General features: G+C 48.1%; 1 protein-coding gene and 1 pseudogene across 1 annotated transcript; both read right to left on the reverse strand.

Moving 5' to 3' along the window:
• Positions 1 to 15698: 15698 nt before the first annotated feature.
• On the reverse strand, positions 15699 to 648193 carry LOC140411416 (uncharacterized). Its single transcript, XM_072500524.1, has 12 exons — positions 648175 to 648193; positions 647954 to 648067; positions 488610 to 488803; positions 469544 to 469671; positions 434286 to 434400; positions 376533 to 376692; positions 283116 to 283220; positions 256228 to 256361; positions 168578 to 168741; positions 28453 to 28706; positions 16699 to 16760; positions 15699 to 15767 (listed from the first exon to the last, which is right to left on the reverse strand). Exons 1-12 carry the CDS (start codon positions 648191 to 648193, stop codon positions 15699 to 15701), a joined length of 1518 nt encoding a protein of 505 aa, XP_072356625.1.
• Positions 648194 to 830168: 181975 nt separating this feature from the next.
• Positions 830169 to 830316, reverse strand: LOC140415687 (U1 spliceosomal RNA; annotated as a pseudogene).
• Between the last annotated feature and the right edge of the window lie 323117 nt (positions 830317 to 1153433).

The raw sequence follows: 1153433 nt of genomic DNA on the forward strand, positions 1-1153433 counted from the left end.
GCAATCATAAAAGGCACCACATACATTCAAACACCTTTATTAAATCTTTCTAGTCATGCAAGACCAGGGAGAACAATATTGCTTACCTCAGATGAACAAGTGTAGACTCAAAACACATAATCGTCCTCATCGAACTGCCAGCAGGATGGGTCAGTGTCTTTTGCATACTGGAGGTAACGTGGCAGCTGGATTGTAGTTTAGTGTGGCAGGGGAATGGGATCTTACGATCCTGCTGGCTTCGTAACAGATTTACCTGCGTACCCATGATTGGCATTCATTAATGAGGCTGACATGAGAGTCTGGTGGGACAGCCATCCATTGTGAACACCAGTGACTTTTAAAAAGGGAGAACTGGCAGAAATGGAACAGGAAGTGGAACCTTCCCATTCTAACTAGTCCCTCACTCCTATGTCACTGATGGGGAGTGTGCGAATTCACAAACGCTTTGTGTCATTGCTCTCTTATGATAAGTAATAGAGTAGCATACCTTGCAGAGATTTTTAAATAAATCTTAGCAAAAATAATTAAATCAAAAATGAAGCTGTTGCAATATGCCTTGAAGTTTTTGCAGCATGACATCACCAGAAAGGAAGTGGGTTATGTGGTCCAGTTTTAGATTTGCTTTTGCTTCCAGCGCAGCGCACACTGGTGCCTTTATATCATTGTAATAACCTGACCTGGTTCCTTCTAAATGGCGTGGTGTTCCGGCTAGCAGCACGATTCAGTACAGGTATGACATGGTGAGGGCTGCACGGTGGCGCAGTAGTTAGCACTGCTGCCTCACGACACCGAGGTCCCAGGTTCGATCCTGGCTCTGGGTCACTGTCCGTGTGGAGTTTGCACATTCTCCCCGCGTTTGCGTGGGTTTCGCCCCCACAACCCAAAGATGTGCAGGGTAGGTGGATTGGCCATGCTAAATTGCCCCTTAATTGGGAAAAAAAATGAATTGAGCTCTCTGAATTTCTGGAAAAAAAAAGGTATGACATGGTGAATAGTCTTAATACATGGTATGAGATGCCCCTCAACATTTTGGTCAGACAGTAAAGAGTTTGCAGCCTTGGTGAGTTTTGCAATCATAGCGAGGTGCACTAAAAATTCTTTGAGGACACAGTGCTGGGATAGTGCTCAAATAAAGGGCTGATAGGCAAATTAATCCCTCCTGGCGAGGTTGCAGCCCATAACCTCTCAATTCAGTGAGTAGGTCAACACCCTGAGAGGACCAACACTTGGTTAGCTCAGTCAGGAAAGGCAAGTGACCAGGGTGTAGGTGGATTGACAGTGAACGAGGGAGAATTAAGGAAAACAAAAACATTTCTAAAAATCGGGCCAGAGACTGGTACGATTATAACGTGCGGAGCCGGTACTGGGATTGAACCTGTGCTGTTGGCCTCACTCTGCATCACAAACCAGGGGCGTCATTCTCCGACCCCCCAGCGGGTCGGAGAATGGCCGTTGGCCGCCGTGAATCCCGCCCCCGGCGGTTGCCGAAGTCTCCGAAGGGAGAAAAGTCGGCGGGGCGTTATTGGCGCCGCAGACGTCGGAGAATGGCACGGGTGTGCGCAAGGCAGACGATTTTGGGCCTGCCGATATTCTCCCTTCCGGATGGGCCGAAGTCCCGTCGACGTGATGACCGTTCACGTCGACGGAAATCAAACCTCCTTTTCATCGGCGTGAACCTGTGCTCCAGGTTCACGCCGACCAGCGTGGAGGTGAGTGACGGCCTGGGGGGTTGGCCGCTGGGCAGGCGATGGCGTGGCCGCAGTCTGAATGTGTGGGGGAGAGGTGTGTGTAGGGTTGTGTGTGTGTGTGTGCGGCGGGGGTCGGGGGTGGTTAGAGTGGGCTGGGCTCCGGGGGAGTGCCGGGAGGGGGGTCCGTGCCGGGGAGGGGGATGGGGGGGGTGGGTCCGTGCCGGGGAGGAGGATGGGGGGTCTGTGCCGGGGAGGGGGATGGGGTGGTCTGTGCCGGGGAGGGGGATGGGGGGGTCCGTGCCGGGGAGGGGGATGGGGGGGTCCGTGCCGGGGAGGGGGATGGGGGGGGGTCCGTGCCGGGGAGGAGGATGGGGGGGGGTCCGTGCCGGGGAGGGGGATGGGAGGGGGGGTCCGTGCCGGGGAGGAGGTTGGGGAGGGGGGTCCGTGCCGGGGAGGGGGATGGGGGGGGTCCGTGCCGGGGAGGAGGATGGGGAGGGGGGTCCGTGCCGGGGAGGAGGATGGGGGGTCCGTGCCGTGGAGAAGGATGGGAGGTCCGTGCCGGGGAGGAGGATGGGAGGTCCGTGCCGGGGAGGAGGATGGGGGGTCCGTGCCGGGGAGGAGGATGGGGGGTCCGTTCCGTGGAGGAGGATGGGAGGTCCGTGCTGGGGAGGAGGATGGGGAGGGGGGTCCGTGCCGGGGAGGAGGATGGGGGGTCCGTGCCGGGGAGGAGGATGGGGGGTCCGTGCCGGGGAGGGGGATGGGGGGGTCCGTGCCGGGGAGGAGGATGGGGGGGTCCGTGCCGGGGAGGAGGATGGGGGGTCCGTGCCGGGGAGGGGGATGGGGGGGTCCGTGCCGGGGAGGGGGATGCGAGGGCAAGTGAGTTGGTCCACCTGGCCAGGTGCCAGCCTCCAACAGTTGGACCCATGCAGTCCATGCCACCTGGCTGGGGGGAAGGAGGGGATATGGGCAATGAGGACATGTCGTCGTTCCCACCCCCCCCACCAGGCCGACATATTTTCCGATCACCAAGCGATGTTGGCCGCCGTGGCGGCAGCCACTAATGTCTATGTTGCCCTGGATGAGGAGGAGGAGGAGGAGCGTGCCAGAGAGTCGGCGCAGGCTGCCGCAGAGGGGTAGGCGGCAGCCGCCCAGGCTGGAGGGACACCTGATCGACAGGATGGGGAGGGGAGGAGGACGTCGCGGCCCCACGGCAACGGAGGCACCCAAGGGCGCCCATGTGTACCGGCCCCGGCAATCATACCAGGACCTCACGGACCGGGAATGCAGGAGGAGACTCCGGATGAGGCGGGAAACCGTGGCACACATCTACCACCTGCTGGCACACCTGTCACCGCGTGGCACTGGCGGGGGACACCCTCTCCCCGTGTCCGGCAAGGTTACGGTGGCCCTGAACTTTTATGCAACGGGGTCATTCCAGGCACCGAGTGGGGTCCTGTCCGGCATATCGCAGACATCGGTGCATCCGGGCAGTGACAGATGCCCTATATGCCATGGCGCACCGCGACATCCGCTTCCCTGTGGACCGGGCCAGCCAAGATGCCCGGGCCGTGGGCTTCTCTGCCGTGGCCGGGTTCCCCACGGTCCAGGGCGCGATCGATGGGATGCACGTCGCCGTGCGGCCACCTGCAGATAACAGGGCCGTGTTCACCAATAGGAAGGGGACCTATTCGTGAACATACAGGTGGTCTGCGACCACCGCATGATGATCCTGCACGTCTGCGCCCGTTACCCAGGCAATGTACACGACTCATACGTGTTGTCGCGGTCATCCATCCCCGGCATGTACGAGGGACGCCATCCCCGGCTGAGGGGCTGGTTGCTGGGCGACAGGGGCTACCCATTGCGATCGTGGCTGATGACGCCTATACGGAGGCCACACAATGAGGCGGAGAACCGCTACAATGATGCCCATGTAGCGACAAGGGGAGTGATAAATAGGTGCTTTGGCGTGCTGAAGATGCGTTCCAGTTGCCTGGACCTCTCTGGGGGCGCCCTCCAGTATCGGTCAGATAGGGTCGGCCGCATCATTGTGGTGTGCTGCGTCCTGCACAACATAGCCCAACAGAGGGGCGATGTGCCGCAGGCAGAGGAGGGCGGAGTGGAGGAGCAGCAGGAAGAGGCCCAGTCCTCCCCAGATGAGGGGGATGGGGGAAATGGTCAGGGCAGACGAGCTAGACACAGGCGGGTGGCTGTCCACCGTTACCGGCTGACCCAGCGGGCACGGGACAGGCTGATAGCCGCCCGCTTCACTGACTAGATGGGCGTGGGAATCGGGTAGTGTGGCCACAGACCGCACACCATGGCAACAGCCGACCACCCACACCCCCAACCCATCCACCCACCCAGCACCCTCACCCCCCTCCCCAACCCCACCCACCCCACCCGCATGCACACCACCCCCCCCATTGCCGATCCACCTGCGGCACAATGGCCGGGCTCACACAGTTGCGGGTGGACGCGTGTCTATTGCAGGCCATGGAGGATGATGACAACCCGCCCTGCGATGAGCTCCTGGCTCCACATCGTTGGACTATGTCTGACCCATGGCCACAGTACCACCATCCACCCGAACCATCCCTGCATGCGGCTGTGACACTGCAGCGCACGGTCACGTCCTCTGCCCTTGGGGATGTTGATGGCGGCCCAGGGGGAAGTGGGCAGACTCACCTGGGGCTGAGGTAAGACCACCCCTCACACACACACTTGCGCTCAACGTACATGACACCCCCGCATGCTTTTGGACAGAGCACAAAGGCAGCTTCTGTAGGTGTAACATTGACTTTAATAACCAAAGGAGTTCATGCACGTGCCCTAGCCCCTAAAACTCATCTGTGCCCTGCACCCGTGCCAACTTACTCAGTGTCTAATTGTTTGGCCTTACGGGCCCTTTGACTACGTCTACGTGGTTCCCCAGACGCAGAACTGGAGGTGGACTCCTGTGATTCCTGCCCTCTGACACAGGATCCCTTTGGCGGCCGTTTCCTGGGGCGTCCTGGCCTAGATGGGCCAGGCTGCGGCGAGGGCGACTGGGATGGCAAGCTGCCAGCCTGTCCTGCCCGTTGCCCACCCGATGCACCTGGGACGGAAGGGGGGGAGTCCGAGGTGTCGCGGTGTTCCGGGACCTCCCCTACAGGGGGAGACGGGACGGACCACACCACCTCCTGATCCCTCGGGGTGCCCGATGGCCCCCAGGCCTCTACATGGGTGGGGGATGCGAACGGACTGGCCATCCGACATCCCCCCGACATCTGGCGCTGCCAGTCCTGGAGGCCCGTGCTGGTATCGACAGGGGTCTGCAGGTTTGCAGCCATGGAGCCCAGGGGGTTGGCAAACCCAGTCTGTGACTGTGCGACGCCGGCTCGCACATGGCCACTGGCGCCGATGCCCTCAGCGATGGCCTGCTGAGGCTGGGCCATGGACTGCTGAGACTGGGCTATGGCCTGCAGAGACTGGGCCATGGACTGCTGAGACTGGGCTATGGCCTGCAGAGACTGGGCTATGGCCTGCTGAGACTGGGTTATGGCCTGCTGAGAACTGGGCTATGGCGTTGAGCGCCTCTGCCATCTGGCGCTGGCACTGGCTCATGGCCTCCTGTGAGAGGGCAGCCATGTCCTGGGCCACAGACGCCGCCTGCACGGAAAGCCCCAGGCCTCGCAAACCGTTCCCCATGTCTGACACCGTCGCACCCATTGCCTCCACCGCGGACGCCACCTGTGTGGTGTCGGCCTGGGTGGCACGCATGACCGGCACCACTCCCAGCTCCTGGACGCGGGTGGACTCCTCCATCTGCGACTGCAGCCGCCGCAAGCCGGCCGTCACCCTCTTCGCTCGTCTCCGGGTCGGTGGTTGCATCGGATCTATGTGTGGGTGTGGTAACTCCAGGAACTCGGGATCCATCTGGGCGGCAGATGTTCGCTTGGGCTGGGCTGCCCTCCGACCGCCCGGCCCCTCTGCTGCTCCTACCTCCACCTGCTGTACCGGGACGGCTGTGTCGTGCGCACCAGTGAGTGTACCAGACGCCTCATCACTAAAGTGCCCAACCGAGGTGAGTGTTTCTGCGATGGTGGAGGGTGTTGGTGACAGCAGTGGCGTTGTGTTGTGCTCTTCGTCCCACTCTGAGTCCATGGCACTTTGGGGTGGGGGTTCGTCTCCACCCATCCACTCTGAGTCACTGTCCGGTATTTCGTCTTCCTGGGTAGTGCTGTCCCGGGTAGTGCTGTCCCGGGTAGGGGTGTCCCGGGTAGGGGTGTCCCGGGTAGGGGTGTCCCGGGTAGGGGTGTCCTGGGTAGTGGTGTCCTGGGTAGTGGTGTCCTGGCTCGGCTGTGACGAGGGCCTGTGGCTGCCCCTCTCGTCGCTGGGTGGCACACACCTGCGTCGTCACACCCGCACGTGACGGGGGCGTCGTCTCCCTGTTGCTCCAGGTCTCTCCGTCTCCCGTGGTCTCCAAGGGGCATCCTGCGGGCGTCGCATGCCGGAGGGTCCGGGTCTCTCCGTCTCCCGTGGTGTGCGAGGGGCATCCTGCGGGCGTCGCATGCCGGAGGGTCCGGGTCTCTCCGTCTCCCGTGGTGTGCGAGGGGCATCCTGCGGGCGTCGCATGCCGGAGGGTCCGGGTCTCTCCGTCTCCCGTGGTGTGCGAGGGGCATCCTGCGGGCGTCGCATGCCGGAGGGTCCGGGTCTCTCCGTCTCCCATGGCCTCCGAGGGCCATCATGCGGGCAGTCTGCATCTGCGGGGATGGGTGCCTCGGCGTTTTCTCCTGCGATACACAATGAAGCATGCATGGTTAGACACGCAGGCAGTGATCAGGTGATATGGGGGAGGGGGATATAGGGGAGGGGGAATATGGGGACGGGCTGTCGGTGGCTCACTTGCTAGTACGCCCCCGACCTCTGCATCAGCAACCTCCCGGTCCTCAGGTCCGCCAGCCAGTTCCAGGGCCCTTTCCTCGTGTTCGGTCAGTGGCCTCTCATCAGCGGGGCCTCCTCCAGTCCTCACATGCTCCCTGGTGTTGTGTGCGCGTTTCTCCTGTGGCGGGGGCGGGGTGGGGGTGGTGGTAGGGGTAAAAGGCAACAGTGTTAGGCAGGTATATGAATGCACGCCATCGGTTGCGCGTGTAGTGCAGAGGTTAAGGTTAGGGCTGGATTCACTTGGGGATATGGGGGAGGGGGGAATATGTGGGGGGATATGGGGAGGGGGGATATGGGGGAGGGGGGATATGGGGGATATGGGGGAGGGGGGATATGGGGGGGGGATATGGGGGAGGGGGGATATGGGGCAGGGGGGATATGGGGGAGGGGGGATATGGGGGAATATGGGGGAGAGGGGATATGGGGGAGGGGGATATGGGGAGAGGGATATTGGGGAGAGGGATATGGGGAGGGCTGATATGGGGAGGGGGGATATGGGGGAGGGGGGATATGGGGAGGGGGGATATTGGGGAGGGGGATATGAGGAGGGGGATATGGGGAGGGGGGATATGGGGAGGGGGGATATGGGGGAGGGGGGATATGGGGAGGGGGGATATGGGGGATGGGGGATATGGGGAGGGGGGATATGGGGGAGGGGAGATATGGGGGAGGGGAGATATGGGGGAGGGGGGATATGGGGGAGGGGGGATATGGGGGAGGGGGGATATGGGGGAGTGGGATATTGGGGAGAGGGATATGGGGAGGGCTGATATGGGGAGGGGGGATATGGGGAGGGGGATATGGGGGAGGGGGGATATGGGGAGGGGGGATATTGGGGAGGGGGATATGAGGAGGGGATATGGGGAGGGGGGATATGGGGGAGGGGGGATATGGGGGAGGGGGGATATGGGGAGGGGGGATATGGGGAGGGGGGATATGGGTTAGGGGGGATATGGGGAGGGGGGATATGGTGGAGGGGGGATATGGGTGAGGGGGGATATGGGGAACGGGGGATATTGGGGAGGGGGGATATGGGGAGGGGGGATATGGGGGAGGGGGATATGGGGAGGGGGGATATGGGGGATATGGGGGAGGAGGGATATGGGGGAGGGGGATATGGGGGAGGGGGATATGGGGGAGGGGGATATGGGGGGGATATGGGGGAGGGGGGATATGGGGAGGGGGGATATGGAGAGGGGGGATATGGGGGAGGGGGGATATGGGGAAGGGGGGATATGGGGGAGGGGGGATATGGGGGAGGGGGATATGGATATCGGGCGGGGGGAGGCTCACCCTGCCTGCTCTGACGAGGTCGTTCAGCTTCTTGTGGCACTGGATGCCTGTCCGTGGTGTCAGGGCCGCAGCGGTGACGGCCTCTGCCACCTCCCTCCACAGACGCCGGCTGTGGTGTGGGGCAACTCTGCGGCCGTGCCCGGGATACAGGGCCTCCCTCCTCTGCTCCACCGCGTCCAGGAGCGCCTCCACATCCCGTGACTGGAACCTCGGGGCTGAGCGGCGGCCAGCCATCCAGTCGGGTGTTCCGGTCGGGTGTTCCGGTCGGGTGGGGGAGAGCAGCGCGTCCTTATGAGCCGTCACGCCGTGCGGCGTGTATGACGCTGCACGGCGTGAAACACGTGCGCAAGCGTGGATCCCGTCACGTCGCTGCTAGCCCATTTTGGGCCGGAGACTTTGCAACGATTTTTCCGACGTGACGCAAGTCAGATTTGCGCCGTTTTTTGCGCCGATCGGCGGACTATGCGCCGATAATGGAGAATTTCGCCCCAGGTGTCAAGCCAACTGAGCATACCATAGGACAATCAGATCCATTCCAGCTCCACAATCACCGTGCGGTTTTATTGCATCAAGGCCAAGATCCCTAATGCAACCAGGAACAACATCCAAGGACGACTATCCTCACATGTCACTGCGAGCAATTGAAGAAACCTCCAGGCAGGATCTGGGTACATCAGCAGATTAACTCTGCATTTTAGAGGGCAGCAGGGTAACACAGTGGTTAGTACTGTTGCTTCACAGTGCTAGGGTCCCAGGTTCCATTCCCAGCTTGGGTCACTGTCTGTGCGGAGTCTGCGTGTTCTCTCCGTGTCTGCGTGGGTTTCTTCCAGGTGCTCCAGCTTCCTCCCACAAGTCCTGAAAGATGAGCTGTTAGGTAAATTGGACATTCTGAATTCTCCCTCAGTGTACCCGAACAGGCACCGGGGTGTGGCAACTAGGGGATTTTCACAGTAACTTCATTGCAGTGTTAATGTAAGCCTACTTGTGACACTAATAAAGACTATTATATAGAGACTCATAGGGTGGGATATCTCACTGGTCATGATCCAGGTTTGTATATTCAAGAGAGCAATTATGTCTGCACTGGCGTCACCTAACAGCCTTGCCTTAGAGACCCCGAGCGAGTGCTGTTTAGTACTGGTCTCCACAAACGTGGACCAGGTGTACTAGCATTTGGAAGGGTCCTTCAGGTGATCAGGAGCCTTTGAGTAGTTGGGCGCTGAGCAGGGTGATACCCTGGCACCCCCATAGTCACCCAGGTACTGCGGCACTGCCAGTCTTGTACCCTGGTAGTGCCTGTCACCTGGGCTCCCTGGAAGTGCCATCTGGGTACCACTCTAGTACTGCCAGGGTGCAAGTATGGCAGTGCCAAGGTACCTGGATGGCACCTTGCCCATTCCATGGATCAGACCTGGGGTTCCCCTGCCCTTATGAGGTGGTGGTGGGGGGGGGGGTGCTGGCTCTAGGATGCCCTAATTGGTAAGGTGGGACATGGCGAGCTGAGCTTGTTAGTGCAGGAAAAGAACTAAGTGCAGCCTCGGCAGAACGTTCCTTGCCGAAGCATGGAAAAGGAGCAAAGTCTCAACAAACAAAGAACAAAGAACAAAGAAATGTACAGCACAGGAACAGGCCCTTCGGCCCTCCAAGCCCGTGCCGACCATGCTGCCCGACTAAACTACAATCTTCTACACTTCCGGGGTCCGTATCCCTCTATTCCCATCCTATTCATGTATTTGTCAAGATGCCCCTTAAATGTCACTATCGTCCCTGCTTCCACCACCTCCTCCGGTAGCGAGTTCCAGGCACCCACTACCCTCTGCGTAAAAAACTTGCCTCGTACATCTACTCTAAACCTTGCCCCTCGCACCTTAAACCTATGCCCCCTAGTAATTGACCCATCTACCCTGGGGAAAAGCCTCTGACTATCCACTCTGTCTATGCCCCTCATAATTTTGTATACCTCTATCAGGTCTCGTTTAGTAGCGGATTCGTTCTCGATGCCCCAAGCTCTGGGAAACACCCAACTAAACGCACCCGAAACAGGACTCTGTTTCTTTTCCGCCTATAGATTAATCAGTTCAGTACACCTATGTAATGGTGTAATGGTAACTAAACATGAACATGTGTTGCAAATAATTATATTTCTTTGGAATGGGAGAGAGTATCTTTAAAGTGAAAGGGGGGCGGTGTGATATGCCTTTAAGGGATTGCAACATGACATCACCAGAAAAGTTTCACTTTTGCTTTCCACAGAGCACATGCAGACACAGCTCTGCAGCTCGGATGTCTTCAAGCTCCATCCTTATGTATATCTGTTCTCATGTGTCTAGTCTCACTAAATGAACCCACAGCTTGTTTACTCAATCCCTTATGAGTGATCGGTGCCTTTGTATCATTAAAATAGCACAACAGAAGGGAGTCCGAAACAACAGGATTTCCCTCTCACATTCCCCCATCACAACATATTGCATTACTCAGTCGCGTTTTCAAACTCATCTGTTAAATGTGTACATGAGAAGATATTGGCTGGCATGGTCACTGACTAGGGAATAATGTGAAGAGTGCTGGGATATTTCCCTAACCACTATTGTTTGATATATATATATGGTTATTGCTTTAATGAACAGCATTTAAAGCAATGTTAATATATTCTTTCTGGTTTCTGATATTCAACTTGATCAGAGCGCACAGAATTATGAAGCTATGTCGAAAAAATGTGTCGTGAAAGATTAGCCAGATGTCTCTAGAAACACTGATTTTCTCGGCAATATTTGATAAACCTCAAGAATACCTTTTTAAAATCAAATTGTAAAATCAAGCAGGCCACACATTTTGAGACACAAAAATCTTTCCTTTGCATCGCATTGAGCTTGAAATTGAACATGTTAAGCTGTATCTATTTTTTAAATAGGGATTTAAACATTTCTTAGTGAATGCTTTCTCACATCAGACAGGACAGAATTTTATCTGACATTTAAATGGCGATAATCCACATGGCTTCACAATATTTTCAAATACACACATAGAAGTATACATGTGCACACACATACACACTTACATATACATGCACATACAACACACTCATATAAACACACAGATGCAGATAGACACACTCGCGTACGCATATAAATAGATACATATATATATACACACACACATACACAATACATCTAACCAGTTAGTATTGAGCTATAAATATTAGCAATGGATTTTGTTACACCGGTAAATAATCTAACCAGTTGCTCCTGGATCATTACATAATGATGTCTCTGTGATATATATCCATAGCCTGAAAGGCAAACATTCAATGCAATAAATACAAGCAAATGTAATCAATTACTTACAAATCTATGGCACTGTATGTGGAGAGTGAAAAGTTACTTTAACTGTTTTCCAGAGAGGTATTTGTGTGGCCTACAACAAACAGTAAATTAAGTTGTCAGGTCCTGATGATGTTAAGGTGTTGAATAAAGATCTTCAAAATTATGAAGCAGTTTGATTGATTAGATGTACAGTTTCCACTTGTGGAATGTCCACATCCATGGAAAGGATTTTCACTGCAGGCTTCTGGGGCTGGATTCTCCGCACCCTCTCGATGAAATCACGGCCGGCATGGGGACGGAGAATCATTGTTCCCTCAAGAAATCTGGACCGGCACCGATTCTGCGGACCCCGAAAAGTGGCATACTCAGGGAGTACGCTGCCGCCTGGGACCATTGCCAGAGGCCCGCTCAACAATTCTCCGCCCCCCGACCAGCCGAAGTCCCGGCAGCGTGGAACTAATGTGCTCCACCCGATCGGGATACTCGCAAGCCAGCTGCGGACTCAGGCCACCCTGGTCGGGGATGGGCAGATCGGAGGCAAGGGGGGGCCTTATAGGCAGCCGGGGAATGTTTGTGCGGGGGTTGGGGGTCAGGCGCGTGCCCGCTCGGGGGTCTCTTTCTTGGGTCTGCTTCTGCGGTCCAAGTTCATCATGGAGCACGACGCGGCCGCTGGAGGCCACCGCCGTGCGCATGCGCGGCCTCTGACTCGGATGTGCGGGAGCGCATATCTGCAGCAAAAGCTGCGAGATTTACTCTGGATCCCTGCTAGTCCCCTGCAGGGCTTGGAATGAGTGGTTCTTTCACCCCATTTTTTCTGGCGTGAAAGTCCATCGTTTTGACGCCGGCGTGGGGACATACTCCCAATAATGGAGAATCCAGCCCTCTGGACCATAATATCAGAGTCAAATGGAAGGTCAGAAGCCTGTAACTGTATGGGAAACAGCACAGACACATTGCATTTCATAGGATTCTGACCTCTGTTTTCAGCCATTCTCTTTGCTCCCATCACACTGTGCCACCAATCCATGATCAATTAACCCCTCCCATTGAATCATTATTCTGTGGTTTTCAACCTCTGGGATTAATAACTTTACAGAACAGAGAAAGGCTTAGTTGTTTCTTTTACAACTGAATAATTAAATGTGTAGATAGGACAGGGTTATAAACAAATGTCCCCAGCTGATCATGCGATATTCTGCTTTCAAGGTCTCTGTAATTGTGCTGTTAGATTTGTGGATTACAGATGTGGCTGGCTACTTTGTTTGATTTCATTTAGCCGTCAATGTACTAGGACCACAATTAATGTGACATTCACACCAGCATTTTAAAAACATTGGTGTGCCTTAATAAGCACCCACAACATTGTAAAACATCCCAAGGTGACTCTCACGGCAACGTGGTCAAACAGGTGATGTCAAGACAGGTGAGGTTGGTTTTAAGGAATTTGCGAAAGGAGGAAGTACAGATGGTAAGGTTTAGGGAAGGAATTACAGCATTTAGGGAGCATGCAGGTGAAGGCATGACTGTCATTGGTCGAGCAATTAAAATTGAGGATCAACAAGAGGCCTGAATTGGAGGAATGCAGAGATCACAGAGGATTGGAGAGCTGTTGGAGGTTACAGGGATAGAGAGGGAGAAGGTCACAGAGGAGTTTGAAATCCAAGTGCAATAATGTTATAATTGAGGTGTCACAACCCGGTAGCCAAGGTAAGTCAATGAGCACGGGGTGATGCGTAAACCTGGGGCAAAAAAAAGACTTGCATTTTGTGACTTTGGTGACCTTAGGATGTCCCAAAGCACGTAACAGCCACTCAAGTACCTTCTAATATGTTGTCACTATGGTTAATACAAGAAACACAGCAACCAATTTTTTAACAGCAAGATCCCATTAATTGCCTTGTGACAATCACCAGGTAATCTGTTTCTTAAGTAACACAAGATAAACATTGTTCACGTCACCAGGAAGAACTCCGTCATCCTCAAAATAGTGTGCTGGACTATTTTACATTCACCTGAGGGGGCAGACAGGCCCCCGGTTTAATGTGTCACATGAAAGTAAGATCCATGCTCTTCCAATTCTGGACTGTCATTCTTAAAATTTGAGAAGATTCAGAATTAAGATTTGAAGAGAAAATGATTAAACTCTGCTTCAAAACATACCTGCTAAACCAGAAAGTCCACATGGAATACAGGCACCCATTAAAAAAAAAATCTTTTATGAAAGCGCAGATTGGTCCTAAAGTTCTTGTTTGTCTTTCACTCTACTTTAAATACAGATATACTGACCCAAACAATAAAAACTTGAACGCAGTGTCAACAACTAAATTACTTTTGACTCCCGTGTATAGTGTTTAATTCTGGTCGCCACACTACCAGAAGGATGTGGAGGCTTTAGAGAGGGTGCAGAAGAGATTTACCAGAATGTTGCCTGGTATGGAGGGCATTAGCTATGAGGAGCGGTTGAATAAACTCGGTTTGTTCTCACTGGAACAAAGGAGGTTGAGGGGCGACCTGATAGAGGTCTACAAAATTATGAGGGGCATAGACAGAGTGAATAGTCAGAGGCTTTTCCCTGGGGTAGAGGGGTCAATTACTAGGGGGCATAGGTTTAAGGTGAGAGGGGCAAGGTTTAGAGTAGATGTAAGAGGCAAGTTTTTTACACAGAGGGTAGTGGGTGTCTGGAACTCGCTACCGGAGGAAGTGGTGGAAGCAGGGACGATAGTGACATTTAAGGGGCATCTTGACAAATATATGAATAGGATGGGAATAGAGGGATACGGACCCAGGAAGTGTAGAAGATTGTAGTTTAGTCGGACAGCATGGTCGGCACGGGCTTGGAGGGCCGAAGGGCCTGTTCCTGTGCTGTACATTTCTTTGTTCTTTGTTCTTTGTATACTTTTTCTTTGAAGTCACAGCTTTGTGAATTCATTTGAGAAATCTGCAAGACATTAGAAAACGTACACCAAGAACAGAGGACATTGGAAAAACTCAGCAGGTCTGCCCACACCTACCAGGAGAGAAACACAGCTAGCCTTTTGAGTCATGGACCCTTCTTTGGAACTGAGAGAAGTGGGAGTATTAGAGTAAAGGAAACGGCAACAAAAATTAGCAACTTTAAGAACAAACAACAAATGGACAAGTGTATGTATGTGTGTTGGGGGGGGGGGTGGTTACATTGAGGCAATATATGTGTGGAATATATTAGAACACAAATCACGTTTAAATTGTTTCCAGTACCCACAAAACAAATATATATTACTATATTTCCAGACAATATTTACATGATTTTTTCTCCTCCACCACCGTGTGTACTTCTTCATTCATCTTGCCTGAGCTGACCCGGTCCATTCTTCCTCAGAACCACATTTTACAACTTTCTCATGACAGGGTGTTGATTCTCAAGGTGCATATTTCAGATGCATACAACAAGACATTCCAAATCCTTGATAATTCTTTGAAGATTTCCACTCATTCCTTTGCCCCTCTCATGGCAAATCAGCCCTGATCTCCCCCATTGCAAATCAGCCCCTACCGCCATCTGCACCACACAGCAGCCCCCCACCCCCAGATTGCCTTATCCCACCCCATGGCCATTTCCACCAGACTTACCTTTACCGTATGTAACAGTCCTGTAGCACTTAACATGGTCATCGCTGACCCAGCCCAAAGCCTAAAATTGTGTCCGGAGAGTCAAACACAACTGGAGTATTATTTATAACCAGTATGCTACTGAAGCTGCTTAATTTAATGCTTACCCAACAATTGCATATCTCATATTAGGCTATAAATTGGAAAGATATCTGAATATCCACTATTTTAATTGGACTGTCTTTTTAGACCTTTAAAGGGATTGAATTATTTCTGTCACCAGTTATGAAAGGCTTGCCACAATATTATTGTGTAAATGTCTTCATCGATGCACGAGGAAATGAATTGAACTCTGACCAACGCAAATAGATGCCATTATATCCCACAACAGGCTCTTTCTTCTGACCTCCTGCTCATTATGGGCTTGGCAGATAATTGTCATTTTGTAGTTGGGTCCAGCTTCAGTATCATCAAGTAACTTTGTCATATGATGTATATGTGATTGAAACTGTGATTAATGCTGCCATTTATTCGGGCTTTCCCTGACTCTGTCCAAAGTTTTCAATTGGATTTTGCTTAATCAGGAAAAATAAATCAGGGCATTTTATCTAACATAGTTCTACTTAAACATTCCCCTTATCAAGCCAGTTTGTTATTTTACATAGTAGGATCATGCTAGAAGAATGTAATTGCTTGAGTGAGTCTTTCTCACCCATTCATGCGCATTTGAGTCTCACTCGCTCATCCAGCTCTCTCTCACTCATTCCTGTTCCTCCTCTTTCATGCACACAGGAACAGGAGGACGCCATTCAGCCCTTTGAGCCTTCCCCCCGTTCAAAGCCTTATCTGTATTTTAACTCCATTCAGTTACTTCTGCTCCTTATCCTTTGAATGTGTCACCAAATTTGACCTCAGTCTTACATGTTTCAATTGACTGATGTTGTGATCCCTGTAGAGACCAATAACATTTCAAAAAAGAGATTTGAGTTCACAGTGACCAACTTAAAGGAATCGCACAATGAGATTTCAAGTTTTAAGATTTTTACTGTAACAGTCAAACTGTACTCAGCATAACTAGGGGTCATAGTTTGAGGATAAGGGGTAAACCTTTTGGACCTGATGTGAGGAGAAATTTCTTCACCCAGAGAGCGGCGAATCTGTGGAATTCACTACCACAGAAAGTAGTTGAGGCCAAAATGTTGTATAATTTCAAGAAGGAGTTAGATTTAGCTCTTGGGGCTAAAGGAATCAAGGGATATGGGGGAAGGCTGGATCAGGGCATTGAACTTGATGATCAGCCACGATCATAATGAATGTCAGAGCAGACTAGAAGGGCCAAATCTTTCTGCTAGTTTCTCTGTATGGTTCTATGTTGACTCTTCAGTGCAGTGCTGCACTATTAGAGGCGCCATCTTTCTTAGTTATATTATAAATGCAGCAATCGTGCTTGAATCAGTGTGTTTCTCACCATGGATGTCACTGAGTCAACTGCTATTTTCACTGTCTACTAAACCTCTCCCGTTTCCACTGCCTGAAAGGTAAATGGTCACTGAGAAGCAGATGCTTTTTGTGCATGTACAATAGCATAGGCTGACACTGCAGTAAGCATCACATAATCAAAAGGACCAGATTCTTCAAGTATGATGCCGTGACATTTGAAATTTCTGTGGTAGCATAATGAAGCTTACATTTTGCAGGACAAAAGAAAACCATTCAGCCCATTGTATCAGTACTATCCAATTGGCCCCACTCCCTGCTCTCTCCCTTGAGCCCTTCAATTACTTTCTATTTCAGGAGCATTCCATTTCTTTTTGAAAGTGATGATTAAACCTGCTTCCACAACCCTCTCGTGCAGTGCATTTGAGATCATTAAAACTCACCGTGTCGTCTCTGGTTCTTTTGTCAATCACCTTAAATCTGTGCCCTCTGGTTACTAACCCATCTGCCACAGATAAAACAGTTTCTCCTTATTTATTCAGTCAAAACCCTACGAAGTGTTGGGACTCCTCCATTGTACATCGCTAAGGATCTGTGGTGTCTGGTTTCTGCCAGCAACTCCTGAATATTCAAGCTAGTGATACCGCGGACCAAACGGTCACATAACATATCACTCAGAGACGGATTTGTCAAAGCCTGGCACCAAAAGCAGAGACTGTTTCTCCAGGATCCCTAATGGCTGAATGGAATTCATAGCACTGCTATAATGGAAGGCCGGGGATTGTAGTAGCCTCACTGTAATTGCTCTGATTGATCAGAGGATTTGGTATCTGGACCCTCCGGTCATGTTAGGCTTCTCACGGTATTTATATGTTTGAGGGCCGTAAACTGTGCGTAATATAACTTTTTTGCTCGTCTTCTGCCCTGATTTCGCTGGCAACGATAAAGTATCGAAGTCTTTCTACACATTGGCCTTAACTTTCAACCTCCCGATCGAATGGAACAATTTTCCTGAAGAGTGGGCAGCTATTCGGCTGTGGTTGATTCTCTACCTTTCTGCATGACACCGAGAGGCCATTCTTCCCCCCTTCCAAACGTCGACTTCCCTTTCGATTGGATTGATTTATTATCGTTGCCAAAAGAATCCACTCCCACTCCCATCCCAGCACACAATGGGTAACACAGATAGCCTCATGGAAAAATACACTTCCTTTCTCGATGGAAGTTTTATATATTGGTGCTTTTGTTGCAGTTTTTAAGAAATAAAATGAATTTAATGAAAGAAAAAGTGACTGTACATAGACTGAGCTTGCCTCTAATTTTGTGGGGTATTACACGACAATGTAAAGAGGTTTCTGTAATTAATGTTATGCTTGGTGCAGCACGGTAGCACAAGTGATTAGCACTGTGGCTTCACAGCGCCAGGGTCCCAGGTTCGATTCCCCGCTGGGTCACTGTCTGTGCGGAGTTTGCACGTTCTCCCCGTGTCCGCGTGGGTTTCCTCCGGGTGCTCCGGTTTCCTCCCACAGTCCAAAGACGTGCAGGTTAGGTGGATTGGCCATGCTAAATTACCCATAGTGTCCATAAGGGTTGGGAGGGGTTATTGGGTTGCGGGGATAAGGTGGAAGTGAGGGATTAATGTGGGTCGGTGCAGACTCGATGGGCCGAATGGCCTCCTTCTGCACTGTATGTTCTATGTAATCTATGTAATCTATGGTGCTCATTAGTGAATGAGGCAAGGATAGAAGGAACACAAGAAACAGAGGAACCGGAATAGGCCATTTGTTGTTTCAAGAATTAGACCTGTATGTGTGGATCTCTCTCTCTCTTTATAATAATAATAATCTTTATTGTCACAATCCAACAGAGGGCAGTAGAGCGGAGCTGCTGATTGGCTGTTGAGGGGGAAATTTGCATACGCCGTTGTGCTCACCCAAACTTGAAGGTGGTTTGTGGAGGATCTGTTGTCAAGTGACACTTAAACCCGAAACACTTCTTCAGTGTTTCCCTCCCTACCCCCTCCCCTAACCAAAAAAAACCCAACCGCTGTAAAGATGAAGAGGAAGGCTCGAGGGCAGGTAGAAGTAGAAAGAAGTTGAACCGTGACGTCACGGCCTGCAGGTAAGGGATTGGCTGGTGACCGGTAAGTAGTTTTTCTTTTCTTTTCCCTCAGGTGTTATTGTGTGGGGCACAGAGGTTGCTGAGTGAGTGCTTGCTGAGAAGGGGAGTGAATAACAGGTAAGCTCTTTCTTTTTTTTTCTTTTTTTATCTAGAGGGGATGGCAAGGAAGGTACTGCAATGTTCCTCCTGCAGAATGTTTGAGGTGAAGGATGCCGTCAGTGTCCCTGCTGATTTCATCTGTGGGAAATGCACCCCAGCTCCTCAGAAACCTCGTTAGGGAACTGGAGCTGGAGCTGGATGAACTTCGGATCATTCGAGAGGCAGAGGTGGTCATAGATAGAAGCTTCAGGGATGTAGTTACTCCGAAGAATAAAGATAGATGGGTGACGGTGAGAGGGGCTGGGAGGTAGCAGTCAGTACAGGGATCCCCTGTGGTCGTTCCCCTTGGCAACAAGTATACCGCTTTGGATACTGTTGGGGGGATGACTTACCAGGGGGAACCCATGGGGTACAGGTCTCTGGCACAGAGTCTGTCCCTGTTGCTCAGAAGGGAAGGGGGGAGAGGAGTAGAACATTAGTCATTGGAGACTCCATAGTTAGGGGGATAGATAGGAGATTCTGTGGGAACGAGAGAGACTCGCGGTTGGTGTGTTGCCTCCCAGGTGCCAGGTTGCGTGATGTCTCGGATCGTGTTTTCGGGATCCTTAAGGGGGAGGGGGAGCAGCCCCAAGTCGTGGTCCACATAGGTACCAACCACATATGTAGGAAAAGGGATAGGGATGTAAGGCAGGAATTCAGGGAGCTAGGGTGGAAACTTAGATCTAGGACAAACAGAGTTATTATCTCTGGGTTGTTACCCGTGCCACGTGATAGCGAGATGAGGAATAGGGGGAGAGAGGAGTTGAAAACATGGCTACAGGGATGGTGCAGGATTTCAGATTTCTGGATAATTGGGGCTCATTCTGGGGTCGGTGGGACCTCTATAAACGGGATGGTCTACACCTGGAACAGAGGGGTACCAATATCCTGGGGGGGGGGAAATTTGCTAATGCTCTTCGGGAGGGTTTAAACTAGTTCAGCAGGGGCTTGGGAACCTGAATTGTAGCTCCAGTATACAGGAGGTTAAGAGTAGTGAGGTCATGAGTAAGGTTTCAAAGTTGCTGGAGTGTACCGGCAGGCAGGAAGGTGGTTTAAAGTGTGTCTTCTTCAATGCCAGGAACCTGCGGCATGGGTTGGTACCTGGGACTTCGATGTTGTGGCCATTTCGGAGACATGGATAGAGCAGGGACAGGAATGGTTGTTGCAGGTGCCGGGGTTTAGATATTTCAGTAAGCGCAGGGAAGGTGGTAAAAGAGGGGGAGGGGTGGCATTGTTAGTCAAGGACAGAAAGGACGTTTGATGAAGACACGTCTACTGAGGTCGTATGGGCTGAGGTTAGAAACAGGAAAGGAGAGGTCACCCTGTTAGAGGTTTTCTATAGACCTCCAAAAAGTTCCAGAGATGTAGAGGAAAGGATTGCAATGATGATTCTGGATAGGAGCGAAAGCAACAGGGTAGTTGTTATGGGGGACTTTAACTTTCCAAATATTGACTGGAATCGCTATAGTTCGAGTACTTTAGATAGGTCAGTTTTTGTCCAATGTGTGCAGGATGGTTTCCTGACACAGTATGTAGACAGGCCCACAAGAGGTGAGGCCACATTGGATTTGGTACTGGGTAATGAACCAGGACAGGTGTTAGATTTGGAAGTAGGTCAGCACTTTCGTGATAGTGACCACAATTCGATTACGTTTACTGTAGTGATGGAAAAGGATAGGTATATACCGCAGGGCAAGAGTAATATCTGGGGGAAAGGCAATTATGATGCGATGAGGCAAGACTTAGGATACATCGAATGGAGAGGAATACTGCAGGGGATGGGCACAATGGAAATGTGGAGCATGTTCAAGGAACAGCTACTGCATGTCCTTGATAAGTATGTACCTGTCAGGCAGCTAGGAAGTGGTTGAGCAAGTGAATCGTGGTTTACTAAAGCAGTCGAAACACTTGTCAAGAGGAAGATGGAGGCTTATGTAAAAATGAGACATGAAGGTTCAGTTAGGGCGCTCAAGAGTTACAAGTTAGCTAGGAAGGACCTAAAGAGAGAGCGAAGAAGAACCAGGATGGGACATGACAAGTCTTTGGCAGGTAGGATCAAGGATAACCCTCAAGCTTTCTATAGATATGTCAGGAATAAAAGAATGACTAGGGTAAGAGTAGGGCCAGTCAAGGACAGTAGTGGGAAGTTGTGCTTGGAGTCCGAGGAGATAGGAGAGGTGCTAAATGAATATTTTTCGTCACTATTCACACAGGAAAAAGATAAATGTTGTTGAGGAGAATACTGAGATTCAGGCTACTAGACTAGAAGGGCTTGAGGTTCATAAGGAGGAGGTGTTAGCAATTCTGGAAAGTGTGAAAATAGATAAGTCCTCTGGGCCGGATGGGATTTATTCTAGGATTCTCTGGGAAGCTAGGGAGGAGATTGCTGAGCCTTTGGCTTTGATCTTTAAGTCATCTTTGTCTGCAGGAATAGTGCCAGAAGACTGGAGGATAGCAAATGTTGTCCCCTTGTTCAAGAAGGGGAGTAGAGACAACCCAGGTAACTATAGACCAATGAGCCTTACTTCTGTTGTGGGCAAAATTTTGGAAAGGTTTATAAGAGATAGGATGTGTAATCATCTGGAAAGGAATAATTTGATTAGAGATAGTCAACACAGTTTTGTGAAGGGTAGGTCGTGCCTCACAAACCTTATTGAGTTCTTTGGGAAGGTGATCAAACAGGTGGATGAGGGTAAAGCAGTTGATGTGGTGTATATGGATTTCAGTAAAGCATTTGATAAGGTTCCCCATGGTAGGCTACTGCAGAAAATACGGAGGCATGGGAGTCAGGGTGATTTAACAGTTTGGATCAGAAATTGGCTAGCTGGAAGAAGACAAAGCGTGTGGACAGTGTGACTCTGAGGCAGAGCAGACGGGGAGAAGTTGCTGAACACAGCGGGTCTGGTGGCCTGAAGTGCATATGTTTTAATGCAAGGAGCATTACGGGTAAGGCAGATGAACTTAGAGCTTGGATTACTACTTGGAACTATGATGTTGTTGCCATTACAGAGACCTGGTTGAGGGAAGGGCAGGATTGGCAGCTAAACGTTCCAGAATTTAGATGTTTCAGGCGGGATAGAGGGGGATGTAAAAGGGGAGGCGGAGTTGCGCTACTTGTTCAGGAGAGTATCACAGCTATACAGCGAGAGGACACCTCAGAGGGCAGTGAGGCTATATGGGTAGAGATCAGGAATAAGAAGGGTGCAGTCACAATGTTGGGGGTATACTACAGGCCTCCCAACAGCCAGCGGGAGATAGAGGAGCAGATAGGTAGACAGATTTTGGAAAAGAGTAAAAACAACAGGGTTGTGGTGATGGGAGACTTCAACTTCCCCAATATTGACTGGGACTCACTTAGTGCCAGGGGCTTAGACGGGGCAGAGTTTGTAAGGAGCATCCAGGAGGGCTTCTTAAAACAATATGTAAACAGTCCAACTAGGGAAGAGGCGGTACTGGACCTGGTATTGGAGAATGAGCCCGGCCAGGTGGTAGATGTTTCAGTAGGGGAGCATTTCGGTAACAGTGACCACAATTCAGTAAGTTTTAAAGTACTGGTGGACAAGGATAAGAGTGGTCCGAGGATGAATGTGCTAAATTGGGGGAAGGTTAATTATAACAATATTAGGCGGGAACTGAAGAACATAGATTGGGGGCGGATGTTTGAGGGCAAATCAACATCTGACATGTGGGAGGCTTTCAAGTGTCAGTTGAAAGGAATACAGGACAGGCATGTTCCTGTGAGGAAGAAAGATAAATACGGCAATTTTCGGGAACCTTGGATGACGAGTGATATTGTAGGCCTCGTCAAAAAGAAAAAGGAGGCATTTGTCAGGGCTAAAAGGCTGGGAACAGACGAAGCCTGTGTGGCATATAAGGAAAGTAGGAAGGAACTTAAGCAAGGAGTCAGGAGGGCTAGAAGGGGTCATGAAAAGTCATTGGCAAATAGGATTAAGGAAAATCCCAAGGCTTTTTACACTTACATAAAAAGCAAGAGGGTAGCCAGGGAAAGGGTTGGCCCACTGAAGGATAGGCAAGGGAATCTATGTGTGGAGCCAGAGGAAATGGGCGAGGTACTAAATGAATACTTTGCATCAGTATTCACCAAAGAGAAGGAATTGGTAGATGTTGAGTCTGGAGAAGGGTGTGTAGATAGCCTGGGTCACATTGAGATCCAAAAAGACGAGGTGTTGGGCGTCTTAAAAAATATTAAGGTAGTTAAGTCCTCAGGGCCTGATGGGATCTACCCCAGAATACTGAAGGAGGCTGGAGAGGAAATTGCTGAGGCCTTGACAGAAATCTTTGGATCCTCGCTGTCTTCAGGGGATGTCCCGGAGGACTGGAGAATAGCCAATGTTGTTCCTCTGTTTAAGAAGGGTGGCAGGGATAATCCCAGGAACTACAGGCCGGTGAGCCTTACTTCAGTGGTAGGGAAATTACTGGAGAGAATTCTTCGAGACAGGATCTACTCCCATTTGGAAGCAAATGGACGTATTAGTGAGAGGCAGCACGGTTTTGTGAAGGGGAGGTCGTGTCTCACTAACTTGATAGAGTTTTTCGAGGAGGTCACTAAGATGATTGATGCAGGTAGGGCAGTAGATGTTGTCTATATGGACTTCAGTAAGGCCTTTGACAAGGTCCCTCATGGTAGACTAGTACAAAAGGTGAAGTCACACGGGATCAGGGGTGAACTGGCAAGGTGGATACAGAACTGGCTAGGCCATAGAAGGCAGAGGGTAGCAATGGAGGGATGCTTTTCTAATTGGAGGGCTGTGACCAGTGGTGTTCCACAGGGATCAATGCTGGGACCTTTGCTCTTTGTAGTATATATAAATGATTTGGAGGAAAATGTAACTGGTCTGATTAGTAAGTTTGCAGACGACACAAAGGTTGGTGGAATTGCGGATAGCGATGAGGACTGTCTGAGGATACAGCAGGATTTAGATTGTCTGGAGACTTGGGCGGAGAGATGGCAGATGGAGTTTAACCTGGACAAATGTGAGGTAATGCATTTTGGAAGGGCTAATGCAGGTAGGGAATATACAGTGAATGGTAGAACCCTCAAGAGTATTGAAAGTCAAAGAGATCTAGGAGTACAGGTCCACAGATCACTGAAAGGGGCAACACAGGTGGAGAAGGTAGTCAAGAAGGCATACGGCATGCTTGCCTTCATTGGCCGGGGCATTGAGTATAAGAATTGGCAAGTCATGTTGCAGCTGTATAGAACCTTAGTTAGGCCACACTTGGAGTATAGTGTTCAATTCTGGTCGCCACACTACCAGAAGGATGTGGAGGCTTTAGAGAGGGTGCAGAAGAGATTTACCAGAATGTTGCCTGGTATGGAGGGCATAAGCTATGAGGAGCGATTGAATAAACTCGGTTTGTTCTCACTGGAACGAAGGAGGTTGAGGGGTGACCTGATAGAGGTATACAAAATTATGAGGGGCATAGACAGAGTGGATAGTCAGAGGCTTTTCCCCAGGGTAGAGGGGTCAATTACTAGGGGGCATAGGTTTAAGGTGAGAGGGGCAAAGTTTAGAGTAGATGTACGAGGTAAGTTTTTTACGCAGAGGGTAGTGGGTGCCTGGAACTCACTACCGGAGGAGGTAGTGGAAGCAGGGACGATAGGGACATTTAAGGGGCATCTTGACAAATATATGAATAGGATGGGAATAGAAGGATACGGACCCAGGAAGTGTAGAAGATTGTAGTTTAGTCGGGCAGTATGGTCGGCACGGGCTTGGAGGGCCGAAGGGCCTGTTCCTGTGCTGTACATTTCTTTGTTCTTTTGTTCTTTGTGGTGGTTGATGGCAAATGTTCAGACTGGAGTCTAGTTACTAGTGGTGTACCACAAGGATCTGTTTTGGGGCCACTGCTGTTTGTCATTTTTATAAATGAATTTGCAGATGACACTAAAGTCGGTGAAGTTGCGGACAGTGCGGACGGATGTTGCAAGTTACAGAGGACGCAGTGTTAACCCAGTTCCCTGGCACTGTCAGACAGCAGTGTTAAGCCGGGTCCCTGGCACTGTGAGGCAGCAGTGTTAACCCGGATCCCTGACGCTGTGAGACAGCAGTGTTAACCCGGGTCCCTGGCACTGTGAGACAGCAGTGTTAACCCGGGTCCCTGGCACTGTGAGACAGCAGTGTTAACCCAGGTCCCTGGCACTGAGACAGCAGTGTTAAATCGGGTCCCTGGCACTGTGAGACAGCAGTGTAACACGGGTCTCTGGCACTGTGAGGCAGCAGTGCTAACCCGGGTGTCTGGCACTGTGAGACAGCAGTGTTAACCCGGGTCCCTGGCACTGAGACAGCAGTGTTAACCCAGGTCCCTGGCACTGAGACAGCAGTGTTAATCCGTGTCCCTGGCGCTGTGAGACAGCAGTGTTAACCCGGGGGTCCCCGGCACTTCGAGGCAGCAGTGTTAACCCGCGTCCATTGACATAGATAAGCTGCAGCGTTGGGCTCAGAGGTGGCAAATGGAGTTTAATGCAGAAAAGAGTGAGGTGATTCATTTTGGAAGGAATAACGGGAAGGCAGAGTACTGGGCTAATGGTAAGATTCTTGGCAGTGTGGATGAGCAGAGAGATCTCGGTGTCCATGTACATAGATCCCTGAAAGTTGCCATCCAGGTTGAGAGGGTTGTTAAGAAGGCGTACGGTGTGTTAGCTTTTATTGTTAGAGGGATTGAGTTTCGGAGCCATGAGGTCATGTTGCAGCTGTACGAAACTCTGGTGCGGCTGCATTTGGAGTATTGCGTGCAATTCTGGTCGCGGCATTATAGGAAGGATGTGGAAGCATTGGAAAGGGTGCAGAGGAGATTTACCAGAATGTTGCCTGGTATGGAGGGAAGATCTTATGAGGAAAGGCTGAGGGACTTGAGGTTGTTTTTCTTAGAGAGAAGAAGGTTCGGAGGCGACTTAATTGAGGCATACAAGATGATCAGAGGATTGGATAGGGTGGACAATGAGAGCCTTCTTCCTCGGATGGTGATGTCTAGCACGAGGGGACATAGCTTTAAATTGAGGGGAGATAGATATAAGACAGATGTCAGAGGTAGGTTCTTTACTCAAAGAGGAGTAAGGGCGTGGAATGCCCTGCCTGCAACAGTAGTGGACTCGCCAACACTAAGGGCATTCAAATGGTCATTGGATAGACATATGGACGATAAGGGAATAGTGTAGATGGGCTTTAGAGTGGTTTTACAGGTCGGCGCAACATCGAGGGCCAAAGGGCCTGTACTGCGCTGTAATGTTCTATGTTCTATGTTCTAAGTAGGCTTACATTAACGCCGCAATGAAGTTACTGTGAAAAGCCCCTAGTCGCCACACCCCAGCGCCTGTTTGGATGCACTGAGTGAGAATTTAGATGGTCCAACTTACCTAACAGCACGTCTTTCAGGACTTGTGGGAGGAAACCGGAGCACCCCGAGGAAACCCACGCAGACACGGGGAGAATGTGCAGACTCCGCACAGACAGTGACCCAAGCCGGGAATCAAACCTGGGATCCTGGCGCTGTGAAGCAACTGTGCTACCCACTGTGCTACCATGTCACCCTTGCACTCACGTCCATGAGAGTGTTGCTTACTCATTCATCTATTGTGTTTGTTTCTCTCTCTCCCTACTTTTCTTTGGTTCATTTATACAATAACAGGAGTAAACTATTCAGCCACTTAGCTGCTCCACCATTCCATTGGATCGTGGTTGATTTGCATCTTAACTCAGCTGCCCGTCTTTGATCATGAGCCTCGATAGCTCTGGTCTTGAGTTGATTTGATTTATTGTCGCATGTACCAAAGTACAGTGAAAAGCTGAGGGAATGTACACAGTATGTACATAGTAGACAAAAGAATAATCAACAGAGAACACTGACAAATGGTACATCGATAAACAGTGATTGGTTACAGTGCGAACAAGGGGCGAAACAAAGCAAATAGTGTTTCTTACAGAGCACAGAACAGTCCGAGGGGGAGTCGTTGAGGAGTCTTGTAGCTGTGGGGAAGAAGCTGTTCCTATGTCTGGATGCGCGGGTCTTCAGAATCTGCCTGATGGAAGGGTCTGGAAGGCAATGCCTGGGTGGGAGGGGTCTCTGGTAATGCTGACTGCCTTCCTGAGGCAGCGGAAGGTGTAAAGAAAATCAATGTGGGAGTGGCAAGCTTGTGTGATGCGTTGGGCTGAGTTCACCACACTGCAGTTTCTTGCGATCCTGGACTGAGCAGTTGCCATACCAAGCTGTGATACAGCCAGATAGGATGCTCTCTATCGCACATCTGTAGAAGGTTGTGAGAATCAATGCAGGCATGTCAAATTTCTTTAGCTTCTTTAGTAGAGACATTGTTGGGCTTTTTTGACAGTTGCATGAATGTGAGTGGACTAGGACAGACTGTTGGTGATGGTGACCCCCAGGAACTTAAAGCTATCGACCATCTCCACTTCGGAGCCATTGATACAGACGGGAGTGTGAGTCGTGCTACGCTTCCTGAAGTCGATGATTAGTTCCTTGGTCTTTCCGACATTTAGAGAGAGGTTGTTTTCGGTACACCATGCAACCGAGTGAGTTATCTCCCTCCTGTAGTCTGATTCGCTGTTGTTTGAGATACGGCCCACCACAGTCCCGTATCATCCGCAAACCTATAGGTTGAGTTGGAGTTAAATCATGTCACACAGTCATGTGTGTATAGGGAGTACAGTAGAGGACTCTATATCGATGCTCCCTCTCTGTAGATGCTACCAGACCTGCTGTGTTTTTCCAAAACTTTCTGCCTTTATTTCAGGTCTTCAACATTTTGCAGTATTTTGCTTTTACTCCTGAGCCTCAACAGATTTATTTTGAACTTTGTTTTGCGGGAGGGGGGGATGAGATGAGTTCTAGATTTTCATTATCCTTTCGTGTAAAGAAGTACTCCCTGAATAGTCCAGCTTGAATTTTAAAATGATGCTGCCTTGTTCTAGACTACCTCGCCAGAGGAAAGAGTTTCTGCCAAATTTTTCAATCATTTGAAACAGCTCAAACAGCTATTGATCTTCCGTACACAGGGGGATACAACACAGTCTATCCTCATAATTTTAGCCATGGTATTATTCTGCACTACACTCCTTCCGGAGGTGCAGTAGTCAAAACTATGCACAAGACTCCAGGTATAATCGAACCAGCGTTTTAGGCAAGCAGGGTAACTTCCACCCCTTTTTCTGCCAACCCCTTTGCGATAAAGACTAACAACCTATTGGTCTCTTTAATTATTATTTTTGTACCTGTCCACCTGTGATTTCTGGTACTGGGCTTTGGATGTGGCCTTTTTCAGTTTGGAATTGATCGAGAAAATGATTTAGTTAACGTAAATCTTTATAACGTGGGGCTGCATGAAGAAGGTATTTGTGATTCATATTGTGCATCGAGACCAAATGTGATGGGCAAGCCACACAGCCTCACAGTGGAATTTGAAACTGAGCCAACACCTCGATTGCTGAGGAGTTGCCAGCAGATTGCTGAAGACTGCCAATTCAGAGGTGATTCTCTGTGTTTCACAGGATTAAAAACAGCCAACTGCATTAGCACAGTTAGCTTGCTTGCCAGGTAATGAGTTTGCAAATGCAATTCCATCAATTGAACTGATGTGGTTACCGTATGATACATCACACGTTAATTGTGATTTTGAACTACTCATTTCCTTCTGATTAAAATTGGGAAAGGTGAATTAGTGTTACACTCCATGAGTAAAGGTTGATTTATATGTTGTCAAATGCATGACCAAAGTACCTCATGAGGTCTGGTTAACTCCTTAATAACACAGTTCATCCATTACCAATATGTTTGCTGACTTACAGTGGCTTCTGCTCCTACAACATCATATCCATGTTTGAAAATCTCTCCTTGGCCATGCCCCTTCTTAACTTTGTAACCTTCCGCAACTCTACAACCCTCTGGTCCCCTCCAATTCCTACCTGTAAATCCAGCAACGCATTGACAAGAGAAGCGGCCAAGTAAATCTGTGCAGGCAGCACCATTTTCACAAGGTGAGCTTTCACATTCGTTGGTTTCCAGCTGACAATAGGACCCTTCGTATCCAGTCACGCACTGGCAGGTATAATTATATTCCTGATCCCGGCAGGTGCCATGTTCAGTGCACACGTTTCCAATGCAATGGTCCACTTTGATGTCGCAAAATTCTCCGGTATGTCCAGGAGGGCATATGCACCTAGGATCAAAACAAACATGTACTTCAACACAACAAAAAATGGATACACGTGAAACCATTAACCAATGTGTTCTTTCCCTTCAATTTGGTCCCTGTCCTAAAGATGCAGAGTCACGTAGGATGTAGCTCTGTAGGAATTACCGATCCCTGATGCTTCTTTTTTCAAATTAATTTACAGGATGTGGGCGCCAGTGGTTAGGCCAGCATTTATTGTCCATCTCTAGTTGCCTTTCAGAAGGTGGTAATGAGTTGCCTTCTTGAACCGCTACAGTCCTTGCGGTGTAGGTACATCCACTGTGCTGTTAGGGAGGGAGTTCCAGGATTTTGACCCAGCGCCGGTGAAGGAACGTCGAAATATTTCCAAGTCAGGCTGGTGAGTGACTTGGAGGGGAACCTCCAGGTGGTGGGGTTCCCAGGTACCTGCTGCTCTTGTCCTTCTAGATGGTAGTGGTCAAGGGTTTGGAGGGTGCTGTCTAAGGAACCGTGGTGAGTTACTACATTGCAGTTCTGCAGCTGTGTAAACCCATTCAGTGAATGTAGAAGAGCCATTGGAGCCTGGGAAAGCACAGAATGATCCAAGTACAGACTCTCAATTTGGGAATTAGATACAGAGGAGAATAAAATCCTGCTCTTTATTCTCCTTGTCTTTTAATACATCAGCAAAAGTAAGGGAAAGAAACATAAGAAAAGAAAGAGGAGAAAGAGTAGGCAAGAAATTAAGGTGGCATTAATACTCCATGGGCAGCAAGGATCATAAGGGCTACGAAATAATTAAAGCAAGTGTAATGAAAAAATACGTGTTCTAAAAGTGTTTGCACAGCAGTGCACCGATCATCAGTCACACAATAGAGCAATAGGAAGTGACAGATTTGTCAGGAAATACATGCAATGGGAAGAACAACCATGGTTATAGACTGCACATGATCGACAGTTAAATATTGCAGGTTATAATGTATCTGGAAATGATAGGGGAGGAAGAAAGGAGGATGGGGTAGCCCTGTCAATCAGAAGTCGTCACATAATGGCTGTAAGCAAGAAAGAACCATTAATGAGATAGTAACTGAATCTATATAGATTGAAATTTAAAAAATGAAGGGATCAGTAACACTTTGAGATACTTCTCTGACTACTAAATGGTGGAAAAGAAGTGGAGGCAGAAATATAATGGGAAATAAGTGAAACTGTAAAAATAAAAGAAACATAAGCTACAGGGATTTTAACAATCTCAAATAAACTGTACGGAGCGAAGTGCATGTCGGTTAAACAGTGCGTCCAAGACTCCTGTAAGAATTTAGAAGGATAAGAGGTGATTTGAGTTGAAGCTTTCACAAGATTGAGAAAACAAATAGGAGAGAGAAACATGGGCAAAACTTTACTCTCCCTCGAGGTGGGTTCTGAGGCGGGTGGAGGGGAACCCGCATATCCAGACCAGACACAATTTCACGCTAGGGGAAGCAGGATTGCGGGTGTGAAATCCACCCAATCATGATCGAGACCCTTAAATGGCCACTTAAGGCCGTTATCCCTCCTAACTTCAATTATGAGGCTAGCGGGTGGGGGTTGGATGGGAAAGGGACAATTAAACTTTTTCACCATCTTAGATGGGGTGGGTTGGGAGGGGGTGCTTCACTCAGAAGTTGGAACTCCAGGACCCCCTCCCCTACCTGACCTAAACCCTGACGCCACGATCACAACCCTGCCGACTGACTCCCCTTCCCTCACTCCCGGGCGTCAGGGTTTAGGTCCCAGGACTTTGTCCCAGGCAGGGCATTGCAGGGTATTGCAGGGCTGTCTAGCCGGGTTGAAGAACTGTCAGCCGATCTGATTGGGTGCGCCAAAGTCACTGCCAATCAATGCTCAAGTGAGCGTTAAATGGCAATGGGAGTTTGAGAATCGATGGTTACGCATTAGGCGCCGACTTTTGGGATGGCGAGTGCCGATTACTCATCATCCCCAAAATTCTACACTATCTGATTGGGACGTCAAGGGCCAAAGTCTAAACTTGGAGATTTCAGGAGTATTATTGGGAAATACAAAGGATAGCAGAAGTTCTTCTGTAAATGGGAATTAATACTAGATTAATTAGTAACTTGGTAGCAGAGATTGATAGAATATTTTATCCGCCGGAGGAGTGTTAAGTTATATGAAGCAAAACTGTGGAGTTGGAGTTGGGTCACAGGTCAACCATGATCTCATTGAATGGCAGATCAGGTCTGACAGAACCAATGAATAATCTCATCCTGTTCCTATGTTGCTTCTGAGACACTGGGTTGCATTTTCAAAAGGGTCAAAATTGAGATCGGAGGTGGGCACATGCAGAATATTTTGCCATTTGCTTTCATGCCAGTTCTCTGCATGACTTTCTGTAAATTCATTTCTTTAACTCATTCAAGAGATGTGGTTAAGCCAGCATTTATGGCCCATCACTAATTGCCCCCCGCCCCCCCAAGAAGGTGACTGTGAGCTGCCTTCTTGAACAGCTGCAGTCCATGTGGTGTCGGTGCACCCACAGTGCTGTTAGAGTTCTAAGGTTTTGACCTAGCCACAGTGAAGAAATGGCGATATATTTCCAAGTCAGAATGGTGAGTGGTTTGAAGGGGAACTTCCAGGTGGTGGTGTTCCTTTCTAGATGGTTGAGTTTCTAGGTCTAAAAGGTGCTGTCCAAAGAGCATCGGTGAGTTGCTGCGATACAATATCCGGATGGTACACTGTTGGGAGTAAAGCTACAAAAAGAGTTTTATGTATACAGATCATAGAATCGCTATAGTACAGAAGGAGGCCATTTGGCCCATTGAATCTGCACTCTACCCTGGTCTACTTTCCCATCCTCTGTGCCTTAATCCCGTAATCTAATCTACACACCATTCGACACTCACGTGCAATTTTGCATGGCCAATCCACTTAACCTGCACATCTTTGGATTGTGGGAGGAAACCAGAGCACCTGGAGAAAACCCACGCAGACACGGAGAGAATGTGGAAATTCCAAAAAGACGGTCGCCTGAGGCCCGAATCGAACGCGGGTCCCTGGCGCTGTGAGGCAGCGGTGCTAGCCACTGTGCCTCCATATATTCCAGATGAATTATCAAAGTTAAGATTTTTATTAGGTTCAAGAACGCAGAAGTCCGAGGATCCAACGAAAGGCAGACTGACAATCAGGGAAGACATTAATTCAAAAATCCTATCCGAAAGAGTCAGGACCACCGATCCCCACACATCTGTCCTCAATTTATTCTGCTTGAATGTGGGAACATCGAGATAATTGAATTATAATATAATAAGGCTTTTCAAACTTCGCCTAAACTTTGCTGCAATGATGAGGTTGGTTATAGAGACCCTAAATGATTCTACCTTGCGTGATGGTCCCAATGTTGTGAACACACTCCAACATGTACAACATGTCTAATTGGAATATAGCTAGCAGAAGAATCGGGGGGAACACCACACTTCAATTTTGTCTAGATTCAGATTTAGATTCGCAATTTAATAAGGGTTAGTACTATTTCCTTAAAACCCTCAAGCCAACAATACTTGGTCTTTGTCTATTCACCTCCAGTACATTTATATAAAGTATTAATTAACAAAACAGGGAAGACATTAATTCAAAAATCCTGTCCGAAAGAGTCAGGACCACCGATCTCCACACATCTGTCCTCAATTTATTCTGCTTGAATGTGGGGAGTGGTGGAATGTCACGTGTGGGGCTCGACTTGAGCATTTTAATATAGTTACGCTGATGTGATTAGATTCCTCTTAAGGCCTTCTGATTGATTATTGGTGTGAAACTGACAAGAGGAATTCAAAGTTAGCGATTTAAATCGCTTTGCTTTATGTTTTCCAGCATAGCGCAATTGCTCAGGGCAAGTTAACAGTTTTGGACCATTGCCTTACTGGGAACTTCACAAAGGGATTCCCCACTGCATCTTTGGGGTACCCTCCAAATCTGACACTGGAGAGCCAGGAAGTTATGGGCATAGCATTTCAGGGTAGCTTCATCAATTGGAAACCAGACATGCAATAAACATTAGCCATGGTTTAGTGGGTTGCACTCTGGTCTCCGAGTTCAGGTCCCACTCCTCGAGCTAAAGCAATAAGTCTAAACAGTTGCATGCACTGGTGGAGCTGCTGTCTGTTGGATCAGTCATTTTACCGAAGCCCCAACTTAGATAGATGCAAAAGATCCTTTGGCACTGTTTGAAGAAGAGCAGGGGAGTACTATCCAACACTTAGCTCTCACCCTACATTTGGAAAAGTTATCAACCCATCTCTTCCAGGGCGGCTCGGTGGCGCAGTGGTCAGCAGTGCTGCCTATGGCGCTGAGGACCCGGGTTCGATCCCAGCCCCGGGTCACTGTCTGTGTGGAGTTTGCACATTCTCCCCATGCCTGCATGGGCCTCACCCCAAAGATGCACAGGGTAGGTGGATTGGCCACGCTAAATTGCCCCTTAATTGGAAAAAATTAATTGGGTACTCTAAATTTATTTAAAAATTTTTTAAAAACATCTCTTTCAACACAGTTTGTGGGATCTTCCAGGGCACAAATTGGTGGCATCTTTTCGACATCACAACAGTGGCGACACTTCAGAAATATTGAATTTGCTCTGAAATGTTTTGGAACAAAAGGTTCTGCATTAGTGCACAAATCTCATTCTTCACATATAGCTTACAGAATCATTTCAATGGTGCTTAGCCACCTGTGTACAGATTAGATGGTTTGAAATTTCACATTTGAGAGTTTGAAACATTTAATGCATTTAAAGCAAGGTTCGACGTACACCTTGGGGAGAAGTGAATAAAAGGATATGGGGGTGGGCCAGGGTGACAAGAAGCAAAGGGAATGTGAGGAGATTTATGGAGAACACGAACAATGACATGGATCAGCTGAGAGTGTGTCTGTAGATGCCATCCGATTCTATTCTTTGAAAATAAAAAATGCATTTAATGTGTCAAAGATCAGACCTTAAAGAAATGTATTTCAAGCGCTCCAGGCTTAAGTTTCTATTACAACTTTGCCTGGATCAGAAAAGGTTAATCATTTTGTTAAGGAGAAAACAGTCAAAGTGGGCAAATGGGAAGAACCAGACAATAATCCTTCTTTTGTATTTTGCTTCCTTTGGTTGGCACGGCAACTCATTAGGGAGCTGCCTGCAGAGCAACTGTTGTTCTGGGTAGTGTGAAGATCTGGTTATGAGCTTATCAGGAAGCTGCGCAAGATTAAAAGAAAGCACTGTTCGGAATGAGAAAAAGAAAAATCAGGAACGGAGGGGCAGGCTCCTTACTCTAACAGATAGAACTTATCCTTGGGTTGGAATTTTACCAGTGCTCTGGAAAAGGGCCAGGAGGCTGAAGAATCATGGCGGAAGGGTTGGGAAGGAAACCTGACATCATCCCACCACCAGGGGATATCCCCAGAATGGGAAGCAGTGACAGGAGGCAAGCAGCCAATTAATTCAATCAATGGACCAATTAACAGCCACTTCCTGCCCCCACCACTAGTACATTACTGGCACTGGGATGGGCCACCACTGTATGAGGAGACAAGCCCGCCAGTGGCCTGCCAGTGGGGTTGTGGCGCAATGTGTCCTTCCTTTCTGGCCACTCTCTGGTCCATATGGACCACCACCCTGTTGGAAATGGTGGCCCCCATGGCTCCAAGGCATCCCTAACCACCCACTGCTCCAATCTGCCTTCCACATTAAATTAAAATCCTAATGGTCTTTCAACGAAGGTAAAGATGAGGTATCTTCTTCTTTCTGCAGCCTCAGCCGTGGCCACCTCTATCAGTAGCACTGTCTAAATGCCAGTCCTGTGATGGAGCAGTGGCCCGGTGGAAGCCTCGTCATTGGCCAGCAGTAACATTAACCACCTATCCACCCCAAGGTCCTGCTGTCCACTTGCATGGGCTTTCGATCTTGAGAGTGGAACGTCCAGAATCCACGTATAATTTCAGCTAAAGAGAAAGAGGAATCTCATTCATACAGATGCCTATTTCTAATTCAAATGAAATAATAACCAACACCAATATCCAAGGAGTGAATAGAACATTACATTGCGAGAGATGTATTTCAAGTTTTTTTTTAAAGAATAGTCTTAAAAATGCCAGCACCAATGCCCCCATCTACAGAAAGGTCTAATCCTCCCATCCCACCTGTCTTTCTGAAGCGCCAATGTTTCCAGTGAATTGACTTTCTTGCTTTTAAATCCCTTCCAAGTTGTCAGCCCACCATACTCAGTGGTCTCTGTGTTTCGCCACTCAAACCACTCCTGTCATCCATCATCGGTAGCTGAACTTCCAGCTCATTTCACGCTCCACATTTCCCTGCCATTACTTTTCCTGACATCAAGTACTACACAATTCCTACCCTCAATTTCAACTGGACTGAATAACTCCTGATCAACATTACTGATGCGACCATCAATTCACACGAGACGATTAGTAGAAGTGAACAGTGGTTTTAATCTGCTAGATCTGTGCCTGCCTGCGACTGCTCTGTACTGAGTGCCGTCTACAGGCTGCAGGTTTATATACCACCCCTGAGGGGGCGGAGCCACAGGCGGAGCCCACAGGGGCATCAATATAATACAACACAGTACAGTAGTGATTTGCAGTAGCAATACGTTCACCACATTCACCTCCTGTTAAAAATTGAAGTCCAGTGGGGGTGAAGTGGGCTCACATATCGAGTCTGTCTGGAGCCTTAATCGTTCTCTGTGATTGCCTCAGCTCCAGCTTCGCTGCGGGCACGGGTGTTGGACTCGTTGACTCCGGGAGCGTGTCGTCTGGAGCGTCATCGCAGTGTGTCGGCGATGGGGGAAGGGGGGGTGTAGGCCATGTCATGATATTCAAACACACATCACAACACACACATCATGATAGACAGACCAACAGACCAATTCGCACACATAACACGACAGCCAATCACAGACAAGAGCAGAGACAGAATAAGACAAGAAACACAACACCTGCTGGCCAGTCCATCTGGAGACAGGACAAGGCCAGGACCTGATTAACAAGACACTCACGTTGTCACCACGTGCTGAGTACCAAGTCAGATGTGTAAATAACTAGTTGGAATAAAACGGCGTTGTACCAATCGCAACTGTGTTGGTTCGTCTGTACCTCAGAGCACCCAACACCACAGGCCGTGTAGGGGCAGGGACGGTGTTCAGGATCCCCAGGGGGGCAGCTGGTAGCCCGCCATGAGGGATTTGGTTGGTGGTGATAGGCGGTGTGGGGGGGGGGGGGGGCACATTGGTGATGGTCGCTGGGGAACCAGCGGGTGTCAGATCCCGGAGGGAGACTGTATCCTGTCGTCCGTCACGGTGCGCCACGTAGGCATACTGAGGGTTGGCATGTAGGAGCTGGACCCTCTCGACCAGGGGGTCGGACTTATGGCTCCTCACGTGCTTCGGAGGAGGACAGGCCCCGGTGTTGTCAGCCAGGACGGAAGTGAGACCCTGGAGATGGACATCCTGGGGAAGACAAATAGAGGGTCGTGAGGGGTCTCGTTCGTGGCTGTGCAGAGGAGCACCCGAATGGACCTCTTGCCAGCGGGAAACCGGGAGACTTCTAGACCGTTGGGCCAGAATGACGGCCTTCCAGACCGTCGCGTTCACCTCTCCACCTGTCCGTTTCCCCGGGGGTTGTAGCTGGTAGTCCTGCTCGAGGCAATGCCCTTACCGAGCAGGTACTGACACAGCTCATCGCTCATAAAAGAGGAGTCCCGGTCACTGTGGATGTAAGTGGGGAAACTGAACAGAGTGAAGATGCTGTGCAGGGCCTTAATGACAGTGGCTGCGGTCATGTCGGGCCATGGGACGGCGAAGGGGAAACGGGAGTACTCGTCAACGACGTTGAGAAAGTACACGTTGCGGTCAGTGGAGGGAAGGTGCCCTTTGAAATCGACCTTGAGGCGCTCAAAGGGGCGGGAGGTCTTCACCACGTTGGCCTTGTCTGGCCGATAGAAGTGCGGCTTGCACTCCGCGCAGACATGGCAGTCCCTGGTCATGGCCCTGACTTCCTCGGTGGAGTAGGGCAGGTTGCGGGCCTTGATGAAGTGGAGAAGCCGGGTGACCCCCGGGTGACAGAGGCCATTGTGGATGGCCCGAAGTCGGTCATCTTGTGCGCTGGCGCATGTGCCGCGGGACAGGGCATCTGGGGGCTCATTGAGCTTCCAAGGACGATACACGATATCGGAATTATAGGTGGAGAGTTTGATTCTCCACCTCAAGATCTTATCATTCTTGATCTTGCCTCGCTGTGTGTTGTTGAACATAAAGGCTACCGACCGTTGGTCGGTGACGAGGGTGAACTTCCTACCAGCCAGGTAGTGCCTCCAATGTCGCACAGCTTCCACAATGGCTTGAGCTTCCTTTTCGACAGAGGAGTATCGAATCTCGGAGGCGTTGAGGGTACTGGAAAAGAAGGCCAAGAGCCTGCCTGCCTGGTTAAGGGTAGCGGCCAGGGCGACGTCTGACACATCGCTCTTCACCTGGAAGGGGATGGACATGTCCACCGCGTGCATCGCGGCCTTGGTAATGTCTGCCTTGATGCGGCTGAAGGCCAGGCGGGCCTCAGTCATCAGGGGGAAGATGGTGGCTTTGATAAGTGGGTGGGCTTTGTCCGCATAATTGGGGACCCACAGGGCATAATATGAGAAGAACCCCAGGCATCTCTTCAGGGCCTTGGGGCAGTGGGGAAGGAGGAGTTGCAGGAGGGGGCGCATGCGGTCAGGGTCGGGCCCTAGGACTCCGTTTTCCACGACATAGCCGAGGATGGCTAGTCGGGTTTTGCGGAAAACTCATTTCTTCTTGTTGTAGGTGAGATTAAGGGATTGGGCGGTTTGGAGGAACTTCTGAAGGTAAGCGTCGTGGTCCTGGTGATCATGGCCGCAGATGGTGATATTATCCAAGTACAGGAACGTGGCCCACAGCCCGTGCTGGTCAACGATCCGGTCCATCATTCTTTGGAAGACCGAGACCCCATTGGTGACGCCGAACGTAACCCTGAGGAAGTGGAAGAGGCAGCCGTCTGCCTCAAAGGCCGTGTAGTGACGGTCTTCCGGGCGGATTGGAAGCTGGTGGTATGCGGACTTCAGATCTACCGTGGAGAAAACCCGGTAGTGTGCAATCTGATTAACCATGTGTGCTATACGGGGAAGGGGGTACTCATCGAGTTGCATGTACAGATTTATGGTCTGGCTGTAGTCTACAACCATCCGGTTCTTTTCCCTGGTCCTGACGACAACCACTTGGGCTCTCCAGGGGATATTACTGGTCTCGATGATCCCCTCCCTCAAGAGCCGCTGGACCTCCGACTTGATAAAAGTCCTGTCCTGGACACTGTACCGCCTGCTCCTGGTAGCGACAGGTTTACAATCGGAGGTGAGGTTCGCGAAGAGCGAGGGAGGGGCGACTTTAAGGGTCGCGAGGCTACATATGGTGAGAGGGGGTAGGGGTCGCCGAACTTCAGGGTCAGGCTTCTGAGGTTGCACTGGAAATCCAGTCCTAACAAGAGAGGAGCGCAGAGATGGGGAAGGACATAGAGTTTAAAATTGGCGTTCTCGGCGCCCTGTATCGTGAGGTTCGCGGTACAGTTTCCTCGGATCTGCACTGAATGTGATCCGGAAGCAAGGGAGATTGTTAAAACACGGGTGAAATCTGGAGGGAGCAGCGCCTTACCGTGTCCGGATGGATGAAGCTCTCCGTGCTCCCGGAGTCAAACAGACAGGGCGTTTCGTGTCGATCGACCCGGGCGGTCATCATGGAGTTCTTGGGCAGTGACTGGTCGAGAGTGAATGTGCCGAGCTGCGGGTAGTCGGCGTGGCTGGTGGTCCCAAGATGGCGGCCAAGATGGCGGCCCCCGTGGGTCGCATGTGTCGGGCGGCATTGAAGATGGCGGCCAAGATGGCAGCCCCCATGAGTCGCACATGGTGGGCTGGGTTGAAGATGGCGGCCAAGATGGCAGCCCCCATGAGTCGCACGTGTCGGGCGAAGTTAAAGATGGCGGCCCCCACGAGGCGGATGACGTGTCAGAAGGGGGCATTACCGGCAGGCACGCAGCCACGCTGCGGGGTCTGCGGGCCTGTGAGTCGGGCCTGCGATTTTGGAACTTTGGGTCGGGCCAAGCAGACTTTCGCAAAATGTCCTTTCTTGCCGCAGTCGCTGCAGGTCGTGTTCCGAGCGATTACCCTCAGGTCGCGTAGATATTCTTTCAGCGATTCCCCGGGGCGTTGACAACGTGTGGTGAGGAGATGTCGCGCGAACACTTCGTTCACCGGCCTCACGTAATGCCTTTTCAGGATCGCGACCGCGTCTGCGTACGTGGCCGCGTCCTCGATTAGTAAAAAGATTCTGTGGCTCACCCGGGCGTTGAGGAGACTCAGCTTGTGTGCCTCGGTGACGGAGGCAAGGTAGGCCTCAAAGCTGCGGAGCCAATGTGAGAAGATTCCTTTGGCTTCAGCTGCCTGTGGGTCGAGTTCCAGTTGATCAGGTTTGTGGGCAGGTTCCATTGCGATATCTTAGCTTATTAAATTGATGTGACCATCAATTCACATGAGACGATTAGTAGAAGTGAACAGTGGTTTTAATAAGCTAGATCTGTGCCTGCCTGCGGCTGCTCTATACTGAGTGCCGTCTACAGGCTGCAGGTTTATATACCACCCCCGAGGGTGCGGAGCCACAGGTGGAGCCCACAGGGGCATCAACATAGTACAGTACAATACAGTGGTGAATTGCAGTAGCAATACGTTCACCACAATTACAACAGCGAGTATACTTCAACAACAATTTACATTTGTACAGCATCTTTAACGTAATGGAACAGCGTAAAGAGATGCAATTTAGATGGATTGGCCATGCTAAATTGCCCCTTAGTGTCCAAGGACGTGCAGTTTGGGGGGGATGGTTAAGGGATTACAGAGGGTGATTGCAGACTCAATGGGCCGAACAGCCTCTTTCTGCATTGTAGGGATATTGGGCTGAGGTTTATACCAATCTCCCTGCCCCACTGACAGGCATGTATTCAGTGGCAGGTAAAATTTGTCAAATGGCCAGCCCGCCAACACCTGAGCCGACCATGATACGCTAGGTGGGTTCCAAACTTGGGAGTTAACCTGCTACATTTAAATAAATAATTAAAGGTCAGGATGTCTAATTGACCAGGTTGATACACTTCTCACGCCTTAATGCATGGGGCAAGCGGCCAAGAGTCGGGCAGTCCTCTTTATGGCTTGGATGAAGAAAGATGGTAAGAAGGGGGGGCGGGGCACCTTACTCGAAGCATCCCCTTTGTCCATCAGGGACACTAGCCCGAGATGTCAAACCCCCAATCCATTCTGCCCTTCAAAACCCAGACCCCATTCCTTTCAGATCCCTCCTTGCCCTAAAACCCTAGGACTTACCGGTCGCCAGCAGCCATAGCTCTTCCGCTTGCCTGCGACAGAGCTCTGGCCCTGCCGGAACTGCTAGAGCTACCAGCCAATCCGATTTGCCAGCAGCTATTGAGAGTAGGACTTCTTCCCACTGTGGGGCGTAACCTCACTCCCCTCATTTAGTCCACCCCACAATGTGTTATGGCTGCAGGGTGGGCCTCTTTCCATTGTTGGCTGACTTTCGCTCCGGGTGTGGGGCTAAGCAGTCCACACCCCCGTAAAATGCAGCCCATTTAGTCAGATGATCAAAAGCTTGCTCCAAAAGCTATGCATTAAGGAGCGTCTTTCAAGGGAAAAGTGAGTTAGACAGATTCAGGGAGGGAATTCAAAACCTATGAGGCGGGGTTGTCCATTTAAGTGTTGAAGTCGGGGCAGCATTCGTGGACTTTCACGACAGCAAAACTGGCTCCGAACCTGGAACAATTCAGCGATTATGGACGGATTAGCACTGGCGCCACATGGAACACAATCGATTCCAAGAAAAACAGTGCGAGATTCACCGGGTCCATGACTGACACTCAGGAGGCTGACAAGCTGCAGCCGCATATACACATTACAATCCCCAGACACACTCATCCCAGTCAACAAGGTGTCACTGGTTGTGCTGGAGCACGCCCATAGAGCTGATGGGTCGGCTGGGGCCAGAGCGGGGTGGTCTGGGGGAACACATATACGACCTGTGGCCCTAAGTTCAAAGTGGGCTGTTAGCGGTGTGCGCAGCTGCATCGCTGCCTTACTGGCTGCGGCCCATTACGTGTTACTGTTACGTGCCCGTCCACCCTGACCCCACAGCCCACCTCCTGGCCACACCCCCGCTATTCCCACCAGCACTGGTATAAGCCCCCCGGCCAGCAGCACAACTGTCAGCAAAATATGGCGATGTTGGACAATTTCTGTACCCCTCTCACTCCCTCAGCAGCCACGATGCTGGTTTCATGATTTTTAAAAGCACAAGTGAACCGTGCCGTCTGGAACTCGGCACATCAGAGGCGGAGAATCGCGAAGGCCCCGGAGAATACCGGGTCGGGCCCACTAATGATATGCAAACGGTGTGTGCTGTACATGACGATGTTGTCGAGGTGATGGAGAATTGTGATTTGGCGTCAAATCGGCACCCACCGCGATTTTGGTCGAAACCTATTCTCCACCCTGTCCCATTTCATGATTTTGGTGTCTGCCAACGGTGAATCCTGCCCATGATCCATTGAATCTCCACAGTGCAGATTCGGCCCATCGAGTCTATACCGACCATCTAAAAAATAACCACTCCCCCGTCCTATCCCCATAACCCTGAGCTTTAGGAAGCCCTGAGGTGTTCAAAGCAGTTTCGTGAATGAATGTCATTCTTTCTTTGTTTTCCTCTGCCTGCCTGAGTGACATGCACTAATGTGCAAAGTGAATCAGATCACTTCTCCCTATTGGTCGATATTTGTACAAACCTCCTCCCAACTTACTTCATATACTCCGATCAACATATTTTTCCTTTCTCCCTCACGTGTTTATTAAACTCCCTGTAAAATCTATCCATGCTGTTCGCCTCAACTGCATGGAGCAGCAGGTTTCACATTGTAACCACCCTAGGTATGTAAATTCTTCCTGTACTCCTGGCCATCTTCCCATACAGCAGTGATTTCATCCCCCAAAGGACATTAGTGAACCAGATGGGGCTTTACAATAATCTACAGTGGTTTCGCAGTCATCATTGGACTTTCAATTCCAGGTTTATATTGAACTCAATTTTCACCATCTGCCGTGGTCCATTATCTCTGGGTCTCTGGGTTACTAGTCTAGTGACAATACTATGGCACCACCTCCCAAATGGTATGTTATCTTTTTAATTGGAAGTAAAAGTAAAGAAGTAAAGAAGCCTTATTGCAGTTATGCAATGCTTTAGTGAGACCGCACGTGGAGTACTCTGTGTAGTTAAGATCTCCTTACCTAAGAGATACTTGTCCGAGAGGAGTCCAACAAAAGAAAATCACTCGACTGGTTTCTGTGGATGGGGGCGGGGGGGGGGAAATTGCCCTATGATGAGGGGTTGAATAGACTAGGCCTAAAGTTTAGAAGAATGAGATGTGACCCAATTATGGGGTGGCATGGTGGCACAGTGGTTAGCACCACAGCCTCACAGCACCAGGGACCCGGGTTCAATTCCGGCCTTGGGTGACTATCAATGTGGAGTTTGCATGTTCTCCCCGTGTTTGTGTAGGTTTCCTTTGGATGCTCTGGTTCCCTCCCACACCATGCTAAGTTGCCCCTGAGTGTCCAGGGATGTGCAGGTTAGATGGAGTTACGGGGTTGCATAGATAGGGTGCTCTTTCAGAGGGTCAGTGCATACTTCTTGGGCTGAAGTGCCTCCTTTTGCACTGTAGGGATTCTATGGAAAAAATATAAAATTCTTAAAAGGTGCTTAACGGGTAGATGCTGAGTAAATGTTTCTCCCTGGCTGGGGCGTCTAGAACATGGGTCACACTCTCAGACAAAATGGTTGCCCATTTAGCACTGTCAGGAGGAGACTTTCCTTTACTAAAATGATTGAGAATCTTTGGAATTTTCTATCCCAGGGAGCTGTGAATGTGCAGTGATTGAGTAAATTCAAGACTGAGCTCGATGAATTTGTGGGTACCAACAGTATTAAGGGTTATGAGGTGTAGGTGGGAAAGTAGAGTCAAAGCACTCTAGAAGATCAGCTGCGATCGCGGTGCAGGCGTGAAGGGCCCAGTGGCCTTCTCCAGCTCCAGTTTATGTTATGGAACAGCTTTTCTTATTTATATAGCACCTATAACACAGCAAAATATTCCAAGGCACTTCACCGGAGCAGTTATCAAACATAACAAAACACCGGGCAATGTAGGGACACATCACAATGGTTGACCAACAATTTTCCCCAAAAGGCCTTAACCTTAAAGACCATTGTAAAGATGGAGATAATGATGGAGAGGTGGAAAGGCAAAGGGAGGGAATTTCAAAGTTCAGGGCCTGGGCAGCTGAAAACATGTCTGTCAATGAAGCAGCAATAAAATAAAAGCAGAAAATGTGGGAAGTACTCAGTAAGTCACAGTATCAGAACTGATGAAAGGTCTTATTGGCCTGCAACATTAGCACTATTTCTCTCCACAGATGCTGCCTAATCTGCTGAGTATTTTCTGTGTTCTTTTCAGATTTCCTGCACCTCCAGTTTTTTTGGTTTCGTGCAGCACTCCAAATCGGGCATTCTCAAGATCAAGAAAATCTAGGAATGCAGAAATGCCGGGGGCTCTAGAATCAAGGAAGGTTACAGGGATAAGATGGGGTAATGCCAAGGAGGGATTTGTAAACAAGAAGGTGAGAATTTTAAAAGCGCAGGCATTCACTGGACTGTGACCCAACGTATAGAAAGCACAGGGCGGATGCATGAATGGGACTTGGTGTCAATTAAGATAAAGAAAGAACTGTTTTGGGTGAATTCAAATTTCTGGAAATTCTAGGAAATGGAAGATCAGCCAGGAGAACATTGGAAAAGGCAAGTGTAGAGGTTACAAGACATGGAGGAAGGTTTTAGCAGAAAGTAAGCGGTGATTGGGCAGGTGATGTAAAAGATGAAAGTAGTCAGTGTTCAGAGTGAATAAGTGGTCGGAAACTCATCGCGCCATCAAGTATGACACCAAAGTTGCAAACATTCTAGTTCAAGACAGTAACCAGGGAGAGGGATGGAGTCACTGATTAGGGAACCGAGTTTGTGCTGGGAACTAAGACAATGGCTGCACTCTTCTCAATGTCTATTTGGAAGAAATTTTTGCTCATCCAGTTTTGGATGTCACCTACTCAAGCAACAGTGGATGAGTTCAGAGAGAGGTGGTTGTGATGTAGAGCTGGGTGTTGTCAGTGTACTTGTGAAAATTAAGACCATACTTTCAATTGGTGTTTCCAAGGGACAGCCACTGATGATAAATGGGAGGGAGCCAAGGATATATTTTGGGGTTACCAAAAGTAATTGCGGGGGCGGAGAAGGATAAGAGGTTATCAGAGTGATATCCTGGCTATGATTAGATAGAGAAGAAAGGAACTCACCCAGCTCGATGGCAGTGGCGTGGCATCAGAGGAGAATGGTGCGGCCAACATGTTAAAAGCTGAGACAGGCCAAAGAGGGAAAAATTGGTGCGGTCACAGTCGCATAGGATGCCATTTGTGATTTTTTTTAATAGCATTTCATTACTGTGGCAGGGCCGGAAACCCGATCAAATGGATTCAAACATGGAATTCCGGGAGCAGGCAACAACATAGTTAAGGAATTTGGAGAGAAGAGGCAATTGGATGGTGGTTTACAAGAATAGTGGGTTCAGGGATGGATTTTGGTAATTATGGTCGATTTGAAGGACAGGGAAACTGTATCCAAGGTAAAGAAATTGTTAACAGTATCAGCTAACAGTTACTAAGGGGAGGAATATGATCATGTAATTGCGTCCTTCATATTGTGTAATGCTGTATTGGATAACAATCAGATCATTATAAAACAGTGCAACATCAAACCTAAATATGAACAACCTCACTGAAGTACACTAGCTTCCTTTGGGACTCATTGATATACCTCAGAATTGACATCCTCTTTATCAAAATCTACAAGCAAAAGCAAAAGCAAAGCAATCCTCGAATTCCGCCAGAGCAAACATTATCTGACCATCGAGATAATGTTTCTCTTTATTTTCTAATTAGAATTCACAACTATTTATAATATCAATAATCTGTGCTTCGCTTGTCTGCACATTAAAAATAGAATTCAAAATGTTTAAATAGCATTAGTGATAATTCCCAATTAAAATTCTCAATATTTGTGTTTCAAATTTACTCTTTAAAAGAGTTGCAGGTGAGCTAAGTGTTAGTAAATATTAATTAACCAACTCAGTTTACATTTGACAATAAGGATGTATCATGGAATGTTACAAGCACAGAAGGAGGGCAATTGGTCCATCACATCAGTCCCTGCTATTTAAAATAGTTATCCAATTACTCCCTTTCCCCCACAGCCCGACAAAATGTTGCCCTTCAGATATTTACTTCATTCCCTTTTGAAGGATCCTCTTGAATTTGCTTCCTTCGCTCTTTCAGGTAGTGCATTTGTTAGGATCCCAGAGGAGAAACCCAACAATTTACAAGTCGTAAAACTGAAACAATACTTTGCCCCAGGAGTGATAACTAGCCAATAGGTATCTTTTATGTTAAAACCTAATGTTAATTTAAACTCAAAATCAATCATATTTGGGCAGCACAGTAGCACAAGTGACTAACACTGTGGCTTCACAGCGCCAGGGTCCCAGGTTCGATTCCCAGCTGGGTCACTGTCTGTGTGGAGTCTGCACGTTCTCCCCGTGTCTGCGTGGGTTTCCTCCGACGCTCCAGTTTCCTCCCACAGTCCAAAGACGTGCAGGTTAGGTGGATTGGCCATGATAAATTGCCCTTAAAGTCCAAAAAGGATAGGAGGGGTTCTTGGGTTACGGGCATAGGGTGGAAGCGAGGGCTTAAGTGGTTTGGTGCAGACTCGATGGGCCGAATACCTTCCTTCTGCACTGGAAACGCCATAGTTCGAGTACTTTAGATGGGTTCGTTTTTGTCCAATGTGTGCAGGAGGGTTTCCTGACACAGTATGTAGATAGGCCAACGAGAGGCGAGGCCATATTGGATTTGGTACTGGGTAATGAACCAGGACAGGTGTTAGATTTGGAGGTAGGTGAGCACTTAGGTGATAGTGACCACAATTCGATTACGTTTACTTTAGTGATGGAAAGGGATAGGTATATACCGCAGGGCAAGAGTTATATCTGGGGGAAAGGCAATTATAATGCGATGAGGCAAGACTTAGGATGCATCGGATGGAGAGGAAAACTGCAGGGGATGGGCACAATGGAAATGTGGAGCTTGTTCAAGGAACAGCTACTGCGTGTCCTTGAAAAGTATGTACCTGTCAGGCAGGGAGGAAGTGGTCGAGCAAGGGAACCGTGGTTTACTAAAGCAGTCGAAACACTTGTCAAGAGGAAGAAGGAGGCTTATGTAAAGATAAGACATGAAGGTTCAGTTAGGGCGCTCGAGAGTTACAAGTTAGCTAGGAAGGACCTAAAGAGAGAGCTAAGAAGAGCCAGGAGGGGACATGAGAAGTCTTTGGCAGGTAGGATCCAGGATAACCCTAAAGCTTTCTATAGATATATCAGGAATAAACGAATGACTAGGGTAAGAGTAGGGCCAGTGAGGGACAGTAGTGGGAAGTTGTGCTTGGAGTCCGAGGAGATAGGAGAGGTGCTAAATGAATATTTTTCATCAGTATTCACACAGGAAAAAGACAATGTTGTCGAGGAGAATACTGAGATTTAGGCTACGAGAGTAGAAGGGCTTGAGGTTCATAAGGAGGAGGTGTTAGCAATTCTGGAAAGTGTGAAAATAGATAAGTCCCCAAGGCCGGATGGGATTTATCCTAGGATTCTCTGGGAAGCTAGGGAGGAGATTGCTGAGCCTTTGGCTTTGATCTTTAAGTCATCTTTGTCTACAGGAATAGTGCCAGAAGACTGGAGGATAGCAAATGTTGTCCCCTTGTTCAAGAAGGGGCGTAGAGACAACCCCGGTAACTATAGACCAGTGAGCCTTACTTCTGTTGTGGGCAAAATCTTGGAAAAGTTTATAAGAGATAGGATGTATAATCATCTGGAAAGGAACAATTTGATTAGAGATAGTCAACATGGTTTTGTGAAGGGTAGGTCGTGCCTTACAAACCTTATTGAGTTCTTTGAGAAGGTGACCAAACAGGTGGATGAGGGTAAAGCAGTTGATGTGGTGTGTATGGATTTCAGTAAAGCGTTTGATAAGGTTCCCCACGGTAGGCTACTGCAAAAAATACGGAGGCATGGGATTCAGGGTGATTTAGCAGTTTGGATCAGAAATTGGCTAGCTGGAAGAAGACAAAGGGTGGTGGTTGATGGGAAATGTTCAGACTGGAGTCCAGTTACTAGTGGTGTACCACAAGGATCTGTTTTGGGGCCACTGCTGTTTGTCATTTTTATAAATGACCTGGAGGAGGGCGTAGAAGGATGGGTGAATAAATTTGCAGATGACACTAATGTCGGTGGAGTTGTGGACAGTGCGGAAGGATGTTACAAGTTACAGAGGGACATAGATAAGCTGCAGCGCTGGGCTGAGAGGTGGCAAATGGAGTTTATGTCGAAAAGTGTGAGGTGATTCATTTTGGAAGGAATAACAGGAAGACTGAGTACTGGGCTAATGGTAAGATTCTTGGCAGTGTGGATGAGCAGAGAGATCTCGGTGTCCATGTACATAGATCCCTGAATGTTGCCACCCGGGTTGAGAGGGTTGTTAAGAAGGCGTACATTGTGTTAGCTTTTATTAGTAAAGGGATTGAGTTTCGGAGCCATGAGGTCATGTTGCAGCTGTACAAAACTCAGGTGCGGCCGCATTTGGAGTATTGTGTGCAATTCTGGTCGCCGCATTATAGGAAGGATGTGGAAGCATTGGAAAGGGTGCAGAGGAGATTTACCAGAATGTTGCCTGGTATGGAGGGAAGATCTTATGAGGAAAGGCTGAGGGACTTGAGGCTGTTTTTGTTAGAGAGAAGAAGGTTAAGTGGTGACTTAATTGAGGCATACAAAGATGATCAGAGGATTGGATAGGGTGGACAATGAGAGCCTTTTTCCTCAGATGGTGATGTCTAGCACGAGGGGACATAGCTTTAAATTGAGGGGAGATAGATATAAGACAGATGTCAGAGGTAGGTTCTTTACTCAGAGAGTAATAAGGGCGTGGAATGCCCTGCCTGCAATAGTAGCGGACTCGCCAACACAATGGACATTCAAATGGTCATTGGATAGACATATGGACGATAAGGGAATAGTGTAGATGGACTTTAGAGTGGTTTCACAGGTCGGTGCAACATCGAGGGCCGAAGGGCCTGTACTGCGCTGTAATGTTCTATTCTCTGTACTGGCACTGGAGGGGTGCAGAGCAGGTTCACCAAGTTGATTCCGGAGTTGATAGGGTTGGCATATGAGGAGAGGTTGAGTAGACTGGGTCTATACTCATTGGAATTTAGAAGAATGAGGGGAGATCTTATAGAAATATATAAAATTTTAGGAGATTTAGGAGGGGTTGTTAGGGGGATGGGGTGGAAGTGAGGGCTTAAGTGGGTCGGTGCAGACTCGATGGGATAAATGGCCTCCTTCTGCACTGTATGTTCTATGTTCTATCCATCTGTTATAATTTTACCAACTTTCCTGAAATAAAGATACCCACCTCATCCTCCACCTGCTCATGTTCTTTATCAACAATCTGGTCAAATTTTGTTTCTGAGAACTGAACCTCAACCTTCCTATCTTTTCTCCTTGAGTTCTCTTCCTGCATTTTAACCTGGGGTTTTGTGATCTTGTTACTACACCATCTGGAAACACCCCAGCATGTGCTTCATGCAACACCTGAATTGATTGACTTTCTATCATCTTTTCAATCACAGTAGGCATTACCCCAACCTGTGATCCAGCTATATTATTACCCAGAATAAACTGTACTCCTGAAATAGGTAATTTCACCGTTACTTCTACCACCGCTTCATCACTTTTCACCGGACATTCTTACCTTACACAATGGAATACTCGCTCCACCAATAATTCCACATATTACCACCTTATCTGGCAATTCTCCTTCCGAACAACATATCTCTTTACCTCTCACCATTATAAAAGTGACTTGCTCCTGTATCCCTTAAGATTTGAAGATCCTTACCCTAATCCACCTCCTGCACATGTGTAAACCTTGCCGTCACAAATAAGATGTTCAAACAGATCGGACACCAGCTTATCAACCAGCCTCTGAAAAGGCTGTACTTTCTTCAGCACCTCTTCATCTGCAGTCATGGTTTCTTTTGTCACTTTAATCACTGTGCCACTGTGCACATCTGTCATCTTTTCTGCCTGTCTCACAGTTTAAAAAAAAATTTAGAGTACCCAATTCATTTTTCAATTAAGGGACAATTTAATGTGGTCAATCCATCTACCCTGCACATCTTTGGGTTGCGGGGGCGAAACCCATGCAAACACGGGGAGAATGTACAAACTCCACATTGACAGTGACCCAGCGTCGGGATCGAACCTGGGATCTCGGTGCCGTGAGGCAGCAATGCTAACCACTGCGCCACCGTGCTGCTCTGTTTCGCAGTTTTAAACATTTCCTCTTCCATGTGAGTTCTCACTACTGCGGGAAGTGAATCTTTAAATTCCTCTAAAATAATCATTTCCCCAAGACCTGTATACGTTAGGTCTATTTTTAATGCTCTTATCGACCTATGAAAATTATTTTGTTTGATACTTTCAAATTCTATATATGTCTGACCTGGTTCTTTCCTTAGATTTCTAAACTTTTGTCCATAAGCTTCTGGCACTTATTCATATGCACTTAAAATGGCTTTTCTCAGCTCATCTTAATCCCTTGATATCGCCTCTGACAGTGACGCAAACACTTGGTTAGATCTACCTACCGATTTTGATTCAACCAACAATATCCACAAAGTTTTGCGCCAGTTCAATTGTTCAGCCATTTGCTCAAATGAGATTTTTTGAAAAAGGCTTCTGTATCTTTATTGTCAAACCTTGGAAGTTCTTGAACATATTTAAATGTATTCCCACTCAGATTTTGACTAGGAGGGGTTACTCCTTACTCTAGACTTTCCTCAACGTCTGCCTTTAACTGCAACCTTTTAAGAACATAGAACATACAATGCAGAAGGAGGCCATTCGGCCCATCGATTCTGCACTGACCCACTTAAGCCCTCACTTCCACCCTATCTTCGTAACCCAATAACCCCTCCTTAAGTTTTTTGTCACTAAGGGCAATTTATCATGCCCAATCCACCTAACCTGCACGTCTTTGGACTGTGGGAGGAAACTGGAGCACGCGGAGGAAACCCACGCAGACACGGGGAGAACGTGCAGACTCCGCATAGACAATGACCCAGCGGGGAATCGAACCTGATACCCTGGCGCTGTGAAGCCACAGTGCTAGTCACGGGTGTTACCGTGCTGCCTCTATGCCTTTCCAACTCCCTCTCCTTTCTCTAAGTCCAAAATCTTACTCCTTTTCTTTATCTCTCTGCCCTCTCTTTTGCAGTTCTCTCTTGTTCCTATGCTTCTAATTCAAGATGTATCATTTATTTATCATTTTGTAATTGTTTAATTTGGATCCTAGCTAATTCCAATCTTTCAAACTGCGGTTCTTCCAAATTTAAAAGCCGGGGCTATTGCTTTAATTATCTCTACCTTCCTCAGCCCTACATGTAATGTCAAATGCAGATTGACCGCCAAATCCAAAAGCTTTGGTTTAACCACCTTTATAAACCATCCAGGATGAGTTCTTCAACAACCAGGAAACTCTCACTGTCAACAGGGGTGGTACCAGGGGATTGGAGAGTGGCGAATGTCGTGCCCCTGTTCAAAAAAGGAACTAGGGATAACCCTGGAAATTACAGGCCAGTTAGTCTTACTTCGGTGGTAGGCAAAGTCATGGAAAGGGTACTGAAGGATAGGATTTCTGAGCATCTGGAAAGACACTGCTTGATTAGGGATAGTCAGCACGGATTTGTGAGGGGTAGGTCTTGCCTTACAAGTCTTATTGAATTCTTTGAGGAGGTGACCAAGCATGCGGACGAAGGTAAAGCAGTGGATGCAGTGTACGTGGATTTTAGTAAGGCATTTGATAAAGTTCCCCATGGTAGGCTTATGCAGAAAGTAAGGAGGCATGGGATAGTGGGAAATTTGGCCAGTTGGATAACGAACTGGCTAACCGATAGAAGTCAGAGAGTGGTGGTGGATGGCAAATATTCAGCCTGGATCCCAGTTACCAGTGGCGTACCGCAGGGATCAGTTCTGGGTCCTCTGCTGTTTGTGATTTTCATTAATGACTTGGATGAGGGAGTTGAAGGGTGGGTCAGTAAATTTGCAGACGATACGAAGATTGGTGGAGTTGTGGATAGTAAGGAGGGCTGTTGTCGGCTGCAAAGAGACATAGATAGGATGCAGAGCTGGGCTGAGAAGTGGCAGATGGAGTTTAACCCTGAAAAGTGTGAGGTTGTCCGTTTTGGAAGGACAAATATGAATGCGGAATACAGGGTTAACGGTAGAGTTCTTGGCAATGTGGAGGAGCAGAGAGATCTTGGGGTCTATGTTCATACATCTTTGAAAGTTGCCACTCAAGTGGATAGAGCTGTGAAGAAGGCCTATGGTGTGCTCGCGTTCATTAACAGAGGGATTGAATTTAAGAGCCGTGAGGTGATGATGCAGCTGTACAAAACTTTGGTAAGGCCACATTTGGAGTACTGTGTACAGTTCTGGTTGCCTCATTTTAGGAAGGTTGTGGAAGCTTTGGAAAAGGTGCAAAGAAGATTTACCAGGATGTTGCCTGGAATGGAGAGTAGGTCTTACGAGGAAAGGTTGAGGGTGCTAGGCCTTTTCTCATTAGAACGGAGAAGGATGAGGGCCGACTTGATAGAGGTTTATAAGATGATCAGGGGAATAGATAGAGTAGACAGTCAGAGACTTTTTCCCCGGGTGGAACACACCATTACAAGGGGACATAAATTTAAGGTGAAAGGTGGAAGATATAGGAGGGATATCAGAGGTAGGTTCTTTACCCAGAGAGTAGTGGGGGCATGGAATGCACTGCCTGTGGAAGTAGTTGAGTCGGAAACATTAGGGACCTTCAAGCAGCTATTGGATAGGTACATGGATGACGGTAAAATGATATAGTGTAGATTTATTTGTTCTTAAGGGCAGCACGGTAGCATTGTGGATAGCGCAATTGCTTCACAGCTCCATGGTCCCAGGTTCGATTCCGGCTTGGGTCATTGTCTGTGCGGAGTCTGCACATCCTCCCTGTGTCTGCGTGGGTTTCCTCCGGGTGCTCCGGTTTCCTCCCACAGTCCAAAGATGTGCGGGTTAGGTGAATTGGCCAATGATGAATTGCCCTTAATGTCCAAATTGCCCTTGGTGTTGGGTGGAGGTGTTGAGTTTGGGTATGGTGCTCTTTCCAAGAGCCGGTGCAGACTCAAAGGGCCGAATGGCCTCCTTCTGCACTGTAAATTCAATGATAATCTATGATTAATCTAGGACAAAGGTTTGGCACAACATCGTGGGCCGAAGGGCCTGTTCTGTGCTGTATTTTCTATGTTCTATATTCTATGTTCTTAGCCACTGAAAGAGCAATTTTACAAGTCACTCTCTATTGAGCTGACAGAGTACGGGCAGCACAGTGGTTACCATTGTTGCCTCACAACTCCAGGGACCCAGGTTCAATTTTGACCTTGGTTGAGTGTCTGTGTGGAGTTTGCATGTTCTCTTCGTGTCTGCATGGGTTTCCTCCAGGTGCTCCGGTTTCCTCCCACAATCCAAAGATGTGCAGGTTAGATGGATTGGCCATGCTAAATTGACCCTTCATGACAAAAGATCAGGCAAGGCTACGGGGATGGGGTGGGCCTGGGTACAGTGCTCATTCAGAGGATTGGTGCAGTCTCGATGGGCCGAATGGTCACCTTCTGCACTGTAGGGATTCTATGGGCGGGATTCTCTGTCAGCAGGATGCTCCGCTTTGCCGGCGCCCGGGGGTTTGCCAACAGTGTGGGGCTGCCCCACAATGGGAAACCCCATTGACCAGCCAGCGTAACAGAGAATCCCGCTGGCGGGTCGGGGCAGAAATGCAGCGGGGCGGAGAATCCAGCCCTATGTGTCTATAAGAGAGCCAGTATCTCTAATTCAAGCAGAAGAAAGCAGTAGCCTGTGTCTCTAAATTAAGCAGAGTATTTCAACAGCAGGAGAGACCACTGTATTAGTCTGTGCTGGTTCAAACCAGAGCTGTGGACTGTTTGGCACCAATAATAGAGGTTGGCTGGGGCTCACAGAATTACAGAAGAATACAGTGCAAAAGGGCCCTTCGACCCATCGTGTCTGCGCCGACACATGAAAAACACCTGAACTACCTACCTACTAATCCCATTGGCCAGCACTTGGCCCATTGACAAGACTGTTTTGGCGTGCCAAGTGCTCATCCAGTTACTTTTTAAAGAATGCGAGGCAGTGCATTCCAGACCGTCACCACCCTCTGGGTAAAAAAGCATTTCCTTCAATCCCCCCTGAAAATCCTTCCCCTCATCTTGAACTTGTGTCCCCTTGTGACTGACCCTTCAACTAAGGGGAAAAGCTGCTCCCTATCCACCCTGTCCATGCCCCTCACAATCTTATACACCTCGATCAAGTCGTCCCTCAGTCTTCTCTGCTCCAGCGAAAACAACCCAAGCCTATCCAACCTCTTTTCATAACTTAAATGTTCCATCCCAAGCAAAATCCTGGTGAATCTCCTCTGCAGTCCCTCCAGACAATCACATCCTTTCTATAATGTGGTGCCCAGAATTGCACACAGTACTCCAGCTGTGGCCTCACCAAAGTTCTATACAACTCCAACATGACCTTCCTGTTTTTGTAATCTATTCCTCGATTGATAAAGGCAAGTGTCCCATATGTCTTTTTCACCACCCTTTAACCTGCTCTTCTGCCTTAGAGATCTATGGACAAACATGCCAAGGTCCCTTTATTCTTCGGAACTACCCAGTATCATGCTATTCATTGGATACTTCCTTGTCAAATTACTCCTTCCAAAGTGTACCACCTAACACTTTTCAGTGTTAAATTCCATCTGCCATTTCTCTGCCCATTTGGCCATCACATCTATATTTTCCTGTAACCCAGGAGACTCAACCTCGCTGTTAACCACTTTGTGTCATCCACCAATTTACTGATCCTACTCCCCCATATAGATATCAATGTCGTTTATATAAATGATAAATAGTAGGGGGCCCAGCACGGATCCCTGTGGTACGCCACTGGACACTGGCTTCCAGTCACTAAAGCAGCCGTCTGTCATCACCCTCTGTCTCCTACAACTAAGCCTATTTTGAATCCACCTCATCAAATTACCCTGTATCCCATGTGCATTTGTCTTCTTTATAAGTCTCCCATGTGGAACCTTGTCAAAAGCTTTGCTGAAATCCATATAAACTATATATCAACTGTACTACCCTCATCTACACATCTGGTCATCTTCTCAAACAATTCAATCAAATTTGTTTGGCATGATCTCCCTCTGACAAAGCCATGCTGACTATCTATGATCAAACCTTGCCTCTCAAAGTGGAGACAGATTCTCTCCTTCCTAACTTTCTCCAATAGGTTCCCTATTACTGTTGTGAGATTCAGTGGCATGTAGTTCTCTATATTATTTCTACAATCCTTATTAAATAGTGGAACCACATTAGCTGTCCTCCAGTACTCTGGCACCTCCCCTGTAGCCAGAGAGGAATTAAAAATTTGGGTCAGACCTCTACAATCTCCTCCCTCACCTCCCACAGCAGCCTGGGACTCAAATCAAGGAGAATTTGTCCACTTTTAAGCCTACCAACACCTCCAGTACCTTGTCACTCCCTACGCCAATTTGCTCAAGAACATCACAGTCTATTTCCTGGAGTTCCATATCTACTTCCTTATTCTCCTGGGTGAAGACAGATGTGAAGTATTCGTTCAACACCCCATAAATGTCCTATGGCTCCACCCACAGATTGCCCCCTTATCCCAAATGGGCCTTACTCTTTCCCTGATTATCCTCTTCCCATTGATATTCTTACAGAATATCTTGGGATTTTCCCTACTTTTACCAGCCAGAGCTTTCTCACTTCCCCTCTCTGCTCTTCTAATTGCTTTCTTAAGCTCCATCCTACACTTTCTGCACTCCACTAATGACTCCATTGATTTGCTCCCGTTGTGCTTGCTGAAAGCCTCTATTTTCCTTCTCATCGTATCCTGAATATCTCTGGACACCCATGGTTTGGCTCAGGTTGACTGATTTGACTGGTGGGTAATGAATTATCTCAAAAGGCTGTGCTCCGCCTGGTAACAGGTGGTAATTGGATCCAATCCCACTGGAATGTTTCAGAGTTATAGAGGTTCCAGTTTGGTTTCAGTTTTGATTCTGGCAACCTGATGGAGAGATCTAACTAACCTAACTCTCTCCATAATTAATCCTCTTCAGAAGGCCTTAGTGAGGGCTGACTCTCTCCAGCAAGTTTGGTGTCATTCTCTTGAGACTGCAGAGGCCTGAAGTCAAACCATGACCTGGAGGTTTGATGTCAAATGAAGTGTCTCTCCAAAAAGATATAGGTCTGAATGCGAACCTCGAGCTGAAGGCCCAGTTTTATGAACACTAAAGTGTCCTCCAGAAAGCCTGCTGCTTGTGAGTGCTGTGTTTTCTAACTGGCAGAGACCCTAAATGAATGACTCTGCAAAGATCATTACCAGCTGTAAACCAGATATTTTAAGCAGCAAGCATGCTGCGAGGAAAATGTGCTAAAGAGCCACCTTTTGAAGCAAAGACTTCTATCTTTTGACCTTCATCCTTATTATTTTTACTCTTTTACTTCCTCTGTGTTTCTGTCTTGTGTGTGGGTAGAGGGTGGGACAGTTAAAGTGGGCATTAGGTATTAGCTTGTTGTTATCTAGTTGTATTTACAGCACATTTCATCGTTATTCTTGTTACAAATAAACAGCAATTGTGGTTCGACGAACAAACCTGGTGACTGTAATTATTGGGCTGCAAAGGGCCAGAGACGTCAGGTATTTTTTACAAGAATTATTGGTTAATTCACTTGTGTTGTGAATCCAGGGCGAATGGGGCTCGAATTGACCACGTACTTGCCCAAGGTGTCATGACACAGATTATAGCAACCAGCTGCGTAAAATACCCATCCATTTTCATGAGATAATTGATTTCGTAATAAATGAGGTGCCTGAATGAACTGAACAACTGACTTGCCTCTCCTTTTGGTACTCCACCAGAAGGCAGTTCCACAATCTCTTCCTACCTTGTTTCAAAAAGAAAATATGGCTCTTTCTTGAAGCAGGTTTATCAGTGGGATAGATGAAAGACAAAGAGAGGCTGGCCACGTAAAAAGATTCACCTGGTTTGAAGAAAAGGACAAACACACAAGAGACTCTCCAGCTTAAAATTTAATAAGGTTTGAAGAATAGGTTGAGCTATTGTAGCCTTAACATTCTGCAACATTTCTACTGATCTTTCTTTGCATTCAAATACCTTGCACCTAGCACATTCATCACACTTCAAAGTGTTGTAGCAGAAATGCCACTCATACATCTAATTGGCTGAAGTAATCTCAGGAAACAGCAGCAATTTACAATTGGGAAATCTCCCAACAATAAGATGTCAAAGGGAGAGAGCCGCTTAAATTTAACATGGTCAACATTTAAAACTGGCTCGCATAGCATGCACATCTCAACAATTGTGTGGCAGGATTATTCTCATGCCATACCAACACACAAACTTTGGGTAGATATGTCTGCACCAAGACACTGATCAGGTGTAAAATATTGATTTGAGTGGGCTAATGACTTGATGAGGAGTGGACAAACGCATCACCGAGTGTTTTAACCAGCAAGATTAGATAGAATCTTTAAAATTGAATTTTTAAATTTAACCAGAAAGCAGACCCATTTCCTCTCAGTGTTTGATTAAACAAATCCATTATAACATTTATAAACAGAGAAATACATTTGCTAAAGGCAAATTAGGGAAATTGGAGCGAACACTATTCTGAAAAATTGTGCAATTAACCAATGTGATCCTAAGCATATTTCAGCACATTTAAAAACAAATTTGATTGCAAAAATGTCCCAGTTACAAGATTACACCTGCCAATGTCAAATATTTCCATATTTTTACATATTCAGTTATCGAGTGTTGTTTTCTTCAGTTTATCGCAACCCCACCAATAATGTGGCAAGGTTCAGTAAAACAATAATACGAGCCCTTTATTTGAATTTAAGACTGTATACAGATAATGGTAACTGGGAGATTACGTAGACATGCTTGACCTGCAGGACTGTTGTTATGTTCTGTTTATACATCGCGTCCTGTCTAGTAGTAGATAGTGAGTGACAGTAGATTAGGACATTTATCCTAAAAGGTACTTGTACATCACATCACATCACAACATTGAGTGCAATGCAAAAGTATTTCACTGGTTGTAAAGTGCTTTGAAATGTCATAATTTTCTGAAAGGTACCACACAAAGAAAGATGTGTATTTATAATCAGCTCATTGCTGCTTCTGGGGTCATCCTGTTGCAAATAGGCTGCCATGCTTCCTATGTTAACGCATAAGTAATTTGGTTTGCTATAAAACACTTTAGGATGTCTCAAGATTAAGAAATGGCTTGAAAATGCAAGTTGGTCTCATTGCATCTTGTCCAACAAGATCAAATTTTAATGCAGGCCCAGGTTTGCTTGGTTTCCGTTCCTCAAATACAGTGCTTCTCCCAATTTCAAAACAGCAGCAGCAGATCGCCAATGCTCCAAGATTGCATAATGGAACATGTTTGAAGATTATGAAGGAAACTGACAAAAGTTGGCGAAGGCAATGTCTCATTGAAGTGAAAGGTTCAAGTGTCAGGTAGACAACAGGTAACTATTAGGGAGAAGTCAGATGGAACTTATGCAAAAGGTGATAGATCTAGGGAATAAGTTGCCAGAAAACACAGCTAAAGTGACAGACAAAACAGAGAAACTGGAAACCCTGGATATCTGAAGCAGAAAGAATATTATTGTTTATTGAGAACAGGAATTGAATACAAAAGTAGGGAGATTATGCTTCAGGGCACTGGTGAGACCACATCTGGAGTATAGTACTGCTCTCCTTATTTAAGGGAGGATGTTAGAATGTGTTAGAAACAGTTCAGAAAGGTTTACTAATCTAATACCAGGAGGTTTTGTAATCATTCCAGGAGGCATGGAGCGAAAGGCAAACCTGGTTTATTTTAAAACTGAAATTAAAACAGTACCGTGGCACACAAAACAAACGTCCCAGGCTGGGTCTGTCGGGAGCTGCCGGTCCGGGTCTGGGAGCTACATCTAAAGATCCTGCTAACAAGCCTCAGCTGGAAGGGCCTCCGTCCACTCATCACGAGAACTCGTATTCTACGAAGCTCACGAGGGAGATCAATCAGCGATCCCTCATGGTCCTCACATCTCTGGTCAAGAGACGGGTCATGGTCCTTATATAACTATGAGGCGGACTAGGGTAATCTTCTGCCCACAGGTAACCTGGGTATTCATGGACCCCATAATCTTCACCGTTCCTCTGGAGATGTGGCCAACCTGGCCCTAGTGTCTCACAGGCCTAAGGACAAGATGCCCATCCAGAGATGCCGGAAAGTCTGTTCCCCGACGATGGAGACAGCAGCTCCTTTATTCACCTCCATTTCTAGTGAATGGCCGTTGACTAAGAATGTTAGCATTATTGGGACAAACATAGTTTAGCTGCATAGTTTCATCCTCTATGGGCTGATAGACTTGCAAGGCCCAGGCCAGAGGCAGTTTTGACTTCTGGTTTGGGCGACACGCAGCTAATTCTGGCAGCCTTGCCTAAGTCCTTTGGTAACACAGAGCAGCCTTGCGGCTGATACTTTTAGGCCGCTGGGGAGACTTCTCTAGTACGTCTAAGGTTATCCAGCAATTTTTTGAGACACCAGAATGTCCTGGTTGAATGTTGATGGTAGGTGAGGCACGTGGGAGCCTTTGCTGGGAATGCTGGATCTTCTGTATGAGAGTCCTCCTCACCCCCACCCTAAGAATGCTCCTGTCCATTATCCCTTGGAATTCTTGAGCCCCTTTCTTGGCAGTCTCAGAGGATAGTGCTAATTCTATTGCCCTTTTGAGGTCTAGGTGGGTTCTGCCAACAATGTTTTTTATATCACGACATTATTGATCCCACACACTAACCAGTTGCGTAGCATCTCGGTCAGGGATGGGCCAAACTCACAGTATTCAGTCAACTTCCTTAATCCAGCCAGGAATTCTGTCACAGGTTCCCTAAGGGTCCTCCCAGCTGTGTTGAATCGATAATGCTGGAGGATTACCGATGGCTAGGGTCGTAATGTTTCTTTACTAGATCCACAAAGTAATTGAAAGTTTTAGCATCAGGGGCTGCAGGACAAGTTAAACTGTTAATACTGCTGAACATCAGGGCCTTGCATACTGTCAAATGGATTACTTTATGTCCTTTCATGCCTTTTGGCGTACTGGGACCCGTCCTCCATGTCTGCATCATAAGGCTCGAGCTTCCCAAAATATGGCATTTCCGGGATTTCTTTTAGCTTTGTTTCTTACTGGCGATGTGATCAGGGAGTTTCAATAAGGCTGCTCAGCCTCTTGTGCTTGATCCTCAATGCAAATGTAATAATTCCAGGAGGCGCGGAGTGAAAGAACAAACTGGTTTGTTTTTGACTGAAAATAAAGCCACTACCACGGCACACAAGACAAACGTCCCAGCCCAGGACTATCGGGAATTTCAGTACAAGTCTGGGAGCTACATTTAAAAGGTCCTGCTAATGAGTCCCCCACTCACCATGGGAACTTGTATTCTACAAAGCCCATGGGGAGATCAATCAGTGATCCCCTGTCATTCTCACGAGGGTTATCACAGTTACTATAATGAGGAAATATTGGACAGGCTAGACTAGTACACATCAGAGTTTCGAAGATTAAGAGGTGTCTTGATCGAAACCTTTAACAAGAGTTTAATAGGAACAGGAGTAGGCCATTTCGCCCCTCAAGCCTGTCCCGACATTTAATGAGATTGTGGCTCATCAGTGACCTAACTCCATATACCTGTCTTGGGCACATATCCCTTAATATCTTTGCTGAACAAAAATCTATCTATCTTAGATTAAAAATTAATAACTGTTCCAGCTTCAACTGCTGTTTGTAGGAGACAGTTCCAAACCTCTACGACCCTTTGGGTGAAGAAGTTCTTCCTACAATCTCTCCTGAATAGTTTAGCCCAAATTTGTAGACTAGGCCCTCAAGTTTTAGAATCTGTAACCAGTGGAAACAGTTTATCTTTATCTACTCTGTCTTTCCCTGTTAATATCTTGAATACTTCGATCAGATTACCCCTTAACCTTCTAAATTCAAGCGAAAACAGACCTAATTTGTGTAATCTCTGATTGTAAGTCAACCCCTGTGATCCAGTTATCATTTTTGTAAACATATGTTGCATTCCCTCCAAGGCCAAAGTATCGTTCCTTAGGTGTGGTGCCCAGAACTGCTCGCAGTGCTCCAAGTGGGGCCTAACCAGGATATTGTATAGCTGCAGCATAACCCCCATGTCTTTATATTCCAATCCTCTATATAAGCTAGCATTCCATTAGCCTTTTTGATTATTTTCTGCACTTGTTCTTGGCATTTTAAGGATCTCTGCAGCTGAAACCCCCTCTTTGGACATCCACTGTACCTAACCACTTTCCATTTAGAAAGCATTCTGTTCTATCCATTTTTGGTATATTGAATTCAATCTGCCACCATTTTCCCATTCACCTAGTTTGTCAATATCTTGCACTTTTATGCTATCATCTACGCTGCCTACAATAAGATTCTGTTCTGGAATTTGGAGGGGTCAGGGGTCACAATCCATTGGTTGGGCATTGCTTGGACAAGCCTAATCTAGAAAGACACCACAATGCAGTACTGAGGGAGTGAGCATTGTCAGACAGGCCATCTTGAAATGGGATATTAAACCAACGCTCCATGTGCCATCGCAGACTTTCTTAAAAGACCCCAAAGCATTATTTTGGAGAACAGTAGGAGAATTTGAGCTGGTGACCTGGCCAATTTCAATCCTTTGACTAACATCATTTAAGCAGATTATCTGGTGATGATCATATTTCTATTTGTGGGACCTTGTTGGCCTCAAATTGGTCGCCATATCTTCCTGCAATACAAAAATATTGGCACTATTGAAATGCAAGGAATTGAAGGACTGAAACATGTTGTAGGAAGGACAGCTTGTAGGGGAGGAGAAGATTATTAAATAGCATCAGCTTTGGGACTGAATTTGCTTTCAGCTTTTCCTAACCATTTCTATGTTCTCGTTCTCACATACCATTCTCATCTAGATAAACTCTTCTGGTGTCTAAGGTTAACCAAAGGATTCAGAATTGCATCCACAGTGATGCCAATGATCATCAAACATGTGTACTCCAAATCTGGCTCAGGGTGATGGACAAGAATGCACATTCTTAACATTCTCATCTCATTTTGATGAACATTTTTTCTCACTCTGTGTAAAAACACCTTTCCCCTGCAAGGCACTAGAACGCTATTGTGAATAGCGTTTGGGCATCTGAATCATAATGAATGATGCTTGAATATTTGCTCAGGGAAAAGTAATTTAGAACCATGGCAAAACATGATTTAGGTTAATATAGCCAATTTGTTATTTTGGCAGGGCCTGTTCCATTGGCTTTGAACACACTTATAAATAAATATGCACAAAGGCAGGAAGGCTTGGCTGGCAATTCATCAACATTCAAAATGGACATCTGGACAAATTTATTGCATGCCAGGTAAAAATATTGTAATATTGTGATACTATAGTCTGGATGGAGAAAAGAATATTAACCTCTAATGTGCTCACAAACTTTGCATGATAACGTAATTTATTGCACCAATGTGGTTGATTTGTTTTCTGCGATGTTATTCGCATTTTTCATAAGCAAACAGTGAAAATCTGTCGATAAACATTTATCTTGTTGCATCCTATCTTACCACATAATATTTTGGTGATGTATCAAATGTAAAAGCGCTCTCTGGAATTACACATTACCTTGAGGTTTTTTTAAATTCACTCTGAGGAGGTGAGTGTCACTGGCAAATCCATCTCTTAATTGCCCTTCAGAAGGTGGTGGTGAGCTGAATCCTTGAACCGCTGCAGTCTGTGAGGTTAGTTGTACACACAGTGCTGTCAGGCAGGGATGCCAGGATATTAACCCAGCGACAATGAAGGGACGACCAATATATTTCCAAGTCAAGACAGTGCGTGACTTGGGAGGGGAATATGCAGGTAGCAGTGGTCCGAGGCATCTGCTGCCATTCTCCTTCTAGGGTTAGAGATTGCTCATTTGAAGGTGCTACGAAGGAGCCTTTGCGAGTTGCTGCAATGTGTCATCCAGTTAGTACTCACTGTTGCCACTGTGCATCCATAGTGGAAGGAATGAAGGTAGTGGATGGGGTGCTAATCAAGGGGGCTGCTTTGTTCGGGATGGAGTTGAGCTTCTTAAGTGCTGTTGGAGCAATACTCATCCAGGTAATTGGAAAGTATTCCATCACACTCCTGACTGGTGTCCTTTTGATGGTGGACAGGATTTGGCGAGTCAGGAGGTGAGTTTCTCACTGAAGAATTCTGACCTGTCACTACAGTATTTACATGACTAATCCAGTTGAGTTTCTGGTCAATCATAACCCCCCAGCATGTTGCTAGTGTGGGAATTCAGCAATGATAATGTCATTGAATGTCAAGAGAGGGTGGTTAGATTCTCTCTTGTTCGAGATGGTCATTGCCTGATACTTGCTTGGTGTCCATGTTACTTGCCACTTATCAGCCCAAGTCTGAATGTTGTCCAGGTTTGCTGCACATGGACACTGACTGCTTCAGTATCTGAGGAGTCATGAATGGTACAATCATCAGCAAATATCCCCATACAGGCTTGGAGGGCCGAAGGGCTGTACTGTACTTCTCTTTGTTCTAATGACCTGATAATGGAGACACGTTCTCCAGGCTGTTATACAGATGTACGGGCGGTCAAACAAACAGTTTACTTCATAATCATGGGAAGATTTTGCAAATGTAATGTTACATAAAGTGTAAATTGTTACTTAATGAGAGACTTAAAGACATACCATCGGCATGAACAATACAGGAATGTCCCTCAGAACAACAGTTAAATTAAATGAAGTTTAGTTTTTTAAACATGACTATATAGCAGTTATTACCTTTGGTTGGCATTCTGTGGCAATCCCACCAGACGTGGACTAAATAGATTGCATGTTAAACAAACTCTACTATGCAGCTCTAGTGTACAGCTGCAGATGCTGTGCGTCAGTGTTTTAAATTATAGTGAATATCTTGGGTAGGAAGCAAAGGTATAGTCAGTTAAAAATTTTTTAAAATTCTTTAACTTGCCACAATTATCAGTAGTCCTAGTTACATATAATTCAGAATTACCTAGAATCCAGAGCACAGAAATAGCATTCAACCCAACCGATATATGCCAGTGCTTATACTTTACATGACCCTCTAATTAGTTCCCTATTATCTTCCTCTGTTCTCTGCTTCCTCCAATATGTACTAAGATTCTCATTAAATACACCAATGCTGCTCATTTCCATTATTCCAATGCACCAATAATTTCCACATTCTAACAATTCTGTAAAGAGATTCCACCCAGACTTTACATTATTCTGTCAGTGGCTACCTTATGTTCATGCCTCCTTAACCTGGACTCATACAGATGTTTGTGACAACTACTGTAGTACAAGGATCTGGTATATATAGGGTTAATGTGGGACTGAGTGCAATATCGCCAACACAGTGTTGCAAGAAGGCACATGACTCACCTGATGAAGGAGTTACGCTCCGAAAGCTAGTGATTCCAAATGAACCTGTTGGACTTTAACCTGGTGTTATAAGACTTCTTACTGTGCACATGACCTAGACCTAGGATCAGTTTGATGTTGGCCAGAGAGGTATTAACTTTTAGGATAGAGATAGCTCCGTGCTGGTACATTTTACTGTAAATTCGTATATAGTTATAAGTAGTTAACAAAGACTTGCTGTTAATATACAGAAAACTGCAAAAACCTTTTATAAACAGGCATATCTGCAACCAACATGATGTTAGCTCTGGATCAAAAACCCTCGACTTCACAGAGATGCTGTAAGATTCAGAAAAGAACATCTTCAATAGATTCTGAACTGATCTCCCAACCAAAGCCAGACTTGGAGAAGATTTGCCACAAAAAGCTCCAGGCAGAAGAGTTAAAGGGCAGAATGTTTTACTGCAACAGAAGACTCCGCACAATCTTTCTTCGAAGCCCAGCTTCGGCACACAGTTCATTGCCTGCAAGTGTAAGCTAAATCCCTTTAATTTCCAGACTAACCATTCTGGAGATGCTCCTTTTACTAATTGAGTCAGAAGCACCATTTGAACGAAACCCATCACTAATCCCAAGCACCGACTCCAAGCTTCAACACATGGGGCGCGATTCTCCACCCCCACGCCGGTTGGGAGAATCGCCTGGGCCGCCAAAATTTCCGTGGACGCCGGTCCGAAGTCCTCCCGCGATTCTCCCAAGCGGCGGGAAGGGCCCGGTCGGGTTTCGCGGGCCGCAGGCCGGAGAATCGCCGGAGATACCCAAAATGGCGATTCTCCGGCACCCCCGCTATTCTGAGGCCCGGATGGGCCGAGCGGCCAGGCCAAAACGGCGGGTTCCCCCCGGCGCCGTCCACACCTGGTCGCTACAGTCGTGGGCAGTGCGTGAACGCTAGGGGGGGCGGCCTGTGGGTGGGGGGACAAGGGGGGATCCTGCACTGGGCTTCACCTGGAATGTGGGGTGGCCCGTGTCGGCCTGGGTGGCAGCCACAACCGGCACCACTCCCTGCTCCTGGACGTGGATGGAAGGTGGCCGTCATCCCGTTGTCCACTACCTGGGTTTCCAAATGCATCGGGTCTGTGGGTGGGTCTGGTAAGTCCAGGAACCCGGGAACCGTCTGGGTGGCAGCTGGGTGCTGGGGCTGGGCTGTGCTTTGACCGTCCAGCCCCTCGCCTGCTCCCACCCCCACCTGCTGAACCGGTACGGCTGTGTGGTGCTCACCAGTCTGTGTCCCAGAAGCCTCATCACTAATGTGCCCAACCGAGGTGAGGGTATCTGCGGTGGTGGAGGGTGTGGGTGACAGCAGGACGCAAGGTCCATGTCCTCATCGGACCCCAGGTCTGGGGTCTCCTGGGTCGAGCATTGGACCAATGGACGTCGTCTCTGGTCCAAGTGAGGGACCCCGTCCAGTCTGTCCAACATCTGTTCGGCTGTCCTCTGTGCGTCCCTGTCCCGAGTCACCGTCCTCTGTCCATCACTGTCCTGGCTCTCCGTCCTCTCTTCATCCGTTTCATGGCTGTCAGTGTCCTGACTGGCAGTGTGAGGGGGTGGAGTGTGAGGGGGAATTAGGGGGTGGAGGGGGAAGTGTGCAGTGTGTGTGTGGGGAGGGGGGTGGGGGGGGGGGGGGGAGTGTAGCCAGGCAGGGGAGTCTCACTTGCTGCTGTGGCTCCGATCTGGCATGGCGCTACCTCCCGGGTGGCGGCTCCCCCAGTGAGGTCTAGAGCCCTCTGCTCATGGACAGTGACGGGGTGCAGAACAGGTGATCCCCCTCCGGTTCTTGCAATCTCAAGATGGTTGTGGGCTGTCATTCTGCGGGGGAGGGGGGGTGGGTAGCATCAGAGTTAGGCGGTCAGCAGCAAGACGCGCAGATGTTGGCAACATTATGGCTGGGGGGGGGGCACTGGGCACCACGCCACAGCGGCTCGCAAGTGGGGTGTGGTGCCCATGTGGGTCGGGTGGAACGTGGTGCCCCCCTCCTGTGTGGGCGGGGGGGGGGGGGGGGGCGCGACATGTGGTGGTCGGGGGGGGGGGCTGGTATGGCCCGGAGGATATCTTGAGGTACTTACTCTGGCTCCCCTCGTCAGGCCATGGAGCTTCTTGCGGCAGTGCTCTCCAGTACGTGGGGTGTGCCCCACAGCGTTAACGGGGATGCCCACATCACGCCAGTTGCACCTGACTGTGTTGGCCGGGTGCCGGTGGCCACGCCTTGGGGACAGGATCGCCCTCTGCTTTCCACTGCGTCCAGCAGTGTCTCAAGGTCACGGTCCCGGAAACTGGGGCGGCACGGCAGGGCGCGGCCATCTCTCCTGTATCGGGGCCTGTGCGCAGATCCCGCACATAAAGTGGCGCGACGCCGTGTCATCCGGGCATCGCGCGCTGACGGCGCCACTCTGGCGCCACGCCCACCTCATTTCTTGCGGTGCCGCTGCTGGACCCTTTTCGGGGCCTGAATCGATGCTGCCGACAGCGTTCACGATGGTGCGTACACTCTGACGTGGCATCGGAGAATCCCGCACTGGATGTTTGTCTAAAGTGGAGTTGGAAGATCTCAACCTCAAGAATGGCCAGGTATGACAGCTGGCAAGAAAGACATTCGGAGCTCATTACCTTGAAAGATTCTATGATGAACCAATATTTATCACTGGAAAAATACAAGTTGGGAAAGACATTCACTGCTACTTCAGAAAAAGTTTGTGTCGGATCTATCAGCAATGACAAACCTATACACTGATACTCAGAGTGCGACGGCAAGAGCAAAGTTAAAAGAATGAGGTTCATTATTCCACAGAGACATGAAAGGATAAAGAATGCCTTGAGCAGAAGCATGACAGAGCAAATGCAATGAGACTTTGCTATATGACAAGTAAGCATAAGATGTAGGGCAGGATTCCCTGGTCTCCCGCGCCAAAATCGCACTCGATGATCTGCCGGGGAATCAAATTTGGCACCAAAATTGGGGTGGGTGCTGGTTTTGCGAGGCTCCGCCCCCTCCAAAGTGGCATACTCTAGGAGTACGCCGCACGCCGTATCGACTGTCTCAGGACGTTGTCCGAGACCCTCCCCCCGATGCTCCGTCCCCGTCCGGCCGAGTTCCCAATGGCGTGGGTCTCCCGTGCTAATATTTGACGAGAACGCGGCGTGGCACTGCAGACTCAGTCCACGCCGCCAAAGTCAGGAGAAAGCCGATCCGCGGACAGGGGGGACTTTGGCAGGGGCTGGGGGCACTGTTGGGGGGGTGGTCCAGGGATCGCGAGCCGGCCAAAGGGGGCACTATTTGGCAGACCGCAGACCACGTGGCCGGCGCCATGTTCTGCGGCACGGCCGCTGCAGGCCGCCAATGTGCGCATACGTGGCCACGGACCCTGGAATTCTCCAGCCGTATCAGCAGCTAGAGCTGGGTGCTCTACGCTGCCTGCCTGTTAGCCCTCCACCATGGGGAGGATTGGTGGCCATTTTGCACCGAATGTTCGGTCTTAAAAGACCACCGTTCCCACGCTGGCGTCAGGACATAGCCTGAAAATCAGAGAATCCAGCCCATAGTGCTTGAGCTTTACAATGAAAAGGAGAACATGTTGAGGGACCTTCACAGGCTAGAACAATCCCTCAGGTCAAAGCTTGTCCAGCGGGAACATTGCAAAGTGAAACAAAATGTATTTAGTGCGTCTCTGAAAGAACTGATGACCCAGTTTTCAGGGAAGACTCAGGAATATTCCGAGAGGAAGCCAAGAGGTACAAGGATGGGTCTGCAGAACTGAAGGAAATAGTTGCAAATTTGGAAAGGAACGGTGGAAAAACATTACATTCTCAAATATGAAGAGATGAAATGCGGTTATACAATGTACGCTAGAAAGGTAGCACAGAAGAATTATATTCTGCCAAGCAAAACCAATCAGTGGAGAGAATAAAGCATGGAGCAGCAAAAAACCCTTTGAGCTAATGTACATTATCCATAATTAGCCTCTCTCCTGAGCTAGAATGCCGACATAGCCCTGGATTTCCTCCACATGGTGCAGCCAGCCGGAACAACACAGCCCTTATTGCCCAAACATTAAAGAGTTTTATACTTCGATTCCCCTTTGATCTCTCTTCGTGGATCCATTGTCATTCCTGGTCCGGGAAAGTCCTCAATGGTCAGACTAACCTTTTGCCCACTAGGTTACCATGGCACCTCCAGTGAGAGTAGTACCAAAGCATTATCAGCAATCTGAGAAGTCTTTTACTCCAACTACGATGATAGTACAGCTGGTCAACCACTGCTGACATGCTGGGGATGGGGGTACCGAGAATGGTGTTAATGATAACACTGTAATGATGTTGGAATAGCATTAAGGCTGCAACAATAAATAAGATTTAGAACAATACAAGACTTGAAGTGAACTAAAATAACTCTATATTCATGGGATAAAGACTTGGGGGGGGGGGTGAAGTATAATGGTCTGGTACATACAAGCTAAATATGGAACAGAGTACAGTACCACCCACACTGAGACATGAAATTACATGCTAAGACCAGTGATAAGGATAGCTATACCTGCACCTTTTATTGTATAGTTGGAGATAGTTTTCTGTCTGCTCACAGCAGGTCCTTATTAACTACTTGTAACTGTGAAAATGTCTTTAACCAGCACTTTCTGTAATCAAAACCATCAACACCGACCAAATCAAATGCTTCACAATTTTAAAGAACCCCATAATTGTCTCTTCTTCCTATTCTCTTTTCCAGAGAAAGTCTGTTTAATGTTTGCAGATAATTGCATCCTAAAAATTCTGGTGAAAACTTGAATTATACTTTCCGTTCTTTTTGGAGGGCAGAATTAAGGACAGTGCTGTAAATACGATGTAACTAGTAAATGAACATTGCCTCCTTTTTATACTATCACTGTTAAAAGTGAGCCTCAGTCCTTTGTATACACTCTTGTGGCCATATTAACTCATGCAACCACTTTTTTGCCTCTCATTTTTTGCCCAGATCATTTTGCTTCTCTGTGCCATTTAGTTCCTTACCAAAATAAATCACCTCACTTTTTCCTTTATTGAATTTCATTTGCCGCCCAGACTGGAGGTGTGCTTATGTTTTGCTGGTCCTCCATAGAAACTGAATGAAACCAGCCATATAAATAAAGTGGTTAGAACTGGTTGGAGATTGGGAATTCTGCAGTGAATAAATCACCCAATTGACTCTCCAAACCATGTCCATCATCTCCAAGGCACAAGTTGGGAATGTGATGGAATACTGTCCACGAGCTTGGACTGCAATCTTTTCCACCTAGAAGAACAAGGGCAGCAGGTACTCAGGAACACCACCATCAGCAAGTTCCCCTCCAAGCCACACACCATCTTGACTTAGAGCTATATCACCACTCTGTCACTGTCGCTGGGTCAAAATCCTGGAACTCCCTCCCTAAATGCATTTTGGGTGGACCTACACCACATGGGCAGCAGTGGTTCAAGAAGACAACTCACCACCACCTTCTCAAGGGATAATTAGGAATGGGCAATAAATTCTGCTTTTCCAGTTTGATGCCCACATCCCAAGGATTAATATAAAATAATTTTTTTAAATATTAAAAATATTTAATTTATTAAGAAACTGAGTTACACCATGAAAGTATCATTGGCAATGATTCTAAAAAAAAAAAAAAATTGGGTTACTGATAGTGGTCACTGATTAAAAGTGCTTCTGTGATGAACCCGGTTACTGCTCTTAAATGAATATCTTTTAAGGCAGGAAAAAAGCAATTTATTTTATTATACTGCCCAATTGTGCTGGTTACGAAGAATTTACAATGTTACTTGTGCAAATGAATTGAGCGCAAACATGAACCATAATGTCATTTCTGAAACCCAGTGCAAGTGCAAATAGAGCCGAGAGTGCCGAGCACACTCAAGAACAAAGAACAGTACAGCACAGGAACAGGCCCTTCGGCCCTCCAAGCCTGTACCGGTCACGATACCAATCTTGGCCAAAACCATCGGTACTTGTCGTGTATTTGTCAAGATGCCTTTTGAACGCCGTTAATGTGTCTGCTTCCACAACCTCCTCTGGCAACGCCTTCCAGGCACTCACCACCCTCTGTGTAAAATACCTGCCTCACACATCTCCTCTAAACTTTGCCCCACGTACCTTAAACCCAAGCCCCCTGGTGACTGGCCTTTCCACCCTGGGAAAGAGTGCCTGCCCATCCATTATATCCATGCCCCATATAATCTTGTAGACCTCTAACAGGTCACCCCTCAACCATCTTTCTAATGAAAACAGTCCGAGTCTATTCAGCCTCTCCACATAGCTAGCACCCGCCAGACCAGGCAACATCTTGGTAAACCTTGACCATCATTGACAATGTGCACCTTTTTTACTTGACAGGACATTTTCTTCCAAGAGTCTGCAACCATCTGACCGATACCCTGAGCCTCCTGAGGTTCTGGTGCTCAGTCATGTCCAGGATGCAGTTTCACTGCCTGTACACATTGCGCTGGAGGTATTGCTGCTTGTAGCTCCATGCTCATCCCCTCCCTCCTGTGGAGCAGCAGGTGGTCGAGGAGAAGGATGTTAGTGTTGCTACTACAGCGGCTTCTTTTGATCCTCACCTCAAGGTCAGATGTCAAGTTACAAAAGGAGCTTGCAGGCTGACCTGAAGGTTGACAGCTGGGAATTGTAGATCAAAGGTAATATATTCTAAAGTACTAGGATTGACCTAGAAAAGATAGAAATCACCTCCACAGCAGTGAAAGTACACATTCAGGACAAATCCTCTGAGCAAAATAAAGCAACTTAATGGTGCATTTTTGGTTTATTCTCAACACATTTGAATTCATCTCTGGACAGATGGATTTAGCACCGAGAAGGCATGCATGAAAGGCAAGGTAGCTGGCTCAAATCACATGAGGGAGGTGTAATATTGCACCCCAAGGGTTACACTTGTGTTTAATTAGGTAATGCCAGTATGGGCACCCTTCTAAGCACAAGTAATTTAGGCCACGTACAGATGTGATGTTCACAAATGTACCCGAGAAACTATTTAAGACAAATCTAAAACTTCTGACATCCCATCCATTCTGTCCCCCTGATGATGCACCATTATATTTGTCCTCATAAATGCATTGCAGCCCGAGGAATAAGCTTCTTAAAATCAGAGAAATAGGAGTATGGCATTCAGGCCCTCAAGCTTGACCCACCATTTGATTTGATTTATTGTCACATGTACCATGTACCGAAGTACAGTGAAAAGTATTTTTCTGCGGCCAATGGAACATACACAGTACGTACATAGTAGACAAATAAGAATAATCGACAGAGTACACTGACAAATGGTGATTGGTTACAGTGCGAACAAGGGGCCAAACAAAGCAAATACATGAGCAAGAGCAGCATAGGGCGTCGTGAATAGCGTTCTTACAGGGAACAGGTCAGTCCGAGGGGGAGTCGTTGAGGAGCCTTGTAGCTGTGGGGAAGAAGCTGTTCCTATGTCTGGGTGTGCGAGTCTTCAGACTTCTGTACCTTCTGCTGATGGAAGGATCTGGAAGAAGGCAAAGCCTGGGTGGGAGGGGTCTCGGATAATGCTGTCTGCCTTCCTGAGGAAGCGCAAGGTGTAGACAGAATCAATGTGAGGGTGGCAAGCTTGTGTGATGCGTTGCACGGAGTTCACCACATTCTGAAATTTCTTGCGATCTTGGGCCAAGCAGATGCAGCCAGATTGGATGCTCTCGATCGCACATCTGTAGAGGTTTGTTAGAGTTGATGCAGACAGGCCAAATTCTTTTAGCTTCCGTAGGAAGTAGTTGGGCTTTCTTTACTGTTGCATATACACGAGTGGACCAGGACAGACTGCTGGTGATGGTGACCACCAGGAACCTAAAGCTATCGACCATCTCCACTTCAGAGCCATTGATGCAGATGGGGAGGGGGGGGGGGTGTTGTTCAATGAGATAATGGCTGATCTGTTGACTAACTCTAAACACGTGCCATTGGCCCATATTCTTTACTATTTTTGCTTAACAAAAATATATCTACCTCACATTTAAATTTAACAACTGTTCCAGCTTCAACTGCTGTTTGTGGAAGAGAGTTCCAAACCTCTACCATCCTTTGAGTTAAGAAGGTCTTCTTAACATCTCTCCTGAAATGTCTAGCCCTAATTTTTAAGATTATGTCCTCCAGTTTTAGAATCACCAACCAATGGAAATAGTTTGTCTTTATCTACCCTCTCATTCCCTGTTAATGTCTTGAATACTTCGATCAGATCATCCCTTAACCTTCTATGTTCCAGCGAACAACGGTCTAATTTGTGTAATCTCTCCTCATAACTCAACCCCTGTAATCCAGGTATCATTTTTTAAAAACCTACTTTGCATTCCCTCCAAGGCCTAAATATCCTTCCTAAGGTGTGGTGCCCAGAACTGCTCACAGCAGTCCAAATGGGGTCTAACCAGGGTTGTGTATTGCTGTAGCATAGATTCTGTGCCTTTATACTCCAATCCAGTAGATATAAAGGCTAGCATTCTATTAGCCTTTTTGATTATTGTCTGCACTTGTTCCTGGCATTTTAAGGATCTATGCACCTGAACCCCCAAGTCTCTTTGTATATCCACTGTACCTAACGTCTTTCCATTTAGAAAGTACTCTGCTCTATCCTTTGTTGGCCCAAAATGGATAACCTCACACTTACTTAAATTAAATTTCATCTGCCACAATTTTGCCCATTAATCTCCTTGTAATTTTATGCTATCATCTATGCGGTCTACAATGGTACCTAACTTTGTATCAGCGAATTTGGATATATGAGTTTTTATGCCATCATCCAAATCATTCATGAATAATCAGAATAATTGAAGCCTTGCAGCACACCACTAGTCACCCCCTGACAATTAGAGTAATTACCCAACATCCCCACTCTTTGTTGCCTGCCACTCAACTATGTCAATAATTTGCTCTCAACTCCATAGGCTTGCACTTTAGTTAACAGTCTCTTATGTGGGACTTTATCAAATGCCTTCTGGAATTTCACATAAATAACATTCATAGACATTCCCCTGTCCATTATCTTACTGGCCTCTTCAAAAAATTCAATAAGCTTCGTCAGGCATGACTTACTTCACAAATCCATGAAATCCCTAATCAACGGAGATTTTTCAAAGTGTTCAGTCACCCCCATCCCTGATTATAGACTCCAGCAATTTTCCCACCACAGATGTTAGGTTAACTGGTCTCTATTTCCCTGGTTTACCCCTTCTTAAAAAGTGGAATGACATGTGCAATATTCCAATCCAGAGGGACTACACCAAAACCTAGCGAACTCTGAAAGATTATAGTTGGGGCATCCACAATGTGCTCCCCTACTTCCTTCTAATACCCTTGGATGGAAACTGTCAGGTCCTGGGGATTTGTCACCCTTTAGTTCATTAATTTTCTAGCTCCTGATGCTGTACTTCTGTTAATTGTATTAAGTCCCTATTGACTGTTAATTTTTTTCGAGACTTTCGGCAATTTATCCTCCTTTTCAACTGTAAGCACGGAGGCAAAGCAATTGTTCAACACGTCTGCCATTTCTCCATTATCACCAACAATATCTCCTATCTCCATTTTCAGCTTTTAGTGGGCCTACACTGCTTTTGACCACCCGCTTTCCTTTACATAACTGTTTCTTCTTATTGATTTTTATGTCCCTTGCAAGTTTCCTTCCATAATCCCTTTTTTAAAAATAAATTTAGTGTACCCAATTAATTTTTTCCAATTAAAGGGCAATTTAGTGTGGCTAATTCACCTACTCTGCATATCTTTTGGGTTGTGGGGGCGAAACCCACGCAAAAACGGGGAGAATGTGCAAACTCCACACGGACAGCCGGAATCGAACCTGGGACCTCGGCGCCGTGAGGCAGCAGCACTAACCACTGCGCCACCGTGCTGTCCACATAATCCCTTTTAATCTCTTATAAGCTGTGTTGTGACCCTTTGCTGGTCTTTGTATCTATCCCATTCGTCCCAATCTGTGCTATGTCTTACATTTCTGTAAGACCTTTTAGGTTTAGGCTGTCACCAACTTCTTTAGTTGCCCAAGGCTGTTTTTATGTGAAGTAGAGCCTTTTTCTCTCAGGGGTATATACTCGCTCTGTATCTCGTTAAATATTCTCCAATGTTCTTCAGTCATTTGATCCATTAATAGGTCTTCCCAGTTTACCGTGGCAGTCTTTGTCTCATCCCCTTAAAGTGTTCCCGTCAGGCAAAACGTGTTCCCGACAGGCAAAACGTGGTTAGAACCGCGCCGTCGGGAACTCGACCAGTTTACATCGGAGAATCGCCACGGGGGGGGGGGGGTGTCTCTGTCAATGGCCCCCTACCCGCGCTGCCTAGACCCCATGCACGTGATTTGCTGTGATTCTCCGGGGACCAGAGAATCGCGGGAGTGGCATCGCACCGGATTTGAGCGTCAACGACCATTCTCCACCCCTGCGCCGCTCACGATTTCGGCTTGGAGAATCCCGCCCCATGTCTCTGAAATATCTACCTCACTATAATTGTCAATTTGCATTTGTACCTGCAGCTCATCTAGTTTATTTCTACACTGCGTACATTAGTATATAGAACCCTTAATTGGGATATAATCTTACCTGTCCATCAGCATTGATGCTTTATTTGTTTATTATTTTTCTCTTTTGATTTAGCCAGAATACTTGTAGTTTGGCCATTAGTTGCAGTTCCAGAAGTTAGATTCCTGCCTATTTCTTTACTCTCTTCCCTGTTGCTTGCATTTGGACCTGTATCGACTTCCTCTGAGGCCTCCCCCCTCCCATTTGCTAGTTTAATGACTAAATCATAGGACGGTGTTGATTTCAGAGAAAATAGCTTTTTAAAATTAAATTTAGAGTACGCAATTCATTTTTTCCAATTAAGCGGCAATTTAATGTGGCCAATCCACCTAACCTGCACATAGAATTTACAGTGCAGAAGGAGGCCATTCGGCCCATCGAGTCTGCGCCAGCTCTTTAAAGAGCACCCTACTTAAGCCCACACCTCCACCCTATCCCCATAACCCAGCAACCCCATCTAACCGAAGGGCAATTTAGCATGGCCAATCCACCTAAACTGCACATCTTTGGACTGTGGGAGGAAACCGGAGCCCCCGGAGGAAATCCACGCAGACACGGGGAGAACGTGCAGACGCCGCACAGACAGTGACCCAAGCAGGAATTGAACCTGGGACCCTGGCGCTGCATATTTGGTTTGTGCTGGCGAAACCTCAACACGGAGAGAATGTGCAAACTCCACAAGGACAGTGACCCGGGGTCGGGATCGAACGCTGTGAGGTGGCAGTGCGAACCACTGCGCCACTGTGCTGCCCTTCATTTCACAGAGGATAGCTGCTATGGCTGACCGACCAGATCCCAACAATAGCTAAGGTACTGAACAGAGCTGCAATTTTTTATTTATATTTAAGACTGTGCGGAAAGATTGATTTGTTCCAGGAGTGATTGTATGAGAAATGGGGCTTGGTTATTTTTACAAAGAAAACCTTATTATAACAAAAGAAAAACAATACTGAAACTTCAAATCTAACAAAAACAGCTGACATGTATCTCTTAACCCTAATACACAGGGCGGGATTCTCCGTCTCGCCAGCTGGTCAATGGGGTTTCCCATTGTGGGAAGCCCCACACCTTGGGGAAACGGAGCAACGGAAAATCCTGACAGCGGAGAATCCGGCCCACAATCTCCCATTAAACAGCACATAAAATGAACATACAGCTCACAACTCCACTTACAGAGTCAGGCAAAGGTTATACTTGCATTTACAGAACATATTCCTGCTGCTAGAGAAACTCCTTCAGCTCCCTTCTGAAAGTCTGTCTCAGAGGCAGTTTGTTCATGGCCTCTCTTGATCGCTCTCCTTATCCTTCTGCCCCCACGTGCTTGAACAGTATTCTTTTATCTCTCTAAGCTCCGCCCAGCCTCTCAAAGATGGTTCTGTTCAGGCGTGTCCAGACTTGAATTCGTCATTGATATCTGGGCTTTTGAGTGCCCACTCACGTTTACACAAACGAACAGGACCATGCTCTGAATATGTAACCAGCCTCCAATCTACAGACACGAGGCAATCAGACTTTGCAATGGGCTTAAGGCTGGTTAGATTAGAGTGTTCCAGAGGACAATGGATCTATAGTGAATCACTTTGGCTGATCAGGGGTATCCTGTTTATTCTCATGAACGAGTTTAAGTCTGAATGGGACAGTGCATCTTAGGCCAGGTGTGATCCTGTATCTCTGACTCAGTGCGAGCAGTTTTACCCTCTGTTGTTAACTCCTACATTGCCCACTACATCTTTAATCCAATTTCCTAACATCTCACTTACATAATATAATTTTCAATTACTTTAAAAAAAATATCACCTAACTGAGCTTCAGGGTTGAAGGTGCACGATTCTCAGTTTGGTGCTCGCAACAGGCATCCTTCATATATATTGTTTCAGGAATCATACAGATTAGAAGGAGACCGTTGGGCCTTTGCCTTAGTGCTGGCTCATTGGTCAAATCATCCAAGGGGTCCAACTCCCTTGCTCTCACCCCCCCCCCCCCCCCCCCCGCCCGCCCGCCCCATCATAGCCCTACAGTTTTGTTTCTATTTAAATATTTATCCAATTCCCTTTTGGAAGTTACTATGGAATCTGCTTCATCCATGTCCAAGGGGGATTCTCCCCGATAAATATCTAGAATCTGCTTCAAGCAGATTGCAACAATTTACTTCATGAAAGAAAAATTCTCCTGAGCTCCCCTCAAAGCTTTACTGCCAATTAGTTCAAGTTTGTATCATCTGGTCTATTGCCTCTCCTTCCATTTACTCTATCAAAACACTTGGTGTGAGGATTGATTCCAGCTTGTTCTGTTTGAAACACAACCACCTATTTACTTTGATTATAAATTGCAAATCCATCCATTTAAAACATCTCAGAGGAATAAAAGTTAAAATTATGTGTAACTATGTGCAGAATACTGCTTCTTTCAATGTAATGAGATTGTTTTTCTAATAGTTGGTGAGACTATTCATTACTTCTCTTTGAGACGAGTTGCCCAGTGTATGAACTATCACATGGAAGATACTGAATTGCCACAACAACTTCTCTATTCACTCATGGGATACAAGTGTCACTAGGAAGGCCAATAAGTACATTTATTGCACACCCCTAATTGCCCTTAAACTGAGTGCATTTCAAGAGTTAACAATTGCTGTACACGTGGAGTCACATGTGGACTACACCAGGTAGGGACATCAGATTTCCTTCCCTAGCTGACAACCAGGTGGGTTTTTGCAACAGATCATAATAGTTCCATTGGACTTCCGATTCCAGACTTTATGGAATCCAAATTTCACCATCTGCCATGGTGGGATTCGAACCTGGGTCCCCAGAACATTACCCCACTCCAGATTTGTCTCTGGATTACTAGCCCAGCGACTATACCACTGTGTCACCCCACCCCCATCCTGGCTCTCAAACAGATGGCAAGACCTCAACATCACAATTCTCATTTTCAAATCCCTCCCCTGCCTCACTCCTCCTGAGCTCTGTACCTTCCTCCAGCCCAAGCAATCTTCAAGATCTCTGTATTTCTCCAATTTTGGCCTCCTGCACATCCACAATTTCTTTTGCTCTAGTAGTGGTGGTTGTGTTTTCAGCTGCTTGGGCACCATACCTCTCCTTGCTACCTCTCTCCTTCCTCTATTAAGAGCTTGCACTAAATCCAGCTCTTTGGCAGAGCATTTGGGCTCATATTTCCCCCCATCCCACGCCGTTTTTCTCCAGCCGTGATGAGATGTCCTTAACAATGATACCGAATGTGGAAAGACCACAACAAGCTTTTGTATTAAACAAAGCTAAAGATTTATTTACATTACTTAATTGAATTCAACCTCTTACTTGTATATAATAAACAATTGACAATCTATACTCATCGACCGCTAATCTCTACATTAATACAATAACTATGATCTGTTCTCACTCACACTATCTTTCCTTCAGTCTGTTCTCTCGTCTTCTCCTCAAACCCTCCCAGAGGGTTTAGCATTGATACTTTAGATAGTTCTGCAGCTAGCTCCCTCTAGTGGTTGATTCGGACATAATATTAACCCTTACAGTTCTGTACATTTCTCATAACATCACACTGAACATGCAACTCCACCTTTTAAATTCCCAGTCGTGGCTGCAGAGAACAGCATCTATCATCCCACTGAACTTTTCCCTATCGCTAATTTGTTCTCTGCATTTGGATTGGCATCCTGCACTGTGCTGCCATGGCCAGTTTGCTCATCCATCCTGAAGTCCATGTCCTCATTCACCAAGGTAAGAAGTCCTTCATACCTGTTGGTCAAAGTCAAAGGTCGAGGCTCCTCCATCATTTTTCAGGATGGCAGTCGGTGACTAGTGGTGTACCTCAGGAGTCGGTGCTGGGACCGCAACTTTTCACAATATACATTAATGATCTGGAGGAAGGAACTGAAGGCACTGTTGCTAAGTTTGCAGATGATACAAAGATCTGTAGAGGGACAGGTGATATTGAGGAAGCAAGGGGTCTGCAGAAGGATTTGGACAGACTAGGAGAGTGGGCAAAGTGGCAGATGGAATACAATGTGGAAAAGTGTGAAGTTATGAAATGAAAATGAAATGAAAATCGCTTATTGTCACAAGTAGGCTTCAATCAAGTTACTGTGAAAAGCCCCTAGTCGCCACATTCAGGCACCTGTTCAGGGAGGCTGGTACGGGAATTGAACCGTGCTGCTGGCCTGCCTTGGTCTGCTTTAAACGCCAGCTATTTAGCCCAGTGTGCTAAACCAGCCCTTGTGTGCACTTTGGAAGGAGAAATGGAGGCATAAACTATTTTCTAAATTGAAAGATGCTTAGGAAATCAGAAGCACAAAGGGACTTGAGAGTCCCTGTTCACGATTCTCTTAAGGTTAATGTGCAGGTTCAGTCGGCAGTTAGGAAGGCAAATGCAATGTTAGCATTCACGTCGAGAGGGCTAGAATACAAGACCAGGGATGTACTTCCGAGGCCATATAAGGCTCTGGTCAGACCCCATTTGGAGTATTGTGAGCAGTTTTGGGCCCCGTAACTAAGGAAGAATGTGCCGGCCTTGCAAAGCGTCCAGGGGAGGTTCACAAGAATGATCCCTGGAATGAAGAGCTTGTCGTATGAGGAACGGTTGAGGACTCTGCGTCTGTACTGCGTCTGGAGAGGATGTTTCCACTTGTAGGAAAAACTAGGAGGAGAGAACACAATCTCAGACTAAAGGGACGATCCATTAAAACAGAGATGAGGAGGAATTTCTTCAGCCAGAGGGTGGTGAATCTGTGGAACTTTTTGCCGCAGAAGGCTGTGGAGATCAAATCACAATGTCTTTAAGACAGAGATAGGATAGATAGGTTTTTGATCAATACGGGGATCAGGGGTTATGGGGAGAAGGCAGGAGAATGGGGATGAGAAAAATATCAGCCATGATTGAATGGCGGAGCAGACTCAATGGGCTGAGTGACCTAATTCTGCTTCTATGTCTTATGGTCTTATCATGACATGCTGGAACTGTACACCTGGTTGACTCACAGTAACACACCCACCTGTCTGTGGTCATTGACCAACTCTAAAAATCTGCTTAATTTATGAGGGCGTGACTTCCCCCTGGAAGAAAGACCAGGTAACTTCTTCCCCCCCCCCCCCCAGCCCTCGCCCAGTAAACTACTTTGTTAACTAAGGTAAATTGATCGTAATTTGCAATTCCCTACCTTTGATGGGGGGGGGGGTAGAAGGGGGGTGGGGATGGGGGGGGGTAGAAGGGGGGGGTGGGGATGGGGGGGTAGGGGTGGGGGGGGTAGGGGTGGGGGGTGTAGGGGTGGGGGGGTAAAGAGGTACGTGGGGGGGTAAAGAGGTACGTGGGGGGGTAAAGAGGTACGTGGGGGGGTAAAGAGGTACGTGGGGGGGTAAAGAGGTACGTGGGGGGGTAAAGAGGTACGTGGGGGGGTAAAGAGGTACGTGGGGGGGTAAAGAGGTACTTGGGGGGGTAAAGAGGTACGTGGGGGGGTAAAGAGGTACGTGGGGGGGTAAAGAGGTACGTGGGGGGGTAAAGAGGTACGTGGGGGGGTAAAGAGGTACGTGGGGGGGTAAAGAGGTACGTGGGGGGGTAAAGAGGTACGTGGGGGGGTAAAGAGGTACGTGGGGGGGTAAAGAGGTACGTGGGGGGGTAAAGAGGTACGTGGGGGGGTAAAGAGGTACGTGGGGGGGTAAAGAGGTACGTGGGGGGGTAAAGAGGTACGTGGGGGGGTAAAGAGGTACGTGGGGGGGTAAAGAGGTACGTGGGGGGGTAAAGAGGTACGTGGGGGGGTAAAGAGGTACGTGGGGGGGTAAAGAGGTACGTGGGGGGGTAAAGAGGTACGTGGGGGGGTAAAGAGGTACGTGGGGGGGTAAAGAGGTACGTGGGGGGGTAAAGAGGTACGTGGGGGGGTAAAGAGGTACGTGGGGGGGTAAAGAGGTACGTGGGGGGGTAAAGAGGTACGTGGGGGGGTAAAGAGGTACGTGGGGGGGTAAAGAGGTACGTGGGGGGGTAAAGAGGTACGTGGGGGGGTAAAGAGGTACGGGGGGGGTAAAGAGGTACGGGGGGGATAAAGAGGTACGTGGGGGGGTAAAGAGGTACGTGGGGGGGTAAAGAGGTACGTGGGGGGGTAAAGAGGTACGTGGGGGGGTAAAGAGGTACGTGGGGGGGTAAAGAGGTACGTGGGGGGGTAAAGAGGTACGTGGGGGGTAAAGAGGTACGTGGGGGGGTAAAGAGGTACGTGGGGGGGGTAAAGAGGTACGTGGGGGGGTAAAGAGGTACGTGGGGGGGTAAAGAGGTACGTGGGGGGGTAAAGAGGTACGTGGGGGGGTAAAGAGGTACGTGGGGGGGTAAAGAGGTACGTGGGGGGGTAAAGAGGTACGTGGGGGGGTAAAGAGGTACGTGGGGGGGTAAAGAGGTACGTGGGGGGGTAAAGAGGTACGTGGGGGGGTAAAGAGGTACGTGGGGGGGTAAAGAGGTACGTGGGGGGGTAAAGAGGTACGTGGGGGGTAAAGAGGTACGTGGGGGGTAAAGAGGTACGTGGGGGGTAAAGAGGTACGTGGGGGGTAAAGAGGTACGTGGGGGGGTAAAGAGGTACGTGGGGGGGTAAAGAGGTACGTGGGGGGGGTAAAGAGGTACGTGGGGGGGTAAAGAGGTACGTGGGGGGGTAAAGAGGTACGTGGGGGGGAAAAGAGGTACGTGGGGGGGAAAAGAGGTACGTGGGGGGGTAAAGAGGTACGTGGGGGGGTAAAGAGGTACGTGGGGGGGTAAAGAGGTACGTGGGGGGGTAAAGAGGTACGTGGGGGGTATAGAGGTACGTGGGGGGGTAAAGAGGTACGTGGGGGGGGTAAAGAGGTACGTGGGGGGGTAAAGAGGTACGTGGGGGGGTAAAGAGGTACGTGGGGGGGTAAAGAGGTACGTGGGGGGTAAAGAGGTACGTGGGGGGGTAAAGAGGTACGTGGGGGGGTAAAGAGGTACGTGGGGGGGTAAAGAGGTACGTGGGGGGGTAAAGAGGTACGTGGGGGGTAAAGAGGTACGTGGGGGGGTAAAGAGGTACGTGGGGGGGTAAAGAGGTACGTGGGGGGGTAAAGAGGTACGTGGGGGGGTAAAGAGGTACGTGGGGGGGTAAAGAGGTACGTGGGGGGGTAAAGAGGTACGTGGGGGGGTAAAGAGGTACGTGGGGGGGTAAAGAGGTACGTGGGGGGGTAAAGAGGTACGTGGGGGGGTAAAGAGGTACGTGGGGGGGTAAAGAGGTACGTGGGGGGGTAAAGAGGTACGTGGGGGGGTAAAGAGGTACGTGGGGGGGTAAAGAGGTACGTGGGGGGGTAAAGAGGTACGTGGGGGGGTAAAGAGGTACGTGGGGGGGTAAAGAGGTACGTGGGGGGGTAAAGAGGTACGTGGGGGGGTAAAGAGGTACGTGGGGGGGTAAAGAGGTACGTGGGGGGGTAAAGAGGTACGTGGGGGGGTAAAGAGGTACGTGGGGGGGTAAAGAGGTACGTGGGGGGGTAAAGAGGTCCGTGGGGGGGTAAAGAGGTACGTGGGGGGGTAAAGAGGTACGTGGGGGGGGGGTAAAGAGGTACGTGGGGGGGTAAAGAGGTACGTGGGGGGGTAAAGAGGTACGTGGGGGGGTAAAGAGGTACGTGGGGGGGGTAAAGAGGTACGTGGGGGGGGTAAAGAGGTACGTGGGGGAGTAAAGAGGTACGTGGGGGGGTAAAGAGGTACGTGGGGGGGTAAAGAGGTACGTGGGGGGGGTAAAGAGGTACGTGGGGGGGTAAAGAGGTACGTGGAGGGGTAAAGAGGTACGTGGGGGGGTAAAGAGGTACGTGGGGGGGGTAAAGAGGTACGTGGGGGGGTAAAGAGGTACGTGGGGGGGTAAAAAGGTACGTGGGGGGGTAAAGAGGTACGTGGGGGGGTAAAGAGGTACGTGGGGGGGTAAAGAGGTACGTGGGGGGGTAAAGAGGTACGTGGGGGGGTAAAGAGGTACGTGGGGGGGTAAAGAGGTACGTGGGGGGGGTAAAGAGGTACGTGGGGGTAAAGAGGTACGTGGGGGGGTAAAGAGGTACGTGGGGGGGTAAAGAGGTACGTGGGGGGGTAAAGAGGGGGTAGCGGTACGTGGGGGTAGCGGTACGTGGGGGTAGCGGTACGTGAGGGGAGGTATATGAATAGGTAGGGAAGAGGGGTGATCGGGGGGGGAAAGGAATGTTGGAGTAGGTGGGGGAAGTACCTGTGGTGGGAAATATGTTGGGGAAGAGGGGGGTTGAAGTAGGTGGGTGGGTGGGGTGGGGGGAGGGCAGTACGTTGGGAGGAGGGGTAAGTATGTTGGGAGTAGGGGTAAGTACGTGGGGGGGAGGAAAGAGTATATTGGGTGTGAAGTACGTGGGGGGTACATGGTGGGCAATGTATATAGCGCGGTTCGTGGGAGTTGTTGCGGGACTGAGTATTTAGTGGGGGTGAGAATGTAGTGGGGGAATAGGTAGCGGGGGCAGTGTCTAGTAGGAGAGTGTGTTCGTAGTGGGGAGTGTAGTACGTGGGGGAGGGGAAAGTACAGTGAGGGGATCACATGGATGGGGGTATACATGGATGGAGGGGAAGAATATAAGTGGGGGGGGTATGTCAAGATCGCTGTGGGGGCAGATCACTGAGGAAGGGGGAACATCGCAGGGGGGTGGGAAAGTTAATATTTAGGGGTGCAGTGGGGAGGCACTGGGGAAGATCGCACTGGGGCAGACAGTGAGGAGGGGGAAGGTACCAATGGGGGGCAATGGGGGGAGAAGATTGCAGTGGGGGGAGATGATGGCAGTGGGGGCGGAGATTGGAGTGGGGGGGGGAGATTGGAGTGGGGGGGGGAGATTGGAGTGGGGGGGGGAGATTGGAGTGGGGGGGGGGGATTGGAGTGGGGGGGAGATTGGAGTGGGGGGAGGGAGATTGGAGTGGGGGGGGGAGATTGGAGTGGGGGGGGGAGATTGGAGTGGGGGGGGGAGATTGGAGTGGGGGGGGAGATTGGAGTGGGGGGGGAGTTTGGAGTGGGGGGGGAGATTGGAGTGGGGGGGGAGATTGGAGTGGGGGGGAGATTGGAGTGGGGGGGGAGATTGGAGTGGGGGGGGAGATTGGAGTGGAGGGGGGAGATTAGAGTGGGGGGGGGAGATTAGAGTGGGGGGGGAGATTAGAGTGGGGGGGAGATTAGAGTGGGGGGGAGATTAGAGTGGGGGGGAGATTAGAGTGGGGGGGGAGATTAGAGTGGGGGGGGGAGATTGGAGTGGGGGGGGAGATTGGAGTGGGGGGGAGATTGGAGTGGGGGGGAGTTTGGAGTGGGGGGGGAGATTGGAGTGGGGGGGAGATTGGAGTGGAGGGGGGAGATTAGAGTGGGGGGGGAGATTAGAGTGGGGGGGAGATTAGAGTGGGGGGGGAGATTAGAGTGGGGGGGGAGATTGGAGTGGGGGGGGAGATTGGAGTGGGGGGGAGATTGGAGTGGAGGGGGGAGATTAGAGTGGGGGGGGAGATTAGAGTGGGGGGGGAGATTAGAGTGGGGGGGAGATTAGAGTGGGGGGGGAGATTAGAGTGGGGGGGGAGATTGGAGTAGGGGGGAGATTGGAGTAGGGGGGGGAGATTGGAGTAGGGGGGGAGATTGGAGTAGGGGGGGCAGATTGGAGTAGGGGGGCAGATTGGAGTAGGGGGGCAGATTGGAGTAGGGGGGCAGATTGGAGTGGGGGGGGGGAGATTGGAGAGGGGGGAGATTTGAGTGGGGGGGAAATTGGAGTGGGGGGGGAGATTGGAGTGGGAGGGGGGGAGATTGGAGTGGGGGGGGAGATTGGAGTGGGGGGGGAGATTGGAGTGGGGGGGGAGATTGGAGTGGGGGGGGAGATTGGAGTGGGGGGGGGGAGATTGGAGTGGGGGGGGAGATTGGAGTGGGGGGGGGAGATTGGAGTGGGGGGGGAGATTGGAGTGGGGGGGGGGAGATTGGAGTGGTGGGTGGAGATTGGAGTGGGGGGTGGATATTGGAGTTGGGGGGTGGATATTGGAGTGGGGGGGAGAGATTGGAGTGGGGGGGGGAGAGATTGGAGTGGGGGAGAGGATCGCAGTGGGGGTTGGGAGGGTCAGATCGCAGTGGGGTGGGGGTGAAAGTTCACAATGAGGTGGGGGAGAAGATTCCAGTGGGATTGGGGGGTGTTACAATGTGTTGGGGTTAAGATCGCAGTGAGGGGGGAGATCGCAGTGAGGGGGGGAGATCGCAGTGAGGGGGGGAGATCGCAGTGAGGGGGGGAGATCGCAGTGAGGGGGGGAGATCGCAGTGAGGGGGGGAGATTGCAGTGAGGGGGGAGATTGCAGTGAGGGGGGAGATTGCAGTGAGGGGGGAGATCGCAGTGAGGGGGGGAGATCGCAGTGAGGGGGGGAGATCGCAGTGAGGGGGGGAGATCGCAGTGAGGGGGGGAGATCACAGTGAGGGGGGGAGATTCCAGAGGGGTGGGATGGAAGATTGCAGTAGAGAGGGGAGGGGGGAAGATTGCAATAGGGAGGGGGGGGGGGAGATTGCAGTAGGGAGGGGGGGGAAGATTGCAGTAGGGTGGGGGGGAAGATTGCAGTAGGGTGGGGGGGTGAAGATTGCAGTAGGGTGGGGGGGGGGAAGATTGCAGTAGGGTGGGGGGGAAGATTGCAGTAGGGTGGGGGGGTGAAGATCGCAGTAGGGTGGGGGGTGAAGATCGCAGTAGGGTGGGGCTGAAGATCGCAGTAGGGTGGGGTTGAAGATCGCAGTAGTTTGGGGGGAAGATCGCATTAGGGTGGAGGCGAAAGATTGCAGTAGGGTGGGCGGGGGAAGATTGCAGTAGGGTAGGGGGGGAAGATTGCAGTAGGGTGGGGGGGAAGATTGCAGTAGGGTGGGGGGTGAAGTGTGCAGTGGGGTGGGGGGGGGGAGATTGCAGTGGGGGGGGAGATTGCAGTGGGGGGGGGAGATTGCAGTGGGGGGGGAGATTGCAGTGGGGGGGAGATTGCAGTGGGGGGGGGAGATTGCAGTGGGGGGGAGATTGCAGTGGGGGGGGAGATTGCAGTGGGGGGGGGGAGATTGCAGTGGGGGGGGGAGATTGCAGTGGGGGGGAGATTGAAGTGGGGGGGAGATTGCAGTGGGGGGGGGAGATTGCAGTGGGGGGGAGATTGCAGTGGGGGGGAGATTGCAGTGGGGGGGAGATTGCAGTGGGGGGAGATTGCAGTGGGGGGGAGATTGCAGTGGGGGGGGAGATTGCAGTGGGGGGGGAGATTGCAGTGGGGGGGGAGATTGCAGTGGGGGGGGAGATTGCAGTGGGAGGGGGAGATTGCAGTGGGGGGAGAAGATTGCAGTGGGGGGTGGGAGATTGCAGTGGGGGGGGAGATTGCAGTGGGGGGGGAGATTGCAGTGGGGGGGGGAGATTGCAGTGGGGGGGAGATTGCAGTGGGGGGGGATTGCAGTGGGGGAGAGGATTGCAGTGGGGGAGAGGATTGCAGTGGGGGAGAGGATTGCAGTGGGGGAGAGGATTGCAGTGGGGGAGAGGATTGCAGTGGGGGAGAGGATTGCCGTGGGGGAGAGGATTGCCGTGGGGGAGAGGATTGCCGTGGGGGAGAGGATTGCCGTGGGGGAGAGGATTGCCGTGGGGGAGAGGATTGCCGTGGGGGAGAGGATTGCAGTGGGGGAGAGGATTGCAGTGGGGGAGAGGATTGCAGTGGGGGAGAGGATTGCAGTGGGGGAGAGGATTGCAGTGGGGGAGAGGATTGCAGTGGGGGAGAGGATTGCAGTGGAGGAGAGGATTGCAGTGGGGGAGAGGATTGCAGTGGGGGAGAGGATTGCAGTGGGGGAGAGGATTGCAGTGGGGGAGAGGATTGCAGTGGGGGTTGGGAGGGTCGGATCGCAGTGGGGTGGGGTTGAAGGTTCACAATGAGGTGGGGGATAAGGTTCCAGTGGGATTGGGGGGGGGGGTGTTGCAATGTGTTGGGGTTAAGATCTCAGTGGGTGGGAATATCGCAGTGAGGGGGGAGATCGCAGTGAGGGGGGAGATCGCAGTGAGGGGGGAGATCGCAGTGAGGGGGGAGATCGCAGTGAGGGGGGAGATCGCAGTGAGGGGGGAGATTCTAGAGGGGGGAGATTCTAGAGGGGGGAGATTCTAGAGGGGGAAGATTCTAGAGGGGGGGAAGATTGCAGTAGGGAGGGGAGGGGAGAAGATTGCAATAGGGAGGGGGGGTGAAGATCGCAGTAGGGTGGGGGCTGAAGATCGCAGTAGGGTGGGGGCTGAAGATCGCAGTAGGGTGGGGGCTGAAGATCGCAGTAGGGTGGGGGGAAGATCGCATTAGGGTGGGGGCGAAAGATTGCAGTAGGGTGGGCGGGGGAAGATTGCAGTAGGGTAGGGGGGGAAGATTGCAGTAGGGTGGGGAGGAAGATTGCAGTAGGGTGGGGGGGTGAAGTGTGCAGTGGGGTGGGAGGGGCGGAGATTGCAGTGGGGGCGGAGATTGCAGTGGGGGGAGATTGCAGTGGGGGGGAGATTGCAGTGGGGGGGGGGAGATTGCAGTGGGGGGGGGAGATTGCAGTGGGGGGGGGAGATTGCAGTGGGGGGGGGGAGATTGCAGTGGGGGGGGGAGATTGCAGTGGGGGGGGGGAGATTGCAGTGGGGGGGGAGATTGCAGTGGGGGGGGAGATTGCAGTGGGGGGGGGAGATTGCAGTGGGGGGGGAGATTGCAGTGGGGGGGGAGATTGCAGTGGGGGGGGAGATTGCAGTGGGGGGGGGAGATTGCAGTGGGGGGGGAGATTGCAGTGGGGGGGGAGATTGCAGTGGGGGGGGAGATTGCAGTGGGGGGGGAGATTGCAGTGGGGGGGGAGATTGGAGTGGGGGGGGAGATTGGAGTGGGGGGGGAGATTGGAGTGGGGGGGGAGATTGGAGTGGGGGGGGGGAGATTGGAGTGGGGGGGGAGATTGGAGTGGGGGGGGGAGATTGGAGTGGGGGGGGGAGATTGAAGTGGGGGGGGGAGATTGAAGTTGGGGGGAGATTGCAGTGGGGGGGAGATTGCAGTGGGGGGGAGATTGCAGTGGGGGGGAGATTGCAGTGGGGGGGGGGGGGAGATTGCAGTGGGGGGGGGGAGATTGCAGTGGGGGGGGGAGATTGCAGTGGGGGGGGAATTGCAGTGGGGGGGGAATTGCAGTGGGGGGGGAGATTGCAGTGGGGGGGGGAGATTGGAGTGGGGGGGAGATTGAAGTGGGGGGGGAGATTGAAGTGGGGGGGGAGATTGAAGTGGGGGGGGAGATTGAAGTGGGGGGGAGATTGAAGTGGAGGGGGAGATTGAAGTGGGGGAGAGGATTGAAGTGGGGGAGAGGATTGCAGTGGGGGAGAGGATTGCAGTGGGGGAGAGGATTGCAGTGGGGGAGAGGATTGCAGTGGGGGAGAGGATTGCAGTGGGGGAGAGGATTGCAGTGGGGGAGAGGATTGCAGTGGGGGAGAGGATTGCAGTGGGGGAGAGGATTGCAGTGGGGGAGAGGATTGCAGTGGGGGAGAGGATTGCTGTGGGGGTTGGGAGGGTCGGATCGCAGTGGGGTGGGGGTGAAGGTTCACAATGAGGTGGGGGATAAGGTTCCAGTGGGATTGGGGGGGGGGGGGTGTTGCAATGTGTTGGGGTTAAGATCTCAGTGGGTGGGAAGATCGCAGTGAGGGGGGAGATCGCAGTGAGGGGGGAGATTCTAGAGGGGGGAGATTCTAGAGGGGGGAGATTCTAGAGGGGGGAGATTCTAGAGGGGGGGAAGATTGCAGTAGGGAGGGGAGGGGGGAAGATTGCAATAGGGAGGGGGGGATATAGCAGTAGGGAGGGGGGGAGATTGCAGTAGGGTGGGGGGGGTGAAGATCGCAGTAGGGTGGGGGGTGAAGATCGCAGTAGGGTGGGGGCTGAAGATCGCAGTAGGGTGGGGGCTGAAGATCGCAGTAGGGTGGGGGGAAGATCGCATTAGGGTGGGGGCGAAAGATTGCAGTAGGGTGGGCGGCGGAAGATTGCAGTAGGGTAGGGGGGGAAGATTGCAGTAGGGTGGGGAGGAAGATTGCAGTAGGGTGGGGGGGTGAAGTGTGCAGTGGGGTGGGAGGGGCGGAGATTGCAGTGGGGGGGGCGGAGATTGCAGTGGGGGGGAGATTGGAGTGGGGAGATTGGAGTGGGGGGGGGGGAGATTGGAGTGGGGGGGGGGGAGATTGGAGTGGGGGGGGAGATTGGAGTGGGGGGGGGGGAGATTGGAGTGGGGGGGGGAGATTGGAGTGGGGCGATTGCTGTGGGGTGGGAGGGGGGAGATTGCAGTGGGGAGATTGCTGTGGGGTGGGAGTGGGGAGATTGCTGTGGGGTGGGAGGGGGGAGATTGTTGTGGGGTGGGAGGGGGAGATTGCAATGGGATGGGGGGCCGTAATCGAGCGTATAGTTTGGGTCAGGATGACACTGGTTGACAGTACTGGGCGGCAGTGCAGTGGGCCGATCGAGGGGTTTCAGGAAGTTTACACACAGTGCTGCTCAACCCAGCAGTTCCGAACTCCCTTCAGTCTCGAGATTGTTTAGAGCCACAGGAACCCCGCACGCTGCCATCCAATCTAAAAGTCTGGTTATTCCTGAGCCCCAACTCTCTGGTGGTTAAACTGTGCGGAGGCGCCATTGGCAACTGGCCTCAGATTCGCCAAGAGAAAAAATATAAAATCTCAAAGTTGCGGTTTTAAAGTGTTGTCTCTGAGAAGAAAACTGCATTCACCTAATCACACCGGCTTGAAACAAGGCAAAGAGCGATTAAAATGCAGGCGTGTTGCTTTGTCAGCTGTGAGCATTAGAGCCAGTGGAGACACACCGAGTCTCGGCTGACAGCAGGTGCAGCCTCCTCCAGCTCATCAATCACACACCTGCCTCTTGTCAACTGCTACCAGCTGCTGTTAAACAAAGTCTGCTTCAAGACGCACCAAACTTCCTCGCTAAACACATGAATGCCATGCAATTCGAGTGATAGTCTCGCTGACACGGATACAGAAGGTAATTCTCCGGCGTGTCTCTGCCTCCAGCGATGTGCCTCACCCGCTGGCAGTATGTATTGGAAACTGGGGTGCGTGGGGTTACCCGCGCTTTTTCTTTGTTTCGGCCACTTCACTCCGAAGATTAAGGTTTGTGCTTCTGCAGGGCCAGGGTAACCATAGGAAGTGCGCACTAACTGATGCCCGACGGGGAAAGGTCGCACTGTCATTTATAGACAGCAGAAATACTTTGTGGGTGGAGAGCAAAATCCCAACATCAGGATATTTGGTCTGATGCCAAATGAAGTGCTCTGCTCACCACACTTCTGGCAGCTGGCGGGATTGGAATATTCAGCTTGTAGACTTTTAACCGCCCCCGTCCCCCCATCATTCATACATCTGGGGTTAGGGGGGGGGGGGGGAGGGGTGGATGATGTACCATCAATGACCGCTACGCCATAGTGAAATATTGTGGCTTTATTGTGCTATATGTAAAGCCTCCGGTAGCTGGACCCAAGAATGGGGGCAGTGCAGGAGAGCGTACACTTTTATACAGAGCCTGCTGGGTGGAGCCAGCAGGCCGGGATTTACCGTAATAACTGGAGTACACTGGCAGTGTACCATAATACATGTAATGTATGTTCAGTGGTTTACCACATTCACCCCCTGTTTAAAAAAGAGTCCAGTGGGGGTGAAGCGAAGTTACAGGTCGAGTCTGTCGGGGGCTTTGACCTTCCGTCGCGATCGCCTCAGCCCCGGTTGCGGTGTGGGCGCTGATGTGAGTACCTGCGACTCCGGGAGCATGTTGTCCTCCACTTCACCCAGTAGTCGAGCCGGTGGGAGGACGGGCGCCGCCGGGGCGGGGGTAGCGGTGATGGGCGCTGGTGAGGGGGGGGGAAACAGTGCCGGGGTGGGGGTGGCGGTGGTCGCCACCGGAGGGGGGGGGACGGTAGATTGGGGGTGGTGGTGATGGTGGATGGGGAACAGTGGGTGCCAGGTCCCGGAGGGAGACTGTGTTCTGCCGCCCGTCTTGGTTTGCCACGTAGGTGTACTGCGGGTTTGCATGGAGGAGGAAGACTTTTTGCCACGTAGGTGTACTGCGGGTTCGCGTGGAGGAGGAGGACTTTTTCGACGAGGCGGTCAGATTAATGGCTCCTCGCATGCTTCCGGAGGAGGACGGGCCCAGGAACTGTCAGCCAGGTCGGGAGCGAGACCCCGGAGGTGGACTTCCTGGGGAAGGCAAACACTTGTTCATGAGGGGTCAGATTGGTAGCTGTGCACAGGAGCGACAGGATGGAGTGGAGCGCATCGGGGAGGACTTCCTGCCAGCGGGAGACTGGGAGGTTCTTCGACCGAAGGGCCAGCAGGACAGCCTTCCAGACCGTCGCGTTCTCCCTCTCCACCTGTCCGTTCCCCCGGGGGTTGTAGCTTGTCGTCCTGCTCGAGGTGATGCCTTTGCTGAGCAGGAACTGACGCAGCTCATCACTCATAAATGAGGAGCCCCGATCACTGTGGATATAGGTGGGGAAACCGAACAAAGTGAAGATACTGTGTAGGGCCTTGATGACAGTGGCAGAAGTCCTGTCAGGGCATGGGATGGCGAAAGGGAAACTGGAGTATTCATCAATGATGTTGAGGAAGTACACGTTGCGGTCAGTGGAGGGGAGGTGCCCTTTGAAATCGATGCTGAGGCGTTCAAAGGGGCAGGAGGCCTTCACCAGATGCGCTCTGTCCGGCCGGTAGAAGTGCGGTTTGCACTCCGCGCAGACCTGGCAGTCCCTGGTCACGGTCCTGACCTCCTCAATGGAGTAAGGCAGGTTGCAGGCCTTAATAAAGTGGAAGAACCGGGTGACCCCTGGGTAACAGAGGTCATTGGGGAGAGCCCGAAGTTGGTCTACTTGTGCGCTGGCATATGTACCGCGGGATAGGGCATCTGGGGGCTCATTGAGCTTCCCAGGGCGATACAAGATCTCGTAATTATAGGTGGAGAGTTCGATCTTCCACCTCAAGATCTTGTCATTCTTAATCTTGCCCTGCTGTGTGTTACTAAACATGAAGGCAACCGACCGTTGGTCAGTGAGGAGAGTGAATCGGCTGCCGGCCAGGTAATACTGCCAATGTCCCACAGCTTCCACAATGGTTTGGCCTTCCTTGTCGACAGAGGAGTGCCGAACTTCGGAGGCCTCGAGGGTACGGGAGAAGAAAGCCACGGATCTGCCTGCCTGGTTGAGGGTGGCGGCCAGAGCCACGTCCGATGCGTCGCTCTCCACCTAAAATGGGAGGGACTCGTCTACTGTGTGCACCGTGGCTTTGGCAATGTTCGCCTTGATGTGGTTGAAGGCCCGGCGGGCCTCAGGGGGAAGGGGGTGGACTTGATGAGTGGGCGGGCCTTGTCCGCATAATTAGGGACCCACTGGGCATCCCAGGCATAGCTTCAGAGCCTTGGGACAGTGAGGAAGGGGGAGTTCCAGGAAGGGGCGAATGGGGTCGGGGTCGGGCCCTAGTTCTCCATTTTCCACAACGTAGCCAAGAATGGCTAGGCGGGTTGTGCGGAAAATGCATTTCTCCTTATTATAGATAAGGTTAAGGAGTTTAGCGGTGTGGAGGAATTTCTGGAGATTCGCGTCGTAGTCCTGCTGGTCATGGCCGCAGATGGTGACATTATCTAGATACGGGAACGTGGCCCGCAACCCGTACTGGTCAACCATTCGTTCCATCTCTCGCTGGAAGACCGAGACCCCATTGGTGACGCCGAAGGGAACCCTAAGGAAATGGTAGAGGTGGCCATCTGCTTTGAATGCAGTGTATTGGCGGTCCTCCGGGCGTATGGGGAGCTGGTGGTACGCGAATTTCAAGTTAACGGTGGAGAAGACTCTATACTGTGCAATCTGATTGACCATGTCAGATATGTGAGGAAGGGGGTATGCATCGAGCTGCGTGTACCGAGCGATCGTCTGACTGTAGTCGATGACCATCCGGTGCTTCTCACCAGTTTTAACGACCACCACTTGAGCTCTCCAGGGGCTGTTACAGACCTCCATGACCCCCTCCCGCAGGAGTCGTTGGACCTCTGACCTGATAAAGGTCCTGTCCTGGGCACTGTACCGTCTGCTCCTCATGGCGACGGGCTTACAGTCCGGGGTGAGATTCGCGAAGAGCGAGGGTGGATCGACCTTAAGGGTCATGAGGCCACAGACGTTGAGGGAGGGGCAGGGGTCCGCCGAACTTTAGGGTGAGGCTCTGGAGGTGGCACTGGAAATCGAGACCCAGTAACAAGGCAGCGCAGAGATGGGGGAGGACGTAGAGTCTGAACTTACTGTACTCTGCGCCCTGTACCGAGAAGGTCGCGACGCAGTACCCCTGGATCTGTACGGAATGGGATCCGGAGGCCAGGGAGATTTTCTGGGTCACGGGGAGAACCGGGAGGGAGCAGCGCCTTCCCGTAGCTGGGTATATGAAACTCTCCATGCTCCCGGAATCTAAGAGGCGGGTCGTCTCGTGCCCGTTGATCCGTATGGTTGTTGTAGCGGTCGCAAGGTTGTGAGGCCGAGACTGGTCGAGGGTGATGGAGGCGAGCAGCGGAATGTGGTGGGAGGGTCGGTCAGCGGTGGCGGAGGTATCGGCGGCCAGTGTACCGCCAGGCGAGCGGGGGTCCTGGGGTGCGTTCCAAAATGGTGCCGAAGATGGCAGCGCCCACGGGGCGCACATGGTGAGCGGCATCCAAGATGGCGGTGCCCACGGACCCCACGTGGCGTGCGGCGGCGAAGACGGCAGCGCCCCTGGATCGCACATGGGGATGTAGCGGTAGCGATGCTTGGCCTAGAAGCGGCAGCGACCGATTGAGGCTGGCAAACGGTGACGAAATGGCCCTTGCCACACCCGTTGCAGGTCGCACTCCGTGCTGGCAGCGTTGTCTGGGGTGCTTGTTCTGGCCATAAAAGTAGCATTTGGGGCCTCCGGAGTTAGCTGGCTGCCGCGCGGCACAGGCTTGCGGTGCACCCGGGTCGGATGATGGCTGGGCCCATGACGGCCACGAGGGTGCTGCGCGGTCGGAGGTGTAGGATTCCAGGTTGCGGGAGGCCACTTCTAAGGAGTTCGTAGCTGCACTGTCTCTGTGAGGCCGAGTGTACCCCCTTCTAATAAGCGCTGGCGGATATAGTTGGACTTAGTGCCCGTGACATAGGCGTCCCTGATCAGCAGCTCCGTGTGTTAGACTGCCGACACCGCCTGGCAACTACAGTTTCCGCCAAGTAGCCGCAAGGCACGCAGAAAATCGTCCTGAGACTCCCCGGGGAGTTGCCGTCTCGTGGCCAGGAGCTGCCTGGCGAACACCTGATCTACTGTCCTTTCAGTAGTTCTATCGCGTCCGTGTAGGTGGGAGTGTCCCGAATGAGGAATAAGACTTGTGGGCTCACCCGTACGTAGAGTATTTGGAGCTCTGAGATGACTTCAGTGGATGCTCTGAGATATCCTTCAAAGCAGGCTAGCCAGTGCTCGAAAGTCGCTGTGGCTTCGGCTGCGTGTGGGTTCAGCTCCAGGCGATCCGGCTTGAGTAAGACGTTCATCTTCAAAATTCTAGCACAATAAATTGATGTACCATCAATGGCCACATGACGAATGGTGAACTATTGTGGCTTTATTGTGCTAGGTGTAAAGCCTCCGGCAGCTGGACCCAAGAATGGGGACAGTGCAGGAGAGCGTACACTTTTATATAGAGCCTGCTAGGTGGAGCCAGCAGGCCGGGATTTACCGTAATAACTGGAGTACACTGGCAGTGTACCATAATACAAGTAATGTTCAGTGGTTTATCACAGTGGAGGTCAGGGATTCTTTTGGGGACCTCGCAGAGCGGGATGCCATTTAAAAATGCGATCCCGATCTCTCGCCACAGTGGCAAGTTCCGGTGAGCGGAGCTCCCCATTGTAAAAAAACAGGGCTTTGTGCAACTGCGAGTGCCGGGAAACATGCTGCTATACGCGCTCGCTCCGGGACTTTGCTCCCTTTTGGGAAGGTCACACCACTAGTTGCAAGCCCATGGTCCAGCAGCAAAAGCAGCCAGAGAAAATTACAAATCGAGAAATAATGGCTTATCGTCTTGAAAATCCTTTGGCCAATTCTGCACAGTGGTTAGCACAGTTGCTTCACAGCTCCAAGGTCCCAGGTTCGATTCCCGGCTTGGGTCACTGTGCGGCGTCTGCAGGTTCACCCCATGTCTGCATGGATTTCCTCCCACAGTCCAAAGATGTGCAGGTTAGGTGGATTAGCGATGTATGCTAAATTGCCCTTCGTGTCCAAAAAGGTTGCTGTGTTACGGGGATAGTGTGGAGGTGTGGGCTTGGATAGGGTGCTCTTCCCAAAGGCCAGTGCAGACTCGATGGGCCGAATGGCCGCCTTCTGCACTATAAATTCTATGATTCTTGTTGGAAACATAAGTTCATAAGATATAGGAGCAGAATTAGGCCACTTGGCTCATCGAGTCTGCTCTGCCATTCGATCATGACTGATCTCATCCTGCCCGTTCTCCATAACCAATCAACCCATTACCAATTAAAAATCTGCCTAACTCCTCCTTGAATTTACTCACCATCCCTGCATCCACCACACTCTGGGGTAGCAAATTCCACATATTCACAACCCTTTGGGAGAAGTAGTTTCTCCTCAACTCGGTTTTAAATTTGCTACCTCTTATCCTAAGACTATGACCTCTCATTCTAGACTGCTCAGGGTCCTGAACACAGGTAGATTCTAATGTATCCCATGGGTTCTGCATTAACATGCTCTTCATAGCAATGAAAAAAGGACACTGAAATTGATTGATTTGATTTATTGTCACGTGTACCGAGATACAGTGAAAAGTATTGTTCTGTGTACAGTCCATACCGATCATTCCATACCTGAAAAAGCCCATAGGATATGCATAAATACATAGGCACAGGCAGCTGGTGAAGCATATGGATTGTAGTATTACTTAGTAGAGAAGATGTGTGAAGAGATCAGTTCAGACCTTAAGAGGGTCATTGTGACAGCAGGGAAGAAGCTGTTTTTGAACCTGTTAGTGCGTGTTCTCAGACTTTTGTATGTCCTGTCTGATGGAAGAGGTTGGTAGAGTGAATAACCCGGATGGGCGGGATCTTTCATTATGCTGCCCGCTTTCCCAAGACAGCGGGAGATGTAGACAGAGTCTATGGGCCGGGCTGTGTTCATGACTTTCTGTAGTTTCTTACGGTCTTGGGCCGAGCAATTACCATACCAGGCTGTGATGCAGCCAGATAGGATGCTTTCTATGGTGCACCTGGAAAAGCTGGTCAGAGTCAATGTGGACATGCCAAATTCCCTCAGTTTCCTGAGAAAGTATAAGCGCTGTCGTGCTTTCTTGGTCGACGTGGTGGACCAGGAGCGATTGTTGATGATGTGTGCACCTTGGAATCTGAAGCAGCCAACCATCTCCACTTCCGCATTATGGATGCAGACAGGAGTGTGTACAATACCTTGCTTCATGAAGTCAATGACCAGCTCTTTACTTTTGCAGACATTGAGGGAGATTGTTGTCGTTGAACCACTCCACTGGGTTCTCTATTTCTCTCCTGTATTCTGAGTCGTCACTGTTTGAGATCCGATCCACTATGGTCGTGTCATCAGCAAACTTGTAGATGGAGTTGGAGCCAAATTTTGCCACACAGTCGTGTGTGTGTATAAGGAGGAGAGTTAGGGAGGGTCATGGGATTTTATCATTTAAAAAAAAAAACGTATTTCATTACAAACATGTATAAAAGCAGGTTACAACAAATAATCAACTATACAGTCTGTAAAGATTTTTCACCCTTTTCACCCCCCCCCCCCCCCCCACCCCTCTGTCACGAACAGCTCCTCAAACACGGTCACGAACATCCCCCATCTTTTCTCAAACTCCCCTGCTGAGTCCCTTAACTCATACTTTATCTTCTCTAACCACAGGAAGTCGTACAGGTCACCCAACCATGTCGCTACCTCGGTGGCGATGCCGACTGCCACTCCAGCAAAATGTGCCGTTGTGCAATCAGAGAGGCGAAGGCCATGACATCGGTCTTCCATGAGGTCCGGCTTCTCTGAAACCCCAAATATCGCCACAAAAGGGTCCGGGTCCACCTCCTTCTTCAGTACCCTGGCTAAGACCACGAGAACTCCCGCCCAGAATCTTCCCAATTTTTCACAACCCCAAAACATATGCACGTGATTCGCTGGCCCCCGCCCACACCTCTCACACTCATCTGCTACCCCCGGAAAGAACCCACTCATTCTCGCCCGAGTTATATGCACTCTGTGCACCACCTTGAACTGTATCAAGCTCATCCGTACACAAGTGGAAGTCCCGTTTACCCTTCGAGTGCCTCACACCATACTGCCCAATTGATCTCCGCTTCCCATTTATCCTTGATCTTCACCTCCCACTCACCTCCCTGCTCCCCCAGCCATTATTTGGATCCCAAATTTTCCCTCCCCTTCCACGTCCGGAAGCAACAGGCACTGCATCAGGGTGTATCCCGGCAACCTAGGGAACCCCCTCCAGACCTTTCGGGCAAAGTCCCTAACCTGCAGATACCTGAACTCACTACCCCTCGGCAGCTCTACCCTCTTCCTTAGCTCCTCCAAACTGCCGAACCCTTCCTCCAAATACAAATCCCTCACCTTGACCAGCCCATTTCCCTCCACCTCCTATATACACTATCCATCCACCCCAGCCTGGCTCAAAACCATGATTCTCGCCCATTGGTATGAGCACCAACATCCCTTCCATACTAAAATGCCTCCTCGGCTGATTCCATATCTGCACCGTGGACTGCACCACTGGGCTCCCTGAATACCTACTTGGAGCCGTTGGCAATGCTGCCATCACCATAGCCCTCAAACTAGACCCCTTACAAGATTCCTCCTCCATCCTAACCCACTTTACATGGGATTCTATCTTTAAATGTGCAGATTGCAATGTGTGGATGACATCTGGGCTCAAATGCAATTTTTACTGGGGCCAGCGAATTGAAGCTGTTGTGGTTTCCCCACTAGACAAGAAGACCGAGCCAGAAGAGGGTCAAAAAGCAATGAATGCTGACTTTGCCAATGATGCCCACATTCCATGAAGGAATTAAAAAAAATAAGGCCATTTTGTCCCTTGTGACTCCTTCGCTATTTAATGCGATTATGGCTAATTTTGGGCTTCAACTGCAGTTTCTCATCTCCTCCCCACATCCCTTAATTCCCTGAGAAACCAAAAATCTGTCTATCCCGGCTTTAAATGTATTCATTGATGGAGCATCAGTAACCCCCTAGGATAGAGAATTCCAAAGATTCACAATCCTTTGAATGAAGAAATTTCTTCTCATCTCAGTCCTAAATGATTGGTCCCGTGTCCTTTGTGCCTTGTGTTAGGGAAAACAGTCAAGGAAAACAAATATCTACCCTGTCAAACCCCTTTGTGATCTTGTGTGTTTCAATCAAATCACCTCTCATTCTTTTGAACCATTGACCCAATTTATTCAGCCTCTCATCTTACGACAACCCTCTCATCCCCAGGGGCCGATCTCGTGAACATTCAATGTATCGTTTTTCAATGCAATTATAACCTTCCTCAAATAAGGAGACCACAACTTTACACAGTACTCAAGCTGTGTTCTTAGCAAAACCTTGTATACTTGAGTCAAGGCTTCTTGCCATTTGCCTTTCTCATTGCTTGCTGTACCTACATGCTAACTTTCTGTGTTTACTATAAGATTGCTCTGAAGTATCTGAAAATCAGCATTTGCAAATATTATGCCTTTTAAATAAACAATGCTGCTCTATTCTTAATACCAAAATGAATAACCTCATAGAATTCCCACAGTGCAGAAAGAGGCTATTTGGTCCATTGGGTCTGCACCAACCCGCCGAAAGAACACCCTATCCCCATAACACCACCTAACCTATACATTTCTGGACACTAAGGGGCAATTTTATCATCGTCAATCCACCTAACCTGCACATCTTTGGACTGTGGGAGAAAACCAGAGCACCTGGAGGAAACCCTCGTAGACACTGGGGGACGCAGACACTGGGAGATGCAAACTCCACACAGTCAGTGACCCAAGGCTGGAATTCTAACACGGGTTTGGAGCTGTGAAGCAGCAGTCCAACCACTGTGCCACCTCGTACAATTACCCACGTTATATTCTGTCACATTGTTTCCCGCTCAACCTATTTAAATCTCTTTGTAGTCTCTTTGTGTTCTCCTCACAGCTTACATTCCCATCTAGCTTTGCATCTGCGGTAGTCTGTGTTAGAAGGATTACGGTACCTGGTAATGCCGGAATACCATTGGTGGAGAATGTACTTGTTCCCATTGGTTAAGCCTGTACATTAGCTCCGCCCTGCAAGGCGGGATATAAGAGCCCGTGCCGCCCCAGCAGCTTTCTTCTGTCCCTGCGCTGCTGGGGGAAACATCTAGCGTATTAAAGCCTTCAATTGTCTCCAATCTCGCTTCAGGAGTTATTGATCGTGCATCAATTTAATACGCTAGTTTTTAAAGGATGGAGCTCCGAATCAAGCCGGAGTGTCTGCATCTCAGCCCCCACGCGGCAAATTCAGTGGCAACCGTCAAGCACTGGATGGCATGCTTCAACGGATATCTCGGGACGGGCGAAAACACACCCACGGGAGAACCAAAACTACAAGTTCTGCACTCGAGTGTGAGCCCAGAAATCTACACCCTCATTGAGGACGCGGACGATTTCGATGCCGTAATGGAGCTGCTGAAAGGACATTATATTCGCCCTGTAAACCAGGTCTACGCCCAACATCTACTAGTGACGAGGCGACAAATCCCTGGGGAATCACTGGAAGAATTCTACCGTGCGCTCCTGGTGTTGGGGAGAAATTGCAGCTGCCCGCAAGTTTCGGCAAGCGACCACACAGAACTTTGGACCCGGGACGCTTTTGTTGCAGGCATGCTGTCCTCCCGAATCCGCCAGCGATTGCTGGAGAAAGAGACACTAGGCCTCAAGGAGGCTCGGGCCCTGGCCGGCTCCCTGGATGTGGCCTCCCGAAACACCCACACTGACGTCCCCAACCGCGTGGCAACCCCCTGGGCAGGGTGGAGCCCCCTCCCGCAGCCGACCCTGAGGCATCTCCCATCCCCCCACAAGCTTGTGCTGTGAGACAGCCTGGCAACCCCGGGGGGCCCCGCTGCTATTTTTGCGGGCAAGCCAGGCACCCCCGACAGCGCTGTCCGGCCCGTTCATCCACCTGCAAGGGATGTGGCAAAAAGGGCCACTTTGTGGCGGTGTGTCAGGCCCGGGCGGTTGCTGCGGTCTCCAGAGGCGAATACGGACCGCCACCACAACCCTCTCCACGGACCCTGTGCGGCCAGCTGACGCCGCCATCGTCCTCCTCCAGGGCCACGTGTGGCCTCCGGGCGCCGCCATTTTGTCCCGCAGACGCCATGTGCGATGAATGGGCGCCGCCATTTTGTGCACCCCCAGCCATGTGCAACCAGTGGGCGCCGCCATCTTGGATGGACTCCCAGGACCCCAGTTCGGCTGATCACACATCGCCCGAAGAGACCATCCAACTGCTGCCACGATTAGCCTTGGTGACCCTGGACCAGTCTCGGCCCCGAACACTCTCGACTGCTACGACGACGGTGCTTATCAACGGGCGTGAAATGTCCTGCCTAATCGACTCTGGGAGCACGGAGAGCTTCATACACCCCGACACAGTAAGACGCTGGTCTCTCCCCGTCCACCCCGTTAATCAAAATATCTCCCTGGCCTCCGGATCTCACTCAGTAGAGATCAAGGGGTTTTGTGTAGCTAACCTCACGGTCCAGGGAAGGGAGTTCAAAAACTACCGACTCGACGTCCTTCCCCACCTCTGCGGGGCCACACACCTAAGGTTGGACTTTCAGTGCAACCTCCAAAGTCTAACTTTCAAATTCGGCGGCCCTCACGGCCTGCAGCCTCGTGACCCTCAAGGTCGATCTGCCTTTCCTATTTGCGAACCTCACCCCGGATTGCAAACCAGTCGCCACCAGGAGCAGACCGTACAGTGCCCAGGACAGGATCTTTATTAGGTCAGAGGTCCAATGTCATTGAGGCTAGCCCCTGGAGAGCTCAAGTAGTGGTTGTAAAGACCGGGGAGAAGCATAGGATGGTTATCGACTACAGTCAGATCATCAACAGGTTTATGCAGCTTGATGCGTACCCTCTTCCCCCGCATATCCGACCTGGTCAACAGGATCACGCAAAGAATGTCTTTTCCATGGTGGATCTTGAGTCCGCCTACCGGCAGCTCCCCATCCGCACTAGTGACTGCAAATACACGGCTTTTGAAGCAGATGGGCGGCTCTACCGCTTCTTAAGGGTTCCCTTCGGTGTCACTAATGGGGTCTCGGTCTTCCAACGAGAGATGGACCGAATGGTTGACTGGTACGGTTTATAGGCCATATTCCCATCTGCGGCCACGACCAGCAGGATCACGACACCAACCTCCGAACATTCCTCCAGACCGCAAAAATCCTTAACCTCACGTATAACAAGGATAAATTCGTGTTCAGCACCGACCGTCTAGCCTCGGCTACGTAGGCCCCGACCCTGAACGCATGCGCCCCCTCATGGAGTTCCCCCTCCTGCACTGCTCTAAGGCCCTGAAGCGCTGCCTCGGATTTTTTTCCTACATTGCCCAGTGGGTCCCCAACTATGCGGAGAAGGCCCGTCCACTGATCCAATCCATAGTTTTTCCCCTGTCGATTAGAGGCCTGCCAGGCCTTCAGCCGCATCAAAGCAGACATTGCAAATGCCACGATGCACGCCATCGACGAGTCCCTCCCCTCCCAGGTCGAGAGCGACGCGTCTGGTGGCCACCCTCAACCAAACTGGCAGACCCGTGGCCTTCTTCTCACGCACCCTCCACGCCTCCGAAATCCGCCATTCCTCAGTCGAAAAGCAGGCCCAGGCCACAGTAAAAGCTGTGCGACATTGGAGGCATTACCTGGCCGGCAGGAGATTCACTCTCCTCACTGACCAACGGTCGGTTGCTTTCATGTTCGATAATGCACAGCGGGGCAAGATAAAAAACGACAAGATCTTGCGGTGGAGGATCAAACTCTCCACCTACAACTACGAGGTCTTGTATCATCCTGGGAAGCTAAATGTGCCTCCTGACGCCCTATCCCCCGGCACATGTGCTAACGCACAAGTGGACCGCCTCCGAGCCCTCCACAAGGACCTCTGCCACCCGGGGGTCACTCAACTTTTCCACTTCATCAAGACCCGCAACCTGACCTACTCCATCGAGGAGGTCAGGACAGCCACCAGGAATTGCCAAATCTGCGCGGAGTGCAAGCCGCACTTCTACAGGCCAGAGAAAGCGCACCTGATAAAGGCTTCCCGTCCCTTTGAACGCCTCAGTATGGATTTCAAAGGCCCCCTCCCCTCCACCGACCGCAACACTTACTTCCTGAACGTGATTGACGAGTACTCCCGGTTCCTATTCGCCATCCCCTGCCCTGACATGACCGCAACCACCGTCATAAAAGCCCTCCATAGTATCTTTACGCTGTTCGGTTTCCCCGCCTATAGACACAGTGATAGGGAGTCCTCCTTTATGAGCAACGAACTGCGTAAATTCCTGCTCAGCAAGGGCATTGCCTCAAGCAGATGACCCCCAGGGAAATGGACAGGTAGAGAGGGAGACCGGAACGGTCTGGAAGACCATCCTACTGGCCCTGCGGTCCAGGAATCTCCCCGTCTCCCGCTGGCAGGAAGTCCTCCCGGATGCCCTCCACTCCATCCGATCACTGCTCTGTACCACGACCAACCAAACACCTCACAAACGTCTCCTCGTCTTCTCCAGGAAGTCCTCCTCTGGGACCTCGCTCCCGACCTGGCTGGCAGTTCCCGGAACCATCCTGCTCCGAAAACACGTGCGGGCGCACAAATTGGACCCATTGGTCGAGAGGGTCCATCTCCTACACGCTAACCCTTAGTACGCCTACGTGGCGTACCCCGACGGCCGACAGGATACGGTCTCCCTACGCGCCCGCTGGATCCCCACACACACCAGTCCCACCCTCCCTCCCACCGGCGCACCCCACAGCTGCCCCCTTCCCAGGTCAGTCGGTCCTTCCACCGGCCCCGTCTAGGGGTGATGAAGCTGCCACAGAAGCCAAAACCACGCTCCCGGAGTCACAGACGCCCGAACCTTCACCGGCATCATCACCAAAGCTACGATGATCGCAGAGGACGACCAGGGCCCCCGATGAACTAATTGCTTCATTTTGAAATGTACATTACTGTTGTAAATAGTTAAGATGTAATAAGGCAAAACGCTGTATGGAGGTATTACGGTACCTTCATAACTATAACTTCTACCACTTTACCACGTTGTAATACGAAGCCACCACCCCTGCCAGACTTTTTTTTTAACAGGGGTGAATGTGGTAGTCTGTGTTAGAAGGATTACGGTACCTGGTAATGCCGGAATTGGAATGCCACATTGGTGGAGAATGTACTTGTTCCCATTGGTTAAGCCTGTATGTTAGCTCCGCCCTGCAAGGTGGGGTATAAGAGCTTTCTTCTGTACCTGTGCTGCTGGGGGAAACATCAAGCCTATTAAAGCCTTCAATTTCAATTGTCTCCAATCTCGCTTCAGGAGTTATTGATCATGCATCAGTATCATCAGCAAACTGAGATACATTACTCTCTTGTTTGTTTAACAAAGTCATTTTCATAGATTATAAATGGTTGAGACCCAGGTCCTTGTGGCACTCCAGTGGTTACAACCTAATGCAGTATTAGGGGTGGCATAGTGGTTCGCATTGCTGCTTCACAATGCCAAGGACCTGGGTTCAATTCCAGCCTTGGGTCACTGTCTGTGTGGAGTTTGCACATTCTCTCTGTGTCTGAGTGGGTTTTCTCCGGGTGCTCCGGTTTCCTCCTACAGTCCAAAGATGCACAGGTTAGGTGGATTGAATCCCTACAGTGCCGAAGTAGCCCATTTGACCCATCAAGTCTGCAAGACCGCCCTACCAGGCCCAATTCCCCCACCTTATCCCTGTAACCCGACCTAGGGGAAATTTATCTTGGCCAACCCGTGTATCCTGCACATCTTTGGACTGTGGGAGGAAACCAGAGCACCCAGAGGAAACCCATGCAGACACGGGGAGACCACTGTGCCACTATGCTAAATTGGTTATGCTAAATTTTCCCTTGGTGCCCAAGGAATTGTAGGTTAGATTAAGAGGTTAATGGGATAAGGTGGGGGAGTGAGCTTGGGTGAAGTGCTCTTTCAGAGGGTCGGTGCGGACTTGATGGGCTGAATAGCCTCTTTCTGTACTGTAGTGACTTCTATGAATGTGGGGAGCTGTACTCCTGGAGGTGGTGTCTTATGAATGAGAGCTTAAAACAAAGCTCTGTTTGATCTTTCAGGTGGATATGAAAAATCTTGTGGCATGCTTTCAAAGAAACGCAGGCGAGTTTCCCCTTAGCCCTAAACCACATCTATTCTTTATTTATTTTATTGGTGTCAATGGGATCTTGCTCTATTCAAGTTGGATGCTGTGTTTCCGGCATTACAATGGTAACTGTACATCCAACGCACTTCATTGGATGTCAAGAGCCATGGGACAACCTGCGGTCAGAGAGAACTATATAAATCTAAGCCTTTGCTTTTCTTGTAAGACTACAAAAAAATGAAAACTCACGACTAGCAACATGAAAAAAATGAAATGAAAATTGCTTATTGTCACAAGTAGGCTTCAAATGAGGTTACTGTGAAAAGCCCCTAGTCGCCACATTCTGGCGCCTGTTCGGGGAGGCTGGCACAGGAATTGAATCGTGCTGCTGGCCTGCCTTGGTCTGCTTTAAAAGCCAGCTCTTTAGCCCTGTGCTAAACCAGCCCCTAACATGAGAAGTTTGAATTGAAATTGTTGTTATTTCTGCTTCATCACGTATATGTGTTGCTCATCAGCTAATCTGATTACAATGTCACTATTCTCTGCCCATCGCCACTGACAACGCTGCCAAGGATCGCTGTGCACTCAATGCCACCGTGGTGTTGACACAGAAGGATTGATGACGCTTCTGCAAGTTTTACGAGCAACAGCCATTCATGGTTGATGACTGAGATGTCCTATGGTGATGATATATCATCCTTTAATGTGTTATCACATCATTTTACTCAGTGGCTTTGATGAGTAACGCAGACCACAGAATATCTCATTACAGCCATTTTTGGCAGTGTTGCAAATAACGCACAGTCTTTAAATGCAGAAAACTTTTGAATTGGTGAACTCTGCTTGCAAAGTGACTCGCAAAGGGGTCCTTTTTTGATGAGGAAGTGCGTATATCTGTTAAGCAATACCAAATTGCTAAATATAATTAACCATTATACAAGCAGTAGGGAAAGATAAGTGTAATTGGTTGAAGAGCAGCAATAAATCTCAAACATTTCATATCTGACACAGAACCATTGAGTCAAAGCGAAAAACACCAGATTTGTAATGGGAAAATGGGGATTGTTGTCCCTGACATGCATGTTGTCCTGAATTGTGATAAATATTATCTCTTCTCTACATAACATGGCCACGGTTATGAAGTGCCTACCCTTTGACAGCAAAAAGATTTAGTGAAGTGTGTTTTGTTCAGTCTTTCTTAACTGAGATTCTACTGCGCACAATTTCAGAACTGAATTCTGACCATAATTGAGCTTTGGAGTCTTGCCCAGAAAAGGTTAAAGGAAGGACCATGTGGGGAAATGGAAATACCAGAAGAAGAATTCTTTCAAAACTGAGATTAAAGTTTATTATTAAGTGTACTTTATAGGAACATTTACTCATGTTAAGACTTGAGTGTACAATACTGAAGCTAATTTGCTAAAAGTGACATCTTTCAACCTAACTTTTGATGATCAACACTGGTTCTCCAATCCTCCTGCCGAACCTCTGTTTATAAAGTCAGGAGCTGGGGATGTTCGCTGATGATTGTGCAGTGTTGACTATCATTCATGACTCCTCAGATACTGAAGTAGTCCATGTGCAAATGCAGCAAGACTGGGACAACATTCAGGCTTGGATTGAAAATTGCCAAAGAATATTCACACCACACAAAGGCCAGGCAATGACCATCTCCAATAAGAGAGTCTCTAACCATCTCACCTTGATATTGCTGAATTCTTCCCCCTTCCCCATCACAATCCTAGGGGTTACCATTGAAATGAAATGAAATGAAAATCGCTTATTGTCACAAGTAGGCTTCAATGAAGTTACTGTGAAAAGCCCCTAGACGCCACATTCCGGCGCCTGTTCGGGAAGGCTGGTACGGGAATTGAACCGTGTTGCTGGCTTGCCTTGGTCTGCTTCAAAAGCCAGCGATTTAGCCCAGTGTGCTAAACCAGCCCCAGTAAAAGCTCCTAGTTGCCACATTCTGGCGCCTGTTCGGGGAGGCCGGTACAGGAATTGAACCCGCGCTGCTGGCATTATTCTGCATGCAGAAATGTACCTAGAATTATCACATAGGAACACAGGAGTCGGTCATTTGGCCCCTTGAGCCTATCATTCAATTAGTTCATGGCTGATCTTCCCCATCTCAATGTCATTTTGCCACATTATCCCCATTTCCCTTGGTATCTTTAAGGTGTAGAAATCTACCGATCTCTGTTTTGAATATACTTAATGACTGAACTTCCACAGCCCTCTAGCGTATAGAAATCCAAAGGTTTACTCATCTCAGCCTTAAATGGCCAACTTGTTATTCTGAGACTGATGCTTCCAGACTATCCACAGCCAAGAGAAACATCCTTCTTGTATCTACCCTGTCACGTCCAGTAAGCATTTTGTACGTTTCAATAAGATCACCACTCATTCTTCGAAACCCTGGAGAATACGGGCCCTGTCTCCTCAATCTCTCCTCACTGCACAATCCCGCCGCCCCAGGGATCAATCTGGTGAACTTTTGTTGCATTCCTTCGACAGAACGTACACTTCCTCAGGTAAAGAGACCAAAACTATACAGAGTACTGTCTCATCAAGGTGTTACACAATTACAGCAAGACACCTTTACTCATGTATTCAACTTGTCTTTCAATTAAGGCCAACATGCCATTTGCTTCCCTAATTGCTTGCTGCACCTGCATGGTAGCTTTCAGTGACTTCAGAACAAGTACACCTAGGTTCCTTTGAACATCAACACTTCCCAATCTCTCACTATTTCTGTTGTTCTACCAAAGTGCATAAATTCACACTTTCCCACGGTGGCATAATGGTTAGCACTTCTGCCTCACAGCGCCAGGGACCTGGGTTCTATTCTGGTCTTGGTTGACTGATGTGTAGATTTTGCACTTTCACCCCATGTCTGCGTGGGCTTCCTCTTGGTGTTCCGGTTTCCTCCCACAGTCCAAAGGAAGTGCAGGTTAGGTGAATTAGCCATATTAAATTAGCCCATAGCTTTCAATGAAGTATAGTTAGTGGGGCTATGGGAATAAGACGGGACAATGTGCCTCGGTACGCTGTTTTTTCAGATGGTTGGTGCAGACTCGATGGGTTGAATGGCTGCCTCCTGCACTGTAGGAATTCTATGGTTCTATATTCCATCTACCACTATCTTGCCCTTGCCCATTCAATTAGCCTTTTTAAATTATGTTGAACCCTCTTTGCATCCTCCTCACAACTTAGATTCTATGTGAGAAATATGAGAATGACTAGAGCGAGGGTAGGTCCGATCAAGGACAGTAGCGGGAGATTGTGTATTGAGTCTGAAGAGATAGGAGAGGTCTTGAATGAGTATTTTTCTTCTGTATTTACAAATGAGAGGGGCCATATTGTTGGAGAGGACAGTGTGAAACAGATTGGTAAGCTCGAGGAAATACTTGTCAGGAAGGAAGATGTGTTGGGCATTTTGAAAAACTTGAGGATAGACAAGTCCCCCGGGCCTGACGGGATATATCCAAGGATTCTATGGGAAGCAAGAGATGAAATTGCAGAGCCGTTGGCAATGATCTTTTCGCCCTCACTGTCAACAGGGGTGGTACCAGGGGATTGGAGAGTGGCGAATGTCGTGCCCCTGTTCAAAAAAGGAACTAGGGATAACTCTGGGAATTACAGGCCAGTTAGTCTTACTTCGGTGGTAGGCAAAGTCATGGAAAGGGTACTGAAGGATAGGATTTCTGAGCATCTGGAAAGACACTGCTTGATTAGGGATAGTCAGCACGGATTTGTGAGGGGTAGGTCTTGCCTTACAAATCTTATTGAATTCTTTGAGGAGGTGACCAAGCATGTGGATGAAGGTAAAGCAGTGGATGTAGTGTACATGGATTTTAGTAAGGCATTTGATAAAGTTCCCCATGGGAGGCTTATGCAGAAAGTAAGAAGGCATGGGATAGTGGGAAATTTGGCCAGTTGGATAACGAACTGGCTAACCGATAGAAGTCAGAGAGTGGTGGTGGATGGCAAATATTCAGCCTGGATCCCAGTTACCAGTGGCGTACCGCAGGGATCAGTTCTGGGTCCTCTGCTGTTTGTGATTTTCATTAATGACTTGGATGAGGGAGTTGAAGGGTGGGTCAGTAAATTTGCAGACGATACGAAGATTGGTGGAGTTGTGGATAGTGAGGAGGGCTGTTGTCGGCTGCAAAGAGACATAGATAGGATGCAGAGCTGGGCTGAGAAGTGGCAGATGGAGTTTAACCCTGAAAAGTGTGAGGTTGTCCATTTTGGAAGGACAAATATGAATGCGGAATACAGGGTTAACGGTAGAGTTCTTGGCAATGTGGAGGAGCAGAGAGATCTTGGGGTCTATGTTCATACATCTTTGAAAGTTGCCACTCAAGTGGATAGAGCTGTGAAGAAGGCCTATGGTGTGCTCGCGTTCATTAACAGAGGGATTGAATTTAAGAGCTGTGAGGTGATGATGCAGCTGTACAAAACTTTGGTAAGGCCACATTTGGAGTACTGTGTACAGTTCTGGTCGCCTCATTTTAGGAAGGATGTGGAAGCTCTGGAAAAGGTGCAAAGAAGATTTACCAGGATGTTGCCTGGAATGGAGAGTAGGTCTTACGAGAAAAGGTTGAGGGTGCTCGGCCTTTTCTCATTAGAGCGGAGAAGGATGAGGGGCGACTTGATAGAGGTTTATAAGATGATCAGGGGAATAGATAGAGTAGACAGTCAGAGACTTATTCCCCGGGTGGAACACACCATTACAAGGGGACATAAATTTAAGGTGAAAGGTGGAAGATATAGGAGGGATATCAGAGGTAGGTTCTTTACCCAGAGAGTAGTGGGGGCATGGAATGCACTGCCTGTGGAAGTAGTTGAGTCGGAAACATTAGGGACCTTCAAGCAGCTATTGGATAGGTACATGGATGACGGTAAAATGATACAGTGTAGATTTATTTGTTCTTAAGGGCAGCACGGTAGCATTGTGGATAGCGCAATTGCTTCACAGCTCCATGGTCCCAGGTTCGATTCCGGCTTGGGTCATTGTCTGTGCGGAGTCTGCACGTCCTCCCCGTGTCTGCGTGGGTTTCCTCCGGGTGCTCCGGTTTCCTCCCACAGTCCAAAGATGTGCGGGTTAGGTGAATTGGCCAATGATAAATTGCCCTTAATGTCCAAATTGCCCTTGGTGTTGGGTGGAGGTGTTGAGTTTGGGTATGGTGCTCTTTCCAAGAGCCGGTGCAGACTCAAAGGGCCGAATGGCCTCCTTCTGCACTGTAAATTCAATGATAATCTATGATTAATCTAGGACAAAGGTTCGGCACAACATCGTGGGCTGAAGGGCCTGTTCTATGCTGTATTTTCTATGTTCTATGTTCCCATCAAGCTTTGTGTCATTAGCAAACTTGGAAAAATTGCATTTGATCCCCACATCCAAACCATGATATAGGATGTGAATATCTGGGGTCAAGCACTTATCCTTGTGGTACCTCACTGGTCCGAGCCTGTCAACCTAAGAATGAACAGTTTATTCCTGCTCTCTCGTGTCTGACTTCTAACCAATCCTTAATCCATTCCAATATATTACCCCAATCCCATGAGCTCTAATTTTACTGACTAACCTCTTTTGAAAAGGTTCAGACAATCAAAATACACAACATCCACTGGTTTCCTCTTATATAATCTGTTGGTCGCATCTCAAAAAACCCCAACAGGTTAGTTGAACTTGATGCTATAGAATTTTGGAAGATGACCACCAACCCTTTCACTATCTGCACAGTCACCTCTTTCAACACTCTGGGATGTAGTTCATCTTGAGGTCCAGGGGATTTATCAACTCCTATTAATTTCTCGAATAATGTTTTACTGATACTAATTTCTTTCAGTTCCTCATTCTCAACAGTCCCTTAATTCCTCATTATTTCTGAAAAGTTTTTTTGTACCTTCCTCCATGAAGAGAGGCACAACAGTTTTTGTTTAGTTTCTCCAAATTTATTTATTTACTGTTATAAATTCCCCTGTCTCTGCCTGTAGTGGGCCCACATTTGTCTTTGCTAATCATTTCCTTTTTTACATACCTATAGAATCTTTTACAGTGCATTTTTATGTTTCTTGCTAGCTTGCTTTCATATTACAGGAATTAATCTTCCACAACATTACTGCTAATTATCCAGTCTATATGTAGATTGAAGTATCCGTGTTTATGTGTTACATGCAAATCTAATTTCATGATTTATACCAAGCCTTGCATTTCAGCTGTTTGGTGGCCTATAAACAACTCCCACCAATTGTAGAATCATAGATTCCCTACAGTGCAGATGGAGGCCATTCGGCCCATCAAGTCTGCACCGACCCTCCGGAAAAGAACCCTACCCTGGCCGAATCCCCACACTATCCCTGTAACCCTATAACCCCACCTAATCTAATCTTGGACATTAAAGGGCAATTTAGCAAGGCCAATCCACTAACCTGCACAGAACCTGCACAGGTTGGCACAGGTTTCCTCCCACAAATCCTGAAAGATATGTTTGTTTGGTGAATTGGACATTCTGCATTCTCCCTCAGCAGGGGCCATAATGTGGTGACTGGGGAATTTTCACAGTAACTTCATTGCCGTGTTAATGTAAGCCTACTTGTGATACTAATAAACATTATTATCTTTGGACTGTGTTAGGAAACAGGAGTACCTAAAGGAAACACACGCAGACACGGGGAGAACATGCAAACTCCACATAGATAGTCACCCAAGGCCGGAATTGAACCCGGGTCCCTACCGCTGTGAGGCAGCAGTGCTAACCATTGTGCCACCCTGCCACCCATGTTTGCCGCTCCTTGCTGTTGCTTAGCTCTAGCGAAACTGATTCTACATCTTGACTTCTGATCTAAGCTCGTCACTCACTAATTCCAGATCTCAATCTTTGTTAAAAGTGCTACCCACCTTCTTTTCCTTTTAGCTTATTCTTGCTAAATGTCAGATACACTTGATAATTCAAGTAGTCACCCTGCAGCCATGTCTTAATGCTTAGACCCTTTCTGTTTACTTCCATTCATCTACCTTGTAGCAAATGCTGCATGCATTCAGATAGAGTGCCCTTAATTTTGCCTATTTAACATTTTTCCATATTTTGACTGTATTTGATGCCAACGTTTGTTTCCGCTCTTTCAATTTTGCTGACTACTTTTTGTTTCTCTCCTATCTGAATTTCCTCTCGGCTTGCCAGCCTCCTTTCAAGCTAGTTTAAACCATCCCCAGCAGCACTAGCAAAATGCCCTGTAAGGATATTGATCTAGATTCTGGTAAGGTGTAACCTATCCCTTTGGACAGGTGCCACCTGCCTCGGAACTGGCCCCAAAGTCTCGGAAATCTAAAATCCTTTCTGCACCATCTCTCCAACCATGCATCAGTTTGCTCTATCTTCTTAATTCCATACTCCCTTCACATCTGTCCCTGTGAGTTTTAAAAAAAATCCTTGCAAGAGTTGTGGGTATCGTTGGCGAGTCCAGCATTCATAACCATCCCTAGTTGTTCTTGAGAAAGTTATGGCGAGCTGCCTTCTTGAACCACTGCAGTCCATGTGGTGGGCAATCAAAAAATTCCTGGTACACGTTATAATGAGCATAGAAACAATCCTGAGATTATTGCCTCTGAGGTCCTGCTTTTTAATCTCCTTCCTGGCTCCCTGAGATCTGCTTTCAGGACTTCATCCCACTTTCTACCACAGCTGCTGGTACCAATGTGGACCTCTGCTTGTTCACTGTCTCGCATAGGCATATCCTGCAGCCATTCTGTGACAAGTTTGACCCAGGCATCAGGGAGGCAACATAACTTGGTGGCATTGCATATTTGGCTGCAGAAATGCATGTCTGTTCGCCTAAATATTGAATCTTCCATCGCAATTGAAGTTGATGGGAATCTGGCTGGTGGCGTGGTAATAAGGCTGGAAGGCATTAGAGCTATAGGGAGCAATTCAGTGGATTCAAACAACTGTTGGGCGGGGTTTCAGCATGTTTCTTGGTGGCTGCAGTGCCGAGAAATATCCCACTATTCAATGGTACTTTGCCTTTTTTTTTTGGACTTGGGCATTTCCGGCGAGGCTACACTTTGAGTGATCTGCTGGTGAGCTTGATCGGCAGCCCTGATCTTTCCCTTGCCCCACACTTTTCAGACCCCGCCTGCTTTATTGACCCTTACCTCTGGAACCTGTCCCCGACCAGCTGCGGGGCTCCAATGGCCTGGATACCACCCAGGTGCCATTATCCTGGTCCATGTTTGTGTGGACCAGTAATAATTGGCGCTCTGGCGAGGTCTCCCAGGAGTCACCATTGAGTACCGGGCGCTCGGTGGATCCAGCATCCAGGTATTTAAAGGAGCCATCAGGCTCATTTAAATATGCAGATCAGGATCTCGTCGGGCGGTGGAAGTCGGGTTGCTCGTGATCGGCCCTGCGGCCGGTAGGAGCCCGATTTGGGACTCTCGCGTGATTCACCGGTTGCGGCCGTCTCTGCGTCGGGTGCAATGGGGTCACTGAATTGTGCCCACACTGTGGGGCAAGTGCTTGAAATAGTTTATCGTGACAATGAATATCTTATATCTAAGACCAAGGCCCAAACTTTTGTCTGGGCTCAGCAAACCCCAACTGTGCACTTTTGCAGCTCACAAAATGCACACTCGATTCATGTGTGACTTTACATTTTTCACACAGGGGTCGGGTTCACAGTGCATTTTGCTGACCATGATGTAGTGAAGAACAAAAAGAAACTGATTTGTGGTGATTTAACCTGAGGGTCACCACACCTCAGGCAAGGAGCATGGTTTAGAAGGCGGAGGCCTTCATGGATAACCTCAGCTGGTACAGGAATTGAACCTGCGCTGTTGGCATCACTCTGCATCATGAACCAGCCATCCAGCCAACTGACCCCTGATGTTGTACTGTGAGGAGTATGGATGATGAGGTATGCTGGCTAGGAGGCCCGTCTGGGTTTTCCAACACAGCAGTCTGGCTCTCAATATCATTTCAAGGTTCCCTCAGCCTCATGCGCCCCAATAATAATAATCGCTTATTGTCACAAGTAGGCTTCAATTAAGTTACTGTGAAAAGTCCCTAGTCGCCACATTCTGCATTACAAGCCAGCTGTTTAGCCCCCTGTGCTAAACCAGCCCCATTCAGCCCCATGACACTCTCTATGGCACCTCGCATTCTTTGATGCCACCCATTCCCCCTCACATTCTTATATGCCATTCCATAACCCCTCAGATTGCCTCAATGACACCCGACATCCCCTCAGATACCCACATTCTCCCGTAGCCACTTACTCATAGCCACTCACCCAGTATTCACCGCATACAATTATTTTAAAATCATTGGAAACTATTGAACCTATAACAGTCTAAGAAAACCTTGAATTCAAACTGGCTTATCATTGATACAGGACTAAAAAAATTGGGAAAATAATGTTGTAACCCGTTAAATGCCGATGAAATTTGCAAACAAACAAGAAACCACGTCAAAGACGGAATGCGGATTATTTTGGACCCGCCCACCAACAGGATCAACTCGTCTGCACTGTAAATTCTATGATAATCTATGATTAATCTGGGACAAAGGTTCGGCACAACATCGTGGGCCGAAGGGCCTGTTCTGTGCTGTATTTTTCTATGTTCTATATCCTCCGGAAAGCCAGTGGACTTTTGATTGGCCCACTTTTGTGAGGACCACGAAGAATCCAGCACGAGTTTGCAGAGTCGAGCAGAAAATAACTTTATTTACACAAATAAGTACACAGGGCCAGTAGTTCACTCCTGGTTCCCTCTCTAACCGGTACATCACTGACCAGCTCTATTTATACAGCTGTACTGTTAATGATTGCTCCACCTCCTCTCATTGGGGAGCTCATATCCCTCAAGTAACATGGGGTAACTAATTGTCCCCAGCCAATAGGATTTGGGCATGTTATAACACCTACCTAATATCTCCTGGGGGATCTGCCATGACAGGGCTGGAAATAATAATAATAATAATCTTTATTGTCACAAGTAGGCTTACACCTTCACTGCAATTAAGTTACTATGAAAATTCCCAGTCGCCACATTCCGGTGCCTGTTCGGGTACGCTGAGGGAGAAATCAGAATGTCCAATTCAGCTAACAGCACGTCTTTCGGGACTGGTGGGAAGAAACCGGAGGAAACCCACACAGACAGTGGGAGAACGTGCAGACTCCGCACAGACAGTGACCCAAGCCGGGAATCGAACCTGGGACCCTGGCACTGTGAAGAAACAGTGCTAACCACTGTGCTACTGTGCCGCCCAATTGACCACTATGAGTTATTGTAGGCGTGTAGAAGTTTCAAAGATTCTGTAAGAACATGTGTTGGAGCTTAAGTTTTTGAAACCCAGCCAAAAATTCATAATGGAATAGCCATCATAACAAAAGCTTCTTGATCCAATGACCGAACAGATACCCATTTCAATTTCAAACCAGAATGTCTGTCAATCCATGGAGGGGCAGCAGGCATTTTTTTTTTTACCTTTGGAGGCAGTTTTTAAAAAAAAAAAAAATCAGGGCACAAAAATGAGAGCAGAGGACGTTTTAAAACATTTTGCAATTCATTATGGTAAGTACCGTCCTGCATGTGAATTATTACAAAATACTGGTCGATGTATGGGTCAATGTACCTTTGCAGGTCAAACCCTATGAGGAATCACTGGATTAAGAACATATCTACAGTACAAAACAGCACCTAATAATGAAGGTGTCAAAAGTTTTACACTTACCTTTCAGAATGTTCCAGACTCTTCAGTAGGCTTTCCATTTTCTTCAAGATCTCAAACTTGCCATGCTACTAAGGGGTTTCCAAAGTCCACCAGACGAAAATGGGTATGAGAGGAAATCTGATTTCTGCACCCTGCCCATTTAAAATGTGAAACCCAACCTCCGTTGGGATGGTTGCATGTTTCTGCACACGAGGCATTGCCAACCTGCTATAAAGCCAGAGAAAAGTGATGCGGGCTCGGGCATCTGGAGGGACATGGGATTTCCTTCATAAAAAAAGTGTGACCATTCAGAAGAGTAATAGTAATAGGGGACTCTATAGTCAGGGGCACAGATAGGCGCTTCTGTGGACGTGAAAGAGACTCCAGGATGGTATGTTGCCTCCCTGGTGCCAGGGTCCAGGATGTCTCCGAACGGGTAGAGGGAATCCTGAAGGGGGAGGGCAAACAGGCAGAGGTCGTTGTACATATTGGTACTAACGACATAGGCAGGAAGGGGCATGAGGTCCTGCAGCAGGAGTTCAGGGAGCTAGGCAGAAAGTTAAAAGACAGGACCTCGAGGGTTGTGATCTCGGGATTACTCCCTGTGCCACGTGCCAGTGAGGCTAGAAATAGGAAGATAGAGCAGACAAACACGTGGCTAAACAGCTGGTGTAGGAGGGAGGGTTTCCGTTATCTGGACCACTGGGAGCTCTTCCGGGGCAGGTGTGACCTGTATAAGATGGACGGGTTGCATCTAAACCGGAGAGGCATAAATATCCTGGCCGCGAGGTTTGCTAGTGTCACACGGGAGGGTTTAAACTAGTATGGCAGGGGGCTGGGCGCGGGAGCAATAGGTCAGAAGGTGAGAGCATTGAGGGAGAACTAGGGAATAGGGACAGTGTGGCTCTGAGGCAGAGCAGACGGGGAGAAGTTGCTGAACACAGCGGGTCTGGTGGCCTGAAGTGCATATGTTTTAATGCAAGGAGAATTGCGGGTAAGGCAGATGAACTAAGAGCTTGGATTACTACTTGGAACTATGATGTTGTTGCCATTACAGAGACCTGGTTGAGGGAAGGGCAGGATTGGCAGCTAAACGTTCCAGGATTTAGATGTTTCAGGCGGGATAGAGGGGGATGTAAAAGGGGAGGCGGAGTTGCGCTACTTGTTCGGGAGAATATCACAGCTATACTGCGAGAGGACACCTCCGAGGGCAGTGAGGCTATATGGGTAGAGATCAGGAATAAGAAGGGTGCAGTCACAATGTTGGGGGTATACTACAGGCCTCCCAACAGCCAGCGGGAGATAGAGGAGCAGATAGGTAGACAGTTTTTGGAAGAGAGTAAAAACAACAAGGTTGTGGTGATGGGAGACTTCAACTTCCCCAATATTGACTGGGACTCACTTAGTGCCAGGGGCTTAGACGGGGCGGAGTTTGTAAGGAGCATCCAGGAGGGCTTCTTAAAACAATATGTAAACAGTCCAACTAGGGAAGGGGCGGTACTGGACCTGGTATTGGGGAATGAGCCCGGCCAGGTGGTAGATGTTTCAGTAGGGGAGCATTTCGGTAACAGTGACCACAATTCAGTAAGTTTTAAAGTACTGGTGGACAAGGATAAGAGTGGTCCGAGGATGAATGTGCTAAATTGGGGGAAGGCTAATTATAACAATATTAGGCGGGAACTGAAGAACATAGATTGGGGGCGGATGTTTGAGGGCAAATCAACATCTGACATGTGGGAGGCTTTCAAGTGTCAGTTGAAAGGAATACAGGACAGGCATGTTCCTGTGAGGAAGAAAGATAAATACGGCAATTTTCGGGAACCTTGGATGACGAGTGATATTGTAGGCCTCGTCAAAAAGAAAAAGGAGGCATTTGTCAGGGCTAAAAGGCTGGGAACAGACGAAGCCTGTGTGGCATATAAGGAAAGTAGGAAGGAACTTAAGCAAGGAGTCAGGAGGGCTAGAAGGGGTCATGAAAAGTCATTGGCAAATAGGGTTAAGGAAAATCCCAAGGCTTTTTACACGTACATAAAAAGCAAGAGGGTAGCCAGGGAAAGGGTTGGCCCACTGAAGGATAGGCAAGGGAATCTATGTGTGGAGCCAGAGGAAATGGGCGAGGTACTAAATGAATACTTTGCATCAGTATTCACCAAAGAGAAGGAATTGGTAGATGTTGAGTCTGGAGAAGGGGGTGTAGATAGCCTGGGTCACATTGTGATCCAAAAAGACGAGGTGTTGGGTGTCTTAAAAAATATTAAGGTAGATAAGTCCCCAGGGCCTGATGGGATCTACCCCAGAATACTGAAGGAGGCTGGAGAGGAAATTGCTGAGGCCTTGACAGAAATCTTTGGATCCTCGCTGTCTTCAGGGGATGTCCCGGAGGACTGGAGAATAGCCAATGTTGTTCCTCTGTTTAAGAAGGGTAGCAAGGATAATCCCGGGAACTACAGGCCGGTGAGCCTTACTTCAGTGGTAGGGAAATTACTGGAGAGAATTCTTCGAGACAGGATCTACTCCCATTTGGAAGCAAATGGACGTATTAGTGAGAGGCAGCACGGTTTTGTGAAGGGGAGGTCGTGTCTCACTAACTTGATAGAGTTTTTCGAGGAGGTCACTAAGATGATTGATGCAGGTAGGGCAGTAGATGTTGTCTATATGGACTTCAGTAAGGCCTTTGACAAGGTCCCTCATGGTAGACTAGTACAAAAGGTGAAGTCACACGGGATCAGGGGTGAACTGGCAAGGTGGATACAGAACTGGCTAGGCCATAGAAGGCAGAGGGTAGCAATGGAGGGATGCTTTTCTAATTGGAGGGCTGTGACCAGTGGTGTTCCACAGGGATCAGTGTTGGGACCTTTGCTGTTTGTAGTATATATAAATGATTTGGAGGAAAATGTAACTGGCCTGATTAGTAAGTTTGCAGACGACACAAAGGTTGGTGGAATTGCGGATAGCGATGAGGACTGTCAGAGGATACAGCAGGATTTAGATTGTCTGGAGACTTGGGCGGAGAGATGGCAGATGGAGTTTAATCCGGACAAATGTGAGGTAATGCATTTTGGAAGGGCTAATGCAGGTAGGGAATATACAGTGAATGGTAGAACCCTCAAGAGTATTGAAAGTCAAAGAGATCTAGGAGTACAGGTCCACAGGTCATTGAAAGGGGCAACACAGGTGGAGAAGGTAGTCAAGAAGGCATACGGCATGCTTGCCTTCATTGGCCGGGGCATTGAGTATAAGAATTGGCAAGTCATGTTGCAGCTGTATAGAACCTTAGTTAGGCCACACTTGGAGTATAGTGTTCAATTCTGGTCACCACACTACCAGAAGGATGTGGAGGCTTTAGAGAGGGTGCAGAAGAGATTTACCAGAATGTTGCCTGGTATGGAGGGCATAAGCTATGAGGAGCGATTGAATAAACTCGGTTTGTTCTCACTGGAACGAAGGAGGTTGAGGGGCGACCTGATAGAGGTATACAAAATTATGAGGGGCATAGACAGAGTGGATAGTCAGAGGTTTTTCCCCAGGGTAGAGGGGTCAATTACTAGGGGGCATAGGTTTAAGGTGAGAGGGGCAAGGTTTTGAGTAGATGTACGAGGCAAGTTTTTTACGCAGAGGGTAGTGGGTGCCTGGAACTCACTACCGGAGGAGGTAGTGGAAGCAGGGACGATAGGGACATTTAAGGGGCATCTTGACAAATATATGAATAGGATGGGAATAGAAGGATACGGACCCAGGAAGTGTAAAAGATTGTAGTTTAGTCGGGCAGTATGGTCGGCACGGGCTTGGAGGGCCGAAGGGCCTGTTCCTGTGCTGTACATTTCTTTGTTCTTGTTGTTGTTCATACCTCTAGCCAAATGAAGGTTCAGCCATTGGTGTCAAATTTTGGTTGACAATGCTTTGTGAAGCACCTCGGGGTGTTTTTACTAAGTTTTTAAAAATAAATTTAGAGTACCCAATTCATTTTTTCCAATTAAGGGGCAATTTAGCATGGCCAATCCACCTAGCCTGCACAATTTTGGGTTGTGGGGGCAAAACCCACGCAACACAGGAAGAATGTGCAAACCCCATACGGACAGTGACCCAGAGCTAGGATCGAACCTGCGACCTCAGCTGTGAGGCTGCAGGGCTAACCCACTGCGTCACCGTGCTGCCCTTTGTTTTTACAAAGTTAAAGGTGCTGTTAAAAATTCAAATTGCTGCTGCTCACCTTTCTTTTTCTCTGTAACAGTTTTTAAAGCAATTTTTCCCTCATTGCAGAGAAACTCCTCATATACTGTTTATACAAGTAATCCATATTCACCCCATGGACCGCACCTGCTTATGACATGGTAATTTGCAGAACCAAGAATGCTGCAAATAATTCCTCATTGCTCGTGAGTTAAAAGATTACCACATTATTCAGTCCGATGAATAAAAATCTCGTGTCCATTTTCTGCTAAGCTTACCAATAATAATAATGCCAAGCATCAGAATGAGAAAATAGAACTAGATGAAATTGTTTCACCGCTGGGAGGAACTGACAAAACTGGCAACTAGAACACTAATGAATGCCAATCTATAACTATTCCAAAAGCGACAAAGAGCTCACACCTTCTTCCAGCCCATTTGTCTCCCTCTGAAGAACATGATATCGCACCTGACTTGCAAAACAGTCATAGTATTTGCTTTCCAAATCATGGCTAGCCCTCTGGTTCCAGCCAAGATTGAACAACTGACTACAGGGATCCTTTTTGACTTCCAATCGCAATCTGTTAAACAACATAGAGTCCCTGGGTTTTAATTACACTCATGCCAAATACTCTATAATTTTTTAAAAGCCCATTCTTTTTGATTTTCTTTTGAAATGTTCATGTGGGCACCACTGACCATGCAAAGATTATTTCCCCATTGTCAGGTGCCTCGAGGGGCATTAACTGTTTAAGAATGTACTGGAGTCATATGTAGGAGGGGCCAGTGGTGTAACGTTAAGACGCTAGTAATCCAAAAGCCCAGGCTAATAGTCTGTGGACATCGGTTCAAATCCCATCAAGAATACAGGTAGAATTGAAATTCCGAAATTAAAAAAAACTAATGGAAATCTATCATCAGTTTTGGTAAAAACGCATCTATTGTCCTTTAGGGAAGGAAATCTGCCATCCTTACCTGGTCTGGCCTACATGTGACTGCAGATCCACAGCAATGTGGTTGACTGATATCTGACACTCAGTTCAAGGTGCAATTAGGGAAGGGAAACAAATGCGGGCCTTGCCATGACATCCCATTAAAGAAAAAGGCCAGAATTGGCAGGGGTGAATGAATCAATGATCAGCTTTGCTGAAATCAATTTGAGAATTGCGATGGTTGAGTTTTCAACTTCAACTGTCTCTCTGTTGCTATTGTTAAATTCATCTTCTGCTGGTTAACACCAAGGCCGGATTTTCCAACCCACCTGCGGCGTGTTTTCTGGCGGCAGTGGTGGCTTACTATTGGCTCCAGCGGGATCTTCCTGTCTTGTAAAGGTCTCTGGCGTTTTGTATGGCTCACCCACCCCGCCGCCGGGAAGCTGTCATGGCAGCGGGGGGCACCTTCAGCGGGACTCAAAAATCTTGTCGATGGGTAGAGAAAATTCCCATCCCAAGTTTTTATGGGCTACATGTAACTAATGTGCACATATATTAAAGGGTACAGACAAGATGCGAGCTTCACATCTATATCTTAACACAGTTCAACATCAAACCCTTACTGAGTCTGGTTCATGTGCCTTAGATCACTATATGGGCAGTAAGAACAAAGAAAAGTACAGCACAGGAACAGGCCCTTCGGCCCTCCAAGCCTACGCCGAACATGCTGCACATCGAACCTAAAATCTTCTACACTTGAGGGGTCCGCATCACTCTATTCCGATTCTATTCATGTATTTGTCAAGACTCCCTTTAAAAGTCATTATCATACCTGCTTCCACCACCTCCTCCAGCAGCGAGTTCCAGGCACCCACTACCCTCTGTACAAAAACTTCCCTAACACATCTTGTGAGCAGCACGGTGGTGCAGTGGTTAGCACTGCTGCCTCACCGCTCCAGAGTCCCGGGTTCAATTCCGGCCTCGGTTGACTGTCTGTGTGGAGTTTGCATTTTCTTCCCGTGCCTGTGTGGGTTTCCTCCGAGTGCTCCAGTTTCTTCCCACAGTCCAAAAATGTGCAGGTTAGGTGGATTGGCCATGCTAAATGCCCCTTAGTGCCCAAATGGTTAGGTCGGGTTACTGGGTTATGGGGATAGAGTGGTGGTGAGGGAGGTTAGGTCAGGTTACTGGGTTATGGGGATAGGGTGGTGGCGAGGGGTTAAGTAGCGTGCTCTTTCCAAAGGCCAGTGCAGACTCGATGTGCCGAATGGCCTTCTTTTGTACTGTAAATTCAATGATCTCCTCTAAACTTTGTCCCTCGCATCTTAAACCGATGCCCTCCAATAATTGAAAAAGCCTCTGACTATCCACTCTGTCCATGTCCCTCATAATTGTAGAGTTCTATCAGGTTCTGTCGTTCCAGTGAGAACAAACTGGGTTCATCCAACCTCTCCCTATAGCAAAGCACTGTACTGAGTCCCACATTAACTCTGTACGTACCAGAACCTTACACCACGCAACCCACTCCAGAGACGCACCATTATATAGGGTAAGCTTAAAATCCAGTTATAAACTCACCAATAGTAGATTTTCATTTTCCCTTTTGACTGAAAAATCAGATGGGCTAGATAAGGGATATGTGACCCACTTTGCCAAATTAGCCATGGTGCAGTGGTGACAGAAATTAACTCCAAAACTTGTTTGGGATCCTCAGTGAAACGAGTCGCTTGAAATGCTGGGTTAGCTGTTAAGGGAAATACCCCGATAATCCAGAGTTTGCGGGTTTTTGACAGTGAGCTGTAAATATTCACTGTCATTACCCTTCTAGAAGGAATTTATCACAAACTCAAATGAATTAAAAGTCCAATGATAATCCAGCAGAGGGCAGTAGAGCAAAGCTGCTGATTGGCTGTTGCGGGGGAAATTTGCATACGTCCGTTGTGCTCACCCTAACTTGAAGGTGGTTTGTGGAGGAGCTGTTATCAAGTGACAGGTAGAAGTTGAACCGTGACGTCACAGCCTGCAGGTAAGGGATTGGCTGGTGACTGGTAAGTAGTTTTTCTTTTATTTTCCCTCGGGTGCTATCTTGCGGGGTGCAGAGGTTGCTACGTGAATGCTTGCTGAGAAGGGGAGTGAATAGCAGGTAAACGCTTTTTTTCTTTTTTTTTATCTAGAGGGGATGGCGGGGAAGGTAGTGCAATGTTGCTCCTGCAGAATGTTTGAGGTGAGGGACGGCGTCAGTGTCCCTGCTGATTTCATCTGTGGGAAGTGTACCCATCTTCAGCTCCTCAGAAACCGTGTTAGGAAACTGGAGCTGGAGCTGGATGAACTTCGGATCTTTCGAGAGACAGAGGTGGTCATAGATAGAAGCTTCAGGGATGTAGTTACTCCGAAGAATAAAGATAGATGGGTTAAGGTGAGAGGGGCTGGGAGGAAGCAGTCAGTACAGGGATCCCCTGTGATCGTTCCCCTTAGTAACATGTATACCGCTTTGGATACTGTTGGGGGGGATGACGTACCAGGGGTAAACCATGGGGTACAGGTCTTTGCCACAGAGTCTGTCCCTGTTGCTCAGAAGGGAAGGGTGGAGAGGAGTAGAGCATTAGTCATTGGAGACTCCATAGTTAGGGGGATAGGTAGGAGATTCTGTGGGAACAAGAGAGACTCGCGGTTGGTGTGTTGCCTCCCAGGTGCCAGGGTGCGTGATGTCTAGGATCGTGTTTTCTGGTTCCATAAGAGGGAGGGGGCGCAGCCCCAAGTCGTGGACCACATAGGTACCAACGACAGAGGTAGGAAAAGGGATAGGGATGTAAGGCAGAAAGTCAGGGAGCTAGGGTGGAAACTTAGATCTAGGACAAACAGAGTTATTGGGCGGGATTCTCCACTCCCGCGCTGAAGTGGCCGCACCGTCGTGAACGCCGTCGATGTTCACGACGGCGCGAAACGGCCCCAATCCCGACCGATTCAGGCCCTGACAATGGGCTAGGATCGGTGCCGCGTCATCTACACGCGCCAGGCCTTGTCGCCCGCGTAAAGGCGGCGCCGCATAGATGGTGTCATCCGCGCATGCGCAGGTTGGCCAGCGCCAACCCGCGCATGCGTGGTTGCCGTCCTCTCTAAGTCCGCCCCGCAAGAAGATGGCGGACAGATCTTGCGGGGCCGCGGAAGGAAGGAGGTCCTCCTTCAGAGAGGACGGCCCGACAATCTGTGGGCCCCGATCACGGGCCACCCCACATTTGAGGTACCCCCCGGTGCAGGATCCCCCCGCAGACCTCCCCCCCCCCCCCCCCCCCCCCGCCAGCGTTCGCGCGCTGTTCCCGACGGCAGCGACCAGGTGTGGACAGCGCCGGGGGGAACCCGCCGTTTTGGCCTGGCCGCTTGGCCCATCCGGGCCTGAGATTAGCGGGGGTGCCGGAGAATCTCCATTTTGGGTGTCTCCGGCGATTCTCCGGCTTGTGGCCCGCGGAACTTGACCGGGCTGTTCCCGTCGCTTGGGAGAATCGCGGGAGGGCGTTGGATCGGCGTCCCGGGAAATTTTGGCGACCCAGGCGATTCTCCCAACCGGCGCGAGAGTGGAGAATCTCGCCCCATTATCTCTGGGTTGTTACCCATGCCACGTGATAGCGAGACGAGGAATAGGGAGAGAGAGGAGTTGAACGCGTGGCTACAGGGATGGTGCAGGAGGGAGGGTTTCAGATTTCTGGATAATTGGAGCTAATTCTGGGGTTGGTGGGACCTCTACAAACGGGATGGTCTACACCTGGACAAGAGGGGTACCAATACCTGGGGGGGAAATTTGCTAATGCTCTTCGGGAGGGTTTAAACTAGTTCAGCAGGGACTTGGGAACCTGAATTGTAGCTCCAGTATACAGGAGGTTGAGAGTAGTGAGGTCATGAGTAAGGTTTCAAAGTTGCAGGAGTGTACCAGCAGGCAGGAAGGTGGTTTAAAGTGTGTCTTCTTCAATGCCAGGAGCATCCAGAATAAGGTGGGTGAACTTGCAGCATTGGTTGGTACCTGGGACTTCGACGTTGTGGCCATTTTGGAGACATGGATAGAGCAGGGACAGGAATGGTTGTTGCAGTTGCCGGGGTTTAGATATTTCAGTAAGCTCAGGGAAGGTGGTAAAAGAGGGGGAGGGGTGGCATTGTTAGTCAAGGACAGTATTACTGTGGCAGAAAGGACGTTTGATGAGGACTTGTCTACTGAGGTAGTATGGGCTGAGGTTAGAAACAGGAAAGGAGAGGTCACCCTGTTAGGAGTTTTCTATAGGCCTCTGAAAAGTTCCAGAGATGTAGAGGAAAGGATTGCAAAGATGATCCTCGATAGGAGCGAAAGCAACAGGGTAGTTGTTTTGGGGGACATTAACTTTCCAAATATTGACTGGAAACGCTATAGTTCGAGTACTTTAGATGGGTCAGTTTTTGCCAATGTGTGCAGGAGGGTTTCCTGACACAGTATGTAGATAGGCCAATGAGAGGCGAGGCCATATTGGATTTGGTACTGGGTAATGAACCAGGACCAGTGTTAGATTTGGAGGTAGGTGAGCACTTTGGTGATAGTGACCACAATTCGATTACGTTTACTTTAGTGATGGAAAGGGATAGGTATATATCGCAGGGCAAGAGTTATATCTGGGCGAAAGGCAATTATAATGCGATGAGGCAAGATTTAGGATGCATCGGATGGAGAGGAAAACTGCAGGGGATGGGCACAATGGAAATGTGGAGCTTGTTCAAGGAACAGCTACTGCGTGTCCTTGATAAGTATGTACCTGTCAGGCAGGGAGGAAGTGGTCGAGCAAGGGAACCGTGGTTTACTAAAGCAGTCGAAACACTTGTCAAGAGGAAGAAGGAGGCTTATGTAAAGATGAGACATGAAGGTTCAGTTAGGGCGCTCGAGAGTTACAAGTTAGCTAGGAAGGACCTAAAGAGAGAGCTAAGAAGAGCCAGGAGGGGACATGAGAAGACTTTGGCAGGTAGGATCAAGGATAACCCTAAAGCTTTCCATAGATATGTCAGGTTAAAATGAATGACTAGGGTAAGAGTAGGGCCAGTCAAGGACAGTAGCGGGAAGTTGTGCTTGGAGTCCGAGGAGATAGGAGAGGTGCGAAATTAATATTTTTCGTCAGTATTCACACAGGAAAAAGACAATGTTGTCGAGGAGAATACTGAGATTCAGGCTACTAGACTAGAAGGGCTTGAGGTTCATAAGGAGGAGGTGTTAGCAATTCTAGAAAGTGTGAAAATAGATAAATCCGGGCCGGATGGAATTTATCCTAGGATTCTCAGGAAGCTAGGGAGGAGATTGCTGAGCATTTGGATTTGATCTTTAAGTCATCTTTGTCTACAGGAATAGTGCCAGAAGACTGGAGGATAGCAAATGTTGTCCCCTTGTTCAAGAAGGGGAGTAGAGACAACCCCGGTAACTATAGACCAGTGAGCCTTACTTCTGTTGTGGGCAAAATCTTGGAAAGGTTTATAAGAGATAGGATGTATAATCATCTGGAAAGGAATAATTTGATTCGAGATAGTCAACACAGTTTTGTGAAGGGTAGGTCGTGCCTCACAAACCTTATTGAGTTCTTTGAGAAGGTGACCAAACAGGTGGATGAGGGTAAAGCAGTTGATGTGGTGTATATGGATTTCAGTAACGTGTTTGATAAGGTTCCCCACGGTCGGCTACTGTAGAAAATACGGAGGCATGGGATTCAGGGTGATTTAGCAGTTTGGATCAGAAATTGACAAGCTGGAAGAAGACAAAGGGTGGTGGTTGATGGGAAATGTTCAGACTGGAGTCCAGTTACTAGTGGTGTACCACAAGAATCTGTTTTGGGGCCACTGCTGTTTGTCATTTTTATAAATGACCTGGAGGAGGGTGTAGAAGGATGGGTGAGTAAATTTGCAGATGACACTAAAGTCGGTGGAGTTGTGGACAGTGCGGAAGGATGTTACAAGTTACAGAGGGACATAGATAAGCTGCAGCGCTGGGCTGAGAGGTGGCAAATGGAATTTAATGCAGAAAAGTGTGAAGTGATTCATTTTGGAAGGAATAACAGGAAGACAGAGTACTGGGCTAATGATAAGATTCTTGGCAGTGTGGATGAGCAGAGAGATCTCGGTGTCCATGGACATAGATCCCTGAAAGTTGCCACCCTGGTTGAGAGGATTGTTCAGAAGGCGTACAGTGTGTTACCTTTTATTGGTAGAGGGATTGAGTATCAGAGCCATGAGGTCATGTTGCAGCTGTACAAAACTCTGGTGCGGCTGCATTTCGAGTATTGCGTGCAATTCTGGTCGCCGCATTATAGGAAGGATGTGGAAGCATTGGAAATAGTGCAGAGGAGATTTACCAGAATGTTGCCTGGTATGGAGGGAAGATCTTATGAGGAAAGACTGAGGGACTTGAGGCTGTTTTCGTTAGAGAGAAGAAGGTTAAGAAGTGACTTAATTGAGGCATACAAGATGATCAGAGGATTGGATAGGGTGGACAGTGAGAGCCTTTTTACTCGGATGGTGATGTCTAGCACGAGGGGACATAGCTTTAAGTTGAGGGGAGATAGATATAAGCAGATGTCAGAGATAGGTTCTTTACTCAGAGAGTAGCAAGGGCGTGGAATGCCCTGCCTGCAACAGTCGTGGACTCGCCAACACTAAGGGCATTCAAATGGTCATTGGATAGACATATGGACGATAAAGGAATAGTGTAAATGGGCTTTAGAGTGGTTTCACAGGGTTGCACATCGAGGGCCGAAGGGTCTGTACTGCGCTGTAATGTTCTATGTTCTATGATATTGAAACCATTGTCGATTGTCATAAAAACCCATCTGGTTCACTATTGTCCTTTAGGGAAAGAAATCTGCCATCCTTACCTGGTCTGGCCTATATGTGACTCCAGAAATGTGATTGACTCTCAAGGGCAATTAGGGATGGGCAATAAATGCTAGCCAACCAGCGACGCCCACATCCCTTGATCGAATAAAAAAAAATGATCAGCGCAGGAGTGGTAAAGTTGCAGTCTGTGACTCACTGCTCAATGTCAGCAATCAAAGAATCAAATAACCTTGCCCTTTCCTGTTCATTTATCACTGTTAGAAGCCTCAAAAAGAGTTGAGCCTCGTTCAGTGAGTTATTACCGGGTTTTTAATTGTGATCTGAGTAATAGCTACTGCGAAATGACTCACCATATGAAAAACGTGGGCCGGGATTCTCCGGTAACTGGCGGGCGGGCCGTACCGGCGCCAAAGAGTGACGTGAACCTATCCGGTGTCGGGCCGCTCGGAAGGTGCGGAATCCGAACCTTCCAGTCTAGGCTGGTGCTGGAGTGATTGGCGCCGCGCCAACCGGCACCGAAGGGCCTCCGGCGCGGGTTGGCGCATGCGCAGGAGCACCAGCGTGTTCCCAGAACTGCTGGCGTGATTCCGGCGCATGCGCAGGGAGTTTCTTCTCTGCACCGGCAATGGTGGAGCTTTACACAGGCCGGCGCGGAGGGAAAGAGTGCCCCCACGGCACAGCCCCGCCCGCAGATCGGTGGGCCCCGATCGCGGGCCAGGCGACTGTGCCCCCCCCCGCCCCCCGGGGCCAGCTCTCCCCGCACCTCCCCCGAGGACTCCGCAGGCCGCCCTCAGAGCCAGCTCCCGCCGGTACAGACATTGTGTAATTCACGCCGGCGGGACCGGCCGAAAACGGGCGGCCGCTCGGCCCATCGGGGACCGGAGAATCGCTGGGGGGGGGGGGGGGTCCACTGCCAATGGCCCCTGCCAAAAAAACGGCGCCGGAGAATTCTGCAGCCGGCAGCGGAGTGGGGGGGGGGGGGCGGATTTACGCCGCCCCCCCCCCGGCGATTCTCTGACCCGGCGGGGGATCGGAGAATCCCGCCTATGGAGTTTCGCAAATGTCTCCAAATTAGCTCGATACTAGATCTTCTTAACTAGAATTTTGTTATAACTGTTTTTTTTTTCAATTTGTTCATGATATTTCAGTTTTAACTCCAGCCCCTTTTAATGCGACAATCTTAATCTTGCTTTGAGTACTAAATTTTCAAAACTTAATTTAATTATTAGTGGTTTTGGTTTCCTGGGTGGCTGTCAATGAGAATACTTTCATGCTGTTGGCTGCTTGGCGGGTTTGATGATATCACTGCCGCTCCCAGCTGCAATTATTATTAAGGCAAACAAATTGAAGTACTCTCCACAGAGATTGCTATGTCTGTCAGCACAGCACCCTGTACCATTTTGTGAGGGAACTACAGGCAATAAATATAAGATCACCAACAATAAATCCAAAAGGGAATTCATCAGAAATTGAGAGGGGTCTGGGTCCAAAACTGAACACAGTATTCTAAACGAGGACTGTCCAAGGCTCTATTTAGCTGAAGCACTACTGCCTCCCCTAATATTAAATGTCTCCCGTTACCATAAGTGAGGCAAGATATTGTTCTGTGTTACCCAAGTACATTATTGAAAACTTCAGTATGATGAACTTCCTTGTCACTGATGTAAAATGTTTCAATATTGCACAACAAGAAAGCGTCAAAGTAATTTATTTTTATGTAATATGTGCAACGGGTGGCAAAATAAATTGAACAAAACGTTCATCCTGCTGTTAAAATGCAAAATCAGCTTGCCTCAATGGAATACATTTTTCTCATCAGGATTTTTTTTAAGCACAGATAGTGTTTGCAAAATACTTTGTGTGTGCTACTCTACCTTCTCCCCTTCACCCATTCTTTTAAATAACTTTCCACAAAGTTCTCTGCTCAACGCCAGTTTGAACTCCCATGAACACACTTTGGTTCACAGGTTTTTTTTAAATTTCAAGTACCCAATTCAGTTTTTTTTCCAATTAAGGGGCAATTTAGCGTGGCCAATCCATCTACCCTGCACATCTTTGGGTTGTGGGGGTGAGATCCACGCAAACACGGGGAGAATGGAGAAACCCCACACGGACAGTGACCCGGGGCCGGTATCGAACCCAGATCCTCGGCGCCGTGAGACAGCAGTGCTAACCACTGTGCCGCATGCCGCCCCAGTTCACACTTAAACACCTTTTGAAATATCTGCCAGCATGGACAAGAGCTGCTCTCACCTCCATGTACATTAACACTGAATTTCAGGGAAATTTCCGAAAGGTAAAATAGTTGGTTTTTCATTAGATTTGGCTGGACTTGGAAATGCAGAGTTGCATAAAGATGCTGTTCAGTGGCTACGCTTATATAGTCACCTGCCCACCAGATCTTTACACATTGCTTCTACTGCTTGTATCCCTCAATAGTCCTTCCTCCAATTTTATCAATATAAAATTGACAAATGCACTTTTCAGGGATAAGTATTTGATACACAATCTGGAACATTGCCATGGTCTAAAACAGTGGCAGAAAGCCCCAGAGATGTTCCGACAACAAAGCAGATCACACATACCTTTCTACTTCTTAACTCATTGGTCCTCTCTCAAACCCTATTGATGAGAATTATAAAGTAAAGTTTGGGGGATTCACCAAGACAAAAACAACAGCAGAAACTTGCATTTATGTAGCGCCTTAAATGTCCCAAGGCATTTCACTAACCAAACTTGAACCTAGACTCGAAGCTCTGGAATATTCTCCCTACGCTGCCCCAGCCCTCTACCTCCATTCTGTCCTTTATGACCCTTCTTAAAATCTACCCTGTTGACCAAGCTTTGGTCATCTGACCTGATATCTCCTTATGCGGCGATCTAACACATTTTGTTATATGGTGCTACTGTGAAGTACCTTGCAATGTCTCCTTACATTAAAGGTGCTTTAGGCACTGTCATCAGTGGTGGAGTGATTAAAGTTGGGGATTGCTCTGAAGATCAGAATTATAGAGTGTAGGTAGCATGGCCAGTTGTAGGATATGAAGGGATTTCAGAGATGGAGAGGGGCAGGGCCAAGGCGGGGTTTGAGTGCAAAAATCAGACCTTTAAAATTAAGGTATTGCTCAACTGGGAGCCAGTGTAACACAGCAAGCATGAGGGCGATTCACCTTGAGATGGTATGGGTTAGGGCATGGGCTGCAGGAACCTGGACAACCTCAAGTTTACAGGAGGTAGAATGTGGAAGGCCAGGCAGGACTAGAGGTAAGAAAGGCATAGATGAAAGTTTCGGCAGCAGTTCAGCTGAGGTGGGGAGAGTCGGACAACATTCAGCATGTGGATAGAGGTGTTCTTGGTCATGATATGTGGTCAGAACTTCAGCTCAGGACAAATATGACATCAAGATTGAGACGAGTCTGGCTCAGGTTCAGACAATTGCCAGGTACAATGATGGAATCAGTAGCTCAGGATACAACATTTATGGCAGGGCTTTGGTCCGCCCAATATTAGCTGGAGAAAATTTCTCCTCATCTAATATTGGATGATGGACAAAGGAATGTGACAATTTAGAGACGGTGGAAATGTGGATAGAGGTAGTGGTGTGATCGAGCGAGGAGTGAATTAAACGCATCATTGATATTTAAAACAAAGGATGCAGTGTCTTTCATGGAAATTGGACATTCAATGAAATACATTTGAACTGTTGGAATGTGGAAAACACGGCAATCAATTTGCACACCGCAAAATCTCAATTTATATTTTGTATTTATCTCTTAAGAAAAGTGAACCGTGTTTAGGGCAGCACGGTGGCGCAAGTGGTTAGCACAGTTGTCTCACGGTGCTGAGGTCCCAGGTTCGATCCTGGCTCTGGGTCACCTTCCGTGTGGAGTTTGCACATTCTCCCCGTGTTTGCGTGGATTTTGCCCCCACAAACCAAAGATGTGCAGGGTAGGTGGATTCGCCAAGGTAAATTGCCCCTTAATTGGAAAAAATAAATTGGATACTCTAATTTTTTTTTTTAATGAACCGTTTTCAATTTCATTGAGATGTTTTTTGAGCTGGGTGCCAGGAAGTCTTGGGGGCCCTATTTTCATACAAGCATTGTTAATGACGTTTATAACTATTGAAGAGAAGAGATGGGTTACCAAGGGGTTAGTAGTTCAGTGAAGTTTAACAAAAAACCTAAAGTAGAAAAAGTTGTGCTGTTGTCTGGTGACGGGCAAAAGACAGACAGAGGGAGGGACAGGGAAATAGAGAAGAGTGGTCGGTTAGTGTGTGTATACCAGAAATTGAAAGCGTAAGGCCTAATCTCTCTATTAAGAAAACCTGTAAGTCTGCTGGGGGACTAATTTTAGGGAACTCATGTGTTTTCTCTGAAACAAAAATGAGTTTAGACTATGGATTTTGGGGTCTCTCAGGAAGACATACAAGCGACACGGTAGCACAGTGGTTGGCACAGTTGCTTCACCGCTCAAGGGTCCCAGGTTCGATTCCCGGCTTGGGCCACTGTCTTTGCAGTCTGCACGTTCTCCCCATGTCTGCGTGGGTTTCCCCCGGGTGCTCTGGTTTCCTCCTACAGTCCAAAGATGTGCAGGTTAGGTGGATTGGCCATGCTAAATTGCTCCTTGGTGTCCAGAAAAGGTTAGATGGAGTTGCGAGTATAGGGTGGAGATGTGGGATGCTCTTTCCAAGAGTCAGTGCAGACTCGATGGGCCAAATGGCCTCCTTCTGCACTGTAAATTCTATGTCTATGTCTCAGCTGAAGAAACTCATCCAGTGAATGCTCAGAAGCTGCACAGAAGGGCGGGAAAAAGAGTGGCAGAGCTATCGTGATAGGGGATTCAATTGTAAGGGGAATAGACAGGCGTTTCTGCGGACGCAAACGAGAATCCAGGTTGGTATGTTGCCTCCCTGGTGCAAGGGTCAAGGATGTCTCGGAGCGGCTGCAGGGCATTCTGGAGGGGGAGGGTGAACAGCCAGCTGTCGTGGTGCATATAGGCACCAACGATATAGGTAAAAAACGGGATGAGGTCCTACAAGCTGAATTTAGGGAGTTAGGAGTTAAACTAAAAAGTAGGACCTCAAAGGTAGTAATCTCCGGATTGCTACCAGTGCCACGTGATAGTCAGAGTAGGAATGACAGGATAGCTAGGATGAATACATGGCTTGAGAGGTGGTGCAAGAGGGAGGGTTTCAAATTCCTGGGACATTGGGACCGGTTCTGGGGGAGGTGGGACCTGTACAAATTGGACGGACTGCATCTGGGTGGTACCGGAACCAATGTTCTCGGGGGTGTGTTTGCTAGTGCAGTTGGGGAGGGTTTAAACTAATGTGGCAGGGGGATGGGAACCGATGTAGGAAGTCAGTGGGGATGGGAACAAAAGGCAGGAAAGAATAGAATAGAATAGAATTTACAGTGCAGAAGGAGGCCATTCGGCCCATCGAGTCTGCACCACCCAAGGTCAACGCCTACACCCTATCCTCATAACCCAGTAACCCCACCCAACACTAAGGGCAATTTTGGACACTAAGGGCAATTTATCACGGCCAATCCACCTAACCCGCACATCTTTGGACTGTGGGAGGAAACCGGAGCACCCGGAGGAAACCCACGCACACACGGGGAGGATGTGCAGACTCTGCACAGACAGTGACCCAAGCCGGAATCGAACCTGGGACCCTGGAGCTGTGAAGCAATTGTGCTACCCACAATGCTACCGTGCTGCCCCAAAGGAGAGTGTGTAAAGTATGACCAGAGAAAGCAGGGCAGAGAGCAAGGAAAGTCTACATTAAACTGCATTTATTTCAATGCAAGGGGCCTGACGGGCAAAGCGGATGAACTCAGGGCATGGATGGGCACATGGGACTGGGATATTATAGCTATGACTGAAACATGGCTAAGGGAGGGGCAGGACTGGCAGCTCAATGTTCCGGGGTACAGATGCTATAGAAAGGATAGAACAGGAGGTAAGAGAGGAGGGGGAGTGGCGTTTTTGATGAGGGAGAACATCACGGCAGTACTTAGAGGGGATACATCCGAGGGTTCGCCCACTGAGTCTATATGGGTGGAACTGAAAAATAAGAAGGAAGAGATCACCTTGATAGGACTGTACTACAGGCCCCCAAATAGTCAGCGGGAAATTGAGGAGCAAATATGTAAGGAGATTACAGATAGCTGCAAGAATAATAGGGTGGTAATAGTAGGGGACTTTAACTTTCCCAACATTGACTGGGACAGCCATAGCATTAGGGGCTTGGATGGAGGGAAATTTGTTGAGTGTATTCAGGAGGAATTTCTCATTCAGTATGTGGATGGACCGACTAGAGAGGGGGCAAAACTTGACCTCGTCTTGGGAAATAAGGAAGGGCAAGTGACAGAAGTGTTAGTGAGGGATCACTTTGGGACAAGTGACCATAACTCCATTAGTTTTAAGATAGCTATGGAGAATGATAGGTCTGGCCCAAGAGTTAAAATTCTTAATTGGGGCAAGGCCAATTTTGATGGTATCAGACAGGAACTTTCAGAGGTAGATTGGGGGAGACTGTTGGCAGGCAAAGGGACGGCTGGTAAATGGGAGGCTTTTAAAAATGTGTTAACCAGGGTTCAGGGTAAGCACATTCCCTTTAGAGTGAAGGGCAAGGCTGGTAGAAGTAGGGAACCCTGGATGACTCGAGATATTGAGACTCTGGTCAAAAAGAAGAAGGAGGCATATGACGTACATAAACAACTGGGATCAAGTGGATCCCTTGAAGAGTATAGAGATTGTCGAAATAGAGTTAAGAGGGAAATCAGGAGGGCAAAAAGGGGACATGAAATTGCTTTGGCAAATAATGCAAAGGAGAATCCAAAGAGCTTCTACAGATACATAAAGGGAAAAAGAGTAACTAGGGACAGAGTAGGGCCTCTTAAGGATCAACAAGGACATCTATGTGCAGAGCCACAAGAGTTGGGTGAGATCCTGAATGAATATTTCTCATCGGTATTCACGGTGGAGAAAGGCATGGATGTTAGGAAACTAAGGGAAATAAATAGTGATGTCTTGAGAAGTGTGCATATTACAGCGGAGGAGGTGCTGGAAGTCTTAAAGCGCATCAAGGTAGATAAATCCCCGGGACCTGATGAAATGTATCCCAGGATGTTGTGGGAGGCTAGGGAGGAAATTGCGGGTCCCCTAACAGAGATATTTGAATCATCGGCAGCCACAGGTGAGGTGCCTGAAGATTGGAGAGTGGCGAATGTTGTGCCCTTGTTTAAGAAGGGCAGCAGGGAAAAGCCTGGGAACTACAGACCGGTGAGCCTAATGTCTGTAGTAGGTAAGTTGCTAGAAGGTATTCTGAGAGACAGGATCTACAAGCATTTAGAGAGGCAAGGACTGATTTGGGGCAGTCAGCATGGCTTTGTGCGTGGAAAATCATGTCTCACAAATTTGATTGAGTTTTTTGAGGGGGTGACCAAGAAGGTAGATGAGGGCAGTGCAGTAGACGTTGTCTATATGGACTTTAGCAAAGCCTTTGACAAGGTACCGCATGGTAGGTTGTTGCAGAAGGTTAAAGCTCACGGGATCCAGGGTGAGGTTGCCAATTGGATTCAAAATTGGCTGGACGACAGAAGGCAGAGGGTGGTTGTAGAGGGTTGTTTTTCAAACTGGAGGCCTGTGACCAGTGGTGTGCCTCAGGGATCGGTGCTGGGTCCACTGTTATTTGTGATTTATATTAATGATTTGGATGAGAATTTAGGAGGCATGGTTAGTAAGTTTGCAGATGACACCAAGATTGGTGGCACAGTGGATAGTGAAGAAGGTTATCTAGGATTGCAACGGGATCTTGATCAATTAGGCCAGTGGGCCGACGAATGGCAGATGGAGTTTAATTTAGATAAATGTGAGGTGATGCATTTTGGCAGATCGAATCAGGCCAGGACCTACTCAGTTAATGGTAGGGCGTTGGGGAGAGTTATAGAACAAAGAGATCTAGGAGTACAGGTTCATAGCTCCTTGAAGGTGGAGTCGCAGGTGGACAGGGTGGTGAAGAAGGCATTCGGCATGCTTGGTTTCATTGGTCAGAACATTGAATACAGGAGTTGGGACGTCTTGTTGAAGTTGTACAAGACATTGGTACGGCCACACTTGGAATACTGTGTGCAGTTCTGGTCACCCTATTATAGAAAGGATATCATTAAACTAGAAAGAGTGCAGAAAAGGTTTACTGGATGTTACCGGGACTTGATGGTTCGGGTTATAAGGAGAGGCTGGATAGACTGGGACTTTGTTCCCTGGAGCGTAGGAGGCTTAGGGGTGAACTTATAGAGGTCTATAAAATAATGAAGGGCATAGATAAGGTAGATAGTCAACATCTTTTCCCAAAGGTAGGGGAGTCTAAAACTAGAGGGCATAGGTTTAATGCGAGAGGGGAGAGATTCAGAAGGGTCCAGAGGGGCAATTTCTTCACTCAGAGGGTAGTGAGTGTCTGGAATGTGCTGCCAGAGGTAGTAGTAGAGGCGGGTACAATTGTGACTTGTAAAAAGCATTTAGTTACATGGGTAGGATGGGTATAGAGGGTTATGGGCCAAGTGCGGGCAACTGGGACTAGCTTAATGGTAAAAACTGGGCGGCATGGACTGGTTGGGCCGAAGGGCCTGTTTCCATGCTGTAAACTTCTATGATTCTATGTCTTCCAGAATAACAGTGCGGGATTCTCTCAGCCCAAGGCCGGGCCGGAGAATCCCCGCGACTGGCGCAAATCGTCCCACGCCGCCCCGATGCTGGCACGCGATTCTCCGCAGAGCGAAGAATCGGCGCCATTGGTGCCGGCGTGGTTGGTGCGGCGCCGGTCAGGGGCCGCTCTACGCGACCGGCCCGTTGATTCTCGGCCTGGGATGGGCCGAGCGCCCGTCGTAATAACGGCGAGTCCTCGGCGCCGTCCACACCTGCTCTCAGCCGGCGGGTACTCGGTGTGGAAGGGTCGGAGGGCGGCCTGTAGGGGGGATAGGGGGGGTTCTGACCCCAGGAGGGACGCGTCCGATGTGGCCTCGCCCGCGATCGGGTCCCACTAATCGCCGGCCTCTCTGGCTGGCGGCCTCCTTTCTCTCGTGCCGGTCCCTGTAGTCCTGCGCCATGTTGCGTCGCGGCCGGCGCGTTGAAGTAAGCCACTGCGCATGCACGCGTTGGTGCCAGTGCCACTGCGCATGCGCAGATTCTGCGGCGCCCAGTTCACGCCGGGATCAGCAGCTGGAGTGGCGTGAACCACTCCAGTGCCGTGCTGGCCCCCTGAAGGGGCCAAAATTTCTGATCCTGAGGCCGTGTTGATGCCGTCGAGAAACGCGACGGCGTCAATACTTAGCCTCAGGATCACAGAATCCCGCCCAAATTGTTTCAAATCGAGTAAACCCAAGCAAGATTTCTTGGTGTTGTGACTGTGGTAAGTCTTCACTGTGGTTTTGTGTCCTTAAGGGCGGTACGATAAAAGGAATAGTGTGAGTTTGAATCATTTTCTGGTATCTGTATTGAAAGCTTTCCAAACTTTTTGTCCATAGTTCACTTTTTTTGTTTGATAAATGTTTTATTCTTTATGTTAACAGTATACTGGTTGATTCTTGTGAATGTGTTCAGGTATTCAGTGCGTCAGGCTAGATTACATACTTAAGTTTCCTTTGTGGGGCTCAAACCTGTGACTTTCTAGTGCTGAGGCAATATGCCACAGCTAACAAGATTATGAGGGTCATGGACAGAGTGGATAGTCAGAAGCTTTTTCCCAGGGTGGAAGAGTCAATTACTGGGGGGCATAGGTTTAAGGTGTGAGGGGCAAGGTTTAAAAGAGATGTACGAGGCAGGCTTTTTACACAGAGGGTGGTGGGAGCCTGGCACTCGCTGCCAGGGGAGGTAGTGGAAGCAGATACGATAGTGACTTTTAAGGGGCGTCTTGACAAATACATGAATAGGATGGGAATGGAGGGTTATGGTCCCCGGAAGGGTAGGGGTTTTAGTTCAGATGGACAGCATTGTCGATGCAGGCTTGGAGGGCCGAAGGGCTTGTTCCTGTGCTGTAATTTTCATTGTTCTTTGTTCTAACACCTTAAATGTTAAGTTACTACGTTGATTCTGTGGTAGTTAAGTTTAAAAAGAGGGGTAACAGTGTGGTTCAGGAAGAATTTGCTACAATGTGATGATAAATACAAGTCAGAAGTAATTTTAAATATCCTTAGACACCAGCATCTGTCTGGTGGCTCTGAATCTGACAGTTGCACTGTGCTCCTGGACCATCCCTGAATGCAATTTCACAGTCATCAGGCCACACATGTGGCTACACAACTTGGGTAATAGCTGCTTCAGTCATTTGAACAGGTCATCATACACCTCCTAGAAACGGAGCTACAGCAACAACAAAACATATAAAGAAATTCCAGGACTGAGCCTATATTCCTGGATGCAATAGAGTGCACCAAGTGTTGAGCACTTTGTACAAAATCACTCCACACAATAGCAAGGTGGACTGGATAAGATGTGGTGAGATGCCTTCTTGCAATATCAATACTGTGGCTGCAAAAGCTAACAGGGTTAACATGTTAACCTGGATAAGAAACTGTGTCACATTTATTTCAGGCCAATCCCCTCCCTTGTAAGAGGTCTAAGATATAAAAATGAATGTAGGGGTGGATGGGTCATGGGCGACAGTGGATGTGAATCCAAACTTGGCCGACAAATTCTCTTTGAAACCCTAAAAATACTTTGAAGATTAAGAAAAAGGAGGTGTTCTTCTCCACACTCGGTTGGTCTCCTGAGGGCAATAAAGGATAAGTAGAGGTTTGATGGGGGTGTTTAAATTCATGAAGGGGCTGGATAGAGTGCAGAAAGAGATTTTGTTTCCAATTAATCAAAGGTCATAAACAAAGAGCACAGATTTTGACAAAATAATTCAAAATAATAGGACTGCAAATATAGATTCAAAAACAGCTTTCAAAAGGGAATTGGATAAATAGTTCAAAGAGAAAAATTGCAGAGATTTGGGGAAAGAGCTGGAAGTGGGATTTAATGGATTGCTTTGAAATAGCGAGCACAGTCTTGATTTGCCAAGTGGCCTCTTTAAGCACTTTCCCAATTCGAATGTCCTAGCATTCTGTGACATTAAACAATACTTTTCATGGACTTGACACATGTAATGTTCAATAGGTGGAATTTTGAGAATCCATTATTGTTGTCACATACTGCTATTAAACAACATCTGTACATTAGCTCTTCGATGTCCCTTTTTTGTGCATACCCAATAAATCATAGAATTTGCAGTGCAGAAAGGAGGCCATTCGGCCCATCGAGTCTACACCGGCCCCTGAAAGAGCACGCTACCTAAACCCACACCTCCACCCTATCCCTGTAACCCAGCAACCCCACCTAACATTTTAGCGTGACCAATCCACCTAACCCGTACATCTTTGGATTTGTGGGAGGAAACCGGAGCACCCGGAGGAAATCCTCGCAGACACTGGGAGAACGTGCAGACTCTGCACAGACAGTGACTCCAGCCGAGAATTGAACCTGGGCCCCTGGCACTGTGAAGCAACAGTGCTAACCACTATGCTACCGTGCCGCCCTTGATGATAGCGAATTTCACTCATTTATATATTTGGAATGCGCGCCTCCGCCAGCAGCGTGATTTTTCGTCCTGCCAGCCGGCCAATAAGGTTTCCCATTGTGGGCAGCCCACACTGTCGGGAAATCCCCGGGCGTGCGTGCGCTGCTGATGCAACGGAGAACCCCACCATCAGGGAATCCAGCCCCGAGTATTTCAAAAAGTGTGGAAATTGAATTAAAATTGAATCAGCAAAACCTGAACTAGAGACCCAGGAAAGGGAAAGTGACAAAGAGCTTTTCAGAGGGAATAGGAAATGGTGAAATTAGCAATGGCAGAAAGAGAACTGGGGCGAGAGAGAACTTACATTTTAAAAACCTGGAGGTTAAAGGAGAGATACTAGAGCAGGGTGAGGAAGGAAGTAATACTAGACATGAATCGAGGGGGGAGATGATTAGATTTGTACAGGCACATCCAAAATTTGACAAAAACCATTTGAGAAAATAGTGAGACAAATGAATGGTGGTAAGATATTTGGATGCTCCTCTTACAGAGTAAACGCGTAGGTACAGCGAGTCACGTCTATGTGTCTTTGTCATAACAAAGGTCTGGGGAGTATTATTCAGTGAAGAAAGCTATATTAAGTGATTATGAATGATACCGAGCCTTAGCGACAAAGGTTTTGAAATGCAAGAGAACAGCCTGGACGGACTTGTATTGAAGAATTATTTTGCAAGAATTCAAAGATAATTGCCTGCGGTGATAAGAACTCATGTGGAGGAATTAAAACTGTGAGGCAGGCCACAGGGCTTGCTGATGGCTATGAATTAGTTCATAGGTTAGCCTTTTTTCAACACATATGTAAATCTGAGAAAGATAGAAAAAGAGAAGGTGCAAGAAAAGGCAGTCAAGCAGGGGAGGCAGTGGTGTAATGGTATTTTCACTGGTAATCCAGAGACCCAGGGTAATGCTCTGGAGAACTGGGTTCGAATCCCACCAGGGTCAGTTGGTGGAATTTGAATTCAATAAAAATCGGGAATTAAAAGTCTAATGATAACCATGACACCATTGTCAATTGTGGTAATTATCTGGTTCACTAATGTCCTTTGGGAAGGAAATCTGTCGTCCTTACCTGGTCTGGCCTACGTGTGATTCCAGACCCACAGCAATGTGGTTGACTCTTAAATGCCCTCCGGAATGGGTAACAAATGTTGGCCTGGCCAGCGACGCCCACATCCCGAGGACGAATTTTAATAAAGAGAGATGGAGTGGTTGAGAATTCCAAGGAGACCACCTCAAAGTAAAAAAGACGTTGCTGAGGGAATGAGGGATTTGATGAAAGTTAGATGTAATTGTAATAAACTGAGCCATACAAAATCATTATGCTGGAGATACGTTGTAAGTCTTAAGAAAGAAAATATTAAATCAGTGATTGGATAAGTGAAAATGTGTGCGCAACTTGTCAGGTAAAGTCACTTGTAAGGTATAGTCCCAGATGACAATTGGCTGCTTTTCCCTGAGGATCACCACACCTAGGGGCGAAGTTGAGAAGGGAGGGCCTTCACGAATAACGAATACAAGAATTGAACCTGTGTTTCTGGCCTTGCTTTGCATCATGAACCAGCTGTCTAGCAAAGTGAGCTAACTTGTACACGGGCAGAGCGGACAGTAGGCGCCTGATGTGCTTAAGGAATTTGCACATGAAGGAAAAGTTTTTTCATAGGTACAAAATTGAAAGGGGAAAGATATTAAAAGAAATACAGGAGCAAGTCAATCCCTAATGTTGTGGGATAAAGATATTTGTTGTTCAGAAGTGATAATGAAAATTCTTCTTGTGAAAGTCAACTAAGTAGCATGAAGACGGGAGAAGTGGTTGTAGGCATGGTGGAAACATTTCCCATTGAAGGGATTCAATTAATTCTAGGGAATGATATATCTAGATCTCAGATAATAGTGAAGCCTACTATGATTGAACAGCCAATAGAAAATCAAGCTACAGAAAAATTGCAAATGGCCCATCCTGCAGTGTTCCCTGATTGTTTGGTAATGAGGTCACAGCCACATAGGATGAGACAAGAGAAGGAGGAGTTAAGAACACAAAATATGAAAATGAGGTAAGGCGATCTGATGCTATTTTTAGTCAGCTGAATGAAGGAAAAAAATGAAGGAAAAGAAACAGATGTGTTTAACTCAGAGAGATTGATAGAATTACAGCAGGGCAATTCCAAATTAAAACAAATTTATCGAACGGCATACTCTGAATTAGAGACTCAGTGTATGCCTGAATGTTATTATGTAAATGATAACCTATTAATGATAAAATGGCATATTAGTACAGATGAAAAATGGACAGAAATATATCAATTCTATTACCTCCTGAGTATAGGAAAGAAATTCTTAGGATAGTTCATGATATTCCATTAGGAGGACATTTAGTAATAAAGAAAACACAAGCAAAGATTCAGGAACATTTTACTGGCTGGGACTATATAGGATGTAGTTAAAGTTTGTTGAACATATCACATGTGTCAAGTAATAGGGAAACCACAAGCTGCAACAAAGCAAGCACCTTTGATACCTATTCCAATTTTCAAAGAACATTTTACAAGAGTTCCAGTCGCTTGTGCTTGATCACTTTCGAAAACATGAAGTGGAAATCCATACTTGTTAACTATTATTTATATATCCGCTAGATTTCCTGAAGCCATGATGTTAAGAAATGTTACAACCAAGATAGAGGAATTAATCCAGTTCTTTACTAGAAATGGCTTACCGATGAGATACAATCGGATCAAGGGTCAAATTTTAAGTCAGGATTATTTGAAGAAGTCATGAATAGCTTGGAAATAGAACTGTATAAATAATTGGTGTATCACTCAGAGCCACAGAAAGCATTAAAGAGGTGGCATCAAACTTTGAAGACAATGATGAGAGTGTACAGTCATGATTGGGACAAAGGCATTCCATTTTTATTATTTGCCATCAGGGATTGATTCCTTCAGATTTAGTTCCTTTGAATTGGTTTATGGACATGAAGTTAAAGAGCTACTGAAATTAATCCAAGAAAAGTTATTCAGTAAAAGATCAGAGGACTGGATTCTCCATTATTGGGACTATGTCCCCACGCCGGTGTCAAACGGTAGAATTTTACGCCAAAAAAACTTGGATCAAAGGACAACAAATTCTTCGCACTGCAGGGGGCTAGCAGAGACCCGGAGTACATCTCGCAGCTTTTGCTGCAGATACGGACCCCCGTACTTCCGGGTCAGAGGCCGCGCATGCTCACGGCGGCGGCCTCCAGAGGTTGTGCCGTGCTCCATAGTGGACTCGGAGCGCGGAGCTAGACCCAGCAAAGCGATCCCCCGATCGGCCGCACGCCCGACCCTCAACCCCCGCACCAGCATTCCCCGGCCTCCAATAAGACCCCTCCTGGCCTTCGATCGGGGATCCCCCGACCAGGGCGGCCGTGGACTGAGTCCGCAGCCGCCACTCGAGTATCCCGACCGGCTGGATCACATTAGTTCCACACCGTTGGGACTTCGACCGGTCGTGGGCGGAGAATGGCTGAGCGGACCACTGCCAATGGCCCCAGGCGGCGCGGTGTACTCAACGAGAACGCCGCTTTTCGGGGCCCGCACAATCGGTGATCCAGTGTGGTTCCTGATTTCTTGCGGGAACATGGATTTTCCTGCCCTGGCAGCGATTTCGGCGCGAGGGTGCGGAGAATCCAGCCCAGAGACGACGGGCGGGATTCTCCGGCCTGCCGCAGCTGTTTTCTGGCACGACGAGTCCCCATCGGCAGAAGGATTCTCCGTCCCAGCAGCCAGCCAATGGGGTTTCCCATTATGGGCATCCCCACGCTGTCGGGAAATCTGCGGGCGTGAGTGCGCTGTCGGCAAAACAGAGGATCCCACCAATAGAGAATCCAACCCTACATTCTTGGTCGACATATTGAATTTCAGAAAAAGACTATGGTGTTTTTGAGGTGGCAAGGAAGCATTTAAAGATTGCACAGCAGCGAATGAAAGCTGTGGCTGAAAGGAATGCACAGTCTCATAGTTTTGTAGCAGGGGAGAACATGCTAGTTATTGCCTGTCGAGCTATATTTAGTGGGCCATATCAGATTGAAAGAAAACTGAGTGAAGTAAATGATCTGGTACACACAGCAAATAGATGTAAATCTCACTGAGTATGTCATATTAACATGCCTAACAGGTGTTGGGATAGAGGATATCAGGGTAAGCAGGAGGCCTTGATAGAAATGAAGCAGGGAGAAGATAAAGGGTTAAATTCTGAGAATGACTTTCCTCTAATTCATTTGAGTAATGAGGAAATTCCGGGAAATTTAAACAACTGGTTGCATTATCTTCCAGATAAGAGCTGAGGCGAATTGGAAGAATTCCTGCAATCTTAAAATGTATTTGTGGGAATAAATTAGGTAGAACAGCGATAACAGTGCATGATGTAGATATGGGTGAAACAGTTCCAAAAAAGCAACATTCAGATAGGTTAAAAGCAAATTGCTGCGGATGCTAGAATCTGAAACGAAAGAGAAAATGCTGGAAAATCTCAGCAGGTCTGGCAGCATCTGTAGAGAGAGAAAAGAGCTAACGTTTCGAGTCCAGTGACACTTTGTCAAAAGCTAACAGACAGAGAAAGTGGGAAATATTTATACTGTGCAGTGAGAATGAAAGATGAGTCATAGCCACAGAGACCCAGGGAAACCGGGTGCTAATGGCCACAGAAACCAAGGGGAAAGAGTGCTAATGGCAGTCCCCAGAGAGAACAAAAGATGTGAAAGGTCAAACAGCAGGGAAACTAATATTGTAGATGTGGGGGGAGGGGAAGGGGGAAGCAAAGAGGAGAAAGGTGAAGGAAAGGTGGATAAGATTGGGGGGGGGGGGGGGGAATTAAATATACATTAAGAAAGAAAGAAATGGTAAAAGACAGTTAAAATGAAATGGGTTGAAAACAAATGGGTCGAGATGGGGTAGAGCTGATCATCTGAAGTTGTTGTATTCGATGTTCAGGCTAATTCAACAATAGGTTAAATTCAGCAAAGAACAGAACAAAGAACAGTACAGCACAGGAACAGGCCCTTCGGCCCTCCAAGCCTGCGCCGACCATGCTACCAGTCTAACCTAAAACTTTCTACACCTCCGGACCAGGATCCCTTGATTACCATCATATTCATATATTTGTCAATACGCCCCTTAAAAGTCACTATCGTACCTGTTTCCACCACCTTCTCCAGCAGTGAGTTTCAGGCACCCACTACCCTCTGTGTAAAAATATTTCCCTCGCACATCTCTAAACATTGCCACTTGCACCTTAAACCTATGACCCCAAGTAATTGACTTTTCCACTGGGAAAAAGCTTCTAACTAGCCACTCTGTCTATGCCCCTCATAATTTTGTAGACTTCTATTAGGTCACCCCCTCAATCTCCATCATTCCAGTGAGAACAAACTGAGTTTTCCAGCTAGTACCCTCCATACCAGGCAACATCCTGGTAAACCTTTTCTGTACCCTCTCCAAAGTCTCCGCATCCTTCTGGTAGTGTGGCGACCAGAATTAAATACTATATTCCTAGTGTGGCCGAACTAAGGTTCTATATAGCGACAGCATGACTTACCAATTTTTATACTCAATGCCCTGGCCTTCTTGACTACCTTCTCCATCTGTGTTGCCACTTTCAGTGACCTGTGGACTTGTACACCCAGATCCGTCTGCCTGTCAATACTCTTACGGGTTCTGCCATTTATTGTATATTTCCCAACTTCCAAAATGCATTACCTCACATTTGTCCAAATTAAACTCCATCTACCATCTCCCCGCCCAAGTCTCCAACCAATCTATATCTTGCTCTACCCTCTGACAGTACTTATCGCTATCCGCAATTCCATTAATGTTTGTTTGTCCACAAATTTACTAATCAGACCAGTTAAATTTTCTTTCAAAACATTAATATATACTACAAACAGCAAAGGTCCCAGCACTGATCCCTGCGGAACACCCTCCATTCAGAAAGCACCAAAGCTATCACAAGTAAAGAAGGAATTGAATATATGCTCCAAGACAACATTATTGAATTGAATTCTACTTATTTGAGTTCACCTATTGTAATGGTACCGAAGCTAGATGGAACACAAATACTTTGTTTGGATACAGGAAATTGAATGTCGTTACCAAGAGGGATTTGTTTCCTATACCTTGGTTGGAAGATTGCATTTAAAGAGTTGAACAGTCTTCATGCATAACGAAAATAGACTTGCTGAAGGATATTGGCAAGTCCCTTTGTCTGAGACGGCAAGGAAAATCTCAGCATTCGTGATGCCAACTGGAATTTATCAGTTTAAAATTTATGTCTTTTGGAATAAAGAATACGCCCGCAACATTTCGGAGACTAATAAATTAAGTTATTCAAGATTTCATAGAATTTACAGTGCAGAAGGAGGCCATTCAGCCATCGAGCACCGGCTCTTGGAAAGAGCACCCTAGCCAAGCCCGCACCTCCACCCTATCCCCATAACCCAGTTACCCCACCCAACACAAAGGGCAATTTTGGACACTAAGGGCAATTTAGCATGGCCACTCCACCTAACCTGCACATCTTTGGACTGTGGGAGGAAACCAGAGCACCCGGAGGAAACCCACGCAGACACGGGGAGAAAGTGCAAAATCTATACAGTCAGTGACCCAAGCCGGGAATCGAACCTGGAACCCTGGAGCTGTGAAGCAATTGTGCTAACCACTAAGCTACCGTGAGTTACTGTGCAGTGTACATTAACAATTTTGAGATGATTTGTCGAAGAACATCTAGAACACCGATAAGGAATGTTTGAATGCTTAAAATAAACTAATCTAGTCATGAATTTGGCAAAAAGCGAATTTGCTAAAGCTCAAATTTCAATTTTTGGACATATCATGGGACATGGCCAGATGGCTCCACGAGATGCAAAAATATAAACTGGTTGGGATTTTCCAGAAACTATAACAAGAAAAAAGATTTTAAGATTTCTGGGAATGAGTGGATTTTATCGTAAATTTGTGACGACTTTAGTATTGTGGCAATATGACTAACAAAACTCTTGAAGAACAAATTGAACTGTACGGAAGACTACCAAACTGCATTCCAGTGTTCACCACACAAAATTCTGACAAACAGTTTAATCTGGCTTTGGATACAAGTGACATAGGGTGCTGTGTTGTTACAGGAAGATGAACTTGGAATTAAGAAGCCTGTGGGACATTTCTCAAGGAAATATAATCCTCATTAACAGAAGCATTCTACAATTGAAAATGGATTTTAATTTGGTATTGGCATTGAAACATTTTTAGATTTCCATTGCCAATAATTCATTAGAAACAATCATAAGTACAGACCGTAATATTCTGACATTTCTGGAGAGATTTTGAAACCAGGACACCAGGTTATTTAGATGGATTTTGTTACAACAGTTTAATTTGAAAATTATTCATGTGGCTGCAAGACAACGCTTCACGAGTGTAAAAGAGACTAATGGGAAACTTGTGTGTAAATTTAATGTTGATATATGCTTTTAAATCTTTGGAATGTTAGTAAAGTAGAACTGATAAGAAGTGTTTGAGAAATGAAATTGTCTTTCAAATTTTGAGAATTCATTTGAAAAAAGAAGGGAAGTGTTAAGAACTGAGGTAAATAAAGATTTAAAAAATGAAACTGGGACACAATAAAATAAAGCAGATGAAAGGGGATTGATAAGTGCAGCTGTATGAAGGGTTGTGCTGATAATGCAATTTTAATTTTGTTTTAAAAACCCGTTCTTGGGATGTGGGCATCGCAGGCTGGGTCAGCATTTGCCACCCATTCCTAACTGCTCTTGAACTGAGTGGCTTGCTAAGCCATTTCAATGGAGAGCAGTTAAAAGTCAACCCCATTGCTGTGTGGGTCTGGAGTCACATGTATGCCAGGTCAGGGGGCCAGATTTCATTCCTTGAAGGATATTAGTGAACTAGACAGATTTTTATGACGATCAGTAATGATTTCATTGTCATCATTAGACTTTCAGTAGCAAATGTTAATTGAATTCAAATTTCACCCTACCTCTGCCATGGCAGGATTGAAACCTCGGACCCCAAAGCATTACTCTGGGCCTCTGGATTACTAGTCCAGTGACAATACCACTATGCCACCACCTCCCTGGTATTAACAGAGCAATGGGAAAAACAAGTGTTTACTGATATGATGAGGGGGAAAAAAAAGGATAACAAAAGAAGTGACTTCAGAGTGGAGAGATAAGGAATTCGCACTTGTAAAAGTGGGGTTCACATGGCGGGTAATAACCATAGAACAATTATAGAATATACAATGCAGAATAATTTAATAATCTTTATCGTCACAAGTAGGCTTACATTAACACTGCAATGAAGTTACTGTGAAAAGCCCCGAGTTGCCACATTCCGGCGTCTGTTCGGGTACACAGAGGGAGAATTCAGAACGTCCAAATTACCTAACAGCACATCTTTCGGGTTTTGTGGGAGGAAACCAGAACACCCGGAAGAAACCCGCGCAGACACAGGGAGAACGTGCAGACTCCGTACAGACAGTGACCCAAGTCGGGAATCGAACCTGGGACCCTGGCGCTGTGAAACAACAGTGCTAACTACTGGAAGGCCATTCAGCCCATGGAGTATTCACCGGCCCTTGGAAAGAGCACCCTACTTAAGCCCATGCCTCCACCCTAACCCAGTAACCCACCAAACCTTTTGGAGACTAAAGGACAATTTAGCATGGTCAATCCACCTAACATGCAGATCTTTGCACTGTGGGAGGAAACCGGAGCACCCGGAGGGAACCCACGCAGACACTGGGAGAAAGTGCAAAATCCACACAGTCACCCGAGGCTGGAATTGAACCTGGGACCCTGTAGCTGTGAGGCAGCAGTGCTAACCACTGTGCCACCGTGCCGCCCTTCATATCAAAGGGATAAATTATGTATGGGATTCTCCGTTCGTTCATGTCAGCAAGATTCACTGCCACCCTCTGCAGTAAAAGGGAGATTCGGCTGGGTGTTAAATTCTCCTTCCTTGCTAGCAGTGGTAGCAGCGCGGACTCTCAACAGAAAATCCCAGATCATATAACCAAAGAGATAACTGGAGAAAGGGACACTGTAGAAGCAGCTACCATCACAGCCACACCCAGCTGCAGAAAACAGTCTCCCCACCACTCGCCCGAAAACAAGTTATTGCTCAAAGACAGCTGGTTAACATCCAAAACTCGAATAGAGAAGATTAGGCCTTTGCTGAAACTAAAGCCAGTTTCCCAAAATGTGGACAAATTATCTGTGTTTGTAACCATCTGCTGGATTTAGCTCATAGAGTCATATAATACTGGATGTTGTTTGGAGTTCAGGAAAGTTGGGAATAAAGGTGCAACAGCATGTGATACTGTGTGTTATAGCCACCCGTGTACTTAAGTGTACAGTTTAATTTTTTATCGTCCTTATCATGTGTTAAGTTAGCAAATATTTTTTTCTAATTGATCACAACATGACTGGACATGTCACTCCCTGGTTTGCATATCTTTTCTCGCAGTATACCAAATTGAAAATGCACACCACCAAGAACTGGTATTCCAGGTTACCCTTCTGGGTTTTGCGATGCCGTTAGCTATAGTTAGGTGGGTAAGGTTGGTAAGGGGATAGAGTAGCAGGTAGGTGACCTGGAGGAGGTGGGGAAGGTAGCAGGGTGGTAGGTTGGAGAGGTGGGTCTGGTCTGGAGGAGTTGTCAGGTTTAGAGCTAGTCAATCCACGTCATGGGGGAGCTAGAGGTTTGGGGGGTAGACCGATTGGGGGGGGGGGGGGGGGCGGGGGGACAGGTCAGGGAAAGCCAGGTTGGGGATTAGTCAGTTTGGGCATTAGGGGGAAGATGGGGTTTCTGGGGGTAGTCGGGGAGTTGAAGGTGAAGTCAGGCACCAGTTGCATAGTTGTCCCGGCATTAGGTATTTTGTCTAACATTTCCTGGATAATTATTCAGGTAAATGAGCAAGATGTGTTTGAAGCCTCCAACTCTATCTCCGAGTTGGGGTATTTTGGGGGAGCAGTGGAACTGCTGATTTGAAGTTGAAACTGATCAGGCAATTCCCATGGACTCTTTGTGCTGGGACCCCTGATACCAGAATATCTGGATCAGTATATGATTTCCTCAACTTTCAAGTGATGGGTTTGCAGAACACTCCTGTCCAGCCCTCAAGCATGACCCCCATGCTTATTCTCCATCTCCTCTCACTCTAACCTCTCCGTTCTCGGCCGGTATTACGATGAAGTTCAATATAAACTTGAGAAATTGCGCTTCATCTTTTGATGAGGCACTTTACAGCCTTCCAGAGTTCAATTATACCAGACAGTAATCTCTGACTTCTCTTATTTTGGGTCAGCTTTTGTTGGTAATGATTCTGCGATTTCCCAATGGCACAATCTTTCTTTGACCCATTATCACCCCCTTTAGTCTTGCACTATCATCTCTTTTGGCCACTTAATCTTCCACCCTATTGCAGACCTTTATTATCCCATCCCCCCCATACCACACATTTGCTGCATCTGTACTTGTTTAAAGTACAGACACAGCAAAATTGTGGTGTGGGGATGGGAGAATAAAGGGGGGGGGGGGGCACGGTAGCACAGTGGTTAGCACCGTTGCTTCACAGCTCCAGGGTCCCAGGTTCGATTCCCGGCTTGGGTCACTGTGCGGAGATTGCAATTTCTCCCCGTGTCTGCTGGATCTCCTCCGGGTGCTGCGGTTTCCTCCCACAGTCCAAAGATGTGCAGGTTAAGTGGATTGGCCACGTTAAATTGCCCTTAGTGTCCAATAAAAAAGTTAGGTGGGTTACTGGGATAGGGTGGAGGGGTGGGCTTACGTAGAGTGCTCTTTCCAAGGGCCAGTGCAGGCTCGATGGGCCAAATGGCCTCCTTCTGCACTGTAAATTCTATGAAAACATCCGGCCATTGGGATTCTCATTTCCCATTGAAATCGCACCCTTTTCTTAAATAAATTTTGAGTACCCAATTATTTCTCTTTCTTTCCAATTAAGGGGCAATTTACCGTGGCCAATCCACCTAACCTGCACATCTTTGGGTTGTAGGGGTGAAACCCATGCAGACACGGGGAGAATGTGCAAACTCCACACGGACAATGACCCAGGGCCGGGGTTCACACCCGGGACCTCAGCGCCATTGGTAGCAATGCTAACCACTGTGACACATGTCGTTCCAAATCGCACCCTTGCCCGTGGGTTTTCTGTCGGTGTAGGGTGGCTTCAATGGGAAATCCCATTGACAAGCGACGGTAAGAGAGAATCCCACCACCAGCGAACGGCGCTATGGAGAAACACGCGGCTGGGGGGCCCGTCGAATCTCGCCCTTGAACCCATGTTTTCTCACCGATGTTACCACACCTGCGGAGTATTTCCAGCGCTTTTATTACAGACACTGGCAACTGTGCCGAATGACTATAAACTGCTAAACTGTGACCTTCTGGAGGAATTCATACACCAACACATAGGCAGCACCAGTGGCTTCATCAACAGATTATAACATCTGGAGTCTCATGCCTGGAGTCTTAAGGGACTTGACTCACATCAGCCAGCTGCTACTTTGCAGAGTCAAAGTAAGGACAATGCAAGGAGAACAGTGCATCGGAAATATATGTGTGTGGAGCAAGTACACACAAATTTCCTGTACACCATCAGTCATCTGAATGATCTCTTTAGGGTGAATTATGTCCTTGCTTGGTAAATGAAGTATTAATAAATTATGAACAAAAAACAAAATAAATTGTGAATGCTGCAACTCTGAAATATACAATGAAAGGCTTGCTTTTCTATTGCTCCTATTTTAATTTCAGGTTGTCCTGAAACGCTTAGCAGCTAATGAAGTACTCGCTCATCACACACCTCAAATCTCATTCAACTAAACTACTAAAGCACTGTAGAGCATGTTAAAATTAGGAAACACAGAATCCAATTTGTGCACAGCAAGTTCCCACAAACAGCAATGTGATCACGACCAAATCACGACCAAAGTACTTTTAGGTACTGGTTGAGGGTTATTATTGGCCAGGACACCAGACAAATCCTCCTACCCTTCTTTGAATAGTGACCCTGGGTCTTTAATGTCCCCCTTAGATCGCCGAGTCTCTCACAGCGTAACTTCTCCCCAAATATAACTTAACAGGTGCTGGTATGTGTGAAGGTGCCAGTTGTTGAGTGGATCTGGGCAATGACATGAAACAGAGCCATTCAGCAGGTCACAATGTTTTAAGTTGATGACCTTTCACAACCTCGATGAACAGTTCTTGAGCAAGCAAAGGACGAGGGAAAAGGGTGTGGGGCCAGCATGGAAAAAGAAAGGAAGAGGCCTGGAATTGTGCAAAGGGCAGGAACCAATAAGTGAAACATGATGATTGTGCTAGGAGAGAAAACATGGATTCAGAGGTACTGCAAATGATTACAGCTGAATAACATCTGAAGGAAGATCTTTCGAAGAGGAAATGACTATGGCTCAGAAATGTGAGGGAGGCAGATGGGTAATCCCCCGAGGTGCGAAAACACTAATGGCTGTCTGCCAAGAGGGGATCCCCACCCTTAACACCTGTGCAAAACTCCTCCACTGTCTTTCATTATGGCATCAGCACAACAGGACACGAAAGTATAAGGACACAAAGAATTGGAGCAGGAGTAGACCAGCAGTCCTTACAGAGGACGGGTGTGAGAAAGTGCAACATGTTGTGCTGGTAAAGATATTTGGCGGGATTCTCCGTTGCACCGCACCCATTTTCTGTGCGGCACACACCCGCCGGCAGCAGGATCCTCCGTCCCGGCAGCCGGCCAATGGTGTTTCTCATTGTGGGCACCCGCACGTCGGGAAATCCGCGGGTGTGAGTCCGGTGCCGTCAAGCGGAGGGTCCCCCTGATGCAGAATCCAGCCCAAGGTCTGCAGTGTTTTGGGTGAATGAGACTTGGAGGTTTGAGCTGATGGGCCTCATGTGGAAGAGGCATTAAAAAGGTCAAGCTTCAAGCTGTATCAAAGATCATGATGAACAGTCTACAGATTACAGGGGGATAATTTTAAACCTCTCCTCCAAAAAAACAGGTGGGTTTGGGTCGAATGGGAGGAACATCTGAAACATTAACTCAATCCTCTTTGAACCAACCCCGGGTCCAATTTCAACAAAGGCAAGATGGGGGATAGGCACAAATCCCCACTCTCATATTGGGCATATTCCAAGGTCTTGGGGATCATGGTGGGTGTAAACAGAGGAGGAGGGAAAGATTCATCAGCTAAGTGTCTTTACAACACTGATTGTGGGTCAAGGGGAACAGCAGTGTTGCTTCCACCCCAACCAACAAAGTAAGCATTCTGATGCACTTTCAGGATCTCCCCACAACTGATTCCCCAGTCCCACCGGATCTCCGACAACTCCCATCACGAAGTATAACTCGACCTTGCCCTCATTTCCTGAAACCCCGCCCCAGAATATTGGGGCCTGTGTGTCTTCAACTCGTATCAAATTTATATTGGGAGTGGGGGTTTCATTTGAAGCAAGTTCTCAATGAACATGGAATTTATAACAACAATGCATAGTACAAGGTGTCTTTGACAGCAGTGGGCAGTGCCCAGTAAGTGTTGGAATTGGAGTGAATTTTCTCTGCACTCAATGAATAATGAAAATTGCATTCCATACTTTCTCTGCCCCACTCTGTCACTGGACTTGACTGAGGAAGATGAGCAAGAGGAGGAACAGGAACAGGCGACCAGAGACAGTACTGAGGCCAGACACACTGCCACTTGCTGAGTATAATATAACATACCTTCTGTTCATCTGATCTGTGATCACTAGAATGGAGCCATTCAGTTCCCTATGTTCATTTCATAGCAACAATCCATGACAGCCTCACTTCAGGGGAAGATCTTCCACAAGACTGGCTGTTGGTATATACCCTAGTATCAACCATGGGCACTAACCGAGCATAACCCATGCATGCCACCAATGAGCCTATCACTGGGACCTTAAAGCAATTTTTCAACTCTGTGACCTTGCAACAGTGCCGCCTTTGAACCTCTCTCAGATAATTCTGGTGACCTGCATTCCTCCAGGACATTGGAAAAAGTGGCACAGAATCTAGGGGTGGAATTGTATGGCCCTGTGGTAGTGGGGATGTTCCAAAAGACTTTGGCGGGACTGGAAAAATCCTGCTGGCGGGAGGGCCATAAAACTCTGCCTTAGAAATCAGAAGGAAGACACCTGAAAGAGAGGAATTAACGCTTGCAATGTTGATGAAGACTGAGGTGCCCAGAACGACTGCAGGATGCTAAGTATCCGAGTTACGCCTTTAATGAACTTACTGTGCACACATATGTAAGGAAGTGACACAGAAAACCAACACCAACACTTCCCCATCATAATGAATACCCCACTTTTGGTGCTTTATTCTGCATTATTAGAAATAGATTCTCAGCAGAGAAGATGCATCCAATAATAACGTTTATTGAATGAATTAAATGATGCATCAATTATGTTGATGCTAGGACTTGCATCAATTTGCCTTTGTTTAAATCCCATTCAAACAAATGTTTAATGCAAACAACTTTGAGCTCAAAGCTATTCCTGATTTTATGTATGGGCAACATTTAATTTTGACACGGGTTGCATGCAATTGTTAAGGAAAGAAGTCTTGTATTTGATGAACATCCATGCGAGCTGGCTTTCCCTTTTATCGTGAACACAGTTATTAAATATTTACAAGTGATACTAATTAACTCAATTGTGGCTGTCAATTGCATTAGCAATTGACTGCTCCATAAAAGATCTATCATGTAGAGTGACTTTTGAATCTAAATTGGAAAATAAGCAGACTTGTAGGACTAGCCTCTTGGGTATCACAGTATCAGAATCACAGAATAATACCGCGCAAAAGAGGATCTTCGGCCCATCAAGTCTGCACTGACACATGAAAAACACTCGACCTGCCTACTTAATCTCATTTGCCAGCACTTAGGCCATAGCCTTGAATGTTAAGACATGCCAAGTGGTCATCCAGGTACCTTTTAAAGGGTGTGAGGCAATGCGCCTCGACCACCTTCCCACGCAGTGCATTCCAGACTTTCACCAGCGTCTGGGTAATAAGGTTTTTCTTCAAATCCCCCCTAAACCTCATGCCCCTCACCTTGAACTTGTCCCTTTGTAACTGACCCTTCAACTAAGGGGAACAGCTGTTCCCTATCAACCCTGTCCATGCCCCTCATAATCTTGTACACCTTGATCAGGTTGCCCCTCAATCTCCTTCAGCGAAAACAACGCAAGCCTATCCTATTGCAGGGAATAACAGAGAATTTATAGTCCAACTGATCTATATTGGTGTTTATATTCCACACAGTCATTCTCCTGTTTTAATTAACTCTTCCTGCCCTGTTCCCAGCATTCGCCTGTGCCATTCTCCTTTACGGATGGATCAAGCCTCCATTTAAATGCATCAATGTTCTCTGCCCCAACTAGGCAGCGAGATCCATTTTCACAACACTCCCTGAGTAAATAAATTATTCCTCAGTTTTTTATTTCACTAGTGGCTTGTTTGTATTGTAAAATGTAAATAATAATAATCTTTATTAGTGTCACGAGTAGGCTTACATTAACACTGCAGTGAGGTTACTGTGAAAATCCCGAGTCGATGTCCAATTCACTTAACAAGCACGTCTTTTGGGACTTGTGGGAAGAAACTAGAGCACCCAGAGGAAACCCATGCAGAGACAGGGAGAACATGCAGACTCCACACAGACAGTGACCCAAGCCAGGAATTGAACCTGTTCCCTGGCGCTGTGAAGCAACAGTGCTAACCACCATACTGAAAATGGTCCCTGAATGTTGCTGCAAGATATCTGAATAAAGTTTACCTTCGATTTATATTAACTTATAGATGAATTTACCATATATACTTGTGTAAAAGTTTAGTTTCTAAGTCTAACCATTTGGCCAAAAAGTAGATGGTGGATCTTTACATGAGTAATATTTTCCAGAAGTTGACACCCCTCCTCCCTCTCCCACCACCTCGCTATCACAGAGTTGTCAGGTCACAGACTGTTCCAGCCAAGCCTGTCTTCAGTAGCAGTGCAAAAGGAGCCAAAAGCAATTGTATTCATTGACTTTTTATTGACGAACCAATAAATAATAACCTCCACGGAGAAAGGCATTAATTTGTGTACACTAATTTCATCAAATGTATCAAATTCACCAAAAATAAAAACCACATATAGAAACTTATATAACTTCATTCAGTTTTATCATGGTGTCATGTGAGAGTACCTTTAAGAACTGGGTGTTTGTGTTTATCAAATATCTGTAATGGATGCACCTTTAAAATGGGTGTTTATCAAATTGCTGCAGTGATGTCAGTGTGTGGGTGGAGCTGGGCAGTCTATCTTTCACTTTCGTTTTTGAGCAGGCATCTACAGTGTGTTTTAGTTTCATTTTCAGAGCTGGATAGCTGCAGGCAAAGCAAGCAGCTGTATATTGATCTCTCTCTGTAATCTAAAGACTGTCTCCAGATCATTTGAGGATATCAAAGTAATACCTGTTTCTGTAGAGAATTTACACCTGCTGTCTTTCTGTAAAAAGGGTCTTTTGGTCTTATGGATGTTGTTAGGAACGTTATGAAGGGTTACTTACAGAATATTGTATCTGTAGGGATTATTGGTATTGATAGTTGTTAAGATGTTTACTGTGGGTCAACTGGATTCATAAATAAACATAGTTTTGTTTTAAAAGTACTTTAGATCTCTGTTGCATCACACCTATAAAGTAGGCCCCTGTGCTCTCCATAACCGCAATCTATTAAAAGTTGTGGGTCAGATGAACTCCATGATACACTTTGGTGTTGTCTAAACTCTGGCCCATAACAATGGCCAGTTTTCTTCACCATCACTGTTTTCTCTTCAATTTGCTCACTGTTTAACTGGCTGGAATGTCAGAATTTGCGGCAGTCTCATCCATGTTCCCAATCTGTATCCATTCTTTTGCTGATATTTGTTTTTCGGTGAAAAGCCTGTTATCAGGTTCTGCTGGGAGATTCTGTGAAACCTTGATTGTCTGTCAGAATACAAAATAATTTATTTTCATAAACCTGATGCACCATCAAGGTTGGCTTTGAAATATGCAATGCCTAATTTTCTTGCTTGTTTCTGAGCGGTTTGGATAGATCCTCCAGAAACTGAGTCCGTTCTAGTGATTTTCACTGACATGTTTTGCAGATTAATTTTCCAACTGTGTCCACATGTGAGGCTTTCTTCTGTTTGCACATTTATTTTTAAGCATCAGCTCTGTTGAAAGCCTCGCCTCCAATTTCGAACGTTCTTCTCCGATATCTTGAATTATATGATCTGTAGTTTCAACAACTTGGACTGGAATTTTCCGGTTGTTGGGATTCTCTTTTCCCGCTCACAGGACATGCCACCCGCCCCATGTGTTTCCCTGCGGTATGGGGTGGCTTCAATGTGAAATCCTATTGACAAGCGGTGTGAAGAGAGAATCCCGCTGCCAACGAACATCGCGCCGCCGAGAAACACACGGCTGGGGGACCTAAAGAATCCCGATCTTTAGGTTTGAATTGGACGGTGTCTCTGTCATTCCTTCTTGATACCATTGCGACCATATTAGAGGACAGGAATGCAGTGTGCACCAATGAAGTGGTAGCCTTGCTAGCATGCACAGGTACAAGGTGCAGGTGTGCTATTTGTTGATCCTATCAATCAGCAGATTTGCACCAGGGTAAGTTTAACTTGAGTGGAGAGTGGGTGGTAAGCACAAAGAGTTTGGATATCCGGCAGAAAAACTGGGGTTGACTTTTACACAACATTGGTCATTACAGAGGAGATGGTGGCGGGTTGTTAATGTCACTGGACTATTAATCTAGAGGCCCAGATTAATGCCCAGGGAACATGGATTCAAAACCCACCACAGCAGCTGGTGGAATTTAAATTCAATTCATAAATCCGGAATTGAAAGCTAGTCTCGGTAATAGTGACTGTGAAACCATCATTGAAAGTCATTAAAAACAGATTAGTAGCCCTTGAACGAAGGAAATCTGCCATCCTTACCCGGTCTGGCCTATATTTTACTCCAGTCCGACAGCAATGTGGTTGACTTTTAACTGTCCTCTGGACAACAAATACTGGCCTTGCCATGGATGTTAACCACATAAGAATAAGGAACTCTAGTATATAGGATAATTATCTGGATTTTTCCACATAATCAAGGGTGTCCTCAGTTATAATTTATTAGGATAGGCAAAAATTAAAAATGAGGATATACAAAATTAAATGAAAACAATAACTATAATGATGGCAGTTGTTTTCTTTTAATATTACAATAACTGAGCTATTCTGGAAGTAACCTCAATACATCAATATTCTTTTTTAAAATAAATTTAGAAAACCCAATTCTTTTTTCCAATTAAGTGATAATTTAGGTGGCCAATCCACCTATCCTGCACATCTTTTGGATTGTGGGATGAGACCCACGCAGACACGGGGAGAATGTGCAAACTCCAACGGACTGTGGTGACCTGGGGCCGGGATCGAACCCAGGTCCTCGGCGCCGTGAGGCAGCAGTGCTAACCACTGCACTGTGTCAATACATATATTCGTGATATTTTCACTGTTGCAGGACTTAAGCTGCAAACCGATCAACACAAACTGAGAGCATGATAGCCAGCTGTGAGGAGAAAACAACACTCTGCAACTCTTTGTCAGATCAGAAAAATAAAACACAGGCACTACCTGGGCAGCACGGTAGCACAAGTGGATAGCACTATGGCTTTACAGGGTCCCAGGTTCGATTCACTGCTGGGTCACTGTCTGTGAGGAGTCTGCACATTCTCCCCATGTCTGCGTGGGTTTCCTCCGGGTACTCCGGTTTCCTCCCACAGTCCAAAGACATGCAGGTTAGGTGGATTGGCCATGATAAATTGCCCTTAGTGTCCAAAACAGTTAGGAGGGGTTATTGGGTTATGGGGATAGGGTGGAAGTGAGGGCTTAAGTGGGTCGGTGTAGACTCAATGGCCTCCTTCTGTACTGTATGTTCTATGTACCTCAGTGAGGTTGAGGCAATGGAGAGGACTAAAAAGAGAGATGACGGGAAAGCAGGTGTTCAGCTGAAGGAGAAGTGGAACTCCTCAATCTCTGCAGCCTTCAGCCTTTCTTCAACCTGTAAACTTGAACAACTCAAGCTCACTATCACCTGAGCACACTCTCTGATTTACTTTTTCCCCCTCTCCTGTCTTTTCAATCATATTGAGGATAGTCTAAGTTTAAAACTCCTCTCCATCTTCAAATGTTGCACAGACACTGCACTGTAGTTATTTAATGTGCACACAATTGTATATCTATTACCTATTCCATGGAGATTTTAGTGCCTTTTCCACACCTCAACTCCTGGTGTTAGTATTTCAAATTATTAAAAATAGACAATGGGCTGAATTTTCTTGAGGGATATAAAGGCCTAACCAAAGTGGGAGGTGATCCCATGTTAACGGGTGGCAAGACCAAGAGCGAACATATTTCCTTAGAAGTAAGAGGCTACAATGGCTGCCATCCTGTTTGGATGGTAAGAGCTCCTGGAACAAGCATAGGGTCAGCAACTCAGCAGCGCCACCAGGAATGCTGGTGACCATTGTTGAGAGTGTAGCTGCATGGAGAGGGCCAGGCAACCTCTTGGCATCCAGGTGTTGATGATCAGTGTCTTAGGCCACAGTTGTTAAGTTCCGTTAGTGCAGTTTCCAGGAGGATAACCACTGCTGCAGGGGTCTGGCCCAAACACTGCTATGGTGGAAAACATTCTGCCCATCCATTTCATAAATATTACCATGCACCATACCTGCCCCTTGATCTAGTCTTTAGTTCTTTGGCTTCTGATACAAGGGAGTTAGTCAAAGATTTGTGATTACAAAATGCCCCTCCATCATCAGGAGTCTGACTTTTGACTAGGCCTTCTCATTGATAGCCACTTCTGCTCATGAACTCAGTTGGGTCAATTGCCTCCTTTCAATAGTCCTGAGCCCAGACCCCAACTGAGCCATCGCAAATGGGAAATCTGGATGAAGGTCCCCATTTTCAGCTCAACACACTGATGACATTAACTTGCTTAGCAGCTTGATTGAGGAATTCTGCCTCATGGAACAGCATATAGGAAGCTTCTGGAACATTCAAAGAACCCAAATAACCTGGGCCAGGATTTTCCATCCCTGCTACGGTGGGTGGTGGCTCATTGACTTCTAGCATGACCGAAAGATCCCAGTAGTGAGCACGCCATAAAAATCCAACCACAGGACTTTTTCTGAAGGGACAGGAAAGGACGGAATGGATGGGGTGCAGAGCAGGGGGTGGAAGTAGTGACCAATAAATGTCTGTCATTCCGTAGAGGAAGTAAGAAGAAGGCCAGGCAGAAACATAGAAAATAGAAGCAGGAGGAGGCCATTCGGCCCTTCGAGCCTGCTCCGCCATTCATTATGATCATGGCTGATCATCAAGTTCAATACCCTGATCCTGCCTTCCCCCATATCCCTTGACCCCTTTAGCCCCAAGAGGTTTATCTAATTCCTTCTTGAAATTACACAATCTGGAATCCACTATGATTTCTCCTCCAATTTCCACCCACCTTTCCAAGGATTCCTTGACATATTTACTTTATTAAAATAAATTTGAAGTACCCAATTTGTTTTCCCAATTAAGGGGCAATTTAGTGTGGTCAATCCATATACCCTGCACATCCTTGGGCTGTGGGGGTGAGACCAACGCAGACAAGGGGAGAATGTACAAACTCCACATGGACAGAATGTGCAAACTCCACACGGACAGAATCCCTGCAAGTTTATGGGCCTTTAGTTTCTGGCATACCCTGTAGGCAGATTAAATACATTAACATAAGGCCTGGTTGACACAAACAGGGTCATAGCAATTGCAAAGAACGTGGAGTTCGATGCCATGTGAACCAGCTGAAGGTAATCATATTGAAACATTTAATGGGAGATTTCATAGCCGTAATGTGGAGGGGTGGTGCAGGGGGTGAAAGTAGAGAGATATAGGATGTTCTGACGCCAGTTAATATTATCGTAACATTTTTAAAAATCGTGGACGGCAGAGTCTGTTGATGAACTTTTAACAAAAGAATAAAACATTTATTTCACAACAAAAATGAATTAGATTACACACAACTTCATGGTTGGAAAGGTTTCAATGCAGTTACCAGAAAATTATTCAACTCGTACTATTCCTTTTATTCCAGCAGCTTTTATAGACCCAACAACCCAGTGAACGTTTTTCATTGTCACAATACCCACGTTTCTGGCTTTGGTTGACTCAGTTTCAAGCCGTTTTCTTCTGGCAAGCTACTGAGCATTCACTAGATGCTTTCTTCAGTTGGGATCTCTCCCTGTTTCTCTGCTCCTTTTTTTTTTCTTAAATTGACTGGGACTTGTTGCTGTCCCCATACACATCCTCTCTCTGGGACACTCCTTTGTCTTCAGATTAAAACTGATGGACGTGAAAATGACTGGCTAAAATTGACTGCTCGTCTCTGACCCTTGAAGTGCTGAGGAACCTATTAATGCGCTTTCAACAGGTCTCATCCTTGTCACCAGGAAGGAATCACATTGGAACATGCTGTCAGATAAAATGTTACAATGTCCACAGGAACACAGAATGATGGGCTTCATAATAAGGATATAAGGGAGAGAGGTCATTAAAACTGGAGAAGCCTCATGTGGAGCATAACCACGTGCATGCACTTACTAGTCTATTTGGCCTGTTTCAGCACTGTGAATTCTACTTAATTATGTGGATTATTCATGGCAGGTACATACATAGATGCACACAAAAGCAGTAAAAGATGTGCGGTCAGCGAGTGGAGACTTTGGCCTGAGTGAGACAGAGGCAGTGAGTGAGTACATTTGGAATTTTGGTTTAAAGTAAGAATTCAGGAGGAAATAAGATTTTTCAGTAAGGTTTACTGCACAAAGTATGACTTAAAATAGAGTGCTGGGAGTTGGGTAATTGAAGGAGTTCAGGAAGGGAGAAAAAGACGTGCGCTTTTGTTTTTTGCTTTCTACCTTTCTCTGCCTTGAGGAAATGGTTTTACCTTGCGACTGCAGAAGGAGCTAGTTATCTGGTGGGTATCTGCGTAGTGACGAATGTATATTCTATTCCTAAGGTTCAATATAGTCTAGCAACTGTGAGAGTACCTCTAAGAAATGGGTGTTTAAGAAAAGTGCCTTTAAAAAATGGAACTGCTCATGTTACTGAAGTGATGTCAGAGTATGGGGGGAGCTGAGCTCACTTCTGCTTTTTGAGTTTCAGTTTGAGAGAGCAGCTTGGGTGCGTCTGTGTGTTTCCAGGGAGCTGCAGGAAGAAAACAAAGGGACTGTCGCTGAAGTAACCAAAAGCAGCAGCACGGTTGAACCCTTTCTCACTATATATATTGAATGTAACCTAATGTGCTCCTGTTTGAAGGTTGGTTAAGTCTTTTGGATGTTAAAAGGACAGCTGAAACGATTACTTAGTCTTTGAGGGTTATCTTTGAATTAATGGGTGTTAAGATATTCAATGGTTGTTTTAAAAAGGTTAACTTGAGTTGATAGAATAAACATTGTTTTGCTTTAAAAAACACTTGTCCATTTCTGCTGTTTCACACCTGGAGAGTATGCCGTGTGCTTCCCACACCACAATCTATTAAAAGTTGTGGGTCGGTTGAACTCCATGAAACACTTTGGGGTTCTGTAAACCCGGACCCATAACAATTGGGGGCTCATCCGGGATAAAAGCCTATCTAGTGGATTAGCTTAGTGAACTTAAAGACAGTGAGGGGTGAGCATATAGTGTGGTTGCTTTTCAGGTGTGGTATTTTAGTTTACGTGGGGAGTGTGTTGTGGACAATGGCTCTTTCAAAGGCTCAGATGTTTTTGGGGGTGGACACGCAGTACCTTCTGGACAGTGACTAAAAGCAGGCTGTTAGATTTGGCAAAAACATTGCAGTTAACATTGCCTGGCAAAATGCGAAAAGATGAGGTACTTCCGGCGGTTGCTGATCATTTACAGTTGCCTGAGATACATTCTGACTCCTTAGAAATGGCAAAGCTCCAGTTGCAGATGAAGCAACTTGAACATGAAAAAGAATTAAAGCAACTTGAACATGAAAAAAAATTAAAGCAGCTTGAATATGCAATGAGAGAAAAAGAAAGAATAGCCCTGGCAGAACAAAAAGAAAAAGAAAGAATGGCCCTAGCAGAACAAAAAGAAATAGAAAGGGAGATACAGATCAGGGAAAAAGATAAAGAGAGAGAGTTTGAACTTCGGAAAATGGCCATGAAACATGACAGTCAGTTAAAATTGGCAGACGTCAAGGGAAACGTACAGTTGGATGAGATTAATGAGGATAGTGAGACAGAGCGTCATAGTCGAAGATGTGGTGGGGATCTATTTAAATATGTCCAAGCATTGCCAAGGTTTGATGAGAACGAGAAGCCTTTTTCATTTCATTTGAGAAGGTAGCTAAACAAATGAAATTGCCACAGGACATGTGGGTATTACTGATTCAAACAAAGCTGGTAGGTAGAGCTAGTGAAGTGTTTGCATCACTACCGGAGGAGGTAACTGAAACGTATGAAAAGATGAAAAAATCCACCTTAGGTGCTTATGAACTAGTGCTTGAAGCTTCCAGACAAAGGTTTAGAATTTAAGGAAAGAATTTGGTCAAACATACATGGAGTTTGAAAGGCTCAAACAGAGTAATTTTGATAGGTGGATAAGGGCTTTGAAAATAGCCCAAACGTATGAAGCTCTCTGAGAAATTATACTTTTGGAGGAGTTTAAAAATTCAATTCCTGATGTAGTGAGAACTCATGTGGAAGAGCAGAGGGTTAAAACTGCGAGGTTAGCAGCAGAAATGGCAGATGATTATGAATTAGTTCATAAATCAAAGCTTGGTTTCCGACATCAGTTTCAGCCTGTGAGGGATAGAAACTGGGGACATGAGAAATACTCAAGTGGTAAAGGTAAAGATGATCTGATGGGAGATAATAAAGAGAGTGTACATCATATTAAAAAAGAAATCCAGGAGGGTGGAAGAGAAATGAAAAGTTTCAAAAGTTTTCACTGTAATAAACTAGGACATGTAAAGTCACAGTGTTGGTGGTTGAAGAAAAGCACTGGGAAGGCTGATGTGGTAAAACAGGATAAGACAGTGGGGTTTGTTAGAATGGTAAATGAAAGCCCAAGGGAAGCGAAGAAGGTGCAAAATATTGTACAGCCTGATCAAGAGGTGATTGATCAGAAGGTGCCCCATAATTTTCAACCAGACATGGAAAGAACATTTAAAACATCTGATGGAGTTATTCGATCGACTTCAGGAGGCGGGTTTGGTGATAAACCTAGCCAAAAGTGAATTTGGAAAATCCCAAGTCACTTTCCTTGGTCATACAATCGGACAAGGTCGAATGGTCCCACAGGATGTGAAAACGAAAATTATTGGGCAGTTTCCGATCCCCTCGACACAACGGGAAATAATGCGATTTCTTGGTATGAGTGGATTTTACCGGAAATTTGTACCCGATTTTAGCAGTGTGGTTGCTCCACTGACGGACTTGCTCAAGAAGCATAACAAATTCCAAACAGCGGAGTGTCAACAGACATTTGACGGCCTGAAGGCTGTGTTAATCACTGCTCCTGTGTTAGTCATCCCAAATTATACCAGACCATTCAAAGTGGTTGTTGATGCGAGTGATGTGGGTGTAGGTGCGGTGCTTCTACAAGACGACGACGAAGGGTTAGAGCAGCCTGTTGGTTATTTTTTAAAGAAATTGAATTCTCACCAGAAAAAGTATTTGACGATTGAGAAGGAGACTTTGAGTTTGGTGCTGGCTTTGCAACATTTTCACATTTATGTGACCAGCAATCCGCCTGACACCATTATATACTGATCATAATACGTTGACATTTTTGGAGTGATTCCATAATAACAATGTAAGGCTGTTTCGCTGGAGTTTATCCAGCCATTTCATTTAAAAATAGTACATGTGGCAGGACGGGAAAACGTGTTAGCCGATGCTTTGTCACGAATGTGATGAACAGAAGGATTTTGGTTGGGGGAAGAAGGACCGAAAAAAAATGAACTACATTATTATACCTGTTTCCGTGTATTTTTTTTTGAACCGATAAAGTACTTTTACTGTGTGCATTTCTTAATTGATGGTGCAAAGGTGAAAAATGAAACCATCTTGAAGTTGATGGTTTGTTTATTTTTTCTCTTGGGGAGGTGTCATGTGAGAATACCTTTAAGAAATGGGTGTTTAAGAAATGTGCCTTTAAGAAATGGAACTGCTCATGTTACTGAAGTGATGTCAGAGTATGGGGGGAGCTGAGCTATACTTCTGCTTTTTGAGTTTCAGTTTGAGAAAGCAGCTTGGGTGTGTCTGTGTGTTTCCAGGGAGCTGCATGAAGAAAACAAAGGGGCTGTAGCTGAAGTAACCAAAAGCAGCAGCACGGTTTAACCCTTTCTCACTATATATATATATATATATATATATTGAATGTAACCTAATGTGTTCCTGTTTGAAGGTTGGTTAAGTCTTTTGGATGTTAAAAGGATAGCTGAAACAATTACCTAGTCTTTGGGGATTATCTTTGAATTAATGGGTGTTAAAATATTCAATAGTTGTTTTAAAAAGGTTAACTTGAGTTGATAGAATAAACATTGTTTTGTTTTAAAAACCTGGGGCGGGATTCTCCGTAATCGGCGCGATGTCCGCCGACCGGCGCCAAAAACGCCGCGAATCAGTCCGGCATCGCGCCGCCCCAAAGGTGGGGAATTCTCCGCATCTTGAGGGTCCGAGCCCTCACCTCGAGGGGCTAGGCCTGCGCCAGACTGATTTCCACCCTGCCAGCTGGCAGGACAGGCCTTTGATGCCCCGCTAGCTGGCGGGAAAGGCCTTTGGTGCCCCGCCAGCTGGCGTGGAAATGACATTGCCGTTCGGCGCATGCGCGGGAGCGTCAGCGGCCGCTCACGGCATCCCCGTGCATGCGCAGTGGAGGGGTCTCTTCCGCCTCCGCCATAGTGGAGACCATGGCGAAGGTGGAAGGAAAAGAGTGCCCCCACGGCACATGCCCGCCCGTGGATCGGCGGACCCCGATCGCGGGCCAGGCCACCGTGGGGTCACCCCCCGGGACCAGATCTCCCCGCGCCCCCCCCCCCCCCAGGACCCCGGAGCCCGCCCGCGCCGCCTTGTCCCGCCGGTAAGAGAGGTGGTTTAATTCTCGCCGGCAGGACAGGCATTCCAGCAGCGGGACTTCGGCCCATCGCGGGCAGGAAAACCGCCGGGGGAGGGGGCCCGCCAACCGGCGCGGCGCGATTCCCACCCCCGCCAAATATCCGGTGCCGGAGAATTCGGCAACCAGCAGGGGCGGGATTCACGCCAGCCCCCGGTGATTCTCCAACCCGGCGGGGGGGTCGGAGAATCCCGCCCCACTTGTCCATTTCTGCTGTATCACACCTGGAGCGTACGCCGGGTGCTTCCCACACCACAATCTATTAAAGGTTGTGGGTCAGTTGAACTCCATGAAACACTTTGGGGTTCTGTAAACCCGGACCCATAACACAGCACTTGGCCTATAGCCTTGTATGCCTTGGGAACACAAGTGCACAGCTAAATATTTCTTAAATGTTATGAGGGTCTCTGCCTCCACCACCCTTTCAGGCAGTGAGTTCCAAACTCCCACCACCCCTCTGGGTGAGAAAGTTTCCCCTCACATCCCCTCAGTCATGGGCGGCATGGTAGCACAGTGGTTAGAACTGTTGCTTCACAGCGCCAAGGGCCCAGGTTCGATTCCCGGCTTGGGTCACTGTCTGTGTGGAGTCAGCACATTCTCCCCGTGTCTGCGTGGGTTTCCTCCGGGTGCTCTGGTTTTCTCCAACAAGTCCTGAAAGACGTGCTGTTAGGTAATTTGGACATTCTGAATTCTCCCTCTGTGACCCGAACAGGTGCCAGGATGTGGCGATTAGGGGCTTTTCACAGTAACTTCATTGCAGTGTTAATGTAAGCCTACTTGTGACAATTAAGATTATTATTATTATCAACCTCCTGCCCCTTGTCTTAAATCTATGCCCCATGGTCATTGATTCTTCCACCAAGGGGAACATTTCCTTCCTGTCAACTCTATTTATGCCCCTCAAAATGTTCTACATCTCAATCATGTCTCCCCTCAGTCTCCTCTGCTCCAAGAAAAACAATTCAAGTCTATCCAATTTCTCTTCATAACAAAAACTCATAAAGGCAAGTATAACATATGCCTTCTTAACCACTGTATCCACCTACTCTGCTACCTTAAGGAACCGGTGAACATACAGGGTCCTGCAATTTATCATGTATTCCCTTCATAGAGTAATAGAATTTACAGTGCAGAAGGATGCCATTTGGCCCATCAAGTCTGCACCGGCCCTTGGAAAGAACACCCACCCAAACCCACGCCTCCACCCTATCCCCATAACCCAGTAGCCCCACCTAACCTTTTTTCATGGACAGTAAGGGCAATTTATCATGGCCAATCCACCTAACCTGCACATCTTTGGACTGTGGGAAGAAACCGGAGCACCTGGAGGAAACCCACGCAGACACTGGGAGAACGTGCAGACTCCACACAGACAGTGACCCAAGCTGGGAATCATACCTGAGACCCTGGAGCTGTGAAGCAACTGTACTACTGTGCTGCCCTTGCCTTGCCTTGTTTGCCCTGCGCAAGCGCATCACCTCACATTTATATGGATTGTATTCCATTTGCCACTGATCAGCCCATCTGATCAGCCTGTCTATGCCCTCCAAATCGACAGCTATCCTCCTCACTATTTAGCACCCCACCAATTTTCGTAATATCCGCAAACTTACTGATTAGCACTCCTTGAGTTGTGAGTCTTTGGAAATCTTTTCCGGATAAAGTGGTGGGAGCAGAATCTTTGAATATTTTCAGGAAGATGTGGATAGATTCTTGGTAAGCAAGGGGATGAAAGGTTAGGCGGGATAGTGATTTGAAGTTACTATCATCCCAGCCATGATCTTATTAAATGGCGGAACAGGCTTGAGGGGCTGATTAGCCTACTCCTGCTCCTTGTTCATATTGGCATAAAATCATTCTTCATGGAAACATAGCCAGGATTATAATTTTGGAAATTATCAGATGACTGCATGAAATCTGGCTATTTATTTAATGTATATATTCCATTTAATTTTGAAGGGTGAAACTTTCATTAAAATCACAGATAAAAGAATTCCATTCTTATCTACTTCCATGTCAAACAGTAACTTTCATGCTGTATCTATCATGTTGTTGGATTAGTACATGGAGGGAATGGAACAACATTATTAAGAAAGGTCCTGGGCTGATCTATCCGTGCACAAACTATCCGGATTCATCAACAACAGGAGAAACGAATGCAATAAGGTGGTGCACCCTGAACTAAGGATGGATAAATCGGTCAGGATTCAGACTCGTCATTGGTATCTTGTGATATGAACTGGACACCACATTGATTTAACCCTTGAGTAAGGAGGAAATGGGCTTCAAGTCTGCTCTTTTAGAAATGAGTCACATCTTTGTCCACTTGAGTGTTTTCGGCCATTTAGTGAGGTCATGTTTGACCTGTAATTCCGTTTCTTGGTTCTTCAATCCCTCATACCCTTGCCCATCAAGAATCAATAAATTGACCATTACCCTGAACAGCTTTTTGTGGAGAGTAAGTTCCATATTTCCACTTCCCTTTGTGTGACCATGTGCTTCCTGGCATCGCCTCTGGAACCGCATAGCTCCAATTTTAGGCTTCTGCTCTCCCAGTTTCATTGTCATCATATGAGGCCACTGGCGTTGAGTTCTTCCCTGGTTTTCTTCCAGCCTTCCTCAGCCCACGTCGCAATGTTATCCATTCTAATTTTCATTCTGCCTCTTCTGTTTTCACCCTCAATTTCTCCTTCAGTAGTTGCCAGGGCAACACTGTTGGTCTTCGTTTTCAGTGTCTGCACTTAGCTATTTTCTTTCTCTGAACTTTCTCTCCCGAACTTCCATTTGTCATCTAACCCACTCATTTATCTTTCTGTCCATCCAGTTGATTCTGAGCGTTTCTGCTAAATTCACGTTTCAGATACTGTTCACCTCTTTTCATCCTCTTTAGAGTCATAACGTCATAGATGTTTACAGCATGGAAACAGGCCCTTCGGCCGAGCTTGTCCATGTCGCCCAGTTTCTATAACTAAGCTAGTCCCACTTTTTGACATTTGGCCCATAGCCGTCTGTACCCACCCTGCCCATGTAACTGTCTTAACTGCTTTTTAAAAGATAAAATCATACCGCCTCTGGCAGCCTGTTCCAGATGCTCACCACCCTCTGTGTGAAGAAATTTCCCCTCTGGTCTCTTTTGTACATCTCCCCTCTCCCCTTAAACCTATGCCCTCTAGCTCTAGACTCCTCTACCTTTGGGAAAATATGTCAACTATCTACCTCATCTATGCTCCTCATTATTGTATAGTCCTCGATAAGATCACCCCTAAGCCTTTCATCATAATTCAACTCTTGCATCCAGATAGGTAAATTTTCCGCTTCTGACCGCTGCGGGAATCGTCGCAGGCGGGATGGAAATTTTGACGGATTATTCAAAGGACCTTCAGGCAGGAATATCCAATCTCAGGGCAGGCATGGCCAGAAGTTCCCATCCATAGTGTGTTACTCTACATTCTGCATTAGTGACTGTAATTGACATTTTTCAATTTCATGTTGATACTTTTGGAATTCAGTCACTGGTCACTCCTCTAGTCATGGTTAATGGAACCTGGATTTTATTATTGAATATAACTTTGGGGTTTATCATCCTCCACCCAATGAAATCATTTCCACCAACCATAACGGCTCCTTTAATCACCTTGAATGCCTCACTTAGATCATCAGTAATCTGCTGTACACAAAAGATTACAGGTCTAATCTATGCAACTAAAAAACAAAGTGCTAGAAAAATCTGGCAGCGTCTGTGGAGAGAGAGAAGCAGAGATAATGGACAGGATTCTCCAGCCGCGCCTGCCTGGTGACCGGGAATTCCCGCCCGAGGTCAATGGACCTTTATGTTTCTGTCCATGGTGATCTTACAGCAGGCGGGATGGAAGAATCCAGCCCAATGTTTTAGAAATAAGAGCATCCTATTCGACTCAAAACATTTACTCTGTTTCTCTCTCGACGGACCCTGTCAGACCTGCTGAATTTATCCAGCATTTTCTGCTTTTATTTCAATCTACAGCATCCACAATATTTTGTTTTTCATTTAGTGCCTAACCTTTGTGACCTGTCCTCATACTTTGACTGTTTGTAACCTTCGTATCAGTCTGCGATGCAAGCACTCTAATCACCCATCAGTGAATAAGCTGATGAAAATTAGTATCTGCAATCGCGCATTGAAGCTTTGGCTCACTGAGCTGGGTACCTCGAGACATCTGAAAATATGCTAAAGAGAGAGGAATAATGCATATTCAGCAGAACAAAAGATGGGGAGGGGTGGAATATGAACTAATCTAAGTGTACAGCTGGTTTGAAGAGAAAATATGTTGGTACCTGTAGGCATTTATTCCATCTTCACAGCTGCCACCGTTTTGACACCAGTGGCCCCTACATTCATCTCTGTTAAGCGTGCACCTGCGTCCAGTCCAGCCAGCCGTACAGATGCACATCCTACTCATGCCCTCACTCAGGAAACAGCGACCACCATTCGCACACGGCTATAGGATGTTAGCAGGCAGGGGTGGGTGGGTTTGAGGGCAAGAGTGAAAAATAAACACAAATAAGGCTGGTTAATAAGATTCGACATTGCACCGTAATTACTCTATAACCTGACAGTTCTTTAACACAGATTTGAGGAACAGCAAAACAGATGGCAGAATCTAGGATATGAGTCATGTACAGTCAGCCACTTACTTACGGCACATGTAGCATGAGATCAGGAGCTGAAAAGATGAAAGTGATGGTGAGCAATGCGAACTATTGGGCAAGCAAGTGGCTTTCCAGTTAGCTATAGGAGACAATGCACAGAGTGAATTTGAAGCAGCAAATCAATATAAGTTGCCCTTCAGAAATATATTCATTCAAAGGCAACATAACAAGATACCAGTCAAACATGGTCTCATTTCAGGGCAGCACGGTGGCACAGTGATTAGCATTGCTGCCTCACCGCGCCGAGGTCCCAGGTTCGATCCCGGCTCTGGGTCACTGTCCGTGTGGAGTTTGCACATTCTCCCCATGTTTGCATAGGTTTCGCCCCCGCAACCCAAGGATGTGTAGGGTAGGTGGATTGGCCACACTAAATTGCCCCTTAATTGGAAAAAATGAATTGGGTTCTCTAAATTTAAAAAAAATGTTTAAAAAAAACATGGGCCGGAATTCTTCCCTACCCAGCGGGGCGGGGGGGGGGGGGGTCCCGGCGGGATAGAGGGGCGGGAACTACTCGGGCGTCGGGCCGCCCAAGGGGCCAAGCCCTCACCTTGAGGGGCTAGGTCTGCACCGGAGTGGTTGGCGCGCCGCCGGCCGGCAGGAAAGACCTTTGGCGCCATGCCAGCCGGGGCCAAAAGGACTTTGTCAGCCGGCGGTAGACCGCGCATGCGCGGAAGCATCAGCGGCTGCTGATGTCACCCCTGCGCATGCGCAGGGGGGGGGAAGTCTCTTACGCGTCGGCCATGGTGAAGGCTGTGGCCGAGGCGGAGGGAAAAGAGTGCCCCCACGGCACAGGCCTGCCCGCGGATCGATGGGCCCCGATCGCGGGCCCGGCCACTGAGGGGCACCCCCCGGGGCCAGATCGCCCCGGGACCCCGGGGCCTGCCCGCGCCGCCTAGTCCCGCCGGTAAGAGAGGTGGTTTGATTCTCGCCGGCGGGACAGGCATTCCAGCAGCGGACTTCGGCCCATCGTGGGCCGGAGAATCGCCGGGGGAGGGGGCCCGCCAACCGGCGCGGCGCGATTCCCACCCCCGCCGAACATCCGGTGCCGGAGAATTCGCCAACCGGCGGGAGCGGGATTCACGCCAGCCTCCGGCGATTCTCCGACCCGGCGGGGAGTCGGAGAATCCCGCCCATGGCCTTATTTCAGATCTCAATTGCTGCCAGGAAATGATGAAAACATTTTCCTCATTGTCCCTTTCTTTCCTTCTCAAATTGAAAGTCCTTGATGATTTGTTTTGAAAGACAAAGTGCAGATAACAACAGTGCAGTCACTTGCAAATACTTTTCACTTTACTTAGTAGAAACCAATGTTTTTTTTGGGGGGGGCATGAAATTAGCATGGTTACATGACAGGGAGTTGTTTATGATGAAAAACTATTTTTTGAATAGTCAGTTAATCGAAGAAAACATGAAGACCTCCAGGGAAGAGATCCCAGTCCAAAATAAAGATGGTCCCTGCCCAGAAATCCTCCCAGTGAAGAGGGTCTAATTTGTTATAACTGCAAGATAAGATTTCTCCATTGGAGAGCTTCAACTACAAATTAGACTAAACATCCGGAAACTTCGTACTTCCATTTGTCTTCAAGGAACCAGAAGAGAATCCCTCAGGCCTGCAACACTTTCCACAATCATATTAAGAACTGTAAAGAAGTGAGCTCTTTTGCTTTTACCCTTCTGGTAGCCTAAGTGCATGTCACATCTCTAGAACTCATCTTTTCTTGTGTGTGTGTGTTTTGGGAGTTTGTGTTTGGTTTACATTTGGGTGTTGCAATAAAATAAACATTCATTCTTTTATTTGATTTTAAACTTACAAGAGAGCTTGCCTGTTCTTAAAAGTCACTGTAATATAATATAATCAAATATAATTTAGCTCCGCTCATGATCTCATTACAGCCTTGATCCAAATATAAATAAAAGAGCCAAACTCAAGAGGTGAGGTGAGAATGACTGCTCTTGACATTAAGGCAGCCTTTCACCAAGTGTGATTTCAAGGAGCTATAGACATCAATGAGAATCAGGGGGAGAACTCTCGACTTGTAGAGTCATAACTTGCACAATAGAAAATGGTTGTGCTTGTTGGAGTTCAATCATCTTCCTCTCAGAACACTGCTGCAGGAGTTTCTAAGGGAAGTGACGTAGGTCGGACCATCTTCAGCTGCTTCATAAAGGACCTTCTATCCATCAAACGGGCATCACTCCTCAGATACTGATGCAGTCCATGTCCATTTACAGATAGTCCTGGACAATATTTATGTTTGGACTGATGAGTGGCAAGCAACAATTGTGACTCTCAACCTCCAGCAAAAGAGAATATAACCATCACCCCTTGACATTCAGTGACATTACCAGTGCTGAATCCCACCCCCATCAGCATCCTGAGCATCAACATTGACCAGAAACTCAACTGGACCAGCCAGGTGGCTATAAGAGCATGTCAGAGACTGGAAATTCTGGAGAGAGTAATTCACCTCCTGACCCTCCAAAGCCTGTCCATCATCCGAGTCAGGAGTGTGATGAAGCAGTCTGCACTTGCCTGGATGGGTGCAGTTCCAACAACATACTCAACGAGCTCAATGCCATCCAGGACAAGGTAGCCCATTTGAATCTACCAGATGCATTGTAACAACTTCCCAAGGCTTCTTTGACAGCATCTTCCAAACCCATGACCTTTACCATCTTTCTGGATAGATAAGAGCAGAAGATCCATGGGAACACCACCACCTGTAAGTTCCCCTCCAAGCCAATATATCGCTGTTCCTTCACTGTCGCTTTGTCAAAATTCTGGAACTCCCTCAAACTGTCCAGAAATCTCTATGGCAACTCTTGCACAGCACAGTGTGCAATGGTAACCTAGCCAAGTATTCTTTAGGAAAACATTATTCAGGAGGCTGTTGGAGAGATCTTCAGTTTAAAGTTTTAAATGTGTCTTTTTTCGCTTCTTCACAGATGTGTAAAAGCCAGAAAATAGTGAAATAATAATACCATGCTTAGTGCCTTTAATTTTACCTTCTGGGATTTTACCTTTTTAATAATATGTATATTGACTGGGGTGTAGAGTTAACAAGTTAATGATAATGCTTCTTTACTCGGAGAGTCGAGTAGTAAGGGGGTGGGATGCCCTGCCTGCAACAGTAGTGGACTCGCCAACACTAAGGGCATTCAAATGGTCATTGGATAGACATATGGACAATAAGGGAATAGTGTAAATGGGCTTTAGAGTGGTTTCACAGGGTCACAACATCGAGGGCCGAAGGGCCTGTACTGCGCTGTAATGTTCTATGTTCTACCACTAGAGAGAACCACAGAAGTCATATATATATCATGTGACTTTGGGGATTCTGGGAGTAGAGGGGGGGAGGCTATCTCTAAAGAGGGATTAGCCTTGTTAGTTGTGATAGCACTTGACAGCACCCAAACTCTCAACTGCCTCCTCAAAAGATCAGATGGCCTGTCTGAGAGGATGATTTGTGGACTGGATGCCCAGCAATCGATGCCTAAACACTGTGCCTGTAGTCTAAGTGCATCAGCACCATAGAGGCAGCTACCAACAATCAAACAGTAACACGCAGGGTTCAACACTGACGACCCTCTCACGGCCAAAGGGCAGCTATCTGGGAGAGCAGAAGCACAACCTCCCTAATGTTGCTGGCACAGGTCTGGGGTCTAGGAGCTGCTGATCTGGGCAGGAGTGAGTGTGCAGAGCGAAGGTTGCCAGCACAACTGGCTCACTGGATGGCACTCTGAGAGAAGGTGAGACAGTGATGGCAAGTGTGGGTGAGGGTTTCAACACCAACTCACCATTGGGCTGAAAGACAGTGCAAACTCTGGCAGCCCTGGTGCTTTGGGTGTGATGGTATAATAGCAGTAAGATCTAGGGTTGCCAAGGCTGACCACGCACGATTGCTTGTCCCGTTGTTTACTCTGTTAGATCCTGTGCCCCTTCACAGTCCAGCGAGTCAGGCCACTACAAACACTTGGCCATCATCAGTATGCCTCAGCACTCTCAGCTGCATTGCTGGGATGGCCCAAACCCAGGGGGCCATCGATGGCACGCACATCACCCTGTGAGCACCAGGGGATCAGGGAGTGCCCTACATTAACAGGAAGGGGCTCCACTCCCTGAATGTCCCAATCCTGTACAACATCCGCCTCAGGATCATGCACACGTGTGCCCATTATCCTGGGAGCATGCATGACAGCTATATCTTGCAGCACTCGGAGATCCCCAGTGTCTTTGAGGACCACCCAGGATGATAGGTTAGCTCGTGTGGGGAAAAGGGATACCTACTGAGGTTATGGCTGGTGATGCCAGTGTGGAAGCCTGAGACCAAGGTGGAGACCAGTTAAAATGAGGCCCAAGGTGTCACCCATTCTGTCATTAAGTGGTGCATCAGACTGTTCACAATGTGGTTCCAGTGCTTGGACTGCTCTGGTGGTGCCCTAAAGTACACCCCAAGAGGGTCTCCTGCTTTGTGATTGTCTACTGTGCCCTCCACAATCTGGAGAAGTGGGGTGAAATGCTGGCTGAGGAGGATGTCACATATGAGAAGGAGGATCAGGAAGGGCTGGAGGAGAAGCCCGAGGAGCTGCCAGAGGATGGAGGGTGGGAGGTGGGCGGCAAGGGTCCTAAAGGGCAGGTCATGCCTTACTAATTTAGTGGAATTTTATAAGGACATTACCAGTGCGGTAGACAATGGGGAGCCAATGGATGTGGTATATCTGGATTTCCAGAAAGCTTTTGACAAGGTGCCACACAAAAGGTTGCTATATAAGATAAAGATGCATGGTGTTAAGAGTAAAGTAGTAGCATGGATAGAGGAATGGTTAATTAATAGAAAGCAAAGAGTGGGGATTAATTGGTGTATTTCTGGTTGGCAATCAGTAGTTAGTGGTGTCCCTCAGGGATCAGTGTTGGGCCCACAATTGTTCACAATTTACAGAATGATTTGGAGTTGGGGACCAAGTGGAATGTGTCCAAATTTACATATGACACTAAGATGAGTGGTAAAGCAAAAAGTGCAGAGGATACTGGAAGTCTGAAGAGGTATTTGGATAGTTTAAGTGAATGGGCTAGGGTCTGGCAGATGGAATACAATGTTGACAAATGTGAGGTTATTCATTTTGGTAGGAATAACAGCAAAAGGGATTATTATTTAAATGATAAAATATTAAAACATGCGGCTGTTCAGAGGGACCTGGGTGTCCTAGTGCATGAGTCGCAAAAAGCTGGTTTACAGGTGATTAAGAAGGCTCATGGAGTTTTGTCCTTCATTGCTGGAGGGATGGAGTTCAAGTCTAGGGAGGTTATGCTGCAACTGTATAAGGTGTCAGTGAGGCCACACTGGAGTATTGTGCACAGTTTTGGTCTCCTTGCCTGAGAAAGGACGTAATGGCGCTGGAGGGTGTGCAGAGGAGATTCACTAGGTTAATCCCAGAGCTGAAGGGGTTGGATTATGAGGAGAGGTTGAGTAGACTGGGACTGTACTCGTTGGAATTTAGAAGGAGGGGGGTGGGGGGGGGCGATCTTATAGAAACATATAAAATTTTGAAGGGAATAGATAGGCTAGATGCGGGCAGGTTGTTTCCACTGGCGGGTGAAAGCAAAACTAGAGGACATAGCTTCAAAATAAGGGGCAGTAGATTTAGGACTGAGTTTAGGAGGCACTTCTTCACCCAAAGGGTTGTGAATCTATGGAATTTCCTGCCCAGTGAAGCAGTTGAGGCTCCTTCATTAAATGTTTTCAAGATAAAGATAGATAGTTTTTTGAAGACTAAAGGAATAAAGGGTTATGGTGTTCGGGCTGGAAAGTGGAGCTGAGTCCACAAAAGATCAGCCAAGATCTCATTGAATGGTGGAGCAAGCTCGAGGGGCCAGATGGCCTACTCCTGCTCCTAGTTCTTATGTACTTACCAAGAGGACCATGGAGACCCTAATAGCCTCCAGATTTGCATTTGAATGAGAGAAGATGTTGAGACCCTCAGCCATGGTAGTCAGAAACTGAGCCATGCCTTGGACACCACCACTCATAGCTCGGATGTCGTGCTCCAGTTTTTCCACTGCAATCGACATCCTTGCATTGTTGCCCTTGATGTCACGGATTGTCGGCACCATCTTCTGTGCCTGAAGCTTTGAGACTCCTTCCATCAGCCTTGTACCCGCAGGAATGTCGCTGACACCCCCTCCCGTATCTCAAGGCTCTGGCTTATCATCTTTAGCAGCTCAGGAAGACCCTTTTCCAGAGGCTCGGCATCTGGCTGGGGCCCAGATGAGTCCTGTGATCCAGCAGACCTCTAACTGCTTTGTCTATTAGATGTTCCTGACTCCACCTGATGCTGTGCATCAGCAGCTGTTTGGTGCTAACTAGATAGTGACCCTTGTCCTGTGGCTATATTCCCCTGCAAAACAGATATATCCCTTTGGATACTTTTAAGGGGAATAGCCTCAGGGGAAAGCAGAAACTGACAAATGTGTTGCACCAGGGTTGGCTCTGTTGCACAGGGGAGGAGTAAAATGTGTGCAAATGCAATAGTTACAGGGGATTGAATTGTAAGGGGAATAGATATGCATTTCTATGGCCGCAAATGAGAGTCCACATTGCCTCCCTGGGGCTTGGGTCGAGGATGTCTCAGAGCGGCTACAGGACATGCTGGAGGGGGGAGGGTGAACAGCCAGTGGTCGTGGTATGCATTGGTACAAGCGACATAGCTTTAAAAAAAGGGATGAGGTCCTAAAAGCAGAATATAGGGACTCAGGAAGAACGTTGAGAAGTCGTACCTCAAAGATGGTAATCGGAGGATTACTACCATACCCACATGCTAGTCAGAGTAGAAATAGAAGCTTATGTCGGATGAATATGCATGACGGGGAAGGTTTCAGATTCCTGGGACCGGTCCTGGGCGAAGTGGGATCAGCACAATCTATATGGCTTGCACCTAGCATGACCGGGACTGATGTCCTCGGGGAGTATTTGCCAGAATGGTTGGGGAGGATTTAAATTAACATTGCAGGGGGATGGGACCCTATGCAAGGAGTGAGAGGAGGGGAAACAAGGATAAGAACAAAAGACAGTAAGGGAAATAAGAAAAGTGATAGGCAGAGAAATCAAGGCCAAGAAAAAGCAGGGCCTCAGTAAAAAATTGCAGGAACTGGCCAAGTAATGTTAAAAGACAAGCCTAAAGGATTAGTGCCTTAACGCATGGAGCATTCGCAATTAAGTGGATGAGTTAATTGCGCAAATAAATGTAAACTGATATGATATAGTCAGGTTTATGGAGACATGGCTGCAAGGTGACCAGGGATGGGAACTGAACGTTCAGTGTTTAGGAGGGACAGACAAAAAGGAAAAGACGGTGGAGTTGCAATTCTGGTTAATGAGGAAACTAACGCAATAGTGAAGAAAGATATGGGGCGAGATTCTCCGACCCCATGCCGGGCCGGAGAATCGCCGGGGGGGGGCGGTGTGAATCCCGCCCTGCCGCCGGCTGCCGGATTGTCCGGCGCCGGTTTTTCGGCGGGGGCAGGAATCGCGTCATGCCATTGGCAGCGCCCCCACCGGTGAATCTCCGCCCCGCGATGGGAGGAGTGGCCGTCCGTTTTTGGCCGGTCCCACGGGCGTAAATCAAACCAGGTCCGTAATGGCAGGACCTGGCTCTGTGGGCGGCTTGCGGAGTCCTCGGGGGGGGGGGGGGGTGATCTGGCCCGGGGGGGGGGCCAGCCACGGTGGCATGGCCCATGATCGGGGGCCCACCAATCCGCCGGCGGGCCTGTGCCGTGGGGGCACTCTTTCCCTCCGCGCCGGCAACGTTAACGGTCCGCCATGGCTGCCACAGAGAAGAACCCCCTTGCGCATAAAATGGGATGACGCCAGTACATGCTGGCGCTCCTGCGCATGCGCCAACTCGCACTGGCTGGCGGAGGCCCTTCGGCGCCGGTTGGCCGCCAACCTCACCGCCGCTGGCCTAGCCCCTGAAGGTGCGGAGGATTCCGCACCTTCCGGGCTGCCCGACGCCGGAGTGGTTCACGCCACCCTTCGGCGCCGGTACGGCCCGCCCCGCTGGTTAGGGGAGAATCCCACCCATGACCTCTGACGATGTGGAATCTGTATGGGTAGAGCTGAGAAACACTAAGAGGGTTGTTAGAATTTCAAATTCAAATTGCAATTGAGTGAGAGAAGTCAGAATTTGAGGGTGGGATTCTCTGGCAGCACCAATAACTGGAAATTCCCGCCCTAGGTCAGTGGACCTTTACATGGTCTGCATCCCAACATGTCAATCTTGCGGCAGGCACAGCCGAAGAATCCAGCTCTCAGTGTTCGGTACAGGTAATTATACAGACCGGAGGAAAGAGTTGGCCCAAGTAGACTGGGCACAAATAATTGAAGGTAGGGCAGTTGAGAAACAATGGCGGATGTTCAGGGAGATATTAAATACTGCTCAATTAAAGTATATTCCTGAGAGGAAGAGGAATTGTAAAAGAGAGAAAAATGTTCCATGGCAAAACAAGGAAGTAAAAGAGGACATGAAGACAAAAACGGGCATTCCATGCTGCAAAGGTTAGTGGCAAGCTGGAGGATTGGGCGAACTTTAAAGTTGGGAGAACAAAAGGCTACTAAAAATAAAATCAAAAGAGCTAAGGTGAACTACGAAAGGAAAACAGCAGAAAACATAAGCACTGATACCAAGAGCTTCTATAAGTATATAAAGAGGAAGAGAATAACTAAAGTAAATGTTGGCCCTTTAGAGAATGATACTGGTGAGGTAATAATGGGGAACAGAGAGATGGCAGAAGCACTGAACCAATATTTTGCCTCGTTCTTCATGGTAGGAGATAATAAAAAATTTCCAAAAACTGCAGTTATAGAGGAACTTAGTGCAATAACCATCACTAGAGCGAAGGCATTGAATAAACTAATGGGATTAAAGGCAGATAAGTCTCCAAGACCTGATTAAAGGAGGTGGTAAGAGACAGTGGATGCATTGGTTGCGATATTTCAAAATTCCCTGGGCTCTGGAAAGGTCCAGGTGGATTGGGAACTCAAAAAGGGAGAGAGGCAAAAAGTAGGAAACTATAGTGGGGTTAGCTTGACCTCTGTGGTGGGGAGATTGCTGGAATCAGAATCAATCATTAAGGAGATGACTGAACGATTGGAAAGACAAAGCTCAATCCACCATTGTCAGCATGGTTTTATGAGGGGTAAGTCATGCTTGACAAATTTGCTTGAGTCCTTTGAGGACACAACCAGCAAGGTGGATAATGGGGAACCTGTGGATATGGTATATCTAGACTTCCAAAAGGCATTTGACAAGGTGCCGCATAAAAGACTGATCCAGAAGGTGAGATCGCCGGGGATTGGGGGTAGTGTACTGGATTGGATTGAGGAGTGACTGACTGACAGAAAGCAGAGGGCCGGGATAATTGAGTCCTTCTCTAGCTGGTGAACTGTAATTAGCGGGGTGCCGCAGGGTCAAACAGTTGAACCTCAACTCTTTACAATCTATATAAATGAGCTGGAAGCAGGGACAGAGTGTAACATAGCAAAATTTGCAGATGATACTAAAATGGGTGGGAAATCAGGCAGTGAAGAGAAGATGAAGAGTTTACAGATGGATATAAATATGCTTGGAGTATGGGCAAACATTTGGGAGATGGAGTTTAGTGTGGATAAGTGTGAGGTTATCCATTTTGGCCACAAAAAGAGAAAGGCAAATCATTATCTAAATGGAAAGCAGATTCAAAATGCATCTGGGCAGAGGGATCTGGGTGTCTTTGTTCATGAATTGCAGAAAGTCGGTATGCAGGTACAGAATAAAGCAAATGTTGGTGTTTATTCCGAAAAGACTGGAGTTTAAAGCATAGAGTGGTGGTGAGACCACATCTGGAGTATTGTGTCCAGTTTTGGTCTCCCTATTTGAGGACGGATGTGGTGGCATTGGAGGCAGTTCAGAGGAGGTTCAGCAGATTGATTCCAGGGATGAAAGGGTTGACATATGAGGAGAGATTAAAAAGTTTGGGCTGATACTCACTGGAGTTGCGAAGAATGACAGGGGATCTGATAGAGGTCTATAAAATACTAAAAGGGATTGATAAACATAGACCAAATAATAATAATCTTTATTATTGTCACAAGTAGGCTTACATTAATACTGCAATGAAGTTACTGTGAAAATCCCCAAGTCGCCACATTCCGGCGCCTGTTTGGGTACACCGAGGAAGAATTCAGAATGTCCAAATTACGTATCAAGCATGTCTTTTGGGATTTGTGGGAGGAAGGTGGAGCACCCGGAGGCACGCAGACACTGGGAGAACGTGCAGACTTTGCATAGACAGTGACCCAAGCCTAGAATCAAACCTGGGACACTGGTGATGTGAAGCCCCCTTGTAGGGCAATCTAGAATGAGAGGTCACAGATATAGGTTGAGGGGTGGTAGAATTACAACTGAGGTAAGGAGGAACTACTTCTCATAGAGAGGGGTGAATTTGTGGAAGTCGCTGCCCCATAGTGCGGTGGAGTCTGAATCATTAAACGGTTTCAAAAAGGAGATTGACATATTTCTGACAAAATAAATTAGTTAAAGGGATATGAGGAACTGGTAGGGAGGTGGATTTGAGACCAGGAAGAGATCAGCAATAATCTGATTGATTGGCTAAGAAGGCTCAAAGGGCTGAATTGCCGACTTCTGCTCCTAATTCCCATGTTCCTAAGTTGTATATAGGCACCCAAACTGTAGTGGTGAAGTTGGGAATGGAATTAAACAGGGAATTAGAGATACATGCAATAAAGGAACTTCTGGGCGGCACGGTGGCACAGTGGTTAGCACTGCTGCCTCATGGCACTGAGGTCCCAGGTTCGATCCCGGCCCCAGGTCACTGTCCGTGTGAAGTTTGCATATTCTCCCCGTGTTTGCATGGGTCTCACCTCCACAACCCAAAAGATGTGCAGGCTAGCTGGATTAGCCACGCTAAATTGCCCCTTAATTGGAAATAAAATAGCTGGGTACTCTAAATTTATAAGAACAAAAATAAAAATAAATAAAGGAATTTCTGCAATAATGGATGACTTCAATCTGCATATAGATTGGTCAAATTAAATCAGTAACAATATTGTAGAGGAGGAATTCCTGGTGTACATAAATGATAGTTTTCTCGAGCAGTACATTGAGGAACCAACTGGAGAATAGACCATCCTGGACTAATTATTGTGTAATGAGAAAGGAATAATTGGCAATCTAGTTGTGCGAGACCCCTTGAGGTTGAACAACCTTAATATAATAGATTTCTTCACCAAGGTGGAGAGCGACTGAGTTGATTCTGAATCTTAAATAAGGAAACTAATGTTGTATGAGGCGCCAGTTGGCCATGGTGGATTAGAAAGCTTGATTGAAAGAGATGACGGCGGATAGGCAATGGTAAACATTCAAAGAGCGCATGGGTGAACTGCAACTGTTTATTCCTATCTTGCGCAAAAGTAAAATGTGAAAGGTGGCCAAACTGTGGGCCTACAAGGGAAATTAAAAACAGTATTCAATTCAAAGGAGAGGCATAGAAATTGACCAAGAAAAACAACAGGTCTGAGAATTTGGAGCAGTTTAGAATTCAGGAAAGGAGGACCAAGAGATAGGTTAAGAAGGTGAAAATAAAGCTTGCAGGGAACATAAAAACGGACATAAAAGTTTCTATAGGTATGTGAAGAGAAAAGGATTGGTGAAGATAAATGTAGGTCCATTACTGTCAGAAGCAGGGAATTTAAAATGGGGAACAAAGAAATGACCAACCAACTAAATATATACTTTGACGCTGTCTTATATTTATAAGGCAATGCTAGGTCCAGTTTGATAAAGCTGGGAAAAAATATGTATTTTTTCCTTCATTTGACAGACACTAGAGGGAAGGCACGCTCACGTGCAGGAATGTACTCTTTTAACAACACAACACTTGTAAATAGTTTTTTATGTTGAAGAATTGAAATTGAATTGCTGACTGACTTTGTTATTATTCAAGTGAACAAGTTGAAGGTTGTTTTAAGAACAGGATACAAAAGGAATTTGCACACAGGGCAGATAGTAAATAACAGTGGGCTTACAGAGTGGTCACACCATCAATAGGAAAGGCGATCTGGTGGGCGTCAACTCCTTTCTGCTTGCCTGTGCACTTCAGGGATTTGAGTGTTCTTGACCTTGGATGTATTCTCAGCTTTGCCTGTAGATGTCTCTACCCTGGAAGGTAGGTTTTACTGTCTCTTTTGAAGAAGGAAGGCGAAGGGTAGAAGCTGGGGACTCTTCAGCAATCTCTGCTTCAGTGCATTGAGCAGAAATCAGTCCCATGATCTGGCTGTGCTTATGGTGCTTCCTCGTGAGGTAGTTCTGTCATACATGGCACTGGCACATTGATATGTGTAGATAGCAGCTGATATGTGTGTCATCTCCATCCTGACGACCTACACTGAGGAACTGAATGTCTGAGGATTCATTGTAGTCAAAGTAGAGTTAAGTGGGCTGGTCAGATAACAACCAGTAATGCAAGTGTCTCCTATTGTGCACAGATAGAACACATTCTGCAGCTCAAGTCCAACGACATACCACAAATGATCCCATGGTAGGGGAGGTAGTGAGTTTGTCCGATTTCTCTGTGCCAGTGTGGGTTTCCTCCGGGTACTCCGGTTTCCTCCCACAGTGCAAGGATGAGCAGTTTAGATGGATTGGCCATGCTAAATTTCCCCTCAGTGTCCAGGGCTGTGCAGGTTAGGTTACGGGGTTAGGGCAGGGATTGGACGTGGGTAGAGTGCCATTTCAGAGGGTCGGTGCTTCTCAATGGGCCGAGTGGCCTCCTTCTGCATTGCAAGGGTTCTATGATTCCACTGGAAATTGTATTGAAAGGGAAAATAGTGGTAACGCATCCTGAATTAAGGCTGTATATTTTGAGGAAACCCGAGTTGACAGTACGTAAGACCATAAGACATAGAAGCAGAATTAGGCCACTCGTCCCAGCGAGTCTGCTCCGTCATTCAATCATGGCTGATATTTTTCTCATCCCCATTCTCCTGCCATCTCCTCATAAACCCCTGATCCCCCTATTAATCAAGGACCTATCTATCTCTGTCTTAAAGACATTCAGTGATTTGGCCACCACAGCCTTCTGCAGCAAAGAGTTCCACAGATTCACCACCCTCTGGCTGAAGACATTCCTCCTCATCTCTGTTTTAAAGGATTGTCCCTTCAGTCTGAGATTGTGTCCTCTGGTTCTAGTTTTTCCTACAAGTGGAAACATCCTCTCCACGTCCACTCTATCCAGGCCTTGTAGTATTCTGTAAGTTTCAATAAAATCCTCCCTCATCCTTCAAAGCTCCAACGAGTACAGACCCAGAGTCCTCAACCGTTCCTCATGCGACAAAATGTTCATTCCAGGGGTCATTCTTGTGAACCTTCTCTGGACCCTTTCCAAGGCCAGCACATCTTTCCTTAGGTACGGGGCCCAAAACTGCTCACAGTACTCCAAATGGGGTCTGACCAGAGCCTTATACAGCCTCAGAAGTACATCCCCGGTCTTGTATTCTAGCCTTCTTGACATGAATGCTAACATTGCATTTGCCTTCCTAACTGCCGACTGAACCTGCACGTTAACCTTAAGAGAGTCGTGAACAAAGTCCCTTTGTGCTTCTGATTTCCTAAGCATTTCCCCATTTCGAAAATAGGCTATGCCTAAATTCCAAAGTGCATAACCTCACACTTTTCCACATTGTATTTGATCTGCCACTTCATTGCACACTCTCCAAGCCTGCCAAATCCTTCTGCAGCCCCCTTGCTTCCTCAATACTACCTGTCCCTCTACAGATCTTTGCATCATCTGCAAACTTAGCAACAGTGCTTTCAGTTCCTTCTTCCAGATCATTAATGTATGTTGTGAAATGTTGTCGTCCCAGCACAGACCCGTGAGGCACACTACTAGTCACCAGTTGCCATCCTGAAAAAGACCCTGTTATCCCCACTCTCTGCCTTCTGCCAGTCAGCTAATCCTCTATCCAGGCCAGGATCTTACCCTGAACACCATTGGCTCTTAACTTATTTAACAATCTCCAATGCGGCATCTTGTCAAACGCTTTCTGGAAATTTAAATAAATCACGTCCACTGGTTCTCCTTTGTCTATCTTCCTTGTTAACTCCTCAAAGAACTCTAACAGATTTGTCAGACATGATGTCCCTTTGACAAAGTCGTACTGACTCAGTCCTATTTTACCATGCGCTTCCAAGTACTCCGCAATCTCATCTTTAATAACAGACTCTAATATCTTACCAGTGATTCCTGAAAGATCAGCCCCAATGCCTCCACAATCTCTTCAGCTGCCTCTTTTAGAACCCTGGGGTGTAGTCCATCCGGTCCATGTGACTTAGCCACCTTCAGACGTTTCAGTTTCCCCAGAACCTTCTCCTTAGTGATGGCCACTGCCCTCACCTCCGCCCCATGATTCTCCTGGAGCTCTGGCATCCCATTGGTGTCTTCCACCGTGAATACTGTTGCAAAGTAACTATTCAGTTCATCTGCCATTTCTTTGCTTCCTATTATTACTTCTCCAGCCATGTTTTCCAGTGGTCCAATGTCTATTTTTGCCTCTCTCGTATCTTTTATATATTGAAAAAAACTCTTCCTATCTTCTTTTATATTACTAGTTAGCTTGCACTCATATTTCATCTTCTCCCCCCTTATTGCTTTTTTAGTTGGCCTCTGCTCGCTTTTAAAAACTTCCCAATCTTCTGGCTTCTCACTAATACTCGCCACTTCGTATGGTTTTTATTTTGCTTTTTGCTGTTCTTAACTTGCATCGTCAACCATGGATGCCTTGTCCTTCCCTTAGCATGTTTTCTCCCCCTTGGGATCAATTTCTGCTGTGCCTCCCGAATAACCCCCAAAAACCCTTGTCATTGCTGTTCCACTGTCTTCCCTGCAAGGCTCCTTTTCCAATCAACACTGGCCAGCTCCTCCCTCATGTCTTTGTAGTTACCCTTATGTAATTGTAATATTGTTACATCCGATTCCAGCTTCTCCCTCTCAAATAGCAGGGTAAATTCTATCATAGAACATAGAACATAGAAAATACAGCACAGAACAGGCCCTTCAGCCCACGATGTTGTGCCGAACCTTTGTCCTAGATTAATCATAGATTATCATTGAATTTACAGTGCAGAAGGAGGCCATTCGGCCCTTTGAGTCTGCACCGGCTCTTGGAAAGAGCACCCTACCCAAACTCAACACCTCCACCCAACACCAAGGGCAATTTTGGACACTAAGGGCAATTTATCATGGCCAATCCACCTAACCTGCACATCTTTGGACTGTGGGAGGAAACCGGAGCACCCGGAGGAAACCCACGCAGACACTGGGAGGATGTGCAGACTCCGCACAGACAGTGATCCAAGCCGGAATCGAACCTGGGACCCTGGAGCTGTGAGGCAATTGTGCTATCCACAATGCTGCATATTGTGGTCACATATTGTGATCACTGCTCCCTCAGGGTTCCTTCACCTAAAGATCCCTAATCAAGTCTGCCTCATTACACATCACCAAATCCAGAATTGAATTGCCTGTTCGCTAGTGCGCTCAAAAAAACCATCTCTTAAACATTCCACAAATTCCTTTTCTTGGGATCCACTACCAACATGATTTTCTCAGTCCACCTGTATATTGAAGTCCCCCATGATTATTGTGATATTGCCTTTTTTACATGCTTTCTCTATCTCCTGATTTATTTTCTGCCCCACATCCTGACGACTGCTAGGGGGTCTGTACAATACTCCCATCAGGGTCTTTTTACCTTTGCGATTCCTCAACTCTACCCACAGAGATTCTGTGCCTTCTGATCCTATATGGCTCCTTGCTATCGATTTGGATTGGATTGGATTGGATTTGTTTATTGTCACGTGTACCGAGGTACAGTGAAAAGTATTTTTCTGCGAGCAGCTCAACAGATCATTAAGTACATGAGAAGAAAAGGGAATAAAAGAAAATACATAATAGGGCAACACAACATATACAATGTAACTACAAAAGCACTGGCATCGGATGATGCATACAGGGTGTAGTGTTAATGAGGTCAGTCCATAAGAGGGTCATTTAGGAGTCTGGTGGTAGTGGGGAAGAAGCTGTTTTTGAGTCTGTTTGTGCGTGTTCTCAGACTTCTGTATCTCCTGCCCGATGGAAGAAGTTGGAAGAGTGAGTAAGCCGGGTGGAAGGGATCTTTGATTATACTGCCCGCTTTCCCCAGGCAGCGGGAGGTGTAGATGGAGTCAATGGATGGGAGGCAGGGTCGTGTGATGGACTGGGTGGTGTTCACGACTCTCTGAAGTTTCTTGCGGTCCTGAGCCGAGCAGTTGCCATACCAGGCTGTGATGCAGCCTGATAGGGTGCTTTCTATGGTGCACCTGTAAAAGTTGGTAAGAGTCAATGTGGACAAGCTGAATTTCCTTAGTTTCCTGAGGCAGTATAGGCGCTGTCGTGCTTTCTTGGTGGTAGCGTCGACGTGGGTGGACCAGGACAGATTTTTGGAGATGTGCACCCCTAGGATTTGGAATTTAACTTCATTCCTTACTAACAATGCAACCCCGCCCCCTTTGCCCATCTGCCTCTCCTTTCAATAGGACCTCTGGGAGGTGAGTAGTGACTTTAAAAACCCTTACCTTTGCAGGAGCAGCCCTTTGAATTTCGGCGGGAGCGGTGCACAGGGGCCTTCTGGGAGGTGAGTAGTGACTTTAAAAACCCTTACCTTTGCAGGAGCAGCCCTTTGAATTTCGGCGGGAGCGATGTGCAGGGGCCTTCTGGAAGGTGAGTAGTGACTTTAAAAAACCCTTACCTGGTCCCGTGTCTGTTCTTTTCTGTTTTTTTTAATATAAGGCGGGAACCGGAAGTTCGACCCGCGGACTTCTGGGAAGGCCCCCCCCCCCCAACCAATAAATTCTGGTGGAGAGGAAACCCGAGACACTACACGTGTAGTGTCTCCCACCCGCCCTCCTCCTCTAACCTAATAATAAGACCCATTGGTGTGAGGTAAGTACCATATTTTATTATTAACATTAAGAAGGTAAGTAAGTGATTTTTACTCATTTTTACTTTTATACCTTTTTCAAATTGTGTGTGTCGGGGGGAAACTGAAGTGACATCACAGAAAAGCTGTGGTCTGAGTGGCTGGTTGGGATTCTACACTAAATTAAAAAAATTGAGCATTGGTAACTAATTAAACATAATTACTTAAGTATAATTTAGAGGGATATCTAAGCCAGAGATCGGAGAGTACTATATTTAGCTTTCGCATTTTTATTAGAAATCTAGTGCTAGGAAACAGATAGTTAACAATAACTTTGAAATTTAAAAAAAAATATTCAAAAAAAAATTTTTTAATTTTAATTTTAATTAATTGACGCAATGTCAGTTAGAGGGGTGCTGTGCTCTGTCTGTGAGATGTGGCAGGTCCGGGAGGCTTCCAGCGTCCCAGATGGCTTCATCTGCAGAAAGTGCACCCAACTGGAGCTCCTCACAGACCGCATAGTTCGGTTGGAGCAGCAATTGGACGCACTTAGGAGCATGCAGGTGGCGGAAAGCGTCATAGATCGCAGTTATGTAAATGTGGTCACACCCAAGGTGCAGGCAGAGAAATGGGTGACCACCAGAAAAGGCAGGCAGTCAATGCAGGATTCCCCTGTGGTTGTCCCCCTCTCGAACATATACCCCCTTGGATACTGTCGGGTGGGATAGCCTATCAGGGGAAAACAGCAGCAGCCAGAGCAGTGGCACCGCGGCTGGCTCTGATGTTCAGAAGGGAGGGTCAAAGCGCAGAAGAGTAATAGTAATAGGGGACTCTATAGTCAGGGGCACAGATAGGCGCTTCTGTGGACGTGAAAGAGACTCCAGGATGGTACGTTGCCTCCCTGGTGCCAGGGTCCAGGATGTCTCCGAACGGGTAGAGGGCATCCTGAAGGGGGAGGGCAAACAGGCAGAGGTCGTTGTACATATTGGTACTAACGACATAGGCAGGAAGAGGCATGAGGTCCTGCAGCAGGAGTTCAGGGAGCTAGGCAGAAAGTTAAAAGACAGGACCTCGAGGGTTGTAATCACGGGATTACTCCCTGTGCCACGTGCCAGTGAGGCTAGAAATAGGAAGATAGAGCAGCTCAACATGTGGCTAAACAGCTGGTGTAGGAGGGAGGGTTTCCATTATCTGGACCACTGGGAGCTCTTCCAGGGCAGGTGTGACCTGTATAAGAAGGACGGGTTGCATCTAAACCGGAGAGGCATAAATATCCTGGCCGCGAGGTTTGCTAGTGTCATGCGGGAGGGTTTAAACTAGTATGGCAGGGGGGTGGGCACAGGAGCAATAGGTCAGAAGGTGAGAGCATTGAGGGAGAACTAGGGAATAGGGACAGTGTGGCTCTGAGGCAGAGCAGGCAGGGAGAAGTTGCTGAACACAGCAGGTCTGGTGGCCTGAAGTGCATATGTTTTAATGCAAGAAGTATTACGGGTAAGGCAGATGAACTTAGAGCTTGGATTAGTACTTGGAACTATGATGTTGTTGTCATTACAGAGACCTGGTTGAGGGAAGGGCAGGATTGGCAGCTAAACGTTCCAGGATTTAGATGTTTCAGGCGGGATAGAGGGGGATGTAAAAGGGGAGGCGGAGTTGCACTACTGGTTCGGGAGAATATCACAGCTGTACTGCGAGAGGACACCTCAGAGGGCAGTGAGGCTATATGGGTAGAGATCAGGAATAAGAAGGGTGCAGTCACAATATTGGGGGTATACTACAGGCCTCCCAACAGCCAGCGGGAGATAGAGGAGCAGATAGGTAGGCAGATTTTGGAAAAGAGTAAAAACAACAGGGTTGTGGTGATGGGAGACTTCAACTTCCCCAATATTGACTGGGACTCACTTAGTGCCAGGGGCTTAGATGGGGCGGAGTTTGTAAGGAGCATCCAGGAGGGCTTCTTAAAACAATATGTAGACAGTCCAACTAGGGAAGGGGCGGTACTGGACCTGGTATTGGGGAATGAGCCAGGCCAGGTGGTAGATGTTTCAGTAGGGGAGCATTTTGGTAACAGTGACCACAATTCAGTAAGTTTTAAAGTACTGGTGGACAAGGATAAGAGTGGTCCCAGGATGAATGTGCTAAATTGGGGGAAGGCTAATCATAACAATATTAGGCGGGAACTGAAGAACATAGATTGGGGGCGGATGTTTGAGGGCAAATCAACATCTGACATGGGAGGCTTTCAAGTGTCAGTTGAAAGGAATACAGGACCGGCATGTTCCTGTGAGGAAGAAGGATAAATACGGCAATTTTCGGGAACCTTGAATGACGAGTGATATTGTAGGCCTCGTCAAAAAGAAAAAGGAGGCATTTGTCAGGGCTAAAAAGCTGGGAACAGATGAAGCCTGCGTGGAATATAAGGAAAGTAGGAAGGAACTTAAGCAAGGAGTCAGGAGGGCTAGAAGGGGTCACGAAAAATCATTGGCAAATAGGGTTAAGGAAAATCCCAAGGCTTTTTACACGTACATAAAAAGCAAGAGGGTAGCCAGGGAAAGGGTTGGCCCACTGAAGGATAGGCAAGGGAATCTATGTGTGGAGCCAGAGGAAATGGGCGAGGTACTAAATGAATACTTTGCATCAGTATTCACCAAAGAGAAGGAATTGGTAGATGTTGAGTCTGGAGAAAGGGGTGTAGATAGCCTAGGCCACATTGTGATCCAAAAGACGAGGTGTTGGGTGTCTTAAAAAATATCAAGGTAGATAAGTCCCCAGGGCCTGATGGGATCTACCCCAGAATACTGAAGGAGGCTGGAGAGGAAATTGCTGAGGCCTTGACAGAAATCTTTGGATCCTCGCTGTCTTCAGGGGATGCCCCGGAGGACTGGAGAATAGCCAATGTTGTTCCTCTGTTTAAGAAGGGTAGCAAGGATAATCCCGGGAACTACAGGCCGGTGAGCCTTACTTCAGTGGTAGGGAAATTACTGGAGAGAATTCTTCGAGACAGGATCTACTCCCATTTGGAAGCAAATGGACGTATTAGTGAGAGGAAGCACGGTTTTGTGAAGGGGAGGTCGTGTCTCACTAACTTGATAGAGTTTTTCGAGGAGGTCACTAAGATGATTGATGCAGGTAGGGCAGCGGATGTTGTCTATGTGGACTTCAGTAAGGCCTTTGACAAGGTCCCTCATGGTAGACTAGTACAAAAGGTGAAGTCACACGGGATCAGGGGTGAGCTGGCAAGGTGGATACAGAACTGGCTAGGCCATAGAAGGCAGAGAGTAGCAATGGAAGGATGCTTTTCTCATTGGAAGGCTGTGACCACTGGTGTTCCACAGGGATCAGTGCTGGGACCTTTGCTGTTTGTAGTATATATAAATGATTTGGAGGAAAATGTAACTGGTCTGCTTAGTAAGTTTGCAGACGACACAAAGGTTGGTGGAATTGCGGATAGCGATGAGGAATGTCGGAGGATACAGCAGGATTTAGATTGTTTGGAGACTTGGGCGGAGAGATGGCAGATGGAGTTTAATCCGGACAAATGTGAGGTAATGCATTTTGGAAGGTCTAATGCAGGTAGGGAATATACAGTGAATGGTAGAACCCTCGAGCGTATTGAAAGTCAAAGAGATCTAGGAGTACAGGTCCACAGGTCATTGAAAGGGGCAACACAGATGGAGAAGGTAGTCAAGAAGGCATACGGCATGCTTGCCTTCATTGGCCGGGGCATTGAGTATAAGAATTGGCAAGTCATGTTGCAGCTGTATAGAACCTTAGTTAGGCCACACTTGGAGTATAGTGTTCAATTCTGGTCGCCACACTACCAGAAGGATGTGGAGGCTTTAGAGAGGGTGCAGAAGAGATTTACCAGAATGTTGCCTGGTATGGAGGGCATTAGCTATGAGGAGCGGTTGAATAAACTCGGTTTGTTCTCACTGGAACGAAGGAGGTTGAGGGGAGACCTGATAGAGGTATACAAAATTAGGAGGGGCATAGACAGAGTGGATAGTCAGAGGCTTTTCCCCAGGGTAGAGGGGTCAATTACTAGGGGGCATAGGTTTAAGGTGAGAGGGGCAAGGTTTAGAGTAGATGTACGAGGCAAGTTTTTTTACGCAGAGGGTAGTGGGTGCCTGGAACTCGCTACCGGAGGAGATGGTGGAAGCAGGGACGATAGTGACATTTAAAGGGCATCTTGACAAATACATGAATTGGTTGGGAATAGAAGGATACGGACCCAGGAAGTGTAGAAGATTGTAGTTTAGTCGGGCAGCATGTTCGGCACGGGCTTGGAGTGCCGAAGGGCCTGTTCCTGTGCTGTACATTTCTTTGTTCTTTGTTTGTTCTTGTTTGACACATATCCTTGGATATTTAGATCCCAGCCCTGATCTCCCTGCAGCCACGTCTCTGGTGATGCCCATAAAATCGTACCGGCCAATTTCAATGAGCGCGACAAGCTCATTTATCTTGTTCCATATACTGCGCACATTTAGGTACAATACCCTCAGTCCTGCATTGACCACCTCCCTTCTCACACTTGCCATCTTTTTTGCTCTGCCTGAGGGTGATGTTGTTCTCTTACTTTTGTTATGTTTTTCCCCTTCAGTTATGACACCTTGTAAACTAACGCTCTGGTTCCCACCCACCTGCCATATTAGCCATAAAACATGCGGGGGCAGAGTCCGCAGCACAAACCGGGGCCATCATGTAGTCCGTTGGACCTGGTGCGGTGTTGGACCTGGTTCGGTATAGGACTGCGCACCATGCTAACATGTCGGCCTTTCACCCCCTGCAATGGATTTGGAATTCAAACAAGCAATGGTGGCCTACCTCCTTGTCCGCTTCCTCCTAGTCGCCCTGGGGAATTCACTACAGCTGTATGAGTTGGAGCTGCTCGAGGAAGCTGCAGCAGTGGAACCTGCCCCAGTGGAACAGTAAGCAGCCGCTGAGGATGGAGAGCCAGCCGCTCAACAGACCGAGGAGGAGGAGGAGCAAAGGAGGTGCCACATGAAGCCTTGCATGCACAGGAAGTGCCTATCATTCGAGGGCCTGCTGGACCGGGCATGCCATCGAAGAACCCGGCTGAGCAGAGGGACAGTGCGACATATCTACCAGATCATGGAACACCTGGCATTGTGGGGGAATGGGGGGGAGAACACCTGCTCCCGGTGTCCGTCAATGATGATCATCCCGAACCTTTATACCACGGGTTACTTCCAGGTGGCGAGTGGGGACCTGTTCGGAATCTCAGAGCTCGGTGCACAGGTACATCCGCCGACACCGAGGCCCTATGTGCCCAGTCGACACAATACATCCATTTCAATGTGGACTGAACTCACCAGGATGCCAGGGCAGTGGGATTTGCCACCATCGCCAACATGCCCCAGGTCCAGGGGTTGATCAACGGGATGCATGTCGCTCTATGAGCACCTGCAGATGACAGGCCGCTCTACCTAAACCGAAAGGGGTTCCACTCGGTGACCATCAGATGGGGGTGGGACACCAGAGCAGTGAGCTCTGTCTGAACTGAGGTCCCTGAGCCAACCCCACCCCCAATGCCACCCCCACCTCCCCGTCTCCCCGCCCCCCCCCCGCCCCATCTGCGGCCAGCCCAGACCAGCGCACCCCTCACACCCATCTGATAAAGCAGCGAGGCAGGTTGTAAAATTATGAACATGTGTTTAATGTGAAAACACATATACAGATTTGTGCCCTAACCCTTATCATTAAACCATGCCCTGCACCAATGCCAACTTAACTGGTATCCACTATTCTGGCCTTACGGGCCCTAACGCCGAGGTGAATCCACAGAGGGTATATTAGGTGTGAAGGCGGCCTGCTGTGATTCCCACCCTGTGACCTTGGTGGGTGTCTTCTGAACTGAGCGGTCCTGGATGGGCCCGGTTGCTGTTCGGGTGTCTGAGATTGTGTGGTGCCATCTAGGTCTGCCCGCTAGCAGCACAGTAGCACAGTGGGAAGCACTGTTGCTTCACAGCTCCAAGGTTCCAGGTTCGATTCCCGGTTTGGGTCACTGACTGCAGAGTCTGCACGTTCTCCCTGTGTCTGCGTGGGTTTCCTCCGGGTGCTCCGGTTTCCTCCCACAAGTCCCGAAAGACGTGCTGATAGGTAATTTGGACATTCTGAATGCTCTCTCTATGTACCCGAACAGGCGCCGGAGTGTGGCGACTGGGGACTTTTCACAGTAACTTCATTTCAGTGTTAGTGTAAGCCTACTTGTGACAATAAAGATTATTATTGTTAGATGCACCAGGGACAGGAGGTGGGTGGAGGGGGTGTCCGAGGTGCTGCGGTGTTCCGGCACCACCCCTGCTTGAGTCACCGGAATGGGCCCCATCATCTCCTCCTCCCTCGGGGTGCCTGGTGGCCCTCGGGCTACTCCATGGGTTGGGGGTGCGAGTGGAGCTATCCCCTGAGGCTCCGTGCCACCTGGCACTGCCAGTCTTGGAGGTCCGCTGCCATCTCGACCATGGTCTGCATGCTCACGGCCATGGGGTACAGGGAGTGGACGATCTCCTTCTGGGACTGCGCAACATCACACTGCGACTGTGCCACTACCTTCTGGGCCTGTGTCACATCAGCCAGTGACTGGGCCACCTCCTTTTGGGACTGGGCCACCTCCCTCTGTGTCTGCACCACGTCGGCCAGCGTCTTGGCAATGCTGCCGATGCTCTAAGCCATGGCTGTCAGCCGCTGTGACTGGGCCAAGCTCAGGAGCGCTGCTACAATGTCTAGGTGGCTCTGGCACATGGCTGCCTGTGAGAGGGCAGCCCTGTCCTTGGCCACCACCTGCACAGATTGCCCCAGGCTTTGGACAGTAATCCATAGGCAAAAGCCTTGCCCCCAAAGACTCACCATGGACGCGACCCATGCGGTGTTGGCCTGGGTGATGTGCATGGCAGGCATCACCTCCTGCTCCTGCACGTGGTTAGACTCCACTTTCTGCATCTGCAGGAACTGGATCTCGCTGACAACCCCTCATGGAGTCCCTTGCTCTGCAAAAACAACTACGATCGCTGGGACCGTCCATTCCAGCAGCCCGAAATTGGTCTAGGCGGCAGCTAGTCCCTGGGGTCGGCCCGCCATCCGACCATGCTTTTTTTGATTTTTAATTTGATTTTGATTTGATTTATTGTCACGTGTATTAGTATACAGTGAAAAGTATTGTTTCTTGCATGCTGTACAAACGATGCATACCGTACATAGGGAAGGAAGGAGAGACTGCAGAATATAATGTCACAGTTATAGCAAGGTGTAGAGAAAAGATCAACTTTAAACGAGGTAGGTCCATTCAAAAGTCTGATGGCAATAGGGAAGAAGCTGTTCTTGAGTCGGTTGGTACGTGACCACAAACTTTGGTATCTTTTTCCTGATGGAAGAAGGTGGAAGAGAGTATGTCAGGGGTGAGTGGGGTCCTTAATTATGCTGGTTGCCTTTCCGAGACAGCAGGAATTATAGATAGAGTCAATAGATGGGAGGCTGTTTTGCGTGATGGACTGGGCTACATTCACGACCTTTTGTAGTTTCTTGTGGTCTTGGGCAGAGCAGGATCCATACCTGTGGTAGTATGCATTAGGGGTCATGTGGGACTGTGAAGCCGTGATGTCATTGGCTGACAGATCCCGGGTCCTGGTTGGCTGTTGACCTCTAGCTCCGCCCTGAAGGCGGAGTATAAGAACCAGGAGTTCTCCCCCGCAGGCCAGTCTGTTGCTGAACTGCGGGGAACAAGTCACGCTTAATAAAGCCTCATCGACTTTATCTCTATTCGTCTCTCGTAAGTCTTTGTGCGCTACAATTTATTAAGCGTGCTTAAAGGACAATGGAGCTCAGGATCATCCCGGAATGCCTGAGGATCAGCCCCCACGCAGTGAACTCAGCAGCAGTTTTTAAACACTGGCAGACTTGTTTCGAAGCATACCTCCGAACGGCCCCCGGCCGGGTCACAGAAGACCAGAAACTACAGGTCCTGCACTCGAGGATAAGCCCGGAAATTTTCCCTCTCATAGAAGACGCAGAGGATTTCCAGACGGCGTTCGCAGCACTAAAAAGCATCTATGTTCGCCCAGTGAACCAGATCTACGCACGCTACCAACTCGCAACGAGACGGCAAAGTCCCGGAGAATCGCTAGACAAATTCTACGCCGCGCTGCTAATTTTGGGACGGGCCTGCAGCTGCCTGTCGGTAAACGCGATTGAACACACGGACATGTTAATTCGCGATGCGTTTGTGGCTGGTATGACCTCTCCCCAAATCCGGCAAAGACTTTTAGAAAAAGAGTCGCTAGGACTCTCAGAGGCACGGGCCCTTGCAGCCTCACTAGATGTGGCCGCGCGAAACGCCCGCGCGTACGGCCCCGACCGCGCGGCAGCCCCTTGGGCTCCGTGGACCACCGTCGCGACAAACAACCCCCCACCCCACAGGCTTGCGCGGTTCAGACGCCAAGTCGTCCCGGGGGAGCCCGCTGCTATTTCTGCGGCCAGGCGAAACACCCCCGGCAGCGCTGCCCGGCCCGCGCAGCGATTTGCAAGAGCTGTGGGAAAAAGGGCCATTTCGCGGCTGTGTGCCGGTCCCGGGAGGTCGCCGCTGTCCCCGGAGAAGAAGGAGTCCTGCGCGTTTCTAACGCTCCCCAACCCCCCCCCCCCACCAGGGCCCATGTACGACCCGCAGGCGCAGCCCTTTTGGGTCCCGGCCACCGCTGTCCCCGGAGAACAAGGAGTCCTGCGCATTTCTAACGCTCCCCAACCCCCCCACCGCCCCATGTGCGACCCGCAGGCACCGCCATTTTAGGTCCCGGCCAGCACGAGGGGAGGAGGGGCGCCACCATCTTGGGACCCCCCAGCCCTGTGCGACGCATGGTGCGGCCATTTTGTCCACCCCCGCCGCCATCTTGTGACCCTCCAGCCATGTGCGATGCATGGGGGCGGCCATTTTGTTCATCCCCGCCGCCATCTTGGACGGCAACAATGGACCCCAGCATAGACGGCTCCACGGGGTTCGAAGAAGACGCTGAAGCACTACGACCACGTCTGGCCTCAATGACGCTGGCCCCGGACGCTCCAGACGACGACAACAACGGTGCTGATCAACGGGCACGAGACACCATGCCTGGTCGACTCCGGGAGCACAGAAAGCTTCATCCACCCCGACACGGTAAGATGCTGTTTTTTGACCATCCGTCCCAGTGCGCAAAAGATTTCCCTAGCTGCAGGATCCCACTCCGTACAGATCAAAGGCTTCTGCATAGTGACCCTAACGGTGCAAGGGAGGGAGTTTAAAAACTACAGGCTCTACGTCCTTCCCCAACTCCGCGCGCCCACATTATTGGGATTAGACTTCCAGTGCAATCTGCAGAGCCTAACTTTCAAATTCGGCGGCCCAATACCCCCACTCACTATCTGCGGCCTCGCAACCCTCAAGGTTGAGCCCCCATCCTTGTTTGCAAACCTCACCCCGGATTGTAAACCCGTCGCCACTAGGAGCAGATGGTACAGCGCCCAGGACCGGACATTCATTCGGTCCGAAGTCCAGCGGCTACTGAAGGAAGGCATAATCCAGGCCAGCAATAGTCCCTGGAGAGCACAGGTGGTAGTAGTAAAGACAGGGGAGAAGCAAAGGATGGTCATAGACTATAGCCAGACCATCAACAGGTACACACAGCTAGATGCGTACCCTCTCCCCCGCATATCCGACATGGTCAATCGGATTGCCCAATATAAGGTCTTCTCCACCGTGGACCTCAAGTCCGCCTACCATCAGCTCCCCATCCGCCCAAGTGACCGCAAGTACACAGCCTTCGAGGCAGATGGGCGATTATACCACTTCCTAAGGGTCACATTTGGCGTCACAAACGGGGTCTCGGTCTTCCAACGAGAGATGGACCGAATGGTTGATCAACACGGGTTGCAGGCCACGTTCCCGTATCTCGACGATGTAACCATCTGCGGCCACGATCAGCAGGACCACGACGCCAACCTCCAAAAATTCCTCCAGGCCGCTAAAGCCTTGAACCTCACAAAGAACGAGGACAAGTGCGTTTTTAGCACAAACCGGCTAGCCATCTTGGGATATGTAGTGCGCAATGGGATAATAGGCCCCGACCCCGAACGTATGCGCCCCCTCATGGGATTTCCCCTCCCTCACTGCTCAAAAGCCCTAAAACGCTGCCTGGGGTTCTTTTCATATTACGCCCAGTGGGTTCCCCAGTACGCAGACAAGGCCCGCCCCCTAATACAGACCACGACCTTCCCTCTGTCGACAGAGGCTTGCCAGGCCTTCAGCCGCATCAAAGCGGATATCGCAAAGGCCACGATGCGCGCCATCAACGAGTCCCTTCCCTTCCAGGTCGAGAGCGACGCCTCCGATGTAGCTCTAGCGGCCACCCTTAACCAAGCGGGCAGACCCGTGGCCTTTTTCTCCCGAACCCTCCACGCCTCAGAAATCCGCCACTCCTCAGTGAAAAAGGAAGCCCAAGCCATAGTGGAAGCTGTGCGACATTGGAGGCATTACCTGGCCGGCAGGAGATTCACTCTCCTCACTGACCAACGGTCAGTAGCTTTCATGTTCGATAATGCACAGCGGGGCAAAATTAAAAATGACAAGATCTTAAGGTGGAGGATCGAACTCTCCACCTTCAACTATGAGATCTTGTACCGTCCCGGAAAGCTGAACGAGCCGTCCGACGCCCTATCCCGCGGCACATGTGCCAACGCACAAATTAACCGTCTCCAAACCCTCCACGAGGACCTCTGCCACCCGGGGGTCACTCGGGTCTACCATTTTATAAAGTCCCGCAACCTCCCCTACTCGGTGGAGGAGGTCCGTACAGTCACAAGGAACTGCCACATCTGCGCAGAGTGCAAACCGCATTTTTTCAGGCCGGATAGTGCGCACCTGATCAAGGCCTCCTGTCCCTTTGAACGCCTCAGTCTGGATTTCAAAGGGCCCCTCCCCTCCACCGACCGCAACACGTACTTCCTGAACGTGGTGGACGAGTACTCCCGTTTCCCCTTCGCCATCCCCTGCCCCGACATGACAGCGGCCACAGTCATTAAAGCCCTTAACACCATATTCACACTGTTCGGTTGCCCCGCATACGTCCATAGCGACAGGGGGTCCTCCTTCATGAGTGACGAGCTGCGCCAGTTCCTGCTCAGCAAGGGTATAGCATCGAGCAGGACGACCAGCTACAACCCCGGGGGGAACGGGCAAGTAGAGAGGGAGAACGGCACGGTCTGGAAGACCGTCCTACTGGCTCTACGGTCCAGGGATCTCCCAGTTTCACGGTGGCAGGAGGTCCTCCCGGACGCTCTCCACTCCATCCGGTCGCTACTGTGTACCACTACTAACCAAACGCCTCATGAGCGCCTCCTTGTCTTCCCCAGGAAGTCCTCCTCTGGAACGTCGCTGCCGACCTGGCTGGCGGCCCCAGGACCCATCTTGCTCCAGAAACATGTGCGGGCGCACAAGTCGGACCCGTTGGTCGAGAGGGTTCACCACGCGAACCCGCAGTACGCCTACGTGGAGTACCCCGACGGCCGACAGGACACGGTCTCCCTGCGAGATCTGGCGCCCGCCGGCAACACGCACACCCCCTCGACACCGATCACCCCCTCTCTGCCACCGGCGCACCCTGCGACAGCCCCCTTCCCAGGAGGATCGTTCCTCCTCCCAGGTCCGACCAGAAGTGAAGCTGAAGCAGAAACCGTAAAGCTCCCGGAGGCGACAACACTGGAACAAGCACCACCACCACCGGGCCTGAGGCGATCGACAAGGACGACCAGACCGCCCAACCGACTTGTGGCATCGGTGTAACACTAGAATGTTGTGGACTTTAACTAGAATTTTTTCCCTTTTTTTCCCTCTTACGAATACTGTAAATAGTTCAAAACAAAAAAAACCCTGTACATACTGTGATGACATGCAAACGTTTTTCCTCCCAGGACCAGCCTTGTAAACCTCTACCACCATGCGAAGCACCACCCCGCCGGGTTCATTTTTAACAAGGGGTGAATGTGGTAGTATGCATTAGGGGTCATGTGGGACTGTGAAGCCGTGATGTCATTGGCTGACAGATCCCGGGTCCTGGTTGGCTGTTGACCTCTAGCTCCGCCCTGAAGGCGGAGTATAAGATCCAGGAGTTCTCCCCCGCAGGCCAGTCTGCTGCTGAACTGCGGGGAACACGTCACGCTTAATAAAGCCTCATCGACTTCATCTCTATTCGTCTCTCGTGAGTCTTTGTGCGCTACAATACCAATCTGTGATACAACCAGAAAGAAGACTTTCTATGGTGCATCTGTAGAGGTTGGTGAGAGTCGTAGCTGACGTGCCAAAGTTCCTTAGTCTTCTGAGAAAGTAGAGTTGTTGGTGGGCTTTCTTAACTATAGTGTCAGCATGGGGGGACCAGGACAGGTTGTTGGTCATCTGTACACCTAAAAACTTGAAGCTCTCAACCCTTTCTACTTCATTCCCATTGATGTAGACAGGAGCATGTTCTCCACTACGCTTCCTGAAGTCGATGACAATCTCCTTTGTTTTGTTGACATTGAGGGAGAGATTATTGTCATCGCACCAGTTCACCAGATTCTCTATCTCATTCCTGTACTCTGTCTCGTCATTGTTTGAAATCTGACCCACTACGGTGGTGTCATCAGCAAATTTGAAAATCGAGTTGGAGCTGAATTTGGCCACACAGTCATAGGTGTATAAGGAGTTATAATAGGGGGCTGAGGAAACAGCCTTGTCAGGCACTGGTGTTGAGGATGATCGTGGAGGTGGTGTTGTTGCCTATCCTCTGATGGTGGCCTGTGGGTTAGAAAGTTCAGGATCCAGTCGCAGAGGGAGGAGCCGAGGCCCAGGCCACAGGGAGTTTGGAGATGAGTTACGTAGGAATGATAGTGTTGAAGGCTGAGCTGTAGTGATAAATAGGAGTCTGACATAGATGTCTTTGTTATCTAGGTGTTCCAGGATACAGTGCAGGGCCAGGGAGATGGCGTCTGGTGTGAACCTGTTGTAGCGGTAGGCGAACTGTAGTGGATCAGGGCAATCCGAGAGGCTGGAGTTGATTTGTGCCATGACTAACCTTTCAGAGTACTTCATGATGATGGATGTCAGAGTCACTGGACGGTAGTCATTCAGGCACACTGCTTGGCTTTTGTTTGGTACAGGGATGATGGTCGTCTTCTTGAAGCAGATAGGGACCTCAGATTGTTGTAAAGAGAGGTTGAAGATGTCTGCGAATACCCCCGCCAGCTGATCCGCGCAAGACCTGAGTGCTCGTCCGGGTACCCCATCCGAGCCAGTGGCTTTCCGTGGGTTGACCTTCGAGAAGGCTGCTCTGACGTCTGCAATGTTGATCTCAGATACAAGTTCATCCGAGGCTTCTGGGGTGGAGGGCTCGCTCTCGCTAACCTCTTGCTCAAAGCATGCAATGAATGCGTTGAGCTCATCAGGGAGGGGTGCATTGGAGCTGGCGATTTTACATGCCTTCATCTTGTAGCCCGTTATGTCTTTCAGACCTTGGCATAGATGGCGGGGGTCTGTGTAGCTAGCCTGGGACATCCACCCCCTTTGGAAGTCCCACCCCCACCTGTTGCATCGGAGCATGTGTGTAGTGCGCACCAGCGAGTGTCTCAGGAGTCTCAACTCTAATGTGCCCAGTGTGTCTGGGACGGTGAAGAGTGTTGGGGACAGCTGAGACAAAATCCGTGTCAACCTCGGACTCGAGCTCCGGGAAATCCAGGGTCTCGAGCCTATGGCTTGCATCCGTATTGATGCCCTCAGCGCTGGTCGGCAGCTGGGGCACTGGCTGCGACTGTGATCACCAGAAGGGCCAGCCCCATCACCAGCAGCTCCTGCAAGACACAAGGCAAGACGCATAATTAGAATTTGGGCTGAGGGGGGAGTGGGAGTGGTGCAGGTGGTGGAGGGGGTGTGAGGGTGATGTGGAGGCGAGGGTGGTGTGGGGGTGGTGTGTGTAATGATATACAGTAACAGTGTATACAGTGTAGATAACAAGTGTATATGACAATTGTATGTAGCCTCCAATCACTAGGTGTCATGCAAGAGGAACAGGATACTGGAGCCGAACAGAGTTAGGCTTGATTCGAGTCACAAGAACTGTTAGTAGCATGGTTAGAAGCTCCACAGTTTGATTAGCTGAAGTGACTTAGAGCAGGCCTTTGAGATTGGCCAATTGGAATACGAGTTCCGTGATTAGTGGCCCAATCAGGGAACCCCTTTCTCTGTATATAACAAGGAGTGAGTGTCAGATCCTTTGCACCCAGTGTAGACAGCAAGCTGAATGCACCTGGTTGTTCGGCTGTTGGTTTTGTAAATATAAGGAATTCTGGTGAAGGGACTTCTGCTTCCGTAGACCTATTACATGAGCAATAGTTTAGTCTACCCACTTATCCAACATTAAGTAACTAGTCTTGAACTGGATGTTCTGTCGTACACTGATTCATTTATTATCATAGTATACGAACATAACGGTGTGGGGATTGACACACATGTCATGGGAACCGCAACTCAGCAGTGTCTCACTCCCTCGTCGGACTGCACTGCTGCGGTGAGGGGCCGCAGGTCCCGGGCTCCCGCTCCAGTCTTTTCCCAATCCCAACGGTTATGGGCGACCTTCTCCTGGAAGGAGGAAGCAGAAAACGCACAGTGTTAGACAGTCTGATGCATGGAGCCCAGGGGTGGGTAGCTGATGGCTTCAGTGGCCAGGGCACATGGCCATGGTATGGGTGCGGTCATGTGGTGCAGGGTTGGGGTTTGGCCACCCCCCTGGTGGTGGGAGATGTGTGTGAGTGTGTGGAATGGGAGTTGGTGCCAGGGTGTGTGGAATGGGAGTTGGTGCCAGGGGCACAATGCTGTCTACTCACCCTCGCCGCACTGAGGAGGTTGTGCAGTTTCTTATGGCACTGCTGGCCATTCCGGATGGTGTTGCTCATGACGCTTACAGCCTCTGCCACCTGCGCCCAGGCATGGCTAATGGTGGTGGCTGGCAGCCTCCTTCCCACCCCAGGGTATAGGGTCGCCTGCCTCTCCTTCATAGCGTCTAGCATGGTCTCGAACTTGGTATCCGTAAAAAAGGGTGCCGCTCTCCTCACTGCCATCTTGTTGGCAGGGATGGTGTGTGTGGGGAGTGAAGTGTGTATATGGGGCTGCATTCTCCCGAGTGTCAATCGCGAATTCAGCGAATCCCACACGTTTCTCATTGGAATCGATTGTGTTCCATTTGGTGCCGGTGCTAGCCTTTTAATGGTGGTTGAATTGATCCAGTTTTGCTGTCGAGGAACTCCGTGAATCCTGCCCCGGCGTTAACATGTTTGCCAGGAACGGAGAATTCTGCTGACCTCCTCTGACAGTGCAGCACTGTGCTGCACTGGGGGCATGAACATTTTGTTTTAATTGTTTAATTATACTCAAGTGCGACAAGCCTCTAAATCAAAGATTCAGCCATAACTGACATTTCCTTGATTAAAATGCTGAAGTGGAGGATAGATAAGAAGATTTCAAAATTTTTAAGACCTTTTAACAACTTCTCGGTCTCAAGGCACTTGCATATCTTTAGATTTGACCGGTCTCGACAGAGCAGATAAGGGAAAAATGTTCCCACTCGTGAAAGGATCGAGAACGCGAGGACACAGATTTAGAGCAGCTGGCCAAAGAAGCAAAAGCGACACAAGAAAAAGCTTTTACATACAGTGAGTGTTCAGGTCCGGGTCATACTGCCTGACAGTATGCTGAAGGCAGGTTCAATTGAAGCATTCAAAAGGGAATTACACTGTTCGCTGAAAAGGAAGAATGTGCAGGTTGAGGGAGAGAAGGTGAGGGAATGGCACACAGTAAATTGTTCATTCGGAGAGCCCATGCAAACATGATGGGCGAAATGGCCTCCTTCAGTGGTGAAACAATGTTGAGATTTGCACAGTGGGCAGCAAAGCAATTTTGGGAAGAGGTGGAATTTCAAGATGGAGGTCATCTTTCCACAATAAAACTATGGCACAAAATGTTTATTTCTGTACTAGGCTGTCTCATTCTGCTGCTTAGCCTTTGGGTCAAAATATAATGAAACTTGCTTCATCAAATAACCAATGTCAATTTAGCAAATCAAAGAGTCATTATACTGACATTATAAGATTACATTACCACAAAAATGAGTAATGACCATCGTTCTGCACATCTGAGCCATATTTCACTCATGCAATTGTTTCTCTGTGTAATTGTACATGACACACCTTCATTTAGTAAAAGCATTAAAACCACAAGTTAACTCAAAAAGTGAAACAAATTAGACAAAATTTAATAAAACTAAATGGAAGTGGAGATTGTTTTGTCATTAATATGATAGCTGTTTCAAAGACCTTGGAACCCTTATGGCATTCAAGAATAATGTACTCTATTCTGTCATTCAAGGCTGCATTCTTCCCAACATTTATTGTTTTGCTAATCTAACGTGTTTCTCAAACACCTTTGTTATTCACCCACGTACACTGCAGTATGTTGACTGCGAGACAGAAATTAAAGAATGTTTTTGTCTTCCCTGGTTTGCAGCAAATAATAATAATAGTAATCGCTTATTGGCACAAGTAGGCTTCAATGAAGTTTACTGTGAAAAGCCCCGAGTCGCCATATTCCGGCCCCTGTTCGGGGAGGCCGGTACGGGAATTGAACTGCAATTGTTCTGCATTACAAGACAGCTGTTTAGCCCACTGTGCTAAACCAGACCCAAGGGGACAGCTCTGAAGTTTGATGAACGTTTTGTTTCCCTTGACAGTGATAGATGCTCTTGTATCTATGACATAATTTACTCCTGAGGGGCCGATGGTGGTCAACATCATCCGCGGTTGGTTGCTGTACACGAACAAAATCACAAGAGTGTATTCAGTAACATGGGCCTATACCGTGGCAACACTCTGGCCCTTTTGTTGTAGTACATGTCCATGGTATCCTTCTGTTTTTATTTATCACAATGGTTTGCTTTGCTGATGAGCTACAAACACAAGCAAAATGTTTGAGTTTTCCATAACCTTTCCACTTTGTGCCAGTAGCAGTACTCTCTGTGCAGAGTGGGAAAAGCACTGTTACAATGACAGCATTGTTTGGACAAGTCACAACTCCGTTTGTGGGACAACTGCTGTTGTCACATTTGTGGGTGGTGCCGGGCAGGTGAACGATGAACAGTATTCACAGCAGTTGAACATGGAGTGTGGGAGTTATGATCGACAGCCTTTGTTCAGCTTTGGAGTTGATGTGGATGTTGCAAATTCCAGGGCTCTGACAACCTTGTCTTCCTGGCATGCTTTGCGGTGCAGTTGACAAAAGAGGCAACTTTGATTATTTGTGCTTTGATTTCCCGTTCGACATGTTCAACATCACTAAAGTCAGATATGGTTGCCATTTGCCTCGGTTGTGCGCAATATTGATCAATTGTCTCTATTGCTTCTTGCTTAGTATGTCAGAATTGTTTTGTGTATTGTATTTTCCTGGGTGCAAAATAGGTATTTTCTAAGTCGTGGTCAATTTTGTCTCCTGCAGGCTTAAGCCATGAAGATATCTTCTAATTCTTCACTCCCACAGTGAATAAATAAGGCATTTTATCGTTTGGGGTCTGTGATTGCAGAACCATCATTGCAATCTTGAAACATTTTTGCCAATGTGGGAATACAGTTGATGGCTCCAAGTGTACACATAAATCGGCTTATGTAGGGTGTTTCTTTTCAAGGGCTGGTGCAGACTCAATGGGCCAAATGGCCTCTTTCTGCACTGTCGAGATTATGTAATTCTATGATTCTAAATCTGATAGATACGGCACTGACAACACCATCTGATTCTGCAGTGCAGCGATAGTGCATGATCCGCAAATAAATTGATCAATAAGTTTGCAAATGGCCAAAATTGGCGGTGTGGTTGATAGTGAGGATTGCTGTCGACTTCATGAAGAAATCAGTGGATTGGTCAGGTGGGCAGGAAAGTGGCACATGGAATTCAACCTGGAGAAATGTGTGGTGATGCTTTTGGGGTGGTGATGCTTTTGGGGAAGTCAAACAAGTCAAAGGATTACACAATAAATGAGAGGATGCCGGGAGGTGTAGAGGAAGTGAGTTGGCCTTGGAGTGAATATCCACAGATCCCTTTAGGTAGCAAGGCAGCTGGATAAGGTGATTAAGAAGGCAGATGGAATCCTTTCCTTTATTAACCAAAGCATAGAATATAAGAGCAGGGAGGTTATGCTGGAACAATACAAAACATTAGATAGGCCAGAACCTGAGTCCTGTGTGCAGTTCTAGTCATCTCATTACGGAAAGGATGTAATTGCACTAGATTTAAAGTGATTGGTCGAATGATTAGAGGGGAGATGAAGATTTGTTTTTACCCAGAATGTAGCAGGGGTCTGGAATTTACTGCCTGAAAGGGTAGTAGAGGCAGAAACACTCAACTGATTTAATGCATGGAAATGCACCTCGAGTGCTGCAACCTGCAGGGCCACAGACCAAATGCTGGAGGGGTAGATTCAGCTGTGGGGCCTGTTTTTTGGCTGGTACAGTGACGTTTGGCTGTGTAGCCTCTTTCTGTGCCATAAACTTTGGTCCAAGGTCAAGGACAGGAGGAAGTATGGCTGGCTGTGTGTGAGGCAGGTATAGTGATCAAGAAAGTAGAAGTGGAGAAGAAAATGAGAGTCAAGCCTTTCAGAAATGAAATGAGGATCTATTTAGATACATTAAGAGGAGTACAAGTACTTGGCAGTCTTTTGCAAATGGCAATGAATAATGGGGAATCCTACACTGCAGGAACTCATCAAGGTTCCTTAGAAAGCACCTTCCAAACCAACAACCACCACCATCTAGAAGGACAAGAGCAACAGATACCTGGGAACACCGCCACTTGGAGGTTCTCCTCCAAATCACTCACCATCCTGACTTGAAAATATATCATCGTTCCTTCACTGTCGCTGTGTTAAAATCCTCGAACTCCCTCCCTAGCAGCACTGTGAGTGTGTTTACATCACATGGACTGCAGCGGTTCTAGAAGACAGCTCAACATCACCTTCTCAGGGGCAATTAGGAATGGGCAATGAACACGGGCAATGTTCGTATCCCATGAATGAATAAAAACAACAAGGTGCTGGGAAAACTCAACAAGTCAGGTAGCATCTGTGAAAGAGAAACAGAGTTAATGGGGTGAATTCGGCACTCCCCCAGCCACGTGTTTCCCGGCGGCGTGCCATCACTGGCAGCGGGATTCTCCGTTCCTGCAGCTGGCCAATTTCCCATTGTAGCCACCCATGGGTCGGGTGCATTGCCAGCGGAACAGAGAATCCCGTCGGCAGAGAATTCACCCCAATGTTTCCAGTTCAGTATCTTCTGAATTCATGGGCAGCAGCAGCTACAACGAGTTGGGTCACAAAGCAGTCATTATCTCATTGACTGGCGGAGCAGACACAAGAAGCTAAATGGCCTGCTCCTGGAACATAGTTCAGTCTCCTGCAATTAAACTTGCTTCAAGTTCTTTCAAGTAACATCATCCTGGCCCCAGAAAATTGCAATTGTGCAACTGGCAACTGGAAAGAGTTCAAGAATAGCCCAGAGTAACGCTCACTCTCACTTACTTTCCTACCGCAGGGAAGTCCCGTCTTCAACTCTGCGGGTACCATCTACATAGCTGAGGTTGACACTGCACTCTCTGGGAAAAACAACATTATTATTTTTTATTCATTCAAGGGATATGGGCGTCACTGGCAAGGCGAAAATTCACTGGCCATTGCTAGCTTCCTGAGAGAAGGTGCTGAGCCATCTTTTGGAATCACTGCAGTCTGTGTGGCAAAATTATTCCCACAATACTGGGAGCTCCATGATTTTGTCCCTGTGTTGATGAAGAAATGGGAAGATATTTCCAAGTCAGGATCTTGGGTAAATTGGGTGGGAACTTCAGCTGGCTGTTTTCTCATGCACTTGTGATGGTTGTTCTTCTAGGTGGTAGAAGCCAAGGGTAGGAGAGTCATCACTGTGAAGTGAGAACATGTGACCTTTAATTATCCTCTAATATTATTTTATAAATGTCAGCCGGTTTTTTCATTAATTATCCATGATACCACGATGTGAGGGGGCAGGGAAACAGAAGCTGGTTCTTTGAGTATCAAGAACAGATTTAGGTTGCAAAATATCATCTCTATGCTGTCGTGTGTAAAGACATGTGAAGCAGATTTTTCCTGCTAATTTCCCCTGTGTGTTACATTGCTTAATTTTTACTGTGTTAATACCTGACAGGAACTAACACTTCTATATGCCAGATCGCATGTTATGTTTCATAATGGAAGTAAAACATTGGGCTAAATTTTGCTTAAAAAGAAACAGTCTGCACAATGCACGTACTTAACCAATGCAGAAAGCAGCCAGCAAATCACCACAAGCTGCTTTGAAGGGGTCTTGCACAAAGAAGTATAGAATCCCTCCAGTGCAGAAGGAGGCCATTCTGCCATTTGAGTCTGCACCGACCCTTTGAAGGAGCACTCTATCCATGTCCACCCTGCCCTAGCCCCATAACATAACCTGCACATCCCTGCTTACTAAGGGCCAATTTAGCATGGCTAGTACACCTAACCTGCATATCTTTGGAGTGAGGGAGGAAACCGGAGCACCCGGAGGAAACCCACGCAGACATGGGGAGAACGTGCAAACTCCACGTAGACAGTCACCCGAGGCTGGAATTGAACCCAGGTCCCTGGTGCTGTGAGGTAGCAGTGCTAACCACTGTGCCACCATGCCGTTTCCTCCCCGTGATTTTCATGAAGTTGCAGTATTTGCACATTAAGTTGCTAATTAAAGATGCAACAGACATTTATGGTAGAAACAATACCCTTCTAATGACATGATAATTGTGAACAAATGCCAATTACCCTCTCTTGCCCAGAAAAATACTAACAATTGTATGTGGAGTGTCACCCTATCAATTTGTGAATGGGCTTCAGTAGTTTTAATAGGATAACATTTTTAACTTTTAAGAAGAAATTAGAGTCATAGAGTCACACAGTGCAGAAGAGGCCCTTCAGCCCACCGAGTCTGCATCGACAAAAACTACACTGAATCTAAATCCACACTAATCCCACTTTCCAGCATTTGGCTCATAGTCTTGAATATTCTGACATTTGAAATGCTCATCCATGTACTTTTTAATGTTTGTGAGGTTTCCTGCCTCGACTAACCTCCCAGGCAATGTATTCCAAACTCCCACCACACCATGGGAGAAATGTTGTTTCCTCAAATCCCATCTAAGTCTCCTACCCCACACCTAAAATTATGTCCCCTCGATATTGACCCTTCAACTATTCAACTAAAGGAAACAGCGACCTCCTATCCACCCTGTCCATAACCCTCATAATCTTATACACCTCAATCAGAGCCGCCTTCAACCTTCTCTGTTGTAAAGAAAACAACTAGAGCCTATCCAGCCTCTTGTCATAGCACAAATGCTCCATCCCAGGCACCATCCTGGCGAATCTCCTCTGTGTCCTCTCCAGTGCAATCGCTTCCTTCCTACAGTGAGGCGACCTGAAATAAACACACAACTCCAGCTGTGGCCTAACCAAAGTTTTGTACAGCTCCAACATAGCCTCCCTGCTCTTGTAATCTATGCCAGGACTGATTAAGGCAAGTGTCCCATATGCCCTCTTAACTACCCCATCAACCTGTTCAGCTGCCTTCAGGAATCTCTGGACCAGCACCCCAAGATCCCTCTGTTCCTTAGAGCTTCTAAGTGTCCTGCCATTCATTGAGTATTCCCTTGTGTACACCAATGGACACCAGCCTCTCTTTGCAAAAATAACCTCCTGCCACTAACCTCTGGCGGCGATCTAACAGCCGCATTGCGCCCGGCGCAGATCCGTTAAAGCCGGTTAGATCGCAGGAGAAACTAAAATTGGGATCTGTGCCAGGCGCCTATCGGTTTCAGATGCAATTGGCCCTCTCTTGTTGGCTGGATCCGGATCCCGCCTAGTTGTGGCGAGAAACCAATAATCACCAATTAAGGCCAATCTCCATATCATTAACAGGACGGACCCCCTATCTAACACCCGTGCTCTTACCGACTCCGCAGTGAGCAGTCACGTGGGCACCGTTTCGCACACCTATTTAAAAACGTGAAGCTAGCGCAATGACTCTGCTGTGGGGATCGCAGGAGGTGAGTAGCCAACCTCAAAATCAAGCGATCAGCCTGGGGGCACTGAAGATGCTGCCCAGTGTGTGGGGGCCGGAGGGGGTGGGGGGGTGGGGGGGGGGGGGTTGGGGAGCCCCTTTGGGGGGTGGGGGGGATGGTCCTGGTCAGGGGGGTCGGCCACCAGCAATTGTGGGGGGATCGCCCCTAGGCTGGGGAGTGGGGCTCAACGCCCGTGAGTCCAACATGCCATTCCCCCCGATAGTGCATACCCATAACAGGGGTACCTCAGCTGCTGCCTGTCCGTCCCAAAGAACATTCCCAGGACAGAGTCCATAAGACCATAAGACATAGGAGCGGAAGTAAGGCCATTCGGCCCATCGAGTCCACTCCACCATTCAATCATGGCTGATTTCAACTCCATTTACCCGCTCTCTCTCCATAGCCCTTAATTCCTCGAGAAATCAAGAATTTATCAACTTCTGTCTTAAAGACACTCAACGTCCCGGCCTCCACCGCCCTCTGTGGCAATGAATTCCACAGACCCACCACTCTCTGGCTGAAGAAATTTCTCCTCATCTCTGTTCTAAAGTGACTCCCTTTTATTTTAAGGCTGTGCCCCCGGGTCCTAGTCTCCCCTGCTAATGGAAACAACTTCCCTACATCCACCCTATCTAAGCCATTCATTATCTTGTAAGTTTCTATTAGATCTCCCCTCAACCTCCTAAACTCCAATGAATATAATCCCAGAATCCTCAGACGTTCATCGTATGTTAGGCCTACCATTCCTGGGATCATCCGTGTGAATCATCCGCTGGACCCGCTCCAGTGCCAGTATGTCCTTCCTGAGGTGTGGGGCCCAAAATTGCTCACAGTATTCTAAATGGGGCTTAACAAATGCTTTATAAAGCTTCAGAAGTACATCCCTGCTTTTATATTCCAAGCCTCTTGAGATGAATGACAACATTGCATTTGCTTTCTTAATTACGGACTCAACCTGCAAGTTTACCTTTAGAGAATCCTGGACGAGGACTCCCAAGTCCCTTTGCACTTCAGCATTATGAATTTTGTCACCATTTAGAAAATAGTCGATGCCTCTATTCATTTTTCCAAAGTGAAAGACCTCGCACTTGCCCACGTTGAATTTCATCAGCCATTTCTTGGACCATTCTCCTAAACTGTCTAAATCTTTCTGCAGCCTCCCCACCTCCTCCATATTACCTGCCCCTCCACCTATCTTTGTATCATCGGCAAACTTAGCCAGAATGCCCCCAGTCCCGTCATCTAGATCGTTAATATATAAAGAGAACAGGTGTGGCCCCAACACTGAACCCTGCGGGACACCACTCGTCACCGGTTGCCATTCTGAAAAAGAACCTTTTATCCCAACTCTCTGCCTTCTGCCTGACAGCCAATCGTTAATCCATGTTAGTACCTTGCCTCGAATACCATGGGCCCTTATTTTACTCAGCAGTCTCCCGTGAGGCACCGTATCAAAGGCCTTTTGGAAGTCAAGGTAGATATCATCCATTGGCGCTCCTTGGTCTAACCTATTTGTTGTCTCTTCAAAGAACACCAACAGGTTTGTCAGGCACGACCTTCCATTACTAAATCCATGCTGACTTGTCCTAATCCGACCCTGCACTTCCAAGAATTTAGAAATCTCATACTTAACAATGGATTCTAGAATCTTGCCAACAACCAAGGTTAGGCTAATTGGCCTATAATTTTCCATCTTTTTCCTTGTTCCCTTCTTGAACAGGGGGGTTACAACAGCGATTTTCCAATCCTCTGGGACTTTCCCTGACTCCAGTGACTTTTGAAAGATCATAACTAACGCCTCCACTATTTCTTCAGCTAGCTCCTTTAGAACTCTAGGATGTAGCCCATCTGGGCCCCGAGATTTATCAATTTTTAGACCTCTTAGTTTCTCTAGCACTTTCTCCTTTGTGATGGCTACCATATTCAACTCTGCCCCCTGACTCTCCGGAATTGTTCGGATATTACTCATGTCTTCTACTGTGAAGACTGACGCAAAGTACTTATTTAGTTCCTCAGCTATTTCCTTGTCTCCCATCACTAGATTACCAGCGTCATTTTGGAGCGGCCCAATGTCAACTTTTGCCTCCCGTTTGTTTTTAATGTATTTAAAGAAACTTTTACTATCATTCCTAATGTTACTGGCTAGCCTACCTTCATATTTGATCCTCTCTTTCCTTATTTCTCTCTTTGTTATCCTCTGTTTGTTTCTGTAGCCTTCCCAATCTTCTGACTTCCCACTACTCTTTGCCACGTTATAGGCTTTCTCTTTTGCTTTGATGCATTCCCTAACTTCCTTTGTCAGCCATGCCTGCCTAATCCCCCCTCTGATAACCTTTCTTTTCTTTGGGATGAACCTCTGTACTGTGTCCTCAATTACTCCCAGAAACTCCTGCCATTGCTGTTCTACTGTCTTTCCCACTAGGCTCTGCTCCCAGTCGATTTTCGTCAGTTCCTCCCTCATGCCCCTGTAGTTACCTTTATTTAACTGTAACACCTTTACATCTGATTCTACCTTCTTTCTTTCAAATTGGAGATTGAATTCTACCATATTATGATCACTGCCTCCTAAGTGCTCCCTTACTTTAAGATCTTTAATCAAGTCTGGCTCATTACATAACACTAAGTCCAGAATGGCCTGTTCCCTCATGGGCTCCGTCACAAGCTGTTCCAAAAAGCCCTCCTGTAAACATTCAATGAATTCCCTTTCCTTGGGTCCACTGGCAGCATTATTTACCCAGTCCACCTGCATATTGAAGTCCCCCATGATCACTGTGACCTTGCCTTTCTGACATGCACTTTCTATTTCGTGGTGCATTTTGTGCCCCCGGTCCTGACCACTGTTAGGAAGCCTGTACATAACTCCCATTATGTTTTATTTGCCTTTGTGGTTCCTCAACTCTACCCACACAGACTCCACATCATCTGACCCTATGTCGTTTAGTGCTGTTGATTTAATTTCATTCCTAATTAACAAGGCAACCCGGCCCCCTCTGCCCACCTCTCTGTCTGTTCGATAGGTTGTGAATCTCTAGATGTTTAAATGCCAGTCCTGAACCCCCTGCAACCATGTCTCTGTGATGCCTACCACATCATACCTGCCAGTCACAATCTGGGCCACAAGCTCATCTACCTTGTTCCGTACACTGCGCGCATTTAAATATAGCACTTTTAATTCTCTATTGACCGTCCCTTTTTGTTTTCTTAGTGTGGTGGACCTTGCTTTACTGAGCCTTTCCATACACTGTGTCATATTTTGTGGGATGGGGACTATCGTAACCTCTCCTGAGTTTTGTCTTTTCGTGCTTTTTTGTATTCCTAAGCAGCTACGCTTCCCACTGATTACATCACCTCTTGGTTCCTTGACTTTCCCTTCCCCCCACAATCTTTAGTTTAAAGTCCTATTGACCACCCTATTTAATCTTTTCGCCAGAACACTGGTCCCAGCTTGGTTCAGGTGGAGACCATCCCAACAGTATAGGTCCCCCCTGTCCCGAAACTGATGCCAGTGTCCCATGAAAAGGAACCCCTCTTTCCCACACCACTCTTTCAGCCACGTGTTAACTTCCCTTATTCCTGCCTCCCAATGCCAATTTGCACGTGGCTCGGGCAGTAATCCGGAGATTATGACCCTTGAGGACCTGTTTTTTTAATTTGAATCCTTGCTCTTTATAATCTCTAAACAGGTCCTCTTTCCTAGACTTGCCTATGTTGTTGGTACCGACATGGACCACAACAACTGGATCCTCCCCCTCCCTCTCCAGTATCCTTTCAAGCCGGTCAGAGATGTCCCGCACCCTAGCACCGGGCAGGCAACATACCATGCGGGACTCTTTATCCTGCTCACAAAGGATACTATCTATCCCCCTGATAATAGAATACCCTACAACTACAACTTGCCTATTTACTCCCTCCCCTTGAATGGCCTGCTGAACCATGGTGCCTTGGTCAGCTGACTCATCCTTCCTGCAGCCCTGTTCGCCATCCACACAGGGAGCAAGTGCCTCATACCTGTTTGACAGGATCAAGGGCTGAGGCTCCTGAGTTCCTGACTGCTGGTTCCCTTTACCTGCCTGACTTGCAGTCACACCCTGCTGTCCCTGGCCCCTGGCAGGATTTAAACTACTTACTCTGACAGGTGTGACTGCCTCCTGAAACACAGTGTCCAGGTAAGTCTCCCCCTCCCGGATGTGCCTCAGTGTTTGAAGCTCAGACTCCAGCTCATCAACTCTGAGCCGGAGCTCTTCGAGCAGCCAACACTTACTGCAGATGTGGTCGCTGCAGCTCGCAATGGGATCTGCCAGCTCCCACATCAAGCACCTCAAGCATATCACCTGACCAGCCATCACTAATTAATTAATTAGTTTAATTTAAGTTTACGAGTTTAGCTGCGCTTTTTTTAAATTTGGGGCAGATTTGCTATCAACCAATCAGATCACAGCTTCCCTCTGACGTCACTTTTGGGGAAAAAAACTGGAAAACAGGAAGTTACCGTTAGGTTTTTATACTCACAGAGACTGCTCCTCCTCCTCCGAACGGCTCCCGAAATTAGGCCCGAAGAAAGAGAGAGAACAAAACAGTCGGGAAAAAGCACCTTCTCCCACTCTTCACTGAATTACCTCACTGCACCAAATTACCAAATTCTCACTCTGTCTGTGTCTCACTCACTCAGGCTGTGTCTCCTTGACCTGCGCAATGCTTACTAATGTGCGCTTTCTGTCTGTCTTTTATACAGACTTTAGAAAGACTCACACTAAAACTTCAAAGAGAAGAATACAATGTGTACCTTTGTGCCTCTTAACAGGCCTCAGGTGACTGCCAGATAACTGCCTCTCAGCAATTAGAGTGGGGGCAGCTTCAGCCAATCAGACACTAATCTACACTGCACTTTTAACTGAAAAACAGAAAAATTAGATTAACCACTTACCTTTCCTGGTTCCTCACTGTACCAAATTACCAAATTTTCACTCTGTCTGTGTCTCACTCACTCAGGCTTTGTCTCCTTGGTCTGCGCAATGCTTACTAATGTGCGCTTTCTGTGTCTTTTATACAGACTTTAGGATGACTCACACTAAAACTTCAAAGAGAAGAATACAATGTGTACCTTTGTGCCCCTTAACAGGCCTCAGGTGACTGCCTCTCAGCAATTAGGGTGGGGGCAGCATCAGCCAATCAGACACTAATCTACACTGCACTTTTAACTGAAAAACAGAAAAATTAGGTTAACCACTTACCTTTCCTGGTTACCTCACTGCACCAAATTACCAAATTCTCACTCTGTCTGTGTCTCACTCACTCAGGCTGTGTCTCCTTGACCTGCGCAATGCTCCTGTCCGTAGTAATATGGTGAAGGTCACTTTAACCCCCACTGACCATGATAGCCTCTGGGTGCACACCTGAAGGCTACTGCTAATAGGGAATTGGCATTGTTAGTTATTTCATAGTGCTTCACAGCTCCCAAGTGGATTCCCAGGGGTAAATGTGCCATGTCACAGGCAAGTGCTGCGACCTGACATCCCAATCAGATTGTGAGGCCTGGACACTTTACCTGAACACTGGAGCCACCAACACCACAGAGGCAGCAGGCAACAATCAAACATCCAAGAGCTGGGCCGCAGCACTGGCGATATCCCCGCGACCAGCGGGTGGGTTTGTGGATCAGGGAGGGAACCTGAGCTTTGGCTCTTGGGGGATAAGGGGTATCCGCTGACACCAGTACGGAGGCCAGTGACCGATGCAGAGACACGATACAATGATGTTCATTTGACCATCCGGTCTGTCATTGAGCTGTGCATTAGACTGCTTAAAATGCGGTTCTGATGCCTCAACCGCTCTGGGTGACGCACTGCAGTACAACCCCAGGAGGGTCGCCTGTTTGTGGTGGTCTGCTGTGCCCTCCAAAATCCGGCAGAGCAGGATAGGCGATGGTGGAGGAGGAGGAACATGCGGCATGTCTGAGGAGGAGGACGAGGAGGGACCAGACCTGCAGGGGCTTGTAGCCACCTGAGTTGGCCAACTCCCGATGTAAAATGGAGTGCAGCAAAGGCTGCAGGGAAATTCAGCCAACACAGACAGAAACCAGCAGGTGCAAGTTACTGTGTGTTAAACTCTGCAAAAGCCCAGACAGCATCGATACAAGCAGCCATCTGCATAATAATGTAGCAGCCAACTACATACTAATGAAAATGAAAATGAAATGAAAAATGAAATGAAAATCGCTTATTGTCACGAGTAGGCTTCAATGAAGTTACTGTGAAAAGCCCCTAGTCATCACATTCCGGCGCCTGTTCGGGGAGGCTGGTACGGGAATGAGCGATCCGCGGGAACAATCGCAACATTTGGGACAAACAAAGCTAAGCCAGACTCCCAGGTGCCAGCAGGAGCCAACACAAAAGAGGTTAACGAACACCTCAAGACCGCCCATCGATCAGGGAACCGCTCCACTATTGGAGAAATCAAACCAAGCGATTGGAATGAAGTCCAATCACTTGGTACCAGGTACAGGGTCCGCCCCGAAAGACGGGAAGCCCCTGGGGACTATAAAGTTAAGTCCCCAAGTTCAAATCATTCTTCTTGACCGGGTCACTCAGCAACGCGAACTAACCTTGACCGTGACCGGTTCAACTGCCGCCGAGATCCAGTAAGTCTTAAGTCAACGCTCGCTACAAGATAGGCGCTCCTAGCTACCAATCCATACCAACTTCGAATCCCGCAGACTCAGAACCCGAACGAAAGGCCATTTGTTCCCCTGACCTAGTGGGCCAGTCCGAAGCTAAGTATAGGCCTGTTAGTTGTAAAAGTAGCTTAGACGTAGAATTTGTGCATGAGTAGCGATTACTGTGTATAATAAATGTGCTTTGATTTGAATCTTACTAATCGGTGTATCGAATTATTGATCATTACTTGGACTTGAACCTCGTGGTGGTATCATAAAGATACCTGGCGACTCGAGAGCAAAGGTTATAAAACAGAGCCAATTGAACCAACCAAAAGTTAGCAACAGGCTGGAGTACGAGCCCAGGGGAGGACCCATGAGAGCAGCCAGATGATGGATGACAGTTAGTGGCGGCGAGGGTCCAGCATGCCCAGAGGACCAGAGAGGTCCTCATCCTTGTACGTTTCTCAAAGGCCGTGGCTTCATCCATCATCTCACTCCTTCTCCCCTTCCCACCCACTACCCCCTCTCACCTGTTTCCCCCCCTTTGACCTACCTCTCCCTCCTCCCCTCATCCATTCCCATTCCACACCCCGTCCTGTCCTAGGGTCTGTGTTACATCATTCCAGGGTGATGGGTTTGCGTCATTACTGTCGGCAGGTCAATATACAAGGCAGGAAGGGCAGCAAGGTGGTTAGCACGGTTGCCTCACGGCGCCAAGGTCCCAGGTTCGATCCGTGTGGTAGTTTGCACATTCTCCCCATGTTTGCGTGGGTTTCATCCCCTCAACCCAAAAGATGGGTTGGCAACCCAAACCAGGGGCTGGTTTAGCACACAGGGCTAAATCGCTGGCTTTTAAAGCAGACCAAGGCAGGCCAGCAGCATAGTTCAGTTCCCGTACCAGCCTCCCTGAACAGGCACCGGAATATGGCGACTAGGGGCTTTTCACAGTAACTTCATTGAATTCTACTTGTGACAATAAGCAATTTTCATTTTTTTCATTTCATGTGCAGGGTAGGTGGATTGCCCATGCTAAATTGCCCCTTAATTGGAAAAAAGAATTGGATACTCTGAATTTATAAACAAAAATATCCAATGCAGGAAGGTAATGACAACTCGCTGTGAGGTGAGCTCTGGTGCTCTGTAATTTATGCCATAACCTGACTCCTGTCTGTCTGCTGACAGGGTGCTCACACCCATTACCTGTACGTGATATGCCTAAGAGGGGTGGCCCAAATCTAGGATCACCCTGCTCAGGGGGCTGGGGCCAGGGGAGGGCGGAGGGCAATGGGGGAGTGGGTGGTGCTATGACGGGGGACAGGTGGTTGTCAGGGTGTGCTGGGGAACAGGTATGGTATAATGCTGGGGGTGGGGGTGGTACCAGGGGGCCAATGTAAACTCACCCTTGTGGGTCGGTGGAGGTCATTGAGCTTCTTACGGCACTGGATCACAGTCCTCCTGGTTACACTCCCCACGTGAGAGCCGCTGCCACTGCCTTGCAGGCGGCACTGGCTGACCTGTGGCTGACTCTCTGACCCCCCCCCCCCCTCGGGGAGTCATGACTTCACCGCGTCCAGGTTGGCATCTATGAAATCTGGGGCTGGTCTGCGAGGTGGCATGGCTATCTGCTGTCTGGGGTTTGCTTCTCGTTAGTGGGGAGCTGCCGGGTCCAGTCCAGACGAATAAGCTGGTGGGACAGCTGTTTCCGATGTGAAGCCCGTGGAGCATTGTTATCGGCCCTAATTGGCATTAGATACTGTTTGCGATCTCGCCAGATCGGCTGTCGGGAAGCATCTGACAATACACGCTGGCTACCGCACTTAGTGCCTCTCCCATTATATTGCGCCCTGTCTCCTCCTGCTAAGCCAGTTTTGGATCCAAGTTGTCAAGCCACCCTGGATTCGAAGCACTTTTACCATCTTTATAAGGCTCCCATGTGGGATCTTGTGAAAGGATTTGTTGAAACGGTAAAACTACATTAACCCGTTCACCTCCTCAAAAAATGCAATCAAATTTGTTAGGCATGAGCCCCCTCTGACAAAGCCATGCTGACTATCACTACTCAAATCTTGCCTCTCCAAGTGCAGATTAATTCTCTCCTTCAAAATTTTCTCCAATCGTTTCTCTACCTTCTTCTTGGGCAGTCCCTCAGCGGCGACGATGATTTGCTTCCACTCCGGGGGGCTGGGTTCTGCGGTGGCTGAATTGTCCGATCCTGGGTCCGCAGACTGTGCCACAAGTCTGGCAAGTGGGTGGGTGGGACGGTCTGGATTCTGCGCTCTCCTTCCGCTGTTTATGCTTGACCAGTTGCATGATATTGCAGAGGTAGCTTTGGAAATGGAAATTGGAAATGGAAATTGCTTATTGTCACAAGTAGGCTTCAAATGAAGTTACTGTGAAAATCCCCTAGTCGCCACGTTCCGGCGCCTGTTCGGGAAGGCTAGTACGGGAATACTTTGGTGATATCGCTCCAAGGATTTGAAGTGTCTGCTGTAAATTGTCCATGTTTCTGATTCATATAGGAGGGCAGGGACCACAGCTGCTTTGTAGACCACGAGCTTGGTGCTGAGTTTGATGTATCGGTCTTCGAATACTCTGCTCTTCAGCCATCTGAAGACTGAACTGGCGCATTGGATTTCATCTTTAATGTCTGCTCGCTTGAGAGGAGGCTCCCGAAGTATGGGAAATGATCCACATTGTCCAAGGGCTCGTGGTGAATCTTGATGGTTGGGGGGCAGTTTTGTGTGACAGGAGTGGGCTGGTAGAGAACCTTTGTTTTTCGGATGTATAGTCTGAGGCCCATACTCTCATATGCCTCAGTAAATGTGTCGACAATGGTTTGTAGCTCGGCCCCTGAATGTGTGCACAAACAGGCGTCACTGTGATTTCCTCCCATGGCAGCCTGGAATACAACTCACCTGGACCTCAGGATTTGTCAATTTTTAAGCCTGCCAAAACCTTCAATATCTCCTCACTCCCTATGTCAGATATTCAAGAACCTCTCGGCCTGTCTCCCCAAATTCTGTACCTACATCGTCCATTTCTTTTTTTTCTCTCTCTCCCTTAATCACATCTTTGGCACTGCCTACCCCAGGTAAGAAACAACAGCTCCTGAACTCTATTGAACAGAGTGGCACAGCCGAAATGGAACATGCTTCAAGAACTACCTGCAACACTCCAGTCTCACCATATAGAAAGAACGAGTGGAAAAGGGCTGACTGGTTCGTGGCTACCATCGTTGTGATGGAACCTGTCATTGAAGCAAAGCAATCCGCTCTCATTAATTACAAGAGGGATCCAAGTGGGAAGAAACTCAGAAGACTCTGAATGCACTAAGTACTTCTTCAAAGAAAAGTCTAGCAGATTGCTGAGCAGTATGCCAGGGACTGGTAGCCATAACTTTTCCAGAATATTCAAATATCTTTTGACGCAGGGATCAAAATTGCAACAGCAAAGAGAACAGCTCCATTTAAAACAAAGGCAGTGGAGGTCATCACTGACCATAGTAAACAATTGCGAGAGGTGGGTACAACACTAACTTGTGTTGTACTTCAGGGAGAGCACTGTCACCGGGGACGTTGTAGACACCACAGAAAAGCCTGCCTGCCATGGGACAGCGGAATATTGAACCCACAGTGGAGCAGCTTAGCAAAGCTATTGGGCTGGATTATCCATTCCTGAGACGAAGTGTTGATGCCGGAGCAGGATTCATGGACTTTCACGACAGCAAAACTGGCGCCGAACCTGGACTGATTCAGCAACTGTGGAGGGGCTAGCACTGGCACCATGTGGAACACAATCGATTCTAATGAAAAACAGTGCGGGATTGGCCGGGTCCATGATTGACACTCGGGACCCTGGCAAGCTGCAGCCGCACATACACATTATAATCCCCAAACGCACTCATCCCAGCCAACAAGGGTTTAAGAGGTTTTAACAACACCATTTTTCTTAACCTTTCGGAAGAAATTATTTATCTCTTTCTTTTTCTCTATCTCACTTTACCAATTCATTTATTCTTTATTTTGTGTTCTCAGGTGCCCCTTTTCCCAAACGCTTCCATTTTCAACTCCAAAATGCTGTAGAGCTGAGATGTGAAATTGTAAGCCTAACTGGGCTAACTAGGAGACATTGGTTCGAATCCCACCACGGCAGATGGTGGAATTTGAATTCAATAAAAAAATCTGGAATTAAAAGTCTAAATGAAGGCCATGTTGTAAAAACCAATCTGGTTCACTCATGTCCTTTAGGGAAGGAAATCGGTCTTCCTTACCTGGTCTGGCCTACATGTGGCTCCAGACCTACAGCAATGTGGTTGACACCTATTTGGCCTCAGGGATGTGGAACAAATGCCGGCGTGGCCAGCAACGACAACATCCCATCAGTGAATTTTTAAAAAACGAACTAGTGAAATGTCCCACTCCAGTAAAATGTGTCCGTTTATGTAGATCGTAAAGTGTTGACTTTAGCTTATGTGTTCCATGGTTTTAAGGGAGTTCAGAATGTTGGAATTCCAACGTACTCTTTAAGATTCTAAAGCAGTTTCCCAGGCACGATTTCCTGCACCGTCGAGTTCCCCGACCCCTAGTCTACAATTTTGCTGAACTATGCACTGCACTAATGTCCTTGTGGAGACTCTGCTTTCCTCTTTGAATCACAAGAACGATGCAGGGCTTCAATTATGCTTGTTATGAGAGATGAATGACAGAGGACCCAAACTGTCAGCTCCACAGTGTGTTTGCTCAGTAAGCTGACCCATGCTGACAGCCAGACGTCCCTGTCTCGTCAGTTAACTTGTTCGTGTTGACAGCCACATCATGCCTTTTCAGTCAACCTACCCACCGAGCTATAATTATCAGCTCCCTCTGTGCACCCGGTCTATCATCTTCAGTTTTCAAGTAGCCTTGTCAGAATCTGCTTCCCATTGACTACATAGCGTGCAGCCAGTAACCGTGATGTAAAACAAGAGGTAAATGGGCTTTTTATGCATTTTGGCAGATATAATCATAGAATCCGTACATTGCGGTTGGAGGCCATTCAACCATTCGAGTTTGCACCGAAACTCTGAAAGAGCACCACAAGGCCGGGAAGGCCAGAAAGTACCTTTTGACCCAGCTGTGCACCTGGAGATACCTGAAACCTTCAGCATCCGTAGGCCCATATTTTTCCCTCAGATCCCCCAGACTCGTGATCTGACTTTCTAAAACTGGTTTGCACAGTTGGGAGCTAGCCTCGAGACAGCCCTCAAATTAAAATTTCTAATGCGGCCACTACCACCGGGGTAGTCGAGTGTTTCTTTCGGCACCATGGGGGGGCGGAGCCGTGACCAATGCCCCCGGGGCTTGCCCCGTTCACAGACTCTGCTTCCACTTTGACCCCACGGCTCCTCCGAATTCCTGCACCACTCTAGCATTTTTCAGCATTGGCCGCCCAATAGTAATATTGAACGTTTGACAAGGACAAGCCCCCTGCTTGACTCTCCCTCTGGAGCACCATCCTCCTAATCCTCGGGCCCTTTCCCACCCAAATAAACCCAGTCACAAGCCAGTCGATCTCCCTGTAAAACGGCTTGGGCAGGAACACCATGAGGTGCCGAAATAAAATTAAAAATCTCGGCAAGATATTCATCATTACTGATTGCACTTGGTCCCCCAGGGACAGTGGTAGAACATCGCACCTCTGCAGATCTGTCTTAACTTTCCCTACCAGATAGGTGTAATTCAACCTCCGGGGTTTCCCCCAGTCCCTTGCTATCTAGACCCCTAAATACCAAAAATGATTTCCTGCTAGCTGGAACGGCAATCCCCCAGGCCCCGCACCCCCCTCTCCGCCCCAGTGCCCCAACTACCAGGTATTTGCATTTTCCTATATTTAGCTTATAGCCGGAAAAGGCTGCGACCTGCTGCAAGATCCCAATAATTTTTCCCACTGACGCCTCCAGATCCCTAACATATAACAGCAAAATGTTGATGTATAGTGAGACCCTGTGCTCCACCCCACCTCTCACTATTCCTTCCCATGCTTTTGAGATCCTCAGCACCATGACTAGTGTCTCTATTGCTAACGCAAACATCAAAGGGGATATCAAACATCCCTGCCTAGCACCCCGATATATCCGAGAGGGCCCAGAAGTAACTTTGTTCATGCAAACACTGGCAAACGGGGTCACATATAACAGCTGCACCCATGCTACGAAGGTCAGTCCAACCCAAATTTCTCCAGTATTGCAAACAGGTCGTCCCACTCTACCCGGTCAAACGTCTTCTCCACATCAAGTGAAATTATGATCTCCGGAACCCGACCCTTCCCTGGGCTGAGCACCATGTTCAACAGCCGTCTCACTTTTGCCGTCAGCCTCCGGCCCAAACCAATCCCATTTGGTCTTTCCCCACCACCTCCGAGTGACAAGGTTCCAGTTTTAACGCCAACATCTGAGTCAGAAGCTTTGCATCCACATTTAACAACGAGATCGGACGAAGCGACCCGCAACCTGCGAGGTCTTTCTCCTTCTTCAGGAGCAGAGAAATAGACACCAGACCCAGCTGTAATGATATGTAGAATATCATTTGTGTATAATTTAACAACTGAACTGTTACGTATGCCTAGACTGAGATTCTAGCATCCGACCACTGGGTGGCGTGATGACAGGAGAATGTTACTGGACACACTGGGTGTGCAGCAGAATGTGGATAGCAGGCGTGGAGTCCAGTCCCATACCGAGTAGCTCCTTAGTCAATAGCAAATAATACTAGTAAATCATAATTATTTGGATTTAGCCATAGTATCTAACTGTACCTATCGTTCTCATCATAGAAACATTTATAGTTTTTACTTAATGAAGAGTTCTAGAACAAAGAACAAAGAAATGTACAGCACAGGAACAGGCCCTTCGGCCCTCCAAGCCCGTGCCGACCATGCTGCCCGACTAAACTACAATCTTCTACACTTCCTGGGTCCGTATCCCTCTATTCCCATCCTATTCATGTATTTGTCAAGATGCCTCTTAAATGTCACTATTGTCCCTGCTTCCACCACCTCTTCCGGTAGCGAGTTCCAGGCACACACTACCTTCTGCGTAAAAAACTTGCCATGTACATCTACTCTAAACCTTGCCCCTCTCACCTTAAACCTATGCCCCCTAGAAATTGACCCCTCTACCCCGGGGAAAAGCCTCTGACTATCCACTCTGTCTATGCCCCTCATAATTTTGAAGACCTCTATCAGGTCGCCCCTGAACCTCCTTCGTCCCAGTGAGAGCAAACCGAGTTTATTCAACCGCTCCTCATATCTAATGCCCTCCATACCAGGCAACATTCTGGTAAATCTCTTCTGCACCCTCTCGAAAGCCTCGACATCCTTCTGGTAGTGTGGCGACCAGAATTGAACACTATACTCCAAGTGTGGCCTAACTAAGGTTCTATACAGCTGCAACATGACTTGCCAATTCTTATACTCAGTGCCCCGGCCAATGAAGGCAAGCATGCCGTATGCCTTCTTGACTACCTTCTCCACCTGTGTTGCCCCTTTCAGTGACCTGTGGACCTGTAATCCTAGATCTCTTTGACTTTCAATACTCTTGAGGGTTCTACCATTCACTGTATATTCCCTACCTGCATTAGACCTTCCAAAATGCATTACCTCACATTTGTCCGGATTAAATTCCATCTGCCATCTCTCCGCCCAAGTCTCCAAACAATCTAAATCCTGCTGTATCCTCAGACAGTCCTCATCGCTATCCGCAATTCCACCAACCTTTGTGTCGTCTGCAAACTTACTAAGCAGACCAGTTACATTGTCCTCCAAATCATTTATATATACTACAAAGAGCAATGGTCCCAGCACTGATCCCTGTGGAACACCACTGGTCACAGCCCTCCAATTAGAAAAGCACCCTTCCATTGCTACTCTCTGCCTTCTATGACCTAGCCAGTTCTGTATCCACCTTGCCAGCTCACCCCTGATCCCGTGTGTCTTCACCTTTTGTACTAGTCTACCATGAGGGACCTTGTCAAAGTTCTGTTCTTTAACAAAGCCGCATGTTCTCTAATTGATTCAACTGCAAAGACATTGCCATCCGTGAACATAGAGAGCATTACATGGTACTACGGAGTGAATGTCAAACAAAAGCAGTTAGCAAAAAACTAGATATAGCAAGAAACATCAAAAAGGACAATCGGAGGCACGACAAGAAAGAGATCGGCTGCGAAACTCTAGGCGCCCAGGTGAAGCGAGATGGAAGCACTCAAGGCTCCTGGCCCACTCTTCATGACTGGTAAAGTAGACGCCGACTGACTTGCTTTTAAACGACAATTTACTCTTTATGTGGAGGCTCAAAGTCTCCAGGAGGCCTCAGATCAGAGAAAAATAGCTCTACTGATGACTGTAGCTGGGCTCCAGGCAATTAATTTATATAACACATTCCAGTTTGTCTTGGAGGACGAGAGGAAAAGCTACGATAAAATAATTGAACGGTTTGATGACTACTGTCATCTGAAAAAAATGTAACGATTGAGCGATATGTCTTTTGTATGCGGTTAAAAATTTGACTCTTTTGTAACAGACTTTTGTCTGAAGGGACAATCCTGCAACTTTGCAGAGCTGCAGGATTCATTAATCAAGGACCAATTTGTTTATGGACTTAAAAGCGCCTCGTTACGCGAATGATTGCTGCGCAAAAATGATTTGACTTTATCCGATGCAATACAATATGCAAGGCCAGTGAAGTTGCTTTGTAACAAATCACTGAATTTCAAACACAGTGAAGTGGCGCATAACGAGAAAGCGAGACCGACGCTACCTTTGCTGTGTCACAGCAAAACTATCAATGTGGTCAGCATGGGGGCGGCCATTTTAGAAGACCATTGGAACACCCTGCTTTGCGTCCGAGTTGCGGCAAAACGCACAGCCTGCGTAAGTGCCCTGCATATGGCAAAACATGTCCAGAAGCTCAAAGCGCAACCATTTTACCCAGCAATGCCAGTCCATGGAGTGAACACAGGTGCCGAGGTGCATCAACTACGTAAATTAAATGAGAAACGACTCTTCTAAATTGCAATATGCCATCCGGAGTAGGCAAGATGAGTACACAAGTGCAACAGATGGCGACGAAGATTCATTCTTCATCGATATCATTGAAGAAGACACGGAACAATTATACGAGATAGAAGAAACGAGACAATTGGACAATTCAGCTAATAATAAATCAAACCAACACATTCATCAAACTGGACACCGGCGCCAGAGCAAATTTAATAAATGAGGCAGACCTCAAGATGTGCATTCAGGCACACATTCAGCCAGACAATGAGTGCAGTTTCACAGACTACCATGGCGTACGAATAAAACGCTTGGAAAATGCACTCTGCAAGTAGAACAAATATGAACAATCATATTTGGTGGAATTTGTGGTTGTAGAGGCGGATAAGAGATCACTGCTAATCCCGACAGCATGTGGGACCCTTCAACTAGTCCAGCGACTATCCGACCAAAACGACGATTTCTTTGAACTCGACAAATTGCACAGCAACTATGCAATCGCCGACACAGAAATTCAAGGCACCGACTGCACACAGATGGTGCACACGGCTGGACCACTGGGAGCTCTTCCGGGGCATGTGTGACCTATATAAGAAGGACGGGGCATGAGGTCCTGCAGCAGGAGTTCAGGGAGCTAGGCAGAAAGTTAAAAGACAGGACCTCTAGGGTTGTAAGCTCGGGATTACTCCCTGTGCCACGTGCCAGTGAGGCTAGAAATAGGAAGATAGAGCATCTAAACATGTGGCTAAACAGCTGGTGTAGGAGGGAGGGTTTCGTTATCTGGACCACTGGGAGCTCTTCCGGGGCAGGTGTGACCTATATAAGGACGGGTTGCATCTAAACCGGAGAGGCATAAATATCCTGGCCGCAAGGTTTGCGAGTGTCACACGGGAGGGTTTAAACTAGTATGGCAGGGGGGTGGGCACGGGAGAAATAGGTCAGAAGGTGAGAGCATTGAGGGAGAACTAGGGAATAGGGACAGTGGGGCTCTGAGGCAGAGCAGACAGGGAGAAGTTGCTGAATACAGCGGGTCTAGTGGCCTGAAGTGCATATGTTTTAATGCAAGAAGTATTACGGGTAAGGCAGATGAACTTAGAGCTTGGATTAGTACTTGGAACTATGATGTTGTTGCCATTTCAGAGACCTGGTTGAGGGAAGGGCAAGATTGGCAGCTAAACGTTCCAGGATTTAGATGTTTCAGGCGGGATAGAGGGGGATGTAAAAGGGGAGGCGGAGTTGCACTACTGGTTAGGGAGAATATCACAGCTGTACTGCGGGAGGGCACCTCAGAGGGCAGTGAGGCTATATGGGTAGAGATCAGGAATAAGAAGGGTGCAGTCACAATGTTGGGGGTTTACTACAGGCCTCCCAACAGCCAGCGGGAGATAGAGGAGCAGATAGGTAGACAGATTTTGGAAAAGAGTAAAAACAACAGGGTTGTGGTGATGGGAGACTTCAACTTCCCCAATATTGACTGGGACTCACTTAGTGCCAGGGGCTTAGACGGGGCGGAGTTTGTAAGGAGCATCCAGGAGGGTTTCTGAAAACAATATGTAGACAGTCCAACTAGGGAAGGGGCGGTACTGGACCTGGTATTGGGGAATGAGCCGGGCCAGGTGGTAGAAGTTTCAGTAGGGGAGCATTTCGGTAACAGTGACCACAATTCAGTAAGTTTTAAAGTACTGGTGGACAAGGATAAGAGTGGTCCGAGGATGAATGTGCTAAATTGGGGGAAGGCTAATTATAACAATATTAGGCGGGAACTGAAGAACATAGCTTGGGGGCGGATGTTTGAGGGCAAATCAACATCTGACATGTGGGAGGCTTTCAAGTGTCAGTTGAAAGGAATTCAGGACCGGCATGTTCCTGTGAGGAAGAAGGATAAATACGGCAATTTTCGGGAACCTTGGATAACGAGAGATATTGTAGGCCTCGTCAAAAAGAAAAAGGAGGCATTTGTCAGGGCTAAAAGGCTGGGAACAGACAAAGCCTGTGTGGAATATAAGGAAAGTAGGAAGGAACTTAAGCAAGGAGTCAGGAGGGCTAGAAGGGGTCACGAAAAGTCATTGGCAAATAGGGTTAAGGAAAATCCCAAGGCTTTTTACACGTACATAAAAAGCAAGAGGGTAGCCAGGGAAAGGGTTGGCCCACTGAAGGATAGGCAAGGGAATCTATGTGTGGAGCCAGAGGAAATGGGCGAGGTACTAAATGAATACTTTGCATCAGTATTCACCAAAGAGAAGAGATTGGTAGATGTTGAGTCTGGAGAAGGGTGTGTAGATAGCCTGGGTCACATTGAGATCCAAAAAGACGAGTTGTTGGGTGTCTTAAAAAATATTAAGGTAGATAGGTCCCCAGGGCTTGATGGGATCTACCCCAGAATACTGAAGGAGGCTGGAGAGGAAATTGCTGAGGCCTTGACAGAAATCTTTGGATCCTCACTGTCTTCAGGTGATGTCCTCCCTGGAGAATAGCCAATGTTGTTCCTCTGTTTAAGAAGGGTAGCAAGGATAATCCAGGGAACTACAGGCCGGTGAGCCTTACTTCAGTGGTAGGGAAATTACTGGAGAGAATTCTTCGAGACAGGATCTACTCCCATTTGGAAGCAAATGGACGTATTAGTGAGAGGCAGCATGGTTTTGTGAAGGGGAGGTCGTGTCTCACTAACTTGATAGAGTTTTTCGAAGAGGTCACTAAGATGATTGATGCAGGTAGGGCAGTGGATGTTGTCTATATGGACTTCAGTAAGGCCTTTAACAAGGTCCCTCATGGTAGACTAGTACAAAAGGTGAAGTCACACGGGATCAGGGGTGAGCTGGCAAGGTGGATACAGAATTGGCTATGTCATAGAAGGCAGAGAGTAGCAATGGAAGGATGCTTTTCTAATTGGAGGGCTGTGACCAGTGATGTTCCACAGGGATCAGTGCTGGGACCTTTTCTGTTTGTAGTATATATAAATGATTTGGAGCAAAATGTAACTGGTCTGCTTAGTAAGTTTGCAGACGACACAAAGGTTGGTGGAATTGCGGATAGCGATGAGGACTGTCAGAGGATACAGCAGGATTTAGATTGTTTGGAGACTTGGGCGGAGAGATGGCAGACAGAGTTTAATCCGGACAAATGTGGGGTAATGCATTTTGGAAGGTCTAATGCAGGTAGGGAATATACAGTGAATGGTAGAACCCTCAAGAGTATTGAAAGTCAAAGAGATCTAGGAGTACAGGTCCACAGGTCACTGAAAGGGGCAACATAGATGGATAAGGTAGTCAAGAAGGCATACGGCATGCTTGCCTTCATTGGCCGGGGCATTGAGTATAAGAATTGGCAAGTCATGTTGCAGCTGTATAGAACCTTAGTTAGGCCACACTTGGAGTATAGTGTTCAATTCTGGTCGCCACACTACCAGAAGGATGTGGAGGCTTTCGAGAGGGTGCAGAAGAGATTTACCAGAATGTTGCCTGGTATGGAGGGCATTAGCTATGAGGAGCGGTTGAATAAACTCGGTTTGTTCTCACTGGAACGAAGGAGGTTGAGGGGCGACCTGATAGAGGTCTACAAAATTATGAGGGGCATAGACAGAGTGGATAGTCAGAGGCTTTTCCCCGGGGTAGAGGGGTCAATTACTAGGGGGCATAGGTTTAAGGTGAGAGGGGCAAGGTTTAGAGTAGATGTACAAGGCAAGTTTTTTACGCAGAGGGTAGTGGGTGCCTGGAACTCGCTACCGGAGGAGGTGGTGGAAGCAGGGACGATAGTGACATTTAAGGGGCATCTTGACAAATACATGAATAGGATGGGAATAGAGGGATACGGACCCAGGAAGTGTAGAAGATTGTAGTTTAGTCGGGCAGCATGGTCGGCACGGGCTTGGAGGGCCGAAGGGCCAGTTCCTGTGCTGTACATTTCTTTGTTCTTTGTTCTTGTTATAGATGAAAAGGCACAGCAGACGCCGGAGAACAAATCTAAAACTTAGGCCACAGCTCTGCTCAGAATGAAGCACTGCCAATAAATGCCATCGCCATACCTTCGGGACCAACGACCATGATCCACCCTCGGGTCAAGCACGCAGTTCACGTCATCCCCATAATAAATTGATGGGTTTCTTGATCTAGTATCGCTGCCAGCAACCGTTTGATGAACATTGTATCGTCCCAATTCAGAGTATATATTTTCACCAACACCACCTTTTTCCTTTCTATTACCCCCGTTACTATACCGTACCATCTGCCGGCTTCTGCTATTACCTTCTCTGAACAAAACTGGACCCTTTTATTGACAAGAATCACCACCCCTCAGGCCCTGAATGAAAAACTTGGCTCACCCAAGCCTTTTGAAGTCGCGCCTGATCTTGCTCGCACATGTGGAACTCCTGGAGACAATTTTTTTAACATAAATTTAAAGAACACATTCTTTTTTCCAATTAAGGGGAAACTTATTGTGGCCAGCCCACCTACTCTGCATTTCTTTGGGTTGTGGGGGTCAGACCCAACCGGACATAGGGAGAATATGCAAACTCCACATGGACAGTGACCCAGGTGCCGGTCATAGAAACCGGCACCTCGGCACTGTGAAGCAGCAATGCTAATCACTGCACCACCAGGCCACCCCGCCCCTTTAAATGAGCAAAAACCCGTGTTCTTTTGACTGGGCCCCTCAGGCCCCACTCATTCCAGGTGACCACCCCTGTTGGGGGTCTCTCACCCCCCCCCCCACCCCCTCCCCCCCTCAATCTTGGGTCAGTCATTACCACTGCATTGATAATTCCCAGACCACAGGCCCACCTAAGTTGGCGGCCTGTCCCACCCAAGTGGTGGAACAAAGATAAATTCCTGGTCACTGTCAGTCTCCCCTCCCATACATCCCACAGTCAGCAGACAGTCTGCCACCTCCTTTGACCCCCCCCCCCCCCCATCCCCCCAAGGACCTAGCATTCCTAACCTGGTCCAACAAGTCACAGCCCCATCCCCTACTTCTTGACATCGATTAACTAGCCTACTTCCTAGCACAGGAAGGTGACAAACTACCTTAGGTCCCACTTATTCCTTAACCACCTCCTTCGCTCCTGCCCCAAGCTCAACCCTCCCATTTGTTCTCACCCTACACATGTTAAACACAACCCTAAGCTCAGGGAAGAAACACCCCACACTGTCCCAACAACTCCTAAACCCATACAGAAGAGCAAACATGAAAACAAGAACAGAGGAAACGCCCCTTATCTAATCATCTCTACTATTACCCCAACTCAACTTGTATCAACATGAACCTAAACAATAAAACCCCAACAGCCCACCCGCATTCCTCACACCATGCATAGTCCATGATTTCTCGTGAAGTTCTCAGCCTGCTCCGGAGTTTCGAAGTAAAAGTCCTTGAGTCTAACGTGACTCTCAGCTTTGCAGGGTACACCACCTCAAATCGTACTCCTCGATTGTACAGGATCATCTTCACCTTATTGAAGGCTGCCCATCATCTCGCCAATGTCCTGGTAAATTCTCACCATGCCATCATCCCAGTCAATACGTGCTGGCTGCTCTTCAAAGCATATAGTATAATATCCGCACGGGATATATGGAATGGGAATGCCTGTTTATCCCGTGCTCCTCCACACATCTCCCCCGCTTGGGGTGGGGTAGCCCAATTACCCAGTGTATATAAGATCGGCCAGTCAGGCACCAACCAGAGAGGAACCCTGTAGAGGTCTTTTGTGGAGTGTTGTCATGTGAGAGTACCTTTAAGAAATGGGTGTTTATCGAATAGCTGCAGTGATGTCAGAGTGTGAATGGAGCTGGGCTGCCTGTCTTTCACTTTCGTTTTTAAGCAGGCAACTACAGTATTTAGTTTTGTTTTGAGAGCTGGATAACTATAGGAAAAGCAAGCAGCTGTATAAGGATCTCTCTGCAATCTAAAGACTGTCTCCAGATCATTTGGGTGATTTCAAAGTGATAACTGCTCTCAGTAGAGAATTTAAACCTGATCTCTGTGTTAAAAAGGGTCTTTTGTCTTATGGATGTCGCAAGGAAAGATTAAGGGCTACTTATAGAATATTGTATCTGTGGGGATGATTGGTGTTGATAGTTTTTAAGATGTTTACTGTGGGTTTATAAAGTGTGAACTGGTTTCATAAATAAACATTGTTTTAATTTAAAATTACTTTAGCTCTCTGTGGCACCACACCTGTAAAGTAGGCCCATAGGTTCCCCATAACCACAATCTATTAAACGTTGTGGGACAGGTGAACTCCATAATACATTTTGGGGTTCTCTAAACCCTGGCCCATAACAATGTACATATCGTATTTGTTAATAAAACTTCATTCTTATTTTTACTCGGTGTGGACACTCCGTGTCCTTATTAAACGTTTCCTGTTTCCTGGGAATTTATCACCCTCCTTATATCCTAGCTCTTGGAGAAAACCTTTCGACACCAATCAGAATCACAGAATAACACAGTGCAGAAGAGGCCCTCCAGCCCCCCAAGTCGGCACCAATGCATGAAAAACACCTGACCTGCCTACCTGATCCCATTTCCCAGCTCTTGGCCCATAGCCTTGAATGTTATGATGCGCCAAGTACTTTTTAAAGGATGTGAGGTAACCCACCGATACTACCCTCCCAGGCAGTGGTATCATCTTCTGAGTAAAAAGGTTTTTCCACTAATCCCCCCTAAAACTTCTGCCCCATTACCTTGAACTTGTGTCCCCTCATAACTGAACCTTCAAATAAGGGGAAGAGTTGCTACCTATCCACCCTGTCCATGCCCCTCATAATCTTGTACATCTTGATCAGGTTGCCCCTCAGTCTTCTCTGCTCCAACAAAAACAACCTGATGCGACCATCAATTCACGCGAGACAGAGAGTTGAAGTGAACAGTGGCTTTAATCGACTAGAACAGTGCCTGCCTGCGACTGCTCTGCAAGTGAGAGCCGCCTACAGGGCAGCTGCTCTTTATACCTCCCCTCAAGGGGGCGGAGCCAGCCACATGTACCGGAGCAGGCGGTACATGTTGGTGAATGTATCACCAACATGATACATTCCATGTAGTACAGTACAATGGTCCATAGGTGGAGCCCACATGGGCAACAGCGTGATACAATGTAATACAGTGGTGAATGGTTAGTACAATATGTTCATCACACAACCCAAGCCCATCCAACCTCTCTGCATAATTTAAATGTTTCATCCCAGGCAACATCCTGGTGAATCGCCTCTGCAACCCCTCCAGTCTAATCACATCCTTCCTATAATGTGGCGACCAGAATTGCACACAGTACTCCAGCTGTGGTCTCACCAAAGTTCTAAACAACCCCAGCATGACCTCCTTGCTTTTGTAATCTATGCTCCGATTGATAAAAGCGAGTATCCCATATGCCTTTTTCACCACCCTATTAACTTGCCCTTCTGCCTTCAGACATCTATGGACAAACACACCATGGTCCCTTTATTCGTCGGAACTTCCCAATGTCATGCTATTCATTGAATACTTCCTTGTCAAATTACTCCTTTCAAAGTGTATTACCTCACACTTTTCAGGGTTAAGTTCCACTTGCCACCTTGCTGCTCCTTTGACCATCCCATCTATATCGTCCTGTAATCCAAGATACTCAACCTCACTGTTAACATTATAACTTATCCTTATAACTCCTCTTTGGTTCTGCTTCCAGTTATTCCCCAATCTGTGACGAATCAGAAAATGGTTTTCTACACTAAAAGCACCACAAGAATGCTCGTTGTTGTTGGATTTTTGTTTACAGTAGACATTACTTTTCCCTGCTCCACTTTCTGCTTCCCTCTGAGTTTGAGTTCATAAAAAAACAATGATGAAATAATGCAGTCAACCAAATCTTTACTTTTATTATGGGAATAAAGTGGATAAAAATAGGGCTGTGGGAACACAATGAGTTCTATCATCTCTAGTACCTGGGTACCAATTCAGTCCACATGAATGAGGTGAATATCTCATCTGTGTATTGGTTGTAAGTGTCTCAGCCTTGTGGAAATGTGTTGATAGAACACAGTGACTCTGGTTTGGAACTGATGGGTACATATTTTATTTATACACTTCTTGGGATAGATCTCAAGAATTCAGGTACATCGCTCACAATTTTCCAATATAAAATCACTCGACTCCAAACTGAAAAAGGCTTAATAATATAAAAAACACTTTTTGGAACACAGGCGTCAACACCCTTTTGGGTCCCAAATCTGCCCCGGAAGTGGGGAAGCAGTTGGGGCTTTCATCCTGGCACCCCCTTAATTCAGCAGGGAACAGGCTCTCTATCCAATTACAGGTGACGCGTGGACTCTGGAAGCTGGAGAGCCAAGCAGATGGCTTTAGTTTGCCAGGAGCAGCAGCCTGCAGCAAAGTAACCGAGTGAGTGCTTCAACACGAAGGTGGCTCCTCGCTAACCTACAAAGAGCACTTTAGAAATTGGAAATGCAGCCATGCCACCTCTATTGGTGGCCGGGGTTGGGAGGGATGGTGGCGGGAGGTATCTGCACCTCTACCCATCAGGCCAGCAGCGAGGGTCTGTTAGCCTGCCTGGAGTGCTAGCATCCCAGCTTTCCCCTGGGAGACCACCTCCATGCTGTTAACCTGCCCCCCATCATGTAGGGAAACTGAAAGCCGATTGGAAACTCCCAGTCGGCTTTATGTTGGTGCTCGTAGCAAGATTCCGAATAAGTCTAATTAGTTTTCTGCCTCGTGGGGACATGGGTAGCCCTGCCCAAACCCCAAGATTTTCTCGGGCCATTAGGGGCGACGTCGGGAATGGGAGTGGGGAACCCAACACTGTTATTCCTGGGCTTCATTCACCTTTGTTCCTGAACTTGGTGGGCCCAAAAAATCCAGCCTTAACTGGTAATCAGAGAAACAGTCTGAAATTTGGGAGACAACAGTTTTTGAACAAAATGGGTCGGCAATTATGGGGTTACGGGCATAAGGCGTGGGGCGTTGTCCTCGGTAGGGTGCTCTTTCAGAGCGTTGGTGCAGACCTGGTGGGCTGGATGGCAGGCCTCCTCCAGCACTGCAGGGATTCTATGGATTGTAAAACTATTGTTTAACATTGGTAACATCTGCATGAGTCGTACACTCCGAACATTCCAATGCCGAATGGAACTTGTTTGAAGTTTAAAACTGCTGGCATACATCACACCTGGAGATGTCCTTGCCCATCATAAGCCAGTGAATCACCTCTCTAAGTTGTCTGGAAACAACCTGTGAATTCTGTGTTGTTTGTGTCAACTTTATTTTCATCTCTTCTTTCATATGGAGAGACATAAGTCAATCTCCCTTAAATGTTCGCCTACCCAGTGCTGAAACAATTTTGAGTGTTGAAAGACAAGGCAATCTGTGGTGACACTTCACTCCTTCAGGCCATCCTTTGTTATTGTCAATCCAAACTATTTTAGATGTTTTTCCTGTAACTGTAGTTTCTTCAGTTTTCAACAAAATGTGTCAAGTATTTCAGCATTGCAAAGGCCTTCCTGTCATTGTTTAATTTCCGAATATGTCAAATGATGCAACTTCTTTGTTACTAATCATTGTGATTAAACATGTTGAGAATTGTGGTGCTTAAATGTGTGTCAAGAAGATATGTGGTCACATATGATTCATGCGTTCTACTCATCATGTCACCAAATACGCCTCCTAGCCCCTCTCTTCGACAACAAAACATTCATTATCTGGAGCCTGAACATCATTCTCTGCAGTTTTTTGGGTGATCCTAATTGGATAATTATTCAAAAGGACTTCGAATGGTTTATCATTTTCCCACAGCAATTTTCTTTGCAAACGCACACTCTTCAAACTTCTCGCAGTCCAAAACAATGCCCAAGGTTTCATTTTCCCTCTAAGCATAACTTATATGTGTCCTGAGTTGGAACTTTAAAGGTGTGATCCATGGGTTAAATTTCTTACGAGAAACAGATGTTCAACCTCCTTTCCAATTGTAGCCATCTCAGATGGCCACCTGCAAAGGACCACGGGAAGTATGACCAATCCAGGACTCAGACACACTCAGAGCATGTGTGTGTATTTGCAACCCAGATAGCTAGACGCGATCGAAAACCCCGCTCGTTTGCATTCTAATGGCCCATTTCCCCAGAACAAAAGGACTGTACTCAGGTAACCGATACAGATGCCAACTAACCGGCACCACTCCCTTTGCTAAGAAAGCCCAAACAGCCAAGGTCAATGACCGCTCAGGACACGCCCAGCCATCAAGGCATCCGCCCCTTTATTGGCCAAAATCGAAGGCAGTGATCGAAGCCTGTCGAATTATTGGGTCCAAAGCTAAGGACTGCCCCAAAGAGCGCGAAATCCCAGAGGGATAAAAAGAGACACAGCCATATGTTCGGTCTCTCTTGGCCCCGGCCTACGCCTAAAACCAAGTGTGGCATGACGACCAGAAGACAAGTTCAAGACCAATGATCGCTACCAGACAGATGAGCCCAGCAGAAACGAAGCCACTTCTTCTACCCAGCCACGCGAGATCCGAACAAAGGCCTTGTTCATCTGCAAAGAGCTGGTTGCCCTGAAGTTAAGCATAGATTGTAGTAGTTGTTAGGTGTAGTTTAACATGTAGTGTTTTATGTTGCATGTCGAAGTAATCCTTGTGTGTAAATAAACTACCTTTGAACTTGAACTGACTAACTGGTTGTTTGGTCCTTTGCTCAATATCTGGTAAAGCCTTGTGGTATTATTTGATACCTGGCGACTCTGAAAAACAATATTATCACTAATAACTGCCATATCTAGTTAAATTGGCAACATTATTGATGCCGATTGGTGGGATAGTATTCCACTCATTAAAAAAGACCAACATTATTGGCATCCCCGATGCAAATTGGCAACACAATGTGTCATACTCTTGAGGTAGATCCTAATTAATTTCAATACCGTCTTTGAGAGATTATCATCTTGAACTCATCCTTCTTGACTTGTCCACCGGGACTAAGGTTGACTTGTTTGCACTCCAGTTTGAGGGGTTCTCAGATGACCGATTTGTCAACGTGCAGACTCTGCCACACGCAGGGAGGATGGTGCTTGCGAGGGTGCATAGATGAGTTGATTGAAGGCTTAAGTGCTCCCTCTGACAACTTAACTTCTTCCCTGCATGTTCCCAGTGAAATCTCTCAAATGAGCCTTCTCCATTTTGGTATGTCACAAGCCAGGGGTCATCCATGAGTCAGTGGGTATGTTTGACCTCTTCATGGATGCATTGAGGACATCCCTAAAGCATTTATGCTGTCCTCTTGGGAGTCTCCTTTCATCAACAAGTTCCAAATAGAATGGTTGCTTCAGGAGTCTGGTATCAGGCATACTGTGATAAGGGGCTGGATTCTCCGGTTGCTGACGGCAAAATCGCGGTCGGCGAGAGAATCAAAGTTCCCGACCAAATCGGGGTCGCCGCCGCTTTCACGATGCTCCGCCCCTCCACGTAAAAACGGCTGTAGGATATTGCCTGTGGCCCGGCCCCCCGATGCTCCACCCCTGACCGACCAAGTTCCCGACGGCTTCTGTCGCGTGTCGTCTCATCCGTCGGGAATTCGGCGAGGCGGCTGCAGACTCAGTCGGGGGAGGGCTGATCTGTGGGTAGGAGGGATTTTATTAGGGGCTGAGGGCACTGTGGGGGGGAGGGGTCTGGGGCGCACCAGCCGACCAAAGAAAAGGCACTATTTTGCAGGCTGGGTCCGTGAGCGGCATCTACCATGTACTACGGCGAAGTTGCTGCAGGCCGCCGCCATGCGCATGCGCGGCCATGGACCCGGCAATTCTCTGGGCCGTATTGACAGCTAGAGCCGGGTGCAATACGCTGCTAGCCCCCAGCAAAATGGAATATCGGTGGCCGTTTTATGCCATTTTCTTTGATGTAAAACACTACCGTTCTCACCCCGGCGTGGGGCATAGCTCCTGAATTGGAGAATCCAGCCCAAGGTTTTTCCTCCTTCATTTTTGATAATATCATTTTTCAGCTTTTGGCGTACTGGAAATTTTATAATTTGAACTGAGACAGGGCAAAGTGCTTAAAAGTGCAGTATACATTCCAAGGTGTAAGTAAGAAACAAACAAATCACCCTCATTGAGATTGTGAAGAGGGACATTTCCCATAGTCCAGCTACCGATTAAAACTTGGAACTGCCTAAGGAAGAGACATTAAACAAGCAATGTACTGGACATTGCAGTTGCTACAGACAGACACACCCAAAACTTCTCGGGAATACACAATGGGTGATGTATTTCAAAGCAATGCTGTCCAGCCACTTGACAGAGATTGCAAGTGACACAGGTGGTCTGTCAAAAAAGTTTTCAACAGAGGAAGCAGACTGATGGCTGCTCTCTACCTTTCTCCTTTTCTTGGAATGAACATGTTGCCCTATTCGAGAAACCAACTCTACCCGCAACATCTTCTACATCTGACCACATCCAAAGAACAATCTAACCCAAATTGGCCACAGTTTAAAATCTATGCCTGAGGGACAATCAAAGAACACTTAACCATATATTATTTTACCTTTTCTATTGGACTCTACCTCTCCTTATTTCTGATGTGTGTGTACGTGTGTGCACATGTTTGTGCATTTGTGTGTCAGTGTGTCTGTGGGTGCATGCGTATGCATGTGCGTGTGTGTGCCTGTGTATGCACATCTGTGTGTGTGCATGCGAGTGTGCTGAGCTGTACTTTTCTTTGTCTTTGTTGTTTGTCTGCCACCCTATCAGAGACTCCGGTCCGTCGGCAGCGTTTTCCTGGGCGGCGCACCCTCGCCTGCAGCGAGATTCTCCGTTCCCGCCACCTGGCAACGGGATTTCCTATTGTGACCATCCCACGCCACCGAGAAAGCCACAGGTGTGGGTGCACTGCCGACACAATGGAGAATCCCACCAGCAGAGAATCCTGCAACTTATTTTTGTCGTTGATCCCACCCAACTCTTGTTCAAAACTTATTACATCTCTAACTTTTCCCAGTTGCGATGATCTGAAATGTGAACTGTTTCTCTACAAAGAGTGCTTCACACTGAATATTTGCACCATTTCCTGTTTATGTTTCAGATTTCCATGAGCCCATCAAATGCAAAATTGTTCCATCTAAGAGCAGTTGCAATGAAGGTCTCATTTATATCTGTCTTAAACTGAGCAGCATTGAGAACTATCAGTGTACCTCTGCCCAAATGCGTAATTAGTTCAGTGGTTCTAACATCTTTTGGTTGGCTCACGTGATTCAATCTAAATACTTTCCAAAATGCTTTTCAAAGCTTTTCAAATGCTGGTTTTGTTTTTGCAGCAAATGGAACATTTTAAAACTGTAGGTTCCCAGAATTGTATACCAGGAACTTAAATATTTTTAAGTTTCCATTTTAAATAATTTTCAGCTAAAACAGTCAAATATATAGCGCCAAATAGGAGCAGTATAAAAGAATGAAAGATTTGCATTTATATCAAACCTTCCATGACTTGAGGACATCTTAAAGCATTTTACAACCCAGGAAGTACCATTGAAGTGTGGTGCAATGGTGTAATTTAGAAAACAACGCTCCCAATTTGGTTGCAGCAATCTCCCACAAACAGCTAATCTATTTTAGTGAAACTGTTCACAGGATAAATATTGTCCAGGGCACTGGGGAGAATAATAATAATGTTTATTATTGTCACAAGTAGGCTTACATTAACACTGCAATGAAGTTACTGTGAAAATTTCCTAGTCGCCACACTCCGGCGCCTGTTTGGGTACACGGAGGGAGAGTTCAGAATGTCCAATTCACCTTATAAACGTCTTTCGGGCTTGTGGGAAGAAGTTGGAGCACCCCGAGTAAACCCACGCAGACACAGGGGTCATTGAGTCAAATCCAAGCATGGTAGCTGGTAGAATTTAAATCCAATTCATAAATGTAGAATAGAAAGTTAGTCTCAGCAATGGTGACCAAGAAAACTGTTATCAATTGTCGTAAAAATTTATCTTGTTCACTAATGTCCTTGGGAAGGAACCCTGTCGTCCTTATGTGGTCTGGCCTACGTGTGACTCCAGACCCACAGCAATGTGGTTGTCTCTTAACTTCCCTCTGAAGTGGCCTAACAAGCCATTCAGTTCAAGGGCAATTAGGGATGGGCAACAAATGCTGGCCTTGCCAGTGACACTCACATCTCATGGAAGAAGAAAAGTGGATGTGTGGGAAAGGCTGGCAAACTTGGTGATGAACAAGGATTTGCCAAATTCCTTGCAGCTGGAGATGGATCTAATTCTGGCTGGGGCAGAGATCACCTTGTACAAGAGGTAGTCAGTAACCTGACAACATCAATCAGGGCAGGGGTGGTTTCCTCGACTAGTTGTGATTACCTGAGAAGATTGAAGAGCAATTTCCAAGAATTCTTTTTCTTTAATTGGCCTGAGGTTTTATCTGGTTTCTCGTGTCTGTTAATAATATGTCAGTTATATTGCTAGGATACATAGGTGAAGGGCATTGTTTAATTAAGTATTTTGAGCACATTTAAACAGGAGACCCTTCTGTGACCAGTGGACACCGTGGGACTGGTGCACATCATCAACCTGGGAATTACATTTTATTTTAGTTCCAAGGAAGGAGGATCTTCTCACAAGTCTGGTCTTTGGATTGGCAAACGTGGCCATTAACAGGTCCAGACAGTGGGTCATCGAGCAATTGTCCAGCCTGACTATCTCATACTTTTTCTCAGCTTTGTACACGGCCAGTGCCCTGGAGAGGGGGCACATGGTGTCCACTGGTACGCTTCAGGTCTTCTGTAACCAGTGGGCACTGCCGGGGGGCTGAGATGCATCATCACCCATGGAAATGAAATTTTGGTTTAGTTAGTTAAGTTTCCTTTATCTTTTTATTTTAGTGACAGTGCATCACCGATGAAGAGGCGGAGGCTGCGGAGGGAGGATAACCTCCTCATAAACCTGCTCCTGGACCTGGCCAAGGTGGCCATTAACAGGTCCAGGTTCACCATTTCTCTCCAGAACTTCATTTTGATTTAGAGTTTGGTAAGTTGTGATTTTGTTTTATTTTTGGTCCCTATTTTAGGGTCTACTCCCTTTCCCTTAATTTATTAATTTGTGCAGTTCATTTGTTAAGTTGAACCCTCAGTGTACTCAAAATAGTATAAATAGGAGATAACTCTTGTGTGCATGGAGGGATTGGAAGACATCCTCCTCAAAGTGGCTATCAATGGGTCCAGGCAGCGGGTGGTCAAGGGGATCATCCAACCCACTGTCTGTGCCTCTAACACCGCTATGTTCTTGGCTTGGTAGGCTTGGCTAGGCTGGCCTTGCAGAGGATGCATGCGGTGTCCGCAGGTACACTTCTGGCCTTCTGTGTGGCCGGGATGCATCATGACCGACATTTTCATTTGATTTTGTAAGTTTCCTTTGAATTTTTGATTTAGTTACACTGCCCCTCGACGGGTTGTCACTCGCTCGTACTTTGATTTTTTTTAATGTACTGGTTTTTAATAGGGGACCCTGACGAGCTCTCCATTTGCAAGTTCAGGCATGGGCATGCTAGGGGCTCATCCGACCGACTGTTTGCCCTTTTAATATGGGTATGTTCATGGCTGGGTGACTCAGGAGAGGCAGCATATAATGTCTGCATGTACACTTGAAATTCTTCATGACCGGTGGACCATAAGTCTCAGAAATTATATTTTAGGTTTAGTTTTCTATCAAAATTAGATTTTTGTTACGTCTCCTCTCCAGGGACTGTCACCCCCATTTTCTGATCATGCGTTTAATTAAAAGATAATATAAAGAGGGGACCCAGTTACAGATGACCATTAGATTGGATTTAGATTTATTATCACGTACCGAGGGACAGTGAAAAGTATTGTTCTGCGTACAGTCCAGGCATGAAAAAACAAGGACATACGATAAATACACAATGTAAATACATAGAATAGACATCGGATGAAGCATACAGAGTATAGTGCTAACAACATTAGAGAAGATGCATGGAGAGATGAATTCAGTCCATAAGAGGATCATTCAGCAATCTGGTAACAGCGGGGCAGAAGCTGTTTTTGAATCTGTTAGTGCGTGTTCTCAGACTTTAGTACATTAACATGTCCAGGCAGTGGGTGGTCAAGGAGACCATCCGGCTCGACTGCAGAAGCATTCACAGCTGGATGTCCTTGGGGAGGGAGCACACAGTATCCATTGGCACAATTGAGCCAGTCTGTCATCTGTGATCTAGAATGCCTCCTCGCCCCACAAAATGCTATTTTGATTTAGTTAACTCAGTTCCTTTTAAGAGTATTGTCTTTTGTTCTACTACCGCTTTAAGGGGCTGTCACTTTAATTTGCTTTGTTAACTTGACTACCTGTTTTTAGTTTTTGCTGCCCTCAAAAGATAATAAGCAGGGGAACCTGGCTGAGCAGGTTAGGTCCAGGCAGTGGACGGTCGAGGGGTCGTCTGACTCGCCTGTATACTCCTCTTCCATGACTCTGCTCAGAACCAAGTTTTCTTGGAGGGTGGCTGCAGTGTACACTGGCATACTTGAGGCAATCTGTGACTAAGGGGCAATGTGCAAGGTGGAGTGCACCATTAGCCCCAAAAATGTCATTTGCATTTAATTTGACAAAGTTCCTTTAAATTATTTTCTTTAGTTATAGTGCTCCTCAGGGCTATCAGTTCATTGAATTGGCTTTTAGTCAATTGTTAAATTTGTTTAATCTTTAATCTTTATTATTCTCACGAGTGGGCTTACATTAACACTGCAATGAAGTTACTGTGAAAAGCCCCTTGTCGCCACATTCCGGCGCCTGTTCGGGTCACGGAGTCACGGGTCACGGAGAATTCAGAATGTCCAATTCAGCCAACAAGCACGTCTTTCGGGACTTGTGGGAGGATACTGGACACCCGGAGGAAACCTATGCAGGACATCCACAAAAGAGTATAAATATGGGACAGGCGGAACACTGGGTGTGTGAGAGCTGAGCTATGAGAACTGAAAAAAGTCAATAAACTTAAATAAAAACAGAAAATTCTGGATAAACTCAGCAAGTCTGGTCGCATCAGTGATGAGAGAAGCAGAGTTAACGTTTTGGATCTAAATGACCCTTTTACAGCACATTCTACATTCAGACCCAAAACGTTAATGTGGTTTCGCTCTCCACGGATGCTGCGTTGATCCAGCATTTTCTGTGTTTATTTCAGAATTCCACCATCAGCAGTATTTTGTTTTTATTTGAAAGTCAATAAACACTCTTAATGAAGAAAAGCTATGTGTCTCGCGTTTGACTTCACGTACTGACTTGGATTCTGTGAACAGTGCCCTGCAAGAAATTGTAAAATGTGGGAAATTAATACATTGGGATACACAAGGTTCTGCAGCTGCTTGTGTCAGGTGCGGATGGGCCAGAGAGTCTTTTTGTGTTTGTAATTTCTCAATAGTTAGTGCAGGACCATCAAGTCTACACTTTCACACAAGATGGACCCTTTAGGCCATCATAAATTCAAACTAACCAATTAGATCTGTTATGTAAGTTCTGTATAAATGCCTTTGAATATCTGACACGTATCCTTCTCCTCCACCTTCACTATATTCAATCATGTTTAAGGCATGATATACCATCAATTCACAGCGAGACCATATGAACAAGTGAACAAAGGCTTTATTACACAAGGAACTAGCCTGCCAGTGACTTCTGTCCAAATGAGCACAACCCACTGGGGCGCAGGACTTTATACCGTCCCGGGAGGTGGAGCCAGAGGCGGAGTCCACCGGGGTTCCAGCTCAATCCTTAAAGGTTACACAGGCACCACATCTCCTGGTGAATACATTTCACCACAAGGCATTTATGATTTCATTCAAAAAGAGAGATTGGGGAAATCTTATTCTCAGGGGAGGAGAAGAGAGAGAACCTATTGATTTCCACTGGCATGCAAGAGTGCCTTTAAGAAATGGATGTGTAAGCAATGGACCTTTAAGAAAACAGTGATGTCAGAGAGTGGGTGGAGCTCAGCTCAGTTCAGCCATTTTGAAGTTTCAGTTTTGAAAAGTGCCTGGCTGGTTTTGCTGAGAGCAGTTTAAAAGTGCCTGGCTGTTTTGCTGTGAGCTGATTAAAAGGAGAAAGCCAGTTTGAGACAGCAGCTTGAGAAGTTCTGGTTTGGAAAAGAGCTAGGTGTGTGTCTGTGTTTTGTAGTGAGCTGGACTTCTGCCGTGAAAGGCTATCTCTGGATCATTTGGGTGATTTAAAGGAAAGCCGTTAACCTGATGTGATTTTATTTAAAGGTGTTAAGTCTCTTGGAAGTTTGAAGGAACATTTTAAGGAATTATTTACTGTTGCCATATTTTCTGAGTTATCTTTGACGTAAGGGGTGTTAAGAGATCCAATGTTTATTTAAGATGTTAAGTTGAGTTCATGGAATAAACAGTGTTTTGTGTTTAAAAACCCACGTCCATAATTGTAATCCCACACCTCGGGTAAAAGCCGTGTGCTAGGAAAAGCAACAAATCCATTAAAGGGAGAGGTTGGTTGAACTCCATGATACATTTTGGGGTTCTGAAAACACCTCTCCCATAACAATTGGGGGCTCGAGGGGGATAAAAGTCTATCTATTGGATTGGCTTTTGTGAACTTAAAGACAGTGAAGGATTGTTATTTTCCGGTGTGGTATTTTAGTTTAAGTGGGGAGAGTGTTGTGAACAATGGCTCTTTCAGAGGCTCAGGCGTTTTTGGGGGTGGAGAATGTCACACGTAGTACTTTACGGACAGAAACAAAAAGCAGACTGTTAGGTTTGGCAAGAAAATGAAATGACAATGAAAATCGCTTATTGTCACAAGTAGGCTTCAAATGAAGTTACTGTGAAAAGCCCCTAGTCGCCACCTTCCGGCGCCTGTTCGGGGAGGCTGGTACGGGAACATTGCATGAAACATGGAACATTGCAAAAAACAAAGAACAAAGAAATGTACAGCACAGGAACAGGCCCTTCGGCCCTCCAAGCCCGTGCCGACCATACTGCCCGACTAAACTACAATCTTCTACACTTCCTGGGTCCGTATCCTTCTATTCCCATCCTATTCATATATTTGTCACGATGCCCCTTAAATGTCCCTATCGTCCCTGCCTCCACTACCTCCTCCGGTAGTGAGTTCCAGGCACCCACTACCCTCTGCGTAAAAAACTTGCCTCGTACATCTACTCTAAACTTTGCCCCTCTCACCTTAAACCTATGCCCCCTAGTAATTGACCCCTCTACCCTGGGGAAAAGCCTCTGACTATCCACTCTGTCTATGCCCCTCATAATTTTGTATACCTCTATCAGGTCGCCCCTCAACCTCCTTCGTTCCAGTGAGAACAAACCGAGTTTATTCAATCGCTCCTCATAGCTTATGCCCTCCATACCAGGCAACATTCTGGTAAATCTCTTCTGCACCCTCTCTAAAGCCTCCACATCCTTCTGGTAGTGTGGCGACCAGAATTGAACACTATACTCCAAGTGTGGCCTAACTAAGGTTCTATACAGCTGCAACATGACTTGCCAATTCTTATACTCAATGCCCCGGCCAATGAAGGCAAGCATGCCGTATGCCTTCTTGACTACCTTCTCCACCTGTGTAGCCCCTTTCAGTGATCTGTGGACCTGTACTCCTAGATGTCTTTGACTTTCAATACTCTTGAGGGTTCTACCATTCACTGTATATTCCCTACCTGCATTAGCCCTTCCAAAATGCATTACCTCACATTTGTCCAGGTTAAACTCCATCTGCCATCTCTCCGCCCAAGTCTCCAGACAATCTAAATCCTGCTGTATCCTCAGACAGTCCTCATCGCTATCCGCAATTCCACCAACCTTTGTGTCGTCTGCAAACTTACTAATCAGACCAGTTACATTTTCCTCCAAATCATTTATATATACTACAAAGAGCAAAGGTCCCAGCACTGATCCCTGTGGAACACCACTGGTCACAGCCCTCCAATTAGAAAAGCATCCCTCCGTTGCTACCCTCTGCCTTCTATGGCCTAGCCAGTTCTGTATCCACCTTGCCAGTTCACCCCTGATCCCGTGTGACTTCACCTTTTGTACTAGTCTACCATGAGGGACCTTGTCAAAGGCCTTACTGAAGTCCATATAGACAACATCTACTGCCCTACCTGCATCAATCATCTTAGTGACCTCCTCGAAAAACTCTATCAAGTTAGTGAGACACGACCTCCCCTTCACAAAACCGTGCTGCCTCTCACTAATCCGTCCATTTGCTTCCAAATGGGAGTAGATCCTGTCTCGAAGAATTCTCTCCAGTAATTTCCCTACCACTGAAGTAAGGCTCACCGGCCTGTAGTTCCCGGGATTATCCCTGCCACCCTTCTTAAACAGAGGAACAACATTGGCTATTCTCCAGTCCTCCGGGACATCCCCTGAAGACAGCGAGGATCCAAAGATTTCTGTCAAGGCCTCAGCAATTTCCTCTCCAGCCTCCTTCAGTATTCTGGGGTAGATCCCATCCCGCCCTGGGGACTTATCTACCTTAATATTTTTTAAGACACCCAACACCTCGTCTTTTTGGATCACAATGTGACCCAGGCTATCTACACCCCCTTCTCCAGACTCAACATCTACCAATTCCTTCTCTTTGGTGAATACTGATGCAAAGTATTCATTTAGTACCTCGCCCATTTCCTCTGGCTCCACACATAGATTCCCTTGCCTATCCTTCAGTGGGCCAACCCTTTCCCTGGCTACCCTCTTGCTTTTTATGTAAGTGTAAAAAGCCTTGGGATTTTCCTTAACCCTATTTGCCAATGACTTTTCATGACCCCTTCTAGCCCTCCTGACTCCTTGCTTAAGTTCCTTCCTACTTTCCTTATATGCCACACAGGCTTCGTCTGTTCCCAGCCTTTTAGCCCTGACAAATGCCTCCTTTTTCTTTTTGACGAGGCCTACAATATCACTCGTCATCCAAGGTTCCCGAAAATTGCCGTATTTATCTTTCTTCCTCACAGGAACATGCCTGTCCTGTATTCCTTTCAACTGACACTTGAAAGCCTCCCACATGTCAGATGTTGATTTGCCCTCAAACATCCGCCCCCAATCTATGTTCTTCAGTTCCCGCCTAATATTGTTATAATTAGCCTTCCCCCAATTTAGCACATTCATCCTCGGACCACTCTTATCCTTGTCCACCAGTACTTTAAAACTTACTGAATTGTGGTCACTGTTACCGAAATGCTCCCCTACTGAAACATCTACCACCTGGCCGGGCTCATTCCCCAATACCAGGTCCAGTACCGCCCCTTCCCTAGTTGGACTGTTTACATATTGTTTTAAGAAGCCCTCCTGGATGCTCCTTACAAACTCTGCCCCGTCTAAGCCCCTGGCACTAAGTGAGTCCCAGTCAATATTGGGGAAGTTGAAGTCTCCCATCACCACAACCCTGTTGTTTTTACTCTTTTCCAAAATCTGTCTACCTATCTGCTCCTCTATCTCCCGCTGGCTGTTGGGAGGCCTGTAGTATACCCCCAACATTGTGACTGCACCCTTCTTATTCCTGATCTCTACCCATATAGCCTCACTGCCCTCTGAGGTGTCCTCTCGCTGTATAGCTGTGATACTCTCCTGAACAAGTAGCGCAACTCCGCCTCCCCTTTTACATCCCCCTCTATCCCGCCTGAAACATCTAAAGTTTGCAGTTAACATTACCTGATAAAATGCAAAAAGATGAGGTAATTATGGCGGTGGTTAAGCATTTAAAGTTGCCTGAGATAGAGTTTGACTCATTGGAAATGGCAAAAATTCAGTTACAAATTAAACAAATGGAACATGAGAAAGAATTAAAGTGGCTGGCATATGAGAGTGAGAGAGAGGAAAAAGAAAGAGAAAGAGAGAGAGGAAAAAGAAAAGGAGAGAGAAGAAAGGAGAAAAGAAAGAATAGCCCTAGCAGAACAAAAGGAAAAAGAAAGGGAGATACAGATCAGGGAAACAGATAAAGAGAGGGAGTTTGAACGTCAGAAAATGACCATGAAACATAACAATCAGTTAAAATTGGCAGACGTAAAGGGAAACGCACAGTTGGATGATAGTGATGAGGATAGTGAGAAAGAGCGTCATCATCATAGAATCATAGAATTTACAGAGCAGAAGGAGGCCATTCAGCCCATCGAGTCTGCACCGGCTCTTGGAAAGAGCACCCTACCCAAGGTCAACACCGCCACCCTATCCCCATAACCCAGTAACCCCACCCAACACTAAGGGCAACTTTGGACACTAAGGGCAATTTATCATGGCCAATCCACCTAACCCGCACATCTTTGGACTGTGGGAGGAAACCGGAGCACCCGGAGGAAACCCACGCACACATGGGGAGGATGTGCAGACTCCGCACAGACAGTGACCCAAGCCAGAATCAAACCTGGGACCCTGGAGCTGTGAAGCAATTGTGCTATCCACAAGGCTACCGTGCTGCCCCAGTCGTAGTCATAGTCGAAGGCTTGGTGGGAATCTATTTAAATATGTCCAAGCATTGCCGAGGTTTGATGAGAAGGAAGTTGAAGCCTTTTTCATTTCATTTGAGAAGGTAGCTAAACAAATGAAATAGCCACAGGACATGTGGGTGTTACTGATTCAAACAAAGCTGGTAGGTAGGTAGAGCTAGTGAAGTGTTTGCATCACAACGGAGGAGGTATCTGGAACGTATGAGGAGGTGAAGAAATCCATCTTAAGTGCATATGATCAAGTGCCTGAAGCTTACAGACAAAGGTTTAAAAATTTAAGGAAAGAATTTGGTCAAACATACATGGAGTTTGAAAGGCTCAGAGCAATTTTGATAGGTGGATAAGGGCTTTGAAAATAGACCAAATGTATGAAGCTCTCAGAGAAATTATACTTTTGGAGGAGTTTAAAAATTCAATTCCTGATGTAATGAGAACTCATGTGGAAGAACAGAGGGTTAAAACTGTGAGATTAGCAGCAGAAATAGCAGATGATTATGAATTAGTTCATAAATCAAAGATTGGTTTCCGACAACAGTTTCAGCCGGTGAGGGATATTATAAAAGTAAAGGTGATCTGATGGGAGACAATAAAGCGAGTGTACCTCAGATTATAAAAGAAATCCAGGAGGGTAAAAAAGAAAAGAAAAGTTTCAGATGTTTTCACTGTAATAAACTAGGCCATGTAAAGTCACAGTGTTGGTGGTTGAAGAAAAGCACTGGGAAGGCTGATGTGGTAAAACAGGATAAGACGGTGGGGTTTGTTAAGAGTGGTAAAGGAAATCCCAAGGGAAGCGAAGGAGGAGCAAACAATTGTATAGCCTGTTCAAGAAGTAATTGTTAAGAAGGTGCCAGATGTCTTTAAATAATTTACTTCTGTGGGTAAAGTTTACTCATGTGTATCAGGAGGAGCAGGTAAAAAAAGTCACAATTTTAAGAGGTACAGGAGCGAGTCAATCTTTAATGGTAAGAGATGAGGAAGTATGTAGTTTGGGAAGAATGTTGCCAGAAAAGGTGGTGATATGTGGAATTCAGGGTGAGAGGAGTAGTGTTCCATTATATAAGGTAAGGTTGGAAAGTCCAGTGAAGAGTGGTGAAGTGGTAGTAGGAGTAATAGATAAACTATCTTGTCCAGGAATACAGTTTATCTTGGGTAATGATATAGCAGGATCGCAGGTGGGAGTGATGCCTACTGTGGTTGATAAGCCAGTGGAAAATCAGACAACTGAAGTGTTGAAGGACGAATATCCTGGGATTTTTCCGGATTGTGTAGTAACAAGGTCGCAAAGTCACAGGTTAAGACAAGAGGAGAAATCAAGGAGTGAAGATGACGTTGAAGTGCAATTATCAGAAACGATTTTTGATCAGATGGTTGGAAAAGAACAAGAACAGGTGGAGGATGAGGTGGATATTTTTAGTTCAGGAAAATTGGCGGAGTTACAACAGAAAGATGTAGAAATAAAATGGATATATCACAAAGCATATAGGGAAGAGGAATCTGAGAGTATACCAGAGTGTTATTACTGTAAAAATGATGTCTTGATGAGAAAATGGAGACCTGTACATATGCAGGTGGATGAAAAGTGGGCAGAAGTTCATCAAGTAGTATTGCCGGTAGGGTATAGAAAGGAGGTGTTGTGAGTTGCACATGAGTTACCAGTGGGAGGTCATTTGGGAATATGGAAAACTCAAGTGAAAATCCAGAAACATTTTTATTGGCCTGGACTACATAAAGATGTAGTTAAATTTTGTCAATCATGTCACACATGTCAAGTGATATGGAAACCTCAAGCAGTGATAAAACCAGCGCCCTTAATACCCATTCCAGCATTTGAGGAACCTTTTACAAGGGTTCTAATCGATTGTGTAGTACTGCTTCCTAAAACAAAAAGTGGGAATCAATATCCTTTGACTGTAATGGATGTGTCTACTAGATTTTCGGAGGCCATTCCAGTACGTAATATTACAGCTAAAAGGATTGTGGAGGAGTTACTTAAATTCTTTACTAGATATGGACTACCCACAGAAATTCAATCGGATCAAGGAACAAATTTTACTTCAAAGTTATTCAAAGAAGTTATGGATAGCTTAGGAATAAAACAATTTAAATCAACTGCGTACCATCCAAAATTGCAGGGAGCGTTAGAAAGATGGCATCGGACATCAAAGACAATGTTGAGAGCGTATTGTCAAGATTATCCAGTGGATTGGGATAAAGGAATCTCATTCGTATTGTTTGCAATTAGGGGTGCACCTAATGAGTCTACCAAATTTAGTCCTTTTGAACTAATTTTTGGTCATGAGGCAAGAGGACGACTTAAATTGATTAAGGAAAAATTGGTGGGTGAGAAATTGGAAATTACACTATTGGATTACGTGTCAAATTTTAGGGAACGATTAAATAGAGCAGGTGAATTGGCTAGACAACATTTGAAAGTTGCACAAAATGTGATGAGACGGGTAGCGGACAAGAAATCCAAAGTTTGTAGTTTTGCCAGTGGGGATAAAGTTTTAGTGTTGTTACCAGTGGTTGGGGAGCCTTTAAAAGCAAGGTTTTGTGGACCTTATCAACTTGAAAGGAAATTAAGTGAGGTGAATTATGTGGTAAAAACACCAGATAGAAGGAAGACTCACCGGGTGTGTCATGTGAATATGCTTAAAAGGTACTTTGAAAGGGAAGGAGAGAAAAAGGAGGTTTTAATGATTCTAACTCAAAGTGACAAACCAAATCCAGATGACTGTGAATTTGACATACCTCAAATTAAATTGGAAAATGAGGATGTCCTTAAAAATTGGGATGAATTGTTAAGTTACCTTCCAGAGGAAAACAAACTGACCTGAAAGAGTTATTGATATCACATGGGCAAGTTTGTGGAGATAAATTGGAAAGTACAAAAATGGCTATACATGATATAGACGTGGGAAATGCTGTTCCTTTCAAACAACATCCATATAGACTTAATCCTTTAAAATTGGCACAGGTTAACAGAGAGATTGAGAGTCTGCTGAAGGATGGCATTATTGAAGTGGGTTGCAGCCAATAGAGCTCACTCATAGTGATGGTACCAAACCAGACGGTACCCAACGGTTGTGTGTGGACTATAGAAAGGTGAATGCAGTTACAAGAACAGACTCTTATCCTATCCCACCATTGAAGGATTGAATTGAGAAAGTGGAACAATCTGCTTTTATTTCCAACTTCCAGAAGTGGAAAGAACATTTAAACCATCGTATGGAGTTCTTCGATCAACTTCAGGTGGTGGGTTTGGTGATGAACCTAGCCGAAAGTGAATTTGGAGAAGCCCAAATCACTTTCCTCGAGGAGTTTCCGATACCCTCAAGTCGAAGGGAGGCAATGCGATCTCTTAACATGAATGAATTTGATCGAACAGCTGTGCAGAGGTTTTGTGGCGTGATTACTCCACTGATGGAATTGCTGAAGAAACGTAAAAAAATTCAATGGACAGCAGACTTTCAACAGGCATTTGACTGCCTGAAAGCTGTGATTACCAAGGCTCCTGTATTGGAGAATTGCAAGGGACTCTGTGGTCAGATTGAACTAAATTATCTGATTCTGAAGAGCAATGCCGAGGAGTAGAGGAATGGATGGATCGTGCAGAGACTTTGTCAATCGAGAAGGATTTTGGTTGGAGGAAGAACAACAAAGAAAAATGGACTATATTATTATACCTGTTTGAGTGTGTTGTTTTCTTTAAATGAACATGTGTACATTTCTTAGTGGATGGTGCAAAAGTGAAAAATGAAACCAACTCGTAGTTGATGGTTTATTTATTTTTCTTGGAGGGAAGTGTCATGCAAGTGTGCCTTTAAGAAATGGATGTGTAAGCAATGTACCATTGAGAAAACAGTGATGTCAGAGAGTGGGTGGAGCTCAGCTCAGTTCAGCCATTTTGAAGTTTCAGTTTTGAAAAGTGGCTGGCTGGTTTTGCTGAGAGCAGTTTAAAAGTGCCTGGCTGTTTTACTGTGAACTGATTAAAAGGAGAAAGCCAGTTTGAGACAGCAGCTTGAGAAGTTCTGGTTTGGAAAAGAGCTAGGTGTGTGTCTGTGTTTTGCAGTGAGCTGGATTTCTGCCATGAAAGTCTATCTCTGGATCAAAAAGGGGCTGTTTAACACAGGGGCTAAATCACTGGCTTTGAAAGCAGACCAAGGCAGGCCAGCAGCACGGTTCAATTCCCGTACCAGCCTCCCCGAACAGGCGCCGGAATGTGGCGACGAGGGGCTTTTCACAGTAACTTCATTTGAAGCCTACTTGTGACAATAAGCGATTTTCATTTCATTTTCATTTAATTTCTTTTTCATTTGGGTGATTTAAAGTAAAGCCTTTAACCTGATGTGATTTTGTTTAAAGGTGTTAAGTCTCTTGGAAGTTTGAAGAAACATTTTAAGGAATTATTTACTGTTGCAATATTTTCTGAGTTATCTTTGAAGTAAGGGGTGTTAAGAGAGCCAATGTTTATTTAAGACGTGTTTTGTGTTTAAAAACCCACGTGTCCATAATTGTAATCCCACATTTAGAGAAAAAGCTGTGTGCTAGGAAAAGCAACAAATCCATTAAAGGGAGAGGTTGGTTGAACTCCATGATACATTTTGGGGTTCTGAAAACACCTCGCCCATAATACCACTCATAGCTGATCTGAGGAAGGATGCTCTTGCTATGGAAGGAGTGCAACGAACGTTTACCAGGCTGATTCCTGGGATGGCGAGACTGTCATCTGAGGAGTGACTAAGTCGGTTAGGATTACATCCTTTAGAGTTTAGAAGATTAAGAGGGTGTGGTAGTCTGTGCAGAGGTATTGCGGTACCTGGTAATGCTGGATCACCATTGGTAGATATTGTATGTTTCCTATTGGTCAAGCTGTATGGTAGCTCCGCCCTACAAGGCAGGGTATAGGAGCCCGTGCCGCCCCAGCAGCCTTCATTCTGTACCTGAGCTGCTGGGGGAAATATCTAGCTTATTAAAGCCTTCAGTTGGACTCCAACCTTGCTTTAGTGGTCATTGATCGGGCATCAATTTAATAAGCTAGATTTAAAAGGATGGAGCTCCGAATCAAGCCGGAGTGTCTGCAACTCAGCTCCCACGCGACAAACCCAGCGGCAATCTTCAAGCACTGGCTGGCATGTTTTAAAGGATATCTCAGAATGGCCGAAAACACACCCACGGGAGGACAGAAATTGCAAGTCCTGCACTCGAGGGTGAGCCCGGGAATTTACACCATCATTGAGGACGCAGAGGCCTTCGATGCAGCAATGGAGCTGCTAAAAGGACATTATATTCGCCCGGTAAACCAGGTCTACGCCCGACATTTGCTAGCAACGAGGCGACAAATCCCTGGGGAATCGCTGGACGAATTCTACTGTGCGCTCCTGGTGTTGGGGAGAAACTGCAGCTGCCCGCAAGTTTCGGCGAGCGACCACACAGAACTCTTGATCCGGGACACTTTCGTGGCAGGTATGCTGTCATCCCAAACCTGCCAGCGATTGCTGGAAAAAGACACCCTAGGCCTCAAGGAGGCATGGGCCCTTGCAGGCTCCCTGGATGTGGCCTCCAGAAACGCATGCGCTTACGTTCCCGACCGCGCTGCAGCCCCCTGGGCAGCGTGGAACCCCTTCGCAGCCGACCCCGAGACATCCCCCATCCCCCCACAAGCTTATGCTGCAAGGCGGCCTGGCAACCCCGAGGGGGCCCGCTGCTACTTTAGCGGGCAGGCCAAGCACCCCCGGCAGCGCTGCCCTGGCTGCAAGGGATGCGCATCCAGCTGCAAGGGATGCGGTAAAAGGGCCACTTCGTGGTGGTACGCCAGGCCCGTGCGGTCGCCGCGGTCTCCGGCGACGAATGCGGACCGCCACCACAAACCTCTCCACACTCCCCGTGTGGCCAGCAGTCGCCGCCATCTTCCTCCTCCAGGGCCATGTGCGGCCCCCGGGCACCGCCACCTTGTCCCGCGGACGCCATGTTTGATGGATGGGTGCCGCCATTTTGCGCACCCCCAGCCATGTGCGACCAATGGGAGCCGCCATCTTGGAAGGACTCCCAGGACCCCAGCTCGGCTGACCGCACTCTGCCCGAAGGGAACACTCGACTACTGCGATTAGCCTCGGTGACCCTGTACCAGTCCCGGCCTCGAACACTCTCAACTGCTGCAACAACAGTACTAATCAACGGGCACGAGACGCCTGCTTAATCAACTCTGTGAGCATGGAGAGCTTCATACACCCCGACACGATAACACGCTGTTCTCTCCTCGTCCACCCCGTTAATCAAAAAATCTCCCTGGCCTCCGGTTCTCACTCAGTAGAGATAAAGGTTTTTTTGTGTAGCAAACCTCACAGTCCAGGGAAGGGTGTTTAAAAATTACCGGCTCTACGTCCTTCCCCACCTCTGCGCGGCCACACTCCTAGGTTTAGACTTCTAGTGTAATCTCCAAAGTCCAACTTTCAAATTCGGTGGCCGTATACCGCCCCCACTGTCTGCGGCCTCGCGACCCTCAAGGTCGATCTGCCTTCCCTGTTTGGGAACCTTACCCCAGATTGCAAACCCGCTGCTACCAGGAGCAGATGGTACAGTGCCCAGGATCGGATCTTTATTAGGTCAGAGGTCCAAAGGCTACTGAGGGAAGGAGTCATTGAAGCTAGCAACAGTCCATGGAGAGCTCAAGTAGTGTTGGTAAAGACCGGGGAGAAACAGGTTTACGCAGCTGGACGCGTACCCTCTCCCCCGCATATCCGACCTGGTAAACAGGATCGCGCATTACAAGGTCTTCTCCACGGTGGATCTTAAGTCTGCCTACCACCAGCTCCCCATCCGTACTAGTGACCGCAAATACACTGCCTTCGAGGCAGATGGGCGGCTCTACCACTTCTTAAGGGTTCCCTTCGGTGTCACCAACGGGGTCTTGGTCTTCAAGCGCGAGTTGGACCGAATGGTTGGCCGGTACAGTTTACGGGCAACATTCCCGTATCTCGATAATGTCACCATCTGCGGCCACGACCAGCAGGACCACGACACCAACCTCCGAAAATTCCTCCAGACCGCAAAGATCCTTAACCTTACATATAACAAGGATAAATGCGTGTTTAGCACTGACTGCCTAGCCACCCTCGGCTACGCAGTGCAAAATGGAGTTATGGGCCCCGACCCTGAACGCCTGCGCCCCCTTATGGAGTTCCCCCTCCCTCACTGCTCCAAGGCCCTGAAGCGCTGCCTGGGGTTTTTCTCTTACTACGCCCAGTGGATCCCCAAGTCTGCGGACAAGGCCCGTCCCCTGATCCAATCCACAGCTTTTCCCCTGTCGATAGAGGCCCGCCAGGCCTTCAGCCGCATCAAAGCAGACATTGCAAAGGCCACGATGCACGCCATCGACGAGTCCCTCCCCTTCCAGGTCAAGAGTGACGCATCTGACGTAGCTCTGGCGGCCACCCTCAACTAAGCGGACAGACCCGTGGCCTTCTTCTCACGTACCTTCCATGCTTCCGAAATCCGCCACTCCTCAGTCGAAATGGAGGCCCAGGCCATAGTAGAAGCTGTGCGACATTGGAGGCATTACCTGGCCGGCAGGAGATTCACTCTCCTCACTGACCAACGGTCGGTTGCTTTCATGTTCGATAATGCAAGATAAAAAACGATAAGATCTGGCGGTGGAGGATCGAACTCTCCACCTACAACTACGAGATTTTGGATCGTCCCGGGAAGCTAAACGAGCCTAAGCTAAACGAGCCTCCTGATGCCCTGTCCCGCGGCACATGTGCCATCGCACAACTGGATCGCCTCCGAGCCCTCCACGCTTTTTCCACTTTATCAAGACCCGCAACCTACCCTACTCCATCGAGGAGGTCAGGACAGCCACCAGGGACTGCCAAATCTGCGCGGAGTGCAAACCGCACTTCTACCGGCCAGAGAAAGTGCACCTGATAAAGGCTGCCCGTCCCTTTGAACGCCTCAGCATGGACTTCAAAGGCCCCCTCCCCTCCAGCGATCGCAACACGTACTTCCTGAACGTGATTGATCCGTACTCCCGGTTCCCATTCACCATCCCCTGCCCCGACATGACCGCAACCACCGTCATCAAGGCCCTCCATAGCATCTTTGCACTGTTCGGGTTCCCCGCTTACATACACAGTGATAGGAGATCCTCCTTTATTAGCGACGAACTGCGTAAATTCCTGCTCAGCAAGGACATCGCCTCGAGCAGGACGACCAGTTACAAGCCCCGGGGTAACGGACAGGTAGAGAGGGAGAACGGAACGGTCTGGAAGACCGTCCTACTGGCTCTACGGTCCAGGAATCTCCCAGTCTCCCGCTGGCAGGAAGTCCTCCCAATACCCTCCACTCCATCTGGTCACTGCTTTGCACCACAACCAACCAAACAACTCACAAACGTCTCCTTGTCTTTCCCAGGAAGTCCTCCTCTGGGACCTCGCTCTCGACCTGGCTGGCAGCTCCCGGACCCATCCTGCTCCGAAAACATGTGCGGGCGCACAAGTCGGACCCTTTGGTTGAGAGGGTCCACCTTCTCCACGCTAACCCCCAGTACGCCTACGTGGCGTACCCCGACGGCCGGCAAGATACGGTCTCCCTGTCTCCCTACGAAACCTGGCGCCCGTTGGACCCCCACACCCACCCCAGCCACCAGTCCTACCCTCCCTCCCACCAGTGCACCTTACAGGAGGATCGGTCCTTCCGCCAGCCCCGTCTAGGCCCCCCACCCACCGACGCACCCCGCTGACGCTCCCTTCCCAGGTCAACCGTTTTCCCCACCAGCGCCATCTAGGGGTGTCAAAGCTGCCACGGAGATCGAGGCCACGCTCCCGGAGTCACAGACGCCCGAGCCTCCACCGGAGTCACCACCGAAGCTTCGACGATCACAGAGGACGACCAGGGCTCCCAATCGACTGATTGCTTCATTTTAAAGTATATAGTTAATTATGAATCATAAATTGTAAATAGAATTGTAAATAGTTACAAAACGCTGTACGGATGTATTACGGTACCTCCATAACTATAATTTCTACCACATTACCATGTTGTAATATCAGGCCACCACTCCCGCCGGACTCTTTTTTTAACAGGGTGAATGTGGTAGTCTGTGTAGAGGTATTATGGTACCTGATAATGCTGGAACACCATTGGTACATACTGTATGTTTCCTATTTTTCCTATCAAGCTGTATGGTAGCTCCGCCCTGCAAGGCGGGGTACAAGAGCCCATGCCGCCCCAGCAGCCTTCATTCTGTACCTGAGCTGCTGGGGGAAATATCCAGCTTATTAAAGCCTTCAGTTGGACTACAACCTCGCTTTAGTGGTCATTGATCGTGCATCAGAGGTGATCTTGAAAAAACGTACAAAACTCTAACAGGATTAGATAGGGTAGATTCAGAAAGAATGTTTCTGATGGTGGGGGAGTCCAGATCTGGAGGTCATAGTTTGAGGATAAGGGGTAAATCTTTTAGAACTGAGGTGAGGAAAAAAAAAATTCTCCCAGAGAGTGGTGAATCTGTGGAATTCGTTACCACAGAAATTAGTTGAGGCCAAAAATGTGTGTCATTTCAAGAAGGAATTAGGTATAGCTCTTGGGGCCAAAGGGACAAGGGATATGGGGGAAGGCGGGATCAGGGTATTGAACTTGATGATCAGCCATGATCATAACGAATGGCGGAGCAGGTTCGAAGGGCCGGATGGCATCCTTCTGCTTCTATTTTCTATGTTTTCTTGTTGCAGAGAGCTTGATAGAGAAGGGGTGGACATCAGGAACTCCAGCATGCGCAGACGAATGGGCGTGGGAAAAATCCCATGGGATCAGCCAAGCTCTGCTCCTGAATTCTAAGTTTGCCCCATGCAAGGATCTCAATTACTTATACTGTACAATTGATAGCATCGGCCCGCCGCCTTGATCTCTTTTCGATTCACTGGATTAAACTTACATTTCTGGAGCATGATGTAAGACAGGCATACTCCAAGTCAGCTGGCCGATCCACGCAGTGCAATCCCCTTGGGCAGGTGACGTTTAGTATTGTGCACGCATCCGAATCTATTTCACAATTCATGCCTTCAGATCCTGCAAGAAATGAAATGTCAAGGAATGTGAAGGAACAGTGGAAAGGCAACTCACTGAGGAGGGTTCAAGAGCAGTAACAGGGATTTAATATGCCCGATAGAGATTAATTACATCATTTTACAAATCAATGTTAGTACTCATGCAAAATGTAACCTTTGCTGACATTTGAATAGATTTTGAGGGCACTTACATGCAGCTGCTGTGGGGTTTTTGTACTTTTGTGAAAACTAAGTTACAGGACAAGTGAAGGAGGTGGAGAGTGGCATGGGGGAAAGCCAAGGACAATTCCAAATGATGGAAATTACTGATTGATTGGTGCTCACTGTTTCCAATGCAACCTCCAAATAGTATTTGCCCTGTGCAAAAAAATCAAAAAGCTGGAAGGAAAGGGCATTAGGTCTTCCTGCCTAAGGAAAGATATACTTTCCAAGAGGAAGTGCAATGAAGGTTCACCAGACTGATTCTTGGGATGCAGGGATTGCCCTTTGAGGAAAGATTAAGTAGACAGGACCTTTATCCTCGGGAGTTTAGAAAAATGAGAGGTGATCGCATTGAAACATGCAAAATTCTTACGGGGCTCCACAGGGTAGATGCAGGAAGGTTGTCGATACAGGAAGGTTGTCTCCTGTACTGGGGTGTCTGAAATCAGGGGGTGCAGTCTCAGAATAAGACGCAAACCATTTAGGACTGAGATGAGGAGGGATTTCTTCGCTCAGAGGATGGTGAATCTTTGGAATTCTCTATCCCAGAGTGTTGTGAAGGCTCAGTCATGGGGTTGGATTCTCCGATCCCCAACACCAAAATAGTGTTCAGCGAGAGGGCGGAGAATCCCCGATGAAGCCAAAATCGGACACGGTGCCCCCTGAAAAGTGGGGTACTCTACACTGTATCCACAGCCTCAGGCCATTGCCTGAGGCCCGCCCCGCGATGTTACATCCCCGACCGGCCGAGTTCCCAACGGCGTGGGTTATGTGTGGTCTCACCCATTGTGAACTCAGTGTGGTGGCTGCTGACTCAGTCCAGCGCCACCACAGTCAGGGGATTGTCGGGGGCTCCACGTGCAGGATGGACTTCATTCAGGGCTGGGGACACTATGGAGGGGGGGGGGGGGCTTCCGGGGCGTGCGAGCAGCCGAAGGGGGGGGGGGGCAATCTTTGCGGTCCGGGTCCACGGGCTGCATCCGTCATAAAGCACTGTCTATTCCCCTTACAATTGAGTCCCCTATCACTATAGCCCTGCCATTCTTCTTCCTGCCCAGCTGCGCTGCAGAGCCAGCCACGGTGCCATGAACCTGGCTGCTGCTGCCTTCCCCTGGTGAGCCATCTCCCTCAACAGTATCCAAAGCGGTATATCATGTCCATGATTTTAACTAAGGTCATAACCAATTTAAAATGAAGAGAATATTACAGCGAGGTGTAGAGTGTTCTTCCATTAATATCACCAACAATGATTGTTAGGCTTTCAAATCCAAAGCAACATGCAGGAATTTCTTTCAGATAAGAAAGAAACACAGGAACATGAAATGTATATTAAGCCCCTCGAGCCTGTTGCACTATTCAGTTCGATCATGAATGGTTTGTATCTTAACTCAATCATAACCCATAAAATCTTCACCCAATAAAATGCGCTGCCGTGCGCATGTGCGGCCACAGAACCGGCAATGCTCCGGGCCATATCGGCAGCTAGAGCTGGAAGCTCCCTGCTGCCTGACTGCTAGCACTCCCCGGAGCAGGGAATCGGTGGCCGTTCTGGGCCAGTTTTCCTGGGGTAAAACATCAACGTCTTCACGGCGGCGTGGGGACTTTGTCTCGTAAACAAAGAATGCAGCCCATTGAGTATGTTCAAGACTGAGATTGATAGATTTCTATATATTAAAAACATAAAGGAATACTGGAATAGTGCAGGAAAATGGTGTTGATCTCATTAAATGGTGGAGCAGGTTCAAAGGGATGAATGGTCCACTCCTGCTCTTGTTTCTTATATCCTTCAGTTCATATCTTAAAATAAGGACTAGATCATTCATGGGGAATGTCAGCAAGCACCTTTTCACATAAAAGGCATTTAATATCTGGAACATGCACTCCCCGAAAAAGCTGTTGAGGCTGGATATCAATTGAACAGTTCCGAAATGAGATTGAAAGATTTTTATTGGGTGAAGATTTTATGGGTTATGATTGAGTTAAGATACAAACCATTCATGATCGAACTGAATAGTGCAACAGGCTCGAGGGGCTTAATATACATTTCATGTTCCTGTGTTTCTTTCTTATCTGAAAGAAATTCCTGCATGTTGCTTTGGATTTGAAAGCCTAACAATCATTGTTGGTGATATTAATGGAAGAACACTCTACACCTCGCTGTAATATTCTCTTCATTTTAAATTGGTTATGACCTTAGTTAAAATCATGGACATGATATACCGCTTTGGATACTGTTGAGGGAGATGGCTCACCAGGGGAAGGCAGCAGCAGCCAGGTTCATGGCACCGTGGCTGGCTCTGCAGCGCAGCTGGGCAGGAAGAAGAATGGCAGGGCTATAGTGATAGGGGACTCAATTGTAAGGGGAATAGACAGGCGGTTCTGCGGACGCAATTTAGACTCCAGGATGGTATGTTGCCTCCCTGGTGCAAGGGTCAAGGATGTCTCAGAGCGGCTGCAGGACATTCTGGGGAGGGGGGGGGGGGTGAACAGCCAGCTGTCATGGTGCACATAGGCACCAACGATATAGGTATAAAACGGGATGAGGTCCTACAAGCTGAATTCAGGGAGTTAGGAGTTAAACTAAAAAGTAGGACCTCATAGGTAGTAATCTCAGGATTGCTACCAGTGCCACGAGCTAGTCAGAGTAGGAATGTCATGATAGATAGGACGAATGTATGGCTCGAGAGATGGTGCAAGAGAGAGGGATTCAAATTCCTGGGGCATTGGAACCGGTTCTGGGGGAGGTGGGACCAGTACAAACCGGACGGTCTGCACCTGGGCAGGACTGGAACCAATGTCCGAGGGAGGGTGTTTGCTAGAGATGTTGGGGAGAGTTTAAACTAATGTGGCAGGGGGATGGGAACTGATGCAGGAAGTTGGAAGGTAGTAAAACAGGGACAGAAACAAAAGGCAGTAAGGGGGAAAGTGTAAGGCAGAGAAGCCATAGTCAAAAATCAAAAAGGACGACAGTACAAGGTACAGTGACTGAGGGGATCTCAGTGAATAGGACCAGGAATACTAAAAGGAATAAAATGGGAAGTGAAAACATTAATGGTAAGCGACGCGGCAGGTTGTTACATGAAGATATGGGTTCAATGACAAGGAAAATTAGGAGAAAGTTTAAGAGGAAATACAACTTAGGAGAGGTTACTGATCGAGGTGTTAAGATTCAGAACAGAGGTAAAAAAGCGAACATAAGTGTACTTTACCTGAATGCTCGTAGTATTCGGAATAAGGTAAATGAGTTGATGGCGCAAATCATCGTGAATGACTCTGATTTAGTGGCCATTACTGAAACATGGTTAAAGGATGGTCACGACTGGGAGTTAAATATCCGAGGGTATCAAACTATTCGGAAGGACAGAGTGGATGGTAAGGGAGGTGGGGTAGCTCTGTTATTTAAGGATGACATCCGGGCAACAGTAAGGGATGACATCGGTGCTATGGAGGATAAGGTTGAATCCATTTGGGTGGAAATCAGGAATAGTAAGGCGCAAAAGTCACTGATAGGAGTAGTCTATAGACCACCAAATAGTAACATTATGGTGGGGCAGGCAATAAACAAAGAAATAACTGATGCATTTAGAAATGGTACAGCAGTTATCATGGGGGAATTTAATCTACATGTCGATTGGTTTAACCAGGTCAGTCAAGGCAGCCTTGAGGAGGAGTTTATAGAATGTATCCGCGATAGTTTCCTAGAACAGTAGGTAATGGAACCTACGAGGGAACAAGCAGTCCTAGATCTGGTCCTGTGTAATGAGACAGGATTGATTCAGGATCTCATAGTTAGGGATCCTCTCGGAAGGAGCGATCACAATATGGTGAAATTTAAAATACAGATGGAGGGTGAGAAGGTAAAATCAAGCACTAGTGTTTTGTGCTTAAACAAAGGAGATTACAATGGGATGAGAGAAGAACTAGCTAAGGTAGACTGGGCGCAAAGACTTTGTGGTGAAACAGTTGAGGAACAATGGAGAACCTTCCAAGCGATTTTTCACAGTGCTCAGCAAAGGTTTATACCAACAAAAAGGAAGGACGGTAGAAAGAGAGAAAATCGACCGTGGATGTCTAAGCAAATAAGGGAGAGTATCAAATTGAAGGAAAAAGCATACAAAGTAGCAAAGATTAGTGGGAGACTAGAGGACTGGGAAATCTTTAGGGGGTAACAGAAAGCTACTAAAAAAGCTATAAAGAAGAGTAAGATAGATTATGAGAGTAAACTTGCTCAGAATATAAAAGCAGATAGTAAAAGTTTCTACAAATATATAAAACAAAAAAGAGCGGCTAAGGTAAATATTGGTCCTTTAGAGGATGAGACGAGAGATTTAATAATGGGAGATGAAGAAATGGCTGAGGAACTGAACAGGTTTTTTGGGTCGGTCTTCACAGTGGAAGACATAAATAACATGCCAGTGACTGATGGAAATGAGGCTATGACAGGTGAGGACCTTGAGAGGATTGTTATCACCAAGGAGGTAGTGATGGGCAAGCTAATGGGGCTAAAGGTAGACAGGTCTCCTGGCCCTGATGGAATGCATCGCAGAGTGCTGAACGAGATGGCTAGGGAAATTGCAAATGCACTAGTGATAATTTACCAAAATTCACTAGACTCTGGGGTGGTCCCGGCGGATTGGAAATTAGCAAACGTGACACCACTGTTTAAAAAAGGAGGTAGGCAAAAAGCGGGTAATTATAGGCCAGTGAGCTTAACTTCGGTAGTAGGGAAGATGCTGGAATCTATCATCAAGGAAGAAATAGCGAGGCATCTGGATGGAAATTGTCCCATTGGGCAGACACAGCATGGGTTCATAAAGGGCAGGTCGTGCCTAACTAATTTAGTGGAATTTTTTGAGGACATTACCATTGCGGTAGATAACGGGGAGCCAATGGATGTGGTATATCTGGATTTCCAGAAAGCCTTTGACAAGGTGCCACACAAAAGGTTACTGCATAAGATAAAGATGCATGGCATTAAGGGGAAAGCATGGATAGAGGATTGCTTAATTAATAGAAAGCAAAAAGTGGGGATTAATGGGTGTTTCTCTGGTTGGCAATCAGTAGCTAGTGGTGTCCCTCAGGGATCAGTGTTGGGCCCACAACTGTTCACAATTTACAGAGATGATTTGGAGTTGGGGACCAAGGGCAATGTGTTCAAGTTTGCAGATGACACTAAGGTAAGTGGTAAAGCAAAATGTGCAGAGGATACTGGAAGTCTGCAGAGGGATTTGGATAGGCTAAGTGAATGGGCTAGGGTCTGGCAGATGGAATGCAATATTAACAAATGTGAGGTTATCCATTTTGGTAGGAATAACAGCAAAAGGGATTATTATTTAAATGATAAAATATTAAAACATGCTGCTGTGCAGAGAGACCTGGGTGTGCTAGTGCATGAGTCGCAAAAAGTTGGTTTACAGGTGCAACAGGTGATTAAGAAGGCAAATGGAATGTTGTCCTTCATTGCTAGAGGGATGGAGTTTAAGACTAGGGAGGTTCTGCTGCAATTGTATAAGGTGTTAGTGAGGCCACACCTGGAGTAGTGTGTTCAGTTTTGGTCTCCTTACTTGAGAAAGGACGTACTGGCACTGGAGGGTGTGCAGAGGAGATTCACTAGGTTAATCCCAGAGCTGAAGGGGTTGGATTACGAGGAGAGGTTGATTAGACTGGGGCTGTACTCGTTGGAATTTAGAAGGATGAGGGGGGATCTTATAGAAACATATAAAATTATGAAGGGAATAGATAGGATAGATGCGGGCAGGTTGTTTCCACTGGCGGGTGAAAGCAGAATTAGAGGGCATAACTTCAAAGTAAGGGGAAGTAGATTTAGGACTGAGTTTAGGAGGAACCTCTTCACCCAAAGGGTTGTGAATCTATGGAATTCCTTGCCCAGTGAAGCAGTAGAGGCTCCTTCATTAAATGTTTTTAAGAGAAAGATAGATAGTTTTTTGAAGAATAAAGGGATTAAGGGTTATGGTGTTCGGGCCGGAAAGTGGAGCTGAGTCCACAGAAGATCAGCCATGATCTCATTGAATGGTGGAGCAGGCTCGAGGGGCCAGATCGCCTACACCTGCTTCTAGTTCTTATGCTGAGATTTATGCTTCACTTGAGCCTCTGATCATCTTTCCTCATCAAACTCTGTCAACATAACCTTGTATTCTCTTCATCCTCAAGTACCTATCCAGCTTTCCTGGCATGCATCTATACTATTGACTCAACTACTCCCCTGTGGCGGAGAGTTCCACATCCTCACCATAGGTTCCTTCAGAATTCCCTGTTGGATTTCTCAGTGAACATCTTATATTAATGTCCTCTATTTCTGCTTATCCCCACAAGTGTAAACAGAAAGTGGAAAGGCGCTCTCTATGTCAATTCTATCAAAAATCATTCATGATTTAAAGGTCATCTTCCAATTCTTAAGAGAAGAGGCACAGGCGGTTTATCATTTCCTGTTAGGTGTGACCTTGCAGTTCTGGTATCATGGGTTTGATTCAACTGGAAGAAAACAAAGTCCGGTTTAGGGAACATTGAGCAGGGTGTTTCTTGGCACCTGCAGAGTAGAGAATCCCGCTGCCAGCAAATGGTGCGCAGTCGAGGGAGGGGTACCAGAGAATCCCGCCCCAAATGTTATTGCAGAAAATAAAAGTTCATCGCATAGAGGGCAACATATGGGCATTGATTGAAGATTGTCTGGCTAAAAGGAAAGAGACAGTAGGCACAAATGAGTCTTTTTCAGATTTGACACTAATGACTTAGCTGATGACACTAAGATATGTAGGAAAGTACATTATGAAGATAAGGAGGCCACAAAGAGATACAGGTAGGTGGAAGTGAGGGGTGAATGGAGTATAATGTGGGAAAATGTGAATTGTCCATTTTGGCAGGATGAATAAAAGAGAAACACATTATCTAAATGGTGAGAGATTGCAAAGCCTTGAGATGCAGAGGGATCTGGGTGCCTTAGTGAATTAATCCCCAAGGCTAGTACAAATGTACAGCAAGTAATTAGGAAGCTTAATAGAATGTTATTCTTTAGTGTGAGGGGAATTGAATACAAAAGTCGGGAGGTTATGCTTCAGAGGGCGGCATGTTGACACAGTGGTTAGTGTCATAATATACACCAGTATATCATGGTGCAGACACACACTGATGGGCACACAGTGGGACCAATCACCATACACAACACCGCAGCCAATCACTAGTGAGAGCACACGCACTATAAAGACAGGGGGCATCAGAGTTCCCGTTCATTCAAGTAGCAGCTAGCTAGGAGCACAGAGTTCAGCCTGCAACACAGACATTCACCATGTGACATTCACTGGTTAGGACAAGGCAAAGGTCTTTAGTTGAAGCTAGTATCGCATTTACCCACAGTTCAAGTATGTTTAAATAGTTAACCTTTTAATAAAATAGTGTTGAACTACTTCAAGTGTTGGTGACCTGTATGTGATCTAGAACACCCAACACATCATGTTACCAGGAGTGGTTGCATACTAGCACTTCTTAAACCTACCTGCAAGTGACCTGCCTTCCGCCAGCATTCCGTCATCCTGCAACATGGACAACATCAGCCCGCCGCTCCGCATCGCCGGCAACCTCGGGGCCAACTGGAAGATTTTCAAACAGCGCTTTCAGCTCTTCCTCGAAGCCACGGACAGGGAGGGCACCTCGGACACCAGAAAGATTGCTCTTCTCCTCTCCATGGCCGGGGACCATGCCATCCACATTTTCAACTCTCTCACCTTTGCAGATGACGAAGACAAGACAAAGTTCAAGACGGTTCTCCTCAAATTTGACACTCATTGCAGCGGAGAGGTGAATGAAAGTTTCAAACGCTATGTGTTCCAGCAGCGTTTGCAGGGTAAGGACGAACCTTTTCAATCCTTTCTAACGCACCTCTGCACCCTTGCGCAATCTTGCAGCTACGGGCCCACCTCCGACACCATGATACGCGACCAGATCGTTTTCGGTGTTCAGTCGGATCCCCTATGTCAGCAGCTCCTCAAAGTAAAGCAACTCACCCTAGCGACCGCCATCGAGACCTGTGTCCTACATGAAAATTGCCACCAGTCGGTACTCCCATATACAAGCGGCTGAAAATGCGCGGCAAAGTCCCCGCGAGGCAGAACGAGTCCAAGAGATTGAGCACCTCCAGGGCCTCAGCCTGGATGAGGGCGGCCATTTTGCGCACTTTTCGCGGACTCCAGCGCTTGTACGCACCAAACGAGGGGACGGCGACGTGGAGGAGCGTAATGTGCAGGCGCGCACCACGCATGACCGCACCGCTCATGCGCGGTGGTGCAGCGAACGTGCTGATGTCACGATGTGCGGCAACTGTGGCTCCGCCCATTTAAAGCGGCAATGCCCCGCAAAATCTCGACAATGCCTATGATGTGGAAGACTTGGCCACTATGCTGCCTGCTGTTGAGCAGCTCAGCCTTCCAATTCATATCGCTTCAGCCAGCCTTTCAGGAATGTTCGGGCAATTCAACCCACGGTCACCTAGTCCGATTCCAACCTCCCACACAGCAGTGGCACCAAGGACCCAAAGGCGCCTTTTCGAGTCGGTGTCGTAACGCAAAACAGGCTGTCCCCGAAGCAAAGACACCAGCCGCTGTCGGTATACAGCATCGATCCAGACGATGAGTGGTGTGCCACCCTGACGGTCAACCAGAATTCGCCGCCCACCTCGGAGACTTAATTTGTGAACTTTGTGCACTAATGGACTCTCTGGTCTGTTCTGTTCTTCCGTTTAATCGTTCAAGTGGTTTGTATATAGTGTTCATCTCGTTATTTGTGTGACACACTGTTTTTTCTGCACCAGGCACCTTCCCATGTAAATAGCTTAGTTTTATGTATATAGTCCTGTAAATATTTCGCACACATGTAGTCAGGAACATTCACCACACACTATTTATTGTCACACAGGTACATTTTTTTTATATAAAAGGGGAGAATGTCATAATATACACCAGAAAATCATGGCGCAGACACACACTGATGGACACACCGTGGGACCAATCAACATACATAACCCCGCAGCCAATCACCAGTGAGAGCACACGCACTATAAAGGCATCAGAGTTCCCGCTCGTTCAAGTAGAAGCTAGCTAGGAGCACAGAGCTCACAGCCTGCAACACAGACATTCACCATGTGCTGAGTGCATCAACTGGTTAGAACAAGGCAAAGGTCTTTAGTTAAAGCTAGTATCATATTTACCCACAGTTCAAGTATGTTTAAATAGTTAACCTTTTAATAAAATACTGTTGCACTACTTCAAGTGTTGGTGACCTGTATGTGATCCAGAACACCCAACACCTCACAAGGCCTGGGACCCCGGTTCAATTCCGTGCTTAGGTGGCTGTGTGGAGTTTGCACGTTCTCCCCCGTATTTGCGTAGGTTTCTTCCGGGTGCTCCAGTTTCCTCACACTGTCCAAAGATGTGCAGATTAGGTGGATTGGCCATGCTAAATTGTCTCTTAGTGATGCTATGGGGTTACAGGGATAGGGAAGACGAGTTGGCCAAGGTTGAGTGTTCTTTCACAGGGTTGGTGCAGTCCCAATAGGCCGAATAGCCTCCTTCAGCACTGTAGGGATTCTATGATTCTTCAAAATTATATGGAGCACCAAGGAGACCACATTTGGAATGGTGTGTACAGTATTTGGCCACCTTATTTACAAAGGAATTCAATGCGTTGGAAGCAATTCAGAGAAGGTTTACCAGACCTATGCCTGGAATGGGATAATCTTTTGATGAAAGGTTAGACTGGCTTGGTATTTATCCGCTGGAATTTAGAAGAGTAAGAGGCGACTTGATTGAAACATATACGATCTTGACAGAGTAGATGTGGAGAGGATGTTTCCTCTAGTGGGAAAATTTGGAACTTGGGGTCACCGTTTAAAAATAAGAGGTTCATCCATTTAAAATGAAGATGAGGTGATTTTGTTTCTCTCAGAGGGTGGTAAGCCTTTGAAACTCTTTACCTGAAAAGGATGTGGATATCACAAATATGTGGCTAGGGGCAGCACAAGTGAATGGCACTGTGGCTTCACAGCGGTAGGGTCCCAGGTTCAATTCCCCGCTGGGTCACTGTCTGTGCGGAGTCTGCACGTTCTCCCAGTGTCTGCGCGGGTTTCCTTCGGGTGCTCCGGTTTCCTCCCACAGTCCAAAGACGTGCAGGTTAGATGGATTGGCCATGATAAATTGCCCTCAGTGACCAAAAAAATAAAAGATTAGGAGAGGTTATTGGGTTACGGGGAAAAGGTGGAAGTGAGGGCTTAAGTGGGTCAGTGCAGATTCGATGGGCTGAATGGCCTCCTTCTGCACTGTATGTTCTATGTTCTATCACTGGTAAGGCTGGAATTTGTTGCATATTCCCAACTGCCCTTGAACCGAATGGTTTCCGAGGAGAGTTAATTTAAGGGCATTTAAGAATAAACCACATTGGTGTGGTGAAGTCCCATGTAGGCTAGGCCAGAAAAGGATGGCAGATTTCCTTCTCTGAAGGGATGGATTTTTACGGCAATGGATGTTATTTTCATGGTCAGCAATACTGAGACTGGCTTTAAAATTCAGATGTATTGATTGAATTCCAAACTCCATCAGCTGCTATGGAAATTGAACCTTTGACCCCAGAGCATTTGCCTGGGCTTTTAGATTACTAGCATAGTGGCATCACCGCTTCTCTCCTTCAGATGCATTACATAACTCTTGGACTTGAAGTAGATGGCACTTAGAGGAAAATTAGGTGATGAATAGAAGTCCTAATGTGCTTTCATTTGATGTTCTGTCCATTCATGTACAGAGCAAAAATGGTAGGAATGTTGTTACAGCTGGGTGACTCTCCCTGCCCAATTTCCCTTGTACTCCACTGAGCCACTCATTTGCACCTCTGAGTATGAAGAAGGACATATCCCGGGCGGAATTCTGTGACCCCGGGATAGGTCGGAGAATTCCCGCGCGGGGCACGATTCACATGACTCCGCTCCGCCGATTCTCCGGTGACAGGAGAATCGACGCCATAGGCGCCGGTCGGGGGCCGCTCTATGCTGCCCCCCCCGATGATTCTCCATGCAGGATGGACCAAGTGGCCGCTGAGATAGGCCGAGTGCTGCCGGCGCCATTCACATATGGTCCTACCCGGCGGTAATTCGGCGTTCATCCTACAGGGGCGACCTAGCGGGGGGGAGGGGGGGGTCTGACCCCGGGGGGGGGGGGGGGGTGGGTCCTCCACCGTGGCCTGGCCCACGATTGGGGTCTAATAATCAGCAGGCCGGCTTCTCCTGGTGGGGGCCTCTTTTAGTCCGTGCCGGGCCCCTGTAGCTCTACGCCATGTTGCGTCAGGGCCGGTGCGGAGAAGGCAACTAGCGCGCATGCGCAAATACGCACATGCGCAGACCCCCGGCACCCGATTGACTCTGGTATCGGCAGCTGGAGCAGCGTGAGGCTCTCCAGTGCCGTGCTGGCCCCCTGTCGGGCGCAGGATCACTGCTCCTAGAGGCCTGTTGACGCCGTCGTAAAACGCGACGCCGTTTATGACGGCGTCAACACTTAGCCTCAGGATCAGAGTATCCCGCCCATCATTTCCATCCCACAGTGCTAATAAAGGAAAGTAAAACTGAATCCTCTTGATACGCACAGACTGACTTGTTTTTATACCGCAAGCTTGGATTGTGAAAGGAGCATTTTGCAAAAGGACTTCTTTTGTTTTCAATTCTCCCTGGGTGATCTCAGTGGTGAACAGGCAAAATATTAGAGAAAAATGGGGATCACAACATTGTTGTGACATTTCTTTCTAAACGGTAAACAAGTAGAATGCTACCCTAAATAGAGGTCTTACACCTCATTAATCTACAACTGTCACTTCCACTGTGCCTTAGAAAATTGTTGATTTGGTGAATACTGGTTACAACTCCCTAGAGCATGCCGACATATCCTGCCCCTTCTCTTCAATGCAGCTTTTATTGTCCCAGTTTGAAAATCGCGACAATCCCTTAATCCCTGCGGATTACTAGCTTTACATATTTTACTTCCCACCTATGCACGCAGGTCATTCCTTCTGCTATTCACAAGAATTCTTGCAGCCAAGCATGCATTTAGTGCAGCTCTCTTAAAGAGGTGATTTGGCATGATTCGGTGTACTTAAATATGGTTTGTGCCGAATTGTCACTGTTTGGAGTGGTGACTTTCCCTCACATAGGATCAGGAGGAGGCTACTCAGGCTCTCGGACCTCATAGAATCATAGAATTTACAGTGCAGAAGGAAGCCATTCAGCCCATCAAGTCTGCATCAGCCCTTGGAAAGAACACCCCACCCAAGCCCACACCTCAACTCTATCCCAGTAACCCCACCTAATTTCTTTTATGAGCTAAGGGCAATTGACCATGGCCAATCCACCTAACCTGTACATCTTTGGACTGTGGGAGGAAACCGGAGCACCCGTAGGAATCCCCGCAGACATGGGGAGAATGTGCAGACTCTGCACAGACAGTGACCCAAGCCGGGTATCGAACCTGGGACCCTGGAGCCTGTGAAGCAACTGTGCTAACCACTGTGCGACCGTGCTGCCCTCCACCATAACAACAGATCATGGCTAATCTGTACCTTAACTCCATCCAACTTTTATCTCCATATCCCAGGTTCCTTCTCATAGCAACTACCTATCAATCTCAATCTTGAAAGATTCAATCATCCAAAAATCCACAATGGACGGGATTCTCCGACCCCGTGCCGGGTTGGAGAATCGCCGGGGGGGGGGGGCAACGCTTCACGCGACATTGCCCCGATGCCGGTTCCTCAATTCTCCGGGCTCTACGCCCAAGGCGATTCTCCATGCGGGATGGGCCGAGTTATCGCCGCGTTCGGCCGCGTTCACATGTGGTCCTATCCGATGGGACCTCGGTGTTCATGTTGTGGGGGGGCGGCCTGGTTGTGGGGGTGGGGGGGGGGGGGGGCTCCACGGTGGCCTGGCCCGCGATCGGGGCCTACCAATTGGTGGGCGGGCTTATCCTGGTGGGGGCCTATGTTCCTCCACGCCGGACCCCTGTAGCTCTCCGCCATGTTGCGTCAGGGCTGGCACGAAGAAGGCAACTAACTCGCATGCGCGAATTCAGGCCACCCGCAGCGAGCATGCGGGAACCCGCGGTGCCCATTCTGATGCCCGGATTGGCAGCTGGAGCTGCGTGAAGCACTTCAGTGTCATGCTGACCCCCTGTGCGGTGCAGGATCGCTGCTCCTAGGGGCGTTTACGACGGCGTCAACACTTAGCCTCAGGATCAGAGAATCCCGCCCAACATTTTGAGGGGGGTGATTTCCAGATTCCTACTTTAGGTGAAGAATTTGTTCCCTCCTTAATAAACAAGATCCAATTTTAGTATGAGATCGCCACATTCTTGATCCACCTTCACATAGAGGAAATTATTTCTCTGTATTGATCCTATTGAATAATTTTGAAATGTTAAACACCACAATGTGATTACTCTTAACATTTTCAGCGGAAAAAAAACAATAATGTGCATGCTGCTTCTGAAGGTGTAAGATGTTTCGCATACGCAGGTGCAAAAAATGATTTAATTGACAAATGGAATGTTGCTGGTTGTAACAAGGCGACGAATAAAAACTGGTGGAAATCATGCTGCAGTTATTAAAAGCTCGAGTTCAACCCCACCTGTGGTGCTGAATTTAGTTGTGGACACCGAAAGCCAGGAAGGATGTACTGTGTTACAATCTTAACTGTGAACCCCGGAACTGTGGTTCACAGTACCACAGCAGAACATCATAAATCTTGACACCCCCTTTTGTTTTTTGGTTTCCTTGGCTTGCCCCAGTACCCCTCCCCCCACACAGCCATATGTTCCTTATTTTTCAGTTTTATTCCCACAGAGTAATGATCTTTGTTCCCCCAGTAACATATTCTGCTATCTTGTCTTTATGTCACTACCAGCAGTTCTTTGGTCCCAAATGGCAGTATTCACACACACTTTGTCTTCTGCCCGTGACATCTTTGTCAATCTCTCCTTACCTCAGACCTATCACTGACAGCCATTCCATTCTGCCCCAGCCCACTTTCCAATTATATAATTCATTGCTCTTCTATCCATCTTTGGTTCTGTTGAAGGGTCAAATGGACTTGAAACGTTAACTCTGTTTCTCTCTCCACAGAAGGTGCCAGACCAGCTGAGTTTATGCAGCATTTTCTGTTTATATGCTTGCATCCCAACATGCTCAACACTCTTCTGGGACTTTGGAGAGTCACAGTCTCCACTTTAAACATACAACCTGCAGCAGACCACAGAACAGGTCACATAGCAACCCACCCCCCCCCCCCCCCCCCCCCCCCGCCCCAAGCCCTTCATGTTACTACAGTCCAAAAACATACAATCTTATCAACATCTGACCGCCAGAAATGAAGCTACAAATCTTGACTGCTAAACAGCAATGGATGCACAAGATTGCAATAGCAACTTAAATTTCTGTTGCTACTGATGATATCAAATCTACTCTGGTGTTTAAAATGTTAAAATGATTTGAAAGGATGAATATGAAATAAAACTAGTTGTGCTTCTGGGGAATCAAAAACAAAGGGGCATTATTCAAAAATTGGAGTTAGGTTATTTCGGAGCCAAATCACAATTTTCATACAAAGGATAGCAGCACTCTGGAACTCTCACCCAAAACACTGTGGATCTGGGACTTGAATCTTGACCCTGCCATACAAACAGACCAATTGGACAACTTCATGAATCACAGGGGCGGCATGGTGGCGCAGTGATTGGCATTGCTGCCTCACGCCGCCGAGGACCCAGGTTCGATTCCAGGTCACGGTCCGTGTTGATTTTGCACATTCTCCCCATGTCTGCAGGCGTATCACCTCCACAACACAAAAAGATGCGGGGGGGGAAGGTGGATTGGCCACGCTAAATTGCCCCTTAATTGGAATTAAATAATTAGGTACTCTCAATTTATTTTTTAAAAACTTCACATATCACAGGAGATAGAGGATTGATTCCAGGGAAAGGCGTTGTGAATTCAACACAATAGCATCACTAAATTCAAACTATGTAGATATGTTTATCAGTGAACCATTGACACATCTCATTAGTTATAGCTTCCTGTGAATCTTACAATTTTCATTCTGATGTACAAGCATGAAACTCTTGTCTGTCCCTTACAATGCATATTACCAAGACTGTTTCAACTGCATGGCCTACCAGTTCGGCGGAAAAGAATTAAAATCATATCCATGTGAGTAATGGATAAAAAAATTGCTGCTTGGGGAAATATATTTTGTAATTCAATCTCTCCAATATTCTGATCTTCATGAATGGCCTAAACAGGTTTCCTGTGGCCTCTAATGTCTTTCAAATGCAATGGGAGAATGAGAGATGTGTGGGCTATCACGATGATTGTGTGTCCTGCTGTACTAATACACTGTAAATATCGGTCTATATCCTTAAACCTTCACACAACTTGCACTTATATCAGGCTCTTTAACGTGGTAAACTGCCCAATGGTTCTGCACAGAAGTGTAAGGAAAATGGATGCCAAGGTAAAGAAGGAGTGAGCAATGAGAGGGGGAAACCATCATCTCAGTCAAAGAGATTTGTTTTTCAGGAAGGTCGTAAAGCAAGAGATATTAATTTGAAGAGGAGTGGGTTAGGAAAGGGCTTTTAAAACAGACCAAGGCAGGCCAGCAGCACGGTTCAATTCCCGCACCAGCCTCCCCGAACAGGCGCCGGAATGTGGCGACTAGGGGGTTTTCACAGTAACTTCATTGAAGCCTACTCGTGACAATAAGCGATTTTCATTTCATTCATTTCATAGTTGTAGAGTGTGTGACCTAAACAGTTGAAGGTCAGGTCACCAAAAATGAGGCCTAGAAATCAGGTGCAAGAGACTGAAGAAAGAGGGGAGTTTCAAGAATTTAGGGCTGGAAGAGTTTCGGGAGGCAGGGAAGGGCAAGCTCATAACTAAGCATTTTAGGTCAGTGAGGACAGAAGTAATGGGCAATTGAAACCTGCTGCTTGTCAGAGTTTGAACAGAGATGTTTTGCAGGTCAACTTATGTTTAAGGAGGTTATAGGATGGGAGACCCACAGGGAAAGCATTCGAGTAATCAACAAAAAAAAAACCACATATGAGATAGGAGTAGCACAGAGAACCTCTGACCAAGCCCATTGAGGGTAGATTGAAGGACGGCTTAGAGCTGAATAGGCCAGAAACAGATTTCTCTTGCTATCTTATTCATTTTGTTGCTTACCTGTCAGATATGTACCAAGCTGTGGCTCAGTATATAACTACCTGTTCTTCGAGTTTGCAAGTTGTTGATTCAGCTCTCACAGCAGAGAGTCACACACAACATCCAGACTGACACACCCAGTACTAACAGAGTGCTCCAGTGTCAGGAACACCACCTTTCAGCTGAGATGTTGAACTAAAGCCCTGTCTTCTGACACAGGTGAATGTTAAAGATCCTGTGGTACAATTGAAGGAAGATCAGCAAGGTAGTCCTCAGTGACAAGAATAATATTTACCTCTCAGCCAACACAACTAGAAACAGATTTTCCGGTCCTTAATGCCATTACTGTTTGTGAAAGATCGCTGTGTGTAAATTGGTTGCTGTATACTATGACGACACGAGTGACTCATTCGAAAAGTACTTCATTGGTTGAGAAGTGCTTTGGGACGTTGTGAGATTATGAAAGATGTGATAGAAATACAAGTGTTTATTTTTATTTGCTGAAGACAGATGCTCATGCGAAAATATGATTTATGAAGAATTAGTCATCCTTTATTCCTACTCCTTCAGGTACTGTGCCCTAAAATGTGTGTTGGCGGCCATGGTATTTCTTTGAATTGGTCCATGGTTATGCTTGGTAAAGTACGACATTGGTTTGCCATTGCCTTCTGCAGTATGGCTGAGCAGGAAACTCTCTCACTCTTACCCCCTGCCATCAGGTGTATTGGAAGGATTTGCAGGTTGATAATCAACCTGTTTGGTCATGGTAGCACAGTGGGTAGCACTGTTGCTTCACAGTGCCAGGGACCTGGGTTTGATTCTCGCTTGGGTCAATGTCTGTGGGGAGTCTGCACGTTCTCCCCGTGCCTGCGTGGGTTTCCTCCAGGTGCTCCGGTTTTCTCTCACACATCCCGAAAGACGTGCTTTGTGAATTGGACATTCTGAATTTTTCCTCTGTGTACCCGAACAGGCGCTGGAAGGTAGTGACTAGGCCTTTTCACAGTAACCTCACTGCAATGTTAATGTAAACCTACTTGTGACAATAATAAAGATTATTTATTTATTTATGTATGTTTATGATGGCACCTTCCTCGGCCATCAAGACTTGGAGTGGCCCTTGAACCTGGAACCTCTGACCCTGCCACTCCACTGCGCCACAAGATCCCCTCACCCTCTATTACCACACACCCAAATGCCTAATTCACACTTCAGCTGGGATAGTGAGTGCGACCAGGCTACTTAATTGTGGGCTGGGTGTTGGGCAACACCATAGCTGAACCTTGACTCTGTTCCCACCAGGCAAAAACCACTGAATGTTGACCTGACCAGGGACAAGAATCCACCAGACTTATTTATATTACTTTTGAGTCCAGTCAATAACGGCAATTGTACTGTCCCCAATGCTTCCTATCGTAAGCAGCAGAAAAATAGTCACGTATTTTAAAATTATTTCATCATTATTTGAAAGTTTTTTTTAGATAAAGAACATTTTTTTAAAACAATGAATGCATCTGAAGCTTTCAACTCTACACAAGGGCTAGTTAACAGAGTACTGAGCATAGTACTCATACCATATTATAAATAGGATGTAGAGACCATGGAGAAAGTGCAAAGGAGATTTAGAAGAATGATCCAGAATTGAAATGAAATGAAAATCGTTTGTCACACGTAGCTTCAAATGAAGAAAAGCTCCTAGTCGTCACATTCCGCCGCCTGTTCGGGGAGGCTGGTACGAGAATTGAACCATGCTGCTGGCCTGCCTTGGTCTGCTTTAAAAGCCATCTCTTTAGCCCTGTGCTAAACCAGCCCCTGAAAGATTATGGGGGGGATTTTCTCTCAGCCCGGGGCCAGGCCGGAGAATCCCTGCGACCAGTGCGGATCGTGCCACGCCGCCTGGCGCCGGCACGCGATTCTCCACAGAGCGAAGAATCGGCGGCATTGGCGCCGGAATGGTTGGCATGATGCCGGTCGGGGGCCGCTCAATGCGGCCGGCCCGCCGATTCTCGTCGTAAAAAAGCCGTGTTCCGCCGGCGCCATCCACACCTGCTCTCAGCTGGCTGGAACACGCCGTGGACGGGTCGGGGGGTGGCCTCCGATGTGGCCTGGTCCGCTATCGGGGCTAACCGGTCGGTGGGCCGCCTTTCTTCCGCGCCGGCCACTGTAGCCCTCCGCCTTGTTGCACCGGGGCCGGCGCATTGAAGGAAGCCACTGCGCATGCACGGATCCCGTGGCGCCCAGTTAATGTCGGGCTCAGCAGCTAGAGCGGCATGAACCGCTCCAGTGCCACGCTGGCCCCCTGTAGGGGCCAGAATTGCTGATAATGTGGCCATGTTGATGTCGTCGGGAAACGCGACGGCGTTTCCAACGGCGTCAACATGTAGCCTCAGGATCACAGAATCCCGCCCCATAATCCATAAAGACTGAACCGGCTGGGGTTCTTTTCTCTTCAAAAGAGTATGAGGGATGACATACGAGAGGTCTTAAAAATTATTGAGAGGGTTTGCTTGGGTAGAGGTATAAGGAAGTTGCTGCTATCAATATAAAATAGCATGAAGAAGTCCAATACTGATTTCTGAAGGAATTTTGTTACCTTGAGAATGGTGAGAATGTGGGGCGTCATTCTCCGACCCCCCAGAGGGTCGGAGAATTGCCATTGGCCGCCGTGAATCCCGCCCCCGCCGGCTGCCGAAGTCTCCGAAGGGAGAAAAGTCGGCGGGGCGTTAATGTCGCCGCTGCCGTGGAGAATGTCACGGGTCTGCGCAAGGCAGCCGATTTTCGGCCTGCCGATATTCTCCCTTCCGGATGGGCCGAAGTCCCGTCGACGTGATGACCGTTCACGTCGACGTAAATTAAACCTCCTTTTCATCGGCGTGACCCGGTGCTCCAGGCTCACGCCGACCAGCGAGGAGGTGAGTGACGGCCTGGGGGGTTGGCTCTGGACAGGCAATGGCGTGGCCGCAGTCTGAATGCGTGAGGAGAGGTGTGTCTCGGGTTGTGTGTGTGTGTGTGCGGCGGGGGGGGGGTGGTTAGAGTAGGCTGGGCTCCGGGGGAGTGCCGGGAGGGGGTCCGTGCCGGGGAGGTGGATGGGGGGTCCGTGCCGGGGTGGAGGTTGGGGGGGGGTCCATGCCGGGGTGGAGGTTGGGGGGGGTCCGTGCCGGGTTGGAGGTTGGGGGGGGGTCCGTGCCGGGGTGGAGGTTGGGGGGGGGGGTCCGTGCTGGGGTACAGGTTGGGGGGGGTCCGTGCCGGGGTGGAGGTTGGGGGTGGGGGCCGTGCCGGGGTGGAGGTTGGGGGGGGGTCTGTGCCGGGGTGGAGGTTGGGGGGGGGGTCTGTGCCGGGGTGGAGGTTGGGGGGGGTCCGTGCCGGGGTGGAGGTTGGGGGGGGGGGTCCGTGCCGGGGTGGAGGTTGGGGGGGGGGTCCGTGCTGGGGTGGAGGTTGGGGGGGGGGGGTCCGTGCCGGGGTGGAGGTTGGGGGGGGTCTGTGCCGGGGTGGAGGTTGGGTGGGGGTCCGTGCCAGGGTGGAGGTTGGGAGGGGGGGTCCGTGCCGGGGTGGAGGTTGGGGGGAGGTCCGTGCCGGGGTGGAGGTTGGGGGGGGTCCGTGCCGGGGTGGAGGTTGGGGGGTGTCCGTGCCGTGGTGGAGGTTGGGGGGGGGGTGGTCCGTGCCGGGGTGGAGGTTGGGGGGGGGTCCGTGCCGGGGTGGAGGTTGGGGGGTGTCCGTGCCGTGGTGGAGGTTGGGGGGGGGGTCCGTGCCGGGGTGGAGGTTGGGGGGAGGGATCCGTGCCGGGGTGGAGGTTGGGGGGGGGGTCCGTGCCGAGGAGGGGGATGGGAGGGCAAGTGAGTTGGTCCACCTGGCCAGGTGCCAGCCTCCAACAGTTGGACCCATGCGGTCCATGCCACCTGGCTGGGGGGAGGAGGGGATATGGGCAATGATGACACGTCGTCGTTCCCCTCCCCCCCTACCAGGCCGTCATGTTTTCAGATCATCCAGCGATGTTGGCCGCCGTGGTGGCAGCCGCTCATGTCTATGTTGCCCTGGATGAGGAGGAGAAGGAGCGTGCCAGAGAGGCGGCGCAGGCTGCCGCAGAGGGGCAGGCGGCAGCCGCCCAGGCTGGAGGGACACCTGACTGACAGGACGAGGAGGGGGAGGAGGACGTCGCGGCCCCACGGCAACGGAGGCACCCGAGGGCGCCCCGTGTGTACCGGCCCCGGCAGTCATACCAGGACCTCACGGACTGGGAATGCAGGAGGAGACTCCGGATGAGCCGGGAAACCGTGGCACACATCTGCCACCTGCTGGCACACCTGTCACCGCGTGGCACTGGCGGGGGACACCCTCTCCCCGTGTCCGTCAAGGTTACGGTGACCCTGAACTTTTATGCAACGGGGTTATTCCAGGCACCGAGTGGGACCTGTCCGGCATATCGCAGACATCGGTGCACCGGTGCATCCGAGCAGTGACAGATGCCCTATATGCCATGGCGCACCGCTACATCTGCTTCCCCGTGGACCGGGCCAGCCAAGATGCCCGGGCCGTGGGCTTCTCTGCCGTGGCCGGGTTCCCCATGGTCCAGGGCGCAATCGATGGGATGCACGTCGCCGTGCGGCCACCTGCAGATAACAGGGCCGTGTTCACTAATAGGAAGGGGACCTATTCGATGAACGTACAGGTAGTCTGCGACCACCGCATGATGATCCTGCACGTCTGCGCCCGTCACCCAGGCAGTGTACACGACTCATTCGTGTTGTCGCGGTCATCCATCCCCGGCATGTATGAGGGACGCCATCCCCGGTTGAGGGGCTGGTTGCTGGGCGACAGGGGCTACCCATTGCGATCGTGGCTGATGACGCCCATACGGAGGCCACGCAATGAGGCGGAGAACCGCTACAATGATGCCCATGTAGCGACAAGGGGAGTGATCGAGAGGTGCTTTGGCGTGCTGAAGATGCGTTTCTGGTGCCTGGACCTCACTGGGGGCGCCCTCCAGTATCGGTCAGATAGGGTCGGCCTAATCATTGTGGTGTGCTGCGTCCTGCACAACATAGCCCAGCAGAGGGGCGATGTGCCGCAGGCAGAGGAGGGCGGACTGGAGGAGCAGCAGGAAGAGGACCAGTCCTCCCCAGATGAGGGGGATGGGGGCAATGGTCAGGGCAGACGGGGTAGACACAGGCGGGTGGCTGTCCACCGTTACCGGCTGGCCCAGCGGGCACGGGACAGACTGATAGACGCCCGCTTCACTGACTAGATGGGCGTGGGAATCGGGTAGTATGGCCACAGACCGCACACCATGGCAACAGCCGACCACCCACACCCCCCACCCATCCACCCACCCAGCACCCTCACCCCCCTCCCCAACCCCACCCGCATGCACACCACACCCCCCCCCATTGCCGATCCACCTGCGGCACAACGGGCCGGGCTCACACAGTTGCGGGTGGACGCGTGTCTATCGCAGGCCATTGAGGATGATGACAACCCGCCCTGCGATGAGCTCCTGGCTCTACATCGTTGGACTATGTCTGACCCATGGCCACAGTACCACCATCCACCCGGACCATCCCTGCATGCGGCTGTGACACTGCAGCGCACGGTCCCGTCCTCTGCCCGGGGAATGTTGATGGCGGCCCAGGGGGAAGGGGGCAGACTCACCTGGGGCTGAGGTAAGACCACCCCTCACACACACACTTGCGCTCAACGTACATGACACCCCCGCACACTTTGGACAGAGCACAAAGGCAGCTTCGGTAGGTGTAACATTGACTTTAATAACCAAAGGAGTTCATGCACGTGCCCTAGCCCCTAAAACTCAACTGTGCCCTGCACCCGTGCCAACTTACTCAGTGTCTAATTGTTTGGCCTTACGGGCCCTTTGACTACATCTACGTGGTTCCCCAGACGGTACAGCAGAACTGGAGGTGGACTCCTGTGATTCCTGCCCTCTGACACTGGATCCCTTTGGCGGCCGTTTCCTGGGGCGTCCTGGCCTAGATGGGCCAGGCTGCGGCCCGGGCGACTGGGATGGCGAGCTGCCAGCCTGTCCTGCCCGTTGCCCACCCGATGCACCTGGGACGGAAGGGGGGGTGAGTCCGAGGTGTCGCGGTGTACCGGGACCTCCCCTACAGAGGGAGCCGGGACGGATCACACCACCTCCTCCTCCCTCGGGGTGCCCGATGGCCCCCAGGCCTCTACATTGTTGGGGGATGCGAACGGACTGGCCATCCGATGCCCCCCCGACATCTGGCGCTGCCAGTCCTGGAGGCCCGTGCTGGTATCGACAGGGGTCTGCAGGTTTGCAGTCATGGAGCCCAGGGGGTTGGCAAACCCTGTCTGTGACAGTGCGACGCCGGTTCGCACATGGCCACTGGCGCCGATGCCCTCAGCGATGGCCTGCAGAGACTGGGCCATGGCCTGCAGAGACTGGGCCATGGCCTGCTGAGACTGAGCTATGGCGTTGAGCGCCTCTGCCATCTGGCGCTGGCACTGGCTCATGGCCTCCTGTGAGAGGGCAGCCATTTCCTGGGCCACAGACGCCGCCTGCACGGAAGGCCCCAGGCCTCGCAAACCGTTCCCCATGTCTGACACCGTTGCACCCATTGCCTCCACCGCGGACGCCACCCGTGCGGTGTCGGCCTGGGTGGCACGCATGACCGGCACCACTCCCAGCTCCTGGACGCGGGTGGACTCCTCCACCTGCGACCGCAGCCGCCGCAAGCCGCCCGTCACCCTCCTCGCTCGTCTCCGGGTCGGTGGTTGCATCGGATCTATGTGTGGGTGTGGTAACTGCAGGAACCCGGGATGCATCTGGGCGGCAGGTGTTCGCTTGGGCTGGGCTACCCTCCGACCGCCCGGTCCCTCTGCTGCTCCTACCTCCACCTGCTGTACCGGGACGGCTGTGTTGTGCGCACCAGTGAGTGTAGCAGACGCCTCATCACTAAAGTGCCCAACCGTGGTGAGTGTTTCTGCGATGGTGGAGGGTGTTGGTGACAGCAGTGGCGTTGTGTCGTGCTCTTCGTCCCACTCTGAGTCCATGGCACTTTGGGGTGGGGGTTCGTCTCCACCCATCCACTCTGAGTCACTGTCCGGTATTTCGTCTTCCTGGGTAGTGCTGTCCCGGGTAGGGGTGTCCTGGGTAGTGGTGTCGTGGGTAGTGGTGTCCAGGGTAATGGTGTCCTGGGTAGTGGTGTCCTGGGTAGTGGTGTCCTGGGTAGTGGTGTCCTGGCTCGGATGTGACGGGGGCCTGTGGCTGCCCCCCTCGTCGCTGGGTGGTCGCTCCCGCACGTGACGGGGGTGTCGTCTCCCTGTTGCTCCAGGTCTCTCCGTCTCCCGTGGTGTGCGAGGGGCATCCTGCGGGCGTCGCATGCTGGAGGGTGCGGGTCTCTCCGACTCCTGTGGTCTCCGAGGGGCATCCTGCGGGCGTCGCATGCTGGAGGGTGCGGGTCTCTCCGTCTCCTGTGGTCTCCGAGGGGCATCCTGCGGGCGTCGCATGCTGGAGGGTCCGGGTCTCTCCGTCTCCTGTGGTCTCCGAGGGGCATCCTGCGGGCGGTCTGCATCTGCGGGTATGGGTGCCTGGACGTTTGGTCCTGCGATACACAATGAAGCATGCATGGTTAGACATCAGGCAGTGATCAGGTGATACGGGGGAGGGGGATATAGGGGAGGGGGGATATGGGGACGGGCTGTCGGTGGCTCACTTGCTAGTACGCCCCCGACCTCTGCATCAGCAACCTCCCGGTCCTCAGGTCCGCCAGCCAGTTCCAGGGCCCTTTCCTGGTGCCTCTCATCAGCGGGCCCTCCTCCAGTCCTCACATGCTCCCTATTGTTGTGTGCGCGCTTCTCCTGTGGGGGGGGGGGGGGCAGGGGTAAAAGGCAACAGTGTTAGGCAGGTATATGAATGCACGCCATCGGTTGCGCGTGCATTGCAGAGGTTAAGGTTAGGGCTGCATTCATTTGGGGATATGGGGGATATGGGGGAGGGGGGATATGGGGGAGGGGGGATATGGGGGAGGGGGGATATGGGGGCAGGGGGATATGGGGGAGGGGGATATGGGGGAGGGGGGATATGGGGGAGGGAGGATATGGGGGAGGGGGGATATGGGGGAGGGGGGATATGGGGGAGCGGGATATGGGGGAGGGGGATATGGGGGAGGGGGGATATGGGGGAGGGGGGATATGGGGGAGGGGGGATATGGGGGAGGGGGGATATGGGGGAGGGGGAATATGGGGGAGGGGGGATATGGGGGAGGGGGGGTATGGGGAGGGGGGATATGGGGGAGGGGGGATATGGGGAGGCTCACCCTGCCTGCTCTGACGAGGTCGTTCACCTTCTTGTGGCACTGGGTGCCTGTCTGTGGTGTCAGGGCCACAGCGGTGACGGCCTCTGCCACTTCCCTCCACAGACGCCGGCTGTGGCGTGGGGCAACTTTGCGGCCGTGCCCGGGGTACAGGGCATCCCTCCTCTGCTCCACCGCGTCCAGGAGCGCCTCCACATCGCGTGACTCGAACCTCGGGGCTGAGCGACGGCCAGCCATCCAGTCGGGTGTTGCGGTCGGGTGTTGCGGTCGGGTGGGGGGGGAGCAGCGCGGCCTTATGAGCCGTCACGCCGTGCGGCGCGTATGACGCTGCACGGCGTGAACCACTGCGCAAGCGCGGATCCCGTTACGTCGCTGCTAGCCCATTTCGGGCCGGAGACTATTGACCCATTTTTCCGACGTGACGCAAGTCGGATTTGCGCCGTTTTTTGCGCCGATCGGCGGACTTTCCGCCGATAACGGAGAATTTCGCCCGTGGAACTTGCTGCAAAATGGAATGGTTGAAACAAATATTTAAAGGGAAGCTAGATAAGAATATGTTGGAGAAAGGATGGAGGGATGCGTTGATAGGGTGAGATGAATTAAATGGAAGGCTCATGTTGATTGTGGAACAACATGGGCCATATTTACAGAGGAATATTCCTGCTTTGCAGAAAGTTCAGAAAAGTTTCATTCGGTTGATTCTTGGGATGAAGAAGTTGTCTTACGCAGAAAGGTTAGGCCTGTATGTATTGGAGTTTTGAAGAATGAGGGATGATATTATTAAAACACATGGGGCAGGATTCCGCAGTCCACCAGCCGCGTTTTCCGGCGCACCCAGACAGCAGCAGGATTCTCTGTTCCTGCAGCTGGCGAACAGGGTTTCCCATTGTGGCCACCCCACATCTTTGGGGACTCGCGGGCATGGGTGCACTGCCGGTGAACTGGAGCATTCCACCGATGGAGAATTCCGCTGATAAGATCCTGAGTTGGTTTGACAGGATAGACATTGATATTTCCCATTGTGCAACATCTAGAGCCAAAGACACCGTTTCAGAAGAATCAACCACCCATTTAAGACAGAGATGAGGAGAAATTAATTTTATCAGAGGATCGTGAACATTTGGAATTCTCTAGCCAAGAGAGGTGTGAAGGCTGAGTCACTGAATATATTCAAGACTCAGAATCACAGAATCCTCGAATGGTTACGCCAACAAAGAGGCCATTTGGCTCATCATGTCTCTGCTGGCCCTCTGAAGGGGAAGTGCACGGAATGTCATTCCCCCACCATTTCCCTGTAATGCTTAAGAGCTCTCTGAACCATTTTCCCTCTCTCAGAATGACAGCATGCATCCTCCCACCACTGCTCCTCTGCCAGCACCCTTTCTGATGGCTCTCAGCCAGCCCAGACCAAGATGGTGCAGTAAGAAGTTGGTCCTTCAAGGTCCAGAGCTGCTCGAGAGTGAGGCCAGTGGGCAAGGCCATTGGCCATCTCCCCCAGTGAAAGCTTTCCGCCAGCCATGGGCAAACTCCTTTATGCAGCTGAATGCATTTTCAGCAGTGTGCTTTATGAGAGAGCATAAACTCGAAAGCGGAGGTTCAAAATGGCAGTGGTGCCAACCCAGTTTTAGACACAACTGGCATCATGATCTACATAATTTTGACACTTGGTTCACAACATCTCTGGCAACGTCATCAGCAAGGGGAGGTGGAGTATAAAAATTAAAGTTGACACTCCAGTGCAGCCCTGAGGGTGTGCTGCACTGTTGGAAGTGCTGTCTCACTGATTTAATGTGAAAGTGAGGCCCTATCTGCCTGCCTCAGTGGATGCAATAGATCCCGTGGCAGAGGAGTTACCGTTTTAACGATGTTGATTCAAGGATGAATATTGACCAGGAACAGGGAAAACTCGTTTTCTCATATTCAAAATATTGCCATGATGTCCACCTGAGAGGGTGGGTTTAACATCCCATCTGAAAGACCATTTTAGTTACAGCATCGCTACTTCAGATAAAACAAAAATTGGTTCAGCTTACCAATGGGGCAGCTACAATCATAATGTCCAACGTAATCATTGCAGAGTCCTCTGTGCTTGCATGGGTTTGAAGAGCAGTCATCAACTTCCGTCTCACACAGAACCCCTGGTCATTTGAGAAGAGCATTTGCCATTATGATTTCATTATTCTTACATTTATTCATTCCACAGTAAACCAAACAACTGACTACAACATGCAGAGTTGGTGCAATTTTTATTTTATTTTTTTAATTATAAATTTAGAGTACCCAATTCATATTTTCCAATTAAGGGGCAATTTAGCATGTCCAATCCACCTACCTGTGCAATGCACTAATAAACTGTAAGCACACATTGGGGAGCAAACGGTATGTTGTGCTGTCCCCCAACTCTAGGAAAATTGGTACTTCAAAAATCAGGACAGCAAGAATCAAGTACATTGACTCTCAGAGTCCATTTTTCCAACCTGTACTCCACTGAGGCCTGTCACCGTGAGCTCAAATTAACAACAACAGCGTGCATTCATATAGCATCTTTCATGTACAAAAATGTAGGTTTTAGCAAGTATCTTAATATACAAGATGAGAGGTTTAAGGAGAGAATTTCTAAGTTCCGAGCTGAGGCAGTTGAAAGCATGTCCACCAATGGTGAAATGATAAAATCAGGGATATGCAAGAGGCCAGAACTGAAGAAGGTTTTCCCAATGTCTTCTCAATTTTCACTTCATTCACCCTATAAAATATGCTCCGACACAAAAAGCATCTTCTTGCTCTGGAGAAAAAGAGAGGAATTGAACATAAAAGAACATATGTTCAATTATACATGGGCATTGGTGGGACCAGTTTTGGTCTCCTTATTTCAGGAAGGATATCATAGAATTTTATCATAGAATATTTACAGTGCAGAAGGAGGCCATTCGGCCCATCGAGTCTGCACTGGCTCTTGGAAAGAGCACCCTACCCAAGGGCAACACCTTCCCCCTATCCCCATAACCCAGTAACCCCACCCAACACTAAGGGCAATTTTGGACACTAAGGGCAATTTATCATGGCCAATCCACCTAACCTGCACATCTTTGGACTGTGCGAGGAAACCGGAGCACCCGGAGGAAACCCACGCACACACGGGGAGGATGTGCAGACTCCGCACAGACAGTGACCCAAGCCGGAATCGAACCTGGGACCCTGGAGCTGCAAAGCAATTGTGCTATCTACAATGCTACCGTGCTGCCCTAAATGTGTTGGAGATGGTTCACAGATGGTTTATGAGATTGACACCTGGAATGAACGGGTTGTCCTATGAGGTAAGGTTGGATAGACAGGGCTCGTTTCCACTGGAGCTTAACAGAGTCAGGGGTGACTTGATTGATTGGACTGTATAAGATCCTGAACGTGTTTGACAAGGTGGACATGAAAAGGATGTTTCCTCTTGTGGGTGAGTCCAAAACTAGGGAGCACTGTTTAAAAATTAGGGGTCATCCTAAATGACAGCGATGAGGAGAGTTTTTTCTCTCAGAGGGTTGTGCAACTTTGGAACGCTCTGCCTCAGACCATGAAGGCAAGATCACTGAATATCTTTAAGGCCATGGTCGATAGATTCTTGTCAGGCAAGGTAATCAAAGATTATCAAGGGTAGATGGGAATGTGGAATTCAAAACACAAACAGATCAGCCATGAATGGCGCAGCAGGCTTGAGGGACCAATTGGACTATGTTTGCCCCTAATTTGTACGTTTATATGTTGTATATTTGTCTGGAGGCCCCACCTTCTCAACCTTGTTCCTCGTCTGAGGCATGCTGATTCTCAAATTGATTCACCACCAGTCAGCTCTCCCCCTCCAAGGGGGAAGCAGCCAATTGTCAGCTGGGACTATAGCAACTTTACACTTTTTTACATTCGTCATAAGGTTCACAACTATTGATGGCTTAAAATAAGCTTTTGAGATTCCATTTGTACTAGCTTAACTACAATCAGACTGCAGATCTAGACAGCTGATTGATAATCTTAATGTAAAATCTTTTCTAAAAAAAATAACAAGATGGATATTAATTAAAATCAATGGGGCGGTGGGTGGAAGAATTTAGCTCTTTTTTATATGCACTTAACATGGATATATATAAGATTGGATTTTGACATCAATCTCCTGCGCTCCATTTGTCGATGCTGCCACACAACTACCTTTGAAGCTTATATCACTGTGACAGCCTTCATTGAACATTAACAGAGTTTATTACTACATCACTCACAACACTTTGTGTGCTTTTACTTTGCTGATCGGTCAGTATATAGCCGGCAGTCATCCTTGGTTAATGCTTAGATTTCTAACGGATGCAGGGAAACCCATGGAGCTGCCCTCTCATATCTATCAAAGAAACAGCTCGCACACTGAGAAACTAAACAAAGTTTTCAAATTCAAGTGATAGATTTGCTCATCCCCCATCTTTAGCCTTACTACAGTAATATTAACCCTTTATTTCCAAAAAGCATACTCTGAGAAACGTCAACTGGTAGTTGCTTCTTATTTCCTCAGATTTCCCATTCTGACCTGCCGATAATTTCCTATTTCTAGGGTGAGATGTTCCGGCTGCTCATGCAGGTAGATTAAATGGGAAATCCCATTGACAGCAGCGGGCCTGTGTATATTTATTTACATTGTGTATTTATGTCTGCCATATGTATTTTCTTTTCATGTATGGAATGATCTCTCTGAACTGTACACTGAACAATACTTTTCACTGTACTTCGGTACACGTGACAATAAACAAATCCAATCCAATTCAATCCGAGCAGAAGATCCCGCCACCGATGGGGCACCTCTCACCTGATTGATTGATTGATTGATTTATTGTTACAGGTACCGAAGTACAGTGAAAAGTATTTTTCTGCGGCCAAGGGAACGTACACAGTACGTACACAGTAGACAAAAAAGAATAATTGACAGAGCACATTGACAAATGGTACATTGATTAATAGTGATTGGTTACAGTGCGGAACAAGTGCCAAACAAACCAAATACTGCTGAGAAACATGCCATGGGGAGGCCAGAGAATCCACGCAATTAATGTCTCAGCCTAACCTTCACTGAACATCGCATTCCATCAATTCTATTTTCAACTTAACTGACTGGCCTGTCTGCTGAATGTTTATTTCAACTTGGGCACAGTTGCTATTAAAATGCTGGATATAAAACTCATCACATTTTTACCCTGGGCTTTTTTTGACAGGTTATCTTTTTTGGGATGCTTCTGTTGAAACGCTTCTTTTATCTGGAATTCTGAGCTCAGCATAATAATAATAACTTATTGTCACAAGTAGGCTTCAAATAAAGTTACTGTGAAAAGCCCCTAGTCGTCACATTCCGGCGCCTGTTCGGGGAGGCCGGTACGGGAATTGAACCCGCACTGCTGGCCTTGGTCTGCATTACAAGCCAGCTGTTTAGCCTACTGTGCTAAACCAGTCATTAAATAATAATCGCTTATTGTCAGAAGTAGGCTTCAATTAAGTTACTATGAAAAGCCCCTAGTCCCACTGTTGAAAAAAAGAGGGTCATGTTCCAAGAGAGCCACATGCAAGACAGGTTGGGATTAATTTTCAACATGGATTCAATGGGAATGGAAATTCAGTGATTTCCTTCATTGGCTTATGATCCATGACAGGAGCTTATGCCCTGGGTTACAAACTAAATCCTGTTATCTCAACTGTGATGCTGTCATGCAACCAGATTGAAGGCTATGTGAGATCATGGATAAAATTGCATCATGGATGACAGCAGGGTAGTGTGCTGGTTTCGCTCAGTGGGTTAGACAGCTGGTTTGTGATGCAGAATAAGGCCAGCAGCGCGGATTCAATTCCCGTACCAGCTGAGAATTCTGAATTCTCCCTCAGTGTACCCGAACAGGTGTTGGAATGCGTTGACTATGGGGCTTTTCACAGTAACTTCATTGTAGTGTTAATGTAAGCCTACTTATGACAATAAAGATTATTTATTTAGTGTGCAATAAGTTTGATTCCATCACACTATTCCTATTGCAAGATTTTGGTCCAGGAGTCATAGATTACCCAATAGGTGTCGAAGTCATAAGTGATTTTGAGGCAGTCTATGAAAAAGCAACAGTTTAGATATGATACATAAGCTCAACAAGCAGAAAACAGATGACATGTAATGGGTGAGAACAGTTTACTGGTTCCGGATAAGACAAACGGATGGATGGAGCAGGGTGGCACTGATCTCCAAAGCTGCTTGGCAGTCTCCTCAGAACAGTTTGCCGGTTCCCGGATCAGGCAAAAGGACTGATGAAGGTGAGCCTGGAAGAGGTTGTTTATTCTGCCTTCTTCAGCCTTCTTAAGGTGGAAGTGTTAGGCCAAAGCCAGCATGGGTCTTGTCTGTTCAAAGTCTTCCTGAGATAATCAAGGTGTAAGGTCAGGGCTAGCATTGGTCCACCTCGAGAAGCTCACTTCTGTTCAAAGTGTTTTTCCATTCTGAGGATCCATTTGTATACTTTATTCCTGGGAACCTGAGGTTAATCATTTATTCAATAGTCCATTGGCACAGGACAAATATTCAGGATGATCCATTCTGTTTTCACCAGATGCTCAGTGAGTCATTTTGTGGCTTATCACTTGCTAAGTCATCCAATTAACCTTCAGATAGTTGGTTTACATATGAGTTATGAACTCACCCACATCTTATCAGGATTATCAATGTTGTGTTTCAGTGCCTGTGCTATATGCATGTCCTTGGCAAAGATAATGCCCTTCTCTGTTCTGACTTTGACCATCCAAGAAGCTGCTTTGGGTGATTTCTTTATAGGAGAGAGAGCAGTATTCCTATAATATTCATTATATTTCTTATGATTTTGTAAAGTTATTATGCACCGATTTCTTACACAAAGATTCAACAACAATTTGCATTTAAGGATCAACTTTACTGTGGTCAAGCATTCTGAAGCTCTTCGTAAGAGCGACATTCAAATAATCATTTGTAAGTACCGAACTTGAATATTGCCGAAGCTTTTCATCTTGCACTTATCAGAACACTTCAGAAGAATTCCAATATATGAAGAAAACAACAATTTATATTGTATGACAAGAGAGTGCTGATTGCTTGACAAGCGGAATCTGATTGGTAGAGGCATTGCCATAGAGAAGCAACAGTTGAGTTAAAGACCATAAATTGCCAAGCGTTGTTTGAAATTTAAATCAGACAGCTTGACCTTAATTGGTCACTGCATTAGCCTGCAGAATAAGCCAACGAATGGGTTTGCATAATTTGTTCAGCTGAAACAGGTACAATGTGTGTACATGTTCTTCCTGTTGTTGCTAACTTTTGGTTGGTTCAATTGGCTCTGTTTTATAACCTTTGCTCTAGAGTCGCCAGGTATCTTTATGATACCGCCACGAGGTTCAAGTTCAAGTAATGATCAATAACTCAACACACCAATGAGTAAGATTCAAATCAAAACACATTTGTTATACACAGTAAATCGCTACTCATGCATAAACTCTACTTTCTAGGCTATTTCTATAACTAACAGGCCTATAGTTAGCTTCGGACTCGCCCACCAGGTCAGGGGAACAAATGGCCTTTTGTTCAGGTCCTGAGTCTGCAGGATTCAAAAGCTGGTATGGACTGGTAGCTAGGAGCGCCTATCTCATAGCGAACGTTGACTTGAGACTTACTTGGTTGGAGGCAGCGAGGCAGGTCACTGTCAAGGGTTGGTTCAAGTTGCTGAGTGACCCTGCCAAAGAAGGACGATTTGAACTTGGGGGCTTTACTTTATAGTCCCCAGGGGCTTCCCGCCCTTTGGGGCGGACCCCGTACCTGGTTCCAAGTGATTGGACTTTGTTCCAATCACTTGGTTCGATTTCTCCAATGGTTCCCTGATCGTTGGAGTCCGTTAACCTCTTTTGTGTTGGCTCCTGCTGGCACCGAGGAGTCTGGCTTGTCTTTGTTTACCTTAAAATGTTTCGATTGTTCCCGGGGATCACTCATTACTATGTAGATGGCTGCTACATTACTATGCAGATGGCTGCTTGTATCGAAGCTGTCTGGGTTTCTGTAGAGTCTAATACACAGTAAACTTGCACCTGCTAGTTTTTGCCTGTGTTGGCTGAATTTCCCTTCAGCCTTTGCTGTTCTCCATTTTAAGTCGGAAAGTGGCCAACTCAGGTGGCTACACTGTTTGGAAGGAACAGGGCCCTGTGTAATAATTCTTTAGGTATGTAGGCTGTACATCCTAAAGACTGGCGGATCATATCAAACAATGTGGCGCAAATGCTGTTCACAACAGGCAAGGTACAGACTATACCCAACTTGCTCATTTTTGCAAAACTCAAAATAAAGTGTCCAACATTAGATGTGTTTCTATGATTGGACAACATTTGCTAAATAATCCTCAGTGTATTAAGAATTACATGGACAATCACGTTATGATTGTCAGTTGTCCCTGCAGTGCATTGCATTTGCATGTGCTGGAAACTATACATATGAATGCAAAGGTCCCTGCCCTTTGCAGATGGAAAGAACATTTACACACATTGCCCCTGATTCAGCTAAATAATATAGCTGCCAGCCATTTGCTGATTCATTCCCCATGGCAATACCTTAGCAAATCAAGGTCAAGTTGCCTGGTTTAAATTTAAAATAATGTCTGGCAGCTAGCTATCAGTCAACATTAACTGGTGCATTCTCTATGGAGCATCTCTGTCAATCAGAGTTCACTTACTAATCAAAATGCACTCTCTTATACAGTATAAATTGTTGTTTTCCACTGACATCAGTATTCTTGAGATTGTCGGTTGAAGAGGAATTTCTTCAGCCAGAGGGTGATGAATCTGGGGAACTCTTTGCCGCAGAAGGCTGTGGAGCCCAAATCACTGAGTGTCGTTAAGACAGAGATAGATAGGTTCTTGATTAATAAGGGAACCAGGAGTTATGGGGATAAGGCAGGAGAATTGGGATGAGAAAAATATCAGCCATGATTGAGTGGCGGAGCAGATTTGATGGGCCGAGTGGCCTAATTCTGTTCTTGGTCTTATGAGTGCAAGATGAAAAGTTGTAACATGTCTCTATTTTCAGTGACATTCCTTCACTGCTCAGATGGCTGATTGCGCCCAAAGCAGAAACTCAATTCCAAATAGACGATAATTCAGGAAACCTGGTTCAAACTAATAAAATGTTCATCCTAGTAGGAATTTTCTCTCCACGAATCACGTGCAAGTAGATTCTAAATTGTATAATGAAACCCGAGAATCTTTCAAAAAGAAAAACAAGAAAGATTTCCATGACCCCAGTTCGTCCCAAAGCATTTTACAGTCAATGAAATACTTCTAATGCTGCTGTAATGGAACAATTGGGGGATATTAAGACCTCAGTAGAATTAAAATAGTCTGAACTGCCTTTCTCAACAACAATTATCTTATGAATTTTGTGTTATCTCTCAATTAAGGCATCCACAATATTGGACTACTCACCTTGGGATAGCCCTGGTATGTGTAAAGATAAGCTTCTTATATTAGCTCTAATTGATTCAAGTCCTCATTATTTAGATTGATGACTGTGATACAGACCAGCCTTGTTGCAGTTTTAATGAACCTTGGTTCATTTTACCTTCTTCACAAAAATTGAAAACATGCACGTTTTGGAATGAAGATTTCCGAATAAAAAATGAGAATGCACAGAGTGAAATACAGAAGACAACTAGGGGCATCTGAAAGAAATGATAACTTACCGTGTTAATGGCAATGCATGTTTGACAATGACTAGATGGTGGAAATGAAACACAATTGTTGTATGAAGGCCATCCCTCTGGTTGGATCGACTTTGTTTCTGCCGCATAACCAGAAATTAAAGGGGGAGAAGGATTCCCAAATAAGAGATAGTCACTAACTACTCCAGTTGGGAATTGAGGAGAAACCTCCTTATCCTGAGAGCGGTGAGAATGTTGGACACGCTGCCACAAGGCGAAAATGCAAACATCTTCAGGCAGAAGTGCCAAGCGGGAGGATGCACCAACTCGGCCTCCTCCTGAGGTTCCAACATTCACAGGTCACGATCTTCATCCAGTTCGATTCACTCCTTGTGATATCAAGAAATAGCTGAAGGCACTGGATACTGCAGTCTATGGGTCATGACAATATCCTGCAGTAGGACTGATGATTTGAGCTCCAGTACTAGTCTCACCCCCTAATCAAGCTGTTGCAATATAGCTACAGCACCCACGTTTAACTAACAATGTCGAAAAATGCTCAAATGAGTCCGGTCCACTAAATGCAGCACATATGCAATCCAACCATAAGACATAGGAGCAAAATTAAGCCACTCGGCCTATCGAGTCTGCTCCGCCATTCAATCATGGCTGATATTTTTCTCATCCCCACTCTCCTGCCTTCTCCCCATAACCCCTGATTTCCTTAATATCAAGAACATATCTATCTCTGGCTTAAAGGCACTCAGTGATTTGGCCTCCACAGCCTACTGCAGCAAAGAGTTCCACAGATTCACCACCCTCTGGCTGAAGAAATTCCTCCTCATCTCTGTTTTAAAGGATCGTCCCTTTAGTCTGAGATTGTGTCCTCTGGTTCTAGTTTTTCCTACAACTGGAAACATCCTCTCCACATCCACGTCCACAGAGGTCGTCCTTCTAAACTCCAACGGGTACAGACCCAGAGTCCTCAACTGTTCCTCATAGGACAAGCTCTTCATTCCAGGGATCATTCTTGTGAACCTCCTCTGGACCCTTTCCAAGGCCAGCACATCATTCCTTAGATACAGGACCCAAAACTGCTCACAATACTCCAAATGGGGTCTGACCAGAGCCTTATAAAGCCTCAGAAGTACATCCTTGGTCTTATATTCTAGCCCTCTCAACATGAATGCTAACATTGCATTTGCCTTCCTAACGGCCGACTGAACCTGCACGTTAACCTTAAGAGAATCGTGAACAAGGACTCCCAAGTCCCGTTGTGCTTCTCATTTCCGAAGCATTTCGCCATTTAGAAAATAATCTATGCCTCCATTTCTCTTTCCAAAGTTCATAACATCACATTTTTCCTCAATGTATTCCATCTGCCACTTCTTTGACCACTCTCCTAGCCTGTCCAAGTCCTTCTGCAGCCCACCTGCTTCCTCAATACTACCTGTCCCTCTATAGATCTTTGTATGATCTGCAAACTTAGCAACAGTGCCTTCAGTTCCTTCTTCCAGACAAGAGGGCAGCATTTGACTGAGTGTGGCATCACTGAGCCCCAGCAAACCGAGAGTCAATGGGAATCAGGGGAAACTCTCCATTGGTTGGAGTCAAACCTGGCACAAAGGAATATGGTTGTGGTTTTTGGAAATCAAATCTCTCAGCTTCAGGACACCGCTGCATGATTTCCTCAGGGCAGTGATCTGGACCCAACTGTCTTTAGCTGCTTTGTCAATGACCTTCCCTCCATCATAAGGTCAGAAATTGAGACGTTCGCTGATGATTTCCATGTTCAGCACCATTCATGACTCACCAGACAGCGAGGCAGCCCATGTCTAAATGCAGCAAGAATGGGACAATATCCAGTCAACACTTCAAAGAATCATCATGGAACAGGAGAACCATCCATTCCTTACAGGCCTCACCAGGACCATGTCCCAAATTGCAGTACTACTGGAATCCCAAAGCAGCTCCCGGTTCTTTGATGGTCACTGCTGGGCCTTTACTGTGCCAGAGACTGAGGCAAGGTATTTATTTTGTGGTTCGCATGCAACAATTTAACCAGACTTCTGCGGGACCACAGCAGAACCCACCTCTGCTGGTGAGAGCTTTGGGATCAAACAGACATAAGATGGGCACCACTGGGTGGCAGTATCGGCAATTTTGGGAACACATGCTCACAAGCCCCAGAATTCCATTGGCGCACACACAGCATTACACTGAACAAAGAAACAGGCCATTCAACTTCATTGCTCCAGGCCGGTGTTTTTACTCCAAATTAGTATCCTCCCATCATAATTCCTCAAATTCTATCAACGTAGCCTTCTATACCTTCCTTCCTTGTGTGTTTATGTGTTATCTGTGTTTTACGCACTCATTTCTTGCCCTCGAAAGGTGGTAGTGACGCATATTCTTCAAATGTCCTCGGTACATCCGCAGGGCTGTGAGGGAGGAAGCTCCTGGATTTTGACCCCCCCACCCGCCCGCCCCCCGCCCGGCAGTGAAGGAATGACGATATATTTCTGAGTCAGGATGGTGTGTGGATTTGAGGGGAATTTGCAGGTAGTGGTGTTCCCAGGTGTCCGCTGCCCTTGAATTCCCGATGGGAGAGGCCCTGGGTTTGGAAGTTACAGTCAAAGGAGCCTTGGTGAGTTTCTGCAGTGCACCTTATAAATAGTACACACTGTTACCACTTGCTGCTGTGGTAGTGGGAGTGAATGTTTAAAGTAGTGGATGGTGTGCCAGTCAAGTGGGTTGTTTTGTCCTGGATGGTGCCGAGATTTTTTGAATGCTGTTGGTGCTGCACTTATCTAGCCAAGTGGAGCGTGTTCCATCACACTCCTGACTTGTACCTTGTAGATGATGGACAGGCCCTATGGAGTCAGGACGTGAGTTACTCACTGTGGGATTCCCAGCTTCTGACGTGTTCTTATAGCCACAGTATTTATATGGCTAGTCCAGTTTCTGGTCAATGTAAACACTGCCCAAGGGGGTTCAGTGATGGTAATGCCATTGAATATCAAGGGACGAAGGTTAGATTCTCTCTTCTTGGATATATGGGGAGGGATTCTCCAACCCCCCGCCGGGTCGGAGAATCGCCGGGGGCTGGCGTGAATCCCGCCCCCGCTGGTTGCCGAATTCTCCGGCACCGAATATTCGGCGGGGGTGGGAATCGCGCCGGTTGGCGGCCCCCCACCCCCCCCCCCCCCACCGCGCCCCACCCCCCACCCCCCACCACCGGCGATTCTCTGGCCCGCAATGGGCCGAAGTCCTGCTGCTGGAATGCCTGTCCCACCGGCGAGAATCAAGCCACCTCTCTTAACGGCGGGACAAGGCGGCAGGGGCGGGCTCCGGGCTCCTGGGGGGGACCCCCATGGTGGCCTGGCCCGCGATCGGGGCCCACCGTTCCGCGGGCGGGCCTGTGCCGTGGGGGCACTCTTTTCCTTCCGCCTTCGCCATGGTCTCCATTATGGTGGAGGCGGAAGAGACCCCCTCCACTGCGCATGCGCGGGGATGCCGTGAGCGGCCGCTGACACTCCCGTGCATGTGCCGCACGGCAAAGCCAGTTTCGCGCCAGCTGGCGGGGCACCAAAGGCCAGCTGGCGGGGCGGAAATCAGTCCGGCGCGGGCCTAGCTCCTCAAGGTTAGGGCTCGGCACCTCAAGATGTGGATGATTCCGCACCTTTGGGGCGGCGCGATGCCGGACTGATTTGCGCCGTTTTTGGCGCCGGTCGGTGGATATTCATCCCCCACCATCTGGCCTGCAAAATCCTACCAACTGTCTTGGCTTGACACAATTCACACCTCTTTAACCTGGGGTTACCCCAGCTCTGGATCTGTAAAGATTTAATCACCTGCTAATGCCTAATGCTCGCATTCCAAGCATTGTCTGGCATCTTTGAATTTGTCTATTTTTGAATTTCTGGAACATACCTCTTCATTCACCTGAGGAAGGAGCAGCGCTCCGAAAGCTAGTGATTCAAAACAAACCTGTTGGACTTTAACCTGGTGTTGTAAGACTTCTTACTGTTCTTGGAGATAGTCATTGCCTGGCACTTATGTGGCACAAATGTTACTTGCCACCTGTTGGCTTCCAATTGCCAATAAGTGGCTGTATTGGCTACCCACTACCTGTGAGCACTAGCCATTTTACATTGGAACAAGGCTCCTTGAAAATGACTGTGAGTCAGGGCCATGTTGGGGGACGAACACGCCAACCAGTGTGGAAAAATCTGGGTCTGCCTGCCGCCCTTCCCACTCCCATCCATCCTCTTATATTAGGGTCTCCACCCACACTATTGACCTCTTTTATTCATTCCCAACCTGTCACGTTTTGCTTAGTCTCATGCATCTTTCTCATTTCCTTCTGTATTAAGCTTTCACAGATATCATTTATTTTGAAACTGCAAGCTCAGCTGGGAGGCAGTTCAGTTTGACTAATCCCTTTCCAAGCTGAAGTATTGCCTTCAGTAAAGACGGCTCTTTGTATGCATGGAATTAGCTTTTTCGGAGAAATTGCAGAAAAATGACCTAACAATGTGATTATGGTTTATCTACGTAGCTCCTCAATATAAACACATTTTGTGCTATTTTCTTCTGGATTGTGCAGCTTTGAGTTAATTAATGCAGCACCTCCAGCTTTCAATAGTTCTCAGTGCTTTCCAGCAGGGAGACTGCAGCAAGTTTCATTGTCACCATATCTACTTCTCCACACTCTTCACTTAAGCCAATGATCATTTTTCATGTTTCATTAATACCTCAGGCAAATCAACATTTTGTCACAAGAACTGTTAAAAGTCTCTTCAATTCAAATATTAAATCTTAAAGTATCAACAGCTCTAGTGGACTCCAGAGAATGAGTGGACGTGAGGAAAAACTTTTTCACACAGTGGGTGGTGGAATGCACTGCCTGAGAGTGTGGTTGAGACAGGGTCAGTCAAGGCTTTCAAAATGGAATTAGATTATTATTTGAAAAGGAAAAATGTGCAGGGTTACCAAGAGGTGGTAGGGCAGAGGTGGGAGGGGGGGGCACTTTAATTGTGCTGACGGTGGGACAATTGTCTGGATGTCAAGATTATTTTTGGAATTATTTCCATCAATGTAAAGGTTTCCCTGTTCATTCTGGAGGGTGAGGGACAACAGTAGTAGCGGTGCCACAGATCTCACGATCTGAAAATAAGTATTCTTGGAGACCCCTACTGCTCTCCATCTGAAAGGGTGCCAGTGTTGGTGTGTCACGCATATTGTGCAAGTATGCAGGGCAGCACGGTGGCTTTAGGCAACCGTAAGGAGTTTGCATGTTCTCCCAGTGTGGGCTTCCTCTGGGTGCTCCGGTTTCCTCCCACAGTCCAAAGATGTGCAGGTTAGGCGGGTTGGCCATGATAAAATTGCCCCTTAGTGTCCAAAAGTTTGCAGGTTAGGTGGGGTTATGGGGATAGGGGATGGGGGAGTGGGCCCAGATAGGGTGCTCTTTCAGAGGGTCAATGCAGACTTGATGGCCGAATGGCCTCCTTTTGCACGGTAGGGATTCTATGGGTACAAATGGACTGATTATGATATTAAACTGCCTCTAACGTTGATGTGACACACATTCTACCATATTGAAACTCACGTGTCCCCTTAACATCCAATCATTATCAAAATGACGAAGGACTCAGCCACACCTCACCCAGCTTACCAGCCAGGAGTGTTTCAAAGAGTTGATAGGGAGCATGAATAAAAGGAGAGGGGATTTCATCAGCCTCTCACTGACCAGAGAGAAGGAAGAGAGAAACCCAGGGATTTGCCAGGCTACGGCATTCCCAATGGTGTTCCAAATTGAAGGCATGTCGCTCTACAAGCCCACATTGTTAATAAGGGGGATGTTTCATAATTGTAAAGTTATCTATTTATCAGCGTCTAGTCTGCGTGTGACCATGACCAGAGATTGCTTCTGAGTGAGTGCCAGCTATCCTGTAAGCAGGAACAACACCTTCAGCTTGTGGCAGTCAGCTGCACTGCCATCTTTGGGCCAGCATGATGAACCAGAAGCTGACTGCTGGGTAATGAAGGATATTCCCACCACCCTAGCTTGTGATTCTCCTCCGCTACCTGACCAAGCAAGTATAGTGGGAGCAATGTAGCAATAAGGAATGTCATGGAGAAATGGTTCCACTGCATTGATTGCTCTTGGCTAGCCCGACAACACTCACCACAGCAAGTGTTCATTTGCTGTTTTCCACAATCTCACTATCAGAAGGTTGTATCCCTTTCCACCAAGTCTTCAGCAGCTTGGTAAAATGAGGTGGACTGGCAGGAGGAAGAGGATGGGGAGAAATAGCTGCACAAGGGAGAGGAATGGAATCTCATGGTGCATCGCAATATGGAGCTCGCTCTCGCTGGGTGAGATCTAGACGCGAATACTTAAATGAGTTTGGGCTTATTTAAATATGCGCTCGCCCAATTCACCCGGGACCGCGGTTTCACCGGCCTCCCCTGTGAGGCCTTAACCTGGCACCGTTTGGTACTGGTTCACAAAGTTGGGAACCAGTCGTGATGGCACCTGGGGGGTATCTTGTCCATAAGGGGTGGGGTAAGGCGGGGCTTGAGGACCCTGAAAGAGGTGTTGGGAGAAATGGGGGAGGGGGCTGAGGCCGCAGAGGGAGATCGAAAGATCGGGGCTGCCTTTAAAAATGACTTAAAGAGTGGCCTTGACGGGGAGCTCCTCGCCAAGGCCAGAAAATGGCTGAACGTGCCCATATTTCTGGTTACCAATGGCACCATTGCACCATCACTCCACAGCTCTCAATCTATTTACCAAAGACCACCAAAGCATTCCCCCTGGGCAAAATCATCAAAATTAAAGTCACCCACAAGAAAAACTACACTCCATGAAAACTTGATTTAGTCAACACTTCCAATAATATGTAGAAACTTGAGCTATTCACACTTGTTCATTCTTTTAGTGCCTTAGCTTGACCTAGTGGTACCACAGTGGTTATAGCATGGCTGGTGGAAGGCTGCTGGTGTACCACTGTACCTAGCATCACTGTGTGAATCCTCTTCAGTGTTCTCCCATACACAGAAACAGCAAAGTCCTCATCTGCAGCAGAATATTTTTTTTTAATACAGAATAATAATTTAGAGTACCCAATTCTTTTTTTCCAATTTAGCATGGCCAATTCACCTACCCTGCACATCTTTTGGGTTGTGGGGGTGAGGCCTGCAGCAGAACTGACCTTATCTCTAGTGACTGGCACTCACCTCTGGTGAACTGGCACACACCTCCAATGAGCTGGCGCACAAATTGCTCATCCCCCCTCGTCTTGGCCACGGCCCACTTGTGCTCGGTTACTCACCAGGTGCTGCTCTCAACTGTGTGCAACCTTTACATTTGACGCAGTTGTGAGGGTCAGATCAAACAATGGTGTTTCTCCTTCAGAGCTCTGGAGTTCCTCTCGCCTTTCAAGACAAGGCTGCAATGATTTTAGCACACTGGGCTAAATCGCTGGCTTTGAAAGCAGACCAAGGCAGGCCAGCAGCATGGTTCAATTCCTGTACAAGACTCCCCAAACAGGCGCCAGAACGTGGCGACTAGGGGCTTTTCACAGTTACTTCATTTGAAGCCTACTTGTGACAATAAGCGATTTTCATTTCATTTTTCATTTCATGATTTCATTTTTCATTTCATGATTGTCAGATGTTAGGTCTTGAGTGTCTGAAAGCTGACAAAGAGTGGGGTGTGGAGGAGGGAGTGGAAGATGGAGAGGGGTTGGGGGGGGGGGGGGTGTTCCATGAGGGAATCTCCATGGAGTGAAAAGCAGGTGCTCTATTGTCATACCATCTGCAAACTCATCACTCCATACAGCAGGAAGTGGGATTTGGAAAGTTGTGTGGGGTAGGAACAAGCCCTGAATGATCTCTGCGATGTCCAATGCAACAGACACCAACAGAGCATCCATGTGAGGCAGAGAGCCATCTCCACGGGGCTCGGAAAGTACAGGTGTGCCTATCCTGCACCTGATCTGCTGTGGACACCTCGGGCTGGATTCTCCGGTCCCCTAGCCACTTGTTTCTCGGTGGCGCACCGTTCGCCTGCGGTGGGATTTTATCCTCCTGGCGACTGCCAATGGGATTTACCACTGAAACCACCCCACGCTGCCAGCGGGAAAATCGCAATGGCAAGAGAATTCCAGTCCTAGTCTTGCAAGAGAGAGCGAAGAATATCAATGTGTTGCAAGGTGCCTGCGATAGCTAAATAACTGGAGGTATGCAGAAGCAGTGAGGAGGTGAGAAGCTGACCATTTTGGTAGGTGTGAGAGAGTGAGGTGGAATATCTGGATGTTTGGTGTGAGGACTAAGTGCTATGAATTGTGACTGAGTGACTGATGAAGGTGTGTTGCATTAATCAACGCGAGAGGTTGGTAATTCAATGGGTCGGACACATAGATTTCATAGAATTTACAGTGCAGAAGGAGGCCATTTGGCCCATCGAGTCTGCACCGGCTCTTGGAAAGAGCATCCTACCCAACGTCCACACCTCCACCCTATCCTCATAACCCAGCAATCCCACCAAACACTAAGGGCAATTTTGGACACCAAGGGCAATTTATCATGGCCAATGCACCTAACCTGCACATCTTTGGACTGTGGGAGGAAACCGGAGCACCCGGAGGAAACCCACGCACACACGGGGAGGATGTGCAGACTCCGCACAGACAGTGACCCAAGCCGGGAATCAAACCTGGGACCCTGGAGCTGTGAAGCAATTGTGCTATCCACAATGCTACATGTATGTTTGCTGTCCTTAACTAACTATGAGAGGTCATTGAACTTCTTCTGGACTGCAGCCAGATTCAGGACCAGACTCAAAGAAATGCCCACCCCTCCCCCTCCCCAGATACCAACTCCTATTTTCTTCTCAGACTTTGAGGGCATCCTGAACTCCTGAACAGGGTAGTTGAACCATACATTAATTATATAGGTTGTTGGGCACCATGTTGAGCATACAATCATGTCCCATGCTGGGCTGCATACTAAACTCATTTAGATGAGGAGGCAGCATGAGGTTGGTGTGCTGCCTGTCTCAACAGAACTGAGTGTACATCGTAAATCCACATCCAAAAAAACAGTCCTTGACATTTATTTTCCTCCTCAAACTGTGTTACTGCTTGAGAAATGTATGTGCCATCAGAAAGATGGAGACTGCTGGTACCCATCCTGTGAGAATCATGATGAGGGCATATCCACTCAATAGTTCACCTGCTGTAGTTAGAAGACAAGGATGTAGGCCTGGGGTTGTTGCTAATTTGGGCACCAAGGTTGTAATCTGCCTTTCAAAAAGCAGCCTTTTCTGCAACGGTATAAAGTAAGCAGTGTGGCTTACTGTCACAATCCTGATCGTCAAGCACACCATAACACACACATACAAACACACAGATTCACACACACACAGGTATACTCACACACATACACACACACAAATTCTTAACCATTACCGCTAATGTGTACAGTGAATAGGCTTGGCTGCACTGTCTCAGCTTGGTTAAGTGAGCAGCACCTGTGCTTCTAGGTCAGAAGGTTACGTTTTCAAATCCCACTTCAAAGAACTGACCACAAACTCCAGACTGATCCACCAGTGCAGTAATGAGGGTGCTAATGTACGGTTAGAGCTGAAATCTTTTGGATTAAACTAAGGCCCCATCAATCGTCATGATAGGATGTAAAAGATCTTGTTAATCGCACTGCTACCATTTAGGATTTATAAGGAGCCCGTTAATGGTATAATTTATGGTCTTGATGCGGAATTCAGCCTTGGAGGTCCAGAAAAAGAACAGTTAAAGCTGTGGGGCGGGATTCTCCGACTCCCCGCCGGGTCGGAGAATTGCCGGGGGGTGGCGTGAATCCCGCCCCCGCCTGCCGCTGAAGTTTCCAGCAGCGAAAATTCGGTGGGGGCGGGAATCGCGGCACGCCGGTCGGCGCCCCCCCCCCCCCCCCCCCCCCCCCGGCGATTCTCCGGCCCGCGATGGGCCGAAGTCACGCTGCTGTCATGCCATTCCCGCCAGCGTGAATCAAACCACTTACTTTACCGGCGGGACTGGCGGCGCAGGCGGGCTCCGGGGTCCTGGCAGGGGGGCGCTCAGGGCGATCTGGCCCCGAAGGGTGCCCCCCAAGGTGGCCTGGCCCACGATCGGAGCCCACCGTTCCGCGGGCGGGCCTGTGCCGTGGGGGCACTCTTTTCCTTCCGCCTCGGCCATAGCCTCCGCGATGGCTGATGCGGAAGTGACCCCCCCCCCTGCGCATGCGCGGGGATGACGCCTGCAGCCGCTGACGCTCCCGTGCATGCGCGGACTTCCGCCGGCTGGCGAAGTCCCATCGACCCCGGCTGGTGTGGCGCCAAAGGCCTTTCCCGCCGGCTAGCGTGGCGCTAAAGGCCTTTCTCGCTAGATGGCGTGGCGCCAAAGGCCTTTCCCGCTGGCCGGCGGCACGCCAACCACTCCGGCGCAGGCCTAGCCCCTCAAGGTGAGGGCTTGGCACCTAAAGGTGCGGAGAAATCCGTACCTTTGGGGCGGCCCGACGTCAGCGTGGTTCCCGCCACTCCATCCCGCCAGGACCCCCCACCCCGCTGGGTAGGGGAGAATCCCGGCCATGGAGTCTTACTCTAGCACTATTTCGAGAGGTTACTTATCTCACCTATGACAATACTTTTATGCCCATCTTGCCATTCACACCGCTCTTAAAAATGAGAATTTTCAGTCTACAAAAATATTTTGACACTCAGAAAAGAAAATTTAAAAGAATTTTTGCAGAAAAAATGTGAAATGAGTTAAATATTTGTACATTCACATGACAACCAAAGATGTGCTGGTTGGGTGGCTTGGCCATGCTAAATCGTTCCTTCGTGTCCAAACGATTAGCTGGAGTTACTGGGTTATGGGGATAGGGTGTAGGATTGGGCCTAGATCGGGGCCGGGATTCTCTGATATCGCGGCCAAGTGTTGACGCCGACTTCAACGGGCCTCCAGGCCCATTCATTCTCATGTTCTTCGGGGGCTAGAATGGCGCCGGAGTGATTCTATGAATCTAACCCTGCTATTCCCTCTTTATTAATGTCTCAAGGAGCAATTTAATTTCCGAAAAGCACTTAATTACCAAGTTCTCTTCCTCCGCTTGTTCCTTTCAATTATTTCTCTATTCATTAATACACTTTGTCTTCCCCCTCTTTATTTCTCTTGTTATAGATTACTTGACTTGTCTTCCCTCTCTTTATTTCTCTTGTTATAGGTTACTTGTCTCTAATTCTTCATAATTTTCTCGGTTTCTTTCTCTATCCATCTTTTCCACTCATTAAGGAGATGGCCCATTGGTCACAAGGTTCATAAGGTCTCAGATGCATTGTTGACATTGCTGCAGCATTATTAATCCACATTTCTAATGTAATCCAAGTTCTTGATGAGGAAAGTTATGTTTACATAACATAACAGAAAGCTGCATCAGTCCAGAAATTTCTGAGCCATTATTTATTGAAGAGCAAAGATTCCCTGGTTTCTAATTGGTGGAGTTGCCAGAATAGGAGGACCTATTCCCAAAAGGAATATGTGGTAGCTTGGCCCTTTAAAGGCGATCATTCGCGGACCACATGATCTGCTTGGGGCCTATGGAATTCATTGCCACAGGAAGTAGTTGATGCTAAAACATTGAATATATTCACAAGGCGGCTAGATATAGCACTTGGGGAGAATGGGACCAAAGGCTATGGGGAGAAAGCAGGATTAGGCTATTGAGTTGGATGATCAGCCATGATCGTGATAAATGGCAGATCAGTCTAAGGGCCAAAAGGCCTCCTCCTGCTCCTAACTTCTATGTTTCTATCTATGTAATGCGTGGAAATATGTGAGCCCTGGCCATCTGGAAGGAAGCGCAGTCCTGGGGAGCAGGGCCTGGTGAGTGTGGACCTGGGAGTCAAGTAGTAAAGACCGGTCGGAATATCAGGCTGTTGGGATTCTCTTTTTCCACTGGTAATGCACCTGCGGGTTTCCCGGCGGCGTGGGGTGGCTTTGATGAGAACTCACATTGACAAGTGGCAGGAGTAGAGGGTCCCGCTGCCAGAAAATGGTGCGCAACCGAGAAAAATGCAGCTGGCGGACTGGAGAATCCAGCGCCCGTATTTCAAATGCTGTTCCTGTACATAGTTTCAACTCATTGTTTGTTCCAATAAATCACTTTGTGATTCAAGCAGCCTCTTTGTTCATATCTCACGCCATTGCAGACCAGAAAGAAAACATTGTAAATCCACTCTGGAAACCTCCAGGAATTTTCAAAGAAATGTTAAGCACTGCGTTAATTTCACAAATCTTAAAACAATTACATGCTGATGAAACAAACTGGCTTGTTTGCAGCTAAATATTGCCAAGGGAGGCTACAAACAAGAGAGAATAAGCAGCAAAAAAAAAAAAATCACACATTCTGATTTCATCAACTAAACCCACTAAAAATGTACAAGACTAATAATGTATGGTGTTCGGGCCGGAAAGTGGAGCTGAGTCCACAAAAGATCAGCCATGATCTCATTGAATGGCGGAGCAGGCTCGAGGGGCCAGTTGGCCTACTCCTGCTCCTAGTTCTTATGTTCTTATGTACACTCATTGCCAGAAATGCTTTCAATTGTCAAAGCCAAAGCTATGAAATTCTCTCCTCAAACATCTCCACCTCACTAACTCTCTCATCAACTCTCTCCACCTCTCTAACTCTTTCATTAATCCTTTCCAACTCTGTCATTAATCCTCTACACCACCCTAGCTCTATTAACCTTTTCCACCTCTCTCTCTCATTAACCCTTTCCATCTCTGAAACTCTGATAACCCCTCTCCACTTGCTAGCTCTCTCATTAACCCTCTCCACCTCTAGTTTTCTCATTAACCTCTCTCCATCTCATTAACCCGCTCATCTTGCTTGCTCTCATTAACCCTTTCCACCTCTGTAACTGTCTCATCTCGGACATCACGGTAGGATAGTGGTTAGCACAATTGCTTCACAGCTACTGGGTCCCAGGTTCAATTCCCGGCTTGGGTGACTGCAGAGTCTGCATGTTCTCCCCGTGTGTGCGTCGGTTTCCTCCGGGTGCTCCGGTTTCCTCCCACAGTCCAAAGATGTGCAGATAGGTGGATTGGCCATGCTAAATTGCCCTTAGTGTCCAATATTGCCCTTAGTGTTGGGTGGGGTTACTGGGTTATGGGGATAGGGTGGAGGTGTGGGCTTGGGTAGGGAGCTCTTTCCAAGAGCTGGTGCAGACTTGATGGGCCGAATGTCCTCCTTCTGCATTGTAAATACTATGATCGATGATCATTAACCCTCTCCACCTCTAGCTTTCTCATTAACCCTTCTCCATCTCTCCAACTCTCTCATTAATCCTCTCTACCTTGCTAGGTCTCATTAACCCTTTCCACCTCTTTAACTCTCTCGTTAACCGTCTCCACCTCTCTCTCATTAACCCCCTCCAGCTTTTTTAGCCCTCTGATTAACTCTCTCCACCTCGCTCATTAACCCTCCCCACCTCTAGTTCTATCATTAATCCCTCTCCATCTCTCTAACTCTCTCATTAACCCTCTCCACCTCTCTAACTCTCTCATTAAATGTTTCTGCCCCTATACCTCTTTTACTTCCTTTGAAACCTCCCGCTTAGGCCAGGTTTTTGGTCATCTAGACTGAATATCTTTTTCTTTGGCTCAGTGTCAACTTTTGTCTGCTAGCCCAGCTGTGAGGCATCTTGGGAGGGTTTGCTACCTTAAAGGAGTTTGATAAATGCAAATTGATTCTGGTGGTACTGAGCCTGTTGCCATGGCAAATTTTCTTGCTTCACTGTCTCCCTTTAAGCTCACCTCCCAAACTGCGGTGTGTTGAACATAGAACATAGAACGATACAGCGCAGTACAGGCCCTTCGGCCCACGATGTTGCACCGAAACAAAAGCCATCTAACCTACACTATGCCATTATCATCCATATGCTTATCCACTAAACTTTTAAATGCCCTCAATGTTGGCGAGTTCACTACTGTAGCAGGTAGGGCATTCCACAGCCTCACCACTCTGCGTAAAGAACCTACCTCTGTCCTATATCTATTACCCCTCAGTTTAAAGCTATGTCCCCTCGTGCCAGCCATTTCCATCCGCGGGACAAGGCTCTCACTGTCCACCCTATCTAACCCCCTGATCATTTTGTATGTGTATTAGTTTGGTCACTGTATTCAGATGAGAGTGCCAATTCACTAATCAATTGATTCTTCTGAATTGGGGGTCTTGTATGTGGCTACTGCTTTGTTAAATCTTAGGGTATCCCATTTGGAACAGGGCAGATGAGAGATCCTGAAAGCCTGTATTTCGATCCAGGACAAAATGAAGAATGACAACCCTCTCAAAGCCATTGGTGACTCAATGCACACGGTTGCCTGTCGTAGTCAGGGTATCATTGTGCATTAAGATGGTGGTTCTTAATTCAATAATATTTTCAAGGGATTCTGTCAAGGTCAGGAGGAAATTCAGATGTTTTAAACTTACACACTTTGCAGTTGACAGCACGGTAGCACAAGTGGATAGCACTGTGGGTTCACAGCGCCAGGGTCCCAGGTTCGATTCCCCGCTGGGTCACTGTCTGTGTCCCGGAGTCTGCATGTTCTCCCCGTGTCTGCGTGGATTTCCTCCGGGTGCTCCGATTTCCTCCCACAGTCCAAAAACGTACAGGTTAGGAGGATTGGCCATGATAAATTGCCCTTGGTGACCAAAAAGGTTAGGAGGGGTTATTGGGTTACAGGGATAGGGTGAAAGTGAGGGCTTAAATGGGCCAGTGCAGACTCGATGGGCCGAATGGCCTCCTTCTGCACTGTATGTTCTATGTTCTATGACAGGTTGAAATCCTTTCCCCAGAGAAACACAGAAGGACGCACATTCTGAGAACAGATGCTTTTCAGCTTCTTCGCTGGACAAACCTCCTAGACAGGACTTTTGAGGGTAAATAGTCAGGAAGTCCAGAATGGATGAATCATTTTCCAAGATGATTTTGAAATGTATCCCCATGGGTAACATGGAAAGAGTTTTCTTCTGAACACCCAGCTTTAAAGGTAAAGTTCAGTCAGAATCAGAGTGATTGAACAAGTATATACAGATTTCATCAGTGCTGATACAAGAGCACAGAGCCAGGGGCTGGATTCTCCATTATTGGGAGTATTTCCCCACGCCGGCGTCAAAATGGTGGAGTTTTACACCAGAAAAACTGGCGTGAAACGACTACTAATTCCCAGCCCTGCAGGGAGCTAGCAGGGACCCGGAGTAAATCTCGCAGCTTTTGCTACAGATACGGGTGCTCGCACTTCCGGTCAGAGACCACGCATGCGCATGGCGGCGGCCTCCAGCGGCCGCGCTGTGCTCCATAGCAGACTTGGACCGTGGAGCCAGACCCAAGAAAGAGACCTCTGACCGGCCGCTCGCCCGACCCTCAAACCCCGCATGAACATTCCCCGGCCGCCTATAAGGCCCCCCCTGGCCTCCGATCCGCCCGCCCCTGACCAGGGCGGCCGCGAGTATCCCGACCGGCTGGAACACATTAGTTCCACGCCGTCGCAACTTCGGCCGGTCGGGAACGGAGAATTGCTTAGCGAGCCTCTGGCAATGGTCCCAGGCGGTGCGGGATACTCCCTGAGTACACCGCTTTTCGGGGCCCGCAGAATCAGTGAACTGGCGCCGGTCCCAATTTTATGCGGGAACATCGATTCTCCGCCCCCGCACCAGCCGCGATTTCGACACGAGTGTGCGGAGAACCCAGCCCACTGTTATCGTAACGTTTGTGTCGTGATATCATGGTTGTGTTGTAATTCATCGACTGACCACTGGGAGTCTCATTAGTATATCAGTGAATGTTAGAGTCAGGTGACCTCAGACTGACTGGCGAGCTGGGAGAGAAAGGTTGCTTGTGCATGTTCATACTGTTATTCATCTGTTGTTTGTATATAGTTTGTCATGATATGCACCAGTGCACATAATGAGATACAGATAGGCTGTGACAGACAACCAGTACAGCCAATCGACACACAGGACAGAACACAACCAATCACCAGGCAAAACACTAGCGGGGGGTTTCCCACTATAAAACACACGCGGTATTAGCACTCTGCCTCTTTCGACTGGTGACAACTGTCGTGACAGTCAGGGTGTATATGTCAGTTAGCATCTTCTACATGTGGCTCAGAGCTAGTCTGGTCCAGTTAGTTATAGTTAGCACACATAGCACACTCTAGATTAGTAGAGTGTCAACCCACAGCAAACCCACTGCTCCAGAAGTTCAATAAAATGTATTGAACTAATGTCTAAATTTGGTGTCTACTTTACAGTACAACTGCATCCAGTTGCAGTCCGTGTTACCCCAGGGTGAATAACACGACATGGTACCAGTAGTCTACTTTATCTAAATGGTTTACTTCGAGTGATACAGTGACGACCAGCGAGTGCCTTCCAGCGGCATGGAGAAGATTCAGGCCCCTCTATAGCTCCGGGTCTCCGGCAATCTCGGTGCCAACTGGCGGGTCTTCAAGCAGAGGTTCCTTCTCTACATTGAGGCTTCGGGCCTCAAGGATGAGTCCGATGCCAGAAAAATTGCGCTGCTCCTATCAACTGCGGGGGACCAAGTCATCCAAATTTTCAACTTGCTCACTTTTGCCGACGGCGAGGACAAGACCAAATTCAAGACCGTCTTAGCTAAATTCGACAGTCACTGTGAAGTCAAAACGAACGAGAGCTTTGAGCTCTTTGTCTTTCAGCAACGCCTTCAGGGTAAGGATGAACCTTTCCAATCCTTTATAACTCATCTCCGTATATTAGCGCAGTCCTGCAACTACGGTGACACCGCTGATTCCATCATCAGGGATCAGATCGTGTTTGGGGTCCACTCCGGCTCTTTGTGGGAGCAGCGCCTCAAAATTAAACACATGACCCTGCCAGTCACAATCGAGACGTGGAATGTGCATGAACAGGTGAGAAATCGGTACTCCCGTTTCAAATCAGCAGAACAGGAACAACTTGCCTCCCATGAGGCAGAGAGTGTACAGGCCATCGCCCGGATGCGACGCTTCGGTATCGATGAAGGCGGCCATTTCACGTGCTTTTCCCAGGGTCCCACGCATGCGCACCATGAACGGGAGAACGAAGTGGCCGAAGACCAAACTGCGCAAGTGCGAATGTTGGCTGACCGCACTGCGCATGTGCGACGACGCACGGAGCGTAACAACGTCCACATCATGACATGCCTGAACTGCGGCACCGCCCACTTAAAGCGGCAATGCCCTGGAAAAGGCAGGCGATGTTAAATTGTGGGAAGCCTGGACATTCTGCAGCCTTGTGCAGGTCTGCACCACCAGTCAAGGGCCAGCGATCCCATTTCCAACGCAAACGCATTTGATGTGTACAGCAAGGTCTACTGGATTCTGATCTTGGTAGCACTACGGATCCAGAGGATGACTGCCTGGAGTCCCCATATCATGTGGGCATCATCACTACATGTGAATATGCCTCCTCAAATTCATCAAGGCGCCTATCTATCCTGAATGTGGATTCTGTGGACGAATGGCGTGCTTTCATACACGTTAACCAATGCAGCACCCAGTTCAATCTGGACACTGGTGCTTCAGCCAATCTCATCTCTCAACCTGATTTTGACCGCGTTAAAAAGCAACTTCCGTCAGCCTGCCAGCTCCTTGATTACAATGGCAATGACATAACTGCATTAGGATCTTACATAGAATTTATGTCACCTGTTTGTCTCCAACAAGACCATCAATACCACACTGCGATTCAAAATCGTGAAGCCTGACAAGACATCCCTGCTTGGTGCCCAGGCATGCAAGCTACTCAACCTCGTACAGCGAGTCCATACCATGTCCTCTTCCAATGTGGATCTTCAGGCTGACATTGATGACATCCTGGCGCAATACCCGGATGTATTTAGTGGAATGGGTACGCTGCTGTACTGCTACAAGATCTTACTCAGGCCTGATGCCACTGTTGCTAACTTTTGGTTGGTTCAATTGGCTCTGTTTTATAACCTTTGCTCTCGTGTCGCCAGGTATCTTTATGATACCGCCACGAGGTTCAAGTTCAAGTAATGATCAATAACTCAATACACCAATTAGTAAGATTCAAATCAAAGCACATTTATTATACACAGTAATCGCTACTCATGCATAAATTCTACTTCTAAGCTACTTCTACAACTAACAGGCCTGTACTTAGCTTCGGACTGGCCCACCAGGTCAGGGGAACAAATGGCCTTTCGTTCGAGTTCTGAGTCTGCGGGATTCAAAGTTGGTACAGACTGGTAGCTAGGAGCGCCTATCTCGAAGCGAACGTTGACTTAAGACTTACTGGATCTCGGCGGTAGCTGAACCGGTCACTGTCAAGGGTTGGTTCGCGTTGCTGAGTGACCCGGTCAAGAAGAACGATTTGAACTTGGGGGCTTAACTTTATAGTCCCCAGGGGCTTCCCGCCTTTCGGGGCGGACCCTGTACCTAGTTCCAAGTGATTGGACTTCGTTCCAATCGCTTGGTTCGATTTCTCCAATACTGGAGCGGTTCCCTGATCAATGGGCGGTCTTGAGATGTCCGTTAACCTCTTTTGTGTTGGCTCCTGCTGGCGCTGAGGAGTCTGGCTTGGCTTTGTTTATCCCAAACGTTTCGATTGTACCCGGGGAACGCTCATTAGTATGTAGATGGCTGCTACATTATTATGCAGATGGCTGCTTGTATCGATGCTGTCTGGGTTTTTGCAGAGTTCAGTACACAGTAAACTTGCACCTGCTAGTTTCTGCCTCTGTTGGCTGAATTTCCCTGCAGCCTTTGCTGTTCTCCATTTTATGTCGGGAGTTGGCCAACCCAGGTGGCTACACCATGCCTGTAATCCATGCACCATGCCGGGTGCCAGCTCCTCTGAAGGAACGTTTAAAGGTGATATGCCATCAATGAACACACACCGAGCGGTGAACGTAACTGAGGCTTTAATACACTAAACAGAAAGCCTCCTGGCCTCTGATCCCGAACTGGATCAGAGGCGGAGACCAGCCACCTTTATACCGGCCTGAGGAGGGGCGGAGCCATCGGCTGTGGGTTACCATACTACACATAATACAGTAGCCATTTACCACATTACACGTATTATAAATCACAGTGGTTTACCACATTCACCCCCTGTTAAAAATGAGAGTTCTGTGGGGGTGACGTGGACTTAAAGATCAAGTCTGTCCTGGGCCTTGACCTTCCGCCGTGATCGCCTCAGTTCCGGCTGTGGTGTGGGCACCGGTGTCGAGACCTGCACGTCCGGGTGCTTGTTGTCCTCTTCTTCACCCAGTTGTTGAGATGTTGGGGGGGGGGGGACACTGTGTGGACGGGGGTGGTGGTGATGGTCACCGGTGGGCCTGCAGGTGCCAGTTTGTGAGGTAGGTGGGTAGAGGTGGAGGAGAACGGTGTAGGGTCAGGGGTTGTGGTGTTGGTCGCTGGGGAAACTGCAGGTGCCAAATCCCGAAGGGAGACTGTGTCCTGTCACCCGTCCTGATGTGCCACGTAGGCATATTGTGGATTGGCATGGAGGAGCAGGACCTTCTCGATGAGGGGATCAATTTATGACTCCTCGCATGCTTCTGGAGGAGGATGGGCCCTGGGACTGTCATCCAGGACGGGAGCGAGACTCCGGAGGTGGACTTCCTGGGGAAGGCAAACATACGTTCATGAGAGGTCTCGTTGGTGGCAGTGCACAGGAGCGACCGGATAGAGTGGAGCGCATCGGAGAGGACCTCCTGCCAGCGGGAGACTGGGAGAATTCTAGACCATAGTGCCAGGAGGACGGCCTTCCAGACCATCGTGTTCTCCCTCTCCACCTGTCCATTGCCCCGGGGGTTGTAACTAGTCATCCTGCTGGAGGCGATACCCTTGGTAAGCAGCAACTCGTCGCTCATGAAGGATGAACCCCGATTGCTATGGATGTAGGTGGGGAACCCGAACAGGGTGAAAAGACTGTGCAGGGCCTTGATGACGGTGGCGGAGGTCATGTCAGAGCATGGGATGGCAAAAGGGAATCTTGAGTATTCGTCAACAATGTTGAGGAAGTACACATTATTCATTTAATACACTAAACAGAAAGCCTCCTGGATATGCCATCAATGAACACATGACGAGGTGGTGAACTTAACTGAGGCTTTAATACACTAAACAGAAAGCCTCCTGGCCTCTGATCCTGAACTGGATCAGAGGCGGAGACCAGCCACCTTTATACCGGCCCGAAAGGAGGCGGAGCCATCGGCAGTGGTTTACCATACTACACATAATACAGTGGCCATTTACCACATTACATGTATTATACATTACAGTGGTTTACCACAAAAGGCACAGCTGCAGGAGCTCCAAGACCAGGGCATAATCTCTAAAGTGACGGAACTGACTGACTGGCTCAGCTTGATGGTCTGTGTGAAGAAGCCCTCAGGAGAGTTGCGGATATGCATAGATCCCAAAGGTCTTAACCGGAATATAATGCGGGAACACTACCCGATCTCGAAGTTGGAGGAACTGACCAGTGAGATGGCACACGCCAAAGTCTTCACGAGGCTAGATGCATCACGTGGTTTCTGGCAGATACAACTAGACGAGTCCAACAGGAAGCTCTGCACATTCAATACACCTTTCGGAAGGTACTGTTATAACCGTATGCCATTCACCATTGTCTCAGCCTCTGAAATCTTACACAGGATCATGAAGCAGATGATGGAGGGCATTGAGGGTGTGCGTGTCTACGTAGATGATGTAATCATATGGTCTACGACCCCCGAGGAACACATATCTCATCTCAAACAAGTTTCGACGGGTCCATGCAAACGGCCTCAAGTTGAACAAGGCCAAGTGCTCCTTTGGCATGTCATCCATCAAGTTCTTGGGCGACCAGATATCCCAGCAAGGTGTGCAACCAGATTCGGACAAAGTCAAGGCTATTAATGCCATGAAGACACCGGAAGACAAAAAGGCGGTACTACGCTTCCTCGGTATGGTAAACTTATTGGGAAAGTTCATTCCCAACCTGGCCTCACACACTACGGCTCTCAGGCATCTGGTGAAGAAGTCCACTGCATTCCAGTGGCTACCCACACATCAAGCAGAGTGGCTCGAGCTATAGGCAAAGCTCACCACTGCTCCGGTACTAGCGTTTTTTGACCCGGACAGGGATACAAAAATCTCCACGGATGCAAGCCAGGACGGCATTGGTGCGGTGTTCCTCCAGAAGGATGACTCCTCGTCCTGGGCTCCAGTGGCTTATGCATCAAGGGCCATGACTCCTACTGAACAGAGGTATAACCAGATAGAAAAATAGTGCCTGGGCCTCCTAACCGGCATCGTAAAGTTCCATGACTACGTCTACGGTCTACCAACCTTCACAGTGGAGACTGACCACAGACCCTTGGTCCATATGATTCATAAGGACTTGAATGACATGACACCCAGGCATCAGCGCATTCTCCTTCGACTCCGCAGGTACGATTTTGAGTTAGTATACACACCAGGCAAGGAGCTTAATAATTGCGGATGCCCAGTCACGCTCCATCACCTCGCCCTGTGAACAGGTTGACTTCATCCGCCAAATTGAGGCGCAGGTGCAACTGTGTGCCGGCAACCTCCTGGCCTCAGATGAAAGAGTGGTCAACATTCGAGTAGAGACTGCCAAGGACCCTCTTCTGCAGCGTGTCATGCACCACCTCGCAAATGGTTGGCAAAAAGGGCAATGCCCTCAGTTCTTTAATGTCAAGGACGACCTGACAGTTGTCGACGGGATCCTCCTCAAGCTAGATCGTATCATTATTCCTCGCAGCCTGCAGAGCTTAGTGCTCAAACAAATCCACGAGGGACACCTCGGTGTCAAAAAGTGTAGGTGCAGGGCCTGGCAGGCTGTCTATTGGCCTGGAATCAACCAGGACATGTCCAACATGGTCCTCAATTGTGCGACCTGCCAGCGCTTCCAGCCTGCTCAGGCGAAAGAAACACTCAAGCAACACAAGATCATGACCTCTCCGTGGTCCAAGGTGGGAATCAACCTTTTTCACACTAATGGGCGTGACTATGTGCTCATCATAGATTACTTCTCAAGTTACCCGGAAGTTGTGTAGCTGTCAGACCTCACATCAAGGACAGTCATCAAGGCCTGCAAGGAGACATATGCCAGGAATGGTATTCCACTCACTGTCATGAGTGACAATGGTTCCTGCTTCCACAGCCAAGAGTGGTCCAATTTTGTACCAATTCAAACACATTACCTCATGCCCACACTACCCGCAGTCCAACGGGAAGGCTGAGAAAAGGGTCCATATAGTGAAGCAACTGCTCTGCAAGGCTGCAGACTCTGCTTCTGACTTCAACCTTGCGCTGTTGGCGTACAGGGCAACCCCTCTGTCCACCGGTGTGTCTCCGGCACAACTCCTCATGAATAGAGACCTGCGGACGACTGTTCCGGCCATACACTTACCAGAACTGGATCACCTCCTAGTGCTCCAAAAGGTGCAGCAAAAGCTGACGTACGATGCTCATGCTACCGATTTGCCTGTGCTATCTCCGGAAGATGCTGTTCGCATCAAGGTGCCTGATGGAGGCTGGTCTGCCCCAGCTGTTGTTGTTCGACAGGTTGCTCCCAGATCGTTTGTGGTTCATATGGCTGATGGCTCCATTGTCAGGCATAACAGAAGGACACTACGCAAACTTGCCTGCCCACCACCAAATCTCACCTTTCCAGATGTTGTTATGCCTCCTCCGGACACCTCGCACCATGAGGCCATCAATCTGGCAGCAATCCCGCCTGTCAAGACGCCGTCGTCCCCACCTCCACCTCTCAGGCGGTCGACAAGGATACAATGCCAGCCCCAAAGATTGGACTTATAGACATTTATCTTGTAAATATTGTTCTGTATCTGCACGCTAGACACCTTTCATGTACATATTCATTCACTCGCCATTTAATGTAAATAGTTATACATGTACATACAGTCGCATATGCTCGAAGCAACCGATTAATTTTTTTTTTAAAAAGGGGGATGTCATGATATGCACTCATGCACATAATGAGATACAGACAGGCAGTGACAGACACCCAGTACAGCCAATCAACACACAGGACAGAACACAACCAATCATCAGGCAAAACACTAGAGGGGGGTTTCCCGCTATAAAACACACGAGGCATCAGCACTCTGCCTCTTTCCTCTGGTGACAACTGTAGTGACAGTCAGGGTGTATATATCAGTTAGCACCTTCTACAAGTGGCTCAGACCTAGTCTGGTCTAGTTAGTTAGATTAGTAGAGTGTCAACCCACAGCAAGCTGTGTGCACTGCTCCAGAAGTTCAATAAAACTTATTGAACTAACGTCTAAGTTTGGCGTCTACTTTACAGTACAACTGCATCCAATTGCAGTCCGTATTACCTCAGGATGAATAACCCAACATAGTGGACCCACAGTTCATGTTAATAAATCGTTTATAGTTTGAGTTAAAAGTGTTCTTGTAATATAAATCAGGCCATCCAACAAGAACATTACAGTTTGTTTCAGATATGAATACGGAGTCTGAATACTGAGAGAAATCCCAATTCTTCCTTAAAACATGGTCACCTGAGAGGCCAGACAGGCCTCGGATTAACATTCCATCTCAAAGCCAGCACCTCTGTCAGTGCAGAACTCCCTCAGCTGAACCTGTTACAATGGCAGACAGAGGTAACGTATCCTGGCGGCTCCAAGTACTGGAGCAGCGACATAAAAATGTGTCAAGGTAAAACTGGGCCTGGTTGCCAGCAGGTGAAAATCAGCCAGAAAGAATTCCAACTTAGGGGCTAGATTCCTCCCACCCAAGTATCAGGGAAGGTATGGTCTCAGAGCCACTATCCTGGGTGGCTACCCAAAACCAGTGTTTGGCCCCTTCAGGACCATGGTGCCTGACAGAACGTCGTCCATTAAACAGTGACTGCACTGCAAAAGTAATTTAGGGATTAGAAATTGCTTTGGAGTTTCAGAGGAACATATAGCAACAGGAGGAGGTCATTTGGTCGCTCAAGTCTGTTCCATCATTTAATTAGGTCAATTCCATTTTAACAGCCTTTGCTCCATATCCCTTGATATAGAAACTCTATCAATCACAGTCTTGAAACTATTTTTCCCCAAGCATCTTTCTGAGGAGAGAGTTACAGGTTTCCTTTGCCTTTTATGTGAAAAAGTGTTTTCTTGATTTCCTTTGTCAATGGCCTGGCTCTCAATTTTAAGATGATACACCCTCTTCCTTCATTCCACCCACCAGATGGTTAGTTACATTGTACCTATGCTATCAATTCCTTTTAAATCATTTTCAACACCTCAATCAGATCACCCTTCAATCTTCTCTGCCCAAGTGAAAGCAGGCCAAGTGTATGTGCCATGTCCTCATTGTATCTTTCAGCCCCAGTCTCAGAGGCAAAACTACAATCTAACCCATCCATGCTCAATATTTCTTGTCTGAAGAACAGTTCGAAAGGCTGAACGCTATTCTCTAAATGGAGTCGGACCAAGGCCGTAGAACAACTGAAGCATCCTCCCTTCATTCTAGCCCATATTAAATAGAGGTCAGCAACCTTTTATCCTTTTTGTACCTGCACACTAGATTTGAATGTCAAATGTGCTATATAAATGCAAGTTGTCTCATATATGGGCATTTATTGCTTTAGTATGAAGCTCCCATCGGCACAAAGAGAGAACCGACTCCAGCCTGGCTTTGCTCATGATGGTGGGCCCCATGAGAGGAGAGCTAGGAGGGGGCATGAGAAGTCCTTGGCGGGTCGGATCAAGGAAAACCACAAGGCTTTTTACTCTTATGTGAGAAATAAAAGAATGACCAGGGTGAGGTTAGGGCCGGTCAAGGACAGCAGTGGGAACTTGTGCATGGAGTCAGAAGAAATAGGAGAGGCGTTGAATGAATACTTTTCTTCAGTGTTCACCAAGGAGAGGGGCCATGTTTTTGAGGATGAGAGTGTGATACAGGCGGGTAGGCTGGAGGAGGTAGATGTTCTGAGGAAGGATGTATTAGCAATTGTGAAAAGCCTCAGGGTCGACAGGTCTCCTGGGCCAGATGGGATATATCCTAGGATTCTTTGGGAGGCAAGGGATGAGATTGCAGAGCCTTTGGCTTTGATCTTTGGGTCCTCATTGTCCACGGGGATAGTGCCAGAGGACTGGAGAGTGGCGAATGTTGTTCCTCTGTTCAAGAAAGGAAATAGGAATGACCCTGATAATTATAGGCCAGTTAGTCTTACTTCGGTGGTCGGTAAGCTAATGGAAAAGGTCCTGAAGGATAGGATTCATGACCATTTGGAAAGATGTAGCTTAATCCGGGATAGTCAACATGGATTTGTGGAGGGTAAGTCTTGCCTCACAAATTTGATTGAATTCTTTGAGGAGGTTATTAGGTGTGTAGATGAAGGTAGAGCAGTTGATGTCGTATACATGGATTTTAGTAAGGAGTTTGATAAGGTTCCCCATGGTCGGCTCATGAAGAAAGTAAGGAGGTGTGGGATAGAGGGAAATTTGGTCAATTGGATAAGTAACTGGCTATCACATAGAAGACAGAGGGTGGTGGTGGATGGAAAATGTTCAGTCTGGAGACCAGTTACCAGCAGTGTACCAAAGGGATCAGTGCGGGGTCCTCTGCTATTTGTGATTTTTATCAATGACTTGGAGGAGGCGCTGAAGGGTGGGTCAGTAAATTTGCTGATGACACCAAGATTGGTAGAGTAGTGGATGAGGTGGAGGGCTGTTGTAGGCTGCAAAGAGACATTGATAGGATGCAGAGTAGGGCCGAAAAATGGCAGATGGAGTTTAACCCTGATAAGTGCGAGGTGATTCGTTTTGGTAGAAAAATTTGCATGCGGATTACAGGGTCAATGGCAGGGCTCTGAGGAATGTGGAGGAACAGAGAGATCTTGGGGTTCATGTCCATAGATCTCTGAAGGTTGCCACTCAAGTGGACAGAGCCATGAAGTTACCGTTTATTAACAGGGGGCTTGAGTTTAAGAGCCATGGGGTTATGCTGCAACTGTACATGACCCTGCTGAGATCACATTTGTAGTATTGTATACAGTTCTGGTCACCTCACTATAGGAAGGATGTGGAAGCATTGGAAAGGGTGCAAAGGAGATTTACCAGGATGCTGCCTGGTTTGCAGGAAAGGTTGAGGGAGCTAGGGTTTTTTCTTTGGAGCGGAGGAGGATGAGAGGCGACTTAATAAAGGTTTATAAGATGATGAGGGGGATAGATAGAGTGGACGTTCAGAGACTATTTCCCCGGGTGGATGTAGCTGTTACAAGGGGCATAACTATAAGGTTCAGGGTGGGAGATATAGGAGGGATGTCCGAGGTAGGTTCTTTACTCAGAGAGTGGTTAGGGTGTGGAATGGACTGCCTGCTGTGATAGTGGAGTTGGACACTTTAGGAACTTTCAAGCGGTTATTGGATAGGCACATGGAGCACACCAGAATGACAGGGAGTGGGATAGCTTGATTTTGGTTTCGAACAAGGCTCGGCACAACATCGAGGGCCGAAGGGCCTGTTCTGTGCTGTACTGTTCTATGTTCTATGAGTAAACAAAACATTCAAGAGACTCAAACCATGTGTCAAGTACAATGTGTGAAGAGATGAGAGTTGGAAGATCATTGATTGTTCTGGTGAACATCAAGCTATTCAGCACAATCTGCAAATATATTGTTAATTAATTCTCTGGGCCTGCTTAAATGTGAGAAAATTAATTTTTGAGCTCATCACCAATTGGTTAAAAACAAACCTTGTCGAATTAGGATTCTTTCGCTCTTATTCATTAACTGGGCAAGTTTCTCTTTTTTTTAAGAAGTCGAGTGTAGACTGACGTTATCAAAAGTCACAAACATTTCATGCATTTGTGGAGGATAAACATGTGAGGGTAAAAGGAATAGAAGGATTTGTTGAAACAGCTTATATGTTGAAGTTGGAGGAGGTTCATGTGAAAACATAAACACCAGCAACGACCATTTGGGCTGAATGGTCTGTTTCTGTGCTGTATTCTCTATGCAAATCCATGTAAATGTGAAACAGTAAACATTTATATGATCTACTTTATTAATTGCATAAGTTTAAAAAAACACTTACGGGCAAACAAATATTTGATACACTTGTGCATCATTCCCCTGTCCTCCATTTTAACACAGCAACGCTTGAAACGAAAAGGATTAATAGCTACATTAAAATAGAGGACAGAGCAATGTCAAACAAATATATGAAGTTCCATCAGCTGATTGTAATTTTTCATTTAATATCATGCCTTTCAGCATTGGTTGCTAATTCCTCCATATGTCTGAATTCATTTTTGTAATTTATTTAAGGAAAAGATAAAAATTCCTCAAGATGTTGCATTTATCGAGTATCATTAAAATTATTAGTTAAAAAAAAACAATTTAACTCCTGACAGTGTTTATTACCCAATAACTTGTATGCATAATTCATTTCATTTTATAACATTGGTGAGGGAACAGTAGCGGGAATATAAAATACTTCTGGAATGCAGCCAGAAAAGCATAACATCACTTCTTTTTTCTATTACCTCAGCAGCAATGACAACAATGTATATACTACAAGGTTCAAAGTTACAGATGCCTGTAAATGTCATGAGCCAGATAACAGCACAGTTATGATTTTATCCAACAAATATTCTTTGAGCATCTTCATGATGTTAAACATGCCACAGCTTCATCGCATTCTCTCAAACACGAGTATGTGCAGAAGAAAAGACTTATATTTCCAGAGCACCTTTCACAAACCCAAGATGTCCAACGAGCTTTACGTTCAGCTAATCATTTTTTTCTTTTACATGAAATTGCCATTGTAATGGGGGAAACAGGTCAGCCAACTGGCACCCAGCAACATTTTCATAAACAGCGATATCGAGGAGGAGGTTCAGCCATGGAATTGAATGGCAGAACAGACTCAAGGGCTGAATGGCCGACTCTCAGCTCCTATTTTCTATGTTCCTATAATGGCGAGATAATGGGTTGAAAATTGGATGAGGCCTATTAAACGCCCGCAGGAATTGTGCAATTACCTTGCACCCAATGGAAATTATGCAGGTAGACTGCTCATCTCAATGATTGTGGCAAAAAGCCACACACGTCATCATGTTGCTGACTGGCTGCATGCGCAAGGCTGGAACTAATAGGAGCGAGTCTGCATTACCCCAACCTGCACTCTGGATGAGGAGGTGCATTCTGGTTTGAGCAGGTGCTGAAACTGTTTGTGGAACTGTTCCTCAGAGGATAGAATGAGGGACAATGGAGAAATGGGCCTGAAAGAGCGGGCTCCCACCTTCTCCAAAGCAGCGTTGGCGTATTTTGTGATGGGGGTGGAAGGAAGGGAAAATTCACCTTTTTTTTGCCAAGTGGCAGGAAGAACAAAGAAAAGTACAGCACAGGAACAGGCCCTTCGGCCCTCCAAACCTGTGCCGACTATGCTGCCCGTCTAACCTAAACCTTTCTACACTTCCAGGGTCCATATCCCTCTCTTCCCATCCTATTCATGTATTTGTCCAGACGCCCCTTAAACATCACTGTCGTACCTGTTTCCACCACCTCCTCCGACAGCGAGTTCCAGGCACCTATTACCATCTGTGTAAAAAAACTTCCCTTGCAAATCTCCTCTAAACTTGTCCCTCACACCTTAAACCTATGATTTCCTAGTAATTGACTCTTCCACAATAGGAAAAAGCTTCTGACTATCCACTCTGTCCATGACACTCATAATTTTGTCGTCTTCTATCAGATCGCCCCTCAACCTTCGTCATTCCAGTGAGAACAAACCAAATTTATCCAACCTCTCCTCATAGCTAATTCCTGCCACTCCAGACAAAATCCTGCTAAACCTCTTCTGTACCCTCGCCAAAGCCTCCACGTCCTTCTGGTGGTGTGGTGACCTGAATTGAACACTATATTCCAAGTGTGGCCTAACTAAGGTTCTATACAGCTGTAGCATGACATGCCAATTTTTATACTCAATGCCCCAGCTGATGAAGGCAATCATGCCATATGCCTTCATGACTATCTTCTCCACCTGTTGCCACCTTCAGTGACCTGTACACCTAGATCCCTCTGGCTGCCAATACTCTTTAAGGGTTTAGCCAATTACAGTATATTTCCCATCTGTATTAGCATGGCAGGATAAGAGAGGCTCAATTGAAATGGAAGTGCTCCCTCTCCAACTGTGCAAACAGGCCAATACTTTTGGGTGTTATGAGGCTGGTGGGGTGTGTGGTGGTGGTGGGGGTGGAGGTGAGGTGGGGGGGGGGGGGTGCGGGGGAGGACTGTTCCTATAAACGGTGGTTGCTGGAACTGAAAGCGCCTCTTGATCTGCCTGGAGCACTGCCCATTCCCATCCCCACATATGCTGCTATGAGTCCATCTTCAGACAGCTAAACTGTTTCCGCCCTCCAACCCCTCGCCCTCTGCAGAAACCCAAAGCTAACTGGAAACCTCTCAATCAGCCTTGAGTGGCCATTAACTAGTTTAATCCACAACTGCCATTTCTGGGTGGGTAGCCCTGCTGTGCTCCATCAAACCCCCGCGAAAATGGCCCTGTGGTGGGATGTAATGGGAGAACTGGCACACAGGCCGGTGGTGCCATGGGTTTCCGTAGCTCCACTGAGGCAAGGGAGACACAGCAAAAAAGGCCTTGGCACTCGAAAGCAGTAAGGCAGAGTAGAATCATAGAGTCACAGGGCATAGAAAAGGCTCTTCACACATCACATCTGAGCCAGTCAAAAACAACCAACTAACTATTCTCATGCCATTTTCCAGCACTTGGCCCATCGCCTTGTATGCCCTGGGATCGCAGGTGCACATCTAAATATTTCTTAAATGTTATGAAGGTCTCTGCCTCAACCATCTTCTCAGGAAATTCCAAATTCCCACCACCCTCTGGGTAAAAATGTTTTTCCTGACATCCCCTATAAATCTCCTGCCCCTTACTTTAATTCTATGCCACCTGGTCATTGATCCCTCCATAAAGGGGAAAAGTTTCTTCCTATCTACTCTATCTATGCCCCTCTTAATTTTACAAATCTCAATCATGTTCCCCTCTGTCTCCACTGCTCTGAGGAAAACAATCCAAGTCTACCAATATCTTCTCACAACTAAAACGTTGCAGCCAGGTAACATCCTGTCAAATATCCTCTGCACCCTTTCCAGCGCTATCACATCTATCTTATAATGTAGATTACAGAACTGCACACAATGGGTGGGATTCTCCGTTCCTGAGACTAAGTGTTGACGCTGGGGATGAATTTATGGACTTTCATGACCGGCGTCGAACCTGGACCGATTCAGCGACTGTGGAGGGGCTAGCAACGGTGTCAAGTGGAACACAAACAATTCCAATGAAAAACGGTGCGGGATTCGCCGGGTCTGTGATTGACACTCAGGTGGCTGACAAGGTGCAACCGCACATACACATTACAATTCCCACACACACCCATCCCAGCCAACAATATGGCACTGTTTATGCTGGAGCGTGCCCATACAGCTGATGGGTCAGTTGGAGCCAAAGAGCACCTAGGGGGAGGTAGGCACCTACACAGCCAGTGGGCTGTCAGCAGCATGCGCAGCTGCATGGCTGCCTTTCAGGCTGCGGCAATGGTGCTCCTTGTCCGTCCAGCCCGACCCCACTGCCCATCTCCTGATCACCTCACACTACTCCCCCCAGCCCTGGCAGATGCCCCCCAGCCAATGGCACAACTGTAGGCAAGCTATGGCGATGTTAGACACTTTCCGTACTCCCTCTCTCTCCCGCGCAGTGACGATGCCGGTTTTTAAAAGCAGAGGTGAATCGTGCCGTCGGGAACTCAGCCCATCGGAGGCGGAGCATCACCGAGGACCCAGAAAATACTGGGTCAGGCTCGGTAATGATATGCAAATGGTGTTTACTGTACGTGCGTTCCAGTACGCATGGATGCCACTGTTGAGGTGGCGGATAATTACGATTTGCCATCAAATCGGCACCCGCGTGCTTTTTGCGTCAGAACCTATTCTTCGCCCAATCATGTTTCACGATTTTGGTGTCAGCCAATAGAGAAACCCGCCCAATAGCTGTAGCCTAACCAACATTTTATACAGTTCCAGCACAACCTCCCAGCTCTTGAATTATATGCCTCGGCTAATCAATGCAAGAATACATATTTGATTTGATTTATTATTATCACATGTATTAGTATACAGTGTAAAGTATTGTTTCTTGCATGCTATACAAACAACGCATACCATACATAGGGTAAGGGGTTCCATCTGACATATGTTCCCTCCTGATTTAAGAGTGGAGCTTGAGCGTTTAAACTTGGGTTCCAGAGAGACTGTTACACAATGGGTTAAGGGTGACTCCGTTGGTTACTGCTTGCTGAGGTGACATTACAGAGCAGATGCATCTTGGAAAAGTCAAAAGAAAATCTGATAGCCATTGGATTCACATGAAAAAAGATTTATGATATGTGTGTAGCATTTGTGGCTTTTCTTTCTAAAAGGTGCAATTTACAAAGTATTTGATCAAAACTATATAGTGGCATGCCAGCTAGAAAACCACTGGGGGAACGCAATCCTAACTGAGTCATGAACAATAGCTACTAGCTCAAGATAATGTCCCTTCATTACTGAGCTGATATCTTACTGTCAGTCGGACAAATAGAACATTCAGTCAATGCTGAGGTTTTTTAAAAAAATGTTGCTGAACCTGAGAACTTGCAGTTTGTTGAATGCTGCAACATCGCTGATTGTTAATAAACCTGCTTGCAGTGGCCTTTCTGTCTAGTTATCGCTAGATGTTTTTCACTTACAGCACTTTTTCTGCTTTCTCCTCCTAAGTTACAGTAAAGATGAGCATCATGTCGAATTAAATGAGGAATCACAGTAAATGCTCTGGTACTTGTTTTGGACATTAGCTAACAGCAATATTATCCATGCTTTATCTACTTGGAAGAAAAAAAGAAGAAAAGCTCTCTGCTCTTGTCTGAGGCAAACAGGAAATGCAAAATCGTAGCATTCCTACAGTGCAGAAGGAGGCCATTCGGCCCATTGAGTCTGCACCGACTCTCTGAAAGAGCACACTGCCCTAGACCACCACCCCTCATCTCTTGCAACCCCACCTAACCTGTACATTTTTGGAATGTGGGGGGAAACTCATGCAGACACGGTGAGAACATGCAAACTCCACAGTCGCCCAAGGCCGGAATTGAACTCGGGTCCCTAGTGCTGTGAGGCAGCAGTGCGAACCACTGTGCCACAGTGCTACCCAATAGCGCCACAGTGCTGCCCCACAGCTTAAACTCAATAGGCAGTTACTGGATGGGAGACATTCATTACCAAAGTATATGACTAAAAACAGGTGAGACATTATTGCCAATGAAACTGAATGTCACCAAGATGATTCAGCAGAAGATGTCAAAAAACTCTTTAGCTGTACTCAATTAATAGCGAAATATACCAAAATAAATAAAAGGGACTGTGTCGGAAGTGGGTTTACTGCTGATTGATATTTCCCAATAGCTCATGAACAATTAAATCCTGAGTGTGCTCTGGGGCCAGCCACATTAATAAAGGATAAATTAGAAATGCAACTGCTGAATTCACTTTAAGCCAATGTGTAAAGAATGAACATGACTGTGGTTTAATATCTCTTACCAAGGACATTTGTCAGTTGTCAGAGTGTAAACAGTTGTTCAGTAAAGCTGCAGTGATGTCTGAAATAACGGTCTCTTTGCAACGGATTTTGGCTGAGCATCTCCACTCAGTCCGCAAGCACTGACCCTGAACTCCTGGTTGCTTGCCACTTTAATTCTCAATCAAGTTCCCACACTGCCCTCTGAGCCCTCAGCCACCTACACTCTCCAATGAAGCTCAACACAAGCTCGAGGAACTTTCAATTGGGCACTTAACAGCCTTTCAAAATTGACATCAAGTTCAACTGTTTCAGATCATAACCAACTGCTACGATTTTCTTGAGCAGCAGGTGTTGTTCACAGAATCATTGAATCCTGGAATTAAACAGCACAGAAGGAGTCCATTCAGCTCACCGGTGTCGGTGCCAGCTCATTGAAGTAACTATCCTATGAGCTCCACTTAACTGATGTTTCTCTCCTAGCCCTGCATTTTCTTCTTCCATTTCAAGTATTTATCCAATTAACTTTTCAAAATTATTACCAAATCAGATTCCACAACTCTTTCAGGTAGACGTTCCAGATTATAACAACTCTGTGTAAAAAAATGTCTCTTCATCTCTTCCTCAGTTCTTTTCACAGAAATCTTGTTCAATCATTTATAGATCCTTCAAAAATATATTTACGGTGGCACAATGATTAGCACTGCGGCTCACAGCACCCGAAATCTGGGTTCTATTCCAACCTCGGGCGACATTCTTCCCGTGTCTGCGGGGTTTTCTCCAGGTGCTCCGGTTTCCTCCCACAGGCTACAGATGTGCAGTTTAGGTGGATTGGCCATGCTAAATTGCTCCTAGGAGGGGTTACAAGGATAGGATGGGCGTTTGGGGCTGGATTCTTGGATTGTATAATTCTATTTACTAGTGCCATTATCACCCGATTTCCCCTTCCACTATCATTCCTTTAGTTGTTATGGGCAGAGATGAAAGTCACTGTCCTTGACATCAAGGTAGCATTTGATTGAGTGTGATATCAAGGAGCTCTAACAACACTGGAGTCAATGGAAATCAGGGGGAAAACTCTCCTCTGGTTAGATTCATACCTGGCACAAAGGAAGTTGGTTGCGGTTGTTGAAATTCAATTACCTTAGCCCGAGGATATTGCTGCAGGAGTTCTTCAGGCTAATGTCCTAGGCGCAAGCATCTTCAGCTGCTTGTTCAATATCTTTCCCTCCATCATATGGTCAGAAGTGGGGCTGTTTGCAGAAGACTGCACAATGTTTAGCACCATTCACGACTCCTCTGATACTGAAGCAGTCTGTGTCCAAATACAACAAGACCTGGGCAGGCATGGTAGCACAGCAGTTAACACTGTTGCTTCACAGCACCAGGGCCCAGGTTCGATTCCCGGTTTGGGTCACTGTCTGTGCGGAGTCTGCACTTTGTCTCCATGGGTTTCCTCTGTGTTCTCCGGTTTCCTCCCACAAGACCCGAAAGACGTGCCTGTTAGGTGAATAGTACATTCTGAAATCTGCCTCAGTGAGGGCTTAAGTGGGTCGGTGCAGACTTGATGGGCCGAATGGTCTCCTTCTGCACTGTATGTTCTATGTTCTATGTATCGGAACAGGCGCCGTAGTGTGGCGACGGGGGATTTTCACAGTAACTTCATTGCAGTGTTGCCTGACATGTGACACAAGCCTACTTGTGACACTATCTATGTATCTATGTATCTAATAACAATTAATATCATTACAATATCCAGGCTTGGGCTGACAAGTGACAAGTAACATTCACGCCACGCAAGTACAAAGCAATGACCATCTCCAACAGTGGAGGATCTAACAATCGCCCTTGATATTTAATGGCATTCCCATTGCTGAAACCCACTATCAACATCCTGAGGGTTAACATTGATCAGAAACTGAACTAGACTAGCCATTTAAATGCTGCAGCTACCAGAGCAGGTCACAGGCTGGGAATCCTGCAGCGCGTAACTCACCTTCTGACTTCCCAAAGCCTGTCCAGAATTTACATGAACAAGCCAGAAATGTGATGGAATCCTCTCCACTTATCTGGATGAGTGCAACTCCAACGACACTTAAACACTCAACATCATCCAGGACACAGCAGTCAATTTGATTGAACTGAATTCGTCAGGTTAACCATGCACTCCCTCCATGCACAGTGGCAGCAGTGTGCACCATCTACAAGGTGTACTGCAGCAATTCACTGAGGCTCCTTTGACAGCACCTTACAAACCCGCCACCTCTACCTGCGATTTAAGAAGTCAACTCACCACCACCTTCTCACGGACAATTGGGAATGGGCAAAAAAATGTTGGCACAGCTAGCGATGCACACATAACAATAATAATCTTTATTAGTGTCACAAGTAGGCTTACATTAACACTGCCATGACGTTACTGTGAAAATCCCCTAGTCGCCACATTCGTGCACCTGTTCGGGGTGTTAGCCGTTTTAGTTGCTGTGATATGAAGAGTCTAAAGTTCTTGTTCCTTTTCACCAAACACCCTTTATTTCACTTCCACAGCCTCTGCAAAAAACTCTTAACAACACACCACCTGACAGAGGCCACCTGAAGCCCCTTTACATATCAGTGTCAATTAATGGATACTTAACATAAATGAGACAACTAATTGCAATGTCTCTTAACCCATTACTTAACAGTCTCCCCTTCCTTGGAGAAAAAAAATAATTAGGTGAAAACAAAATTTCAAGAAACTCAAAAACACACACATGATTTCCCCCCCTTTTTTTTTGTTTGGACGAGAAAGAAAAAAAAAACAGTCACAGAAACAAGCGCCCTTCATTAACAATATCCAAAAGTTTCTGTGAACTCGCCCCTCTTTTCGTAAAACAGTCTGACAGTTGATAGCTCCTGTCGACCCATTTAATTTTTGTTATTTCCCCTCTGTCCAACATCTGCTTCAAACTTGCGATGTCTATCCGTAACCTCTTTTCATTGACGCTTTTTGTAGAGTGCACATTTTCCCACAGGGATTTATTGTCAATGTGACAGTCAATAGGTATATTACCCAAATCCCCTAATCCCCAAATTTCTGTCAATATCATACTTATAGAAAAGGCCATATCCACCGCCTCTACAAGGCTTAATGTCTCAGCAGCCAAAGTGCTTTTTACCACTCTCCTTATTTTCTTTGTTTCCCACACAAGCGGGCAACATTTACCATTGTTCCCCAAAAGGAAAATTATAAAACCTCCTGCGCTTGAAACCCCATCACATAAATTTGCGTAGGACGCATCACTATAAACTATGAGTTTCAAGTGCCTAAGGTCATCTAAAACTGGGAACTTCAAAACACACTCCTGCATTTTTAGTTTGGCCAACACTTTATTTGCTTTTATTATGTCTTCCACTTTGGGATCATTCATTTTTGTACTCAACTCTAAGACATCAAAACTCACATCCGGTCTAGTCTGTCTACCTAGCCAGTTCAGTTGCCCAATTAAACTTCACAGTTGCTCTTTTTCTATCTTTGAAACCATTGCATCTTTTTGTGAAACTCGGCCATGACTAATTGCTATTGGGGTGATGCTTTCCAAATAAGATTGCTGACGTAAAGTTACCCCTAACTTAGTCGTCCAATTTCCAGTCCAATATATTTAAATGCACCGGAAGTCTGACTTCCAACCCTGAATTCTTTCCTCAAACCAGAGATTACAATAGCTTCAAAATCACTAGTCCCACCCCACAAAAAATCATTGACATGCATCATAAAAATGCCAGAAAGATTTCCTTTATAGTGCCAGTAAAACATTGCAGGATCTGCTTTCAATTGGCAACAGCCTAACATTAACAAAACTGACCTTACAGAAAAATACTAGATGCATCATTTAATCCATATACACATTTGTTCAACTTCCAGAGTACCCCTTCTGTGTTAGCTGCTTCTTTAGGAGGACGGAGAAAAATGTCTCTCTGGAGCTGATGCCCCTGCAAAAAGGCAGCTTTTATATCTATAGATTTGCATTCCCATGCCTTTGTGGCTAATAGAGCCAAGAAGATCTTTAAAGTAACCTTTCCTGCTGTAGGTGAATCTATCCTTAAATCCTGATCTACTAAGTTTTCTTCAAATCCCCTTGCCACAAGCCTAGCCTTTGCCTTATAAGTTCCATCCGGAAGAACCTTTTCCGTGCAAATCCATCTGTGGAATAGAGCCCTTTGTCCCCTATCTGGTACTTCCGTGCATACCCCAAATTCACTCCAACTATGTAATTCTTGCTGTTTAGCTTCTTTGATAACTTTTTCATCTAATTTATTTGAAGCCACCAAATTTCACGTGCATATGGGCTTCTACTCCTATTAGTATTCGTAGTCTTACTCATGTTCCGAGATCTTGATAAACTACGTCCCCTTTCCCGCCTGGTATCTTGTTCTGTACTGCTACTGCTTGATCTTTCCCTTCTGCTGTGGGGTGTCCTTTCGATAGTTATCAACCTTTTCCTGCGGACCTGTTCACTATCTGATGTACTATCTGAACTGGCACTGCGTTTTTGTGCCCTCCATTTTTGAACTTCGTTTTCCCAATCCATTGTCTTGACTCCTTCCCCTGAATGCTGTACATTCAACCAGTGTTTATACTTTCCAGTGGCCTTCCCTGCTCTACTAATAACAGTTGCATCCTTCCATTGACTAGACCCTTCAGGCAAGTATGTCACTTTTGTACCAACTTTTGGCAGTTGCCCTTTCGGACAAATGGCCTGTTCTAATTCACCAGAAGTGTTGTGTTCCTCCACAGAAACCCTGTCTATATCAGTTAATTGGTCCTCATAGTTCTGTAACACATGCGTACCAGATGACTCTGGTTCCTCGTCATGTCTGTCTGCTCTGTCTAAATTTGAAAATGTGTAATCTGTACCCATTATCCTTGATGAATGTACCCTAACAGTTTGATTACCATGTTGCAAAATAATTGTTTTGCCATCTGTGCCTGTGATCTTCCCTGGGCCTTTCCATTCATTAGAATTGTCTCTCTTATCGTATACCATGCCCCCTTGCTGAAAAACGGCATCTGATGGCCGTACGTTATGTCTTAAAGCTCTGTGAATTCTTTCAGAGACTTCTGCTTCCAAAAAAGCTTTTCTACTGCTATGTAATGCATTTAAATGTTCAGCAAAACCAGAGCTAATTGTAGTCCCCTCCCAAGCTGGAGGCTGGTAATCCAAAATGGACGGAATTTTAGGATTTCTACTAAACACTAATTGATAAGGACAATAGCCCCCAACCATCTGCAATGAATTTTTTGCATGTACTGCCCATGCTAAAGCTGAATTTAGCCTGCAATTTGGACGATCTGCCAAAATTTTCCGAAGCATGTCATCGATGACAGAATGATTTCTTTCACGGACACCATTACTAAATGGGTTTTCTGCAGCCGTATTCATAACTCTGTTATTCATGTTTTCACACATATCCCTAAACTCATCATTAGCAAATTCTCCCCCATTGTCCGTAAGGAATTTTGCCAGTGGACCCATTCCTGTCCCTATCCATTTTTCCACGATTTGATCCAGAATTACTCTCTTTTCTTTACTTCGTACAATCGTTGATTGACTAAATCTGGTTGCTAAATCTACAAAATGCAAAATAAATATATTATTTGCTTTATCCTAGATCTTAAGATCCATGGCCACAATGTCGTTAAAATCCCTGGCCAAAGGTAGGGTTACTATCTGTCGTGCTGGTGTCCTTCTGTACTTCCTACAAACTTCACAGCGGTCACTAACCTGTTCTATCAGTTTAGTATAGTCGTCATCCCTTACCCCTGCATCCTCTAATACATTTTTCAGCCTCCGAGGAGACGGATGTGCAAATTGCCTATGCAGTTTTAATACCACAAGCTTTTTATCAGCTAAAGTCCCATTTTCAACTGCCATTAACACATCCTTAACCACTCTACTTGAAAAACTATTTGTCAGTAATGGAATACAATAGTGTCCCCACTGTGTAAATTGTAAGTCCACCGTCTTTCCAAAAACTGTTGCCTTATCCTGTTCCATATCCAGTTTCATGTGTGCTTTCTTCATCGACGGTCTGCTCAGAAGCAAAGGTATCTCACTCGATACAACATCCGTGCTAATGAAATGATTCACTCCGGCAATATTGCCAGGGATCACCACTCTTTTCAACAACTTCAGAGTATTGTCATCCCCAAACCTGAAAGTTGTGGAACTTTCAAATTCCTTAACCTTGTTATGATTTTCAGCATTCAAAGAGTCCAGGTAACATTTTAACCAGTCAATTCCACAGACAGTAGATGTGCAGCCACTGTCCAATACAGCACAGTTGAAGGATTCTGCAACCAACACGCTCATTACCAGCGTAAAACTGCTTGTCAATAGGACAATGCCTTCTTTCTGGTCACTATCTTTTTCCTCTTCTGACTCTTCCGTGTCATGTGTCGCTTCAAATACTCTATCATAATGAGTTGGACAGTTGAAAACATAATGGCATTGAGAGTCACATCGAAAACATCGATTTATCATGCCCCGTGCATTTCTGGGGTTCATCTTCCTATTGTAGGTTCTAACTGGGTTTCTGTCTTCATAATTTCCTTGTCTCAGTCTCTGTCTATAGTCTTGAGCCCTGTTCGTAGCCATACGATTTCGCCATCCTGTTACTAGTGTATCTTCCATATTCTGCCTTATTGCAGGCTGACCTATTTGGGTCATCAGAGCCATCGGAATCGGATGTTTCCCCAGAAACTTTTGTAAAGCTTTTGTCATCTGTTCGAATAAGGTATCCTTATCAGTAAACTGAACTCCTGTCAAAACCAGGAGCCTATCCATGTTGCTCACTCTAGCAGTCAAGTAATTTGAAGGCCAACACAGACTGTGGACATTCCAGGTTGTGTTTCTGCAGCCTTTCATATAGTCGGCCAAATTCCATTATATAGTCTTCCATGGAGATATCCTCCATTTTCCGGAACTTATCAATATCCGACCATGCTTCATATGCACTTAACAAGTCATCTTTCTTATAAGTCTTATCCATATAATGTAATAAAGTCTACAGACCTTCTTCTGAGTATAACTCTTCCAATTCCAGCTCAGAAAGCACTTTGTTTCGGATTTTATTGCCATATGGTAGAGAAAGAGCCAATGCCATACCTTGTTTTCTCTTTCCCAAAGCAGTTACCTTAGTCCACATAACTACTGCACTTCTCCATTGGTCGTACAATTCCCTTTCAGAAAATAAGGGAGGATAATCATATCCAGCCATCTTTATCCTCGATTCAGCCATATATCCCTTTTTTTTTTTCTCACTCACTCTTTGGTTTGATCTGGAAAAGTTGTATCTTTCAACCTTTCACATTTACACAGCAACCATCCTCTGCTACCAATTGTTAGCCGTTTTAGTTGCTGTGATATGAAGAGTCTAAAGTTATTGTTCCTTTTCACCAAACACCCTTGATTTCACTTCCACAGCCTCTGCACAAAACTCTTAACAACACACCGCCTGACAGAGGCCACCTGAAGCCTCTTTACATATCAGTGTCAATTAATGGATACTTAACATAAATGTGACAACTAATTGCAATGTCTCTTAATCCATTACTTAACACGGGTACACGGAGGGAAAATTCAGAATGTCCAAATTACCTACAAGCACGTTGTTCGGGACTTGTGGGAGGAAACCGGAGCACCCGGAGGAAACCCATGCAGACACGGGGAGAACGTGAAGACTCCGCACTTACAGTGAACCAAGCCGGGAATCCCATGAAATAATATTTTTTTAAAACAGCTCTTTGGCTGGGAGTTGGCAGGGCTGGCCAAATGTCATGAGAAGGTGTCGGGTGGTGTGTCTGACACCTATCCAATTCCGGTTATTTTCCCAGCAGTGATTGGTTGCCCAGTTATTTGGAATCTAATTGAGGCACTCAAATATCTCATTAGATGGCATTTTACCAGTAGCAAGGGCAACCCTTGTCGGGAGTCTGCCAGGTAAACTCTGGCACAGCCTTAAAATGGGTTAGTCTGTTCAGGGGTAATGTCAGGAACACTTTCACCCATAATGTAATGGAAGTCTGTAACTTTCTCATCCCACAAGAGGATGGTGAGATTGAAGATTAACTAAAAATTTCCATAATGAGATTGATTTATTCTTGTTAGGTAAGAGATTGACGGCTAGAAATTGAGATCTTTGCTGTCCAGTTTTTCATTGCCACGGCTATTGTTTTGCATCCAAGGTGAACTTGCCTTTTAAAAATATACTTTTTAGAATCTGTTCATTTGCTGCCGCTGGCTCAGCCAGCATTTGTTCCCCATCCCGAACAGCCCCTTGAGAAAGCAGTGGTGAGTCACCTTCTTGAACCGCTGCAGTCCCTGTGGTGTATGTACACCCACAGTGCTGTTGGGGAGAGAGTTCCAGGATTCTGACTCAGCGACAGTGAAGGAGCAGTGATATATTTCCAAGTCAGGATGGCTTGGAGGGGAATTTGCAGGTGGTGGGGTTCCCAGGTACCTGCTGCTTTTGTTCTTCTAGAGAGTAGAGGGTTGTAAGATGCTGTTGAAGGAGCCTTGGGGAATTGCTGCAGCACATCCTGTAGATAATTGTATCCTGGATAAGTGGGAGAAGCAAAGCTGAGTGTTGGGCCTTTTATCTTATTAAAGGCACCACACAAGTGCATGTTGTTATCATTGAGTACTAGCCCCTGTTGCAGAATTAGAACAATAAAATCATAGAATCCCTACAATGCAGAAGGAGACCATTAGGCCCATTAAGTCTGCACCGACCCTTCAAATGCCCACTCTATCCATGTCCGCCTCGCCGTATCCCCATAACCTAACCTGTACATCTCTGGACACTAAAGGGCAATTTAGCATGACTAATCCACCTAACCTGCACGTCTTTGGACTGTGGGAGGAAACCAGAACACCCGGAGGAGACCCACGCAGAGATAGGGGGAAAGTTCAAACTCCAGTGACCCAAAGTCGAAATTGAACCCTGGGCCCTGGCTCTGAGAGGCAGCAGTGCTAATCTATTAGCCTATTGCTGCACATGTGAAGAACAATCTGCTTGTCGAGATGTAGGTCGGAAATGGATTCTTACAAATGCTGTAAAGGTCAATAGCTTGATGTGATGGGACAGTTTCATATCGTTATGAGATGCAAAGCACGATTTTAATCTGATTTTGAGCAGAAATGCTATGAACCCAGTAACCACTGCTAGAATAAAAACTGAGTTTTAAGAAGAGATCTGTAAAGGAAGTTACACATAATAAACTAACAAGGAGCTGCAAGCTGTAATATCATGGTTTAGAAGCTCGTTATACACAGTTCAGGTATTACTCTTATGATTAGCCGTGCCTGTCGAACATTTTAATTAGATTTGTTCCTTACAGGCATTTCCAGCTACCCATTGTTTTCTACTGAAATTTGGATTTTATCTTCCAGGTTAGACTATACTCAACTTCGTTGCTAAACAATGTGACCAGGAAGTTAGTCTCTTCCACACTGTAGGTGACGACAATATGGATCCCCAAAGCTTTCAAAGGCTGCGTTTGCTGATACTGGCGTGCATGCGCAGTTGTACTATTTTGGTCTGTTGCGTCACTGCGAGCGACAGAGTAGGCAGCGGGCAGGAGCAAAACTGGTGCTGCCCAAATCATCATGGCCGTGTTTTCGGAGGCCAATGCAGGGAAGTATCATGTAGGGAAAGTTTGAGGCTATTCAGTTTGGTTATAAAAATAGAAAAGCAGAACATATTTCAATTGGGGCGAAACGGTAAGTGCTCAGAGAGAAATGGGTGTACTCCTACAAGGAAAAGAGAAAGCTAGCATGCAGGTGAGGCAATTAGAAATGTAAAAGACATATCGATAGTTATTGGAAGGGGACTGGAGTAGAGAAAAAATTAAATCTTGCTGCAATTGTGAGAGCTTTGTCGAGACCACACTTGGAACAATTTAGTGCAATTTTGGTTTCCATATTTAAAGAAGGATATATTTGCATTGGAGGCAGTTAATCAAAGGTTCACTAGATTGGTCCTTAGGATGATGGTCCACTGAGGTGAAGCTGGGTAAGTTGCGTCTATGGGCAGGATTGGCCGATCACACTCTGTGTGTTTTTCGGTGGGGGAAGCGGCCCGCCAGCAGGATCTACCGGTCCCGCCGTTGTCAATGGTTTTTCCCATTGACAACACCCCTGTCCGCCGGGAATCCTGTACGATGGTGCGGGACCGGAATTCTCTCTTATTGGAGACAGCCATTGCCTGGCACTTGTGTGGTGCACATTCGACTTGCCACTTGTCAGCCCAAGCCTGGATATTGTCCAGGTCTTTCTGCATTTGCACATGGACTGTTTCAATGTCTGAGGAGTCACGAATGATGCTGAACATTGTGCAATCAGCAGCGAACATCCCCACTTCTGATCTTATATTGCAAGGAAGGTCATTGCTGAAGCAGCTGAAGATGGTTGGGCTGAGGACACTACCCTGAAGAACTCCTGCAGTGATATCCTGGGACTGAGATGACTGGCCTCCAACCACCACAACCATCTTCCTTTGTGCTAGGTATGACTTGAACAAAAGTGGGGCATTATCCCCGATTCCCATTGACTCCAGTTATGCTCAGGGTCCTTGGTGCCATACTCAATCAAATGCTGCCATCATGTCAAGGGCAGTCACTCTCACCTCACCTCCGGAACACAGCTCTTTTGTCCACATTTGGACCAAGACTGTAATGAGGTGAAGAGCTGAGTGATGCTGGCGGAATCAAAATTGATCATCAGCAAGCTATTGCTGAGCAAATTCCGCTTGAAAGCACTGTTGATGAGCCCTTCTATCAGTAGAGGGGGGATGATTCTGGAGAGAGGCTAATAGGCTTACAAAGCAAAAAGTATGCTGGAACTGCATAAAACTTTGGTTAGCCACAGCTGAAATGTTGTGTGCAGTTTTGCAATCCACATTACAGGAAGGATATGACAGCACTAGAAAGGGTGCAGAACAGATTTACCACGATGTTGTCTGGGCTGGAGAGTTTTCGTTATGAAGAGAGATTGGATAGACTGGGCTTGTTTTCCTTAGAGTAGAGGAGACTGAGAGGGGTACATGATTGAGATGTTTAAAATTCTAGAGGCATAGAATAGACAGGAAGAAGCTTTTCCCCTTTGTGGAGGAATCAACGACCTGGCAGCATAGTTTTAAGGTATGGGGCAGGAGGTTTAGAGGTGATGTGAGGGTGGTGGAAGTCTGGGGCTCACTGCCTGAAAGGATGGTGGCGGCAGAGACCCTCATAACATATAAGAAATATTTAGATGTGCACTTGCGATGCCAAGGCATATAAGGTTAAGGGTCAAGTGCTGAAAAATGGGATTAGCACAGTTAGGTGGTTGTTTTTGACCAGCGCAGACGCGATGGGCTGAAGGGTCTTTTCTACACTGTAGGCCTCTCTGATGACATTCTGCAGCAGCTTTGCAAGGCAGCTATTTTGGTAATGATAGCCAGAATGTGACAGGAAGGGACAATGTGTACAAGCATTTAAAAAAAGCAGAAAACAGGGTCAAGGGGGAGAAAATGGTAAGAAGAGAAAATTCATGATTCTTTGCTGAAATACACATAATTTTTCTGCTCAAAATTAATGACATGGGGAATGATTCAGGCCAAAAATGTATTGACTGTCATTTTGGGCGATTTGAGGGGGGGGCGGGGGGATCCCATCCCGTTGGCTTTTGGGGTGAGATCCAGACCTGGATGAGGTGTACTAAGTACAATATCTAGAAATTATCTTGGATCAGAAGATGTAGAATCCACAAGGGTTAAGGTAAGAAATAACAAGGGGAAGAAGACACTGGTGGGAGTAATTTCTAGGCCCCCTAACAGTAGATCTACTGCAGATGGAGAATAAAGCAGAGGTGGTGGCACAGTGGTACAGTCGGGAAAGAGTTGCCCTGGGAATCCTCAACATCAACTGTGGATCCCATGAAGTCCCATGGGACCAGGTTAAACATGGGTAAGGATACTTCCTGCTCATTACCACATACGGTCCTCGCCCAACTGATGAATCAGTACTCCTCCATGTCGAACACCATTTGGAGCAATCACTGGGGGTGGCAAGGGTGCAGAATGTACTCAGGATGGGGAACTTCAATATCAATTACGCAGGGTGGCTCGCAGTACCACCACAGACTGAGCCAGCTGGGTCCTAAAGGACATAGCTGCTAGACTGGGACCGTGGCAGGTGGTGAGAGAACCAACAAGAAGGAAAAACATACTTGACCTGATCCTCACCAATCTGTCTACCGCAGATGCATCTGTCCATGACAGTATCGGTAGGAGTGACCACCACACATTCCTTACGTTGAGGATATCCTCAATTGAACTACCACCGAGCTAAATGGCATAAACTTCGAACAGATCCAGGAACTCAAGACAGGACATCCATGAAGCGCTATGGGCCATCAACAGCAGCAGAATTGTATTCAACCACAATCAGCAACATCCATAGAATCCCTACAGTGCAGAAGGAGGTAATTTGACCCATCGAGTCTGCACGAGTCTGAAAGAGCACCCTACCGTGGCTCACTACCCCGCCCTATCACTTTAACCCCGTAACTCCACCTAACCTGCACATCTTGGATACTAAGGGGCAATTTTAGTATGGCCAATCAACTTGACCTGCACATCTTTGGACTGTGGGAGAAAACCAGAGCACCCAGAGGAAACCCATGCAGACACGGGGAGAATGTGCAGACTCAAAGCAGCCAGTCACCCAAGGCCGGAATTGAACCCGGGTCTCTGTGAGGCAGCAATGCTAACGACTGTGCTGCCTCCTCATGGCTTGGCATATCCCCCACTCTACCATTACCACCAATGCAGGGGATCAACCTTGGTTCAATCAACAGTGCAGGAGGGCATGCCAAGAGCAATATGACGTATACTCAAAATGCGGTGTCAACTTGGTGGAGCTACAACACAGGACAACTAAGGGCAGCACGGTAGCATTGTGGATAGCACAATTGCTTCACAGCTCCAGGGTCCCAGTTTCGATTCCGGCTTGCGTCTCTGTCTGTGCGGAGTCTGCACATCCTCCCCGTGTGTGCGTGGGTTTCCTCTGGGTGCTCCGGTTTCCTCCCACAGTCCAAAAGATGTGCAGGTTAGGTGGATTGGCCATGGTAAATTGCCCTTAGTGTCCAAAATGGCCCTTAGTGTTGGGTGGGGTTACTGGGTTATAGAGATAGGGTGGAGATGTTGACCTTGGGTAGGGTGCTCTTTCCAACAGCCGGTGCAGACTCGATGGGCCGAATGGTCTCCTTCTGCACTGTAAATCTATGTAAACTACTGACATGCCTCACAGCACAGGCAGCAAGTAATAGACAGAGCAAACAGTTCCACAACCAACTGATCAAATCCAAGCTCTGCAGTCCTGCAACTTTCAGTCATGAATGGTGTGGACAATTAGACAACTCACTGGAGAAGGAGGCTCCACACATATCCTCAACAATGCAGGAGCCAGCACATCAGTGTAAAAGACAAGGCTGAAGCATTTGCAATGCCGTTCAGCCAGAAGTGCCAAGTGGATTATCCATTTGGCCTCTTCTGCAGAACCCCAGCATCATAGATGTCAGTCTTCAGTCAATTCAATTCACTCCACATGAAATCAAGAAATGGCTGAAGGCACTGGATACAGCAAACGGCATTGACAATATTCCACCAATAGTACTGAAGATGTGTTCCAGAACTTGCCAAAAGCTTAGCCAAGCTGTTGCAGTATAGCTACAGCACTGGCATCTACCGATGTGAAAAATTGCCCAAGTGTGCCCTGTATACAAAGAGTAGGACAAATTCAACAAATCCACCCAACCTCCTGATCAGTCTACTCTCAATAATTAATAAAGTGATGGACGGAGTCATCAACAGTGCTAACAAGCGGTACTTACTTCGCAATAATCTGCTCACCGACGCCCAATTTGGGTTCCATCAGGTTCACTCAGCTCCTGACCTCACTGCAGCCTTGGTTCAAACAAGGGCATAAGAGCTGAACTCCAGAGGTGAGATATGGGTGACTGCCCTTGACATCAAAATTGCATTTGACCAAGTATGGCATCAAGGAGCCCTAGCAAAACTGGAGTCAATGGGAATCAGGGGAAAATTCTCCATTGGTTGGAGTCATACCTTGCGCAAAGGAAGGTGGTTGTGCTTGTTAGATGTCAATAATCTCAGTCCTGGGACATGACTCCAGGTGTTCCTCAGGGTTGTGTCCTAGGCAGTACCATCTTCAGCTGCTTCATCAATGACCTCCCTTCCATCATAAGGTCAGAACTAAGGATGCTCGCTGATGATTGCACAATGTTCATTACCATACGCATCTCTTCAGATAATGAAGCAGTCAACGTGAAAATGCAGCAAGGCCCCTATGGCTCTGTTCCAATTATGGCAATCGGTGTGTTTGCCCTTCTTTCTTTTGATATCTATGTTCTAATGCTCAGAGTCGCCAGGTATCGAATGATACCACCACAAAGTTCAACCGGCTATCGATCAAAGAGCCAAACACCAGTTAGTTAGTTCAAGGTCAAGGGTACTTTATTTACACACAATTAGTCATGCAACATAAACACTACTAGTTAACTACACCTATCGACTAAGACAACCTGTACTTAACTTCGGGCACCCGGCTTAGGTCAGAGAAACAGTGGCCGCTGTTCGATTCTGAATCTATCGAGTTTGAAGGAGTAACTGCTGCTCAGCTGGGCTCATCCGTCTGGTAGCGAGCGTTGAACTTGGACTTGCTTCTGGTGTTGCTGCAATTGGAGATGGTCGTGAACGGGCACTAGGTCCAAGAGAGGACGAACATATGGCGAACTCTTCTTCTTATACTTGGGGGTTTCACGCTCTTTTCGGCGGTCTTTCAGTTTGGACCCCACTAATTGGGTGATCCCTGATCACGCCGTTCGATTCCTAACCACTAAGTGGGCAGGGATCTGGATGGCTGGGCGTGTCCCAAGCGGTCACTGACCCCGTTGTTTACGCGTCCCCTGAACAGGGAGTGGCGTCGAATTGTCTGGAACTGTACCGGTCTCTCGAGCACCAGTCCTTTGTTCTGGTGGAGATGGACCATCCAATGCTAATCGGCCCATCAAAATGCTAATTGTTTGGAGTTCCAATACCATCTGGACTCCTTGGTTGTAAATATACATTTTCAGGCTCTGAGCCTGCCTGAGTCATGGCTTGTCCATTTTACCCACTAGGCTTTGCGAGTTTCTCTGCCCCTAGTTGTAAGTGGCCATCCCAGATGGCTACACTGGACAATATCCAGGCTTGGGCTGACAAGTGGCATGCAACGTTCGCACCACACAAGTACCAGGCAATGACCGTTTCCAACAAGCGAGGATCAACCATCGTCCCGTGACACTCAATTGCAGTGCCACCACTGAATCCCCCATTATCAACATCCTAAAGGTTACCATTGACCAGAAACTGCACTGGCCTAGACATATAAATACTTACATTGAGGATATCCTCAATTGAACTACCACCGAGTTAAATGGCATAAACTTCGAACACATCTAGGAACTCTACAAGAGCAGGTCAAAGGCGAGGAATCCTGCGGTGAGTATCTCACTTCCTGACACCCCAAAGCCTATCCACCATCTACAAGGCACAAGTCATGAGTGTAATGGAAGCTTCAGGGATGTAGTTACTCCGAAGAATGAAGATAGATGGGTGACGGTGAGAGGGGCTGGAAGGAAGGTATCCCCTGTGGTCGTTCCCCTCAGTAACAAGTATACCGCTTTGAATACTGGTGGGGGGTGGGGGGGGGTGGGGGGGGGGGGGGGTACGACTTACCAGGGGTAAGCCATGGGGCGCAGGTCTCTGGCAATAGCCTGTCCCTATTGCTCAGAAGGGAAGGGGGAGGAGGAGTAGAGCATTAGTCATTGGGGACTCCATAGTTAGGGGGGTCAGATAGGAGATTCTGTGGGAACGAGAGAGACATGCGGTTGGTGTTTTGCCTCCCAGGTGCCAGGGCTCGTGATGTCTCAGATCATGTTTTCGGGATCCTTAAGGGGGAGGGGGAGCAGCCCCAAGTCGTAGTCCACATAGGCACCAACGACATAGGTAGGAAGAGGGATGGGGATGTAAGGCAGGTATTCAGGAAGCTAGGGTGGAATCTTTAAGCTAGAACAAACAGAGTTATTATCTCTGGGTTGTTACCCGTGCCACGTGCTAGCGAGATGAGGAATAGGGAGAGAGAACAGTTGAACACGTGGCTACACGGATGGTGCAGGAGGGAGGGATTCAGATACCTGGATAATTGGGGCTCATTCTGGGGTAGGTGGGACCTCTACAAACGGGATGGTCTACAGCTGAACCAGAGGTGTACCAATATCCTGGGGGGGAAATTTGCTAATGCTCTTCGGGAGGGTTTAAACTGAATTGTAGATCCAGTGTACAGGAGGTTGAGCATAGTGAGGTCATGAGTAAGGTTTCAAGGTCGCAGGAGTGTACCGGAAGGCAGGAAGGTGGTTTGAAGTGTGTCTACTTCAACGCCAGGAGCATCCGGAATAAGGTGGGTGAACTTGCAGCATGGGTTGGTACCTGGGACTTCGATGTTGTGGCCATTTTGGAGACATGGATAGAGCAGGGACAGGAATGGTTGTTGCAGGTTTCGGGGTTTAGATGTTTCAGTAAGCTCAGGGAAGGTGGTAAAAGAGGGGGAGGTGTGGCATTGTTAGTCAAGGACAGTATTACGGTGGCAGAAAGGATGTAGGTAGTATGAGCTGAGGTTAGAAACAGGAAAGGAGCGGTCACCTGTTGGGAGTTTTCTATAGGCCTCCGAAAAGTTCGAGAGATGTAGAGGAAAGGATTGCAAAGATGATTCTGGATAGGAGCAAAAGTAACAGGGTAGTTGTTATGGGGGACTTTAACTTTCCAAATATTGACTGGAAACGCTATAGTTCGAGTACTTTAGATGGGTCAGTTTTTGTCCAATGTGTGCAGGAGGGTTTCCTGTCACAGTATATAGATAGGCCAACAAGAGGCGAGGCCACATTGGATTTGGTAATGGGTAATGAACCAGGCCAGGTATCAGATTTGGAGGGAGGTGAGCACTTTGGTGATCGTGACCACAATTCGGTTATGTTTACTTTAACGATGGAAAGGGATAGGTATATACCGCAGGGCAAGAGTTATAGCTGGGGGAAAGGCAATTATGAAGCGATTAGGCAAAACATAGGATGCATAGGATAGGGAAGGAAACTGCAGGGGATGGGCACAATGGAAATGTGGAGCTTGTTCAAGGACCAGCTACTGCGTATTCTTGATAAGTATGTACCTGTCAGGCAGGGAGGAAGTAGTCGAGCGAGGGAACCGTGGTTTACTAAAGTAGTTGAATCACTTATCAAGAGGAAAAAGGAGGCTTATGTAAAGGTGAGACGTGAATGTTCAGTTAGGGTGCTTGAGAGTTACAAGATAGCTAGGAAGAACCTAAAGAGAGAGCTAAGAAGAGCCAGGAGGGGACATGAGAAGTCCTTGGCAGGTAGGATTAAGGAAAACCCTACAGCTTTCTATAGGCATGTCAGGAATAAAAGAATGACTAGGGTAAGAGTAGGACCAGTCAAGGACAGTAGTGGGAAGTTGTGCGTGGAGTCCGAGGAGATAGGAGAGGCGCTAAATGAATATTTTTGTCAGTATTCACAGAGGAAAAAGACAATGTTTTTGAGGAGAATACGGAGATACAGGCTACTAGACTAGATGGGATTGAGGTTCATAAGGAGGTGGTGTTAGCAATTCTGGAAAGTGTGAAAATAGATAGGTCCCCTGGGATTTATCCGAGGATTCTCTGGGAAGCTAGGGAGGAGATTGCAGAGCCTTTGGCTTTGACCTTTATGTCATCATTGTCTACAGGAATAGTGCCAGAAGACTGGAGGATAGCAAATGTTGTCCCCTTGTTCAAGAAGGGGAGTAGAGACAACCCCGGTAACTATAAACCAGTGAGCCTTACTTCTGTTGTGGGCAAAGTCATGGAAAGGATTATAACAGAGTGGATTTATAACCATCTAGAAAGGAATAGTTTGATTAGGGATAGTCAACACGGTTTTGTGAAGGGTAGGTCGTGCCTCACAAATCTTATTGAGTTCTTTGAGAAGGTGACCAAACAGGTGGATGAGGGTAAAGCAGTTGATGTGGTGTATATGGATTTCAATAAAACGTTTGATAAGGTTCCCCACGGAAGACTATTGCAGAAAATACAGAGGCAAGGGATTGAGGGTGATTTAGCGGTTTGGATCAGAAATTGGCTCGCTGAAAAAAGACAGAGGGTGGTGATTGATGGGAAATGTTCAGTCTGGAGTTCAGTTACTAGTGGCGTACCACAAGGATCTGTTTTGGGGCCACTGCTGTTTGTTATAAATGACCTGGATGAGGGTGTAGAAGGATGGGTGAGTAAATTTGCGGATGACACTAAAGTCGGTAGAGTTGTGGACAGTAGGGAAGGATGTTGCAGGTTACAGAGGGACATAGATAATCTGCAGAGCTGGGCTGAGAAGTGGCAAATGAAGTTTAATGCAGAAAGGTGTGAGGTGATTCATTTTGGAAGGAGTAACAGGAATGCAGAGTACTGGGCTAATGGTAAGATTCTTGGTAATGTGGATGAGCAGAGAGATCTCGGTGTCCATGTACATAGATCCCTGAAAGTTGCCACCCAGGTTGATAGGGTTGTTAAGAAGGTGTACGGTGTGTTAGATTTTATTGGTAGAGGGATTGAGTTTCGGAGCCATGTGGTCATGTACAAAACCCTGGTGCTGCCGCATTTGGAGTATTGCTTGCAGTTCTGGTCGCCGCATGAGAGGAAGAATGTGGAAGCATTGGAAAGGGTGCAGAGGAGATTTACCAGGATGTTGCCTGGTATGGAGGGAAGATCGTATGAGGAAAGGCTGAGGGACTTGAGGCTGTTTTCGTTAGAGAGTAGAAGGTTAAGAGGTGACGTAATAGAGGCATACAAGATGATCAGAGGATTAGGTAGGGTGGACAATGAGAGCCTTATTCCTTGGATGGTGATGGCTAGCACGAGGGGACATAGCTTTAAATTGAAGGGAGATAGATATAGGACAGATGTCAGAGGTAGGTTCTTTACTCAGAGAGTAGTAGGGGCGTGGAATGCCCTGCCTGCAACAGTAGTGAACTCACCAACATTAAGGGCATTTAAATGGTCATTGGATAAACCTATGGATGATAATGGAATAGTGTAGAATGGCTTTAGATTGGTTTCACCGGTCGGCGCAACATTGAGGGCCGAAGGGCCTGTACTGTGCTGTAATGTTCTATTGTTCTATCTCTATTTGCCTGGGATGAGTGCAGCTCCAACAACATTCAAGAAGCTTGACACCATTCAGGACAGGGCAGCTAACTCGATTGCTGTCCCATCCACAAGGGGGTCAAAGATCATCTTTCATGGGGAGTTGAGGGATTTCTGCAAAAATGACCTCACCTATGGTTGTATCACGGTTTGGGAGTTCTTTGAAGTGTTCTCTCCATCAAAGGCCAATGTTTTCTATGTCTCTCAAGAGACTTCCATCCTTACTCCACACCGATTAGAGGCCTAGGGTATTGGGTCCATAGTTTGCCTTAATGGCACTGAAGAAGCACTGGGTGTTATGCTTGTCGTCGAGGAGTTGCAGCGCCTTCGCTTTCTTGGCTCACCATTGGTTCTTGATTTCCATCGTTCTTCTTTGTACCATTTCCATCAGCTGCTGCTGAGAATCTGAGGAAATTCCTACCGAGGATTCTCCATATTCTACATCAGGCATTATCAAAGTCGGGGGCGCGATCCGGGGGTGAGTTGCGGGTGGGTGTCGGGAGGGTCCCGGAACTGTCCGTCGCAGCGCTCGCTGTCATAATATACACATCAGTATATGATGGTGCAGAGACACACACTGACTGACACACTGCAAGACCAATCAACACACACAACACAGCAGCCAATCACGAGTTCGGGCATGGTCACTATAAAGACAGAGGGCACTAGTTTTCCCACTCATTCGGGATGCAGCCTCTGAGAGAGATAGAGCCCGCAGTCAGTAGCACAAACATCCACCATGTGCTAGCAGTATAGGCTGGTCAGTCAATCTAATATAGTGTCGACCCACAGTGCAAGTATGTTTAACAGCTCTTGAGTTAAATAAAATAAAATAGAGTTGTACTATTACAAGTGTTGGTAGCCTGTCTATGTTACTGCTAAGGTAAACACAGTCTCCACAGATCCAGAGTACCCAACACGTCATGGTACCAGTATGTGATGTTACAGTTTAATAGACCTACCTTCAAGTGATCTGCCTTCGACCAACAATCAGCCGTCCGGTAGTAGGGACAGCATCCCCTGCCACTCCGCATCACCGGCAACCTCGGTGCGAACTGGAAAATCTTTAAACAACAATTCCAGCTATACCTCAAAGCTACAGACCTGGAAGCTGCCTCAGAGGCCAGGAAGATTGCTCTCTTCCTTTCCACGGCCGGGGACCATGCCATCCATATCAACAGGGGCTGTTTAGCACACTGGGCTAAATCGCTGGCTTTGAAAGCAGACCACGGCAGACCAGCAACAGAGTTCAATTCCCGTAACAGCCTCCCCGAACAGGCGCCGGAATGTGGCGACTAGGGGCTTTTCACAGGAACTTCACTTGAAGCCTACTTGTGACAATAAGCAATTTTTATTTCATTTCAACTCTCTCACTTTCGCTGAAAGTGAAGACAAGTCCCAAGTTCAAGACAGTCCTGCTCAAATTTGACAGTCACTGCGACATCGAGGTAAATGAAAGTTTTGAGAGCTATGCTTTTCAACAGCATCTGCAGGGTAAGGATGAACCTTTTCAATCTTTCCTCACCCACCTTCGCATCCTCGCGCAATCCTGGAATTACGGCTCCACCTCCGACACGATGATCCGTGACCAGATCGTTTTCAGTGTGCAGTCGGACCCCCTACGCCAGCAGCTCCTCAAGGTTAAACAGCTCACTCTTGCGATAGCCTTCGAGACCTGCGTTCTGCATGAACATGCCACTAACCGATCGTCGCACATTCAAGCAGCTGAAACGGCGTGGCAAGGTCCCCACGAGGCAGAGCGGGTGCAGGCTATTAAACAATTCCAGGGCCTAAGCCTGGATGAGGGCGGCCATTTCGCGCGCTTTCCGCGGGCTCCCGCGCATGCGCGTACTGATCGAGGGGACAGCGAGGCCGAAGACCGCACTGCGCAGGCACGCACTACATAGTTTGCACTGAGTGCTGAATTTGGTGCTTTTTGAGTGCTATAGTAAGAGTTTGGTGACCGAGGCAGTATAAGGCTTCATTTTTATCTAAAGTTTATTTAGTTAATTAACTTAAAAGTTGCTGTTTGGTTTAGCAGAAGGTGAATTTTCAATAAGCTTTAAACAGGCTTCTACTTGTAGGCACTTGCAGCTGGAGCTTGTTAATTAGTGAATTGGATTAGGCCAGTTTTTCAGAGGCTAGATTCACAGTATAAAAGTGTTCCCCTACAGTGCAGACTTTGTTTGCACTGAGTGCTGAATTTGGTGCTTTTTGAATGCTATAGTAAGAGTTTGGTGACCGAGGGAGTGCTGAATTTGGTGCTTTTTGAGTGCTATAGTAAGAGTTTGGTGACCGAGGGAGTTAGGTGAGGAGGGAGTAAGGTGCTCCTTTCATTTTGTTTCCGACATTTCCGCAAAGAGTGCGAAGAGAGCCAGGAGTTTACAGAAAGTGTAGCTGACTGGGAGCAGAGTCGGAGGGCGGAGATCTAGTTAGTCCACAGGGCAGCTATATTCTGTCAGGTAAGAAGGGATGGAGGCTAGGCCAGTTGCATGCTCCTCCTGTAGGATGTGGGTGGTGAGGGATACCACCGGTGTCCCCGCTGACTATACCTGCGGGAAGTGCACCCAACTCCAGCTCCTCAAAGACCGTGTTAGGGAACTGGAGCTGAAGCTGGATGAACTTCGGATCATCCGGGAGGCAGAGGGGGTGATTGAGAAGAGTTACAAGGAGGTAACCACACCCAAGGTACAGGACAAGAATAGCTGGGTTACAGTCAGGGGGAAAAAAAACAAACAGGCAGACAGTGCAGGGATCCCTCGTGGCTGTTCCCCTTCAAAACAAGTATACCGTTTTGGATGCTTTGGGGGGGGGATGACCTACCGGGGGAAGGCCCTAGCGGCCAGGTCTCTGGCACGGAGTCTGGCTCTGGGGCTCAGAAGGGAAGGGGGGAGAATAGAAAAGCAATAGTTGTAGGAGATTCAATGGTTAGGGGAATAGATAGGAGATTCTGTGGTCGCGAGCGAGACTCCCGGAAGGTATGTTGCCTCCCGGGTGCCAGGGCCAGGGATGTCTCGGATCGTGTCTTCAGGATCCTTAAGGGGGAGGGTGAGCAGCCAGAAGTCGTGGTGCACATTGGTACCAACGACATAGGTAGGAAAAGGGGTGTGGAGGTAATAAACAAGTTTAGGGAGTTAGGCTGGAAGTTAAAAGCCAGGACAGACAGAGTTGTCATCTCTGGTTTGTTGCCGGTGCCACGTGATAGCGAGGCTAGGAATAGGGAGAGAGTGCAGTTGAACACTTGGCTGCAGGAATGGTGTAGGAGGGAGGGCTTCAGGTATTTGGATAATTGGAGCGCATTCTGGGGAAGGTGGGACCTGTACAAGCAGGACGGGTTGCATCTGAGCCAGAGGGGCACCAATATCCTGGGAGGGAGGTTTTCTAGTACTCTTCGGGAGGGTTTAAACTAATTTGGCAGGGGAATGGGAACCGGATTTGTAGTCCAGCAACTAAGTTAGCCGATATTCAGGACGCCAAAGCATGTAGTGAGGCAGTGGGGAAGGGAACACTGACAAAGGAGAGTACTTGCAGGCACGGAGATGGGTTGAAGTGTGTATACTTCAACGCAAGAAGCATCAGGAATAAGGTGGGTGAACTTAAGGCATGGATCGGTACTTGGGACTACGATGTGGTGGCCATCACGGAAACTTGGATAGAAGAGGGGCAGAAATGGTTGTTGGAGGTCCCTGGTTATAGATGTTTCAATAAGATTAGGGAGGGTGGTAAAAGAGGTGGGGGGGGTGGCATTATTAATTAGAGATAGTATAACAGCTGCAGAAAGGCAGTTCGAGGAGTATCACCCTATTGAGGTAGTATGGGTTGAAGTCAGAAATAGGAAAGGAGCAGTCACCTTGTTAGGAGTTTTCTATAGGCCCCCCAATAGTAGCAGAGATGGGGAGGAACAGATTGGGAAACAGATTTTAGAAAGGTGCAGAAGTCATAGGGTAGTAGTCATGGGCGACTTTAACTTCCCAAATATTGAGTGGAAACTCTTTAGATCAAATAGTTTGGATGGGGTGGTGTTTGTGCAGTGTGTCCAGGAAGCTTTTCTAACACAGTGTGTAGATTGTCCGACCAGAGGAGGGGCAATATTGGATTTAGTACTGGGTAATCAGCCAGGGCAAGTGATAGATTTGTTAGTGGGGGAGCATTTTGGAGATAGTGACCACAATTCTGTGACTTTCACTTTAATAATGGAGAGGGATAGGTACGTGCAACAGGGCAAGGTTTACAATTGGGGGAAGGGTAAATACGATGTTGTCAGACAAGAATTGGAGTGCATAAGTTGGGAACATAGGCTGTCAGGGAAGGACACAAGTGAAATGTGGAACTTGTTCAAGGAACAGGTGCTACGTGTCCTTGATATGTATGTCCCTGTCAGGCAGGGAAGAGATGGTCGAGTGAGGGAACCATGGTTGACAAGAGAGGTTGAATGTCTTGTTAAGAGGAAGAAGGAGACTTATGTAAGGCTGAGAAAACAAGGTTCAGCAGGGTGCTGGAGGGATACAAGATATCCAGGAGGGAACTGAAGAAAGGGATTAGGAGAGCTAAGAGAGGGCATGAACAATCTTTGGCGGGTAGGATCAAGGAAAGCCCCAAGGCCTTTTACACATATGTGAGAAATATGAGAATGACTAGAGCGAGGGTAGGTCCGATCAAGGACAGTAGCGGGAGATTGTGTATTGAGTCTGAAGAGATAGGAGAGGTCTTGAACGAGTACTTTTCTTCTGTATTTACAAATGAGAGGGGCCATATTGTTGGAGAGGACAGTGTGAAACAGACTGGTAAGCTCGAGGAAATACTTGTTAGGAAGGAAGATGTGTTGGGCATTTTGAAAAACTTGAGGATAGACAAGTCCCCCGGGCCTGACGGGATATATCCAAGGATTCTATGGGAAGCAAGAGATGAAATTGCAGAGCCGTTGGCAATGATCTTTTCGTCCTCACTGTCAACAGGGGTGGTACCAGAGGATTGGAGAGTGGCGAATGTCGTGCCCCTGTTCAAAAAAGGGACTAGGGATAACCCTGGGAATTACAGGCCAGTTAGTCTTACTTCGGTGGTAGGCAAAGTAATGGAAAGGGTACTGAAGGATAGGATTTCTGAGCATCTGGAAAGACACTGCTTGATTAGGGATAGTCAGCACGGATTTGTGAGGGGTAGGTCTTGCCTTACAAATCTTATTTAATTCTTTGAGGAGGTGACCAAGCATGTGGATGAAGGTAAAGCAGTGGATGTAGTGTACATGGATTTTAGTAAGGCATTTGATAAAGTTCCCATGGTAGGCTTATGCAGAAAGTAAGGAGGCATGGGATAGTGGGAAATTTGGCCAGATGGATAACGAACTGGCTAACCGATAGAAGTCCGAGAGTGGTGGTGGATGGCAAATATTCAGCCTGGATCCCAGTTACCAGTGGGGTACCACAGGGATCAGTTCTGGGTCCTCTGCTGTTTGTGATTTTCATTAATGACTTGGATGAGGGAGTTGAAGGGTGGGTCAGTAAATTTGCATACGATGCGAAGATTGGTGGAGTTGTGGATAGTGAGGAGGGCTGTTGTCGGCTGCAAAGAGACATAGATAGGATGCAGAGCTGGGCTGAGAAGTGGCAGATGGAGTTTAACCATGAAAAGTGTGAGGTTGTCCATTTTGGAAGGACAAATATGAATGCGGAATACAGGGTTAACGGTAGAGTTCTTGGCAATGTGGAGGAGCAGAGAGATCTTGGGGTCTATGTTCATACATCTTTGAAAGTTGCCACTCAAGTGGATAGAGCTGTGAAGAAGGCCTATGGTGTGCTCGCGTTCATTAACAGAGGGATTGAATTTAAGAGCCGTGAGGTGATGATGCAGCTGTACAAAACTTTGGTAAGGCCACATTTGGAGTACTGTGTACAGTTCTGGTCGCCTCATAGTCGCCTCATTTTAGGAAGGATGTGGAAGCTTTGGAAAAGATGCAAAGAAGATTTACCAGGATGTTGCCTGGAATGGAGAGTAGGTCTTACGAGGAAAGGTTGAGGGTGCTAGGCCTTTTCTCATTAGAACGGAGAAGGATGAGGGGCGACTTGATAGAGGTTTATAAGATGATCAGGGGAATAGATAGAGTCGACAGTCAGAGGCTTTTTCCCCGGGTGGAACAAACCATTACAAGGGGACATAAATTTAAGGAGAAAGGTGGAAGATATAGGAGGGATATCAGAGGTAGGTTCTTTACCCAGAGAGTAGTGTGGGCATGGAATGCACTGCCTGTGGAAGTAGTTGAGTCGGAAACATTAGGGACCTTCAAGCAGCTATTGGATAGGTACATGGATTACGGTAAAATGATATAGTGTAGATTTATTTGTTCTTAAGGGCAGCACGGTAGCATTGCGGATAGCACAATGCTTCACAGCTCCAGGGTCCCAGGTTCGATTCCGGCTTGGGTCACTGTCTGTGCGGAGTCTGCACGTCCTCCCCGTGTCTGCGTGGGTTTCCTCCGGGTGCTCCGGTTTCCTCCCACAGTCCAAAGATGTGCAGGTTAAGTGAATTGGCCAATGATAAATTTCCCTTAATGTCCAAAATTGCCCTTGGTGTTGGGTGGAGATGTTGAGTTTGGGTAGGGTGCTCTTTCCAGGAGCCGGTGCAGACTCAAAGGGCCGAATGGCCTCCTTCTGCACTGTAAATTCAATGATAATCTATGATTAATCTTGGACAAAGGTTCGGCACAACATCGTGGGCCGAAGGGCCTGTTCTGTGCTGTATTTTCTATGTTCTATGTACGACCGCACCGTGCATGCGCGGTGGCGTACCGAACGTTCTGATGTCACGACGTGCGGCAACTGTGGCTCCGCCCACTTAAAGCGCCAATATTCTGCAAAATCCCGACACTGTCTCCAATGTGGCAAGCTTGGCCACTATGTAGCCCTCTGCAGGTCTGCTCAACCTACTATCTCTCGTCGCTCCAACCAGCCACGCAGGGATGTCTGAACTATCCAGCCACCGGTGTCCGATTTCGACTCCGACTTGATTGTGGACCTTTACACCGAGGACCCTAAAGCACCATTTCGGGTGGGCATCATCACCAAACACAAGATGCTCCAGAAGAGAAAAGCCAAGTCTCTCCCAATATTCAGCATTGATCCGGACGACGAGTGGTGTGCCACCCTCACGGTCAACCGATCCCTCATCCGATTCCGCCTGGACACCGGCGCTTCAGCCAACCTCATTACGCGGTCTGACCTCAAAAGCCTCCATGTCAAGCCTACCATCCTGCCATCTGCCTGCCAGCTTCTGGACTATAATGGTAATGCCATTGCTGCCAGTGGCTCTTGCCAGCTTGAAGTGTCGCACCGGTCATTAAAGGCTAACCTGCCATTCAAAATAGTGGGATCCACTAAAGCCTCCCTGCTTGGTGCTCAGGCGTGCAAACCTCTAAACCTTGTCCAAAGGGTTGACTCCCTATCACCCGCTGATGCTTACGCATCTCAGGACGCTGTCTTTCAGTCACAGCTGAATGCCATCATCACCCAAAACCACGGTGTATTCGAGGGCATGGGCACACTCCTATACACTTATAAAATCTTGTTAAAACCAAATGTCACGCCTGTGGTGCACACACCTCGCAGGGTACCAGCACCCCTCAAGGACCGCCTCAAGCAGCAGCTGCAGGACCTCCAGGACCAGGGCGTAATTTTGAAAGTTACAGAACCGACTGACTGGGTCAGCTCTATGGTGTGCGTGAAAAAAACATCCAGCGAATTACGCATTTGTATTGATCCCAAGGACCTCAACTGCAATATTATGAGAGAACACTATCCCATTCAAAGCGCGAAGAACTCATCTGCGAGATGGCTCGCGCCAAATTTTTCACCAAGCTAGACCCATCCAAGGGGTTCTGCCAGATCCAACTTGACGCATCCAGTCGGAAGCTCTGCACCTTTACCACCCCATTTGGCCGGTATTGCTACAACCGGATGCCGTTTGGCATCATCTCTGCATCGGAAGTGTTCCACAGAATAATGGAGCAGATGATGGAAGGTATCAAAGGGGTTCGCGAATATGTGGACAACATCATCGTCTGGTCTACCACCCCGAGGAACACATTGATCGCCTCCAATGTGTCTTCCGACGAATCCATGAGCATGGCCTCCGCCTCAACAGGGCCAAATGCTCCTTTGGTCAAACAGAACTTAAATTCCTCGGAGATCACATTTCACAGTTTGGCGTGCAGCCGGATGCTGACAACGTATCAGCCATTAAGGCCATGAAGACACCGGAGGACAAGAAGGCGGTCCTCTGCTTCCTGGGCATGGTCAATTTCCTGGGGAAGTTCATCCCTAACCTCGCCTCCCACACCACGGCTCTCAGGAACCTGGTTAAGAAGACGACCGAGTTACAATTGCTCCCCGCCCACGAACAAGAATGGCGGGAACTCAGGGCGAAGCTGACCAAGGCCCCGGTGTTGGCATATTTCGATCCGCCAAAGAAACAAAGATCTCCACGGATGCGTGTCAGTCCGGCATTGGAGCAGTGCTCCTTCAACGTGACAACGCCTCCTCATGGGCTCCCGTCGCATACGCGTCACATGCAATGACGCCCATCGAACAGCGCGATGTGCAAATTGAATCAGAGTGCCTGGGCCTTCTTACCGGAGTCGTCAAATTCCATGACTATGTCTATGGACCCAAAGTTCACAGTCGAGACAGACCACAGGCCACTGGTCAATATCATTCAAAAAGACCTTAACGACATGACGCCGCGCCTGCAGCGCATTCTCCTTAAACTTAGGCGGTACGACTGCAAACTCGTCTACACCCCGGGTAAGGAGCTCATCGTCGCCGATACACTCTCCCGATCTGTCACCACACCCTGCGACCCAATGGGCATCGTGTGCCAAATTGATGCTCAGGTGGCATTCGCCGCATCCAATCTGCCCGCCACGGACGAAAGACTCATCCATATTCGTCGTGAGACGGCCAACGATCCCCTGCTCCAACGTGTCATGCGCCACCTGACAGACAGGTGGCATAAGGGCCAATGCCTCAATTCTATAACATTAAAGATGACCTGGCGGTAGTAGATGGAATTCTACTAAAGCTGGACAGGATCGTCATTCCGCACAGAATGCGGAACCTCGTCCTTGAGCAGCTCCATGAGGGCCACCTGGGAGTGGAGAAATGCCACTGACGGGCCTGTGAGGCAGTGTACTGACCTGCAATCAACGAGGACATTGCCAATGCCGTTCTTAACTGCCCAACATGCCAGTGTTTCCAGCCTGCTCAGCCAAGGGAGACCTTGCAACCCCATGAGTTGGTCACGTCTCCCTGGACCAAAGTGGACATCGACCTGTTCCATGCACTTGGCCGGGACTACGTCCTCATAGTGGACTATTTCTCAAACTACCTGGAGGTAGTTAGGCTACATGACCTCACCTCAACAGCGGTCATTCGGGCGTGCAAGGAAGCCTTCGCTCGCCATGGCATCCCGCTCACGGTCATGTCCGACAATGGCCCGTGTTTTGCCAGTCAGGAGTGGTCCAATTTTGCCAAACGATACAACTTCACACATGTCACATCCAGTCCCCATTACCCTCAATCCAATGGCAAAGCTGAAAAGGGGGTGCACATTGTCAAACGACTCCTGTGCAAGGCGGCCGATGCAGGGTCCGATTTTTACCTCGCCCTGCTTGCTTACAGATCAGCTCCATTGTCCACTGGCCTGTCACCGACTCAATTGTTGATGAATCGCACGCTGCGGACGACAGTGCCGGCCATTCATGTCCCGGACTTGGACAACCTTCCGGTCCTTCGTCGAATGCAGTTGTCTCGGGCCCAACACAAAATGGCGTACGACGCCCGCGCCATGGATCTCCCTGCTCTGGCTCCTGATGACTAGGTCCGTGTCCAACTTCCCGATGGTGGTTGGTCCGCCACTGCTGTGGTGCTCAGACAAGTGTCCCCCAGGTCATTTCTGGTTTGTCTACAAGACGGCTCTCTTCTTTGCCGAAATAGCCGGGCACTATGACTCCTTCCTCGCTCGCCACCAGATCATCATGTCCTGCCCCGCCGTCACGACGAACCCGTCACGGACTTTGCAGATCTCCCTTTCGCTCTGCCACCCTCCGAGTCTGACGCAGTCCTGCCCATTCAAGAACACGGCCCCTGATCCACCCTTGAGGCGGTCAACCAGAATTCGTCGCCCACCTCAGAGACTGAATTTACGAACTGCCTGAATTCATGGACTCTTTGAACTCATGAACTGATTGTTTTGTTACCCTGTTTGATTAACTCACTAGTTTGTACATGCTGTTGTTCTAGTTATATTTTGTGTTACATACTGTCCATCTGCACTGGACACCTTCCAATGTAAATATCTTACAGTTTCTGTACATAGTCCTGTAAATATGCTCGCATGTGCCACACATAGTTAGGAACATTCGCATACTACATTATTTATTGCCACAAACACATTTTTTTTTAGGAAGGGTGGATGTCATAATATACACATCAGTATATGATGGTGCAGAGATGCACACTGACTGACACACTGCAAGACCAATCAACACACACAACACAGCAGCCAATCACCAATTAGGGCACGGTCACTATAAAGACAGAGGGCACTAGTTTTCCCGTTCATTCGGGATGCAGCCTCTGAGAGAGACAGTGCCCGCAGTTAGTAGCACAAACTTCCACCATGTGCTAGCAGTATAGGTTGGTCAGGTTAGGCATAGGTCTTCAGTCAATCTAACATAGTGTCGACCCACAGTGCAAGTATGTTTAACAGCTCTTAGTTAAAGAAAATAGAGTTGTACTATTACAAGTGTTGGTAGCCTGTCGATGTTACTGCTAAGGTAAACGCAGTCTCCACAGATCCAGAGTACCCAACACATCACTCGTGATCGCGCAAATCCTCGTGCAACAGCAGCAACAGCCAGCTTTAAACTATGCCGGCTGCGAGCGGCCTTCAGAATGGCCACGAACATATAAAAAAAATGCGGCCGCACTGCGCATGCATGCCCGATCATCGGTGTGCATGTGCAAAATGTGCATGAGCACTAATGATCGGGCACGCATGCGCTTTTTTTTTATATGGTAAAAAGGCCGCTCACAGCCGGCATAGTTAAAAGCCGACTGCTGCTCGCTCTGCCCGGTTTGGAAGTGCTCAGTTCTTCTGAACGAAGTTAAGGCTGAGTTTCCCTCGGGCAACTAGCACCATTGGACCCACCAGCAGAGATCCAGTGCCATGGCCTCCAACTCGGAACTCGCCTGTATCTACAACGTCCTCATCCTGCACGACGATGAGGTCACTGTCACCGAAGCCAAACTCAATGCCCTGATTAAAACAGCTGGCGTGACCATTGAGCCTTTCTGTCCTAGTCTGTTTGCCAAGGCATTGGCTAATATTGACGTCAATAGTCTGATCTGCAACGTTGGTGCTGGTCATCGTGCCCCAGCTGCTGCAGCAGTTGTTTCCACTGCTGCCCCTGTTGCTGCTGAGGAGAAAAGGAAGAGAAGAAACAGGAAGAATCTGAAGAGTCTGACGATGACATGGGCTTTGGTCTCTTTGATTAAATGTGCTGTGCAACAACATTGTTACAATTTACAAAAAATAAATAAAAATTGAATATAAACGCCGGCTGCTGCAGCTGAAGACCGCGAATTTGCACAATCGCCGACGCAGAAGATTTAAAAAACCATTCTATGTAATCTTCCTGCCTGAGGGAGGCAGAGAGCAGGTTATGGCCCCCGGACGTCGCCATCATGTGCTTTGGGTGCGATTGCGATTCCTCCATTTTGTCAGCAACAAACAAGGTAAGAGAAAATGGTGGGTCACGAAGGTCGGCCTGGGTGGGCCGCGAAGATCGGCCTGCGTGGGTCGCAAAGGTCAGCCGGTGTGGCACGTGAAGGTCGGCTGGCATGGGTCGCAAATGTCAGCCGTCGTGGGCCGTGAAGGTTGGCTGGTGTGGGTTGCGAAGGTCGACCGGCATGGGTCCCGAAGGTCGGCTGGCGTGGGTCCCGAAGGTCGGCTGGCATGGGTCCCGAAGGTCGGCGCCATGGGTCCTGAAGGTCGGCCGGTGTGGGCCGCAAAGGTCGGCCAGCATGGGTCCCGAAGTTTGGCCGGTTGGTAAAAATGGGTCCCCGGATAAAAAGTTTGAAAAACACTGTTCTACATTGCTGAGAAGAGCTTCACCTGAATCCTCACCAACGGCCTTCTCCCAGTTTCTGAATAAATTCTTCTGGAAAGTCGGTGTGGCTTTTGAACAAACTGTGGAAGAGCGACATGAATTTCACTGATCCCGTAACAGCCTCCCCGAACAGGCGCCGGAATGTGGCGACGAGGGGCTTTTCACAGTAACTTCACTTGAAGCCTACTTGTGACAATAAGCGATTTTCATTTCATTGCATTTTCGTTTTTTCAACAACTTCAAGAGATGTGCCAAGAGCAACATCAACCACTCTACTTGGCCTTCATTGATCTGACCATGGCTTTTGACTCAGTCAATCGGAAAGTGCTATGGAAGACCCTGTCAAAGGCCAGCTGTCCAGAGAAATTCATCATCTTCCTCCGACTCGTCCATGACAAGATGTCAGCGACATTCCTGACCAATGGAAATAAGGCAGAAACCTTTGAGGTCAAGACTGGAGTGAAGGGGGCAGCACGGTGGCGCAGTGGATAGCATTGCTGCTTACGGCGCTGAGGACCCAGGGGCGATCCTAGCTCTGAGTCACTGTCTGTGTGGAGTTTGCACATTCTCCCCGTGTCTCTGTGGGTTTCACCCCCACAACCCAAAGAATGGCCATGCTAAATTGCCTCTTAATTAGAAAAAAATAATTGGTATCTAAATTTATAAAAAAAGACGGGAGTCAAGTAGGGGTCTGTCATTGCCTTCTTCTATCTTCATCACCACCATCCTTCACCTGTCAAAGGGACTGCCAGGCTGGCATTGCCAGGGTGCCTGGTTGCCACGTTGGCACTTCCAGGGGTTGGGCCTTGCCAATTGGATGGGGGTGAGGGGGGGTTCTCAGGAATCTCAACAAGGTTGGTGGGTGCTGAGGTAGGGTCGACAAAGTGAGGGTGGGCCTGAAAGGTGCGGGGGAGAGATTGGTCTGCCGATCAAAATGTTGCCCCGATCTGCTGTAGCCATCTGGGATGGCCACTTACAAAGGAAACATGGATACTCACAAAGGCTCAAGCGAAATATGGCCAATACAGGATTCAGGCAAACTCAGAGCCTAAATGTATATTTGCTAACAGAGAACCAGACAGTATCAAAACCCCTAGCCGATTTGCATTCTAATGGCCCAATTACCCAGGACAAAGGACTGGTACTCAGGTATCAGATACAATTCCAGACACATTGGCACCACTACCTTCACCCAGGAAGCCCAAACAGCCAAGGTCAATGACCGCTCAGGTCACGCCCAGCCATCAAGGCACCCGCCCCTTTTATTGGCTCAAATCGAAGGCAGTAATCGAAGCCTGCCGAATTATTGGGTCTAAAGCTAAGGACCGCCGATAAGAGTGCAAAACCCCAAAGGATAAAGAGAGACACTGCCATGTGTTTGATCTCTTTTTGCCCTGGCACACCTTCCCTCTTCAGCCCGGCCTATATCTGAAGCCAACTGCAGCATCAACGATCGCTACCAGACAGATGAGCCCAGCAGAACCAAAGTTACTTCTCCAGACCCAGCCACTCCAGATCCGAACAAAGACCTTGTTCCTCTGCCAAAGCCGGGTGCCTGAAGTTAAGTACAGGTTGCTGTAGTGTTAGGTATAATTTAGCTTGTAGTGTTTTTATGTTGCATGTATGAGTTAATCCTGTGTGTAAATAAACTATTATTGAACTTGAACTAACTGATTGGTTGTTGGGTCTTTGATCAATATCCGGTTGAACCTTATGGTGGTATCATTTGATACCTGTCGACTCTGAAAAGCAACATCATCATTATTAAAGGAGCAACATTATTGGTGTCTCCGATGCGAATTGGCAACACTGTGAACAGCCCTTCCTGCTGGCGAGATCAGCTCACCAGCAGGGAATCCCATTAAGTGTGGCCTCGGCAGTGAGAAACTCCCCAAGGCCAAAATAAACAGCAAAGTGCAAGGTGTTTCTCAGCACTTTAGCTGCGGAAAAACACCCTGCTAAATGCACCTCAAAGCGGACTTTAACATTTGTCTGTTGAATTGCATCCAAAATAACTAATACTAGAGAAAAGTATTGGGGATATTAATGGGGCGAAAGGCTGATAAATCCCCTGTACCAGATGGGTTGCATTCTCAGAAATAGCCAAGAATCCTTAAATTCTGGACAAGTCTCAGAGGATTGGAAAACTGCCAATGTAACATTCTTGTTCAAAGGGAGGAAGACAAAAACATTGGTCAGTTAGCTTATCATCTATCACTGGGAAAATGTTGGAGTCCATTATAAAGGATCTAAGAGCAGAGCATTTTGAAAAACATAATCATAGAATCATGCAGAAGGAGGCCACTCGGCCCATCAAGTCCACACTGGCCCCGGAAAGAGCACCCCACCCAAGCCCACGCCTCCATCCTAACCCACCTAACCTTTTTGGACACTAAGGGCAATTTAGCGTGGCCAATCCACCTAACCTTTACATCTTTAGACTGTGGGAGGAAACCGGAGCACCCGGAGGAAATCCACACAGACACGGGGCGAAAGTGCAGGCTCCGCACAGACACTGGTCCAAGCCGGGAATTAAACCTGGGACCCTGGAGCTGTGAAGAAACAATGCTAACCACTGTGCTACCATGCCGCCGATAGTAATATAATTAAGCAGAGTCAGCATGGCTTCATGAAGGGGAAATCATGCCTGGCAAATTAATTAAAATCCTTTGAGGTGGTAATGAGCAGGATAGATAAAGAATATCCAGTAGATGCAATATACTTTGATTTCCCAAAAGTATTCGATAAGGTACCACACAAACGGTTACTTAACAAGAAAATAGCTCATGGTGTTGGTGCTGGTATATTAGTATGGATGGAGGATTGGCTAATGAATAGAAGACAGAGAGCTGGGATAAGAGGGGAATTTTCAGGATGGAAAGCTCTTAGGATCAATGCTGGGGCCACACTTATTTACAATATATATTAATGACTTGGACGAGGAAAGTGAATGTATTTTTGCCAAGTCTGCAGATGGCACAAAAATAGATGGGAAGGCAAGTGGTGACGTTGACACAAAATGTCTACAGACAGGTTAGGTGAGTGCACAAAAGCTTAGCAGATGGAATATAGTGTAGGAAAATGTGAAGTTCGGCATCTTGGTGGGAAGAATGAAAGAGCTGAATATTAGTTAAATGGAAGCTGCAGCACAGGGGGATTTGGGGATTCTCGTGCATAAATCACAAAAAGCTATTTGCAAGTTAGCAGGTAATAGGGAAAGCAAATGGAAGGCAAACGGGAATCGAGTATAAAAATTGGACAGGCTTGCTAAAATGATATAATGCCCTAGTTAGACCACACCTGGAATATCATGAACAGTTTTGCTCCCATTATCTCAGGAAATAAATAGTGGCTTTGGAGGCAATCCAGAGAAGGTTCACTAGGTTGATCCCTGGTTTGGAGGGACATTCTTATCAGGAGAGGTTGAGTAGGTTGGGACTGTGCTCATTGGAGTTTAGAAAAATATGGAGTTTAGAAAAAACCTGATTGAGACATATAGGATTCTCAGGAAGCTTGACAGGTTAGATGCTGAGAGGATGTTCCCCCTTGTGGGAGAGTCTGGGATCAGAGGGCATAATAACAAAGAACAAAGAAAAGTACGGCACAGGAACAGACCCTTCGGCCCTCCAGGCCTGCGCCGACCATGTTGCCCGTCTAAACTAACATCTTCTATGCTTTCGGGGTCCGTGTCCCTCTATTCCTATCCTATTCATGTATTTGTCAAGACGCCCCTTAAACGTCACTATTGTCCCTGCTTCCACCACCTCCTCCGGTCTCAGAGTAAGCATTGAAAACAGAGGGGAGGAGGAGTTACTTCTCTCAGAGGGTAGTAAATTTGTGGAATTCTTTACCGTAGAGGCTGGGTCGTTAGGTATGTTCAAGGCTGAGACAGACTGATTGTTAATCAGTAAGGGAATCAAGGGCAATGAGGCTAAGGCGGGAAAGTGGAGTTGAGGATTATCACATAATAATAATAGTTTATTGTCACAAGTACTTTTCAATGAAGATACTGCGAAAAGCCCCTAGTCGTCACATTCCGGCGCCTGTTCGGGGAGGCCGGTATGGGAATTGAACCCGCGCTGCTGGCCTTGTTCTGCATTACACGCCAGCTGTTTAGCCCACTGTGCTAAACCAGCCCTAGTCATGATCTCTGAATGGCAGAACAGGCTCGATGAGACAAATAGCCTACTTTTGCAATGAAGTTACTATGGAAATCCCCGAGTCGCCACACTCTGACGCCTGTTTGGGTACACAGAGGGAGAATTCAGAATGTCCAAATTGCCTAATAGCACGTCTTTCGGGACATGTGGGAGGAAACCGGAGGAAACCCACGCAGACACGGGGAGAACTTGCGGACTCCGTACAGACAGTGACCCAAGCCGGGAATCGAACCTGGGTCCCTGGTGCTGTGAAGCCATAGTGCTAGCCCCGTGCTACCACGCTGCTCCTACATTTTATGGTTTAAGGCTGGAATCAGTAGTAAAATGTTTACTTTTCACATCATGTAATTATTTTCTTGCGAAGAGCAACTGAGTGAAGACCCCTTTGGGCAATGGTCTTTAATGAGGAGCAGCAACCTTAGCCTGACTCCTTCCTTTCATGTTCCCCGCCCACAAACAAAGGAAATAGCAGCTCAGGAAAGAGGATGACTGTTGCTGCCTGTGGCAGACAGTCACAGAAGATAAAGGGACTGAAAATTCATGCTGCAAGCAACATGGACCGGCTTTAATATGCTAATTACCATTTTCTGTACGCCCATTATAAAATGCAGAGTGCTTTGGATTTTAATTAGAAAAAAAAACCTTGTGCTCTACACTGTGTAGAGTGCTCGGGAGCATAGTTTAAGTAATATAAAAGCTTGTTGTGCCTTTAGGAAAATCCTTCTTCATTTTAAAAACAGTCTGTCGACCGAAGACTTTAAATACTATGTTTAATTAATGTAGGAGGAACACTAATCATTTCCCTGTTCCTAACAAGGCATTACTAAAGGATTTTTACATTATCCAAAGTGTTATATCTTATGGAAAACATTAACGTGAAATTTGACATTTACTAAAAGAGAAATTTGGCAATTTACTCAAATAAAAGCAAAATACGGCAGAAGAAGTCATCTTCAACTTCATAGAATCCCTACAGTGCAGAAGATGCCATTCGACCCATCAAGTCTGTGAAAGAGCACCCTACCTAGGCCCAATCCTCACCCTGTTCCTGTAACCCCACCCAACCTTTTGGACACTTAGGGGCAATTTAGCATGGTTAAACCACCTAACCTGCACATATTTGAAGTGTGGGAGGAAACTGGAGCACCCGGAGGAAACCCACGCAGACACAGGGAGAAAGTGCAAATTCTCCACAGACAGTCACCCAAGGCCGGAATTGAACCTGGGACCCTGGAGCTGTGAGGCAACATTGCTAATCACTGTTCCACCCCTTAGTAGGAACTTTGTGATGGAATTGTATCTTTAAATTTGCAGCTGTAAATTAAAATCTCACCTTCCTTTTTGGTTCTTTTTGCTGATTGGCGCACATTGGAGAATTTTGTTGCCAACTCTGGTTTGGCATATTCCTGGAGGTTTCATCGCATGATCTCCCCAGCTCCTGCATCGGTAGCCCAACATGATCAACACACAGAGCTCTACCTTCCAAAACCAATTGGAAAGTGATTCACGTTTTCATTGGACGATTCTTGACTTCAAACAGTCATTTTCCCACATCGCCAATGATTTTGGAACTGATAAATAACAGTGATCAAAAAAACTTTTCTTATTAATGCCCATTTTCGATTGTTCATAGCACTGGACTGCAGATTAATTTTTAATTCATGGAGACTCCAGGTGAAGCTGGAGTGCTGGCAACCCTGTTAGGAACTTAGGTATAAGAGATAGGCCATTTGTAGGCCATTCAACCCTTTGAACCTGTTCTGCTATTCAATAAGATCATGGCTGAGCTGATCTTGACCTTAACTGCACTTTCCTGCCTGTTCTCATGAACCTTCCTCCCTGCTAGAGTGCAAGAATCTGCCGAACTCAACCTTGAATATATTTACTGACCCAGCCGCCACTGCTCTTTGTGGAAGAAGATTCCAAACACTAACGACTCTGAGGGACAAAATCCTTCTTCATCTGCATTGTAATGGGTGACGGCTTGGTATGAAACTATGTTCCCTTGTTTGTAATTCCCTCGTGCAGCAAAACAAACTCTCATCATTTACCCTTTCCATGTCCCTCAGGATATTAAATGTTTCCATAGGATCACCTCTCATTCTTTTCAACTCCAGTAAGTCCAGGCCCAACCTGTACATTGTTTCAGAACAAATCCCCATCATCCCAGGAATCAATCGTCTCTGAACTCGTTCCAATACGAGTACGTCCGGCCTCAAAGAAGAAGACCAGAACTGGACTTAATATTCCAGGTGCATTGGAAGATCTGAGAGCATATAAACAGCAAGCTCCTCTTACCATCAACAGGGACCAAGAGGAGGACCATTGCACTTGGATCAATTCTAACTACTGCTTCTGGAGTGCAGGTAGAATTGCCCAAAGCCTGCGGCCTCAAGCTCAGCCGCAGCATTGTAGTGCCAGTTGAACCATGAACCTTCCTCCGTTACATTTGGGTCCAACATGTCGACCAAAGGATTAATCCTCAGAGCCACAAAAATGACCTCAAACTAATCACAGGTTGGAGCGGGCATCAGCATCTTACAGGACTTCCTCACCATCAGAACCACTAGATGCCCTGGCTCTAAGTGAAACTCCAATTCGCTTTCCATACCTAGTGGTGTATTACGACAGACGTTTGTCTGCTTCCATAACTGATAATTCCCAGAACTGGTCACTAGTCTGACACCAGGGGCTTATAGTTTTTGACCGCTCCACATCAAGTGCTGCTGACCAGGAGTGTCTATCACACTTACCACCAGCCATTGATGTATGAAAGGGCTCCAGACAACAGCATCTGACTCAAAGGCAGAGACGCTACTCGCTGCGTCACAAGACACCCTACATCTCAATGAAACCTGGGGTTAAACAAGGTTATATCATTGCACCAACTCTCTTCTCCATTTTCCTAACTGCAAAACTGCATCTCACCTCTAGCCAATTATCCACAGGGTGTGGAAATACCCTATAGAACAGACGGGAAGCTGTCCAGTTTACACCACCTTCAACCCAAAACCAAAGCCACTCAAACTTCAGTCGTAGAGTTTAAGTATGCAGATGACACTTGTGCATCCGCTGACTCAGAAACGGAGTTTTAGGTAATCGTCTACTCCTTCTCCAAAGCAAAGGAGAAAATGAGCCTTTCACTAAATACACAGAGGGAGAATTGTCCTTCTCCCCCACCACCTCACTTCTGTTCACCAGCATAACCTGCTAGCGCAGCTGCCCCTGCCCAAAGGCACATCCTAATGACCTCCCACTCCCTCTCCCCCCCCACCCCTCACTCAAAGAAGAAGGCCTCCTGCTGGCCTTACCCTCCCCCACCCAAACAAGGACGTCTCCTGAACTCCAGGTAGCCTTCTCCAAAAGCAAACAAACAGATGTTAAACACAAACAGTCCCATAAAACAGGAGGGGGGATGGGAATATCCATCCCCACATAAACTTTTCACCCCTACAACTCATTACAATCTCACCATTGAACAGAAACCACACCCCCAACAAAAAAAGGCGAAAATCCCCCAATCCCTACACCCACTTCAAACACGCTCCCGCCCATTACATAGTGCCAGCACCCCGGTTCACAAGCATTGTCCACTCAGTTCTCCCCCAGTTTATGCACCTTAATGAAGTCTTCGGCCGCTTCTGGGGTCTCAAAATAATACTCCCGGCCTCCAAACGTCACCCATAATTTTGCCGGGTAGAGCACCCCAAACCTGTTCTGCTGTCGGTACAGCACCGCCTTGGCCTTGTTGAAACCTGCCCACCGTTTTGCCAACTCGGCTCCGATGTCCTGATAAACCAGACGTTATTTCCCTCCCAGTCGCAGCTACGCTTCTCCCTGGCCCATCATAGAATTTTCTCTTTCTCCTCAAATTTATAGAGCCTCACGATCACCGCCCGCGGCGGCTCCCCAGCTCTAGGCTTTTGCCTCACATGCGCTCGGTCCACTTCAGGTGCCTTATCTAGCACCCCTTCTGCCACCAGTCCCGCCAGCCCCCTCGAGATGTACCTCGTGGCACTCACACCTTCCACTCCTTCAGGCAGGCCCACTATTCGCAGGTTCTGCCCTCTCGAGGGATTCTCCTGCTCCTCCACCTTTGCCCTCAGTGTTTTACAAAGGTCTCCTAGGAGCCCCACCCCCGCCTTCAGAGCCACCACACGATCGCTGTGGTCCGAGATCACTCCTTCAATCTCCCGAATCTGTGACCCATACACCTCCAAACACTTCTCCATCCACTCCAAAGTACTCTTCAGGGGTGCCACAGCTTCTGCAATGGCCTTTCCATGATCCTCATGCATTTCTTTCCTCTGTTTATGGAATTCCTCCTTGATAAAAGTCATCAGTTCCTGTATCTGGGGCCTTACAGCTTGCCCCTCCACCGCCTGCATGCTGGAAGAGACTGTCTGTGAAGCACAAGACTGTTTCAACTTTCCAGCCAAACCTCTCACTGTTTTGTGCCGGGTCCAGTGATCAGAAGACATACCATTCCAGGGGTAAACTACTCCTCTAACAGTCAATACGCCTTTTCATCAAAATTCCACCCGGATCTGGGTAAAAAGAGCTGTTTTCTGTGACTTTGAACAGGAACAGCACTTTATGTGACCAATCACACCATGGTCACAAGCGGAAGTCTCGTTAACTTTATTTACAAGTGCATTTGAACTGCAGTGGGGTTGTTTTGTTGGAATATTTATACTGAAGGTGTAGGGCATAAGGTAAAGCCTTTCCCTTTTATTTAATAACTATTTAACTGTTAATTGTAAAGCTATTTCTTTGATATGAATGTGGTTAACACAGTGTTAAAAATAAAGTTTGTTTTAACGTAAAGGGTGAGGTAAAATTGGTCAGTGTCATCATTACTGGGGTTAAATATCATTTCCTCAAATTGCAAATTGTTGGGGTTACTTGATCAGTATCCTAACATAAATTGGTGTCTTGTCTGATATCCTGACAAAAATTGGGACTCTTTGTCAGGATTAAAAAGTATAATTCCTATTTTGGCTTGGAATTATTGAATTTAAAGACAGTGGGCTAGATTCTCAGTGGACGGGATCCTCCGCTTCACCGGAAGCACACTCACGCCCGCGGATTTCCCGACGGCATGGGGATGCCCACAATGGGAAACCCAATTGGCCGACCGGCGGGACAGAGGATCCCGCTGCTGGCAGCGAAGCGCGGTACCAGAAAATGGGTGCGGCAAGGAGGAGAATCCCGCCTAGTGACTGTGAGAAACTGGTGCTTTCTTTCCTTCAAACACTGTATATAACAAAATGCTCACAGAACAGAACAGCAACACAGAGTTTCCACAACTTTGTGCACCCGCACTCAACTCACTCCCAGCCCATTTATTCGTATAAAGTCGTTTGCCTCTTCCTGCGTACTAAAGAAATGCTCTTTGTTTTCGAGCGTAACCCAACCTTTTAGCCGGGTATAACATTCCTAATCGCCGTCTTCGCCTTGTTGAATTCTTCTCGACATTTTGCCCAATGTCCTGATATAATTGGATCGAGTGTCCCTCCCAGTTACAGGACTGCTTGGTCCTTATCCATTTTAGAATATGCTCCTTCTGGAATTTGTGAAGATGGACCACCACTGCCCGTAACCATTCCCCAGCTCTTGGCTTTCGGCGCAGGGACCAATGAGCCCGGTCCACCTCGGGCATTTAGTGAAGACCCCCTCACCGATCAGCTCGATGGGGAGCTTACCTTCAACGCCCTCCGGCAACCCAACAATCCCTAAGTTTGCTGCCTGGACCAATTCTCCTGGTCGTCTGCTCTGGCCTTGAGGACATTTTGAGCCGCCGCCAGTATCGCAATTTCTGCCTTCAATGAGGCAATTCAGCTGTCGTGTTCCAAGGCCGCCTTTTCCATCTCCCGGATTATCGTGCCTTACGATTCCAGCTGCTGCTTCAGCCACTGCTCCACCCTTACCGGCGATAGGCAAAGAGGTGCCGCCACCGCCTCGATCGCCATGGCCAGATCTTCCTTCACCGTCTGTCTGGACCCCTGGAACTCACCCGTAATAAAAGCTTCTCCGCGGAGGATAGGGTGGGCGTTAACGTCGATGGCTCAGCAAAGTCCACCATTTTGTTCCATGCTGCCACGTGGCTCCTCCGAGACCGGAGCGGGGATTTTTCTCATTACCTTTCCCTTTTGGCTTTTGCTGCCACCAGGTGACATTTCACATCCGCGGAGCTGTTGAAAAGAATCAATTTAATCTGTCCCTTTCCTCCAGCGCTGCCCGTTCTCTGGCAAAAAAGATCTAAAATCAGGGGCGGGATTCTCCCCTAACCGGCGGGGCGGGGGTTCCCGGCGGGATGGAGTGACGTGAACCACTCCGGCGTCGGGCCGCCCCAAAGGTGCGGAGACCAGCCGGCAGGAAAGGCCTTTGGCGCCACGCCAGCCGGGGCCAAAAGGACTTCGCCGGGCGGCGGAAGTCCGCGCATGCGTGGGAGAGTCAGCGGCTGCTGACGTCATCCCTGCGCATGCGCGGGGGGGGGGTGCCGCTTCCGCGACGGCCATGGTGAAGATTGTGGCCTAGGCGGAGGGAAAAGTGTGCCCCCACGGCACAGGCCCGCCCGAAGAGCGGTGGGCCCCGATCGCGGGCCAGGCCACTGTGGGGGCACTCGTTCTCCGGCAAATTCACGCCAGTCCCCGGCGATTCGCCGACCCGGCAGGGGGGGTCAGAGAATCCCATCCAGGTCTTTAAGTCAGAGCCAACCTGCGTGCGAGTGCATAGTCCATGGATGCCACCAGAAGTCCCTGCTGCCACATAATTGAAAGTAACAGAAAAACAACAGAGCCAGGGTTCTTCACAAGAACATTTTCAAACAAAATTTAACAGAGTCACAGAACCGTAAACTTAGTGAAAGAGGTTTTGAGGTGTGTTTTAAAAGAGGAAAGAGAGGTAGAGAGCTGGAGATACGTGGGGAGAGTATTCCAGGGTTTAGCGCGTAGGTAGCTGAAGGCATATCCTCCAATTGTGCAGCAATTCGAATCAGAGATATACGTGAAGCTTAAATAGGAGGAGGGCAGAGGACTCAGAGGTGTGTAGGGCTGGAGGACATTATAAAGACAGGAAGAAATGGTCATGGACGGATTTGAAAACCAAAGACGTAAATTGTTAAATCAAGGTATTGACGGATTGGAGCCAGTGTAGGTCAGCGAGTAGCTGAGCTCTGATTACCGGGTCTCTGCGAGCTAGGACACTCCAAATGTAGAGGAACACTCTCTGATTTGTGCAGCTCAAGCAGGAAGCATTGCTCTAAATTTCATTACAAGAAAACTGTGTATGAGCATTGATGGAGCATTACGGAGTCCAACAGGGAGGATTCCAAACAAAAGCCCTTCCCCTGAGTTATAGGATGAGGGAATAAGAGATATAAATAAGGCCATGCCCCATGTAATGGGCTCCCAGATGCTTACCTGTGGGAAAATAAATCCTCATGTGCTAATGCATCAACCTATTACTGTGGGCTCCCGAGAGATAAACATAGGCAACAAGAGAAAGCACCAGGGACAAGTTGCTGAAGGCGATAATACAGCTCATAAAGAAATGTAAGACTGGAGATATACCTGCATGTTAACCCAAGTCACTGTAAATTCACTAACTAGTGTGTCAAATAGAAATTGCCAAAGAGGAAAATAAAACACCTTTTGTTTACTGTCACAGCAGATAAGGCACACCAAGGGCTGGATTTGTTTTGAGGTGGGACTCCATTGACAGGTTGACAGATGAATTTACGGATCCTGACTTTGGGAAGGTCTGTCATACAACGTGATTTTTTTCCAGAATGGTCAATAACAGACTAAGGTGCAGGCTCATCGTCCAATGAGTTAAAAACGGCAGATGGGGGGGCGAAATTCTCCGTTATCAGCGGAAAGTCCGCCGATCGGCGCAAAAAACGGCGCAAATCCGACTTGCGTCACGTCGGAAAAATGGGTCGAAAGTCTCCGGCCCAAAATGGGCTAGCAGCGACGTAACGGGATCCGCGCTTGCGCAGTGGTTCACGCCGTGCAGCGTCAAACGCGCCGCACGGCGTGACGGCTCAAAAGGCCGCGCTGCTCCCCCCCACCCGACCGGAACACCCAACTGGATGGCTGGCCGCCGCTCAGCCCCGAGGTTCGAGTCACGGGATGTGTAGGCGCTCCTGGACTCGGTGGAGCAGGGGAGGGACGCCCTGTATCCCGGGCACGGCCGCAGAGTTGCCCCACGCCACAGCCGGCGTCTGTGGAGGGAAGTGGCAGAGGCCGTCACCGCTGCGGCCCTGACACCACGGACAGGCACCCAGTGCCACAATAAGGTGAACAACCTCGTCAGAGCAGGCAGGGTGAGCCTCCCCATATCCCCCCTCCCCCATATCCCCCCTTCCCCCATATCCCCCCTTCCCCCATATCCCCCCTCTCCCCCCTTCCCCCATATCCCCCCTCCCCCATATCCCCCCTCCCCCATATCCCCCCTCCCCCATATCCCCCCTACCCCGATATCCCCCCTACCCCGATATCCCCCCTTCCCCCATATCCCCCCTCCCCCATATCCCCCCTCCCCCATATCCCCCATATCCCTAAGTGAATCCAGCCCTAACCTTAACCTCTGCAATGCATGCGCAACCGATGGCGTGCATTCATATACCTGCCTAACAGTGTTGCCTTTTACCCCTGCCCGCCACCCCCCCCCCCCCCCCACAGGATAAGCGCGCACACAACAATAGGGAGCATGTAAGGACTGGAGGAGGCCCCGCTGATGAGAGGCCACTGACCGAACACGAGGAAAGGGCCCTGGAACTGGCTGGCGGACCTGACGACCGGGAGGTTGCTGATGCAGAGGTCGGGGGCGTAGTAGCAAGTGAGCCACCGACAGCCCGTCCCCATATCCCCCCTCCCCTATATCCCCCTCCCCCATATCACCTGATCACTGCCTGATGTCTAACCATGCATGCTTCATTGTGTATCGCAGGACCAAACGTCCAGGCACCCATCCCCGCAGATGCAGACCGCCCGCAGGATGCCCCTCGGAGGCCACGGGAGACGGAGAGACACAAACCCTCCAGCATGCGACGCCCGCAGGATGCCCCTCGCACACTACGGGAGACGGAGAGACCCACACCCTCTAGCATGCGATGCCCGCAGGATGCCCCTCGCACACCACGGGAGACGGAGAGACACAGACCCTCCAGCATGCGACGCCCGCAGGATTCCCCTTCGGAGGCCACGGGAGACGGAGAGACCTGGACCCTCCAGCATGCGACGCCCGCAGGATGCCCCTCGCACACCACGGGAGACGGAGAGACCTGGAGCAACAGGGAGACGACACCCCCGTCACGTGCGGGAGCGACCACCCAGCGACGAGGGGGGCAGCCACAGGCCCCCGTCACATCCGAGCCAGGACACCACTACCCGGGACACCACTACCCGGGACACCACTACCCGGGACACCACTACCCGGGACACCCCTACCCGGGACACCCCTACCCGGGACACCCCTACCCGGGACACCCCTACCCGGGACACCCCTACCCGGGACACCCCTACCCGGGACAGCACTACCCAGGAAGACGAAATACCGGACAGTGACTCAGAGTGGATGGGTGGAGACGAACCCCCACCCCAAAGTGCCATGGACTCAGAGTGGGACGAAGAGCACGACACAACGCCACTGCTGTCACCAACACCCTCCACCATCGCAGAAACACTCACCTCGGTTGGGCACTTTAGTGATGAGCCGTCTGGTACACTCACTGGTGCGCACAACACAGCCGTCCCGGTACAGCAGGTGGAGGTAGGAGCAGCAGAGGGGCCGGGCGGTCGGAGGGCAGCCCAGCCCAAGCGAACATCTGCCGCCCAGATGGATCCCGGGTTCCTGGAGTTACCACACCCACACATAGATCCGATGCAACCACCGACCCGGAGACGAGCGAAGAGGGTGACGGGCGGCTTGCGGCGGCTGCAGTCGCAGGTGGAGGAGTCCACCCGCGTCCAGGAGCTGGGAGTGGTGCCGGTCATGCGTGCCACCCAGGCTGACACCGCAGGGGTGGCGTCCGCGGTGGAGGCAATGGGTGCGACTGTGTCAGACATGGGGAACGGTTTGCGAGGCCTGGGGCATTCCGTGCAGGCGGCGTCTGTGGCCCAGGACATGGCTGCCCTCTCACAGGAGGCCATGAGCCAGTGCCAGCGCCAGATGGCAGAGGCGCTCAACGCCACAGCCCAGTCTCAGCAGGCCATGGCCCAGTCTCAGCAGGCCATGGCCCAGTCTCAGCAGGCCATCGCTGAGGGCATCGGCGCCAGTGGCCATGTGCGAGCCGACGTCACACTGTCACAGACAGGGTTTGCCAATCCCCTGGGCTCCATGGCTGGCAAACCTGCAGACCCCTGTCGATACCAGCATGGGCCTCCAGGACTGGCAGCGCCAGATGTCGGGGGGGCGTCGGATGGCCAGTCCGTTCGCATCCCCCACCCATGTAGAGGCCTGGGGGCCATCGGGCACCCCGAGGGAGGAGGAGGTGGTGTGGTCCTTCCCGGCTCCCTCTGTAGGGGAGGTCCCGGTACACCGCGACACCTCGGACTCCCCCCCCCTTCCGTCCCATGTGCATCGGGTGAGCAACGGGCAGGACAGGCTGGCAGCTCGCCATCCCAGTCGCCCGGGCCGCAGCCTGGTCCATCTAGGCCAGGACGCCCCAGGAAACGGCCGCCAAAGGGATCCAGTGTCAGAGGGCAGGAATCACAGGAGTCCACCTCCAGTTCTGCTGTACCATTTGGGGAACCACGTAGACGTAGTCAAAGGGCCCGTAAGGCCAAACAATTAGACACTGAGTAAGTTGGCACGGGTGCAGGGCACAGATGAGTTTTAGGGGCTAGGGCACGTGCATGAACTCCTTTGGTTATTAAAGTCAATGTTACACCTACAGAAGCTGCCTTTGTGCTCTGTCCAAAGCGTGCGGGGGTGTCATGTACGTTGAGCGCAAGTGTGTGTGTGAGGGGTGGTCTTACCTCAGCCCCAGGTGAGTCTGCCCCCTTCCCCCTGGGCCGCCATCAACATCTCCCGGGCAGAGGACGGGACCGTGCGCTGCAGTGTCACAGCCGCATGCAGGGATGGTCCGGGTGGATGGTGGTACTGTGGCCATGGGTCAGACATAGTCCAACGATGTAGAGCCAGGAGCTCACCGCAGGGCGGGTTGTCATCATCCTCCATGGCCTGCAATAGACACGCGTCCACACGCAACTGAGAGAGCCCGGCCCGTTGTGCAGCAGGTGGATCGGCAATGGGGGGGGGGGGGGGGGGGGGTGCTGTGCATGCGGGTGGGGTGGGTGGGGTTGGGGAGGGGGGGTGAGGATGCTGGGTGGGTGGATGGGTGGGGGGTGTGGGTGGTCGGCTGTTGCCATGGTGTGCGGTCTGTGGCCATACTACCCGATTCCCACGCCCATCTAGTCAGTGAAGCGGGCGGCTATCAGTCTGACCCGTGCCCGCTGGGCCAGCCGGTAACGGTGGACAGCCACCCGCCTGTGTCTACCCCGTCTGTCCTGACCATTACCCCCATCCCCCTCATCTGGGGAGGACTGCGTCTCTTCCTGCTGCTCCTCCACTCCGCCCTCCTCTGCCTGCGGCACATCGCCCCTCTGCTGGGCTATGTTGTGCAGGACGCAGCACACCACAATGATGCGGCCGACCCTATCTGACCGATACTGGAGGGCCCCCAGAGAGGTCCAGGCACCTGAAACGCATCTTCAGCACGCCAAAGCACCTCTCTGTCACTCCCCTTGTCGCTACATGGGCATCATTGTAGCGGTTCTCCGCCTCATTGCGTGGCCTCCATACAGGCGTCATCAGCCACGATCGCAATGGGTAGCCCCTGTCGCCCAGCAACCAGCCCCTCAGCCGGGGATGGCGTCCCTCGTACATGCCGGGGATGGATGACCGCGACAACACGTATGAGTCGTGTACACTGCCTGGGTAACGGGCGCAGACGTGCAGGATCATCATGCGGTGGTCGCAGACCACCTGTATGTTCATCGAATAGGTCCCCTTCCTATTGGTGAACACGGCCCTGTTATCTGCAGGCGGCCGCATGGCGATGTGCATCCCATCGATCGCGCCCTGGACCATGGGGAACCCGGCCATGGCAGAGAAGCCCACGGCCCGGGCATCTTGACTGGCCCGGTCCACGGGGAAGCAGATGTAGCGGTGCGCCATGGCATATAGGGCATCTGTCACTGCCCGGATGCACCGATGTCTGCGATATGCCGGACAGGTCCCCACTTGGTGCCTGGAATGACCCCGTTGCATAAAAGTTCAGGGCCACCGTAACCTTGACGGACACGGGGAGAGGGTGTCCCCCGCCAGTGTCACGCGGTGACAGGTGTGCCAGCAGGTGGCAGATGTGTGCCACAGTTTCCCGCCTCATCCGGAGTCTCCTCCTGCATTCCCGATCCGTGAGGTCCTGGTATGACTGCCGGGGCCGGTACACACGGGGCGCCCTCGGGTGCCTCCGTTGCCGTGGGGACGCGACGTCCTCCTCCCCCTCCTCGTCCTGTCGGTCAGGTGTCCCTCCAGCCTTGGCGGCTGCCGCCTGTCCCTCTGCGGCAGCCTGCGCCGCCTCTCTGGCACGGTCCTCCTCCTCCTCCTCCTCCTCATCCAGGGCAACATAGACATGAGCGGCTGCCGCCATGGCGGCCAACATCGCTGGATGATCGGAAGACACATGACGGCCTGGTTGGGGGGGGGGGGGGTAGGGGAACGACGACATGTCATCATTGCCCATATCCCCTCCTCCCCCCAGCCAGGTGGCATGGACCGCATGGGTCCAACTGATGGAGGCTGGCACCTGGCCAGGTGGACCAACTCACTTGCCCTCGCATCCCCCTCCCCGGCATGGACCCCCCCATCCCGCTCCCCGGCACGGTCCCCCCATCCCCCTCCCCGGCACGGACCCCCCCCCAACCTCCACCCCGGCACGGTCCCCCCCCCCCAACCTCCACCCCGGCATGGACCCCCCCCCCCCATCCCCCTCCACGGCACGGACCCCCCATCCCCCTCCCCGGCACGGACCCTCCCCAACCTCCACCCCGGCACGGACCCCCCCCCAAACTCCACCCCGGCACGGACCCCCCCCCATCCCCCTCCATGGCACGGACCCCCCATCCCCCTCCACGGCACGGACCCCCCCAAACCTCCACCCCGGCACGGACCTCCCATCCCCCTCCCCGGCACGGACCCCCCCTCATCCCCCTCCCTGGCACGGACCCCCCCCCATCCCCCTCCCCGGCACGGACCCCCTCCCGGCACTCCCCCGGAGCCCAGCTCTAACTACCCCCCCCCCCCGCTGCACACGCACACACAACCCGAGACACACCTCTCCTCACGCATTCAGACTGCGGCCACGCCATCGCCTGCCCAGAGCCAACCCCCCAGGCCGTCACTCACCTCCTCGCTGGTCGGCGTGAACCTGGAGCACAGGGTCACGCCGATGAAAAGGAGGTTTAATTTACGTCGACGTGAACGGTCATCACGTCGACGGGACTTCGGCCCATCCGGAAGGGAGAATATCGGCAGGCCGAAAATCGGCTGCCTTGCACAGACCCGTGACATTCTCCGCGGCAGCGGCGCCATTAATGCCCCGCCGACTTTTCTCCCTTCGGAGACTTCGGCAACCGGCGGGGGCGGGATTCACGGCGGCCAACGGCCATTCTCCGACCCTCTGGGGGGTCGGAGAATGACGCCCGGGATCTCCAATCTGGAGGGCCAATAGGAGGTCTACCAGTAATGACGCCTCAGCGGCCTCTCTCTCCACGTTAAGAGGTGCCGATGCACCTGATTGGAAAATTCAATTGGTTTCTACTAAGTGACCTCAGTCGGCCATTTAATTGGCCGCACAGGTTATGTATGGCTTGAAGGTGGGATATCCATCACGCCACCCCCCCACCCACATCTTTCCTGGAACAAAAATAGCTTGGGGGCAGGAGAGACCACACTGCTTTCTGACACCATTTTTTGAGCCTTCCTACCTCTGGGTCCAACTCCTGCCTCTTTTTTGAATGTATTCGATGTTGCGGTGCAGTTTGTCAACTTTCATGAAGAGAGGGGAGCAAATTATCACAAGACTCAGAGCTAATGTTATATTTGATTTTCCACCATTATCCCATGCTCATTATATGAAAGTTCAGCACAGGAGGTTGACACTTCTTAACACTGCACTCACAAACCAGAAGAGAAGACTAAATTTACTGAGGCCATATTATAGAGTGGGGCTGTGTCTTAGAAACGGTGATTGCAGGGAGGGAAGTACGCAACAAGAAATATCAAAGATAAGGGACGTGATGTCCGCCAACTGGCGCCAAATACGGCGCAAATCAGTCCGGCATCGCGCCGCCCCAAAGGTGCGGAATCCTCCGCATCTTGAGGGGCCGAGCCCTAACCTTGAGGGGCTAGGCCCGCGCCAGACTGATTTCCGCCCCGCCAGCTGGCGGGATAGGCCTTTGGTGCCCCCCACCAGCTGGCGTGAAACTGACTTTGCCGTGCGGCGCATGCGCGGGAACGTCAGCGGCCGCTCACGGCATCCCCGCGCATGCGCAGTGGAGGGGGTCTCTTCCGCCTCCGCCATAGTGGAGACCATGGCGAAGGCGGAAGGAAAAGAGTGCCCCCACGGCACAGGCCCGCCCGCGGATCGGTGGGCCCCGATCGCGGGCCAGGCCACCATGGGGGCACCCTCCGGGGCCAGATCGCCCCGCGCCCCCCCCCAGGACCCCGGAGCCCCGCCCGCGCCACCGTCCCAAAGGTGGTTCAATCCACGCTGGCTGGCGTGGGTTGACAGCGGCGGGACTTCGGCCCATTGCGGGCCGGAGAATCACCGGGGGGGGGGGGGGGGGGGGGGGCCGCCAACCGGCGCGGCGTGATTCCAGCCCCCGCCGAATATCCGATGAAGAGCCAGGAAGTGGCTCAAGTGGAGCATAAACAGCAACATAGAGCAGATGGACTGAAGGGCCTCTTTCTGTGTTGCACATTCAGTGTAATGTTAGGTAATTGATGGTGTTAAAATCTGGTTGCCAACTGGGGATGGGCAATAAATGTGCACTTGTTAGTTTCAATCACATCCTGAGAAAACATGTTTTGAAAAACTGCAAGGAACAGTGCATATTTAATTCTTCACAAGTTATTCAGTGAAGGGATAGGTCCAATGAATAATTCATATTTTCCATAAAAATAATTACACAGGATGAAGGATAATCAGTTTCTGGTATTGAGTTAAGTACAAGAAATGATGAGCTCTATAACGTAGTCCAAGCAGCTGGAACCTCCCACTTTTTGTATTTTACAGCAAATTAAAATTACACTCATTTCCCATTTTTATCTTACTACTTTCCAATTATTTTTCCATCACTCCTCGCTATTTTATTCCTCATTATTTCTTCTCCTAAGTATCAGGTTCAAACACCTTCTCTACTCTCCCGTCGAATGGGTTTCCCCCTCTGCTGTTGACCACACTGAAGCTCTATCCACTCACAATCCTCAATCCCTCCTCCTCCCTGCCCACTCACCGTACCCTGCTGCTGAACAGAGGCATCAAAGCATTTTTAAAATCCCGATCTACCTTGTCACATCATCACTTCACAGAACGGCATAGAATTTACATCTCAGAGACAGTCCATTTCGCACAACTGGCCTGTACCATTGTTTATGCTCCACATGATCCTCGTCCCACGTCTCTTCATCACACCCTTTAAGCACATCCTTCCATTCTTTCCTCCTTAATGTATTTACTTTGCTCATCTTTAAATGCTCCTCTGTTATTTGTCTCAACTACTCCATATGCGGTCCTGGGTTCCCATTATAATCACTCTTGCTATGATTGACAGCTCCTCACCACTCCTGCCAGCGGAGTTTTTGATCGGACCGCTCGAAACTGGGCTTCTAAAAGAATCCGTTGAGCTATCCTCAATACATTATTTGCATGATGAAAGAGTGAGGGTCTGATTCTCTTGCTGCATTGCGCTTGAGCAAGAGCACGATGCGGCCGGAGAATCCCGGGAGAGGCCTCCCGACAGCCTCCGCACTTCGTGGGATTCTCCCAAGTCCCGTGAGATGTTGGGAGTCAGACCTCCCCCCAAAAGGGGTGAGACCAAATGACGCTACCATATGTAGGTAGTAAATCCACTTACGACCAACCTGCCCGGGATCCACCGGCCTCCGTTGATTCTCCAGCCTCTCCAGAGGCTGCAGCTGGGTGTTGTTCAGCATTGGTCCACACAAATGTGGACCAGGTGGAATGGCACCTGGGGGGGGGGGGGGTCCCAAGCCATTGTAGACCCCAGGGTGGTCAGGTTAAGTGCAGGGTGGTCCCCAGGTCCTCCCCCTGAAACATGGGCACCCTGGCACTGCCAAAGTGCCCATGTAGCACTGCCAAGCTGGCAGGAGGACTGCCTGGGTGCCAGTGTAAGGCTCCCTGAAAAACCCATCGCACACGAGTGAGACTCACACCTGGGTGCTGCTTCCAGCAGCAGCATCAACATTCCGTGATTCTACAATAGTGGGAGCACTTAGACTCCCAAACGGAGAATCCTAGCCATAGGCTTGTGTAGCTCAACACAGGTTAGTGCCACATCACAGCCTTCCATTGAAAATTCTCAACACGTGCATATTTCTACGAGACGTCTCGGACATCCTTAGGCTCCTGATCTGGCAACACTTCGATTTTAAAATATTTAATCCTCATTTTCAAACTCCTCTGTGGCCTTGCCCACCCCCCCACCCCTCCCACATCTCTGTAACATTCTCCAGCCCGACAACATTTAAAGAATTCTGTGTTCCTCCAAGTTGGCTACCACACATCCCCAACTAATAGTGCTGTACCAATGGCCATTGTACCATCAGTTGCCTTTGTCCTAGAATGTAGAATTGCTTCCCTGGAACCCCCTGTCTCTTTACCACATATACAAAATAAAAAATGCTCCTGATAACCTACCTTTTTGACTAAGTCTTTGGTTACCTGTCTTAACTTATGCCCGTGTGTCAATCTTTTTTCTCATTACACTTCTATGAAGCTCCAATGTCTGTACAATAAAATTGCTACACTGGTGCAAGTTCTTGTTACCATAAAGTCATTGCCAGCTATTCCCAATACACGTATAGGATAGCTCATTTCCTATTGAAGCTTGATTTTTAAAAAGACACTGCTTCACAGAACAGTGCTCATCAATGCTTGCATGAAGATGGATTATTGCTACCTCTCGTTTTTATCAAATAAACTCACCAGGAAATAGTGTTTGAACATGCACACTTGAATAAGACTGTCGGACCCATGTTAACTGACGACATCCAGTATCTCTCTAATTCCGCCTGTTGTGTATTCCCAATGATGCCTTAAGCGTGGACTTCCAAAATCAGTAATTTGAGCTTACCTGTGTAACCCGGGGGACACCTGCACTTGTACTGTGGAACCTGATCGGACTTGCTGATGTCGACACACGTGGCTCCATTCTGGCAGTGACTGGGATAGATAAGGCAGGCATTTTCCACATGCTGGCACAGTCTACCTGTCCACCCAGGGACACAGAGGCACTGCAGAGAGGGGCAATAAATAGACACATTACATATATCTGTTATTGTTGTCTTTACTCTGGTATGTGATAGTCACCATTGTCAAGTTAGGGGTTCGGCAGTAAAGGTGCACAAAACAAGCTCCCACAAACAGTAATGTGTTAATTCTAGATTAGCTGTTTTTAGTGCAGGATGAGAAAAAGTAGCGTCCAGGATGTCATGATATTCAAACACACACATCATGATAGACAGACCAACAGACCAATTAGCACACATAACACGACAGCCAATCACAGACAAGGACAGAGACAGTATAAGACAAGAAACACGACACCTGGTGGTCAGTCGATCTGGAGACAGGACAAGGACAGGACCTGATTAAAAAGGCACTCACACAGTCACCACGTGCTGAGTACCAAGACAGATCTGTAAATAACAAGTTGGAATAAAACTGCGTTGTACCAATCGCAACCGTGTTGGTTCATCTGTACCTCAGAGCACCCAACACCACATGATACCAATGAGTGGATTGATACCTGCCGCCATACCTCAGCGAACAGTGACAACCAGCAATACCCAGGCAAGATGTACGAGCTCCCGGTTCCACAGCAGCTCCAGTGCCACGGCGATCTCCGCGAAAACTGGCAGCGATTCCGGCAAACGTTTGAATTCTTCCTGGTGGCAGCCGAACTTCAAGACCTGGCCGATGATGAAAAAATAGAGTTTCTCCTCACCATCGCCGGTGCAAGAGCAGAAGAAATCTTAAAAAAATTCAAGTTCTCCAAGGGGCAAAACAGGTACGACTTCCAGGCAGTCCTGGACAAATTCGGCAAATACGGTGAGGAAAACACACTCCAATCGCCAAGAAAGATGAGAGAAGCGCCAGTACTCACCTCGAGGCCGAAATCCCGGACCAGAGAGCGATTTGGGTCGAGGTCGGTGGCCATCTTGCTAAAGGGACCACACTAGCGCAGTTGCGCGAGAAGTGCGCAGAACCGGAAGGTTCGTTTGCGCATGCGCAATCAAGAAAACGGCCATCGGTAAAGGAACAGCGATCTGCGCATGCGCAATCGCTCCCTACGTGCTACGTCATGCGCGTCATGACGTCAGAGGCCCCAGACCGCACCAATTTAAAGGGGAAATGTCCCAAATCCAATTTAAAGGGGAAACGTCCCAAATCAAAGAAAAAATCTTTTAAAGCTGTAAAACAACCTTTCTTCACCTGGAATGACAGCACAATGCCTCAAATTGAACCAGGAAATGAATTTAACTTCCGAAGAACCCTGCAACAAGCAGTTACCTATGCACAAACCGATGATTCCGACCTTGAATACTTCGATACCGACCTTTACATTTTTTCTGGACCTCGCGAGCCCAATGACAGCTCCATGGTCCTATACGACTACGACTCGGATGAACCTTTCGTGTTGCACATTGGTGACCCCCGCATTGAATCCGACGCAGATGCGGATTCATTTTTCAGATTTGAGGATCTTCAACCCAGCAGATATGACGTCCCAACTCATCAGTGCAGGATGATGCTGCAGTCTGAAATTAAGAGACAGAAAGGGGTACAAGCCCATAGAGAGCGGCCTGCTGCCTCACAGAGCGTGGTCCACTCCCTGCTCAAGGTTCCCGATTCTACGAAAGAAGACATGCAAGACTCCACACCACAGTCCTTGCAGGAACAAGACGTGACTCCAGTGTCACAAGACTCCACAGCAAGCTCGTGGACAGACTCCACAATTGCAGAAACGCATGACTCCGATGCATAGTCCTTGCAGGAACAAGACCATGAGGGTCTAGCAACCTCCTCTGACCAACTAGCGGCAGACAATGCAAGTCTGCCATGTTCACGTAAACAGCAAGAAGGCTATAACAGTCTACCACACCCCACTGCACAGCAGGACGACCATGACGGTCTATCATGCTACAATGAAGGGCACAGCGCTGATGACTGTTCAAGCCCAAATGAAGACAAGCCAAAGGAATCGCCTCTTCCAAGCCCGAAGAAAAAAGGATTATGCGCTGATCTTCAGGATCATTCTAGCCGAAGAGATATTAATAATGCTGCACAGTCACAGAAGGATGCTGAGGATTTGCTAAAGAAATTACTTGTATGTCTAACTTGCAAGGAGCAGACTAAAAATTGCCATTGCTTTAGTACGGATCGAAAAAATGGACAAGACATTGACCCTCATTTAATGGAAATAACACAACCTGAATCATATCTACAGCAGGGACAACTCCCTTCAACACAAAACTGCAAAGTCCCAACTACAGAGACCAGCAGTTAGTCAGTAATGACTCTTCAACCCCTGATGGGAATATTAATCATATTGAACCTCTGCACACTCCACTAATAAATGAGCAGAACATTGGAGCAAGAATCCTGAGGACACCGACATCGAATAGCCAGAAAAAGCACTTAAAACCCGCAGCAGTTTCAAGTGAACCAATTGTGCTTTCCAGTGATGGTGAAGATGCAGATAAGGTCAACCCGATTATCCATAGTACCAAATTAACTCCAGAGATTAAGCATTTATGTCTGGGGAGTAGAATGTGGGCAATTGAGAACAGTAAAAGAGAGACTGTGACTGTGCCAGTCCCAGCAAAATCAGAGTCAGAGACTATGAAGGCATGTACATTCGAAAAGGAGGCATACGAAGTAACTGAGAAGAAAATTAAAACGGACTGTTCTTTGGAAACTAGTACAATGACGAAAGAAACATTGGATCCAACATTTGATGCCCTACATACGGGGGAAATTGAGGGAAATGAACAAGGTTCTGTAATGTCTGGGGGAAGATTTAAAATTCCAAAGAAGAAAAGCCCAAATGAAGGACAACAGCAAGACAATGACAGTCCACCCACATGGTTTGCACCACCAGATGAAAACTCTGACAATTTACCCAACCCTAGTGAACAGCAAGCAGCTACTGAGGATCTACCCACGGTATGTGAAACGAGTGACGACAGCATCCCACTTCCCATGCAAAAGGTGCAAAGTGACAGACCTCAGCTAGTGCGTACAGAGGCACTCGACGATCACGGTGAGACCACTGGTGACTACGGTGACACCACACTACTTCCACCTTCAATTGCTCGAACCTCTCCACTAGTCAATGCATTCCTGCATGTTACAACTCCAGAAGTGCAGCTTCAAGAAATCTCAGCTGACTCCAGTGAACCTGCTAAGACTCCGGACGGGGAGCATCAACAAAAAACAGACCAGGCTCCAGATGGGGAGCAACTAAACGCCGACTCTGATTCAGGTAAGCCAGACTTTACTCCAGACAGGCAGTGTCACAACCTCAGTGATGGCACGCTCAGGGTGACAGCAGATGCCACAACGACAGGAGATGGATCATGTGACAATCACACTGGGTCAGCAATAACAAGCAGCAGCCGATAGAGTAGACAGTCAGAGACTTTTTCCCCGGGTGGAACAAACCATTACAAGGGGACATAAATTTAAGGTGAAAGGTGGAAGATATAGGAGGGATATCAGAGGTAGGTTGTTTACCCAGAGAGTAGTGGGGGCATGGAATGCACTGCCTGTGGAAGTAGTTGAGTCGGAAACATTAGGGACCTTCAAGCAGCTATTGGATAGGTACATGGATTACGGTAAAATGATATAGTGTAGATTTATTTGTTCTTAAGGGCAGCACAGTAGCATTGTGGATAGCACAATTGCTTCACAGCTCCATGGTCCCAGGTTCGATTCCGGCTTGGGTCATTGTCTGTGCGGAGTCTGCACATCCTCCCCGTGTCTGCGTGGGTTTCCTCCGGGTGCTCTGGTTTCCTCCCACAGTCCAAAGATGTGCGGGTTAGGTGAATTGGCCAATGATAAATTGCCCTTAGTGTCCAAATTGCCCTTGGTGTTGGGTGGAGGTGTTGACCTTGGGTAGGGTGCTCTTTCCAAGAGCCGGTGCAGACTCAATGGTCCGAATGGCCTCCTTCTGCACTGTAAATTCAATGATAATCTATGATTAATCTAGGACAAGGGTTCGGCGCAACATCGTGGGCCGAAGGGCCTGTTCTGTGCTGTATTTTCTATGTTCTATGTTCTACAGTCCAAGAGGAATACACCAATTTTCACCACAGCTATATCCACACATTTGTACCACACCGACAGTGCGGCCAATGACAGCTCATGCTGGACAAACCCAGTATTCAAGCCTGCAGCAGCCAGCAGTCTATGCAGCATATTCTCAAACAGGCCAGCACTACGGATTGCCCACTAATGGAATCAAGACCGAAGGAGGACTACCGCAAGCGCAATCTGCACTACAGACTGGATGCCTTAGTTACTGCCCAGGATTTGCTGCACCACAGCCTGGCCAGATAGCATTTTCCTATCAGATGCAAGGTTCTAGTTTCACACCATCACCAGACATTGATGCGAGCAGCAATTCTGTCTCCAAAGCAACATGCTTCAACGCTTCTCAGCAGAATCACCCTTCCAGCACAGCATGTGGCCAGAACCAGTATGCACAGTCTCATCCGACTTCAACATCTGGCACATCCATGACCTTGAATGATATTGTTGATGGTACCTCTTCAATGTCAATGACCCATCAGCTACAAGATGCCATCCGACAGCACCACCACACACATAAAAAGAAAAAGACTCCACCTCGTTCCTGGTACGCATGACGGATGGATCGGTGCGTAGGCCTACTTCCACGCTCGCAACGGAACCACACACAGACGCCGTGTCCTCCAATGGTTCCTGATAGTGACTTTGTGGAGCTGCCATATACCATGCCACTTCTGTCACCACCCGTGGCCAGGCTCGCACCTCAGTCGATGGTTCTCGACCCACCCTTGAGACGGTCAACCTAAATTCGTCGCCCACCTACTAGACTGGACTTATGAGACTGTTCACACGTCAAAGTTTAGATACTATTGTATTGTAACATGTTACTGTTTTATCGTTCCAGATCTCATTTGACCGGACCACACTTCAAAGTTTTTCTTCTTTTGTTATGGTACAACCTCGTTAGCATGCCACACCTGACATCGCCCCATGTATATAGTTACGCCACATGTACATGCTGTAAATATCACACACACACACACCTTTAGCTGCACTCAGGACACATTCATATTTATAACCACGTAGGCACATAATCTTGTAAAAAAGGGGGGATGTCATGATATTCAAACACACACATCATGATAGACAGACCAACAGACCAATTAGCACACATAACACGACAGCCAATCACAGACAAGGACAGAGACAGTATAAGACAAGAAGCACGACACCTACTGGTCAGTCGATCTGGAGACAGGACAAGGACAGGACCTGATTAAAAAGACACTCACACAGTCACCACGTGCTGAGTACCAAGACAGATCTGTAAATAACACGTTGGAATAAAACTGCGTTGTACCAATCGCAACTGTGTTGGTTCATCTGTACCTCAGAGCACCCAACACCACACAGGAAATCAGCAGAATTCCCCTGCTTTTCTTCAAAACAGCATCTTAAGAAGTTTTACATTCATTTGCACCTTCAATAGTGCTGCACCTCCTGAAAATGTCAGCCTCGATTTTGCACTCAAGACTCTAAAGTGGGCCTCGAACCCATAACTTTCTGACACTGAGGCAACACACTACAAAGTGGCTTTAAAAACCTGTAATCCTTTGAAAGACTTCATGCAGTGATTGCTTTCATACAAACTACAGAGTTTTCTTGATGAACTATTGAGGAAAAAAATTCAAAGTAAAGCTACTCTTTCTGGGTGATGAGTCCTTTGCAATGTGTTTGATTCTTACTCAGCAGAGAAAGTGAGAAGTTACAGAGTCCCCCTGGATTACATTAAAAAGAACAGGTGTGGAAACAGGCTGTTCAGTCCAATGCTTCACTGCTGTTACATGGACTAAATGATCACGACATCAGTACCAATGCTGTGTGATCACTTTGGTCCCCCTTTCCTTCAACTTCTGCTCAAATGTTGACATGATCCTGCTTCAGTTCGACCTATATGTGACTTGTGCGACCAATGTTTTTCTTGCTCTCTTTACCAATCTCTTGTATTTAATCTTATAGCCATGCCGTACTTATTCTAGATCCCTCCATCACTCGAAACAGCCTCCTTCTTCCTGCTCTGTTTGACACCTTCAATTGTGTCATCTGATAAGCACGGCTTCTGTTTCTCCAGATCCTTCCTTCTTCATCCCATGTAACACAGCTAATGAGGGCCATGTAGACAGCAGTATTTTTAAAATTCATTTTTGGGACCTGTACTTCACTGACTATGTAGGCCAGCATCAGTTTTCATAGAATTTACAGTGCAGAAGGAGGCCATTTGGCCCATCGAGTCTGCACCGGCTCTTAGAAAGAGCACACCATTTAAGCCCACACTTCTAACTCAGCAACCCTAACTAACCTTTTGGGACTCTAAGGGCAATTTAGCACGGCCAATCCATCTAACCTGCACATCTTTGGACTGTGGGAGGAAACCGGAGCACCCGGATGAAACCCACGCAGACACGGGGAGAACCTGCAGACTCCGCACAGACAGTGGCCCAAGCCAGGAATCAATTCTGGGACCCTGGAGCTGTGAAGCAACTGTACTAACCACTGTGCCACCGTGTTGGCCATCCCTAATTGCCCTTGTGAAAGTGGTGGCGAGCTTCCTTCTTGAACCACTGTGGTCCATTCAATGTTGCCCTCAAGCTGTTTGGTACAGCTGAATGTCTTATTGGACCCTTGAGATCATTCAGTAGTTAAGAGCCAATCATATTTCTGTATGCCTGAAGATCAGGTAAAAGATACCAGAAAAGGACATTAGTGAACAAGATGGTTTTGGTTTTCCAATAGTTCATTCATAAATTTCACAGAAGTTACAGTGCAGAAGGAGGCCATTCAGCCCATCGAGTCTGTGTCGGCCCTTGGAAAGAGCACCCTACTTAAGCCCGCACCTCCACCCCTTCCCCTTAACCCAGTAACCGCACCTAACCTTTTGGACATTAGGGGGCAATTGATCATGGTCAATCCACCTAACCTGCACATCTTTGGACCGTGGAGGAAACTGGAGCACCCGGAGGAAGTGCAAACTCCACACAGACAGTCGCCCGAGACCGGAATTGAACCCGGGACCCTGTAGCTATGAGGCAGCAGTGCGAACCACATTGTCACCGTGCCGCCCAATATGATAATTGATGATAACTGTTGTGGTCATCATTATTGAGACTAGCTTTTAATTCCAGATTTATTTATTTAAATTCCACCCACTGCCACAGTGGTATTCAAACCCATGTCCCCAGAGCGTCAGGAATACCAGTTGAGTGACAACACCACCTGTCATGCCATGTCTGTGGTATTATCATAAATGTAAGAACTGCAAGAGTTAATAACTCAACCACAAGAAGGAGCTAGATACGTTTAGAAGACACTGATGTTAAGCCTTATGGGTGAGAGGTTGAGGAGAAGGCTAGATAGCAGACTGAAGGGAAGATAGTGTCAATGAGAGCAGATCATAGTTAATGTTATAGTGTGGAGATTAGTAGTAGATGAGTGTAAATGATATGTTTATTATCAATTGCGTATTACCTCAGAGTAAGTGACAAATCCAAATTAGTAGTGTTAATAAATTTACAGCTTTGTTCAAGTTGAAGCTATTTTGTGGTCTTTGTGAACACTATGCCAACCATTCTGAATTTAGCAACACAAAGAACACAACAATATCTAAGAATGTGCACAAGTTCAACTTTTATGCACTTTTTTTATGTTTGGTTTCAGCACTATTATTTTGACTAAGTTTGGAAACAGTGAGATAAAACCAAACTGTCTACAACTTTGGTGTCATCACATTTTACCCCGAGATGAGTTTCCAACCACATATTTGGGGCTTTACTAAGACCACCTCATTTCACCTTTATAACATCATCAGACTCTGTCTGTTTTTCAGCTCATCTGCTGCTGAACCTTCATTTGTGTCTTTGTTATCTGTAGACTTGACTGTGGTCATCCAAAACTGTGGTGTGGATGCCTCAAATCCCATTCCTCTGTCATCCCCTAGTGCTCGCTGACCTATGTGGGCTTCTGGACCGGCATGGTCTTACTTTTAAAATGGTCCAAATCCATCCATGGCTGTGCAACTCCCTGTCTCTGTGATCTCCTCCAGCCCCACAATCCTCTGAGATATCTGCGCTCCTCTAATTCTGGTCTCTTGAACAGCCCTGATTTTAGTTGCTTCACTGATGGCTTCAGGCCTTCAGTTGCCCAGTCCCCAAGTTCTGGAATTCCCTCCTTACATCTCTCCATCGCACTTTCCTCCTTTACGATGCTCCCTGAAGCTGATTTTTTTTGTCCTGCTTGCTCACCAAAATCAAAGACCCCTCCCACCTGGCTTACTCACTCTTCCAACTTCTTCCATTGGGCAGGAGATACAAAAGTCTGAGAACATGCACTAACAAATTCAAAACAGCTTTTTTCCACTGTTACCAGACTCCTAAACGACCCTCTTATAGGCTGATCTGATCTCTTCACACATTTTCTCTACTGAGTAGTACTACACTCCTGTATGCTTCATCCAATGCCGTCTCTATGTATTTACACTGTGCATTTTATGTTTGCCCTATTCTGTATTTTCTTTTCATGTAAGGAATGAGCTGTGAGCAGGACAATATTTTTTAATGTACCTCCGTACGCGTAACAATAAACAAATCCAATCCAAATCAATTTTATTACATTTAAGGTTCTATATAAATATAAGTTGTGGTTGGGTATTAAAATCTGTTCTAAAACCAAAGATGTGTGAGAGCCCCTCCCTTCACTTTGTATTGACACACAAATTTTCCTATTTTTTTCTCTCTCGTCATCTAAAAATCTGTTCCTTCAGTTTGCTTGTTGCCTATTCCCACTGGCTGCTGAGTTATCCCATTTGATTTCTCTCCGTTCTGTTGATGTTTAGTGTTTTCTCTGAGCCACATTATCCCTTACAGTTCCTTGCTTTGTCATTGTTTCCTCAGTGACTTCAAGCACACCTTTCTTCTCACACGATTCACCTTCCTTTCCTGGTATTTGGAAACTCAGAAAGGTGCTGTTGTGGCTGCATGCAAACTGGAAACACACGGGAAAAATCGTCTCCTTGTTTACGCTGCTGCAGGTCATGAAAGTTTCAGCAACAAGAGTCTTGGAAATTATGCTTACTTTTGCAGGAGTGTCACTAGACTGACGATGTATGTGTGTTTGTGTGTGTGTGTCAACACCACTGCTTCATAGTGATGGTACTGACATAGTTAACAACCCACCAAACTTGTGGCCCAAACTCCTGCCAGTGAAACCCACAGTGAGGTAGATGCTCCCCATCCTGGGCATAATATAGTTTATTTCCAGCACAAAGTTGCAGATATGAGAGTTTTGAAGTTAGGATTATAGATTTCAGTGTTCTCCCACCACTTTATGTTTCATTGTAGCACAGCACGATCTCTTCTCCTTTGTAGGTTGCCCTCATTGCTTCCAAAATTGCACTGATCTCAACATCAATGGAGTTAGAGCCTTCCTTTCCTGCTTCAGGTTTCAGCTCCTCCGCTGTGCTGAAAATTATTACCTTGTTGACGCTGCTGCAGCTCTTTAAATAATGCCGCTACCTAGCTTGGCAGGTGAATTCAGACAATCCCCGTCACGAAGCCGTTGAAACATATGCTAATTGTTAGAGCTCTGCGGTACGCAGTTTGATCACCAGACAGGTTGAACTATACCTCTGCCGAGGGAATGGAACGATGGGAAATCCAGGGCCAGGAAGCTACTCGTGGGCCAACCTCACATTCCATTCCTCAGTGCCTCCAAAACTCAGGTTCTCTCACCAAAGGGGTGTCAAAGCAAAGGGCCACTTCCTGTACCATCAAGGGCATGCAGCTCAATGGTGGGTTTCACAACCACATATATAGACAAAGTCAATGATGTAAAACGATACCACCTCTTCACTCATCTGATGAAGGAGCTGTGCTTTGAAAGCCAGTGATTCGAAACAAACCTGTTGGACTTTAACCTGGCATTGTAAGATGTCTTACTGTGTATAGAGCACAAATAGTCATGAGATAAATGGCCAGCTTACTTGATTTAGCAATGTTGGTTGAGAGAGGAAGGAAAACACTAGCAAGGTGACTGTGCTTTGACAAATTAAAAGGTAATGCTGAATTCCGGTTGCGGCGATGACCAGCTAAGCCGCACGTTTCGGCGGCTCCAGCTCGAACGGACCTTCGGGCTCTTTTAAGAGCCCCAACGGGGAATTTTTTCGGGACGAAACCCGGTGTGGGATGAGGCAACAGGGAGTCCCCCCCCCCCCCCAGCGAAAAAGAAAAATATCGGCGGCGGCGGCCAGATCTCGAAGAATCCTCGAGGGCAGCGGCAGAGGAAAGAAAGGAGCAAGATGGCGGCGGAGGGAGCCCAGGCGACATGGGTACCGGACCAGGATGAATTCTTAAGACGGTGTGTGGAGCTGCTAAAAAAGGAGGTGCTGGCCCCGATGCTACAAGCAATTGAGGGGCTTAAGGAGACACAAAAGGCCCAGGAGATAGAGCTCCGTGTGGTGGAGCAGAAGGTGACTGACAACGAGGACGAGATCCTGGGCCTGGCGGTCAAAATGCAGACGCACGAGGCGCTCCATAAGAAGTGCACCGAAAGGATTGAAGTCCTAGAAAACAGATCACGGAGAAAGAACCTCCGGATCATGGGTCTCCCCGAGGGAGTGGAAGGAGCTGACGGCGGGGCTTACGTGAGCACGATGCTATGCTCGCTAATGGGAGCTGGGGCCCCTTGGAATTGGAAGGGGCCCATCGGGTCCCTGCGAGGAGACCAAAGGCGGGAGAACCACTTAGGGCGATGATCGTGCGATTTCACCGCTTCAATGACAGAGAGGTGGTTCTGAGATGGGCCAAGAAGGTACGAAGTAGTAGATGGGAGAATGCGGTGATACGAGTGTATCAGGATTGGAGTGCGGAGGTGGCGAGAAGGAGGGCGAGCTTCAATCGAGCCAAGAAGGTGCTGCACAAGAAGAAAGTGAAGTTCGGGATGTTGCAGCCGGCGCGACTGTGGGTCATGCACCAGGAGAGGCATTACTATTTCAAAACGGCGGAAGAAGCATGGACCTTCATTAAAAACGAGAAACTGGATCAGAACTGAGTGACTGATGTTGGAGTAGAAACGACAATGCTGATATATATAGAGATGTAAATTGGGGAGGGGGGGACATTGAGAAATGTGGGCGCCGGTGGGGGGGGAAGAAGAGACACAGGCAGGGGATGGGGAATGGGAGTGGGGCGGCAGAGGGAGCTGCGCCATGAGGGGCGGGACGGCTCTAGAGAATGCGGGGTTTCTTTTTCTCGTTCCCGCGTCAGAAAGATGATGGCGGGAAGATAGGCGCAAGGTGGATGGGAGTTCCTCACACGGGGGGGGTCAAGGAGAGAGCGGGAGGAGCCGGGGTCAGTTGAAGTCAGCTGACTTTCGGAAGCAATATGGGGGGAGTAACCATGCTAGATGGGGGTCTAGCGGGGTGTGGGGGGAGGGAGGGGGGATAACTGGGTTGCTGCTGCGGAGATCAAAAGGGGACTGGTAAAAGAAAAGGTGGTCGGGGTGGGAATGCGCCGCCTGGGGGACGGGTGGGTGCGCGGAACCGGGACGTGGGACTGGCCCAGAGAGGGTGATGGCTAGTCGACAGGGGAGGGGGGCGGGCAGCCCCCCACTCTGGCTGATCACGTGGAACGTGAGAGGCCTAAATGGGCCGATTAAGAGAGCCCGAGTGTTCGCGCACTTAAAAGGACTGAAGGCAGACGTGGCCATGCTCCAAGAGACGCACCTGAAGGTGGCGGACCAGGTTAGGTTAAGGAAAGGATGGGTGGGACAGGTGTTCCACTCAGGGCTGGATGCAAAGAATAGAGGAGTGGCCATATTGGTGGGGAAACAGTGTCGTTCGAGGCTAGGAACATTGTAGCGGACAGCGGTGGCAGATATGTGATGGTGAGTGGCAGACTGCAGGGAATGGAGGTTGTGCTGGTTAATGTATATGCCCCGAATTGGGATGATGCGGGATTTATGAAGCGGATGCTGGGACGTAACCCGGACCTGGAGGGAGGAAACCTGGTAATGGGGGGGGGGGACTTCAACACCGTGCTGGACCCAGGGTTAGATAGATCTAGATCTAGGACCGGAAGAAGGCCGGCAGCGGCCAAGGTGCTTAGGGGGTTTATGGACCAAATGGGGGGTGTGGATCCGTGGCGATTTGTTAGGCCGCTGACCAAAGAGTTCTCCTTTTTCTCCCATGTCCATAAGGTATAATCCCGGATAGATTTCTTCATTTTGGGAAGGTCACTGATTTTGAGGGTGGAAGGAACTGAGTACTCAGCCATAGCTGTTTAAGACCATGCCCCACACTGGGTGGATCTGGAACTAGGAGAGGAGAGGGAGCAGCGTCCACTCTGGCGACTGGATGTGGGATTATTGGCGGACAAGGGAGTCTGCGGAAGGGTGCGGGGATGTATCGAAAGGTACCTGGAGGCCAACGACGATGGGGAGGTCCGAGTGGGAGTAGTATGGGAAGCACTGAAGGCGGTGGTCAGGGGAGAGTTGATCTCCATCAGGGCTCACAAGGGGAAAACAGAGGCCAAAGAAAGGGAAAGATTACTGCGGGAGATTCTGAGGGTAGATAAAAAATATGCGGAGGCCCCGGATGAAGGACTATACAGGGAGAGGCGACAACTCCAGACGGAGTTCGACCTGCTGACCACAGGGAGGGCAGAGGCACAGTGGAGGAAGGCACAGGGGATGAGATATGAATATGGGGAAAAGGCGAGTCGCCTGTTGGCCCACCAGCTTCGAGAGAGGACAGCGGCGAGGGAGATAGGGGGAGTTAGGGATGAAACGGGGGCCACGGTGCGGAGAGCAGGGAAGATAAACGAGGTGTTTAAGACCTTTTACGAGAGGTTATATATGTCCCAACCCCCGGAGGGAAAAGAGGGGATGCAGTAGTTTCTGGACCAACTAAGCTTCCCGAAGGTGGAGGAGCAGGAGGTGGAAGGCCTGGGGGCGCCAATTGGGGTGGACGAGGTGACCAAAGGGCTGGGGAACATGCAGGCAGGGAAGGCCCCGGGACCAGATGGGTTCCCGGTGGAATTATATAGAAAATATGTGGACTTGTTGGCCCTGCTGCTGGTAAGAACCTTTAACGAGGCCAGAGAAGGGGGGACCCTACCCCCGACAATGTCGGAGGCGACGATATCACTAATCTTGAAGCGAGATAAAGACCCGCTGCAATGCGGGTCCTATAGACCTATTTCACTCCTAAATGTGGACGCCATGAAGACCAGACAGGGCAAAGGTGCTGGCAACGAGGATAGAGGATTGTGTCCCGGGGGTGGTGCACGAAGACCAGACAGGGTTCGTAAAGGGGTGACAATTGAATGTCAACGTGCGACGGCTATTGGGGGTGATAATAATGCCCCCAGCAGAGGGGGAAGCAGAGATAGTGGCGGCAATGGATGCAGAGAAGGCATTTGATAGGGTGGAGTGGGAGTATCTATGGGAGGTGCTGAGGAGGTTTGGGTTCGGGGAGGGGTTTGTCAGCTGGGTTAAACTCCTCTATGGGGCCCAAACGGCAAGTGTAGTCACAAATCGGCAAAGGTCGGAGTATTTTCGGCTACACAGGGGAACAAGACAGGGATGCCCGCTGTCCCCATTCCTGTTCGTGCTGGCAATTGAACCACTGGCCATAGCGCTGAGAGACTCCAGGAAATGGAGAGGGGTGGTTAGAGGGGGAGAGGAACACCGAGTGTCACTCTACGCGGATGACCTATTGCTGTATGTGACAGATCCAGTGGCGGGATGACAGAGGTCATGCAGATATTGAGGGAGTTTGGAGATTTCTAGGGATATAGGCTTAACATGGGAAAGAGTGAGCTTTTCGTGATACACCCTGGGGACCAGAGTAGAGGAATAGATGGCCTGCCGCTAAAGAGAGTGGAAAGAAACTTCCGATACCTGGGGATTCAGATAGCCAGGAGCTGGGGAACCCTACACCCAGACTCAATCTGACTCGGCTGGTGGAACAAATGGAAGAGGATTTCAAAAGGTGGGACATGCAGCCGCTGTCACTGGCGGGCAGAGCGCAGGCGATTAAGATGATGGTCCTCCCGAGGTTCCTATTTGTGTTCCAATGTCTCCCTATACTGATCACTAAGGCCTTTTTTAAAAAAATAGATAGGCGCATCATGAGCTTCGTGTGGGCAGGGAAGGCCCCGAGGGTAAGGAGGGGGTTCCTACAACGTAGCAGAGACAGAGGGGGACTGGCGTTGCCGAATTTGGGCGACTACTATTGGGCCGCCAACATGGCGATGATCCGTAAATGGATGATAGAGGGAGAGGGAGCGGCGTGGAAAAGGTTGAAGATGATGTCCTGCAAAGGAACGAGCTTAAAGGCACTGGTGACGGCGCCATTACCGCTCTCCCCGAAAAAGTTTACCACGAACCCAGTGGTGGCGGCAACATTAAGTATCTGGGGGCAATGGAGGCGACAGAGGGGTGTGCTGGGAGCCTCGGTGTGGTCCCCGATTAGGAACAACCGTAGGTTTGCCCCAGGGAGGCTGGACAGAGGATTCCAGAGCTGGCACCGGAGAGTGGGAGACTTATTTATAGATGGGACGTTTGCGAGCCTGGGAGCGCTAGAGGAAAAGTATGAGCTGCCCCTGGGAAATATCTTTAGGTATATGCAGGTGAGAGCGTTCACGAGACAACTGGTGAGGGAATTTCCGCTGCTCCCGACACAAGGGATCCAGGACAGGGTGCTTTCGGGGGGGTGGGTCGGGGAGGGCAAAGTGTCCGAGATATACCGGGAGATGAGAGAAGAGGGGGAGGAGCTGGTGCACGAACTGAAGGGAAAATGGGAAGAAGATCTTGGGGAGGAGATTGAGGAGGGTTTGTGGGCTGATGCCCTAAGTAGGGTAAATTCCTCTTCCTTGTGTGCCAGGCTTAGCCTGATCCAATTTAAGGTGCTGCATAGAGCACACATAACAGGAGCGAGGTTGAGCAGGTTCTTCTGAGCGGAGGAAAAGTGCGGGAGGTGCGGGAGAAGCCTGGCGAACCACACACATATGTTTTGGTCATGCCCGGCACTGGAGGGGTATTGGAGGGGAGTGACGGGAGTGATCTCGAAGGTGGTGAAGGTCCGGGTCAAGCCAAGCTGGGGGTTAGCTATATTTGGGGTAGCGGATGAGCCGGGAGTGCAGGAGGCGAAAGAGGCCGATATTGTGGCCTTTGCGTCCCTAGTAGCCCAGCGAAGGATTTTACTCATGTGGAAGGAAGCGAAACCCCCCGGCGTGGAGGCCTGGATAAACGATATGGCGGGGTTCATAAAACTGGAGCGGATGAAGTTTGCGCTGAGAGGATCGGCTCAAGGGTTCATCAGGCGGTGGCAACCATTCCTCAACTATCTAGCGGAACGTTAGGGGGAAGATAGATAGCCAGCAGCAGCAGCCCGGGGGGGTGGGGGGAAGGGGGGGGGTAAATTGTTTGTGTTCTAGATGGGGAGAGGAGGTGTGGGGAGCATTACTTTGTGTTATTTGGTTAGTTTATTATATTATTTAAACAATGTTATATATCAGTTATCACGTTACCATTTTTGTTGGTTTGTAGGGGGAAAAAATTGTGTTTGAAAACTTTAATAAAATATATATTTTTTAAAAATAAAAGGTAATGCTACATTTATGAGGTTTCTAAGATTATGGCTGGGATTTTTTGGTTCAGCTCATGGTGGGAATCTTGGCAAGTGAGAAGGAAAATTGGACATGTCCGCTGAATTTGGGAGGAATATCCGATCTATGTTTTGAGACTGTGACTTTAAATTGAATGTAAATTCAAGGAGGTCACGTGACATATCCTGAAGTCTGCCTGTCTTGCAGTACGCCTGGGCAGTTTGATGATTAGAGATTAAAGGAGCCTGAATTGTTTTATTAGGAAGAATTCTACTTGCAGGGAATGGTAGCAGCTGTGTGTTAAAAGAAGATAAACTGAGTGTCTTCAAACTCACAGAAAGGTGTTGAGGATGACAGGTGCAAAAAAAAAGTTTTGATTTACTTCCAAGATAATAGAGAGTTGTCGTCTCAAGGCTAGATAATCAGCATTTCTACTTGGATACAAAAGACCGTGTGACCAATACTGCCATGGAGAGGTGGTGGCATAGAGATATTGTCACTGTACTAGAAATCCAGAAACCCAAGGTAATACTTTGAGGACCAGGGGTTGAATCTCACCATGGCTGATGGTGAAATTTAAAGTCAATAAAAATCTTGAATTCAAAATCAAAAAAGAACCATGAAACCGTTTAAATTAACAAATTTGTGAAACCCATTTGGTTTCCCCAAAGTCTTAATCTGGCCTGGCCTACATGTTGACTTTGAAAATTCCTCTATCAAGTCACTCAAGTTCACATTATATTTTAATGATTTTGAACAAAGCAACTAAATGTATTATATCCAAATCTGCAGATGATACAAAGTTAGGTGGGAGGGTGAGCTGTGAGGAGGATCCAGAAATACTTCAGTGGGATTTGGACAGGCTGAGTGAGTGGGCATATGCATGGCAGATACAATATAATGTGGATAAACGTGAGGTTATTTGCTTCGGTAGCAAAAATAGGAAAGCAGATTATTTTATGTATTTTTCAATTCATTTGAACATAGAACATACAGTGCAGAAGGAGGCCATTTGGCCCATCGAGTCTGCACCGCCCCACTTAAGCCTCACTTCTACCCTAACCCCGTAACCCAATAACCCCTCCTAACCTTTTTGGTCACTAAAGGCAATTTATCATGGCCAATCCACCTAACCTGCATGTCTTTGGACTGTGGGAGGAAACTGGAGCACCCAGAGGAAACCCACGCATTTACGCGGTGTCAGCGTCATTGGTTAGGCCAGCATTTATTGCCCATCCCTAGTTGCTCTTCAGAAGGTAGTGGTGAGTTGCCTTCTTGAACCGCTGCAGTCCTTAAGGTGTAGGTTCACCCACTGTGCTGTTGCGGAGGCAGTTTCAGGATGTTGCCCCAACGACAGAGAAGGAACGGCGATATATTTCCAAGTCAGGGTGGTGAATGACTTGGGGAGAACCTCCAGGTGGTGGGGTTCCCAGGTATCTGCTGCTCTTGTCCTTCTGGATGGTAGAGGTCGTGGGTTTGGAAAGTGCTGTCTAAGGAACCCTGGTGAGTTACTGCAGTGCATCTTGTAGTTGGTACACACGGCTGCCACTGTTCGTCGGTGGTGGAGGGTTTGAATGTTTGTGGAAGGGGGAGCAATCAAGAGGGCTGTTTTGTCCTGGATGGTGTCGAGCTTCTTGAGTGTTCTTGGAGATGCACTCATCCAGGCAAGAGGAGAGTATTCCATTACATTCCTGACATGTGCCTTGTAGATGGTGGACGGCTTTGGAGGGGTCAGAAGGTGAGTTACTCGCCGTAGGATTCCTAGCCTTTGACCTGCACTGGTAGCCACAGTATTTTTATGGCAGTCCAGTTCAGTTTCTGATCAATGGTAATCTCCAGGATGTTGATCGTGGGGGGGGGGTTCAGCGAAGGCAATTTCATTGAATGTCTAGGGACGATAGTTTGATCGTCTTTTGTAGGAGATGGTCATTGCCTATTATTTGAATGGGTAAAAATTGAGAGAGTTGCATACTCAGCAAGATATTGGTGTCCTTGTGCATCAGATGCTGAAAATAGGCGCGCAGGTACAGCAGGCAGTAAAGAAGGCAAATTGTATGTTGGCCTTCATAGCGAGAGGGTTTGCGTGCAGACATAGGGATATTTTACGGCATTTGTATAAGGAATTGGTGAGGCTGCACCTGGAGTAAATTGTGCAGTTTTGATGTCCTTATCTGAGGAAGGGTGTTCTTGCTATGGAGGGAGTACAGCGAAGATTTACCAGGCTGATTCCTGAATGAGGGGACTGTCATATGAGGAGAGACTAAGTCAGTTAGGATAATATTCATTGGAGTTTAGGAGAGTGAGAGACGATCTCTTCGAAACTTATAAAATTCTAACAGAATTAGACAGGTTAGATTCAGAAAGAATGTTCCCGATGGAGTGGGAGTCCAGACCTAGGGATCATAGTTTGAGGATAAGGAGTAAACTTATAGGACTGAGCACAGTACGAAGTCTTACAACACCAGGTTAAAGTCCAACAGGTTTGTTTCAATCACTAGCTTTCGGAGCGTTGGTCCTTCCTCAGGTGAATGAAGAGGTATGTCCCAGAAACATATATATAGACAAATTCAAAGATGCCAAACAATGCTTGGAATGCGACCATTAGCAGGTGATTAAATCTTTACAGATCCAGAGATGGTATCAAGCCAGGACAGTTGGTAGGATTTCGCAGGCCAGATGATGGGGGATGAATGTAATGCGACATGAATCCCAGGTCCCAGTTGAGGCCGCACTCATGTGTGCGGAATTGGCTATAAGTTTCTGTTCGGCGATTCTGCGTTGTCGCGCGTCCTGAAGGCCGCCTTGGAGAACGCTTACCCGGAGATCAGAGGCTGAATGCCCTTGACTGCTGAAGTGTTCCCCAACTGGAAGGGAACATTCCTGCCTGGTGATTGTTGCGCGATGTCCGTTCATTCGTTGTCACAGTGTCTGCATGGTCTCGCCAATGTACCACGCTTCGGGACATCCTTTCCTGCAGCGTATGAGGTAGACAACATTGGCCGAGTCGCACGAGTATGTACCGCGTACCTGGTGGGTGGTGTTCTCACGTGTAATAGTGGTATCCATGTCGATGATCTGGCACGTCTTGCAGAGATTGCCATGATAGGGTTGTGTGGTGTCGTGGTCACTGTTCTGAAGTCTGGGTAGTTTGCTGCAAACAATTGTTTGTTTGAGGTTGCGCGGTTGTTTGAAGGCAAGTAGTGGGGGTGTGGGGATGACCTTGGCAAGATGTTCATCGTCATCAATGACAAAGCTAGGGAAGAATATTCCAGTCTTTTTGTGATCAATTAATAAAGAATATTTAACAACCTAAAAGTAAAACACATGATAAGAAAGATGATAATATACTGCAGCAGTTCACTTAACTACACTAATGGCAAGGACAACACAGTGGCGCAGTGGTTAGTGCTGCTGCCTAACGGCCCTGGGTCACTGTCCGCGTGGAGTTTGCACATTCTCCCTGTGTTTGCGTGGGTTTCGCCCCCTCAACCCAAAAGATGTGCAGGGTAGGTGGACTGGCCACGCTAGATTGCCCCTTAATTGGAAAAAATGAATTGGGTACTCTAAATTTATTTTTAAAAAGAAAAAAAAATCTACACTAATGGCTATACATACACTGTATCACATGAAGTCATTCCTCTGGTCCCAACTACCTACATTTCCTGAATTCTGAGATGTCCCTTGTTCCAAAACAACATCCAATATTATATACCTCCATGAGATAAATCCAGCAGATAATTGCCATGCACGGGTTATTTGTCCACTTTTGGAAACACCATCTTCAGTTTCAAAGACGGTCTAATCTTCTCAGTTTGAGTTTTGCATTTTAACTGGCCACCTTCTAGCAATAACCTGTTTTCAGATGTGATTGTTTTATGAAGCTGGGTGTGGCTGTGCTGGTAGCCGCAGATATTGTGTCCTTTTCTTCAGTTATTGTGCTATGCATATATCATCTATTCCCTTTGATGTAACCCACCAGACAGACCCTAGCTTTGAGCATACAAGTGCCAATTCCTTTATCCTTCCGCTTTGAAGTTACTTCTACATCCAATTGTTATCCACTAGTCACATAGGTAAACACTTGCTTGTCTCACTAGTATGCTCATTTGCATATCAAACTCACTTTCAGGCAGCTGCTCTTATCAATCCCCCTTTTTATTTTAATTCGTCCCAATTTTATTTTTTAATTTTAATGTTCTCCAATTCTTAACAATTATGTGAAACAGCAGGTAAACCATAAGGAATAAAAACAGTTTGATTCACTTTATGACCTCTACTTACTGGAACAAATTTTGCAAATTTGACAAATATACCGGAGCAAATTCATATTTAAGTGAACCTTGTAACGACATGGGGTGGAATTCTCCCGTCCCTCAGTCACTTCTTTCTCAGCGGTGCGCCGTTCGTTGGCGGGGAGATTCAATCTTCCCGCCACTTGCCAATGGGATTTCCCATTGAGGCCACCCCATGCCGCCGGGAAACCGATGGGCGGGGGCTCATACCAGTGGGAAAAGAAAAGCGTAACGGCCGGTGAATTCCGGCCAGAATTTCTATCAACATAGATACTGATAAACTTTGGGCGAAATTCTCCCCCAACGGCGGGATGCCCGCCGACTGGCGCCAAAGCCGGCGCAAATCAGACGGGCATCGCGCCGGCAAAAAGGTGCGGAAGTCTCCGCATCTTTGGCGGCCTAGCCCCAACATTGAGGGGCTAGGCCGACGCCGGAGGGATTTCCGCCCCGCCAGCTGGCGGAAATGGCGTTTGTTGCCCCGCCAGCTGGCGCGGAAATGCGGCGCATGCGCGGGAGCGTCAGCGGCTGCTGTCAGTTTCCCAGCGCATGCGCGGGAGCGTCAGCGGCCGCTGTCAGTTTCCCGCGCATGCGCAGTGGGGAGAGTCACTTCCGCCTCCGCCATGGTGGAGACCGTGGCGGAGGCGGAAGGGAAAGAGTGCCCCCACGGCACAGGCCCGCCCGCGGATCGGTGGGCCCCGATCGCGGGCCAGGCCACCGTGGGGGCACCCCCCGGGGTCAGATCGCCCCGCGCCCCCCCCCAGGACCCCGGAGCCCGCCCACGCCGCCTGGTCCCGCCGGTAAATACCAGGTTTGATTTACGCCGGCGGGACAGGCAATTCCTGGGCGGGACTTCGGCCCATCCGGGCCGGAGAATCCAGCGGGGGGTCCCGCCAACCGGCGCGGCCGGATTCCCGCCCCCGCCCAATCTCCGGGAGCGGAGACTTCGGCGGGGGCGGGGGCGGGATTCACGGCGGCCAACGGCCATTCTCCGACCCGGCGGGGGGTCGGAGAATGACGCCCTTTATGTGTAGGTCAGAAATGCGACCAAGGGTATATTTTCAACCTTGTTAAATTGATGGGGAATAGGGAAAGTTCATGCTGATCTATCTCTAAGAATTAGGGATTTAACACAAACACCACCAGCCTTGTTACACTAAATCTGCTCCTTAAATTTAAATAGTTTCTCCACAAGATACCTCAAATGTGATTCATCTTTAGAAGGGCAATTAAAGGGAGAGGAAAGAAGTGAGGGATAAAGTGAAAGAAGACTGGGAAGCCCCAGAACACTCAGCAATAAAATGGAGGAGCCGAACACCCAGCCATACAATGGAGGATACTGAGGCTGCTGGAATCTGACACAAAACCAGAAAATGCTGGACAATCTCAATGGGCCTGACAGCATATGTGGAGAGAGAAGGGAGCTAATGTTTCAAGTCTGGATGTCTCTTTATCAAAGCAAAATAGAGCAACTGAACACCCAGCAATGCAATACAGAAGCTGAACATCCAGCAATACATTAGAGGAAGTAAATGGCCAGCACTACCATGGAGCAACAGAACACCCAGGACTAAATTTGAATGCTGTTCTGCGTATATTCAAGATGTGTGTTGGAATTCATTCTTGATTATCAACACTTGATGAGTCACATGAGGACTGAGGCTGGACTTCAATGGAATTCTCAAAATGTAATATATTTTAAATGCGTGAGGCAAAAATGGGATGAGATTGTTAGGCATTTCCTTTATTCAGAGTATTTCTCACAATTTCACTTTTTTTACCCTGAGTGAGATTCTCTTTCGAATATTACTGATGTTTTAGTCGCTTCTTTCCCTTTCATCCAATGTAGCAACCTTAAACTTGTTGATAGAAGCATGTAGTTTGTCAGTATTTACAGCCAAACAGGAATCTCCTGTACTGTACTCCATCGCTTCGCCTCTCTTCTAACAAAACGTAACCCCACCCTTAAGATTTTACAAGTAATGTCTCCATAAAACTTGATAGCACACTAGGTAAAGAACAGCTGACCTTTCAGTATATAACATCTCAGATTTCAGCAGTAATTGGCAGTCTCAGGCAGCAAGAATAGATGATATAGCAGTTGAACGTGTTCCACACATTCTTTGTGGAAACTGATCTTATAAAGTATAGATTAAGTTATTTGGTTGAGTTAGACACAAGAAATTGGCTTGATCAGATCGATTTGCCCGATTTTATTTTCTACTGAAGGCACGGGTGGCGATTTGAACAAGTGGCCTATCTCATGGCGTCAAGCTTCCAGAGGTGGGGTTGAGTTAAAATCACTCCCGAGATGCAAAGACAGTGGGCGCGATTCTCCGCTCCCGCGGCGGTTTGGAGAATTGCCTGGCACGCCATTTTTCCCCGCGGCGCCGGTCCGACGCCCTCCCGCGATGCACCCAAATGGCGGGAACGGCCCCGTCAGGTTCAGCGCGGCACAGGCCGGAGAATCGCCCGGGGCACCCAGAATGGAGATTCTCCGCTACACCCGCTATTCTCCGGCCTGGATGGGCCGAGCGGCCTGCCCAAAACAGCGGCTTCCTGCCGGCGCCATCCACACCTGGCCACTGCCAGTGGGAACAGCGTGGGAACGCTGGGGAGGGGGGCGGCCTGTGGGGGGCCGAGGGGGGTTCTTTCACCGGGGTTGCACTCAAAAGGGGTCTGGCCCGCGATCGGTGCCCACCGATCGGCGGGACGGCCTCTCTGAAGGAGGACCTCCTTTCCTCTGCCGCCCCGCAAGATCCATCTGACATCTTCTTGCGGGGCGGCCTCGGGGAGGACGGCAACCACGCATGCGCGGGTGACACTAGTAATGCGGCGGATGACGCGGCGCCGCTTTTATGCGGCGCCAATGCCTGGCGCGCGCTGACGATGCTGCTTTAGCGACACGCCCCCCGAGTTTCTCGCGGCCCCGATCCTAGCCCATTTTTGGGCCCTGAATCGGTCGAGATCGGGGCCGCTTCGCGCCATCGTGAACCTCGACAGCGTTCACGACGGCGTGGGCACTTAGTCGCGGGAGCGGAGAATCGCGCCCACAGTTCCTATTTCATAGCACTTAATCTCCTCATCTTGTCAAGTAATGTATTTGACCTAAATGCCATATTCAACATCCAGTTCCATTTTATGCCATTTTGTATCTGCAAAGACCCAGAATGCATACATTTGAGATCACCGCTAGTAATTTCTAAATAAATATTAATATTGAAATTACTCACTTGCAAATACACAGGCTATTAACATTGTTAAATGACGTCATCATCATGTGCCAGGCTCAGCCTGATACAATTCAAGGTGGTTCACCGGGCACACTTGACGGTGGCCCGGATGAGCAAGTTTTTTGGGGTAGTGGACAAGTGTGTGAGGTCTGCGGGAGGGCCACCAAACCACATCTATATGTTTTGGGCATGCCTGAAGCTTAGGAGCTACTGGCAAGGGTTTGTGGATGTCACGCCCACGGTACTAAAACAAGGGTGGTGCCAAGACCAGAGGTGGCGATTTTTGGAGTGTCGGAAGATCCGGGAGTCCAGGGGGCAAGAGAGGCTGATGTTTCGGCCTTTGCTTCCTTGGTAGCCCGGAACGGATCTTATTAGTGTGGATTCAAAGCCCCCAAAATCAGGAGTTTGGGTTAATGACGTGGCTGGGTTTCTCAGGGTTCATCCGGAGGTGGCAGCTGTTTAGCGATTTTTTTGGAGCAGCACACAGACTCGGGGAGAACGTGCAGACTCCGCACAGACAGTGACCCAAGCCGGGAATCAAACCCGGGACCCTGGCACTGTGAAGCCACAGTGCTACATACTGTGCTACCCTGCTGCCCATGGTGGCGCACCAGAGAAGAGAATCAAGCAGGAGCCAAAAAGTTGGAAACCGGCCGCCACAAAATCAAGTTGGAATTCTCCCAATGGCCTGTTACTGGCAGGTCACTCTTCCCACTGTCGGCTGGCGTGAATACAATTTGCATTGATTTGCATCTCATAAATGCCCATTCAAACAGAAGCCCGCTGGCGTCCCATCTGGCCTTTCAATCTTTCAGCATGAATTTACCCTGGTCTGAAACCTGATTGAGAAAGGGAGGCATGAACAAGAATCATAGAATCCCTATAGTACTTAAGGAGACCATTCAGCCCATTGAGTATGCACCAACCCTCAGCAAGAACACCATACCTAAACCCAACCCGATTCCCATAATCCCACCTAATCTTTGGACATGAGGAGGCCAACCCAGCTAACCTGCACATTTTCAGAATGTAGAAGGAAACTGGAGCACCCAGAGGAAACCCACACAGACATGGGGAGAACGTGATGCAGCAGTGCTAGCCACTGTGCATCCATGATGCCCAAGGCAGTCCGCAGTTCGTAACAGAGCATTTCCGCCATAGTTCTGTGCTGCTCTTGATGCGTTGTTCACCACTCTGCTGAAGCAGCCCTCCATCTCCATGCCGAGCTGGTCTTCATGGATAGCACTGCACTGCTGGACCTATGGACCCACCTGTGTCACTGTCTCAGATTAGTACAGTGCCTGAGGTTGTGGGGGGGGAACAGGTATCTCCTTCCCCCTGGTGCCACACACCAGTGTCTATCTGGACAGCACGGTGGTGCTGCGGGACCCATGCAGCCACTGTAATAAAGATCCTAAGTTCAACCAGGGGTGGGATCTGAGGTGAGGCCGGGGGGTCTTGGTGGGCTGAAAAAGACCAGGGTGGCAATGAGGAAGGAGGGCTGTGCAAGGAGGGGGGGTGGTGGAAGAGCGAATGCTAAATGGCAATTTGGAAGGAAGAGGGTTGGGGGAAGGACAAACACTTGGAGGCAATGTGGAAAGAGGGTTTGCAAGGAGGGGTGGGAAGGGTGAGGCTCATGGGGCAGGTCAAGGGGCAAGGAGGTGGAAGAAGTGGATGAACAATGGAAGGCAGAGGGAAGACTGAGAGGAAGCTCGACCCCTATAAGGCTGTATGAAATGCAGACAAACAAGGGATGTAGAGGATAGTATTGCTGGAAGGGGGACGCAGATACAATGCAGGTTATGAGGCGGGGCCTGTTCGTGTGGCACATTATGGATGATTCGCTCTAATACCAAACAGATCAGGGTTGCAGTGCTATGTGAAGGTTACTGTTGTCCAAAGTCCTCTTTGGAAACAGGTAATTTGTCAATGTTTCCGTTCAAGTTCAGGGGTTGGCAGACAGGGGTCACAGTGCAGACAATCATGCTGTGATATGGAAAGGCATCAGAAGTAACAGGTAGACCAGGGGCCATGTGGACCTCACAGCCCTGAAGTCAGAGAAAGGGGCCAGTGCAGAAGAGCAGCCGGCGTGCAGCACGGGCATTTAGGGGAGGTAGTGGTGTTGTGGTATTGTCATTGGACTAGTAATCCAGAGCCTCAGGGTATTGGTTTCTGCTTTGTCCCTTGTAATTACTGATTGTTTTTATTTGCAACAAAGAGCAGAGATAAATTGTTAGAATTCTCTTTCATTTGTGGAGGAGGAGGACGGAATGGACTGGGTGGAGCCCAGCTCGCAGCGGTGTAGTTGCTGCTGTGTGAGCTTTCACCTTGACGGTGCTGTGTGCATCCTGATGATGGACACTGATGTGTTGGATGTTCTGGATCACAAACAGGTCACCAACACTGGAAGTGGTGCAACTCTATTTTATTATTAGGTTAACTATATTAACTTACATGAACACTGGGTAAATGCAATACCAGCTTTAACTGTTGACCCTTGCCCAGTCCTAACCAGGTGATGCACTCAGCCCATGGTGAATGTCTGTGTTGCAGGCTGTGAGCTCTGTGCTCTGAGCTGGCTGCTACTAGAATGAGCGGGAACTCTCCTGTCCCCTGTCTTTATAGTGCGTGTGCTCTCACTGGTGATTGGCTGCAGTGTTGTGTATGCTGATTGGTCCCACTGCATGTCCATCAGTGTGTGTGTGTGTGTGTCTGCACCATAATATACTGGTGTATATTATGACATCCCCCCTTTTATATAAAGAACATGTGCCTGCGTGACAATAAATATTGTGTAGTGAATGTACCTGACTATGTGTGTGCGTGTTATTTACATGACTATGTACATGAGGCTAATCTATTTACACGGGAAGGTGCCTGGTGCAGAGAAATAGAGTGTCACACCAACAACGAAATGAACATTATATACAAACTACTAGAACGATGAAACAGGATAACAGAACAGATCAAAGAGTCCAACATTGTAAAACTCACAAGTCAAGTCTCTGAGGTGGGCAACAAATTCTGGTTGACCGCCTCAAGGGTGCGTCAGGAGCCACCGGCTGAGGAACGGGCTGGGCCATGGCAGAGTGAGGAGGATGCAGAGTATCCGGAATCTCCACTTAGTCCAGGTTGGGGACAACAGGAGGGCATGGTACCGATGGAGGATCACGTAGCGAGCATGGAACGAGATGAAGGGCACACCAATTGCGGCGGCAAATGGAACTATCTGGCAGACGAACCAGGAACGAGCGGGGAGCCACCTGCCGAAGAACCACAGCAGTTGCAGACCAGCCACCCTCCGGAAGATGGATTCGGACGTTGTCATCCGGTGCAAGAGTAGGGAGATCAGTCGCCCGAGCGTCATGCGCCGCCTTGTGTAGTGCACAAGACTGTTGCATCTGCTGAAGGACCGGAACGTGGTCGAGGTCTGAGACGTGAATGGACGGCACCGTGGTCCTGAGGGTGCGACCCATGAGCAGCTGGGCTGGCGAAAGACCCGTGGACAGTGGGGCTGAACGCTAGGCCAGCAAGGCGAGGTAGAAGTCGGATCCTGCATCGGCAGCCTTGCAGAGGAGCCGTTTGACGATGTGGACGCCCTTTTCCGCTTTGCCATTGGATTGGTGGTGCAGGGGACTGGATGTCACATGCACAAAGTTGTACCTGCTGGCAAAGTTGGACCATTCCTGGCTCGTGAAGCAGGGGCCATTGTCCGACACCACAGTGAGTGGGATGCCGTGACGAGCAAAGGTCTCCTTGTAGGCACGGATGACCGCCGATGATGTGATGTCGTGCAGGCGTACGACCTCCGGGTAGTTCGAAAAATAGTACAATCAGAACATAGTGCCTGCCGAGCGCATGGAACAGGTCAATGCCTACCTTAGACCAAGGGGACGTGACCAACTCATGGGGCTGTAGGGTCTCACGTGGTTGGGCCGGCTGGAACCGCTGACTGGTGGGGCAGTTGAGCACTGTGTTGGCGATGTCCTCATTCATGCCGGGCCAGTACACAGCCTCTCGGGCCCTCCGTCGGCACTTCTCCACACCAAGATGGCCCTCGTGTAGCTGTTCCAAAACGAGCTGGCGCATGCTGTGCGGGATCACGATGCGGTCCAGCTTCAGGAGGACACCATCGTCTACTGCCAGATCGTCTCTGATATTGTAGAACTGCGGACATTGGCCCTTGAGCCACCCGTCCGTCATGTGGCACATGACACGCTATAGTAGGGGGTCAGCTGCAATCTCGCAGCGAATGTGGATAAGGCGTTCATCCGTGGCCGGCAGATTGGAGGCCATGAAGGTCACATGGGCGTCAACCTGGCAGACGAACCCCTCTGGGTCACATGGGGTGTTGACTGCCCTGGACAGAGCGTCGGCTATGATCAGGTCTTTGCCCGGGGTGTATGACCGCTGGCGTTTAAGCAGAAAGCGCTGGAGGCGAGGGGTCATATCATTCAGGTCTTTTTGTATAATGTTGACCACCGGGTGATGGTCGGTCTCGACAGTGAATTGGGGGAGGCCGTACACGTAATCATGAAATTTGTCAACAGGCCCAGGCACTCCTTTTCGATCTGCGCGTAGCGCTGTTCCGTGGGGTCATGGCACGTGACGCATATGCAACGGGGGCCCATGATGAGGCCTCATCGCGTTGCAGGAGCACCGCCCCAATGCCGGATTGGCTGACATCCGTTGAAATTTTAGTCTCCTTTGTGGGATCAAAAAATGCCAATACCGGGGCCGTGGTAAGCTTGGTCTTAAGCTCCTCCCATTCGCGCCATTGGAAGTCTGTCGTCTTCCTGACCAGGTTCCGGAGAGCTGTAGTATGGGAGGTGAGGTTGGGGATGAACTTTCCCAGGAGGTTGACCATGCCCAGAAATTGGAGGACCGCCTTCTTATCCGCTGGCTTCTGCATGGCGTGATGGCTGCCACCTTGTCCGCATCCGGCCGCACACCCAACCGGGAGATGTGGTTCCCTAGGAACTTGAGTTCCGCCTGGCCGAAGGAACATTTGGCTCTGTTGAGGCGAAGGCCTTGGTCCCGTATTCGTTTGAAAACGCGCTGGAGGCGACTGATATGCTCCTGCGGGGTGGTGGACCAAATGATGATGTCGTCAACATAGACGCGCGTACCCTCAATGCCCTCCATCATTCGCTCCATGGTCCGGTGGAATACTTCTGATGCCGATATAATCCCAAACGGGATCCTGTTGTAGCAGTATCTGCCAAATGCGGTATTAAAGGTACACAGCTTTCTGCTGGACCTGTCTCATTGAATTTGCCAGAATCCTTTCGAGGCGTCAAGTTTGGTGAAGATGTTGGCCCGAGCCATCTCGCACATGATCGCCTCGCGCTTGGGGATGGGGTAATGCTCCCTCATTATGTTGCGATTCAGATCCTTTGGGTCAATGCAGATCCAGAGCTCGGCGGAAGGCTTCTTTACGCATACCATGGAACTGACCCAGTCGGTTGGTTCCGTCACTCTGGAGAGCACTCCTTGGTCCTGGAGGTCCTGCAGCTGCTGCTTGAGGCGGTCCTTGAGGGGTGCTAGAACTCTGTCGAAGTTGACTCCGGGAGCGTGCCAAAATCCTCTTCATCAACAGGGGTGGGCAGGGGGAGGATGGACAGTCCTAGGGGGTGATGGGGGCAGCGGGAAAGGGGAGGTGTGGGGGCGGAACTTGCTGGTGCCAGGTCCCTGAGGGAGACGGTATCCAGGCGGCCGTCGGGGAACGCCACGTAGGCATACTGTGGGTTTGCATGGAGCAGGTGCCTCCTTTCCACCAACGGGTCCGCCTTGTGGAGCTGCACATGTTTACGGAGAAGCACGGTTCCCGGAGCTGTGAGCCAAGTTGGGAGTGATACTCCGGATGTGGACTTCCTGGTGAAGACAAAAAGACGTTCATGCGGTGTACTGTTAGTGGCAGTGAAGAGTAATGAGCGAATGGAATGTAGTGCATCAGGGAGGACCTCTTGCCCGGAGATCACTGGCTGGCGTGAAGCGCAGGCCTATTGGGTGGGTAGCGCCCCCGCTGGGGCAGCTGCCTGTGGGGCCCATGAATCGTATGGGGGCGTAGGACTGTACATTGCGCAGGGTGACCGTCATGGAAAGCGCTAGTCTTTTAGTCACTGCAAGGTCGCGCCTGGGCCCTTGTAGGAGCCGCTGCCTGATAACATTGGACCCAATCCGAGTTACAAAAGCGTCCCTCATAAGGAGATTTGAGTGCTCCTTAGCTGTAACGCCCTGGCAGTCGCAGTCCCGAACTAGTGGGATCAGGGCCCTCCAGAAGTCCTCGGTTGACTCACCAGGTAGTTGAGTACACGTTGCGAGCGCGTGTCTGGCGAAGAGCGTGTTCGTCTTCTGCTCATAACTCTCTTTGAGTCGAGTCATAGCGTCAGCGTAATTGGGCGCATCCTGGATCAGCAGGAAGATTTTCGAGCTGAGTCTGGAGTACAAGATTTGAATCTTCTGAGCCTCTGGAACAGGGGCTTCAAAATATATGCTCCAAAACAAGCTAACCAGTGTTGAAAGTCCTTTCTGACGTCGCTTGTGTGTGGATCCAGCTGCAGTCGATCTGGTTTAATCCGGAGGTCCAGCTTCTGAATCAGATACTAATAAATTGAGGCACGATCAATTTGGCTGGAGACGAAGTTGAATTCAAAATGAGGCTTTATTAGTATTAGATGTGGCCTCCCACAGCAGCTGACGAAATGGCTGCGAGCTGAAGGCCACGCATATTTATAACCCGGCTCCTGGGCGGAGCTAGCATGCAGGGGCCCAGGTGAACCTGTAGTGCAGGTTCTACCGTACAACCCTTAAATGTAGGAACACAGTGGTTTACCACACTGATGTTGTAAAGAGAGGATATTTCGTGTCTGCGCCTGTCTTTTCTTGGCATTCGATGGTCTTTCCCAAGGATATCTGCACTGACCATCAATGTTCCAGCCAGGATAAGAAGCTCTAGCTGAAGAATCGCAATATGGCAGCATTGCAGAAACCTTCATGGGCAGCGGCAATGCGTGTTGCATCGATGCTGACCAGACGCCATTGTCCCTCCTGGATTCAGGTAGAAACCATTTATTTTGAAATAACACAGCATTTACCAGCCAGTATACAGAAATCTTTCTCCATTGCCAGGTGACCTTATCCACTGTAGCTGTTTGCTTCTCTGCCACAAGTTGACAGCCACCATCAATTCCATTATGTCAGAAAAGTCATGAATCTTATTGGAATTGGTTGTTAAAATCCATACAGGCAGTCATATAATTTTACAAAATGGATTTCAGTGTCTTGTAAAAAGTGGTCTGTATTCCCCTGTACGCTTGATTTCCCAATGCTGTGTGGACTGACAGACAACTGGTTGAACCTAATCGTGTTAAAGCCAACAAATTCGGTGTACTGCCGTTGTGAATATGGGTTAAGATTAATAATGCACACAAACAGATGGGAAACCAATATGACATTTAGCTGTAAATGTCAACATTTTGCTGAAGCAGATGAAGTAAAGGCAGAAATGGCAACATGTTGACCGCTGAGATAGAGGGTGTAGAAGTTGCTGGAGCGAGGCATTTTTCGGAGTGACCCATTACTTTTCTCCCTCAGGTGATATCCTCGAGTAGTCAAGGGTGGCTTGCCCATGTCTTATGTTGCGATTTTCCAATGGGTGGCGAGGAGGCAGGCCCAATGTCTATCCCAATCGGAAAAGGGAATTGAACCCTGCGCTGTTGGCAATATTCCGAACTGCAAGCTAGCCAGGCAACAAACTCAGCTGCCCGAACCCCTGTGGGCTGTCAGCTTCAGAACAGATGAGTTTTCACAATAATCGACAAGGGTTTCATGGCCATCATTTTTATGTTAATTCCAGATTTTATTTTTCACTGAATTCAAATTTCTGCATTTGCTGCGATGGGATTTAAAGCCCAGTCTCCCTTAACCTTAACTTAAAAAAAATAATCTTTATTGTAGGCTTCCATTAACACTGCAATGAAGTTACTGTGAAAAGCCCCTAGTCGCCACATTCCGGCACCGATTCAGGTAGACGGAGGGAGAATTCAGACTGTTCAAATTACCTAACAGCACGTCTTTCAGGGCTTTCCAGAGCACCCGGAGGTAACCCTCGCAGACACAGGGAGAACGTGCAAACGGTGACCCAAGTCACTGCAGGAAGCGTGGAAAACGTGCAGGCCTGCAGTGAGAGTGAAACAACACGGCCCCAAAGCCCCTCTGCCAAGCTTACTCCGAGCTAATGTCCAATCTCTAGAAAACAAACTAGACGAACTTAAAGCCAGACTCACTTTTCAAAGAGAACTGAGGGACTGCTGTGTGCTCTGTTTCACGGAGACATGGCTCTGTTACACGGAGACATGGCTCACTCCTGCTTCACCGGACTACAACCAGAGGGCTTCTGATTTGAATCTTCTGGGCCTCTGGAACAGGGGCTTCAAAATATATGCTCCAAAACAAGCTAACCAGTGTTGAAAGTCCTTTCTGACGTCGCTTGTGTGTGGATCCAGCTGCAGTCGATCTGGTTTAATCCGGAGGTCCAGCTTCTGAATCAGATACTAATAAATTGAGGCACGATCAATTTGGCTGGAGACGAAGTTGAATTCAAAATGAGGCTTTATTAGTATTAGATGTGGCCTCCCACAGCAGCTGACGAAATGGCTGCGAGCTGAAGGCCACGCATATTTATAACCCGGCTCCTGGGCGGAGCTAGCATGCAGGGGCCCAGGTGAACCTGTAGTGCAGGTTCTACCGTACAACCCTTAAATGTAGGAACACAGTGGTTTACCACACTGATGTTGTAAAGAGAGGATATTTCGTGTCTGCGCCTGTCTTTTCTTGGCATTCGATGGTCTTTCCCAAGGATATCTGCACTGACCATCAATGTTCCAGCCAGGATAAGAAGCTCTAGCTGAAGAATCGCAATATGGCAGCATTGCAGAAACCTTCATGGGCAGCGGCAATGCGTGTTGCATCGATGCTGACCAGACGCCATTGTCCCTCCTGGCTTCAGGTAGAAACCATTTATTTTGAAATAACACAGCATTTACCAGCCAGTATACAGAAATCTTTCTCCATTGCCAGGTGACCTTATCCACTGTAGCTGTTTGCTTCTCTGCCACAAGTTGACAGCCACCATCAATTCCATTATGTCAGAAAAGTCATGAATCTCAGCTGCCCGAACCCCTGTGGGCTGTCAGCTTCAGAACAGATGAGTTTTCACAATAATCGACAAGGGTTTCATGGCCATCATTTTTATGTTAATTCCAGATTTTATTTTTCACTGAATTCAAATTTCTGTATTTGCTGCGATGGGATTTAAAGCCCAGTCTCCCTTAACCTTAACTTAAAAAAAATAATCTTTATTGTAGGCTTCCATTAACACTGCAATGAAGTTACTGTGAAAAGCCCCTAGTCGCCACATTCCGGCACCGATTCAGGTAGACGGAGGGAGAATTCAGACTGTTCAAATTACCTAACAGCACGTCTTTCAGGGCTTTCCAGAGCACCCGGAGGTAACCCACGCAGACACAGGGAGAACGTGCAAACGGTGACCCAAGTCACTGCAGGAAGCGTGGAAAACGTGCAGGCCTGCAGTGAGAGTGAAACAACACGGCCCCAAAGCCCCTCTGCCAAGCTTACTCCGAGCTAATGTCCAATCTCTAGAAAACAAACTAGACGAACTTAAAGCCAGACTCACTTTTCAAAGAGAACTGAGGGACTGCTGTGTGCTCTGTTTCACGTAGACATGGCTCTGTTTCACGGAGACATGGCTCACTCCTGCTTCACCGGACTACAACCAGAGGGCTTCTCAATCCACCGAATGGACCGTACGGCGGTCTCAGGCAATGCTAGGGGAGGTGGGGTCTGCCTCCTAATCAGCACCTCCTGGTGCCTAGATGTAGCAACACTAGCGAGTTTCTAATCCCCTGACCTGTAATACCTGACACTAAAATGCCACCCCTACAACCTTCCGCGGGAGTTCAGCTCTATTATCCTGACGGCAGTTTACATCCCACCCCATGCGAACATGAAAATCGCACTGGACGAAATATTCACCACCACAAATAGCCTTCAAACGAAACATCCCGAGGCCTTGTTCATTGTAGCTGGGGACTTCAATCAGGCCAATCTCAAGAGCGTACTACCAAATTACCACCAACACGTCACCTGTTCCACCAGAGGCCCAAACATCCTGGACCACTGCTACACAAATATCAAACATGCCTACCGCTCTATCGCCCGCCCACACTTTGGCAAATCTGACCACAAGGCTGTGCTCCTGCTCCCGGCCTATAAGCAAAAACTGAAGCGGGAGAATCCATCAAAGAAAGTTGTGCATTATTGGTCTGAGAAATCGGATGATCTCCTATGGGACTACTTAGAGTCAGTCGACTGGTCAGTAATTAAAGACTCTGCGACCAGCCTGAACGAGTACGCCACTCCAGTAACTGACTTCATTAGTAAGTGTGTAGAAGACTGTGTACCAAAGAAACAAATCCGCGTGTTTCCCAACCGGAAACCCTGGATGAACAGGGATATCCACTGCTTGCTGAAGTCTAGGTCTGAGGCATTCAAGTCAGGCGACCCTGACCTATACAAGAAAGCCAGATATGATCTAAGGAGATCCATCAAAGATGTCAAAAGATAGTACCGGACCAAGCTCGAGTCCCAGGCTAGCCACATGGACCCCCGCCAACTATGGCAAGGTCTGCAAGACATAACGGGCTACAAGATGAAGGCATGCAAATTGACCGGCTCTAATGCACCCCTCCCTGCTGAGCTCAACGCATTCTGTGCACGCTTTTAACAAGAGGTCAGCGAGAGCAAGCCCTCAAGCCCAGAAGCCTCGGATGAACGTGTATGTGAGATCACCATTGCAGACGTCAGAGCAGCCTTCTCGAAGGTCAACCCTTGGAAAGCCACTGGCTCGGTTGGGGTACCCGGACGAGCACTCGGGTCTTGCACGGAGCAGCTGGCGGGGGATATTTGCAGACATCTTCAACCTCTCTTTACAACAATCTGAGGTCCCTATCTGCTTCAAAAAGACGACCATCATCTCTGTACCAAAAAAAAGCCAAGCAGCATGTCTTAATGACTATCGTCCAGTGGCTCAGACATCCATCATCATGAAGTGCTTCCAAAGGGTAGTCAGGGCATGAATCAACTCCAGCCTCCCGGATTGCCTTGATCCACTACAGTTCACCTACTGCTGCAAGAGGTCCACAGCAGATGCCATCGCCATGGCCCTGCACTCAACCCTGGAACACCTAGATAACAAAGACACCTTGTCAGACTCCTATTTATCGACTACAGCTCAGCCTTCAACACTATTATTCCGACGAAACCCATCTCCAAACTTCGTGGCCTTGGCTCCACCTTCTGCAACTGGATCCTGAACTTTCTACCATACAGGCCACAATCAGTAAGGATGGGCAACAACACCTCCTCCACGATCATCCTCAACACCAGTGCCTCACAAGGCTGTGTCCTCAGCCCCCTACTATACTACTTGTACACCTATGACTGTGTGGCCAAATTCCCCACCAACTTGATTTTCTAATTTGCTGATGACACCACCGTAGTGGGTCAGATTTCAAACAATGATGAGACAGAGTACAGGAATGAGATAGATAATTTGGTGAACTGGTGCGACAACAATAATTTCTCCCTCAATGTCAACAAAACGAAGGAGATTGTCATCAACTTCAGGAAGCGTAGTGGAGAACATGCCCCTGTCTACAGGGGCAGCATGGTAGCATTGTGGATAGCACAATTGCTTCACAGCTCCAGGGTCCCAGGTTCGATTCTGGCTTGGGTCACTGTCTGTGCGGAGTCTGCATATCCTCCCCATGTGTGCGTGGGTTTCCTCCGGGTGCTCCGGTTTCCTCCCACAGTCCAAAGATGTGTAGGTTGGATGGATTGGCCATGATAAATTGCCCTTGGTGTCCAGGATTGCCCTTGGTGTTGGGTGGGGTTGCTGGGTTGTGGGGATAGGGTGGAGGTGTGGACCTTGGTTAGGGTGCTCTTTCCAAGAGCCGGTGCAGACTCGATGGGCCGAATGGCCTCCTTCTGCACTGTAAATTCTATTATAAATATCTATTAAAAAAATATATCAATGGGAACCAAGTAGAAAGGGTCGAGAGCTACAAGTTTTTAGGTGTCCAGATCATCAACACCCTGTCCTAGTTCCCCCATGCCGACACTATAGTTAAGAAAGCCCACCAACGACTCTACTTTCTCAGAAGACGAAGAAAATTTAGCATGTCAGCTACGACTCTCACCAACTTCTACAGATGCACCATAGTAAGCATTCTTTCTGGTTGTATCACAGATTGGTATGGATCCTGCTCTGCCCAAGACCGCAGAAAATTACAAAAGGTTGTGAATGTAGCCCAGTCCATCACGCAAACCAGCCTCCCATCCATCGACTCTGTCTACAATTCCCGCTGCCTCAGAAAGGCAACCAGCATAATTAAGGACCCCACGCACCCCGGACAGACTCTCTTCCACCTTCTTCCCTCAGGAAAAAGATACTAAAGTTTGAGGTCACGTACCAACCGACTCAAGAACAGCTTCTTCCCTATTGCCATCAGACTTTTGAATGGACCTACCTCGTATTAAGTTGATCTTTTCTCTACACCTTGCTATAACTGTAACATTATATTCTGCAGTCTCTCCTTCCTTCCCTATGTACGGTATGCATTGTTTGTACAGCATGCAAGAAACAATACTTTTCACTGTATACAATAATGTGACAATAATAAGTCAAATCAAATCAAAAAAAAAAGCCGGGTATCGAACCTGGAACCCTGGCGCTGTGAAGCAACAGTGCCGCCCACTGTGAAGCGAATGTTTCCAGACGTAACTGAAGTTCCCGGACGTAACTGAAGTTCCACATTTTTAAAAAATCATGGCATGTGGGCGTTGCAGGCAGTGCCAACATTTATTACCCATCCCTAATTGCCCTTGAGGGGGTAGTTAAGAGTCAAACACATTGCTGGAGTCACATGTAGGCCAGGATGGCAGATTTGCTTTCCTAAAGGACATTAGTGAATTAGGTGGGTTCAATGGTTTCCTGATCATCGTTAGACATTTTTAATTCCAGATTTTTAAAAACTTCAAATCTCACCATCTGCAGTGGTGGGATTTGAAGTTGGGTCCCCAGAACATTACTCTGAGTCTCTGGTTTACCAGTCCAGTGACAATACCACTACGACACCGCGTCCCCATCTCTTGTACCTCCCCATCTCTTGTAGCATTCTCTTTTGCACCCTCTGTAAGGCTACTCAAGGTTACAGGATCATTAAAGCACAAGGGAATTATGGAGGAATGAGGAACAGTAACATCAGAAAGAAAGTCCAACCACGCCTCCGGAAAGAAGGTAGTTCAGTGAGGATAATCAGGGTAAAGTTAAGGAATTGCAAAAGATTGTGGGGATTATCTACAGATGTGCTGACACTTATGGATATAAGAGACTGGATTTTCACTCCAGAGGCAGATGTGCAGAGTCAGGAAACACACCTTGGGAGGAACAGATTGCCAGATTTCTGTCCTGTGTGGAACAGGCGGTGGTGTAGTTCGCTAGAGTTGGACCTGCTGCATCCAGAAACAGTTTGGAGGCAGCCACGGGGACTTCTTAGTGCCAAGGTCGGCTGCTAATAGAGTTATCTCAGTTGTAACAAAAGTAGTTCGGCCCTTTAGTCTTCATACCCCCTCATTCCCTCATCCACTCCCCATACCCCATCCAGGCCTCGTCATATCCCTCAATGGTCTCTAATACCTACCATCCCAACCCACACCCTATGTTTTACCAACCTGGTGTCAACTCATGTCAAACCATGACCCCTCACTTATCCCCATGGTCCCATATACCAACTTACTGCCAACCCATTACCCCACAAACCAGCTCCGTCCCTTACAACCTAATTACCAACTCACCCAGTGTCCACCATTGGCAGCCCTCTGGAGCCGTGCTAAAATGAAATAACACAAAATTCTAAGTATTTACAGTAGTGCAAGGCAATAGGACTAGGCAGTGTTAAATCACAATGGTGATTTATTAACAAAGCAAGAACTTGAATTACTTTACGTTAATAATAAGGTGTCAAGGTGGTTAGTACTACTGGCTCACAGCACCAGGGACCTATGTTCGATTCCGACCTCGGGAGACTGTGCGGAGTTTTCACTTTCTCCCGTGTCTGCGTGGGTTTCCTCCCGGTGCTCCGGTTTCCTCCCACAGTCCAAAGGTGTGCCGGTTAGGTGAATTGCCCAAAATATTGGGTGGTGTTATGGGGATAGGAGCAGTGGATTGGGTATAGGTAGAGTGCTCTATCAGAAAAGGAAGGGTGTAGACACAATGGGCTAAATGGCCTCCTTCTGCATTGTAGGAACTCTATGATTCTGTGATAATTACAGATCTACACAACTCCAACACAGGGCTAGTTCCCTCGACTCTCAGGCTTACACTGAAGATCCCCCACTACCTGGGTTTGTGATAGGCCTAGGTTCATGTGTTCCGTCCCCATAGGCTTCGGGTGAGTCACGTGGCCCACGAAGGACCACCCCTTAACATGCTACCAACGTAACTTTTACAGAGTTCAGAATATTAAAAAAACACTCAATATTAAAAGCCCAATGAAAACATTGACTTTGGCTTTCCAAATGTGTGAATTCTGCTCAATTTCCCCATCATCTGCCCCAACATACAGAAATAGGATTTGTCTGAAATGCAGATTGGACTTCCAGTGCCTGGCATTGCACTGAAATTCACAGACAATGTTGCTCAATTGTTTGGTAGGCAGAATGGCAGCATCCTTTTAGTGCAAAATACCACTCAAACAGCCTCTGCATAGTATAGTTGCATGAAATAGCTTCCTTAACCTAATTCAAATTTTTGATGTATTTACCCTTTCCAGTTCTGAGCAGCATGAATTGGCCAAATGGTTGAGTGAAACATCCCATTTTTAATGAGTTTGCCATGTATGCAAATACTTTGTGAAGACTATCGCATCCTAAATATTGACTGCAATATTTAGTTTATTAGTTAATTTAGCTGGTTTCCACAAGAAACATGCTTTGAATGCAATCAGCTGCAACCTCCTAACCTGTGCATATTTCTGATACATGAATGGTACGTTTGCGATCTTTGACTCCGCAGTTTCTCAAGTTCCTTTTGAGATGGAGCAGTCTAATGCGTTATCTTTTCTCAGTGCGCGGGTTGAGAAATCCGCTAATGGATTCTCCACTCCTATCTACTGCAAGCCCACATTCACCAGTCAATCACATTGTGATTCATACCGCTCTATGCACTGTCGTGGGGGACAAAAATAAGATATACTCTATTGGTAGTATGTAGTTGGAAGAACGCCAAGTTTCAGAGTTTGTGAAGAAAAGGCAAAGCCCGCTGAGTCAGAAACATTCCAGAAGATAAGTGTAGAGTGTTTTCACTGCTTCAGATGCCACTATTAGGTGTGGCCATTGTATCATAGATGTGTTTTTGAGCAGTGATCTATCATAAGGGTCTGTTCTATTAGGTAAGGTGACCCTTCCATTGACCAGAATTGTGCAATCATACACATGCATCACTGTAATTTTTCTTTGAGAAAGTACCATGATGCAATGGAAAATGTTACAATTATGTCATCCTATCCCGTCATCTTTTGAGCTATTACTGAAATGGAATGATAGCTCTGGCTTCTTAAAAATAACTTGCTTTTGACCCTCGAAGAGAAAAATCTAACAACCTGCTCCCACTTACTGATCGACAGACATTCTGCTTTGAAACTGAAATCAGCATCTTCTGTTCCTTCTATCTCAGAAGGCAACTGTGACCATTATGAGTGCTTGGGCTATGTTTCAAGTATTCCTAGTTTTCAGCACAGCAGGTTCTCCATCCATTTGGGAATGAATGACAGTTTTAAGACACAAACAAATAAGATTACAAATTTATTTTTGGAACACTTGAGCAGTCAAGGGCATTCAGCCTCTGGTCTTCAGGTAAGCGTTCTCCGAGGCGGCCTTCAGGACGCGCGACAATGCAGAATGGCAGGCAGAAACTTATAGCCAAGTTCTGCACACATCAATACGGCCTCAACCGGGACCTTGGATTCGTGTCACATTATATTCACCCCCCCACCATCTGGCCTGGGCTTGCAAAATCCTACCAACTATCCTGGCTTGAGACAATTCACACCTCTTTAACCTGTGATTATCCCTCTCTCCAGTTGCTCCGTCTGGACCTGTAGACTTAATTACCTGCAAATACTTGCAATCAAATTATCGTATTGCATCTTTGACTTTGTCTATATATATGTTTCTGGAACCCACCTCTTCATTCACCTGAGGAAGGAGCAGTGTTCTGAAAGCTAGTGATTCAAAACAAACTGTTGGACTGTAACCTGGTGTTGTAAGACTTCTTACTGTGGCTCACCCCAGTCCAATGCTGGCATCTCCACATCAAATTTATTTTCACACTCTCGAATGCATTTTTTCTCAGTATTAAAGGTAGTGTGGGGCGGTGGGGGTGGATTCTCCAGTCTTGTCCATGTTGGGTCCTGGTGTGAGCAAAAATTATACGTTTGGTGTTCCAGACAAAACCCCATTAATTTTCAGCGGCACCGAAAACTCCCAGTGGTGGATAACGATGGAGGATTTAGGCCAGCGTGTTTGATGAAGATAGTGAGGGATTTTTTTTTCCTCCAAAGAGTCAATATTTTCTATTGATATTGCGTCGAATCTGAAGAATGCATAATGTATCTTTGGTTAGTGACATTAAAGGGCACATGGAGCTGCATGGAGGGAGTGGATGGAAGTGTGGGGAGTGAGTGGTGAGGTTATGGTGAATGTAACCAATGTCAGGAACCATGCTGCTGCCTCAGCACTCACAGGAGATTGCGGCTTGCAAACCAAATCCTGCGAAAAAAGACAGCAATCCCAGGCTAAGTTAAAAATTAGTCAGGAGTGTAGTTTGGAAGAGAGTTTGAAAGAGCGAGTGAGAGAGAGACAGACAGCTGTGAAAGATGGGTCACAGCTCTGACCCATCTTTCCACAGGTCAACATTCAGGTACTGATTCTCTGCTTTCACTCACTCGAAAACTGGTGCCTACCTATTTATTTGACCCCAGAATGAAGGGTGTGACCAGCACTGCAGCACTGATAAAGAAGCACCCTCACTTAATGTGACTGTCAGGTGGATGTACCTTTAAGAAAGGTGTGTTTATCAAATAGCTGCAGTAATGCAGAGTGTGTAGGTGGAGCTGGGCTGTCTGTCTGTCTTTTAACTTTCGTTTTGAGCTGTAAAGCTGCTTTGTGGCTCAGTTTTTGGTTTGGTTTTCAGAGTTGGAGAGCTGCATTCAAACAAACTGTATCTCTCTCTCTCTCTAAAGAATGTTTCCAGATCACTTGATGATTTCAAAGTAATACATGTTTCTGTAGAGAATTTAAACCTGCTGTCTTTGTAAAAAGGGTTTAACTTATGGATGTTGCTGGGAAAGGTATTAAGGGTTGCCGAGAGGATTGTATCTGTGGGGTTACGCGTATTGGTAGTTGATAAGATGTTAACTGTGTGTTTATAAAATGTTAACTGGGTTCATAGAATAAACATTGTTTTGTTTCAAAAATACTTAAGGTCTCTGTTGCATAACACCTGGAGAGTGGACCCTTGTGCTCCCCATAACCAAAATCTATTAAACGTTGTGGGTCAGGTGAACTCCATGATATACTTTGGAGTTTTCTAAACCCTGACCCATAACAGTGACCTTGACATTCAATGGCATTACCATCACTGAATCCCTCACTGTCAACATCCTGAGGCTTACCATTGACCAGAAACTGAACTGGATTAGCCATATTAATACTGTGGCCACAAGAGCAGGTCAGATGCTATGAGTCCTGCGGTGAGTAGCTACTTCCTGACTCCCCAAAACCTGTCCATCACCTATAAGGCACAAGTCAGGAGTGTGCTGGAATACTCCTCACTTGCCTGGATGAGTGCAGCTCCAACAACACATAAGAAGCTCAACACCATCCAGGACAAAATAGCTCGCTGGATTGACACCCCTTCCACAAACATTCAATCCCTCCCCTACCGGCGCACAGTAGCTGCAGGGAGTATCATCTAAAGGATGCAGTGTCTAGAAGGATAAGGACAGCACCACTCGGAAGTCCACTTCCAAATCACTCATCCTGATGTGAAAATACATTGTCGTTCCTTCACCGTCACTGGGTTGAAATCCTGGAACTCCATCCCTAATAGCACAGTGGGTGTACCTACTGTCCACAGTGGATTGCAATGAATCAAGAATGCAGCTCACCACCACCTTTTCAAGGGCAATTAGGGATGGGCAACAAATGCTGGCTTGGTCAACGAAGCCCATGATGTATTAAGTGAGTTGGTTCAACGTTGACTGCAACTGGATGCAGTGAAACTAGAAACAGGCTTCCGACACAGGAGATAGTCCAACACTGTTTTATTGAACTTACTGATTGCTGCACATAATCTGCTGTGGGTTGACACTCTATTAATCTAACTGATAACCTCCTACTGGCTTGACCAGACTAGCTCTCTACCACATGGAGATGGTGCTCACTGGCTTGTGCACTCTAACTATCTCAGTAACTGTGTCATGTGAGAGAGAGTCTTAATGCCCTGTGTGCTTTATAGTGGTGGTGTCCTGTCTGGTGATTGGTTGTTCTGTGTCATGTGTGTTCATTGGTTTGTTTTTAAAAAATATTTTTATTCTCCTCCTTTTTCACATTTTCTCCCGCATTTACACCCATCAACAATAAACAATAATCAGCAAGATATGTCAATCCCCATAACAATAACAACGATCCCATCCTCCCACCAACCCCCAAACATCAGCCCGCATGTTTACATAAACAAATGACAAAAAGGAATCAGGGATTACCCATAGTCACCCTAAATATATACAGCCCCCCTCCCCCCACAACCCTCCCACCCATCCCCCCCACAACTAATGTTCGCTGTTATCCAGTTCTTGAAAGTACATAATAAATAGTGCCCATGACTTGCAGAACCCCTCCGAGCTTCCCCTCAGTTCAAACGTAACCTTCTCAAGGGTCAAGTATTCTAACAGGTCCCCCCACCACGCCAGGGCACAGGGTGGAGAGGCTGCTCTCCATTCCAGCAGGATCCGCCTTCGGGCGATCAACGAGGCGAAGGCTATGATATCTGCCTCCGCTCCAGTTTCCAACTCTGGCTGGTCCGACACCCCGAATATGGCCTCCTGGGGATCCGGGTCCAGTTTCACATGCACCACCTTGGAAACTACCCTAAACACCTCCATCCAGTACTCCCCTTGCTTTGGACAGGACCAAAACATATGAACGTGATTAGCGGGCCCCCCCCCCCCGCGATGCTCACACACATCCTCTACTCCTTCAAAAAATCGGCTCATCCTCACCCTCGTGAGGTGCGCTCTATATACCACCTTCAGCTGTATCAGCCCCAACCTTGCACATGAGGTGGAGGCATTCACTCTCCAGAGCACCTCATGCCAGACCCCCTCCTCTATAACCTCTCCCAGCTCTTCCTCCCACTTTGCTTTGATCCCTTCCAGTGGTGCCTTATCCTCTTCTAAAATAGCTCCGTACACCGCTACACTGCCCCCTTCTCCAGTCCCCTTGTCGTCAGCACCTCCTCCAGCAATGTGGAGGCCGGTTCCTCTGGGATGCTCTGTATCTCCTTCCTGGCAAAATCCCGAACCTACATGTACCTAAACACTTCTCCCTGCTCCAGCCCATACTTTGCTTCCAGCTCCCTCAATCCTGCAAACCGACCCCAAAGAAACAAATCTTTTAGCGTCTTAATCCCCCTCTCTTCCCATTTCCGAAAACTTCCATCCCACCTCCCTGGCTCAAATCTGTGGTTCCCCGAATCGGCATTTCCCTTGACCCTACCCACAACCCAAAGTGTTGGCGAAACTGCCTCCATATTTTCAATGAAGCTATTATTACCGGACTCCCTGAATATTTCCCCGGAGCTATCGGGAGCAGCGCTGTTGCTAGTGCTTTCAGCCCCGACCCCCTGCACAAACTCTCCTCCATTCTGACCCACTGGGAATCAACCCCTCTGACCCAGCTCCGCACCTTCTCCACATTCGCCGCCCAGTAGTAGTACAACAGGTTCAGGAGACCCAAACCCCCTGCCTGCTTTCTCACTTTGGCCACCTTCCCTCCCCATTTGAACGAGGTAATCCTTCCCTCAATCTCCCTGAAAAAAGACTTGAGGAAAATCGGTAGGCATTGAAAGATAAACAGAAATCACTGCAACACATTCATTTTAACCGCCTGAACCTGACCCGCCAGTGAAAGAGGAAGGCCATCTCACCTTGCCAGATCGGCTTTCACTCTCCCCACCAAACTAGTGATGTTGTACCTGCAAAGCCTCCTCCACTCCCGGGCAACTTGCACCCACAGATACCTAAATTGAGTCCCTGCCCTACGGAATGGCAGCCCCCCACCCCTGCCCCCACCCTCGACCAAGACACCACAAAATACTCACTCTTGTCCAGGTTCAGCTTGTACCCTGAGAAAGACCCAAATACCCACAGTAGCTCCAATATTCCTCCTATCTACGCACTCGGTTCCAACACATATAGCAGCAAGTCATCAGCATATAAGGACACCCTATGCTCTATCCCCCCCCGCACTATTCCTTTCCATGCTCCCGAACTTCTCAATGCGATGGCCAACGGCTCAATCGCAAGTGCAAACAGCAGGGGGGGGACATAGGACATCCCTGTCTCGTCCCACGGTGGAGAGAGAAATATCTCGAACTGATATTGTTTGTGCGGACACTCGCCTTCAGTTCCTTACATAATAGCTTTACCCTGTTCACAAATCTTGGTCCAATCCCAAACTGCTCCAGCACTGCCATCAGGTACCCCCATTCTACGCGATCAAACGCCTTCTCGGCGTCCAATGCCACAACCACCTCTGTTTCCTTCCCTTCCACCGGTGCCATAATGACATTCAATACCCTTCTAATGTTCGAAAACAGCTGCCTCCCTTTCACGAACCCCGTCTGATCCTCCCCTATCACCTTCGGGAGGCACTCCTCCAGCCTACTCGCCAGTACCTTCGCCAACATTTTTGCGTCCACATTCAGATGTGATATGGGCCGATGCGACCCACACTCTGTCGGATCCTTATCTTTTTTTAGCAACAGTGAAATCGATGCCTGCCCCAAGGTTTGCGGCAACACCCCCTTCCCTATCGCCTCTTCAAACATCCCCATCATCAGGGGTGCCAACCTATCCTTGACTTTTTTATAATATTCCACCGGAAACCGATCCGGCCCTGCCACCTTCCCCGACTGCATCCTCCCTATTGCATCCTTTATCTCCTACTCCACTATTGCTCCTTCTAATGTAGCCCTGTCCCCCTCCCCTAGCCTCAGGTACTCCAACCCATCTAGAAATTCCTGCATCTCACGGTCTCCCCCGGGTGGCTCTGACTTGTACAACCTCTCATAAAACGCCTCAAAAACCTTGTTAATCAGCACTGGAGCCACCAGCAACTTCCCTGCCCTATCCCTCACCTGAAGAATTTCCCTTGCCGCTGCCTCCCTCCGGAGCTGACCTGCTAACATACGCCTTATCTCCATGTTCATAAACTGCACCCCTTGCTCGTCTCAGTTGGCGCACTGCCTTCCTGGTGGACAGTCGGTCTAAGCTCGCCTGTAGTTCCTTCCTGTTTTCCAGATTCGCCGGGTCCCCATCCTCTGCATACCTCCTATCTACCTCCAACATCTCATCTATTACCCTCTGCCGCTCCAACCTCTCCTCTTTGTCCACCATGGCCTTAAACAAAATTACCTCTCCCCTCACCACCGCCTTTAGAGCCTCCCAGACGACTGCTTTCGACACCTCACCCGTACAATTGAAACGTACATATTCCTTAATTACCTTTTCAATTTTCTCACAGAACACTTGGTTCCCCAAAAGCCCCACATCCAGTTTCCACCCTGGTCTCTGCGCTATCCCCTTCTCCAGCACCATATCCACCCAATGTGGAGCATGATCTGACACTGCAATTGCAGAGTATTCCGACCCCTTGACTCCAGCCAGCAAAGCCTTCCCCACCACAAAAAAGTCGATCCGCGAGTACACCTTATGGACCACTGAGAAAAACGAATACTCCCGTTCCCTTGGGTGCAGGAACCTCCAAGGGTCCACCCCTCCCATTTCCACCATTAGCCCAGCCAGCGCCTTCACCCCCCCCTGATGGGACCAGCGAGCGTGGCCGTGATCTGTCCAACCTTGGCTCCTGCACCAAGTTCCAGTCCCTCCCATAATCAGCTCATGCGTGTCCAAGTCGGGAATGGCCCCAAACACCTTCCTGGCAAATCCCACATCGTCCCAATTGGGACTGTATACACTTAACAGCGCCACTAATCTCCCCTCCAATGCCCCTGTCACAATCACATATCTACCCCCCTGATCTGTCACCACCTTCTCCATCTGGAACTGCACCCTTTTGCTGACCAACACCGCTACTCCTCGAGCCCTTCCATCAAATCCGGAGTGAAACACTTGGCTAACCCAGCCCTTTTTAAGTCTCACCTGGTCCTTCACCCTCAAGTGAGTCTCCTGCAGCATTGCTACATCGGCTTTCAAACTTTTCAGATGCACAAGCACCCTTGACCGGACCTCCTAGCCCTCTCACGTTCCACGTGACTATCCTTACTGGGGGTCTCTCACCCCCCCCCCCACTTTTTTATCCACAATCACCATACCACTGGGCCCTGCCCCATAAGCCTGACCCGCCCCTGTCCATTGTTAACATCGAACCCCTCCCTCCCCCCCCGCCCCCCCAAGAACCCCCCCTACAAAAACATCCCCCAACATGCATCCCTTCCCCCCTCTCGCTCGCCTCGTAGTCCCATTGAAGCCTGCTACCCAGGCTCCAACGTCCGCAGCCCTCCTCTCATCTCACCCTCGTTCACTAGCTGACTTTAGTTAGCTAGCGCGGGTGGCTCCCCCCGCCAAGGCATCTCGCTCCCTTCCACCCAGTCCCAGAGAAACACCAAAACAAACACAACAATCCAACCTCTACAATTCACTAACATAACATTTAACCGTCGCAACACAGAACGCCATTAACTTGAACTCTGTAACAATGCAAAGAGAAGTAAATTGCAATACAAATCAGTAAAAAGAAAGTTGTAACATTTATACATTTTCCAGCTGCTCAAACACAGTCCACAGTCCCTCTTCCAGTTCCGCTCTTCACGTCTGTCCCAAGCCTTCTGCCCTCACGAATGCCTCAGCCGCCTCCGCTGTCTCAAAATAAAAGTCTTTGGCGTTATATGTTACTCTCAACTTCGCCGGGTACACCATACCAAATCGCACCCCCTTCTTGTACAAAGCCGCCTTCACTCGCCCAAACGCCGCTCGTCTTTTTGCCAACTCCACCGTCCAGTCCTGGTAGACCCGAACCGCAGTACCATCCCACAGCACCTCGCGCTTCTGCTTCGCCCAGCTTAATACCTTCTCCTTCATGCAAAACTTATGGAAGCAGATAATTACTGCCCTTGGCGGCTCGTTCACTTTGGGCTTCGGCCTTAATGACCGATGAGTTCGGTCTAGCTTGTACAGGGTGGGGCTCTCACCCTCCCCCACCAGCTCCGCCAACTTCTTAGCGAAGTATTGCGTTGGCCGTGGGCCCTCTGTCCCTTCGGGCAAGCCCACAATTCTCAAATTGTGCCGCCTGGAGCGGTTTTCCGAGTCTTCCAGCTTTGCTCGGAGCCCTCTGTTAACCTCCACCACCCTCCGCAGCTCATCCCCCATCGAGGTGACCTGGTCGCTGTGTCGTGACACGGGCTCATCCACTTCCTTCATCTTCTCGCCCTGCTCTCTCACCTCGGCCGATGCTTTTGCCATCTCCACCCTCATCGGGCCGATTGCCTCCTCCAATAATGACCTCAACGCGACCTTCCTCAAGGCCTCCATGTGCCTCGCAAACTGTTTTTCCAGCTCCACCGCCATCACCTCGGTCATCTTCTCCACCGTAAGTAGTGCGGCCCCGCCTTGCAGTTCGGCTTCCACCATCCTGTCAACACTTTTGCTCGTCATTCTTTCTCCTCTGCATTCACCCAGAGCTCACCTGAGACCAGGCTTCAGCCTTCTTTCTTCCTCCTAGGTGGGAGCCATCCAACGTGGAGCACCCTCCCTATATAGTGCCCTGGCCTCGGGCCTGCTGCCTCGGCCTCCTCGTAGCTCCGCCCCCGCTGCTCTGACCTCGACGCCGCGCTGGGCCCAGCGCCTCAGCCCCCGCCGCCCGACACTCGCGCGGGGTTCTTCGCCGGTTTTTAAACTGGCCCCGCTGGCTGCTCGTGACGGCCCCAAAGGCCGACGATAGTCGGGGGGTACGTGAAGACTCGGGGATTTCCCCGGAATCGCCGCGAATCGCGGACACCGGCGGGAGCTCTTGTTGCTGCAGCCGCCCTGCTCGTGTGTTCATTGGTTATCCTGTGTGTCAATCACTGCCTGTCTGCATCTCATTATATACATGAGTGGACATTATGACAGCCCACACCCTGCCAGGATGCCCGGGTGGCATTGCCAGGATGCCATGCAGTCAGTGCCAAGGTGCACAGGTGCCAGAGGGAGAGCCAGGGTGCCTTATCCACAGCTACCCGGGGGTCTACAATGGCCTAGGAGACCACCCCAGGTGCCGTTATGCCTGGTCTCCCAGGTGCGGCCGTTGAGTCCCCAGCGCTGGGTGAATCCGAACGAACCTATATTTTAGTGAACCATAGGGCTCATTTTAAATATGCTGATCTGGACCACGCCCATTTAGGGTGAGATCCACATTGCGAAGTCTCGCGAGGTTTTCCACGGAGTTCCACGAGACCAAGTCGGGGGCGACAAGGCCGCTGAATTGCGCCCCGAGTGAGTGCTCACAGAGTAGCTATACAAAGTAAAGGCCTCTCGAATGCTGGTTCCTTCCTCTTCCTCCCTCCCCATGGAGCTTTCCCCCTCTGCTATGGTTACTGCTCCATCTCCATGCCGTACTGGAGATTCAGAGTTGCCGCCACAGAGTGCCCCCGTACCGCACTGCAGCCTGTGTGGCGACACATCAACAAACCCTGTGGGGATGCAGAAAGAATGCCTGCCGAATGCAGGAACTCAACACAACACCGCCAACATTTAAAAGAAAATTGCCAAGTGCTTTCTGTGACTTTTCAATAACAGATGACGGTTTAAAACACCTTACCCACAAGGTGGATGGCTTGCTCTTTAAGGGAGTACTGTATGCAGCTGAACGCATGCTCTTTTATGAGTGGGCTGCGTTCAGTGGGCCTGCGTGGTTTGCGTTTCAAAAATGCGCGTCAAATCAGCCGGTAGGGCTGCTTGATCTCAAGGACTGATGGGTTGGGGTGTCTCTGCCACACACACACACACACACACTGCATTACCAACCTTCCCGACACGAGGCGTGCACGATCAATCGGAATCATTGAGTCCGCCATTCCGAGAGGCCCGGCGGTTTCCATTGCACTGTCTCTGGCGGCACTGCATAGCTGAGTTTTCAGCCTCAACGTGCTGCAGTGAAACAGCACAGTCTGCGCCACCTGAGTTATGGTTATTGACCACTGAAACTCAAATCCCTACTGTAAAGCAATCACTGACATCATAAAATGTTATAAACGAGAGAGATTTCCTTTAACAAGATCTCTATAGAATTCAATTGCTTCGAAGATGAATATTAAGCTTGGAGTTAGTCCGCAGCGGCCAATATATGTTGATAGGCATCACATGACCAATCCAAGGAAGAGATTGTGCACATTCGCATATTCTGGCCTGGCATGCAGTCAGAAGCTGTGCCAGGTCTAATTTACTGGTTTGGAAGCATGTCAAGAGAAATAGCTACCTGCTCATTGGCTAAAGGCCTACCTTCCCCTTGTGGCTTAAACATGTCAAATAACGAATATATCTATAAAATAATTTGTCTCGTCAGCAAAGAACCAGAAGAGAGAGACGACAGGGTTGATGTTATGAATAGATGCTTCAGGCTTAGCATTTTGCCTGGTTGGACAGCGTAGTGAGGAATTGTAGATGTGGACATTAGTGAGGCGAAAACTGTAAGAATGAATTCATCATATTCTGATACATACTCCCTGCTGGGTCAGGCTCTAACATGCTTAAAGAGGGAAAAAGCTACACAATTTCCCAGGAAGATGAATAGGTGAAGTTAAAACATTCAAAAAGAGGCAGTACGTTTTCGCCTTTTTCTATTAGAACATAGAACGATACAGCGCAGTACAGGCTCTTCGGCCCACGATGTTGCACCGAAACAAAAGCCATCTAACCTACACTATGCCATTATCATCCATATGCTTATCCAATAAACTTTTAAATGCCCTCAATGTTGGCGAGTTTACTACTGTTGCAGGTAGGGAATTCCATGGCCTCACCACTCTTTGCGTAAAGAACCTACCTCTGACCTCTGTCCTATATCTATTACCCCTCAGTTTAAAGCTATGTCCCCTCGTGCCAGCCATTTCCATCCGCGGGAGAAGGCTCTCACTGTCCACCCTATCTAACCCCCTGATCATTTTGTATGCCTCTATTAAGTCTCCTCTTAACCTTCTTCTCTCTAACGAAAACAACCTCAAGTCCATCAACCTTTCCTCATAAGATTTTCCCTCCATACCAGGCAACATCCTGGTAAATCTCCTCTGCACCCGCTCCAAAGCCTCCACGTCCTTCCTATAATGCGGTGACCAGAACTGTACGCAATACTCCAAATGCGGCCGTACCAGAGTTTTTGTACAGCTGCAACATGACCTCCTGACTCCCGAACTCAATCCCTCTACCAATAAAGGCCAACACTCCATAGGCCTTCTTCACAACCCTATCAACCTGGGTGGCAACTTTCAGGGATCTATGTACATGGACACCTAGATCCCTCTGCTCATCCACACTTCCAAGAACTTTACCATTAGCCAAATATTCCGCATTCCTGTTATTCCTTCCAATGTGAATCACCTCACACTTCTCTACATTAAACTCCATTTGCCACCTCTCAGCCCAGCTCTGCAGCTTATCTATGTCCCTCTGTAACCTGCTACATCCTTCCACACTGTCGACAACACCACTGACTTTAGTGTCGTCTGCAAATTTACTCACCCACCCTTCTGCGCCTTCCTCTAGGTCATTGATAAAAATGACAAACAGCAACGGCCCCAGAACAGATCCTTGTGGTACGCCACTTGTAACTGAACTCCATTCTGAACATTTCCCATCAACCACCACCCTCTGTCTTCTTTCAGCTAGCCAATTTCTGATCCACATCTCTAAATCACCCTCAATCCCCAGCCTCCGTATTTTCTGCAATAGCCTACCGTGGGGAACCTTATCAAACGCTTTACTGAAATCCATATACACCACATCAACTGCTCTACCCTCGTCCACCTGTTCAGTCACCTTCTCAAAGAACTCAATAAGGTTTGTGAGGCATGACCTACCCTTTACAAAGCCATGCTGACTATCCCTGATCATATTATTCCTATCTAGATGATTATAAATATTGTCTCTTATAATCCCCTCCAAGACTTTACCCACTACAGACGTGAGGCTCACCGGTCTATAGTTGCCGGGGTTGTCTCTGCTCACCTTTTTGAACAAAGGGACCACATTTGCTATCCTCCAGTCCCCTGGCACTATTCCTGTAGCCAATGATGACATAAAAATCAAAGCCAAAGGTCCAGCAATCTCTTCCCTGGCCTCCCAGAGAATCCTAGGATAAATCCCATCAGGTCCCAGGGACTTATCTATTTTCAGCCTGTCCAGAATTGCCAACACCTCTTCCCTCCGTACCTCAATGCCATCTATTCTAATTGCCTGGGTCTCAGCATTCTCCTCCACAACATTATCTTTTTCCTGAGTGAATACTGACGAAAAATATTCATTTAGTATCTCGCCTATCTCTTCAGACTCCACACACAACTTCCCATCCCTGTCCTTGACTGGTCCTACTCTTACCCTAGTCATTCGCTTATTCTTAATATAACTTGAAATTCAAGCCCACAGACGTCTTGAAGGTTATAAAACAGGGATGCTTTGTTCCACTGGCATCAGATCCTTGATAAATGCTGCTGGAAAAACTGAATCATAGAATCCCTACAGTGTAGAAGGAGGCCATTTGGCCCATTGAGTCTACACCAACCCTCTGAAAGGACACCCTAACTAGGTCCACTAACCCATCCTTTCCCTGTAACTCCATAACCCCATCTAACCTTTGGACACTGCGGGCAATTTAGCATGACCAATCCACCTAACCTGCACATCTTTGGATTGTGGGAGGAAACCCGGGAAAAAGTGCAAGCTCCACACTTACAGAATTGAACCCGGGTCCCTGGCACTGTGAGGCAGCAGTGCTAACCACTGTGCCACCCACACGGACTTGGAGGAATGGGCTATTCACATCCGACACTCCTTATCTACCAGGAAACTGTTGAGAGTTTAACTCCTGTATTCTAATCAAGCCGAGTATCAGAGTTCAGTGGGTGGAGCTCCGATTGTTAACTTCCTGAGACCACGTGAACTACAGTACCATGTCTCCCAGACACCAGGAGAACCTCATTCAGTCCGATTCGGTCTCCAGCCGCTGTAGCACACTCCACTTCCACTTCCTGGTTCTCCAGTCACCGTCAGAAGCTTTGAGCTGCTCCATTCATGGTTTTACCTCTTACCATGTTGCAATTTAGCAATCTTGAACTTCTGCTCCTTGCTACTGTCCTACCCTCCTCTTTCTCTCTCCCGCTCTCTCTCTCTCGGACTTCACCTCTCGTCCCAAGGGGCATCTTAAGGATCGACCAATTTCCCTGCTGGGAATCCTCTCTGACCGACGTTCTCTGCTAAATGGGGACCTAGTGCCCCGTAGGAAATACCCTGTGGTGGACAGGTCTGGAATCCAGTCTTGTGCCCGATATGAGAGGTCCGGATGCCGAAGTCCAGCTCATGTGCCCCACTAATTTAAAATACATTAAAAGGCTACCGAAAAGAGCAGCACAGTGGCACAGTGGTTAGCACTGCAGCCTCAGGGCGCTGAGGTCCCAGGTTCGATCCCGGCTCTGGGTCACTGTCCGTGTGCAGTTTGCACATTCTCACAGTGCTTGCGTGGGTTTCACCCCCACAACCCAAATGTGTGCAGGGTAGGTGGATTGGCCACGCTAAATTGCTCCTTAATTGGAAAAAATGAATTGGGTACTGTAAATTTATTTTTTAAAAAGCTACCGAAAGCAATGTCTATGATTCATTCACCAGCCAGGTTTTCTTCTGTAACTAAATGCACGCTCACACAAATTGGGCCATACCCAGATCAAAGAATAAACTGATCAGCCCGTGCAAAAAAGTGTCCCTCCACTTCACATATGTTAGCATTAAAGCTGTGCAACATAATTTGTCAATCGGTACAGTTGCTTCACGTTAACACCCATTTCTTCTCTCTCTAGGATGTTGGATTTCTCAGTCTTTTGCTGGGACAAAAAAGATCATTTATTGATTGATTGACTGATTGATATTTATTGTCACACGTACCGAAGTACAATGAAAAGTATTTTTCTGCGGCCAAGGGAACGTCCACAGTATGTACATAGTAGACAAAAGAATAATTGACAGTGGTGCATCAACAAATAGTGATTGGTTACAATGAAGAACGAGGCCAAACAAGAGCAGCATAGGGCATTGTGAATAGTGTTCTTACAGGGAACAGACCAATCGAAGGGAGAGTCATTGAGGAGTCTAGTAACTGTGGGGAAGAAGCTATTCCTATGTCTGGATGTGTGGGTCGTCAGACTTCTGTATCTTCTGCCTGATGGAAGGGTCTGGAAGAAGGCAATGTCTGGGTGGGAGGGGTTTCTGATAATGCTGTCTGCCTTTCTGAGACAGCAGGGGGTGTATACCGAATCAATGGGAGGATGGCAAGCTTGTGTGATGAGTTGGGCTGAGTTCACCACACTCTGCAGTGTCTTGCGATCTTGGGCCGAGCAGTTGCCATTCCAAGCTGTAATGCAGCCGGAGAGGATGCATCTGTCAAGCTCTCAGGGCACTCTGATATGTATTGAAGTCAAAAGCTATTTTAAAGTGTTGTTGTAAAGCACGGCAGCTAATTTGTGCAAAACAGCCATATTCCCTAATCAGTAATGAGATTAATTAATCGTTGAACATTTGGATGTTGTTAAGGATTATGGGATATGTGTTAGCCGGATCAGATTAAGTTTTCACCTGCTTTTCTTTGCACAGTGTCAGTGGAGCTTTTGTGCCCATTTGAATAGGCAGATGGGGTCTTGGTTTAATGATTTATCTGAGATTGCTGACAATGAAGCACTCCCTCAGTACTGAACAGTAACATCAGACTCCATTAGATGGTCAGGTTGATGGGTTTGAGCCGTAACCCTTTTTGGTCACGGCTGAAGATTGGCAGTGAGACCTAAAAATAGCAGCTTGATTGTCTCGGACACTGGTAATTAATGTACTCCGTCACTGACAGCATTCTTCATGACCTTCTGCTGTCATTTAATATCAAGTATCCTTCAGAGCCCTCATTAATCATATACTTAATTTTTTTCCCCCTCTACTTATGTGCGGAGCCAAGTCCCAGCTGCTCTGAACTTTAAATATATCCTAGGAATCAAAATTGGTTGGGTGAAATATCCCCATGCGTGAAGAAAATGCATTCAAAATATGTTATTTTTCCCAATAGGACTGACGTTAATTTCAGAGGGCAGTAAAGAGTCAAGTGTATGGTCAAACCTTTAAAAATAGCTCCTATTTTAATCACCAGATGGTGTTGCAAATATGAACTACTCAAAACAACAAAGGAAATGAACACAATTTTACTATGGACTACATATTTTTAACATATACAAATGGTGCAAACAAAACAAAAAGAAAACCAGATATTTGAATTTAAATGTTTTTCTGAGCAAGTACAAGGTATTCTGGCAACCTTTTCATAGATCCCCATTAAGAGCAGGCAGGGAATGTACTATGAAATGTTCCTCAGGAAACTAAGGAAATTCGGCATGTCCACGTTGACTCTTACCAATTTTTACAGGTGCACCATAGAAAGCATCCTATCTGGCTGCATCACAGCCTGGTATGGCAACTGCTCGGCTAAAGACTGCAAGAACCTTCAGAGAGTTGTGAACACCGCCCAGTCCATCACACAAACCTGTCTCCCATCCACAGACTCGGTCTACACCCCCCGCTGCCTGGGGAAAGCAGGCAGCATAATCAAACACTCCTCCCATCCGGCTTACTCGCTCTTCCAACTTTTCCCATCGGGCAGGAGATACAAAAGTCTGAGAACACGCACGTACAGATTCAAAAACAGCTTCTTCCCCGCTGTTACCAGACTCCTAAAAGACCCCCGTTTGGACTGATCTGATTAATACTACACTCCTGTATGCTTCACCGATGCCGGTGGCTATGTATTTACATTGAGTACCTCGTGTTTCTCTATTACGTATTTTCTTTTCATGTACTAAATGATCTGTTTGAGCTGCACACAGAATACTTTTCACTGTACCTCGGTACACGTGACAATAAACAAATCCAAATCCACCCAAATCCAAATGTTCATGACTATTTTTCGTTCCTTTATCTATTCCATTGACTAACTTATCCTGAATCCATCTCAGAAGATCATTCTTTAAATTGAACATAATTCAAGTCAAGAGGTAAGAGAGAATTGTACCGTTCCCATTCTCAGGACATGTCAAGGTGATTTACAGCCAATGAAGTACTTTTGGAGTCTGATCGCTGGTGTGATTTGAGAAAGCCAGCAGATGATTTGCATGCAGTAAAATCCCACAAACAGCAATGTGATAATGACTGGATAATCTGTTTGTTTTGTACCTGATTGAGGGATAAATATTGACTACTACTTCAGAGATAACAACCTGCGTTTCTTCGTAATACTGCCATTTAAAAAAAATATAAATTTAGAGTACCCACTTCTTTTTTTCCACTTAAGGGGTCTTTAGTGTGGCCAGTCCACCTACCCTTCACATCTTGTGGATTGTGGGGGTGAGACCAACGCAGACACGGGGAGAATGTGCAAACTCGACAAGGACACCGTGCAGCCCCCATGTTTTTTTTAACACCCACCAAAATTGCTGAAGCAGGCCGTAACTTAACACCGCATCTGAAAGACAGCTCCTCTTGCAAAGCAGCACTCCAACTAGAGCATCAAGCTGAGGTTTTTCATGATCAAGTTGTTGGGGTTTTCTGACTCAGATACGAGAGTTCTGCCAACTGAGACACAGTCAGTTGGTGTAATCCCAGTCATGTGTCATGCTGCACTGTATTCTTACATTTCAAATGCCGTCCCCATCTCAATAGCCTGCTCCTGCACTACAACTCACCGAGGGCTTGACCCTTCTCCAATTCTGGTCTCTTGCCTACAGCTGACTAAGCCTCAGTTTAGAATTCTCCCCTCTGAACCTCTCTAACTCTCCTCTTCCTTAAAACCGACCTCTTAGCCCAAGCTTTCGGGCGTCTGTCTTAATACCTCCTTGTGCTTTACATTTTGTCTGATAACCGCTCTTGTCAAATATCTTGGGACATATTACTCCAATACAGGTTCAAGATAAATGCAAGTTGTTGCTGTGAAAGGAACACGCACAAGTGACACATATTGATTTGCCTTGCTCTTGTGCTTACTCTTTGAGGCACATTGTCAAAGTTCAAAAGTCCCTACAAGAAACTATGGGTGTGAATCCAAATTCCACCACTCTTGATGCAATTTGTTTGCTGTCCTGACCATCCTATTCTATCTATCACCCTACATTGCATCTCTATTTCCCCATGCACTGTTATCTTCTAAAGGTGATGGCTGTCGCTGTGCCCCACAGTCCCCACCAATCTCTTCAGTACCATATCCAAGGGACTACTCGACTGGTTGAGCCATTGTGTGTCAGCTAACCAAGAGGGACCAAGTCCCAGCACCATCTCCGGCCACGGGGTAGATCCGGGAGTGGGAATTTTTTCCATTTTTCTCCAAACCCTGGGGAAATGAGATGTGTTGTCCAGCTCCAAACAGCACCAGAAGATTCAACAAACGACCGGTTTCAAATCTGGAATCCCCATAATTATCGGGGGTGATTCTCCGATATGGAGCCCAAGTGTTCGCGACCATCATGAACGGCGTCACGTTTCCATTCATACCCCCATGGTATGACCGACTCTGGCCCCCACAGGGGAGCGGTTCACGCCGCTCCAGCCTCCTTTCGCAGCGCCAAATGGGCGCCGCGCCAACCTGCGCATGTGCGAGGGACTTCTTTAGCATGCCGGCCCCGACTCAACATGGCTCCCGTGTTCAGGGGCCGGCGAGCCAGAAAGTAGGCCCGGGGGGGGGGGGGGGGGGGGGGGGGGGGGGGGGAAGAGGCCAGACCCCATCGGAGGCACCCCCCAGTGAAGGAGCTCCCCCACCCCACCCCCAAAGGCCACCCCCAACCATTCCCGCAGAGTTCGTGCCAGCAGCGACTAGGGGTGAACGGCGCCAGCGGGACTCTGTCATATCGGCGTGGCTGCTCGGCCCATCCGGGCCGGAGAATCGGTGGCCCCGATTCTCAGCACCTCAGAGAATTGCACGCCGGCGTCGGGGCGTGGTTGCGGCGATTCTCCTGCCCGGCGTGGGGCTCGAAGAATCGCCCCCATCTTGTCAATAAAGTCTAGTATAGTCACAGTCCAGAAGGAGGCCATTCAGTCCATCAAGCCCATATCAGCACCCCAGTCTGTCCCATTCCCCCGTTCTAGCCCGCAGCTCTACACATTTCATTCCCGTAACCGTCCAGTTTATTTTTGAAATCATTCATCATTTCTTCTTCCACTGTCCTGGTAGGCAGTGATATTCTGGGCATTACCACACACTGCACTCTTCCTCATATCTGCCTACTTTCCCTTGCCCAAATCTATGTCCCTATTTAAAAACGTATTTGATGGGATGTGGGTGTCGCTGGCAAGGCCAGCATTTGTTGTCCATCCCTAATTGCCCCTTGAATGGAATAGCTCGCTTGAGGCCATTTAAAAGGGCAGCTAAGAGTCAACCACATTATTGTGTGTCTGGAGTTGCAAGTCGGCCAGACTGGGTAAGGCCGGCAGATTTCCTCCCCTAATGGACATCATTGAACTAGACGTTTTTGTACAACAATCGATAATAGTTTCATGGTCATCATTGCTGAGGTTAGCTTTATATCCAGATTTATTCATTGAATTTAAATTTCTTAATCCTGGTACCAACAAGTGGACAGTTTTTTTTGTCTACCTCTATCAAATATAAATGGACACATATGTGCGATCTTCGATGTAAGTTGTGTTCCCTCTGCTTTAGCAAATGGCTTAAAGTTACTTACAGTGTATCCATTCTTTAAGTTAAGACACAGTCCCGAATTAAAGCAGTTGATGCTGAGGAGACGACAGTAGTCAATTGCTGCCTCACAGTTTCTTCCAGTGAAACCTGGCGAGCATCTGTGAAGAAATCCGGACATTGGACAATCAGAGATGGAGGAAGAATGCATACCACTTACTCAGCTAACAGAAATGTAGTCCACAGTTGCAGAGTTTCTCTAAACCATTCATCATCCCCACAGCACAAACACAAAACACCATTCATTTAGTACAAAAGAAATAACTTACATTTATATCACAATCTCAAGATGCCCCAAAGCATTTGACATGCAATGAAGTATTTCTTTTTGAAATGCAGTCCGCTTGTAAGGTAGGAAACAAGGCAATCCAAATTGAACACAGCAAGATCCCACAACGACAATGAACCAGATCACCGGATACTTTGCTGTTAGAAGCATTTGAGGGATGCTACCGAGAAACCCCTGTTCTTCTTCAAATACATCATTCAGCCGCAGTTACCATTTCATCTGAAAGACAGTGGCTGGGATTTTGCGCCCACATTTGACACAGAAGGCAAAGAATCATAGAATAATAGAATTTACAGTGCAGGAGGAGGCCATTCGGCCCATCGAGTCTGCACCAACCTCCGGAAATAGCCCCCCACATAAGCTCATACCTCCACCCTATCCCTGTAACCCAGTAACCCCACCTAACCTTTTGGACACTAAGGGCAATTTAGCTTGGCTAATCCATCTAACCTGCACGTCTTTGGATTGTGGGAGGAAACCAGAGCACCTGGAGGAAATCCACGCAGACACGGGAGGAAAGTGCAGACTCCGCACAGACAGTCACCCGAGGCTGGAATTGAACCCAGAACCCTGGAGCTGTGAGGTAGCAATGCTAACCACTGTGGCACCGTGGGCGCAAAATCACGTAAGATACCAAAAGTGAGAATCGCACTGGCGAGATCGCGTGGTGAATCGTCCCTGCGCCTCTCATGATTGACATAACGGGACGCCCACCCAGGAAGTTTGGGAACCTCATTTAAATACATTACCACCTTATCAGCGGGCTTCCCCACTGTATCATCCTCGCACATTTCCCCATCACTGATGTGATGTCACATCGGCAAAGTTTACAACAGGTCTGGAGCAACGTGAACTAGGTCACACTGGGGGCAGACAGGTAAGTGCAGTCCCTAGGGGGAGGGGTGACACGGCACTGCCTTCTGGTACTGCCGAGGGGCAGTGCCGAGGAGCAGTGTCAATGGATGGGGGTTTCTTCTCGGGAGCTCCATGCGGCGTCTCCTGTATGCATGGGGGGTGGGGGGGGAAGTCCCCATGTGAGGTGTTGGTGGGGGGGGGGGTTAGAACGTGAGATTGGGGTGCCCTTTAAAAAGGACACGCCTCCAGGATTTCCTCTTCGAAGTGTTGGACAATAGGGTGAGAAAAGCTGGCTGTGCATTCAGCGTACTGCCTACTGCTTCTTTTATCTCGTCCAGCACTTAGAAGAAAAAACAGAATCTTGCACCCTGAATCTTTGGCAGTGTAGCACTCCTTAAGCACTGAGCTGGAGTGTCAGGCTAGACTTTGTCCAGATGAAGTGTGGGAGGCTTGAAGCCGCAACCTACTAACTCAAAGGTGAGTATGTTTCCATGAGACACAGCTGTGAAGCACTCTGACACTTCTGACCACATACTGCTTCCAGGACACGAGTGCTCCTTATTTTCAATAGAGAGAGCAGTGTAACTACAGTAAAACACAGATGAACTGGGGCAGCATGATGGCACAGTGGGTTAGCCCTGATGCCTCATGGTGCCGAGGTCCCAGGTTCGATCCCGGCTCTGGGTCACTGTCCGTGTGGAGTTTGCACATTCTCCCCATTTTGCGTGGGTTTCGCCCCCACAACCCAAAGATGTGCAGGCTAGGTGAAATGAAATTAAAATGAAAATCGCTTATTGTCACAAGTAGGCTTCAAATGAAGTTACTGTGAAAAGCCCCTAGTCACCACATTCCGGCGCCTGTTCGGGGAGGCTGGTACGGGAATTGAACCGTGCTTCTGGCCTGCCTCGGTCTGCTTTCAAAGCCAGCGATTTAGCCCAGTGTGCTAAACCAGCCCCTGCATCACCTCGCATTTGCCTGGAACACAGATGAACTCACACTCAAAGATGTACTCAGAACTAGAACAAACAGAGTTGTTATCTCTGGGTTGTTGCCCGTGCCACGTGATAGTGAGATGAGGAATAGGGAGAGAGAGCATTTAAACACGTGGCTACAGGGATGGTGCAGGCGGGAGGGATTCAGATTTCTGGATAACTGGGGCTCTTTCTGGGGAAGGTGGGACCTCTACAGACAGGATGGTCTACATCTGAACCTGAGGGGCACAAATATCCTGGGGGGGAGATTTGTTAGTGCTCTTTGGGGGGGTTTAAACTAATGCAGCAGGGGCATGGGAACCTGGATTGTAGTTTTAGGGTAAGGGAGAATGAGAGTATAGAGGTCAGGAGCACAGATTTGACGACGCAGGAGGGGGCCAGTGTTCAGGTAGGTGGTTTGAAGTGTGTCTACTTCAATGCCAGGAGTATACGAAACAAGGTAGGGGAACTGGCAGCATGGGTTGGTACCTGGGACTTCGATGTTGTGGCCATTTCGGAGACATGGATAGAGCAGGGACAGGAATGGATGTTGCAGGTTCCGGGGTTTAGGTGTTTTAGTAAGCTCAGAGAAGGAGGCAAAAGAGGGGGAGGTGTGGCGCTGCTAGTCAAGAGCAGTATTACGGTGGCGGAGAGGATGCTAGATGGGGACTCTTCTTCCGAGGTAGTATGGGCTGAAGTTAGAAACAGGAAAGGAGAGGTCACCCTGTTGGGAGTTTTTTATAGGCCTCCTAATAGTTCTAGGGATGTAGAGGAAAGGATGGCGAAGATGATTCTGGATAAGAGCGAAAGTAACAGGGTAGTTATTATGGGAGACTTTAACTTTCCAAATATTGACTGGAAAAGATATAGTTCGAGTACAATAGATGGGTCATTTTTTGTACAGCGTGTGCAGGAGGGTTTCCTGAAACAATATGTTGACAGGCCAACAAGAGGCGAGGCCACATTGGATTTGGTTTTGGGTAATGAACTAGGCCAGGTGTTGGATTTGGAGGTAGGAGGGCACTTTGGGGACAGTGACCACAATTCGGTGACGTTTACGTTAATGATGGAAAGGGGTAAGTATACACCACAGGGCAAGAGTTATAGCTGGGGGAAGGGCAATTATGATGCCATTAGACGTGACTTGGGGGGGATAAGGCGGAGAAGTAGGCTGCAAGTGTTGGGCACACTGCATAAGTGGGGCTTGTTCAAGGATCAGCTACTGCGTGTTCTTGATAAGTATGTACCGGTCAGGCAGGGAGGAAGGCGTCGAGCGAGGGAACCGTGGTTTACCAAGGAAGTGGAATCTCTTGTTAAGAGGAAGAAGGAGGCCTATGTGAAGATGAGGTGTGAAGTTTCGGTTGGGGCGATGGATAGTTACAAGGTAGCGAGGAATGATCTAAAGAGAGAGCTAAGGCGAGCAAGGAGGGGACATGAGAAGTATTTGGCAGGAAGGATCAAGGAAAACCCAAAAGCTTTCTATAGGTATGTCAGGAATAAGCGAATGACTAGGGAAAGAGTAGGACCAGTCAAGGACAGGGATGGGAAATTGTGTGTGGAGTCTGAAGAGATAGGCGAGGTACTAAATGAATATTTTTCGTCAGTATTCACTCAGGAAAAAGAGAATGTTGTGGAGGAGAATGCTGAGCCCCAGGCTAATAGAATAGATGGCATTGAGGTACGTAGGGAAGAGGTGTTGGCAATTCTGGACAGGCTGAAAATAGATAAGTCCCCGGGACCTGATGGGATTTATCCTAGGATTCTCTGGGAGGCCAGGGAAGAGATTGCTGGACCTTTGGCTTTGATTTTTATGTCATCATTGGCTACAGGAATAGTGCCAGAGGACTGGAGGACAGCAAATGTGGTCCCTTTGTTCAAAAAGGGGAGCAGAGACAACCCCGGCAACTATAGACCGGTGAGCCTCACGTCTGTAGTGGGTAAAGTCTTGGAGGGGATTATAAGAGACAAGATTTATAATCATCTAGATAGGAATAATATGATCAGGGATAGTCAGCATGACTTTGTGAAGGGTAGGTCATGCCTCACAAACCTTATTGAGTTCTTTGAGAAGGTGACTGAACAGGTAGACGAGGGTAGAGCAGTTGATGTGGTGTATATGGATTTCAGCAAAGCATTTGATAAGGTTCCCCACGGTAGGCTATTGCAGAAAATACGGAGGCTGGGGATTGAGGGTGATTTAGAGATGTGGATCAGAAATTGGCTAGCTGAAAGACAGAGGGTGGTGGTTGATGGGAAATGTTCAGAATGGAGTACAGTCACAAGTGGAGTACCACAAGGATCTGTTCTGGGGCCGTTGCTGTTTGTCATTTTTATCAATGACCTAGAGGAAGGCGCAGAAGGGTGGGTGAGTAAATTTGCAGACGATACTAAAGTCGGTGGTGTTGTCGATAGTGTGGAAGGATGTAGCAGGTTACAGAGGGATATAGATAAGCGGCAGAGCTGAGCTGAGAGGTGGCAAATGGAGTTTAATGTAGAGAAGAGTGAGGTGATTCACTTTGGAAGGAATAACAGGAATGCGGAATATTTGGCTAATGGTAAAGTTCTTGAAAGTGTGGATGAGCAGAGGGATCTAGGTGTCCATGTACATAGATCCCTGAAAGTTGCCACCCAGGTTGATAGGGTTGTGAAGAAGGCCTATGGAGTGTTGGCCTTTATTGGTAGAGGGATTGAGTTCCGGAGTCGGGAGGTCATGTTGCAGCTGTACAGAACTCTGGTACGGCCGCATTTGGAGTATTGCGTACAGTTCTGGTCACCGCATTATAGGAAGGACGTGGAGGCTTTGGAGCGGGTGCAGAGGAGATTTACCAGGATGTTGCCTGGTATGGAGGGAAAATCTTATGAGGAAAGACTGATGGACTTGAGGTTGTTTTCGTTGGAGAGAAGAAGGTTAAGAGGAGACTTAATAGAGGCATACAAAATGATCAGGGGGTTGGATAGGGTGGACAGTGAGAGCCTTCTCCCGCGGATGGATATGGCTGACACGAGGGGACATAACTTTAAACTGAGGGGTAATAGATATAGGACAGAGGTCAGAGGTAGGTTCTTTACGCAAAGAGTAGTGAGGCCGTGGAATGCCCTACCTGCTACAGTAGTGAACTCGCCAACATTGAGGGCATTTAAAAGTTTATTGGATAAAGATATGGATGATAAGGGCATAGTGTAGGTTAGATGGCTTTTGTTTCGGTGCAACACCGTGGGCCGAAGGGCCTGTACTGCGCTGTATTGTTCTATGTTCTATGTTCTATAATTGTGTTGATTCCACAAATCTCCCAATCTTCATTTATATTGCTGAGTTCTTGACATTTACATACACAACATTTATACTGGGCTAAACCGTCCCCAATATTTCGAATCAATGGATGCACATCTATTGATAGAACACACATGTCGTGATTTCTGCCACTTTCAGTGTTGATCAGCACGAATCCAGCCAAAAAAATAAAACAGACTGGTTTCTGGCTCAGTAATATGGAACAGGGATCGTGTCAATTATTTTCATAGTGACAGTGCTTTTGTTGGCAAATATATCCAGAGAGATCTAATTTTGAACATCTGTACTTCTGAAGCCAGCTTAACCTCGAGTCTGATGTCGTTCACAAATAAACTTGGTGCATAGTTTTACAGGCTAAATTATTGTGTTGTTGGGTTGAAGTAGTTTCAATAAAATCTCCAAGTCTGTTAGCTGCAAAACATGCTAACTTTATTATAACACATTTATAGTTATGAGAACAGGCCTGACACTCGTTTCTGATCAGGCTGAAGCTTCGAGTGTATGTTATTTTTGTTCCATGACATCAACAGGTTGTTACAGTTAACCCTTGATGGGACTTTGCCTAACATACTCCATTCGACTACATGTGCCCCCTCCTCCCCATCTCCAGCACCAACCCAGCCAAGTCTCTGTTCGGAATTCAATGTTCTCCAACATTCTCGGAAACCCAATGCTTCAGTCTTCACATCATTCTGAACATTGCAGTGTGTTGTAGACCCACAGGAGCTGTAGCTTCTTTCTCACTCCACGCTCTCTTCCAATCTCTCTCTCTCTGCCCGTGCGGGCAACACGGTAGCATTGTGGATAGCACAATTGCTTCACAGCTCCAGGGTCCCAGGTTCGATTCCGGCTTGGGTCACTGTCTGTGCGGAGTCTGCACATCCTCCCCGTGTGTGCGTGGGTTTCCTCCGGCTGCTCTGGTTTCCTCCCACAGTCCAAAGATGTGCAGGTTAGGTCGATTGGCCATGATAAATATTCCTTAGTGTCCAAAATTTCCTTTGGTGTTGGGTGGGGTTACTGGGTTGTGGGGATAGGGTGGAGGTGTTGACCTTGGTAGGGTGTTCTTTCCAAGAGCCGGTGCAGACTCGATGGGCCAAATGGCCTCCTTCTGCACTGTAAATTCTATGATAATCTATGAATTTCATGTTCTCTTTCAACGATAAATGTCGGGGTGCCTTCATCTATCTTTCATACCGAAGTTTCCTCAGGATTGAACTGAATTCACAATAGTAGACGGATCAAAATCATCTGCTTCAGTGTCTTCCTTCATTTGCAATGATTGGGACCTCCCAGGTCTATGTTTTTAGCACTGGGAGGGCGATTCTCTCAGCGGGAATCGCTGTGACCCTTTGATTCAGCCGTGAGGGCCAAATCACATCTCTCGCCGGGCATCAAACTTGTTATGAGTCTCCCAGCCCACTCCCCTGGTTCCAATCAGGTTCTCGCCCAGAACTGGCAAGAACATGCTAACTACTCATTTAAATACATTCTGCCTCCCAGTAAGCTCCCCACGTCCCAGTGCGAAGGCCAGCGAGTGGCAATTGGTGCCGGTCCTCACAAACGGGGACCTGACACTTGGATTCCCAGGGGTGGGGGTGGCAAGGAGGTAGTTACTGTGACCATAGGCTCTCAGCCACTGCCAGGCTGCAGACGGAGAGTCACTCAAGGAGCCTGGGGGTTCGGGTACGCGGGCAAGGGTGAAGGGTTAGATGTCAGGACTCGCACCTGGAATGGGGGTTATGTGGCAAGTCTTACCTCTGGTAGCTTAGAAAATCATTAAACTGACTTTCAACATGTCCCAATTATAATTAAACAACTTCCCTTTGATGTGTTGGAAAGCTTTGACGTGCTTATTCCAGTCAATTTCATTCACATTTAAATTTTTCAAGCCTCAGGGCAGACAGAGAAGCCTAAAAGATTTTAACTGAATTGTTTACATTCAATTTCACGGTCCTTTGCCTTTTACAAGCCTCTTGATTGACAGGTTCAGGCTATTTCAAGGGATTGTTTGTTTTTATAGCTCTTCACAGTCCATTATTTCTGAACGGTGTCTTCCTTTGAGCAGGTTTTCTTTCTAACCACAGTTTTCTCAAAAGAGGCCAATTCTTATCTCTGGAGAGCTTCCGAGAAAGTCCCTGAAGGCCTGGAGGGATGTACTGTGGGAGGGGGGTGGGGGAGCTTGAAGGCAGGACCCTGAAGGTCAGGACATTTGGCGAATTTTAGGAATGGGCCTTGTTGGGGCGGTGTAGCCAGTGAGCTGGGGAGAGGGGATTTGCCAGTGATTGGGGGGGGGGGGGGCTTGCCAATGATTGGGGTGGCCTGCCAGAGATTGATTGGGTGGGCCCACCATCGATTGGAGGAGGATTGCCAGGAATTATGTCCTAGCATGGGAGGAAGGGGGGGCTGCCTTGAAATTCTGAGATCGGGACGCCCTTTAAATACAGCACCCTGGTTTCGGAGGAGTGGGACTGTCAGCTCGTATAAGCTTCTCTCAAGGCCAGCTCAAATCCCGGCCCTCTTCAGTGAGTGCAATCGAATACTCTCCACTTGTCTGGATGAGTGCAGCTCCAACAACACTCAAGAATCTCGACATCATCCAGGACAAAGCAGCTCGCTTGATTGCTCCCCCTTCCACAAACATTGAAACCTCCACCACCGATGAACAGTGGCAGCCGTGTGTACCATCTACAAAATGCACGGCAGTAACTCACCAAGATTCCTTCCAAACCCACAACCTCTACCATCCAGAAGGACAAGAGCAGCAGGTACCTGGGAACCCCACCACCTGGAGGTTCCTCTCCAAATCACTCAACACCTTGACTTGGAAATATGTCACCGTTCCTTTACTGTCGCTGAGGCAAAATCCTGGAACTCCCTCCCTAACTGCACAGTGGATGTACCTACGCTTCAAGGATTGCAGCAGTTCAAGAAGGCAACTCACCACAATCTTCTGAAGAGCAACTAGGGATGGGCAAGAAATGCTGGCCTAACCAGCGATGCCCACACCCCATTAAATAATTTAAAAATCACTTGGGAGAATCGAGGCCACTGTTGTTCAATTACAATCAAAGTTCTTCAGTTTCTCCTCACTGACCTCGTCGTAAAAGGAAGATGACATTTTTTGATTCCGGTTTGTGAATTGAACATGTGATACATTTGGAAATCATTCATTCCAATGACTTCCAGAGACATGGCCACTAAACCGAATAGTATGCTCTGGCTCTTCATTTGGTAATAACTAAATGACCTGAATGTAGGTGTTGTTAGATCTATAGTCACCAGTGCTATTGGGTGACTATCCTATCAGCATGTACCACCAAATCATTGATCACTGTCAGGTGTACTTGCTGCGCGAATATGGTCTCAAGGTGTTATATATGTTGGCCATCCTCTTTAAAAAATCTCCTTGCAGCACGTATCAGATATTTGAGCCTCTCTGATTTCACTGGACCTGTGTGTAATTTCTGTTAATGTGTGCACTGGCCAACTCCTCAACTTGTTCCACAAATTCAATGTTGAGTTTTTTTGCATTCTCTGCTTCAATGCATGACAGTGTATTTTCACGTTTTGTTGTTTCCCTTAAACATATACCGTATGAGTATCAAACCTCATTAATTGTAATTTATACGTTTGAAGTCTTGATGACATTGCTGCAATCTCTTTTGGATTAACTGTGTCAGTTTTCATCGTGATGTGATAACCTAAAACACAAATGCAATTTTTTTGCATGCCCACGTAGCTGCTAATGCTTCCTGTAAAATTACTCCATGATAGGCTGGATTCTCCGTTTCAGTGGTTAAGTGCTGACGCCAGTTGAGCATGTGTGGTCTTTTACAACCAAAGAATCTGCTTGAAACCCGCACCGATTCCGGGACCGGTGAAGGGCGAGCAGCGGCGCAGGTGAAACCCCTGGTTCCTGCGCCGAAAACAGATGGAGAATGGCCGGGTCCCTGCACATGCATCCGCACGGCTGACGACCTACAGCGGTTGCGCTGTACAAAATGACGCCGGCCGTGCGTGAACTCGACCCGCCATCCACGAACCCACAGCCCACCCCCTGGCCTCGCAAAAGCTCCCACCGGCCAGCAACACAGTTCCCGTCCAAGTGTGGTGCCGCTGGACACAATCCGCAGCTGCTACACCGGGTTCCCACATGGCTGAGACCACACGTGTTGCGCACCATCAAGAACTCGCCCCATTGCAGGGGCGGAGCATCGTGGGAGGGCTGGCTGATGACGCCATTGTAACGGCGCGCGGGTGCGACACAATGACGCCATTTCCAAAGGGGCAGAGCATGGCTGACCAGCGCCAAACCGGCGCCGGCCCTGATTTGGGCATCGGAGTCGATTCTCCGCCCAATCGGCGATTACGATATCAGCGTCGGGCAACAGAGAATCCCGTCCTTTGTCTCTGTACCTGTTCCTGATTGTAGAATAGAATTGTTACAGTGCCGAAGGAGACCATTCAGTCCATCGAGTTTGCACTGACACTCTGAAAGAACACCCTACCCAGGACCATTCCCCCGCCCTATCCCCGTAACCTCGCACATTGATAATGGCTAATCCACCTTACCTGCCCATCTTTGGACTGTGGGAGGAAAGCAGAGCACCTGAAGGAAGCCCACGCAGACACGGGGAGAACGTGCAAACTCCGCACAGACAGTCCCCCAAGGCCAGCATTGAAACCGGGTCCCTGGCTATTTCAGGTAACGGTGCTACCATACGTCACCATGCCGCCCTGAATGTGAAGCATATTAGACAGGCCTGTATTTTCCATCTCCTTGTACCCACCAGGTACTTTCCCCTATCCATCAGGGCCAGGAGACCTGTCTACCTTTAGCCCCATTAGCTTGCCCATCACTATCTCCTTTGTGATAAAAATCGTCTCAAGGTCCTCACCTGTCATAGCCTCAGTTCCATCAGTCACTGGCAAGTTATTTGTAACTTCCATTGTGAAGACCGACCCAAAATAACTGTTCAGTTCCTCAGCCATTTCCCCATCTCCCATTATCAAATCTCCCTTCTCATCAAGAACCAATATTTACCTTAGCCAATTTTTCTTGATTTATATATTTGTAGAAACGTTTACTATCTATTTTTATATTCTGAGCAAGTTTACTCTCAATCTATTTTACTCTTCTTTATAGCTTTTTTAGTAGCTTTCTGTTGCCCCCTAAAGATGTTCCAATCCTCTAGTCTCCCACTAATCTTTGCCATTTTGTATGCTTTTTCCTTCAATTTGATACTCTCCCTTATTTCCTTAGATATCCACGGTCGATTTTCGCTCTTTCTACCGTCCTTCCTTTTTGTTGGTATAAACCTTTGCTGAGCACTGTGAAAAATTGCTTGGAAGCAATTGGAAGAAATTCCTTAAGCAAGGAGTCAGGAGGGCTAGAAGGGGTCATGAAAAGTCATTGGCAAATAGGGTTAAGGAAAATCCCAAGGCTTTTTACACGTACATAAAAAGCAAGAGGGTAGCCAGGGAAAGGGTTGGCCCACTGAAGGATAGGCAAGGGAATCTATGTGTGGAGCCAGAGGAAATGGGCGAGGTACTAAATGAATACTTTGCATCAGTATTCACCAAAGAGAAGGAATTGGTAGATGTTGAGTCTGGAGAAGGGGGTGTAGATAGCCTGGGTCACATTGTGATCCAAAAAGACGAGGTGTTGGGTGTCTTAAAAAATATTAAGGTAGATAAGTCCCCAGGGCCTGATGGGATCTACCCCAGAATACTGAAGGAGGCTGGAGAGGAAATTGCTGAGGCCTTGACAGAAATCTTTGGATCCTCGCTGTCTTCAGGGGATGTCCCGGAGGACTGGAGAATAGCCAATGTTGTTCCTCTGTTTAAGAAGGGTAGCAAGGATAATCCCGGGAACTACAGGCCGGTGAGCCTTACTTCAGTGGTAGGGAAATTACTGGAGAGAATTCTTCGAGACAGGATCTACTCCCATTTGGAAGCAAATGGACGTATTAGTGAGAGGCAGCACGGTTTTGTGAAGGGGAGGTCGTGTCTCACTAACTTGATAGAGTTTTTTGAGGAGGTCACTAAGATGATTGATGCAGGTAGGGCAGTGGATGTTGTCTACATGGACTTCAGTAAGGCCTTTGACAAGGTCCCTCATGGTAGACTAGTACAAAAGGTGAAGTCACACGGGATCAGGGGTGAGCTGGCAAGGTGGATTCAGAACTGGCTAGGCCATAGAAGGCAGAGGGTAGCAATGGAGGGATGCTTTTCTAATTGGAGGGCTGTGACCAGTGGTGTTCCACAGGGATCAGTGCTGGGACCTTTGCTGTTTGTAGTATATATAAATGATTTGGAGGAAAATGTAACTGGTCTGATTAGTAAGTTTGCAGACGACACAAAGGTTGGTGGAATTGCGGATAGCGATGAGGACTGTCTGAGGATACAGCAGGATTTAGATTGTCTGGAGACTTGGGCGGAGAGATGGCAGATGGAGTTTAATCCGGACAAATGTGAGGTAATGCATTTTGGAAGGGCTAATGCAGGTAGGGAATATACAGTAAATGGTAGAACCCTCAAGAGTATTGAAAGTCAAAGAGATCTAGGAGTACAGGTCCACAGGTCATTGAAAGGGGCAACACAGGTGGAGAAGGTAGTCAAGAAGGCATACGGCATGCTTGCCTTCATTGGACGGGGCATTGAGTATAAGAATTGGCAAGTCATGTTGCAGCTGTATAGAACCTTAGTTAGGCCACACTTGGAGTATAGTGTTCAATTCTGGTCGCCACACTACCAGAAGGATGTGGAGGCTTTAGAGAGGGTGCAGAAGAGATTTACCAGAATGTTGCCTGGTATGGAGGGCATAAGCTATGAGGAGCGATTGAATAAACTCGGTTTGTTCTCTCTGGAACGAAGGAGGTTGAGGGGCGACCTGATAGAGGTCTACAAAATTATGAGGGGCATAGACAGAGTGGATAGTCAGAGGCTTTTCCCCAGGGTAGAGGGGTCAATTACTAGGGGGCATAGGTTTAAGGTGAGAGGGGCAAGGTTTAGAGTAGATGTACGAGGCAAGTTTTTTACGCAGAGGGTAGTGGGTGCCTGGAACTCGCTACCGGAGGAGGTAGTGGAAGCAGGGACGATAGGGACATTTAAGGGGCATCTTGACAAATATATGAATAGGATGGGAATAGAAGGATACGGACCCAGGAAGTGTAGAAGATTGTAGTTTAGTCGGGCAGTATGGTCGGCGCGGGCTTGGAGGGCCGAAGGGCCTGTTCCTGTGCTGTACATTTCTTTGTTCTTTGTTCTTTGTAAGGTTCCCCACTGTTCCTCAACTGTTTCACCATAAAATCTTTGCTCCCAGTCTACTTTAGCCAGCCCTTCTCTCATCCCATTGTAATCTCCTTTGTTTAAGCACAAAACACTAGTGTTTGATTTTATCTTCTCACCCTCCATCTGTATTTTAAATTCCACCATGTTGTGATCGCTCCTTCTGGGAGGGTCCCTCACTATGAGATCATTAATCAATCCTGCCTCATTACACAGGACCATATCTAGGATCACTTATTCCTTCGTAGGTTCCATTATGTACTGTTCTGGGCAACGATCGTGGATACATGCTATAAACTCATCCTCAAGGCTGCCTTGACCGACCTGGTTAAACCAATTGACATGGAGATTAAAATCCCCCATGATAACTGCTGTACCATTTCTACATGCATCAGTTATTTCTTTGTTTCTTGCCCACCTCACTGTAATGTTACTATTTAGTGGCCTATAGACTACTCCTATCAGTGTCTTTTTCGTTTTACTATTCCTGACCAATGTCATCCCTCACTACTGCCCGATGTCATCCTTAAATAACAGAGCACCATCCACTCTGTCCTTCCAAATGGTTTGATACCCTTGGATATTTGATACCCTTGGATATTTAACTCCCTTCATGACCATCCTTTAACAATTTCACAGTGCCTATCTAAACATGAGACTCACTAGATCTCATCTCTCCCTCTAGTCCTATAGGTGTGCTCCTCGAAGAGGAGGCACCCAGGTCAGATTGCCTCATGATTCTCGTCAACCTACTTAAAGGAGATTCCATTGAGACAAGTGTACATGCTTCTGGTTCTTTTATTGTGATTACTGGGCAAAAAATTGAATTTCTTGCTTCGGTTGTCCCTATTTTACTATTTATTCAGCACTTCATTTAATGTTGTTGCAACTTTTTCTCAACATCAGTTCTGAGTTTCACTGTAGAATTTTAGCATGTTGCACTTTCAGGCAAAGCACTAATTGCCTCCCAGTGGGGTTGAGTTGTACCGAAATGACTAAAATCTGACTAGCCTGTTTAAAACTGATACCGCATTTGTACCGGATTGACCTTGGAAAACCAATATGCCCCATAGATCCCTGCCATCACAAAGAGCCCACACATGAAACTCTTAATTCATCCCATTTATCCATCTGATTTCATTTCTGTGTCAGCCAAGACTCGGTAGTACTCTGCTCCACGTTACAATAATCTTTATTGCCACAAGTGGGCTTATATTCTTATAACCTTAATAATAATAATAATATAATCTTTATTAGTGTCACAAGTAGGCTTACATTAACAATGCAATGAAGTTACTGTGAAAAGCCTCTAGTCGCCATATTCCGGCACCTGTTTGGGTACACGGGGAGAATTCAGAATATCCAATTCAATTAACAGCACGACTTTTGGGACTTGTGGGAGGAAACCAGAGCACCAGGAGGAAACTCACGCAGACACGGGGAGAACACGCAGACTCCACACAGACAGTGACCCCAGCCGGGAGTCAAACCTGGGACCCTGGAACTGTGAAGCAACAGTGCTAACCACTGTGCCACCGTGCTGTGCTAGTGTAAATGTTTCCCTGTTAACATTTGCAGAATGAGCTAGTTTGGTTTTAAGACTTGCGCTTTTAACTATCAATCAATCTGCGTGTGGAGAATCGCATGAAAACAATGAACTCATTCTGCAAATGTCAGCTCACATTCCTTCTGACCTGGATCGGACAATGCTGAAACATTTGGCACGAGAGCATATTCCTACTCCAATGGAGTTTGCAGTGGCCGATTACAGTAGGGGTAAGCTCGCATCACTGTACTGAATGGTTTGACCCAAAATAATCTGATTCTGTAATTTGTCACAATAGTCACAGGGCAGCACGGTGGCACAGCGGTTAGCACTGCTGCCTCACAATGCCAGAGGCCCCGGTTCAATTCCGCCCTCGGGTGACAATCTGTGTGGAGTTTGCACGTTTGCCCCTTGTCTGCATGGGCTTCCTCTGAGTGCTCTGGTTTCCTCCCACAGTCCAAAGATGTGCCGGTTAGGTGGGGTTACAGGGATAGGACAGGGGAGTGGGGCCTAGGTAGGGTGCTGTTTTGATGAGACGGTGCCGACTTGATGGGCTGAATGGCCTCTTTCAGCATGTAATGATTCTACGGAATATAATTTCTGCGTTGCGTTACTATAGTAATTGCACTTTAAAAAGATCATTGGCTGCGAATTACTTTGGGCCATTTTGAGGTTTGGATTTTTTATCTTTACATAAATATGGGTTTGGGGAAAAAGGCGGATAAATGTCTATTTTACGAATCTGTACATTGATTTAATCACAAAGGGAGGTTTCTCCAGCTACGACGTGTAGCTTTCTACACTGAGCACCGAAGGCAATTTATCGCTCTACTCACTAAACTCCTCGGGTCAATTCCGGATTACAGCAGACAGATTAAAAAAAAACTATTTCTAAATCATTAATCGGACTTCTGAAACTACTGTGGTCAAATTCAAGGACCCTGAATTCAAGGATACAAGTCCACAAATGAATGAGGGTTTGAGCCCACAAATGAATGAGGTGTTTATGAATAAACTAGGCTACGTAAATAAAAAATTTTAAAACTGAGATGGATAGATGTTTTGGTAGGCAGGGATATTAAGGACTACGACTGAGGCAAGAGGAAGCACAGCAGAGTGTGACCAATTGGATAACAATCACGGAATGATCTCCTTCTGTGTTGTACGATTTTGTTCTGGTAAATGCAGTTAAAACATAGAACAGCAATGAACAACCTCAAGGGGTTGAATGGCCTGCTCCTGTTCCTATGTCTACTGAACACTTTTCAGTTGCAACATGGACCAAAGACGACATTCTGACTTGTCAGCATTTCGGCAATGAGGGTAATAAAAGGAAAACATTTCTGTGAAGGATGCCATTTGTCTCTTTAAACCCTCTTGTGGGATGGCGTGGGATGAAGACACACCTCCTTGAGGGGGTGGGGCGGTGGTACAGTCTACTTTTCGGTGCAACATGCATGGTAACGAGTGAAGGTCGCCTAGTTCCCCTTCTAACACCCTAGTGGTCCCATGATACATTGATAATAGAGCTGTTCACTAATTATAGCAATCAATCTCTATCATTGAATCTGTAACAGTGCCGGACGTGAGCCATGGAAAACCCCCAGTGGCAGAGCGCTTTGGGAACCATAAGCCTAAAGTCACCTGTTCCACCAAGCATGTCATGTCTTACTTGTTTGCAGACTAAATCACAAAATCTCACTTCCTGAACAAAATCTGTCTAATTTGCATCTGGAGGATTTGGAGGAAACTGCTTCCATCTTCTCCCTAGCCAGCTTATTCTTTTTTTTTTCCAATCAGGGGCAATTTAGCGTGGCCAACCCAATTACCCTGCACATCTTTGTGTTATGTTGTGGGGGTGAAACCCACGCAGACATGGGGAGAATGTGCAAACTCCACACAGTGACCCGAGGCCAGGATTGGGTCCTTGGCGCTGTGAGGTAGTAGGGCTAACTACCGCACCACCGTGCCGGCCCCTAGCCAGCTTGTTCAAGAATGATGTTGCGAGAATCCAGTCTATTTTGGCAGGAGGATCCAGCAGTTAAGGGGCCATATGCCCATACAGAAAAATTACACCCTGGGATTTTTCAGCAACTGACATGAGCTTTATGCCCCTGTAGTTGTCATTAAGAAGAGATCTGCTTTATTTTTGCAGTGGCACACTGCTCTTTGCCCTCCAGAGTTTGGGTGTCTGTATTGCTTTCAAAGCTGTACCTATCAGGGGTAGTTTGCACATTGAGATCCTGGCTGTTTTTCAGGACTTAAACTGCTGCTGCACAGCCATATCCTGCTGAGTTGCCACATTTTAGCTACACAGGCTTTTTTTCGTTTGATTGGTGATATGGTCTGACATTGATGGACATGTAATCAGTGGTGGGTATAAAGTGGAAGGCTGTTGTATGGGATTCAGCTGCACACAGCAGTACACACCATTATTAATTTAATGCGAGCACTGATCTATCACTCAATCGCGGGGTTTCTGTTTTGCCAGTGGGTATTTGGAAAACACGCAACAGTCTTGCAACACGAGTTGCAGTGAAAATAAGGGCAGCACGGTAGCATTGTGGTGAGCACAATTGCTTCACAGCTCCAGGGTCCCAGGTTCGATTCCCGGCTTGGGTCACTGTCTGTGCGGAGTCTGCACGTTCTCCCCGTGTGCACGTGGGTTTCCTCCGGGTGCTCCGGTTTCCTCCCACAGTCCAAAGATGTGCAGGTTAGGTGGATTGGCCATGCTAAATTGCCCTTAGTGTCCAAAATTGCACTTAGTGTTGGGTGGGGTTACTGGGTTATGGGGATAGGGTGGAGGTGTGAGTTTGGGTAGGGTGCTCTTTCCAAGAGCCGGTGCAGACTTGATGGGCTGAATGGCCTCCTTCTGCATTGTAAATTCTATGTAAACCAAAAAAGCTCCCAAAAGCATTCAAGAATTGAGCTGAAATCATCACGATAAAGTCACTTGAAAATGAGCTTGATGGGCAGCACGGTGGCGCAGTGGGTTCGCCCTGATGCCTCACAGTGCCGAGATCCCAGGTTTGATCCCGGTCACTGGCTCTGGGTCACTGTCCGTGTGGAGTTTGCACATTCTCCCCGTGTCTGCGTGGGTTTCGCCCCCACAACCCAAAGCTGTGCAGGCTAGGTGGATTGGCCACACTAAATTGCCCTTTCAGTGGAAAAAAAAGTGAATAGGGTACTCTAATTAAAAAAAAAAGAAAATGAGCTTGATTTCAAGGATACATTCCAGAAACTCGTTTCAATAAAATGCTGCCCTACTTCACTCCTCCTCCTTGTCCTGTCTGGATAACTGTACCCTCCTCTGCCTCCTTGCATTCTTACCCATCTAGGCATACTCAGAGAATCGTCCTACTCCCATGCCTTTGCCTCAGGAGTCTCCCAAGGATCTATCATTGATCTCCTCTTATATCCCCTCCACATCTTGCCCTTTGGTAATTTCATCGTAAAGCACAGAATATTTCATGTCTATAGAGCGGAACTTCTCTTCATCTCGTGACCAGTTCTATTCCACTCACCCCTCCAGCTCTGTGATTTCAGTTTGCTTGTCCAGCACACATTCTCAGATAAGTCAAAATGCTTTCCAGTTAATCTTTGGGAAGTGAAGATATTGGGCAGGATTTTCATCCTTGATGCGGATAGCAGCAGTCAGAAAGTTACTTGGCCCACTGTACCCGCCAGTGAAGAAAGTGCCTTCAAAGGAAGGATTTTCATTCTGGGGTTGGGAAGTGGGTGTCAGTTGTTAACTGGAGTTGGACCTGGTCGTCCCCAGAAAGAGTTTGAAGGCAGCCACAGCGGCTCCCGGGTGCTGAGGCGAGCTGTTAAAAATGCCGAACTCAGTGGTTTCAGAACCTGGTTACTCCCGAGCCAGAACCTCGTCACCACCGCCGTTCCCCCCCCGCCCCACCACGAGTCAGAGTCTGTCACTCCCGTGTCCAGGCACGGTCACTCCCGAGTCAGGGCCTGGTCACTCCCGAGTCAGGGCTTCGACACTCCCGAATCGTGGCCTGGTCACTCCCGAGTCAGAGTTTGGCCGCTCCCTGAGTGAGGGCCTGGTCACTCACCGAGTCAGAGTCTGGTCACTCCCGAATCAGAGTCTGGTCACTCCCGAATCAGAGTCTGGTCACTCCCGAATCAGAGTCTGGTCACTCCCGAGTCAGAGTCTGGTCACTCCCGAGTCAGAGTCTGGTCACTCCCGAGTCAGAGTCTGGTCACTCCCGAGTCAGAGTCTGGTCACTCCCGAGTCAGAGTCTGGTCACTCCCGAGTCAGAGTCTGGTCACTCCCGAGTCAGAGTCTGGTCACTCCGGTGTCAGAGTCTGGTCACTCCCGAGTCAGTGTCTGGTCACTCCCGAGTCAGGGCGTGGTCACTCCCGAGTCAGAGTCTGGTCACTCCCGAGTCAGAGTCTGGTCACTCCCGGGTCAGAGTCTGGTCACTCCCGGGTCAGGGCCTGGTCACTCCCGGGTCAGGGCCTGGTCACTCCCGGGTCAGGGCCTGGTCACTCCCGGGTCAGGGCCTGGTCACTCCCGGGTCAGGGCCTGGTCACTCCCGGGTCAGGGCCTGGTCACTCCCGGGTCAGGGCCTGGTCACTCCCGGGTCAGGGCCTGGTCACTCCCGGGTCAGGGCCTGGTCACTCCCGGGTCAGGGCCTGGTCACTCCCGGGTCAGGGCCTGGTCACTCCCGGGTCAGGGCCTGGTCACTCCCGGGTCAGGGCCTGGTCACTCCCGGGTCAGGGCCTGGTCACTCCCGGGTCAGGGCCTGGTCACTCCCGGGTCAGGGCCTGGTCACTCCCGGGTCAGGGCCTGGTCACTCCCGGGTCAGGGCCTGGTCACTCCCGGGTCAGGGCCTGGTCACTCCCGGGTCAGGGCCTGGTCACTCCCGGGTCAGGGCCTGGTCACTCCCGGGTCAGGGCCTGGTCACTCCCGGGTCAGGGCCTGGTCACTCCCGGGTCAGGGCCTGGTCACTCCCGGGTCAGGGCCTGGTCAGTCGCAGGTCAGGGCCTGGTCACTCGCGAGTCAGGGCCTGGTCACTCGCGAGTCAGGGCCTGGTCACTCGCGAGTCAGGGCCTGGTCACTCGCGAATCAGGGCCTGGTCACTCGCGAATCAGGGCCTGGTCACTCGCGAGTCAGGGCCTGGTCACTCGCGAGTCAGGGCCTGGTCACTCGCGAGTCAGGGCCTGGTCACTCGCGAGTCAGGGCCTGGTCACTCCCATGTCAGGGCCTGGTCACTCCCGAGTCAGAGCCTGGTCACTCCCGAGTCAGGGCCTGGTCATTCTCGAGTCGGAGTCTGGTCACTCTCGAGTCGGAGTCTGGTCACTCCCGAGTCAGAGTCTGGTCACTCCCGAGTCAGAGTCTGGTCACTCCCGAGTCAGAGTCTGGTCACTCCCGAGTCAGAGTCTGGTCACTCCCGAGTCAGAGTCTGGTCACGCCCGAGTCAGAGTCTGGTCACTCCAGAGTCAGAGTCTGGTCACTCCCATGTCAGAGTCTGGTCATCTCTGACCCAGAGTCTGGTCACTCCCGAGTCAGAGTCTGGTCACTCCCAGGTCAGGGCCGGGTCACTCCCAGGTCAGGGCCTGGTCACTCCCAGGTCAGGGCCTGGTCACTCCCAGGTCAAGGCCTGGTCACTCCCAGGTCAGGGCCTGGTCACTCCCAGGTCAGGGCCTGGTCACTCCCAGGTCAGGGCCTGGTCACTCCCAGGTCAGGGCCTGGTCACTCCCAGGTCAGGGCCTGGTCACTCCCGGGTCAGGGCCTGGTCACTCCCGGGTCAGGGCCTGGTCACTCCCGGGTCAGGGCCTGGTCACTCCCGGGTCAGGGCCTGGTCACTCCCGGGTCAGGGCCTGGTCACTCCCGGGTCAGGGCCTGGTCACTCCCGGGTCAGGGCCTGGTCAGTCGCGGGTCAAGGCCTGGTCACTCCCATGTCAGAGCCTGGTCATCCCTGACCCAGAGTCTGGTCATCCCTGACCCAGAGTCTGGTCACTCCAGAGTCAGGGCCTGGTCAACCCCGAGTCAGGGGCTGGTCACTCCCGGGTCAGGGCCTGGTCACTCCCGGGTCAGGGCCTGGTCACTGCCGAGTCAGGGCCTGGTCACTGCCGAGTCAGGGCCTGGTCACTGCCGAGTCAGGGCCTGGTCACTCCCGAGTCAGGGCCTGGTCACTCCCGAGTCAGGACCTGGTCACTCCCGAGTCAGGGCCTGGTCACTCCCGAGTCAGGGCCTGGTCACTCCCGAGTCAGGGCCTGGTCACTCCCGAGTCAGGGCCTGGTCACTCCCGAGTCAGGGCCTGGTCACTCCCGAGTCAGGGCCTGGTCACTCCCGAGTCAGGGCCTGGTCACTCCCGAGTCAGAGCCTGGTCACTCGCGAGTCAGAGCCTGGTCACTCTCGAGTCAGAGTCTGGTCACTCTCGAGTCAGAGTCTGGTCACTCTCGAGTCAGAGTCTGGTCACTCTCGAGTCAGAGTCTGGTCACTCTCGAGTCAGAGTCTGGTCACTCCACAGTCAGAGTCTGGTCACTCCACAGTCAGAGTCTGGTCACTCCACAGTCAGAGTCTGGTCACTCCCAAGTCAGGGTCTGGTCACTCCCGGGTCAGGGCCTGGTCACTCCCGGGTCAGGGCCTGGTCACTCCCGGGTCAGGGCCTGGTCACTCCCGGGTCAGGGCCTGGTCACTCCCGGGTCAGGGCCTGGTCACTCCCGGGTCAGGGCCTGGTCACTCCCGGGTCAGGGCCTGGTCACTCCAGGGTCAGGGCCTGGTCACTCCAGGGTCAGGGCCTGGTCACTCGCGGGTCAGAGTCTGGTCATCCCTGACCAGAGTCTGGTCACTCCCGAGTCAGGGCCTGGTCACTTCAGAGTCAGGTCCTGGTCACTCCCGAGTCAGGACCTGGTCACTCCCAGGTCAGGACCTGGTCACTCCCAGGTCAGGGCCTGGTCACTCCCAGGTCAGGGCCTGGTCACTCCCGGGTCAGGGCCTGGTCACTCCCGGGTCAGGGCCTGGTCACTCCCGGGTCAGGGCCTGGTCAGTCGCGGGTCAAGGCCTGGTCACTCCCATGTCAGAGCCTGGTCATCCCTGACCCAGAGTCTAGTCATCCCTGACCCAGAGTCTGGTCACTCCAGAGTCAGGGCCTGGTCAACCCCGAGTCAGGGGCTGGTCACTCCCGGGTCAGGGCCTGGTCACTCCCGGGTCAGGGCCTGGTCACTGCCGAGTCAGGGCCTGGTCACTGCCGAGTCAGGGCCTGGTCACTGCCGAGTCAGGGCCTGGTCACTCCCGAGTCAGGGCCTGGTCACTCCCGAGTCAGGACCTGGTCACTCCCGAGTCAGGGCCTGGTCACTCCCGAGTCAGGGCCTGGTCACTCCCGAGTCAGGGCCTGGTCACTCCCGAGTCAGGGCCTGGTCACTCCCGAGTCAGGGCCTGGTCACTCCCGAGTCAGGGCCTGGTCACTCCCGAGTCAGGGCCTGGTCACTCCCGAGTCAGGGCCTGGTCACTCCCGAGTCAGAGCCTGGTCACTCGCGAGTCAGAGCCTGGTCACTCTCGAGTCAGAGTCTGGTCACTCTCGAGTCAGAGTCTGGTCACTCTCGAGTCAGAGTCTGGTCACTCTCGAGTCAGAGTCTGGTCACTCTCGAGTCAGAGTCTGGTCACTCCACAGTCAGAGTCTGGTCACTCCACAGTCAGAGTCTGGTCACTCCACAGTCAGAGTCTGGTCACTCCCAAGTCAGGGTCTGGTCACTCCCGGGTCAGGGCCTGGTCACTCCCGGGTCAGGGCCTGGTCACTCCCGGGTCAGGGCCTGGTCACTCCCGGGTCAGGGCCTGGTCACTCCCGGGTCAGGGCCTGGTCACTCCAGGGTCAGGGCCTGGTCACTCCAGGGTCAGGGCCTGGTCACTCGCGGGTCAGAGTCTGGTCATCCCTGACCAGAGTCTGGTCACTCCCGAGTCAGGGCCTGGTCACTTCAGAGTCAGGTCCTGGTCACTCCCGAGTCAGGACCTGGTCACTCCCAGGTCAGGACCTGGTCACTCCCAGGTCAGGGCCTGGTCACTCCCAGGTCAGGGCCTGGTCACTCCCAGGTCAGGGCCTGGTCACTCCCAGGTCAGGGCCTGGTCACTCCCAGGTCAGGGCCTGGTCACTCCCAGGTCAGGGCCTGGTCATTCCCAGGTCAGGGCCTGGTCATTCCCAGGTCAGGGCCTGGTCACTCCCAGGTCAGGGCCTGGTCACTCCCAGGTCAGGGCCTGGTCACTCCCAGGTCAGGGCCTGGTCACTCCCGGGTCAGGGCCTGGTCAGTCGCGGGTCAAGGCCTGGTCACTCCCATGTCAGTGCCTGGTCATCCCTGACCCAGAGTCTGGTCATCCCTGACCCAGAGTCTGGTCACTCCAGAGTCAGGGCCTGGTCACTCCCGGGTCAGGGCCTGGTCACTCCCGGGTCAGGGCCTGGTCACTCCCGGGTCAGGGCCTGGTCACTCCCGGGTCAGGGCCTGGTCACTCCCGGGTCAGGGCCTGGTCACTCCCGGGTCAGGGCCTGGTCACTCCCGGGTCAGGGCCTGGTCACTCCCGGGTCAGGGCCTGGTCACTCCCGGGTCAGGGCCTGGTCACTCCCGGGTCAGGGCCTGGTCACTCCCGGGTCAGGGCCTGGTCACTCCCGGGTCAGGGCCTGGTCACTCCCGGGTCAGGGCCTGGTCACTCCCGGGTCAGGGCCTGGTCACTCCCGGGTCAGGGCCTGGTCACTCCCGGGTCAGGGCCTGGTCACTCCCGGGTCAGGGCCTGGTCACTCCCGGGTCAGGGCCTGGTCACTCCCGGGTCAGGGCCTGGTCACTCCCGGGTCAGGGCCTGGTCACTCCCGGGTCAGGGCCTGGTCACTCCCGGGTCAGGGCCTGGTCACTCCCGGGTCAGGGCCTGGTCACTCCCGGGTCAGGGCCTGGTCACTCCCGGGTCAGGGCCTGGTCACTCCCGGGTCAGGGCCTGGTCACTCCCAGGTCAGGGCCTGGTCACTCCCAGGTCAGGGCCTGGTCACTCCCAGGTCAGGGCCTGGTCACTCCCAGGTCAGGGCCTGGTCACTCCCAGGTCAGGGCCTGGTCACTCCCAGGTCAGGGCCTGGTCACTCCCAGGTCAGGGCCTGGTCACTCCCAGGTCAGGGCCTGGTCACTCCCAGGTCAGGGCCTGGTCACTCCCAGGTCAGGGCCTGGTCACTCCCAGGTCAGGGCCTGGTCACTCCCAGGTCAGGGCCTGGTCACTCCCAGGTCAGGGCCTGGTCACTCCCAGGTCAGGGCCTGGTCACTCCCGGGCCAGGGCCTGGTCAGTCGCGGGTCAAGGCCTGGTCACTCCCATGTCAGAGCCTGGTCAGTCGCGGGTCAAGGCCTGGTCACTCCCATGTCAGAGCCTGATCATCCCTGACCCAGAGTCTGGTCACTCCAGAGTCAGGGCCTGGTCAACCCCGAGTCAGGGGCTGGTCACTCCCGGGTCAGGGCCTGGTCACTCCCGGGTCAGGGCCTGGTCAGTCGCGGGTCAAGGCCTGGTCACTCCCATGTCAGAGCCTGGTCATCCCTGACCCAGAGTCTGGTCATCCCTGACCCAGGGTCTGGTCACTCCAGAGTCAGGGCCTGGTCAACCCCGAGTCAGGGGCTGGTCACTCCCGGGTCAGGGCCTGGTCACTCCCGGGTCAGGGCCTGGTCACTCCCGGGTCAGGGCCTGGTCACTCCCGGGTCAGGGCCTGATCACTGCCGAGTCAGGGCCTGGTCACTGCCGAGTCAGGGCCTGGTCACTGCCGAGTCAGGGCCTGGTCACTGCCGAGTCAGGGCCTGGTCACTCCCGAGTCAGGGCCTGGTCACTCCCGAGTCAGGGCCTGGTCACTCCCGAGTCAGGGCCTGGTCACTCCCGAGTCAGGGCCTGGTCACTCCCGAGTCAGGGCCTGGTCACTCCCGAGTCAGGGCCTGGTCACTCCCGAGTCAGGGCCTGGTCACTCCCGAGTCAGGGCCTGGTCACTCCCGAGTCAGGGCCTGGTCACTCCCGAGTCAGGGCCTGGTCACTCCCGAGTCAGAGCCTGGTCACTCTCGAGTCAGAGTCTGGTCACTCTCGAGTCAGAGTCTGGTCACTCCAGAGTCAGAGTCTGGTCACTCCCATGTCAGAGTCTGGTCATCTCTGACCCAGAGTCTGGTCACTCCCGAATCAGAGTCTGGTCACTCCCGAGTCAGAGTCTGGTCACTCCGGTGTCAGGGCCTGGTCACTCCCGAGTCAGAGTCTGGTCACTCCCGAGTCAGGGCCTGGTCACTCCCAGGTCAGGGCCTGGTCACTCCCAAGTCAGGGCCTGGTCACTCCCAAGTCAGGGCCTGGTCACTCCCAGGTCAGGGCCTGGTCACTCCCAGGTAAGGGCCTGGTCACTCCCAGGTCAGGGCCTGGTCACTCCCAGGTCAGGGCCTGGTCACTCCCAGGTCAGGGCCTGGTCACTCCCAGGTCAGGGCCTGGTCACTCCCAGGTCAGAGCCTGGTCACTCCCAGGTCAGGGCCTGGTCACTCCCAGGTCAGGGCCTGGTCACTCCCAGGTCAGGGCCTGGTCACTCCCAGGTCAGGGCCTGGTCACTCCCAGGTCAAGGCCTGGTCACTCCCAGGTCAAGGCCTGGTCACTCCCATGTCAGGGCCTGGTCATCCCTGACCCAGAGTCTGGTCATCCCTGACCCAGAGTCTGGTCACTCCCGAGTCAGGGCCTGGTCAACCCCGAGTCAGGTGCTGGTCACTCCCGGGTCAGGGCCTGGTCACTCCCGAGTCAGGGCCTGGTCACTGCCGAGTCAGGGACTGGTCACTGCCGAGTCAGGGCCTGGTCACTGCCGAGTCAGGGCCTGGTCACTGCCGAGTCAGGGCCTGGTCACTGCCGAGTCAGGGCCTGGTCACTGCCGAGTCAGGGCCTGGTCACTGCCGAGTCAGGGCCTGGTCACTGCCGAGTCAGGGCCTGGTCACTGCCGAGTCAGGGCCTGGTCACTCCCGAGTCAGGGCCTGGTCACTCCCGAGTCAGGGCCTGGTCACTCCCGAGTCAGGGCCTGGTCACTCCCGAGTCAGGGCCTGGTCACTCCCGAGTCAGGGCCTGGTCACTCCCGAGTCAGGGCCTGGTCACTCCCGAGTCAGGGCCTGGTCACTCCCGAGTCAGGGCCTGGTCACTCCCGAGTCAGGGCCTGGTCACTCCCGAGTCAGGGCCTGGTCACTCCCGAGTCAGGGCCTGGTCACTCCCGAGTCAGGGCCTGGTCACTCCCGAGTCAGGGCCTGGTCACTCCCGAGTCAGGGCCTGGTCACTCCCGAGTCAGGGCCTGGTCACTCCCGAGTCAGGGGCTGGTCACTCCCGGGTCAGGGCCTGGTCACTCCCGAGTCAGGGCCTGGTCACTGCCGAGTCAGGGCCTGGTCACTGCCGAGTCAGGGCCTGGTCACTGCCGAGTCAGGGCCTGGTCACTGCCGAGTCAGGGTCTGGTCACTCCCGAGTCAGGGTCTGGTCACTCCCGAGTCAGGGTCTGGTCACTCCCGAGTCAGGGTCTGGTCACTCCCGAGTCAATGTCCGGTCACTCACGAGTCAGGGCTTGGTCACTCCCGGGTCAGGGCCTGGTCACTCCCGGGTCAGGGCCTGGTCACTCCCGGGTCAGGGCCTGGTCACTCCCGGGTCAGGGCCTGGTCACTCCCTGGTCAGGGCCTGGTCACTCCCAGGTCAGGGCCTGGTCACTCCCAGGTCAGGGCCTGGTCACTCCCAGGTCAGGGCCTGGTCACTCCAGAGTCAGAGTCTGGACACTCCCGGGTCAGGGACTGGTCACTCCCGAGTCAGGGACTGGTCACTCCCGAGTCAGGGACTGGTCACTCCCGAGTCAGGGACTGGTCACTCCCGAGTCAGGGCCTGGTCACTCCCGAGTCAGGGCCTGGTCACTCCCGAGTCAGGGCCTGGTCACTCCCAGGTCAGGGCCTGGTCACTCCCGAGTCAGGGCGTGGTCACTCACGGGTCAGGGTCTGGTCACTCCCGAGTCAATGTCCGGTCACTCCCGAGTCAGGGCGTGGTCACTCCCCGAGTCAGAGTCTGGTCACTCCCGAGTCAGTTACTGGTCACTCCCGAGTCAGAGTCTGGTCACTCCCGAGTCAGAGTCTGGTCACTCCCGAGTCAGAGTCTGGTCACTCCCGAGTCAGAGTCTGGTCACTCCCGAGTCAGGGCGTGGTCACTCCCCGAGTCAGAGTCTGGTCACTCCCGAGTCAGAGTCTGGTCACTCCCGAGTCAGAGTCTGGTCACTCCCGAGTCAGAGTCTGGTCACTCCCGAGTCAGAGTCTGGTCACTCCCGAGTCAGAGTCTGGTCACTCCCGAGTCAGAGTCTGGTCACTCCAGAGTCAGAGTCTGGTCACTCCAGAGTCAGAGTCTGGTCACTCCAGAGTCAGAGTCTGGTCACTCCAGAGTCAGAGTCTGGTCACTCCAGAGTCAGAGTCTGGTCACTCCAGAGTCAGAGTCTGGTCACTCCAGAGTCAGAGTCTGGTCACTCCAGAGTCAGAGTCTGGTCACTCCAGAGTCAGAGTCTGGTCACTCCAGGTCAGAGTCTGGTCATCCCTGACCCAGAGTCTGGTCACTCCAGAGTCAGGGCCTGGTCAACCCCGAGTCAGGGGCTGGTCACTCCCGGGTCAGGGCCTGGTCACTCCCGAGTCAGGGCCTGGTCACTGCCGAGTCAGGGCCTGGTCACTGCCGAGTCAGGGCCTGGTCACTGCCGAGTCAGGGTCTGGTCACTCCCGAGTCAGGGTCTGGTCACTCCCGAGTCAGGGTCTGGTCACTCCCGAGTCAGGGTCTGGTCACTCCCGAGTCAGGGTCTGGTCACTCCCGAGTCAATGTCCGGTCACTCCCGAGTTAGGGCTTGGTCACTCACGGGTCAGGGTCTGGTCACTCCCGAGTCAATGTCCGGTCACTCCCGAGTCAGGGCGTGGTCACTCACAGGTCAGGGTCTGGTCACTCCCGAGTCAATGTCCGGTCACTCCCGAGTCAGGGCGTGGTCTCTCCCCGAGTCAGAGTCTGGTCACTCCCGAGTCAGAGTCTGGTCACTCCCGAGTCAGAGTCTGGTCACTCCCGAGTCAGAGTCTGGTCACTCCCGAGTCAGAGTCTGGTCACTCCCGAGTCAGGGCGTGGTCACTCCCCGAGTCAGCGTCTGGTCACTCCCGAGTCAGAGTCTGGTCACTCCCGAGTCAGAGTCTGGTCACTCCCGAGTCAGAGTCTGGTCACTCCCGAGTCAGAGTCTGGTCACTCCCCGAGTCAGAGTCTGGTCACTCCCGAGTCAGAGTCTGGTCACTCCCGAGTCAGAGTCTGGTCACTCCCGAGTCAGAGTCTGGTCACTCCCCGGTCAGGGCCTGGTCACTCCCAGGTCAGGGCCTGGTCACTCCCAGGTCAGGGCCTGGTCACTCCCAGGTCAGGGCCTGGTCACTCCCAGGTCAGGGCCTGGTCACTCCCAGGTCAGGGCCTGGTCACTCCCAGGTCAGGGCCTGGTCACTCCCAGGTCAGGGCCTGGTCACTCCCAGGTCAGAGTCAGGTCACTCCCGAGTCAGAGTCTGGTCACTCCCGAGTCAGAGTCTGGTCACTCCCGAGTCAGAGTCTGGTCACTCCCCGAGTCAGAGTCTGGTCACTCCCGAGTCAGAGTCTGGTCACTCCCGAGTCAGAGTCTGGTCACTCCCGAGTCAGAGTCTGGTCACTCCCGAGTCAGAGTCTGGTCACTCCCGAGTCAGAGTCTGGTCACTCCCAGGTCAGGGCCTGGTCACTCCCAGGTCAGGGCCTGGTCACTCCCAGGTCAGGGCCTGGTCACTCCCAGGTCAGGGCCTGGTCACTCCCAGGTCAGGGCCTGGTCACTCCCAGGTCAGAGTCTGGTCACTCCCGAGTCAGAGTCTGGTCACTCCCGAGTCAGAGTCTGGTCACTCCCGAGTCAGAGTCTGGTCACTCCCGAGTCAGAGTCTGGTCACTCCCGAGTCAGAGTCTGGTCACTCCCGAGTCACAGTCTGGTCACTCCCGAGTCATAGTCTGGTCACTCCCGTGTCAGAGTCCGGACACACACGAGCCTGAGTCTGGTCACTCCCGAGTCAGAGTCTGGTCACTCCGGAGTCAGAGCCTGGTCACTCCCGTGTCAGAGCCTGATCCGTCCCGAGTCGCGGACGATCGCGGCAAGCTTTTACATCGATATTAAAACAGGACTTTGGCATTCTCGTGATATATTCCGGTCCCGCCAAAGAACCCACCGCCACTAACGGGAATGGAAAATATTGGCCGTTGTTTCATGCCACAAAATCTATTTCAACTCTGGCTTCCGCTCTGCCATCGGTTTCTCTGCCACCAGTCGTCTAGGCCCTGAGCTTTTGAATTATCTTCCAGCACAATCGTGTCTGATTTGTATTCTCTCTGCATCCATTCATCCATGTTCCAAATCCCTTAATGCCATTGACGAGCAAAAATTTATTGAGCTCAGGTTCAGATTCATTAATTTAGCTAGCATCGACTTTTGTGAAAGTGGGTTCCTTGTTACTTCTGCACTATTAATTCCTTTCAAAACACAAAAAAAAACAAATAAAATAAACCCGTAAACTTTCTATATTCCATGTTTATCTCATCTCGCCTCATTATTTATCCCTTGTGGCTCGATAACATTCTGGTGAATCTGCTCTACACTCTCTCAGGGTCAATAGATCTATTCTAAGGTATGGTGCCGAGAACTGTACCCAGTCCTCCAGATGTTTTCTAACCAGGACTTTGTTTCGCGGAATTAAAATTTCCTTCCCTTTATATGCTTGCCCTCCAGATGTAATGGAATGCTTACCATTACAATAGTTTTTCTTTTTATATTTGAGCACTACATTTTAATGATCACTATACATGGATCCCTTTGGGTCTCCAGTGTTCCCAGCTTTTCACCGTTTAAAAAATATTCATATCTATCCTTCTCTGGTCGCAAATAGACAGCCTCACATTTTCCTGAGTCGAAATCCATTTGCCACACTTAATGTCTCCTTATAATTTTATGCTCCCATCTACACAGCTTCGTATAGCACCAATCTCTGCATCGTCGGCAGCCTTGGATTTTTGGATATCTATTGCATTATTGAAGTCATTAATAAATATGGTGAATAGTTTTTTGTTGTTTTTGTTTTGTAAATTTAGAGGACCCAATTCATTTTTTCCAATTAAGGGGCAATTTAGCGTGGCCAATCTTTGGGTTGTGGGGGCGAAACCCATGCAAACACGGGGGGAATGTACAAACGCCACACGGACAGTGAACCAGAGCCGGGATCGAACCTGGGACCTCGGTGCAGTGAGGCAGCAGGGCTATCCACTGCGCTACCATGCTGCCCAATATGGTGAATAGTTGAGGCCAAAGCACAAATCCTTGTGGGACTCGATTAGTTATTGCCTTCCAATTCGACTCAATTATTTCTCTCTGTTTTCTAACCAATCATCCAACCAGTTCAATAATTGGCCTTCAGTTCCATGAGATTTAATTTCAGTTAACAATCTCTCACTTATTGAATACCTTTTAGAAATCCATATAAACAACATCCATCGATCTACTGAATAGTTATTGACGTGTTGGGTGCTCTGATATACAGACGAACAAACACGGTTGCGATTGGTACAACGCAGTATTATTCTGTTAAACTATTTATACAACAAACTTGGTACTCAGCACGTGGTGATGTGAGAGTGTCTGGCTTTGAGGTCCTTGTCCTGTGCCGTCTCCTAATGGACTGCCCAGGAAGTGTTGTGTTTCTTGTTTTGTACTGTGTATGCTCTTGTCTGTGATTGGCTGTCGTGTTATGTGTGCTAATTGGTCCGTTGCTCTGTGTATCATTATGTATGTGTTTATGTGCTGTGATGTTCTCTTGAATATCATGACATCCTCCCTTTTTTGCAAGATTATGTGCCTACATGGTTATAAATAGAAATGTGTGTGTGCATGTAATATTTACAGCATGTAAATGGGGCTTAACTATATACAAGGGGCGATGTCAGGTGTGACATGCTAACGAGGTTGTACCATAACAAAAAGAAAACAACGTGGAAATGTGGAACGATAAAACGAATGCCTGTAACGAGAAAAACATAGACATGTTAAAACAGTGGTTGCCAGAGTTCAACGTGTAAACAGTCTCATAAGTCCAGTCTAGTAGGTGGGCGACGAATTCGGGTCGACCGCCTCAAGGGTGGGTCGGGAACCACCGACTGAGGTGCGGGCCTGGCCACGGGCGGCGACGGAAGGAGCATGGTAGCAGGCAGCTCCACAAAGTCGCTATCAGGAACCACTGGAGGACACGGCGTCAGTGTAAGGTTTCGTTGCGAGTGTGGAAGTAGACGAAGAGCCCGGCGATTGCGTCTACGCATGGATCCATCAGGCATGCGTACCAGGAACGAGCGGGGAGCCACGCGTCGGAGAACTTCGGCAGGTGCTGACCAGGGGCCAGGGAGGGAGGATCAGTTGCCCGTGTGTCATAAGATCGCTTCTGGCGACCGCCCTGCAGTTGCATCCTATGCAGTACCGGAGCATGGTCTGTTGTTGGTGGCAGGATGGAAGGCACAGTGGTTCTGAGGGCGCGACCCATCAGCAGCTGTGCTGGTGAGAGACCAGTGGCTAGTGGGGCTGAGCGATAGGCCAGCAGGGCGAGGCAGAAGTCCGACCCGGCAGCAGCAGTCTTGCAGAGGAGCCGCTTGGCAATGTGAACGCCCTTCTCCGCCTTTCCATTGGACTGGGGATGCAGAGGGCTGGACGTCATGTGTGTGAAGCCATACGAGGCAGCAAGCAATGACCATTCCTGGATGGCGAAACAGGGCCCATTGTCCGACATGACAGTCATCGGAATGCTGTGGCGAGCAAAGCTGTCTTTGCAGGCCCTGATGACAGCAGATGATGTCAAATCGTGCAGGTGTATGACTTCAGGGTAGTTTGAGAAGTAGTCAACTATGATGACATAGTCCCTGTTGAGCGCGTGAAATAGGTCTACACCCACCTTCGCCCAGGGGGACGTCACCAGCTCATGGGGCAGGAAAGTTTCAGGAGGTTGCGGCGGCTGAAACCTTTGGCAGGTGGGACAGTTGAGCACCATGTTGGCAATATCGTCACTGATGCCCGGCTAGTATACCGCCTCTCGGGCTCTCCGTCTGCGCTACTCGACCCCCAAGTGGCTTTCGTGTAGTTTGTCGAGACCCAGCTTGCGCATGCTGTGCGGAATCACAATCCGGTCCAGCTTCAGAAGGACACCATCAATGACGGCCAGGTCATCTCGGACATTGTAGAACTGTGGGCACTGCCCTTTGAGCCACCCTCACGTCATGTGGCGCATCACACGCTGTAGAAGGGGGTCGGCTGCAGTCTCTCGGCGAATACGGGCCACTCGTCAGCCAGCAGATTTGCCGATGTGAAAGCCACCTGCGCCTCGACCTGACATACGAACCCCTCCGCATCTGGCGGCGTGCTCACTGCTCTGGATAGGTCATCCGCAACGATAAGTTCCTTCCCTGGAGTGTAGACCAGTTGGAAGTCGTACCTCCTGAGTTTAAGTAGGATGCGCTGGAGGCGAGGGGTCATCTCGTTCAGGTCCTTATTTATTATGCTGACCAGGGGGCGGTGGTCAGTTTCAACAGTGAACAGGGGAAGACCATATACATAATCATGGAACTTGTCTAATCCGGTTAGCAAGCCAAGGCACTCCTTTTCAATCTGCGCGTAGCGCTGCTCTGTGGGGGTCATGGCCCGCGATGCATAGGCAACTGGGGCCCATGATGCCATGTCATCCCGCTGCAGGAGCACTGCTCCAATGCCGGATTGGCTGGCATCAGTCGAGATTTTGGTGGCACGAGACATGTCAAAAAACTCCAATACCGGTGCAGTGGTGAGTTCGCGTTTGAGCTCCTCCCATTCCAGCTGGTGTGTGTGTTGCCACTGGAACTCTTATGGACTTTTTGACGAGGTGGCGCAGAGCCGTCGTGTGGGAGGCAAGGTTGGGAATGAACTTCCCCAGGAAGTTGACCATGCCAAGGAAGCGTAGCACTGCTCTCTTGTCGGCCGGCTGCGGCATGGCTCTGATGGCGCTCACCTTGTCTGCATCCGGACGGACCCCTGACCGGGAGATATGGTCCCCCAGGAACTTCAGCTCGGTTTGGCAAAAGGAACACTTGGCTCGGTTGAGGCGCAGGCCGTTTTCCCGTATGTGGGCAAAAACACGTTGGAGACGATATATGTGCTCCTGTGGTGTGGTGGACCAGATGATGACGTCGTCCACATATACGCGCACCCCTTCGATGCCTTCCATCATCTGCTCCATGATCCTATTAAAGACCTCGGATGCCGAGAGGATGCCAAATGGCATCCGGTTGTAGCAGAAACTGCCTAAAGGGGTGTTGAAGGTGCATAGCTTTCGGCTGGAGGGATCGAGTTGGATCTGCCAAAACCCCTTAGAAGCATTTGTTTCGTAAATATTTCCGCCTGGGCCATTTCACTGGTGATCTCCTCCCGTTTGGATATGGGATAATGTTCCCTCATGATATTGTTATTGAGGTCTTTGGGGTCAATACAGATACGGAGCTCGCCGGAGGGCTTCTTGACACACACCATGGAGCTGACCCATGGCGTGGGCTCAGTGACCCTGGATAAGACCCCTTGGTCCTGGAGATCCTGCAGCTGCTGCTTGAGGCGGTCTTTAAGTGGCGCAGGAAACCTGCTAGGTGTGTGAATGACAGGGATGGCGTCCGGTTTGAGGCGAATTCGGTAGGTGTATGGCAGTGTTCCCATGCCCTCGAATGCCTCCTGGTTGTGGGCGAGGAGCGATTGGAGCTGTGCTTTGAACTCTGCATCCGGGAAGTCAGATGTGCCGTCTGGAGAGAGAGAGAGAGAGAGAGAGAGAGAGAGAGAGAGAGAGAGAGAGAGAGAGAGTGGCCTCGTTGCACGAGGTGGAGAGCCTTGCATGCCTGTGCGCCCAGCAGGGAGTCCTTCGATGAGTCGACTATCTCGAACGAGAGTGTGGCCGTGTGTGTGTTGTATGTCACCTGGAGCTGGCAGGATCCCATAACCGGGATAACGTTCCCGTTGTAGTCGACCATTCTGCACCGGGACGGCCGGATTGGTGGTCTGACCTTCATGGCGTAGAAAGCTGACCATGCTATGAGGTTGGCGGAGGCGCCAGTGTCCAGGTGGAAAGTGATCGGCGATCGGTTGACCGTCAGGGTGGCACACCATTCATCGCCCGGATTGATTGTGTTGACCCGGTTCCCATCAATGACCGCAATCCGGAAGGCGTCTCGGTCATCTGTGTCATCGGTTTGGATGTCGTAATGTGGAGGCTGAATGGTCTGCACGTTCCTGCGAGGTTGCCAAGATGCGGGAGATCAACAGGTTGAGCCGCTCGACAGTAAGCAGTGTAGTGGCCCACCTTGCCACAGCGAAGGCATTGTCGGGTTTTTGTGGGATATTGCCCTTTTAAATGTGCAGCTCCACAGTTGCCGCACGTCGTGACGTCATGGTGTTCGTTACACCACTGCGCATGCGTAGTTCAGTCTTGCGTCGAGCGCGCCTGCGTATCACGTTCCTCAGTGTTGCAGTAGGTTTTGGCGCGCACAAGCGCGGGAGGCCTCGAAAAGCGCGCAAAACGGCCGCCCTCGTCTGGGCCGCGGGCCGGGAGAAACACGATCGCCTGGACCCGTTCGGCCTCGTGGGTCGCCTGGCTCTCTGATCCGGTCGCGTAGGACCCCCTCCACGCCGATTCGGTCGCCTGAAATTGGGCATAGCGGCTAGTCGCATTCTTGTGCAGGACACAGGCTTCAACTGCAGATGCTAAGGTCAGGCCTTTTATTTTTTAAGAAGCTGCTGGCGTAGGCTGCCGGAGGCAACCCCAAAAACGATCTGGTCCTGGATCATGGACTCTGAGGTGGCGTCGTAACCGCAGGACTGCGTGAATATGCGGAGATGCGTCAGGAAGGACTGAAAGAGCTCATCCTTACCTTTCAGGCGCTGCTGGAAGACATACCTCTCAAAGCTCTCGTTGACTTCAACGTTGAAGTGTTGGTCGAGCTTGAGGAGGACCGTGTCATACTTAGATTTGTCCTCGCCTTCCGCGAACACCAGGGTGTTGTGTACATGGATGGCGTGCTGACCTGCGGTGGTGAGGAGGCTGGCAATCTTCCTATTGTCCGAGCCGCCCTGTTTTTCGTTGGCTTCCATAAAGAGCTCGAAGCGCTGCTTGAAGAGCGTCCAATTGATGCCCAGGTTCCCAGCGACTTGCAATGGCTGCGGTGTGTTGATGGTGTCCATGGCACAGGATGGCAGATTTGTGGGTAGGTTTCGATTCACTTCTGGTACCACGAAGTGTTGGGTGCTCTGATATACAGACGAACCAACACAGTTGCGATTGGTACAACGCAGTTTTATTCTGTTAAACTATTTATACAACAAATTTGGTACTCAGCACGTGGTGACTGTGTGAGTGTCTGGCTTTGAGGTCCTTGCCCTGTGCCGTCTCCTAATGGACTGCCCAGGAAGTGTTGTGTTTCTTGTTTTGTACTGTGTATGCTCTTGTCTGTCGTGTTGTGTGCTAATTGGTACTTTGCTCTGTCTATCATTATGTATGTGTTTATGTGCTGTGATGTTCTCTTGAATATCATGACAGTTACGTCCTAACAATTTGATTAGGTTTGTTAGAAAGTGAACTGCCCTTTTGAAATCCATGTTTTCTCCCTACAACCGGCTCATGTTTCTCCAACTGAATACTCAGTCTGAACCACATATATCTACCAACAACATCCTGCCATTAGATAGAATAGAATCCCTATAGTGCAGAAGGAGGCCATTCGGTAAATTGAGTCTGCACAGACCCTCTGGAAAGAGTACCCTACCTAGGCTCAATTCCCGGAACCCACCTGACCTTTGGACACTCGGGGCAAATTAGCATGGCCAATCCACCTAATCTGCATATCTTTAGACTAAGAGAGTTATCATTTTCTGGCTTACTCTATCTCTTTCGCCTTTCTTAAATAATGGAGTTATAATCAATTTCTGAATACCTGCAGTAATAGTTCATCTCCATCTGCACGCAGTCCCCATTATTAACGCATGGTGAAGAATCACATGGCCCAACACGATTCTCACAACGTTCTCCAGTAAATTCAGGGATGCAGGTACATTCAAAATTCTAGACAGAAAACAAATAAATGTGCAGCACAAAATGAAGTATTGCAGCAACAGTAAATGAATCTCACAACTATTGTAAAGCACAGAGGGACAATGAAACCGGAGATGTTCATTCAGCCCTTCGAGCCTATTCCGCCATTCTGTGGGATAACGGTTGAATACCTGCAGTTTCCCCATATCCCATAATACCTCAATCTTACATTAATCTATCAATTGCAGATTGAATGTGAACCTAACATCAATTGCCATTTAATTCCAAGCTTCTACCACCCATTGTGTTTAGGAATTTCACTCCGTTGACCTTATAATAATAATGATCATCTTTATTGTCAGAAGTAGGCTTACATTAACATTGCAATGAGGTTACTGTGAACAGCCCCTCGTTGCCACATTCCGGCACCTATTCGGGTTCACTGAGGGAGAATTCAGAATGTCAAAATTACCTAACAGCATGCCTTTCGGGACTAGTGGGAGAAAACCGGAGCACCCGAGGAAACCCACTCAAACACGGGGAGAATGTGCAGACACCCCACAGACAGTGACCCAAGCCGGGAATCGAACCTGGGTCCCTGGCGCTGTGAAGCAACAGTGCTAACCACTGTGCTACCATGCTGTCCTCTGGTTCTAACTTTTATGTTATGGTCCCTGGTCCTAGATTGCCCAAGCAGCAGAAATATTTTCTCTCAGTCTACCCTGTCAGTTCCCAATAATATCTTGAAAACTTTCATCAAACCACTCTTTACCCTTCAACTTTCCAGGCAATGCAAACCTAATTTGTGTAACCGTGCTCATAATTTAACCTCTGGAGTTTTGGTCTCATTCTGGTGAATCGCCGCTGCAGTCACTTTGAGGCCAATGCATCCTTCACAAGGTGTGGTGCCCAGAACTAACACAATACTCCAGGCTTTGAATAGGTGAAACATTATCTCTTGTATTTCAATCCTCTAGATGTTTTGTGTAACTGCGCAAGGCATCTTCATTAATAATTTTTGGCTATTCATTGGTTCTAGCTTAAACATTTATGAAGTCCCTCATCTAACCTTTTTTTAGCTCCAATGTGTATGACCTCACTGATGTGTTTAGTAAGTTGGTTCAACGTTGACTGCAACTGGATGCAGTGAAACTAGAAACAGGCTTCTGACACAGGAGATGGTCCAACACTGTTTTATTGAACTTCCTGATTGCTGTACGTAGTCTGCTGTGAGTTGACACTCTATCAATCTAACTAATAACATCCTACTGGCTTGACCAGACTAACTCTCTACCTCATGCTGATAGCACTCACTGGCTTGTGCACCCTGACTATCTCAGTACCTGTGTCCTGTAGAGAGAGGGAGAGTCTTAATGCCCTGTGTGCCATATAGTGGTGGTGTCCTGTCTGGTGATTGGTTGTTATGTGTCGTGTGTGTTCACTGATTATCCTGTGTGTCAATCACGGCCTGTCTGCATCACATTATATACACGAGTGGATATTATGACACTCACATTTGCCCATATTGAAACTAATTTGCCTATTAACTTTATCTATTATTATTCACTTTGTAATTTATCCTTCCATCTTGCATATGACACACTAAACGGGAGGATACTGAGAGGTTTAGAGGAAGTGAGGGATATAAGAGTGAATATCCACAGTTACCTTTAGGTAGCAGGACAGGTTGATAAGGTGGCTAAGGAAGGCATATGGAATCCTTTTCTTCATTAGCTAAGATATAACATATAAGTGCAGGGAGGTTATTCTGGAACTGTAGACCATAAGACATAGGTGCAGGATTACTAGGTCCAGCGAATCTGCTCCGCCATTCAATCATGGTTGATATTTTCTTATCCCCATTCTCCTGCCTTCTCCCCATAACCCCTTATTAATCAAGAGCCTATCTATCTCTGTCTTAAAGTCACTCAGTGATTTGACCTCCACAGCCTTCTGCGGCAAAGAGTTCCACAATTCACCACTCTCTGGCTGAAGAAATTCCTCCTCATCTCAGTTTTAAAGGATTGTCCCTTCAGTCTGAGGCTGTGGCCTCGGGTCCTTGTGTCCTACTGGTAGAAACATCCTCTCCGCGTCCACTCTATCAAGGCCTCGCAGTATCCTGTAAGTTTCAATAACCCCCTCATCCTTCTAAACTTCAATGAGTACAGACTCAGAGTTCTCAACCTTAACATTAGTTAAGGCCACAACTTGAGTGCTGTGTGCAGTTCACGTTATTGCAGGAAGGATGTAATTGCATGAGAGAGGGCACAGAAGAGATTTACAATGATGTGGGCAGCACAGTAGCACAGTGGTTAGCACAGTTGCTTCACCGCTCCAGGGTCCCAGATTCGATTCCCGGCTTGGGTCACTGTCTGTGCAGACCTCCCCGTGCCTGCGCGGGTTTCCTCCTCCCACAGCCCAAAGATGTGCAGGTTAGGTGGATTGACGATGCTAAATTGCCCTTAATGTCCCCCCAAAAAAAGGTTAAGTGTTACGGGGATAGGGTGGAGGTGTGAGCTTAGATAGGGTGCTCTTTCCGGGGTGGATGCAGACCTGATGGGCTGAACAGCCTCTTTCTGCACTGTAAATTCTACGATTCTACATTGCCTGGACAGGCACATAACTGCGCCACAAACGTTCTATAACTCTTATGATCAACTGGCTTACAATGCCAACGTATCTTTGCATCATCAGCGAAGTTGAATATGTGGCTTTCTAATGGATCAGCTAAGATGGTATTAAAAAACATAACTGCAAATATATTTGTGCGAATTTTGACATTCCTTATATTTTGCACACTCCCTTTATGCAGAGCTTTCTATCTGTTCTGTTGCTCTTTAACATAGACATAGAACATTACAGCGCAGTACAGGCACTTCGGCCCTCGATGTTGCGCTGACCTGTGAAACCACTCTGAAGCCCATCTACACTATTCCCTTATCGTCCCTATGTCTATCCAATGACCATTTGAATGCCCTTAGTGTTGGTGAGTCCACTATTGTTGCAGGCAGGGAATTCCACACCCTTACTACTCTGAGTAAAGAACCTACCTCTAACATCTGTCCTATATCTATCTCCCCTCAATTTAAAGCTATGTTCCCTCGTGCTAGACATCACCATCCGAGGAAAAAGGCTCTCACTGTCCATCCTATCCAATCCTCTGATCATCTTGTATGCCTCAATTAAGTCGCCTCTTAACCTTCTTCTCTCGAACAAAAACAGCCTCAAGTCCCTCAGCCTTTCCTCATAAGATCTTCCCTCCATACCAGGCAACATTCTGGTAAATCTCCTTTGCACCCTTTCCAATGCTTCCCATCCTTCCTATAATGCGGCGACCAGAATTGCACGCAATACTCCAAATGCAGCTGCAAAATGACCTCATGGCTCCGAAACTCAATCCCTCTACCAATATAAGCTAACACACCGTACGCCTTCTTAACAACCCTCTCAACCTGGGTGGCAAATTTCAGGGATCTATGTAGATGGACACTGAGAACTCTCTGCTCATCCACAATGCCAAAAATCTTACCATTAACCCAGTACTCTGTCTTCCTGTTATTCCTTCCAAAATGAATCACCTCACACTTTTCTGCATTAAACTCCATTTGCCACCTCTCAGCCCAGTGCTGCAGCTTATCTATGTCCCTCTGCAACTTGTAACATCCTTCCGCACTGTCCACAACTCCACCGACTTTAGTGTCATCTGCAAATTTACTCACCCATCCTTCTACGCCCTCCTCCATGTCATTTATAAAAATGACAAACAGCAGTGGCACCAAAACAGACCCTTGTGGTACACCACTAGTAACTGGACTCCAGTCTGAACATTTCCCATCAACCACCACCCTTTGTCTTCTTCCAGCTCGCCAATTTCTGATCCAAACTGCTAAAGCACCCTGAATCCCATGCCTCCGTATTTTCTGCAGTAGCCTACCGTGGGGAACCTTATCAAACGCTTTACTGAAATCCATATACACCACATCAACTGCTTTACCCTCATCCACCTGTTTGGTCACCTTCTCAAAGAACTCAGTAAGGTTTTTGAGGCACGACCTACCCTTCACAAAACAGTGTTGATTATCTCTAATCAAATTATTCCTTTCCAGATGATTATACATCCTATCTCTTATAAACCTTTCCAAGAGTCTCCCCCTTTCTCCAGGAACAGTGCTATCATTTGTATTATTGTATGCTTTTCCTTTTAACTTCATGGTGTCTCTTGCCTCACTGGATGTTCACCACAGTTTTTTGCTGAGCAGACTGCTTTTTCCTCAGGAGTACTGGTTCTGTATCACATGAAATTATTTTTGAACCTCTGCCATTGATCTTATATCATTTTGATCAATAACAGATTGACAAGTTTACTGTGGACACTCTCTGTCTCATGCCATTGAAGGCAGCCTTACCTAAAACCAGTTGTTTTCTTAATTCCAACGGAATATAACACAAGATTAATTGTAGCACACATCAGTGACCTCGGACATTTTCACACAGTGAAAGGCAAATGGAGCAAATCGAACTCTGATTAAAATGGGCCCTCGGGAATGTATTCAGCAAACGTGTTTCCTCCCAGTGTGTGGTTTGTCACATCCAACACTGAGGATGCCAATTTGGCAACGCAGTCGCAATATTTCATTTTGTTCGACTGACTAATTGCTAAGCATGTCTGATATTTGCATTAATGGTGGTGTTCACTTGTACCTGCAAGACAGTGCAGGGTACAACCAAAGCAATTATTCAGATGCTTTTGCAGGCTTTTTTGCAATCCTCTTGCTTTCTTCTGGAATTTATTTTTAAATATATGATGAAGAATTATGATTTGGGGTATTGGAACCTTACTGTGAGTCGAGCGATAGCAGGGACTCTTAACCCAGATTCTTTTTTCCCTAGTCTACCACAGTGTGATTTTGTGGAAGGGGAGTGAGTCAGGGAGGGAAGGGTACACAGGGAAATGAGCTCTCTGTGCAGTGGCGGGTGTACAAGGAGTGGGCTGGGTGGAGGATGGACTGGGTACTTGGGTACATGGGGAACAGGATGCAGGAGGTTGGGAAAGTTAAGGGGGCTCTGGGGGAGGGTTACACATGGTTAAGGCCACACAAAGTGAGGGTTGAACAGGACAGAGTGCATGCAGAGGAGATTGTACAGGGGAAGAGGGGCTTGGAGAGTGTGCTCAAAGGGAGGGATCGTGCAGCGGTTGGGTACAGGGGGCTGGGGGAAGTGGCACATTAGCAGGGCTGCAATGGGGAAGGAGTGTCCATTGAACAGGAGCCTAGGTGGAGAGACACACAGGAATGAGGACAAATGGGGAGGGCATTCAATGAAGGAGTACACAGAGGGGTGCAGGGCAGGGGGCCAGGAGGGTTAGCAGATCTGTAATGGGGAGCGGCGCTGCTGCATGTGCTTGTTGATTGAAGGGCCAAGTGAAATTGACAATGTTAACCCATCCCTATCATTCAGATTTGGAGGTGTTTTCCCCTGGTGAGTTTCTGCAGTGCTTCTTGTAGATGGTACACACTGCTGCTGTCAGTGGTGGAGGGAGTGAATGTGGAACGGGTACCAATCAAGCGGGCTGCTTTTTCCTGAATGGTGTTGGGTTCCCTGAGTGTTGTTGGAGCTGCAATCATCCAGGCATGTAGAGAGTATCCCATCACACTCCAGACTTGTGCCTTGTAGATGGTGGACCGATGCAGTATATGAACTCAGTTACTAAAGTTTAGGAAGTTTTGAAGTTTTGGTTTAAGAATTTGCCATCCTGGTTATTATTCAGTGATATCTGCTGAAGATGTGCCGGTATAAGTGCAGCATCGGTTAGGCCTAGTTAACTTTGACAATCTTATTTCAGCTAATCCCATTGATTTGTTTTAATGTGTATATATGTGAGTATATTTTTTTCTATGTGCAGTACGTCTGTGTGTTTGTGTGAATGTCTGTGTGTTAGTTTGCTAGTGAGAGTATATGTTAAGTGTGTTTGTGGGCCTGTTTTAGTATGGATGCATGCTAGTGAGAGTATGTGAGCATGGATGTGTGCTAGTGTGAGTCCGTGGGAGTGCGACTGAGTGTAAGTGTGTGTTTGTGTGAATGTGTGTTTTGGCACTGTCATGTGAGAGTACCTTTAAGAAATGGATGTCAATCTGTTATTGATCAAAATGACATAAGATCAATGGCAGAGGTTCAAAAATAATTTCATGTGATACAGAACCAGTACTCCTGAGGAAAAAGCAGTCTGCTCAGCAAAAACTGTGGTGAACATCCAGTGAGGCAAGAGACACCATGAAGTTAAAAGGAAAAGCATACAATAATACAAATGATAGCACTGTTCCTGGAGAAAGGGGGAGACTCTTGGAAAGGTTTATAAGAGATAGGATGTATAATCATCTGGAAAGGAATAATTTGATTAGAGATAATCAACACGGTTTTGTGAAGGGTAGGTCGTGCCTCAAAAACCTTACTGAGTTCTTTGAGAAGGTGACCAAACAGGTGGATGAGGGTAAAGCAGTTGATGTGGTGTATATGGATTTCAGTAAAGCGTTTGATAAGGTTCCCCACGGTAGGCTACTGCAGAAAATACGGAGGCATGGGATTCAGGGTGCTTTAGCAGTTTGGATCAGAAATTGGCGAGCTGGTAGAAGACAGAGGGTGGTGGTTGATGGGAAATGGTCAGACTGGAGTCCAGTTACTAGTGGTGTACCACAAGGATCTGTTTTGGTGCCACTGCTGTTTGTCATTTTTATAAATGACATGGAGGAGGGCGTAGAAGGATGGGTGAGTAAATTTGCAGATGACACTAAAGTCGGTGGAGTTGTGGACAGTGCGGTAGGATGTTACAAGTTGCAGAGGGACATAGATAAGCTGCAGCACTGGGCTGAGAGGTGGCAAATGGAGTTTAATGCAGAAAAGTGTGAGGTGATTCATTTTGGAAGGAATAACAGGAAGACAGAGTACTGGGCTAATGGTAAGATTTTTGGCAGTGTGGATGAGCAGAGAGATCTCAGTGTCCATGTACATAGATCCCTGAAAGTTGCCACCCAGGTTGAGAGGGTTGTTAAGAAGGCGTACGGTGTGTTAGCTTTTATTGGTAGAGGGATTGAGTTTCGGAGCCATGAGGTCATTTTGCAGCTGCATTTGGAGTATTGCGTGCAATTCTGGTCGCCGCATTATAGGAAGGATGTGGAAGCATTGGAAAAGGTGCAAAGGAGATTACCACACACAGTACCTTATGGACAGAGACTAAAAGCAGACTGTTCGATTTGGCAAAAACATTGCAGTTAACATTACCTGACAAAATGCAAAAAGATGAGATAATTATGCCGGTGGCTAAGCATTTAAAGTTGCCTGAGCCACAGTTTGACTCACTGGAAATAGCAAAGTCAGTTGTAAATTAAACAAATGGAACATGAGAAAGAATTGAAGCAGCTTGAATACGATAGAGAGAGAGAGGAAAAAGAGTGGGAGAGAGAGAGAGAGAGAGAGAGAGAGAGCGAGCGAGAGGGAAAAGAAAGAGAAAGAGAAAGAGAGAGAGAGGAAAATTAGGGAGAAGAAAGGAAAACTGAAAGAATAGCCCTCGCAGAACAAAAAGAAAGAGAAAGGGAGATACAGATCAGGAAGAAAGATAAAGAGAGAGTGTTTGAACATCAAAAAATGGCAATGAAACATGACAGTCAGTTAAAATTGGCAGGCATAAAGGGAAACATACAGTTGGTGGATCGTGATGAGGATAGTGAGAAAGAGCGACATAGTCGAAGGCTTGGTGGGGATCTATTTAAATATGTCCAAGCATTGCCAAGGTTTGACGAGAAGGACGTGGAAGCCTTTTTCATTTCATTTGAGAAGGTGGCTAAACAAATGAAATGGCCACAGGACATGTGGGTATTACTGATTCAAACAAAGCTGGTAGGTAGGGCTAGTGAAGTGTTTGCATCACTACCAGAGGAGGTATCGGAGACGTACGAGAAGGTAAAAAAAATCCATCTTAGGTGCATATGAACTAGTGCCTGAAGCCTACAGACAAAGGTTTAGAAATTTAAGGGAAGAACCTGGTCAAACATACATGGAGTTGGAAAGGATCAAACAGAGTAATTTTGATAGGTGGGTAAGGGCTTTGAAAATAGACCAAACTTATGAAGCTCTCAGAGAAACTATACTTTTGGAGGAGTTTAAAAGTTCAATTCCTGATGTAGTGCCAATTCATGTGGAAGAGGAGAGCGTTAAAACTGCGAGAGTAACAGAAGAAATGGCAGATGATTATGAATTAGTTCATAAATCAAAGCTTGGTTTCCAACATCATTTTCAGCCTGTGAGGGATAGAAACTGGGGACATGAGAAATACTCAGGTGGTAAAGGTAAAGGTGATCTGATGGGAGATAATAAGGAGAGTGTACCCCAGATTATAAAAGAAATCCAGGAGGGTGGAAGAGACATGAAAAGTGTCAAATGTTTTCTCTTTAATAAACTAGGCCATGTAAAGTCACAATGTTCGTGGTTGAAGAAAAGCACTGGGAAGGCTGATATGGTAAAACAGGTTAAGACAGTGGGGTTTGTTAAAGTGGTAACGGAAAGTCCAAGTGAAGCGAAGGATGTACAAATGATTGTACAGCCTGATCAAAAGGTGATTGATAAGAAGGTGCCAGATCTCTTTAAAGAATGTACTTGTGTGGGTAAAGTTTACTCATGTGTATGAGGAGGAGCAGGTAAAGAAGTCACAATTTTAAGAGATACGGGAGCTAGTCAATCTTTAATGGTAAGAGTTTTTTTTAAATAAATTTAGAGTACCCAATTCATTTTTTCCAATTGAGGGGCAATTTAGTGTGGCCAATTTACCTACCTGAACATCTTTGGGTTGTGGGAGCGAAACCCATGCAAACACAGGGCGAATGTGCAAACTCAACACGGACAGTGACCCAGAGCCGGGATCGAACCTTGGCGCCTTGAGGCAGCAGCACTAACCACTGCGCCACCATGCTGCCCTCTTAATGGTAAGAGTTAAGGAGTTATGTAGTTGGGAAGAATGTTGCCAGAAAAGGTGGTAATATGTGGAATTCAGGGTGTTCCATTATATAAGGTTTAAGGTTGGAAAGTCCAATGAAGAGTGGTGAAGTGGTAGTAGGAGTAATAGAGAAGCTATCTTGTCCAGGAATACAGTTTATCTTGGGTAAAGATATAGCTGGATCGCAGGTGGGAGTGATGCCTACTGTGGTTGATAAGCCATGGAAAATCAGATAACTGAAGTGTTGAAGGATGAATATTCTGGGCTTATTCTGGATTGTGTGGTAACAAGGGTCGGGATTCTCTGACCTCCCGCCGGGTCGGAGAATCGCCGGGGGCAGGCGTGAATCCCGCCCCGCCGTGTCCCGAATTCTCCGCCACCAGAGATTGGGCAGGGGCGGGAATCGCGCCGCGCCGGTCGGCCGCCCCCCTCCCCGGCGATTCTCCGCCCCGCGATGGGCCGAAGTCCCGCCACTGTCACCCCTCTCCCGCCGGCGTGGATCAAACCACCTACCTTACTGGCTGGCTCCGGGGTCCTGGGGGCGGGCGTGGGGTGATCTGGCCCTGGTGGGTGCCCCCACGGTAGCCTGGCCCGCGATCGGGGCCCACCGATCGGCGGGCGGGCCTGTGCCGTGGGGGCACTCTTTTTCTTTCGCCTTCGCCATGGTCTTCACCATGGCGGAGGTGGAAGAGAGCGCAGGGGACGACATCAGCAGCCGCTGACGCTCCCGCGCATGCGCGGACTTCCGACGACTGGCGAAGACCTTTTGGCCCCGGCTGGCGTGGCGCCAAAGGCCGTCCACACCAGCCAGCAGAGCGCCAACCACTCCGGCGCAGGCCTAGCTCCTCAAGGTGAGGGCTTGGCCCCGATATGTGCGGAGACTTCCGCACCTTTGGGGCAGCCCGACGCCGGAGTGGTTCCCGCCACTCCATCATGCCGGGACCCCCCGCCCCGCCGGGTAGGGGAGAATCCTGTCCAAAGTCGCAAAGTCACAGGTTAAGACAAGAGGAGAAATCAAAGAGTAAAGATGAAGTTGAAGTGCAATTATCAGAAACAATTTTTCATCAGATGGTTGAAAAAGAACAGGAACAAGTGGAGGATGTGGCGGATATTTTTAGTTCAGGAAAATTGGCGGAGTTACAACAGAAAGATGTCGAAATGAAACGGATGTATCAGAAAGCATACATGGAAGAGGAATCTGAGTGCATACTAGAGTGTTATTACCGTAAAAGTAATGTCTTGATGAGAAAATGGAAACCTTTACATATGCAGGCGGATGAAAAGTGGGCAGAAGTTCATCAAGTAGTATTGCCGGTAGGGTATAGAAAGGAGGTGTTGCGAGTTTCATATGAGGTCATTTGGGAATAAGGAAAACTCAAGCTAAAATCCAAAATCATTTTCATTGGCTGGACTGCATAAAGATGTAGTTAAATTTTGCCAATCATGTCACACATGTCAAGTGATAGGGAAACCTCAAGCAGTGATAAAACCAGCGCCCTTAATACCCATTCCAGCATTTGAGGAACCTTTTACAAGGGTCCTAATTGATTGCGTAGGACTGCTTCCTAGAACAAAAAGTGGGAATCAATATCTTCTGACTACAGTGGATGTGTCTACTAGGTTTCCAGAGGCCATTTCAGTATGTAATATTACAGCTAAAAAGATTGTGGAGGAGTTAGTTAAATTCTTTACCAGATATGGACTACCCACAGAAAAACAATTGGATCAAGGATGAAATTTCATCTCAAGGTTATTCAAAGAAGTTATGGATAGCTTAGGAATAAAACAATTTAAATCAACTGCGTACCATCCAGAATCGCAGGCAGCGTTAGAAAGGTAGCTTCAGACATTAAAGACAATGTTGAGGGTTTATTGCCATGATTATCCAGAGGATTGGGAGAAAGGAATTCCATTCGTACTGTTTGCAATTAGGGATGCTCCGAATGAGTCAACCAAATGAAGTCCTTTTGAACTAATTTTTGGTCCTGAGGTAAGAGGACACTTAAATTGATTAAGGAAAAATTAGCGAGTGAGAAATCGGAAATTACATTCTTGGATTACGTGTGATATTTTAGGGACTGATTAAATAGAGTAGGTGAATTGTCTAGACAACATTTAAAAGTTGTACAAAATGTGATGAAAAGGGTCGCCGTCAAGAAATCCAAAGTTCGTAGTTTTGCCAGTGGAGATAAAGTTTTAGTGTTGTTACCAGTAGTAGGTGAACCTTTAAAAGCTAGGTTTTGTGGACCTTATCAGATTGAAAGGAAATTGAGTGAGGTGAATTATGTGGTAAGAACGCCAGATAGAACGAAAACTCACTGAGTTGTGTCATGTGAATATGCTTAAAAGGTACTTTGAAAGGGAAGGAGAGAAAAAGGAGGTTTTAATGATTCCAACTCAAAGTGACGAACCAAATCCAGCTGACTGTGAATTTGACAGACCTCAAATTAAATTGGAAAATGAGGATGTTCTTAAAAATTGGGATAAATTGTTAAGTTACCTTCCAGAGGAAAAACAAACTGACCTGAAAGAGTTATTGATATCACGTGGGCAAGTTTGTATAGATAAATTGGGAAGTACTAAAATGGCTATACATGCTGTAAATGTGGGAAATGCTGTTCCAATCAAACAGCATCCATATAGACTTAACCCTTTAAAATTGGCACAGGTTAACAAAGAGATTGAGAGTATGCTTAAAAATGGCATAATTGAAGTGGGTTGCAGCCAATGGAGCTCACCCATAGTTATGATACCAAAACCAGACGGTACCAAACGGTTGTGTGTGGACTATAGAAAGGTTAATGCAGTTACAAGAACAGACTCTTTTCCTATCCCACATTTGGAGGATTACATTGAGAAAGTGGGACAATCAGCTTTTATTTCCAAACTGGATTTACTTAAAAGGTTACTGGCAGGTACCTTTATCCGAAAGGGCGAATGAGATTTCAGCTTTTGTGACTCCAGATGGTATATACCAATTCAAAGTTATGCCATTTGGCATGAAAACGCCCCAGCCACATTTCAACGGTTAACTAACAAAGTTGTTTCAGGATTACCCAATTGTGCAGTATACATCGACGATCTGATAATTTTCAGCCAGACATGGACAGAACATTTGAAACATCTGATGGATTATTTGATCGACTTCAGGAGGCGGGTTTGGTGATAAACCTAGCCAAAAGTGAATTTGGAAAGGCCCAAGTCACTTTCCTTGGCCATACAATCGGACAGGGTCGAATGGTCCCACGGGATGTGAAAACAAAAGTTATTGCGGAGTTTCCGATACCCTCGACACAACGGGAAATAATGCGATTTCTTGATATATGTAGATTTTAACAGAAATTTGGACCCAATTTTAGCAGTGTGGTCACTCTACTGATGGACTTGCTCAAGAAGTGTAACAAATTCCAGTGGACAGCGGAGTGTCAACAGACATTTGATGGCCTGAAGGCTGTGTTAACCACTGCTCCTGTGTTAGCCATCCCAAATTATACAAACACATTCAAAATGGTGGTTGATGCGAGTGAGGTGGGTGTAGGTGCGGTGCTTCTACAAGACGACGACTAAGGGATAGAGCGGCCTATTGGTTATTTTTCAAAGAAATTGAATTGTCACCAGAAAAAGTATTCCACGATTGAGAAGGAGACTTTGAGTTTGGTGCTGGCTTTTCAACATTTTCACATTTATGTGACCAGCAATCCATCTGACACCGTCATATATACTGATCGTAATCCGTTGACGTTTTTGGAGCGATTCCAGAATAACAATGCACGGCTGTTTCGCTGGAGTTTGTTGTTGCAGCTATTTCATTTAAAAATAGTACATGTGGCAGGATGAGAAAATGTGATAGCCGGTGCTTTGTCACGAATGTGATGAACGGAAGCAGTTTCAGTTGGAGGAAGAAGATCGAGAAAAAAATGGACTATATTACTATACCCATTTGCGGGTGTTGTTTTTTAAAATGAAAAAGTATATTTACTGTGTGCATTTCTTAAAGGATAGTGAAAAGGTGAAAAATGAAACCATCTTGAAGTGCCAAATCTCCTTCGTTTCCTGAGGAAGTATGGGCACAGTTGTGCTTTCTTGGTTGCAGCATTGAAGTGAGTGGACCAGGGCACATTGTTGGTGATGTGCACACCTAGGAATTTGAAGCTGTCAACTATCTCCACCTCGGCACCATTGACACAGACAGGGGTGTGTACTATACTTCGCTTCCTGAAGTCAATGACCAGCTCCTTAGTTTTGCTAACATCGATGGAGAGATTGTTGTTGTTACACCATGCCATTAGGTTCTCATTCTCCCTCCTGTATTCTGACTCATCGTTGTTCGAGGTCCGACCCACTATGATCGTGTCATCAGCAAACTCGTAGATGGGGTGACAGCCAAATTGTTGCCACAGTCATGTGTGTATAGGGAGTATAGTAGGGTATTAAATACACAGCCTTGTGGGGCCCCAGTATTGAGCACTATCATGGAGGGGGTGTTTTTTTTTAATCCTTACTGATTGTGGTCTATGGGTCAGCAAGTCAAGGATCCGGTTCAGAGGGAGGAGCCAATTAGTAGGTTTTGGAGTTTTGATAGGAGTTTGGGATTATGATGTTGAAGTCAATGAATAGGAGTCTGATGTAGGCGTCCTTGTTATGGAGATGCTCCACGGATGGGTGTAGGGCCAGGGAGTTAGAGTCTGCTGTGGACCGGTTGTGGTGGTATGTGAATTGCAGTGGATCAAGACATTCTGGGAGTATGGAGTTGTTGTATCTCATCACCAACCTCTTGATGCACTTCATTATGATAGATGTCATGGCCACCGGACAATAATCATTGAGGCACATTGCCTGGTTCTTCTTTGGCACTGGTATGATGGTGGTCTTCTTGAAGCAAGTCGGAACGGAGTAGGGGGAGCTTGAAGATGTCTGCGAACACACCTGCCAGTTGGTCCACGCCGCACCTGAGTGCACGACCAGACTCAGTCAGTATCCACTGCTTTCCGAGGGTTCACTTTCAAGAAGGCAAGTTTGATTTCGGAAGCGGTGACGGTAGGTATGGGTGTGTCCAAGGCGGCTGGGGCAGTTGACGACAGTTTGTTGGTTTCCTGCTCAAACCGAGCATAGAATGCATTGAGTTCATTGGGGAGGGTTGTGCTGCTGCCGGAGACTTTACTCGGCTTTGCTTTGGAGCCCCTTATGGTGTTTAAGCCTTGATATAACCGACGAAGGTCCATGTCGTTCGTTTGTGACTCTAACTAAGTTTGGTATTGTCTCTTGGCATCCCTGATGGCTTTGCAGAGGTCAGACCTAGATTTCTTGTAGTGGTCTGTCTTGAATGACTCAGACCACTACAAGAAATCTTCAGTAGGGAGTGAATCTCTTGATTTAAATCATCGTTTCTGGTTGGGGAATGTACGTACTACCTTTTTTGGCATGCAATCTTCTACACACTTGCTGATAGAGTCTGTGACGGAGGTCGCATACTTGTTTCGGTTAGCCACTGACTTCTTGACTATGGCCCAGTCTACTGACTCCAAGCAGTCATTTAGGAGTTCTTCTGTTGTCTCGGATCAGCATTGTATGGCCTTCTTAACCGGATTCTCCCACTTAAGTTTCTGCTTGCATGCCGGTAGAAGGAGAACCGTTTTATGGTCCAATTTTCCGAAGTGCGTCGGGGGATGAATCAGTAGGTACCCTTAATGTTTGTGCAGCAGTGGTCAAGGATGTTGGTGCCTTTGGTGGGACAGGAGATGTGTTGGTGGAATTTTAGCAGTACACACTTGAGGTTGGCCTGGCTGAAGTCCCTGTCGACGATGAACAAGACATCGTAGTCTTCCTAACCACAGCCCTCATCTCCATTTACTAATGTGGAATTAAACAACTGGTATTTTCAAGATTTCAACTTTTCTTCTTTACTTTCCGAGTCAGAGGATGGCATGTTATTGACTCCATGAACTTTCTGTTTTTTGTTAACAGATGTGGTGGCAGAATCATTACATGGTTCTCCATCCACCTTCCTCTTAATTTTCAAAAGGAATTGATTACTGATTATTTCATCTCCTTTGCTATTTGTTTCATTTACCTTAAAGAGGTAATGTGTACCCATAAAAGGGTGTGGGTTAATCAGCAGTTTGCTTTGTGACACTTCACAGCCCTTGCTGTCCTCATCCTGAATATCTGATGCTATGCTAATGGGTATATTACCCTTCAAAACAAACATGCTCACGGAAATATTTACCCAATGGATGGCAATGTGTTTACTGCAAAAGGCAGTAACAAATCACTTTTAACAAAGTCCAGGTCACTTTCTTCTTCTGATTTTCTGTCTTCTTTCCTAGCTTTGGAAGAATTAACAGCGCTGGTTTAGTTCAGTGGGCTAGACAGCTGGATTGTGATGCAGAACGAAGCCAGCAGCGCGGGTTCAATTCCCGTACCAGCTGCGAATTCTGAATTCTCACTCTGTGTACCTGAACAGGCGCTGGAATGTGGCGACTAGGGGCTTTTTACAGTAACTTCTTTGCGGTGTTAATGTAAGTCTACTTGTGACAATAAAAATTATTATTATTACATGCCATCTGTTCATGATCAGTTAGTGACAGGCCTATTCGGTATTCGTCATTTATCATTACTTCATGATCAGAACCAAAATCGTATTCAGAACTCTCGTCTGACACTTCATCACTTTTAGTCCTATTAAATTCTGACTCCTCTTCGGTCTTGGAGTTCTCAGAATCTGGTTCTCTGCTAAATTTATCTTTGCCTAATTTCTGCGAGGAATCATTCTCATAGAGGTAATTTCATCCGACTAACAATCTGAAAGATTGATGTCTTTTAACATTTCTTTCTTCGAGTTAGTTAATGCTCAATGAGGTTTCCTAGTTTCCTCATGTGCTATCTGCAGTACTTCCCTCGGACTCTCTGTAATCATGGGTGAAGCTTCACTCCTGCCAAATCATTCCCCAAAAGTAAGTCTCCTCCATCTGCTGGGAATTTCTTAATCACCCTGACAATTACTGGACCTGACATGAAATCACACCCCGATTGTACTTTATACAATGGAACTAGGATATAATCTCCACTTATCCCGTTTACCAATACCTTGCTTTCATTGAGCTCTTTGGAGGAAAAGCAAATCAAAGAAAACCAAAACCAAAATTATGAGGGGCATGGACAGAGTGGATATCAGAAGCTTTTTACCAGGATGGAAGAGCCAATTACTAGGGAACGTAGATTTAAGGTGTGAGTTTAGAGGAGATGTGTGAGGGAAGTTTTTTTACACAGAGGGTAGTGGGTGTCTGGTACTCGCTGCTGGAGGAGGTGGTAGAAGCAGATAAGATAGTGACTTTTGGGGCGCATGTTGACAAAAACATGAATAGGATGGGAATCGAAGGGTATGGACCCCAGAAGTGTGGAAGGTTTTAGGTTAGATGGGCAGCATGGCCAGCGCAGGCTTGAAGGGCCAAAGTGTCTGTTCCTGTGTTGTACTTCTCTTTGTTCTTTGTTCTCCAGTAAGAGAGTTTGAGTCACACCCATGTCCCTTACGGTCAATAATGGGTATTGCTACATCAGTTGTGGAAAAGGGGGTGATCTTCCCCTTAGACACAAACCCGACATATGTCTCATCTACCTCATTTCTCACATCTGCTCCCACAGCAGTGTTTACCTCCGGTCTCCCAAGTCCAGCTAAAGCTACAGTCTGCCCTGCAGTATTCTCCACTTTTGTTCACTTTTCAGAATCTTCCTTTTGAACTCCCACTAGTCCCATGGGCTGTCCTTGTAACTTTCAAGATGCTGACCGAATGTGCCCCACCTTGTAACAATGATAACACCTCGGCTTTCGAGTTTCGCCGTCACCCTTAGTACATTCTTTCCTTTCTGGGCAGGACATCTTGGGGCATTCCCAGATATCCATTCTTTACGTTGGCTACCTGCTTTCCTTTCACTCTCCCACTTTTTATCCTTTTCACAATTATGGGAGTGATGTAACGAAGGTTTAAATTTATGTATTAGCTCATAATCATCAGGCATAATTGCTTCTTGTCTCGCTGTCTTCACACTCTAGTCTTCAACGTAGGTTTTTAATCATTGAAGGTAAGGAATTCTTAAATTCCTCTAAGAGAAGGAGCTCTCGCAGAGCCTCATGGGTAGTTGCAACTCCCAATGCTCGGACCCATCCATCAAAATTGCTCTGCTTAACACTTTTGAATTCGGCATACGCATTCTGTCCCAGCTGTCTTCTTAAATTCCGAAACATTTGCCTATATGCTTCAGGAACCAATTCATGAGCACCCAGAATGGCCTTTTTTACCTGCTCATAATTCTTAGACACCTGCTCTAACAGGGAAGCGTAAACTCCCTGTGCCCACCTCGTCAATATACTCTTCATGGGTAATGTCCATTTTTCTCCGTCACTCCATTTGGGGTACTATTTTCTCAAAAACCTTAAAAAAGGTTTCTACCTCCTTCCCTTTGAATTTTGGAAGGGCCTGTATAAATTTAAACATATCACCACTGGGTTCCGTTCTGAGATTAAGTTCCCCTCTAATTTCTGGCTACTCCCTGCTAATTTCCGATGCCTTAGACTGGAAGTCTCTCTCATTTGCTTTTTCCTCTCTTTCTTTTCCTTTTTCCCTCTCTCTCTTTTGACTTTTCATCACCTCTCTTGCATTTTCCTCAGTCTCCTTTGTCTTTCCCCCTCTCTATTTTGCCTTTTCCTCTTCTCTAACACCATCTCCATTTTGTTTTTGCCTCAATGCCATTTCTTTTGGCCTCAACTCCATTTTTTTATTCCCTTTCATGCTCGATCTAGAACTGAATTCTCTCCAGCTCAATTTCCCCTCATGGTCTCTCCTGTGTTCCTAGCATCTCTTTCAAATTGAAATGCTGAGCAATCATGTCAGTTATCTTCACCTTCCTAGTTCTAGCTGGTGTCTCTATTTTGAATTCCCTTGATTTTTAAAAGCTCTTTTAAATAACCCAGAGACAAGTCTTCCACATGAAGAAACATTTCAGCAGCTTCCAGAGACCGATATATTGTGTTATATCACTACAGACCTGATTTCTCTGTTTAAGTTAATTTATACTGTAACCCAAACTTTGCCGCCTGCCATTCCAAATAACCCTGACAAGCCCTCAAATTATGTTACGACATCCTGGGATAGTGCGCGCTCAAATCCAGCCCCACTTAAAACGGAGTCACAACTCAAGTGAATTAACCAATAATTCTTCAAAAAAATACCCCAAGTCTTTGGCCCTTGGTTTTCCGATATTTACAGTCACCAATTTTAAGTTTAAATTACTTTTATTTATAAGAACTATAATGAAATTTGCAACAAATACAACTGGTTAACTACTATCTAATTCTTAAGGAAATAAACAGGAAGAACCCTTGCAAGAGTGTATGCATGTATGAGAGTGTGTGCATGTATGTGAGTGTGCGCATGTAAGAGAGTGTGTGCATGTATGTGAGTGTGTGCATGCAAGAGAGTTTGCGCATGTATGAGTGTGCATGTATGAGAGCATGTGCATGTATGAGAGCGTGCACATGTATGAGTGTGTCTGGGAAATGGAGTTGGTGTAATTTAAATCCAATTAATAAATCTTGAATATAACAAAAACCCTACTGGCAGGCCTGCAGCGATGTGGTTGGCTCATAACTAAGTTGGCCGAGCAAGGCACTCAGTTGAAGGGCAAATAGGGATGGGCAACAAACACGGGGTTTGTCAGTGAAACCCACATTCCATGAAAGAGTAAAGAAAAAAACGAGTATGGGCCAAATGGCCTCCTTCTGTACTGTATGATTCAAACAATGACAGGAACTGACTGGGAATTGGTACAATACAAAGTATGGGCTGCAAAACTTTGAGTGCATTAATGAGGTTGGATGATGGAAGTGCAGCCAGGAGACCCTGGAAGTGACAAATTGGCCCTTATTTGAATTAAAGAATTTAAATCCTGATCTTTCCCCGCCCCCCTTCACAACGTGAATGACACTTACGTTTATTCCATCAAGGCATGTGCCGCCATTCAAACAGAGCTTTAAAGAGCATTTATTCACATTGATTTCGCAGTTGTGCCCAGTGAACGCAGCTGGGCAATCACATGCATATCCCGGCATTGTATTCCGACACACTCCCCCATTGAGACAGGGCAGCAAATCACAGCTCCTCAACAGCACCTCACAAAGGGATCCTTTAAAAGACAGTATCACAGTTAGTTTCAGAGCAGACATTGAGAGCTGAGTATCACTTTTGTCAATATTATAACAGCTATTATTCCTTTCATAACAAATGGCAGAAAGAAGTCTGTGTGACACGTTTGCCATTTTCAGCAAATCAGATTCCCCAGACACTATCCAAAGACAGGAAGAGAGTGGAGTTTGAATAGGGTGAATATAAGAAGCACATTCATGCACAAATGAATGTCTCAATTAACTGTGCGCATGGTCTGATACCCAACTCTCAACACATGAGCAAACCATGCTCTGCTTTATAATAACTATGCAGGAATGTTTCAATAATTGCAATTTTTATGATCCTGAAGACTTGAAGCATTAGTTCCTGGTGCACATAAGTGGCACTTTAGGTTTTAAACAGTAGCATGCACAATTGAGAAGGAAGTTCTGACAGTGGGTGGAATTTTCCTCCCCCTCCACGGCGCGTTCTGCAGCAGTGGAGAGCGGCTCATCAGTGGCTGGTGGCGGGATCTTCTTGTCCTGCCATTGTCAGCGGCATTTCCTTTTGAATGCACCCCTCGCTACCGCGAAAGCCGCAGCAGGGGCATGCCGGAGGCAGGACCGTAAGATCCTGCCAGCATGAACGGCCATTAAATCCCGCCCTATACAGCCACAATATTACCGATGTGAATTGGATCATGAGTTTGTCAAGACCACAATTTAATGAATTAGGTGAACGATAAGAATACGGTTGAGAGCTGGTACATTCTGAATTACACCTGAAAGGGTGCTGGAAACCGATTTACCAACAACATTGCAGAAATTCGATCAATATTTAAAGGCTGGAAGGAGTGGGACAGGGCAGGGAATGAGACTAATTGGATAGCTGTTTAAAGAGCCAGCAAAGGCAGAATCGGCTGAATGGCCTCCTTCTGTGTTGTCAGAATCTATGATTGGAAGATTTAGAGTCAAAGAATGAAGATGACAAAACTGAGTTTGAAGCCATTGCAGGGAAAGCAGAGCAGAAGGCTAACACCAGAGAGAATTTCCCTGCTCTTCATCAAAATAGGATCTTTTATATCTGGCTGAGAGGGCAAGGCGAGCACTCATTTGAACACGTAATCTGAAAAAAAATGACGCTGAAAATGTAGCATTCCTTTAGTGTGGCACTGAAAAACAAACATACTGTTATTTCAACCTACAGGTGATTCTTGACTAAAATAAAGACATGAAAAAGCGTGGAAGTAGAAGCAAACCATTTTCCCAGTCAAGTTCATGTATATCATGGGGTATACACTTCCATATAGTCCATCTAAGTAGCTGGGAGGAAGTTCCTGCGCAAATATCCCTTAATGCCCAATGCTCCTGAATCCACTGTCTCCACTTCTCAATCTAGGCCAATTGCCCTGCATAAAGAACATCCAAACCAGGTTTAAAAACACGGCAAAGCTCAAAAACCCTTCTGGCCAGTCAGTTCCTCCTGTCGTGTACTGTTGCCGGGCAGATTCAAAAATAAGCTGTGGCACCTATGGGGTTATCTGACCATTGCTTTCATAGGTTAAATAGGCACTCACCTATTTTTAGCAGGATCTTTAAACAGGGACTAAGTCACCTTCATACAATATTATAACAGCCAGAAATGGGGTTTGGTTGCTCCAATTCCATTTTGAAGAACCCAAGTCACACAACATCAGGCTACTTGTGGTCTAACACACAGGACATATGTTTTAGTTAGTGTGTTGGTCTCCAATGGGGCGGCATTTCTCCAGCGACACATTAGGAAGTTTCACTGATTGAGCAGCTATTGCTTTACTCTGAAATTTGAAAGTAAGATTTGTTATAACCATGCAAAACATCAGTGTCAGTCAGGGCCAACGGAATGCATGGAACTCACACTGCACACAGTGTAATAACTGAAGCTTCAGCTGGCCCAACCATCAAGCCATCTAACCATCATTCACGCGAGACAGTTTCAAGGAGCAGTAATTTATAACGTGTTGACTACCGATGCCACAAGAGTATATTCGCAATGACAGGAAATATAGAACAGATCTCAGCGTGAATCAATAAGAAAAAAACAAAACTGCTGAAAAGAAAATCACACAAACACCAGAAAACATTCCTGTGTCCTGCTGTGATTAAAATTCTGGACTTAATCGACAGTGGGGAGGAATCTTCTGACCCTCCCTTTATGGCGGGAGGGAATGTTGGAGGGGGCGGAAAATTGAAGGGAGGGTCCCAACACGGCTTTTATGCGGATGTGATATGCCATTCAGGTCTCTCTGGGCTCGAACATCCCTCCACGCAAGAAAGTGGGCATGACATCAAATCAGCGGAGTATTTAACAGGTTTTTAAAAACGGGGAACTGGCGGACAGAACCTGCCGGAGGCACACAGGTGTCATGATATCCATATTTACATATCATGGTGCAATCACACACACACACTGATGGACAGGTCGACAGTCCAATCAACACACATGCAACATCACAGCCAATCACCAGTGAGAGCACGCGCACTATAAAACAGGGAACACCACAGTTACCGCTCATTCCAGCAGAAGATAGCTCAGAGCACAGAGCTCACAGCGCGCCACTCAGACATACACCATGTGCTGAGTGCCTCTCTAAGATAGTGCTAGGGCTGGGTCCACAGGTTAACTGGTGAAGTACGAACCACAGCCAGAAGTTAACAGTTGTTATTATTCAGAACAATAAAACAGAGTTGTACCATCTGCAACCGTGTTGGTTCGTTTGTATATCGGAACACCCAACACGACATGGTACCAGGTTTCGAAACTCCCCATCAACTGTGAGACCTACCTGCACCTCTTCAGAGATACACCATCCTGCGCCATGGACAGCATCAGCCCGCTGCAGCCGCTCCAAATCGCTGGAAATCTCGGCGTCAACTGGAAGCTGTTTAAACAGCGCTTCCAGCTCTTTCTAGAAGCCACAGACAGGGAGAATGCATCAGACACCAGGAAGATCGCCCTCCTCCTCTCCACGGCAGGGCAACACGCCATCCACATCTACAACTCCCTGGCATTCGCGGAAGGCGAGGACAAATATATGAATAGGATGGGAATAGAAGGATACGGACCCAGGAAGTGTAGAAGATTGTAGTTTAGTCGGGCAGTATGGTCGGCACGGGCTTGGAGGGCCGAAGGGCCTGTTCCTGTGCTGTACATTTCTTTGTTCTTTGTTCTTTGAAGTACAAGACGGTCCTTCTAAAACTTGAGCAGCTCTTCAGCGTCGAAGTGAATGAGAGCTTTGAGAGGTACCTCTTCCAGCAGCACCTGCAGGGTAAGGATGAGCCTTTTCAATCCTTTCTGACACACCTCCGTATCCTCGCGCAGTCCTGCGGCTATGAGGTCACCTCCGATTCCATGATATGGGACCAGATAGTTTTTGGGGTCACCTCGAACACCCTACGCCAGCAGCTCCTCAAAATAAAGAGCCTTACCCTAGCCACCGCCATCGAAACCGGCGTCCTCCATGAAAACGCGACCAGCCGGTACTCCCAATTCCAGGCGGCCGAATCGGCACGGCAGGGGTCCGACGAGGCAGAGCAGGTCCAGTCGATCGAGTTCCTCCCGGCCCGCGGCCTGGACGAGGGCAGCCATTTTGTGCACTTTCCGAGGCCTCCCGCGCTTGTACGCGCCAGAATAGGGGACATCGGTGCAGAGGGGTGTGACGCGTGGACGTGCTCTACGCAGGACCGAACTGCGCATGCGTTATGGCGCAATGAACGCCATGACATCGTCACTACGTGCGGCATCTGTGGATCCGCACATTTAAAGCGGTAATGTCCAGCCATAACTCGACAATGCCTCCGCTGTGGCAAGATGGGCCACTACGCTGTCTGCTGTCGAGCAGCTCAACCTGCCAACGCTCCGCAATTCCGCCAGCCTCGCAGGGACGTGCGGGGCATTCAGCCTCTATACACCGTGTCATACCCTGATGACGTACAGACCCGTGATACCGACGACCGGGAAGCCTTCCGCGTTGCGGTAATAGACAGAAATCGGATGTCCCCAAGTAGGACCCACCAGCCGATGCCAGTGCACAGCGTTCATCCGGGCGATGAATGGTGTGCCATCCTAACGGTCAACCCGAATTCGTCGCCCACCTACCCGGCTGGACTTATGAGCCTGTTTGCACATTGGACTCACTGAATTGTTGTGCAACAATGTTAACTTGTTTCTCTTTTTTTTGTCGTTCCAGGAGTTCTCTTTCGATATTTGATGATTGCACTTGTTTTGTTTGTGGTACAACCTCGTTGCTATGTTGCACCTGACACCTTCCAATGTATATAGCTTAGCCTCATATACATGTTGTAAATATTGCACACACATACTCAGTCGCACTCAGTACACACCAATATTTATTACCATGTAGGCACATATTCTTGTGAAAAGGGGGGGGGGGATGTCATGATATCCATATTTACATATCATGGTGCAATCACACTGATGGACAGGTCGACGGACCAATCAACACACATGCAACATCGCAGCCAATCACCAGTGAGAGCACATGCACTATAAAACAGGGAACACCACAGTTCCTGCTCATTCCAGCAGGCGATAGCTCAGAGCTCAGAGCTCACAGCATGCCACTCAGACATACACCATGTGCTGAGTGCCTCTCTAAGATAGTGTTAGGGCTGGGTCCACAGGTTAACTGGTGAAGTACGAACCACAGCCAAAAGTTAACAGTTGTTATTATTCAGAACAATTAAACAGAGATGTACCATCTGCAACCGTGTTGGTTCGTTTGTATATCTGAACACCCAACACAACAACAGGTATGTGCAGCCCCCAGCGGGAGAGGATCGCACCCGAGCAATACCCTAGCACTGCAGTGTCTGGGCAGTGCTAGGTGCTTCCGTGGGGGAGGTGCCATGGGAGGGGGGGGGGGGGGGGGAGGAGTTCCTCAATGTTGGAGGGCGGGGGACGGGTTTCTGTTTCCACGCAGTCCATGTTTTATTTATTTAGCCATTTTTATTTTTTATTCTTTTGAATGCCGGGATTGCTGGCAGGGCGGGCTCATTCAGACCCCACCCCCGCCAGCCTGACATCGTGGCACCCGGCTCCTGGATTTTTCTTTCTGAAGTATACAAACCACGGTGGGAAAAGCTGCAGCGCTGCCTGCGGGCAGGATACCACTTTTCCCGCCCGAGCTGACACTGAAAATAAATGAGAAAATTCCACCCAGTGCAACTGCTGGAAATTTCTACTTAAAGTGGAGATGGAGCCACAATATTGAGCCATTATATGTTAAAGCATACATACTGATAGTCAGCAGAAACAACAGAGGAATTTTGCAATTAAATATGCATGCACTTTAGCTCGGTCTTTTCTGCGGGATTTTCCAATATGATTAGGTATAAATGAAGAGAATTTCCACCACAATTGTGAAAGATAATGTGAGGCAGAAATATTTTATTCAGAGAATTTCCGAGTGCAGGGCACAGTGTCACTGATGGTGGGATTGACTTGGCTTCCTGGGAGGGAGTGTTAACTGCCAAGCCCATTCAGGATTGGGCCCAACTTGGACCACTAGTTCAAATTTAAAAAAACTGCTGCTATGGTCCCTCGATGCAGTAACAAGCCCACTCATGTTTTACATTGGAATTGAGGAAGCATAGTGAATCAAAAGCAGGAGGTAAGAGCTAAAGCTGAAGTCTGTGGCTGGTGGGGGGGGGGGGGGGGGGTCTGTAGCTGGTGGGGGGTAAAAGATAGTCTTACTTTTTTGTGGAGGGACATTGTGCCTCCACTCGGAGGTTGTTTAGTCAGTAAATGCCACAAAGCCAATGCCATTGTGCTCAGCATGTTGATGTTCTTATCCCACTCACCCTGGCCATTGGTTGTTGAAATCTTGATGAAGAAGGTAGTGGAGTACTGCTAATGTCCCTTGACTAATAATCCAGAGGCCCAGGCTAATTCCCAACATGGCAGCTTGTGGAATTTAAATTCAATTAATAAATAATCACTAATGTCCTTCAGGGAAGGAAATCTGCCATCCTTACCTGGTCTGGCCTGCATGTGACTCCCATCCCACAGCAAAGTAGTTGACTCTTAAATTCCCTCTGAAATGGCTGAGCAGACACTCAGTTCAAGGGTAATTAGGGATGGACAACAAATGTTGGCTTCGCCAACGATGCCCACAGCCCGTGAAATAATAATTTAAAAAATATATTTTATTTCAAACATCATAAAATTCTCACATACAAAGGCATAACTATATAATACAGTTGTCATTTTTATTTTAACAATGTAACAGCAACAACCCTAAATCCCCTATCCCTCCTCAGACCGACTATCCTCCCTCCCTCACCCTTTCCCCTCCCAACCTGCCTGCCTCATCCCCCGAACTGCTGGCCACGAATAGGTCCTTAAAGAAAGTGATGAACGGCATCCACCAGGAATAGAACTTTTCTTCCGAGCCTCTGGGAGGCTGACACCTCAATAATCGCCACCAGTGGACACTGCTCTAGCTTGACTTCAAAGATCTCTGACACGGTCTCAAAAAATGAGACCCAGAATGCAACTAGCTTGGGGAAGGACCAGAACATATGCGAGTGATTTGCAGGCCCCCCTGAAAAACGCTCACATCTGGCCTCCACCCCAGGGAAGAATCCACTCATACCCATCCTAGTTAAGTGCACTCTATGTACTAATTTAAACTGCATCAGGCTCAGCCGAGTGCAGCAGGAGGTAAAGTTCACCCTATGCAAGATGTCACTCCACACCCCTCCCTCTAGCCCTAGGCCCAGCTCTTCTTCCCACTACCCCTCTTCTTGCAATAGTTTCCCCATCTCCAACAAACACTCATACATATCGGAGATCTTCCCTTGCCCCATCTCATCTCATGACAGCAGCCTAACTATCAGTGTGGGTCTTGGCAACTGGGGGAATGAAGACAGCTCTTTACGAATAAAGTTCCTCATCTGCAAACACTTAAATGCAATCGTCCTCAGTAGTTGAAATTTCTCCTTTAGATCCGCAAACCTACCTTCCACAAACAAATCCCTGAACCTCTCAATCCTTTTTCTCCTCCAGACCTTGTACATTGCATCCAGCCCTGATGGTGTAAGCCTATGATTATCACAAATTGGCGACAGTAATGACATGTCCCCCAATCCAAAATGTTGCCCAAACTGGTTCCGAACTCTTAAAGATGTCACTACCACTGGGCTCGTTGAGACTGGATGGGGAGAATGGAAGAGGGGCTGAGGCAATGCCCTTTGACACGACCCTACACAAGAGACCTCCTCCATCCGTCCCCACCCCTCATCTGCTCCTCAAACCACCTTCGCACTTTCCCAATGTTCACCGCCCAGTTATAGAGCATCAGGTTGGTTAGAGTCAACCCACCCGATCGTCTCCCCCTCTGCAGGAGTCTTTCCCACCCAGACAAAGGCAGAGATGAACCCATCATGAAATATCTTTGGCTAACAGGGTTAAGGAAAATCCCAAAGCCTTTTATTCGTATACAAGGAGCAAGAGGGTCACTAGAGAAAGGATTGGCCCACTCAAAGACAAAAGAGGGAATTTATGCGTGGAGTCAGAGGAAACGGGTGAGATTCTTAATGAGTACTTTGCATCGGTATTCACCAAGGAGAGGGACATGACGGATGTTGAGGCTAGGGATGGATGTTTAAATACTCTAGGTCAAGTCGGCCTAAGGAAGGGGGACGTTTTGGGTATTCTAAAAGGCATTAAGGTGGACAAGTCCCCAGGTCCAGATGGGATCTATCCCAGGTTACTGAGGGAAGCGAGGGACGAAATAGCTGGGGCCTTAACAGATATCTTTGCAGCATCCTTGAGCACGGGTGAGGTCCCGGAGGACTGGAGAATTGCTAATGTTGTCCCTTTGTTTAAGGGTAGCAGGGATAATCCAGGGAATTATAGACCTGTGAGCTTGACGACAGTGGTAGGCAAACTGTTGGAGAATATACTGAGGGTTAGGATCTATTCACATTTGGAAGAAAATAGACTTATCAGTGATAGGCAGCATGGTTTTGTGCAGGGAAGGTCATGTCTTACAAACCTAATAGAATTCTTTGAGGACGTGACAAAGTTAATTGAGGAGGGAAGGGCTGTAGATGTCATATACATGGACTTCAGTAAGGCGTTTGATAAAGTTTCCCATGGCAGGTTGATGGAAAAAGTGAAGTCATATGGGGTTCAGGGTGTACTAGCTCGATGGGTAAAGAACTGGCTGGGCAACAGGAGACAGAGAGTAGTGGTGGAAGGGAGTGTCTCAAAATGGAGAAAGGTGACTAGTGGTGTCCAACAGGGATCTGTGCTCGGACCACTGTTGTTTGTGATATACATAAATGATCTGGACGAAGGTATAGGTGGTCTGATTAGCAAGTTTGCAGATGATACTAAGATTGGTGGAGTTGCAGATAGCGAGGAGGACTGTCAGAGAATACAGCAAAATATAGATAGATTGGAGAGTTGGGCAGAGAAATGGCAGATGGAGTTCAATCCAGACAAATGCGAGGTGATGCATTTTGGAAGATCTAATTCAAGAGTCCTGGGGAAAATTGATGTAGAGAGAGATTTGGGAGTTCAGGTCCATTGTACCCTGAAGGTGGCAATGCAGGTCGATAGAGTGGTCAAGAAGGCATACAGCATGCTTGCCTTCATCGGACGGGTATTGAGTACCAGAGTTGGCAGGTCATGTTACAGTTGTATAGGACTTTGGTTAGGCCACATTTGGAATACTGCGTGCAGTTCTTGTTGCCACATTACCAGAAGGATGTGGATGCTTTAGAGAGGGTGCAGAGGAGGTTCACCAGGATGTTGCCTGGTATGGAGGGTGCTAGCTATGAAGAAAGGTTGAGTAGATTAGGATTGTTTTCGTTGGAAAGGCGGAGGTTGAGGGGGGACCTGATTGAAGTCTACAAAATTACGATATGGACAGGGTGGATAGCAACAAGCTTTTTCCAAGAGTGGGGGTGTCCATTACAAGGGGTCACGATTTCAAGATGAGAGGGGGAAAGTTTAAGGGAGGTGTACGTGGAAAGTTTTTTATGCAGAGGGTGGTGGGTGCCTGGAATGCTTTGCCAGCGGAGGTGGTAGAGGCGGGCACGATAGCATCATTCAAGATGCATCTCGGCAGATATATGAACGGGTGGGGAACAGAGGGAAGTAGATCCTTGGAAAATAGGCGACAGGTTTAGATAAAGGATCTGGATCGGCGCAGGCTGGGAGGGCTGAAGGGCCTGTTCCTGTGCTGTAATTTTGTTTGTTCTTTGTTCAAACACTCGAGTGAAAAAAGATATAGGGAGAAAGATCGGAAGACTCTGGAACACAAATTGAAACCTCAGCAAAATGTTAATTTTGACCACAAGTACTCTACCCGCCTAAGATAGTGGAAGGGCATTCCACCTCTTCAGGTGCCCCTTCACCTCCTCCACCAGACTGGCCAAGTTCAGCTTATACAACAGTGCTCAATTGTGCGCCATCTGAATCCCTAAATATCTAAACTTTGTTTATGCCAGTTTCTTCCCCAGAGAATTTACTGGGAAGATTTTGCTCTTGCTCATATTCAATCTGTACCTGAGAAGGATCCGAATTTTGTCAATTCTCCATAATTTCTCCCATACTTGCGAAAGGATCAGAGATGAACAACAACAAATTGTCCGTGTAAAGGGACACTCCATGTTCCTCACCCCACCTCTCAATACATTTCCAATCCCCTGATGATCGAAGTAGAATGGCCAATGGTTCAATCGCTAGCACGAACAATAGTGGGAACAGCGGGCATCCCTCTCATGCCCTTGTGTAGTCTGAAATATCCTGAGCTCACAGCATTGATCCAGACACTAGCCATGGGGATATTATATAGCAGTTTCACCCAGGAAATAAAAGTAGAACCAAACCCAAATCGCCCCAAGACCTCGAAGAGGTACCTCCCCTCCATCCAATCAAAAACCTTCTCTGCATCCATGGAGATGATTACCATTGGCATCTGCTCCACAGAGGGCATCATGACCATATTCAAAGGCCTCCTGATGTTGGCCGACAACTGTTGACCGCTGACAAATCCTGTCTGGTCCCCGCAGATCACCCCCAGCAGGTCCACCTCCAAATGTTTCGCTAGAACCTTAGCTTGTATTTTCTTATCAGTATTTAATAGCAAAATAAGACTGTAAGAACCACACAGGGGAATGATTGTCCTTTTTTGGGATTAGAGAAATAGAGTCTTGCGTCAGTGTGACCTGCAGCAACCTCTTTAGAAGTGAGTTGTTGAACATTCCCAGTAAGTGCAGGGCCAACAACGCTGCAAAATGTTTGTAAAATTCTGCCGGAAAACCATCCGGCCCCAGTGCTTTCCCCGATTGCATGAAACTAACAGAGTCCACAACTTCCTCCAATGCCAACCGTGTCTCCAGTCTCTCCCACTTCATCCTTTCTACCACTGGGATGATCAATCCATCCAAAAATTGCTCCATCTCCAAGCCATCCTCCGGTGGTTCGGACATGTACAGCCCTCAATAAAGAACTTCAAAAGCTCCATTAATCTTGTCCGGGGCAGTAACCAACTCTCCTCCCTCATCTTTAACCTGGGCTATTTCCCATGTGGCTGCCAGCCTTCTCAATTAGTGAGCAACAATCGACTGGCTTTATCCCCGTACTCATAAAATGTCCCTCACGAACAATGAAGCTGGCAAATGGTATTCCCCATCGATTCAAGCTCAAACATCATTTGTAGCCTTTCTCTCCTCCAATACCTCTGCCACAGGTCCGAGGTGTACTGCAGATCCACCGCCAAGATTAAGTCCACCAATCTCTGTCTTTTAGCCCTGCCAGCCTCATCCTTGTGGGCCATATACAATATTATTTCCCCTATGATCATGGGGACATGATCTCCCCATTTTGGTTGGAATCTATGTAATTCCCTATGGTCGAAGTCACCCTTTCAAAAGGCCCCTTATCTGTCAGGAGTGATGTGTCCAACCTCCATTGGCTTGGCCCGTCTCCAGTTGTATATCCACACAGTGTGGAGCATGGTCCGATATTACAAACGCCGAGTACCCAACTCCCACCACCCCCGGAGTAATGCTTTTCTCTCGATGAAGAAATCTATTCTGCCCCCAGGGTCCGTCTAAATTCTAGTCGCCATAACTGCCATCCTGCTGTTGATCAAGATCGTCACTCCTCTCGACCTTGAGTCAAAATTTGTGTGGAACATCTGTCCCACCCACCCTTTCCTCAGTCTCGCCTGATACTCTAATTCGCAAATGTGTCTCCTGCAAGAAGACTTCCTCTGCGTTCAAAGTACTCAAATGAGTAAACATCAGGGATGTTTTAACCGGACCATTTAGTCCCCCCTAATGTTCCACGCAACCAACCTAGTGGGGGCCTCCAAACCCTCTCTCTAGTAGTGTCAGCCAGATCCCGTGTGTGAGGACCTCCAACTGGGCCCCAACCTACCTTGATCCAGGCCCACCCAAGATGGATGCCGCCTCCACACTCACATAAACCTATATATAAAGAAACCCTTGTCGCCAGCATTTTATCTACCCTCCCTATCCTGACCCCCCCTCCAGCTATACACCAACACCCAACCCCCACCCTTCCAAACATCTGCTAACCACCTCTCCAAGATAAGCACCCAGTCACTCCCCATCCCACTCCCAGCACAGAAATCCCAACCAACCTAAACCCATTACCCCACCCAACAAACTATTCTCACCCCAAGCATCCAGCCACAGCCCCCATCCACACTTTGCTTCTGTTAACTAGCAAGACCGCTAGTCACGTGACCTCTGTCCAGCAAGTCAGAAAGAGAGAGAAAAAAAAAAAAGGAAAACCCAACCAGAAAGAGTCAGACACCCACTTACCCCAATCCCTCATCCAAAAAAAACCCAAAAACTACATATTAGGCAAAAAAAAAAGAAAGAGTCCGCAGCCCTCACTGATAAATCAACTACTCCATACTATTATGTGCGAGGAGAAGAAGAGAACAGAACCCCACGTAGCTAAAACACAAACAGGAACTATGAACATGAAAAATTTGTAAAGCTCAAACCCCAGAACCACAATCAATTCTCTTCTGGTCACTCCACCTGACAAAGTCATTTGCTTCCTCCAGTGTCTTAAAGTAATGGTCCTTGTTTTTAAACGTGACCCTCAATCAAGCTGGGTACCATTACAAATCGCACCTCATTTTTGCAAAGTGCCATCTTGGCCTTGTTGAACCCAACTCATTGCTTTGCCAGTTCCTCCCTGATGTTGTGGTAAATTTGAATACGGTGCCCTTCCAAATAGCTTTCGCTCGTGGCCTTCGCCCAGGGCAGCACGGTAGCACAGTGGTTAGCACAGTTGCTTCACAGCTCCAGGGTCCCAGGTTCGATTCCTGGCTTGGGTCACTGTCTGTGCAGAGTCTGCATGTTCTCCCCGTGTCTGCGTGGGTTTCCTCCGGGTGCGCCTGTTTCCTCCCACAGTCCAAAGACGTGCAGGTTAGGTGGATTGGCCATGATAAATTTCCCTTGGTGTCCAAAAAGGTTAGATGGGGTTACTGGGTTATGGAGATAGGGTGGAGATGTGGGCTTAGATAGGGTGATATTTCCAAGGGCTGGTGCAAATTTGATGTGCCGAATTGCTTCCTTCTGCACTGTAAATTCTATGATCTATGATTTCAAGATCTGCTCATCAAGAAATATATTAAGTGGACTTTGACTGCCAGCGGTGGTACCCTGGATTTTGGTTTCTGTCATAGAGATTGGTGGGCCCGGTCCACTTCAGGAGGGTTTGAAACGACCCTCCCACCAAATTCCTGAGCATCTTCGCCACAAATTGTGGCACTTGTGCCTTCGATGCCTTGCAGTAGCCCGACAATCCATATATGGCAGCACGGCAGCATAGTGGTTAGCACAGTTGCTTCACAGCTCCAGGGTCCCAGGTTCGATTCCCGGCTGGGTCACTGTCTGTGCGGAGTCTGCACGTTCTCCCAGTGTCTGTGTGGATTTCCTCCGGGTGCTCCGGTTTCCTCCCACAGTCCAAAGATGTGCGGGTAAGGTGGATTGGCCATGCTAAATTGCCCTTAGTGGCCAAAAAATGTTAAGTGGGGGTTACTGGGTTACGGGGATAGGGTAGATACGTGGGCTTCAGTAGGGTGCTCTTTGTAAGGGCCGGTGCAGACTCGATGGGCCGAATGGCCTCCTTCTGCACTGTAAATTCTATGATATCTATGATACTTCGGGACCTGGGGCTGTTCTCTTACCTCTTAAAACCTTTTGGGTCTCCGCCATCAACAAAACCTCAGCTTCCGAAGTGGCAATCCCGTCACTATGATCCAATCCATCCACCTCACAGATATTCGTGCCTTGTGCCTCCATCCACTGCTCTACCCTCTCCAAGGTTGACCAAAGGGGGGCCACCACTTCCTTGATTGCTCTGGGAAGATCTTCTGCCATCCACGGTCTTTGTTTATGGAACCCCCTACACGGAATTCCACCAATTTCTCCAATGGCTCCAGAGAAGGCGTCAACGAATCAGAGGGTTCTGCCATGTTTTCCTTTCCTCACCACGAGGTACTGCCAAATTTGATGGTTCCCCCTTCAGGAGAGACCCATCAGTTTAAATTCGCTTCCCCTTTTAAAAAGAATTATACCCGTAAATTGGGTGACAGGGGCAAAAAGCACGTCGCTGAGCGGGAGCGGGAGTACACGAACGCTCACCGCATCGCTGAACCAGAAGTCTCCTGAAAGAATAAATTTAAGTCAGGATGAAATTGTAAACATTCCAAATGCAAATTGATGTTCCAAACCTTCTGCTCGTGACACACATTTAACCCCCTGTTGGTATGAAATTAATAGCAATCTTAAATCTAATTCCAAATTTTGATCTTCACTCAATATCATTAGTGTCAAAATTTACCTCCTGCACACCAGGTACTTGTATGTGACAGTAATGAAAGGTCACCACCAGTTTGTTGACCTTTCCAATAATGCATCTGACAGGAATAAAATGTTGTAGAAACTCTAGTTTAGGAGGGACTCACAAAAATTTATGTTTCAGAGATTTTCCAGACTACGACAGCAGACGGAATAACAATCTGGTGGTTTAAAAAAAACATTTAGGGTACCCAATTCATTTTTTCCAATTAAGGGGCAATTTAGCATGACCAATCCACCTAGCCTGCACATCTTTCTTTTTTTGGGTTGTGGGGGCAAAACCCACGCAAACACGGGGAAAATGTGCAAACTCCACACGGACAGTGACCCAGAGCCAGGATCGAACCTGGGACCTCGACGCTGTGAGGCTGCAGGGCCAACCCACTGCGCCACCGTGCTGCCCACAATCTGGTAGTTTTAAAAGGTTTTCTCGAGATTGCATCTGCTTGCTACATTTATTAAAAAATAGATCAAAGAAAATCTATTTTTATTTACTGAGGTAACTCATTTTATATTGACTAGAAATAGCAAAGTGATGTGAATTTTTTTTAAAAAGTAAACAGAATAAAGCTTTTTATAAAACTGTTGTTTTCAGATGAAAATTGAGTCAAAGGCGTTCGAAACGGTGATTTATGTCAAGTGCACAGTACAAATATGAAGTACAATTTCATAAAGTTCCCAATTCTATTTGGCAATGCACATTAGCAAACTAATAACTGAAGAATCACTTTTATCTATGTTTACGGCGCCTTCCTTTTGGCGCATACTAAAAGGAAATGGACAATCATGCCACTAGAAATTTCACATTTCCTTTTCTTTGTTGATAGGTCGGTAAAACACAAAGTGCACCGACACCTTTGGAGTTCTTCATGTGAATCAGGAAGTGCTAATGATGGCTTTATTTCATCATTTATTTATATTGACGAACAGCAGCATGCCTACTGTTATGTTTCTGGGTCTCTTTGGCTCATTGCCTGCACCTTCAGCCTCTCTGTTGTATTTCAGACTGTTTACATCTGTTTGTTCCACAATAATTGCAGCAGGTTTTTCAATCCTGTCAGGCCAACGTAAAATGTTCAGGTTATTTCCCTTAGGTGGGCATGAAGGTAGTGGAAGGCACATATCCAGATTTGCAATATGCACTCTTGGCCAGTGATACTGGACACCCACAGTGGGCCTTTATGCAACTACCCGCAAGCATTCTACTTCAAAGAGGGCACTGTTGAATATGGAGCGGGCATAGAGGGCAATAACAACCTGAAGTACAATAAAAGGAATAAGAACCCAAAGCAGTTGGGAGGTATTGCAGAGACATAGCGGCAGAGAAATCTACAGGACAGAAAAGGCCCTTCGGCCCATCATGGGTGTGCTGGTCATAAACTATCACCTAACCATTCTAATCCCATTTTCACTTGGCCCATAGCCTTGAATGACTTGGCATTGCAAGTGCACATCTAAATACTTATTAAATATTATTAGGGTTTCTGCTTCCATCCCCCTTTCAGACAGTGAATTACAGACTCCCACCACCCTCTGGGAGAAAAGGTTTTTACTCACATCCCCTCTAAACCCCCTGCCCCTTACCTTAAACCTATTTTCTCTCCTACTGTCCCATAGAGTGGAGAAATTGTGGAACTCGCTACCACAGAGTGTGGTTTGAGGCAAAATGTGCAAATGAATTTAAGGGGAAGCTAGAGAAACATATGATGGAGAAAGAAATAGAATGTTATGGGCGGCACAGTGGTTAGCGCTGCTTCCTCCAGCACCAGGGACCCGGGTTCAATTCTGACCTAGGGTAACTGTGTGGACTCTGCATGTCTCCCTGTGTCTGCGTGGGTTTTCTCCCACAGTCCAAAGATTCGCAGGTTAGATGGGATTACGGGGATAAAGCGGAGGAGTGGGCCATGTACAGTGCTCTTTCAGAGGAACAGTGCAGACCCGATGGGCCGAATGGCCTCCTTCTACATTGTAGGGATTCTATAAAAGTATGTTGATAGGTTAGATGAGTAATGTGGTGGAGGCTCATATGTAGCACAATCAGTGGTATAGACCAAATGGGCTGAATGGCCTGTTTCTATGCTGCAAGTTCGATGTAATTTACCTAAACATGGTTAAATTGATTTTTCTTGATTCGTAAGTTTGCAGACGACACAAAGGTTGGTGGAATTGCGGATAGCGATGAGGACTGTCAGAGGATACAGCAGGATTTAGATCATTTGGAGACTTGGGCAGAGAGATGGCAGATGGAGTTTAATCTGGACAAATGTGAGGTAATGCATTTTGGAAGGTCTAATGCAGGCAGGGAATATACAGTGAATGGTAGAACCTTCAAAAGTATTGACAGTCAGAGAGATCTAGGTGTACAGGTCCACAGGTCACTGAAAGGGGCAACACAGGTGGAGAATGTAGTCAAGAAGGCATACGGCATGCTTACCTTCATTGGCCGGGGCATTGAGCATAGAAATTGGCAAGTCACGTTTTCATAGAATTTACAGTGCAGGAGGCCATTCGGCACATCGAGTCTGCACCGGCTCATGAAAAGAGCACCCTACCCAACCACACACCTCCACCCTATCCCCATAACGCAGTAACCTCACCCAACTAAGGGCAATTGTGGACACTACGGGCAATTTAGCATGGCCAATCCACCTAACCTGCACATCTTTGGACTGTGGGAGGAAACCGGAGCACCCGAAGGAAACCCACGCACACAGGGAGAACGTGCAGACTTCGCACAGACAGTGACCCAAGCCGGGAATCGAAGCTGGGACCCTGGAGCTGTGAAGCAATTGTACTAATCACTATGCTACCGTGTTGCAGCTGTATAGAACTTTAGTTAGGCCACACTTGGGAGTATCGTGCTCAATTCTGGTCGCCACACTACCAGAAGGATGTGGAGGTTTTAGAGAGGATGCAGAAGAGATTTACCAGGATGTTGCCTGGTATGGAGGGCATTAGCTATGAGGCGAGGTTGAATAAACTCGGTTTGTCCTCACTGGATCGACGGAGGTTGAGGGGCGACCTGATAGAGGTCTACAAAATTATGAGGGGCATAGACAGAGTGGATAGTCAGAGCTTTTTCCCAGGGTAGAGGGGTCAATTACTGGGGGGCATAGGTTTAAGGTGCAATGGGCAAGGTTTAGGGGAGATGTACGAGGCAAGTTTTTTTTTTTTTTTACACAGAGGGTAGTGGGTGCCTGGCACTCACTGCCGGAGGAGTGGTGGAAGCAGGGACGATAGTGATGTTTAAGGGGCATCTTGACAAATACATGAATAGGATGGGAATAGAGGGATATGGACCCTGGAAGTGCAGAAGATTTTAGTTTAGACGGGTAGCATAGTCGGCACAGGCTTGGAGGGCCGAAGGGCCTGTTCCTGTGCTGTACTTTTCTTTGTTCTTTGTTTGTTGTTCTTCAGAAGCCAAGTGGGAAAGGGTCACACCGAGACTGTAAACAATAGGCCAGTAGCAGAAATAATGATTGGATGATAAATTTTAATAGTTAGCAAGTTGTAGAAGCAAGTCAATACCAAAAGAGCTTGACACAGTCTATATTAGGATAGACGAGAGCCAGTCAAAAACACATGGACCATAATGCTGGCAGTAATGCTGGATTGTGCTACCGTGCTGGTAGGGCAGTACGGTAGCACAAGTGGATAGCACTGTGGCTTCACAGTGCCAGGGTCCCAGATTCGATTCCCCACTGGGTCTCTGTCTGTGCGGAGTCTGCACGTTCTCCCAGTGTCTGCGTGGGTTTCCTCCGGGTGCTCCGGTTTCCTCCCACAGTCTAAAGACATGCAGGTTAGGTGGATTGGGCATGACAAATTGCCCTTAGTGACCAAAAAGGTTAGGAAGGGTTATTGGGTTACTGGGATAGGGTGGAAGTGAGGGCTTAAGTGGGTCGGTGCAGACTCGATGGGCCGAATGGCCTCCTTCTGCACTGTATGTTCTATGTTCTATTTCAGGTTGCTGACTCTCCCAGAGTTTTGTTCGGTAGGTGGGTAAGTACCACATCTGCATGGGGTCAGAGAATATTCTATCGCTTCCCACCTAAACTCCAGAATCTCATTACCATCCAGGGTTTAGGAGATTACTTGGGAACCCAATCCACAGAAACCCCATGCAGCTTCCAGTATCATCCCCACACGTAGGAATGGGACCCATACTTAACTACTTCTTTGGAAAAAGAAGCTCTCCAACTTAACGGTTCCAAATCTCTTTTTAAGTCTTGCCCACTCCTACTCCCAAGTACGGCCTTTGCTCATTCTTCTGGGCATGGTACCGCTCACCTCACAGTACATATCATTTGATAGCCTTACACCAACTCTGTCACAGGCTAGGGAAGCACCCCTAAAACAGAGTTCTCAAGCCTAACCTCTCTGATCTGATATTTCAAGGAATGGTCATGTCCTGAAACATTAATGGCGGGACTCTCCGTCCTGCGTCCCGTTTTCTGGAGCGGCACACCACTTCCTGCAGCGGGCCAATGGGGTTTTCCATTGTGGGCTATCCCACGCCATCAATAAATGCGTGGGCATAGGTGTGCTGTCAGCGGGGGGAGGGTGGGGGGGGGGGGGGGGGGGGGGAGGAGGATCCCGCCAATGGAGAATCCTGTAGCAACTCTTTTTCACTCTTCTCACATGCTGTCTGACCAGCAGAATTTTTACAGTAGTTTTGTTTTGATTTCTGATTTCCAGCATCTGCCGTAATTTGCTTTTGGAGGCTTTGAGAGTTGTTAGAAGGCCAACTGGGATTTCCTAATTAACGTCAGGAACCAACATATCTGGATCCCGGCTTTTTTTTACAGACGAGTCCGCTGGAATTATGACGGGAATTTAATGGAATGTTCCTGGGTATTGGACTTAACCTGAATAGCTTTACTTGCTCTATTTCTGAGGAAGAGTCATACAATTCCAGCATATGCGGTATTCTGCTTTTCTTTACCTGCTCCATGCCTTCCAAACAACAAAGAGAACAAAGAACAATATAGTTCAGGAACAGGCCCTTTAGCCCTCCAAGCCTGGTCAAAACCCTTGGCCAAAACCCTCAGCACTTCCTTGTGCCGTATCCCTCTATACCCATCGTATCCATGTATTTGTTGAGATGCCTTTTGAATGCCGTTAATGTATCTGCTCCCACAACCTCCCTTGGCAACGTGTTCCAGGCACTCACCACCTTCTGTGTAAAAAAAACCTGCCTCGCACATCTCCTCTAAACTTTGCCCCACGGACCTTAAACCTATGCCTCCTGGTGACTGATCCCTCCACCCTGGGAAAGAGTGCCTGCCCCTCCACTCTATCCATGCCCCTCATAATCTTGTAGACCTCCATCAGGTCGCCCCTCAACCTTAGTCATTCTAATGAAAACAATCCGAGTTTATTCAGCCTCTCCGCATAGCTAACGCCCTCCAGACCAGACAACATCCTGGTAAACCTCCTCTGCATCCTCTCCAAAGCCTCCACATCCTTCTGGTAGTGTGTGACCAGAACTGTGGGCAATATTCCAAGTACGGCCTTACCAAGATTCTGCACAACTGTAGCATGACTTGCCAGTTTTTATACTCGATGCCCCGTCCAATGAAGGCAAGCATTCCGTCTACTTTCTTGACTACCTTGTCCATTTATGTTGCTACTTTCAAAGCTATGTGGACCTGAATGCCCAGATCTCTCTGACTTTCTATATTCTTAAGAGTTTTGTCATTTTGCGATATATTTCTCCTCTATGTTAGACCTACCAAAATGCATTGCCTTTTCTCTGCCCACGTCTCCAACCTAGCTATGTCCTGCTGTATCCTCTGACAATCCTCAACACTGTCTGCCACTCCACTAACCTTAGTGTCATCCCCAAACTTACTAATGAGACCAGCTACATTTTCCTCCAAATCGTTTAAGCACACCACAAACAACAGAGACCCAAGCACCAATCTCTGTGGAACACCACTAGTCACAACCTTCTACTGCTACCCACTGCCTTCTGCCACCTCACCTTTGAACCTGTGTGACTTCACCTTTTGTACCAGTCTGCCATGAGGCACCTTGTCAAAGGCTTTACTGAAGTCCATGTAAGCAACATTCACCGCCCTCCCCTCATCAATTATCTTTGTCACCTCCTCAGAAAACTCGATCAAGTTAGTGAGGCACGATCTCCCCTTCACAAAACCATGATGTCTATCGCTTATAGGTTCATTTGTTTCCAAATGGGTATAAATCCTGTTCCTGAGAATTGTCTCCAATAATTTACCCATCACCGATGCGAGGTTCACCGGCCTATAATTTCCACATGCTCAAGACCAATTAGGGATGAAAAACAAATCTGGACCTTGCCAGAAACACCCACATTTCATGAAATAATCTTTGAGAATTTGGGCGGGGAAAAGCAGAACTTATCACAATTTTCAGATAGATTTTCCAGCAGTAGTACGGAAACATTTGTGCTCCAGGAAATTGCCCAGGTACACAAAAAGCAGGACAAATACAAACCTGCCAATCACCATCCATCACTACTCTTGATCATCAGTAAAGTGATGGAAGGAGTCATCAACAATGCAACCAAGTGGCACTTGCTTAGCAATGTTCCAGAAAGGCCACTCACTCCCGATCGCATTACAGCCATGGTTCAAACATGGATATAGGAGCTGAACTCCAGATGTGAGGTGAGAGTGACTGCCCTTGATACCAAGGCCACATTTGAGCAATTGTGGCATCAAAGAACCTTAGTAAAACAGGAGCCAATGGGAATCTTGGCTGGTTAGAGTCATACCTTGCACAAAGGCAGCACGGTAGCCTTGTGGATAGCACAAATGCTTCACAGCTCCAGGGTCCCAGGTTCGATTCCGGCTTGGGTCACTGTCTGTGCGGAGTCTGCACATCCTTCCCGTGTGTGCGTGGGTTTCCTCCGGGTGCTCCGGTTTCCTCCCACAGTCCAAAGATGTGCGGGTTAGGTGGATTGGCCATGCTAAATTGCCCATAGTGTCCAAAATTGCCCATAGTGTAAGGTGGGGTTCCTGGGTTATGGGGATAGGGTGGAGGTGTGGACCTTGGGTGGGGTGCTCTTTCCAAGAGCCTGTGCAGACTCGATGGGCCGAATGGCCTCCTTCTGCACTGTAAATTCTATGAAAGGAAGATGGTTGTGGTTGTTGGTCAGTCATCTCGAGTCCAGGACGTTACTACAAACGTTCCTCAGGTTAGTGTCCTCACAGTAGTGTTCTCAGCCTAACCATCTTCAGTTGCTTCATCAATTACCTTCCTTCCATCATAAGGTCAGAAGTAGGGATGTTGGCCTTCCGGTGGCGGCTATGAAGGAGTAAGTCGCACATTTGGTGGCTCGCGCTTGGGTCCGAACTTTGGACCTTTTTCCCCGATTTTTGGTCGGATCTGAAGTGGAAAATTGATGTTGGTCGCAATTGTGACGAGGAATCCTACATCAGTGCATGGAGAAGCGCACCAAGAGTGCTCGTAAAGGAATAAATAGGCGACCGGAGAAGGCTTGGAGCGAGGCTGCAATGAGAGAATGCATGGTGGAGGACCGGAGTTCTGGCTTGACGACCCAGCGGTTGACGCAGCAGTTGATGCAGTTTATACAGGAGGGCTTCGCCAAGCAGAAACACGAATGCTTGGACCCGATTAAGGAGTCGATTGCGCGACTGGAACTCAGACTTGATGCTCAAGATCGGGCGATCCAGAAAGTGGAGAAGGCATTGACTGAGCAGAAGGAGCACCAAGCTGCAGTGGAGTTGGAGGTGGGAATGCTGAGAGACCAGCAGAAAAGGCTCCAGGAGAAGGTGGAGCATCTAGAGAACAGTTCCCGCCGGCAGAACCTGAGAATCGTGGGTCTCCCGGCGGATCTGAAGGAACGGATGAAGGGGCATACATAGCGGCTATGTTTGAGAAGCTACTGGGGGAGGGGACGTTCACCCGGCCCTTGGAAGTGGACAGGGCGCCCAGAGCACTAGGGATGACCCCCCCCCGAGAGCAATGGTGGTGAGATTCCAAAGGTACCTGGACAAGGAGTGCATTTTACGGTAGGGCAGGCAAACGCGGAGCTGTAAATGGGAGAACAGTGTCCTGAGTATATATCAGGATCGGAGTACGGATGTGGCCAGAAGAGCAGGGTTCAACCAAATAAAATCTACCCTTTTTGAGAAGAAGGTAAAGTTTGGACTACTGTACCCGGCCATCTTTGGGTTATGCACGAAAGGCAACATTTTTACTTTTTGAGTCATCTGAGGAAGCGATGGACTTCGCGAGAAGGAATGGGCTGGTATCGGACTGAGGTGTTTGGACTGAACTTTGCTGCAGTGTTCATGTGGGGTTTTGGTTTTTTTTTTTCTCTTCTCTTCAGTTAATTTTTTTAAAAAGAAAGAAAAGTTTGTGTCTTTGGATGTTACTTGTAATGCCTTTCGTATTGAGTTGGGGTCTGCGGGCGAGCTGTTGGAGTTAAAATTTGCATTTGCACTGCTGGGGGATGAAGGTGTGGATGTTAGATGTTTGATGATTGATCTTTTTGATTTTCGTTGCGTGTTTCTTTTGAGCAATTGGATGGGGATTGTTTGCATGAGTGTCCGAGTGGGGGAGGGGAACAATAGGTGGGAGAATGTCTGGCGCCATGGGCGGGGGCCACCAAGCTAGCTGGGTGGGCTAGCTCACGGAAGCGCAGTGGGGGGTGAGCAGATGTTATGCTTGTTGGAGGGGGCTGTGTGTACAGTGCTGTTACTAGGGGGGGGGGGGGGAGGGGGGATATGGTCTGCTGACAGGGTAGGGACTTTTGCTGTGGGACAATAAGGAGGTCGGGGATGGAGGCTGCCAGGGGCGGGCCTGCGGATGCGTGGGGCTAAATGGGCCGGTTAAAAGGGCACGCATGTTCGCGCATTTGAGGGGACTGAAGGCCGACGTGGCAGGAGATGCACCTTCAAGTAACTGAGCAGGTCAGACTAAGGAAGGGATGGGTCGGGCAGGTTTTCCGCTTGGGGCTGGACTCTAAGGCTAGAGGGGTCGCGATCCTGATTAATAAGCGAGTGTCATTCGAAGCGGGAAGAATTCTTGCGGACGTGGGGGGGGGGTCAGCACATAATGGTCAGTGGAAAGTTGGAGGGGCTGCTGGTAGTACTCATAAATGAGTATGCGCCGAATTGGGATCATAAGGACGATGTTGGGGAAGATCCCGGACCTGAATTCGCATAAGCTGGTTATGGGGAGGGACTTCAACACAGTCATTAGCCCAGGGCTAGACCGATCAATCTCAAGGTCAGGCAGGATGCCAGCAATGGCAAAGGAGCTGAAGGGGGTAATGGAGCAGATGGGGGGGGGTGGACCCATGAAGATTTGGGTGGCCGTGAGTGAAGGAGTTCTCCTTCTACTCGCACATGCATATAGTGTACTCCCGGATTGACTTTTTTTAATCCTGGGCAGGTCTCTGCTGACGGGGTTACTGGATACTGAGTACTCAGCGATCACGATCTCGGATCATGCCCCGCACTGGGATGACCTACAGGTGAGCAAGATTAGCCAGCGCCCGCACTGGAGACTGGACGTGGGACTTTTAGCGGATGAGGTGGTGTGTGGGCGGCTGACGAAATGTATCCAGAACTATCTGGAAGTCAACGACATGGAGGATGTTTCGGCTGCGGTGGTCTGGGAGGCGCTGAATGTGGTGGTTAGAGGGGAGCTGATATCTTTACGGGCCCACAGGGAGAAGGCAGACAGAGCAGAGACGGACCGACTGATAAAGGAAATACTACAGGTCGACTGGAGGTATGCGGAGACCCCAGAGACAGGGCTTCTAAAGGAACGACGGAGGCTACAGGCGGTGTTTGGCTTGTTAACTACAGGGAGGGCGGTAGAGCAGCTGAGGAAGGTGAGGGAGGAGATCTATGAATATGGGGAGAAGGCCAGTAGAATGCTTGTGCAGCAGCTTAGAATGCGGGAGGTGGCCAGGGAGATTGGGAGAGTAAGGGACAGAATGGGAACCTGGTCGGATTTCAGCTGGGGTCAATAAGGTGTTCAAGGTATTCTACAGCAGACTGTACGAGTCGGAACCCCCAGCTGGGCCGGAGGGGATGAGGCAATTCTTAGGGGGGCTAAAGTTCCCGAAGGTTGATAAGGGCTGGGAGCCCCGATTGGGTTGGAAGAGATAGCAGATGGGCTGAAGGCCATGCAGTCGGGTAAAGCCCCGGGAGTGGATGGGTACCCCGTGGAGTTTTGCAAAAGGTTCTCTGGGATATTGGGGCCACTGCTGATGAGGATATTCAATGAGGCAAGGGAGGGAGGGGGGCTGCCCCCGACGATGTCACAGGCCACTATCTCATTGATCCTGAAGCGGGATAAGGACCCGGAGCTATGCGGGTCCTACAGACTGATCTCCCTGCTAAATGTAGACGCCAAATTGTTAGCCAAGATCTTGGCCTCAAGGATTGAGGACTGCGTCCCAGACGTGATTGGGAGGGCCAGACAGGACTTGTTAAGGAGAGGCAGTTGGCGGCCAACGTACGAAGGCTGTTGAATGGTATCATGATGCCCCCAGAGAGTAAGGATGTAGAGGTAGTGGTTGCAATGGACGCAGAGAAGGCATTTGACCAGGTGGAATGGGATTATCTGTGGGAGGTGTTGGGGTGGTTTGGATTTGCGGAGCTTCATTGACTGCGTCAGGCTGCTGTATCAGGCGCCAGTGGCAAGTGTTCAGACAAACAGGCTGACATCGGGCCATTTTAGGCTGCACCGGGGGATGAGGCAGGGGTATCCCCTCTCCCTGCTGTTCGCACTGGCCATAGAACCGCTGGCAATTGCGTTGAAAGCCTCAAAGGGCTGGAAGGGACTGGTCCGGTGGGGGGGTTGAACACAGAGTCTCGCTATATGAGGACGATCTGCTCTTATGTGTGTCGGACACATTGGAAGGGATTCTGGGGGATTTTGGTCGGTTTTCGACGCATAAATTGAGCATGGGGAAAAGCAAGATATTTGCAACACAGGTAAGAGAGAACGAGAGGCGATTGGGGGAGCTGCCGTTTAGAGTGGTAGGGGGAAGCTTCCGGTACCTAGGCATCCAGGTGGCCTGGGAATGGGAATGGCTGCACAAGCTAAATCTGGCCCAACTAGTAGACCAAATGAAGGAGGATTTTCGGAGGTGGGACGTGCTCCCATTGTCACTGGCTGGGAGGGTACAGACAGTGAAAGTGATGGTTCTCCCGAGATTCCTGTTTGTGTTTCAGTGTCTCCCCATCTTTATTCCTCGTTCCTTTTTTAAATGGGTTAACAAAGTGATCTTGGGCTTTTTATGGGCGGGTACGACCCCTCGAGTTAAAAAGGGGATGTTGGAGTGCAGCCGGGGGGAGGGCGGGCTGGCACTCTGGAAATTTAGTCATTATTACTGGGTGGCGAATATAGCCATGATTAGGAAGTGGATGCTGGTGGTGGTTGTGTGTGTGTGTGGGGGGGGGGGGGGGGGGGGGTCAGTGTGGGAGCGAGTAGAGGTGGCATCTTGTAAGGGCACGTGTCTGGGGACATTGGTAATGGTGCCTCTGCCTTTCCCGCCGATACACTACTCCACCAGCCCCGTGGTGGTCGCGGCCCTGAAAGTCTGGGGGCAATCGAGGAGACATGTGGGAGCAGAGGGAGCATCGGTCTGGTCCCCAATTTGCAATAATCACCGGTTTGCCCCGGGGAGGTTAGATGGAGGGTACCAGAGATGGCAGAGAGCAGGGATCGAGAGGATGGGCGATATGTTTAGAGAGGGGAGCTTTCCCAGCTTGAAGGAGCTGGAGTTGAAACTTGAACTGACGGGAGGGAATGAATTTAGGTACCTGCAGGCGCAAGACTTCCTACGAAGGCAGGTCTCAACCTTCCTACTCCTACCACCAAGGGGGATACAGGACAGGGTAGTTTCCAGTGTGTGGGTGGGAGAAGGGAGGATTTCGGACATTTATAAGGAGCTTATGGGGTCTGAGGAAATGCAGACCAAGGAGCTGAAACACAAATGGGAAGAGGAGTTAGGTGGAGAGTTGGAAGATGGTCTCTGGGCAGACGCATTGAGTAGAGTCAACACTTCCACAACATGTGCCAGGCTCAGCCTGTTACAGTTTAAGGTCATTTCACTGGGCTCACATGACAGTGGCCCGAATGAGTAGGTTCTGTGGGGTGGAAGACAGGTGCGGGAGGACCAGCGAACAATGTCCATATGTTTCGGGCATGCCCGAAGCTTAGGGGATTCTGGCAGGGGTTTGCGGACGTCATGTCCAAAGAATTAAAAACAAGGGTGGCACCGAGTCCAGAGGTGGTGATTTTCGGAGTGTCGGAAGACCCAGGAATCCAGGAGGAGAAAAAGGCAGACATTTTGGCCTTTGCTGCCCTGGTAGCCCGGAGATGGATATTATTAGCTTGGAGGGATTCAGCCCCCGAATTCGGAGACCTGGCTATCTGACATGGCTAGCTTTCTCTGTCTGGAGAAAATCAAGTTTGCCCTGAGAGGGTCAATGTTAGGGTTCGCCCAGAGGTGGCAGCTGTTCATCGACTTCTTTAGGGAGAATTAACCGTCAGCAGAAGGGGGCCTGGGGGTAGTTTAGTGTAGAATAGGAGGCTAGAAAAGGTGGGACCTGTGAGAGAGGAAGACGGCTTTTGCACTATGTTCATATTTGTATGTACATTGTTTCTTCTGTTACTGTTATAAAACCATAAATACCTCAATAAAATGTTTATAAAAAATAAAGAAGTGGGGATGTTTGCTGATTTCAAAATACTCAGTAACATTCACAACTCCTCAGACATTGAAGCAGTCCATGTCCAAATGCAACAAGACCTGCACAATATCTAGGCTTTGGCTGACAAGTAGCAAATAACATTTGTATCCCACAAGTGCCAGGCAATGACCATCTACAGCAAGAGAAAATCTGATGATCTCTCCTTGACACTCAATGGCATTCGCATCGCTGAACCCTCCACTATCAACATCTAAGGGCTTAGCTGAACTGAACTGGCCCAGCCATATAAATACTATTATGGGCCAAGGTTTAGAGAACACCAAAGTATATCATGGAGTTCACCTGAACCACAACTTTTAATAGATTTTGGTTATGGGGAGGACAAGGACCCCTTTACAGGTGTGATGCAACAGAGAACTAAAAGTATTTTAAAACAAAAACAGTGTTTATTTTATGAATCCAGTTAACATTTTATAAACCCACAGTAAACATCTTACCAACTACCAACACTGATAACCCCCAAAAAGATACAGTACTCTATAGATAACCCTTAATAACTTTCTGAACAACATCCATAAGTCATTAAACCCATTTTTAAAAAGACAGTAGGTTTGTATTCCTTGCAGAAACGGGTATTACTTTGAAATCATCAAGTGATCTGGAGACATTCTTTAGATTGCAGAAAGAAAGATCAATACACATCTGCTTGGTTTGAATACAGCTCGCCAACAGAAAGCGAAACCAAACAGAGCCAAAAAGCGCTTTCAGCTCCACCCACACAATGACATCACTGCAGCCATTTGATAAAGCACACTTTTCTTAAAGGGACATTCACATGACAATACGAAGGCTACAAAAATGGGTCAGAGGCTAGGAATCCTGTAGCGAGTAGGTCACCTCCCAACTTCCCAAAGCAATCAACAAGACACAATTCAGGAGTGTGATGGAATACTTTCCACTCTCCGTTTTGGCAAAGGACCATCTGGACTTGAAATGTTAGCTCTTTTCTCGCTCTGCAGATGCTGCCAGACCTGCTGAGATTTTCCAGCATTTTCTCTTTGGAATACTCTCCACTAACCTGGATGAGTACAGCTTAACAACACTCAAGAGGTTTGACACTATCCATGACAAAGCAGCCCGCTTGATTGACATCCTTTCCACGAACATTCACTCTCTCCAAACCCAGCACCACCACCATCGAGAAGGACAAAGGCATCAGATACATGGGAACACTTTGTGCAGGGGAGCTACCCCCAATGTCCTGGCCAATATTTAGATTTGGGCTGCTGTCCTTCTTCCATTACAACACTGACAACACTTCTAAAAGTGCTTCATTGATGGTAAAGCACTTTGGGATGTTCAGTGTCCAGAAACGTGTCTTTTAAATGCATGTCTTTCTTTCGTACTTCAGAGCCTGCTTATTTAGACGAGATGCCTGAAAACGGGTTTCCGCGTTTCTTCAGGTAACGACCACACAACTATCAACTCATTGTCAACAGAAATGTCCAAGGTAACATCTGCTGCAAAGATATTTGTTAATGGTTGAATTCATGTTGAAAGATGTTTGGCCAATAATAAATAACTCATTTTCATAACAACTAAAGAAATAGAAATGACGACATAATGCAATTACTGAAGCAACTCTGCCATTTTAATCATTTTCCTGCAGGCTATTTGTTGCCCAAGCACCCGGCTCTACTCAACCTCTCACAATTTTCTTTTCATCTATTTTGCAGCAAGTAATGCAGATTAGAAATGTCGGTAGCAATTTGTAATTCTTAATGTGGCAGATTATGAAATCATGATCTAGCCACTCATTCTTAATATCACAGTGCAGGAGGTCTGGTTGTGTAGTGAGTTCCCCGCTCACTGAAGGTGCAGAAACAATTCCAAAGATGGGACATTAGGGTTGGAATTCTCCGGCCGTTGGAATTCTATTTTCCCGCTGGCAGCACACACCCACGCCCATGGGTTTCCAGACAGTGTGAGGTGGCTTCAATAGAAAACCCCACTGACAAATGGCGGGTAGAGGGAATCCCGCCACCAGCGAACGGTGCACAGTCGAGAAACACGTGGCTGGGCGAGCTGAGACTCCAGCCCTAGGAAAGACTGAACTGTTTTTCTGCCTCAAATCTTTAGAAAAGAGAAGGCGCAATGGTGACCGAACAAGGGGCTCTAAAATTCTGAAGGGGTTTGATAAGTATAGAGAAGATGTATCTATTCATGGGGGTGTCCATACCTGCAAGACATAAATATTAGATGGTCACGAATAAATCCAACAAGGAATTCAGAAGAAAAGTTGCTGCTCAGCGAGTTGTCAGAATGTCAACCCTGTCACCACACAGTGGTTGAAATAAATGGTGTGGATGTCTTTAAGGAGAAGCTAGCTAAGAAATATGTATCACGGTGTATAAATCAACCTAGCTTCTTAGACTCTCCCAAAAACGATGCTTTTCATATGGTCAATTCCTCTTTCAGTTGCGATATGCTATACTCGCATTAGTTGGCAACTTTGATTTTTTTTGCCCCACAAATGCATATTTTCCCTTGTAACCGGGTGCAAGGGATCAAGGCAGGTGACCACGTGCAGGAGTTTAAGACACGGCCATTCTTTGTGTAAGATATTGATGACATTTCATTTTCATTTCATTTTAATTTTCACATTTCAAAATGATGAACACCACCCACACCACACCACTCGTTCACTTTTATACTGGTTATTAGGTCAACCCCGGTTTTTGGAGGCATCTTTCGAGGCTTCAAATGTTGACTTGTATGTTGACATGTGCGGTACATGAGTGAGAAAGAAACAGAAGGATATGTTGACAGGGTTAGATGAAGGGAAATGGATGAAAACTCATTTAGAACAGTATCATCAGCTTGGACCAGTTAGACTGTGTCATGATATCCATATTTACATATCATGGTGCAATCACACACACACACTGATGGACAGGTCGACGGACCAATCAACGCACATGCAACATCACAGCCAATCATCAGTGAGAGCACACGCACTATAAAACAGGGAACACCACAGTTCCCGCTCATTCCAGCAGGAGATAGATCAGAGCACAGAGCTCACTGCGTGCCACTCAGACATACACCATGTGCTGAGTGCCTCTCGAAGATAGTGCTAGGGGTGGGTCCACAGGTTAACTGGTGAAGTACGAACCACAGCCAGAAGTTAACAGTTATTATTATTCAGAACAATAAAACAGAGTTGTACCTTCTGCAACCGTGTTGGTTCGTTTGTATATCGGAACACCCAACACGACATGGTACCAGGTTTGGAAACTCCACAGCAACTGTGAGACCTACCTGCACATCTTCAGAGATCCGCCATCCTGCGCCATGGACACCATCAGCCCGCTGCAGCCGCTCCAAATCGCTGGAAATCTCGGCGTCAACTGGAAGCTGTTTAAACAGCGCTTCCAGCTCTTCCTAGAAGCCACAGACAGGGAGAATGCATCGGAGACCAGGAAGATCGCCCTCCTCCTCTCCACGGCAGGGCAACACGCCATCCACATCTACCACTCCCTGGCATTCGCGGAAGGCGAGGACAAGACGAAGTACAAGACGGTCCTTCTAAAACTTGAGCAACTCTTCAGCGTCGAAGTGAATGAGAGCTTTGAGAGGTACCTCTTCCAGCAGCGCCTGCAGGGTAAGGATGAGCCTTTACAATCCTTTTTGACACACCTCCGTATCCTCGCGCAGTCCTGCGGCTATGAGGCCACCTCGGTTCCATGATTCGGGACCAGATAGTTTTTGGGGTCACCTCGAACACCCTACGCCAGCAGCTCCTCAAAATAAAGAGCCTTACCCAAGCCACCGCTATCGAAACCTGCGTCCTCCATGAAAACACGACCAGCCGGTACTCCCAATTCCAGGCGGCCGAATCGGCACGGCAGGGGTCCTATGAGGCCGAGCGGGTCCAGTCGATCGAGTTCCTCCCGGCCCGCGGCGCGGACGAGGGCGGCCATTTCGCGCTTTCCGAGGCCTTGTACGCACCAAAAGAGGTGACGTCGGCGCAGTGGGGCGTGACGCGCAGGCGCGCTCTACGCAGGACCGAACTGCACATGCGCGATGGCGCAACGTATGTCATGACGTCACTACGTGCGGCAACTGTGGATCCGCACATTTAAAGCGGCAATGTCCAGCCAAAACTCGACAATGCCTCCGCTGTGGCAAGATGGGCCACTACGCTGCCTGCTGTCGAGCAGCTCAACCTGCCAACGCTCTGCAATTCTGCCAGCCTCGCAGGGACGTCCGGGCCATTCAACCTCTATACACCGTGTCATACCCTGATGACGCACAGACCTGTGATACCGACGACCGGGAAGCCTTCCGCGTTGCGGTAATAGACAGAAATCGGATGTCCCCAAGTAGGACCCACCAGCCGATGCCAGTGCACAGCGTTCATCCGGGCGATGAATGGTGTGCCACTCTAATGGTCAACCGATCACCAATCACATTCCGTTTAGACACTGGTGCCTCCGCCAATCTCATTGCATGGTCAGCCTTCTACACCTTGAAGGTCAAACCACCGATTCGGCCATCCCGCTGTCAGTTGGTCGATTACAACGGTAATGTTATCCCGGCCATGGGGTCTTGCCAGCTCGAGGTTGCACACAATTCATACAGTCTTTTGAGATAGTTGGATCCTCGAAGGACTCTCTGCTAGGTGCACAGACGTGAAAGATCCTCCACCTCGTTCAGCAAGTACACACTCTGTCTCCAGAAGGCACGTCCGAATTCCCGGATGCAGACTTTAGGGCACAGCTCCACTCGCTCCTCGCCCACAACCAGCAGGTTTGAGGGCATGGGCACACTGCCCTACACTGACAGAATACGGCTCAAACCGGACGCCACCCCGGTCATTCATGCACCTCGTAGAGTCCCAGCACCACTCAAGGACCGCCTCAAGCAGCAGCTGCAGGATCTGCAAGACCAAGGAGTGCTTTCCCGGGTCACGGAGCCTACGCCATGGGTCAGCTCCATGGTGTGCGTAAAAAAGCCCTCTGGCGAACTCCGGATCTGTATCGACCCGAAAGACCTGAGGGCATCGAAGGGGTGCGCCTATGTTGACGACGTCATCATCTGGTCCACCACACCACGGGAGCACATCAGTCGTCTCCAGCACGTCTTTGCTCGGATACGAGAACATGGCCTGCGCCTCAACCGAGACAAGTGTTCTTTTGGCCAAACTGAGCTAAAGTTTCTGGGGGACCACATATCCCGGTCAGGAGTGCGTCCGGATGCGGACAAAGTGACAGCTATTGCAGCCATGCCGCAGCCGGCAGACAAGAAGGCAGTGCTACGCTTTCTCGGGATGGTCAACTTCCTGGGAAAGTTTATTCCCAACCTTGCCTCCCACACAACGGCTCTTCGCCACCTAGTGAAGAAGACTACGGAGTTTCAGTGGCTTCCCGCACACCAGAAGGAATGGGAGGAGCTCAAGATCAAGCTCACCACTGCCCCGGTATTGGCGTTCTTCGAGATACAAAGATCTCGACTGATGCCAGCCAGTCCGGCATTGGGGCGGTACTCCTGCAACGGGACGACACTGCATCATGGGCCCCGGTCGCCTATGCCTCGCGGGCCATGACCCCCACTGAACAGCGCTATGCGCAGATTGAGAAGGAGTGCCTGGGTTTGTTAACCGACATAGATAAATTCCACGACTATGTGTATGGTCTTCCTCAGTTTACCGTGGAGACTGACCATCGCCCCCTGGTCGCCATCATACAAAAGGACCTCAATGAGATGACCCCTCGCCTGCAGCGCATTCTGCTGAAGCTCCGGAGGTACAATTCCAAATGGTCTACACCCCGGGAAAGGACCTCATCATCGCGGGTGCCCTGTCCAGAGCAGTAAGCACACCGCTCGAATCGGGGGGTTTCGTCTGTCAGGTCGATGCACATGTAGCCTTCACATCGGCCAATCTACCAGCTACTGATGCAAGTCTGGCCCACATTCGCCGTGAGACTGCGGCTGACCCCCTTCTACAATGTGTGATGCGCCACATGACGGAAGGGTGGCTCAAGGGGCAGTGCCCACAATTCTACAATATCTGGGACGATTTGGCCGTCATTGAGGGTGTCCTCCTAAAGTTGGACTGGATTGTGATCCCACACAGCATGCACAGGCGTGTCCTCGAACAATTGCACAAAGGCCATCTCGGGGTTGGAAAGTGCAGGCGGAGGACCCGAGAAGCTGTGTACTGGCCGGGCATCAGCGACGACATCGCCAACATGGTGCTCAACTGCCCCACCAGCCAAAGGTTTCAGCCAGCGCAACCCCCTGAGACTCTGCAGCCCCATGATTTGGTAACGTCCCCCTGGGCAAAGGTGGGCGTGGACCTTTTTCATGCGCTCGGCAGGGACTACGTCATCATAATTGACAAGTGCAATCATCAAATATCGAAAGAGAACTCCTGGAACGACAAAAAAAAGAGAAACACGTTAACAGTATTGCAAAACAATTCAGTGAGTCCAATGTGCAAACAGGCTCATAAGTCCAGCCTAATAGGTGGGCGACGAATTCGGGTTGACCGCCTCAAGGGTGAGTCAGGATCCACCGGCTGAGAAATGGGCCTGGCCATGGGCGAGAGAGGAGTAGGCAGAGTGTCAGGAAGCTCCACGAAGTCGACATCAGGGACAACAGGAGGGCGTGGCAGCGGTGCATGATCACGTAGCGAGCGCGGAAGCAGCCGAAGGGCCCGCCGATTGCACCGGCGAATGGAGCCATCAGGCATGCGAACCAGGAACAAGCGGGAAGCCACGCGGCGGAGAACCACGGCAGTTGCCGACCAGCCACCCCTCTGGTAGGTGTATGTGGACGTTGTCTCCAGGCGCCAGGGCAGGAAGATCAGTTGCCCGAGTGTCATGAGCCACATTCTGCTGAGCACGCTGCTGTCGCATCCTTTGCAGTACTGGAGCATGGTCGGGTTTATGAACATGAATGGATGGTACAGTGGTCCTGAGGGCGCGACCCATCAACAGCTGGGCTGGTGAGAGACTTGTGGACAGTGGGGCCGAGCGATAGGCCAGCAGGGCTAAACAGAGGTCGGGGGCGAAATTCTCCCGAAACGGCGCGATGTCCGCCGACTGGCGCCCAGAACGGCGCCAATCGGACGGGCATCGCGCCGCCCCAAAGGTGCGGAATGCTCCGCATCTTTGGGGGCCGAGCCCCAACATTGAGGGGCTAGGCAAACGCCGGAGGAATTTCCTCCCCGCCAGCTGGCGGAAACGGACTTTGTTGCCCCGCCAGCTGGCGCGGAAATGACATGTCGGGGCAGCGCATACGCGGGAGCGTCAGCGGCCGCTGACAGTTTCCCGCGTATGTGCAGTGGAGGGAGTCTCTTCCGCCTCCGCCATGGTGGAGACCGTGGCGGAGGCGGAAGGGAAAGAGTGCCCCCACGGCACAGGCACGCCCGCGGATTGGTGGGCCCCGATCGCGGGCCAGGCCACCGTGGGGGCACCCCCCAGGGTCAGATCGCCCCGCGCCCCCCCCAGGACCCCGGAGCCCGCCCGCGCCGCCTTGTCCCACCGGTAAATAGGTGCTTTAATTTACGCCGGCGGGACAGGCAATTTATCGGCGGGACTTCGGCCCATCCGGGCCGGAGAATAGAGCGGGGGGGCCGCCAACCGGCGTGATTCCCGCCCCCGTCCAATCTCCGGTGCGGGAGACTTCGGCAACCGGCGGGGGCGGGATTCACGGCAGCCCCCGGCGATTCTCCGACACAGCGGGGGGTCGGAGAATGATGCCCCAGATCCGGCATCAGCAGCCTTGTAGAGGAGCCGCTTCACGATATAATAACAGTTGTTATTATTCAGAACAATAAAACAGAGTTGTACCATCTGCAACCGTGTTGGTTCGTTTGTATATCGGAACACCCAACACGGCAGACTGGACCTCTGTCTGCACTGTACACTTTGTGAAATCCGTGCAATTCATTGATGCTCTGCAGCTAATGTCCACAGGCCTGTGCAATGGAGGCTTAAAACTACAATCCTGTCTGATTTGGTTTTGGAATGATTGAGATTTTATGGATGGTAAATACACTTTAAAATATATTTTCACACCACTGCACAGAATTAAAATATTGGTAAGATACCAAGGCTCTCATCCCTACCTTCAGGTTTCTCCAACTATTCAGTTATGGCGGGCACATCAGCCAATGCAGCATTAACAAGCACCGATGTTCTGCCAATACTTTTACAGGATAAGGTAACACACAATAGAAAGGAGCAGAACAGAAGGGGAGAAGGCACCTCTTTCTCCTGAGCCTTATGAGCAAAATTGTTTTCATCATTATGGAGATTGCTGAGACAGAGCCCATGGCAACAGTACTCTGAAACCATTGCCCGGAGGGCAGTGAATGCTGGTCATTGAGTATCTTCAAGGCGGAGTTAAACTGATGTTTGGTCTACAAGGGAGTCAAGAGTTATGGGAGGCAGGCAGGAAAGTGTAACTGAGGCCACATTCATTCAGCCATGAACCTACTGAATAGCGGAGCAGACTCGAAGGACTGAATGGCCTACTCCTGCTTCCTTGTTGTGGTGATGTGCATCAATGTAAATGCATATAAGCTAGCTAGACACTAGAGGGAGCACCAAAGACATGACACACACACTCAACCAATAGATCAGTTGGAAAGGACACGACCAATGGACATTCACGATACACACAAGAGGTGACACCACCACAAGAGGGCATTACACCAATCCATATATAAAGGACACCACACACATGATCTGCCTCTTTCCAGTGGAGACAGTCAGTGAGTACAGACACAGGGTTGATTCAATATTAAACCCACCACGTGGATTGCAGCAACTGGTTAGTCAGTCTGGGTAGCTATAGTAGGATTAGCAGTAGTGTCGAACCAGAGTAATAGAAGTGTAAATAGTTTAATAAACGTGTTGAAGTTATCTCCACGTCTGAACATTCCTTTGTCAAGTGCACCACAAGGAAGCCGCTTATGTTACACCTACAACATAACAAATCATGGTACCAGGACTGAACTGTTTCAATCCACATAGCCATACCTCAGCGTACAGTGACAACCAGCAACGATACCCAGGCAAGATGTTCGAGATCCGGTTTCCGCAGCAGTTCCAGTGCCACAGCGATCTCCGCGAAAACTGGTGGGTATTCCGGCAAATGTTTGAAATCTTCCTGGTAGCAGCCAACTAGAAGACCTGGCCGATGCTGAAAGGACAGAGCTTCTGCTCACCATTGCCGGTGCCAGAGCAGAAGAAATCTTTAAAAATTCAAGTTCTCCAAAGGGCAAAACAGGAGCGACTTCCAGGCAGTCCTGGACAAATTCGGCAAATACTGTGAGGAAAACACACTCCAACCAGCAAGAAAAGGTAAGAGAAGCGCCAGTGCGCACCACGAGGCCGAGATCCCGGAGCAGAGAACAGTTTTGATCGGCGGCCATTTTTCTAAAGGGACTGCACTTGCACAGTTGCGCAAGAAGCGCACAGAACGGGAATGTCCATTTGCGCATGCGCGAGAAGCCGCGCATGTGCGATTGCGAAAAAGGTCCCAAGTAAAGGAACCGCGAACTGCGCATGTGCAATCGCTTCCAACGCAGTACGTCACATGCGTCATGACGTCAGAGGCCCCGGACCACGCACATTTAAAGGGGAAACGTCCCAAATCAAAGAAAAAATATTTTAAAGCCGTAAAACAACCTTCCTTCACCTGGAATGACAGTACAATGCCTCAAATGAAATTAACCTCCGAAGAACCCTGCAACAAGCAGTTACCTTCGCCCAAACCGATGATTCCAACCTTGAGTACTTCGAAACCGACCTTTACATTTTCTCTGGATCTCACCAACAGTGATGATATGGTCCTAGAAGACAAGGGCCCAGACGAACCTTTCATCTTGGGAGGCTACCCCAGTACCAAATCCGAACCGCAACTAGACGTGTTGCACATTGGCGACCCCCGTATTGAATCCGACGCAGACGCGGATTCGTTCTTCGGATTTGAGGATCTTCAGCCCAGCAGATATGACAGCCCGACTCGTGAGTGCAGGATTATGCTGCGGCCTGACACCAAGAGACAGAGAGTGGTACAAGGCCAAAGAGAGCGGCCTGCTGCCACACAGCGCGTGGTCCACGCACTGCTCAGGGTTCGCGACTCCACGAAAGCAGACATGCAAGACTCCACACCGCAGACCTTGCACGAACAAGAAGTGACTCCAGTGTCATAAGCCTCCACAACGAGCTCGTGGACAGACTCCACGATAGAAGCAACGCAAGACTCCGACGTGTAGTCCTTGCAGGAACAAGACCATGAGGGTCTAGCAACCTCCTCTGACCAACTAGCGGCAGACAATGCAAGTCTGCCATGCTCAAGTAAACAGCAAGAAGACTATGACAGTCTACCACGCTCCAGTGCACAGCAGGACGACCATGATGGTCTATCATGCTGCAGTGAAGAACCAAGCGACGATAACAGTCCAAGCCCAAATGCAGGACAACAGCAAGACAATGACAGTCCACCCACATTGTTTGCGCCACCAGATGAAGACTCTGGCAATTTACCCAACCCAAGTGAACAACAAGCAGCTACGGAGGCTCTACCCACGGTAAGTGAGACGAGTGACGACAGCATCCCATTTCCCATGTAAGATGTGCAAAATGACAGACCTCAGCTAGTGTGTACAGACGCACTCAACGATCACTGTGAGACCACTGGTGACTCCGGTGACACCATGATACTTCCACCCTCATTCACTCGAACCTCTCCACAAGTCAATGCATTCTTGCATGTTCCGACTCCAGACATGCACCTTCAAGAAATCTCAGCTGACTCCAGTGAACCTGCTAAGACTCTGGACGGGGAGCATCAACAAACCAACACTGACTCAGTTAAAACAGACCAGACTCCAGATGGGGAGCAACCAAACGCCGACTCTGATTCACGTAAGCCGGATTTTACTCCAGACAGGGAGTGCCGCATCCTCAGTGATGGCACGCTCAGGGTGACAGCAGATGCCACAACGACAGGAGATTGATCACTTAACCATTACACTGGGTCAGTAATAACAAGCAGTGGCTACAGTCCAAGAGGAATACACCAATATTCATCACAGCTATATCCACACATTTGTTTCCACATCAGCAGTGCAGCCAATGACAGCTCATGCTGGACAAACCCAGTATTCAGGCATGCAGCAGCCAGCAGTCTATGCAGCATATTCTCAAACAGGCCAGCACTACGGATTGCCCACTAATGGAATCAAGACCGAAGAAGGACTACTGCAAGCGTAATCTGCACTACAGACTGGATGCCTTAGTTACAGCCCAGGATTTGCTGCACCCCAGCCTGGCCAGACGGCATATTACTATCAGATGCAAGGTTCTAGTTTCACACCATCACCAGGTATTTATGCAAGCAGCAATTCTGTTTCCAATTCAACAAGCTTCAACGGTTCTCAGCAGGATCACCCTTCCTGCACAGCATGTGGCCAAAGACATCACACACACACTCAAGCAATAGATCAGTTAGATAGGACATGACCAATGGACATTCACGATACACGCAGAGGTGACACCACAAGAGGGCATTACACCAACACATATATAAAGGACACCACACACATGATCTGCCTCTTTCCCGTGGAGACAGTCCGTGAGTAGAGACACAGGGTTGATTCAACATTACACCCACCACATGGATTGCAGCAGCTGGTTAGTCAGTCTGGGTAGCTATAGTAGGATTAGCAGTAGTGTCGAACCCGAGTAATAGAAGTGTAAATAGTTTAATAAACGTGTTGAAGTTATCTCCACGTCTGAATCTTCCTTTGTCAAGTGCACCACAAGGAAGCCGCTTATGTTACACCTAGAACATAAGATCACAAGTGATTTGTTATGATTGACGATGACAATATCATACCCCTTCTCAACTGCAGGCTCAGCCATATCCTGCTCTCTGGCACCAGCTGCCGATGGCGTGACCATGGATGCCTTGCCCTCCACTCCATCCCCACGCGCTGAAACCATTATTTCCCTTCAAATTTTCTGCTCTCAGACATCCAAGAACCGCAGTCTGCCCAGCCACAGCGGCCCCAGGGGAGAAGAGAGTTTGAGAGCAGAAAATTTGAAGGGAAAGAATGCGGTGAGTGCATCGGCACAGCACAGATGAAGGGGTCCCGTCACTTGATCGGACACTCACAAGTACCAGCTCAGACACGCTGGCACTGTGCGAACCATGGAGGCTAGCAGAGAGTTAGGGTCAGTGTGTGGTGAATCAATGGGCATGAGAAGGCTGCAACCACGGCAGGGGAAAGGATGGTTTATTCGCCAGTTTACTGGAGACTGAGGTCACAAACAACTTCTGCTATAGTGAACTCAGATGAGGCCCTCGATCGGGCAGCATAAAAGAGAACACTGATGGGCAAAGATGCCAAGTTGCCTGTGCTTGAAAAGGTCACCTAACCCTTCCTGTGAGGATGCAGCGACATTCCTGCCAAATGTAGCAACTCATTAAAAATACTGGAGAGTGCTTGCAGACAGTAAAGGTTATTCAGAATCATGCAGGTTTAGCTCCTGTCCCTGTAAATAGTGCTGGCTTTGATCTTACTTTGCAGTGCTCGCGCTTTCCATTCAATTCACCTCCGGGACCCAAACTAGGAAGTTCAGAGTGGCAGCAGCTGCTCGGGCTGTGTGACATCAGGAATGCCGGCCTTCAATTGTTTCTAGTGTTCGCAGGAGGGCAAGCTGCACTGGCTGTGCCAGAAGCAGCTGGTGACATGGTGCAGACCCCCCCCCCCCCCAGTATGGCGCAGGGCTCACATAATGCCAGCTCCAGGAGAGCTGCGGAGATCAATGTCCCACCCAGACCCTCTCCATCTGGTTTAATAAATCATGACAAAAAGTACAAGATCCAAGGGGATCTGATATATACAAAGCAAAGGACAGTCGGTGCACTGTGTGCAGTTTTGAGTGCACCATTATGGTTAGGAATAAAGGGAAAGATTCACCAGGGATGAAGAATGTTGTTTGTGAAGGTGGATTTGAGATGCTGGGACTCTTTATTCCTGGAGCTGAATTCAATGCAGATCTGATGGAAGACTGAGAAAAAAAAACTATGAAGGACTTTGAGAAGGTGAATCAGGAGAAATGTATTTGCTCAGGTTGTGGAGTCATTAAGAAGGAGTTCTCAATTTAAAAATTGTTCCGCAAGACAGAGAGAAGAATGTTTGCTGCAGAGATAGGGAGTTGTCAGAGCTTGGAGTGCTTTAGCACCATGAATAGTTGAGGCAGAGACCATCTTTTAATGGAACTGCGGCCAAACATCCGATGCGGAGGGACGATATAGAGAATAACAATAGGATTCAGTTTAAATTGCTGCAGTGGAGTTGGCATAGACACATTGGGCCATAATTGTGCTAAAGAGAAGGTTGACGGAGTCAGGAAATTTCCTAGCTCGTCACAAGGTCCTCGGTAGGAAGTGCCCCAAATGATGTGATCTCTCTTTGGGGTGGGGTAAGGAATGGAGTTCAGTCGGCCACCTCTGGAAGCAGTTGGTGTCATAATATACACCAGTATATCATGGTGCAGCCACACACTGATGGACACAGTGGGACCAATCAACATACACAACACCGCAGCCAATCACCAGTGAGAGCACACGCACTATAAAGACAGGGGGCATCAGAGTTCCCGCTCATTCGAGTAGCAGCTAGCGAGGAGCACAGAGCTCACAGCCTGCAACACAGACATTCACCATGTGCTGAGTGCATCAGCTGGTTAGGACAAGGCAAAGGTCTTTAGTTAAAACTAGTATCGTATTTACCCAAAGTTCAAGTATGTTTAAATAGTTAACCTTTTAATAAAATAGTGTTGCACTACTTCAAGTGTTGGTGACCTGTATGTGATCTAGAACACCCAACACATCAGTTGGTAGGTGGCCTCAGGGTTTGAAAATGGGCTGGTTAAAAGGCCCACCTCAGTTCACTGGGATTTTGCCTGAGTTGTTTTGATACATTTTCGGCCCTCTTGCACTAAACGTACATTTCGATCCCCCCCCCCCCCCCCCCCGCCCCACATCCCCCACCCACATACACAGAACACACTCCACATGTCACTTCCATGCCTACAATGCCAGTTCATGCCCCTCGCCCACCCCAATGGCCCCTAATTGTGTGAAGGAAATACATGAACAAATAGTTATGCATAAGCCTTCAAACATATACATGGGCTGCATTGGCCTTACAGCTGTTTCTGACAAACGTTAGACTGACCTCATTTGTACCATGTACTAGGTACTGCTGGGATTTAATTTCCATATTTATCAGAAAAGAATTTTAAGACAGTATTCATGATGGCACAGTAGTATTCCCCTTATCTATTAAGGAAACATCCCTAGAATGTGTCTCAATGAATCATAATTTGTTTGATTGACATCTCTTTGTGGGGCTCAGGGGTGTAAGAATCAGTGCCAAACGGCATATGTACTTGTATTGACAAAGGTTAGTGCCCACTAGCCTTGCCATTAGATGGGTGAGGTGTGCATTGTGACGGGTACCTCAGTCAGATTCTCCATGGGGAGGGTACGGTGGGGTGGGCGTGGGATGCAGGATCAGTGTTGCAGTACAAGGTGGACTAATGAATGCATTCTTGTCCATACAGGAGAAGAGAAGTGATCATGCTGTGGCCTGCATCCAAAGGAGTGTTGGGGTAACTAACCTACTCATTCTTACCAAGTTTGAGATGGGCACTGTGTGCGAGCATGGAGGAAATTCCCCAGATCACAGAGGCAGGGAGCTTGGATGAAGGTAAGAGTCCAGTGGACAAATGCTAAACTGGTGGAGGGTGCAATCAGTGTACGGCCGTCTCATCTCAAATGTGAAGTACAAAGCAAGCGTCCTCAGTGATCCTGCAATCACCGTGCCACCATGATGCAGCTGTCCATAGTCCCACCAGCCCACTTAGCATGCATGTTGACTATTTGATGATCGATATGACAGACATTCTTCAGATGAACAATATTCAGGAGGCAGCGGGGACCACGAGGATCCTCCCTTGACATCCAAGGAGGAGCAGCAGGCAGATGTACTCACATCAGAACTTCTCTAGGAAACAGGCATCAATGTAAAAGTCTATCAGTGGGTTTTAAATCTTCAGCTCAGTGCACAGTGGGGAGGGTATGGCACACTTGCATGAGGAGCTGCTGGAGGCAGAGAGAGCTCCAGCCACTAGCAGTCAGAGGACCGCTGCAGATCAGGACTATGCTGAGACCGAAGCAAATATCGAGCTGGATGTCCGGTGGGATGGGTGGGGACATCCAGCTCATGAGAGTCTGCGTCAATGGTCTCTGTCATTGAGGAGTCCATGTGCACTTTATTGACTCTGAAAACGGAGCGCTCGGACCTGCACCGCTGTGACCTCCGGACATCACTGCCAGTGTGGGAGGGGAGCTCGCAGGGTGCTCCGGATGAGGGCAGCAGCTCCTCCACCCCTCTGCCAGTGATTGTCGCATCTGATAATGCCGCAACAAGTGCAGAGTGCCCAGCCTAAGCACTGGACGCACCCTCGCAGGAGCAACCCACTTGGGCTCCACCAACTAGAAGACGCCTGTCAAGGACATCAGGGTGACACAACAACAGAGTTAACAATGCTGTTGCCAGCTTGGTGGGATGTGGGGGCACCAAGACAGAGAACTCGTAAGCATTAGTTTGTGGCTCGGTGATTTTCACAGGTGACATTGTTTCCTTTCATCCTTGTAATATTTGACTTGTGTGTGACATCTAACACAGTATTATGTTATGTTCATTTGTTGTTACTGTGTACAATATACAAGTATTGATTTTGTTTCAGTGGCTAGTGATTTGAAACAAACCTGTTGGACTTTAACCTGGTGTTGTAAGACTTCTTACTATGATCTTTAGAGCTACTGGCATTAGGTGACCAACTTACAGCTAGATGCCATTTTCAGTCCAATCATCTGGCATATGGAGGCCATTGTTTCCAAAGAGCCCCCTCTGGCACTGGACCTCAGACATGTTGAGGGAATTGTATTTCTGCCTGTACACTCTGGCCGTAGGATAGTGGGATTCACCTGCGTATCCTTCCACTTTACACTTCTTGCTGGCCCTGCACTCACTGTGACTGTGCCTCTCCTCCCACAGGTCATTCCCTGGCATGCTGTCCATGGAACTGACCTCCTTCACCTTCTTCCCCAAAGTTGCAACATTGTTTCTGTACATAGGGTATAGTGGATAATTGGGCATGAACGGGCCAGGAGTTAGAATTAAGGCTATTGGGAGCCATGGGAGATGGGGGGTGCTCGCACAGTGGTTAGCACTGTTGCTTCTCAGTGCCAGGGTCCCGGGATTGATTCCTGGCTTGGCTCACTGTGTGTGCGGCGTCTGCATGTTCTCCCTGTGTCTGCGCGGGTTTCCTCCGGGTGCTCCGGCTTCCTCCCACAAGTCCCGAAAGATGTGCTTGTTAGATTAATTCTCCCTCCATGTACCCGAACAGGTGCCAGAGTGTGGCGACTACGGGCTTTTCACAGTAACTTCATTGCAGTGTTAATGTAAGCCTACTTGTGACACTAATAAAGATTATTATTATGAGTTGACATGGATGAGACATGTGGGCATGGGTAAGACCTTCTTAAATTACCTGTCAAATGGTTCCTGAAACCAAGCTGTGGATCAGGCCCCTCTCAGGGGTCATGGTCCATGAGTCATGGAGAAGCTGGCCCCACTCCAGGAAAATTGTAGGGGATTGGGGGAGGTGGGTTGACACCAGGTGATGCTTAACTCCGCAATGGAGCTGACTGAGAATAGGGACAGGAATGCTGGAATGGGGTCCCATCCACCATTTTTTACATGTTTCTTGAGCACTTTCAACGCCCTGAATATCCAACATATTAGGTCAAGTTCCCACCTACTGTGTTGTCAACCTTGTGGTCCAATAGGCTTCTATAATCATTTCAATGCCGGCTTTTTGAGAGATAATGACAAATGCCTCGGACAGGAATGAAGCATACTCAAGAACCTTTTCACTACTCTGCTGATGATGAAGATTTGCGTTCATTAGCACACATGGACACAAAATTGAACTCTCAAAATTCTGAGAGTGCCCGATTTGATCAGCAGGCCTCATGTCATTTGAGATTTCCATTGACCCTTCTACATAGCTGAACTTGTCAGCTTCAACGCTTCTAGGGGCATTTATTATCTCACACCCTTATTAAGATTCTTTCAAACATTGCCATATAGGCACACATATATCAGAGAGGCAATTTGGTCACAGAAATCCGCTGCCTTTCAATCCCATGGAAGTTCTGAATGAATATTTCTACACTGATGGGTGGAGATAATGCAGCTGTCAGCAGACAGTTTAATTTGGACTGAGCTTAGAACAAAAGGGCAGAACTATGACACTAACACGCTTCAAGCACACACTAAAGGTGTTCTGAGGCTTCACTTCTTATTTTTTGTGCATACGTGGAACAACTCACTTTGAAAGCAATGTGGACTCCATTGGTTTCTTCAATAGAAAAATGGATGGTTGTCTAGTTCGGATTTGGGTTATTGCAGGACAGAGATGATCAAAAGGTTTGGTTGTTCTGGTGTGCTTCGGGGACTAAACGTAAGGGGTGGGGTTCTCCATCCTGCCAGCAGCACGGCGCGTCCCAGCCAGCATTGGAATTCTCGTTCCCGCAGCCGACCAATGGGGTGTCCCATCGTGGGCCATTCCACGTCGTTGGGAAACACGGGGGGTGTGTTGTGTGCTGCCGGCAGTGGGGGGGGGGGGGGGGGGGGGGGGTGATCCCGCTAATGGAGATTTCCGTTAACGATCACTGTGGAAGAGTTGTCTGCCCCAAAGACCATAACACCTTAAGATATAGGAACAGATTTGGCCATTCAGCCCAGTCTGCTCCTCCATTCAATCATTGGCTGATATGTTTCTCATCCCCATTCTCCTGCCTTTTCCCCATAACCTCGGATCAGTGATTTGACATCCACAGCCTTCTGCGGCAAAGAGTTGCACAGATTCACCACCCTCTGGCTGAAGAAATTCCTCCTCATCTCAGTTTTAAAGGATTGTCCCTTCAGTCTGACGCTGTGCCCTCAGATTCTAGTTTTATCGACGAGTAGAATCATCCTCTCCGCATCCATTCTATCTACGCCTCTCAACATCCTGTAATTTTCAATAAGATCCCCTCTCATCCTTCTAAGGCTGTTGTCGGCTGCAAAGAGACATAGATAGGATGCAGAGCTGGGCTGAGAAGTGGCAGATGGAGTTTAACCCTGAAAAGTGTGAGGTTGTCCATTTTGGAAGGACAAATATGAATGCGGAATACAGGGTTAACGGTAGAGTTCTTGGCAATGTGGAGGAGCAGAGAGATCTTGGGGTCTATGTTCATACATCTTTGAAAGTTGCCACTCAAGTGGATCGAGCTGTGAAGAAGGCCTATGGTGTGCTCGCGTTCATTAACAGAGGGATTGAATTTAAGAGCCGTGAGGTGATGATGCAGCTGTGCAAAACTTTGGTAAGGCCGCATTTGGAGTACTGTGTACAGTTCTGGTCGCCTCATTTTAGGAAGGATGTGGAAGCTTTGGAAAAGGTGCAAAGAAGATTTACCAGGATGTTGCCTGGAATGGAGAGTAGGTCTTACGAGGAAAGGTTGAGGGGCGACTTGATAGAGGTTTATAAGATGACCAGGGGAATAGATAGAGTAGACAGTCAGAGACTTTTTCCCCGGGTGGAACAAACCATTACAAGGGGACATAAATTTAAGGTGAAAGGTGGAAGATATAGGAGGGATATCAGAGGTAGGTTCTTTACCCAGAGAGTAGTGGGGGCATGGAATGCACTGCCTGTGGAAGTAGTTGAGTCGGAAACATTAGGGACCTTCAAGCAGCTATTGGATAGGTACATGGATTACGGTAAAATGATATAGTGTAGATTTATTTGTTCTTAAGGGCAGCACGGTAGCATTGTGGATAGCACAATGCTTCACAGCTCCAGGGTCTCAGGTTCGAATCCGGCTTGGGTCACTGTCTGTGCGGAGTCTGCACGTCCTCCCCGTGTCTGCGTGGGTTTCCTCCGGGTGCTCCGGTTTCCTCCCAGTCCAAAGATGTGCAGGTTAGGTGAATTGGCCAATGATAAATTGCCCTTAATGTCCAAAATTGCCCTTGGTGTTGGGTGGAGGTGTTGAGTTTGCGTAGGGTGCGCTTCCCAGGAGCCGGTGCAGACTCAAAGGGCCGAATGGCCTCCTTCTGCACTGTAAATTCAATGACAATCTATGATTAATCTAGGACAAAGGTTCGGCACAACATCGTGGGCCGAAGGGCCTGTTCTGTGCTGTATTTTCTATGTTCTATGTTCTAAACTCCAACAAGTATAGATCCAGAGTTCTGAGCTGCTCCTGATATGACAGGCTCTTCATTCCAGGGATCATTCTTGTGAACCGCCTCTGGACCCTTTCTGAGGCCAGCACTTCCATTCTTAGATACGGGGCCCTAAACTGCTCACAATACTCCAAATGGGGTCTGACTAGAGCCTTCTACAGGTTTATATAAATCTGCTCCAGGTTGGTCAGTTGAAAGCACTGCCAGGTCTAATCAGAAGGTTCTGGGCTGGAAGCCCACGCCATAGACTTGAACACAAAGTCAAGGCTGATACCCTGCTGCAGTATGGAGTGAGAGCAGCACTGTCATGGTGCAGTGGTTTGGTAGAGAAATTCAAACCTCTCAAGTGGATGAATAAGATCCAATAGCATCTTTCAAAGCAGGTGGCTTCACTCCTCGATTCCTGACCAATATTTATTCCTCAACTAGCATCAATGAAACAAATCATCTGGTCATCATCACATTCCAGTTACGGGTGCACAAGTTGACTGCCACGTTTCCTGTAACATAGCAGTTGTCTTCACAGCATACTTTGAGACAATCTGTGGTGGCAAGATGCGGTGGAGAAACGTAAAATGTTCTTTTTTTAATACCAGGTTACAATGCACTTCCAGTCTCGAGGTTTGAACTTTGCACCGAATGGGGTAGTCAGCTTGTTTCCGGCTGGTCTGAAGGCTGTCAAACAATTTGGCAAATTGAAAGGCAAAGGCTAACAAATGAATGTTGGTCACTTAGGAGAGGTCGGAGGCGGGAGGACAGGCCCAACAAATCGAGTTGCCTGGGTTGCAGTGATGTGAAAAGAAACTTGCAGCATCATATTGTCATCTGGCCATTAAGTCATGCAGCATTTCCTTTTGTCAAATTTCTTCTCATGCTTTCCTGCTTCTGTGCTAGGGCAAAGTTCTGCAGGCAATGCCCCCCCCCAACCGACCCTGCCCCCCCCCCCCCCCCCCCCTTCTCGGGCACAGCTCCCCTGTGGCTATTACTCATGTGCGACACTTAACACTTTGACCTCTGAAGGGTAACAAAGCCAAGCCTGATCTTGTCCTCCCCTTTGGCAGCCATGCATGGGAACTCCCAACTGTAGTCACTGGAGCGACTGGGAGCGGGAAGCCTGGCAGCTTCTCAACTAACTAATGCACAGGCGCTGAGGTTCAAACCAAGCTCACTCACCCCTAGCTGTGATAAAGGAACTCTAGCAGACTGGGAATCAAACCTGGGAGCGTCAGGATGATTTTTACAGCTCATGTGATTGCAGAAGTTACTCAGGCACAGCAACCATTCTGACTTGCTTTCATGAGTGTGTTCCTTTGTTGTTCCGGTGAAGTTTCAAATACTTGGACCATTGATTAATCTCTTGGTCAAATGTTGCCGGCATTCCAATAACTCTTTGCAGGAATATTATTGAAAAAAATTCATTATCTCTGCAATGATTTTGTTTCACTGCTGCCAATGAGCTCTGTCTGAATTTCACATCAAATTGTGTCCCAATTGATTCTGCTGTGGTAGATTATATCCATAGGTAATAATTTATTTAGCCTGATATTCATTTTCTCTCTCCTGTTAGTGTGCATAAATTCAACCTCATTCTTTCGGAATATCAAAACACAGAATCCCTTATCTCCTTCTCCGAACCCTTTTTCAATCTTGGTCTTCAAAAGATTAATTTTATTTAAATACTGGCTTATCGCACCTCTCAGTAACATCTCAAAGTACATAGAACATAGAACGATACAGCGCAGTACATGCCCTTCGGCCCACGATGTTGCACCAAAACAAAAGCCATCTCACCTACACTATGCCATTATCATCCATATGCTTATCCAATAACCTTTTAAATGCCCTCAATGTTGGCGAGTTCACTACTGTTGCAGGTAGGGCATTCCACGGCCTCACTACTCGTTGCGTAAAGAACCTACCTCTGACCTCTGTCCTATATCTATTACCCCTCAGTTTAAAGCTATGTCCCCTCGTGCTAGCCATTTCCATCCGCGGGAGAAGGCTCTCACTGTCCACCCTATCTAACCCCCTAATAATACATTATTTTGAGGAGTAGACGCTACACTTGTGGGAAGCAGATTTGCTCAGCAAAATGAGGCAAATTGTTGAATAAAAGTTGAACAGAAAGCCATCCATTATCCCAACATTCCCTGATTTACATTGTTTTCCTATTACCAATGTAGCCTCATTCCTGATCCAATTCCGCTATCAGTATCACCACAGTCAAAATCCCAATCGCAGATCGACATCAACGCAATTGTAGTTAACCCATAGGACAATCCTTCACTCAATAACAGTCAAGCCATCACAGTACGTGTACATCCCCAATAGCATTCACTCAATGCAAGCACAGTTTGTGAAAATCCTGATTCTCGTGGTGGTGTCAATGTCCGCCATATTGTTTTGATCCTAATCTAGGCACAGTGACTGTAATGGATATTTTGAATATTTAAAGAGAGAGGATCTTGACAAAGGCGATATAAACTGCTCTAATTGCACAATGGAAGATCATAGTTAGTATCTTTTTACTCTGTTTATTTGTGCTTAAAGTATTAATCAGGTTAAATCCTTTGTTAATACAAATAGGGGCTTTTGAATGGAGTGGGAGTTAAAATATGTGGGCAATAATGACAAAACATTATTTGACAAGCAACCAAAACACTGTTCCAGGTCCTGTAGTTATCTTTGCCAAACTTTTGTCTGTTCTCCCTTAGTCCCTTAATGTCATAAAAACGAAGGAGCTGGTCATTGACTTCAGGAAGCGAAGTATCAGTCACATCCCTGACTGCATCAATGGTGCTGTGGTGAAGATAGTTGACAGCTTCAAATTCCGAGGTGTACACATCACCAACAATCTGACCTGGTCCACCCACATCGACGCTACCACCAAGAAAGCACAACAGCATCTATACTTCCTCAGGAAACAGAGGAAATTTGGCATGTCCATATTGACTGCTACCAATTTTTACAGATGCACCATAGAAAGCATCCTATCTGGCTGCATCATAGTCTGGTATGGCAACTGCTTGGCCTAAGACTGTAGGAAATTGTAGCCCAGACCATCACGCGAAACCGCCTCCCATCCATTGACTCTGTCTACATACACCTCCCGCTACCTTGGGAAAGAGAACAGCATAATCAAAGACCCCTCCCACCCTGGGTTATTCTCTCTTCCAACCTCTTCTATCAGGCTTGAGATACAAAAGTCTGAGAACACGCACTAACAGGTTCAAAAACAGCTTCTTCCCTGCTGTTACCAGACTCCTGAATGGCCCTCTTATGGACTGGACTGATCTCGTCACACATCTTGTCTACTGTGTAGTACCACACTCTGTATGCTTCACCCGATGCCTGTGTCTATGTATTTACATTGTGTATTTATTTATGTCCTGTGTTTTTTCATATATGGAACGATCTGTCTGGACTGTACCCAGAACAATACTTTTCACTAACTCGGTACACGTGACAATAAATCAAATCCAATCAAAGTGGGCAGCACGGTAGCACACATGACTAGCACTGTGGCTTCACAGCGCCAGGGTCCCAGGTTCGATTGACCCCTTGGTCACTGTCTGTGCAGAGTCTGCATGTTCGCCCCGTGTCTGCGTGGGTTTCCTCCAGGTGCTCCGGTTTCCTCCCACAGTCCAAAGACGTGCAGGTTAGGTGGATTGGTCATGCTAAATTGCCCTTTGTGTCCAAAAAAGGTTAGGAGGGGTTATTGGGTTATGGGGATAGGGTGGAAGTGAGGGATTAAGTGGGTCGGTGCAGACTCGATGGGCCGAATGGCCACCTTCTGCACTGTATGTTCTATGTATTTATCTATGTAAAGTTCAATTATAAAGTGGAATACCATCATACATGTTAATATCTCAGCGAGACTCTGATCGTTATTGTGCCTTGTAGTGCTAATCGTGTCAGAAGTTGAAGTCAAATTATGATTAGCAGCATTTTGACTATCTCAGGTTTTTGCGTGAGAAAGGGGACAAAATAAAATTACATTGGCTTCAAAATGATGAGATGGAAATATCAACACTGGTCTGAATACATTAGCAAGACATTAAGTCGACTTTGAGACATGTGCTGTTAGAAATCTGTTTACATGCTCCAGTACTTCCCTTTGAAGTACCATTTTAAAATCCCAACTGTAAGCTGTCCAATTTCAATGCCTGCTAAACAACAAATCATGCTGCAAATCATTTCAAATAACTTCAAGGAGGAGAAAAAGCAAATTAAAAAGCAAGAAGGCAACTAATCGACATTCAGGTTAAGAACTAATAAGGGGGAGGATTCTAGTGAGTTGAGAAAAGGGACAGTGTGGTAAACAGGAAGAACTGAATTAAATTACAACCAGGCCTATTATTTGCTACTAACAATTTGGATTAAAGGACGAGGGTCAGGAATAGTGCAATGAGAGAGATTTTCTCCAGCAAATGAAAAATGAAACGACAATTGGTGTTTCACACACTATCCATGAATACATTGTTTTTGTGGCCACCGACGTAAGTAGTTTTAGACATGTTCTTAACCAGAAAAGAAAAAGACTGATGCACTAACCTGCAGAAAGGAACAGGGCTCGGGAGTACAGTAAATAGCATCCCGCAGAGGTAAGGAAATATATCAGTTCGACAACTGAGTTTGGGTTGGGAGTAGCACGAGGCAGGGAGAAATCAGTAGCCACTCACTTTATGCCAGGTGCAATGAAGCCTGACTTTATATCCAGTAATTTGCTGTTTAATCATTTGTCATGTCTTTAATAAAAAGTAATTGATATCCAGTGATCCAGAGAAAGTGAACTGGTAGAAGTGGCAACTTTCGATGATTGGAAATATCACATTGAAAAATTGAAGGTCAAACAGTGCAGAATTCTCTTCTATCCCACACTCCTGGTTATTGGAACAGACAACTTTCTGCATTGATTACCCAAGGAAATTATTTCAGAGGCTAAAATTGAACATTCTGAACTTTTGGGTGGATCTTGTGAAATCTCAATTTATTTGACAATCACTCCCCAAAAATATATTTAACAAAATCAAAATAAAAGTAAGCATTGAAGTGATAGAAGACAAATGCAAAAGATTAGGGCTATGCATGCATGTCATTTGAAGGGCTGTGGCAGAGTAATAGAATGTTTTACATTCTAAGTGGAAAGACATTATGGTTGGCCTGATCCTGTGTTGTACTGTCCTGTGTTCTTTGTTCTAATCATGGAGCACAGATCAGAAGAACCAATGATTCAACTATAGTGCGCTCTGGTCAAATTGCCCCTTCAGTGAGATGTTCATTTCTGTTTGCCACGAAACAGGGAAGAACACAAGCTGAGGGGCAATACAGGAAGGATCCAGGTGATTCCTAGTGTACGGGGACTGAGGTCTGAGGAAAGATGGAGAGTCTCTCCCTGGAAAGAAGGCAACTAAAAGAAGATCCTACAATGTGCCAACATGTAATTAACAGAAAGGGGTAGTTTAATCCAGAATGTAGCTTTAAGTTGAAGTGTGAGAGTTTGACACGGGATAGCTGGCAATTAAGAGATTCAGGACTGACTTTCTGAACCTTAAATTTGACTTAACGTGTGTCAACATTTGGAATAAGCTCCTGATAGAGTTGAAAATTATACCAGAGTACTGCATTTATTTTCACAACAAGTACAATAAATGTCATAATGGATGTTGGAATTAAAGTAACTTCTAGCCCAGAAGGAAGTCATGAAAGGAAAGAGTTAATAGATTGGCTACAAGTTCAGAGCAGTGTTTGCATGGAAACTGGATGGGTGCGATACTTACTAATTCCATTGATACTTGTTAATTGCAGTGATACAGCCGAATTGAATAGAAAAATTTGAATTGAAATAAAATAGTTAATTGTAGCAAATTGATTGTAATCACATGGGACAGGAAGTGCTTATATAACTAAGCCAATGGAAGATAACTTGGGACTACCAGATACTAGCTTTGACAAAGAGTCATCCAGACTCGAAACGTTAGCTCCCTTCTCTCTCCACAGATGCTGTCAGACCTGTTTAGAGTGTCCAGTATTTTCTGTTTTTGTTTCAGATTCCAGCATTCGCAGTAATTTGCTTTAATCTTGGGAAAACCCTAACCAACTAACCAGCCAAAAATCAATCATGTACCCACCTAATCAATCCACACCCAGAAGAAGGTTGTACATGAGCTCTTTCAAAAACTGTATGTAAACCCATGGAAATGTTCCACAAGCAGGAAGATCTCACTTAAAGACCAATCCTAACCTACACTCATCTCAGATTGATCAGTTGAGAGGTAATTGTGTGATTTAATTTAAACGATTTTGTTTACAATACTCAATAAAGGAGTTGGCTTTAGTATGGGATTGTGTCAAATGTAATTGTCAGTTTTTGAATTTAAGAAAGAGACAAAATCATCACCAGCTAGTTAGCCCATTGGCCTTGTGATGGCTCTTTGAAATAATTACCTAATCATAGAATAGAATCATATAAAAGTTACAGCACAGAAGGAGGCCATTCGGTTCATCTTGCCCGGGGCACCAGGTGCCCTTTCTAATCCTACCTTCCTGCACACGGTCCATATCCCTGTAGCTTACATCACGTAAGGCGCTACCTCCACCACCAACTTGGGCAATGAATTCCAGGCTCCCACTACCCCCTGCGTAAAAACATTTTTCCTCATGTTCCCTCTAAACCTTCTGCCACTTGTCTTGAATCTATGTCCCCTGTTCTAGAATTCTCTATCAAGAGAAACAATTTTATCCTGTCCACCCCATCTCTTCCTCTCATAATTTTGTACACCTCAATTAAGTCACCCCTCAGTCTTCTTTGTTCCAAGGAAAATAACTCCAACCTATCCAATCTCTCCTCACAGCTGCACTTTTCTAGCCCGGGCAACAGCTTGATCACCTCCACTGCACTCTCTGCAGAGCAATAACGTCCTTCCTGTAATGTGGCGACCAGATCTGCACACAATGGCTGGGATTCTCAACCCCGCCGCGCCACATTTCTGCCCCGACCGGCCGGCAGGCTTCTCCGTTACGCCAGCCAGTCAATGGGGTTTCCCATTGTGGGGCAGCCCCACGCCGTCAGGAAACCCCCGGGTGTCAGCATAACGGATAATAACGCCGGCGGAGAATTCCGGCCAATACTCCAGTTGTGGCCTCACCAGTGTTTTATACAATTCTAACACTATATTCTTACATTTATATTCAATACCTCTGCCAGTGAAGGAGGGGACTCCATATGCTTTCTTAACAACCTTGTCTATTTGAACTGCTGCCTTTAGAGTCCTGTGTATTTGTATGCCAAGATTTTTCACTTCATCTACCGCTCTTAGTATATTCTCATTAATTGTGTACTCCCGATAATTGTTTGACTTTCCTAAATGCATAACCGCACATTTCTCGGTGTTAAATTCCATCTGCCACTTTATCGCCCACTTCACCAATCCATCTATATCATTTTAGAGATTATAGCTGTCCTCTACGCTCTCCACTACTTGGCCAATCTATGTGTCATCTGCAAATTTCCCAATCATGCTCCCCACATTCCCATCCAGATCGTTAATATATAACACAAACAATAAGGATCCCAACACCGAGCCCTGTGGAAGACCACTTGAAACAACTTTCCAATTACAAGGGCATCCATTGACCATTACCCTTTGTTTCCTGTTACTAAGCCAACTTTTTAATCATGTTTTCCACATTGCCCTGTATCCCATGTGCTTTCACTTTCTTGACTGATCTGCCATGTGGGATTTTGTCAAACGCCTTGCTAAAATCCACGTACACAACATCCATTGCACTACCTTCATCAACCCTTCTTGTCACTGCCTCAAAGAATTTAATCAGATTTGTGTGGCAAGATCTTCCTATAACAAATCCATGCTGACCATCCCGGACTAGCCCATGCCTTTCTATGTGAGAGTTAATCATATCTCTCAGGAAAACTGTTCGGCATTTCTTTCAATCCCTTTTTAAACAATGGTACTACTTTTGCTTTTTCCAGTCCTCTGGTACCTCCCCTGTGTCTAGTGAGGATTGGAAAATCATCCTTAGAGCATCTGCTATCTCCTCCCTGACTGTCTCAAGCAGCCTCGGAAACAATCCATCTGGCCCTGGCAACTTAGCAAACTTTGGAGTACTTTCGCTCTCCTTATGATGATCCCATCCAATACCTCACAGGATTCATCCAGGACTACTATAACTGCATCATTCATTTCCTTTGTAAGCACAGAGACAAAAAATTAATTTCCACAGCCTCTGAATCTACACACAAGTTCCCATCTTCATCTCGGATAGGTCCCACTTTTTCCTTAACTAACCTTTTACCATTAATATATTGGTAAAACATCTTTGGGTTTTCATTAACTTTACTTGCAAATCTTTTTTCATGCCCTCTCTTTGATTTGCTTATTTCCTTTTGACTTTGTCCTTGCACATTCTATACTCACCTCGACTATCTGCAGTATTTAGTTCTTTAAGCTGTTATGTGCCAGGGTTTAGAGAACTCGAAAGTATATCATGGAGATCACCTGATCCACAACTTTTAATAGATTGTGGTATGGGGAGCACAGGGCCCACTCTACAGGTGTGGTGCAGCGGAAATTTGAAAGTAATTTTTAAAGCAAAACAATGTTTATTCTATGAACTCAGTTAACCATTTTAAAACATACTTTTTAAAACATACAGTGAACATCTTAGCACCCATCAATTCAAATACAACCCCCAAAGAATACAACACTCTAAGTAAGCCTTAAACTTTCCTTTTACCATCCATAAGACAAAAATCCTTTTTACAGAAGCACATCAGGTTTAAATTCTCTACTGAAAACATTTATCACTCTGAATTCACCAATGATCTAGAGATAGTCTTTAGATGGCAGAGAGATCGAAATGACACCTTGTTTGGCTGACTTCAGCTCCAACACTAAAACAAAACCAAAAAACACAGACACACCCAAGCTTTTCCTCAAAGCGAAACTAAAAAGCAGAGCCAGAGCTCAGCTCCACCCACACTCACTACAGCCACTTCAGCAGAAAAACATTTCTTAAAGTGACATTCCCATGACAATGCCTATTGAGTGTTTTCTTTTTCTGTTTGACCTTCCCCTGTATTCCTCCAGACATCCAGGAGGGGCTAGAGTTGGCAGTATCACCAGTATCACTCTTCTTTTTGGAGGGATCTCGCTTTTTATTGCTTCCCACTGATTTATCCTCTAGCAGTGTTGGCCAGTCCACGTCAGCCAAGTCCCTTCTCATTTTTGCAAAATTTGCCTTCCCCCAGCTTTATATCTGTCCTTTTCCATGGTAATACTGAATCCAACTGAATTGTGATCACTATCCCCGATATGGTCACCAACAGTCACCTCACCCCCTTGCCCTTCTTCGTTCCCCAAGACTAGGTCGAGAATTGCATCTCCCCTCGTTGGATTTGTCACTAATTGATTGAAAAATAATTCCTGGACACATTGCATGAATCTTTCTCCCTTATTTACCCTTATATTGTTTGATTTCCAGTTGATGTTGGGATATGTATGTCTCCTACTATTATTGGCCTCCAGGGGCAAAATTCTCCTACCCGCCCCGCCACATTTCTGCGCCGACCGGCCGGCGGGAGTCTCCGTAACACCGGCCGGTCAATGGGGTTTCCCATTGTGGGGCACCCCCACGCCGTCGGGAAACCCCCGGGCGCCGGCAGAACGGAGACTCCCGCCGGCGGAGAATGACGCCCCAGATCTTTTCCTTTTGATTCCTAAATCACAATAAAAAAAGAGTGCTCATCTCCCCAACCCCAGCTCTTCTTCTCTGATTAATAACCCACCTGCCAGTGGAAAGGGTTTCTTTATTTACCCTGTCAAAATCACATATAATTTTGAATGTTTTCTATTCAATCTCCCCTTAACCATCTCTTCTCTGATGAGACAATCCCAGATTCGCAAGTCTTCCCACATACCTGAAGTTCCACTTCTCTGGTATCATTCTAGTAAATTTCCTCTGCACTTTTACCAAGGCCTTGACACAAGAATTGGACATAATACTCTAGTTGAGGCCATACCAATGCTTCCAACTTTCCATATTTTGTTCTTCGTTTTTGTATTCAATGCCTCTATTCATAAAGCCGTCGGCTTTTTCAAACTGCTTTGTCAACTTGTCCTGCCACATTCTCAAAGATTTGTTTACAAACACACCCTGGGTTTCTCTGCTTCTGCAACCCTTTTCGAAATTGCACAATTTTGTTCAGATTGCCTCTCTTCATTCGTCCTCCCAGAATGCACCACTTCACACTCAAAATCAAGTTGTTGGCGCTGACTAAGAAACAAGCGGTCAGCTGTGCCAATGAGTGAAGGAAGGAAACAGTGCTGCAGGGGTTGTGGTGTGTGGAGTGGCAGAGAGAAAGAGTCCGTTGTTCTGTGCATAGCTTTGTGCTCGGCAATAATGTTTGTCATGAAAATTAGATGGTTGTGAACATTTAAAAACTTCTCAAACAGCACATCCAAGTGGAAAAGTTAAATGACTCCAGGTAGAATCAGACGATTATACAGAAAGATTTGTCCAATGCAAAATTAAAGAAGAACAGCTGCTAAGGACTGCCACTTTGTTATCTAATCTACTGGAAAAGCCGTTAGCTGCTTCAAGCTGATGTTTTATTTGAATCCAGCATCCCAAATTTTCTTTATACAAATATTTATAAGTTAGATAGAAAATCCGGTGCAAATTGTTTGCAGAATAAAATTGACAGCAAGGATGGATCAATGACGATCGACAGGGATTTTAGAAAGATGGGTGCTAACACAACAAGGGGCAGTAGCTATCAGAGAAGATTGGACAGATCAGGGTACTTGTCTCTCCAAAAGGGATGCCGAGAGAGCCTAACAAATGCCTTTAAAATGACAACGGTTTGATAGGTTTAGACTTCGAGAAGATGCTTCCAATGGGAAGCAGGAGGTATTGGGTCTTTTAAAAAACATTTAAGGTAGATAAGTCTCCTGGGCCGGATGGAATTTATCCCTGAATACGGAGGGAAGCAAGGGAGGAAATTGCTGGGCCCTTGACTGACATCTTTGTATCCTCATTGGCTATAGGTGAGATCCCAGAGGACTGGAGAAGAGCTAGTGTGGTACCACTGTTTAAGAAAGGTTGCAGGGATAATCCAGGAAACCACAGGCCAGTGAGCCTCACGTCGGTAGTAGGTAAATTATTGGAGAGAATTTTCAGGGTCAGGATTTATACCCATTTGGAAACAAATGGACTCTAAGCGATGCACAACATGGTTTTGTGAAGGGGAAGCTGTGCCTCACTAACTTGATTGAGGTTTTTTGAGGAGGTGACAAAGATGATTGGTGAGGGGAGAGTGGTGGATATTGTTTACATGGCCTTCAGTAAAGCCTTTGACAAGGTGCCTCGTGATATACTGGTATAAAAGGTGAAGTCACACGGGATCAGAGGGGAGGTGATAAAATAAGACCATAAGCCCATAAGACATAAGGCCATTCGGCCCATCGAGTCCACTCCACCATTCAATCATGGCTGATTTCAACTCCATTTACCCGCTCTCTCTCCATAGCCCTTAATTCCTCGAGAAATCAAGAATTTATCAACTTCTGTCTTAAAGACACTCAACTTCTGTCTTAAAGAGAGAGCTAAGACGAGCAAGGAGGGGACATGAGAAGTATTTGGCAGGAAGGATCAAGGAAAACCCAAAAGCTTTCTATAGGTATGTCAGGAATAAGCGAATGACTAGGGAAAGAGTAGGACCAGTCAAGGACAGGAATGGGAAATTGTGTGTGGAGTCTGAAGAGATAGGCGAGATACTAAATGAATATTTTTTGTCAGTATTCACTCAGGAAAAAGATAATGTTGTGGAGGAGAATGCTGAGCCCCAGGCTAATAGAATAGATGGCATTGAGGTACGTAGGGAAGAGGTGTTGGCAATTCTGGACAGGCTGAAAATAGATAAGTCCCCGGGACCTGATGGGATTTATCCTAGGATTCTCTGGGAGGCCAGGGAAGAGATTGCTGGACCTTTGGCTTTGATTTTTATGTCATCATTGGCTACAGGAATAGTGCCAGAGGACTGGAGGACAGCAAATGTGGTCCCTTTGTTCAAAAAGGGGAGCAGAGACAACCCCGCAACTATAGACCGGTGAGCCTCACGTCTGTAGTGGGTAAAGTCTTGGAGGGGATTATAAGAGACAAGATTTATAATCATCTAGATAGGAATAATATGATCAGGGATAGTCAGCATGGCTTTGTGAAGGGTAGGTCATGCCTCACAAACCTTATTGAGTTCTTTGAGAAGGTGACTGAACAGGTAGACGAGGGTAGAGCAGTTGATGTGGTGTATATGGATTTCAGCAAAGCGTTTGATAAGGTTCCCCACGGTAGGCTATTGCAAAAAATACGGAGGCTGGGGATTGAGGGTGATTTAGAGATGTGGATCAGAAATTGGCTAGCTGAAAGAAGACAGAGGGTGGTGGTTGATGGGAAATGTTCAGAATGGAGTACAGTCACAAGTGGAGTACCACAAGGATCTGTTCTGGGGCCGTTGCTGTTTGTCATTTTTATCAATGACCTAGAGGAAGGCGCAGAAGGGTGGGTGAGTAAATTTGCAGACGATACTAAAGTCGGTGGTGTTGTCGATAGTGTGGAAGGATGTAGCAGGTTACAGAGGGATATAGATAAGCTGCAGAGCTGGGCTGAGAGGTGGTAAATGGAGTTTAATGTAGAGAAGTGTGAGGTGATTCACTTTGGAAGGAATAACAGGAATGCAGAATATTTGGCTAAGGGTAAAGTTCTTGAAAGTGTGGATGAGCAGAGGGATCTAGGTGTCCATGTACATAGATCCCTGAAAGTTGCCACCCAGGTTTATAGGGTTGTGAAGAAGGCCTATGGAGTGTTGGCCTTTATTGGTAGAGGGATTGAGTTCCGGAGTCGGGAGGTCATGTTGCAGCTGTACAGAACTCTGGTACGGCCGCATTTGGAGTATTGCGTACAGTTCTGGTCACCGCATTATAGGAAGGACGTGGAGGCTTTGGAGCGGGTGCAGAGGAGATTTACCAGGATGTTGCCTGGTATGGAGGGAAAATCTTATGAGGAAAGGCTGATGGACTTGAGGTTGTTTTCGTTGGAGAGAAGAAGGTTAAGAGGAGACTTAATAGAGGCATACAAAATGATCAGGGGGTTGGATAGGGTGGACAGTGAGAGCCTTCTCCCGCGGATGGATATGGCTGGCACGAGGGGACATAACTTTAAACTGAGGGGTAATAGATATAGGACAGAGGTCAGAGGTAGGTTCTTTACGCAAAGAGTAGTGAGGCCGTGGAATGTCCTACCTGCTACAGTAGTGAACTCGCCAACATTGAGGGCATTTAAAAGTTTATTGGATAAACATATGGATGATAATGGCATAGTGTAGGTTAGATGGCTTTTGTTTCGGTGCAACATCGTGGGCCGAAGGGCCTGTACTGCGCTGTATTGTTCTATGTTCTATATTCTATGTTCTAACGTCCCGGCCTCCACCGCCCTCTGTGGCAATGAATTCCACAGACGCACCACTCTCTGGCTGAAGAAATTTCTCCTCATCTCTGTTCTAAAGTGACTCCCTTTTATTCTAAGGCTGTGCCCCCGGGTCCTAGTCTCCCCTGCTAATGGAAACAACTTCCCTACATCCACACTATCTAAGCCATTCATTATCTTGTAAGTTTCTATTAGATCTCCCCTCAACCTCCTAAACTCCAATGAATATAATCCCAGGATCCTCAGACGTTCATCGTATGTTAGGCCTACCATTCCTGGGATCATCCGTGTGAATCTCCGCTGGACCCGCTCCAGTGCCAGTATGTCCTTCCTGAGGTGTGGGGCCCAAAATTACTCACAGTATTCTAAATGGGGCCTAACTAATGCTTTATAAAGCTTCAGAAGTACATCCCTGCTTTTATATTCCAAGCCTCTTGAGATAAATGACAACATTGCATTTGCTTTCTTAATTACGGACTCAACCTGCAAGTTTACCTTAGATATCTTAAATATATTACTTTAAATAGATACAGAACTGGCTCGGTAACAGAAGGTAAAGGGTAGCAATAGAAGGGTGTATTTTTTGAATGGAAGGTTGTGACTAGGGTGTTCCACAGGGATCAGTTCTGGGGCCTCTTTTGTTTGTAGTGTACATAAACGATTTGGAGGAAAATGTAGCTGGTCTGATTAGTAAGTTCGCGGATGACACCAAGGTTGGTGGAGTGGCAGATAGTGTTGAGGATTGTCAGAGGATACATTAGGACATAGATAGGTTGGAGACTTGGGCAGAGAAATGGCAAATAATTTAATCCAGACAAATGCGTGGTAATGCATTTTGGTAGGTCTAACCTAGATGGAAAATATAATGTAAATTGCAAAACTCGTCGGAATATAGAAAGTCAGAGAGATCTGGGCGTGCAGGTCCACAGATCTTTGAACGTAGCAACACAAATGGACAAGGTAGTCAAGAAAGCATACGGAATGCTCGTCTTCATTGGATGGGGCATCAAATATAAAAACTGGCAAGTCATGCTACAGTTGTGTAGAACCTTGGTAAGGCCGCACTTGGAATGTTGTGCACAATTCTAGTTGCCACACTACCAAAAGGATGTGGAGGCTTTGGAGAGGGTGCAGAGGAAGTTTACCAGGATGTTGCCTGGTCTGGATATAGTTAGCCAAACGGAGAGACTGAATAGACTCGGACTGTTTTCATTAGAATGACGGTAAGTTGAGGGGTGACCTGATAAGAGGTCAATAAGATTATGAGGTGCATGGATAGAGTGGATGGGCAGGTACTCTTTCCCAGGGTGGAGGGATCAGTCACCAGGGGGCATAGGTTTAAGGTCCATTGGGCAAAGTTTAGAGGAGATATGAGAGGCAGTTTTTTTTATTTATTTTTTTTACACAGAGGGTGCTGAGCGCCTGGAATGTGTTGCCAGGGGAGGTTGCGGAAGCAGATACTTTAACGGTGTTCAAAAAGCATCTCGACAAATACATGGATAGGATGGGTGTAAAGGGATACGGCACAAGGAAGCACTGGGGGATTTGGCCAAGGGTGGTAACATGACAGGTACAGGCTTGGAGGGCCGAAGTGCCTGTTCCTGTGCTGTATTTTTCTTTGTACTGCCCAAAACCTGGGTCCTAAATCTACGAACATCACTCATAAATCCTTTGGGGATGTTCGGGGTTAATTTCTTCCTTCAGAGAGTAGTTAGAATCTGGAACTTGCTCACAAATAGTTGAGGATACATTTAAAGGAAAGCTAGCTAAGTGCAATGGAGAACAGAGTAGAAGATTATTGTTGGAGCAAGGAGAACAAATGTAAAGATTGTGGCAAAGTTGGTCACATTGCCAAGGTCTGTTGGTTGTGCCAACCTTCATCAGCACAAAAGAAGTACTGCAAAGTCTACAGGGCGAGTTTACCAGTTTAAGTCCTCCAACTGAAGAGGACTTGAGTCACTGGAGTTTCATAGTGTCAATTCAGCTTAAGGAATTTAAAATTCTAGCAGTACAAGGAGACCAGTAACAATTTTGCGTCTTCCAAAATTAAATGAGAACACTGTTAAGATGGAAATTGATATGGGCGCTGCAATATCTTATACTTGAATCAATATACCATCAGAAATTGAAGTATCTGACCTTGCAACCATCTGGTGTGGTCTTAGAATCCCTGCAAGATTCTGTCTCAAGGATATGTCTTAAGGACATTAATTGAGTATTATGATCCCGGATCAGACCCCAACAGTGGCTAGGATTCCGGCGACACGGTGGCATAATGGTTAGCACTGCTGCCTCACAGCACCAGGGACCCGGGTTCAATTCCAGCCTCGAGTGACTGTCTACGTGGAGTTTGCACGTTCTCCCCATGTGTGCGTGGGTTTCCTCCGGGTGCTCCGGTTTTCTTCCACTGTCCAAAGATGTGCAGGTTAAGTCGATTGATCATGCTCAATTGCCTCTTAATGTCCAAAAGGTTAGATGGGGTTATTGGGTTACAGGGATAGGGTGGGTGTGTGGGCCTAGGTTGGATGCTCTTTCAGAGGGTGGATACAGACTCGATGGGCCGAGTGGCACTAGAGGGGTTCAATGAATTACATGAAGACAGGTGGGAGAATTAAGGATTAGTTTGGCTGATTGGCATGTGGTAAATTCTAGAGAATGTGTGCAATATAATGAATTTAGGATTTCAGATGAAAGATGGTGTGTTGTCAGGTATTTAAAAATTGCAGCAATCATAATGAAATGTGTAGTTGTAATTCAGTCCAAATATGCCACATTGTAGGAAACCTCTGCAAAGGAAAAATGACTAAAACATCCTGATGAATTTTACTGGAGGTCAGCTCGCAGAAACAAGGGCAGAGATCACAATGTGTGATTAAACATGCCTGTTTAGTGTATTACAGGCAGCAGTACTACTGACTTATTAGATTGATTTCTGCATGAAGCTTGCACTAACCACAATGTTCATTGACTGTAAAGCCTCATACGGTTACTTCCGAACACTTCTTAAAGCTGATCTGTATCTGTTAAAGGGAAGGTGCATAGCTGCTGGTGGTGCTGAGAATATTGGCCCCATGTTGGGCGCTTCCATGTTATAGTAGCCAAAATAGGATAATCGACAAAGTACATTGACAAATACTGATTGGTTACTGTGTGGAACAAGGGCCAAACAAAGCAAATACATGAGCAAGAGCAGCATAGGGCATTGTGAATAGTGTTCTTACAGCGAACAGATCTATCTGAGGGAGAGTCGTTGAGGAGTCTAGTAGCTGTGGGAAAGAAGCAGTTCCTATGTCTGGATGTGCTGGTCTTCAGACTTCTGTATCTTCGGCCTGATGAAAAGGGTCTGGAAGAAGGCAAAACCTGGGTGGGAGGGGTCTCTGACAATGCGGTCTGCCTTCCTGAGGCAGCGGGAGGTGTGGACAGAATCAATGGGAGGGTGGCAAGTTTGTGTGATGCAGTGGGCTGAATTCACCACACTCTGCAGTTTCTTGCAACCTTGGACCGAGCAGTTGCCATACCAAGCTGTGATGCAGCCGGATAGGATGCTCTCTATGGCACATCTGTAGAAGTTTGAGAGAGTCGATGCAGACATGCCAAATTTCTTTAGCTTCCGGAGGAAGTAGAGATGTTGTTGGGCTTTCTTGACTGTTGCATCTATGTGAGTGGACCAGGACAGACTGTCGGTGATAGTACACACACACATGGTGCATTTGAAACCCTGCCATAGAATGTACAGTGCAGAAGGAGGTCATTCGCCCCATTGAGTCTGCACCTAACCTTTTGCACACTAAGGGGCAATTTAGCATGGCCAATCCACCTAACCTGCACATCTTTGGACCGTGGGAGGAAACCGGAGCACCCGGAAGAAACCCATGCAGACACGGGGAAAATGTCCACAATCTGCACAGACGGTCACCTGAGGCCGGAATTGAACCCGGGTCCCTGGAGCTGTGAGGCAGCAGTGCTAATCACTGTGCTACCTTGCCACCCAGAAAGCTTTCCCTTGATGTCAAGGACCATGCAGCATTCGAGCCACAACTTGGGCAAAAGCCTTTGCAGAGAGCTTGGAGTTCATCCTTTCCAAGGGTGGTTATCTTCAGCAAGCCACCTGTGGAGTCAGCAATGATGCAGTGCCTGGTGGCTGATGCTGCTGCATGATTTTGGATACCAGTGTGCAAAGGGGCTTCCCAGATGCCACAGCTCTACAGCAAGTTACTCTCGAACAGAGTTGCTCCCTAAAGACTCTGCATTTATGGCATCCTTCTGAAAGCTCTTCTTCTCCTCCTCCTTCCCGCAACTTGTGCTGCCTCGTTGACAAGGCACAATCGATTGTCTCTCCTGAGTTTCCCTTGAGAAGATGGAGTTTCCCTTGAGAAGATGGTGGTGAGCTGCCTTAATGACCCACTGCAGTACATCTGGTGAAGAGACCTTATAATGCTGTTAGGCATGGATGTCCAAGATTTTGACCCAGTCGCAATGAAGGAATGGCATGTACTTCCAAGTCTTCAGGTGTCTGACTTGGAGGGGAACTTGCAGGTGATGGTGCAACCAAGCACCTGCTGCCCTTCTCCTTCTAGTTGGCAGAGGTCACGGGATCGGAAGATGGTGTTGAAGGAACCATGGTGAGTTCCTGCAGTGCATTTTGTAGATGGTACACAGTGCTGTCACTGATTGTTGGTGCTGGATGGGACTAAACCCTACCGGAAAGGAAGGATGAACATTATAGTAGAAATCGGCTTATTATAAATCAATTTTTAAACTTCAAAACCACTGGGTTAAATGAGAGAGAGATAAATGGGTAACAGTGAGAGAGAACATTGAGGGCATTTAAAAGTTTATTGGATAAACATATGGATGATAATGGCATAGTGTAGGTTAGATGGCTTTTGTTTCGGTGCAACATCGTGGGCCGAAGGGCCTGTACTGCGCTGTATTGTTCTATGTTCTATGTAGAAACTGGTTCAAACAATTGTGAATTCAAAACCATTGGATTGGCAGAGGAAAATGTACATACAAAGATATATACGTTAGGGGGATTGGTCATGATCAATGTGTGGTATCATAGAACATAGAACAGTACAGCACAATGGAGGCCCTTTGGCCCATGATATTGTGCCGACCGCTTATTCTAATCTTACGATCAACCTAACCTACACCCCTTCAATTTACTGGATTCCATGTGCCTGTCCAAGAGTCGCTTAAATGTCCTTCATGACTCTGACTCCAACACCTCTGCTGGCGATGCATTCCACGCACCCACCACTCTCTGTGTAAAGAACCAACCTCTGACATCTCCCCTATACCTTCCTCCAATCACCTTAAAATTATGTCCCCTCGTGTTCCGCCCTGGGGAAAAATCTCTGGCTATCCACTCTATCCATGCCTCTCATCACCTTGTACACCTCTATCAAGTCACCTCTTTTCCTTCTTCGCTCCAGTGAGAAAAGCCCTAGCTCCCTCAACCTTTCTTCATAAGACATGCCCTCCAGTCCAGGCAGCATCCTGGTAAATCCCCTCTGCACTCGCTCAAAAGCATCCGCATCCTTCCAATAATGAGGCGACCAGAAGTGGTACAATTTCCAAGTGTGGTCAAACCAGGGTTTTATAAAGCTGCAGCAAAACCTCACGGCTGTCAAACTCAATCTCCCTGTTAATAAAGGCCAACACATCATCCGCCTTCTTAACAGCCCTATCAACCTAGGTGGCAACTTTGAAAGATCTATGTACGTGAACCCCAAGATCCCTCTGTTCCTCTACACTTCCAAAAATCCTGTCTTTTACCCTGTATTCAGCATTCAAATTTGACCTTCCAAAATGAATCACTTCACATTTATCCAGGTTGAACTCCATCTGCCACTTGTCAGCCCAGCTCTGCATCCTGTCAATGTCCTATTATAACCTGCAACACTATCTACCACTCCACCAACCTTCATGCCATCGGCAAACTTACTAACCCACCCTTCCACTTCCTCATCCAAGTCATTTATAAAAACCACAAAGAGCAGAAGTCCCAGAACAGATCCCTGTGGGACACCACTGGTCACCGACCTCCAGGCGGAATACTTTCCATCCACTACCACTCGCTGTCTTCTTTCGGCCAGCCAATTCTGTATCCAGACAGCCAAATTTCCCTGTATCCCATGCCCCAGACTTTCTGAATGAGCCTACCATGGGGAACCTTATCAAATGCCTTACTGAAATCCATATACACCACATCCACTGACCGACCTTCATCAATGTGTCTCGTCACATCCTCAAAGAAGCTTGTGAGGCATGACCTGCCCTCACAAAGCCATGCTGACTGACTTTAATCAAACTATATTTTTCTAAATAATCATAAATCCTATCTCTCAGAATCCTTTCCAGTTTTTTGCTCACCACAGACGCAAGACTGACTGGTCTGTAATTCCCAGGGATTTCCCTATTCCATTTCTTGAACAGGAGAACACCATTCGCCTTCCTCCAATCATCCCGTACTACTCCAGAGGAGAGTGAGGATGCAAAGATCATCGCCAACGGCGCAGCAATCTCCTCCCTTGCTTCCCGTAGGAACCTTGGGTATATCCCGTCTGGCCCAGGGGACTTATCTATCTTGATGTTTTTCAAAATTTCTAACACATCCTCCTTCTTAGTAACAACCTGTTTGAGCCTATTAACCTGATTCACGCTGTTCTCACGAGAAACAAGGTCCCTGTCTCTAGTGAATACTGAAGCAAAATATTCATTTAGGGCCTCCCCTACATCCTCAGACTCTAGACACAAGTTTCCTCCACTATCCCTGATCGGCCCTACTCTCTCACTCTCATTCTGGTCATCCTCTTATTTCTCACACAAGTGTAGAACGCCTTGGGGTTTTCCCTTATCCTTCCCGCCAGGTCATTTTCATGCCCCCTTTTAGCCCTCCCAAGTCCATTTTTGAGTTCCTTCCTGGCTACCTTGTAACCCTCTAGAGCTGTGCCGGATCCTTGCTTCCTCAACCTTACGTAAGCTTCCTGCTTCCTCTTGACTAGAAGCTCCACCTCTCTTGTCATCCAAGGCTCCTTCACCTTACCATTCCTTGTCTCAGTGGGACAAAACTATCCAGCACTCGCAGCAAGTGCTCCTTAAACAATCCCCACATTACTGTTGTGCATTTCCCTGAGAACATCTGTTCCCCATTTATGCTCCCCAGTTCCGGTCTAATAGCAGTATAATTTCCCCTCCCCCAATTAAATACCTTCCAAATTTTGTTGATAGGCAGGAGAGTGGGGCAAGCTAGAGTGCTCTTTCGGAGGATCGGTTCAGATTTGATGTGCCAAATGGATCCTCCTGCACTGTAGGGACTCGATGGAAGATTTATAGATATTTAATTTCAGAGAAATTAGTACACTGAAGAATCAATTCAGTTTGTTAAAAAAAGTTCAATTTGCTTACTTGCTTTGAGACCCTGAACTTATAACTAGCCTCCTGGCTAACTAACTTCACTGGTCTGGTCAGGGCAGTCACCATCCGTCCTGAAGCAATCAATCGCCAATAATATAGGTCTCTCAACTGATATAAGGCCTTAAGATCATAAGACATAGCAGCAGAATTAGGCCAATCGACCATCAAGTCTACTCTGCCATTCGAACACAGAACATAGTGCAGAAAGAGGCCATTTGGACCATTGACTCTGCGCTGACCCACTTAAGCCCTCACTTCCATCCTATCCCTCTAACCCATCCTAACTTTTTTGGGCTCAAAGGGCAACTTAACATGGCCAATCCACCTAACTTGCATGTTTTTGGACTGTGGGAGGAAACTGGAGCACCTGGAGGAAACCCATGGCTGGTATTTTTGTCATCCCCATTCTCCTGTCTTCTCCCCAATGACCCCTGGTCCCCTTGTTAATCAAGAATCTATCTATCTCTGTTTTAAAGACACGTAAAGATTAACCACCCTCTGGCTGAAGAAATTCCTCCTCATCTCTATGTTGTCTGAGGATGTGCCCTCGGGTTCTTGTTTCTCCTACTAATGGAAACATCCTCTCCATGTAGAGTCTACCTAGGCCTCTCTGCATTTTTTAGATATAAATTTAGAGTACCCAATTTTTTTTTCCATTTAAGAGGCAATTTAGTGTGGCCAATCCACCTAACCTGCACATCTTTGGACTGTGGGAGGAAACTGGAGCACCCGGAGGAAACCCACGCAGACACGGGGAAAACGTGCCAATTCTGCACAGATCGTGACCCAAGCCGGGAATCAAACCCAGGTCCCTAGCACTCCAGTTACTGTGGAAACATAAGTTTTTACATGCATATTGCAGTCTGGAGCTATGGATCATGATGGTAGAGGCTCCAATTTTCATTCCGTCACATCGCTGATCAGGAATCTCTCTTGCTCTTACCGCCTGCCACTGGAATGTGTTGGAATGATTTATACATAGAAAATAAGCATGTTTGGCCATATTATTAACACACTTCCCTTGACCGTCAAGTCCCAGAGCCTCTGGCTCAGAGGCAGTGATGTTACCCACAAAGCCACAAGACCGCCATTTCCAGATATTGAGAATGATATTTTGTTTATCTCCAGTAAGTTGTTGTGATTTGCGATGCATTGCCTGGAAAGGGTATTGGAAGCTGATTCAATCCTCCCTCTCCAAAAAATATTGGATGAGTACTTGATAAGGAGAAATGAACAGGTGGCAAATAGCCCTATCTAATATCAAGCAGGCACATGATGGGCCAAATGGCCTCCTTCTGCGCTGGATGATTCTATGATTGCCTGATCTTCTATTGCCAGTGTATTTCAATTTGCAGCTGACTTTGGCTGCCGCAAAGTCACCTTTTAAGTTGGTCTTGCTTCTACAGATATTGATGTCAAGAGGTTTTACTTACATCACCACCTGTCATGCTCCATTAATGCTGTATCCAAACAGAGCTCCATAATATAAATGAAGTCAAATAATTTATTGCATAGTCGTCCAGAAAAGCATCTCAGCACCTTTCCCTTGCTCTCGTTAAATGACTAATTATCAACTCCATGATCAATTATCTTGTTATGAAGCACTTGATCACAGGAGGTTTTGAAAAATTATTCATCTGCAGCTGAGTTAAGAGAGGGAAAAAAATACGTTCCCCTCTGGTTTATCTTGTATAAAACTTTGAATAATGAATCTATTATGCAGATATTCTATATTCAAATTTTTTTTGTGTTTCAGCTCTTCTGAATTATAAAGATGCATGCATCACTGGTTTTAACCTTTGGTATCCACAGCGGTCGATCGATAATTTAAACCTGCAACACAGTTTTCCAGGAATCCTGACACATGTTGCAAATAAACGGTAGAATTTAAATTGGCAATTCCACATTCATCAAGTTGCAATGCTTTAATTATGTCATTAAGTGGCTTTAGCATTTCCAATGCGGAGATCTCAAAAATGTCAATCATTGTTTGAGGCACTTTCTGTGTCCTGAGGAAATAATTTGGCTGAGGTGTAATGCTTGGATCTGGTATGTCTCTCTTGTGGGGACCATGAATTGGATTCAATTTGAATTGGTTTTTGGAGTAGGCAAGGAGCTGGATTCGGGGTTTGCCCCTGTCCACACTGAGCTCTGGCTTTGTAACTCTGATAAAGTAATAATAAAAAAAATAATAATATTGTCTTGAGAGATGTCTGGATCAAGAGACTGGACTCACAGCTCAGGAAATGCCACTGTTGAATCGAATGGGAAAGGTGAGGCATATCAAGATCGAGCAATGTCCATTCTCGGGTTCAAAAGCCGGTGTTCGGGGGTACATTTTTCAAACAGCAGCACATTTGTTTTCTAAAAGGTCCTCTGCTGCTTTGGGCTTCCCCTTCACAATGACTGGAGCGATGTTATGAAATTGGGAGTTAACTGCTCAGTCTGTACAGCAGTTAGCACTGCGCTCGGAATCCATAGGAAGAATTTTAACATCTTGGCAAGAGTACAGAAGAAAGAGGAAAAAGATACTCCACTTTTAATTGCTGTCCACTTACCCTTGGGGAAAGTTTTTGAATCATAGAATTTACAGGGCAGAAGGAGGCCATTTGGCCCATCGAGTCACCGGTCCTTGGAAAGAGCACCCTATGTAAGCCCACACCTCCACCACCTAACCTTTTTGGACACTAAGGGCAATTTAGCATGGCCAATCCACCTAACCTGCCCTTCTTTGGACTGTGGGAGGAAACTGGAGCACCCGGAGGAAACCAACGCAGACATGGGGAGAACGTGCAAACTCCAAACAGACAGTGACTCAAGCCAGGAATCGAACCTGGGACCCTGGAGCTGTGAAGCAACAGTGCTAACCACTGTGCTATCTTGCCGCCCTTTGCTTTGATAGAAGATAAGACCAAGACCAGTACTGGAAAAGGATAGTTGCGAGGCTCAAGTATTCAAGTAAAAATAATAAAGACTTGTATTTATACAGTGCTTTTCATGACTACCACGTGTCTCAAAGTACTTTACAGCCAATGAGGTACTTTTGAAATGTGGGTCACTGTTGTAATGCAGGGAACAAGGTAGCCAATTGACACAGAACAAGCTCCCACAAACAGTGAAATGTGACAATGATCAGACAATTTTCTTTTGTCACGCTAGTGAGGGATAAATATTGGCCATGATGCCGGGGAGAACTTCCCTGCTCTTCTTCAAAATAGTGCCAAGGGATCTTTTACATTTACTGGAGCAGGCAGATGTGGCCTCAGCTCTTAAGACAGCACCTCTGACAATACAGACTTGCTCAGTATTGAACTGAAATGTTTGCATTGATTTTTGTGTTCATGCCCTGATTGTCATTTGCTCCCTTGGTTCACTGACATAGTGGCTTAAATGAAGTGTCAGAATCCTCTAGCACTATAGTGCCGATTGAAATGCTCTCCGGCTGTAGACCTCGAAGATCAAGGTAGTACCTGGGCCAAGAAAGTGCATTCATGTTACGTGCCTCCCTTGGCTACTTGCGATTGAACAGCAGCTGGGTACAAGGCCTAACACTTGCGAATCGACTCTTGGTTGGCTTTGGGTGAAAAAAACGATGGATACTCAAGTACTCTGTCCCACCTGAGCAGCACGATTTGGGCCCAACTAATCTAGGTCGGTTTTTATGCCACATGCAAGCTTCCTCGAACACCAAATGATTTCATCTCAACCTATCAGCACATTCTTCTGTTTCTTTCTCTCTCATGTACGTGTTATGGGCCAGGGTTTAGAGAACCCCAAAGTGTATCATGAAGTTCACCTGACCCACAACTTTTAATAGATTGTGGTATGGGGAGCACACGGCCTACTCTACAGGTGTGGTACAGCAGAAATGGAAAAGTATTTTTTAATGCAAAATAATGTTTATTCTATGAACTCAAGTTAACCTTTTTTAAAACATAGTGAACATCTTAGCAACCATTAATTCAAATACAACTCGAAAGACGACAACACTAAGTAATCCTTACTTTCCTTTTAACATCCATAAGACTTTAAAAAAAACTTTTAACAGAAGCACATCAGGTTTAAATTCACTACTGAGAACAGTTATAACTTTGAATCCACCAAATGATCAAGAGATAGTCTTTACATGACAGAACGAATAACATTACACATTCTGTGGCTGACTGCAGCTCCAACACTGAAACGAAACAAAACAAAAAAAAAAACACAGACACACCCAAGCTTTACTCAAAGTGAAACTAAAAGCTGACAGACAGCCCAGCTCCACCCACACTCTGACATCACTGCAGTAATAAACACCCATTTCTTAAAGGTACTCTCACATGACATACGTAACTAGCCTTAAATAAATCTCAACAAACCTGTGGTAGCGAGTTTAACATTTTTACCACTCCTGCATTTTCCCAAAATTCTTCATTGAGTTATCTTATTTCATTTTGAACTCACACAGTAATTGCTCTTTAACAAAACAAATTTATTTTTATCCTGAGCCACGTCAATCAGTCAATCTTTTGTGGCTAATGCAGGTGAGAGCTCCCACTGCTTCCTAAGAGAACAATTTCCATTTTTGCATCAGGTATCGGCAACACTTGCACTCAGCCAGGTACAGAGCAGTTAGTGTAGAGTAAATCTCCTCCTATTGAGCCATTGTCCAATGGCTGCTAATTTTCCGTCATCTGCATGATTCAGCAACTAAGTTGTAGGATAGTGGGATTTTGAAATGCGTAGCTTCATTAACAGTGGTTTTCTCAGTGAGAATGATCGTGAGAACCAATGATCACAGATCATGACCATTTCTCAAGCAGCGACATTCTGTGGAAAGATGAAGGGTTCAGTAAACTAGCTGAAGAACATGCAATACTTATTGGAAAATGGTTCAGCAGAAAATTTGAGAAGCCTCTTTTTATTCCCACCAATGCCCTTGTCAACTGCACTGTGTAAAAAGGTAGTAAGTTGGCTTCTCATTATGCTAGAAGTGCAGTATATGCCACAGATAATGTCAGAACAACATGGACATATATGCAGATAAAGTAACAGAGCAATTCTTCAAAATATTATGCAGAAATCCGCTGCTCACATAAGGAAATGTTAGCAGAGAAAAAAGGTAATAAGAATGAAATTAATAATCTTATGGAAGTTCATGTCGATACAAACGGACAGCAAATGTAAGGCTCAGGCAAGATGAGATTTTCATGAAACAAATCTCCTGGCTCAGTCAATTCAAAATGATCTTGGTCAATTGTGGCTCACCGATGCAGTACTGAGAGAATGCTGCACTGTTGAAGGTGCCACCTTTCAAGCAAGACGTTAACCCGCCTGCCCCATTAGTTGGATATGAAAGGTCGATGGAACTATTCAATGAAGAGTAGGCAAGCTCATTGAACATCACTAGAATACCCAGTTGTTATCACATTGCTACCTGCGGGAGGTTGCTGTGCACAAATTGGTTGCTGCAAGCTCTACATTACAACAATAATTTCAAACATAATTGGCCTGGATTCTCCGTAGCCCGACGCCGAAATCACGATCGACGATCAGGTGGAGAATGGATTCCGATGCTGGTCCACAATGCTCCACCCTCTCCAAATTGCCATCATCGTGATGCATGCCGCGCGCCGTTTCAATGTCATTGGCGCATTATCGGCTGGCCCACCCGCGATGCACCGCCCCTTGATGCACCAAGTTCCCGACAGTGCAGGCCACATGTGGTCCCAACTGTGCGGGAACCAGGCGCGCCGGCTACTGACAGTGTCCAGCACTTGGTAAGGATCCATGCCGTCGGCCGGGGGGGCTTTTGCTAGAGCTGGGGGACTGGTTTGGGGTGGCCAGTGGGTAGGCTGTGGGGTCGCAGTTGGCAGGTTGAGTTCACACACGGCCGGCAACATGTTGTATGGCATGACCAGTGCAGGTCATCATCCATCCGCATGCGTGGCCCGGGACCCGGCCATTCTCTGGCTGTTGTTGGCGCGGGAGTTTCATTTGGTGCCGGTGCTAGCCCCTCACCGGTATGGAATCGGTGAGGGTTCCACACAATTTTTCGATCGTGAAAGTTCACACATGATCCGCTGGCGTCAACACTTAGTCTCCCAGCCTATTAACTTCCTGTAAAGTACATTCGGACGTCCGCAGGTCAGAAAAGGTACCATTTAAATGCAAGTCATTCTTTAATAGGTAAGCGATCGCAGTTGCAGGGATGATGTGTAGGGCAGTTTACAAAATATGAGGAGAGTATTGAGAATCTTTTCAGCGAAAGCTTTGTGAGAGAATAAGACTGTGAATGTTGGAGAGCTGAATACAGGTCTGGCACGTTGGCACTTTTCCTTTAATCTTTATTCGTTCATGGGACGTGGGCATCGCAGGCTGGGCCAGCACTTATTGACCATCTATAATTGCACTTAAGCGGTGTTAAGAGTCAACCAAGTTGCTGCGGATCTGGAATCACATGTAGGCCAGACCAGGTAAGGGTGGCAGATTTCCTACCCGAAAGGATATTAGTGAACCAGATGTTTTCTTACGACAATCGACAATGATTTCATGGTCATCATTAGACTTATTTTAATTACAGATTTTTATTGAATTCAAATGTCACCATCTGCAGTGGCGAGATTTTAAACCGGGTTCCAGCAACTAGTCCAACAACAGTACCACTTCGCCACTGCCTCCCCTACCTTTGTCCCTCAGGTATGTCCATTTGTTGGTTTTAAAGCTCAAGGGAAAGAAGGGGGAGGGGCAGTGAAGATTCTTTATTTTTTAAATTTTGTTTTATAAATTTAAAGTAGCCTATTATTTTTTTCCAATTAAAAGGTAATTTAGTGTGGCCAATTCACCTCCCCGCACATCTTTTTGGGTTGTGGGGATGAGACCCACCCAGACACGGGGAGAATGTGCAACCTCCACACGGCCATTGACCTGGGGCCGGGATCGAACCGGGATCATCGATGCTGTGGGGCAGCAGTGCTAACCACTGCTCCACCATGCTGCCCAGTGAAGATTCTTTATGTTGGGCCACTGTACCCTTTATGCCGCCCTTAATTTGCACCAATTATTTGGAGTGGGAAGAGCTGCTCCCGCACTTTCTTTGGGGGAAGCAGCTCCAGGGTTCCGAAATAAAGAGGCAGAAAGAGGGGTTCATTATCCCTGCCGTCTACCTCTTGATGTAACATGCATAGATGCCCAGATACAGTTGTATCTGCAGAAACTGCTAATCCTTTGCATCCAAGTATCTGAGTGTGGCCCAGCAGCAATCTAAAACTATTCCTGTCGTAAATTGATGGGATTAACGTAATGAAAATGTTTCCAATTAGGAAGGAGACAGTGTGTGTGGGGTGAGAGAAGGGGAGGTCCAAAACCCAGGCCGATAATTGCAAGATCATCGCTAATAAAACCAAAACCGAAGGATTGCAAATTCTTTACACAGAGAGCTGTGAGGATTAGGAACTCACTGTCGTCTTCCGTGATCTTGCCTTGCAATGATTCTACAGAACTGCTGGTGACTTAGCCAGGACGATGATCGATTAATGTACATGTGATAAGGTAACAATCAGAATCTTATGCAGACCATTTTATCATGAATTACATTAGACTCTCCTGGAACTACCCGATGCACGACTGTCCTCATGTACACCTTACAACCTTCTGCTGATAGCCAGATGCCACCTGACTGATGTCTGACGCCACCTGCTGGCAGGAGATCACACTGCTGAGTACATTTAATATCATCTACAGACCATATCACCACACTTACTACCACAGTAATTGCCAAACAGTGGATCATGATGCCATTTCAGGACAAGGAAAGAGCAATTGGGGTTATGCTGCGGTGAGCAGGCAGTAACAGTTCCGAAGCAGCAAAACTGGTAATTATTCCTTTGCCGCGATTCACTGGATACTCAAGGGTCTTGATAAACGTTCGAGTCGTGGGGTTTGGGTGTTGATGGAGGGGAGCGAGCGATCAAGCTGAGATCACGCCGGCAGCCCACAATGATAAAACTGAACAGCAGGAAAGAGGACTGCAGCGTGATTAGCATGGGCAGCAGTAGAGAGGGCAGGGTGGAAGGCTTGGAGGAGAATGAAAAACACAAAAGGTAATGGGAACCCAATAAGAAACTCACCCAGGCTGGGGCAATTGTTTCCATGAGCGATCGTATTGGATTGATGGGAGAATGGGAATTGCAAGAGGAGGGTGTAGATGGGACAGGAGGGATGGAAAGACTGGAACGAAGATGGCATGACAGGGATGGCATGAGAAGGATAGGACAGAAGGAATGGAGATACCAGAGGAGGGAGGGATATGGAAATGATGGAATTGGTTAAATATGACAAAGTGGTGGGGATAGTCATTTGCCACAATGGATTATTCAAAATCGCTTTGTGAAAAAAGGGTGCGACCTACTCGGGACACGACGAGGCCGGTAAATCTATCTATCGCCAGATTTACCGGCCTCATCATGCTACGCGAGATCAAACTCAATCTCGAGCAACACAGGTATACATGTTCATGTGAACAGTTAGTCTCGCCTAAATATGGCTATGCTGGAGTAACCCAGCACCAGGGACCTAATGGCCTATGGCGCCTGGTATAACAGAACTTGGAGAAGTCTCAGAGGCAATTGGGGCCTCTGGCCGTACCCACAATGCCACCCAGATACCATGGCACTGCCAGCCTGGCATCCTGTGGCACTGCCAGGGTGTCAGTCTGTCAGTGCCAAGGTGGCATCATCCCTGTGCCGGGGACGCCTTATCATTAGGAGGTGGGGTGCTGGGTGACTCGATGAACCCGTTATTAGGCCATTGGGGGGGCCCGGAGGCTGTGGAGGTGGTACCTAGAGATCAGGGTGCCATTCCTGCACTGGTGAGCGGAGCTCTTAGTCCAGGAAATGGGTCTAAGTGCGGCCTTGGTGGGGTATCCCTCGCTGAGTCCCAGAAAGTCAGCAGAGTCCTGTTTAATAGCTGGGCTGTTCTTGGCACTACCAGCGCCGGGAAGCATCTGACTAAACACTCTTGACACAGGACATTTTTCATTTCCGTTAAATCGCACCCGAGGATTTACTGGATTTTGAATGACCGCTGTTTTCGGAAATCTGTCAGGTAAATTTTAGAATTACATCAGCATTGATTCTATAGACAAAGACGATGGTAACACTCTATATGCCCTCCAAAGTTTCTGTACAGTCTATCTCTAAAGCACATGTCACTGCACAAAATAAATGCAAGGAAGGAGCAGTTATAATGTTGAGACAAAATATAAATCCTGAACAAGAATACTGTCATGGAACAAGATTGGTAGTTAGGAGGCTGTTCTCTTCAATGATAGATGCTGAAATTATAACAGACAGAATTCAAGGAACTAGAGATTTTATTCCTTGAATAATACTGAGCCCATCAACAGTAAACCTGCCTTTTCAACTCAGGGGAAAACAATTCTCAATTAGATTTTCATTTCCTCTGAAGTCACAAGGCCAAGCTCTTGAGAAAATTTGTATTTATATTCCTCGGCCTTTTTTTTGCACATGGCCAACTATATGTAGCTTTTTTTCCTTGATCCACTTGCAATTGCCAGTGGTTATCGAGGGTTTTGATTCTGTCAAAGTTGTTGGTGAAAGAATAACTCAAAATCCTACATTTAATAATGTATATTAAATTCTCTGTATGCACGAACCGTGAGGGCTTTGTGGTTGAAGTGATCAGAGAACATATGGCTTTGTAAATTAATTAACTAAAACACTAAAGGGTTTCTATGGCGTCTACTAAGATTACAGTTGGATATTATGGCTAAATGCAAACAACTATGATTAACTCTTATTAATTACTGTTGATTCAGGAGCTACTCGATATGCGACTGTACTCTGTGCTTGCTGTCCAGAGTTTGCCCGTGTCTCTGTGCTGTCCAGGAGAATACATTTTTCTCCCACGTGGCTGTCTTCCAGTGACTTACTCCTGTTGCCACGCCACCTTTGGTCGGATGCTAGCATACAAATTTATACATACAGGGACTAATGTTTACATACGGTTTGCTTATTACATTATATACATAGATGATAGTTCACATATCATCACAATGTAGAGGTAAAATCATCCTGGAATTATGAAAGCTAAATCATTCTTGACACATCTGTCAGAGTGTTTGAAGATGTTAGTGGCAAGTTAGATAACAGGTAACTGGACGTAGCATATTTGGATTTTCAAAAGGTATTCAATAAATTGGCAGACACAAGGTTGTTACATAGGACAAGGGCTTGTGGGATTGTGCTATTAGCATGGATAATTAATTGGTTGAAAGACAGAAAACAGAACGGAGGGATAAGCGAGTCATATTCAGATTGGCAGACGAGTGAACAGCCACAAGCATCAGTGCTGGGACCTTAGATATTTACAGACTATTAATTACCTCGAAGAGGGGATCGAGTGTAATGTATTCAGGTTTGCGGACTACACAATGCATGATGGGAATGTAAGCTGTCAGGAGGATATAAAGAATCTGCAACAGGATATGGACAGGTTAATTGAGTGACCAAGAAGGTGGCAAAATTAAGTACATCGTGGGGAATTGTGATGTTATTCTCTGGTGGGAAAATAGAACCTTTTTAAAGATTGAGAATCTATCAAGTGAGATTTGGATGTACTCGTACATGAAATATGGAAAGTGGAGCAAGTAATTAGGAAGTCGATTTGTATTTTTTTTTTTACTGCAAGGGGTTTGGAGTGCGTCAGTAAGAAAGTCTTGCTCTAATTGTACAGCGCTTTAGTGAGAACGTACATGAAATATGGGAGAGTTATGGTCACTTTACCTAAGGAAGGATATATTTGCCTTAGCGCAGTGAAAGCTCACTACATTGATTGCTGGGATGAGAGGGTTGTTCGAGAAGGAGAAATTGGATAGAATGGGCCTACACCTTCTGGAGTTTAGATTATTGGGAAGTGATCTTATTGAAGCATTTCAGATTGTAGAATGACCGGTTAGAGGCTGAGAGACTACTTCCCCTGGCTAGAAACTCTGGAACACAGGGCCATAGTCTTAAGATAAGTGTTTGGCCACTTAGGACAATGACAAGGAGAAATTCTTCACTTAGACTGTGGCAAATCTTTGAAATTCTGCAAAAGTATCAAGGGATATGTGATTCAAGTGGCAAGGTGGAGAAGAGGCTGAAGATCTTATTGAATGGCAGTGCAGGCTAAAGGCACATATGGTCAACTCTTACTCCTATTATTTTTGTTTTAAAGTTTTAATGCCTCACGCCACAGCTGCACGACATTTTTCTCAAAACCCTTTCGGGGAAGGACCCAACCCTGAGATGCAAATATACCATGGAAATTGCCCTTCACTCGGTCTGACCAGGCATTCTGAGTGTGCTGCATCTGTGCAATGCTGATCCAGGTCATTCAACTCCAATCCCTGCTTGATTCAAAACATTCATGTGCGCATGCATATTAATTCTGCACAAATAGTCATGGTGCAAGATCAATACAGTACCATTACTAACATGCCATCTGCTCTCTTCACAGAGCAAGCAGAAACAATGGTTCTGAAAGGGCCATCAATACATACCACAGTACCAGCTGTCACTTCGGACTTGGAATAAATGGCAACACAAATACAGATAATTTGCGAGCATTATGTGACACTGTTGCTGAGGTCGTGCATGTCAAAGGTGCTCGCGGCAGTTTCCACTCGCTCCAGCACTTATAAATCTATCAGGAGAATCGTGCCCTTTGTGTCATCCTCACCACTGGCCTTCCCACCTATTTTTGTGTCATCTTCAACCTTGGCAATAGTACATTCACTTCCCTCATCCAGCTCATGAATATATATCTTGTAAATAATTGTGGACCCCGTACAGATCCCTGTGGCACTTCGTTTATGCCATTACGTAACCCTACAGTGTTGACCATCGGCTAGGAGTACAATGAGCTGGCAATGACTCCAACAAAGAATGTCCAAGGATCCATAGATACATAGAAGATAGGAGCAGGAGGCGGCCTTTTTGCCCTTTGAGCCTGCTCCACTATTTATAACGATCATGGCTGATCAACCAACTCAATAACCTAATCCTGCTTTTTCCCCAGAGACTATGATCCCATTCGCCCCAAGTGCTATATCTAGCCGCCTCTAAAATATATGAAACAACATCTAAAGACTATGGAGTTTCCAGACTACCGAAGTCTATGTTTCTGACTTGATAAAAAGGGAAAATCAAAACTCATTGTGCATAAATAATAATAATAATCTTTATTGTCACAAGTAGGCTTACATTAACACTGCAATGAAGTTACTGTGAAAAGCCCCAGTCGCCACACTCCGGCTCCTGTTCAGGTATACGGAGGGAGAATTCAGAATGTCCAAATTACCTAACAGTACGTCTTTCGAGACTTGTGGGAGGAAACCCACGCAGACACAAAGAGAATGTGCAGACTCCCCTCAGACAGTGATCCAAGCCGGGAATTGAACCTGGGACCTTGGAGCTGTGAAGCAACAGTGCTACTCACTGTGCTACCGTGCTGCCCACCATCAACTTCCCATTGGATCATGATGGTCTCCCGCACCAAACTAGACTGGATGGGCTTCAGAAGAGTTAATATGGTGGTCATGTAATCAAAACTAACTGACTGAGGTGGGGTTATTGGGTTACAGGGATAAAGGGGATAGGGTGGAGGTGTGAGGATTAAGTAGGGTGCTCTTTCCAAGGGCCAGTGCAGACTCGATGGGCTGAATGGCCTCCTTCTGCACTGTATATTCTATGAAAACTGGCTTGCAGCAATGTTTTATTGTAAAGACTCAGAGAGACCAGGGCAGATGGTAGATGAATACTGACAAGACAACAGCTGCAGAAAAATGCTGTGCCGTCTTTGCCTTTTACTTTGAAACTAGCTGCAGATCATCAAGAAGCCAGATTTCTTAACCTGTTCCAAAGTTAACCCGAGAACCAGCCTGCTAGATATTCAACTACAAGAAACCGCACAATCTTCTGTGAACCCTTTGCTTTACAAGACCCTCAATTCAACTTTAAACCATCAAATCCATTCAAAAAAAGACACGTCAACCTTATGGGAGACCGGAAATCAAGAATCAGAGAGACTAAATTAACTGTAATCTTGAGAAGTCCACTATCTTTGCCTATATGAATCTTTGTGTGTGGGTGTGCATGTGTGAAACTGAATATGTGATGTTCTGCTAATTTGGAGTAAATATGTAAAATAAACAACCTTAATTGCTTTTAAGCTCAAGAAAGCTTGCTGCGGAATTATTTAATTGGACGACACACTCCAAGAGCAACAAAAGATACATTTCTTTCCATACAAAATACACTGATTATGGGCAGTAAAAGAGCAGATCGATTCTGTCCATGACATGCATGGTAGCACAGTTGCTAGCACTGTTGCTTCACAGCGGCAGGGACCGGGGTTCAATTCCCACTTGGGTCACTGTCTGTGCGGAGTCTGCACTTTCTCCCTGTGTCTGCGTGGGTTTCCTCCGGGTGCTCCAGTTTTCTCCCACAAGTCTCGAAAGACGTGCTTGTTAGGTGAATTGGGTATTCTGAATTCTCCCTCTGTGTAGCCGAACAGGCGCCGGAGTGTGGCGATGAGGGGCTTTTCACAGTAACTTCATTGCAGTGTTAATATAAGTCAACTTGTGACACTAATAATGATTATTCTTATTTTTGTTTGTTCAAAATCATAAAAGGTTTGTTAAAGTAAATAAAGAAAAATGGTTTCTGGTGCAGGAGGTTGGATTTAAAGTAAATAATTGTTCTTTTAGTTCGAATTGTTGGGTGGTCTTCTGGCTGCTAAACCTCATCTCTTTTTCACAGCTGGTGCTGGCACCAATTCATGCGAGCTTGTTCATGCTGAACAAGTCCTGAAGAAGGAATAGAATCTGAGCCTTCTGACTCAGACAGGACGGTTACCCTCTAAGCCACTCAGGCAAAACTGACAACACACAAAATAACTGACTTTCACCGCATCTCCTGATCGCAGACTTGAGGCACTGTACTGGAAATACATCCACTGTATGGATTGGAACAAAACACTCCCAGTGCTCTTATTTCACTCCTCGTTAATCCACAGAGGTGTTAATTGGCAGTCTTTCATTTCAGATGAATATAAGAGGTAGTGACAAGAAAAATATCACAAAACAGAGGTACAAGTTTAGCCAACAACCTCGGCGCCAAGCAAATGATGTTACAGAGAACAGAAACCCCAAGCATGATGATGCAAAAGAGATGTAGCCCATTCAGTTAGCCAATCAGTCATTAGAAACTGGCTGGCATGGATGTCAGTGTCCCTTTTGTTTATTCTTTAGCAAGAAATAGATGGAAGCTACAACACAGCAACAGGTTACTTGGCCAATGCGCCTTTATTAATTTTGTTCCTCCACGTCAGCAACTAGTTACATTTCCCAACTCTGCACGTATATCTTGTCGTCTGCTCATCCAATCCAATCTTTAATTTTGACATTGTTTCTGCCTCTGCCACTAACTTTGGAAATGAATTGCTCGGCTTCACACCTCTTGTCTGAAGAAGTTTACTTCCTGCCTAGCTTCTAAAATACCATGAATGTACTTCACTGATGAACAGACTTGAACACGGCGTAAAATCTCAAAAAAGGAATTGCATTTATTTTGCATATTCCACAACCCCAACTTGTCCCAAGGCATTTTACCGTCAACAACAACCTTTTGAAGTTGCATCACTGTTGTAAAGTAAAAATGCAGCAGCTAGTTTTGCGCAAAAGACTCCACAAAGAGATAACGGCCAAACAATTTGATGTTGGTTGAGGGTAAAACGGTGGCTGGAATGTTTGAAGGGTCTCCTCTTCACTTGTTTGAGTTGTTCCATTGGAACTCTTATGTCTTAAAACAGAAGGAACTTCGGTTCAACATCGCAGCCGGAATTCTCTGGCCATTAGGATTCTCTATACCTGCCAGCAGTGCACCCCTGCCCAGGGGTTTCCCAGGGGTGTGGGGTGATTTCAATGGGAAATCCCATTGACAAGGGGCAGGAGTAGAGAATCCCATCATTAGCGAATGCCATGCCGCTGAGAAACACATGAATCCAGCTCCTCATCACAAAATCGACACTTTTGACAGTGCAGCATCCCCTCAGTACTGCACGCGAGGGTCAGCCAAGATTTAAGTCTCTGGCAAGAGACTTGAACCCACAACCTGCAAACTCTGAGGCAGGAGTGTTAGCCCACTGAGCCACAATAGGCGACACCAGCATTGATTGAGCCACAGTGATCCATTTCATTAAAATCTCTTCTTACCTGTGCATAATGTTTGCTGTCAAGTTATGCTTACTGTAATCAATGGAATGGAGATGCCGGCTTTGGACTGGGGTGAGCACAGTAAGAAGTCTTACAACACCAGGTTAAAGTCCAACAGGTTTGTTTCAAACACTAGCTTTCGGAGCACTGCTCCTTCCTCAGGTGAATGAAGAGGTATGCTCCAGAAACTTATATATAGGCAAATTCAAAGATGCAAGACAGTGCTTAGAATGCGAGCATTTGCAGGTAATTAAGTCTTTACAGATCCAGGGATAGGGGTAACCCCAGGTTAAAGAGGTGTGAATTGTCTCAAGCCAGGACAGTTGGTAGAATTTCGCAAGCCCAGGCCAGATGGTGGAAGATGAATGTAATGCGACATGAATCCCAGGTCCCGGTTGAGGCCGCACTCAGGTGTGCGGAACTTGGCTATAAGTTTCTGCTCGGCGATTCTGCGTTGTCGCGGGTCCTGAAGGCCGCCTTGGAGAACGCTTAGAACATAACAGCGCAGTACAGGCCCTTCGGTCCTCGATGCTGCGCCGACCTGTGAAACCACTCTAAAGCCCATCTACACTATTCCCTTATCGTCCATATGTCTATCCAATTACCATTTGAATGCCCTTAGTGTTGGCGAGTCCACTACTGTTGCAGGCAGGGCATTCCACGCCCTTACTACTCTCTGAGTAAAGAACCTATCTCTGACATCTGTCTTATATCTATCTCCCCTCAATTTAAAGCTATGTCCCCTCGTGCTAGACATCACCATCTGAGGAAAAAGGCTCTCACTGTCCACCCTATCCAATCCTCAGATCATCTTGTATGCCTCAATTAAGTCACCTCTTAACCTTCTTCTCTCTAACGAAAACAGCCTCAAGTCCCTCAGCCTTTCCTCATAAGTTCTTCCCTCCATACCAGGCAACATTCTGGTAAATCTCCTCTGCACCTTTTCCAATGCTTCCACATCCTTCCTATAATGCGGAGACCAGAATTGCACGCAATACACCAAATGCGGCCGCGCCAGAGTTCTGTATAGCTGCAACATGACCTCATGGCTCCGAAACTCAATCCCTCCACCAATAAAAGCTAACACACCGTATGCCTTCTTAACAACCCTCTCAACTGGGTGGCAACTTTCAGGGATCTTTGTACATGGACACCGAGATCTCTCTGCTCATCCACACTGCCAAGAATCTTACCATTAGCCCAGTACTCTGTCTTCCTGTTATTCCTTCCAAAATGATTCACCTCACACTTTTCTGTATTAAACTCCATTTGCCACCTCTCAGCCCAGCGCTGCAGCTTATCTATGTCCCTCTGTAACTTGTAACATCCTTCCGCACTGTCCACAACTCCACCGACTTTAGTGTCATCTGCAAATTTACTCACCCATCCTTCTATGCCCTCCTCCAGATCATTTATAAAAATGACAAATAGCAGTGGCCCCAAAACAGATCCTTGTGGTACACCACGAGTAATTGGACTCCAGTCTGAACATTTCCCATCAACCACCACCCTTTGTCTTCTTCCAGCTAGCCAATTTCTGATCAAAACTGGTAAATCACCCTGAATCCCATGCCTCCGTATTTTCTGTAGTAGCCTACCGTGGGGAACCTTATCAAACGCTTTACTGAAATCCATATACACCACATCAACTGCTTTACCCTCATCCACCTGTTTGGTCACCTTCTCAAAGAACTCAATAAGGTTTGTGAGGCACGACCTATCCTTCACAAAACCGTGTTGACTATCTCTAATCAAATTATTCCTTTCCAGGTGATTATACATCCTATCTCTTATAAACCTTTCCAAGATTTTTTCCACAACAGAAGTAAGGCTCACTGGTCTATAGTTACCTGGGTTATCTCTACTCCCCTTCTTGAACAAGGGGACAACATTTGCTATCCTCCTGTCTTCTGGCACTATTCCTGCAGACAAAGATGACTTAAAGATCAAAGCCAAAGGCTCAGCAATCTCCTCCCTTGCTTCCCAGAGAATCTTAGGGTAAATCCCATCCGGCCCAGGGGATTTATCTATTTTCACACTTTCCAGAATTGCTAACACCTCCTCCTTATGAACCTCAAGCCCTTCTAGTCTAGTAGCATGAATCTCAGTATTCTCCTCGACAACATTGTCTTTTTTCTGTGTGAATACTGACGAAAAATATTCATTTAGCACCTCTCTTACCTCCTCGGACTCCAAGCACAACTTCCCACTACTGTCCTTGTCTAGCCCTACTCTTACCCTAGTCATTCGTTTATTCCTGACATATCTATAGAAAGCTTTAGGGTTATCCTTGATCCTACCTGCCAAGACTTCTCATGTCCCCTCCTGGATCTTCTTAGCTCTCTCTTTAGGTCCTTCCTAGCTAACTTGTAACTCTTGAGCGCCCTAACTGAACCTTCATGTCTCATCTTTATATAAGCCTCCTTCTTCCCCTTGACAAGTGTTTCGACTGCTTTAGTAAACCACGGTTCCTTTGCTCGACCACTTCCTCTCTGCCTGACAGTTACATACTTATCAAGGTCATGCAGTAGCTGTTCCTTGAACAAGCTCCACATTTCCATTGTGCCCATCCCCTGCAGTTTTCCTCTCCATCCGATGCATCCTATGTCTTGCCTCATCGCATCATAATTGCCTTTCCCCCAGATATAACTCTTACCCTGCGGTATATACCTATCCCTTTCCATCACTAAAGTAAACGTAATCGAATTGTGGTCACTATCACCAAAGTGCTCACCTACCTCCAAATCTAACACCTGTCCTGGTTCATTACCCAGTACCAAATCCAATATGGCTTACCCGGAGGTCAGAGGCTGAATGCCCTTGACTGCTGAAGTGTTCCCCGGATCAATGGAAGTTAGAGCCAGGGCAGCATGGTAGCACAGTGGGTAGAACTGTTGCTTCACAGCACCGTGATCCCAAGTTCGATTCCCGCTTGGGTCACCGTCTATGCTGAGTCTGCACATTCTCCGTGTCTACGTGGGTTTCCTCCTCACACGGATGTCTTTGCAGCAAGTAAGATGCAAAGAAAAGTTCCTGCAATGCCATGAGTAATTATTACTGTTTGCTTTCTGAGAGGGGAAATACTCCCAAGTCTCAAAAGACGTGCTGTTAGGTAATTTGGACATTCTGAATTCTCCCTCTGTATCCGAACAGGCGCCAGATGTGGCGAACAGGGGCTTTTCACCGCAACTTCACTGCAGTGATAACGTAAGCCTACTTGTGACTATAAAAATTATTTTAAAAAATATGGTTGATTCGCTATGATCATCCCAAAGTCAAAAATAGCCTCAGGTAGTGCAACAGGAAGAAACAGTCCCAATTATACTCAGGCTGACAGCTGCCTTTCTGCGACTGAGATTGCTGCAAATAGTTCTGGAGATGGTACCTCTGCTTCCTGCTGTCTCATGGAGAATAGATGACAGATTAGAACCATAGAATTCATACAGTGCTGAAGGAAGCCATTCGGTCTATCGAGTCTGTACTGGCCCTATGAAAGAGCAGCCTAATTAGGCCCATTCCTCACCCTATCCCGTAAACCTGCCAGAGGAAATCAGAGCACTCAGAGGAAACCCACGTGACCCTGAGAGAGTCACCCAGGACCGGAATTTAACTTGGGCCCCTGGCACTGTGAAGCAGCAGTGCTAATCACTGTACCACCATTAGCACAATTCCCCAGACACCTGAAGCAAGATTTTCAATGCACGTCATGGTCAAATGGAAATCAGTGTGTGGGTAACAGTCACCTGGCTGTGATTTTCCAAAATGGCTCCATCAGGTATGGAGTTGACATTGGGGGGGGGGGGGGGGGGGGTGCCCCTTCACTGTGCATGCTGAAGCCAGTGGTGGGCCTCTAAGACAGCCTGGGAGCAATGTCCACTGCACCTGCCTTCAGGAACCTGCCTCCAGGCAGCTACACTGTTACCCTCAGCCTCCGTGGATCTGAAACCTGGTGAGAAATTTCCAATCATCCTCCAACAATTGGTCTTAATAAGCCTTTAAGGAGTTAAATTAGCTACCTGCCTGCCCCCCCATTGGGGCCTAAAAATTTAGTTCCTGGTCTTGGATGTAGTGCAGCAATTCCCTTACCACATATATCACGCATAGTCACCTTCCCATAGTTAGAACCTTGGAGGGGATTTTACTCCATTAAAGGCACTATATAAATTTAATGTTTTTGTTGTTGGCAGGTTATTGCCTATGTGCATGATGTGGGGCAATAGAACTTAAGAAAATATGACACATGTTTACAATTATATCTTGTTTTTATTCATATATAGTTTCTTTATTCTAGATCTTTAAAAATTATGACACTTAAAAGTGGTTCAGAGTTCCATAACAATAATGAATTATCAGAGTATTTCCCCTCTCAGAAATCAAACAGTAATAATTATTGATGGCATTGCAGAAACTGCTTAGCATCTCACTTGCTGCAAAGGCATCCGTGTGACAATACAGTTAATCTTAAGAGGTCAGAGTCTCTAAAGAGATGACCTAACACTGTTAATCTCTCAGTCTTCCTCAGCTGCAAACTTAAAAAAGATTAAACAACAAAGTCAAAGTAAAAAGATAAAACCCTCATGTGTTACAAAACTGAGGATGAAATATGTCACCCCAATAACAACCTGCACAAGAGCATTACAGTGACAAGAACAGACGGGAAATGTACTTTGCTGAGAAAATGAAAAACGTTATCTTAAAATGGTTCGGTTAATAATCTATTAAAGGTTCGTTCTCAACTCTTGTCCTCTGAAGATGGTCTTGCACCCTGAGAATGGTTACAGGAACCTGGGAATACAAGTGGACCATTCATAGCCTTGCTCCTATTCCACAATTCAATTAGATTGAGGCTGATCTGTATCTTAACTCCATCTACCAGACTCAGTTCCCATACCTAACAAATAAAACGATCTCTACCACTTTTGAAATGTTCAACTGACTTAACTGCAAGAGTTCTGTTTGTGAAGAAGTGTTTCAGAACATTACCCCCTGAGCACTTCAGCTCCAATTGTGAGGTTATGCTGCCTTGTTTCGGACACCCACCCCAACAAAGAAAATCATCTCCGTCCGCCCGACCGTCTGTTTCAAACATAGTAAACACCTCAGTTACATCACCTCTTAATCTCCATACTCAAAAGAATACAAGCATCATCTATGTAAACTGTTCTCATAATTTAACCCTTTTAACCAGCACTGCACGGTGGAACATTGGTTAGCACTGCTGCCTCACAGTGCAAGACACAATTTTGATAAGGGCGACTGTGTGAAGTTTGCACTTTCTCCCAACATCTGCGTGGGTTTCCTCTGGATGCTTCAGTTTTCTCCCACAGTCCAAAGATATGCAGGTTAGATGGACTGGCCTTGCTAAATTGCTTCTTAGTGTCCAAAGATGTGCAGGTTAGGTTACGGGGATAGGGCAGAGGATGGGCCTAGTTCGGGTGCTCTTTCAGAGGGTCAGTGCAGACCCGATGGGCCAATAGGCCCCATTCTACACTGTAGGAATTCTATTCTTGGTCAATCCTTCCTGAGGTGCAATGCACACACAATGTTGTAAATGTAATGATGCCAATGAGTGGTAGTTTGCTTATGTAGGAATAAATCAAAATTAGCATGAATAAAAATACATATAGAGTTAACGTTTCAAGTCTAATGTCAGTTCCGAAGAGGAGTCAAATTAAACTTGAAATGTTTCTTGCTCCACAGATGCTGTCAGACCTGCTGAGTTTTGCCAGCTCTTTCTATTTTTATTTCATACTAGCAGCATCCGCATTATTTTTCTTTTACCTTTTATCGGGCATTCCAGCTGGCCTTCTCGCATACTATGCCATTTTTCTTTCTGTCTACGGTCCCTACGCAGTAATCAGGAGTGCAATCCAGGAAACGTGACAAATAGGAGCAGGAATTGCAATAGGTCCACGGAGGCAGAAGTCCCTTCACCAGAATCCGTTTTATTTACAAAACCAACAGCGGTACAACCAGGTGCATTCAGTTTGCTGTCTACACTGAGTGCAGAGGATCTGACACTCCCTGTTATATACAGAGAAAGGGATTCCCTGATTGGCCCACTAATCAGGGAACTCTTATTCCAATTGGCCAATCTCAAAGGCCTGGTCTAAGTCATTACGGGACTAAACAGAAATAGGCCTTCTTCATCATTCAATAAGATCTAGGCTAAATTACTACATCAACTCCACTTTCTTGCCCGACTCCTATAATCCCCCAATTCCATGAATGCTCAAAGCTATATTGATTTCAGTCCAGAATAAACCTAATGCCTTAACACCCGCAACTCTCTGGGGTTGACAATTCCAAAGATCCACAAACACCAGAGTGAAAAAGGGTTTCTTCTCATCTCATTCAAATGGCCAACCCCCTTATTACGAGACTATAAGCTCCAGTACTTGGCTTTCTAGCCCGGGGCAAGTGTCTCTCAGCATTTGCCTTGTTAATCCCTCCAAGAATATTTTCCGTGAGATCGCCTCATATTCTTGAGGGGCTGACTTTAATATTACTCTTCTACTGCAGTAATCATCACTCCTGTCCAGGCTGAATTCATTTAATAGGTTTTGTGCTGTTGACCAAAGAGCTGTTGGGCAGCACGGTAGCCTTGTGGATAGCACAATTGCTTCACAGCTCCAGGGTCCCAGGTTCGATTCCGGCTTGGGTCACTGTCTGTGCGGCATCTGCACATCCTCCCAGTGTGTGCGTGGGTTTCCTCCGGGTGCTCCGGTTTCCTCGCACAGTCCAAAGATGTGCAGGTTAGGTGGATTGGCCATGATAAATTGCCCTTAGTGTCCAAAATTGCCCTTAGTGTTGGGTGGGGTTACTGGGTTATGGGGATAGGGTGGCGGTGTTGACCTTGGGTAGGGTGCTCTTTCCAAGAGCCGGTGCAGACTCGATGGGCCGAATGGCCTCCTTCTGCCCTATAAATTCTATGATAATCTATGAAAGAGATCTGTATGATATGTGTCACTTGTGATCACACCACACGACTATTTTGACTGTTGAGGAACCCTAATATGATTTCCACATTAACTATTTTTCTGTCAGTTATCTCTCTATGCCAGCAACCACCCCTGGGCAACGAGAAACAAGGAAACAAAGACAGTACCCCAACAATTTACAAAAATTAAGTACTATTGATGTGTCGCCACTGCTATAATATGGGCAGCATTGCAGCCAATTTGTACACAGATGATTCCAAGAGATAGTGATAATGGTGAGGAATAATTGGTGGGAGAGCACATGGGCGAATTCCGTTGTTCCATTTTGAAATACTGCCATGGGATCTTTTATATTCACCTGAGAAAGTAATTTAATTTAATTTAATTTTTTTTTTTAAATTTAGAGTATTCAATTTTATTTTTGCACCTATCCTGCACATCTGTGTGTTGTGGGGGTGAGAGCCACGCAGACATGGGGAGAATGTGCACACTCCACACGGGCAGTGACTCAGGGCCGCGATTGAACCCGGGTCCTCAGAGCCGTGAGGCAGCAGGGCTAACCACTGCGCCACCATGTCATCCAATACACCTGAGAAAGTAGATGGGACACAAACTCTGAGCTGAAAGAAAACGGGCTGGAATCAGCGATTCCAGCATGGGAATTGTGGCGTTTTACAGCCGGAGAATGGCCGGGTCCGTGGCCGCACAAACGCTTGGCCCCAAGCTGCAGCAGTCATGCTGTACAACATGGCATCAGCCGTGCACGGACCCAACTTACCAAATACTGCCCCACGGGACAACCCCTGGCCACTCATTGACCCCCCCCTACCGGGTCAGCACTAGGGTTCCCGTCTGACTGGGACGATGCTGGACACAGTCCGCAGCCACCACGCTGGGTTCCCGACCGCTCAGACCAGACGCAACCACACGGTCGGGAACCTTACCCATCGGGGGGAGCATCAGGGGGAAGGCCTTTCAATGATACGCCAACGCCGTTCCAATGGTGTGCGGCACGTGACACGATGGTGCCATTTCGGAGGGGCCAGAGACTAGAAAACCTCGGTCAATCCGGTGCCACCCCCAACTTTGGCACTTGAAGGGATTCGCCGCCCGAACGCCGATTAGGATATCGGCATCGAGCAACAGAAAATCTCGCCCAACACCTTTCACAGTGCAACATTCCCTCAGTGCTGCACTGAAGTGTAAACCTAGATCTTGTCCTCAAGCCACTTGAGTAGGACATAGAACGCATGATCTTCTGAGTCTGAAGTGAGAGTGTTTACCACCGCACCATGGTTAAACATCGGTCAATCCAGTTTCTGTTGAAATATATGCAGACATGTTAAGATCCCTTGAGGTCTATTAAATGAGCTTAGAAAAAGATAAGGCAGTTTTCCACTAAAGTGAATTTAAATGATCAGCTAGGAATTAGGCCAAATGATGCGGTAACTAGACCCATGGTACGGTATCTATTTCAATTAGTAAAGTTACCATAGTCCCAGATGACCATAGGCCGCTTTCCCCTTTGAGGGGGAGTGCTGACTGGCGGTGATTTAACCTGAGGATCACCACACCTCAGGCAAGGGGCAGGGTTGAGAAGGCAGGGCCTTCATGAATAACCTCAGCCGGTACGGGAATTGAACCCACGCTGTTGGCCTCGCTCTGCATCACAAACCAGCTGTCCAGCCAACTGAGCTACACTAGAGCCACAAGTGGATCATAAATCTAATATTCCAGATCACATAAATCACATAACTTTAGCACAGGGTGTTGCATTGAACTCTCACTCCCGACTCTGGATTTCGACGTGGAACTGGATACTGGACCGTCCCATCCGTGGTAAATTCTTTTCAGGGCATTCCCCATGGCTGCCTGGGAATCTTCTAACAAAGCAGGTGGCAGGTGGTGGCAGGTGGAGAGAGCGCCGATCTCAGGAGGCGGGCGGGGGGGGGGGGGGGGGGGGGGTGGGGTTTGCAGTTGGAGGCAAAGTCGAAAGCCCTGAGTGCAATCTGAAGAGGGAGTGGAGCCGAGCCAGAAGCCACGAGGAGAAAGCAGCGGCAGCAGGAAGAGGAAGCAGAATCCCTGGAATAAAGCAGCCTGACACCCCTGTCAGTGCCTGGAGAACCGGTGAGGGGAACTGATATAGGCTGCTAGAGAACAATTGGACTGATTGGATAGCACAGAACGCCCAAGTCTGAGAAGGCCCAAGATGCAGAAGATACCCTTTGTGGTCTGGATGACAAGGTAATCTGATTTAAGGGAAATTAGCAATAAGAGCCACAATAAGGCTCACAACCATTACTGGATAAACCTGGAAATGTGTTCCAAAAGGTACAGCAGCCTGTCAGCCAAGAACTCTTGAGGAAATTATTGATGTCGGGTAGGCATATGCTCAGAGAAGATTTTGATGATGCACAAATGACATACAGTATTATAATTGCAATAGTGAAAAAAAGACTTTCCTGATAAAACAGAGGCAGGGGTAGTGTAGAAGTCTTGTGGCATCTGTTGGAAGCCATTATCTCAATGGGGAGCACTTCTGATTCTTCCAGTTCTTAGGTGCGTTCCTTTTGCAACATCATTGAATTCTTTTAGCTCAATAATGTTAGACTCACTTCTAAACTCACTGTTATTACATTTCTCTGTACACTATGGTCCGACTATCAGCTTCCAACAGCCATGAGCACAACCACTATACATTGTGCCATGAGGATTTTAATGTTATCGGCATTCATTGGCTACTTAATTTACTGACGAGCAGCCAACACTAAGGGTGGTGGAAATCAGGAACATCTTCCCCAGAAAGATGGTGAGGCTAGGGGAAAGTTGAAGATTTCAAAACTGGGATTGACAAAAGGACATTAACCTGAAAAAGTTCACTTTGCTTCTCTCTCCATGGATGCTGTTGAGAATTTCCAGCATTTTCTATTTTTCCTTCACATTTCCAATGTCCCCGGTGTAGGATAAGGGTCTGGCGCATAAAAGGTTAATGTGGGACTGAGTACAGTACCGTCCACACAATGATGTAACAGGCCACATGACCCACACCTTGGGGGTCAGTGTAGTATTAGACAGAGCTGTGTGTACAGGCAAGCATGGAGACAGGTCCTGGCTTGGACATTTACCATGTCCATATATAGGGGGCTGCTGGATTCTCTGATCCCCAACGGAGAATTCCCAATGACGACAAAATCGGGGGGGGGGGGGGCAATTTCACGATGCTCCGCCCCCTGAAAAGTGGCATACTCTAGGAGTTCACCGCACGCCTGATGCCCGCCCTGTGATGCTCCATCTTCAACCGGCCGAGTTCCAGTCGGCGCGTGTCACGTGTGGTGACTACCAGAATGGTAGAATGACACGTGACCCGTCGGAAACTTAAGAGTGGTGGCTGTGAACTCAGTTCAGCGCCGCCACAGTCGGGGAAAGGCTGATCAGCGAGCAGGGGGGGGGCTTTAATCGGGGCTGGGGCACTGTGGGGGGGGGGGGGGGGGGTGGGGGGTCGGTCCGGGCGCGTGAGCCGGCCAAAGGGGAGGACTATGTTTGCCGTTTGGGTCCGTGGGCTGCTTCCGCCATAAAGCACGGCGCGGTCGCTGCAGGCCGCCGCTGTGCGCATGCGCGGCCACGGACCCGGCAGTGCTCCGGTCCGTATCAGCAGCTAGAGCTGGGAGCTCTACGCTGCCTCCCTGCTAGCTCCCCTCCCCCCGCCCCCGGAGCAGGGAATCGGTGGTAGTTTTGTGCCAGCCTTCCTGGCGTAAAACACTACCGTTTTCACACCAGCATGGCAACTTTGTCTCTCAAACATAGAATCCAGCCCAGTTTCCTGCAATTAATAAATACTTACTTTTGGACTACGAGTGCCTTAATAAAGCCAAACAAGCTATGCCCAACACCTGACAACACATAGCATTTTGCTTTCGGCAGATTTCTGTTAAGCAAGGTTATTAAGGGTTACAAAAGCAAGGCAAGTAAGTGAAGTCAAGGAACTGATCAGCCTTGTTGTCAATGAATGGAAACAGACTCGAGTGGTTGAATCCTATATTCCCGTTCTGAAATTCCTGTATTTCAAAGCACCCTAAGCAGATGAACAATTGAAATTCCTGTTCATCTGTTAAATTAATTTTGCCTTGAGAGAAATCAACATCTCCAAGTTCGGCTGTTCAAGTAAATCAGAAGTGAAGAGAAGGCCACACATATAATGGCAAAATCAATTTAAATATAATTTTCAATGCAAACTGCACGAGGAAATGATCTGCAGTCTTTCAAAATTTGAATTGCTGTTAAATTTCGGATTCTCATTTAAAAACTCAAAGATTGAGACCCGAAGTAAAAGCCAATACTTCCTGTTGTCACTTGGCTGTATTATATTAACATTCTTTTGTCACGTTTGCACTTCTTTCTCTGCATAATTTGGTTCACTGTTTTTGCATTTTTGTCACACTATGTGCGTCACAATTTTCCATTACAAAATCCTCGCTCCACGTTTATCGTGGAGTTTGCTCATGTTGATTGTGCTATTGTGAGTGCCTCTCTGAGTTTTCTGAGCTCTTTGTCATCGTTCAGTTGTTACACAAAAGCAAAGAAGAAGAAAACCTTGGTCCATCCACCAGTACATCTTCTACCATTCTGGTAGTCGCACTGTCCTCCAACAATGAACATGTTGATAAACCCAAACCCACTGATCAACTTGCCTTGGTGTGAGGCAAGGAAAACCCCAGTGATAACGAGCTTTTGGCATAGTAAGGTGCAAACTCATAATAATAATAATCTTTATTGTCACAAGTAGGCTTACATTAACACTGCAATGACGTTACTGTGAAAATCCCCTAGTCGCCACATTCTGGCGCCTGTTCGGCTACACTGAGGGAGAATTCAGAATGTCCAATTCACCTAACAGCACGTCTTTCGGGACTTGTGGGAGGAAACCGGAGCAGCTGGAGGAAACCCACGCAGACACGGGGAGAACGTGCAGACTCCGCACAGACAGTGAGCCAAGCGGGAATCGAACCTGGGTCCCTGGCACTGTGAAGCAATAGTGCTAACCACTGTTCTACCGTGCAGCCTATACTGCGCTCCGCTTACCACATTTTACATCTCAATTAATCATTTTATTAATTCAAAAATGTTGCCATCTGATAGAAATTTGCCCAATCTGTATTTGAATTCATCAATACAAATTATTGCTAATGTCACGTCAATTACATTTTTAAGGTTAATAAAAACAGGTCATTGGCATTTATTGTCTTTGAGCACAGAGTCAGAAGCTCTGGGGTCAGGTCCCACTTCAGGATTTCACAACCATGGAAGCTGTGTTCATAATGTGGCCAAACAGGTTAATTATCAGCCTGTAATTCCTCCCAATATGCCTGATGACAGCTGGAAAGAGCAGAAGCATTCCAGGTCAGCCAGACTGCAGAAGGCAACGGCAAACCACTGCAGTGCTCTGCCAGGTATAATCATGGACCAATCCAATGACAGACCATGGTTGCAAATGCCCTCTTGGGGCATGATACCTGAAGGAGGAAGATACCGATAAATAGGGGATAGCTGGGACACTGGCTTGTGTGGGAGGAAAGTTGCGAGACTGAACAAGTCAATCAGCTCTCTCAATAAAGAAAAGCTCTGTGTCTTCTTGTTCCCCTGGGGTGAAATCTTACATTCATGGGACAGGAGTGCAAATCGGGACTGCTAACCCCGCACTGCCCGTTGGCGGGTTGCCTGGAAGATTCTCATAGCGGTTACCAATTAAGAAGCCGCCTCTGTTTCTGACCTTCAATTAGGGATGGCTGATGAGTTCCTGAGGCTGAAGGCCCAACAAGAGGGACTGCAGCCTTGAAAGGACAGCAGCCCCACATCCGAAGGTGTGGAGTAGTGGACTGTGGAGAAGTAGGAGTGGACTGTGTGGCTGCTTCCATCTTGGAGGTGCCCTGTGAAAAGGTATGTACTTTTCTAAAGTAAAACGTGGCCACAGCTGCAACGACTGGAGGAGTGGGGTTGATGGGGGCTGTTAGTTTAGGACTTCTCACTTGCCAACTACCAGCAAGGCACCTCCAGGCACATTCCAGGTTTGACATCAGTGCAGGCCCTGTCCATCGCCAGGAATAACCCGGTTGTATGTCTTATCAGCCCACAAACAGGCAGTTAATTATACAGATTGGTTACCTGCTGGTCCCTCACCTACTTCTGCAGGTGAGGGACAAGCTCCAGAAAGATAGTTGCAAGTCTATTGGTCCGACACTTATATCTCTGACATTCCTCCCTGCCCCGCCTTCAAGTCCACTCCTGTGTGATCGGGAAGATTCAAATGATTAGTAAGACAAATGGAATGGTGTCACTTATTGCAAGGGGAATGGAATATAAAAGGGCAATGGTGAGACCCCCGCATCTACATATATTGTACAGCTTTGGTCTCCTTATTTAAAAAAAGGACTTGAATGCATGAGAAGCAGTTCAGAAATGGTTACTCAACTGATTCTGGAGATATGGGGCTGGCCTGATGAGGAAGGATTGAATGGTTGGGCCTGCATCCATTGGAGTTGAGAAGATTGCACAGCTGATCTTATTCAAACATATATGATCCTGAGGGGACTCGACAGGGTGAATGCAGAAATGAGGTTTCCCCTTGTGGGAGAGACGAGAACTAAGGGACACAGTTTAAAAATGAGGGGTCTTTAAGATGGAATGAGAAGAATCTTTCCCCTTGGAGGTCATGAATATTTGCAACCCTCTTCCCCACAAAGCGGTGGAGGCTTAATGAATATTTTTAAGGCAGAGATGGATGGGTTCTTGACTAACAATGGTTATCAGGGGTGGAAGGAACATGGTGTTGAAGCCACAATCAGAACTACCATGATCATACTGAATGGCGGAGCAGGTTTGAGGAGCCAGACGAACTACTCGTACTCCTAATTCATGAGTAGGTGCTTGTTCCATAGCCAAAAGTGAACATGTTTTCCAGTGGGTGGGTCATTCACAGACTTCCACCTTTTACCCATAAGACCATTAGATGTAAGCAGGCAATTCGGCCCATCGAGTCTGCTCCGCCATTCAATGAGGTCATGGTTGTTCTGATATGATGATACTCAACTCCACTTTCCCACCTTATCCCCTTACTGATTAAACATCTGTCTATCTCAGCCTTGAACAGACATGGGCATTATCTACTGGCCATGTTGCGCGCGAGTGAGAATACGGTGTGGCCGAGAGATCCCGGGGAAAACCTCTTACGGGATTCCTGGCACCTTTTACACCTCGTTGATATACAGAAATCCCGCGAGGTGTATGCGATCAGAATCCCGCCTAAAGGGGACCTGACCAAACGGGACGCACCTAAGTAGGGTTCAATCATAATAAGGCGAGCTTACCCGGGATCCACCAGCCTCCCGGGATCTATCAATCTCCCCAAGAAGGCTACAGCTGGGTGCCATTCAATACTGGTTCACACAAATGGGGACCTGGCAGAACGGAACCGAGAGATGGTTTCCCGGTCCATTGAAGGCCCCTGGGTGGTCAGGGACAGTGCAGAGTGGCCGTGGCCTTCACCCTGGAATGAACTTTGGCACTTCCAAGGTGTCCGGGTGGTACTGCCAAGCTTGCAGGAGCATGTTCAGGGTGCCAGGGTAGCAGTGCAAGGGTGCTCAGATGCCAGGGTGGCACTGCAAAGAGTCAGGGCCCAAGGGGAGGCCATGGCCATGAAAGGAGGGTTTGAAGGGTGTAGTAGGGGCCTCTGGGAGGTTGATGGGGTTTGGTCCTGGAGGGGGCCCCATAATGGAGTATCCTCACTGGGGTGTGGGGTAGCGACCATGTATGTGGGGGGTGACATTGCCCATGAGTGGGGGGACCCAGATGCTCACTTGGAGATCAGGGCACCCTTTCAAAATGACAGCCCAAAAGTTCAGCTCCCCAATGTTAAAATAAATTCAAAGTGTGGGCCAGACTGCTGAGAAATTCCCGAGGGCCAGATAAGGTAACGAATATATGCCGTTTAATAGCGAGTGGGGAACTCGCCAGCAGAGCTGGTGGGAAACACCCTGAAAAACCCACCACAAACGTACATGGAAATCTTTCTGTAAATTTCCGCCCTTAATCACGCAGCTCTACATCCCTCTGCGGTAAAGAATTCCTCAGATTCACTACCCTATGAGGGAAGACATTTTTCTTAATCTCTGACCCTTTGCTCTGAGATTATGCCCGCTGGTTCTAGACTCTTCCGCAAGGGGAACCAACCTCTCCGCATCAGACCAGGACCCACTATGCAGAGGAAGACTCCCGGGTCAAGCAGGTTTTCAATTATAGTAAGCAAAGCCTGAGCTGTTACAATTCAGCCGTTGAGTGTTAACTGTGCACGTGAGTAATTTTAAAGCTTTGTGGAACTTGCCAGAGATATCAAGGCAAGGGAGCATTGAGACCTGTGAGCTTTGGACAAATGACAGGCAAGAAATGCTTTAAGTGCTGAAACCTCACACCTGCTTCCTTGCTGAAATGAAAGGCTTTTGCCCATATGATTTGTTCTGGCTTTCCATGTTTTACAGACCTTTTCTCCTGTTTAAGACTCTCCTTATCTCCAGTACCACCTCCTCTCCCGCTGTCAGTAGGGCGATGATGGGTCACTATGGGCTGGATTCTCTGTTCCGGAGACTAAATGCTGACGCCAATGTAGAATGTGTCAACTTTCACGACAGGATATTCGGCGCCAGCGGCAACTGAAACACCGCTACCCACGCCAAAAACGGCTGGAGAATGTCCAGGTCCCGGGCTGCACCTGCGCGCGGCTGATGGCCTGCACCGATTGCGCCGTCCAACCTGGAGCTGGCTGTACGTTAAACCTAATCCGCCGACCGCAACCCCGCAGCCCATCCACTAGCTGCCCCTCGGCCACCCCCCACCAGTGCCCCCAGCCCTGACATACGCCACCCCCCCACCACAGTGGCACAGATCCCCCCCCACCCCCACCCCACAGTGGCACAGATCCTGGCTGAGTGTGGCGGTGCTGGATTCAGTACGCAGCCGGCATGCCGGCTCAGACCACGCGTATCTCGCGCCGTTGGGAACTCAGCCCATCGGAGGCGGAGCTTCGCGAGTGGGCCAGCCGATGAGCCGCCAATGGCATTGCCACTGCTATGTATACTGCGGCATCACGATAAATCTGGGCCGACGGCGGTTTGCGATTCTCTGCCCCCTCAAAACCGCCATCGGCCCAGGTTCCGGTGTCAGAATAGATTCTCAACCCGATCGCCGATTATGATTTTGGCGCAGACAACGGAGAATCCCGCCCCATTCCTCCCTTTATGTTCTGTGCTCTCCTTTCCTGCAAAGAGGGAGAGAAGTGGATTGTATGTGAGAAATGGGATGTGTTGAGAGGATAAATGGAGAGCATTTGTGGATGATCACTGTGTGGGATAGGTGCGATATTGCATTCGGATGAGGCGGAGTGTCAGCTGTGAATGTTCAGTTCGGGATGTGGGGTGTTGCCCAGTAGATTTTTACTCAAAGGTCAAGGCTCCTGTGACTCTATTCTGCTTCTCCACCTAGGGCCTGCCTCTCAACTTCCTTACCCTCCACAGGTCAGCTCTTCCCCAATGCTGCTTCCCAGCCTCGCTTGTCAGTCCCATACCCTGACTTCTCAGTATCCTGCAAAGTAGCCCAGAGTACATACAGATTCAGGAGTTGGAATTGTATGCAGAGTAGCAATTCACACCGATTTAGTGTTATTTATTTCCATTCCATCAGACTGCAGGGCTGAAAGACAAACTTTAAAAAGTATTTACGTGATTGATCTATTCTTTGGCATTCTGAAGCATTTACCTGAGCGATTCTTTTTCAGTAAACTGCAGTTCCTGATTAATCTTACACAGTGATTAACATTGCTATGGAGGATGGTAGTGTGTGGTTATGTCATTGGATTCATATTCAAGAGAACCAAGTTGCAAATGAATTCAGTTGAAATATTGCTAATATATTATTGTCAGTTATAATGACCATGAGTGTTGGCTAGATCTTAGAACCAATATATCATAGAATCCCTACAGTGCAGAAGGAGGCTATTCGACCCATTGAGTCTGCACCGACCCTTGCTCCGACAGAACACCCTACCTAGGCCCAATCTCGTCTGGGCAATTTATCATGGCCATTTCACCTACCTGCACATCTTTGGACTGTGGTAGGAAACCGGAGCACCCGGAGGAAACCCACGCAAACATGGGGAGAGCATGCAAACCCCACACAGGCAGTCACCCGAGGTCAGAATAGAAACTTGGACCCCGATACTGTGAGACAACAGTGTTAACCACTGTGCCACCATGCCGCCCTAATGTGACACGTTGTCTGCTGAATACGACCCCCTTCAATATACTCCTTTATTCCTCAAGTTATTAGTTGACTGAAAAAGGGTCCTCTTATCTACAATCTGTGTAAATAATTTGATGAAATGAATTCTGTAGTTTATTAATGTCCTTTCAGGATGGAAATCTGCTGTCCTTCCCTGGTCTCACGTATGTATTACATTTTGAATAGTTTTCCTCCTTCAGATACTGTGCCCAAAGAGGACATAGGAGACCATGGACTTTCATTGGATTGGTCCAGGGTTATACATGGCAAAGTATTGTTGTGGTTTGCTGTTATCTGCTGTGGCATGGCTGACCAGGAAACTCTCCCGCTCTTACCACCTGCCATCAGGTGTATTGGAAAGATTGACAGGCTGATAATCAACTTGTTTCAGCAGGTTTGGTCATGTTATAGGCATCAGGTCCTGCTACCACTGCATGACAACACCTCTTCAATCACAGAATAGAAAAGCATAAACAAAAGGCCGTTCAGTCCATTAGGGGCACGATTCAATAAAAACATTTCCAGTTGTAGTAGCAAGGGGGAACTGGCGCTCGGTCCGGCGAGGCCGTCACTGCAACATAACATTTATTGGTCCATTTAAGGAAGCTCCACAGGCTTAACGCTGCAAATCATGGCTCGATTTTCCAGGACCATGCTCGCCAGCCCTATGCTAACAAGGTAGAGCAACACTTAAACTGCTCTTGCACAGCCAACCCCATTCAGCTGGCAGCCAAGGCGCCAAGATGACAGGCCCCACAATTCGGGGATACAGACCTGGAGAGGCTCCTAGAGGCAGTTGAGGTGAGACAGGATCTCCTGTTCACCCGAGGGTCCAGGAGGGACAGTCACAGGGCAGCCAGTGCTGCCTAGGAGAATGTGGCAGCAGCCAGCAGGTCGGACAGCGTGACCAGGAGGCCCGGCACCCAGTGCCGCAGAAGGACAACAGCCTACAGCGGGCCACACAGGGGAGTTCGCACCGGCCTCCCCACCCCACCCAAGCGGAAATGCACCTGGCCCCGACGCCTCCCAGCACCGTGCCTTGCTCTGTCCCACCCATGTCTCCCCCATGTGAACCAACCCCCCACCCCAAGCCACCCCCACCAAGCAATCTATTCCCCCTCCACCCCACCCGCAGTGACAGTGACCCATTCATGCAGCTGACGATGCCCTCTCTCTGCCCCCGAAGGAGAGGTTTTGTTCCATAACCATCATGAGAGGAGCCCAGGTGGGCGGCAGGATGGCAGACATCAGGGGCGGGATTCTCCCCTACCCGGCAGGGCGGGGGGTTCCGGCGTAATGGAATGGCGGGAACCACTCCGGCGTCGGGCCGCCCCAAAGGTGCGGAAGTCTCCACACCTTTAGGGGCCAAGCCCTCACCTTGAGGGGCTAGGCCCGCGCCAGAGTGGTTTGCGCTCCACCGGCTGGCGGGAAAGGCCTTTGGCACCACGCCAGCCGGGGCCGAAAGGTCTTCGCAGGTCGGCGCATGAGGGGGTCTCTTCCGCCTCTGCCGTAGTGAAGACCATGGGCGGAAGAAAAAGAGTGCCCCCACGGCACAGACCCGCCCGCGGATCAGTGGGCCCCGATCACGGGCCAGGCCACCGTGGGGGCACCCCCTGGGGCCAGATCGCCCCGCGCCCCCCCCCCCCCCAGGACCCCGGAGCTTGCCCGCGCCACCTTGTCCCGCCGTTCAAAAGGTGGTTTAATCCACGCCGGCGGGAGAGGGTTGACAGCGGCGGGACTTCGGCCCATTGCGTGCCGGAGAATCGCCGGGGGTGGGCCCGCCGACCGGCGCGGCGTGATTCCCGCCCCTGCCGACCGGCGCGGCGCGATTCCCGCCCCCACCGAATCTCTGGTGGTGGAGACTTCGGGACACGGCGGGGGCGTGATTCACGCCAGCCCCCGGCAATTCTCCGTCCCGGCGTGGGGTCGGAGAATCCCGCCCCTGAATCCTCACCACCGTCGGGGAACAAAGCCATGGAGGTAAACGGGGCGGCCGATGAGAGAGCGGTAATCAATGTTGAGGTCGGTGCACAGTGCAGAGGTGAGGATCCACTGGGCCCCCATCCAGATGGACTGTCAGACATGAGTTGGTACTGCCATACAGAATGACCCATCCCTTCACACTGACCACATTTCAATTCTCCTGCAGGACCTCCAGTTGATGGCGCCAGCCTCCCGGGGTGCCCTCCCTTTGCCTTCCAAGAGAATACTTTGGAGGAGAGGCCCGAGGAAGCCACCATAGTCATCAGTACCCTCCACCAGTGCAGAGTCATGCACATCGGTGGACAACGATAGTCATCAGGCTTCTGGGGCACGTTCTGGTGAGCACCACACAGTTGCTGATGTACATCAGGGGGAGGCAGGAGCTCCAGGCGAGACAGGATCGGAGGTCTGCTGGATCCCAGGACCCAGCTGGGTCCCAGTCAGATGCTGAGCCGCTGGAACAGGTTTACCCGAAGCTGATGCAGACACTAGGGTGCGGCCATGAGATTCAAAGGAGGATGTCAGCGAGCCTTTAGCAGGTCCACTGCCGATTGGAGGAGTCCCAGAAGCTTAGAGCGCAGAAGATGGCGCCAGCAATGTGTGGCACCGAGGCCAACACGGCTAGGGTGGAGGCTGCAGTGGAGAGTCTGGTGCACCATGTCAGCAGCATGAGTGCAGGTGTCCAAGGCTTGGTGTAGTCAGTGACGTCCTCGGCAGAATGTCCGACTCGCTGGGGGATGTGACCCAGTACCAAGCGCATCTTGACGAGGCGCCGCGGGACATGCCCCAGTCTCAGGTGTGTATATTGAAGTGCTGCGGAGCTTGTCCCAGTCACAGTTGGGCATTGCCGGGATGCTGCAGAGCGTGTCCCAGTCACTGAGCAGCATCGCCAAGGGCATCGATACTGTGCTGTAGACATTGGGGAGCCGCCAGGACTGACAGAGCCAGATGACAGGGACAGGCGGGGCCTGAACCAGCTGCCCCTCCGTCCCAATGTGAATCCCAGGGCTCTATGGGCACCGACCGGGAGGGGGCACTGGGTGTTAACCCGGACGACCAATCCTCTGGATTGATGAAGGCGCGTCTCAAAGTCTGCCCCGGAACACGGTGGCACTGCTGTGCATGTGCCATGGGCATGTACGCCAGGGCCCTCTGGGCCCAGAGCCCCCAAGAGATGCCCACCAGGGTCATCAAAGGCCCCTTTACATGGTCATGGTAAGCAGCTGGCTGCCTCCGCCTCTGAGGTGCATCCTGGGGATACACCTAGACATACCAGTAGAACACGGTAGGCCAAACACATGGAGGATCATTGTGTGGCATTGGTGTTGAGGGGGAGATGGAGGGTAGGCAGGGGCTAAGAGAGAGCATGCATTGGGGGGGGGGGGGTGACGGGGTGGTGGGAAGAATAGGGCGGCACCATCGGCCGAGTGGGGCAGTGGTGGACACTATTTTGTGAGAGATATTTAAAAAGCCTTCACCAGAACCAATGGGATGCCTCTGGCACTTTCTTCCACAATGCTGGCCGACTATAAATCCAATGCCCCATCTCCCAGACATGGGATCCTAGACCTCCCAGGGCTCGTCCTCCAACCAGTATTGGTCCGGCGCCACCTCATCATCCTCCTCGGAGGTGGCCATATGTTCCTCATCACCAATCTCCAGCTCGTCACCCCGGTGCTGTGTGAGTGTGGAGGGCACAGCAGACCACCACAAAGCGGGTGACCCTCCGGGGGTGATGCATTATCACCAGATCGGTCAAGGCATGGGAAACGCATCTTGAGGAGTCCGATGCACCGCTCAATGACAGCCCGGGTGGCCACATGGGCTTCGTTGTACCTGGCCTCTGCTTCGATCTTCAGCCTCCTTATTGGCTTCATTAGCCAGCTCCTCAGTGGCTTCCCCTTGTCCACCAAGAGTAAACCGGCAATCCTGGGTGGTCCTTGAAGAGGCTGGAGATGTTCGACTGCCCCAAGATGTAGCTGTCGTTGGCACTCCCTGGGAAGTGTGCACATATGTGCGTGATCCTCATGTGGTGGTCACACACAAGCTGGATGTTCAGGGACTCGGACCCCATCCTGTTGACATAGGGTACTCACAGACCACCCGGTGCACGCAAGACGACATGCAATCTATTAGTCCTTGGACCTGGGGCATCACGTTTCTAATGGCGAATCCTGCTGCCCAGGCATCCTGGTGGGCTTGGACCATGTCAAAGTGAATATAGTTGGTGTAGATGTTCAGCACTGCGGAGATCTTGACGGCCACCGGGTCCGGGTATCCTCCTCCGCCACGTGGCACCAAGTACGTGATGACATGGCACAATGGCCGCATCATCTCCTTGTTGTTGTCCCAAGGTGGCCAGCTAGATCACGAATGGATTGGCGGTTCTCGTTTTTGGCCTCTCTGCTATTTAACGACCTTGCTCGCTCCAGCGCAACTTAGTCACTGAATTTCACCCCGAGTCTTGTGGTTTCGAAGAGCAATCCAGTTAGCCCAACTCGACAGTTATTGCCTCCTTCAAGATTTCCCCTCAAAGAATTTATGCAATTTCCGTTTGAAATCTGAATCTGCATCCACCACCCTATCATGCAGAACATTCCAAATCCTAACCACTAATTGCTCAAAAAATCACCACCATGGGCGGCACGGTAGCATAGTGGTTAGCACTGTTCTTTCACAGCGCCAGGGTCCCAGGTTCAATTCCCGCTTGGGTCACTGTCTGTGCAGAGTCTGCACATTTTCCCCATGTCTGTGTGAGTTTCCTGCGGGTGCTCCTCTTTCCTCCCACAAGTCCCAAAAGTTTTCACAGTAACTTGATTGCAGTGTTAATGTAAGCCTACTTGTGACAATAAAGATTATTGTTATTGCCTTAAATCTGTGCCCTTTTGCCTAATGACCCTTCAGCCACTGGAAACAGATTCCGTTCACTCCCTCTACTATACGACTGAAGTCCCAAAACAAAGCGGTTGACACTTAACTGCCCTGTGAAACTCACCTCTCAGTTGCACCAACCTGCGGCGATCATACAGACGGCAACAAAGCAAGGAGAACTTCCAACAACACTTCCACAGTACATGCAGGAACAGACAACAGAAAAGTATCTTGCACACACATTCTGAGAATTGTTTTTAAAACTTACGGAAGCTCATGTCTTTTAAGTCTTTTTCTTGGAGAGGTTTCTGAATCAGTATTGATAGTCACTGAATATAACCCCATTTGGTAGTCAACGTATGCCCAATGGTCAGGGCATGCCTCAGCACAGCAGGCATTGAGGGGGTGTTTGAAATCCTGTTGGGCAAAAGTCTCGACTTTGCACTGCAGTAGACAAGACTTTAAAGGATGATTTTTGGCTTGAGTTGACATTGAGACACAAAGAAAAGCTTCAAAGTAAAACTGAAGTCAGCCTTTATACATATGTTTGTATATATATATATATCAAACAACAGTTGAAATCATTAAGGGATAAAGGGAATCCAACTGTTCACTATTAAAATAAAATACCTTCAGGATAGTTTAAGTACCATTTCTGAATGACCAGCTAATATCTGGAAAATATGTAAAGAAAAATTGTTGACCTTAGGGAGGAGGTTTAATAATAATAATACTTAATCGTCACAAGTAGGCTTACATTAACAATACAATAAAGTTACTGTGAAAATCCCCGAGTCGCCATATTCCGGCACGTGTTTGGGTACAAGGAGAAAGAATTCAGAATGTCCAAATTACCTAACAGCACATCTTTCGGGACTTGTGGGAGGAAACCGGAGCAGCCGGCGGAAACCCACACAGACACAGGGAGAACGTGCAGACTCCGCACAGACAGTGACCTAAGCTGGGAATCAAACCTGAGACACTGGAGTGGTGAAGCGTCCGTGGTGAACACGGCTACCTACTGTGCTACTGTGCTGGGGATCTCCAATTTAGCCTTTTTTTAAAGTGTAGACACAATTGTAATACAGGAAAGAATCCAAGGCACAGATTGTCATGATATTCAGGTAAACACCCCAGCACAAACATACATACATACTGATGGACAGATCAACGGACCAATCAACGCACACACAACACCACAGACAATCACAGGCAAGAGCATACACAGTACAAAACAGGGAACACAACACTTCTTGAGCATTCCAGCAGGAGACAGCTCAGGGCACAGAGCTCATAGCAAGCCACTCAGACATCCACCATGTGCTGAGTGCCACCACAAGATAGTATTAAGAATAGGTCCACAGATTCTAGGGTTATGATCGAACCTGAGTAACCAGTTTACCACTGTAAATAAATGTTAGTAATAAAACTGAGTTGTACCATTCGCAACCGTGTTGGTCCGTCTGTGTAGCAGAGTACCCAACACATCATAGTACCAGGAGTAACTGTGGGACCTACCTACAAATCCTCCGGAATCTGCCGTCCTGCGCCATGGACACCGTCAGCACACCGCAGCCGCTACAAGTTGTTGGAAACCTCGGCGTTAATTGGAAGCTGTTCAAACAGCGCTTCCAGCACTTTCTGGAAGCCAATGAAAAGGAGAGCGCTTCGGACACCAGAAAGATCGCCATCCTCCTCTCCACGGCAGGTCAACACGCCATCCATGTCTACAACTCCCTGGTGTTCGCGGAAGGTGAGGACAAGACCAAGTACAAGACGGTCCTTCTCAAACTCGACCAACACTTCAACGTAGAGGTCAACGAGAGTCGAGAGAGGTATCTCTTCCAGCAGCACCTGCAGGGTAAGGATGAGCCCTTTCAATCCTTCCTTACGCATCTCCGTATCCTCGCGCAGTCCTGTGGTTACGACACCACCTCCGATTCCATGATTCGGAACCTGATCGTTTTTGGGGTACCCTCGGGCACCCTACGCCAGCAGCTCTTAAAAATTAAAGGCCTCATCCTAGCCTCTGCAATCGAAGCCTGTGTCCTGCATGAAAACGCGATTAGCCGCTACTCCCAATTTCAGGCGGCCGAATCGGCACGGCAGGGGTCCTACGCAGCCGGATCGGCGAGGCAGGCGTCCTACGAGGCCGAACAGGTCCAGGCGATCGGGTTCCTCCCGGCCCACGGCCCGGACGAGGGCGGCCATTTCGCATGCTTTTCGAGGCCTCCCGCGTTTGTGCGCGCCAAAAACGACGTCGACACTGAGGGACTTGATGCGCAGGCTCGCTCGACGCAAGACCGAACTGCGCATGCGCGTTGGTGCAACGAACGCCATGACGTCACGACGTGCGGCAACTGCGGAGCCGCATATTTAAAGCGGCAATGTCCCGCAAGAAACCGACAATGCCTCCGCTGTGGCAAGATGAGCCACTACGCTGCCTGCTGTCGAGCAGCTCAACCTGCCAATGTTCCGCAATTCCGACAACCTCGCAGGGATGTGCGGACCATTCAGCCTCCTTACTACGAGTCGTGCCCAGACGATATCCAGACCAGTGACACAGACGACCTGGACGCCTTCCGTGTTGCGGTCATTGATGGGAACTGGATGTCTCCAGCCAGGACCCACCAGCCGTTGCAAGTGAACACTGTCAATCCGGGTGATGAATGGTGTGCCACCCTAACGGTCAACCGATCACCGATATCATTCCGTCTGGACACTGGCGCCTCCGCCAACCTCATAGCATGGTCAGCCATCTACGCCATGAAGGTCAGACCACCAATTCGGCCATCCCGTTGCAAGATGGTCGACTACAATGGGAACGTTATCCCGGCTATGGGATGCTGCCAGCTCCAGGTGACACACAACTCACACATGGCCACACTCTCATTCAAAATAGTCGGATTATCAAAGGACTCCCTGCTAGGCGCACAGGCATGCAAGGCTCTCCACCTCGTGCAACGAGTCCACGCTCTGTCTCCAGAAGGCACATCTGACTTCCCGGATGCAGAATTCAGGGCACAGCTCCAATCGCTCCTCGCCCACAACCAGGAGGCATTCGAGGGCATGGGAACACTGCCCTACACCTACAGAATTCGGCTCAAACCGGACGCCACCCCGGTCATTCACGCACCTCGCAGGGTCCCAGCGCCACTCAAAGACCGCCTCAAGCAGCAGCTGCAGGATCTCCAGGACCAAGGGGTCCTATCCCGGGTCACGGAGCACACGCCATTGGTCAGCTCCATGGTGTGTGTTAAGAAGCCCTCCGGCGAGCTCCGGATCTGCATTGATCCAAAAGACCTCAACAACAACATAATGAGGGAACACTACCACATACCCAAACGGGAAGAGATCACGAGCGAAATGGCCCGGGCTAAAATCTTCACAAAACTGGATGCCTCGAAGGGTTTTTGGCAGATCCAACTGGATCAGTCCAGCCGAAAGCGGTGCACCTTCAACACCCCTTTCGGCAGGTTCTGCTATAACAGAATGCCATTTGGCATCATTTCGGCATCAGAGGTCTTTCACAGGATCATGGAGCAGATGATGGAGGGCATCGAAGGGGTGCGCGTCCTCATCTGGTCCACCACACCAAAGGAGCATATCAGTCGTCTCCAGCGCGTCTTTGCGCGCATATGGGAAAACGGCCTGCGCTTCAACCGAGCCAAGTGTTCTTTCGGCCAAACCGAGCTGAAGTTCCTGGGGGACCACATTTCCCGGTCAGGGGTCAGTCCGGATGCAGACAAGGTGAGCGCCATTACAGCCATGCCGCAGCCGGCAGACAAGAAAGCAGTGCTACGCTTCCTAGGCATGGTCAACTTCCCGGGGAAGTTCATTCCCAACCTTGCCTCCCACACGACAGCTCTGCGCCACCTCGTCAAGAAGTCCACGGAGTTCCAGTGGCTACACACACACCAGAAGGAATGGGAGGAGTTCAAAAGTAAGCTCACCACAGCCCCGGTATTGGTGTTTTTCGACACATCTCGCGACACTAAAATTTCGACTGATACCAAACAGTCTGGCATTGGGGCGGTACTCCTACAGCGGGAGGACACTGCGTCATGGGCCCCGGTCGCCTATGCCTCGCGGGCCATGACCCCCACAGAACAGTGCTACGCGCAGATCGAAAAGGAGTGCCTGGGCTTGCTAACCGGAATAGACAAGTTCCATGACTACGTGTATGCTCTCCCCCAGTTTACCGTTGAGACTGACCATCGCCCCCTGGTCAGCATCATAAATAAGGACCAGAACGAGATGACCCCTCGCCTCCAGCGCATCCTACTTAAACTCATAAAGTATGACTTCCAACTGGTCTACACCCCGGGAAAGGACCTTATCATTGCGGATGCCCTATCTAGAGCAGTGAGCACACCGCCCGATTCGGAGGGGTTCGTCTGTCAGGTCGAAGCGCAGGTGGCCTTCACATCGGCAAATTTGCCAGCTGATGACTCCAGTCTGGCCCGTATTCGCCGGGAGACTGTGGCTGACCCTCTTCTATAACGGGTGATGCGCCACATGACGGGAGGGTGGCTGAAAGGACAGTGCCCGCAGTTCTACAATGTCCGAGACGACTTGGCCGTCATTGATGGTGTCCTTCTAAAGCTGGACCGGATTGTGATTCCGCACAGCATGCACAAGCTGGTCCTCAACCAACTACACAAAGGCCATCTGGGGGTCGAGAAGTGCAGTCGGAGGGCCCGAGAGGCGGTATACTGGCCGGGCATCAGTGATGACATTGCCAATATGGTGCTCAACTGCCCCACCTGCCAAAGGTTTTAACCGGCGCAACCTCCTGAGACGCTTCAGCCCCATAAGCTGGTGACGTCCCCCTGGGCGAAGGTGGGTGTGGACCTTTTTCACGTGCTCGGCGGGGACTATGTCATCGTCGTTGACTACTTTTCCAACTATCCAGAGGTCATACGCCTGCACGATTTGACATCGTCCGCTGTCATAAGGGCCTGCAAAGACACCTTCGCTCGCCATGGCATTCCGATTACTGTCATGTCGGACAATGGGCCCTGTTTTGCCAGCCAGGAATGGTCGTCCTTTCGCTGCTTCATATGGCTTCACACACATGACATCCAGCCCTCTGCATCCTCAGTCCAATGAAAAGGCGGAGAAGGGCGTTCACATTGTCAAGCGGCTCCTCTGCAAGGCTGCTTTTGCCGGATCGGATTTCTGCCTAGCCCTGCTGGCCTATCGCTCAGCCCCACTAGCCACTGGCCTCTCACCAGCCCAGCTGTTCATGGTTCGTGCCCTCAGGACCACTGTGCCATCCATTCTGGTACCCACAACCAACCATGCTCTGGTACTACGCAGAATGCAACAGCAGCGCGTTCGCCAGAAGAGGGCATATGACACATGGGCAACTGATCTTCCTGCCCTGGCGCCTGGAGAAGACGTCCGCATCCACCTACCAGAAGGTGGCTGGTCAGCACCTGCCGAAGTTCTCCGACGCGTGGCTCCCTGCTCGTTCCTGGTTCGCATGCCTGATGGATCCATTCGTAGGCGCAATCGCCGGGCTCTTCGCCTACTTCCACGCTCGCTACGGGAACTTACACCGACACCGCGCTCTCCTGTTGTTCCTGATATCAATTTTGTGGAGCTTCCTGCCACCATGCCCCTTCCATCTACGCCCGTGGCCAGGCCCAGTCCTCAGCCGGTGGATTCAGACCCACCCTTCAGGCGGCCAACCCGAATTCGTCGCCCACCTACTAGACTGGACATAAGAGCCACTGTACAGTGAACTCATCATACCACTGTGTTAATATGTTTCTGTTCTTCCTGGTCATTACAGGAGTTCTTTTTGTCGTTAAACATTTCCCCGTTCTTTGTTTATGGTACAACCTCGTTGTTATGTCGCACCCGACATCGCCCCTTGTATATAGTTTAGCCCCATGTACATGCTGTAGATATTGCACACACACACACATTTAGCTGCACTCAGTACACATTTCTATTTCTAACCACATAGGCACATGTTCTTGTAAAAAAGGGGGATGTCATGATATTCAGGTAAACATCATAGCACCAACATACATACATACTGATGGACAGATCAACGGACCAATCAACACACACACAACACCACAGCCAATCACAGGCAAGAGCATACACAGTACAAAACAGGGAACACGACACTTCCTGAGCATTCCAGCAGGAGACAGCTCAGGGCACAGAGCTCATAGCAAGCCACTCAGACATCCACCATGTGCTGAGTGCCACCACAAGATAGTATTAGGAATAGGTCCACAGATTCTAGGGTTATGATCGAACCTCAGTAACTAGTTTACCACTGCAAATAACTGTTAGCAATAAAACTGAGTTGTACCATTCGCAACCGTGTTGGTTCGTCTGTGTAGCAGAGTACCCAACACATCACAGATAACAAGGAATAGGGTGTGATTGGTACAGACAAGAGTCATAGAATCATAGAATTTACAGTGCAGGTGGCCATTTGGCCCATCGAGTCTGCATTGGCTCTTGGAAAGAGCACCCTACTTAAGCCCATGCCTCCACCCTATCCCCTTAACCCATTAACCCCAGCTAACCTTTTTTGGATACTAAGGGAACTTATCATGGCTAATCCATCTAGCATTGCTGCCTATGGCGCTGAGGACCCGGGTTCAAATCCCGGCCCTGGGTCACTGTCCGTGTGGAGTTTACACATTTTCCCCGTGTCTGCATGGGTTTCACCCCCACAACCCAAAGATGAAATTTATGTGCAGGGCAGGTGAAATGGCCTCGCTAAATTGCCCCTTAATTGGATAAAAATTATTGGGTACTCTAAATTTTTTAAAAAATCTTTGGACTGTGGGAGGAAACCAGAGGATCCGGAGGAAACACATGCAGATACGGGGAGAACGTGCAGACTCTGCATTGACAGTCACCCAAGCCGGGAATCGAACCTGGGACCCTGGAACTGTGAAGCCATCGTCCTACCGTGCTGCCCCATGTGGAAGGCATGACCCGGTTGCCAAAGCTGGTGGGATCCCTGCACTTTTCATCCTTTGTGGTGGAAGCAACAGCTAAAGATGGGTCAGTCAGATGTTGATGAATATTGGTGTACTCACCCTCAAATCATAAATACTACCCTCTTAGTCACATGTCCCCATCATAAATATTGGCTCTTAATTTTCACCATCATAATTGGAAGACTAAATCCAAACGTTTCAGCCTGCAGGTGGCAAGGAGAGGAATTCTTGCATTTACGTCAAAACTTTCATGATCTCAGGGTGTAACAAAGCACGGTCTGGCCAATTAGAGATGAGGGGCGGGATTCTCCTGCAATTGGCCGGATGGCCCGACGCGCGGCCAAGAGTGGCGCGAACACTCCGGCGTTGGGCCGACCGGAAGGTGCGGAAGCCTCCGCAGTTCCGGGGGCTAGGCCGGCGGCGGAGGGGTTGGCACCGTGCCAACCAGTGCCAAAGGACCTGCGCGAGTTGGCGCATGCGCAGAACCGCTGGCGTGGTTCCGCGCATGCGCAGAACAGCTGGAGTTTTCCTGCGCATGTGCAGGGGGGGTTCTTCTCCCCGCCGGCGCGACCGGCGCGGCGTAAACCGCGTTCACGCCCGAAAACCGGTACCGGAGAATATGGCAGCCGGCGTCGGAGCAGCGGGGCGGGATTCACGCCCTCCCCCCCCCCTCCCCCCTGGGGATTCTCCGACGCGGCGTGGCGGTCGGAGAATCCTGCCTGAGGATGCCTAGCAGCTGAACACATGGCCTCCGATGGTGGGACAAATAGAATTGGGGTAAAGAGATGATTGGAAGATTGCAAAAAATTGTTAGAGTTCTGTTGGTCTGTCAGAAATTGCAGATAGGAGGGGTGAGGTTACGTTAGGATAAAAACCAGAAAAGTCAGAAACCGATGGACAATGGTCAGAGGGGTGATAATGGGTCACCACCTGTCACTATATTCTGAGGAAGGTGATGCTACATCCTTGAGTTTCGTTTTTACATGTTGACTTGCAATAGGGGTTGTAATTGATTGTTATGGATTTCAGTGCACGTTTGGTACGCACACAGCACGCCGCCCAAGATTAGGGAATACTAGTCCTTGCAGCAATATCTGGCTCAACTTTTTCACAGGAAATATGGTTTTCCTCAATCCAAGGGATTAAGCCTACTCCTTAATGTACACTTGTTTTAAGCACTCAGTAATATTGCTGCTAGATATGGAACCACCCAGAAGGCACCCCTGAAGTGTGACTTGCTGATTTGAAATATATTTAACCTGGGTTTCTGCTCGAGTGGTTCAAAGCAGGGTCGGCATGTTTCATTTTGTTAACTGTCTCAGCCTCCCCTGTCCACACACCACCCCCACGCTGGTCTGCTTTCTGTCCTCCTCTCACCATCCCTCTCTCTTATTGTTCCTCCTTCCAAGTTTCTTTCCTTTTCTGAATGGGCAGGCATTGCTGGTGTTTATTGAAAAGGAAATCAAGTGGTTTCATAGAATCAGTACATGCAGAAGGAGGACATTTGGCCCATTTGCACCGACCCTCTGAAAGAGCATTCCACACAAGCCCACTTCCCCACCCTATTCAGATAACCCCTTAACCTAACCTAGTCAAGAAGGCATACGGCATGCTTGCCTTCATTGGCCGGGGCATTGAGTATAAGAATTGGCAAGTCATGTTGCAGCTGTATAGAACCTTAGTTAGGCCACACTTGGAGTATACTGTTCAATTCTGGTCGCCACACTACCAGAAGGATGTGGAGGCTTTAGAGAGGGTGCAGAAGAGATTTACCAGAATGTTGCCTGGTATGGAGGGCATTAGCTATGAGGAGCGGTTGAATAAACTTGGTTTGTTCTCACTGGAATGACAGAGGTTGAGGGGTGACCTGATAAAGGTCTACAAAATTATGAGGGGCATAGACAGGATGGATAGTCAGAGACTTTTCCCAGGGTAGAGGGGTCAATTACTAGGGGGCATAGGTTTAAGGTGCAAGGGGCAAGATTTAGAGGAGATATACGAGGCAGGTTTTTTTACACAGAGGGTAGTGGGTGCCTGGAACTCGCTACCGGAGGAGGTGGTGGAAGCAGGGACGATAGTGACATTTAAGGGGCATCTTGACAAATACATGAATAGAATGGGAATAGAGGGATGCGGACTCAGGAAGTGTAGAAGATTGTAGTTTAGTCGGGCAGCATGGTCGGCACGGGCTTGGAGGGCCGAAGGGCCTGTTCCTGTGCTGTACATTTCTTTGTTCTTTGTACACATCTTTGGACACTAAGGGACAATTTAGCATGGCCAACTCATCTAACCTGACTGTGGGAGGAAACCGGAACACCTGGAGGAAACCCACGCAGACACGGGGAGAAAGTGCAAACTCCACACAGACAATGACCCAAGGCCGGAATTGAACCTGGAACGCTGGAGCTGTGAGCATGAGTACTAACCACTGAGCCACCATGCCACGTTTTTGCATAGTTTTGGTCTCTTTACTATGAAGCAGTTCGGAGTTGGTTCGCTGGGATGATGAGGTTAGCTTATGTAGAAAGAGTGACTCTGCACCCATTAGATTTTAGAAGAATGAGAGGTGGCCCGAATGAAACTTTGAAGATTCTGATGGGTTTCGATAGTGTGAATGTTAGGAGGATGTTACCCCCTTGTGGGGAAATCTCGAACGGGACACAGTTTAAATGTTAGGGGTCTCCCATTTGAGGCTGAAATTAGAACTTATTTTTTCTCAGAAGGTCATTACTCTGTGGAACTCTCTTCCCCAGAGAGCAAGGCAGGCTGGCTCATTGAATATATTCAAGGCTGCGTTGGACAGATTTTGGGTCAACGAAGGTCATGAAGGGTATTTTATACATAGGTGAGAACTTTAAAATTCAAGGCGGTATTGGAAAGGAAGCTAAAGCAGGGTGAATGGGACTTGCTGCAAGTTTGGATAGAGGCAGGAAAGTTTTGAATGAGAAGTCATGATATTGCTAAAGTTCAGATCAGCAATGGGCATCAGATAAGTTGTGTTGATCCCTAACTTACTGTGGCTCCGTGAGAAAAGGTATCCCCTGCCCTAATGTAAAATGGTGAATGTTAAATGCATGCCCCTTTTTTTTGGATGTTCACGTTAAGCTCGTCTACATGGGCAGCATGGTAGCACAGTGGGTAGCGCTGTTGCTTCACAGCTTCAGGGTCCAAGGTTCGATTCGTGGCTTGGGTCACTGTTTGTGCAGAGTCTGCATGTTCTCCCTGGGTCTGCGTATCCTGCGGGTGCTCGGGTATCCTCCCACAAGTCCCGAAAGACGTGCTGTTATGTGATTTGGACATTCTGAATTCTCCCTCTGTATTCCCGAACAGGCGCTGGAATGTGACAACTAGGGGCTTTTCACAGTAACTTCATTGCAGTGTTAATGTAAGCCTAATTGTGACAACAAAGATTATTAAGTTTCGTTTGGCTAGAAGATTCCTTTCAACAGTTTGATCAAACTATAAATATCTCATAAGGCAGCTTTTTGCATTCCATTGCCAGCTTCTTTATTTTTCTGGCACTGTTAGGATTGCGGTTTTTGGCCCCAATCTTCCAGTGACCATTGGAACCACTGCCCACTTAGCTGGTTACATTTAAAAAGGCCAAACTTCTGACACAGCATCCGGAAGAACTCCTTCAGCACAGGAATCTACGCAGAGACTTCGAGGATCAGTGCAGAGGACGGCCCCCTTTAAAGGGATCGATGCTGTCTTCTGGTAAACATTTAAAGGTCCAGACTTTTAATGAATGTGTGTTTTAGAAGATGGATGAGTGAATGGGAGAAGTGGATGAGTGGGAAATCGGTACGATTGGGGAGGTGGTTGGGAGTTTGGGGTGGGATAGCAAGGCAATATAGAGGGGGGAGGGGGTATTTAGGTGTTTGGTTTGCTACATCATCATGGTGGGTGATTGGGGGATGTCAGTTTTGACGATATCCAGGTGTTAGAAAAGGTTTTTTTCACTGGCTAGGTGAGCCCTGGGTAACGATCAAGGAAAGTCATGCAGATCTGTATAAAGTTTCCAGCTCCAACTCAGAGTCAAGCATAATTGGGGTGGGCCGCAGGCAGTAGGGGATTTGTCCATCAGGAACTTCCCGGGTGTTATGCTCTGTGTTGTGGCCGTGGTAAAGATCAACACAGAACATCTAGTTCTTTGACTGGTAAGATAATTTATTAACAAGATGAACATGTGGAAAGATAACTGACAAACTATAATACAAACGGTAACTAATAATTGAATTCAGTGAATTCTCCTGGAGCTACTTCGAGTGCGACTGTCCTCTAGTACGACTGACTACCAACTGCAGGATATCTCTAGTCACATGGTAGATCTCTATCACCACCAACTGGTTGGAGGTCTTATCGATAACTATATACATTAATGGATAATTATATACATTAATGGATAACTATGTGTATTAATATGCACAGGCATCTCACCGCACCAGGCAATTGTCACGTCAGTCTGCGCATCTGGACTTCTTCAGGCTCGCAATGCACACCTTCCATTATACATCCAGTCTCCGACCATCCAGACAGCAGAAGATTTGGACCATGATTGTTTTTGCCTCTAGTACTGTGCTGGCACGTCTGCTGATGAAGCATGTGCAAGGCTATCAACAACTCTTTTCCCCCCCACACCTCACCAGCGCCACGACCCCCACCAACCTCACCTTCCCCCAACTGCTTACCACTCTAGCTCAACTCTCAGAGAAATTGCAGCATGAAAGGCAGCCAACATAAGTGAACAACAACACTATGAAGCAGAAAGGCCCATACAAATCAAAAACGTTGAGGATCCATTTGGTGCAGTCTGGTAGATTTGTTCAGCGGAGTCCACAACAATTGGGCTATGCAACTCTAGCTTTCGATAACCTCTGTATCAACAGCAGGTCGTCAGCACAGTTAGAGCTATTGAAAAGGACAATTCACTCATGTATTCCAGCTACTTTTCTTTTCAAAAGAGCCTGTGCCACCAAATGCACATCCACAAAACTACTGCACAGTGCCAGGCTTATAAACCTGCCACTTAGGTTGATTTGTGCATTGAAGTTTTTGAGAACATGTTGCTCCCATTACGCATCTGACTGAAATGATTCCAATACTTAGTGAAGACCGAATTGAAATGAATCCATTCTATGAAAATATGAAACGCGGAGCAGTACATCTGCTGGCTGCCACCAGATGGTGTTCCAGCATTGTGACCACTGGTTATGCGGTTTGCAATTTATTTTCTCTCTCTTTGATCTTTCTGCTTTGAGAAACACGGGCAACCTAAAGATTATCCTGTTACAAAACACAATAGCGACGATGCAATGTGGGCAGTAACATCTCATCCCCTCAACCCACGCACCCCCCCCCCCCCCCCCCACCCCCCCACGACCCTACCACCATCATAAACACTGCATTTGGTTCTGTCAAATATTCCCATGGAATGTCTTCCAGCCCGGTTTCCAGGTTATTCATTTTCTAAAGTTTACACCAAACACAAGTAGATCTCCATTTCCAAACACACTTAGGTTAAAGTACAGCACCGCCAACATCATCCGTAAATGGTGGTCAACACTCCTCAAATTCTAAGTATTTTAAAAATAAATGCTGTCCATTTTATAGAACTCTTTACTCTGGAGAAGCCACGGAGGATGAGAAAATAAAAATGGCCACAGTGTTAAGACTACGTTTAAACCATAAGATCCCGTGGGCATGAACGGCAGACTTTAACACGTTAAAACTGGGTTAAATGGCAGTTGTTCCATCAAAAAATAGAGCTTCATTAATTTTCAATTGGGAAACCTGAGTGAGGGTGGTAATGTTTTATTTTTCCACTTAAGGGGCAATTTTGTGTGGCCAGTCCACCTACCCTGCACATCTTTGGGTTGTGGGGGTGAGACCCACGCAGGCATGAGGAGAATGTGCAAACTCCACACGGACAGTGACCCGGGCTGGGATCGAACCCGGGTCCTTGGCACCGTGAGTCTGAAGTGCTAACCACTGCGCCACTATGCTGCCTTAGAGGGGTCAATGTTCGTGCAGCATGCAGTCAATAATTATTAAGAAAAGAGACAATATGGGGTAACTGAGAAAGCAGCGACGAGGAGACTAAGTTTGGATTTAAGAAGCCTGAAGATTATAAGGAGAAAGGAAAATGGGTGGAGTTATGGAATTCCATAGTTTGGAAGTCCTGTTAAAGGATGAGTTTGATGGTGACTAAGGGCGGAGGAGCCAAAAAAGGAGAGAAAGGCAAGCGAGTATGAATAGCTAAATTTCAATATCTGATTGTCCAAATGGGACAGTGGAGGGGTGATTGGGTGTAAAGTAGGTGAACGCAAAGAGACTGGTGAACTGTCCAGCTATGTCTGCAAGAGGGTGAAATTGACTGCTCATAGCCTTTGGCAGGCAGGAATTGAATCCACTTCCTTTGGTCTCTCTCTCCCTCTTCCCCTCTCTCTCCGTTTCGTCTGAACTCTAAGTCAGGTATTTTCTTGCATCTTCTATTCAAGAAAAGCAGCCGGCATATTAAGTAGAACCAGCGCATTTTGTAATAAAGAATCATCAAGCAGAAAATGATGCAGCGACATCTCATTACAACTTACATAATGCACTTTTTTACATTTCTCGAAAAAGTGACATCAATTACGATGATACAAATATGTATGAAACAGCTGCAATCAACGGCAAGGGTCAGGGAAAGCTTAGAGTACAAAAGGGAGGAAAAAATACAAAGATACAAGGTTCAAACAGAATAGTCTAGTTTGAAGTATCGGATATATCCAACTGCCTGGTACTTCAGAAAGAACACAGCTCGGAAGAGCGGTTGTTATCCACCTTTATTCTCATTGCGGGCATTATACATTCTGCACTAATAAACAGTGATGGCAAGCTGGGAGACAGTCTTTATTATAAATATTTGCATATATTATATATAGTGTTTAAAAGATGACAGGTAACATGAGTCATTTCTTTTACACAGACACGGAGCTGGGGGCACATTCTCTGCACATATAATATATATATTCATTCAAATCTAGCTCCACATTATATAATCCATCTCTACCAACAATATCATGTCAAAGGACAAAGAAAAGTACAGCACAGGAACAGGCCCTTCGGCCCTCCAAGCCCGCGCCGACCATGCTGCCCGTCTAAACTAAAATCTTCTACACTGTCATAATATACATCAGTACATTATGGTGCAATCACATACACACACTGATGGACATGCAGTAGGACCAATCACCAGTGAGAGCACAAGCACTATAAAGACAGGGGACAGGAGAGTTCCCGCTCATTCTAGCAGCAGCCGGCTCAGAGCACGGAGCTCACAGCCTGCATCACAGACATTCACCATGTGCTGAGTGCCTCGCCATAGCTAGGAAAGGGTCCACAGTTAAGCTGGTATTGATTATATCCATGTTTACAGTATGTTAGCATAGTTGAACAGTTAATAAAATAGCGTTACACCACTTCCAGCATTGTTGGCTTGTTTGTGAACCAGAACACCCAACACAACATGGTACAAGGAGTGGCCGCAATCTAGCACTTGTGAGACCTACCTGCAACTTCTCAGCATTCCGGCATCCTATAGCATGGAGAACATCAACCTGCCGCCGCCGCTCCGCATCGCTGGCAATCTCGGGGTAAATTGGAAGATATTTAAAGAGCGCTTCCAGCTCTTCCTCGAGGCCACGGACAGGGACAATGCATCGGACACCAGGAAGATAGCCCTTCTTCTTTCCACGGCTGGGCAACATGCCATCCACATTTTTTACTCCCTGACATTCGCGGACGACGAGGACAAGACCAAGTACAAGACGGTGCTCCTCAAATTCGACACACACTTCAGTGTTGAAGTCAACGGAAGCTTCGAAAGGTACCTGTTCCAGCAGCGCTTTCAGGGTAAGGACGAGCCTTTCCAATCCTATTTAACACACCTCCGCATCCTCGTGCAATCCTGCGGCAACGGGCCCACCTCCGACTCCATGATACGCGACCAGATTGTTTTTGGGGTCATGTCGGACACCCTGCATCAGCAGCTCCTTAAAGTTAAGCAACTAACCCTAGCGACTGCCATCAAGACCTGTGTCCTGCATGAGAATGCCACCAGCCGGTACTCCTGTATACAGGCAGCTGAAACGGCGCGGCAAGGGCCCCATGAGGCGGAACGGGTCCAAACGATCGAACACCTCCCGGGCTGCCGTCTGGAGGGCAGCCATTTTGCGCACTTTCCGAGGCCTTCCGCACTTGTATGCGCCAAATGAGGGGACGGTGACATGGAGGAATGTGATGCGCAGGCCCGCACCACGCAAGACCGTACCGTGCATGCGCGGTGCGCAACGAACGCACTGACGTCACTACGTGCGGCAACTGTGGTTCCGCCCTGCAAATTCGCGACAGTGCCTACGCTGTGGCAGGCTTGGCCACTATGCTGCCTGCTGTCGAGCAGCCCAGCCTGCCAACTCACAATGATTTAACCAGCCTCGCAGGAATGTTCGGGCAATCCAACCCACCTTCACAGAGTCCGATGCAGACCAGTGACACCGTGGACAGGGAGCCTTTTCGAGTCGCTGTCATAACCAAGAACAGGCTGTCCCCGAATCGAAAGCACCAGCCGCTGTTGGTGCACAGCATTGATCCGGACGACGAGTGGTGTGCCACCCTGACGGTCAACCCGAATTCGTCGCCCCCCTCAGAGACTTGATTTATGAGCCTTACAATGTTGGACTCAATGCTTTGTCCTTTCATCCTGTTTCAGCATTTCACTAGTTTGTTTATAGCATTCGTTATTAGTTTTGTTGTTGGTGTAACACCTTGTTTTGCTTTTCTCTGCACCAGGCACCTTCCCATGTCTATAGACTAGCCTCATGTACATGGTTATGTAAATACTGCACACACATGGTCAGATACACTCATTACACGTTATTTATTCTTACATAGGCACATGTTCTTTGTAAAAAAGGGGGATGTCATAATATACATCAGTACATTATGGTGCAATCACATACACACACTGATGGACATGCAGTAGGACCAACCAGCATACATAACACCGCAGCCAATCACCAGTGGGAGCACAAGCACTATAAAGACAGGGGGCAGGAGAGTTCCCGCTTATTCTAGCAGAAGCCAGCTCAGAGCACAGAGCTCACAGCCTGCATCACAGACATTCACCATGTGCTGAGTGCCTCACCATAGCTAGTGATAGGAAAGGGTTCACAGTTAAGCTGGTATTGCTTATACCCACGTTTACAGTATGTTAGCATAGTTGAACAGTTAATAAAATAGCGTGAGACCACTTCCAACATTGTTGGCTTGTTTGTGAACCAGAACACCCAACACGACATACACTTCCTCTAAATCTTCTTCTAAATCTTCTGTTCTATGTTCCGGGGTCCGTATCCCTCTATTCCCATCCTATTCATGTATTTGTCAAGATGCCCCTTAAATGTCACTATCGTCCCTGCTTCCACCACCTCCTCTGGCAGCGAGTTCCAGGCACCCACTACCCTCTGTGTAAAAAAAACTTGCCTCGTACATCTACTCTAAACCTTGTCCCTCGCACCTTAAACCTATGCCCCTAGTAATTGACCCTCTACCCTGGGAAAAAGTCTCTGACTATCCACTCTGTCTATCCCCCGACCAAGCCCCTCATAGTGAGGTTTTAAATGAGTACGATGAAGCTGTGTCCATTATGGAGAAGGATGATGTAGGTATAGAAATCAGTGAAGGGAACTGTGATGTATTTGAACAAATTAACATTGAGAGGGAAGAGGGATTAGCAGTTTGAGCGGGCTTAAAAATGGATAAATTCTGTGGCAAGGGAGGAGATTGCAGTGGCTCTGACAATAATTTCCAAATCTTCCCTGGCCACAGGAGAGGACAGCTAATGCGGTACCATTATTCAAGAAGGGTGATGGGGAAATGATAGGCTCGTGAGCCTAACTTCAGTGGTAGGGAAACTATTGAATAGAATTCTGAGGGACAGAATTAATCACCACTTGGGAGATAAGGATTAATCAAGGATAGTCAACATGGCTTTCTCAAAGGCTTTTGACACGTTCTCACATGGGAGACTCGTCAAGAAGATACCCACAGGATCCAGGGCAATTTGTTTTTTGCCAAAATTGGCTTAGTAGCAGGAGGCACATGGTGATGGGCAAAGTTGTTTCTGTGAGTAGAAGCCTATGTTCAGTGATGTTCTGCAGGGATTGGCACAGTGTCCCTTGTGGTTTGCAGTATATATTAATGATCTGAATGTGAATGTAGGAGGTATGATCGGTAAGTTTGCAGATGACAGAAAAATTGTTGGTGTGGTAAATAGCGAGGAGGAAAGTCATAGATTGTAGGACAATATAGGCAGCTGGAAGATGGACAGAACTGTGGCCATATGGAATTTAACACTGAAAAGTGTTGAAGTAATGCATTTTGGAAAGGATTAACAAGGCAAAGGAATACACAATGTTTGGTAAGGACCCTAGGAAGTACAGAGGATCAGAGGGACCTTGGTGTGCAATGAGACAGCAGGAGAGGTAGATCAGGTGGTTAAACAGGCATATGGGACATTTGCCTTTATTAGCTGAGGCATAGAATATAAGAGCAGGGAGGTTATAATGGAGCTGGAACAAACACTGGTTGGGACACAGCTGGAGTACTGTGTGCAGTTCTGGTCGCCACATGTTTGGAAGGAAGTGATTGCACTACTGATTGAACTGCAAAGGAAATCCACCAGCATGTTGCCTGGTCTGGAGAGTTTCAGCTATTTAGAGAGACTGGATAGGCTGGGATTGTTTTCCTCAGAGCAGCAAAGGCTGAGGGAGGACCTGATTGAGATGAATAAAATTATGAGGGCCATTGATAGGGTGGATAGGAAAGAACTTTTCCCCGAAGTGGAGGGGTCAATAACCAGAGAGCATAGATTTGAGTAAAAGGGCAGAAGGTTTAGAAGGAATGTGAGGGAAAACTTTTTCACCCAGAGAATGGCGGGAATCTGGGGCTCACTGCCTGAAATGGTGGCAGAGGTGGGAAACCTCACAACATTTAAGAAGGATATGTGATAGCACACAAGGCTACGGACCAAGTGCTGAAAAATGTGATTGGAGCAGATTGGTGCTTGGTGGTTTGCAGAGACACAATGGGCCAATGGGCCAAAGAGCCTCTGTCCGTGCTATAAAACTAAAGAAAACGGTTTAAAAATATGGGGTTGCTCATTTAAGAGCAAGATGAGGAGAACGCTTTTTTTCCCCCAGAGTGTCGTGAGTCTTTGGACCAGAGAGTGGGTGTGTGCACTGGAGACCAGCGCCTGGTCCAGGTAACGTTACCTGCGAGTGTCTGGGGTACAGGGTCTGGGGTCCAGTGACCAGGGGCCCCTGCTGTGGCTGGGGTACATGGTCAGGCGATGAGCAATGAGGGATTGGATTTCCCTGGGGAGGAAGACACCACTGATGGTTAGTCTCACACCCTCTCCAATTCCTTGCAGATATTACACCGGATGGATGATATCTTGGATCCCGCAGATGCTGCCCTCACGGTGCTGCTGGAAGGCCAGGAGGGCAGACGGCAGAGATTGCGGCGGCAGCCACGTTGACAGCGGCCCATGTTCAGAACCTCGAACCACACCCTGAGGACCCGGCTGCCCATCAGGCCAGGGAGGGACCCAGACGGGGAGGTCGGTGATGACCTAAGGTGTACAGGCATCGCTGGTCTTTGGAACAGGTGACTGATTGCGTGAGCCACAGGGGCTCTGCCTCAACAAGGGAACGGTGCGGCACCTTTGCCATGTCTTCACGGACCTTGCACTACATGGTGGAGACAGAATGCCGCTCCCGGTGGCCATCAAGATCACCGCAGCCCTGACCTTTTAGGCCTCAGGATCATTCCAAGGCTCGAGCGGGGACTTGTGCGGCATTTCACAAGCTACAGCCCACAGGTCCATCCGTGAGGTCACAGATGTCCTGTTTGCCCAGGCATCAGACTATCTAAACTTTGACATGGACCAGGCCCAACATGTTGCCAGAGCTGCAAGATTCTCCACCAACGATGGGAGGTCCAGGGGGTAACAGATGGTATGCTTGTCATGTTGTATGCACTGGACCATCAGGGATAGCCCTGCATTAACAGGAAGGGGTTCCACTCATTGAACATCCAGCTCGTATGCAACCACTCCATGCTTCCCAGGGAGTGTGCACGGCAACAACATCCTGTAGCAGTAGAACATCCCGAGCCTCTTTGAGGACCACCCCAGGATGGCCAACTGGCTCTGGGGAGATAAGCAGTACCCACTGACGACCTGGCCAATGATGTTAGTATGGAGGCTGGTGGCCGATGCGGAGACCCATTACAACGAGGTCCAAGCGGCCACCCGGGCTGTCATTGGTGCACTGTAGTACACCCCTCAGGGGATTTCCTGCTTTGTGGTAGTCTGCTGTGTCCTCCACAACCTGGCACAGCAGCGGGGTGACATGCTGGAGGGGTGGAACATGCGGCCATCTCTGAGCAGGAGGACGAGGAGTCACCGAACCAGCAGGGGTTGAAGGGTGAGCCAAGAAAGGACCCGTAGGACCAGCCGGAAGATGGAGGACAAGCAGCCAGCGGTGAGGGCCAGGGTAACCCTCATCCTCGCCTGCTTCACAAAGGACGTGGCTTCATGCGTTATCTCACCCCCTACATCCCCCCCCCCACACCTATTTGCCCCCTCCCCACCCACCATCCTGTTCCACCTCCCAGGGTCTGTGTGCCATCACCCCAGGGTGACGGGAGTGTGTCGGCGCTGTCAACTGGTCACTGCCGTTGGCAGGGGGTTGACGGTAACCCACTGAGAGCTGAGCCCTGGAGCTCCTCACTCTATGCCATAGCCTTACTCCTGTCTTTATGCTGAGTGTGCGCTCACCTGCACGTGGTATGCCTGGGAAGGGGCGAGAGGGAGATCCAGGACTGCCATTCGTGGGAGGCTGGGCACGGGATTGGGGGTCGGCTCGAGTTGCGGAAGAAAGTGCCAGAGGTGTGATATTTCTCAAGCGCAACATTTCTTAATGCTATACGTATGTGCCCCAACTGCCCTTAGCCCCTAATGGTGCTGCCTTCTTCCCCACACCTCCTCCCAATCCCACCCTTTCACCCCGTCACTTCACCCACTCCCCTACACTCACCCTCGTCCCCCACTCCCCCCAACCCCCTCCCCTCCCAGTGATCCTCTGACCTGCTTAGCCTTCCATGCTCTACTGCTGCATCTAGGTCTGTCCCCAGGATGCATATCAGTGGTGAGGCAGCCTGCTGCTTACCGCATCCTGTGGTATTTGATACTCTTGGCAGGTGTCCTCTTGGGGGCCCTAGGCAGGAGGGCCCCGGCTAACCTACAGGTGGCACATGCCTCGCCGTGTCAGCCTGACTCCGGTATGTGCTGTTATTTGGGGGGGGGGGGGGGGGAACTCAGGGAGCTGGTGGCCGCCATCGCCACTCCGTAGGGTGCCTCCGGGTAGGCACCTAGTGCCCCCTCCACCCGGTTGGTGCCCGTAGGGCCCTGGGTGTCACCTTGGGACAGAGGGGTAGCTGGATTGAGCCTTGGCTGCTCCTACGTCACCTGGCCCTGGTGGCTCCCCAATGTTTGCAGCATGGTGTTGGCACTCTCGCCGATCCGTCAATGCCCACTTGAGACGGCAACATGCCCTGCAGTGCCTCAGAAAACTCCACCTGGGACTGGGACATGTTCCTCAGTGGCCAAAGATTATAGATTACTTGATTACTAGTTATAGTTCTGTAGAATGTGCAAACTCAATATTGATCAATTCGTTATTCAATAAATCAGTTTTGCTTTAAGTTGAAGATTGGTGGTTTCTTCAGAATCAGACCATCAGACCATTCTGCATATAGAAATCAAAGAGTAACAATATATTACCAAAGAGTAATACAACACCTTGCAACCCACCCCGACATCATAACCCCCTCCTTTCAGAGGCATGGGCCCCTCAACCCTGATCTTTGGCAGTGCCACTCTGACACTCAAGCACCCTGGCACTGCCACCCTGGGAGGGCTCCTGCTGTATTTGCAGCAATCTGGTCACGCTGTCTCGCAGGACACTGGTAGATCCCATGAGACATCTTGGCTGCCGGGAAGCCTGCTGGTAGCCTCACCTGGCATCTACTGGCCACATCGGGCTCCCAGTTGATGTGACATGGCCGGTAGATCACACCCAAGTGTTCCGAGAACTCCCCTCCCTAACCATAAATAACAAGGCACAAGGATAATCATGAGGCTCCTTCCAGAATCATCTCTCTCTCAGTTCCAGTGACACATGATCTGACATCATTGATGATGTATATTTGCATAATTCCTATTAACCTTTTATGGTACAGTGACCTCTAGTACCTAGAAGGACAAGGGCAGCAGATGCATGGGTACACCACGACCTGCAAGTTCCCCTCCAAGCCATACATGTGCTCAGTTTTGCACCTGGTAGATGCGCGAGCTGTAAACAGGCTAAATGGTAGCTTGACCATAGCACAATAACCAAAACTTAGAGCCAAGCTGCGTTATCGACCAGGAAGGTGCAGCAGTCCAGACAGCTTTACCTGCCTGCTACAAGATACACCTTAAGTGCAAAATGGGAACTCACCCTCTGACCAAGGCAGCTTGCAAATGAACAGCTAGTGAAAGGTGTGAGAGCATAATACGTACCTAACCTAACAGGAAAATGCCAACAGACCTGAAGAACTGATGGAAAACCTGGATGTAGGGAGCTTGTGAAATCACATCTGGAGAATTTTTATTATGAATGTGACTATTCTGCATGCAACTGGCTGTTCTTTATAACAGTATTCCAACTGGAGTAATAGTTACACAGCTAAAATAATAAATATATATACTTAATATCAATAAAACTAATCCAACATAATATAATATATTAACCTGGTGTTGTAAGACTTTGTTATAATATAGATATGCACACTGCAAGAGGTATTTTCCACCAATCAACTGTGGATTTTATTGCAGTGCACTATTCATCTCTCATAGACATTAATTTTTTTATTGTAGCATCAAAGGAAAGATACCACTTTCAGCTGAAGAGAGGAAATGTGAGGGGTGAGCCCTAATTTGAAGGAGTGTAGCAGGAAATGTTCCTCTGTGAATGGTAAGCAACAAATCATAAACCAGTTCTTCCCGATTCAATGCACTGAGGAATTCTCACCAGTTTGGGTCAGAGAACTGATCGCACAGGCATCACAAAGAGATTACACCAAATCAGGTTCCTTGGGTTTAGAGAAGCAGAGGTTAGGATGTGGTTTGGGTTAAGTTAAAAGAGAGTAGATTACATGGAAGCACAAACTGAAAGCTGTTTTACTGCAATTACACTTGCGGAAAACGACAGTGAGCATGATGTCAGGTAAGGGAGCAATGAGCACAACTGCATTAGAAGGAACTGTTTTCTGCTCAAGATGATAATATGTTCAATACATGGTGAAAGTGAATACTGAGACCGTAAATTTGTTCAAAATGACACATTTCTGCCAAGAGATTAAACAAAGCCTTGAAATAAAAACAGGGGTTTTGAAATCCATTTGTTGTGTTTCTGCCTTCCTTAAAGGGCCAGTTCCTCAAATTTCTGGGAGGTGAATTTGCAAGAATTTCTGCGATTGCAAACTGTCTGGAACACACTGGATTATTTTGTGATGTGTTGTGGTGTGTCATATTCTGTAGTAAATGATGAACTACAGAACATCTAGTTTCAATAATTTAATATTAAATAACTGTGTGATAAAGATAACTAAGATAAATAAAATAATAAACTAACACTAATAACTATTGTAGAACTACTGCAAAATATGTCTGTCCCCTAGCACGATCTACTCCCAACTCCCCAGCCACAGGGTCATGTGGTGGGTTAAAACTGCCACCAAGCGGTCGGAGGTCATGTAGAACATTTTGTACAAACTTGCTTTATGCATATCACCACATCTCCTTTTCTTTGGAAAACGAAATTATTTACATACATATATTAAATTATTATTTTTTTTACATTTATCTACATGTTCAGAATTTGTTATAGTCAGTCACAAGTTCACTCTTTCTGGCTTGTGCCTTATTCTTGTAGACCTTCTCAGTGTCTGCTGAACTTGCACAGGTTCTTCATTTTCTTTAGTGTTTATTGTTTGCATTTGATGTTTTTCGTGTATTGATGCATCATCCTCTTGTTGTATTTGTTCCGTATGTTCTTCAGGTGTTTTAGGATTGTTGCATGTTTCTTCTGGTGATTGCATCACAAACGGTTGCCGTACTATGAGCAAAGCTCTTCTATTACTTCTCAAGACAGCACTTTCGACTGTAATAATGAGATACGAGTTTGGACATGGTTCTCGCAGTCTTTTTGCCTGTTTAGACTATCCATTTTCTTTGGAGTCTTCTACTCTCATCGTATCCTCTGGATGCAGAGGCTGAAGTCTTTTGGCTGACCTAATCCCTTCTGCCTCCTTTTCTGAGAGGTCAATTGTCTTCCTAATGAATGGTTCACAGGCTCATGAGGAAAATGAGGTAGAGTCATTCGCAATTGCCTGTTCATCAGCATTTGAGCAGGTGAGAGGCCATTGACTAGTGGTGCCAAACGCTAACTGAGGAGCCCAGGATATGTATCATCGTGACTGTCCAGTGCTTTCTTTACGATCTGCCTGACGATATGCACTCCCTTTTCAGCCTTGCCATTCGATGGAGGGTATTGTGGACTGGAGGTAACATGTTGGAAATCATACTGCCATGCAAATTCTATCCACTCATAGCAGTCAAAACAAGGACCATTATCGCTCATGATCACATTCGGAATGCCGTGTCGCACAGAAAATGATTTGACATTCTTATTAACACATCTTACCGTAGAATTCGACAACTGCGTTATCTCCGGGTGGTTAGAGAAAGAGTCTATGACCAGAAGGTACTCCTTTCCATTGAAATGGAAAAGGTCCATGTCAACTTTCTGCCTTGGAATTGTGACAGTCTTGGCCATCTGCATAGGTTCCTCGCTCTGCCTGCGCTGAAATCTTTTGACATGTTTCACAGCTCTCCACCATCAACTCAATTCCCGTAACAGCCTCCCCGAACAGGCGCCGGAATGTGGCGACTAGGGGCTTTTCACAGTAACTTCATTGAAGCCTACTTGTGACAATAAGCGATTTTCATTTTCATTTCATGTCTTGGTTGATTCCAGGCCAATAGACTGACTCCTTGGCTCTCCTCTTGTGCTTTTCCATCCCTAAGTGCCCTTCATGCAACTTCACGAGGATCATTGACCGTAGTGCCCGTGGGATCACAATCTGCTATTCAGCAACAAAAACCCATTCACATCATTCAATTCTGCTGGAATATTGTAGAAACTCAAACTGGATCCTTTGGGCCATTCTTCATGGACACATTCTCACTTTCAGCAGGACAGTGTCCTTGGCTGTTTCGGCTTTCATTATTTTTGAGTTGTTGTCAGAGATTGGCAGAGACTTTGTCACCATCTTTACGTGGACCTGGACATCCTCATCCAGCTGGAGTGGTTCCTCATTGCCGGTAGCTCTGGAACGTGTGTCAGCCACAATAAGATGTTTGCCAAAAGGGCGGCATGTGGCGCAGTGGATAGCACTGGGACTGCGGCGCTGAGGACCCGGGTTCGATCCCGGCTCTGGGTCACTGTCCGTGTGGAGTTTGCATATTCTCCCCATGTTTGTGTGGGTTTCACCCCCACAAGCCAAAGATGTGCAGGTTAGGTGGATTGGCCATGCTAAATTGTCCCTTAATTGGAAAAAATGAATTGGACACTCTAAATTTTTGTAAAAAATTATGTTTGCCAGGCGTATACACCAACTCAAAGTCGTACCATTGCAACTTCATGATCATTCGCTGAAATCTCCGCGACAACTCGCTAAGATTTTTTTTTTTTTTTAAAGATGGTGACCAGTGGCCAGTCTCCACAGTGAAGGTTGGAGGCCCGAGCACATAATCATGGAACTTCGTTATCCCATTAATGAGCTCGAGGCACTCTTTTTTGATTTGTGCAGTGTCAGACATCGCCCTGGATGCTTACACCACTGGCAGCCAGTCTCCTCCCAGATGCTGCTGGAGTAGGACTGCCCCCAAACCATCCTGTGATGCATCAGTTGAGATTTTAGTACTTTTGACTGGGTCAAAAATTGAGCGCATTGGTGCCGTGGTAAGCGAAACCAGCAGTGCCTGCCTCTCTTGTTCATGGCTGCTGGACCAGTGAAATGTTACATCTTTCTTCATGGTCACCGTCAGATGTGCTGTTTCAACTGCCAAGTTGGGAATGAACTTGCCCACAAAATGCATCATGCCTCGCATTCTTAAAATGCCTTTCTTATCCGCAGGGTGTGGCATCTGCAGAGTTGCCCTCATCTTGTCTTGATCGAGCTGAACCCCTTGTGCGGGCAGCTCGTCTACCAGGAAGGTGATGCTGTGCACCCCAACTTGACATTTCGCCCTGTTCAACTTCAGACCATTTTTCTTGATACTTTTTAGGACCCCGCAAAGCCATTTATAATGCTCTTCCTGGGTCGACCCCCAAATAATGTCATCCACATACACATGGACCCCTGGAATTCCCCCAAAGAAATGCTCCATAGCCCATCCGCCTCCGCTGTCATTTCTCTATTCCTTTCCCAATCCTTAAATCCTACAGGTGACTTTTGGCCCATCTCTCATCAACGCACATGCCAATGCCACGCCCAGCTCACACTTCCACCAAGTTTGTGAAAGCGTTCAAGCCAAAACAAGCATGGGGCATGCCAGGAGATGCTCCAATCTAAAACTATTCGATTCCCCGCTGGGTCACTGTCTGTGCGGAGTCTGCACGTTCTCCCCGTGTCTGCGTGGGTTTCGTCCGGGTGCTCCGGTTTCCTCCCACAGTCCAAAGATGTGCAGGTTAGGTGGATTGGCCATGATAAATTTCCCTTAATGACCAAAAAGGTTACGAGGGGTTATTGGGTTACGGGGATAGGGTGGAAGTGAGCGCTTAAGTGTGTCGGTGCAGACTCGATGGGCCGAATGGCCTCCTTCTGCACTGTATGTTCTATATATTGTCCCATGGCCTTTTTGTGTCCTTTAGTCATTAATTTGTATGACCATCTAAACTTGTAAACTTCAAGGCTTTGCCCTCTCTCAGAGGCCCGAAAAAAAGAAGTCACATTTTGACCGAGCGCTGCCACTCAATTAGCTCTGAGGAGATAGGCATTTCAATCAGGTACCATTGTCGTTCTCACCAGTCATCAGCTGGTCTCAACACCGTTTGCCTTGTCAGGGGGATTTTTTGTATGTCTTTCTCAGATTCAAGTTATCCCAAAACACACGAGAAATAAAACCTTATTTTCTTCCCCTTCAGGTAATGCTTACATTTTAACTATCATTGATTGCTGACTTAAATTGTTTGTACTTTCCCTCTGAGACAGACAAACAGCAGTTATCCCTTGTTATTAATTCATAAAGCTTACCAATGAACCTACTTTTCTCTGTGGAATACTACCTTAATTTTTACTTCACACGTTGCTCAGGGTTTCTCAGTTGCAGTTCGATGAACAATCACAGGAAAAAGAAGCACAGGAGCTTGAGAGATAATCAATTTTATGGGGGCAGGGTGCAGGGATGAGGGTGGTTAAAAGTCGAAGAGTGTCTGAACTATGCAAAATTGCATTTTTATCGAAGGATTCTTTGGTAAATTCTGCCCCCATTGATGTAAGACAATATTTGTGCATGTGTGGGAAAGAGCTGCAGATTAACAAGAGGAATTTGTGCAAGAGAAAGAACCAAAGGCAGGCATGGAGGACAGAGAGATTGGAAAGGTTGAGTCAGAGTGATGAGGAAAAAAGATAGGGAAGAGAAGAGAAACTGGGGAATGGAGAAAGAGTGGCAGAGTTGGAAAGATTGCACGGAGGAAAAAGAGAGAAACTAAGATAGCCAGAGAAAAAGACAAACGTGAGTGAGGCAAAGAAAGCGTGAGAGAGAAAAACAGATAAAAGAGTGGAAGATATGGGATTTTCTGTGTGTGAGAGAAAGATAGAATGGGCCTGGGTGAGAGAGCGCGAATGTAAAAGTGAGACACAGGGAGGATTTAATGGAAGCGATGGGGTTGTCCATAGAATTCATATGGCGCAGAAAGAAGCGATTCGACCCATCGGTACTGCACGCCCTTCCAAAATAGTGCTCTACCTCTGCTCCACCCTATCCCCGTAATAACTTCACAGGAAACCAAGGGCAGAATCCCGCCTATCGAGTGCTGTTGACCAATCAGAGGTTAGCAGCTCTTATAGAACAGCAGCACCACCAGTGAAGCAGTGGCTGAAGCTGGTACTGCCCCCACACAAATCCTCGGGTCATGGCACATAGGTGGGTCGTGAGAGGAGCGAGGTCATGGGGTGGGGGTATTGGCTGCAAGGGCAGAGGGGCTGCTCTCAGTGTCTCCACTCCTTCCCGATGCTGGTCCCCAGATGAGGGACTGCACCTGACAATGAAGGGCATTGTGGAAGCCCGCAAACTACTCTGCCCTGGTTTGCTCATCGTACTCCCCATCGTCCACCAGGTTACCAGCAGTGTCATGAGGCCTTTAAGTGGCCATCAACCACCCATTGAGGGCCTCAATTCACAAAGGGGCTTTCCCACTACGGACTTTACTCGGGCAGGAAGCAGGAAGGTGACGGGGTCCCCATCGGCCACTCTGCTACCTGATTAAACGTCCCCTGCCACCTTACTCGCCATGGAGGAGGGTATTAAACCCTGTCCACAGTGTGAAAAAGAGAGAAAGGAATGAGTGGTTGGGGAAAAGCTGTTGTGGCCCACACCTAACTCACATCCCTGGCTCCTACTTTTATCTGCTGTTAGACTTAATTTCAGTCACGCTGGTATGCCCAATCCTCGACAGTATCTATCAATCTGATGGTCCTCCATTACCTACAAGAACACAGATTATTAATACTAGTTACTAATGCTAAACCCAGGAATGAGAAAATAATAATCCTGGGCTTTAATACCAGCCATTGGCCAGGATCTGAGGCAGCTGTTGAGGATAGGTCACAACAGAACTGCCCCCGTTTTCTGGGGTTCGTTTGTTTCCAATATTACACATTACATCTCTCAATACTGCCAAATGTACATCTCTCAATACTGCCAAATGTACATCTCCCAATACTGCCAAATTTGCAGCTGTACTCACTGCTCCCACACCCAGGAGGGCCTGAATATCGCTGGTCCCTGGGACCTGCCTCTTCAATACGTCTGGACACTGGGACCCCCTCCTCAATACTATCAGACATTGGGACCTCTGACCCACGACCAGACTCTGTGATTCATAGAATCATAGAACTTATGGTGTATGAGGAGGCCATTTGGCCCATCGAATCTACACTGACCCCCAAGAGCACCCTACCTAAACCCTCACCTTCACCCTATCCCCGTAACGTTTGGACACTACGAGGCAATTTAGCGTGACTAATCCACCTAACCCGCACATCTTTGGACTGTGGGAGGAAACCGGAGGAACCCCATGCAGACATGAGGAGAACATGCAGAGTCTGCACAGATAGTGACTCACACTAGGAATCAAACCCAGGTCCCTGGCGCTGTGAAGCAACATTGCTAACCACTGTGTTATCGTGCCACCTCCTTATACAACCAGACTCTGCGAGACCTTCCATTGTTCCTAGAAACTCGATTCTTTCTTCAGTGTTGCTACACCCTGAAACTCTCGGTGCCCCCGAGTTTGACAACATTGTTGATTCTCCTGAAGCTGCCAGACAAAGAGTGCAAGCTATCATGGAACATTAATACAGTCGTGAAACTTGAAACTGAAAAATGCGGTAAAAATGCTTCTAAAAAAAAATAGATTCTGAGCCATCAGTCATGGAGGTGGAGGCTCTGAAAATGATGGTGAACATGTAACATGGTATAGCACCCCTTCGGAGGCAAAACGCAGGTCCTTGAAATCCCGCTTGAATGTTGAGTGATGTGTTAACCCAAATTGATTCTTTCCCAATCACTAGCACCAGCGGATTCTGCCTTTTCAAGTAACCTTCACGCATTTTCCCTACAGTGCAGGAGGCCATTCGGCCCATCAAGTCAGCACCGACCCTTTGAAAGAACACTATCTAACCCCACTCCCCGCCTTATCCTGCAACCCCGTGTATTGATCATGGCCAATGCACATAACCTGCACATCCCTGGATACTAAGGGGTAATATAGCATGACGAATCCACCTACCCCGCACATCTTTGGACTGTGGGAGGAAACCGGAGCACTGGGAGGAAACCCACGCAGTCACAGGGAAAAAACTCCACACAGTTACCCAAGGCCGGAATCTAACCTGGGTTCCTGGTGCTGTGAGGTAGCAGTGCTAACCATTGTGCTATCCTGCCGCCCTGCCACAAGGCTATATTCTTGGTCTAGTGCCTGTGTATCTGATGTATCCTTGTGCCAGAATCAACAGCTTGTGTTGACATCAGTTCAATTGCAGAGGTCGCTCTCTCCGTTCGCTGACAGTCTTGGTACTACATCCACATATGCTGCGACACCAAACCACCAGAATAGGACCCATTTGAAGAATAGTGATAAGTAAACCCTAAATAATTTTGCTTCAGTGTTCTTGGAAAAATGAAGGAACAACATCTCATCTTCCGGTTAGGCACGCTACAGCCTTCCGGTCTCAACATAGAATTCAACAACTTTAGATGAATAGCTCGACCCCACCTCAACTGCTTTGTTTTCATCCCATTTCATTTTAATTGTCTTTTACCATTTCATTCTTTCCTTCCATAGATAACATTGAATATTCAGTGCAGAAGGAGTCCACTCGGCCCTTCGAGTCTGCAACGACCCACTTACGCCCTCCCTTCCACCCTTTCCCCGTAACCCAATAACTACGCCTAACATTTTTGGACACTAAGGGCAATTTAGTGTGGCCAATCCACCTAACCTGCACGTCTTTGGACTGTGGGAGGAAACCGGAGCACCCGGAGGAAACCCACGCAGACACGGGGAGAACGTGCAGACTCCGCACAGACAGTCAGCCAAACCGGGAACCGAACCTGGGACCCTGGCACTGTGAAGCCACAGTGCTAGCCACTATGCTATCGTGCTGCCCACAAATATATTTCTTTATATATATTTAAGCCCCCCCCCCATCTTATCCAACTTTCCTTACCCTTTCTCCCCTTTGCTCCCCCTTCCCCTCCCCCACATCTACATCTGTCACAGTTTACCCTCTGATGTTAGTTTCTCTGCTGTTTGGCCTTTCACACTTATTGTTCTCTCTGGGGTCTGGGTTCTTTCCCCGTGGTTTCTGTGAGCACCCATTTCCCTTGGTTTCTGTGGCTATGAATCATCTTTGATTCTCTCACTCCACAATATAAATATTTCCCATTTTCTCTGTCTTTTAGCTTTGACAAAGAGTTATCTGGACTCGAAATGTTAGCTCTTTTCTCTCCCTACAGATGCTGCCAGACCTGCTGAGATTTTCCAGCATTTTCTCTTTGGTTTCAGACTCCAGCATCCACAGTAATTTGCTTTTACCTAGTTTCTCCAGTCTGTCCATGTGACTGCAATCCTTCTTCCCTGGAACCACTCTCATAAATCCCTATCGTACTCTCTAAAACCTTCACATTGTTTCCTGAAGTGCGCAGCCAAGAAAGAGACGCAGTACTCCAGCTGGGGCCAAACTCATGTTTTATGTAAGTTTATCGTGACTCTGTGCCTGAATTTATAAAGTCCTCCCTTTCAGGTGCCTTATTAACCGTTGTGCTAACCTAACCTGCCAGCTGCAAAGATTTGTGCTCAATCAGCCAGAGGGATGTCTCTTCTTGCACAGCGGGACATTCCTAGTCTCTGATCATTCTTCCAACCAGCAGGGCAGCACGGTGGCACAGTGGTTAGCACTGCTGCCTCACGGCGCCGAGGTCCCAGGTTCGATCCCAGCTCTGGGTCACTGTCCGTGTGGAGTTTGCACATTCTCCCAGTGTTTGCGTGGGTTTCGCCCCCACAACCCAAAAAAGATGTGCAGGGTAGGTGGATTGGCCATGCTAAATTGCCCCTTAATTGGAAAAAGTGAATTGGGTACTCTAAATTTTTATTTTTTTTTAAAACTGTGTCTACACATTCTGCCAGGCTGTCTGTGTTCTCCTGAAGCCGATTTATGACGAGCCTCCTTGCATTTCAGTCTCTCCATGCTCCATATTGTCACCCATACACCCAAATTAAGGTTGCCCACACTCCAGGATTGGCCCGGAGTCTCCAGGATTTGAAGATCAATTTCCAAGGAGCCGCCGTGTGCAACCTTGCAGTAAAAATTATCAGGACATGAAAAAATTTTTAAAAAATATTTCATAGAATTTACAGTGCTGAAGGAGGCCATTCGGCCCATCGAGTTTGCAACGGCCCTTGGAAAGAATACCCTTACTTAAACCCACACCTCCACTCTACCCCATAACCCCACCTAACCTTTTGGGCACTAAGGGTCAATTTATCATGGCCAACTCACCTAACCTGCGCATCTTTGGACTGTGGGAGGAAACCGGAGCACCCGGAGGAAACCCATGCAGACACGGGAAGAAAGTATAAACTCCACATAGACAGTCACCCGAGGCCGGAATTGAACCAGGATCACTGGCGCTGTGAGGCAGTAGTGCTAACCATTGTGCCACCTATTTCTTAGTATCAGAAATAAAAATATAGAAAATGGTGACAAAAACAGGCTGTTTGGCTGACAGTCAAGCATCATCCAATCAGGGCGTGAGTCTGTCTGCATTCTAATTGGCGTAGCAACGCAGTACATCACACGGATGGATGTGTTGGCCGACTGATGGTTGCAGCGCATGTAAAAGTAAGTGATGAAACCTCAAGGAATGTATTTAAATCACAGTTGGAGACCCTCAGCTAAGTACAGATCTAATTTTACAGCAAAGGCTTTCTGCTCAATTCCCATTTCCAAATTACTGATTGAAAGAAGGGAGATTATAAAGGTGACTTGTAACTTTTGTGCAGTTTTCATTTCAAGGCAGCAGAGTAAAAAGGGATCTGCAAGAGATTTGAAAACTTCACTTGCCAGATTTCAATACTGAGAAAATAATTTCTGCTCAGAATCTAACAGAAGTTCAAAGTTGCACTTGGGTTTTGTGAATGCAGGTTCACAGAAACATTGGCACCTTTCATATTATTCATGAAGGAACGCTTGGAAGGTTCTCAACAGGGATTGCGGCAGTGATTTGTCGTATTTACTGTCTGATGGTCACTTGGCACAGGCTGGTTTACAATCATCAATCACTTTCAGCTTGTTAAAGGCACCAGAGAATGCAGCCGCTTTGTGGTGTGACGATGGACGTCATTTTTAAAAATATTTTTGGGAAATATTGTGTTATACTGCAAAAGCACAGAATTGTCAGAAGGAGGCTGTTTGGCTCAACGTGTCTGCATTGCCTCTCCCAGTGAGCATTATGATTTAGTGCCATTCTCCTGCCTTTAACCCGTACTCCTGCACATTGTTTCTATTCAAATAATCATCTAATAGTTATTTTGATTCATCGATTGAACCTGCCTCCACCACACTTCGAGGCAGTGCACCCCAGACCCGAACCACTTATTGTGTGAAAAGGTTTTTTCTCCTTTTGCATTTGCTTCTTTTGTAAATTACTTCAAATCTGTGCCCTGTTGTTCTTGATCCTTTTAATGAGTGGGAACAAATTCTCAGTCTACTCTGTCCAGTCCCCTCATGATTAAGAGAATCTCTATCAAATCTCCTCTTATCCTTCTTCTCTCCAACCTCCCCAAAAATCCTCAGAACTGAAGCTTCTCATCCTGTGAACCATTCTTGTTCTGCGCCCTCTCCAATGCGCTCACATTCTTCCTATCATGTGGTACCTAGAATTGTACAATGTTCCAACAGAAGTCTAACTCCTGTCTTGTACAAGTTCAGAAGAACCTCCTTGCTCTTGTACTCTATTTCCCTATTAATAAAGCCCAGAATACTACATGCTTTATCAACTGCTCTCTACCTTTTCCACCATCTTCAGTGATCTATGCACATATACACCCTGATCCCTCTGCTCCTCATAGAATTTATAGTGCAGAAGGAGGCCATTCGGCCCATCAAGTCTGCACTGGCCGTTGGAATGAGCACCCTAGTTAAGCCCACGTCAGGGCATCGAGTGCAAAAATTGGCAGATCATGTTACAGTTGTATAAAACTTTAGTTAGGCCACATTTGGAATATTGTGTGCAGTTCTGATCGCCACAGTTTCAGAAGGATGTGGATGCTTTGGAGAGAGTGCAAAGCAGGTGTAGCAGGATGTTGCCTGGTCTGAAGGGTGTTAGCTATGAGGAGAGGTTGAATAAACTCAAGACTGTTTTCGTTGGAAAGATGGAGGTTGAGGGGAGACCTGATTGATGTTTACAAAATTACGAGAGGTATTGACAGGGTGAATAATCAGAAGCTTTTTCCCCCAAGTTGGAGGACTCAATTATAAGGGGCCACAGGTTCAAGGTGTGAGGGGAAAGTTTAGGGTAGATGTGCGGGGAAAGTGGGTGGTGGCTGCAATGATATGTATATAGTCAGGATAGTGAAGGGTTAATAATTACATCTATGTTCAAATCAAACACTAGAGGGCGTTACTAATTCACTGCATTTAGGACAGCCTCTGAAGGAATTCTGGGAGCAGCTGAAGAGAACATGGGAGAGAGCAGAGTGAAAGTTGATGAGCACGAGGTCAAGTCATAGTGTAGTTAGAAGTTAGATAGAATATTGAATACTGTAGTACAGATTCAACATAATTTATCATCTATAACTCAGTAGAGTGTGGTGCAAACTTCATTTAATTAGTAGTGTAATAATAAATTAGTTTTGTTTCAATCTTTTGATTGTTATATTCTTTGTCAACACTATATCAGGTCATTCTGGAAGAAAAGACAAAGAATACAACATATTACCAGTTGTGGTAATATAATTGTGTGTGCCTGGAACGTGTTGCCAGTGGAGATGGTGGAGGCAGGCATGATAGCAATATTTAAAATGTATCTTGATTAGGAGGCGAGATAGAGGCGGGTTTATGGGTGGATGCCCTAAGCAGGGTTAATACCTCCTCATCATGTGCCAGGCTCAGCCTGATACAATTTAAGGTAGTCCACCGGGCACACATGACAGCGGCTAGGATAAGCAGGTTTTAGGGGTAGAAGATAGGTATGTGAGATGCGCGGTAAGCCCTGCAAATCATGTCCACATATTTTGGCCATGCTCGAAGCTTAGAGGGTTTTGGCAGGGTTTTGCTAAGGCAATGTCCACGGTGCTAAAAACACAGGTGGTGCCGAGTCCGGAGGTGGCGATCTTTAGAGTGTCGGAAGAGCCGGGAGTTCAGGGGGCGAAAGAGGCTGACGTCTTGGCCTTTGCCTTCCTGGTAGCCCAGAGACGGATCTTGTTAATGTGGAGGGACTCGAAGCCCCCGAGCGTAGAGACCTGGGTTAGTGACATGGCTGGGTTTCTCAGTCTCGAGAAAATAAAGTTCGCCTTAAGAGGGTCAATGGTCAGGTTCACCCGGAGGTGGCAGCCGTTCATCGACTTTCTCGGGGAAAATTAAAATGTCAGCAGATGCAGTATTCCGGGGGGGTGGGTCGGATTATTGTTTTATGGTTGGGGTGTGTGAAGATTGAGATGGGGGGGGGAAATGTTTATTATACCATGTTGATGTCATTGTCTATGTTATTTTATTTTTTTTTTAATTTCAAATACCTTAATAAAAATATATTTAAAAAAAAATGTATCTTGATAGCCACATGAATGGGCGGGAATGGAGGGATATTGATCGTTTGGACAATAAGTAGTAGGTTGAAATAAGGAATCTAGATCAGCGCAGGCTTGGTGGGCCGAAGGGCCTGTACTTGTGCTGTAATGTTTTTGTTCTTGTTCTAATTCTTAATTTTTAAAATCCCAGAAGTGCTCTTGGACATCTTGCTACTGTGACTAGCATGTTTACTACTCATTTTAAGAAAACACAAAAAAACATATGTATTGTAAGCCAGGTTTTCCTCTGGAATTTGGTTTCCTCATTAATTAACTGTGATCGTAATAGTGGAAAGAAGTTCCAATAAAAACAAAACTATGAGCACATTGTATGAGGCTATGGGAGCCATTAATGAGGTCACAGCCCAAACAATTCCTCCGGATGAGATTTTCCTCTGCTCCTAGGGATCATTGGGTTTGGCGCTCATCAGTTTGAATTTTGTAGAAGCTTCCAAGGACACCTCCATTTTGAGGAACCAGGTGTGGCTGTAGGTTCACTGGTTGGTCCTTTAGCCTAAAGAACCTTCTCACGATGCTTAATTAGATGTAGCTCAGAGGCAGTATATGGGAAGAATACTCAGATGGATGAGACACATACCATTGGAAATAGGATCTGCATTTGCTTTTGTAGTGTTCAGTTGTCCCATGTTTGATTATGTGAGTCTGTTTGCTATTGTAGCTCACTGTACTTCATTGGTTAAGCCTGGGTGTGGCCTCATAAGATCATGATAAATAGGAAAAGGAGTATGCCATTCGGCCCCTCAATCCTGCTCCACCATTCAATAGGATCATGGCTGATTTGACATTCCTCAGATCCACTTTCCTGCCCTTTCCATGTGACCCTTGATTCTCTTACTAATCAAGAATCTATCTATCTCAAAAGTTCTCGGGGATAGTGGGGCCGGTGCTGGTTAGGGTGTTTAACGAGGCGAGCGACAATCGGGTGTTACCCCCAACAATGTTGCAAGCCACCATTTCGCTGATATTAAAACGGGATAAAGATCCGGACGCCTGTGGGTCCTATAGGCCAATCTCCTTGATTAATGTTGATGCTAAACTACTGGCCAAGATCCTGGCGTCCAGAATCGAAGACTGTGTACCGGACGTGATTGTGGAGGACCAAACGGGGTTTGTAAAGGGTAAAGCTGGTGGCCAACCTAAGAAGGCTACTCAATGTGATTATGATGCCCCCCGGAGGGCAGAGAGGTGGAGGTAGCGGAGGCAATTAATGCCAAAAAGGCTTTTGACCGGGTAGAGTGGGACTATTTATGGGAGGTGCTGGGACGGTTTGGGTTTGGGGAAAGCTTTGTGGACTGGATTAGACTGCTATATCAGGCCCCAAAGGCTAGTGTAAGGGTGAACAGGACGACATCTGAGTACTTCCGACTATACCGTGGGACAAGACAGGGATGCCCCCTCTCTCCATTGCTGTTTGCGTTGGCCATAAATCCGCTGGCAATTGCTCTGAGAGCGGCAAGGGGATGGAAGAGAATGGTCGGGGGGGGGGGGGGGGGGGGGGGGGATTGCGGCAGTGATTTGTCGTATTTACTGTCTGATGATCACTTGGCACAGGGTCTCGCTCTACGCAGATGACCTGCTTTTGTACATGTCAGATCCAGTGGCAGGGATGGATGGGATTATGGAAATCCTCGGGGAATTTGGCCGGTTTTCGGGGTACAAGTTGAACATGGCAAAGAGCGAGATGTTTACGGTGCAGGTGAGGGGTCAGGAGAATAGGCTGAGGGAGCTACCGTTTAGGCTGGTTGGGGAACGTTTTAGGTATTTGGGGATACAAGTGGCGCGGGACTCGGCAGGATGCATAAGTTGAACTTGTCTAGGCCCGTGGAGCAAACGAGGAGCGAGTTCCGGAGATGGGATGCGCTCTCGCTGTCACTAGCGGGGAGAGTACAGACGGTGACGATGACGATCCTCCCGAGATTCCTGTTTATTTTTCAGTATCTCCCTATTTTCATTCTACGGTCCTTTTTTTAAAAAGGATCAATAAAATCATCCTGGGATTTGTTTGGGCGGGGCAGTCCCAGCGGGTAAAGAGGGGGATGCTGGTACGGAACCGTAACGAGGGGGACTGGCATTGCCGGACCTCAGCAACTACTACTGGGCGGCTAACATAGCCATGATAAGGAAATGGATGGTGGGTATGGGGTCGGTTTGGGAGCGGGTGGAGGCTGCTTCATGCAGGGGCACCAGCTTGGCAGCCCTGGTCATCTCTGCTGCTCCCATCGGCCAGGTACTCCACCAACCCTGTGGTGGCAGCTCTGCGGATTTGGGGCCAATGGAGGAAGCACGCGGGGGAAGTGGGAGAGTCGGTCTGGTCCCCAATATGTAACAACCACCGATTTGTCCCGGGGAAGCTGGACGGCGGGTTTCGAGCGTGGCGGAGGTGGGAAGGATGGCCCACTTGTTCCTGGAAGGGAGCTTCGCGAGCACGAGGGTGCTGGAGGAGAAGTTCGGGCTGGCAAGGGGAAATGATTTTGGGTACTTGCAGGTGCAGGATTTTGTACGTCGACAGGTCCCGTCCTTTCCACGCCTTCCATTAAGGGGGATCCAGGACAGGGTAGTTTCCAGGGGAGAGGTTGGAGAGGGGACAGTCTCGGATATTTATAAAGGAGCTTATGGGAGCGGACACAGGGACCGAGGAACTGAAACTCAAGTGGGAAGAGGAGCTTGGTGGGGAGTTGGAGGGAGGCGTATGGGCAGACGCTCTGAGGAGGGTAAATGCAACTGCAACATGTGCCAGGCTTGGCCTGATTCAGTTCAAGGTAGTTCACTGGGTCCACATGACGGTGGCACGGATGAGTAAATTCTTTGGGCTGGAGGACAAGTGTGCTGGATGTGCGGGAGGACCAGCGAACCATGTCCACATGTTCTGGGCGTGCCAAAACTCAGGGGGTTTTGGCAGGCATTTGCGGAAGTCATGTCCAGGGTACTGAAAACAAGGGTGGCGATGAGTCCAGAGGTGGCGATTTTGGGGGTTTCAGAGGACCCGGGAGTCCAGGAGGGAATAGAGGCCAATGTTGTGGCCTTTGCTTCCCTGGTAGCCCGGCGACGAATACTGTTGGCCTGGAGGGACTCAAAGCTCCCAAAGACCGAATTATGGCTGTCGGACATGGCAGGTTTTCTCGGTTTGGAAAAAAATCAAGTTCGCCTTACGAGGATCACTACCGGGGTTTGCCCAGAGGTGGCAACCATTCATCAAATTCTTCGCGGGGAACTAATCGGCAGCGGGGGGGGTGGGGGAAAATAGTGTAGAGTAGGGGGGAAGAATAGGTGGGTCTATTTGCGAGAGAGGAACTGTTATTTGCACTATGTTTTTGTAATTGATATTTGCACACTAATGTATATTGTTACTGTTTACAATGCCAAAAATACCTCAATAAAATTGTTTGTTCAAAAAAAAAATCTATCTTTCTCAGCCTTAAATATACATGATGTGGAGATGCCGGCGTTGGACTGGGGTGAGCACAGTACGAAGTCTTACAACACCAGGTTAAAGTCCAATAGGTTTGTTTCGATGTCACTAGCTTTCGGAGCGCTGCTCCTTCTTCAGGTGAATGAAGAGGTATGTTCCAGAAACATAAATATAGACAAATTCAAAGATGCCAAACAATGCTTGGAATGCGACCATTAGCAGGTAATTAAATTTTTACAGATCCAGAGATGGGGTAACCCCAGGTTAAAGAGGTGTGAATTGTATCAAGCCAGGACAGTTGGTAGGATTTCGCAGGCCAGATGGTGGGGGATGAATGTGATGCGACATGAATCCCAGGTCCCGGTTGAGGCCGCACTCATGTGTGCGGAACTTGGCTATAAGTTTCTGCTCGGCGATTCTGCGTTGTCGCGGGTCCTGAAGGCCGCCTTGGAGAACGCTTACCCGGAGATCAGAGGCTGAATGCCCTTGACTGCTGAAGTGTTCCCCGACTGGAAGGGAACATTCCTGCCTGGTGATTGTTGCGCGATGTCCGTTCATTCGTTGTCGCAGCGTCTGCATGGTCTCGCCAATGTACCACGCTTCGGGACATCCTTTCCTGCAGCGTATGAGGTAGACAACGTTGGCCGAGTCGCACGAGTATGTACCGCGTACCTGGTGGGTGGTGTTCTCACGTATAATAGTGGTATCCATGTCGATGATCTGGCACGTCTTGCAGAGATTGCCATGGCAGGGTTGTATGGTGTCGTGGTCACTGTTCTGAAGACTGGGTAGTTTGCTGCAAACAATGGTTTATTTGAGGTTGCGCGGTTGTTTGAAGGCAAGTAGTGGGGGTGTGGGGATGACCTTGGCAAGATGTTCATCGTCATCAATGACGTGTTGAAGGCTGTGAAGAAGATGACGTAGTTTCTCCGCTCCGGGGAAGTACTGGACGACGAAGGGTATTCTGTCAGTTGTGTCCCATGTTTGTCTTCTGAGGAGGTCGGTGCGGTTTTTCGCTGTGGCGCGTTGGAACTGTCGATCGATGAGTCGAGTGCCATATCCCGTTCGTACGAGGGCATCTTTCAACATCTGTAGATGTCTGTTACGCTCCTCCTCGTCTGAGCAGATCCGGTGTATACGAAGCGCTTGTCCATAGGGGATGGCTTCTTTAATGTGTTTAGGGTGGAAGCTGGAGAAGTGGAGCATCGTGAGGTTATTCGTGGGTTTGCAGTAAAGCGAAGTGCTGAGGTGACTGTCCTTGATGGAGACGAGTGTGTCCAAGTATGCAACTGGTTTTGGAGAGTAGTCCATGGTGAGTCTGATGGTTGGATGTAACTTATTAATGTCATTGTGTAGTTGTTTCAGTGATTCTTCGCCGTGGGTCCAGCCCAAAGAATTTACTCATCCGGGCCACCGTCCTGTGGACCCAGTGAATATACATGAGGACTCAGACCACACAGCTCTCTGTGGCAAGGAATTCCAAAGATTCTCATCCTTTTGAGAGAAGAAATTCCTCCTCATTTCAGTCTTAAGTGGGAATCCCCTTATTCTGAGACTCTGCCCATAATCTTAGATTTTCCCATGAGAGGAAACATCCCCTCAGCATTTACCCTGTAAGCCCCCTGAAGAATCCTGTATGTTTCAATGAGATCACCTCTCAACATTTCAATTTCCAATGAGTACAATCCCAATATGTCCTCATATGGCAATCCATCCATACTGGGGATCATCCGAGTGAAGTTTCCTTGAAGCGCCTCCAATGAAATAATGGGCTGGATTCTCTGTTTGGCAGACTATGTTCTACATTCTCCCGCCGGAGATGAATTGCCTCAGATTTGGGATCGGACTGGGAGCAAGAATCCAGAGGCGATTCATTATCCCTTGCCATTTAAAATTATGCATGTCGGACCGCCATTTTGAGCGGGCATCTCAATAGCGAGGTTCTCCTTCCTCCACAATGCAATTCCGCCCCCTCCCCACTGTCACGTTAATCACCCTGGGGTAACACGGACTGCAACTGGATGCAGTTGTACTTGAAAGTAGACTCCAAACTTTGATGTTAATTCAATACGCTTCATTGAACTTGATGATTTCGAATCGCAGTGTGACATTGATGGTCTTGTTGGAGACGAATAGATGACAAGATCCTAGTGCAGTTATGGCATTGCCATTATAATCAAGGAGCTGGCATGCTGGCAGAAGAATTTTGGGTTGCTTTTTAATGCGGTCAAAATCAGCTTGAGAGAGGAGATTGGCAGAAGCACCAGTGTCTAGCTTGAACTGGATGCTGCAGTGATTTGCTTGTCTGACAACATGCCATTCGTCCGCGGAATCCACATTGAGGATAGATAGGCGTCTTGCTGAATTTGAGGAGGCATACTCACATGTAGTGATGATGCCCACATGCGAGGGGGACTCCAGGCAGTCGTCCTCTAGATCCATAGTGATACCAGGATCAAAATCTAGTAAACCTTGCTGTACGCATCGAAGGCGCTTGCATGGAATTGGGATCGCTGGCCCTTGACTGGTGGTGCAGACCTGCACAAGGCTGCATAATGTCCAGGCTTCCCGCAGTTTAAACATCGCCTGCCTTTTGCAGGGCATTGCTGCTTTAAGTGGGTGGTGCCGCAGTTCGGGCACGTCATGACGTTGACATCGTTACGCTCCGTGCGTCGTCGCACATGCGCAGTGCGGTCAGCTGACATTCGCACCTGCGCAGTTTGGTTTTTGGCCGCTTCGTTCTCCCGTTCGTGTTGCGCATGCGTGGGGCCCTGGGACAAGGGCGCGAAATGGCCGCTTTCATCGATACTGAGGCGCTGCATCAGGGTGATGGGCTGTACACTCTCTGCCTCGTGGGAGGCAAGTTTTTTGTATTCTGCCGATTTGAAACGGGAGTACAGATTTCTTGCATGCTCATGCACTATACACATCTCGATTGCGACCGGCAGGGTCATGTGCTTAATTTTGAGGAGTTGCTCCTGCAAGGAATCGGAGTGCACCCCAAACACGATCTGATCCCTGATCATGGAATCAGCGGTTGCACCATAATTGCAGGACTGCGCTAATATACGGAGATGAGTTAGAAAGGATTGGAAAGGTTCATCCTTACCCTGAAGGCGTTGCTGGAAGATATAGCGCTCAAAGGTCTCGTTTGTTTCGACTTCACAGTGACTGTCGAACTTCTCCAAAACGGTCTTGAATTTGGTCTAGTCCTGGCCATCGGTAAAATTAAGCAAGTTGAACATCTGGATGGCTTGGTCCCCCGCAGTTGATAGGAGCAGCACAATTTTTCTGGTATCGGACGCATCCTCGAGGCCTGAGGCCTCAAAGTAGAGAAGGAACCTTTGCCTGAAGACCCGCCAGTTGGCGCCGAGATTGCCTTAGGTCCGTAGCTGTGGAGGGGCCTGGATCTTCTCCATGTCACTGGAAGGCACTTGCTGGTCGTCACGGAATCACTCGAGGTAAACCACTTAGAGATATTAGACTACTGGTACCATGTCGCGTTGGGATAACACGGACTGCAACTGGATGCAGTTGTACTTGAAAGTAGACTCCAAACTTTGATGTTAGTTCAGTACGCTTTATTGAACTTGTTAAACAGTGTACACAGTTCACTGTGGGTTTGACACTCTAGTGATCTAAGCGTGCTTACTATAGCTAACTAGACCATACTAGCTCTGAGCCACATGTAGAAGGTGCTAACTGATATATACACCCTGACTATCACTACAGTTGTTACCAGTGGAAAGAGGCAGAGTGTTGATGCCTCGTGTGTTTTATAGTGGGAGACCACCCCAGGTAACGGGAGGTGTAGATGGAGTCAATGGATGGGAGGTAGGTTCGTGTGATGGACTGGGCTATGTTCACGACTCTCTGAAGTTTCTTGCGGTCCTGGGCCAAGCAGTTGCCTTACCAGGCTGTGATGCAGCCAGATAGGATGCTTTCTATGGTGCATCTGTAAAAGTTGGTAAGAGTTCATGTGGACATGCCAAATTTCCTTAGTTTCCTGAGGAAGTATAGGCGCTGTTGTGCTTTCTTGGTGGTAGCGTCGATATCGATATATATATTACAAACAGCAGAGGTTCCAGTCCCGATCCCTCTGGATTAAATTCCGCCAGCTGCCATGGTGGGATTTGAACCAATGTCCTCAGGATTACTATTCTAGTGATATTACCACTACACTACCGCACCCCCAAGTCAAGCATTTCAGTTCAGTTAAAAGATAGGTCTGTGGATAGATTAGCAGTTTCTTTCCAAGCAGTTCAGAATGGTCTGATTGGAAGGGTAGCAGAAACAAGCTGAAGCAGCCGGTGAAGGAATACAGTCAGAGTTTCTGCATGGTTCTGTCAGGAGTCAGGTCTTTTCTTTAAAACAGTCTCAGAACATATCTCTATTCAACATGTAATCCTGGGTTCAATTCTGGCCTTGGGTGACTGTCTGTGTGGAGTTTGTACATTCTTCCATGTCTGGGTGCTCTGGTTTTCTCCCACAATCCAAGGATGTGCAGGTTAGGTGGATTGGCCACATTAAATTGCCCCTTAGTGTTCAGGGATCTGCAGGTTAGTTGGGGTTACGGGGTTGGGGAAGGTGAGTCAGCCAAGATAGGGTTCTCTTTCAGAGGGTTAGTGCAGACTCGAAGGGTAGAATGGCCTCCTTCTGCACTGTAAGAATCCTATGACTTCTAATCCAGGTAGCTGGCAGTGTGCAAGCTGTCAATCACTGCCTAGTAAAACCAATTTCCCATTGATGTAACTGGCCTCCCTGAAGAGGCGCCGGAATGTGTCGACTAGGGGCTTTTCACAGCAAATTCATTGAAGTCTACTTGTGACAATAAGCGATTATTATTATTATAAAGCCTTACAGATTAAAGATCTGAGAGGGTTTAAAACCTTAGAGATGCGGTTTTCACTTTCTAGGTATTTACAACTGCTGCTATTCCTGCCTGAGCCAGCTGGTGGGTTTCAAAGCAGTGATTTTGTCACTGTCTCTGTCTGAACTATTATCTAACTTCCACACTGGGGTCTCTGTAACGGGGGAGGGAGGTCTCTAGTGGGGCTCTCTCATGGGGCGTCTCTGGTGGGATCTCTGAAATGGAAGGGTTCCCTGATGGGGCATCTCCTATCAGGTGTGTCGGATGGGGCTCTCTCTGATGGGGAGGTCTGGTGGGGGTGGGGTGGACAATATTTGTATTGTGGGGGAAGGGGGGCCCTCTGGTGGTCTTTGGGAGCAACTCCCTTATCCCCTTGGCCCACCGTGAGATCCATCTCGTGAGGGCAACGTTGGCAAATATCTGCATCAATATGCAGAGCACCAGAGAATCACACAGTGATACAGAATACAGCGTCCAGCCCATTATTCGGATGTAAATAGGTCACTTTGACCCATTTGCATCCTCCCGCTGGTGCGGGGCACGAACCATAAGACCATAAGACATAGGAGTGGAAGTAAGGCCATTCGGCCCATCGAGTCCACTCCACCATTCAATCATGGCTGATTTCAACTCCATTTACCCGCTCTCTCTCCATAGCCCTTAATTCCTCGAGAAATCAAGAATTTATCAACTTCTGTCTTAAAGACACTCAACGTCCCGGCCTCCACCGCCCTCTGTGGCAATGAATTCCACAGACCCACCACTCTCTGGCTGAAGAAATTTCTCCTCATCTCTGTTCTAAAGTGACTCCCTTTTATTCTAAGGCTGTGCCCCCGGGTCCTAGTCTCCCCTGCTAATGGAAACAACTTCCCTACATCCACCCTATCTAAGCCATTCATTATCTTGTAAGTTTCTATTAGATCTCCCCTCAACCTCCTAAACTCCAATGAATATAATCCCAGGATCCTCAGACGTTCATCGTATGAACCTCGAGATCGCCGCCAGCGGGAGTCCACACCGATCACGTGTCTTTGGCAATGCTAGATTCTCCGCCACATCGGGAACTCCGCTGCAGGTGGTGAGCGTCGGATTTTCCAGCCCAATATCTTTCCTTTAGTAACGGAAGCAAAACTGCTCACAGTGTTCCAGGTGTGGTCTCAGCTGTACCTTGTACAGTTCTCGCTTCCAAAATCAACAACTTCACAAGTTCCCACATTATACTCCATTTACCAAAATGTTTTGCCACTTACGTAATCTATCAGTATCTCTTTGCAAATTGTATCCCTCTCGCAACTTGCCTTTCTACCTATTTTTATGTTCTCTCAACTGGCTACAGTACATTCGCTTCCTTCCTCCAAGTCATTAATATATATTAAAAACTGTTGCGGTCCCAGCACTGATCCCTGTGGAATCCCACTGGTTACAGTCACCAACCTGTAAAGGAACCCCATACCTCCACAAACTGTTTCCTGCCCATTAGTCAATTCTCTATCCATGCCAATATACTACCTCCAACACCATGGGCTCTTATATTATGACTTAACCTTTTGTGTGGTATATTGTCAAACGCCTTCTCCAAATACAACGCATCTGGTTCCCCTCAATCTACTCTGGTTGTGACATCCTTGAATAACTCTCATAAATTTGGCAGACACAATTTTCCTTTTCTGAAGCCTTGTTGACTCTGCTAGATTAGAGTATGATTTCCCAGAGTGCTGCTATTACTTCCTGAATAATTGATTTTGAAATTATTTTCAACAATAGATGTTGGGCGAATCAGCCTATAGTTACTCGCTATCTGCCTCCCTTCCTTTTTGAATAGGGGTGTCACATTGGCAGTTTCCAATCCTCTGGTACTTCTCTAGAATCTAAGGATTTTTGGAAAATTACAACTGTTGGGTGTTCTGGATCACATACAGGTCACCAACACTTGAAATAGTGCAACACTATTTTATTGAATCATTAACTGTTTAAACATAGTCAGACTGTGGGTTAATACAATACTAGCTTTAACTAGACCTTTGCCTTGTCCTAACCAGTCGACGCACTCAGCACATGGGGAATGTCTGTGTTGCAGGCTGTGAGCTCTGTCTTCCTAGCTAGCTGCTACTCGAATGAGCGGGAACTCTGATGCCCCCTGTCTTTATAATGTGTGTGCTCTCACTGGTGATTGGCTGCGGTGTTGTGTGTGTTGATTGGTCCCATTGTGTGTCCATCAGTGTGTGTCTGCACCATGATATACTGGTGTATATTATGACAACAACCAATTCATTCACTATCTCTGAAGCTACTTCTTTCAGGGTCCTAGGATACAAGTCTTCAGGGCTGGGTGACTTATTTTAGGCCTTTAGCCTAATACTACATTTCTAGTGATGTTGAGGATATTTAATTCCGCTCCTGTATTCTTTAGTATTAATGGGATATTCGAATTATCTTCCACGTTAAAGACTGATGCAAAATATCTGTTGCCATTTCCTTGTTCCCATAACTATCTCCCCAGGTTCATTTTCTCAAGGGTCTATGTTCATTTTGACCTCTCTCTTCCATTTTTATGTAAGAGACTTTTATTGTCAGTTTTTATATTCCTCACCAGTTTTCCCTCGTAGCTTATTTTCTTCCTCTTTATCACCTTTTCAGTCCTTTGTTGAATTCTGAATCTATCTCAATCTTCAGGCTATCACTGACTTTTACCTCCTTAAATGCCTTTACTTTCAACTTGATACTCTCCTTAACGTCCTTGGTTAGCCGTGGTTGGTTTATCCCTCTCTTCGAATCCTTACTGGGATATATATTTTTCTGAGAGTCATGTATTACCTCTTTAAATGTTTCCCACTGCTTGTTTACTGCCTTTCCTGCTAATCTAATCAGAGAGAAGTTGTTATGTATCAGAGAATACATCCCTGCTGATGAAGTATCAGATGATCTGTCATGATGTCAGTAGTGAATGTTTATGCGGGCTTCAGTTCCCCACCTTAGATTATGTGAGCAACATCCCTAATAAAACACCTCATCGTGTTTGGAAGAATCCAGAGTATGGACACCCCCCTGCCTTTATCTTTGCGGCAAACTCAAAGGTACAACAGAAGTAAACAAAGCTGGAAGCTGGCTGCGAGAAGCACGAGAGAGCAGACTCTTTAACGCAATGTGTAACGCAAAGTATACAAACTGGCGTGTCTTCTCTGCATAGCTCCAAAATAGAAACTTTTAACAAACAGTTCTTGTGGGAACAATTTTATCAAAGGTGATATGTTTCAACCCGGAGGAGACCCCTAGAAAAACTGGATTGAGTAATAGGAGAATGGATAGAGAAGATCAGTGAATGGGATAAAAATAGTGAAAGTGTGAAACAGACCGAAAAGAGGACCGTGCATCATGGTGAAGGTAATTTCTAGACTGAGATGCAAGGGGAATTAGAGATGTTATCGAGAATCAGAGAAAGAAGTACATTCTGTTGGATGTGTCACAGATCACAGTTTGTTATTTGTTTATCCACAACCTAGATTAACAGTAAGGCAAACACTTTTCTCAAGAGCACAACAGGAATGTTCAATTGTGTGTTGATCAGAAGCCAACAATGATTCATTATCTTGATTCGCCATTCTATATAACCCCAAATGCATATTATAATTGAACATCCTCTCTTGGTACAGCAAAAGAAATAGACCAAAGGCATTAAAATCAATTATTAAATGAATGAAAACTACAGTTAGTGTGGCAAATAACAGACACAAATAAGACAGTAATTCAACACAAAACAACCATCATACAGACATTGAATTGGCTCAAATGTCAGTTCATGGTATTAATAACGGTTCTTCCACCAATTCAGAAAACAAGCAGGGACAAACTTTAAATATCAAATCCATCACATCACAGCAAACTATATATTTATTCATGCCACTTATAAATCTACCTCCAGCGCAGCGTCAAGCACAGCCAGCAACATGCCCCAAACTCTGTACAATCAATTTTGCAAAGAAAACACAATCATTTATGCCTAGCTTGCTGTCCATCTTGTCAGGGGTGCCTGGGTTATGTTGCTGCCGGACACTGACTCATAACATAATGTCGGAAAGACTTGTCATGTCAAAGTAATGATGTGGAGATGCCGGCGTTGGACTGGGGTGAGCACAGTACGAAGTCTTACAACACCAGGTTAAAGTCCAACAGGTTTGTTTCAATGTCACTAGCTTTCGGAGCGCTGCTCCTTCCTCAGGTGAATGAAGAGGTATGTTCCAGAAACATATATATATATATATATAGACAAATTCAAAGATGCCAGACAATGCTTGGAATGCGAGCATTAGCAGGTGATTAAATCTTTTACAGATCCAGAGATGGGGTAACCCCAGGTTAAAGAGGTGTGAATTGTGTCAAGCCAGGACAGTTGGTAGGATTTCGCAGGCCAGATGGTGGGGGATGAATGCCATGCGACATGAATCCTAGGTCCCGGTTGAGGCCACACTCATGTGTGCGGAACTTGGCTATAAGTTTCTGTTCGGCGATTCTGCGTTGTCGCGCGTCATGTTCCACACACGAGTGCGGCCTCAACCCAGAGGTAGCGGGGGCTCTTCTTCCCCACCCCCACACCCCTCAAAATTAATTGCCTACATTGCACCGCCCCCACCCCCCCCTCCCCCTCCCACCCTCACTGTGGAAATATCACCGGTACTCACCCCACCCCCTCCATGTCCACTCTCCCCCTCCCACACAGGGCCTCCCCGAGGGATCCACTCAACTACTTCTCGTCTGGTCAAATCCGGTTGTAAATCTCGGCAATATGATGCCACGTCGTCAAGGTGTGAATATTTAATGAGGGGCCATCATGTGACAGAGGCCTGCTAATAATATTTAAATACATAGAAAGCTATGAAAATGCGGTTCATGTCATTTGTGGGCATGAACCTTGTAATGTTAGGGCAGCACGGTGGCACAGTTGTTAGCATTGCTGCCTACGGCGCTCAGGACCTGGGTTTGAATCACGGCCCTGGGTCACTGTTCGTGTGGAGTTTGCAGGTTCTCACCGTATCTGTGTGGGTTTCGCCCCCACAACCCAAAAGATGTGCAACTTAGGTGGATTGGCCACGCTAAATTGCCTGTTAACTGGAAAAAATAATTGGGTAATCTAAATTTAAAAAAACAAATTAACCTTGTAATGTTGTCAGCATTTCCCAATTCTCGTGGAATTTCCCACCCGCATCACCGATCCTGCGCATCGCTAGAGCGGGCTCAAAAATGCTTCCTTTAAAACAAATTCACTGACAGTCTAGTGCGACATCCTGAGGTCATGAAAGGAAAAATACAAATGCAAATTCTTTCTTCTGTAATATTCTAACAATGAATGCTGTTAAGTCGAAACCTTATATTTTGGAAACAGTTCTATATGACATTCACTTGAGTGAATCACAACTGTATCACAGCTGTACTGCAGGAGGACAGCTCAAAGGGCAGCGAGGCTATATGGGTAGAGATCAGGAAAAAGAAGGATGCAGTCACAATGTTGGGGGTTTACTACAGGCCACCCAACAGCCAGATAGAGGGGCAGATAGGTAGACAGATTTTGGAAAGGAGTAAAAGCAACAGGGTTATTGTGATGGGAGACTTTACCTTTCCCAAAATTGACTGGGACTCACCTAGTGCTGGGGGAATGGATGGGGCAGAGTTTGTAAGGAGCATCCAGGAGGGTTTCTTAAAGCAATACTGTAGATAGTCCAACTAAGGAAGGGGCTGTACTGGACCTGGTATTGGGGAATGAGCCCGGCCAGGATGTAGAAGTTTCAGTAGAGGATCATTTCGGAAACAGTGACCACAATTCAGTAAGTTCTAAAGTGCTGGTGGACAAGGATAAAAGTGGTCTTAGGGTGAATGTGCTAAATTGGGGGAAAGCCAATTATAACAATATTAGGCAGGAACTGAAGAACCTAGATTGGTGGTGCATGTTTGAGGGTAAATCAACATCTGACATGTGGGAGGCTTTCAAATGTCAGTTGAAAGGAATTCAGGACCAGCATGTTCCTGTGAGGAAGAAAGATAAATACGGCAAATTTCGGGAACCTTGGATAAAAAGAAAAAGGAGGCATTTGTCAGGGCTAGAAGGCTAGGAACAGACGAAGCCTGTGTGGAATATAAGGAAAGTAGGAAGGAACTTAAGCAAGGAGTCAGGAGGCCGAAAAGGGGTCACAAAAAGTCATTGGCAAATAGGGTTAAGGAAAATCACAAGGCTTTTTACATGTACATAAAAAGCAAGAAGGTAGTCAGGGAAAGGGTTGGCCCACTGAAGGACAGGGGAGGGAATCTATGTGTGGAGCCAAAGGAAATGGGCGAGGTACTAAATGAATACTTTGCATCAGTATTCACTAAAGTGAAGGAATTGGTGGATGTTGAGTCTGGAGAAGGGCGTGTAGGTAGCCTGGGTCACATTGAAATCCAAAAAGACGAGGTGTTGGGCGTATTAAAAAATATTAAGGTAGATAAGTCCCCAGGGCCTGATGGATCTACCCCAGAATACTGAAGGAGGCTGGAGAGGAAATTGCTGAGGCCTTGACAGAAATCTTTGGATCCTCACTGTCTTCAGGTGATGTCCAGGAGGACTGGAGAATAGCCAATGTTGTTCCTTTGTTTAATAAGGGTAGCAAGGATAATCCAGGGAACTACAGGCCGGTGAGCCTTACATCAGTGGTAGGGAAATTACTGGAGAGAATTCTTCGAGATAGGATCTACTCCCATTTGGAAGGAAGTGGACGTATTAGCGAGAGGCAGCACGGTTTTGTGAAGGAGGGGTCATATCTCACAAACTTGATAGAGATTTTCGAGGAGGTCACAAAAATGATTGATGCAGGTAGGCAGTGGATATTGTCTATATGGACTACAGTAAGGCCTTTGACAAGGTCCCTCATGGCAGACTGTTACAAAAGGTGAAGTCACACGGGATCAGAGGTGAGCTGGCAAGATGGAGACAGAACTGGCTAGGTCATAGAAGGCAGAGAGTAGCAATGGAAGGGTGCTTTTCTGATTGGAGGGCTGTGACTAGTAGTGTTCCTCAGGGATCAGTGCTGGGACCTTTGCTGTTCGTAGTACATATAAATGATTTGGAGGAAAATGTAACTGGTCTGATTAGTAAGTTTGCGGACGACACAAAGGTTGGTGGAATTGCGGATAGCGATGAGGACCGTCAGAGGAAACATCAGGATTTAGATCATTTGGAGACTGGGGCGAAGAGATGGCAGATGGAGTTTAATCCGGACAAATGTGAGGTAATGCCTTTTGGAAGGTCTAATACAGGTAGGGAATATACAGTGAATGGTAGAACCCACAAGAGTATTGACAGTCAGAGAGATCTAGGTGTACAGGTCCACAGGTCACTGAAAGGGGCAACACAGGTGGAGAAGGTAGTCAAGAAGGCATATGGCATGCTTGCCTTCATTAGCCGGGGCATTGAGTATAAAAATTGGCAAGTCATGTTGCAGCTGTATAGAACCTTAGTTAGGCCACACTTGGAGTATAGTGTTCAATTCTGGTCGCCACACTACCAGAAGGATGTGGAGGTTTTAGAGGGTGCAGAAGAGATTTACCAGGATATTGCATGGTATGGAGGGCATTAGCTATGAGGAGCGGTTGAATAAACTTGGTTTGTTCTCACTGGAACAACAGAGGTTGAGGGGCGACCTAATAGAGATCTACAAAATTATGAGGGGCATAAACAGGGTGGATAGTCACAGACTTTTTCCCAGGGTAGGAGGGGTCAATTACTAGGGGGCATAGGCTTAAGGTGCAAGGGGAGAGGTTTAGAGGAGATGTACGAGGCAAGTTTTTTTACACAGAGAGTAGTGGGTGCCTGGAACTCGCTGCCGGAGGTGGTGGTGGAAGCAGGGACGATAGTGACGTTTAAGGGGCATCTTGATAAATACATGAATAGGATGGAAATAGAGGGATACAGACCACGGAAGTGTAGAATATTTTAGTTTAGACGGGCAGCATGGTCGGCGCAGGCTTGGAGGGCCGAAGGGCCTGGTCCTGTGCTGTACTTTTCTTTGTTCTTTGAATTATACTTCTCTTTCCTGTGTAGATATAAATGTACTCCTCTAAAATACGGACTAAACCTTCAGTCAGGCCTCAAAGAGGGAAAATTGCAATGTTACAATCCTTAACTATTGGTCTGGCATTTACACACTGTAAGGGAATTTTCTTTTTGACTGAAAAGCACTTTGGAATATTCTGAGGTTGTGAAGGACGTCTGATGAGTGCAAGTCAGTATTTATTTGTTAAGACCTTTGATTATTAAACGTACTGAATAAATTTTGGGGAAGATCAAAGATATTGGGCTGGATTCTCCGCTCCCCAACGATGAAATCGCGTTCGGCGAAGGGGCGGAGAATCGGTTTTGGCGCCAATATAGGGCGTGGCATCGTTTTTTGTATTCTCCTCCCGTTAAAAAGCGGTGTACTCTAGGAGCACACCACGCCAATTATCCACGGCCGCAGGCCATTGCTCGAGGCGGCTGTGGACTCAGTCCGGGGCCACCACAGTCGGGGGAGGGCCGATCCGTGGACAGGGCTCATTCGGGGCTGGGAGCATTGTGGGCAGGCTGTCCGGGGCGCGTGAGCGGCCGAAGGGGGGAAACTAGTTTTTCAGTCTGTATCCACGGGCTGAGTCCGCCATGGAGCACGGCACGGCCGCTGCTGGCCGCCGACATGCACATGCACTTGAAACTGAAGTGCTCTGGGCCGTATTGCCTCCCTGCTAACCACCAGCAAAACAGGGAATCGGTGGCCGTTTTAAGCCACTTTTCCTGGCTTAAAAGACCACCATTTTCTCGCCGGCGTGGGGACTTAGTCTCCAAAACGGAGAATCCAGCCCACTGTCTACAGTTCCTGCCGCAAACCCCGTTTCCCTGACTACTGATTCCCATCCCTTTCCCTGGAATCTGTCTGAACCTCTAACCTTGTAACTTGCAATCACTAAATACTGCATAATTCCAACTCTGTGTTATCACTCAGGCCCACCTCGGTCTCAGCTCACCTACTTCTGAGACCCTCTGCCATGTCTTTGCTCCAAAACTTCCACAAACAGCAATGTAATGATGATCGTTTCTTCCATGTTGATTGAGAGATAAATATTGGCCACCATAATGAAGAGAATTCCCCTGTTCCTCTTTAAAGTAATGCCACGGGATATTTTCTTGACTATTCCAGTGCACTTGGGGGTCACTCAATGTACCCTATGCAAATTTGAAGCCACTCAAAGCTCCTGTCTGTTCCCCACTTGCACCATGCCCCATACACCTCACACACCTATACCCGGTGACCAACATTGGCTCCCAGTAAAGCGGTGTCTCACTTTTAAAATTCACATTCTTGTTTTGAAATGCCTCCACCATCTCTGTAATTGTCTCCAACCTTTAAACACTTCAACATCTTTGCACTCACCTAATTCTGGCCACCTGAATAGCCTCAGTTTCAATTACTCAACCATTTTCAAGTCTCTAAGGCTTCAAATTCATTTCCTGAACCCCTCTTCCTCTTCTTCTTTAAAATGAGCCTTAAAACCTACCACTTTGACCAAGCTTTTCACCATCTGCCCTAATTGCATAGAATCAGACATAGAAAATAGAAGCAGGAGGCCACCATTTGGCCCTTCGAGCCTGCTCTGACATTCATAATGATCATAGCTGATTCAGCCTACTCTCCATATTCCTTGATCCCTTTAGCCCCAAAAGCTATAACTAATTCCTTCTTGAAATTACACAATGTTTTAGCCTCAACTACTTTCTGTTTTGGAAAATGATTGCTAATGGATCTATTATTTCTAGGGCTACTTCCATAAGTACTCTGGGATGAAGATTATCAGGCCCTGAAGATTTGTCCGCCTTTAATCCCATTAATTTCCCGCAAACCATTTCTTTACTAATACTAATTTCCTTCAGCTCCTCACTAAAACTTGTGTTATTCAGAATCTCCGGAACATTTTCCATGACTTACTTTGTGAAGACAGAAGCAAAGTACGAATTTAGGTCCTCAAGCCATTTCTTTGTTCCCTGCTATGAATTCTCCCGTTTCTGACTGTACGGTACCAATATTATTTTTTCTACATTTACAGTCAATTTTCAGATCATATTTCCCCCTTCTTAAATCACTCCCTTTGTCCTCCATTGTTAGATTCTAAACTGTTCCCAATCCTCGGTTCTATTGCTTTAGTTTGCTAATTTGTATGCTTATTTTTGAATCTAACACGATCCCTAATTTCCCTTGTAAACCATGATTTGGCCACAGTTCCCTTTCTACTCTTGCACAAAATAGGAATAAACAACTTTTGTTGGAGTGCACCTATTTATTCCTTGAATGCCTGCCATTGCTTATCCAATATTGTTCCTGTCAGTACTGTTTCTCAGTCCATCATAGCCACAGGATGCCTCATACCATCATAGTTACCTTCATTGAGATTCAGGATCCTGGTCTCAGAATTATCTACCTCACTATCCACCTTGATGAAGAATTCTACCATATTATGTTTACCGTATTATGTGACTCAGTGTCAAAATTTGTTTAAAGCACCTGTGAAAAGACTTGAGACTTTTAAAACATTACTAGTGGCTATATCATAGAATCATAGAATCCTGACAGCGCAGAAGTAAGCCATTCTGCTCATCGAGTCTGCACTAGCCCTCTGAAAGAACACCCTCGGTTGCCCCCCCCACCCTATCCTTGTAAGCCCAAAACCCCACCTAACCTTTGGATACTATGGGGCAATTTAGCCTGACCAATCTACTTAACCCATGCATCTTTGGGCTTTGGAAGGAAATCAGAGTACCCAGAGGAAACCCACGCAGACGAAGGGAGAACTCACAATCTCCCCACACAGTCAGCCGAGGCTGGAATTGAATCCGGGTCTCTGGCGCTGTGATGCAGCAACCTAACCACTGTGCCACCTTGCCGCCCAACAGCTTGCATGTAAATACAAGCTGTTGCTGTACAGTTCATGGTACATTTCCTGCTCGAGTCATAGAGGTTTGCAGCATAGAAACAGGCCCTTCGGTCCAACCTGTCCATGCCGCCCAGTTTTTAACCACTAAGCTAGTTCCAATTGCCCGCATTTGGCCCATATCCCTCTACACACATCTTACCCATATAACTGTCTAAATGCTTTCTAAAAGACCTGCATCTGGCAGCTTGTTCCAGACACTCACCACCCTGTGAGTGAAAAAATTGCCCCACTGGACCCTTTTGTACCTCTTGCCTCTCACCTTAAACCTATGCCCCCTAGTTTTAGACTCCCCTACCTTTGGGCAAATATGTTGACTGTCTACCTCATCTATGCCCCTCATTATTTTATAGACCTTAATAAGATCAGCCTGCCCCTCCTGCGCTCCAGGGAAAAAAATCCCAGTCGATCCAGCCTCTCCTTATAACTCAAACCATCAAGTCCTGGCAACATCCTAGTAAATCTTTTCTGCACTCTTTCCAATTTAATAATAACCTTTCTATAATAGGGTGACCAGAACTGTACACAAGACAAGATATTCTGACAAATACATTCTACAAGTGCGTCTGCTGTTGAGGCGCATTCGCATCAGTTCCTGATTATTAAAACGTTCCTGTCGGCAATTAAATATATCATCATCAAATGGATATTAATGTATTCCACAACTGATCAGCTTCACAGACTGCACGCTGGTCCTCGCCCAGCCAGTCATTGTTGGTTTTGAGTGCAATGATTTAATCACTGCAACAATTATTAGCGAGCAGCAGCCAAATTGATAGCAAAAATAAAAAGGGAACTTAAAAACCTAAAGCTGATTTGAGCTTCACCTTTGTACTCACGGTCACACAAACAAACAAAAGTATTCAGTGTCATGTTGCTGCAGTTTCCATGGATACAGATGTGTGGCTTGCACTGTCCAATCATCTCAGAACAATTATCACCTGCACAAAACATTAAAATTGAGAGTTAATTATAATTCACCATCAGCTTTAGCCCACTGGCAGAAACATTAACCTGTAGGCCTTTAACTGTAAAAGGGGCTAATTACAATAAATGTCATGAAGCATAGTTAAATGCCAACTCTCATTTCTGCACCATTTATTTAATAATCAGTGACAGGCTAAACTTAAATGATAAAATAAGAGCTAATTATTACCGTTGCTAGTTTTGTCACAGTTAACCTATCAACCATGCGGTGTTCCTCTTTGATGGAGCAATTGATAAACAGATGAGAGATATTTGTGTGACATGAACAAAGGGTGGCTGGTACTTCAGTTGTGAAGTCAGTCAACGTCCTGCAGTTCCAAGGAAAACAATTTCCCTCCCACATTTATGGGGAGATGGGGGTGTAGTGGTAATGTAATCCAGAGGCCTAGGCTAATGCTCTGGAGCCATCGGAGTTCAAATCCAACCTGAACAGCTGGTGGAATCTGAATTCAGTTAAAGAATCTGGGAATTATTGTGATGCACTATCAATTATTACAAAGACGAGAGTAGTGAATAATCGAGGCTTTATTGAGCAAAGATGTGTTGCCTCCTGTAGCTGCGACCAGAATGGGAGCAGCACCGGCGAGCACACACATTTATACGCCGCCTACTGGGCGGAGCCAGCAGGCAGGGATTTACCCATGTACCTCTAGTATATGAGTCTTACCGTACTACATCTAATACATTCTACCACATTCACCCCCTGTTAAAAAAGGAGTCCGGCGGGGGTGGTGGAAAAATTTTACAAGTTCAGTCTGTCGGGGGCCTTAATCCTCCGCTGTGATCGCCTCAGTCCTGGTGGTGATGCGGGCGCCTTCTTGGTCACCTGTGACTCCCGGAGCGTGTTGTCCTCGTCTTCGTCGCCCCTGAGTGGAACCAGTGGGAGGACGGATCCTGCTGCGGCGGGGGCTGCGGTGAGGTGTTCTGGGGGGAGGGGGAGTGGCGCTATGGTGGGGATCCAGCGGGTGCCAGGTCCTGGAGGGAGACTGTGTCCTGGCGCCCGTCAGGGTGCACCACGTAAGCGTACTGCGGATTAGTGTGCAGGAGGTGGACTCTTTCGACCAACGGGTCCGACTTATGGGTCCTCACTTGTTTGCGAAGGAGGACGGTTCCAGGAACTGTCAGCCATCTTGGGAGCGAGACCCCAGAGGTGGACTTCCTGGGGAAGGCAAAGAGATGTTCATGGGGAGTTTCGTTAGTTGTGGTGCAGAGGAACGATTGGATGGAGTGGAGCGCGTCGGGGAGGACATCCTGCCAGCGGGACACCGTGAGATTTTTAGACCGTACGGCCAGCAGGACGGCCTTCCAGACCGTCCCGTTCTCCCTCTCAACCTGCCCGTTTCCCCGGGGGTTGTAGCTGGTCGTCCTGCTCGAGGCAATGCCATTGCTGAGCAGGAACTGACGCAGCTCATCAGTCATAAAGGAGGATCCCCGATCGCTGTGGACGTAACTGGGGAAACCGAACAGAGTGAAGATGCTGTGCAGGGCTTTAATGACCATGGCAGAAGTCATATCGGGGCAGGGGATGGCGAAAGGGAACCGGGAGTACTCTTCAACCACGTTCAGAAAGTACGTGTTGCGGTCGGTGGAGGGGAGGGACCCTTTGAAGTCTGTGCTGAGGCGCTCAAAGGGGCGGGAGGCCTTCACCAGGTCTTTGTAGTCTTCCGTATGTTAACTGCAAGCCTTAATTCACTATTTGTAACTACATACAATGAGACAGTAAAGGGTACAGGCATGGAACTATCGGCATGTCTAAGTCATAACACGTCTCTCACTAACAACACACTGACCCTAGCTCTGGGTCATGTGTCTTCTCCCATCACTGTCTCTGATAGATACTGTAGTCAATCCCTCATTAACCCTATATACACCAGACCAGAGAACTATAGAACTCCTACAGTGTAGAAGGAGGCCACTCAGCCCATCGAATCTGCACCGACCTTCCGAAAGAGCACCCTACACAGGCCCACACACTCTGCCCTATCCCCATGACCCCACCTAACCAGCACATCTTTGGACAGTAAGGGGCAATTTAGCATGGCCAATCCACCTAACCTGCACATCATTTGACTGTTGGAGGAAACCGGAGCACCCGGAGGAAACCCACGTAGACACAGGGAAATAGTGCGAAATCCACAGTCACCCAAGGACAGAATTGAACATGTGTCCCTGGCGCTGTGAGGCAGCAGTGCTTAATCATTGTGCCTCTGTGCCACGCCCAAAAAATACAACCACCAGCCATCCATTCAGTCCAGCAAGAGAAATTTTCTGAAGAAACTAAAATGGCAAACCAGGTGACATTTTGGCAGCAGTGGGATAATGCAGATCCTTATATTACATTCAATGATAGTTTAATGGTCATCATTAATGTTGTAAAACCCATCTTGTTCACTCATGTCCTTCAGGGAGGAAACTCTGCCGTCCTTACCCAGTCTGGCCTACACGTGACTACAGACCCACAGCAACACGGTTGATTCTGGGCTTAGCATGCCACTCAGTTATAGTAATAATAATATCTTTTTTAGTGCCACAAGTCGGCTTACATTAACAATGCAATGAAGTACTGTGAAAATCCCCTGTCATAAGTTCAATAAGATATAGGAGCAGAATCAGTAGCCAGTGGTGTCCCTCAGGGATCAGTGTTGGGCCCACAATTGTTCACAATTTACATAGATGATTTGGAGTTGGGGACCAAGGGCAATGTGTCCAAGTTTGCAGACGACACTAAGATGAGTGGTAAAGCAAAAAGTGTAGAGGATACTGGAAGTCTGCAAAGGGATTTGGATAGGCTAAGTGAATGGGCTAGGGTCTGGCAGATGGAATACAATCTTGACAAATGTGAGGTTATCCATTTTGGTAGGAACAACAGCAAAAGGGATTATTATTTAAATGATAAAATATTAAAACATGCTACTGTGCAGAGAGACCTGCGTGTGCTAGTGCATGAGTCGCAAAAAGTTGGTTTACAGGTGCAACAGGTGATTAAGAAGGCAAATGGAATTTTGTCCTTCATTGCTAGAGGGATGGAGTTTAAGACTAGGGAGGTTATGCTGCAATTATATAAGGTGTTAGTGAGGCTACACCTGGAGTAGTGTGTTCAGTTTTGGTCTCCTTACTTGAGAAAAGACGTACTGGCACTGGAGGATGTGCAGAGGAGATTCACTAGGTTAATCCCAGATCTGAAGGGTTGGATTACGAGCAGAGGTTGAGTAGACTGGGACTGTACTCGTTGGAATTTAGAAGGATGAGGGGGGATCTTATAGAAACATATAAAATTATGAGGGAAATAGATAGGATGGATGCGGGCAGGTTGTTTCCACTGGCGGGTGAAAGCAGAACTAGGGGGCAAAGCCTCAAAATAAGGGGAAGTAGATTTAGGACTGAGTTTAGGAGGAACTTCCTCACCCAAAGGGTTGTGAATCAATGGAATTCCTTGCCCAGTGAAGCAGTAGAGGCTCCTTCATTAAATGTTTTCAAGATAAAGTTAGATAGTTTTTGAAGCATAAAGGGATTAAGGGTTATGGTATTTGGGCCAGAAAGTGGAGCTGAGTCCACAAAAGATCAGCCACGATCTCATTGAATGGTGGAGCAGGCTCGAGGGGCCAGATGGCCTACTCCTGCTCCTAGTTCTTATGTTCATTAGGCATTTCAGCCCATTAGTCTGCTCTGCCATTCTATCACAGTTGATATGTTCCTCATCTGTTACCTACAATGCTACAGACCAAGAGCTGGATTGCAAAATCCTCCCTTGAACACATGACCGAGGAGCAGGAGTCGGCAATTCGGCCTCCTGAGCCTAAACACCTTTAATGTGATCATGGCCTCAACTCCACTTTCCTCTCCATTCTCCATAACCCTTATACCCATTACCAATTAAAAATCTCTCCAACTCCTCCTTAAATTTACTCACTGAGCCTGCATCCACCACACTCTGGGGTCTCCACACTTCGGCGCCTGTTCAGGTACACAGAGGGAGAATTCAGAATGTCCAATTCACCTACCAAGTGTGTCATTCAGGACATGTGGGAGGAAACCGGAGCATCTGGAGGAAACCCACGCAGACACAGGGAGAACGTGCAGACTCCGCACAGATAGTGACCCAAGCCGGGAATCGAACGCGGGTCCATGGCACTGTGAAGTAACAGTGCTAACCACTGTGCTACAGTGCCGCCTTTCAAGGGCAATTAGGGATGGGAAACAAATGCTGGTCTTGCCAACAACACCCATATCCTATGAAAGAATTAAAAATATATAGCAATGGTTTATTTTAAACCGATGCATGATACAAGTTTAAATCGGAATCGATGATAGGCCCTTGGGCAAAATAGGTAGGAGTACGGTTAACTTCTGGAAAGATTCGCGACAAGGCTGGATTTTTGTGTAGCTAATTGTAGCCTGAAGCTACTTAAAAATATATAAACCCCTCTATTCACCTCCCAATGGGCCACTACAACAATAACTTGCATTTATAGCACAGCTACCACAGTAAAACATCTCTACCTGTTACTGTACCGGACCAGACTCCAACTTCCCAACAATTTTTCAATTTGCAAACTGTGAGGGAAGGATTCTTCACCCCCAGGTGTGATTCCGTTGACAAATAGGGATTTTGTTTTGTATTAAAACAAACTATTATTTAAATAGCATTAACCCCATTAACATCTAGGAAAACACAATTTTTCAGTGAACATTCTTTAAAAACTGTAAAGAACAAACAGTTCTTTAAAAAATAAAATAAAGAAAGGTCTTTGAGTTACTTTTCCATCTACATCTAAAATTTCAATAAATCAAAATCCAAATACAGGTCAAATGTCACTGATTAATAAAGTTAACACTTAGTGGCTTACAGATTTATTCACAAAGTCCTTGGACAGGTTTTGAAAGAAGTCAATCTGAGAAACATAACCTCTTTCCTCAGGACCAGAGCAGAACTCGCTCTAAAATGAAACTAAAAACAGGTCCGGCCCCACCCATGAGTGACATCACAGGCTGCCTACCTTGTCATAATATCCACTCATGTATATAATGAGCTGCAGACAGGCAGATATTGACACATAGGATGACCAGTAAGCATACAACACAGCACAGCCAATCACCAGACAGGACACTACCACTATAAAGCCAGAGGGCACTAGGTTTCCCGCTCTCTCGGGACCCAGCTACTGAAACAGTCAGAGTCCACGAGCTAGCAAGCACAAACACCATGCGGTAGCTATTACAAGATCACTAATCAGATCAGTATAGTGTCGACCCACAGCTGAATATGTAGAGCAGTTCATCTAGTTGAATAAAACAGTGTTGGCTCTTCTCCTGTGTTAGACGTCTGTTTCAAATTTCCCTGCATCGAGTGCAGTCCACATCGAACCAACCTGCCTAACACATCATACCTGTTAACCATTCAACCATAGCCTTAGCAGACATATAGGGCCCGATCCTCCGGCCACGCTGTGTCAGAAAAGCAGCTCGCCGGGGCTCTGTGTGGCTTTGGAAGCTGGGAGACCCCGCTTGGGATCTACCCGGCTCGCAGTACCTTGCGAGATTCAATGCAATCTCGTGAGACGTTGCAAGGCTAACCCCACTCACTACCTTTGGGCAAATCTGCATATTAGAGCGAGACACTAATCTTTGCTCTAATGTGCAGATTCCCCGAGATACCAGAGGCTTTGCTATTCAATCCTTTCGCCTCGGGAACCACAAACAGGGACCAGGCTGAACGGCACTCGTGGGGGTCTCCAAGGGGATCGGAGTCCCCCAGCTGCATGCCCTTTGGGCAGGGTGGTGCCCTGGCACTGCCAGCCTGGCACCCTGTCACTGCCACCTGGGTGCCGGCCTGGCACTGTCAAGGTGCCAACCTGGCATCGTGTGCGCAGCTATGATCGGACCCCTCCCATATTGCGTTTGGGCTGGGGTAGAGGTCTGGGATTATTTTGAGGGCCTCGGAGATCCATTTAAAAATGGCATCCCGATCTCTCGCTACAACGGGGAATTCCGGTGAGCAGAGCTCCCCATTCTAAAAAATGGGGCTATGAGGCAACGTATTTCCAGGTTCAGATGCCTTATTCAACATGAGCCGCGTTGAATAACCATGTGTTTCTCGACACTGCGGGAAATACGCGGCTAAACGCGCTCACAAGGGGACTTTGTTCCCTTTTGAGAAGATTGCGCCCATAATCTGCATATCTTAACCCAAGGTATTTTAATAATATTACTGCAATGGACATATAATACAATATATATAACATTTTCCTGCATTCATCACAAATCCCACTTCACAGGAGAGCTGGCAAAGTTGGACGCTAAGTTACGAATGGATATATTGGGAGAGGTGAGAAAAAATTTGGTTAAGAGGTGGGTTTTAAGGATCATTTCACAGGAGAGAGGAATGTAAAGGCATAGCCACCAATGATGCGTCAAAAAGAAAGGAGGAATGATTAGCATTTATTTAGCATTTTTCGTGTGCACTAGATGTCCCAAAGCATTTAACAGCCAATGAATTAATGGAGTAAAGTAAAAAAACGGGGGCAGCCAATTTACACAGTGCAAACTTCCACAAGCAGCAATGTAATGATGATCATTTTTGTGATGCCGTATGAGGAATAAAAATTGGCCACCATAGTGGAGAGCTCCCCTGCACCTCCTTAAAATAGTGCCATGGGATCTTTCCCTTCACTGTCGTTGGGTAAAAATCCTGAAATTCCCTTCATAACAGCATTTTGGGGTTCCCACTGCACATGGACTGCAGCGGTCCAAGATGGCAGCTCACCACCACCTTCTCGACGGAATTCAGGGATGGGAATAAATGCTGGCCACCCAGCGACGCTGACATTTCATGAATGAATACATTTTAAAAATTGGATTTTTTACACTTGCCAGATGGGGCCTCGGTTTAATGTCTCATCTGAAGGACAACCCCTCCAACAGTGTAGACCTCTCTCAGGAAGGCTCTGGAGTAACAGCCTTGGAGTGGGATTTGAACCTGTAACATGGTGACTATAAGATGAGAATGCTACTCACCGAACCACAGCAGAGAAAAGAACTCAGGTATTCACAAAGGTCAGAATGGGAGGAATTTTGAGGAGTTGTGAGGCTGAAACAGGTTAGAGAAAGAAGGAGGGAGAAGTGAGGCCACGCTGAAATTTGAACACGTCACTGAACATTCCACACCCTAGATGCAACGATAGGGAAACAAACCAATTGTGACTCCAGTAGGGTGTTATAATTTACACCAAAACACGGGCCTGAACGTTCCGGCCATCCAGCGAGTTGGCAGGGAACCCACCCCTGTCGGATAAAATGCAAAGCAGCCAATTTACACTCAAATAGGCATCAATAGGCTGCTGCAGGCGAGACGTCCACCCCCAATTTATGAGGATATCTCACCTTAGAGAGCTGCCCACCAATCGAATTGGCGGCAGCAACTGTGCCGCAGTGGACAGAAGAAGAAATGCAGAGGGGTCCGGAGCCTCAATCCGAGCATTGGGTGAAAGGAGGAAATGGATAAGTATTTGGCAAATATTTTTAGGACTTGAATCAACATAGGACTTATGCCTAATGGCTGCCATCCTAATGATTTTTTTTAAGTAGGTGTATGTGGACCTAGAAAGTGTAGGCAACTTTGCCAAACATCCGGAGCAGGAAACAATGTATGACATTCATATGAAGGCCATTGCGCTTTTTAAAAATTAGCATTTAGCATGTTTGGAGAAATATGAAATGTGAACTTTGGAACATAGAAGGCTGTCAGTCCTACAAATTTATTACACCATTCAGTTGGACTATGGCTGATCCATATTTTATCCCCATCTCCCCGCCTTGACTCCGTAACCTTTAATGGCTTTACCGAACAAAAATTGGTTCATCTCAGCTTCAAAATCTTTGAGGTGGGGGCGGGGGAGGGGGTGTAAGGGATGTTGTGTGAAGAGTGGCTTCCTGACATTATTCCTGATTTTAATTTTAAAGCTGTGCCACTGTGTTTTGGAAAGCCAACCCCCCCCCCCCCCCCCCCCCGCCAGAGGAAATAGATCTTGTCCATCTACCCCGTCAGATACTATAATCATTGTAGATACCTCAATTAGAGTTCTTTTAAATTACATATTATTCAGCTATTCACTGGATAAACACACTTAGCCAGTAGAGCAACAGATATATGACCCCATCTAAAGGTCAGTGATAGCAGGCACTCCACAGAGGTCTGCTCAGGATATCCTGCTGTTCACACCGGTCACAAACCAATTGAAGGAAAGTTTGGGCAGTATAGCGGCAAGCACTGATGCCTCACAGCTCCAGCGAGCGGGATTCGATTCCGACCTCAGGTGACTGTGTGTGAAGTTTGCACTTTCTCCCAGTGTCTGCGTGGGCTTCCTCTGGGTGCTCCAGCTTCCTCGCATAGTCCAAAGCTGGTGGTTAGGTGGATGGGCCATGCTAAAATGCCGTTCTGTGTCCAAAGGTTGTTTGAGGTTATGGGGATGGAGTAGGTGGGATTAGGCGAAGGTGGGGTGCTCTTTCGAAGGGTGGGTGTGGACTTGATGGGCCAAATGGCCTCCACCTGCACTGTAGGGATTCTATGATTTCCAGAAATACTTAAAATCAAACAGATGGCACTAAGCTGTACGACAGGTGGTTGATGACATTTCAAGAAGCTGAATCAATTAAGTATTTAGATTAAAAAACAGCAGATGAATTTTGACATGATTGAATGCAATAGTAAATATGGAACATGTAGATATAGGAACAGGTGTCCAATAATAAAGATGGAAATGAACAAAAAAGCTTTTCTGTCTGGTTACTGATCATTCATTCCCTTCAGATGGCAAGACAATACTATGTTCTTATCAACACAGCTACTGTGATCCAGGCTGAGCTCATTTCATTTTCTATTTAAAATCACAAAGAACATTGATGGGAGCAGATTTATAATATCGTGCATATTCTAGACAGTCATTCCTTCACAGGTACATTGAAGAGTTTTTTGGTGGGTGTTCAGGAAATTCTGCAATGGATCATTCTGGGAACTGGATTTCCGAGGGGAGGAGTGACTATGCTTTCGTCAATCGAGGTTAAAGGAAAATAATCTTAAAGATTGTGAAAATAAATAAATAAATAAGCTGGTTTAATTCATCACATAATCCTTCAGGTATGAAGAGAATTCCCTGTAGCTTGGTGAACATAGTTGAATTAGAATGGAATCCCTTCATCTAAGAAGCCGACACCTACTGGCTAGTCAGTAGCAGGTAGTACAAACTCAGTCCCTTTTTCCCTTATATTGAAGATGTGGCCACTATCAGTTAGTCCTCACTTGTTTGCGGTGTGCAAATGCAAACGTCTGTTTTCCTTGCTCATAGATTTCCTTCAGTAATTTTCTTGCTCTCCAATTTGACCATAACCTTTCTTGACCAGAGCAGTCCCTCCAGCTCCCTCTCCGCTGAAGCAGCTCATTCTGCTGTCACTTGATTCTGGTTCCGCCATTGAGCATGGCTGTGATGTGTGGTTCACCCCCACTCAGAAGAGGGATGACACAGCGCTTCCTGACAAACATTCCCAGTGCCTGTTAACACCTCTTCCATTTAATTTTAAGAGTCCTCGTGATTCTTTCTCTCCATGGCTCCTGGTATCATTGTATTATCCCTGCAACATTCACAACATACATCGAACTCACAGAAAAACACCAATCAAGCCCAAGTGGTCTTTTTGGTATTTATGCTCTATAAGAATCTCCCTCACCCCCATCCACTTCATTGCACCCTCTCAGCATAATCTTCAGTCCTTTGCTCACAGAATTCCTACAGTGTGGAAGGACGCCATTCGGACCATCGAGTCTGCACTGACCCTCTGAAAGAGCACTCCACCCAAGCCCACTCCCAGTCCCTATCCCAATAACTCCTCAGCCTAACTTACACATCTTTTCAACACTAAGGGGCAAGTTAGCATGGCCAACAAGCAAATATTGGACAATAGGAAGAAACCCGAGCATCCAGAGGAAACTCATGCAGACACGGGGAGAACATACAGATTCCACACAGTCACCGAAGGCCAGAACTGATTCAGAGTCGCTGGCGCCGTGAGGCAGCACCGCTAAACACGGTGCCGCTCCCTCATATAATTTCTCTTTATGCCATTTGTCTCAACCATTTTAAACAGTTCTCTGGAGAAATAAATTTCTACTGAATTCCGAATTGATTATTGAGTGGTATTCAGATAATGTGATTGACTAAGCCAGCAAACAACCAATGCCGAGCACAGCAGCAGGAAGATGAGGACCCCTCACTGCTTTGGACACCCGCAATCTCAACTCTGCTTTTAACGTGTTCATAATATCAGCTGAGATTATTCATGAAGGCCCCGTATTCTCAACCTTGCCCGAGGTGCTGCGGTCCTCTGGTTAAATCAGCACCTGTCAACCTTCCCCTTCAAAAGGGGAAAGCAGGCAATGGTCATCCGGAACTAGGATGACTTAATGCTCTGTGTAATTGCAGATAAAAGGTGTCGGATAAAGAAAAGGTCAACGTGTCTCACCTGAGCTGAGGACCTCTAAAGCTGCAGCAACAATTCTGCAGACTCTCTTTGCAGGTTGGTTCCTGCTCTGGAGTTCACAGGGTCAGTGGGTGGATACCTCGTTTTAATAGAATTTAAACGCTCAGTCCAGCATCGGAAACTTCCCAACTCCTGACGGTTCCAAGTTGAAAGATACCTTCCTTGCCAGCCAATGAGTGGAAGGATGCCACTAGTGCAGCACTCCTTCAATACTCCAGTGGAGTGTCAGCCGAGATTACGTGCTCACTTCCCAGCAGTGGGATTTGCACTCTCATCCTTCTGCTCAAAGGCAGCGGATTGAATGGCCTATTCCTGCTCCTATTCCCGGTGTTCCTTGTTTCCCACGGAGCCATGGCCAACAGTTTGAATTGAGATTGACATCTTGATAAAAGGCACGTAATACCATGTTGCACCTTTAAGCAGTTGACCTTATCAGTTTTGACACCTTCTTAAATGTTATGAACAGCGTGTACCTTCTGCAGATTTGGGCTTGTTGTTGAAACAGATGGTGATTTTAGTATTTCAGCTTCCTCAAATCTTAACTAATCATTATTGATCACAAGCAGGTATTTACCATGTGTTCTGCAGCAGATAACATACAATTAGCATCTCTGACATTTTTCTCTGATGCTCTGGTTTTATCAATCGCATTCAGTGTTTCTCCAAGATGAACAGAGGCACTCGACATTTGATAGTTTTCTTGGTATCGAAGCAGAACACAGAATATGGGGAAGCAGGAGGTTGAATCTATCCATCCTTTCTGGCAGAATTGCCATGAATCCGGCACAAAACCGGCAGAACAGTAGAGATAAGCCGCGAACATGGAACTGGTGAGTGTCTGATTGGTGTGGGCTCCAGCTGACTCCAGACATGCGCAGTGCATGACCATTGACCACATCTATTCGGTGATCACTAACAAATGAGTGGGTGGCATGGTAGCACAGTGGGCAGGACAGTTGCTTCACAGCTCCAGGGTCCCAGGTTCAATTCTCGACTTGGTTCACTGTCTGTGTGGATTCTGCACCTTCTCCCAGTGTCTGTGTGGGTTTCCTCCGGGTGCTCCGGTTTCCTCCCACAGCTCAAAGATGTGCAGGTTCAGTTGGTTGGCCATGATAAATTGCTCTCAGTGTCCAAAAAGGTTAAGTGGGGTTACTGGGTTACGGTGGAGGCATGGGCTTAAGTACGGTGCTCTTTCCAAGGGCCGGTGCAGACTCGATGGGCCAAATGCCTCCTGCTGCACGGTAAGTTCCATGATTGTTCCAAGAAACTCCACGTTATTGGTCATGGGTTCTTTGGGTCCTTACATGGCTGATGAGCCTAATCTTGGAGCAGCATTTTCAACCGCACACTTGGCAGGTGGAGGTGGGATCGATACTCTGACTCTAGATCACTGGTATTCATTTCTCAGGCTCCTTTTCCGGGCCTCCTCTTGTCGTAGATTATCCTTGCAGAATTGTGTCCCTTTGAGAAGGAGAAGATTTACTCAACCACGTCCTCATCTACGATTGTATGATGGTTCAGGAATTCTTTGAAGTGTTCTCTCTACATGGTCGAACTCTCTAAATAGGACACCTCTGGTACGTTTTGGAATGGATTTGTGGAGTGATGGATTGTGAAGGTTTGTATTTCATGATGCAGTTAGTAAATGAAATGAAAATCGCTTATTGTCACAAGTAGGCTTCAAATGAAGTTACTGCGAAAAGCCTGTGAGACCTGTTGTGCCATGCCTGAAGAACAGCCTGGCTCTCTTTTGTCATGAAATAAGTTGGCCTTTAAAATGATGAAAGGTTTTGTTTGAGTGGATAGATTTTGTCTTGTGAGGAGGAGTATAACTAGAGGCTGTCAATATAAGATAATCCCTAAGAAATCCAATAGGGAATTTAAAAAAAAAAACATTCGCTCCCCAGAGAGTGGGGAGAATGTGGAACTCGCAAGCAGAGGGGAGTGTGGAGCGAAGTGTATAGTTGCATTTCGGAAAGACTGGATAAACATGAGAGAGAACGGAATGGAGGGTTATGTTGATGGAATTAGATGAGGAAAGAGGCCCGTGCGGAGAATAAACACTGATTTGGATTAGCTGGGTGGAATGGCTTGTACCTGTGCATGATATAGTTCCACATGTACCTATGTGCTGATTTGAGTGCATGTGAAGATTATCAGGAACCTTTCCTCTCAATTTACAGGGTAATGTTTCTACCTTAGATTATCTTATATTGCCACCATTGGAGCTTTGGTGGTTAATTTGTTTCATTGAAGTTTACAGAAACTTGCCATCTGCAAATTGAGTGTTATGTTCACCAACAAATAAAAGGTCAGTCACTGCTGCTAAAATAGCTAATCTGAAGAGAAGTGCTTTGGCGTGTCTTGGAGAGGCGAGTGCTTTGAATCAGCTCTATTTCGTTAAAGCACTGTTCAAGTGTAATGATTCGAGGATGCTGTGAAACAAACAACTATTTTCACAGGTACATCTTCAATCTGTTGCACAGTAGGCACATATTTTTTACCGAATCACCGTCCCTCTCTTTACAGGAGTCAGATGGTGCACCTCCTCTAAACTATTATTGACTATCTGGTGATACATTTGACTTGGCAAGTTTTGCTCTTTCTTTATTGTCTTGCATCTGTAGTTTTACCTTGTTTCTGCTTATGGAGGGGAAATTCAAAACAAGGTGGGTTGTGTGTTACAAGTGTAGGGCAGACATGAATGGATACAACTTCTTCATCTAGAGGATGATTAGAATGGGGAACTCTGTGCCATATGGGGTAGTTGAGGTGGAATATGTTAAGATGAAATTAGATAAAAACATTTAGGAGAAAGAATTAGACATTTATGCTGATAGGGTTGGGTGAAGAAAAAGATGGGGGTAGCTAAACATAAATATGGATCAGTTGGCCCAAATGGCCTGTTTCTGAGCTGCAGTTTCCATGTAATCTAACAGTTTGTCATCCAACAGGACTCGCTTTGGTCATCCTTTCTCATGTTGCTATGCATCACCTGAGAACAAACACTGTGCCTTAAGCCTCATGTCCTATTGTTTTCCAGGGCTCAATATTTGGCATGCCTTTTGGCTTAGTTTTCACATTGTGGTGGTATGTATTAGGGGTAATACGGTACACCACGTGTCAACAGGCTATTGGTGGAGGGATGCCAGGTCCTGATAGGATCTGCCACCTACTGGACTCCACCCAGAAATGCCGGTATAAGAACCCAGTTTTTCCCTCCATTTCCCTCAGCAGTTGCATTCTGTAACCACGCTGCTGGGGATAAAGTTCTGCTTAATAAAGCCTTCAATTGACATTACCTCAACCTGCCTCGCGTCATATTGACGGTGCTACAATTTATTAAGCAGAATTTAAATTGAAGAAAACGATGTGGGAACATGGAGCTCCGAATCACCCCGGAGTGCCTGCGCATCGCACCCCAAGCAGCTAACTCGGCCTCTATCTTCAAACACTGGATGGCATGCTTTGAGGGCTACCTCCAAACGGCACACCAACTGACGAACAAAAGATGCAGGTCCTCTATTCCAGGGTGAGTCCTGACGTCTACTCCTTTATCGAGGACGAGGACGGTTTCACCGGTGCCATCGCCGCGCTGAAGGATATCTACATCCGGCCCGCCAACCAGGTTTTTGCTCGCTACCAGTTCGCCACACAACGGCAATTTCCGGGGGAAATCGCTGGACGAGTTTTATAACGCCCTGCAGATCCTGGGTCGAAACTGCAACTGCCTGGCGGTAACAGCGAGTGAACACACCGAGCTCCTGGTCCGCGATGCGTATGTGGCAGGTTTGGCCTCTTCCCAGATCCGCCAGAGGCTTCTGGAAAAGAAAATCTCTGGGACTTACAGAAGCTCGGGCCCTGGCGGCATCTCTCGATGTGGCCTCGCGTAACGCCCGCGCCTACGCCCCCGACCACACTACAGCCCCTTGGGCTCCGTGGACCCCCGCTGCGGTCGGCTCTCCAACAACCCCCCCCACCCCCGCAAACATGCGCGGCCAAAACACCAGACCAACCGGGGTGGGCCCCGCTGCTATTTTTGCGGCCAGCCGAAACATCCTCAGCAGCGATGTCCGGCCCGCGCGGCTACCTGCAAAAGCTGCGGGAAGAAAGGCCACTACGCGACGGTGTGCAAGTCCCGCGGGGTCGCCGCTATCTCCGGGGAAGAAACGGGACCACAGACCCAGCCCCCCCAGTGATCCACGTGTGACAAACGGACGCCGCCATTTTGGACCCCGGACGCCACGAGGGAGAGATGGGCGCCGCCATTTCATCCACCCCCGACCGCGCTCGATCCGTGGACGCCGCCATCTTGGCTGAAGGACCCAGACACAAACGGCCACATACTGCCTGATTACGATGCTCAACTTCAACAACCACGTCTGGCTTCGACGACCCTCGACCAGTCGCGACCCCGGACGCTCCAGACTGCAACAACTACAGTCCTAGTGAATGGCTACGAGACGCCGTGTCTTATCGACTCTGGGAGCACGGAGAGCTTCATTCATCCGGACACGGTAAGGCGCTGTTCCCTCATAATTCGGCCAAGCACCCAGAAAATTTTCTGGCGGCGGGATCCCACTCCGTTCAGATCACGGGGTTCTGCATCGCTAACCTAAAGGTGCAGGGGAGGGAGTTCCGAAATTACCGGCTGTATGTCCTTCCCCATCTCTGTGCGCCCACACTCCTAGGGTTGGACTTCCAATGCAACCTCCAGAGTTTAACATTTAAATTTGGCGGCCCTATACCCCCACTGACTGTCTGCGGCTTCGCGACCCTCAAGGTTGAACCGCCTTCCTTGTTTGCGAACCTCACACCAGATTGCAAACCCGTCGCCACAAGGAGCAGACGGTACAGAGCCCAGGTCTAGCCATCCTGGGCTACGCAGTGCGTAATGGAGTGATAGGCCCCGACCCTGAACGCATGCGCCCCCTCATGGAGTTCCCTCTCCCCCACTGTGCCAAAGCCCTGAAACGTTGCCTGGGCTTCTTTTCTTATTACGCCCAGTGGGTCCCCCAGTACGCAGACAAGGCCCGTGCACTAATCCAGTCCACTACTTTTCCCCCGACGACAGAGGCATGCCAGGCCTTTAGCCGCATCAAAACGGATTTCGCAAAGGCCACGATGCGCGCCATCGACGAGTCCCTCCATGTAGCTCTGGCGGCCACCCTCAACCAAGCAGGCAGACCCGTGGCCTTCTTCTCCCGAACCCTCCACGCTTCAGAAATCCGCCACTCCTCAGTGGAAAAGGAGGCACAAGCAATAGTGGAAGCTGTGCGACACTGGAGGCATTACCTGGCTGGTAGGAGATTCACTCTCCTCACTGACCAACGGTCGGTTGCCTTCATGTTCGATAATGCACAGCGGGGCAAGATCAAGAACGACAAGACCTTGCGGTGGAGGATCGAACTCTCCACCTTCAATTATGAGATCTTGTATCGTCCCGGAAAGCTGAACGAGCCATCCAATGCCCTATCTCGCGGCACATGTGCCAATGTACAAGTGGACCGTCTACAAGCCCTCCACGAGGACCTCTGCCACCTGGGGGTCACTCGTTTCTACCACTTCCTAAAGGCCCGCAACCTCCCTTACTCCGTCGAGGACGTCCAAACAGTCACCAGAAACTGCCAGATCTGCGCTGAGTGCAAACCGCACTTTTTCAGGCCAGATAGAGCACACCTGGTTAAGGCCTCTCGACCCTTTGAACGCCTCAGTTTGGATTTCAAAGGCGCCCTCCCCTCCACCGATCGCAACGCGTACTTCCTGAACGTCGTTGACGAATACTCCAGTTTCCCTTTCGCCATCCCCTGCCCCGACATGACCGCGGCCACGGTCATTAAAGCCCTCGGTACCATTTTTACACTGTTCGGTTTCCCTGACTATATCCATAGCGACAGGGGGTCCTCCTTTATGAGTGACGAACTGCATCAATTCCTGCTCAGCAGGGGCATAGCCTCGAGCAGGATGACCAGTTACAACCCCCGGGGGAACGGGCAGGTAGAAAGGGAGAATGGAACGGTCTGGAAGGCCGTCCTGCTGGCCCTCCGGTCTAGGAGCCTCCCAATTTCCCGCTGGCAGGAAGTCCTCCTGGATGCCCTTCACTCTATCCGGTCCCTGCCGTGCACCACCACGAATCAAACGCCTCACGAGCGCCTCCTCCTCTTTCCTAGGAAGTCCTCCTCTGGAACGCCACTTCCGACCTGGCTAGCAGCTCCGGGACCCATTCTGCTCCGGAAACATGTGCGGGCGCACAAGTCAGATCCATTGGTGGAACGGGTGCATCTCCTTCACACCAACCCGCAATACCCCGATGGGCGACAGGACACGGTCTCCCTGCGAGATCTGGCGTCCGCTGGAGTTACCCACATCCCCCCAACGCCAATCACCACCTCCTCACTCCCACCGGTTCATCCCGCAGCCACCCCCTTCCCGGGGGGGTTCGGTTCTCCTCTCAGACCCGCCCAGGAGTAAGGACACAGGGGACAGCGCTATGCTCCCAGAGTCGACGGGACTCGAGCCAGCGCCATCACCACCACGCCCGAGACGATCGGAAAGGACGACCAGGGCGCCCATCCGGCTCATCGAATCACTTTAACTCTCAACGTTTTCAGTTTTGTGTCTTGTTATAGTTATGGCATCATGCCGACCCTGTTTGGCCCGTTGGCCCAGTTTTCAGTTATTGCGTCTTGTTATAGTTATGGCATCATGCCGACCCTGTTTGGCCCAGTTGAAGCGATAATTTTGTGTTTTGTTCAAAGTTACGGCACAGTACCAACTCTGTAAACCCCTACCACCATGCGAACCACCATCCCGCCGGGTTTTTTTTTCAACAAGGGGTGAATGTGGTGGTATGTATTAGGGGTAATACGGTACACCATGTGTCGACAGGCTATTGGTGGAGGGATGCCAGGTCCTGATAGGATCTGCCACCTACTGGACTCCACCCAGAAATGCCGGTATAAGAACCCAGTTTTTCCCTCCATTTCCCTCAGCAGTTGCATTCTGTAACCACGCTGCTGGGGATAAAGTTCTGCTTAATAAAGCCTTCAATTGACATTACCTCAACCTGCCTCGCGTCATATTGATGGTGCTGCACACATCACATTCGAGTGTAGGACAGGCATGTCCCTGTGAAAATGAAGGACAGAAATGGCAGGATTACGGAACCATGGATGACAGGGGAAATTGTGAGACCAGTCAAAAAGAAAAAGGGAGCACACACAAGGTCGAGGCAACTAAAAACAGATGAAGCTTTTGAAGAATATAAGGAAAGTAGGAACAAACTCAAACAGGGAGTTAGGAGGGCTAAAAGAGGCCATGAAATGTCATTAGCAAAGAGGGTCAAAGAAAATCCCAAGGCGAATTATACATATATAAGGAGCAAGAGGGAAGCTTGGGAAACAGTAGGCCTGCTCAAGGACAAATGAGGGAAGTTGTGCATGGAGTCAGAGGAAGTAGATGAGATCCTTGATGAGTACTTTGCATCGGTATTCACCAAGGTGGCACTGTAGCACAGTGGTTAGCACGGTTGCTTCACAGGTTCGACTCCCGGCTTGGGTCACTGTCTGTGCGGAGTCTGCACGTTCTCCCTTTGTCTGCGTAGATTTTTTCCGGGTGCCCCAGTTTCCTTCCACAAGTCCTGAAAGACATGCTGTTAGGTAATTTGGACATACTGAATTCTCCCTCCGTGTAAGCGAATAGGCGCCGGAATGCGGCGACTCGGGGCTATTCACAGTAACTTCATAGCAGTGTTAATGCAAGCCTACTTATGACACTAATAAAGATTATTATTGGGAGAGGGAATGACGGATGTTGAGATTTCATAGATTATCATAGAATTTACAGTGCAGAAGGAGGCCGTTCGGCCCATCGAGTCTGCGCCGGCTCTCTGAAAGAGCACCCTACCCAACCGCACACCTCCACCCGATGCCCATAACCCAGCAACCCCACCCAACACGAAGGGCAATTTGGGACACTAAGGGCAATTTAGCATGGCCAACGCACCTAACCTGCACATCTTTGGACTGTTCGGGATGGGTGTGTGAATACTCTAGGACAAGGCAGCATAATGAAGGAGGAAGTGTTGGATATCTTAAAATGCATTAAGGTAGACAAGTGCCCTGGGCCGGATGGGATATATCCCAGGTTTCTGTGGGAGGCAAGAGAGGAAATAACTGGGGTCTCAACAGATATCTTTGCATCATTTTTGACCACAGGCGAGGTTCCAGAGGACCGGAGAATAGTCAATGTTGTCCCTTCGTTTAAGAAGGGAAGCAGGGATAATCATGGTAACTATAGGCCGGTGAGCCTAACGTCAGGTCGGTTTGGAGGGCATTAGCTATGAGGAGCGGTTGAATAAACTCGGTTTGTTCTCACTGGAACGAAGGAGGTTGAGGGGAGACCTGATCGAGGTCTACAAAATTATGAGGGGCATAGACAGAGTGGATAGTCAGAGGCTTTTCCCCAGGGTAGAGGGGTCAATTACTAGGGGGCATAGGTTTAAGGTGAGAGGGGCAAGGTTTAGAGTAGATGTACGAGGCAAGTTATTTACGCAGAGGGTAGTGGGTGCCTGGAACTCGCTACCGGAGGTGGTGGTGGAAGCAGGGACGATAGTGACATTTAAGGGGCATCTTGACAAATACATGAATAGGATGGGAATAGAGGGATACGGAACCAGGAAGTGTAGAAGATTGTAGTTTAGTCGGGCAGCATGGTCGGCACGGGCTTGGAGGGCCGAAGGGCCTGTTCCTGTGCTGTACATTTCTTAGTTCTTTGTCAGTGGTGGTTAGCTGTCGGAGAAGATACTGAGGGACAGAATTTCTTTACATTTGAAAACAAATGGACTTGTTAGTGAAAGGCAAACATGGTTTTATACAGAGAAGGTCATGTCTCACCAACTTGATAGAGTTTTTTGAGGAGATGACAAAATGAATTGAGGACAGAGAAATGTCAGATGGAGTTTATCCAGACAAATGCGAGGTAATGCATTTTGGAAGATCAAATTTAGTTGTGAATTATAGAGTATATCATAGAATTTACAGTGCAGAAGGAGGCCATTCGGACCATCGAGTCTGCACCGGCCCCTGGAAAGAGCACCCTACTTAAGCCGACACCTCCTCCCTATCCCCATAACCCAGTAACACCAAGGTGCAATTTAGCATGGACAATCCACCTAACCTGTACATCCTTGGAGTGTGGGAGGAAACCGGAGCACCCGGAGGAAACCCACGCATGCACGAGGAATATGTGCAAACTCCGCACAGACAATGACCCAAGACGGGAATGGAACCTGGAATCCTGTAGCTGTGAAGCAACAGTGCTAACCACCGTGCTACCGTGCCACCTTAAATGGCAGAATCTTTAGGAGCATTGACATACAGGGGAATCTGGACGTTCAGGTCCATAGTTCCATGAATGTGTCAGGTGGATAAGGTGGCCAAGAAGGCATACGGCATACTTGCCTTCGTTGGTCGGGGCATTGAGTGCAAGAGTTGGCAGGTCATGTTACAGTTATATAAAACTTTAGTTCGGCTACATTTGGAATATTGCGTGCAGTTCTGGTCACCACACTTCCAGAAGGATGTGGATGCTTTTGGGAGCGTGAAAAGAAGATTTATCAGGATGTTCAGACATGGGTGACCGCTAGAAAGGGTAGGCAGTCAGTGCAGGAATCCCCTGTGGCTGTCCCCCTCTCTAACAGTTATAACGTTTTGGATACTGTTGGGGAGGGTAGCCTACCAGAGGAAAACAACAGCAGCCAGAACAGTGGCACCACAACTGGCTCTGTTGCTCAGCAGGGGAGGGCAAAGTGCAGGAGAGCGATAGTTATAGGGGACTCTATAGTTAGGGGCACAGATAGGCACTTTTGTGGAAGTGAAAGAGACTCCAGGATGGTGTATTGCCTCCCCGGTGCCAGGGTCAAGGATGTCTCTGAATGAACACTGGACCATTGGGATCTCTTCCGGGGCAGGTGGGACCTGTACAAGAAGGACAGGTTGCATTAAAACTCGAGGGGCACCAATATCCTGGCTGGGAAGTTTGCTCAAGTCACTCGGGAGGATTTAAACTAATATGGCAGCGGGGTGGGAACCAGAGCGTTAGCTTAGAAGGTGTCATAACTGATGGGGAAATTGAGAACAAAAATAAGAGAACAACATCACCCTCCAGCAGAGCAAAAAAGATGTGAGAAGGGAGGTAGGTGGTCAATGCAGGACTGAGGGTATTATACCTTTATGCGCTCAGTATATGGAACAAGGTAAATGAGCTTGTTGCGCACACTGAAATTGGCCGGTATGATGTTGTGGGCATCACAGAGACGTGGCTGCAAGGGAATCAGGGCTGGGATCTAAATATATAAAGATATGTGTCCTATCGAAAGGAACATGCAGATGAGCAAAGGGAGCGGGTTTGCATTGTTCGTCAGGAATGAAGTTAAATCGATAGCAATGAGTGATACAGGATCAGAAGGCATAGAATCTCTGTGGGTAGAGTTGAGGAATCGCAAAGATAAAAAGACCCTGATGGGAGTTATGTACAGGCCCCCCAGCAGTAGTCAGGATGTGGGGCAGAAATTAAATCAGGAGATAGGAAAAGCATGTAAAAAAGGCAATATCACAATAATCATGGGGGAATTCAATATGCAAGTGGACTGGGAAAATCAGGTTGGTAGTGGATCCCAAGAAAAGGAATTTGTGGAATGTTTAAGAGGTGTTTTTTGGGCCAGCAGGTGGTAGAGCCTACTGTGGTAGAGCCTACTAGGGCACAGGCAATTCTGGATTTGGTGATGTGTAATGAGGCAGATTTGATGAGGGATCTTAAGGTGAAGGAACCCTTAGAGAGCAGTGACCACAATATGATAGAATTTACCCTGCTGTTTGAGAGGGAGAAGCTGCAATCAGATGTAACGGTTATACAATTAAATACGGGTAACTACAAAGACATGATGGAGGAGCTGGCCAGAGCTGATTGGAAAAAGGAGCCTAGCAGGGAAGACAGTGGAACAGCAGTGGCAGGAGTTTTTGGGGGTTATTCGGGAGGCAGCAGAAATTCATCCCAAGAAGGAGGAAACATGCTAAGGGCAGGACAAGGCATCCATGGCTGATGAGAGAAGTCAAGGACAGCATAAAAGCAAAAGAAAAAGCATACAAAGTGGCGAGCATTAGTGGGATGTCAGAGGGTTGGGAATCCTTTAAAAGCGAGCGGAGGACAACTAAAAAAGCAATAAGGGGGGACAAGGTGAAATATGAGTGCAAGCGAGCTAGTAATATAAAGGATAGGAAGAGTTTCTTTCAATATATAAAAAGGTAAGTGAGAAGCAAAAATAGACTTTGGACCACTGGAAAATGCAGCTGGAGAAGTAATAACAGGAAACGAAGAAGCGACAGATGAACTGAATAGTTACCTTACATCAGTCTTCACGGTGGAAGACACCAGTGGGATGCCAGAGCTCCAGGAGAATCAGGGGCAGAGGTGAGGCAGTGGCCATCACTAAGGAGAAGGTTCTGGGGAAACTGAAAGGTCTGAAGATGGGTATGTCACCTGGATCGGATGGACTACGCACCAAGTTCCTAAAAGAGATAGCTGAGGAGATTGTGAGGCATTGGTGGTGATCTTTCAGGAATCACTGGAGGCAGGAAGGGCCCAGAGGACTGGAAAGTGGCTAATGTAACACCACTGTTTAAGAAGGGAGGGAGACAGAAGACAGGAAATTATAGGCCGGTTAGCCCGACTTCGGTCATTGGTAAGATTTCAGAGTCCGCTATTAAAGATGGGATTGCGGAGTACCTGGAAGTGCTTGATAAAATAGGACTGAGTCAGCACGGCTTTGTCAAAGGGAGATCATGTCTGGCAAATCTGTTAGAGTTCTTTGAGGAGTTAACAAGGAAGTTAGACATAGGAGAACCAGTGGATGTGATTTATTTAGATTTCCAGAAGACCTTTGACAAGGTGCCACATAGGAGATTGTTAAATAAGTTAAGAGCCCATGGTGTTAAGGGTAAAATCCTGGCATGGATAGAGGATTGGCTGAAGGCAGAGAGTGGGGATAAAGGGGTCTTTTTCAGGATGGCAGCCGGTGACTAGTGGTGTGCCTCAGGGGTCTGTGCTGGGACCACAACATTTCACAATATACATTATGATCTGGAAGAAGGAACTGAAGGCACTGTTGCTAAGTTTGTAGATGATACAAAAATCTGTAGAGGGACAGGTAGTATTGAGGAAGCAAGGGGGCTGCAGAAGGATTTGGACAGGCCAGGAGAGTGGGCAATGAAGTGGCAAATGTAATATAATGTGGAAAAGTGTGAGGTTATGAACTTTGGAAGGAGGAATTTTGGCATGGACTATTTTCTAAATGGGGAAATGCTTAGGAAATCAGAAGCACAAAGGGACTTGGGAGTCCTTGTTCACAATTCTCTTGAGGTTAACGTGCAGGTTCAGTCGTCAGTTAAGAAGGCAAATGCAATGTTAGATTCATGTCAAGAGGGCTAGAATACAAGACCAGGGATGTACTTCTGAGGCTGTATAAGGCTCTGGTCAGACTCCATTTGGAGTATTGTGAGCAGTTTTGGGCCCCGTATCTAAGGAAGGATATGCTGGCCTTGGAAAAGGTCCAGAGGAGGTTCACAAGAATGATCCCTGGAATGAACAGCTTGTCGTATGAAGAATGGTTGAGGACTCTGGGTCTGTACTCGTTGGAGTTTAGAAGGATGAGGGGGCATGTTATTGAAACTTACAGGATACTGCAAGGCCTGGATAGAGTGGACGTGGAGAGGATGTTTCCACTTGTAGGAAAAACTAGAACCAGAGGACACCATCTCAGACTAAAGGGACGATCCTTTAAAACAGAGATGAGGAGGAATTTCTTCAGCCAGAGGGTGGTGAATCTGTGGAACTCTTTGCTGCAGAAGGCCGTGGAGGCCAAATCACAGTGTCTTTAAGACAGAGATAGATAGGTTCTGATTAATAAGGGGATCAGGGGTGATGGGGAGAAGGCAGGAGAATGGGGATGAGAAAAATATCAGCCATGATTGAATGGCGGAGTAGACTCGATGAGCCGAGTGGCCTAATTCTGCTCCTATGTCTTATGGTCTTATGTTGCCTGGTCTGGAGGGTGTTAGCTATGAGGAGAGGGGTTGAATAAACTCAGATCGTTTTCGTTGGAAAGACAGAGGCTGAGGGGAGACTGATTGAGGTTTACAAAATTATGAGAGGTATAGACAGGGTGAACAGTCAGAAGCTTTTCCCAGGATGGAAGACCCAATTACAAGGGGGCACAGGTTCAAGGTGAGAGGAGGAAAGTTTAGAGGAGATGTGCAGGGAAAGTTTTTCACGCAGAGAGTGGTGGGTGTCTGGAACGCGTTGCCAGTGGAGGTGGTGGAGGCAAGCACGATAACAACGTTTAAGATGTATCTTGATAGACACATGAGTGGGAGGGGAATGGAGGGCTATAGATCGTTTGGGCAGTAAGTAGTAAGTCCAAATATGGAATCTGGATTGGCGCAGGCTTGGTGGGCCAAAGGACCCATGCCTGTGCCATAATGTTCTTTGTTCACCCACCTTGCAATTTCATTGCTCAGTCAAACACTTCACTCAGACTCCATCTGTTCGAGCAAATTAGGAAAAGGAATTTAATCATTCTGGTATTGTTTGTATAATAGAGTGACTATAAAAGGTGTGAATTTATCAGGAAAACTCCAAACGGTCACGGGAATATCCTGTAAGGAAGTGTACTTGCCACCATCATCCATTCTGCCTGCACGTAACTCTGGTCCCACACTACATACTTTCAACGCCAGAACAAAAGATCGCAAACCTAGAACACTAACTCTGTTTCTCTTTCTACAGATCCTGCCAGATCTACCGATTTTGTGTATTTTATTTCAGATTTTCAGCATCCAACATATTTTCTATTTGCATAATCAGGGACCCCAGATGGACAACAAACACTGCCTCACCAGAATATTTTTTTATTTTTAAAAAATAGTTTATTAAGGCATTTATAATTTTATAACAATTAACGGTACAAATACAAATATAAACAGAGTGCAAAAAACATCTCTCCATCTCTCACTAATCCCGCATACCCTAAACATAAAATTGCCTAACGCTCCCCCCTTCCCCCCCCCCTTTATTGCCTCTGCTGACAGTTTAGTTTTCCCCAAAGAAGTCGATAAACGGCTGCCACATCGGGCGAACCCTAACGTTGATCCTCTCAGGGCGAACTTAATTTCCTCAAATGTGAGAAACCCAGCCATGTCGCTAACCCAAACCTCTGATTTCGGGGGCTTTGAGTCCCTCCATGCGAGCAATATCCATCTCCGGGCTACCGAGGAGGCAAAGGCCAAAACGTTAGCCTCTCTCGCCCCCTGGACTCCCGGATCTTCCGACACTCCAAAAATCGCCATCTCTGGACTCGGCGCCACCCTTGTTTTTAAGTACCGTGGACATGACATCCGCAAATCCCTGCCAGTATCCCCTAAGCATCGGGCATCCCCCAAACAAATGGACATGGTTTGCTGGCCCTCCCGCACGCACCTCACACACTTGTCCTCGATCCCGAAAAACCTTCTCATCCGGGCCACCGTCATGTGAACCACCATGAATTGTATCAGGCTGAGCCTGGCACATGATGAGGAAGTGTTGACTCTGCTCAAAGTATCCGCTCACAGACCCCCCACCCACCACCACCTGTCTTCCCATTTACCCTTTAGCTCATCTATCTGGGTTTCCTCCCACTCCATAAACTCTTTGTAAATATCCAAAACCTTCCCCTCCCCACCCCCATTCTAGAAACTGCCCTGTCCTGTATCCCCTGTGGCAGTAGGAGTGGGAAGGTCGAAACCTGCCTTCCCACAAACTCCCTTATCTGCAGATATTGAAACCCATTCCCTCCCGGCAATTCAAACTCCTCCTCCAAATCCCTTAAACAGGGAAAGCTCCTGTCGATAAACAGATCCCCCAGCCTCTGAATCCTTGCTCTATACCATCTCCGAAATCCCCCATCCAGCCTCCCCGGAACAAACCGGTGATTATCACAAATTGGAGCGCACATAGATGCTCCCTCCACTCTCATATGCTTCCTCCACTGCCCCCAGACTCTCAGGGCCGTCATTACCACCAGGCTTGTGGAGTACCGGGCCTGGCGAGAACGGCAGAGGAGCCGTTACCAATGCCCCCAAACTTGTGCCCTTACACGATGCCGCCTCTACTCGCTCCCACACTGACCCCCCCACTACCCACTTCCTGATCATGGCTATATTTGCAACCCAGTAGTAGTTACTAAAGTTCAGCGGTGCCAGCCCACCTACCCCTGACTCTGCTCCAGCAACACTTTCTTTACTCGCAGGGTTTTACCTGCCCACACAAAACCAGAGATCACCCTATTCACCCGTTTTAAAAAAGGCCTTTGGTATAAAAATAGGGAGGCACTGGAAAACAAACAAAAATCTCGGGAGGACCGTCATTGTGATGGTCTGTACCCTCCCCTTCAGTGACAGCGGAAGCATGTCCCACCTCTGGAGGTCCTCCTTCATTTGTTCAACTAACCGTGTTAAATTTTAGTTATGCTCCCATCCCCGTGTCACCTGAATTCCCAAATAATGGAAACTCCGTCCCACCACTCTGAACTGCAGCTCCCCCAGTCTCCTATCCTATCCCCTCGTCTGGATTGCAAATACCTCACTTCTATCCACATTCAATTTATACCCCGAAAACCAGCCAAATTCCCCAAAGATCTGCATAATCTTCCCCATCCACCCTCGTGGGTCAGAAATACATAGGAGCAGGTCGTCTGCGTATAGCGAAACCCTATGTTCCGCTCCCCCCCCCGGACTATCCCCTTTCAGTCCTTTGATGCTCTTAACGCCATTGCCAGTGGCTCTATGGCAAAGGAAACAACAGTGGGGAGAGAGGACATCCTTGCCTTGTCCCCCGGTGCAGTTTAAAGGAGTTCAACATCAGCCGATTCGTCCATACACTCGCCACCGGTGCCTGGTACAGCAACCTAACCCAGTCAATAAAGCCCTGCCCAAACTCGAACCGTCCCAACACCTCCCACAAGTAATTCCACTACACCCGGTCGAAGGCCTTTTCCACATCTATAGTGACCACTACCTCCATCTCCCTCCCCTCGGAGGGCATCATGATCAGATTTAAGGGCCTTCTAACGTTAGGCGTTAACAAACCCCGTCTGGTCTTCCCCCATCACCTCTGGGATACAATCTTCTATCCTTAAGGCCAAGATTTTAGCCAGCAGTTTGGTATCAACATTCAGTAGGGAGATTGGCCTGCATGACCCGCATAGCTCTGGGTCCTTCTCCCGCTTCAGGATCAATGAGATCGAAACCTGTGACATTGTTGGGGGAAGGACACACCGCTCCCTAGCCTTGTTAAATGACCTCACCAGCAGCGGGCCCAGGATCCCAGAAAACTTCTTATAATGTTTGAGGGGAGGGACGCCGCCTGTGTCTCTGCTGATTTCATCTGTGGGAAGTGCACCCATCTCCAGCTCCTCAGAAACCGTGTTAGGGAACTGGAGCTGGAGGAACTTTGGATCATTCGGGAGGCAGAGGTGGTCATAGATAGAAGCTTCAGGGATGTAGTAACTCCGAAGAATAAAGATAGATGGGTGACGGTGAGAGGGTCTGGGAGGAAGCAGTCAGTACAGGGATCCCCTGTGGCCGTTCCCCTTAGTAACAAGTATACCGCTTTGGATACTGGTGGGGGGGGGGGGTACTTACCAGGGGTAAGCCATGGGGTACAGGTCTCTGGCAAAGAGTCTGTCCCTGTTGCTCAGAAGGGAAGGGGGGGGGGAAAGAGGAGTAGAGCATTAGTCATTGGAGACTCCATAGTTAGGGGGATAGAGAGGCGATTCTGTGGGCACGAGAGAGACTCGCGGTTGGTGTATTGCCTCCCAAGTGCCAAGGTCCGTGGTGTCTCGGATCGTGTTTTCGGGATCCTTAAGTGGGAGGGGGGAGCAGCCCCAAGTCATGGTCCACAGATACCAGCGACATAGGTAGGAAAGGGGATAGGGATGTAAGGCAGGAATTCAGGGGGCTGGGGTGGAAACGTAGATCTAGGACAAACAGAGTTATTATCTCTGGGTTGTTACCCGTGCCACGTGATAGCGAGACGAGGATTAGGGAGAGAGAGCAGTTGAACACGTGGCTACAGGGATGGTGCAGGAGGGAGGGTTTAAGATTCCTGGATAATTGGGGCTCATTCTGGGGTAGGTGGGACCTCTACAAACGGGATGGTCTTCACCTGGACCAGAGGGGTATCAATATCCTGGGGGGGGAAATTTGCTAATGCTCTTCGGGAAGGTTTAAACTAGTTCAGCAGGGGATTGGGAACCTGAATTGTAGCTCCAGTATACAGGAGGTTGAGAGCAGTGAGGTCATGAGTAAGGTTTCAAAGTTGCAGGAGTGTACCGGCAGGCAGGAAGGTGTTTTAAAGTGTGTCTACTTCAATGCAAGGAGCATCCGGATTAAGGTGGGTTGGTACCTGGGACTTCGATGTTGTGGCCATTTCAGAGACATGGATAGAGCAGGGACAGGAATGGTTGTTGCAGGTGCTGGGGTTTAGATCTTTCGGTAAGCTCGGGGAAGATGGTAAAAGAGGGGGAGGGGTGGCATTGTTGGTCAAGGACAGTATTACAGTGGCAGAAAGGACGTTTGATGAGGACTCGTCTACTGAGGTAGGATGGGCTGAGGTTAGAAACAAGAAAGGAGAGGTCACCATGTTAGGGGTTTTCTGCAGGCCTCCGAAAAGTTCCAGAGATGTAGAGGAAAGGATTGCAAAGATGATTCTGAATAGGAGCGAAAGTAACAGGGTAGTTGTTATGGGGGACTTTAACTTTCCAAATATTGGCTGGAAACGCTATAGTTATTGTACTTTAGATGGGTCCGTTTTTGTCCAATGTGTGCAGGAGGGTTTCCTGACACAGTATGTAGACAGGCCAACGAGAGGTTAAGCCATATTGGATTTGTAACTGGGTAATGAGCCAGGTCAGGTGTTAGATTTGGAGGTTGGTAAGCACTTTGGTGATAGTCACCACAATTCGATTACGTTTACTTTAGTGATGGGAAGGGATAGGTGTATACCACAGGGCAAGAGTTATATCTGGGAGAAAGGCAATTATGATGCGATGAGGCAAGACTTAGGATGCATCGGATGGAGAGGAAAACTGCAGGGGATGGACACAATGGAAATGTGGAGCTTGTTCAAGGAACAGCTACTGCGTGTCCTTGATAAGTATGTACCTGTCAGGCAGGGAGGAAGTGGTCGAGCGAGGGAACCGTGGTTTACTAAAGCAGTTGAAACACTTGTCAAGAGGAAGAAGGAGGCTTATGTAAAGATGAGACGTGAAGGTTCAGTGAGGGAGCTCGAGAGTTACAAGTTAGCTAGGAAGGACCTAAAGAGAGAGCTAAGAAGAGCAAGGAGGGGACATGAGAAGTCTTGGCAGGTAGGATCAAGGATAACCCTAAAGCTTTCTATAGATAGGTCAGGAATAAAAGAATGACTAGGGTAAGAGTAGGGCCAGTCAAGGACAGTCGTGGGAAGTTTTGTGTGGAGTCCGAGGAGATAGGAGAGGAGCTAAATGAATATTTTTCGTCATTATTCACACAGGAAAAAGACAATGTTGTCGAGGAGAATACTGAGATACAGGCTACTAAACTAGACTCCTCATAAGGAGGAGGTGTTGTCAATTCTGGAAAGTGTGAAAATAGATAAGTCACGTGGGCCGGATTGGATTTATCCTAGGATTCTCAGGAAGCTAGGGAGGAGATTGCTGAGCCTTTGGCTTTGATCTTTAAGTCATCTTTGTCTACAGGAATAGTGTCAGAAGACTGGAGGATAGCAAAGGTTGTCCCCTTGTTCAAGAAAGGGAGTAGAGACAACCCCGGTAACTATAGACCAGTGAGCCTTACTTCTGTTGTGGGCAAAGTCTTGGGAAGGTTTATAAGAGATAGGATGTATAATCATCTGGAAAGGAATAATTTGATTAGAGATAGTCAACACAGTTTTGTGAAGGGTAGGTCGTGCCTCACAAACCTTATTGAGTTCTTTGAGAAGGTGACCAAGCAGGTGGACGAAGGTAAAGCAGTTGATGTGGTGTATATGGATTTCAGTAAAGCATTTGACAAGGTTCCCCACGGAAGGCTATTGCAGAAAATACGGAGGCATGGGATTCAGAGTGATTTAGCAGTTTGGATCAGAAATTGGCTAGCTGGAAGAAGGCAAAGGGTGCTGGTTGATGAGAAATGTTCAGCCTGGAGTCCAGTTACTAGTGGTGTACCACAAGGATCTGTCTTGGGGCCACTGCGGTTTGTCATTTTTATAAATGACCTGGAGGAGGGCGTAGAAGGATGGGTGAGTAAATTTGTAGATGACACTAAAGTCGGTGGAGTTGTGGACAGTGCGGAAGGATGTTACAAGTTACAGAGGGACATCGAGAAGCTGCAGCGCTGGGCTGAGAGGTGGCAAATGGAGTTTAATGCAGAAAAGTGTGAGGTGATTTATTTTGGACGGAATAACAGGAAGACAGAATACTGGGCTAATGGTAAGATTCTTGGCAGTGTGGATGAGCAGAGATATCTCGGTGTCCATGCACATAGATCCCTGAAAGTTGCCACCCTGGTTGAGAGGGTTGTTCAGAAGGCGTACGGTGTGTTAGCTTTTATTGGTAGAGGGATTGAGTTTCGGAGCCATGAGGTCATGTTGCAGCTGTACAAAACTCTGGTGCGGCCGCATTTGGAGTATTGCGTGCAATTCTGGTCGCCACATTACAGGAAGAATGTGGAAGCATTGGAAAGGGTGCAGAGGAGATTTACCAGAATGTTGCCTGGTATGGAGGGAAGATCTTATGAGGAAAGGCTGAGGGACTTGAGGCTATTTTCGTTAGAGAGAAGAAGGTTAAGAGGTGACTTAATTGAGGCATACAAGATGATCAGAGGATTGGATAGGGTGGACAGTGAGAGCCTTTTTACTCGGATGGTGATGTCTAGCACGAGGGGACATAGCTTTAAGTTGAGGGGAGATAGATATAAGACAGATGTCAGAGATAGGTTCTTTACTCAGAGAGTAGTAAGGGCGTGGAATGCCCTGCCTGCAACAATAGTGGACTCGCCAACACTAAGGGCATTCAAATGGTCATTGGATAGACATATGGACGATAAGGGAATAGTGTAGATAGGCTTTAGAGTGGTTTCACAGATCGGAGCAACATCGAGGGCCGAAGGGCCTGTACTGCACTGTTATGTTCTATAAAATTCCACACGTTATCCGCCTGGACCTTGCTCACCAGAATTTCTTACATTCCAAAACATCCTTTGTTTTAAAACATTTGAAGGTATGACTTATTGACTTGACTTTGCAGCAAAGATTGACTGTAGAATTCAAATGCTTCTTCCTTACGATTTGGTTGAAGGTTTTCCTCCAGCCAATGCAACTATTATCAGCAAAATTCAAACAAAATTTCATTAGACTGTGAAAGTAGCAGACTAGCAGAGACCACTGCAGGCTATTGAGATCCAAATGGTAAATTACAGTGACTGACTGATTAATAGACTAAAGGAAAGGTTCAAATCAGCCAAACAGAGAGTTCCTATCCTAAATAAAAATTAGCCTGAAATGAGTTTCAGCAGTCTGCCTGAAGATGTGCGAGTGATCTTTTGGCATATAACTGGCACACCTGGGGATCCCAATAATCATAATCTGTCAAAACCAAGACCGTCTACTTCCAACAACCTCTAACTCCATCTCTGCTTCAACTCAATGATTGTTGAAACTCTTATTTAAGCCCTTTTTACCTTTTGAACTACACTATTCCAAAGCTCACCTGGTCAGCCTCTCACCCTGCGTCCTCCATAGACCTAAGCTCCCCCAAAACGCTGCTACGCATATCCTAACTCTCACAATGTCCTATTTACCCCTCTCCCAGTTACGTCAATCGGTGTTTGGAAAAGCCCATTTGCTTTATGAATGCCAATTGTTCTTGTACTTTAAGACCACAGGATTGAGAAAGGACAAGCGGCCATTTGTAAAAGGCAATAGTCTTTCTTTACAGTTGTTGAGTAGGATTCTCTGTTACCTGATGGCAAAATCGTGAAACGTGATTGGGCAGAGAATAGGTTCGGACACCAAAATCGCGGCGGGCACCGACTTGATTGCAAATCGCATTTCTCCATCACCTCAACAGAGGCGTCAATGTGGTACGGAACGCACGTACAGGAAACATCATTTGCTTGTCATTAGCAGGCCCGACCCGGTATTCTCCGGGGCCTCCGCGATGCTCCGCCTCCGATGTTCCCGATGGCGCAGTTCACTTGTGCTTTTAAAAATTGTGAAACTGGCGTTGTGGCCAGTGAGAGAGGGGGTACGGAAAGCGTCCAACATCGCCATAGTTTGCTGACAGTTGTGCCGCTGGCTGGGGGGGGGGGGGGGGGGGGGGGGTGGCTGCCAGGGCCAGGGCGAGTAGCGGGGGGGTGGCCAGGAATTGGGCTGTGACTTCACGGTGAATGGGCACGGAACACCAATGTCGCAGCCAGCAAGGCAGCTCTGCAGCTGCACAAGCTACGAACACCCCACTGTGAACTTAGAGCCACGGGTCGTATAGGTATCCCCCAGGTGCCCTCTGTCCCCAGCCGACCCTACAGCTGTATGGGCGCGCTCCAGTACAACCAGTGCCATCTTGTTGGCTGTGATGAGTGTGTGTGTGGTGATTGTAATGTGTATATGTGACTGCAGCTTGTCAGCCTCCCGGGTATCAATCACAGACCCAACAGCGTCAACTGGAGAATCCCGCCCGTTATCTTTTGAATGGACACAAAAAGCAGGCAGGAAATAATAAATATTGTGTTGATAAATATTGAAACTTGTTATTTGTCACTATAGTAAAACGTCTGGTAAATTACAGTATTTATACAAAGACAAGAGCAGGAGAGAGAGAGAGAGAGAGAGAGAGAGAGACGAACCAACCCCTTTATTTTTCTCATCGTCTGTCTGTCAGCAGAGGGATTTTGAAAAGCTAGCAACAATGGAAGCCCAAAGAGACTTGGTTCACAAATGATTAAAATATCATAATCAGGTACAGAAAATAATCGTTGAGGTTTAATACCATGCTGTCCTTTCCATGTGGAACACAAAAGGAGGTGGAAGTTATACTTCAGCTGTAAAAAAGCCCCAGTTAGACCACAACTGGAGTCACATTGAGCAATTCTGGGTACCCCACCTTCGAAAGGATACACTCGTCTTGCAGAGCGAGCAGAGCAAATTTACCAGAATGGCAAGTTAAGCTATGAGGAAAGATTAAACAAAATAGAGTTGGATTCTCTGGAATTTAGAAGGTTATGGGGTGATATGATGAAACTTTCAAGCTATTAAGCATGAACTGATAGAGTAGATGGAGATTTCCACTGCTTGGGGAATATCCTACAACATTGAGGCAGATCTTTCAGGAGTGAAATTAGGACATAATTCTTCATGCTATGAGTGACAATAAATCAATTGTAATTTGAACACCAAGACCGATAGATTATTTTGCTAACTCAAAGATATTAAGGGTATGGGGTAGAGGTGGTATATGGAATTAGGTCAGAGATCATATTTGTTCTCACTGAATGATTGAACAGGTTCAAGAGGCTAAATGATCCATTTCTGTTTCAATGTTTCCATGAAAGCATCATAAAAGTGGGGTTTGGCTTCCCATAGAGTTCCCAACATTGCAGAAGGAGGCCATTCAGTTCATCGAGTCTGCACTGATCCTCCAAAAGAACATCCTACCTTGGCCCCACTCCCCTGCCCTATTCCCATAACTCCACCTAATCTACACGTCTTTGAACATGAAGAGGCAATTTTAGCATGGTCAATCGGCCTAACTTGCACATTTTTGGACACTGGCGGTTATCCAAGACCAGAATCAAACCCGGGTCATTGCCGCCGTGTGACAGTAGTGCTAACTATTGTGCCACACCTGGTCCGATAAGGAAGCAAAGTGCTTTGGTGAGTGTGGTGCAACGTTTTCAGGGGAAGTGACTATCATGGCTGAATAGCTGGCAGTCTGTGCAAACTGACAGATGTGGGCAGGAGGCTTCTGACAGTGCTGAGTGAGAGAGTGTGTGGTGAAGCTTGTCATAATATCCACTCATGTGTATAATGAGATGCAGACAGGCAGTGATTGACACACAGGATGACCAGTAAGCACACAACACAGTGCAGCCAATCACCAGACAGGACACTACCACTATAAAGCCAGAGGGTACTAGATTTCCCGCTCTCTCGGGACCCAGCCACTGAGACAGTCAGAGTCCACGAGCTAGCAAGTACCATGCGGTAGCTAGTAAGTCTGGTCAGGCGACTACAAGGTCTCCAGTCAGTTCAGTTGAGTGTCGACCCACAGCTGAATATATATATTAGTTCTATCATTGATTAAAACAGTGTTGGATCTTCTCCAGTGTTAGACGTCTTGTTTCTAGCTTCCCTGCATCGAGTGCAGTCCACATCGAACCTACCTGCCTAACACATCATGGAACCAGAGTGATACTGGTCTTGACGGACCTACCTCGAGTGAATCAGCATTGACCAGGAAGCAGCCATCCGGTTAATTGGAAAACATCCAGCCTCCTCCGCAGCTCCGCATCTCCGGCAACCTCGGCGCCAATTGGAAGATCTTCAAGCATAAGTTCCTCTTGTACATCGAGGCCTCCGACCTCGAAGCAGCATCGGATGCCAGGAAGATCGCGCTATTTCTCTCCAACGCGGGGGACCACATCTCCACATCTACAACTCCCTTACGTTCGCTGACGGCGAAGACAAAACAAAATTCAAAACAGTCCTGCTGAAGTTTGACAGCCACTGCTACATTAGAGGTGAATGAGAGCTTTGAACGGTATGTTTTCCAGCAGAGGCGTCAGGGTAAAGGTGAACCTTTTCAGTCCTTCGTCACCCATCTCCGCATCCTAGTACAGTCATGTAACTATGACTCGATGGCTGATTCCATGATCTGGGATCAGATAGTTTTCGGGGTCCACTCCGACTCCCTTCGGCAGCAACTCCTGAAAGTGAAACAGTTGACCCTCTATCGCTATCGAGACGTGCGTTGTCCATGAGCATGCTAAGAATCGTTACTCCCACATCAGGGCGGCAGAAACTGCAAAGCTGGCCTCCCACGAGGCAGAACGGGTCCACGCTATTGCACAACTGCAGGGCCTGAGCATCGAGGAGTGGCTATTTCGCGCGCTTTTCCCGGTCCCTGCGCATGCGCGTCACGACCGAGTGGACGACGAGGCCGACAACCCGACTGCGCAGGTGCGTACGTCGACCGCCGCACTGCGCATGCGCGATGGCACACGGAACGCGCTGACGTCGGCGTCATGACGTGTCCGAATTGTGGCTCCGCCCATTTAAAGCGGCAATGTCCGGCAAAAGGACGCCGGTGTCTACAGTGTGGCAAGCTTGGCCACTACGCAGATCTGCTCCACCACTCAGCAGCCAGTGATCCCAGCTGCGGCGCAGAAGTGTCCGCTCAATACAACAAGGCATGCCAGATTCCGATTCCGACAGCCCAACAGACCCTGATGCTGAGTGCCTCAAGTCCCCATACCGGGTGGGCATCATAACTACACATGCACTGCCTTCCACCACAATGGCGAAACGCCTCCTCGATCCTCAGCGTGGATCCCGACGACGAGTGGTGTGCTGTCCTCACAGTTAACAAGGCTCGCATCCGATTTAAACTGGACACTGGCGCATCAGCGAACCTCATCTCAAAATCCTACCTCGACACCATCCGCGCCAGCCCAAGTATTCTTCCACCCGTCTGCCAGCTCCTTGACTACAATGGCAATGCCATAGCTGCTAGTGGCTCCTGTCAACTAGGGCTATCCAACAAGGCGATCAAGGCAACACTGCGGTTTGAAATCGTCGGGCCTGACGGAGCGTCCCTGCTCGGTGCTCGAGCCTGCAAGCTCCTGAACCTGGTTCAGCGAGTCCACACCATGTCATCATCACTGGCAACGGCCTCGCCTGATGGAAACTTACAAGCCGACATAGATGACATTATCACGCAGAACCACAGCATATTCGATGGAATGGGCACGCTCCCACACCGATATAAAGTCCTGCTCAAGCCGAACGCCACCCCAGTAATTCATGCACCACGCCAGGTGCTGACACCTCTCAAGGATCGTCTGAAGAAGCAATTACAGGACCTCCAAGACCAGGGCATCATATCGAAGGTCACAGAGCCAACAGACTGGGTCAGCTCCATCGTCTGCGTAAAGAAGCAGTCAGGGGAGCTTCGCATTTGCATTGACCCTAAGGATCTAAACCGCAACATCATGCGGGAGCATTACCCGATACCAAAACATGAAGAGTTGACCAGTGAGATGGCTCATGCCAAAACCTTTACTAAGCTGGACGCCTTCAATAGTTTTTGGCAAATACAGCTGGACACGTCCAGTCGCAAGCTGTGCACGTTCGGTCGCTACTGCTACAAGCGGATGCCTTTTGGGATCATATCTGCCTCCGAAGTATTTCACCGCATCATGGAGCAGATGATGGAGGGCATCGAGGGGGTGCGAGTATACGTTGACGACGTAATTATCTGGTCCACGACGCCCCAGGAACACATCGCTCGCCTCAAGGTATTCCAGAGAATTCATGAACATGGTCTCCAGCTCAACAGGGCCAAGTGCTCATTTGGTCAATCGGATATTAAGTTCCTGGGTGACTACATCTCGCAACAGGGCGTTCAGCCAGATGCCGACAAGGTCTCGGCGATCAACGCCATGAAGACCCCGGAGGACAATAAGGCAGTCCTCCGCTTCCTCGGGATGGTCAACGTCCTCGGGAAATTCATTCCCAATATGGCATCCCATACCACGGCCCTCCGCCATCTCGTCAAGAAGTCGACGGAATTCCAGTGGTTGCCCACACATGAAGAGGAATGGCGTGAGCTGAAAGCAAAGCTCACCACAGCCCCGGTTCTAGCGTTCTTCAACCCAACCAAGGAAACCAAGATATCGACTGATGCAAGCCAGGACGGCATTGGGGCGGTGCTCCTTCAGCGAGAGGACTCCGCATCCTGGGCTCCAGTGGTGTATGCCTCCAGGGCCATGACGCCCACTGAACACCGGTACGCTCAGATTGAGAAGGAGTGTCTGGCCTCCTGACAGGGATAGTCAAGTTTCACGACTACGTTTACGGCCTGCCAAAATTCACGGTAGTAACGGACCACAGGCCTCTAGTCCATATAATCCAGAAGGATTTAAATGACATGACACCTCGTTACAGCGAATTCTTCTTAAGCTACGCCGCTACGACTTCAAACTTGTCTACACGCCAGGCAAAGAGCTGATCGTTGCAGATGCCCTATCCAAGTCCATTACCACACCGTGTGAACAAAGTGACTTCATCTACCACATAGAAGCGCAAGTGCAGTTGTGTGCCGCCAACCTTCCAGCCTCTGACGAACGGGTGGTCCAAATTCGTGAGGAGACGGCCAAGGATCCTCCGCCCAGCGTGTGATTTAGCACCTTACTAATGGCTGGCAGAAGGGACAATGTCCCCAGTTCTATAACGTAAAAGACAACCTGACGGTGGTGGAGGGAATCCTTCTGAAACTCGACTCAGAGCATGTGGGCTATGGTACTGGGCCAACTCCATGAGGGTCACCTTGGGGTCGAGAAATGCCGACGCAGAGCTCGGGAGGCGGTCTATTGGCCGGGCATCAGCCAGGACATTGCCGACAATCCTCAACTGCCCTACCTGTCAGAAGTTTCAACCAGCTCAACCCAAGGAAACGCTGCAACAGCACAAGATCGTGACCTCTCCATGGTCCAAAGTAGGTATAGACCTTTTCCATGCCAAGGGGAGTGACTATGTACTCCTGGTTGACTACTTCTCCAGTCACCCAGAAGTGGTAAAACTGTCCGACCTCATGTCGAAGGCGGTAATCAAAGCATGCAAAGAAACGTTCACCAGATATGGGATTCCGCTCACGATAATGAGTGACAACGGTCCTTGCTTTTACAGCCAGGAATGGTCTGATTTTGCACAGTCCTACAACTTCCGTCACATAACCTCCAGTCCCCACTACCCGCAGTCAAACGGGAAGGCCGAGAAAGGGGTCCATATTGTAAAGCAGTTGCTGTGCAAAGCTGCAGACTCGGGCTCCGACTTCAACCTGGCGATGCTGGCATACAGGGCAACCCCACTATCCACTGGGTTGTCTCCAGTGCAGATGCTCATGAATCGCACTCGGAGGACTACATTCTAGCCATCCATGTTCCAGACGTTGACCACTTCACGGTCATACAGAAAATGCAGCAGTCACGGGCCCAACAGAAGGCCACATACGATGCTCATGCCATGGATCTACCCGAGCTGGCCCCAACTGATCATGTTAGTGTCCAGTTGCCTGAGGGCGGCTGGTTAGCCACAGCTGTTGTGATCAAACAAGTGGCCCCAAGATCGTTCCTTGTCTGCATGGCTGATGGCTCCCTGCTACGGCGCAACAGACAGGCATTGCGAAGAGTTCCACGCGGTCCCGTTCAGGTTTATTAGATCAATCATAAAGACTTCAGCTCATTGGAGAGGTGGTGGTAGTTGGGGGAGGGGGTCTCTTTCAGTGGGCCACAGAGTGCCTGATCAGAAGCAGCCCCTCTAAGCCACTCCTAGTGGGGGGAATTAAATTGCTTCAACCATGTACAATGTCAGGGGAGATGAAATAATATAATACTAAAAAAATAAATAGCATGAATGACAATTAAATTAATACTAAAACTAGAGCTGTATCCCCAGTTTCTATTTCTTCTCAACATGAATCCCAGATTCTAATCTCCCAGAGTCTTTGTGATGATTTGTGGTGATTGTCTGTTCAAGGGTAACACAGTCTGGAAGGCTGAGTGCATTGGAGAGGTTGAAGGACAAATGCAGAACAAACCTGAAATGGCTTGTAGTCAAAAATTTACAATGTATAGAGAAAAATAATCAAGAGAAAATAGCTCTGTGAAGCAAGAGCTGTGGCATTAAGTTCAAAAATACAGCTGAAGTCAAAGTGGAATGCTGCAAAAAAATTTTGAAATGCAAATACAGAAAGCAGTTCTTGAAGTAATAAAACAAAATGCCCCAAATGAGCTACAGCGACATCTCCCGAAGCACGGGAAAGTCAAGGAGCTGAACTGACAATCTCCTAACATCGGAGCAGAGCCTATGGGGATCCGGGGCAGAAATCGCTTCACTGACAGACTTCAAGCAAGAGAAGTTTTCACCTTTTTTGAAAAAAATGACAAGTTAATGAGACCCCAAATAGAGAGCAACTCTCAGAAAAGGTCCATAAGCAACATAGACCTCAAGGAAGAGGCAGTAGAAGACCTCATAAGGCAATGAAGAGCTCAAGGAAGAGGCAACGGAAGACATCAGAGATGGCAACAAAGGGAGGACAAATGAAAGACCCCAGAAAGGAGGGCACTGAAAGACCCCAGAAAAAGGGCACAGAAGGACTCCAGAAGAAGGTCAATGATAGATCCCAGGAAGAAGGCAATGAAAGATCCAGGAGGTCAATAAAAGACCACAGAAGGAATGCACTGGAAGACCCCAGAGGGAAGGCACTGAAAGACACCAGAAAGAGAGCACCAAAAGACCCCAGGAGGTCAGCAAAAAAACCCTGAAGGAGGTTAGCAAAAGACCACAGAAGGAAGGCACTGAAAGATCCCAGGAGGAGACAAAGAAAGACCCTAGAAGGGCAATTAATGACCCCAGAAGGCGGGCACTGAAAGACCCAAGAAGAGCAATTAATTACCCCAGAAGGAGAGTAGTGCAAACCCCCAGATGGAGGGCAATAAAAGACCCAACAGGAAGGGCAATGAAAGAATTGCAGAAATTAAACAAGTCAACACTTCTTCGGAGACAGAGCTGACCAAAAGTGAAACGAAAAGGATTTGGCCGAAGTTAAGACAAGTGGAATTGAAGGTTCCATTTGCAAATGTATACATCCAGCAAGAACATGATGGATTCTCCTTGGAAGAAATGCAGAAATTAGAAACTTCAAAAGAAACTAGGAACTATGGAACATAAAAAGATGAATCAACAAAAAGAATTAAAGCTCTAGAGAAGACATTAAAACAACAAGATGAAATGACTGACAGCAAAGCTGGAGAATAAAGATATTACAAAAACAAATTACAAAATGAAGCGGAGAAGGTGGTGATATTAATGAGACAATGTCGAATAAGCTTGGCAATGAGAAATTAATTGAAGAGGTTAAAACATTGAAATTGACAGCAGAATCAGTAGTTCCAGAAGTAGAAAGAGACTGAAATTACATCCCAGAACAAGATTACTGAAATGGTCACGCGAACAAATTAATAACTTAATGATCAGAAGAATAAAACGGTCGATGAAATAGATGCTGAAATGAATGCTGGAAAGAGAAGAAACCTTATCACATGACCTAAGTACCAGAAACAGAGTACAATGACTATTCCTTCACACATCACAGACCAAGATTGTGCAAGAACTGCCAAGACAGAAGAATTTGTTGTATTTTGATGATATGTGCCTGCATGCATTTGAATGTAAGGTGCTCAACAGAGCAAGGGTCAACGTGGGACTGGAAAGTGGCACCGCCCACAGAGTGATGTATGTACTCACATAGTCAGTGGCTAATTTTGGGCAGCACAGTGGCATAGTGGTTACCAATGCTGCCTCATAATGCCAGGGACCAGGGTTCAATTCCGACCTGGGGGGACCATCTGAGTGGAGTTTGCACATTCTCCTCGTGTGTGCGTGGGTTTCCTCCGGGTGCTCCGGTTTCCTCCCACGGTCCAAATATGTGCAGGTTAGGTGGACTGGCCAAGCTAAATTGCTCCTTAGTGTCCAGGTTACAATACACGGATAGGGTGGGGTGGACAGGGGAAGGGGACATGGGTAAGGTGCTCTTTCGGAGGGTCGGTGCAGACTTGATGGGCCGAGTGGCTTCCTTCTGCACTGTAGGAATCCTATGATTCAATGACAGAACTCAGTAAGCAGCAAGCCTGCATGGAACAGGTCCATGCAAGACCATATTTGGAATTAATTTGGAGAAGGAACTTAATTACGGTGATCTGACCTTTAAATGACTTACTAATGAGTGCAGTATCATTTTATTGGCAAGCTCGACACACAATTAACCCATGTTTAAAGTCGCCAAAACAGAATCCCTAAATTTCATCCTCCCATTGGGAAAATGGCCTCACGCCAAATTAAGTTCCCCGCCCACCATGATTTACACTGCTTGGTGGGACCGGAGGATTCTACGCAAAGTTTCAAGACAAATATGATTCTTTCCAGTCACATTCACGCAAAAAAATAATTTTTCTCGCCACAGATGCTGCCAGACCTGCTGAGCATTTCCATCATTTTCTGCTTTTTATGTCAGGTTACATGGAAGATAGGAGCAGGAGGAGGCCTTTTGACCCTTCGAGCCTCCTCCGCCATTTATCACGATCATGGCTAATCATCCAACTCAATCCATCTCAGAAAAGGAGACCAAAGCTGCACACAATATTCTAGGTGTGGTCTCACCAAGGCCCTGTATAATTGCAGCAACACAGCCCTGCTTCTGTACTCAAAACCTCTCACAATGAAGGCCAACATACCATTAGCCCTCTTTACCGCCTGCTGCACCTGCAAGCTTACCTTCAGCGACTGGTGCACAAGGACACCCAGGTCCTGCTGCACACTCCGCTCTCCCAATTTACAACCATTCAGGTAGTAATCTACTTTCCTGTGTTTGCTTCCAATAACCTCACACGTTTCGATAATTATACTGCATCTGCCATTTATTTGCCCACTCACCCAACCTGTCTAGATCATGTTGTAGGATCCATGCATCCTCGTCACAGTTCACCCTCCCACCCAACTTGGTATCATCTGCAAACTTTTGAGATGTTACATTTTGTTCCCTCATCCAAATCATTAATATATATTGTGAATAGCTGGGGTCCCAGCTCCTATCCCTGTCGTACCCCACTAGTTACTGCCTGCCAATTTGAAAATGACCCATTTGATTCCTACTTTTTGTTTCCTCTCTGCGAACAGTTTTCTATTCACATCAAAGCACTTCCCCCAATCCCATGCGCCTTAATTTTGCACAATAATCTCTTATACGGGACTTTGTCAAATGCCTTCTGAAAGTCCAAATATACCACATTGACTGTACTGGTTACATCTTCAAAAAATTCCAACAGATTTTTCAAGCATGATTTTCCCTTCATAAATCCATGCTGACTCTGACGGATCCTGCCACTGCTTTCTAAATGTTCCGCTATAAAGTCCTTGATAATGGATTCAAGAATTTTCTCCACTACCGATGTTAAGCTTACTGGTCTATAATTCCCTGCTTTCCCTCTACCTTTCTTTTTGAATATTAGAGTGACATTAGCTAATCTCCAATCTGCAGGGACAGTTCCAGAGTCTATAGAATCCCAGAAGATGACCACCAATGCATCCATTATTTCCAGAGCCACCTCCTTAAGCACTCTGGGATGCAGATTCTCAGGCCCTGGGGTTTTATCAGCCTTCAATCCCAGCATCTGCAGTATTCTGCTTTAACGCGTTTGGAGTTCTTCATCTGCCTTCAGATCACAATGGCAGGTGGGATGAAAAGATCCGAACAGCTGACCTACAGACAGAGTGAGAAGGAGAAAGAGAAAGGGAGGAAGTGTGTGTGACAGGATGTGAGATTATGTATACACATGCGCACATACAAATTGAGGGGGAGGAAACCAGGGGTAGAAAGAGAAAGATACAGACAACGTGCATAAAGAGAGAGAGGGTATGGAAGAGAAACGGAAAATACAGAGGGGCAAGACAAATAATGAGAGCGTAGGAAACTGAAAAGCAGAGAAAGTTGTTTCAGAAAGAGATAATCAATGCGTTTCTGTGCTAGAACACTCAAGATGGCGCCAGAGTGTGGCGACTTTCTGCGAACTCTCCCCCACAGATCCTCTTCATACATCTCTTATAACCGTACTAATCTTTCCCTATGTTTTTCATGTATGGCACGATCCGCCTGGACTCTACGCAGAACAATACTTTTCACTGTATCTCGGTACATACTGTCATAATATACACCAGTGCACACACACACGGACATGCAGTGGGACCAATCAGCATACACAGCACCGCAGCCAATCACCAGTGAGAGCACACGCACTATAAAGACACAGCCTGCAACACAGACATTCACCATGTGCTGAGTGCATCACCTGGTTAGGACTAGGCAAGGGTCAACAGTTAAAGCTGGTATTGCATTTACCCACAGTTCAAATATGTTAATATAGTTAACCTTATAATAAAAGAGAGTTGCACCACTTCCAGTGTTGGTGACCAGTTTGTGATCCAGTACACCCAACACATCAAGATACCAGGATTGGTTGCATACTAGCACTTCTGAGACCCGCCTGCAAATAATCAACATTCCGGCATCCTGAAGTATGGAGAACATCAACCCGCCGCCGCCGCTCCGCATCGCCGGCACCTCAGCGTACAGTGACAACCAGCAACGATACCCAGGCAAGATGTTCAAGATCCGGGTTCCGCAGCAGCTCCAGTGCCACGGCGATCTCCGCGAAAACTAGCGGGCATTCCGGCAAAAGTTTGAAATCTTCCTGCTGGCAGCCGAACTAGGAGACCTGGCCAATCCTGAAAAAACAGAGCTTCTCCTCACCATCGCCGGTACCAGAGCAGAAGAAATCTTCAAAAAATTCAGGTTCTCCAAGGGGCAAAACAGGAGCGACTTCCAGGCAGTACTGGACAAATTCGGCAAATACTGTGAGGAAAACACACTCCAACCAGCAAGAAAAGGTAAGAGAAGCGCCAGTACTCACCTCAAGGCCGAAATCCCGGAGCACGGAACAATTTTGGTCGACGGCCATCTTTGTAAAGGGACTGCACTTGCGCAGTTGCACTACGCCGCGCATGCGCAATCACGAAAACAGCCATCAGTAAAGGAACCACGATCTGCGCATGTGCAAACGCCTCCTACGTGCTACTTCACGTGCGTCATGACGTCAGAGGCCCCGGACCACGCCCATTTAAAGGGGAAACGTCCCAAATCAAAGAAAAAAATCTTTTAAAGCTGTAAAACAACCTTCCTTCACCTGGAATGACAGCACAATGCCTCAAATTGAACCAGGAAATGAAATAAACCTCCGAAGTACCCTGCAACAAGCAGTTACCTACCCCCAAACCGAGTCCGATTCAGACTTCCCGCAGACCAGTGACACTGAGGGCCCGAGGGAGCCTTTTCCAGTCGCTGTTATAACAAAGAACAGGCTGTCCCCGAATCAAAACCACCAGTCGCTGTCGGTGCACAGCACTGATCCAGACGACGAGTGGTGTGCCACCCTTACGGTCAACCAATCCCAGATAAGATTCTGCCTGGACACTGGTGCTTCCGCTAATCTCCTAGCGTGGTCAGCCTTTCAGACCCTTGGGGTTAAGCAAACCATTCTTCCGTCGACCTGCCAACTAGTGGACTACAATGGCAACGTCATTCCTGCTACAGGTTCATGACAACTCGAAGTGACGCACAACTCGCGAAAAGCCATCCTTCCCTTCGAGATTGTGGGCTCCTCGAAGGACTCTCTGCTAGGCGCACAGGCATGCAAACTCCTAAACCTCGTTCAACGAGTACACTCTCTCTCTCCAGAGGACACGTCTGCCTTCCAGGATGCGGACTTCAGGGCGGCAACTCAATGCCATCATCGACCAGCACAGTGACGTTTTCGAAGGCATGGGCACGCTTCCATACACTTACAAAATCCTGCTCAAACAAGACGCCACGCCTGTGGTTCATGCACCTCGCAGAGTCCCAGCACCCCTCAAGGACCGCCTCAAGCAGCAGCTGCAGGACCTCCAGGACCAAGGAGTGCTCTCCAGAGTGACGGAACCAACCGATTGGGTCAGTTCCATGGTGAGCGTAAAGAAGCCCTCCGGCGAGCTCCGGATCTGCATTGACCCAAAGGATCTGAATCGCAACATAATGAGGGAGCATTACCGTATCCCCAAGCGCGAGGAGATCACGTGCGAGATGGCCTGGGCCAACATCTTCACCAAACTTGACGCCTCAAAAAGGATTCTGGCAAATTCAACTAGACAGGTCCAGCAGAAAGCGGTGTACCTTTAATACCCCGCTTGGCAGATACTGCTACAACAGGATGCCGTTTGGGATTATATCGGCATCAGAAGCTTTCCACCGGATCATGGAGCGAATGATGGAGGGCATTGAGGGTGTGTGAGTCTATGTTGACGACATCATCATTTGGTCCACCACCACGCAGGAGCATATCACTCGCCTCCAGCGCATTTTCAAACAAATACGGGACCAATGCCTTCGCCTCAATCGAGCCAAATGTTCCTTTGGCCAGACGGAACTCAAGTTCCTAGCGGACCACATCTCCCGGTTTGGTGTGCGGCCGGATGCGGACAAGGTGGCAGCCATCACGGCCATGCACAAGCCAGCGGATAAGAAGGCGGTCCTCCAATTTCTGGGCATGGTCAACCTCCTGGGAAAGTTCATCCCCAACCTCACCTCCCATACTACAGCTCTCCGGAACCTGGTCAGGAAGACGACAGACTTCCAATGGCGCGAATGGGAGGAGCTTAAGACCAAGCTTACCACGGCCCCGGTATTGGCATTCTTTGACCCCACGAAGGAAACAAAAATTTCAATGGATGCCAGCCAATCCGGCATTGTGGCGGTGCTCCTGCAACACGATGAGGCCTCATCATGGGCCCCCGTTGCATATGCGTCATGTGCCATGACCCCCACGGAACAGCGCTTCGTGCAGATCGAAAAGGAGTGACTGGGCCTGTTGACGGTGGTCGACAAATTATGATTACGTGTACGGCCTCCCCAATTCACTGTCGAGACCGACCATCGCCCGCTGGTCAACATTATACAAAAAGACCTGAATGATATGACCCCTCGCCTCCAGCGCATACTGCTTAAACTCCGGCGGTACGATTTCCAGCTCCTATACACCCCGGGCAAGGACGGGATCATAGCCGACGCTCTGTCCAGGGCAGTCAACACCCTGTGTGACCCAGAGGGGTTCGTCTGCCAGGTTGACGGCCATGTGGCCTTCACGGCCTCTAATCTGCCGGCCACGGATGAACACCTTATCCACATTCGCCGTGAGACTGCGGCTGACCCCCTACTACAGCGTGTCATGCGCCATATGACGGATGGGTGGCTCAAGGGCCAATGCCCGCAGTTCTACAATATCAGAGATGATCTGGCAGTAGTCGATGGTGTCCTCCTGAAGCTGGACCACATCGTGATCCCACACAGCATGCTCCAGCTCATTTTGGAACAGCTACACGAGGGCCATCTTGGCATGGAGAATTGCCGATGGAGGGCCTGAGAGGCTGTGTACTGGCCTGGCATCTATGAGGACATCGCCAACAGTGCTCAACTGCCCCACCAGTCAGCGTTTCCAGCCGACCCAACCACGTGAGACCCTACAGCCACATGAGTTGGTCACGTCCCCTTGGTCTAAGGTAGGCGTTGACCTGTTCCATGAGCTCGGCAGGGACTATGTTCTGATTGTACACTATTTTTCGAACTACCCGGAGGTCGTACGCCTGCACGACATCACATCATCTGCGGTCATCCGTGCCTGCAAGGAGACCTTTGCTCGTCACGGCATCCCACTCAGTGCGATGTCGGACAATGGCCCCTGCTTCGCGAGCCAGGAATTGTCCAACTTTGCCAGCAGGTACAACTTTGTGCATGTGACATCCAGTCCCCTGCACCCCCAATCCAATGGCAAAGCGGAAAAGGGCGTCCACATCGTCAAACGGCTCCTCTGCAAGGCCGCCAATGCAGGATCTGACTTCTACCTCGCCTTGCTGGCCTATCGTTCGGCCCCACTGTCCACGGGCCTTTCGCCAGCCCAGCTGTTCATGGGTCACACCCTCAGGACCACAGTGCCGTCCATTCACGTCCCAGACCTCGACCACCTTCCGGTCCTTCAGCGGATGCAACAGTCTCGTGCACAACACAAGGCGGCGCATGACGCTCGGGCGACTGATCTCCCTGCTCTGGTGCCGGATGACAACGTCCGCATCCATCTTCTGGAGGGTGGCTGGTCTGTAACTGCTGTGGTCCTTTGGCAGGTGTCTCCCCGCTCGTTCCTGGTTCGTCTGCCGGATGGTTCCATTCGCCGCCGCAATCGGCGTGCCCTTTGTCTCGTTCCACGCACGTTACTTGATCCTCCACCGGTGCCACGCCCTCCTGTTGTCCCCAACCTGGATTATGTGGCAATTCCGAATACTTTGCATCCTCCTCACTCTGCCGTGGCCCAGCCCATTCCTCAGCCGCTGGCTCCTGACCCACCCTTGAGGCGGTCAACCAGAATTCGTCGCCCACCTCAGGGACTTGACTTGTGAGTTTTACGATGTTGGACTCTTTGATCTGTTCTGTTATCCTGTTTCATCGTTCCAGTAGTTTGTATATAATGTTCATTTCGTTGTTGGTGTGACACCCTATTTCTCGGCACCAGGCACCTTCCTGTGTAAATAGATTAGCCTCATGTACATAGTCATGTAAATGACATGCACACACATAGTCAGGTATATTTACTACACAATATTTATTGTCACGCAGGCACATATTCTTTACATAAAAGGGGGGGGGATGTCATAATATACACCAGTATATCATGGTGCAGACACACACACACACTGATGGACATGCAGTGGGACCAATCAGCATACAGGACACCGCAGCCAATCACCAGTGAGAGCACACGCACTATAAAGACAGGGGACGGGAGAGTTCCCGCTCATTCTAGTAGCAGCCAGCTCGGAGCTCACAGCCTGCAACACAGACATTCACCATGTGCTGAGTGCATCACCTGGTTAGGACTAGGCAAGGGTCAATCGTTAAAGCTGGTATTGCATTTACCCACAGTTCAAATATGTTAATATAGTTAACCTTATAATAAAAGAGAGTTGCACCACCTACATTGTTGGTGACCTGTTTGTGATCCAGAACACCCAACACATCACATACGACAATAAATCTAAATCTTAATGGGAAATACAGCAGGAATTGTGTATCACATACATACAATATATATGAGAAAAGACACATACCTGTATATTGTGGTGGACAAGCACAGTCATATCTGTGTCCAACAGGTCCTTCCTTCTTGTCAGCACAAATACCTCCATTTAGGCAAGGCCTCACAGAACAGGCATCATACTCCTCACAGAGAAAGCCAGTGTAGGGATGCTGACAATGGCAATAATAAGCTGCCTGCAATGGTTTTGTTTGGCATTTTCCATGACCTGAACAAAATGTTGCATTGTTAAAAGCCCTGCAATGCTCAGGCTTAACAGTGACATTCAGCCGAAGGCCAAGTCGACATAAAGGAGGCCCTTCATCCTGCACTTCCACAAGATAATGTGTTCCAGCAGTCAACCACTTGGGGTCAATCTGCTGTGTGCCCTTTGCTCTCCCACCAAACAACAGTTGAGCATTTGAAAAACCTCTATTTGTACAGTCAGTAAATTCTGCCTCTGAAGCATTTGCCACGATCATTCCACGTTTTTCAAAAGACGGATCCAGGGAAAGATAAACATTGACTCCGAGCTGCAGGTCTAAAGGGCAGTTTTGGGCCAAGTTAAAGACTGGATTACTGGAAGAAATATTCTGTGTGCTAAAACTCCAGCATTCTGTGTAAAAGTCTGAGCATACGTTCTGTGCTAATGTCCAGTTAACGTGAACTTTTTGAAGGTCTGGCTGCCATTCAGTGACTTTCTCTCGCTGACAAATTGTTTGCCCAGAGACCTTCCAGTTTGGGGATGAATGCCACACAGAAACTGCAGTTATAGCGTGGAATAATATAGTCGTTGTTCGAATCATGTGGGCTCCAGCTCTGGCAGTCATGGTTGCTAATCAATAAAATCAGGAACAATTAGGTACTGTTTTTCCATGGACTCAGTGCTTTCCTGTAAACATAATCGAACTGTGATAGAATCTGTATATGATCTTCAACCGGAACAGCTTTCATCCATCTCGTCACCCAATAGGTTGGGATATGATGCACTTCCCGCTCAGGTACAGACTCTAATATTCCATTTGTTCAAATGCAGCAGGAGAATTGAACTGAGCCTGAAAGAAAAAGAAAATAAAGTCATTAAAGTCAATGAACAATCATTTTGAAGGAGCATCAGGTCTTAATGAACCATCCTTGAAATAAAACTGTAGCATTTGCACTGGAAACAGATCCACTTCAGCTGCACACAACAGAGGACAATGCATTCATATTTAATCTATACTGTCCTAAACCCTTTCATCCGTTTTCATTACTCAACACACCTCTGCATATGAAGCCAATGGGGTGGTGGTTGGAGGGTGAGACACAAATTGGTCATCAAATATCTCCAATCAAAACTTCTAAATAAAACATTGATTACATAGCCACTAAACAATGGAGGTGTGCGATTAGATTGGAGATCCAGTTTCTTGTAAATAGTGTAAATTATTTCCCAAAAGCCTCTCCATCAGCATTCCCTGGGCGATTGTCGGCCTCTAGATTCATTCAGCAAGGAGCAATTATACATTTGTCAATACTGACACAAGCTGATATATTGTCACACGTCGCATGTAGGTTAGACTTTATGTCAGTCTTCTCAACCAAAACGATGAAAAATCAATATTGCACAAGGCTTTTTTTTTTTTATAAAAGCCGGTCTCCACATTACGTTCTTTTCTTTAAAAAAAAAACAAGTGTTGAATTTCTACTCCTACTGATTTATAGCCAGAATCCAGAAGATAATTTGAGAGATTTGTTTTCAGCTGAACTAAAATCAAAACAATATCATAAGCTGCTTGCAGTGTCATTTAATTCAGCGGACTGTCGGTGAAAATCCAGATAAAATGGCTGCTTTGTTATAATGGCCTTTTAATGAGAAATAATGTCAATTGGGGAATAAAAGTGATTTTTTAAAAATAAAAGCAGCACACTGGTATGGTTTACAACAGAGTATTTGTCTTCCATTGAGAAGACCCAGTTTTCATTGATACTGAAAGTTGACTGCCCTCCGAGGGCAGTTTTTGTTGCCGCTTGGCAGGCTCATCAGATCAAATGGCCCATAATGGTAGGTGATTCCACCCTGGCAGATGCAAATATCCTTTGGTGGAGTTTGCCGCTGTTCAATGTGAAGTGTTGGGTGCTCTGAGATACAGACGGACCAACACGGTTGCGATTGGTACAACGCAGTTTTATTCCTTTGAACTATTTATATGACAAACTTGGTACTCAGCACATGGTGACTGTGAGAGTGTCTGGCTTGGAGGTCCTTGCCCTGTGCCGTCTCCTGATGGACTGCCCAGGAAGTGTCATGTTTCTTGTTTTGTACTGTGTATGCTCTTGTCTGTGATTGGCTGTCGTGTTATGTGTGCTAATTGGTCCGTTGCTCTGTCTATCATTATGTATGTGCGTATGTGCTGTGATGTTCACTTGAATATCATGACACAATGTACATCTCTCCTACTGGCTGATAATATATCAAAGACAGAACGCTACCGGCAAAAGAAAACTGGTTCCCCTTTCTGAAACAAAAGAGAAAATGCTGGAAAATCTCAGCAAGTCTGGCAGCATCTGTCGGGAGAGAAAAGAGCTAACCTTTCGAGTCCGATGACTCTTTGTCGAGCTTCGACAATACTGACATTTCTCTCCCTACAGATGCTGCCAGACCTGCTGAGATTTTCCAGCATTTTATCTTTAGTTTCAGATTCCAGCATCCGCAGTAATTTGCTTTTATCCAGTGTTGGCACGGAGAAGGAGTCACAGAGAGCCATAGAGTTTTTACAGATTGGAAAGAGGCCCTTCAGCCCATCATGTTTGTGCTCAAACACCTACCTATCTACTTGAATCGCATTTTACAACACTTGGTCCGCAGCCTGAGTGCTGTGGCATTTCAAGTGCTCATCCAAATACTTCTCAAATGTTGTGGGGTTCCCACCTCTACCGCCCTGTCAGGCAGTGAGTTCCAGATTCCCACCACCCTCTGGGTGAAAAAGCTTTTCTTCACAGTCCCTCTGAACCTCCTACCCTTTAACTTAAATCAATGCCCCCTGGTTATTGAACCCTCCGCCAAGGTCAAATGTTGCTTCCTCTACATCCTATCTATAACCCTCTTCATTTTATGCACCTCAGTCAGATCTCCCCTCATTTTTCCCTGCTCTAAGGAAAACAACCCCAGCCTATCCAATCTCTCTCTATAGCTGAAATGCTCCAGCCCAGGCAACATCCTGGTGAATCTCCACTGCACCCTCTCCAGCGCAATAACTTTCTTCCTATCGCGTCGACACTAGAACTGAACACAGTAATCCAGCTGTGGCCTAACCAACGTTTTATACAGGCCCATCATAACCTCTCTGTCTTACATTCTGTGCCTCAGCTAATAAAGGCAAACATCCCATATGCCTTCATAACCACCTTATCTGCATGTCCTGCTGTCATTAGCGATCTATGGACATGCACATCAAGGTACCTCTGATCCTCTCTACTTCCTCGGGTCCTACCATTCATTGTGTATTCCCTTACCTGGTTAGTCCTCTCAAAATGCATTACCTCAACACTTTAAATTCCATTCGCTACTGTCTGCCCATCTAACCAGCCCACCTACATCGTTCTCTAATCAATGGCTTTTCTTACCACACCACCAATTTGTGTGTCATCTGCAAACTTATTGATCATACCTTCTAAATTCCCATCTAGATCATTAATGCACACTACAAACAGCAAGGGACCCAGCACCGATTGCTGTGGAACATCACTGGACACAGGCTTCCAGTCGCAAAAACAACCTTCAATCATCACCCTCCCACAACAAAGCCAATTTTGGATCCAATTTGCCAAATTGCCATGGATCCCATGGTCTCTTATCTTCTTTTTTTTTTAATAAACAATTTTATTGAGGTATTTTTGGCATATAAAACAATGACATTGTATAGTACCGTACAAAAGGAAAAGCAAGTAACATATAATGCAAACCACGACTCCATTCGCGCAAGGACCTGCCTAAACCACCCCCTCCTCAACACTACCCTAGCTCCCCTCCCCTGCTGACGATTAATTCTCCGCGAAGAAGTCAATGAATGGCTGCCACCCCCAGGCGAACCCCGATAGTGAACCTCTCAAGGCGAACTTAACCTTTTCTAGACCAAGAAAGCTCGCCATGTCCAATAGCCATGCTTCGGTCTTCGGGGGCTTTGAGTCCCTCCATGCCAACAGTGTTCGTCGCCGGGCTACCAGGGAAGCAAAGGTCAAGACATCGGCCTCCTTCTCCCCCTGGACTCCCGGGTCCTCCGACACCCCAAAGATTTCCACCTCAGGGCTCATTACCACCCCAGTTTTCAAAACCCGGGACATGTATCACTGCCAGTACCCCCTGAGTCTAGGGCACGACCAGAACATGTGTACATGATTAGCCGGCCCACCGGCACATCTGGCACACTTGTCCTCCAGCCCAAAAAATTTACTCACCCGGGCCACCGTCATGTGGGCCCAGTGCACGACCTTAAACTGGATCAGACTGAGCCTGGCACATGTTGCGGTCGTGTTTACTCTGCCCAGAGCTTCTGCCCAAATACTATCCCCCCCCCCCGAGCTCCTCCTCCCACTTAAGCTTCAGGTCATCAGTCAGTGTATCCTCTGCTCCCATTAGTTCTTTGTAAATATATGAGACACTACCCTCACCTACCTCTCCCCGAGAAACTACCATGTCCTGCCTCCCCTTTGGCAGGAGGCGTGGGAAGGACGGCACCAATCTGCGCACAAAATCCTGCACCTGTAAGTATCTAAAGTCATTCCCTCCTGCCAGCCCGAACTTCTCCTCCAACGCCCTCATGCTCGGAAAGCTCCCTTCCAGGAACAGATCACCCACCCTCACAATCCCCGCCCTCCGCCACAGTCGATACCCACCGTCCATGTTCCCCGGGACAAATCGGTGATTGCCGCAGATTGGGGTCCACACCGATGCTCTCAATTCCCCTAAATGCCTCCCCCACTGGCCCCAGATCCACAAAGCCGCCACTGGCCCCAGATCTTACCTTCTTGATCAGTCCCCCTTGCAAGACCTTGTCGAAAGCTTTAATGAAGTCCATGTAGACTACATAGACTGCATTATCCTAATCTGTAGGTTCAATCACATTTGTAAGGCATGGGGCTGGATTCTCTGGTCCCTCAGCCGTGCGTTTCTCGGTGGGGTGCCGTTGACTGGTGGCGGGATTCTCTACGCCCATAACTAGTCAATGGGTATTCCCATTGAAGCCACCCCACACAGCCAGGAAACCCGCAAATGGCAGTGCGCTGCCGGCGGGAACAGAGAATCCCAACAGCTGGAAAATTCCAGCATGATATTTCTTTGGCAAAGTCATGCTGAACATCTTTGATTAACCTTGCCTCCACAAGTGAAGATTAGTACTGTCCCTCAGAATTTTTTCCAATTGTTTTCCTACCACTGGTCTGCAATTTCCTTATTTATCCCTACCACCCTTCTTGAATAATGGTACCACATGAGCTGTCCTCCAGTCCTCTGACACTTCTCCTGTGGCGAGAGAAGATTTGAAAATTGTCAAGAGCCTCTGCAATCTCCTCCCATAGTAGCCTGGGCTGCATCTCATCTAGGCCTGGGGCTCCATTTACCTTTTAAGCCCACTAAAACGGTGTATCCCTCTTCCCTGTTGATGTTAATTTGGTCACACGGTCCTCCTCTCCGATCTCTATGCCTACATCATTCTTCTCTACAATGAACACTATAAACAAGATGCTCATTTGAAACTAAGCCTTCTGGCTCCACACACGGATTACCCACATTACCTGCCAAGAATTTAAATAGAAAAAGATAAAATTGATATTCCTCTCCCTCCTTCAAACAATGTTTTATTAATTAGAAATGACTGATCGACCACACTACGAGTGCTGTCGTGTAAAATTGCATATTACCAAACAACTCTGTGTACACCTGAGACAGAGGTACAACAAGTTCTAAATTCAAGTGTCAACAATATAGTTTGCAGGATAAATTATTGTGTTTGTTTGAAATTTGGCATTCTTGTGTTTGTCCTAATGAGTGCAAGCGAACAGTTTAGACTGCATGTCTCTCTTATCAACAATATGGCTGAAGTAAATAAAATCTATTTGTTAAGAATAAATAACTTATTTTTCTAATGTGAGGTAGCCCAAAGTGTTCCCATTTGAAAGTCAGACTGTATCCCAATTCAGGACTTAACCTCTGTAATGCTAATTCCCTCATTAGCAAAAAAGGATCAAAGAGCTCCCAAATCCTATTCCTCAAACCAAAGCATAGCTTAAAGCCAATTTCTTGTATATTGGCCTTCCAAAGGGAATAGATCATAGATCACAGAATTTACAGTGCAGAAGGAGGCCACTCAGCCCATCGAGTCTGCACCGGCCCTTGGAAAGAGCACCCTACCGAAGCCCACACCTCCATCCTATCCCCGTATCCCCATCTAACCCTTTTGGACACAAAGGGGCAATTTAACATGGCCAATCTACCTAACACGCACATCTTTCAACTGTGGGAGAAAACCGGAGCACCCGGAGGAAACCCACGCAGACACAGGGAGAATGTGCAAACTCCGCACAGACAGTGGCCCAAGCCGGGAATCGAACTTGGGACCCTGGCGCTGTGAAGGAACTATGCAAACCACTGTGATACAGTGCTGCCCATGAATGATGTAGTGCTTACCATTCGAGTGGCACAATGGTTAGCACTGCTGCCTCACAGTGTCAGAGATCCAGGTTCAATTTTGGCCTTGGGTCAGTGTGGTGCTTGCACATTCTCCCTACGTCGGCATGGGTTTCCACCAGGTGCTCCGGTTTCCTCCCCCAGTCCAAAGATGTCCATGTTAGGTGGATTGGCCTTGCTAAATTGCCCCTTAGTGTCCAAACATGTGCAGATTAACTGGGATTATGGGATAGGGCAGGGGAATGGGCCTGGGTGGGCACTCTTTCAGGGGAAATGCAGTGTTTAATTTTGACACAAAAATGGAAAATACTGAACAATCTCAGTAGGTCTGACAGCATCTGTGGAGAGAGAGAAGGGAGGTAACGAGAAAACAACCTGGAGCTTGTTGGGAGAGTGTTTGTTACAGAACGGACTCTCTTGGGAGTCTTCAGCAGGCTAACAGCAAGACTTTATTAACTATTTGTGATTATATCCATATATGCAGTAAAGCGTACAGGCAAGGATCTATTTCCATGTTGCGGTCTTTGCACATCGCTGTGCAATAGCACACTGATCCCAGGTTTGAGTCATATGCTCATTTACATCAAGAAGTAAAGTCGCCATATTCCTGGATGACTGTAGACTGCTTTCCCCTTTGAGGGGGAAGAGCTGACTGGTGGGGATTTAACCCGAGGACCAGGCGAGGGGAAAGGTTGAGAAGGCAGAGCCTTCATGAATAACCTCAGCTGGTTAGAGGGGCATGGATAGGGGGGATAAGGAACGGCTGTTTCCCTTACTTGAAGGGACTTTTACAAGGTGACACAGGTTCAAGGTGAGGGGTGGGAGGTTCAGGGGGGATTTCAGAAATAACTTTTTTTATCCAGAGGGTGGTGACGGTCTGGAACGCACTGCCTGGGAGGGTGGTAGAGGCGGGTTGCCTCACATCCTTTAAAATGTAGCTGGAAGAGCACTTGGCATATCATAACATTCGAGGCTATCGGTCAAGTGCTTGCAAGTGGGATCAGGATTGGCAGATCAGGTGCCTTCATGCGGCAGCGCAGACTCAATGGGCTGGAGGGCCTTTTCTGCACCATATTTTTCTGTGATTCTAGTGCAGGAATTGAACCCACGCTGCTGGTCTTGTTCAGCATCACAAACCAGCTGTCCAGACAATTGAGCTGAACCGTCTGAGCTAAACTTACATCACTGCGTAGGCGGTAATATACTCAAGTGGGCAGCACGGTAGCATGGTGGTTAGCACAATTGATTCACAGCTCCAGGGTCCCAGGTTCGATTCCGGCTTCGGTCACTGCCTGTGCGGAGTCTGCACGTCCTCCCCGTGACTGCGTGGGTTTCCTCCGGGTGCTCCGGTTTCCTCCCACAGTCCAAAGATGTGCAGGGTAGGTGGATTGGTCATGTTAAAATTGCCCTTAAGTGTCCAAAATTGCCCTTCGTGTTGGGTCGGGTTACTGGGTTATGGGGATAGGGTGGAGGTGTTGACCTTGGGTAGGGTGCTCTTTCCAAGAGCCGGTGCAGGCTCGATGGGCTGAATGGCCTCCTTCTGCACTGTAAATTCTAGATCAGTCACACATTAACCTTGAAATCTGCTAGACATTTATTCTGCAGAACTCCAATCGGGTTCTTCCAGAGATGTGGCTGGAATAACCCGCAAGTACCTTACGAGGCCCTAGATTCATTTACAGCGCAGAAGGAGGCCATTTGGCTGGAGCCTGCACCCACCCACTGAAAGAGAACCCTACATAAGCCCAGAACTCCACCCTATCCCTGTAACCCAGTAACCCCACCTAGCCTTTTGGACACTAAAGGCAATTTATCATGGCCAATCCACCTAACCTGCACATCTTTGGTCTCTGGAGGGAAACCGGTGCGCCCGGAGGAAACCCAGCCAGACACAGGGAGAACACAGAAACTCCACACAGACAGAGGCCACAATTAAACCCAGATCCCTGGAGCTGTGAGGCAGCAGTGCTAGCCACTGTGGCACTGTGCCGTGTGGGAACAATTAACTTCCCCATGAACCTTATAGTAAGGGGGAGGGGACCTCTAAACAATGTATAGTTGTAGGTTATATAAAACCAGCAGTTAGGCACTGGCAAGGCAAACCCAGTTGGGATCTACCATGTGATGTATGTCATAGTTATTGTAAAGAAACAAAAAGTGTCTTTGAACTCCTTGGTTTGGATTCCTTCGCGGCCTCATAAAAGCGACAAAAACAGGGTTTGGGAGCACCCGCACACAATTTCTAAGCAAGCTTCAAAATCAGAGAAGTTAGCTAAGAATTTACCAAGTTGTTGTAGAGAAAGAAAATGCAACTATTTTTCTATCACCTACCCATTTCAGCCTCCTGCGCCATTTCACTACATTATAGGTATAATAGGGGATGGGACCACACTGACAGCTTGAAGGTTATAAAACAGGGAGCCGATATTCCACCAGCATCAAAACTTTATGAAAATTCTAACTGAGATGAATGGGTTATTTCCAATGGACATTCAGGACCAACACTGCAGATCCATCCAGGAATCTGTCAAGTTTAACTTCTCACCTCTAATCAGCCAAGGAGCAGAGTTCAGTTGGTAGATCTCCTGCTGTTAATCTCCCCAGAGCATGTGAACCAGGTTATCCTGTTTCCCAAAGACCAGGGGAATCTTTCTCTCCTTGGAGCTTCCTGGACACAGCTCATTGGTCAATCAGTCCAATTAGGTCTCAAGCAGCTGTAAGCTTTGAACTGCCCTGTTCGAGGCCTTGGCTCATATCACATGGCAACTCACATGTCCTGAGCATCTGCTTCTGTTCCAACACCCTAATTGTCTCTACATCCATTAGCCTGACAAAGACACTGCTTCCTGAATGGAGGATGTCACAATGGCTGACCAGTGCGACGGTCTCCCCCAGCATTGCCACCTGCTGGCAGAGTCCCCACAACATAGGCATTATAAGAATGCAAGTTGATATTGTTGAAACTACTAAACCACGTGCCGGCCACTTCATTTCCTTTTATAGTTTTGTCAAGGTTGACGTCTTAGAACAATTTCTTTACTCAAGAAATCTGCGATTCAGTCTTGTACTTTTCCAAATCACATATATAAATATGTCCGTGTTTCAAGGCAGAACTGCTTTGCAGAAGTGCATTGAGTTGCTGAGACTGAAACCCTGTTAATTAGACTTTCCATCCATGGGATCAGTTTGACTGAGAAGAGTCTCACGGCAACTCATATAGAAAATTTAGAAAAGAAGTTAAAACAGGTATTTTTGTGATGTTTTTGAAGCTGCTGCCTATTGTGAAGCAGTGAGACCAAGTGCGGTTTTAATCTATATCTAACACACTTTGATCACAGCATCAAGAAAGCAGCAGGTTGTTATAATGGCTGAATCTATGAGGGGGAAAGAAAGAAACACAGGAATAGTCTGCAGACAGAGACCATTGGGAACTTTCCATTTGTGAAATATCAGCTTTACTGGAAGTGAATTAGTAGAGAATTAGGAAATAATGTAAGTCTCCAGCATCCCACACACATTCTGCACCACAGTTAATGGTTCCACATTCTGTGGCAGAGGTAGGAATGAGCCATTAACAAGCTGTTTACCCTTTCAGTTTTCATCCCGTTGACATTCGTTCTTCACTGTTGTTGGTTTACACTTCCTTCAGGAACAGGTTTTAAATTTTATATAACATATCGCTCACCGATTCCTTTTGGTTCATTATAATTGAACAAATGAGTGTTACAAAGGCAGCTGGAGGAAAGTGATGAACATCACAGAAACTGCTTTATTCCCCTCCAGCTGTCCCAAGAGATTGCCGGGCTGGTTCATGATGTTGGTGAGCTGTACACAAGGGAAGAGTGACCATGATATGCTTAAATTTCATGCTGACGGTTAGGTACAGCATGATAAAGGTCACCAGCTGTATATGTTATGTATTCATGTTTGTTCCTGGTTAGAACAAGGTCACTTTAAGAGTCCACTCACGTGACATATTGATAACATAATCGGCCACTTGTGTGGGCAAACGAGCATCCTATCATAACAGCCTGTAGAGTAAACAACTTTTCCAATGAAGCTCTTAGTTGTTCAAGGTCCACAAGCATAACCTTTAAAAAAAACACAATGAAAACTGGCAACGAGGAGGTGGGAACCACCATACTGGTGCCAAAGAAGAACCAAGCAACGTGCCCCAATGATTACCATCCGGTGGCCTTGACATCGATCGTAATGAAGTGATTCGGGAGGTTGGTCATGAGGCACATCAATGCCATACGTCCAGAACACCTAGATCCACTGCAATTTGCATACCGCCACAACCGGTCCACGGCAGACGCCATTGCTCTGTGCTCATCCCTGGAGCATCTCGACAACAAGGACTCCTACATCAGACTCCTATTTATTAACTACACCTCTGCCTTCAACACCATAATCCCAGCCAAGCTCACATCAAAGCTCCAAAACCTAGGACTTGACTCCTCACTTTGCAACTGGATCCTCGACTTTCTGACCCATAGACCACAATCAGTAAGAATAAACAACACCTTCTCCACAATAGTCCTCAATACCGGGGCCCCACAAGGCAGCGTCCTTAGCCCCCTATTATACTCCCTATGCACACACGACTCGTGGCAAAATTTGGCTCGAACTCCATCTTTGCTGACGATACAACCGTAGTGGGTCGGATCTCGAACAACGAGTCAGAATACAGGAGGGTGATAGAGAACCTGGTGGAGTGGTGCAACGATAACAATCTCTCCCTCAATGCCAGCAAAACTAAACAGCTGGTCATTGACTTCAGGGAGCAACGTATTGTAAACACCTCTGTCTGCATCAACAGGGCCGAGGTAGAGATGGTTGACAGCTTCAAATTCCTAGGTGTGCATATCATCAAAAATCTATCCTGGTCCACCAACGTCGATGCTACGACCAAGAAAGCACAACAGCATCTATACCTCCTCAGGAAACAAAGGAAATTTGGCATGTCCACATTGGCTCTTCCCAACTTTTACAGGTGCACCATTGATAGCATCCTATCTGGCTGCATCATAGCCTTGTAAAGCAACTGCTCGGCCCAAGAAACTTCAGAGAGTCATGAACACTGCCCAGTCCATCACACAAACCCTCCTTCCATCCATTGACTCAATCTATACCTCCCGCAGCCTTGGGAAAGTGGGCAGCATAATCAAAGGCCCCTCCCACCTGGTTTAATCATTCCTCCAACTTCTTCCATCGGGCAGGAAATACAAAAGTCTGAGAACACGCACGAACAGATTCTAAAACAGCTTCTTCCCCACTATTACCAGACTCTTAAACAACCCTCTTATGGACTGATCTGATTAATATTACACTCCTTTGTGCTTCACCCGATACCTGTGTCTATGTATTTAAATTGTGTACCTACGCCCTATGACGTATTTTCTTTTCATGTACAAAATGATCTGTTTGAGCTGCATGCAGAAAATTTAGTTTCACTGTGCCGCGGTACACATGGACAATAAACAAATCCAAGTCCAAATCCAAGGCCACGCTAGCAGACTCGCAGAGAAGTTAAAGGAAAAGAGAAATGGTTAATCAATGCTCAGAGATACGAAAAGGATTAAGAAGCTAAAACCTTTGCTACACCAAACCTGGCGATGGAGGGGTGCCAAATATCAGTAGCAACCATCAAAGGAACCAAAATGTAAATGTAGATTTCAGAGGAAACAAGATCAAAAAGAAACTCGCCATGGGTGGGGGGGGAGTAGGCGGGGTGTGGAGGGGAATTCCAAAACTAGGAAGGAAACAGGATGAGCTTAACCTTTTTTGAAAAATTAAGCGAGGTAGTGCTAAACATTTTGTTGCGCATCGCACTTATGCAAACACTTCCCATAGTAAAATGACGAGAATATTTTGGGCCTTGGGACCGTACAATTAGAACACCGAGCGATGGAGGTTACAAACTGAAAAGATTCAATTACTTTGTCCAAATGAATAAAATTGTGGCAGATATTGTAGTCCCAACTTTCCAGAGTATAATCAGGGTGCGGAGAAGTGCAATTTAACCACGTAACATCCTGTGAAGTCTGGTGCAGCCAGAAAAGCTAGGCTCAAAAACCTTTGATGAGATTGTGGAGCTATTACAGGGCCACTTCTCACCTAAACCTTTGGTCATTGGTGAGAGGTTAAGATTGCATACATGTAACCAACCAATCAATCACACATTCCACACCTGCTTGGCAGAAATTAGCTGAATACTGCAAAGTTGGAGATGTCTTGAGTGACACTATTAGAGACAGACTAGTGTGTGGGTTAAGAAGCAAAGTTATCCAAAAATGGCTGTTAGCAGAAAGCAACTTAAACCTAAAGGAGTCTGTAGAAGTCACAATATCTATGGAATTAGCAGCTGAGGAAGTCCAATAATTAGGGTTGAGCATTAAAATACATAAAATGTCGGCTGCGACCCAAACATAGACACAGGTTTGGAATTGCCACTGATGTGCAAAAACTGGGCAAGCAGCAGCAGAGTACTGGTGCAAAGGTGCAAAATGTAGGAATTGCGGTGAAAAGTAGAAAATGTATGTTGGAGAAAGAAACAAGAATCCAAACAAAAGCTATAAAAAGTAAGAACCAAGTGCATCAATTGGAAAACCAAATAGGAAAAAAAGGATCCACATGATACAAAATAGGCATGAAAAAGGACCAGAATCACAGTCAGATGATGAACTATCATTGAACGCACTGGCCATGGTGGACTCAACCGTTACTGGGTCACTCCTTTATTGGATAGACAATCAGTGAAAATGGAGGTGGACCCTGGAGTAGCACTTTCATTGGATTTTCCTTTTGCCAAGAGAAACTGTGACATATTGTCTTAAAATCATCAAAGATAATATTAAAAACCTATACTGGGGATGTGGTTCCATTGTGCAGCTCAATTGTCCCTGCATGTTGTTAAAGGTAACTATCCAGTCCTAATGGGGAGGACCTTGCTGGAGAGAATCAAGATAAACTGGGCCAAGGTGAAACTCATGCCGGAGACTGAATCAGGTCCATTGAAGATTTTAGAGAAACATGCCATAGTCTTTAATGGAGAGTTGGTAAGCATGAAAGAGATCTCAGTCGATCTATAGATTAAGGACAAAAGCCAATCAAGATGCTTACAGGCTAGGTCAGTGCCATACACCATTAGGCCAAAGGTCAAGACAGAATTAGAGAGGCTGGTCAAGGTGGGGGACTTTGAAACCCTTGTGTAAGTGAGTGGGCCATGCCCATAGTACCAGTGATGGAGAAAGAAGGTTGAGGAAGCATCTGTAGCAATTTTAAAGTCACTATCAATTCGGTACTATGTGCAGATCAGTACACTCTGCCTTTAATTCATAGAATCAATAAATCCCTATATTGTAGAAAGAGGTCATTCAGCCCATCGAGTCTGCGCCAACCCTTTGCAAGATTACTTCATCCAAGCTCACTCCTCCACCCTATCCCATTAAGCCTTTGATCTATCCCACACATCTTTTTAGACTCTAAGGGGCAATTTATCATGGCCAAGCCGCCTAACATGCACAACTTTGGATTATGGGAGGAAACCGAAGCACCCGGAGGAAACCCACACAGACATGGTGAGAATGTGCAAACTCTACACAGACAATGACCCAAGGCCAGTATTGAACCTGGATCCCCGGCGCTGTGAGGCAGCAATGCTAACCACTGTGCCACCGTGCTGCCCCAACATACAAATGATTTGATGATTTGACAGCTGATTATTTAGTCGCTGGGTTGGCTGGAGGCTAGCATTTCAGTCAAGTTGACCTTTGTCAAACTTATCTCCTGACAAATGTGATTCACAACAATATTTGACAACCGTGACACACAAAGGTCTATTCAGATATAAAAGATTTCTATTTGGCATCCAGTCCATACCTGCGTTATTCCAACATGCTATGGATCAAATTCTAAGCAGACTATAAGGAGCCCACTGCTGCTTAGACAATATTTGATTTACTGGAAAGAATGAAGAAGAGCATCTTTAAAATTTAGATGCTACACTCCAGTGATTAAAATATTACGGACTACGAGTATGGGACAATAATTGTGAATTCTTCAAATCTTCCATTCACGTCAAAGATGCAAAGGGACTTCACAAATCACCTTCAAAAGTAAAAGTCAAAACTGAAGCACCTGCACCTGGAAGCGTAAATCAGTTTCATTCATTTTGGGGCTTATTAAACTATTATGGGAGGTTTGTCCCCAATCTACCAACTATTGTCAAGCCTTTACACAACTTTTTGTGTCAAAACAGGAAAGGGAAATTGGTGGCTCATGTGAGAAGGCCTTCTTACAAGCTGAAGTCAGAAGTCATACACTTTGATCCGAAGTTAATCTTGCATAAGGTTTGTGATGCATCTCCTTATGGGGCGGGAGCAGTGGTTTCACAAGTAATACCCAAAGAGAAGCCAATAGTGTTTACATCAAGATCCTTGAACAAAGCAGAAATTAACTGTATACAGAAAGAGAAGGAAGATCAGTGAGCCATTTTCAGAATCAAACATTTTTACCAATACCTATATGGATGAAAATTTTCTTTAATAAGAGATCATCGACCACTGACAGCGATACTTTGGCCACACACCTATGTTTCATCTCTAGCAGCGAGCTGGATGCAGGGCTAAGCATTGTCAGCAGATACATACTCCATAAAATATCAATCAAATCTCCATGGGAACACTGATGGACTCCCTGGATTACCTTTACCTAACGAGTCACCAATGAATAATAATAATCTTTATTACCGTCACAAGTAGGCTTGCATTAACATTGCAATGAAGTTACTGTGAAAATCCCCAAGTCGCCACATTCCGGCGCCTGTTCAGATACATTGAGGGAGAATTCTGTCCTTAAGCCAAATTAAAAATTGGCTTCAGGACAGAAAACAGGGAAGCATGGTAAATAGTTGTTTTCTTTTGGTCTGGAAGGTGGTAAACAGTGGTGTACCCATAGGGTCAGTGTGAGGACGACTGCTTTTTTTTGCTACATATAAATGACTTGGATCTTTGAATTTCAAAATTTGTCTTTAATAGCAAACTTGGAGGAGTGACAATGAGGATGATTTGAGTCTCCTGCACCAGACACAGAAAGGACAGCAGAATGGCCAGGTTAGTGGCAGGTGTAATTTGATACAGAGAAGTATGAGGTGATGCATTTAGGTAGAAGAATATATGGTGAGACAATATGGACTAATGACATCATTCTAAACAATGTCAGGAACAGAGGGACCTGGGGTTCAAGTTCATTGATCTGTGAAGGTGGCAGGACACATTGAGAGTGTGATTAACAAAGCATATGGGACCTTGGGCTTCAAAAAATAGAGGCACTGATCAGAAAGGCCAGGAAGTTATGCTGAACCTTATAAAACTTTGGTTAAGACCACACTAGAGTATTGCATCCACAAAGGTCACTACACTTTAGGAAGGTTATGAGGATTCTTAACAAGATTCAGAAGAGATTTACCAGAATGCTTGCTGGGATGGGCGGATTGTCATCACAATGTTAGGGGTGGAGAAGCTGGGGTTGTTCACCTTGAAGCAAAGGAGTTTGAGGGAAGATTTGATAGCAGTGCACAAGGTTAAGACAAACAGCGGGATTCTCCAACACTCCGCCGGGTCGGAGAATCCCCGGGGGGCGGCGCGAATCTCGCCCCGACGCCGACTGCCGTATTCTCCGGCGCCGTTTTTCGGGCGGGGTTCACACCACGCCAGTGGGGTCCATTGGCAGTAGCCCCCCCGGCAAATCCCTGGACCCTGATGGGCTGAGCGGCCGTCCGTTTTTGGCCAGTTCCGGCGGCGTGAATCACTCAGCTCACGTACCACATTGAGGTAAGTTGGCTGGTGCGGTCCTCGGGGGGGGGGGGGGGCGCGGGTGGATCCGACCCAGTGGGGGCCGCCACGGTGGCCTGGCCCGCGATCGGGGCCCACCGATCTGCGGACGGGCCAGTGCCGTGGGGGCACTCCTTCCTGTAGGGCTCCGCCATGGCCGGCGCGGAGAAGGGAACCCCCCGCACATGCGGCAAAACACGCCAGCGGTTCCGCGCATGCGCGAGATCACGCCGGCCCTTTGGCGCATGCGCGAACTCGCGCAGTCCCTTTGCCGCTGGTTGGAGCGGCGCCAACCCCTCCGGCGTCCACCTAGAGAATTCCGCACTTTTGGGGGCTGTTGATGCCGGAGTGGTTCGTGCCAGTTTTCCCGCCGGCGTGGGAACTTAGTCCCCAGAAAGGAGAATCCCGCCCGAGGTTTCATAAGGTTGAAAAGGAGTCATTGTTCTCATTAGCAGATGACACAAGTACTAGGGTACAGAGGTTTAAGGGTTAGGGCAACAAAAGTGGGGATGTTAGGGTAACCTTTTAACACAGTGAAAAGTAATGATCTGGAACTCGCTGAGGGCTATGAGGAGTCAAGCAGAGGAATCAAACAGACTGGATTGCTCTCTGGCGAGCCGGCATAGGCCGATTGGCTTCCTTCTGTACCAATAACGATGCGATGGCGATGAAGTTAAAACTGGGGCTCACCAACTATTATAAGCAAGATAATGTTATCAGTATTGGTGGACGATGGAGTTAAGGCCACAATCAGATCATCTATGATCTTATTGAATGGCAAAGCAGGCTCGAGGGGCCGAATGGTCTATTCCGAATTTGTCTATTTGCATAACAAAACATAAATCGATGGAAATAAAGAACAAGAAATCTCAAGGACCAGATGGTTTTCATCCCAGGGTTTTTTAAAAATGTTATGTGCGAACACAATACATAAACACATAATCTTCTAATGTTCCCTTGATTCGGGAATCATTTCTTTCTGTTGAAAAATTGTCTATGTCACATCACTACCTAAGGAAGGTGAAAGAGAGAAACATGGACATGAGAGATCAGTTAGCCTAACAGCTGTTCTCAGTAAAGGTTGGTATTAAGAAGAGACGGCCTCTACGCTCCCCGAAGTGTGAACTCGCCAACTGGATGGATGGATGGATGCAGCATCCTCTTGGCAGACTGGGGCCTGCTGCTCAAGGCAGATTTGAGGCCCTCCTCGTCATTCCTGCCTTGCCTGTGGTCACAGGTCACCCTGTCGGAAGAGTTCCCCTTCCACAATGGTGGCCTGTCTGCTGAGGACATTTCAGGAGTTAAAAATTTGAAAATATGCAGAGAGGGCACCTCAATGTTGGGGTGTGCCCCCTCTTCCTCTCTTCCCTGAACTTCAGGCTTCATTTCCTTCTGGAGGACCTCCAGCTTTGTGAGGCTGGCCAAGATCTGAATCAGTGCTGGGGGACTGTCCCCCACACAGCGTGGGGTTATGACCCCTATTTGACCATGACCTTGGAGTTCTAACCCAAATCCCAACAGCTTGCCCTGCATGTTTATAGAGTGAATTCAGTGCAGGAGAATTCAATCATACCAAAGAGCTTTTCAATGCACTTTCCTTGCCAATTGGATGGCATAAAAAATATTGTTTTTTATATCATCAGTAATTGTGCGCAACATAAACTTAAATCAGATTTTCTGTGAAGCTATAATTGATATTCACAACCGATTGGAGGTGCGTCCAAAGACTCTTATTTCCCTGGGTTTATAATGAATTCTGATATCAAGCTGAACATAAAAGCAAAATGCTTCATAACATTAACCCTTCAATAACCATAGACACAAATGTCATATCAGATTCACAAATTCTGATGTTTTCTTTTTATTTTGGTGCTTCTTCTGTCACAGAAAAGTTAACTACCTCTGCAACTGAGAGTTAGCATAATGAATGAATGAATGAATGAAAATGAAAATGAAATGAATGAAAATGAATGAAAATGAATGAAATGAATGAATGAAAATTTATTGTCACAAGTAGGCTTCAAATGAAGTTACTGCGAAAAGCCCCTAGTCGCCACATTCCGGCACCTGTTCAGGGAGGCTGGTACGGGAATTGAACCGTGCTGCTGGCCTGCCTTGGTCTGCTTGGTCTGCTTTAAAATAGACTAAGATAATGAATCAATATGATTCCCCTCAGTCTTTGCTGGCATTTCTTGCTTAACATATCCAGCATGAGTAATCATCAGAGCTGGGAGGGAGGAAGGAAGGACTGGAACATTCCGTGCATTAACTCTGTTGACGATGATATGCTTGTTTAATTGCATGTCTTTGCAACTTTAAATAATTAATGCCTCATATCGTGAAACACAGAAAAATAATAGAAAATGGAATTCTCGGTAAAACTAAATGCACGTTTCTTGTTTGCAATTTGAGTCTCTCCAGACAGTTAATTTAAAAACAGATTTCTGGCCCAAGAATCTGCATATTGGCACTCCGCCCTGTTCATAAATCCATTACATGGCCTGATGATGCATTGCAAATTACGCCGGGAGTCCACGTTGCTGTGGCAACATGCACTTTTGCATGCATGTTGTAATCTGGAGCTATGTATAGTGATGCGAGATGCTCCAACTTTCTTTACATAACATGGATGTAATGGCTGACCAGGAATCTTTCCCGATCTTACCCACCATTGGTGCGTGCTGAAAAGATTTGCAGGTTGATGGTCGACCTGTTTGTCTGTGTTATGGACACAACCCCATTGGCCGTCAAGACCTGGGGCGGGATTCTCCGACCCCCCGCTGGGTGGGAGAATCGCCAGGGGTCGGCGTGAATCCCGCCCCTGCCGTCCTCCCAATTCTCCCGCCCCCCAAAAACCGGTGTGGCGTGGGTCGCGCCGCCCGCCTCGGAGAATGATGGGGTCAGGCGCGACTCAATGGGCCCCGGGGCTGTCTGGATTCTCCGGCCCGCGATGGGCCGAAGCCCCGCCTGTTCTATGCTGGTCCTGCCGGCGTAAATTGGAGTTGGTCCCTTACCGGCGGGATCTGGCGGCGCGGGTGGTCTCCGGGGTTCTTGGGAGGTCGTGGGGGGATGTGTCCCCGGGAGGTGCCCCCATGGTGGCCTGGCCGGCGGTCGGCCCCACCGATCCGCGGGCGCCGTGGGGGCACTCTATTCCTACACGCCGGCCGCGTAGACCTCCGCAATGGCCGGCACGAAGGTGAACCCCCCTGTGCATGCACAGGGATGCATCAGCAGCCGCTGATGCTCCCGTGCATGTGCGGACCCGCACCCGCCTGCGGAGTCCCTTCGGCCCCGGCTGGTGCGGCGCCAAAGGCCTTCCACGCCGGCCGTTGGGCCGCAAACCACTCCGGCGCCGTCCTATCCCCTGAAGGTGCGGAGGATTCCGCACCTTTGGGGCGGCCCGACGCCGGAGTGGTTCCCGCCACTCCACTGTGCCGTTTCTGCCCGCCCCGCCGATTCCCGGAGAATCCCGCCCCTGGAGTGAGACTAGAACCTGCGGCTTTTAGCTCAGAGACAAAGACACAGCGCCTCGCACCACAAGACTTATTACATGGCATACTTACATTAATTTGGAAAAGAAAGACCACAAAATCCTACATTAAAACTCTAAGCTGCTGCCAAGTGATCTCTGAACTGTTTTGTTAAGAAATATTTCACCTGCAAAGGATACAAAATCGGACTTGTTTGTGGATGACACACTGCAATGTTTATCCTGGTGAAGATCAAAAAGAGATTTGTTGGGGTGTTGGAGGGGGGGGGGGGGTTAAAATAATGAAGGGGTTTGATCAGAAGGTTGGTAATCAGAAATTTAAAATAATTGCCAAAAGAAGCAATGGGGAGATGGCTATATTTTACACAGTGAGGTTGTGATCTGGAATGCACTGCCTCATTGGGCGATGGAAAATGCTGCGTGTTCATGTTTGTTCCGAGTTGGAACAAGGTCACTTTAAAAGTGTGATCACATGATGTGTTGATGACATCATCAACTGTTTAGGCGGGCTAACGGTAAGCCTATCTTCACAGCCAGTTGAGTAAACCTCTTGCCATTAAAGCTCTCAGATGCTTCTTGGTCTGCAAGCCTACCCTTTTAAGATACAAAGGAGAAAACTGGCGACGAGGAGATTGGTCCGCACTGCAAACACTAAAAAAAGAACAGCAGGTATCTGGTAAAGTAAGAAAAATTGTCTATCCACACTGCAGCCATCCAAAAAGGATTAAGAAGATACAAACATCGCTGCACCAAAGCTGGCAATGGAAGGGTGCCGAGTAATAGCAGCAACCATCGAAGGAACTGAAATTTAAACAAAGATTCTGGTGACAACAGTATCAAAAGAAGCTTGCCAAATGCTCTGCCCAGAAAGTGCTGGAACAGTGTAACTGTGAGTAGCAAGAAAAGTAACAAATACCCTGCAGCAATTAATTGAGAGCTAAGGGAGTTTTGTAAAACTCGGAAAGGAACAGGTTGAGTTCAGGATTAACTTGTTTGAAAAGGAAAAAAAAAGTGAGGTAGTGTTGAAAAGCTTTGTGGCACATTTGTGTATACGCAAGCCTTCCCATTGTAAAATGGCGGGAGTTTTTGGTACCATGGGACCGTACGGTGAAAGCACTGAGATCTGGAGCTCAGACACTGAAAGATTCAAATACTTTGTCCAAGCAAGCAAAATGGCAGAAGTGGTCCCAACTTTCCTGAGTACAATGCGGGGTAAAAACCTTTAACTTCCTGCGATGTTTACTGCAGCCAAAACAACCAGGCTCGAAAACCTATGCAGAGATTATGAAAACATTGTAGGGCCACTTCTCATCTAAAACTTTAGTCATTGCTGAGGGGTTCAGGTTCCATGATCGTAACCAACAAGATGGTGAATCAGTCACACAATTCGGAGCCACTTTGAATAAAATAGCTGAATACTGTGAATTTGGAGATGTCTTGAATGTCACCATTAGAGACAGACTAGTGTGTGGGTTAAGAAGTGAAGTTGTTCAAAAAAGGCTGTTAACAGTAAGCAAGTTAAGCCTAAAAAAGGCTTTAGAAATCATGAACTCAATGAAATTAGCAGATAAAGAAGCCCAACAAGTAAGTTTGAGCATTAAAATCCATAAAATGTCAGCTGAGACCTGAGCACAGACACAGGTTTGAAATTGCCACCGATGTGCAAAAACTGGGGATAGAGCAGCAGACTGCTGGTGCAAAGATGCAAAATGCAGGAATTGTGGGAAAAAGGGGCGCATCAAACGTGCGTGCTGGGGAAAGAAACAAGTTCGAAACAAGAATCATAAAAGCAGGAACCAAGTGTATCAAATGGAAAACCGAATAGAGGGAAAAGGATCCACTTGATATAAAACTGCTGCGAAAAAGGACCAGAGTCACAGTCAGATGACAAACTGTGTTTGAACTTAACGGCCAGTGTGGGTGCAACAGACAGCTACTGGCCACTCCTTTACTGGATGGACAACCAGTGAATATGGAGGTGGACACTGGAGCAGCAGTTTCATTGGTGTCAGAAACCATTTACCAAGAGAAACTATGACATATCACATTAAAACCCTCAAATATAACACTAATAACATATACTGGGGAAATAGTGTCATTGAGGGACAGCAGCGCTGTAATTGTGCAGCTAAACGGACATCCACAGATTTGTCCCTGCACGTTGCTAAAGGTAACAATCCAGCCCTAATGGGGAGAAGCTGGCTGGAGAGAATCATGCTAAACTGGGCTGAGGTGAATCTTGGGCGGGATCTCCGACCCCGTGCCGGGTCAGCGAATCGTCGGTGGGCCGCACGAATCGCACCACACCGCCTTGACGCTGGCACGCGATTCTCCACAGAGCAGAGAAAAGGTGCCATTGGCGCCGGCGTGGTTGACACCGCGCCGGTCGCGGGCCGCTCTATGCGGCCGGCCCACCGATTCTCCGGCCCAGATGGGCCGAGCGGCCGTAAGATAAGAGCTGAGTCCCGCCGGCGCTGTTCTAACCTGCTCTGGGCCGGCGGGACCTTGGTGTGTAAGGGTCAGGTGGTGGCCTTTGAGGGGGGAGGGGTTTCCGACCCTGGGGGGAGCCTCCGATGTGGCCTGGCCCGCGATCGGGGCCCATCGATCGGCGGGTCGGCCTCTGTGGCTGGGGGGCCTCCTTTCCTACGTGCCGGCCCCTGTAGTCCTGCGCTATGTTGCGTCGGGGCCAGCGCGTTGAAGGAGGCCACTGCGCATTCTGGAGGGGCCAGAATTAGTCGTGGGAGCGGCCCGTTCACGCCGTCGTAAACCGCGATGGCGTTTACGCTGGCATGGACACTCTGCTGTGGGATTGGAGAATCCCGCCCCTTATGTCATAGTCCGAAGCAGGTTTACCAAAGATTTTAAACAAACATGCCATTGCCTTTAATGGGGAGCTGGGAAACATGAGAGAGATGTCAGTCAAGCTAAAAATTCAGGACAAAAGCCAAGCAAAATGCTTAAAGGCAAGGTGAGTGCCGTGCGCCATCAGGCCTAAAGTTGAGGCAGAATTAGAGAGACTAGTCATGTTGGGCTCCTTAAAACCATGAATGTAAGTGATTGGGCTCGCCGATAGTACCCATGATGAAGAAAGATGGCTCGGTACGCAGATATGATGATTTTAAAGTCACTATCAGTCCACTACTGTGTGCCGAGAAGTACTCTTTGGTGAGGGCAGCCGGGTAGCACAGTGGTTAGCACTATGGCTTCACAGCACCAGGGTCCAAGGTTCAATTCCTGCTTGGGTCACAGTCTGTGCAGAGTCTGCACTTTCTCCCCGTGTCTGTGTGGGTTTCCTCCAGGTGCTCCAGTTTCCTCCCATAGTCCAAAGATGTTAGGTGGATTGGCCATGATAAATTGCCCTTAGGTTACATGGGGTTGCTGGGTTACCGGGATAGGATGGAGGTGCAGGCTTAAGGAGGGTGCTCTTTCCAAGAGCCGGTGCAGACTCGATGGGTCGAATGGCCTCCTTCTGCACTGTAAATTCTATATAATTAAATTCTATGAGTTATTTCCTGGGTTGGCTGGAGGTCAGCATTTCAGTAAAGTTGATCTTAGTCAAACTTATAGTCCCAATAAGTGTAGATCCAGATTCACAACCATATTTGACAATCGTAAAACACAAGGGGCTATTCGGATGTAAAAGAGATCCATTTGGCATCACGTTCACACTTGTATTATTCCAACGTGTCATGGATCACATTCTAAGTGGACCATAAGGAGCTAAGTGACAGTATTTTTGATATTAAAAAGAATGAAGAAGAGCATATTCAAAATTTAGATGCTATTCTCCAGAGACTGGAAGATTACAGATTACGAATGCAGAAGGATAAAAATGAATTCTTCAGATCTTCTGGGGCACGTCATAGATGCAAAGCAACTGCACAAATTGCCTTCAAAAGTAAAAGTTGTAACTGAGGCACCTGCACCTCAAGACATAACTCAACCTCAGTCGATCGTTTTTGGGCCTATTGAATTATTATGGTACGTTGGCCCTAATCCAGCAACTATTGTCAAACCTCTGCACAACTTATTGCACCAAAACAGGAAATGGTGGATCAGTGCGAGAAGACCTTTGGCCAAGCTGAAGAGGCATTATTAAAGTCAGACGTCCTGACACACTTTGATCCGGTTACCCTTGCAACTAGTTTGTGATATATCCCCTTAGGGGTTGGGAGCAGTGGTTTCTCACATAATGCCCAATGGTGAAGAGAAGCCAATAGCGTTTGCATCAAGATGCGTGAACAAAGCAGAAATTAACTATGTACAGATAGAGAAGGAAGATTTGACATCACTTTTGGAATCAAACATTTTTTTTACCTTTGGACAGACATTTACTTTGCTAACGAATCGACCATTGACATCGATACTGGAGCCGCAAACAGGTATTCTATCTCTAGCAGCGAGCTGGATGCAGAGATAGGCATTGCTGTTGACTTGACAGCACAGACATACATGTTCAAATATTGTAAGTCAAATCTCCATGGTAATACTGAAGGACTCTGTAGATTACCTTTACCGAACGAGTCATTACCTACCTTTACCTAACCTATGAGTCGTAAATGTTCAAACAGTAATTTTTCTATTTCGAAGAAGTTGATAACACTGCTGTAACCATAGGATAAGTTCAGAAATATGCCAGAAATAATCCACTACTGACATAAGTTGTGAACATGGTACTTCATGGCAAGATCACGGGAGCAAACCTGAAGTTGAACAAGAACAAAGAACAATACAGCACAGGAACAGCCCCTTCAGCCCTCCAAGCCTGTACCGGTCATGATACCAACCTTGGCCAAAACCCTCATCACTTCCTTGTACCGTATCCCTTTATACCCATCCTATCCATGCGTTTGTCAAGATGCCTTTTGAACGCCGTTAATGTATCTGCTTCCACAACCTCCCCTGCCAATGCATTCCAGGCACTCAACACACTCTGTGTAAAAGACCTGTCTCGCACGTCTCCTCTAAACTTTGCCCCACTGACCTTAAACATATGCTTCCTGGTGACTGAGCCCTCCACCTTGGGAAAGAGTGCCTGCGCATCCACTCTATCAATGCCCTTCATAAACTTGTAGACCTCTATCAGGTCACCCCTCAACCTCCGTTGTTCTAATGAAAAACAGTCAGAGTCTATTCAGCCTCTCCACATAGCTAACACCCTGCAGACCAGGCAACATCCTGGTAAACCTCCTCTGCACCCTCTCCAAAGCCTCCACATCCTCTGGTAGTGTGGTGACCAGAATTGTGTGAGATATTCCAAGTACGGCCGTACCAAAGTTCTACACAACTGTAGCATGACTTGTCAGTTTTTATACTCGATGTTCCGTCCAATGAAAGCAAGCCTTCCATATGCTTTCTTGACTACCTTGTCCACTTGTGTTGCCCCCTTCAAAAGATCTGTGGACCTGCATGCCCAGATCTCTCTGACTTTCTATATTCCTAAGAGTTTTGCCATTTATGGCATATTTCCCCTCTATGTTAGCTCTACCAAAATGCATTACCTCACATTTGTCCGGATGAAACTCAATTTGCCACTTCTCTGCCCAAATATCCAATCTATCTATGTCCTGCTGTATCTTCTGACAATTCTCAATACTATCTGTCACTCCACCAACCTTGGTGTCATCCGCGAACTTACTAATGAGACCAGCTACATTTTCCTCCAAATCGTTTACATATACTACAAACAACAGAGGCCCAAGCACAGGTCCCTGTGGAACACCACTAGTCACAACCTTCCATTCAGAAAAACACCCCTGTGTTGCTACCGTTTGCCGTCTGTGACCAAGCCAGTTCTGTATCCATCTTACCACCTCACCTCTGATCCTGTGTGACTTTATCTTTTGTACCAATCTGCCACCTTGTCAAAGACTTTACTGAAGTCCATGTAAGCAACATCCACTGCCCTCCCCGCATCAATCATCTTTGTCACCTCTTCAAAAAATTTGATAAAGTTAGTGAGGCATGACCTCCCCTTCACTAAACCATGCTGTCTATCGCTTATGAGTCCATTTGTTTCCAAATGAGTATAAATCCTGTCCCTGAGAATACTCTCCAATAATTTACCTATTACAGACGTGAGGCTCACCGACCTATAGTTTCCTGGATTATCCCTGCTACCTTTCTTAAACAGCAGTACCACATTAGCTATTCTCCAGTCCTCTGGGATCTCACCTGTAGCCAATGGGGATACAAAGATGTCAGTCAAGGCACCAGCAATTTCCTCCCTTGCTTCCCTTAGTATTCTGGGGTAAATCCCATCCATCCCAGGAGACTTATCTACCTTAATGTCTTTTAAAAGCCATGTGTTACCCAAAAGACTCAAACTATCCGTACAGACTGGTTATCTCCCGTGGAGAATGCGGGTCATCATTTCACCATTTGTGCTCTAAACCAACTTCACGAAAATCATTGTGGGATCGTAAGAATGATGCAGATAGGGCAAAAATCTGTACAGACTATATAGTTGATTGTTGGGAAGTATGTTTCCCGGCGTGTTAATTCGCTGTAACCTGTTTTGATACATGTTTGTAATAAAATACATTTTTTTAAAAAAGAATGATGGAGATAGCCAGAAGTTATTTTTTTGTGGCCAGGACTTGACAGAGAAATCGAGGAGAAGACGGGCATGTGTTCAACTTGTGCAAAGTTTCAAAACTTGCCTCGAACTGGCCATGGGAATGGCCAGAAGGGCAATGGCAAAGAGTTCATATAGATTTGGCAGACCATTTGAAGGATGAACGTTTTTCATTATGGTAGATGCGCATCCTCAATGGTCTGAAATCGCCAATATGAAGATTACGTCCTCGGAGAGAATAACAAAAAGATTGGGTCAGATTTTTTTACAAGATTTGGTGACCCTGAACAACTTGACAGCGAAAATGGGACAGAGTTCATTTGCAAGGATTATTATCTAACGGAGAATGGAATCCAACACATCCGATCCACTCCTTATCATCCTGCCACAAATGGGCTGGCTGAAGGGTTTGTTCAAACAATGAAACATTCATTGAAGGTAACTCTTGAGCAAGAATCATTGTCAAAATGAGTAATAATTCCTCATGACATACAACACAAAGTTTTCCGGCATTACGTTTGATCTGCTAAATCCACCTAAAACAAGAGAGATTATTGAGAGGAACCAGCAAATTCAGGATTTGTGACATGAAAACAGGGCTAAACGTTGTGTTTTTCAGAAAGGCCAGGAAGTATCGGCAAGGTCTTATACCACCAGTGAGAAGTGGATACTTGCCATTGTCATAGCACAGACAGATCAGTCTCCTACACCAACCAAATTCGGGACGATGTAGCATAGAAAAGACATGCTGATCAATTTTTAGCAACTGGAACTCGTTTGCCAGAGACAACCAAGAGGTAGCAACAAACTGTGCCAAGTGAAGGCCGAGACATTCCGGAGATCCTGACAATACCAGGAACAACTGTGGAAGAGAGTGGGCGGGATGCTCCATTGGCTAAATCGGGAAAGGCAATTGTGCGGAGAATGGGTTCCGACGGCAAAATCGCAGCAGTCGCCAATTTGACGCCAAATCGCAAATCTCTGTCAGCTCGACAGTGGTGTCAATGCGGCCCGGAACGCACATACAGTAAACACTGTTTGCATGTCATTACCGGGCCCAACCCGGTATTCTCTGGGGCCTCCGCGATGCTCCTCCTTCGACGGCGCGGTTCACTATTGCTTTTAAAAATCATGAAACCGGCATCATGGATGCTGAGGGAGAGAGAGAGGGTACGGAAAGTGGCTGACAGTTGGCCACTGGCCGGAGGGATTCTGCAAGGGCCGGGGGGAGTAGCGGGGATGGCCAGGAGGTGGGCTATGGGATCGCTGTGGACAGGCTTGGAACACCATTGCCGCAGCAAGAAAGGCAGCCCTGCAGCTGCACACGCTGCTAACAGCCCATTGTGAACTTCGGGCCATGTGTCGTATAGGCTTTCCCCCAGGCCACCCCACTGTGTCCTCTGGCCCCAGCTAACCCATCAGCTGTATGGGCATGCTCCAGCACGACCAGTGCCAAATTGTTGGCTGGGATGAGTGTTTGTGGGGATTGTAATGTGTATGTACAGCTGCAGCTTGTCAGCCTTTGAGTGTCAATCACGACCCAACAAAGCCCGCACCGTTTTTCTTTGGAATCGATTGTGTTCCATGTGGTGCTGGTCCTAGCCCCTCCACAGTCGCTGAATCAATCCAGGTTATGCGCCAGCTTTACTGTCGTGAAAGTCCACGATATTTGCGTCAGCGTCAATACTTAGTCTCAGAAACGGAGGATCCTGCCCCAGAGGTTGCAGGCAACATGAGAACACAAACGCCCAAGGTTCGCCAACAACCACACAGGAATCATCATCCTCCGAAATATCAAACTTATTAACTGTTGTGTTTATTAATTGTTCATGTCGTGAATTTTGATTGTTAACGTTATAATGTGTTTCATTGCAGGAACCTCGAATGTAAAGGGGGAGGAAAGTGTTGTGCATTCACATTTGTTCCTAGTTGTAACAAGGTCACTTTAAGAGTCCGATCACAGGATGTTATCGATCGTTTAGGCGTGCTGACAGTCAGTCTATCTTTGCAGACTGCTGAGTAAACACCTTTCCAATAAAGCTCTTGTTTGTTTGTTTGTACCTTCTGAAGTGTTGGGTACTCTGCTACACAGACGAACCAACACGGTTGCGAATGGTACAACGCAGTTTTATTTCAAACATCTATTTATACTGGTAAACTCTTTACTGAGGCTCGATCATGACCCTTGATTCTGTGGACCTATTCCTAATTCTATCGTGTAGTGACACTCAGCACATGGTGGATGTTTGAGTGGCTTATAATGAGCTCTGTGCCCTTAGCCGTCTCCTGCTCGAGTGCCCAGGAAGTGTCGTGTTCCCTGTTTTGTACTGTGTATGCTCTTGCCTGTGATTGGCTGTCATGTTGTGTGTGTTGATCGGTCCGTTGATCTGTCCATCAGTATGTATGTATGTTGGTGCTATGATGTTTACCTGAATATCATGACACCTTCATAGTCTGCAAGCCTATCTTTTAAAAATACCACAGAAACAGACGTAATAGTTATTTTCAGAAGGGATTTGAAATTACTTTACTCTCTTTTTCACAGGATGTGAATATTTATCATCCATCGCTAATTATCCCTGAGCAGGTGGTGGTGAGCTACATTCTTGACCCACTACAGTCCATGTGGTGAAGGTCCACCCGCAGTGCGGTTAGGGAGGGAAGTAGATTCTCTGTCACTGTTTGATGCAGCTGAGTGGCTTGTTTGGCTATTTAAGAGTCAACCCCAGCTGGTCTGGAGTAACATCTAGGTCATGATGCTATCCAGGTAAGGATGGCTGAATTATTTCTGTAAAATATATCAGTTTTTCAATAATTGTTTCAGCATTACTAGGACTATAGCTTTCAACTGCAGATTTATTGATTAATTAAACATATATTCCACCAGCTGTCATGTTGGGATTTGAACTCGTGTCCCCAGGATATTACTCTTGGCCTTTGGATTATCAGTCCAATGACATGACCACAATGGCACTGCCTCCCCCACATGGGAATTCAGCTACAAAGACATATGGGGCTGACTAGTAATGGTGTGGGCCAATCCGCTCCATGCTGGCTCAGCCTGCAGCCACAGCACACAGCGGGCAGACAAAACAAAGGTCGGATGGGACTTCCCCCATGCCTCCCTCACTGGGACAAAGTCCCACCTTCTGGAGCTGCCAGCCGAGTGTATTGGCTGACAGCTCCATCCGTCCCACCAGCACCAAGGCAGCATTAGTGGGCACTGCTTGGACTGCAATACCGAACAAGAAGAAGGAGCAATGGATCCCCGGAAACAGGTATGTTTGGGGTCTTGATTGGGAAGGGGTTTGGGCAGGTAGGACTGTTGGGTTTAAGGCTTCAGGCGAGGAGGAACAATGGGCGGTATTCGATCCTAGAGCAGACCACTCCCAATCTGCAAAGGGCAGCCCTTGAAGATAGAGTCTTGCTAGCTCTTTGCAGTATTTATTTTAAAAATCAAGCTGCCCACTCCTGCATGACTGCCGACACTAAACGTTTCATGGCATTGGCAGTGTATTGTCAGTGTCAATTGGCGAAGAGAGATCTTGGAGGTGGGTTGGAAGGTGGTGAGGTGGGCACCTCTCCTATTTTACATGCTACCTCCACAGAAAACACGCATGGCAGGGGCACATAGATGTGCTTGGGCTGTCTCTCCGATGCGTGTAACTTTCTGGACCTGACTATAAACATCAAGAAATCCATTGTCATGGCACAAGGTGTTATAGCTCCATCCACCCTGATCATTCAATAACACCCCACTTGTTAGTAAACTATGCTAACTCCACAGTGGCAGACAATCTGTCCCTTAATGCAGAACTGATCAACACATAGGAAAAACCTCTACCATCTCTGCTGACTCACAAACATGCATGGGCTAATACCAAGCTGACCCCTAAGGACCATGCTGAAGGTTTGTAAGGCCTGTGTATTCCACACATTGCTGTGTGGTGGTGACTTACCAGGAAAAGAATATCAATAATTTCCATCTTCACTGGATGGGTAGAATCTTGGTCAGACAAAATCACCAATATGCCATACCTCTGAAAGGCAGCGTTCCCAGGCTTGTTGGAACTCATCAACAGAAACAGCTTCATTACCATGGGAATATCTTCAAGATGGAAGATGGTTGCCTACCTAAGGATTATCTGTATGGTGAGGTAGCTGCAGCCAAATGCAACATGCTCATCTCCACTTCAATGATGCCTGCAGTTGAGGCTTTGTGACGAGGTGGGTAGCGTCCCTACCTCTGGAACAGACGCTCCAATCCTGTCACATGGGGACTGGTAAAATTGAGCCCCTTCTGAGGAAAACTGGGAACTATATATAAACCCCGACACGTTGGATCACAAAACAACAAGTTGGCGTGAAACCAAAGCTGCTAATTTTTTATGATCCTGTATTAGAAATTGTTGAAGACTATTCACAGGGGATCTGTTTATCCTCACCATCACCACTCGCCCCCTCTCTCTCTCTTTTCTTTCTGCTAATTGAGCCTCTTACTTGACGATAGGCGACATTTGCTGCCTTGAAGACGTTGGACATAAAAATTAGTTGCAATTCATATTCTTTATCAGTGCAGCTACCAGGTTTAATTGGATAGATTAACATCAAATTCAATTTAGAACAAAGAATTATTCGTTCGAGGTATGGAGTGAATATATTGCTGAGTGTGGTGTTACATCTTAACAAGGAGGCAAGAGTACAGGAGGAAATGTTTAGGAATGTATACCTTGAGTTAATTATTTATGGTGAATTTATAATTCAATGTAGAGTTGCTGCATAAAAATGACTCAATGGCATATAATGCAATCCTAATTAGAAACACCAATTAACTTTGGATGCAGGACCAATCTGATGTGACACAGAATATACCACTACAGCTAATGTATCTGGTGTTAGGATACTATAGTACATATAGTTATGGATTATAGTCAAAAGTTAGTTGTGCCTCAGTGGTAACATTCTCACTTCTCAGTCAGAAGGTCAATGTTTAAGTCCCACTCCAGAAAATCAAACACCTGATCCAGGTGCACACACTTAGTGCTGGGGAGTGCTGCACTGTTGGAGATCGCACCATTCAAGATGAAATGTGAGCCAAGTTCCTGTCGCCCCCTCAGCTGGGCATAAAACATACCTTGGCTCTATCAGAAGAAGAGTAGGAGAGTTATCTCTGCTGTCTTGGCCAATATTTATCCCTTAACGAATTTCAGAAAAAACAGATTTTTCTATCACATTGCTGTTTGTGGGAGCTTGCTGTGTAAAAATGGCCACACATTCCCTGCATTACTACAGTGACTAGATTGCAAAACTATTTATTCCACTGGATGTGGAAGGTTCTGATGTTGTGAAGAGAGTGAAAAAAATGCATATTTTCTACAAATATTAAAATAATACATGAGATATTGTTATAAACATTAGTTTGAATTACAACAACAATTTTTTGTAATCAAATTAATGCAGTCTGCCTGAGTGATCAATAATTACACATAAAAATAGTATCTAATGGCTTAATATCTCATTGGCATCATACCAATATTATACCACCACATAAACCTGATGGTGGAGTTATCGATAGAGAGATAGAGAGAGAGATAGATAGATAGATATAATCACCGGTATTGGGAGCTGGAGAAAGCCACGGGGGGCGGGGGGTTAGGGCAAGTGTGTGCTGTACAACTTATAGGTAATGAAGAAAAATATACAACTAGCTTATAAAAACATCTTTTAAAGCAGAATTGGTTTTGTACAAAATTAGCTCAGTTTTAGGATGTTTGAAGCTATCAAGATTCATGTATGTGGAGTTTAATGATTGTTTTGGTGTCCAAATGCTTAAGGAAATTATATTGCCAATCACGAATGTCTGAGAACTGCAGTTTTGGGGAATTGATGACAATGATGTCAGTTATTCTAAATGTTAAATGGCAGCTAAATGATTACTTTTGAGTGCAAATGATATCAAATGATGGCTAAATGGTTGCTTTTGAGTATGATCGATTTCGAATGCAAATTAATGCTGTTGAGTGCAGTTGATTTCAAAGATTTCTGGTAGGGGCGAGGTTTTCGTTTTAGAGTCCTGTCCTTTATGTTGGCCAATTTGATGTAACCCAGGCTTTAAAGTTCTTTCCCTGATACAACAATAACAACAAATTGTAATACAGAGGTGTACGAAATGTGGTAAAATGTCCCAAGGTGCTTCACAGGAGCATACTCAATCAATGAAAATTTAATAATGAGCCACATGGATGTTTAGGGAGATGATTGCTTAGGGCCCAGGCACCTTAAGGTGCAGTTGCCAATGGTGAAGTGATTAAGATCATTGATGTGCAAGTGGTCAGGATTGGATCAGTGCAAATATCTCAATGGTTTGTATGGCTAGAGGAAGTTACAGAGATTGCACTTGTAAGCAAGGGTGAGAATATTAAAAGTGCGAAGTTTACGGACCGAAATATGAACATTTTCATCTTTTGGAGAGCATGTTTTTATCTCCTTCACAAACTATGAGAGGAAGAGACAGATACTTGTTCAAAGTCCGAGAATGGGAAACAAACAGTGAATACAAAGTGGCTTTGCGATCCCAGCAATCACTGCTGCTGCGATCACCACTCTGGACCCTAGGAGATATTCCTATTGGGGCAGTATGGAGAGAAGGGGGAAGAAATATGGACAGCAATTCTCCTTGAATAATGACTTGCTTCAACATTCAAAGAAATCTGAAGCCCTGGGGTGTGATTGTCAATTCTACCAAAAGCATTCTATAGTGCTCAAGCCTGTAGTTTCTCAAAACCATTACTCTTTATTTACAACAAGTATTTACATATCTGGACCTCAACATGATATTGGAGCTTCTACTCCTTCCAGATCACCCTCACTTCTCAGTCATGTGATCTGAAATCATTATTATATCAGCGTCCTGTATGCTTCTGATGTTAACCCTTAACTCTGCACCCCAGGGCTTCAGATTTCCTTGAATGTCGAAGCACCTCATTGCAATGTGCAATGAAGTTACTATGAAAATCCCCTAGTCGCCATGCTACGGCGCCTGTTCGGGTACACAGAGGGAGAATTCACCCAACAAGCACGTCTTTCGGGAATTATGGGAGAAAACCGGAGCACCCAAAGGAAACACGCGCAGACACAGGGAGAACATGCAGACTCCGCACAGACAGTGACCCAAGCGGGAAATTGAACCCAGGTTCCCGGTGCTGTGAAACAACAGTACTAACCACTATCATGCCAACCACAGTACAATAGACAAAACGTATTATGCGCGCGCCAGTGTGCTTGGCACAGTGAAGGTTAACATTGTACTGGAAGATAACGCTGCCCATGGTATGATGCATAGAGTCACATGGCTATAGACTCCAGGAGAACAGTCCAGAGAGAGAGAGAGAGAGAGACGCTTCATAAGAAGCCTGCCTGCATGGTGAACAACACCATGTATGATAATAGCCTGGGACCTGCAAATTATTAAGGACTGTCAAACTATTCCTGTTTAAACATACAAGTCTCAGGATATCATCATTGAGACATGCAAAGAACCCATATCAGAATGCCACCTCTCATCTCCCTGTTTTGTGTGATTGTGATAAAGGGGCTGTGGGATTATAGAGCAAGGATGTCAGTGGACCAGCTAGTTTTATTCCCAGCTCATCTATCTCTTGGTGGTAAAACAGGCATTAAAATCACAACAATAAATCTGTCTAAACATCACGATTTGCTCTGCAACTTGAGAAAGTTCCTGTGCACAACCTGCTTCCCAATGCATCATTCTCCAGTCACTCATCCATCAGCAATGTCTGGCACTCCAAACTCTCACCTCACAAGTGGAAGCTCCAGCTCACACTGACTCCACCTTCCAATGATTCCTTCCTCACTTCCACCTCTCACTGCTCCCACATATTACTAGCTATGGCAGGCATGTCACCTAAACACAATGCTGCACAATCTCTGATACACTGCTCTCTCTCTTGAAGAACAAGATAGCCCAAAATTGGAGTGTGTTCTGGGATTGGATCCTTCTATCTTGGATGCTAGATGTGAGACTTGGTTTTTAGACTGACTGTAGACATAGTCTGGGGCTGGATTCTCCATCGGTGGGATATTCCGTTTAGCCGGCAACGCACTTATGCCCGCGGATTTCCCGATGGCGTGGGGGTGCCCACAATGGGAAACCCCATTGGCCCGCTGCTGGGACGGAGGATCCCGCTGTCGGCAGGGGCGTGCCGCACCAGAAAACGAGTGCGGTGGGATAGAAGATCCTGCCCCTGGTGTCTGTTTAACACTTGTTTGTCAGTACTCCTAGAGATGATTTTAACCTCTGTCTCTCTCTATCTCGTTTAGACATGATTGACTCGTGTCAGTGGTACATCTTCATCTACGTCATCTGTTAAACCTTTAACTGGATTAACACCTTGGGCGTCATTCTCCGACTCCCAGCTGGGTCGGAGAATCGCCGGGGGCTGGCGTGTATCCCGCCCCCGCCGGTTGCCGAAGTCTCCGGCACCGGAGATTCGGCGGGGGCGGGAATCGTGCCGTGCCGGTTGGCGGGCCCCCCCGCTCCATTCTCCGGCCCGGATGGGCCGAAGTCCCGCCGATAAATTGCCTGTCCCACCGGCGTAGATTAAACCACCTTTTGAACGGCGGGACAAGGCGGCGTGGGCGGGCTCCAGGGTCCTGGGGGGGGCGCGGGGCGATCTGGCCCCGGGGGGTGCCCCCACAGTGGCCTGGCCCGCGATCGGGGCCCACCGATCCGCGGGCGGGCCTGTGCCGTGGGGGCACTCTTTCCCTTCTGCCTCCGCCACGGTCTCCACCATGGCGGAGGCGGAAGAGACTCCCTCCACTGCGCATGCGTGGGAAACTGTCAGCGGCCGCTGACGCTCCCGCGCATGCGCCGCCCGGGGATGTCATTTCCGCGCCAGTTGGCGGGGCAACAAAGGCCGTTTCCGCCAACTGGCGGGGCGGAAATCCCTCAATGTTGGGGCTCGGCCCCCAAAGATGCGGAGCATTCCGCACCTTTGGGGCGGCGCGATGCCCATCTGATTGGCGCCATTTTGGGCGCCAGTCGGCAGACATCGCGCCAGTTCGGGAGAATTTCGCCCCTTATTCTATTTTGATTTTGAACTTTAAACCATGTACTGTCAAAATAAGATGAGAATAGTTGCAAAACAAAAAATCAACAAGTCAAACACCCGTTCAACCAATACCTTTCCTAATGGGCTGAAGGCTGGGATAGAAATGGGCATTTTGTAAAATTTGAGGATGGCTCTTTAAAACTGGAACAGGGTTGAAATGACACATTTAAATTTGGAAAAGCTGACCAAATTAGAACAAGTTGCAAGGGCTGTCATTCCATATATTTAGGGCTGGATTCTCAGTCCCAGGATGGCCAAAATGTGTCTCCCGTTGGGATGAAGAATTGGGCGTCGGGGAAAAATTGACGCCGGGCGACAACCCGAACACTGTGCTCTGACACCCAACTGGCGGCTGAATGAATTCCATGCCGCACGCCAGCAGGAGCATGTACATGAATTCAAATGGATCGTAATGACCCATTTGCATCTATTTGGCGGGCCCAGTGCCCGATGCTCTGCCCTTCCGTGATCATCCAGTACCCCAGTCAGGAATCACTTGTGGTCTCTACAATCGTGACCCTGGCATGTGGACCTTGTGGTGGCCAAGGCGGTAACCATTGTCCATCAAAAAGATGTAAGTGCACTAAGTGCATTCCAATCCCTCACTTACCTCTCTTTGATGTGGTCAATGTTTAAAAACATTGGGGTTTCTCCACCTAGGCCACTGAAACATGAAAGGATATGAATGGATCAAAGCTGTAGATGGTTTTTATGGGATGTCAATCACAGACTACTAGTTGAAAGCTAGATGCAGTCACAGAAACTCCCCTTTGAAGAAAGGATACATGGAGCTACACGGCAGGTATTACAGTTATAATGCACCCCACTGCCCCTGTCTGGACTGTTCTTTAGCTTCCAGACCAGGAGTCCCTTTTCTGAGGGGAGTGGGGGTCTGTGTGTGAGGGAGGTCTTTGTGTTCAGGCAGGGGCTATGGAGGGGGTTCCTTTAGGCAGGGGTCCCTGTGGGGATCCTCCTGTTACAGGAGTCCTTGTGGGGTGTCCCTCTATTACAAGTTTCACTGGGAGATCTCCTATTACAGGATACCTTATGGAGTCCTCCTATGACAGGGGTCCCTAGGGGGTCTCACTATTACAGGATCCCTGGGGTGGGGGCATTTCAGGGCACCCCCATACTTGGTGGTGGGGGGGGGGGCACACAGGCAATACAGGGGTGGTGGGTGGGGGTTCGAGGCCGATTAGCAGTAGAGGAGATTTGGACAGATTTGCAAACCGGAGGGTGGTGGCCGGTCACGGGACCTCACTATCGGGGTCCCCGCTAAAGATCGCAGCATGGTAGTGGGATTCCCTGGTAATCTCTCGTATTCCACGCCATGCACAAATTTGCATTGTGCGAAACACTGAATTGCATCCCACTTTACGGCCGCAAGGGGATTGCAAAACTGGTGCAATTCAGCTCTGGCACGTGCACATAGTCTCCCAATGGGGACCTCCATGAGAAAAAATAATATAAACTCTAGAAATAGTAATTGAGAAACGTTCCACCTCTTCCTTCATGCTTGCGTTCCATTATTCAACTAGAGATCACTAACCATTGCCTTGCCCCCAGGATCTATTATCTTCCAAGAGTGTTGATTGATTAGTCTGTATCTGTTCCTATAACTTTCCATTGCTTGCCTTACCAATAGCTGTCCAACTCCTTTATGAAATAAAATAGCTCTTTTTTTTGTCTTTCAACTCTGGCAGTCTCAGTAATTCATTGAAGGCACCAACTCATTATATATTACACAGAATGCACAGCATAGAAATAGGCAATTTGCTCTCACTAGTCCATATGTTCAAGCTCCAGATGGGTTGATTGGTCATTCATATTATTCTGAGCTATTTGTGTGTTTTTCAAATTAATTTCTGAAGTAATGAAATTCCCATATTTTCACCGCACCACGGGCAGGTCTCTCCGTCCCCTGGATACCCAGAATGCGTTCCCCAATGGGACGGAGAATCGGGTGTCAGGGCAAAATCAGGATCGGTGCTGGACGCCACCCTTAACGCCATGTCCCGATCCCTTGCTGGTGATGTGAACGGGTTCCAGGCGGGAGAACATAGACTCCCGAACGGAGAATCCAGTCCCATATCTTTCTTGTAGTGGACAGGCTTGCACATAACCTGCTAACTAACTACAAAGGACAGCAATGTGCAATGTAAATCAGGAAGAAATTAGAATTAACTTGTTGAGTGAGCCAGTGTAGGCTATGACAGAAACACATTTGGTAAGGCAGATCACATTATCAAGGCGATAAGGGACAAATTACTCCAACAATTGTGCACCATGTATAACCACTGCTAATATTCTTGAGAGAACCACAAAATACAGTTTGAGATAAGCTCTTTGATAGGGTCAGTTGGTAGTGACGGTCAAAGCCCATGCACAAAGAGTTACCCTTGAAAGAAGATGACAATACCATTTTGAGAACTGAACCTCAGCATAAGTCACCACCTTCAGTAAAACCACTACCATCTACATGGATAAGGCCAGCAGGTGCCTGAGAAGGCCACCACCTGCAAGTTCCCCTCCGAGCCACTCACCATCCTGACTTGGGAATATCCTTCAAAATCATAGAACTCCCTCCCTAACAGACTGCACATGGACTGCAACAGTTCAAGAAGGCGGCAAACAACCACCTTCTCAAGGACAATTAGGGATGGATGATAATGTCTGGCCCAGCCAGTGATGCCCACATCCCTTCAATGAAATTACCAAAAATAAGCAAAGTAATGACACCAGAACAAAATATCTTGCCAGCATTACCCAATACAGTACAGTAAAGATCTATATTTGTTTTGGCACATTCTACTAAAATCCTTTCAGCCTGAAGTCTGACGTAAATTATCTTAATTTCTTGCATCTATAAAAATAACGTCCAATTATACGAATCAGCTTCATGAACCCTTTAAAGCAATTAGGCATCAGAATTTGCTTTTTCTCTGCGTCCTTTCAAGTTCTCTTCATCTTTGAGCTTTGGAGTTTTTAAATTATAATTTCATTACGTTGATATTTTTTCTTTCAAATATCACAGGCAACCTTTCACCAGTATTCATAATTTAAAGTAATTTGTTACGCAAATACATATATTAACGACTGAGTTCAGACACAGATAAAACTTGCTTGTTCCCATCTGCCTCCTTGTGAGATGCAAGCCATGTTCCCGAAATATTTCTCATTAATAAACTCCATCTCCTGTTCACAGAGTAATGATGGCAAAGGCTAGCTGTATAATTGAAAGTTCTATTTGCATTTCTCTTCATGTTACCATCTTTTTGACAAACGCATTTCAAAAGGTATATAATCATAGGAACATGCATCTACAACAAATACGGAGAAAATTCAAAATTCAATTCGTTATTATTCTATTGCAGACTCCTAATGAACAAATTACTTTTTAATGGCAGAAAACTGATTCATTTTCCTACTTCCTTTGAACAATACATTTTTATGAATATATTTAGGTTCAGGCAACTGAATATATTTAAAAAGCAAATATATATATTTTTAAAGGATAATTGAACAATGATTAGCAACATCTTGTACTTAGCATCGCAAAATGGGACTTCACAAAAGTGTTATGAAACAAAATTTGACAGAGGATCATCCAGAAGTATTAGCACACACCGTGTCTCCTGCCAACATAATAGGGCCATCCAAGATGGCTGCCGATACCCCTCTGTATATGCACAGAAATCCAACGATGCCATTGTTGGACCCGGAGGTCTGGAACTCAGAATGGTGGAAGGGGGAAGAATGAGGAGAGGCAATTTAGTATAATACTCGCAGAAACCTGCAATCCACTTACATTGCTGGAATAGTGAGTCAGAGTGCCTCGAATTCCACTGAGTGGCAATCAGAGTCAGGTTGCCACTCTGCTTCTTTTATCTTTGAATGTATTTGTTCCTGTCTCAACCAGCTGTTCGACTATCGCCAAGCGAGAACTATTCTGGGCAATGCATTCCTGGGGCCTGCTGTCAAGTGCTGGATTGTCGAAGGGAAACAGGCCACACCCACTCACAGGCACCTGCTGCCATAAGTCTGGTGGGTTTCAAAATCCAGCCAGGGAGAAAGTAAATTTAAATGGTGTCATGTAAGAGTGCCTTTAAGAAATGGATGTTTATGCAATGTGCCTTAAGAAAATGCAGTGATGTCAGAGTGTGGGTGGAGCTGGGCTTTAGATCAGCCATTTTGCAGTTTTTAGTTGCAGTTTGGAGAAAAAGAGCTTGGGAAGTGCCTGTGTTTGCAGTGAGCTGGATTTGCTGTGATCTCTGGCATGAACGACTATCTCTGGATCATTTGGGTGATTTTAAACTCATACTAGTAAAGCCTTTAACCTGATGTGATTCTGTTTAAAGGTGTTAAGTATCTTGGAAGTTTGAAGGAACATTTTGAGGGATTATTTACTTTTGTAATATTTTTGGACTTATCTTTGAAGAAAGGGGTGTTAAGAGAGCCGATGTTTAATTAAGATGTTAAGTTGAGTTCATGGAATAAACATTGTTTTGTGTTTAAAAACCCATGTGTCCACAATTGTAATCCCACAAGTAGGGAACACGCCGAGTGCTAGGAAAAGCAACAAATACATTAAAGGGGGAGGTTGGTTGAACTCCATGATACATTTTGGAGTTCTGAAAACGCCTCACCCATAACAATTGGGGGCTCGTCCAGGATAAAAGTCTATCTATTGGATTGGCCTTTGTGAACTTAAAGACAGTGAAGGATTGTTGCTTTTCCGGTGTGGTATTTTAGTTGAAGTGGGGAGTGTGTAGTGGACAATGGCTCTTTCAGAGGCTCAGAAGTTTTTGGGGGTGGAGACTGTCACACACAGTACTTTACGGACAGAGACAAAAAGCAGACTGTTGGGTCTGGCAAAAACATTGCAGTTAACATTACCTGACAAAATGTGAAAAGATGAGGTAATTATGGCGGTGGTTAAGCATTTAATGATGCCTGATATAGAGTTTGACTCATGGGAAATGGCAAAAATTCAGTTGCAAATTAAACAAATGGAACATGAGAAAGAATTAAAGCGGCTTGAATATGAAAGAGAGAGCGGAAAAAGAAAGAGAAAGAGCTAGAGAGGAAAAAGAAAAGGAGAGAGAAGAAAGAAACAAAGAAAGAGATAGAGAGGAAAGGGAAAAAGAGAGAGAGTTTGAACTTCGGAAATTGGCTCTGAGACATGAAAATCAATTAAAATTAGCAGACGCAAAGGGAAACGTACAGTTGGAGGAGATGGATGAGGATAATGAGACAGAGCATCATAGTCGAAAACATGGTGGGGATCTATTTAAATATGTCCAAGCATTGCCAAGGTTTGACAAGAAGGAGGTAGAAGCCTTTTTTATTTCATTTGAGAAGGTAGCTAAACAAATGCAATGGCCACAGGACATGTGGGTATTACTGATTCAAACAAAGGTGGTAGTTAGGGCTAGTGAAGTGTTTGCATCACTACCGGAGGAGGTATCTGGAACATATGAGGAGGTGAAGAAATCCATCTTAAGTGCATATGAGCTAGTGCCTACAGACAAAGGTTTAGAAATTTAAGGAAAGAATTTGGTCAGACATACATGGAGTTTGAAAGGTTCAAACAGAGTAATTTAGATAGGTGGATAAGGGTTTTGAAAATAGACCAAACGTATGAAGCTCTCAGAGAAATTATAATTTTGGAGGAGTTTAAAAATTCAATTCCTGATGTAGTGAGAACTCGTGTGGAAGAGCAGAGGGATAAAACTGCAAGGTTAGCAGCAGAAATGGCAGATGATTATGAATTAGTTCATAAATCAAAGCTTGGTTTCAGACATCAGTTTCAACGTGTGAGGGATAGAAACTGGGGACATGAGAAATACTCACGTGATAGAGGTAAAGGAGATCTGATGGGAGACAATAAAGAGAGTGTACCTCAGATTAAAAAAGAAATCCAGGCAGGTGGAAAAGAAATGAAAAGTTTCAGATGTTTTCACTGTAATAAACTAGGCCATGTGAAGTCACAGTGTTGGTGGTTGAAGAAAAGCACTGGGAAGGCTGATGTGGTAAAACAGGATAAGACAGTGGGGTTTGTCAGAGTGGTAAAGGAAAGCCCAAGGGAAGCGAAGGAGGTGCAAAAGATTGTACAGCCTGTTCAAGAAGTAACTGTTAAGAAGGTGCCAGATGTATTTAAAGAATTTACTTGTGGGGGTAAAGTTTACTCATGTGTATCAGGAGGAGCAGGTAAAGAAGTCACAATTTTAAGAGATACAGGGGCTAGTCAATCTTTAATGGTAAGAGATGAGGAATTATGTAGTTTGGGAAGAATGTTGCTAGAAAAGGTGGTGATATGTGGAATTCAGGGTGAGAGGAGTAGCTTTCCATTCTTTAAGGTAAGGTTGGAAAGTCCAGTGAAGAGTGGTGAAGTGGTCGTAGGAGCAATAGATAAACTATCTTGTCCAGGAATACAGTTTATCTTGGGTAATGATATAGCTGGATCGCAGGTAGGATTGATGCCCACAGTGGTTGATAAGCCAGTGGAAAATCAGACAACTGAAGGGTTGAAGGATGAATACTCTGGGATTTTTCCGGATTATGTAGTAACAAGGTTGCAAAGTCACAGGTTAAGACAAGAGGAGAAATCAAAGAATGAAGATGAAGTTGAAGTGCAATTATCAGAAACGATTTTTGATCAGATGGTTGAAAAAGAACAAGAACAAGTGGAGGATGAGGCGGATATTTTTAGTTCAGGAAAATTGGCAGAGTTACAACAGAAAGATGAAGAAATAGAACGGATATATCAGAAAGCATATACGGAAGAGGAAACTGAGAGTATACCAGAGTGTTATTACCGTAAAAATGATGTCTTGATGAAAAATGGAGACATGTACATATGCAGGCGGATGAAAAGTGGGCAGAAGTTCATCAAGTAGTATTGCCGGTAGGGTATAGAAAGGAGGTGTTGCGAGTTGCACATGAGGTACCAGTGGGAGGTCGTTTGGGAATAAGGAAAACTCAAGCTAAAATCCAGAAACATTGTTATTGGCCTGGACTACATAAAGATGTAGTTAAATTTTGTCAATCATGTCACACATGTCAAGTAATAGGGAAACCTCAAGCAGTCTTAAAACCAGCGCCCTTAATACCCATTCCAGCATTTGAGGAACCTTTTAAGAGGGTCATAATTGATTTTGTTTTAGCAAGCGGTCCTACACAAAGTGGGAATCAATACCTTTTGACTATAATGGATGTGTTACTAGGTTTCCAGAGGCCATTCCAGTACGTAATATTACAGCTAAAAGGATTGTGGAGTTACTTCAATTCTTTACTAGATATGGACTACCCACAGAAATTCAATCGGATCAAGGATCAAATTTTACTTCAAAGTTATTCAAAGAAGTTATGGATAGCTTGGGAATAAAACAATTTAAATCAACTGCGTACCATCCAGAATCGCAGAGAGCATTAGAAAGGTGGCACCAGACATTAAAGACAATGTTCAGGGCGTATTACCAAGATTATCCAGAGGATTGGGATAAAGGAATTCCATTCGTATTGTTTGCAATTAGGGATGCACCTAATGAGTCTACCAAATTTAGTCCTTTTGAACTAATTTTTGGTCATGAGGTAAGAGGACCACTTAAATTGATTGAGGAAAAATTGGTGGGTGAGAAATCATAAATTACACTATTGGATTACCTTTCAAATTTTAGGGAATGATTGAATAGAGCACGTGAATTGGCTAGACAACATTTGAAAGTTGCACAAAAAGTGATGAAACAGGTAGCGGACAAGAAATCCAAAGTTTGTAGTTTTGCCAGTGGGGATAAAGTTTTAGTGTTGATACCAGTAATAGGTGCGCCTTTAAAAGCTAGTTATTGTGGACCATCTCAGATTGAAAGGAAATTAAGTGAGGTGAATTATGTGGTAAAAACACCAGATAGAAGGAAGACTCACCGAGTGTGTCATGTGAATATGCTTATAAGGTACTTTGAAAGGGAAGGAAAGAAAAAGGAGGTTTTAATGATTCTAACTCAAAGTGACGAACCAAATCCAGATGACTGTGAATTTGACAGACCTCAAATTAAATTGGAAAATGAGGATGTTCTTAAAAATTGGGATGAATTGTGAAGTTACCTTCCAGAGGAAAAACAAACTGACCTGAAAGAGTTATTGATATCACATGGGCAAGTTTGTAGAAATAAATTGGGAAGTACTAAAATGGCTATACATGATATAGATGTGGGAAATGCTGTTCCTATCAAACAACATCCATATAGACTTAATCCTTTAAAATTGGCACAGGTTAACAGAGAGATTGAGAGTATGCTTAAAAATCGCATAATTGAAGTGGGTTGCAGCCAATGGAGCTCACCCACAGTGATGGTACCTAAACCAGACGGTACCCAATGGTTGTGTGTGGACTATCGAAAAGTGAATGCAGTTACAAGAACGGACTCTTACCCTATCCCACGTTTGAAGGATTGCATTGAGAAAGTGGGACAATCCGCTTTTATTTCCAAATTGGATTTACTGAAAGGTTACTGGCAAGTACCTTTATCTGAAAGCGCGAAGGAGATTTCAGCTTTTGTGACTCCAGATGGTTTATACCAGTTCAAAGTTATGCCATTTGGCATGAAAAACGCCCCAGCAACATTTCAGCGGTTAACTAATACAGTCGTTTCAGGATTACCCAATTGTGCGGTATACATCGACGATCTGGTAGTTTTCAGCCAGATATGGAAAGAACATTTAAAACATCTGAGGGAGTTATTCGATCGACTTCAGGAGGCGGGTTTGGTGATAAACCTAGCCAAAAGTGAATTTGGAAAAGCCCAAGTCACTTTCCTTGGCCATACAATCGGACAGGGTCGACTGGTCCCACGGGATGTGAAAACGAAAGTTATTGGGGAGTTTCTGATACCCTCGACATGACGGGAAATAATGCGATTTCTTGGTATGAGTGGATTTTACCGGAAATCTGTCCCAAATTTTAGCAGTGTGGTCGCTCCACTGACGGACTTGCTCAAGAAGCGTAACAAATTCCAGTGGACAGCAGAGTGTCAACAGGCATTTGACGGCCTGAAAGCTGTGTTAACCACTGCTCTTGTGTTAGTCATCCCAAATTATACCAAACCCTTCAAAGTGGCTGTTGATGCGAGCGATGTGGGTGTAGGTGCGGTGCTTCTACAAGACGACGACGAAGAGCTAGACCGGCCTATTGGTTATTTTTCAAAGAAATTCAATTCTCACCAGAAAAAGTATTCGACGATTGAGAAGGAGACTTTTAGTTTGGTGCTGGCTTTGCAACATTTTCACATTTATGTGACCAGCAATCCATCTGACACCATTATATATACTGATCATAATCCTTTGACGTTTTTGGAGCGATTCCGGAATAACAATGCAAGGCTGTTTCGCTGGAGTTTATTGTTACAGCCATTTCATTTAAAAATAGTACATGTGGCAGGACGGGAAAATGTGCTAGCCGATGCTTTGTCATGAATGTGATCAATTGAGAAGGTTTTTGTTTGGAGGAAGAAGAACGAAGAAAAATGGACTATATTATTATACCTGTTTGCGTATGTTGTTTTTCTTAAAAAACGAAAATGTATTTTTTCTGTACATTTCTTAGTGGATGGAGCAAAAATGAAAAATGAAACCATCTTGCACTTGATGGTTTATTTATTTTTCTTGGGGGGAGGTGTCATGTGAGAGTGCCTTTAAGAAATGGATGTTTACGCAATGTACCTTTAAGAAAATGCAGTGATGTCAGAGTGTGGGTGGAACTGGGCTTTAGATCAGCTATTTTGCAGTTTTTAGTTGCAGTTTGGAGGAAAAGAGGTTGGGGAGTGTCTGTGTTTGTAGTGAGCTGAATTTGCTGTGATCTCCGCCATGAAAGACTATCTCTGGATCATTTGGGTGATTTAAACTCATAATAGTAAAGCCTTTAACCTGATGTGATTCTGTTTAAAGGTGTTAAGTCTCTTGGAAGTTTGAAGGAACATTTATTTACTGTTGTAATATTTTCGGACTTATCTTTGAAGAAAGGGGTGTTAAGAGATCCAATGTTTAGTTAAGATGTTAAGTTGAGTTCATGGAATAAACATTGTTTTGTGTTTAAAAACCCATGTGTCCACAATTGTAATCCCACAAGTAGGGAACACGCCGAGTGCTAGGAAAAGCAACAAATACATTAAAGGGGGAGGTTGGTTGAACTCCATGATACATTTTGGGGTTCTGAAAATGCCTCGCCCATAACAATTGGTAAGAAGTTATAATTTAGGGGGAGTCATTGGGAGTGCACCATCCAGGACGTGATTGGTACCCCATCTACAAACATTCACTCCCTTCATCACTGAGGGACAGCGAAAGCAGTGTGTACCATCTACAAGATGCACTGCAAGAATTCACCAAAGCTCTTTAGGTGGCACTTGCCAATCCCACGACTGGTACCATGTAGATGATTTGAAACAAACCTGTTGGACTTTAACTTGGTGTTGTTAGACTTCTCACTGTGCTCACCCTCCAAGGCACTCACCATTGTAAATTGGAAACATATCGGTGCTCAGTTTAACGTCAGAAATAGAAACAGAGAGGTGAAGGAAGGGAAGTTTTGGAGATGGACCACATGAAGCTGAGAGGGGTGGAAATTGGAAGCACAATATGTCGCCGTTCCTTCACTGTCACTGGGTCAAAATCTTGGAAGTCTCTCATTAGCAATACAGTGAATGTGCAAACACCTCAGGGACTGCAGCAGTTCAAGAAGGCAGCTCACCACCACCTTCTCGATGGCAACTAGGGCTGGGCAATAAATGCTAGCCGAATCAGTGACACTCTGAACGAATTTTTAAAAAAATTAGTCCTAGAGTTCGAAAGGAGGTGGCTGCAAAGATGGTGGTTGCAATACTTTTGAGCTTGAGAATTCCTGTCATCCTTCAACATTTCAGGTAGATGGGGGTCAGCAAATGTAACTGCAAATGCAAATGCAGCAGTGCAGTGGGAATATAATTCAGCTGATTCAACACGCTTCTAGGAAAATGAAATGTATTTTGACAAATCTGGTAGACGTTTTTAAGGATGCAACTGGCAGGGAAGATGAAGGGGATTCAGTGCATCCAATATGGTTGGATTTTTAAAAGGCATTCGATAAGATGTCAAGTGAAGATTGTCGCACAAGATGAAGGTTCATGGATTTAGGATTATACATTCGTGTGGCTAAATGATTGGCTCACAAAAGAAAATAGAGTTGGGATTCTAGCTTTTTCAGAAAGTGGTCCAGCCCTGCTGCAAGAGAAGAGGCTAGTTATTTGGTGAGTATTTCAGCAGCGGTGAGGCAGCAGTGGGGTGACATAAAAGACACCCATGAGGTTACAAGGAAGTGGTAAGTTGATTGGCCGGTAAGTGCTCAGTGTCAGGAACAGTGTGTGAAAAACCTACATCTGCAATAAGGGAAAGTCAGGGCCAATATAGGACTGTGATACAAGTAATCCAAAATAGAATAGACTTAATGGAAGAGATGTAAACCAAGGATCAGAGCACAAGCTTGGAGATTGAATTTGTTGTTACTCTACATGGGTTTCCTCTGGGTGCTCCGGTTTCCTCCCACAGTCCAAAGATGCGCAGGTTAGGTGGATTGGTCACACTAAAATTGCCCTGCGGTGTCCAAGTTAGGTGGGGTTGCTGGGTTACAGGGATAGGGTGGAGGTGTGGGCTTCGGTAGGGTACTCTTTCAGGGGCCAGTGTAGACTTGATGGACGGACTGGCCTCCTTCTGCCCTGTAAATTCTATGATTCTACAGCAGGAAAAGGAGTTAGCTGTTTTGTGAGAATCTGGTAAGTTCAACTCTTTCACTAAGGTTTAAAACCTGGTGGTTATTTAATAATATATATTAAAAGCACCATAGGTTAGTAAGTAAATAATTTAATTAACTAATTATATAAAACGCATTAAGGATGACAGTACAGGTGATGTACCAAGGTTACATCATGTGGGAGTTCCTGGTTACTGTTGTGATTTAGGGCAAGCAGATCTGAGGTAAGTATCTGCGGATTGAGGAACTTCAGCTCAGGGTTATTGAGCTGGAGGCTGCAACACATCAGGGAGGGAGAGATTTACCAGGATGCTTTGTTTCAGTAATGGTCACACCTCTTGGATAGGGTCTTCTGGTTTGGAAAGTGGTCAAGGACAGGAAGGTGTGACTGCAGCTGAGAAAGATAAGGAGACCCAGAGGGCAGGAGTGTCAGCCTCTGCAATTGTCCAGAAGATTTAAGGTTCTTTGTTCTTTGTTCCCTCAGCTTGTTTGGATGAGAGTGGGGGCTGCAAGGTGGATAAGCTAACTGACCAGGGCATCAAGGTACAGGAAGCCACTCAAGTGGGGGGCAGCACCTAAGAATATAGTGGTAGTGAAGGGGATTGAGACTGTTCTCTGCAGCAAAGAGCGAGCGTCCAGATGGTTGTGTTTCCTGCTCAGTGCCAGGGTTTCAGACATCTGCTCCAGTCTGGAGAGGAACTTGAAATGGGAGGGGAGGATCCCATTCTCATGGTCCATTAGGTACTAATGACCTAGGTAGCACAAGGCAAGAGCTTCTGCATAGAGAGTTTGAGGAGCTAAGCACTAAATTAAACAACAGATCCTCCAAGATTATAATCTTCGGATTCTTACCTGAAATGTGTGCAAATTGGCATAGGATACATAAAATTAGAGAGATGAATATGTGGCCAAAGACTAGTGTGGGGGAAGTGAGTTTTGGTTTGTGGTGCACTGGTATCAGTATTGGAAAAAGTGGGGACTGTAACGTTGGGATGGTCCACATTTGAACCGTACTAGGTGTGCACATCTCCAAAAATCAGTCCTGGTCCACCCACGTCGACGCTACCACCAAGAAAGCACAACAGCACCTATACTTCCTCTGGAAACTAAGGAAATTTGGCATGTCCACATTAACTCTTACGAACTTTTACAGATGCACCATAGAAAGCATCCTATCTGGCTGCATCACAGCCTGGTATGGCAACTGCTCGGCCCAGGACCGCAAGAAACTTCAGAGAGTCATGAACATAGCCCAGTCCATCACACAAACCTGCCTCCCATCCATTGACTCCATCTACACCTCCCGCTGCCTGGGGAAAGCAGGCAGCATAATCAAAGACACCTCCCTCCCGGCTTACTCACTCTTCCAACTTCTTCCATCGGGCAGGAGATACAAGAGTCTGAGAACACGCATGAACAGACTCAAAAACAGCTTCTTCCCCGCTGTTACCACACTCCTAAATGACCCTCTTATGGACTGACCTCATTAACACCTGTATGCACCTGTATGCTTCACCCGATGCCGGTGCTTATGTAGTTACATTGTGTACCTTGTGTTGCCTTATTATGTATTTTCTTTTATTCCCTTTTCTTTCCATGTACTTAATGATCTGTTGAGCTGCTCACAGAAAAATACTTTTCACTGTACCTCGGTACACGTGACAATAAACAAATCCAATCCAATCCAGTGTTCATACAAACTGCATAACTAGGGACGTCGCAACGACTGTAAACTAAATAGAGGGAGTGGTTCCAGAGAGGTGATCTGTAGGCTTACTAAACAAAGGGATATGACACCATTGCAAGACAGTTATTTAGATAATTATACCCAGAGTTTGACAGGAAGGGACATAGTGTACAAATATAAAAGAACAGCAGTAAATAGGATCGAAGAGGAAAAAAATGGTAAAAATAGAAAATTAATGGCTCAAGTGCACATAGTATTTTGCGCAAAATAAATGAATTAACAGACAGATTGAGGTTAAAATAGAATAGCATAGAATCACATAGTGCAGAAGGAGGCCAATCGGCCTATCTGCTCTGTATCTACCCTTCGAAAGAGCACTCTGCCCACTCTACCCGTCCACCCCGCCCTATTCCTGAAACTCCATAACCTAAGCAGCACATCCTTGGACACGAAGGGACAATTTTAGCATGGCTAACCTACCTAACATGCACATCTTTGGATTGTGGGAGGAAACTGGGACATCCAGAAGAAACCCATGCAGACACCGGGAGAATGTACAAACCCCACACAGACAATGACTCAAGGCTAGAATTGAACCTGTGTCCCTCGCGCTGTGAGGCAGCTATGTTAACCACCGTGCCGCCTATTAATAGGGATGACCTTATAGTCATTGCAGAAACAGAGTTATGAGGAGGTCAAAGCCAGAAACTAAATATTCAGGGGTATGGGAATTTTCGCAAGGGCAGGCAGGAAGGAAAGGACACTGGGGTAGCTTAGTTAGTACGAGATGAAATAAGTATGACAGCACAAAAAACTTTCTTGAATCGGAGGATACAGGATCCATATGGGTGGATGTAGGAAATAACAAGGGGAAGAAGACCCTCGTGGGAATAATCTACAGTCCCCCCGAATAGGAGCTAAACTGTAGAATTGAGAACAATTCAGTGATAATGAGGGCATGTAAAAAAGACAGTACATGAATCAGGTGTGACTTTAATCTTCATGTGGATTCAGAAAATCAAATTGGCAAGGTTAGCCATGAGGAAGAATTTATAGACTGTATTCGGGACAGTGTTCTAGAACAATATGTTGTGGATCCAACCTAATCCATCCTTCAGAAATACACCCAACTCGGTGAAGATCTCAGTCTCAGGGGATTTAAAACTGAGGCAGGTTATGTGATAGGCTGAACTACACATTACTTTGAGTGCTCACTGTGTTGCGACACCCAACGTTTCATTCAGCAGTCAAAATGGAAGCTGGTAGAAAGCGACAGGGAATGGGAAATTTATGGTGTGCCCCTCCCCGTCCCCCTCCACACGCACACACACTGGCTCCAGTTTCTGCCGCCTGATTCGGGTTGGCTCACAGCCGGGCTGACAAATCCTGGCCCACGAGGTATCGATGGAAAAGTGATGTTGAGGTCAAATATCAGCCATGATCTTATTGAACGGCAGAGCAAGCTTGAGGGGCCGAGTGGTCTAATCCAGCTCTTATTTCATATATTCTTATCACCTTAATAATAAAAATATAATAATCTTTAAAAAAAAATTTAGAGTACCCAATTCATTTTTTCCAATTAAGGGGCAATTTAGTGTGGCCAATCCACCTACCCTGCACATCTTTTTTGGGTTGTGGGGGTGAAACCCACGCAAACACAGGGAGAATGTGCAAACTCCACATGGATAGTGACCCAGAGCCGAATTCGAACCTGGGACCTCGGCGCCATGAGGCAGCAATGCTAACCACTGCGCCACCGCGCTGCTAATAATCTTTAGGCTTACATTAACAATGCAATGAAGTTACTGTTAAAAGCCCCTAGTCGCCACATTCCGGCGCCTGTTCGGGTACACAGAGGGAGAATTCAGAATGTCCAATTCACCTAACAGCACGTCTTTCGGGACTTGTGGTAGGAAAATGGAGCGCCCGGAGGAAGCTCACGCAGACACAGGGCGAACGTGCAGACTCCGCACAGACAGTGACCTAAGCCGGGAATCGAACCTGGGTCCCTGGCGCTGTGAAGCAGCAGTGTTAACCACTGTGCTACCGTGCCGCCCCATTGCTGTCATGGCAGGTTGGTGTTTGCTGCGATGGGGAGGGACTGATGTTAAGCACACATCTTCCAGAATCAGGGAGAGGAGGTTAAGGACTGTGAGATGATGACTAGTGACTGGGAGAGGGAACGGAGATGGAATTGACCCTCTAAAACAGGAAAATCAGAAGTAAAGCAGAGATAATTATAGTCAGAGGATTAAGAAAGCAGGAAAGCTGAAGGTAAGGCTGATTAGAGCAGAGCATATTAGATAAACCAGATATTACAGATTAGGAAGGGAGGTGCATCTAAAAAAGCTAGCAGTAAAAAACACGTAACCGGAGAAAGTCAATAGTCCCTGAAGATAAGAGCGAAGGAAATAATGTACTGCCAGCGGAGGCTTAGGCAGATAAAAGATATGTGAACATAATTGTTACAACTGAGACCAGAATAAGATGTGAGATGGATCAGAGAACTGACTGCAGGTGACTTGCAATTCAACAAAGATGCATCCATTGGCAGATGTCAATATAAAGCCATCCTTTGCTTATTTGACGGAGTGTTTCAGTTCCCCCAACCAATAAGTGGTTTCTAAGATGTCAAATATCATTCAACATTCAGACTGATTGGTATCTAATTCCCGAGACTTTGTCCTTACTGAAACAAGTTCCAATATGGAATTGGATTAAATATTGTCATATTTTTCCCAATGCTGTAAGAAAAACTTTGCATGTCAACTGTAGTAGATAGTGATTGTAGCTACATACGGCGAGTTTCTCCATCGGCTGATACCGGAATCGAGAAACGCGACTGGGCGGAGAATCGGTTCAGGCGCCGGAATCATGGCGGGTGCCGGTTTCATGCCAAATCATAATTCTCCGGCAATGCCAAACAGAATGCACGTACAGTAAACACCGTTTGCATATCTTTAGCGGGCCTGACCTGGTATTCTCCAGGGCCTCCGCGATTCTCCGCTTCCACTGGGTGGAATTCCCGACAGTGAGGTTCATTTGTGCTTTTTAAAATTGTGAAACAGGCAGCATGGCTGCTGAGAGAGAGAGGAGTTGGTACGGAAAGTGTCCAACATCGGCAGTCGTGCTGCTGGCCAGAGGCTTCTACCAGGGCAGTGGGAAGTAGCGGGGAGGTGGCCAGGAGGTGGGTTGTGGGGTAGGGGTGGACGGGCAAGTCAGACATGCAGCTGCGCATGCCTCTGACAGCCCACTGTGAACCTAGGGCCACAGGTTGTATGGGTGTCCCCCCAGGCCACCCCTTAGGTGCCCACTGGCCCCAACCAACCTGTGGTAATACCAGGTATTGCGGTACCTGAGAGGTGGATGACCATTGGCTAGACCCAGGAGTCTACCATTGGCCGATGTAAATAGCTCCGCCCTGAGAGGCTGAGTATAAGAACCAATGCCGTCCCAGCAGCCTTCACTTTCTGTATCGAAGCTGCTGGGGAAGAGTTCCAGCAGATTAAAGCCTATTAGTTATGACTCACCTTGTCTTGAGAGTAATTGATTGCGCATCAATTTAATCTGCTACAACTTCAGTGAAAGGGTGGATCTCCGTATCAAACCGGAGTGCCTTCAGCTCAGCTCCCACGCGGACAACTCTGCTGCTATCTTTAAATATTGGCTGGCTGCTTTAAGGGCTACCTCGATACGGCAGCCGACACCCCCACGGAAAGACAAAAAATGCACCTTCTACACTCGCGGGTCAGCCCTGGGATCTACCCTCTGATCAAGGAGGCGGAGAATTATGCTGCGGCGATCGAACTACTAGAAGGACACTATATCCGCCCTGTGAACCAGGTCTACGCTCGTCACCTGCTGGCGACTAGGAGGCAAAGCCCCGAGGAAACGTTGGAAGACTTCTACCGGGCGCTGCTGGTGCTGGGCCGAAACTGTGGCTGCCCGCCAGTTTCAGTGAGCGAGCACACGGAACTTTTGATCAGGGATGCTTTCATGGCAGGTGCTTCCCCCGACATCCACCGCAGGCTCCTAGAAATGGACACTCTTGGACTGACTGAGGCAGGGGCCCTGGCGGGGTCCATGGACGTTGCGTATGAAAACACGCTGGCTTTTGCTCCCGGACGCGCGGCGGCCCCCTGGGCTGCGTGGCACCCCTCTGCGGCATCGCCTCAGACTTTTCCCCTGACCCCGCAAGCCTACACGGCGAGACGGCCCGCTAACGCCACCGGACCCCGCTGTTTCTTCCGCCCGCGCTGTCCGGCCCGCACCGCCACCTGCAAAGGGTGCGGCAAGAAGGGCCACTATGTCGGGGTCTGCCAGGCCCGCGCCGTGGCCGCGGTCTCCAGTGACTATCGGCAACCCCCTTTTCAGGCCCCGGCCGTCCTAAGCCTACCGCCACCCCCCTATCCTCAGGCCGTGTGCGATCTGCGTCCGTGGCCATTTTGCACCTGGTCACCACGCTGGATGGGTGGGCGCGCCATTTTGTCCCTTGCCGCTACCATCTTCTTTGTCCCCGGACTCCATGTGCAACCCATGGCTGACGCCATCTTGGATGGGACCTCAGGCTCCCAGCACAGCCGACTACACACTGCCCGACCAGAACTCGAACTCTCAATTACTTCAGCTGGCCTCGGTGACTCTGGACCAGGGTCGGCCCCGGACGCTTGCGAAAGCTACCACGACGATCTCCATCAACGGCCACGTGACGTCGTGCTCTGGGAGCACGGTGAGCTTTATTCACCCCGACACGGTAAGGCACCCGTTAACCAAAGGATCTCCCTGGCCTCCGGGTCACACGCGGTGGAGATAAAGGGGTTCTGCCTAGCGAACCTCACGGTCCAAGGCCGGGAATTCCACAATTTCCGCCTGTACGTCCTGACGCACCTCTGCGCGGCCACCCTCCTTGGGCTGGGTTTCCAGTGCCATCTGCAAAGCCTGACCTTTAAATTTGGCGGCCCTATACCCCCCTTGCTGTCTGCGGCCTCGCGACCCTTAAGGTCGACCCGCCTTCCCTGTTTGCGAACCTCACCCCGGATTGCAAACTCATCGCCACCAGGAGCAGACAGTACAGTGCCCAGGACCGGACCTTCATCAGGTCAGAGGTCCAAAGGCTGCTGAGGGAAGGGGTCATCGAAGCAAGCAACAGCCCCTGGAGGGCTCAAGTAGTGGTGGTAAAGACCGGGAAGAAACACAGGATGGTCATTGACTACAGCCAGACCATCAACAGATTTACGCAGCTGGATGCATACCCTCTCCCTCTTATAGCCGACCTGGTGAACAGGATCGCGCAATACAAGGCTTTCTCCACGGTGGATCTCAAGTCTGCTTACCACCAGCTACCCCTCCGTCATGGGGACCGCCAGTACACTGCCTTCAAAGCAGATGGGCGGCTCTATCACTTTTTAAGGGTTCCCTTCGGTGTCACGAACGGGGTCTCGGTCTTCCAACGAGAGATGGACCTAATGGTCGACCGGTACGGCTTACGCGCAACGTTCCTGTATCTTGATAACATCACCATCTGCGGCCATGACCAGCAGGACCACGACACCAACCTCCGAAAAATTCTCCAGACCGCGAATATCCTTAATCTGACTTACAATAAGGATAAATGCGTGTTTAGCACCGACCGGCTGGCCATTCTGGGCTACGTAGTGCGAAGTGGAGTCATAGGCCCCGACCCTGAGCGCATGCGCCCCCTCATGGAGTTCCCCCTCCCTCACTGCCCCAAGGCCCTGCAACTATTATGCACAGTGGGTCCCCAATTACGCCGACACGGCTCGACCCCTGATCCAGTCCACAACCTTCCCCCTGTCAATGGAGGCCCGCCAGGCCTTCTGCCGCATCAAGGCAGACATTGCTGAAGCCACGATGTGCGCCATCGACGAGTCCCTCCCCTTCCAGGTCGAGAGCGATGCGTCCGACATCGCTCTGGCGGCCACCCTCAACCAAGCGGGCAGGCCCGTGGCTTTCTCCTCCCGTACTCTCCATGCTTCCGAAATTCGCCACACCTCGGTCGAAAAAGAGGCCCAGGCCATAGTAGAAGCTGTGCGACACTGGAGGTATTACCTGGCCGGCAGGAGATTCACTCGCCTCACGGACCAACGGTCGGTTGCCTTCATGTTCGATAATGCGCAGCGGGGCAAGATTAAGAACGACAAGATCTTGCGGTGGAGGATCGAACGCTTGAGGATCTTGTACCATCCCGGGAAGCTGAACGAGCCTCCTGATGCCCTGTCCCGCGGCACTTGTGCCACCATACAAGTGGACCGCCTCCGATCCCTCCACGAGGACCTCTGCCACCCGGGGGTCACTCGTCTCTGTCATTTTATCAAGACCCGCAACCTGCCCTACTCCATCGAGGAGGTCAGATCCGTTACTAGGGACTGCCAAATCTGCGCGGAGTGCAAACCGCACTTCTACCGGCCAGAGAGAGCGCATCTGATAAAGGCTTCCCGTCCCTTTGAACGCCTCAGCATGGATTTCAAAGGCCCCCTCCCCTCCACCAACCGCAACACGTACTTCCTGAATGTGATTGACGAGTACTCCCGGTTCTCATTCGTCATCCCCTGCCCGGACATGACCACAACCACCGTCATCAAGGCCCTCCAGGGTATTTTTACACTGTTCGGTTTCCCCGCATACATCCACAGTGATAGGGGTCCTCCTTCATGAGTGACGAACTGCGTCAATTCCTGCTCAGCAAGGGCATCGCCTCGAGCAGGACGACCAGTTACAACCCCCGGGGAAACGGGCAGGTTGAGGGGGAGAACGGCACGGTCTAGAAGACCGTTCTACTGGCCCTACGGTCCAGGAATCTCACAGTCTCCCACTGGCAGGAAGTCCTCCCTGTCGCCCTGCATTCCATCCGGTCGCTGCTCTGTACTACCACAAATCAGACACCTCATGAACATCTCCTTGTTTTCCCCAGGAAGTCCTCCTCCGGGACCTCGCTCCCAACCTGGCTAACAACACCCGGACCCATCCTGCTTCGGAAACATGTGAGGGCGCACAAGTCGGACCCGTTGGTCGAGAGGGTCCACCTTCTGCACGCCAACCCCCAGTACGCCAATGTAGCGTTCCCGGACGGCCGCCAAGACACGGTCTCCCTTCGGGACCTGGCGCCCGCAGGAGCCCCACGCGCCCCCGCACCAGTGCCCCCACCCCCACCCCCACCCACCCGACCAGAGGGTCAGTACTCCCGCCGCCCCTGTCTCGGCCCGAAGCAGAACCGACGCCCCCTACAGGTGCCCCCCCGTCCTGCCCACCTTTCGCCCCAACAGCGCCGCCTAGGGGTGACGAAGCTGCCTGGGAGGATGACACCACGTTCCCGGAATCGCAACCACCGGGACCGTCATCAGGATCACCACTGAAGCCCAGATGCTCCAGAAGGACGACCAGGCCACCCGATCGACTGATTGCTGCACCATGAACACTTTGCTATTACCCTCGACATCACGGCACCTCAATACCTGGTGCTACCATGCGAAAGGCGACATTAACGCTGGCCATCACCCCGCCGGATTCTTTTTTAACAGGGGGTGAATGTGGTAATACCAGGTATTGCAGTACCTGAGAGGTGGATGACCATTGGCTAGACGCAGGAGTCTACTATTGGCCAATGTACATATACTCCGCCTCTCAGGGCGGAGCTAAGAACCAAAGGCGTTCCAGCAGCCTTCACTTTCTGTATCGAAGCTGCTGGGGAATAGTTCTAGCAGATTAAAGCCTATTAGTTATGACTCACCTTGTCTTGAGAGTAATTGATTGCATATCACAACCCATCAGCGGGATGGGTGCTCCAGCGCCACCAGTGCTATCTCGTTGGCTGGGAGTTTTATGTGTATATGCGGCTCCTGCTTGCCAGTCTCCCCAGTGTCAATCACGGACCCGGCGAATCCAGCATAATTTCCCATTGGAATCGATTGCGTTCCACATGGCGCCAGTGCTAGCCCTTAACAGTCACTGAATCAGTCCACGAGTGGCACCGGTTTTGCTGTTGTGGAAGTCCACGAATCCTGCCCTGCCTATGCTCTTTGATGACTCTGATGTGTGAGTCATGAAGTTGCTTATGTTCATGACACAATACTCTGCTGTTCAAAGTTGTATCCTCTGGCTCTGAATTTGCTAGCGACTATCAGTGCTATTAGATTGTCATTATGATGCAGAAAATAAACAAGGGTGCAACATTAGTGACAGACACGCAAGTTTCCTGAATTAGTTTGGCTGTTTTGACAAGACCCAACACCCATTGGCCTCATTTCCAAAGGAGTATCCCTCCGTTAGAGGTGTTGTGCCCAGCAAATTCTTACTTTTACATCGCTGGCTCACTCTGGTAAAACCAGAATCAGATAAAACTGGTCAGCAGCTCCCCAGTCACTGATCCAATTGGAAATTAGGTGGTGGAGAGTTTTCTTGCTGATTTCTGGCTTCAAGGCCATCCTTTCCACTTATTTCTTTTGCAGGATTGCTTACTGAGACTCGCACGTGACCCCGCCTAGTCCTCTGCACAATGCAATGGTTTCACCCCCATGCCAACTCTCAATCCCATGCTCCCCATGCCCCACCTCACTATTCCCACACACGTATGACGGAGGATGCATAGCTTCAAGAAGAACTGTCCACCCCATCCTTACAGAGGAGGGGGAATAATAGCAGTGCATGAGAAGACTAAATTGCCATGGCAGAAGACGCAAGCCTATCAGGTGCTACCCCGCATCACCCCGACACTGCATTGCGAAGACTTCATGTTCAAAAGGTGCGATTATCCAAGGTTGCCATTGCAACTTTCTCTGCAGATCATTAGCCTGAGAAAAGCTCTGTCTCTCTCCATGGAACTGATTACTTCCCAGGATGTTTTTGCAACTGGAACCTGTCAAGATGCCACAAGGGATCTATGCAACATCACGTAAGAGTCAGTCCCATCTATATTCCACCTAATTGTAACACAAATAATAAATGGATAGGGTCGCGCATGGATGCACAAGCTGAGCTCACAGAAAACTGACAGAAATATTGGACGCGAAACAATGGCCACGCTGCGCCAAAAAAGCAGCTCGCTTTGGCACATCGCGGCCGATGAAAACCGGCAGATTCCGCTCCCAGGATCTACCTGGCTCGCCACACCAGACCCAACACAATCTCGTGAGGTTGCGATGTAAATCCCACACATTGTGGGTGGGATCACGTTTTGGCAAATATGCATATTAGAGCGAGGCTGTTAGCCAGACTCCAATCTCAGATTCCCGAGGTACCTGAGGCTTTGGGATTCATCCCCTTTGCCTTGAAGACCTCTGGTCAGCACCATTCAGCACTGGTCCCCACAAACGGCAGAATGGCACTTGTGGGGGTCTCCCAGGGGATTGGAGGCCCCAGCTGCATGCCCTTTGGGCAGGATGCTGCCCTGGCACTGCTGGTGTCACGAGGGTACCCAAGCAGGGCCAGCTTGGCATCCTGACACCACCACCTGGGTGCCGGCCTGACATTGTCAAGGTGGCATTCCCAGTTGGCATGGACAGTGGCAGGGTGCCAGGTTGGCACAGCCAAGGTGCCAAGCTGACATTTTTTGCACACATGCAATCAGGCCGGGGATGCCCTGCATTCGTGCTGGGTGGTGTGTGGGGGCGCAGGGATCCTCCCAGGGACCTTCCCATAGATTGGCGGGAAGTGGGGAAAGGTCAGGGATAATTTTGGGGGCCTCGGAGGTCGGGATATAAAAATGGGGTCCTGATCTCTCGCTACACTGGGGAATTCCGGCGAACAGAGCTCCCCAATGTACAAAATGGGGCTATATATGGCCTCGGCTGCACGTTCCATGGTTTTGTGAAGGGGAGGTCTTGTCTCACTAGCTTGATAGAGTTTTTCGAAGAGGTCACAAAGATGATTGATGTAGGTAGGGCAGTGGATGTTGTCTATATGGACTTCAGTAAGGCCTTTGACAAGGTCCCTCATGGTAGACTGGTACAAAAGGTGAAGTCACACGGGATCAGGGGTGAGCTGGCAAGGTGGATACAGAACTGGCTCGGTCATAGAAGGCAGAGAGTAACAATGGAAGGGTGCTTTTCTAATTGGAGGGCTGTGACTAGTGGTGTTCCGCAGGGATCAGTGCTGGGACCTTTGCTGTTCGTAGTATATATATAAATGATTGAGGAAAATGTAACTGGTCTGATTAGTAAGTTTGCAGATAACACAAAGGTTGGTGGAATTGCGGATAGCGATGAGGACTGTCAGAGGATACAGCAAGATTTAGATTGTTTGGAGACTTGGGCAGAGAGATGGCAGATGGAGTTCAATCCGGACAAGTGAGGTAATGCATTTTGGAAGGTCTAATGCAGGTAGGGAATATACAGTGAATGGTAGAACCCTCAAGTCTATTGAAAATCAGAGAGATCTGTGTGTACAGGTCCACAGGTCACTGAAAGGGGCAACACAGGTGTAGAAGGTAGTCAAGAAGGCATATGGCATGCTTGCCTTCATTGGCCGGGGCATTGAGTATAAGAATTGGCAAGTCATGTTGCAGCTGTATAGAACCTTAGTTAGGCCACACTTGGAGTATAGTGTTCAATTCTGGTCACCACGCTACCAGAAGGATGTGGAGGCTTTAGAGAGGGTGCAGAAGAGATTTACCAGGATGTTGCCTGGTATGCAGGGCATTAGCTATGAGGCCGGTTGAATAAACTCGGTTTGTTCTCACTGGAACGACGGAGGTTGAGGGGCGACCTGATAGAGGTCTACAAAATTATGAGGGGCATAGACAGAGTGGATAGTCAGAGGCTTTTCCCCAGGGTAGAGGGGTCAATTACTAGGGGGCATAGGTTTAAGGTGCAAGATTTAGAGGAGATATACGAGGCATGTTTTTTTACACAGAGGGTAGTGGGTGCCTGGAACTCGCTTCCGGAGGTGGTGGTGGAAGCAGGGACGATAGTGACATTTAAGGGGCATCTTGACAAATACATGAATAGGATGGGATTAGAGGGATATGGGCCCAGGAAGTGTAGAAGATTGTAGTTTAGGCGGGCAGCATTGTCGGCGCAGGCTTGGAGGACCGAAGGGCCTGTTCCTGTGCTGTACTTTTCTTAGTTCTTTGTTCCCTGTTCAGGCCCCTTATACAATCCAAGTCGCGTTGAATAGTCATGTGTTTCTCGGCACTGCGTGCGATGGGCAACACACAGCTAAACGCGCTCGCAAGGGGACTTTGTTCCCTTTTGGGAGAATCGCGCCCATCGAATTGTGGCACTACTTCAATATTTACCAGGGAGGCTAACAAGCTGGGCATGGCATTAGGAGAAGAAATAAAAAAACTGCATGAAGGTATTTTTTGTAAGGGCCCCGAAGAATCCAGCACGAGTTTTAAGGATACAAAATAATAACGTTTATTTACTATAACAATATATACATAACAGTAGCAGTAACTTCCCTTGCTACCTTCGCCTTCCTGCTGGTTCCTGAACTGGCCAGCTTATTTATACTAGGAGTTTCTCCGCCCCCCTCATTGGGGAAGTTCATACTCCCATAGGATTGTGGGATAGTCATTAGTCCCCAGCCAATCGTAAGTAGGCAGGTTATAACACCCCTCCCCCCCCAAAGTCCAAGGAATCCACCGAAGACCCTGGCGAAGGAAGGCGTCAAACTCGTTTGGCCGCAGGCCGGACGCCATTTGCACGCGGCGCTGGATCAGGCGGCGTATAACGAGACGGAGGCCGGCGCTTCCATGATGAACGGCGCGGTTGTACATCCACGGCCCGTGGACCCGAGGATTCCCCCTCTGATTCATCCTGTGTCTCCATCTCGGAGTCAGAGTCTGTTGCCTCCGTCATGTCAGCGTCTCTATCCCCATTCGGTCCCGTAACGACCTGCGCAGGCTTCGAGTGAGGCACCAGTGGAAGATTTGGAGGACTACCTTCCCTTGTTTCTGGTCTTTGCCGCTGTTGAACTGAGCTCCGGTGGCGGGGAATCTTTTGCGGGGATGATCTTCTGTACCGGACGTGGTCTACGTGTTTTCGCTGGAGACGACCCTGGGCTTGCACTTGGTACGATATAGGGCCCGTTTGGTGAAAGATTACACCAAGAACCCATTGGGCACCACCAGCAAAATTCCGCACGAATACTGGGTCACCGGGCGCAAACTGCCGAATCGGACGATGCCGAGACAATCCCGGTCCCTGCCGTTCTTGTGTGCGGCGTACTTTTGCGCCAATGTCCGGGAAGACCATACTAAGGCGGGTGCGAAGTCTCCGGCCCATTAGGAGTTCTGCGGGAGTTACCCCAGTCACTGTATGGGGGGTGGTCCTGTATGTAAACAAAAACCGAGCCAGTCTCGTGTCCATTGATCCGGAAGACTGCTTCTTTAGGCCTCTTTTGAATGTTTGCACTGCACGCTCTGCCAACCCATTTGAAGCCGGGTGCTAAGGGGCAGTGCGGATATGGCGGATGCCGTTCATCTTTGTAAACCTAGCAAACTCCTCACTCGTGAATGGAGTGCCATTATCGGTGACCAGAACCTCGGGGAGGCCATGCGTACTAAATGATAAACGCATTTTTTCAATTGTTGCGCCGGACGTTGTCCCCTGCATCTTATGCACCTCCAGCCATTTGGACTGGGCGTCAATTAGTAGAAGGAACATGGATCCCTGAAAAGGGCCTGTGAAATCTGCATGTAAGCGTGCCCAAGGCCGCCCTGGCCATTCCCAGTGATGTAGGGGCGCGGCCGGCGGAAGCTTCTGATTCTCCTGGCAAATGGAGCAGTTTTGGGCCACCTTCTCAATGTCGGTGTCGAGGCCTGGCCACCAGACATAACTCCGGGCCAACATTTTCATCTTGGTCACGCCCGGATGCCCATTGTGCAAGTCTGATAATATCAGCTCCTGGCCTTTTTCCGGGACAATCACACGCGTCCCCCACAAGAGGATGCCGTCTTCCACGCTGAACTCTGACAGCTTGGAGGAAAATGCCCGCAACTCGCCTGGGAGCTGTCTATGCTGCCCACCATACAGGACTATGTGCCGAACCTTTGACAAGACTGGCTCCGTCTGGGTCCACTCACGGATCTGTGATGCCGTGACAGGCAAGGTGTCCATAAAATTTAGGGTTGCGACCACCTCACCGGTCGTGGGGGTCGACATGGGGCCGGTCGATAAAGGCAATCGGCTCAGTGCGTCGGCATTTGCTATCTGCGTTCCTGGTTTGTGCTCCAGAGAATACTCATATGCAGCAAGCAACAAAGCCCAGCGCTGGATCCGTGCAGAAGCAATGGGCGGTATTGGCTTATCCTCTCTGAAGAGTCCCAGCAGGGGCTTATGATCAGTCACGATAGTGAAATGGCAGCCGTACACATACTGGTGGAAGCGTTTCACCGCGAAAACCACTGCCAGGCCCTCTTTCTCGATCTGCGCGTACTTTTTCTCCGCTGCAGTCAATGTGCGGGAGGCGATAGCTATCGGTCGCTCGGCCCCGTTCTCCATCTTGTGGGACAGGACAGCCCCAATACCATACGGGGATGCATCACATGTGACGAGCAAAGGCTTTCCCGGATCATAGTGGGTTAGTAACCCAGGCGACAACAATTGTTGCTTTACCCGCCGGAAAGCGGTTTCTTGCGGCTGACCCCAAACCCAGGTGTGATTTTTCTTTAGCAGCAGGTGCAAGAGGGCCAGCGTAGTTGCCAGATTGGGGAGGAACTTCCCGTAATAGTTTACGAGACCGAGAAAAGAACGAAGATGCGAAGTGTCAGTCGGGGTGGGGGCATGTTGAATTGCACGCATCTTCTCTGCGACGGGGTGCAGACCCCCGCGGTCCACCCGATAACCTAGGTAGACTACATCTTTTGCCTGAAATACGCACTTTGTGTGACGTAAACGGACTCCAGCCTCCGAAAGGCGTCTAAGGACAGCCTCCAGATTTTCCAAATGCTCTTGCTCCGACGTCCCTGTAATCAACAAGTCATCTAGGTAGACAGCCACACGTGGTAAACCTCTCAAAATGCCCTCCATAACACGTTGAAAAATTGCGCAGGCAGAGGATACTCCAAAGGGCAACCGTGTATATTAATACAGGCCCCGGTGTATGTTAATTGTTACATATGGTCGGGAGGCAGGGTCCAGCTCCAACTGCAGGTAGGCGTGACTCATATCTAATTTTGTGAATGAGAGTCCGCCTGCAAGTTTCGCGTAGAGAACCTCTATGCGAGGCATTGGGTATCGGTCGAGTCGGGAAACTGTATTCACTGTAAGTTTATAGTCGCCACACAAGCGAACTGTGGCATCTGGCTTCATTACTGGTACAATTGGTGCTGCCCAGTCAGCAAAACGGACGGGCCTGATAATACCCAAACTCTCCAGACGAGTGAGCTCCCCTTCTACCTTCTCGAGTAAAGCGTAAGGCACTGGGCGCGCCCGGAAATAGCGCGGCGTGGCTCCTGGTTCAACTTGGATACGGGCTGCGGCCACTTTTATTTTCCCCAAACCAGGCTGGAATACCTCTGGGTATCGTCCTAGCACCTCAGTCAACCCTTCAGAAACTGTTTGGAGGATGTGCTGCCATTGCAACCGCAAATGGCGCAACCAGTCCCGACCCAACAGGCTGGGCCCATGGCCACGCACTACGATAAGTGGAAAACGCCCCTCCTGGCATCCATAGACAACAGGGGTCATTGTAGTTCCTGCAATGTCCAGTGGTTCCCCCGTGTAGGTGGCCAACCTGGCCTGTGAGTCAGTTAATGTAAGGGTCTGTATACTCTGCTTGATGCGGTCAAATGTCCTCTGGGCGATCACGGAGACCGCTGCGCCAGTATCCAACTCCATCTCCAGCGGGTGGCCATTGACCCGTACTGTCACCTTAATGGGGGCCACACGGGGAGCTGCCACACAATGCAGCTGTAGGCAGTCGTCCTCCGTCTCCACGTCCTCAGGACTGGTCGTGGCAGGTTCATCCACATGGAAGGTACGGCCTCTGGGCTGGTCCCAGTTACGGCCCCTGGGCTGGTCCCAGTTTCGGTCGGAACGACGGCGCCTCTGGCGTCCCCAGGACCGCCGTCCGCGACGGGGTCGGCGCTTACAAGTCTGACACGGACATGGCTCCTCATCCATTGGCTCTGGGGAAGGCTCCCTTCGGGGAGGAATGTCCGATGGCCACTGGCGTCGGTCTGGTCGTTGCCTCGCCCAAGGTACCGCAGGAGTGCGGGGGGACGTTTTTGGGCGGAAAGGGTTGCGCCCCAAGGCATGCACTTCCATTCCCTGTAGCTCCTGTACTCCTCGCTCTGCGCTCTCTCGGGACAAGACTATTTGAATGGCCTGTTGAAAAGTCAATGTTGGCTCCGCTAACAACTTTCTCTGGGTGGCCGCATTGTTAATACCGCAAACCAAACGGTCGCGTAACATTTCTGACAAGGTCTCACCATAGTCACAGTATTCCGCAATCCCGCGTAGCCTGGATAAAAAAAATCGGCAAGGGATTCTCTAGGGGTCCTCTCAGCGGTATTAAACCGGTAACGCTGGACTATCGTGGACGGGGTTGGGTTAAAGTGTTGCCCCACTATATTCACAAGTTCGTCAAACGTTTTGGTGTCTGGCGCAGCTGGGTACGTAAGGCTCCTAATCACCCCAAACGTATGCGGCCCACAGGCGGTGAGCAATATGACCACCTGGCGCTCGTTTTCAGTGATATTGTTTGCCCGGAAATAGTAACGCATCCGTTGTGTGTACTGGTTCCAGCTTTCCAGCGCAGCATCAAAAACATCCAAACGTCCGTACAGAGGCATGGTATAATAGAAAACAACTTCCAACCTGTATCCAACAAAAATCCAGGGAGGTGGCTTCAGCAGTGTAGACAGCTGTTCACTTTTACCTTCGTCGCCAGTTTTGTAAGGGCCCCGAAGAATCCAGCACGAGTTTTAAGGATACAAAATAATAACGTTTATTTACTATAACAATATATACATAACAGTAGCAGTAACTTCCCTTGCTACCTTCTCCTTCCTCCTGGTTCCTGAACTGGCCAGCTTATTTATAGTAGGAGTTTCTCCGCCCCCCTCATTGGGGAAGTTCATACTCCCACAGGATTGTGGGATAGTCATTAGTCCCCAGCCAATTATCAGTAGGCAGGTTATAACAGTATTTAAGAGAGAAATTGAGGGGAGATAATGCATAAAGCAATCAACCTTAGGAAGGATAAACTGCCCTGGCCCCAATAGATTGCAAAAGCACAAACCAAGAAAAGTTAGGGGAGAGATAACAGGCACTATTACATATATATAAAAGATCATGAGAAAAGTGAATACTGACAGCTAATGTTAATGCTATATTTGAAAAGGGAGACAGAAGAAGTCCAGGGAACCATGAAAAAGATAGCTTTATGTCCATGCTAAGAAAATAATAAATTCTGTACTCAAAAATATAACAGAAAAAACGCAGCTGAAATCAGAAGGATAATTCCTGTGGAATTTAAGAGCAAATGTCATGCTTCACTAATCTTACTGAATTCTTTGAAGAATTAGCAGGAAGAGTAGATACATTGGATGTGACAGATTTGGATTTCAAAAGCCTTTCAATCAATAAAATTACACAATAGACCCACAACTAAGGTTAGAGCATGGAGGTCAAGCGGCAGGCAGAAGAATGGATAGCAAGCGAGCTACAAATCAGAAAACAGAGAGTAAGATTTAAAGGTAGTTACTTACATTTGCAAAGAATGGGAGATGTTTTTCTGCAGAGATCAGTGCTGAGAACACTGCTGTTTACTATTCAAATTAACAATGTGGACCCAAAATCAGAGGGACAATATTTAAATCTGCAACCAACACTAAACTAACATGATACATAGAAAATAGGAGGAGTAGTCCATTCGGCCCCTCGAGCCTGCTCCATGATCCATTATGATCGTGGCTGATCATCCAACACAGTAGCCAGTTCCCGTTCCCCCGGCCCCAGACCCTCCCCATATCCTTTGATCTCTTCAGCCACAAGTGCTATACCTAACTCCTTGAAAACATATAGGGCGGGATTCTCTAACCCCGGGCCGTATTCTTGCGACGCTTCCCCGACGCCGGTCCGCCGATTCTCCAGATTCTACGCGCGGGATGGGCCGAGTGGCCGCCGAGATAGGCCGAGTCCCGCCGGCGCCATTCACATGTGGTCCTACCCGGCGGGACCTCAGCGTCCATCCTGCGGGGTGCAGCCTGGTGGGGGTAGGGGGTGTCCGACCCCGGGGGGGCCTCCACCGTGGCCTGGCCCGCGATCGAGGCCTACCGATCGGCAGGCTGGCTTCTCCTGGTGGGGGCTCTTTTACTCCGCGCCGGGCCCCTGTAGCTCTACGCCATGTTGCGTCAGGTCCGGCGCGGAGAAGGAAACTAGTGTGCATGCGCAAATTCGTGCCGGTCGCAGCGCGCATGCGCATACCGCGGCGCTCGTTTGACGCTGGTATCGGCAGCTGAAGCTGCGTCAGTTGCTCCAGTGCCGTGCTGACCCCCTGTAGGAAACAGGATCCCGGGAGCCTGTTGACGCCATCGTAAAATGCGAGCTTCCCGGCACCTGGCTCGGCGAGGCCGGGAATGCTATTCAACATTAATTGATCTACTTAACGAGGCCCCACGGGCTTCACGCCGCAAATTAAGGTTCGCCAGCCGATTCGCTGGGGCCATGCTCACCAACGCCACCCTCCCCGCTAACAAGGTCAAGCAGCCAATCCCAATTAGCTCGCAGTCATAACGCTGAGAAGACTGGCCCCAAGATTTGGAGACACAGACCTAAGGAGGCTCCTAGATGTGGTGGAGGCCAGGAGGGGTATCCTTTTCCCCGAGGGTCCCGGAGGGCAAGCCACAGGGGAGCAAGTGCTGCCTTGGGACGAAGTGGCAGAGGCCGTCAGCTCGAAAAGCATGACCAGGAGGATTGGACTCCAATGCCACAAAAAGGTCAACGACCTACACCAGACAACACGGATGAGTTGTCACCAATGCACCCTCCACCCCCTGAGACCTTTGCGCCCCCACGTGAGCATCCACCCCCCAAACCTCCATGCGGCCACCAACCCTCCCTTCATCCCCCTCCCTTCAACATCCTCCCCAACCTTTCCTTCACCACCACCCCCACCACTGTGAAACAAGAATCCTCGCGACCTTCGAAGAATGGGCCCTGGAAGTGACCGAGGTCAGAGCAGCCATCAATTTGGAGGTTAGCGCACGCCGCAGAGGTGAAGATCCATTCTGGAGGGATCTGGGAGTGCAGATCCACAGTTTCCTAAAAGTGGCAACATATGTGGCCAAGGTGATTAAGAAGGCACATGACATGTTTGCAGCTTTATAAAACCTTGGTAAGGCCGCATTTGGAGGGAGTATTGCGTCCAGTTCTGATCACCACATTATCAGAAGGACGTGGAAGCTTTGGAGAGAGCGCAAAGAAGTTTCACCAGGACGTTGCCTGGTCTCCAGGGTGTTGGCTACGAGGAGAGGTTGAATAAACTAGGATTGTTTTCACTGGAAAGACGGAGGCTGAAGGAAGGTCTACGAAATTATGAGAGGCATAGAAGGGACAGTCAGAGGCTTTTTCCAAGGGTGGAAATGTCTATTACAAGGCGGCACAGGTTCAAGGTGAGAGGGGGGAAGTTTAAGGGAGATGTGGTGGAAGCAGGCACATGAGCAACATTCAAGAGGCATCTGGATAGATACATGAATAGGGAGGAAATAGAGGCATACGGACCGAGTAAGGGCAGGTTTTTTTTAACTTCAGGACCATTCGAGAATGAGAAGTCATAGCCTCAGCATAAGGAGTAGCAAATTTAAAACAGGTGAGGAGAAACTAATTCTCTGAAAGGGTTGTGAATCTGTGGAATTCACTACCGCAGGGTGCAGTGGATTCTGGGGCAGTGAGTAAATTTAAGAAGGATTTAAACAATTTATTAATTAGTAATTGTTTCAAGGATTATGGAGAACAGACTGGACGGTGAAGATGAGGCCATGGTGAGATCAGCCATGATCGTATTGAATGGTGGAGTAGGCTCGGGAGGCGAAGTTGCCTACACCTGTTCCTAGTAATTATGTTCTAAGAAATAAATTATGTCTAATTCCAACTCCTTCCAGTTCTTGGTCTGTAGACCCTGTCTGTAACAGCACCTCAAGCACAAATCAGGTGTTCTTGATTAATAAGGGGGTTTCTTGATTAATAAGGGGATCTGGGCTTATGGGGAGAAGCCAGGAGAATGGGGATGAGGAACATATCAGCCATGACCGAATGGCGGAGCAGACGCGATGGACCAAATAGCCTAATCTTGTTCCTGTATCATGTTACCACTGCATCACCGTCTCCCCACCTGTGATATATTAGACTTTCTCAACACCTCTGCAATTTCTGACATGGTCAACCTGTGTCTGTGAGTATTTGCTTGCTCCAATCCAACCAATCTGGTGTGTTCCGACACACTGGACTGGTGTGCGGTTAATTCCAGCCGCACAGGCCCCGGAGTACCAACACAAGTGAATTGACCAATAATTCATATAAAGCTTCTGAGACCTTTGACCCTTGATTGCTCCAATGGCTTACAGGCACCAGATTTGTAAATTAAACGCAAAACTGTTCATTTGTAACAAGAGAGATAAGACATGCAATAATAATAATAGAATATCGACCAGGTAACCTATTACTCACCCCTTTCCCCGTGCACCCTTTACCCAAACACACCTAAGACAGACACACACAGGGGAAGGGAAGGAGGTAAAATGATAGGGATTAAAATGGAAGAATGAGGGGTAGGTGTCTTTGTCGCTGATATGAAAATTGTTGTAGCTGGCTATTTTCCCAGGTGTGGAGTGTTGAAATCACCAGATGGATTGCGAACAAAGTTCTCCTGGTTGTAACATTCAGGAAGGACTTTCAGGCTGTGGGATCCCCTCAACTTGTAATAACCTCGGCCTTCACTTTGAAGACCCACCTCAGGGGTCTGTTTAATTCAGACTTACTTTCACCTCCACCAGATTAACTATTAAACTCACTGTGACAAGATTCAAATTCTCCACATGAGATTTTTAACAAGGTTTTCAAACAACCCACCCTACCTGCAGCTGATTCTGGATTGGATTTAAGATTACTTGTCTCCACTGAAACCTAGCATCTCGCTTGGATTTTTAATCTTATTTGAAAGAGTCTCCTTCAGCTCAGTGTTCAAAACAAAACTACCTGCTTGGAAACAGTCTCACAGGCTGTGCAGAAAGAAAGAGCGGTCAGAGCTTTATGATCAAAACAAAATCTGAACATTGACCTGCTCAGCTGAGGAGAAAAGAGAACACTAACCGGGGTGTTTGAGAGAGATTCAAACAGAGCTTTCCTAAGCTCAAGATGAAAACTGAAAGCAAAAACCCAGTCTCTTAAAGTAAGGATCATTCTGGAATGATCAGCACAAATCAACTTTGAGTGTCAGTTAAGACATGGGAAAATAAAACAGCTGATTGGCTGCCAGCCAGGTCCAGCAAGGTGAGTCATCACCAATGTCAGCACAAGAGGAAAACCTGCTGAGGGATTCATTTCTTTTAAATTATAGACATATATCCTAAAGTCAAAGGCCCCAGTAATTGGCCAGGTATAAACATTATAAAAGCCAAACAGAAAGTACAAAGAAAAACAAGGGACAGACAAGGATTTATAAAAGGATCCTTACAGATGATACCCCCAGATTTTTAGTATTGACTTCCCACTCTTGCACCAAAACCTTGGAAGTCTGTCAAAGATCCAGTTTTATTCGCTGCTCTCCTTTATCTGCTTACAACTTCCATTATAACATCAAGCAAAGCTATCGAATCAGCTTGCAATCAGCCTAATGACACCTCATTTTAATTGTCCAACATCTCCCATAACCGCTTCACTGCAGGAGTACAGCTTGATTTTTAAATGTACAGCAAGGAAGAGGGGGTTCTAACTTCCGGGGGTTTCTTTCCAGATCTGGGGCAATTCCCTAAGATAGAACCATCCCCCATCCTCCCACTTTCTTCTGACTCGCCTGCAACCTTAAACCCGCCATTCTCCTCCCTAACCTACCTTCCCAATCTAATATCTAGGTGTGGTGGTATGTATTAGGGGTAATGTGGTACCTGTGAAGCCGAGAGACTATTGGCTGTCAGGTCCCGGGTCCTGGTTGGATCTGCCGACTTCTGGCTCCGCCCTGAAGGCGGAGTATAAGAGCTCGAGCTTCTCCCCGCAGCCTTATTCTGTTGCTGAGCTGCTGGGGACAAGTCTCGCTTAATAAAGCCTAGATCGACTTCATCGCTTCTCGTCTCGCATAACTCATTGTGCGCTACAATTTATTAAGCGAGCTTAAAAGACTATGGAGCTTCGGATCGCCCCGGAGTGCCTGCGGATCAGCCCCCACGCAGCGAACTCGGCAGCCGTATTCAAACACTGGCAAGCATGCTTTGAAGGCTACCTCCGAACGGCCCACGGCCGGATCACAGAAGAGCAGAAAATGCAGGTCCTGCATTTGAGGGTAAGCCCGGAGATTTACTCGCTTATAGAAGACGCAGAGGCTTTCCCGACAGCGCTCGCATTGCTGAAGGGCATCTACGTTCGGCCCGTAAACCAGGTCTACGCACGCCACCAACTCGCGACGAGACGGCAAATTCCCAGAGAATCGCTCGAGGAATTCTACTGCGCGCTGCTAATTTTGGGACGAGGCTGCAACTGCCCGCCGGTGAACGCGATCGAACATCCGGACCTGCTAATTCTTCGTGCATTCGTGGCAGGTATGAACTCTCCCCAAATCCGTCAGAGACTTTTAGAAAGAGAGTCGCTAGGACTCTCAGAGGCACGGGCCCTCGCAGCCTCCCTTGATGTGGCCTCCCAAAATGCCCGCGCCTATAGCCCCGACCGCGCGGCAGCCCCTTGGGCTCCGTGGACCCCCATCGCGACCAGCTCACCGGCAACCCCCCCCCCCCGCAAGCTTGCGCAGTTAAAGCGCCAGACCATCCTGGGGGGGCCCGCTGCTATTTTTGCATACAAGTGAAACACCCCCGGCAGCGCTGTTCGGCCCGCGCAGCTACTTGTAAGAGCTGCGGCAAAAAGTGCCATTTCGCAGCAGTGTGCCGGTCCCGGGGGGTCGCCGCAATCCCCAGAGAAGAACGAGGGCAACAGATCCCGAACACCCCCCAACCCCCCCAGTGCCCCATGTGCGACCCGCGGGCGCCGCCATTTTGGGTCCCGGGCACCATGAGGGGAGGATGGGCGCCGCCACCTTGTGACCCCCCAGCCACGTGCGATTCATGGGGACGGCCATTTTGTCCTCCCCCGACCACGTGCGACCCATGGGGGCGGCCATTTTGTCCACCCCCGGCCGCGTGCGATTCATGGACGCCACCATCTTGGTTGACAACAAAGGACCCCAGCATTGACGGCTCCACGGGGTCCGACGAAGACGCCGCGACATTACTACCATGACTGGCTTCGGTGACACTGGATCAATCGCGGCCCTGGACGCTCCAGACGACGACAACAACGGTGCTGGTCAACGGATACGAGACGCCATGCCTGATCGACTCCGGGAGCACTGAAAGTTTTATTCACCCAGATATGTGTTTTCTGACCATCCATCCAAGCACGCAAAAGATTTCCCTAGCTGCAGGATCCCACTCAGTGGAGATCAAAGGGTTCTGCATCGCAAACCTAACGGTGCAAGGGAGGGAGTTTAAGAACGACAGGCTCTACATCCTGCCCCAACTCTGCGCGCCCACAGTACTGGGATTAGACTTCCAATGTAACCTTCAGAGCCTAACATTCCAATTCGGCGGCCCAATACCCCCACTCACTATCTGCGGCCTCGCAACCCTCAAGGTTGAACCGCCGTCCTTGTTTGCAAACCTCACCCCGGATTGCAAACCCGTCGCCACTAGGAGCAGAGGGTACAGCGCCCAGGACCGGACATTTATCCGGTCTGAAGTCCAACGGTTGCTGAAGGAAGGCATAATCCAGGCCAGCAATAGTCCCTGGAGAGCCCAGGTGTTAGTCGTAAAGACCGGGGAGAAGCAAAGGATGGTCGTAGACTATAGTCAGACCATCAACAGGTACACGCAGCTAGATGCGTACCCTCTCCCCCGCATATCCGACATGGTCAATCGGATTGCTCAGTATAAGGTCTTTTCCACCGTGGACCTCAAGTCCGCCTACCACCAGCTCCCCATCCGCCCAGGTGACCACAAGTACACCGCCTTCGAGGCAGACGGGCGGCTATACCACTTCCTAAGGGTCCCATTTGGCGCCACGAACGGGGTCTTGGTCTTCCAGCGGGAGATGGACCGAATAGTTGACCAGCACGGGTTGCAGACCATGTTCCCGTATCTCGACAACATAACCATCTGCGGCCACGATCAGCAGGACCACGACGCCAACCTCCAAAAGTTCCTCCAGACCGCTAACGCCCTGAACCTCACATATAACGAGGAGAAATGCGTTTTTATCACAAACCGTTTGGCCATCCTGGGATACGTAGTGCGCAGTGGAGTAATGGGCCCCGACCCCGAACGCATGCGCCTCCTTATGGAATTTCCCCTCCCCCACTGCTCCAAAGCCCTGAAACGTTGCCTGGGCTTCTTTTCATATTACGCCCAGTGGGTCCCCCAGTACGCAGACAAGGCCCGCCCGCTAATACAGTCCACTACCTTCCCCCTGTCGACAGAGGCTCGCCAGGCCTTCAGCCGCATCAAAGCGGATATCTCAAAGGCCACGATGCGTACCATCGACGAGTCCTTCCCCTTCCAGGTCGAGAGCGACGCCTCCGACGTAGCTCTAGCGGCCACTCTTAACCAAGCGGGCAGACCCGTGGCCTTTTTCTCCCGGACCTTCCACGCCTCAGAAATCCGCCACTCCTCAGTGGAAAAGGAAGCCCAAGCCATAGTGGAAGCTGTGCGACATTGGAGGCATTACCTGGCCGGCAGGAGATTCACTCTCCTCACCGACCAACGGTCGGTAGCCTTCATGTTCGATAATGCACAGCGGGGCAAAATTAAGAATGACAAGATCTTAAGGTGGAGGATCGAGCTCTCCACCTTTAACTATGAGATCTTGTACCGTCCCGGAAAGCTGAACGAGCCGTCCGATGCCCTATCCCGCGGCACATGTGCCAACGCACAAATAGACCGCCTCCAAGCCCTCCCCGAGGACCTCTGCCACCCGGGGGTCACTCGATTCTACCATTTCGTAAAGTCCCACAACCTCCCCTACTCTGTGGAGGAGGTCCGTACAGTCACCAGGAACTGCCACATCTGTCTGCGCAGAGTGCAAACCGCACTTTTTCAGGCCGGATAGAGCGCACCTGATCAAGGCTTCCCGCCCCTTTGAACGCCTCAGTTTGGATTTCAAAGGCCCCCTCCCCTCCACCGACCGCAATGCATACTTCCTGAACGTGGTGGACGAGTACTCCCGTTTCCCTTTCGCCATCCCCTGCCCCGACATGACAGCGGACACAGTCATTAAAGATCTTGGCACCATATTCACACTGTTCGGTTTCCCCGTGTATATCCATAGCGGCAGGGGGTTCTCCTTCATAAGTGACGAGCTGCGCCAGTTCCTGCTCAGCAAGGGCATAGCTTCGAGCAGGACGACCAGCTACAACCCCCGGGGGAACGGGCAAGTAGAGAGGGAGAACGGCACGGTCTGGAAGACCGTCCTACTGGCCCTACGGTCCAGGGATCTCACAGTTTCCCGGTGGCAGGAAGTCCTCCCAGACGCTCTCCACTCCATCCGGTCGCTACTGTGTACCACCACTAATCAAACGCCTCATGAGCGCCTCCTTGTCTTCCCCAGGAATTCCTCCTCCGGAACATCGCTGCCGACCTGGCTGGCGGCCCCAGGACCCATCTTGCTCCGGAAATATGTGCGGGCGCACAAATCGGACCCGTTGGTCGAGAGGGTCCACCTTTTCCACGCGAACCCGCAGTACGCCTATGTGGCGTACCCCGACGGCCGACAGGACACGGTCTCCCTGCGGGACCTGGCGCCCGCCGGCAACACACACATACCCCCGACACCGATCACCCCTTCCCTGCCACCGGCGCACCCCGCGACCGCCCCCTTCCCGGGGGGGAATCGGTCCTCCTCCCGTGCCCGACCAGGAGTAAAACAGGAACAAACAGCGAAACGCTCCCGGAGACGACAACGCCCGAGCAAGCACTTGCACCACCACCGGGGCTGAGGTGATCGACGAGAAAGACCAGACCGCCCGCTCGACTTGTGGAATCCGCATGACACCAAAAAAAGCAAGAATGTTGTTGTAACAAAATTTTTTTTGCTCGTATTGTAAATAGTTCTCACAAACTTGTACATAGCCCAGTGTAGGGCTAAAGCTGTATTAACAGTCCGAAATTTGTTCCAAGGCCAACATTGTAAACCCTTACCACCATGCGAACCACCACCCCGCCAGGTTCTTTTTTAACAAGGGGTGAATGTGGTGGTATGTATTAGGGTTAATGTGGTACCTGTGAAGCCGAGAGGCTATTGGCTGTCAGGTCCCGGGTCCTGGTTGGATCTGCCGACTTCTGGCTCCGCCCTGAAGGCGGAGTATAAGAGCCCGAGCTTCTCCCCGCATCCTTATTCTGTTGCTCAGCTGCTGGGGACAAGTCTCGCTTAATAAAGCCTAGATCGACTTCATCGCTTCTCGACTCGCGTAAGTCATTGTGCGCTACACTAGGATTTACCTATTTGCAGGGATCCTTGGACCACCTTCCTCCACATGTAATCCCCTACAAATGCACTCTTGTCGCGGCTGGTAATTGTTTTGGCTGGCAGCTTCCAGAGGTGGGACTTCCTTCCTAGCTAAGAGCAGAAGTCCCACTCAGTCCTTGTTTAGACTGCCCACAGCATATCAAGACCGCACAGCATGCAGCTCTCCCTGACCACACTCCTGTAATATTCAGCCCAGTGTGCTTATTTTTCTATTGTTAAATTGTTGAATTAAATAAAAGTACCATAATCTCTGCTTTGCATCATTTGTAAAAGTAATGCTCTGTTAGCTATCAAAATGAGAAATACTGTGAACTAAAATTAAGGGATTATTTGGATCTATGATTATTTTGAGGTTTGTGATATATTCTCTGAATTAAAATCAATTTCAAGAATGTTGTTTACTGTCGCACTAATAGACGGCAAAACATAACTAAGACAATTAGCCCAGTCAGTGTCACAGATATCAAGATATTAAGGAAGCTTATGTTGTGTGTCTTGCAGCAGATGATGCAATGCAAGCACATTAAAAAAACAGCGAAATAGAAAGGCAATAGAGCCGATCGTAGTACTTCACAAAATAATTAATCGGCTGTAATTTCTAAGCTCCCCAGTATCAGATTTGGCAGTTGACTGTCAGTCACCATCAACTGGTGCGTTCTCCATAGAATCATGTCTTCTCCATATAATCCCTATGGTGCAAAAGGAGGCCATTCAGTCAATCAAGTCTGCACTGACCCTCTGAAAGGGCACCCTACCTAGGCCCACTCCTCATCCTATCTCCTATCCGCCCTATCCCCATAACCCACTAAGGGGCAATTTTAGTACCTAACCTTCACATTTTTGGACTGTGGAAGGAAACCCGCAGAGACACAGGCAGAGTGTGCAAACTGCATATACACAGTTGCACAAGGCTGGAATTGAACCCGGGTCCCTGGCCCTGTGAGACAGCAGTGATAACCACTGTGCCACCATGTTGCCCTGTGGCAATAACTCTACCAATCACTTTCTAACCAATCATCACCCTCTTCTCAGAGTATAAATTTTGTTCATTTCCCCGACACTGGTATTCTCACAATTATTCTGATAATAGTGCAAGATGAAAAGCTTTAACAAGTGCCTTTTTTTTAGCAATACTGAAGTTCTGCACCACCAAAAGATTATTCAGCACATCCTTGACATTCCGCGGTTAATACCAATGGTTCAATTCCACTCAGAATCATTGAATTGCCACATGCATGAGAGGTTTCATTTAGTATAGATTGGATATAATTTGCTGTGAACATCTTAATGTTTTGTCATTTTAGTCAGCTGTTTGCCAACAATTGTAGACACGAGAGTTTGTAGTTTGACATAACCTCAATTTAAAAATTCTCATTCTTGGTTTCATGTCCCAAACACTGTAACCTGCAACTGCTTCTCGGAGGAACTACTTCTTGCAGAGGGTGGTGAATTTGTGGAACTCGTTGCCCCATAGTACGATGGAATCTGAGTCATTAAATGGTTTTAAGAAGGAGATAGATATATTTTTGATTTTAAAAAACGGGTTAAAGGGATCTGGGCAATATGTGGGAGGTGGATTTGAGACCAGGAAGAGATTGGCTATCATCTGATTGAATGGCGGTGCAGGCTCGAAGGGTTGAATTGCCTACTTCTGTTCCACTTCCTATGTTCCTATGTCCTATGTCTGTTCCTTACATAAAGGTGCTTTATAAGCTCAAGTTGCTGTTGGGAAGTGGGGTATTTTTCTCTTTACCGACAGCGCAACAGGTTAAATGGAAACTTGATAGGGCAGTTCTGAGTTATGAAAGGGTTTTGGTTAGTGTAAGTAAGGAGAAACTGTTTCCATTGGCAGTTAACTTGGTAATGAGAGGACAGACTTAAGATCATTGGCAAAAGAATTAGAGAAGATGTGAGAATAATGTTTTTGTGCTCAGAAGGGAAATGGTTTACATACTTGTAAGAGACGATCATCGAAGTTACAGTGCAGAAGGAGGCCATTCAGCCCACCGAGTCTGCACCGGCCCTTGGAAAGAGCACCCTTCTTAAGCCCTCACCTCCACCCTATCACTGTAACCCAACCTAACCTTTTTGACACTAATGGGCAATTTAGCATGGCCAATCCACCAAACCTGCACATCTTTGGACTGTGGGAGGAAAGCGGAGCACCCGAAGGAAACCCACGCAGACACGGCGAGGAAGTGCAAAATCCACACAGTCACCCGAGGCCGGAATTGAACCCAAATCCTGGAGCTGTGAGGCAGCAGTGCCACCGTGCCGCCATGTCGGGAAAGAGCTGAGGAGTTACAATAATTGGATTATTGTTTTAAAGAGCTTGTCTAAACACAATACAAACCGCCTTTGGTGCTGTACGATCCGATTAATCGTAAATTAGAAATTCCCCATCTCCATTAAATTCTTGATCAATCATTATTCGTTGTTCTTTTGGGAGAACCTGTGCAGGTACCAGTCCGTCAAAATGGTTCTATTATTTTAATAGATGTTATGGGTCTGGGTTTACAGAACCCCAAAGTGTTTCATGGAGTTCAACCGATCCACAACTTTAAATAGATTGTGGTGTGGGAAGCACACGGCGTGCTCTCCAGATGTGATACAGCAGAAATGGACAAGTGGTTTTTAAAACAAAACAATGTTTATTCTATGAACTCAAGTTAACCTTTTAAAAACAAACATTGAATATCTTAACACCCATTACTTCAAAGATAACCCCAAAAGACTACAACACTAAATAATCCTTCAAACTGTTCCTTTAAACATCCAGAAGACTTCAAACCTTCACAAATAGGAGCACATTAGTTTACATTCAATATATTTATCGTCTTTGGATTGCGGACATCAACAGACCAGCTCTGTGTTTCTTCCTGCAGCTCACTGCAACACCCAGACAAGCCCTGCTGCATTCTCAAACTGAAACTCAAAAAGCAGAAGTGAGCTCAGCTCCCCCCACCCTCTGACATCACATCAGCAATATGATCAGCTCCATTTCTTAAAGGTACATTGCTTAAACATCCATTTCTTAAAGATACTCTCACATGACATAGAAGAGATAAAATGTACAAAAACAAGAGGAAATAACGGACACTTTGGACAGAATTTAATAACTGCAATGAGTTCTTGCTCACTTGTTGGAGACCCGGTGCGATTCCTGTATCATTTCTTTGCTGAAGGGCCAAAGCAATTACCAGATAATCAGGCACTTAACTAGCCAGCGTTGGCTCTCTCACGTGACTAAACCTCCATTGGGATGGATGTCCCTCGACAGTGGCCACCACAGGTGCTACACTTGGGCCTGCAGGATAGATCAGCTATGCATCCCCACAATGAGATGAGTGTGCTATTCCAATAAGCTCAACAGAAGCTGGAACAGCAATTCAACTTTTTCAATTGGGCACTTTATAGTCTTCCAACCTCAAGAATTTCAGGTTGTAACTTGTGCCCCATTGGGTTTATTTGTGTCTTTTCTGTCCCGGTAGCTATTAATAACAATCCGATGTCCCTCCTCAGGCCTATCTTTTGTTTCTTTATTTGTCACACTATTATGGGCCAGGGTTTAGAGAACACCAAAGTATATCATGGAGTTCATCTGACCCACAACTTTGAATAGATTTTGGTTATGGGGAGGACAAAGGACCACTTTACAGGTGTGATGCAACAGAGATCTAAAGTATTTTTTTAAACATAAACATTGTTTATTCTATGAATCTAGTTAACCTTTTATTAACACACAGTAAACATCTTATCAACTACCAACACTGATACTTCCCCCTAAGGTACAATACTCTACAGGTAATCCTTAGTAACTTTCCTAACAACATCCATAAGTCAAAAAACCTTTTTAACAAAGACAGTAGGTTTGCATTCCTTACAGAAACAGGTATTACTTTGAAATCATCAAGTGATCTGGAGACATTCTTTAGCCTGCAGAGAGAGAGAGACCCAAAATACACCTCCTTGGTTTGAAGGCAGCTCTCCAACTGAAAACGAAACTAAAACTCAGCTACAAAAAAGCTTCCAGCTCAAAACAAATGTAAAAAGCAGAGCTAGAGCCCAGCTCCACCCACACACTGACATCACTGCAGCCACTTGAGAAGACAAACATTTCTTAAAGTGACATTCCCATGACACCACACAACTCTCCCTTTAGCCTTGTCCCATCGTTCCTTCTGTCAATTTCTCTTGCTTTCCACCCTATCACAGAGGTACATTTTTCTTCTTTCTCTGCCTCTATATTTGCTTAACACCTGTTACATCCCCAACTTCTTTCCCTTCAGATGAAGGGTTGCCAACATGAAATGTTAGCTTTGTTCCTATCTCCAGATGTTCTGTCAGATCAGCTGAGTATTTCCAATATACTGCATCTTTATTATGGCACGAGGTCTCTCTGTTAGTCAGCACAATGAGCAGGGATCTCCGATGAGAACTATAATAAGTGTCATTCTCTGTGGCCGAACTGTTTCAAGCAAACGGCCAGTCGTTAAAGAGTCCTTGAAACCTTTATGCCATCACAGAGGGGATGGCCCACACCAGGTATAGGTTGAGCTAGCAAATGTCTCTTAAAGTTCTATTATCTATTCATCTGTTTTTGTTTGACACTTGTTATAAGTATCAAGTTGATGGTTCGTAGTAAAATTTTAAAGGTAATCTTTTAGTTCTGGGAATATTATAGTTTTTTTTAAAATGGGATAATTGCAACTATTACACTTAAAAATGTTCGCTGAAGGGGTTAGCAACTCGAAAGGTAAGGTCATGAAACAACAGGGCTTGCTGAGATGGTGAACTGGAGATAGGCTGGATTCACAGTTTTGAAGACTAAGGGCGGGATTCTCCAATTGCCGACGCCAAAATCGCATTCAGCGATTGGGTGGAGAATCCCTTTTGATGCTGAAATCGGGGGCGGTGCTTGTTTTCTAATGATCCGCCCCCTCCAAAATGGCATCATCGGTAAGTACGCTGCACGCCATTGGGATTGCCTCAGGACATCGCCTGAAGGCCCTCCCCCGATGCTCCGTCCTCGACGGGCCGATTTCCCAACGGCTGGGATCAGTTGAGGTCTGAGGTTTCCTCAACCTCGTGTGGCGGCTGCGGGCTGTGTCCAGCTCCGCCACGGTTAGGGGTAGGGGGGTGTTATGCTGGCCGGGGGGCTTCGGTGGGAGCTGGTAGGAGGTGGTCCGTGGTTGGCGAGGAGGGCTTCAGGGGGGCAATACTTGGCATGCCAGGTCCACACACAGCTGGCTCCTTGTTGTACGGTGCGACCGCTGAAGGTCACCACCTTGTGCATATGCGGACCCAGCAATTCTCCGGCCGTTTCTGTCGGGAACTCTGGGGGTTTTTATGTGGTGCGGCTGCTAGCCCCCCCACTGGGCGAAGCATCAGTGCGAAGGAGGCGGCAACCTTTTCGCCGTAAGACTAGACACATGCTCCGAGCATAGCCTCAAAATCGGAGAATTCAGCCCTGAATGCTCCCGCGGGGATTGAATAGTGGGTGAACATAGAACTGTCCAGCACAGTACAGACCCTTCGGCCCACGATGTTGTGCCGAACTAGTCTGAAACTAAGATCAAATCAATCTACTCCCAATCATTCTAGTGCACTCCATATGCCTATCCAATAACCGCTTGAAAGTTCCTAAAGTGTCCGACTCCACTACCATAGCTGGGAGTGCGTTCCATGCCCCAACCATTCTCTGAGTAAAGAACCGACCTCTGACATCCCTCCTATATCTTCCACCATGAACGTTATAGTTATGCCCCCTTGTAACAGTTACATTCACCCGAGGAAAAAGTCGCTGAACGTCCCCTCTATCTATCCCTGTCATCATCTTATACACCTCAATTAAGTCACCTCTCATCCTCCTTCGCTCCAATAAGAAAAGCCATAGCTCCCTCAACCTTTCCTCATAAAACCTACCCTCCAATCCAGGCAGCATCCTGGTAAATCTCCTTTGCACCCTTTCCAATGCTTCCACATCCTTCCTATAATGAAGTGACCAGAACTGCACATAATACTCCAAATGTGTTCTAACCAAGGTCTTGTACAGTTGCAGCATAACCTCACGGCTCTTAAACACAATCCCCCTGTTAATAAACGCTAACACACTATAGGCTTTCTTCATGGCTCTATCCACTTGGGTGGCAACTTTCAGAGATCTATGGATATGAACTCCGAGATCTCTCTGCTCCTCCACATTCTTCAGAACCCTGCCATTAACCCTGTAATCTGCATTCAAATTTGTCCTACCAAAATGAATCACCTCACACTTATCAGGGTTAAATTCCATCTGCCACTTTTCAGCCCAGCTCTGCATCCTATCAATGTCTCTTTGCAGCATACAACAGCCCTCCACATTATCCACTACTCCACCAATCTTGGTGTCATCAGCAAATTTACTAACCCAACCTTCAACTTCATTACCCAAGTCATTGATAAAAATCACAAATAGCAGAGGACCCAGCACTGATCCCTGTGGTACACCGCTGGTGACTGGGCTCCAGGATGAAAATTTTCCATCTACCACCACCTATGTGATAGCCAGTTACTGATCCAATCGGCCAAATTTCCCTCTATGCCATGCCTCCTTACTTTCTGCATGAGCCGACCAAGGGGCACCTTATCAAACGCCTTACTAAAATCCATGTTTACAACATCAACTGCTCTACCTTCATCTCTGTACTTAGTTCCCTCCTCAAAGAATACAATCAAACTTGTGAGGCAAGACTTTTCCCTCACAAATCCGTGCTGACTATCCTGGATTGAGCTGTATCTTTCCAAATTATCATAAATCCTATCCCTCAGGACCCTTTCCAATAATTTACCTATGACTGAAGTGAGACTAACCGGCCTATAATTCCCAGGGTTATACCTATTCCCTTTCTTGAACAAGGGGACAACATTCGCCTCTCTCCAGCCTTCTGACACTATTCCTGTAGACAGTGAGGACATAAAGAACAACAAAGAACAAAGAAAAGTACAGCACAGGAACAGGCCCTTCGGCCCTCCAAGCCCGTGTCGACATTGTTGTCGACAGTGAGGAAGGATGTAGCAGGTTACAGAGGGACATAGCTAAGCTGCAGAGGGGGGCTGAGAGGTGGCAAATGGAGTTTAATTTAGAGAAGTGTGAGGTTATTCACTTTGGAAGGAATAACAGGAATGCGGAATATTTGGCTAATGGTAAAGTTCTTGGAAGTGTGGATGAGCAGAGGGATCTAGGTGTCCATGTACATGGATCCCTGAAAGTTGCCACCCAGGTTGATAGGGTTGTGAAGAAGGTCTATGGAGTGTTGGCCTTTATTGGTAGAGGGATTGAGTTCCGGAGTCAGGAGGTCATGTTGCAGCTGTACAAAACTCTGGTACGGCCGCATTTGGAGTATTGCGTACAGTTCTGGTCACAGCATTATAGGAAGGGCGTGGAGGCTTTGGAGCGGGTGCAGAGGAGATTTACCAGGATGTTGCCTGGTATGGAGGGAAAATCTTATGAGGAAAGGCTGATGGACTTGAGGTTGTTTTCGTTGGAGAGAAGAAGGTTAAGAGGAGACTTAATAGAGGCATACAAAATGATCAGGGGGTTAGATAGGGTGGACAGTGAGAGCCTTCTCCCACGGATGGAAATGGCTGGCACGAGGGGACATAGCTTTAATCTGAGGGGTAATAGATATCGGACAGAGGTCAGAGGTAGATTCTTTACGCAAAGAGTGGTGAGGCCGTGGAATGCCCTACCTGCAACAGTAGTGAACTCGCCAACATTGAGGGCATTTAAAAGTTTATTGGATAAGCATATGGATGATAATGGCATAGTGTAGGTTAGCTGGCTTTTGTTTCGGTGCAACATCGTGGGCCGAAGGGCCTGTACTGCGCTGTATCGTTCTATGTTCTATGCTGCCTGACTAAACTACAATCTTTTACACTTCCTGGGTCTGTATCCCTCTATTCCCATCCTATCCATGTATTTGTCAAGATGCCCGTTCAATGTCACTATCGTCCCTGCTTCCACCACCTCCTCCGGTAGCGAGTTCCAGGCACCCACTACCCTCTGTGTAAAAAACCTGTGGACCTGTACACCTAGATCTCTCTGACTTTCAATACTCTTGAGGGTTCTACCATTCACTGTATATTCCCTACCTGCATTAGACCTTCCAAAATTCATTACCTCACATTTGTCCGGATTAATGCCAAAGACTCTGCAATCTCATCTCTCACCTCCCAAAGAATCCTAGGATATATCCCATCAGGCCTAGGGGACATATCTATCCTCAGACTTCTCAAAATTTCTAACACATCTTCCTTCCGAATATCTACCTCCTCCAGCCTACCAGCCTGTATCGCACTATCCTCCTCAACAACATGGCCCCTCTCCTTTGTGAACACTGAAGAAAAGTATTCATTTAGGGCCTCTCCTGTATCTTCAGACTCCATGCACACGTTCCCACTACTGTCCTTGACTGGCCCCAACTTCACCTTGATCATTCTTTTATTCCTCACATAAGTGTAAAAAGCCTTGGGGTTTTCCTTGATCCTACCCGCCAAGGACTTCTCATGCCCCCTCCTGGCTCTCCTGAGCCCTTTCTTGAGCTCCTTTCTAGCTATCTTGTAACCCTCAAGTGCCCTAACTGAACCTTGTTTTTTCATCCTTACATAAGCCCCCTTCTTCCTCTTGACAAGACATTCAACCTCTTTTGTAAACCATGGCTCCCTCACTCGACCATTTCCTCCCTGCCTGACAGGGACATACATATCAATGACACGCAGTATTTGCTCCTTGAACAAGCTCCACATCTCAATTGTGCCGACCCCTGATAGTTCCTGTTTCCATCTTATGCGCCCCAATTCTTGCCTAATTGCATCGTAATTACCCTTCCCCCAGTTATAAACCTTGCCCTGCCTTATGTTCCTATCCCTCTCCATTGCTATAGTGAAAGTCACCGAATTGTGGTCATTATCTCCAAAGTGCTCTCCCACAACCAAATCGAACACTTGGCCTGGTTCATTACCCAGTACCAAATCCAATGTGGCCCCGCCTCTTGTCGGTCGATCCACATATTGTGTGAGCAAACCCTCCTGCACTATTGTGTGAGCAAACCCTCCCGCACACACTGGATAAAAACAGCCCCGTCCAAACTATTCGAATTATAGTGGTTCAAAACAATGTTTGGAAAGTTAAAGTCACCCATGACAACTACCCTGTGACTACCTCACCAATCCAAAATCTGCATTGCAATCTTTTCCTCCACATCTCTGTTACTGTTTGAGGGCCTATAGAAAACTCCTAACAAAGTGACCGCTCCTTTCCTATTTCTAACTTCAGCCCACACTACCCCATAGACAGATCCTCCTCAAACTGCCTTTCTGCGGCCATTATACTATCCTTGATTAACAATGCTACTCCTCCACCTCTTTTACCACCTTCCCTAATCTTACTGAAACATATAAACCCCGGAACCTCCGACAACCATTCCTGCCCCTGTTCTATTCACGTCTCTGTAATGGCCGCAACATCGTAGTCCCAGGTACTAATCCATGCTTCAGGCTCACCAACCTTATTCCTGATGCTCCTCGCATTGGAGTAGACACACTGCAAACCACCTTCATGCCTGCAGGTCCACTCTTGTGACCTTGGTGCCATGGTCCGTGACGTCTCTGATCGTGTTTTCAGGATCCTTAAGAGGGAGGGGGAGCAGCCACAAGTCATGGTACTCATCAGTACCAACGACATAGGTCAGTACTGCATATCCCTCAACTTCCTGAACTCCAGCAACGCTATCTCCTGGACTACAAATCAGTTTCCCATTCCCCTGTCAAATAAGTTTAAACCCCCCAGAAGAGCTGTAGCAAATTTCCCTCCCAGGATATTGGTGCCCCTCTGGTTCAGGTGTAACCCATCCTGTTTGTACAGGTCCCACCTTCCCCAGAATGTGCTCCAGTTATCCAAGTAACTGAAACCCTCCCTTCTACACCATCCCTGTAGCCACATGTTTAACTGCGCTCTGTCCCTGTTCCTCACCTTGCTAGCACGTGGCACTGGCAGCAAACCAGAGATGACAACACGGTCTGTCCTGGCTCTCAGCTTCCACCCTAACTCCCTGAATTCCTGTTTTACATCCCCGACCCTTTTCCTACCTATGTTGTTGGTACCGATGAGTACCATGACTTGTGGCTGCTCCCCCTCCCCCTTAAGGATCCTGAAAACACGATCAGAGACGTCACAGACCTTGGCACCCGGGAGGCAACAAACCGACCGTGAGCCTCTATCATTGCCACAGAACCGCCTATCTGTACCTCTAACTATAGAGTCTCCAATAACTTATGCTCTCCTGCTCTATTCCCTTCCCTTCTGAGCCACAGGGACAGACTCAGTGCCAGAGACCTGGTCACCATGGCTTACCTCTGGTAGGTCCCCCCCCCCAACAGTATCCCAAATGGTATACCTGTAATTGAGGGGAACAACCGCAGGGGATCCTTGCACTGACTGCTTCTTCCCACTCCTTTTATACGTCACCCGCTAAGTTCATTCTTAGGCGTAACTACATCCCTGTAGCTTCTATCTATAACCGACTCTGCCTCCCGAATGATCCTCAGTTCATCCAGCTCCAGTTCCCTATCACCGTCTTTGAGGAGCAGGAGATGGGTGCACTTCCGCAGGTGAACTCAGCAGGGCCACTGACGGTGTCCCTCACCTCGAACATCCTGCAGGAGGAACATTGCACTGCCCTCTCTGCCATCCCTTCCATTTATCCACTTGACAATTACAGAGAGAGGAAAAAAATTCTTATCTGATTTTCACACTCCCCGCAGGGTGATTCGTATTTCCATTGGGGCACTGTTCAGTAAGCGAGTTAGGACATGCAAATGGTCCAGTAGTCTGCCGGGGCAAATTGACAGCAATTCCCATCCCGCAGGTATTGTTTCTTTTTCTAGTTAATGGGCAATTTAGCATGATCAATCCACCTACCCTGCACATGTTTGGGTTGCGGGGTGAGACCCACGCAGACAAGGGGAGATTGTACAAACTCCACGTGGAGAGTGACCCGGGGCGGGAATGATCGTGGGTCCTCGGCGCCACGAGGCAGCAGTGCTAACCACTGCGACACCGTGCTGCCCATGCCCAGCAGGTATTGTAACTGCTGGGGCTGGAATTAGTGGCAGAGAGCCTGGCAGCTGGAGCTGTTTTTAAGCACTCCACTTACCACACACTCACTGCAGCCATGACGATTGCTCAGAGAAGACCTGCCTCCCAAGTTCGGGACTCCGAGTGGATCCACAGCTCCATGCCAGTGAAGAGAGGAGGGGAACCCTGTTTCCCAAGGAGGACTCATGCCTGCCTTCCTCAACAGCGCCAGGGAGATGGTTGCAGAGGCAGTCAGCGCTGCCAGTCTCACCAGGAGGAGACAGATGGTGATCCTGAGTGGCGGGAGTCACTAGTGATCCCCTCCTCCCCCAACTGCTTCACGATCATCTTCGAAAAATACTATGTTCCCCTCGGACCCTCCAAAACTTCAGGGAGCCCGATAAGCCCAAAGTTCTGCCATTATGACCTGTTCTTAAGGTCCTCAATCTTGGCCCTCAAGCCTTATTTCTGTCCTCCACCTTCAGCAACTCCATTTCCAGTGAGGCGAGCTGGTCACTATGTCATGACAGTGTTCCCTCCACCCACTTCAGTACTTCACATGTCCCCAAACCATCTCCAATGTCTTTCCAAGAGCCTCCTTTGTGAGAGCTAGAGACTCCTTCACCAATTTATTAAGAATACGCATCATCTCCCTCCCTTGGCTCTCAAAATACTTGGCAATTTTCCATTCAAACTCCACAGTGATGTGTGCAGCTTTCTCCTGCCATCTTTTCTCCAACTGCACTCCGCATTGTGATTGACTCTGCCGGCGGATGAGCACTCGATCCCTTGCTCCCAATATTTCTTTTTTGAGATTTTAGCATGCTCTATTGCCCACAACTCTTTTAGGGCAAGTTTACATCGTCGCCCCCACCAAAATCTGTTGAAAATTGCCAAAAACCGAGGACTCTAGCGGGAGCCATCCAATGTGTGACCTCCACTACATGTCGTCACCGGACGTTACGGGACAGCGGTTCTGAAGAGTGCCAGTACCTGGTGGTTCCCTGATGGAGCTTGACTATGCCCATCCCATTGATGACACAGCTGGGGTATGAGGGCTTCCAGCAGGGTGACCTGTGTGGGCTCCCAGATGACCAAAGCTCTCTAAGCATTCAAAGGACATGGTGAGCACTCGGCAGTGTGAGGAGCCAGAATTCTGTAAGTAGCACCAGGGGGGTGAGTTGAAACCACAATTAGCAGCAATGGCCATCTGAACCAGGCCACGCCGATCCTGAACGGGACACCCTGAGTCCATGGACTTGGCACCATATCATCTCCCGCTACTGCCCTGATCTCGACAGCCACTCTCCCAGCAAGCTTGACAACACTTCAGGCTTTTTCAGAGTTATTTTAACCTCCGGCTCCCCCTCAGCAGCCATAGCGTCCAGTCACTGCTTGCAAACACTTGCCTGCGAGACCTCCGCTTACGAGGGGCAGAGAATTGTGAGGGGGTGGAGCATGAAGTGTCCAAGCCACAAATTATATTAAAATCCACGCAAAGTGGGACCGGAGAGCATGGCGTCGGAATTGGCACCGGGCGCAAAATGGATATTTTCCCATTTAGCGCCTTTCTCTGCCCAATTGTGATTCTCGCTTCTGGCGTCGCAAAGCAGAGAACCCAGCCCAAGGTGTCGTCATTGCTTGCAAAGAAATGCAGCCCAGAGAGTTGTTTTATTTTGGGAGTTAATGCTCCAAATAATTTTAAAACATTCGAGGGGCGCTGGAAGCTGCGGGCAGGACTCTCCGTCCCACCGCACCCATTCTCTGGTGCGACACGCCCCCATTGGCAGTGGGATTCTCTGCCCCGGCAGCTGTCCAAAGCACTTTCCCATTGTGGGCAACCCCACGACGTCGGGAAGTCCGCGGGTGTGTGAGCTGTCAGCGAAGCGGAGGCTCCGCTGATGGAGGATCCAGCTTAACGTCGTCATGGAAATGAGTAGACCTTAAGGAATTTCTAGTGTTCCAATTTATCTGTGTTTGCTGGGGGAGTGGATATTCCGCAGCACGAGAAAAGGCAATACTGAAAAGATGCTGCTGTTCACATGTTCCAGTTAGCAAATGCGTTGCTGTTTGATGGCTCTGTGAAGTTGAGACTCAGGAGGACTCTCAGGAGTCATTTAATAGCTCCATTCATTTAAGGCTCAGGGGAAGTCCTGGAAGCTTAGAAGATAGCAAAGGTTCTGTGGCTCCATGCCGGAAAGGGTTAGGGCTCAGAAGAAACCCTGGGAGCCATTAATAGCTGGAGTCTTGCTCAGGAGGTCCATGAAATATGTAGGGCAGCGTTCGTCCAGTGATGCTAGCCAGCAATGAAGAGCTGAAATTGCAGCAATGGGTAGAGGCAGGTGCACAGTCTCAGAAGTTCAGGGGAACAGAGTCCCGGGAGAGGAGAATGAAACCCTGGCAGGTGTACAGTTGTTAAGGCAGTCAGAATTAGATCGACTCTGAGGGAATTCAGAGGCTTGATCTTCAAAAATGAAAAGTTTGGCGTCTCACGTGATCGAGATGGCGTTTCAATGAGATTGATTGACTCACGCTATTAATAGCAACTGGGTGGATTATGGAGAAACCCACAGGATCTGTCTTGGTCACAGTTGTTGTTTATTTATGTACAGTAAGTTGTGCTCAACCGCAGTTTGCCTGTCAATTCATATATTAACCCTGAATGTTAGTGTATAAGATCGATATTGTGAATTGCTTTTTCTTTTAGTCTTTGTACAATAAAGTTTCTTTTCATTTGTTTAAAACTCATGGAATCTTGCAACTTAGTAAGTGTCTTGAATCCCAAACTTTGTCTACTTTAAACAAAATGTCATTGATCCCTTGCAGGATGTTACCAAAAGCTTGGGGTCTGCTTGAGGGTCATAGCTCGTTTTGTGCTTTCACCATCCATTGCATATTGTGAGCAAATCTTGTTAACACCAACAATAAGCAGTGCAGGCAGGTGGTTGGCATGCATTGTTCGGAGGTATGGTGGGTGCAGACTCTTTGCACACCTTCAAAGGAGAGTTGGTGGGATATTGGGTGGGGCAGAAAGCACATCATCTGAAAGGTAAATGTCTTGATAGATAACACTTGGTCCGCATGACCTCTGAGACGGTTTCTGCTGTCTTGAGGTCGTCAGAGATGAATTTTACAGAATATTTTTTCTTAAGTGGCCCTGGATTCCCTTTTCTATCTCCCATGGAGGAGTGGATGATGGGCTGGTGAAGGTTGTTACCAAACCTGGTGCTTCAAGTATCATGAGAGTGTGGAGAAGATTAATTGCACAGCAGATTTTTTTCCTCCCTGTCATTTTTGTGTTTTGTTTGCTTATATATGGGGTAAAAAAATAATCTATGCTGACAAGGGGGTTTCAGGCAAAGCATATTCTGCAAGGCGGGTTAATATTTCACACAGATTCAGTCTTACACCTGGATTCAGATTTGTTCTTACGAGGGGGAACCCAGACAAAACATTTGACCTTTCTTCTAAGCGATCATATATTTCCAACAGCGGCTGTTTTAACTTTTCTCAAACGAGGTCCGTGCCCTGAGCATATCGGAATTCCGCATCCCTGCTTCGCACAGAAGCAATGGACTCACATTTTGTAACTCATTTTATTGCAGAAGAGTTCATCAGTAAATGATTGGAATAAGACAACCATCACCAATAATATCACATTATAGTCTTTCTTTTAATGTGTCCAACACATTCTTCATATTCCCTGTGAGATTTTATACAAACCAGCTTGCTTACAAAATTTAATTTACCAATATTGATTTTCTTTGACTCAATTATCAGTGCAATCATACTTGCGTGTTGCTAAATCCACAGCACAAATCCAGTCCTTTATCCCCAAGGGGATGGTTCTAATGGTGTTGCAAACAGTGCAAAAGGAAGATGAGTCTCTCTCATTATGTGGGTGTAGTATCTGGATCAGCAACATGAAAGTGTAAAGCTACTGTGCTATAATACCATGTTAAATTAAAGGTCAAATTAGAATAAATATGCACAATCGATGCTGCATGCACCAATAAAATTAGGCGACACTGTTCGCTAAAAGGCTCAGCCAGTTTATCAGGTGCAGTGGAGTCGCAACAACCAAAAGGGTCCGTCTGCCTCCGAAGATTAGGGATTCAAGTCCCTAGGCTGACACTTGGAAGCAGTGCTGAATGCTGCACTGTTGTGGTAAACCACTGTGTTCCTATATTAAGGGTTGTACGGTAGAACCTGCACTACAGGTTCACCTGGGCCCCTGCATGCTAGCTCCGCCCAGGAGCCGGGTTATAAATATGCGTGGCCTTCAGCTCGCAGCCATTTCGTCAGCTGCTGTAGGAGGCCACGCTTCAGATACTAATAAAGCCTCAATTTGAATTCAACTTCGTCTCCAGCCAAATTGCTCGTGCCTCAATTTATTAGTATCTGATTCAGAAGATGGACCTCCGGATTAAACCAGATCGACTGCAGCTGGATCCACATGTAAGCGACGCCAGAAAGGACTTTCAGCACTGGCTAGCTTATTTAGAAGCGTATATCAACGCGGCACCGACCCCTGTTCCAGAGGCTCAGAAGATTAAAATTTTGTACTCCAGACTCAGCTCTAAAATCTTCCCGCTGATAAGGGATGCGCCCAATTACGCTGACGTTATGACTCGACTCAAAGAGAGCAATGAGCAGAAGACGAACATGCTCTTCGCCAGACACGCGCTCGCAATGCGTACTCAACTACCTGGTGAGTCAATCGAGGACTTCTGGAGGGCCCTGATCCCACTAGTTCGGGACTGTGACTGCCAGGACGTTACAGCTAAGGAGCACTCAGATCTCCTTATGAGGGACGCTTTTATAACTGGGATTGGGTCCGATGTTATCAGGCAGCGGCTCCTAGAAGGACCTCGCAGAGACTAAAACACTAGCGCTTTCCATGACGGTCGCCCTGCGCAATGTACAGTCCTACGCCCCCAACCGCGCGGCCCACTCAGCACAGGGCTAAAGAGCTGGCTTTTAAAGCAGAACAAGGCAGGCCAGCAGCACGGTTCAATTCCCGTACCAGCCTCCCCGAACAGGCGCCGCAATGTGGCGACTCGGGGCTTTTCACAGTAACTTCATTTGAAGCCTACTTGTGAAAATAAGCAATTTTCATTTCATTTTCATTACACTCCTCCTACGCTTCATGGGCCCCACAGGCAGCCACCCCAGCGGGGGCGCTACCCACCCAGTATGCCTGCACTACGCACCAGCCAGTGATCTCTGGGGGGCGCCGATGCTATTTTTGCGACCAACAAAGACACCCCCGCCAATGCTGCCCGGCCTGCGCTGCCCTTTGTAAGGCCTGCGGGAAGAAGGGCCACTACGCAGCAGAGTGCCAGGCCCGCTCAGCGGCAGCAGTCGCCCCCATCCCCCCACCCCGGTCACGGACAATGGACGCCGCTATCCTCCCCTCCTCCCCAGGCCATGTGCGAGCAATGGGCGCCGCCATCTTCTCCCCCACACAACACGTGCGTTTCATGGGTGCTGCCATGTTGCTCCACCCCCGCAACATGTGTTCCATGGGCGCCGCCATTTTGTGACACCCAGGACCTCCGGGCGCCGCCATCTTGTCCACCCCGCAGCACATGGAGACCAACGGCGTTTCAGGACCCCGACATGGCGAACGCCTCGCTACCCGACGATCAACCACAACTCGCATCCATGGTAATCGACCAGTCCAGACTACACACTCTGACCAACGCATTCACCAGCATGAAAGTCAATGGCCACGTGACCTCCTGCCTACTGGACTCCGGGAGCACCGAGAGCTTTGTACATCCAAATATGGTAAGGCGCTGCTCCCTTAAGGTACACCCTACCAATCAAAGTATCTTCCTGGCCTCCGAAACCCATGGCGTAGCGATCCGGGGGTACTGCACGGTCACGCGCACAGTCCAAGGCGTAGAGTTCTGTGGTTTTTGCCTCTACGTCCTCCCTAACCTCTGCACTGCACTTATCCTTGGCCTGGATTTTCAATGCAACCTCCAGAGCCTGACCCTTAAATTCGGCGGACCCTTACCACCCCTCACTGTGTGCGGCCTCGCGACCCTAAAGGTCGATCCTCCTTCCCTCTTTGCCAATCTAACTCCAGATTTCAAACCCGTCGCCACCAGGAGCAGACGGTACAGCACCCAGGATAAGGCCTTCATCAGGTCCGAGGTCCAGTGGTTGCTTCAGGAGGGAGTCATCGAGGCCAGCAACAGCCCCTGGAGAGCTCAAGTGGTAGTGGTTAAGTCTGGGGAGAAAATTCGAATGGTCGTGGACTACAGCCAGACCATCAACAGGTATACGCAGCTCGACACGTACCCCCTCTCATGCATATCTGACATGGTTAACCAGATTGCACAATGTCGGGTCTTCTCAACGGTGGACCTGAAATCCACTTACCACCAGCTCCCCATCCGCAAATCGGACCGGCCATACACCACCTTCGAGGCAGACGGCCGGCTATATCACTTCCTTAGGGTCCCTTTCGGCGTCACCAATGGGGTTTCGGTCTTCCAAAGGGAGATGGACCGAATGGTCGATCGGTACGGCTTGCGGGCCACGTTTCCGTACCTAGACAATGTGACCATCTGCCGCCATGATCAGCAGGACCACGATGCCAACCTCGCTAAATTTCTCCGCACCGCCACTCTCCTCAACCTCACGTATAACAAGGAGAAGTGTGTGTTCCGTACAAACCGCTTAGCCATCCTCGGCTATGTGGTCCAGAACTGAGTTCTGGGGCCCGGTCCCGACCGCATGCGCCCCCTCATGGAGCTTCCCCTCCCCCACTACCCCAATGCCCTCAAACGCTGCCTGGGGTTCTTCTCATATTACGCTCAGTGGGTCCCAAACTATGCGGACAAGGCACGCCCACTCATACAGTTCACTCATTTCCCCCTGACGGCAGAGGCCCAACAGGCCTTCGTCCGGATCAGAGCTGATATTGCCAAAGCTGGAATGCACGCTGTAGATGAAACACTTCCTTTCCAAGTAGAAAGCGACGCATCGGATGGCGCCCTTGCCGCCACCCCCAACCTGGCAGGCAGGCCCGTGGTATTTTTTTTCCGCACCTTCCATGCCTCCGAAATTCGGCACTCATCGGCCGGAAAGGAAGCCCAGGCTATCGTTGAGGCTGTGCGACATTGGAGGCATTACCTGGCCAGCAGGAGATTCACTCTCCTCACTGACCAACGGTCGGTAGCCTTCATGTTCAACAACACACAGCGGGGCAAGATCAGAAATGACAAAATCTTGCGGCGGAGAATCGAGCTCTCCACCTATAAAAACGAGATTAAGTATCACCCGGGCAAACTCAACGAGCCCCCAGATGCCCTATGCCGAGGTACATGTGCCAGTGCACAGGACCCTGCACGACAGCCTTTGTCACCCAGGGGTCACTCGGTTGTACCACTTCATTAAGGCACAAAATTTGCCCTACTCTATCGAGGAAGTAAGGACGATCACCAAGGACTGCCAGGTCTGTGCGGAGTCACAACCGCACTTCTACCGGCCGGACCGCGTGCACCTGGTGAATGCCTCCCGCCCCTTTGAACACCTCAGCGTGGATTTCAAAGGCCCCCTCCCCTCCTCCGACCGACACGCGTATTTTCTCAGTGTGATCGATGAATACTCCCGTTTTCCCTTCGCCATCCCATGTCCCGACATGACGTCTGCCACCGTCATTGAAGCCCTTCCTTCTATCTTCACTCTGTTCAGCTTACCCGCCTACATCCACAGTGACAGGGGATCCTCATTCATGAGTGATGAACTACGCCAGTTCCTGCTCAGCAGGAGTATCGCCTCCAGCAGAACGGCGGGGAAACGGACAGGTAGAAAGGGAGAATGGGACGGTATGGGGGGGCGTCCAGCTGGCCCTACGGTCCAGAAATCTCCCGGCCTCCCGCTGGCAAGAGGTCCTCCCTGATGCACTACATTCCATTCGCTCATTACTTTGCACTGCTACTAACAGTACACCGCATGAACGTCTTTTTACCTTCCCCAGGAAGTCCACATCCAGGGTATCACTCCCAACTTGGCTCACATCTCCAGGAACCATGCTTCTCCGTAAACATGTGCGGCTCCACAAGGCGGACCCGTTAGTGGAAAGGGTGCACTTGATCCACACAAACCAACAGTATGCCTACGTGGCGTTCCCCGACGGCCGCCAGGATGCTGTCTCCCTCAGGGACCTGGAAGCAGCAGGTTCCGCCCCCACACCACCCCCGTCGCCCCCGGCGCCACCTTCCCCTCCCCCGCCGCCCCCATCACCCCCCTAGAACTGTCCATCCTCCCCCTGCCCACCCCCGTTGAGGAAGAGGATTTCAGCACGCTCCCGGAGTCAACTTCGACCACGACAGCACCAACAACGCCGGCTCCACTTCGTCGATCCCAGAGGACGATCAAGGCACTGGACCGGCTGAACCGCTGACCGGCCCACCGGATGGCCAGAGACATTTTTTTTTCACTGTTCTGTGAATATTAAAGATTGCGAATTGTATATAGTTATCCACCACCCCCGCCGGACTCAATTTTAACAGGGGGTGAATATGGTAAACCACTGTGTTCTGATATTAAGGGTTGTACGGTAGAACCTGCACCACAGGTTCACCTGGGCCCCTGCATGCTAGCTCCGCCCAGGAGCCGGGTTATAAATATGCATGGCCTTCAGCTCGCAGCCATTTCGTCAGCTGCTGTAGGAGGCCACTCTTCAGATACTAATAAAGCCTCAGTTTGAATTCAACTTCGTCTCCAGCCAAATTGATCGTGCCTCAACTGTCTGAAGTGCTGTGTCTCAGATGAGATTTTAAACTGAGGGTCTGTCTGTCATAGAATCATAGAATCCCTACAGTGCAGAAGGAAGCCATTCAGCCTATCCGGTCTGCACTGACCCTCCGATAGGCCCAATCCCCCGTCCAAAGAAGGGCCAGGAATATACCCACCAGTGTCTTGGAAACTAATGTGAATCGTTCAAACAACATTATTAAAAACAGATGATCTCGTCCTTTATCACATTTCAGTTTAAGAGAGCTTACTTGTGTGATGTGTTTCCTACATTACAAGAATGACTACGAGCAGATTCTTCCGATCTTTTGGTTTCAGTGAGAAAACCGGCATATAGTTCTCCAGTCGCACATCTGAGTTTTCCCTCCAGATTCTCTGGCACAGCGAATCTGGTGGCATGATTTCCGCTGGCACTGGTGGGTCATGGCCTTATGGATTTTTAAAGGCTGCCCCAATCTGCGTTGTGAAGATACTGCCCTCTCCACAGACATGGTGCACACCATTCTCCCCCCACCACCACACACACGCATCGGGGCAACATCCCCCTCAACACAAGCATCGGGGCAACCCCCACCATCCTCCTCCATCCCCCCACCCCTGCACACAAAGGAACCCCACCTCCCCATTGGAGCTTCCCAGAGGGCCTGCCATTTGCACAGCCGCCTGGCAGTTTCAGATTAACAATGCCAGGTTGACACTTGGGTATTTTTACGTTTGCATCCCGATGGGTTCCTCTCGACAGTTTCCCGTTTTGCAACAATTGTTGTAAACCTCACCAATGTGACGTCACGCTGGCAAGGTGGGGGGGGGGGGGGGGGGGGGGGGTGTTCCCAACTTGTGGAAAGCCCTTGAAATACATTTGAATAAAAAGGGTGGAACCTTGTTATTTCACCGGTGAGGGGTGGGGGAAATCGTAAAACAAGATCTCGTCAGCGAGAATCTTGTTTTCTGAGTCCTGTGAGATTTTGCATCCCCATCATCGTTTGCGCTCACAGTGAATGTGGGCACCAAATCACCTCCTTCCTACATTTTAGTTGTGTTACATGTGGTTCCAAGAAGCAGGAAATTAACTGGGCTTCCCACTTTAGAAGACAACATCGGAGCTACCTAATGGATGCAGCCACTGAGTGTTACCATATTGACTCGGCTTCAGAAACTTTAGAATTGAATAGCTACGTGGCCCCAAAGATTCCAAATTAATTGTTGGTACGGTATCAAGCTACCAGGATGTCGAACTGGATTCCAGCATGGCATCACTTTCTCCATTGGAACAGGAAGGAATGAAAGCTGATGAACAAAACCGCTAAGGAAAACAAAATAGAGCAATGCTGCTACAATAGTCCTCTAATACCCCGGTCACTGTTGAATAGTTCACCATCATTTTAGGCCATCTGCACTTTAGTATATGGCCACCTGCTGTCAGCGGTTCAGATGCTGTCATTGATCAAGCCAGCTTCATAATAGGACAAGTCAGCACTGAAGTGGCAAATCTGAACAGAAATAAGATGCATCTTAATAGAACAAGAGCTGTAATTGCTTAACAAAGATAAAGCTTGTTTTCTGCATCAATTTTCCATGTACCACCAGATGCTGAAATTATCAAGTATGACTGAGTAAACAGAATTAAAAGCTGGTTTTATTCTGAAGAAGGTTAGTTTGATAGCATCAATTCATTCAGGGAACAACCTCAAGTAACTTACAAAGTTAATTTCTAGTTTTCATTGTTTAGGAATAAGGGCGGGATTCTCTCACGCCGGGCCGGTTCAGAGAATCGCGTTTTTTTTACGTGACGCCAGTCCATCGCCGTTCCGCCATTCACTCAACCAGCGAGAACGGCGTCATCGTGATCGGCGCCATGCCACACGGAGAATCATCCGAGGGGCTAAGTTCAGCGATTCTCCGGGCTCCCATCGATTCTGTGGGCCAGATAGGTCGAAGTCCCAATGGTGTGACCCCAGGTCTAATCTGCTAATAAAAATCGTCAGCCAGTCATGCTGGGAAGGTCCAGGGCCGCACCCATGGCAGCCCCTCCCCCCCCCCGTCAGGGCATTGCTATCCGATAATGGCGCTATCAGGAGGGATGGGCAATAGTGGGCGGAGCATGGAGGGTGTGGCCAGGGGTCTGGGTGCATGCGTGGCTGTGGCGCAACCAGCTAACCGGGGCAGACATGTAGCCCATGGCACCTGGCTAAAGAGGGGGCCCATGCGCCATCTCTAAACATGTTGTATAGCCCCCCACCCCCCTGCAGATCATAATGTTTGGGCACCAGCCAGCGATGTTAGCCGCGGTGGCGTGAGCTGCTGCCCTGCATGCAGCCCTGTGCGCAGGCGGCTCATAACGGCTGCGGCAGCAGTGGCTGCAGCAGAGGGACGGGCTGCAGAGGGCCAGATGGCACCCGCTCAGGCTGCAGGGCCGCCTGCTCGATGGGCGCAGGAGAAGGAAGAGGCGGACGGTGACCACAGCAATGAGGGGGAGGCACAGGATGAGGATACCGATGTGGATGAGGAGGAGGTGGTGGTGGTGGTGCCAAGGTGCCCGATGAGGCCTTGTGTTTACCATCACCGCATTTCGTTTGAGGACCTGCCGGACAGGGCTTCCAGGAGGAGACTCAGGATGTGTCGGGAAACCGTCACCCATATCTGCCACCTGATGGCACACCTGGCACCGCGTGTCACAGGGGGAGGACATGCTCTCCCGGTGGCCATCAAGGTGACGGTGGCCCTCAACCTCTATGCCACAGGGTCATTCCAGGTGGCGAGTGGGGGCTGGATATGGACGGGAGGCTGCCCGACGCCACCGGCTTGGCCAGCGCCACGTGAGGCGTTGATCATCGCACATTTCACCAACTAGGGGAGTAGGTGCTCGCTGCGCAGGGGCACTGGCACCACTGTACCGCCCCACCTCACCACCTTGTACCCTCACCTCCCACAGCACCCATGAGACTCACCTCCCCCACCACCCGCCAACCTTAGCTCCCACACCACCACTTGCACAGCACCTCTCCACAACACATCCACCTGCGGCCCATGGGCTGGTCTCACACGATTGCCTGTGGAAGCGGGTGTGACCAATGCAATGGGGGATGATGACAACCCGCTCTGCGATGAGCTGTGAGCTCCGAATTGTTAGCCAATGTCTGACCCATGGCCACAGTTACACCCTCCACCTGGGTGGTCCCTGTATGTGTTCTGGACATCCCATTACATGGCCATGTTGAGTAGCTGGCGGCGGTGTTCCGTGGATGCCTGGGGGTGGGGGGGGAGTTTGACACCCACCTGGGCTCAACGTTCCATCTCCCTTCGACCACAGTGGCACCCAGTCCCCTTCACGACCCCGCAGGCACCTGATTTAGCACAGAAGCAGCTTGCATTGGTGTAACAGTGTGTTTCCTTGGAACGGTAACTTACAAGCGCCCTAGCCCCTATAACTAAACTGCGCCCTGCACCCGTGCCAACTTATTAGGTGTCAAACTTCCTGACCTTACGGGCCCGACCATTAACATCTCGGTGTTTCCCCAGACGGTACAGCAGGAGTGGAGGCGGACTGCTGAGATTCCTGCCCTGCGATCCGGCTCCCTGTTGGCACGCGTTTCCTGGGGCGGCCCAGCTACGATGGGCCAGGCTGCTCCGCGGGCGTGCTGGATGGCATGATGCCACCCTGTTCTGCCCGCTGCCCACCAGATGCACCAGGGACGGATTGGGGGGAGCCCGAGGATCCGCAGTATTCCGGGACTTCCCTTGCAGGAGTCACCAGAACAGGCCCCAGGGGTGGACGGTGGCATCCGGGCCTCTCTATGGGACGGGGGTGCGAGCGGAGACAAACCTCGATGCACCACCGACACCTGGCGCTGCCAGTCCTGGAGGCCCGCTGTGGTATCGACCAGGGTCCTAACGTCAGCTGCGATGGAGCCCAGGGAGTGGCCCATCCCTGTCTGGGACTGCGCCACCTCCCTCTGGGCTTGAGCAACGCCATCCAGCACCCGGGCAATGGCGCCGATGCCCTCAGCAATGGACTGCTGAGACGCGGCCAGACTGTGGAGCACGGCTGAGATGTCCAGCTGGCTCTGGCACATGGCTGCCTGTGCGAGGGCAGCTCTGTCCTGAGCCACGGATGATGCATGCACATGAAGCCCCACACCTTGCATAACCTGACCCATGGCCGAAACTGTTGCACCCATTGCCTCCACTACGGACGCCACCCATGTGGTGTTGGCCTGTGTGGCAGCCATGACCGGCACCACTCCCTGCTCCTGGATGCGGATGGACTCCTCCACCTGCGTCTGCAGCTGCTGGAAGCAGGCCGTCATCCCGTTGTCTAGTCCCTGGGTCTCTGACTGCATCAGGTCACTGGGTGGGTCTGGAACCTCCAGGAACCCGAGAGGTGTCTGGGCTGGGCTGCCCTCCGACCATCCGGCCCCTTGGCTGCTCCTACCTCCACCTGCTGTACCGGTACGGCTGTGTGGTGCGCACCAGTGAGTGTCCCAGAAGCCTCATCATTAAATTGCCCAACCGAGATGAGAGTCTCTGCGATGTTGGAGGATGTGGGAGACAGCAGTACGCAAAGTCCTTGTCCTCATCGGAGCCAAAGTCAGGGGTCTCCTGCGTTGACCCCTGGCCCAATGGTCTTCATCTCGCCTCCATCTGAGGGTCACTGTCCGGTCTGTCTGTCAATTGTGTCCCCATCCTCTGTGTGTCACTGTCCTGGCTGTCGTTTGCATCTGTGTCCAGGATCTCTGTGTCCTGGCTGTCAGTGTCCTGGGTGTCCGTCCTCTGTGCGTCCGTGTCCTGGGTGTCGGTCCTCTCTGCATCAGTGTCCTGGGTGTTCATCCTCTCTGCATCAACGTCCTGGGTGTCGGCCCTCTGTGCATCAGCGTCCTGGGTGTCCGTCCTCTGTGCGTCCGTGTCCCGGTTGGAGGAAGGCCTTATTTGCTCTGTGCCCTCCCCGCCGTGGCGTACGTCCCTGGGGGCATCTGGACTTGGCACTCGTCATGGGCGAGGTACGCCAGATGGGACGGGATGACTGGTGGCAGGTCCTGGAAGGCACAAGACAGCATGTATCATTAGACACACGGACTGGGGTGAGGGGGTGGGGGGAGACGGAGGGGGAGGGCGGAGCGGAGGCGTGGTGATGGGGGAGGGGGAAGGCTGATGGGGTGGAGTGGGGGGGGTTGGGTTGAGGGGTTGGAGTCAGGCAGGGGAGTCTCACTTGATCTGGCAAGGGGCAACCTCCCGGTCCTTGGCTCCACCAATGAGGTCCAGTGCCGTCTGCTCGTGGACTGTGAGGGGGTTCAGAACGGGTGGACCCCCTCCAGTTCTCTCACGCTCCCTATGGTTGTGGGCAGTCTTATCCTGCAGGGGGCGAAAGCATCAGAGTTAGGCTCTCCGCCGCATGCCGCGCAGATGTTGGCTAGATGATGGCATGGGAGCACTGGGCACCCGACCAAAGCAGCTCTCAGGGGTGTGTGCAGCCCATGTGTGTCAGGTGCGGGGTTTTGCCCTTCTACTGGGGTGGGGGTTACTTTCACATGTGTGGGTGGTAGGAGTTGGGTGGTGCCAGGGGTACGTCTCGATGTACTCACCCTGGCTGCCCTCGTCAGGTCGTGCATCTGTTTCCGGCACTGTTCTCCGGTCCGTGGGGTGTGCCCCACTGCGCTTACGGCATTGCCCACCTCCCTCCATGTTCGCCGGACTGTGCTGCCCGGGTGGCGGTGGCCCCGTCTAGAGCACAGGATCGCCCTCCTCTCCTCGACACTGTCCAGCAGCGTGTCGAGGTCGTGGTCCCTAAACCTCGATGCAGCACGACGGGCGACAGCCATCGCGCGGGTCTCGGGACTGTGCGCCACTCGTGAACCTTAACAACGTGGCGCCACGTCATCGAGGCGTCGCGCATCTCTGACGCCGGTCTCGTGCCACCCCCACCCCCTCCCCCCCCCGTGCTTCTCACGGTGCCTGTGCTGGCCCAATTTGAGGGACAGAATCCGTCCTCGGAGCGGTCCGTTCGCGCCGTCGTAAAACGCGTCAACACTCTGCCGCGTCATTATAGAATCCCGCCCAAGAGCTTTTGCCTAATAATTAGCAGGTAGTTCAAGACCTTAACCAGTGGTGCTGTCTGTTACTCTAATCCATCAGAATTAGTTAAGGCTCATTCCTTCCTTACTCAGTCAAGCCAACAGACAGAACACCTGATTAACTGGTACCTGTCTCGTTGATTTCATATATAGTTGACCTCCCAGTGCTATTCACGGCAAAAACTGTCTTCAGCAGCTGCTCATTAAATTCTCTCGATCTGCCCTCTTCTATCTTTGCCTTCTCCATGTTTTCTCTCATACCCACATCTCCATTTGCCTCTGATAAACGCTACCTCTTGCTCTCTCCCACTGTCAGTCTCCCCTTTTCTCAGTTTGCCCATTCTACTGCATGTCCGCAATCTCTCCACACACCACGTGAATATGCTATTTATGGTGCTGGATATGGGGCAGGCCTTGCAAACAGGGAGTTTGGAAATAATCTTTTTGTGGTCATTTTAGGTCAAGCATTATGAATAATGGGGTCATTACCTTGGGAAGTCAGAAGTGACATTGGGCATTCCCAATATATTTGCTGGAAATTTCTATAAAACCCACACCCACAGACACCTACAAGGGCCTGTTTAGCACAGGAGGCTAAACAGCTGGCTTGTAATGCAGAACAAGACCAGCAGTGCGGGTTCAATTCCCGTACCGGCCTCCACGAACAGGCGCCAGAATGTGGCGACTAGGGGCTTTTGACAGTAACTTCATTGAAGCCTACTTGTGACAATAAGCTATTATTGTTATTAGACAACAAAAATAGAACTGGTTCAATGCAACATTATTTTTATTCTTTTCTTGGATGTGGACATTGCTGAAAAGGTCAATATTTACATTGCCGGGCAGCACGGTGGCTCAGTGGTTAGCATTGCAGTCTCACGGCGCCGAGGTCCCAGGTTCGATCCCGGCTCTGGGTCACTGTCCGTGTGGAGTTTGCACATTCTCCCCGTGTTTGCGTGGGTTTCGCCCCCACAACACAAAGATGTGCAAGGTAGGTGGATTGAACATGCTAAATTGCCCCTTAAATTGGAAAAAAATAAATTGGACACTCTAAATAAATAAAAAAATTTACATTGCCCATCATTGAGAAAGTGGTGGTAAGCTGCCTTCTTGAACCACTGTAGTCCATGTGGTGTCGATACGCCCACAGGGCTGTTAGGGAGGGAGTTCCAGGATTTTAACCCAGCTACAGTGAAGAACTGAGGATATATTTCCAAGTCAGGATGGTGTGTGGTTTGGAGGGGAACTTGCAGGTGATCCCATGTGTCTGCTGCACTTCTCATTCTAGGTGCTGGAGGTCATGGCTTTGGAAGATACTGTCAAAGGAGCCTTGGCGAGTCACTGCAGTGCATCTTATAATTGGTGCGCTTGCTGCCACTGTATGTAGTGGTGGAGGAAGTGAATGATTGTGGATAGGGTGCGAACCGAGTGGACTGTTTTGTCCTGGATGCATCAAGCATCTTGAGTTTCGTTGGAGCTACATTCATCTAGGTAAGTGGGGAGTGTTCCATCACATTCCTGGCTTGTTCCTTGTGGATGTTGGATAGGATTTGGGGAAAAGAGGAGGTGGGTTACTCTGCACTGAATTCTCATCCTTTGGCCTTATATGGCTAGTCCAATTCAGTTTCTGGTCAATGGTAAATCCAGGGTTGTTGACAGTGGGAGATTCAGCGATGGTGATGCTGCTGAATTTTAAGGAGAGATGTTTAGATTCTCTTCTGTTGAAGATGATCATTGCCTGGCATGTGTGTGGCACAAATGTTACTTGCCATCTATTAGCCCACGTCTGAATGTTGTCCAGTTCTTGCTTCATATGGACATGGACTTCTTCAGTATCTGAGGAATTGCAGCTATTAATGAACACTGTTCAATCACCAGTGGACATCTCAGTTGTTACAATAGGGAGATGTCAGGAAATTGGATCCGGAAATTGGATCCAAGATGTCGTGGGAAATTTAGGGGTTAACAGACTCAGGGTAAAACTGCTAGCATTGAGTCGGAGGTATACACCCACACCTGGCCTGTGTTACATTTACCCATTACATTTAGTAATGAGAATAACCAGGATACCGCTGTTCAGCCGGGGTGATTCACTCAAGATCCATTGTCCTCTGGAACACCCTCATCTGCCAGCCATAAGCACATTCCAGAGTCTGGTGGCCTCTTTTGTCTGCAAATTGGAGGTTAATTGCATATTCATAGCATCGCCCTGTTCTTTTGTGTCAGTGGGAGTGGGCCATCAAAAGTCCAGAGAGCAATGATGAGTTCAAGTTGGGACGTGCCTGAACAGAACCATCGTTAAGGGGCTGGCCAGAGAGAAAAGAATCCTCTCCGAACAGATGGGGGCCAGAAGCCACTGAGTGAGGTCAGTGCCACAGAGACTATCTTTCGAAAAGTGGTCTGAAGGAATTACTCTAACAACAGGAATATGTTTAATAAATGCAAATATCATGTTGTCTTCTGTGTAAGTGGAGTTGTGAGCTATATGTTCATTTTATGTGCTGTTTAATGGGAAATCATGTGTTAAGGTTAAGAGACACACATAAGCTGTTCTTGTAAGGATTGAAGTTTAAAAGTTTAAATAGTGTTTTTCTTTTGTTTTAATAAAGTTTTGTTTGAAAAATTATTAAGCCCTATTTTTTAAGCAATCACTCCTGGAGTAAATTGATCTTTCCGCACAGTCCTGGAGCTTAAAGAAATGTTGCGATTCTGGTCCAGTATTTTAGCCACTGTGGGGATCTGACTAGGTGTCCATAATGCAGTTCTAACCTTATAATGGAGCAATTTGATGATGCTTGGGCCTAGGACGCTGCCATGAGGAACTCTTGGAACTGAGATGATTGACCTCCAACAATCACAAACATCTTGCTTTGTGCTAGGTATGACTCCAACCAGTGGGGCAATTTCCTCCTGATTCCCGTTGATGTTTAGTTAGTTTCTTTGACGCCACACTTGGTCAAATGCTGCCTCAATGTCAAGGGCAGTTACTCCCTCTTCACCTTTCGGATTCACCGCTTCTTTCTATGTTGGTGCAAAGCTGGCATGAAGTAATAGCCCAGTGAGCCTGGCAGCACCTGAATTGAGCATGAGCGAGCAGGTTGGTGGTTAGTAAATGACGTTTGAATCACTTTGCAAATGATCTAGAGTAGACTGATAGTGAAATAATTTTCTGGAGTGGATTTGTCCTGCTTTTTGTGGATAGGGCATATCTGGTGATTTTTCACAATGCCGGGTAGATACATGTGCTCGAACTGTACTGGGACAGCTTGCCCAGGGGTGCGGCTAGTTCTGAAGAACAAATCTTCAATGCTACTGCCGGGATGTTGTCAGGGCCCAGAGCCTTTGCAATATGCATGCAGAGATTAATTTATTACTCCAATGTGGCATATCAATGAATTAACAAATAAATATTTATTCATTCCCTGGCAGGTGTTGGAAGATAAAGTTGATTTATTTTCCTACATACACAGAGGCTGCTTCCAGTCATCTTTTCAGTAAGGTTGTCCACCCTTTCCCATCGCACATCTGAACTTCTACCTGACCTTCCAGCGCAGTAACCTCAAACGCATTCTGAACAATGTAGCTGGAGATCTAATGACATGAACTGAAAAGATCTTGAATTGTCGACTTGTAAAATGTAAGCTTGCTACCAGATGGTAGATACTTGACTTTAAACATTCAATATTAACCAATGGTTAATATTTAACCAATTTAAAATCTCACAGTGAAATGTTTATGTTCAAAGCGCTGAACTAACATTATGAATAATGAAACATTTTATTAAGAGCTGCAATATCACTAATAATTTATTAGCAATCTTCCAGTACAGCAAAGATGGAATTATGGCCAATTCATATATAATTAATAGTACAATGCAGCACACCATTAATTTGTAATACATGTTAGTTATGTCAGATGTAACAAATATGTTCCTTCATTAAGTGACCCTGTCAAACTTACTTCAATCTCTGTTCTTGTTGCATCTCAGTCAGGCTGTTTGTTATATTCTTTGCTGTAGCAATAAGAGGTGCCAGACTTTGAGTTTGTATAACACAGTGCAAGGGGTTTATTTGTAAGAATGTTGGCTTCTGAGACATGGACATCCACATCAGTAGGTTTCTAGGGGAGGAGTATTTGCTTTTCCCTTTTGTTTAAATCTTTGTGAATGGAATTGTTATACTCTGGCAGGGCACTGGATTACAGTAAAAAGGAAAGACAGCATTTTACCTTGAACATCTTCAATGTAAGTGTGAGCTGCTGTTAACTTTGTGTTTCCTTGTGCTTTCTCTACCCCAGTTTTATATTTATATTCTCAAACAGGGTACAATGGTGAAGTCCACAAAACATTCTGATAGAGTGGCATGGTGACACAGTGGTTAGCACTGCTGCCTCACAGTGCCAGGGACCCGGCTTCAATTTCAGCCTCGGGTGACTGTGTGGAGTTTGCACATTCTCCCCGTGTCTGCGTGGGTTTCCTCCGGGTGCTCCGGTTCCCTCCCACAGTCCAAAGATGTACAGGTTAGGTGAATTAGCCATGAGAAATTGCCCCTTAGTATCCAAAAGGTTAGATGGGGTTACTGGGTTATGGGGATAGGGTGAAGGTGTGGGCTTATGTAGGGTGCTCTTCCCAAGGGCCTGTGCAGACTCAATGGGTTGAATGGCCTCCTTCTGCACTGTAGGGATTCTATAATATTATTGTGTGACATATGACATTACACTAGTCAATGGTGTTACTCTGATACATAACACCTGTCCCTCTTTACTCTGCCATTTAAACTTAATCAAACACTCTAATACAGATCCTACACATTATGCCATAACTAATATTGTTTTGTTACAGATACATACGTTCATTAAATTTCATAGAATTTACAGTGCAGAAGGAGGCCATTCGGCCCATCGAGTTTGCACTGGCTCTTGGAAAGAGCATCCTACCAAGCCCACACCTCCACCCTACTCCCATCACCCAGTAACCCCACTCAACACAAAGGGCAATTTTGGACACTAGGGGCAATTAAGTATGGCCAATCCAGCTAACCTGCACATCTTTGGACTGTGGGAGGAAACCGGAGCACCCGGAGGAAACCCACGCAGACACGGGGAGAACGTGCAGACTCCGCACAGACAGTGACCCAAGCCGGGAATCGAACCTGGGACCCTGGAGCTGTGAAACAATTGTGCTAACCACTATGCTGCCATGCAGCCCATTAGTAAGACAGTCTCTTGGATGAATGTCTGTCTCATTTTGACAGGATACGATGTTCAGGAACTTGGCTCTTAAGGGTATGAGGAGTGTCTTCCTGTACACTGTTCAGTGTTAAACCTAGCAAAACCAACTCAGGAACTGTCTCTGGTTGTCTGAATGATTCTGTTGTAACAGATTCCGTAATTTCAGCAGTTGTAGTCCTCCAGCTGGGCATGTCGCTGTCCATATTCTCTGTGGTGTAAACATCTGGTACAGATTCTGTACTCTCACTGCGTGCAGACAATAATTGGTCAGCGTGCCAAAGCCAGATTCTATCATCATCAGATTGTATAGTATATGAAATCAGACCCGTTTTGGCCAATACAATTGCTGGAGTCCACTTTCTGCCTGAGGTGTAATTTCTCACAAGAACATGTTCCCAATGGTCAAAGACTCTGGTTTTGGAATGTTGTTGCCTTCTAGCCACTTGCATCTGATGTTGTTGTCTGACTATCTCTGAAGTTGAAGGGAGAGTCAAAAAGTCGAACAGTACGTGTAGGTTTCTTTTGAACATCAATGTAGCCGGTGAGCTTTGTGTTGCTAAATGTGCAGTGTTTCTGGAAGTCATAAGAAAATTATTGCTACATTTAGATAGAGAGCCTTTATCCCTCAAAATATTCATTGTCTGCTTGAGCAATTGTTCAAAATGTTCAACTAAGATCTTGCCGCTGGATGGTAGGGGGGAGATTTGACTACCATTCAGGTAGTCCTTGAATTCGGCTGATGTGAACCGAAAGTCGTTATCACTCACGAGTTGTTCAGGTCTCCCAAATCTTGCAAATACCTTGTCAAACGTTTTCAGGGTCTGTTCGGTAGTTGTCAACTCCATGATGGTAACCTCCAGCTACTTCAAATGCACATCAACCATGACCAAAAACTTATGTCCTTGGACTGGTCCCGCATAATCAACATGGATTCTTTTCCATGGCCTGGTAGGTCACTCCCATGGATGCAAACGTTGTACTGGAGGTGCATTTCTCAATGCAACACAGAATTGGCCTTGGGCTGCCTTCTCCTCCACTTGTGCATCCAACTCGAGCCACCAGAAGTAGCTTTTCGCCAAGTCCTTCATTCTAACTATACTGGAATGGCCCGTGTATAGCAGTTCGAGGATTCTACTTTGTAGACAATGCGGAATGACTACTCTAATACCGGACAGCAATACTCCATTTTGTACTGTCAACTCAAAATACCTGGTAAGAGGGTTTAACGTCTGGATTCTTTCTATGCTCTTGTGTTAGAGTGGCTTTTTGAATCATGTCCAAGACCTGTCCTATCACTGGATGTGTTCAGGTAAATGTTCGCACCTGAGAATATGTTACTGGAACATTTTTCACATGAGACAAACAGGATATGTCGTTGAAGTGTTGATCAGTTCATGGTTATCGTTTTGGTCTTGTTGGTGTTGCAGCGGCAGTCCAGACAAAGCATCCACTTTTGCAGTTCAGATCATGGAATCATAGAATCACTACAGTGCAGAAACAGTCCATTTGGCCCATCGAGTCTTCAGCGACCCTCTCAAAGAACACCCTACCTAGGCCCATGACCCACGCTATCCCTGTAACCCGATCACCCTGTCTAACCTTTTGAACACTAGGGGGCAGTTTAGTCGGTCGGTCAATGGAGTACATTGACGGCTAAATAAATAATGGTGGAACCTTTGAATACTAAAAATAATACTGAGAGCTTTTTCCTCAAATTGAGCATTGTTGGACTCAGCACTAGCCAATGTCCTGAAAGCAAATGCTTTTGGACGCACTTCAGCTGAAGGCATTATATGCAAGACAACTGCTCCAGCCCCATAGGGTGATGCATCACAAGCAAGCTGCAGCTTCAGACTTGGGTTATAATGGCCCAATAACTCCGATTCCTGTAATTTATTTTGACATCTTGGAAAGCATCCTCACAATCTTTCATCCAGAGCCTAGATTGTTTGTTCCAAAGCAATCTGTGCAAAGGCTTCATCCTTGTTGCTAAGTGTGGTACGAACTTTCCATAGTAATTTAACAATCCAAGAAACAACCTGAACAGTTCCTGTGGCCGTGGAGCATTCAGTATCTCTGACATCTTAGATGCTTTGTGAAGACCATCTTCGTCGATGCTGTGTCCAAGATAGTGAATAGGAGATTTAAAACATTCTTGACCCTGAGATTGTGTAGTTACAGCCATGCAAGAGAAGCTTTTAGGTTCTGCTGGTGTCTGGTTGGCTTTAAGGAATAATTGGAACCTTTCCTCAGAAGAGTTCCGTGTCTCCTCATCCTCATCAAATGCACCCATGGTGTCTTTTCTCCACATTAATATTGGATTGCAGCAGCTACGCAGCCTTCAATCTGTCTTCGCTGCCGTTTCTTTTCTCTCTATTTAAAGCAGACAAAAACTCAGCACACAAGCAGACTAGCTGGTTCTGTGCCCAGCTTCCCCTTCCCGGGCAGTAGGTTGCAGAGTCGTAGTCCCATAGGTTTGTGATCCCACGGCTCGTTTCAGTGCCTCATGCGCAGTCGCCACAGCTCTACCCACTGCAATGGTAAGTGCACTGGAACCTCGATCCTCCATTTGAAGTAACCCCCCAGTAAGACACAGTTGTCCGACAGTTTTTTTTAATTTTTGAAAACCCTTTTAATTGCACTGGTGGCTTTTGCGATCAAGCGGATGATTCATCGGCAGCCCGATACAAACTGTATGGTATCCAAGTACTTACGTGAGAGTTGTTTTTACTTGCCACAACGATGGTGTTGCCTTCAAAGCTGCTGGTATTCCTCCAGAATAACCTGGCGACCGGGACTCTGCCGTTTTCTTTGGCCTCAGTCGGGGATACCCCACCAAGGCTGCACTTACCTCATTTCCCGGACTGATGATCGGATGGGGGCATTATTTTTAAATGCTGTTCCGTTCTTCCGACCCCCCTTTCTGCCCCTCCACCATGGCCTCTGGTCACCCCCCCTCCACTGCCCCAACTTACCTCTCAAGAAGTCCACCAGCCCCAATCACCCAACTTCTTAAGGACAAGTCCGGGCCTGATCTCTTGCAATCTGGCACCAGGGTGGCATTACCAAGGTGCCCGGGTGTGGCAGTGCCAAGATACCACCATGCCCACAGCCCGACCACCTGGGGACCTCCAATGACCTAAGAGAACCCCCCCCCCCCCATGTGCCGTTACGCCTAGTCCACATTTGCGTCGACCAGTGTTAAATGGCACCATAGTGAGGTCTCCCAGGCCTGGGCTTTGAATGAATCCAGCGTAGAGGTATTTAAACAACCTCATGGCTCACTTACATATGTTAATCTAGATCTCGCCCAGTCAGAGCGTGATCTCGTTAGATCATGCGAGGCCTTCCTCCGAGTGTCACAAATCTCTCGAGAGACAGCTCACGAGATTTAATGGGCTTGTCGTGTCACCGAGTCGAGTGCGACAAGGCCATTATATTGCATCAAGGAGTTGTGTTTGCAATGCAGTTAAAAAGGACAGAAAGCAGAAGACTGGGATTGAGAATTGGAAAATTCCATGGCTGTGCCTTAGCTTTGGTTGAGCTGACTAGAATGTTAAGCAAGACCTATTGAAGGGTTTGAATAAACAAGTCTTGAGGGAATCTGTGGTCATGAATAGAGATAATGAGGTTTTGCATGAGTGCGGGCTGTTTTGGGGTAATGATTGTCTCTGGCACACTTGGATAGAGTGGAGCTACTGTTGCAGGTGACCTGAGGATCAATCCCACTGAGTGAGAAAATTAAGAGACCCGCCATTCCAGAGACTGATTTGGAAGGTCTGTGAGATTGAAAGTGGTGCTACATTTGTGTGGGCAGTAATAGGAATGCTCATGAGACAGACTTTGTTTTATCTGCTATTTTATTTGTGATTTATGGTTCGTGCCTACTGTAATTGCTTGTTAATTCATGATTAATTTACTGGACTCTGATTTGCGTTCAAATAAAAGTGACAAAAAGTGGAAATTTTGTGAGCACTTTCTTCATTTGGGGTCATTCAGTAAATTTGGTCATTTTGTTTTGTGGGTTCCCCCAGACGATCATCTCAAAACGTGCCAGTTTTTGAGTATCTTAGCTGCAGGGGGAATAGTGTCACTGGCCCCCTACGCCTGGGCTAAATCATCCAATTATTTCTTAATTTCTGCATCATGACCCCTGCTGAAATTTGAGATGCCAGAATCTGGAGAGATGGGGACCCGAGTCTAAATCCTCCAATGCTGCAATTGCTGCTAATTCTGTCAATAAGGCAAATAGAACAAAGAACAAAGTAAAGTACAGCACAGGAACAAGCCCTTCAGCCCACCAAGCCTGTGCCGACCATGCTGCCCGACTAAACTACAATCTTCTACACTTCCTGGGCCCGTATCCCTCTATTCCCATCCTATTCATGTATTTGTCAAGATGCCCCTTAAATGTCACTATCGTCCCTGCTTCCACCACCTCCTCCGACAGCGAGTTCCAGGCACCCACTACTCTCGGTGTAAAGAATGTGCCTCGTACATCCACTCTAAACCTTGCCCCTCGCACCTTAAACCTATGCCCCCTAGTAATTGACCCCTCTACCCTGGGGAAAAGCCTCTGACTATCCACGCTGTCTATGCCCCTCATAATTTTGTAGACCTTTATCAGGTCACCCCTCAACCTCTGTCATTCCAGTGAGAACAAACCAAGTTTATTCAACCGCTCCTCATAGCTAATGCCCTCCATACCAGGCAACATTCTGGTAAATTTCTTCTGCACCCTCTCTAAAGCCTCCACATCCTTCTGGCAGTGTGGCGACCAGAATTGAACACTGTACTCCAAGTGTGGCCTAACTAAGGTTCTATACAGCTGCAACATGACTTGCCAATTCTTATACTCAATGCCCCGGCCAATGAAGGCAAGCATGTCGTGCCTTCTTGACCACCTTCTCCACCTGTGTTTCCCCTTTCAGTGACCTGTGGACCTTTACATCTAGGTCTCTCTGACCTTCAATACTCTTGAGGGTCCTACCATTCACTGTACATTCCCTACCTGCACTAGACCTTCCAAAATGCATTACCTCACATTTGTCCAGATTAAACTCCATCTGCCATCTCTCCGCCCAAGTCTCCAAACAATCTAAATCCTGCTGTATCCTCTGACAGTCCTCATCGCTATCCGCAATTCCACGAACCTGTGTGTCGTCTGCAAACTTACTAATCAGACCAGTTACATTTTCCTCCAAATCATTTATATATACTACAAACAGCAAAGGTCCCAGCACTGATCCCTGCGGAGCACCACTAGTCACAGCCCCCCAATTAGAAAAGCATCCTTCGATTGCTATTCTCTGCTTTCTATGACCTAGCCAGTTCTGTATCCACCTTGCCAGCTCACCCCTGATCCCGTGTGACTTCACCTTTTGTACTAGTCGACCATGAGGGACCTTGTCAAAGGCCTTACTGAAGTCCATATAGACAACATCCACTGCCCTACCTGCATCAATCATCTTTGTGACCTTTTCGAAAAACTCTATCAAGTTAGTGAGACACGAACTCCCCTTCACAAAACCATGCTGCCTCTCACTAATACGTCCACTTGCTTCCAAATGGGAGTTGATCCTGTCTCGAAGAATTCTCTCCAGTAATTTCCCTACCACTGACGTAAGGCTCACCGGCCTGTAGTTCTCTGGATTATCCTTGCTACCCTTCTTAAACAAAGGAACAACATTGGCTATTCTCCAGTCCTCCGGGACATCACCTGAAGACAGTGAGGATTCAAAGATTTCTGTCAAGGCCTCAGCAATTTCCTCTCTAGCCTCCTTCAGTATTCTGGGGTAGATCCCATCAGGCCCTGGGGACTGGGGTAGATCCCATCAGGCCCTGGGGATCTACCTTAATATTTTTCAAGACTTCCAACACCTCGTCTTTTTGGATCTCAATGTGACCCAGGCCATCTACATACCCTTCTCCAGGCTCAACATCCACCAATTCCTTCTCTTTGGTGAATACTGATGCAAAGTATTAATTTAGTACCTCGCCCATTTCCTCTGGCTCCACACATAGATTCCCTTGCCTATCCTTCAGTGGGCCAACCCTTTCCCTGGCTACCCTCTTGCTTTTTATGTACGTGTAAAAAGCCTTGGAATTTTCCTTAACCCTATTTGCCAATGACTTTTCGTGACCCCTTCTAGCCCTCATGACTCCTTGCTTAAGTTCCTTCCTACTTTCCTTACATTCCACACAGGCTTCGTCTGTTCCCAGCCTTTTAGCCCTGACAAATGCCTCCTTTTTCTTTTTGACGAGGCCTACAATATCTCTCATTATCCAAGGTTCCCGAAAATTGCCGTATTTATCCTTCTTCCTCACAGGGACATGCCGGTCCTGAATTCCTTTCAACTGACACTTGAAAGCCTCCCCCATGTCAGATGTTGATATACCCTCAAACATCCACCCCCAATCTAGGTTCTTCAGTTCCCGCCTAATATTGTTATAATTTAGCCTTCCCCCAATTTAGCACATTCACCCTAGGACCACTCTTATCCTTGTCCACCAGCACTTTAAAATTTACTGAATTGTGGTCAATTTTCCCTAAATGCTCCCCTACTGAAACATCTACCACCTGGCCGGGCTCATTCTCCAATACCAGGTCCAGTACAGCCTCTTCCCTAGTTGGACTGTCCACATATTGTTTTAAGGAGCCTTCCTGGATGCTCCTTACAAACTCTGCCCCATCTAAGCCCCTGGCACTACGTGAGTCCCAGTCAATATTGGGGAAGTTGAAGTCTCCCATCACAACAACCCTGTTGTTTTTACTCTTTTCCAAAATCTGTCTACCTATCTGCTCCTCTATCTCCTGCTGGCTGTTGGGAGGCCTGCAGTAAACCCCCAACATTGTGACTGCACCCTTCTTATTCCTGATCTCTACCCATATAGCCTCACTGCCTTCTGAGGTGTCCTCCCGTAGTACAGCTGTGATATTCTTCCTAACCAGTAGCGCAACTCCGCCACCCCTTTTACATCCCCCTCTATCCCGCCTGAAACATCTAAATCCTGGAACGTTTAGCTGCCAATCCTGCTCTTCCCTCAACCAGGTCTCTGTAATGGCAACGACATCATAGTTCCAAGTACTAATCCAAGCTCTAGGTTCATCTGCCTTATCCGTAATCCTTCTTGCATTAAAACATATGCACTTCAGCTCACCAGACCCGCTGTGTTCAGCAACTTCTCCCTGTCTGCTCTGCCACAGAGCCACACTGTCTCTATTCCCTAGTTCTCCCTCAATGCTCTCCTTCTGACCTATTGCTCCCGTGCCCACGGGATGAGGGACAAGCAGCATAATCCAAATGTTAACCACCCATGGAGTGCATTCAACGATTGTAATAATTCTGACCAAAGGATCTATGGTCATTGAAATGCCCACCGAGTTTTGTTTCAGGTGTTATGCACATACAGAAAGTTGTGCTCTCTAACAGCACCAGAAAGCTCAGCATGAACAGGTTACAGAACAACCAGATTCTGAGCATGGAAGGATCTGGAACTGCTGCATAGGAATCCACAAGAGTCTTCGGGTGCCTTGGGCGATGCCAGCAAGGTGACATCGAGGACTTGCGATCGAGATTAGTCCATAGCATGTACTGACCAGCCAATTGTTTAGATGATTCCTATGATTGCTATGGCCACAGATGGCTGCTTTAGAAGAAAATAGGAATGAAGCTGCCATCTTAAAGTAATTCCAGCAAAAGTAGATGAATATGGAACTAATGGGATGAATAGCATTAAACAGTGAGTATTGGTGCATGTAGAGGAAGACAATATAATGATAAAATCAATGAAGATCAGCGAGTCTTTTCATTCCAACATCGCATGAAAGTCACGTGAACACCTTCCGGATAGTTAGATCAAGATTTAATCCCCGTACCATATTAAGTATTGTAGTTACCCTGCTGTTGTTCCACTTTAAAAGGTTCAGATTTCACATGAATGGAACAGCAAAAGCTGGAACTAATGCTGGGTATTTGATGTGAAATTACTGAATGAGGTGTATGATTGACTCTGTTGCGGCTGCAATATTGACGAGATATCGTTTTTCAAGAAACAGAGGCAGAATGACTTGATTTTGCACAGCCATTGTCTCTGGTAAAAGGAAACCCAATTTACAACAACAACTTCCATTTATAAAGCACCCTTGTAGCGGAACATCCCGAGACTGTTCGCATGTCACTATCAAATATAATTTGTCACGGAGCTGCATAATGAGATATTAGGATATGTGGCCAAAAGCTTGGGCAATGAGGTAAGTTTAAGGAGTGTCTTGGAGGGATAAGGGAGGATAGAAGGAGAGAATTCCGGAGTTTCGGGTTTATGAAGTTGAAAGCAATGTCACCCACGATGGGTTGATGAAAGTCAGGGATGTACAGGGAAAGCCAGATTTGGAGGGGCGCACAGACCTTGGTGCATTGTAGGACTGGTAAAGGTCGAATTTGAAAACAATTACTCCTCTGGCTACTCTTGCTCAGCAGCAAGTGTAGTGATCTCTGTATATGTAAATGATTTTACATTAATCTATACTCCGAGCAAAGATAATAATAATGGCTTATTGTCACAAGTAGGCTTCAATGGAGTTACTGTGAAACGCCCCTCGTCGCCACATTCTGACGCCTGTTCGGGGAGGCCGGTACTGGAATTGAACCTGCGCTGCAGGCATTGTGCTGCATTACAAGCCAGCTGTTTAGTCCACTGTGCTAAACCAGCCCCAGCTCTCGTAATAGCAGACACTCTATCAAGACCCATAAATACGGATGATCAACCGTTGAATCCATCAATGACGCAGAAGCTCAACTGCATTTATATAAAGAAAACCTTCCTGCATTAGGTGAAAAGTTGAAGCAGATATGTGATGAAACACAAAAAAAATGTAACTTTGCTTAGAGTTATGAATCATCAAAGCATACAAGCAGAACTTACTGTGGTAGATGGCTTACTATTCAGAAATGACAGGATTGACATTCAACTAAATCTCAGGTCAGAAATGCTCAGCAGAATTCATGAAGGACATCTTGGAATCAAGAAGTGCAGAAAAAGAGCTAAACAAGCTGTGTATTGGCCTGGAATAAACAAAGACATCGCAGAGATGATCAAGTTTTGTTCAACATGTCAACGGCATCAACCGGCACAATGTAAAGAAACACTACAACAGCATGGTATAGCTACATCACCATGGATGAAAGTAGGCATCGACTTGGTCCATGGAAGAGGAAAAGACAGGGGGCGGGATTCTCCGAAATGGAGGCAGAGTGTTTGCGCCGTCGTGAACGCCGTCGAGGTTCACGACGGCGCGAAACGGCCCCTATCCCGACCGATTCAGGGCCCGATAATGGGCTAGGAGAGGCGCCGCGTCATTTACGCGTGCCAGGCCTAGGCGCCGCGTAAAGGCGGTGCTGCATACATGACGCAGCCGACGCCGCATAACTGGCGTCACCCGCGCATGCGCGGGTTGGCCAGCGCCAACCTGCACATGCGTGGTTGCCGTCCTCTCCGAGTCCGCCCCGCAAGAAGATGTCAGACGGATATTGTGGGGCTGCGGAAGAAAGGAGGTCCTCCTTCAGAGAGGACGGCCCGACGATCGGTGGGCACCGATCGCAGGCCACACCCCATTTCAGCCCCCCCCCCCTGCAGGATCCCCCCTTACCCCCCCCCCCCCCCCCCCCCCGCAGGCCGCCCCCCCCAGCGTTCCCACGCTGTTCCCGCCGGCTGCGACCAGGTGTGGACGGCGCCGGGGGGAACCCGCCGTTTTGGGCTGGCCGCTCGGCCCCTCCGGGCCTGAGAATAGCAGGGGTGCCGGAGAATCGCCATTTTGGGTGTCTCGGGCAATTCTCCGGCCTGCGCCTCGTGGAACTCGACGGGGCCGTTCTCGCCGCTTGGGAGAATCACGGGAGGGCGTTGGGCCGGCGTCGCGGGAAAATTTGACGACCCAGGCGATTCTCCCAACCGGCGCGGGAGCGGAGAATCGCGCCCTATGTTCTTATCACCAATTATTAATCCAACTTTCGGGAAGTGATGAGACTACCAAATCTCACCTCTACAGCAGTGATCAAAGCGTGTAAGGAAACATTAGCGAGACATGGCATTCCGCAAACCTTTATGTCAGATAATGGTCCATGCTTTGCAAACTGGGAGTGGATGGAATTCGCAAGAACATATAATTTCAACCACATTACCTCAAGTCCGCATTTTCCTCAACCACGGAAAAGTGGAGAAAGGTGTACACATTGTGCAGCAATTGTTAAGCAAAGCAAGTGATTCACAATCGGATTTTTAGTCATAGTCATAGAACATACAGTGCAGAAGGAGGCCTTCCAGCCAATCGAGTCTGCACCGACCCACTTAGACCCTCACTTCCACCCTATCCCCATTACCCAATTACCCCTCTGAACATTTTTGGTCACTAAGGGCAATTTATCATGGCCAATCCACCTAACCTGTACGTCTTTGGACTGTGGTACGAAACCGGAGCACCCGGTGGAAACCCACGCAGACACGGGGAGAACGTGCAGACTCCGCACAGACAGTGACACAGCAGGGAATCGAACCTGGGACCCTGGCGCTGTGAAGCCACAGTGCTATCCACTTGTGCTACCGCGATGCCTTGGCTTACTTGGTTTTACTATCATACAGAGCCTCTCCATTGAATTCAGGTTTATCTCCAGCTCAAATGTTGTACAATCGTGAAATCAGATCACATTACCAAAGATTCAAGTTGGTGATCCAGATCAACTGGGTGTGTTGAAAATCATTCAATAGCAACGTGAAAAATAACAACGTTATTATGATATGCACGCAAAACCATTGAAACCTCTAACAGCAGGCTGACATTGTTAGAATCAAACATCCTGATGAAGGATGGTCTCATACTGCTATGGTTATTAGACAAATAACACCACGCTCCACATAATCAAAACTGCTGAAGGTGGATTGATTAGACGGAATAGGCGTGACCTTTTGAAAGAGCAAATTCGTCAACCTGACTTTCCAACTTTGAATTTATATCAATCTTTAAGTCAGCATGTGAATGTCAAACAACCGGTTGAAAGTGAACAGCAGAATGTTAAAGTATCCAATTCTCCAAGCAAGTTGAGAAGATCAAGTAGACGACGAAGAAAACCGAATCATTTGAGCTTATGAACATTTGACTGATTGATTCATAACTGATGTACAATGCATGACAGAATACTTCATTTCTTATGAAGAATTTTCTTTATCATATGTAGAAAAATGTAACACAAAAAAAGGGGGATGTAGTGATCTCTGTATATGTAAATACATGATTAGTTAATGTGTAGTCAGTACAATCAGATGATCACTAGATTGCAACACTAACAGGGAATATATAAGCAAGCTCAAGCAGTTTGCCACTTTCTTCTCTCCTTCTCTTCGTGTGGGTTGTAGACAGAGGATGGAAGTGTGGCCAGCTCAGAGTGTAGTGTATTATATTCATTGTTAATGTATCAATCTTAGTTAATTCTACTACTAGTCAAAGTATTCAAGTAAAGAACTCACAAGTATATTATTTTGTTACTCAATAAATAATTTGTCATCAACTGAAAACTTCGACTGTTTATCATCAAGTTAAGTATAACCCGGCAAGACAAATGAGTATATATATTACACCCCTGCAATATAACAGCAAGTATGTTACAACTTAATGGTTTCAACCAATGAGTGTCTTGGCAGTGTAAGGAGACTAGCGTTCTCAGGTGAACCCATCCGAAGATCTGCAGTCACGATCACAGAGTATTTTGCAGAAGGTGAGGAATCTGAGCAGTGAACACCTCACTTTCTCAAGCGACACGGTTGGACGCCAAAAGTGTAAACCCTGGCAGGTTTACCGAGTGGGCCAGATCATAGTGGGGTTTCAACTTTCTGCAGCACGGTAGCACAGTGGGAGGGCAGCACGGTAGCACAGTTGCTTCACAGCTCCAGGGTCCCAGGTTCGATTCCCAGCTTGGGTCACCGACTGTGCGGAGTCTGCACGTCCTTCCTGTGTCTGCGTGGGTTTCCTCCGGGTGCTCCAGTTTCCTCCCACAGACCAAAGATTGCAGGTTAGATGGACTGGCCATGCTAAATTGTCCTTTGTGTCCAAAAAGGTTAAGTGGGGTTACTGGGTTACGGGGATAGGTTGGAGGCGTGGGCTTGAGTAGGGTGCTCTTTCCAAGTGCCGGTGCAAATTTGATGGGCCAAATGGCCTCCTTCTACACTGTAAATTCTATGAGTCTATGAGCTCCTCCAGCACTGTTGAGAGATGGAGACATCTTGTGTGCAGATTCCTTGAAATGGAGGATGCTTAATTACCTCAGCTGTGTAAAGCTCACTCAGCTCCCACATCCTGCACAGTTTAGTCCATAGCCAGATGTCCACAAAACAGGCCAACGTCTTTGAGCCATGGAGCCCCGGTCCCTGAGCTACACTACAAGAGCAATCCTCTGTGCATAGTACAGCTTGTGAAAGCTTAATGTCTGTCTACACACTCTGCTCTAGACCTCAGACTGCCAAAGATAATTCCGCTAACCTTTATTCTTTGAGAGTGGGGAAATTCGGGGGAGAGAAATGCAAGTTCCTGTGCAATCATGGCGTTTGATATAAGTGTCCATTTGGCATAAACCTTTGCAAGAAAGGGCAATGGTATTCACCCAGCCCCTGGTGTGGTACTTGGTGCTCTAGATTGTTTGCATCCAGAAGCAGCAGGTTTTCCAGCAACCGCCAACAATCAACAACCCCCCCTCCCAGCCTCCCAGCAGCAATTTGGCAATGGCTGAAGATATATATTCAGGCTTGGATATTCTTAGAAGCAAAGGTAGACAAAAGAAGGTGAACATAAAATGGTTCATCACATGGAGCACATTGTATCTAGACATACAGCGTCATCTCTGAACACAATGAAGCTACTGCACTCACTCTATTGCTACCACTAAAAATGCTGCATTGAATGAATACTGAGTGTACAAATTGATGATTATGAACAGCAGGACTGCCAGGCTGTTGCATGCAAGCATGAGATAATAAGATCAATGAAATCCTATAGAACCACAGGCTTCCCAAATGGGAAATCCAGCAAAACATGGAAATGAAGGATATGAGTAAAACTGGTCTCTTTACTTTAAAATGGAACTCAAGTATTACTGACTTTTACCGTGGTTTGGCAATTCTGAACTGGTATTGCCTTCTGGGTTGGAAAGTCATCAATTCTAACAAGGGGCCAGATTTCTTTTGCAAGCTGCAGGGCAATCTGAGCATTACAAAGAATGAATAGAAAAGATCCACAGCAAAACGATTGGGCCAAATATTGTTGAAACAATAATGTTGAGTGAATGATACTGTCATGATATTCAGGTAAACATTATAGCACATACATACTGATGGACAGATCAACAGACCAATCAACACACACACAACACCACAGCCAATCACAGGCAAGAGCATACACAGTACAAAACAGGGAACACAACACTTCCTGGGCATTCCAGCAGGAGACAGCTCAGGGCACAGAGCTCACAGCAAGCCACTCAGACATCCACCATGTGCTGAGTGCCACTACAAGATAGTATTAGGAATAGGTCCACAGATTCGAGGGTTGTGATCGAACCTCAGTAACCAGTTTACCATTGTAAATATTGTTAGTAATAAAACTGCGCTGTACCATTCGCAACCGTGTTGGTTCGTCTGTGTAGCAGAGTACCCAACACATCAGATACGTACCGCAATTAATGCACAAATCAACCAGCGAGTTCAAGGGATTATGAAATACACTTTGAGAATCGTGAACCTCCAGTACATGCAGTGATCCACGCCACTCTATCCACTGCTTGCTTCACACAAACAAAATGTCGCCTTTATCCATAGAATCCCAAAGGTGCAGAAGGAAGCCATTCAGACCATCGAATCTGCACCGAGCTTCCGAAAGAGCACCCTACCTAGGTCCAAACCCTGCCCACGCTCCCTCCCTATCTCTGAAACCTCATAACTCCACCTAACCTGCACACCTTTGGGCACTAAGGGCAATTTAGCATGTCCAATCCACTTAAGAAAGCATACGGAATGCCTGCCTTCATTCGATGGGGCATTGAGTATAAAAACTGGCAAGTCATGCTACAGTTATATAGAACCTTGGAAAGCCGCACGTGGAATATTGCGCACAATTCTGGTCACCACACTACCAGAAGGATCTCGAGGCTTTGAAGAGGATGCAGAGGAGGTTTACTAGGATGTTGCCTGGTCTGGAGGGTAGTAGCTATGTGGAAAGGCTGAATAGACTCGGACTGTTTTCATTAGAATAACGGAGGTTGAGGGGTGACCTGATAGAGGTCTACAAGATTATGAGCGGCATGGATAGAGTGGATGGGCAGGCACTCTTTCCCAGGGTGAAGGGGTCAGTTACCAGGGGGCATAGGGTTAGGTCCATGGGGCAAAGTTTAGAGGAGATGTACGAGGCAGGTTTTTTACACAGAGGGTGGTGAGTGCCTGGAGCGCGTTGCCAGGGAAGGTTGTGGAAGCAGATACATTCATAAGAACCACCTCCAGCACATCAATCAACCATTAAGCTTGCGGCAGAAAGTTATGTCTAGTAATTAAAAGAATAAGTCCCTTCTTAACAATGTGAAGATTCTTAATGATTATCAATTAACCTCTCTGGTCTAGAAAACGAACAAATTAAACTTCAGACGAACATTCTTTCAAGTAGTAAACTATTGTTGTGAATGTTTGAAAAAAAAAATTGCTTCCTTACTTTTCCGCTCATTCTCATTTCGCTCTTTCTTAATCCACCATTTATTCCCTCGGTTAATTTCTCTTTCTATATTTGATTTTTCTCCCCGTTCCAGCAAATTAGCGGACAAAATATTAATGAGCTAAGGTGTGCAGATAAAAAGTGAGGAAAAGAGAAATACCTGCTCCACCACATTCAGCCTAATGATTGTGAGGCGTCATAGAACCATGCAACATTGAAGGAGGGGCATAGGCAGAGTGGATAGTCAGAGACTTTTTTCCCAGGGTAGAGAGGTCAATTCTAGGGGGCATAGGTTTAAGGTGCAAGGGGCAAGGTTTAGAGGAGATGTACGAGGCAAGTTTTTTTAAACAAGAGGGTCGTGGGTGCCTGGAACTCGCTGCCGTAGGGGGTGGTGGAAGCAGGGACGATAGTGACGTTTAAGGGACATTTTGACAAATACATGAATAGGATGGGAATAGAGGGATACGGACCCCTGAAGTGTAGAAGATTTTAGTTTAGACGGGCAGCATGGTCAGCGTAGGCTTGGAGGGCCTGGTCCTGTACTTTTCTTTGTTCTTTGAGGCCATTTAACCATTGTGCCTGTGACATCCATCCAGTTAGTCTTGGTGTGCCCTCATCGCTCTGTAGTTTCTTCCCTTCAAATATTTATCCAGTCCCTTTTTGCAAGTTACTATGGAATCTGCTTCCATCACCTTTGCAGGGCAGCCCCACGCGGTCGGCAATCCCCCAGGCTGCTGGCAAAATGGAGCATCCCGCCAGAGGAGAATCCAGCCCCTTGAACCTGAAATTCTGTTACCAACATTTCTGCCACTTGAAATATTTTCTCCTTATTTAGTCTTTCAAAACAGTGCAGAGTTTGAACTCCCTTAACTATATCTGTTCTGACAAGACTCCCAACTTCTCCGAATGCTCCATGTGACTGAAGTGCCTCATCTCTGGCACAATCCCAGCGAATCCTCTCTGTACCCTTTCCAAGATGTTGACATTCTTCCGAAGGTATGGCGCACAGAATTAAACACAGTAATCCAGCTGAGGCCTAATCCGTGTTTTATGAAGGACTAGCATATATTTCTTGCTTTTGTATGTCATGCCTGTATTAATAAAGCTTAGGATCTAATGTGCTTTAACAGCTTTATCAATTTGCCATCTCACCTTCAAAGATTTATCTGCACATTTCCACAAGTGTCCCTACATTGCCCAGAAGGTAGCATTTAGTTCATATTGTCTCTCATCATTCTTCCTATCAACATGAATCACATCACACTTTCTGCATTAAATGTCACCTGTCACATGTCCAACCATTCCACCAGTATATGTAGAGATGTGTTCGGAGGCTGGTGGGGGCGGGAGCATAAAATTGCACGCATGGGATTCCCTCCAGGATCCTACCTGCACTGACCCTAGTGCACTGGTGGATGGAAGTCTGCCTGCTGCCAATCAATGCTCAATTGAGAGAAAAAGGCAGTGAGCATGTTAGGGCCTGCGGAAGAGTCCACCACCGATGCTCAGCGGGCTGAGCAATCGTCATCCTGAAATTCAGGTACGTCTTTCTGAAGTCTATTCTTCACATTGCTTAATCATAGAATGGGCAGCATGGTAGCATAGTGGTTAGCACAGTTGCTTCACAGCTCCAGTGTCCCAGGTTTGATTCCCGGCTTGGGTCACTGTCTATGCGGAGTCTACACGTTCTCCCCCTGTCTGCGTGGGTTTCCTCCCCTGCTCCGGTTTCCTCGCACAGTCCAAAGATGTGCAGGTTAGGTGGTTTGGCCATGATAAATTGTCCTTTGTGTCCAAAAAGGTTAGGTGGGGTTACTGGGTTATGGGGATAGGGTGGAGGTGTTGGCTTAAGTAGGGTGCTCTTTCCAAGGGCCGTGCAGACTCGATGGGCCGAATGGCCTCCTTCTGTACAGTAAATTCTATGATAAAAAGAATCCCTACCGTGCAGAAGACCATTCAGCCCTTCGAGTCTGCACCGACCATCCGAAAGAACACTCTACCTCGGTCCGATCCCCCGCCCTATTCCTTCAACCCCCACCTAACCTTTAGACACTGAGGGGCAATTTATCATGGCCAATCCACCTAACTGCATACGTTTGGACTGTGGAAGGAAACCAGATCACACGAAGGAAACCCACGCAGGCCCGTGGAGAACATGCAAATTCCACACAGACAGTCGCACGAGGTCAGAATCGAACCCAAGCCCCTGGTGCTGTCAGGCAGCAGTGCTAACCACTGTGCCACCGTCCACCCCACTTTTCCGAGTTTTGGGTCTTCTGTAAGCTTTTACATCATGCCCTCAAGTTCAGGACGTTACTATATATTAAAAAGCAGAGTGGTCTTAATATCAAGTTGTGGGGAACAATTCCCTGGAGTCTGAAAAACAGATTTCTGCTTTCTGGCCCTGATCCAATTTTGTATCCCTAGTGCTGGCATCCTTTTTAATCCCCTAAGTTTTAATTTTTCAATCAAGTTTATTGATTACAAGTCCAGTGATATTATCACTGCATCACCGTGCCCTCCCTGAACTCTTTGGGCGGGATTCTCCAATAATGGGGCTATGTCCCCGCGTGAAAAGCGGTGCCAACCACTCCAGCGTCAACGGTGCCCAATAATGGGGAATGCTCCCCTTCCTAGGGAGCTAGGTTGGCGCCGGAGTGGTCCCCGCAACTCCAGCTGGGGCGGAAAGGCCGGTACGAGTTCGCACAAGCGCACTACGGCCGGCGTATTTCCACACATGCGCGCTACAGCCGACGTATTTCCACGCATGCACGGAACGACAGGCGTGATTCCACACATGCGCAGGAGTTGCCATCTCCGCGCTGGCCCCTGGGCAATATGGCGGAGCCCTACAGGGGCCCGGCGCGGAGGAACCTAGGCCCCCGCGGAACCAGTCCGTCCGCCGATCAGTAGGCCTCGATCGCGGGCCAGACCACCATGGGGCCCCCCCCTCCCGGGTCGGATCCCCCCGTCCCCTCCTCCTGGACGGCCCCCGCATACTCACCTTCCAGGTCCCACCGTGTCAGACCTGAGTAACCCACGCCGGCGGGACTCGGCCAAACCCGTTGGCCACTCGGTCTGTCGGGGCCACGAGAATCACTGGGGGGGGGCCTTACCGGCACGGCCGGAATCCCGCGGGTGCCCGAGAATCGGCGAGGAAGAATTGGGAAGCCGGCGTTGGGGCGTAATTCTCATGTCCCCCCGGGGATTCTCCAATCCGGCGCGGGGTCGGAGAATCCCAGCCTTTAAGTCTTCTTTTCTGTACTGTTCATGTGTTCTGGGTATCAGCGGAAAGATGAGCTTTTACTGTCCATCCTTAATTGCCTTTTAGATTCACAACATAATGTTCAGCCATCTTGAACCACTGAAGTCCCTCTGGTGTAGGCACGCCTGTTAGTGAGTGATTTCCAGGATTTTGACCCTGTGACAGGGCTGCAAAATTCCCAGTATCTGATCTGTTCTTGATACCGCAATATATATGACACTTATCCAGCAGGTTTCTGGTCAATGATACCTCTCAAAACATAGATGGTGTGAGAGAGAGAGGGAGTGTGAAAGAGTGAGGTCCCCCTTCCACACGTGTTCAAACCCTCCACCACCGACGAACAGTGGCAGCCGTGTGTACCATCTAAAGATTCATTGCAGTATCTCACCAAGGTTCCTTAGACAACACCTTCCAAACCCACGACCACTATCATCTAGAAGGAAAAGAGCAGCAGATACTTGGGAACCCTGCCACCTGGAAGTTTCCCTCCAAGTCACTCACCATTCTGACTTGGAAATATATCGCCATTCCTTCAGTGTCACTGGGGAACCATCTTGGAACTCCCTACCTAACAGCACAGTGGGTGAACCTACATCTCAAGGACTGCAGCAGTTCAAGAAGGTAACTTATCACTACTTTCTGTAGGGCAACTAGGGATGGGCAATAAATGCTGGCCTAATCAGTGACCCCAATATCCTGTAAATGAATTTAAAAAGTCAGCAGTTGTGTCATTGAATCTCAAAGTGCAGTGATTGAACATTCTCTTGTTAGTGAGTGCCATTACCTGGTGTGGTACAAGTGTTATTTTCCATTATCAAGCAGAGGTCTGAATGTCATACAGGTTTTGCTGCTAGCGGGCATGGAGTGTTCCATAAGCTGAGGAATTCTGAATAGTGCTGGATACGGCAGTCATCAACAATCATCCCCACGACTTCCGGGTGCGGCGATGACCAGCTGAGTCGCACGTTTCGGCAGCTCCCTGTGAAACGGACTTTTGGGCTCTTGATAGGAGCCCCAACGGCAATTTTGACGGCTAAAAACACTGTGCGGTAAACCAGAAGGGAATCCCCCCTGGATACGGATGGAAAAAGGAGGAGAGAGTGGCCAGATTGCAGTGGATCCTTTAGAACAGCGGCAAGGAAGGCAAGCAAAAACCAAGATGGCGTCAGAAGGTGGCAGTTTAACATGGGGCCCTGAACAACAAGAGTTCTTGAAATGCTGTGTGGAAGAGATCAAAAAGGAAATGAAGAAAGAGCTGTTGGCCCCGATACTACAGGCGATCGAAGGGCTAAAGGAGGAACAAAAGACCCAGGAGCGGGAGCTTCGGGTCGTGAAGGCAAAGGCAGCCGAGAATGAGGACGATATACAGGGCCTGGTGGTGAAGACGGAGACGCAGGAGGCACATCAGAAACGATGTGTGGAAAGGTTGGAGGCACTGGAAAACAACGCAAGGAGGAACAACCTGAGGATTCTTGGTCTTCCTGAAGGTGTGGAGGGAGCGGACGTCGGGGCATATGTGAGCACGATGCTGCACTCGTTAATGGGAGCGGAGGCCCCGGCGGGTCCGTTGGAGGTGGAGGGAGCATACCGAGTGATGGCGAGAGGACCGAGAGCAGGAGAAATTCCCAGAGCCATAGTGGTGAGATTCCTCCGTTTTAAGGATAGAGAAATGGTCCTTAGATGGGCGAAGAAAACTCGGAGCAGTAAATGGGAGAACGCGGTGATCCGCGTTTATCAAGACTGGAGTGCGGAGGTGGCGAGAAGGAGGGCGAGCTTTAATCGGGCCAAGGCGGTGCTTCATAAAAAGAAGATAAAATTTGGAATGCTGCAACCGGCAAGACTGTGGGTCACATATCGAGGGAGGCACCACTACTTTGAGACGGCGGATGAAGCGTGGACTTTTATTGTGGAAGAAAAACTGGAATGAGCGGGTTATTAAAAAGAACGTTCGAACAAAGTGGTGGGGCGAATGTGGGGGGCAAAGAGGGGTTTTATGTACTAATCTTGCGATGTGGTAACTTTTCTCTCTCCCACAGGTGGTGATGGGGGGAGGAGGGGAGGTGGAGGAGATGGGGCGTTGGCCATTGGGGGTGGGGCCAAGGGAGAAACGCGGGCTTGGTTCCCGCGCTATGATAATCATGGCGGGAATAGAGAAGCAGGAAGGAGGGGGCGTCGCACGGTGCGAGCCGAGGTCACGGGGGGAAGCCGAGGTCAGCCAGAGTTTGCTGACTTCTGGGAGCAACATGGGGGGAGTAATTACGCTCGCGGGGGATCTAGCGGGGGGGAATTACTGGGTTGCTGCTGCTGGGGAGAGGGGGGAGCTGGTATGGGAGAGGATGGGCGGGGGGGCACCGCCTGGGGGAGATACAGCTGTGTGGGAACCGGGTGAGGAGCTGGAAAAAGGTGATGGCTAATCGACAAGGGGGGGGGTGGTAGGAAGCCCCCCAACTCGGCTGATCACGTGGAACGTGAGAGGGCTGAACGGGCCGATAAAGAGGGCACGGGTACTCGCACACCTTAAGAAACTTAAGGCAGATGTGGTTATGTTACAGGAAACGCACCTGAAACTGATAGACCAGGTTAGGCTACGCAAAGGATGGGTGGGGCAGGTGTTCCATTCGGGGCTAGATGCAAAAAACAGGGGGGTGGCTATATTAGTGGGGAAGCGGGTAATGTTCGAGGCAAAGACTATAGTGGCGGATAACGGGGGCAGATACGTGATGGTGAGTGGCAAACTACAGGGGGAGACGGTGGTTTTGGTAAACGTATATGCCCCGAACTGGGATGATGCCAATTTTATGAGGCGGATGCTAGGACGCATTCTGGACCTAGAGATGGGAAAGCTGATAATGGGGGGAGATTTTAATACGGTGTTGGAACCAGGGCTGGATAGGTCGAAGTCCAGGACTGGAAGGAGGCCGGCAGCAGCCAAGGTACTTAAAGATTTTATGGAGCAGATGGGAGGTGTAGACCCGTGGAGATTTAGCAGACCTAGGAGTAAGGAGTTCTCGTTTTTCTCCTATGTCCATAAAGTCTACTCGCGAATAGACTTTTTTGTGCTGGGTAGGGCATTGATCCCGAAGGTGAGGGGAACGGAGTATACGGCTATAGCCATTTCGGATCACGCTCCACACTGGGTGGACTTGGAGATAGGGGAGGAAACAGGAGGGCGCCCACCCTGGAGAATGGACATGGGACTAATGGCAGATGAGGGGGTGTGTCCAAGGGTGAGGGGGTGCATTGAAAAGTACTTGGAACTCAATGATAATGGGGAGGTCCAGGTGGGAGTGGTCTGGGAGGCGTTGAAGGCGGTGGTTAGAGGGGAGCTGATATCAATAAGGGCACATAAAGGGAAGCAGGAGAGTAAGGAACGGGAGCGGTTGCTGCAAGAACTTTTGAGGGTGGACAGACAATATGCGGAAGCACCGGAGGAGGGACTGTACAGGGAAAGGCAAAGGCTACATGTAGAATTTGACTTGCTGACTACAGGCACTGCAGAGGCACAATGGAGGAAGGCACAGGGTGTACAGTACGAATATGGGGAGAAGGCGAGCAGGTTGCTGGCACACCAATTGAGGAAACGGGGAGCAGCGAGGGAAATAGGGGGAGTGAGGGATGAGGAAGGAGAGATGGAGCGGGAAGCGGAGAGAGTGAATGGAGTGTTCAAGACATTTTATAAAAAATTATATGAAGCTCAACCCCCGGATGGGAGGGAGAGAATGATGGGCTTCTTGGATCGGCTGGAATTTCCCAAGGTGGAAGAGCAGGAAAGGATGGGACTGGGAGCACAGATCGAGGTAGAAGAAGTGGTGAAAGGAATTAGGAGCATGCAGGCGGGAAAGGCCCCGGGACCGGATGGATTCCCAGTCGAATTCTATAGAAAATATGTGGACTTGCTCGCCCCGGTACTGACGAGGACCTTTAATGAGGCAAAGGAAAGGGGACAACTGCCCCCGACTATGTCTGAAGCAACGATATCGCTTCTCTTAAAGAAGGAAAAGGACCCGCTACAATGCGGGTCCTATAGACCTATTTCCCTCCTAAATGTAGATGCCAAGGTCCTGGCCAAGGTAATGGCAATGAGAATAGAGGAATGTGTCCCGGGGGTGGTCCACGAGGACCAAACTGGGTTTGTGAAGGGGAGACAGCTGAACACGAATATACGGAGGTTGTTAGGGGTAATGATGATGGCCCCACCAGAGGGAGAAACGGAGATAGTAGTGGCGATGGATGCCGAGAAAGCATTTGATAGAGTGGAGTGGGATTATTTGTGGGAGGTGTTGAGGAGATTTGGTTTTGGAGAGGGGTATGTTAGATGGGTGCAGCTGTTGTATAGGGCCCCAGTGGCGAGCGTGGTCACGAATGGACGGGGATCTGCATATTTTCGGCTCCATAGAGGGACAAGGCAGGGATGCCCTCTGTCCCCATTATTGTTTGCACTGGCGATTGAGCCCCTGGCGATAGCGTTGAGGGGTTCCAAGAAGTGGAGGGGAGTACTTAGGGGAGGAGAAGAGCACCGGGTATCTTTGTATGCGGACGATTTGCTACTATACGTGGCGGACCCGGCGGAGGGGATGCCAGAAATAATGCGGATACTTGGGGAGTTTGGGGATTTTTCAGGGTATAAATTGAACATGGGGAAAAGTGAGTTGTTTGTGGTGCATCCAGGGGAGCAGAGTAGAGAAATAGAGGACCTACCGTTGAGGAAGGTAACAAGGGACTTTCGTTACCTGGGGATCCAGATAGCTAAGAATTGGGGCACATTGCATAGGTTAAATTTAACGCGGTTGGTGGAACAGATGGAGGAGGATTTCAAGAGATGGGATATGGTATCCCTGTCAAAGGCAGGGAGGGTGCAGGCGGTTAAGATGGTGGTCCTCCCGAGATTCCTCTTTGTGTTTCAGTGCCTCCCGGTGGTGATCACGAAGGCTTTTTTTAAAAGGATTGAAAAGAGCATCATGGGTTTTGTGTGGGCTGGGAAGACCCCGAGAGTGAGGAAGGGATTCTTACAGCGTAGCAGGGATAGGGGGGGGCTGGCACTACCGAGCCTAAGTGAGTATTATTGGGCCGCTAATATTTCAATGGTGAGTAAGTGGATGGGAGAGGAGGAGGGAGCGGCGTGGAAGAGATTAGAGAGGGCGTCCTGTAGGGGGACTAGCCTACAGGCTATGGTGACAGCCCCATTGCCGTTCTCACCGAGGAACTACACCACAAGCCCGGTGGTGGTGGCTACACTGAAGATTTGGGGACAGTGGAGACGGCATAGGGGAAAGACTGGAGCCTTGGGGGGGTCCCTGATAAGAAACAACCATAGGTTTGCCCCGGGGGGAATGGATGGGGGATATGGAATGTGGCAAAGAGCAGGAATAACGCAACTGAAAGATCTGTTTGTGGATGGGAAGTTCGCGAGTCTGGGAGCGCTGACCGAGAAATATGGGTTGCCCCAAGGGAATGCATTCAGGTATATGCAACTGAGGGCTTTTGCGAGGCAACAGGTGAGGGAATTCCCGCAGCTCCCGACACAAGAGGTGCAGGACAGAGTGATCTCAAAGACATGGGTGGGGGATGGTAAGGTGTCAGATATATATAGGGAAATGAGGGACGAAGGGGAGACTATGGTAGATGAACTAAAAGGGAAATGGGAAGAAGAGCTGGGGGAGGAGATCGAGGAGGGGCTGTGGGCAGATGCCCTAAGCAGGGTAAACTCGTCGTCCTCGTGTGCCAGGCTAAGCCTGATTCAGTTTAAGGTATTACACAGGGCACATATGACTGGAGCACGGCTCAGTAAATTTTTTGGGGTGGAGGATAGGTGTGCGAGGTGCTCGAGAAGCCCAGCGAATCATACCCATATGTTTTGGTCATGCCCGGCACTACAGGGGTTTTGGATGGGGGTGACAAAGGTGCTTTCAAAAGTAGTAGGAGTCCGGGTCGAACCAAGCTGGGGGTTGGCTATATTTGGGGTTGCACAAGAGCCGGGAGTGCAGGAGGCGAGAGAGGCCGATGTTTTGGCCTTTGCGTCCCTAGTAGCCCGGCGCAGGATATTGCTAATGTGGAAAGAAGCCAAGCCCCCGGGGGTGGAGACCTGGATAAATGACATGGCGGGGTTTATAAAGCTAGAGCGGATTAAGTTCGTCCTAAGGGGGTCGGCTCAAGGGTTCACCAGGCGGTGGCAACCGTTCGTCGAATACCTCGCAGAAAGATAGACGGAATGGGAAAAAGAAGGCAGCAGCAGCAGCCCAGGATCGGGGGGGGGAGGGGTGGGGGGGTGGAGGAGGAACCAGAAGGACTCTCAGGGTTGTTAATATATACCGTATAGTATGTATAGGTCGTTGCTACAGATAATTATATATTGGACTGTTAAATTATATTTTTGGAGAGTGTTACTTGTGACAAGGCAGTTGCCAATTAGGGCTAGTTTTCATTTTTGTTATTTATTATTTATTCTTTTTTTTTTTGTTTATAAAATAGGTCATTGTTATTTGTGTTGTTATAATATTGTGTAAAGGATGCACAATGTACTGTGTTGGTTGACCAAAAATTTTCAATAAAATATTTAATAAAAAAAAACAATCATCCCCACATCTGACCTTGCGTTGGAAGGCAGGTAATTGATGAAGCAGCTGAAGGCTCTAGGACACTACCCTGAGGAACTCCTGCAGTGCGGGTCTGAGATAATCGACCTCCAACTTTGTGCCTCCAACCAGGAGGATGATTCCCATTGATGTCAATTTTCATCGCACCACTTACATTTAGCTCTTTTATCCATGGTTGGACCAAGGTTGTAATGCGATTAGTAGCCCAAACTGAGCATTGGCTAGGAGCTTATTGTTGAATAAGGGCCATTGTTTGCACTGTTGACAACTCCTTTTATCACTTCATAGAATCATAGAATCATAGAAGTTTACAGCATGGAAACAGGCCCTTCGGCCCAACCAGTCCATGCCGCCCCGTTTTTACCATTAAGCTAGTCCCAGTTGCCCGCACTTGGCCCATAACCCTCTATACCCATCTTACCCATGTAACTATCTAAATGCTTTTTAAAAGACACAATTGTACCCGCCTCTACTACTACATCTGGCAGCCCATTCCAGACACTCACTACCCTCTGAGTGAAGAAATTGCCCCTCTGGGCCCTTCTGAAACTCTCCCCTCTCACCTTAAACCTATGCCCTCTAGTTTTAGACTCCCCTACCTTTGGGAAAAGATGTTGACTTTGTGAATGATTGAGAGGGAGGTGATGGGGCGATAATTAGCCAGTTTGGATTTCACTTCTTTTTGCAAACAGGGCATACCTGAGCAATTCTTTTATTTTGTCAAGTAGATATTTGTTTTGTAGCTGTACTGAAACAGCTTTCTTAGAGGCTCAATTTGTTGTGGAACACAAGTCTTCATTAATACAGCTGCGATGTTGGAAGGGTGCATTATCTTTGCTATATTCAGTGCCTTCAGCCATTTCTTGATACCATGTGGAGTGACTCAACTCGCCTGCTAACCGTCATCGGTGGTGTTGGAGACCTCAGGAAGAAGCCAAAATGGATCATCCACCAGGCACTTCTGGCTGAATATGTTGGCAAGTGTTTCTGCAGTGTCTTGGTTAGGCTTCCCCATTATTGATGTTACAACCCCCTGGGCTAGTGCACAGTCAATTCCAGTCCCTCTTGACTCAGAGTCACAACACAATTGGAAATTTACTCTCAAGTTTAAAAAATACCCAAAGTCTTTGGCCTTTAGCTGCCCAATAACTACAGTCACCAGGTTTGTAAATATAAACACAATTAACTTTTATTAATAGCAATAACAACAATTAAATAGGCAATAAATAAAACTGTTTAACTGCTATCTCATTTCTAACCCCCAACCTGTAGCCATCTGGGATGGCCACTTCCACAATACAAAATGGATGTTTGCAGAGACTGTAGGGAACTATGGACAATGCTAAGAAAGCAAGCAGGCACAGAGCCTGTATGTATATTGGAACCACAGCTCCCAGACGAGACTGAAACTGTAGGCCTATTAGCATATTGATGGCCCATCTCCGGGAACAAAGGAAGATACTTAAGTAACCGATCTGGCTCCAGACCTCGTGGCGCCAGTTCCTTACATAAACAAAGCAAGGCCAACTGCCACCTAGGACCCGCCCAGCCATCAGGGCACCCACCCCTTTATTGGTCAAGATCAATACGAGTGATCAAGATGCGGCCCAATTGATTGGGGCCAAGTTCAAGTCCCGCCCAAAAGTGCGCGAAACTCCTTTGGGTATAAGAAGAAACCCCCGAGAGAGAATCGCTCTCTTGGAATTGGCTCTCAAAGCTGAGAGAACCTTCCACCAGCTACACCAGAAGCAAGTAAGTCTAAGGTCAATGCTCGCTACCAGACGGACGACCTTAGCTGTTCTCTTGTACCACTTCGACCCCAGCAGCCTCAGATCCGAACAACGGCCATTGTTCCTCTGACTGAGTGGGCACCCGAAGCTAAGTATAGGCGTTAGCATTAGAGGTAGTTTAGTTTGTAGTACTTTGTGCATGAGTAGATCTTACTGTGTGTGTAAATAAATAGTATTGACTTTGAACCAACTAACTGGTGTATCGGCTCTTTGATCAGTATTCGTGTTTGAACCTTGTGGCGGTATCGAGAGATACCTGGCGACTCTAAAGCAAACGTAATTAGGATTAAGGAAGGCGACCATACTGACCGCCATATTTAGAACCAAATAAACACAGCAACAAACCTCTACTCACACACAAGACAGCCAAACACAAAGAAGAATGAGGGGTGCAAAAATAATGCTAAAAGTAAATTGATAAGAGTCAGTTTCAGATGGACGTCTTCCAGTTAGAACCTGCTTCAGTCTAGGCCTCCAGTTGGATGCATTTGCTTCCAGTCTGTAATGGTTTTCACTATAAATTCATCCAGATTCCGAGACTTCTCTGCACACTCAGGCATAGTAGGCAGGAAATATTTGAAACAGAGAGCGAGAGAGGAAGCGAGAGAGAGAATGAGAAAGTGAGAGCAAGAGAGAGAGAGAGCAACAAACAACCTCTCCTCTCTGTGTCCAGGGGTTTTCTCCCGGAGTTCTCTGAAAACACCCCACCTGGCAGGACCCAATCACTGTCATGGCTGGGCAGAATATTGTCCCTGGCCAATGTATTGGCCACCAACTAACCAATCAAACCAAATCCCTCCAATCTCTCGGGTGCCATAAAATCTGTTTTTTTCTGTTCAATATCTAAAACTTCAAAGTACACTGTACTACTTTGAAACTTTTGAGCTCCTCACTTCCCTTTCTTAACTTAAAGGTATGTCTCCATTAAGATCCATGGACTAAAAACAATAACGACAAAGTAAAAGAAATAGGAAATAAGAGAGCCAACAAGATGTTGGCTCCCTTCCTAAAAGGAATGAAACATCAGGGCACAGATGGTTCATTAGGAGGTATGCAAGACATAAATCACAAACAAATCCATTCATGCTTCCTCGTTATAAAGATTCCCTTCCCAACTTGTATATTGGTAACTAATCAGTCCTTAAACCCACGACAAATCTGCAATCATGTTATCCCTTCTGGAGCTGTCCACAATTTTAACATTGCATCAGGGTGGCCAACACTGACTCACCCACTAAATCACCCTCAATCTCACAAGCACTGCTTGGCATTCTGTGGACCACACAATTTTTGCTTGTTTCCGCAACAATATCTAACATGCACTGGATTTCCGCCTCTAACTGAGCCAGTCTCTATGTGATCAGTCGAGACGGATGTTGCTGTATCAGGTTAGATTCACCTCTGTCTACATCATGATCTGTCAATGTATTGCACCCTGGTATGTTTCTACAAATCTGCTGATATTTGTGCTGTATCCTGATTAGATCTTTTCACTGCTGTTCTTCGAAATAGGCAAACTCAGTCTCTAATTGTTCTAGGATGTCACTACTTGTTAGTCGTACCACAGAAGGGGCACTCTGTGAATTATCAACCTCTTCTCCTATCTCACTCTTCCCATCTCTGTCCTGTTCCACTACTTCTACCACCTGACACACTTGTTCCTTCCTCTCCTCTTCCCGACAATGATTTTTTTTCAACATATTTTCTGGCATAACTGGTCCTTCTTCCAACAGTTTGGAATATCTGTTGGGGAAGTCACCTTAATAAGTTACTTATTAAGATTACTTAAGATTATGGAAATCCCCTCATCGCCATATTCTGAATTTAGAACGCCAAATTCACCTAACAACAGGTCTTTCAGGACTTATGGGAGGAAACTGAAGCATCCGGAGGAAACCCACGCAGACACGGATAGAATGCACAGACAGTGACCTAAGCCTGGAATAGAACCTGGGACTCTAGTGCTGTGAAGCAACTGTGCTACTGTGCCACCCACAAGAGTGCGAACGCAGTCCCAACTACCACAAATTTTGCAGTTGAGTATCCCGCATTTGGGGACATCGCAGGTGTCAGCACACCCCAAGTGCAATGGCTGGGCCAACCACTTTAATTTTTATGGTTTCACCCGTGCCGGGTAAGTAACTCACCCTCCTACTCACCTATAGGGGCCGCTGAATATCGTTTTCAGAGGTTCACCCTGCAAAGGCAACAGTACCAGTACTGTAAGGGTCCTTCCTGTTTGTTCCTATATATTCCCTTATTTCTCCTTTGTTTTATTTTTGCCATTACATTTTTGACCCATGGATGATTTGTGTACTTGTGTCTTTGAAGAAAACAGTGGTCTATGCCTTTAATCCGAGCAGAAGACTGTGCTGGTTTGAGCTGGAGTGGTGGACTGACCGGCACCAGCAACAGAGATTGGTTGAGTTTTGTTTTGATTGATTTGGCTGATGGATGGCCAATGAATTGACCCAATAGGCTGTGTTATGCCCAGTGACCCAAGCTTGGTGGTGATTAGATCTGTTCCCATTGAAATAGTTCAGAGACCTAAGGAGCTTTGAGTTTCGCTTTGGCAGTTGTGAGAGAAAATCTCTCATTTTTCCCCACTTTGTTTTCTCCAGAAATAATTCGACAAAGAATTCTCACCAAAATCGCACCGTGGGAACCAACTCTCTTTGTAGAAAAGGTTGACACAAGCAGAATCCAGAATCTGATAACGCTTTCTGCAGAAAAGGCTGCTACACGGGAGAGTCCGGAATCTGAATATTCTCTCTTCAGAAAATACTGATGCAAGCAGAATCCATAATCTGATCATTCTAGCTATAAAACAGGCTGATGTGAAGCAAGAGGCTTCTCCTGGAAAAGCTGACCGTGACATTGCTAACTGCAAGGTAGATCATACAGGCTGTAAACCAGGGACTTTAATCTACACTCATATTGTCAAAAAAGGACACTCAAGAAATCATCTGAAGGAAGAACTCTTATCCTTTGACCTTGTTCCTTATTATTGTTATCCCGTTCCACCGCTCAACGTTTGTCTGTCATGTGTGTGTGTGACAGAGGGTGGGCCCTTTAAAGGAGTCAGGCATTAGCTTGATATTAAGCAGCTGTATTCACTGCATACTTCATATTTGTTCTCGTTATAAAAAATTAGTAATTTTGTTTAAACTTACAAACCTAGTGACTATAAATATTGGGCAGCCAAGGGATAAAGATTTCAGGAATCCTTCTAAGAATTATTGGTTAATTCACTTGTGTTGTGACTCCAATAAGTGTGGGGCTGGAATTGACTGGGTGTCCCAACAGTACCTCATCTCCAGCCTGGAACATTCTAGACATGACATGTTTGTCGACCCACATTTTAATTCTTGCTCCTTAAAGTATTGAATGCTTGGGGTACCTGACAAGCTCACGTTAGTCTTTCCAAACATTTAAGATCCGTCCTGTTGTTTTTGAAACTTCTCGGTCATCAATTTTAATGGACCCCATATTTCATGGCAATAAAAACCAATTCCTATGGGCTGAATCCAGTAGATTTATTCCAAGAATCTCTTGTGCCAAATAGTAAAGAATCCAATCCCTTACCCCAAGCTCTTGTATATTCATGGCAATAGACCCAATTATGGTTTTGATATTCTCTGGTTCACCAGCCACATGTTTCTCGGTAGCGCACCGTTCGCTGGCGGTGAGATTCTATCTTCCCGCCGCTTGTCATTGGGATTAACTTTCCTCAGGGCATTAACTGGAAGTACTTCATTTATGGCCATATTCAATTTGTAGCCCGAGAAGGTGCCACGTTTCTCCAATATACACATAATCTTATCCATTTACACCAGCAAATTAGATATATACAAGTCATCAGAATGGAGTGAAACTCTGTGTTCTCTACCGCCCCCCCCCCCCCCCCTCACAATACCTGACCACTCCATAGAAGCCCAGAGTGCAATAACCTGAGGCTCTATCGCTATTGCGAACAGAAGTGAGGATAACGGCCAGCCCTGCCTCGTACCACTAGATATGAAAATGCTCCGAGGTAACCAAATTTGGTTTCACACTAGTCGCATACAACAACCTCACCCAAGAGATAATTGTGAGCCCAAATCCAAACCTATCCAACACCTCCAGTAAATACTATACCCTATTGAAAACCTTCTCCGCATTCATAGCCACCACAACCTCGGCACCCTTCCTTTAGACGGCATCATAACAATAGACATCTGATATTACTAAACAGCTGCCTCCCCTTCACAAAACCTGTCTGATCCTCCGACACCACATCCAGAACGTACCCCTCAAGCCATCATGCTACTACCTTAGCCAGAACTTTCAAGTCCGTATTTAACAAGGAGATGGGCCTGCAGGACCCACACTCCACCGGGTCTCTTTCTTTCTTGGGGATTAACAAAATAAACGCCTGAGCTAGCGTGGCCGGTAATTCTTCTAGTGTCAAAGTGTCAGAGAACATCCCTCGGAGATGATGGGACAGTTCTGTCGCAATCGCTTATAAAAATCAACTGAAAAACCATCTGGGCCTGGTGCCCTCCCTGACTGCATTGACCCCATCACATCCTGTAACCCCAGCGGATTCTCCAGTCCTTGACGCTTCTCCCCCTCAAACTCTGGGAACATCAATCCATCAAGGAACCACCCCATCTCATCTCCCTCCCCCACGGTTCAGACATGGATAGCCTCTTATAGAATGACTCAAATGCTCCGGTCCTCACCAGTTTCCTCCTTCTTCTCTCACTTAGACTACCTCCCTTGTGGCAACTTGTCGTTGCAGTTGGTGCTCTAGCAAGTGGCTAGCCTTCTTCCCATGCTCGTACAAGACACCCCTTGCTCTACAAAGTTGGCCTTCCCTGTCATTGTCAAATCGAATTCCCTTTGCAGCTTCCACCACTCCATCAAGAATTCCCTGGTTGGGGCCACAGAATACCACTGATCGACCTCCAAAATTCCACCAATGAATCGCTGCCTCCCAGACCTCTCCACCTTGTCCTTATGAGCTTTAAATACAATCACTTCCCTACCACTGCCTTGAATGCCTCCCAGAACGTGGAGGCAAGGCCTTTCATTTTGATTACACTCGATGTACTCTTTGATAATCCAAGTCATCCTTCCGTAAAACCTTTCACTGCCAGTAGCGCTGAGTCCATCCTCCATGGGAATTCGAGACGGACCTATTCTCAATCTTATGTCCATCAAATGTGGCTCGTGGTCCGAGGACACAATCACCCCATACTCCACCCTATTATTCCAGGGAGAATCAAATTATCCGCCATAAAAAAGTCTATGGGGGAGTACACCCGATGTACATGGGAGAATTATGAAAATTCCCTCCCCTGCAGATTCCAAAACCTCCAATTATCAACCCCCCCAATCTGGTCCATTACACCCCCAGCTCCTTCACCATTCTCGACTTGATGAAGTCTTTTACACGATTGATCCAGTTGAGGATCCATCGCACAGTTAAAGTCACCACCCTTAATTTATGAGAGTCCAGGTCCAGGAAAACAGCCACCCTCCGTTTAACAAATTCACCATCATCCCAATTTGCCACATAAACACTTACCAGCACCATCGACGCCCATGTAGTTTGGCGACTAGAGGATTTTCACAGTAACCTCATTGCAGTATTAATGTAACCCTACTTGTGACATGATAACAATTATCATTATTTAAAAAACAAGATCCCACTAACCATTACAAATCAACTCTCCTGGATCTCGCACCTCCCTGGCTAACACAAATGGCACCCTCTTACTATGTAGAATAGCGCCGCCCCCCTGGTTTAGAGTCAAATCCCAATAGTAAAATCTACTCCACCAATCCCTTTCACAACCAGGCCTGGTCTTTAATCAGCAACTGCATCTCCGGGAGAAATATCACCTCCGCCCTCAAGCTATACAAATGCCTGAATAACTTGGCATGTTTCACAGCTCATTTAAACCCTATACATTCCTGGTCACTATTATCACCGGGGGCTTCTACCACCAGCACCCACCCTACATTTTACGTCTGCTATTCAAATCTATTATAGAACCACCATTTTCCTTTATCATCTGAGGCCACACAAAATGGCTTCCCCTTCCACCCTGCACCATCCTTGCCTAATGAGCTATCCGCCCCATCTGCACCACCAGCATTCAAATCCTTTCTTCCCCTCCCTCTCCCACCCAATCACTTCCACTACTCGCCCCACCCTCAATCTGTCTACCCATCGCAGCCCCTGTCCCCACATTGTTCATTTCATCAGCATATTTGCCAGCATGGTAGCTCTCACACAAAAATCTAAATAAAGGCCCCCGCCCTTATCGCCCAAACTGCCCATCCCCCTTCAGCGCCTATCCATCATCAACCTTCGGATGAGTCCAGGCCGCGAAGACGTGCTTGTTAGGTGAATTGGACATTCTGAATCCTCCCTCAGTGTACCTGAATATTTGCCGGAGTGTGGCAACTAGGGTATTTTCCCAGTAACTTCATTGCAGTGTTAATGTAAGCCTACTTCATAGAATCATAGAATTTACAGTGCAGAAGGAGGCCATTCGGCCCATTGAGTCTGCACCGGCTCTTGGAAAGAGCACCCTAACCAAGGTCCACCCTATCCCCATAACCCAGTAACCCCACCCAACACTAAGGGCAATTTTGGACACTATGGGCAATTTAGCATGGCCAATCCACCTAACCCGCACATCTTTGGACTGTGGGAGGAAACCGGAGCACCCGGAGGAAACCCTAGCACACACGGGGAGGATGTGCAGACTCCGCACAGACAGTGACCCAAGCCGGAATCGAACCTGGGACCCTGGAGCTGTGAAGCATTTGTGCTATCCACAATGCTACCATGCTGCCCCTTGTGACACTAATAACTTGTGACACTAATAAAGAGTATTATAAGTTGGAGGTGAGCTGCCTTCTTGAACCACTGCTTTTAGGGAGGGGGTTCCAGGTGACAATTTGGTGACAGAGAAGGGACAGCAATATAATTCCATGTTTGGATGGTAAGCAGTTTGGAGTGGAACTTGCAGGTGGTGGTGTTCCCATGTTTCTGCTGTCCTTGTCCTTCTCAGTGTTAGAGTCTTGGAACGTACTGTCAAGAGGTGGTGAAGACATTTATGTGAAGTTTGATAAAAACACGAGAAAGTAAATTGTTGTTAGGGAAGGAGTTCCATTAGAGTGCTCCAACCACACATAATAGGCATAAGCAAACTTAAGAGTGTGGGGATAGATTTAGCAGCCTTCGTAAGAGACCAGAAACATTAAAGGTATAAATGTCTTGTAGACTGATAACTGGCAGGGTTCAGGCTGAGATTGGTGGTCCCTATGATCCAGGGTCAAGACAATTTATGATGACAGGCAATTCCTCTCTGCTTTTATGGAGTCCGGAGCTGCTGGGTTAATTCTTCAATCGCTGCCTGTGATGGGTGTTTAGTCAACAGCAGAGAGGGCTCAAACCTGCAGGAAGGATAGAGGGGGAGAGTGGACAACTCCCAATGTCCTGATCCTCCAACATCTCTCTGGCTTCTGACTTTGTGGAACAAAACAGTTTCTTAAACACAAAACAGAGTTTGTTGGCTTCTTATATGATCCTTTATCTTCAACTGGCCAGTTACCCAAATGATCATGGCATGTAGATCCCAGGTCAATAGTTCACATGATTAAATTATGGTTGAATGAATTCCTTTCTCATTGTCTGATATGATTACATTGAAGTTGATTCCACTTTAATGACTTTCTAATGTGGTTAATTAAATAAATTAAGGAACGCATTAAACTTAAGGATAAAGCACATGACCTGCACAAATGAATGGCAGGTCAGATGATTGGTCAGAATACAAAGAACGGCAGAGTATGACTAAACATTTAATCAGGAGAAATAAATTAGAGTATGAGAGAAAGCTAGCTAGAAATAAATTTAAAAACAGACAGCAAGAGTTTCTACAAGTATTTAAAAATGAAAAGAGTAATGTGAGTGTTGGCCCTCTAGAGAATGACAATGGGGGAGTTAATAGTAGATAATAAGGAAATGGCGCATGAAATGAGCACGTATTTTGTTTCTGTCTTCACTATCGAGGATATTACAAACATTTCAGGAACAGCTGCAAATGAGGAGACGGAAGGAACTGAGGAACTTGGTGAAATTACAATTACTCGGAAGAGGTTCCAAGCAAACTGCACTCCGGGCTGTCAAGTCTCGGGGTCCTGAAGAACTTTGTCCTCGAGCCGTAAAAAAGTTGGCGAATGAGGAATATGTTGGTGTTACTTTTGTAAAGTTCACTAGATTCTGGAAAGGTTCCATCGGACTGGAAAGTAGTAATTATGACTCCTCAATTCAACTCAGGAAGGAGGCATAAAACAGGAAATTATTGGCCAGTTGGCTGAACATCTGTCATGGGGAAGGTGTTAGAATTAATCATTTAAGGAGGTTATAGCTGGGCACTTCGAGAAACTCAAGGTTATCAGGAAGAGTCAGCACGGTTTTGTGAAAGGAAATCGTTTTTTATCAATTTATTGGAGTTTGTTGAAGGAATAACATGCACTGTAGATAAAGGGGAGCCTGTAGACATGCTGTACTTGGATATCCAGAAGGGATTTGAAAAGGTGCCACATTAAAAGCTATTACAGAAAATAAAAGCTCATGGTGTAATGTGTGAACATGAATAAGGATTGGCTGGCTGACAGAAAACAGAGAATATGCATAAATGTATCTTTTCTTGATTGGCAGAAGTTGGAGAGTGGAGTCCCCTAGGGGTCTGTGCTGGGGTCTCAACATTTTACAATTTATATCAATGACTTAAATGAGGGGAATGAAGGCATGGTAGCATAATTTGCAGATGAAACAAAGATATGTAGGAAAGTATGTTGTGAAGAGGACATAAGGTGGTTGCAGACAAATATAGATAGGTTGAGTGAGTGGGCAAAAATCTGAAAGATGGAGTATAATGTGGGAAAATGATTGGAAGAATAAGAAAACAGAGTATGTGGAACTCAAAACACAAACTAACCAGCCACAATCTTGTCGAATGGCGGAGGAGGCTCGGGGGTGGGGGCCGAATGGCCTACTTCTGTTCCTATTTTGTGTGTAAGGTAAAGTCATCTTTGGAACTGGTGTTTCAAATGACTGGAATGTGAGCTCAGCGTTTTAAAACATGGTTGTCAGCCAGTAAACACATAACACCATTTTTGATACCGAGCCTGGGTTTATAACTGTGGCTGAAGCTAGATTCGAAAAAAATAGTGCTTTCTTATCAGGCAATAATTTATTTCTCCACATTCTTGTTTCCATTAAGAATCTCAAACAATATTAGTCTGAATTGTATAAATTGTATCGCTTCTAAATATGAGAAACACATAATATTCTACTCCCTTTCTGGCACTATAATGTCAACATTGCATAATATGAGCAACATTCCTATCTAACTTCCCCCAGTGCTTTCCTATCTCGGAGGTCGTACTCTTAATAGATGCTAAAACCCATACTTGCAATGCTGTACTGTGTTTGTACAGTGCCCCATGGAGAGATTCTGACCTTTCATTCCATGCTCAAAACTATTCCAATAATGAAATGATGCAAATGATCATTTACATGGGCAAGGGCAAGGTGAAGGTGAACGTGATGCTCTTGGCAATATCACCATGCTAGGGATATAAAAGCTAGATGCTAATTTACAATACTGGGCTGTGCCTGGGATTTGAAATAATCAATCTCAATGTAACATTTCTCAATGAGCTTGGCCAATGACTAATTGAAGAATTTGTCTGCACTATATTCAACACATTATCATGCACTATGCCTTCAGCCCTCAGCACCATGTGAGAAAGGCAGGCCATTGTGATCAAAGTTTATTGCTATGGTGATTTAATCCTTATGTTTGGATGGGATGTATACTCTCAACATGGACTTCTGATGGAGATATTGGTTGAATTCTGGAACCATCTCCCTTTATGGAACAGCATTCCGTGGTGCCGATGAACTATTTGCCTAATAATCAGAAACCTTGGGCTACAACGGTGACTTCTGAACTATAAAGATCTGGGGAGGGGATTCTCCGTCCTGCTGCATCCATTTTCTGGTGCGGTACACCCCCGACGGCAGTGGGAACCTCCATCCTGGCAGCCGGCCAATGGGGTTTCCCAATTTGGGCAGTTCCACACCATCTGGAAATCCGCGGGCGTGAGTGCGCTGCCAGCAAATCGGAAGATCCTGCCAAATGGAGAATCTAATTCCTTATCTTTAATGTGGATCTTAGCAATACCTTTCCCTTGGCAGAAACCTCCGCCCCACTGTGCCACATTTCTGCCTCACCCCGCCGGCGGGATGCTCCGTTACACCGGCTGGTCAATGGGGTTTCTCATTGTGGGGCAGCCCCACGCCATCTGTGAACCTCTCCGCTGCTGGCAAAATGGGGCATCCCGCTGGTGGAGGATCCAGCTCCAAGTCTGATTTGGAGATAATGGCCAGGATTCTCCCTTCTGGGGACTAAGTCCCCACGCCGGCAGGAAAACCGCCGCTAATGACTCCGGCGTCAACGGCCCCCCCAAGGTGAGGTATTCTCACCTGTCTAGGAGGCTAGCTGGACCCCGGAGGGGTTGGCACCGCTCCAGCCAGCGGCGAAGGGACGGCGCGAGTTCGCCCATGCGCGGAACGGCTGGCATGATCTCGCGCATGTGCAGACCGGCTGCCGTATTTTCGCACATGAACAGAAGGCCACTCTTTTATCTGTGCCGGCCCCTCGGGCAATGTGGCGGATCCCTATAGGGGCCCGGCGTAGAAGGAAGAAGTGCCCCCACGGTACAAGCCCGCCCGCAGATCGGTGGGCTCCAAGTGTGGGCCAGGCCACGTTGGGGCCCCCCCCCGGGGTCAGATCCCCCCGCGCCCCCTCCTGCTGATGCCCACGTATACTCACTTGCGAGGTCCCGCCGGTGCGTGAGTTGAGTGGTTGACGCCGGTGGGACTGGCCAAAAATGGACGGCTGCTCGGCTCATCGGGGCTAGGAGATTCACCGGGGGGGGGGCTGCTGCCAATGGCCCCCAACCGGCGATGCGGGAATCTCACCCCCCGCCCAAAAAACAGCGCCGGAGAATACAGCAGCCGGCGTCGGGACGGGATTCGGGCCTCCCCCCGGGGATTCTCCGACCCGGCGGGGGGTCGGTAAATGCCGCCCAATAACTCTCAGAACATGTGGGATTTTTCACCTCTCAATAAGGCTTTAGCAAAGTTAATGTGACTTTTTCATCAGCACGTGTGGTAATAGATTCGGAGCAGTTTGTGGGTATTAGAGGATAACTCAGCATGATCATAAAAATAAGAAGGCACCGTTTAGCGACTTTATGCTTTGTGATTCCCCAGTGCTATAACAATTGCTGTCTACTGGCTACAATTAGTACTGACTGGGAATGATTTCTAATGGCTATTAAAGAATAGCATTTGCATAGGAAACTGCGTTACAGGATCTTATATCAAACATGATAAATAAATACTTCCAGTGGAACACTCATTCGCAATATTATAGGAATCTAGCTACTGAGAAGTGATTTCAATTGTGGCAGCAAGAGATAGAAAGACCGCTTGAAAGGTCCTTTTACACAGTTCAAAATAGATGTCCATGACTTTGTGTAAGCAAGCACGGCACAATAAAAAAGTCCTTGCAGTATCTTCACATTGTTGGTGCTGGATGAAATTGCCAACTGCATAATCCATCTGGTGTATTCAGGCTCACTCGTTCCAATCAAAAACAAGTGCCATTAGTGTAACGTTCCAGGTGAGCGACCACATGCGATGACTGTTAGAAAACTCAATATAAGGGCAGCACAGTGGTGCAATTGTTAGTACTGTTGCCTCACGACGCCGATGTCCCAGGTTTGATTCACGCTCTGGGTCACTGTCCGTGAGGAGTTTACACATTCTACCCGTGTTTGCGTGAGTTTCTTCCCCACAACCCAAAAGATGAGCAGGGTAGGTGGATCGGCCTCGCTAAATTGCCCCTTAATTGGAAAAAATGAATTGGATTCTCTAAATTCTTTCAAAAAATTTTTTTTTGAAGAAAACTCAATAGTTATTTAACCTACTCGATACAACCACTACCCTCCGAAGAGTCTCACATGCCCGGCCCACTTGGGCTGGGCTATTTATATCCTATAGAACCTTTGCTTAAGGGTTCAGCTCTGCCCCCTCATCTGGGAGGATCATATTGTGAGCTGTTTGTCGGGTGCAGCGTGGCCGTAGGTTTACACCCACTGTTTGGGATTTGGGGGTCTCTGGGTGGATCACTGAATTTGGGGGGGGCGAGAGGTAGTGAGGGAGGGCTGAGACCTCCTGTCCAGCCTTCCAATCTGCCCTAACCCTGCTTTGTGAGAGGTGAGCTGGGATCTGATGGGGATATAGGGAAGCGAGGGGAAAATCCCACACGTTCGATCAGGCATCACCCAGTTTAATTTACCACCTCCGACTCACTCTATTTTCTCTCCAAAGGTCCTCCAATCATTTCAAGCGGCGCAGTACAATATGCCGCACAGGAACATCATATGAGTGGAGTGTTACATCGGCAGTACTCCACTATCCTACCGTGTTGTAAGTGTAAAATATAACCTCACCTTATTCTGTCAGTCAGCGGAAAACAATCTTTGAATGGACAAAGCTGGATGGGAAGGTTAATGCCCCTCGGATAGCGGAACAGGTTGCCTGCTGTGTGTCTCTATGGACAGTTATATGGGTAAGGTGATGTAGAGGGATATGGGCCAAATGCGGGCAATTGGGATTCGCATAGTGGTAAAAACTGGGCGGCATGGACAGGTTGGGCCAAAGGGCCTGTATTCATGCTGTAAACCTCTATGACTATGACTCTATATTCAGGTGAGGCCACGGGACTCTAATGTTGCAAACACCCTTGCCTCTGGTCGGATTATGGCAATCAGTCTAAAAGAAAATTCATTTTCAAAAGAATATTCTGGGTGTGTTTTTGACATTGAAGGATAAACAATAATGAATTGTAAATGTAATTGTTGATAGGAACTTGTGATCGCCAACAATGTGACACTTAACATCTTCTCAGCTAAAAGTTAGAGTGGTAGCTCATTTGTGAACTCCAGTCAATTTGTTGAAACAACCTATTACTTGGCCACTGGTATCAAATGGCATATGGCTTGCTTGCGCCTTGAAGTTGTAATTGGCAATATTATTGTATAACTATAGGGACGCTTCATTGCTTGTTTTTGTGGAGGCCTTCAAAAATTGCTGAAGCTGCCAGTAAGTTTCTATCTTCTACTCTGTCAGAGAAGCTATCATTCTCAATCACTTATTTCTTTAGTTCACATGTTTTTCTCAAACTCCCACAGCGGAATTGTAGGTTTTTCTTAAAATGCAAACACTTTTACATCTATATTTCAGATGCTTGTTTTTTCCATAACCTTTTTCCTCAGTTTCCTATCAAAGATACGTTCCTCTGCCTGACACAGTGAATGTGTACTGTTCCTGCACTTGCCGTTGATGTAGTGCTTTATCAGGGAGGATGATACTCACCTAAAGTCTGCAGTGATCAGTATAATTACCATTGTTACTACCGTGCTGGTGACAGCCTTTGGTCCTGAGTCCAGGGTCAACATCCAAATTTGTAAACTGTGTCAAGTGTTTGAATCTCCCTACCTACATTGCAATTTCAACTTTAACATGTTCGATTATCATTGAATCATACTGGACAGAAGAAGGTCATTCGACCCACTGGCACAGATATCTATCCCCAAGTCAGGTAGCGGGAGTCAGGAAATCTCGTGGCTCACCCTTTCTCTCACAGGGAGAAATTGCCCTGAATGACTGGATCTTTCAGCTTCTGCGTTCTGACTTTGGTCCAGTTGTTTTCTCAAACAATAGAATCTCACCCTTCACAACCCCACTCCCCATGCCCACACACAGCAATTCATGCCCCCTCATACCTTCCAAGCCAACCCATTCTCATGCCCCTTACAGCCCTATGCCAACAGTGGAAATCTATTCAAACCTGTGCCCCTGCCGATCTCAAAGGCTCCTTTTAGCCCCAATGCCAATTCAGTGCCATCTCATGCCATTACCCACCAACCTTTACCCATAGACTTTCCGTGTCAACTCGCCCACTATCCACCTTGGGCTGACCTCAGGACCCATGCTGAGATTAAATGAAATAAAGTTCTAAATATCAAATATATACAGAAAACACTAATTCAAGAATGACTATTCAATATATGCAAATCTCTTCAAGTAAGTACTTAGTCCCTCATAAAACAAACAGTTGTATTCAGAACCCCACATCAGATACAACTAATCTTTTTTGAGCTATCAATCAAATTGTGAACATACAATCCCTTGCTGTGATAATGATAGGTTGTGGAAAGCAATTGGAACAGGTTTTTTTTCAACTCACAGTTAATGACAACCTTTCTTTTATGCTTCCAAAAGGAATGCTTTTCTAATTGGAGGGCTGTGACCAGTGGTGTTCCACAGGGATCAGTGCTGGGACCTTTGCTCTTTGTAGTATATATAAATGATTTGGAGGAAAATGTAACTGGTCTGATTAGTAAGTTTGCAGACGACACAAAGGTTGGTGGAATTGCGGATAGCGATGAGGACTGTCTGAGGATACAGCAGGATTTAGATTGTCTGGAGACTTGGGCGGAGAGATGGCAGATGGAGTTTAATCCGGACAAATGTGAGGTAATGCATTTTGGAAGGTCTAATGCAGGTAGGGAATATACAGTGAATGGTAGAACCCTCAAGAGTATTGAAAGTCAAAGAGATCTAGGAGTACAGGTCCACAGGTCATTGAAAGGGGCAACACAGGTGGCGAAGGTAGTCAAGAAGGCATACGGCATGCTTGCCTTCATTGGCCGGGACATTGAGTATAAGAATTGGCAAGTCATGTTGCAGCTGTATAGAACCTTAGTTAGGCCACACTTGGAGTATAGTGTTCAATTCTGGTTGCCACACTACCAGAAGGATGTGGAGGCTTTAGAGAGGGTGCAGAAGAGATTTACCAGAATTTTGCCTGGTATGGAGGGCATAAGCTATGAGGAGCGATTGAATAAACTCGGTTTGTTCTCACTGGAACGAAGGAGGTTGAGGGGCACCTGATAGAGGTATACAAAATTATGAGGGGCATAGACAGAGTGGATAGTCAGAGACTTTTCCCCAGGGTAGAGGGGTCAATTACTAGGGGGCATAGGTTTAAGGTGAGAGGGGCAAGGTTTAGAGTAGATGTACGAGGCAAGTTTTTTACGCAGAGGGTAGTGGGTGCCTGGAACTCGCTGCCGGAGGAGGTAGTGGAAGCAGGGACGATAGGGACATTTAAGGGGCATCTTGACAAATATATGAATAGGATGGGAATAGAAGGATACGGACCCAGGAAGTGTAGAAGATTGTAGTTTAGTCGGGCAGTATGGTCGGCACGGGCTTGGAGGGCCGAAGGGCCTGTTCCTGTGCTGTACATTTCTTTGTTCTTTGTTGTTCTTTGTTTTGAATGAGAATTTAAATAACTTTTTTAAAAATATTTTTATTAAAACGTTTTTAAAATAAATAACAAAGCATAAATGTATTCACCAAAGAGAAGACTTTGCATCAGTATTCACCAAAGAGAAGCATTTGCATCAGTATTCACCAAAGAGAAGGAATTGGTGGATGTTGAGTCTGGAGAAGGGTGTGTAGGTAGCCTGGGTTACATTGAGATCCAAAAAGACGAGGTGTTGGGCGACTTGAAAAATATTAAGGTAGATAAGTCTCCAGGGCCTGATGGGATATACCCCAGAATACTGAAGGAGGCTAGAGAGGAAATTGCTGAGGCCTTGACAGAAATCTTTGGATCTTCACTGTCTTCAGGTGATGTCCCGGACTGGAGAATAGTCAATGTTGTTCCTTTGTTTAAGAAGGGTAGCAAGGATAATCCAGGGAACTACAGGCCGGTGAGCCTTACATCAGTGGTAGGGAAATTACTGGAGAGAATTCTTCGAGACAGGATCTACTTCCATTTGGAAGCAAATGGACGTATTAGCGAGAGGCAGCATGGATTTGTGAAGGGGAGGTCGTGTCTCACTAACTTGATAGAGTTTTTCGACAAGGTCCCTCATGGTAGACTAGTACAAAAGGTGAAGTCACACGGGATCAGGGGTGAGCTGGCAATATGGATACAGAACTGGCTAGGTCATAGAAGGCAGAGAGTAACAATGGAAGGGTGCTTTTCTAATTGGAGGGCTGTGACTAGTGGTGTTCCGCAGGGATCAGTGCTGGGACCTTTGCTGTTCATAATATATATAAATGATTTGGAGGAAAATGTAACTGGTCTGATTAGTAAGTTTGCAGACGACACAAAGGTTAGTGGAATTGCGGATAGTGATGAGAACTGTCAGAAGATACAGCAGGATTTAGATTGTTTGGAGACATGGGCGGAGAGATGGCAGATGGAGTTTAATCCGGACAAATGTGAGGTAATGCATTTTGGAAGGTCTAATGCAGGGAGGGAATATACAGTGAATGGTAGAACGCTCAAGTGCATTGAAAGTCAGAGAGATCTCGGTGCACAGGTCCATAGGTCACTGAAAGGGGCAACATAGGTGGAGAAGGTAGTCAAGAAGGCATACGGCATGCTTACCTTCATTTGCCGGGGCATTAAGTATAACAATTGGCAAGTCATGTTGCAGCTTTATAGAACCTTAGTTAGGCCACACTTGGAGTATAGTGTTCAATTCTGGTCGCCACACTATCAGAAGGATGTGGAGGCTTTAGAGAGGGTGCAGAAGAAATTTACCAGGATGCTGCCTGGTATGGAGGGCATTAGCTATGAGGAGCGGTTGAATGAACTCAGTTTGTTCTCACAGGAACAACGGAGGTTGAGGGGCGACAAGATAGAGGTCAACAAAATTATGAGGGGCATAGACAGAGTGGATAGTCAGAGGCTTTTTCCCAGGGTAGAGGGGTCAATTACGATGGGGGAATAGGTTTAAGGTGCGAGGGGCAAGGTTTAGAGGAGATGTACGAGGTAAGCTTTTTACACAGAGGGGAGTGGGTACCTGGAACTCGCTGCCGGAGGAGGTGGTGGAAGAAGGGACGATAGTGACATTTAAGGGGCATCTTGACAAATACATGAATAGGATGGGAATAGAGGGATATGGACCCAGGAAGTGTAGAAGATTTTAGTTTAGACGGTCAGCATGGTTGGCACAGGCTTGTAGGGCCGAAGGGCCTGTTCCTGTGCTGTACTTTTCTTTGTTCTTTGTTCCGTAAAACAATCAACCAAACACAGCAGCATCAACACCGCCCCCACAACAGCTGATGGTGACTCGCTCTTTAAAGAACACAATAATAGGCCATCATCTTTTGTAGAATCCCTCAATTGCACCCCTTAGCATGTATTTAAGTTTCTCAGGATGCAAAAACGCCATGAGATTCCGCAACCACACTGAGTCACTGGGAGGAAAAGCTGATTTCCACTCCAACAGAACCCGTCTGCTAGCAATCAACGAGGCGACGGCTAAGACATCCAGCCATGCAAATCCTTTCCAACAGTGAGGATGGTGGCACTACCGGAAATGATGGGAAAACTTTCCTTGCAAAGCCCCTCACCTCCAGATAACTAAAGCTTTCCACCTGATAAAACCCAAACTTTCTGTCAGCTCCTCCTGACTCATGAGGTATTCCTCCAGAATCAAGTCCCCCATGAAATCCATCCACTTATCCACCGAGCCCCAAAACCTGGTATCCAGTCTTGCCGGCTCAAACATATGATTATCACAAATCGGAGCTCGCTTCGACATCTTACCTAATTTAGAATGTTGCTGAAATTGGCGCCAGATTTTCAACGTCGCAACCACCACCAGATTGCCATTCAAAAACAGCTTCATCCCCGCTTTTACCAGACTCCTGAATGACCCTCATTTGGACTGAACTGATCTCGCCATGCAGCTTCTCTACTGAGTAGTACTACACTCCGTATACTTCACCCAATGTCTGTGCCTATGTATTTTTGTTGTGTATTTATGTTTGCCCTATGTTTTTTCATGTACGGAATGTTCTACTGGACAGTTCGTGAACAATACTTTTCACTGTACCTCGGTACACGTGACAATAAACCCAAATCAAAATCCAAATTCAATTATTTAATTTCACCATCTGCAGTGGCGGGATTTGAACCTGGGTTCCCAGAGCATTACTCTGGGCTCTGGTTTACTAGTCCAGTGACAATACCACTGCGTTAACACCTCAAAGAACAAAGAACAAAGAACAAAGAAATGTACAGCACAGGAACAGGCCCTTCGGCCCTCCAAGCCCGTGCCGACCATACTGCCCGACTAAACTACAATCTTCTACACAATCCTCCCCAAAGTGTTTCTGCTTTGGGCATTAATTCCACTGCAAACTGCACCCAAAACAAGTGTTTTCTCATTGTGGGCAGGATTCACAGCGCAACTTCTGACCAGAATTTCGTGAGGTAGGTAGATTCCAGGAGCGGGATCTCCCGGCTTTCCGTATCAGCTTCCCCGAACAGATGCCGGAATGTGGCGACTAGGGGCTTTTCACGGTAACTTCATTTGAAGCCTACTTGTGACAATAAGCAATTTATTTAAAAAAAAGTTTTTTTCCATCTTTTCCAGTGCAATGTGACGGTTGGATCGTGCCCGTTATGTTGTCAGGTGATGTTACGGTACGTCAGCATGTAGTTGAGAACAAGATAGATTCTTTGGTTTTCCAGGGATAATGCTGCAGAAATGCAAAGTAAAGACATTGCAGGTGATCCTCTGGCATTGAGCGGATAGATAAGAATGGAACCAGACAAGTGCAGTCACATCCAGCTGGATGACAGCGTAGAGGTGCTGGAGGGCGATGGTACGGTCAACCTTGTCCAAGGCGAAAAACAGAGAAAGATGAGGGAGAATAGGCTTCCATGGTCACTGTCACATAGGGACTTTGATAAGAGCCATTTCAGTACTGGGGCATGGGACAGAAACCTGATTGGACGGAAGCAAAGGTGCAGTTGTGGGCATGAGATTTTGAGGTAACAACGTGTTCTTAAATAAGGAAGGAAAGAGAATTGGGGTGGGTGAGTAGTTTTGATTGAGGGGTCAAATGTGATGTGTTGGAGGTTGACAAATTGCTATGGATTTGTCACTATGCTCTTCTCTTTGGGTGTTGCAAACTGTGTGTTTCAGGGTGCTGTGGAGGTCATCTTTAACTGTGGGTGGAGACTCGGTCTTCATTTTGTCGTTTGAGGCAAAAGGTTTGTAGCTTTAAATTTCTTATTTGCAATTTTCGGGCATTTCCCTTTTAAGGTCCAGGTCCTCTGATGTCATGACGCCCGCGACGTAACACATAGGAATTGACTGTGCATGCGCAGTCCGAGTTTCCTGTACTGTGCGCTCTTTTCGCAACTGCGTAAGTGTATTTTGCCGTTTTGTCTCTGTTTGAGAAGTGCGCATGTGTGTACTGGCCGGAACGCTCTCGCTCAAGATGGTTGCCAAGCAAAAAGTGCTGCTGCATCGAGTGAGATCCTGCCTTTGCCTCATGGTAAGTTTTGGTGCCGTTTTTTCTTTGGATAAATTGAAGGTACTGATTTTTTTTTCTGTTCATGCACTATGCACTGTTTAATCGCTATTTCTAGAGTTAGATACTGTTGTTGTGAAAGTTTTTTCGTTAAATTTTTATCAGATAGTCCAGAAATTAATTGATCTATTATCATAGCATCTCTGAAATCAGCATAATTACAGCCTTGTGCTAGTACCTGGAGATCTGCAATAAAATCAGTGATTGACTCTCTGAATCTTTGGCACCTATTACAAAATTTAAGTCTTTCCAGTGTCTCACCAGACTGACTTTTACAGTGTTGTTCAAATTTTGCGATAATTACTTTAAATTTAGTTTTGTCTTCACCTTCCAAGAAATTGAATGAATTATATATCTCCATGGCCTGTTTCCCCGCCGCAGATAAGAGTTTGGCTATTGTTTTAGAATCTGGCACAGCGGTTATGTCCTTAATTTCCAGAAATAGATTCAAGTATTGAAGGAAAATTTTCCAATTATACTGGAGATCACCAGAGGTTCTGAGGGGCTCTGAAGCTGGAAGTGAGTCCATCTTACCAGCTTTTTCTTGCCCGAGAGGTCTGACTGCTGTGATGCCTTCCGTGGTCGAATATCTATCCGAATGTTTTCTTTTTCTTGTCTATCGGACCTAATCTAGCTAGTTTCTGTTGTTGTTAAGGCCAACACTCCTTGGTACCATGTTGTGTTACCTGCGTGGTCGACAACACGTGTTACTCAATCCTTGGTTGATGGTGAGGTCCTCTGAATCTTGTTGAAGAAGACTCGAACTCGTCCAGTAACAACAAAGATTTATTGAGTAACTATCACTATTAATGCATGAGTTCTTTACCTTAACATGGAAACGAGGAATTGGTTAACAAGATTTAACAATAATAGCTAAACGTAACTCCACTAACTATCTATGTGATTCTGATGTTACCCTGTTCAGAGTGCACCCACGAGTGAGAGAGAGACCCCGTGTGGCTGCTTTTTTATACCCCGTTGGTCCAGCCCTCTAGTGATCATGTGGTGCTGCTATTTACCCATTAACCCCTTGTGTGCATGCACCTACAGAGATCACTACAACACAGACCCGATGCAGTCAGGGACCCAGGGGTGTGAGAATGTGACGGCCGGTTTCCAGCACCTGCCGATGCAAGTGCAGGAGTGCATCCACGTCCAGGACAGGAAATGCGCCGGTCATGTGTGCCACACAGGCCAAAACCGCACGGGTGCCGTCCGCGGTGGAGACAATGGTGGCTACGGTGTCGGGCATGGGACTGAGTTTGCAAGGCCTGGGGCTATCTGTGCACGCGTCCTCCGCGGCCCAGGACAGGGCTGCCCTCTCATAGGCAGCCATGAGCCAGAGCCAGCTAAACATCGCAGAGGCGCATAACAACCTGGCGCGGTCTCAGCAGGCCATCGCTGAGAGCATCGCACCATTGCCCGAGTGATGGACGGCGTTGTGCAGAGCCAGACCGGGTTGGCGAACTCCCTGAGCTCCATGGCTGCGAACGTCCAGACCATGGTCGATACTAGCGTGGGCCTCTAGGGCTGGCAGCGCCAGATGATGGTGGTGCCCCGGGTGCTGGATCCGCTCGCGCCCCCATCCCATGGAGAGCCCCAGGGGCGAGCGGGCACCCCGAGGGAGGAGGTGGTGCTGGGGCCCGTTCCGGCTCCCCCTGCAGGGGGGTGCCGGAACCCCGTGCCATCTCGGACTCCCCTCCCCTACCATCCCTGGTAAGGATGGGGATGGGCAGCAGGCAGAACAGGGTGGCATCATGCCATCCCAATTGCCCGAGGTGCAGCCTGGCCCACCCAGGCTGGGCCGCCCCAGAAAACGGCCGCCAAAGGGGACCCTAGTCACAAGGCAGGAATCACAGGAGTCCACCTCCAGTTCTGCTGTACCGCCTGGGGGAACACCTAGACGTAGTCTTGGGGCCCGTAAGGCCAGAAAGGTAGACACTGATGAGTAAGTTGGCACAGAATAGCTAAATGGGCCAGGACACATGTACAGGATGTCTGTTATTAAACACATTCCACACCTATGTGAGCTGCCTCTGTACTCTGTCTGATGCGTGCGGGATGGGGTGGGGACTGTGTACCAGTGTGTGTGAGGGGTGCTGCGAAAGAAGTTGAGCTCTGGTGCGTGTGATGTGTGGCCCTGCACCGCCCGCCCACCGCCCCCCCACAGTTCTCCCATACCAACTTGCCCCCAGCCATACAACAGGGCCAATGATGCCCATGTGTGGGCACCCCCCCGAGACAACACCGCCCCCACCCCCGGCAGCCTCCCCCACACCACCCGCAGACACGGCCATGCTGCTCCCCCTCCTGGCCTCCCCACTCCCAACGCCGTCAAACCCCCCCCCCCCAACCCCCCCACCCCGGGGGCCGCACCACGCCGTCACCACATCCTCCTACAGCGTCAGCCAGCATGATTGGCTGACGCTGTTTTATACCATGTTAGAACGGCGCCAGCGTGACATCCGGTCACGCCGGCGGGACATCGGCCCATCCGGTCCGGAGAATCCCTGCTCCATTGGAGAATCGCTGCTACGGCCGTTTTCGGCAATTCTCCTTGCGGCCGGGCACCATGCCCGTTTTGGCACGCATCAGAGAATGGCGTCCCAGTGTCGGAGCGGCGCCGCATGAGGCGATTCTCCGACCCAGCGGGAGGTCGGAGAATCCCGCCCCTCAATCCTACAACTATTCTTGTGAAGCCTTTCTGCACCCGATCTAATGCCCTCGCATTTTCCTAAAGTGTGGTTTCCACAATTGAACACAAAACTCCAGTTGAGGTCGAGTTATATGATGATTCATTATAGCTTCCTTGCTTTTATACTCTGTGCTTAAAGTCCAGGATAGCACATACTTTGTTAACTGGTTTATCAGCATGCCATGCCAATTTGTGCACTTATATTCCTATATTCCTCAGTTCCTGCACCCACTTTAATACCCTTTACTTACCTTTTCTCATTCTTCCTTCCAACATTTCTCGGAGCCACATGACCATCCATTTCACCAGCCTGCCTGTTGTCATGTGAGAGTACCTTTAAGCAATGGGTGTTTATCAATCGGTGTGTATATAAGTATCTGTAATGTGGCGATGCCGGCGTTGGACTGGGGTGAGCACAGTACGAAGTCTTACAACACCAGGTTAAAGTCCAACAGGTTTGTTTCGATGTCACTAGCTTTCGGAGCGCTGCTCCTTCCTCAGGTGAATGAAGAGGTATGTTCCAGAAACACATATATAGACAGATTCAAAGATGCCAGACCAGACAATGCTGGGAATGCGAGCATTAGCAGGTGATTAAATCTTTACAGATCCAGAGATGGGGTAACCCCAGGTTAAAGAGGTGTGAATTGTACCAAGCCAGGACAGTTGGTAGGATTTCGCAGGCCAGATGGTGGGGGATGAATGTAATGCGACATGAATCCCAGGTCCCGGTTGAGGCCGTACTCATGTGTGCGGAACTTGGCTATAAGTTTCTGCTCGGCGATTCTGCGTTGTCGCGGATCCTGAAGGCCGCCTTGGAGAACGCTTACCCGGAGATCAGAGGCTGAATGCCCTTGACTGCTATTGGGATGCTAAAGGATGTCCCGAAGCGTGGTACATTGGCGAGACCATGCAGACGCTGCGACAACGAATGAACGGACATCGCGCAACAATCACCAGGCAGGAATGTTCCCTTCCAGTCGGGGAACACTTCAACAGTCAAGGGCATTCAGCCTCTGATCTCCGGGTAAGCGTTCTCCAAGGCGGCCTTCAGGACCAGCTACAACGCAGAATCGCCAAGCAGAAACTTATAGCCAAGTTCCGCACACATGAGTACGGCCTCAACCGGGACCTGGGATTCATGTTGCATTACATTCATCCCCCACTATCTGGCCTGCGAAATCCTACCAACTGTCCTGGCTTGGTACAATTCACACCTCTTTAACCTGGGGTTACCCCATCTCTGGATCTGTAAAGATTTAATCACCTGCTAATGCTCGCATTCCTAGCATTGTTTGGCATCTTTGAATTTGTCTATATATGTGTTTCTGGAACATACCTCTTCATTCACCTGAGGAAGGGGCAGCGCTCCGAAAGCTAGTGACATCGAAACAAACCTGTTGGACTTTAACCTGGTGTTGTAAGACTTCGTACTAAGTATCTGTAGTGAGAGTACCTTTGAGAAATGGATGTTTATAAATGGGTGTGTATATAAATATCTGTAGTGAGAGTACCTTTAAGAAATGAGTGTTTACTACTGCAGTGATGTCAGAGAGGGGATGGAGCTGGGCTGTCTGTCAGATTTTTACTTTTGTTTTAGGCTGTTTGCTGCAGGGTGTGCTTTAGTTTTGTTTTCAGTGTTTTCATAGAATTTACAGTGCAGAAGGATTTACAGTGTTAGAGCTGAAGCCAGACAGAGCAGGTGTACTGTTGATCTCTCTGCCATGAAAAGACTGTGCCTTGATCATTTGGTGAATTCAGAATTATAAATATTTACAGTAGTGACTTTAACCTGATGTACTTCTGGTAAAAGATATTTTAAGTCTTATGGATGTTAAAAGGAAAGCTTAAAGGATTACTTAGTGTTGTATTCTTTGGGGGTTGTATTTGAATTAATGGTTGATAAGGTGTTCACTGTATGTTTTAAAAAGGTTAACATGAGTTCATAGAATAAACATTGTTTTGCTTTAAAAAATACTTTTCCATTTCTGCTGTACCACACCTGTAGAGTGGGCCGTGTGCTCCCCATACCATAATCTATTAAAAGTTGTGGGTCAGGTGAACTCCATGATACACTTTGGGGTTCTCTAAACCCTGGCCCATAACACTGTGTCCTCTACATCATTATCCTCCATGCAGGTCACAAATACTCCTAGGTTTTGTATCAGCAGCAGACTTTGAAATTCAGCTGTCAGTCCATTGAAATGCTCAACCAGCAAATGTAAATATGACATACAAAGTCTATTCCTGCTTGCAGGATATGACCACAGGTAGCGCAGACAAGATAGGGATCACTTAAGGACCTGAAGATACTGCTCTGTGATGGCAAAAGAGCGAGTACACAAGGGTGAAGCTAGAAGACTTGCTCAAGCATACGACTAAGGTTACCCCTTTGCTTTATATCCTCAGTCACCAAGTCATTCATTCACGCATTTGCTCCATCACATCTAACTGTGAGGTGTAAAGTGCATCTTCAAACACCATCATGCCTTGCCATTATAACCAGTGTAATCCCACTGTTACTGCAAGTGTTCTAAAATATGTTGATTCATTTCTCTAGGCGATCAAATGCCTCTGTCAATTATTGTTCTGATGCAGTCTGAGATTAAAAATAAACAATTTGCTCCTGCTTTCGTGTACAAGGTGAAAGGGTAGAGAAAAGGTGGAGGCAGGGATTCAAAGAGATCTTATAATTGCCCAGAATTCTGCTCCTCTGCAGATGACAAGGGTGCGCCTAACATCATGGGGTGTACAAGCAAGGCAATACCTCATCCAGTGAATCCAGTGTCATTCCATGAGTACCAGAATTCAAATTATGCCTCAAGTGAGATGGATGGTTTAGCTGCCTGGTCAAGGTAACCAATAGCACAAGGAGGGATGGAGCTATCAAATTCAATCAACGATCACTGAAACCCTTCAGCCATACAGCACACTTACTCTTCCAGTAAGAGGTCATAGTTGTTTGAGGGTTACACAATGGCCACAAAGGTGTCACGGGTTAAGGGGAGAGCACGGAATTACGGTGTTGAGATAGAGGATCAGCATGATCATATTGAATGGCAGGGCAGACGCGAAGAGCTCAATGGTCCATTCCTGTTCCTATTTTCTATGTTAAGGACAAGGGCTCTGGTAAAACTAATCAACAGCACTCGCACAACACAGGAAATAGGGGAAATAAATTGACTGTTCTTGATTTGGTCTTTGTGCCATGAAATGCTTGAATTCATGTCCAACACAATGGATGAGCATTAACAATAGTTGAAGACGTGAGAGGCCTAAATGGGCCGATTAAGAGGGCCCGAGTGTTCGCGCACTTCAAAAGACTGAAGGCAGACGTGGCCATGCTTCAAGAGACGCACCTGAAGGTGGCGGACCAGGTTAGGTTAAGGAAAGGATGGGTGGGACAGGTGTTCCACTCAGGGTTGGACACAAAGAATAGAGGGGTGGCCATATTGGTGGGGAAACGGGTGTCGTTCGAGGCTAGGAACATTGTAGCAGACAGCGGTGGCAGATATGTGATGGTGAGTGGCAGACTGCAGGGAATGGAGGTCGTGCTGGTTAATGTATATGCCCCGAACTGGGATGATGCGGGATTTATGAAGCGGATGCTGGGACGTATCCCGGACCTGGAGGTAGGAAACCTGGTAATGGGGGGGGGGACTTCAACACCGTGCTGGACCCAGGGTTAGATAGGTCTAGATCTAGGACCGGAAGAAGGCCGGCAGCGGCCAAGGTGCTTAGGGGGTTTATGGACCAGATGGGGGGAGTGGATCCGTGGAGATTTGCTAGGCCGCTGGCCAAAGGGTTCTCCTTTTTGTCCCATGTCCATAAGGTATATTCCCGGATAGATTTCTTCGTTTTGGGAGGTCACTGATTTCGAGGGTGGAAGGAACTGAGTACTCGGCCATAGCTGTTTCAGACCATGCCCCACACTGGGTGGATCTGGAACTAGGAGAGGAGAGGGAGCAACGTCCACTCTGACGACTGGATGTGGGATTATTGGCGGATGAGGGAGTCTGCGGAAGAGTGCAGGGATGTATCGAAAGGTACCTGGAGGCCAACGATGATGGGGAGGTCCGAGTGGGGGTAGTATGGGAAGCGCTGAAGGCGGTGGTCAGGGGAGAGTTGATCTCCATCAGGGCTCACAAGAGGAAAACAGAGGCCAAAGAAAGGGAAAGATTACTGGGGGAGATTCTGAGGGTGGATAAAAAATATGCGTAGGCCCAGGATGAAGGACTATACAGGGAGAGGTGATGACTCCAGACGTAGTTCGACCTGCTGACCAGGGACAGCAGAGGCACAGTGGAGGAAGGCACGGGGGATGAGATATGAATATGGGGAAAAGGCGAGTCGCCTGTTGGCCCACCAGCTTCGAAAGAGGACAGCGGCAAGGGAAATAGGGGGAGTTAGGGATGAAATGAGAGCCACGGTGTGGAGAGCAGGGAAGATAAATGAGGTGTTTAAGACCTTTTATGAGAGGTTATATAGGTCCCAACACCCGGAGGGAAAAGAGGGGATGCAGCAGTTTCTGGACCAACTAAGGTTCCCGAAGGTGGAGGAGCAGGAGGTGGAAGGCCTGGCGGCGCCAATTGGGGTGGACGCGGTGACCAATGGGCTGGGGAACATGCAGGCAGGGAAGGCCCTGGGACCTGATGGGTTCCCGGTGGAATTTTATAGAAAATATGTGGACTTGTTGGCCCCGCTGCTGGTAAGAACCTTTAACGAGGCCAGAGAAGGGGGGACTCTACCCCCGACAATGTCGGAGGCGACGATATCACTAATCTTGAAGCAAGATAAAGACCCGCTGCAATGCGAGTCTTATAGGCCTATCTCACTCCTAAATGTGGACTCCAAGTTGCTGGCAAAGGTGCTGGCAACAAGGATAGAGGATTGTGTCCCGGGGGTGGTGCACGAAGATCAGACATGGTTCGTAAAGGGGAGACAATCGAATGTCAACGTGCGACGGCTATTGGGGGTGATAATAATGCCCCCAGCAGAGGGGGTGGCAATGGATGCAGAGAAGGCATTTGATAGGGTAGAGTGGGAGTATCTATGGGAGGTGCTGAGGAGGTTCGGGTTCAGGGAGGGGTTTGTCAGCTGGGTTAAACTCCTCTATGGGGCCCCAATGGCAAGAGTAGTCACAAATCGGCAAAGGTCGGAGTATTTTCAACTACACAGGGGAACAAGACAGGGATGCCCGCTGCCCCCATTACTGTTCGCGCTGGCAATCGAACCACTGGCCATAGCGCTGAGAGACTCCAGGAAATGGAGAGGGGTGGTTAGAGGGGGAGAGGAACACCGAGTGTCACTCTACGTGGATGACCTATTGCTGTATGTGACGGATCCAGTGGGGGGGATGACAGAGGTCATGCAGATATTGAGGGAGTTTGGAGACTTCTCGGGATATAGGCTTAACATGGGAAAGAGTGAGCTTTTCGTGATGCACCCTGGGGACCAGAGTAGAGGAATAGGTGGCCTGCCGCTAAGGAGAGTGGAAAGAAACTTCAGATACCTGGGGATTCAGATAGCCAGGAGCTGGGGAACCCTACACCCAGACTCAATCTGACTCGGCTGGTGGAACAAATGGAAGAGGATTTCAAAAGGTGGGATATACAGCCGCTGTCACTGGCGGGCAGAGTGCAGGCGATTAAGATGATGGTCCTCCCGAGGTTCCTATTTGTGTTCCAATGTTTCCCATATTGATCACTAAGGCCTTATTCAAAAAAATAGATAGGAGCATCATGAGCTTCGTGTGGGCAGGGAAGGCCCCGAGGGTAAGGAGGGGGTTCCTACAACGTAGCAGAGACAGAGGGGGACTGGCGTTGCCGAATTTGGGCGACTACTACTGGGCCGCCAACGTGGCGATGATCCGTAAGTGGATGATAGAGGGGGAGGGGGCAGCGTGGAAAAGGCTGGAGATGGCGTCCTGCAAAGGAACGAGCTTAAAAGCGCTGGTGACGGCGCCACTACCGCTCTCCCCGAAAAAGTTTACCACGAACCCAGTGGTGGCGGCAACATTAAGTATCTGGGGGCAATGGAGGCGACAGAGGGGTGTGCTGGGAGCCTCGGTGTGGTCCCCGATCAGGAACAACCATAGGTTTGCCCCAGGGAGGTTGGACGGAGGGTTCCAGAGCTGGCACCGGGCAGGAATTAGGAGAGTGGGAGACTTATTTATAGATGGGACGTTTGCGAGTTTGGGAGCGCTAGAGGAAAAGTATGAGCTGCCTCAGGGGAATATCTTTAGATATATGCAGGTGAGAGCGTTTACGAGTCAACTGGTGAGGGAATTTCCGCTACTCCCGACACAAGGGATCCAGGACAGGGTGCTTTCGGGAGTGTGGGTCGGGGAGGGCAAAGTGTCCGAAGTGTACCGGGAGATGAGAGAAGAAGGGAAGGAGCTGGTAGAAGAACTGAAGGGAAAATGGGAAGAAGAGCTCGGGGAGGAGATTGAGGAGGGTTTGTGGGCTGATGCCCTAAGTAGGGTAAATTCCTCTTCCTTGTGTGCCAGACTTAGCCTGGTCCAATTTAAGGTGCTACATAGAGCACACATAATGGGAGCGAGGTTGAGCAGGTTTTTCGGAGTGGAGGACAAATGTGGGAGGTGGGGGGGAAGCCCGGCGAACCACACACACATGTTTTGGTCGTGTCCGGCACTTGAGGGGTATTGGAGGGGAGTGGCGGGAGTAATCTCGAAGGTGGTGAAGGTCCGGGTCAAGCCAAGCTGGGGGTTGGCTATATTTGGGGTAGCGGAGGAGCCGGGAGTGCAGGAGGCGAAAGAGGTCGATATTGTGGCCTTTGCGTCCCTAGTAGCCTGGCATAGGATTTTACTCACGTGGAAGGAAGCAAAACCCTCCGGCGTGGAGGCCTGGATAAATGATATGGCGGGGTTCATAAAACTGGAGTGGATGAAGTTTGCGCCGAGAGGATCGGCTCAAGGGTTCACCAGGCGGTGGCAACCGTTCCTCGACTACCTAGCGGAACGTTAGGGGGAAAATAGATGGCCAGCAGCAGCAACTCGGCGGGGGGGGGGGGGGGGGGGAGGGGGGGGTAAATTGTTTGTGTTCTAGATGGGGTGAGGGGGCCGGGGGGGAGCATTATTTTGTGTTATTTGGTTAGTATACTATGTTAGTTAAACAATGTTATATAGCAGTTATCACGTTACCGTTTTTGTTGATTTGTAAGGGGGAAAAATTGTGTTTGAAAACTTCAATAAAATATATTTTTAAAAAAAAACAATAGTTGAAGAAGTACAGAAGGCTGCAGGCTGTGATTCTCCAGCCCTGTTATGGTTGGACCTGTCGCAGGAAATTCGGTGGCCCTGCCAAAAGTTTAAAAAAAAAAATTCAGAGTACCCAATTAATTTTTTCCAATTAAGGGGCATTTTAGCATGGCCAATCCACTTACCCTGCACATCTTTGTGTTGTGGGGGCGAAACCCACGCAGACACGACGAGAATGTGCAAACTCCACACGGACACTGACCAGAGCCAGGATTGAACCTGGGACCTTGGCCATGAGGCAGCAGGGCTAACCCACGGCGCCACCGTGCTGCTCCAGGCTCTGCCAAAAGTCAATTTACTTTCAGCTGGACCAGACGATGCCGGCAGTGGTTGGGCTGAGTGAATCCTGCCCAGTGTCTCTAATCTTGAGCCTCCACATATGTGTTCATGTGGGCAGGACAAGTCCAGTGTGGCCATTCAGGCACTTTACCCAGACTAATTCATATCAATGTCCAGTGCAGAAGCCCACATGGCCTTTCAGGAACTACATGCTCATTGACTGTCTCCTCCTTTGGCATTGTTTCATGTTTGGCCTCCATATTTCGTGAAGTTATTAAGTAAGCAGCAGAGAACGTAAACCAAAAGACATGCACTGTAGACTAATACATTGTCAGACAGATTAGCGGTATGCCCAGCCATTTGGTGCACTTCAAGGTGTCAATGCATGTTCAACAGTCAGCCTAATGGTGGCATGTCTATGTTCTTTCCAAGGCTATTACAATTGTGTCATTAGTCAGAAATGCAAGAATATAGCCTTCCTCTTCTTGTCACTTTACTTCCATTCAATCTTTTTTCCTTGAAGTAAGTTGGGCACTGATAACTGCCTGGAAATCAAACATTGTGACTGCTGAATCATAGAATTTACAATGCAGAAGGAGGCCTTTCGGCCCAACGCGTCTGCACCGGCCCTTGGATAGAGCACCCTACCCAAGCCCACACCTCCACCCTATCCCCGTAATCCAGTAACCCCACTGAACCTTTTTTGGACACTAAGGGCAATTTAGCATGGCCAATTCACCTAACCTGCACATCTTTGGACTGTGGGATGAAACCGGAGCACCCGGAGGAAACCCACGCAGACATGGTGAGAACGTGCAAACTCCACACAGACAGTGGCCCAAGCCGGGAATCGAACCTGGAACCCTGGAACTGTGCTAATCACTGTGCTACCGTGCTGCCCTGTCTGGGTAGAAGACATGATAGTGCTTGTGGGTGCAGACACTCTGTTCATTAATAGAGCAAACACCCTTTCAGTTCACATCGTCACCCAGACAGGGGTCCAAATGACTATCATTAATGTCCTTCTGCACATGAAGGAAAGCTGGGGATCAGTAGAATTGGAACAACCCATCATTCAGCTGTTAATCATTGCAAAAGAAGATGACCCTCCAGAATAATGCATCCATCGCCACTTTGATGGACAACAGGTTGGCTGATACTGAAGTGACAAATTCGAGTGTTAAACACAGGACCCCGGGCGGGATTCTCCCAGCCCTGGACAGGGCCGGAGGATACCATGCCGCCCCGACGCTGGCAGGCGATTCTCTGCAGAGCCTGCTGATTCTCTTGCCCGGATGAGCCGAGCGGCCGTAAGAAAAGAACCAAGTCCCGCCGGCGCCGTTCTAACCTGCTCTGAGCCGGCGGGTCCTCGGCATTGAAGGGGCGGGTGGTGGCCTGTGGGGGGTGTGGGAGGGGGGGGTGCGACCCCGGGGGGGGGGGCCTAACCCGTGATCGGGGCCACTGATTGGCGGGCGTGCCTCTCTAGCTGGTGGTCTCCTTTCCTACGCGCCGGCTCCTGTAGTCATGCGCCAGCGCATGCATGCATTGGCTCCGGCACCACTGCACATGCGCGGATCCCGCGGTGCACAGTTCACGCCGGGATCGGCAGCTGGAGCGGCGTGAACTGCTCGCCGTGCTGGCCCCCTGTAGGGGCCAGAATTAGTCCGCGACGGCGTTTACGACGGCATGGACACTCTGCTGCGGGATGGAGAATCCCGCCCCCATTTCTCTATCTGAACTGCTGGAACGGTGCTCATCTTGATTCTATGTGTGCAACAGCGTATATTGGAAAATCCAGGCTGTGCTGCCCAAGTTTTCTTGTCCTTTTGAAACAGCAAATCTATAATCCCCAGTATAGGTTGCTTATCAACAAGATTCCCTCTGGTGTCGCAAACAATGAGGAGTCTGCCCTTTGTGCATTGATCTTTCTTGTACAATTCACCTTCTATCAATCAACTCAGCACCAAAGATCGAGCAGTATCAAGAGTAAATCAGGTTCAATGCAATTTGAGCGTTTGTTAAAGATTGCCAAAATTGTACCAGAGCTTAGCTCCGCCCACAGAACCGGCTACACTCCAAATGGAATCACTTACCAATGGGGAGTTCCCACTAATTGTTCCCATTGCCTTCAAACCGGCTCTTGAAATTATTTTTGATTTGGGCGCAATGACACTAACATTTACTAAATTAGTAATTTGTACAAAGTTATTTTCAATGGCGGTCAAGGAAGCATATGTAATGTTTTCCTTTGTTGGGTGAGTTATTGAATACAAAAGCAGGGATGCAATGATGGAATAAAATGCTGCTCAGGCCACAGCTGGAGTTGTGTGTTAGGTTCTGGTGACCACATCACAGGAAGGGTGTAATTGCTCTGGAGAGAGTGCAGGGGAGATTTACAAGAATGGCGCCAGGGCTAGAAAATTGCAGCTATGAGGATAGATTGGATAGGCTAAGGTTGTTGTCCTTAGAACATACGAGGCTAAGCGGTGACCTAATTGAGAGGTGCAAACGTATGAGGGGCCTGGACAAGGTAGACAGGAAAGACTGGTTTCTCCTAGCTGAGGGGTAAATTATCAGCGGATTGGTAAACGGATTAAAGGGAAAAGCTTTTTCACCTAGAGGGTGGTGGGTGTCTGGAATTCACCCTATAAGTTGGTGGTTGAGGTTGAAACGGCCAACTCATTTAATGAGTACCTGTATCTGTATCTGTTGTGCTGTAACCTGCAATGATCAGGTGCTGGAAAATGGGATTAAATTGAGTTCCCTTTCTCTCTATTTTTGGCCAGATGGTTCGAAGGCTCACAGAGTAGACTCAGCACTCCCATTAAAAAAGCTTATTTTTGTGTGATAAACCCATTTTCAATTGTATTAAGAAAGCAAATGTATCAAACAAAATACCTGAATGCAAGAACAGAAATAATTACATTCTACAGTGCTGGTTAATGGAAGATCATACATTTGATGATAAGCAAATTGGTTTGAGCAGAAATGTGGATGAAAAATTAAGTGCAACAGATCAGTGCAATTGTGAGCTTACCTTACAACAGTCCCCAAAGGAAAAACACAATCCGTGTAGTCTTTAACACTGATCATCCCAGGGCGCACATCACGGTCGGTGCATGGCTGATGACAAATTGCACAGGACACTTTGGGCAATCAGTTTGCTCGGTGTCTCAATTTGTCTTTTGAAATCTGTGATCTTTTGGAATAGACCCAAACTTGTATTTTTGTGCACAGTACGGTTTGCATGAATTTCCAGCCACAACACACATTGTTGATTGAATAACCGGAGTCTAGACTGCTTAAGCAAGATCAGCAAGGCTTCTTAAAGCTGTAATTCCTGAGGCTGCTTAGCTGCAGCAGCTGGTTTTGACACAACCATTCAAAGCAAGTGCTTAAGATTTCAAAGGTCTTTTACCTCAAGATCTGATAAATGTAAATAGTTATCAATCTTTAACCAAGACAAATGAGCATTAGCTTCAATAATAGGCAATGGCAAACATTCGGAGAGCGCATGGGTGAACTGCAACAATTGTTCATTCCTGTCTGGCACAAAAGTAAAAACGGAAAATATGACCATGGCTTTCAGAGGAAATTAGAGATAGTATTAATCCAAGGAAATGGCATACAAATTGACCTGAAAAAACAGCAGACCTAAGGATTGGGAGCAATTTAGAATTCAGCAAAGGAGAATAGAGGGATTGATTAAGAAAAGAAAAATAGAGTACAAGAGTCAGCTTGCAGGGGACATAAAAACTGACTATAAAAGCTTCTATGTGAAGAGAAAAGGATTGGTGAAGACAAATGGCGGTCCCTTAGAGTTAGAAGCAGGGGGATTTCTAACAGGGAACAAATAAAGACTCACCAAATAAATACATAGTTTGGTTCTGTCTTCACAAAAGAGGACACAAATAAAGTACCAGAACACAGGGTTAGTTAGAGGGAGGAACTAAAAGAAATCAGTATTAGCAGGGAAATGGTGTAGGGGAAATTAATGGGATTGAAGGCCGATAAATTCCCAAGACCCAACACAGAGTACTTAAGGAAGTAACTCTTGAAATAGTGGATGCATAGGTGGGCATCTTCCAAGATTCTAAAGACTCTGGAACAATTTCTATTGGTTGGAAGGTAGCTAATGTAATCTCACCATTCAAAAAAGGTGGAAGGGTGAAAAGCGAATTATGGACCAGTCAGCTTGATGTTGGTAGTGGGGAAAATTCCAGAGTTCATTATAAAACATTTAATAGCTCAACACTTGGTAAACCGTGGCAGGATCAGACAGAGTCAGCATGAATTTATGAAAGGGAAATAATGCTTGACAGATATACTGGAATTCTTCAAAGACGTAGCAAGCACAGTTGATGAAGGGGAGCCAGTTGATGTGGCTTATTTGGACTTTCAGAAGGCTTTCGATAAAGTCCCACGTAGAAGATTAACGTGAAAATTAAAGCACTTTGTATTGGAGGTAGTGTATCAAGATGGATAGAAAACGGTTGGTAGACATGTAGAAAGCGTCGGAATTGATGGGTCTTTTTTCCAAATGGCATACAGTGACTAGTGGGGTACAGCAAGGATCAGTGCTGGACCCCAGCTATTCATAATATATATGAACGATTTAGATGAGGGAAGTGAACATAATATCTCTCAATTTGCAGATGATGCAAAGCTGTGTTGGAGGGTCTGCTGTGAGGAGGATGAAGAAATGCTTCAATGTGATTTGGACAAGTTGAGTGGGAAAATGAATGGCAGATGCAGTATTAGGTGGATAAATGTGAGATTATCCACTTTGATAACAAATACAAGAAGGCAGATTATTATCTGAATGGCTACAGACTGAGAGAAGGGGAATGTGCAACAAGACCTGGGTGTCATTGTACACCAGCTGCGGAAAGTCCACATGCAGGTACAGCAGGTGGTAAAGAACAACATGGTATGTTGGCCTTTATAGCGAGTGGATTCGAGTACAGGAGCAGGGTTATCTTGCTGCAGTAATACAAGGCCCTGGTGAGACCACACCTGGAATAATACAAGGCCCTGATGAGACCACACCTGGAATATTGTGTGCAGTTTTGGTCTCCTTATCTGAGGAAGGGTATTCTTGTTATAGGGGGAATGCAGCAAAAATCTACCAGACTGATTTACGACTGACATATGAGCAGAGATTGAGTCAGTTAGGATTATATTCACTGGAGTTTAGAAAAATGAGGGGGGATCACATAGAAACGTACAAAATTCTAACAGAATGGCCCGGTGGCACAGTGGTTAGCACTGCTGCCTCACAGCTCCAGGGAACCGGATTCAATTCCGGCCATCTTGAACCGCCGCAGCCCTGATAGTGTAGGTTCTCCCACAGTGCCGTTAGTAAGGGAATTCCTGGAATCTGACTGAGCAGCAGTGAAGGAACGGTGGCATATTTCCAAGTCAGGATGGTGGGTGACTTGAAGGGGAACTTGCAGGTGTTGGTGTGCCCATGCGCTTGCTGCGCTTTTCCTTCGAGGCAGTAGAAGTTTCAAAGAAGTTGTCAAAAGAGCCTTAGTGAGTTGCTGCAGTGCACCCACTGCTGCCACTGTGTGTCAGTAATAAAGGGAATGAATGTCAAAGATGGTGGGTGGGGTGCAAATCTAGCCAGCTGCTTTGCCCTGAATGGTAATAACAATAATAATCGCTTATTGTCACAAGTAGGCTTCAATGAAGTTACTGTGAAAAACCCCTACCCACCATATTCCGCCGCCTGTTCGGGGAGGCCGGTACGGGAATTGCTGGCATTGTTCTGCATTACAAGCCAGTTGTTTAGTCCTCTGTGCTAATGGTATTGAGCTTCTTGAATGTTCTTGGAGCCACACTCATCCAGGTAAGTGAAGAGAATTTCATTACACTCCTGACTTGTGCCTTGGAGATAGTGGACAGGCTTTTGGGAGTCAGAGCTATAGAATTCCCAGCCTCTAGTCTCCTGCTGTAGCCACAGTTTTTATATGGTTGGTCCAGTTTTTAGTCAATGTTAACCATAAAGTTGTTAACTGGGATTTGTGTGACACAAATGTTCCATGCAACTTATCAGCCCACGATTAAATGTTGTCCAGCTTTTCTACAGGCAGGCATGGACTGCTTCAGTGTCTGAGGAGTTGCAAATGACACTGAATACAATGCAATCAGTGGAATCCTTTCTTACCCATTCGTGGGATGCGGGCGGCCTGGTTGGACCAGCATTTATTACCAATCCCTAATTACTATTGAACTGAGTAGGCTGCTTGCTCGGCCATTTCAGAGGGCAGTTAAGAGTCAACCACATTGCTGTTGGTCTGGAATCACATATAGGCCAGACCATGTAAGGAAAGCAGATTTCCTTCCCTAAAGGACACTTGTGAAGGAAGTGGATTTTTATGACAATCAACAATGGTTTCATGATCTCCGTGAATTTTTTATTCAAGATTTTTAGTGAATTCAAAGTTCACCATTTGCCATGGTGGGATTAGAACCGGGTCCCCAGAACATTCACATTTCTGACCTTACGCTGGAGTAAATGTCACTGATGAAACAACTGAAGATGGTTGCGCCTTGGGCACTGCTACACCCATGGACAATGGTGAGGAGCTCCTTCTGAAATGTCCAAGGCTCCTTGATGCCACACCTGCTCAAATGCTAACTTCATGCCAAGAGCAGTCAATCTCACCTCACCTCTGGAATTCAGCTCTTTTGTCCATGTTTGGACCAAGGCACCAATGAGGTCTGGAGTTGTGCTGTTGGTGGAACCCAAACTGAGCAATGGTGATCAGGTTGTTGCTGTGTGTAAGTGTCTTGATCAGTACTGTCAATGACTACTTGTATCACTTTGCCGATGATTGAGAGGAGACTGAAGGGACAGATATCAAAGTTAGATTGGATTTGAACTGCTTTTTATGGATAGGACATACTTGGGCAATTTTGCATATTGCCGGCTAGATACCAGTGTTGGAGCTGTACTGGACCAGCTTGGCGAGGGGTGCAGCATGCTCTGGAGCACGAGTTTTCAGTGATTTGGCCAGAATGCTGAAAGAGTCCATAGCCTTTGCAGTATCCAGTGCCTTCAGCCGTTTCTTGATATCACGTGGAGTGAATCGTATTGGCTGAAGATTGACATCTGTGATGCTGGGGGCCTCAGGAGGAGACTGAGATGGATCATCAACTTGGCACCTCTGGCAGAAGGTTGCTGCAAATGGTTCATCCTTCTCTGTTGTACTGATGTACTGGGCTGTCTGATCATTAAGGATGCAGATAATTGTGGAGCTATCTTCTTCAGTTATTTGTTTCATCACCCATATTATTCATGACTGGATTTGTTAGGTCTGCTGAGTTTGATGTGGTATTTCTCTTGTGGGATTCTTATTGACTTTTCGACATGCAAGTAGTCAGTCCTGTGTTGTAGCTTCACTGGGTTAATGCTTCGTTTTTACATATGCCTGGTGTTGCTCCTGGCATGCCCTCCTGCTCTCCTCACTGAATGAGGGTGGCTTGGTGATCATGGTAGGGTGAGGGAAATTCTGGGCAATGAGTTTACAGATTGTGGTTGAGTACAGTTCTGCTGCTGATGGCACACTGGGCCCCAGGATATTCAGTTTGAGCTGCTGGATCTGACCAGATTCTATCTCATTAAGAATGGTGCTTGTGCCATACATCACAATGGACAGTAAACTCAGTGCATAGTTGGAACATCAATCCACAAGAATGATGTGGTGGGCATTCTCACCAATGCTGCCATGGACCGATACACCTGAAACAGGGTGTTGCTGAGAATGAGACCATGTACCTTTCTCCCTCACTACCTGCCACTGGCCCAGTCTGACATATATGTCCTTCAGGACTCAGCCAGTTTGGTCAGTATTGATGCTATGGAGTCGCTCTTGGTGATTGTCATTGAAGACCCGCAACCAGAGTATATTCTCTGACAACCCCAATGCTCCTTTCAAATGCTTTCCAACATGAAGGAGCACTGGTTCATCAGCTATGGTGAGGTGGGAATGTGGGGCTGGTAGGTGGTAAGCAGCAGATGTCCCTGCTCATGTCGGAACTGATATCATGAGGCCTCATGGTGAATAGTGTTCATGCTGATTATTCCCAGGGTGCTCCCTCCTGATTGCATATCATTGTGACACCACTTCTTTTGGGTCTGCCTGTCTGGGACAGAACATAACTGTAGGCCTTCCTCAAGGAAGTGTCCTCGGCACTACCATCTTCAGCTGCTTCATATTGACCTTTCCTCCATCATAAGACCAGACGTGGGATGTTCGCTGATGATTGCATAATGTTCAGAACCATTCTCGACACTCCAGGTACCGAAGCAGTCCATGCCCATAGGCAGCAAGTTCTGGACAACATTCAGGCTTGGACTGGCAAATCACAGGCAACGTTCATGCCACAGATGTGCCAGGCAATGACCACCTCCAACAAGAGAGAATCCAACCCATATCCCTTTGACATTGAACGGCATGACCATCATTGAATCCACCGTTATCAGAAGCCTGGGGTTTACCATTAACCAGAAACCTAGCTGGACTAGCAATATGAAGACTGTGGCTACAAGAGCATGTCAGAGGCTATGAAATCTGACTGCAAAATCTGCTTGCCAAAGTACAAGTCAGGAGTGTGATGGAATTCTCTCCACCTTCCTGAATGGGTGCAGCTCCAACAAATCTCAACATCATTCAGGACAAAGCAGCCAACTTGATTGGCACTCAAGCCACCAACTTCAACATTCACTTCCTCCACAACCATCGCACAGTGGCAGCATTATCTACATCTAAAAGATGCACTGCAACAACTTACTCTCCTTTGACAGCACCTTCCGATCCCGCAACAACCACCAGATGGAAGGTCAAGGACAGCAGACACATGGGAACACCACCACCTGGAGGTTCCCCTCCAGGCCACACACAATCCTGACTTGGAACTATATTGTTCTATTACCATCTCAGACCAGATTCCAACAGTGGCTAGGCTACTGGACAGAAACCCCGATATTTTATTTTAATTTGTAAGACTGTGAGGAAAGGATACCTTGCTCGAGAAGTGATTTCATGAAAAATAGGGTGAAGATATATTAAAGCAAATTTTATCACTAACAGTATTAAAATATCTTTAACGTCACATGAGAAAGTAGTTCCCAATTACCCATTAAACAATGCTAACCAAGACTTCCGGTGGCGGCCATGGAGGAGTAGGTCGCGCATTTGATAGCTCCCGCCTGTAACGGACTTTTGGACCATTTCCCCCCATTTTCCCCCGGATTTTATGGGATAAATTGGTGAAGAGCGAGACAATAAGGAGAAATCCCCCTCCAGTGTATGGAGAATTGGACCAGAAGTGGCTGTGTGAGACGACAAAGTCCTATAAGGGAGACGCAAGCAGAGCTGGTAACATGGGACAGCATGGCGGAGCAGCTGGTGAAGTTTTTCGAGGATTGCTTCGCCAAGCTGAAGAAGGACACGCTGGACCCGATTAAGGCTTCGATTGATCAAGTGGTTCAGAATCAGGAAACCCACGGGAGAGTGATCCAGGAGGTGGAACAAAAGTTGTCCGAGCATGAGGAGTATATAACCATGCTGGAATACAAGGTGGGGATGATGAACGACCGCCAGAAAAGAATGCAGGAGAAGCTGGAGGATCTGGAGAATAGGTCCAGGAGGCAGAATCTCAGAATTGTTTGCTTCCCTGAAGGCAGAGAGGGATCAGATGCGAGGGCTTATGTGACGGACATGTTGGAGAATTTGATGGGGGCTGGGGCGTTCCCTCGCCCCCTGGAATTGGACAGAGCGCACAGAGCCCTTGCGAGGAAGCCCCGATCGAACGAGCAGCCGAGGGCCATGGTGGTACGTTTTCACCGTTTCATGTACAAGGAGCACGTTTTGAGGTGGGCCAAGAAAGAACAGTGCAGCAAGTGGGGAAACTGTGAGTTGCGCACCTATCAGGACCTGGGAGTGGATTTGGCCAAGAGGCGAGCTGGGTTCAATCGGGTCAAAACGACGCTCTTTCAGAAGGGGGTGAAGTTCGGGATGCTGTACCCAGCCAGTCTGTGGGTCACACATGAGGAACGGGACTTCTACTTCGAAATGGCAGACGAAGTATGGACCTTTATTAAAGAAATGAAGCTGGAGGCGAATTAAAAGACACTGAAGCCTTGGCGAAGTACTGTGGCGGCGATTTGTTGTGCTGGATTGTATAAATTTAAGTAGCGCTATGTGAAATATTGGGCTGTGTGGATGCTTTGTCTTGCAGGGAGTTGGTTAGAGGGGGGGATGGCCTTTGAATTTTGTTCTGCTTTTTGGGTGACAATTTTTCTAAAGTGACTATTTCTTCACTGCTTTTTCTGATGTTTGTTTACTGGGGAATGTGATGCATTTAAAATGGTTATTCGTGTGGGGGGGAGAGGGGAGAGAGCAATAAGGAGACAGACTGCTTGGTGACAGGGGCGTGAGCTACCAAGTCAGCATGGGTCAGCTGACTCTCGGAAGCGCAGTGGGGGGTGAGCAGGTGATTAAGCTGGAGCTTGACTTGGGGGATTGGGTTTCTCGTGTTGTTGCTAGGGGGGAGGGAGGCGGGAGCTGCTTTGCTGACAGGGGAGGAACTGTTACCAGGGGACAAATGGGAGGTCGGGAACGCCGACTGCCCGAGAGGGGTTCGCGGCTGGCCTAAAAAGGATGTTGGCTAGTCAGAGGGTGGTTGGAAGCCTCCCATCAAGGCTGATCATATGGAACGTGAGAATACTGAATCGGCCGGTCAAGAGGGCTCGCGTGATCGTGCATTTGAGGGGGCTGAAGGCGGTCGTGGCAATGCCACAAGAGACACATCTAAAGGTTACAGACCAGACGAGATTGAGGAAGGGGTGGGTCAGTCAAGTGTTCCACTCAAGACTGGACTCAAAGACCAGGGGGTAGCGATCTTGATCAGCAAACGAGTGGCATTCGAGGTAGGGAGAATCGTGTCAGACAATGGGGGTGGGTACATAATGGTGAGTGGGAAGCTGGAGGGGGTGCGAGTGGTGCTTGTGAACATACATGCTCCGAATTGGGACGACGTGGAATTTATGAGGCGGGTGTCCGGTAAGATCCCAGACTTAGAGTCACATAACCTGATCATGGGAGGGGACTTCAACTCAGTCATTGATCCGGAATTGGACCGGTCAAAATCCAGGACAGGGAGGAGGCTGGCTGCGGCAAAGGAATTGAAGGGTTTTATGGGACAGATGGAGGGTGTAGACCCATGGAGATTTGCACGGCGGAGGACAAAGGAGTTTTCATTTTTTTAACATGTCAACAAGGTATACTCTTGCAATGACTTTTTTGTTCTGAGCAGGGTGCTAATACCGAAGGTGGTGGATACTGAATACTCGGCATCACTGTGTCGGATCATGCCCCATATTGGGTGGATCGATGGCTTAGTGTGGAGAGAGGGCAACGCCCACTGTGGAGACTGGATGTGGGGTTGCTAGCGGGCAAAGCGATCTGTGGGCGGGTTAACAAGTCCATCCAGAACTACCTGGAAATAAATGATATGGGGGAGGTCGCTGCAGCGATGATCTGGGAAGCTTTGAGGGCAGTAGTCAGAGGGAAATTAATCTCGATAAGGGCCCACAGAGAAAAGGTGGAACGGGCTGAGAGGGATAGGTTGGTTGAGGAGGTACTCCAGGTGGACAGGAGATACTCGGAGGACTCGGATACGGGGCTACTGAGGGAGCGGCTGAGGCTACAGGCGGAGTTTGGGCTGTTGACCACAGGAAAAGCAGTGGAACAGTTGAGGAAGGCAAGGGTTTATGAGTATGGGGAAAGGGCAAGCAGAATGTTGGCGCACCAGCTCAGGAAAAGAGAGGCGGCTAGGGAGATAGGTATAGTAAAGAGTAGAGACGGTAATACTGTCCTGGATCCAGCGGGGGTAAACAAGATGTTTAAGGACTTCTGTAGTAAATTATATGAGTCGGAACCCCCGGCTGGGGTGGAGGGGATGAGGCAGTTTTTGGATCAATTGAGGTTCCTCGAGGGGAGATGAGGACCTGGTGGAAGGGCTGGGAGCCCCAATTGAGATTGAGGAAATAATCAAGGGGCTGGAGGCCATGCAGTCGGGCAAGGCCCCAGGGCCTGATGGCTACCCGGTGGAATTCTATAAGGAGATTTCAGAGATATTGAGCCCACTGCTGGTGAGGACATTTAACGAAGCAAGAGAGAAGGGAGTCCTCCCCCCAACAATGTTGCAGGCCTCGATTTCATTGATCCTGAAACGGGAGAAGGATCTGGAGCAATGCTGCTCACTGCTGTTTGTCATTTTTATAAATGACTTAGAGGAGGGTGTAGAAGGATGGGTGAGTAAATTTGCAGATGACACTAATGTCGGTGGAGTTGTGGACAGTGCGGAAGGATGTTACAAGTTACAGAGGGACATAGATAAGCGGCAGCACTGGGCTGAGAGGTGGCAAATGGAGTTTAATGCAGAAAAGTGTGAGGTGATTCATTTTGGAAGGAATAACAGGAAGACAGAGTACTGGGCTAATGGTAAGATTCTTGGTAGTGTGGATGAGCAGAGAGATCTTGGTGTCCATGTGCATTTATCCCTGAAAGTTGCCAGCCAGGTTGAGAGGGTTGCTAAGAAGGCGTTCGGTGTGTTAGCTTTTATTAATAGAGGGATTGAGTTTTGGAGCCATGAGGTCATGTTGCAGCTGTACAAAACTCTGGTGAGGCCGCATTTGGATTATTATGTGCAATTCTAGTCGCTGCATTATAGGAAGGATGTGGAAGCATTGGAAAGGGTGCAGAGGAGATTTATCAGAATGTTGCCTGGGATGGAGGGAAGATCTTATGAGAGAAGGCTGAGGGACTTGAGGCTGTTTTCGTTAGAGAGAAGAAGGTTAAAGGGTGACTTAATTGAGGCATACAAGATGATCAGAGAATTAGATAGGGTGGACAGTGAGAGCCTTTTTCCTTGGATGCTGATGTCTAGCACGAGGGGACAGAACTTTAAATTGAGGGGTGATAGATATAGGACAGATGTCAGAGGTAGGTTCTTTACTCAGAGAATAGTAACAGTAGTGGACTCGCCAACACTAAGGGCATTCAAATGGTCATTGGATAGACATATGGACGATAAGGGAATAGTGTAGATGGGTTTCACAGGTCGGCGCAACATCGAGGGCCGAAGGGCCTGTACTGCGCTGTAATGTTCTATGTACAGGCCAATTTCTCTACTGAATGTGGATGCCAAACTGCTGGCTCAGATACTGGCCACAAGGATAGAGAACTGTGTCCCGGGGGTGATAGGGGAAGACCGGACAAGATTTCTTAAGAGCAGGTACTCAAGGCCAATGTTGGAAGGCTTCTCAATGTTATTATGATGGCCTCAGAAGGAGAGGAGGCGGAGGTGGTGGTAGCGATGGATGCGGAGAAGGCTTTTGATCGGGTGGAATGGAATTACCTGTCGGAGGCGCTGGGAAGGTTTGGATTTGATGAGACCTTCATTGACTGGGTGCGGTTGCTCTATCAGGCACCAATAGCGAGTGTGCGTACGAACCGGCTGAGATCAGGGTATTTTAAACTACACCGAGGGACGAGGCAAGTGTGCCCCCTTCTCCCCGCTATTGTTTGCTCTGGCAATAGAGCCATGGCGCTAAGAGCCTCTCGGAACTGGAACGGGCTGGTTCGGGGGCGTGGGGGAGGGTGGAGCACCGGGGCTCGCTCTGCGCAGATGACCTGCTCTTGTACATTTCGGACCCGCTGCAGGAGATGGGGGAAGTAATGCGAATATTGGGGGAATTTGGCAATTCTTCGGGGTATAAATTGAATATGGGGAAAAGCGAGATGTTTGCAATCCAAGCAAGAGGACAGGAAAAGAGACTGGGAGAGCTGCCACTTAGAATAGTGGGGAATAGCTTTCGATATCTGGGAATCCAAGTGGCCAGAGAATGGGAGGTACTGCACAAGTTAAAGCTATCCTGGTTGGTGGAACAAATGGAAGGGGACTTTAATAGATGGGACATGCTCCCGCTATCACTGGCGGGGAGGGTACAGACCGTGAAAATGACGGTCCTCCCCAGATTTCTGTTTGGCTCTCAGTGCCTCCCCATCTTCATCCCTAAGGCCTTTTTCAAGCGGGTGAATAAGATTATTTCGGGCTTTGTGTGAGCGGGTAAAACCCCGCGAGTGAAGAAAGTGTTGCTGGAGTGCAGTCGGGGATGGGTGGGTTGGCGCTGCCGAACCTCTGCAATTACTACTGGGCGGCTAATATAGCCATGATTAGGAAGTAGGCAGGGGTCGGCATGGGAGCGGATGGAGGCGGCGTCATGTAAAGGCACCAGTTTGGGAGCACTGATAATAGCAGCTCTTCCATTGTCGCCGGCCCGATACTGCACAAGTCCAGTGGTGGTGGCAGCTCTGAGAATCTGGGGGCAATGGAGGAGACATAAGAGAGTGGAGGGAGCATCGATTTGGACCCCGATTTATAATAACCATAGGTTTGTACCGGGTAGGGTAGATGGCGGGTTCCGGAGTTGGCAGAGGGCAGGAATTAGAAGGATGGGCCATCTATTTATAGACGGGAGATTTCCCAGCTGGAAAGCTTTGGAGGATAAATTTAAATTGCCAGCAGTGAATGGTTTTAGGTATTTGCAGGTGCTAGACTGCCTGAGAAAGCAGGTGCCGGCCTTTCCACTGCTGCCGCCATGGGGGATACAGAATAGAGTAGTTTCCAGTACTTGGGTGGGAGAGGGAAAAGTATTGGATATTTACCAGGAGCTATCAGAGGCGGAGGAAAGCCCGGTGGAGGAGCTGAAGGGCAAGTGGGAGGACGAGCTAGGAGAGATAGAAGCGGGCCTATGCCCTAAGCAGGGTTAATACCTCCTCATCATGTGCCAGGCTTAGCCTGTTACACTTTAAGGTAGTCCACCGGGCACACATGACACGGCTAGGATGAGTAAGTTCTTCGGGGTAGAGGATAGGTGTGTGGGGTGCGCTGGAAGCCCATCAAACCATGTCCACATGTTTTGGGCATGCCCAAAGCTTAGAGGGTTTTGGCAGGATTTTGCTAAAGCCATGTCCACAGTGCTAAAAACACGGGTGGTGCCGAGTCCGGAGGTAGTGATCTTTGGAGTGTCGGAAGATCCAAGATTTCAGGGGGCGAAAGAGGCTGACGTCTTGGCCTTTGCCTCCCTGGTAGTGTTATGGGCCAGGGTTTAGAGAACCCCAAAGTGTATCATGGAGTTCACCTGACCCACAACTTTTAATAGATTGTGGTATGGGGAGCTCACGGCCCACTCTACAGGTGTGGTACAGCAGAAATGGAAAAGTATTTTTTAAAGCAAAACAATGTTAATTCTATGAACTCAAGTTAACCTTTTTAAAACATACAGTGAACATCTTAGCAACCATTAATTCAAATACAACCCCAAAGAATACAACACTAAGTAATTCTTACTTTCCTTTTAACATCCATAAGACGTAAAACAAAACCTTTCAACAGAAGCACATCAGGTTAAAGTCACTACTGAGAGCAGTTATTCATTTTAAATCACCAAAGGATCGATTTACATTCTTTTGATTACAGAGAGACTCTAATACACCTTCTGGTTTAATTTGCCGCTATCCAGCTCTGAAAACGAAACTAATACACACCCTGCAGCAAACGACCTAAAACAAAAGTAAAAAGCTGACAGACAGCCCAGCTTCACCCACTCTCTGACATCACTGTAGTAATAAACACACGTTTCTTAAAGGTACTCTCACTACAGATATTTATATACACACCCATTTATAAACACCCATTCTTAAAGGTACTCTCACATGACAGTAGCCCGGAGACAGATCTTGTTAATGTGGAGGAACTCGAAGACCCCAAGTGTAGAGACCTGGGTTAGTGGCATGGCTGGGTTTCTCAGTCTCGAGAAAATAAAGTTTGCCTTAAGAGGGTTAATAGAGGGTTAATGGTCAGGTTCACCCGGAGGTGGCAGTCATTCATCGACTTTCTCCGGGGAAATGAAAATGTCAGCAGATGCAGTATTCCGGGGGGGGGGGGGGGGGATTGTTGTTGTATGGTTGAGGTGCGTGAAGATTGGGCTGGGGGGGGGGAATTTTTTTCTATTTTACCATGTTGATATCATTGTTTATGTTACTGTTATAAAAAATTTTCAAATACCTCAATAAAATATATATATTTTTAAAAATGCTAACCAAGACAGTAACCCTTAACTGTTATCTTTATTCCCACTCAAACAACAAAAACATCATCTCAACTCTCAATCCACTGTTAAAATACACTTCACACCCAGGAATACCTGCTGTACAGAGAAGTTCTCTGAGACTGTTTTAAAGAAAAAATCTGAATCCTGTCAGAACCCTGCAGAAACTCTGGCTGTGTTCCTTCAGAAGCTGCTTATGCTTTTTCCCGCTCACCTTCTAATCAGGCCATTCTGAAGTGCTTGGGATGACTGATAACTGAATACAGACATATTTTCAACTGCACTTCAGTGACAGCAAAATGCTGGACATCTGCCCATAGCTTCATTTAAAACTTAACTGACTTGCTTTTCTGCAAATGCCTGTCACTTAGCTCTACCCAATAACTACATCATCTTGATAAATTAACTCCACAGGGACCCCACCCCGTAATCCAAACAAAACTGCATTAGCCCAAGCTTTTTACGGTGCCTTACTTTCACCCCTGACTCCTAACCTTTCAAACCTGGGTTATTTTAAAACATGACTTCAGCAGTCATATACCCATGATTTAACCCTTACTCTACTAAATATCTATAATATAATATATTTGAAATTCCTACATTCATTACAACATTCCTTCACTGTCGCTAGGTCAAAATCCTGGACGTCTCTTCATAATAGCACTGTGGGTGTTCTTACACCCAATTGTCTGCAGCAGTTGAAGAACCAGCTCACCATCACCTTCTCAAGAACAATTAGGAATGGGCAATAAACTTGAAATGCTCACATCCCAAAAGTAAATAAGAAAAAGCCAGGAATGATGATGGAGGAGTCAGTGGCCTGTATTACCACTCCGAAAATGAGCATACAGTGTTGGCAAATTGCCTGGCTCACAGCAGCCACCCCAGGAGAAACAGTCTAAATGGGTGGATGTTTTACAAATGGCATGGGTACAATTTTGAGTCAGGCCTCCTGCACAAGGAAATGGTTTGGAGGTAGCCACAAGTGCCTTAGTGGGCTGGTTAAGAGACCCGCCTTAGTGGTCTGGAATTTGGTCCCAGTAGTAACAAGAGCAGTTAAACCATAGAGGTGCGATTGATTGATTGATTGATTTGATTTATTGTCACAAGTACTGAAGTACAATGAAAAATATTTTTCTGCGGCCGAGGGAACGTACACAGTACATACATAGTACACAAAAAGAATAATCAAAAGAGTACATTGACAAATGGTACATCGACAAACAGTGATTGGTTACAGTGCAGAACAAGGGGGCAAACAAAGCGAATACATGAAAAAGAGCAGCAGAGGGCATCGTGAACAGCGTTCTTACAGGGAACTAGGGGGAGTCGTTGAGGAGTCTTGTAGCTGTGGGGAAGAAGCTGGTCTTATGTATGGATGTGCGGGTCTTCAGACTTTGTGTCTTTTGCCTGAAGGAAAGATCTGGAAAAAGGCAAAGCCCGGGTGGGAGGGTCTGACAATACTGTCTGCCTTCCTGAGACAGCGGGAGGTGTAGACAGAATCAATGTGAGGACGCAAGCTTGTGTGATACAGTGAGCTGAGTTCACCACCCTCTGCAGTTTCTTGCGACCTTGGATCGAGCAGTTGCCATATGAAGCTGTGATGCAGCTGGATTGGATGCTCTCTGTGGAACATCTGTCGAGGTTTGTGAGAGTCGATGCAGACATGCTGAATTTCTTTAGCTTCCAGAGAAAGTAGAGACGTTGTTGGGCTTTCTTGACTTTTACATCAGCGTGAATGGACCAGGACTGACTGTTGGTGATGGTGGCCCCCCAAGAACTTAAAAGCTATCGACCATCTCCACTTTGGAGCCATTGATGTAGATGAGAATGTGTGTTGTGCTACGCTTCCGGAAGTCGATGATCCTTGGTCTTTCCAACATTTAGAGAGAGGTTGTTTTCGGTACACCATGCAACCAAGTGAGTTATCTCCCTTCTGATTTGTTGAGAGTGACTACGCCAGGCTGTAGTTGGACTACATGTCGGTTTTCCCAATTTTGGAAAAGTGCCCAGCAGTTTGCGAAGAGAACTTTGCAAGGTCAACTGGGCAGGATGTTCCTTGGTTGTTTCTGGTGCCTTGGCCCATGTTGGGTGGTCAGTCTGGATTTATTTATTTTATACATTTCATAGAATCGTAGAATTTACAGTGCAGAGGTATGCCATTCGGCCAATTGAGTTTGCACTTGGTTTGGAAAGTTTGGAAAGAGCACCCTATTTAAGCCCACACATCCGCCCTGCCCCGTAACCCAGTAACCCCACCTAACTTTTTTTTAGGGGGGCACTAAGGGCAATTTTTCATGGCCAATCCACCTAACCTGCTCATCTTTGGACTGTGAGAGGAAACCGGACCGGGAGGAAACCCACACAGACATGGGGAGAATGTACAAACTCACACAGTCACCCAATGTCGGAATCTAGCCCAGGTTCTAGCACGGCGAGGGAGCAGTGCTAACCACTGTGCCACATGCCCACTGGGCAATTTGAGAGTGCAGCCGCCCACATTTCTGTGGTTTTGCAGCCACATATAGACCAGATCGACCAGATGACAGATTTCCGTTCCGAGCGCACATCAGTGAGATTTTTAAAAAATCTTTAAACAATACAGTAATTTCATCATCTTTAATGAGACCAGATTTTTAATTACAGCTTTATCAATTAATTGAATTTAAATTCCACCAGCTGCTAGGGTGGGATTTGAATTCATGCCCACAGAGCCTTTGTACAAGCATCTGGATTACTCTTCCAATAACATTATTATGTTACCATTCCCATTATTCATTGATGTTCTTTCTGGGCATAATTGCTGTTTCCTTCACCTTGTTTTCTTTCTTTCATACTGCTAATTAATATCTGCAAGAACTTGCTCACGCTTGACCCAGAATCAGAGGTTTGTGGTTTCAAGACCTCCTCGAAACTTGAACACAGAATCTAGTGCAGCACCGACGATGTGCTGCATTGTCGGAGTTGCTACCTTTTAAAAGAGACATTAAATCAAGGCCACTCCTGCCCTCTCGCTTGGATGCAGAGGATCCTACATCAATATTTGAAATTGCTGGGCAAGGACTCCTGGGGAGTCATTCTCCGCCGGCGGGAGTCTCCGTTTTTCCGGCGCCCGGGGGTTTCCCGACGGCGTGGGGCTGCCCCACAATGGGAAACCCCATTGACCGGCCGGTGTTACGGAGACTCCCGCCGGCCGGTCGGAGCAGAAATGTGGCGGGGCGGGTAGGAGAATTTCGCCCCAGATGTCATGACCATAGAATCATAGAATTTAAAGTGCAGAAGAAGGCCATTCGGCCCATCGAGTCTGCACCGGCCCTTGGAAAGAGCACCCTACCTAAGCCCATGCCTCCACCCTATCCCCATAACCTGTAACCCCACCTAGTCTTTTTGGACACTAAGGGGCAATTTATCAAGGTGTCATGGGAGTGTCCCTTTAAGGAATGTTTTGTCTTATCACATGGCTTCAGTGATGTCATTGTGTGGGTGGAGCTGGGCTGTGGCTCTGAGTTTTACTTTCGCTTTGGTTTGGGGCTGTTGTGTGGCTCTGAGTTTTTTGCTTTCATTTTCACATTTGGCTGCTGGACTTAGACAAAGATGTCTTGTCCTGTCTCTCTCTCTCTACATTTTAAAAGATGTTTCCAGATTATTTGATAACTTGAAAATAAATAATTGTTTTCTGGAAGAAATTCAAACCTGCTGTTTTGGGTAAGGACACAAGAGCATCTAAACCAGGTCTTGAGCGCTGTGTGCTGGGCCACACCGAACAGTTTAAGGGGGAAATTTATTAAGGGTTAGATATATAGAGTACTGTAGCTGTGTGTGGTATTTATGTTTGTAGCTGATAAAAATGCATACTGTGTGTGTTTATAAAAATGTTAACTAAATTCGTACAATCAACTTTGTTTTTGATTATAAGTGCTTCAGGCCTCTGTTGAATAACACATGAAAGGTAGGACCTTGTGCTCCTCGTAACCAAAATTAATAAACAGTTGTAGGTTAGGTGTACTCCATGATACATTTTGGAGTTTTCTATACCCTGGCCCATTAGAATGGCCAATCCACCTAACCTGCACATCTTTGGGAGGAAACCGGAGCACCTGGAGGAAGCCCATGCAGATACGGGGAGAAAGTGCAAACTCCACACAGACAGTGATCCGAGTCCGGAATTGAACCTGTTACCCTGGAGGTGTGAGGCAGAAGTGCTAACCACAGTGCCACATTGATGCCTACATATAGGAACATAGAAGCAGGAGTGGGCAGAAGAGTGTTTGCACATTGGCAAGTTTATTTTACATAGAATGACAGGAATATTTATTCATCTCCATGTCTGGAACATTCTCACAGGAGCAAGGCCATTTTTGCATCCACGGCTGAAGAGATAACCTTGCTAACCTTAACAAAATGTTGCCTAAGTCAGATGTTCTTTCAATGTTTAATATATATCTTAATGTTCTTAGTTGTTCAAGGGAACCTGCTTCATGATTTGCTGGATGGGGGTCATTTGGTGACAAGGCTGCATTGATTATGACTAAGGTGATGGGAAAATGTAGATAGGCTTTCTGAGACTCCCTTGTAGTGAGGTACCCGTATAATGCTGATGTGGAGGGGATTGCATGATAACGACCCAGCAATGAAAAACAGCGGTGAGCTGTATCAGAAATCAGGACGTTGTATGAATTGGAGATGTTATAACCCCAGTGGAGGTCCCGGGATCAGGACTATACGATTTCCCGTGACCCCCCCAGAATATAAACTTCCCCTTTAAGATAGGCAGGCCTGCCCCTTTAAGGGGGAGGGGGTTCCCCTTTACAAGGAGAGTCCCAGTCATAAAAATAAAAAAAAACGGCCTTGCTGCAGGTCAGAGAAGGAGACCCTGATGGGACTGGAGGAATATTGTAGGTGTATCAAAATAAACCTTGTCCTGTAATTTCTACTTCCATCTATGCGTTCTGCCCACCGCAGATTCAACAGGGAACAAAGTGGACAATAAATCGTAATTCTACATTCAAATAAGATGGGACAGAATGATCCAGTGTGAAATTCAGGCAACATAAAATAAACAACAGCTTGTATAAGATTTCCTGGTTAGGACAAGCAGATTTTATCCATCTTGATCCTTGTAGCATGCTCCCTAATCCTATAAAACCTTTCATCTCAGATGCCCATCTGTGGTTAGTCATTTCAGCAGGGACTCCAATGCTAACTGTTGACACACGTCAGACATCAGTTGGATCCAGCTGTCGGGGAGATGCCTGTGGCCTTCCCTGGGCAGAGATCCAATTTGCAAATTAATCAACTTTACTTAACAGAAGCCTCTCACACCTGATTTGCGATGGCAACAGTGAGCATATTGTGAAGTTAGCAGAGTGTTTATTCACTTGTTTGTTGATGTTTTGGGATCAAAATCATGGATTTAAGGATATGAAGAAACGGCCAGTGCACGGGATGGCCTCACATGATGGAAGGCAAATGATCCTACCCAATCAAGGCAAATTCCGAAATGGAGCAAAGGGAATTTCTAAAAAAGCAAACACAAGATTTAAAAAACAATGAGTCAAACAGCCTGAAGCTAAGCATTGAACAGATAGTTGTACTGCAATTAAAGTGGGCCATGGGTCGATCATAATTTAAGCCATTTACTTTCTTGGGCAGAAATTGGGGTTTATTGCGTATCTATCTTGGCAGTGTCAGTTGACAAAAGGTCTTGTGGTGCACTGGTAGTGTCCAACACTGTGACGTTTAATCCTTGTTGCATTAAAATCTGCTCGGATTTTCAGAAGTATAGAAATTACTGCATAGATCTTGATGCCTCACTCCATTCCAAGGTTCCCACCTGCTTCAAGAAGGCCACTATTGTCATAATATACACCAGTATATCATGGTGCAGACACACACTGATGGACACACAGTGGGACCAATCAACATACACACCGCAGCCAATCACCAGTGAGAGCACACGCACTATAAAGACAGGGGACATCAGAGTTTCCGCTCTTGGGAGTAGCAGCCAGCAAGAAGCACAAAGCTCGCAGCCTGCACACAGACATTCACCATGTGCTGAGTGCATCAACTGGTTAGGACTATGCGAAGGTCTATAGTTAAAGCTGGTATCGTATTTACTCACAGTTCAAGTATGTTTAAAAAGTTAACATTGTAATAAAATAGAGTTGCACCACTTCAAGTGTTGGTGACCTGTTTGTGATCCAGGAAATCCAACACATCATGGTACCACGAGTGGTTGCGTACTAGCACTTCTAAGACCCACTTGCAAGTAATTTGCCTTCCGCCAGCATTCCGTCATCCTGCAACATGGACAACATCAGCCCGCCGCAGCCGCTCCGCATCGCCGGCAACCTCGGGGCCAACTGGAACATTTTCAAACAGCGTTTCCAGCTCTTCGTCGAAGCCACGGACAGGGAGGGCGCCTCGGATACCAGAAAGATTGCTCTTCTCCTCTCCACAGCCGGGGAACATGCCATCCACATCTTCAACTCTCTCACCTTTTCAGATGACGAAGACAAGACGAAGTTTAAGATGGTTCTCCTCAAATTTGACACTCAATTCAGTGTGGAGGTGAATGAAAGTTTCGAACGCTACGTGTTCCAGCAGCGTTTGCAGGGTAAGGACGAGCCTTTCCAATCCTTTTTAACGCACCTCCACATCCTTGCGCAATCTTGCAGCTACGGGCCCACCTCCGACTCCATGATACGCGATCAGATCATTTTCGGTGTTCAGTCGGACCTCCTACATCAGCAGTTCCTCAAAGTTAAGCAAATCACCCTAGTGACCGTCATCGAGACCTGTGTCCTACATGAAAACGCCACCAGTCGGTACTCCCATATACAAGCAGCTGAAACGGCGCGGCAAGGTCCCCACGAGGCGGAACGGGTCCAAGTAATTGAACACCTCCAGGGCCTCAGCCTGGATGAAGGTGGCCATTTTGCGCACTTTTCGCGGACTCCTGCGCTTGTACGCACTAAACGAGGGGACGGCGACGTGGAGGAACGTAATGCGCAGGCGCGCACCACGCAGGATCGCACCGCGCATTCGCGGTGGCGCAGCAAACGTGCTGACGTCACGACGTGCGGCAACTGTGGCTCCGCCCATTTAAAGCGGCAATGCCCCGCAAAATCTCGGCAGACTTGGCCACTATGCTGCCTGCTGTCGAGCAGCTCAGCCTTCCAATTCACATCGCTTCAGCCAGCATCACAGGAATGTTCGGGCAATTCAACCCACGGTCACTGAGTCCGATTCCAACCTCCCACACAGCAGTGACACCGAGGACCCGGAGGCGCCTTTTCGAGTCGGTGTCGTAACGAAAAACAGGCTGTCTCCGAATCAAAGACACCAGCCACTGTCGGTGTACAGCATCAATCCAGACGATGACTGGTGTGCCACCCTCACGGTCAACCGGTCCCAAATACGATTCCGCCTGGATACTGTGCCCCGCCAATCTCATGGCGTGGTCTGCTTTCCAACACCTTCGGGTTAAACCAACCATTCACCCATCGGCCTGCCAGCTAGTGGACTACAATGGCAACATTGTTCCTGCTACCGGCTCATGCCAACTCGAAGTGACGCACAACTCACAAAAAGCCATCCTTCCTTTCGAGATTGTGGGCTCCTCGAAGGACTCTCTGCTTGGCGCACAGGCGTGCAAACTGCTAAACCTTGTTCAAAGAGTACACTCTCTCTCTCCCGATGACACGTCCGCCTTCCAGGATGCGGACTTCAGGGCGCAACTCGATGCCATCATCAACCAGCACCGCGACGTTTTCGAAGGCATGGGCACGCTGCCATATACTTACAAGATCATACTCAAACAAAACGCCACGCCTGTGGTGCATGCACTTTGCAGAGTCCCAGCACCCCTTAAGGACCGCCTCAAGCAGCAGCTGCAGGACCTCCAAGACCAAGGAGTGATCTCCAGAGTCACGGAACCAACCGACTGTGTCAGTTCCATGATGTGCGTGAAGAAGCCTTCTGGCGAGCTCAGCATTGATCCAAAGGATCTGAATCGCAACATAATGAGGGAGCATTACCCAATCTCCAAGCGCGAAGAGATCACATGCGAGATGGCTCGGGCCAAGCCCTTCATCAAAGGTGTTCGGCACCTCGAAAGGATTCTGGCAAATTCAACGAGACAGGTCCAGCAGAAAACTGTGTACCTTTAACACCCCTTTTGGCAGATATTGTTACAACAGGATGCTGTTTGGGATCATATCGCCGTCAGAAGTATTCCACAGGATCATGGAACAAATGATGGAAGGCATTGAAGGTGTTCGCGTCTATGTTGACGACATAATCATTTGGCAGGAGCATATCAGTTGCCTCCAGCGCGTTTTCAAACGCATACGGGAGCAGGGCCTACGCCTCAACAGAGCCAAATGCTCCTTCGGCCAGACGGAACTCAAGTTCCTGGGGGAACACATCTCCCAGTTGGGTGTGCGGCCGGATGTGGATAAGGTGGCTGCCATCACAGCCATGAAAAAGCCAGAGGACAAGAAGGCTCCGATTTCTGGGCATGGTCAACTTCCTAGGGAAGTTCATCCCTAACCTCGCCTCCCATACCACAGTTCTCCGGAACCTGATCAGGAAGACGACTGACTTCCAATGGCTTCCTGCCCATGAGCGCGAATGGAGGGAACTTAAAACCAAGCTTACCATGGCCCCAGTATTGGCTTTTCGATCCAGCGAAGGACACAAAAATTTTGACAGATGCCAGCCAATCTGGCATTGGGGCAGTACTCCTGCAACGCAACGAGGCCTCATCATGGGCCCCTGTTGCATATGCGTCACGTGCCATGACCCCCAAGGAACAGCGCTACGCACAGATAGAAAAGGAGTGCCTGGGCCTGTTGACCGGTGTCGTCAAGTTTCATGATTATGTGTACGGCCTTCCCCAATTCACCGTCGAGACCGACTATCGCCCGCTGGTCAACATAATACAAAAAGACCTGAACGACATGACGCCTCGCCTCCAGCGCATTCTGCTCAAACTCCGACGATACGACTTTCAGCTCGTATATACCACGGGCAAAGACCTGATCATAGCCGACACTCTGTCCAGGGCAGTCAACACTGCATGTGACCCAGCGGGATTCGTCTGCCAGGTTGACGCCCATGTGGCCTTCGTGGCCTCCAATCTGCCAGCCACGGATGAATGCCTCGTCCAAATTCACCGCGAGACTGCGGCTGACCCCCTGCTACAGCGTGTCATGCGCCACCTGACGGACGGGTGGCTCAAGGGACAATGATCGCAGTTCTACAACATCAGAGATGATCTGGCGATAGTCGATGGCATCCTCCTGAAGCTGGACCGCATCATCATCCCGCACAGCATGAGCCAGCTCGTCTTGGAACAGCTACACGAGGGCCATCTTGGCGTGGAGAAGTGCCGCCGACAGGCCCGAGAGACAGTGTACTGGCCCGGCATCAATGAGGACATCGCCAACACAGTGCTCAACTGCCCCACCTGTCAGCGGTTCCAGCCGGCCCAACCACGTGAGACCCTACAGCCCCATGAGTTGGTCACGTCCCCTTGGTCCAAGGTCGGCATCGACCTGTTCCACGCGCTGGGTAGGGACTATGTTCTGATTGTAGACTATTTTTCCAACTACCCGGAGGTGGTACGCATGCACGACATCACATCGTCTGCAGTCATCCGTGCCTGTAAGGACACCTTTGCTTGTCACGGCATCCCACTCACTGTGATGTCGGACAATGGCCCCTGCTTCGCAAGCCAGGAATGGTCCAACTTTGCCAGAAGATACAACTTTGTGCATGTGACATCCTGTACCCCCAATCCAATGGCAAAGCGGAGAAGGGCGTCCACATAGTCAAACGGCTCCTCTGCAAGGCTGCCGATGTGCGATCCGACTTCTACCTCACCCTGCTGGCCTATCGTTCGGCCCCACTGTCCATGGGCCTGTCACCAGCCCAGCTGCTTATGGGTCGCACCCTGAGAACGACGGTGCCGTCCATTCACGTCCCAGACCTCGACCACGTTCCGGTCCTTCAACGAATGCAATTGTCTCGTGCATAACACAAGATGGCTCATGACGCTCGGACAGCTGATCTCCCTGCTCTGGCTCCAGATGACAACGTCCGCATCCATCTTCCGGATGGTGGCTGGTCTGCAACTGCTGTGGTTCTTCGGTGGGTGGCTCCCTGCTCGTTCCTGGTTCGTCTACCGGATGGTTCCTTTCGGCGCCGCAATCGGCGTGCCCTTCGTCTCGTTCTGCGCTCACTACGTGATCCTCCGCCAGTGCCACGCCCTGTTGTCCCTGACCTGGACTGTGCAGAGATTCCAGATACTCTGCATCCTCCTCAGTCTGACACAGTCCAGCCCGTTCCTCAGCCGGTGGCTCCTGACCCACCCTTGAGGCGGTCAACCAGAATTCGTCGCCCACCTCAGAGACTTAATTTGTGAACTTTGCACTAATGGACTATCTGGTTCTCTTCTTCTGTTTAATTGTTCAAGTGGTTTGTATATAACGTTCATCTCATTGTTGGTGTGACACACTGTTTTTCTGCACCAGGCACCTTCCCATGTAAATAGCTTAGTTTTATGTGCATAGTCCTGTAAATAATTCGCACACACATAGTCAGGAACATTCACCACACACTATTTATTGTCACGCAGGCACATTTTTTTTATATAAAAGGGGGGATGTCATAATATACACTAATATATCATGGTGCAGACACACACTGATGGACACACAGTGGGACCAATCAACATATGCAACACCGCAGCCAATCACCAGTGAGAGCACATGCACTATAAAGACAGGGGACATCAGAGTTCCCGCTCTAGGGAGTAGCAGCCAGCAAGGAGCACAGAGCTCGCAGCCTGCAACACAGACATTCACCATGTGCTGAGTGCATCAACTGGTTAGGACTATGCGAAGGTCTATAGTTAAAGCTGGTATCATGTTTACCCACAGTTCAAGTATGTTTAAATAGTTAACCTCGTAATAAAATAGAGTTACAGCACTTCAAGTGTTGGTGACCTGTTTGTGATCCAGAACACCCAACACATCAACTATCATATTGGTGCCAAAGAAGAACCAGGCAACTTGCCTCAATGACTACCGTCCGGTGGCCTTGACTCTATCATTATGAAGTGCTTCGAGAGGTTAGTCATGAGACACATCAACTTCAAGTTTCCAGATTGTCTTGATCCACTGCAATTAACATACCGCCACAGTCGGTCCACAGCAGATGCTATCTCCCAGGCCTTACAGTCATCCTGGAGCATCGCGACACCTGCGTCAGACTCCTGTTCATTGACTACAGCTCTGCCTTCAACATCATATTCCTAGCCAAGCTCATATCCAAATTCTAAAATCTAGGACTTGGCTCCTCCCTCTGCAACTGGATCCTTGACTTCCTGATCCACAGACCACAATCAGTAAGGGTAAACAACGATACCTCCTCCATGGTAGTCCTCAATACCCGGGCCCCGCAAGGCTGTGTACTTCGCCCCCTACTATACTCCCTATACACACGACTGTGCGCAAAATTTAGCTCCAACTCCATCTACAAGTTTGCTAATGACACGACCGTATGATGAGGCAGAGTACAGGATGGAGATCGAGAATCTGGTGACATAGTGCAATGACAACAATCTCTCTCTCAATGCCAGCAAAACTAAGGAGCTGGTCCTTCACTTTAGGAAGTCCATGCCCCTGTCTGGATCAATGGTGCCGAGGTAGAGATGGTTCACAGCTTCAAATTCCTAGGTATAACATCTCCAACAATCTGTCCTGGTCCACCACGTCGATGCTACGACCAAGCAAATGTCTATACTTCCTCAGGAAATTAAGGAAATTTGGCATGTCCACATTGATTCTTCATAGTTTTTACAGCTGCATCATAAAATCATCCTATCTGGTTGCATCACAGCCTGGTGTGGCATGTTTTCGGACCAAGACCCAGAGAAACTTCAGAGAGCCGTAAACACAGCCCAGTCCATCACGCAAACCAGTCTCTCATCCATTGACTCTGTCTACACCTCCTGCTGCCCTGGGAAAGTGGGCAGCATACTCAAAGAATCCACCCACCTGGGTTATTCTCTCCCCTACCTCTTTCATTGGGCAGAAGTGACAAAGGTTTGAGTGCACGCACCAATAGATTCAAAAACACCTTCTTTCCCGCTGATACCAGACTCCTAAATGGCCCTCGTATGGACTGAGCTGATCTTTCTGTGCATCTTCTCTACAGTTCTAGCAATACACTCAGTATCCTTCACCCAATGTCTATCTTTATGTATTTACATTGTGTATTTATCATATGTATGTCCTATGTTTTTCTTCAATAGATCTGCCTGGACTGAACGCAGAACAATACTTTTCACTGTACCTCGATACATGTGACAATAAATCTAAAGCTAATCGGGCACTGAAAATTAACTTCTATCAGTTTAGAATATCATTCCTTCAGAATTTTAGTGCTGTTGGAGATTAAAATAAAAATAATAAGGCTACTTTTTCTTTTTCCATCTCTCGCTTTTATCTGTGTTCTTTCCCTTTATTTTGCTTTCTCTGTCTGATTCGACAATGAAATAATTATTCCAAATAATACTTTCTCTTTCAGACTATACACTGCTCATTAACAATTCTTCAATCTGAATGATTAAGGAAGATGCAGTGGCAGTTCCTGTTTATACAATTCCCAGATTCCCTGCAGAGGACGTTTTGCTATTTGGCTCTCTAATTGACGGCATGTTCCAGTAACAAAACCCCATAGAAAGTCTGTGAATAGGTGTAAGTGTAACAAATCTCAGGAAGCGCAGTCCAATGGCCATCATATTTACAAAGCTGGCTCCATGAAATATCAGTATATCTTCCCCTGAAAATACTCCAAGCATTCGTCTAAAGCCACTGGCTGTGGCATTAATTCCACTTTAAAAGCTATGGATCAATTGTTGCTTCTCTGATACATCTAGATACATTTAACCTGCACTTGATGGAACATGTTCACCGGGCTTCTCCATTTCCCACCACTCCGATTGGGAATCCCGATCAGGCAGAGAATGGAGCATTCCCCGAAAAATGGGTTTGGTGTCAGGAGTCAGGCCATTGCCATTCTCTGCTCCCCGTTACCAGCTGTAGCACGCTAGCTGGCCTGCACTGGCGCAAAGGTTCAGAATAAGTCCTCATAAGCATGCAATTAACGGGCTGGAATCCCGGTTCTCTCTCTCCACCATAATGCTCCAACCCCACAGTCGGAAATCCACAGGATTGGCTTTGGTGTCAGGTTGGCCAAGCACAGCCTTGCCACTGTGGAGCCCGAAGATAGTCCAGGGCACTGATAATGTGCCACTCTGCCACTGCCAAACAGGAGAGTGGGGTCCACAAAGGGTCCCAGATGGCCTTGGCCTTTTTTCTCACAGCAGAAATCACTTTGCTCCTTTGATGTGGTGAGGAGCTGTCAATCATAGTAAGAATGTTCATAAACATTGTGGTTCCCAGCAAAGCAAGGTACTTGAGATGTATTCAAGCGTGAAAGGAATGATAAATAAACAATCCACTAAAGCAGCTGCGTCTGACCCATTAAACTGTCAATCACAGGCTAATGAAAGGTATTTCTCTGAAATTGGATTGCTATTTTGCATTTCGAAGCATGTCACGGGATTTGAAACCTCTTCAAGTGTTGTGGGTTTTCGAGCAAGCTTCTGACACTTGGAACACCTGCTGTTTTAAAGGCTTTTGTCTGAGAGAACAGCGGCGGAATTTGCCGTTCCTGAGACTAACTGTTTACACCAGGACGGGATTTGTGGACTTCTGCGACCGCAAAACTGGCGCCACACCTGGACCAATTCAATGACCGTTAAGGGGCTAGCATCACCGCCAAAAGGAACACAACCAATTCCAATGGGAAACAGTGTGTGATTCACCAGATTCGGGATCGATTCCCAGGAAGCTGACAAGCTGCAGCCACCTATACACACTGCACTGCCCACACACACGCAGCGAGGAGAGCGGCACCCCATTTTACGGACGCTGAGCTCGAGACCCTGCTAGACTGAGTTGAGGAGAGGCAGATGATCCTATAATCTGGCCCGGGAAGGAGGCTGCCAGCCGCCGCCATTCGCTGGGCTTGAATGCAGGTGGCAGAGGTCATCAGCGCCATGAGCAACACTGTCCGTACAGGACAGCTGTGCGGGTAGAAACTGCACAACCTCCTTGGGGCGGGGAAGGTGAGTAGGCAGCGCTAACTCCCATCCCACACACCTGTAACACTACACCCCCCACCCAGAGTGTGGCAGAACCCCCACCCAGAGGGCAGCCGAACCCCCACCCGGCACCACATGCGAGCACCCATACCGGTCGCCATGGCTGGGTGTCCTGGCCACTGAAGCCACAAGTTATCCACCCCCTGGACTGCATGCATTAGACTGTTTAACACTGTGCATTTTCTGTTTACGCTCCCCCACCACAGGAAAAAGCCGCTGGGAGCGGGAGAAGACTGGAGGGGGACCGCCTGATCTGCAGTCCCTCATTGCGGCAGTGCAGAGGGTCCTGGATGTGGTCAGTGGATCCAAGAAAAGGGGTGGAGGTTGGCACCGAGCGAGGATGCGAGGCTCCATTGAGTTGCGGTTCTCCGTGATACATGTGTCACTCCTGCACGCCTCCATCCACTCCAACACAACCCTCCTCCCACAACACCCCCACCTCCACACCCAATCTCGCCGCCACCCCTAACTCTCCCCCCTACATCACACCACCCTCACACCCACACCACCTCCACCTCTAATCCCCACTCCCAAATGCACAGTACACCCCCCTCCCAAAGACACCCCCACTATCCCCCAAACCCAACCCACAGTCTGATCATACGGATCGAACCTGGAGGTGATCAGTGCATCCCCTGCGCATTGACACTGGCGCCCACGTTGTGTGGCTTTCCGTCCTGCCCGGGTCCCATGTCCTCTCCAACCTCGCCCTCCCCCACATCCTCCTTGTCGGACAAGGACTGCTGTTCATCCTCCTCTGCTTCGCGATGTTGTGGAGGATGCAGCAGGCCACCACAATGGGGGCAACCCTCCCAGTGCTATACTCGAGGACCCCTCCAGAGGCGCACCTGAAACACATTTTCAGGAGGCCAAAGAACTGCTCAATCATGTCCCTGGTCGTGGCATGGTGATGGGGTGGGCCCTTCTGGTGTCCCCTTCCCCCAGCCAGAACCCCAGGTGCCCACCAGTGACGAGGACGATGGGAGCCATTGACACGCATCCCAAGACAGACCCGAGCTTGAGTCCGAGGACAACACAGATTTCTTCTGGACAGACAGTCCCATCGATTGTGGAGATGCAGTTGCAGAGTCAGGGACTGCATGAGGGGTTGTTGACGAGCATCCAGCACCTGCAGATGCAGTTGGAGGAGTCCAACCAGATGCAGGAGGTGGTGCCGAACATGCGTGCTACCCAGCCCAACACAGTACGTGTGGCGTCCGGGGTAGAGGCCCTGGGTTGAAGATTTTGTCCATGGATCAGTATGTCCAAGGCCCAGATGGAGGTGGTCCACTCCCTGTGCTCCTGATCGCGAGCATGCAGACAGCAGCGGGCCTCCAGAACTCGCAGCATCAGGTGGCAGGGGAGCCCCACAGGATGGCTCCGCTCGCACCTCCGGCCCATGGAGTTGCCTGGGGATTATCGGGCACCCCAAGGGAGGAGGAGGTAATGGGGTCCATGCCGGTGACTCCCGCAGGGGGGGGTGCTGGACACCGCAGCACCTTGTACTCCACCCCCTCCGGTCCCTGGCACATCTGGTGGGCAGCAGGCAGAACAGGGCAGCACCACGCCACTTGGGACACCTGAACAGCAGCCGGGCCCATCCAGGATCGATCGCCCCAAAAGATGGCTGCCAGAGGGACCCAGGTCACAGCGCAGAAATGATAGCAGGCAGCCTCCACCCCTTCTGTACTATCTGGGGATGCACCTAGACATAGCGTTAGGGCCCATGAGGCCACAAAGGTCGACAACAGTTACGTTGGCACGGGTGCAAGGCACAGTTTAGTTATGGGGGCTCGGTCACAAATCTGTATATATGAATTCACATTAAACACCCGTGCCCAATGTTACAAACTGCCTCGGTGCTCTGGGCGTAAGGGTTGGGCTCGTCTGGGCTGGCTGCAGACGGGTGTGGGTGGGGTGGGCTTTGCTCAGGGACCGCAGTTCATCCAGCGCTCACTGCTCCTGTGCCCCCCCCCCCCCCCCCGGTCCCTACCTCCGTCACCCGAGGGATTTGATGGGACCCTGTGATGGAATAGCCACCTCGCATGCAGGGATCACCAGGTGGACGGTGGAAAATGCTTCAGTGCCCAGGGGTCGGGCATTGTCAAACAATGCAGAGCACCAGAGCTCATTGCAGAGCGGGTTGTCATCATCCTCAATCCCATGGTCCAGATCCGCTGTTTCTGCCGACCCAGGGCCCACACGCGGCAGATATGCATCACGGAGGGGGTTGCAGGTGGCGGTGGTGTTGGGGAGTGGGGGGGGGGGGAATACAGTGCCCGTGCCTCTGGCCTGCCCCCCAAACCGACTAGTCGGTGAACCTGGAGGCGATCAGTGCGTCCCCTGCGCATTGGCCCTGCGCCCACGTTGTGTGGCTTCCCGTCCTGCCCGGGTCCCATGTCCTCTCCAATCTCGCCCTCCCCCACATCCTCCTTGTCGGACAAGGACTGCTGTTCATCCTCCTCTGCTTCGCGATGTTGTGGAGGATGCAGCAGGCCACCACAATGGGGACATCCCTCCCAGTGCTATACTCGAGGACCCCTCCAGAGGCGCACCTGAAACACATTTTCAGGAGGCCAAAGGACTGCTCAATCATGTCCCTGGTCGTGGCATGGTCGTCATTGTCGCGCGTCTCTACGTCGGTCTGGGCCTCTGGATAGGCATCATCAGCCACGACCGCAGCAGATAACTCGTTCAACAAGGAGCCAACCCACCAGTCGGGTGTGCACCTCAAAGAGGCGAGGTACCATCAAATGTGCCAGGATTCAGGCGTTGGGCACACTGCCTGGGTATTGGGCACAGACGCTTATGATGCGCATCTGATGGTCTCACACCAGCTGCAGATGCATCAAGTGGAACCTCTTTTGGTTTGTGTAAAGTGGCCTGTCATCTGTAAGTGCTCATAGGGTGACGTGCATCTCTTTGCTCATCCCCGGACCTGTGATAGTGGTGAACTCCGCTGCCCAGGCATCCTGGTGGGCTTAGTCAACATTGAAATGAATGTATTGATCCATCTGGGCATATAGGGCCCTCTGTGATGGCGAGGATGCACCAAACTCTGTGATATCGCCACTCGGTGCCTGGAAGGACCACGTGGCATAGAGGTTCAGGGAGACCGTCACCTTGACTGCCACTGGGAGCTGGTGGCCTCCCACATACCCCCGCGGTGCCAGCTGTGCCATGATCTGGCATATATGCCGTATGGTCCCCCTGCTCAGCCGGAGTCTTCGACAGCATGCCCGGTCTGGCAGGTCCTCGAATGACGGGTGGTGCCGGTACACACGAGGCCTCACGTGGCATCTCCTTTGAACCTCCTCGGCCTGTTGGGAAGTTGGCTCTCCATCAACAGTGGCTGCCTCCTGGGGAAGGCTCAGCTGTTACAACTTCCTCCTCCTCGAGCAGCTCCAGCTAATACAGCTGCACAGTACATCCCCCAGGGCTGTGGCGACAAGGAGGATGGTCACTGATGTGCAATCAATTATTCTCAAGACAAGATGAGTCATAACTAATAGGCTTTAATCTGCTAGAACTCTTCCCCAGCAGCTTCGATACAGAAAGTGAAGGCTGCTGGGATGGCATTGGTTCTTATACTCAGCCTCTCAGGGCGGAGCTATGTACATCGGCCAATGGTAGACTCCTGGGTCTAACCAATGGTCATCCACCTCTCAGGTACCGCAATACCTGGTATTATCACAGTCACCATTGTTGGTGAATGGCCAACGTGTTGGCATGGCGCGTCCCCCATGCCCAACCAGGTCCACTGGGCTACACGCTGGCCCCGTTTGCCACTGAGGTCACTTTCCCTGCATGTCACTCCCCACCCCCCCACCCTACCCCACACCGGGTCCTAGGAAGGGTCCTAGGGCCAACTCCTCACCCACAGCCCAAGCAACACCTCGGGCCCTACAGCTGTGATGCCAGGGGGCAGTGCACCATTGGCAATGCCAGGGGGCAGGCACTGAAGGAGGGTGGCTGAAGGCCGGGTTGGGGGAATGGGGAGGGGGAGGGAAGAGTTGGGTCATCATCTTGTGAGCATGATGTGGGTGGGTGGATAACCCGTTATTCCTGTGGTGGGAGGGGGCGGAGGGAGTGGCTGCCCTTCCTCGTCAGCGGGGAGGAGAGCGGTCATGATTTACATTTGGATGGGCGGGGAGCCTGCCAGCGCATTTTGTGATCAGTCCGCCCACTCAAAATGGTGACCCGACAATGGACGTCCAGGCGAGCTCTCCTCCACCATGTATAAATGTGCATGGTTATGGAGTGTGACTCATACATGTGCGCCACTCCCAGCGGCAGCACGAACTTGCCACGGTTCTCTGAGGGCGGGAGCACTTAGACACCCGAGCGGAGATTCCCGGCCGTTGTTTTATGTTCAGAGGCTGACAACTGTAAGCCCTGCTACCACAGGGGTGGGAGCAGCTTTTTCCGAGCTTATGCAAATTCGGTGAAGAATTTTCTGCTCCACACACAACCCGTTATCTCGGCGCGCAGAGCCTCACAGAAGATGGAGATGTTCTGTGATTTTTAGAGTTCCTCGCGGGAGTCAAAGGGAACAAAAGCACAAAGGTTGGATCACTTTACATACAAAATAAGAATATTTCTGGATGGGAAGCGGAGAAATGAATGCACGGATACAGCTGTGTAAATAGATTGAAAATGATGGACCCAATTTATGAGTAGGACAATAATGATTGTCATCATTGTTACAGCAACCTTAATTTTATATCAAGACAGATTGTCCAGCTGATTACTGCCTCTTTGCTGGCAAGTGTGTTGAGTAGCTATCTTGATTACAGGCTGTTAGTCATTGAAGAATGTAGCCTGTATAATAATGCCCAGACAAGAAGCTTTTTTGTCGATAAAAAAAACCCGTAGTTCTCCAACAACAGGTGATCCAGTTGTTACCTCAAATATCAAACATCCATTTAGACAACCAGGTTGGTAATTTGGTGCAGGACTGAGGGAGTGCTGCTTTCTCTTCCTTGTTTTTCTAATGAGATGTTAAACCCATTTGCCTTTACGGTTGACGTAGTCAACCCCATGGCCAGCATTTCAAAGGAGAGTAACAGTAAGGTGTCCTGGCCAATATCTCAAACAACATCATTAAAAAACAGGTGACCAGTGTAATGTTTTTGTCGGATGGCCTGATTTATATTACAAGAATACTTGCAGCAAGAAACGATTTATGAACATTAACTGTGGGTGAACTATATACAAAATAGCAGATAAATAACAGTAAGATCAAACATAAGCAACCTCACTCTTCAGCTCCCTCCAGCCAGTCTGAGAGGTCACCTGACTCTAACATTCACTTGTATACAAATGAGACTCCTAGGGGTCAATTGGTGAATTACAACACAACCATGAAATGAAATGAAATGAAAATCGCTTATTGTCACAAGTAGGCTTCAAATGAAGTTACTGTGAAAAGCCCCTAGTCGCCACATTCCGGCGCCTGCTCGGGGTGACTGTTACGGCAACCTTGATATTACTACAGCCAGCTCATTGCTGCCTTGGGGATTTTGCTGTGTGAAAATTGGCTTTCGCATTTGCCGTCATTACAACAATGGCTACACTTTAAAGGCGGACCTTATCTGGCAGTAAAGTGTTCAGGAATGGTCTGAGGTTATGAAATTTGAACTTTTTTTTTAAATCGCCTTCAATTAGAAATGAGTGACTAGAAAATTTAGCCCTCTGGACACTGGTCATAGTGAACACATGGAACATGGTGCTGAGCATCAGGAGTTGGGAAATATTTCTCTTTTTATACCTAGATTTAATTCCAGCCGAGACAGGTGGCGTGGCATCACTCTTGCTCTCTGTGCCATGTACACAAAGGCAAATGGCACAGTGGTTAGCACTACTGCCTCACAGCTCCATGGATCTGGGTTCAATTCCGGCCTCGGGTGACTGTCAGTGTGGAGTTTGCACTTTCTGCCCGTGTCTGCGTGGGTTTCCTCCAGGTGCTCCGGTTTCCTCCCACAGTCCAACGATATGCAGGTTAGGTGGATTGGCCATGATAAATTTCCCATTAGCGTCCAACGGTTAGGTGGGGTTACAGGGTTACGAGGATAGATTGGGGGGAGTGTGCCTGCGTAGAAACCCACGCAGACACAGGGAGAATGTGCAAACTCCACACAGACAGTCACCCTAGATCCTGGGTGCTGTGAGGCAGCAGTGCTAACCACTGTGCCACCCTTGTACTCTCTAATGAACTCTTCCCCATTTAGCTAGCCTCCTGAGAGAAAGACAACAAATATAGAAGGAAAAACAGTAAAACTTGGGAAATCACTGGGACCAGTCTGAACTTGTTTCGCATACCTTAGAACATAGAACATACAGTGCAGAAGGAGACAATTCGGCCTATCGAGTCTGCACCGACCCACTTAAGCCCTCACTTCCACCCTATCCCCGTAACCCAATAACCCCTCCAAACTTTTTTGGTCACTACAGGCAATTTAGCATGGCCAATCCACCTAACCTGCACGTCTTTGGACTGTGGGACGAAACCGGAGCACCCGGAGGAAACCCACGCAGACACTGGGTGAACATGCAGACTCCGCACAGACATTGACCCAGCGGGGTATCGAACCTGGGACACTGACATTGTAAAGCCACAGTGCTAACCACTGAGCTACCATGCTGCCCTTCTGCTACCTTAAAATGGAACTCCATTTTGGACCAGAACCTGCCCATTCCCAGTTTTACTATGGATAAAAGCAAATTACTGCGGATGCTGGAATCTGAAACGAAAGAGAAAATGCTGGAAAATCTCAGCAAGTCTGGCAGCATCTGTAGGGAGATAAAAGAGCTAATGTTTCGAGTCCGATAACTCTTTACAGACAGAGAAAGTGGGAAATATTTATCCTGTGGAGTGAGAATGAAAGATGAGTCATAGCCACAGAAACCCAGGGAAACCGGGTGCTAATAGCCACAGAAACCAAAGGGAAAGAGTGATAATGGCAGTCCCCAGAGAGGACAAAAGGTGTGAAAGGTCAAACAGCAGGGAAACTAATATCAGAGGATGAACTATAGATGTGGGGGGAGGGGAACGGGGAAGCAAAGAGGAGAAAGGTGAAGGAAAGGTGGATAAGATTGGGGGGGGGGATTAAATATATATTAAGAAAGAAATAAATGGTAAAAGACAGTTAAAATGAAATGGAAACAAATGGGTCGAGGTGGGGTAGAGCTGATCATCTGAAGTTGTTGAATTCGATGTTCAGGCCGGAAGGCTGTAGCGTGCCTAACCGGAAGATGAGATGTTGTTCCTCCAGGTTTGCGTTGCGCTTCACTGGAACATTGCAGCAGGCCAAGAACAGACATGTGGGCATGGGAGCAGGGTCTTTTGTTAAAATGGCAAGCAACAGGAAGGTCAGGGTCCTGAATGCGCAAAGACCGAAGGTGCTCAGCAAAGCGATCACCCAGTCAGTGTTTCGTCTCTCCGATATAGAAGAGACCACATTGGGAGCAGTGAACGCAACAGACCAAATTGGAAGAGATGCAAGTGAAATGCTGCTTAACCTGGAATGAGTGTTTTGGGCCTGGGATGTTAAGCATGGAAGATTAAAAGGGGCAGGTGTTACACCTTCTGCTATTGCATGGGAAGGTGCCATGGGTGATGGGAGAGGTACTGGGTATGGTGGAGGTGTGGACTAGATTGTCTCGTAGGGATTGGTCTCTGCGGAATGCAGACAGAGGGAGTGAAGGGAAGATGTGTTTGGTGGTGGCATCACGCTGGAGTTGGCGAAAATGGCGGAAGATTATGTATTGCATACGGAGGCGGGTGGGATGAAATGTGAGAATGAGGGGGACTCTATCTTTGTTCTGGGAGGGAGTGGAGAGGGCGAGGGTAGTGGCGCGGGAGATGGACCGCATACTGTTGAGGGCCCTCTCCACAACTGGAGGTGAGAAATCACGGTTGAGGAAGAAGGAACACAGTTTCGACGCACCAATTTGGAAAGTGGCATAGAACATAGAACATAGAACAATACAGCGCAGTACAGGCCCTTCGGCCCACGATGTTGCACCGAAACAAAAGCCATCTAACCTACACTATGCCATTATCATCCATATGTTTATCCAATAAACTTTTAAATGCCCTCAATGTTGGCGAGTTCACTACTGTAGCAGGTAGGGCATTCCACGGCCTCACTACTCTTTGCGTAAAGAACCTACCTCTGACCTCTGTCCTATATCTATTGCCCCTCAGTTTAAAGTTATGTCCCCTCGTGCCAGCCATATCCATCCGCGGGAGAAGGCTCTCACTGTCCACCCTATCCAACCCCCTGATCATTTTGTATGCCTCTATTAAGTCTCCTCTTAACCTTCTTCTCTCCAACGAAAACAACCTCAAGTCCATCAGCCTTTCCTCATAAGATTTTCCCTCCATACCAGGCAACATCCTGGTAAATCTCCTCTGCACCCGCTCCAAAGCCTCCACGTCCTTCCTATAATGCGGTGACCAGAACTGTACGCAATACTCCAAATGCGGCCGTACCAGAGTTCTGTACAGCTGCAACATGACCTCCTGACTCCGGAACTCAATCCCTCTACCAATAAAGGCCAACACTCCACAGGCCTTCTTCACAACCCTATCAACCTGGGTGGCAACTTTCAGGGATCTATGTACATGGACACCTAGATCCCTCTGCTCATCCACACTTTCAAGAACTTTACCAGAAGCCAAATATTCCGCATTCCTGTTATTCCTTCCAAAGTGAATCACCTCACACTTCTCTACATTAAACTCCATTTGCCACCTCTCAGCCCAGCTCTGCAGCTTATCTATATCCCTCTGTAACCTGCTACATCCTTCCACACTATCAACAACACCACCGACTTTAGTATCGTCTGCAAATTTACTCACCCACCCTTCTGCGCCTTCCTCTAGGTCATTGATAAAAATGACAAACAGCAACGGCCCCAGAACAGATCCTTGTGGTACTCCACTTGTGACTGTACTCCATTCTGAACATTTCCCCTCAACCACCACCCTCTGTCTTCTTTCAGCTAGCCAATTTCTGATCCACATCTCTAAATCACCCTCAATCCCCAGCCTCCGTATTTTTTGCAATAGCCTACCGTGGGGAACCTTATCAAACGCTTTGCTGAAATCCATATACACCACATCAACTGCTCTACCCTCGTCTACCTGTTCAGTCACCTTCTCAAAGAACTCAATAAGGTTTGTGAGGCATGACCTACCCTTCACAAAGCCAAGCTGACTATCCCTGATCATATTATTCCTATCTAGATGATTATAAATCTTGTCTCTTATAATCCCCTCCAAGACTTTACCCACTACAGACGTGAGGCTCACCGGTCTATAGTTGCCGGGGTTGTCTCTGCTCCCTTTTTTGAACAAAGGGACCACATTTGCTGTCCTCCAGTCCTCTGGCACTATTCCTGTAGCCAATGATGACATAAAAATCAAAGCCAAAGGTCCAGCAATCTCTTCCCTGGCCTCCCAGAGAATCCTAGGATAAATCCCATCAGGTCCCGGGGATTTATCTATTTTCAGCCTGTCCAGAATTGCCAACACCTCTTCTCTACGTACCTCAATGCCATCTATTCTATTAGCCTGGGGCTCAGCATTCTCCTCCACAACATTATCTTTTTCCTGAGTGAATACTGACGAAAAATATTCATTTAGTATCTCGCCTATCTCTTCAGACTCCACACACAATTTCCCATCCCTGTCCTTGACTGGTCCTACTCTTTCCCTAGTCATTCGCTTATTCCTGACATACCTATAGAAAGCTTTTGGGTTTTCCTTGATCCTTCCTGCCAAATACTTCTCATGTCCCCTCCTTGCTCGTCTTAGCTCTCTCTTTAGATCCTTCCTCGCTACCTTGTAACTATCCATCGCCCCAACCGAAACTTCACACTTCATCTTCGCATAGGCCTCCTTCTTCCTCTTAACAAGAGATTCCACTTCCTTGGTAAACCACGGTTCCCTCGCTCGACGCCTTCCTCCCTGTCTGACCGGTACATACTTATCAAGAACACGCAGTAGCTGATCCTTGAACAAGCCCCACTTATCCAGTGTGCCCAACACTTGCAGCCTACTTCTCCTCCTTATCCCCCCCAAGTCACGTCTAATGGCATCATAATTGCCCTTCCCCCAGCTATAACTCTTGCCCTGCGGTGTATACTTATCCCTTTCCATCATTAACGTAAACGTCACCAAATTGTGGTCACTGTCCCCAAAGTGCTCTCCTACCTCCAAATCCAACACCTGGCCTGGTTCATTACCCAAAACCAAATCCAACGTGGCCTCGCCTCTTGTTGGCCTGTCAACATATTGTTTCAGGAAACCCTCCTGCACACACTGTACAAAAAACGACCCATCTATTGTACTCGAACTATATCTTTTCCAGTCAATATTTGGAAAGTTAAAGTCTCCCATAATAACTACCCTGTTACTTTCGCTCATATCCGGAATCATCTTCGCCATCCTTTCCTCTACATCCCTAGAACTATTAGGAGGCCTATAAAAAACTCCCAACAGGGTGACCTCTCCTTTCCTGTTTCTAACTTCAGCCCATACTACCTCGGAAGAAGAGTCCCCATCTAGCATCCTCTCCGCCACCGTAATATTGCTCTTGACTAGCAGCGCCACACCTCCCCCTCTTTTGCCTCCTTCTCTGAGCTTACTAAAACACCTAAACCCTGGAACCTGCAACATCCATTCCTGTCCCTGCTCTATCCATGTCTCCGAAATGGCCACAACATCGAAGTCCCAGGTACCAACCCATGCTGCCAGTTCCCCTACCTTGTTTCGTATACTCCTGGCATTGAAGTAAACACACTTCAAACCAGCTACCTGAAAACTGGCCCCCTCCTGCGACGTCAAATCTGTGCTCCTGACCTCTATACTCTCATTCTCCCTTACCCTAAAACTACAATCCAGGTTCCCATGCCCCTGCTGCATTAGTTTAAACCCCCCCAAAGAGCACTAACAAATCTCCCCCCCAGGATATTTGTGCCCCTCAGGTTCAGATGTAGACCATCCTGTCTGTAGAGGTCCCAACTTCCCCAGAAAGAGCCCCAGTTATCCAGAAATCTGAATCCCTCCCGCCTGCACCATCCCTGTAGCCACGTGTTTAAATGCTCTCTCTCCTATTCCTCATCTCACTATCACGTGGCACGGGCAACAACCCAGAGATAACAACTCTGTTTGTTCTAGTTCTGAGCTTCCATCCTAGCTCCCTGAAAGCCTGCCTGACATCCTTGTCCCCTTTCCTACCTATGTCGTTAGTGCCAATGTGGACCACGACTTGGGGCTGCTCCCCCTCCCCCTAAGGACCCGGAAAACACGATCCGAGACATCACGTACCCTTGCGCCTGGGAGGCAACATACCAAACGTGAGTCTCTCACGCTCCCACAAAATCTCCTATCTGTGCCCCTGACTATAGAGTCCCCAATTACTAATGCTCTGCTCCTCTCCCCCCTTCCCTTCTGAGCAACAGGGACAGACTCCGTGCCAGAGGCCCGTACCCCATGGCTTACCCCTGGTAAGTCGTTCCCCCCACAAGTATCCAAAGCGGTATACTTGTTTCTCAGGGGAATGACCGCAGGGGATCCCTGCACTGACTGCTTTTTCCCAGTCCCTGCAGGTAAAATCAGCAGGGACACTAACTGCATCCCTCACCTCAAACATCCTGCAGGAGGAACATTGCACTCCCTTCCCTGCCATTCCTCTACCTTTCTACCAAGATCTGGCTAACAACTAAATTAAATTTTTATAAAAAATAATAATAATATAATAAAATATGGTACTTACCTCAGACCAATGGGTTTTATTATTAGGTTAGAGGAGGAGGGCGGGTGGGAGACACTACACGTGTAGTGTCTCGGGTTTCCTCTCCACCAGAATTTATTGGTGAGGGTCTTCCCAGACGTCCGCGGGTCGACTTCCTGTTCCCGCCTAAAAAACTAATTTAAAAAAAAGAAAAATTTCAGCTCCTGCTGAAATTGACTAACCAGCCAGCTCCACTCCCGCCGAAATCGACTGGCCTGCCCCTGCAAAGACAAGTGCTTTTAAAGGACAGACTTATCTCCCAGCAACCACTTCCGCAATGCTCCCGCTGAAACTGACTCACCAGCTGTTCTCACACCGAAATCGACTGGCCTGCCCCTGCAAAGACAAGTGCTTTTAAAGGTTGACTTCCCTCCCAGCAGCCACTTCCGCAATGCTCCCGCTGAAACTGACTCACCAGCTGTTCTCACGCCGAAATCGACTGGCCTGCCCCTGCAAAGACAAGTGCTTTTAAAGGTTGACTTACCTCCCAGCAGCCACTTCCGCAATGCTCCCGCTGAAACTGACTCACCAGCTGTTCTCACGCCGAAATCGACTGGCCTGCCCCTGCAAAGACAAGTGCTTTTAAAGGACAGACTTACCTCCCAGCAACCACTTCCGCAATGCTCCCGCTGAAACTGACTCACCAGCTGTTCTCACGCCGAAATCGACTGGCCTGCCCCTGCAAAGACAAGTGCTTTTAAAGGTTGACTTACCTCCCAGCAGCCACTTCCGCAATGCTCCCGCTGAAACTGACTCACCAGCTGTTCTCACGCCGAAATCGACTGGCCTGCCCCTGCAAAGACAAGTGCTTTTAAAGGTTGACTTACCTCCCAGCAGCCACTTCCGCAATGCTCCCGCTGAAACTGACTCACCAGCTGTTCTCACACCAAAATCGACTGGCCTGCCCCTGCAAAGAAAAGTGCTTTTAAAGGACAGACTTACCTCCCAGCAACCTCCTTCCGCAGTGCTCCCGCTGAAACTGACTCACCAGCTGTTCTCACGCCGAAATCGCCGGCATCATCGGAACAAATGCGACGGAGGCGAAGGAGTTGAGAAAAAGTCATGGAGTCCTGACAGGGTATAGGGTGTGAGGAGCTGTAGTCCAGATAGCTGTGGGAGTCAGTGGGCTTGTAGTGGATATGAGAGCATAGTCTATTGCCAGAAATGGAGAGAGAAAGATCAAGAAAGGGAAGGGAAGTGTCTGAGATGGACCAGGTGAAAGTGATGGAGGGGTGGAAACTGGAAGCGAAGTTGATGAATTTTTCCAGGTCCGGGCGAGAGCATGACGCGGCACCAAAATAGTCATCGATGTATCAGTAAAGGAGTTGTGGGAGGGGGCCCGGATAGGCCGAGAACAAGGAATGTTCCACAAACCCCATAAAAAGGCAAACATAGCTAGGACCCATGCGGGTACCCATTGCTACACCTTTGATTTGGAGAAAGTGAGATGAGTTAAAGGAGAAGTTGTTGAGAGATAGAACGAGTTCAGCCAGGTGGAGGAAAGTGGTGGTGGATGGGAATTGTCCGGGCCTCTTTTCGAGAAAGAAGCGAAGAGCTCTCAGGCCATCCTGGTGTGGGATGGAGGTGCAGGGAGATTAGATTGCACATCCATGGTGAATAGAATGCGGTTAGGGCCCACGAATTGGAAGCTGTCAATATGACCCAGGGCATCAGAGGAATCCCGGATGTAGGTGGGGAGGGAATGGACCATAGGAGTGAGAATGGAGTCAAGATAAAAGCAAATAAGTTTGGTGGGGCAAGAGCATGCTGACACAATGGGCTTGCCGGGACAGTCCTTTTTGTGGATTTTGGGAAGTAATTAAAAGCGGGGTTGGGAGACTATGAGGTCAGAAGCGGTAGGGGGAAGGCATCCAGAGGAAATGAGGTCGCTAACGGTTTTGGAGATAATGGCTTGATGTTCAGTGGTCATGTCATGGTCCAGGAGGAAGTAAGAGGAAGTATCTGAGAGATGGCGCTTAGCCTCTGCGAGGCAGCGGTCTGTGCATCAGACGACAACAGCACCCCCTTTGTCGGCAGGTTTGATGACAAAGTCGGGGTTAGACCTGATGGAGTGAAGAGCAGAAAGTTCGGAAGGAGAGAGGTTGGAATGGGTGAGGGGGTCAGAAAAATTAAAACGGCCAAAGTCCTGTCGACAGTTCTCAATGAAAAGATCAAGGGCAGATAATTGGCCCGGCGGGGGGGGGGGGGGGGGGGGGTCCACTTGGAGGCAGAATGTTGACAGCACATGAAATGATCTGTGGAATGGGGGGAGGACTCCTGCCCAAAGAAGTGGGCACGGAGATGAAGGCGACGAAAGAAGAGTTCAATGTCATGTCCAGCCCGGAATTCATTGAGGTGGGGACGTAAGGGTACAAAGCTGAGTACTTTGCTGAGAACAGCATGCTCAGCCTCAGAGAGGGGAAGGTCAGAGTGTATGGTGAACACACTGCAAGGGCTGGGGTTGGGATAAATGGGGTACGAGGGATTGGGACTGGTGGAGGGCCTGGGATGGGCAGTAATGTTGATACTGGGAGAAATGGGGTACAAGGGATTGGGACTGGTGGAGGGCCTGGGATGGGCAGTGGTGTTGATACTGGGAGAAATGGGGTACGAGGGATTGGGATTGGTGGAGGGCCTAGGATGGGCTGTGGTTTTGATGAGTTGTTGAAGCTCGCTTTCCTTAACATCTGTAAGAAACAGGAAAAGATTCTTGTTAAGGCGTCAAATGGTGCGATGGGTGAAAGGAAACTGGGGACAGGGACAGCTTTGAGAGAAAGTAAGACGGTGTTGCTGGAGAGAGATGTCGAGTGTCTTCATGTGGCGGCGCATGGCACTGAGTGTGGCTTTCAGGATGCAGCGAGAGCAGCAGTTGGGAGAATGTTGTACATCCTGGAGGTACCTGTAATCCTGGAGGTTACATGCAGGGTGGAATTTAAATTGAAATCCCCATGGGGTAAGTCGGAGACGAAGACAGTCACTGAGGAAGGAAATATGGCTGTGAAGGCGAATCTTGGTAAATACCTTGTCCAACACTAAGAGAGAAATGGAAAGCAGTGAAGTTGAATAGTGAGGGAGGGACTTACAGAAATCCTGTCGGAGAGAAGAGCAGTACGTCTTCAGGGTAGGCATTCCTGGAAGAGAGGTGGCAGTGAGTTAAACACTGGATAAAAGCAAATTACTGCGGATGGTGGAATCTGAAATGAAAGAGAAAATGCTGGAAAATCTCAGCAAGTCTGGCAGCATCTGTAGGGAGGGAAAAGAGCTAACGTTTCGAGTCCGATGACCCTGTGTCAAAGCCAGCAGTCAGGGAATGTGGGAAAAATTTATACTGTGGAGTGAGAATGAAAGGTGAGTCATAGCCACAGAGACCCATGGAAACCGGGTGCTAATGGCCACAGAAACCAAGGGGAAAGAGTGCTAATGGCAGTCCCCAGAGAGAACAAAAGTGTGAACGGCCAAACAGCAGGGAAACTAACATCAGAGGATGAACTATCGATGTGGGGGGAGGGGAAGGGGGAAGCAAAGAGAAGAAAGGTGAAGGAAAGGTGGATAAGATTGGGGGAGGGGAATTAAATATATATTAAGAAAGAAAGATGTGGGGGGAGGGAAAGGGGGAAGCATTAGCACCCGGTTTCTTTTCTCTCCCAACAGATGCTGCCAGATGTCATAATATACACCAGTATATTATGGTGCAGACACACACACACACACTGATGGACATGCAGTGGGACCAATCAGCATACACAACACCGCAGCCAATCACCAGTGAGAGCACATGCACTATAAAGACAGGGGACAGGAGAGGTCCCGCTGATTCTAGTAGCAGCCAGCTCGGAGCACAGAGCTCACAGCCTGCAACACAGACATTCACCATGTGCTGAGTGCATCACCTGGTTAGGACTAGGCAAGGGTCAACAGTTAAAGCTGGTATTGCATTTACCCACAGTTCAAGTATGTTAATATAGTTAACCTTATAATAAAATAGAGTTGCACCACTTCCAGTGTTGGTGACCTGTTTGTGATCCAGAACACCCAACACATCATGGTACAAGGAGTGGTTGCATATTAGCACTTCTGAGACCCACCTGCAACTAATCAGCATTCCGGCATCCTGAAGTATGGAGAACATCAACCCGCCGCTGCGCATCGCCGGCACCTCAGCGTACAGTGACAACTAGCAACGATACCCAGGCAAGATGTTCAAGATCCGGGTTCCGCAGCAGCTCCAATGCCACGGCGATCTCCGCGAAAACTGGCGGGCATTCCGGCAAAAGTTTGAAATCTTCCTGCTGGCAGCTGAACTAGAAGACCTGGCCAATCCTGAAAAAACAGAGCTTCTCCTCACCATCGCCGGTACCAGAGCAGAAGAAATTTTTTAAAATTCAAGTTCTCCAAGGGGCAAAACAGGAGCGACTTCCAGGCAGTCCTGGACAAATTCGGCAAATACTGTGAGGAAAACACACTCCAACCAGCAAGGAAAGGTAAGAGAAGCGCCAGTACTCACCTCGAGGCCGAAATCCCGGAGCAGAGAACGATTTTGGTCGGCGGCCATCTTTCTAAAGGGACTGCACTTGCGCAGTTGCGCGATGCCGCGCATGCGCAATCACGAAAATGGCCATCAGTAAAGGAACTGCGATCTGCGCATGCGCAAACGCCTTCTACGTGCTATGTCACGCGCGTCATGACGTCAGCGGCCCCGGACCACGCCCATTTAAAGGGGAAACGTCCCAAATCAAAGAAAAAATCTTTTAAAGATGTAAAACAACCTTCCTTCAGCTGGAATAACAGCACAATGCCTCAAATTGAACCAGGAAATGAAATAAACCTCCGAAGAACCCTGCAACAAGCAGTTACCTACCCCCAAACCGAGTCCGATTCCAACTTCCCGCAGACCAGTGAGACCGAGGACCCGAGGGAGGCTTTTCGAGTCGCTGTTATAACAAAGAACAGGCTGTTCAGGGCAGCACGGTAGCATTGTGGATAGCACAATTGCTTCACAGCTCCAGGGTCCCAGGTTCGATTCCGGCTTGGGTCACTGTCTGTGCGGAGTCTGCACGTCCTCCCCGTGTCTGCGTGGGTTTCCTCCGGATGCTCCGGTTTCCTCCCACAGTCCAAAGATGTGCATGTTAGGTGGATTGGCCATGATAAATTGCCCTTAATGTCCAAAATTGCCCTTGGTGTTGGGTGGAGGTGTTGAGTTTGGGTAGGGTGCTCTTTCCAGGAGCCGGTGCAGACTCAAAGGGCCGAATGGCCTCCTTCTGCACTGTAAATTCAATGATAGTCTATAATTAATCTAGGACAAAGGTTCGGCACAACATCGTGGGCCGAAGGGCCTGTTCTGTGCTGTATTTTCTATGTTCTATGTCCTATGTACGACTCAAAACTACCAGCCGCTGTCGGTGCACAGCATTGATCCAGACGACGAGTGGTGTGCCACCCTGATGGTCAACCAGAATTCGTCGCCCACCTCAGAGACTTGACTTATGAGTTTTACGATGTTGGACTCTTTGATCTATTCTGTTATCCTGTTTCATCGTTCCAGTAGTTTGTATATAATGTTCATTTCGTTGTTGGTGTGACACCCTATTTCTCTGCACCAGGCACCTTCCAGTGTAAATAGATTAGCCTCATGTACATAGTCATGTAAATAACACGCACACACATAGTCAGGTACATTCAATACACAATATTTATTGTCACGCAGGCACATATTCTTTATATAAAAGGGGGGATGTCATAATATACACCAGTATATCATGGTGCAGACACACACACACACACTAATGGACATGCAGTGAGACCAATCAGCATACACAACACCGTAGCCAATCACCAGTGAGAGCACACGCACTATAAAGACAAGGGACAGGAGAGCTCTCACTTATTCTAGTAGTAGCCAGCTCGGAGCACAGAACTCACAGCCTGCAACACAGACATTCACCATGTGCTGAGTGCATCACCTGGTTAGGACTAGGCAAGGGTCAACAGTTAAAGCTGGTATTGCATTTACCCACAGTTCAAGTATGTTAATATAGTTAACCTTATAATAAAATAGAGTTGCACCACTTCCAGTCTTGGTGACCTGTTTGTGATCCAGAACACCCAACACATCACCAGACTTGCTGAGATTTTCCAGCATTTTCTCTTTCATCCCAGTTTTACTATCTTTTTTCCCTTCTGGGAAGAGGAATTCCAGAATATCCATTCATGGTTTACTACCAAGTGACAATTCCCCTTCCTTCACATACCAACCCCAAATCGGCTCAGCAACACATCAAATCCCATTGTGTATTTGACAATATTGAATACATGTTTTGCTTTTAACCTTCAATCACATTGCTAGGCAACTCTTTATTTGGAAGAGCTTCATCAATCTAGGACTAATTGCTTTGGCTGGAAGTTTGTACCTGAAATGCACTGTTCAGTGAAGTATTTTTTGTATTGTTAGGCAATTTTAAAGCTCGCTTGAGACTCATTATTGTTTTAATTGACAGTGCTCCAGGAAGAATAAAATATTATTTACTGCAGCTATTTATTCCGGAGCTCCTCAGTACAGACACATGTCAGCTGTTTGACCACAGAGTTAAGCCAGACTGCAAAATGGTGCCTACAAAAATATCTGAATCAAGGAAACTAAAACCTGGTATGTGATTGCCTAATTAAACATTTCACCAAGCGCCAACAACTCTGAACAGCATGACTGGGAATGGTTGCTGTGAATAGGAACTGCATCAACCTGCCGCCAAAAAGTTTGCGGCTGGGGGACTGGAGATTTGGATTTAGTCCCTTAAACCTCACCCTCTAGCTCCCATGTCACCCCATGCCATACTTAGAAACATAAATAGAAAATAGAAGCAGGGGGATGCCATTCAGCCCTTCGAGCATGCTCCACCATTCACTATGATCATGGCTGATCATCAATTTCAATACCCGATTCCGCCTCCCCCCCTCCTCCCCCATCCCTTGATCCATTTTGTCCGAGCTATATCTAATTCCTTCTCGAAATTACACAACATTTTCGCCTCGTCTACTTCCTGTGGTAGTGAATTCCATAGATTCACCACTCTCTGGGTGAAGATATTTCTCCTCACCTCAGTCCTTAAAGGCTTATCCCTCAACTTCAAACTAGGATCTCTAGTTCTGGACTCCCCCACCATTGGGAACATTCTTTCTGAATCTACCCTGCCTATCCTGTTAGAATTTTATATGTTTCTGTGAGATCCCCCTCGCTCTCCTAAACTCCAATGAATATAGTCCTAATGGACTTAGTCCCTCCTCATATGCTGCCTCACATTCTGATGCCGTTCCATTCCTTCTCAAATTCTTCCATAATCCCTCATTCCACCTCTGTTCCCTTGAATAATCTTCCAAAGCAACTCACCCAGTATACAGTGTTTACAACTTTCAGGAGTCATCGCTATAGAAATGGGAATTATGTTCAAGTAATTGGAAAACCATTGAATATCTAACAATCTGATTTCGAACTCAATATCAGTGATACCAGACCTAACAATCTAAGGGAAAACATGTTGTAATCCTTGAAGCAAAAAAGAAACCACCTTAAATGAATCATAAAACGTTAGGAGACTTCAACTTCCCCAATATTGACTGGGACTCACTTAGTGCCGGGGGCTTAGACAGGGCAGAGTTTGTAAGGAGCATCCAGGAGGGCTTCTTAAAGCAATATGTAGACAGTCCAACTAGGGAAGGGGCTGTACTGGACCTGGTATTGGGGAATGAGCCCGGCCAGGTGGTAGATGTTTCAGTAGGGGAGCATTTCGGTAACAGTGACCACAATTCAGTAAGTTTTAAAGTGTTGGTGGACAAGGATAAGAGTGGTCCTAGGGTGAATGTACTAAATTGGGGGAAGGCTAATTATAACAATATTAGGCGGGAACTGAAGAACCCAGATTGGGGGCGGATGTTTGAGGGTAAATCAACATCTGACATGTGGGAGGCTTTCAAGTGTCAGTTGAGAGGAATTCAGGACCGGCATGTTCCTGTGAGGAAGAAGGATAAATACGGCAAATTTCGGGAACCTTGGATAACGAGGGATATTGTAGGCCTCATCAAAAAGAAAAAGGAGTCATTTGTCAGGGCTAGAAGGCTGAGAACAGACGAAGCCTGTGTGGAATATAAGGAAAGTAGGAAGGAACTTAAGCAAGGAATCAGGAGGGCTAGAAGGGGTCACGAAAAGTCATTGGCAAATAGGGTGAAGGAAAATCCCAAGGCTTTTTACACGTACATAAAAAGCAAGAGGGTAGCCAGGGAAAGGGTTGGCCCACTGAAGGATAGGCAAGGGAATCTATGTGTGGAGCCAGAGGAAATGGGCGAGGTACGAAATGAATACTTTGCATCAGTATTCACCAAAGTGAAGGAATTGATGGATGTTGAGTCTGGAGAAGGGTAGATAGCCTGGGTCACATTGGATCCAAAAAGTCGAGGTGTTGGGCGTCTTGAAAAATATTAAGGTAGATAAATGCCCAGGGCCTGATGGGATCTACCCCAGAATACTGAAGGAGGCTAGAGAGGAAATTGCTGAGGCCTTGACAGAAATCTTTGAATCTTCACTGTCTTCAGGTGATGTCCCGGAGGACTGGAGAATAGCCAATGTTGTTCCTTTGTTTAAGAAGGGTAGCATGGATAATCCAGGGAACTACAGGCTGGTGAGCCTTACTTCAGTGGTAGGAAAATTACTGGAGAGAATTCTTCGAGACAGGAACTACTCCCATTTGGAAGCAAATGGACATATTAGTGACAGGCAGCATGGTTTTGTGAAGGGGAGGTCGTGTCTCACTAACTTGATAGAGTTTTTCGAAGAGGTCACAAAGATGATTGATGCAGGTAGGGCAGTGAATGTTGTCTATGTGGACTTCAGTAAGGCCTTTGACAACGTCCCTCATGGTAGACTGGTACAAAAGGTGAAGTCACATGGGATCAGGGGTGAGCTGGCAAGGTGGATACAGAACTGGCTAGGTCATCGAAGGCAGAGAGTAACAATGGAAGGGTGCTTTTCTAATTGGAGGGCTGCGACTAGTGGTGTTCCGCAGTGATCAGTGCTGGGACCTTTGCTGTTCATAGTAGATATAAATGATTTGGAGGAAAATATAACTGGTCTGATTAGTAAGTTTGCAGACGACACAAAGGTTGGTGGAATTGCAGATAGCGATGAGGACTGTCAGAGGATACAGCAGGATTTAGATCGTTTGGAGACTTGGGCGGAGAGATGGCAGATGGAGTTTAATCCGGACAAATGTGAGGTAATGCATTTTGGAAGGTCTAATGCAGGTAGGGAATATACAGTGAATGGTAGAACCCTCAAGAGTATTGAAAGTCAGAGAGATCTAGATGTACAGGTTCACAGGTCACTGAAAGGGGCAACACAGGTGATGAAGGAGTCAAGATGGCATACGGCATGCTTGCCTTCATTGGCCTGGGATTGAGTATAAGAATTGGCAGGTCATTTTGCAGCTGTATAGAACCTTAGTTAGGCCACACTTAGAGTATAGTGTTCAATTCTGGTCACCACACTACCAGGAGGATATGGACGCTTTATAGAGGATGCAGAAGAGATTTACCAGGATGTTGCCTGGTATGGAGGGCATTCGCTATGAGGAGCGGGTAAATAAACTCGGTTCGTTCTCACTGGAATGACGGAGGTTGAGGGGCGACCTGATAGAGGTCTACAAAATTACGAGGGGCATAGACAGAGTGGATAGTCAGAGGCTTTTCTCCAGGGTAGAGGGGTCAATTACTAGGGGGCATAGGTTTAAGGTGCGAGGGGCAAGGTTTAGAGTAGATGTACAAGGCACGTTTTTTACACAGAGGGTAGTGGGTGCCTGGAACCCGCTGCCGGAGGAGGTGGTGGAAGCAGGGACGATAGTGACATTTAAGGGGCATCTTGACAAATACATGAATATGATGGGAATAGAGGAATACGGACCCAGGAAGTGTAGAAGATTGCAGTTTAGTCGGGCAGCATGATCGGCACGGGCTTGGAGGGCCGAAGGGCCTGTTCCTCTGCTGTACTTTTCTTTGCTCTTTGTTCTTTGTTCTAGTATATGCATGTACAGCGAATGATTAGGAAAGTTTATAGAATGTTATCATTTATTGGAAGGGAAGTGATTACAAAAGTACAAAGGGAGACACAGTAGCACAGTGGTTAGCACTGTTGCTTCACAGCACCAGGGACCCGGGTTCGATTCCCGGCTTGTGTCACTGTGCGGAGTCTGCATGTTCTCCCTGTGTCTATGTGGGTTTCTTCTGGGTGCTCCGGTTTCCTCCCACAAGTCCCGAAAGACGTGCTTGTTTGGTGAATTGGACATTCTGAATTCTCCCTCTGTGTACCCGAACATGCGCTGGAGTGTGGTGACTAGGGGCTTTTCACAGTAATTTCATTGCTTGTTAATGTAAGCCTACTTGTGACACTAATAAAGGTTCTTCTTATTATTATTATGTTATGGCCCACCAGTCAATTGCCTAAGCTCTAAGCCCTAAATTCCCTCCCTCAACTTCTCCACCATTTTCCCTCTTTCTTGTTTAAGAGGTTCCCCAAACCTTTGACAAAGCTTTTAGCCATCAGCCCTGAAGTTTCTATCTTTGGCTCAGGGTCAATTTTTCTGTTCATTGCCCTGTAGACCACCTTGGGATGTTAACTATCTTAAGGTGCTATATAAATCTAAATTGTTTTTGATGTTTCTTCAACTAGTCCTGAGCAGGTTTAAATGAAAAGGAAATGAAAAAGCTACAATTCTGAAAGAAATGTTTGCAATATTGGGAACGCGCAGCAGGCCAGACAGCATCATATCGAGTGATCGTGATGAAGCATTATACCAGGAATGTTATCTCGTCTGCTCACTCCACAGATGCTGACTGACCCGCTGAGTGATTTAGTTTAAATTTGGCTGTTCATTTTGAGCAGCACAGTAAGAATGACTTCAGAAGAAGAACATGATTGCTCGCAATCAGCCACCAGGAACGAGATCGCTGCAGGCATTGCTCTGCTCTGTCGAGAGAGGCACTACGAGATTTGACACTCATATTCAAACATGTCGGATGCAATGGCAGCTTTGTTCAAGACTATGGGGTCGCCTTTTTATCAATAGTTTATTCTCACTGATAAAATAGAAAATCAAAAAGAGTAACTTTTGAGACAGATGAAGAAGCAGTTGTGCACTTATCACTTTGTCCTTGCAAGATCAGTAGTTGATTAATGCTTGTTTTTGATGTTTCTTCAACTAGTAACTGTGCTGTGAGGAAATGCACAAAAAGCAAAATGGGAATTAATAGGATGGAATTGAATTAAAGAAGGACATTCTAAACTAGCGGAATGGGCAAAAGAAGTTGAACACAGATAAAAATGAGGTAGTACATTTTGGTAGGAAGAATCGAAACATCACATACTACATGGAAGGTGCATGTCTAGGTTGGGTAGTGGAACAGAGGGATCTCAGAGTACAAATATATTAATCAGTAAATGTTTGTACCATCTGGTTAAGCAAGGCCATAAAGAAAGCTAACCAATTACTGGACTTTATATGAAAAGGGATAGAATTGAAAAGAAGGGAAGTCATGCTCAACATTTATTAAACGTTGGTTAGACCACAAAGTGCTGCACACAGTTCTGGTCACCACATTATAAAAAGGATATAGAGGCACTGGGGAGGGTGCAGAGGAGATTTACAAGGACGGTATCCAAAATGTGTTGACAAGGATGAAGAGGATGGGTCTCTTCTGCCTTGAATAAAAGACTGAGGGTGTAGTCTAATTGAGGGCTTTAACATTATGAACATTAAAAAAAGAAAATATTTGGATCCTCGCTGTCTTCAGGGGATGTCCCGGAGGACTGGAGAATAGCCAATGTTGTTCCTCTGTTTAAGAAGGGTGGCAGGGATAATCCCGGGAACTACAGGCCGGTGAGCCTTACTTCAGTGGTAGGGAAATTACTGGAGAGAATTCTTCGAGACAGGATCTACTCCCATTTGGAAGCAAATGGACGTATTAGTGAGAGGCAGCACGGTTTTGTGAAGGGGAGGTCATGTCTCACTAACTTGATAAGAGTTTTTCGAGGAGGTCACTAAGATGATTGATGCAGGTAGGGCAGTAGATGTTGTCTATATGGACTTCAGTAAGGCCTTTGACAAGGTCCCTCATGGTAGATTAGTACAAAAGGTGAAGTCACACGGGATCAGGGGTGAACTGGCAAGGTGGATACAGAACTGGCTAGGCCATAGAAGGCAGAGGGTGGCAATGGAGGGATGCTTTTCTAATTGGAGGGCTGTGACCAGTGGTGTTCCACAGGGATCAGTGCTGGGACCTTTGCTCTTTGTAGTATATATAAATGATTTGGAGGAAAATGTAACTGGTCTGATTAGTAAGTTTGCAGACGACACAAAGGTTGGTGGAATTGCGGATAGCGATGAGGACTGTCTGAGGATACAGCAGGATTTAGATTGTCTGGAGACTTGGGCGGAGAGATGGCAGATGGAGTTTAATCCGGACAAATGTGAGGTAATGCATTTTGGAAGGTCTAATGCAGGTAGGGAATATACGGTGAATGGTAGAACCCTCAAGAGTATTGAAAGTCAAAGAGATCTAGGAGTACAGGTCCACAGGTCATTGAAAGGGGCAACACAGGTGGAGAAGGTAGTCAAGAAGGCATACGGCATGCTTGCCTTCATTGGCCGGGGCATTGAGTATAAGAATTGGCAAGTCATGTTGCAGCTGTATAGAACCTTAGTTAGGCCACACTTGGAGTATAGTGTTCAATTCTGGTCGCCACACTACCAGAAGGATGTGGAGGCTTTAGAGAGGGTGCAGAAGAGATTTACCAGAATGTTGCCTGGTATGGAGGGCATTAGGTATGAGGAGAGGTTGAATAAACTCTGTTTGTTCTCACTGGAACGAAGGAGGTTGAGGGGCGACCTGATAGAGGTCTACAAAATTATGAGGGGCATAGACAGAGTGGATAGTCAGAGGCTTTTCCCCAGGGTAGAGGGGTCAATTACTAGGGGGCATAGGTTTAAGGTGAGAGGGGCAAGGTTTAGAGTAGATGTACGAGGCAAGTTTTTTACGCAGAGGGTAGTGGGTGCCTGGAACTCACTACCGGAGGAGGTAGTGGAAGCAGGGACGATAGGGACATTTAAGGGGCATCTTGACAAATATATGAATAGGATGGGAATAGAAGGATACGGACCCAGGAAGTGTCGAAGATTGTAGTTTAGTCGGGCAGTATGGTCGGCACGGGCTTGGAGGGCCGAAGGGCCTGTTCCTGTGCTGTACATTTCTTTGTTCTTTGTTCTTTGTTAAAGAGTGGAAACAGAGAGTATGTTTCCTCTTGGAGAAGACCATAACTAGAGACCATAAACACACAAAATTCCAGAGGGAATTCAGAAGAACCTTCTTTACCCAAAGATTGCAAAGAGTGGCAAGAATACCGAACCCTCTACCATAGAGAATGGCAAATAGCAAATCAGCTAGGCACATTTAAGGGAGAAACGAGACAAGTACATGAGGGAGAAGAGAAAAGAGGGTTCAGATAATAGAATGAAGAAAGATAGAAAGAGGTTCAAATGGAGCATAAACACTATGTAATCAAATTTAAATTGAAGGTTCATGTAAGTGAGCAGTTTTTGTTCGCTAAATTAATGCATATGTAACATCAAGAAAGAGGAGGTAGCTATTCTGTTTTCTGCCTACCTTAATTTGAAACCATGAGCAATGCTCCAAGTTCCACAGCTATCCTGTGGCTTCTGCTCACCCACTCTTTCCTCCCCCCGTTCCATAGCCATCCAACTCCCCAACTTTCCACCCCAACCTGGCATTTAACCTTCAGAAGGACTAGAATAATGAGATGGATTAGGATGCTGTTTAGCACGATACTGGAAAAAGCATTAGAGCTGCAAAAATTTGAGTGGTTAGAGAAACAATGAGCTGGCTGGAGGGTGCCTTGTTTGTGATCAAGACCACAAAGGGTAGAGCCACCAAGGAAGATCTCTGTGGTTGGGATGTTTCCTTTCCTGATGTCAGTTTGATTTTTGCACCATTTCATGGGATCACATAATAATAATCTTTATTATTGTCACAAGAAGGCTTACATTAACACTGCAATGATGTTACTGTGACAATCCCGATAGTCACCACATTCCCGACACCTGTTTGGGTACACTGAGGGAGAATTCAGAATGTCCAATTTACCTAACAAACAGGTGTCCAGCAACAGAAATGTCATCAAATATAGGGTAAGCAGCTAATCGCATTGAAGTATTCTCACAGACAGAAAACCAGACAGTAAAATGGACTGAATATTTAAATTGTAATTAAAATTTCATGGAGAATGAAATGCTGGGACATATAAATAGGAATAAATTGAAATATTAACTGGAAATAAATTATTTTTATCATAATGAAAAAATTTGGCATTCCACAAAAATAAAATTAGTTTCAGAGGGGCCAGTCCAGTTAATTATGAAATTATACCATTAAAAATCCAGTTACACTACATTCAATATGTACCTTTGCAAAATATTTTTACATTGAGACTATTAGAATAAGAGGGCAGTTTTTTTTGTCAGTTTACCAATCTCTAATTGATTGCATTCTGGGGGCTGAAAAAGCACACCCTCCTGTGGAGGTTTGAATCCCTAACTATGCTTTCTGGATTTCCTTGTTATTCTGTACATGTGTGGACTCCTGAAAATTGTGTCAGTTTTAGAGGAGTGTTGAGGCAGAACACTGATACTCTTTCACTGTCATTAATTCTGCAAAATTCAGGCCACTGAAATGAAAATGATAGAACAATTATCTCAGGCTGAAATTCCAGCAGTAAATCAGTCCCAGTTTGTTAGCTAATTCTCCTTAACATGTCCTTTAAGTACAGTCAAGAAAATAGATACATTGCTTTGCCTCCCACTGTGACCCAGGCATTCTTTAATAGAACATAGAACAGTACAGCACAGAACAGGACCTTCGGCCCTCAATGTTGTGCCGATCATTGTCTGAAACCAAAATCAAGCTATCCCACTCCCTGTCATTCTGGTGTGCTCCATGTGCCTATCCAATAACCGCTTGAAAGTTCCTAAAGTGTCCAACTCCACTATCACAGCAGGCAGTCCATTCCACACCCTAACCACTCTCTGAGTAAATAACCTACCTCGGACATCCCTCCTATATCTCCCACCCTGAACCTTATAGTTATGTCCCCTTGTAGCAGCTACATCCACCCGAGGAAACAGAGTCTGAACATCCACTCTATCTATCCCCCTCATCATCTTATAAACCTCTATTAAGTCGCCTCTCATCCTCCTCCGCTCCAAAGAGAAAAGCCCTAGCTCCCTCAACCTTTCCTCATAAGACCTATCCTGCAAACCAGGCAGCATCCTGGTAAATCTCCTTTGCACCCTTTCCAATGCTTCCACATCCTTCCTATAGTGAGGTGACCAGAACTGCACACAATACTCCAAATGTGGTCTCACAAGGGTCAAAGACAGTTGCAGCATAACCCCGCAGCTCTTAAACTCAAGCCCCCTGTTAATATACGCTAACACACTGTAGGCCTCCTTCACAGCTCTATCCACTTGAGTGGCAACCTTCAGAGATCTGTGGACATGAACCCCAAGATCTCTCTGTTCCTCAGAACCCTGCCGTTGACCCTGTCATCCGCATTCAAACTTTTTCTACCAAAATGAATCACCTCGCACTTATCAGGGTTAAACTCCAACTACCATTTTTCGGCCCAGCTCTGCATCCTATCAATGTCTCTTTGCAGCCTACAACAGCCCTCCACCTCATCCACTACTCCACCAATCTTGGTGTCATCAGCAAATTTACTGACCCACCCTTCAGCCCCTCCTCCAAGTCATTGATAAAAATCACAAATAGCAGAGGACCCAGCACTGATCCCTGTGGTACACCGCTGGTGACTGGGATCCAGGATGAAAATTTTCCATCCACCACCACCCTCTGTCTTCTATGTGATAGCCAGTTACTTATCCAATTGGCCAAATTTCCCTCAATCCCACACCTCCTTACTTTCTTCATAAGCCGACCATGGGGAACCTTATCAAACGCCTTACTAAAATCCATGTATATGACATCAACTGCTCTATCTTCATCTACTAACTTAGTTACCTCCTCAAAGAATTCAATCAAATTTGTGAGGCAAGACTTACCCTTCACGAATCCGTGTTGGCTATCCCGGATTAAGCTGCATCTTTCTAAATGGTCATAAATCCTATCCTTCAGGACCTTTTCCATTAACTAACCGACCACCGAAGTAAGACTAACCGGCCTATAATTACCAGGGTCATTCCTATTCCCTTTCTTGAACAGCGGAACAACATTCGCCACTCTCCAGTCCTCTGGCACTATCCCCGTGGACAGCGAGGACCCAAAGATCAAAGCCAAAGGCTCTGCAATCTCATCCCTTGCCTCCCAAAGAATCCTTGGATATATCCCATCTGGCCCAGGGGACTTGTCGAACCTAAGGTTTTTCAAAATTGCTAATACATCCTTCCTCAGAACAACTACCTCCTCCAGCCTACCCGCCTGTATCACACTTTCATCCTCAAAAACATGGCCCCTCTCCTTGGTGAACACTGAAGAAAAGTATTCATTCAACGCCTCCCCTATTTCATCTGACACCATGCACAAGTTCCCACTACTGTCCTTGACTGGCCCTAACTTCACCCTGGTCATTCTTTTATTTCTCACATAAGAGTAAAAAGCCTTGGGGTTTTCCTTGATCCGACCCACCAAGGACTTCTCATGCCCCCTCCTAGCTCTCCCAAGCCCTTTTTTAGCTCATTCCTTGCTGCCTTGTAACCCTCTGCCGACCCAACTGAACCTTGTTTTCTCATTCTTACATACGCTTCCTTTTTCCTCTTGACAAGACATTCAACCTCTTTTGTGAACCATGGTTCACTCACACGGTCATTTCCTCCCTGCCTGACAGGGACATAAAGTATTTGTCAGTGAAGAGAGGGGGGAGCTGAGTGAAGAGAGGGGGGTGCTGACTGAAGAGAGGAGGGGGAGCTGAGTGAAGAGAGGGGGGAGCTGAGTGAAGAGAGGAGGGAGGAGCAGGACAAGGACACGCAGTATTTGTTCCTTGTACAAGCTCCACTTTTCATTTGTGCCTTTCCCTGACAGTTTCTGTTCCCATATTATGCTCCCTAATTCTTGCCTAATCGCAACATAATTACCCCTTCCCCAATTATAAACCTTGCTGTATGGCCCTATCCCTCTCCATTGCTATAGCGAAAGACACCGAATTGTGGTCACTATCTACAAAGTGCTCTCCCACAAACAAATCTAACACTTGGCCCAGTTCATTACCCAGTACCAAATCCAATGTGGCCCCCCCTCTTGTCAGCCTATCCACACATTGTGTCAGGAAACCCTCCTGCACACACTGTCCAAAAAAATAGTTATCCAAAGAGTCACTGCTTCACTAACAAATATCCCTGTGTTGTTTATGAAAATAGGATCTATTTAGACATTTAACAATTGATATGTACACATGGGGGAGATAGCAGGGTGGAGTCAGGCGAGTGTAATTACTTTGCTAATTGAAGGGTGGCAAAAAATTGAGTCAATTACATGAGGAATCTCTGCTTTTCACTCATGGTAGACAGCTTTCTGAAGGAGCTATTTCAGCTGTTTGGCTGCAGAAACAAGCAGAATCTTCAGCAAGAGTCTCTCAGGACAACAGCAGAGCTTGCTTCGAGCTCATGACAGCATTTGAATTGCTGATGGCGCAGAACATTCTCGGAAAATTGGTCATGTTGATGCTGTGCCTTGTTTGAATGAGGTAGAGTTAGCGCGACACATTCTCTGAACTCCAGTGGGTCATCATTGTGCATTCCCTGAAGTCGATTTTGTAAGCAGTATAGCCTGCCTGATGATGACTAAATCAAATTACACATAAATTGCCCAAATGTTGACTGCAGTCAATTTCAGGCAAAGTCTTGGGTTTATATTATCCCACATTTCCTTGGTGATGAGAGTAAGTCAGTTCCGATATCTGCATCAAAGTGGTGACAGCATAAGAAAGTCCACAATATAGCAACTTGACTTTTGTTTTCGAAACCATATGGGAAATAATTTAATTCAAACACCATGTTGTTGCAATTTTGAAGTAGGAGTGGGTAATTAAGAGAACATACAGCACCTTATTCACTGAAGCAATTGTTCCTTGACTACTTCCCAGCAATAATAACTTCACAATTACCTACCAGACGAAATGCAAACAGATGGCAATAACCACTAAAGCTAATTTGATGGATAAATTACTATTGCTCTTTGGTTGGTAATAGCATTGAGCAAAATATTTTTGTTTCAGATTTCCACTCTGTGTGAACAATCTGTATTTAGAGAAAACGGAATGAAAAACTAATACGCCCATTAAAAGCTCATAAAACCATTCAAGATTTTTTTTTAAAAGAAGGAAACCAGATCTACCCTGTTCCTATTTCCCATTACAAATTCCATCAAGGCATACTTGCGGTTTTTGATCAAGAGTAGAATTAAAGCTACGAGAGGGACCAGGTTTCAATAATTGGTTGCTTCAAGCCTCACGTAAGCAAGCAGACCCCAGATTAAGGGAGGGGAGTAAATTGGATGCAAAAAAATATAACGTTTGTGAGAAAGAACCATGGCTGGATTCTCCGGACCCCAGTCGCGTGTTTCGCAGCGGCGCGCCATTTGCTGGCAGCGGGATTCTCTACTCTCACCGCTTGCCTATGTGATTTCCCATTGGAGCCACCCCACACTGACGGGAAATCCACGGGCATGGGAAGGCTGCCAGCGGAAACAGGGTATCCCAATAGCCGAAGAATTCCGGCCTCTGTATTTATAAAAAAAAGCCTCTCGTGACCCATGGATGGATTAACCAATGAAGTGTTTTTGCAGTGTTTCTAACTTTTATAGAGTGGAGAGTGAGTGCACAAAACATTAACACAGGAAGGTCCCATGAAAACCAATCAGGCAAATGATCGCAACCTAAATTAATCCTGTTGGTTGAGGGATAAATCTCTGTTCCTCTTCAAAAAGTATGACATATATTTTATATTATATCAGATATTTTATATGCTGGTTTAGCTCAGTGGGCTAGACAGCTGGATTGTGATGCAGAACGAGGCCAGCAGCACGGGTTCAATTCCCGTACCAGCTGAGAATTCTGAATTCTTCCTCAGTGTACCCGAACAGGCTCCGGAATGTGGCAACTAGGGGCCTTTCACAGTAACTTCATTGCAGTGTTAATGTAAGCCTACTTGTGACACTAATAAAGATTATGATTATTATTATGTTTACCTGATAACTAATTCAGGCTTTGCTTTCACATCTCACACAATGAATGGCACCTCCAATTGTGCAGCACTCCCTTGGAATTGCATGGACACGCCAGCCTAGATTGTGCATTCAAGGCTCTGCAGTGGGCCTACAAGCCGCAATCCTCAGACTCAGACAAGAGTGCTATCCACTGTGTCATGGCTGACAGATAAACCTTTATCTTTCTGGAGAAGAGTCATATGGACTTGAAATGTTAACTCCTTTTTCTCTCTCCATCGATGCTGCCAGACCTGCTGAGTTTTTCCAGAATTTTCTGCTTTTGTTTCCCCCAGTTGTGTGGTTACATTTTAGATGCTCCAGCACTCACCCCTCATATACCTACCACCCACCTCTCAGCTATTTCCATGCCAATTCTTGTCTCTCCATCCCCATTTACCCAGTAAGCACCCGGAGGAAACCCACGCAGACACGGGGAGAACGTGCAGACTCCACACAGACAGTGACCCAAGCCGGGAATCAAACCTGGGACGCTGGAGCTGTGAAGCAACAGTGCTACCCACTGTGCTACCGTGCTGCCCTCAGCATATACTGAGAATTCGGGTGCAAGTAAGCTGGTAATTCTGGACTTGAAAAATTAACCATTTAGTCCCAATAAAATCAACTGATAAATTTATAGGACAGCACCAAATTGTGTTCATTCCATACTCCTGGACCTGCTGACATACATACTGCCAGGGGCAGGAAACATCAAGGGCTGGATTTTCTGGTCTGCCAGCGCAATTTCCTGGGTGGCACGCCCTCACTGGCAGCAGAAGTCTTCTCCGTTCCTGCCACCTGTCAATGGGATTTCTCACTGTTGCCACCCCACGCCCCTGGGAAGCCCGGGGATGTGGGTGTGCTGCCAATGTAATAGAGAATCCCGCCGGTGGAGATTCCAGCCCCACATTTTTAAATTGTCATCCTTATCTTCAGATTAGTCCATGGTTTCACCCTTTCCTATTAATCAATTCCAGACTTGCAACCTTCTGTGCTCCCTAATTTCATCAATTCTGGCCTCATGACCACCCCTGATTTTCATCACCCCATATTTGTAACTATGTCACCTGCCTCTGGAATTCACTCCCTGACCCTCTCAGCATCTCTACCTTATTCCCATCTTCCAAGTCACTTTTCAAAGCCTCCCTACTTAACCCACTTTGGTCACCTCTCTGGATAACTCCTTGTTATTAGTTTGATGATGCTGCTGCGAAGCATCTTGGGGTGTTTTGCTACAGTAAAAGCTCCATATTAATGCAAGATGTTGCCTCTCACTCTAGCTCAGGTTTGGGATGGCAGGATTCTCTTCATTTAAAACAAGAGAGAGGCCGGAGCTGAATTTCCTTGTCCCCAATTGGGCCAGAGCAGAGTTGGGGCAGGGAAAGAAAAATGGTCTCGATGTCGAAACAGCTTAAAGTTACACCTCCGCGTTCACAGTCAGGGGCATTCGTCAGGGTGGGATAGTACATGGGCCTTTGACCTGGCCTGTGCCAATTAACAGGCCAATTAAATTACTCGCGGCCGTATTAGAAGCCAGGCTTTCAGATGCTTTGTGGCTTTGGTGTAGTGAGCCGGCCTTTAGGAGCCTCAACTTCCAGCCATTGTGAGGGCAGATGTTCAGCAAGTCGGGGGTAAGTCAGGAAAGAAAAAAATCTTCATGAATACCGTGTGGGCAGCACGGTAGCACAAGTGGATATCACTGTGGCTTCACAGCCCCAGGGTCCCAGGTTTGATTCCCCGCTGGGTCACTGTCTGTGCGGAGTCTGCACATTCTCCCCGTGTGTGCGTGAGTTTCCTCCGGGTGCTCCGGTTTCCTCCCACAGTCCAAAGATGTGCAGATTAGGTGGATTGGCCATGCTAAATTGCCCTTAGTGACCAAAAAGGTTAGGAGGGGTTATTGGGTTACGGGGATAAGGTTCCTGCCACCTGTCAATGGGATTTAAGTGGGTTGGCGCAGACTCGATGGGCCGAAATGCCTCCTTCTGCACTGTATGTTCTATGTTCTAAGGTTAGAGGCATGGTATAAGATGATGGTAGGGTTGCATGGTGGCACAGTGGTTAGCACTGCTGCCTAATGGCGCCAGGGACCCGGGTTCAATTCCGGCTTCGGGAGACTGTCTGTGTGGAGTTTGTGCTTTCTTCCCGTGTCTGCGTGGGTTTCCTCCCACAGTCCACAGATTTGTAGGTTCGGTGAATTGGGCATGACAAATTGCCCCTTAGTGTCCAGGGATGTGTAGGTTCAGTTAAGGGATTGTTGGGATAGGGTGCTCGTTCAGAAGGTCAGTGCAGACTTGATGGGCTGAATGGCCTCCTTCTCACTGTAGGGATTCTATGAACCTTTCTATCTAGAGTAGTACACAAGGAGAAATGATAGAGATAAAGACATTAAAGTTTGCATTTATATTGTGCTTGTCTGAACCACCAGATATTTCAAAAAATTCTTCACTGACCTGAAAGTTAATTAAGGACTTATGAAGGGTAGTCACTGTTGTAATGTAAGCAACATAGCAGCCAATGTGTGTGTGGTAGTACCAGGTACCTAAAGAAACGGTGCCATCCCAGCAGCCTTCACTTTCTGTACCGAAGCTGCTGGGGAACAGGTTCTAGTAGATTAAAGCCTTCAGTTATGAAATCACTTTGTCTTGAGTGTAATTGATCGCGTATCAATTTAATCTACTAGACTTAAGCTGGAATGATGGATCTCCGAATCAAACCGGAGTGCCTTCAACTCAGCCCCCAGGCGGAGAACTCGGCTGCAATACTTAAACACTGGCTGGCGTGCTTTAAGGGCTACCTCGAGACGGCCGGAGGCACCCCCTCAGAAGGACAGAAAATGCACCTCCTGCGCTCAAGGGTCAGCCCTCGGGTCTACACCCTTATTGACGAGGCGGAGGACTATGATGCCGCGATTGAACTGCTAAAAGGACATTATATCCGCCCTGTAAATCAGGTCTACGCACGTCACCTGCTTGCAACGAGACGGCAAAGCCCCGGGGAATCGTTGGAAGATTTCTACCGGGCGCTACTGGTGCTGGGCCGAAACTGTTGCTGCCCGCAAGTTTCGGGGAGCGAGCACACGGAACCTTTAATCAGGGATGCTTTCGAAGCAGGTATGAGCTCCTCAGATATCCGCCGAAGACTCCGAGAAAAGGACATCCTGCGACTTAGAGAGGCACGGGCCCTGGCAGGGTCCAAGGACGTTGCCTACAAAAACGCGCAGTTCTATGCGCCCGACCGTGCGGCGGCCCCCTGGGCTGCGTGGCACCCCACAGCGGCAGCCCCACAGACCTTCCCCCTGACCCATCAGGCCTGCATTATGAGACGGCCCGCTAATGCCGCAGGGCCCTGCTGTTTCTTCTGCGGGCAGGCGAATCATCCGCGCCCGCGCTGCCCGGCCCGCATCGCCGCCTGCAAAGGGTGCAGCAAGAAGGGCCACTTTGTGGGGGTCTGGCAGGCCCGCGCCGTGGCCGCGGTGTCCAACGTTTCCGGACCGCCACGGCAACCCCCCCTTCAGGCCCCGACCAGCCAGCGCTCACCGCCACCCCCCTATCCCAGGGCCACGTGCGACCTACGGGCGCAGCCATCTTGCCCCCCGGACACCACGCTGGACGGGTGGGCGCCGCCATTTTGTCCTTCCCCGCCGCCATCTTATTCATCCGCAGACATCATGTGCGACCCATGGGTGACGCCATCTTGGATGGGGCCCCAGGCCCCCAGCACGGCCGACTACACGCTGCCCGATCAGAACTCGCAACTGCTTCATCTGGCCTCGGTGACACTGGACCAAAGTTGACCTCGGACACTCGCAACAGCTACAACGACGGTCTTCATCAACGGCCATGAGACGTCTTGCCTGATTGACTCTGGGAGCACGGAAAGCTTTGTTCACCCCGACACGGTAAGGCGCTGTTCACTTGTAACCCACCCTGTAAATCAAAGGATCTCCCTGGCCTCCGAGTCACACTCGGTGGAGATAAAGGGGTTCTGCCTAGCGAGCCTCACTGTCCAAGGCAGGAAATTCGACAATTTCCACCTGTATGTCCTGCCGTACCTCTGCACGGCTACCCTCCTGGGGCTGGACTTCCAATGCAATTTGCAAAGCCTGACCGTTAAATTTGGCGGCCCTATACCTCCCCTTACTGTCTGCGGCCTCGCGACCCTTAAGGTCGACCCGCCTTCCCTGTTTGCGAACGTCACCCCGGATTGCAAACCCGTCGCCACCAGGAGCAGGCGGTACAGTGCCCAGGACCGAACCTTCATCAGGTCAGAGGTCCAAAGGCTGCTGAGGGAAGAGGTCATTGAAGCGAGCAACAGTCCCTGGAGAGCTCAAGTAGTGGTGGTAAAGACCGGGGAGAAATATAGGATGGTCATTGACTACAGCCAGACCATCAACAGGTTTACGCAGCTGGACGCGTACCCTCTCCCCCGTATAGCCGACCTGGTAAACAGGATCGCACCATACAAGGTCTTCTCCACGGTGGATCTCAAGTCTGCCTACCACCAGCTACCCCTCCGTAATAGTGACCGCAAGTACACTGCCTTCGAAGCAATTTTTAAGAGTTCCCTTTGGTGTCACTAATCGGGTCTCGGTCTTGCAGCGAGAGATGGACCGAATGGTTGACCGGTACGGCTTACGCGCAATGCTCCCGTATCTGGATAACGTCACCATCTGCGGCCATGACCAGCAGGACCACGACACCAATCTCCGCAAATTTCTCCAGACCGCGAAAATCCTTAATCTGACATACAATAAGGATAAATGCGTATTTAGCACCGACCGCCTAGCCATTCTTGGCTACGTAGTGCGAAATGGAGTTATAGGCCCCGACCCTGAATGCATGCGCCCCCTTATGGAATTCCCCCTCCCTCACTGCCCCAAGGCCCTGAAGCGCTGCCTCGGGTTTCTCAGCTAATACACACAGTGGGTTCCCAACTACGCAGACAAAGTCCGACCCCTAATCCAGCCCACAACCTTCCCCCTGTCGACGGAGGCTCGCTAGGCCTTCAGCCGAATCAAAGCAGACATTGCAAAGGCCACGATGCGCGCCATCGATGAGTCCCTCCCCTTCCAAGTTGAGAGCGATGCGTCCGACGTAGCTCTGGCGGCCACCCTCAACCAAGCGGGCAGGCCTGTGGCTTTCTTCTCTCGTACCCTCCATGCTTCCAAAATTTGCTATTCCTCGGTAGAAAAAGAGGCACAAGCCATAGTAGAAGCTGTGAGACATTGGAGGTATGACCTGGCCAGCAGGAGATTCACTCTCCTCATGGACCAACGGTCGGTTGCCTTCATGGTCGATAATGCGCAGCGGGGCAAGATTAAAAACGACAAGATCTTGCGGTGGAGGATAGAACTCTCCACCTACAATTACAAGATCTTGTACCGTCCGGGGAAGCTAAACGAGCCTCCTGATGCCCTGTCCCACGGCACTTGTGCCACTGCACAAGTGAACCGCCTCCGAGCCCTCCACGAGGACCTCTGCCACCCGGGGATCACTCGTTTCTTCCACTTCATCAAGACCCGCAACCTGCCCTACTCCATCGAGGAGGTCAGGACAGTCACCGGGGACTGCCAAATCTGCGCAGAGTGCAAATCGTACTTCTACCGGCCAGAGAGGGTGCACCTGATAAAGGCTTCCCGTCCCTTTGAATGCCTCAGCATGGATTTCAAAGGCCCCCCCTCCACCGACCGCAACACGTATTTCCTGAACGTGATTGACCAGTACTCCCGGTTCCCATTCGCCATCCCCATGCCCAGACATGACCACAACCACCGTCATCAAGGCCCTCCAGAGTATCTTTACACTGTTCGGTTTCCGGCATACATATACAGTGATAGGGGGTCCTGCTTTATGAGCGATGAACTGCGTCAATTCCTGCTCAGCAAGGGCATCGCCTCGAGCAGGACGACCAGTTACAACCCCTGGGGAAACGGACAGGTGGAGAGGGAGAACGGTACGGTATAGAAGACTGTTCTACTGGCCCTACGGTCCAGTCTCCCGCTGGCAAGAAGTCCTCCCGATGGCCCTTCACGCCATCCGGTCGCTGCTCTGTACAACCACAAATCAGACACCTCATGAACGTCTCCTTGTTTTCCCCAGGAAGTCCTCCTCCGGGACCTCGCTCCCAACCTGGTTAGCGACACCCGGACCCATCCTGCTTTGGAAGCACGTGTGGGCGCACAAGTCGGACCCGTTGGTCGAGAGGTTCCACCTGCTGCACGCTAACCCCCAGTACGCCTACGTGGCGTTCCCTGACGGCCGGCAAGATACAGTCTCCCCTCGGGACCTGGCGTCCGCCGGAACCCCACGCGCACCAGAACCATTTACCCCCCCCCCCCCCACCCCCACCCCCACAGCACCTCACTGGAGGGTTAGTACTCCCGCCGCTCCTGCCTAGGCCCGCCCACCCACCGACGCCCCCTACAGGCACCCCCCCCGTGTCAACCGTTTGCCCCAGCAGCGCCGCCTAGGGGTGACGAAGCTGCCAGGGAGGCCGAAACCATGCTCCCGGAGTCGGAACCACTGGCACCCCCACCAGAATCACCACTGAAGCCCAGACGCTCCAGAAGGACAACCAGGCCACCCGATCGACTGAATGCTTCGCTGTGACTTTAACTGTGAACGAACACTTTGTAAATATCCTCGACAGCACGGTACCTCCATACCTGATCATACCATGTTAAAGGCGACTGTTACCACTGGCCACCACTGGCCACCACCCCTGCCGGACTCTTTTTTAACAGGGGGTGAATGTGGTAGTACCAGGTATTGCGGTACCTAAGAGGCTGATGACCATTGGTTAGACCCAGCAGTCTACCATTGGCTGTTGTTACGTAGCTCCGCCCTGACAGGTGGACTTTAAGAGATGGTGCCATCCCAGCAGCCTTCACTTTCTGTACCGAAGCTGCTGGGGAACAAGTTCTAGTAGATTAAAGCCTTCAGTTATGAAATCACTTCGTCTTGAGTGTAATTGATCGCGCAGCAGTGTGCACAACAAACACCCACAAACTACAATGCAACATTGACCAGATGTAGCAGGGTTATTGAAAGGACATGACTGGTGGCAGTGCACGTGGGGATAAAAACATAGGAAGAGATAATAGCAATTTCCGACAAACAAGGATTGCCTTAAATCTTCAACATTGAGGATGCACAAGGCCCTCGAGGATACTGAGTTAAGGAAAGCCAAAAGTGAGTTCACAAAGAAACTGTACGTGTCACTGATTAGCTAACATCATGGTTTAAAAGCAACAAGTGAGATATAGAAGCACCGAGAGAAATATTTTACCGGCACCCTCCAGAGGTGGCTGGCTTTTTCTTCGGCTCTTCGTAGTCTAATTGGATGACATTACCTAATTAAGGCTCCAACCCAGGGGAAAAAAAAACTTGCAAGAATAAAAGCAAATTTACTGCAGATGCTGGAAATCTGAGACAAACACAGAAAATGCTGGATAAACTCATCAGGTCTGGCATCATCAAGAATCCTATCATCCCTGCAGTGCAGAAGAAGATCATTCACCCCATTGGACCGAGCCCTCCGAAAGAGCACTCTACCTAGGCCCAATCCACTACACTATCTCTGTAACCCCACACAACCTTTGGACACCAAGGGGAAATTTGGCAAAGCCAATCCACCTAACCTGCACATCTTTTGGCTGTGGCCAGAAACCGTAGCACCCTAAGGAAACCCACACAGACACGGGGAGAAAGTGCAGACTCCACGCAGACCAAGGTTGGAATCGAACCCGGGTCCCTGGCGCTGTGAGACACCAGTGCTAACAACTGTGCCACCCTGGCGTCCTGTCCTTGGAGAGAGAAACAGAGTTAATGTTTCGAATACGCATGAGCTCTGAAGAAGATATATATAATTTTTAAAAAACATTGCTGATTCTAATTTTGCAAGGGAGGTGGGTTTGCAACCCGGAACCAAATCCACTTCCCTTTTATCACCTCATGCGGGAAAATCCGGCCCCCAGGGGAACTCGGTTAAAGTGATTTTTACTTGTTTTTGGGGTGTTGTCCCAATGTGCTTATAATATGTACAATATTCACAGATTTCAGAAATAATCTGTCCATTGCATTAGCAAAATACTTTTTGTCTGAATGGGGCCTCAATTAAAAGTACGAGAAGCTCTCATCGTGTGCTGATTTTACCTGAAGCTAGTTTCAGCCAACAGAGTAATGGGCTATAGGCACAGTTTCTGAAAGAAAATGCCTTTTTCCTTCCTTTTTTGTTGTTGCGTGCTTTGTCGAATAATAAATAACATGCTTAAGCAATGTCACAGCCACTGTGAGGCAAATAGGAGGCCGTGGTGATAACTCACAAGCAGTGAAGTTGAAAGTAAGTTATGTTTAACCTCAGGAGTGGAGTTATCTATCACGTCTTGCTGCTCGTCATGATTATTTAGGACATACACTTACGATGTAACAGATGCTTCTGTGGTATTGCAAGTGTTGAGATATGCAATTCCAGGGCATGCATGTGTGTATCAAGCAGTTTAATGGACATGTTTAATGCTATTAACACTGGCATTCTGGATATAAGAATATAAAGTCGTGATCATGTTGTCTCTGTACAGCAGTAAAGGAGTTATGAAATGAGTCAACAGAAATAATGCTCAATGCTAAGACATTGATTTCAGAATATCCATCCATTGGATCCAGAAATTTTCTGTCAAGGAAATTATACAGTGTGTTATTCTATTAAGGACCATCACAAATGCATGTTCCTCAGATCTGTTAATTCGTGTCCACCAGTTTAAATTGCATAATAATGTTTTGGGTACATAGTCCCTAAGACACTTGCACAAACTGCCATAAATGTTTTTGCCGCCACAGCACCTATTTAGTTATAGTATATTCTTGTGTGGTGTTCATATGTGTCCATTTAAACAGTAGATAACTGTTCCACCGAGGGAAAATCTAACTGGGAAGCATTGCTCTTTCAGTATGTGCTCACAAATACTTCTTTGTGGAAAAGTACAAATGTGGCATTAAAAAACAGCCTTCTACAAATAAAGGTTTGCTCGGAATTAATTACCAATTTTGAACTCAAACACATTAAGTTGATACGACTGGCACATGTCTTTGATCACATTGCCTTGCTTTATAGCAGCGGTTTCTCCAGATGTTAGTTCTACAGGAGAGGGATAATACAGTCTGTTATGGGTAACATTGCTGTCTGCTATAATGTCTTCTCGCTCAAGGCATAATGCCATGCAAGTGATGTATGATTTGGATGAGAGTTGGTGCAGCAGGAATAACCTGATTTCGAGAAAAACACCTGGAGGGGTTAAGTTATTGGAACAAATCATTCCCCTTGAGCAGGAAAATAGAAAAGAATTGTGACAATATTGCTCAGAACGAACACAGGAGGAAATAAGTACGGCAAGCAGGAAAATGTAAGTTTGTAATCTGTCATATCTCCTGTTAATGTGTTGTCTTCTTTTCTGAGTGTTGATTTTTTTTTTAAACGTATGAACTGCATTGGCTTTCACAGCATCCCGTTCCAGGGCTGGTCAACAGATGGATGCAGGTTATGATCAAACACCCTACCTGTGGTTTCATTTAATTTACATGATCTGCATTCTCTGCATCAGTTAGGAGGCAAGAATCGATTTTAGGGCTAGATAGAAATTCCCACACTAAAGTGCATTAGGCTATCTGTTACACAGGAGCAAAAGCTTGCAGAGAATCTAACATGGTTAACAAAAGAGAAACATGCTTGTGAATTTATTAATTTTTTTTTAACATATTATGATCCCAGAACAGATCCCAATATGCACATGCATGCCCTGGGATTGCTCGGGGCAGCATGGTAGCACAGTGGTTAGCACTGTTGCTTCACAGCACCAGGGACCTGGGTTCGATTCCTGGCTTGAGTCACTGTCTGTGCGGAGTCTGCACTTTCTCCCCGTGTGCGTGGGTTTCCTTTGGGTACCGGTCCACAGTCCAAAGATGTGCAGGTTAGGTGGATTGGGCCATGCTAAATTGCCCCCGAGTGTCTAAAGTTTAGGTGGGGTTAAGGGGATAGGATGAAGGTGTGGTCTTAAGTAGGCTGCTCTTTCAAGCGTCGGTGTAGACTTGATGGGCCGAATGACCTCGATTTCAGTCTTTCTTTTCTAACTTCAAACGTGCCAGTCTTCTCAGTTCTCAAAATCTTGATTAAAGCATCTGCAATCACGTTTTCTCTTCCTGCTACACGTATAACTTTTGAGTTAAATGGTTGTAGCAAGAAACTCCACCAAACAGTCTTGTATTTCAGATCTTAGACTTCTCCAAAAACTTTCATGGATTATGGTCTGCATATACAATTGTCTTCAATTAGTTGTTAGCAACATAAATGTCAAAGCCTTTCAAAGCCAGTAGCAAACTAATGTCTCCTTCTCGATGGTTAAATATATATATATACCAGTGGCGGGATTCTGCTGTAATCGGCAGGGCGGGCAACTCCAGCAGGAAGGAGTGGCGTGAACCACTCCGGCGTCGGGCCGCCCCAAAGGAAGCCTCCGCACCTTCAGTGGCTAGGCCGGCCCCGGAGTGGTTTGCGCCGTGCCGGCCGGCGGGGAAGGGGCTTGGCGCCACGCCAATTGGCGCCGAAGGGCCTCCGCCGGCCGGCACGAGTTGGCGCATGCGCGGGAGTGCCAGCATGTGCTGGCATCATCCCAGCGCATGCGCAGAGGGCTTCGACTCCACACCGGCCATGTGCGGAAGAATAGAGAGCCCCCACGGCACAGGCCCGCCCGCGGATCGGTGGGCCCCGATCGCGGGCCAGGCCACCATGGGGGCACCTCCCGGGGCCAGATCCCCCTCGAGAACCCCGGAGGCCGCCCTCGCTGCCAGTTCCCGCCGGTAAGGACCTATTCTAATTTACGCCGGCGGGACTGACAAAAAACGGGTGGCCACTCGGCATATCGCGTGCCGGAGAATCACTGGGGGGGGGGTGCTGCCAGCGGCCACCGGTGCGGCACGATTCCCGCCCCCGCGCCGGAAAATTCGACAGCCGGCGGGGGCAGGATTCATGCCGCCCCCCGGCGATTCTCTGACCCGGTGGGGTGTCGGAAAATCCCACCCAAACAGACCATTCTATTCTTCCCTCATCTTCCTGCAACCGTACAGCACCAACGCCCACATCGCTCATCTGTTGCCACCTTAAATTACTTGGCATAATTAGGTGTCGCCAACACTGGTGCAATGGTTAACGCAGTTTTCAGATTGTTGAATGATTCCTGACATTCATAATTTTAAGAACCTTTATTGTCACAAGCGGGCTTCCATTAACACTGCATTGACGTTACTGTGAAATGCCCCTAGTCACCACATTCCGGCGCCTGTTCGGGTACACAGAGGGAGAAGTCAGAATGTCCAATTTACCTAACAGCATGACTTTTGGGACATGTGGGAGGAAACTGGAGCACCCGGAGGAAACCCACGCAGACACGGGGAGAACATACTGACTCCGCACGGCAGTGACCCAAGCCGGGAATCGAACCCGGGTCCCTGGCACTGTGAAGCAACAGTGCTAACCACTGTGCTGCCATGCTGGTGTCCACTGATGTCCACTGAAATTCCCTGTACTTTTCCAGAAATTCAGTCAGTGGAGCATCGAAACTGCTAAAATGTGGCACCAATTTCCAGTAGAAGCCACTCATTCCCAGACATCTCAAAACTTCAGTTCTCGCTGATGGTATTGAACACTCTCCCATAGCTTTCATTTTCACATTGGGGTCCCATCTGTCCAGATCCAATTGTATGGAATATAACTGTGACGTGAGCTTTCGCAAATTCATGTTTAGCGAATTTTACCATGAATCCAGCCTCCTGTAGTCAATTGAATAATTCCTTTAAATGTTCCAGATGTTACTTCCACGTCTGACTAAAAACCACCAGATTGTCTCTCACACTGCACAATTGTTTAGTCCAGAAGTGACCTTGTTGGTTAACCTTTGGAAAGTTGCTGCCGCATTCTTCATTCCAAATGGCATATCTTTAAATTGATGCAGACCATTTGGCCTGTCAAAACCCGCAACATTTGCCCTGTCTGATAAAGGTGCTTGCCAATGAAGTAAGTCAAGTTTGGGAATAAAATTCACTTGTTTCACCTTTTCAATACAGTCTTCCAAACAAGAAATAGGATACAAATTTGACTTCATAAATGCGTTGACGTTTCTATCGTCCACGCACAATCCTTTCTTTCCACCTGATTTTGGTACCATCCCAACAGACGAGCTCCAATCGCTGCAACTCACTTTGATGATATCATTCTTAAGCATGCTGTAAATCTCCTCTTGTACCTGTGCTAACGTTCGTGGGTTGAGTCTGTAAGGATGTTGTTTACTTGGAGTAGCTTTTCCGACATCTACATGATGTATTATTACTTTATACTTTCGAGTTTGTTCCCACATATAACGCTGTGTGACTGTAATAACTCTTTCATGCCATTTAGATGTTCCTCCAGAAGGTAACTCAGTAATTTTCCCAATTTCTTATCACTTCCGCATTGTCCAATCTAATTTGTGGAATGTCAAATTCAGAATCATCTGGATTTATCTATTCTTTGAGGTACAAGGACAAACACCTCCTCCTCCTTTTCTTCTCTATCAAAATACCTTTTGAGCATATTAACATAACACAATCTATGAGTTTTCCTTCTATCTGCTGTTCTTATCAAATAATTCACCTCAGTCAATTTCCTTTCAATTTGATAAGGCCCACTAAATCTTCCTTTTAATGGTTCACTTATTGATATTTAAAAATAATTTTTCTAATTCAGGGGCAATTTAGTATGGCCAATCCACCTACCCTGCAAATCTTTGGGTTGTGGGGGTGAGACCCATGCAGAAAAGAGGAGAACATGCAAACTCCACACGGACAATGATCTGGTGCCAGGATCGAAGCCGGGTCCTCAGTGGCATGAACACTTACCATTGGTATTAATACTAATACTTTCTCCCCACTAAAAAACCTTGAACTTTTGTTTTCTTATGCACCTCCTTTTTCATCACATGCTGTGACAATTTTAAATGGTTTCCACCCAACATCCCGGTCCAAGTTAATCTCTCCCTCATGGTTGACACAGAGTCCAATAATGCTGTCTCAGAACATAGACTCAACAATTTATCTTGATCAATTTAAATGGTCCTCTTACCTAATGACCAAAAATCTATTTGAATAGACTGAATTTAGTTGATTCATTAGGTGCATGTCTAATTAAAAATAGTACAAATGGAATTCCTTTGTCCAAATCCCATGAACAATCTTGACTGTAGGCCCTCAACATAGCTTTTAAAGTGGGATGCCACCTTTCTAATGCTCCTGCCTTGTGATGCTGGATGATACGCAATTGAGTTAAGTTGCTTTATTCCTAATCTCTCCATAACTTCCTTGAATAACCTGGACATAAAATTGGATCCCTGATCTGATTGAATTTCTATTGGTCGTCCATATCTGGTAAAAGTAAATTGGCTAACTCATCTAAAACCCTTGGTGATATAATGCTTCTTAGTGAAATGGCCACCAGAAATCCATTATGGTCAGCAAATATTGATCCCCACTTTTCATTTGGGGCAGGAGTCCCGGGCGGGATTCTCTGATCCTGAGGCTAAGTGTTGACGTTGTCGGAAACGGCGCCGCGTTTCTCGACATCGTCAACATGGCCTCAGGATCAGCAATTCTGGCCCCTACAGTGGGCCAGCACGGCACTGGAGCGGTCCTTGCTGCTCCAGCATCAACTGGGCGCCGCGGGGTCTGTGCATGCGCAGTGGCACCGGTGCCAACGCACACATGCGCAGTGGCTCAGGCGCAAAAGCGCGCTTGCACAGTGGCTCAGGTGCAAACGCGCGCATGCGCAGTGGCTCCCTTCTCCGCACCGGCCCCAACGCAACATGGCGTAGGGCTAAAGGAGGCCCCCAGCCCGAGAGGCCGGCCCGCCGATCGTGGGCCCCGATCGTGGGCCAAGCCACAGCAGAGGCACCCCCCTGGGGTCGGAACCCCCCCTCTCCCCGCACAGGCCGCCCCGGACCCTTTCACGCCGAGGTCCCGCTGGGTACGACCACATGTGGACGGTCCCGGCGGGATTCGGGTTCTTTGTTACAGCTGCTAGGCCCATCCTGGGCTGGGAATCGGCGGGGAGACTGCGTAGAGCGGCCCCCGACCGGCGCCAATGGCTCCGATTCTCCACTCTGCAGAGAACCATGTCCCGGTGTCGGGGCAGCGTGGCGCGATTTGCGCCGGTCGGGGCGATTCTCCGGTCTGGCCCCAGGCTGAGAGAATCCTGCCCCTCACGTAATCAATTAGGTCCCTTGTAAAAGGTTCATTAAATACTGGAATGGGTATTAAAGGTGCTAGTTTGATTACCGCTTGAGGTACCACTTGACATGTATGACATACATGTATGGCAAAATTCAACTACATCCTTCTGCAGTCCAGGCCAATAAAAATTGTTTTGGATTTTTTGGTCGTGTTTTCCTTACTCCTAAAAGACACCCTACTGGAACATCATGCACTAGCTGCAAAATCTCATTTCTATAATCCACCAGTAATACCACTTGATGAACTTCTGCCCATTTCTCATCCACCTTAATATGTAAAGGTCTCAATTTTCTCATTAATACATTATTTCCAATGTAATAATATTCTGGTATACACTCAGATGTTATTTCTGTATATGCTTTCTGATACACCTGCTTTATCTCTGAATCTTTCTGCTGTAATTCTATCAATTTTCTTGAACTAAAGGTATCTGCTTCATCATAACCTGCTCTCATTCTTTATCAACCACCTGATCAAAAATTGTTTCTGATAACTGAACTTCAGCCTCCCTATCTGTACTCTGAGTTCTCTTCCTCCTGTCCCAAACTGTGGCTTTGTGATCTGTCACCACACAATCAGGAAACATCCCAGAATATGCTTCTTGCAACATCTCAGTTGTTTGACTTTCCACTGGCTCTTCAACCACAGTAGGCATCACTCCCACCTGTGCTTCAGCTACATCATTACCCAGGATAAATTGTACCCCTCCCTGACAAAGGTATTTTTTCTGTTACTCTGACCACCACCACCACGTTTTGCCAGACTCTCTATCTAACCTTAGAATAGAATCATAGAATCATAGAAGTTTACAGCATGGAAACAGGCCCTTCGGCCCAACCAGTCCATGCCGCCCAGTTTTTACCATTAAGCTAGTCCCAGTTGCCCGCACTTGGCCCATAACCCTCTATACCCATCTTACCCATGTAACTATCTAAATGTTTTTTAAAAGACACAATTGTACCCGCCTCTACTACTACCTCTGGCAGCCCATTCCAGACACTCACTACCCTCTGAGTGAAGAAATTGCCCCTCTGGGCCCTTCTGAATCTCTCCCCTCGCACCTTAAACCTATGCCCTCTAGTTTTAGACTCCCCTACCTTTGGGAAAAGATGTTGACTATCTACCTTATCTATGCCCCTCATTATTTTATAGACCTCGATAAGATCACCCCTAAGCCTCCTACGCTCCAGGGAAAAAAGTCCCAGTCTATCCAGCCTCTCCTTATAACTCAAACCATCAAGTCCCGGCAACATCCTAGTAAATCTTTTCTGCACTCTTTCCAGTTTAATAATATCCTTTCTATAATAGGGTGACCAGAACTGCACACAGTATTCCAAGTGTGGCCTTATCTTACATAGCTGGCACACTAACTCCTTTCACCACTAATTCCACATATTACCACTTTTTCTGGCAACATTCCTTCCAAACTGCATGTCTTCTTATCTCTCATTATCAAAGATTGACTCCAGTCAGCTATGAACAAAGACAGCCGTTTGCCAAGTCCTAATCTCCAATAATGGCGCTAATGGCATGATCATTAACCATCCGAACATAATGGTTTCAACAATAGGGCCTTGTTTAACAACCCAAAACCAGTATCACATGGCCAAGACTTCCCCATAGAAGGGACATTCCATTGGACTTTTGATTCTGGACTCACGTAAAACCCTAACCTGTATTTTATTGTGGTTGCACCTTGAACCACCTTCCTTTTTCATTTAACCCCATTTATTGTTCAAGTGCAAAAGGGATGAACATTGCAAAATCTCTCTCACGTGGGTGTGTGTATAAAAATAAACCAAGCCTGTTATTTTATTTACATCGGGTTCCCTGTACATAGAGGATTGGAACATTCCAAATTAAAGCATTGGGGAAAGTATGCCACCATTTATAAAGGGGGGAAATCAAAATAAAAAAGCACATTTCTGTTTATGGATGGGTAGAGTGTGTGGAAGTCAGGGCAGTTTAAATTGACACCCTCTCCTTTTTGTAGCAGTGCAGGTTACGTGGATTGGCCAGAACAAAATTGCACCTTAATGTCCAAAGATGTTCAGGTTAGGTTCGGATAGAATGGGGACGTGGGCCTCGGTAGGGTGATCTTTGATGCCTCATGGTGCCAACTGATAATATATTAGTTCTGGCTATATAGGTGGATTGTGTAGGCCAGAAAATCAGCAGGCCTATGTTTAGTTGACCCTTGGAACAACTGAGAAACTGCAAACCCGAATATTCCATGACAGGGCAAGGGCCTGATGTTTTGAGCATCCACCGTGGGTGGGAGAACAATTCAGCCCCATTGAGAAAAATTAAGTAATTCAGAAACGCACTAGAGTGGTGGTGGGGAGGGGGAGGGGGAGGGGGGAGGGGCAGGGGGGAGGGGGTGACTTCCATTCAGTGTCTTTCCAAAGTTCAGGCTCTTGTTTTGGTATTTTTTTCCTTTTAGGCTTGAGCTGGTTTTCTCTGGCGACTCAGCATCATTTCAGGTTCAAAGAAAAGGGTATGCCAGACATTCATTTCTTTCAGAGCAATAGAGATAGTTCTTTCACTTCAGCAAGCAGGAGAGGGTCCAAACACGTCTGCCCAGGAAAACATCAGGCAGAACACGGTCCCTGGCCAACCCACTGGTTGCCAGCCAACCAATCGATCAGACTCCCTCCAAACCTGGTTCCTCAGATCCACTCGGTGCCGAGGAGTTTGGCTAAAAAGGAAACCTGGGAACACATTGTTCTGATAAGCAGGTTGCTTCAAACTTGAGTCTTCTGCTCAAAGGCACATCCAGATTGTGGATCCACGGACCAAAATGGCAAAGTAACATCAAATAAATGGGAACAAAGGAAATAAACAGGAAGGATTCTTGCATGGTGGAAGGAAGGTCGTTGATGAAGCACCTGAAGATGCTGAAGGTGGTGGACCTGCGGAATTCCTTCAGTGATGTCCCAGAACCGAGATGATTGATGGCATAAAACCTCAATCATCCTCCTTGGTGATTATGTCAGGCTTTTGCATGACTAGTCTGGGAGACAGCTCTTCCAACTTCGGCACAAGACCCCAGATGTGACTAAGGAGAATGTTGCAGGGTGGACATAGCTGAGTTTGCCGTTATCATTACCGGTGCCTAGCTCAATGCTGGTTGGTCTGTCCGCTTTCTTTCATTTTAGACTTTTCAATGGTCTGATACAACTGAGAGACTAGGCCTTTGCAAAGGGGCATTTGAGAGTCAACCACATTGCTGTTGGTCTGGAGTCACATGTAGGCCAGACCAGATAAGTATGGCAGATTTTCTTCCATATAAGACATTCGTGAAGCAAGTGTTTTTTTTATGACAACCAGCAATGGTTTCATGGTCACCACACTTTTAATTGCAGATTTTTATTGAATTCAAATGTTACCATCTGCTGAAGTGGGATTTGAATCCAGGTCCTCAGAACATTACGCTGGGTCTCTGAATTATGAGTCCAGTAATAATACCAGTGCTCCACTGCCTGCATAATAATTATTCTCTGTTGGTATCCGAGTAATTTAAAAGATTTTCTAACACTAGCCTAAAACCTATTAGTTTGGATACTTACAAAACCATGGCAGCATCTAGCATCATGCACTTCTAAATAACCTTCCACCAACACTATAGTCACAGCTATTGAGTTTCCTACCAAAATAATCTGTCAACTTCCCACCCCCTTTCCCTTGAATCTGGGCTATGAAGTCTCTATTCTCTTTCTGACAAAGCTACTTCTTCATATGTGGCCTCTTTCTCTCAGTGTGAAATTTAATCTCCACCTTTTCTGATATCTCTGTTGTACATTTAGCAAACCCTGGAGAGTGAACTCAATTACTGGAATTATTTCAGTGTAATGGGGGAGTCATTGAGTTCGATCTTCCAGCCATGCTGCACCAGTAAAGCATTTTGCCGCAGCACGGTGTGGCCGGTGAAAGCCGGGAGACTCCAATCCCGGGATCTGCCCAGCTCGCAACGCCTCACGAGATTCAACGCAATCTCGCGAGACGCTGCAAGAGGAATCCGATCCATAATGGGCGGGATCAGTTTTTGGCAAATCTGTATATTAGAGGGCGGCATGGTAGCACAGTGGCTAGCACCATTGCTTCACTGTGCCAGGGTCCCAGGTTCGATTCCCAGTTTGAATCACTGTCTGTGCGGAGTCTGCACATTCTCCCTGTCTGCATGGGTTTCCTCCGGGCGCTCCAGTTTCCTCCCAAAAGTAGCGAAAGAAGTGCTGGTAGGTGAATTGGATATTCTGCATTCTCCCTCTGTGTACCTGAACTGGTGCCGGAATGCAGTGACTAGTGACCTTTCACAGCAACTTCATTGTATTGCCCTATTATTACCTTGTGTTGCCCTATTATGTATTTTCTTTTATTTCCTTTTTTTTTCATGTACTTATTGATCTGCTCACTGAAAAATACTTTTCCCTGTACCTCGGTACACGTGGACAATAAACAAATCCTATCCAATCCATTGCCATGTTAATATAAGCCCACTTGTGGCAATAAAGATTATTATTATTATTATTAGAGTGAGGCAGCAAGCCTTACTATAATGTGCAGATTTCCAAGGTACCTAAGGCTTTAGGATACAACCCCTTTGCTCGGGGACCTTGGGCGAGAGTCATTTGGTACTGGTCCCCACAAACGGGGACGAGACTGAATGACAGTCATGGGGTCTCCAAGGGGATCGGAGGCCCCCAGCTGCATGCCCTTTGGGCAGAGTGATGTTCTGGTACTGCTGGTACGCTGGGCGGGAGGTTGGGGAATATTTTGTGGGCCTCGGAGAATGGGATGCCATTTTTAACGGAGTTCCAGCGAGCGGAGCTCCCCATTGTAAAAAACGGGACTATGTGCGGCCTCGGTTGCGTGTTCTCCTTTTAGGCCCCGTTTTCAAAGCGAGTCGCATTGAATAGCCATGTGTTTCTCGGCACTGCGAGTGCCGGGAAACACACGGCTAAACCCGCATGCTCGGGGACTTTGTTCCCTTTTGGGAAGATTGCGCCCATTATGTCTATCCATTTCAATGCAATGCACATTTTGAAATTAAAAGCCAAGCAAAAAAGGTTTGCAAAGTACATCACCAGGCATATCTAAAAAAAGGAGAAAGAGCAAATTAGCAATTTGGGTGGAGTCACTTTGTCACAGCTTGGAATCAAAAAAGGAACCTTGGCTGAGTAAAATAAAATGCTTAGTTTACTGATTGCAGAACAGCAGGGGCTCACTCTCTGCACATGGAATTGTAGTACCTGTGATGTCGCATGTAGTTGCCTGCATTAAAGATGGCACAGACAAAACTAAGCCTAAAAATGTTGTCCTCCTCCTCCCAACCCCCATCCCACCTCACTACTTCACTAATGGCGAGCAAGGTGATGAGAGAGGTAGCAAGGTAGGCAGCAAAGAGCAATGAGTGGGATGGTGAATGGTTGGGAGTAGAGCGGCTTGGGGGAGACGGTAAGGGGTCTGAAGTGGAAGAGTGCGAGATAGGTGACTGGTCTGCAGCAGGGCATTGTTAGTGAGCACAGCAGAGGTCAGACCTGGAGTATTGTGCACAGTTTTGATGCCCTTATCTGAGGAAGGATGTTCTTGCTGTGGAGGGAGTGCAGCAAAGGTTTACCAGGCTGATTCCTGGAATGGCGGGATTGTCATATGAGGAGAGTCTAAATCAGTTAGGATTATATTCATTGGAGTTTAGTAGAGTGAGAGAGGATCTCAGAGAAACTTATAAAATTCTAACATGATTAGACAGGGAAGATTCAGAAACAATGTTCCCGATGGCGACAAATCCAGAATTAGGGATCATAGTTTGAGGACAATTTAGGACTGAAGTAAGGAGAAAGTTCTACACCCAGAGAGTGGTTAATCTGTGGAATTCACTACCACACAAAGTAGTTGAGGTGAAAAGTTTGTGTAATTTCAAGAAGAAATTAGATATAGCTCTTGGGGCTAAAGGGATCAAGGAATATGGGGGGAGGCAGTATCAGGGTGTTGAACTTGATAAGCCATGATCATAATTAAAGGTGGAGCAGACTTGAAGGGCCGAATGGCCTCCTCCTGCTTCTATTTTCTACATATGTTTCTGTGTAGGGCATCGAGGGGTCCGCAGATAATGGGCACAAAAAATCAATGTCAGCTTTGGGAGGAACCACACTTGCATTGCCAGAATGGGTGCCAAGTTCTCAATCATGCTAGGTGTCACAGTGAGGTAAAAACAGGAGAGAAAATATCTAAAGGTCAAGAATAGATGTGTAAATTATTGGTAAATTGGTGTAAAGCGTTTGATAAGGTCCTGCACAAAATGCTACTTAATAGGATTGGCTAACTACAGAAGACAGAGAGCTGAGATAAGAGGGGTGCCAACCTGCGGAGTGCTGGGGCTGAAATGATTTACAATATATATTACGGATTTGAACGAAGGGAGTGAATGTACTATTGTCAAGTTTGTGGAAGGCAGAAAAATAGGTGGGTAGGCAAATGATGAGGATAGCACAGAGGAATATAGACAGGTTAGGTGTGGGTAAAAACCTGGCAGGTGAAATATAGAATAAAGGAGCTGAATAGTATTTCACAGAATCATAGAATTTACAGTGCAGAAGGAGGCCATTCGGCCCATCGAGTCTGCAACGACCCTTGGAAAGAGGACCCCACCCAAGCCCACACCTTCACTCTATCCCCGAAACCCAGTAACCCAACCTAACCTTTTCGGACACTAAGGACAATTTAGCATGACCAATCCACCTATCCTGCACATCTTTGGATTGTGGAAGGAATCCGAAGAACCTGGAGGAAACCCACACAGACACGGAGAGAACGTGCAGACTCCGCACAGACAGTGACCCAAGCCGGGAATCAAACCTGGGACCCTGGAGCTGTGCAGCGATTGTGCTGATCACTGTAAAGACTGCAGAACACTGTAGCACAGAGAGATTTGGGGATCCTAGTTCTGCAGGCAATAGAGAAGGCAAATGGAATGTTGTCCTTTATTTCAAGTGAATGGAGTATAAAGAAAGGGAAGTCTTGCTAAAACAATATTACTTAGACCATATGATACGATGGCACAGTGGTTAGCACTGCTGCCTCATAGCACCAGGGATCCAGGTTTTATTCCGACCTGGAGTGGCTGTCTGTGTGGAGTTTGCACGTTATCTTCGTGTCTGCATGGGTTTCCTCCGGGAGCTCCGATTTCCCCCCACAGTCCTAATATGTGCAGGTTAGTGGATTGGCCATGCTAAATTACCCCTGAGGGTGGGGTTGTCGGAATAGGGCGGGGAATTGGACTTGCTTGGATGCTCTTTCAAAGGGTTGGTGCTGACGCGATGTGCCGAAAGGCCTCCTTCTTCACTGTAGGGATTCTATGATAGTTGACTGCCAAATTTAAAAAATATATTTTACAGGATGTCAATTTATAAATGTTGGGGAAGGCAAGGCTTCATTCCAATTTAGTGATCCTTTTGTAACAAATCTTTTACGACTCTAACTTTGAAATGTTCATGAGCAGAACCATATACTGCGACTGCTATTAAAAGGGAATAAAAGAGAAGCTATCTTACCAATGGAGCTGTCGGAATTGCTGACTAATGCAAAATTACAGTTACAACTTTGCAGTTCATAATCCTTTGAACCGCTCATAAATGGATTTAACTAAATGTGAAAGTAAACCGAAATGAAGGTGGGCTTTGTTTATTTGGAATGCCTGCACAAGTTGTGTTTACTCGAAGTTTCCATCAAGCATTCATGATCAGGTGTTAGTCACGCTGATTCAATTTTGTAGGAACAATACCTCACACGTTGCCTGAAGGATTTGTTGCGGAAATTATCAGCAAACTGCCTGAAATGTGTCTAAAATTGTATTTAGCTTCAAAACTAAAAATGGAAGCTAGAAATAGCTGAAAATAGCAAGACTCACTCAAACCATCAACCAAGCTCTAAATCACAGACATTCCCAGATAATTGAGCCATAAAAACCTGCCAAGGTAAAAGCCATGAAGGAATTAAAGTCACTAAAGGTTCTAAGTAATGACTCCAGAAAGACCCATGTATGTACAGGATATTCCTTACTACAATAAAAATGTTGCTGGTCTCATTAGGATAGCACACAGAGAGGGTAAACATGACTAAACGTTCATTTGTGCAGAATACGCATTTTTCGAAATGACAATGGATAAGTAGATTGGTGTCACCAAATTGATGGCAGATGTAAAGTCTGTCAACTCGGGAAAAAGCATGTTCCAATCATTTAGTGGACAGACAGAAGTTATTGTTGCATGGAGACACTTTACCAAAGCTTTTTAAACATGGACCATTTGGATTAACCCATGGAGAGTAGGAGACCTCATTGAAATTAAAATGTAAATAGATTTTGACCCACTCACACAGCCTTATCTAGAAGTCAATCAGCTGGCAAAAGCAGAGACTATTGGCCTTAATTAGATGTAGCCCCTTGTAGATGCAGTTTTCTTTTGATGGTTAGTGCATTATTTATGTTAGTCTCCTTTATCCACCTTGAAAATCATAAATTTTAAAATGGTTTTAAAAGGATAGTGTACTCAAGATAATTGGCAAATGAGGAAAGTGAAATTAAATGTCCATTACAGCATTTTAGAGGCAAAGGTAAGAATGTTATTTAACTGCAGGACTGAGAAAGAGGAGGATAAAGTCAGCTCAGACCCCACTACTATGCAGAAGGAAGCTTCAGCTGAAAACAAAGATTCATTCAGATCCTCACTGCAGAAAAGATCTCATTGACTTGATGTTTCAGATGTCAACACTTGAGTACGTCAGAGGAAAAGGAGTTTGACCCAATGACACCATTCATAAAAATATATGGTAATCTATTCAATAACCTGGTTAACTAAGCTGTTACCTTGTCAACTATTTAAGGAGTTACAAGGAGAGTTCATCTCACCAATCTCAGACTCTGAGCATTGCTGTAATTCAGGTTCAATGCCCATTGTACAGTGATGTACTGAATCACCTACTTAACAAGCCAATTTGTTAAGTATCCATTAGTAATGCCCAACCTAACTTAAGTATCTTTTTGAATCTTTTGGTTATCAATGTACCCAACTTTGATCTTCAACCATGATTTTATAACATATAAATTATCTTACAATTTCTATGACTAGTTGTCTGACTATGTTTCAATATCATTTGTCATTAAAGAGTTCACTTAATAATGTATGGGTATCTTAATCAGGAGATTATATGAAATGTTTAAAATAGTAGTATTTGGGTGAACTAGCACAGCTATCAGTTCTAGATATCCTCCTTTGTTGTAATATGTCTTTGAGGGAAAGTAGCCTGATCATACAAACATATGAAATAGGAGAAGAGGGTCATTCAGCCCCTCAAGCTTGCTCTGCCATTCAATAAGATCATGGCTGATATGTTTGTGTTTCGAATTCCACATTCTCACTTAAGCCCTAGTAATGTTGGATTTCCTTGCCTCATAATAACCCATCTAAGTCTGCCTAAAACATATTCAATGACTCTGCCTCCACAGCCTTCTGAAGCGGAGTAACAAAGTCACACAACTCTCAGGGAACATATTTCTTCTCATCTCTGCCTTAAGACGACACGGCTGAATTTTAAGACAGTGTCCCCTAATTATGGACTCACCCACTGAAGAAGACTGGACTGATACCTGGATTGAGCAGGTTGTCTTATGAGGAAAGGCCGGACAGATTGGGCGTGTTTCCACTCGAGTTTAGAAGAATGAGGGGTGGCGACAGAAATTTACAAGCTCCTATGGGTCTGAACAAGGTAGACGTGGGAAGTTTACTCTTACAATAATATAATAATAAGCGATTGGACTTGTGGGAGGAAACCCACACAGACACAGGGAGAATGTGCAGACTCCGCACAGACAGTGACCTAAGCCAGGAATCGAACCTGGAACCCTGGTGCTGTGAAGCAACAGTGCTAACCAATGTGCTACCGTGCCGCCCATGGCAGATCACTTCCAATGCGTTTACAAATTCCGAAAATAAGGAGGCCAATAGAGCACACAGTATTCAAGATTTTATCCCACCAGTGCCCTATATCGCCAGTTCCAACGTGCCACAGCGAAAAACCGCACCGACCTCCTCAGAAGACAAACATGGGACACAACCGACAGAATACCCTTCGTCGTCCAGTACTTCCCCGGAGCGGAGAAACTACGTCATCTTCTTCACAGCCTTCAACACGTCATTGATGACGATGAACATCTTGCCAAGGTCATTCCCACACCCCCACTACTTGCCTTCAAACAACCACGCAACCTCAAACAAATCATTGTTTGCAGCAAACTACCCAGTCTTCAGAACAGTGACCACGACACCACACAACCCTGCCATGGCAAACTCTGCAAGACGTGCCAGATCATCGCCATGGATACCACTATTACACGTGAAAACACCACCCACCAGGTACGCGGTACATACTCGTGCGACTCGGCCAACGTTGTATACCTCATATGCTGCAGGAAAGGATGTCCCGAAGCGTGGTACATTGGCAAGACCATGCAGACGCTGTGACAACGAATGAACGGACATCGCGCGACAATCACCAGGCAGGAATGTTCCCTTCCAGTCGGGGAACACTTCAGCAGTCAAGGGCATTCAGCCTCTGATCTCAGGGTAAGCGTTCTCCAAGGCGGCCTTCAGGACGCGCGACAATGCAGAATCGACGAGCAGAAACTTATAGCCAAGTTCCACACACATGAGTGCGGCCTCAACCGGGACCTGGGATTCATGTCGCATTACATTCATCCCCCACCATCTGGCCTGCGAAATCCTACCAACTGTCCTGGCTTGACACAATTCACACCTCTTTAACCTGGGGTTACCCCATCTCTGGATCTGTAAAGATTTAATCACCTGCTAATGCTCGTATTCCCAGCATTGTCTGGCATCTTTGAATCTGTCTATATATATGTTTCTGGAACATACCTCTTTATTCACCTGAGGAAGGAGCAGCACTCCGAAAGCTAGTGACATCGAAACAAACCTGTTGGACTTTAACCTGGTGTTGTAAGACTTCGTACTGTGCTCACCCCAGTCCAACGCCGGCATCTCCACATCATCTATATCATAGATTATCATAGAATTGACAGTGCAGAAGGAGGCCATTCGGCCCATCGAGTCTGCACCGGCTCTTGGAAAGAGCACCCTACCCAAGGTCAACACCTCCACCCTATCCCCATAACCCAGTAACCCCACCCAACACTAAGGGCAATTTTGGACACTAAGGGCAATTTATCATGGCCAATCCACCTAACCTGCACATCTTTGGACTGTGGGAGGAAACCGGAGCACCCGGTGGAAACCCACGCACACACGGGGAGGATGTGCAGACTCCGCACAGACAGTGACCCAAGCCGGAATCGAACCTGGGACCCTGGAGCTGTGAAGCAATTGTGCTATCCACAATGCTACCGTGCTGCCCAAACTGAAACATACCATCCTTACTTTAATGTTTAATTCCTCTGGTAATAAAGGAGAGCACTCCATTAGCCTTCTTAATTACTTGTTGCCCCTGCATACTAACTTTTTGTGAATCGTGTCTAGATCCTTCTACACTTCAGAATTCTGTAGCCGTTCTCGGTTTAAAAATCTTTTTTATATTCTCCTTGCCAAAGTGAAGAACTTTACATTTTTACATCTTTGGCAGACCAAATCTCAAGTGTTCATAAAATTGAACATCCCCAAAACCCTTCAGTATCACTTGGCCTCGGTGCTTAAATTTCCAAGGTGTAATGTAAATTTATACAATCTATCCTGTTTATTTAATGTAAATTTATACAATTTCGGGATTACTCCCTGTGCCACGCGCCAGTGAGGCTAGAAATAGAAAGATAGAGCAGCGATACACGTGGCTAAACAGCTGGTGTATGAGGAAGGGTCTCAGTTATCTGGACAACTGGGAGCTCTTCCGGGGAAGGTGTGACCTGCAAAAAAGGAGGGGCAGGTGTGACCTGCAAAAAAGGACGGGTTGCATCTAATCTGGAGAGGCATAAATATCCTGACCACGAGGTTTGTTAGTGTCACATGGGAGGGTTTAAACTATGGCAGGGTGGTGGATACCGGAGCAATAGGTCAGAAGGTGAAAGAATTGCGGGAAAACTAGGAAATAGGGCCACTACGGCTCTGAGGAAGAGCAGACAGGGAGATGTTGATAAAAACAGCAGGACTGGTGGCCTGAAGTGCATAAGTTTTAATACAAGAAGTATAACAGGTAAGGCAGATGAACTTAAGAGCTTGGATTAGGACTTGGAAATATGATGTTGTTGCCATTACAGAGACCTGGTTGAGGGAAGGACAGGATTGGCAGCTAAACATTCCAGGATTCAGGATGTTTCAGGCAGGATAGAGGTGGGTGCAAAAGGGGTGGAGGAGTTGCGTTATTGGTTAGGGAGAATATCACAGCTGTACTGCGGGAGGACACCTCAGAGGGCAGCGAGGCGATATGGGTAGAGATTAGGAATAAGAAGGGTGCAGTCACAATGTTGGGGGTTTACTACAGGCATCCTAACAGCCAGCGGGAGATAGAGGAGCAGATAGGTAGACAGATTTTGGAAAGGAGTAAAAGCGACAAGGTTGTCGTGATGGGAGACTTCAACTTCCCCAATATTGACTGGGACTCACTTAGTGCTAGGGGCTTGGACGGGGCAGAGTTTGTAAGGAGCATCCAGGAGGGCTTCTTTCAACAATATGTAGATAGTCCAACTGGATCTGGTATTTGGGAATGAGCCCGGCCAGGTGGTAGAAGTTTCAGTAAAGGAGCATTTCGGGAACAGTGACCACAATTCAGTAAATTTTAAAGTGCTGGTGGACAAAGATAAGAGTAGTCCTAGGGTGAATGTGCTAAATTGGGGTAAGGGTAATTATAACAATATTAGGCGGGAACTGAAGAACATAGATTGGGGGCGGATGTTTGAGGGAAATCAACATCTAACATGTGGGAAGCTTTCAAATGTCAGTTAAAAGGAATTCAGGACCGGCATGTTCCTGTGAGGAAGAAGGATAAATATGGCAAATTTTGCGATCCTTGGATAACGAGAGATATTGTAGGCCTCGTCAAATAGAAAAAGTAGGCATTTGTCAGGGCTAGAAGACTGGGAACAGATGAAGCCTGTGTGGAATATAAGGAAAGTAGGAAGGAACTTAAGCAAGGAGCCAGGAGGGCTAAAAGGGGTCACAAAAAGTCATTGGCAAATAGGGTTAAGGAAAATCCCAAGGCTTTTTACACGTACATAAAAAGAAAGAGGGTTGCCAGGGAAAGGATTGGCCCACTGAAGGACAGGGGAGGGAATCTATGTGTGGAGCAAGAGGAAATGGGCGAGGTACTAAATGAATACTTCACGAAAGAGAAGGAATTGGTGGATGTTGAGTCTAGAGAAGGGTGTGTGGATAACCTGGGTCACATTGAGATCCAAAAAGACAAGGTGTTGGGCGTCTTGAAAAATATTAAGGTGGATAAGTCCCCAGGGCTTGATGGAATCTACCCAGAATACTGAAGGAGGCAAGAGAGGAAATTGCTGAGGCCTTGACGGAAATCTTTGGATCCTCATTGTCTTCAGGTGATGTCCCGGAGGACTGGAAAATAGCCAATGTTGTTCCTCTGTTTAAGAAGGGTAGCAAGGATAATCCAGGGAACTACAGGCCGATGAGCCTTACGTCAGTGGTAGGAAAATTACTGGAGAGAATTCTTCAAGCCAGGATCTACTCCCATTTGGAAGCAAATTGACCTGTTAGTGACAGGGAGCATGGTTTTGTGAAGGGGAGGTTGTGTCTCACTAACTTTCGAAGAGGTCACAAAGAGGATTGATGCAGGTAGGGCAGTGGATGTTGTCTATATGGACTTCAGTAAGGCCTTTGACAAGGTCCCTCATAGCAGACTGGTACAAAAGGCGAAGTCACACGGGATTAGAGGTGAGTTGGCAAGATGGATACAGAACTGGCTGGGTCATAAAAGGCAGAGAGTAGCAATGGAAGGGTGTTTTTCTGATTGGAGGGCTGTGACGAGTGGTGTTCCGCAGGGATCAGTGCTGGGACCTTTGCTGTTCGTCGTATATATAGATGATTTGGAGGAAAATATAACTGGTCTGATTAGTAAGTTTGCGGACGACACAAAGGTTGGTGGAATTGCGGATAGCGATGAGGACTGTCAGAGGCTACAGCAGGATTTAGATCATTTGGAGACTTGGGCAACGAGATGGCAGATGGAATTTAATTCAGACAAATGTGAGGTAATGCATTTTAGAAGGTCTAATACAGGTAGGGAATTAAAGATTTCAGAAAATACAGTAAATGTTGACTGCGTAAAGTAAAATATTTGTACTGCTCCTACTACAGAAATGCCTCACACTTAAAATCCTCAGATTTATGTTCATATTTCTACATGGTCATCTCCCTTTCGATCTCCGTGATCTCCTCAGTGATCTCTGCACTTCTCCAGTTTCGACTTCTCAGGCATACCTGATTTCCCCTGCTCCGCCATTTGGGTCCTTGATTCTTACATTCCGTCACTAACTCACCATGGCCCCTGAGAGGGGTGTGGAGAGAGGCAGACAAGCAATTATCACTGCCAGCTGGCAATGTTAGTTTGTGGACACCATTCAATGCCGAGGCCTATCTGCAGATAGGCCTTTCCCAAGCCTATCTACCTGGAAGCTGCTGGTAGTTACTTACTGGCCTTTAAAGACCAACTAGGCCTGTTATTGTAGGCCAGTGGAAATTTTCCAGTTGTCCTCAGAGCCCTTGAGGGGTCGGGGTGTATGTCAGATGACGAGAGGCAGTCTCCCCGCAGCACCCCTGGATGGCCAATGTTCCCAGCAGGCTTTGAGACACTGCCTCTTGCGTAAAGAAGTCTTACGACTGGAATTATTTATACATGGATCGTAAAGGGTACAGAACAAAGAACAAAGAAAAGTACAGCACAGGAACAGGCCCTTTGGCCGTCCAAGCCTCCGCCGATCATGCTGCCCGTCTAAACTAAAATCTTCTACACTTCCGGGGTCCGTATCCCTCTTCAGGCTCGGAGTTGTCTCCATGTTTTGATCGATACTTGTTTCTGCTCAACAACACACTGACCCTGGGTCTGAGTTATCTGCCTTCTTACATCAATGTGTGGGAATTACTGTACTAAGTTCTACATTAACTCTGTATGTGTCAGACCCTTATACTACACCTGGTTTCCACTGCAACCAGATTCTGCCCTGTGGAGAGGTTTCTCTTCCACATTTTAAGAAGTTGGAGAGAGGGCACTTCCACCTTGAGGAGCCCTCTATCTCTTTCTTTCTTGCCATGCCTGCTGCTACTATAGTACTGGAGGGCTTCCGTTTGGCTCAGCAGCTTCCAGAACCTGCCCACCATCCTTTGGTGAATGGCGAGCACACACTCTGGTGAATAATTGGTGAATTCAGAGAAAATCACGGCTGGCTAACTATCTCCCACTCAGTGGTGTAGGTGATCCTGATCCAAAAGTACAAATCTGGGCCCAACTTGCTCCCCTTCATTTCACCCTTCATTTCACTAAATGTTTGTCCACATCTACTAACATCTTTGTCAGTGGCTCAGTGCCTAATTTTATATGAAATCATAGGATATTCTGTTGTAAAGGGCCAGTCTGCATGGTCCACATGTGCAGCATCCCCATGGAGCTTCATTTCTTTCAATTTTAGATTATACAATGTATTTGGTACAGGTGGAGATTATATTGAAAATAACTATTGTACAATGATTATTGTACTAGAAACAGTATGCCCTGAAAAACTGCATCTGCAAGATATTCTCATTCAGCACAGTCAACACACGAAACACAGAATTTTAGCAATTGGAAATGACTTGAGGAGGTAGGGGAACTGGTTAACACTTGAAAAAAACAGGTGATGAGCTAACATCCATTCACCGTGTCTCTGGGAGCATGTTGGCTTCACACTGCCTGTTCTTTTGAGTGATTTCTGCATGCAGTTAGTGCTCCCCGGGTCCATTGGCTGCAGGAGACCAGGGACGTCATTCTCCGACCCCCCGCCGGGTCGGAGAATCGCCGGGGGCTGGCGTGAATCCTGCCCCCGCCGGTTGCCGAAGTCTCCGGCACCGGATATTCGGTGGGGGCGGGAATCGCGCCGCGCCGGTTGGCGGGCCCACCCGCTCGATTCTCCGGCCCGGATGGGCCGAAGTCTCGCCGATAAATTGCCTGTCCCGCCGGCATGGATTAAACCACCTTTTGAACGGCGGGACAAGGCGGCGTGGGCGGGCTCCGGGGTCCTGGGGGGGGGGCGCGGTGCGATCTGGCCCCGGGGGGTGCCCCCAAGGTGGCATGGCCCACGATCGGGGCCCACCGATCCGCGGGCGGGCCTGTGCCGTGGGGGCACTCTTTCCCTTCCGCCTCCACCACGGTCTCCACCATGGCGGAGGTGGAAGAGACTCCCTCCACTGCGCATGCGCGGGAAACTGTCAGCGGCCGCTGACGCTCCCGCGCATGCGCCGCCCGGGGATGTCATTTCCGTGCTAGCTGGCGGGGCAACAAAGGCCGTTTCCGCCAGCTGGTGGAGCGGTAATTCCTCCGGCGTCGGCCTAGCCCCTCAATGTTGGGGCTCGGCCCCCAAAGATGCGGAGCATTCCGCACCTTTGGGGCGGCGCGATGCCCGTCTGATTGGCGCCGTTTTCCTACAGATAAGGGGCGAAATTCTCCCGAAACGGCGCGATGTCCGCCGACTGGCGCCCAAAACGGCGCCAATCAGACAGGCATCGCGCCGCCCCAAAGGTGCGGAATGCTCCGCATCTTTGGGGGCCGAGCCCCAACATTGAGTGGCTAGGCAGACGCCGGCGAATTTCCGCCCCGCCAGCTGGCAGAAACGGCCTTTGTTGCCCCGCCAGCTGGCACGGAAATGACATCCCCGGGCGGCGCATGCGCGGGAGCGTCAGCGGCCGCTGACAGTTTCCTACACATGCGCAGTGGTGGGAGTCTCTTCCGCCTCCGCCATGGTGGAGACCATGGCGGAGGCGGAAGGGAAAGAGTGCCCCCACGGCACAGGCCCGCCCGCGGATCGGTGGGCCCCGATCGCGGGCCAGGCCACCGTGGGGGCACCCCCCGGGACCAGATCGCACCGCGCCCCCCCCCAGGACCCCGGAGCCCGCCCACGCCGCCTTGTCCCGCCGTTCAAAAGGTGGTTTAATCCACGCCGGCAGGACAGGCAATTTATTGGCGGGACTTCGGCCCATCCGGGCCGGAGAATCGAGCGTGGGGGCCCGCCAACCGGCGCAGCGCGATTCGCGAAGTCTCCGGCACCGGATATTCGGCGGGGGCGGGATTCACGCCAGCCCCCGGCGATTCTCCGACCCGGCGGGGGGTCGGAGAATGACGCCCCTGGAGTCGCAAATGCTCCTTAAGAATGCACTTCTTAAAATAGAAGTTGAATTCTAGCTGCAAAAAGTCATGTTAAAACTATCAGGCTGAGCCCTGATACTTTGAGCAATGGCTAAACATTCGGGAGGACAAGGTTTTCAAATAATGTACTGGAGGTCTTGATAAGATAGGTGGAATCTATTGGGGGGAGAATTTGTATTAGCTGTCTTTCACGTGGGGTACTGACCCTCTTAATTACGACTCAGCTACAAAGACTCAGACTCGATCGGAGTTGACACCAAAATGTTTATTCAAGCTTGTACCAACACATATGGGGAGAAACCAAGAGACAGTCTCAAAGTAAGTCTCGTTATGCACAAACATTGCATGGCTTATATCCATTTCAAAAAGCTTGCTGTTCTTATCAAGCGGTTTTAGACATTAAACATCGTGACTTGTTTGTTCTCTTTCTCCAACCGCAGTGATACTCTTGTTCCTAATCTTTTGAGGCCGTGTTAACGGTTTTTGGGGTAGTGACCACCCCACCTGTTTAACCTAGACTTTCTTTCTGCCATTCATCCTTGTATTTGGTGCTTATCTTGGTAATCAACCTTATATCTCATGTCCGTTGTTATGGTAGCGTGGGTCGTGTGGTGTTTCAACTCTCACAGTTCCTAATCTCCAGCATCCTGCAGTGTCTTTATTGCTTTTCTGGCCCCAGGCTTACATCCATCTGTACTGTGTCAATAGTTTCTTGTCAAGTCATGCTAATGCTTGTACATAACTGCAATAAGTATTTTAACTCATTTGGTTAACTTTCATATCTCATTAATGCTTTGGTTAATATATTGTAGCTTATTTACCACTAATTTCATTTCCCCATCTTCAGAATCCAAGGAGCAAAGATGTCCTGAAAAGGGCAGAATTCCCTCCATGAAAGATGCACCAATCTTTAATCCTACCAACTGAACCACCAGCTTCATCTACTGCTCAGTTCACTATACCCCCATCACCCACTAAGCAATAAGCTTTATCTATCAGCAGTCAACCTTCAAATTCACATCGAGCACCTCACACTCACTCACTTACTGGTGTCACAAACCACATACATATAGTACAGCTTGAACACCAGGGGCGAAATTCTCCGTTATCGGCGCGATGTCCGCCGACCAGCGCCAAAAGTGGCGCAAATCCCACCTGCATCACGCCGCCCCAAACGTCGCTAAGTCTCTGGCCCGGAATGGGCTAGCAGCGACGTGACGCTATCCACGCTGGCTCATGTAGTTCACACCGTGCGGTGTCATGCATGCCGCACGGCGTAACGGCGCATAAGACGCGCTGCTCCCCCCACCCGACCTGAAGGCCCGACCGGATGGCCGCCCGCCGCTCAGCCCTGAGGTTCCAGTCCCGCGACATTGAGGCGCTCCTGGATGCAGTGGAGCAGAGGAGGGAGGCCCTGTATCCCGGACACGGCCGCAGAGTCGCCCCACGCCACAGCCGGCGTCTGTGGAGGGATGTGGCAGAGGCCGTCAGCGCTGTGGCCCTGACACCACGGACAGGCACCCAGTGCCACAAGAAGGTGAACAACCTTGTCAGGGCAGCCAGGGTGAGCTCCCCCCCCCTTGCCCGATATCTATATCCCCCATATCCCCCCTCCCCATATTCCCCATATCCCCCTCCCCATATCCCCTCCCCCATATCCCCCCTCCCCATATACCCCTCCCCCATAGCCCCCTCCCCATATCCCCCATATTCCCCTCCCCATATCCCCCTCCCCCATATCCCCACTCCCCATATCCCCCCTCCCCCATATCCCCCCTCCCCTATATCCCCTTCCCCATATCCCCCCTCCCCATATCCTCCCTCCCCCATATCCCCCCTCCGTCAAATCCCCCTCCCCATATCCCCCTTCCCCATATCCCCCTCCCCATATCCCCCCCTCCCCCATATCCCCCTCCCCATATCCTCCCTCCCCCATATCCCCCCTCCGCCAAATCCCCCTTCCCCATATCCCCCCTCCCCCATATCCCCCTCCCCATATCTCCCTCCCCATATCCCCCCTCCCCCATATCCCCCCTCCACCAAATCCCCCTCCCCATATCCTCCCTCCCCATATCCCCCCTCCCCCATATCCCCCCTCCCCCATATCCCCCTCCCCATATCCCCCTCCCCATATCCCCCATCCCCCGTATCCCCCCTCCCCATATCCCCCTCCCCCATACCCCCCTCCCCACATCCCCCTCCCCATATCCTCCCTCCCACATATCCCCCCTCCCCCATATCCCCCTCCCCCATATCCCCCTCCCCATATCCCCCTCCCCCATATCCCCCTCCCCATATCCCCCTGTCCATATCCCCCATACCCCATATCCCCCCTCCCCCATATCCGCCTTCCCCCATTTCCCCAAGTGAAACCAGCCCTAACCTTAACCTCTGCAATACACGCGCAACCGATGGCGTGCATTCATATACCTGTCTAACACTGTTGCCTTTTATCCCTGCCACCACCCCCCACAGGAGAAGCGCGCACACAGCACCAGGGAGCCTGTGAGGACTGGAGGAGGCCCAGTTGATGAGAGGCCACTGACCGAACATGAGGGAAGGGCCCTGGAACTCGTTGGCGGACCTGAGGACCGGGAGGTTGCTGATGAAGAGGTCGGGGGCCCACCAGCAAGTGAGCCACCGACAGCCCGTCCTCCTCCCCCATATCCCCCCTCCCCATATCACCTGATCACTGCCTGATGTCGTACCATGCCTGCTTCATTGTGTATCGCAGGACCAAACGTCAAGGCACCCATCCCCGCAGATGCAGACCGCCCGCATGATGCCCTTCGGAGACCACGGGAGACGGAGAGACCGGGACCCTCTGGCATGCGACGCCCGCACGATGCCCCTCGGAGACCATGGGAGATGGAGAGACCTGGGGCAACAGGGAGACGACGCCCCCGTCTCATGCGGGTGCGGCGACGCAGGCGTGTGCCACCCAGCGACAAGAGGGGCAGCCACAGGCCCCCGTCACAGCCGAGCCACGAAACCACAACCCAGGACACCCCTACGCAGGACACCCCTACCCAGGAAACTGAAATACAGGACAGTGACACAGATTGGATGGGCGGAGACGAACTGCCACCCCAAAGTGCCATGGACTCAGAGTCGGACGATGCGCAAGACACAACGCCACTGCTGTCACCAACACCCTCCACCATCGCAGAAACACTCACCTCGGTTGGGCACTTTAGTGATGAGGCGTCTGGTACACTCACTGGTGCGCACAACACAGCCGTCCCGGTACAGCAGGTGAAGGTAGGAGCAGCAGAGGGGCCGGGTGGTCGGAGGGCAGCCCAGCGCATGCGAACATCAGCCGCCCAGATGGATCCCGGGTTCCTGGAGTTACCACACCCACCCTTAGGTCCGATGCAACCACTGAACCTGAGACGAGCGAAGTGGGTGACGGCCAGCTTGCGGCGGCTGCAGTCGCAGGTGGAGGAGTCCACCCGTGTCCAGGAGCTGGCAGTGGTGCCGGTCATGCGTGCCACCCAGGCCGCCACCGCACGGGTGGCGTCCACGGTGGAGGCAATGGGTGCGACGGTGTCAGACATGGGGAGCGGTTTGCAAGGCCTGGGGCTTTCCGTGCAGGCGGCGTCTTTGGCCCAGGACATGGCTGCCCTCTCACAGGAGGGCAGATGGCAGAGGGGCTCAACTCCGTGGCACAGTCTCTGAAGGCCATGGCCCAGTCTCAGCAGGCCATGGCCCAGTCTCAGCAGTCCATAGCCCAATCTCTGCAGGCCATGGCCCAGTCTCAGCAGTCCATAGCTCAATCTCTGCAGGCCATGGCCCAGTCTCAGCAGGCCATCGCTGAGGGCATCGGCGCCATTGACCATGTGCGAGCCGGCGTCACACAGTCACAGACAGGGATTGCCAACCCCCTGAGCTCCATGGCTGCAAACCTGCAGACCCCTGTCGATACCAGCATAGGCCTCCAGGACTGGCAGCGGCAGATGTCGGGGGGGGTTCGGATGGCCAGTCCGTTCACATCCCCCACCCATGTAGAGGCCTGGGGGCCATCGGGCACCCCGAGGGAGGAGGAGGTGCTGGGGCCCGTTCCGGGTCCCATTGTAGGGGAGGTCCCGGAACACCTCAACACCTCGGGATCCCCCCATTCCGTCCCAGGTGCATCAGGTGGGCAACGGGCAGGACAGGCTGGCAGCTCGCCATCCCAGTCGCCTGGGACGCAGCCTGGCCCATCTAGGCCAGGGCGCCCCAGGAAACGGCCGCCAAAGGGATCCCGTGTCAGAGGGCAGGAATCACAGGAGTCCATCTCCAGTTCTGCTGTACCGTCTGGGGAACCACCTAGGCGTAGTCAAAGGGCCCGTAAGGCCAAACAATTAGACTCTGAGTAAGTTGGCACGGGTGCAGGGCACAGATGAGTTTTAGGGGCTAGGGCACGTGCATGAACTCCTTTGGTTATTAAAGTCAATGTTACACCTACAGAAGCTGCCTTTGTGCTCTGTCCAAAGTGTGCGGGGGTGTCATGTACGTTGAGCGCAAGTGTGTGTGTGAGGGGTGGTCTTACCTCAGCCCCAGGTGAGTCTGCCCCCTTCCCCCTGGGCCGCCATCAACATCCCCCCGGGCAGAGGACGGGACCGTGCGCTGCAGTGTCACAGCCGCATGCAGGGATGGTCCGGGTGGATGGTGGTACTGTGGCCATGGGTCAGACATAGTCCAACGATGTGGAGCCAGGAGCTCATCGCAGGGCGGGTTGTCATCATCCTCCATGGTCTGCAATAGACACGCGTCCACCGGCAACTGTGTGAGCCCGGCCGTTGTGCCGCAGGTGGATCGGCAATGGGGGGGTGGTGTGCATGCGGGTGGGGTTGGGGAGGGGGGTGAGGGTGCTGGGTGGGTGGATAGGTGGGGGGTGTGGGTGGTCGGATGTTGCCATGGTGTGCGGTCTGTGGCCATACTACCCGATTCCCACACCAATCTAGTCAGTGAAGCGGGTGTCTATCAGCCTGTCCCGTGCCCGCTGGCCCAGCCAGTAACGGTGGACAGCCACCCGCCCGCGTCTAGCCCGTCTGCCCTGACCATTGCCCCCATCCCCCTCATCTGGGGAGGACTGCGCCTCTTCCTGCTGCTCCTCCACTCCGCCGTCCTCTGCCTGCGGCACATCGCCCCTCTGCTGGGCTATATTGTGCAGGACGCAGCACACCACAATGATGCGGCCGACCCTATCTGACCGATACTGGAGGGCGCCCCCAGAGAGGTCCAGGCACCTGAAACGCATCTTCAGCACGCCAAAGCACCTCTCTATCACTCCCCTTGTCGCTACATGGGCATCATTGTAGCAGTTCTCCTCCTCATTGCGTGGCCTCCGTATAGGCGTCATCAGCCACGATCGCAATGGGTAGCCCCTGTCGCTCAGCAACCAGCCCCTCAGCCGGGGATGGCGTCACTCGTACATGCCGGGGATGTATGACCGCGACAACATGTATGAGTTGTGTACACTGCCCGGGTAACGGGCGCAAACGTGCAGGATTATCATGCGGTGGTCACAGACCACCTGTATGTTCATCGAATAGGTCCCCTTCCTATTGGTGCACACGGCTCTGTTATCTGCAGGTGGCCGCACGGCGACGTGCATCCCATCAATCGCGCCCTGGAACATGGGGAACCCGGCCACGGCAGAGAAGCCCACGGCCCGGGCATCTTGGCTGGCCCGGTCCACAGGGAAGCGGATGTAGCAGTGCGCAATGACATATAGGGCATCTGTCACTGCCCGGATGCACCGGTGCACCAATGTCTGCGATATGCCGGACAGATCCCCACTCGGTGCCTGGAATGACCCCGTTGCATAAAAGTTCAGGGCCACCGTAACCTTGACGGACACGGGGAGAGGGTGTCCCCCGCCAGTGCCACACGGTGACAGGTGTGCCAGCAGGTGGCAGATGTGTGCCACGGTTTCCCGGCTCATCCGGAGTCTCCTCCTGCATTCCCGGTCCGTGAGGTCCTGGTATGACAGCCGGGGCCGGTACACACGGGGCGCCCTCGGGTGCCTCCGTTGCCGTGGGGCCGCGACGTCCTCTTCCCCCTCCTCGTCCTGTCGGCCAGGTGTCCTTCCAGCCTGGTCGGCTGCCGCCTGCCCCACTGCGGCAGCCTGCGCCGCCTCTCTGGCACGCTCCTCCTCCTCCTCATCCAGGGCAACATGGACATTAGCGGCTGCCAACATCGCTGGCTGACTGGAAAACATGACGGCCTGCGCCGGGGGGGGGGGGGGGGGGGAACAACGTCATGTCATCATTGCCCATACCTCCTTCCCCCGCCCCCCCCCCCCAGCCAGGTGGCATGGATCGCATGGGTCCGACTGTTGGAGACTGGCACCTGGCCAGGTGGACCAACTCACTTGCCCTCGCACCCCACCTCCCCGGCACGCCCCCCCCCCCCCCCGCGTCCCTCCCCGGCACTGACCCCCCCCCCTCCCTGGCATGGACCCGTCCCCCGTTCCCCTCCCCGGCATGGACCCCCCCCCGGCACGGAACCCTCCTACCCCCCTCCCCGGCATGGACCCCCCCCCGTCCCCGGCACGGACCCCCCCTGTCCCCCTCCCTGACATGGATCCCCCCGTACCCCTATCCGGCACGGAACCCCCCCCCCCGCCCCCCTTCCCGGCACGGACCGCCCACCTCCCCGACACGGACCCCGTCCCCGTCCCCTTATCCGGCACGGACCCCCCCGTCCCCTTATCCGGCACAGACCCCCGTCCCCCTCCCGGCACGGACCCCCCGTCCCCCCCCTCCCTGGCAGTCATCCTCCCATCCGTGGCACTCACCCCCCCTCCCGGCACTCCCCCGGAGCCCAGCCCACTCTAACCACCCCCCCCCGCCGCACACACACACACACACACACCTCTCCCCCACACATACAGACTGCGGCCACACCATCGCCTCTCCAGCGGCCAACCCCCCAGGCCATCACCCACCTCCATGCTGGTCGGCGTCAACCACGAGCACTGGTTGACGACAATTAATAGGTGGTTTGATTGACGCCGACGTGACCCATGATCACATTGGTGGGACTTCGGCCCATCCGGACGGGAGAATATCGGCAGCCCCGAAATCCATTGCCTTGCGCCCATCCGTGCCATTCTCCGAGGTGTGCGGCGCGATTGACGCCCCGCCGACTTTTCTCCCTTCGGAGAATTCGGCGGGCGGCGGGGGCGGGATTCACGATGGCCCACGGCGATTCTCCGCCGTGGTGGGGGGTCGGAGAATCTCGCCCCAGGTGGCTATTCAACCATGACAACCTTATTAACCAAATTGAAAAGAGGGTGATGTGATAGTCAGTGATAGATGAAAGATAAAGGATGGGATTTTCCAGCCCTTACCACCGGTGGGATATTCCGTTGCTGCCAAAGGCAACCCACCTTTGGGCAGCACAAGTGAATAGCTCTGTGGCTTCATAGTGCCAGGGTCCCAGGTTCGATTCCCCGCTGGGTCACTGTCTGTGCGGAGTCTGTACGTTCTCCCCGTGTCTGTGTGGGTTTCCTCTGGGTGCTCCGGTTTCCTCCCACAGTCCAAAGACATGCAGGATAGGTGGATTGGCCATGCTAAATTGCTCTTAGTGTCTAAAAAGTTAGGAGGGTGATGCAATATCAATTAAGACGAGACGAGAGTAGAATGTAATCGAGGCTTAATTACACAGAGATGTGTGGCCTCCTACAGCAGCTTACGAAATGTCTGCTGTTCTGAGAGCAGACACATTTATACTCCACCTACTGGGCAGAGCCAGCAGGCAGGCATCTACCCCCGTACCTGTAGTACAGGGGCCTTACCGTAATACCCATATATACAATATAATACAACAGTCGTGACTACCACATTGAAGGGTTATTGGGTTACGGGGATAGGGTGGAAGTGAGGGCTTAATGTGGGTCGGTGCAGACTCGATGGACGAATGGCCTCCTTCTGCACTGTATGTTCTATGTTCTATGTTCTCACGGCATGTCCCCAGGCAGTGGGCTGGGCGAACCAAGCAAAGCGCCGTCGGCATCAGCGGGACTGGAATATCCTGTCAGCAGCCAATGGTGAACCATCCCCACCACTGGAAAACACACCCTGACGAAGCTAGAAAGTCCCACCCAAAGGGTTTGGGGCTGTTTGTAAACAGAGTGGTGTGGTCGAGTTAAATGGTATTGCTCATGAATTATTTGAAATCTTAGCGCCCAAGCAGGAAGGTTGGACGGGATTCTCCGACCCCCCGCCGGGTCTTAGAATCGCCAGGGGGCGGCGTGAGTACCGCCCCGCCACCAGCTGCTGTACTCTCTGGCGGCGGTTTTCGGGCGGGGGCAGGATTCACGCTACGCCTGTCGGGGGCCGTTGGCAGTGCCCCCCCCCCCACCGGCGATTCTCCGGGCCCCGGCGGGCCGAGCAGCTGTCTGTTTTTGGCCAGTTCCGCCGGCATGAATCACTCAACTCACGTACCAGTGGGACCTGGCAGGTAAGTCGGCGGGGGCAGTCCTCGGGGGGGGGGGGGGGGGAGATCCCCCCCGCGCATGCGCCAAAATACGCTGGCCGGCCTGCGCATGCGCGGAACCGCGCTGGTGGTGCCGCGCATGCGTGAGATCACACCAGCCCTTTGGCGCATTTGCGAACTTGCGCCATCCCTTCGGCGTCGGCTGGAGCGACGCCAACCCCTCCAGCATCCACGGCGGAGCACTTTCGAGGTTTGTTGATGCCGGAGTGGGTGGCACCGGTTCTCCCGCCGGCGTGGGGACTTAGTCGCCGGAAGGGAGAAGCCCGGCCGTTGTCTGTACATTGCAAATTTGGACACTTGTTAATGTTGTGGCATTTGATAAGTTTTGCAACTTGTTTTTATACGCATAAGGAAATAATATAGGGAAAGGAAGTCGATTTTGCTGTTCCGTATTGTACATGAGGCAGCATCTGTGCAGCCGATTTTACTGGCGTCTGAAGGAGGGTGTGAGAATATGCATAGGGTAAGGCAGCACAGCTGGAACATAGTGGAAGTTATTGTACTATTTGCTCAAAGTAACTCTTTATAATGGATAGTTTTTCAACATAAATCATAAGAATGAAAATACTCATCTCTGGATTGCAAGCCAAAAGAATTGCTTCAAGAAATACTTGAACTTGGATCCTGGAGTGCTTCCTAATATCGCAATAGCATTGTGGGCTGGATTCTTTCGCCCCGCCCCCCGCAAGAACGCCACGGCGAGACGCTGCCAATGGAGAAATCCATTGACCTCGGACGGGATTCTCTAATCGCCGGGCGGAGACGTGGCCGGAGAATCATGTCCAATGTATTTTGTCTGCATCAGTGGTTTCAGGTGAGCGTACCTTCAATGTGTTGAAGCAAGTGAAGCACCATCACCGTACAACTATGGGACAGGAGCATTTGAATAGTCTCCCCATGCTTAATATCAACTAACACATTGCACGAAAGCTTGATTTTAAAAAGTTTAACAAATGCATTTCTAGCCTTTCTCTGTGTAAATGGAGAGAGAAAGGCTAGAAATGCATTTGCTAAACTTTTTAAAATTCGTATGGCGTCTCACCATTTTTTGGTGCCGTCGTTTGTTCTCATGTATGAGAACATAAGAACAGCAGGTGTAGGCAATTCAGCCCCTCGAGCCTGCTCCGCCATTAAATATCTTCTTCTTAAAAATTATGGCTAGGGGTCTCAAAAGCTGGGAATGGCCCGGACCTCTCTGGACCTCCTAGAGGGAATGCATTTCTCCCAATGGGTAGCAGAAAGGGCTTCTCCCTCATAACGTTCAAGTTGTGCTGCATTCTACCACAAGTCTTGCTGCTTGATGTGCTGAGTACTGCAGGACTCCTTCAGTGATCCAAGCAGTGGAAGCATTGCCCGAGGACATGGCTGGTGTGTTCTATAATGTTTCTTTTGGCAGCTTGGCTCTTAATGTAGGCCCACTGGGCCTGCGTTCCACATCAGAGTCATGAGCTATGTCATGAGTGGATAACCCTTGTCCCCCCAGCAGCCAGCCTTTTATATCCCACGCTGATTCAAACACAGGGCTGCTGCAGAATGGATGAGTCATGACGGCTATGCAACATAATAGACTGCACATGATGGAAATCTGAAAAAAAAGCCCCAGAAAATTTAGTACTTTAGACAGCATCTCTGTAAAGACAAACAGAGTTAATGTTTCAGGTTGAAATGAGAGGTAACAGGTATTTGCTTATTCACAGAATCCCTACAGTGCAGAAGGTTTCCTCCCACAGTCCAAAGATGTGCAGGTTAGGTGGGTTGGCCATGCTAAATTGCCCTCAATGTCCAAAATTGCCTTTAGTGTTGGGTGGGGTTACTGGGTTATGGGGATAGGGTGGAGGTGCGCAGTTGGGTAGGATGCTCTTTCAGAGAGCCGGTGCAGACTCAATGGGCTGAATGGCCTCCATCTGCACTGTAAATTCTATGATAAAAGAAGCCATTCAGCCTATCGAGTCTGCCCCGACCCTTCAAAAGAGCATCTTACCCAGGCCTAATCCCACACCTCCATCCTATCCCCGTAACCCCACCAAACCTTTTGGACACTAAGGGGCAATTTAGCATGGCCAATTCACTTAACCTGCACATCTTTGGACTCTGGGAGGAAACCAGAGCACTCGGAGGAAACACATGCAGACCCGGGGCGAAAGTACAAACTCCACAGAGACAGTCAACCAAGGCTGGAATTGAACCTGGGTCCCTGGCGCTGTGAGGCAGCAGTGCTAACCACTGTGCCACCGTGCCGCCATTCCTTCATGGGATGTGGGTGTTGCTGACAGTCCAACATTTGTTGCCTGTCCCTAATGTCCCGTGAACTGAGTGACTTGCTTGGCCATTTCAGAGGGCCTTTAAGAGGCAACCACATTACTGTGGGTCTGGAGTCACATGTAGACCAGACCAGGTAAGGACGGCAGATTTCTTTCCCTAAAGGACATTAGAGAACCAAATCAGCATTTATGACAATCGGTGATTGAACTGAATTGAAATTCCTCCAGCTGGTGGGATTTGAACATTAGCCTCGACCTCTGGACTACCAGTCTCATCACATTGACACCATGCTAGCACCTCCCTTATTTTAAGCAAGATTTAAAACAAGGGAAAGTGGGGACCGTGTGGAATAAGAACAAAAGGGGAAGATATTACTGAAACATAGTTAAAGGATGGTCACGACTGGGAGTTAAATATCCAAGGGTATCAAGCTATACGGAAGGACAGAGTGGATGGTAAGGGAGGTGGTGTAGCTCTGTTATTTAAGGATGACATCTGGGCAATAGTAAGGGATGACACCGGTGCTATGGAGGATAAGATTGAATCGATTTGGGTGGAAATCAGAAATAGTAAGGCGAAAAAGTCACTGATAGGAGTAGTCTATAGGCCACCAAATAGTAACATTATGGTGGGGCAGGCAATAAACAAAGAAATAACGGATGCATGTAGAAATGGTACAGCAGTTATCATGGGGGATTTTAATCTACATGTTGATTGGTTTAACCAGGTCGGTCAAGGCAGCCTTGAGGGGGAGTTTATAGAATGTATCCGCGATAATTTCCGAGAACAGTATGTAATGGAACCTACGAGGGAACAAGTGGTCCTAGATCTGGTCCTGTGTAATGAGACAGGATTTATTAATGATCTCATAGTTAGGGATCCTCTCGGAAGGAGCGATCGCAATGTGGTGGAATTTAAAATACAGATGTAGGGTGAGAAGGTAAAATCAAACACTCGTGTTTTGTGCTTAAACAAAGGAGATTACAATGGGATGAGAGAAGAGCTAGCTAAGGTAGACTGGGAGCAAAGACTTTATGGTGAAACAGTTGAGGAACAGTGGAGAACCTTCCAAGCGATTTTTCGCAGAGCTCAGCAAAGGTTTATCCCAACAAAAAGGAAGGACGGTAGAAAGAGTGAAAATCGACCGTGGATATTTAAGGAAATAAGGGAGAGTATCAAATTGACTGTACATTCAATGAAATTCTATGAAGGAAAAAGCATACAAAGTGGCAAAGATTAGTAGGAGACTAGAGGACTGGGAAATCTTTAGGGGACAACAGAAAGCTACTAAAAAGCTACAAAGAAGAGTAAGACAGATTATGAGAGTAAACTTGCTCAGAATATAAAAACAGATAGTAAAGGTTTCTACAAATGTATAAAACAAAAAAGAGTGGATAAGGTAAATATTGGTCCTTTAGGGAATGAGAAGGGAGATTTAATACTGGGAGATGAGGAAATGGCTGAGGAACTGAACAGGTTTTTTGGGTCGGTCTTCATAGAAACAACTTTTCATAGAATTTACAGTGCAGAAGGAGGCCATTCGGCCCATCGGGTCTGCACCGGCTCCTGGAACGAGCACCCTACCCAAGGTCAACACCGCCACCCTATCCCCATAACCCAGTAACCCCACCCAACACTAAGGGCAATTTTGGACACTAAGGGCAATTTATCATGGCCAATCCACCTAACCCGCACATCTTTGGACTGTGGGAGGAAACCGGAGCACCCGGAGGAAACCCACGCACACACGGGGAGGATGTGCAGACTCCGCACAGACAGTGACCCAAGCCGGAATCGAACCTGGGACCCTGGTGCTGTGAAGCAATTGTGCTATCCACAAGGCTACCGTGCTGCCCCTCTTCTCAGTGGAAGACACAAATAACATGCCAGTGACTGATGGAAATGAAGCTATGACAGGTGAGATGATTGTTATCACTAAGGAGGTAGTGATGGGCAAGCTAATGAGGCTAAAGGTAAACAAGTCTCCTGGCCCTGATGGAATGCATCCAAGAGTGCTAAAAGAGATGGCTAGGGAAATTGCAAATGCACTAGTGCTAATTTACCAAAATTCACTAGACTCTGTGGTGGTCCTGGCGGATTGGAAATTAGCAAACGTGACACCACTGTTTAAAAAAGGAGGTAGGCAGAAAGCGGGTAATTATAGGCCAGTTAGCATAACTTCGGTAGTAGGGAAGATGCTGGAATCTATAATCAAGGAGGAAATAGCGAGGCATCTGGATGGAAATTGTCCCATTGGGCAGACGCAGCATGGGTTCATAAAGGGCAGGTCGTGCCTAACTAATTTAGTGGAATTTTTTGAGGCATTACCAGAGCGATAGATAACGGGGAGCCAATGGAGGTGGTATATCTGGATTTCCAGAAAGCCTTTGACAAGGTGCCACACAAAAGTTTGATGCATAAGATAAAGATGCATGGCATTAAGGGTAAAGTAGTAGCATGGATAGAGGATTGGTTAATTAATAGAAAGCGAAGAGTGGGGATAAATGGGTGTTTCTCTGGTTGGCAATTAGTAGCCAGTGGTGTCCCACAGGGATCAGTGTGGCGTCCACAATTGTTCACAATTTACATAGATGATTTGGAGTTGGGGACCAAGTGCAATGTGTCCAAGTTTGCAGACGACACTAAGATGAGTGGTAAAGCAAAAAAGTGCAGAGGATACTGGAAATCTGCAGAGGGATTTGGATAGGTTAAGTGAATGGGCTAGGGTCTGGCAGATGGAATACAATGTTGACAAATGTGAGGTTATCCATTTTGGTAGGAATAACAGCAAAAGGCATTATTATTTAAATGCTAAAAGATTAAAACATGCTGCTGTGCAGAGGGACCTGGGTGTGCTAGTGCATGAGTCGCAAAAGGTTGGTTTACAGGTACAACCGGTGATTAAGAAGGCAAATGGAGTTTTGTCCTTCATTGCTAAAGGGACGGAGTCTAAGACGAGGGAGGTTGTGCTGCAATTGTATAAGGTGTTAGTGAGGCCACACCTGGAGTATTGTGTTCAGTTTTGGTCTCCTTACCTGAGAAAGGATGTACTGGCGCTGGAGGGTGTGCAGAGGAGATCCACTAGGTTAATCCCAGAGCTGAAGGTGTTGGATTACGAGGAGAGGTTGAGTCGACTGGTACTCGTTGGAATTTAGAAGGATGAGGGGGGATCTTATAGAAACATATACAATTATGAAGGGAATAGATAGGATAGATGCGGGCAGGTTGTTTCCACTGGTGGGTGAAAGCAGAACTAGGGGGCATAGCCTCAAAATAAGGAGAAGTAGATTTAGGACTGAGCTTAGGAGGAACTTCTTCACCCAAAGGGTTGTGAATCTATGGAATTCCTTGCCCAGTGAATCAGTTGTGGCTCCTTCATTAAATGTTTTTAAGATAAAGATAGATAGTTTTTTGAAGAATAAAGGGATTAAGGGTTATGGTGTTCAGGCCAGAAAGTGGAGCTAGGTCCACAAAAGATCAGCCATGATCTCATTGAATGGCGAAGCAGGCTCGAGGGGCCAGATGGCCTACTCCTGCTCCTAGTTCTGATTATGTGATGGAATTAGACGGAGAGATTGCACGACAAAAGAATTGGTGGTAGAGGGTCAAAGGGAGCGGTAATGGGAAAAGTAAACATACAAAAGCTGTGTCTGGAGGTGGCATGAATGGCAGAATAATGGACAGTTGTTATCTGAACTCAAACAAACTTAAAAAATGTGAAAAATCAGAAGAAAATGAGAAAAGCGAGTTCCAGGATTTTGCTCCAGTTGCAGTGAAGAAATGGCGATATAGTTTCAAGTCAGGATGGTGTATGACTTTCAAGGGGTAACTGCAGATTGTCGTGTTCCCCAGGCATCTGGCTGCCCTGATTTCTTTCAGTGATAGAGGTCGTGGGTTTGGAAGGTTCTGTCGAAGGAGACTTGGTGAGTTATGCAATGCATCGTACAGACCAGACTTGCCCATGGCCTGGCTCTTAGGCCGGACGTGGCCCACAAGGCATTCTGAAGTGACTTGCCAAGTCCTCATAATGTAGGTAACTGTTCAATATCAAAACATCAGGGAAAGAATCTTGAACGATGCTCACAGCATGCTCAGCCAATCACAGGCTGGTTTCTTCATGCATTAGCCTGTGAAACCAGATTGTGATTGGAAGAGCTGCACATCGTCAGATGCCAGCTATGATTTTTAATACTTGTGTTTTGGGCTGGGGAGCTCACAGCAGAAAGGTAAGTTCAATGGGAGTGGGTGGATAAGAGCTGGTGGGTACTGGGTTAAGCTGATTGGAAGGGGGTTAGGCAATCCTTGGACAATGGCCCAAGGCACGACCCCAGCCTCGGATAGTGGTTCTGTCCTCGGACAATAACTCCACCGTCGAACATTGGCTCCGCCCTCGAACATTAGCTCCTCCCTCAAACATTGGCTCCGTCCTCGGACAATGGATCTGACCTTGGTCAATGGCTCCACCCTCGAATAATGGCTCCGACTTCGGACAATGGCTCTGTCTTCGGACAATTGCTCCGCCCTCGGACAATAGCTCCACCCTCGAACATTGGCTCCGTTCTCGGACAATGGATCTGACCTCGAACATTGGATCCGACCTCGAATAATGGCTCCGACTTCGGACAATGGCTCTGGCTTCGGACAATGGCTCTGCCTCGGAAAATGTCTCCGTCCTCGGACAACAGCACATGGCATGGTCCCGGCCTTGGACAATGGCTTTGGCTCCGACCTCGGATGGTCTTAATTTTTACTTTCACTGGTTGGGGGGAGGGGGGGAATAAGTACCAGACTGGGGATGAAACGGGCTGCTGTTGTGGGGAAGGTTAGGAACTGGCTGCTGGTGGGAGTGCACGTGCATGCTGGGGCAAAGTGTATGTGTGGTGTTTGTGTGTGTGGGGCAGGAGGAGTGCATGCGTGGGAGTGTGGAGGGGGAAATGTGTCGGGAGGTGATGTATGGGGGAATGTGTCTATGGAGGAGGAGCGTATATTTGTGGGTGTGTTTATTTCTATAGCATTACTGTATATTTGCTCAACAATTCTTTCTTTCCTTGAAACCACAACTTTCTTTTTAAATTTAATTTATTGCTGTGCTAAACCTGGGGCGCAATTCTCCGTAATCGTCGCGATGTCCGCCGACCGGCGCCAAAAACGGCGCAAATCAGTCCGGCATCGCGCCGCCCCAAAGGTGCGGAATCCTCAGCATCTTGAGGGGCCGAGCCCTAACCTTGACGGGCAAGGCCCGCGCCGGACTTATTTCCGCCCCGCCAACTGGCGGGAAAGGCCTTTGGTGCCCCGCCAGCTGGCGCAAAACTGACTTTGCCGGGCGGCGCATGCGCGGGAGCGTTAGCAGCCGCTCACGGCATCCCCGCGCATGCACAGTGGAGGGGGTCTCTTCCGCCTCCGCCATGGTGGAGACCGTGGCAAAGGCGGAAGGAAAAGAGTGCCTCCACGGCACAGGCCCGCCCGCGGATCGGTGGGCCCCGATCGCGGGCTAGGCCACCGTGGGGGCACCCCTCGGGGCCAGATTGCCCTGCGCCCCCGGAGCCCGCCCGCGCCACCTTGTCCCGCCGGTAAGAGAGGTCGCTTAATCCACGCCGGCGGGACAGGCATTCCAGCAGCGGGACGTCGGCCCATCCGGGCCGGAGAATCGCCGGGGGGGGCCCGCCAACCGGCGCGGCGCGATTCCCGCCCCCACCAAATATACGGCGGAGGCGGGATTCACGCCAGCCACCGGCGATTCTCCGACCCGGCGGGGGGGTCGGAGAATCTCGCCCCTGATCATTCAAAATTTGTTCATCAGCTCTTCGAATGAGAAAAGTATGCAAATGTGATGCCCAAACCTAAAGGTTGGAGGAGTCTATTATACATGTTATACATGGCTGCCGCTGTATGTGGTGGTGGAGTGAATGAATGCTGAATGGTGAATGGGGTGCCAATCAAGTGGGCTACTTTGTCCAGGATGGTGTCAAGCTTCTTAAGTGTTGTTTGGACTGCACTCATCCTGACAACTGGGGAGTATTCCATCACACACCTGACTTGTGCCTTGTAGGCTTTGGGGAGTCATGGTGTGAGTCACTTGCCATAGAATTCCTCTGACCTGCTCTTATGTGTGTGGGCGTGGGGTGTGTGTGTGTGTATTTGGGGGGGTGGATTGCGAGTGTGGGGCAGGGAGTGTGTGAGTGGGTGGGAGTGTCTAGGTATGGCTGGTCTAGTTCAGTTTCTAGCCAATGATAACCCCCAGGATGTTGATAGCGGGGGGATCAGCCTTTGAATGTCATGTGGTGATGGTTAGATTCTTTCATTCTGGAGATGGTCATTGTCTAGTACTGGCGTGATGCAAATGTTACTTATGGGCCCAAGCCTAAATGTCGTCCAAATCATGCTTCATATGGACAAGTATCTGAGAAGTCATGGATGGTGCTGAATATTAGAATTATGGAATTTACAGTGCAGAAGGAGGCCATTCAGCCCATCGAATCTGCACCAGCCCTTGGATAGCCTCCACCCCTATCCCCGTAACCCAGTAACCCCACCTAACCTTTTTGGACACTAAGGGCAATTTTTATCATGGACAATCCACCTAACCTGCACATCTTTGGACTGTGGGCGGAAACCGGAGCACCCGGAGGAAACCCACGCAGACACGGGGAGAACGTGCAGACTCCGCACAGAAAGTGACCTAGCGGGGAATCGAACCTGGGACCCTGGAGGTGTGCAATCATCAGCCCATATCCCTATATCTGATCTCATGATGGGGTGGCAGGGTGGGGAAAATCATTGCTGAAAGTGACTGGACCAGGACACTACGCTGAGGAACTCCTGCAGAGATGTCCGTAGGTGCAGATTATTGACCTGCAACATCTAATGAGGCCAAGCCTCATTCTCTCATTTCAACTGAGAGCCGGGAAATTCACTAGCCTGTTGAAACACAGTTCAGGAATGTCATCACGTTACTCGGCATCACTCAAGCCAGAGAAGTAAAATGAGGCCAGGATTTTACATTAAAGGGAAAGAGACTTGGTGGAAGATGCCGTTGTGACTCCTGAGAAAAGGTTAATGACCAGTTGCATCTGGAAGGTAGCATGAATGATTTTCTCAAAGGGGAGGATGGAGACAGACACGGTCACAAGAAAGATGGGTAAAGTGCTCACAGACTTGGATCATTATCACTTCTATCCAATTCTGGCCACGTGTGTATCCTCGATTTTCAATGTTCCACCAATGATGGGTAAACCATCAGTTGGGCAGATCCCAAACTCTGGAATTCCTTCTCTTAACCTCCCCATCTCTCTCTCTCTCCTTTTTTCATACACTCCTTAAGCCTTTGGCCTCCTGTACTGCAAGGGGGCAGCAGCGTAGCACAGTGGTTAGCACTGCTGCCTCACAGCTCCAGAGACCCGGGTTCAGTACCAGCCTTGGGTGACTGCCTGTGTGGACTTTGCACTTTCTCCCCATGTCTGCATGAGTTTCCTCCCACAGTCCAAAGATGTGCAGGGTAGGTGGATTGGCCATCCTAAATCGCCTCTTAGTGTCCAGGGATGTGAAGGTTAGGTTATGTGGCTGCAGGGAAAGGGTGGGACATGGATCGGTGCAGATTCAACGGGCCGAATGGCCGCCTTCTACACTGTAGGGATTCTATGATTCTATGATGGGGTGGAGGTGTGGGCTTGGGTGGAGTGCTCTTTCCGGCGGGCCAGTGCAGACTCAATGGGCCGAATGGTCTCCTTCGGCACTGTGGGGATTCTATGATTCTTTATGGTTCCATGTCCAACTGCTGTCCAATAACACTCTTGTGAGGCACCTTGGGACTCTCCACTGTGCTGAAAATGTTATATAAATATAAATTGTTGTTGATAAATGCTCTCCAAACACAGCCACATTTTGAATTTGTCTGCTAGAAGCGCACAACTCCATACTTCAGTATTAACATGGGCTGTCACATGGCTCTTTAAGCACAAATGCTTTCTCTGATCAACATGAACTAATCAAGTCTGTTTTGAAGGCGCAGTTCTTCACATGCTGCCATTGCCACATCTTTTCCCTTGTTCGATGTTCCAGTAGGAACTAAACAACCTTGTTTGTACCATTAATAGTTCTGCAAAGAAAATCACCACATTGGTCTTTTTACACAGATTGCAATTGCTGATAAGCATAAAGCAGATTACATAAATCTCCGTTCCCAAGCTGCTTTTCAATCAGAAACAGTTCAAGGAAATCAAACGGGTTTTGACGATGGCCTTAGGCAACCAACACATTTTGTATCAGGATCAACATGAAGCAGAATGGAACATGTAACAACATGAAGCAGACACTTTTTATACATTTCTACTCAAAGAATGCTGTATGTTAAGAAACGTTCACTAATTCCCTAACACAAACGTGTTGAATTTTATTTGATCGGACCTGGTTTTAGAACTCTGTGGTAGAGCTGCCACGATGGCTAACTGGGTAAGTGTACACTTGGCATGACACTGAGCTCCACTGACCAGGTGAAATGCATTGTTCACCCTGGGTTTGTGTGCAGTTAGCTGATATACTCAAAGGTGACAGTGTGAAACTTAGTGTTACGGATGAATGCAGTCCTCTTTTGAAATGCCTTTGACTGTTCTTTCAAGCTGTCAGCATAGGGGCCGAACAAACTGTATCCAATAGCGAGGCAATTCCATGGGCACCCAATTAACAGGGAATTAGCTTGATCCATAAACTAGCCTGTACATCACACAATAAATGTTTACTTTTCCACTGGCAGACATTATGGTCCGATCTTGACTTGGGCGGAACTGCATACACCAAGATGGAGGTGGAGTTTCTGTCAGAAAACTCGGACATTTGAGTTTTCATACGGTGCAACTTTGACGCTGTAGCATGAGTAGTTTTACTCAGGAAGGTTCCTCAGCCACAAGTGACTGGCAGGCTTGACTTCCAGGCAGGTGGGGACCATTCTCCAGCAGAATGAAGCTGGAGGCAAGTGTCAGAAAATGTATCTTGCCATGCCAAAAGTTAGACATGAAAAGGTCAAATGATTGGACAGTGACTTGGTGAGGTCTGAGCACAATGGAGAGGAAATGGGAGATAATTATACTATAAAAGGGGAAGCTGTTATCATGGCAAGTCTCTTTGGCAAACTCAGTTACATTGGTTTACAAATAAGGTGCAATTCATTGTCCCTTCCAGTATAATGTAATTTTGACAAAAATACAGCACAATTATTACAGCTCTTCTCCCATTCTCTCAGAACAATTTTTTTTTTTAAATTTAGAGTACCCAATTATTTTTTCCAATTAAGGGACAATTTAGCGTGACCATCCACCTATCCTGCACATCTTTTTTGGGTTGTGGGGGTGAAACCCACGCAGACACGGGAACCAGGGCCGGGATTCAAAACCAGGTCCTCAGCGCCGTAGGCAGCAATGCTAACCACTGTGTCATTATACTGCCCTCTCTCAGAACAAATTTGATCATATTTTTTTCTCGATGAATAATCTAAGAAAAACATACACTTGTCCAGAGATACAATCAGAACACTTTTGACCTGATTAGTCCATAGCTTTCGAAGAAGATACAGAGAATTAAATGGTTTTGATGAAATACCTGGTGAGAAAGGAGACTTTTATTAAAACGTTCCCATATCATCCCATTGATTTGTGATTCATTGTGGTGTACAGGGGAACTATCCCTACACACAACAGTGATCAGGTTACACTGACCTTACATTATACTCTGAGCCTATCCTAATGCTGAACACAAAACCTGCTGGACTAGAACAGTTTCAGAAAACACAGACAAAGAGGTCAATGACCTACTCAATTCATTTATCCACAAACCATGAATTATCAGAGGACCCACCTCCAACAATTCAATCTCTTAAGCATTCTGTCAATTTACCCCTGACCTCAAATATAAAGCAAACACAACTCTATCATCCCAAACTAATAGGCCATGCCACATTACACCAGCTAGTCCTGTATTCTCCATTGGAATGACATTTTCACATTCATAGGCACCTGTATCACAGAATCTTTACAGTGCAGAAGGGGATCTTTCGGCGCATCAAGTCTGTACAGACTCTCTGAAGGAACATCCTACCAAGTCCCTTATCTCTGTAAACTTGCACATTCTCTCTTTTCAGATAGCAATCCAATTATCTTTTGAATACCTCGATTAAACCAGCCTCCACCACCCTTTCAGGAAGTTCATTCTAATTTCCAACCACTCACTTTTACCCCTTTTGTCAATTATTTTGAATCTGTGTCCTCAGTTCTTGATGCTCTTGAGTGGGAACATTTTGTCACTATTTACCCTGTCCAAACCACTCAGGGTCTTAAATACCTCTATCAAGTATCCTCTCAGTTTTCTTTTCCCCAAGGAAAATGGTCCCAACCTCTCCAATCTATCTTCATAGTTACAGTTCTTTGTCCCTGGAATCGTTCTTGGGAATCCCCTCTGTACTCTCTCCAATGTCATCAGATTCTTCCTCAAGTATGTTGCACAGAGGGCAGCACGGTGGCCTAGTGGTTAGCACAGCTGCCTCACGGCGCTGAGGTCCCAGGTTTGATCCCGGCTCTGGGTCATTGTCTGTGTGGAGTTTGCACATTCTCCCCGTGTTTGCGTGGGTTTCACCCCCACAACCCAAAAATGTGCAGAGTAGGTGGATTGGCCACGCTAAATTTCCCCTTAATTGGAAAAAATAATTGGGTAATCTAAATTTATTAACAAAAAGAAAAAAAAAAGTATGTTGCACAGAACTAGACGCAATGCTCCAGATGAGGTATAACAAGTGTCCCACACAAGTTTATCCTGACTTCCTTATTCTTGTACTCAATGTCCCCATCAATAAAGCCTAAGATACAATATGTTTTATTACCTGCTCCCTCAACTTGCCCTATCTTCAATAACTTCTGTACTTGTACACCGAGGTCCCTCAGTTCCAGCACCCACTTTAGAATTTTCCCTTTATTTTATGCTGTCTCTCCATATTTTTCCAGCAAAAATGGATCACTTCACCCTTCTCTGCATTGAATTTCATCTGCCACTTGTCTGTCCAATCTACCAACATGCCTGTGTCCTTTTTAAGTTCAAGACTATCCTCATTACAGTAGACTGTATCTCCAATCTGTTTATGATCTGCAAATGATGCCCTGCACACCACAATCTAGGTCATCAATATATATCAGGAAGAACAAGGGGCGCGATTCTCCGCTCCCGCGCCGGTTTGGAGAATCGCCTGGGTCGCCAAATTTTCCCGCCGCGCCGGTCCCACGCCCTCCCGTGATTCACGGAAGCGGCCAGATCGGCACAATCGCGTTTTGCGCGGCGCGCTCCAGTTAATCGCCTGAGACAGCCAAAATGGCAATTCACCGGTACCCCCCGCGATTCTCAGTGCCGGATGGGCCGAGCGGCCTTCCCAAAACGGCGGGTTCCCCCCGGCGCCATCCACACCTGGTCGCTGGCGGCGGGAACAGCGCGGAAACGCTGGGGGGGATGGGGGGGGGGGGGGAAGGGGGGATCCTGCACCGGGGGGGGGGGCCTCAAATGGGGTCTGGCCCACGATCGGTGCCCACCGATCGTCGGGCCGGCCTCTCTGAAGGAGGACCTCCTTTCTTCCGCAGCCCCGCAAGATCCGTCAGACATCTTCTTGCGGGGCGGACTCGGAGAGGACGGCAACCACGCATGCGCAGGTTGACGCCGGCCAACCCACGCATGCGCAGGTGACGCCAGTTATGCGGCGCCGGCCGCGTCATGTATGTGGCACCGCCTTTATGTGGCGCCAAGGCCTGGCGCGCGTAAATGACGTGGCGCCGCTCCTAGCCCATTATCGGGCCCTGAATTGGTCGGGATAGGGGCCATGTCACGCCGTCGTGAACCTCGACGGCATTCACAACGGCGCGAACACTCTGCCTCCATTTCGGAGAAAGGTTCTCAACACTGACCCCGAGGGAACGCTACTACCTTGCTTCAATCTGAAAAACATCCATTTGTCATGACTCTCTGTTTCCTGTTACTCACCCAACCTCTTATCTAAGTGTGTACATTCCCCTTCATTCCATGAGAAGAATTTTGTTCGCAAAGTTGTGTGGCACTATATCAAATGTCTTTTCAAAATCCATGTACACCACATCAACAGTGCTGTCTTTATCAATCTTCTGTTACTTCCACAAAAAGCTCCTGCAAGTTAGTTAAATATAACTTTCCCGTAATGAATCCATGATGCCTTACCTTAATTATCCTCCACGTCCAAGTGACTATTGACTATGTCCAGAACTCTCGTTTCCAGAAGTTTCCCTACATGCCTCCTCGGGGAGCACGGTAGCACAATGGTTAGCACAGTTGCTACACAGTTCCAGAGTCCCAGGTTCGATTCCCAGCTTGGATCACTGTCTGTGTGTAGTTTGCACTTTCTCCCCGTGTCTGCATAGGTTTTCTCCGGGTGCTCCGGTTTCCTCCCACAGTCCAAAGATGTGTAGGTTAGGTAGATTGCCCATGCTAAATTATCCTTAGTGTCCAAAAGGGTTGGGTGGGGATACTGGGTTGCGGATGGGGGTGTGGGCTTGGTGGGGTGCTCTTTCCAAGGGCCGGTGCAGACTCATGGGCCGAATGGCCTCCTTCTGCTCTGTAAATTCTATGATTCTGTACTAGTGAAGTCAAAATTACTGCTCTGTAGTTGATGATTTTTATCCTTGAACCCTTTTTTGAATAGAGAATTTGCGGGCATTTTACGATGCCAAAATTGGCGGTGAACCCTCACTGATTCCAGGGCTAGCAGTGGCACAGGGTCAAACTCAAGGCTCCTGCGCTGAAAACAGCTGGAGAATGGCCAGGCCAATGGCCACGCATGCGCATGGCGATGGCCTGTAGCAGTCACGCCATACAACATGGCGCCGGCTGTGCGCGGACCCGACCCATCATCCGTGAACCAACAGGCCACCCCCTGACCAGCCCCCCACTAGGCCCCCAGCCCTCACAGCAGCTTCCCCAGCCAGCGGCACGGATCCCGGCCGAGTGTGGCAGCGCTGGACACAGTCAGGAACTCGGTCCATTGGGGGCGGAGCATCGCGGGAGGGCCTGCCGATGACGTGCCAAAGTCGTTGCAATGGCATGCGGTGTGTGATGCGATTACGCCACTTTCGAGGAGGCGGAGCATGGCTTTTTTTAAATTTAGAGTACCCAATTCATTTTTTTCCAATTAAGGGGCAATTTAGCATGTTCAATCCACCTACCTTGCACATCTTTAGGTTGTGGGGGTGAAGCCCACGCAAACACGGGGAGAATGTGCAAACTCCACATGGATAGTGACCCAGAGCCGGGATCGAACCTGGGACCTCGGCGCCGTGAGGCAACAGGGCTAACCCACTGTGCCACCGTGCTGCCCTTAGGCGGAGCATGGCTGACCGGCGTCAAACCGGCATTGTCCCCGATCACCGATTACGATATCGGCGTCGGGCAATGGAGAATCCCGCCTTCTGTCCTTGACCCTTCTGGAATATTCTCCCTCTCCAGTACTGCAACACCAATTTTTAATTAATAATGCCATTGTGCCCTCCTTCCTATCTTTTGTACTTTCCCTATCTCTCCTAAACACCCTGTACCCAGGAATATTTATTTGTCAGTCCTGTCCTTCTTTGAACCAGATATCTGTTATCGCAATTATATCATAATTCCATTTGTCAACCTGTGCCTGTAGTTCACCAATCTTATTAACCATGCTCTGTGCATTCTCATACTTGTACATTAACCCTAATTTGGGATTTTTTCATTCTGACAGCGAAAACAGCGTGAGCGGAGAGAGAGCCGGGACAGCCAAAACAGCGCGAGAGGAGAGAGCCGGGAGATTTTAAAAGCACGGGAGGAGAGAGCCCGGACAGCGAAAACAGCGCGGGAGGAGAGAGCCGGGAGATTTAAAAAGCGCGGAAGGAGAGAGCCCGGACAGCCAAAACAGTGCGAGCAGAGAGAGAACCGGGACAGCGAAAACAGCGCGGGAGGAGAGAGCCGGGAGATTTTAAAAGCGCGGGAGGAGAGAGCCCGGACAGCGAATACAGCGCGGGAGGAGAGAGCCGGGAGATTTTAAAAGCACGGGAGGAGAGAGCCTGGACAGCGAAAACAGCGCGAGCGGAGAGAGAGCCGGGACAGCGAAAACAGCGCGGGGGGAGAGAGCCGGGAGATTTAAAAAGCGCGGGAGGAGAGAGCCCGGACAGCGAAAACAGCGCCGGAGGAGAGAGCCGGGAGATTTAAAAAGCGCGGGAGGAGAGAGCCCGGACAGTGCTGGGAGAGGTGAGTGCACAAAAGGTGTGGCAGGAGTGCCTTTAGTCACGGAGTGCTGATTGGAACAGAGTGCATCTGAGTTTTGGTGAGTGACTGAGTGCTGATTGGAACAGAGTGCATCTGAGTTTAGGTGAGTGACTGAGTTCGGGTGAGTGGCTGTGTTTTTGTTGGTGTTCGGGTTTATCCTTGAGGTTCTATAAAAAAAAAATTTTTTTTTAATTATTTAAATTAATTGACTAGTTGAATATGGCTGGACAGGTGATGTGCTGTTGCTGTATGATGATGGAACTGGTGGATCCCATTGAGACCGCCAGTGACCACATCTGCAGCAAGTGTTGGCTGCTCGAGGAACTTCGGCTCAGAATTGATGAGCTGGAGACCGAGCTGCACACACTGCGGCACATCAGGGAGGGGGAAATTTACCTGGACACTTTGTTTCAGGAGGCAGTCACACCCGGTAGAATAAGTACTGTTAATTCGGACAGTGGTCAGGGACAGAGTGGTGTGACTGCAAGGAAGGCAGGTAAGGGGATCCTGAGTTTAGGAGTTGAGGAGCCTCAGCCCTTGACCTTGTCCAACAGGTATGAGGTACTTGCTCCCTGTGTAGATGAGGAAGAGGGCTGTAGGGAGGATGTGTTGACTGACCACTGCACCGTGGTTCAGGAAGTCATTCAAGAGGGGGGAGCAAAAAGACAAGTGGTAGTTGTAGGGGATTCTATAATTAGGGGGATTGATGGCATCCTTTGAAAGCCAGATCGAGAGTCCCGCATGGTATGTTGCCTGACCGGTGCTAGGATGAGGGACATCTCTGATCGGCTTGAAAGGCTTTTGGAGAGGGAGGGGGAGGATCCAGTTGTTGTGGTCCACGTTGGGACTAACAACATAGGTAAGACTAGGAAAGGGGACGTGTTTGGGGATTATCAAACACTAGGGACTAAATTAAAGAACAGGTCCTCCAGGGTTATAATCTCTGGATTACTACCCGAGCCACGTGCCAATTGGCATAGGGTTGAGAAAATTAGGGAAGTTAACACGTGGCTAAAGGAGTGGTGCGGGAAAGAGGGATTCCATTTCATGGGGCATTGGCATCAGTACTGGGGCAGGAGGGACCTGTACCGTTGGGACGGTATTCACCTGAACCATTCTGGGACCAGTGTTCTAGCGAATAGGATAAATAGGTTGGTCACAAGGACTTTAAACTAGCAAGTTGGGGGGAAGGGAAGTGTAAAGCTATGGACAGGATAATGGTTAATGGAGATCAAGGCAGCAGGTTACATGACAGGTTATTATGTAGAGATATGGGTTCAAAGACAAAGAAAATTAGGAGAAAGGGTAAGAGGAAATATAAATTGCGAAAAGTTACTGATCAAGGTGTTAGGATTCATAACAAAGACATAAAAAACAGCATAAGTGTACTTTCCCTGAATGCTCGTAGTATACGAAATAAGGTAAATGAGTTGATGGCGCAAATCATCGTGAATGACTATGATTTAGTGGTCATTACTGAAACATGGTTAAAAGATGGTCACGACTGGGAGTTAAATATCCAAGGGTATCAGACTATGCGAAAGGATAGAATGGACGGTCAGGGCGGTGGTGTAGCTTTGTTGTTTAAGGATGGCATTCCGGCAATAGTAAGGGATGATATTGGTGCTGTGGAGGACAAGGTTGAATCAATTTGGGTGGAAATCAGGAATAGTAAGGCGAAAAGGTCACTGATAGGAGTAATCCATAGGCCACCAAATGGTAACAGGATGGTAGGGCAGGCAATAAGCAAATAAATAACGGATGCATGTAGAAATGGTACAGCGGTTATCATGGGAGATTTTAATCTGGCTATCGATTGGTTTAACCAGGTTGGTAAAGGCAGACATGAGGAGGAGTTTATAGAATGTGCCCGGGATAATTTCCTGGAACAGAATGTAATGGAACCTACAAGGGAACAAATGGTCCTAGATCTGGTCCTGTGTAATGAGGCAGGATTGATTAATGATCTCATAGTTCGGGATCCTCTTGGAAGGAGCGACCACAATATGGTGGAATTTAAAATACAGTTGGAGGATGACAAGGTAAAATCAAACACTAGTGTTTTGTGCTTAAACAAAGGCGATTACAATGGGATGAGAGAAGAACTAGCTAAGGTAGACTGGGAGCAAAGACTTCATGGTGAAGCAGTTGAGGAACAGTGGAGAACCTTCCGAGCGATCTTTGACAGTGTTCAGAAAAGGTTCATACCGACAAAAACAAAAGACGGTAGAAAGGGGAAAAATCGACCGTGGATATCTAAGGAGGTGAGGGAGAGTATCAAATTGAAGGAAAAAACATACAAAGTGGCAAAAATTAGTGGGAGACTAGAGGACTGGGAAGTCTTTAGGGGGCAACAGAAAACTACTAAAAAAGCTATAAAGAAGAGTAAGGTAGACTATGAAAGTAAACTGGCTCAGAATATAAAAGCAGATAGTAAAAGCTTCTACAAATATATAAGACAAAAAAGAGTGGCTAAGGTAAATATTGGTCCTTTGGAAGATGAGAAGGGAGATTTAATAATAGGAGACGGGGAAATGGCTGAGGAGCTGAACAGGTTTTTTGGGTCAGTCTTCACAGTGGAGGACACAAATAACATGCCAGTGACTGATGGAAATAAAGATATGATAGGTGAGGACCTTGAGATGATTGTAATCACTAAGGAGGCAGTATTGGGCAAGCTAATGGGGCTAAAGATAGACAAGTCTCCTGGCCCTGATGGGATGCATCCCAGAGTGCTAAAAGAGATGGCTAGGGAAATTGTAAACGCACTAGTGATAATTTATCAAAATTCACTAGACTCTGGGGTGGTCCCAGAGGATTGGAAAGTAGCAAACGTGACACCACTGTTTAAAAAAGGAGGTCGGCAGAAAGCGGGTAATTATAGGCCGGTAAGCTTAAGGGAAAATGTTGTAGGGAAAATGCTGGAATCTATCATTAAGGGGGAAATAGCGGGGCACCTGGAGGGAAATTGTCCCATTGGGCAGACGCAGCATGGGTTCTCAAATGGTAGGTCGTGTCTGACTAATTTGGTAGAATTTTTTGAGGACGTTACCAGTGCAGTAGATAACGGGGAGCCAATGGATGTGGTATATCTGGATTTCCAGAAAGCTTTTGACAAGGTGCCACACAAAAGGTTGCTGCATAAACTAAAGATGCATAGCATTGAGGGTAAAGTGGTAGCATGGGTAGAGGAACAGAACAGGTTAACTAACAGAAAGCAGAGAGTGGGGATAAATGGGTGTTTCTCTGGTTGGCAACCTGTAACTAGTGGGGTCCCTCAAGGATCAGTGTTGGGCCCACAGTTGTTCACAATTTACATAGACAATTTGGAGTTGGGGACCAAGTGCAATGTGCCAAAGTTTGCAGACGACACTAAAATGAGTGGTAAAGCAAAAAGTGCAGAGGATACCGGAAGTCTGTAGAAGGATTTGGATAGGTTAGGTGAATGGGCTAGGGTCTGGCAGATGGAATTCAATGTTGCCAAGTGTGAGGCTATCCATTTTGGGAGGAATAACAGCAGAATGGATTTTTATTTAAACGGTAAGATGTTAAAACATGCTGCTGTGCAGAGGGACATGGGTGTGCTGGTGCACGAGTCGCAAAAAGTTGGTGTGCAGGTGCAACAGGTGATTAAGAAGGCTCATCGAGTTTTGTCTTTCATTGCTAGAGGGATGGAGTTCAAGACTAGGGAGGTTATGCTGCAATTGTATAGGGTGTTGGTGAGGCCGCATCTGGAGTATTGTGTGCAGTTTTGGTCTCCTTACCTGAGAAAGGACATATTGGCACTGGAGGGAGTGCAGAGGAGATTCACGAGGTTGATCCCAGAGTTGAGGGGATTAGATTATGACGAGAGGTTGAGTAGACTGGGACTGTACTCATTGGAGGTTAGAAGGATGCGGGGGGATCTTATTGAAACATATAAAATTATGAAGGGAATAGATAGGATAGATGCGGGCAGGTTGTTTCCACTGGTCGGGGAAAGCAGAACTAGGGGGCATAGCCTCAAAATAAGGGGAAGTAGATTTAGGACGGAGTGTAGGAGGAACTGCTTCACCCAAAGGGTTGTGAATCTCTGGAATTCCTTGCCCAGTGAAGCAGTTGAGGCTCCTTCTTTAAACGTTTTTAAGAAAAAGATAGATACCTTTCTAAAGAATAAAGGGATTCGGGGATATGGTGTACAGGCCGGAGAGTGGAGCTGAATCCACAAAGATCAGCCATGATCTCATTAAATGGCGGAGCAGGCTCGAGGGGCCAGATGGCCTACTCCTGTTCCTAGTTCTTATGTTCTTATGACCCTATCTAATGAATTACTATTGCTTCCTCTAAACCTATCAAACTTTCAAAGTACTCTATTTACCTTGATACTACTCACTTATATGTTTTCCTCAGTATTTAATGTTTCTCTGCTTCCCACTGACAATCTTCCTCCTCTCTGTGAATTCCTATCAGGTTCCCATCTCCCTTCCCCAAATGTATTAGCAAATCTTCCCACAGGAACTCGAGTCTCAGTAATGTTAAGGTGCAACTCATCCTTCTTAGAATCCATAGAATCCCTACAGCGCAGAAGGAAGCCATTCGATCCATCAAGTCAGCACCAACTCTCTGAAAGATCACCCTATCTAGGCCCACTATCCCATAACCCTACCGAACCTGCACATCTTTGAACTGCGGGAGGAAACCGGAGCACCCGGAGTAAACACACGCAGCCACAGGGAGAACGTGCAAACTCCACACAGAAGGTCTTGTACAAGTTTCTTCTGCCCCAGAAACAGACTCAATGCCTCAGAAATTGAATTCCTCCCTCTACTCCATTTCTCCAGCCACAGGTTGAACTTCTCAGTGTTCTTATTCTTATGCTCACTGGCATGTGACATTGGGAGTAGTCCGGAAACTACTGCTCTTGATCCTGCTTTTTAATTCCCTTCCTAAATCCCTAAAATCTGCTTTCAGGACCTCATCCATGTCACGGGTCTCAATATGGAACACAACCTCAGCCTATTCATTCTCTCCCAAAATAAAATCTTGCTGCCGCTCTGTAACGTCCTTGACCCAGGAGCGGGGCGGCAACATACCATCATGGAGTCACGTCAATGACCACAGATATGCTTATCTGCTCCTCTAACTATGGAATCCCCCAACATTACAGCACCTCAGTCTTAATGATCAGTCTTAACTTTCTATGATGAGCTTAATTTACGATTGATGCAAAAATGCAGTAACTTCAGCAACTTCAGCAGCACGGTAGCCTTGTGGATAGCACAATTGCTTCACAGCTCCAGGGTCCCAGGTTCGATTCCGGCTTGGGTCACTGTCTGTGCGGAGTCTGCACATCCTCCCCGTGTGTGCGTGGGTTTCCTCCGGGTGCTCCGGTTTCCTCCCACAGTCCAAAGATGTGCGGGTTAGGTGGATTGGCCATGATAAATTGCCCTTAGTGTCCACAATTGCCCTTAGTGTTGGGTGGGGTTACTGGGTTATGGGGATAGGGCGGAAGTGATGACCTTGGGTAGGGTGCTCTTTCCAAGAGCCGGTGCAGACTCAATGGGCCAAATGGCCTCCTTCTACACTGTAAATTCTATGATAATCAAATTCTATGATAACTTGTGGTGATTTGCAATTTAAAGAAAATATCTTCCACACCAGAAATTGTTGGGCAATTTACGCTTGTGCATTGCTAAACTTGCCATTGTTTTGACAGAAAATTCTGGGCCATGCATGTGCTGTTCCTGCGGTTAGGAATGGAATGACTGCCTCAATACATTGCATTAGATCAGTTGTATCCAAATGTGTCCAATAAAGACATATGCCAGCAAAAGCCCTGGGATTCTAGCTCTTAAAACCCAGAAAAAGATCAAAATACAAATGAAAAGCTTGAGCCTGGAGTTTCAGAAAGGGATCTTCTTTCTGGATTAATCCTAAATCCAAGTTCTACTGTACGCAGAAATAACGAGATTTCCACAATTGAGGCGGAAAATGGAGGCAACAATGTATTTTTCAAAAGCAAAAAGGTTGAAAAGCCCCTGCTTTAGATTTCCTGTTCTAAATAGTCTGCATCGCAGCCTGGTATGGCAAATGCTCGGCGCAAGACCGCAAGAAACTTCAGAGAGTCGTGAACACAGCCCATTCCATCACATGAACCTGCCACCCATCCATTGACTCCATCTACACCTCCCGCTGCCTGGGGAAAGCGAGCAGCATAATCAGCGACCCCTCCACCTGGCTTACTCACTCTTCCAACTTCTTCCATCGGGCAGGAGATACAAAAGTCCGAGAACACGCACAAAATGATTCAAAATCAGCTTTTTACCCGCTGTTACCAGACTCCTAAACGATCCTCTTATGGACTGACCTGATTAACACTATACCCCTGTCCGCTTCACCCGATGTCAGTGTTTATGTAGTTACTTGTGTACCTTGTGTTGCCCTATTATGTATTTTCTTTTATTTTCTTTTATTTCCATGTACTTAACGATTTGTTGAGTTGCTCGCAGAAAAATACGTTTCACTGTACCTCGTTACACGTGACAATAAACAAAATTCAAATCCAAATTCATTTAAATGAGGGGTTTAGCTGTTGAATCTTAAACAGTTAGCACATTCCTTTCATAGAACAGGGAATTGTGATAATTCTAAGCCATGGTCATTACTGATTTTCTCGTACCTTTCATTTGTACAGTAGGCACCTGTACCGTACCTAAATGAAACATGGGGCCTGATTTTTATGGCCATTCCTATCCCATCCATGTCTGTATGGAGGCGGGCTGGATTTAAAAATGGCCGGTGTGACCCGTTTTTGAAATTTCCATCCCATAGCAATTATAAGGATGTAGAATATGTTTCCAGGTAGTGAGCCTGGATGCTGAAATTCTGTCATTGCTTATTCCATTTCGGGGGTGGGCATTTTAGCCCCCCTTTCATTAAAGGAGCCCCGCCCATTTTCGTATGTGAAGTGGTTCACTCACTCCTCAGAGGAGTTGCGAGTTCTTAGCGAACCCTAGTCTGGTGTTGGAAACCTTCTGACAGGTTAGTTCAAAAGCTTTCATAATTTCCTATCTCATAATTAGATGCGGTTTGACAAGTTTGTGTGTTTTAATTCAATAATGAAAAGGTACATGACTATTAAATAGATCGGGGGCGAGATTCTCCGACCCCCCGCCGGGTCGGAGAATCGCCGGGGGTTGGCGTGAATCTCGCCCCCGCCGGTTGCCGAATTCTCCGGCACTGGAGATTCGTCGGGCGCGGGAATCGTGCCGCGCCGGTTGGCGCCCCACCCCCCACCCCGCGATTCTCTGGCCCGGATAGGCCGAAGTCCCGCTGATAGAATGCCTGTCCTGCCGGCGTGGATTAAATCACCTCTCTTACCGGCGGGACAAGGTGGCGCGGGCGGGCTCCGGGGTCCTGGGGGTGGGGGGGGGCCATCTGGCCCCCCCCACGGTGGCCTGGCCCGCGATCAGAGCCCACCGATCCACGGGCGGGCCTGTGCCGTGGGGGGCACTCTTTTCCTTCCGCCTTCGCCACGGTCTCCACCATGGCGGAGGCGGAAGAGGCTCCCTCCACAGCGCATGCGCGGGGATGCCGTGAGCGGCCGCTAACGCTCCCGCGCATGCGCCGCCCAGCAATGTCATTTCTGCGCCAGCGGCGGGGCACCAAAGGCCTTTTCCGCCACCTGGCGGGGCTGAAATCAGTCCGGCTCGGGCCTAGCCCCTCAAGGTGAGGGCTCAGCCGGTCGCGGGGCGGAGGGTTCCGCACCTTTGGGGCGGCGCGATGCCGGACTGATTTGCGCCGTTTTTGGCGCCGGTCAGCGGACATCGCGCCGATACCGGAGAATTCCGCCCACGGCATTGTGAAATATTTTCAGATGAAGTAGAATACTTTCTCTCCAGTGGATACAGTCCTCTTCTACATTCAATAATATTGAGATTGAACTTTAAACATGTTAATTGGCGCCTGTGCTTTGATCTTTACATTGATTGGCAGCCCAACTGCCTACTAAAACTTTGAAATAGCTGAACAGATGGCTGATTTATTTGGTTGACAGCCAACCCAGGTGAACCTTTGAAGCTGTGGATAAAATGGCTGTTATGCTACTTCAAGGTTTTTAATGTATAACAGCGCTGGAGGCTGTATTGACACAATTGTGTAAAGGAATCTCATTATGAATGCTTCGCTGAGCTCCAAACACAAATAATGGCTTCAGCTCATTTGCAGCTGTCAAGCAAACTGCGATCCTAATTTTCAACTGATTTTATGAGAAGATTGAAGAGGTTTCTGGTTGACTGTTTTTAATTTGACAGTACCGTGAGCATGTTAAAGATTTGCCAATTCTATTAAAGGCTTCATGGGTTCTGCCCATAGTAAATATTGGGTGAAGGGGCTTGGGGTGTGTGGAGAGAGGGGTGAGCATTAAGGTGCCTGACTCTCATGCACAGACCTGTGCCATTGTCCCAGTGAACAGAAGCTGACCCTCTAACCCGCCTGTTGCAAAATCTCCAAACTCACGATTTCCACCTCCAAATTGAAAGTCCGGGCCTTAAACTCTCCTGTACAAGGTTTCAAATGCTATGGGGCCCTTAACCAATGATGTCTGCCAGTTCTAAGGGTTTCTGGCTGGTGTCTTGTTTAGTTTAGGCTAGCAACCAAATGAATAAGCATTAGGAGAGATTGAGGCACAAGACACAATACCATTTCTTTCTGGATGCCTCTTGTGTCGGCCGACTTAGCACATAGATCTAAGCTTGCATCGGTTTCCTCTTTTCCCACCCTCCCCATCCCTTTGTCATTCAGTGGTGTCCTGGCCAATATTCATTGCTCAATCAATACTGCCAAAACAGGTTAACTTGTCACTTATTTCACTTACTTTTAGTCCGACTTTTCTAAGTACATTGTTGCTCCAGCATTTGATAAATGTCTTTACATTATGAACTCTATGAATGAGCTGCATGAGGCAGATGTGGAGAAAATCTTTTCATTTATGTGGGAGACCAAAACTAAGGGCCATAAGTATAAGATAGGGAATACAAGAGAAACGTCTGAATTCAAGAGAGTCTTTAGATTGAAGAATTCACAACCGTAAGGAGTAGATTTTTTTCTTTGTTCTTTCATGGGATGTGGCCATTGCTGGCAAGGCCAGCATTTAGTGCCCATCTGTAATTGTCCTTGAACTGAATGGTTTCCAAGGCCATTTCAGAGAGCAGTTAAGAATCAACCACATTGCTGTGGATCAGGAGTCACGTGTAGGTCAGGCTGGGTAAGGAGGGCAGATTGTAACCCCCCTCCCCCCAAAGGACATGAGTGTTTTTATAACAATTGATAATTTCCTGGCATCATTAATCTTTCAAATCCCGCTTTTTGTTTCATCAAAGTTAAATTCCACCAGCTGCCTTGGTGGGATTCGAACCCATATCTCCAGTACATTAGCCCGGGTCTCTGGATTACTTTGAATCATCCAGACTCGAAACGTTAGCTCCCTTCTCTCTCCGCAGATGATGTCAGACCTGCTGAGATTGTACAGTATTTTCTGTTTTGTTTCAAATTCCAGCATCGGCAATAATTTGATTTTATCTCTGGATTATTGGTCCAGTGACATGACCACTATGTCACCGTTTCCCTTCAGGCAAATGCATTCAAGGGGAAGCTAGATGAGTACAAGAGGAGGAAAGGAATAGAAGGTTCTGCTAATAGGATCAGATGAAGAGGGATGGGTGGCAGGTTGTGTGGGGCTCAAACACCAGAGCCTAAACTGGTCAGGTTGAATGATCCATTTCTGCACTGCACGCCCCTTCTATCCAATTCTGTGCAATAGAATTTCACAGTCGGCACTGTTTTGCCTAGGTGAGGTACAAAAGCAAAATAAAGTGTCCCAGCTGCCAGTGATGGACAGGAACTTAACTTGTGCAACATCAGCGTCATCCCTCCTCATTTTGAAAATAACCCCGTGGAAAACAATTCATTGCATTCAGCCTACACCTCCAGTAGAAGCTGGATTGCATAACACGTCACTCAAAACCATGCTCAGGAGATAAAGCTGCTACTTACCTTCTCAATGGCGATGTCACATATGCTCTGTAAATTGGAGCTCGAAGTACCTAGGCCTGAGTGAGTCTGTCATTTAAACTGACAAGACAGCCTCTCTATTAAGAAGCAATGACTGCGCCTAGAGATTTAAAAAAACAACATTGATATCAGCAAAATGTTGCCGTCAGAATCACATCATTATGTTCATTGCTCGTGACACCCTACTGGCTGTATGGTTAAGAAGAAATAAGAATAAGTGTGACTCAGTATTCAATGAAAATACAGGGAATTTTCTCGAGGAAATAATAATAGTCACAGAGAGCTGAGTATTTGTTTTTTTTTAAAGGGGTTAAGTGTGGCACAGAGAAATAGGGCTGAAAGTGAATGCTTCTGTTTTTCAGCTTCTGTGCTGCTGCACTTTGTACAATCGGGCCAGCCACGCTTACTTTCAGCTGATGCTCAAAGAGCAATTGAAATGTTCCTTCATGAACTATACTGTCACCTGCAGCTACACAATGGCAAAAGGACCTCGGAATAGAGGTGTAAAGGGAGATTTTCCTTGCAATGTCTCTGGAGGAGAAGTGTACTCATCAAGAATGTTTATCACAACAAACTCATCACCCCACTTGATTGTCGATCCACGAAAACCCACGCATGGGGACTCAAAGGATAATGTGCATAATTTTCTAAATTAAATCCTGGGTGGAAGTGATTTTGTGTCTGGACCACTTGAAGCGAGAATCAGTGCTGCAATTTTCCATCTATTCCGGTCTAAAAGTTGCAAATATGGATATGACTATCCCGGAAACACTACCCACATTCTTCCTTCGCTGCCACCAAGAGTAGTTCCAAATCCTGCGCTACAGTGCTGAAGCTGAAATGACTGGGTCCATCACACTGTAGCTCTGTATCCCCAAACAAGGTTGTGTGCAAATTATTCTCCTTCATTTCCCTCAGTGCTCATCATCTATTAGTTGTTATATTTGAAATAATGACTTATCTAAAATATATATATATTACTCTTGAATCCACCAGGATGATAAAATGACCAATAGTCTTCTTGTTGAAAGATTAACTATTTAATGAGTAATAAAATAATAAACTGTGAGTCCTTTTACTCAATACTAAACTAACTACAAAGAAATAAAGTACAATGCAGATAACTATATAACTATACACTATTATAACAAATTAGTTCTAACTTCTCTCACTCTCCAGCTATTCTCTGTCTTGCTTGTTCACTGTTCTGGATCACACTCTCTAACTAACTAAAAAGAGCGGGAATCCGGTTCTTATAGTATCTGACTGTGAGACATCTCGTGTTGAAATGACTGTGCTAAATTTACATACATTGACCATGTATATTGATATCTGAATATCACTGCATTAGTGATCTCTTCCCCAACTTGTTACTAGCCATAGCTCCCTCCCATACGTGCTTACAGGTTGCAAATCCTCTTGAATGTTCTCAGATCCCAAACACCTTCTGTTTATTCTGCACCCTCCGGAACATATGGAGGCCCTTCCTTACTGGAAGATGCACAACCACGTCCTTGTGCTCGGCTTCCCTCTATCTGCAATCGTTTCCTCTGCAAGTCTCTCTGTGAGTGTTCCCAACACCCCTCCTCACTCGTGAAACATTTCTTCCTGAACAGTAACGGAATCCGCACTTCCACAAATGCCCATAGAAATATATAACATTCTGAAAAGGCTTGACAAGGGAGACACTGAGGCTTGCATCTTCCCTGCTGAGGTGGGTAGCTAAAGGCAGGTTATTTCTCACCTTACCATACCCAGTTTGCAAGACCCCTGAATGGAGTGATTTTCACTCTGGGTGTGAGGGGTAGTGGTGTGCGGTTGCATACCTGCAGGATAGTTTTGAGCCCACCAACCCTGGAAGCAGAACTTCGGGGGTAACAGAGGCGACTGAGTGCCGAGGAAAGCTGGTTAAGTAGCCTGCCTCAGTTCTCTAGGGCTTCATCTCAGTTGATTTTCAGATGTTCAGCCCTCTACCCCTCAAACCCTCTCACCCAGCACCACCTCACCCAATGCCCATACCACTTCCATGGCCTCGCGCTAGCTCAATGCCAACTCATGTACCTCATAACCCCCACCCCAACTCATGCCCAACCCACCCGCAGTGTCCTCCTACCTTCCATTCCAACCCATGGGCCTGCCATTCACACTGTATACAGTCTGTACTAGACCAATGAACCCGAGAGTGACAATGGCTTGTATTAAATTGCTTGAAAAACTGTTGCTCGTTTTAGCCTTAGTTTACTTTATTCTTATTCTGTCACCTTTGCTCATGAGTCGCCAGGTATCTTTCTGATACTGCCACGTGGTTTAAGTCCAAGTAATGATTAATAATGCAACACACCGCTTAGTAAGAGTTAAATCAACGCTCATTTATTATATACAGCAATTAATACTTATACAATAATCCTACTTCTAGACTACTACCTACCACTAAAGGCCAATATTTAACTTTGGAAATGGCCCATCAGGTCAGAGAAACGAATGGTCTTTCGAATTGGTTCTGAGCCTGCGGGATTCAAAAGCTAGTACAAGTCGATAGTCAGGGGCGCCTATCTGGTAGCGATTGCTGGAGTAAGACTTACAGATTTCTTGTGGAAGGGCCTCGAAGGTTGCGAGCAGGAAGAGAAGGGTCGAGTTGAACTTGGCCCCTATTCTTATAGTCCCCAGGGGCTTCCCGCCTCTTGGGGCGGACCTTGTACCTGGTTCCAAGTGATTGGACTTGGTCCCAATCACTTGGTTCGATATGCTCCAATACTGGAGCGATTCCTTGATCGGGGGGTGGTCGTTTACCTTTCTTTGTGTTAGCCCCTGCTAGCGCTGAAAGGTCTGGGTCGGCTTTCAATTGCTAATTTGTAGCAATTGTTCCCGTGGATGGCTGATTAAAATGCAGATGGCTGGGTTGTTGTGATGTTGATGGCTGCAAGTATCGGTCTGGACTGACTTCCCCAGAGGCGAATACACTGTTTTACCTGCAGCTGTCCGTTTGAGTCCTGTTGGCAGATTTTCCCATCAGCCTCTTCCGTTCGCCATTTTAAATCGGGGTTTGACCATTCTAATCGGGAATCAGCTATTTTCCGTGGCTACAAAACAAATCCATTCACAGGTTTTCTTTTTAAAACAAAAAAGGGTGTTCCTACAACCCTATTAAAATATCAATCCAACTGACCATTAAAGCATCAATAACAGCTTTAACCATGTCATACCTCTTACTCTTGTGCAGTTAAACGTTGAGAGCTTGACCAAACATATCACAGAAAAAGTAACTTATTACAACCACTTAAAGATGTCAACATTTCTCTCCAGTTTGGAAAACAAAGAATTTCCACTGTGTAATCCTTTGCTGAGAAATGCATTTGGGTCTTTAACATTACTGAAGATGCTGTAAGCAGGTGGGTAGGGGAGGGGATGGGATGGGATACATTTCAAAAGCACGATGGAAGTTGTCATAAGCTGGCAACATATTTAATTTTTTCAAAATATTTTGGACAGGTGAGCGAATCAATCTAAACCATGACATGGAGCCATGGTGATTTCTACCATTGCCCTCCCCACCAATTCTCAGGATGGACTCTTCCATTGTCCATTTAAATGCCTCAGCAAATCAGAATCACAGAATTGTTACAGTACAGAAGGAGGCCATTCAGCCCGTCCTGTCTGCATCAACTCGCCAAATGAGCACCGCGACTTAGTGTCATTCCCTTGAAATGGGGCAACACCAAGGTGGATTCAAAGAGGCAAGGGGATGGGTTGGGTTTGGTTGATAGTCCCACACTTCATCACTGGAGATGAAACAGAAAGATCACAGAAAACGGGCGACCACACTGACAGGGAAAGTGGTTTGAATCATTTAGCAACATCGCGGGACATTAAATATTGAGGAATGCATTTTGCTCTGCGCATTATGCAACAGTCCATTTTCTGCCTCTCCATGAACAGCCGACATCGGTGTTCTAGGAATTTTGCGCTGAATGTAAATGAAGTAACTTTATAAATAGTTCTGGCCATGCTGTACAGGAAACTACACAGTGTATTTTCTCGATGACACATTCAGTTCAGTTGGTCAGCTCTTGAACTCTGTACTCCGTGTTACTCACTCCTTTGATTCCAGTTGCTGTGCAAATTGTCGGAAATAATCAAATTCTGAAACCATGGTGTGCAATGCTTCAAATAGAGGAATCTAACCTCTGAACTGAACTGATCTTGTGTGCACAGGCTGGAGCTCTTTTTCACAGAAAAGAGACGTCTGAGTGTTGACTTGATTAAAGGTCTTTGAACATTTGAGGGAGATTGACAGTGTAGATTTAAAGATGTTTCTCTTTGCGGAGACGACCAAAACACAGTGCTATAAATAAAAGATAGTCACTAATAAATATAATGGGGACACGGGGAGAAACTTCTGAACCCAGGGGGTGGTGAGAATTTGGGATTTGCTATGGCTTGGGAGTGTTTGGGTTGGATAGAATAGATAGCGCGAGCTAGATTAGGATGAGGGAGAAAGGATTAGGACAGCATTGGGTGAAGTGAAGTTCGAGCCGGTTCATGTGGAGCATGAAAACCAGCACAGACCAGTTGAACCAGCTGAATGGCTAGCTTCTCGCTGTAAAATTCAATGTCATCATATGCAATGATGAATGAGTGTCTCAGATATTCAGCAAGAACAGTATTGTATTCGCTGGTGTTCAGAAGGATGAGAGGGGCTGTTTAGCACAGGGCTAAATCGCTGGCTTTGAAAGCAAACCAAGGCAGGCCAGCAGCGCGGTTCAATTCCTGTACCAGCCTCCCCAAACAGGCTCTGGAATGTGGCGACTAGGGGCTTTTCACAGTAACTTCATTTGAAGCCTGAACTTCATTTTTAGCCCTGTGCTAAACCAGCCCCTGGATTAACAGGAGTGGACAGGGTAGCTGCAGGAAGGATGTTCCCGATGGTGGGTGTGTCCAGAACCAGGGGTCACAGTCTGAGGATATGCGGCAGACCATTTAGGACAGAGATGAGGAGAAATTTCTTCACCCAGAGTGGTCGGCCTGTGGAATTCATTACCACAGGAAGTAGTTGAGGCCAAAACATTTTAGGTAGGATTCTCCGTCCCGCCGCACCCATTTTCTGGTGCGGCGATTCCCCGCCGGCAGTGGGATCCTCCGTCCTGGCAGCCGGCCAATGGAGTTTTCCATTGTGGGCACCTCCTTGCCATCAGGATCCCCGCAGGTGGGAATACACTGTCAGTGAAGTGGAGGATCCCACTGACGGAGAGTCCAGCGCTGTATGTTTTAAGAAGCAGTTCGATACAGCATTTAGGGTGAAGGAGATCAAAGGATATGGGGGAATGCGAGATTCAGCTATTGAGTTGGATGATCAGCCATAATCATAATAAATAGCAGAGCAGGCTCAAGGGGCCGAGTTGTCTCCTCATGCTCCTATTTTCTTTCTTTCTATGTTTCAACTCAAGTTCAAATTATAGCATTATCAACTCAAACATCGCCAAGACTCATTAGACAGCACCTTCTAAACCTATGACCACTGCTATGTAGATCAGGGGCAGCAAGCACATGGGAACACCACCACCTGGAAGTTCCCCTCCAAGCAACACACCATAACTGACTTGGACATATATCGACATTCCTTCACTGTCACAGAGCCAAAATCCTGGAACTCACTCCCCAACAGTACTGTGGATGGACCTACATCAAAGGACTGCAGCGGTTCAAGAAGGCAGCTCACCACATCCTTCTCAAGGGCAATTAAATGCAGCGAAGCCCATGTTCCATAAATGAATTTTTTAAAATCATCAAGAATAACAATTTCTGCAGGCAGTTTGCCAACTACCAAAAACACCTGACCAGAACGGTTTGAATGCACACCAGAGGCGCTTTTGCTCATTCTAGATGTTTCTGGGCCAAATAACTCACCTTCTGACTCCCCAAACGTATCCACAAGTCAGGTATAAGTCAGGAGTGTGATGGAATACTCTCCACTTGCCTGGATGAGTGCAGCTCCATCAACACCCAGGACAAAGCAACCCCCTCATCCACCACCATAATCATTCACTACCCCACCACCTATGCACAGTGTGTACAATCTACAAGATAACTAACCAAGCCTCCTTCAATGGTACTTTTCAATTCACAACCCTCTGCCACCCAGAAGAATGGGCAACAGACACATGGGAACACAACCAGCTGTGAGTTCCCCTCCAAATCAGACATCATCCTGACTTGGAACAAGAAGTCCAGAACTCCCTCCCAGACAGCACTCTGGGTGTGCCTGCACCACATGGACTGCAGTGGTTCAAGGAGGCCATTTGTTACACTAGTACACGGATATCCTTCAAAGATATTTGCAACAAGAAGCAACCAAGACATTTTATATAATTGGGCAGTGCACAATGGAATTGGTTTTGGCCTATTAGAGGGGCAGGCATAGATCTTTCTGAAAGTTAGTAATTGGAAAGTGTGAGGCAGTTAAAGGTTCACAATGTACAGAAATAAATAAGATGTGCTTACGATATAACTATTCTATGATTTGCACTATATATTCCATGAGCCCAGCCACACAAATTGTTCGTAACTGCAAAGGGGCCAAGCATAATGAGACGGATTCACTGTGCCGAATTGCTTATTTCCGTATAATATTAAATCTGATCTTTGTACCAAGCAAGAAGAAATCAGTCACCAGGACCCAAGCAGCAACATGTACCAGAATGCCAAGATTGAAACTAGGCAGACCTGCCAGCACAAATTCAGACACTTCCCGAGAAGTGGAAAGAGGTGTGGTCGAAAAATCAGAGGCTGAGACATCATGCATTGTTTCTGCTAAGCATATTGGTTGATGGAGGTTCAAAGAATTATAGCGTAATACAGCCCAGAAAAAGGCCATTTAGCCTATCATGTCTGTGATGGCTTTGTGAAAGAGCTCTCCAATTTGTTCCTTTCCTCTGCCCTATCCCTATATCCTGGCAAAATTTCCCCATTGGATATTTATTCAATTCTCTTTCAAAGGTTACTGTCGATTCTGCTTCCCCCATTCTTTAACGTCAGTACATTTTCAAACAGGATAACTCACTGTCCAGCAAAATTCGCTCCTCCTCTTGCCTCTGGTTCCAGTGCCGATTAACCTAAGGCTTTGTCCTCTGGTTGCTGATCCATCTGTTTCTGGAAACATTTGCCTCAGGATACAGACTTGAATGGGCCAGATTTGAACGGCACATTTTAAGACTTTTATTCACTTGATGGAATATTACAGCTTTCCACTATTCTGCAGGGGGGCAAATGCTTATTTACACCTCCGCTGATTCGCGTTTCAGCTGACAGGTCACAACAGAAGAGGGGCTGGTTTAGCTCAGTGGGCTAGACAATGGGTTCGCGATGCAGAGTGAGGCCAGCAACGCGGGTTCAATTCCTGTATCGGCAGAGGTTCTTCATGAAGGCCCCGCATTCTCAACGTTGCCCCTCTTCTGAGGTGTGGTGATCCTCAGGTTAAATTAGCTCTCTCCTTTGAGGGGGAGAGTTGACTGTCGTCATCTGGGGCTATCGCGATTTTATCTTTTAACTTACCTCACAGCAGCAGAGAAGAAGTCAGTCCAGATCCCCCTGTCTCGAGTCCAACTGAGAACTGACAACATCACAATACCACAATGAAAATGAAATGAAACGAAAATCGCTTACTGTCACAAGTAGGCTTCAATGAAGTTACTGTGAAAAGCCCCTAGTCGCCACATTCCGGCGCCTGTTCGGGGAGGCTGTTACACTGAGCTTTCCTGAGCTTTCCCTGTTTCCCCTCATTTGTCCAGATTATTATTGGCTCAAACCTTTCTCCGTTATATTGCTTTTCAGCGGATTACATGGCTGCGGGGGAACGCTGGGTGAGGGCAGGGGTTTGGGGGCAAGGGAAGGAATGTTTAGCCATCATGATCCTGTAGCTGTCGTGGTCATAATGGCATGGAAAGAGTCGATTCATCCTGTTGTGGGGAATCCAAGCACCAGTCCGGAGGCAGAGATGTGCGGAATATCAACGTTTATTCTAGCATAAGTAGGGGAGAAATACTGAGCAAACTAAGTCCTTATCAATTACAGTGACCAAAATTTTACTTCCCTCGTGTGACCACATTAATCTGGCTAACCCAACTGACAATTCTAAAATCAACAAGCAATTTATTGACTCATAGTTGCCTCACATCACACTCATCATATTCAGGCCAGCTCTCCATAGACATTCACGGTGCATGATGGTTAGCACTGCTGCCTCACAGCACCAGGGACCCAGGTTCAATTCTGATCTCGGATGACTGAGTCTGTGGAGTTTGCACATTCTCCCTGTGTCTGCATGTGTTTCCTCCGGTTGCTCCAGTTTCCTCCCACAATCCAAAGATGTGCAGGTTCGGTGGATTGGCCATGCTAAATTGGCCCTGAGGATGGGGTTGTAGGAATAGGGTGAGGGATTTGGCCTAGGTAGGGTGTTCTTTCAAAGGGTCAGTGCAGACTCAATGGGCCAAATGGCCTCCTTCTTCACTGTAGGGAATCTATGTCTCGGATCGTGTTTTCCGGGTCCTTAAGGGGGAGGGGGAGCAGCCCCAAGTCGTGGTCCACATTGGCACTAACGACATAGGTAGGAAAGGGGACAAGGATGTCAGGCAGGCTTTCAGGGAGCTAGGATGGAAGCTCAGAACTAGAACAAACAGAGTTGTTATCTCTGGGTTGTTGCCCGTGCCACGTGATAGTGAGATGAGGAATAGGGAGAGAGAACATTTAAACACGTGGCTACAGGGATGGTGCAGGCGGGAGGGATTCAGATTTCTGGATAACTGGGGCTCTTTCTGGGGAAGGTGGGACCTCTACAGACAGGATGGTCTACATCTGAACCTGAGGGGCACAAATATCCTGGGGGGGAGATTTGTTAGTGCTCTTTGGGGGGGTTTAAACTAATGCAGCAGGGGCATGGGAACCTGGATTGTAGTTTTAGGGTAAGGGAGAATGAGAGTATAGAGGTCAGGAGCACAGATTTGACGTCGCAGGAGGGGGCCAGTGTTCAGGTAGGTGGTTTGAAGTGTGTCTACTTCAATGCCAGGAGTATACGAAACAAGGTAGGGGAACTGGCAGCATGGGTTGGTACCTGGGACTTCGATGTTGTGGCCATTTCGGAGACATGGATAGAGCAGGGACAGGAATGGATGTTGCAGGTTCCGGGATTTAGGTGTTTTAGTAAGCTCAGAGAAGGAGGCAAAAGAGGGGGAGGTGTGGCGCTGCTAGTCAAGAGCAGTATTACGGTGGCGGAGAGGATGCTAGATGGGTACTCTTCTTCCGAGGTAGTATGGGCTGAAGTTAGAAACAGGAAAGGAGAGGTCACCCTGTTGGGAGTTTTTTATAGGCCTCCTAATAGTTCTAGGGATGTAGAGGAAAGGATGGCGAAGATGATTCTGGATCTGAGCGAAAGTAACAGGGTAGTTATTATGGGAGACTTTAACTTTCCAAATATTGACTGGAAAAGATATAGTTCGAGTACAATAGATGGATCGTTTTTTGTACAGTGTGTGCAGGAGGGTTTCCTGAAACAATATGTTGACAGGCCAACAAGAGGCGAGGCCACGTTGGATTTGGTTTTGGGTAATGAACCAGGCCAGGTGTTGGATTTGGAGGTAGGAGAGCACTTTGGGGACAGTGACCACAATTCGGTGACGTTTACGTTAATGATGGAAAGGGATAAGTATACACCGCAGGGCAAGAGTTATAGCTGGGGGAAGGGCAATTATGATGCCATTAGACGTGACTTGGGGGGGATAAGGTGGAGAAGTAGGCTGCAAGTGTTGGGCACACTGGATAAGTGGGGCTTGTTCAAGGATCAGCTACTGCGTGTTCTTGATAAGTATGTACCGGTCAGACAGGGAAGAAGGCGTTGAGCGAGGGAACCGTGGTTTACCAAGGAAGTGGAATCTCTTGTTAAGAGGAAGAAGGAGGCCTATGTGAAGATGAAGTGTGAAGTTTTGGTTGGGGCGATGGATAGTTACAAGGTAGCGAGGAAGGATCTAAAGAGAGAGCTAAGACGAGCAAGGAGGGGACATGAGAAGTATTTGGCAGGAAGGATCAAGGAAAACCCAAAAGCTTTCTATAGGTATGTCAGGAATAAGCGAATGACTAGGGAAAGAGTAGGACCAGTCAAGGACAGGGATGGGAAATTGTGTGTGGAGTCTGAAGAGATAGGCGAGATACTAAATGAATATTTTTCGTCAGTATTCACTCAGGAAAAAGATAATGTTGTGGAGGAGAATGCTGAGCCCCAGGCTAATAGAATAGATGGCATTGAGGTACGTAGGGAAGAGGTGTTGGCAATTCTGGACAGGCTGAAAATAGATAAGTCCCCGGGACCTGATGGGATTTATCCTAGGATTCTCTGGGAGTCCAGGGAAGAGATTGCTGGACCTTTGGCTTTGATTTTTATGTCATCATTGGCTACAGGAATAGTGACAGAGGACTGGAGGACAGCAAATGTGGTCCCTTTGTTCAAAAAGGGGAGCAGAGACAACCCCGGCAACTATAGACCGGTGAGCCTCACGTCTGTAGTGGGTAAAGTCTTGGAGGGGATTATAAGAGACAAGATTTATAATCATCTAGATAGGAATAATATGATCAGGGATAGTCAGCATGGCTTTGTGAAGGGTAGGTCATGCCTCACAAACCTTATTGAGTTCTTTGAGAAGGTGACTGAACAGGTAGACGAGGGTAGAGCAGTTGATGTGGTGTATATGGATTTCAGCAAAGCGTTTGATAAGGTTCCCCACGGTAGGCTATTGCAAAAAATACAGAGGCTGGGGATTGAGGGTGATTTAGAGATGTGGATCAGAAATTGGCTAGCTGAAAGAACACAGAGGGTGGTGGTTGATGGGAAATGTTCAGAATGGAGTACAGTCACAAGTGGAGTACCACAAGGATCTGTTCTGGGGCCGTTGCTGTTTGTCATTTTTATCAATGACCTAGAGGAAGGCGCAGAAGGGTGGGTGAGTAAATTTGCAGGCGATACTAAAGTCGGTGGTGTTGTCGATAGTGTGGAAGGATGTAGCAGGTTACAGAGGGATATAGATAAGCTGCAGAGCTGGGCTGAGAGGTGGCAAATGGAGTTTAATGTAGAGAAGTGTGAGGTGATTCACTTTGGAAGGAATAACAGGAATGCAGAATATTTGGCTAATGGTAAAGTTCTTGAAAGTGTGGATGAGCAGAGGGATCTAGGTGTCCATGTACATAGATCCCTGAAAGTTGCCACCCAGGTTGATAGGGTTGTGAAGAAGGCCTATGGAGTGTTGGCCTTTATTGGTAGAGGGATTGAGTTCCGGAGTCGGGAGGTCATGTTGCAGCTGTACAGAACTCTGGTACGGCCGCATTTGGAGTATTGCGTACAGTTCTGGTCACCGCATTATAGGAAGGACGTGGAGGCTTTGGAGCGGGTGCAGAGGAGATTTACCAGGATGTTGCCTGGTATGGAGGGAAAATCTTATGAGGAAAGGCTGATGGACTTGAGGTTGTTTTCGTTGGAGAGAAGAAGGTTAAGAGGAGACTTAATAGAGGCATACAAAATGATCAGGGGGTTGGATAGGGTGGACAGTGAGAGCCTTCTCCCGCGGATGGATATGGCTGGCACGAGGGGACATAACTTTAAACTGAGGGGTAATAGATATAGGACAGAGGTCAGAGGTAGGTTCTTTACGCAAAGAGTAGTGGGGCCGTGGAATGCCCTACCTGGTGCAGTAGTGAACTCACCAACATTGAGGGCATTTAAAAGTTTATTGGATAAACATATGGATGATAATGGCATAGTGTAGGTTAGATGGCTTTTGTTTCGGTGCAACATCGTGGGCCGAAGGGCCTGTACTGCGCTGTATTGTTCTATGTTCTATGTATGATATGATAGAGCAATCCTATCAATTCCATTCTCCAATCTCTATCCCTGCAAGTTAATTTCTCCAATTTGTCTATCCAATTTCCTTTTGAAACCATTGATCATTTCTGCATTCCACCACCCTCATGGGCAACAGGTTCCAGGTCATTAACACCCATTGTGTAAAAGATTTCTTCCTCACATTCCCCCACCCCGCCCCCGCATCTTTTGCTCGAATCCTTGAATCTTTGTCCCCTAATCCTATGCCATCAGCTCATGCAAACGGTTTTCCTTTGTCTTCTTTCACCAAATCTGTCAAAATCTTGTACGCTTTTATCAGATCTTCCCTCAACCACCTTTGACACAAAACCAGCTTGATTGGTCTTTTCCTGTCCGTCAATTATTGCATATCCACATATTAAGCAACAACAGCAACTGTAACACAGTAAAGTTGTCCCTGGCACTTCTCTGAGCATATAATTTCCTGGATTACAGCACCATTAAGCAAGTCCAACGAGTCAGCTACTGTTTGAAAGCCAAGAAGAGAGTTGCTGGCCTTGGTCCTGTACAAACGGGCCTTGTACAGGCAATAAAGCTTCCCACTGATTCTCCTTGTAGATTGCTTTGGATCAATAGAAAACATTGAGTAATCACAATAACAGCTCTTATATTATGGCTGAAAACATTTCTGTCTCCTTGTAAACTAATGAAGCTGTCGCCATAATCTGGTGCAAGACTTGGAAAATGTCAAAAGCTATTATGTCGACTCATAGAATCATTGAATTTACAGTGCAGAAGGAGGCCATTCAGCTCATCGAGTCTGCACTGGCCCTTGGAAAGATGACCCCACTCAAGTCCACCCCCCACCCTAACCCCATAACCCAGCAACCCCATCCAACCTTTTTGGACACTAAGGGCAATTTATCATGGCAATACTGAACTATTAACCCTTAAACAACTAGCAGATCAAGAGAAGGAATAATCTCCCTTTGACTGCTGGCTTCTTACTCATTGCTTCACTGATCATAGCTGACGTAGTGCAGTTCTGCACAGAAGCAGGCCATTCAACCCGTCAATTGTGTGATGACTTTTCTGAAGAGCTATCCAAGTTGTTCCATTTGCTCGCTCTTTTCCTGTATCCATGCATTTTTTTTCTCTTTCAAGTTGTTACTTTGAATATTTAAATTAGTCATAATATCATTCAAATGTATTCATGGTTAGCTTTATTAGTTTTCATCCTAAAAACACACTGGACACAATTTTAAATTTGGAAAAACTTTATTTTTCTTCTGTTCACTTTTCTTCACAATTCCCTCCCTCTTCTGAGTTTCTACTTCTTTCATTTGTGTTTTTATTTTTGGAACTTATTCAAATCAAACCAAACAAACCTAACTCCAGCTATTAAATACATACTCGAGACTGACAGCTAAGTGCAGATGGAAGGTAAGTAAAGTCACCACAGTCCCAGATGACCATCAGCTGCTTTCCCCTATGAGGGGGAGAGCTGACTGGTGATATTTTCACCTGAGGATCACCACACCTCAGGCGAGGGGCAAGGTTGCGAAGGCAGGGCCTTCATGAATAACCTCAGCCAGTACGGGGATTGAACCCATGCTGTTCGCCTCGCTTTGCATCAGTCGGAAGGTATATTGTGAGAAATAGTACCCTTCACATGATACATTAAATGAGGGATTTTGTCCTCCTGCTCGTGGCATTGTCACATACAAAACAGGAGGATTTTCAGCCTGTCATGACTCTTCTGCTGTTGTGTTATAGAACATAGAACATAGAACGATACAGCGCAGTACAGGCCCTTCGGCCCACGATGTTGCACCGAAACAAAAGCCATCTAACCTACACTATGCCATTATCATCCATATGTTTATCCAATAAACTTTTAAATGCCCTCAATGTTGGCGAGTTCACTACTGTAGCAGGTAGGGCATTCCACGGCCTCACTACTCTTTGCGTAAAGAACCTACCTCTGACCTCTGTCCTATATCTATTACCACTCAGTTTAAAGCTATGTCCCCTCGTGCCAGCCATTTCCATCCGCGGGAGAAGGCTCTCACTGTCCACCCTATCCAACCCCCTGATCATGCCTCTATTAAGTCACCTCTTAGCCTTCTTCTCTCCAACGAAAACAACCTCAAGTCCATCAGCCTTTCCTCATAAGATTTTCCCTCCATACCAGGCAACATCCTGGTAAATCTCCTCTGCACCCGCTCCAAAGCCTCCACGTCCTTCCTATAATGCGGTGACCAGAACTGTACGCAATACTCCAAATGCGGCCGTACCAGAGTTCTGTACAGCTGCAACATGACCTCCTGACTCCGGAACTCAATCCCTCTACCAATAAAGGCCAACACTCCATAGGCCTTCTTCACAACCCTATCAACCTGGGTGGCAACTTTCAGGGATCTATGTACATGGACACCTAGATCCCTCTGCTCATCCACACTTTCAAGAACTTTACCATTAGCCAAATATTCCGCATTCCTGTTATTCCTTCCAAAGTGAATCACCTCACACTTCTCTACATTAAACTCCATTTGCCACCTCTCAGCCCAGCTCTGCAGCTTATCTATATCCTTCTGTAACCTGCTACATCCTTCCACACTATCGACAACACCACCGACTTTAGTATCGTCTGCAAATTTACTCACCCACCCTTCTGCGCCTTCCTCTAGGTCATTGATAAAAATGACAAACAGTAACGGCCCGAGAACAGATCCTTGTGGTACTCCACTTGTGACTGAACTCCATCCTGAACATTTCCCATCAACCACCACCCTCTGTCTTCTTTCAGCTAGCCAATTTCTGATCCACCTCTAAATCACCCACAATCCCCAGCCTCCGTATTTTCTGCAATAGCCTACCGTGGGGAACCTTATCAAACGCTTTGCTGAAATCCATATACACCACATCAACTGCTCTACCCTCGTCTACCTGTTCAGTCACCTTCTCAAAGAACTCAATAAGGTTTGTGAGGCATGACCTACCCTTCACAAAGCCATGCTGACTATCCCTGATCATATTATTCCTATCTAGATGATTATAAATCTTGTTATATCATGGTTGATTTTGTAATCCAGGAAATTATATGCGCAGAGAAGTGCCAGGGACAACTTTACTGTGTTACAGTTGCTGTTGTTGCTTCATATGTGGATATGCAATAATTGACGGACAGGAAAAGACCGATCAAGCTGGTTTTGTGTCAAAGGTGGTTGAGGGAAGATATGATAATAAACAACACCTCCTCCACAATAGTCCTCAATGCCGGGGCCCCGCAAGGCTGCGTACTTAGCCCCCTATTATACTCCCTGTACACACACGACTGCGTGGCAAAATTTGGTTCCAACTCCATCTACAAATTTGTTGACAATCGATTATAGTGCGCCCGATCTCGAATAACGACGAGCCAGAATACAGGAGGGAGATAGAGAACCTAGTGGAGTGGTGCAGCGACAACAATCTATCCCTCAATGCCAGCAAAACTAAGGAGCTGGTCTTTGACTTCAGGAAGCAAAGTACTGTACACACCCCTGTCAGCATCAATGGGGCTGAGGTGGAGGTGGTTAGCAGCTTCTAATTCCTAGGGGTACACATCTCCAAAAATCTGTCCTGGTCCACCCACGTCGACGCTACCACCAAGAAAGCACAACAGTGCCTATACTTCCTCAAGAAATGAAGGAAATTTGGCATGTCTACATTAACTCTTACCAACTTTTACAGATGCACCATAGAAAGCATCCTATCTGGCTGCATCACAGCCTGGTATGGCAACTGCTCGGCACAAGACCGCAAGAAACCTCAGAGAGTCGTGAACATGGCCCAGTTCATCCCACGAACCTGCCTCCCATCCATTGACTCCATCTACACCTCCCGCTGCCTGGGGAAAGCGGGCAGCATAATCAAAGACCCCCTCCCACCCGGCTTACTCACTCTTCCAACTTCTTCCATCGGGCAGGAGATACAGAAGTCTGTGAACATGCACAAACAGATTCAAAAACAGCTTCTTCCCCGCTGTTAGCAGACTCCTAAACGACCCTCTTATGGACTCACCAAATTAACACAACACCTCTGTATGCTTCACTCGATGTTGGTGTTTATGTAGTTAAATTGTGTACCTTGTGTTGCCCTATTATGTATTTCTTTTCTTTTCTTTTCATGTACTTAATGATCTGCTGAGCTGCTCGCAGATAAATACTTTTCACTGTCCCTCAGTACACGTCACAATAAACAATATCAAATCTATCTACCCACTTCTGCAAACTCTTCATATTCCAGTTGACAAAAAGCTGTCATGCTCAGTTCACAAAAGACCAGTGGGTTCTCCTGGTCTGTTGCCCAACTGTTTTCTCTCAACAAGGCAGCAACAAAAACACGGATAATCTGCTTTATACATCTTTATCCCTGCTTGTGGGGCATTGCCATGTGCATAACGGATGCTGTCACGTTTCAAGATTCTTTGGCTTTGAGTCCGAGGAAGAATCAAAATGCTAGCTGTTCTGGAACAAGTTTTAAGTTAAAGATTGCGTTAAATCATTCAGCTCAGGGCTGGATTGAATCAAAAGTTAGACAATAAGTTGTTAATAAAGCAAATTAATTTTCCTCCCCCTTCCTAATACCAACCACAGATAACAGTTGCCAATTTGTCGATTTATATAGGAATATGTAGTGTGTGTACTGCATAGAAGCAAGCCATTCAGCCCAACTAATCCGTGCTGGTGTTGAAGCTTCACCTGAACCTCCTCCTACCCCTCTTCCATTCCACTACCTCCATCAAGAGATCCTCCTATTTCCTCCTCCCTCTTGTCTTTACGCAGCTTGCCCTTAACTGCATCTACACCACTCACCTCAACTATGTGGTAGTGAGTTCCACATTCTAACCACTCCCTGGGTAAATACATTTCTTTTAAATTCCCTTTTGGGGATTTATCGTTGATCAGCTTACATTTATAGCCCTTTGTTTTAGACTCCGCTGTAATGCATGTATTAAATTAAGTAAAAAAGCCACGTTAATAATACGGAAAAAGTTTCCATTTGTTTCTAATTATCAACATTTAGGAATGAAGCAAGTCACAGCTGCCAAGGAAACGAGTCAACCTTTCGGACACAGTTTTCAATGGAATCAGGTAACAGAAAGGTACATCAAAAGTAAATGAATTTATTCTATTCAAGTAGACAACCAGAGTGTAACATAGCAAAATTTGTGGATGATACTAAAATAGGTGCGAAAGCAGGCAGTGAAGAAGAAAATTTACAGACAAAAGGGGATTGGGGAAAAAAAAATTGGCAGATGGAGTTTAATGCAAATAAGTGTGATTTTATCCATTTTTGCTGAAAAAATAAAAAGGCAAATTATCTAAATGAAAAACAGATTCAAAATGTGTCTGGGCAGAGGGATCTAGTTATCTATGTTCATGAATCACAGAAAGTCAGTATGCAGGTACAGCATGCAATTAAAAAGGCAAATGGAATGTTAGAGTCTATTGCAAAAGGACTGGAGTATAAAAGTAGAGAAGTGTTGTTGCAATTTTTATGGGCCAGGGGTTTAGAAAACTCCAAAGTATATCATGGAGTTCACCTGACCCACAACTGTTTATAGATTTTAGTTAAGAGGAGCACAAGGGCCCACTTTCCAGGTGTTATTCAACAGAGGCCTGAAGCACTTTTGAACAAAACAAAATTTATTCTACGAATTCAGTTAACATTTTGTAAACACACACAATAATCATTTTTTAGCAACTACAAACAAAAATTCCCCACACAGCTACAGTTCTCTCTCTATATATATAACCCTTAATAACTTCCCTTTCTGCTGTTTCAACTTGATAACAACATCCAATAAAACCTGGAAAACCCTTTTAACAAAACAGTATGTTTGAATTCTTTACAGAAAACAGGTATCACTTTTAAATTAGCATGTGATCTGGACACCTTTTAACATGCAGAGAGAGAGAGAGAGCAAAGAAACCTTCTTTGTCTGAATCCAGCTTCCAGCTGTGTAAACCAAAAGTAAAACTCAGAGCCATAGCCCAGCTCCCAGCTCAAAATGAAAGTAAAAACCAGAGCCACAGCCCAGCTCCACCCACTCAATGAAATCACTGCAGCCATTTGAGAAGACAAAACATTTCTTAAAGGGACATTCCCATGACACAATTGTATTGGGCGCTGGTGAGACCACATCTGGAGTACTGTGTCCAGTTTTGATTTCCATATTTGAGGAAGGATGTGGTGGCTTTGGAGGCAGTTCAGAGGTGGTTCACCAGATTGATTCCAGGGATGAGAGGGTCTACGTATAAGGAAAGATTAAACAGTTTGGGCTTATACTCGCTGGAGTTTAGAAAGATGAGAGGGGATCTGATTGAGGTGCATAAAATACTAAAAGGGATTGATAAAGTAAATGTAGACCAAATGTTCCCCCTTGTGGAGCAATCTAGAAACAGAGGTCACAGATGTAGGTTGAGAGGTGGTAGATTAAGAATTGAGATGAGGAGGAATTACTTCTCCTCCTTAAAGCTTTAAGAAGTGCTTTAAGATGTTTGTCAGCAACAGGACAGATAAAGGATTTTTTTCTCTCTTTTTCAAGATTGCTGAATCTTAATTAAGGCCCCCCTCCACCCCCCCCCCCCCCCCCCCGCCCACCCTACCCAACCTCTGCTGACAGCTCCAAACCTGTAACTTGCTAAACCGCCTCCCTTTCTTCATACGGTCAGCTTCAGAGCATAATCAGTTTCAAACTAAAACAGGCTCTTGTCGGTTGTAAACCTGCCATTTTTACAGCCAGTCAGACGGCAGTCGAGTTTTAAATTGGACACAGTGATATCACTGAATCAATGGGCTGATATGTACAAGAACAGACCAAAAGAAGCAGAAATTCAGCCACACTGAATAAATTGCGCACTGGCTTGACTAACTGCACTCAACGAAATGCAATGCATCACTGCAAAGATTTTGAAATGGTCAAATGCTGGGCTGTGTTCTTTTAGTCCATGAAATGTATTTTGTGTTCATTATAATGCTGCTTCTGACCTTCAGTTTTAAACCCAAAAGACCCTTGTGTATGAACAACTAGAGGATACTGGACTGAGAGGAAGAATGCGCAAAGTTGGTTCAATTGCCTGGAAGATTGAACTAGAAGTCAGGGACACAAGAGGCTAAAACTGCTAAATACCAGTGGAGGAACTACAGAAATATAAATGCTTTCCATCTCCGACCATTGACAGGCAAGATTTAAACTGATGTTAATGACAAGTGGGATTCAAGGCTCCACAATATTAACTGTAAAGCTGAGGGTAATGTGCAGAAACTATTTGCCACATCGTGCCCATTCCCTACTACACGGAAGATGTGAAGTGTCGGGTCAATCAGTACCTTATTATATAAGTCACCCCTATGGATCTGGTCAATGCTGACTAATGGAGTGAGATAAATCAAACCATTCCTTGCAATAGTCTGCAGCATTCAGTGCTGCCAATCCTTGGCAATCATAAATAACGAGATGGACTTTAAAAAGTCATGACTTTAGGGAAGGATGAAGCGACCTCCCAGGAATAATATTGAAAAATAAGATCAGTTGCATGAGTATTTTATCTTTTTACAATTACAATAAACAATTAACTGACTGGAGATAATGGCCTTGATTTTGACCCTCGAGTCGGATTGTGGGGATGGGTAACTTTCCTTGCTCGCTGCACCCGGCTGGAGAAACAGTGCCCTGACTGCTGGGATCTTCCCCCGGGGGTGAGGGGGCGGGTGTGAGATGGACGTGGGCCCTCAAGCCTCGGATGCAGATCAGAGACTGTTGAGTGCCAAGGCGGGTGTGGTGTTGGGTGCTCTGAGGTACAGACGAACCAACACAGTTGCGATTGGTACAACGCAGTTTTATTCCAACTCGTTATTTACACATCTGACTTGGTACTCAGCACATGGTGAATGTGTGAGTGTCTTGTTAATGAGGTCCTGGCCTTGTCCTGTCTCCAGATGGACTGGCCAGCAGGTGTCGTGTTTCTTGTCTTATACTGTGTCTGCTCTTGTCTGTGATTGGCTGTCATGTTGTGTGCTAATTGGTCTGTTCGTCTGTCTATCATGATGTGTGTGTTGTGATGTGTGTTTGAATATCATGACATCCCCTCTTTTTTTACAAGATTATGTGCCTACGTGGTTATAAATAATGTGTCCTAAGTGCAGCTAAAGGTGTGTGTGCGTGACATTTACAGCATGTACATGTGGCATAACTATATACAAGGGGCAATGTCAGGTGTGACATGCTAATGAGGTTGTACCATACCAAAAGAAGAAGAACGTTGAAATTTGGACCGATCAAACGAGGCCTGGAACGATAAAACAGTGACATGTTATAATACAGTAGTAGCTAAAATTTGACGTGTGAACAGTCTCATAAGTCCAGTCTAGTAGGTGGGCGACGAATTCGGGTTGACCGCCTCAAGGGTGGGTCGAGAACCACCGGCTGAGGTGCGAGCCTGGCCACGGGCGGCGACAGAAGGGGCATGGTACATGGCAGCCCCACGAAGTCGCTATCAGGAACCAGTGGAGGACACGGCGTCTGTGTATGGTTCCGTTGCGAGCGTGGAAGTAGGCGAAGGGCTCGGCGATTGCGCCTACGCACGGATCCATCCGGCATGCGTACCAGGAACGAGCGGGGAGCCACGCGTCGGAGAACTTCGGCAGGTGCTGACCAGCCACCGTCTGGTAGGTGAATGCGGACGTTGTCTCCAGGGGCCAGGGAGGGAAGATCAGTTGCCCTTGTGTCGTACGATCTCTTCTGGCGATCGCGCTGCAGTTGCATCCTATGCAGTACCAGAGCATGGTCTATTGTTGGTGCCAGGATGGAAGGCACAGTGGTTCTGAGGGCGCATCCCATCAGCAGCTGTGCTGGCGAGAGACCCGTGGCTAGTGGGGCCGAGCGATAGGCCAGCAGGGCGAGGTAGAAGTCCGATCCGGCAGCAGCGGCCTTGCAGAGGAGCCGCTTGGCAATGTGAACGCCCTTCTCCACCTTTCCATTGGACTGGGGATGCAGAGGGCTGGACGTCACGTGTGTGAAGCCATACGAGGCCGCAAAGGACGACCATTCATGGCTGGCAAAACAGGGCCCATTGTCCGACATGACAGTCATCGGAATGCCGTGGCGAGCAAAGGTGTCTTTGCAGGCCCTGATGATAGCAGACAACGTCAGATCGTGCAGGCGTATGACTTCTGGGTAATTGGAGAAGTAGTCCACTATGATAACATAATCCATGCCAAGCGCGTGAAATAGGTCGACACCCACCTTCGCCCAGGGGGACGTCACCAGCCCATGGGGCAGAAGCGTCTCAGGAGGTTGTGCCGGCTGAAACCTTTGGCAGGTTGTACAGTTGATCACCATGTTGGCAATATCGTCACTGATGCCCGGCCAGTATACCGCCCCTCGGGCCCTCCGTCTGCACTTCTCGACCCCCAAGTGGCCTTCGTGTATTTGATTGAGAACCAGCTGGCGCATACTGTGCGGAATCACAATCCGGTCCAGCTTCAGAAGGATCCCATCAATGATGGCTAGGTCGTCTCGTACATTATAGAACTGCGGGCACTGCCCTTTGAGCCATCCTCCCGTCATGTGGCGCATCACTCGCTGTAAAAGGGGGTCGGCCGCTGTCTCTCGGCGGATGCGGGCCAGACTGGAGTCATCAGCCGGCAGATTTGCCTCTGTCAAGGCCACCTGTGCCTCGACTTGACATACGAACCCCTCCGCATCTGGCGTCGTGCTCACTGCTCTGGATAGGGCATCCGCCACGATGAGGTCCTTCCCTGGAGTGTAGACCAGTTGGAAGTCGTACCTCCTGAGTTTAAGTAGGATGCGCTGGAGGCGAGGGGTCATCTCGTTCAGGTCCTTGTTTATTATGCTGACCAGGGGACGGTGGTCAGTTTCGACCGTGAACCGTGGAAGACCATAGACGTAATCGTGGAACTTGTCTAAACCGGTTAGCAAGCCCAGGCATTCTTTTTCGACTTGCGCGTAGCACTGCTCTATGGGGGTCATGGCCCGCGATGCATAGGCAACCGGGGCCCATGATGACGTGTCATCCCTCTGCAGGAGCACTGCTCCAATGCCGGACTGGCTGGCATCAGTTGAGATTTTGGTGGAACGAGACGTGTCGAAGAACGCCAACACTGGTGCCGTGGTGAGTTTGCATTTGAGCTCCTCCCATTCCAGCTGTGTGTGTGTTGCCACTGGAACTCTGTAGATTTTTTGATGAGGTGGCGCAGAGTCGTTGTGTGGGAGGCAAGGTTGGGAATGAATTTCCCTAGGAAGTTGACCATTCCAAGGAAGCATAGGACAGCCTTCTTGTCGGCCGGCTGCGGCATGGCTGTGATGGCGCTCACCTTGTCTGAATCCGGACGGACCCCTGACCGGGAGATATGGTCCCCCAGGAACTTCAATTCGGTCTGGCCAAAGGCGCACTTGGCTCGGTTGAGGCGCAGGCCGTTTTCCCGTATGCGGGCAAAAACGCGTTGGAGACGATGTATGTGCTCCTGTGGTGTGGTGGACCAGATGATGACATCGTCCACATATACGCGCACCTCTTCGATGCCTTCCATCATCTGCTCCATGATTCTGTGGAAGACCTCGGATGCCGAGATGATGCCAAATGGCATCCGGTTGTAGCAGAATCTGCCGAAAGGGGTATTGAAGGTACATAGCTTTCGGCTGGACGGGTCCAGTTGGATCTGCCAAAATCCTTTAGAAGCATCCAGTTTTGTGAATATCTTCGCTTGGGCCATTTCACTGGTGATCTCCTCCCGTTTGGGTATGGGATAATGTTCCTGCATAATGTTATTATTGAGGTCTTTGGGGTCTATACAGATGCGGAGCTCGCCAGAGGGCTTCTTGACACACACCATGGAGCTGACCCATGGCGTGGGCTCCGTGACCCTGAATAGGACCCCTTGGTCCTGGAGATCCTGCAGCTGCAGCTTGAGGCGGTCTTTAAGTGGCGCAGGAACCCTGCGAGGTGCGTGAACGACTGGGATGGCGTCCGGTTTGAGGCGAATTCGGTAGGTGTATGGCAGTGTTCCCATGCCTTCGAATGCCTCCTGGTTGTGGACGAGGAGCGATTGGAGCTGTGCGTTGAACTCTGCATCCGGGAAGTCAGACGTGCCGTCTGGAGAGAGAGAGAGAGTGCGCCCAGCAGGGAGTCCTTCGATGAGCCAACTATCTCGAACGAGAGTGTGGCCGTGTGTGTTTTGTGTCTCACCTGGAGCTGGCAGGATCCCATGGCCGGGATAACGTTCCCGTTGTAGTCGACCATCTTGCACCGGGATGCCTGGATTGGTGGTCTGACCTTCATGGCATAGAATGCTGACGATGCTATGAGGTTGGCGGAGGCGCCAGTGTCCAGGCGGAAAGTGATCGGCGATCGGTTGACCGTCAGGGTGGCACTCCATTCATCGGCCGGATTGATGGTGTTGGCCCGGTTCACATCAATGACCGCATCCCGGAAGGCGTCTTGGTCATCTGTGTCGTCGGTTTGGATGTCGTGATGTGGAGGCTGGATGGTTCGCACGTGTCTGCGAGGTTGTCGGAGATGTGGAATATCCACAGGTTGAGCCGCTCGACAGTAGGCAGCGTAGTGGCCCATCTTGCCACAGCGTAGGCATTGTTGGGTTTTTGCAGGACATTGCCCTTTTAAATGTGCAGCTCCACAGTTGCCGCACGTCATGACGTCATGGCGTTCGTTACACCACTGCGCATGCGCAGTTCGGTCTTGCGTCGGTGGCGCCTGCGCAGCACGTCCCTCAGTGTTGCCGTAGGTTTTGCCGCGCACAAACGCGGGAGGCCTCAAAAAGCGCGCGAAACGGCTGCCCTCGTCCGGGCCACGGGCCGGGAGAAACTCGATTGCCTGGATGCGTTCGGCCTCGTGGGCGGCCTGGCTTGCCGATTCGATCGCTTGGGACCCCCTCCATGCCGATTCGGTCGCCTGAAATTGGGCGTAGCGGATGGTCGCATTTTCATGCAGGACACAGGCTTCAACTGCAGATGCTAAGGTCAGGCCTTTAATTTTTAGAAGCTGCTGGCGTAGGCCACTGGAGGCAACGCCAAAAACGATCTGGTCCCGGATCATGGGCTCAGAGGTGGTGCCGTAACCGCAGGACTGCGCAAGTATGCGGAGGTGCCTCAGGAAGGACTGAAAGAGCTCATCCTTACCTTGTAGGCGCTGCTGAAAGATATACCTCTCAAAGCTTTCATTGACCTCAACGTTGAAGTGCTGGTCGAGCTTGAGGAGGACCGTGTCATATTTAGATTTGTTCTCGCCTTCCGCGAACACCAAGGAGTTGTATACATCGATGGCGTGCTGACCTGCGGTAGTGAGGAGCATGGCAATCTTTGTTTCGTCCGAGGCGCCCTGTTTTTCGTTGGCTCGCATGAACAGTTCGAATCGCTGCTTGAAGAGCTTCCAATTGGTGCCCAGGTTCCCAGCGACTTGCAACGGCTGCGGTTTGTTGTGGGTGTCCATGACTCAGAATGGCAGATTTGCCGGTAAGTATCGATTCACTCATTGGTACCATGTGGTGTTGGGTGCTCTGAGGTACAGACGAACCAACACGGTTGCGATTGGTACAACGCAGTTTTATTCCAACTAGTTATTTACACATCTGACTTGGTACTCAGCACGTGGTGACAGTGTGAGTGTCTTGTTAATGAGGTCCTGGCCTTGTCCTGTCTCCAGATGGACTGGCCAGCAGGTGTCGTGTTTCTTGTCTTATACTGTGTCTGCTCTTGTGTGTGATTGGCAGTCGTGTTGTGTGTGCTAATTGGTCTGTTGGTCTGATTATCATGATGTGTGTGTTGTGATGTGTGTTTGAATATCATGACAGCGGGTCTCGAAGTACTTGAGAACTTTGTTTCTTAAATATTAGGCCCTCGAGCCTTCAATCCTCCTTCCCCCCTAACCTCCCACAAAGACTCACCCCTGCAACCCCAACCCACGCCTCATGGCCATACATGCAAACATTTCAACAGACAAGAGCAGGATCCCAGAGTGTTTTAAGCGATTCAGCAAGATCTCGTGGTAAATGACTAACCATTCATCCATTGAGGTCTTCAGTCTTGGACTGAAGGAAAGTGGAGATTGTCATAATATACACACAAGTATATGATGGTGCACAGACAGACAGTGAGTGACACAAAGGATGACCAATGAACATACAGAACACAGAAGCCAATCACTAGACAGGACATGGCCACTATATAACCAGGGGGCACTAGTTTTCCCGCTCTCTCGAGATGCAGCCTCTGAGACAGTCAGAGCTTGTGAGCAACAACTAGAACATCCACCATGTGGTAGTAAGATAGTCTGGTCAGGTTAGCCTCAGGTCTCCAGTCAACTCAGCATAGTGTCAACCCACAGTTCAAGCATGTTTAATAATTGAGAGTTTAATAAAATAGAGTTGCATTTATTCAAGTGTTGGAAGCCTGACTCTCTCTCTGCGACAGTAAACGCAGTCCTCGCAGACCTAGCTTACCCAACACATCAGAGATGTGGATTGATCGAAGGGAATTTAGTGAAAAGAGAGAGTAATGAATTTATTGGGATTCGAACAAAGAGAGTGAGAGTAGCTCTGAAATGTTGTGATGATTGGAAAGTCAAAGACTGGAGAGATAGAATTAAGAAAATGCAGTTACAAGTGACATGGGGTATTAATTCATTCCCCCCTACTGTAAATGTGATCCCAGGATGAGGAGTGGGAATGGGACGGCACAGTGGTTAGCGCTGCTGCCTCACAGTCAGGGTCCTGGGTTCAATTCTGGCCTTGGGTGACGGTCTGTGTGGAGTTTGCACTTTCTCCCTGTGTCTGCGTGGGTTTCCTCCGGGTGCTCCAGTTTCCTCCCACAGTCTAAAGATGTGCAGGTTAGGTGGGTTGGCCATGCTAAATTACCCCTTCGTATCCAAAGGTTAGGTGGGGTTATGGGGGTAGGCTGGGGGATTGGACTTGGGGAGGGTATGCTTTCAGAGGGCCAGTGCAGACTCCATAGGCTGAATGGCCTTCTTTTGCACAGTAGGGAATCTATAGAATGTGAATGGAGAGAGGTAGCCCATTATGAAGGAGCAAAACTTTGTGAGGTGGCAACTTCCGAGGAGTCCCAGTGAATATGGGTGGAGGAGCTAATACGGAGGAATAAATTTAGGGAGGATAAGAGACAAGTGAACACAGAAGAGGGAGAGCTTGATGATTTGAGATGGAACTTGAAATCCTGTGACATGAGAATTGTGTTTTGCTGCAGGGACTAAGGGTGGAAAGCAGTAAAGATACCTTGGTCAGAACATTTTTATTGTACGTGAGCGGACAATAGAGGATGAGGATTTGAATAGCAGGTGAGAGGGATTGAACAAACTGAGATGCTCGAAGGCAGATAACATGCCAGAGGAGATCTCAACATCACTGTAAATCCCTTTGAGGGACAAGTGGTCCATTTGTAGCCAGAATGCCCCCCCGCCCCCCTCGCTTCATTAAATGGCAACATGTCATCACCCCTCAGCCAGGTTTCCATTAAGACCATGATGTTGATGCAAACATCCACAATAAATTTATGGCCAGTAATTAAATGGACATTCTGGAGAGCGAAGCAAAGAGCAGGAGGTGAGATCCTGCTTGTTTGCAGAGGTCACAGGACCAGAACTTCATGGCGTTGAACTGGACAGAAAGAGGTTGGCAAGCTCAACCCCAGGTGAGTGTATGGGGATGGGGCAATTGGGATCGCTGATTGAAATGAATGAGTCCTTTTGGAGGATACCAAGAAAGGCACAATGGGAAGCTGCTGACTTATCTAAAAGGGAGTCAAATCTGTGATGGCAGCAAGAGACTAGGAAGGTCGAGCACTACTGAAGGGTAAGGGTAAGGAATTGGAAAGGCAGAGGACTGAAGAGTGGAGAAGTGAGAGGGGGAATAACAGGACAAGAGAGATGTCCAGGAGAAGTCTATAGAAAATAAGTTTAAAAAAGTATAAAAATAAGTGGAAATCTTGGGCGAAATTCTCCGTTATCGGCGGAAAGTCCGCCGATCGGCGCAAAAAACGGCGCAAATCCGACTTGCGTCACGTCGGAAAAATGGGTCGGTAGTCTCCGGCCCGAAATGGGCTAGCAGCGACGTAACGGGATCCGCGCTTGCGCAGTGGTTCACGCCGTGCAGCGTCATACGCGCCGCACGGCGTGGCGGCTCATAAGGCCGCGCTGCTCCCCCCCACCCGACCGGAACACCCGAGCGCAACACCCGACTGGATGGCTGGCCGTCGCTCAGCCCCGAGGTTCGAGTCACGCGATGTGGAGGCGCTCCTGGATGCGGTGGAGCAGAGGAGGGACGCCCTGTATCCCGGGCACGGCCGCAGAGTTGTCCCACGCTACTGCCGGCGTCTGTGGAGGGAAGTGGCAGAGGCCGTCACCGCTGTGGCCCTGACACCACGGACAGGCACCCAGTGCCACAAGAAGGTGAACGACCTCGTCAGAGCAGGCAGGGTGAGCCTCCTCCATATCCCCCCCTCCCCATATGCCCCCTTCCCCATATCCCCCCTCCCCCATATCCCCCCTCCCCCCATATCCCCCTCCCCCATATCCCCCCCTCCCCCATATCCCCCATATCCCCCTCCCCCATATCCCCCCTCCCCCATATCCCCCCTCCCCCATATCCCCCCCTCCCCCATATCCCCCCCTCCCCCATATCCCCAAGTGAATCCAGCCCTAACCTTAACCTCTGCAATGCACGCGCAACCGATGGCGTGCATTCATATACCTGCCTAACACTGTTGCCTTTTATCCCTGCCCCCCCCCCCTCCCCCCCACAGGAGAAGCGCGCACACAACAATAGGGAGCATGTGAGGACTGGAGGAGGGCCCGCTGATGAGAGGCCACTGACCGTACACGAGGAAAGGGCCCTGGAACTGGCTGGCGGACCTGAGGACCGGGAGGTTGCTGATGCAGAGGTCGGGGGCGTACTAGCGAGTGAGCCACCGACAGCCCGTCCCCATATCCCCCCTCCCCTATATCCCCCTCCCCCGTATCACCTGATCACTGCCTGATGTCTAACCATGCATGCTTCATTGTGTATCGCAGGACCAAACGCCCAGGCACCCATCCCCGCAGATGCAGACCGCCCGCAGGATGCCCCTCGGAGACCACAGGAGACGGAGAGACCCGCACCCTCCAGCATGCGACACCCGCAGGATGCCCCTCGGAGACCACAAGAGACGGAGAGACCCGCACCCTCCAGCATGCGACGCCCGCAGGATGCCCCTCGGAGACCACAGGAGACGGAGAGACCCGCACCCTCCAGCATGCGACGCCCGCAGGATGCCCCTCGGAGACCACGGGAGACGGAGAGACCTGGAGCAACAGGGACACGACACCCCCGTCACGTGCGGGAGCGACCACCCAGCGACAAGGGGGGCAGCCACAGGCCCCCGTCACATCCGAGCCAGGACACCACTACCCAGGACACCACTACCCAGGACACCACTACCCAGGACACCACTACCCAGGACACCCCTACCCGGGACAGCACTACCCAGGAAGACGAAATACCGGACAGTGACTCAGAGTGGATGGGTGGAGACGAACCCCCACCCCAAAGTGCCATGGACTCAGAGTGGGACGAAGAGCACGACACAACGCCACTGCTGTCACCAACACCCTCCACCATCACAGAAACACTCACCACGGTTGGGCACTTTAGTGATGAGGCGTCTGGTACACTCACTGGTGCGCACAACACAGCCGTCCCGGTACAGCAGGTGGAGGTAGGAGCAGCAGAGGGATTGGGCGGTCGGAGGGCAGCCCAGCCCAAGCGAACATCTGCCGGCCAGATGGATCCCGGGTTCCTGCAGTTACCACACCCACACATAGATCCGATGCAACCACCGACCCGGAGACGAGCGAAGAGGGTGACGGGCACCTTGCGGCGGCTGCGGTCGCAGGTGGAGGAGTCTACCCGCGTCCAGGAGCTGGGTGGTGCCGGTCATGCGTGCCACCCAGGCCGACACCGCACGGGTGGCGTCCGCGGTGGAGGCAATGGGTGCGACGGTGTCAGACATGGAGAACGGTTTGCGAGGCCTGGGGCCTTCCATGCAGGCGGCGTCTGTGGCCCAGGAAATGGCTGCCCTCTCACAGGAGGCCATGAGCCAGTGCCAGCGCCAGATGGCAGAGGCGCTCAACGCCATAGCCCAGTCTCTGCAGGCCATGCCCAGTCTCAGCAGGCCATGGCCCAGTCTCTGCAGGCCATCGCTGAGGGCATCGGCGCCAGTGGCCATGTGCGAGCCGGCGTCGCACTGTCACAGACAGGGTTTGCCAACCCCCGGGCTCCATGGCTGCAAACCTGCAGACCCCTGTCGATACCAGCACGGGCCTCCAGGACTGGCAGCGCCAGATGTCGGGGGGGCGTCGGATGGCCAGTCCGTTCGCATCCCCCACCCATGTAGAGGCCTGGGGGCCATCGGGCACCCCGAGGGAGGAGGAGGTGGTGTGGTCCGTCCCGGCTCCCTCTGTAGGGGAGGTCCCGGTACACCGCGACACCTCGGACTCCCCCCCTTCCGTCCCAGGTGCATCGGGTGGGCAATGGGCAGGACAGGCTGGCAGCTCGCCATCCCAGTCGCCCGGGCCGCAGCCTGGCCCATCTAGGCCAGGACGCCCCAGGAAACGGCCGCCAAAGGGATCCAGTGTCAGAGGGCAGGAATCACAGGAGTCCACCTCCAGTTCTGCTGTACCGTCTGGGGAACCACTTAGACGTAGTCAAAGGGCCCGTAAGGCCAAACAATTAGACACTGAGTAAGTTGGCACGGGTGCAGGGCACAGATGTGTTTTAGGGGCTAGGGCACGTGCATGAACTCCTTTGGTTATTAAAGTCAATGTTACACCTACCGAAGCTGCCTTTGTGCTCTGTCCAAAGTGTGCGGGGGTGTCAAGTACGTTGAGCGCAAGTGTGTGTGTGAGGGATGGTCTTACCTCAGACCCAGGTGAGTCTGCCCCCTTCCCCCTGGGCCGCCATCAACATCCCCCGGGCAGAGGACGGGACCGTGCGCTGCAGTGTCACAGCCGCATGCAGGGATGGTCCGGGTGGATTGTGGTACTGTGGCCATGGGTCAGACATAGTCCAACGATGTAGAGCCAGGAGCTCATCGCACGGCGGGTTGTCATCATCCTCCATGGCCTACAATAGACACGCGTCCACCCGCAACTGTGAGAGCCCGGCCCGTTGTGCCACAGGTGGATCGGCAATGAGGGGGGGTGGTGTGCATGCGGGTGGGGCGGGTGGGGTTGGGGAGGGAGGTGAGGGTGCTGGGTGGGTGGATGGGTGGTGGGTGTGGGTGGTCGGCTGTTGCCATGGTGTGCGGTCTGTGGCCATACTACCCGATTCCCACGCCCATCTAGTCAGTGAAGCGGGCGTCTATCAGTCTGTCCCGTGCCCGCTGGGCCAGCCGGTAACGGTGGACAGCCACCCGCCTGTGTCTACCCCGTCTGCCCTGACCATTACCCCCATCCCCCTCATCTGGGGAGGACTGCGCCTCTTCCTGCTGCTCCTCCACTCCGCCCTCCTCTGCCTGCGGCACATCGCCCCTCTGCTGGGCTATGTTGTGCAGGACGCAGCACACCACAATGATGCGGCCGACCCTATCTGACCGATACTGGAGGGCGTCCCCAGAGAGGTCCAGGCACCTGAAACGCATCTTCAGCACGCCAAAGCACCTCTCTATCACTCCCCTTGTCGCTACATGGGCATCATTGTAGTGGTTCTCCGCCTCATTGCGTGGCCTCCGTATAGGCGTCATCAGCCACGATCGCAATGGGTAGCCCCTGTCGCCCAGCAACCAGCCCCTCAGCCGGGGATGGCGTCCCTCGTACATGCCGGGGATGGATGACCGCGACAACACGAATGAGTCGTGTACACTGCCTGGGTGACGGGCGCAGACGTGCAGGATCATCATGCGGTGGTCGCAGACCACCTGTACGTTCATCGAATATGTCCCCTTCCTATTAGTGAACACGGCCCTGTTATCTGCAGGTGGCCGCACGGCGACGTGCATCCCATCGATCGCGCCCTGGACCATGGGAAACCCGGCCACGGCAGAGAAGCCCACGGCCCGGGCATCTTGGCTGGCCCGGTCCACGGGGAAGAGGATGTAGCGGTGCGCCATGGCATATAGGGCATCTGTCACTGCCCGGATGCACCGGTGCACCGATGTCTGCGATATGCCGGACAGGTCCCCACTCGGTGCCTGGAATGACCCCGTTGCATAAAAGTACAGGGCCACCGTAACCTTGACGGACACGGGGAGAGAGTGTCCCCCACCAGTGCCACGCGGTGACAGGTGTGCCAGCAGGTGGCAGATGTGTGCCACGGTTTCCCGGCTCATCCGGAGTCTCCTCCTGCATTCCCGGTCCGTGAGGTCCTGGTATGACTGCCGGGGCCGGTACACACGGGGCGCCCTCGGGTGCCTCCGTTGCCGTGGGGCCACGACGTCCTCCTCCCCCTCCTCGTCCTGTCGGTCAGGTGTCCCTCCAGCCTGGGCGGCTGCCGCCTGCCCCTCTGCGGCAGCCTGCGCCGCCTCTCTGGCACGCTCCTCCTCCTCCTCCTCCTCATCCAGGGCAACATAGACATGAGCGGCTGCCACCACGGCGGCCAACATCGCTGGATGATCTGAAAACATGACGGCCTGGTGGGGGGGAGGGGAACGACGACATGTCATCATTGCCCATATCCCCTCCTCCCCCCAGCCAGGTGGCATGGACCGCATGGGTCCAACTGTTGGAGGCTGGCACCTGGCCAGGTGGACCAACTCACTTGCCCTCCCATCCCCCTCCTCGGCACGGACCCCCCCCCCCCCCAACCACCACCCCGGCAAGGCACGGACCCCCCCCCCAACCTCCACCACGGCACGGACCCCCCCCCAACCTCCACCCCGACACGGACCCCCCCCCAACCTCACCCCGGCACGGACCCCCCCCACAACCTCCACCCCAGCACGGACCACCCCCAACCTCCACCCCGGCATGGCACGGACCCCCCCCAACCTCACCCCGGCACGGACCCCCCCCAACCTCCACACCGGCACGGCACGGACCCCCCCCCAACCTCCACCCCGGCACGGACCCCCCCCAACCTCCACCCCAGCATGGACCCCCCCCCAACCTCCACCCCGGCACGGACCCCCCCCCCCCCATCCACCTCCCCGGCACGGACCCCCTCCCGGCACTCCCCCGGAGCCCAGCCTACTCTAACCCCCCCCCCCCACCCCCCCCCCCCCCCCCCCCCCGCCGCACGCACACACACACAACCCGAGACACACCTCTCCTCACGCATTCAGACTGCGGCCACGCCATTGCCTGCCCAGAGCCAACCCCCCAGGCCGTCACTCACCTCCACGCTGGTCGGCGTGAGCCTGGAGCACCGGGTCACGCCGATGAAAAGGAGGTTTAATTTACGTCGACGTGAACGGTCATCACGTCGACGGGACTTCGGCCCATCCGGAAGGGAGAATATCGGCAGGCCGAAAATCGGCTGCCTTGCGCAGACCCGTGACATTCTCCGCGGCAGCGACGACATTAACGCCCCGCCGACTTTTCTCCCTTCGGAGACTTCGGCAACCGGCGGGGGCGGGATTCACGGCGGCCAACGGCCATTCTCCGACCCTCTGGGGGGTCGGAGAATGACGCCCCTTGTCACGCACAATATTGCCATTCTCTGAGATATGCACCTACCAACTTGCACTAATGTAGTAACACAACCTAAAAGTGACAATGAACCACAAGCTAGATATTAGGATCAGTTAAAGTTTGGTCAAGGAATAAGTTTTAAAGAGCATTGTAAAGTAGGAAGCAGAGGCGGAGAAGTGAGCATTGAGAGAGAAAATTCCACAGTACCAATGATGGAGTGATTAAAACTGGGAAGGATCAAGAGCAGCGCAGATCTCTCAGAAGGTTGTAGGGCATGGAGGACAGTAACGAAGATAGAGAGGCGCAAGGCTTTGAAGGATTTGAAACAAGGATGAGAATTTTTAAATCGAGGGATTACTGAACTGAGGGCCGGGCAGGTCACTGAGCACAGGGGTGGTCCAGCGTATAAAGCAATTTACGGACCAAACAGGCTACAGAGACATTCAGAATTAAAAGGCTTGTGTGTGTGTGTGTGTGTGTGTATGTGTGGGAGGGTGGGGGGGGGGGGGGGGGGGCGTTGTAAAGATCTCTGCACATTGCTGAACTGGCAGAAATGGGGAAAACATTCTAGCTGTGTGTATCTATATTCCTTTCAACGTGCAGTTACCTGGCACACTGTCAAAACTAGGTTTAAAACTTATCAGCTTGGACAGCGCTTAAAGCCTCTGAGGCTTCCAACAAAGAGAGACCCTGAGATCGCAAAGTTACAATTTAAATACCTCCCGCCTCAGCGAGAATGACATCAAGTTCTCTAAAGGTGGAGTCACAGGTGGATAGGGCAGTGAAAAGCTTTTGGCATGCTAGCCTTCATCAGTCAGGACATTGAGCATAGAAGTTGGCAAGTTATGTTGCAATTGTACAGGACGTTGGTGAGGCTGCACCTGGAGTATTGTGTTTAGTTTTGGTTGCCTTACTATAGAAAAGATGTTATTAAACTGGAGAGAGTGCAGAAGAGATTTACAAGGCTGTTTGCAGGACTCAAGGGACTGAGTTATAGGGAGAGATTGGACAGGCCAATACTTTTTTCTTTGGAGCGTAAGAGACTGAGGGGTGATCTTTTAGAGGTGTATTAGATCGTAAGAGGCATGGATAGGGTGAATGCACTCTTTTTTTTCCCAGGGTTGGGGAAACTAGAGTAGGGTTAGAACTAGAGGGCATAGGTGATGCGACCATCAATTCACACGAGACGATGAGTAGAAGTGAAAAGTGGTTTTAATCAGCTAGGTCTGTGCCTGTCTGCGACTGCTCTGTACTGAGTGCCGGCTACAGGCTGCAGATCTATATACCTCCCCTGAGGGGGGCGGAGCCATAGGCGCAGCCCACAAGGGCATCAACATAATACAATACAATGTAATGCAATACAATGGTGAATGGTAGCAGTAATACATTCATCACATTCACCCCCTATTAAAAATTGAAATCCAGCAGGGGTGAGGTGGGCTCACAGATCAAGTCTATCCGGCGCCTTGATCGTTCGCTGCGATCGCCTGAGCTCTGGCTTCGCTGCGGGCACGGGTGTTGAACTCGTTGCTGCGGGCACGGGTGTTGGGCTCGTTGACTCCGGGAGCGTGTAATCCCGCACGCTGGTGCATGTGCCGCGGGACAGGGCATCTGGGGGCTCGTTGAGCTTCCCCGGACGATACACAATATCATAATTATAGGTGGAGAGTTCGATCCTCCACCTCAAGGTTTTATCATTCTTGATCTTGCCCCGCTGTGTGTTGTTGAACATAAAGGCTACCGACCGTTGGTCGGTGACAAGGGTGAACCTCCTACCAGCCAAGTAGTGCCTCCAATGCCGCACAGCTTCCACAATGGCTTGAGCTTCCTTTTCGACCGAGGAGTGTCGAATCTCGGAGGCGTGAGGGTACGGGAAAAAAGGGCAGGGGCCTGCCTGCCTGGTTAAGGGTAGCGGCCAGGGCGACATCTGATGCGTCGCTCTCCACCTGGAAGGGGATGGACTCGTCCACCGCGTGCATCGCAGCTTTGGTAATGTCTGCCTTGATGCGACTGAAGACCAGGCGGGCCTCAGTCGTCAGGGGGAAGATGGTGGCTTTGATAAGTGGGCGGGCTTTGTTCGCATTGTTGGGGACCCACTGGGCATAATATGAAAAGAACCCTAGGCATCTTTTCAGGGCCTTGGGGCAGTGGGGGAGGGGTAGTTGCAGGAGGAGGCACATGCGGTAGGGGTCAAGCCCTAGGACTCCATTTTCCACGACATAGCCGAGGATGGCTAGTTGGGTTGTGCGGAAAACGCATTTCTCCTTGTTGTAGGTGAGATTGAGGGCTTGGGTGGTTTGGACGAACTTCTGAAGGTTAGCGTCGTGGCTCTGCTGATCATGGCCGCAGATGGTGACGTTATCCAAGTACGGGAACGTACTTGGCCTGTACTGGTCCACCATTCGGTCCATCATTCTTTGGAAGACCGAGACCCCGTTGGTGACGCCGAACGGGACCCTGAGGAAGTGGAAGAGGCGGCAGTCTGCCTCAAAGGCCGTGTAGTGGCGGTCTTCCGGGCGGATTGAAAGCTGGTGATATGCGGACTTCAGATCTACCGTGGAGAAAACCTGGTAGTGTGAAATCTGATTCATCATGTCCGCTATACTGGGAAGGGTGTACGCATCGAGTTGCGTGTATCGATTTATGGTTTGGCTGTAGTCTACAACCATCTGGTTCTTTTCCCCGGTCCTGACTGCCACCACTTGGGCTCTCCAGGGGCTATTACTGGCCTTGATGATCCCCTCCCTCAAGAGCCACTGGACCTCTGACTTGATAAAAGTCCTGTACTGGACACTGTACCACCTGCTCCTGGTGGCGACAGGTTTACAGTCGGTGATGAGGTTCGCGAAGAGCGAGGGAGGGGCGACCTTAAGGGTCGCAAGGCTACATACGGTGAGAGGGGGTAGGGCCCCACCGAACTTCCGGGTCAGGCGCCTAAGGTTGCACTGGAATTCCAGCCCTAACAGGAGAGGAGCGCAGAGATAGGGGAGGACATAGAGTTTAAAATTGGCATACTTGGCGCCCTGTATCATGAGGTTCGCGCCACAGTACCCCCGGATCTGCACTGAATGTGATCCGGAAGTAAGGGAGATTGTTTGGAATGCGGGGGAAATCTGGAGAGAACAGCACCTTACCGTGTCCGGATGAATGAAGCTCTCCGTGCTCCCGGAATGCAGGTCGCATTCCGAGCCGGGCAACGCTGCCTGAGGTGCTGGTTCTGACTGCAGAAATAGCAGGGCGGGCAGCTGTGCGGCACAGGCCTGGGACACCCTCGGGTCGGGTGACCACGTGGGAATCGCGTGGTTGGAGGGGAAAGCATTTAGGCTCTGGAAAGCTACTTCTAAGGAGGTGGATAATTTTACTGTCTCTTCTAGGTCGAGGGCGCCCTTTTCAAGCAGGCGCTGTCTGACATAGTTGGACCGGACTCCAGCCACATAGGTGTCCCGGATGGCGAGTTCCATATGCTGCGAGGCCGTGACGTCCTTTTCATTGCAGTTTCGAGCGAGTACCCTCAGGTCGCATAGGTATTCCTCCAGCGATTCCCCGGGGCGTTGACGACGAGTGGTGAGGAGATGTCCCGCGAGCACTTCGTTCACCGGCCTCACGTAATGTATTTTCAGGATCGCGTCTGCGTACGTGGTCGCTTCCTCGATTAGTACGGAGATTCTGTGGTTCACCCGGGCGTGCAGGAGACTCAGCTTCTGTGCCTCGGTGATGGCGGGTGAGGAGGAGGCGGCGAGATAGGCCTCAAAGCAGCGGAGCCAGTGCAAAAAGAGTCCTTTGGCTTCAGCTGCCTGTGGGTCGAGTTCCAGTCGATCAGGTTTGAGGGCGGCATGCATAGCGATATCTTAGCTGATTAAATTGATGTGACCATCAATTCACGCGAGACGATGAGTAGAAGTGAACAGTGGTTTTAATGAGCTAGATCTGTGCCTGCCTGCGACTGCTCTGTACTGAGTGCTGCCTACTCAGTATATACCTCCCCCGAGGGGGGCAGATCAATAGGCGGAGCCCACAAGGGCATCAACATAATACAATACAATGTAATGCAATACAATGGTGAATGGTAGCAGTAATACGTTCACCGCAATAGGTTTAAGTTAAGAGGGGAAAGAATCAATAGGAATCTGAGGAGCAACTTTTTTTACACAGGGGTGGTACGTATGTGGAATGAGCTGCCGAAGGAAGTGGTTGAGGCAGGGACATTGACAACATTTCAAAGGCATTTGGACAAATACATGGACAGGAAAGGTTGAGATGGATATCGGCCAAATGCAGGCAAATGGGGTTAGCTTAGATGGGCTTTTTGGTTGGCATGAAGCTGTTTGGGCCGAAGGGCCTATCTTCATGCTGTAGATTCTATGGTTCTATGAAGACAATGGGCTCTCCTCCTCACAAGGTGGAGGCAGCCTTTCTTACTAAGAACCTGGATATTGTTTCTCCTGAGGCACTGTCCAGTGGCTGCCAACTCCTGCCCAATCACTCTGTGGCATTGTCTCCGAGCATGTGGGGCTGAGGAGTCTGTTGGTGTGACCTACAGAAACAGACATTTGCTATAGGTCGCTTCTCTGCCCACTGATTTGGGTAACAAAGGTAAATACAAAAGTAATTAGATATTCCATCCTATTATAAAATTATGAACATGTTCATAATGCGGGCATTAGCAATTGACTATGCTGGCCAAGCCATTACAGAGGAAATCTGTTTGAGACAGTCAGGCATATTCAAATAATTTATTGTAGGCGGAGGTGTCTACAACATAAAATTCAAATCCTTTTTCTCTCTGTTATACGAGCAATGAGGTTCACCGCACTGTATGTGCTGTTGAAATGAAATGAAAATCGTTTATTGTCACAAGTAGGCTTCAATGAAGTTACTGTGAAAAGCCCCGAGTCGCTACATTCCAGCGCCTGTTCGGGGAGGCTGTTACGGGAATTGAATCGTGCTGCTGGCCTGCCTTGGTCTGCTTTCAAAGCCAGCGATTTTAGCCCTGTGCTAAACAGCCTCTGATTGCATGTAACTTGTTAAAAAAAACACAAACGCAAAGTACTTCAGGACTTAAGTGCTTAACTGCAATTGTTTTTTTTTAAATCACCAGTAACAAATTAAGATATATCAGCAGAATTGCCTCTAATGTATCATTGCTAATTTGCAAATAAACAGCAGTCAGCCCATTAATGAACAAATTGATCTGGTGCTTCACTTTTTCCTTCCAGTTAAATTCATTTCAACTTGCCAATCATTTATAGTGTGCCTAATGCATACCTTTAAAAAAATGATCAAAATATTTGCAATATCGAAGCAGGCCGAGCACTGCTGAAATACTAATCCTGACCTGAGCAGAACAGTCCATGCTGTAAGATGTGATCAATAATTTCACAGCCCTTGGGTTCAATATTTCATATCAGATAATCCATCCCCTCCCAAACCACCCCCAGCTCCCAGCTCCCAAAGAAATGAAACTTCCACAATATGAAATGGCACAGAACCTTTAGCAGTGTGGTCTGACCTTTCCAGAATTTGTTAGAAGGTGCACAAGGAGGAATAGTCCCCCATTGAATAAGCAAAGGATCGCCTCTGTGACAGTGAGTTTAATCGCTTTCCTGCATACAGCCCCAGCCTTCAATTGGAGAAAATGTCGCTGTTCAGGATGTGTGCTGTTAGCTGAAATAGGCACGCCATTTACCTTTTACAGAGAATTATACAAGGAGGCAGAGCCTCTTCTTATTGTGAACTTTATAAACTTTTCTCGTTATTTCACAAAGCTGAAACTTGCAGTGGCCACTGCGCACATCAGTGGGTTGTGGGATCGGGGTCGACAGGCATCGAACACCATTGCCGCAGCCAGAAAGGCAGCCATGCAGTCCACTGTGAACTTCGTGCCACAGGTCATATGGGTCCCCCCCAGGCCATCCCCTCGGTACCCTCTGGCCCCAGCCAACCCATCAACTGTATGGGCGTGCTCCAGCACAACCAGTGTCGTCTTGTTGGCTGAGATAAGTGTGTGTGGGGATTGTAATATGTATTTGCGGCTGCAGCTTGTCAGCCTCCCGAGTGTCAATCACGGACCGGGCAAATCCCCCACCATTGTGCGCTGGAATCGATTATGTTCCACGTGGCGCTGGTGCTAGTCCCTGCACAGTTGCTGAATCGATCCAGGTTTAGCACCAGTTTTGCTGTCGTGCAAGTCTACAAATTCTGTGTTGAAACCTCTCTCGCTCTTTGCATTGACTTATTTGTGGTGGCAATGAGAAAAGAAGAGCCAGTTCCAGTCAATCTAAATGACTGAATCTTCCAGGATGCCAAGGTCTGTTGTGTGTCACTGAGCAATCTATAGATTCTTAACTAGCTCTGTGTTCTGCATTGCTCCTATCAAGCAATCTTGTGATTTTTGGTAGTTCAACACTTAGTGTTGTATGTAAAATCTATAAACCTATTGGCAAAGCTTCAGAAATTTATAGACCTATAAACTCTGAGGCTGGTTGTTTATTTTAAATCTGTCTTTCTGAAGTTAAAATATTACAGAAAATCTTTGCTTGAATGCAACACAGAGGGAGGCATGCAACAAGAACAGTCTGCATTTAGCCAGCACCATTAACATAGCAAAGCATCACAAAACACTTTGCAGGACCAACCAAATATTTGATAATGTGCCAAGGAAGGAGATATTAAGATACCAGTGGATGAAACAGAGTCGGAAACGAAGGAAATCCGGTATGCCCACACTGACTGCTACCAACTTTTACAGATACACCATAGAAAGTATCCTATCTGGCTGCATCACACCCTGGTATGGCAATTGCTCGGTCCAAGACCGCAAGACCGCCCAACCCATCACATGAGCCTGCCTCCCATCCATTGACTCCATCTACACCTCCCGCTGCCTGGGGGAAGTGGGCAGCATAATCAAAGACACCTCCCACCCGGCTTACTCACTCTTCCAACTTCTTCCATTGGGCAGGAGATAAAAGTCTGAGAACACGCACTAACAGGTTCAAAAACAACTTCTACCCGTTGTTACTAGACTCTTCTGGACTGAGCTGATTAATACTACACCCCTGTATGCTTCTCCCGATGTCGGTGTCTATGTATTTACATTTACATTGTGTACCTTGTGCTGCCCTATTATGTATTTTCTTTTCATGTACTAAATGACCCGTCTGAGCTACACACATAAAAATACTTTTCACTGTACCTCGGTACACGTGACAATAAACAAATCCAAATCCAATCCAATCCAATCCAATCTAATCCAATCCAGTAAACTGGTAAACTATGGAGAATATCGCAGGAATAGAGCAGGCAAACGTTTGAAGCCAGCTCAACCATTCAATAAGAGCTGTTGCCCCAGCTCCACTTACCCATCCTATTACCCCCATATCACTTGACACGGCCACATGAGGAGGGATATAAATCACTCCCATATCCTACCACCCCATGTCTGACTGTATCAGGGTTTTTTGTGAATGTGTAAGGGGAGATAGTGACGGAGTGGTATTGTCACTGGAATAGTAATCCAGAGTTCAAGGTAAAGGTCTGGGGACCTAGGTTCGAATCCCACCATGGCAGATGACGAAATTTGAATTCAATAAATCTGGAATTAAATGTTTAATGATGACCATGAAACCATTGTCGATTGTCGTAAATACCCACCTGGTTCATGAGGGAAAGAGATCTGCCATCCTTACCTGGTCTGGCCTACATGTGACTCAAGACCCGCAGCAATGTGGTTCACAACTGCCCCTTTAGGGGCAATTAGGGATGGACAGTAAATGCTGGGCCCACTGACAATGCCCATATCCCATGAACAAATTTAAAAAAGGATGAAGGTATTTACTCAAAGTCTATGCTTAACCATTCACAGGCTGATTGCAACAAAACTAGTCTGGCGACCTACTTTGGTTTAAAGCACGAAGGCCTACATTTTCAGATGGCGGCCCCTGCCATGTGTGCCCTGGTGGCGGAGGGCGCGAACAAGAAACTGGATGCATTGGTGATCATCTTCCAAAATTCTCTAGATTCTGGAATGATTGCTGAGGTCACTGTTTAAGAACGGAAGAGACAGAGAACATAGGGAATTACAAGCCTGACATCAGGGGCGTCATTCTCCGCCGGCGGGAGTCTCCGTTCTGCCAGCGCCCGGGGTTTCCCGACGGCGTGGGGCTGCCCCACAATGGGAAACCCCATTGACCGGCCGGTGTTACGGAGACTCCCGCCGGCCGGTCGGCGCAGAAATGTGGCGGGGCGGGTAGGAGAATTTCGCCCCTGTAGTCGGGAAAATGCTGGAACCTTTTTTTCTTTATTCGTTCATGGGATGTGGGCATCGCTGGCTGGGCCAACAATTGTTGCCCATCCCTGAGGGCGTTTCAGAGTCAGCCACATTGCTGTGGGTCTGGAGTCAGATGTAGGCCAGACCAGGTAAGGATGACGGATTTCCTTCCCAAAGGACATTAGTGAACCAGATGGGTTTTCACGACAATCCACAATGGTTTCATGGTCATCATTAGACTTTTAATTCTAGATTTTCTTTCTTGAATTCAAATTCTACTATCTGCCCTGGTGGGATTCGAACCAGTTCCCCAGAGCATTACCCTGGGTTGCTGGATTACTAGTCAGAATATCCCACCGGTGGGAATGGTCAGAAAATCCCATGCCTGGTGTATTTAGATTTTCAGAATGCTTCGATAAGGTGCAACACAAGAGGACAGTAAGCAAAATGTGATTGCATAGGATTGTGGGGAATGTACTGTCATGTTTAACGGACAGAAAAGAGAGTAGGGATAAAAAGATCATTCTCAGGTTGGAGGGTTGTGTTGCAGTACTAGTGGGTACTGCAAGGATCAATGCTTGGGATCCAGCTATCCAAAATCAATGTCGATGATTTGGATGTGGGGACCAAATGTACCATTTCTATATTTGCCGATAACACAGCATTTGGTGGGAATGCAAGTTGTGAGGAAGATGCAAAGAGGCTTCAGGGGAGATTTAGGCTGGCTAACTGTGTGGGCAACAATATGGTAGATGGAATATACTGTGGAAAAATGTGAAGTTATCCACTTTGGTAGAAAAACACAAATGGAGAGTATTGGGGAGAGATTTGGAAATGTTGGTGTCCAAAGGGGCCTGGATATTCTTGTATCAGAGTGCTAAGACCTCACCCTACTTTTCTTTTAAATTACAGATCACCATGACTAATTTATATAGGAACTAAACAAATAGTTTTTGTCTGCCTTCATCAAGGAAGATACAAATAACTTCACTGAAATATTGGGAAAACCCAAGGAACATGGCTCATTTGTAATTAAAAACAAAACTAATCAAAGACTTTAAAATGACTGAAGTCATGGCTGGCCATAACTCAATCAAAAGGAACATTCCGGCATTCAATAGAAGCTGACACCACAGACCCATGTGACGGCACAGACCAAAGCTCAAGGAAATTGTACAAAGGGCATTTACATTTCTCAGGCCAGATCTGGACAACAGGATGACCAGTCTGTGAGGATAAAAGGATCCACAATCTCTTTAGAAATAGCTAATTGTCGAAAAATGACCCATCTCACGAATCCAGACGAAGGAACATACATCCTTTGTCCAAGACAAAGTGGGAGGTAGGAGTCGCATGACTCACCCGCACCCACCACCCCAACCCCAACCACCTCCCAAGCTACTGGAGAAGGTAATGTTATCTTGTGGGGCTGTCGAGCTCAGACTGTCATCTTCCACAAACCTAGCAGCAGCTCAGGACCGGAGATCTGTTCCAGGTTTGAATGCTGGACCTCTATCTATGTTGTTTCAAATGGAACATCTAAACCTCTGTACCAGCACCTACAAGACTAATTCATTTTGACATACTTATCCCATTGTGAAAGTCATCTCTACTGGAAATGCAGAATTATCCAGAATCAGTCTTCAATCTGCTGTTTCTTTGAAGGAATACACCATTGGACTTTGATTCTAGACTTTGGATTCATGTGCAACAATACTTATTATATTGTCTGTGGTCTTTGTCCTGTACCTCTTTCTTTCTATTATCTCTCTTTTATTGTATGAATGAAATGGGCATCGATACTCGCCCTCAATTCATCCTACCTCGAGTTTGCTCGGGAGTTATTAATAGAGAATTCGATTGCACAAAACTACCTGAGCCACGAGCTAATTGACACAGGGTCAATAAGATTAAAGAGAGGTAAATGAGTGCTCAAAGATTGGTGTGGGAGAAATGGGTTTGAATTCATGAGATATTGACACCAGTACACGCGAAGGAGGGAGTTGTTCTGATGGGACAGTCTTCACCTGAATCATGCTGGAAGCAGAGTCCTGCTGAATTGCATAACTAGGACCCACATGTTCCAGGCCCTGGCTACAGCAGCACTCCCATCCCCTCAACAAGATACACAATGAGCCCAGTGTTAGAGGCCACGCTGAGATTGTGGACCCAGCTGAGACAACACTTCAGGATAACTAAAATGACCCGCATGGCCCCCATCTGCAGCAATCATAGATTCCCCTCAGCCATGCTAGACACCACCTTCAAAGATGGAGGCGGGACGGGGGCACACTGACGGTCGGGGTCTTCTCCATAGGGCACGGACTGGCGACACTGGACGAACTGACGAGGAAGTAGAAACATTAAAAAAATTAAAATAATAAAAACTAACAAAAGGACAGGAAATGAGACACCTCCAGATAAAACACTTCTTCTGCAAACAGACAGTAGGGCATCAGGGTCCCAGAAACCACACTATTAGAAGGCCTGATAGGCATAAGCAGCAAGAAGGGGGGTCTATGTGGGAAAATATATGGACAGTTACTGGACAGAGCTCTTTTTTTTTTTTTTTTTTTTTTTTTTTTTTTTTTTTAGGGGCCCGGAGTGGGGTGAACGGTGCATTTGGGGCCTACTACAGCAGGCTGTACGAGCCGGAGCCCCCAGCCGGGGAGGACGGGTGCTGGATGGGTTGGTGGAGGTGGGGGAGGGGAAGAGGCCCCGATAGGGCCGATGGACGGTATAGAACATTCCAGCGCAGTACAGGCCCTTCGGCCCTCGATGTTGCGCCGACCTGTGAAACCACTCTAAAGCCCATCTACACTATTCCCTTATCATCCATACGTCTATCCAATGGCCATCTGAATGCCTTTAGGGTTAGGGTTAGGGTTAGAACATTACAGCGCAGTACAGGCCCTTCGGCCCTCGATGTTGCGCCGACCTGTGAAACCACTCTAAAGCCCATCTACACTATTCCCTTATCGTCCATATGTCTATCCAATGACCATCTGAATGCCCTTAGGGTTAGGGTTAGGGTTAGAACATAGAACATTACAGCGCAGTACAGGCCCTTCGGCCCTCGATGTTGCGCCGACCCTGTGAAACCACTCTAAAGCCCATCTACACTATTCCCTTATCGTCCATATGTCTATCCAATGACCATCTGAATGCCCTTAATGTTGGCGAGTCCACGACTGTTGCAGGCAGGGCATTCCACGCCCTTACTACTCTCTGAGTAAAGAACCTACCTCTGACATCTGTCCTATATCTATCTCCCCTCAATTTAAAGCGATGTCCCCTCGTGCTAGACATCACCATCCGAGGAAAAAGGCTCCACCCTATCCAATCCTCTGATCGTCTTGTCTGCCTCAATTAAGTCACCTCTTAACCTTCTTCTCTCAAACGAAAACAGCCTCAGGTCCCTCAGCCTTTCCTCAGAAGATCTTCCCTCCAGACCAGGCAACATTCTGGTAAATCTCCTCTGCACCCTTTCCAATGCTTCCACGTCCTCCCGATAATGGGTGCGGTGCAGGCAGAGGGGGAGGCCCCAAGACCGGACGGGTTCACATTAGGGTTGGATACGATGTTTTTGTAGGGAGCTGGGGCCATTGTTGGTGAGGGCGCGAGGGAGAGTGTGTGGGTGGGTGGGTGGGGGGGGGGGGCTCCCCCTTCCCGTACCAGCCTCCCCGAACAGGCGCCGGAATGCGGCGACCAGGGGCCCCCCACAGCAACTTCATCCGAAGTCCACCTGTGACAATGAGCGGTTTTCATTTCATTTTCATTCATTGCCTCAGGCGTTTCACCTGCCTCATCGTAAAGAACGATAAGGACCCGGAGCAGGGCGGGTCGTCCCGCCCGACATCGCTACTGAATGTCGACGCTGCGCTGTTGGAGAAGGCGGTTCACGTTTGGGCAGAGGGTCGCGGCTGGGTTGAGCCGGCAGTGCGAGCCTGCGGACGGACCGGGCGACTTCGGGGTACTGTGGGGCGAGGGTGGGGGGAGGGGGGTGTCGCCCGCCCTCCCGCGGTAGCTACTCGCTGTTGGCAATGGCGCTGAGGGCATCGAGGGGTTGAATGAGGGCGGATTTCAAGGGGCGGGAGGTGTCGCCCCTGTCGCCGCCGGGGGCCCGGGCGGGCGGTTAAAATGGCGGTGTTGCCCAGAACCTGGGGTGCTCTGGCGACGCTGGACTGGGGGTGGGCGCAGTAAGAAGTCCAACAGGTGTGTTTCGAATCACTAGCTTTCGGAGCGCTGCTCCTTCCTCGGGTGAACGAAGGGGTAGGTGTCATGTGAGTGTACCTTTAAGAGATGGGCGTTTATAAATGGGTGAGTCTGTAAATATCTGCAGTGAAAGTACCTTTAAGAAACGGGTGTTTACCACTGCGGCGATGTCAGAGAGGGGGTGGAGCTGGGCCGTCTGTCGGCTTTTTACTTTCGTTTTAGGCTGTTTGCTGCAGGGTGTGTTTTCGTTTCGTTTTCAGAGCTGGATAGCTGCCGTCACGGCCAGAAGGTGTATTAGAGTCTCTGTAATCTAAAGACTGTCAATCGATCCCGGTGATTTAAAACTAATAACAGCAGCGACTTTAACCTGATGTGCTTCGGGTAAAAGGTGTTTTAAGTCGTATGGATGTTACAAGGAAAGCTTAAAGGATTACTAAGTGTTGTAGTCTTTGGGGGTTGTATTTGAATTGATGGTTGCTAAGATGTTTGTATGTTTTAAAAAGGTGAACTTGAGTTCATAGAATAAACATTGTTTTGCTTTGAAAAATACTTTTCCATTTCTGCTGTCCCACACCTGTAGAGTGGGCCGTGCGCTCCCCATACCACAATCTAGTAAAAGTTGTGGGTCTGGGGAACTCCATGATACACTTTGAGGTTCTCTAAACCCTGGCCCTTAACATAGGCCCCAGAAACATATATATAGACAGATTCAAAGATGCAAGGCGATGATTTGAACGCGAGCATTAGCAGGTGATTAATCTTTACAGATCCAGAGATGGGGTAACCCCAGGTTAAAGAGGTGTGAATTGTGTCAAGCCAGGACAGTTGGTAGGATTTCGCAGGCCAGATGATGGGGGATGAATGTAATGCGACATGGATCCCAGGTCCCGGTTGAGGCCGCACTCATGTGTGCGCGGAACGTGGCTATAAGCTTCTGCTCGGCGATTCTGCGTTGTCGCGGGTCCTGAAGGCCGCCTTGGGGAACGCTTACCCCGGACCCCTGAACGCCCTCGACTGCTGAAGTGTTCCCCGACTGGAAGGGAACGTCCCTGCCTGGCGATTGTCGCGCGATGTCCGTTCATTCGTTGTCGCAGCCTCTGCGTGGTCTCGCCAATGTACCGCGCTTCGGGACATCCTTTCCTGCAGCGTATGAGGTAGACAGCATTGGCCGGGTCGCACGTGTATGTACCGCGTACCTGGTGGGTGGTGCTCTCGCGTGTAATGGTGACGATCTGGCACGTCTTGCAGAGATTGCCGTGTCAGTGTTGTGTGGTGTCGTGGTCACTGTTCTGAAGGCTGGGGAGTTTGCTGCAAACAGTGGTTCGTTTGAGGTTGCGCGGTTGTTTGAAGGCAAGTAGTGGGGGGGTGGGGATGAACTTGGCAAGATGTTCGTCTTCATCGATGACGTGTTGAAGGCTGCGAAGAAAATGACGTAGTTTTCCCAAAGAGGTGCAGGTTAGGTGCATTGGTCAGGCGAAAATTGCCCTTGGTGTCCAAAAAAGGATAGGTGGGGTAACTGGGATAGGGTGGGGGTGGGGGGGTACCTTTTCCGGGGGCCGGTGCAGACTCGATGGGCCGAACGGCCTCCTTTGGCACTGCAAATTATTCCCTATCCCCCCCCCCCCTCCACGTCCTTCATCAGGAAGGTTAACGGGGCAATCTGGGGGGTTGGCGTTGGTGGGGAAGACCCCGGGGGTGTTCGTGGAGGGAGGGGCGAGGGGGGCTAGCGTCGCCGAATTTGATAAACTATTATTGGGCGGCAAACTTTGCGAAGGTGAGGCAATCAGCAGCGGAGGAGAGACGGGTCGGGGGGGGCGGAGTGAGCGGGTGTCGTGTCAGGGGGACAGGTTTGAGGGCTCGGCATCTATATTATTGTCACAAGTCCACTGACGTTAGCAAAGACATGTACAGCACAGGAACAGGCCCTTCGGCCCTCCAAGCCCGTGCCGACCATGCTGCCCGACTAAACTACAATCTTCTACACTTCCTGGGTCCGTATCCCTCTATTCCCATCCTATTCATGTATTTGTCAAGATGCCCCTTAAACGTCACTATCGTCCCTGCTTCCACCACCTCCTCTGGCAGCGAGTTCCAGGCACCCACTACCCTCTGTGTAAAAAACTTGCCTCGTACATCTCCTCTAAACCTTGCCCCTCTCACCTTAAACCTATGCCCCCTAGTAATTGGCCCCTCTACCCCGGGGAAAAGCCTCTGACTATCCACTCTGTCTACGCCCCTCATAATTTTGTAGACCTCTATCAGGTCTCCCCTCAACCTCCTTCGTTCCAGTGAGAACAAACCGAGTTTATTCAACCGCTCCTCATAGCTAATGCCCTCCATACCAGGCAACATTCGGGTAAATCTCTTCTGCACCCTCTCTAAAGCCTCCACATCCTTCTGGTAGTGTGGCGACCAGAATTGAACACTATACTCCAAGTGTGGCCTAACTAAGGTTCTATACAGCTGCAACATGACTTGCCAATTCTTATACTCAATGCCCCGGCCAATGAAGGCAAGCATGCCGTATGCCTTCTTGACTACCTTCTCCACCTGTGTTGCCCCTTTCAATGACCTGTACTCCTAGATCTCTGACTTTCAATACTCTTAAGGGTTCTACCATTCACTGTATATTCCCTACCTGCATTAGACCTTCCAAAATGCATTACCTCACATTTGTCCGGATTAAACTCCATCTGCCATCTCTCCGCCCAAGTCTCCAAACAATCTAAATCCTGCTGTATCCTCGGACAGTCCTCATCGCTATCCGCAATTCCACCAACCTTTGTGTCGTCTGCAAACTTACTAATCAGACCAGTTACATTTTCCTCCAAATCATTTATATATACTACGAACAGCGAAGGTCCCAGCACTGATCCCTGTGGAACACCACTGGTCACAGCCCTCCAATTAGAAAAGCATCCTTCCATTGCTACTCTCTGCCTTCTATGACCTAGCCAGTTCTGTATCCACCTTGCCAGCTCACCCCTGATCCCGTGTGACTTCACCTCTTGTACTAGTCTACCATTAACACGGCAATGAGGTTACTGTGAAACGCCCCTAGTCGCCACATTCCGGCGCCTGTTCAGGTGCACGGAGGGAGAATTCAGAATGTCAGATTCACCTGAACAAGCGCGTCGTTCGGGACTCGTGGGAGGAGGCCCGCGCAGACGCGGGGAGAACGGGCAGACTCCGCACAGACAGTGGGCCGAGCCGGGAATCGAACCCAGGAGCCCGGAGCTGTGAAGCAACAGTGCTAACAGTACGCAACAACCATAGGTTTGTGACCGGGCCTCAGGCCCCGGGGGAGGGGGGAATAGAGCCTTTAGGGACTTGTTGATCGGGGGGGGGGGGGGGGAGAGTTTGAGGGGCTGTAGGAACTGAGTGGGCTGCTTGAAGGGGAAAGGCTACAGATACCTGATGCCGACAGGTGAGATTTCACGGGGAGAGAGAGAGACTGCCGCCTCCGGTTGTTGTCGGCGGACGCTGTAGGGGAGGGGAGACCGCCGGAGGTTCACTACGAAATGAAAATCGTTGACTGTCGCAAGTCGCCCTCAAAACAAAGTGACCGTGAAAAGCCCCCAGTCGCCGCACTCCGGCGCCCGCTCGGGGAGGCTGGCACGGGAATTGAACCGTGCTGCTGGCCTGCTTTCAAAGCCAGCGATTTAGCCCTGTGCTAAACCAGCTCAAATCCTAGAGTGTAGACATCTCCCTCCGACAGTGCGGCGCTCCCTCAGTACTGGCACCGGGGGGAGTGTGGGCCTGGATTATAGCGCTCAAATCCTAGAGTATAGACATCTCCCTCCGACAGTGCAGCACTCCCTCAGTACTGGCACCGGGGGGAGTGTCGGCCTGGATTATGGAGCTCAAATCCTAGAGTATAGACATCTCCCTCCGACAGTGCGGCGCTCCCTCAGTACTGGCACCGGGGGGAGTGTCGGCCTGGATTATGGAGCTCAAATCCTAGAGTATAGACATATCTCTCCGACAGTGCAGCGCTCCCTCAGTACTGGCACCGGGGGGAGTGTCGGCCTGGATTATGGAGCTCAAATCCTAGAGCATAGACATCTCCCTCCGACAGTGCAGCGCTCCCTCAGTACTGGCACCGGGGGGAGTGTCGGCCTGGATTATGGAGCTCAAATCCTAGAGTATAGACATCTCCCCCACGACAGTGCGGCGCTCCCTCAGTACTGGCACCGGGGGGAGTGTGGGCCTGGATTACAGCGCTCAAATCCTAGAGTATAGACATCTCCCTCCGACAGCGCAGCGCTCCCTCAGTACTGGCACCGGGGGGGAGTGTGGGCCTGGATTATGGAGCTCACATCCTGGAGTATAGACATCTCCCTCCGACAGTGCGGCGCTCCCTCAGTACTGGCACCGGGGAGAGTGTGGGCCTGGATTATGGAGCTCAAATCCTAGAGTATAGACATCTACCTCCGACAGTGCAGCGCTCCCTCAGTACTGGCACCGGGGGGAGTGTGGGCCTGGATTATGGAGCTCAAATCCTAGAGTATAGACATCTACCTCCGACAGTGCGGCGCTCCCTCATTACTGGCACCGGGGGGGGGGGGGGAGTGTCGGCCTGGATTATGGAGCTCAAATCCTAGAGTACAGACATCTCCCTCCGACAGTGCGGCGCTCCCTCATTACTGGCACCGGGGGGGGGGGTGTCGGCCTGGATTATGGAGCTCAAATCCTAGAGTATAGACATCTACCTCCGACAGTGCAGCGCTCCCTCAGTACTGGCACCGGGGGGAGTGTGGGCCTGGATTATGGAGCTCACATCCTGGAGTATAGACATCTCCCTCCGACAGTACAGCACTCCCTCAGTACTGGCACCGGGGGGAGTATCTGCCTGGATTATAGCGCTCAAATCCTAGAGTATAGACATCTCCCTCCGACAGTGCTGCGCTCCCTCAGTACTGGCACCGGGGGGAGTGTGGGCCTGGATTATAGCGCTCAAATCCTAGAGTGTAGACATCTACCTCCGACACTGCGGCGCTCCCTCAGTACTGGCACCGGGGGGAGTGTCGGCCTGGATTATGGAGCTCAAATCCTAGAGTATAGACATCTCCCTCCGACAGTGCGGCGCTCCCTCAGTAGTGGCACCGGGGAGAGTGTGGGCCTGGATTATAGCGCTCAAATCCTAGAGTATAGACATCTCCCTCCGACAGTGCGGCGCTCCCTAAATACTGGCACCGGGGGGAGTGTGGGCCTGGATTATAGCGCTCAAATCCTAGAGTATAGACATCTCCCTCCGACAGTGCAGCGCTCCCTCAGTACTGGCACCGGGGGGAGTGTCGGCCTCTCTCTCTCTCTCTCTCTCTGTGTCGTTCGCACAATCCCGGTGCCCCCCCCCGTTACTGTGAAAAGCCCCGTAGTCACCGCATTGCGGCGCCTGTTCGGGGAGGCTGGCACGGGAATTGAACCGTGCTGCTGGCCTGCTTTCAAAGCCAGCGATTTAGCCCTGTGCTAAACCAGCCGCTCAAGTACTGACAAAAGAAATTAAAGGGTTTCGGGGGGGGGGGGGGGAGAGATTGGGGGTAACATATCGGCCATGATCGAACGGCGGAGGAGACCCGAATTCACTACGTCTCGATAGGCAGGGCTGCTTCGGTCGAACCGAGGGGGGGGGGGGGTGGGGGGGCCAGCAGGAACATCAATGGGCTGAATGGCCTCTTTCGAAGGCCCCTGGTCTCCCCTCTCGGCCTCCTGGGCGAACCCAGCCAGGGCGTGCCCGTCTCCCCTCGCCCAAGTGGTGGGCACGGCTCCACCAGGCCACTTTCCAAGCCGGGGAGGGGGGAAATGGACTGCAGTGGGATAGCACCAGCCTTGAATGGGCTGAATGTCACCTGGCAGCCCAGTGGTCAGATGCCAGCCTCAAAGATGGCCGGCCTTTTTGCCAGGATGGCGAGGTCACTTCCGGCGCCGCTCGCCAGGACGGTGGCGTCACTTCCGCGGTCCCCATCCGCCCGCCGACAAGATGGCGGACGCCGAGAACGACGGAGGCCCCTCGGCCGAAGGCGACGCAGAGGCCCGCTCGCCCGGCGGCTCCGCTGCCCCTCCTGATTCTTCGGCGGCGGCGGCGGCACCGGTCGCCGAGGAGGCGCAGGCCGATGCGAAGAAGAAAAGTGAGAAGGGGAGGCCGCCGCCGCTCCGGGTGCGAAAACAAGATGGCGCACTGGACAGAGCTCTAACACCACTGGATGAGACCAGACAAAAATGGGAGGAAGAACTGGGAACAGAGGTAGGGTGGGGACTCTGGAGCGAAGCACTGAGCAGGGCTCACTCCACCTCCTCCTATGCAAGGCCAAGCCTAATGCAGCTCAAAGTGGTGCACAGAGCGCACCTGACCACAACCCGAATGAGCAGGTTCTTCCCAGAGGTGCAGGACAAATGTGAGAGGTGCCAGAGGGCCCAGCCAACCACACCCACATGTTTTGGGCTTGCCCCAAGCTTGCTGGGTTCTGGACAGCCTTCTCCGAGGCAATGTCCAAGGTTGTGGGGGTGAGGGTGAAGCCATGGCCGACAGTGGCAATCTTTGGGGTAACGGGGCAGCCAGAGTTACACATGGAGAAGGGGGCCAACACTCTTGCTTTCGCTTCCCTAATCTCACGCCGGAGAATCCTGCTCGACTGGCGATCAGCAAAACCACCCACAGCGGCAGACTGGCTCGCTGACCTCTCGGAATTTCTCCACCTGCAGAAGATTAAGTATGCCACCCGAGGGTCAGAGGAAGGCTTCCTGGACACTTGGGGGCAGTTTGTCGGTCTGTTCCAAAACCTGTTTGAGGCCAGCAACGAGGGGCGGGATTGTCCGACTCTCCGCCGGGTCGGAGAATCGCCGGGAGGCAGCGTGAATCCTGCCGCCGCCGGCCGCTGAATTCTCTGGCACCGGAGATTCGGCGAGGGCGGGAATCGCGCCGCGCCGGTTAGCGGGCCCCCCCCCGGCAATTCTCCGGCTGGCGTGAATTAAACCACCTCCCTTACCGACGGGATCAGGGAGCGTGAGCGGGCTCTGGGGTCCTGGGGGTGGGGGGGGGGGCGATCTGACCCCGGGGGGTGCCCCCACGGTAGCCTGGCCCGCGATCGGGGCCCACCGATCTGCAGGCAGGCCTGTGCCATGGGGGCATTCTTTCCCCTCCGCCTCGGCTATCAGCCACCGCGATGGGCCGATGCGGAGATGACACCCCCCCCCCCCCCGCGCATGCGTGGGGTGACGTCAGCAGCCGTTGACACTCCCGCGCATGTGCGGACTTCTGCCGGCCGGCAGAGACACTTCGGCCCCGGCTGGCGAGGCGCCAAAGGCCTTTCCCGCTGGCCGGCGGTGCGCCAACCACTCCGGCGCGAGCCTAACCCCTAAAGGTGAGGGCTTGGCCCCCTAAAGGTGCGGAGGAATCCGCACCTTTGGGGCGGCCCGAAGCCGGAGTGGTTCACACCACTCCATCCCGCCGGGACCTCCCGCCCCGCTGGGTAGGGGAGAATCCCGCCCCAGATTGCGGAGTACTTGGAAGTGCGAATGCTCAGTCCACGCTGAAGGGAAAACTTGTACAATGCCGGGACCTCCCGCCCCGCTGGGTAGGGGAGAATCCCGCCCCAGATTGCGGAGTACTTGGAAGTGCGAATGCTCAGTCCACGCTGAAGGGAAAACTTGTACAATGCACATGACACGAGAACAATGTTTGAGACTATCTCCGGTGCATATTGTAACATGACCACTGACCTGTCCAGACATCAAAACCATGATTTCAAAACACCAATTGTCCTCTCCACCTCCTGACGTGTTGCTGTATTCGCACAGTTGTATCGTTCCTTTGAATCATTCCTGTGTTTAAAAGTTGGTCGTCCGGAATGGTGTCCCAAGCCAGGTTCTCAATGGATATCCCTCATCACCCAGTAATTATCCTGTAATTCCTCATGGTGTTGTCATCGTCCAGTGTAACATTGAATTTGCAAAGACGAATGAATCATGGACATTTCCGCAGTTGTTTGCATTTACAGTGAGGATCCTCATTTGTGCATCACATACTATCATTGCAATTAAAGAGTGGAACTCCTTCCTGTTGATGAATGGAGCAGTGTCATTTCTTAGTGCCTTCAATTCAATACATGTTCCATCAACAGCCCCGATTACCTTTTGGAAACCAGCAATCCTGTGGAATGTGATGGGCCTCTTTGTCATCTTCACAGAGGATGTGTCAAAAATAATAAGCTCCGAAGCTGTATGATAAATTGCACCATTAATATTAGTGCATTAGCAGCATGGTCAGCACTACCGCCTCACAGTGCCAGGGACCCGGGTTCAATTCCTTGGGTGACTGGCCATGGCTGACAAGGGATCACGTGGTTAATCCTTCTCTGTTTCCAAGGCAATGGTCTCTCCAGAGAGAGTCTGAAGGGTGGTGGAGACAGGCGGAAAAGTGTCCATGTGAGGTTTCTTGTACATGGCTCTCGTCCTGGTTAAAGAGCAATGTTTCCATATGCAGTCATGTATGAACGGGAGACACGCTCATCTCCAGTTTTCCAGAATGTCCTTCACCTGGAAGGGGTGCGGATGCCAAGTCTAGATGGAGGCCCCCTACCCACCCACCTACTCTCTCACCTATCCATTCACGGATGCACACTCATTCACTAAAAGTCTTGAAGCCTATTTAAATTTCCCTGATTACAGCACCTAGTGACTGAAAAAGGAGGCATGTCCTCTGCTTGCATGACTGTCCTCCAGTTGCTGTTGCTTCAGAGTGCCAGGGTCCCAGGTTCAATTCCCCGCTGGGTCACTGTCTGTACGGAGTCTGCACGTTCTCCTCGTGTCTGCGTGGGTTTCCTCCGGGTGCTCTGGTTTCCTCCCACAAGTCCTGAAAGACATGCTGTTAGGTGAATTGGACATTTTGAATTCTACCCAAACAGGTGCCGGAATGTGGCGACTGGGGAATTTTCACAGTAACTTTATTGCAGTGTTAATGTGAGCCTACTTGTGACAATAAAGATTACTATTATTTTATTATTCATTATTATTCCTGGCCCATTTCTGCTTCAGCTGAGATGGGAAGTCTCAGCTGAAAATGGGCAGCTCCGCTGGGGTACAGGGGATTTTGTAGGAAGTGGCCATGCACTAGATCTGGGCCATTATCTACTATTACATGCTTAAATGTTTACTTCTTCAACAACCAATGTTTTCTTTTACCAAAAATAAACTAAACCACGCGTGCTCTAAAATGTGAGGGCTTTAAACTATTTGCGGAAGATTACATGCAAATGATTTGTTTTATTCCTGGCTTCTGATAGAAGGCAATGATCCCTTTTAGATCCTAGTTGGAGTTTCCTTACCAAAATTAAGTAAACCAGGAAAACTGACTCCCTCATTCTTCTGTCAACACTCAAACAGCAATGTTGAGACTAGTAACACATATAGTTGCAAATGGTATGTGAGCGCAGAACGAGATTGGCTTCTCCATTCCAAGCCTGCTGAACGAGCAAAGCTCTACAATGGAAAAGTACTGCAGCTCAGAAACAGAAGGGAACAGACACGTGGATTAGTATAAATGGGCCAGCATTTGCTGTCAAAATAATGTTCAGGCTAATGGTGTTTGCTGTTATTCATGCGTAAATAGAACAGCAATGTCAGACTAGGCGAGAGGGGTGGATAAATATGAATATCCTGAAGTTTGTTGACCCCATTGAGCTTCTCTACTAAAGTGGCATCGCGCCCTTAGCCGCACTTTTTATATTTGCAACATTTTGTCCATTAAATTCTCCATGAAAATTTAAATCACATCATTAAGAATCAATTCTTAATCGACCTCTTTGGCAACGGAAAATGATATCCTATTCCTTCAGATTTTTTGAGGATATTTTAGAAAATGTCAAGTTGGCTGTTCTGTCTTTTCCTTTCTGTCTCTTTTCACTCTCTCTCTCTCGATCAAATGTTTCTTTCCCCTCACTTTATTTCTCTTTCAGTGCTTATTTGGGCATTGAATTAACCCATCTTCTCAGTCTTTCCACTGTATATTTTCAATTCCTTTTATTTCATTGGGAAATGCCCCACTGACACTGGTCTTGGATGCCCTCTTTCCCTTACTGTGCCATGACTAGTGCACCAATCATTTGAGCTGAAGAGTGCAGGGGCATGTCAAGAGAGAGAGGTGAGAGAGTGAGAAACTGAGCTCAGGTGGGAGCATTCGTAACAAGGGGACATGACCTGAGTGCCAAACCATTAAAGGGTAATGTCAGGGTGCAATTAATCACACAGTGAAAACCTGGAACTCTACCCCCCCACCCCCCCCAAAGAAAAAGCTGTTGAGGTTTGGTTCAATTAAAATGTCACAATTAAAATTAATAGATTTTTATTATGCAAGGACCACAGCAGTAAAACGCATAGGTGAAGATACAGATCAGTCGTGATCCAACTGAATGACAGAGCAGGCTCGAGGGATTGAGTGACCTACTCCTGTGCCTTTTACGCAGAATGCATTTGGCCATGATGTGATGATTGAAGTGAATGACATGGGAGAGCGCAATGCCAACTGCAAGGATATGAATTATGGAAGACTGCACTAGCTGCCAGGGATCATGAGGAGCGGGAAGCCACTGCTGGAAGTAAATGAAAGATTTCTGGCTGGGACCTAATCTCAGATGAGAGTGTTTGCATACTGAGATCTTGGGCGAAATTCTCCCCCAATGGCGGGATGCCCGCCGACTGGCGCCAAAGCCGGCGCCAATCAGATGGGCATCGCGCCGGCAAAAAGGTGCGGAAGTCTCCGCATCTTTGGCGGCCTAGCCCCAACATTGAGGGGCTAGGCCGACGCCGGAGGGATTTCCGCCCCGCCAGCTGGCGGAAATGGCGTTTGTTGCCCCGCCAGCTGGCGCGGAAATGCGGCGCATGCGCGGGAGCGTCAGCGGCCGCTGTCAGTTTCCCGCGCATGCGCAGTGGGGAGAGTCTCTTCCGCCTCCGCCATGGTGGAGGCCGTGGCGGAGGTGGAAGGGAAAGAGTGCCCCCACGGCACAGGCCCGCCCGCGAATCGGTGGGCCCCGATCGCGGGCCAGGCCACCGTGGGGGCACCCCCCGGGGTCAGATCGCCCCGCGCCCCCCCCCCAGGACCCCGGAGCCCGCCCACGCCGCCTGGTCCCGCCGGTAAATACCAGGTTTGATTTACATCAGCGGGACAGGCAATTCCTGGGCGGGACTTCAGCCCATCCGGGCCGGAGAATCCAGCGGGGGGTCCCGCCAACCGGCGCGGCCGGATTCCCGCCCCCGCCCAATCTCCGGGAGCGGAGACTTCGGCGGGGGCGGGGGCGGGATTCACGGCGGCCAACGGCCATTCTCCGACCCGGCGGGGGGTCGGAGAATGACGCCCCTTTTCTCAGACAAGTTCAGCTTTGAAAGATCAAATCCCTCTTTCCTCCCCAGTCTACCTTGGTCAAAGACCTCAAATAGGTGAAGCAGAAACAATGAAACACACATTTATTTGCCACTTTATTTCGAGGTTGTAACACAATTTTAATGAAAGGTTCAAGAAACATTTTTCTGCAAATAAAATAATTAAATGTGGGAAACATTATGAAACGTGGGGCGCGATACTTCCAAAACGTTTCCAAGTGTGGTAGTGAGCGGGAACTGCCGCGAGCTTACCGGCGCTCAGCCCAGCAAGGGCGGCAACGCTATTCAACTTTAATTGGTCCACTTAAGGAGGCCCCACGGGCTTCTCACTGCAAACGAAGGGTCGCCAGCCGATTCGCCAGCACCGCGCTTGCCAGCGGGATGAGGTGGCGGCGAGTGTGATCAGGAGGACTGGCCTCCAGTGACGAAAAAAGGTCAATGATCTACACCGGGCAGCACGAGTGAGTAGTCACCAACAGAGCCCCGCCACCACCCCCCGAGTCCTTTCTGCCCCCGCATGAGAATCCATTTCCCCCACTCCCCATCTGGCCCCGAACCCTCCCTTCACCTCCCCTATCCCTTCAACCCTTCCTTCACACCCTCCCCCTCACACCACTGTGAACCATGCATGTGGCTAATGATGCCCTCACTGTGTCTCCTCAGGAAAAGCTCTCCCACAATCGTCAGGAGGGGGCCCAGACTGGCGCTGGGGTGCCGGGCATAAGAATCCTCATGTCCTTCGAGGAACGGGCCCGGGAGGTTACTGGGGTGGCCGAGGACAGAGCGGTCACCCATGCGAAGATTGACGGAGGCCGCAGGGGTGAGGAACCACCGGGCCCCACCCGGAGGCGTTGTCACATATGAGTTGTTATTACCATACTGACTGACCCATCCCTCCCATTGACCACATGTCTATTCTCCCGCAGGTGCAGCAGCTGACGGCCTGGGGCCATCCCGAGTGGCCCCCTCTCCAGCCTCCCAGGAGAACATCTCGGAGGGGAGCTCCGAGGAAGAGACGATTGAGGCGATGGGTGCGGTCATGATATTCAGAGGGAGTTGACAGCGACACTCCAGCCGATACATAACTGATCGGTGGGGTCCCAGAGGCTACAGGTGCAGGATATGTCACCGGCAATGTATGGCATCGAGGACAACACTGCTACAGTGGTGACTGCAGTGGAGAGCCCAGTGTACAACATCAGCACCATTGGTGAAGGTTTCCAAGGTGTGGCAAAGTTGGTGACGGCCAAGGCCGAGGGTCTCGGCAGAATATCCGACTCGCTGGGGGATTTGACCCAGTACCAGACTGACCTCGGTGAGGAGTATGTCCCAGTCGCAGGTGGGCATTGCTGAGGCTCTGCAGAGCATCGCCAAGGGCGCTGACACGATGGTGGAGGCTTTGGTAGCCACCAGGGCTGGCCGCCAGATGGTGCAGGGACGGCCGGGGCTCAAGCCAGCTGCCCATCTGTCCCAAGGTGAACCCCAGGATCCTAGGGGCACTGACCGGGAGGAGGGGGCACTGGGTGCCAACCCAGATCCGGCTCACAGAGTGGCGACAGTGACCACCAGCTCCCCCGAATTCCACCACTCTGATCAGGCCACGTCTCACAGTCAGCACATGGGGCAGGGTGGCAGGACTGTGCATGAGCCTCCGACAAGGGAGCTGGGCCCTCCGGCCCCAGATCCCCCAGAGGACGCCCACCAGGGGCAGTGAAGGCCACGGGACGAGGTCAGCAACTGGCTGCTGTAGCCATCTGGGATGGCCACTTCCAAATAGGTGCAGAGGAACTCGCAAAGACTGGCGGGTAAAATGGACAAGCCAAGAATCAGGCAGGCTCAGACCCTAATATTTGTCAGCAAAACTCCAGACAGTATCGAAACTCCGTCAAATTAGCATGTTAATCAGACAGATTAGCATTTTGATGGCCCATTTTCCCCAAAACAAAGAACTGGTACTCAAGCAACCGAGACAGTCCCAGACATTACGGCGCCACTCCCTGTTCAAGGGAAACGCAAACAACGGGGTCAGTGACCGCTTGGGACACGCACAGCCATCCAGATCACCACCCACTTATTGGTTAAGGAATCGAACGGAGTGATCTGAGATCACCCAATCAGTAAGGCCCAAATCGAAGGACCGCCCAAAAGAGCGCAAAAACCCCCTGAGTATAAGAAGAAGAGTTTGCCATATGTTCGCTCTCTTTTGGCCTTGGTACCCCGGTCACGGGGGTGGTGGGGCATGAGGGGGCAGGGTGTGGCACCATCAGGAGAGTGGGGAACTGTAAAACACATTAAACACCGTTGAGCACAACCAGTGTGACGCCTCTATCACTTTCTTCCGCAATGCTGGCTGACCTCCGAACTCTTGGCGCATCTCTCCAGGCATCCCCCCCCCCCCCCCCCCCCCCCCACCCCCCCCTGCCCCGGGCAAAGCATGTGCAGGTGATGGGTATGAACGAGCACTCAACAGGCAGGCACAGGTCAAACTATGGCATAGATTGAGGAGCACTTGTGTTCAGTTCTCTGCGGAATATCATCACCCCACCTTCCCTAGACAATGACCTGCTGACAGTGCCAATACACCCAGCACACTGGAGTGATGTGACATAGACACATGGGTACTCAGGTGTTGGCTGCTGCGTGTGTGGTGTTGCCTCCCGTTGTGTTCAGGCACAGTGTCCAGGCATCACGGTCTGATTAGGATGTTAAGCAATGACTCCCACATGCTACGTGGTCTGCCCACCCACGGGAATCCACTTGGGATGTGCGAAGTGTTGACTTAACCATGATAGCAATAGCCTTCAGCCACATGGCCAGAGGTCTAAGCAGTTGGTGGGGGTTATGGGTGATCGGTGGGCAGACAGGTAGGGACAAGCTACACACACGATCCTCGGTTTGGTGGTCCCACGCACGGTTGCCCCCCCTCCCCCCCCATCCCTCGCCACTTTCCTGTTGCAGCCCACCTCTGTGGAGGATCTCCCACCCTGAACCAGGGTTCCCCACTCTGCCAGCCGAGGGTACCCCACCCACCGCTGAGCACTGGGGCGACAAGCTCCCCACAGAAACCTTTACACCAGGTTCATGTTGTTTAAAAGGAGTGCCAATCGGCGCCAGCATGAGCATTTGCTGGGGAGGGCGATGAATGCCGGGAGGTCGTTGGATATGGAATGGCTCCTATTAATTGTACGGAACTAGGGCTTAAGTGGTGATAATTCATTTCCCCAAATGCTACGGCGAGGTCCCGATTTCACCTACGGGAGTGGGCCGGTTGCATCGCAGACTGTTTGGCGCCTGGACCCTTTTTCATTCTCAGCCTCTCCCGTTATTCACCGGCTTCATTTCGCTCGAGTGAGACCACAACAATGCCCGTGATCTTTAAATGGCCATTCGCTTCAGTGAAACTTACAGGTTTTTGAATAATTGGACTGGTTGCACTTTATATAAAGTAAAATCTGTTCTTCCAGATCACGCGGAGTCAGTTGCCATCAAATAAAGACACTTGATAAGCATGCGAGCTCTACAGAAGAGAATACTGGGGCGGGATTCTCCGACCCCCCGCCGGGTCAGAGAATCGCCGGGGGCTGGCGTGAATCCTGCCCCCGCCGGTTGCCGAATTCTCCGGCACCGGATATTCGGCGGAGGCGGGAATCGCGCCATGCCGGTTGGCGGGCCCCCCCCCCCCCGGTGATTCTCCGGCCTGCAGTGGGTCGAAGTCCCGCCGCTGTCAACCCACACCAGCCGGCGTGGATTGAACCACCTTTGGGACAACGGGACACGGCGGCGCGGGCGGGCTCCGGGGTCCTGGGGAGGGGCGCGGGGCGATCTGGCCCCGGGGGGTGCCCCCACGGTGGCCTGGCCCGCGATCGGGGCCCACCGATCTGCGGGCGTGCCTGTGCCGTGGAAGAGACCCCCTCCACTGCGCATGCGCGGGGATGCCGTGAGCGGTCGCTGATGGTCCCGCGCATGCGCCGCCCGGCAAAGTCAGTTTCGCGCCAGTTGCCGGGGCACCAAAGGCCTTTCACGCCAGCTGGCGGGGCGGAAATCAGTCCTGCGCGGGCCTAGCCCCTCAAGGTGAGGGCTGGGCCTCTCAAGATGCGGAGACTTCCGCACCTTTGGGGCGGCGCGATGCCGGACTGATTTGCGCCGTTTTTTGCGCGGTCGGCGGACATCGTTAGGGCAATAAGTCTAAATGAGGAATCTGGATCGGCGCAGGCTTGGTGGATCAAAGGGCCTGTTCCTGTGGTGTAATGTTCTTTATTCTTTACTTGCAGGATTTCAACCCTTTTCATGCCTATATCTTTGGTACCAATGTGCACCACCATATCTGTCTGTCTGCCGTTCAGTGACATTTCTTTTTTTTTGATAAATTTAGAGTACCCAATTCATTTTACTGATTAAGGGGCAATTTAGCGTGGCCAATTGACCTAGCTTGCACACCTTTGGGTTGTGGGGGCGAAGCCCACGTAAGCACGGGGAGAATGTGCAAACTCCACATGGACAGTGATCCAGAGCCGGGATCGAACCTGGGACCTCGGCGCCGTGAGGCAGCAATACTAACCACTGTGCCACCTTGCTGCCCTTCAGTGACATTTTGCAACCACAGAAATGCCTGTCTGTACTCCTTACAATTGAATCACCTACCAGCATAGCCCTGCCATTCTTCCTGCTTCCCTCTTGTGCAGCAGACCCACCCATGGTGCCATGAAGTTGGCTACCACTGCTTTCACCTGCGCAGTATTCTTCCCCACAGTTTATCTGTTCGAAAGTGGGATGGCCACAGGAGACTCCTGCAGTACCTGCCTTCCTCTCCTCTGCCTGGTAGTCACCCATGTCCATTTGTCTGTTCAATCTTCAGCTGTTGTGTGACCACCTCACTGAACATGCTTTCCGTGACTTGCTCGGCATCGTGGATTCCCCACAGTGAATCTACCCTCAGCTCCAGCTCTGAAATGCAGTTAGCCGATGTCTGCATTTGGATACACTTCCTGCACACGTGGTCACCACGGACAACTGAATGCTCCATAATTTTTCATATACACGGGAGGAGCATATCACAGGTGCAACCTCTCCTGTCAAGATTACCCTTAAGCCCCTTATTTATTCCTTTTAACAAAAAATTATGCTAATATCAGATGCTATTAACTATTACCCTCGTTTGTTTACTTATATTACTTTATTATAATGACCCTGATCTATTTGTTCCTCAGTTAATCCTTTCGTCCAATGAAAAACACTTTTAAAAATCACAACTGCAGTGCTGACTGCAAGGACACTGTTCCCAAACTGCTTGACGGCAATGCTGGTTGCGAAGACTCTAGATTCTAGACTCTCTAACCAGGGGAAACATCCTCTCATCCCTAGGACCAATCTGGTGGACCTTCAATACAACTACCTCCAATGTAATAATGTCCTTCCTTCAACATAGAGACAAAAATCTGTGCACAGGACTTTCAACGTGGTCTCACCAAAGCCCTATATGATTGTAGCAAGCCTTTTTTATTCTTGTACCCTAATACCCTTACATTAAAGGCCAAAACACAATGTAATACAGTCAGCATCATATGCCGCAAAGTGCTTTACAGCAGTACCCTATAAACAGAATGTGTTGACCTCAGTATCTTGCAATGGCAGCATTCTGCTCTCCTGCTGATTCTCCATTACACTCGTCTTTATAACCCAGAATATCTCTTGCTCCACGTGCACCTGTTTACACGGTCAGACTCTCTGTCAGGCATTCCTTAGCATATGTCAATGCCATTGTGGCTCCTGGCTTCACTTAATAACTACTGCATGTGCATTTAATGACAACCCAAGTATGTTTGTTATTAAATTTTAAATTAACAACACCTTGACGACTGTGGATCCCACTTCTTATGCCTATCTTATCCAATTGTTTCCAGTGTTGTTTTATGGATGGCTACTTAAGAACGTTATAGAGTCTACCACTGATGGTTTTCCCTTGTAAATGGAGTGGCATGGACATAAAGCAGTGTCTTAGCACTCCATGGCACAGTACATTATTTTAATACTGAGTTATGCAGAATTCAATAACATTAATTGGTTACTTTTATTGAGATTGGGGGGGGGGGGGGGGGTGCCCACTGATGCACTTAAATATCAATAGAAATGGATGACAGTGCTGAGCTACATCAATCAGGACCTGAAAAGGCAAAAGAACTTCGAGTTTTTCAGCTATAGACACTTCAGGTTAGGATGCAAAATGACAAGTCTTCCTTTTATTGGTGGCCCGGTTGTATATTCCAATACATCGGGGTGGTCTGTGCATTGGAGAGACTCATATGAATTTTAAAAGTTCTTGTAATACGCAGAGACAATAGGGCCCCACTGTCTGTCCGACATAGTTAGGGAGTGGAGTTATTCATAAAGGTGCTGTGAAGTTGTGCATTGACCTCGTGGATAAAGGCACTTACTGCAATAGTGCAACATCAAATAGATCAGAAGGTCACAGGTTTTGTTCCAAGTGCGTGCTCAGGGAGTCAGGATCAGCCAGTAACAACTGCTTTAGGTTGAAGGAGCAGGAATGAATATGTTGGGTTTTGTGACTAACTCTCCACAGACTGCTAACAGAGGGGTACATTTGTGAAAATGGCTGTAAACAAGACCAGGTCTTAACCTGTGATGGTCCTCAGCCATCCATCGCCCCACTGTTGAGCAGCCCGCCAGCACTCATTCCTTATAAAGGTTGTATAAGAGGGTAATCTGTGCAATAAAAGAACAAAGAACAAAGAAATGTACAGCACAGGAACAGGCCCTTCGGCCCTCCAAGCCCGTGCCGACCATGCTGCCCGACTAAGCTACAATCTTCTACACTTCCTGGGTCCGTATACCTCTATCCCCATCCTATTCATGTATTTGTCAAGATGTCACTATCGTCCCTGCTTCCACCACCTCCTCCGGTAGCGGGTTCCAGGCACCCACTACCCTCTGCGTAAAAAACTTGCCTCGTACATCTACTCTACACCTTGCCCCTCTCACCTTAAACCTATGCCCCCTAGTAATTGACCGCTCTACCCCGGGGAAAAGCCTCTGACTATCCACTCTGTCTATGCCCCCCATAATTTTGTAGACCTCTATCAGGTCGCCCCTTCGTTCCAGTGAGAACAAACCGAGTTTATTCAACCGCTCCTCATAGCTAATGCCCTCCATAACAGGCAACATTCTGGTAAATCTCTTCTGCACCCTCTCGAAAGCCTCCACATCCTTCTGGTAATGTGGCAACCAGAATTGAACACTATACTCCAAGTGTGGCCTAACTAAGGTTCTCTACAGTTGCAACATTACTTGCCAATTCTTATACTCAATGCCCCGGCTAATGAAGGCAAGCATGCCGTATGCCTTCTTGACTACCTTCTCCACATGTGTTGCCCCTTTCAGTGACCTGTGGACCTGTACTCCTAGATCTTTTTGATTTTCAATACTCTTGAGGGTTCTACCATTCACTGTATATTCCCTACCTGCATTAGACCTTCCAAAATGCATTACCTCACATTTGTCCGGATTAAACTCCATCTGCCATCTCTCCGCCCAAGTCTCCAAACAATCTAAATCCTGCTGTATCCTCTGACAGTCCTCATCGCTATCCGCAATTCCACCAACCTTTGTGTCGTCTGCAAACTTACTAATCAGACCAGTTACATTTTCCTCCAAATCATTTATATATACTACAAACAGCAAAGGTCCCAGCACTGATCCCTGTGGAACACCACTGGTCACAGCCCTCCAATTAGAAAAGTATCCTTCCATTGCTACGCTCTGCCTTCTATGATCTAGCCAGTTCTGTATCCACCTTGCCAGCTCACCCCTGATCCCGTGTGACTTCACCTTTTGTACTAGTCTACCATGAGGGACCTTGTCAAAGGCCTTATTGAAGTCCATATAGACAACATCCACTGCCCTACCTGCATCAATCATCTTAGTGACCTCCTCGAAAAACTCTGTCAAATTAGTGAGACACGACCTCCCCTTCACAAAACCATGCTGCCTCTCACTAATACGTCCATTTGCTTCCAAATGGGAGTAGATCCTGTCTCGAAGAATTCTCTCCAGTAATTTCCCTACCACTGAAGTAAGGCTCACCGGCCTGTAGTTCCCTGGATTATCCTTGCAACCCTTCTTAAACAGAGGAACAACATTGGCTATTCTCCAGTCCTCCGGGACATCACCTGAAGACAGTGAGGATCCAAAGATTTCTGTCAAGGCCTCAGCAATTTCCTCTCCAGCCTCCTTCAGTATTCTGGGGTAGATCCCATCAGGCCCTGGGGACTTATCTACCTTAATATTTTTTAAGACACCCAACACCTCGTCTTTTTGGATCTCAATGTGACCCAGGCTATCTACACACCCTTCTCCAGCCTCAACCTCTACCAATTTCTTCTCTTTGGTGAATACTGATGCAAAGTATTCATTTAGTACCTCGCCCATTTCCTCTGGCTCCACACATAGATTCCCTTGCCTATCCTTCAGTGGGCCAACCGTTTCCCTGGCTACCCTCTTGCTTTTTATGTACTTGTAAAAAGCCTTGGGATTTTCCTTAACCCTATTTGCCAATGACTTTTCGTGACCCCTTCTAGCCCTCCTGACTCCTTGCTTAAGTTCCTTCCTACTTTCCTTATATTCCACACAGGCTTCGTCTGTTCCCAGCCTTTTAGCCCTGGCAAATGCCTCCTTTTTCTTTTTGACGAGGCTTACAATATCTCTCGTTATCCAAGGTTCCCGAAAATTGACGTATTTATCCTTCTTCCTCACAGGAACATGCCGGTCCTGAATTCCTTTCAACTGACACTTGAAAGCCTCCCACATGTCAGATGTTGATTTGCCCTCAAACATCCGCCCCCAATCTATGTTCTTCAGTTCCCGCCTAATATTGTTATAATTAGCCTTCCCCCAATTTAGCACATTCATCCTAGGACCACTCTTATCCTTGTCTACCAGCGCTTTAAAACTTACTGAATTGTGGTCACTGTTCCCGAAATGCTCCCCTACTGTAACATCTACCACCTGGCCGGGCTCATTCCCCAATACCAGGTCCAGTATCGCCCCTTCCCTAGTTGGACTGGCCACATATTGTTTTAAGAAGCCCTCCTGGATGCTCCTTACAAACTCCGCCCCATCTAAGCCCCTGGCACTAAGTGAGTCCCAGTCAATATTGGGGAAGTTGAAGTCTCCCACCACCACAACCCTGTTATTTTTACTCTTTTCCAAAATCTGACTACCTATCTGCTCCTCTATCTCCCGCTGGCTGTTGGGAGGCCTGTAGTAAACCCCCAACATTGTGACTGCACCCTTCTTATTCCTGATCTCTACCCATATAGCCTCACTGCCCTCTGAGGTGTTCTCTCGCAGTACAGCTGTGATATTCTCCCTAACCAGTAGTGCAACTCCGCCACCCCTTTTACATCCCCCTCTATCCCGCCTGAAACATCTAAATCCTGGAACGTTTAGCTGCCAATCCTGCCCTTCCCTCAACCAGGTCTCTGTAATGATTGACTATCAAGATTCAGCAAGTTGAGTATAGACAAGGTAATTAAAGTAGCCACAGTCCCAGCTGACCATTGGCTGCTTTCCCCTTTGAGGGGGAGAGCTGACTGGTGGTAAAATATTATCAGCCAGTACAGGAATCGAACCCACGTTGTTGGTCTTGTTCTCTGCACCACAAACTGGACATCTAACCAACAGAGCTAAACAGCAACAGAGGCTTATAGCTTCAGTTATGAGGATAGATTGAAGAGGTTGGGACTGTTCTCCTTGGAGAGAAGAAGGCTGGGGATGGAAAAGAGAAGGATGCAGGCGACCTGATAGAAGTCTTTCAACATTATCAAAGGTTTGATAGCATAGACGTGGACAAAATGTATCCACCAATGGGGAGACCAGAACAGGGGGGCTTATCTATAAAACAGTCATAAATCCAATAAGGAATTCAGGAGAACCATCTTTCTCCCAGAATGGGTAGAATGTGGTACTTGCTATCACAAGAAGTGGTTCTGCAGATCATCAATATATTTAAGGGGAAAGCTGGATATGTACATAATGGGGAAAAGTTAAAATGATGTGGTGATAGGTAAAGGGACTAGGAAAAGGATGAAAATAGAAAGAAACTAGTTTGGCTGAACGGCCTGTTTCTGTTTGTACATTGTTTCTAAAATTAATAATCTGAGAGAGAAAATGATGGATGCTACCGCAGGTAAGGTGTGGCATTTGCACAAACTGCATCTCTTTACTTTCCCTAGCTTTCCCAGACTGACTTGTGCAGCATTTCTTCACTTGAAACACTTTTTGTGAAACGCGCCAAATAAAAAACAAAAGCCCCTATAAGTTGACGTTACTGGTTTTCTGTTACATTTCGAATTACTTTGAGTCGATGGGGGTAATTTACTGAATGCCTGCTCCCAGAGAGATCACGCTTGACGGAAGCACATATTGTAAATTTGTCTCGTGCTGTGCGCAATTTTCTCACCATTTAACATTAATGGCCATATCATTGTGCGCACCTTGCTGGCTGAAATTCCAATTGCCTTCCAGGTGCGTCAGGCACCTCTCCAGGAGTGAAAAAGTAGAAAATGACCCATTATGTTTAGAAACAAAAATATATTCAAATACCCCAGAAATCTGCCTTCTTTCAGTACCTCTAACTGCATCATAACTCGCAATGAGCCAGAGATTCTGCAGCTTGATTTGTTCATTTTGCTTCAGTGATCTCGTTCAGATCTTGAACACTGCTTTGCCCAGTGTCCATTGATTGCATCCACAGGAAAGCTATGTCACTTGTTGTGTCTAAAGAAAGAAATGAATTTAAGAATTTGATCTCAAATAATTGGCGCACTTAACAATGCAGTTGTATTTCAATGTACAAAACTGGTGGCAACTTGGCATTCCAGTGAATAGCCATGTGAATTTTTGGTTATTCGCATTCAAGACAACTGAATCATAAAGTTTGATTTAACAGCTATAAAATGTTGTGCGGAATTGACTTTTACATTGGGCAACAGAGAAAAAGAAAACTGTTTCAACTGGCTGGTAATTTAGTCCCAAAGATTTTCATATCACAAGATTGCGTGAAAGGTCAAGATTTCCTCTAAGTGCACGCCATGGTAAAGGCATACCTCGACCAATTAAAATGGTGGCAGAAATTCCAGGAAATTGTGGAATCAATGACTTGTGCCAGAATTTTCTGTGACCTTTGTGTCATCCGATAAGAGATCCTCGCATAAGCAGCTCGTAAAACTCTGCCCTGTACTAAAATCAATGGTAAATGGAAACTTCCTGAATTAATGTTACTTTGATTAGCACTGACAGTTCGACCATGACTGGAAAGCACCGCTGGGCTACAGATTGATGCTGGAGGGATCAGAAAGTAGAAAGAAATTGCTCAAAGCGTTGCCCATATCTGGGCAAGGTCTTCATTTTCCAATAAACTTACAAAGCTTAATGTCTCAATCTTAGAGGAATCCTTGAAGGTAACATTTTTTATTGCCTTGTTCCAGGAACATGGCTGAAATCTTCAATCTCTGCTAAGTCATAAAAGCAATGTTTTAACAACCAGGCTTAAAGGCAAAGGAAGCACTGCTCGATCAAGGTCCAAAATGGCAATTCCTTCCTTTAGAAACCGGCTACTGTTATAGACTCTCACTAGAAAAGGCCGATCGGATAAATCAGTTGTTAAAAAAAAACTAGAAACATGAATACGTCATTTGAACCTACCTGAGGAAAGTTAAGATCAATTCCGATCAAATCACTTAAAGTTTTTGCAAGACTGAATAAAGGAAACAGGATTTGCCTGGAGGTACCATGCTATGCTTTTTTTTATTGCAGCTTGGCAGACTTTATAATAATAATCTTTATTAGTGTCAGAAGTAGGCTCACATTAACACTGCAATGAAGTTGTTGTGAAAACTAAGTCTCTCACAAGTATCACCATTAAATTGGATGAAATCAATATGCTATTTTTATTAATCATCTCCACTAATATTACTTTTTTCAATCTCCATATCAAGCGAATCAATTTAAATTCTGATCAATGCAAGTGAAGGAATTTTACTAAACAGGAAGTTAGAAAATTGTTTAGCTCCTTTCTTTCTTATGGAAATCTAACTTATTGCTCCGTCTGTGACTAGGTCCTCAGACCTGCAGCAGGTATTGACTGAGCTGTCTGTGTTTCTCTGCATTCTGTCTCAGTGAGTTCTTCAGGAATTTGTGATGTAGATTTGGCCAAAGTTAGGGTGTAACTGGTGGTGGGAGAGGCCAAGTACACCACCCCAGGAAAACCAGGCCAAATTAAGAACTGAATAAGGACGTAGAAAGTTAGAACAGTGAGAAAGGTTTTCCTGCTCAATCTAACTCACTTCTTCGATCCTATTGTGCACATTAGCTGAACAATCTAATCTCCTGAAGGCTAGTTACATAGAACATAGAACATAGAACAATACAGTGCAGTACAGGCCCTTCGGCCCACGATGTTGCACCGAAACAAAAGCCATCCAACCTACACTATGCCATTATCATCCATATGTTTATCCAATAAACTTTTAAATGCCCTCAATGTTGGCGAGTTCACCACTGTAGCAGGTAGGGCATTCCACGGCCTCACTACTCTTTGCGTAAAGAACCTACCTCTGACCTCTGTCCTATATCTATTACCCCTCAGTTTAAAGTTATGTCCCCTCGTGCCAGCCATATCCATCCGCGGGAGAAGGCTCTCACTGTCCACCCTATCCAACCCCCTGATCATTTTGTATACCTCTATTAAGTCTCCTCTTAACCTTCTTCTCTCCAACGAAAACAACCTCAAGTCCATCAGCCTTTCCTCATAAGATTTTCCCTCCATACCAGGCAACATCCTGGTAAATCTCCTCTGCACCCGCTCCAAAGCCTCCACGTCCTTCCTATAATGCGGTGACCAGAACTGTACGCAATACTCCAAATGCGGCCGTACCAGAGTTCTGTACAGCTGCAACATGACCTCCCGACTCCGGAACTCAATCCCTCTACCAATAAAGGCCAACACTCCATAGGCCTTCTTCACAACCCTATCAACCTGGGTGGCAACTTTCAGGGATCTATGTACATGGACACCTAGATCCCTCTGCTCATCCACACTTTCAAGAACTTTACCATTAGCCAAATATTCCGCATTCCTGTTATTCCTACCAAAGTGAATCACCTCACACTTCTCTACATTAAACTCCATTTGCCACCTCTCGGCCCAGCTCAGCAGCTTATCTATATCCCTCTGTAATCTGCTACATCCTTCCACACTATCGACAACACCACCGACTTTAGTATCGTCTGCAAATTTACTCACCCACCCTTCTGCGCCTTCCTCTAGGTCATTGATAAAAATGACAAACAGCAACGGCCCCAGAACAGATCCTTGTGGTACTCCACTTGTGACTGTACTCCATTCTGAACATTTCCCATCAACCACCACCCTCTGTCTTCTTTCAGCTAGCCAATTTCTGATCCACATCTCTAAATCACCCTCAATCCCCAGCCTCCGTATTTTTTGCAATAGCCTACCGTGGGGAACCTTATCAAACGCTTTGCTGAAATCCATATACACCACATCAACTGCTCTACCCTCGTCTACCTGTTCAGTCACCTTCTCAAAGAACTCAATAAGGTTTGTGAGGCATGACCTACCCTTCACAAAGCCATGCTGACTATCCCTGATCATATTATTCCTATCTAGATGATTATAAATCTTGTCTCTTATAATCCCCTCCAAGACTTTACCCACTACAGACGTGAGGCTCACCGGCTTATAGTTGCCGGGGTTGTCTCTGCTCCCCTTTTTGAACAAAGGGACCACATTTGCTGTCCTCCAGTCCTCTGGCACTATTCCTGTAGCCAATGATGACATAAAAATCAAAGCCAAAGGTCCAGCAATCTCTTCCCTGGCCTCCCATAGAATCCTAGGATAAATCCCATCAGGTCCCGGGGACTTATCTATTTTCAGCCTGTCCAGAATTGCCAACACCTCTTCCCTACGTACCTCAATGCCATCTATTCTATTAGCCTGGGGCTCAGCATTCTCCTCCACAACATTATCTTTTTCCTGAGTGAATACTGACGAAAAATATTCATTTAGTATCTCGCCTATCTCTTCAGACTCCACATACAATTTCCCATCCCTGTCCTTGACTGGTCCTACTCTTTCCCTAGTCATTCGCTTATTCCTGACATACCTATAGAAAGCTTTTGGGTTTTCCTTGATCCTTCCTGCCAAATACTTCTCATGTCCCCTCCTTGCTCGTCTTAGCTCTCTCTTTAGATCCTTCCTCGCTACCTTGTAACTATCCATCGCCCCAACCGAAACTTCACACTTCATCTTCACATAGGCCTCCTTCTTCCTCTTAACAAGAGATTCCACTTCCTTGGTAAAGCACGGTTCCCTCGCTCAACGCCTTCCTCCCTGTCTGACCGGTACATACTTATCAAGAACACGCAGTAGCTGATCCTTGAACAAGCCCCACTTATCCAGTGTGCCCAACACTTGCAGCCTACTTCTCCACCTTATCCCCCCCAAGTCACGTCTAATGGCATCATAATTGCCCTTCCCCCAGCTATAACTCTTGCCCTGCGGTGTATACTTATCCCTTTCCATCATTAACGTAAACGTCACCGAATTGTGGTCACTGTCCCCAAAGTGCTCTCCTACCTCCAAATCCAACACCTGGCCTGGTTCATTACCCAAAACCAAATCCAACGTGGCCTCGCCTCTTGTTGGCCTGTCAACATCTTGTTTCAGGAAACCCTCCTGCACACACTGTACAAAAAACGATCCATCTATTGTACTCGAACTATATCTTTTCCAGTCAATATTTGGAAAGTTAAAATCTCCCATAATAACTACCCTGTTACTTTCGCTCATATCCAGAATCATCTTCGCCATCCTTTCCTCTACATCCCTAGAACTATTAGGAGGCCTATAAAAAACTCCCAACAGGGTGACCTCTCCTTTCCTGTTTCTAACTTCAGCCCATACTACCTCGGCAGAAGAGTCCCCATCTAGCATCCTCTCCGCCACCGTAATACTGCTCTTGACTAGCAGCGCCACACCTCCCCCTCTTTTGCCTCCTTCTCTGAGCTTACTAAAACACCTAAACCCCGGAACCTGCAACATCCATTCCTGTCCCTGCTCTATCCATGTCTCCGAAATGGCCACAACATCGAAGTCCCAGGTACCAACCCACGCTGCCAGTTCCCCTACCTTGTTTCGTATACTCCTGGCATTGAAGTAGACACACTTCAAACCACCTACCTGAACACTGGCCCCCTCCTGCGATGTCAAATCTGTGCTCCTGACCTCTATACTCTCATTCTCCCTTACCCTAAAACTACAATCCAGGTTCCCATGCCCCTGCTGCATTAGTTTAAACCCCCCCAAAGAGCACTAACAAATCTCCCCCCCAGAATATTTGTGCCCCTCAGGTTCAGATGTAGACCATCCTGTCTGTAGAGGTCCCACCTTCCCCAGAAAGAGCCCCAGTTATCCAAAAATCTGAATCCCTCCCGCCTGCACCATCCCTGTAGCCACGTGTTTAAATGCTCTCTCTCCTTATTCCTCATCTCACTATCACGTGGCACGGGCAACAACCCAGAGATAACAACTCTGTTTGTTCTAGTTCTGAGCTTCCATCCTAGCTCCCTGAAAGCCTGCCTGACATCCTTGTCCCCTTTCCTACCTATGTCGTTGGTGCCAATGTGGACCACGACTTGGGGCTGCTCCCCCTCCCCCCTAAGGACCCGGAAAACACGATCCGAGACATCACGTACCCTTGCACCTGGGAGGCAACATACCAAACGTGAGTCTCTCACGCTCCCACAAAATCTCCTATCTGTGCCCCTGACTATAGAGTCCCCAATTACTAATGCTCTGCTCCTCTCCCCCCTTCCCTTCTGAGCAACAGGGACAGACTCCGTGCCAGAGGCCCGTACCCCATGGCTTACCCCTGGTAAGTCGTCCCCCCCACAAGTATCCAAAGCGGTATACTTGTTTCTCAGGGGTACGACCGCAGGGGATCCCTGCACTGACTGTTTTTTCCCAGTCCCTCTTACAGTTACCCACCTATCTCCAATCTTTGGTGTAACTAATTCCCTGAAGCTGCTATCTATGACCCCTTCTGCCTCCCGAATGATCCGAAGTTCTTCCAACTCCAGCTCCAGTTCCCTAACTCGGTCTTGGAGGAGCTGGAGATGGCAGCACTTCCTGCAGGTAAAATCAGCAGGGACACTAACTGCATCCCTCACCTCAAACATCCTGCAGGAGGAACATTGCACTCCCTTCCCTGCCATTCCTCCAACTTTCTACCAAGATCTGGCTAAAAAATAATAATAATATAATAAAATATGGTACTTACCTCAGACCAATGGGTTTTATTATTAGGTTAGAGGAGGAGGGCGGGTGGGAGACACTACACGTGTAGTGTCTCGGGTTTCCTCTCCACCAGAATTTATTGGGGAGGGTCTTCCCAGACGTCCGCGGGTCGACTTCCTGTTCCCGCCTAAAAAACTAATTTAAAATAAAAAAAATAAAAAAATTCTCAGCTCCTGCTGAAATTGACTAACCAGCCAGCTGTTCTCACGCCGCCGAAATCGACTGGCCTGCCCCTGCAAAGACAAGTGCTTTTAAAGGTTGACTTACCTCCCAGCAACCTCCTTCCGCAATGCTCCCACTGAAACTGACTCACCACTCACCAGCTGTTCTCACGCCGCCGAAATCGAAGTTCTATAAACAACCAGGACGATTCACTAATCCTGGAAATGCCAGGAACATTTAAACACCATCACAACTGCATTTCTCAGCTTTCCTTGAATATATTCTCCATTTTCACAGTGGGAGCGAAGCCATCAATTGCTCATCGAATGTTTGATCATCATAGCCCAGACCTAGCCAACAATGCATTCCTAACCAAACATTTGCTTGGTTCCTTGCTGAAGGCTCCAACCAATTTAATATTGACTACTGGGATTCCAGCTTTGTTTGAAATTCACAAGATAAGCTCTTGCAATTTGAGAGAAGAAGAGGTGATGGGCGGAACTTAATTCCCTCCCCTGTGGCACGTTTGGTGACACAAGGGCATTTGATCAGGCAGGCAGGTGGCTGGTAGAGACCTCGGCACCTGTACACCTCCACACTAATTAAGTCCATCCATGGTGGGAAGGTCTTTCAACGGCCTTCCAGCCCAACCCCACCCCCAACTGATGCACTTAATTGGGCAATTAATGCCTACCTTAGGGTCTCATGCCATAGCTGTTGGTATTAACCCGGAGATTCACCAAGCAGGGAGCACTAAAAAGATGGGCATTGTGGTGTTGGGTGCTCTGAGGTACAGACGAACCAACACGGTTGCGATTGGTAGGCCCCAATCGCGGGCCAGGACACCTGGGGGGCACCCCCCGGGGCCAGATCGCCCCGCGCCCCCCCCAGGACCCCGGAGCCCGCCCACGCCGCCTTGTCCCGCCGTTCAAAAGGTGGTTTAATCCACGCCGGCGGGACAGGCAATTTATCGGCGGGACTTTGGCCCATCCGGGCCGGAGAATCCAGTGGGGGGGCCCGCCAACCGGCATGGGCCGATTCCCGCCCCCGCCGAATATCCGGTACCAGAGACTTCGGCAACCGGCGGGATTCACGGCAGCCCCCGGCGATTCGCCAACCCGGCGGGGGGTCGGAGAATGACTCCCCATAGATGTAATCGTGAAACTTGTCTAAACCGGTTAGCAAGCCCAGGCATTCTTTTTCGATTTGCGCGTAGCGCTGCTCTGTGGGGGTCATTGCCCGCGATGCATAGGCAACCGGGGCCCATGACGACGTGTCATCCCTCTGCAGGAGCACTGCTCCAATGCCGGTTGATGGTGTTGACCCGGTTCACATCAATGACCACAACCCGGAAGGCGTCTTGGTCATCTGTGTCGTCGGTTTGGATGGCGTGATGTGGAGGCTGGATGGTCCGCACGTGTCTGCGAGGTTGTCGGAGATGTGGAAGATCCACAGGTTGAGCCGCTCCACAGTAGGCAGCGTAGTGGCCCATCTTGCCACAGCGTAGGCATTGTCGGGTTTTTGCAGGACATTGCCCTTTTAAATATCAAAATTAGCAAGGTTTGCAAAATGAACTAAATTGTGCAGGCGAACTGGCCAGCAACTGTGAGAAAGATGGACCCTTTTGTGCTCGTCAGATGCAGTGAAGATGACTGGCTGCATCGACCTGGGATTGATAACAATGTAAGACAAACCAAAGTGGAGTCAGGCTGCTTCTATTCCTTCAAGCATGACGTTGTGAGAGGCCCACGACATAAGATCAAGGGAAAATACACTGATGTAATTGAAAACCAATTAAATTGACTAAAAGTAGGCTTTGCCCTATATGGCACAGAGGCACAGCAAAAAAGGCATAAAGAGCCACAGAACCATCTAGGCAACAGTGGTTCAGAGCAATTTAGTCCATTGCTCAGAAGATGCGCACAAAGGATTTTATCATCAGATTGACAACTGAGATGGACTCCGGCTTGCAGGGAAACTAAGCAACCAGTACTGTCGCGAGTATGTTGCATTGCTTGGTGGTTTAATAAAGGCGTATCACCTTTGGTGAAACTTCATCCGAGTTGTTACATCAGTTTTATCAAGAGTAATGATAAAGGAACCTTTAGAGCAGATGGAAGGTCTTCCAAGAGGCAGGAGATTCATTAATACAGGATGATCATAGCACTATGCCAGGACTTCAATTAACATATCATTTTCAGTGTATTACGCAATAGCTCATTCCTGAATGACATTTTAACAGTTGACATGTCCCTAAGACATGAAAGGAAACAGAAACTATGTAAATCAAACTCTACTATTTTTTGCTCATTTATAATTGAAATTTGCTGAACCAAATGATGGCCGCCACAAGTTACCTGTTGCCTGGAATTGTAACAAGAGGCCAACAAGAGGCGAGGCCACGTTGGATTTGGTTTTGGGTAATGAACCAGGCCAGGTGTTGGATTTGGAGGTAGGAGAGCACTTTGGGGACAGTGACCACAATTCGGTGACGTTTACGTTAATGATGGAAAGGGATAAGTATACACCGCAGGGCAAGAGTTATAGCTGGGGGAAGGGCAATTATGATGCCATTAGACGTGACTTGGGGGGGATAAGGTGGAGAAGTAGGCTGCAAGTGTTGGGCACACTGGATAAGTGGGGCTTGTTCAAGGATCAGCTACTGCGTGTTCTTGATAAGTATGTACCGGTCAGACAGGGAGGAAGGCGTTGAGCGAGGGAACCGTGGTTTACCAAGGAAGTGGAATCTCTTGTTAAGAGGAAGAAGGAGGCCTATGTGAAGATGAAGTGTGACGTTTCGGTTGGGGCGATGGATAGTTACAAGGTAGCGAGGAAGGATCTAAAGAGAGAGCTAAGACGAGCAAGGAGGGGACATGAGAAGTATTTGGCAGGAAGGATCAAGGAAAACCCAAAAGCTTTCTATAGGTATGTCAGGAATAAGCGAATGACTAGGGAAAGAGTAGGACCAGTCAAGGACAGGGATGGGAAATTGTGTGTGGAGTCTGAAGAGATAGGCGAGATACTAAATGAATATTTTTCGTCAGTATTCACTCAGGAAAAATATAATGTTGTGGAGGAGAATGCTGAGCCCCAGGCTAATAGAATAGATGGCATTGAGGTACGTAGGGAAGAGGTGTTGGCAATTCTGGACAGGCTGAAAATAGATAAGTCCCCGGGACCTGATGGGATTTATCCTAGGATTCTATGGGAGGCCAGGGAAGAGATTGCTGGACCTTTGGCTTTGATTTTTATGTCACCATTGGCTACAGGAATAGTGCCAGAGGACTGGAGGACAGCAAATGTGGTCCCTTTGTTCAAAAAGGGGAGCAGAGACAACCCCGGCAACTATAGACCGGTGAGCCTCACGTCTGTAGTGGGTAAAGTCTTGGAGGGGATTATAAGAGACAAGATTTATAATCATCTAGATAGGAATAATAGGATCAGGGATACTCAGCATGGCTTTGTGAAGGGTAGGTCATGCCTCACAAACCTTATCGAGTTCTTTGAGAAGGTGACTGAACAGGTAGACGAGGGTAGAGCAGTTGATGTGGTGTATATGGATTTCAGCAAAGCGTTTGATAAGGTTCCCCACGGTAGGCTATTGCAAAAAATACGGAGGCTGGGGATTGAGGGTGATTTAGAGATGTGGATCAGAAATTGGCTAGCTGAAAGAATCCAGAGGGTGGTGGTTGATGGGAAATGTTCAGAATGGAGTACAGTTACAAGTGGAGTACCACAAGGATCTGTTCTGGGGCCGTTGCTGTTTGTCATTTTTATCAATGACCTAGAGGAAGGCGCAGAAGGGTGGGTGAGTAAATTTGCAGACGATACTAAAGTCGGTGGTGTTGTCGATAGTGTGGAAGGATGTAGCAGGTTACAGAGGGATATAGATAAGCTGCAGAGCTGGGCTGAGAGGTGGCAAATGGAGTTTAATGTAGAGAAGTGTGAAGTGATTCACTTTGGAAGGAATAACAGGAATGCGGAATATTTGGCTAATGGTAAAGTTCTTGAAAGTGTGGATGAGCAGAGGGATCTAGGTGTCCATGTACATAGATCCCTGAAAGTTGCCACCCAGGTTGATAGGGTTGTGAAGAAGGCCGATGGAGTGTTGGCCTTTATTGGTAGAGGGATTGAGTTCCGGAGTCGGGAGGTCATGTTGCAGCTGTACAGAACTCTGGTACGGCCGCATTTGGAGTATTGCGTACAGTTCTGGTCACCGCATTATAGGAAGGACGTGGAGGTTTTGGAGCGGGTGCAGAGGAGATTTACCAGGATGTTGCCTGGTATGGAGGGAAAATCTTATGAGGAAAGGCTGATGGACTTGAGGTTGTTTTCGTTGGAGAGAAGAAGGTTAAGAGGAGACTTAATAGAGGCATACAAAATGATCAGGGGGTTGGATAGGGTGGACAGTGAGAGCCTTCTCCCGCGGATGGATATGGCTGGCACGAGGGGACATAACTTTAAACTGAGGGGTAATAGATATAGGACAGAGGTCAGAGGTAGGTTCTTTACGCAAAGAGTAGTGAGGCCGTGGAATGCCCTACCTGCTACAGTAGTGAACTCGCCAACATTGAGGGCATTTAAAAGTTTATTGGATAAATATATGGATGATAATGGCATAGTGTAGGTTAGATGGCTTTTGTTTCGGTGCAACATCGTGGGCCGAAGGGCCTGTACTGCGCTGTATTGTTCTATGTTCTATGTAAGGTGACTACAAAGGCATTATATGGATTGCATTAGAGACATACTGTAGCCACTTAAAATAGCTGCTTCCCGATTAATTTGGCCAAAACCCGATTTAAAATGGCTAACCGGAAAGGCTGATGGGAAAAGCAGGTAACAAGACACAAACGGACAGCTGCAGGCAGAATGTCATATTCGGCTCTGGGGAAGTCGGCCCAGATTGATACTCAGGGCTATTAACAGTCCATCAACCCAGACATTTGCAGTTATACTCAGGACTCTTAACAGCCCATCAACCCAGACATCTGCAGTTTAATCGGCTATCCCCGGAACAACTGCAACATATTAGCAATTGAATACCGGGCCAGACCTGTCGGCGCCTGCAGTGGCCGAAACAAAGGCAGGTGAACGACCACCCCCCGATCGGGGAATCGCCTCGCAATTGGACGTATCAAACCCAGTGATTGGGAACAAGTCCAATCACTTGGGACTCAGGGTCAAGGCCGCCTCGGGAGGCGGGAAGCCCCTGGGCCCTAAAAAGTGAGGGGCCAAGTTCAGATCTCTCTCTCTCTCCCTTCTTCGCCTGCTCGAGACCTTCGCAAGAACAGCAACCGGCAACTGTAAGTTTGAATCCAGCGATCGCTATCCGATAAAGACTCCTAGCCATCGACCTGTATCAGCCTTTTGAATCCCGCGGGCCAGATCCGATTGGATAAGCCATTCGTTTCCCTGACCTGGTGGGCTCTTCCTAAAGTTAAATATTGGCCAGTAGTGATAGGTTTATTATATAGATTATTGTGTAAACATTACTTGTTGTATATAATAAATGACCGTTGATTTCAATCTTACTAAGCGGTGTGCTGACTTATTAATCATAACTTGAACTTGAACCACGTGGCGGTATCAGAAAGATACCTGGCGACTCGTGAGCAAAGGTGACGTAATCAAAGCTAATAAACTAAGGCTAAAAAGACATGTTACTCATGGAATATCACACCTGACACTGTCAAGGTTCATTTAAAAAAAAGGAACAGTTGAAAAAGAATGGACGTAATTCGCAACTTTATAAGCTAACCTCTCTATCAGAGTCTGAGGTCTTCCACGACAATAGTCACCTGGAAGAGGGTCACTAATATGGTTCTGGCAGAAGACAATGACGGGGGTATTATAAACCACGGACACAAGTCAGATCCAGACACCAGACGAACACTCCTTTATAAATTCATTGTGGAGGAAGAGTGCCACATGACTTGAGTAGCCATTTTGAAATCTCTGTTGGTACTCAGAATCAGAACAGTATGCTATTTACCTCCAACCTGCAAGACCAAACAGCAGGACTTTTGGGTTGATCAAGCAACCTGCAACAAGTTTCATCAGACCATTGAAACCTGGCTATCTGGAAGTCTATGATGATTGCCTGCCAAGCATACCAAAGCTATTTACAGCAATCTCATCTCACTGAATCACCATCTACTTCAAAGGGTTACTGCATGGTTGTCTTTTGCCAGAAACTCACCAGAAGTGGAACTTGTCTGTGGAGGAACAACCAATCTGGATTTTGACTTTCTGAACTCTGTAAATCACAGGAACCAATATCCATTTCTGTGGCTTTTGTGGTTTCTGATATCCATTTCTGTGGGTTTTTTTTATTGTTAAGTCATTGGCACGCAGAGCTGGCAACACGGGACAGCATGGCGAAGGGCAAGGGCCGCGGGAAAACGACAGAGTGGTCGGCGGAGCAGCTGGTGAAGTTTTTCGAGGATTGCTTCGCCAAGCTGAAGAAGGACATGCTGGACCCGATTAAGGCTTCGATTGATCAAGTGGTTCAGAATCAGGATACCCACGGGAGAGTGATCCAGGAGGTCGAACAAAAGTTGTCTGTGCATGAGGAGTATATACCCATGCTGGAAAGCAAGGTGGGGATGATGAACGATCGCTAGAAAAGAATGCAGGAGAAGCTGGAGGACCTGGAGAATAGGTCCAGGAGGCAGAATCTCAGAATTGTTTGCCTCCCAGAAGGCAGTGAGGGATCGGATGCGAGGGCCTATGTGACGGACATGTTGGAGAAGTTGATGGGGGCTGGGGCGTTCCCTCGGCCCCTGGAAGTGGACAGAGCGCACAGAGCCCTTGCGAGGAAGCCCATAGCGAACGAACCGCTGAGGGCCATGGTGGTACGCTTTCACAGTTTTATGGAGAAGGAACATGTTTTGGGGTGGGCCAAGAAAGAACGGAGCAGCAAGTGGGAGAACTGTGAGTTGCGTATTTATCAGGACCAGAGAGCGGATTTGGCCAAGAGGCGAGCTGGGTTCAATCGGGCAAAAACGACCCTCTTTAAGAAGGGGATGAAGTTCAGGATGCTGTACCCAGCCCATCTGTGGGTCACACATGAGGAAAGGGACTTCTACTTCGAAACACCAGACGAAGTATGGATCTTTATTAAAGAAAAGAAGCTGGAGGCAAATTAAAAGACATTCAAGCCTCGGAGAAGTTTTGTGGTGGCGATTTGTGATGTTGGATTGTAAAAATTTAAGTAGTTCTGTGTGAAATAATGGACTGGTGTGGATGGTTAAAGGTTGTTTTGTCTTGCAGAGACCTTGTTTGAGGGGGGGGGGGATGGGCTTTGAATTTAGTTCTGCTTTTTGGGTGACTATTTTTCTAAAGTGTTTGTTTTTCTGTTGTTTGTTTACTGGGGAATGTGATGCTGTTAAAATGTTTATTTATGTGGGGGGGAGAGAGGAGTGAACAATAGGGAGACAGACTGCTTGGTGTCGGGGGTGGGAGCTATTGAGTCAACATGGGTCAGCTGACTCTTGGAAGCGCAGTGGGGGGTGGACAGGTGTTCAGCTGGAGCTTGACTTGGGGGATTGGGTTTTTAATGTTGTTGCTAGGGAGGGAGGGAGGGAGGGAGGGGGGAGCTGCTTTGCTGACAGGGGAGGAACTGTTATTAGAGGACAACTAGGAGGTCGGGAATGGCGACAGCCCGAGGGAGACTCGAGGAAGCGGGGGGCACAAGCTCAAGGCTGGCCTCAAAAGGTGATGACTAGTCGGCGGGCGGAGGGGGGGGGGGGGGCGGGTGGAAGCCCCCCGTTCAGGCTGATCACATGGAACATGAGAGGACTGGGACTGAATGGTCCGGTCAAGAGGGCTCGCGTGTTCGCGCATTTGAGGGAACTGAAGGCGGACGTGGCAATGCTACAAGAGACACACCTAAAGGTTACAGACCAGACGAGATTGAGGAAGGAGTGAGATAGCCAAGTGTTCCACTCAGGACTGGACTCAAATACCAGGGGCGGGATTCTGCGCAAATCGTCGGGGCGGGAAAAAACGGCACGAACCCTGGCGGGAACCACTCCAGTGTCGAGCCGCCCCAAAGGTGCAGAGTCCTCCGCACCTTCAGGGGCTAGGATGGCATCGGAGTGGTTTGCGCTGCGCCGGCCGGCGCGAAGGGGCTTTGTGCCACGCCAACCGGCGCCGAAGGGCCTATGCCGGCCGGCGCGAGTTGGCACATGCGCGGGAGCACCAGCATCTGCTGGCATCATCCCCGCGCATGCGCAGGGGGGGTTCATCTCCGCGTCGGCCATCGCGGATCGATACAAGGTTGACGCGGAGGAATAGAATGCCCCCACGGCACAGATTCACCCGCGGATCGGTGGAATTACCTGTGGGAAGCGCTGGGAAGGTTTGGGTTGGTGAGGCCTTCATTGACTGGGTGCGGTTGATCTGTCAGGTACCAGTAGCGAGTGTGTGTACGAACCGGCTGAGATCGGGGTATTTTAAACTACACCGAGGGACGAGGCAAGTGTGCCCCCTTCTCCCTGCTACTGTTTGCTCTGGCTATAGAGCCATTGGCCATGGCGGTAAGAGCCTCTAGGAACTGGAAAGAGCTGGTTCGGAGTGGGGGGTGGGGGGTGCACCGGGTCTCGCTCTACGCAGATGACCTGCCCTTGTACATTTCGGACCCGTTGGCGGGGATGGTGGAAGTAATGCGAATCTTGGGGGAATCTGGCAGTTTTTCGGGGTATAAATTGAACATGGGGAAGAGCGAAATCCAAGCAAGAGGGCAGGAAAAGAGACTGGGAGAGCTGCCGCTTAGAATGGTAGGGAAGAGCTTTCGATATCTGGGAATCCAGGTGGTCCAGGAATGGGAGGTACTACACAAGTTAAACCGGTTCGTAGATCAAATGGAAGCGGACTTTAAGAGATGGGACATGTTCCCTCTATCACTGGCGGGGAGGGTACAGACCGTGAAGATGACGGTCCTCCCCAGATTTCTGTTTGTCTTTCAGTGCCTCCCCATCTTCATCCCTAAGGCCTTTTTCAAGCGGGTGAATAAGATTATTTCAGGCTTTGTGTGGGCGAGTAAAATCCCGCGAGTGAAGAAAGTGTTGCTGGAGCGCAGTCAGGGGGAGGGTGGGTTGGCGCAGCCGAACTTCTGCAATTACTACCGGGCAGCTAATATATCCATGATTATGAAATGGGTAGTGGGGGAGGGGTCGGCATGGGAGCGGATGGAGGCGGCGTCATGTAAAGACACCAGTCTGGGAGCATTGGTAACGGCACCTCTGCTGTTCTCGCCGGCCCGATACTCGACAAGTCCGGTGGTAGTGGCGGCTCTGAGGATCTGGGGGCAATGGAGGAGATATAAGAGAGTGGAGGGAGCATCGATTTGGACCCCGATTTCTAACAACCACAGGTTTCTACCGGGCAGGCTAAATGGCGGGTTCCGGAGGTGGCAGGAGGCAGGAATCAGAAGGATGGGGGATCTATTTATAGATGGGAGTTTTCCCAGCTGGAAAGCTTTGGAGGATAAATTTAAATTGCCACCAGGGAATGGTTTTAGATATTTTCAGGTGCTAGACTGCCTGAGAAAGCAGGTGCCGGCCTCTCCGCTGCTGCCGCCACGGGGGATACATGATAGAGTAGTTTCCAGTACCTGGGTGGGAGAGGGGAAGGTATCGGCTATTTACCAGGAGCTTTCGGAGGCGGAGGAAACCCCGGTGGAGGAGCTTAAGGGCAAGTGGGAGGACGAGCTAGGAGGAGAGATCGAGGCGGGTCTATGGGCGGATGCCCTAAGCAGCGATAATACCTCCTCATCGTGCGCCAGGCTTAGCCTGATACAATTTAAGGTAGTCCACCGGGCACACATGACAGTGGCTTGGATGAGCAGGTTTTTCGGGGGTGAGGATAGGTGTACGAGGTGCGCCGGAACCCCAGCAAATCATGTCCACATGTTTTGGGCATGCTCGAAGCTTAGAGGGTTTTGGCAGTGTTTTGCTAAGGCAATGTGCATGGTGCTAAAAACACGGGTGGTGCCGAGTCCGGAGATAGCGATCTTTGAAGTGTCGGAAGATCCGGGAGTTCAGGGGGCGAAAGAGGACGACGTTCTGGCCTTTGCCTCCGTGGTAGCCCGGAGACGGATCTTATTAATGTGGAGGGACTTGAAGCTCCCTAGTGTAGAGACCTGGGTTACTGACATGGCTGGGTTTCTCAGTCTCGAGAAAATAAAGTTCGCCTTAAGGGGGTCAATGTTAGGGTTCTCCCGGAGGTGGCAGTCGTTCGTCGACTTTCTAGGGGAAAATTAAAATGTCAGCAGATGCAGTATTCCAAAGAGGTGGGGGGGAGGGGGTGTGGGGGGGGTATTGTTGTTGTTTGGTTGAGGTGCATGAAGACTGGGCTGGGGGGGAGAAATGTTCATTTTGCCATTTGGATGTTATTGTTTTTGTTAATGTTATAAAATTTTTCAAATACCTCAATAAAAATATTATTTAAAAAAAAACTTAAGGTAAGTTCTGATCTCTCTCTCGAGAACATTTTGAAACTATATTGAGATTTTTGGCCACAACTGTAGCAGCATGCACAGGTTGGGAACAAGGCCGGGAGGCTGGTAAAGTCAGGAGGGATTGCGTCGTCCAGGATCTCTGATTGTCACCTGCCATCAGCCAATATTTTCAAGGGCAGATGGTGTGACGGGTTGATGTTAGGCAGAAGGGAGTTGGGAAGGCATTTTACATAAATGAGGAGACCACACACCTCCAGGGAATTACAATATTGCAGGAGGGATGGGAAACATGGGGTGTGAAAACAGCCAAGAGGGTCAGGAGGATAACTGACAGCTGAGTTCTGGATGCAGCGTGCAGCCTCAACCACGCCAGGTTTACAGCCTCGTTGGTAGGTGGGGCCAAAGAGAGTTGTTGCTGCTGGAAAGATGTCTGCAAGATCCTATTAATCCCACTGACAGCAGAACAATGGTCACAAGGAGTATCAAGGCATCATCAGGCAATGGGCGGAGTACTTGTGGACACGTGCTACAGTGAGACGAGCTGTCCAAATATGGGCATTTACCCACATGTTGTGCCTTTGTAGAGGTCAGTTGTGCTTCACAGTGCCCAGAGGAGGAAACCGAACTTGAATAAGGAGGATGCAAGGGCAATCTGACAGCCTGGCCGCGGTTGGTGCTGCCCTGCTCAATAGGTATACCAGCCGAACCTTCTTCATCAAGATGTCAGAGGAACGATCCGATGACAATTGCACCTTGGTGTACATGTACACTGGTCCCTTAATCTAGCAAAGCACATTGGTACAGTGGTTAAGAAGGTATATTAGCCAAGGCATAAAGTTTAAGAGAAAGCAGGTTATGCTGGAACTGTATAAAACGTTGTTTAGGTCACAGTTAGAGTATTGTGTGCTGTTCTGGAATCCACAGAGTACAGGAATGAGATAGAGAATCTGGTGAACTGGTGCAACGACAATAATCTCTCCTTCAATGTCAACAAAATGAACATTATTTGGCCATATTAAATGCCCATATTTGGACAGCTCGTCTCACTGCAGCACGTGTCCACAAAATGAGCGGAGAAACTACGTCATCTTCTTCACAGCCTTCAACACGTCATTGATGACGATGAACATCTTGCCAAGGTCATCCCCACACCCCCACTACTTGCCTTCAAACAACCGCGCAACCTCAAACGAACCATTGTTTGCAGCAAACTACCCAGTCTTCAGAACAGTGACCTCGACACCACACAACCCTGTCATGGCAATCTCTGCAAGACGTGCCAGATCATCGACATGGATACCACTATTACACGTGGGAACACCACCCACCAGGTATGCGGTACATACTCGTGCGACTCGGCCAACGTTGTCTACCTCATACGCTGCAGGAAAGGATGTCCCGAAGCATGGTACATTGGCGAGACCATGCAGACGCTGCGACAATGAATGAACAGACATCGCGCAACAATCACCAGGCAGGAATGTTCCCTTCCAGTCGGGGAACACTTCAGCAGTCAAGGGCATTCAGCCTCTGATCTCCGGGTAAGCGTTCTCCAAGGCGGCCTTCAGGACCCGCGACAACGCAGAATCGCCGAGCAGAAACTTATAGCCAAGTTCCGCACACATGAGTGCGGCCTCAACCGGGACCTGGGATTCATGTCGCATTACATCCATCCCCCACCATCTGGCCTGCGAAATCCTACCAACTGTCCTGGCTTGGTACAATTCACACCTCTTTAACCTGGGGTTACCCCATCTCTGGATCTGTAAAGATTTAATCACCTGCTAATGCTCGCATTCCAAGCATTGTTTGGCATCTTTGAATTTGTCTATATATGTGTTTCTGGAACAGACCTCTTCATTCACCTGAGGAAGGAGCAGCGCTCCGAAAGCTAGTGACATCGAAACAAACCTGTTGGACTTTAACCTGGTGTTGTAAGACTTCGTACTGTGCTCACCCCAGTCCAACGCCGGCATCTCCACAACAAAATGAAAGGGATTGTCATCGACGTCAGGAAGCGTAGTGGAGGACATGCCCCTGTCTACATCAATGGGAACGAAGTAGAATGGGTCACGAGCTTCAGGTTTTTAGGTCACCAACAACCTGTCCTGGTCCCCCCATGCCGACACAATAGTTAAGAAAGCCCACCAACGACTCTACTTTCTCAGAAGACTACGGAAATTTGGCATGTCAGCTACGCCCCTCACCAACTTCCACAGATGCACCATAGAAAGCATTCTTTCTGGTTTTATAACAGGTTGGTATGGAGCCTGCTCTGCCCAAGACCGCAGGAAACTACAAAAGGTCATGAATGTAGCCCAGTCGATCACGCAAACCAGCCTCCCATCCATTGTCTCGATCTATAATTCCCGCTGCCTCAGAAAGGCAGCCAGCATAATTAAGGACCCCACGCACCCCTGACATACTCTCTTACACCTTCTTCCATCAGGAAAAAGATACCAAAGTTTGAGGTCACGTACCAACCGACTCAAGAACAGCTTCTTCCCTATTGCCATCAGACTTTTGAATGGACCTACCTCGTATTAAGTTGATCTTTTCTCTATACCTTGCTATAAGTGTAACATTACATTCTGCAGCCTCTCCTTCCTTCCCTATGTACGGTATGCATTGTTTGTACAGCATGCAAGAAACAATACTTTTTACTGTATACTAATACATGTGACAATAATAAATCAAATCACATTATAGGAGGTATGTGATAGCACTGGAAAGGGTGCAGAGGAGATTTATCAGGATGTTGGGAGAGTTTTAGTTATGAAGAAAGATTGGATAGACCTGGATTGTTTTCCTTGGATCAGAGGAGACTGAGGGGAGACATGATTAAAGTGTATCAAATTATGAGGTGCACAAATAAAGTAGTCAGGAAGAAATGTTTCCCCTTGTGGAGGGATCAATAATAATAATAATAATCTTCATTAGTGTCACAAGTAGGCTTACATTAACACTGCAATGAAGTTACTGTGAAAAGCCCCTGGTCGCCACATTCTGGTGCCCGTTCGGGTCACAGAGGGAGAATTCAGAATGTCCAATTCACCAAACAAGCACGTCTTTCGGAACTTGTGGGAGGAAACTGGAGCTCCCGGAGAAAACCCACGCAAACCCGGGGAGAACATGCAGACTCCGCACAGACAGTGACCCAAGCCAGGATTCGAACCTGGGTCCCTGGCGCTGTGAAGCAACAGTGCTAACCACTGTGATCAGGTGCCATAGATTTAATGTAAGGGGCATGAGGTTTAGAGGGGATGTGAGGAAAATCCTTTTCACTGACGGTGATGGAAGTTTGGAACTCGCTGCCTGAAAGGGTGGTGGAGGTAAAGACACTCATAACATTTAAGAAGTATTTAGATGCACACTTGCAATCCCAGGGTATACAAGGCTATGGGCCAGGTGCTGAGAAATGGGATTAGAATAGTTAGATGATTGTGTTTGACTGCCGCAGACTTGATATGCTGGCAGCTTTTCTGTGCTATATGACTCTGTAACTGGCACTCAATTTCTACTCCACTGAGTCATTCCAGGCATCTGAAGATGTGCGGCCTCTCTCACAGCTGTCCATCACTGTATAAAGCAGGTCACATTCCTATGACCCAAGAAGGTAGAGGTTGTGGGTTTGGAAGGCACTGTCAAAGAAACTTTGGTAAGTTGCTGTAGTACATCTTGTAGATGGTACATACTACTACCACTGTGCATTGGTGGTAAATTGAGTCAATGTTTAAGGTGGTAGTTGAGGTGCCAATTAAGAGGCTGCTATGTCTTGGATGATGTCCAGATTCTTGAGTGTTGTTGGAACTGCACTCATCCAGGCAAATGGAAAATATTCCTTCATACTCCTAACTTGCACCTTATGGACAGGCTTTGGGGAGTCAGGAGGTGAATTACTCACCACAGAATGCCCAGCTTTTGAAGTATGTTGCATCTGCCTTCACAGTAGAAAACATGAAAGCATATGAAAGATTAATGGAAAGGCAGGGGACAAATGATAGACAGGAACTTAACATAATCACAATCACTAGATAAAAAGTACTCAGAAACCAAATCCCCACAAACTGATGGCCTACATTCTGAAGGAAATTGCTGCACAGATATTGGATCCATTGGCAGTAATATCCCAAAATGTCAGAGATTCCAGAAGGGTCCCAGCGGATTGGAAAACCACAATGTAAAACCTTTATTCAAGAGGGAGACAAGAGAGCAAGGGCGTTATTCTCCGACCCCCCAGCGGGTCGGAGAATGGCCGTTGGCCGCCGTGAATCCCGCCCCCGCCGGTTGCCAAAGTCTCCGGCACCGGATATTTGGCGGGGGCGGGAATCGGGCCACGCCGGCTGGCGGGCCCCCCCCGCTGGATTCTCCGGCCCGGATGGGTCAAAGTCCCGCCGATAAATTGCCTGTCCCGCCGGCGTGGATTAAACCACCTTTTGAACGGCGGGACAAGGCGGCGTGGGCGGGCTCCGGGGTCCTGGGGGGGGCGCGGGGCGATCTGGCCCCGGGGGGTGCCCCCACGGTGGCCTGGCCCGCGATCGGGGCCCACCGATCCGCGGGCGGGCCTGTGCCATGGGGGCACTCTTTCCCTTCCGCCTCCGCCACGGTCTTCACCATGGCGGAGGCGGAAGAGACTCCCTCCACTGCGAATGCGCGGGAAACTGCCAGCGGCCGCTGACGCTCCCGCGCATGCGCTGCCCCGAGATGTCATTTCCACGCCAGCTGGCGGGGCAACAAAGGCCGTTTCCGCCAGCTGGCGGGGCGGAAATTCCTCCGGGGTCGGCCTAGCCCCTCAATGTTGAGGCTCGGCCCCCAAAGATGTGGAGCATTCCTCACCTTTAGGGCGGCGCGATGCCCGTCTGATTGACACCGTTTTGGACGCCAGTCGGCGGACATCGTGCCGTTTCGGGAGAATTTCGCCCCAGGAAACTATCAGCTAGTTAGCCTAGCATCTGTTATTAGCTAAAATGCTAGAATCCATAAATGAGGTGACAGTATAAGGACACTTAGGAAATCATAAAACAATCAGGCAGAGTCAAAATGGTTTTGTGAAAGGAAAGTCATATTTTCATAGATTTCATAGAATTTACAGTGCAGAATATTTGCTGTATTTATTAGAATCATTTGATGATGTAACAAGCAGGGTTGATACAGCAGATGTAATGTATTTAGATTTTCTAAAAAGATTAATAAGGTGCCACAGAAATTGCACTCATGGTGTTGGCAGTGATATATTAGAAAAATAGAGGATTGGTCAACAAATAGAAAACAGAATGTCAGGGTAAATGAGTGTTTTTTATGTTGGCAGCATGTAGCATTGGAGTGTCACTGGGATAACTTCAGCTGTTCACAACATTGTCGTCAAATTTGCTGACAATACGAAGATAGGTAGGAAGGCAAGCAGTGAGGAGGATACAGAGTCTAAAAAGTGACATAGATAGGTTGAGTATGCAAAAATTTGGCAGATCTGGCATAATGTGCGAAAACGTGAAGTTGTCCACTTCAGCAGGAAGAATATAAAGACAGAATATCACATACCCACATGGGGAGACTGCAGAATGCTGCAGTACTAAGGGATCTGTGTGCCCTTGTACATGAAACACAAAAAGTTAGTATGTAGATATAGTTCTCGCCCAAGCCACTCACCATACTGACTTGGAAATATATCTCCATTCATTCACGGTCACTAGATCCTACGTAACAGCACTGTGGGTGTACCTACACTACATGACTGCAGCGGTTCAAGAATGCATCACGCCATCTCGTTTTCGATGGCAGGAACACCCGCAACACCCACATCCCATGAATGAATAAATATTCTTTGGAAGCCATGGTCTTATTGAATGGCAGAGCAGACTTGATAAGACGAATGACCAACACTTGCTCCAATTTCTTCTGACCTTATGATCTTATGAAATAACTGAAGATGATTGAGCCTAGGACAGTATCCTGAGGAACACTCTAGCAATGTCCTGGTACTGAGATGATTAGCCTCCAACAACCACAATCGCCTTCCTCCGTGCTAGGTATAACTCCAACCAATGAAGAATTACCCCGATTCCCATTGTTTTTAGAGTTCCTTGATATCATACTCAGTCAAAGGCTGCCCTGATGTCAAGGGCAGTGACTCTCCCCTCAAGTTCTGTTCTTTTTCCATTTTTGGATCAAGGGTGTGAAAGCTGAGAGGTCCTAGCAGGACCTCAAACATGCTAGGTATCAGTGAGTAGGTTATTGGTGAGGAAATGCTGCTCGCTACACTATGACAGGTTTGATTACTTTGCTGGAGATTGAGAATAGACTGATGAGGTGGTAATTATCCATACTGTGGTTATCCTGCTGTTCGTGGACAGGACATGCCTGGTTAAGTTTACACATTGTCAGGTAGATACCAATGTTGTAATTGTATTGGAATAGCTTGGCTAGGGGTGCAGCTAGTTCGGGAGGACAAGCCTTCAGTAATACAGCCAGGAGGTCGTCAGAACCCATAGCCTTTGCTGTATCCAGTACCTTCAGCCATTTCTTCGTATCACATGTGAATCACACTGACCCAAGACGGGCATCTGTCACGCTGGGGACCTCAGGAGGAACCAAGATAAATCATCTGTTCAGTATTGCTGCCTGAAGATGGTGGAAAAAACTCCAGCCTTGTTCTTCGCACTTGTGTGCCGAGATCCGTCAATGTGGCTTTTTCTGGAACCACCTCCTCCTTCTCCCATTAGTTGTTTAATTGCTCACCACCAAACACAATTATATTAAGAACATAAGAACTAGGAGCAGGAGTAGGCCATCTGGCCCCTCGAGCCTGCTCCGCCATTCAATGAGATTATGGCTGATCTTTGTGGACTCAGCTCCACTCTCCGGCCCGTACACTATATCCCCATATCCCTTTATTCTTTAGAAAGGTATCTAGCTTTTTCTTAAAAACGTTTAAAGAAGGAGCCTCAACTGCTTCACTGGGCAAGGAATTCCAGAGATTCACAACCCTTTGGGTGAAGAAGTTCCTCCTAAACTCGGTCCTAAATCTACTTCCCCTTATTTTGAGGCTATGCCCCCTAGTTCTGCTTTCCCCAATCAGTGGAAACAACCTGCCCGCATCTATCCTATCTATTCCCTTCATAATTTTATATGTTTCAATAAGATCCCCCCCCGCATCCTTCTAAATTAAATGAGTACAGTCCCAGTCTACTCAACCTCTCGTCATAATCTAATCCCCTCAACTCTGGGATCAACCTAGTGAATCTCCTCTGCACTCCCTCCAGTGCTAATATGTCCTTTCTCAGGTAAGGAGACCAAAACTGAACACAGTACTCCAGATGTGGCCTCACCAACACCTTATACAATTGCAGCATAACCTCCCTAGTCTTGAACTCCATCCCTCTAGCAATGAAAGACAAAACTCGATTAGCCTTCTTAATCACCTGTTGCACCTGCACACAAACTTTTTACGACTCATGCACCAGCACACCCAGGTCACTCTGCACAGCTGCATGTTTTAACATCTTACCGTTTAAATAATAATCCATTCTGCTGTTATTTCTCCCAAAATGGATAGCCTCACACTTGGCAACATTGAATTCCATCTGCCAGACCCTAGCCCATTCACCTAACCTATCCAAATCCTTCTGCAGACTTCCGGTATCCTCTGCACTTTTTGCTTTACCACTCATCTTAGTGTCGTCTGCAAACTTGGACACATTGCACTTGGTCCCCAACTCCAAATCATCTACGTAAATTGTGAACAACTGCGGGCCCAACACTGATCCTTGAGGAACCCCACTAGTTACAGGTTGCCAACCAGAGAAACACCCATTTATCCCCACTCTCTGCTTTCTGTTAGTTAACCAATCCTCTACCCATGCTACCACTTTACCCTCAATGCCATGCATCTTTAGTTTATGCAGCAACCTTTTGTGTGGCACCTTGTCAAAAGCTTTCTGGAAATCCAGATATACCACATCCATTGGCTCCCCGTTATCTACTGCACTGGTAAAGTCCTCAAATAATTCTACCAAATTAGTCAGACACGACCTACCCTTTATGAACCCATGCTGCGTCTGCCCAATGGGACAATTTCCCTCCAGGTGCCCCGCTATTTCCTCCTTAATGATAGATTCCAGCATTTTCCCTACAACCAAAGTTAAGCTTACCGGCCTTTAATTATTCGCTTTCTGCCGACCTCCTTTTTTAAACAGTGGTGTCACGTTTGCTACTTTCCAATCCTCTGGGACCGCCCCAGAGTCTAGTGAATTTTGATAAATTATCACTAGTGCACTTACAATTTCCCTAGCCATCTCTTTTAAAACTCTGGATGCATCCAATCAGGGCCAGGAGACTTGTCTACCTTTAGCCCCATTAGCTTGCCCAATACTGCCTCCTTAGTGATTACAATCATCTCAAGGTCCTCACCTATCATATCTTTATTTCCATCAGTCACTGGCACGTTATTTGTGTCTTCCACTGTGAAGACTGACCCAAAAAACCTGTTCAGCTCCTCAGCCATTTCCCCGTCTCCTATTATTAAATCTCCTTTCTCATCTTCCAAAGGACCAATATTTACCTTAGCCATTCTTTTTTGTCTTATATATTTGTAAAAGCTTTTACTATCTGCTTTTATGTTCTGAGCAAGTTTACTTTCATAGTCTACCTTACTCTTCTTTATAGCTTTTTTAGTAGCTTTCTGTTGTCCCCTAAAGACTTCCCAGTCCTCTAGTCTCCCACTAATATTTGCCACTTTGTATGTTTTTTGTATGTTTTTACTTTGATTTGCGGTCAGTAATTCAAATTATAGAATCTATACAGTGCAGAAGAAGGTAATTCAGCCCAGCAAGTCTGCATCGACCCTCTGAAAGAGCACTTTACCTAGGCCCATTTCCCTGCACCATCTCCATAGCCCCATCTAACCTGCACATCTTTAGACTGCGGGAGGAAACCGGAGCACCCAGAGGAAACCAACACAGACACGGGTAGAATGTACAGACATAACACAGACAGTCACCCAAGGTCGGAATCAAACCCGGATCCCTGGCGCTGTGAGACAGCAGTGCTAAGTGCTAGCCACTCTGTCACTGTGCTGCCCTGTCTGCTGCATTTTCATACATTACACTTCTAAAGTACTTAATTGGCTGTACAGTGCTCGGAGACATCCCAAGGGCATGAAAGGTACAAAATAAATTGCTGTTTTTCTTCCTTTGCTGTGCATATCTATTAGCAAAGATTCTGGCTGAAATCTTCTTGAGTCTAAGTTTGGTGATGGTCAGAAAAATGACTTCCACTATGTGTGATCTTGTGCTGTTCAACTCATTACATGTGCACCCAGGAGATGCTGATTGATTTTCATGGTGGTGGCGGGCAGGGAGTCACCCCGCCCCACTGTTACCTCATGGGGTCAAAGGTCTGAGTGCTATATTTAAAGGGCACCTGGACAGGCTGCAATCTCCCTTCCACCTTTGCCCAGCCACTTCTCCACCCTTCCCCACCAACACTGCCTTGGTCATCCTCCACACAACTTGCACTGTCACCATCCGATCTCAAACATAGGCTGGTATTAACAGAAGCTCGCCAAAGAATGTAAAGCAGTGGTAACTCACTGATAAGTATGAAAGAAATCTACCTTGCCAGGGTCAAGCAATGAACGTAACTGCTCTAATTTCTTGCTGGTGGGAACTTAATTTGATGGGGAACTTGGTAGCTTTTTGCTGAGCATGCATTGGGTAATATATTGCGTGCAAAAGAGCTTCCCAACATTAACAATTGGGAAAATCGATCTGTCTTTAAAGTTTCAAAAACTTAATTGCGAAAGTTCATCTCGCTGTCAGGAAACTGACTGTCATAATATACACCAGTATATCATGGTGCAGACACACACACACTGATGGACACACAACAAGACCAATCAACACACACAACACCGCAGCCAATCACCAGTTAGAGCACACTCACTATAAAGACAGGGGGTATCAGAGTTCCCGCTCATTCAGGATGCAGCCTCCTACAAGGACAGAGTTTACAGCTTACAGCACAGATCCTCACCATGTGCTGAGTGCATTGACTGGTTAGGACAGGCATAGGTCTTTAGTTTAATCTAACATAATGTTAACCCACAGTGAAAGTATGTTCAACAGTTTCTAACTTAATAAAATAGTGTTGCACTATTTTAAGTGTTGGTGGCCTGTATGTGCTCCACGGATCCAGAGCACCCAACACATCACTGACTTTTGGCCTCGTGCCAAATTAAGTTACGCCATCCACCCTGCCTTGTGGGCAGGCCCACAAGGTTCCAAACCTCTCTTTCTCTTGTACAACTGTCTCCAGGCCATATGTGTTATTTCTGTTGATCTGTTCTGGCTATGCATTCTTCAGAAATTTAACGAATTTTCTGAAGTGTTTGGATGAATTCACATCAAAGCTGTGGTATATACATTGTATACCGCACATCTTGTACGACTGATATCCTGGAAGTGCAATTCTGCATGTAAAATTTCATTCAGACATTTAATATCTGCCCAATGTTTGATGTTGAGACCCTAATTTGTTTATGATAGTGCAAATAGTTACGAGCTGTCCTACAAATCCCTTCACACTTCAATGTTAAAAATTACTATTGACTCGACTCGCCAACATTTTATATTAATATTCATGACAAGGATGTTATTCTTGAAAAGATATTTAAATCTGGGCTAAGTCAGATTTAAAAAATGAAAGTGATGGTGTGCTTGTGCTGTGAAATGTTCACAAATGTCAGCGGTGAGCAATTCAGACATGGGAATTGTTAATGATAAAGTTTGCCTTAAAAAGGAACATACAGGCAGGAGACACGAGCAGGGCATGAGAAACTTGAAACTATCAGGCAACTTGGAAACTGATTGTTTTCTTAGAGATTAGTGGTTGGTCTTCTTGACTAAATAGGAGATAAACCGACTGAAAGGCAAGCAAACCAAATCGAGATTGTGCAAAAGGTTTGTCCTCGTCACATGTCTTCCACCTGCACTTCAGGGGACCGTCGAGGGGTGCTGTTCCCACGTCTGCATTTGAAGATGGAACACAGCATCCATTCAGCAACACTGCTTTGGGACTCCCACCCCATGCCGTAGCTTGGCGTGTGGTCGCTGCTACACGGTGTGGAGGCAATTGTCATGGGATCAGAAGCTCTCATCGCAATGTACAGTGCTGATCAAAACTGAAGCAGCAGCAACAGGAGCTGAAGTCCCAGGTTAGCGCTCATCCCACTCGGAGGAAGAGTGGAATTGAAAGAGGTGTGGAGAACTGGCACCAATTTCCATACGGACTCTAAGTGTTTCAGTGGCTGACCTGGAGGCACTCCTAGGTCAGATGCAGCTAAGGTGACAATAGGGCTGGGGTGGTGATGGGATTTCTAAATGCACACCCATGTATAGGGAGCTTGCACTGGTTGCCAGTGATCTTTCACTGGCATCTAGAATGGCAGACCAAGAGAGGAGGTTTGATGACCTGATACAAAATCCAAGATATGGGAATTCCTTCCCCATTACATTCAAATTGTTTTACCAGCCTGCGTGGCAGTCCCGCTCTCTTTATTCCTACAGATTCCAAAGGCCCCTAGAGCACTGCAATATTCGCCAGTGGCCTCCTTGGGTACCAAAGGAAACATTTTCTCTCACAGTTCCCTATGCATCCTGACCTCCTTCATGGCTCATCCTGTGTGTCCTTTCTCATTACATGCCGTCAGTCCCTTTTCTGAACCTTTTGATAGCATGTTGTAAATCAGGGAAATATTTAGATTTTGTCTATATTTTTCTGCATGCGAAGAGAGAGAGACACACTCGTGCAAACACAAACCCCGTCCTGTTGGCGATGGATAAGTCAAAAAATTTAAAAAGGTGATTTTTTGGAATTAAATTTCTCATTTAAAAGAAAAAAAATCTTAAGAATACTGCAAAAGGGAGAGTTGGTTGAAGATATTTACATTTGGAAATATGTAATTTCAGGTCACAGTTTCGATTTTAGTCAACAATTGTGCTTGATATTCAGCTCTGATATTCAGTGCCAATACTGGTTTTGTTTTGACCATCTGCTGCTTCGACATCGCAAGTCAGAGACTGCCAGGTTTTTTTTTTGCAGGGCTTCCAGTTTTTATTTCAGCTTTCCAGCCTATTCAATTTGTTTGCTCTCTGTTGATGTTGCTCTTCCATCTCCTGCTGTTGGAGAACAGCCAATCTTCTTGAAAGTAATCTCTTGTTGCTCCTCCACTGCAGCTCATGGTGTCTCAGTTTGTTTGACAACTATTTTAATCTCTCCATCTTCTGATCCTCCGGATAAAACGCATCCAGAAACAGAGAAGGACGATGATGTACCAGGGTTTTTCAACTCAATTTGTGCTGTCATTCTCCCACTCACTCACCCAAGCTCATCAGCTTATGTGGAGTGGATGAGGACTTTCCACAGAGCAGCAAGGAACTGATCTGAGAGTGATCGCTCAGAAAATGTCAGCCTTTGTTTCCAATCTCGTAAGTCATGCTGTGAAAAGGATGTTTTGCTCAGCACCCCACATATGTCGAAGTTCTGTGAACGGTTTGCAAGTGTTCATAGAAGATGGTCAGGTTATAGGAGAGTCCATTGACAATCTCAACATCACTTTATGTAAGTTGCACCATTACTATAATGAGTGGGTGTCAGCCACTGGCCACACTGCAGCCATCTGCCCCAGTTCAAAGATTCCAAAACAGTCAGTCCCTCCTCCACGCACACACAGATTGCCGATCTTGAGAGCTTCATAGGAAGGATTGGGAAAAACAATGTCTACTCCCAAGATGCAAGGGCTCAAAGATGTGGACAAACATAATGACCAGTAGAAAGACACAAGCAGGGGGAGTTCCAATGGTTTGGAAGGAGTCTGATTATGTGATGTTATTGCATTCTATTCAGAATAGAAATTTGCACTTCATTTTGAGTAGGCCTTTCAAAGACATGCCCTTCAAAGGTAGTTTGTGCGTTCCCCAACCGGAAACCATGGTTTAACTGGGAGATTCACTCCATACTGAAGGCCAGGTCTGAGGTGTTCAAGACAGACGACTCTGACGTATACAAGAAATCTAGGTACAACCTCCTCAAAGCCATAAGGGCGCCAAGAGACAATACCAGACTGAGCTAGAGTCACAGGCTAACTACACCAACTCTCGTCAGTTGTGGCAAGGCATAAACAATATAACGGACTACAAAGCGAAGCTGAATAGAATCTCTGACAGCAGCTCACCCCTCCCCGATCAACTCAATGCATTCTATGCTCGTTTTGAGCAGTAAACCAACAAATCATTGTCAACTGCCTCAACAGCCTCGGACACACACATACCCACCGGCACAGCCTCCAAATTCAGGTCAGCCTTCTTGAAAGTGAACGCTCAAAAAACAACGGGTCCAGACGGAGTCCCTGGTCATTCACTCAGATCCTGCGCAAACCATTGGCGGGTGTGTTCGCGGACATCTTCCAGTTCTCCCTCCTTGTTTCCAAGATTCCCACCGGATCCAAGAATACCACCAATACTGCCCCCTACTATACTCCCTGTACACACACGGCTATGTGGCACGTCAGCAAAACTAAGGAGCTGGTCATTGACTTCAGGAAGCAAAGTGTCGTACACAGCCCTGTCTACATCAGTGGTGTCAAGGTGGAGATGGTTGACAGCTTCAAATTTCTGGGTGTGCACATCACCAACAATTTGACCTGGTCCACCCACATTAACGTTACGACCAAGAAAGCACAACAGTGCCTATACGTCCTCAGGAAACTAAGGAAATTCAGCATGTCCACATTGTCTTGTACCAATTTTTACAGATGCACCAGAAAAAGCATCCTATCTGGCTGCATCACAGTTTAGTATGGCAACCGCTCGGCCCAAAACCGTAAGAAACTACAGATAGTTGTAAACACAGCCCATTCCATCACATGAACCCGCCTTTCATCCATTGATTCTGTCTACACCTCCCGCTGCCTTGGGAAAGTGTGCAGCATAATCTAACACCCCACTCACCCGGCTTATTCTCTCTTCCATCGGGTAAAAGATGCAAAGGTCTGAGAACAGATTCAAAACATCTTCTTCCCCACTGTTACCAGACTGCTAAGTGACCCTCTTATGGACTGAACTGATCCCTCCGCACATCTTCTCACTGAGTAGCACTATACTCCATATGCTTCAGCCGATGTCTATGTCTATTTATTTACACTGTGTACTTATCGTATGTCCTATGCTTTTTATGTATAAAACAATCTGCCTGGACTGTATGAAGAGCAATACTTTTCACTATACTTCGGTAAACTTGACAATAAATCTAAACTTAAATCTAAAGGAAAGAGGCCAAAACCTGGTTGTCCTGGCAACAGAAGGTGCACGGCAGAATTAAGTTGCATGCGGAGGGTCTCTTTGATTACAAAAGGCTCACAGTTTTACTTAGCAGCTAACACTCAGACACCTCTACTTCAGGGAGCACCTTGAAAGATCAAATTAGCTGTGAGGAACATCATGAGGAGAGCCAAATGGAAGCACAGTGTCCTAAAGAGGATCAGAAATGCTGAAAATGGGCAGCACGGTGGCATAATGGTTAGCATTGCTGCTCACGGCTCCGAGGTCTCAGGTTCGATCTCGGCTCTGGGTCACTGTCCGTGTGGAGTTTGCACATTCTCCCCATGTTTGCGCGGGTTTCACCCCCACAACCGAAAGATGTGCAGGGTAGGTGGATTGCCACGCTAAACTGTCTCTTAATTGGAAAAAATGAATTGGGTACTCTAAGTTTATAAAAATAAAGAAATGCTGAAAATAAATCTTTTTCTGATATTGAATGTACACTGATCTATTTACTGTGCTTCGCTTACCAAGGCAGTGCAGATTTAAGTCTGGAGTTCTGGTCTGTAAATGAGTTCAAGAGGAGGCTGGATGCATTGGGGCAGCATGGTAGCATTGTGGATAGCACAATTGCTTCACAGCTCCAGGGTCACAGGTTCGATTCCGGCATGGGTCACTGTCTGTGCGTCGTCTGCACATCCTCCCAGTGTGTGCGTGGGTTTCCTCCGGGTGCTCCGGTTTCCTCCCACAGTCCAAAGATGTGCAGATTAGGTGGATTGGCCATGATAAATTGCCCTTAGTGTCCAAAATTGCCCTTAGTGTTGGGTGGGGTTACTGGGTTATGGGGATAGGGTGGAGGTGTTGACCTTGGGTAGGGTGCTCTTTCCAAGAGCCGGTGCAGTCTCAACAGGCCAAATGGCCTCCTTCTGCACTGTAAATTCTATGATAATCATTCATCAAGTTACACACAATATTCGGCATGGTAGCACTGTTGCTTCACAGCGCCATGCTCCCAAGTTCGATTCCCGCTTGGGTCACTGTCTGTGACTTGTGACAATAATAAAGATTATTAATATTATTATTAATAAATTATATAAGCACCAGCCCACGATGCTCTGGAGTAAAACTCCTTCACCTCGTCTGCATAGCTCACCAGACAAGAAATCACAAGACTAGCAGATCTTGGAATGACTCTGAGAGAGTGCCAGTGCCACCATATATTAGAATTACAACAAAAAAACCCACACATACACTACCAGCCCAGGCTCACAGTGACACAGAATAACTCCTGTCAGACTTTTAAAACACGACTAACTCTTAACTGGAGGCCTGCCCGAAGGGGCACAGTCTCAGTCTTGCCACATTTTCCAAAAAAATTGATGTTTTGAGATAATAATCTTTATTGTCACAAGCAGGCTTACATTAACACTGCAATGAAGTTACTGTGAAAATCCCCTCGTCGCCACATTCCGGCGCCTGTTCAGGTACACAAAGGGAGAATTCAGAACATCCAATTCACCTAACAGCACATATTTTGGGAGGAAACCGGAGCACCCAGAGGAAACCCAGGCAGACAAAGGGAGAACGTGCAGACTCCACACAGACGATGACCCAAGCCGGATATCAAACCCGGGACCCTGGCGCTGTGAAGCAACAGTGCTAACCACTCTGCTACCGTGTCGCCCAGCTAACATGCCCGTTTCAAAATGGGACAAACGTTTCTCACAAATGATTGCTCTCCTGTTTGAAAATTGGGTGTGAAGTCATTCAGCCAATCATGGGCTGATTCCTTCTGCATAACTCAGTTGTGAGCCTATCAGCAGCAAATGCAGGGAGGAATCAGTCTGTGGTTGACTGAATAGCTTCATCCCATTTTTTAACAGAGACTTTTGAAAATATTCCACATGTCAGATGTTGATTTACCCTCAAATAGCTGCCTGCAATCTAAATTCTTCAATTCCTGCCTAATATTGTTGCAATTAGCTTTCCCCCAATTTAACACCTTCACCCAAGGTCTACTCATATCCTTAGATACAATTACCTTAAAACATATGGAATTATGTTCCCTGTTCCCGAAATGCTGCCCGACTGAAACTTTGGCCACCTGGCCAGGCTCATTTCCCCATACCAGGTCCAATACGCCCATTCCCTAGTTGGACTATTTACATATTGTTTCCAGAAACCTTCCTGGATGCTCCTTCCAAACTCTGCTCCAATAAGAATAATATTTATTAGTGTCACAAGTAGGCTTCCATTAACACTGCAATGAAGTTACTGTGAAAAGCCCAGAGTTGCCACACCCAGGCACCTGTTCGGATACACAAGAGGGAGAATTCAGAATGTTTAATTCACCTAACAGCACGTCTTTCGGGACTTGTGGGAGGAAACCAGAGCACCCGGAGGAAACCCATGTAGACACAAGGAGAACGTGCAGACTCCAAGAGGGAATCGAACCTGGGACCCTGGCGCTGTGAAGCAACAGTACTAACCACTGTGCGACCTTCTCTGCCCACTAACGGGGAGCTTTTATTCCACGAGCCCCACGGGGGTGTCCACATGTGTCACGTAAGGTTTATTACACTTTTATTGCGACAACCAGTGTGGCAGTTTAGCAAATCTCCCAGAATGGTCCTCCTCTCCTCCTTTGGAGGAGTTTAGAAGTTTGTGTCCTTTGGGTGATTTCCAGACTCTGCTGGGCAGAAGAGGAATAGGTAGATGACATCTTCCACAGTGTAGGAGGCTGCTTCGGTGTGGAAACCAATGCACGTCTGGTCCATTTTATCTTACCAAGCCCTGCTCTAGGACTTGACGACCATGGAATGTACATTCATAATGTATCCAAACAGGTTGATTTTCAACCTGTAAATCTTCCCAACATGACTATATGGCAGGTGGTCAGAGTTGGCGAGTTTCCTGGTCAGGCATATTGTAGGAGGTAATGGCCAAACACTGCAGAATTTGCCGAGCAAAAATATGGACCAACGTAAATCAGCATGATCACCAAAGCCCTCATAGGGTATGGCATCTGAAGAGAAAAAGGTGAACTCCTTTAATTAAATTTGCAGAATCCAGAGAGGAAAATAAATCCTTGGCTTTTGCATTTTGAATAGTTTAAACCCCATTAGATCGGTGAAGCATATTACAACAGCATAGTGAATTCCAAATTACATTCTCTGCAGATGGTGTCCAGAGAGTCAATCTGTACAATTTATTCTGTCTATTCACAGTCACTGTTCCCAAGCCAAAGTTCTAGGTTGGTGCCAGAAGTGCAAGAGCTACTTTTGCAATGTGACTTGGATCAATAACTCAAATATCCTGCACCGGGTCCGAGCATCAGAGCTTTACACAACACTCGCCTTGATTGGCAAGCTCGCTCTCAGATAATTGAATGATCTGGACACTGCAACCAGCACTCAGAAGTCCAAGAGGTAATCTCATTATGTGCTGAACTAAAGTTGTTGGAACATGCAACAGGTAACAGGAAAGCTTTAGACTAATGGTGCCCCAGGGGCAATTTGTTAGACTTCTATGGACTTGTACCAATAAGGGTGTCATTTCTCTCAATCGCAACTGTCTCTGCATGACAAACAACATAGTGAATGTATTGATATGTTTATGTATTTTGCAAGTATAGAAAAGTAATGAAGAGGGCACTTCTGAAGGGAAAAACTATGCCAGACATGGATGTCTGTGGGCGGGATTCTCCGCTGGCCGACGGTGAAGTCGGGAAAGGCGATTGGGCGAAGAATCAGTTTTGATGCCAAAATCGTGGCGGGTTCTGGATCCACACCAAATTGCAATTGTCCGGTGCCTTGACAGTGGCAGCAATGCGTTCCACTCCACACATACAGTAAACACCGTTTGCATATCATTAGAGGGCCAGACCCGATATTCTCCGGGGCTCTGCAATGCTCCGACTCCGATGGGCTGAGTTCCCAACGGCACAGTTCACTTGTGCTTTAAAAAATCGGGAAACCAGGTGCCGTGGCTAATGAGGGGGAGAGAGAAATGAGGTAGGACATCGAGAGGCGTAACCATGTGCTGCCAGCCCTGACACTGGCTGAGCTGGCTGAGGTGGGGGGGGGGGGGGGTTGCTGATGGGGAGATAGCCGTGGGGATGGGGCAACTCCCCACGGACTGGGCAGTGTGTAAGCAGGAACCGCCACTGCTGCAGCCCACAGGGCAGCCATCTTACTGCGCACCACACTGACCACGCACATTGGCCCGTGGATCTGCAGAGTGCCACCAGCTCTATGGGTGCCTCCACCCTCAAACACTAGCCCCCATTCTCCACCCCACCACCCCTATACCCCAGCGCCCACTCTCCATCCCACCAGCCCCTACCCCTGCACCCCACCCTGCGTCACACCTCCCTCCCCAAACAGCCGCCACCTGCCGGTGAGGCCTCACATGGCCTGCCAAAGGGCAACGCCCACAGTAGCACCTACAAGGGGGTGAAATGAAATGAAAATGAAATGAAAATTGTTTATTGTCACAAGTAGGCTTCAAATGAAGTTACTGTGAAAAGCCCCTAGTCGCCACATTCCGGCGCCTGTTCGGGGAGGCTGGCACGGGAATTGAACCATGCTGCTGGCCTGCCTTGGTCTGCTTTCAAAGCCAGCAACTTAGCACTGTGCTAAACAGCCCCTGAATTGCTTATTGTCACAAGTAGGCTTCAAATGAAGTTACTGTGAAAAGCCCCTAGTCGCCACATTCCAGCGCCTGTTCGGGGAGGTTGGTATGGGAATCGAACCGTGCTGCTGGCCTGCCTTGGTCTGCTTTCAAAGCCAGCGATTTAGCCCTGTGCTTTCTTTAGATCTCTTTAGGGTGACGGATACATGCCCTGGAGTGTACCGCTGGCAAGGGCAGTGCCAACTGACGGTACACTTGGCAGCAGGGATGGGCACCAGGGCCAGAAGCCCCCATTTCTTGCACATCGCTGGTCGACACCTGGGCTTCTTGCTCTGGCTGAACTGGGGACAGGGTATACCAGAAGGGCCCGCCTTCACCAGCAGCTCCTGAAAGACACAATACGCTTGACTGCATCGCGGCCGGAGGGAAGTGTGGGTGGTGGTGGTGGAGCGGTGGTGTGAGTGGGTGTGGGGGGGGGGCACACATGTCACGGGGAACCGCAACTCAGAGGGGTCTCACGTCCTTGCCCGATGCCACCCTCCGCCCTGGCAACTGCTCTTTCTTCGGGCCCTCCGACCACATCCAGGGCCCTCTGCTCTTCTGCAGTGAGGGGCCGCAGCTGCAGCAGTCCCCCTCCAGTCTTTTCCCATGCCTGGCAGCTCTGAGTGGCCTTCTCCTGGGGGTGGGGGACGCACAGAAAACAGACACTTAGACAGTTGACGTTTGCAGCCCAGGGGGTGGGTAGCTGGTGGTATCAGTGGCTAGGGCACCCCATAGGGGGGGGGGAGGTATTGTGTTACGCATGTATGGGACTGTGTGGGACCGGGATTAGTGCCAGGAGCACATTGCTGCTTACTCATCCTGGCCGCCATTAAGAGGTCATGCAGTTTCTTTCTGCACTGCTGGCCAGTCTGGACGGAGTTGCCCACAACGCTAACCATCTGTGCCATCTACGCCCAGGCCCAGCGAATGCTGGCAGCCTCCTTCCCACCCCAGGGTACAGAGTTGCCCATAACCCATCCACGGCGTCCAGCAGGGTCTTTTGTTCCACATCGGTGAATCTCGGGGCCGTGCATCCTGCTCCCATCTTGTTGGCTGGGATGGTGTGTATGTGTGGGGATGTCAACCTCCTGAGTGTCAATCCCAGACCCAGTGAATACCGCACCATTTCTCATTGGGATCGATTATGTTCACAAATCCTCTGAAGCAAGAGTCCGAGATATCATTACTGAAGCAGTGAAGATTCGGTGCTATCCCCTCAACAGTCGTTGAATCGGTCCAGGTGCAGCGCCAGATTTGCTGTTGTAGAACTCCGCAAATCCTGCTCCGGCATCATCACTTAGTCTCCGAAACAGAGAATCCAGCGTTTTGTTTTAATGCAGAATTATCTGAGTTTGAGGACAGAAAGTGGCGTCATATGAATTGATCTCATGTACCCAGTTTGGGAAAGGAAAAACTGATCAGTTCTGTGCCTTGATTAGCGAAAACAGATTTCCCTGCTGTTACAGGCACCTTCATGGGCATGTGACCACCTGGCCTGATCTCCTTTTATTCAGTGCACCTAGGCAGTCAAATACAAAGACTGGAAACTCTGCCTCTTACTCCACTTCTAGAGTTGAGAGTTTTCTCAGGGTACCATGCCACCACTTTTCCAGTGTAAGTCTCCTGGCTTGGCATTCATTTCACAGTATCCTTCCACAATGTCTTTCAATCTTCTCCTTTTCTGTTTGGTGATTTGTTCCAATTAACTTGCTGGACTATGACAATAAATGGAATTTAAACTTATTTGAAACATACCGAAGAAATACTATGGTTAATGGTGCTAGATGGGCTGAAACTGTTGCAATATGACCACTGGCCCCACTCTTATAATGTCAAACAGAATTCATTATTTTATGGCCTATTGACAATCTTGGAAACAAACAACAGAAAGAACAAATGCATTTCTATGGCACTTTTAGAAATGACCCACGTTCTTAATCTCATTTTGTCAAGTTGTCAAATTTTGTTTAATAGACGATACAGCGTGATGTCATAGAATATGCACTGAGATTGTGGCAACTTTCCATCCCATAAGACAACAGTTTGCATCCTAATGGTTAACTGTGTGTCAAACATTGCCTGGTGTGGCTCAGGAAGCCCAATCTAACAGGACAGCCTCTGCCGAATTTGCTGCAGAGGAAGACGGTGGGTGGGCTGAGAAGGTGCACGAGTCAATGGTCTTTATGTTCTCTGGGGCTTTTTCTTGGCAGCTGAGCTTTTAATGTCAGCTCACCTCTTCCAATGCCCTTCCAAACAGGCAGCCTTCACAGATCATGGTCATCAGCGACGTCTCCCAATTGTCAGTATCAATATTCACCGTCTTCACATTTCACTTGTAAGTGTGAATCAATGGATGATATACTGCAAAATCAGTGAGCTATACAATGAGAGAACAGTAAACCACATAACAAGAAAACAAGTCCTATCACTGTTCAGAGTTGCAAAGCAGGTTAAATAAAATGCCATAGGCCTTATTAAAATAATTAATTTATTCAACCATCTCTTAGAAGCTGCTCAATCCCATTCTTCCCATTAAAATGGGAAATTGATCAACAAAAAATTAAAAATAGAAGACAAAATGGGAAATTGATGGTATGTGGCAGTTGGGGTTGAGTTTCGATTTCCACACCTCATCTAACCCAAACTCACTTGTTTTAGGGTTAAAATTCCCCCAATGTGCATTCCAATAATGTTGCACCGTTGATCTATCAAGTTATACATTGCAGTGGACACTGAAAATCCAAGACATTCTGAGAAAGCATGCCTCTACATGAAAGAATATTCTCAATTGTGATGGAATATGTGAGTGGAAGCTTGTACTTTTTTCAGTCAGACACCAACTGAAAGGAAAATTGAAACTTTGGGTTTCTAGGGAAAGTCAAACGAACACTGAAATGGAAATGGAAACCTCAGGTTTCTGGGGAAACTAAAGCTGGTTGAAACAAAACAAAAAGTCACAGAGCCATTCAAGCCCAGATCCCAGTGATATAGTTCAAAAAGGTAAACAGGAAGGCTGGAACTGGGAATGGAGATAAAGGGGAGGTAAGGCTGTTGGCATGGTGTTGATTACAGAACATGTCTGTTGAACAATTCTTCATAGTCTTCTGTATGTTCACAGCAAGCCTTTACAAACTACTTGTAACTAGATAAAGATATATAGTAAAGGCTAGAGGCATGACACTATCTTCAGCTCTAGGTTTTAACAACTCTCTGGCCAACACCACACTGACCCGAGGTCCAGGTCATGTGCTTTCTCACAAGTACTCAGTCCAACAAATAATTCTGCATGTGCCATTCCCTTATACTACAGTTAACTGGTGTGAATTCAGGTATTTTACAGGAACTAATGGACCAACACTGACCAAAAAGCGGATCCATGCCATCACATCTACCATGAGCAGAGTTGAGGAGGACCCAAAGTAGTACGCCATTTTGCTGAACCCCATGCCTGTGGATTTGGGTTGATTGGGAGCTGTTGTTGAATGAGAATTTGTGGCTAAATCATTGAAGAAAAAGAGCTGGAATTTTACTTGATGAGGTTCAGAGTCTTGAAGAGCTTTGTGACTAATGTTACCATATATGCTGGGTGGATTGCCAGTAAATCAGTGAAATTAATCTTTGTTGTTTCTGTGATTTATTGTTTGGGTTGACCACAATCTGCCTGTTAATTCATGTATAATTTATGTTGCTTTTGGCATGATTTTCAATGTAAATGCTGAAAAATTGAAACCTTGTCAATTGGGTTTTCTCATCGGGGTCAATGGGTAAATTTGTTTTTTGCTTTGTTGATCTCATTGGGGATCAGAAAACAATTTAGTGAAATATTAAAAATTACATGCTCATGGCTATTTAAAAGTCAACTAGTCTTAAGGGCATTGCAATGTACCAATCAATTAATTCCTCTGATTTGCAGTCAGGATCACAAATGTTGATGTTCATGATGATCCTGTTAATAAAGGTTAGCTCCGGAATGGAGTTCAAAACAGGCACTGTAAACAAATATTTCATCATTCCTGATATTTAATTGGAGGAAATTTCTGTTCTCCAATATTCAAGGTTGGATAACAACCTGATAATTTAGTGGAAGAGTCTGGAAGTTTTACTCTACAACTTCGCAAATGAAATGGTGAATCTTTGCTACTTTCCGTAACTGGTACTGATTCCACAAATCCCATTTTATATAAACATTACAGGAAGTGTGAAGTACTTTACTTTTGGCACTTGCTATTCCTGAACCTTTTGACAACCACACAACATCTTGTTGCAAGATGCTATTATGCCAGATAAATTGAAAATAATGACCTTTCCAAAGATGAAAACATATCCTTTCACATCTAGCTGGTTGTCTGATATCTTATCAAAGTCACAAATGATATCTTGTGTTACTGTAACAAAGGTAAACTTTCCCTCCTCATTCTTCTTGACAGCTCTACAGCCTTTGATATGGTTGCCAGAAAAGCCCTCCTCCAACACCTTGTCGCTGTTGTCGAGCTGGGGGGAACCTGCTCTTGTATAAGTCTGTTCTTATTTATGTAATTGTAACCAAATGGCTTCGCTTCCTGCTCCCACACCATTACCTCTAATGTCCCTCAAGGATTAATTATTGCCTCCTTCCTATTTCTCAACTACATGCTGTCCCTTGGCAAAATCATCTGAAGACACTGCTTAGTTTACAAATATATGCTGATGACACAAAGCTCTGCCTCAACACCAGCTCCTCCAACTCTTCCACTAAATTATCAGGCTGTTATCCAACCTTGAGTACTGGAGAACAGAAATTTCCTCCAATTAAATATCAGGAAGGATGAAACATTTGTTTACAGCGTCTGTTTTGAACTCCATTCCAGAGCTACCAAGTTCACCCTGTCCCTGGCATCAGTTAGAGATTAAGCCAGTTTCTACAAAACTTTGGCTGGCCTTTTCTTCCTACCGTCAGTCATGCCGAACTTCATAACCGCAACCGTGCGCTGTTGTGTGTTCATGTTTGTTCCTAGTTGGAACAATGTCACGTTAAGAGTCTGATCACATGACCTATTGATGACGTAGTGGGCAAATGGGCAGTCTATAACTACAGCTTGCTGAGTAAACTGCTTTCCAATAAAGCTTTTGTTTGCTTCTACCTTAGTGGTCTGCAAGCCTATCTTTTAAAAATGCCACGTGCACTTTCTCTACTTTTGCCTTTCCCCACGTGATTATAATTGAAATTCTAAGTGCCAACAATGTGCATGGAAAGCACATCCAATATAACGGTGGGAGAATGTTTTCATTGATAAAACCTGTTGTCAGAGACAATGTTCCGGAAGCCCATGGAAGAGACACCTAGTCAAACATGGCGGCTCTGCCTCACTGCCCAACTCCATTGCCATTAACAGAAGACTTGAGAGCACACAAAGGCTGTTTTTCAAAAGCAAATGTCTTCAAAACTATGTTTTAACCTGTTCTTTTATAAATATTAGTTTTACTTTATTCATGTGTTCATCATCGTGATTTGCTGAATCTAGCTTAGTCAGAGAGCTAAGCATATTAGCACGTCTCATCAACGCATTGATCATTCAGGTAAGTTAGGGACCCTTTTTATTGTGGAAGAAACAATGTTGTGTTTTTTGTTCACTCTTTCTTGAATGTTCATGTTAGTGTCCATGTTGTCCTCACCACTCTGTGGGACGTGGCTGAACATGCAGGCTCAACTGACCTGCTTTTCAATGCATTGTAAAGGTCATTGTCCGAGATCACTCTCAGCAGGGATAACTGAAATGTTGGAGGTGAACCCAAAGCCCTGACTCTGACAGTTGACACCCTGAGATGGACCCACAATTGGGCAGTACTGACACCGCCTCTTTAGGCTCCTTGTTTTCTTACCTTGACAATCTAACCCCACTGCCACCAGGCAAACACAGCACTCCTACATGCCCCTTCGCCCCACCCACTGTCCTCCCTGTCATGATATCCACATTAACATATCATGGTGCAATCACACACACACACTGATGGACAGGTAGTTGGACCAACCAACACACTCACAACATCGCAGCCAATCACCAGTGAGAGCACACGCACTATAAAACAGGGAACACCACAGTTCCCACTCATTCTACCAGGAGATAGCTCAGAGCACAGAGCTCACAGCGTGCCACTCGGACATAGATCATGTGCTGAGTGCCTCACTAAGATAGTGCTAGGGCTGGGTCCACAAGTTAGCTGGGGAAGTACGAACCACAGCCAGACGTTAATAGTTATTATTGTACAGAATAATAAAACAGCGTTGTACCATCTACAACCGTGTTGGTTCGTTTGTGTATCAGAACACCCAACACGACATGATACCAGGACTGGAAACTCGGCAGCAACTGTGAGACCTACCTGCACCTCTTCAGAAACCCGCCATCCTGCGCCATGGAAACCATCAGCCCGCCGCAGCCGCTCCGGATCGCTGGAAATCTTGGCGTCAACTGGAAGCTGTTTAAACGGCGCTTCCAACTATTCCTAGAAGCCATAGACAGGGAGAATGCATCGGACACCAGGAAGATCGCCCTCCTCCTCTGCACGGCGGGGCAACACGCCATCCACATCTACAACTCCCTGGCATTCGTGGAAGGTGAGGACAAGACGAAGTACAAGACAGTCCTGCTAAAATTTGAGGAACACTTCAGCATGGAAGTTAATGAGAGCTTCGAGAGGTACCTCTTCCAGCAGCGCCTGCAGGGTAAGAATGAGCCTTTTCAATCTTATTGACACACCTCCGTATCCTCGCGCAGTCCTGCGGCTATGAGGCCACCTCGACTCCATGATTCGGGATCAGATAGTTTTTGGGGTCACCTCGGACACCCTATGCCAGCAGCTCCTCAAAATAAAGCGCCTCACCCGAGCCACCGCCATCGAGACCTGCGTCCTCCACAAAAACGCGACCAGCCTGTACTCCCAATTCCAGGCGGCCGAATCGGCACGGCAGGGGTCCAACGAGGCCGAGTGGGTCCAGTCGATCGAGTTCCTCCCGGCCCGCAGCCCGGACGAGGGTGGCCATTTTGCGCGCTTTCCAAGGCCTCCTGCGCTTGTACGCGCCAAAAGAGGGGATGTCGACGCAGAGGGATGGGATAGCAGGCGCGCTCTACGCAGCACCGCACCACGCATGCGCGGTGGCGCAACAAACGCCACAACGTCACGACGTGCGGCAACTGTGGATCCACACACTTAAAGCGGCAAAGCGCGACAATGCCTCCGCTGTGGCAGGATGGGCCAATACACTGCCTGCTGTCTAGCAGCTCAACCTGCCAACTCTCCGCAATTCCGCCAGCCTCGCAGGGACGTGCGGGCCATTCAGCCCCCATACACCGAGTTATACCCTGACGATGTGCAGACCGGTGATACCGATGACCGGGAACCCTTCCGCGTTGCGGTAATAAACAAGAACCGGATGTCCCCCAAGTCGGACCCACCAGCCGATGCCAGTGCACAGCATTAATCCGGACGATGAATGGCGTGCCACCCTAACGGTCAACCGATCACCAATCACATTCCGCTTAGACACTGGTGCCTCAGCCAATCTCATTGCATGGTCAGCTTCCACACCTTGAATGTTAAACCACCAATTTTGCCATCCCACTGTCAGCTGGTTGATTATAACGGAAACGTTATCCCGGCCATGGGGTCCTGTCAGCTCGAGGTTGCACGCAATTCACATACAGCCACAAGTCTTTTGAGATAGTTGGATCCTTGAAGGACTTTCTGTTAGGCGCACAGGCGTGCAAGATCCTCCAACTCGATCAGTGGATTCACACTTTGTCTCCAGAAGGCACGTCTGATTTCCCGGATGCAGACTTTAGGGCGCAGCTCCACTCGCTCCTCGCCCACAACCAGGGGGTTTTCGAGGGCATGGGCACACTGCCCTACACTTACAGAATACGACTCAAACCGGACACCACCCAGGTTATTCACGCACCTCGTAGAGTCCCAGCACCGCTCAAGGACCGCCTCAAGCAGCAGCTGCAGGACCTGCAGGACCAAGGAGTGCTCTCCCGGGTCACAGAGCCAACGCCATGGGTCAGCTCCATGGTGTGTGTAAAAAAAACCTCCGGCGAGCTCCGGATCTGCATCGACCTGAAAGACCTGAACAACAACATCATGAGGGAACACTACCCCATACCCAAACGGGAAGTAATCACGAGCGAAATGGCCCGGGTTAAAATTTTTACCAAGCTTGATGCCTCAAAGGGTTTTTGGCAGATTCAACTCGATCAGTCCAGCAGGAAGCTGTGCACTTTCAACACTCCATTTGGCAGATACTGCTACAATAGGATGCCGTTTGGCATCATCTTGGCATCCGAGGTGTTTCATCGCATCATGGAACAGATGATGGAGGCATCGAAGGGGTACGAGACTATGTTGACGACATCATCTGGTCCACCACACCACAGGAGCACATCAGTCGTCTCCAGCGTGTCTTTGCACGGATACGAGATTAGGGCCTGCGCCTCAACCGAGCCAAGTGCTCTTTTGGCCAAACTGAGCTAAAGTTTCTGGGGGACCACATATCCCGGTCAGGGGTGCGGCCGGATGCTGACAAAGTGGCAGCTATCGCAGCCATGCCGCAGCCGGCAAGCAAGAAGGTAGTGTTACGCTTCCTCAGGATGGTCAACTTCCTGGGAGGTTTATTCCCATCCTTGCCTCGCACACAACAGCTCTTCGCCACCTGGTCAAGAAGACAACGGAATTCCAGTGGCTGCCCGCACACCAGAAGGAATGGGAGGAGCTCTAGATCAAGCTCACCACCGCCCCGGTATTGGCGTTCTTCGACACCACTCGGAACACAAAGATCTCGACTGATGCCAGCCAGTCCGGCATTGGGGCGGTACTCCTGCAACAGGACAACACTGCACCATGGGCCCCGGTCGCCTATGCCTCGCGGGCCATGACCCCCACAGAACAGCGCTATGCGCAGATTGAAAAGGAGTGCCTGGGTTTGTTGACTGGCATCGACAAATTCCACAATTATGTGTATGGTCTTCCGCAGTTCACTGTGGAGACCGACCATCGCCCCCTGGTCGCCATCATTCAGAAGGACCTCAACGATATGACCCGTCGCCTCCAACGCATTCTGCTCAAGCTCCGGAGGTACAACTTCCAACTTGTCTACACCCCGGGAAAGGACCTCATCATCGCGGATGCCCTGTCCAGAGCAGTGAGCACACCGCCCGAATCGGAGGGGTTCGTTTGTCAGGTCGACGCACAAGTAGCCTTCACATCGGCCAATCTGCCGGCTACTGATGCACGTCTGGCCCACATTCGCCATGAGACTGCGGCTGACCCCCTTCTACAACGTGTGATGCGCCACATGACGGAAGGGTGGCTCAAGGGGCAGTGCCCACAATTCTACAATGTCCGGGACGACTTGGCCGTCATTGATGGTGTCCTCCTAAAGTTGGACCGGATTGTGATCCCACACAGCAGGCACCGGCTTGTCCTCGAACAATTGCACGAAGGCCATCTCGGAGTTGAAAAGTGCAGGCGGAGAGCCCGAGAAGCTGTGTACTAGCCGGGCATCAGCGACGACATCGCCAACATGGTGCTCAACTGCCCCACCTGCCAAAGATTTCAGCCGGCGCAACCCATTGAGACACTTCAGCCCCATGAGTTGGTCAATTCCACCTGGGAAAGGTGGGTGTGGACCTCTTTCATGCGCTCGGCAGGGACTACGTCATTATAAGTGACTATTTTTCAAATTATCCGGAGGTCATACACCTGCACGACTTGACATCATCAGCTGTCATCAGAGCATGCAAAGAAACCTTCGCTCGCCATGGACCTCCGCTCACCGTCATGTCTGACAACGGGCCCTGTTTTGCGAGCCAAAATGGTCTTCTTTTGCCGCTTCATACGACTTCACACACGTGACGTCCAGCCCTTTGCATCCCCAGTCGAATGGCAAGGTGGAAAAGGGCGTCCATATCGTGAAGCGGCTCCTCTGCAAGGCTGCTGATGCCGGATCTGACGCCCTGCTGGCCTATTGCTCAGCCCCACTGTCCACGTGCCTCTCGTCAGCACCGCTGTTGATGGGTCACACCGTCAGGACCACTGTGCCGTCCATTCATGTTTCTAAACCCAACCATGCTCCAATACTGCAAAGGATACGACAGCTGCATGCTCAGCAGAAGGTGGCACATGACGCTCGGGCAACTGATCTTCCTGCCCTGGCGCCTGGAGACAACGTCCGCATACACCTACCGGAGGGTGGCTGGTCGGCAACCGCCGAGGTTCTCCGCCGCGTGGCTCCCCGCTCGTTCCTGGTTCACATGCCTGATGGCTCCATTCGCCGGTGCAATCGGCGGGCCCTTCGGCTGCTTCCGCGCTCGCTACGTGATCATGCACTGGTGCCACGCCCTCCTGTTGTCCCTGATGTTGACTTTGTTGAGCTTCCTGCCACTCTGCCTATTCCTCTCTCGCCCGTGGCCAGGCCCATTCCTCAGCCGGTGGATCCTGACCCACCCTTGAGGCGGTCAACCCAAATTCGTCGCCCACCTAATAGACTGGACTTATGAGCCTGTTTGCACATTAACTCACTGAATTGTTTTACAATACTGTTAACGTGTTTCTTTCTTGTCGTTCCAGAAGTTCTCTTTCGATATTTGCTGATTGCACTTGTTTTGTTCGTGGTAAAACCTCGTTGCTATGTTGCACCTGACACCTTCCTCTGTATATAGTTTAGCCTCATGCCCACGTTGTAAATATTGCACACACATACTCAGATGCACTCAGTACACACCAATATTTATTACCTTATAGATACATATACTTGCGAAAAGGGGGGATGTCATGATATCCACATTAACATATCATGGTGAAGTATGAACCACAGCTAGACGTTAATAGTTATTATTGCACAGAATAATAAAACAGAGTTGTACCATCTACAACCGTGTTGGTTCGTTTGTGTATCGGAACACCCAACACGACACTCCCCAAGATCACTCTTCCATTTCTCCATGTCCCTCCTACCCCCACCTCACCATGGACTCACCCTTGCTGGCACCGGGCCTCCATGCACACTGCCATCTCCTGCTCCCCTCCCTTGTGCCGTAGAGTTCAACAAATAAAAACACGGAACTCAGACACAACGACAAAAAGCCAATTGGTGTGCACCACCTTTAAACAAACATCAATCTCAATAGTCTAAATGGTCACATCTGTCAACAGATGATGTTCATATCACTTAGTGTTTTTTATGGTGTAATTCATAGCAACCAATCTATGCCTATTCATTTAATTAGTTGAAAAGATTAGACAGTTTTCTTAAGAGTTAATACTTCAGACACGATTGATACACTTTCTCGTCTTCAGACTGGAAAGTCATCTGAAACAGCACAAAACTACAAGTCAGGTCACCTGAAGTGGACCACCTTGCGAGAGGTGTCTCAGGAAGCAATACATGGGAAGGGGACAGGGAAAAGGTCCCAAACAAAGAAGAAGATAACAAACCAGGGAGTGGGACAGAAATGGGTTCCAGAGGAAGTTTCCAGGTAAAGGACTGGGACAGAGATCAGAAACAGATCCTGTTAAGTTGAGGGGAAGAAGCAGAGGGATCACGTCTGAATTGAAGAGAGAGATCTGCAGGGAGCAAAGAGATGCCTGGAGATCCGAGAGGGGTCTCTGAAGGCAAAATTGAAACCCTGGAGGTCGATCATTGTTGAAGCTGTCTGAGTGGGAGCAATGTTTGAAGAGAATTTCAAGGCAAGATCTTCAAATGTGGAGATTGGAAACTCTCATGAGAAAGACAGAGTTTCACCGAGGCCGAATGGCTCACGGTGTGACAAGCTTCTGGGTGGGTTGTTGCGAAATCCATAGAAACTGCTTTGGTCGGATCTGTGACTGACCTTGTCGTGTGGTGTGTCTGTCCACAATCTTTTCTTCTTCTTAGGCAGTTCCTCAGAGTCGAGGTTGATTAGCTTCAACACTAAAAATTAGTTCTCAAGTGAATGAGGAGTCCAGTGGGAGGCTTACCGTTTCTGTCACAGGTGAACTAGATGGTGGTTGGAGGAGTGGGTGAGTGAGGTACCCACATCACACCCCGTCGCCTGGTGACGTGTCAGCCCACCCCACTGACGTTGAGCCCCGCACCCAATAACATCGAGACCAATGACATAGTGTTGAGCCCCGTCTACAATGAAGGCGAGCCCCACCCAGAATGACAGCAATGCCCTCCTAACCCCGTCCACCCTCAACTCACAATACGCAAGGCATAGAAACCCAAAATCACTCCTTGACAGACTGCTGTAGTGCTCTTTAATTTATGACATCAACCAAGCCTGTGCCAATTGATAAATTGAAATCCAAGCCTACCTATTGTCAACATGAGGGTGGAGATGGTAAAATTGCGATCTCTGTGTCTTGAGGGTAGCAATGATGAACTAGCTAATGAGCAATGGGATGGAGGAATTAGCCAATGACATGACTGCAACACAGCAGGGCAGGATAGAATGAGCCAGAAAAAGTCCAGTGCAGGTGCAAATACTCCAATGAAATGGAACGTTCAGTGGCTTTGCTGGCAACTGTCTGACAGGATTCTGTTCTTCAATTACCCAGAAGAGTAAGAAGAGACTTTTTGAAGGCCAGTAAAGAGCGATAGGGGATGGTGGTTATTTATCAGAGATAACTGCCTGCATGTGAGAACCAGCCATTATATCAGACCAGAATATGTTCTGTCTTGACAAACAGAATTTAGAGTGGAGAACATGGTAGAGGGACAGATTTTTTAGGTTTTCTTGCTTCATCAGTTGTTTGCAATCCTTGGCAACTTAGCTTTTCTTCTTTTTTTCTTCACAAAATCATTAATCACATCATCATAGGTAAAATCCTGTAAGGATGCATTTTCAAATGTCAGTGGTGCTGAGCTTGTCAAATATTCCTGGCTCATTGTACTTCACAGATAATGTTTCACTCTTTTCAATGCAGAGAAAGGATGTTTACTGGCAGTATTGTGGCAGGTATTGTTGAAAATATCATCAGGATGGTTTCCACATTTGGAAAGGTTGCCTGTAATCTCTCAGGTACAAGTCTGTACAAATCAGCTGATGATATTAAAGCACAGAGTTCATCATTATCAATGAAATTAATGAATTGTTTTACTTGATCTTCAAAAGGATTTGTATCTGTTGCTTCCTGATAGAATCCAATTAACCTCTTACTGTAGTGGCGCTTAGCATTTCAAACTTCCAAACTTCTGTCGAAAAGCATGCAAAATAATTTCAACAGTCTTCTTCAAAGATTCACTTCTACTCTGGACCATTGTTGTGTCAAAAATAAGATTGACAATCTCAACGATGATATTCTCTTTCGTTTTTAAAATGATTTCATTGTCTCTAGTCTCATCAAAAATTAACTTCCTGTTTCTTGTACATTTGTCATCATCAGAGGGATAATTTTAATGCTCGTGCCTCTGCTTCCATCGAGATACAGTCATTTCGAACTTCTACGACAAAGTTTCAAACTGAGGCTAACAATTGTGAAGTATTCAAGAATGTTGAATCAACATTTCGCAGTGATATGCTGACAGCATTAATTCTTTGAACAGTTCCACAATAAAGTAAAAACTGCAATTTTGTACTTTTCAAACTTCTTTGCGAACGATTTTACTTCAGCTTTCACACAGCGTAGAATCATATCATGAAATTTACAATGCAGAAGGAGGCCATTCGGCCCATCAAATCTGCACTGGCCCTTGGAAAGAGCACCCCATTTAAACCCACATGCGGCGGTATTCTCTGTCCCGTCGCACCTGTTTTCTGGTGCGGCATGCCACTGCCGGCAGCGGGATTCTCCGTCCCGTCAGCTGGCCAATGGGGTTTCCCATTGTGGACACCCCCACGCCGTCGGTAAATCTGCAGGCGTGAGTGCACTGTCGGCGAAACGGAGGATCCTGCCTATGGAGAATCCAGCTCATGGTTTTTCAGAATTTGATGTTGCTGTGTCTGATAAGCATTCCTTCATATCGAGAGAGTCCAGTCTCAAAGCCAGAACAGCATCTGCACAAGCAGATCACCTGCTGTCGCAAATTCCTTTGACCGTCAAATGTTTTCCATTTGTCTGCTCCAAGCGTGATTGCAGCATATTCCACCAATTACCTCTTCAAATTGACACTGATGATTCATCATGTCCTCTTTGAGGTTGTCCCAAGGAAGACGGCAGTTTGACTATGGCAGCAGCACATCTCAGCACTTTCCTCCAATAAGAATGCTCCTTTTCAAACTGAACCGGTAATGCAGAATGAATTCTTCCGGATAATGTCCATCTTTGAACGAATGCACACACAGCTTAATATGAGCTTTGGAAGTTTCATGACCAGCAATATCTCTCCCAACATTTCTCCAGTTAGAGTCCCCATTGACAAATGATTATTTCCCTTTACTACGGTCAGGGAATAATTTGCAAACATAACAGTAGTCTGCCTTAGAGGTGTCTGAACAAATTTCTCCTTTCCATCATGCCATTTCTCTGCATCCTCAGAAGATGGGACTCATGAAGATTTCTACCCTGCTTTTGGCCTCGAACCTCAAACTCCTTGCTCAAATGTTCCATATTACCTATGTTCTCTTGTCTATTTATTATGAAATATCCAGTGGAACAGACTTTGGCTTTAAGCCAATGTGTAGGTTTATTCCCTCCCTCCAGCAGCAGAAGAACAATGATCTTAAGCAGTATCTTGCAGTTCCCTTTCCATTTCAGAGTACTTGTTCATGTTGGGGTCGCTTCAGAGCGCCACAGCTGACTTGTGTGGCATCTTGCAGCCATCCACCCATAAATGTATCTGTGATCTCACGGATTCACTCTAAGCAAAGGCTTCATTCTGTCCTGGACCAGGCCCAGCAAGACAAGTGGGCGATGGGCTTCGGCAACATAGCTAGTCTGCCACAGGTGCAGGGGGTGATCGACTGCACCAATATCACTGGTCACATCCAATGGCATCAGGGCGCCCCCTTCATAAACAGGACGAGGTTCCACTCCCTCAAAGTACAGCTGGTGTGTGCAAGTTTTCCAGGGAGCAGGCAGGATTGTTACATCCTCGGGCAACATTGAGAGGTTATGACTAATATGTTGTGACAGTTAACCATCTGTACTGCTTTGCCAGTCACCGTGTATATTTGACTGTGTAAACTGTGTTTAAATAAACATTACTGCTGGTAATGACCCCTCTATTTATGGCTGACCCTCACTAGTAAAGTAGATGTTACATTGAACAGTTTGCGCAAATGAGGCAGATGACCCAATGGCACATGGAGTATTGCACACTATATGTGCTCTGTTTGGAGGGATTAACATGTAACATGCAATTTTCTCCTCAATTTTCATGTCATGGGGGTCTTCTGCATCCAGAGGTGTAGGAGTCAAGGAGGAGTCTATAAAGGAGAGTCAAACAATGGTTTATTTCCAAAAGGAAAGTACTTACATGCAACAGTCCAATTGTCACCGGGACTACTCTGCAGCTGGCTCCTACCTGGGCTGCCTTTTAATGCAATGAATTAATGGGGGCGCTCATTCTCCACGAGGCTCATGGGAGATTTGTTGGGTCAACCGGGTATAGGCCATCTCAATATACTTGATACCCCAACTACGTGACTTCCGTGTCATAGACAACATAATTTCTCCTCTTGAGGGGGACACCCACCTCAGAAAACCAGAGGAAGACTTCCTCCAGGTTGTTCAGGTGCACCTTTTCCGTGGCTCCGGTGACCAAGACGTCATCCAAATAGACAACCACAAGCGATAGCCCTTTCAGGATGTTCTCCATAATGCGCTGCACAATTGTGCAAGCCGATGATACTCCAAATGGCAACCTCGTATATTCATTGAGGCCCCTGTGTGTATTAATGGTTATGTAATGTCTTGAAGCAGCATTCAGCTTCAGCTGGAGATAGGCGTGACTCATATCAAGCTTGGAAAAGGAATGACACCCAGCTAACTTTGCATTTAGGTCTTCTATCTGCGGCATTGGGGACCTGTCCAGGCGGGAGGCCTTGTTTGTGGACAACTTATAATCTCCGCACAGGTGTACAGTTTTGTCAGGTTTTAATACCAGGACTACCGCCACTGACCAGTCAGCAAATCATACCGGCCAGATGATACTGAGGCCTTCCAATTGGTTAAGTTCGTCCTCGACCTTCGCCAACAACATATAGGACTGGGCGGGCACTAAAATATTTTGGCTGGGTCTCAGGGTTTTCATATATCCAGGCCGCAGCACTCTTAATTTTGCTCATGCTCTCCTGGAAGATTTCTGGGTATTTTCTCAAGACTTTGTAAAGTTCTCCGGAGCCCATCCGGAAGATCTGATGCCAGTCCAGATGGCGGGGCTACAGCCATTCATGGCCCAGCAGACTCAGTCCAGGACCTAGTGCTATTATTAATGGCAGCCTAATGGATGGCTGCGCAGAAGGAACCGGGGTCATCGGCGTGCCTGCAATGGTTAGGGGTTTCACCGTATAGCTTGCTAGCCTGCCTCAGCTGTTGAATTCGAGTCTTGATTCTATTCTCTCGAAGGTCGGCCTCCCTATTTCTGAAACTGCAGCCCCTGATGTCCAACTCCAACTCACCTGGACAGTAATACTGATGGGGCCAACTCGTGGCATGGCAATGCAATGCAATTGGATACTCTCATCGTCACCAGGTTCTCAATGGAAGATCCTGGCTCTGGGCTGGCGTCTCCCTCGGATGGGGAACTGGATTGCTGGCTGACCTGTGATTTCCTACCCCTGTGATATCACCGGTCACATGTGCCTCACCACCTATGATCATCCTCCATTGATTCCGGGGAGGTGCCCCCCTAGTTGCAGTGGCTCTTGGCCAATGGACCTGATTCCTACGATGTTCAGGCCAGGTTGGGGTTTCAGTGGACCCGCTCCTCGGGCCGCTATTTGTCTGAATAGGGCGTATCTTACACAATTTACATCCATCGCTGACATCCCCTGGAGTTCCTGGGCTACCTTCTCAGCGCTCTTCCATGAAAGGAGATTTCAAAAGCCTTTTGTAGGTCCAGAGGCGTCTCGGCCTGCAATTTCCACTGGGTTGCCATATTATTTACACCGCATACAAGACGGTCCCGTTGTATTTAGGTTAGGGATGGCCATGGTCACAAAACTCTACAATCACACCAAAACACGAAAACGGACTCCCCTGGGGTTATCTCGGCCATATTAAATTAGTGCCCATATGCGATGACCCAACGGGTTGGGGTCGTAGTGGGTTATCTCGAGCGCCACTGGCTCTGAGGTTGTGGGGTATCTTATGTTCTTTATGATGCTGGAGGTGGGGGCCCAACAGGTGGTCAGAAGAATTACCAGCTAGTGATCATCCCCGATGATAGCATTCACCTTAAAAAAAAAAGCATAAGCTTTGCACACTGAGTCTTGTCCTTTACACCCACATTGACTGCCAAAGAGTGACATTTTCAAAACCGTGTAAATCTTATTCCTTTATGAAGAGAGGTGACTAGCAGCACCGACTGTAGTTCCGCTTTATCCTCATTGCCAATTTACGAGACAAGGAGGAGTCCGGAAAGGAGAGTCAAACAATGGTTTATTTATTTACATGCAACAGGCCAAGTCCCAGCCGGGACTACTCTGCAGCTCGGCTCCTACCTGGGCCGGCTTTTACAGCAATTAATTAACGAGCCTGCTGATGGGCCTCACCTCTCAGTGGGGGAGCTCATACACCATGAGGCTCACAGGGAGATTAATCGGGTCGTCGCCGTGGGTCTCATTGGGCTTATAACAATAGGGTTCATTAAAAAAAAATTAACATTTTTTTAAATTTAGTGTACCCAATTCATTTTTTCCAATTAAGGGGCAATTTAGCATGGCCAATCCACCTACTCTGCACATCTTTTGGGTTGTGGGGGCAAAACCCACGCAAACACGAGGAGAATGTGCAAACTCCACACGGACAGTGACCCAGATCCGGGACCTGGGCGCCGTGAGGCAGCAGTACTAACCACTGCGCCACCGTGCTGCCCTTTAACAATAGGGTTAATTACAGCAGTCAAGCTATTTTGTCCTATGCTGCTCTTAGAAAGAGATAACCCTAGCATTACATTTGTCGCATCCTCTTTTATATATTCCTTAGCAGTGAGTCATCACATCAATACTGCAAACGTTTTCTGCCCTGACATTAGAGATTCATGAACCTCCCGATCCCTCAGATTCTCTTGCCTGTTTTGACGCTACTGGAAACACCAAGCTTTTGTTCCTTGTCTGGATGTTATCAATCTTTGCTTGATGGTGCTTCTGTAGAGCACCTTGGGATGCTTAAAGGGTGCTTTATTAATTCAAGTTATTGTTGTACATCATACAGAGCATTGGGCACTACATGTCGGCAGCTGTTCTGGTGCCAAGGCAGTTGTGAACCAGGGCCTCTAATGAACAGATATCTGCGGACTTAAAGGAAAGCTGCAGCGGGATAAATATTTTGATGGGAAGTAGCTTTATCATAACGTGGTGTAGTGGCGCTGGTAAAAAGCTTTCACAATGGACTTGGAAGGAAGGAAAGAGAGAGGGAGCGAGAGAGGGGGGTCATGATGTCAAAAGCTTTACCCGTTACAATAATCAGGACCAATGCAAGAATGCCAAATTTCAAAGGGAGCAAGAATTCATGCTGCATGAGAAAAGGATGCTGATTGATTGACAAGTTAATTCTGATTCATCAAGGTGTTGACATGGAGAATGCATCATGAATCTACTGTTCCCCACGTTTTTGTTTTATTGAAAATAGGCACAATGCCTGAACATTTTTTTTTTGCCTGCACAGGGCAAGTCCCTCCTCATGAATATATTGCTTTGAGCAAGCGTAAGTGAACTACATCGAGAGCCTGACTGATAATCTTAAATTGGGGTCAGTATCATTCTTGACACACTCAGGGTTGTTTAGCAAGTGCTGCCCCATCACAGAATCATACCCAATGTTAAACATTATGTTCTAAGTTTTCTGAGCATGGGCTGGTTGAGTGCGGACAGAACTCGGTCTATTGTGAGTAGCCGAAGCGATGTGCTGTTGGGAAGGAAATAAATGAAGGCAGAAGTGGAGAAAGGGAACAAAAACAGAAAACAGATGAGAGGAATGTTAAAAGAGAAAAGAAAAAAAATGGAAGAAAAAGTTGCTCAGATGTATTTGTACCATTCAGGGCATCTCAAAGCACAAGGCCTGAAGGATGGCACTTTGCAGCAGACAACAGCAAAAATACCACTCTTGGCATTTGCCTGAGGATTGCAAGAGACAGTAAAAGTATCTTAATCAACATTTGTAGGTGAGTCTTGTAAGGCTATCCAACTGAGGAGCATTGTAGATTAAATAGAATGTGGTTGACTGTATGCAGGTGTACAGAAACCTGACTGAATCTGATCAACACACACTGAAAATATTTACGAACTAGAAAGTCATCTGTTAGCTTTTGCAGCCTATTTACATTGCAGATAAACAGAGTCACTGGTTTAAAAAAAAACGTGCGCTTTTTAAGGCCTCCCGCGTTTGTGCGCGCCAAACCTACAGCAACACTGAGGGATGTGCTGCGCAGGCGCGCCCGACACAAGACCGAACTGCGCATGCGCAGTGGCGTCACGAACGCCATGATGTCATGACATGCGGCAACTGTGGAGCTGCACATTTAAAAGGGCAATGTCCTGCAAAAACCCGACAATGCCTACACTGTGGCAAGGTGGGCCACTACACTGCCTACTGTCGAGCGGCTCAACCTGTTGATCTTCCACATCTCCGACAACCTCGCAGGAACGTGCGGACCATCCAGCCTCCACATCACGACATCCAAACCGACGACACAGATGACCAAGACGCCTTCCGGGTTGCGGTCATTGATGCGAACCGGGTCAACACCATCAATCCGGGCGATGAATGGAGTGCCACCCTAACGGTCAACCGATCGCCGATCACTTTCCACCTGGACACAAGCGCCTCCGCCAACCTCATAGCATGGTCAGCCTTCTACGCCATGAAGGTCAGACCACCAATCCGGCCATCGCGGTGCAAGATGGTCGACTACAACAGGAACGTTATCCCGGCCATGGGATCCTGCCAGCTCCAGGTGACACACAACACACACACGGCCACACTCTCGTTCGAGATAGTCGGCTCATCGAAGGACTCCCTGCTGCGCGCACAGGCATGCAAGGTTCTCCACCTTGTGCAACGAAACCTCTCTCTCTCTCCAGACGGCACATCTGACTTCCCGGATGCAGAGTTCAACGCACAGCTCCAATCGCTCCTCGTCCACAACCAGGAGGCATTCGAGAGCATGGGAACACTGCCGTACACCTACCGAATTCGCCTCAAACCGGACGCCATCCCGGTCGTTCACGCACCTCGCAGAGTTCCTGCGCCACTTAAAGACCGCCTCAAGCAGCAGCTGCAGGATCTCCAGGACCAAGGGGTCCTATCCAGGGTCACGGAGCCCACGCCGTGGGTCAGCTCCATGGTGTGTGTTAAGAAGCCCTCCGGAGAGCTCCGCATCTGTATTGACCCCAAAGACCTCAATAATAACATTATGAGGGAACATTATCCCATACCCAAACGGGAGGAGATCACCAGTGAAATGGCCCAGGCGGAAACTGGATGCCTCTAAAGGATTTTGGCAGATCCAATTGGACCCGTCCAGCCGAAAGCTATGTACCTTCAACACCTCTTTCGGCAGATTCTGCTACAACCGGATGCCATTTGGCATCATCTCGGCATCCGAGGTCTTCCATAGAATCATGGAGCAGATGATGGAAGGCATCGAAGGGGTGCGCGTATATGTGGACGATGTCATCATCTGGTCCACCACACCGCAGGAGCACATATATCGTCTCCAACGCGTTTTTGCCCGCATACGGGAAAACGGCCTGCGCCTCAACCGAGCCAAGTGTTCCTTTGGCCAGACCGAGTTGAAGTTCCTGGGGGACCATATCTCCCAGTCAGGGGTCCGTCCGGATGTAGACAAGGTGAGCGCCATCACAGCCATGCCGCAGCCGGCCGACAAGAAAGCAGTGCTACGCTTCCTTGGCATGGTCAACTTCCCGGGGAAGTTCATTCCCAACCTTGCCTCCCACACGACAGCTCTGCGCCACCTCGTCAAGAAGTCCACAGAGTTCTTCCGACCTCATCGTGGCGGATGCCCTATCCAGAGCAGTGAGCACGCCGCCAGATGCGGAGGGGTTCATATGTCAGGTCGAGGCACAGGTGGCTTTCACAGCGGCAAATCTGCCGGCTGACGACTCCAGTCTGGCCCGCATCCGCCGAGAGACAGCGGCCGACCCCCTTTTACAGCGAGTGATGCGCCACATGACGGGAGGATGGCTAAAAGGGCAGTGCCCGCAGTTCTACAATGTACGAGACGACCTAGCCATCATTGATGGTGTCCTTCTGAAGCTGGACCGGATTGTGATTCTGCACAGCATGCGCCAGTTGGTTCTCGACCAACTACACGAAGGCCACTTGGGGGTGGAGGAGTGCAGACGGAGGGCCCGAGGGGCGGTATACTGGCCGGGCATCAGTGACGATATTGCCAACATGGTGCTCAACTGTACAACCTGCCAAAGGTTACAGCCGGCGCAACCTCCTGAGACGCTTCTGCCCCATGAGCTGGTGACCTCCCCTGGGCGAAGGAGGGTGTCGACCTATTTCACGCGCTCGGCATGGACTATGTCATCATAGTTGACTACTTCTCAAACTACCCAGAAGTCATACGCCTGCACGATTTGACGTCGTCTGCTGTCATCAGGGCCTGCAAAGACACCTTTGCTCGCCACGGCATTCCGATGACTGTCATGTTGGACAATGGGCCCTGTGTTGCCAGCCATGAATGGTCGTCCTTTGCAGCCTCGTATGGCTTCACGTACGTGGTGTCCAGCCCTCTGCATCCCCAGTCCAATGGAAAGGCGGAGAAGGGCGTTCACATTGCCAAGCGGCTCGTCTGCAAGGCTGCTGCTGCCGGGTCGGACTTCTACCTCGCCCTGCTGGCCTATCGCTCGGCCCCACTAGCCACTGGTCTCTCACCAGCACAGCTGCTGATGGGTCGCGCCCTCAGAACCACTGTGCCTTCCATCCTGGCACCAACAATAGACCATGCTCCGGTACTGCATAGGATGCAACTGCAGCGCGGTCGCCAGAAGAGATCGTACGACATACGGGCAACTGATCTTCCCTCCCTGGCCCCTGGCGACAACGTCCGCATCCACCTACCAGACGGTAGCTGGTCAGCACCTGCCGAAGTTCTCCCACGCGTGGCTCCCCGCTCGTTCCTGGTACACATGCCGGATGGATCCGTGCGTAGGCGCAATCGCCGAGCCCTTCGCTTACTTCCACGCTTGCAACGGGTCCCTACACAGACGCCGTGTCCTCCACTGGTTCCTGATAGCGACTTTGTGGAGCTGCCATGTACCATGCCCCTTGTGTCGCCGCCCGTGGCCAGGCTCGCACCTCAGCCGGTGGTTCTCGACCCACCCTTGAGGCGGTCAACCCGAATTCGTCACCCACCTACCAGACTGGACTTATGAGACTGTTCACACGTCAAACTTTTGCAACCACTGTTTTATAACATGTCACTGTTTTATCGTTACAGGCTTCGTTTGATCGTTCCAAATTTCCACGTTGTTCTTCTTTTGTTATGGTACAACCTCGTTAGCATGTCACACCTGACATCGCCCCTTGTATATAGTTAAGCCCCATGTACATGATGTAAATATTATGCACACACACCTTTAGCTGCACTCAGGACACATTTATATTGATAACCACGTAGGCACATAATCTTGTAAAAAAGGGGGGATGTCATGATATTCAAACATACATCATAACACATACATAATGATAGACAGACCAACGGACCAATTAGCACATAGAACACGACAGCCAATCACAGACAAGAGCAGACACAGTATAAAACAAGAAACACGACACTTCCTGGGCAGTCCATCTGGAGACGGCAGAGGGCCAGGACCTCATAGCAAGGCACTCACACAGTCACAACGTGCTGAGTACCAAGTCTGATATATAAATAGTTTAATGGAATAAAACTGCGTTGTACCAATCGCAACCGTGTTGGTCTGTCTGTACCTCAGAGCACCCAACACTTCAAAGGCGTACTTAGATCAGTAGCCTCTACTAATAATGCCCCGATTTGGCCAGTGAGAAAGCCCGACGGATCATGGCGACTGACCATCGATTACCGGGAACTCAACAAAGTCAACCCCGCAGCAGCCCCCACGGTAGCACAAGTCCCGAGACCATGCTCAAACAGGGACGCAACTCACGATATTTTACGGTTTTGGACATCAGTTACGGATTCTGGTCCATTCCATTGGCAAAAGCGTGCCAATACAAATTTGCCTTCACTTTTAAAGGTCAGCAGTACACGTGGACATGCCTTCCACAAGGATTCCACAACTCCCCCTCCATTTTCCACCGACAGCTGGCCAATGGTTTATCAAAATGTTCTTGCCCCGAATGTCTGATCCAGTATGTAGACGACCTATTACTGCAGACAGACACCAAGGCAGAGGACATCACGCTTCTGTCCGAACTCCTGGAACTCCTACAGTGAATTGGATGTAAAGTGAACCCCAAGAAGGCCCAAATTTTGGAAAACAAAGTGGTATATTTGGGAATGATTATCACGCATGGCAAACGCGAGATCGAGCATAAAATAATTGATTCGATTGTCAAATTGCCCCTTCCCCAGAATGTTTCCGCCCTCCGGTCATTTTTAGGACTGGTTGGCTACTGCCGAAACCATATTGACGGTTTCGCCACCAAAGCAGCGCCCCTCTCTGAACTCGCAAAGAAAGGAGCCCCTTGGGAATGGCTTCCGCGGCACACGGATGCTGTAGATGCTTTAAAGCACGTACTCATTGCAGCCCCCGCACTACAGATTCAAGACCCGCTCTCCCTCTATGCTAAAGAGATAGCTAGCACAGATCGTACCCTTTCGGCCGTGCTCCTCCAGGAACGGCATGAACAGTTAAGACCCGTGGCTTACGCCTCCAGAGTTTTAGATCCTGTGGAGCAGGGATTTCCGGCCTGTAAAAGGCACCTGCTCGCAGTTTTCTGGCAGTTCAATACTTTTCATATATCACTGGACTAAACCCCATCACAATCCTCATGGAACACCCCCCCACCCAACTTTTACTAGACGGACTAAGCCAGATCAGAGCAGCCAGATGGACCCGTCTTTTGCAGGGATGGGACATCACTGTTAAAAGGACCAAGAGCCACACTTTCCTAGCCGACAACCTTCAGTACCCAGGCACCTCCCACGAATGTGAAATCATCTCACCGCACCACAACACAGGCCCCTTTATCACGAAAACACCCCCCAAAAAGATAGGTAGTTCACCCCAGAGCCCCCAGCACACAGACACATGCGCACCCTTGAGAATATATGTGGATGGTTCTTCCACTACCTTAAATGCGAAGCGCATTACAGGATGCGGCATCTATGTTGAGGACGCGCAGGGACGCGCCCTAGAAGAAATCTCGTTAAAACTGCCAGGACACTTAGGCGCGCAGGCGGCAGAACTAGCAGCCAATGCATACATTGTAGATCACCCAGATTCCTTCCCCAGCCCAGCAGACATATACTCGGACAGCCTCTATGTCTGTAACAGCCTCACAGAATTCCTACCCTTGTGGAAAGCAAGAGGATTTGTTTCCACGGACGGAAAACCCCTTCCTTCAGTCCCATTGCTCCAGCACATTTTGGACAAAGCACAGGACAGGATGTTTGGTATTATTAAAGTACGAAGTCACCACCATTCCTCCCCACCTGGAAATGTAAAAGCCGACGCACTGGCTAAAGCAGGTTCCAGACATGAATATTTTTGGAACCCCCCAAAAGCGCCCCAGTGAATGCAGTTCAGGTCTCACAGACAAATATCGAAGATTTAGTACAGGCCCAGAAGCAAGATAGTCTTCTCAGGGAGATTTTAAAAGGAAAATTTCCAGCCCCATACGATCGGTTTAAAAATACACTGACCACACATGACGGTGTGGTCCTAAAAGACACCCGTTATGTGGTTCCTGAACAGAACAGGAATCAGCTTATTTGTTTGTTTCATGATAGTCATGGGCATCAGGGAATTGACTCCACTACAGCCCATCTCAGGCAGCTCTGTTGGTGGCTGAATTTAAAGGGAGATGTCACGCACTATGTAGAAAATTGCCTTATCTGTGCCCAAAACAATCCGGACAGATATGCGAAGAAAGCTCAGCTTAGCCACACCCGCCCCGTTAATGGCCCCTGGACTAACCTCCAGATTGATTTTATAGGACCATTGCCCCCTTGCAGGAATGGTCACAAGTATGTGTTAGTTGTTATAGACACGTTTACGGAATGGTTAGAAGCATTCCCATCTAGAACAAACACGACAAAGACTACAGCTAAGATTTTAACCCACCACATCTTTACGAGATGGGGACTTCCCCGCAGCATTGAATCCAACCAAGGTTCCCATTTTACGGGACGTTTCATGAAGAACGTCCTCACGATATTTGGCATTACCCCAAAATTCCACATTGCATACCACTCCCAGTCAAGTGGTATCATGGAGCGAATGAATCGGACCCTAAAAGCAACCAAAGGAAAATGGTCCAACAAAACAGCACCACTTGGGATTCGGACCGCCCTTTTGCATGAATGTTTTTGCGTAACACTGTTTCGACATCCACAGGATACACCCCACACACTCTCATGACTGGACGCCCCATGAAAGGCACAGAATTTTTATTAGGACTTGACTTGACCAGCCCCGAAGTGACGGCCCTCACACACGAGAACGCAGTGAAACAATTAGTAGAAAATGTAAAAACAGCTCAGCTAGCAGCTGCAGTAAAATTAGGCACCAGGAAGAAACAGAGCAAGGCCTGTTTCGACAAGACAGTGCATGCGCCTGAGTTTGATGTAGGACAGCAGGTCATGCTCTCCATTTACAACCCCAGCACGTTCCTGTCACCTAAGTATTCGGGTCCGTACTCCATTGCAGACAAAGTAAGCCCCTCCGTTTATAAGATTAAGTACCCCAACGGGAAGACCGCGTGGTTTCATATTTACCAGCTTAAGGCATATGGCACGCACAACACATCATGCTCGACGCAGTAGACCACGCCCCGCCCACAGCCAACGTATCCCTACCCTCCCCCAACACGTCCACTCCATCCACGGACTCAACCTCGACTCCACCCCCGAACTCTAGAGTCCGCCCCGGAACGCCCACAGACAGCAGCAGCAGCGACAGTGACTGTGACACAGACGATAGCCACAGCAGGCCTCCCTACTATCCCCATGCAACAGGCCCCACACCCAGCGAATCTGAACACGATTCGAGTGATCCCTTCCTGATCACATTCCTTAACAAACCTCACCAAAGACCACCACCCTACGATGACGGCCCGACTCCATCTCCACAGAATTAGACACGACTATTTGGCACCGTGACAATTCGCACAGGCTCGTCCGAAACGACGAGATGGACCCTAAGTCACACCATGCAGCTTTAGCAACCCTCATCCATTCAAGAGTATGGCATCCGGGAGAAGATGATGACATTGAGTCTGACTCCCAAAACGAGAACCCCTTTGCGACCCTGTTCGCAACTGATAACTGAGATGTCCAGATGATGTTTTAAAAGGATCCGCTTGGGAGAAACGGTGTCCTTTCTGATGGAACCTGCAGCATGTTTGTTGAATGTTTGTTCGTTAATGTTATCGTTCAGTGTTGTGTGTAAACTCGAAAGTTTTCACGGCCCCACGTCACCACTCCTTTAACGCCCCCCGGCTGTTAATGGAACAAGTTTGTCCCAGACAATAGTTCAGAGGAACTAGTCTGTCGACAGAACCTTGTTAAAGGTACAAGTTTGTCTCAGACAATAGTTCAGGGTAACTAGTCTGTCGACAGAACCTGACTCATAGTTGCTCTCCTAAATTCGAGAGGCAGCCCCCACGATGACCACATTCTTACCCGTTCTTGTCGGTTGCTCAGGCAGTGGAGAAACGGCATTGGGACCCGCCCTGCCTGAGGACCCCCCTCTGGTCAGCTACGCTCGGGTAGAGCACATACGGCATTGATCACCGTCCTACCCAGGGATTCCATCCAAATCATACGCACCCCATTTTGGCTCGTTACGTTCAAAATTCTTTTGTTTGGTTTGGCAACCCTTCGGTTGCTGCCCTATGCTATTTACATCCTCAAACACTGGGATGGTAAATCACACAGGCTGCGAAATGGCTCGCAGTACGGCAGTATTCTCTTAGATGTATAGTCCAAATATTTGGTTTAAAACAAAAAATGAGGGAGTCACACATGGTGATCAATTATAAAGGGAAATTGGCACTAAAAGTCAGATATGCTAACGTACAAGATATTAAACAAGATAGTAACAGAAACTATGCTTGATCCACAGAATTCCAGAAGCTCCAGCAAGAGAGAAGAAATGAAAAGGAAGAGAAGAAAGAAGAGAACAATGAAGACATCATACGAGTTTTACGTTATCATTGATAATTTGTATTCGGTACACACGAACGCGAACCCTCTGACCCCAAACCCCCCGGCCATCAATGATTCACTTCCCCATAGCACCCAGAGCCCAGTGACAAGTAACAACACACCATCATGGTATGATAGGTTTATAATGGTTTATATAGGCTTCATACGTAATTGAATCCCTTTTAGCATTGGCGATATTCTGCAGCATCGTGCAGACAATCCGCATGAGAAAATGGCGAAGGAGAGACTACCGCTCTCGCACCCCGGTATACAGGAGAAGATCCCCTATTTTCGGTTTTCACCAGGACCCCAAACCCCTTGATCTACAATAAAGGACATTCGTTTGGCGTCATTTGTGAATAAAGACAACTGAAAGATTGTACAACTCTGTCCTTGACTGCCAAGCCAGAGGAAAATGTGAATGCTGCTTTTATTTTTGTATTGTTAGGAAGTTAGTATGATTGGATGTTTAAGTGAGTGTAGTTTATGGAAGATAGTTAGAGGTACCGTTTTATTTATATGTTGTACTGCATGTCCCTGTTGTGACATAGCGCCACTTAGGATTGTCAGTTAAATTTTTTTTGCATAGTTATGGTCAGTGTAGAGGCCATGGAAGAGTGCTCACTGGGTCAGGGAGTGAAGACGACGCAGCTATGTGATTCTTCGCATTAGGGATCACAAGGAGTTGTTGTAGCCACCTGGGTTGGCCACTTCCCAACTTTAAAATGGAGATCCGCTAAGAATGCATGGAAATTCAGTCAAACGCAGGAAAACAAGCAGGTGCAAAGTTCCCTGTGTATCAGAACTTGCAGGAACCCAGATAGAACTGAAACTAACAACCATCTGCATATTGATGAGTGATCCCCGGGAACAATTGGAAACAGTTAAGGTAAACAAGGCCAATCCAGACTCCTTGGCGCCAGCAGGGGCCAAGACAAAGGAAGGCCAACGGACACTTAGGAACCGCCCAGCGATCAGGGAATGGCTCCAGTATTGGAGAAATCGATCCAAGTGATCAGAACTTAGTCCAATCACTTGGAACCAGATACGGGGTCCACCCAAAAGGGCGCAAAGCCCCTGGGGACTATAAAATAGTCCCCAAGTTCAATTTGTCCTTCTTGGCAGGGTCACTCAGCAGCTCGAAACAACCCTTGAAAGTGACCTGCCTAGCCGCTGTATCCACCAAGTAAGTCTCCAGTCAGCGCACGCTACGAGATAGGCGCTCCTAGCTACCAGTCTATACCAGCTTTGAAGCCTGCAGACTCAGAATCAAACGAAAGGCCATTTGTTCCCCTGACCTGGTGGGCCATTCCAAAGCTAAGTATAGGCCTCTTAGTGTTAGAGATAGTCTAGTAAGTAGAGTTTTATACATGAGTGGTGATTGACTGTGTATAATAAATGTGTTTTGATTTGAATCTTACTAACTGGTGTAATGAGTTATTGATCAGCACTTGAACTTGAACCTCGTGGCGATATCATAAAGATACCTGGCGACTCTAGAGCAAAGGTTATAGAAACAGAGCAAATTAAGTAAAGACACAACGGGCAACATTTAAGAGCCAACCAAAAGTTAGCAACAATACCACCCCTGAGTGTCCTGCCTGCTCATTGGTCATATCCTGTACTCTGTGTTCATTAGCTGCCTGTCTGTATATCATTATGTGCATGTTTGCATATCATGACAATAGCTAACAATTATTTTAAGACGCTGAGGCACGATCAATTTGACTGGAGACGAAGTGGAATCCAAACTGAGGCTTTATTAGTATCAGATGTGTGGCCTCCCACAGCAGCTGACGAAATGGCTGCGAGCTGGAGGTCACGCATATTTATAACCCGGCTACTGGTCGGAGCTAGCATGCAGGGGCCAGGTGAACCTGTAGTCAGGTTCTACCGTACATCCCCTAATATCAGAACACAGTGGTTTACCACATTCACCCCCTTTTAAAATTGAGTCCGGCGGGGGTGGTGGATAACTATATACAATTAGCAATCTTTAATATTTACAGAGCAGTAAAGAAAATGTCTCTGGTCTGGTCACCCGGCGAGCCGGTCAGAGATTCAGCCGGTCCGGCGCCTTGATTGTCCTTTGAGATCGACGAAGTGGAGCCGGCGATGTTGGTGCTGTCTTGGTCAAAGTTGACTCCGGGACCATGCCGAAATCCTCTTCATCAATGGGGGTGGACAGGGGGAGGACGGATTGTCCTAGGGGGGGGGGTGGTGGGGGTGGCGGGGGAGGGGAGGGTGGCGCCGGGGGCGACGGGGGTGGTGTGGGGGTGGAACCTGCTGGTGCCAGGTCCCTGAGGGGGACGGTATCCTGGCGGCTGTCGGGGAACGCCACGTAGGCGTACTGCGGGTTTGCGTGGAGCAGGTGCACCCTTTCCACCAACGGATCCGCCTTGTGGAGCCGCACATGTTTACGGAGAAGCACGGTTCGCGGAGCTGTGAACCAAGTTGGGAGTGATACCCCGGATGTGGACTTCCTGGGGAAGGCAAAAAGACGTTCATGCGGTGTACTGGTAGTAGCAGTGAAGAGTAATGAGCGAATGGAATGTAGTGCATCAGGGAGGACCTCTTGCCAGCAGGAGGCCGGGAGATTTCTGGACCGTAGGGCCAGCTCCATACCGTCCCATTCTCCCTTTCTACCTGTCCGTTTCCCCGGGGGTTGTAGCTCGTCGTTCTGCAGGAGGCGATACCCCTGCTCCTGAAGTCTGATCAACTAAAAGAGACTTTTAAATACCAAGAAATTTGTTAAGGTATTGTAAAAGCAAATAAAAATAAGTGTGATTTTAAATCTAAATCTGAAATAGTAGTTTATTAAAAATCTAAACCTGAAATAGTGGTTTACCCATAAGACTCACCTATACAGTCCAAAGACGTGCAGGTTAGGTGGATTGGCCATGCTAAATTACCCGTAGTGTCCATAAGGGTTGGGAGGGGTTATTGGGTTGCGGGGATAAGGTGGAAGTGAGGGATTAATGTGGGTCGGTGCAGACTCGATGGGCCGAATGGCCTCCTTCTGCACTGTATGTTCTATGTACTGCTTTGAGATTCTATGTACATCCTCAACAGATCCAGGCCCTTAAAGGACATTGAGTGGTAAGTGAGGTGGAATTCTTCCTTGTAGATTTGGGATCCTATAATAACTTGAAATATAGTTTGAAATAGATTAGTTCCCATCTGGGATCAGCAAGGGAGTCTGAGGGATAGAAGACTTTAGAGTGGCCAACTAGTTAAGAAGTTATAGGATAGAGTAATTCGGAAAGGATTGATATCATTAGTCTTAACGAAAGTTGAGCATAAAAACACAGCGGGAAACCCGCTCCATTAACCTATTAAGGCCCTGATGGCCACCTAAGGGCCTTACCCTGCCCAGCCTCAATTAGTAGGCTGGTGGGAGCAGGTAGGGTGGAAACATGACCTTAAATCTTTTCCAAATCTTAGCCATGAAGTGGGGGGAATGCCTCACTCTGAAGATGCCTCAGAGTTGGTGCACCCTCTCGCTTGGGACGTTGGAGCACTGGGACCCCTCTCCCTCCCCCTCTACCTACCCTTTGACACAGTGATTGCCTCCCTCCTAACCCCCACCAGGCATCCCCTATTCACCCACCCTCAGAATACTAGGGACTTACTTTTTAAAACGCCCTGGACTTAGTTCCAGGCAAAGTGATGCAGTACCACTTCTGGCCACTACTGCGCTGTACCTGGTCGGGTTGAAGAGCTCTTGATCAATAAAATTGTGAGCGGTCCCGACCTGGGTTGACTGTCCGTGTGGAGTTTGCACCTTCTCCCCGTGTCTGCGTGGGTATCTTCAGGATGTACCAGTTTCCTCCCACAGTCCAACGATGTGCAGGCTAAGTGGATTGGCCATGGTCAATACTTGGAGTTGCAGAAATAATAATAATAATAATAATTGCTTATTGTCGCAAGTAGACTTCAATGACGTTACTGAGACAAGCCCCTAGTCGCCACATTCCAGCGGGGAGGCCGGTATGGGATTTGAACCCGTGCTGCTGGCATTGTTCTGCATTGCAAGCCAGCTATTTAGCCCACTGTGCTAAACCAGCCCCAGTAGGGAGTAGGCTTAGGTTAGGGTGCTCTTTTAGAGGGTCAGTGCAGACCCGATAGATCGAATGGCCTCCTTCTGCACTGTAGGGATTCTCTGGATTCTCTGGAGTATTTAAGGACGGACGTAAATGCATTGGAAGCAGTTCAGAGAGGGTTTACTCGACTAATAACTGGAATGGGTAGGTTGCCTTCCGAGGAAAGGTTGGACAGACTTGTACACTCTGAAGTTTAGAAGAGTAAGAAGCGACTTGATTGAAACATATAAGCTACTGGGGATTTTTACAGTGCGTACAAGGAGCAGATGTTTCTGCTTGTGGGAGAATCTAGAGCTCGGAAACTTGGGTTAAAAAGTAAGGGGTCACCCATTTCAGTAAGAGATGAGGAGAAATTGTTCTCTCAGAGGGTGGTGAATCTTTGGAATGCTCTTTTCAAAAGGCGGTGGAAGCAGATTCTTTCAATATTTCTAAGACAGGATGAGGCAGTCTTGATAAACATGGGGGTGAAAGGTTATTGGGTGTTGGCAGGAATGTGGGGTTAAGGTTACAATCAGATCAGCCATGATCTTAATGAATGGCGGAACAGGCTCGAGGGGCCGAGTGGCCTACGCCTGCTCTTAATACATGGGCGGGATTCTCCGACCCGACGCCGGGTCGGAAAGTCCCCGGGGGACGGCGTGAATCCCGCCCCGCAGCTCCGACGCCAGCTGCCCTATTATCCGGCACCAGTTTTCTGGCGGGGACTGGGATCACGCCACGCTGGTCGGGGGCTGTTGGCAGCGGCCCCCCCGGCAATTCTACGGGCCCCGATGGGCCGAGTGGCCGTCGGTTTCTGGCCAGTCCCACTGCTGTGGATTGGACATGGTCGCACATGGCGGGACGTGGCAGGTAGGTTGGCTGGTGCGGTCTTCGGGGAGGGTGGGCGGGGGAGGATCCGACCCTGGGGGGGCCCCCACGGTGGCCCGCGATCGGCGACGAAGACTGGTGAATCGGCGGCCCAGCGTCGGAGCGGCGTGGCGCAATTCTCGCACCCGCCCCCCCGCAATTCTCCGACCCGGCGCAGCCTCGGAGAATCCTTGCAGTAGGATTTTCTTTGCTGTTTAAAGTTTTGGTGGACTACTTAATTTCCTTATCTTTTCCTAACCTGCATTTTTATTTCTGCAGAGCACAGGGATGACAGACTGCAAAATATAAGTGAAAGCAAGTTGATACCATTAAGTTCAGTAGTGGCAATCGTGTACATGGTTAATGTGCTATGTAGCTAATTGATAAGGTTGCCAGTCTGTATTCAAATCAAATATGGAGCTCCAAAAGACAAGCTATTATCCATGATTGAGAAATTAAATAAGACACACAATGTGTTCTAAATCACCATCCATGTAAGCCTTTTCAAACGTGCACATATTAAATTTTGGGAAAGCATTGCTGCGCAATATCTAACCATGAATTTACTAGGTACAGAATTTATCAAATAGAAGAAGTCTGCATTACATATATTAATGTAAGACTGACAGAGCTGTTCAGATAACCTCACTGTCTGTTAATGTGCAGGACACACTAATGTCAAGCCCGGCACTGTATAATCTAATCTGTCATCAACTTCAATTTTGAGAATTTTACTGAAAGCCTGGTCATATTTGTCATATTTTTAAAACCATCAGTTACTGCCCAACCTACGCTGCATCCATGGTGGAGTTTGAAGAATAGATGTGGTTTAAGGTGATGTAAGGAAATTACTTCTGCAGCAAAATTTCTAAAAGTAATAAAACAGATGAAAGGACTTCATATCCATGTTCTCCTCGAGTGGCTGTTTGATGTAATTTGTTTAAAACATAAATGAAATGAAGGAACAACTTGTATTTCAGTAGTGTCTTTCAGAAGCTGAGGACATCCCAAAGCAGTTCACAGTCAATTAAAAACTTCTGAAGTATTGTCATCATTATAATGTGGGAAACGCAGCAACTTAATTGGACACAGCAAGGTTCCACTTACAGCAATGTGGTGATGACCGAATAATTAGTTCTTAGCAATGTTGATTGAGTGATAAAAATTGGTCAGGGCACAGGGGCAGAGAGAACTCCCTTCATGTTCTTTGAATAGTGCCATGGGATCTTTTAAATTCACCTGAGAGAGTGAAAAAGGGCCCCTAGTTTAAAATCCTAAAGAAAGGACGTCTAACCAGGGAGCAATCCATGAGTGTTGATCCTCCAGACTAATGTGCCAAAGTCTCTGGAATGGGACTTCAGCACAAAAGGTGAGACTTCCACAACTGAGCCACATTTAGCTGCTCTCGCGTTGAGCACAGACATTTTTTTTTCTTCATCCATGGGATGCGGGATTTGCTGGTTCGGCCGCAATTGGTTCCCATTCATTGGCCAATTGACAGCCATCCAGCGTGAAACATGCTCTGCGAAAGACTGACCACTTCAGGGGAGGTGGGGGGGGGGGGTCTGCCGAAAAAGAGAGCTGTCCCATTACAAATAAACAGGGATGGAAAAGCTATGCCATGAGACAGCACAATCATACCCAGACCTCAGCACCAGACACATTTGTTAATCCTGTTCCAGCCATGACAGTTCATCCCACCCTGGACCGAGGTTGCTGCTAAAACCACCTGACCAATTAGTCTACCCGCCAATCGTAAAAGCAGATGAGCTGCAGAAAATTGCATTCAAGTGGCCTCTTAATGAACCCCTGCTTGATTTATGGCTGGCGCAAGCCTGCCAACCGATATGTTGCGTGAGTGCATGCCTGCCCGACACCTTGCCGAGCGCCCACTCAAGCAATGTAAAATTCCGGCCTACGATGAAGTTGAATGGCTTTGGCAGTTCAAATTTCCAAAGACAGGCCGGACTATTGCAGCCCGGCTGCTTGTCCCATGGCGGAGGTGGCTCACCATTGGCTGCTGGCAGGATCCTCCATTCCCGTCTGTCAATGGCAATTTACATGGCTCATCCGTCCCGCCAACGGGGTCGACTTCAGCAGGACTGGGAGATACCGCTGACGGAATGGGCTGGAAATTCCCACTGTTTCCTAGAGTATGGATGACTTTTTTGATTTCGGCATGCATGATTTACTTTCTTGGTTTCCCGTGTTTCATAGTTCAAGTCCTTGTGGGCCACGGAATGGTTGACCACATAAAGTGTCCAGGTATCAAGTGGCTGAGTTTTACCAGAATTGACTGAGGCATCTTAGGGAAGTGGTCAACAAAACCAAAGCAGCATGTCAAACAACAAGAACCAGTACAACCCCAGGCATCTTTGCTGGTGTGTTAACCACCAATTATATTCTGCATTGGGTTTGCTGCAAATATTATTGAAAATGACGTACCAGATCAATCAATATCTATTCGCCTCACCAGCTGCAAAGTCGGTTGCTCTGATCCATTGCTTCAGATTTTGGCATCCCTCGGATGGCACGGTGGCACAGTGGGTGGGATGGGGGGGGGACACTTGTAATGAGCTGAGGGGTCATGAATGAGATACTTCCCCCCATTACCCATGAGTAGTCCAAGAAGGGCTTCAAGTTTGGAGCCAGCCTCCACCCAGTGGGGAGGGACCATTAATCGGCCACTCAAGGACCTTAATTGGCCCACCGGTGGGCTGCCTGATATCTCTCCTCCCACATGTAAAATTAGGGTGGGTTTGGGGGTTGGGCATGCAGGCACCGGGAACAGTGCCCATGGCATTACTCCAAATGAGCTCAACGCATTCTATGCCCGCTTTGAACAAGAGGTCAGCGAGAGCAAGTCCTCCACCCCAGAAGCCTCGGATGAACTTGTATATGAGATCCCCATTGCAGAGCAGCCTTCTCGAAGGTTAACCCTCGGAAAGCCACTGGCCCGGATGGGGTACCCGGACGAGCACTCAGGTCTTGCGCGGATCAGCTGGCGGGGGTATTCGCAACATCTTCAACCTCTCTTTACAACAATCTGAGGTCCCTATCTGCTTCAAGAAGATGACCATCATCCCTGTCCCCCCAAAAAGTCAAGCAGCATGTCTTAATGACTATCGTCCAGTGGCTCTGACATCCATCATCATGAAGTGCTTCGAAAGTTTAGTCATGGCACAAATCAACTCCAGCCTCTCGGATTGCCCTGATCCACTACAGTTCGCCTATCGCTACAACAGGTCCACAGCAAACGCTATCTCCATGGCCCTGCAGTCTACCCTGGGACACCTAGATAAGAAAGACGCCTATTTATAGAAAGACTTCTATTTATCGACTACAGCTCAGTCTTCAACACCATCCTTCCTACGAATGCATCTCCAAACTCCGTGGCCTTGGCCTCAGCTCCTCCCTCTGTGACTGGATCCTGAACTTTCTAACACACAGGCCACAATCAGTAAGGATAGGCAACAATACCTCCTCCACAATCATCCTCAATACCGGTGCCCCACAATGCTGTGTCCTCAGCCCCCTACTATACTCCTTGTACACCTATGACAGTGTGGCCAAATTCCCCATCAACTCGATTTTCAAATTTGCTGATGACACCACAGTAGTGGGTCGGATTTCAAACAATGACACAACAGAGTACAGGAATGAGATAGATAATCTGCTGAACTGGTGCGACAACAATAATCTCTCCCTCAATGTCAACAAAACAAAGGAGATTGTCATTGACATCAGGAAGCGTAGTGGAGAACATGCCCCTGTCTACATCAATGGGAACGAAGTAGAAAGGGTCGAGAGCTTCAAGTTTTTAAGTGTACAGATCACCATCAACCTGTTCTGGTCCCCCCATGCCAACACTATAGTTAAGAAAGCCCACCAACGACTCTACTATCTCAGAAGACTAAGGAAATTTGGCATGTCACTAACAACTCTCACCAACTTCTACAGATGCACCATAGAAAGTCTTCTTTCTGGTTGTATCACAGCTTGGTATGGATCCTGCTCTTGGTCGTGAATGTAGCCCAATCCATCACGCAAACCAGCCTCCCATCCATCGACTCTGTCTACAATTCCCGCTGCCTTGGAAAGGCAGCCAGCATAATTAAGGACCCCACGCACCCCGGACATCTCCCACCTTCTTCCGTCAGGAAAAAGATACCAAAGTTTGAGGTCACGTACCAACCGACTCAAGAACAGCTTCTTCCCTACTGCCATCAGACTTTTGAATGGACTAACCTCGTATTAAGTTGATCTTTTCTCCACACCTTGCTATAACTGTAACATTATATTCTGCAGTCTCTCCTTCCTTCCCTATGTACGGTATGCATTGTTTGTACAGCATACAAGAAACAATACTTTTCCCTGTATACTAGTACATGTGACAATAATAAATCAAATCAAATTTTACACTCCCTGATCATTTGCCTACCCAGGAGGATGGTAATTTCTGCCCCTGCCTAACAAATCCTTATGGCCATCCAAGAGGATTTCATACTCGGAGACTGAGCTGTCAGGGGAATTTCCATATTGAGCTCTGATGTTTTGAACAAAGTTTGATTCCTGATCAGGTTAGTGAGCTGAAAGTTTCTTCATTTGATTGATTGGAAAAACTCTGATATAACCTCAACATCAATTTCTCACACTCATCTCCTTTAGAAAATGGTATAAGTGGCGTTAATGTCAGCGGTCGTGTCTCTCCATAACATAGAAGATGTGTTTAACTCAGTGTAAATGATCTCCTCCATTAGATTAAAACATTAATTAAGCCAATTATTAAGTGAGGTGCAAATGCCTGGCATTATTACCCATCCTGAGAGCAGAGCTCTTAGCTACACTTGGACCAAGGTCTAATACTGCTCATAGTTTTGCGTCAATAGGTTTAATGATTTTTATCATCAGAAAGAGCCTTTCTTGTAAATGATAATGTATCAGGAAACAATACTAATGAGCTTTAGCAGCATCACTGGCAGATGTGACATTTGCAACAAATCCATTTGCACTTTCTTACTGTACTGCTGAAGCTTTAATGAGCGTCTTCAATAATGGTGCATCCAAAAAAACTCAGTCCTGATGCGGTGAACTGCAAACCTACCTTTGCAATACTGCAATTTACTAAAATAGGAACTGGAGGATCAATAAAGTATAGCAGCCTTGGACGTGCGGGTATTTCGGAGGGACATGGAATACAAGAGGCTCTGTGCAACATATTTCCAAGCTGCTGACAAAATGCGAACGGCAGGGTGAAGAAAAACACACTCAGTCAATGAACGTTTGCATTTCTGTAATGTTAAAATAATCAGTGTCCCCATGGCATTTTGCAAACTGAAGAGTAATAAATGGATGCTGAGCTAGACAGGGAATCATAGAATCACAGATTTACAGTGCAGAAGGAGGCCCTTTGGCCCAGCGAGTCTGCACCGGCCCTTGGAAAGAGCTCCTCACCCAAGCCCACGCTTCCACCCTATCCCCGTAACCTCACCTAATCTTTTTGGACACTAAGGGCAATTTAGCATGGCCAATCCACCTGACCTGCACATCTTTGGACTGTGGGCAGAAACCGGAGCACCCGGAGGAAACTCACACAGACACGGGAGAACATGCAGACTCCGCACAGACAGTGACCCAAGCCGGGAATCAAATCTGGGATCCTGGAGCCGTGAAGCAATTGTGCTAACCATGTGCTACCTTGCTGGAGGAATTAGCCTGTTTGGTGAAAGAGGTGGGCTGGGATAAGGCTTGAAACTGCAGCAAGGTGAAGAGGCAAAGCCGGGAGGTCCAGACAGCAAGGGATGAACATAGAACATAGAACAATACAGCGCAGTACAGGCCCTTCGGCCCACGATGTTGCACCAAAACAAAAGCCATCTAACGTACACTATGCCATTATCATCCATATGTTTATCCAATAAACTTTTAAATGCCCTCAATGTTGGCGAGTTCACTACTGTAGCAGGTAGGGCATTCCACGGCCTCACTACTCTTTGCGTAAAGAACCTACCTCTGACCTCTGTCCTATATCTATTACCCCTCAGTTTAAAGTTATGTCCCCTCGTGCCAGCCATATCCATCCGCGGGAGAAGGCTCTCACTGTCCACCCTATCCAACCCCCTGATCATTTTGTATGCCTCTATTAAGTCTCCTCTTAACCTTCTTCTCTCCAACGAAAACAACCTCAAGTCCATCAGCCTTTCCTCATAAGACTTTCCCTCCATACCAGGCAACATCCTGGTAAATCTCCTCTGCACCCGCTTCAAAGCCTCCACGTCCTTCCTATAATGCTCAATCCCTCTACCAATAAAGGCCAACACTCCATAGGCCTTCTTCACAACCCTATCAACCTGGGCGGCAACTTTCAGGGATCTATGTACATGGACACCTAGATCCCTCTGCTCATCCACACTTTCAAGAACTTTACCATTAGCCAAATATTCCGCATTCCTGTTATTCCTTCCAAAGTGAATCACCTCACACTTCTCTACATTAAACTCCATTTGCCACCTCTCAGCCCAGCTCTGCAGCTTATCTATATCCCTCTGTAACCTGCTACATCCTTCCACACTATCGACAACACCACCGACTTTAGTATCGTCTGCAAATTTACTCACCCACCCTTCTGCGCCTTCCTCTAGGTCATTGATAAAAATGACAAACAGCAATGGCCCCAGAACAGATCCTTGTGGTACTCCACTTGTGACTGTACTCCATTCTGAACATTTCCCATCAACCACCACCCTCTGTCTTCTTTCAGCTAGCCAATTTCTGATCCACATCTCTAAATCACCCTCAATCCCCAGCCTCCGTATTTTTTGCAATAGCCTACCGTGGGGAACCTTATCAAACTCTTTGCTGAAATCCATATACACCACATCAACTGCTCTACCCTTGTCTACCTGTTCAGTCACCTTCTCAAAGAACTCAATAAGGTTTGTGAGGCATGACCTACCCTTCACAAAGCCATGCTGACTATCCCTGATCATATTATTCCTATCTAGATGATTATAAATCTTGTCTCTTATAATCCCCTCCAAGACTTTACCCACTACAGACGTGAGGCTCACCGGTCTATAGTTGCCGGGGTTGTCTCTGCTCCCCTTTTTGAACAAAGGGACCACATTTGCTGTCCTCCAGTCCTCTGGCACTATTCCTGTAGCCAATGATGACATAAAAATCAAAGCCAAAGGTCCAGCAATCTCTTCCCTGGCCTCCCAGAGAATCCTAGGATAAATCCCATCAGGACCCGGGGACTTATCTATTTTCAGCCTGTCCAGAATTGCCAACACCTCTTCCCTACGTACCTCAATGCCATCTATTCTATTAGCCTGGGGCTCAGCATTCTCCTCCACAACATTATCTTTTTCCTGAGTGAATACTGATGAAAAATATTCATTTAGTATCTCGCCTATCTCTTTAGACTCCACACACAATTTCCCATCCCTGTCCTTGACTGGTCCTACTCTTTCCCTAGTCATTCGCTTATTCCTGACACACCTATAGAAAGCTTTTGGGTTTTCCTTGATCCTTCCTGCCAAATACTTCTCATGTCCCCTCCTTGCTCGTCTTGGCTCTCTCTTTTGATCATTCCTAGCTACCTTGTAACTATCCATCGCCCCAACCGAAACTTCACACCTCATCTTCACATAGGCCTCCTTCTTCCTCTTAACAAGAGATTCCACTTCCTTGGTAAACCACGGTTCCCTCGCTCGACGCCTTCCTCCCTGTCTGACCGGTACATACTTATCAAGAACACGCAGTAGCTGATCCTTGAACAAGCCCCACTTATCCAGTGTGCCCAACACTTGCAGCCTACTTCTCCACCTTATCCCCCCCCAAGTCACGTCTAATGGCATCATAATTGCCCTTCCCCCAGCTATAACTCTTGCCCTGCGGTGTATACTTATCCCTTTCCATCATTAACGTAAACGTCACCGAATTGTGGTCACTGTTCCCAAAGTGCTCTCCTACCTCCAAATCCAACAGCTGGCCTGGTTCATTACCCAAAACCAAATCCAACGTGGCCTCGCCTCTTGTTGGCCTGTCAACATATTGTTTCAGGAAACCCTCCTGCACACACTGTACAAAAAACGACCCATCTATTGTACTCGAACTATATCTTTTCCAGTCAATATTTGGAAAGTTAAAGTCTCCCATAATAACTACCCTGTTACTTTCGCTCTTATCCAGAATCATCTTCGCCATCCTTTCCTCTACATCCCTAGAACTATTAGGAGGCCTATAAAAAACTCCCAACAGGGTGACCTCTCCTTTCCTGTTTCTAACTTCAGCCCATACTACCTCGGAAGAAGAGTCCCCATCTAGCATCCTCTCCGCCACCGTAATACTGCTCTTGACTAGCAGCGCCACACCTCCCCCTCTTTTGCCTCCTTCTCTGAGCTTACTAAAACACCTAAACCCCGGAACCTGCAACATCCATTCCTGTCCCTGCTCTATCCATGTCTCCGAAATGGCCACATCGAAGTCCCAGGTACCCAGTACCCAGGTAAGTGAAACGGTTGAAATCAGTTATAGGGTCAAATAATTAGACAGTGCACACACATACACTGTTTTGTTTTTGTTTTTGTTATTTTCAAATATTTGTTTTTGTTATTTTCTCCTTTTTCTTCTGAACTCTTGTTAGAATACAGTTCCAAGGTTTGAACAGTCCTTTCTACATCCAATTTGAAAGGCCACCGTTGGGTTTGAAACTATACATTCCCTTATCCAAGTCCGAGTTGGATGGAGAAAATCTGTATAATTTTTGAGAATTCATATGAAGGTATTGTTTTCAACTAGAAGTCAATTGTGCAACAGCCTCGCCTCAAGCCAGAAGATTGAAATTCATGTCACAATTCACAGATATGAGTGCATAATCGAGACTAACGTGTACAGTACAGTAGCGAGGAGATGCTGTGTGTCGAAGGAACTCTCCCTCTTTAACATTGCCCACAAGCCCTGCACACAACAGGATCACAGTCAATATGCGAGATCCCTCATTTCAGACTATGGATGGGATTCTCCATTGGCCAACGCAGAAATCGGGAAAGGCGATTGGGCAGAGAATCAATCGTGAGGCCAAATCATGTCTGGTACCCGCCAGCATGACACGCTCCAGTGACGTCAATGCGTTCTACTCCGCACGTTCAGTGAACACGATTGGCATATCATTAGCGGGCCTGACCCGGTATTCTCCGGGGCCTCCTTGATGCTCCACCTCCGCCAGGAGGAATTACCATTGGAGAGATTCACTTGTGGTTTCAAAAATCGGGCAACAGGTGCCGTGGCTGCTGAGGGCGAGAGAGGGTACGGAAAGTGTCCAACATCGCCATAGTATGCTGACAGTTGTGCCGCTGGCCGGGGGGGGGGGGGCTTCTGCCAGGGGCAGGGAGAATAGTGGGGGTGGCCAGGAAGTGGGCTGTGGGGCCGTGGTGGATGGGTACGGAACACCATCGCTGCAGCCGGCAAGGCAGCCATGAAGCGGCGCTGACTGCACACTGCAAACCTAGTGCTGCTGGTCATATGGGTGTTTCCCCAGGTAACCCCCTCCGCCTCCGGAGCCCTCTGGCCTCAGCCGACCCATCAATGGGATGGCAGTGCTCCAGTCCAGTGTTGGCTGGAATGGTGCGTGTGTGGGAAGTGCAGCAGCTTGTCAGCCTCTCGGGTACCAATACCGACCCCAGCGAATCCAACACTCTTTTTCGCAGGCATCGATCGTGTTCTACTTGGCATCGGTACTAGCCCATTAACGGTTCTGAATTGCTTCGGGAGTGGTGCCAATTGTGCTGTCATAGAAGTCCATCGATTCTGTCCCTGCGTCAGCACTTGGTCTCTGAAATTGAAATGGAGAATCCCACCCTATGTTCCCAAGCTGGAGGAAGGTTGCAACCGATTTACGATTCCCCTAGGTGCACAACTCAGGAAGCAATTACGTATCCCTTGCCATGCAAATTGATGCATGCCGAGGAACACAAAGGATTCCTGAGGGAATCCGCTATCTGGCTGCGATTCTGAGCGGGTAGCCTGATAGTGAAGTCCCGCATCTGGCCACCCTGCTCCACAAAGCAGCTTGAACTCCTTCCCCCAAGTATAAGGGTGTCCTGACCCGATAGCACTCCCTAACTAGCGAGACCCACCCCCCCAGGGACTCCCTTAATAAGAAGATCTGCCCCAGGGTCCCCATTAATAAGGAGACCACCAGGGACCCATAAATGGGGAAACTCCCCTCCGGGACACCCTAATTGAAGGAATCTCCCCCACAGAGACCCCTTACTAAAGGCACCCCACAGACACCCCCTAACTAAAGGGACCCCTAACAGAAAGAAACCCCCGCACAGAGGCCCCCTAATTAAAGGACCCCCCACAGAAACCCCCTAACTAAAGGAACTCTCCACAGGGACAACCTTACTAAAGGAACCCCCACAGGAACTGCCTGACTTGAGGGACCCCCCCACCCTCCTTCATAAATGAGACCCCTATTGGGAAGCTAGAGAGCAGTCCATAAAGGGTCATTAAAAAGATTATAGCTGTCATACTTACCTGGGAGAGCCACTTGTCCATTCCTGGAAGGAGAACAGCTGTGACTTGTGCCTCCTCTACACCTCTGATCCATTGGCTGTAAGTCATACATTCCGTTCTAGCCGTAGCCTGTGATTTAAAGCTTCCACAAACCAGCTGCAGCCTTGATTCATTCATCTCCCTTCATGGATGAGTGATTCTAAGTGCTGAACCCCAATGTTTACAAACATCAACCACTTCAAGGGAGGTAAATGCATTCCAATCAATAAGTGCATTCCAATCACTCAATTGTGTGTCCTTAAGACCAACTTGCATTCATTTACATTCTCCCGCTGGCGCACAATTCTCCATCCATCGGGAAACGCGCTTTGGACAGAGAATCCACCACAATGTTGTTTGCCAACCATTAAAGGCAAATTATTTCTTCCAGACAATTAGAACCTCTGATAAAAAGACATGAAGCTGAAGCATGAGTTCTGTTTGTCTCTCCACAAATGTTGAGTATTACCAGCATTTTTTTGCTTTTATTTTGAATTTCTAGCATCTGCAGCATATTGCTTTTGAAATCTGCGAAAACCAGTTGCTTCCAGATATGGGCGGCCTGTCATCTCTTCCTCCAAATTGAGCATTCCTGGGAGGATGAAGAGAGGCCCACCCAGAGTAGGACAAGCTGCTATAAGAGAGAGGAGGAGGCGGGCAAGAGGGTTCTCAGCAGGAAGCCGCATCCAATCAGTGTCCTTAGGGGATAATTTTTTTTGTTGAGCTTCTGTAAGAGCCAACGCACATGATGGATGGATTTTCCGATTTCTTTTCAAATTGTCAACTCAGGTTCTTCCCAGTGAATCATAAAACACTTGGAAAAAAAACCCAGGAGGCGGATTCCATGATGGCGGGGTGAACTCTGAACGGTAGTGCAGGGGCAGTGTCGGGGAAAGTGCCCATGCAGTCACAGGGTACTGGGTGAACTTGACCCTCCCCCCTCCCCCCCCCCCCACCCTGGGGGGTGTATTTATCTGTTCACCCCTGGCGAGTGCTGTTTGACAGTTGCCATTTTAAAAAGCCTGTCATAAACCCCAACCGACGTGACATCACGCCGTCTATGTGGGAGGATGTGACAGCGGGAGGCCCATTAATTATATTAAAATGTAATCAAACCCTTCAGTGCACAGTGGGATCCCTCTTACTTCACTGGCAAGGAGTGGGGACAATTGAACAGGGAAATCCCGCTGATATAAAATCAATTTTGGGGCTCCCCCTCAATTTTCCACCCCTTTCGCCATTCCCGGACTCTGAAAACAGGAGCGGAAAATCCCCCGCCCAACAGCTTTGCTTTCAGTAAGCAAGCTTTGACTCAAATCTGGCAAACTGCTATAGCCACAGCTGCAACCTCAATTTCAGAGAAGGATTGCATTTCCAGAATCAGTGAAGGTGATTGTGACCCTGCATATTTATATGTGTGCTTCGTTTCAAGATGCTGCTTCGGTAGCACGAGCAGCACGGTAGCATTGTGGTTAGCACAATTGCTTCACAGCTCCAGGGTCCCAGGTTCGATTCCAGCTTGGGTTGCTGTCTGTGGGGAGTCTGCACATTGACAACATTTAAGAGGCATTTTTGGACAGATACATGGATAGGAAAGGTGAGAGGGATATGGGCCAAATGCAGTTAAATGGGGTTAGATTCAATGGGCTTTTTGGTTGGCATGGAGCAGTTTAGGCCAAAGGGCCTGTCTCCATGCCATAGATTCTATGATTCGACACTACCACCCCTGCCCCCATTCACCAACAACCCCGCACCCATTTTCTTTTCACTATCCTGGACCATCGCATCATCCTCCTTCAAACAACACAAAATTAAAAGCTACCAGAAATACACATTGCCATACAAATTGATAGATTCAATCATGTCAGAATGGATACAAAAATAACCAACCACCCGTCACATTCCCTTAACGCCTCTTCCATGAGCCATTGTCTCTCTGAGAGCTCCGCTGAGGTGCTCTGTAAGTGGTTACCATGTGAATGTTATCATGGTAAGAAGTCTTACAACACCAGGTTAAAGTCCAACAGGTTTGTTTCGATGTCACTAGCTTTCGGAGCGCTGCTCCTTCCTCAGGTGAATCGAAACAAACCTGTTGGACTTTAACCTGGTGTTGTAAGACTGTGCTCACCCCAGTCCAACGCCGGCATCTCCACATCAATGTTATCATGCTGAGAGAGAACGACAGGCTTGTACTCCACGGAACAACTGCCACCAACCCACCCCACCTGCCCAGAGCAGCACCTCAGAAATCCTGGTCATTGGCCAAAGCTGTCAACTGCATAGCACATGTTTCTGGCTTTCTGTTGTGGACCACCTGTACCTTGGGGCAGACTATATCATGGGCTGGATTGTCTGTTGCACAACGCGGGCACAGATATCCGAGATTGGGTGGAGAATCTAGCATTGTCATAAAAACTGGATCAGCGGCCAGCATTGACCCGTTTCTGATGCTCCGGTCTCCTACTGATGCTCTGGTATCGAGGTACACGCCCCATGCCGTGGAAGGATGCAACAGGTCAAAATTACCCATTTGCATTCCATTAATGGGCTGGGCACCAGATCCTCTGCACCCGCATGAATCTCTGCTCCTCTGCGCTGGGATCAATGTGGGCTCAGATTGATGCAAGTAATTGTCAGCGGGGCCCAGATTTGGTGGACCCGATGGTGGGCCAAGGGGGTAAATCTTTAAGGAACGTGCTACCAAAGTCCATCTCAAGGCCCCTCTCTCCACCACTCCCAATGTAAATCTTGCCCACCCACACCCATCAGACCCCCCCCCCCCCACAGCAGACGCCCATCAGAGACCCTATAACAGAGACCCCACCAGAGACCCCATAACAAAACAGAGACGATTCAGCACCATCAGTAGAACATTGTCTCCCAAGCAGAGAATCCAGTCCTTTATCTCTGATTTTTCACTGTGGTTTATTTCACCAAAAATGTACTTAGCTCCCCTAATTATGTATCTTAATTATGATTAGTGGTAAGTTACAACTAACTGCTTCAATGAGCTCAAATGAGTTCCAATAGCTTCACAGTCGTGGAATGCAATTACAACAATAACGTTGATCAAGTTCCCAAATGCCGACCACTCAGAAAATAACTCAATTTTAATGTATTTGGTTTAATTGAAGCAAAGTGCATGTGTAATCTAATGCTCTCCCATCGCCATAAATAGGGCTAACCGGAATGTATTAAAGCTGTACTTGACTTTCAACTTGGGCAGCGCAGTTGCACAGTGGTTAACACAGTTACATCACAGCTCCAGGGTTCCAGGTTTGATTCCCGGCTTGGGTCGCTGCCTGCACGTTCCCCTCGTCTCTGTGTGGGTTAACTCCGGGTTCTCCGGTTTCCTCCCACAGTCCAAAGATGTGCAGGTTAGACGGGTTGGCCATGATAAATTGCCCGTAGTGTCCAAAAGGGTTAGGCGGGGTTACTGGGTTACGGGGATAAGGTGGAGGTGTGGGCTTAAGTGGGGTGCTCTTTCTAAGAGCCAGTGCAGACTCGATGGGCTGAATGGCCTCCTTCTGCACTGTAAATTCTATGATTCTATGAACAACGAATAATTGAATCAAGAGTAGGTTAGGATACAGAAGAAGGCCTTTTGTCCCATCATGCCAATGCTGGCTCTTTGTTAAGAGCAATCTAAAACAAATCACTTCTCCATGCTGTTTAGGCTGTTTAGCACAGGGCTAAATTGCTGGCTTTGAAAGCAGACCAAGGCAGGCCAGCAGCACAGTTCAATTCCCGTAACAGGCGCCGGAATGTGGCGACTAGGGGCTTTTCACAGTAACTTCATTCGAAGCCTACTTGTGACAATAAGCGATTTTCATTTCATTTCATTTCATGCTTCTGATCTTGATTGAATCATGTATAAATTTAACCTTGGAAGAAATTTATGGTGTCAACCGCTCCCTATAGCCAAGTATTCCAATCTCTAAGCAAGCTGTGTGTGAAGAGATTTTGTTTTTCTGATTGTCAAATTTTTCAATAACCACAATACAATATTGTCAGACCAAACAGCCTTTGCCCTTTGTTCAATCCAAACTCTTCACAAATATAAACCCCAAATTAAATCTTTTTAAGTCTTCTCTGCTCAGAATTAAATAGGGAATGGTGGACGGCATGGCGGCACAGTGGTTAGCACTGCTGCCTCATAGCGCCAGGGATCCGGATTCAATTCCACATGACTGTGTGGAGTTTGCACTTTCTCCCCGTGTCTGCTTGGGTTTCCTCTGGTTGATCTGGTTTCCTCCCACAATCCAAAGACATGCAGGTTAGGTGGGTTGGCTATGCTAAATTGCCCCTTTGTGCCCAAAAGGTTAGGTGGGGTTATGGGAATGAGGTGGGGGTGGGGGCGTGGACCTAGGTAGGGCACTCTTCCCAAGGGACAATGCAGACTCGATTGCCCGAATGGCCTCCTTCTGCACTGCAGGGATTCTATTATTCTGTACTTGCTCACCCTGGTCTTGACTATCTATGAATTTGAGAGTGTTTCTGTAATTGGGTACACAAACGTTCTCTAAGTATTTTGAACTGAGGATGAATCATGTTTTGTCCTAACTATATCTTGTCCATTGTGTCCTTATTTATAAAGTCCAAAAGCTGTTGGTCATTTTTATGGCTTTATTTCTGTGCACCCACATATTGAGGGTGTTTCACATTTGATCCTCTGGTTTCTATGCTCACAGTATTCAGCAGGTTTCCACTTAGTGCATAATCCCATTCTTTGGTTTCTTATCAGAATGTATTACGTTGTACTTATTGACAATGAAGTACATCCTGGGCTGGACTCTCCATTCCTGCGGTTAAGTGCCGACGCAAACAGAGGACCCGTGGTGTTTCACAATGGGAAAATAGGCACAAACCCCTCACCGATTCTGGTACCGGTGAGGGGCTAGCACTGGCACCACGTGAAACACCCACGGATCGCGCAGAGAACGGCGGGAGAATCACCGGATCCCAGGCCGAGCATGCGTAACGCTGACAAGCTGCAGCCACACACGCCTATAGCCCGACCGGTCATGGCAGAAAACATGGCGCCGGTCTTGCTGTGCCACGTACCCACCCATCCTGAACCCAAAGTCCACCCCCTGCCACCCCCCACCACTCCCCCACAGCCCTAGCAGTGGCACAGATCTTCGCAGAGTGTGGCGGCGCTGGACATTGTCCACAGCCGGCAGGCCAGGCCAGTCTTATGACCACTGGGCCCACACGCCATTGGGAAATCAGCCCATCGGAGGCGGAGCATCGCAGGTGGGCCAGCTGATGAAGCGCCAATGGCGTTGCGGCTGCACGTGGCGCGTAGCCCGATACTGTTGATTTGAAGGGGGCGGAGCATCGCAAACCGGCATCAAACTGCCGCCTGCCCCGATCCTGGCATCGGAACCCATTTTCCGCCCGATTGCCATTCTCGATTTCGGCGTTGGGCTACGGAGAATTACGCCTCTTATCTTTTGGAAATGAGTCTTTGTTATTTGCCCTACATTTCTCTCTGTGTCAATGCGGAGACAGCAGTCACTAGACTAACGCTAATGTCACTAGACTAGTAATCCAGAGGCCAACGCTCTGGGTACATGAGTCTACATCCCACCCAGCAGCTAATATAATTTGTATTCCGTTAACAAATTTGGACGATAAAGCTAGTTCTCAGTAATGGTGACCATGAAACTATCATCGATTGTTGTAAAAACCCAAAATAATGCCCTTCAGGGACGGAAATCTCCTATTTTTACTTGGTCTGGCCTCCATGTGCCCACAACTGCCCTCTGAAATAGAATATAAGCTACTCAGTTCAAGGGTAATTAGGGATGGCAACGAATGCTGGCCTTGGTCGCGACACCCATATTCCATGAAAGAATAAAGAAAAAATAAACTAAATCAATAAACTATATCAAGAACACACTTTAAGTTCTCATTTATTTTCCATTGACCAATTTTCTCTCTGTGCTGTTATACTTTCTCTTGCACCACATGCCTGTGTTTTTCAAATGAATCCCTTGGCAGACACCTTACTGAATGTCTTCTAAAAATTTGGATACACTACATGCGCCGCACTTCCTTTATTTATCAAATCGACCATCAATTCGTAAAACCCATCGCCTTGGAGACATATATTTGGAGGTGATTCAATATTTCTCATTCAACTGTCGAATGTAGTTGAAGCTTTTTTCTTATGATTCCCCAAGGAGCAATATCCATGTATTCTACATAACATCACAGGATTTTAAACTTTTCGTTGCTAAGTTACTGGAGCATATATCACTGGTTAAAATTGCAAACTCATGGTACATTGTGGAAAAACGATTGGGAGTTGAATAAATGTAAAATGCAAAGCCACTACTGACATACCTTTTGGAAAATGTTAGTGATATTTCCTCTGGAGTCAACAGGAAAAATGCAGTTCATGTCATTGACTATGACTGGAGAATAGATTTTAGATTTGTTTTCCTCCACATTGCTTTCCATAAAACTTCTTCTCAGTCGCAGCTGCATCTCATCCGTCACCCAGCGCACTGCCTAATATGACATGTATTGGATTAAATGTGACATGTTGCATGTGAGAACGAGAATATGTTTCTATTTTATGGACCTGCTTCATCATTTAGCGTTGTCACATTCTCCATTGTCCAATTATGCCACTCTTTTCTGTTCACTAGTTCACCTATTTTGTTCTGTCGAACAGTTTTGACAACAAGTTTACATGGTTCTTTTAGTTCATTTTATCTCCGATAGCTGATAACCTTGACAGCTACAATTGTCAGCTCATCCATACTCAGTTCCCTTACCTTCTTCCGACAACTACTGTCACTTGTCTAGAGCTGCCACATAGTTCCATCTTCTAGTTCAACGATGTGCTTCTTTCACCTCATCTTGTCAACTGGTTGTGATATGGTTCAATCATGCTCTGATGCGAGCTTTTACTTTGCTATTTGTTGCTTATCAACAGGGTGTGCATAGTTGGTGCCAATTGCAATCAAGACTTATAATACATGATTTCTGCCTGTCCAGTTGTTTTGATTGATGAATCCGTGTGTGGAATCCTCCCATGCCCCGATGGCGGGATCATTGGAAGGGGGGTGGAGAAGGCCCAAAAAATTGGTTTCAGACTGGTTAAATTACAGCGGTGTAGAATCCACACAGTGATCACAAGGAACGAAGGTTCGGACTGTTTTCATTAGAACGACGGAGGTTGAGGGGTGACCTAATAGAAGTCTACACCATTATGAGGGGCATGGATAGAATGGACGGGCAGGCACTCTTTTCCAAGGTGGAGGGGGCAGTCACCAGGGGGCATAGGTTTAAGGTCCGTGGGGCAAAGTTTACAGGAGATGTGTGAGGCAGGTTTTTTACACAGAGGGTGGCGAGTGCCTGGAACGCATTGCCATGGGAGGTTGTGGAAGCAGATACATTCACGGCGTTCAAAAGACATCTTGACAAACACATGGATAGGATGGGTATAGACGGATACGGCACAAGGAAGTGCTGAGGGTTTTGGCCACAGGTGGTATCATGACCGGTACAGGCTGGGAGGGCTGAAGGGTGCTGTGCTGTATTGTTCTTTGCACTTGCATATAACTAATCCACTCCCCGAAAGGTCTCTCTCTGCCCCAACCAAACTCCGGTAGGGGTTTTTATACTCAATGGACTCCTCTCATTAAGGGTGAAACCCCGCCCCGTTACCGGGGCAGTTTGTACTCGGTGAGGTCAAGGGGAACTGGATGCTCCGCACGCTGTGACCTCTGTAGAGCTTGTGAAAAGCAAGATCTTCCAATTCTGGCTGTCACGGTGGATGGGAAAGCCTACTCGAGGCTGGCGGAATTTGATTTGCACACTGGTAATTGGATAAGGACGAAGGTTCAACCTGAATCTTCCCCTCACACCTGATTGTCTGCGACCCCAACAGAAAAACACTCTGGTCCAGAACATGTCTGGAACAAGGTGCACAGTCAGCATTAAGCAGAAGAAGACCTGGGGCTGCCTCCAGAGTTTAGGTTGGATGTCGCCAGTGATCTTGGCCTAAGTGATGAAACCCCAATGTTTGTAATCATTGACTACATCAAAGAGCTTTAAGTGCATTCCATGCACCAAGTGCATTCCAATTATTCAAGTTTGTAATTTCACTGCACTTACCTCTCTTTGATGTGGTCAATGTTTAGCAACATTTGGGTTTCAACAATTACGCCACTGAACCGTAAAGGGTTATGAATGGATCAAAACTGCAGATGGATTGTAGAAGCTGTCAATCACAGACCACTACTCGAAAGTTTTGAATGGCTTGCAGGTGATGGATCTGTGGGAACCAGATGCAGGCACAGCAGCTCTCCTTCGAGGAATGGCCACACGGAGCTGCAAGGTAAGTATTATAGCTATAATGCTTCCCACAGATTCACTGCACTCTGGCTGAAGAATTTTGTCTTCATCTCAGTTTTAAAGGATTGTCCCTTCACTCTGAGGCTGTGCCCTCAGGTTCTAGTTTCTCCTAGTAGTGGAAAGACCCTCTCCACATTCACTCTACCTAGGCCTCTCTGTATTCTGTAAGTTTTGATGAAATCCCTCCCTTGGCAGGTTAGAAAGGAGCACGGGGGTGAGGGTGGTGGGTATAAGGCTGCAGGTTGGCTGGAAGAATTGGGGAGGTGTGGTTCTATCTTAAAAAGGGTTGCCCCCAATCTGCAAAGGGCAGCCACCAAAGATGGAACCCCTTCCCATCCTTTGAAGAGATTGTTAAAAAAAAAAAAATTGGGCTGGCCACTCCTGCCCATGCCAAACGTTTTATGGCCTAGGCAGCATGTTATCAGGGTGAATTGGTAACAAGCCTAATTGACCCTTGATTCCTTATTTCACTATGGTGGGTGGGCAGCAATCTCAGCTCCTGCCCACTCTGGAAGGAGATTTCAGCATCAAGTGCCTCGTCTCACACCATCTCATCATAGCTCATAACAGATGAAACAAAGAATTAACTGAGAGAGTGCACTTTGACCCTGGCCGGATACGATCCTCCACCACATTCCTCTGCCTGGAGCAACAATTCTTTAAGCATCTTGAAGAGATGGATTCACTTTGAATGAATATCAAATTGTTGCTGATGTGTGGGGGCTGGTTTAGCACAGGGCTAAATTGCTGGCTTTGAAAGCAGACCAAGGCAGGCCAGCAGCACGTTTCAATTCCCGTACTAGTCTCCCTGGACAGGTGCCGGAATGTGGCGACTAGGGGCTTTTCACAGTAACTTAATTGAAGCCTACTTGTGACAATAAGCGATTATCATTATCATTAGAAAACTAGGTTGGAGTAGAACAAAGAAAAAGAAAAGTACAGCACAGGAAGAAGACTTTCAGCCCTCCAAGCCTACGCCGACCATGCTGCCTGTCTAAACTAAAATCTTCTACACTTCCGGGGTCCATATCCCTCTATTCCAATCCTTTCATGTATTTGTCAAGATGCCCTTTAAACGTCACTATCATCCCTGCTTCCACCACCTCCTCTGGCAGCGAGTTCCAGGCACCCACTACCCTCTGTGTAAAAACACTTGCCTCAGACATCTCCTCTAAACCTTGCACCTCGCACCTTAAACCTATGCCCCCTAGTAATTGACCCCTCTACCCTGGGAACAAGTCTCTGACTATCCACTCTGTCTATGCCCCTAATAATTTTGTAGACCTCTATCAGGTCGCCCCTCAACCTCTTTCATTTCAGTGAGAACAAAGCAAGTTTATTCAACCTCTCCTCATAGCAAATGCCCTCCATACCAGGTAACATCCTGGTAAATCTCTTCTGCACCCTCTCTAAAGCCTCCACATACTTCTGGTAGTATGGCGACCAGAATTGAACACTGTACTCCAAGTGTGGTTCTATTCAAACTAAGGTTCTATACAGCTGCAACATGACTTGCCAATTTTTATAGTCAATGCCCCGACCAATGAAGGCAAGCATGCCATATGATTTCTTGACTACCTTCTCCATCTGTGTTGCCCCTTTCAGTGACCTGTGGACCTGTGCACCAAGATTTATCTGTCAATACTCTTGAGGGTTCTACCATTCACTGTATATTTCCTACCTGCATTAGACCTTCCAAAATGCATTACCACACATTTGTCCAGATTAAACTCCATCTTCCATCTTGTCGCCCAAGTCTCCAACCAATCTTACTCCTTCTGTATCCTCTGACAGTCCTCATCGGCTATCTGCAATTCCACCAACCTTTGTGTCATCCGCAAACTTAGTAATCAGACCAGTTGAGGACTTCCGGGTGCGGCGATGACCAGCTGAATCGCACGTTTCGGCAGCTCCCGGTGAAACGGACTTTTGGGCTCTTGATAGGAGCCCCAACGGCAATTTTGACGGCTAAAAACACTGTGCGGTAAACCAGAAGGGAATCCCCCCTGGATACGGATGAAAAAAGGAGGAGAAAGTGGCCGGATTGCAGTGGATCCTTTAGAACAGCGGCAAGGAAGGCAAGCAAAAACCAAGATGGCGTCGGAAGGTGGCAGTTTAACATGGGGCCCTGAACAACAAGAGTTCTTGAAATGCTGTGTGGAAGAGCTCAAAAAGGAAATGAAGAAAGAGCTGTTGGCCCCGATACTACAGGCGATCGAAGGGCTAAAGGAGGAACAAAAGACCCAGGAGCGGGAGCTTCGGGTCGTGAAGGCAAAGGCAGCCGAGAATGAGGACGACATACAGGGCCTGGTAGTGAAGACGGAGATGCATGAGGCACATCAGAAACGATGTGTGGAAAGGTTGGAGGCACTGGAGAACAATGCAAGGAGGAACAACCTGAGGATTCTTGGTCTTCCTGAAGGTGTGGAGGGAGCGGACGTCGGGGCATATGTGAGCACGATGCTGCACTCGTTAGTGGGAGCAGAGGCCCCGGCGGGTCCGTTGGAGGTGGAGGGAGCATACCGAGTGATGGCGCGAGGACCGAGAGCAGGAGAAATTCCCAGAGCCATAGTGGTGAGATTCCTACGTTTTAAGGATAAAGAAATGGTCCTTAGATGGGCAAAGAAAACTCGGAGCAGTAAATGGGAGAACGCGGTGATCCGCGTTTATCAAGACTGGGGTGCGGAGGTGGCGAGAAGGAGGGCGAGCTTTAATCGGGCCAAGGCGGTGCTTCATAAAAAGAAGGTAAAATTTGGAATGCTGCAACCGGCAAGACTGTGGGTCACATATCGAGGAAGGCACCACTACTTTGAGACGGCGGATGAAGCGTGGACTTTTATTGTGGAAGAAAAACTGGAATGAGCGGGTTATTAAAAAGAACGTTTGAACAAAGTGGTGGGGCGAATGTGGGGGGCGAAGAGGGGGGGTTGAAAAGGGGGGAAAGAGGAGTTTTATGTACTAATCCTGCGATGTGGTAACTTTTCTCTCTTCCACAGGTGGTGATGGGGGGAGGAGGGGAGGTGGAGGAGATGGGGCGTTGGCCATTGGGGGCGGGGCCAAGGGAGAAGCGCGGGCTTGGTTCCCGCGCTATGATAATCATGGCGGGAATAGAGAAGCAGGAAGGAGGGGGCGTTGCACGGTGCGAGCCAAGGTCACGGGGGGAAGCCGAGGTCGGCCAGAGTTTGCTGACTTCTGGGAGCAACATGGGGGGAGTAATTACGCTAGCGGGGGATCTAGCGGGGGGGGGGGGGGTGGGAGGGGGGAATTACTGGGTTGCTGCTGCTGGGGAGAGGGGGGAGCTGGTATGGGAGGGGATGGGCGGGGGGGCACCGCCTGGTGGAGATACAGCTGCGTGGGAACCGGGTGAGGAGCTGGAAAAAGGGGATGGCTAATCGACAAGGGGGGGGGGTGGTAGGAAGCCCCCCAACGCGGCTGATCACGTGGAACGTGAGAGGGCTGAACGGGCCGATAAAGAGGGCACGGGTACTTGCACACCTTAAGAAACTTAAGGCAGACGTGGTTATGTTACAGGAAACGCACCTGAAACTGATAGACCAGGTTAGGCTACTCAAAGGATGGGTGAGGCAGGTGTTCCATTCGGGGCTAGATGCGAAAAACAGGGGGGTGGCTATATTAGTGGGGAAGCGGGTAATGTTCGAGGCAAAGACTATAGTGGCGGATAACGGGGGCAGATACGTGATGGTGAGTGGCAAACTACAGGTGGAGACGGTGGTTTTGGTAAACGTATATGCCCCGAGCTGGGATGATGCCAATTTTATGAGGCGGATGCTAGGACGCATTCCGGACCTAGAGATGGGAAAGCTGATAATGGGGGGAGATTTTAATATGGTGTTGGAACCAGGGCTGGATAGGTCGAAGTCCAGGACTGGAAGGAGGCCGGCAGCAGCCAAGGTACTTAAAGATTTTATGGAGCAGATGGGAGGTGTAGACCCGTGGAGATTTAGCAGACCTAGGAGTAAGGAGTTCTCGTTTTTCTCCTATCCCATAAAGTCTACTCGCGAATAGACTTTTTTGTGCTGGGAAGGGCGTTGATCCCGAAGGTGAGGGGAACGGAGTATACGGCTATAGCCATTTCGGATCACGCTCCACACTGGGTAGACTTGGAGATAGGGGAGGAAACAGGAGGGCGCCCACCCTGGAGAATGGACATGGGACTAATGGCAGATGAGGGGGTGTGTCTAAGGGTGAGGGGGTGCATTGAAAAGTACTTGGAACTCAATGATAATGGGGAGGTCCAGGTGGGAGTGGTCTGGGAGGCGCTGAAGGCGGTGGTTAGAGGGGAGCTGATATCAATAAGGGTACATAAAGGGAAGCAGGAGAGTAAGGAACGGGAGCGGTTGCTGCAAGAACTTTTGAGGGTGGACAGACAATATGCGGAAGCACCGGATGAGGGACTGTACAGGGAAAGGCAAAGGCTACATGTAGAATTTGACTTGCTGACTACGGGCACTGCTGAGGCACAATGGAGGAAGGCACAGGGTGTATAGTACAAATATGGGGAGAAGGCGAGCAGGTTGCTGGCACACCATTTGAGGAAAAGGGGAGCAGCGAGGGAAATAGGGGGAGTGAGGGATGAGGAAGGAGAGATGGAGCGGGGAGCGGAGAGAGTGAATGGAGTGTTCAAGACATTTTATAAAAAATTATATGAAGCTCAACCCCCGGATGGGAGGGAGAGAATGATGGGCTTTTTGGATCGGCTGGAATTTCCCAAGGTGGAAGAGCAGGAAAGGATGGGACTGGGAGCACAGATCGAGGTAGAAGAAGTGGTGAAAGGAATTAGGAGCATGCAGGCGGGAAAGGCCCCGGGACCGGATGGATCCCCAGTCGAATTCTATAGAAAATATGTGGACTTGCTCGCCCCGGTATTGACGAGGACCTTTAATGAGGCAAAGGAAAGGGGACAACTGCCCCGACTATGTCTGAAGCAACGATATCGCTTCTCTTAAAGAAGGAAAAGGACCCGCATGGGTCCTATAGACCTATTTCCCTCCTAAATGTAGATGCCAAGATCCTGGCCAAGGTAATGGCAATGAGAATAGAGGAATGTGTCCCGGGGGTGGTCCACGAGGACCAAACTGGGTTTGTGAAGGGGAGACAGCTGAACACGAATATACGGAGGCTGTTAGGGGTAATGATGATGCCCCCACCAGAGGGGGAAACGGAGATAGTAGTGGCGATGGATGCCGAGAAAGCATTTGATAGAGTGGAGTGGGATTATTTGTGGGAGGTGTTGAGGAGATTTGGTTTTGGAGAGGGGTATGTTAGATGGGTGCAGCTGTTGTATAGGGCCCCGATGGCGAGCGTGGTCACGAATGGACAGGGATCTGCATATTTTCGGCTCCATAGAGGGACAAGGTAGGGATGCCCTCTGTCCCCATTATTGTTTGCACTGGCGATTGAGCCCCTGGCGATAGCGTTGAGGGGTTCCAAGAAGTGGAGGGGAGTACTTAGAGGAGGAGAAGAACACCGGGTATCTTTGTATGCGGACGATTTGTTACTATATGTGGCAGACCCGGCGGAGGGGATGCCAGAAATAATGCGGATACTTGGGGAGTTTGGGGATTTTTCAGGGTATAAATTGAACATGGGGAAAAGTGAGTTGTTTGTGGTGCATCCAGGGGAGCAGAGTAGAGAAATAGAGGACCTACCGTTGAGGAAGGTAACAAGGGACTTTCGTTACCTGGGGATCCAGATAGCCAAGAATTGGGGCACATTGCATAGGTTAAATTTAACGCGGTTGGTGGAACAAATGGAGGAGGACTTCAAGAGATGGGATATGGTATCCCTGTCACTGGCAGGGAGGGTGCAGGCGGTTAAGATGGTGGTCCTCCCGAGATTCCTCTTTGTGTTTCAGTGCCTCCCGGTGGTGATCACGAAGGCTTTTTTTAAAAGGATCAAAAAGAGCATCATGGGTTTTGTGTGGGCCGGGAAGACCGCGAGAGTGAGGAAGGGATTCTTACAGCGCAGCAGGGATAGCGGGGGGGCTGGCACTACCGAGCCTAAGTGAGTATTATTGGGCCGCTAATATTTCATAGGTGAGTAAGTGGATGGGAGAGGAGGAGGGAGCGGCGTGGGAGAGATTAGAGAGGGCGTCCTGTAGGGGGACTAGCCTACAGGCTATGGTGACAGCCCCATTCCCGTTCTCACCGAGGAACTACACCACAAGCCCGGTGGTGGTGGCTACACTGAAGATTTGGGGACAGTAGAGACGGCATAGGGGAATGACTGGAGCCTTGGGGGGGGTCCCCGATAAGAAACAACCATAGGTTTGCCCCGGGGGGAATGGATGGGGGATATGGAATGTGGCAAAGAGCAGGAATAACGCAACTGAAAGATCTGTTTGTGGATGGGAAGTTCGCGAGTCTGGGAGCGCTGACCGAGAAATATGGGTTGCCCCAAGGGAATGCATTCAGGTATATGCAACTGAGGGCTTTTGCGAGGCAACAGGTGAGGGAATTCCCGCATCTCCCGACACAAGAGGTACAGGACAGAGTGATCTCAAAGACATGGGTGGGGGATGGTAAGGTGTCAGATATATATAGGGAAATGAGGGACGAAGGGGAGACTATGGTAGATGAACTAAAAGGGAAATGGGAAGAAGAGCTGGGGGAGGAGATCGAGGAGGGGCTGTGGGCAGATGCCCTAAGCAGGGCAAACTCGTCGTCCTCGTGTGCCAGGCTAAGCCTGATTCAGTTTAAGGTATTACACAGGGCGCCTATGACTGGAGCACAGCTCAGTAAATTTTTTGGGGTGGAGGATAGGTGTGCGAGGTGCTCGAGAAGCCCAGCGAATCATACCCATGTTTTGGTCATGCCCGGCACTACAGGGGTTTTGGATGGGGGTGACAAAGGTGCTTTCAAAAGTAGTAGGGGTCCGGGTCGAACCAAGCTGGGGGTTGGCTATATTTGGGGTTGCACAAGAGCCGGGAGTGCAGGAGGCGAGAGAGGCCGATGTTTTGGCCTTTGCGTCCCTAGTAGCCCGGCGTAGGATATTGCTAATGTGGAAAGAAGCCAAGCCCCCGGGGGTGGAGACCTGGATAAATGACATGGCAGGGTTTATAAAGCTAGAGCGGATTAAGTTTGTCCTAAGGGGGTCGGCTCAAGGGTTCACCAGGCGGTGGCAACCGTTCGTCGAATACCTCGCAGAAAGATAGATGGAATAGAAAAAAGAAGGCAGCAGCAGCAGCCCAGGATCGGGGGGGGAGGGGGGGGAGGAGGAACCAGAAGGACTCTCAGGGTTGTTAATATATACTGTATAATATGTATAGGTCGTTGCTACAGATAATTATATATTGGACTGTTAAATTATATTTTTGGAGAGTGTTACTTGTGATAAGGCAGTTGCCAATTAGGGTTAGTTTTCATTTTTGTTATTTATTATTTATTCATTTTCTGTTTATAAAATTGGTCATTGTTATTTGTGTTGTTATAATATTGTGTAAAGGATGCACTATGTACTGTGTTGGTTGACCAAAAATTTTCAATAAAATATTTTTTTAAAAAGTAATCAGACCAGTTACATTTTCCTCCAAATCATTTATATATACTACGAACAGCAAAGATCCCAGCACTGATCCCTGTGGAACACCACTAGTCACAGCCCTCCAATCAGAAAAGCACCCTTCCAATGCTATTCTCTGCCTTCGATGACCTAGCCAGTTCTGTATCCATCTTGCCAGCTCACCTCTGATCCCATGTGACTTCACCTTTTGTACCAGTCTGCCATGAGGGACCTTGTCAAAAGCCTTACTGTAGTCCAAATAGACAACATCCACTGCCCTACCTGCATCAATCATCTTTGGGACCTCCTCAAAAAACTCTATCAAGTTAGTGAGACACAACCTCCCTTTCACAAAACCGTGCTGCCTCTCGCTGATACGACCACTTGCTTCCAAATGGGAGTAGATTCTGTTTCGAAGAATTCTCTCCAGTAATTTCCCTTCCACTGACGTAAGGCTCACCGGCCTGTAGTTCCCTGGATTATCCTTGCTACCCTTCTTAAACAAAGGAACAACATTGGCTATTCTCCAGTCCTCTGGGACGTCAACTGAAGACAGTGAGGATCCAAAGATTTCTGTCAAAGCCTCAGCAATTTCCTCTCTTGCCTCCTTCAGCATTCTGGGGTAGATGCCATCTGGCCCTGGGGACTTATCCACCTTAGTACTTTTGAAGACGCCCAACAACTCGTCTTTTTGGATCTCAATGTGACCCAGGCTATCTACACATCCTTCTCATGACTCAACATCCACCAATTCCTTCTCTTTGATGAATACTGATGCAAAGTATTCATTTCGTACCTCGCCCATTTCCTCTCACTCCTCACATAGATTCCCTCCCCTGTCCTTCAGTAGGCCAACACTTTCCCTGGCTACCCTCTTGCTTTTTATGTGCATGTAAAAAGCCTTGGGATTTTCCTGAACCCTATTTGCCAATGACTTTTCGTGACCCCTTTTAGCCCTCCTGACTCTTTGCTTAAGTTCCTTCCTACTTTCCTTATATTCCACACAGGCTTCATCTGTTCCCAGCCTTCTAGCTCTGGCAAATGCCTACTTTGTCTTTTTGACGAGGCCTACAATATCCCTCGTTATCCAAGGATCGCAAAATTTGCCATCGTTATCCTTCTTCCTCACAGGAACATGCCGGTCCTGAATTCCTTTCAACTGACACTTGAAAGCCTCCCACATGTCAGATGTTGGTTTACCCTCAAACAACCGCCCCCAATCTAGGTTCTTCAGTTCCCGCCTAATATTGTAAGAATTAGCCTTCCCCCAATTTAGCACGTTCACCCTTGTACCACTCTTATTCTTGTCCACCAGTACTTTAAAACTTGCTAAATCGTGGTCACGGTTCCCGAAATGCTCCCTTACTGAAACTTCTACCACCTGGCCGGGCTCATTCCCCAATACCAGGTCCAGTACAGCCCCTTCCCTAGTTGGACTATCTACATGTTGTTTTAAGAAGCCCTCCTGGATGTTCCTTACAACTCTGCCCCATCCAAGCCCCTAGCACTAAGTGAGTCCCAGTCAATATTGGGGAAGGTAAAGTCTCCCATCACAACAACCCTGGTGCTTTTATTACTTTCCAAAATCTGTCTACCTATCTTCTCCTCCATCTCCCGCTGGCTGTTGGGAGGCCAGTAAACCCCCAACATTGTGACTGCACCCTTCTTATTCCTGATCTCTACCCATAAAGCTTCGCTGCCTTCTGAGGTGTCCTCCCGCAGTACAGCTGTGATATTCTCCCTAACCAGTAGCGCAACTCCTCCACCCCTTTTACATCCCCCTCTATCCCTCCCGTGTGACACTAGAGTAACAGGCTGATTTTATTTCTTGTCTAGACTTGAAAAGATTGGGTGGCATCTAACTTTATCACTGCACCTTATAGCTTCAAATAAAAGTCTGCAAGATCCACAAAGTTATCAATGTTTCTTTTTAGTTGTAAACTGTTCCTTTTGTTGTCAAAAAAAATTGGGTCTTAAAAATTAAGTTATTTAATTGTGGCAATAAATCCAGAGCATGTGTCTATTTGTTATGTTACGGGATGCGGGCACCGTTGGTAAGGCTAACAGATACGGGCTTTCAGTTGTTACGCTTAAGTGGTGAGTTCCTTTTGTGAGGCCTCTGCGGTCACGGTGGTGTGGGTGCACCCAGTGTTGTTCTGGAGGGAATTCCAAGATTTTGAAGTCCTTATGTAATACAGAAATCTCTTCCCAGCTCGGATTGGTTTGTGATTTGGAGGGGAACGTGCAGGTGGTTATGTACCTATGCACCTCTGCCTTTGTCCTTCCAGCTGGCAGAGGCCGCAGGCTTGGAGAAACTGGAGAGTATTCCATGAATACAAGAATCTATCCACCTCAGCCTTAAAAAGTTTCAGACTCTGCTTCCACTGCCTTTTGAGGAAGCAAGCTCCAGAGACTCAAGGTCCTCTGAGTGAAATTTATTCTCCTCATTTCAGTCTTAAATGAGTGATTCCTTGTTTTTAAGCAGTTAACCCTAGTTTTAGATTCTTTGGCAAGAGGAAACATCCTCTCCACATCCACCCTGTCAAGAATCCTCAGGATTACAAAGGTTTTCACAAAATTGCCTCTTAATCTTCTAATCTCCAGTGGATACAAGCCTAGTCTGTCCATCCTTTCTTTGTAAATCAACCTGACCATTCCTAGAATTAGTCCAGCAAACAGAGCTGAGGAGGAATTTCTTCAGCCAGAGGGGGTGAATCTGTGGAACTGTTTGCCGCAAAAGGATGTGGAGGCCAAATCACTGAGTGTCTGTAAAACGGAGATAGATAGCTTCTTGATCAACAAGGAGATGATGGGTTATGGGGAGAAGGCAGGAGAATGGGGATGAAAAAAATATCAGCTATGACTGAATGGTGGAGCAGACTCGATGGGCCGAGTGGTCTAATTCTGCTCCCGGAGCAGCATGGTAGCATGGTGGTTAGCACAGTTGCTTCACAGCTCCAGGGTGCTGGTTCGATTCCCAGATTGGGTTACTGCCTGTGCAGAGTCTGCGCGTTCTCCCCATGTGTGCGTGGGTTTCCTCTGGGTGCTCCGGTTTCCTCCCACAGTTCAATTGATAAATTGCCCTTTGTGTCCAAAAAGGTTAGGTGGGGTTACTGGGTTACAGGGATCGGGTGGAGGCATGGGCTTAAGTAGGGTGCTCTGTCCAAGGGCTGGTGCAGTCTGGATGGGCCGAATGGCCTCCTCCTGCACTGTAAATTCTATGACTCTATGTCTTATGGTCTTATAAACCTTCTCTGAACTGTTTCTAGTGCATTTACATCTTCCCTGTGTACCAACAATGTACACAATACTGCAGATGTGGTCTCACATCTGTACAGCTGAAGCATAATCTCCCTACTTTTGCAATCGATTCCCTCACAATCAACAATATGATTCTTTTAGCTTTCCTAATTAGTTGCTGGACCTGTATACCAGCCTTTTGTGATTCATGAACTAAGACACCCAGATCCCTCTGCACCTCAGACTTCAGAAATCTATATTTATGGCCTGCCTAGTTCTGTTACATGTCAATGTTAATACTAACCCACCAGGATATTTACGTGGGAATTCAGCAACGGTGTCATTGACTATCGAGGCAGATGATCAAATTATTTCTTGTGTGACATGCATGTTACTTGCCACTTATCAGCTCAAGACGGAATTTTCTCCAGGTCTTGCTGCATATGTGCACAAACCACTTCAGTATCTGCAAAGTTGGGAATGGTGCTGAACATTGTGCAATTATCAGTGAACATATCCAATCCTGACCCTATGATGGAGGGAAGGTCATTGATGAAGCAGCTGAAGATTGTTGAGCCCAGGACACAACCCTGAGGAACTCCTGCAGGGTGGAGGCATGGGCACAGGTAGGGTGCTCTTTCCAAGGGCCGGTGCAGACTCGATGGGCCGATTGGTCGCCTTCCGCACTGTAAATTCTATGATTCTATGTCCTGGGACTGAGATGACTGACCTCCAACAATCACAATCATCTTCCTTTGTGCCATGTATGACTGCGGAGAGTTTCCCCTGATTCCCAATGGCTTCAACTTTGCCTGGGTTCGTTTAGGCCACACTCTGTGAACTGCAGTCCCTCTCCCCTCACCTCTGGAATTCAGCTCTTCTGTTTACACTGAGGCGGTCGTCAAGTTTAGAGTTGAATGATGCTGGTGAAACCCAAGCTGAAAATCAGAAAGGTTGAATAGACAGAGATGGCAATATCAGTGGGTTAGTCATCCAGGCTAATGCTTTGGGGCCAAGGGTTCAAATACCACCAAGGAAGCTGGAAGAATAAATCTGGAACTGAAAGCTCATCTCAGTAATGGTGCTCATGAAACTAACATCGATTGTCCTAAAAATATATCAGGTTTATTAATGTCCTTTAGGGAAGGAAAGCTGCTACACTTACAGTCTGGCTTACATGTGACTCCAGATACACGTCAATGTGGTTGACTCTTAGCTGCCCTCTGAAGGAGGAAGTGGTGTAGTGGTATTGTGACTGGACTAACAATCCAGAGTCCAAGGGACCCGGATTCAAATCCTACCAGGGCAGATGGTGGAATTTGAACTCAATAATAATCTGGAATTAAAAATCTAATGATGACCATGAAACCATTGTCAATTGTCATAAAAACCCATCTGGTTCGCTAATGTCCTTTAGGGAAGGAAATCTGTCATCCTTACCTGATCTGGCCTGCATGTGACTTCAGACCCACAGCAATGTAGTTGATTCTTGAATGCCCTCAGGGATGGGCAATTAATTCTGGCCCAGCAAGCGACATCCCATGAACTGGGAGACGGTGGCACTGTGGTTAGCCCTGCTGCCTCACAGCGCCAGGGACCCGGGTTCAATTTCACCCTCGGGTGACAGTCTGTGTGGAGTTTGTACTTTCTCCCTGTGTCTGCGTGGGTTTCCTCTGGGTGCTCCAGTTTCCTCCCACCATCCAAAGATATGCAGGTTAGGTGGATTGGCCATGCTAAATTGCTCCTTAGTGTCCAAAAAGGTTAGGTAGGGTTGTGGGGACAGGGTTGGAGCATTGGCCTAGGTAGGGTACTCTTTCCAAGGTTCGGTGCAGACTTGATGGGCCGAATGGCCTCCTTCCTGTACAGTAAAGACTCTAAGATTCCAATTTTTTAAAAGTATAGCCGAACAAGACACTCAGTTCAAGGTAATTAGGGTTGGGCAACAAATGATGGACTTGCCAGCGATGCCCACATCTGCTGAAAGAATAAAGTGCTGCTTGACAGCACTGACAACATCCCTGTTCCTCATTGATGGGTTGGTATTTGGCCTGTTTTTTGTGGACAAGATCCACCTGAGCAATTTTCCACATTGTCTGATATATGCCAGTGTTGGAGCTGTGCTGGAACAGCTTGGCTACCAACAGGCTGCTTTTAGAGCACAAACTGAGGAGTCTCAGCCAGTGGTGATCTGTATGAAGAAACTGAACAAAGACTGTGTGTGATCAACTGTGCAAACACACCTTGGACCATTTTTCCATTTTCAACGCATCAAGGAGAAAGCGGAGGTTGTGGCCCATTTAGGTGGTGTTGCTGCCATCCTCCAGGCTTACATGAGTTCCAACACACCCACAAGTAGAGCAAGGCCACTAATTAACCTCATTACTGAGAAGTGTATCCAATCTAGTTCAGAAAGCATACATTCAGACAATAGGTTAATGGGATTGACCCTTGCAGTGCATTTCAGTGGGAAGTAGACATAATATTGGCCGTACTGTCATTACTGGATAGAAGCTCCCTCAAGCAGAGTGGTCATGTCAAAAGGTGACACAGGAGTTGAAGGGA

Source organism: Scyliorhinus torazame, chromosome 4 (genome assembly GCF_047496885.1).
Source record: "Scyliorhinus torazame isolate Kashiwa2021f chromosome 4, sScyTor2.1, whole genome shotgun sequence".
In the NCBI taxonomy this organism is placed as follows: domain Eukaryota; kingdom Metazoa; phylum Chordata; class Chondrichthyes; order Carcharhiniformes; family Scyliorhinidae; genus Scyliorhinus; species Scyliorhinus torazame.

Coding starts and splice junctions, on each gene's coding strand:
- LOC140411416 (XM_072500524.1), bottom strand. Junction 283,221..376,532: donor GTGTCCCCCGGGTTACACAG/GTAAGCTCAAAT, acceptor TCAAATGACCAG/GGGTTCTGTGTGAGACGGAA. Junction 16,761..28,452: donor ATGCGTTGCTGGATTTACAG/GTAGGAATTGGA, acceptor TATCTGTGGCAG/ATGGGTTAGTAACCAGAGGG.